Source organism: Heterocephalus glaber, unplaced genomic scaffold (assembly GCF_053883595.1).
Source record: "Heterocephalus glaber isolate CG9 unplaced genomic scaffold, H.glaber_assembly_v1.0 deba00001498, whole genome shotgun sequence".
Taxonomy (NCBI): Eukaryota; Metazoa; Chordata; class Mammalia; order Rodentia; family Bathyergidae; genus Heterocephalus; species Heterocephalus glaber.
Genome location: NW_028258321.1, coordinates 3,461,033 through 4,606,077, shown reverse-complemented (window position 1 = coordinate 4,606,077; position 1,145,045 = coordinate 3,461,033). Strand labels below are relative to the sequence as shown.

Here is a 1,145,045-nt window from a genome sequence, read left to right as displayed (position 1 = left end):
GGACCAACTCCAGTTGCGAATGTAGTGGTCCAGGGAGGCCTCTGGCACTCTCAGCTGGGGCAGTTAGTGACTAGGAGCTGGGTTTGTAAGGCTTGCCTTGAGGGCTGCTGATTAGCATGCAAATATTTAATTTCAGCCTCCTAAGTGCTCTCATTAGTCCACGTGATTCTTACCCGTAGTCTTTCAAACTTGTAAAAACATGTCATTTTTCACTCATCAAAATCAAGTCATTTCAGGTACTGAATCAGGTCAGTACTCTTTGATATCTCTGAATTTCTTTTTTGAAAATAATTTTTTTTCTTTGTATTTGTTTTGGGGACTGATCCTATTATGAGGAAAGAAAATGGAAAATGTTCATAGCAGACAGGGTGGTACTGGTCAGTAAAATTTATTAATTAATTCTGAAAACTGGTGACTGAAAATAAATTGCTGTTCTTTTCTTTTTAATAAATTGCTATTCTTGTAGATAATTATTGGAATAAAACAGAAATCAGCTTGACAGCTCTTCAAATCCTGTGAAAAATAGCTCTGTGAAAATAATATGAACTGATGAAACATTTTTTCTTTAAGGAAAAAACCATCTTGCCAAAGATTCAAATTCTTTCTGTTCTGGGCAGTTTAATTGCACAAGCTTTATGCTAATTATTGTTGTATTGCAGACTTGGCAGCTTTACAAAAATCTTAAACGTGTACATGCAGGTTCAGAAACTGTATTTCAATGGCCCAGAGTTAGGACAGGAAAGTGTTTCAGACAATGCCAACCTGTAGTAGACAGTTGCTATATTTTTTTAACCTATGAGTAGCTTATAATTTATAGTTTCACAAGAATTTGCTTAACAAATGTAGACCTGATTAGTCGCCTGCCTTCCAAAACCCAAACCTATATTCCTTGGATGTTGTCTGCCAAATGAAAAGCTTCCCCAAGCCTGAGAAGACCACGTTTTGCTGGTGGGCGTTATCGCTGCACTCGATATAAATCCTGTTCCCAGCAGACCTTTAGCAACACACAGGCTGCATTTTCAATATCCAGCATTTGCAGAAGAGTGAAGGTTCACAAGGTACGACAGTATAAAAAAGAGAGTAAAGAGTGCCATGAAGACAACTAAGCCAGAGTTCCCGTGCACTAAGGGGTGTTGGGAAAGACTTAAGTAACTCTTCTGTTGATTAAAAAAGATTTGAAAGGATCTGTAAGAAAAAGACATTTGACTCAGAAGTAGGAACTTACATAAAGTGAATAGTAATTGAGATAGTGTGGGTACCTGATAGATAGCATAATAATAATCAGAGTGGCGCATAAGGGCAAATTTGGGGAGGAAGGGGAGTTCAGAAGAATTTGAGTTAAAGCTTTCCTTGTTGAAGGGAAAGTATCATCTGTCTTAATGCTGTGTTAACATGATCTAAATAGGCAGGTAGAGTCTTGGAGGTCCATGTCAGGGTGAATGAAATCACATTCTATGCTTCTTTTCCAAGATCTATCTGTGGCAAAGATATATTTTCACTGTAAAAAGTAGTGATACCTTTTGCCAGTTGAGGGGTTATGAGCATCATGATTAAACCAGACACATTATTTATTGGTAGTCACAGAGATGTAAGGTGCTGGGGAGCCAGGTCATGATGATGTCACTGGACACAGAGTCGGGAATGGCCACCTTTTGGTCTCCCATCGTGCCTCTGGTCCTCTCAAGGGATTCAGACCTCATAGTGAGAGGTTCTGAGTGGGTGTGATACTGCTCATAAAGGTTGATGGTGGGAATGTAAGAGATGTTACGTTGCCTTTGGCAGTAGAGTTAATCTACTCGCCTGACTGATAGAGTAATGGGAAAGGGGTTAAATTTCAATCTAGCTCTTAGATCCTAAACTAGGCCAGAAAATTTCTGGTGAATCAAAATTCACATATTTTATTTATTCTTACACTTATCAAAATTTTCTAGGGGGTAGAGGAAAAGAAGCAAAATGATTGACTCCAAAATATGGTACAATGGTCTCTTAATTCCTTATTTTCCTGGTACTATTAAAAACCCTTACTCCTCCATCTAAAAAAAAAAATCACCAAGAAAAAAACCTTTTGTACACTCAGGACTGAAACAGTAATTAGAGACGAGAGTAGAATACTGAGTTGACATGTTTACCGGCACTTCAAACAGACTTCAATACTGTGAAATTATCATGCGGGTTGTTATTTCCCAAACTTCAAGGTAGTTGAAGATGATTACAAGACAAGTTATGTTGCTTAGGGATTTGCTGACATCTAATGCCTTTTTCTTCAAATGAATACAAGGGTGACATAGCTGAGTTAATAAAGGATCTGAGAAGGATGTGGCCCTGAGCAATACTTTCATTCCCATTACTTTTTCACAATCTAAAACTCCTACACCACTATCTGGCCTCCACCTACACAGCCTCCCTCCTCGGTCACCATTAGTAATCTAACCTGAATCACTCCATTCTTCTCGAAGGGAACACACCTTGGAGGAAAATAGCAGTGAATCATAGCAGTGAATCATAGTCATTTTGCTTCTCCAGTCTGTAATGGACTTGACAAAATGCCTGATCTGTAGAGTAAAAGAACAGGAACTTCAGGAGAAGAGAGCTCTTAAGGGGTTTTGTTCAGTACATTATTCTGAGTATTGTCAGATAAATTTACCAGTTGCCTACTATCACACTAATAATATTAACCTTCTGCATATCTCCAAGTCCCACACAGTTATCCTACTAGGTGAGGCAATCTTTTAGGGGTGCCTAGCAACCAAGTCAAGATATTTTTCATCTTGGGGTTGAAACATGCAAGCATTTCTTGCTTAACTTACCCAAAGAATATTAAACAGTTAAATGCCAAGGCTACCGTTTGATAACAAAGTTTTCAATAGTCTTCATGAGTGAGCTAATAACACATTTTGGAATTACTAGATCTTTAGGTAACAGAGAAAATTTTTTCAATTATTCTCAAAGGGAAGTCCATGAAATAACAGAGTACTAAAATACCTGTATGCCATGATAGGTCTATAAGAAACAACTGAAATTCAGGACAACAGAAATCTGGAGAAGAGTTTTTGAAGGTGATTTTCAACTTATACACAAACAAAACTGTTGTACTAAATATTACAAGTCAGTTAAGAAAAGTTAGCAGGTTTTCTGCTGATTGTTATAAATCTGAATTTAGTTTAATTTGTTCTATGGATATTATAAATGAATTTAATCATGTAGATTTTATGACATTTCTTACTCAGTGGATTTTTTTTTTTGAGACAGGGTCTTGCTATGTAGTTCAGACTGGCATTGAACCCACTATGTAGCCCAGGCTGGCCTCAAACTCATGGCCTTCCTCCTGTCTCAGCCTCCCAAGGGCTGGGATCATAGGCATGTGCCACTACTCAGTGATTTTAATCTTAGTTTCAAAAACATTTATCTCTTTAATTGTTTAAAATGTACCTATAACCCTAGCTATGTCTACATGAGACAAAAATTATTATCAATACAGAAAAAAACCTATGGAATAGAATTTAGATCAAACTTAGATAATTGTTCAGATTTAAAAAAAATAAGGCTAAAACTGGAAATGTTAAAAAGAACTAAACCTCAAACAAAAATTTTGTAATTAAAAAGTATATTGTTTGTGGACCTGGGCAGGGAGAGAGGGAGAAAGAGAAACACTATTCACTATTGTTTTCCTGCCATTTAAAAGAATAATAAAAAAGCCTCATAAAGATTTTTAGGTCTATGTCACTATCCCACCAATAATAATCACAGACAAAAGTGGAGGAAAGATCTTACCACTCCCTGATGAATAATACAGTGGCCAAGAGTAGCTTTAAGTTTTGAGGATATTTTAAAACATATATAGAAAAAGGGACTTGGGTTAATATCGATTACCATTATTATTGAATCCTAGGGTTTAAACTGTTCTCTATAGCAGGGTAAGGAATCTGCTTTCCAGATCACTGGGGCAGTACAGTATTTTCTCCTGCCTGAAAAGTTTCATATGTGTGGGAGATCATGCCAATGATCATGTTCAAAGCAGGCTGTAAGCAATGCAGGCTGTAAAGAGTTAATGCCATAATTGGCTTATTTTAAGAAGTGAGTCTGACCAAAGCATATGAGATAACACACACCTGAGGTAAGAGTGACTCTTACCCAAATTCTGTTTCCAGCCTAACACAAATATGCTTTGTCTCTTCATTTACAAGCCTTTCCTGTGTCAGCAACGCATCCTTAGCAACCACATATAGCTCCTTACCCCAGCTTAACAATGATTGTGTCACCAATAATATTGAAGGCTCTGGCTATTCAGGGCCTTTGCTTGCTCAAGCACTGGTCATCCCAGTTGCCCATCTTTGTCTCTTTAATTCTGTCATTAAGTCTTTCTTCTCCTCGCCATGCACCGAGCACTGAGCAGGAGATTGGGATCCACTGCAGGTGTTTCTGATACATTTGAAACATACAACATCCTGTTTCAGAAACATTAAACTTTATAAGTGTTACTGTCTGGTTAGTGGGTTCTTCTCTTGACCCAGAAAGAATAACAGGGTAGAAAGTCAAAAGAGGACCAAGCACAAGTATTTTTTTGTAGAGCAAAAGCAGAAAGCAGCATTGATTGTAAGCAAAAGCAAACAGTCCTCAAGTTGTTAACTTAGGAGGGGGCCCAAAAAGAGTTGCCAAAAGGCCTTTTCTGTCTAGGGGTTTTTATACACAAAAATGACTACATCTCAGCCAAGTTGAGATCAACCTATGGAAGAGTTTGATGTAGAAGTGGGCCTATAGGAGCTCAGGGTATGCAGTAGGTGAACTCCTGCAGGCAACATTAATTGTGGCTTTAAACAGAAGAAAGACATTCTTTAGATGGGTATGAATATCTTATTTCTGGGCAAGAAAATCCCACCAATCTAATGAGACTTTTGTTTACTGAGTCTCCAGATGTCCTGGCCCTGGTCATCTACACATCCTTCACTGAATCTTTCTGATTCCCTCTTTGACTCAGTCTCTTCCAGGTCCCCTGGCTGCCTGTCATGTTTGTGGACCACCTTTTGCTAGAACACTTCTTACACTTCCTTCCCCTTATTATAGGCAGCTAAGTTAGACAGAAATTAGTTTACAGTCAGAAAGGGACTGGGCTCTCAAGGAAGTCAATGAAAAATAAAGACATCAGAATTATGACTGGAGGCACATCTGAAGAAGACCAGGTCTCAAGATAGAGATGCAATGGCCAGGCCTGCAGGCCTCCCTAGGGGATAAGTAACTTGGAATTATTCTGTAATTAGCACCATCTGGTCCATTAAGTCCAGCTAGGCATCAATCATCCAGGTGGGTGACCAGAGCATCCAGACCCATCCCTTCCCAAACTGCCTTTGTTCTTTCCATATATCCTTGCTATGTGACTCATTTCCCTATTGGATCAATGTTAGCTAAGTAGCTTTACTTGTAATCCTATTGGTTGATTATAGTTTGACCCACATTGTGGCTTTGCTGTATCCATTAACCCTGACAAAGGGCCTCGGTAACAACCCACTCAGGACTCCTTATGTCTCTCAATAAACCTTTCCTACTCTTAACCCTTGTTGTTCCTTAAAATTCATTCTTCAATTTTGGGGGACACAAACTTGGCACATCTGATATCTAGCAGGTTGCAAGTTATAGTTCTCCTACATCACCTTCATGGACCAGTATCCCTCTGGGAAATCCTCTCATCTTCGTCACTCATCTCAGTGAGTACTCTTGGTAGCCTCTTGTTAGGTTTTGAAAATGACCCCTAAACCTTGGAAAACAGAACCTAAGCCCAACCATGCCTGTGGAGGGCTCATGGTCCATTCTCCCCAGGTCTCTCATTAACTCCCTGCTCCAATAGGCAAGTAGATTTCAGGTCATTAAAGACATGGATATGTTTGCTAAGACTTTATCTAAAGATTCATGAGAACTATAGGAGCAATTTATATTCCAGATCCTTTTTTAGTAAATCGAGAGTGTAAAGTAGGTTTCCAATTTGGTATGTGATGACAGTAAAATACAAATTCACATATAGGGAGATCCCTTGATATTAACAACTTGAAGTCAGAAGTGAAGGTCAACAAATGCATGTTTCCGAAATACAGGTTTTTCTGAGTACTTGTTTCTCAAATTCTTTGAAAATCTGGCCAATTAGTCCCATTTCAATATACCAGTTCACATAAGAAGCAAGTCAGAACATTTCCAAGTGGTTGTTTTCCTTTATGTAGCCAGCAAAAACACAGCTCGAAGCATAGGACGTAATGATAAAAGGATTTGGGAGCAGCTGATTTTAGGGACTCATAAAAACAACTCACCCTTCTGCCCCAAGGTATAAATAATATGCAGAGTCTGCACTGTGCTTCCAGTGACATGAAATCATCCTGCTTTTTCTCAGTGAGATTAACTCATGCCAGAGGAGAAGAAATATAAAAATGTAAAGATTGAGATCTCTGGTTTGGTAAAGTGAATAGCACCTGTATTACAATATTATGAATTCTCTCTTGACTTTGTAAATTCCTTGAGGTTAATTTATATACTTCTCTTAAAAATTTAGGAGTGGAATACATATTAATTATATGTGGAGGCACCGAGTTCTCTGCTACTTGCTCTTTAAATTGGGGTTGTCTAGATCATGGCATCCTTAAAAAAAATTTTTTTTAACTCAGCCATAAAGAATGAGAAACTGGAGACATTTGTAGCTAAGTGGATGCACATTGAGGCCATACTCTTAAGTGAAATAAATAGGACACACATGTGTAAATACCAATAGTTTCTCTGGTGTGAAAAGCTAAAAGTGTAAATAAGAATCAAAATGTATAATTGATATTGTGAAATAGGAAGAAAATATCTAAAGAAGTAGGGGAAGTGGGAGGGGTAGGGGAAAGGGAAGAAGGGGAAAGAAAAAATATGAGAAAAGGAAAAACATGGAAACAAAGTCTTCGTAAATAGGGAAGGGTGGAGGGGGTGAAGGGAGGGCAGGGGAATGGGGAAAAAATAAGAACCAAGATACATCATGTACAGGTACAAGATCCCAATGAAGAATGTAACTGTATTGCACACCTAAAATGTACCGATAAACTAAATGGAAAAAAAACTTTTTCTGAAGAGATATGTGAAGGAATTCATTTGTGCGATGCATTTATATAACTCAATCAGGAAATGGTGAATATGAAGTGTGATTAAAAAAACAGTGAATGTTTAAAAGATGTATTAAAGTAAAACACATTGACATTAATTCTCCCTCAAAATATCTCCCCTTGCTGTGAAGACATTCATCCCCTTGTTCTTACTACTTTCTGAAGCAGTTCTGAAAGCTCTTTTGTGTCTTTAGGAGGTGTGATAATGCAGTGAATGCTGCTGCCCAGTGCTATCCAACAGGAAGGCAGTCTCACAAAAATATGGTGTGTCTTTATCCAACTTATTCACCAGTTCTGGCACCATGTGGCTTCTCGGCTCTTTTCCAAAGTCAAAATGACCACGAAAGGTAAACATTTTGACTTGATTCAGGATATGGAAGCAGCCATGAAGGTGCAACTAAAGACAGTCATGAAAGAGTGTTACTGGGTTTTGGGGAGCTAGAGTATCTTTCTACAGGTAGTCTTTAGGTTCCTTCTGTCCTGAACAAAGAATTGGTTAAGACAAGCACAAAAGGTAGTGAGATTTTACATTTATTAAAAGTATGAAAAGAAACATGCTCTGCAGAGATAGCTGCAGGCCAATGAAAGGTAAGAAGAGAATGGAATAAGTAAAGGTAAGAAAAGAAGTACACCATAAATGGTGAGAGCAGACCACTGTGGAAGCAAGAGTGCCAGTGGCCATGAGGAAAACGGCAACCACCTTATGTGTCTCCCATTCCTCTGGGTGAAGTGATCTAGGCCATTCTATCAAAAACCTACTTGGGTTCTCTGAGAAGAATTTGAGACAGCTCTCTGATTGTTTCCATATGGGAACCCTTCTGCCCACTTGTCCCCGAACTTTGTGATAGGCAGATCACCGCCCACTTCCCCAGCCAGTTTGCCACACCCTGATCTCCTGCCTCAGGAGGACTTCTAGAACTGCTTCACAAAGTGGGAAGAAAGATGGGATAAGTGTGCGCAAAGGGAGATTAATGGCAATGTGTCTTCTACTGTAATTTTAACAATTTAAACATTCTCTTATTTTTAGATGACACTGCATATATTCATAATGATTTACTTCCTAGGTATCTACCACTGTTCCAGCTGCTTCTCATGAATTCTTCTTTAATTTTCCAGTATCTAGGATAGAGATATGATTATCCTCACTTTACAGATGAGGAGACTGAAGCACAAAGACATTGCATTACTGAGCAGGTACAATCTGGTGCCAGGACTTGAACCTAGGAAATTCGACTCTAGATCACTGCATTGTATTCAGGGTCTGAATTTACACCTGAAACTACTCCCCTGTGAGGCACTGCTAACAGCAGTTTATAAAGTGCGGACATTTCACACGGCCTTTCCTTGATCAGGCGGCTACAAAGACTGGCCTGGGTAATTCCCGACTTGCATGCGCCTCAGGTGTTACTCAGCGGCCTCGCCCGGGTCCCCACCCAGGTGAGTCCTGCTGGCGATTGCCACACCCGACTTTGGGCTGAGGATGCTCTCTGCTCGGGGCTCTGCAGCAGGCCGCTACCATCGCCAACATCTCAACTGGTACCCACTCGGCTGTGCTTAGCAATGTCTCCTGGGCTACAGCAGGTTTCCGTGGGAGACATTTTCTGTGAGATTTGACTAAGAAATGCGAAGCCACGCCGAGGGCTTTAGGGAGACAAGATCCGAACGAGCGCTTCGTCCAGCTGAGTGTGCGGGAGGCTCGGGCCGCTCCTAAGCCGCCTGCGGCTCCGGAAACCAGAACCAGCACCACCCTCGGGCTCTGCGCTCCGAGGACGCTCACAGCCGCTGCTTCCGGGATTGCGGGCGGAGTCGCGCCTGCGCTGTGGGGCGCGGGAGCCTGACGGGGCGGGGTGGGGCGGTTCTCGGCGCAGGGAACCCGGAAGCGAGAAGGGAAGGAGGGGACTGAAAACCGAGCGAACGGCAGCGGTGATGGGAAGCGCGCCCCCGCCGGGACCAGACTGTCTTTCCGAAGCGCAGAGCCGCCCTTCTAAAACCACACCCACGCTCGCGGCTGCGCGCGCGCAGTCCCGCGGCTCTCGAGCGGTGGGCGGGGCCGCGCGCGCCATTCTGACCAATCGCGCGTCTCTCCGCCTCCCGGGTGGCTCTGCAGCCCCGTCCCCGCGGCAGGGTCGGTGTACAGCCTGGGCTGCGCGCGCTTTTTGAGCGTTCCGGGGAAGGTGTGGTTCTCCGGGCTGGGAGGCGGCTGGCGCGGGGCGTCGGTGCCCTGTGGAGGAGTTAGTGGCGCTTCCCTTCTGTGGTCGGGGGAACTCTGCCTCGCTGTGGGCTTTCTGCACTGGCGGGAAGGCGGGCGGCCTTTTGTCAGGTTTGACCTCGCCCCACATCGGCGCCTTTGTCCGAGAAGGCAGCCTGGTGGAGTCTCCTTCTCCGTGTCGGCCTGATGCCTTAGGAGAAACAGCCAGGCTGGGCCAAGTGCTTCCCAGGCAGGCTCAGACCTGGCGGCCGCAGCCCCCCTGAAGCGATAGGGACCAAATGAAGGGACTCCTGTCTAGACAGGTGGTTATTCTTCCCCTGTCCCCCAGGAATGTCGATTCTGCTGATGCTTTAGACGGAAAACAAAGTGGCCACAGATATGAGCTGGTTAATTTGTCACGAGAAAAACTAATAGCCCCCGTATGGGAAGGTAAATAGAAAACTGCAAAAGGGGATTACAACAAACTGTGATCAGAAGTTGCTGGCTAACTGAGGGTTCTTTGATACACACTGAGGACTGCAGATGTATGGTTAATTGGATTTGCACCTTATAATTTTTCTGTTTTAGAAGTAGACCAAGATTTCATTTCCAGTATGGAAAGCCCATCAGACTCGCCTGTGACTCGACCTAGCACCCCACAGACCCGTGCGGATCCATCGCCCCATACAAATAGTTCACGGAAAGCGGTATGACAACCTTGGTTCGTTTGGTGGATCCGTTCTGTGCGTCTAGATTTTGTGGCAGTGGTGGTTTTCAGTCTAGTAAGGAGTTAACGTAATGCTTAACACCTCTCTCTTGATTCCCCACCGCCTTCCCAGGGGATTGTCATCTTGAATCAACTGCTTTTATTTAGTTTCAGTCCAGGTTATTACAATAATCCAAACTGAGGAAGTCTGGATCTGTATAATATCCTTAATGAGTTGGTGGCAGTAGGTCTTATCCTCAGTCTGCAAATCTGAAGCACCCAGAGCAGTGTCAGTCGCATGCTGGTTGCTAGACAAACGTCCATTTGTTAAGTATCTCAGGACTGTTTAGAAGTGTGTTGACTTTGTTAAGAAAATGAAACTATTGGAGTGTGTGGAAACTAAAGACATTCTATGACGCTTGTTTTAGATGTATGGGGACAGAAAGCCATCCAGTAGTACCTGCCATAGAAATGCAAGGCCTTTATTTCTAGTAATTTATTTGCATCAACAATATTTTTCTTGATTAATATTTTTAATGTTTTGTACTCTTTCCAGCCCATGAGTGCAACACTTAAAGAAAGATTAAGGAAAACAAGATCTTCATTTAATTCCTGTTGCAGTGTAGTAAAACGTCTTAAAATAGAGAATGAAGAAAATGATGAGACCTTTCCTGAGAAACCAGCATCTTCAACAGAAGAAAACTGTTTGGAATTTCAAGAAAGTTTTAAACACATAGATAGTGAATCTGAAGAAAATACATACTTGAAAAGTACTCTCAAAAATATCACTGCATGTGAATCTAATTCACTTGATACTAGGTCATACAATGCTCTTCAGAAAGATTCTGTGAATGAGAATCTTGAACAAAGATTAATGGAAGAAAGAATAAAATTGGTGAAGCAGGTGCAGGACAAGGAAGATCTCCTTCGGAGACTAAAACTAGTCAAAATGTATAGATCAAAGGTGAGAAGAATTTCAGAACCATTGCATATTTTAAAATTTTTACATAAATTGCAGAGAAGTAATTTCAAAAGTAGGAAGTAAATTTCTTTTAGCATAATAAAATAATAAGCCAAACATCCAAAAACCTGTTTCCAACTTTAACTGAAATGTAAGTTGATTGGAAGAGACCTGTGAATACCAGATAAAACTTTTTAAAGTCCCAGATTTTATGTAACACAGTTGAAGCTCTTCTCTTGTTTCTAGCCCATAGCAATATTGGAAGTATCAACTGTTAGATGTAAATACAGTGGGAATAGAAGTGACAGCTGATAATGAGTAAAACTTTTAAAAAGGGCCACAGAGTGCAGTAAAAGTATTTTTAATAGTGATCCTGTGATCTCCTTCAAATAATTAAAATGTCTTAGGGATTTTGAGAAACATATTAGATTTTAGATTTCAACCCAAATAGGTTAAGTAAATAGCACTTGGGTGTTTGGAAGGAGATAACCTCTGTTTCCTAGATAATTCATGCCTATGTAATTGCTGCTTCTTCCCCAGCAGTGTGGAATAAATGATGGAGTAGCATATCTTTTTTGCTGGCTTGAGTTTTTAGGGTTTGTGAGATTGAATGTGGTATTTCTAATTTCAGTACTGTCATTTTTTTAGAGCAGTTTTAGGCCACAGCAAAACTGAATGGAACATACAATGTAGTGTCATTTTAAAAGCACAATTGTATGGAAAGTGGATTTTTAAACCTGTATTATTGCTTCTTTACCTAGTTTTGTTCTAATGATTTGAATTTTCTCTTGAGAATAAGTTTGTCCCAGAATTTGAACTAAACACAATGGTAGTAGAACTCAAGTTGAGTGATGCTCTAACCTTTCTACGTATACCAGTTCTGCTTTTTCATAGGTAGAAGTTCCATTCATTCCCAGGAATGTTAGCCTTTAAACCTATACAAACTGATTTGGCAGCTTTGATTGAGTTAAGTAGCATGACTGTCTTGTTACTGACATAACCTTCTTTTTTATTTTTGTCTGTTTCAGAATGACCTCTCACAGTTACAGCTGTTGATAAAGAAGTGGAGAAGCTGTAGCCAGCTGTTGCTTTATGAGTTGCAGTCAGCTATGTCTGAAGAGAACAAAAAACTAAGCCTTTCTCAGTTGATAGACCACTATGGGTTAGATGATAAATTGTTACACTATAACAGAAGTGAAGAGGAATTTATAGATGCTTAATTAATAACTTTTTTCTCAGAGTATTTTTTCGTTCTCTTTTTCTGTTTTTCAGTACTGACTGGGAGATCAAACCTAGGCTCTGCACTTTTACCACTGAGCCATACCCCTTGGCTCCTCTCCAGGAAATCTTTGAGAATGACAACTTAATGAAAAGACACTTAGACATTTTAAGGGGAAGATGTTAGCCATTAGGGCAGTGGTGGTGAGCCTACAGCATATGTGCCACAGAGGGCTGTTGGTGTCCTTGAAAGCTCTAAAAGGTTCGCCATCACTGCATTAGATGTAAGGTATCTTGACCATCAGTTTAGGGTACTCTAAAGACATATAAATTAAGTCCTAAAATGACATACAGTATTTTGAATAGATTTAACAAAGAGAATTTGACATTAACAGACATGTTAAAAGCTGGGTTTGGTGGCACTTGCCTGTCTGTAATTCAGGCATCCTGGGAGACTGATGCAGAAGGATGAAAAATTTGGGCTCAGCCTGGCAACCTAGCAAGACCCTGCCCTTCGGGCCAGGGATGGAGCTCAGTGCAAAGGCCCTGGATTCAATCCCCAAATACATGAATGAATGGATGGATGGATGGGTGAGGGATGTAGTTCTGCGTGAAAGCGCCAGTGTGCCTGCGTGTGCACACAAATTTAAACCATGTTTAAAAACTAATTTGGACAGTCCTGGGAACCCGTTTTAATATATTGTTTTGCTTTTTATGACAAAAAGTCTTATTTTCAGTGTTCGTCCAATCTGGTGAATGTCTAGACCTAAACTGGTCCAAAAGTTCTCACCTCCTAAGAGAGAGGTGAACCTTGTTTCCATTCATTTATTATATCTTGTCATCTGCTGATCTCAGATAATTAAACTTATGTCCAAAATTATACTCTTCTCTGCCTTCACATTTTTCACATTCCGCATTTAATGAAGCAGCTGTCCATTTCTTAGGAAATGACCTTACTTTCTACATTAAGATATTCTGCCATACAGGGTTGTTCACATTCATCCTGTCTAGCTTCATCTGTGAAACAGGGAGTGTCTGTTTAGTTCACAGTGACTCCTCAGCCAGAAACCAACCTGTTGTCAAGTTACATATTGTACCTGTCATCTTGGCTGTCTACGGAGACCCAAGCTGGCCTAGTCCCTGAGAATTAAGACTTGAACTCGGGGCAAGAAAGCTCATTCTGTTTGTGGCTGGAGCTGTTAAATGCAAACTTGGAAGCAGCAGAGCTGGCTTCCGTAAGAGTATGTGTGCTTTCTGAGAAAGGTAGAGATAGGTGGGGAGAGCACTTTGTGGGGCAGTGGTTTTACAGCCACTCCTTTTACCAGGTGTATCAGTTTCAGCACAGTCCCTTCTATTGATGTAACCAAGCCTTGATTTGGTACAGCAGGAGACCCCAGGGCCATGGTCTTGTGTCCACCACACACAGAAATCCTAGTTTCTAGACTGCTCTTGCCATTGGCATTTGTGAATCTGGGATTCCTCAATGGACACCTGTAGGTACTGTGCTAGTCCGGTGCCTACCAGCCAGCTTCCACCACAGCTGCCCAGCCAGGGAGCAAAAATGTGGCAGGGGAATTGTTGCCCCTGGTGGTGGTAGTGGCATTCTGGTAGGTCAGTGTGGGGCAACTACTTCGATTTTGGGTTCCACAGCTGTCACTACTGACAGCTGGAGTCACCCTTACATATCCACTTGTGGGACTCTGGTCCTGGAAAAGCTGGGGAATGTAATGGGCCTTCCAGGCACTGGCCCCTGGGCTCACCTGAGAATTCCAGGAACACAGCAGCTACTTGAGAAACAGGAGGTGGGTCATGGAGGATGAATGGGGATTATGGGGCAGTTTCAGATTTGGGGATGTGTGGAGGTAGCCATCTTTTTTTACCATTTCTGTTGAATTTTACTTCCACTTAATGGGAAGGATTTATTGAAAATTACCGAATATCTTCTTTTTATTTATAAAAATGAGAGCTAACCTTTAACAAAATATTTGCGTTGTGCCAAGTTTAAGAGTATAAGTCACGTATTAACACCATAAGTTTAAAGATGAGAAAATTCAAGATTAATAGTTATTTTAAAAACTAAGTGGTTATTTCAAACCAGAGCCAGGATTTGAGCCCAGGCAGTCCAGCAACAGAGCTCATATTCTCTATTCCTATGTATATGACCATGTTCTATATGGCTCAGTTTATATCATTAGTTGATAATGGTAAGGTTTTAAAGGACTAAAAATAGGAACATAATTGCTGTTCAGTAGAAGCTTAGAGGAATCTACCATGAACATAACTGACAGAAGAGTTGGGGTACAAGACCCATGTGTCCTTACCAAACCACCTGCCAGCCTCCAAACCAGAAGATACCTCCTGCTGAAAAGGCTGAAAAGCGTGAGGGTGAGGGCGTCCTGCTAACCTACTCCATCCATTCCTCAAAGCTGAGGCAGCCAAGCCAGAAACACTGTCAGAGTCAACCAGGGTTCATGATGAAGAAACAAACAAAATAGGATGTTTGGTTTGCTAAGACCTGGAATCCACAGAATGTCATCCAGTGAAAAATGCGGCATTAGCTATGAGCAAATGGAGTGTCAGTAGGCACCTTAGGTGATAGGGCACTTCAGTTACGGGGCAGGAGGGGAGGATCAAGTCTAGGACATCCACGGTTGATGGAACTAGCAATGCCAAGTATAAAGTATTTGCACCCCTTGCACACACCCGTGGCCTGGCTCCCTGCTGCCAACAATTCCTGTCCCAGAGATCATCTTAAAGGACCCTAGATACAGGAACTGTTATTAGTGGACACTTCCTTACTGATTAGCCCACTATGTCAGAAGTTACTCTAGTGCCAAGGAGGGGAGCCATCAGAATGATGTTGGTCTTGACACTGACCCATTCCGGCCTGATCACTATGAGGGTGAGCAATGGGACAGCTCTCTTGCTTTACCTGCGCCTGTCTATACTGGATGTGGTACTGTGGATCAAACTTAACATTTGCTTTATAAATTGCAGAGCTGCAGGGACTGCATTGCTGGAGACCGTGGTCAGTGATCCCAGTGTTAGCACCTTACCATGCAGCAGTCCACCAGCTATGAAGGGTGAGGAAGTTTTCTGCCGATTAGTTTTCTCATTGCATAGTTATCACTATCTACATGAGCAAAGCAACAGAAGAAAGCACTTTTTTTTTTGCTAAGCCGTGTTGGGTAGGGAACAAATTTGAGCTCTATCACAGTAAGAAATGAAGATTATGTTTTCAAAATATGTCATAATTGACAAATGATGTAAGTCTTGGAAAAAGTAAATTCTCATTGATAGAACAAGGATTAATCTTCAAATTCTGGTAATTTTGAATGAATAAAATAAATCTTGAGCCAGCCAGTGTGGCATGTGCCTGTCATCCCAGCACACACTCTGGGGGGCTGAGTCAGGAGGATTGCAAGTTTCAGCCCAGCCTGGGCAACTGAGTCGACTTAGTGAGACCCTGCTTCAAAACAAAAAGGGGCTGGGCCATCGCTCTGTGGAGGGTCCTGTGGTCAATTTCCAGTACTGCAAATAAATAAGTAGAATACTGTGTTTTTCAGAATGGGGATTGAACCTAGGGCCTTGCACATATTAGACAGGTGTTCTCCCACTCAGCCTGGCATTGAACACTCTCTGTCTTCATATCTTGTTCTTTCTTGAATGAAAATAGTTCTTTTACACACTTATTCATGCAGGACAAAAATTTATATACTGATTACAAGGCTAAAATTAAACAATTTACTATTAAAAACATGCAACTAAGAGGTGACTTTACTTAAATTTCATAATATGAAAGAAAGAGAAAGAAATCATTTTACCCAAATGGAACGATTTTTGAAATGACTGGTTAGGCCTTTGGTTCCTGCTAGTGCTTTACATTTTAACAAGAGCAGGGAATGTTTTCATCCTTAGTCTTTCAACTTCAGCCTGGAGTACTGAGATCTGGGCGGCTTGTACTTTGGAAATATTTGTCAGCTTTTGCTGTTGCATCATACTTTTGTATCGTTCCTTGGCAATCTTTTCACAAGTCAGCGTAGACCCTATCCCCAAATCCAAGGTGCAGGAATTAGTTGGATTATTACCAACACTTTGAAATACAAAAGCAGCACCCAGAAGCAACTGTGTGGAAGAAATTCTCCTAGCTTTATAACTAGCGTACAGATTTCAGAAACACCAATTACCTTTTTTTTTTGGTACCGGGGATGGAACTCAGGACCTTGTGCTTGCGAGGCAGGTGGCGGAACCACTGAGCTAAATCCCTGGCCCCTACCAATTACTTTAAAGACACTTACAGCTGGATGAAGAAAAAAGCCTTACCTATTGCATTGCAGATGTCCTGTCTCTCTGAGACAGCTACCAGCTCTTCTCGTAGATTGCAGCTTAGAGTATAATTTGCTGTGTCTTTTTGATTGTTGAACTTTCCCAATTTTTTGAGTAGTTTTTTGCAGTTATTGACATTCTTTTTGTGGGTCTGAAAATTTTGTGCCCATGAAACCCCACAAAAATAATACTGAAAAAATGTAATTTATAAAGACATTCTTATATTTGAAATAAATGACCATCACTAAGACAACATCTTATTTTGTCTCCCTAGTGCCTGCCATATCCACAGTAGACACTCAAATTATTTGTTGAAAGGTAAAACAGTATGTTAATACATTTTAGAAAAAAATGTTATATATTCTTAAAAATTAGGGAATTTTTTTAAAGTTTCAGATTACTTCGTTTTCATCTTATGTATGTCTTATAATAAAAACTCAGCATTTGCTATTCAGTTATGATAAGACAAAACCTTTACAGTGTCAAGGAAAGACTGTCATAAATAATAATAGATTATCATAAATCATATATGTTGCATAAATCATAACTTAATGTGAAACCGGAAATCCCTTTTTAGTCACATATGTCCCCAGAGGTTAATTCTAATATTTAAAAAATACTTCAGTCTATACCACAGGTTATGGTTGCCTCTAATTCCCTTATGAATACCAGTAAATGATCAAGATTCTGTTAGGTTCTAAGTTCATGATTGAGACACTATTGTCTTGCTTAAATGATTCACAACTGTTGGAATTGTAATGATCAATATCTTTTGAAACTTACCTTATCTAAAACATTAATGGTTTGCTCCATTATTCCAATCTGAAGAGCAATCAAAGACTCATAGTTTGGTTCATTTAGGTACTTGAAGAGAAAAACATATGTAGGAATATTTTTTTCTATTTCTTTCAATAGGTAACTTTATTGTAGTTTTAAAAAAATTACTGGTTTTCTTAACAAATATCTATGTTAGTTAAAACTGATTTGATTTTTATGCCATATGTACTCGTATCAGCCATCAGTACATTGATCTGTATACTATTACAAATGCCTTGGCTGTTTTCTCTTTCATTCATTCATTCATTTATTCAACACATTGATTATTTATTAAATGTCCCACTTGAGGCCTACATTAACAGAATTCTGGTTAAAGATAATGAAGGTGACATAAAAGTAGATAACATGACCTAGTCTTCAAAAGAAAGAGAACACACAGACATGATTACTTGCCAGAAGAAATGTAAAGTGTTAGCAAATACAAAGGTGGTTTGTTATGGGATGGGATAACAAATCCAGAAAGGATTTATGGAGGAGTTGACAAACTAAACCTGGGAGAACAGGTAGACTTGAGATGTGCAAAACAAAACAAGGAAGAAAAGGAAGAAAGGAAGGAAGAAGGGAAGGAAGGGAGGGAGGGAGGAAGAAAGGGAAGAAGGAAGGGGAGGAAGGAGAGGAAAAGAGAGGGAAGTAGAAGGAAAATAGGAAGAGGAGGAGGAGAAGGGAAATGCTGATGAACAAGAGGAAAAGTGGCAAATGAATTCGAGTCAGAAAGTTAAGCTGAAAGACACTGCCCACCTAAGGACCTCATAATTCATTTGCTAATTAATAAGTATCAGTTAAAAATGTTTGAGCAAGGTAGTAATGTTATTAGAGTGAAATAGAAATTAAAATCGACAGCAGTATACAAGTCAAAAAACAGACTAAATAAAATTTAAAATTTAGAAAAAAAATTTTTAAAGGAAAGAGAGAATTTAGAAACTAATTTTAACTAGGTGTGGTGGTGCCTGTGATCCTAGCAGTCTGGGAGGCTGAGGGAAGAGGACTGAAAGTCTGAGCCCAGCCTGGGCAATTTAGGTACTTAGTGAGACCCTGTCTCAAATAAAAGGGGTGGGGGTTGCTGGGGATGTGGCTCATGTAGCTCTAATGGGGCCCTGGGTTCAGTCCCCATTACTCATTTTAAAAAATGAAACTGATTGTAAGACTGAATCATTGAAACCAGGACTGAACTGGGACAGAAGCCGTGGTGATGGAGACCTCCCTGAGTGAGCTGCAAATTCATAGATTGCCTTTTCACCTTAAAAGTCTGAGTCTGCCTATTGGCCCACAAGGCTCGCCTGAAGAGCCAGCAGTGGGTGTGTGGGAAAGGAACAGCTCCCCACCCACTGGTTACAGCAGAGCTGTCAGTGATCCGTGACGCTGTGACATCTTGGATGGCAAGGCAACGGTGCAGCTAAGGGCAATGTGACTCGTCCATAAAACATCTATAGAGGCAGAAATTAACCTATGGGAAAGACAAGCTTCCCATTAGTCTATGAGCTGTTCCTGCTAGAATGTCTCGTTCCCTTGTTGCTAGGACCACGCTCACATCAGTGCTCTCCACTCAGCTGTTCCCTGCACGGCCCCTCACCCCTTCAAGAAGCTGTGTGTTCAACAGTGCCAATAGCACCTTAGAAATATCCTGCACACCCTTTCAAAAGACAGTGCCTACTTGATTGATATCTATAAAAAGATGTCAGGTAATTATACCTGGAAAACTAATGGAGTAACTTTAAAGAAATTGAAAATTCAGGTGGAGAGTCTTACAAAAGACTGCTTTATGTTACAACTATAGCTTTGGTCCCATCTTTAATTGAGAAACATTTATCTGTATAAACATATTTTTGGATATCTATCTATCTATCTGTATTTGTATCTCTACAGAAAGGCTCTAAAAAACATTTGAGTAAAATATTTGGTTCCCTTTTCTATAATTATCCTTTAAAACCCATATAGATATATTTGGTTTGTCTGTCTTTATAGGACATATAGTGCACCATATGGTGTTCATGTCTTGTTCCCCACTTCTCACTTCTGTCACCAGCTAATACATGTTCATGCCACTTTTAGTGTAAAAGTTACAGATCTATCAGGTCTGTGGTTTAAGTTGCCATGCTACTAGAAAGTGTTGTTTCTCTTTCCAGCTGTTTATCTCTTCCTGGAAAAAGTAGTATCTCTCTGTAGCATTATGGAGTTTTAGTGGAACCAAATTTTGCCATTAAAAACTGGCGTTATATTGAACTACACATTGGGAAATAAATCAGAATAAAAATTTTTACTTTCAAAAAACCCCCACAATAAATAGTGCCAAAGTCCAGGAGAAGGTGTCTTAGCCTGATAGGAGCTCTGACTATCCTGGGCCCCCATTTATGCATTGAGATCTTGTCTTGTCTTTGGTTATCTTGCTGCCATACCCTTGGTCAGGTGATTGGAGGTCTGATCAGCCTCTGATACCATGGAAATAAAGAGAGAATAAACAGATAAACAGGGGAGACTTGGAAGGCACAGGAAAAAGAGAAACCAAAGACAACTGAAACTTTCAAGAACAGAAATAAGCAAATCAAGAAGAGCTTTTGGCAGGGGGAAAATATAGAACTGGTGCTTGAGGGAGGTGAGGGACACAGAGCTTAGGTTGGAAGGGAATTGGACTGGAACCCAGAGAGCTGGGATTAGACTTTTAGAACTGATCACTGATGTTAGAAGAACAGAGATTATCATCAAAGAAGGCATGGAAAGGAACACCAACCCAAGGCAGAATCTTAAAGAAAGGTTATATTTAAGACATAGATGCAAAAGAGTTAAAGAGGCAAAGTGGTCTGACATGTTGGAAGAAAAATAGGAAAAACTATGGGTAATAAAAGCCAAAGGAATGAGATTTCTAGTTGATCAAGCTAAGGAGAAGTGAAGGATGATAAAGAAGCACTGGAATGAACAATTAAGAACTAACACCTCAGTGAACTGTAAGATGGAACTGTGCTGCCTGAATGGGTCCTACAGATGTGGAGGTAGTAAGTGTAAACTACTAGGAAAAAAAGAATTCATAGCAACATGAGAAAATCCTTCTGGTTTGGTATATGCTTGAGATCATGGAAGCTTCATATTAAATACTGGCTAAATGACTGCATAAATTAATGAATGAAGTTAAAACTATGTAGGGCTAGGGACAACTTACTTTTTGACGATCTCTTGAAAAAAACAGCATCTGAATATCCCAAGCCTTCTGATTGAGATCTTCCATTTCCATCTCCATTTTCTTATGATCCCACTCAATCTGATATATTCCTTTGTGTACATCTTTACTTTCCATCATACTAGCAATTTTCTTTTGTCCTTGAGTCTTAAAAAAGTACAATTGGTATTCATATAATATGATTCTGCATACAGAATTACAGGCTACTTAAAGCAGAAGCTATCTCAGAAAATGCTTGGGGCACAGAGATAATCTTTTTAACATGCAGCAAATATTTAAAAATGAGTCCTAAGGCCAAAGATCTAGCTTTTGGAACTTCATACTACCTTCTACTCTTTAAAAAAAATTATTAGTAAATGTTTGCGATACAAATTAAATACCTTCATTATGGGAAATTGGTACATATACATATTGCATCTTCGTGCCTTTTTTTTCTTCTTCTCCTACCCCATCTGCCTCCATTCTCAGCACTATTTCTATTATTTTCATCTTCTGATGATAGCTTGGCCTCTCAATTCCTTGGGTTTCCTACTTTCAATGACCTTTTCTTCACTGTATTTCAGCCACCCAACTCCCATGGTTATACCCTTGCTCTTGACATCAATAGCTCCAAAACCTAAAGTTGAAGCATTTCTCTAGAACATTCTTACTCAGCTGGGGGAAATGTGTTGTCCCATCAGGACGCAATATGCTTTATGCTATGTTTGGAGACATTTTTGGTTGACACAACTGGAAAGCATCTAGTATGTTGAGGCCAGGGATGCTGCTAAACATCTGCAAAACACAGCCCCCCCCCCCCCCCCCCCCCCCGCCCTGGCCAAACAACCTTCTGGCCCCCCATGAGTGACAAGGTTGAGACATGCTGTTTTAGAGCTCTATCTTCTTCTTTTTTTTTTTTTTTTTGGTACCAGGGATCGAACTCTGGTCCTTGTGCTTGCGAGGCAGGCAGAGGAACCACTGAGCTAAATCCCCATCCCTGAGCTCTATCTTCTTTATGTCTTCCTTTCAGTCAACTTTTTTTTTGTAGGATGTAGCTTTAATCACTATCATCATTCCCCTTTCATAACATTCAACCATCCCTGATGGAGCCCTTCTCCCCACCCTCCACTGAGACTACACCTAGCAAGTACACAAATCTGTCCTCCTTGGACCGTTTCTCTCCTGGCTTCCTCCTACTTTACTCCTCCACTATCTCCTTACCTGTTCTCTTCTCTGCTAGACCTTTCAGAGTTGGATTTGGGGTGTAGGCTCAAACTCCCTTTTCTTTGCTCTGCCTCTAGGTGGTCTCAAACAATCTCACAGCTTGAATGACCTATATTTAACATCTGTATGCAGTAATTCATATGTAATTATCTGTGTGTGAGCTGTACAGGCAGCTCTTCTCAACCCTGAGCTCTGTCTCCTTTGCATTTCTGTTGGATTATATATGCATCTCAAGTTAACAAAGGTTAACACCCTTTACTATATGCCCTTTTGGCCGTGTCAGTTAATGACACCACCATCTACTCAGTTGCTCAATCCAAAATTTTAGGAGTTATTTTTTATCCCTTTCTTTATCTTTCACATTCAACCCACAGAGTGTTGCTTCCCCTATACCATGAAAAATCCAAGCAAACTCCAAAATCGTGAGAGCACTGAGATCACAGAGCAACGAGGTATCCTGAAACCTAAGAAAATAAGGAGCAACCAAGCAGAAGGAGAAGCCAAGCACTGGCTGATTTGTAGGAGAATGTGGAGGGAAGCCACACTTGGCACCATTAAAGGAGTTATAAAGAATTTAGACAATTTTTTTAATACATTGCTAAGGCCAAGCATGAGTGCCTATGAGAGTACAGATCTGGTGGGGGCAGAGACAAACAAGTGCTCTCTCTCCCTTGCAGGTCCCTCCCTACCGGGCGCATCCCATTGGCCAGAAAGACAGGCAGCTGTGCAGGAAGCTGCAGAGGCCACTGGGGGTACAGATCCGGAGAAGCAGGGAACAGCACTCTGGGACAGGCATGAACCAGCCAGACCCTTCTGCCGTAGAGAAGAAAGGTTTTTAGCCCCTGGGAGAAGAGCAGCAAATCCTGTCACCTCCAGGGCCAGAGTATGAACGATTCTGTCCAGAGGAAGAGGACAAACTGAATTGAAACAAAACTTTTCACTCCCATAGAAGAGGCAGTGGTGGGGAAACCCCAAACACTATCAACCATAAACTCTAGATTTATTAAAATTATCCTCCAAAGATGAAAGCCAAGCCAGGTGGGACACACCTGGAACCCCAGCTACTGGAGAGGTAGAGGTGGGAGGATCTCAAGTTTGGGGTCAGCCAGGGCAACAAAGTAAGACCTCATTTCAGCTGCTCGGGAGGCTTGGCTGAGGCAGGAGGATGACAAGTTTGAAGACAGTCTGGACTCCTCAGTGAGACTCTGTCTCAGAATAAAAGTTTAAAAAAGAGGACGGGGAGAAAGGGAGGTAGCTCAGTGGCAGAGGACTTGCCTAGCATGGGTTCAATCCCCCGGCACCACACACATACACACACACACACAGTAACCATGTAAGTGAATATACAAGCTAGAATTGTTCTATTTGGTTTATAACTACTTTTTTCTCCATGATGTAAAAGAATAATGCATAAATCAATAATTTGAAATCTGTTAATCAGCACATACTGTGAAAAGATGCACCAATGGCAGCATAAGGGAGAGGATAGCATTAAGGGAGCAGACTTTTGCACACTATTGAAGCTAAACTGGCATTAATTCAGATTTGTTCAAAATAATAAAGTTTAGATATCATCATAATTCCCAGAGAAATCACTAAGAAATTAAATGAAAATCACAGAGAAAAGAAAATGAGAAAGGAAGGTCTAAGCAGTGCACTGTAAAACATGGTATTAAAAACAGAAGAAGACAGACCTTGCATCAGTAATCTGACTTTATACTTACGGCACTAGAAAAGGAACAAATTACAACCACAGCCAGGATAAGGACAGATTAAGATCAGAAAAGAAATAAGTAAAATAGAAGATAGAAAAACAATACGGAGAATCAGTGAAATACAAAACTAATTCTTTGAAAAAAGTCTAAAGGGGCAAATGTTTAGCTAGGCTAAGTAAAAAAGACCCGAATGTCTAAAATCAGAACTGTGATCAGAGATATTACTATCAATGCTCTATAAATTTAAAGGATTACATAATGAAAATTATATATACAATGTATAAACTGTATCTCAGTAAAATGAACATTTAACTCCATGGTCCCAAACTTTCTGGACCTTCGATTTTAAAAAAGTTTTATTTTTATTAACACGTTTGTAGTACATAATGACTGCAATCAACTTGGGAAGTTGGAATTATACTTGTCGGAGGGGTTAGGATTATCTGGGGAGTTTTACAAATTACTCATGCCTGGGATAGGGGCTGGGAACATTGTAAAGTCCTTCAGGTGATTTTAATGTGCAGCTACAGTTAGGGTAGAAGCCACTAATTTAAATGAATTTAAATTACGTGCCACGGACATAAGAGAACAACATAACATTTGGCAGGCAGTATGCTATGTTGTCTTTTTCCTCTGTAAGAAAGTATAATTACCCGAATTACAGAATTCAGGTCTTCAATGATGGTCCTATTGATGAGAATTGCATCAGGATACTGTAGAGTTTGCTGGAAATTCTCCAGTTCTACTTGTCCTTGTTTAAGAAGAATTTGTATCGTCAAATTCAACTGGTATTTTACTTTGTCTTCCTGCAATCTAAATTGAAAAAGACATCAAAGCAAGTAGTTGTAATACATTTATATTTCAAATTTTACCTAGTACCTGAGAATATAAAATTCAAGTCAGCTTAAGGAAAACGTACTAGACATTAGTGTGACAAGAATTTCCTCAATGGTAAACATTCCGAGGTCCCTCCAGTATCTGTTTGTACTGACTTTGAATTACAATTGGATTGTTCACAGAAGAGCACGGACAGAAATACATTCATAAAATTTCACTTAGGATCGAGGAAATATTGTATAGTTTTGGTTGTAGTAAAAAATGAGGAAAACAGAGATGCTGCCAAGTGCAAAGACTATTAAAGTTCTAATTTATTGATTCATTGATTTCTGATACTGTATTAACAATATTTCATTTATATGCTACTTAGCAAATCTATTTCTGCATAATTCATATTTCTGTCTGAAGTCTAGACCAGAAAATGAGGAACAATGATGAAATGGGGAACACTGAAGTATTTATTCATGTAGCTATAAATGGGGCCTTTTCGAAGCAAGGATTTGAAGAGAGGATAGAAATCGCAAGAAAGAAGTACAGGCTGCCCTGAAGAGACGCATGTGGCTGGTAGGTGTCCGCGTGGAAACTGCCGGACGCCTGTTTGATTTTCCACACAGCTTACACAGCGTGAGCCACAAAGGACATACTGCCAGACACAGGCCCTTTGCGTTTTTATGCGCAAGTGCCAGTTCTAAGAAATATTACGATTTTCTAAAACTTGCTTCTTTATATTAAGAGCAACGGAACGCGTGGTAAGCTCCTCCCTGAAACAAGTGTTGTGTAACAAAACGCACTTTTCAAAATAGCCATTTTCCACCCAGTGCCCGGACTGTGGCAGCTGTGAACTGGACTGGGGGGCCGAGGGGTTCTCCCCGGTGAGGACCCAGCCTGCCTGGACGCCGCCCCCCAGTAACCCTGAATGAAAGTTTCCAATTACAGGATGAGTTCCTGGCACACTTTCTCCATCTCCTGCTGCACCTTTTCATCATCCTCCACTCTCTTGCGGAGAAAAGCTGTCATTTCCATTAAGCCAGCCGCTTTCTGCTTCACCTGCAAACACCCAACGGGAAACACCTCAGGACACAAGGAACTTCAACTTCGCAAAACACAAGTCTTTAACCTTGTTTTTGTTTCTTTGCCACAAATCGTTACCAAGCCCATTTTCTAAGATTTAATAAAAATTTAAATCCTTGCCATTATGTAATATCAAATGTGTAAAACTTGCATGGGACATTCCATGAAAAATGTGAAGAGTATCAAATGGCTTCTTGCTGAAAACCAAGTATGCAAGCAACTAATATTTTTATATCTTATTTTGAAATTTGTTCCCATCAACTTGGATACAATTATAAATTCATAGATATGTGAACAAAAGACGTGCCAGCCCGATGCATGTGGTACTGAGATTAGGGAACTTGAGGAAGGGAGGAAGGGAGTGGGCAGGGAGCAGCAAAGGAGAGATTCTCTTCCAAATAAACCTGCTTTCAAATTTTTACCCTTCGGTACACTATTTTTCTATTTTAGTGAAACTATAAATCTGATTCTGGTGAGCTAAATATGATTCCAATCTATGCAAAATGAGATCATCAGTAAAAGAAAGTTGTCTCATCTTGAAGAATAGAATGTGAGCCACAAATAAATTTTAGTATTGTAGTAGCCATGTTATGAAAGTGAAATTAAATGAAGTTAATTTTACTAATATATTTTATATCCAAAATGTTACATGTCAACCTATAATCATACAAGAAATATTAGTGAGGCATTTTTCCATTCTTTTTCTTATACTAAGTCTTCTAAACCTGTGTGCATTTTCTGTTTGTAGCACATCTTGCTTAGGAATGGTCACATTTATTTCAAATACACAATGACCACGTCTCTCTAGGCCACTGTTTTGCACTGTGTGAGTGTACAAGCACAGGCCTGCACTTTAATAGCACCAAAGTTAATGTTTTATTTTGTTATTTTATTATTGACATTACCAACTACTACCTTAGGACAAAACCCTAAATCGTTATGATGCACTGACCAATGTAACTATGTATTTGATATTAGTACACTAAAAATAAAATAAAATAAATGACATTATATACTTTGTATTCATTTTCCACTTTTGCTCTTCTAGTTAGGCAGAAATGACCCCAGACCAAGGGGTTCAAGCCTTCTGGCATGTTAGTGACACTGTCCAGCTCCTCCATGGCTTTCATTAACTGGGCAAAGGTGTCCTTATTCAACTTGCCAAGTCCTGGTTGCTCTCCAAAAGGGATAATACTGGCCATATCTGATTGTGCTTTCTGTTTCTGCATTCTGGGATTATCAAGAAAGTCCCATTAGCATTTCACATTCTTAAAAACATCAATGTTAAATAACAAGACCCTTAACACAGGCATGACACACTGTATGGCAATTCTCTTCAGCACTTGAGGGTTGGTAGGGGGACTATTCCAAGGAGAGAAACACCACTTCATCCTTTCGCACTCTCTAGACCCTCGCTGGACTCCGACATCCCTAACTGTTGTCAGCACTGGCCACTTTACCTGTGCTTGGAGCTGTGGCCCTTCTGTGTGTTGTAATCAGGCGGTAAGTGGTCAGGGGAGGAGGGAGTGGCTATCCTCTGCGTCCATCTGGCACATCCTCTGCTGGTACCCTTTTTGCAGCAGGATATGCTTAGGTGTATGTGGGATTGGAGAGGTATTTCTTTTTATCTACATTGACAGATTCCCTTTGCTTCCCGAGCTGCAGCTGGGAAGGAACAAAGGACACCCAGTGTGGAGGCTTTTCTGTGCAAGGTAAGGTCAGCATTGCTACACTGGACAGGACAGTCAGGGAGGCACTATGCCCACAGCTGGCTCTGGGTCTGATAGGCGCAGTGTTAGAGTTCACAGCTAATTCTGTTTGACAGCAAAGCATGTGTCTTCCTCACTGCTGCCTCCTAGTATGTAGAAAGTCTCACCTCTTTCTTCATAAGGAAAAGCCATGATACTATACTCCTTTACAAACAAGGAAACTAAGACCTGAAGCAGAGGTGAAATTCCCTAGTTTGCATGGAACTTGTCAAAGGTAGAAAGAGTTTATATCTGGGACATAAATTAGCCTGATCCTTTGTGAAAAACTATGATTTCTAGATTACATTTGATTGACAATCTGAATTTATAATGTTAGAAATCAGCAAAATATAATTTTGATACTACTTTCAGTAAAAATATTTTAGAACTCTTGATAATTGTTATTTTTGAGCATTTATACTGGCATTTTTCAAACTGTCTTGAGCAAATCACATGTGCTGTAAGGAAAAGCAATTTATGTTCAAGGAAGTGTGGAAAACACCACTTACTCTGCTTCTTATGCTTGGTGAGCCAAAGGCCAAAAACAGGTTCCAAGAGGCTCTGCCATCAATAATGGTACTTAACTGTTCTTTAACCCAGTATTTCCCCAAACTTACTTTGTCTTGGAAACCTATTACACGTAAATCCCACTCATGCACAAGGGGCTCACATTTGTTAGAACACATTTTGGGAAAAATTTTATCAATCTGTATGCCATCTGTGACTCAGGAGGAACTACTATCACAGAGGAAATAGAAACAATAATAGCACTATGCTAGATGCTCAAGCATTTTTAAGTCATGAAACAGTTACATTTCATAACCTATCGTATGACACAGTTTTTAAAATACTGAATAACAATGAAGATAAACATCATCTTCACCTAAAAGATGTCACACGTCAATTTCTTTCTAATTGGGAGGAAAGTGAGATCTTATTCTTCATCTACAGACTCTTTTCTTAGAAATATAATAGCAAAGTGAAAACAAACCTTGGTCGGCGTTTAAAAAGTTTATAGAGTACATCCACCTGCTGACTTGGAATTTCAGAAAATTCCTGTTTGAAGCTTCGATCCAGAACCTAAGGACAAACACATCATTGCCAGATGACGACTCTGTTCAGAAACAATACTCTTAAAGACAGGGGCTGTATCACTTTGATTTAAAAAAAACCCACGAAAACTTGGTTCATGAAGTTGTTAGGGTGACTGTTCATGGTGCAAAGACTTCTCAAAGATTTATTTTTGAATAGCAGGTAGCTTAGTGTACTAAAAATATTATTCCATATAAGAGGTCTTGAAAATCATCCAGCAGTTTCTCCAAATAGTATTTATTACTCACAAAACATGTAAGTTAGTCTATTCTTTCCATTCCAATCCATTCCATTGAATTCCATTGTTTCTACCCCTCCATTTCACTGTCCTCTTCTGTCTTCTTTATGGGATTCTATCCTGTTCTTTTCCTTTATAAACCTGCTGGCCATACTTATTTTTTTTATTTATATATTTATTGGTACATTTTAGGTATGCAGTACATTTACATTTATCATTGGGTGCTTGTACCTGTACATGATGCATCTTGGTTCTTATTTTTTCCCCATTACCTGTGCGCCCTTCACCCCCTCCACCCTTCCCTATTTACACAGACTTTGTTTCCATTTTTTTTCTTTTCTCATAATGTTTTCTTTCCCTTCTTTCCTTTCCCCTTCCCCTCCCACCACCCCTACACCTTTGGACCTTTTCCTATTTCAAATTATCCATTATTCATTTTAATCATTTTCATCCTTATTTACACTTTCAGCTTCTCACACTAGAGAAACTATTCAGTATTTACACATGTGTGTCTTATTTATTTCACTGGTCATACTTATTAAATTGATTTCATGATCACAGATTTTTCAGAAACATACAATAGCGCAGAATGACACTGACTCATAACTGAGACTCATAGTAGGAAAGAAATCTATGAGAAAATTAAGTTGTCTCCCACTCAACCTTCCCCCAGTCCCAAGAGCAACAACTCAGTTGTCCAGTCAGTGGGACGATGACTCACTTTGTCTTCTGCCAGTAAGTTGTCATAGTTCTCCTTGTACATATCCAGGTCTTCTCTAGATTTCCGGATTGCTTCTGAAGTCTGGCTCTATAATAACAGCAGGAATAAGTAACTGGAACTGGAGACTTTTTAGGACAAACAAAAACATAGGAGATTCTAAGAAGAAGGAGTTTCCTTTTTCCTACAAGATAAATGTGCCCATGAAATATCCACTCTAGGTAAACATTTACAGAGGGAAGCAAGTTGGAGGCTCAGGAAGGACAAGCACAGATCACCTGTTTGTTAGGGCAGCCAGCTGTGCGTGTCTCTCTCAGCAGACCCTGCACTCTTGCCAGGAAGTGTGGATGAGGCAAGTGCACGGGCTTGGCAGTTGCACGGACCCACCCCTGTTCTGAGGAGCTGGAGGTATACGTGGACATATGGTGGCTGCACCATACATGAAAACAACTGACTCACAGCCTCTGCGGTGACCAGCTGGGAAGCTGAACCACAGCTTTGGCCACAACCAAAACAACGAGGAGGTTGCCAACCTACTTTGGCAACCAGTAGGTTGCCTGCTTCTAATTGGTTTGCCCATGCCAACTGATTCCATTTGGGCTGCACCTCCTTCTTCTCACTGTAAAGCTTGCCACCCCCTGCCTGCTTCCGGAGTCTGTCAGCACAGTGCAAGTGACAGCAGCTGCTTCCCACACTCTGCCAAGCTCTGAATAAAAACACCCTGCATAGTCTCTTTTGGGTGGTCTTCATCTTTTCCACTGCTCTGGTTTCTGCTCTATGACTTCAGCATGTTATTCGGTCTCTCTGAGATGGATCCTCATCTGTGAAAGAAGTCTAGTACCCAGCTGGGTTGTTATCAGGAGGGGTAGACCTAGAAGTTCTTTGTTTGTGCTGTTCAATAGACTCTTAGAAAAAAGTTAAGTACTTATGTCATTTATGATACTTTAAGTCATGCATTCATAAATGTCCTGTATTGATAAATACAAGTAATAAAAGCTGACATATGTTAAAACTTATTATGTAATAAGTTTTTGTATTCATTCTTTTAATGAACCATACCTATTAATGTTTATATTTAGATATTTTTTAGAATATAACAGATTTTGTTCTGTAAGCTAACCCATTGCTTCTGTGTTTGTTTAGTAAAATTAGGAGTTCCAGAGGGCACAATATCCCTAAAGAGTGGCACGGAAGCACCTTCAGAGATTGTGTGCCGTGTTCAGCACCCCAGTCATAGCCAGTCACTGGTTAAAAGCTGATGCTTTCTGCCAGGGATCTAGGTGGCTTCATTTATAAACCACGAGTCAGAGGAGAGCTACAGTTTTATAGTTGATTTGATTTTTTGTGGTACTAGGGACTGACCCCAGGGAGGGCTGAGATACACTTCTAGACCTTTTTAAAAAATTTGATTTTGAAACAGAGTTTTGCTTGTGGTCCTTCCGTCTCAGCCTCCCTAGCAGCTAAGATTACAGGCATGCACCTCACGCCTGGCTACACAGTTCTGTGGAATAATGCCTGCAGATGCAGAGTCACATAACTTTGTTACTAGATGGGGATGGGGATTTCCTGGCCCTGGAGCAAAGTCACAGAGAGGGAGCCAAGGGAGGCCCATGGTTTCCTAGGAATGGCAGAAGGAAGGATCCAGCTGCAGGAGCTCTTGCTAAACGTGAACACAGCTGTAGGAAAACCCTGGGAATCAGACGACAGGCACTACACTTACTTTCTCCTCCTGCTTCTTCGAAAGATAGTTGTTCAGAAACATTTCTCTGGAGTTTAATTCTTCGTCCAATAGTAAAGAGAAAATAAGGTTATTTATTTTCAATTCTTCCTGTAGAAATATGAAAGGAGGGGAATGATCAATACTCCTACTGGAGAAGATTCTTTCTATCTATGGTCATAGGGTTGGTTCTAACCAAATAAGTTTATGATGTACAAGTAAGATGTGAGGGCTGTGTCTAGATGTGCCCCCAAAGCCTCATGCACTCATATGAGGGGCTTTTGGGGGTGGCTGGATCAAGGGTGTGTGATACTGTGGTGGCTGGATTAGGGTTGTGGGGTAAATAAATGAGTCTACTGATGGGTTTAGCACAGTTCTGGGTGTGGATAATGGAAGCCCCACCCTGGGTGTGGGTGGCACCACCCAAAAGGCTTCTAGCCTGGGTGGGATAAAAGGGAAAGTGGGGCTGGCTGCTGCTTGCTGGCTCCTGCCTGCACTGCTATGGACTGTTTCTCCTCTGTGATGCCCCTGTGTCATGCCACCATGCCTTGGAGCCAGCCAACTATGGACCAAAACCTCTACAAACTGTGAGTCAAAATAAACCCTTCCTCCTTTAGCTTGTGGGTGTTGAGTATTTTGTTTGAACAATGAGAAAAGTAACTATGATATAAGCGGAATCTTTTTTTTGGAGGGGGGTTTGGGGGTTGAGTCCAGGCCCTTACCCTTGAGCTATGGTACCCCCAACCCAAGAAAAATTTTTAATGAAAAAGTGAATAGACACAGTTGCTGTAATGATTTGAATATTTTACCTATTATTTCATTGTAAGTTAAAATATGTATAAAGAAAAGTAAATAACGTGAATGTAGTTTCATGAATTATAAAGGCCAACAGCCTTGTTGCTACCACCCAGTTCAAGAATTAGAACTCTTCCTCGAGAGAAGTCTTTGCAGTTGTCCCCATTAAACTCTCCACCCCAACACTGACCACAGTATTGTTTCACAATGGCAACTTCCATGTTTCTCTACAGCCAAGTGAGTGTCCCCACCAGGTACCACAGTGTAACTTGTCCATTAAAATCAGTGTGTTCATATCGTCTAAGTCTCCTAATCTTCATGTGCCCTTCTGTCCCTGGCTTTCCTTTGCAGTTGATCTGTGGAAGTCAGCAGTCCCTGTAGTTTTGCCTACTCTGGGTTATACCAGCTCATACTCAGGGTGTGGTTTATCAGGCTCCTTCATCCTTTGTATTTCCTAAAAATTAGCAGCTGGATCCAGAGGCCTGCTTAGACCTAGGTTTGATCCTTTAGTAGGTCTGTAGGTGACATGTTCTTTGATCAGGGCTCAAAGAATATCGGGTCATCTTTCTGTGACATTTGCAGCTGTGATGTCTGTACCTCCATTGAGAATTGCAAAATGGGAATAGTCTGTTCCTACTTTTCTTTTTAATTTATTAATTAAAATATTTTTCTTAAAAGGTGCTCTAATTATCTACTGTTTGGTTACCTGCTGGTTCAAATCATATAGAAAAGGCAGAATAAATACTGGATGCTTTTCTTTCATCAGTTTCAGATAATGAACTGTTGTCATCCTCTGAAGGTGACCCGTTGGCATTTTCCTTTTAAAAATATCACAAGTTCATGAATTTGAACAAATTTAGTGGGTTTGAACCAATCGCGATAACTGTATTATCATCTTTAAATCTTCAAAGGTTTCACTCAGAGATGTATGGCTCCTGAGTCCTTTGGACGTAACCTAGGAATCTGATACCTTCCTCATTACCTTGTACAAGATGTTCTGAGCTTACCGTTTTTCTTAAATAAGAGCTTTATTGGGCTGTATTTCACATACCATACAGTTCACCATTTACAGTGTGCAATTCAGTGGATTTTGGTATATGTGGAGTTGTGTATTCAATCACAAAACTTTGTCACTGCATAAAGAAACCCTTTAGCAGTGATTTTCCATTTTCCTGGACCTTCCCACAGCCTTTTCTCTCCCCTCAAGGCAAAACCCAAGAGGTCGGGGAGGAGGAGGTTTGGCTCGCTGAGGGGAGGGGCACGTGGGCACCTGCACACAGGTGAGGGTGCTGGTCACTGTCTGGGAACCGTGGAGGCCCTGGAGTCACCCGGAAGGAATTGCTCACACAGGGAACCTTTCCTTACCTGGTTGACAGCCATCTCTGCCTTCACTCTCCTCTCAAAGAGTCTTTTCAAATGTTTGTCAAAGTTTTGTGTGCTTTCTTGAACAAAGTTTTGAAGTTTCTTCAATTCTGCTTCTAAGGACTGAAAGGAGGTAAATATTTAGAAATATTAAAAGTGAGAGCAAAGCTGCTGTTTGCATTTTGCCACAAGGGAGGCACAGTGGGGAGGCAGACCTTGGCACTGCTGTGGTCTGGAGGTGTTCTATTTGGGTGTAAGATACTGTGTGTCTGGGGTTTTTGCTTTTAAAAATTACATTGAGGGCCAGGTGTGGTGGCATAAGGCTGTAATCACAGCACTTGGGAGGCTGAGGCAGGAGGACTGCCGTGAGTTTGAGGCCAGCCTGGGCTACACAGTGAGTTCAAGGCCAGCCTGAAGTATGTAGTGAGACCCTGTCCCCCCCAAAAAATTATGTTGCAAAAAAGGGGTTAAAAACACTAATCATGGCTAATGAAACAGCCAGTAGTATACCCAGTAAAACAAGTCATAGCAAATCTTCCCAGGAAATTCTGACTTTATGGGATAGAAATTTCCAAACATGCAAGTTGGCCTTTAAAAAATCTTGCATTTTTTTCAAGCTCTGTATACTTTTTCATGGAACTTTATATTCTATGTTTTTATATTTCATTTTTTGTGGTATTGGGGATTGAACCTAGGGCCTTCTCACTGACCGACATTCCTTACCTTTTATTTACTTTCCATTTTGAGACCGGGTCTCCCTAAGTCACTAAGTTGACCAGGCAGGGCTTGAAGTTGGGATCCTCTGCCTCGGCCTCCCAGAGTGTGGGAAATACAAGTATGCAGCACCATGGTGGTCCCGCTTTAAATTTTTATGTTAGTAAAGAAGTAATCCGGGTTTAAGGAAGAAGGTGGAGGTAAAAAATGAGACAAGACTGGCCGTGTGTAAACAACTGTGAAACTGGATGGGGTGACGATACTATTCTCCACACTTTTTACTATCGGTGTTTGGTTCTGAGACAGGGTCTCCCTGTGTGGTCTGGGCTGGCCTTGACCTCGCTGTGATCCAGGCTGGCCTCAAACTCATTATCCTCCTGCCTCAGCCTCTCAAGTGATGGGTTTGCAGGCGTGAACCACCACGCCAGGCTCTCTTCTCTCTTTTATATATGATTGGGACTTTTCAGAATAAGAATTTTTGTTTAATTGAGAAGACAGACATTGGAAACGGTGAATGTGGGCTTTTTTGAGCTTTGCTGTGAAGGGGAAGAGACACTGACCGAGAGGAAAGTGGGGTGAAGGGAATTGTTTTTATTTTTGTTTATTTTCCTTTCTATTTTGGAATAAGCTCACTCTAACCGAAAAGCTGCATGAATACTAGAAAGAACTGTAATATCCCCTTCAAGGGGGAAGTTTTAAATGTACGGCATGTGTCTACACTGAAGGGGAAAAATCCAGCGGAGAAAGCAGAAAGGAGGCTGCAGAGAGGGGAGCCCTGCGGTGGCGCTGAGGCCAGGGCGCGGCTGCATGGGCTGCTCAGTGCAGGGGTGGCCAACCTGCTGGTGGAGAGGAAAGAAAATTCCTTCTAGCTGCTCCTTTTCTTCCAGTGAAATAGGAAATAGGGCCAGCGTGAGCTGAGGCAGCTGCACCTCAGACAAAGGTCTGCTATCTAGAATCTATAAAGAACTGAAAAAATCAGACCCCCCAAATTCAAAGACCCAGTTCAAAAACGGGCATCCGAAATGAACAGACATTTCTCAGACAAAGAAGTAAAAGCAGCAAATAAATATACGAAAAAATGTTCAACATCACTGATCATTCGAGAGATGCAGATGAAAACAACACTGAGATTCCAACTCAGCCCAGAAAGAATGGCTGCTATCCAGAAATCAACCAATAACAAATGCTGGCGGGGGTGTGGGGAGAAAGGAACCCTTCTCTGTTGTTGGTGGGAGTGCAGACTGGTGCAACCACTGTGGAAATCAGGATGGAGATACCTCAAAGAACTAGGGCTGGAGGTCCCATTTGACCCAGCTATTCCCCTGCTGGGGATCTTCCCAAAAGAACTGAAAGAATCATACCACAGCGACATATGTGCACCCATGTTTATACCAGCACAGTTTGTAATAGCTAAAGCTTGGAAACAGCCCAAATGCCCATCAACTGGAAACTGGATAAAGAAGATGTGGGTTTTTTCTAAAATGGAGTACTACTCAGCTATAAAGAATGAGAAACTAGAGTCATTTATAGCTAAATGGATGCGTATTGAGGCCATATTCTTTTAAGTGAAATAAATAGCACACACCTGTGTAAATACCGAATAGCTTCTCTGGTGTGAGAAACTGAAAGTGTAAATAAGGATTAAAATGATTAAAACGAATAATTGATAATTTGAAATAGGAAGAAAAGGTCCAAAGGGGTAGGGGAAGTGGGAGCGGGAGGGGAAGGGGAAAGAAAAGAAGGGAAAGGAAAAATTATGAGAAAAGGAAAAAATGGAAACGAAGTCTTTGTAAATAGGGAAGGGTGGAGGGGGTGAAGGGCGCACAGGTAATGGGGAAAAATAAGAACCAAGATGCATCATGTACAGGTACAAGCACCCAGTGATAAATGTAAACGAACTGTATACCTAAGATGTACCAATAAGAGAAATTAAAAAAAAAAGAAGAGGAGGAGCAGGGCGAGGCGAGCTTCCACATCCCGCCCGTGTGCCCCTCCCACAGAGCGGCCCCTATGGGAGCCCGTGCGACCTGCAGAATCTCAGGCTCCTTCCTTCTCCCGGTTCAGTTCAGAAACAGGAAGACACAGGGGAATCTGGCGCGGCTTTGTAACAGGACCCCCGGGGACGCGGTTTGCTCCCTTGTGAGAGCACCGGTTGAGATCAAAGGCATTAAGTGAGGGTGAAACCAGTACAGCCCTGGTTTTTCTTTCCCCACTGCATGAGTGGAGGTTTAGAACCCTGGATATCATCACGCCGCGGTCCCAGGGCAGCATGAAGGAAATAGGCTATTTCTTCCAACACAGAAGCGTGGAGTGAATGCCCTTGAATGGTCCCTCCTTTTCCTTCCTTGGGCAACTATGCTAACTCCTCAAGAATCTTTACTTCTTCCAGGAGCGCTTATTTTGGCTTTTTGGTGAGTACTATCTGAAGTGAAATGTGAGGGCAAACTGTGGTGAATAAAAACATGGATGGGTTAAGAATGGGCTCAAAGAAGTTGTTCTTGAGTTACAGCCGCCACACAGCTGGCAGGCCTTCTGTCTCAGAGGGTGGTGAGGTTTCACTTCCTCTGCGGAGGATGACTATTGTTTGCTTGGCCACACACTGCCACCTTTCACACCTCCATTGGAAAGCTAAGCAATTTTCTGCCAGAATGTTTCATTGTGATGCAAGAAGATTAAAAAATAGCAGAACTGCATTGCAAAAACCTGGAGAACTGTAAAGTCTGTGCTGCCTGATGGCCTCTTTCTTTCCTCAGCTCCTTTCTTGAGGTGCAGCGCTGGTCAAGCAACGGTGCTCTGGGCCTCGGATAGCTGAGTCCCCTGAGGGACTTGCACATGCTGTGACCGCGGGCAGCTAAGGTAGGCAGACTCGAAGCTGCAGTCAGATAGGGATCGGCCCTCGAGGGGGTCAGTGCAGGGGATGAAGGTATCAAAACTGCACCTGGAGGCGCATCTGAAGAGGGCCAGGGCTTGGGATGGAGGCCCAGAGCCAGGCCTGAGCCTACCTAGGAACAAAGAGCAGCTTGAGGTTGTACTGTGATTAGCGCCGCCTGGTCCAGTGAGTTGATAGACACGGAAGGCACAGGTAGGCAGCCAGGGTACCTGGACCCCGCACCCTTCCCTTTCCAGGAATGCCACTGTTCTTTCTATGTCAGCAGGCTCAGAAGAGCTAAGGTTTATGGTCCTCGCCACATGACCCTTGTTACATGCCTCACTTCACTATTAGATCGATAGGAGCCAAGTGAGTGTACTCTAATCCTATTGGTTGATTACAGTCTGACCCAGGTTGTACCCACGTTGTGATTTTGCTGCATGAAATATCCCTGGAGAAAGAGCTTCTATGGCAACCCACTGCTGGCACCTCGTGTCTCTCAGGAGCTTGCTCCCAATAAACCCTTCCTACATGCAACCTTTCCCTCCAAATTCATTCTTCGCTACTCGGGGGACACGACCTCCACACATCTGACATCTACCAGGCTGGGCATTATTCTCCCCATCACAGGACCACTCAGCAGGTGTTCATGAAACATGTGGAGGAGGAAAGGCCATGTGGGGAATGTTGAGATCAGTAACAGAGACCGAGAAAACTCTTGCTATATCTTCATTCATTTTAAATCATTGTAATGTTTTAAGTTCATCTTCCTTACTTCTCTAAATTCTTTTGAGAATTTAAGTTTTAACACTATCTTAAGCTATTACAGACATTGAGAAGATTTACAAAAAACATTTAAAAATATATTGAAACAAAACCTTGGCTGTGATAAGCTAGTGGATTAGTTTTTGCACTTCTGACCTTTCTATACTTGTCTCTTTCATCATTTAGCTCCTTGACTTTTTTCTCATAATCTCTGAATTGTTTCCTTTCCTCTTCTGTCCACAGAGCATTGGGTTTTGCCACGAAAGCTGGTTGCGGAATTACCTGAAGGGAGAAGGAAAGAGTGACGTCGGGGTCAACACAGGTGCGCAGTATGATAAAAGCTCAGAGTGTGACTCGCACTAAAAAGCCAAAAGCCCTTAATGAGGCCACATCCCTTCATATTGGCAAGGACAATAACCTGACACTTTTTACAGCTGCTGATCTCGGTGAGGGAAGGTAGTGTGGACGCACCGAGATGCTCAAGTGACAGACATAGTGTGTGTTGGCATCTTCCTATCTAGCACTACACCAACTCTCCGGGGCCACCTGCATCAGGTGTCAGAGACCGTGTCTGCTGGTGCACCCACAATTACAGACAAAGCAACGTCCCTGCCTTTGGGAAAGACCCAAATCACTGTGGCTGCTTGTGTTGGCGTGTTTGCTTTAGCGAGAATGGAAGGCACATTTTTTATTTGCCTACTGGGGTATGTTTATAAGGTGCCAAAGTTTCTCTAATATTTGCTGCAATAGAATTTCTAAAACTAAGGTTCCTAGAGGACAAAAGTGGTAAACTTGTCAGTCTCTGCACCCCATCACACATCTCCCAAGGATGGCCAGAGAGCTCACCATTCTCAAAATGTCCTCCTTCTTGACTTCCAGGACGCCTCCCATCATGTCCATCAGGCCCTTGCGTCTTTCGCTGGAGCCCTGGGAAGAGCCAGGACCAGAGAGGGCAGCTGAGACAGAGACCCACACCAGGGCAGCCTCTGCCTGATGTTAGAGTGGCTGCTTTCAGGGATGGGGAAGGCGGCAGCAGTGTGGAAGACAGAACAGAAGGAACTCTGGACCATGACCAGTGCCTGATGTGGGTTTTATGTGGAACACAAGCACCCCTAAAGGGAAGGGGGTGGGTGGGGACAGTTTGAGAAGAACTGCGTACCCGTGCCCGAACCCATCGGCGTAACTCACGGACCACAATCATTTCTGCTTTGGCTCTTTGCCATGTAGTAAAGTGTCTCGGGGCTGTAATCTGCAAGAGAAAATGTAGGTTCCTGCTCTTATTCTTACCAAATTCAGGCCGAACTTTCTCCCCACGCATCGGGAGCCAGCTAAACTGTATTAAAGGGAGGAGGGGACAGTGCAGATTTTGCAGCCAATTTTCTACTTTGGAATGAAGATCAGGTCTAAAGTGAGGCAGCTGGACAAATAGATCTTTATTTCTTTGTTGTCTTGCAAGGCTTTTCTCCACTACTAAAGAGCTTATCTCAGGGGATTTGATTTGGAGTAGATGGAAGAGAGGAGAGGCCAAAGAGGTGTTCCCTAAGCCAAGTCCTGAAGGATGGGAGTCTTAGGAGGACAAGAACTGAGAGCAGGAAAATGTGAACAGGACGGAGGGAGGACGGCTGTGCACAAGGGCGGGGCAGAGCAGGGCCTGCCACAAGGTCCCTTTCCTGAATGTAGGATGGATTAGACCGAGGGCAGCGGGCTTGAGGGCTTAGCTACACACGGGCCAAGTGACCACAGCCTGTGGGCCCCTGAGCAGGCCAGACCTCGGCTCTGTCCCGAGCGAGGAATCTGTGGTCAAGGCCTTACTTAAACTCCCAGTGCCTCACCTTCCTCATTGGTGAGTGGAGGGAGTGTCCCTACCTACCCTACAAGGTTGTACAATTATAAGTTTATCCCAATCTATCTACAGCACTTAGGTGCTGGGAATCTCATAGGGGCTATGCAAATATTTGCTATTACTTTTCGATATCACTATTAGCTTTTGCCCCAAAATAATTAAGTTGGTTTCATGTGGACAAGAGTTTTTGTTTGGGCCTTCTCTGGGGCTTCTTTTTACTTTTCATTAATGAAATATGGCCACCTTTTGTTTCTTTAAGCATGATTATTATCATGATTGCAGCTGCCTCTGTGATAATAATGTGAAGCAGTAAGGGGCTGCTCAGCCAGCCTCCTTTCCTTGGGATCTGTCCTGTCCAGTGACCTATGCAGCGGTGGCGAACCTCCGGCATGCGTGCCGCAGCCAACTGTTTGTTTCTGAGCACTGAAAGGTCCACGGTCCCTGCCCCACAGCCTTGTTCCCACAGCAGGACCCACCCTCGTGTGCAGGCACTGGGCCTCCTGGACCAAGGAGCCTTGTCCCAGGCAAACTCAGAAGTGGGACTAAGCAATTCTAATTCAAGCCAGCTGCTCTTGAGTGGAGGAGACGGAAGTTGAAATTACTAGAAAAAACCAAGATCACAGTGAAGTGAGTTCAGAGATGAAGGAAGAGGGCTTTCACTCCTCCCAGAACTCCAGTATTGGGACCCTGCTTCTTCCCAGGCTTAATGCCCAAATATTCCCTGACTCTGTGGGGTTTGGAAAACAATCCTCACTGTTGCTGGGGTGACATTACCTGTTTCTGTAACCTGTACCTGAGAGTGCTACCAATATGGCCATCTCCACAGTGTAAACAGGAAGGGGTGGGGAACATCCCCGGAAGAGAGGAGCTAACAAGGCTGGTGGTACCTCAGAATCTTCCACGACAAGGGTCCTTTCTGGCTTCTCGCAGTCTTCAAATTCTGGTTGCCAGACTTTTTCTCCCAAGTCCAGGTCTAAAATAATTTCTTTAATTCTAACATTTCTCTCCGTCACTCGTGCAACTTCAAACTCTTTTTGTTTAAATGCAGCATCAAACTCATTGTTGAAAGCAGTTTTCACCTTGTAAATGATATCCTGAAATGCCAATAGGTTACCGGAAACACACATCTCTACTGGCAGCATGGTCCCTGTTACACTTTCCTTTCAAGATCAGTCCAGGAGTTATCTTTTAAGAAGAAAAACTAACCTTCCTGGAGTAATGTTTATACTGAGTCCTTTCTTGTTTCAATAATCCACAGTGGCCTCCGACCACGGGTAGGCTGAAGGCCACAGTGTAACTGTTACACCGTAACCCATTTCTGAAACGAGCTGTGATTCAGTGAGCAGGCGTGATGATCAACATGGAAGTGGGTGATGGGAGTTTGCAGGCTCACTGGGCAGTGTGCTCTATTTTTACATATGCTCTAAAACAATCCATTATACATATTTATAAAGCAATAAGCAGGGTTGAAGTTGGGAAGCAATTTTCCTTTGGAACCTTGTTGGGGGAGCTGTGGGGAGGAAGAAAGGGCTTGGAGAAGGTGTTTGGAGAAGCACCACCATACACACATTCTTCCTCTTAGGTCCGGGTCATTCTCAAGCAGAAGGGGACACAGCCAACACCTACAAGGGTAGTTGATTCGAGTGGATTCCCCCACTCTTGCTAATGGTTCGACTCGAAGTTGCTTCCACACTGCCATCAGAGTTCAGTCTATGTACATTAGGCTGAAAAATGATCTGAATACCTAGCATCAGAATCTCTCTTGAGCTGAAGTTACTTCCTTGTAAGAAAACACCCTAATAAAGTAACCAGAAATTGAGCCCCTGGACCATGGCTCAGCAGAAGATAAGCAACAAAAAATAACTAAACAGTTAACCAAAATTTCAAGGGTTGAAGGAGGAAAAGAAGGGATAAGGTCAGGAAGCCAGAGCTGAGTAACACAGCAGGAAGCTAGAACTGAAATTGCAGACATGGCTGAAGGACGTTGAAGAAGAGAAATAGCCTTACATTTCAAACTATGTACAATCACTGCATTTCAAGAGCCTTCAGTAGGGTCGTCTATATACACAGATGTGCTCAGAGCCTGACTTGTCTGGTGGACAGTAAGGAATAGGGGCTCAGAGCCAGAGGGACCTCACACCTCAGCTCAGACCCCGAAAATTTACAGAAACTTTGAGAGGGGGCCGGGGATTTAGCTCAGTGGTTTCACCACGTGCTGCACAAGTGCAAAGACCCGAGTTTGATCCCCAGTACAAAAAAAAATACAAAAACGCAAAAAAAACTTTGAGTGGAAATTTCTCTGAGTTAAGCAGATAGATAAGCAATTACATCTTGACCTCACAGGAGGTCCAGCGATGCCTGGCTTACTGAGCAGATATGAGTGAAGAGTTTCTTTGAGCTGACCAAAGATCTAAGCAGAAGAACGGTTTATGGTGTTAGCCAGTATAGAATGTTCTTTAGAAAACTTGCTATCACAGAACTCAATTCCAGCGAATTTAAACAACTCTTGTACTTAAGTTCTGACTATGCGACGCAGAGCTAACTATCTGCATATTTCTCTATGCACTTTGCAGACATCATTCGATAGGCTTGAGGTTTCAATGGAAGCTCTTGAAAGACATTTTAGGGAGAGTTTCAGAGACTGCTGAGGATAAGGCGGAAATTCACCTACTTTCAGTAAGACAATTTGGTTGATTTTCTCCTCTCTGGAATGAAGTTCCAGTTGGCTTGACAACAAAGAAGTATCTACCCCAAAGTCAGTACTCAGACTACCAAGCAAGTAATTGGGCAAGTTGGTGTCTATTACTGTCTTTTCTTCCTCTTCCTCCTCCTCCTCCTCCTCCTCTTCGTGGTGTTTTTTTATCATAGTGACTGCAGACTGATCCTCTACGATTTCCTTCCGTAGCTAAACACAGAAACAGATGACATTGAAGTTATGCAATAGTAATTTTGGACAATTTTGTGACAATTGAATTATTTCAACAATTATTTTAAGAGGTGCAATTGTCTTGCCAACAACACAATTCAAAGTCATGCATAGATCCTGAAAGTGTCACTGAAGAGATTAAACCTTCAGAGACTGATAAAATATGGGTAAATCAAAGTAATGAAAAGGGCCCTTGCTAGCACATAATATTTATATTTTTGTGTCAGGATGATACGTGCCTGTAAATATTTTGAGTCTTTCCTGATACTTAAGCACATATCTTCTCTTCATATTTTACAAAAGAACTTGTTTAGTGAGACTGGAAGGTATAGTTGAAGATTTAAGTATGCCTTTATTTTATATTCTAAAAAAGAGTGGGTGCAAAGTCCTGGCCAAAAAATACTACTCTACAGGATGAGTGTTATTTCGCCTGTTTGACAGAGATTGCTGCTTTAAAAAAGAAAGATCCGGGGTTGCTTTAGAGAAACCGTAATTTTATCAAACGACCATAGATTTGACTTCATCTTTGGTTAATTATCTTAAAACACAATCACTAGCACTAAGGGAAGATAAAAAGGGCATATGGACAAAAAAAATCTCTGGGTAGAATATGAACAAACCCCAAAATCTTATTTTTAAAAGCATATCCTCCTATCGGAGAGCTCGCCACTGATAGAGGACACCGCGTCCTTGGTTCTTTCTACAGACACAGGCTCCTCTGTTCATTACAATATAGTCTACAGATTAGTAAGAAATAAAAACAAATACATACAATAGGTAAATGTATCTTAAATCTATGTTAGACACCTTAAAATAAATCACCTCACTTACATAAACATACACACACATGCACACATACACAGTGCTTCTGGAGACTGGACCCATGGCTTTCACACCAAGCTACATCCCCAGCCCCTTTTCCATTTTGAGACAGGATCTTACTGTGTTGATAAGTTGCCCAGGCTGGGCTTAAACTTGCAATTCTCCTGACTCAGGCTCCCAGAATGCTGGAGTTACAGTCTCATGCCATCAGACCCTGGTAACCACCCCCGCCCCATACATTTAAAATTGTACTTTAAGACACTCTGCTTCAATCTTCTTTTGCTGCAAAACTCTCTTCAATTCCTTCAGTTCTTCAGCTGTACGTGCTCTCATAGGGAAGTTCTCAACCACACAGGGGATGTGGAAGCACTTGAGGAAAACAGCAAGATGAAACAAATCCAATTTTAGTGCAACTGTGGCTATGTCAGGTGGCACGGGGAATGTTCTCTCTGAATAAAACCAACCCATATATTATTATGCCATGAATGAAACTGACAATGGGAACCCTTAAAATAAAGTGATGTATGCCATTATCGTTGATATAAACTTTGTCTGAAATGCGGTGCTTTGGTGATGGACTTGGAGCCGTGTCATCCTTCCTTCCCCCGCACACTGGCATCGTCCAGAGACAAGTTTTAGATGGCTACTCCTGGGGATGAGCGATCTACTGTCTAAAAGACAAGGGTCAGGGGGTTGCTAAACACCCACAGGCGTGGGGCAGCCCCAAATGCGCCTCTCTTGGAAAACCCTGTGCTAGAGCAACACTCAACCACGTAACCGTAGGGTGACCACATACTTTATTATCCCATCGGGGGCGGAAAAGGTGCTCTGGATAGGTATGGGCATAAACCGACTTTTAGTCACTCTAAAAAGGCAGTGTGTGTGTGTGTGTGTGTGTTTGCGTTATTGGTGGTGGTGGTCATGGTGCTAGAATACAAAAAGCATCTGGGAAAATGTGAAGGCTAGCAGAGGTAGACGGTGTTCTGTCTCCCTTTCATTACGTAGAATGAGAGTGAAGCGGCCTCTTGGGGTAGTCGGGGGTTAAGACCCGAAGGTCTCCGTGGAAAGAAGAACAGGATACGAAGACCAGGTGAAGAGATGCTGGCTTGGACAGACATGGAGACTTTGCAGGGGAAAGGGTGAATTCAGAGAAACTGACACCACTAGGTGGAATTTGTGCTTTGAGTGCTTTGCTATATGTGGATTTTCCTTAAAATATTTTTCCTTTTCTTTATTTTATGTTATGAGTCTTTCAATGGAAATTCTCATCAGCTAAGACATGTGCTTACCTTAAGGGCCCGACCTTTCACAGCCATGGAATTCCAGCATTCTTCTTTGATAAGGGTAGCCAAATATCTCTTGGCTAGGTTATGCATCTCCACATCCTTTCTTATCTTCAAGGTCAGAGAAGAAGGACAAAGATAAAACACAAAGTGGCCTCAGAAAAACTCTTCTCATGGGGCCTCCTAACTGGTCGCAGCTGCGTGCGAAGCAGGAGATTTGAGGTGACGGTGTGGAGCTTCGACTCCTGCTGAGGAGACTGAGATGTTAACACAGAGGCCTCGGGGGGCGGGGGCAGGTTGCCCGTGCAAGGTGCTGTGAGGACAGACGTCAGGGGTGGGGAATGGATGTCTGATGCGTACTCACAGACCCGGCTGATTAGCTCTTCTGGGAAGAGAGACCACTGCACCAAGTCTTCCCCTTTTATCCGGGAAGTTTGACATCCATACTTTTACATGAAACTGCCAGATAGCGAAATGCTGGCTTAATTCTTGTCAGCACATAGGAAGGGCCCCTTTGTGACCCTACCTGGGAAACTCTGCTGTACTGAATCCCCCATTATTCACGTCTGCAGTAACCAAGATTGCCCCAGTACTGTCGGGGTCGGATCACCCCTTTCCATTTAGGAACATATAGGTTACTTCAGTTGGCTGTATCTGCTTCTATCACTTAATGTGTAAATAATTAAGTGCTCTCAGTTTACCAGTTTGCCCAAAAACCCGGTCTCAAAGTGAATCTCAACAATCCTTAGTCCTTAGGGTCCTTTCAGAAGCTCTTTCCGAATCTCACTTTGCTGGCAGGATTAGTAGGAGACTAGCTAGCAACAGCATCTCTCAGATTTTAACCTCTTAGCATCTTACCCCAAGCATCACTAGGGCAGGCGTCATTTCAGCTAACTGGTTTTTGTATTAAATAAGTTTGATAAAGTTATCATTTTTATATTTCTGGTTATATTATCTTATAAAATTAATGAAAAAATATGCATTTTTGGTCATCCTGTATTTAAGTAATTGGCCTGGTAAGCGGTTAAAATGCTCTCATTATTTTAAAAATTTTTTATGAATTTTATTATCTGATCAAACGACTTTGTTTAACTTGGATTTTATTTCTTCTTGCTTCTGACCCATTAAGCTAAGCCAGATATAGCTGCTCTGGACATCAGCTGCTGGCGCTGCCAGGGCCCGGTCCCCAGCCCTCCGTCCACTGCGGAGGCTCTTGGGCAGCTCCTCCGGACTCGGTGGCCAGCGCCATGTTCAGACGCCCACGACAGGCTCTGGGCTCGTCTGTATTACTGAGCCTGCTGGGGCTGGCTCAGGTCCCCGACTGGTAGGTCCACTAGCTCCCCAGGGACTGTGTTCTGCCCCACATGTGCTCAGAGCCACCCCCCAGCACCGTTCTCCTGTGGGTCACTGTTGAGCCCTGGGGTCTCCTCAAAAGCCAGTGCTCAGGAAAGATAAACAGCCTGAGGCAAGCTAACACAGGCAGAGCCTTTCTCTTCCCTGAGTGCTTATGTCTTTCATGGGGACTGTGGTATTGGAATTAAATGTTCCCATACTTTTGCCACCTCTTCTCCACTTTGGTCATGAAGCCTTTCCAGTTCCTCAAGATCCAGGCAAAACTCTCCTTGGTCTAACTTTGCAATATCATCCACCTTTTCATTCTCTTCCATCATATTCAGAACCTGAATTTTGAAATAAGAAAGGATGATAACAAGTAAAGAGCCAAACTCTAAACAAATGGTTTTCTTAGACTTTTTAGACAGCAATCAGTGAAAAGCAGATGTTCTGTGGATCTAAGTGTACTACTGGGTAAGAATTACATTATAGGCCCTTTGTGGTTATTGAACTTTTACGGTTTTACCTTTAAAAATTTAAACTCATTCATATAATAAAAAATCAACAAAGATATATTAGCTCACCTTAAGCTGAGTTTAAAATTCAAATGGAAAAATAATGTGGACGAAAAGTCAGCATTCTTTTGAAAAAGGAGAACAAAGGGAGAATTATTCTCAAGAGACAAAAAACATAAAGCTATAATAATTTAAAAATTTGGTATTAGCTCAGGAAAAGATTAATACTCAAACTGAGAATAGAGGATCCAGAAGCAATTTGTATACCTGGGAATCTGGGGATCGACAAGGGAAGCACTGCAGGTCAGTAGGGAAAGAGGGTCTGTTCAATCAGAAAGCTTTGAAAACTCTGGTTAGATCTATGCCTCATATCATTTGCAAAAATAAATTACTAGAGTTGTTGAAGGAGTAGCAGAAGAAAACATGTGAGATTTCGGAAGGCTTTTTTGTTTTCTTTTTGAGACAGGGCCTTGTTATGTTTCCCAGGCTGATCTCAAACATCTGGGCTCAAGGAATCCTCCTGCCTCAGCCACCTGAGTAGCTGGGACTATAGGGGTGTGTCACCGCCCCCGACTTTTGAAAGGGCTTTTAAAGTCAGACAAAAAGCAAAAGCTATACAGAAAATGATTGATACATCTGCATAATTTTAGAATTTCGCACTCAAAAAGGTACATTGGAGAAAGTCAAGATAAGACAGAAACAGTTTTTCAGATTGAGTCATATATTTTTGAAGAAAATATTTGTAGGTTAAACTAGATAAAATAGCAATTTTATGCAGTGCAACCCAACAATAAGCACTACCCCAGATTTGCCCCACGGACGCCTCCAGGTTGTTTTCCCTTTTCACCACTGGCTTGGGGCCAAGCACGGCCAGGCAGAAGCAAGGCGCTGAGGATGGCAGGGTTTGCAGCAGCCCCGGGCTCTGAGCAACAATGTGGAGCAGAACAGCTGCTAACCTGAGCACCCACCCAGGGCCAATGGCCACTTCTCATCCCAATGCCAAGTGCTTTTGGAGTTTGTTACCACAGAGTAATTATCATAAATTAAATATAAATTTAAAATAAAGATAAAGAACTCCAGGACAGGAAATACAAATAGTCTTTAGAGTTATGTGAAGGTGCTGAATCTGATTAGTAATCAGGAAAGTACAAACAAAGGGGAAATAATTACCAAAGCAAAATTTAAGTACATCTTCTTGAACTGAAAGACTAAGTTTTCCTATTTTGAGGGTTATCCAATGTGTAACACATGAAGGAGGAAAAAAAATCTAGGGCTGTGGTAGGAAACAAATGACACATTCAAATAGAAAAGTTGAAGAGAGGAACTTTTGAAAAAGATTTGGCAGGGTAAGGAGAACCAGCAAGGCATGATAAAGTGTCTTGGGCTGGCAACTGTGGGAAGCTGTCACACGCCTGGGTCTGAAGGGGGAGGGCTGAAAGCAGTGAGTGGAACCTGGGGTGCTGCGAGAGAGGGCGGGAGGGCACTGCCAACCCATGACCCCCCGGCAGAAGCTGGGGATAAGGATCCTGACACTAGTCTCCTGCCCTCTGATCTCCCACACTTGCCGCTCCTTGCCACATCCTAAGTGGAAGCCAGAAAGCAAGAGAGTCTATTGCTGCTGTCCATAAAGATCAGCCTTCTGGGGCTCAGAGCACAGGGGGAAGGGTGAGGGTACAATTTCGCAGCTATCCAAGAACATCCCTCAAACACACTGAGATGCATAACTGTGAAGCTTCCAAACATCAGAGAGAAAGAGATAGCCAATGAGTTTCCAGAGATAAAAATTTGTGTACCTATAAGGAATTGGGAATCAGAAAAGCATTTAGAGTCTCTAAAGCAGACACTTCAAGGCAAAGACAATGAGCCAAGCTTTCAAAAAGGGGAAATCATTGTATTCCTGCGTAAACCATCAAAGGAACGTGAGAACAGTGAGAAGACATTTTAAGAAATGTACCTCCTTTGTACATGCTCTCAAGGGCAGAGCCAAAGCTTGAACAACTCTCTGGGGCCGGTGCCATTCACACTGGATCACCTCTGAATGGCATCCTAGAAGTACAGCTCTGTCTTAAAGGATATTCCCAAACACAGGCCACTATGGTGGTCTTTCTAAGGGAGCTACTGGAAAAAGCAGGCCACAAAAACAAAGAAAAATATATGGAACCCAGGAAATGGGGGCTCAGACAGGGCCAGATGAGAGGGTGCCCAGGAAGATGGACAAGAGAAAGCCCTAGGAAAGCACTGTGAGTGTTTGGCATAGACAGCAAAGTGCTTAGACTGGAGATGGATGATGGAAAGCTCTAGAAAGGAGGCCACTAAAACAAGAAACCAAACAAAACAAAATCACTGATAGACTGGCTACCTCAGCTTCTGAGTAGGTAATGGATATGTAGACAGGCAATCACTAACAAAGGCAATCACTAACTCCAGGAAAAATAAAGTTGTAAAACTGACATAAGAGGTTAGGGCATGACAAAGCTGGCTGGGCACGACCCATTAATTACGAGATCCCAGAACACACACAGAACAGTTTCCAAAGCCCTGCACGTGGGCTTCTCCTGAGAACTTGAGCAGGTTTTCAACAGGAGGCCTGGACCTGAAGTCAGCCTGAGGGTCCATGCACCGCTTCTCAGGACCCGGATGTAAAAGTTCTCCTGGCTTCTGAGAGATTTGGATAGCATACAAGAAGAGGTGAACCACGAAGAGCTTACTATCATGGCTTTTCCTCAGGAGAGACCACCTTGCCTTCCCTAGGGTGTTTTTTTACCTTGCTTTGTTCTCATTTACTCGGCCCAAGCTCGTTCTGCAGAGCCAGTTTCTCCCTCACTCTTCACTTTTACTTTTTCAAATAAACTTTGCCTCTGCTTTTTGCTCATTTTGTTCAATTTTTTGTTTGAAATGAGAAGAACCTGGAATCCAACTCCAGAAGGAGAGTTGAGCAACCTAGGACCCGGTAATGCTTATTTGGCAAGCCACTTTTAGAAGGAGCTACCCAATACCAAAACTGTAATCATAATATACCCGTATACAGATTCGAAGGAGATTTACATTTACATAATACTAGAGTGCATACTGAGTATGGATTTATCTATATGTTATGGGCAGGTAATAAAAGAACCTATCTATCAATTTTGCACACCACCTATAGTTAGTGTCAAATAGACGTCCAGAAACAGCAGTGTTTAGAGAGGCAAAGATAAAGAGCCAAAAGAAAAAAATGGAAAGCAGTTCCTTCAGGACTGCAAGAATTAGAACAAAGAGAAGCAGAACAAGAGCTGCTTTTACAACATTATTTTTAATTATGCATTTCATATTGAAACAGTTAATTTTGGATTCATAAAGTGAAAGAATAAAGTTGAAGAATGAAGTCTTGAACCAAAAGAAGGAAGTTAGGAGAGTTTTTACTGGAAATGATGAGGAAAAGGCTGTGGCGGATGTCCACCAGGAGGGGATGGAAGTCCCAATTGTGTTCTTCCTCTTGGTCTTAGATGAGTAAGCAGAGTGCAAGGAGATGCTCGTTTCTAAGAAAAAGAGTTCAAAAGAAACTGGCTGTTTTGTATTTCTAATGCAGTAGGAGCTATTAACCAAGTCAGCAGACTGGGGATAAGAGCCTTCTGCCTGGGAAGAAGGTCCTCAGCTCTCATTCTTGTCTTAACCTTTTATCTTTTGTTCCTGTTTTTTCCTTTACATTTTTAAGCTCAACCAGCTGCTTGAATTAGCTCTTCCTGGTGGGCTATTTTCCTTTACTGGCCCGGCCTGTTACTTTTTCTATGTGGTCTCATTTGGTTTTGTGTTTGTTTGTTTGCTGGTGTCTTCTGCAGTGTACAACTGTCACCTTAGATGGGAAACAGGCTAAAAAGCAATCTATTTTTGTGTGCGGTATTTAATAGGGGATTTATTTGTTGACAGGATTTTTTGATAGTAGTGTGGACATGTAGCACCAAGAAAGCACATTTTGAGTCAGTGTAAATAGTAACCTTTGGCCTTTCCTGAGCTCCAGTGTTCTGGTAAGGGCTGAGTTCTGCCAGCTGGGCATTAGCTTTAGGAGTCAGGAGGGAACTTTTAAGGGTGGCCTATAAATTATCACAGCATATTGTCTTTTGTACTCCATTTTTTATACGTGGGTTTTAGTCACAGAAAAGAATCATGTGAGGGTTGGCCGTGGGGTATCTTGGAGGCCTTTTCTAGCTGTGTAAGTGTAGAGGATTATCTGTTTACAGTCATGATTGGAGGGCTCATTATTTTAGGAGAGGAAAGTGGCAGTGAGGTAGGAGATTAGAGCAGGGCAAACTGGTTGAGCAAGTGGGTGTGGCCTGTCAATCAGGGAGCCCCATGGGCCCTGGACTAGAAGTGGCTGGGCCAATCAGAAAGTGCTATATTCAATTCTCCATTTATATCTGGCACAAAACCAACTGGGCCTTTGATAGGACAGTTTAAGTCTGACATCAGGCCAAGTGAGTTTCTGATAGGACAACTGTTCCAAATGCCTTGTTTGCATGGGGAGAAGCAATCTGGGGACAGGATATATAAAAGACTCCTGCTTTCATCCTTGTGGGTGCTGTGACCTTTCCACTGGCCCACTCTCAGTCTGAGAGCATCATCCTTTTCTGCATTTCATAAATGTAAATTCTTGCTACCTTTTTATTGTCCAATTCTTTGTTCAGGACACCAAGAACCTGGAGGAAGTTTTTTGAGACCCAAAAAGCCGGTGACAGCAGTGTTTACAGAGGCACCGGTCTTTAGTTGGACAGCTGGTCTCTCTAAAAGGAGTGCCTGATATTTATAAAATGTAAATGTATAATTTTGATGAAAATGATTATTAAAATACTATATGAGGCAGGGTAGGTGGGAAAGACAGAGAAGAAAAGGGGTGTGGCTCCTCATACTTGAACTACAGTTCAAAATGTAATTGCAGTCTGACAGCCAACTGTATTAGCGTATAAAACCATGAGACTTACCGTTTTAGCAAGTTCTTTGATTCCATTTTTTATTGCTTTCCTTTTCTGGGAAAACAGCTTAACCTCCTTTTCGATAGCCTGGAATGGAGCAAGCATGTCATCTAACAAAGCAAGAGAGACCCCAGGGAGACAGATAACAGATGCTGAGAGAGACACACAGATAGCACTTCTGCAGAAATGTAAATAAAGTACTCCCAAGGACTGAAGTACAAAGTTGTTGTGAAATAACCCCTGCAATGCTTTGCTTAAATCTAACTCTGCTGTGCAAGTGGCCCCTGAAGCAATTTACAACTCTTGTCAGTTACACAGCCAATGTAAAGAAAGTAATTAAGCAAGGAAAGATTAAAGATGAATAATTGACACAAGAAAATGTAGTCTTTGGGGGGGGGGGCGTTTAGCTCAGTGGTTCCGACGCCTGCCTCGCAAGTGCAAGGTCCCAAGTTTGATCCCTGGTACCAACCCTGGCACCCCCCCAAAAAGAAACTATAGTTTTTGATTAGGAATTCAAGTGGGACTACACAGTGGGCTGAATGCACACAAGCTGCCAGCCTCCTGCCGGCTGTATCACCTCGGTAACACGTGAAGCCGCAGCGTCCCTTCTGCCCCTGGCCAAACCCTTTGCTTTCAGAAAACATCACCCAAAACCCACTCCAGAATGGGGCACCGCAGTGCTTGACTCAAATGGTTGCTTTTGTGGGATTTCATGTTGGCCTAAGCAGTGTCCCTAAAGCTCATCTGTCTTAATCTAAAGGCCTGACCCGTATGTAGGGCGTTATTCACTTTCAGGAAAGTTACACTTGGCCCTGCCAGGCAGTGTCTCATTCAGTCTTCTAACTTTCCACTCGGTTGGCACAGGAACTTAATCTATTTGGCACATCAGACTTATCCCATGTTTCATTAATACCTCTTGGCTTTTTTGTTGTATCCAGGGAATTTCCTTCTTGCTATCAGTGATGACCAATTCCTCCTGTGATGAGTCAATGCTTAACTTGTTCTGACGCATCTTAGAAGAAGACAAACATTTCTTAAGTTAAAAATTCGTCAAGTTCTCCTCCTCCCACCGTACTTCATATAACTGTGTCGAATCCCTTTGCATTTGCTGCATTTTAAAAATACCAGATATTTGCCTGCTCAAGATGCAACATTTTATTTACTTAATTCCTACTAGTCTGTCCTTATCACAGAAATAAAAAGGCTCCAGGGACCAATAATACAAAGTGTCCATGAAACTGCACCTTGTCTAACCACCACTCTCTGCAAGAGACTTGGAAAGTCACCGAGAAAGCAGAAATGACCATGCAGCCCACAGTCCTCATGTCACAGCAGCCTCCTTCCCACTGCTGTGGTCCACATGTCCCCACCTACCCAGGCCTGCCTGCCATCTGTGTGTAGGATCTCAATCTTGCCTTCCTCCTGAGGTCTGTCCACGTCTCTGGGTCATCCGTTTCTCCCTTCTGGAACTTCCCCAAGGCATCCAAACGTACTTTAGTCTCTCTGGAAAGCTACTCCCAACTGACTGACACGTTCCCGTCCATACCGCACCCTGTCTATGCTCTTCTTTGCAGCAAAATGTCATGGAGGAGTCTGGGATGTCAAGCCCGTTTCCCCTGTGACCTCACTGGTCACCCCTCCTTTCCTCTGCTTTCCTGAACTCTTCCTCAGCTCTCTAGACCCTACTTTTCTAAGCTGCTCTCTCCTGGTCTCTTCTCTTCTCACCATCCTTTCTTCATGACCTGAACTAGCTTTATGGCTCTAAATCCCAGCCACACCCTTTGACTCTCCATCTACATCCAGTCCTGGCTCTTCCCCAAGACCCAAGGGCCCAAGTGACATCTCCTCTTGGTATCAGCTCAGGGCCACACTCATTTCAGACTCCCTTCTCTCTCCCCATAGCTGCTCCCTCCCTGCCACTGGCCCCATCCCACAAACATTGTCTCCTACACAGTTGTTCAGGGAAAAGAATCGAGGAGTTGTCCTTGACTCATTTCTTTTCCTCTCCCCGAAAGTCCAGTCTACTGCCAATTTCTATTAACTCTTCTATCAACTCCCGAGACAGGGCGCATCACTTCTGCCCTCCCTGCACTCTGCACTGCATCGTGGTCACCCAGGCCTCTGCCACAGCCTGCTGAGTAATCTCTCTGCTTCCCCTCTCTGCCCCTCTGGGAATCATTCTCTATACAGCAGCAAGTCGCCATTTTGAAAATGTAACCGAGGTTCTGTTAACCCTCTGCTCACAACACTCCAATAGATTCTTATTATGTGCCAAGTGGAAGCCAAGCTCTGACCTGGTTTGCACAGTTCCTCCTTACCTGGTCTCTTCCCCTCCAAGGACTTCATCACCTAGTGCTTTGTCCTTCGCCCACTTTAATGGCCTGGGTCTTTTGTGGGTTCTCATCCCTCACATGCCAAGGCCTGCTGCGCTGACCTGAATTCCCTGCCTCCGGCCCTGTCTCTTTGCAGGGTGGCAGCCTTTATTTTTTATTTATTGGTACTGGGAATCAAACTCGGGTCCTTTTGCTTGCAAGGCAGGCGATGGAACCACTGAGCTAAATCCCCAGCCCTAGCAGCCTTTAATTCAGATCTCAGCTTGGAAGTCTTCTTCTTGAAGAGGCCATCCAGGCAAACTCTGTCACATGAACTTATTTATTATTTTTTTGGTACTGGGGATCGAACTCGAGTCCTTGTGCTTGCAAGGCAAGCAGTGGAACCACTGAGCTAAATCCCCGGAGCTACATGAACCTATTTTTATTCACCAAATAGAACTTGTCACTGTCTAACTGTTCCTTATTTACTTTGCTTATTTATCCATCTCTCTGCAATGACCAGCCTCTGATTAGAATGCAAATACCACAAAAGAAGACTTTCTTGTTCACGGCTGTATCTCCACGTGCCTATCATTTCATAGGAAGGAACTCAATAAGTATTTGTTGATAGAATAAATGAAGGTTGCTCTCTAGCCAGACACTTCCTAAATAATAGGTTGTATGAAACTATAGATGGATCACTTTGACCAAGCACCATTATTAGTAGAAAAATTTTTTCCAGATAAGTCGAGATATTGTATTATGGTTTAAATTATTGTGACCAGGCCAGGGATTTAGCTCAGTGGTTCCGCCACCTGCCTGGCAAGTGCAAGGTCCTGAGTTCAATCCCCGGGACCAAAATAAATAAATAAATAAATAAATAGATAGATAAATAAATAAATTATTGTGACCATTTGGAGAAAGGCTGAATATTTTCATTTAGGTGTAGTTTATATTCTATTTAAAAACCATGGGATACCCGGATAAGGAGAAATATATATATATTTTTTCCGGTACCAGGGGTTGAACCCAGGACCTTGCACTTGCTAGGCAGGCGCTGTGCCACTGAGCTACATCCCTGGGCTGAGAAATGTTATTAAATATGGGCTTAAAGGAAATGTAAACTGAAAACTATATGATTTATAACCCCTTCCGCCAAAAAGCAAGCAAGCCACACTGGAACTCAACTGTATGCTCTGATTCAGGTTCCAACTCGGAGGAAAGTTTCCTTTCACGTAAATAATTATTCTCCTCTTCCATGCTGCTGTTCAGAGATGATAACAGTTGCTGGCAATATTCAGTAATTTCACTGACTGAGTTTCCTCCAAGCCTCCTATATTAGAAAATGAAACCCAGGTGATAAAGTCACATTTAAAAGACAAACACCACGTTTAGCAGTCTTGTTTCCAGATACCTAACCATGTCTGCGTGAAGAAATAGGTGCACCACCATCCACACGGCCCTGTAGTTAGCAGAACTCCACTTCCCATGGGAGAGGCCTATCTTGGCTCCAGGACACAAGCCTCTTGGTCCCTGTGGGGTGCACTCCCCTACGTGGCCCTGGCCCTGCACTGGCCGAGGCCCTGAGTATACCGGGTACCGCACTACCTGCAGATGCACCATCGCACATCATGCTAAGCCTCCCCAACACCCTGGGGAGGGGCCACTCCATGCGGCCCAGCAGGGCACTGCAAGACAGACCTGAGAGCCCCGGAAGGGCTCAGAAGAACGCATTCTTGGCCCCACTTGCAGACCTTCTGATGCAGAAAGTCAGGATGGGGACCAAGAAGACGCACTGCTAACAAACCCCCAGGAGCAGCAACCCTGCTGTCCGTGACTCAGAGGCCTGTCACATGCTCAAGGTCACAAACTCAGAAATCCCGGACCAAGGTTTCAAACCCAGCTTTGGTTTGGATCAGATTTCCAGTAATTACTGATAGATGGAAGTGTCCTTACTTCTGTAAATAAAGCTCCCACCTCCTCTACCTGTTTGCTGTTGCCTGAGATGCTGTTTGCTCACTGACTATAAAGAATGTTAGATACAAGTAAGACACAAGTTTGTATTTATTTAGGATTCTGTGTATAAAACGTGCACGATGATACAGTTCTCAAATAAGTCTTTGAAATAAGTGGCTATACAATACAAACTCCACAATATTTAACATTTGCACAGTGCTACCAAGAAAGGTTTTGTTTTATTACTGTTTAAATCACAGGAGGTATTGGGAATTTTTTTTTTTGCTGAAATGAATCGACATTGTAAGTGATGTCCATTAGCAAATAAAACCAGGCAACATTTAAGGTCCAGGCTGTTTCTTTTGTGTCATCTACATGCTCCCTACCTGCTGGTCATCATCGGTATGTTTGGGTAGCATTGATATGTTTAGAATTTTAATTTTAGTCTAAGCAAACCAAATCTAAACAAATTAATATCATTTAAGCAATATCTAACCAGTAAGTAAATGTTTGCACGCACACATACCTACATGTGTCAGCTCTCTGGGGAATAAACAGAAGTGTTTAACGTAATCTCAGGTTCACATTGTTCTCATTCCCCATCCTCCTGCAGCAGACCCTGTGGAAGGTAGCACGCTCATCCCCACATACATTAACTATGCTTCTTTGTGTTCCGTACTTTGAGGCTTTGACATCTGGGACCTCGCTCATGCTGGGGGGACCACCCCTTCTAGAGCTAGCCTGGTCCTAGAGATGGTAACAACTCACCCTGGGGTGGTCTTCCAGTCCAGAGGCCACATTCCAGCCACCTGGGGGTGGGGGCTCTCATCCCCCAGGACCACGTCCCAGCCCCTATGCCCCAGAGCCTGCTGATAGTGATCAGACTAGCCCATCCTAAGCCTGCCCAAGCCTTCTTTTGGGAACCATGGCTCTGGCCCGCATTTCCCACTCCCCAGCCACCTGACCCACCCTGATGCCTCCCCTGTGGCCTTCTAGGAGGGTGTGGCCTCCTCTCGGGGAATCTGTGAGCATAACACACCATCTTTTCAGCAGCAGCTGCCTGCTGGTATATTCACCTTGCTGTGCTTAAGTAATAGTAAGATCCAGAGCACCACCCCAGGGGCTGCTTACTGTGCGCTGCACGTACTTCCATTTGAGGAAGACCAGGCTGCCGTCATCCTTCCCATTTGCCAGGATGCTCTGTCCATCCATTGAAATTCTCACGGACTGAATCCCATGCCCCTGGTGGGAGTGGCTCCGACAGCAAGCAAATGTTTCCTCAAGAATTTTAGGGACAAACAGGAGAAGTTACAAATTCGGCTCTACATAGGGTTTTTCTAGCAGGCTGCATGCACATTTGCTTGGGGGTAAATCTTTTCTATGTGCTCACAGCACTGTCGTTGGTGTGGCAGCAGCTTTGGGGAATATGCAGCACTTAAATCCCACTTCAAACCATTTCCCAGTGCTGGTTTGTTCCTCCAGCACTTTGTTCAGCGTGGAGAGGGTTTATGGTCACTGACTCACAGTGGGCGATCAGACCCGGAGAGCTGAGGAGTCAGAGGAGGGCCCTGAGCAGGTGGAGGGCAAATTCAGATGCCTTCAAGAAGCAGGCAGGTGGCTGTGCCCAAAGTGGCTGCGGGTGATGCAAGAGTGTGACAGGAACTGTGAAGACGGTGAGACAGCGTGTCCTGAGTGAGGGTTCTCAGTAAACCAACTAGGCAAGCAAACAGAAGGCCTCCTCTCCAGGGCAGTACACAGGGCAACAGTCTAAGCTCCTTGATTAGAGACAAAGGCTGATTTCCGTGTCACACTGGTTCTCAAGCACGAGCCTTTTTCAGTTAACTTTTTCAACAGGCAATATGTTCGAACCATTCAAAATCCAAAAGCCATAACAGTGTGCCACGAAATCTCCTTTCTGTCTCCATGCTCCAATACCTCATGCAAGTAAATCAAGATACCATCAACGTCAGAGTTTTTAGGCATACATAATTTCTTACATAAATTATAACACAATATATACATTATGCACCTTGGTTTTCCCCTTAACAATCAGTATATCTTGGTGTTCCTTCTGTATCATTACATAAAGATTTCCTCATTCTGTGTCATAGCTGCATAATACTCCATGTATTACTTGTGTGCTGATTTTGTAACATAATAATCTTTTATTTACCTAGTCTTCTGTTAATGGACATTGGGTTGATTTTGCAAATAGTGCTGCCATAAGCCACCTCATATATGAGCTGCTCAGCACTCGAGTGTAGGTCAACGGATCACTCACAATTCCAACACCACCTTGCCATTAGCAGCTGCTATGAGCTGCATCGTACATGACAACTTATTTGAATAGTAGATAGTTTAGCAGTGTGCAAATCATTTACTTTAAAATAATCTCTAAGGGACTCAAGATTTTTCCATATAATCATATCACTTTTGCCCAAATATGCTCTCTCTAAGAGATGAGCAAAAGAGCTGGGATGTGTCCAGCCAGGGTGCCAGGTTATCTGTGGACTCAGGGGATTCCATGCGGATGACCAGAGCACTCCAGTGTGCGTCTGGAAACAGGGTGAGAACCATTGCCCAAACAGGGAAGGATCCCCGCCTCTTGGGGAGAAGCAAATACTTTCACTTCTGAGAGGTCCAAGGACAGTAAGAACCAGAAAGACTTCGGGGGTTCCCTGAGCTGCAGGGGTGGAGGTCACAGGCACTTCTGGGATTCCAGCTTCCCGGGGGTATCGGGCCCTCCGGCCAGGGCAGCGAGTGTGCAGAGCTCTCTGCCTTAGGGGTTTTTTTTGGTACCCGTGATCCAACTCGGGACCCTGCTCTTGTGAGGCAGGTGGCAGAACCACTCAGCTAAATCCTTGGCCTTAGGCTTTTAAATTCTCATCTGAGCACCTGGAATTCAGAGACGCTCTGTGAGTTTCCAAGACACAGAAGTGGTTGAGAGCCTGGGCTGCTGCCCTGCCCAGCGCTGTATCTGCAGATCTTACTCTGCCGGTCAGGGTTTGTTTCATTAGAGTCCAGCAAAGGCACAGAATCAGCCATAAAATGTTAGTCATTAATACCATCTGTGATTTCAAAAAGGCTGAGTCGATTAGAACAAGCTCTGATTCACTGTCTAAGAGCTTCTGTCTCTTATCTGAAACCAATATACACACCCCATGTCTTTTTTAGAAAAAGAATTTACCAAAGTGTGAACATCTCGGATGCACAGAATTCCACATTTAGCTACTGTTATGAGCCATAATCCGTGTGAAGACAGGTGGACTATTCCAGGTCCATAGTGTTTGCTTTGTACTTTTTGGTATGGTTTAAGAATGCAAACGCTGCCGTGTCCCTGCAGATCAAAGAAACGGACCACATTATAGAAAAGATCAGGTGAGCAGCAACAATGCATTTGCAGATGTGCACTGCATATACGGTCAGATTCAAATACATGAGCACAGTGCTTGGAGACAAGCCCCTACTGGATAGCACAGGCAGCTGTGTGTACCATGTGTTGAATCTTTGTCTACACATGAGTTTGTTTCTGCAAGCTAAGGAAAGTCTTCTTTCTATGTTAACATGTCATTAAAGATCCCAGCCGACATTTACAACCTTTATTTTTACCAGTCATTTTCATACATCCTCCTGTATAAGTCAAAATAAATTAGTCAGTATTCTTCTTTTTTTTTTTTTTTTTGGTGCCAGGGATTGAACTCTGGGCCTTGCAATTTCGAGGCAGGCAGCGGAACCACTGAGCTAGATCCCCGGCCCTGAAGTCAGTATCCTTACTATGTGTCTGTCCCTCACTTTTCAGAAAAGCCTTTCTCCCATCTCCCAGTCCTGCCCGCCCCCCCATACCAGCAGCCTGCACACATTATCTCTCTGTCTAAATCTGGCCTATTCTTCAAAGTCCAGATTCTCCACTAAACTCTTCTAGAAGACCCCTTGCCATGAACCAAACTTTCTTCTCCCAATTTCAAGGTCTAATACCGGCTACCCCGGGAGCAAAGGGCTTCGACTGAGGAATTTAGAAAGACAGGAAGGTAGATACTCTTGGATCCCAAAGACAGGCATTAGTGGGACACTACATGCCCAAGGGAGGAAGGACAGCGAGCAGGAGTTCACCAACCAGGGTGTGCTAGACAGTGATGAAAGGGCAGCAATGTAATTTAACATTTTGTGTAATTTTGCTTAGGGCTCATGTGCAAAGTTACGTTGAAAACCATCTACTCTTTGGTCCTTGGCATCTGTGGAATAGATTTTCTAATGTTACATTTTTTAAGGCACTAAACTAATATTGTGTCAACCGTATGTTTATCTGAGCGGTATGATACACGTGGCACACAGGTGGCTCGAGAGTGAAGCTGTTCAGATACATTTAATGATGGATTAACAGTAACACTAGTATATACCTAACTCAAGGGAATTATGTTAACATAATAAAACCAATTGCTAACTGGACTATTCTGTTAAAGCAGTTGAGAGGATCAGGCCTAATTGTACAATGCAACTTTGATCACTGAGATGAACGACAGCGTACTTTTTCAGGTAGACGATAGCTACAGATGTACGGCATGAGGTGGCAGAACCCATACATTTGGTTCCTTTGAGAGTCCAAGACTGCAGAAGTCAGAGTGTGCTCGACCTCACACAGGTGCTTGTGAATGAGCTCATCTCGAAGCCGCCCCCTTTCGTTGACAATGCCTGTAAAAAGCGCAATGTTTGGGGAAGAAAAGAGATCACTTGTACCATCCTGATTTCATATTTTAAATTATGAAAAGCAAAACAGAGATTTTAAATACTTGATTAATATTGTAAAGACTATTTGGTGATAAAAATGATTTTAAAATAACTTATCCCCACTAAAAATTCTTATGATGATAGCAAGTAAAATATATTTTGTAGACCATGGTTAATATTGTCATTTAACTTAAAGAAATATCATTAAAATAAATGTATGACAGTATAGAGATTATGAATTAAAACATAAAAAGACTGAGGGTTTCTCTGATACCCTGTAATTACATACTTACAAAAGCACTGCCCAGATACATTTGTCATCTAAAACAGAGTGCCTATTTTCTCATACTTTCCACTCCAGAAAGCTTTCTTTACAATTGTGTTAGCAAAGGTGACTGCACTGTAAACTATCTGAATTTCACTGCGTATATTCAAAGCTATAAAACCAGAGCCATCATAAAATTACACATAAATTTGACATAAATGTCAGTTGGTCTCCCTTCTTTTTCTTGCATAATGAAGCGGATCTGTGAGTTACAAGACCTGGAGCAAATTCCACACTTCAAACTGTTTGGCAGCCGCATCAGTCTGACTCTGTATAGGCCCAGGAAATGCCATTTTCCCTCTTCACCCGCTAAGAGACACAAATGCTGCCGCTAGACCCCCCCGCCCCCACAAACAAACAAACAAAAACAAAGCAAAACAAAAAAGAAAAGAAAATTATAGCAGCCACTTAACTGGGCCAGAACAGAGGGGACTGGTGGTTCATTTTTCTTTACCTTGTGGCAGCTTTTTAGGCAGAGTAAATATTTCCAGCCTGCTTCTTTCTGCTTCTGGAAGCGAGGAAAGCACCATCGCTTTCACTGCCTTTGTTCCCCAAAGAGACACTGTGGATATTTGAAGAACGTCCTTGCTCACCTCTAAAAGCAAATGGAATCAACCCACAGTGGCCACTGGTTAAATTCAAAGACTCTTTACTATCTCAATCCAGATATCACATGACAGGCTTGTCTTCACTCAGTCTCTAGAACCCAATTTAGTTACTGATACTCAAGTTCAAAGTGACCTTTAAATGTAAGGAACAGGGACTTAATTTTTTCTGGTACTGAGGCTTAATCGCAGAGCCTCTGAAGTGAGCTACATCCTCAGTCCTATGTGGTTTTTATTTTGAGACAGGGTCTCACTAAGTTGCTCAACTGCCCAGGCTGGGCTTGAACTTCCAGTCCTCCTGCCTCAGCCTCCCAGAGTCCCATCCTGCCTGGCCATGACGCGGACTATCTAGGCCAGCTCGGTCTGGCCCAGCACCTTTCCCACCTGGGCAGCTTCCACTCTCCACACCCCAAGTGTGCTGGCTGTCTAGCAGTCTGTCCTCTCACTACCGGGTAGGGTCGGGCATCGCGGCTCTTCCCGTCCACAGAGAGCGTGGTTGTGATAGAAACACTCACGTGACTCTGAGTGTGTCCTCTGAAGCCCAGTGTCTGACCTCAGCAGGGTTTGCTGCCCCTGGAGGCTCCCCTCCCACTGTCCTCTGCTCATTCCAGGGCTTGACGCCCTCACCAAGCCTCCGAATCTCTCCACTTCTCCCCTTCGCTTCCCAACACGGACCCAGAATCGACCTCAGGCCTGTCTGATTCTGAGCTGGTCTCTCCCAGCTCCACCTGGACCTTGCACTGGCACTCGCCTCTTCTTATCCTCTCGGGACCCCTGTGGACCCTTCTGCTCTGTGTCCCAGATCCACAACTGGGAGAAGAACCTTCCTTCAGCCCCGCAGCCCTTTAGCAGTTACCATTCCCTTCTCCGCTCTGCAAACTTCCCAAGAGGCTGTCCCCTTCCTGGCTTCCTTTCCGTGCCTTGACTCCCTCTGACCGCTGCCTCAGGGTCACCTGCTGCGTGGTAACCCCAGTGCTGTCGCCTCCCTGCCCATCTGCTGCCATCCGATGTACACGCTGAGGGTGTCGTTTGGCCCCAGTAAGCATTAGGTTTGCCTGTGTGTACGCAGGCATGTGTGTTTACACACGGATTGTGCTGGGATTGAACCCAGGGTCTCAGGCATACTAGGCAAGCCCTCTACCACTGACCTACATCCCCAGCCCCTCAGTTTCCTTCTACTCTCTTCTTGAGCCATCTAATCAGTTTCCATGTTTTTTCAGTCCAGATTCCATCCTTAAATCTTGATCTATGTATCTCTATTTCTAAACTACTGTTAAATATCCCCAAATGAAGAATTATTGACTTGAAACCCACAGAGCCTATCAGTTCACCCTATCCTTCAACCTCAAAAACTTTCTTCAGCATGGTGCTGCATGCCTGTAATCCCAGCACTCAGAAGGCTGAGGCAGGAAGATCACCTTAAGTTCAAAGGCAGCCTCAGATACACAGTGAGCTGAAGCCCAGCCTGAACTACATAGCAAGACCCTGTCTCAAAAAAACAGACAACAAAACAAAACAAACCAAACCAACTTCCTTCAGATGTGATACATATAGACAACAGAGTATCATCTGGTCATGAAGAACAGAATTTTGCCATTTGCAGGAAAATGGATGGAACTGGAGATTGTGGTGTTGAGTAAAATAAGCCAGATTCAGAAAGACAAATATTGCATGTCCTCCCTAACATGTGGAATGTTTTAAAATGTTGTGAAAGTAGAAGGGAGATTAATATTAGACAAGAAGGGAATAAGGGGGAGAGATCTATAAGGGAGAGCACTGGGGGATGAATAGGATCAAAATGTACTCACAGAAACCCAACATTCTGTAAAATTAATAGACATTAATAAATAATAAAGGAAAACTAGTAATAAAAACAGACAAGCTCAAATTTTAAATTAAAAAAGAAATATAAAAGGACAAAGAATTTTATATAAATGGAATAGCATAAAATTTACTGGTTTCTTTCACTCAGTGTAATTAATTTGAGGTTCATTCATGTTGCGTGCATCACAGATTTTGTTCCTAATATTCCTCTGTATGGATTTCCAATTTGTCCATTCACTATTGATGGACAATGTGGCTCTTTTCAGTTTTTGGCTACTGCAAATAAAGCTACTGTGAACAGTTACATATCAAATAAGTATGCGTTATTCTAAAGAAATATTTCAGGGGCCTGGGGATTTAGCTCAGTGGTTTCACTGCCTGCTGCGCAAGCACAAAGACCCAAGTTTAATTCCCGGTACCAAAAAAAAATATTTCAGGGAAAAATCACCCCCTACTTCTCCTTGTAAGAATATCAGAACTGTCCAGTTATTTCACTAATTCAATAGTTGATATTAAAAAATATTTTTGCATCAACTATGTTCTGAGCAGTTAACACTTCTTCTCCAAATACCTCTAAATACAATGTGAGTACTCTCCTAAGTAACTTTTAACTGTAATTTTAGTGATTTTTTTTCTTTCAGAAAATATGCCATAAATACTTGTTTTGCCATAGTTCCATTTTCATGGCCTTAAGTTTTTTGGAATAAAGTGACCGACCTTTTAAATTAATAAATATCCTCTGTCGCACCTGTGAATCCAAGAATCTGAAATAATCTTGTGGGTTTGGCATCGATAACAAAGATGTTTCCTTCTGATGTTCCAACTAACAAGTACAGTCCTCGCTGGTCATAACTGGAAAAGAAGAAATCTAATGATCAGATCTTACTCAGCAGCTAGATGCTAAATAAGTCTATTGGATGAATGGCCATAGAAACACATTCAAAACCAGTCATTCTTATGGTTCATGATTTTTAATAATCTCTGACCTTAAGAAAGCTGAGAGATAAATCACTCTACTCTAGGCCAATGCTATTCCAAGTTACAACTTAAAAAATATAGTCAAGACGATTCAGGAAAGATGGGCAATTATTTCATCATAAATGAATGAAATGTCAGTAGAGCTTTCTCAAAATTTCAAGTGGAAATAAGCAATTCTCAAATTAGTGATGGATGTGCCATTTCAGTACCTTATGACTAGTTCCCAGCAAGAGGAGGACAAACATAGGAAAACATTTCTACAATTTCTTCACAAAGTAGAAAGATACAAATCAGAATAAGAGATAAGGATCTGAGGAAAAAGAGGCACAAAAAACATATGGTTCAGAAAAGCAGAGGGGGAGCCAGGGAGTAAGAGCCCCTTCCCCTCTCAGAACCTGGGTTCTCTAACCCAACAGGGGTCAGTGTACTTCCTTCTGACCAGCGTTTTGGGGTCACGTTCAATGAGCTGCAGTAAAGACAGCAAGAATAACAGCAACGTGCAAGTCCAAATTCAAGGTGTCCACAGTGCTTTAAAAAGAGTACTTCAAAAGATTTGAAATAATCTAAATGTCCATCGATATACTGTTCTTTTAAAATAAAAATATCCATATGATGGAATACTACAGAACTATAAAGAAAAACGAGGAAGGTCTTTACGGAGATATAAAACCTTCTTCAGTGTATACCACTCGTGTGGGGGAAGGCGCCTCAGGACACCGTAGTTTGTTCTCTTTAAAAGCAGTGGCAGAGCCTGAGCCGGGCCGCGGGGCCTCCGACCGACCCTGACAGGAGGCTCAGCATCTGGGTAACTGAGCAAGTTCCTTAAAGTCCTTGTGCCTGCGTCCCCGTGTGAGCAAAGGAAAGCAGCCGCCGCCTGGCGCCTGGCGGGGCGGCCACTTCAGTCCGGGAGAGGAGCAGGCTGCCTGGGGAGAGCTGGGAGCGCAGGGCCAATGCACACCCTCTGCGCTTCGGGATGCAGACGTGGAGAGCACACTAACACTCAGAACAAACGCAAAGCTTAAAAGCAGGCTGGCCCGGCTGGCGTCCTCAGCAGGCAGGCGGACAGGCTCCCCACAGCGCTGCGACCCGGTGCTTACGTGAGGTGCTGCACAGGCGCCCGGGAGAGGAAGGCCGCGTGGACCACGCTCGGGGACTCCACCTCGCGGACGTCCAGGAAGTGCACGCAGCCGTCCAGCGTTCCCACCACCGCTGACAGGGAGGATGGGGAGCAGGCCAGGGTTGTCGCCTGTTCGGGACACATCCAGGAAAAGGGAGTCAGCTCTGCTGCACACGCCAGGCCGAGTGGGCGCCGTCCTCTGGGAGGCAGAGGGGCGCTTGACGTGTGCGGGCCCCGGGGCCATCCGGAGTGCGCACACAGCACATGCAAGCACACGTGCACACACAGCCTCATGCGCATACACAACCACGTGTGCAGCACAAGCGCGCGTGCACACAGGCACAGGCACACACAAGCACGTGCGCACGCACATCTACACTTTCTGGCAAAGCCTGCAGGGCAGGCGTGGCACGTGTGGTGCGGCACACACTGCAGATCACACTCAACCCTCCCGAGCTAACCAGTTGCATGAGCAGTCACCGGGTCTGTACATACACCTAATTCTTAAATCCTAAAATAATAGAATATAAGGAAGTTTTTTTAACTTTACACCATAGCATTATTTTATCCTTAAATGATGATCAAATGATTATGCCAGTAACTTTTACAAAACACCAACAGTAGTGAAAAACACGTTAAGAAATCAAACAGATTCCTGGTATCTTTTGGACATTTTTGAAAAATGTTAGCAATTTTTAAAACCAGCATTTGTCTTCTGAGACATGGTGAATCTTGGGATGCTGAGGGGGACTGAAGATAATTCTGTCCCTGGACCATACATTAAAAACAAAACCAAAAATCCATACCAGATCCCTTTTGTCTGACAGACATTTACACAGAACAGGACGTTGGAGAGAACATATTTACTCCCGCAATATGTAAGGAGTCAGATTCCTCCCCTATGGTTATCCTTTGAAGACTGTCTTCAGGACAGTTGTGGAATGCTAGGGCTGAAAAGGAACTTCAGAGATCACTGTTTTGCAGGATGGAAGATGGAGGCAGAGGAGATGCAGGACCCTGTGCCCAGGACCCACAGCTGGTGACGAAGCTCAGATGACCAGTGTTCAGGCTCATTAGAGCACGACAGCCTTCCAATTGAGGGGGCTTTTACTTTTTTAATTATAATTTTATAATTATAATTTTGAGCACGTCCATTGAACAATAAGATGGCTTTCTTTGGGACATTCTTAGACATGCATATCCCAGACCTCGATGGTGTCTATCTTCCCTGCCACCTCTCTAGTCCCTGACCCCCCTAGTAGTAGTGTCCCTTCTGTTTTCACATCATCTTCCTCCCCGACTCGATTCCACGTATGAGAAAAAACGCCATGCTGGTTTTTCTGAGGCTGGCTTATTCTGTCTAACATGATGACCCCCCAGTTCCATCAGTTTTCCTGTAAATTATCACTTCAACAGAAAGCCTTTGTGGCACCTCTCAGGGTATGCTATGTGAGGTGTGTTCCCCAAAGAGTTCATTCCAGGGTAACAGTGGGGTAGTCCACAAAAGAAACAGCAATGGCCAGAGGAGGTAATCGGGGCAGGCTGGCTGTGTGCAGGTGTCTAGCCATGGGGCTTCGAGGCTGGGTTCCCCGAGGACCATTGCCTAAAGCGTTCACAGGCACAGGCAGGGAGACTGCCTGTTCACTAGTCCTTCGGGGCAGAGGTTTCCTCCAGCAGGGAGAGGCCCGTGTCTTCCCCAGCTAAATCACATGAGTGTACCCTCCTGGCTCAGGGCTCAGGGAAGATTGGCAGAGGCCTTCGGATGGTGCATGTATCCCTCTTGGATGAAAGGAACAAGGTAAGTCCTGGTTTACTGGCCCCTGTGGTGCTGTGAAACATCTGTATGTGTCTCATGTGTAGAAAGAGCTGTGATCAGATGAACTTGTAAGATCTCTGGTGTGGTGACTAACTAATGATCAACTTGGAACACCCAGCTGAACTGAATCAATGGGGTTTAGGGTGTGGAAGACCCACCTGAGGATTGTTGCCTATGGCATAAAAAGAGAAACAGAGGGGAAGATTGTGGGCTGTTGATTTTCTTGGAGAAGCTTGCTGCAGTTGGTTTTCCTGATGTAAACCGTCATCGTTGGAGGAGCTCAGGGCCTCGCTGTCATTGGGAATGGCTGCTGCTGTCATCAAGGGAGCTCTGATCTTCGCCTTGAGGGTCACTTCCTGTCTCCGTGGAGACCCTTCAGCCTAGTGGCACAGATCCTTCACCACGCAGGCGCAGGCTTTCTGGCTTCCACCACTGGCCTTGGGCCTTCCTGGTGCAGATCCTGGATACGGACTTGCATGAGACATTGCTGTGGGCTCTGGGCCTTCAGCTGGACTCATGCAGGACACTGCCGTGGCATCCAGGCCCTCCCTCGACTGGATTCTTTGGGTCTCTAGCATGTGGACAGATCTCTTGCACTCCTTTGCATTTGACTTTTTGAGTGAATATTATAAAGTAATCCTATAAATTATGTGTCCTGTATTAAATCTATTCCCTTGCAAACCCTGACTACAACAACTAGCTGTAGAAACTCTAATAGAATTTATCATATAAGCTTTTGTCACACAGATTATGGAGTCTTCTTACATTTCAGTCTTTTAGCCAAGAATTTTTACCTTGGGAGAGTTTCATTTACCCTACTGAATGGTGTATCATTTGCATCTTGTAATATTTTTACGTAAGGTATGATACTTAGTCTTTTATAATTGAGCTTTTAATTTTATAAAGGGGAAAGAGTGTAATTTACCTACCTACTAAGACCCATAGCTCATCTAGAGCTCATCATGTGCAATGTAGCCCATGATGGTAATTAGTAGGAAAAAACCAAGCATTACCATTGTTTCTTGGTCCTTTTTAAAACATTATTGTATAAAAAACGCACTGTGAACATGACAGAAGCAATTGCATCCCTCTGAAGAAGGTGCTGTACCTTAACACCCTCCTAAATATGCAATGAGTAACAACCTTTCCCTGTTTCCAGGCTTGAGTGGACTGGACCTGACTCACATTTCCAGGGTTGAGCTTATGCCAGTTAGCATATGTCACCCCACTATCCACAGCGAGTAGCTCACGGACGTTATTAAGACATGAGAAGACATGTACTAAGTTTTCTAGAAAGTAGAATCTTCTTTTCTCTTCCTTCTCCCGCTGTCAGAAGCTTCCTTCTCTGCAGTGGGATGCCAGGCTGGCACTGCTGGCACTGGATGCCAGGACATGAGGCCTAAGATGAGACTAAAGCCACTGAGTAGCTACAGAAAAACTGGGTCGCTGCTGGACTGAGGTGCACGTGAGGCCAGACAAGTTCTGTACTTGATAGTTGACTGGTCCAATAATCTCCCACTGTGAAATTTTTTACTTAATCTGGTTGGAGTGGCAATTTTCTTTCATTTCTAATTGATCTTCTTGCAAAGTGGAGTCATTTAACTGTTACGGCCCAGGAGCTGTTTCATTGCTGAGCAAAAGCAACAGCCCTCCTGCCTGCTCTTCCTCCCAGCCTGCCTCCCTGAGTGCCAGTGTGCAACAGAGACCCCCTGTCTGTCCACAACAAACGCACAGGGTGAGTGAGACAGAGACCCCTAAGATTCCAGAAGTAGCTGTCACCACTGAAGAATGTACCCTGGCTTATGTATACACTGATAAAGTACGTCGCATCCCGCTGTGTTGGCTGCACATACGCTGCACACAGGGATAGCTCTCCATCTATCAAGTAAAAATGCAATCAGCCTTCTGCAGCAAGCATTTTCACAGACTACTGAGATATCAGTATGGGAAGGTAGACTGGGCTAGAATTCAGTACTTTTAAAAAAATCCACTTCTCGGGCACACTTACTGTGGTATTCAGATAAATCTTGCTTGCACAAGTACAATCCTCCAGCCACCAGACACAAACTTCCCCTGAAAGTGTGAGTGTCTGTAAAAGAAAGAAGGCTAAAATTCCAAGTGGAAAATAAGACTCTGCCAGGAAACACATTCTAAAATGCTGTCTAGTATGTCAACCTGAGGCGTTAGTAAAAACATTTCATTCTACTTAAGTAGATTATAAATAATTATTTCAATATCATACTTCCTTTCTAAAGAAATATTAAATAATATTTTAAGGATTCATGACAAATGTATTATGTCTAGTGGAGTTTAATGCTTTTATTAGCCTATAATGACAGGATTTCCTACATTAAAATGGCCTTGATCTCATTTTAAAAAAATAAACATTTTTTATATTTCACATAAAAAATAAATATTTTAGTGCAATTTAAGTAGAACATATAACTAAGATTACAAAAGTAAAATAAAAAATTTTTCCAAAGAACATATTTAAGATAAAAGTTACTTGGAAATTCAATGAGATTATTGCCTGTATTAGCTTTCTTGTTGCTGGGACAAAATATCAGGCACCAGGAACCTAAAGGAGGAGAGGTTTATTTTTGGCTCAGGGCTTCCATGGTCAGCTGGCTCCAAGGCAAGAACATCATGGCAGAATGGTGAGGTGGAGCAAAGCAGCTCACTTCCTGGTGGCCAGGAAGCAGAGTACAGGGGAAGAATGCCCAAGAGAGAGACTCCCCAAAGGCATGTCCCTAGTGACCACCTCCTCAACTGAGCTCTACTCCTAACAGCACATTCAGCTATGACCATCAGTCTTTAGAAAGGAAATTTTTAGGTAGATTGAATTCTTGCTTTGTGCACAGCAAATATTTCATTTTCATCCATAGGTGTGTGGCTCTCATTCTAAAAGGAAGTAAATATTGAGTGTTTAACAGCCTGGCTTGCAAATCTTGGTTGGTGAAGCATAGAAGATGGCTTCTAAGATCTCAATTGTTTTGACTGCTTTCAGGAGACAACATTATGAAGTCACAATATGATGATGTCCTTCTAATAGGGGAATGGTTTGATGATGGAAATGCTTGATATCTGTTACTGTTTGGATCCAAAATGTCCCCCCAAAGTCTCCTGTGTTCAGAAGGTGATTGGATCATGGGTGCGCAGTGGATTCATCCATTGATGGGTTCAGTAGCTGAATGTGGTTTTAGGAGTTGGGGCCTGGTTGGAAGTGACTCACTGGGGTGTGGCCTGGAAGGGTGTACATATTCTTATCCCTGGCTCCTCTCTTCTCTCTCTGCTTCCTGGATGCCTTGGGATGAGCAGCTTTCCTCTGCCCAGGCTCTTCCACTATGACCTTTCTGCCTGGGAGCCAGCTGACCATGGACTGAAACTGTGAGCCAAAATAAACCTTTCCTTCAAGTTGTGGGTGTGGGTGTTTTGTCCCAACAGGAAAGTAACCATGACAACATCTCTACATTTATCTTCAAAGACACCCTGGTTAATGTCTCCTCTGAGTAACTACTTTGAAGATAATGAAATACAATGTATTAACTATTGTTATACTCTTATTTTGTTTTATTTTTTCATAAAATAAAAAGGAATGCTAACTCAGTGCTGTGCAAAAATAGATTCCATTAAGTGTTACAGAAAAACACTGAAAGACAAAAAAGATACCCTCTGCCTCTTACTTGCAGTACTTTGCACATGAAATTCAAAAGTTACCCAATGACATATGAATAGGAATTCAAATCTGGAAACATCATATTGTTAAATCCTATTACATCATGGTCACATATTCCTTACCATGAAGTGTTTGGTTCCAGGTGTGATGAAGTCAATTGCCTGAAATTTTCCATCACAAGCATCTAGGACTTTATCTAAGGTTGGCTCCTCACCAAAAGTGTAGATATAAACAGATCCCTGATAAATGTAAGGGGGGTGGAGGTTAAAATTGCTGCATATATAGCTCAACAGATATTTATTCAATATTCAATGCCTACAGTGAGTAAGGCACTGTGTGGGAACGAGTGGTGGAAAATCATAGAACTCAATAAGGCTCTGACTTGAATTTAAAATCTAGATCCATCATTTGCTTATTGATTGGTTGTTACATTCATCCACCATTCAAAATAATAAATAGGAAGAATCCCAGGCACTTGTTTTTAAATTACAAAACATAACAAAGCATTTTTCCCTGATTTTAAAACTAATATGTATTTATGTAGACAATGTGGAAAATGTGGGAAACCAGAAAAGTTGTTAAGTAAATTCTACAACATGCTAAACATAATGCTGGGCACAGGGCCGGGGATTTAGCTCAGTGGTGCCGCCGCCTGCCTCGAAAGCAAAAGGTCCGGAGTTCGATCCCCAGTACCAAAAAAACAAAAACAAAAACAAAAAAACCCAACAACATAATGCTGTGCACTAATTAAAAATTTAAATAGCTGGGGATTTAGCTCAGTGGTTCTGGCACCTGCCTCACAAGCGCAAGGTTCTGAGTTTGATCCCTGGTGAAAAAAAAAAAAAAAAAAAAATTAAGTAAGAGAAATTGTGGCCAAGGCTGTTACTTTAGGACTTTGTATCATTCTCAGAGTCACTTCTCAAAAAATAAAATTTATCCTGCAGTGTCTGCATCTTCGCCAAGTATCTGTAATATAATGTGGTCACATAAAAAAAGAAGTCTGGTTTCAACTGATCACAAGTTCTTCAAGGTAACTTGAAATAAACATGAGTATTTTTGTTCTTATTTGTCTGAATAAGACAACTCTGCCCTCAGGTTACTTACATTCTACCTCAGGCAATAAATAATATACCCAAATAAAACATACTGCAAATGAGACAGTTATCACTGTGAGAAGGGAAAAAATAAAGCACAAAAGGAGGATACTACATGTTGTAAAAATATTTTCAATGGGAATAGAATTCCAGATGGACTTTTTTCACTCTATTGGGGGCTAGCAAACACTTCCTATGAGTGGAGAAATAGTAAATATGTTAGGCTTTGCAGACCTTGTGGTCTGTATCACAGCCACAGTGGTACCTTGGTTCACAAACTTAATTCATTCCACGATTCTAAAATGATGGCCATGTTCATGTTCATGTGGGAAAGACGGCCATGGTTATGTTCATTACCTGACTCAGAACAAACAAATACAAGCAAATACAAAAACAATACAAAATTCTGCCATACATTTCTTTTACAAATCAAATTGTTTGCAAACAAGAGTTCTTGAATCGAGGTACCACTGTACTTAACGCTACCCTTGTGGTGTGGCAGCAGCCATAGGGAATGCATAAATAGATAAGTGTGGCTGTGTTCCACTAAAACCTTGTTCACAAAAACAACTAGTAGACTGGTTTGGGGCCCATAGGGCCATAGCTTGCTGACCTCTGAGTTACATTGAAGACACCATTCCACTATTTCTTATTTACATTGTTATCACAGAGAAGTCAGCTGTAAGTCTAACTAAAATTCCTATGATGTAATTTGCCTTTTCTTTTTGACTGATTTTTAAAAATCTTTCTGTTTTTTTGGTTTTTTTTTTTTTTTTTTGCAACAATTTTACTTTGGGAAATCTACTTGTAGATATCATTTTACATATCCTACTTGGAATTCACTGGACTTCTTGGATCTGTGAATTCATCTCTTTAATCAGGTCTGGAAAACTGTAAGCCAATATCTCTTGAAGTATTGTCTCTGTCTTATGTTCTCTCCTCTCTAGGATTCCAATTAGATATATGTTAGATCTTTTCATGCTATTATTCATGCCTCTTATCCTTTCTTCTGTATTTCCTTCCCTTTTGCTTCTCTTGGCTATATTCTGGATAACTTCTTCTGACCTATCTTCCAGTTCATTGATTCTCTCTTTGACTGTGTACAATCTTTGGTCAAATATATTTATATAATTTTTCCTTTGTTAGTATATTTTTATTTTTGAAAGTTTTATTTGGGTCTTTTCTTTTTCTGTTATAGTATTTTTAAAACTAGTTTCCTATTCTCCATAAATATTTTAAGTATATTATTTATTAAATCATACCACAGTTGTTTTGACTTCTAATAATTACCAGAAATGGAAGTCTTTTGATATTTACATTAAAGTTGATTAAACTTATAATCTAAAATTATTGCCTAACAATATAGATGGCTGCTAATTCTCACCTCTGAGGGCCATTCTATTAATCATGAGTTCTCCTAACAGTATAATAGTCATTTGTTTCTACCCCACATTGATTCTTCTTCCCTCTTCTCTTACAGAACCCATAATTTCCCTAGAGAACCACTGATGCCTCCAACCTCAGTCCATATTTGGATGGGTTGACTCTACCTAGGGCCAAAGGTAGGCATGTGACTTAGGCCTGGGCAATCAGAACTTAGACTTTCCCTGACCATCGTGACTGATCCAGGGATAGTACAGATGATCCAAGTCAGTACAGTGAGTCTATACTCTAGGATGTTTTTTCCAGCTTATAACTTTCTACTAAGGTTTCCAAGAAGACAGAAATATATACTGGAGCTTCAGGAGGTTCTCAATACTACAAGGGGAGAGTCTTCATGAAAACGGAGGAAGCAGAGTCAAGAGACACTGGAAAAAGCCCTAGGGGCATCTTAGGAGCCCCTGGATTCAGATCCACTCCTCACTCTGTAAGTCACATGCACAAAAACAAACATCTCTTTGTCATTTGGGCCTTTTAAATTGGGTATTTTTTCATTTGTAGCCAAAGGAATCCTGACCAGCAGAGAATCATTATGTAGCACATGGTGTCCTTCATTCTTGTCATGTATGGATGATAAAAATAGTATTTAAAAATTGTATATCAAGAAACCATTCTCTAACATACCTTGTCTGTCTGAATCAGCAGCATTTTATAACTGGGAGAAAACATCAAATGTTTCACAGGCCTTTCAACTTCAAGAAAATCTTCTATTTTGTAAGAACTTGAATCTTTAACAGTGAGAGAGTACACGAAACCATCCTGTAGACCAATACAATGAGGTATGTGTGGGACATCAGCCTTGGTCAATGCACAGTACACAATCCTCATCGGATAAGTAAAGGCTTCTGGGTAATCATCTATTAATTATTTGGAAGCACTATCTGTATTTACATTATCTAGAACACACTGTCCTTTCACCTTTATTGAGACACTTTAAACCAGTCTTCAGTTGTATCTCGTTTGTGATGCATTTTCAATTAACTTAAAATTTTACTGACCATTCCTTTCTTTCAGCATCTCTAGCCTCTATCATCTCACCATATTTTCACTAAACAGGAAGTGGGACAGATGAGGCTGTTTGTGCTACTTGTGTATAGCAGTCACCTTACTTCAAAGGACACTAGCCCTAAGTGAGTGTGTTCTTTAATCATTATTATATGCATTTTGTATCTCCCTAAATGACCCAAGGGTAGGAACATGCCTTTTCTTACATTTATAGCCTCTTCTCCAGTTCTTCCCATAGTGGTAGAATGTGGCAAATGTCTAATAAAAATGGGTTGTTTGATTGATCAGCTGTAAACAGGTTTAACTACTCTCAAGGGGAATTGAGTTATTTTTATATAATTAAGAGGCTCTGGATAAATGTGTTCATCATCTTCTAAAATGGATCCCAGTATAGCAAAGAGGCATTTGTGAGATGGCTGGATTCAGATGCTTGAGACCTGGGAGGTGACTGAGATATGCAGGTTTGTTCTCCAAGCTCATTATCATTCTCCACCCCTTACCACAGCAAATGTTATGATCATATAAAAGCAAATTAAAACAAACACTTAGGTGAGGGTGGCCTTGAAGCAGATAAGAGTCACAAAAGCCATAAATTCCAACTAAATGTTGAGGAAAAAAGAGGGGGTAGTCCACTGCATAGCTGGGGAGGGAATTTCAAGCTGAGTATAGGTGCATGGGCCCCAGATGGCTTCTCATTAGTGGAAATACATCTTTCACCCTGATGTCTTTGCCTTACTTCCCTCAGGGCCCGAGAGATGTGATTTGTGGCAATGGAACAAACAAAGCTAACAATGGATGAGGGACAGCTACATCTAGACCTGAGATTTTAGTATTGGTCAGTTACAAACCTTAGTATTGATACAGGAGCAAAGGAATACATGCCCTGGCTCTAATTCATACTTCCTAGGGCTGTGTGCTCTAATACATGGCAGCTTAGACTTTAGAGTCTGACAGCCATGGGTCAAGCCTACCTCCTCTACTTACTTTCTGGTGACCTCTGAAAGACTTGGTTCTTTTATCTGTATGGGGAGGATAAGGTTGATGTGAGGACCAACAAGGTCATACAAGTAAAGCACTTAGCATAGTGCCTAGCATGAAGTAAATGCCAAGTAAATAGTAAATAGGGCTATTAATCATTCTAATGTCTGCAGCAGTGACATGATACATGTAGGCTAAAACGGCCACATGCACAAGAGCCCGCGCTGAAGCTTAGACGAAAGGATCCAAATTCATAACTGACAACCTAATATATTATTGCAGAAACAATATGGAAACCTCTTAGATGGTTTTGGATGGGAGGAAATGGCTTTTTAACTTTATTTTGGTTTATTTGCAATAAGATAGTTCTATGGTAGTTCACTGTAACACAACTCTCTCCTTTTGCATCAAATTGAAATTCTTCATAATAAAAACTTTTGTAATAGCATCCAAAGGGGAAGCTATTTGAATTAATAATCTGAAAGAGCTTGGTATCCCAAAATATGACCCCGGTAAGTGGCAACAAATGGAAATTATATTTTGTCCTGAAAGCAGTTAATTTTGAAAAATAAAATACATTACAATTCCAGAAGCAAGGACGCCTTCCTTCTGATATACCATGGTGACGGGACTGAAAAGATGTGGTACATCTTTTGGAAAAGAAAAAACAAAAAGCATAAAGTAGGCAGCATATAGTTAAAAGCATAACTTGACAATAAATAATAGAAAGTGCTCAGTACTGATTAGTCTGCATTTTACGGTATGTAAATTTGTACACCAACAAATAAACCATAATGGACAAAAAGACGGTGCAGAGAAGAAAATGATCTAGAAGAACATTTATCATTAATAAAGCATTGTCCTTGGAGGAAAACGACAAGAGTGTATTACTTACAAAACTCAACTACAAGGGCTCAGATAGGACCCGTCAAATTATTAGTTTACTGCATACCTCATGCTTAACAGCTGGCTGCTAAGAAGCATCATGTCCTTTCCCTCAAAGACCACTCACCTCCCAGGACCCCTTTCTTTTTCCATCCACCTGTCACTAGAGTCCAGATTCTCATGGCTACTGGCCTGGTGCAGGTGCCTGCATTCCTGAACAATGGCTACATTAGTTTGCCCAAGCACCACCATTCCAGCTGAGGTACACCCCCATTCATCTGCAGTGTTTTGATATCTGCCTGTCATCAGCTAAACTGATACAAATGCCTTAGGTGGGCATGAGAGGAAGGTCAGATATGGTATGGATGCCCCTTCATTCCTCATTATTCTCTTTTAACACTAGGTGTTCCATACAAGCTGCACTGCTTCCTGTTTCTTGACTTTCCCATGTTTTCTTCTCCATCCAGACACCATGGCCATCTACCCACATCTCTCCCACAAGCTTCCCCTTCAAAAGTCAGTTCAAATGCAACCATCAAAATGATATCAGAAGGTTTAAAATGATTAAAATGAATAATTGATAATTTGAAATAGGAAAAAAGGTCCAAAGATGAAGGCGTGAAGGGAGGGGAAGGGGAAAGGAAAAGAGGGAAAGGAAAAATTATGAGAAAAGAAAAAAAAATGGAAATGAAATCTATGTAAATAGGGAAGGGTGGAGGGTGTGAAGAGTGCACAGGTAATGGGGAGAAAATAAGAACCAAGATACATCATGTACAGGTACAAGCACCCAGTGATAAATGTAAACATATTGTACACCAAAATGTACCAATAAAAGAACAACAACAACAAAAATGACATCAGGAATGGTTTCCCTCACCTGGGACCCCTATAGCATTTTGTGAAGCTCTGAACTAATGAAACCATATTATTCTTTATCTTTCTGGCTATAATTATTTGTCTACTTATTTTATGATCTTTAATAAGACCTAAGTCCCTTGAGGATGGAAATTATGAGACTATGTATCTGTCACTTATATAACCTCTAAAACACCATGTTTTAGTCCCTCCTGCATTGGAGAGGCTTGATAATTAGGTATTTGAAAGCATTTATCATGGAAATCATAAGAAACAGCACACAAGAAGAAAAAAATGAATATAAGACTATATGTCATTAAGTCCTAAGTTATGCAAAATACATTAGAAGCATGATAGAAGTTTGGAAATCAGAAGTATGGTTCTATAATTCATTTCACAAATACATGTAGGTGTCAGTTTATTCTGTAGTGATACCCAAGATTGTACTTTGGAATCAAAGAAGGAGCTCAAGAATGAAGTCTCTGAATGACTTCAGAGAGTTGATGACTCCCGGGATGGATGCACACAGGCCACTGTAACAGTACAGGGTGAGGTTCCCACAAAGGAGTGAGGCCCATGAAACTCCAAACAGGGCACCTCACTGTGCCTGGAGGGTGGGCAAGACTAAGGAGGGCTCCACATGGGAGGAAAAGCTCACCAAGTAGACCAGGAAGAGGGGGCATCCTAGGAAAGAGTCACTACAGAAGCCAGATGACAATTTGGAGAGATCACAGCAAGGATGAGGAATTGTAAAACGTTCACCCAGGAGGAACAAGGACAGAGCTGGAAGAGGGTAACTTTGCAGGGAGCCCCTGGGCCAGTGCTCCATGCACCAGCTGAGAGAGGAGCAAGCCCAGATGACACATGAGTGAAGGCCAGGGCAGGTGGCAGCATTTTGCCAAGGAGGGGGAGAGGGAGAGAGAGAGAGAGAGAGAGAGAGAGAGAGAGAGAAGGGGGGGAGGGCCATGCAGCTGAGGGGGGAATGGCAGGAAGTGAGGGAGGAGGCATGTGTGTGGAATGTGAGGAAGGAATACTAGCTGGTGAGAACAAATAGTGGGGGGAGTAGGAAATCATGCTAATGGAGCCCCTAGATCACATTAAGGATGGCTAGAAGTTAAGGCAGGGCCGAGTTGTGTATTAAAAACGATCTTCAAAAAAGGCAGTGTGGCAGCCCAGTTTGAGTCAGATGTAGCTCAAGGTCAATGCAGTCAGTCCTGAGATTGTTGCAGAAATCAAAGAGTGGAATGATACGAGCAGCTGGAATAGAGTGCCTTGGATAGGTTTGGGGCTTGGCCTGATATAGCCCTCTCCTAAAAGTGTATGCACCCAGCTTCTGTTGGGTGGACATTTGCTCCTACGGCCCAGGCCTCAACCTGGTCACAGCTGATGGGACCAAGGGTGAACACCAGATTTAAGGGAGAATATATCGGTACTCTTCGAAATTGTTATTGAGCAACACAAAGGTAATTTTCAAGATGGCATTTGGTTAATCATGGAGAAAACAGTTGTGAGGAGTGAGGGACAGGAGAGGGCATGATCATCTAACTGTGCAGAACAGGCATCTGTGTAGGAGCTGATACAGGTTAGCAGCTCACACTAGGATCCAGAGGTCTTATTGGCTGGTTCAGGGGTCAGCTCTGCAATTTATGTGAATCTGAGCATTTCATAGCCACACTCCCTGTGTCACGGAGATGAAGGTGTATCTTCTTATAACGTTTTGAGGATTGCATGAAAGATGCATATAGTGGTAGCAAAACAACAGGAAGTATGATAACACCAATCAATAGTAGCTGGGCCAAAAGAGTATCCACAGGGATTGCTAAATCAGCAGAGGAGGAGAAGTCAAAGATAGCTCCAAGAAAGGGAAAAACAGGGAACAAAACATCCATCTTTAAGTGTATGCAAAATTAACAAGCAGGGCTAAACCTTTGGGAATATGAAGCAGAGCAATTTCTTACCCAGTGGTTGTGTCTTTTCTACCTTCTGAAGCACAGTCACCTTCAAAGTTTCCCCATTAATCACTAAAAGATGACCCTCTTCAGAGCCAACATACAGGTCATTAGTTGGAGTCCAGCAGTGCATAGTGGGGTGAAGCAAAGGATATAGGTCATCTTTTGGCTGCAAAGAAAGAATAAAAATCTCATGTTAAGGCATCAGTCATGATTAAGAGCCTGAGAAACACTCACCAAAACAATTGCCAAAAAAACCCAATGACTATGTTCATATGTAAATTTCACTGGTTTTGCCATTTGCCAAGAGCTAAGTGAATTTTTTATTTACTCCATTTTGCTCCCTATATTTTAATTTGCTAAGAAAAAATAAAGTGTCCTGCTAACACATTCAGAGTTCTATTTTCACAGATTCTCATGAAAATTTTGGATCAGATTTTCTAACCTATTTCTTAGTGGACATTTTTGGTATCTTGGATCTAAGAAAGTCATTGTCTAGCTAAAATCACGTTCTGGGGGGGATTTTCATCAATGATGCCCTCTCCTAGTTCTGCAGTTGGTCACCTATGCGAGCAGTGGGCTTAGTCCTCTGCTTAGTTGGCTTTCATGGGGAATGAGAAGAAAACCCTTGCCCTGATTCTGTGGCCTTTCTAGTTTGGTTCATGAGACATCCTGTGTGACTTTGAGTTCATAGAAAGAAAAAACATAGAAACTGAAGAGACAGACCACAACAGAGAAAAAGGAAGGGACAACCAGCACTTTGTCCTTGGCTCCTGGCTTGTAGCATGAGACAGGAAGATCGAATCTGCTGAGATACAGTGAAAGCAGTGACTCCAGAGGCCTCCAAGGAGAAACACACCATGGAATGGAGCAGCGGATGCTGTGTGCTACAGTAGCTGGTGAGTGACTCTGGTCCAGTGACTGCTGTGTCCCCTGGAAAGCGTGCTTGGTCAGACACCATTTTAGGGAGGAGCCAACTGAGCCCAAAACTCAGAGCAGCTGCAGGTCAGCTTCATCTCAGGGCTCACAGTGTTAACTCCCACAGTGACTGGGTGAGGGACAACCACGGGAGATGTCCATGGCTGGGTAGTTGTGGGTGGGCCAGCACGAGACACCAGAGTGTTATACACTAAATACCTCAGGCCCCAACATCATGATATCAGGGTCAGCCTGAACTTTCATGGGTTTGAAAGTCCCAGAACCAACACCATGCCCTAAACCCATTTCTGGCTTTCTGGAATTATCTAGCACCCTACTCTAATCCTACTGCTGGTTTGCTGGGATTATCCACCACAGATCCGGGCTCTGATGGCCTCCTTTGCCCACCAGCAAGAGCAGAGTCACATCTTGAGTTGAACACTGTCACAAAACTATAGACCCCAGAAGACAACCACAGGCTTGAAATCACAGAGAAACAAGTTCTTCTTTTTCTTCTTCTGGTTCTGCTGTTTTTTCCTCCTTCTCCTCTTCCTCCTCTTCCTCCTTCTTTCTTCTTCTCCTCCTCCTCCTTCCTCCCTCCTCCTCCTCTTCTTCTTCTCCTCTTCCTCCTCCTTCTTCTTCTCCCCCCCCCTTCTTCTTCATTTGGGTTTTTCTGATCATTTGTTTTTGTGAGGGTGATCATTGTAGTTTTTTTTGTTTGTTTAGTTTTGTCTGTTTTTGTTTTTTAATTCTTTCCTTGCCTTTTGTCTTCTTCACAAGTTTCCTAAATTTGAGTAATCTTCCTTTGTACCTTAGCCTTCCTTCTAATTTTCTTTCTTCTTTTCTTTTTTTATTTCTCTATTTTTTTCCTCTTATCCATAACTTTTAATTTTCTTCTCTTAGAGTAAAACTACTCTATTGAATGGATATTTACTGTATATAATTTTCTGATTTGTCTTAGATTTTGTTAAATAACTATATATCTTATATGTAGGGTTAAAAGTGAGAAATTATTACTTATCACAGCTTCTCGTTTTTCAGTCTGTGTTTGATGGTGCTACTTTAGCCAAGAGGACATACTTGCTATGATGCTATGATCATGATCAATTGATCTTCCTTGTATGCTAATACCTAGATTGTTTGGGGGACATAAACAATATTATAGTACAGTACCAAAGAACTGGGTGCTAGGCCAAACAGGCTGCAACATCTCATGCCCAATAAACAGAAGCAGGATACTGGGATGGATCAAAGGCCAAGAGCCAGCTATGCTTAGAAGACATCTCTGAAAAGTAGTCATAAAGAGGTCTCAATACTACCTACCATAAGCAATTTACAAACATTAATAAAGAAAACAAATAAACAAAGAAAGAAAATGAGAAACACAGAAGGAAGATGAAACCCCAGATTTCTTGCTCACCCAAGGCAAATCCAAGGGGAATTGAGGAGAAAAAAATCAAAGCCATCCAGTTGAACTTTCTGAAAAAGTAGCAGCAGAAGTAACAAAGCTGATGAATGAGTCTCTAGGAAAAAAAAAACAGGAATACTTACACAGATATTTAAAGAGATGATGACCATAATGAAGGAGATGGTTAGTTAATCTACAGTGGATACAGATTTTTTTTAAAAAAGGAGGAGAGTGATGGAAACCATGAATGCTTAACGTGAGAAAGAGCTGAAGTCCATAAAACAGATTCAAACAGACATCCAAGAGATTGAAAATTTTATTGAAAGTATGTGCAGCAGAATCAACCAAAGTGGAGATAGAATATCAGATCTAGAAGATAGGATTATGGTTAGTGATCATCAAATAAAAGACTTCTTAAAAATAGCAAGGGACCATGAAAAATCAATCCAACAGCTGATAGATGATGCAAAGAAAAATAACAGAAAATTAATTGGAAGCAACAAACAATCACAAAGGACAAAACAAACTTGTTCTCAGAAGTAATAGCAGAAAACTTCCAAAGCATGGAAAAAGAATTTGACATACAGCTAAGTGAGGCAAATAGAACTCCAATTAGTATCAGAAAAAAATCTGAGGCATATAATTGTCAAGATTCCATAAATTCAACACAAAAACAAATTATTAAAAGTTTTTAGAGAAAAGAAACAAATCACGTATAAAAGAAAATCCATCAGAATCACAGTGGACTTCTCAATACAAACCCTTAAGTCAAGGAGTGAAGTGTTTTAAGTCCTAAAATAAAACAACTTCCAACCCAAATTGATGAACCCTGCAAAATTATCTTTCAAAGTTGGTGGAGAAATAAGATACTTCCATGATAAAGAATATCTGTAGAAATTCATGACCATCAAAACAGCACTCCCAAAAGTCCTGAAGGTTATTCTAGAAAAAGATAATTCCAAGAATCCCAATAGAATAAATCCACCAGGTAAGGCAACCAATTAAATAGAAGGGAATGAAAAGGAATTGACAACAAGAAAATAATATGTTGACAAAGGTAAGTCAATATCTTTCAGTTATAATCATCAATATGAATGGCCTCAATTCAGCAATCAAAAGAAATAGATTAGTAGAATAGATCAAGAAACAAGATCCAACAATATGCTACATACAAGAAACACATTTAACTCAAAAAGAAACTCACAGACTGAAAGTCAAAGGATGGAAAACAACACTTCATGCAACACAGAAAAAAGCAAGGGTAGCTATTCTATTTGCAGACAAAGTGGATTTCAAGCCAAGACTGATCAGAAGAGACAAAGAAGGTCACTACATACTTGCTAAGGAAACAATCCAAGAGGAAGACATAACAAATACCAGCATACCAACTATACAAAAATCAAACACTAATGAATATGAAAAATCAGATGAGCACTAATGCAATTGTAATGAGGGACCTAAATACTACAGATCAACTAGACAAAAAAATCAACAAAGAAATATCAGAGCTGAAAGCTGAACCAAACCTTTGAACAAATGGACTTAGTTGATATCTTTAGAGTGTTCCACCCAACACAAAATAATACATATTCTTCTTGGCAGCACACAGGATTTTCTCCAAAGTAGACCACATACTAATTCACAGAACATGCTTAAGTAAATGCAAAGGAATTGAAATTATCCCATGAATATTATCAGATCACAGTGCAATGAAATTGTAACTCAATGGCAAAAGAAACCACAAATCTGTATAAGCACATGGAAATTAAATAATACTCTTTTGAACAATCAATGGGTCACAGATGAAATTAGAGGTTAGTTTCTACAATTAAATGATAATGCAAATGCAACGTATCAGAGCATATGGGACTCAATGAAAGCAGTCCCATGGGGGAAATTTGTAGAAATAAATTCACACATCAGAAAAACAAAACAAATTCAAATATAAATAACCTAATGTTGAACCTCAAGGCTACAAAAAGAAGAGTTAGCTTTGCCCAGTGGCAGTATTGTGGGCAAAGAGGTTTAATTGAGGCATGATTATTGCTAATAGAAAAAGAAAAGCAAGTTAAACCCAACGATTGTACAAGGAAGGAAATTTAAAAGATCAGAGAAGAAATTAATTCAATTGAGACTAAAAAACAAACAAACAGAATCAATGAATCAAAGAGTTGGGTCTTTGAATGATTAAATAAAATAGACAAACCCTTAAGCAACCTCATGCAAATAAGAAAAGAAAAGAGCCAAATCCATGTAATTAGGAATGAAAAGGGTGAAATCACAATGGATTCCACAGAAATCCACAGGATCATCAGTACCTACTTTGGGAAACTTTACTCTAATAAGATAGAAAACTCAGAAAAAACAGATTCCTAGACACATATGAATTATCAAAGCTGGATCAAGAAGATATAAAAATTCTAAATAATCCAATATCCAGTTAATGAAACTGAAGAAGTAATAATAATATAACTACCAACAAAGAAAATCCTAGCCCTGATGGATTCACTGCTGAATTCTGAAAGAAATTTAAAGAAGATCTAACGCTACTACTCCTCAAACTCTTTAATGAAATTGAAAAGGAAGCAATACTCTAACAATCATTACTGGAAACAAGCATTACCCTGATACCAAAACCAGAGAAGGATCCAACCAAAAAAGAGACTACCAGCTAATCTCTTTAATGAACACAGATGAAGAAATCTTCAATAAAAATCCTCAATATGATATTGGCAAACAGAATGCAGCAACTCATCAAGGAGCCAATGACTAAGTATGATGACACCATGACCAAGTAGGATTCATCCCAGGGATGCAGGGATGGTTCAGCATAGACAAATCCATAAATGTAATACAGGATATTAACAGAACCAAGGATAAAATCACACAATCATTTCAATAGACACAGAAAAAGCACTTGACGAAGTACAATACCCATTCATGATAAAAAAAATCCTACAGAAAATTGGAATAGAAGGCATTTATCTCAATCTGATAAAAACCATTTATGACAATCCAACAACCAACATCATATTGAATGAGCAAAACCTGAAAGCTTTCACTCTAAAATCAAGAACAAGACAAGGATGCCCAGTATCACCACTCCTCTTCAATGTAGTTCTGTAGACATTAGCCAGAGCAATTAGACAAGAAAAAGAAATAAAAGGAATCTGGCTAGGAAAGGAAGAAGTTAAACTGTCATTATTTACTGATGATGTGATACTCTACATAGAAGACCCCAAAAACTCCACCAAAAGACTCCTAGAATTAATAACCAAGTTTGGTGGCAAAGCAGGACACAAAGTCAGCACTCAAAAATCAATAGCATTTCTATACATTCCTCACTGAGAGAGACATCAGGGAAACCACATCTTTCACAATAGTATCAAGAAAAATGAAACACCTAGGAATTAAGCCAATGAAGGAAGTGAAAGACCTTTACACTGAAAACTATAGTACTCTGAAAAAGATCGAAGAGGATATCAGACAACGGAAAGATAGCCCCTGTTCGTGGACAGGCAGAACCAATATAATGAAAATGCTCATTCTTCCAAACTTGTTATACAGTTTTAATGCAATCACAAATAAAATACCAACAGCCTTCCTCACAGAACTAGAGAAAACAATCCTAAAATTCATAAGGGACCAAAAGAGACTCAGAAGAGCAAAAGCAACTCTGGGCAACAAGGGCAAGGCAGGGGTCATTACGATCCCCAATTTGAAGTTGTATTGCAAAGCTACCATGCAAGGGCTGGGGATTTAGCTCCATGGTTCCACCACCTGCCTTGCAAGCTAAGGAGCCGAGTTCAATCCCCAGTACCAAAAAAAAAAAAAAAAGAAAAAAACCAAAGCTACCATGCAAAACAAAACAAAACCAAAACAAAACAGACTGGACAATCCATGGAACAGAATAGAAGATGCACAAACAACTCCAAGCACAATCAGCCACCTTATCTTTGACAAAGGGACCAAACACCATCACTGGAAGAAAGATAGGCTCTTTAATAAATGGTGCTGGAAAAACTGGCTTTCCACATGCCAAAGACTGAACCTAGACCCATCTCTCTCACTACGCACTAAACTAAAATAAAAATGGATCAAAGATCTAAATATAAGAACAGAAGCACTTAATCTGCTGGAGGACAGAATAGGTAAAACTCTAGAAGACATAAGTATAGGCAAAGACTGAACAAAATCCTGATCATACAGGAAATATTACAAAGAATCAACAATTAGGATCACATCAAATTAAAGAGCTTCTGCACAACAAAAGAACTAGCAGAGTGAAGATACAACCCACAGAATGGGGAAAAATTTTTACCAGCAACTCTCAGACAAAGGACTAATAGCTAGAATATGCAAAGAATTCAGAAAAATCAGAAAAATTGAGAAAAAAATTCAGAAAAACCCACATTCAAAGGCCTAATCCAAAAACAGGCATCTGAAATGAGCAGCCACTTCTCAAATGAAGAAATATAAACAGCAAATAAATACATGAAAAAAATTTTCAAAATCACTTCAAGAAATGCAAATTTAAACAACACTGAGATTTCATCTCATTTCAGAAAAAAAATGGCCATCATCAAAAAAATCAACCAATAACAAATGCTGGAGAGACTGTGGGGAAACAAGGAACCCTTCTCCATTGTTGATGGGAGTGTAAACTGGTACAACCACTATGGAAATCAGTATGGAGATTCTTCAAAAAACTAAAACTAGAGGTTCCATTTGACTCAGCTCTTCCCCTTCCAGGCATTTTCCTGAAAGAGTTAAAAGCATCATACCATAGTCATATACGCACACCCACATTTATAGCAGCACAATTTATAATAGCTAAATCTTGGAAACAACCCATATACCCATCAACAGATGAATGGATAAAGAAAATGTGGTATTTATATACAATGATACTACTCTGCCTTAAAGAGGATAAACTTGAGTCATTTATAGGTAAATGGATGCATCTTGAGACCATAATGTTAAGTGAAATAAAAAAGATGCCCAAGTTCAAATATTTCATTGATTCTTTTGTGTGAGAAACTAAAAGGGTAAATAAATAAGGAGCAAAACGGAGGACAGATATTGGGAGGTAGGAAGAACATGTTCGAAAGGGAAGGGGAATGGGGGGAGGGAGGGAAAGGGGATTTAAAAAACGAAGAATGGAAAGAAAAGATGGAAACAAAGTTTTTAAACGGGGAGGGGAAGAAGGGTGAAGGGAGGGGAAGGGAATGTGGAAAAAGAAAAAGAATTAAGATATATTATATACAGGTATGAATTTCCTATGATGAATGTGAGAACTATGTATGGCAAATACGTAGCAACACAATTTTTTTTAAAAAAGAAAAGCATTAAAATCTATGGCATGTTGCTAGGAGAAAAGCTGACTTTGGGGACTAAAAACAGTATGGACTACAGGTGTAATTAAATATTTTCTAAAGGAACAAGTGGTGAATATTTCAGGTTTTGTAGCCCACGTTGGTCTGTCACATGACTTTATCCTTCCTTCCTTCACCTCTCTCTTTCCCCTTTAAAAATACAAAAACCGGGCTGGGGATTTAGCTCAGTGGTTCCAGCGCCTGCCTCGCAAGTGCAAGGTCCCAAGTTCGATCCCCAGTACCCAAAAAATAAAAAATAAAATAAAATACAAAATACAAAATACAAAAACCATTCTTAAGCTTGGGCAACAAAAAAGCGGGCTGCAGTTTTCTGGCACTGCCGTAGATGACAATACTTCATTTCCCACAGTGTTAAGCCCTGTGTCCGGCAAGGAGAGGCCATCCCCGCTCCGTCAGTATGGAGCTGGTCTCCCTGTCAGCCTTGAGCCACACGCTACCCTTTCTGAAGGTCAGAGCAACCGGGACAGCTGTTTTAGACACCACCGCCCCCCCCACCCCGCCCAGCACTGACCGAGATTCTGAATTCAGAATGCACCCTATGGCACTCTTGCTTTTCTATTAGAGCTAGTCAGGCTTACTAGCTTATTTTTACTTATTTGTACATATTTTTGAGCATGGTCTTTGTTTTTTGTTGTGCTACACTGTTTAGGCATTCTTATGCTCATCATTACAGAAAATGTTTTTATTAAGGTATGGGCCAAATTAACAGAATTCTTAAATTCTTTAAGAGCTCCATATTTATTCTATTCTTTCCCTCAGGTATTCAGTCATCAAAACACATGTCTTTTAGACACCTGGCACATTCCTGGCACTATTTTAGGCACAGGGAGATAGCAGTGAAACAGACCAAAATACCAGCTTACCTCCTGGTGAGGGGAAGCAGCAAAAATAAGTTACATATATAGAATGCTATATGCTGGAAAGTACTGTGAAGAAGAACCAACCAGGGTAAGCTGGAATAGGTTTTGCAGCTGGGGAATATTTTGAAACTGGATAAGCAGCCATTTTTCTATTCAAAGCTCCCTGATGTGTGCTAGCCATCCTTCTAAGAAATACTCAATTGGAATAATATATGTTGCTCTTTTAATCTATGGAAGGTTTGTAGATTCAAGGTAGTGGCAAATGTGGCATTGCAAAGAAACTATTTCTCTCAGATTCTCAACTGATAGAAATTTGTTTCATGATTGATATTTCAATAAATATGTATTGGGTATTGGTTATGACCAGGCATTGCACCAAGCCCAGAGGGACCCTTTTCTCAATAGGATAATCACCAGAAGACATGGTAGGTGGTGGCAGGGACGTGCCTAAGTGTGGTCGGCACATGGACAAGAAAGCAGTGAGTCCTCCTCGGTGGGCCGAAGGGAGTGGATGGAGTGAGGGGGAAATTATCACGAGGCTGGACCTACAACTATGGCTAAGGCTGCAAAATACATGGAGGATTCATCATGAGGAGTTTTTTAAGGGATGGATTGACTTTAATTATATGATCAGTCTATTTCATTTCCTATTAGCATTGGACAGTTAGATGATAAATACTTGAAAAGATGCGTGGTCACCCAGTGAAATAAAAACACTGCCCCCAAAGCATTAATCTGCTGCCAGTTAGTGACATTTCTGTGGAACATTAGATTTGGAAAAAGTTATTCATGGAACTGTCATTATTTCAGCTCCTTGAGTTGTCCTGACGATAGCTATCCATTAGACCAGTGATGGCAAACCTTTTAGAGACTGAGTGCCCAAACTGCAACCCCAACCTCCTAATTTATCCACACAGTGCCAACACTGCAATCAAACCTATACACTGAGGTTAGTTTAGAAAAAATAACTCATACACTTGGCTTGCGTGCCGACAAAGAGGGCTCTACATTTCCACTGCAGCACACGTGCCATGGGTTCACCACCATGCATCAGACTATAAATCACAAAAAGACATTTGCTTGTCTTATTTGGTTGGCAATAGGCTCAAACACTTTTTTTAAAAAGACCCATATCAATCTGCTTCTCCTAATGCTAATGCATCTGTGTGCAAGAAACAGAACACGAGAGTTAAACTTAGAATTTTCTGGCCTAGTATGACATGTAGATTTTCTTTAAGATAAATCTGGGCTTGTTATTTTCTTTCATTAATGAATACATTTAGTGTCATTTAAAAATAGATATATTATATGGATTATGTGAACAGATACAATTTATGAAAATTTTAAGAGTTTAAAAAAAGGTGCCAAGTGTGTTTCAAAATATTTGTCAATAACATAATTTTCTTTTTGAGTCCTCTAAGATCTTGAACGTTTTGGAGTCCATCTTAATACTGCTTTAGAAAATTTATTTTTCCAAAATATGTTTTGGAATACTTGAGTTTATAAAAGATATTCCTATTTAGTAACTTCTGTCTTTTTAAAAAGGTGTAGATGGAAAAAGGAAATTGAACCCCTGAGATTAAATTCATTGTCTTGGATCCAATTTCTTCCCACATAGCATCTGCCTTTGATTTCCCCCATGCAACAAATGGATACGTTTCTAGTGTCCTACATAAAGTGTACAACGTGACTCAGACCTGTTTAAGGGGCTGTAATGTACTATTAGCAATGATAGAGAGAATGGGATTATTTAATGTTTGTAATTATGTAAAAGCCCACAGCTTGCCAATTTTTAAGACCCTTATTTAGGTCAAATCATTATTGATTTCTTTGCCAATGGTACCCAGATTATAAGAAATTATATTCAAGTGAAGGAATGAAATCAAGACATTTGCGATCTACTTTTGCTTCTGTTTCCATATATCAATGTTTAGTCTTTTCCCTCACTGTATTTAGTTATAAAATAAAAAAGGACACCACTGGGAAGATTGACGTCTTAAGAACTTAAGTGCAAAGTGCCTTCATTAATATTCCCTGTATGATTTAGATTTGCCAAATCATAGCATTAAATTTCTGCTTTCACAAAAAGGCTAAAATGCACTGAATTCAAAAGCCCTACAAAATAGAGATATTTATTATGTGCCCTTTTTCAAAATGGTAACTCTTCACTGAAATATTTAAAGGTGTTTCCGAGAATTTTCCAAATGACAAGGATGATGCCTGAATTTTAAATGTTTTATGTAGGATTCACCAAGCTGGTGCAAAATATGAAAGATGAGGGCTTCTACAGAAATTTACTAAAGTAAAAAAAAAAAAAGAAAGATTTGAGACGGCAGAATTTGGGGCGCTCTGGGCACCAATTACTAAACATAGAAACCAGCTGGAAAGCTTGGACGCTGATCTATTTGTTTTTACTTTGCTGCCCCCCTGTGGCTGATATTCCCAAGGCCGCGACCTGGGCTGGAAATTAGTCACTTCCCTAGTTTGAAAAAGGGAATTCTTCTCGTTCATTAGAGGACATACGAAGGGAAGGGTGTGAACCTTTTGTCTTGCTTGTCACAGAGGTTTTCTAATAAAACAATTCTTGCATTGAATTCATTTTAACACTCATGGCTTAATTCTTCACAGTGGTCAGAAACATTTGGGACCGCCTTGCACACTACCCGCCCCTCATGTATCACTTTGTCCTCATTTATGGCGCTCCAGCCATGCCGGTCTTTTCTCAGTCCCTCAAATGCGCGCTATTCACTTCCTCTCCAGGGCCTTTGCACATGCACTTCCCTCTCCCTAAAACACTACTCTGCTTGTAACACAAGCAAAGACTCCCTGTGCTTCAAGTCTCAGCTTCAGTGTCATCTCTCTAGATGCTGTGTGTGTGTGTGTTACTGGGGATTGAATCCAAGGCCTCTGCACTGAGCCTTGTTTGTTTGTTCGTTTTTAATTTCATTTTAAATTTTGAGACAGGGTCTCACTAAGACACTAAATTGCCCCAGGCCAGGCTCAAACCTGCAACCCTCCTGCCTCGGCCTCCAGAGCCACCGGGAGTACAGGCGTGACCACCGGCCCTGGCGCCAGAGGCCTTTCTTGACAAGCATGTGGACATCCCTTCCCTGACACCCTTGTCGTCCCCGTTTATTGTTACCATAGTGATCTCGTGTTGCTGCGGTTTAATGTCTCTTTCCTCGTATGGTTGCTAGCGCTGTCCGCCTGACAAGGAGGTAAACTCTGAAGCATGGGGCCTGGTGGTCACCCGCGGCCCCTTGCCCTCCACAGTGTCTCTCTGGAGAGAGCTCGGCAGACGCCCCCTGGGGGGAGACATGAGTGGGCGTGCGACCGTGGACAATCGCCCGCTCAGCGCTTCGTTCCTCTCCTCCCGCACGTTTCTCTTCGGCCTCGGCTCCTCCTGCCGGGCCTGGGCCTTCGCTTCCCGCGCTGGCAGCCTGCTTCCTCTCTGGCTCTTTTCTCTTTTTGCTTCCTTTTCCAGCTTGGGGCTCAAGCCGCTCGGCGGGCGCTCCGTGTGCGAATGGTGCCAACGTCGCTGCCTCCCTGACGCCGGGCCCACTCACCTCTCCACCTGGACGCCTTCCCGGCGGTTCATCTTCACCGTGTCCAAAGCTGAGATCACATCTGGGCCCCTACTGCTGCAGTCGTCTTCCCAGTCATCCGCACTCACAACTTTGGAGTCTGTCTCGCCTCGCCGTCTCCATGGTCCTACTCTACGGAAAGCCAGCGTGATCTTCCCTATCCTGCATGGCTAGACCTGAAAACCGAGACCCCATCCCCCGGACATGCCCCGCAGGCCAGCAGGGTCATTACCCGGAAGGTCTCCGCCTCGTCGCCCACGAGCCCAGCGATGGCCTGCAGGGGCAGCACCGGCCCGTAGATGGGGTCCTTGGGCAGGGACTGCGGGAACAGCGCATCCGCTTCATTAAAGGGCGACCCATCCTCCAGGGGGAGTTTCACCGACCTGCGGAAGAAGAAACGTCAGAACGAGAAGATCAGCAGAAAGCACTTGATGTATGTCAGTGCCAAGTGAGGTGGGGGGGTTATGATCCAAAAACACAGAAGAGACAAACAGTGCATTTTACAACACGTGATACGGCATGCTACGAAAGGACAAGTTACGCAGTTATAACTTAAGCACACAAGGGCTGCCTACCAAATGTTCCAAAATTAATATCTAAAGCAGAAATTATAAATACCGGTGGGGGTCAGGCAGGGAACCTGTAACCAGCAGGAAAGCGTTTGTCCCTCAGTTCTAGCCAAAAGTGTTGTTGACATGTGACCATTTTTGTTCCAAAATCTTAAGAGAATGCCATGAGCTGGATATTTATGAGAAATATCTCAAATTTTAAATACCAGCAACTAATTCAAATAAAAAGCACTATGGTTAAAAGAAACATACAGGTTGTATTCAGCTACGTTTAAAACTTCCAACATCAAGAATTCATTTTCCAATTCACTTTAACCATACAACAGGGTATGTAAGGGTAAATTTGTAAGGGTAAATTTGGATGGAGGGGGTGAAGGGCGCACAGGTAGTGGGGAAAAAAATAAGAACTAAGATACATCATGTACAGGTACAAGCACCCAATGATAAATGTAAATGTATTGTATACCTAAAATGTACCAATAAAAGAATTTTTTAAAAAGGTAAATTTGGAGAATTCATGGCTTCATGCACAAAATTCAAAACTTTCTTGGTTATGTTCTATGAATGGTAAATAATTCTGAAAAATGATTACCTAAACGGTGTGCCTACTACTTAAACATAAAGTTTAAGTGTTTTCAAATCCTGCTTCTCTCATGAATTGGAACAACAATCCACTCACTGCATCTCCTACTTTACTGGGTTATGGGAAAATCATATAAATCAACATTCAGAACTAGACTAACACATAACCTAGGGGAGCAAAGGAAGAAGGGTGTGATAAATCAACTGCTGACCCTGGTAAGGATCTGATAGAGACACCACCACTTTGTTGAAAGATACAATGTTGTGAACTCCCACTAGTGAGACATTTGGCTACTCAACTGGATTCTTGTAAAAATAAACCTCCAGAGTACTAAGCTGAAAGAAGTACCTTTTTTAGAGTTCTCCAGCTTGAAAACTTTGCTTTAGTGGATTTGCATTTCACTTGAGGCAATTTTTCAAAACTTGCAATTTCAAGGGTAGGCCTACCCAACATCACTTGCTCTTGACTACATGGAGTAGGCTGTCAGTGTCAGCCCCTGGCACCTGGAGTCTTTGAATCCATTGTCAATACAGGACTCACTATCATCGACTACTGTCATTATCACCAATGTGTTCCAGAATGTGTCTTTGACTCGTTTCCTTTTATTTTATTTTATTTTTTTTTGGTACCGGAGATCGAACTTGGGACCTTGCGCTTGAGCAGCAGGCGACGAAACCACTGAGCCAAGTCCCTGGCCCCAACTCATTTCATTTTAAACAGGTAACCTCCATGCCTCCACCCTATGCAACTATCATTGTTTGTGGACAATGTGGTCGAGTGTATACCGTAATCTGTATCTGAACACTTCTCGTATCCAACAGCTTCTTATTTTGGGGATTTTAGTAGGGAATCAAAGTTATAGGATCAAAAAGCCATAAATGTCCTTTTTATACAATAGCCATGCTTTGAAATAGTAAGGACAAATCAAAGTTTACAAAAGTCATGTTGGAAGAAGCTCTTAGAACACTTGATTCTTAAACTGATTGGAAGATCGAGTGGAAAAAGAATCTTTGTGAAATGCACACAACCATTCCAAAGCAATGATACGTGTAGAAAGATATTACAACTTATAAGAGCATGTGTACGTGTGCGCATGCGTGTGTTTATAAAGACACTTCATTTGTCCACTTGGCCTAGTCACATCACATAAACGGGAACAAAGATCACCGCTTGGCTGCTGGGCAGAAATAAAGCCTCCTACTTTGCTTTGAAACAATGCTCCTGGTCACTTCTTTCAATGGTCCACACTGTCACTGTGCTTGGGCTTGACAAGCACAGCTGGTGCCAGTTCATGGGATTGAAAGACATCTGGCTCACATCCACTCCTGGCTGGGATTGCTTGCACAAGATGACATTCGATTCCCAGTTCCTTATAAGAAAACAGCATTGGAAGAAAGATTGATTAACTTAAATTTCATGTCTTGAGAACATTTATCTAATTGTTTTATGACAATTTATGTAAACTGGGACATAATTTCTGATATAATTTTATAACCAATGATAGTAATATCAAAATTATAAATAATTATGCTTAACCAAATCCCTCTAAGAGACAAAATACTATATATGTACATATTTTTTCAGTACCAGGAATTGAACTCAGGACCTTGCACTTGCCAGGCAGGCATGGCGCCACTGAGCTACATTCCCAGCCCAATATTTTTTAAATATGTCGCTGGGTGTGGTGGTGCATGCCTGTAATCCAAACACTCGGGAGACTGAAGCAGGAGGACCACTGTGAGTTCAAGGCCAGTCTGGGCTACAGAGTGAGTTCAAGGCCAGCCTGAACCACAAAGAGAGACTCTGTCTCAAGGGGAAAAAAAAAAAAAAAAAAAAAAAAAAAAAAATATATATATATATATATATATACACACACACACACACACACATATATACTGTCATATCGTACATCAAAGGTATTGTATTGAATATAATTCATCCAAACCTAGAAAATAGAACATTTGCTGAAAAACAAGTATAATATCTAAGTCTCTACGCACTCCATATGCATCTGGGTATACTGTACTCATCAATAATAATTGATCATTTTGTTTTTAAAATCAAAATGTTAGCATTTTTAAATTGACTCATTCATTTACCCATTGAAACAATATACTCCACCTGTACCACAAACAAAGTCCTTTGCTAGATGAATAGAAAGGAAAACAATTAATGTGAACTTTGCCCTCATATAAGGTGCCTGCAGATATGTGTCTGGCAAACAGGAGCTGATATTGACTGAACTTGTCTTGCTTTTTTTTTTTTCTTTTTTTGGGGTATTGGGAATTGAACTCAGGGCCTTGTACTTGCCAGCCAGGTATGGCACCGCTGAGCTATATTCCCAGCCCTGACTGAACTTGTCTTTCAGCTCCCTTCTGCTCTCCCTGCCTTCTATCCCCATCACAAATGTTCTGTCCATCCCATTTGCCATTCTTTTGCTAGTCTCTCTGATTTCCTTGATCTTTTGACTTTCTGCTTCAGATACCTGGCCAAACCTGTCTACCTGGATGGATAAAACTGAAGGGCTGCTGGGGAACAAGAACAAGGATCCCAGGGTAGTGCATGCCAATGATACTATAGATTCATGGGTCCCACCCACCCGGGTGGATCCTCAGTATAACCTCTAATCTTGCTGTTTCTCTTCTTTCTTCCCTCTCTCTCTCTCTGTCTCTCTCTCCCTCCCTCCTTCTCTCTCCCTCTCCGCTCCTGCCCTCTCTTTTTCTCATGCTCTACGGCACCCATTTTTAATATTCTCCACACTCCTGCGTCCCCCAAACCTCCCACCTCCTTCTGCATCTCAGTAAATGGTCTTGATTCCCACAAATGAACTACAGGTCACCTGATGAGAACTCTCTCCAACTCCTTCGATCAAGTTTAACCACCCATTAAGAGTCTGAAAGCCCTCCCCTCCTCTTTTGTTACCATGAAGGCCAATTTCACAACCTGTGCACTGGACCTACAGGTTTTGACATGAGCTTATCCATGACCCCTTTTCTTCTGCATCTCTAGACTCTTCCTCTCTCTTGACTCTTTCCTATCAATACTTGGGTGATCAGCTATACCATCTATTTTTTTAAATTTTTAATTCCTGTTAGTCCATGTTTGCAGTACATACTGATTACATTCATCATGGAGAGTTGATGCCTGCACCTGACACATCTCAAGTCTTCTTTCATTCCTATCCCTTCCTGTCTCCTTTCCCTTCTCTCTCTTGGTCTCCTTCCCTTTTGCAAAAGATCTACCTCCCTATTTCCTATTATCTATCATTTATTTTGCTCTTTATTTAGATTTTGGGTTTCTCACATAAGATGAACCAAGCAATATATACGCTAGTGTGTCTCATTTATTTCATTTAACATTATGGTCTCTAGGTGCATCCATTTTCCTACAAATGACTCATTTACCCTCCCTTATGGCAGAGTAGTACTCCATTGAGTGTAAACACCATTTTCCTTACCTATTCATCTGTTGATGGACATATTGGCTGCTTCCAAGACTTAGCTGTTATGAATTGTGCTGTTATAAACATGAGCATGAATCTATCACTGCAATACGATGTCTTTAACTCCTTTGGAAGATACCTACAAGGGGAACAGCTGGCTCAAATGGAATTTCTATTTTCAGCTTTTGGAGGTGTCTCCCTACTGATTTCCAAATCGTTGTACTAGTTTACACTCCCCCCAACAATGCAGGATTCCTTTATCCCCACACCCTGACCAGCATTTATTATTTGATTTCTTGATGATGGCTATTCTTCCTGGAGTAAAGTGGAATCTCACTGTTTTAATTTGCATTTCTCGAATGGATAGCAATATTGAACATTTTTTCATGTACTGTATTTATCAGCCATTTGTACTGCTTCTTCTGAGAAATGTCAATGATATTCTGTTGCTCATTGTTTGACTGGGTCTTTTATTGGGGGGGGGCTCTAATTTTTTTAGTTCTTTTTTATGTTCTAGATATTACTCTTCTGTCTAAGGAATAGCTGGCAAAATTTTTGTCCCATTCTGCAGGTCATCTCTTCACTGTGTTGGTTGTTTCCTTTGCTGTGCAGAAGCTTTTTAATTTGCTATGATCCTGTTTGTTGATTCTTGATGTTATTTCTTGTGCAACTGGGGTTCTGTTCAGAAAGTTCTTACCTATGTCTATGTCTTCAAGTGTTTTACCTATTTTATCTTCCAGCAGATGGAGTGTTTCTGTTTTAACATTTAGATCTTTGATCTACTTGTATTTTACTTCAGAGCATGGTGAGATACATTGGACTACACTCTTCCACATGTGGACATCCAGTTTTCCCACCACCATTTGTTAAAGAGGCTGTCTTTCCTCCATTGTGTGTTCTTGGCCCCTTTGTCAAAGATCAAATAGTTGAATGTGCCTGGGACAGTTTCTGCATCTTCTGTTCTGCTGCTCTAATCCACATGTCTCTTTTAATGCTAATACCATTCTGTTTTAACCACCATAGCTTTGTAATATAACTTCAAGTCCAGGATTGTGATCATTCCCGCTTTGCTCTTGTTGCCTAGGATTGCTTTTGCTCTTCTGGGTCTCTTCTGGTTCCCTATGCATTTCAGTATTGTCCTCTCTAGTTCTGTGAGGAACACTTTTAGTATTTTGATTGAGATTACATTAAATCTGTACTCCCAAAGGATCCATCAAAAGCTGAAGGCCTGGAGCTTGCTGTAGAGCCCTGTGTGCATCTGTATCGGAAGCTGAAGGGCCTGTGCTGGAAGCCAGGAGATGGACAAAAAGTGAAGACCAGAGCTCCCCCAAAGAAACAGAGGCGAGTCTTCCTCCTTGTTTCCCCTGTGTTCCATTTAAGGTACATGGCCACTCTTTGGTGCCACTCACACCCAGGGTGGGTCTTCTAGCTTCGATAAACTCATTCAGTCACACGCAGAACTGTGCTAGGCTAATCAGTCAGGTGGTTTCTTACTCAAGTTGACCCAACACTTAACTATTACAATCCACTCCCGGCTAACTTGACAACCAGACACATTTCCTTAAACCACACTTAGTCTCCAGATACAAAGACAAGTTCATACTTATGCCTAACAAGATACAACTATCCTGCATACAAACAGAAATGCATCAAGTCCCTCCCCAGAATAGAAGGCAAGTTTTTCTTTGGGTGATGCTTCCTCCTAACATTTCCTATCTTAAACATTATAACACAGGTTTAACAATGCTTAAGAACCAATATTAAGTCTATCAACATTATGTTACAAAGAAAGATATTACAGAATAGAAAAGAACAATTGGAATTATAATCCTTATTTCTGTAGCTAGTCACAGGGTCATAGCTGGTATTTATAACTACCTTCTTGTACTACTCATTCTGTATTCCCTTGCAAGCACCTCAGCAACTCATGGTTCTTCTGCTGGTGGAGGGACCCATACCTTTATTCCTGAAGTTTCTTGGCTATTTCTCATCCTGCTTGGATTGGTTGTTGTAGTTTCCTAATGACCTTAATAGAGGGCATGGTAATTCTAGAAGGAACACTAAAGTATCTCCTACACTCCAAGTGAATTATTCTTTTCTTCCATTGTGGAATAACAGTCCAAGTCCCCCTTGATAGTCTGGGTCTGTCATCCCTGCCAACAGTGTCTCTCCCTTTTTAGTTTGTTTGCTCAGAGCCACGAGGGGCCCAAATGACCAGGGGGAAGGCTTAGATTTCAGTTCAATGGAACCATTGTTGTCCTTCCTGGTACAAGCCTTCCTTGCTCTGGAACTAAGCCTTCTCGGCCAGCAGGGCATAAAGCGGAAGGAACATAAAGCAAACATTTTGCTAGTGGATCACTAACAGTAATGGTGAGTGGTACCATTCTGACTTCCACCCCTTGATTCCTGGATCCGTGAATCTTGCCTATGGGAGACATGGTACCCTATAGTAGATGCTGATTCAAAGCATACACAGCCTTTTGAAGAATCTTGCCTCAGCCCTGCTAGCTATTGCCACCTAGCTGGTGCTGTAACTATATCTTCAAAAGGCCACTCTACGTTTCTGTCAACCAGCTGCTTCTAGATGGTGAGGCAGAGGCACGTGGTAAGACCAGTGAATTTCGTGGGCATGAGCCCATTTCCTCACTTCTTTGACCATAAAATGTGTTCCTTGGTTAGAGACAATGCGGTGTGGAATCCCATGATGGTGGGTAAGGCATCTGGCAGTATGGCCACTATTGGTTCTGCCTGTCCAGGAACAAGGGCTACCTTTCCATCTTCTGATGACCTCTTTGATCTTTCCCACAGTACTGTAGTTTTCACTGTAAATGTCTATCACTTCCTTGGTTAGGTTAATTTCTAAGTCTTTTTCTTGATGCAGTTGTGAATGGCATTATATTCCTGATGTCTTTCTTGGTGAGTTCATTATTGGTGTACAGGAACATTATTAATGTTTGTTAATTTTGTAGCCTGCCACACTACTGAATTTGGTTATTCTAGGAGTCTGTTAGTGGAATTTTTGGGGGTCTTATACATAACAGATCAGTTCAGCTGCAAATAACAATAATTTGACTTTTTCCTTTCTTATAGATGTCCCTTTCTCTTAGCTGACTACCCTGGCTCATATTTCAAGTACTATATTGAACAGGAGTGGTGATGGTGAACATTTTTGTCTTGTTCCTGATTTTAGGGGGAAAACCTCTCAGCTTTCCCTCAGTTAATATGATGCTGGCAGTAGGTTTGTCATGAATGGCTCTTATCAGATTGAGATAAGGTCCTTCTATACCTATTTTCTTCAAGGATTTTTTATTTTGAATGGATATTGGATTTTATCAAAGGTTTTTTGTGCATGTATTGAGATGAGCATACAATTTTTGTCCTTCCTTATGTGATGTATTATATTTATTTATTTACATATGTTGAACTATTCTTTCATTTCTGGATAAAGGCTACTTGGTCATAATGTATGATTTTTTTGTGTGATTTGTTGCATTCTGTTTATCAGTATCTTGTTGAGGATTTTTGCATCTATGTTCATTGAACAGGTGGGATTCTAGTTTTCATTTTTTGGTTGAGTCCTCATTTGGCTTTGGAATCAGGGTAATGATAGTTCCCGAGAGCATTCTTGGAGCATTCCTTCCTTTTTGATTTCATTAAAGAGCTAGAGGAGTATTGGGTTAGATTTTCTCTGACGTTCTTGCAGAATTCAGTGGTGAATCCCTGGGGTCTGGGCTTTTCTTAGTTGGTAGGCTTTTTATTACTGCTTCAATTTCACACCTGTTATAGGATTATTCAGGGCTTTATATCTTCTTGGTGCAGTTTTAGCAATTCATTTGTATTTAGGAATATATCTATTTCTGCTGGATTCTCCAATTTATTAGAGTATAGGGCTTCAGAGTAATTACTAATGATATTTTGGATTTCAGTGGTGTCCATTGTGATTTTGCCTCTTTCATTTTTAAATTTTTTTTTTTTTTTTTTGTACCGGGGATTGAACTCGGGTCCTTGTGCTTGTGCAGCAAGCGGCGAAACCACTGAGCTAAATCCCCGGCCTGCCTCTTTCATTTTTAATTGCACTGATTTGGGTCTTTTCTTTCCTTTTGTTGGTAAGATTTGCTAAGGGTTTGTCTATTTGGTTTATTCTTTTGAAGAACCAGGTTTTCATTTCACTGATTCTTGGTATTTTTCAGTCTGGGTTTCATTAATTTCTGCTCTGAGCTTTCTAATGCCCTTTTACTAGCTTTGCATTTGGATTGTTTTGGGTTTCCTAGAGCCTTGAGGTAAGGAGTAAAGGGATTTATTTTGGCCCTCTGTGTTTCTGATGTAATGTGTGACAAGCGAGTCCAAGAGCCACCCCAGAAGGTCGCTGTGGTGAGCAGAGCCAGGTTCTGCAGAAGCCAATAGGACAAAGACACAGATGTGCTGTTGGATTTGGGATGAAAGTACATACCTGTGGAGTTGTGACAGGACTGTATCAAGAGAATGGCAACTTCACTTGCTTTTAGGATAAAAGATGTGTTCATTGGCATGGCTTATATGTAGAGTGAGTCCCCTTTCTTACATGCTCATGAGAAACCAGTTTAGGTTTCTCGCTCTGCATTAAATATTAACAGCAATCCCCTTCACTCTCAAAAGTATCATGATTTGGATGATCAACTACACGTTTTTAAGGCTGCTCATGAACTGGTACCAGATTATCCCTTCAAACTTGCTTCAGTCATGGCTAATCTCTTGTTCTCCTTATTATAAGATCTTAGTTACAACCTGCCATGCGTCCTCTGGCCTCGTAGCCTTGCAAATGCCACACCTGTGCTTATAATCCCCTTGTTTCTTCTCCTCAAAGGTTAGTTCCTACTCATCCTTTAGGTATTGCTATGGATTCAATTGTCCCCCACACTCATATGTTGAACTCCTAATCTCTACTACCTCAAAATGTGACCTTATTTGGAAATAAGGTCTTCACAGAGGTAAATGAGTTAAAATGAGGTCATTAGGATGGACCCTAATCCAATATGACCCTGACTTTATAAGAAGGGGACATTAGGAGCTAGAAACAGGGAGACGGCCATGTGAAGATAAACCTGGAGACTTGGATGATACTTCTGTAGCCCAAGGAACATCAGAGATTGCCCCAAACCACAGGAGAAGCTTATTACAGGCATGGGACAGATTGTCTCAGCTCTCAAGAGGAACCACACTGCCAATGTTTTGATTTGGGAATTCTAGTCTCCGGATCTCAAGAGGAGAGATTTCTGTTGTTGAAGTCACCTCCTTTGTGGTATTTTGTCATAAGAGGTTGTAATGGTCAACTTTTCGTTGTGGGGACAATACTTGACATACACAATTTAAAGGACAAAGGGTTCATTTGGCTCACAGTTTCAGAGATTTCAGTCAGTGGTCTGCTGGCTCTAAGGCAGAAACACCATGGCAGAAGTGCATGGGGACAAGAGCTGCTGACCTGTGGCAACGAGGAAGCAGAAGAAGAGACAGAGAGGAAGGTGTCTGAAGCAGATATGGTCCCAAGGTCACACTCCCTTGACCCACTCAGATACACCCAGAGTGTGCTTAGACCATCACAGACATCTCTCAAGCTAATTAACTTCAGAGTCAAGATTAACCATCAAGTAGGCCTTGCAAACTAAGACAGGTAGCGACTTAGGCATTATGCCCCTCCTGGGGAAGTCCCCTACGGCTCCTCTCCACTCTCAGTAGGTGAGGTGCTCAACTAACATATGGCTCCTTTGTACCACAGGTCACTGGAAATGAGGAAACAGCCCAGATTCCTCGGGCTAAGTCCTACTCAGCAATTTACCAGCTATGTAATTTTAGGCAAAGAGCTCCTAAGAACAAGAACAAAATCCAAACAGAAAACTTGTGTCACAATGAGACAGCATTTTTCAATAAGTGTTCACAACCTTTGTACCTTATTTTGACCTCTGACACTCCTGGGGAGTGTGATTTTGTTATCGCAGTGTACTGATTAACAACTGCAGGCAAGCAAGACTTTGTAGGTTAGAGTTTAACTGGAGTAGATATGAGGCTATGATGGTACTGGCTGGTACAATGGCTTGAGGTAAGGTCCCATGGTCATAGAGACTTCTGGAAATTTAACCATTCTTATATCCAACCTAGAAATTCTATTTAGGCATTCTTTTTTCTAACTCCATGTGTGTATGTGTGTGGGGGGATTCTCTAAGCACTCAGGTACAGCTGTGTTGTGAATGTGTCCCCCCAAAATTTATACTTTCCCTTAATAAACTGATTTTCCTCCAAAGAGTTCCTATCAAAGATTGAAGAGTGGATGCAGCCATGAAGTTGCCCACATGAAATGACCCAGGTCAGACCGAGAGTGTGTCTAATCCACAGGTATTTCCTACAAAGCTGGCAAATGTGGTACAATGTTCCACTCTCTGAACAGAGTTGTTCTAACATCTCCAAAAACACTGACTTCAAACTGAGCTCTAACATAGAGACCATTTTAATTTCAACCTTAGTAGAAAACCTGCCAACAACTCAAAAGTATCATTTATCTTAAGAAAAGATGGACCTTTTTGTATTCACTTGACAAAGGAAATATTAATAAACATAGAAAGACAATAGTTTAAGTCTCATATAGTTTTGCACTGCCAAGTCTTGTGCCTGAACATAACAACTATAGTAAACCTTATGGTTAGGATTTATGTGCTTACCAGTTTTCCTGTTACAGATTTTCATACATATTTCCTTTTATGGAATTCAGAAGGACAAGAATCAAATGTAAGACAGTGAGAGGAATTCTGCAGGATGCTGAAACTTACCAGAGGGCCAATTCAAATTCTGGGAGAGAGGAGTAACTAGCCAGGTAGGTGCCACAGTAACTGAACGAAAGTAGAGTGTAGTCCAGGAGAACATTGCCTAAAATATAAAACCCATTACAAGGACTTGATTACCATGTTCTGGTTAATTATACTCTACAGTTTATTTCCCTTTCGGAGTGATTGTCACATAATTCTGAAGTATTTATCTATTAAAGTAAAAGATCTAAGACAATGAACAGAAAACTGCATTAAGAGCAAAGCCAGGATCCACTTTAAAACACATTGGAGGGAGTTAATACCACTAGGTCACTGTCTCCAGACGTCAGTGTGGAACTGAGCATACTGTACTGTAAATGTCTCAACGTGGTGTGAAATGACCCTAAAACCACAAAGTATCTCATATCTCATCAATATATGAGTAAGTATAAATAGAACACTTATTCAAACTTTACCTGGGGAACTGCAATTATTCTAGTACTTCCTTACTCTATTCTTAAGCCACTTTTGGCCTTCAGTTTAATAGTTTCCAACTCTTAGAACAACTATAAAAAGTTATATTGGTTTTTGTACCCTGGGCTGAAGAAATGCAACTTGATTTTAAAAGCAAGCCTAGCAACATCTTTAAAATGTGTAGCCATGGTGCTGGGATGTAGCTCTGTGGTAAAGTGCTTGCCTAGTCTGCCTGTGGTCCTGGGTTTGATTTCTAGCAAAGAAAGAAAGGAAAGAGGGAAAAAGAAAAAGAAAGAAAGCAAGCATCCTGGGGATTCTGAAACAGGGTAGTGTCTGCCCTGCTGCCCAGGGTTTGGGTCTGGTTTCCCTTCCCTTTATCAGTTCTCCCACAGCTGTGTGCTAGCCTTCACCCAGGTCTGCCTTTCTATTCATGTTTTTATGGCTTGTTTGTCACTTTTAATGGTTCTTTCCTGCTTTACCTGACAATAATATAACCTTAAATATAAGCTTAATATAATCTTGATTTTCTCATTTGTTTAGCATAGTCTAATCAATAAGACAACATGCATTTAAAATACAATGAATTTTTCTGCGGGATGAGGCCTTAATATAATGATTTTCTATCCTTATTAACCAGCTATTTCCCCCATATTTGGATATTATTAATTTTATGTATTTTAAAATTAAAAATGTTTTTGGAAGAAAATATTTTAAAAGTGTAAGAAATATAGCCTTTGTGATCTACTACCAAATTTGGTAAATTTCTTCCTGGCATTTTCTTCTTTTTTTTTTTTTTTTTTGAGGCAGGGTCTCACTATGTAGCCCAGGCTGTCCTCGAACTCACCAATTCTCCTGCCTCAGCCTTCAGAGGGCTAGGATTACAGGCCTGTGCCACCATGACCGGGTAGCATTTTCTTCTGTGTGTTTATTTGTAAAAAAAAAAAAGCGCATACAAATACATTTTCTTTAAAAGTAGTCTTGCTTTTTTATAGCTACAATCACTGTACACTAAATATTACACATAACTCCATTTTAAAACTGGAACTTCAATCATACATAGTGTTGCATCCTGTTGAGTTTTTGTTCACATTATAGTAAGCATTTTGTCATTTTTTAAATATGTCTTTTAAAATTGATTTTTCATGATGTCACACACCTGTAATCCCAGTACTGAGGAGGCTGAGGCAGGAGGATTGGTGAGTTCAAGACCAGCCTGGGCTACATAGGAAAACCTTGTCTCAAACAAATAAGTAAATAAATAAGGAAAGTGATTTTTATGTTTGCAATAATAACCCTTCATGGGGTATTTGAACTTATGTAACCAGAACCACAATACTGGGGATACAGGCTGCTTTCAATCTTTTGTTATTATGACAGTGCTTTTAACTTCTTTGCGCACAAGTCTTTTACCAGATTCCTGGTTACTATGTCAAAATTGAATTCTACTTCTGACAGCAGATATAAATACAAACTTCCCAGAGAGACTGACTCAATTTAGACCCCTACTTTTGGCAAACATGAATGCTACCAATTTCCCTTTACTGGAAATTGAGAAATCATCATTAAAAACTGTGACCTTGATAAGCAGAAAAAAACAGTAAGCCACACAATTTATAATGAATACTGAGATGGAACCTCTTTTTTTTAAAATTTTGTTTGATTTTGATTGGCTTGGTTTTTTTGAGAAAGGGTCTTACTATGTAGACCAGGCTGGCCTGGAACTCAGAGTGATCCTCCTGCCTCAGCCTCCTTGAGGGCTGGGATTGCAGGCATGTGCCACCATACCCAATTGAGATGGGACTTCTTTTGATGTTTTTGGTCATTAATAATTTTGTGATTTGTCTGAGCAAGTTCTTTTTCCACTGTTCTCACAAGACGTTTGTCTTTGTTTCATAAATGCTCTGAAAATATTTGATTATATTTGTTCCAAAGATTTCCCTGTTTGATATTTGCCTTTTAACTTTTCATGGTTTTTTAGGTTCCTAAGTTTTAAATGTGTATGTAATTAAATATGTCAGTCCTTTAATTTTTAATTTTTGTGTGTAGAATGTTTTTCCCTATCCTGAAATCATTTCAATATTCTATCCTATTTTCCTCAGCTTTTCCAATGTGCTTGTTTATACTGAATGCTTATTTTCGTGTGGTATATGTTTTGATGTGCATTGTAACATGAGTTTCTAACTTGATACATCTTTTGTTCAGATATTTGGTTCTCTTAACATTATTGCTGAATAATCCACACCCTTTGTGGGAGAGGATTTCTTTCATGACAGACTTGGCTTTTCCAGATCCTGTCCCTGCCACTGATCTGGAAATCACCAGCAATGCATCAACACCACATGCTTCATTACTATGGCACCATGACACTCTAAACAGCCTCTGGCTTGCCACCTTCTCTTTTAAATTACACTCTACTTTCTTCTTTCCCAGATGACCTTCATAATCATTTAAGTACTCCTTGCTCTTTAAAACATGATAAACCTATGACAAAAGGTAGAAATGTTAGAAAGAATATTATTATTTATAATAATCAGGCTTTCCATCCAGGAATAAAATCAGTGATTTTGTTATTTTCCTCATCCAGATCACTTTTTTGTCTTGGATTATTTCTAAGTATTTAAATTTTCTACTTGCATGGGTATTTATTTTGAAACTAGCATCTTACTGAGCATTCTTGTCAGTCCTAGTACATTATGCATTACCCATAGTCTTCTTTCCCATTGCTATAATTATTTTTTTAATTTTCAATTTTGTTGCATTGGCTAGAACTTCCAGGTTGGTATTAAATAACTGTGGTAAAAACAGGCATGGTTGACAGTTTATTCTTAATTTGACTGTAAATTCTTTTTAGGGTTTCAATATTCATTGTGGATGTTGGCTGCTGATTTGAATTAATCTGCACAGCACAACAGCCAAATAACTAAGTCTGGGAATCTTTAACTGTGAAGGATAGTTATAGTCCACACAGTTCCCAGCATACAAATGGGTTATGCTTTACAAATCATCTTAATCTGCTGAGAAGAAAGACACATTTCCCCACAAATAAAATGCTACAAATTCCCAGTATTCTCAGACTTCACCCATACATTTCCCTTAATCCACAAGGCTGCAGAACTAAGACCAGCCTCCAGCATGAGCTTTCCATCACTCGTGTGCTAGACAGAGGCCCTGGAGGACACATGGTAGTCCATCTGCTATCTGTTACACCATGAACTCAGCCACCCTAACTCAGAGGGTGGCCCTGAGCGCTTGGCATGTGTGCACCAGCCTGATACTGGATACTACCTTTATCCCCATGCAGTAGGCGAGAAAGTGAGCCTCAGGGACTTGTCTTTATAAGTTATACAAACATCAATTCACCTGGATTTTCAAGAAATCATTAGGAAAGAAAATATTGTTCTGAAAAAGCTCAGTCTTCCAGCCTTGCCCCACACTTCTCAAAGTTAAATGTGTACAGGAATCTGCTCAACCACCCTGGAAGTCTAGCTAAAATGCAGATTCTGACTCAGGAGGCTCAGGGTGAGAGTCGGTCTGCATGGTTCAGCAGCTTCCCAGGTGGTACCAATGTTGGTGGCAAGCAGCCCACACTGAGTCATGTAAGGTCTGACTTCCTTAGTGATCTGCTTGATTCTATTCAAAACAAAAATCTTCAAAATACAAACCACCTTCATTTACAAGAACTAGGTTTGGTCAAATCTTATAGCGAAATCCTTCATTTTGGGGCAGAGGAAGTGGCCCCCCAATACCTTTTAATTTGGTCCTTCTGGTCAGTGCAGGAAAGTTGTATATGTGGATGAAGGGTTTTAGCCTCCGGTCTGAAAAAGCCACAACTTCACAAGGAACGTTAGTTGCCACGACGCCCACAATTCCATTAATACACTGGAGAACTGTCTTTTGCTTGGTTTCAATATTAATAAATATTACATAATTTCCAGAAGGGTAGCAAATGGTGTTGTCGTTGACAAAGTGAACATTCTGCTTAGGGAATCCTTGCACCCATCTTTGGGAAAAGATATGTCACCATCAACATCATACAGTATAATGTCAAATAATTTTCTTTCTTTAACAAAGCAAACAAAAAGTCATCAAAACACATCTATTCTATTTCACTCCCTTTCTGCCCCAAACAATCCCCAAGATAAAAAGACCACATCTGCTGGCCTTGAGACCAGTTTGAGTCAATGAACTACAAAAATTTAAAAATAGACCCTAAGTTGCAGGGGTCCTACGGGTCTCATACACAGAACTTTTTCAGTAAAGAAAACTGACCAAACCTAAGAATGCCTCAAAAGGGTTTTCAGGGTCTCGTATGCTTGGAAGAGAAAAAGTGAAAACAACAGAGAGCAAAATGAGCTTCATTCTAATGGAAAACAGGCTTCACCCTGGGCCCTTCTTTTATAATTAGTTTTCAGTTTAAAAATAAACCTTAAAAAACAATTTTGGGTATGAAAACGCACTTTGTGGTTGTAATACAAACAGGAAAAATTGCTTTTTTACACAGATGTATGTTGCCATATTTTAGAACTAAAAATATCGGTAAGGGCAGACCCCCCCCACAAAAGAAGAAGAAATGAGGTCAGCATTTTTAAAAGGTTAGAAGACAAAAGGCACATCCTTCTGTAATACTTGCTAGGAGGTCAGTCTGAGCTAGAGACTGTTTTCTTCAAAGGATAAAGATCAGCTGGAAGATGTGCAGAGGCGCATGAAGGACTCGGGTTTGGGGAGCAGGCTCAGGAGTGCGGCAGAGCTGGAGACGGGAGCCCAGCCTGGGTCCGCCAAAGCTGCCGAGGGGCTGTGCAGGAAGTGGGGGACAGGCAGGGAAGGTCAGGGCGCCGGCTCGCAGAAGGGGCGCGGTCAGGGTGGGCAGGCAGAAACGCAGGCCGGGGAGAGGAAAGCCGGGTCTCCAGCAAGGGTCGGGTCGTGGAAAAGTGAGGAGCGAAAGGCGGCAGGAGAGTAAGGACTGAGGGAGTCTGCAGGAAAGGTTAGGGCGCGGAGAAGCGCGCGGCCCACGGGGCGGCGGAAGCGGGGGTCCCGGGCTCCCCAGGCCCAAGGCGGGGCCGGGCCTGGACTCCGCACCTCACGGACAGGCTCGCGCCCCCCGCGCCGGCGCCGTGGGCGTAGTAGGAAGCTTCCTCTCGCTCCCGGCCTTGCGCCATGGGCTGCCTTTTCCTCGGCGGGCGCGGCAGCCAGCGCCAGACCCGGCCTGGTTACCCCGAGGCCCCGGAGGCGCAGCCTTCGTTGTTTACACTCGTATCCTGGAGACCGTAGCCCCGCCCATTGGCTTCGCCCTTCTGCCCGCTCTCGCTCGAGCCTAGCGGATTTGTGCAACCGCTGGGCGATTCGACCAATGAGAGAGCCGCAAGGGGGCAGCGGGCGGGCCCATCCGTGAGGTCCCGCCCCGGGCAGGGCTCCTAGTTCCTGGAAGTGGGAGGAGCCGACGGTCCGGAACTCGCACCGTGACCAGCGCGGTCCCGGACGTGGCGGGCAGGAGTTCATCTCCACAGGCCCGTAGGCCGGGAGTCGCCGTCGGCTGCTCAGCGGCTGGTCATCGCCCAGCCTCCAGCCTCCCCTGTCCTGCCCTCCCTCATGCTTCCTTCTGTCTTGCACCAGCCACCTAAATCTAAAACCACCACAGAGAGCTTCTCCAAAGAAGACGAGATTTGGGGATAGCAGAGCCTTACCATGGGGCTGCACTTGCCCTGATCAATTATGGGGGAGTTGAAAGAAGGGGGAAACGGGATTTTAAAAGATAAAAACGAGGAGGGTTACACCAGGTGTTTTGAAGCACTGCTCCTTGGCCACGCTGGTTAACAAGAGTGCATCCCTCTGAGGGGGCGCCAGGTGCTGGGCAGATGTCCATGCAGAAGTGTCCTTGTGGAAGGTGCAGTGGCTGCTCTGTAAGGTCAGAGTCCGGCAGTCTTCTGTGATGGTCATGATAAGGCACTTGCATCCACAAGAACTCTTTCTTCCTGTGTATTCGCTCATTTACTTTTTTGTTTGGTTAGGGTCAATACGTGTGACTCCATTTTGATTCTGACAACTTTCACATTTCTTTTACACAAACTTCTCTCCTTCGTTTCTCTCACAAAGCCTATGAGTGTTCATGCCTCGTGCTGGCCACTTGGAGAAACAGTAAGACGGGTAACACTCCGTCCTTGGTGGGGCTCAGGGTGGAGGGCTAGACAGCCCCATTAATTACACGAATGTAGAATTACAAATTAAGACAGGAACAAAAGGAGCATGGTGTTACGGATACATACACTGGTTTCCTCACCTAGTGACAAAGATTCTCTGCTTGGCCAAATTTTAGCCAGTCCTCTGAACCTTCTCCTGAGCCTGTGTACCTCTCGTATAATTCACTTTTAGCAAAGAACCCTGTTGTCAACCTAACAGGAAGTGGCCCCATATCTGACCACCACCTCTCAGTGATGTCCACTCCCCAGCCTCCCAGTCTGCAGCGAGAAGCCTGTCAGGTGCTGTAGCTGAGTGCCACTTACTTCTGGGCTTTGCCTGGATAGTTCCCACACACTGGCCCGCCCTGTTACCTGGGTAGAAATCCCCACTTTTCCATGCCGGATTGGAGTCCAGCCAAACTCCCTTGCCAGCTCTCTCTCATTCCTGTGATTCCTGTTTCTGTCAGAGTGGTCTGCAGTGAAGTCTGCCTTACCACACTCTAGCAAACATCACTGAAAAATCTCCTTTCATGCTACTCTAGTTAAGTGAGTTGCGTTGAGGACAGTTTCTGTGGGTATTGCCATTTTCACTGAGGGTCCAGGGATGAGGAGTGATCGCTAGAGGGGGCAGGGCAGGTGGAGGACAGGTTGTGGGCAGGTATAAAGGCAGGGCCTCAGCTTGGATGAACTGGGGATAACACCATCATCAAAGCAGAGGGATGAGAAGAAAATACCGCAGGGGAGGCTGAGAAGAAGCTAAAGCTTAGGTGAGGGTTGGCTTGAGAATTCTGGCCCCATCCTAAGAGCCATGAAAAATACACCAAATCGTTTTAAGCAAGGGAATGTTATGACCAGATCTATGATTATAAAAGATCATTCTGGCTGCAGCAGAATATCAGTTGGGTAGGAAAACAACTGAATTCGGAAAGATCGTTCAGTCTATTCCATGGTCCTAATGAGTGGAGATAAAGCAGGATTTCTCAAGCTCAGCACTTGCGGTATCTTGGGCTAGACTGGAGGGAGGAATTCCATGCTTTACAGGATGTTTAGCAGCATCTGACAGTCACAATTCCACAGTTGTGACAATTCAAAACATTAGTAGACATTGTTAAGTGTCTGCCCAGGGTGGAAATGTATGCAAGATCTCCCCTAGTTGAAGCCCACAGTGAATGTATGAAAGAGTTCTTAGAGAAGGTAAAAGTCTGTAGGATTTGGTGATGGGTTGATAAGGACAGGAAGGGAGAAGAAAGAATTAAGGATGCTCCTAGGTTTCTGATGACCACAGTCAAATGATGGTGCCCTTCATTAGGATTCTACCCGAAAGAGTTTCTGTGCTGAAATAGGAGTGGCAGACACACAGGGCTTAGTGTTTAGGAACTGCACAAAACCGTCTGGCAAAACCTCATGTTTCTGAGTGTCAGGAAGAAGTGGCCCTAGGACTTCTCGTACACCTTTACCTACAGCCTGAGCATTTTCTAGCCAACCCCGGGAGGAGTGTGAGAGGCCAGTCCTGCCCTGGTCCCACAGGAAGTGGTTGGCAGAGGATGTGAGGCAGGCAGGAAACATGGGCCCTGGGGAACTAAAACTGACCAGGGCTGGAACAGCCCTGACCCTAGGAGACTGAACTTTCCCGGCCCTACAGCAAAAGAGAAACTGAAGGGAACCAATAGAAAAGGCAGTCTTGTGTGTATCACACTCCTTAACACCTTGGCTGTGGGGTCTAGATGTAAAGGGAGGCCTCCAGCTGGGGTTCTTGGGCGCCTGTGGCTGAACAGCACAAGGAGACTGAAGGGCAAAGCCATTTCCCACAAGTTACAACCCTTACCCACATTCTGCTGTGTCCCGGAAGTATGAAGCCCATGAAATCTGCTTACTGTACAGAACATCGGGACCAAGGGGCATCTGCCTCTGGAATGGGAAACCTTGCACAACATGAGACAGACCAGTGACCACAGACTCAGAGCCCTGATCCTGAGAATAGTGGGCTCCTAACTCCCCATTCCCTTCAAGACTCTAGAAACCCTTACCTGTAAGAGACAGTTGCTTTTGGCACTTTGGAGCCAAAGGCCCCTCTTGGGTCTCTATCTTAAATAAAGCCCTCCCTTGCTGCAAGTTTTATTCTCTTTCCTTTTATTCCTTACAGAGACGCCCTGACCTCTGCCCCGAGCCAGGTTACAGAAGCATGCTGGCCTTTTTTAGACTGGAAGGGGAAGTACAGATCTTCCGGGGGGAATAGACTGGGCAGGACAAATGAGGAAAATCTGTTCCAGGCCTCACTCCAGAAGATTGATGAATACTGTGAACAACGTCTAAGACCAACAGGTTCTACCTCTCTTCAGCAACCTTGGCAGTAGACTTGGGTCCGAGAGCGAAGAGCCAAGGACCTGAAAAAGTGCCAAGGTTATGACCAGAGAAGCCCAGAGACGCCCAGAAGTGCGCTTCAGTAATCTAGCATCTCTCAAGCCAACCAAGTTGAAATCAAGCTAAACCGGCACAGCCTTAATGGAGAGCACTGAGAAAATTTAAAACTCACAGGGGGTCATCACTTCGGGCCCACCACTAACTCCATGGCAAGATATAAACAGAGGCCTATAAACCATGTGTCCAACTGTTTTAAATTAGGATTTAAAATGTAAAAGTCAAACGTAAATTATAAGAATAAAAATGAGAGAATCCAGCCAGGCATGGTGGTGGACGCCCGTAATCCCCACACCCAGGAGGCTGAGGCAGGAGGATTGCCCTGAGTTCAAGGCCAGCCTGAGCTACATAGTGAGTTGAAGGTCAGCCTGAACTACAAAGGGAGACCCTGTCTCAAAAAACAAACAAACAAAAAAAATTAGAGAATCCAAATCTAAATTGCTGAAAGTCTAAAGATCTATTTATTTAGATCTTACTAAATATTTTATATAAACAAAGTATTTGTAATTGAAATGTTTGTTATCCATCTAGCTGTCAGAAGAAAGAACTGGTATCAGGCTTCATACCTGCTACATATAGATGTATATACATTTATAAATGTAGGAATAATTAAATTTGTTCTATATTGCAAACCATTCCTCCACCTCTGTGTGCACATTAATTCATGAGGACCCTTGGATCCAAAAATTGGAATCAAAGAGAGGCAAAAATTAGTCACTTGTTTTTATCTGGGAAATGATAATCATGCAAGAAGCAGTATGAATGAATGAATATGAAATAGTTAATTCTGTACAAACTGAGCTTATGGTCTCACAAGGTCAATGAATAAAGTTGTGAACCAAACGGAGGAAGTTAGGAAAATTGTTACTGGAAATAAGAAGGAAAAAAGGCTTCTGGTTTCTCCAGGAGGGGAATACACTCTCAATACTCCCACATTTTTCCTTTTCAAATTCCTTTCTTTCCGGGCCACTTATTCCCACATGGCTCCTTACTGCAGAGATTAGATAGAATTTTCCCACTGCCCTGATGCCAGGCCTTGGTAATTCTTTCACTCATTTGGCCAGTATCCTTCCATGGAATCTCTTTGATAAAGGCTGTTTCTTCCTGCTATGACCTGTCACAGAATGCTAATTTTTAAAAAAAACTTTATTTTCAGAATAAATCCTTTTAACTTTTTAAAAATTAAAGATTATTTCTTAATAGCAATGAAACAGTTACTATGACTTTCAATATTCCTAACTTGGTCTTGTCCATATAAATTTATTATTTATTAGAAGGTATAAAATTATTCAGTCGCCATTCCTGAAGAGTCACAGAGGATGCTGTATAAACTGGATGTTCATGGGCAGTGAGGACAGATGGTATTTACAAGGTAGAAAGCCAATTTTTCTCACTCTTCGTCGTCAAACCAGCAGAATCAATTTCTCCTCCGGTTAATTAGTGATAGTTACAGCTGCACAATGTGCAGTACCATATATCATTTTCACCCATTTGCCCCTAGCATTCCCTATTTAGAATGTCACAAACAATGGAACACATTACAAAATTTTCTTTTCAAATTCTTCCTTGAATTTTTCTAGGTAATATATATGCATTTCATGCAAAAATGGCAACCTCTGGCATACGTGGGTTAACTGTGGCTAACAGCAATGTACAGTAATGCCTCAGTTCATGAACACTTCTGTTTGCAAACAATTCGCTTCACAAAAGCATTCGGCAGAATTTTGTTTTCATTTGCAAACTCTGCATCGAGTGACAAACACGCCCACAGCCATCTACCCCACACAAACACAAATGCAGCCATCTTCTGTGAAATCATAAAACAAATTAAGTTCATAACCTGGGATGCCACTCTATATGCAGATGTTTGCAGATTATGCAGAGCCACATAAGACGTGGAGGTGGTCAGCTATAACGCACCACAGTAGCACGGCTCCAGAAGGAGCCACGTGAGGATAAATGCAGAAAGCAGGTGATGCTCTCTACCCAAGGGTCACCAAAGATTGGCTCAGAGGCCCCCTCTCTCAGGAGACAGTAAATCCTCCCTCCCAGTCCTCAGAAGGAAGGCCCTCACCCCCATCCCCGAGCCTCTGGAACCACTGGACACGTTTCTGTTACCTAAAGCCACCCCGGTTCTGTCTTACCCTGGTCCAGGAAAAACTAACCCAGGGATGGAGACAGAATTAAAGCAGCAGAGGTGCTCCACAAATGACAGCATATCCCCGTGTGCGCTAACCAAAAAGACACCCAAGTCCCGAAGGTCAGCTTTCAAATCGAACAGACACGGAAATCATTGATAATCAGTTTTCTTTTGCATATCGTAGTGCCCCGACCCCCTTTTTCCTGGCCTTGCATTAAAGGAGACTCGGTGAACGCACCCACGGTCTGGCCTAACCTTTGTTCATCGGCCCAGGAGGGGACATTCACCCAGCCACCTGCTTACCCCTGAGCCTGTGCCCTTGCTAGGGCTTCGACACCGAACGTTTGGAAGCAGCCCAGCATTCTGAACGTGAATTATACTCTCACAAGAACATCCAGAGTTATGTTCTTTCTTGGGGCTCAGTGTGCCCTATGCCCAGCCGAGGGGCAGCGGCCTTACCGCTAGGAGGGGCAGGAGAAAAGAAAGAAAGGCCATCCAGGTGGCCGGCGACCTGCAGCGAGCCAAGGGCCAGCTGGAGAGCAGGGGCTGTGCGTGTTGGAGCGGCCCGGCATGACCGGTGCAGGAGGCGGGGGAGGACGCTCAGGGGCACCGTCGGAGGCCTTCGGGGGAGGGGGCGGCCACGAGCTTGGCCAGCGGAGGCTGGCACAGAGCCGCGCGCTGTTTAAGGGACACCCCACGAAGCCGCGGGCTCCCCTGGCTGGGGCGCGTGGGGTGCACCCTGGGACCTTCGGGGCCCTCGCTGGGCTCCCGGAGCGGCGAGGGGGGAAAGCAGCTCCAGACGGCCCGCGGGGTCCCTTTAATTCAGGGCTGGGCCGGTGGGGTGGGTCCGGGGCGGCGGCCGGGCGTGGACTCCGGGAGGCAGGCGGTAAAAGGCGGCGGAGCGGCGACCTCCCACTTCCGCGGCGGCGGCGATGGCAGCTCGGAGCCTCTCTGCAGGCAGCCCGCCCCCGGGCCCGGTCCCCGCCGGCGGGCTGCGCGTCTACAGCATGCGCTTCTGCCCGTACGCCCAGAGGACGCTGCTGGTGCTGGAGGCCAAAGGGATCGGGTGAGCCTGCGCGGGAGGGTGGGGAGAGCCCGACCTGGCCCGGCCTCTGTCCGAGGTTCTTCCCGCGGAGCGTCCTCTGCCGTTCGTGGGGATGCGGAGGTTAGAGCGCCGTCCTCGAGGGCCAGGCGTCGCTGGCCGGCCGCGGCAGTCCTCGGCCTCGCCTTTCGGACAGACCAGGCGCAGAGCCGCGGAGGTTTGCCCGCCCGCCAAGGGTCGCTCCGGGAAGATCTGGTGTTCCCTGATTCCGGGTCCGGCCCCGTGTTCTCCACTTTCATCCCATTTGCTTCTGCATTCGGGTCCCTCCCCAGCAGGACCTGGCCTCAGGACGAGTTCATACCTTGACTTGCGGGCACAGTGCTTTAGGGACTTGTCCCGGGACTTCGTGAAGCGCAGCGTTGCTTTAGCTAAATAACAACCGGTGCCTAGGCCTAAAGACCCAGGCTTTTGGGAAGCCTCATCACTGAAGACCAGTCCTAGGCTGCTGACCTAGGGGCAATCCACACTGGGCGAGCCCCAGGCTTTTTTCCCTGATGCCCAGGATTCAGGGGAACCACTTTCTTCCATTGACCTGGGGAATCTTTAGAGCTGACTTTTATTAGATGCCTGTGTTGTAGAGAGCTTGGCTGTAGTTTAAAACAGCGACCATTCTTAAGACATTTTCCATTTGTACTTAGAGTTTGTAAACGAATTTTAGTCTTCCAAGGGGAGGATTGGTTAGGCAGGCAATTCTTTTCTCTAAAAGAAATGTAAGATGCATTCTAAAGAACGAATTCTTTCTTTCTTTCTTTCTTTCTTTCTTTCTTTCTTTCTTTCTTTCTTTCTTTTTTTTGGTACCGGGGATCAAACTCGGGTCCTTGCACTTGCGCAGCAGGCAGCGAAACCACTGAGCTAAATCCCTGGCCCAAGAACAAATTATTTATTGATTAGCTATTGCTTCACTAAAATTTCCATCTCACTTGGATGAAATCACAATCTTGAACACACAGCAAAAGAATTAGTGATGTTTATCTAAAACCCTAATATTTGCTGTATTAGAACTCTTATTCCAAGAGAAATTCAAACTGGATTTTAGAGACTTTCCTAGTACTCATGCAATGGAAAAGCCCGGGAGTGGGTTTAGGGCCCCAAAGTCGTGGGTCTGTGCTGCCCTCTGGAAATCTAGGGTGGAAACAGTTACCTGTTCTCCTGGGACAGATTTCTAAAGGAACTGTGAACTTACTTTACCTTACTGGTAGGAGGAGAGCCACAGGGAGGGAAGCAGTGCCTTGCTGGCAGTGCACACAACAGACATGGGCTGCGGCCATGGGTTAGATCCGTGTTTACCTTGAACCTGGAAGACTTGCCAGTGAAGTGCTAGTTTCACCAGGTCCACAGTCTTCCAACTGGTTGGCCAGGTTTGCTCTGGGCTCAAAACACCAACCAAAATGCATGTGTGTTTTGAGACACTTTTGATCACAAAAGCCCAGGACCTACCTTTTGTCTGCAAAGTATAAATTTTCAGAAATATTGATTGTTCTTTGGCAGGGAGCCTTATTTTTCTTCTCATGGTTGGTATGTGTGCCTAGTATTCTGTCAGCACATGAACTTTTTAATATATGCACACACACACATACACTAGTGTGCAGACTGGCTGTTCCTTTGTTTCCATGGGGGATTACATATTTATTTAATTTTATTTACATAAATGTTTTTGAGACAAGGTCTTGCTATGTGGCCCAGGCTGGCCTCGAACTCATGGTGAGTCTCCTGCTTCGGCCTTCCGGGATTACAGGTGTGTGCTGCCATGCCTGGCTAGGATTACATATTTAAATGTGGAGATGAAATGCTATTTTAGCTACTGCTGTGTGTGGAAAATAGGAAACAAAACGTTTTAGTGTACATTTCTTTTAGTAGTCTGTTCTGTTGGACATTGAGTCAGCTTTGAAAATTGTATAGACCTGGCTTTAACAATTATATGATACTTTCTTTTCTCTTACTTTCTCCAATTTCTCAGGCAAAATACAAGGTAGGTCTTATTACAGTTTGAATATAGCCTGAACCTCACCTGTTTTGGTTTACTTTGTGATTTATTTATTGAGACAGGATCTCACTATGCAGTTCAGGTTGGCCTCCAACTCTCCGCAATCCTCCTGCCTCCTGAGTACTGGGATCGCAGGTGTGCACCACTACACCTGGCTTTACTTTGACTTTTAGAAACATGCAACATTCTTAAAAACATCGACACATGAGGATTTAATCCAAAAGTTCATTTTGTGAATTGATTTTTAGTATTCCTTAGTATCTTTATAAAAAGCAAGGAATTTTTTATTCACATTAGCCAGATAGTTCAATTCAATCGATTCATTTTGAACTGAATCAGAATAAAATGACTTTTAACATGCTGAGTCTCATATAGTGGGTAGTGGATACAGTTCAAGTAGTTGCCTCAGATCAGCATCTCAAAGAGGTATTAGCACACCCATGCTTATTGCAGCATCATTCACAGTAGGTAATGCCAGTGTCCATCAACAGATAAATGAGTAGAGAAAATGTAATGTATACATACGATTCCACCTTTAAAGAGGAGGAAGTTCTGCAGTATGTGACAGCTGGACACTGTCTTGAGGACATTATTCTAAATGGGTTGAGATGCAGAAAGACAGATATTGCATGGTTCCACTTGCAGGAGCAGAGATATCGATAATAGCTTCTTAAAATAAAAAACAGTCATGGAGGGGATCAAGGCAGCCCTGACTCCTAAAACTGGGGTCTCACCAGCTAAGTGGATGGATGATAGGACCACTTAGGATTTGTTCAAAAGTAGAAAAAAATGTTGTGCTTTCTTCCAAGTCTTGTATGTGTCTTTCAGGCATGAAGTCGTCAACATCAACCTGAAAAGTAAGCCCGAGTGGTTCTTTAAGAAGAATCCCCTTGGTCTGGTGCCAGTGCTGGAAAACAGCCAGGGCCAGTTGATCTGTGAGTCTGTCATCACATGTGAATACCTGGACGAAGTGTATCCCGGGAAGAAGCTGCTGCCAGATGACCCTTATGAGAAAGCTTGCCAAAAGATGACCTTTGAGTTGTTTTCTAAGGTATGTGGATAGGAAATTTCAGCTATTTCAAAAAGTTGTTTTAAAAAGCCACATCAATGCTGTTGTTTATGGCTCAGTGATTTGTGAGAGAAAAGCCAAAGAGGATATGCCCTTGTCAGTTTGACCTGTCCTGGAAGTCCTTGATTTAATTCCTGGTTACTTTTCCAAAGTTTTCCCTCTCCCTCCTCTCCTGACACTCTGGGATCCAGCCATGCTATGTTGTTTCAGTGTTCCCACATGCCACACCTTCTCTTGGCACTTGCTGGAGTCTTCCTTCTTCTCACTTGGCTGGTTTACCTCCGTTTCTCTGCTTGGTTCACCACTGCCTTCCAGAAGCTTGGCTAGGCTGGTCAGGGCTCTCGCTCTGCATTCCCAGCCAGGCCAACTCTTCCTAGTCATTCCTAGTCAAGGCACTGGGCCCGCATGGTTGCCTGCCGTTTTACCCATGTATCGATGAGCTCATGCTGTGAGCTCCACGAAGACGAGGGCTGTTTTTATCACTGTGGGTTTACTGCTTATGTTTGTGGCCTGCTCAGCCACTTTCATGTTGTGTCCTTGGAGAAAGTTACTCCTTACATTACCTCCCAGTGCTTCCAGTTATCACTTATAAGTACTATAGGTATAATAATTATTCTTTATAAGGTAAAAATCAGTTGATATGAAACATGCAGAGCAGGACCTGAGACACTGTTACTCAGTGATAGCCACAGTCTAGCACTGAGCACAGTGTTCACCAGAACTCTCATCTGTCTGAATAACAGCATTCCTGGAGAAGCATTTGCATCTTACTTAACATCAGCTCAGATTAGTTCAGCTAGCAGCAGCAAAGAAATGACCAACAGCTTTGTGTTTAGACACCAAGAATAGGAATGCCCTGCTATATCCCTGTAAAAGTATTACTCTGATTAGTACAGCTGATACAGAGGAATATTTTATTTCTAGAGAAAAAAATGGTTTTAAAAATACCTAGAAGATGGAGGACTTATAGGGAGACTATATTGTTTGAGGATATACTTCAAAAGAATGAGGAAGGCACAGGGAGTCACCTCCTTCACTAGGGGAGGGTACAAGAACACTGGAAGTGGCTGCTGTCAAAGCTCATGGAAAGGGCCTATAATATTTACAAGAAATGCTGGTGAGTCTAAAAGTTAGATTCTCTACACTGTGTAGAAAGAAAATAAGCATGACAAGTAAAGTTGGAGATGCCCACCATTCTTTCCCTGTTCCTTTCAGGGGAAAAGGTGGAGTCTCCACCACGTGACCCATCTCCAGGGCATGGCTCTTTGGACCAGAAATGCACCCCACCCCTCCCCTGCCACACCTGGCCAATCATCTCTTCTGGGAATTTATAAATGAAACACAGAGACTAAGGCAATCAAAAAGCTTTGAGATATTTATATACATAAAATGACTGGAGAGTTGGAACATCCAAGCCACATTAAAAATACATTTTTAGGGGAAGGAGAAATGAAGAACGTTGGAAAAGGAACTGATATATAGAAAATTATATGGTGCAGATACACGATGTGATTAAAAATACAGTGAACATTTTAAATTTTAAAACATTTATTGCAGTAAAAGACATATTGCCATTAATGTCCCTCAAGATACCAAAATACTCCCCCTTGCTTTGAACTCACTTAACTGTTACTCTTGGGAATGTACTTTTTTCTGCAGTGTCTCTTTTAAGAGTGGTATTTCCCATCACCATTTGTATTTAAGGAAAGCAAGGATGAAGGACTAGGCAGGCAAAATGGAAATGTGGACAGAAGGCGGCCTGCAAACCGGCAGTACCAGTGAGGACAAGGCCGGGATTTCCTGAGTTTCTCTTGTTTTTACAAGTGCATGGTTTTTCAGACGGGATGAGTAGACTACACTTAAAGTGAGATTGACTCAAAGGTTGTTATTAAAACACACAGATACCTGTACCACAAGTGTGAAACATCTGTCAGGTCTTCAAGTAGTCAGTCTCTCAGAGTCATCTTCTGTGTTCTTTCCAAGGTAGAACTCAGAAGAATTCTCTTGCTGGCTCCTTTCCCAGCTGGGCCCAAGCCTGTGGTCCAAGCTCTCCCTGTCAGACACACACATGGTAGCACCCCGCTGAGACATGAGTGGTGTGAGGACACAGGCCCAGCGTGGGCCACTGGTGCTGCTGCCGAGAGTGGTGCCAGCGGCAGTGTCAGCAGCAGAGTGAATCCCGGAGTGGCGGTGGCATCAGGCCTGGTGTTGCTAGCAGTCGCCGAGTCCACTTCCTGCGAAGCTACACACTGGTAGGAGTGACTGCTGTGCTGGCGGCGATGGGCACCTCTCCTCAGCCACTTCTTGGCATGGGTTTGGAACGTTCTGAGTTCCAAGTCTGTTTCAGGTTCAGCCTTCTAGCAATTCTGTGAGCCACTGTCTTTTAAAGAAAAGTTTGGCTCAGACAAACCAAAGTGAGACTATTTGTAATTTACAAAATCCTAACCCACACACCTTCGTCCACAGAACTGTTTGTAATATAAGCCTTTGCTGAACACCCTATGAGGATTGTATCGTGTTCTTACGTAAGGAGCCCAATGTATTTAGCCTCCCACTGATGAACTAAAATACTGTTCTCTGTCTAGGTGCCATCTTTGTTATTCAGGGTTTTCATGCTACAGCAAAGTAAAGGAGACTACTCTGACATAAAAGAGGAATTGAAGAACGAACTGAACAAGCTAGAAGAGGTAATCATTTGTTCCATCCTTTACGGTATTATAATACACCCTGCATCTACTCTCCTTTTCCTTCCGGTTGTTCTTCATTCTCCCATTTCCCAAGTTACTTTTATGGTAATTAGGAATAATATCAAATTAAAAAATTAATTTCTGCTCGATGTAGGGGCTCACACGTATAATCCCAGCCCTCTAGGAAGCTAAGGCAGGAGGAGCTCAGGTTCAAGCCCAGCTGGGGAAATTTAGCAACTTAGGGAGACCCTGTTCAAAAATAAATAAATAAATAAAATAAAGGGCTGGCAGGGTAGTTCAGTGTGAAGGCCCTGGGTTAAATCCCCAGTAGTACAAAGGAAAAAGAAAATCCAGAACACCAAAAATGAATGCCAATTATTATGGGTGCTTAGTCCCATAACTGTATCATGGCATGTTTTTAAAATAATTTGTTTTCCCTAAAACATTTGAGCCTGGTGTCTTTTGCAGGAGTAGATTTTCATTACCATTTCAATTTCTTTAGTGGTGGCTGATTTGGCGGGTTTTGCATTTCTTTTTTTGAATCCATGTTGGAAATTTACCTCTTTCTGCTTGACCATGTGGAAGTACACCTGGAAAGATGCAGTCCATATTCTGCAGATGACCACAGCTTAATAGCAGGCAGAAGACAAGTAGATGTGAACAGCCAGTCTACATAATGCTAATTATGAGAAACTACAGATGCTATTTATAAAGGGCACACTGGTGCTGGCTTAATTAGCTGGATAATATTGCAGTCTCCCTCTCTGGTAACACCCTAGTATCAATGCACTTTCTCACATTTTAGAAGGATCCTATTTGTGCTTTGTTTTCAAATCCTTGTCAACTGTTTAACAGTTAATTCAATCTATTTCCAGTACATTTTTATTAAAAAATTACATGAAGGAAAGTACCCAAAGCATAAGCATACAACTCGATAAATGTTCACAAAATGAACAGAGCTGTGGTACCAGCACCCATAGTATCAAAGAAAATATCCATTTGGGTTGTTTTGTTTGTGAACTTTACACAAATTGAATCAGAATATGTACTCTTTTGGATCTGGTTTCTTTCACTCAATATTATGTTCATCTAACTGTGTGTAGCTCTTTTCCATTCTTTGTATAGTGCTCCAAAGTTTGTACCACGATTCATTCATTCTTTTTTTTTTTTTTTGAGACAGGGTCTCACCGTGTAGCTCAGGCTGGCCTTGAACTCACTACGTAGCTCAGGCTGGCGTTGAGGTTGCAGTGATCCTACTGCCTCAGCCTCCCGAGGGCTGGGATTACAGACATCTGCCACCATGGTGAGTGGCTCATTCTTCTTGGACAAACATTTTTACATTGGCACTATTACAAATAGTGCTGCAACGAACATTTCTATACCTATCTTTTGGCAAACCTATGTTATATTTCCAAGTAGAATTACTGGGTTCAAGATATACATACTGTTAAAACAGCTGTACCAGTTTACATTTCTACCAGCAGCAGTTACACACCCTGGCCAACTTTGTCTCTTCCACTTCAACCATTCTGATGGATAGCATTTTGGTTTCAATTTGCATTTCCTTGGTGATTCATACAGTTGAACATCTTTTAAAACAACAGTTGGCCACTTGGACATTCTCTTGTGAAGTACAAGTTTTTTCTGAGAAGTTGTTTGCCGTTTTTCTTATTGAGTCCCTGGGGTTCTTTTTATATTCTGAATACTTGTCCTTTGTATTGGCTTTTTTATTTTCTTCCATTTTATTTTGTTTTGCTTTAGGCAACAAATTCTAAAGCTATTTGATTTTTTTTTCTTTTATTTCCTTTTCTCCTGATATTGAGGATTGAACCTAGGGCCTTGAGGATCCTAGGCAAGTGCTGCTGTACCACTGAGCTACACAACCAGCCCATATTTGAGCTTTCTGATCAAAGAGACAAAAGCTCCACTTGGATATGTCAGGATAAACCTGCTCTACAGAACTTACTCACCTTTCTGGTGGCGATTCTTACTAGACACAAAAATAAATACTGTTGTGTTGTTTGATATTCAGGTTCTGACTAAGAAGAGGACAACCTTCCTTGGTGGCAGTTCTGTCTCTATGATCGATTACCTCATCTGGCCCTGGTTTGAACGGCTGGAAGTAATGGAGCTCCAAGAGTACGGAATTTGAGTATTCTGTGCTTAAAGGGTGATCGTTGCAGTAGTACATGTGGAACTTTTTTCTGAACAAAAGTTAAAATATCTAATACACCTGAACGAGAACAAGCAGATAGGAGAGTCCTGAGCTATCCAGAGCATGTCACAGACCCACATTCACTACTCTTGATTCCTGAGGGCAAGAGATTTCTGTAATGTCGAATGTTTTAAAATTTATTCCTACCCTCCTGGTTACAAATCCGTGAGGATGTACATTTTCATAAGGAGGAGGAACCTATGATTGGGGTAACTTTCCACTTACCAGGGTAATTTCCAGTATTCTAAAGTCTGTGTTTTGGGCTTGGCAGCCAGCCACCTTGATTACTCCCATTTTTTAGAGATTAGGGCTATTTGGGATTATTTTTTTTAAATCACAATCTGGTGATAGAGTAATATTTAATTTCTCGGATGTCTTTCTTTCAAGTTCTCTTTTAAAGAGCTGTCAGTCTGCCAACTTGGACAAGTGTTCACACTGAGCAAGTCATTTCACATTCATTTCAGATTCATCGTGTAAATCAAAGATCTTTGATACCTTTCAAATCTAGTATGTATGACTGCACAAATTTTAAAGATGCTTTTAAAGAAAATTTTTTGTTTGTTTTGAGGCAGGGTCTTGCTATGTAGTTCAGGCTAGGCTTGAACTCACTGTGTAGCCCAGGCTGGCCTTGAACTCACAGCAATCTTCCTGCCTCAGCTTCCTGAGTGCTGGGATTACAGGCATGCACCACCACACCTGGCAAAAGGAATACGTTTAAAGGTTAAAGGAAAACAAAATAAAACTGGAGATGATAGTGATGCTCTATGGGAGTCTTTGTTCAGCTATCGTAACCTATGTAGCTCACTTCACTCTCTTCTTCCTTCCACAGGTGTGTGGACAAAACTCCAAAACTTAAGCTCTGGATGGCAGCCATGAGGGAAGATCCTGCAGTTAAAGCCCTCCTCTTGGATAGGAAGATCTATCAAAATTTCGTCAGACTTTACATGGAGAACAGTCCTGAAGCCTACGACTGTGGGCTCTGAAGGGGCAAGAATGAGCAGTGAGGCACCGGAGCCCTCCTTTGCTGATATGAATAATAACATGCTTTCATTGTACCAAGAGCTCTCCGTTGCATTTTCTTGTCTCTGACTACCCGACACCCCAGGGCCTCAGGTGAGGGCTGTCAGGCCCCTCGTAGAGATCGGAACACACTTCCTCCCTCTCTCGGGGTGATGGTGTCCGATGGCTCTGAGTTCTCTCCGAGCCTGGGCCGAACACGCCCAACATCATCTCCGGTGAGATGGGGACCTTCATCCGGACTCCTAACCGTTCACAGGGGATTTCCCCTGGGACACCCTGTCTTCATTTCGGGAGATGCCCGCTCAGTTTCTTGTCTTGTGGTTTGAGTTGAGAAACTTTGTCCCTTATTCTTTCCTTCTGTCCTGTGTCCCCCTCTCTCATCCCGCTGGTACAGGGAGGATGAGTTCCCCATCGCCTGAAAACGAGGTGCTGGCTGCCCAGGGGCCTTCCCGCCCTGGTCCCTAACTCAAGCCCGCGGCAGGTGTCCGTCCACGCAGTCAGGTGCTGCCAAGGCGCCTCCGGTACAGGGCAGGGGCCGGGAAGCGGCGCCCTAGGCGAGCCACAGCCGGGGGCTTCTCTGTCCGCAGAGGCAGCTCAGGGCTTGACCGAGCTTGTGGCACAGGTCAGGAACTAGTCCCGCGGGCGCAGCCTGAGAGGCGGCGGGGAGGCCCGGGAGCTGTGCGCCTCCCGGGGCAGGGCGGGGCGGGGCGGGCTGTGTGAGTGGGGACCGAACCCCTCCCCCAGTCCCCGTCTTTCAGGGGTAAAGCCCGGCTCGCAACGAGTCCTAACGGTGCCCCTGCTGGGCTCCAACTTGAGACAGGCCTGCCTCTGCCTCCCACAGCCTCGGGATCAAGGGCGTGAGCCACACCCAGCTCAAGGCCGGTTCCCGGCAGGGAGCGCAGGTCGGTGGCCGAGGCCCGGTCCCGCGGTGACGCAGCCGCGCCAGGCCGGCGAGCCCTGCTGACTTCACAGAGGGCCGCGCCGGCCTCCCAGCCTCGGCCGGGCCCGCCAGGCCCCGCGGCTCGCGACAGACGCCCTGCCCGCCGTACAGTGGGCGCTCGGGGCCTCCCGGCGGGACTCCGGCTGCAGGGGCTACAACGCGGGCGTCCATTGGCTCCGCTCTGCCCAATTGACAGGGGCTCCCAAGGGCTCTTGGGATTGGCTGAAGCTCCGGTCTCGGTGGCCAATCGGCGGGTAGGGTTTCGTAAACTGTTCCGGGACCCCCTCAGTCCCTGAGCGCCCCGCGGCCCGGTGGCCACGGGGAGGCCCCTGGGCGCCTCTGCCTGCGCCGCGTTGGAGGCAAGAGCATCTTGAACTTACGGGTTTTCGTGAATCTGGGGCCCAGAATAGGATTCCCAGCTTTCAGTTTTGCCCTATTTAACCTTCACCAGTAGTTCATCACATAATTGAATTTCAAAAAATGTTCTGATAAGCTGGAGTTGCTGGCACACACCTATACCCCCAGCTCTTTGGAGGCTGAGGCAAGAGGGTCGCCGTGAGTTCGAGGCCAGCCTGGGATATATAGTGGAAGACCAGCCTGAGCCTGAACTGCGTAGGGAGGCCTTGTCTCAAAACAAACAAACAACCCCCCCCCCCCAAACCCCCAAACAAACAAAAACTACTAGGGCTGAGCCCTAAGAATAAAGGCCAGGTCTTTAAACTAAGCACTTTAACTCAAAATACACTGTCCTTATTTTTCTGGCGAAGACCACCCCCGACCCCCAGTTCTCAGCCAGTAGACAGCTGTTAATGTAGCTGTACTCCGTGATCAGGGCACTGACAGGCAGGGGAATGTGGTTTCTGGGGATGTCCAGTCTTTTTGAAGACCGAAAGATGGGTTCATTCTGCTTTGCTTCCTGGGGTTGTGATCCTCAATGTCTGTTCTAGGATATTGTGTAAAATTCTTTGGAGTGCTGGTTTGGTATTCACGAAGTTCCTAAGGTGCTCTTTGTCATGCAAGTATCTTATTTCTCCATCAATTTTGAAAGATAGTTTTGCAGGGTACATCAATCTGGGTTGGAGGCTGTTTTCTTTTAGGGCTTGGAATATGTCATTCCAAGCTCTTCTTGCCTTGATGGTTTGTGTTGAGAAGTCTGCTGTGATTCTGATGGGCTTTCCTTTGTATGTGATTTGTTTCTTTTCTTTGACTGCTTGTAGAACTTTGTTCTTCTGTTGTGTTTCTGGAATCTTAACAATTATATGCCTATGTGTAGATTTTTTTTATCAAGGCTATTTGGAGTCCTATATGCCTCAGTTATCTGTATGTCAAGCTCTTTTCCCCTGCTTGGGAAGTTTTCTGCCATTATTTCTGTGAAGAGATTTTTTTTTATGTCATCTCCACTCTCTTCTGTTTCTTCATTGAGCCCAATCAGTCTTATGCTATTCTTCTTTGCATCATCTAGCAGCTGCTGGATTAATTTCTCATGTTCCCTTATAATTTTGAAGCAATTTTTCTTTTCCTGGTCACTAATTGCAGTCTTATCTTCTGTATCTGAAATTCTGTCCTCACATTGGCTCATTCTGCTGTGTAGACTTTGAATTGAGTTTTTCATGTCCTGGAAATCTATTTGCATCTGTTTTATGGATTCCATTTGTTTCTTATGGTGGGATTCCATCATGTTCCTGAGCTCCTCTCTAGATTTATTAATCATGTCTTGCACTAGGGGCACAATTCCTCCTGTTATCTGAGAAATTATTTCTGATTTCATTTTTTCCAGATCCCCTTTTGTTGCCAGTTCAGTGGGTCCAGGTGGTTGAGTATCAGATTGTTCCATCTCATTTCCCTTTGGGGTTGCTGTAGGTGATCTGGAAGTCTGGTTTTGAGACTTATTTATGTGTTTTCTCATTTAGACTGGGGCAGGGGGCTGTTAACACCTGCACAGATTACCTCCTCTGAGCTGGGAGAGGTGGGACAGGGGCCAGAAGCAGTGGTAGGGATGGTGACCCAAAAGCCCTTTCCTCTGGGCTGGGAGCAGCGGGAGGGATGATGGCCCGGAGGCCCCTTCCTTTGGACCAGGAGCAGTGGGATGGCGGCTCAGAAGCCCCTACCTCTGGGCCGGGAGCCTTGGGAGGGATGATGGCCCGGAAGCCCCTTCCTCTGGGCCAGGAACAGTGGGACAGAAGGTGGCCCAAAAGCCCTTTCCTCTAGGCTGGGAGCAGCGGGAGGGATGGTGACTGGAAAGCCCCTTCCTCTGGACCAGGAGCAGTGGGACGGTGGCTCAGAAGCCCCTACTTCTGGGCCGGGAGCAGTGGGACTCAGTACCTTGGTCTGGTGGTCTGGTGTCCTCTGCGTCTTTGTAATGTGTAACCAGGTGGCTGCCTGTCTGCAGCGGGGTGATTTGGCATCTTCCTCGCAACTGGGGACCTCGGTAGGGTGTGCACAGACCTGCCTGTCTGCAGCAGGCTGATTCCTGAAATCTGCTTTCTTTATGTGAGGGATAAATTTGTCTGTGCAAAAATCATCCCCTTATCTACTGGGGTCTCTAACCTGGCATGGTGGTGTTCCTTGCTTCTGTGTTACCATCCAGCTTGCCCTGCATGGTCAAAAGTAGCTCCAGAAAAGTAGTTATGAATAACTTTATCTTCCAAAAGGAAAAGTAATCAACATGGCAAGTCAAAAATCAGTTTGTCTTTTCCAACACCAGATTTCTGGCTGACAGCATTTCTAACTATCTATGCATTTAATCAAACATTTTTTTCCTGTTTCTCAGGTTTTACAAAACAACAACACATGCTACATTATTATCTAAGTTTATCTCAGGAAACCACTGAGTGGCTTAGTAAAAAATGTGGAGTCACTATTTTGAAGATTTTCAGAGATTCTTACTCTGTAGAGAGAAAACATTAACCAAGGAGTTCTAGGTACAATAGAATTCCAAAAGCTGAAAGGTTCCTATTGGTAAGCCACCTGGCCAGGCTGTGCCATTTTAATAGGAAATACTTAGATTCAACTAACAATTGTGGAGCAGCCGTATATTTCCTGTGTTTTCCTGGACATGGACCCTGCTTCAGCTTTAGAGGCTGTGTGGTGAGCCAGTCTTTAGAGTTTTAAAGATCTTCTACTCTTACTGTTGGTCAATTTGGGCAAATAATCTCATTTTTCTGGGTCTGATTTCTATTTTGTAAATTAGGAATAATACTAGCTGCCTGACTGAGCAGCTGGGGAACGCAAATGAGGTGACCCCTGGAAATAACGTAGTGTGAGTGAGACATACCACACTTTTCTTTGCTTCATTACTTATCAGTCCCATATGATATTTGGAAGAACTTTCAGCTCAGTCCTGGAAATCTAAAGGAATGTTTTCCCATCTGCTAAAATTCCAGATCCCAGCTTATCAGTGTCAAAGCTATGGTCCAGTGCCTCGCTGCCTCGAGGTACTGCTGGACTGTTGGTAAAGTGTCCTTAACAACGAGAAGTAGTCCTCTCGGAAATGTAGGCTGGGGTGGGGAGAGCTCATGAATTGCTCTTTGCTTCCAGGCGTCTCATTCTTATTTGCTGCCTAGTTTTTCGGAACTGGGGAAGAATCTCCTAAGTAAGGCCAAAGTAGAGTGAGGCAGGTGAGATGTGCTGGGTACAGAATTTAAGCTGGCACTTACTCCTAGAGTGATGTGAGGTCTCAATACTCAGTGTTTTCTTCCTATAACGAGAAAGTTTGGCCTTATTAAAAAACTCTACTCACTGTACTGAAGATGCGTGTAGTCTGTAAGGTGGAAGAGGGAGGCCCTACGATGGGAAGGAAAAAGCGTTGTTCTGGTCAGGTTTTATTAAGCTCCCAGGAAATGCATGTTGGCATTTGATGCTCATTGTTCATGCATTCTTGCTGCGGAGGAGGCTCCCTGACTCAAGGTTCTACTCAAATATCCAAAGCAAGGGGTGCTTTTCAGGATTTGGCTTGGTTTAGTTTTCCCCCCTCCGATTCTTGGGCTTCCGAATGTGGGCCAATGTCTTCCTGTTAAGTTACTTAGCTTCTGCCCCAGATCACGTCCCCTCTGCCCCTGCAGTGTCCGGACATTCAAAAACTGAATTCAGGGCAGGAAGGGCACCGGAGTGCAGCTGTCCCCGGAGCCCACCGCAGCCGCGACCAGGAGCACAGGCTCTGGGCTGACAGCTGAAGCCATGTCCGGGGATGCAACCAGGACCTTGAGGAAAGGTGAGTTCCCTCCAGCAGGGCTGGAGGGCCGGGGACAGGGATTGCCAGGCCCTGGCCTGTGTCCCCGGTTGGAGGAGGAATTTTGCATGCAAAGCCATGTGTAAAAGTGTCCTCTCTGGGACATGGGAGGTGGGGCGCAGAGCCCCTGGATGCAGGAAGGCCAGTGAGCTCCTCTCTCCCCTGCACCCTGTGCAGGAAGCTGTCCCCCAGGCCCAGTCCCCGAGGGGCTCGTCCGAGACTACAGCATGAGGTTCTGCCCCTACTCACACAGGACCAGGCTGGTCCTCAAGGCCAAAGGCATCAGGTGAGGAGCTGGAGCCCAGCATTCCCTGAGCAAGCCCCGCCCCACAGGCTGGGGGAGTCCTGCAAACCCAGGGCACCCTGGGACTTTAGGAGGGGCTCCTTGGCTCTTTCTTCCAAGGCAAAGTCAGTAAGAGGTTGGCAGAAAGGCAGACTTTTTTTCAAGTCCTCCTGAAATGTAAGCCCCCAGTCACATTTGTGCACAACACTTTGAGACATTGCAGAGTAGACTGGAGGCAGACTAGAGCCTCCCCGAGGTCTGGTCAGGAAGGGCACGGCCAAGGCCACAGTGGCCCCCGTGCTCCTCCCATGTAGCTCCCACGCCCAGCCCAGGCATCTTAGGTCAGCTCGGCTCTATTTCTTCATCTCTTGGCAGCCAGCATTTCCTTATTTGTTCACCTGTCATCATTCCTCCATTCCTACCACCTCAGCTTCTCTCACTCCTCCCCACACTGACCCCGCACTGCCAAAGACAGGAGTTCTGCAAGGCAGGGATTTATCTCTTCCATTCGTGGAGTAGCGGAGAGACTGGCACATAGTAAGGACTCAAAAGACGTTTGTTGATGGGAAAAACAGATCTTTCCAAACACTGAGCTGGAAGGAACTGGTGCCGGGAGGTGGCGGGAAGGTTCTAATGTACGGGGGGAAATGGGCACACAGCCTCCCAGAAGGAACTCTGTAAGAGCAGCTCCTGCAGGTCTGGATGAAGAAGGTAGAGCAGCTTGGCTGGAATGTGGACTGGAAGGTGTACCTGGCCCCCAGCTGGAGTGTGAGAATGTGTCACCCAGCTCCGGCTTGCTCTGGGCAGTCCTCGTTAGGGGTTGCTTCAGAGTGGCCGACTCAAGTCAAAGAATCCAGAGCTCCACAGAGAGATGGTCAAAGTAAAATGATGTAATTCTACCTTGTTAAGTGTAAATGACACATATTTCCAGATTCTTCCCTCTTGTTCAAATCTACTTGGCCCTAAGGATACCTGTGTTTTGAGAAAAATAACAGAAACTCAATATTTTGCCCAGTTGGGAACAAATTTGCAGCTTATTCATTAGGGCAGGGCTTCTCTCATTTAGCAGTACTGACGTTTTGGGCCAGATAATTCTTCCTGGGGAGGGGAGTGGGTGGGGGATGTTCTGCTTTGCTGACTATTTAGCAGTACAATACCCTACTTCTCCTTCCCCTGCCCTTCCCGGACTCTGCCTCCCCCCAGTGTCGCAGACACTGCCATGCTTCCCTCAGGAGGGGTGGCTGCCTTTTAGGCTGAGCAAAGAATGTTCGCGAGTGCTGCCTTTAATCTTTTTAGATACCTGTGCCTGCCTCTGGTAACTGCGTGGGCCTGAAGCTCTGGCAATCGTAACTAATCATAAGACTTTCAAAGTTACTGCATGCTAGGGGACTAGGCACTATTCTGAAACTTTATAGTCACTTGCTTGATCATCACAGGATGCCAGCGGATCAGTGGAATCATTGCCCCTCTTTTATGATTAAGGACACTGGGCGCAGAAGGGTGTTGGGATTTGGCCAAGGTCTCGGGCGGGGCTGTCCAGAGTGACGGCGGAGTTGGGTCTGAGACTCCGCCTCCTGAGTCCCATTTCCGATGGTGCAAGCCCATCTCACGAGGAATCTCGAGGCATGGAGGACACGGCCTAGGAAACGTCTAACACTTCTCACACAGGAGTGAGGATGCTGGCACTCTGTATGTCACATAAAACTTAAACCTAAGGAAAAGATTGTAATTACAGACTTTAATTCCAGTTTCTGGTTTCCAGAAGAGCATCTGCCTGCATACACTTCTCAGTTTTGTCCTGCCTTCCTTCCCCTTTGGTTCGTAAGACATGAAGTTGTCAACATTATCCTGCAAAGCAAGCCCTACTGGTACTACAGAAAACACCCTTTTGGCTAAATTCCTGTCCTGGAGAATAGTCAGTGCCAACTGATCTATGAGTCAGTCGGTCATCACCTGGACGACACGTACCCGGGAAGGAAGCTGTTTCCGTATGACACTTATGAACGGGCATGCCAAAAGATGTTACTGGAGCTGTTCTGTAAGGTATATTCCACCTCACAGACCGACTTTCACTCATTTTACTTTGGGTCCCTTTCCCAAGCTTCAGGCCACTGCAGTCAAGCCACTGGTGCACGTGTTTCACTTTAATACTCGAGACCCTGAAGTGGAACTAACGTGGGGATGGCCAGGGAGGGCAAAGGCTGAAGGCTAAATTGACTGCTGGGTGCTTCTCCGTTTCCCTCGACAGACCTGGCAGGTGTCGTCATGACATGACAAAGGCTGGTTGACTTGAAATAGTGATGCTGAAAGAACTGAGAACTGGTGATCCTTAAAGGGAATATTTCCCGGAATTCAGGGCAAAAAATACTGCCCTTTAAGTGGGACAAGAGTGCCAGCACTCGTGCAGAGAGAGGAGAGGTGGCAGCTATCGATAATGAAAGAAAAAGTGATGCAGCAATTTGTAGTTCAAAAATAAATAAAAATAACCCCATGATGTGAAAAATGAACATATACTGAGTACTTGGGATGTGCCCAGCACCACCCTACTTTATAGAGGCCAGTTAGTTTCATGCCACACCTGCCCTGGGAGGCGGGGACTGTTCCTGGCAGATGCAGACACTGAGGCTTAGAGGTTCAGTTTGGTGCCTAGGAACGCAGGGCATGGAAGCAGCAGCCCTGGGGGACCTGCTAAGCGCCTGGCCTGTGACCAGGGTGCTGAGAGGGGCGGGTTCCCTGGGAGTCACCTGGTGCCAGCACAGGGAGCCGGGCCTCTGTGCGGCGCTGGCCTGCGATGCTGGAGTCGGGAAGCGTCACTGCAGTTTGCGGCCGGGCAGGAACGTGGGGGCCCACAGACTTCTCCTCTAAGAACGCTGTCCTCTGATCAGGTCCCGCATTTGACCAAGGAGTGTCTGGTGGCGCTGAGATGCGGGAGAGAATGCGCTGACCTGAAGGCGGCCCTGCGGCAGGAGTTCCGCAGCCTGGAAGAGGTACGGGGGTAGGGGGCTGTCCTGTCCCGCGGCACGGAGGAGCTGCAGGGCTGGGCACCTGCTGCCTCGCGGGCTGCTTCTCTGCGCGCGGCTCCTCCGGCTGTGGCCTGCAGCTGCTGGCCACCTCTGGCCTGCTTTGGAGGCCTTCTGGAGGACGTGCAGCGAGCTCCTCCTTTCCTGGCAACGTCACCTTTCCGGAGGGTCCCGCTGGCTTCTGTGGAGTCTGCCCAGGAGGCCAGCGTGCTGGTTAGGGTTGCACTTGGTGCCACTGGGCACTAACTGCTGCCCATTTAGCTCTGAAGGGCGAGTTCTCTCACACTAAAGAGCTAGAGGCGGGAAGTTCTTGATAGCTTCCTCATGAAGTTATTGGGACTGGGGTACTGGGGTTCTTCCCTTTAGGTTCTGTTGCCGTTAGTGTGAGGTTTTCCTTCTCAAAATGACAAGATAGGGCAGGGGATTTAGCTCAGTGGTTCCGGTGCCTGCCTTGTAAGCACAAGGTCCCGAGTTCGATCCCTGGTACTAAAACAACAACAACAACAACAAAATGACAAGATAGTTGCTAGAGCTGTGGCCATTGCATCCCAGTTCCAGGCTCTGGAAAGAACAGAGTTAAAATGGCACATGGCTATGTCCCTTTCAAGAACTTTCCCCCAAAGACTGCTTATACCTCATTGGCCAGAATTTAGGTGTAGGGTGGTAACTATCTGCAGAGAAGCTGGGACATCTGTCTTTAGTTGAGGCATCCTAAGTAAAATCAGGGTTCTGTAACTGAGGAAGAGGAAAAGTGGGTGTGGGTGGAACAGGACCAGTATCTGCCAGAAGCTTCTCATAACAGGGCAGTAGTGGAGCCTCACCTTTGCCCTACCCGATTCCAGAAGCTTGGCAGGAAGAGGCCTGCTACACGGGCCCACATCCAGCTCACCCGAGCCAGCACGACCTGTCACCGCAGTGTTTAGCACGACAGCTGATGAGACAGCGTGTGGGCTGGGAGGAGAGCCGCTGCTTGAGAAAACAGAAAGTTCAAAACTTGCAAGTAGAGGATGATGAAGGTCTTTGGTAAAAGGATCAGCTGAAGGGCCGGGGATTTAGCTCAGTGGTTCTGCCACCTGCCTCATAAGCGCAAGGTCCCGAGTTCGATCCTTGGTACCAAAAAACAAAACAAAAGAAAAGACCAGCTGAACCAAACCCACTATGTCTGGCTACCTTCTCACAGATAAATAAATGCTGGGCCAGGAAAAGGAGCCAGGAAACAAAACCCTTCTGATTTAAGGAAAGTTGGAACACATTTTGACGGCTCTCCCTCCTCGTCTGCATTCAGAGGATGGGTGAACTTTGTAAATTACAGACTGCTAAATGGATACAGTTACAGCCACACAGCTGCTCTTCAGTCGGACTCTTTTCCAGGCCGGTGGACCAGGACTCTGTGCTGTGCGTTATGCCGTGGGTCCTTTGCCTGCACCACCTGTAGGCTTTCCAGCAGCCTCCCTGGGCCAGCTGCTCTCATCCTCCTTTGCGAACTGCAGTGGACTCTGGAGGCCGGCTCTGAACTCAGTCCTAGGAATACAAAGACCAAAGGCCTTTGGGATGCCCAGCGCCCAGAGAGGACATGGACTGTCACGTTCACTTAGAAGCTGGGTGTGAGAGGTGGTGGGGGGCAGATGACACCTCTGTGATTCGTTAGGGATGAGGTGGAGGCACGGGGTAGACCGGAGTTAAGCCAGCAGGCTCTCTCCACCTGGCTGAGCAATTTGCCCTGGACAGCAGAGTCGCTGGGGATCAGTGCAGACTCTGGGAAGGGAGTGGCATGTTCCTGCCTGTGTCTGCAGGCCGTCAGCCCAGGAAGGGTGCAGAGGGTGGATGTGAGCGCCCCCAGGGCCACAGTAGAGGTCTGGAGGGGATCCGATGGCGGAGATTTTAAGGGACTGAGATAAGATGGAAGCTAGGGAAGGGGTCAGTGTTTCTGAGGTTCCCTTTCAGGTTTGCGGCCAACATATGTGATGCTTTTTGCTGAGAAAGAGTGGGAGGGCAGATGGATTTTTTTCATTTGAGGTGCTCAAGGGATATTCAGGTGAGGCAGAGCGTGGGGAGTAGTCTGTGGACTGTCCTAGATCTTTGGGGTGGTTTTACTGGCTGGGAGCATGAACCAGAAAGATGAGGAATATAATCGACAGGGTGATGATAAATGTCTAACACTCAACTCTCCCTCTAAAAAAAAAAGGAGAGAAAAAAGAAAACATCTCAATTGGCATTTGCTGTTTTCAGTGGAAAAGGCTCCCACCAAAGTGAATTTTAAGGTGCTGTCTCCAGTCAGAGTTGGGGAGTAGTGTGAGCTCCAGCCTATCACTGAATAACACATCTCACTTTATCTGTAGTGACTGAACCCCCGGAATATGTTATTAAACAGCCTCCATTTCAGCACGGTTCTCTGATGCGATTTAAGGACCTCCGAGCAAGTATCCAGTGTCATCCCAATAGGCTTCAATGTGGTTTCGTCCCACACAGTGTTACCCCAGGATATTACCCACGAGGTAGGGGATATCAGAATCTGAATCCATGACCAATGGACTTGAATTTTTTAACATGTTCCCCTAAATACCAATATATTTACTCTAAGAGAGTCTAGAGACACTGAAATTGTCAGAATAATTCTAATAGAAACAATCCCATGACTTATATAAGTCTTTCATGTGGTTTTATACAATCAGGATTTTGTTTGAGCTATTAAATATCCATGGTCTTTCTCAGTGAAATAGGCCAAGATTTCTTATTCGTTTGTTTGTTTTGTTACAGGGTCTCACTGTGTAGTTTGTTTCTTTATTATTACTATTTTTTCTTTCTTTTTTTTTTTCCAGTACCCAGAATTGAACTCAGGACCTTGAGGTTGCCAAGTAGGAGCTGCGCCACTGAGCTACATCCCTGGCCCCTCATGTAGTTTAGACTGGTTTGGAACTCATGATGGAGCCCAGGCTGGCCTCGAACTTGCAATGATCCTCCTGCCTCAGCTTCCCAAGCATTGGGATTACAGGCCCATGCTGCCATGCCCAGCCTAAGACTAAGATTTCAGTGTGCAATCCACCATGTTATCCCGAAGCAAAAGGCTCAATTTATTGTTTTGCAGTCTTGAACTCTGACTTTTTTCTGTTGGAATAAGTGCCCTTTCTGACTTTAATGTTTCTTTTCTAAAGTCCCGCTTCAGCTGTGCAGGGTGGCACGCATCTATAACCCTAGTGCTCTGGGAGGTTGAGGGAGGCTAAGAAGTTCACAGGTTCGAGCCCAGCCTGGGCAGCTTAGTGACTTAGCCAGACCCCGTCTCAAAAATAAAAACATGTAATAAAGTGTATATAAATATATAATATAATTATAAATGTATAATAAAATGTTTAAAAAATAAAAATTAGCGCAGTGCAAAGTACTGAGTTCAGTCCCAGTACTGCCAAAAAAGGTCCAGTTTCATTAAAATTGAAGGCTTATTGTTGTATAGCCATATTTTCTATAATTTTTTTACACAGTTTGGGATGTATTACTGCTGCCTTTATTATGGAAACAGCAGCCCAGCCTGTTCTTTACTTCCTGTTCTGAACACTGGCATGATTTTTAAAACTATTGGGATGCCCTAGTCGAGCCACACTTTAAATCTGTCTTCAAATAGATTTTCCAGCTTTTCTTGAGTCATTAATCTAAAACAGCACACATTTTTAGCTTTCTTCTTTTTTTATGGTATTATTGACTTTTCCATTTCAAAATAGCACTTGAGCCAGGGTTCAGTTTATGTCTGTGGGCCTCAGTGTGGCAGGACCTTTCAGGGGGCTCTCTTGCACCAGTGACTTGGGTGAAAGTATTTTCATCATGGAAGTAGTCTAGTCAAACCCAGGGCAGTGGGAGGCGGGACTCAGCCAGAGATCGGCCATGCTGTGGACGTTTGCTCCCGGCGCCTGCGCAGTGGGCGCGTTCTGGCCATTGCTGCGTCCCTTCCGCGTCATCAGGCGAGGGAGGAGAAGGCGACAGAGATAACCCCAAATTAGCGCTGCGCGGGTGAGAACCACCCTGCGTGGCCACTGGGCACTTTCTGCTTTTCTTCTCGGCATTCTCGACCTGCTCGGGGATGCTTCCTCGTTTCCGGGCAGTTTCCCACACTGCAGGTCTGATTACTGCCCGGCAGCTTGCGTGACGTCGACTTGGCGGAAGTCGTGTGCGTCACTCGGGACACCTGTAATCTGTATCTACGTTTCCACCATAATCCTAATGTTCGCTGTTTTTTGGTTTTTTTGTGTTTTTTTTTTTTGGCCAGGCTAGCCTCGAACCCATGGGCTCGAATAGATCATTATTATAAATTAAGTCAATCACAGACTTTAATCTGTCCTTTCTTCTCTCTCTAAAAAAAGACATTTTAGTCCATTAGACATATTGTCCTGGGTAAGTCTTACTGTTGTTTTTAAATTTTTATTAATTTCCATGATATATATTGTTTACAAGATAGGAAGGAAAGAGTTTATACCTGGCTAATTCTTTACTGGAAATAACTTTCTTTTATATACCACAAACTGTCTCCAAGCTAAATTTATTTTCTGTCAACTAAGTTGCAATGTCTACAAAGTACATTTATTTTTACTGCTATTTTCTTGTAACAGCTTCATTGAGACATAATTCATGTATGGTGAAATTCCATTTTTCAAGTGCACAACTCAGTGGTTTTAATGTATTCACAGAGTTGTTATAGCCATTGCCATTATTTAATTTCACAACATTTTTGTCATACCCCAGAGAAACTCCTTTTTAATAGTTAACACCCATTTCTTAGACCTTGGCAACCTCTAATCTACTCTGTCTCTATGGATACACTTATTTTAGGCAGTGCGTATAAATGGAATTATGCCATATGTAGCCTTTCATGAGTTTCTTTCACTTACCATAATGTATTTAAGGTTTATCTTTCATTCCTTTTTGTGGCTAAATAATATTCCAGCGTGTGGCTACACCTTGTTTCATTTATTCATTCATCAGTTGGTGGGGACCTGGGTTTCCACTTGGGGGACATTTTGAGGAATGCTGCTGTGCCTACTGTCTTCACGTTCTTGTGCAGCCATATGTTGTCAGTTCTCTGGATTTCTAGCTCATCCACTATGTCCATGGACTGGCACCTCGGTTGTAGCTGTTGTTCTTTCCTGAGAAGGCCCTGGCTGTCCCTAAGTCAGCATGGCTGGCTGAGCATTTTAGTGCCTCCGCTGGCTGGGTACCCTAAATGCATCATCCAATTCAGACAGCTGCCCTCTAGGTAACTAACACTTGCTCATTTTTAAAAATAGCCTTCTGCTAGACCCTCGTCCAGCAAGTAAACATTAGAAGAATAGTTTTACTCTTCTCTAATTATAAATTGATGCTATTTTTCTTTTCTGTTTCCATTATATATTTTTTTAGGTAGTTGAAATTGTGCCACATGTAGAATTTGACTATCATATTATATTGTTATGGAAATCTCGGAAAGAAATACACAGAGACACAGAATTCGGATAAAATAATAAAATTTCTTCTCACGAGCTGACAGGAACGCCAGAAACCAGTCTGGTCAGTATCCTCGCCCCCTTTGTTCAGCATTTCCCTTTGTATATCCTTTTTAGCCATTATCTCATCCCTAGTGTGCTCTGATATATAAATACAATTCCAGTTCCTATTTACAAGTCACAGGCACAAGATAGGCCATATACATTGTAAATTCACCCTGGCACGGTAACTTTGTTAGGTTAATGAAGTTACTGGTTAGAGTCAGATAATCTTCACCTTATACAAGGAGTTACAGGAAAAGCAAATCTTAAAAGAACACATTACTTATTTTGCTTCTACAACTACCTTAATATTCAATCTATTAAGTTATCTAAAACTTTTCCGTATCAATGTGAGGATTTTTTTGTATTTTTATAAACTCTATAGATGCATTTATTACAGCAGCATTATTTGTGCTGATAAAAAGTAGAAACCAAAGTACCCATTAGATGGAGAATAGCTACCTAATTTTGCTCATTCTGTGCCATTCTGTGGAGCAGTTAATGAACTGACATGCAGAGATTGCTTGGACATATGTGAATTACACAGTAATATAGACAGTAGGGTCTCATTTTAGCAGAAGAAAACAAAACCTTATTATATATATGTATGTGACAAATGCCTAGAAAAATAGCAGGAGAGACCTCAGACTCCTCAGAGAGGGTGCCAGTCACAGTCGGGATGGGAAAGAAAAGCGGTTTAAGGCCGGGGTGGGGAGGGAAGGTCGAGTTTCAGTTTTCCATGTTTAACATTTTTTTTTTTGGTACCAGGGATGGAACTCGGGTCCTTGAGCTTGTGCAGCAGGCAGCAAAACCACTGAGCTAAATCCCCAGCCCCATGTTTAACATTTTTAAAAAAATGAGTATGTATTTCTCTAAGACAGATGTAATTTTTTAAAATAGGAAAAAATCAGTTTTTTTCTTTTCTCTCTTTCCTGCTTTCTCTTTCTTTCTGCCCCTTCCTTCCTCTCTCTCTCTGCCTCTCTCCTCTCTCTCTCTCTCTCTCTCTCTCTCTCTCTCTCTCTCTCTCACACTGGGATTGAACCTAGAGCCTTTGCTCTGAACTCACACGCCCAGCCCAATGTTATTCTTTTGTTTTTTTTATTTTGAGACGGAGTCTGCTAAGTTGCTAAATTTCCCAGGCTGGACTTGAACTGGCAGTCCTGCAGCTCCAGTTTCCCAGCATGCAGGGATTACAGGCATGCACCAGTGCGCCCAGCTGGAAACAGAAATCACCGTTCATGTCTGCCTGATTTGCTGCACGTGTAACCATGAAGCGGTTCCCGCAGCACACTGGCTGGGGTGCTTAGGTTGTTTCTAGTCCTTTGCCATTAGGAATGATGCCACAGGGAACAGCAGCTTCTTGGCTTAAAAACCATTTCTTCTATCTTACAACATGGCGGTGGGCCAGACTCTCAGGGATGGAATTACCAGTTCCAAACGCTTTGGAGGCTGTGCTGTGTGTTACTAAATTGCTTCCCCAAAGGCTTCTCGTGCTTGTTCTCCTCCCAGCAGAATGTGAAAATGTCCTTTGCACTATCTCCTTTTGATATTTCATTCAAAAAGATATTTCCTGTTCTAGAGAAATAAACAATGGACAGTAGCTTCTCATTGTTGGTTTATAGTTTTTGGCCATGCTGGGGATGGAACCCAGGGCCTCACACATGCTGGACAAATGCTCGGTCACTGCGCCACATCCCGGCCTGTATCTCTTTGGTTGTTGTCGAAGTCAGAGGCTTCTGTGTGTCATCTCTGTGTTTGGTCTGTCGCGGGTCTGCCTCCGAAGGCCTTATTCATTTTCCCTGATGATTTATAAACGTTACTTTCATATATATATATATATGTATAATCTGTATATATAAAATCTACTTGACTATTTTTTCTTTTTAATTTTTCTTTTGTTTTCATTTAGCTCATCTCTTTTGTGGATGAAGAAGTATGACATTTTAAAATACCACGCTCGCTACCTTTCCTGTTGTACTTTCTTCCGCTGCTTGTATGCATAAGATGTCCTCTTCCTCTTCAGACTCGTGGTCAATATTCATTCACATTCACATCCACCGTCCACCACCTACAGACAATGGATGGGCTGAGCATTACCTACCCTCTTACAACTATGTTTTGAACAAAAGAATTAAGCGCATTAACAGTATGCCGCATAGAATTTTCAGTGTCCCTTTAACCCCCAAAAGCTGACAGGCTTTCTTCTGCATCTTCATAGGACAGCCTGGGTCAGCACCGACGGGCAGTAGGAGGGACACGTTCTGCCACAGACCCCACTGGGAAGCCTTCTTCCTACAGGAGAAATGGTTCCTCCTGCAGGGACTCTGCTCACTCATGCTCAGCTCAGCTTCAGCTCCATGTAGTGTAGCAGGGACCTGAAATCTGAAACCTTGAGAACCTCTACTTACAATTTTTGAACTCAGGATTTTCCCTTCCTGGAGCTGGGTACTTTGCAGCAGCTTCGGGGTAAGGGCTTGTATTCTACTGCTCCGCATGGTTGGCTTTGTGTCTTAAGGGTGGGACAGGGGTCTGCTCCCTGAGAATTATTTCCAACAAGAAAAAATGCCATCTTCTGCCAGCGAGCACAGCAGTGCTGCTGGGAGCCTGCAATCTGTTTTGGGATTGGAGGCCCTGATTTCAGGGCCATAGTAAATGACAGTGGTGAAGGCCAGGAGCCTGCTTCAAGGGGTGAAGCCCAAGTATTAAGGCTGAACCCAAGAGTCCAAGATCTTAGGCTGGAATTTTTTTAGAACGCCAGCTTTAAAGAAGTCTAAGGTTCTGTTTATGATTTTGTTTGTCAAGAACTTGATCCATTTATTTTTCCTCTTAAATCTGGAAGGAGCCACCACCACTGCTCCTCACCACCAGTGGCCACCAGGGGGAGCGCTGTGTGCTGCTTCCTTTCTTTCGCTTGTGTCAACCTCAAAGTGCCAACTTTCTCCTTTGGTCTCTCTGTGGACGTTGGAGAGGCTGGGCAGACAGCAGGGGCCTTTCCGGCCAGGCTTTGCAGGTCTGGGGTGAGGGGGAATAGTGTACCTCCATCACATCAAACGATTTCTTGCCTTCATTGGCAGTGCTCCCTAGTTAACCCTTCAGCCCTATTTTTCAGGGACGTGGAGAACACAACATTTAAAAATAGATTTTTCTAATATTCTAGGACATCAAATGCCTTTTCACAAAATATCTCCCCCCAGGATCTGGTATTTCCAATGGAAAGCAATTTTGCCTGCGTGCCAGGTTTGCATGCGAGCAAGCTGACCTGACCAGCGCCCTGGAGACTGTGGCAGCCCCCCGGGAGCCTAGACAGGTGTCGCCTGCAGTCTGGGATGCGGATAAAGGCACAGCGCTTTGTGCCGTTTGCAGGGAGATGGCTTTCCCGCAGGGATTCCCAGACCTGCTGAAGAGAGACATCAGGGGCAGCGCGCTGCAATCCACAGCAGGATGAAGAACTCCGGGAGGTTTCAATGTGGGGTCCCAAGTGCCCCCGGCTCCGAGAGCGTCTGAGGGCTGTGTAGGGTTCTGTGAGGCTGCGAAGGAGAGTCGACCTGCCTCACCCCTGTCTCACGCTGGCCTCTTGCTGTGCTGGGGAGGCGCGCGTCACAGTGCACTTCATGGGCGTGGGCACCAACATTGGTCGCTCCTGTAACATCGCGTATATTTAAAGCCGTGCGCCTCCTGTGAGTAAGGGGAAAGCCTTAGAGATACATGGGAACAAGGGTCAGTTACTAAGTGGTACTCATTTGCAGAATCATCCCATTGCCTCACGGGAAGATTGACTCACCTTGGGCCCCCTCAGTGTCTGTGGCTGATCTGCCCAGACAGGGACTTGTCTTTTTTTCTTTTTTGGCAAAGTTTATTTAAGAAAGCAAAATTGAAGAGTAGGGGAGAAGCTGGCTCTGCAGAGGGATTGGAAAGGAGAAAAGGAGAGTGGGAGCAAAGATTAAAGCACTCGCTGTGTCTGGGAAACGCAGGTGGGCTGTCACGGAAAGTCACGATAGCCTGGACAGAGACTCAAGAACTCCCGTGCTCTCTGAAGCAGAAGAGTCGCACAGATGTTCCAGAGCCACTGGTTAGATTTGTGTCTTGTTTGTGCCATGAGATCTGGTAACGAGCCTCAGATACACATTTCAGTCAGTGGTGAGAGTTTGGGTGACTGTTATCTATTCCTGAACACGAAGAACGCTTAGGTTGCCTGCTGCAGCCTGGAGACATGGAATTATTTGCTCCCTTCCTCTCCAAGCCAACAGCCTCTGTAGCCAGGTGTGGTGCCACACATCTCTAATCCCAGCATTCGGGAGGCTGAGGCAGGAGGATCACCACTCGTTGCAAGCCAGGCTGGGCTACGTAGTGAGTTCAAACTAGCAAAAAAAGAAAGCAGCCTCTGTGCTGAGTTTTCATTGTTCATATTTTCTCTGTCAGTACCGGCCTGTCAACTACTGCTTTTGTGTGGTGTGACATGTGTGTGCGTGCGTGCACGTGGGCATACATGTGCACTATGGGGGACTGGCCTCGCATACTCTGGTCGGCAGTGCATCACTGAGCTGCAGCCCACTCCTCTGTCCGAGTTCCTTTCTCGTCGGAGACACAATGCCTGACACCCAGAACTGTGAGCAGGAGAGGCCTGTGCTGGCTCGAAGTCTGTAGAGGTTTCAGAGGAGCAGAGGAGATGGGAAGCAGGGGAGATCAAAGGGGGAGAGGGACATGCAGCCCTTCAGGCCACACCCCTGGTGACCCCCAGCCCCACTTGGCTTCACCTGCTAGTGGACTAATGCTGAGTACCACTCCCCCATGACCCAGGCCCCAGCCAGACGCCCACTGAGGAGTGCATGAGGCTTCGGGGGACGTCAGATACAAACCACAGCCCCCTCTTAGCTTTTCTGAACCAAGCGATACCACCTAACACTTTTCAGGCTTGAAGACAGCAATCCTGGGGAGTGTCTATACCACGCTGGAAATAGGAGGACTCAGACTTTCAGGCAGCCAAACCGGCTTTTCCTCCCAGGCAGTGGCTGGTCTTTAGTCAGGGTGGGTTGGCTTCCTGCGGGTGTAGCCTTCCGGGGCCTTTGCCCTTTCTCGTCACGTGGGCTGTGCTCCCGGGCAGCGGGGCCAGCTTGTCTCTCCTCATGCTCTGCCGCAGTCTCCGGGACAGGCGTGGACATCACCACCACTCAGCAGACGAGCAGACGGAGGCTTACAGCAGGGGACGCAGGCTGCCCTGGGCTTCACTGGAGTCAGAGCTCACAGAGAAACAGGCTGCTGGCCTCACTGCTCCCTGCAGGCCACGACCACGGAGCCCTCTGCCACTGCCTTTCCTACCCGGAGCCGCATTCACAGCCTGACTCTCACTCTGTCCCTCACTAGAGCCCAGCATCTCAGACAGGCTCACCAGGCTAATGCACAGGGGAGAGCATCTGGCTGGCTCTGGGTCGGAGGCCAGAGCGAGTAGTGTGCTTGATTTAACTAGGAAACTGCCACCATTCTTTCCTTCCTGGGAAGCCTGGCCCAGCAATAACCTCTGCCAAGTACTTTGGCTTTTTAAAAAATTTTCAGACCTTTCTTTCGGCCGTCTTTGGCTGTCTGTGTGCTGAGACTTCATCAGTTTCTGAGCTAAATCCCCGGCTCTGTTTTCTTTAACGTCCACTGAAATGGGTTGATTTGTCCCAATCGAGAAAGGGAAATTTTATTTTAACGTAAAAAGTTGAGAATGTTGAGTGGGCAACAAATGCGAAGTTCAAAGAACTCACAGAAGGAAGCACAACAAAGACAGCTGGGATCGGAGGGAGCTCGCCGGGACACAGCCCTGCCCTGGAGATCCAAGCATCCCCTTTACTGTAGGAGAGAGTGCGCCGAGCAGTGGGGCCCACAGCACAGCAACCGGGCTCCCAGTGCGGGCCTGTGTCAGCTTGAGGCTCCTCGCCCCAGGAAGGGGCAGCGCTGGCCTGAGGCAGGGCCTCCTGCTCCGTCCATGCTGACCACGCCGAGGGAGGCACCTGGCAGAGTCGTCGGGACAGAAATTCTCCAGTCATGTTGAAGGGAGGGGAGACAGAACATGCGCATCAAGTGCAGGGAGTGTGCCCCGAAAGCAGGTGGCAGAAACTTCAGGGAAGGGGGAGGTTTAGAAGTCTGCTGAAAACAGGACAAACCAAAGGCTTCACTCTCCCGTTTGGGAGTTAGTCTAGTATCTGCACTTCGTGTCTCTGGATACGTCTCAGGTATGTGCATTAACTTGCTTTTCTCCTGTTTGCATTTCTAGATCCTTGGCTATCAGAACACCACCTTCTTCGGCGGAGACCACATAACCATGATCGATGACCTCTTCTGGCCCTGGTTCGAGCGGCTGGATGTGTACGGGATCGCAGAGTACGTTGGAAATGCACGGAGAGACGGTGACTAAAATGGTTTGTGTGTCACTAGCCACTGAGGACACATCTCAGGGTGTATGTGGAACAACAAGGAAACCAGGTGTTGAAGCCACCGACCCGTGCTGTCTGCTCAAGATGCCCTGGGCTCTTCTCTCACTGAGCACAGACTCCCTGGGGCCTGCGCTCCTGTGGACCAGGCCTGGGTACCACGGCTCCCAGAGCTTCGCAGCTGCATCCTCCCTGGCCCACACACATGCAGGCGGGCTTGCAGGCCCACGTGGGTGCCTTGGGGAGCTCTCTCTGGCCCTACACCTGGCCCTGCTGTGTCACTCAACAGATACGACTCCAAGTCCAGCTCACTCTCTTGGGGCATCTTCTCCCAGAACGCCCTTAAGAAAAGATTTTCAAAGTAATACATCTTGATGTTTGAATGTACAAACAAAGTGGCAGCCACACACCACAGAAGGGTCAGGACAGTTAAAGCGGATGAAGTGGCTGTGTAGGGTCCTGGGCAGATGTCTTAGTGACTTCTCTCACTGCTGAGACAAAACACTGCAAGACACCTGCAAGTTAAAGGAGGAAAGGCTTCTTTGGGCTGGCGGTCCTGTAGGGGTTTGGGTCCTTAATTGGCTGGTTCCCAGGCAGGGCGGGTGGCAGAGAAGTACCTTCATGGCCCGGTGAAGGTGACAAGGAGCAGAGAGGAGCCAGGAGGGGAGGACAGTGCTGCGTCACGGTGAGCCACCTCTTGGACCAGGCTTCCCTCCTAGCCTCACAGGAGCTTTGGACTCACGTGGACTAATCCACTGTGAGTGTCACACCCCCATGTCCAACCACGTCCCCAGAGCCCCGCCTATGAGTGCAGGAGGCTTTAGGGGACCTCTTGGTACAAACCAGCCCCGCAGGGCAGGAGCTTTGTTACCTCGGCTCAGAGGAGAGGTTGCAGCCTTGCTGAGCCTGCACTAATCCCAGCTGGCCGCACGGGGCTGCTGCACATTCCTGGTGTGTGGAAGTCGGCCCTGCAGCTCGTATAGAATATTCGTGGGGATTTAACTCCCAGACGTGTCATTTTCAGGAGCCTGTCTCCTCCAAAGGCGGAGCACCGAGACAGGTCAGATGGCGGGGCTTGGCAGGCTGCTGAGTAGGCCCCGGGCCCATCTCCCTTGGAAAAGCCCCCTCAGCCCCATTATTTCAAGGTGTCCTGACTTTCATCCACTAAAATACATTTTGGAAACTACTTCTCTTTGTCTTCTTCAAGCCCCTGAAGTAAAACCTGTGGATGGCCCTTTGCCGCCGGGGTTGTCTCTGCTGATCAGCAGTGAAGCAAGACACGGTATTTCCCCGGGGCCTCAGCCCACCGGTCTCTGCCTGCATGATTAGGAGTGCAACCTCTGCGCTCAGAACAGACAGCTGCTCCCAAATAGGCCTTTCCCGCTCTTAGTGATCATGACACTGTATTCTCAAACATGGCCATGGTTAGCTTGCCAGTCTGAAAGGCAAGGCCCGCCCCCTTGCCCAGAGCCTTCCGGTGGGTGGTGCTGCCCCTGCCCCCTGCCCCCTGTCTTCTGTCTTGCAGCTGTGTGGACTACACCCCAAAGCTGTAGCTCTGGATGGCAGCCATGAAGCAGGACCCCATGGTCTTCCTTCGTGCTGCTCATAGATAAGCAGATTTTCTTGGGCTTCTTGAATCTCTATTTCCAAAACAGCCCCAATGGCTTTGATTTTGGGCTCATTTGCTGAATCTCCTGGTCCCCACTCGGCCATCCAGGATTCCCAGCATGTTATGGTTCTGCCTGCATTAGGGATCGTCTTGGAATCAGTTCATCTCTGTTGCTTTTCTTTGAGGTTCTTAATAAAAACAAAAACAGAAACTGTGTTTTTTCTGGTAGTCATTTATTGTCAGATGCCTCCAGCCCCTGGGGTCTTGTTTGGAAACCCTCCTGTTCCTGCTCCTGCCTTTGGCCCAGTTTCACCTCCAGGTTACTGGAGACTGGGCTGGTGTGGGGCTCCAGTCCTGCCTAGCAGGGACATCTGCCACTCCAGATGGGCACTCACCAAAAACCTCCTGAGGAGACGAAGACCCTGGTCCTCCAGGAGAGTGAGTGACTGCGCTCTCCACGTGGGTGGGCAGGAGTGTCATTCCCAGCCAGACTTCGCCCAGGGCCTGGGAGACCCCGAGGGCCTTGTGGCTGGAAAGAATTCTAAAGCAGGAAATGAAACACCCATGCATCACCCGGGACTAACTACGTCAGAATTGCACTGGTACTGCCGGCGCTCAGGATATCTCACAAAACGTTCTGTGGCTGGCATCCTGCCTTTAAAGTCACACACCCCAAACCCGGTCCCAGGCACGGGCCCTCTGTTGGGTTTGCATCGCATGCTCTTGCATCCATCCCACAAAAGCCTGCGGGGCACTAAACCCAGGCCTTGTGGGGAGGGAGTTGACAAAGACGAGCCTTTCCCCACGGGAGCCTCTTGGCCTTTCCCCGCTCTGGTTGAGAGCTGCGTGTCTGGTGACTTCCTGGCTGGCTCTGATGTGGCCCCTCGGTGAGCCTGACCAGTAGCACGGGACCCTGAAGACAGCAAGGAAGACAAGGGGAGCAGAGCAAGGTCGGCCTGTGCATGGCAGCTTCCCCGGCCTCCCCCAAGGAGGGGACCAGGCTGCTGCTGCTGTCAAACCTCAGTGTCTTGTGATTGGCCGTGACCACTCTGACTTTGCTCACCCTGAATTCTCCCGGCCCCTCAGCTTTGCTGAGACCAGGCAGCAGCATGCACGGTGTTTTGCCTGTCCATGCGCAGAGGGCTGCCCTGCCCCATCTCAGACAAAGCTTTCCCAGCCTCCTTTCTCCGTCTCCACCAGGCCCTCCTGGCTGCTGGCTCCTCCGTGTTGTGCCGAGTAAACAGTTCCCAGGTGCTACTCCCTGCCAGCTGGACAGAAATGCGTCTGCGTGGTGAAGCTGGGCCGTCTGCAGTGCCATCTGCTCCGGATGTGGAGTCCCGTTGCCATGGTACCCAAACTGATGCGGGGTAAGTGTGTGAATCAGAGTCCGGGGATCCGAGGAGGGAAGAGAGGGCCATCTCTGATGCCTGTCCTAGGGCTTAACTTTACAGCCATAAAACCTGTGTGCTAGCGAGTGTTTGGTGCAGGACCCAAACCCCTGCGATGCCACAGAAAAAGGCGTCCCTGGGTCCCCAGATAAAAGCATTCTCTTGGGCTCCTCGTACTTCTTTAGACATAAGAATGGAGGGGAGGGAGGGTGGAGAAAAGTGCTGGTGGAAAAAGTGCAGGCTGCTGGTCCAGGGCCTGGTGGGGTCCAAATGCCACGTGGGTGGGTATGGTATCCACAGGCTGCCGGGGTCCTGGTCGCTTGCACTGCTGTTCCCTCCCCGCTTTGCCTTTTGTGTTTGGTACTGGTTATTGAGCCCAGGGCCTTTGCACTGAGCTATATTCCCAGCCCTTTTTTATTTTATTTTACTTACTTATTTTGCTGTACTGGGGATCGAACTCAGGACTTTGGGATTGTGAGGCAGGCATGGTGCCACTGAGCTGAATCCCCAGCCCATATTTTTAATTTTTAGACAGAATCTCACGAAGTCACTAAGTTGTACAGGCTGGGCTTGGATTTATGATCCTCCTGCTTCAGCCTCCCAGGATGCTGGGATTGCAGATGTACATCACCCCGCCCAGCTCTCCTCTCTACAGAGGAAACTGAGTCACCGATTTCTGGATGAAACTAGAACTTAGCCCATGGGAAAGAGAAGCGACTGAATAACGCTCAATGAGGAGCTTGCATTGGGAGACTGGGGGCAGAAATAATACCATAGGTTAAAAAATACACAAATATACAAATAGGAAATCTGCTCTGATCTGTGTCTCAGAGATGACCACTTTTAACACCGGGTGTTATCTTGTAAGATGCCTTTCAAAGCTCAGGGTTGAGGGCAGGAGCTGCATCTCCTGCAGACCGGAAGAGGAGAGAGTGCCGGTGTGGACCATGTCAGCAGCAGAGTCAGCTGCGGCTGCCCTGCCTCCGAAGCTCTGAGCTGGAGCCCAGCTGGCCCAGTCCGGTTCCGTCCAGCGGAGGAGGGCGTCCCTGGCGCCTGGGTGTTTTGGAAACTCCTTCTGGCACTCGCATTCCCTGACCCCAGATGACAGAAGTGGCTCTGACAGCTGCAGGGCACTTGACATACATTGTGGGTCACAGGCGAGAGCTCCCCTTCCGTGCTGCGGGGCTGCCTGCCCGGGGCTGGCTTGGGAGTGGTCTCTCCCCTGATTTCTCACCTTCAGCCCTGTCCTTCGCCAGAGTCACAGCCTCCTTGATGGAGGGAACTGGGCTGCTGGGTGGTGAGAGCCAGGCTCCCCTCCCCTGAGGCCAGACCAGCCTGCTTTGGTTTGTGATTGGAATTCTGATTGACCCCAGGGCCATGGTGCTGAGGTATGTATGCCCCAGCCATTTACTTCTGTTGCTGCTCTTTTGAGACAGGGTCTTGCTAGTCACTACTCACCCAGGCTGGGCTCGGATTTGTGATCCTCCTGCTTCAGCCTCCTGAGTACTGGAACTATAGGCGTGTGCCACCACGGCTGGCTGCATACACTTCTTCACAGCCTTTCGAGGCAAACCCTAATTACTCCCATTTTACCGAGGAACAGCTGAGGCTTCAGAGTGGTGTAACTTACACAGATGTCCCGTGGGTGGTGATGCGCACAGCTGGAGCTTGGGTGGGACTGACCCCGGTCCTGTGTGCCCTTGACCGCTGCCCTCCTCCACCTCCCGTGGCCGTGATGCCTCACCTCTGCCTTCCTGACCCCCCTGCTTCTCCCTGGACTGGGAGCCCTCTCTGGCCGGATTGTGCCCCTCAGCTTCGTTTCCCCAGCCTGGTACACAGGATATGTGGCAGTGACAGCCTCCCAATGTGTGTTTTGTGAATGAGAAGTGCAGGGACAGGCTGGGGTGAGCGGATGAAGGCATGGACGTGCCCAGGGCCTGTCTGGCTGTCACAGCTGCCTCCCCTGTCCTGAGAGGAACCTGCCCGCCCAGAGCAGTGGGAGTGACCCGCTGGGTGCAGAAATGACGGGACTCCCTGGGCAGTGCTGCTGGGACCCGAACACAGCCCAAGCTCATCCTGCTGGGAGACCCCGAGGCCCAGTGGGCAGGCCCTGGCCCGGGTCCACCCTGAGGGGCCGGGAGGCAAGGCAGGTGCTCTACTCTTCTCCATCCTCTCTGGGTCATTAAACGCTCAGCTGAGCATTCTTGCTACTCGGCCTCTGTGTGTGCTCTGTATATATGGGCAGTGGAGCTTCCCGCCCAGCTAGAGGACAAAATGCCAAGGAGACCCATCTGCGGAGAGGCCTTCTCTGGAACAGCATGGGCAAAGCTGCAGATGCTAAGGCGGCTGGCCCAGACTGGAGTGGATTAGGATCCTCAGTCGTCTGTCTTGGGGGATTGCAGGGATGGGGTGTCCTAGGCACTTGTGGGCTTACTGCTGTCCCGGCTCGGGGCTGGGCTAGCACCAGCTATGCCTTTGGAAGCCCAGGGCACCGTCAGCCCTGGGGTCTGCACTATCCCAGGGAAGCCGGCTCGGCTCAGTCCCTCTCCAGGAGCAGGTGAGCCACGTGGCTGTGGGTCCATCCGGCTAGTTAGGAACGCAGCCTGGGTGGCTGGTGAGAGGAAACAGGAAGTGGCTTTGCTTTCTGTTTCTATTTTAAATAAAGTTACCCAAGAGAAACCAAAACTATCGCTGACCAATGGTTTTAAAGAAACAGATGGAGCCAAACTCTTCCTGTCTGTCTACCCGTCCTGGAAATTTCACTCTGAACTTTTAAAACCTACCTTTTCCCATGGAGGAAAGAAGAAATGCTTCTGAGGTTATGTGGCTCCATCTTACTTGGAGAGAATCTGTTGACAGTGTTATTTCTGGGTTCTTTGTGGGGCTGTAGAACAACATCAGAGGGATGGCAAATGCTATTTGCACCTCGAAAGCAAGGCCTCACGCTGTGCAGGAGGAAGTGAACCAGCCCCCTGCTCTGTACAAGTGCCTGGGAGACAGAACAATCTGCGGATTGAGGATTCTGAGGGGAGGTGTTTCCCATTTCCACAAGTGTAAGGGAGAAAAGTGACCGCTCAGAAGCCTGGCTGTTCCCACATTCCCCTCACACAGGCCTCAGCCGCACAAGCTCACTTTCAGCTACCGTCCTTCAGGGGCCTCTGGCTTACTCTGCAGAGGCAGTGCCCTGGGGACAGAGTCTTTGTCTTTCTCACACAGTCATTCTCTCCACAGTGCGGAGCACTTCTGTCCTCAGTACTTGCTCAAGTGCCTCTTCCTTACTCTTGAGCCCTGACTGCATAAATCCTTGGCCATAGCTTCTTTTGATGGGAAGATGCTTGGTGACCACTTCACATACAGCATGTTGCTAAGTACAGAATGTAGTTACTACCAGGAGAGGAAGGCCTGCTTCCAAAGTCTGTGGACACAGATGTCCGCTGTAGTGCTGTTTATAACAGCAGTACAGGTGGAGACAACTAGAACACCCTCAGCAGGGGTGCTGGATGAACTGGTGCGAGTGGAGGCCCTCAGCGAGGTAGTAAGCAGCTGTTTTAGTGTAAGGTAGAGACAAATGTCCGAAATGACGTCCAAGGAAGTTCAGATGGTGTGAAGCCCCTTAGGTAAAAAAAACAACAAAAAAAAGGGAGGCACACACAGAGGTGAGGCACAAACAGAAAAATTCTGGAAGGATACACAAGAAACAATACTCCTCTCCACTCCCTCAAGAACTCAGGACCGGGAGCTTTTGTCTTACTTGACTTGTCAGTGGTTAAATTTTTTTCATCATGACTGTATTGCTTTTATTTTTTTAAAACAAGAAACTAGACAAAAGAACACATTGTCTTTAGATGGTGATGTGAAGCATTAACTCTGGATGCCCTCCTCGGCGGTGGGGTGGGCAGGGGGAAGGGGGACTCGGGAGGCTTGGCTGGGTGGGACTTGGCTCTGTGCATGGGGGCTCCCAGCGCTGTCCCATGAGGCAGATATTGGGCAGGCAGGAGAAGGATGTCCCAGGCTGGAGACTGAAGCGCGGATGTCCCAGACATTCACAGACTTCCTCGCTACAGCCCTGCTCTGGAGACACCCACATCACTCCAGTGCTGACCATGTCCTCAAGGACAAACAGCTTAGGGGTGAATCAAGCTCCTGTCTCACTCAGAGACCGCCAGTGGCTCACCAGTGTTTGCTGTAGGAGTCCCAATTGGCCTTAGGTTCGAATCCAAGGGTTTCTATGGTTCAGCCCCACTTCACCTTTTCAACTTTATTTGCCATGATTTCTTTGTACATCCCAACATATGAGGTATTAGAAAAACATCTAGTGAATGTTTTAATTGAAAAATATTAAGGTAAAAGACACATTATAATTAATCCCCCTCAAAACACTTCCCCTTGCTTCAAACACACTCGCCACGTTCTGAATCCTCTTCTGCATCTTCAGTTGCGCTGCCGTGGCTGTACCACAGTGTCCCAAACAGATTCAGAGCATTTGCCTCTCACAGGCATCTTGACTTTGGGGCAGGGCCCGAAGTTGCTTGGTGCCGGGCCACGGGGGGCGTAGGTCGGGGGGCCTGCCTCTCCGCTGGGTGGTACGCAGCAGCGGCGGCAGCTGGCACTGCACTAGGGCCACACTGTGAGAGGCTCCTGAGGGCTTCCGGAGCCCTTGAGTGGTGAGGGCGGTGGGCCAAGTGTGTGGGGCACAGGGCGGGAGCCAGGGGCTATTCTGAGGGCAATTAATGGCAGTATCTTTCACTGCGAATAGGTTTTCACAAATTACCCTATATTTTGATCACATACTGGTGGCACTGCCTGGCTGGAATCCGGACTCCTATGCACACCCGTGCGATCTCGGACAAGTCCTTAACCCGCCAGGATCCGTTCCGTCATCCGAGAAGCAGGGAGATGGCAGCACCCACCTAGGCCCTGGCACGATGTCAGAACCACCAGCCGGGCGTGACCCGGTGAGAGCACACACAGGGCCAACGTCTGCTGCTTCTGTGTCCCTTGGTTCTGGCCACGGTGTTTTGTGTCAGGCACCGCCCTGGGGGCCTCCCCTCATCATCTCTGGCATCAGTGGCTCTCAGATTTCCGGGATTACCTGGGCAGCTGTGGAAGCACAGGTCCTGGACCCAATTCCTAGACTGCACGCTGCCCCCAGGTGGCCGGGAACCTGCAGTGACGGGGTACCTTGGGGTCACATGCGCAGAGGTGGGGGCTCCACTTGGGACACACCGGGCAGCGCTTTGGTTTTTCCGTGGTGCTTTCCTCAGGAGAGTGCTGGAAGCTCCCCTTACGGGCCCTCCCTGGTCAGCGTGGGCCTGTTCAGCTTTCTATCTTCCAGAAGCCCCTTGTACACTGGCCATGTGATAAATGCCTGTGAACTGCTGACGACCTCCTAGGATTTAGTGCTCCCAGTCTGCTGCCGGTGTCTGCTTTCTGCTCCTCCTGTCCCCGGCAGCGGTGTGGGTGAGCTCACAGGCTGTGTGGCCCAGCTGATAGACCACACAACCCCCGCAGGCTCCCTGGGCCTCTCCCAGGGCCAGCTTCCACCAGCCCTGTAGGAAAAGCAAACCACTGGGTTTTCTTGAACTTTCCATGTGGAAAGGAAGTGAGAAGCCTTCTCCTTCAACAGGGGTGCCACCAGCCACTGGGGAAGGCTTTAAACAGAGCCTTCCCTGGCCACTCCAGGCTGGATTCTGGGCACACGTAGTTCAAGGCAGCATCTGGGGAGGCCGTCTGGCTCTCCAGGTGATGCGAGGAGCCATGAGGTCGAGCCATGGAGGAGCATGGGAGAATGTTGTATGCTCCCCGGAGCTCTGGGTTCTAGAGAGGTGTTTTGGGGAGGTGGCTGGACTTTTACTAGGTGGGGCCCAGTGCCTTGTAAAGGACTAAGGTGTTTCCCACGAGACAGGTTACTTCATACAAGACAGTTGCTATGAAACCCTCAGCCTGGCCCCACCAGCTCTACTCCCTGGCTCAGGACATGCTTGCTCCTATGCCAGTTCCTACCAGGATGTGACTATCTGCCTCCCTCACCAGAGGCTCCACAAATAGGCTGCCAATCTTGAACTGTGAGTCTCCAAGTCTGTGAGCTAAATAAACCTCCTTTCTTCTTCAGTAGCCTGCCTCGGGTATTCATCAGTCAGGAAAAGCCGGCTAACACCGGGCCTGGGAGTTCTGAAGCTGCAGTGCCCCCTCAGCCACATTAACCTCTTGGCCGAGGGCCCTCCGGAGCCCCCCTTGTAAGGGGCAAGTGAACACAGCCCTGGAGCCTTCTAGAAGGCGAGGGGGTGGATGCCGGTGTGGTCCAGCATTCTGGAGAGAACACAGGTCCTCAGAGGAAGGGGAAACTGTCCTTGGGGAGAGGCCCAAGGGCTCTACAGGGCTAGGCTAGCCTGTTACAGGACAGTCTCTTTCTTCAGACACCTAAAGCATCCTGCCGCCAGCATCAGCCCTGTGAAGCGAGGTCTGTGTGGATCCGCCCTCAGCAGCCTTCAAAGCCCGGCTGGAGTTCTGCAGGCAGTGCACAGCTGCCCTAGACAGAAATGTTCCGTTCTGTTATTTTTTAAAGTTTCCTGAAAGTGTCGGAATCAGAATGGAGTGAACGCTCCTGTTTGTCAAGAGGAAATCCACCCACCCCCGTCCCCAACTCTGCCCTGGGAGCTTCACAGATTTCCTTGTTAAAAACAAACAGCATGCTCGTCTCTACTCTTTTTGAGAATTCAGTTTTTCCTTTAATATAAATAAGATGGCAGGGAACACCTACAGCCTCACGGCTTTCTGCTTCAGAAGCTGCCTCCCGCCGAGCTGTCTAACCAGGAGTGCAGAGGTGTGTTCCGCTGAGTGTCCTCTCGGAAGCAAAGGGGACACCTAGGGGGACCCAGGCTGGGCCTCAGCTTTGGGTTAATTCTTAGTTGCTGGGTTTGCTTCAGATGCAGCAGGAGAAGGAAGAAGAGGGGAAGGCACGGGCGCAATAAATAAGAAAGTGCCCTGCATGGGGAAGTGGACCTGAGGGAAGGGAGCTCAGGGAGGGGCAGACCACTCCTGCCCGTAGGACCTCTCACCCTGTCTGCAGCCCAGCCTCCCTTGGGGCCTAGCCCTGGGGCCGGACAGCCCGTCGTCTGGAGCTTTCTGATGGTAGGCTTGGGAGAGCAGGCCCAGAGTAGGGGAGAAACCTCTTCCTTCAGTGTGAGCTGGATATGCTGCCAGGGCACACGTCGGGCTTCACACAGGTTCGGCCTTGTCCCTCGTTCTGCCTTCCTCCCGCTCTGCACAAGAGTCACCGAGAGGAGGCTCAGAGGAGATCCCAGACGGCCAGCGAGGCCCGAGTGGGGAGGAGCCCTGGAGAGAAGCTGCAGGTTCTGGGCCGGCCGAGGGTCTTCAGCACCCACCGGGATCTTTAGGCCTGGCCCAAGCAGGTGAGGGCCGTGCAGTGGGCAGGTCCCTGAGAGTGAGGGAGGGGGCAGTGGGTGAGGGCCAGTGGACCTGAGCTGGCTTCCACAGCAGCTCTTGCTTCCAAGCCCACCCTGCCCGGGGACAGGGACCCTGAGGACAATGCAGCTACGGCGTCAGTCCGCAGGCCCGGGACCTAGGCACTGCCCCTTGCCCCAGTAACCGCGCCTCTTTTCTTAGGTCAGTGTCCACCATCTGCCCATGCCCTCCTCGACCACACTGACGGCCAGGGAGAGACCAGCTGCTGAGAGAGCAGAGAAGCAAGGGGCTTCCGAGCTGACACCCAGCACACACGTGGCACCTAGGACACTTGGGTGAGCACAGTAACGAAAGGGCAGGAGGGAAGGGGTGCCCCTGAGTGAGGAGAGTGGCCAGCTTTGTTCTCCACCAGCAAGTACACATGAGCCACTCAGGGCCGCGACTCTACTGGGTCATTTCTCCAAAGAATACAAAAAGTGGCAACCCCAGTGCAACCCCTCCTGCTGTGCACGAGGTGCTCAAGAGTCACGAATCCCACAGCGGCCACTCTTTGAGTTTTGGCTACTGACAGCTGGGGCCAAGCACGCCTGGGAACAGGCTGCCGGGCCTTAACACAGGGTCCCCCAAAGCAGCATCTGCAGAGATCTGCTGTCGATGTGAAGCGCAGATTGGACCCAGGATGCAAAAGGATTACACCCAAATCAGCACTTCCATTCTCTCCCACCCAGCGTCCGAGGAGAGCACTATCACTGCCGGAGCCATGTGATCCAAAAACACCCTGCGAAGCACCAGTCCTGGGACCCCACCTCAGTTTCCCCACAGAGCCGTCGGGGAAGCAGGCCACCCCTCTGCAGGCCCAGCTGCCTGGCAGGCTAGACCTCAGCTCCCCACCAAGCCTGCTGTCTTCCCAGAAAGGGGCTGTGGAGCCCCAGTGGGCACGTGTATAGGATGCCCTCGGATCCCACACACGCTACAAGACCACAGTTTTGGGGGGCAGGCTGGCATGGTCAGAGGGCACATGGAGGGAGTACTCTCTGATGAGCGCAGGCGCATTCTTAAGCATCTCATAGAAGGAGTCCAAGGTCCTCTGGTGGAGACCCCGCTGCAGGACAAAGGGCCGGAAGAGGTTGAGAGGCTCCGCCCTGCGCACCGCCTCCGGAAGCCCCATGGCCTCTGGCACCTTGCGGTTGCCCACGAAGAAGTGATGGAGCTTCTTCTCTAGCAGGCTCTTCTCCAGGAAGTGGAGCAGTTCATGCAAGCGTGTGTCCAGCTGCTCGGCCCTCCAGTCGGCAGCCCGCCGCAGGAGCAGGAGGTGCAGCAGGGCTGTCTTCAGGTGGTAGCGGCCCAGCCCGCTGGGGCCCGTGAGGAGGCGCTGCTTGGAGAGCAGGAAGGAGGCTATCTGCAAGCAGCTGAGGTGGCAGGAGCCCTCGGGCAGCGCCTTGGATGTCATCCTGAGGAAGTGCCGCTCATAGACAGCAAAGGACAGGAGCCAGTCAGTGCTGGAGGCCGGGCCGCCCCCAGAGGGCTCCCTGGAGAGGGGGGAGATGAGGTACAGGTCGGAGTCTTCACACTGGATCACAGGCATCAGACTGAAGGGCATGCACTTCCCCGAGCGGAACCTGATCTTGAGGGACCCTGGTGAGCCCAGCTCACTGAAGGCCAGGTCAAACTCATACTTGTGGGCAATCCGGTGCCAGGCTCTGGTGAGGGCTGTCTGGAACCACTTCATGACCTGCATGGTGTCCAGGTACGGGGCCTCTCCGGCACACAGCAGGCCCTCGGTCTCGAAGCTGGGTTGAGCCCCAGTGCTCCGGGCGTGGAGGAGACACAGCATGTCTTCCCCGAGCTTGGTCTTGCCACAGATGCAGCCTGGTTCGTCCCCACCAGCCCGGCCCACCTTGATCTGCCCGTAGCCCTGGCGGTCCAGGGGCACGGGGCGGCTGCGGCACCAGAGTTCAGGGTGGAAGCGGTAGGGCTCGGGGGGTGTGAAGGGTACGAACAGGCGGCACTGCAGCGGCCGGTCTGCCTGCCAGTTCTCGTACATGCTGTCCACGCCGATGAAGTCCTCCACCTCCATGTCCACGTCCTGGTTGCAGAGGCTCCTCAGGGCTTCCAGCAGGTCGTCCACAAAACCTTCCACGAACTCCCTGGTGCGGGCAGCATCGGCCGTGGCAGCCCGGATGCACTGGTCGTAGAAGTGGCTGAGCACGGCCTTGCTGGGCAGCGTGAGGCCTCGCAGCGGGGCCCCTCCCAGCCCAGGCAGCTCATCTTCATCGCCGCCCGGGCACTCGGGCAGGGGCTCGTCCTGGTGGTCCTGCCGCCACACCTCGATCATGAGGAAGAGGATCATGCACAGCGTGCTCCAGAGGTCCCAGGCGGTGTGGGCCTCATGCTGCTGCCAACCCTCATCTGCCACCTGCTCCAGGGGCCCCTTCTCAGCCGCCAGCCGTGCCACCTCCTCCTCCAGGCGCAGCTGTTCCAGCTGCAGCTTCTCCTGGTGGGCCTGCATCTTGAGGATGATCTCCTCCTCACTCTCGGGGATGGTGGTGTTCTCCCTTGGGAACAGTAGGGGGTGGTTGACGATGGCCGTCAGGACCACCAGACACACCCGGAAGAGCGCCATGGCCTTGGCTGGAGCTTTCCTGGACGGGAGAGACAGAGAGTTAGACCACACTTCCCTGGAGGCAGCATCTCCGCGAACCCTGCGACAGTCTGAGTTACTCTCCCACCTGGCCCCAGCTGCCTGGGTCTGCCCCAAGGAGAACCCAAGGCCTTCACCGGAGGTGGTCACCTTGGTCAGTCTGCCGGACATTCCTCTTGCTGCTGGCAGTGCCCTGCTGACTCCGGAGGCCAAACCTTTTGTCCTCCCTGTCCTTACAGCCGAGGTGTGGATAAACCTCATGCTTAGCTCCAGGGTGCGGACACCACGCAGGCCCAAGGCAGTCAGAGCGCGCCACATACCACCCAGCCACAGCCAGAGACTGGTCGGCCTCACCGAGCCAGCGAAAGGCAGAGGGGACTCGCTGGGACCACAGGGAGAAGACTTACCCTGCCACTAGGGCTGCTGGGTGCAGGATCACGCCTGCAATGCCAATGCCCCAGCCACTGGGGAGGGGCTGCCTGAGGAAGCCGACAAGAGGGACACAGAGCAGACCCTTGGGCCCCGCTGTGCAGGAAGCCCTTATTTCTGGGCTTTTACAGCCGTGAGTCCATAAGAAATCCTTTTCCTTTAAGGCACTTTCAGTTTTTCCATCACACAAAATCAAAATGGCCCTGAATCAAACATGGTCTTCCACCGCCAGTGAATTCTGTCGTGTGACTGCGCCTTCCTGCAACACAGTGAAGGCTGGTGGTTAGAAAGAGAGCCTCCAAAGCTGGCCCTGTCACTGGACAGCTGTGTGTGTCTGGGGAACATAAACCCTCTCGGAGACCAAGCCTCCTGGTCCAGGGAGAAAGTGACGATGTCCCACAGGGTGATGGTATTGATGTCCCTCGCTTCCCTCAAAAGGCATTACACTTCAAATCTGATTCACTGGGAAAGAAAGCACTCCATTCCCCCAGGACAGATGGACCCTTAGGCCCAAGTGACTTGCGGAAGGGCGGAAGGGCTAAGCCCTTGTAACCCTTGCAGTTCAGATTGTGAGTCACAGATCGTGGGCTGCAATAGGCCCTGGGAGCCTGTCAGAAATGTAGACTCTCAGCCCCGGCTCTAGATCGGCTCAATCAGAACCTGTACCTTTCACACCACCCACATGAAAGTCTGGAAAGTGTTGTCTTACGGTATAGCATCCTCCCACTCCCATCATAGTTCCACTTTCAAAGGTTTCATCCAATTATAGCTAACTATGGTCTGAAATAGTAAATGAAAATTTCCAGAAATAAACAATTCATAATTTTTAAACTCCAACCATTCTTAGTAGTGTGCTAAAATCTCATGCTGTTCTACTCTTTCCTGGCCAGGATATGAACCATGCATTTCCCCGGAACATCCACCTTGTATATGCTACCGTCCTGTGAGTCCTCATCAGATTGACTATCATTCTATCACAGTGCTTGTGGGCAAGAAAGTCTGAATTAATTAATAATTGCTCCAAAGTGCAAGAGTAATAATGATGTCAGTAAAGATCTGCCAAAACGAAGCAGTGAAGTGCTTCCTTTCAGTGAAAAGATAAAAGTTCTGAACTCAAAGGAGCTCATATGCTGAGGCTATGAAGATCTATAGCATGGGTGAATTTTCAGTGCCTGAAATTGTGATGAAGTAAAAAGAAATACTTGTTTTGCTATCACACCTCAAATGGCAAAAGTTATGGCCACAGTGTGTGATAAACAGGGGTCAAGTTAAAATGAAAAAAAAAACCCCAGTAAATTTGAGTATGTATGTATATATAGGAAAAACACTATACACGTAGGATTCAATACTATCTGTGGTTTCAGGCATGGGGACGGGTGGTCTTGGAAGTATTACCCTCAGATAAGGGGGAATTCATATAAACCCTACATTACACTTTCTCCTCCCCCTGGAAGCTTGGGGAGTTACAACCTGCTCTTTCCACACCTGCCCTTCCTGCCTGGGACCTCAGCAAAGACAGCAAATGCAAATCAGAGAGCCTAATGCAAATCGGGCAGTCTTGAACACTGCTGCAGAACAAAGAAAACAGGGCTTCTCTGGTCACCCCCACCCATCGGGGGTGGGCACAAAGCTGCACTGGCCTATTGGAGATTCTGGTTAGGAGCTTATTCTCTTTGGTTGAGCCCTTGACCTTGAAGTTGTGAAATTCTTGCCCTGATGGTGCCTAGGAGCAGGGATGTGTCACTAGGTGAGGATGCCTCAGGAGGGTGTCCCCAGCAAAGGCAAGATGTGGACTCTTCGAGTTGGCTGCCAGTCATGCTCGGGCAAAGCTGCTTCAGATGTGGCTCAGACAGCTTCACTCAGGCACAGGGGGCCCTTGTCAGCAGGATTGACAGGGCTGGGGAGGGAGGTCCAGCTGCAGCGGAGCCCACGTGGAGACAAGTTCAGGCTCAGCCAGGACTGAGTGCTGAAGCGCTCTAGAGTTTCCAGGGACAGGAGATGTGGGACCGGAGACGGCAGAGCAAGTCGGTCTGAAAGGGAGGAGGGGAAGGAGCACAGAACGGGCAGCCGGGCAGCTTTTGGGCCTCAAGTCAGAGAGGAGCATGCTGGGTAACTGCAGAAACAATTGAGCCCCGTGCCCACATCAGAGAAACAGCAATGGAGGGTCCTGCCAGGCGTTCACAGCAAAACCACAAGGCTGGTTGACTTTAAAGGTGCAGAGCACCTACAGCCGAGTATCTGGGGCAGCTAGTTAGGAGACAACTGGGAAGACTCAGCTTCCTCAGGACCCTGCACCACAGTGGCCCCCTTCAGGCACAGCCCGCCCTGACCAGACACAGTGACAGCCTCGGCCACTCACCACCCGAGAGGCAGGCAGCGGCCATGCCAACTCCAGGACAGGACGCAGAAGTGCGCCCTCTCCCAGCCTGGGCTTGAGGCCTCCTCCTCCCTACCCAGCAGCTGCCCTTATGCTAGCCGGGCTCCTCCCATGGCTGGTGGGGGGTGGCGGGCTCTTGGGGCCTCCTGGTGCCAGGGCAGGCGAGGTCTGAACACCAAACCCAGGGACTAAGAGGATGAACCTGGAGGAGACAGACTGAGCGGAAACCCCACATGTGCCCGGATGGATGTGACCTCGGACACTGACCCAACTCCTCCACACTCAGGGTCACCACCTATCCATCGGGAAGAATAATTCCTGCTGCTGTAATGCGCAACACCTGCCCCCATGATGCAGTGGGAATACAGCGCACAGCTGACCCTACCTGCAGGGCTCACAACGCCCCACAGGGAGCGCTGGCAGGATGCAGAGCCCCCTCCCCAGCCTCTGAAAAAAGAAGGGTAACAAACACTTGCGGAGCCAGGAAAACAGCGTGACAAAGTGCAAGGTGCCCGGGCTGAAGACCCAGCAGCCCTGCGTCCCCTGCTGCAGGGTCTCAGGGCATCCTCAGCCTCCAGGGGACCCCATGCCTGACTGCGAGAGGAGGTCAGAACACCCCCTCCTTCACAGGGCCAACCGTGCATCCTGGGGGCTTCAGCAAAACGCCTGGCATAGAGCGGGCATCTAGAAGTACCAGCTCCTCTCCCCTGGGCTTCCATGGGCCTGTTTTCTCACCAGCCAAGCACGCCAGCCCTGCCCAAGTCCCAGGGCGTGGAGGAACACACCCTCAAAAGTGCTCTGAAAGCACAAAATGCTCACTGTTCTCACTGTTCCTGGCACACAGCTCCATCCACCCGCCTCCGGCAAGGGGGAGAACCCTGTGGAGCCCCGCCCCTTCGGCAGGTGGGGAGCTGTGGCTGCCACTCACTCACCTTGCTTAAACCATTGCCTCCTTCCCAGGATCCTACTCCAGCTGTCGTTTGCTCCTGGCTATACCCAGCCCTGGTTGGCTCTGACTGCAGCCCCAATGTGATGGGGCAGGGGCCAGGCTGAGACAGAATGCAGCTGTGGCTGCTCAGTGCCCAGTACACAGCCTGAGTCCGAGGCCTCTGCTACTTTCTCTTCCCAAACCAGGCCATGCCCAACACAACCGTGGAGGGCCCAGGTCAGAACAAGGCCTGACCTTTGGAGTCCTGGGTCTGGGACAGGTGGCTGGGAGGCCCTCACAAGCCACAGATACCCCTCACGTATGCACACATGCAAACACTCCATCTCCAGAGGCCTCTGCCCCCCACTTCCAAGGATGCCCACCTTGTTTTGCCCCAAGCTCCCCTCTACACGAGGGTGTCCCACACCTGTGGCCGGGACACCGGCTGGTGGATGCAGCTTGGAGCATAGCTCTGGGTCGTCAGTGGGCTTTTGTCTGCACGTCAGGAAGTTGACAGGAAGCCTCCTGAATTCCTCCCCACCCGTCTCACCCACAGAGAGGGGCTCAAGTAGCTCACAGCTAAACAGCCTGGCCAAGGGCTGGGTCTTGGGGCAGCAGGGGCTGGGGGGACAGTGGTCCTGAGTGCCTGGCCAGAGGCCCTCACTGAGGCCGGCCGCGAGCCCAAGCCTCTAGAGGAGAATGCCAGGTAGCTCTTTCCTGGGTCCCCAGAGTGCTCCCCACAATGAACAGGGTTGTAGATGTCAGAGCTGGGCTGAGACCCAGGCCCATCGTGTCCGCCTCTGCCCACAGAGCCCAGGTACTCTGCAGCGCTCGGCAGCGACAGCTCCAGGGCCGGCCTGGGCCGGGAGCTTGGAGACCTCAGCCATGGGTGCCGGCAGAGTCCTGGCAGAAGAGCCAGGGGGAGTTGGATGGCCACAAAGTCCCCTCACGGGCAGAATGGGCACTGGGTGTGAAAGGCAAGTGAGCGAGGGCTACGAAAACGCACAGGAGGGGACCTTATTCCTGCCCCGTGGGGTCCCCTCCTTGACCTCCCCTCCGGGAGGCGTCGACCTGCACCCCCTGGGCTTCAGCCACACTCACACCCACGCCCCACACGAGTCTAAATGAGCCTGTGCAGTCCTGTGACCTGTCTGTCACACCCCGCCCTACCACGGCCAATGCCCACCTGGGCCACAGGGTGCCCAGGGCCCGTCCTCCCCGGGAGGTGCCTGCAGTAACGCTCCCACCTGCCACTGGGCCAGAGGTGCGCATTCTCAGGGGGAGCCCAGGCGAGTGGATCAGGAGCCCCAGGGCGAATCCCTGGTGGTTCTCCTGCCCACTCACGTCTCAGGACCTCCCGTTCCCACGCCAGGTTCCCCAGCCAGGTGCCCTGGGCGGGGAGGGAGAAGGGCTGGGGCTCCCGCAGGGCCGCAGCAGGCCATTTGGGGCTCACCCACGGCGGCCTGGCGCCTCTCTCCCAATCACAACAGCAGACGCAGGCCCGGCCTGGGGTCACCTTCAGGGCCCAAAGGAGCAGCTGCTGGCTCCCTTTTTCCCCTGGAACAAAGGAGGTGGCTGGCAACAGAGGGGGACCTCTGAGCCCAGGCCTGGGGGGCTCACCTGGCCCCGTTCCCACCGTCTAGGTCCTGGGCTCGCTAGGGAAAACGTCAAGGGAGACCCACACTGTCCTGGGTCTGAGTCGAGCTCTTCTGTCTGCCTGCTCTTGTGTCGGAGTCTCCCACCCCGTCAGGAGGCACACAGTTGCCTGGGGAAAGGAAAGCCACAGACCAAGAAAGAATTAAGAGCTGAATTAACCTCGGCCCTGTTTAAACTGGAAACTGAGTCCGGAAGAGGCTGCCCGGGCACTGCAGTCATCCAGGGTGGCTGCACCCTGGCTTCCTTGGCCTCGGGAGGCAGGACTGTGGGAAAGGACGGGCAGAACGGCCTGCGCCATGCTGCTGGGGTTGGCAGTCTGGGCCCCGCTGAGGCTGGGGTCTGTCTGGGCAGCGTCCGGGTCAAAGCCGCCCCCGCCCGGAGCCCGCCGGCTGGCCCTTCTCAGAGCCACTTAGGGCTGCTCACCGCAGCTCCTGCCTTCTGTCCAACCCACAGGTCCCTCGGGGCTGCGAAGCCGATTGTCCCACAGGCCCTGGGTGCCAGGCAGGGGCTGGGCACACCACAGGCTCCCGGTGCCTCCATGAGAGCCCGCCTGGCCGGAAGTCGGAGGAGATGGCGGGGCAGGCAGGGCACCTTCCCCTCCAGGGGCGGGGGCACAAAAGCCTGGCAGGGCTTCGGAGCCACCACACCTGGGGATGGGACCTCTTTTCCCCTGTACCCGCCTGGCGACAGGGCTGCAGAAGAGGGAGGGCAGGCAGCACAGGAAGTGAGTATTGAGAAAGCAGGTGAAAAGGGCCTGGCCCTGGGCCTTCCCTGCTCAGCACCCTGGTGTCTGCCCCACCTCGTCCCAGACCCCTCCCTCCCTCAGGGCTTCCTCCTGTGCCCTCTTCCGGTAGGCCACTCTCCCTGGTGTCACAGGTTGCAAAACCAAGAGCCTCAGTGGCCCAGCCCCCAGGGAAAACAAGCTGGCTGTGCTGCACCGCTGAGAGATGGCAGCGACCTCGCTCACGGGCCGGGCCGGAGCGGACAGCCACCACACACGTCCAGTGTACCCAGCGTGCCCCACCCCCCCGCCCCAGGAAGCCAGTAGTCCGGGTTTATCAAAATCCTCCAGTCTTAAGGTGTTAGCTGCTATCTCCAAAATCCTTTAAAGGCCACATGAGCCCAGGAAGCATCAGTGGATCCCCAGCCCCAGGCCTGCAGCCCCTCACCTGCACCACCTGCCTCCACTTCCTGCCCACCCTCTCTTGGGGGGGGGCAGAGGTGCTGCCCCAGCTCTGCCCCAGCCTGCCGGGCCCTGACTGCTCACACCTGCCCAGCCAGCAGGACCTTTCTCCCCAGGCCCCGCCCTGACTCTGTTTCCCTGCCCTGCAAGAGGCCCAGCAGCCAAACTGGGAGGAATAATCACAGCAGGGTGTGAGGGCTGAGTCTGCAGCACCCCTGCACCGGGGCTGCCCATAATGCCACAGGGTTTCCTCCTTTCCCCATGGCTCTGTGGTCTAAGGGCTGTGTGCTGAGGAGTGTGGGGTTACAGCATGGCCTGCAGTCCCAAGGACAGGAGAAGCAGGGCCCTGGCCTCCCTAAGCTAGGGAAGACCTCAGATTGACCGGGGGTGGGGGGGACCATGGGCTCAGAGGACATACAGGTCAAAACTGGAGCCTGGTCAGGAGAGGACGAAGCCCCACTCCACATGCCCATGGAGGCAGAACACCAGCGAGCCGAGACAGTCCCACCCCTCTTCCCTATGTGTGGACACGGGCTAGACTCACAGGAAGTGCCCGATCATACCCCCAAAAGCCTGCTGGGAACAGGGAGAGATGCCAACCACCTCCTCTGGACCGGGGTTATGCGGGTGACCAGGCAGCTGAGGCACAGGAAGGACAGCAGCCTGGACCCTGCGATTCTGGGTGGGACAGCCACAGCCTTCCGGCCCCAGGCCTGTCTCCGTCGGGGGGAAGGAAGCCATCCATCTCGCAGGCGGACAGCATCCCTCCGTCCAGGTGCCCTGAGCCACGGGACGCCACAGGCATCAGTGGGACCGGCAGACAGGGTGGTGTCTGTGGCTTTCTTATGGGCATGGGAGCAAGGAGGGTAAAACAGTTATGGGGACCAAGAAGGGACTCTGCTACAAGCTCTGAATCCTGGCCACATCCCCTTTCCCCCCATCTGTCACCCCCAGGACACCTCATATCCAGCAGTCACCGTGAGGGGTGACTGTCACCCTCGAGAGAGGTGTCACAGTGCTAATTCCCAGGCCTGATGCAGGTGAACTGGTGTGGGAAAGGGCCTTTGCAGATGTGCCTAGATCAAGGACCTGGAGGTGAGGTCACCCTGCCTGCCCTAGGCAGGCCCTAATCCAATGGCAAGCATCCTCATGAGGAGACGGAAGCAGGACAGAGGAGGGGAGGGTGGAGGTGAGCAGAAGGTGCCCCCACTGCCAAGGGGATCTGGAGCTGGAGGCAGCAAGGCAGGATCCCCCTGAGCAGCGACGGAGAACCTTTTGGAGCATTCAATGATACCACAAGCCCATGGGGCGCCATCCCTAGGTTCGCCACCCGGCCCTGGGAGCGTGGCTCGGTGGACACTAAGATTTCAGATCGCTCGGCTGCAGGAAGGCAAGAGTTCGTGGGATTTTGTTCTGGCAGCCCCAGGAGCCGGAGGCAGCCTCAGTGCGCAAGGCAGTCTTCCTTTCCAGCCAGCAGCTGCCTTCCCCTTCTTGCTGGGGAACCCGCCGCCTCCAGCCACCTCTGCGCTGGCCTCTGCCCAGTGAGGCAGGGCTTTCACTACCGGCCAGCACAGAGCCTCGAGTCACTTCTCCTTCGCTCCCCTAACCCTGGCTCCCCCACCCCAAACTTCTCCACTTCAGTTTCTGGCTTCCATGCGACACAGGTCAACGATTTTAAGTGTGATGCTCAGGGCCTGGCCCCACAGCTGCCTCTCGGCCACTTCAGATCATGGACTGTGCCTGGCCCCTCGGTGGGCCAGGACCCTACCCAGTGTCCTCGCAGTGAGCTCACTGAGACTGTGGCCAAGGAAGCATCCTTCTTCCCCACACCGAGAGAGTCTTCCTTCCGGGAAGGGACAGGAGAGGGAGGAAGCGGACATGTTCACTAAGGCTCTCTGTGCAGGCGAACTGCTGGCACCCTGTGTGGGCGGGGCCTCTCCTTAGATGTGCTGCACACACAGGCCGCAGCCTGGGCCTCCATTCTCAGCGCGACAGCCCAGGGGCAGCCTGGGGGGCGAGGGCCACCAGCCCCATCCCACAGGTAGGGGCCGAGGCTGGGCAGTCTGCTCAAGGTCAGGGAACTGACCGAATTCAGTCATCCGCCTGGTGTGCTCCTCGGCCTTGCCCATCAGGTAGCTGCCAACACTCATGTGCCTCGAGGATGACTGTCCTACAGCGAGCTGGCAAAGAAGGGCCTCCCTAGACCCCTGGGACTTACCCCTTAGAGCTTTCTTCTTTTTCGTCAGTGCAAGGGTCCAAATGCAAGGCCTTGTGTCCCACCACTGAGCTACAGCCCCAGCCCCTCCGATTTCTACACCTGCAATCGTAGGTGCCAGCTAACCTGAGCGCTGCACACTAGCCATGACCCAGACACACCTGCTTGGCTTGGGGTGGCTGCCCTTCCCCGTGAGCCCCATCTTACCCACCAGGCACTAGGGCGGGAGAGACTTATTGGGCCCCTGCAGGAGTGGAGTGGGAAGTCCTGGGGCCCGGCCTGTCCAGGGCCCACAGCCTGCCCCTCCCCTGCTCCACCCTGCCTTCTGCACACTCCTTGCTTCCCAACAAAGCGGAGTCACAGGCTCTGAGGGGCAGACAGGACCGAGGGTGTACGGGGGTGCAGGCTCCTGGGCCAGAGCCCGCTGGAGGGGAGGTGGAGGGGCCTGGTCAGAAGCTGGAGTGAACAAAGGAAAACAAAGCCCTCCTCGGCTGCTCCCACCCACCCCCTACTTCCCCCTCACAGACCAGCTGGGGACGGACTAGGACGAGGGAATTCAAGGAGCTGCCAAGGCCTGCGCCACTTTCCCTTTGATCCCTGGATGGGAACAAAGACCGGCTCAGAAGAGCCCGGCAGAGCTCTCCACCTGACTCCAGATGTAGGGTACGCTGGGCCGGGACATCTCAGTGGCCAGACAGACAGCGTCCCCCAGCCTGGCCTCCCCTGCCCGATGTCTCTTACCCAGGTCCTGGCCACGGCCAATCCCAGCCTGTTCTTCCCACTGCTCTCAGGCTGGGCCCTGACACAAAGCCTGGGCCCCAGGGGGCTGGGGAGGGGGAGAGGGTGCAGAGGAAGGGACCTACACACACACAGCCCACAAAGATCTAAGCCCCTTTCATCATAATAAAAGGAACAGCAAGACACAAAGGCGAGGGAGGCCAATCCACTTGCCAAAAATTCAGGGCTGTGGCTGGCTTCCTCCCTGCGGCAGGGGCCTGGGCTCAACCTCAGGGTGCTGCCTTTGCACACCCGTTATTCAGAGAAGACCAGTTCTCTCCTGGCTGGAGCAGCGAGCAGAGGGCCTAGACCTGAAGGGTCGCAACAGTTAGCCAAACTGCTCCCGGGATCACCTGACTACAGAGAATGATCTGTGCCGCACAACCACACCCCTTGTGAATTACGAAAAACAAAACAGTGACGACAATCCACGCCCACACTGGTCTCCAGCAGGGCTGCAGTGGCCATGAGTGATGCCCGGGCCGGGCCTGGCACGTGGTAGGTGTCCAAATAACATGGGAGGAGCCTGTGATTAGGACACGTGTGGCAGAGCGGACTGGGGTGGGCAGCAAGCAGCCACAGACAGCGCCAAGTTCCCAAGTTCACCTCTGCCAACAGGGCAGACGACTCAGTGAGGCAGAAACAGTACAGGCAGCGACACGGGGCTGGGCCTTCGAGGGAGTCGGTGCAGATGAAAACTCAGTACAGCCGCGGCTGGAGACGCACCTGCTGGAGGCCGGGCTTTAAGACGAAGACGAAATGACCAGGCCCACAAACTTCCCCAAGGGATGATTAGGGGTAGCACCTGGCCCAGTGAAGTCCGGACAGCAGTCACCTCTGTGGGTGACCAGGACCCTCCAACCCAGCCCTCCTGAGAAGTTTTGTTCTTTCCCTGACACTTGCTACGTGGCTTGTTCCCCCATTGGATCAGTTACCTAGTGACTGACTGTAACCTTATTGGCTGATCATAGCTGTGACCCACATTGTACTCATATGGTGTTTGCTCTGTAAAACTCCCCTAAAAAGTGGGGTCCTCAGCAACCCACCTGGGACCCTCCTGTCTCTCAGGAGCTAAAATCTCTCCTCTCAACACATATTTCCTACTTTCAATCCCTGTTGTTCCTAGAATTCATTCTTTGATTTTAGAGACCACGAACTCTGCGCCTCAGCCATGAGGATCATTTGGAGGTCTTATTTCATCTCCTGTATCACTAAGGCCACCCAGAAAGAAACAGTCCCGAAGCCCTTCATCTAAGAAGAGCTCGTCCGCTGTAGAGGCTCTGAGTACAACTGGAATCACCACCTTGGGTCTGAGGCCTGGCTCTGCCACTGGCTGTGGCAGTAGTCCCACTGCTTCTCTATGCACATCGGCCAGGGGTGCCGTCATGGGCCATGCTGTTGTTGGCACTGGTCTTGGTATGACACATCTCCCTGTGATTTGTGAAACCATTCTGGTTGTGACCGAAAGACTCGGCTGCGCAAGGTGACCAGCGTCCCGGTAGCTCCTCTAAAGCCTGGGCCAAGGAGCAGCCTTCCTCCTCCACCTCCCTGTCTCCTTCTAAAGGCCCCAGGGGCGGCCAGAGGGAGGTGAGAGTCTAGTGACCCAGAGCTCAGCAGCAGCCTCCCTCCCTGCAGCCTGCCAGCACTACCGACAGCTCCTCCAGGAGGTTGTGAGGAGCTCTCTCGCTGAACGAATGAACGGGCAGATGAGTAACCGCAATCGCTATGGCTATGTCCCTGTCAAGCCTCCCGGCCCTCCTGTCCAGGGAGGGCTAGTGGCGAATTGGATGAAATACACCACGCAGGCAGGGGCGCCCGATGGACTTACGTCTCCTTTGGCAGGAGTCTGAGAAGCACCTGGACTGGGGTGAAAGTTTTGGGCCAACAGCAGCAGGAGCTGGCCCTGCGTGCAGGAAAGGGGGTAGAGCCTGCCCACGGGGCTCCACGGTGAGTGAGGCATGGGGAGGAACGACCACGGAAACACTGGGGCTTGGGGGCTGCACATAGGGTAGGGCCCAGGCCAAGGCAGACTTGCCTTTCTGGACTTCAGAACAAATCTCCTCCAACAAAGGACCCTTTCACAGCTTGGGGGTGCCCCAGGCTGCAGCTAGGAGGCTCCCCTACGTCAGGAGCATGTGGTTCTGCACCCATAGCCAGGCCCAAGTCCCTGGCAAGCCCCCGTCCCTAGCACTGAGTGTCCACTGCGCTGTCCACAGGGAAGGGAGTCATTTGATAGTCAGGGGCTCTGTGTTTCTCTCCCAGGGACTCCCGAGTTTCGTCCTCATTGAACACACCAGGAAGCAGAGTCCTGTCTGCTGACACCAGAGTCTGGCCGCCTGCCACAGCGGCAGGGCCCAGGGGCTGGGGCGGAGCTGCTGATCCAGTCATCTGCTTGCCAGCTTCTTGCCTTGACGTTCAAAATTCATGGGTTGGTTTGTTTTGGCCGTACTGAATACGGAACTCAGGGCCACATACCAGGCAAGTACTCTATTTCTGAGCTACCTTTCTAACAATTTAAAAAAATTTTATGTTGACAGGGTCTCATTAAGTTGCCCAGGATGGCCTCAAACTTTCGATCCTCCTGCCTCAGCCTCCCGAGTGGCTATAATGGCCTGCCACCCCGTGGGATCCCTTAAGCTTCCTTCGTGGTCACTGGGCCACGGTGTCCAGGCAGAGGCCCGAGGCGGAACAGAGTCTCAGGCTCCAGGAGACAGCAGTGCAGGCAGTTTTGACTCTCTCGTCTCTTGTTTCCCGCTCAGATCTGTCAGGGCTTTCCAAGCGAGGGGAAAATGCATGTTGAGCCCCGAGGGTGGGGCTCTGCTCAGAGTGGGTGCTCGATGGCTGAAGGCACTGTGACTGTTCTCAGGAGCAAAAGCTCACGACAACTGATTTGGCAAAAGTTTTGTAAATGAGAACAACCTGGAAGCAGCTTCTCTGCTGAAGACACTCCACTTCCACTTAGTTCTGGAAAAGCTATGCTCATTAAAATTAGGGCAATTGCTCTGACCACCCGTACATTGGACACCAGGGACGCCCGGAGCAGGGCCAAGATGCACAAAGCAAACCCGAATCAGGTGCCTCGAGTTCAAAGACGGGCAGCTGCTGTTCTGAAACCCCAGCTTCTCACTTCTGTGGGATGGTGTTCGCCCTTCCCTGCACCTTTTGCCCCCTGGGTTGGCATCTCAGGGATTCTGCCTGAGGGCGGGAGAAGGCACCACTTTAGAAGATGTGGCCATGCCAGGTGTGGTGGCTCACATGCCTGTAATCCCAGTGCCATGCGAGGATGAGGCAGGAGGGTTCAAAGTTCAATGCCAGCCTGGGCAACTAAGCAAGACTCTGTCTCAAAATAAAAATTAAAGAGGGCTGGGGATGTAGCTTAGTGCAAAGGCTCTGGGTTCGGTCTCCAGTACCACCAAAAAAAAAAAAAAAAGTGGCCAAAGCCACGAGTCACCCCTAAGAGCATGAGAACCGCAGAATGAACTCAGCCTTGTGAGCCGTGCTGGCCCACAGATGCCTTTGGTGGAGAACACCGCGCCCCAAGGGCCAAGTTCGTCTCAGACACCTCCACCTTCCAGCATACGGTGCTGCGGTCGCCCTGATCCACACAGAGCCCCTGGGAGGCCCGAGCTGACCGCCCGGTGAACTCGGAGATGCGTTTCCGGTGCCACCTGCCTCTGGGGCAGTGGATTTGGTCAGGCGGCCTCCGAGTAAGGAGGCGAGCAGCTCTGCTCCTCATTTCTTTGGGGTGAGGAGGAGGAGGAGGAAGAGGGAGAGCCAGCCTGCCCTCTGCTATGGCTCCTCACAGACTCTGGGAGAATGCAGAGCCTGCCAGGCCTGCAGGGCCCTGCCTCAGGCCGACCCCGGCCTAAGACCCACGCCCAACTGACTACAGCCCCGACCTCAGAACAGGGGCTCCCCACGCCTCCATCCCCTCCCCAGCTGGGAAATGACCTGAGTGAGCGGAGCCCTCTGCGTCCCTTCCTTTCTCTGGACTCCGACCTTACAGGTGGGGCTGGTCGGCCTCCTCCATGGTGCTTAAGATGGAGGCGTTGCCTGGGCAACAGTGAGGTCACTGGGAGGTGCTTCCTGGTGGAAGCACCTTTCAGGGACTGAGGGGGAATCCAGCAGGGTCCCAGACCGTTCTGGAGGCCCCCAGAGGCCTGCTAGGGATTCTCGAAGGACCCCTGCTCTCCAGCAGGCCTCCTCATCCTGCCCTCCTCTCTGGATCCCAGGGACAGGCTGTGACCTGAACCAGAGCTCACCAAAAGGACAGGACGAGCAGCTTCGTCCTCAGCTTGGAACAGACTGCTGGGGGGACCCCAAGGACATCCTCTGTTCGAACCTCCGAGGACACAGCAGTGGCCCGGCGGGACCCCCACCTGGGCAGAGAGCACAGATCTCACTGCCCTTGCGTGCTGCAGTCGGGCCAGCTGGACCGCAGTCCTCAGAGCTTTCTACACCTCCGCCAGCTCAACCCCCCACTTCCCTGATGAGAAACCGAGGCCTGGAACAGTTGAGGCGCTTGTCCAGGTACTGAGAACGCCCAGGGCGGCGGACGCGGGACTCGGGCCTGTACACTGCAGCGCCCACACAGGCGATGCCTCCCCAGCTCTGGGCATGGAGACAGGATGCTCGAAAGATGAGCCCTAAGGGGCTGGACAGAGACCACCGAGAGCCCTGTAAGTCCCAAGAGGCCAGCCGGGCAGCGAAGCAGGGCATGCTGCCCTGGGATGGTTTCATCCCACATTTGTCGGCAGGCCTGGGACAACCCTGACTCTGCCCAGACTCTCCACACCCCAGAGGCTCCGTGCTGACTCCGACCTGCTTCTCCGCTCTGTGCTCAGCTTCCCACCGACCCTCCCAGCTACACCACCAGCCTCTTGATGTGCATACAGCATTTACTCCTTGGGCCTGGGTCCACAACTCGGAGACTGCATCTAACTTACGCGAATGCAAATCTGTGTAGCTAGGAGCTAAGGCTCATAAAGCACTAAACAAATAAGTACATAAAATGAGAAATGCCAACTATAAAAGAATAAAGGGAGCAAAGCTGCGGGCTAACTCAACCCTGGCCTGGGCACTGGCAGAGGTGGCTGTCCACTGGCCCTGGGCCACAGAGGTGGGCAGATGCCCCCGCTGCTGGACAACAGGGTCCCGGCCTCCTTCCGCTCTGACTCCAGCTTTGCTAAGCAAAGGCTCCCCACGTGGCTTGCCCTGGATGCAGGGAAGAGATGACAAGATGACATCCAGTCTGGGCAACAACGGTCACACAGTCCCTGCAAATTAACAAGCAACCATTCTGACAAGTACACCCTCTTCTCGCAGGGTGACTCAGGAGCCCGAGTCCCAGTCACTCTGAAAATGATGGAAATAGGGCTGAGTGGGCACAGCTAAGCCAGTCCCCAGGACTGGTGACGGCACCCACCTGCTGGGCGCCAGCTGGCTCCCCAGGGACGGCTCAGCTGCCGTGTGGTGAGCCTGTTCTCTCCTGGGGTCTTGGATGCTCAGGTAGCTAACCAGCTGCTGAGATGTCCCCACGGAAGCTAGATGACCACACACCTGGCTCAGTGGGCGTGGGCACAAGCTTCCTGCGCAGGTTCTCAAGGGCCTCTGCGGTGAGGACTCGGACACGGAAGCGGATGGGCGGGCGGGATGAGGGTTTGGACGGTGAGGAGGCCAGCCAGGCACTCCGCACCTGCGCGTCCCCTCCTGCGGAGCTAGCTGCCTAGGTCAGGCCCGAACGTGCGCCCGGGTGGCACTGACTCATTACCTCGCGTCAGCCCCAAACTGGGTCTGCCACTGCCATCTGCTCCATGATCAAGAAGAAAAGTCGCCTGATGCTTGAGCCAGACTTCCCATCAGCCGTCAGGCGGGGCTGGCCTCTTTCCTCCCTTCTCCAGCTGGCCGTGTTTTCCATCCCTCCACCGCCCAGGCTGGGAGCTGGTATGTCCTCCGACAAAGGAAGAAAAAGGCCACTGTGCTCTCCTCTTTCCCATAAGGGTACCCAGCCTTACTCACTCGATTTTAAACTTAACCTGCTTCTTGCTCAGTGACTGGGACTCAGCTTACAGGCCACCACTTTACTTCCCTGGGCCTCAGTTTCCTCGTCTGTAAAGTGGGATAACAACAGTCCACAGGACTCTTATGAAGAGTAGATGAGTTAAGTGCTCAGTGTCGAGGCCTCAATCATCAGGGCTGCTCTGAATGTTTGTACAGAGTGTGCTGCTCAAGGGCGCTGGGCTGGGGAGTGAATCTAGATTACAGGCCTCCTGTCAGCTACATGCCTTGGGCCTAGGCCCCTAACTCCGGGGAGCGGGGATGGTGTTCTCTTGCTGAGAGTGAGCTCCTATCTGTCACACAAGTGCTGCAAAGCCAGCAGCAGCTCTGGAGGGTGTCATGGCCCTCAGCACCCTCGCGGCCTGGTGGTCCTCCCAGCAGGACCGGACTGGAGGGGAGGAGACAGGAGGCGTGGGTCCAGCCTCTCCCGAGGGCCCTTCTCCATGGCGTACCGAGGGGCAAACAGGAGCGGGGACCCTTCTCCAGGTAATGGCTGAGGCAGCTGCCTGTGTGGACAGTGAGGCCAGCGCTCTGCTGCTGGAGCTGATTCTTCCAACCTGGGACCCCAGAGGCCAGGCAGAGGCATCTGTTTCTCTTCTCATTTCATCGCTCGGACACCCACGGGGAGGTCCCACCTTGTGCCACCAGGCTCCTCATTCCTGGAGCACCCTCTGGCTCTCCCTTCTCCCTCAGAAGCACTTTGCAGACCGTTCACAGCAATCGACCCTTCTCCCAACAAGCTGCCGGCGGGCAGTGGTGTCCCTCTGCCAGGTGGCACTGAGAACTGGGCTCTGCCAGCCACCAGCCCAACCCCTCTGCAGGCTTCACACACGGGTGGTCATCAGTCTCCCCAGGAAACCGTGCACCCTCTTCATAAAACAGGACCCCTTCCCTCCAACCTTCTCTTTATCGACTCCTGAGGGTCCAAAAGAGGAAAAGTACAAAACCAGCTTCCTCCCAGATGACAGCTTCTCTGTGGACAATTTGCTCCCCACAAACCCCTGCACCTTCTTGCCCTCTGATAAGAAAGTTCACCCCACACCTCTCTCCTGGGCAGCGCAGCAGAGGGGTGACTTCTGGGATGATGACATCAGGATAAAAGCTCAGATCTTTGCACCTGAAAGCCAGAGCTTGAAACCGCTGTATCTCTGAAGATTACTCAGCTAGAGGGGAGTGGGGAGAACCACTCCAGGGTGACCCACAAGTGGACAATCTGAGGGTGGAATGGCCCGGAGCAGCAGCGACACTCAGGGAATTAGCAAACAAGGAAAGCCACTTGGGCACTGCAGGCTGGGGGAGGACTCAGGCCAGCAGCAGCAATGCCACCTGAGCTGCACCCCGTTTTCACTGCCAGGCCGGACTCCGGCTGCGGTGGCCCGGCGGCCTCAGCTCAGCTCTCCCAGGGAGAACTGGCTTGTAAAAGGGAAACGCCCTGGTCAAATCTGAAAGAGGAACGGGGGCGCGGGGGGGGGGGCATCCCTGAAACCGACTTGATTCCAAAATCCCAGGGCCCAGGATGATGCCAGTATCTGCGGGCCCTGGAGGGGCGTAGGCAGAAGGAGGCTAGCCCCTGAGGGTCCAAGGTTTTCCCTCCCGCTCACAGCACTTTGTTTTTAAGGAGAAGGCGCGTTCTGGGCGGGGAGCCTGGTCCGGGCCTCCACCCCTTTACCCGGGAGCTGGGGCTGCGGCACCGGGCTAGCCCTGAGTGGGGGTCAGGAGCCAGGCGGCCTGGCTGCTGTCCCGCTCCGCGTGGGGCCTGCTGCACTCACGTCGGTCTGGAAGGAGGAAGCGGCGGGGCCCCACTGCCCGGCAAGAGGCAACTCCGCTCCCCTCGCTCTTCCCAGGAGGGCGGCTGCCTTCGGCTCGCCCGGGAGCCACGCGGGTCCGCCGCGGACTGTCCACGCAGCCCGGGTCCCGCGCCGGGGTCCAGGGCTCCGCCCCGCCGCCGTCAGGGTCAGGTCGCTGCCGCGTCTCCGCAGCGCAGCACCCGGGCAGCGCCCGATCGTCCCCGCCTGTCCGCCCGCCCGTCCGCCACTCACGCCGGTTCGCGGGCTCCTTTCGCTTGGCGCCCAGGAGAGCTGGATGGCGCGGCTCCAGGTCGCTCATTTCCTGGTTGTCACGGAAACTTTTCGCGCCCGCCCGCTTAAGGAGGACCGCGTGGGTTCGTCCGGCCGGTCGGGGCCGCCGCGCAGATCCGTCCCGCGACGCCCCCAGAAGCTCCGGGTGACGCGGCAGAACTGGAAAGTGACCGGGAGGGATAAGTTGTCGTCACTGGAGTAAAGCGGGGAGGACGAAGAGGGGTGCGGGGAGGACGCCCTTAAAAGCCGAGCTGCCCTGCGGAGGGGAAGGGGTTGAGTCCCTCGCGGCACACACAGTGGCGGTGGCGCGGTTTACGAGCTCCTGGGGTTCTTGGGGCCGCCTGGTTTGTCCCTTGGAGAAGAATATAAATCGAGACACCACACCAGCCCGTTTCTCTTTTGCAGCTTGAATGGATTAAAATAACTCACGGCATTTTGAGATACAAGAACGGGTTCCTGCCTTTGTGGGGTAGGAGCCAGGAGCCAGGGGTGCTGTCCGTCCCTCAGGGCAGATGAGGGGCGAGATCTGCACCCGGTCTGAGGCCCCAGGGACCAGGTTGGAGGGGAGGCAGCACACTCTGGTCCTGCTTCTTGGTTTAGCAAATCTGCCACCCTCTGTCATCTTCCTTCGTGACCTGCCCAAGCCCCGCAGCCGCCGATAGGGCCAGGAAGGGTTTGAACAAATTCTTCCCTGAGTTGCTTGGGGAGCCCCAAAGGCCCATGAGGTCAAAGCTGGAGCCCTGGAACCCTGCAGAGACCCGCACCCTGGCTACAGGTGTTTGTTCTTAGATCGCCTTCTTGCTTCCCTCTTCCAACCCAGTAACCTCAGCACGGGGCCTGAAACACATTAGGCTGAGTCTGAAAGATAAACAGGCAATGAGAAACATTTCCAAAAATAGACCCCTGGCCCGTAGCCCAGGGTACTTTTATATTCAAGCTTCTACTGCTGCTCACAACTCTTTCCTGACTTTGAGAATCATTATGCTGTGTTTTGGGGGGACCGATGGAGGGCAGTAGGGAGGCTTGGGGGAACATTCCTGAAAGAGCCGTGTTTCCAGAATGTCTACAAGGTGAGTGAGAGCGGCACTCACCCACCCTCCCCAGGCAGGGGGAAATTCCTGGGAGGAAGGCCAGGCCCTGAGCCCACAGTCCTGTGGCCAGTTCAGGAATGCAGGGGAACGTCAAGGTTAGCGCTTGAAGGCCCTCCGGGGTGTCATACTGCCTGAAGATTTGTGTAAGCAGTTTCTATCCGGCTGTGCATATTTAAGTAAGAACCATTTATCAGTTTTTAAAATCCCCGATGATTTCACCCTGCGGCCTGATGGTCTCATTCCTGGGTTCCTGTCTGCGCTCCGGGCTAGGTCCCCCTTATCGCCCCACCCTCATGTCTCACTCCATGCTCCACGCCAGACTCCTGCAGTTCTTGGAACTTGTGCCTCTTAGAGTGTGATGTGCTCTGTGCAGCCGTCCCCCACCACATGTGCTTTATCTTCTGTCTGCAACCTTCCCCCCCACTTCCCTCAGCCGTCACCCAGGGCACGTACATGTCATCTGAGCCTAATTGTGTGTCCTGTCCCAAGCTCTCAGGACAGGGGAATTCTTTCCCGTGTCTGGGTTGGAAAGCCCTCGGTATAGTTTCTACATCGCACCCAGGCTTGCTCTGGAAAGAGTTACTGAAAGATGAGAAAGCACAAAACATGCAACTCCTGGGTGTGTGAGGGGCCCAGAAGTTAGGAACACAGAACTGCTAAATAAAATATATCAACAGTTGAGGGAAATGTGGATCTCAGGTGTGAGATGAGAAGAAACTCAAAGGCAGGATATGACTGTAAGCCCACAGGGTTGCAGGGGTGAGTATCCTCCAGAGAATGGGGGTGGAACCCATTCAAGCCTGGAGTTCTGGAAAGGTACGGATCTGGACTTAGCCCTTTGGCCCTGGGCCCCAGGAAAGCTGACTTTTCGTAACAGGAGGATGGAAAAAACCCTCCTCCCATTGGCATAGGGTCAGCAAGGAAGCTTGCGGTTTGTCTGGGACTCTGGACTAGTTAAGGAATGTCTGCCCTAGAAATCAAAACCTCTGCCTGCCTAAGCCATGCAGAGAAGTGAGGGCCCAGTGCGCACGCTCCATGCACTGCGGGAATCCTGGGGTTGAGAAAGAACGAGAAAGCTGGTTTTAAGTTGTAAATGTCCTTGGCCCTGTAGGAGGCAAATGTATAACTTATTTATTTTGATCTTAGCAGACTCCCATTGAAGATTGCGCTTATAATATGGAGTGAATATGTAGATGCAGTAAATAAAAGAATAAACTCCATCAGTACTTGAGAGAATACTTTGAAAAAGACTATAAAACAGTAATGGTCAAAATGCAGAGATAAAATCATAGAATATAAAACAAAAGAATTAAAAGAATCATACCACAGCGATGTATGTACACCCATGTTTATAGCGGCACAGTCTGTAATAGCTAAAGCTTGGAAACAGCCCAAGTGCCCATCAACTGGAAACTGGATAAAGAAGATGTGGTTTTTTTAAATAAAATGGAGTACTACTCAGCCATAAAGAATGAAAAACTAGAGTCATTTATAGCTAAATGGATGCATAGTGAGGTCATACTCTCAAGTGAAATAAATAGGATGCACGAGTAAATACCAAGTAGTTTCTCTAGTGTGAGAAACTGAAAGTGTAAATAAGGATTAAAATGATTAAAATGAATAATTGATAATTTGAAATAGGAAGAAAAGGTCCAAAGGTGTAGGGGTGGTGGGAGGGGAAGGGGAAAGGGAAGAAGGGAAAGGAAAAATTATGAAAAAAGGAAAAAAAATGGAAACAAAGTCTGTGTAAATAGGGAAGGGTGGAGGGGGTGAAGGGTGCACAGGTAATGGGGAAAAAATAAGAACCAAGATGCATCATGTACAGGTACAAGCACCCAGTGATAAATGTAAATGTATTGGATACCTAAAATGTACCAATAAAAGAACTTAAGGAAAAAAAACAGGTAAATTTGAAAAAGTAGAAATTTAATTTATAAAAATAAAACATTTAGACATCTACATTTTAAGAACTTTAATAGTTGAAATTCTTTTTTTATTAAGGAAGTAATATATTAGTAACAAATACATTAAAATAACTCTTTAGCAAAGAGAAAGACAGGAAATCCTAGCACTGGGGGCACTGAGGCAGGAAGAGCAAAGGTTCTTACCTAGCCTAGGGAACTTAGTGAGGCCTTGTCTCAAAAGGAAAAGCAAAAGTAAAAGAGGGCTGAGCATATGGCTTGATGCAAAGAGAGCTTGGGTTCAAAGACCAGTAGCACAAGAAAGGAAAAAGTTTAAACAAATAGCGGTTTATTCTTCTCAAACAAGCAGCTTGCATGTAGGTGTCTGTTTTGGTTCAAGCCCTTGGTGATTTCAGGGCTGCTGAAAGGTTGTGTGCAGTTGCTATTTTGACAGACATTGAGAGATCGTGGGGCATACAATTTTCACCAATTAAACCCTTTCCAATATGGTATGAGATTGTTTCCTCTCTGGGTATTTTCTAACTAATTAGTTTGCATCTGCTAGTGGTGGATAAAAGGTATCTCAAGGTCTTGATTTGTATTTCCTTAATTGTGAGTGAGAATATTATTATTGCTCATGTTTATGTCTTTATTAGGGAACACCCAGCCACAACTTTGCTAGTTTTCTTTTGTTGGCATGTACGTGTGTGTGTGTGTGTGTGTGTAAAAGAGAGAGAGAGAAAGAAAGAGAGAGAGAAAGAGGGAGAGGGAGAGAGAGAGAGAGAGAGAGAGAGAGAGAGGAATTTTTTTCATGAGCATAGTTGCTAGATGAAGTTTCAAATTCCACAGTGAAAGGTGACTTGTGACAAACACTGGGCCAACTGCAGGGCAGCTTCACGTCACATTTCACAGTCAGGGACACTGGAAATGAAAAAATACTCAGTACATGGATTTCCTGTTGACCTAGCTGTACTTATCCCAGAATATGGAATAAAACACACGTGGGAGGGCCGGGAAGCCACTGCTAGTCATCAGGGGTCTGATGAATGGGGAAAGGGCACTTTCTTTGATTTGGCTGCACTGTCGCCACCCAAGTTCAACTTGGCCTGGAATTCCAGGAGATAATAGCAAGTTAGTGTACAGGATGTTTCAGTGGCACAGGCTGCTTTGCTGAGCCTTCAGACCTGTCAGTCGAACAAGATAGATGATTTGCCTTTGGCTCTTTCTTTCCTCAAGGTCAGTGCTGGCAATGAAGCTGCCTTAGGAATGCTCAAGCCTGCGGGCCCTGTAGAAGTTTCTTACTGATGAAGGTGAGGCCCAGAGAGGTTAGGCCATGTACTCAAGATTACATTGCTGGCTGGCGCCAGCAGAGTAACAGCTAATGCTTAGACTATGTGCTGGGTATTGCTCTAAGCATTTTACATCTAACTCATTTATTTGTTCATTTTAAAATTTTATTTTGATACAGAGTCTTGCTATATTGCCCAGACTGGTCTCAGCCTCCCAAGTAGCTGGTATTACAGGTATGTGCAACGTTACCCAACTTCATATAACTCAATTAATTCTCTTAATAACCTCATGTAGTAGGTGTCATTAGATTCGCATTTAACAGATGGAAAAACAGAGGCCCAGAGAGGTTAAATAACTTGTCCAGGATTTTAGCCAGACACTTTGGCTCCAGAATCTTGCCCTGAACTACCACACTATATCTTTTTGTTCAAAGACAGACTACAGTATATCTTTTTCCTTCAAATGTACAACTCACCTGAATTTCCCCAAGATAAAATGACAATAGGTAAAGCATTTTTCAAACTTTTAAAAAATATCCTTTCCTCACAATGCAAGATACTTCACATGTAATTGTGATTGAAAGTCAGATTTCTTCAAAACAATCCTTAGGTTCACTACATTTGATACACTCTACTGTGTCCCCCACTCCTCTTTTTTATGGGGCATTGGTGCTGGGGATGGAACCCAGGGCTTCATGCATGCAAGGCAGGAATTCTACTGCTGAGCCACAGGCCTGGCCCTCTTCTCTACTTATCTTTCCAACTCTTGACAGTGCAGGCCAAAACTTACCTATGAATTAAGATCCACACATTGAAAAAAAATGCTTCTCTACCCTTCTAGCTAGTTTCTCTGGTATGAAGCTATTCCTGGATTATGTGTGTTAATTTTCCATCTGAATGTACTACTTGGAATTAGAAAGAGCGGACAGATAATTTCTGCCCAGCTTGCTTCTGGTCACTAGGCATTCATTGTTGTCCTGTAGATGGTTTACTGGCTTTAAAACAAATCCCCATGCTGTAATTTTAGGGAGAACCTTATTCCCTTATTCATTCATCCATTCATTCACTCACCCCATAATTCAGTACCTACTGTATGGCAGGCATTGTGCTAAATCAAGAACTGGCAAACTACAGGTAGCAGACCTACCCTAGACACCACCTGTTTCTGTAAATCACATTTTATTGGCTCACGGCAGACTCATTTGTTTATGCATTGTCTATCTTTTACACAGTAGCAGCAGAGTTGAGTAGCTGTTACTGAGACCGAGTGGCCATTCATTCATCAGCTTTTATCAAGGCCCTACTGTATGTATAACCAGTGAAATCTTTAATACTTCTATTTGGGACCTTGGTGTGTACTTGGACATGATTTTGTTTACCTTGAGAGTCTTAAATATTCAGTCAGCCCTGATGTTACACAACCAGCACTCTGGGAGGCTGAGGCAAGAGAATCGCAAGTTTAAACCCACTCTGAGCAACTTAGTGACTTAGGGAGACCCTGTTTCAAAATGAAATATTTTTCAGAAGGGATACAGATGTAGCTCAGCTCAGTACCCCAGGTGAAGCCTCTGAGTTCGATACCTAGTACCAAAAAAAAGGAACAAAACCAACCAACCAACCAACCAACAAACAAACAAAACCTGAAAACTTAAATATTTATGTTCTAATAGCTTGTTATGGTTTATATCTAAATGTCTACCAAAAACCTTATGCAATCATATGTTGGTCTTTTGGGGTATGTCTAGATAATGGGCACATGAAACTCATTAGTGGTAGTCCACTCTTGAGTTTATAGCTAAATATGGTGTGGGAGGTGAAACTTGGTTGGAGGAGGAGGATCTCTGGGGACATGGCCTGGAAGAATCTATCTCCCACCTTCCTCCCTTGATTGCTTTCTGCTTCCTGTCCCATGCCATGAGCTGTTTTTTCTCTGTCTTGACCCTCTGGCATGCCACCCTGCCTTGGAGCCAGCTGACTATAGACTGAAACCTCTACAAACTGTCAGCCAAAATAAGCATTTTCTCTTTAGAATTGTGGGTGTTGGGTATTGTGTCTTAGTGACAAGAAAGTAACCATGACAGATTTTGGTACCAGGAGTGGGGTTGTTGCTGTGGTACCTGATGGTGTAGTTTAGATGCTTGCAGGAGGAGTTTAGAAAGGTTTGGAGATGCCTACTGGAGGGACAGCCCTAGAAGGCTGTGAGTTGAGCTTGATGGGAGATTCTGGTTAGAGATCAGAAGACCAGAATGTTGACTGCAATGCATCTGGCAAAGACCAGGCTCAAGAAGTTTCAGTTGGGATGGACTCCAATGACAGTTGGACTCTGGGCCATGTGTGTTATGCTCTGACAGAAAATTTGTCACATTTTGCTCATGTCCAGGGACTGCAAGAGACTGAGATTAAGTGTGGTGGGCCAACTAATCTGGCAGAGGAAATTTTAAGGCAGCCAAACATTCAGGCTGTTGCTTGGGTACAGTTGGGGGCTTTTAGCCAGCTCTACATTGTGAATCAAGAGCAAATGGCCCAGCTGAATAATTTAAAAAGTTTTGAGTTTGGCCAGAAAGGAAGCTCTGGTAAAGTTGAGATCTGAAAAGATAGAGCAGTGGAAAGCCTGTTTGCTAAAAGATTTGCATTAAAAAGAAGCCCAGTACTTTGGAACAGGACAACAGGCATCAGGGCATCACAGGAATCATAAGAACCCTGCCTTTCCAAAGCCAAAAATTGCAAAACTGAAAGACTTTGCTTTGAGAAGAGAACACCAGGACACCGTGCTCCAGAATGGCAGTACCCTAGGGAGTTTGTTCCTTGGGATTCAGTTCACAGCAGCATTCAGGCATCCAGGCACTTGGCCCCTACAGCCATGAGAAAGGAAGCCCAACTACTGCTCTAGCTGGCGGCAGACCTTGGTGTCATCCATGTGGTGCTGGTTTTGGGTGCATGCAGAATGCAAGAGTTGTGGGGTCAGGAAGGCTTCCACCCAGACTTCAGAAGAAGGCCTGGGAGGCCAGGCAGGGTGCTCCCGAGAGGGCAGTGGATGATACTGTGAGAGTGTAGTCAGAAGTGCAGTGGAGACCCCAGGAGATTTGAGAAGCTAGGAGTGTGGATTGTCTGAGGAAACCCACAAGGAGTGAGCACAGGTGGCCCAAGAGAGAAGCCGTGATGGTTACAACCATTGGTAGTGCCGTAGGGGTGGGGCTGCCAAAGGCCTTTGGAGTTCGCCTCTCACAATGTTCCCCAGGCGATGCACATGGGATTATGGGATTCACTATTTGCCTTCCCAGATTTGCATCTCGTTTTGGTCTTGTTCCTTTCTATTCCTCTATTTAATCCTTTTGGAATGGGAATGTTTGCCCTGTGCCTTTGGATTTTGGAAGTGTTAAAATTTTTCTTTTCATTTTCACAGGAGTGAAAGCTAAGGGTTTACCTTAATCTCAGTAGAGTTTTAAACAATGCTAAAATTGTTAGGACTTTGGATTAGAGATGGAGTAAGTGCACTTTACATTTTTCTTTCTTTCTTTCTTTTTTTTTTTTTTGTACCAGGGATGGAACTCGGGTCCTTGCACTTGTGAGGCAGGTGGCGGAACCACTGAGCTAAATCCCCGGCCCTGCATTTTACATTTAAAAAAAACACATGAGTCTTTTAGAGGCCAGAGACAGAATGTTATGATTTATATCTAGATGTCCTCCCAGAGTCTCAGGCACTCATAGGCGGGGCTTTGGGGAGGCGACTGGATTACGGGGGCATGGTACTCAACAGTGGATTGGTCTGCTGAGAAGTTTATAGCTGGGAGGATTTCTGGGAAGATGGTGATGTGATGAGCAGCAGAAAAACAGCCTCTCCAAGATTTGGAGTCCAGATGCTGGAATATAGCAACATGAGGAGGAGAAGAGGGAGGGAAGTGGATCCTCGTGACCCAGCAAGGATCTGAAGTGAGAATTGGAGCCCAGGGGGAGAGTGAAGAGAGACCTCAGTGCAGAAGAGGGAGGTGGCAAGTGGTGCTTTCTTCTTGAGCTCTGGCTTGTGGTGTGGAAGGGGCGGCTCAAACCTCCAGAGGGACCTTGACTACTGGTGACCTCAGAGGCCTCCACAGAGAAGTGCCCCAGTGGAACTGAGTGCTGCCTTCTGCGGACTGCAGTGGCTGGGGAGTTATTAAGATTAAGATGTTCCCCAGGAGAGGGCAATTGGCTGGTTGCCATTTTGGAAAGGAGCCAACTGAACTCAGAACTCTGAACATCTGTGGGTTGGCTCCATCTAGCACCTCCAGTGTCAGGATGAGGTGCAGCCATGGGAGACACCCAAGGCCAGGGATCCGAGTTCAAGCCTCAAGGCAATACCTGGAGTGTTGAGGGCCCCAGCCTCATAGCCAGAAACCAGGATCAGCCTGAACTTCAGTGGAACTGAAGGCACAGGTTTGTTGGGATTATCCACCACCTTCCTATAATTCTACTTCAGGCTTGCTGGGATCAATGAACATGGATGTAGGCTCTGCCTGCCTTCATTGTCTACCAGTGACAGCAGACATGCCCTGAAATGGACATTTTCTTCTTTTCAATGCTTTCTTTCCCTCTTTTTCTTGATTGTTTGTTCTTGTTTTTATGAGTGTGAACATTGTTTGGGCAACAAAGGCAAGGCAGGGGACATCACAATCACTTGAAATTATACTATGAGACTACTGTGATAAAAATAGCATAATACTGGCAAAAAACAAAACAAACTCACCTGAGGATCGATGGAACAGATTAGAAGATGCAGAAACAACTCCAAACATACTCAGCCTCCTTATTTTTGACAAAGGGGCCAAACACCTTCACTGGAAGAAAGATAGCCTCTTTAATAAATGGTGCTGGAAAAATGGGCTTTCCACATGCCAATGATTAAAACTAGACCCATATCTGTCACCAGTCACTGAAGTAAAATTGAAATGGATCAAAGATCTAAACATTAAAACAGCAACACTAAACTCCCGGAAGAGAATAGGTAGAATTCTTGAAGACACTGGTGTGGGCAAAGACGTTATGAACAAAAAAGCCCCAGTTGCACAGGAAATATCACAAAGAATCAACAACTTGGATCTTATTCAAAAGCTTTTTCACAACAAGAGAAACCACCAACAGAGTAAAGAGATAACCCACAGAGTGGGAAAAATTTTTTTGTCAGGTGTTCCTCAGACAAACAACTAATATCTACAATAATTAAAGAATTCAGAAAAATCAGAACCCCCAAATTTAAAGACTCAATCAACAATTTGCATCTGAAATGAGTAGACAAAGCAAATAATGGAGTAGAAACAGCAAATAAATATATGAAAAAATGTTCAACATCACTGGTTGTTTCAGAGATGCAAATTAAAACAACACTGAGATTCCATCTCCAGAAAGAATGGCTGCTATCAAGAAATCAACCAATGACAAATGCTGGAGGGGCTATTAGGGAAAAAAGGAACCCTGCTCCACTGTTGGTGGGAGTGCAGACTGGTGCAACCACTGTGGAAATCAGTGTGGAGATTCCTCAAAAAACTACAACTAGAGGCCCCATCTGACCCAGCTATTCCCCTTCTTGGTGTTTCTCTGAAAGAATTAAAAGCAGCATACCACAGCGATATATGCACACCCATGTTTATAGCACGGTTTGTAATAGCTAAATCTTGGAAACAGCCCAAGTGCCCATCAACTGATGAACGGATAAAGATGTGTTTTAAAAATACAATGAAGTACTACTCTGCCATAAAGAAGGATAAACTTGAGATATTTCTAGGTAAATAGATGCATCTTGAGACTATACTCTTGTGAAATAAATCGGACACACCTGTTTAAATATTGCATTGTTTCTCTGGTGTGAGAAACTGAAAGGGTAAATAAGGACCCAAATGTACAATAGATATTGTGAAATAGGAAGAAAATGTTCCAATGGGAAGGTGCACAAGGGAGCAGGGAGGGGGAAAGGAAAGACAGGAAAAGAAAAAAAGAGAATGAAGGAAAAATGGAAACAACGTTTTTGTAAGTAAGGAGGGGAAGAGAGGCTGAAGGGAGGGGAGAGGAATGAGAAAAAAGATGCAAGGTGTCTCACGTACAGGTGCAGATCCCCTCGGGTGAATGTTACCATTATGCATATCTACAGTCTACCAATAAAATCAGTTCTTTAAAAGTTTGTAGCTAGAAGGAGGTGGTCACGGGGGATGTGGCCTGAAAGGGGTTATCTCCCTTCGTCACCTCTGCTTCCTGTCCGCCATGCCAGGAGCGCGCCTGTGCTGTGATGCCCCTCTGCCGTGCCACGCTGCCCTGTAGCCAGCCCACAGTGGACTGAAACCTCTACAAACTGAGCCCAAATAAACCTTTTCCTTTGAATTGTGGGTATCGGGTCTTGTGTCTCAGGACGAGAAGATGACTGCGACACAGCTTTAACTTCCTTAGCCACTAATCACTCCCAAGGATAATTGTTGTGCCCGGATGTCTGAGCTAACTGCATTTCCCATTCTTTCATCAAACTTTCTATCTTGATTGTCTCCTGTGTATGGCACAGCAGCAGCACAGGTACATCGAGGACAAGTCTGGTCCTCCCAGGCTGGTGGGGAGACTTAGAAGCACACCCACAAGTACAAGCCAGTGAACTGACAGAGGGGTGTTCAGGATTCCTAGCAGCCCAGGGAAGGGGAGGAGACACTGAGCTGACTCTTGAAAGGGCAACGAGACAGTGAGGAAGACAGAGGGACCAGCACCTGTGACGTCTGGAGGTGTCAGAGAGTACAGTGCTTTCAGGAGACCCTAGAAGTCAAAGCCTTCCTCTTCCAGCATCAAACGTATGTGTGCTCTGATGTTAAAAAGCATGTTTTTGCTTACGGATCTGTAGTGGGAACTGACATTGTGGAGCCAGTTGGTCTTTTTAAGCCATCTGGGCAGCTGGTGGGTCTACGCAAGTCCTTGCTGGTCCTAGTGGTCCATCAAACTGCAGCCTTGGCCTGTGGATTAAGGATCGCGAACCAAACAAGGCAGCCTAACCAGCCGTGTCTGGAAGGAATCTGATGGGAGAAGAGCAGCTGCAGATAATCCAATAAAATTTCAGTCAGGTGAGATGACTAGGTGGTTATGAAACCTGGCAGTTCTGGTAAAAATGATCGCCTGCTGTGGCCATTCCCCAGCTGTTACTGCATCTGACCTTCCCGTTTTCCTAATAAATCTACCTGAGCTTTGTTGCCTCCTCGGGTATCAAGAGGGGAGTTTGTCTGGAGACCCTTTGGGAGCTGGTGTCATATGCTCAACAAACGTTCTGTTAAGTTAGGTCTGCAGCGGGCTGGAAAAGGTGGAGATTAAAGGAATAAAATATGCTCCGCACAGTGGTGGAAAGCACTCGCCAGCTGGGACTCTGCTCTGTCATCTAAGGTGACCACAGGGTCGGCTGATAAATGATAACAATTTTCTGTAACATATAGGCCTTTAATCTTCCCAACAGCCCGGAGGAGAACTGTTAGACACGATGACTGGAGTGGTTTTTACCATGCCATTTGGGGCTCAAATGTAGTTTATAGATTTCATGGATAGTAAATCCAGCAATATCATAAGAATGCCTATGCAAAGAAGACCCCTTTTGGTCAGGACTTGGGGGGCCGTTAATACACAGTGAAAATTCACTTCATCTGGCTTAAACAAATAAGGTGATTTTTATTAGGGAAGACAACATATCTAGGAGAACCCAAGAGAACCAATAATGCAGCTCTTCCCAGGACCCAGTACCGGATCTGAAGAGGCATCAGCAACCAAGAAGACCCCTGCCTCAGCTCTCCCTCCTTTTTGTTGGTCTGTGACCTCCCCTCCCCATTCACTGTCCTCCTCGTCCCTCTAAGCAGCTGCCTTTCTCTGACTCTCCTGGGATTCTCATGGTCAGATTTAGGCCCCAGCAATGACCGACCTGCAGTTCTTGGTCCTCCTTAAACATTCCCAGGAAAAAAGGCTACAATTGGCCTCACGTGGCCAGGTTTCCACACCTAACTCATACAGCTTGGTCCCAAGGAGGTAGGCAGGGATCCCCAGAGCAACTGCGTTTGGGGGGCACCCACCTCTTGGGGGTTACTAGCCTTGGAGAGCTTGGATGGTGCAGACTCCCCCCAAATAGCCGTAAGGGCCTCTGTGGTGCATTAAAAGCGTGAGTTCTCTTAGGGCACAGTTGCTTTGCACTGCTGGCTGGGAATTTGTGTGTAGGGCTGCATACAGTGTTCCTGCTTTTCTGGAGGTTTGCTTTATATTCTCACTGGGTACTGTTGAAGAGATGGGCGCCTGGCACATTGACTGTTCTTTCTGCCGTGTGAAGTCCCAGAAGGGCACTGATAAGTGTTTAACCAAGGAGCTTTGTGGTGGTATCACAGCTCATGATTATGTATTTGAGTCATCGGGTAGAACAAATGGCGCACCCTTGTCTGTCTATGGTCCTTGAGCTTGTAGCCACTTCTCTGCTGCTCTTTCAAGGCCTTCTACCATTCACCTTGCCTCTTTATCAACATTAGTGTCCATTGGTCCCAGATAGCAGGATTTTTACAGTCTTGCTTTGGTGTCTGCCCAATGCTCTTTCCCATACTTTGGATTTTGTTTTGTTCTATGTCTCTAACACATATTAGTTAAGGTCAAGTTCAAGAGCCATTCTACTAGTTATCTTTCCCCAATATATCAGTGCTCACTTCTTTATTTTAGAACTCATTCCATAGTCATTCACTCAATAGGGATTTGCTGAGCACAGTTTCAGCCAGTTACCCTGGTTTTCTAGGGCTGCTATTATAACAAAGGGCCACTGATTGGGTGGCTTAAAAACCAGAAATTTATTTCCTTGTGTACTGGAGACTGGAAGTCCAAGATCAACAGGTCAGCAAGTTTGATTTCTCCCAAGGCCTCTTTCCTTGACTTGCAGGTGAGTTGGTTCCTTCTTGTCTTTTCACTCTGTGCACATATTCCTGGTGTTCCCTTGTTTGTCTAAACTTTTCTTTAGGACCACCAATCAGACTGGTTTAGGGTCTACCCTAAAAGGTTTATTTTAATTGAATCACTTCTTTGAAAGTTCTACCTCCAAATAGTCATGTTCTGAGGTCTGAGGGGTAGAACTTCAACATATGAATTTGGGGGGACACAAATTTAGCTCATAAACCCAACATTGGTGGGCAGAGGGTTGGGATCATTGTTATCACCTATGGGATCATTGTCCTCTTGCCTGTGAAGAGAAGACAAACATCAAACAACCATGTGCATGACAAGATCATCAACTGCCATTGTGGGATGGTCCAAGAAGTATTTGATATGTGGAGAGGTAATCTGGTGTTGGGGCTGGTCAGGAGAGATCTCCATGAGGATTTGAGATCTGAAGCAAGGGTGGATAGGAGTCAGTCAGTTCAAGAGGGAGACTCTAGTATTCCAGACAGAGAGACCAGTGTTTGTAAATCGCAGGCAGTGGGGAAGAACATGACATATTCAAGGAGTTAAGGTAAAAAAGATTACATGGGACCTTGTGTCCTGAGATCCTCATTTCAGCGCTTATACATCCCTCCTTTGTTTTAACAACTCTCTTGTGAGGGATAGGTAGCACGCACGCTTTGCTTTTGCTTATGCTCATGTAGAGAGATCCTGTCTTTAGCTCCTTGGGTGTTCTCTCTTCACAGTCTACAGCATAGGGCTTGGCATACAGTAGGTGTTCAAGAAATTAATTAAGTGGGTGTAATGAGAAATGAGATGAGTGGAAGCGCTCTGACTTGTCTGAACTAGGGCCTGGCACAGTCTTGGGTGTTTCCCCGAGGCTCTGCAGGGTGAGGACTTTTGGTGGTATGATGCCACCTAGTGCCTCCTCTTATTGAAACAGCACAGGAGAGCAGGGTGCTGACTGGAAAATTGAAAATCAAGTGTTTTGTTTCTTTCTCAGCATAAATTTCTGTATCCAACCCTTCATCCTCTCATCTATTCTTTTATGTAGATGTTGGTGTCCAATTGTTCCTCATTCCTGTGAGTTGGATGCAACACGTACCTCTGCATCTTCTCGGAGTCCCCCCAGTGCCTGTGTTGGGATCTTTCTGTCTCCATATCAGTGTCTAGATCCCTGAGCCTCCATAGTGCTTTCTGGTGTCACGGTGTGGATTAAATAGTGACATATTGTGTTGGGATTAATTGTGGATGTTCCTTGCTGGCTTTCCCCCAGTGCCAGACACTGAATGTAAAGGCTTGTGACTTGGCCTGGGCATATATCTTAGAGGAATCTGCACACGGGTCCATAAAATGAACCACAGACAAAAACGATCATGGCTACACTGTTTGTGGTACAGCACTGGAGAACTGGAAGGAGTCTTTTAGCTAATGCTTGGTTAATGGAAATAAAATGTGACGGAGTTTTCATCTGAAATGCTGTGCAGCAATGAAAAACAATGAACTAGGATTACAAAGACAGATCCTTAAAAAGAATGGTTGGTATGAAAAAAGTAGAACATACTACGATCTCTAACGTCAAATACCATTACCTACTTTTGAAATACTCTGATAAACATGCTATGTACATTTTTCAATAATATGTAGCCAAGCACAGTAGCATGAATGAATGAATGTCTATGGGACCGAGGATGAAAGTTGGGAATAGCGATGGATATGAAAAGGAAAAATAAAGCCAGGGAGGGGTCTTACACATTTTATGAAGGAATTTAATTACTTCAACTCTGTCTGAAGTGCAGACAAAGCCCTTCTCTTCCACCTCTCTAACTTCTGCTGACATCTGGGGACCCTCCCAGCCTTTCAGGAGTTCCGCCCCGTTATTTGCATATTTCTCTGAGGACACCAACCAGGGGGTGGCCCCTCCCCTTTCGAACGCGGCCGGTGCCCCAGGGGGCGTGGCCGTTGCCAGGTGACGGGAGGACGCGCTGGGCCCTGAGTTTCTGCACGGCCCCTTCCCCAGACTCTCGCCCAGTTTCTGCGATCTACACAGCAGCCTTTGAGGCCGTCCCCAGGCAGCATCAGGATGGCTGAGGTCAGGAGTCAGCGCCCCCCTGTCGCCTCTTGCCGGACCTCTCCTCCTTGTCCCTCTGGGTTGAGACTCATCCCTGTCACCTCCACCTCGTAGCCTCAGGCCTCTCCCCCCTTGTTGTGGTCCACCCCATCTTTAGCGTCACAGATGGGGGGGGCACTTCTGCAGTATTCCGGTGACCCCTGCCTGCCCGTTAGCCCTCCCATCTCTAACTTCAACAGCCTCGACGCCCTGACTTCCCTTGCCATTTACAGTCCCCATCGACATGGCCCTGCCCAATTCTTCATTACCTCCTCAGAGTCCTCCCTCGCTTCACCCTTACCAGGAGAGATTCCAGCCAGTGTCAGCTACAAGATTTTCCAGGCCCGGTGCAAAATGAAAACACAAAGCTTCTTATTCAGAAATCATTAGGGCTTTGAAGCCGGGACAGCAGTGCATTAATCAGGGCTGGGGCTCCTCTGAGCCTGGAGCCCGGGAGCAGGGTGTAGGCGTCATGCCCCTGAGGCCAGCCCTGGAGCCTGCTTCTCCTAGCACCCTCTTGGCCCACCCACTTTGCTTCCTGGGTCTCCTCTACACCAGCTGCCTCCTCTGGTCATTCCACCTCCTCTGAGTACAGTGTCCCGTTGTAGACCCCACTTCCTGTGGTCCCCGCGCTGCGCTTCCTTATCCTCGGTCCCGCTTCCTCTTCTCTGGCTGGCCACGCTCATCTCCTGACATCTGTGCTGCTGTGACCACACCGCTTGTCCTCATTACCCAGCCTCACCCATCTCTCTCTGCCTCGAATTTCCTCCTCTTGGTGCTTCTAGGTCTCCTTCACATTTTCCATTATTTGCTTTTGAGTGTTTCCTCTTCTTCTCCCTGACCGGTTATCTGGGTTTATTTCATTATTCCTCGTTCTCTATGACTAACCCCCAGATACCAATACTACGAGCTAATTCTTTCTCAGTAGCCTTTCTTTTATTGTCTCCTCTTATTTCTTACTTTCTGTGATTTCTCTTCTCACTTGACTATAACTAACTTTTCTTAGCTTCTGCTCTCACAATTCCTTTATTCCTACTCTGCTTTCAGAGTGTGGCTGTCTTTTCATTTCCCCTTTCCTCCTTTCTGTGAACCTAGAACAGTACCTGGCCCGTTAGCAACAGTCAGGCTAGGAGAAGAATGAAGGGTAGGTAGCTCGCATTGATACTGTGTTTCCGAAATATTTACCATTGTGTACCTAAGACTGTAGATGCCAGCAGCTTTCAGCTGCAACTAAGATATTGTTTTTGCTTTTCTTTTAAGAGTATACTTCTTTGTGTTTGATATCGGGGATAGAACTCGGGTCCTTGCGCTTAGGAGGCAGGCACCGGAACCACTGAGCTAAATCCCCAGCCCAAGAGTATACTTCTTAAAGGACAATATGAGAAAATCTTTTGTTCATAAAAGTTTTCTTTCTCTGATATTTTTCCAACCCTAAGTGCTAGGTGCCAGGTGTGCAGAGAAAACATGGGCTGCAAATAAGTCAGACATTATTGCCATAACTGAGAACATCATTGTGATAAACTTTTGTGTGTGCCCTTGTTTAACATCAACAAGGGGAAGCACGGAGCAGTGGCAACATCATATTTTTTTACTATGATTTTTCCTCCTTTGCACAATTGCTACTGCATTGTACTCTTTGCAATAATCTACTTTATTCGGGGAGGAAATATCTCTTGAGTCTAAAATTAGTGCTAAAGTTGCTATACACAATGTTATAGGTGTGCTTATGATTCTACATCTATTTTAATCGCCAAAGATTACATTTTGCTTACGTGTCATCTTTAGATATTTAGTTAATAGTATAAATGGATTTGAAAACTACAAATACGTAGACTTTATTCATATTGGGCAAAACAGACTTGTGAAAACAGAAGCTAAACTTGGCTACTTACCCGAAATATTTTTTATTTTTTTGGACCAGGGATCAAACTCAGGACCTTGGGCTTGCTAGGCAGGCACAGCGCCACTGAGCTACATCCCTGGCCCACTACTTCTCCAAAATCTTAAGGGTGAATTGGAGTTTTACTCTACTATTGAGACTAGAGATTGTCTCAGTTGGTTTCTTTGATTATCTGTAGAGTGTTAATGCTAAGTCCTTTAGGGTAGAACACCAAAGCATAATGTTGCAAGTGTAAGTAAGGCCTTGTAAACCTTATCAATTCTTTACTCAAAAGTCCTGCTTTGGCTCTCTGTGGCCTTTGTTATAATACAACTCATACTCCTTAGAATGCCATTCGGCGTCTCCAGGCTGGCTCTCATACTCTAATGGTCTTCTCTTTCCTTCTCCTTGTTACCTCTTTCATTTTAGCCAACTTGGATATTGCTTGGCCCTGAGCTATTGCTTAAAATTTGTTATCTGCAAGAAAGCCCTTTCATCTATATCCATGGGTGAAAATTCCTTTCTTCCTTCTAGGCCTGCTCAGATGCCACTTCCTTTATGACATTTGCTTTATTCTTGCCTCTAGGTATAAATCTTTCTTCTACCAGGCTCTTACAGAACTCGGTATCCATTTTATGACAGGGACCCAATTCTGTACTTCCATTATCTGCTTAACATACTCCATCAGCTAGAAAATATAAACTCCTGTGGATGGGTCACTGTTCCTTACCTGGATATCTCCTATAGGCTTCACTGCAGAGCTTAACCTAGTGCAAATGTTCAACAAATATCTGCTAACTGGGACTGGGGATGTAGCTCAGGTAGGGTGCTGGCCCAGCATGTGTGAGGCCTTCATTTCAATCACTGGCATCCATGGGGAAGAGGAGAAATCACTTTGTGGAATGAATGAATAAATACCTTTAAAAATTATTCTGCTTCTTGTGCTATTCCCTATAAGAAGTGGATATATTCATCTGCTAGAGCAGACATAACAAAGTACCAAAAACTGGGTGGCTTAAGATAGCTGGTTATTATTATTTATTATTATTATTATTAGTCTCACAGTTCTAAAGTCTAAATCAAAATGTTGGCTGGGTCGTGCTCCCTTTGAGACCAGAGTAATCCTACCTCGCCTCTTTCTGCTTTCTGCTAGCGGATGACAGATCTTAGCCTTCCTTAGATCACACCTGCATCACTCTACGTCACCTTCGTGGTGTGTGTGTGTGTCTGTTACAACATTAGGTTATTTTAAATTAGAACCCAACTTACTCCAATATGAATATCTGGAAATGAAAATGAAAAAAGAGACTTCCAAACATGCATCTCAATTTTTCTGCTTGCCAGGGGCTTTATTTTGCTTGCATCAAGGTCTTTCATTCAGGGATAATAGCAGTAATTCCTTGGCAATAATGGGGTAACTGTTGGGATGCAGATTCCCATCCCTGCTCTTTTATACAGGAAAAGGTTCAAAAGCTAGTGCTGGAAGAAACTGCATTTGAAGAAATTGAAAAAGATTTTCAAGAGGTTCTCAGTGAACTTTCAGGTGACAAAAGTCTGGAAAGATTTAGAATCGAATATGAGAAGCTTCATGCCATTATGAAAAAGTCTTACGACAATGAAAAGCGTTTGATGGCCAAATGCAGAGAGCTGAATGCGGAGATCGTGGTGAATTCTGTGAAGGTCGCCACTGCCCTGAAGCTGTCTCAGGATGATCAGACCACCATCGCATCCCTGAAGAAGGTCAGTGACCAGCACTGGATGGGCTCATATTTAAAGCATCACTCTTCCCTTCCATTTGCAGCTCTAGGCAGGAAGTAAACTAGTGATTAGGTAAGATTTTACATGATTTATATATTCATTAAGCCCGTGGAATACTATTCATTCTCGAAGAAAATAGTTAGCCTGGGTGAATTTCACCATCCAGAAAATAATAGAGAATCTTACTGGCTTTGTTTCTGGGAAGTAATGGGAGAGCAAGAAGATTTAGTGATAAGTAAATGCAATATGTCGTGTTTGGGGCAAGATGAGCAATTACACATATGAGAGCTTATTAAAAATATTTTTCTATTTCTACTTTTTCTCCTGCTTCAGAAGGTATTACTTGGAGAATTCCCAGAGAGTAATTTTCATTTTCAACCACTCCTGACTGTGTTTCTCCCTTGATCATTTTAATTCCTCAAAACAAAAGAACCAGAGATTCTATCTGGGGAATATTGAGGAAGTATGCATGACTTTATTTCACATTATATTTTTCCTCCTTAAATATGTTGCACATTCCCTGCTGTTCCTAAGGTGATAAAAGTTTGAGATGTTAATTTATAATTAAAACCCTAGTCACGAGAACTAATTTATAAACATTTTAGGTAATTCCCTTAATACCATGTAACTAGATGCTACCCAATTCAAATTAGCTTCAAGATCCATACACAATATAGTTTTATCTGTTTTCTTAGAAACTACTCAGTGCATCAGTGTAATTTTTCTCTATTGTCACTTTTTCTTCTCAATGCTTAAAAACCAATATGAGAAAGCTTAAATTCATTTTATGATGGAAAAAACACTTTCATTTTAAATTTAAAAATGAGAAGTTAGCATTGATTAAAATCTAATTGGTAAAGTTTCTTTGGACCGAACTATCTGATCGTATTTTCATTTAAATATTCTTCTTTTGTTTTACCAATAATAGTACATGTGGTGGCTGCATAAGAACACATCCACTGACATTTTATTTTGAGTCACTAGATTATGGGCTGTGGTTACTCAGCAGTAAGTTCTTTGTCTAATGTAATAGTGAGCATGAATTTATTAAATTAAATGCTCTTGTCAACATTTCTTTCTTATTCCTCACCAACATAAAAGTGGAACATTTCCAACTAAATCTTGCAGGTTCTTATCAGTGTAAAGGATCCACATTCCACTTGACAAAATTTTGCAACACAGTTAACGGCAGGACGACATCAAGGGTGTTACTGACACTCACTTTGCTTCGTTCCTTTACTCAAATGGCTTAGTTTACTTCTAAATATTTATGGGAATAGTCCACATTGCATTTCGTAGCAGTAAGGGCTCCAGCGCTGCATGAGTTGTTGTTTCCATTCCCTGCTGTGGATTTTGTTTTTCCCTGCAATCACTTGATGAGCAGGCGTGGGTTTCGGCTTCTGAAAATGGGAACTGCCAAGGTTGCTGTGCACAGTTTCAAACCAACAAAGAGCAGCCTCGCTATGTTGTGTCCGGAAGCTTACTCACCAGCCAGGGCTCACTTGGGATCTGAGGACAAAGTACATTTTTATTTGCAAATGTATCAAGAGACTCTATTCAATCTGTCAGTTTAGGGCTTGGATCTATGATCACTCCTTATGTGATAAAGCCTTTTTTTGGAAAACATAAGCTTTCTTTCCTTCTCTTTTTCTCTTTCCTTCTCTCTCTTTCTTTATCTCTCTTTCTTTTCTTTCTTTCTTTCTTTCTTTCTTTCTTTCTTTCTTTCTTTCTTTCTTTCTTTCTTTCTTTCTTTTACAGGGTCTCACTATGTAGTTCAGGCTGACCTCAAACTTATAATCCTCCTCCTGCCTCATTCTTCCAGTTGCTGAGATTGCAGGCATGTGCTGCTATATCCTGCTAAGCTTTCATTTATAATTTTGCAAATTTATCAACTTCTTTGTAAGAAATAACCCCCCCTAGGTAGAGTAGCCCTTGTAGGACCTTGTAGCCACATTTACCTATGGAAGGAAAAATACTCCTTGCCAAAAGTTCCCTTCCTTTAACTGGGCTATTCACTGTTGGCTGGCTCATGTTGAACAATTCAAAAAGTCAGTACAGACTCATGCATAGTGTATGATGTATAATATGGAATATTTTTCTGCATACATGACCGCTGCACGGTCACCATGGTCTTCTTCTGTTTGCTGTTTATCTTGCACCTGAAACCCAGCTTGGCTTTTCTCACTGGTGTCCTGTGGCCCATTTAGGAAATTGAAAAGGCCTGGAAGATGGTGGACTCGGCCTATGATAAGGAGCAGAAGGCCAAGGAGACGATTCTTGCCCTGAAAGAGGAAATAGTAAACTTGACCAAACTAGTGGAGCAAGGGTCTGGACTGTCACTGAACCAGGACAGCAAGTAGGTCGAAGTCTTCGTGGTGTTTCTGAGCCTCCCCCAGGGAAGGTTGGAGCGGCAGCCCCGGGGCTGGCACGCGTCTCCTCCAACAGCTCTCTGAAGTGCAAACCTCTCCATTCCCAGACATTATTTTCTGCTGTGACTTTTCTTTCTAATACTCACTTTCTCCACACCAAAGAGCTTCCAATTTGTGCTTACTTTAAACTTCTGGTTCTTTAAGAATCAGCACTCCAGTTACCAAGACAGTAAAGACGTAGGTTTATTTCCTGCAGACCTGAGGAGAACGGGTCCGGCTGCCTCTGTTCCTCCTCCTCCTCCTCCTCCCCAGCATGATTAACCTCTTAGGGCTCCTTCTCACTTGCTCAGGTTCCAGGCCAGAGGTCAGGGTTGTTCTTCCCCTGCCGCTCCTTCGTCCCCGAAAGCCTTGCCTCGTCCATGCTGATTCTGACCTTTCCTCTCTCTCTCCTGGGGCTGGAGCTACTGCCGAGCCACGCTGGGGTGGGCAGAACCCTTCCAACTGGTCGTCCCTGCAGGAAGACATCTCCCTCTTTATCGCTTTGAGACCCGTGCTTCTGAAGCACCACGCAACCTGTCCACAGCGGAAACACTCCCTGTAGCTGCCTATCCCCAAAGGAGAAAGCCGGGAATCTCGAGCACACCGTTTTAAGTCTGTCATAAGTCTGCCTTGGTAGCTTCTCTAGCCTTCTGTCCAGCCACACCATATTGCTCCTGCCCTCATGCCTTCCCACACACTACGTTCTATGCTCAGAATACCTTTCTTCCCTTCTCCCTGTCAAAAACTCCTATTCATCCCTTAAGATCCATGTCAGATGCTGTCTTCACTTTGTGTCCATCAGCCGTCTCTGTTCTAGCCTCCTCTCTGCCTTCAGACCCCAACAAAGAGGTAGAGTGAGTCACAGCATTCTCCGTTTCCGTAGGACCCAGCATCTACCTCCAGTATGGCGTAGACTACATTGCATTGGAATTATCTGTTACTGAGCTTCTCTACCCATTAGGCTGTGCACTTCTGGGCAGAAGATTCGTTTATATCCCTGTAAGAGTCTGGCACCACACTGGTCATGCAAAGCATAACATTAAGCAGTGAATCGGGAATGGGCATACACCTCCCCAGGCATCCATAACCAAATCTAATGTTGCTCTCTTGGTTTCTTTTCTTTTGGTACCGGGGCCCGAACTCGGGACCTTGAGCTTGCAAAGCAGGTGGCGGAACCACTGAGCTAAATCCCCCGCCTGACTCTTGGTTGCTTAATCCATTGGCCCAAGTTTGGTAGATAGTCCAGGTGTAGGTGGAGGGGGAAGGAATAAGAAAACCAACCCGAAGATGTGAGTCCTGCAGTTACGGGCACCGTCCTGCTCTAGCACGTTCAGAGCACTTATGGGAGAGAAAAGCATGGGAACTGGCTCCCATGGGGGAGTTTTAGTGAGAATCAGAAGAGAGCGGGGAGGAGAACTGAACACACTGTCCAGCTCAGAGTTTTATCATAAACAATGTGCTCAGGTGTCTCGACTCATAGTAACTTGGTATAGAGGCTGTTTTTCCAGAGAAGAAGCGCTGGGTATGGATTGGAAGGCTCCTTATTAAACATTTGTGCTGTGTTCCAGATGTTGGTAAATAAGCACTGCTACACTGCAGTGTTGCGAGCAGGTGTTCGATGGCTGTCAGCTGCAAGGGTCTCTGCAGGGCAGGTTTCCCTCTGCTCAGAGCTGCCTGGCTCCAGATCCGCCCTGCTGCAGAGGTTGTAGCAGACACAGCTGCCACTCACAAAGCGCTAAGTCTGCAGAAAGTCGTGCCAGATCAGAGGGGATGGTTTTTGAAATGGGGAGGTGACTGGTTTCCTGTTCAAATCAATAAATGTAATCACAGGCTCTGCAAAATCCAGCATCATGAGTGGTCTTCTAAGTTTTGTTCTAGGGAACATTTTGTCTAGTCCGCATCCTTTTGGGAAAAACAAATCTCTTCGAGTGAATGGAAAGAAAATTGGCAATGCATATTATTTGCTTATGTTTACATTTTATTTTAGACTTTATAGCTGTAATCATAGCCTCCAGTGGATATATTAAATGAATAATTTCCTAAATTGACATCTCTTTAGGGTTAATTACAAGACTTGACAACAGCAATATAGTATTATTGTAACAGTTCCAAATAATACAGAGGTGTGGGAAGTATCATTTCTCCCAGGTTTTCCAGTCTAAATTCCTCAGAAATAATCTGTTTCCTGATTTTCTGGGTTTCCATAAAAATGCCTTTAGAATCCACAACATAAAGCCAGGCATGGTGGTACATGGCTATAATCCCAGCACTCGGGAGGCTAAGGCAAGAGGACTGCAAGTTCAAGACCAGTCTGGGCAATTTAGCAACTTCATGAGAACATGTCCGGAAAAACAGAAAAGGCTGGAGATGTAGCTCAGTGCCAGGGCCCTGGCTTTCCATGAATAGATGCTGTGTTTTCTTAAAGATTAAAAAGGGGTCAATTGCACTGTAGTTACTATTCTTGGCGCTCGGGATCAGTGAATGTCTCCCAGCAGCTCCCCATGCTCCCCACAGGGCTGGAGAGTCCAGTCCCACCGCGGCCTGTAGACTTTCCTGGGAGGACCGTCCAGGGGACGAGAGAGAAGGGGCCCCTGAGCAGATGACTATTTAGCCTGACTCCCGAATTCTTGCTTTTTAGCATCCGAGATTTACTGAAGTTCAAAGAAGAAGTGACTAAGGAGCGAGATCAGCTCCTGTCGGAGGTGGTGAAATTACGGGAGTCCTTAGCTCAGACCACCGAGCAGCAGCAGGGGACGGAGCGCGCCAAGGAGGAGGCAGAGCAGGCCATCAGTCAGGTGGGCTCTGAGGGCAGCCTCGGGGAGGAAGCTGCCTCGCAGGACGTCCTGTCCTCCTGTCCCCTTCCCACTGGCTCCGCTCCTCTCTCGTGCCAAACCAAGCATCCTCTGCTTGCTTCCCGGGTGTGCTCTCCCAGAAGCAGTTTTTCCTGAGCTGTCCTTTCTCTGGGCTCTGAGGGGCACTGAGGTGAGGACTTGCTGCTCACAGTCCGGCCCTAAGCTGGTGTCCCGGTGAAGGCCGAGGGTCCTGCGTTGGGCGTGGTGGAAGGGGTGCCCTTGGCCTTCTCCTCTGTAGGAAGCCATTCAGCTGAGTCCTCTGGAGCATGAAGCCAGAGTCTAATGGGAAAACGTGTGTGCAGTCTAGGAGAAAAAGGTGGGAGACTTGAGCATAAGCAGAAAGAAGGCTTTTCAGCGGAAACCAGGAAACCGCAGTGTTGTTTAGCGTCCGTGGGAGTGTGTCGAACACCACTGAGGTTTAGGGCAGCTGGCTACATTTTGTTTAGTCCATGTCCATGCAGGAACGGATGGATTCTTTCTGTGTTCAACCCCAGAACTCTGTGGTTGACTTGATACCATCCTCTGCTCATCTGTTGCTGGCCATCAGGGGTGACATCGGGGAACAAGGTCCTGAAAAACAATATGGAAAATTCCCGAAAGGCTTGGGCTCAGGATGACTGTCCCACGGCAAATGCCACAGTGACTGCCTGGCAGTGACAGGCCTGAGAGAGGGTGGGACCACCCAGGTGACAGCCATCTCTCTCCTTCCTGTCCCATGTGCGCCCTGCCCCAAAGTTCCAACAGGAAATCCAGCATCACCAGAATGAGGCTTCCAGGGAGTCTCGGAAGAAGGAGAAACTGGAGAAGGAGCTCAAGCAAATCCAGATGGACATGGACACGAGGCAGACAGAGATCAAGGCTCTGCAGCAGAATGTGCAGAAGAGCAAGGAGGAGCTGCAGCAGCTGGAGCAGCAGCTCAAGGAGCAGAAGGTGATTTGGGCGCACCTGGCTGTGGGGAGGCTGAGGACAGTGCCTGGCTTCACTCCTGTTCGGGGCTTTTGAGAAAGCAGCGAGGGCCTCCACTGCGGATGACGGGCAAGGCCGAGCAAGCAGCTGGGTCTCTGAATGGTTCTTCTGAGGTAGTTATGCATCCTCCCCTCCACTCCCGGTGACTCTCATAGGGTTATCACCATCATTGTTATTACAATAGTTTCGTGCTGGGAATTAGAGCAAAGACCTTCACACTGAACTACATCCCCAGCCCCTTTTTATTTTTTATTTTGAGTCTTGCTCAATTACCAAGGCTGGACTTGAACTAATGTTTCTGCTGCTGCAGGCTCCCAAGTCACTAGAATTACAGTCTTGAGTGGCCATGCCCAGCAGTGAATTTCTTTTTGGCATATAATACAACACTCAAAAGTGTGCGTGTCACGGCATGCAGCATGATGAACGTCACCCCTCAAGCACATCTTGGTCACCTGTACCCAGCCCAAGAAACAGAGCATTGCCAGCATCCCAGAAGCCCCATGGTGTCCCCTTGCCATTCCTTTGTTTCCGAAAGGCCCTCTATGTTCCCCACCGTAAGCAGACATTAGTTTTGCACAGAAATGAAACATGCAGTAGATATGTTGCTTTGTGTCTAACTTCTGTTGCATTCGGTTGATGACACAGCATGCAGTCATAGAACTGCAGTAGCTTGTGTGGCAGCCACAGAGCCTCGTGTGTGGCTATTTACAGCTATTAAAAGTGAGTGAAATTAGAGTTCACTTTGATGCCCTCAGGTGCCCTAGTGTCCTTTCCAGTGTCCAGCAGCTCCGTGTGGATAACAGTTATTGTGGTGATGCAGATAGGGAACACTTACAACACTGAACGTTCTGTGGAGCACGGTTCAGCATAGTATTGCACTGCGTGAGAATGACATGATTTACTCCTCACAGGTTATTCTTTAGTTTCAAGTTTAGAAAGCCATAGTCAATGTTTATGCATTTTTGATATGATGTTTTTAACTTCCCCCTCATATAGTTGCTTAACACAAATTTTAGTAATTCTTGTCTGTCTCTTCTTCTCTTTCTTTCTTTCTCTTTCTTTCTTCTTTCTCTCTCTTCTTTCTCCTTTCTTTCTCTTTCTTTCTTTCTTTCTTTCTTTCTTTCTTTCTTTCTTTCTTTCTTTCTTTCTTTCTTTCTTTCTTTCTCTTCCCCTTTCCCTTTCCCTTTCCCTTTCCTTTCTTTCATCCCATGTCCCCCCCTTCTCTCTTTGTTTCTTTCTCTCAAGGCACTGGGGACCCAACCCAGGCCCTCGCACCTGCAAGGCAAATGCCTTACCCCTGAGCTACATCTGGGCCCTGATTTCTCATTTCTTAAGGAAGCAATTAATATGATTGAATTTTTTTTCTGGAAAGTATTTTCTCTCAGGAAGTCCTTTGTAAAAAATTGTCAAGATGTACAGCACTTTTCTACATAAAAAAAATAGGTATTAGAATACAATTCTTTGTCAATTGCTTTATTAATTTTATATAAACCCAGAATTCAAATAGATAATGCACAATATGCTGTCTCCAGGAGAAAAACCCCAGGCTTCTTTGAACATGAAATTTAAAAGAAAGGCTTTTGAACCTCAGGATAAAACCACAGTGCTTTGTATAGCAGCATCCAGAACCCATGTAAAACAAAATTTCATCTTTAGCAAGCCAGTTACATATTGTTTAGTCCCTATTATTTGGGAATTGGGTGTATTTTTTCCATGTCTAGTTTTCTTTTGCATGCATGGGAATTACATTTTGGAGAAAGTGCCTGTTCTTTAGGAACCAATTTCTTTAGCTCATTTGCTATCTCTCCACTTCCCCCAAAGAAACTATCTCCTAAGATATTAGATATAATCCACAGTTTTTATAACACTGTGTCTGCTCAGAATAGTCATGCTAGGAGGGGGGAAAATCCTGCTGACACTGAAGCCAGACAGATATAAATCACACCACCCTCATCCCACAGTTCTGACTAAAGTTGGACTAGGAGAATTGTCACCATGCTGGTGTGTTGAGCAGTTCTGTTTACAAAAGTGTGGTAGGCATATTAATGCTGGATTTACTTCTGAAGATGCAGCTTCAAACCCCAGTGCTGAGAAAACCATTTGAATCTCCAGCTCATTTGCAATGATTATAGCAATTGTTGCGTATGTAAAGCCTGCCAAATGGCAAACAGGCATTAAAATATTTATCCACCACCTGTGAACAAGACTTCCCAAGGCTTTCAGAAAAAAAAATTATGCTCACTGTGTTATTCATCAGGAGGCGTCATTTTCCCCAGCCATTTAACATTCATCATATTTGAGTGTGTGAGAGCTTTCACTGGGGATAAAGAACAATTTCTACAAAGACAAAAAAGTGTGGTTGCTGCTACCTCCCCAGGAGGCTCCTTGAGCCTCCTGCATGTGCATACAGACACTGTAATCAGATTAAAAAGTGTTAACCGGTTCCTTCGTTCCATGCCTTCCAGATACTGAATGAGAGAGCTGCCAAGGAACTCGAGCAGTTCCAGATGAGAAATTCTAAACTTCAGCAAGAGAACGAACAGCACAGTTTGGTTTGTGAGCAGCTGTCCCAGGAAAATCAGCAGAAGGCGCTGGAGCTCAAAGTAAACACCAAGTGACCTGTCTGTCCCTCACTCTCCCTTCCTCCTCATCCCGGAACATGGGTTTGGATGGACTGGGTAGCCTTGGTACATCACAGGCAGGTGCCAGCCTCTCACGACTGCTTTATGCCCAGAAGCAGTTTGAAAACTTCCTTTCTTATAAAATCACAAACTTCATTATTGATCATATGGCTATACAAATGCTTTCCAAAGCAAGCTCAGGTGTTCATCTCTGTAATTGGACTTGCAAGTAACCAGTTGCCCAGAGCTATGAGTGTGAGAAGCAAAGAATCGAGATTGTATTTTACTCTCTGGAGAAAGTAGGGTGGGACTATTGGGTATTTATATTTAGGACTGTAGAGTCATACTGCTACTGTCTAATGTGTAGTTCAAGGAACATTTCTTGTTCTTCTTCCTCCCATCATTAAAGAGTACTTGCAGGTTAAGCTTGGATAAACTTTTATACTCAGATACATATTGCACTTGTATGCTTTTATAGTTAACAGAGCGGCTTTATGTTTATTACTTTAATTCTGAAAAATTCATATTCCCTACTTTGGTTATGTTAGAATATTGGACATAAAGGATATAGATTTGAGCAGTGAGCCATAACGTTTTTGGTGTTACAGACTCTCTTGAGAATCTGTTGCAAGCACACTCACGCATGCACATGTATGCACACATGTATTCTTATTTGCACATCTTGCATTTTTTTTTCCTCTTGTATTTTGAGACAGGGTCTGGCTATGTAGTCCAGGCTGGCTGTGAAGTCCCTGTGTAGTCCAGGCTGGGCTCAACCCTGGCTGTGACTCTCCTGCCTCAGCCTCTCGAGTACTGGGATTACAGGTGTGCACCACCACGCCTGGCATACACCTTGCATCTTGTTTTGCATTCTTCCTAGAAATATGAGATTTGTAGGATTTTTTTTGACATCTAACCAAGAGGTCTGGATTAACAACCACTGAGTTACATAATCCTAGAATTGAAAGAGGCCTTATGGTCAACTATCTTGAAACTTCTAAGGTCTGAAGGTCCAAGGCTGAGGGATATTTAAATCAGCCCAGGGTGGGCTGACTTGGAACCAAATGAAACTTTGATAATTTAAAGCAGAAATGAAATGATTGCTTAAGTCAGAATAATATATTATCTCCTGAGGACCAGTATATGGGCCCCCTATCTTTAAAGATGTCCTCAGATCCTATACCTAGTGGGACTGGGCATCTAGAGTAAGCTGAGGATAACTCACATAGCTAGTTTCAGTCTTCCTTGTCAAGAACCAAGAAAACCGCTAACCACTGTTTAAAGATGAATCCTGTTACTTTTCCAGTCATTTCTAGTGGCAAAATTTTTTAAAAGTGAGTTTGATTTTAAGAATCCATAAAACTTGAAGTCAATAGACAAAAATCTGGAGGTTTTCTTTGCTGGGGTCACTCTCCTGGAGCCTTTCCCCATTCTCTAGGTTTGCTCACTCCACTGTGTGTGTGTGTCCACAGACTAAAATACTTCCAGGAAGGAGTTGCATGAGATAGGGCTACAGTGGCCCTATCTAAAAGAATGCTTAAATATTTTATCTCATGTTAATAACCTTGTCAGAGACATCACTTTTTGTAAGTCCATGAAAATTGCTAATTGATTACAGCATTTGTAGGCAAAATCCACATATTTGTAATATATACAACTCCGTATTTGCATCTTATTTGACTCTACAATTAGAAGGTAACTTGAAACATCAGATTTTATCAGTCTTTTCACTTTTTTAGTTTATATAGCCACATATTTTATTCAGAGAATAAAGTTATTCATAGTTTTTCAATTTCTCTTGAAACCAAACAGTGTGTATTTTGGTTCAGTCCCCCAGGCCAGCATTACACTGACATTAGGAGACTCTTCTTATCGGTTCTGAGTTTGTCGTTGTCCACTCCCTGGCCCTTTATTCACTTAGCTTCTCAGTGAATTCTCTTACTAATTACAGGCCAAAGAGGAGGAAGTCCATCAAATGCACCTCGACATTGGGAAGCTCAACAAAATTAGAGAACGAATCCATAAGAAATTGCATCAGATCGAAGATCAAAAGGCAGAGGTGGAGCAGCACAAGGAAACCCTAAAAAATCAGATCTTGGGACTAGAGAGAGGTAAACCATCTTGGCCCTTGTTTTCTTCTAACTTCTACACATCTCATTAGTGATACTAACTTACACATCTCATTCATGTCATCTGGCCCCTCAGGACTCTGTGCATATAACACACCACGCCAAATGAAATCAACATGACACCATTCACACTGGTAACCAGCCAGTATGGAGGGGTTGTTATTTAAATACCTTAGCAAATCCTTTCAAGGGTTCTATTGGCACAGTGTAAATCCAGCCCAAAGTATTGCTCAGCATTTGTCGGTGGAGTAAACAGCACGTAAACTCTTAGGGCTGTCCATGGAAGATAAGGGGATGTGTTAAGATGAATGTTCCTCATTTATATGGTCTGGGACAAGATTACAGACAGCATCTAGTATAGCAATTGCATACTAAATGTCAGGAATTATCATATGGATACACTACTGTTTTCTGAATAAGAATATAATTACCAATATGGTATACGGGTCAAATTTGGTGTGGCAGAAATAGATCTGGGCTGGGGAACAGAGACTCAGGTGGTGATTTCTGACGGCAGGATGCCAGGACCCTTGTGTCCTGCTGACCTCTTGCAGGCTGCTGTGAGTTATAAATCAATGAATGAGATGAATACACACAAACATCAAAGCATGCACTGCCTCACTGCCTCACTGTAAGTTGGTAAAATCTAATCTCTAGGTAAGATTATTAGAAATATTTACCATTTAAGTCTTTAAGAAGTGCAGATGTTTTTCTTTCTAAGACATTAGGAAATAATCTTTTATTGGGCTGCAGTTGCAGGTTGTCTTGACAGTTTCTCCGCTCATCCATTCAGTGTAGTGAATGCATACTGTGTGCAGACATTTGGACAGCCAGGTCCCTGACGTCTGGGTACCCACAGCCTAGTGTGAGCTCACAGTTGTCTTTTTTTTCTTTTTTTTGGTGCCGGGGATAGAACTCGGGTCCTTGTGCTTGTGTAGCAGGCGGCAAAACTGCTGAGCTAAATCCCCAGGTCGTGAGCTCACAGTTGTATTGGTGAGGTTTCTCTAGAAGGAGGAAGAAGGAGCCAGTCCAGGGCTGAAGGCCCCGGAGAGTCACTGGTGTGAATCCACGTGGGAAGCCTACAGAAGCTGGAGTCTGATCTCTATGTACCCACTCAAGCAAAACTCAGCTTGTTAGTGCAGGCCAACTTCCACCTTCTCTTTCATCCCTGTGTTTTGGGGACTGGGTCTTACTATGCAGTTCAGGCTGGACTTGAACTTGCTGCAATGTTCCTGTCTTGGCCTCCCCAGTGCTGGGGTTACAGGACGTGCCGTCATGCCTCCCCTTCTTCCCCTTTTCCTTCCATCTGGGCTGCAAGTGTATTGGTCAATCCCACCTGCTGTCAGGGCATGCCATCTCCTGGGTTTGCTGGCCTACCTGTCAGTCATCTCTGGAAACACCCACAGACCCACCCAAAGCACGCTTTACTGATCTCCTAGGAGTCTTAATCTAATCAAGTTGACAGTCAAAATCAAATGTCATACAACCTAAAGTCTTCAATGACAGACGTGGAGAAAATGGAACAATTGGAACATGTCACTGGCTGAGTGACCAACAGAACACCCCGTATTCAAATTTCTATGGTTCTGCTTGCAATTTTTCTAACCCTTGAGAAAAAAAAAATTTCTTTAAAAAATTCATTCAGCACTGAACTCAATTCTTTCATCTTTAAGTTAAAACTTACAAAGTCATCATGCTGTAGATATTATTTACATTGTCATTTCTTCTTAGGGACCTTTTTATTTTTTAATTAGACATGTTTATGGTGCATAGTGATTACATTCAGCTTGGGGGTTTGATACATATACATGTCACATCTTGAGTCCTGGATTATGGCCATTCTTACTGGAGTGAGGGGGATCTCAGTGTTGTTTTGATTTGCATTTCTCTGACGGCCAAAGCTGAGGAACTTTTTTTCATGGACTTTTTGGCCATTTGTATTTATTCTTCTGAGGATAATTTCAAATGACTGGGTCTTTCATTTGTGATGACCTAATTTTCTTGAGTAGATATTGTAGATATTAGCCTTCTGTCTGAGGAGTAGCTGATAAATAAACATTGCTTTCCATTCTGTAGATTGTACCCTCACGTTGTTAGTTCTTTCCTTTGCTATGCAGGAGACGTGACATAATTCCATTTGTTGATTCTTAGTATTATTTCTTGTGCACTTGGGGATCTGTTTGGGAAGTTTTGCCAATTTTTTCCTCCAGTAAATTCAGTGTTTCTGTTTTTGTATCCAGGTCTTTGATCCATTTTGATTTTATTTTAGTTCAGGATGAGAGATACAGATCAAGATTCATCCTTCTGCATGTGGATAGCCACTTCTCCCAGCACCATTGGCTAAAGGGATCTCTTTTCTCCAGCTTATGTTATTGGTCTCTTTGTCAAAGATTAGATGGGTGATGGTGCTTCAGGTTGTTTCTGCATCCTTTACTCTGTTCCATTGGTCGACATGTCTATTTTTGTGCCAGGACTGTGCTGTTTTTACTACTGTGGCCTTGTAGTATGACTTGAAGTCTGGGGTTATAATGCCTCCTACCTTGCTCTTGCCACCTAGGATTGATGGATTTATTTATTTATGAGCTGAATTCTTACTATATTGTCCATGCTCTCCCAAACTCCTGGACTGAAGTGTGACCCTCCCACCTCAGCCTCAGGAATGGCTGAGACAGTAGGCGTATGTTGTCACCAAGCCAGGTGCACCTGATCAAACGGTGGCATTGGGTGTAATAGTTACGAGCATAGGCCCTCCCTGTGTTATGATTTTCTTACCGCAAGAAAGGAACTGGAAGGCCACCAGAACTAATACAAGAGTTCAGTAGGGTGGCAGATTATAGCATAAATACGTATGTATAAATGGCTTTTATTTTGGCATCAAAATATCAGTTAGAAGAGATGATGGAAAAACCTCCATTCACAGTACCAATTAAGGCAATAAAATACTGTGAATGAAGTTACCGAGATATCTGCAAAGTATTTGTACAAAGTTGCAGCATTCTATTGAGGGGTATAAAGGAAGACTTGAAAAATGGGGAGATAGTCCAAGTTCCTTGATAAGAAAACAATATGATAAAGATACAGATCTATCCAAATTAATCTATACATTTAATATTTCCAATAAAAATTTCAGTAAGCTGTGTTGTATAGAACTTGATCTAGAGTTTTTTGAGAAGAATTAGCATATAACAATAGCTGTAAAATTCTGAACAATAATCTCATCAAATGTTTAAATGTTATATGATGTGTTATAAAGGTTTCATAGTCAAATAGTGTAGTGATAGTGTCCAAATAAATAGATCAATAGAAAAGATTGAAAAGGCCAGAAGAAAGCCAAGATCACCAGCTGAGTTAAGGGGTTGTTGCATACCACTTATGCAGCATGGGTTATTTTGAAAATGACTGCATGACAAGAAGCTATAATACCAAACACTCAGACAATAAAACCTAAATTGAGAGAATCAATGAAATAAAAATTTAAATTTTCTTTTACCATAAGACTCTAAAGGCAAATTGACCAAAATACTGTCAAAGTGTATCTTTACATATATATGTAAACCCCTTAAAAGGACATAGAAAAGACAAGCAATTCATGAGAAAAATTGACAAAGGGTAAATGTGGGCAATTTGAAAAACAGAAATACAAATAAATGGTCATTAAGCATAAAAACAGACAACTTTACTACTAATCAAAGATATGCAAATGACCTACTGGTTTTTAGAAATCCATCAGACTGGCAAACATCAAAGCAGATGATAAAATCTACTGGTGGTTTTGGTGTGGGTTTAAATTGTCACTAATTTTCTAGAGAGAAATTTGGCAGTAGGAGGAAAATATCTTTTAAAAAATAGGACTTCCTCTTTTGAGGAACAAATGGACAAGAATGTAACAAATTTATCACTTACAGCCATACACATAAAAATTGACAGCCATTTATTTTTTATTTACTTTATTGGAGTTAATTTAAATGTTAAAATGAGGGATTGGCTAAATAAATTATACATTTTCATATAGCAAAACATTGTGAAGTTATTAAAAATCCTGGTGTAGATGCACACTTATAGAAAATCATTTATTCTATGGTTGTTAATTATAAAAACAAGCAACAAAACATTGTGTACAGCATAATTCCTGTTTTGGCAGGTGTGTCTATGTGTGTATTTGTGTATGCTTACACACACACATGTTTTTGCACAGAAAAGAGTCTGGAGAGAAATATATCAAAATCCTAAGTGGATTCTGGTTAATTTCTTTTTTTCTCCTTTTACGTTTTTCTAACTTTATTCTGTATTTCTCCTTACTTGTGCAATAAAAACAAGACTTTAAAAGATCAAGAACTTTTTGAACCAAACTTTTTATCTTAACCCTGTGGCCTCCTGACTGCAGTCTTTCCTTGTGTGGACCAATCTTTCTAAGCCTCGGTTTCTGTCTATTTAGTGGGACATTATGATCCACTTCACCGAATTATAATGAGGACCATAGATCACTCAATTAATAGTGGTTTTATAGCTATAGATAAACACGTGAAGCACTTTTTATATCACTTTGACTTTGGCAGATTCTCTCTTGAATTGCTTCTACATTTGTTATTTTTTCCCCTGGTAATTTAGAGGTGGAGACTTCTAAGAAACAAGCAGAACTTGATAAGAAAGCGATGGATGAGCTTCTGAGAGAGAGGGACATACTAAATAAGGTGAGTTTCTTACAATAATGCTGGCAAATAAATGTCTATTTTTTACCAGTTGTGTGGGAAAAGAAAACTCTGCGGCATACAAAAGTAGATTAGAATAAATAATAATGCTTAGTTTTCTTCTAAGCAGCTACTTACAGTCTACCATTTACTGGCCTTGAACTGAAACTGCATTATCACCAGGGAGCACAAAAGGACTTTGGAGAATTAGCATATACACCAGTCCGGGCTTTCTGAGTATTTTGTGGATTCTGTTTTCATTGCTTGTGTGTTATTTAGCATCATCAGCAGTTGATCAAAATTTCTGAATTTAATATCTATTATCTACAACTTCGGCTAATCCAAAAATTACAAGTGTGAGTGCTAACTAAATTTTAACTTTGAAGGATTAGGTATGAAAATGGCACGATGGGATTATGAAGCCTGACCCTTTTTTCTCCTATCTTTCTGGGCTTGTTACAGGGTTTTTTTGTTTTGAGGCTCATCTCTTCTGGCACCTGAGTTGTGGACTAAAGAGCAGGCAGGGGTGGGGGCAGTTGCAGACCTCGAGACGTTCCCTTGCAGGCAGGGCTTCTTTTCTTCCTGCTTCCCACCCTCCTGACTTGGGGTCCAACCGACCGTCCTGACGGTCACTTAGATTGACTGCCTTCAAGGATTTAAAGCCCACTTTCTTGCTCAGAGGTTCCTCCAGGGAAGAAGGGGCAGTAGGGTGGATGTGGAGGAGGGACTAGAGTACACTTCTGCTTGACTTTGAGAATCTCCACAGAATCTCCGGAAATGGTAGGAGGTTACCTCTTTCCATGCTGCATTCCTTTGAAAATTATTGAAGTCTCCCCGCCACATCTTGGAAACGGTTCCTTTATTCTATAAATTTATATATTTTAACAGTACTATTTTATTTAGACTTTTATATTTATTTTTAATATATTCAATATTTAATTAATTTATATTTGTTATCTACTAATAAACAACTAATAGATTTTTTGCCACAAAAGGACAGGTAATACAACAGTACTTTTGCATTTATTTGATTTGATTAATGCCAGTTCCTCCTTTAGGGAAGGATATACTTTTTAATTTTTAAAAATTTTCCCCACTGATTTGAAATACTATCTTCATTGAAAGCATGGTTTTGATAGGCAGCAATGTGAATATATGGTGGTTCTTTCAGTGTCATTTGCAGTGACTTTGTCTTTTCTAGAACAAATGCTTACCCAATTGATGAAAATAAAGCTGGTTTTATACTTCCTCACCCAACCAGTGTTCACTGGGCATCTCACCTGCTGCTGGTCCAGCAGTTTTCAGAGCCAGCCCTGTGTGTGAGTTGGTTAGAGATTTGAGAAGAAAAAATAAGGCACCTCGTTGTACCCAAGGATGTATTTGGGCCCCAGGAAGCGGCAGGAACATGACCTAGCACTTTTGGGATGAAGCCTTTTCTCTCCATCACCAGATTTCCTGTTAGGTTTCGGTCTGTTCGTCTTTCAGTGAGCACTGTTTACTTGTCCATCTGGCAGAAACATAGTTCACATCTTCTATCAAGCTGCAAAAATCTGAGAGCTGAAGGTGTAGTAGCAGAGCTGTAGTGGCAGAAGGCCTACTTGGTATGCATGAGGACTAGGTGTAACCCCAGAAAGCACGCACGTATGTACACACACACACTCTCTCTCAAAGCCCTCATTTCAGAAGTCCCAGGGAGGGCCACAGGTCCGTTCAGCTGTGGCCGTGGGTGAGGCCCCTGCTGTTCCTGCCATGTTGCAGGCCTTGGGTAGCCAACCGGAGGCTCCATTTTGGCCTTAAACATCAACAGTACAGGTGCTGAGGCCCATTGCAGACCCACTGAATCAGAAAGGGTGAATTTGGGATGTGGCACCCACTTGAAAAGTAACTAGGTTAAACTTTTAAAAATGTTAAACGTTTTTAAAATCTCGAAACTTACCTTTGGTGGCATGTGGTGCATTCACGGTGTTCTGCCATTCTCACCATTATTGTTTCCAGAACATCCTCATCACCCTAACAGGAAACTGTCCCCTTCAGCAGTCACTCCCCACTTCTCCCTGCCTACCCAGGGCAGCTACTAAGTCACCTTCCGCTTCTGTGGATCTGACAATTCCGGGTTGTTATGCGAATGGGCTCATCCCTCGTGTGACCTCTTGTGCCCGGAATCTTCCATGAGGACAGCGTTTCCTGTTGTATCAGTGTTGTGGCACTCACTGGTAGCTCGCTGGCCGTGCTTTGCTTTCATCCCACCGTGAGGACGCACCGGTCTTGTTGGTGTGCGCGTCACCGATGGGCATTTTTAGGCTTTTGTGAATAGTGCTACGGTGAGCATTCGCTTACAAGGTTTGGCTTTATTTCTTCTAGGTGTACACCCAGGAGTGAAATGGCTGGGTCGCATGTTAACTCAAGGCAAGGTGTCTACATTTTTACTAAGCTGATTTTATCTTACTTGGTGGTCAGAGTCCAAGTTATGTAACGAGTTTCAGTTGTTCTAACCTCACCAGACAGAGGCTGGAGCTGTGGTGGAGGTGAAAGAGTATAGACTTCGGGTCAGCCAGCCATACATTTCAGTCCTGGCTCTGCCACTGCCCTGTTATATGAACTTGTAGGAAAGAAGCTTAACGCTTCAGTCTCTGTTTCCTATTCCTACTACGGGAGCATATACAGCCTACTTCTCAGGGACACTGCGGTTGCTTAGTGGATTTATAAGTGCATTTAAAGTACGCCTGCCTGTAATTCCAGCACTGAGGAGGCTGAAGTGGGAGGACTGTGAGTTCAAGGCCAGCCTGGGCTACATAGAGAGTTAAAGGCCTACCTGGATACGTAGCAAGACCTTATCTCAAAAATAAATAACAAATAAATGATCGCAATTTAAAAATAAATAAAATGCCGTGTTCAAAATTAGCACAATAGGCTCTTAATAAACTGTAGAGAATATTATTATTTTTATTCATGCAAAAGAGAAGGCATGTGATTATTTTTATGGCTAAGGTAGGGAGTAAACTTTGAGTAAACCCAAATCCTCAGACATTGGGAGTAACGCGATGGCTTTACTGTCCTTGCTTTCAGAATATGCTTAAGGCTATAAATGCAACCCAGAAGCAGGTAGACCTGGTGAAACTCCATGAACAAACCAAGCGGAATCTGGAGGAAGAAATCCAGAACTACAAGGAGGAGGCCCAGAAGCAGAGGAAGATCATCTTCCAACTGGAAAAGGAGCGCGATCGATACATCAACGAGGCCAGCGACTTCACCCAGAAGGTGAGCTGCTCTGCGCGGTCTTCCTTTCCCCTGCATTGCTGCCATCACAGCCACTGCAGGGACCATGTGTCCAGATGGGCTGCATGCAGCCTTAAGAGGAATGACGCGGATAGAATAAAAGCTGTCCCAGGGCTGGGCCTGGGTCACATTTTGAAGTGGACAGTGCTTGTACTTACTGCTCCTTCATTTCTGCTTCCTGTCCCCTCTTCCAACTCCGCATGTTTGCTCTTCTCGGTTGCCCCACTGTGTGCAATCCCGGGGCAGCAGGTGACACCATCTGGAAGCCCTCTCTTCATTCCACGTCTGCCACTAAGGCTCTTGTCTCCTCAGACAGAGGATGATAGCTAGCTGGTAGAAGAGAGGCACCTAATTAAATGACCTCAGATTTCATTTTGTTTTGTTTCTTTTTCTTTTTTTGTGTATCCTTTTATTGGTACATTTTAGGTGTACAATATAATGACATTCATCATTGGAGATTTGCACCTTTACCTACTCTCTTGGTTCTTATTTTTTCCCCCTTCCCCTGCCCTCCCTTCAACCCCTCCATCCCTCCCTATTTACAAAGGCTTTGTTTCCTTTTTTTCATTTTCTCATATTAATTCCATTTCCCTCTTTTCTTTCCCCCTCCCACTTCCCCTTCACCCCTTTTCTTCCTATTTCACATTATCTATTATACCTTTTAGTCCTTATTTACACTTTAGTTTCTTACACTAGAGAAACTATTTGATATTTACACGTGTGTCCTGTTTATTTCACTTAAGAGGATGGCCTCAATGTGCATCCATTTAGCAATAAATGTCTCTAATTTCTCATTCTTTATGGCTGAGTAGTACTCCATTTTCTTTTAAAAAACCACATTTTCTGTATCCAGTCTCCAGTTGTTGGGCATTTGGGCTGTTTCCAAGCTTTAGCTGTTACAAACTGTGCTGCTATGAACATGGGTGCACCTATATCACTGTGGCATGATTCTTTTAATTCTTTGGGGAAGGTGCCCAGCAGGGGTATAGCTGGGTCAGATGGGACCTCTAGCCCTAGTTCCTTGAGGTATCTCCATACTGACTTCCACAGTGGTGCACCAGTCTACACTCCCACCAGCAGTGGAGCAGGGCTCCTCTTTCCCCATGTTTTGTTTCATTTTCAACCCCCCAAAGTTTCACGTATTCAGAGATGATTGGGTCATGGGGGCCCTCTATATGTCAGTGGATGAATCCCTTGGTGGCCTCATGGCTGAATGTGCTGTTAGGAGGCAGGGGCTGGTTGGAGAGGTCACAGGCGGTGTGGCCTGGAAGGGTGTATTCCTGTCTCTGGCTCCTCCTTTCTCTTTCCCCTTCTTGGCTGCCATGGGCTGTGCCACAGCTTTCCTCCACCATGTCCCCTGCCATACTGATACTGCCTTGGAGCCAGCTAACCATGGACTGAATCCTCTGAAACGTGAGCCAAAACAAATCTCTCCTCTTTTAAATGAGGGGTGTTGGGTATTTTGTCCCAGTGTCAAGTCAGTGACTAATACGGCTTTAAAAACATTAATTAACTGTGAACTTCAAACCCCAGCACTGGTGTGTTGGGTGACAGAGTTCTGGATCTCTCCTGATAAAACTCTTTTGGGGGGGGGGGTACCGGGGGTCAAACTCGGGTCCTTTCGCTTTCGAGGCAGGCAGCAGAACCAGTGAGCTAAATCCCTGGCCCTGCTGATAAAACTCTTGAGCAGAAGGCTGAAGGACACATTGAGAGGAAGGACTTTAGGGATTTGAGTTCGGTGCATTGCCTATGTTATGCATGAAAGTTAAACTGTCCTCTTTGTAGCACTCTTGGATGCTATAGAGCATAGATCCAGGGGTGGGGCTCAGTTGGGAAGGGAGAGAAATTTTAGGTGTGAGGCTGAGAAGAGAGTTTTGGGAAAAGACTCATTTGATCAGTTTTTTTCTCTAGCAAATTGTTGTCTTCTATGTAATGTAAGCCCCCTTACTTCTTGTCAATGAAATTTACAGCAAATTCTAGAGTGTATCTTAATGCTTTTAAGCTGTGCTTTGTTTTTTGGAGTGCAGTCCCAAAGAGGATGACAAGAAGACAGCCAACATTTGAATTGGATACATAAAGAAAGTGGGAAACAAACTTTAGCAGCACGAAATCAGCCTCTTCCCACTTAGACTAAACAAATGCAGGGCAGGTATTTACAGAAGCAGGCTACACCCGGCCCCGGCAGGACCAGGGCCCCAGTGTGATTCTAGTCATCAGAGTGCAGCATACTTGCTTCTGACTTAATCGTCTTTGGAGCCCACTGAATCGATTTACTGACTTTGAGAGGATGCGTCTGTTCAGGTACTTGTGTTCTGGAGCTGGACTAGCGCATGAGCCTCTTCATTCCTCATCTTACCCTGCAACTAGTGACTCTGGAGTTCCTGTCACTGGCAGCAGTAGAGATCCGTAGTTTTGTTTGTTCACCTAAATGGCCACGAGGGTCAGCTGCAGCCCTGCTTCATGGCCCCTTGGCTCCAGAATGACTGTTGGTTCACACTGGTCTCTTGACCAAGGGAAGCGAGCGACGCAGTGGAACCTCGTGATGCTCTTTGAGCTTCAGCTGACAAGGGGAGGGCCCGCGGCCTTCCCACTCCTGTTCCACTGTCCATGACAAGGGGTGTGGCCAGGCCTGACGGCTGGAGCAGGAATGGGTGCTCCGGAGGGCGGGCCTTGGGGGAGCAGGGCATTGGTACTTGAGCGTATGACTCCATCTAGTGCAGCATCCTCTTCTTCCAGGTGAGCAGGTGAGCACTCTCTCCATCCAGGCACCCAGAGTGCCACCATTAGAGGTACCTCTAACGTCCCAATGTGGTTTTATCTGTACTCGACCTTATAAAGCTGTGTCACCCCGCAAATCCTCAGGGGAGTGCTTCCTTACATTCTTTTTAACATCACAGCATATGAAGAAAAGTACATGCCTATGGCACATGGGAATAAAAGTGGAGGCTGTTGAGGGCTAGGAGGGACTAACCCAGGAATTCCAGTTCAACGCCACCCTGGACTATGTTGTGGAGATCCTGTCTCAAAAAAGCCTAAACCAAAACCAAAACAAAAGCCACAGGGATTGGAAAGGGGCCTGGGTGGTGAGCAAGCGGCAGAGAAAATGAGAAAAGCTTCTAGAGGAGGCCAAGGATGGATGATGTCAGCCTTGGGCAGTAGGTGAGCTCTCCTGGGAGAGCAGGCCCGTGGGAGGTTCCACAGGCAGCAAGGCTGCAAGGGTTGCTGGGAACACAGATATCCAGTGTTTGATTTTAATTTCTTCTCTGTGCTCTGCACCTTAGTGTTGCACTCCATCAACCGTGCAGTCGTGAGTGCTCTTTGTGTGAGCAGGCTCAGGGCGGTGGGGTTGTGAGACCACACTTCCTAGAGAAGCGATGGTGTGTTCAGGATGCCAAGTGAGGATTCAGGATGCTATGGAAACAGGAAAATGAAGCCATCATAAGTAGGAGAGATAGATTTCCTTCAGGAATTCCTGGAAATATTAGGAGGGATGTCAGGAGGCTTCCTAGCATGCAGAATGGGGGTTCTGGACTTGTTAATTTTAGGACAGGTGATGCCAGTTGGGTTGTAGGATCATCATGTAGGTTAGAAATCCAGGATGACATTACCTCCAGCAAAAAACAGAGATGAAATAAAGAGGAAGAATTGGATAAAACATGGAATAATTGTCAGAAACTAAAAATAAAACCGACAGATTTCAAACCAAATGAAAGCAAAGACAGACTGGAAATCCACACTGGAGCAAAGGTTGGAGCTGATGTTAAGGAGATGGAATCAGCAAAGTGGATGCAAACTTCAGTTCTCTTAGAATACAAGTAGAACACTGAAGATCATAATTGTACAAGAGAGGAGATAGGAGGACCAAAAAGAGAGATCAGCCTGCAGATGGCTGGTTTCTAATGGTGGGACTGAGGCTCAAATCAAAGACGTGATGAGAAAATATTTTTCTCGTGGCAACTGGCTATGTTCTGGCAAGGTCAGTAGCAGGAGACTGGCTATAAAACTGGCCTGGAAGGAAGTTCCTCTGTATGTGTTTTATTTACAGTGATAAAGAAAAATGCTCCATGAGAATTTAGGCAAGGAAAAAAAAGACAGAAGTCTAGTAACTTCTTATTTTGAAATAGGAAAAGAATGGAAGGAAATATGGTAACACATTAATTAATAATGGTTGTGTCTAGTTGGTTAGGGATACTGATTGTTTTAATATCCTTTTGTGGGGTTTTTTTTTGTGTTTTAAACATTTTCCAAAGTGGCTATGTATTGCTATAGCATCCTGATCTTAAAAAAGCAACATTAAAAACACCTTGGCCTTTGTTCAAGGGCCAAGTATAATTCCACTTTTTCCTAAGAACTTTGTTAAAAGTGATCTTTCTTCTCTGAACTTGGCTCTTCCTTCTGGAAACCAAGGAGTTCTCTCTTAACTCGCTGTTGTTTGCATGTCTGGCTCAACTTACCTACTAGCTATTGGGGATAAGTCTCATTCAGTTTTGAGCTCTTCATTCCTAAACAAGTACTCAGATGTTTTTGAAAGAATAAATGAAGTGCATAATTGGACATCCAAATTAACTAGTCAAAGACTCACTTTACGTGTCTGTATTAAGTTCTTCAATATCATACTTAGCACTGTGGGTCTGCCCTTCCTTCAGACTCATGAATCTGAATTATCTTCAGCATTTCCAGTGGCATCTGACTTCCTGGCATGGCCTATTCTTTCTGGGCTGCACAAACAGCATGAACATTTGCCTTCTGATTCTTTCTGGTTTACAGAAAGAAAGGTGCATGTAAGTTGCCAAAAGACCTATGTTGCATTTTATTAACCTGGCGCTTGTAAACAACAATGAAGACCCTCTTTTGAGCAGCATGTGGATGGCTCAGCATCCCCAGCCTTTCCTAATGTTTGTCTCAGTTGACATTTGCTGTAATAATGCTGCATCACAAACACACACAAAACTTCAGTGCCACACAAAATGAAGCACTGAGTTCTCACAGGTCTGCAGTTGACCGAGATTCAGCTGATGCAGGCAGGGCTTGGTGGGCTGGGTTTCTGGGCTGTCGACTGGGCCCAGTTTGAAACCTCCCTCCAGGGCCTGGTGCCCGCACATCCACCAACACAAGCATGTCTCAAGTCCTCCCCTCGCCCAGGGCTCTGACTTGGCATTGGTGTAGCAAGTCATGACCAACTCCACCCTCAGCAGCATGAGGAAATAAATTCCTCCAGTGAGGTTGTGGGACAAGGCGGGAGTGAATATTAGCTGAACCGCATGAGGATTCACTCCAGGGTTTTAGCATTTTTTATCTGTGTGATTTTTCCTTTGCTGCGGTCCAAATGTTATTGTTCAGAAACATTGAGGGATGAGGGTTGTAAGTTGTGGGCCATCGTGTTTGCTCCTTTCTGAACTTGCATAAGTTCTAGGTGAAACTTTCCAGTTCATTGTTAAACCCTCCTAACATTTTCGCACCTTATGCATTTGCTTCATTTTAGGACTACTCCTTTTTAATTGTAAACGTTAAACTGGAAATCACCTCCCAGACAGTTTACATGTCACAAAGCATTCTTTTACAATGAAATCACTAATCACAGATTGCTTAGCTTTGCTCATTTGCCTGTAACCGTGTCACACAAGGCCTTTTACACTGAGGTTCCAAGAAATGAATAATAATGTGCATTCAAGGACTTTGAAACAAAGAAGGAAAGCAAAGGTCAATTAAAGAAATATTGTCCACTAGCTAGTTGCCTTCACAACAAAATAAAGATCCTGTTTTTTGATGTTAACTTGAATTTTATATAAGATATCATTCATTGGGTAAGGCGCTGGAGGGGCAGACTAATCTGTTAGCATTTATCATATGATTAAATTACTGTATGCCAAATACTGTAGTTATGTGGGGGCACAAATGTGTATTCTTTCACTTCAATCAAAGCATAGATAAGCCTCTCTAGTGTGAGACAGCAAATAAAATAAGAAAGCAAGAAAAGTAGGGAAGACAGAGTTTTGGATGCCTGGGCACATAGGTATTTTCTGCTTTTAAAGTGAGATTTTCAGTTTAATTATGAAGGTAAAAGCATTGTCAGCATTCAAATCATTGACACTGGGTCAGAAAACCTTATCTGAGAAGTTTATTGTACTGATATTCCATCAAATGTAAGTTATAGGATTCCAAATTCAATGGCCTACTTTCTTATCCAGCCTCAGTCTATATGATGTTTTGGCTGGGGTTCAGTTTCTATCATGCATTATTGATTTTTTAGCTCACTCTTATTTCCATTGACAGGTTGTTTTAACAGGAAAAGAAAAGGTAGGGGTAGGTTATAAACTGGTTCTCTACCCCTAGCCTGCAGTGTAAGCTCTTGCTGGGGCCCTGTGAAGCAGGGCTGCAAATACTAAAGGAACTCTGGCTACACGTGCAGTGGCTTGGTTTAGGGTATCTGGACGTGCAGCATTCCCTGAGCCCCAGCGCCGTGGGTGGCATCCCACATTCTCTGATGCACCACGTATAACAGGGCGCAGCTTGCTGATGAGATGCTTGGCTGTTACCTAACTCCACCCCTTTGATAAACATCTACATGACACTGGTTTAACTGATGGCCATCAAATAAATCGAGTCCCAACACTTGGACATAAGTTGCTTTGTAAATCATCTTTTTCTTTAGTTTCAACACTTGCTATTTTTTCCACTGTTACTTAAATTCCTTTGATCCTCTTGGTATCATGATAGGTTCTTATTATTTATTGTCAGCTTCAGGAAACCAGAAGTTTCTGATTTTGTGCACTGTAGTGTGAGAATAGATGGCCCATGCTAGTTGGATGCTCAGAGGGGAAATGTTCTTGCCTACACCTTTTCTCTGGAGCATTATTCTGTTTGTGCGATGGATTATCCTCATTCTAATGTCTCTCAACATGATAGAATAAGCGAGTTTTCCCTTTCTCTGATGTGCTTCTTGATATTCTCAATGCTGATGCTGCTGTTCAAAGTATTTTCAATTTATTCATTTAACTGATCCTAAAGAAGGTAATGTCCTATCTAGAAAAAGACAAACTATTAGGCTGAGGTAGTGCTTTTCCTTAAAAAGAAAAAAAAACACTCAACCAAATAAAAGATCCAGTAATGGGTACCTTATTTTAGTTTTCTGTTTATTCCTAACATATATTTTAATTACCAAAATTGATATCTTAAAAGGCTACTTCCTACTCATTTTTAAGTTTCCTGACAATGTGGATTAAAGAAATGATGGAAAGAGTGGGCTTTTAAAAAAAAATTCCAGATCCATCCACACATCTTTTCCCTAGACCTTCTTATCTTTGATTTTCTAATCTCACTCTTCCCAGGCCCCAACCAGCCATCCTAGTCATTGGCCACTGGGCCTGTATATAGATATATATTCTTACCTTGGATCCTTTTCTTTCCACACTAACTGGATGATAGCAAGTAATAATAATAAAACAACAGGAACAGCCTATAAAAGTACTTTGTCTAATTGCACCCATTTAAAAATTAGATGAAGTAGATAACTCTCTTAGAGGTATATCCATCTAAAAGAGTTGAGACGATTTGCTCCAACAATGACCAAGAGCCTAATGACTTTAGAATTAAGTTTCTTTAAATTTGCAAGAAGTATATAATTCTCATGTTATATATTGTATAGTGCATGTGAAATGTATGGTTGTATAATTTTTTTCAAGTGTGAATTTAGAAAAACTATTGCTTATGTACTTTGTATAATCTGGGGCTAATGTGGACGGGCAGTGCTTCGCTGGTGGAACTCATTGCTCCTACAGTGGTGTGATGTATAAAGACTCCAGCCTGGGAGAGATCCTGGGGTTGAGGTGAGTCTGGCTGAGAGGGAAGCTTCTGATATTAGCTGCTTACATAAGAAGAGGAGAAGGTTCATCCTCAGAACCTGTCCACGAACCTTCTAGTTCTTGATTCCCAAGTAGCAGCCTGTGCTCTCTCAGTGGCTGGCTGTGTCCACTGGCTGGTTAGCCCTTCTCTGCTGGGGTCACTCTGTAGAGGTAAGCTTGGGGATAGGAACACTGTCTTATTGCTCTTTGTAACCATCCTGCTGTTACCATGCCTGCCGCAGACAGATCCTCAGCGCATGTTCACTGAATGAATGACTAAATGGATGACGAGTAGATGAACGAGTGAACAGGAAGGTACTTCACTTCATGAAGCTAGTAGAAACTCTGATATTAAATAGAACCAAAAAGAAAGCTATAGGCCTGTATCACTTAGGCATATGTACGGAGGATCCTAAAGAAGTTCTAGCAGAGAAAATTCAATAGAATATTGAAAGAATCATCCAGTATGACCAAAGAGGGTTTATTTGCAACTGGCAAGGGCAGTTTTCTATTATGAGAACTGTTGCTGGTGGCGTGGAAATGTAAAATGTTGTAGCCATCTTGGAAAGCAATCTAGCAATACCCATTAAAGCTGAAAATACGTGTGTCTTTTGTGCCGCTATTCCACTCCTGGAAATCCATCCCACGGAAGTAAAAGCACAGATACCCGGGAACACATGCAGGAAATGTTACTGCAGCATGGTTCAGGGCCAGAAAGGGCAGAAAGGGCAGAAACAGCTACTGCTCAGGCAGACATAGTTGAGGACATTCAGAGGTGCGTCCACGTTGTGGGGTATTATACAGCCTCGAAAGAGAACAGGTTAGAGCTACTTCAGATGACCACCACAGCCTTACTGAGGAGTAAGAAGCAAAATGCATCAAAGTATGTGTAATAAGACCCTTTTGCCTAAAAAATAAAAACAAAATCTAGAAGGCAAAGCAAAACACAAAACAAAGGAAAGCCAATTCCTGCAGTTGTATACTTACTATGGAATAATTTCATAAATATTACTTCTTTTGGCCTCTGTTTCCTTTTTTGTAAAATTGGGGTGATGATACACATCTGACAGGAATTTGGGAGATTAAATGAGTTAACACATGCAAAGTGCCAGATACATAGAAAGTGCATGGTGAGTCTGAGCTATTACTATTATTTTTGTGGACTCGAATAACATATGCAAAATTCAAAGAAAAATGTGGAAGGGCACATATTAGATTGTTAGAATTAACATATGTGGATGAGTGGATGAAGGTTAAAGGGAGAAAGAAGACCCAAGTAAATGAACAAACAAAATGTACTTTCCACATTTATGAATATATTTTAAATTAGGGCATGTGGTGCTAAGTATAAAGAAATTAAAATGTTTAAAAAGGGAAAAATTACTAAGTATATCAAACCAATTGATTCAGTAAGAAAAATAGTATAAAATAGTATATGTTGGAAGGGATGTAATCCCATCCCCTTAAATATCTGTAAGAAAACTCTGAAAGATGCTTCCGTAAAGATATAATGGATAAATATCTTAAACAACAGCCATTATGGTCTCTGATCCGCAAATCCTAGAACAGGGCTCCTCAGGTTGGCTTCTACTTTTTGTTTTTATTTTTTAGAGTTTTGATGGTGTTGGGGCTCAAACCCGCGGCCTCACACGTGCAAGACAAGTGCTCTACCACTGCGCGACACCCCCTGTCCTCGAAGCTAATTCAACAAGTAGGAAGAAGGGTGGGTTCCTGTCGGGTAGTCAGGTGGGAGCGTGCTCGCAATTTGCCCACACTCGAATCAAAGTGAACACAGCATGGCAAAGATCTAAGGTCCTTTTCCAAACTTTTAGGTTCTAGGCAACATGTCACTTCCACGGGGACCCTGCTAGAGTCACCCCCCCCTTCACACCTGTCCCTGTCCTTCTATTCCTTTTCTCATTGCTCGGATACTTTCCACCGGAACCACTAATTAAAAGAAATCTGCTAAAATGACATGAAATCTTAAGAATTTTCTCCTTACATGTTACGGCTGTTGTTTACCCCATCGTTTTATTGATTTGTTTTACAGACTAAAGTTTTTCTTAAGGAAGTTTTAAAAAGACATTTGTCCTAAAAAATCAATTTCCATGGACATGGCAGCTAAGAGTCATGACTGCATAATTTCTATGCTGTGAATTGTTTGTTGATAAGAATTGACTCACACTGGAAGTTCAGGCCTGAGCTGTTCATCCTCGCAAAAAGGAGGTGGTCATGTTGGCCTCTCCTCCTTCCCAGAAGTATTGTGATAAAAATTATTTAAATTAAAAAAATTTCTTACAGTCAAAGACATATGGCCTTTGATCCCTCTCAAAACACCACCCCGTTCAAACATACTTATCCCATCATTCCTGCTACTTTCTAAAGGAGGTCTTGAAGTCCTCTTTCGTGAGTGTCTTTTCAAGGTGTGATAAGAAATATGGTGAATGCTGCTGCTGAGTGCCATCCAATGGAAAGGCAGCTCGTAAAAACATTATGGCACCTCCTCATCCACCGTATCCACTGGATCTGGCCCTGTGTGGCTTCGCGCTCTTCCTCAAGGTCAAAATGACTGTGAAAGGTAAAAATCGTGGTTGAATTCAGGACATAGAGGCAACCATGACCGCACAACTAAAGACACTTACGGAAGAGGACTTCTAGAAGTGCTTCCAAAAGAGGTACGAGTGGTGGGATGTGCGTGTGTGCGTGCGTGCGTGCGTGCGTGCGTGTGTGTGTGTGTGTGGTGAGGGGCGGATTTTGAGGGGGTTGACGGCTATTAAGGGGCACACACCAGTTTTCTTTCTCGCCGTCAACTTGATAAAGCAGCCAGTGTCCAAAGAGCTGAATTATCTTTCTCAGTGCTTGTGTTAAGATCCATTTGAGCCTATGTTTCTTTTTCTTTTGCTCTTTTTACTGGGGATTGAACTCAGGACCTTGAGCTTGCAAGGCAGGCGCAGTGCCACTGAGCTACATCCCTGGCCTGAGCCAGTAGTTTTTTTATTTTTATGGGTCAGTGGTCAGGAGAGGCTTCCAGAATTAAAAGAATCTCTTTTCCCTTTTTCCTCTTTCTTGTAATCACAAAATAATAGTGTTATTGAGCATGTATAATTGAGCAGAACTGTGGCATAGATAAAATGTGTTTGCCTCTTATCAGCTCAGCTGAATTTCTGTGTTGTACTCCCGTGATTGTAGTCACAGTGAGATTCCTGGAGTGCTGGCCTCTCCCACAGCCACCCCTGGGTAAAATACTCCATTTGTCCAAGTCTGTAAGCACAGATAAGCTGTTTAACCATATCCAAATTCTTTCTCCTCCAGCTCCTCATGAACATGGAAGGTATAAAAGTCCGTGAAATGCAGATTTTTCACTACAAGAAAAAAATAGCTGAATCAGAGACTAAATTAAAACACCAACAGAACCTATATGAAGCTGTGAGGTCAGACAGGAATCTGTGTAGCAAAAATCTGGTTGAGGCTCAGGTAAACGATGCATTTATCTTTACACCTTGATTTTTCCCCACCCTAGGCTTAAAGCAGTTTCTTTTGTCCTAATGGCAGGGTTTAGAATAGGTGAAGAACGAAATCTTACACAATTCACCCGAAAAAGATCAATTCATGTAGAACTGTCAGGTTATTGGAAATAGAAAAGACACAGTGTAACAGGATGTAGAGATCATGATCCTATTTTTAATTATTATGTAGAATTGGCTTTCTCCTCTTTGTCGTTTTTTACAACGGCTACTGACTGCCCAGACTAATAGGGCAACAGTGTTGTAATTGTAGAGCTTTACTTTGAAATCTTCAATTTATATGTGTTGTGCTTTCAATTCCCTTAGTAAAATGAGGAGTATAGTGTGAGTCATCACATATAGTTGGTACATGTTTCATGAGACTTTTTTTTTGGTACCGGGGATTGAACTTGGGACCTTCCGCTTGTGAGGCAGGTGCCGGAACACCGAGCTAAATCCCCGGCCCCTCATGAGATTATTTTGAGTTATTGCTCTCAATACTTTGAGGTTGATGGGCACAGGAGACAAAGGGATAGCCCATCATAATTGGTCAGGCGACACTCGTTTTGAGAAACCCTCCCTGAAAACCTCTTAAGAATGTACTGAACTTCTGTAGGGACAGTGATGCTTACTTAATTCACTTCCCACCGTTGTTCTTCCTTTCGGTTTGTTAGGATGAAATCACGGAAATGAAGAGAAAGTTAAAGATTATGACGCGTCAGGTGGATCAGCTGAAGGAAGAGATCTCTGCCAAAGAGTCCACACTGGTGAAGCTGAGTCTGGAGCAGCAGCGAATAGAAAAAGAAAAGGAAACCCTGAAGGTAGAGACCTTCCTGGCCCATCGCCCGGGGGCAGCCTCCTCCCCTTCGGGTTTCCCCAACCTACCCACAGGAGCCCAGGTGGCTGCCGGCTGCACTTTGTTCAGTTCCTCTCAGGGCTGGCTCCAGGAGGCAGAGCACGGGCTCCTCCGTGAGGGCCACCGTGGGCAGGGGAAGCGAAACTAGCAGGTCCTCGAACTCGCAGACTCTGTGCTGTCCCTTCATGTCCACAAGCCCAGCCCCTGCTCACACCCAGGTGCCCCACACTCCTCCCTGGGCCATCGGCGCTGACAGGTGACACTCGCTTTCCGTCCAGTCGCTGCCCCTTCCTGTGCATGTGACTTTCTGCCCGCACTTCCTTTAAGTGGCAGAGCTTTGTGTGCTTTGCCCGCAGCGGATCCGTGGCTCACTTTGCCTCTGTGGGGCTCTCTTCTGGCACTCACCTCTGTCTCCATAGATCTTACTAGGACATATCATTTTATTTACTTTATTTTATTTTTGTGGTACTGAGGACTGAACCCAGGGCCTGTGCATTCTCGGCCTGTCTTACTTTTATTTGAGACGTTGCCTCACTAAGTCACTCAGTTGCCCAGGCCAGGCTCAAACTTGTGGTCCTCCTGCTTCAGCCTCCCCGGGTGCTGAGGTCACAGGTGTGCACTCCCACACCTGGCTAGACAAGCTCCTTTGAGCCTACTTGGGTTTTTTTTTCGTGTGTGTTTTTCTTTTGGTACTGGGGATTGAACCCCGGACCTTGAGCTTTCAAGGCAGGCAGCAGAACCACTGAGCTAAATCCCTGACCTGAGCCTACTTGGTTAGAGTATTTTATGTCCACTAACAGAAGGACTCATTCTGAGAATGCAGAGCAAATAATTATACCTTTTCTAATCCCCCAACCAAATATGGTTTAGCATTCATATCACTACTCCTGATATCATGTCCTTTTCTTCATCCAATCCAATAGTTTTCCCTTCTACCTTATTTGACCAAAGAATTAAAAAGGGAACTTCTAAGAATGATGACACTTTCACGATGCAGAATACTCGTGGATGCTTACGAGCCATTTGTAGGAACTGTTTATAACAGAAAGTGGGCACCCTGATTTCACACATATTAGCTTTCAAAGGCTGTCCTGCTCTCGAAAATGTGGATCCTGCATTGAACAGATTTAATGCCACATTTCCTTGATTCTAAGATGCCATGGATTGAAATATGCACTCTCAAGTTAATAATGCCTTTGGCAACCTAAGGATAGGTCTTCACGAGAATAGAAGTACTACCTTAAATTAATTTAAGGTACATTTGGTTTGAGAAAGATTAAACTCTAACAAAAGTGCTTTTACAAAAAAGACACAGTAATTGATGTATTTACCTGAGACTTTCATCTCCCACACTCCAACTTATCATAGAAAAAGAATAGAAAATTCTGTATTAATATTTATTTATATATAAAGAGATACACGCACATTTTCTAAAATTTGAAAATATTCCTCCTCTTTGCCCTGTTCCCCTTGTACAAAAGTTTCATGGGGACAGTTAGTGGCAAGAATGGCTATCTTGTGGCAAGATGGGGTTTATTTATTGCGGAATGGATCCGAAGAAGAATCTCATAAACATTGCCACACCAGGGGCCTCACGCATGTGCCAGTGTCTGCAGTGTAGTCTGCTTGGCCCATGATCTCCTTCCCCTGGAGGATGACATTGACTCTCATCTCTACCTCCCAGTGATGCTGTGTTCAAAAGAATAACTATTACCCATGATAGAGTCCAGGGTGGAACTAACCACCTTCTCCAAACTCCTGCTCTACAACAAGCAAGCCTTATGTACAAGATCACTTAGTCCCAGTTTCTTAGGGTTTGACCTTAGTTAATGTTTGTTTTAATTACCCTCTCCTTCACCTGGCATCTATGCCTATAGCTCCAGAGCAGTATCGCCGCAACACGAAATGAAGGGTGGTATGGTCCTGCTATGTGGCCTGGGCCAGCAGCACTGGCAGCTGGGGACATGAAGGGTGATTAAAATGCCCTGCTCTGCAGGGGGAGCTCGGAATGAGAAATCCTGGGTCTGGGGGCTTCGGGTCATCGATTATAGGCTTGGCTTTGCTTTAACTGTGGAACTAGTAATGCCTTTCCCCCAGCCTCTCCCATCAAGGCAAGAATGAGGAGTAGAGAAAGGATGCCTGCTTGATTTATTATTTGAGATTATCCCAGGGCGACCCACAGTGGTGCCCCAACTGGATAGGGTCGGCCTATCCTTAAGCTCGTTGGACATTCTTTAGAAAAATATGACAGCTCAAATGTTGAGTTCCAGCCTCTTGACTTTTTAACCTAAGAATTTGAATCACATTTCACATAGGCCTCTGGATTTCATGCCCCTGAAGTTTGAAAACCAACACCCTGGGGGAAAGGGCGGATTTTCTAGGGACACTGCCCCGAGAGACATTTGTCTTATCATCCTGAGTTCTACACAGCGGGTGTGGGTGGAGACCCCCGCTGGAGAGGCGAGCCCTTGCTGCTTGGTAGACCATGAGATGCCTCTTGCCGGGATTCCCCGATTCGTTGCCTATCCTCATCCTCTCCCATTGCTCTCAGTGGAAAGATTGCGCTTCTCCCATGTTACTTTTCTTTTTCCGGTTGCTCCCAGCTTTCCTGACTCCTTGGGAGTGAGATGTTGGCCATACACCATGGCTGCGACAGAATGCCAAGAGTTCTCCGTAGCTGTGGCCACATCTGACCTCACTGCCCACGCAGCCCCTGTCTTGTTCTCATCCACTCCAATGCAGCCGTCTTGCTCCGAGTCTGCCTTCCAGTCCTAAAAAGACCTGATTCTGCCTTGTCATTTTTCAGTCGTCCTACATCTGTACGATGGTGTTCTGATTCTTAGCGAATAATTCAGCAGCAAATCCCCCATGTCCTTAGCTCAGCATCACACTGGGCACTGGCTTCAGGCCACCGTATCCCTTCACTTAGTGGACTCTGTAGCGGGACACAGATAGGGAGCTGTCATCTGTGAAAGAGAGAGGAAGCCTAGTGACTGTCAGGACCAGGAGGCTTCTTCGCGGTTCATGTAAGAACCGCTGAGTCTCTCATAGTGCGGCTTTTGAAATATGATCTGTACCCAGGGCCAAGTTAGATGATATACAGTCCACAAATGCGCATTGTAACACTGTATAATCGAGGGGCGCTGACTGGAGTGTGTTCTCTTGCTGGTTACAAAATTCATGCCCCTAGTAAAACTTTGACAGGCGCGAAAAACCCAGTCCCTCCCGAGCTGCTGCGAGGTGGGGTTTGGGTGCACAGCGGCTGTTCCTTTGCTGAGTGAGACGGCTCAGATTTATAATTGCTGGCTGTATTAGACCCAAGGTATTTTGTTGATGTTAACATTTGCTGCCAACGTCTAATGCCACATCTTGTTTACAGCCCATAAATTTATGACATAAGGAGACCACTCAGAATTGTGATATATTATGAAAAAAGCACCCAGCAATGCCAAACACACGAACGGTTTGGCTTTACATTTCAGACAGATGCTTTTACACACCGTTGATTGCATTTTAATATAACAGGGGTTTCATTCTGTTCTGCTGATGGATTCTGATCAGCTCTTGGCACTTAAGAACAGGGAAGTGAGTGTTGCATATATGGGAAAATAAAAGTTTGATTGAAGAAAGCATCAGCCACACAGGTATTTTATCGCTGTCTTTGCTGTCACCTTAAATGATTGTGGGAATAGAAACGCTGGTGCTCCCTTCTCTTTCCTAACAGGCAGCCCTTTACGTGGCAAATACGAGACCGGGTCTGACCCGACTAAGTAGTCCTTTCTCCTTGTCCCTAGACCAAAACATATTTCATGAATGAAAAAAGCAAAATGTCATAAAACAAACTCTTGTTTTCATAGTAGCTGGTTGCATTTAATGTGTCACACTTCACATCTATTACGAGGTGTCCAGCATCCTGGCTATTGGTGTGAGTTTGAGGCACAGGATTCGTGGCTCTTAGCCTTCATCGGTTAGAGGCAGACCTTGGCTGAGTCGGGTTGGTTGGTGGACTCTGGCAAGTGTGGCGTTTTCTGCCATCTTGGTAAGCTTCTCTGGTGAGTGGTCATGGGGGTCCCGATACTTACAGCAGGGAAACAATCGATACCTCTTTCACTGGCACTGGCGACGAGCAAGCACTAACACTTTGAGGTTTTATATCATCTTGTTGTCCTCCCTGTGATCCCAGGTCTGAATGAAAGCAGAGTTGCTCCTCCTCATTGCTTTCTTCTTGTGCTGACCTGCTCAGTCTTGCCACTGGGCAGGAATCTCTTAAGGACATATTCTTCAAGGAAGGCATGTTCTTTAGCATGGTGACTCTGGTTCTGCCTTGCATACTCTATGGTGTGTGGTCTGTGAGGTCCTTTCCCATCCAGCCCAGCTCAGCTGTTTGCCAGCTTCTCCCCCTGCCACTCCCTACCTAGTTCTCCAGTCCAACTACATGGGGTGTCGCACTGTCTGGCGAATATACCAGCTTCTGTGAAGTCTGCCTGTTCTGCTCACACAGCCTGACTGTTAGGTGCTTCCCCCAACACACCCCTCCATGGGAGCCAGATCTGGCCACAAGGGTTTCTGATTTCCCCTCTCAACCCCAGGCCAAAGTAGAACCTTTCCTGTGTGCTCACGAGTCCCTCCCCACACACAGGCAGAGAGCATACTCACCCATGATGGCTGTGCTCATCACTGCAGATGGATGCTGAGTTCTCAGTTGTACTCATCCTCTGTATCGATTTGGAACTATGACCACAGAGGGAGCTTTGACATGGAAGCATCCTTGTTGGAAACTCAATCCTGCCGCTAACTAGCTCTGTGGCCTTCTATTTGCTTTTTCTTTGTCTTCATAACTGCATCCACATAATAGAGATAAGAGGTTTGCAATGTCTGGGATATCTTATGTCACAAACATATTTATGGAATGGAAATGGATGTATGCTTTGATGAGAAGAAGTTTCCTTTTTAACTTCCAAGTTCAATGAGTGGCATTTGCCCTCAGGGGTCGGGCTCAGGGGTGAGCACTCTGAGAAAGGTCCCTGGTTTCCCCAGTTTGAAGATGTCTTTTCCTTTGACCTGTTGTAACATCAGTTCACTGTCTACATGACAAGAAAAGGGATCTTGAAAAATTACTGCCTGGACTTATTAAGATTTGTCTCTCTTGTCATCTTAGCTGGATTGGAAGTGTCTTTGGACTGGGACCTGTATGGCTTTTTATACCACAATGTTCCTTCTGTCCCATCAGTGTTTTCGAAGATTGTCACTGTGATTGTCCTCTTTGACTGATCTAATGTTTGCTCACAATGGGCTTTCCCTTTGCAGTGCGCATTCTGCTGACATTAGGGCTGTCACCGAAGCTGGTACATAGAGGCCTCTTCTGTCCATACCTCACAGCCTCCCCTGCACTGTTCATAATGCGTTCTCCTGGTACGGGATGGAATGGTGCTGTATACTCATGAAGCTGCTGAAAAGTGATAGAACTCTCCCAAGGGCTTAACTCAGCACACACACGGCCTCTGTGATGGGCACTGTGTGTGTGTGTGTATGTGAGTGAGTGTGAATATGTGTGTGCTGTAGGTTTGTTGGCTTGTGAGAGAGAGCAGATGGTCTTAAATGAAATACCAGGAGAAGGTGAAGTGGCACAAGCACACGTCGAATCCAGGCCCTGTGGTCCTGGTTTGGGCCACTGCTGAATGAAATTTGTCCATGTCGTTCACTGCTTTTCAGGCTGAGCTGCAGAAGCTGAGACAACAAGCCCTGGAGACCAAACGCTTCATTGCAAAGCAGGAGGCGGAAGAGAGGAAGCTCCTGCGAATCATTGCGGAAGCTGATGGGGAGAGGCTGAGGGAGAAGAAGGAGTTGGACCAGGTAGAGCCTCCTCCTCAGACCCCCTTAGCGCTCACAGGAGCTCAGCTTCACTTTCCGTGAGTTTTCTGTCCTCTCTAACCCGCTGCCGTCCAACCTACTGGAAGAGCAGCAGCAGAGGTTGATCTGTGTTGATTATGAAATAGTCACTCACTTACTTGGCTCGTATTTACCAGCACTGCCAAGGTGTGAGTCATTTCTCCAGACGCTGGGGACGCACACTGGCCAACAAGATGGTAAGGCCCTTGTTCTCCGGGAGCTCACATTCTAGGGCAGTATAATTAACTGCTCATATAGAATAGCAATTAATAATTACATAATTCAGGAGCTAGAAATGCAGATGCATAATAGGCAGTTAGGAACCGAAATGCTTTCAGGGACCTGGCAGAGAGAACCCAGTGCAAGACAGTAAGCACCCGCAGAAGTTGGCAAGAAGTAGAAATGTGCAAAATCATGCAAATTCAAATATTAAAATTGGGTTGGAAAACACACACAAAGTGACGTGCCCAGGGGCCAAGGATTATTGTATTATTAGATGGTTGCTATTATGGATTATTTATTGTGCAGTGATTTCTCTTCCATAGGAGATTGCAAACACTGGGGGAGAATCCAGTGCTGATTGCCTAGCAGGCTTTTTCCAGTGCTATGCCCGAGGGGCTGCTGTGGTGACAAGAGTGACTTGATTCCAGGTTGCCGTGCCCTGTCCTGCCTTTCTAGGTCACCAGTGAAAGAGACATCCTGGGGTCTCAGCTTGTTCGGCGCAATGACGAGTTAGCTTTGCTCTACGAGAAGATCAAGATCCAGCAGTCCGTGCTGAACAAAGGCGAAAGCCAGTACAACCAGAGGCTGGAGGACATGAGGATCCTCAAGCTGGAGATCAAGAAGCTTCGCCGGGAGAAGGGGATCCTCACCAAGAGTGTGGCTAATGTTGAGGAGCTCAGGTAACAGACCAGGGTCTGCGGGGGCTCCCAAAATGACCTCGTGTTCATGCTTGTTAGTCATTCAAGGTCCTCATTAAAATTGTGCAAAATGGATTTCATATGATGCAACTGTCAGCAAACATCGAGAACAACTTTCCCATAAAGATCTATGTTGTGCTCACTCTGTGACACAAAATGAACTGATTTCCTTTCAGTGGGTATGAGTAAGTACAAAAGGGTATTCAAAACTACTCTGCAGGCTGGGAATGTAGCTCAGTGACGGCAAGCACAAGGTCCTGAGTTCGATCCCTGGTAACGGAAAAAAAACCCAAACTATTCAGGATTTTTAAAAGGAAATTTCACAATAAATCAGAAATACAGACTGGTTGCAATTCAGAGACATTTCTTCCCCCAATGAGCTCTCTCAAATTTAGGTCAGTATATAAGAGATGGAGCATCAATATTTAAATTTCATTCCTGGTAACATTTGCACATCATTTTCTTGGAATTACATACAGGATAAAAAGAGGTGGAAAATTTAATTCTATCACTATTTGAAAATCTGTTACCTTACAAGGCAGCCAGATTTTATATCTCACTCCTGATTTATCTTCTGTAGCTTTCACTTTAGTTTAGTGCTCCTCTTCTTTCTTTAAATCTTGCATTACACAAGATCCACTTGCCCAGTGGGAAAAGATCGCTGTGTTTTATGCAGGCAATTGCAGGAAAGTGAATCAGAGGTCTGGTCTTTTCTCACATGCTCTCCCTGTTCCCCACAGACTGGGAGATGCACAGTCTCCTTGACCACCCTGGGATAAGGACACAGTTTGGACCTGCTCCTTCAATGAATTGAATTAGAAGATGGCTTTGCTGTTTAGATGCATGACTATACTCAGGAATAGTGAGGTTGGCACTGTCAAGAATGGGTCTGTTAATCAATCTATCATCTATCTAGCTAAAGTTGCTCATATTTCAGTTAATGAAAGTCATACAAATACATTGTAGAAAATGTGGGAAATGCAGAAAAAGTATAAGGAAGGGGTTAGAAAATCACTCATAATTTTACTACCCAGAGATATCATCACTGCCATTTTGGAGACAAATATATCCATTCTAGGTAGCTACTGAATGATCTCTCAGACCATCACTCAACCTGTCAACCATGAGTTATTTTTATGACATACAGAAAGGGTCACATTTTACCAATTCCTAGTCAATACTGCTAGTTTGTTGATAATGGATTCTATTTTTTATTCTAATGAGAAAACAACTTGAAAAAGACTGGAAGCAAGCAGGCATGAATTCTAATCTCAGCCTTGCCACCTACAAGCTGTTTGGCCTTGGACAAATTACTAACTTTCTCTAACTTCCAACTTGTAGTTACCATTACTATGAAGACAAATGCAATGTGCCTAGCACTGAGTCTAGTACCAAGCAACTCATCAAATATGGTAGCTAATTCTTGTTGCCCTCTTCTGATGGCGCTCAAGAAAGTTGGAATGTTAAAAATATGCTTTCAATTCTGAGCAGCTCGATGTATGCTCCCTCCTGAGCGAACATCATGCAGTTAATTCTAATGGTTTGTCTTGCTAATGAGGGGAAGTTGTATTATTGGTTTAAATGAAGCAATTAAGTAAAAGAGATGGCTTAGTGTTAGCACTGTGCACACCCACTGCAGACCAGGACAGATAACAATGTTCTCACCACATGCATCAGTGTGAGTGCTCACCCCCTTTCTACTTCCCCGCAGGACTTTTGGGTGGTGCCGACAGGGTGGTGGCCAGTGCCAGTGTACTGAGGATGGCTTTAGCGCATCACCCGTGGACTAGAGATTCCTGAAGATGGGTAGTATGTTTCAGCCAGGGCTTTAGGACCTTTCCAGCTATCCCTGTCCAGTAGTTGTGGACTTGGGGGTAAAATGTCCTCCCAGGTCCTGACTGTTCTCAGGCCTGAATGCACGTGAGAGTGATCTGCAAGACTAAAACCCAAGGACTCCACGCCACAGAATCCTTCTGGGGGTTGGGTCCTGGCAAAGGGATGTTGTCAGACTCCCCGGGGGAACCTGATGGCAGTGAGGGTGGAGGTGTACTGTCCTCAGGGTGCCACACGGCCACCTGTGTGGCAAGAGTTTGCAGTCAGGCAGGGCATGCACAGGATGGGTCACTCATAGCTTGTTACTGCAGAGACTTAGAAATGTGGCGAGTATGCTGAAGCTCTCATGATCTACCTCCTTTTTCTTTCGTGCTTTGAAATTCCTTGACCATTTGGCCTCAAGGTTATGAAGCCCGGCCTCTATGGTGCTGCTGTTTCAACCTAAGGCAGCTCTTGTGCCCCACAAACATGCTGGTCTCTGTTCACTGAGGTCGCCCAAATCCCCACTTTTTGTGTCTTATTCAGGCAGGAGCTTTTTCACATGCAGAAGGAATTCTTGAAGGAGAGGACCCGATGCCGAGCCCTGGAGGAGGAGCTGGAGAACCCCATGAATGTGCATCGGTGGAGGAAGCTTGAGGTGAGCCCAGCAGAACATGGCGTCATCCCCAGGTCTCATCTCCCGCCCCTTTCCAGGCTTCTCACCTGAGAAGTGCCTTTAATGCCATACTTCGCAAATCATCACCTAGAATGTAAGACTAGATCAAATGTAAATTGAGTCACTCTAGAACCAGATGGTTCCATTTGAGGTTTGTCTACAAAGTCTTGGGGAAAGAAGAACAAATCTTCTCTGCTGAAAAAGGCCCAGTGAGAGCCATGAATTGACTTCGCCAGTGGACATTTCTTTTCTTCTTTGGGTGATCTTTGGTCCACCAGGTATCCTGTAGCTGCCTATTAGTCTTGGATTGTTAATTGCCATTGGCTACGTTGGCCACCAGCATCTTAACTGTCTGTCAATTTGTCTTTGCATCTTTTTATTTATCACAGGAAGAAATATGGCTCTGTGGAGTAGCCATCTTGAGGACTAATGTCACGTTAGGCAAACTCATTTCTCTTAGGATGTGGGGACACAGCCAAAGTTCCCTTGGTGGGTGGGGGGGCAACTTCATGTTACATTTTACGACTTCCTGATAGGCATTACCACCAGCACTGCACACACCAATGATGACAAGCCCCACTTGTTCACGGGATAGAAGGCCCTCTCCTGTAGCTGTACCTAGTGATCTCGGTGCCCAAAGACGCTTTTACTGAAGGAACAGTGAGGGTGTTGAGAGATACGAGTCTATGCTGCCAGAAAGATCAGGGTGGGGGAAATCAGTCAAGCAGGTTTGTGTGTTTCATTTTGTTCTTTTCCTTTTAATGAAGAAAGCATTAAGGGCAATGCATCATACATTGTTATGTAAACATGAGCCTGGAGTTTCAACACCATGCAGTGCTGCCAAGTGAGTGTGTGCCAAGTGTAGTCCCAATGTATGGTATCAATGGCTCCACTTAGTGTTTCTTATGCACTCAATGAAATCTCTCTCTCCTCTCTCTCTCTCTCTCCTCTCCACCATCATTTATTCCTCTTCAGATAAAATGAGTGGTGTGGTTCACTAGCCTAAAGATCTCTCTGGGGAAGTGGAGCTGAAGATTTTGAGTCCATTTACCATTAATTTATTCTATGTGTTTTCAAGGAAATCTTTAAACTTTCCAACTCTGTGTCAATTTCTATTTTAAAAAATTAGAAAATAGGTACTCTGGGAGGCAATTGAAAATATTTAGCTACTAGATTAATTTAAAATATTAGTACAGTTGAGAGTGAAGCTTTGGCTCAAAGTCTCAAAGTTTGGACAACAACTTATCAATTTATAAGCGTAGCTCTTGTTCTCATCATACACAGATAACTTTTGGAGGAAGCTCAGAGCTTTATGGGTTGATAGCTCCATTCCAAATTCCACGGCCGTGTTCGGCTGCCAGTTATTACCTTTGCACACATCCGTATCCTGGAGACCTTCCCCATCATGGACTGTACTGAACCTTGTTGTTGGCAGTGACTGAAGGGGTATCTGAAGGTTGAGTGAATTAGGGATCCTGGCTCATTCCTCCTGGAGGCATCGAGGTGGTAGGGAAACCTCCAGAGCATCGTAAAGAAGCATCAGAGCTCTGGGGCCAAGCATGTCTTGGTCTCAAATTCAGCTCCAATCTTTATGAATTTGGGCAAATGAGCCAAATACTAAGAGCCTCAGTTATCTTATCTCTAAGAAGGGAAGTCTAATACTATTTTATGAGACTGTTGTGCAGCCAAGATATGATTTTATATGATGAACAATCAGCATAGCAAATGGATGGGGGTAAAAAAATCAAGGGTCACACATAGCAGTTATAATAATAATTACTATTATTCACCTTGCATTCATGAGCTAACTAAGGGCATAGATGAGACATCAGGCAATCTGCAGTCTGCTGTTCTGAGGGACAGATATTTATCACCATCCTATCTGTTATACTTTTCTTTTTTGGTTTTAATTCCCTCTGTATTAGGTCTTCAGGTTTGAAATAGATTTTAATAAAACAGTACTTACTTTACATGTGCTTCAAAACTGATGAGATCTCAGCTGTTTATTGCTATTGTTGGTCTCCTTGGACAGGCCAGCGACCCCAGTTCCTTTGAACTGATACAGAAAATCCACGCCCTGCAGAGGCGGCTCATCAGCAAGACGGAAGAGGTGGTGGAGAAAGAGCTGCTCCTTCAGGTAGTATTTCCTCCTCAGTCCTGGCCACCAACTTCCCCTGGACCCTGATCTTATGGTGGTTTGACAGTGCCGCATGCCCCACATTTAACTGTAGATGGCGATAGTGACTCACACATAGAGAACAAACACTGCCTGATTAATTGGGTTTTTCTGCCAGGATGACGGGTATTTCAAGAATTCTGGAAAATTAAGTTCAAAGCTAGACTTAACCGCAACCTGGTAACGTGAGCATTTTTCTCACTTTCTTACAGTTTTATTTGTCAGATTCTTTTAAATACTTTTGTTCATATCTTCACATAATGGGAAATGCTGTGATTTTGATTTTGAAAATAAGCTTTCACATACAGCGCAAAGGATCTGCCCACAGAAAGAGCCGTGTGAGAGAAGTGGAAAGATGTCTTTGAGGAGTCTATGCAGTAAGTTTTTCTGGAGCACTTAGGCCTATGTCTTTGTCAAAGGTGTCACAACACTGCCATGCTCACTGTCTTCTTCACACTCCTCCTCCTCCTCCTCCTCCTCCTCCTCCTCCTCCTCCTCCTCCTCACTTGCTGCTTGCAGATACCGCAGGATGGAGGGTTCCCCTGCCTTTTCCCATTTTCTCTGCACAGTTAGGGTGTGGTGGGTGTTGTCACACACAATCAATAGGTGAGGAGGTTGGGGCCCCGCAAGTGCAAGGTCCTGAGTTTGATCCCTGGGACCCAAAAAAAGGAATAAGATAAGAAAGCAGCTTGGAAGTTAGATGGCTTTGGTTGAAATCCTGCCTCTGCCAATTTCTAGCAATTTGAATTTAATTTCTCTGCATCTGAGGTTCTTAATTTGTATTATGGGACGAGAACAGACCCACGAAAAGGTATATTCTGAGCACTGCAAGATCTTAGCATTATGCCTGGCCCATAGTGTCGAATAAGCATTACTAATTATTCATGTGGTTTCTGATCCCAAAGCCCACAGTGTTAACTGCTGGCTTGCCATTAGAAGGAGTGGGAACTTGTGTGCATGTGCAAGTGGCCTTTGGCCCCTTCTATTTCACTTTTGACCCTAAAATACATTTTCCCTAAAGTTGGGTGTACTGTAAATATCATTCCTGAGCATGACCAGCTGAGCAGCCAACAGGGATTTATTTTCCTCTTCTCTGGTGGATGAGCACTGTGGGTGAAAGGGCAGACTTCGAAGTCGGGAAAATCTGGTCTTGAATCAGTTCAACACTTGGTGATAGTTCCATGATTGGGGAGAATTAAACACATTTTCCCAACCTCAGTGTACCCTCCTCCCATTTCCTTTGTGGGAAGAAGATACTGTGGTCAGAGTACACAACTTGGAAGTCTTATTGTAAGGACCACTAGCTCGTGGGCACTAGGAACTGACTGTCCAGAGCCTGAGCTGCATGCCCACCAGTGCCAGCCAAAAAGCACTGCCCCAAGGCCACGCAGTAGGAAAGTGGCAGGCTTGGAATCAGCCGGGCAGTCAGCTCCAGAACCCTCACTTTCTACCAATTCACTGCCCTGTTTCCACTGTTATCATCACTTTGTAAGTTTAAAAAAAAAACTGCACATTTGGTGTTTTGTCAAAACTCTTTATGGTGAGTTTGTATTTCATTGGCTGCTGTAACTACTATTTCCTTCCTCTTAGCTGTTCTTAGATTGATGTTAAGTTTATTAGTCTTTATTCTTCATTTCTTTTTTATTCTTTCCTTCCTTCTTTTCTTTCCTTTTTATTTTTCAGTGCTGGGGATTGAACCCGGGGACTCCTACATGCTAAGCAAGTTCTCTATCCTGAGCAACATATTGAGCTCCTTCTTTTCTAATGTAAACATTTGAGGCTATAAAACATCTTTCAAATAATTCCTTTAGTTCCTTCCCACAGGTTTTGATATATGGAATTTTCATTTGGTTCTAAATATTTTTATTCCAAGAATGATTCCTCCTTTGAAAGGCACGTCTTAAAAATATCCACTATTTAAAAAAAACTCAGGGAGTTCAAAGAGGACATAACCCAAAACAGTGGAACTAACATACCAACTAAGCAATATAGATATAGGAGAAACAAATAGAAAATTGGAAGAGCTGATCAAAATGATTCAAAACATGCATGACAAATTTACCAAGGATTTAGACTCCATGCCAAACAGAAATCCTGGAGATAAAATATTCTATAGAATTCATAAACAGCAGTTGTGAAGATAGGATTTTGGAAATCGAGGAAAAAATGAAAATTCATAATGAATTACTTAGAGAAGACCTAAAAATAAGAGGATAAGAAAAATTCATCTAACACCTACTAGATGACACAAAGAAGACTAACCTAAGGCTAATTGGAGTTAGAGGGAAATTAAAAGACAGCATACATGAAATAAAAAAATCTGTTTACAGAGCTAATAATAGGAGGAAAGATCTCAACATATAGGACACAAGTAACTACGATGAAAAAAGAAGATCCCCACAACACATTGTAGTCGAAATCCCAGATGTCCAATAAAAAGAATCTTAAAAGCTGTCAGAGAGAAGCAAATAAAATCACATAGAAAGATAAACTCATTAGGATTACAGCAGACTTTGGAACTTAGACTTTAAAGGCTAGGAGAGCTTGGAGTGAAATGTTTCAAGCCCTAAAAGTAAACAACTTTCAACCCAGACTAATACATCGTACAAAACTATCTTCCAAAATTGATGGAGAAATAAAGACATTCCATGACAAAGAACACCTTAAGAAATTTATGACCACCAAAGCAGCACTCCAAAAAATTCTCAAGATATCCTAGAAAGAGACATTGAGCAACAAAGCCAAAAAGATCAGATGAAATAAGTACATCAAGGAATGCAAGTATTTAAATAAAGAAGTCATCAGGAAAAGAATGCAACAATAGTAATAAATCAATACCTTTCAGTAATAACTCAATATAAATGGCCTCAACTCCCCAATTAAAAGACACAGATTAGCAGATTGGATCAAAAAACAAAATCCAGCAGTATGATGTAGTCAAGAAACTCATTTAATTCAAAAAGAAATTCGTGGACTAAAAATCAAGGAATGGAAAGCAATATTCCATGCACTAGGACTCTGAAAGCAAGCATGGGTAGCAATTTTATTCTCATACAAAGTAAATTTCAAGCTAATACTGATCAAAAAAGGCAAAGAAGTCACTTCACATTGGTTAAGGGAACAATTCAACAGGAAGAGATACCAACCAACTCACTGATTATATTTTTTTGTCTCAGTTTCACTAATTTGTGCTCTGATCTTTATAATTTCCTTCCTTTTTTAATAATTTCTTTCCTAGCTTTAAGTGAATTTTTCTTGTTTTTCTAGGACTTTGAGGTGCATTGTTAGGTTAATTATTTGAGTTTGTTCTGTTTTTGTGAATGGGGATTCACAGTTACAAACTTCCCTCTTAGGACTGCTTTAATCATGTCCCATTAAGTTTTGGCATGTTTTAGTGGCTTTATCATTTAGTTCTAGAAACTGTGTTATTTCTTCCTTGATTCCTCTGTAACTCATTGTTTATTTAAGAGCACATTGTTCAGTTTTTATGTATTTGCATATTTCTGTGTTTTGTTGTTGATTTCTAGTTTCATTGTGCTAAGTTCTGATAACATGCATGGTATAATTTCAGTTCTTTTACATTTACTTAAGCTTGCTTTATTAGCAGTATGTGGTCTATTTTGCAGAAAATTCCATGTGTTGCTGTGAAGAATTTATGTTCTGTTGTTGTTGGCCAGAACACTTTAGATATCTACTGAATCCATTTGTTCAAAGGTTTTGTTCAACTCTGATATTTCTTGTTGATTTTTGGTCTAGTCAATCTATCTATTTGTGATAGTACAGTATTGAGTTCCCCCACTATAATTGTGTTTATCTTTATCTGGTCTTTTAGGTCAAGTAGTTCTTGTTTTATAAATTTGGGTGCATCATTGTTTGGTGCATTTATGTTAATAATTGCTATTTTTTTCTATTGGATTGTTCCCTTAACCAATACGTAGTGAGCTTCTTTGCCTCTTTGGATCCATTTTGGCTTAAAATCCATTTTGTCTGAATATAGGATAGGGACCTCTGCTTCTTTTCCTTATTTCCAGTGCATGGAATATTGTTTTCCATCTTTTGATTTTTAATCTGTGAGTTTCTTTTTTGGGTATGTGTTTCTTGCATACAGAACACTGGATTTTGTTTCTTCATGCATTATGCTAATGTGTGTCTTTTCACTGGGGAACTTAGACCATTCACATTGAGATTATTATTGATAGGTGCTGAGTTATCTCTGCCATTGCTTTATTTTCCTGCTACTAATTCTCTATCTTTTTCTTCTACTTACCTGCTCACCCTATCTGGTGTATTCCCTATACTGGCCCTTTTGTCATTGATAATTTTATTGTCTCTTTCTCAGATATCCTTCAGAATATTTTGGAGTGCTTGTTAGGTGGTCATGAATTTCTTTAGGTACTCTCTCTCTCTCTCTCTCTTTTTTGGTACCGGGGATCCAACTCGGGACCTTGAGCTTGCAAGGCAGGTAGCGGAACCACTGAGCTAAATCTCCAGCCCTCTTTAGGTACTCTTTATCATGAAAATATCTTATTTCTCCATTGATTTTGAAAGATAGTTTATCAGGATATATCAGCCTGGGTTGGAAATTGTTTTCTTTTAGTGGTTGAAACACTTCACTCCAACATCTCCTGGCCTTTGAGAATTGTGTCTGCTGTAATTCTATTGGGTTTAACTTTATAAGTGGTTCATTGTGTTTTTTTCTCACCATTTTAAAGATTCTGTTCTTGCATTAGACATGATGTTTTGTGGAGATATTCTTTTCTGATTGTGGCTATTTAGGGTTTTATATACCTCACTTATCTGTATGTTAAATTCTTTTCCCTTATTTGGAAAGTTTTCTGCTATTATTTTAGTAAATAAGTTTTTAAAATGTCATTTGTGCTATCTTCTTATTTTTTACTTACTGCAATTAATATTAGGTTAGTCTTCTTTGCATCATCTAGGAGCTATTGGATTGATTTCTCATGTTCTGTTGCTGTTGTTGTTTTGCTACATCCCTGGCCCCTGTGTTGTTGTTTTTAAGGTATCTTATTATTTGGTCACTGACAACAGCCCTGTATTGTAGACCTGACACTCTTTCTTCACATTGGTCACTTCTGTTTAATTGCTTGCCATGCCTGGTGGCTTCTTTCTGTTGGTGTTCTTGGAATTGTGGTCTCCATTATCTCTTTATAAAATATCTTTCAGAACATTTTGTAGAGCTGGTTTGGTGGTCAAGAATTTCTTCAGTTGTTCTTGGTCATGGAAGTATCTCATTTCTCCACTGATTCTGAAAGATATTTAGTAATTTTCCATGCTTGAGAAGCTTTCTGCCATTACTTCTGTGAACAAGTTTTTATGTCATTTGTGCTGACTTCTACTTTTTCATCGACTCTGATGAATCTTAGGTTGTTCTTCTTTGCATCATCTTGCAGCTGTTGGATTATTTTTTCATTGTCCCTTGTATTTTTAAGAGATCTCTCTTTTCATGATTGCTGGCTGCAATCCTATCTTCTAGGTCTGATATTCTGTCTTCATTTTCATTCATTTGGCTTTGCAAACTTTCAATGGAATTTTTAATTTCCTGGATATCTGTTTGAATCTGTTTCATGTATTCCATTTCTTTCCAATGTTGGGCATTCATGGTTTCCATCATTTCTCTAAGCTCCTCTATTTTAAAAAAAAATCTATGTCTACTCTAGATTTGCTGAGCAGGTCCTTCATTATGATCATCATCTCCTTTTTTTAACCTGAGATTATTTCTTCTCTGATTTTCTCTATAGCCTCATTCATCTGTGTATTTACTTCTGCTGCTATCATTTCAGAAAATTCCAGTGGGTGGCTTCTGATTTCCTCATCTTGTCCTATGGATTTGTTCTGGGTGGGCTGGAGGCCTGGGGTTGATTTATCTTCTGCATCTTGCCATTTTCTATTTTTTATTTTAATTTGTTTTTTGTGTTGATGCTTGTAAGTTTCTTATGTTAGGTAGCTTTATCACTAGTATTGAGACTTCCCTAGGAAATGTCTATTTCTCAGAGATGTCTTCTAGGTGTAGGTGGCTCTTGGTCTGTGTGTCTGTCCCAAGATCCTACCTTCCCAATTTACTAGGGATGAGAATTTGCTATCTATTTGGCTCAGCTCCCAGCTCTTTGGTACTGGACTATGGTGATGATTATGACCCCAGACAATCACAATGTTGTCATACAAGAGTGGACAATGGGTATGGCATAAAGGCTAAAGTGGTACAATTAAAAATAGCAATATTATCAAGCATAGTCTAGAAACTGAAAAACTGTGGTAACTGCTAATTTGATACCTTTAACCATAGGAGAAAGATCTATAATCATAACAATATCCAACATAAACCAGGAACTTGTATGTAGTGAATTTCCCCTTGGTAGAGTGATATTACAAGGAATAGCGGACAAAACAGAGTGATAACTGAAGAGAAATATAGTAGAAGCAGGGCAGAAGGACAGAGGAGGATTGCCCAAGCTTTGGGAAACTAGAGAAGAGGACAGGAGAGAAAGAATGAAGGAGAAAGCAGAAGAATATCAAAGTGAACCAGAAAGATTAGTGGCAATGTTCATTCACATGAAAATATCAAAAAATCAAGGAAGACAGTTGAGGAAAGAAACAGGATAAGCAAAAAGAAAACAAACAATAAAAGTCCAATGCTAAACACGCCCCCAAACACCAATAGAAAAAGAAAAAACAAGACAAACTAATAAATGAAGAGAGAAAGAAGAAAGAAAAATTCTTCAGGAGCCCACAGTTCGGTGGTAGTGTCCAAGTCTGTGCCGGGGAACCCTGCCAAGTCTGCAGTGGGATTAGTGCTGGGTGTGGGCTGATCTTGGCCTCCCAATGTGAGGGCTTGGGCCAGTCTTTAGCCAGCAGCTTAGTGGATGGCTCACCCATGTCTCCTTACCCTGTTTATCTCTGCATTGCTCTCCCAGTTGCTTTGGTGCCTTCAGACAGAGACAGCCCGGGGCTGCTTTCAGTCCCGTGTACAGTTGGCCCCTCCTGGACCTTGCACAGCCTCCTGTGTTCCACACTACTGGCTCCTCTCACTTGCTGCCCTCCGTGTCCTGCTGCCACAGCCCAAGGCTGTTCGCACTGCTGGTCCCAAGTGCACCTGTGGTCCAAGTGCATCTCTTGCACTGGTTCTAGGGCAGGAGAGGTAGCATTGTTCCAATGGCTATCCTCAATGCCACTGCCATTTCCCAACCTTGTTGTTAGAGGTTCCAGTTAGCTGCTCAGACTCACGACAGAAAAAAACAAAAAACTGCTGGCCCATCAGGGAGGGAGCAACTTCCTGGTCACTCTCCCCTGTGTGTGCTGGTGGAATTTGTTGCCAGGCTGCAGCATCCTCTGTTTGCAGGAAAGCAAAAGAGGAGAGGGCCCTTATGTTCCAGATCTGTCCTGTGTGGGTTGCCTTTGCCACACATTTGCAGTCTCTCTGTGTTTTGGGGATCTTCCCAGGAATGGCGGTTCCTGCTCCGCGTGAAGGCTGTGGACCCATGGGCAGCCCTGTGGGCTGCTTTCACTCTTTTATAAAGTCCTGTGCCTACGTTTTGTTTGACCTACAAGTCTCCTATTTCAGACTGATTTTGGCATCAGGATGTGTGTTCCTCCCTTTCCTCTAGTTGCCTATGTTTTTAGTTGATTTTCTCTGAGTCGCTCCAACATGGCTCCCCCTCTATTCAGCTATGTTGAATTCCCCCTCCCATTGGTCAGTTCTGCTGTTCATACTTTTGATAGAATTTTTAATCTCCTGAATTTCTATTTGGAGCCTTTTTTATGGACTCTTAATTCTTTTCTATGTTGGTCATTCATGTTTTGCATTATTTACCTCTGCTAGCTTTTTATTATTGTCTTCTGTAGGCTCCACGATCATTTTGTTTATTTGGCCCAATACCTGCTTATTTATATCTTCTGTGAACTTGTCATATGCCTTATTGATCTGTTTTGTTACCTCTCATGACATCATTTAAAATAATTTCAGTGTCTGGCTTTTGAAGGTCAGCTTTGGGGGAGTTGGGAAGTTTTGGAGGTATTTTGTTGGCCTGTCTTCTCATGTTTTTGTTTGTTTGTTTTTGTGTTGAGGTATGGGTGTTGATTTTAGCAGAAAGCTTTGTTTCTAATACAGACCCCTCTTTTCAGGGGTGTTCTGTGGGCCTGCCTAACTATTGACCTTTGCCTCTTTCCTGGGATGAGACCACCCCTGTGTAGTGGGATGGGAGGTTGCAGCTTGTTTGGCCCAGTAGCAGTTCTCCAGGAATGGGCCACAGTATTATTAATGACCCCCAAACAATCCTTGGTTTATGAACTTCATTTGTTTTGTGATTGGGGGAAGATGGCTGTGGTCATATTTGTCACCTGATGTGGAGCTTGTGGATGGAAGCAAAATTTTACCAAACACCTTTATTTGCCAACTGAATTGTTTGCAAACAGAAGTGTTTGTGAACCAAGGTATTATTGTATCATCACTTCAAGGAAACCAATTAATAGCAATGTCTATGTCACTTTGGTTGTAGTAAAACACATTAAGTATAGCATCAAATAGAATCTAAGTATTCATAAACCCTAAGGACCAATAATGTACTACCTTTAACCATGGGAAAGAGATATATAATTATAGTATGAATACTAACAGACAAAATATTCATCTACTCTTGACCTTCAGTAAATATCACTAAATAGGACAATTTTACCTTTACTAAAATGAGAACAGTATTCAATAGCAATAGCCTAAAACTAATGACCCATCTAGAATTTCATAAAGCTTAGTAGTCATAAAGGTAGAGGGACTGGTTTTGGAGAATGAATAAAGCAAAATTTGAAAAATTAATGGGATATGAGAATGTGGAAAGAGAAGCAAAATAGGGGGTCTTATTGAGGAGTAAAAGGAAATTATCAGTGTTAGAGAACAGTTTTGGGAAAGAACAAACAAGAAAAAAAGAAAAATGATATATAGAGCAAAACACATGAGATAAAAGAAATATAAGAAGCAGGAGAAAATAAAGTTGAAAGAGGAAAAGAGAAAAGGAGAGAAAAGAAACTAAAAGAAGGAAAAAGGGGAGAAAACCTCCAATGCCCCCAAAAATCCAAAAAAGGAAAGATAAAAATAATGCAAAATAGAAAAATCAAAAAAGATTGAATCAAAGAAAAATTACCTGTGTTTCTGAATAGAAGGTTTCTTTCAATATTTGCAGTCTTGGGGTCCAGCCAGTTGCAATTTTCTCTGCCTAGCTTTAGGGCCTATGGGTTTTTGAGGTTCCTTCCCTGCACCAGAAATCCCTCTGTCCATTCATCCCAGACTAATTGCAGCACAAGTGAAGGTTTGTTCTTGTTTCCACGGGCAGATGAGAAGTGCCATTAGTCTCCTGGGCTCTCGGGTGGACTGTTAGACTTGATGTTAGATTTAATGTTGACAGTCTCGGGGTCAGGTTGCTCCCTTCTCTCCCTGGGCATTGTCCTCATCCAGGATCAGGTCAGTTGTCTAGTCCTCACCTCTACTGGCCCAAGGGGAAGCAAAACATAGAGCCATCGTGGAGTGGTGCATGGTCTTCTGTGTGTGTGTGTGTGTGTGCGCGCGCGTGCACGTTGGATGTCTGGCATGTGCCTACTTGCTTGCATCCATGGGGCACCATCCTGACTGGCCTGCTTGTTCATGTGAGGGGGTGCCATGTATCTAACGTGGGCTTGCTTCCTTGCATGGGCGGGGCGTCACCATGCTTCCAGTTAAGATTTGCCTGCTTTTGGAAGGGGGTGTCTGGTGTGGGCCTGCTTGCTCAAGTTGGGCTAGATTTCAAGTTATTTAGTCTGATAGATGACCATTAAAGAAATGTTTTATTCTAATCCCTAGGAAATGGGGACAGTGATAGTGTGTATCTGTAGGTCTTTTGTTTTGAGACAAGGTCTTGCTATGTACCCCAGTGTGTCCATTAATCTTGATCCTCATCTTGACTGGATTAAGAGACTCCTGGAGAGGGGATGGATTGGGAGGGCACTCACCTCTTCAGTGAGTTAGCCCATTGATGAGTTCATGAGTGAGTGGGTGTTTAGGTGAGGGGTAGTTGGAGGAAATGGACCATAGTGGGTGTGACCTTGGGGACTATATCTGGTCCCTGGCCCCTTCCTCTCTGGCTCTTTCCAACCTACTCTGCTTCCCAGCTGCCATGAATTAGCAGCTTTCCTTTACCATGCCTTTCTGCAATAATGTTTGTGTCTTGGACCCTACAAACCATGGACTGAAACTTCTGAAACCATAAGCCTTCAAGTTGTGTGGGTATCAAGCATTTGTTCCATCAACAAGAAGGCTTACCAAAACATCTAGGCTGGATTTTTCTTTAGATCTTTCTGCCTCAGCCTCCTGAGTGCTGGGATTATAGGCAAGCACTACCATACCTGGCCCTACCCATAAAATCAAGCGTGTTAATGCACATAGAGATTTAGAAGCGTGTTCTGTTATCATTAACACTGCTATTATTAACATTTATTTCGATTAATACTGATAATTTCCAAGTGTTTTGCAGGCCTTCAAAGTTTATTACCCTATTTTACTCCTCTCGATTGTCTTAGTTACTTACCTAGTTACTGGAACAAAATACCCAGTGCCTGAGACTTAAAGGGAGAAGCGGTTTATTTTGGCTCACAGTTTGTGGAGGTTTCAGTGTATAGTCAGCTGACTCAAAGACCGGAGAGTGTGGCACAGAGGCATGGCGGAGGAGGAGTGCTCATGGCACGGCAGTGGGAAAAGCAGAGTCAAGAGGGAGGCAGGAGGGGAGATGGACACTTCCAGGCCACACCCACCATGACCCCCTCTTCTAAAATCACATTTAGCACTAAGCTCATCAATGGACCAGTCCTCCGGTGCATACCATGCCCCTGTGGCCAGTCACTTCCCAGAAGCCCTGACTATGGGCACGTGACACTCTTGGCTAGACACCTGGATAGAAAGCATAACATCATCAGCTCCTCATTCAGCACTTTTGTTTTTAGTTTTGGATGATTAGGCTGCTGCCCTATGCCTGCCCCGCTAAATAAGCCTCATTATTTTGGTAAAGCCCTAGTTGCTTCTGAGGATTGGAAAGTTTCTCAATTTCATGTGTTTTATTAAATTATTACAGACCTTGTGGATACCCACCCGCAACAGCACGTTTTTCCATCGTGAAGATTTTGGCTGAGTTTTTTATCAGTACATGTTTGCAGCCCATAATGATTACAGTCATCCTGGGAGTTGGGACATGTACACAATGTGTCTTAATTCCCTTTTCCGTCCGTCTGTTCGCCTGTCTCTCTTTTCATCCCCTACCCTTCCTCTCCCTCCCTGCACCCTCCAACTCCTGGTCCCCTTCCCCTTTGCCAAAGCTCCGTTTTCATTGTTTTTCCCTTCAGTCCTTCTGAGGATCAGAATACCTTCTAAATGACTCCTTCATCTGTGTCACTGTGATGAAGGGGCTGTCGTCTCCAAGAGCAGATAAGGAAGCTCGTCTCCCACTCCGTGGACTGAGCTCTTTGAGGAAAGGCACTGCGTAACTTGTCTAATTTCACTGCCGGGTGCAGAAAAGGCGCACAGTAAATGCTCAGTGAAGATGGCACTTGGCCTGGGCGACCCCTTACCCTTGAGATTTTGTGTAAATTGCTTTTCCCCCTCAGAGCCCCCTCTCTTCCTAGGTTGGGTATCTTACACCTTGGCTTCACCTTCATATTACACTTCACACTTGTAGTTATTGAAATCATTGTGCTTGTGTGTAGTGACACTCCCCTGCTAGACCTTAAGCCTCTCAGAGGCAGCTCCTGCACCCGCCTGGGGATTGTCACACTCCTAGCCCCTTGCCTACTGATGGTGGGGAGAGTGCTGTCCTTCAGCAAGGAATATGTCTCCCAAGGACTAACTTCTGTCTTTGAGCTGACAGGTTAGGGAATTATGCTTCCTGTCTGGCACCTTTGCATTTTTCTAACTTCACAAGTGTCCGGAATTTACTGTTGGTTTAGGGACCTGTAAACTTGCTGCAAACTGTCACTGTGGTCTTTGGGTGCCCAGGCAGGCAGTGCTCAAAATTCTCCCCTTGCTCGGGGATACTGTGAAAAGGGTCCTGCACCTCTCTTTGCAGCTTTGGCAGGAAGATGAAGAAGTCTGTGTTCTTGCCAGAACTGGAATCTGATCCGTAGGTGGGAAGGACATCGTTTCTTTGTCTGTTTAGCTATTGTTGCCTTCCAAGCAGCAAGGGCAATGGAAGTCTAGCCAGCTGTGCCTCCTGGGGACCCTTCTCTCTACCCTCATCCATTTATTCCTCGCTTCTTCTGAACCCGGGATCAATGACTTCTTTTCTGAAGGTATCTGCAGAATCAGGCAGGCACACGGGCCTCGAATAGCTGCAGTCACGGGGGCACCATGACTCCGCCATCATCATCACCCTCTAATGGGATTCCAGACAGTGGGCAGGGGCATGATGGTGTAGGGTTGGAAGCTCTACTTTAGCCTCTTGCTAGAGGCGCTTAACACCGTAAGAAACACTCAGAGCGGCTGGAGCCAGACTTTTTTGCAAGTGCTTAGATATGGGGTGGCGAGCTCAAATACACATAGCCTCAGGGCAGGCAAGAAACCAGAGAGAGCAAAGTGAACTGCACATCGCCATCAGAAATGGCCATGGTGAGGGCCTGAGGTGGAGGCAGAAGGGAGGGGTAGGGTCTGCAGCTCAGGAGGCCAGAAGACCCATCCCCAGGAGGCGTTGACCCCACCTTAGCCCAGGGCATGCAGGCTCAGGTCATCAGATGCTGAACTTCTCAAGAATAGCTGGAAACATGGATTTTTACGTTCAATATATTGAATTTTCCTATTGGCAACCTTAAGAACATTGAATGAGCTTTTCAGAAGCAAGTGTGCGAGTTATGCCTGGCCCAGGGTGAATACTTTGCAGCCTCTAGGTTCAAGGCCTGGGGAGAAGGTGAGGTGAAGAAAGAACAGCCATACAATCAGCTTCACTTGTTTAGATTTCTTTGACCTAATTGTTATTCCTTGATGAACTGCAGAGGCCAAGAATCAAAAGGGGAAGGGGGGATGGGGGGGTCAGAGGAGCAGGCTACAGGTGATCAGAGAGGTGAACAGGAGCAGACGCAGAGGAGGTGGGACAGGTGGAGGAGCTAGAAGCCAGGCTTCTTGGTGTCTTTTCTCTTGACACGAATGACTCTTTATAAACTTCTCTGAAACAGAAAGGACTCCCCCGAATTGTTGACAAGTCTAAGCATTGTCAGGAACCCCCTAACTCGGGGGCTGCATGGACATGCTGTGCCTCCCCATTACTGAGCCATCTGTGTACCAGGGTGCTGGGATTCCATGGGGCAACGAGACAGGCTTGGTCCCAGCCTCGAAGGGCTTCTTGGTTCTGTAAGCACCATGCAATGTGACAGGCCTGTGATTCTACACAGGACTCTGTGGGACCCTGAACGGGCTTTGGAGGGGGCTGGGGTCTCAGCTTGAGCGCCCTAAAATCAGACTCTGAGGCAAGAGTTGGGGTTGCAGTCTTTGGGGAAGTGTCCCAGAAGCTGGAGTGTAGGGGAGCAGAAGAGAGACAGGGAAGGTGGAGAGCCAGTAGGGAGGAGGGTGCACTGGGAGGCCCTAGGCCAGGGGTTCCTCTGAGGTTCTCCAGTGCAGACTGCGGGGTGTTTGCTCATCTCCTTCACGCCAGACAGGAAAGCTGACTCCATGTGTGCTTGAAAGAGCAGCTGCCAGCGCGTTCTAGTAACCCATGGCTGCCCACGTTCCAGGCATGTCGGCTCCAAATTATGAACCTGGAGATGCCAAGAGAACGGGATTCAGGGCTATGTGAGACCAGGCTTTCTGGCAAGTCCTGAAGACCACCACCCAGCAGGTCTCTGTGCTCACTTAGCTACTCACAAAAATAATAATTGGCCCACCCAACTTCAGAAAAGGCAGTGGCCATTCGCCCAACCACCTTCTCTCTGGGTCTTCCCTTGGGCTGGGGCTGCAGCTCAGTGGTGGAGCACTTGTCTAGCACACACAAGGTCCTGGGTTTGATCCTCAGAGCCACAGGAAATAAAAAAAAGATGGTGCCCAGATTCCGTTCTCATCACAGACACCCCTTCCTCAACACTCACAGTGTGCCAGGCACTACACTTTCCCTACACACAGCTCCGTGGTGGTGGCCGCACATGAATACCTGTGTGTCAGAATGACAGGTGGTTCCCCCGGGGAGGTGGCATGGCTTTGGGGACTCCTGGAATGTTAGCACAATTTCATCTCACTCTGACATATGTGGTACTAGGGAGAACACCGGGGCCCTCTCCTTAAGTGTAGAAGTAACGATGTACTAAGAGGGGGTTATTACTTCCGGGTTATGGTGGCTGGAAACACCACCTAAAGAGCAGTGAGCCAGAGACAATTCAGGTGAGAATGCCACTTAGGGTTCTTTCCATTGCACCCAGAGGCCCTCAGAGGCATAAATCATGGACTGAACTGGGAATGGCGGCTCCTCTGCTGGCATGTGGGTCTTGCCCTTTCAAGGTGAACTTTCTCTCTAATTTGACTTTATGACCGACTGGATGGAAGTCCAGTTTACTTAACTGTAAAATAGCTGGAATGATAGGAGAGTATGAATGAATGTACAGCCAAGTTACTAGCTGTGCAGGGGAGCAAGCCTCACCTGGCCCATTTTTAGATAATTCTCCAATAAGAGTCTTCATTTTGTGTGACCTCCTGATATCCTACACTTACTTAGCATTTGCAGTGTGCTGGACAGGGCTCCCAATGGTGTATATGTATGTTTGATCATCAGCGGCGCTTTGGAAGAGCTATCCCTATTTCCTGATACAGACAAGGAAGCATGAGGTGTGAGCAGACTGCCTTGGTCACTCCTGGGGAGATTTCGGATTTGTCACCGAATCTGAAGAACTGCTACTCCAGGTGTGGCCCGGGGCCAGCAGCGTTGGCTTCCCCGAGAGGTTTCTAGAATCTTAGGCCTCGCCAAGCTCAGTGCATCAGAATCTGCATCTTCTAGACAAGACCCCCAGAGATTTGGGGTGCTGGTTGGGCCTGAGAAGCAGAGGCCTGACAAGTTGGTCACCTCTTTCTTGGTGGGAGACTTTAGTGGTCTGCAGTAAGGGCCAGCAACCTCCTCTCCCGGCTTCCAGGGTGGGCCTTGCCTTGCCGCTTCACCTTCCCTTGCTCTGGTTTCCTTCTCAAAGCCTGGAGCTCGTCACCCTGGAGCTCTGCACTCTGACCTAGAGCTCTTAGCAGATGCTTGCGACTCTGGGAGTGCCCAAGAGATCTCAGTATTTGTAGTTTGGTCCTGATTTGCAACTGAGCAAACTCTCCCTCAGCAAACTCTGCTAATGTCAGTGTGAGCAGCCTTCTTCTCCTTGTTGGTAGAGACAAGATGATCCCGGGTCTGACCGGATGGTCACTTCGGGGGTGGGCAGAAAGAGTGGAGGGAGCCGAGGCCCAGCTCCTGTGTCCTGAACATGCTGAGTTTTACTCTCCCCATGTCCAGAGGAAGCTGCTGCTGCTATTTCCACGCCCACAGGGAGAAGTGGACTTGCCCCGACGCCTAGAGAGGAGGGGAAATGTACTTGCCGAGTTCACAGCTGAGACCCCAGGGTGGCGGTTGTGAACCCGGACTCAGGGGCAGTGGCTGCAGAGGTCTGTGTCAGTCTCGCCACCTGTGCTGTAAGGCCTGCCCAGGAATGGCGACTGTGTTTGCAAGATTAGAGACCAACCGAAAGAAGAATAATCTCGTGACAGGTAAAAGTGACGTGAAATTCAGCGTCAATATTCGGTGTCCGTGAATCATGTTTCATGGGCCCACGGTCACGCTCGAGTCGTGCACGTGTGGACCGTGGAGCTCTCCCAGTGGGGCAGCTGTGACAGACCGAGTGGGTGCCGGGGCCGAGGCACGGACTCTCGGGCTCTGGGGAAAGAACTTTGCTGGCGCCTCCCACACACGTCAGTCTCTGGCAGCCAGAACAGGGCCTCTAACTGCTGTTCTCCAGTTCCTCCAATAGAGCCAGGAAACATTTCATTTCCATAACCAGCCCCCCTCAATTCCAGGGATTGTTCAATTATTAGAGAACCGCTGCCAAGGGACCTCAGCCTTTCTTCCCTGCCCTGGAAAAGCAGCTGGCCATACCCGACGCTTCATAGGAGGTCCCCGACAGCCGAGGACAGCGCCCCCTAGCTTCAGGGAGTTGTTGCTAAAGTGTTGCGTTGCCCTACTTAATTCCCAGCAACTGCTTCAACCTCTCCAAGTCTCCAAACTCCGTTCTTTGGGGAATGGAAAGCAGGAGCCAACACCCAGTGTTTTTATGTATAATTGAAAAAAAACCACACAGGTGTTTTGTGTGTTTAAAAATCAAGGTGCTATATATTTCCATTCAGTAGACCTACCGGAAACCAAATCATGGGGTTACGCACTTGAACAGCAAGTAAGGAGAGCAGACCTGACCCATGGAAGGGAGCGGGGCTCTAAGGCTCGGAAGGCAGAGTTGTGATACTGTGTCGGGTGCAGGGGAGCAGCATGCCTGCCCGCCTCCTGCCTCCCGCCATCGGGTCCTGGGTGACTCACCGGGGCCCTGCGCCAGTGGAGCCCAGTGGTTGAAGCTGCTCCCTGGCTGGAGAGGTCTTGGGAGATGCGGGGCGCCGTGTACACAACACCAGGGAACGGAAGCCTGTCTGTGGACTTTTGTCTTGTTCTGGAATCAAGGGGGAGAAGAAAGGGACGAGAAGGGGAAGCAGCTTCTCCGGAGAGAGCCTTGCCGTCTAGTCCGAGGACAGGGAAAGCGGGAGTGGCTGAGGCGGCTTCTGCAGCGTGCTCTGGGCAGTGGGCTTTGTCCCGCCACCTCCTCTTCCTGCGCCCCTGGAGGACGCCCGCTTTCCTGCAAGTGCCCTGCACTGCAGCGGGAGAAAAGGAGAGCCGGAGATGGGCTGCTCCTAAGACAGACTGTGAACGTGAGTCCCGAGCGCTACAGGCTCACCTGGCAGGGGCCACGGGCAGGCACAGGGCGCCCCGCCCGCTTGGCTGTCCAGGGTGGCCTGGGGGGACCCCTTGCTCACCGCCTTGTCGCACTGCAGCAACCCTAGCACCTGACACGTGTTTCCGGAGCGCTTCCATTGCTGCCACTGATTCTCAGGAGTTCCGAAGTGCTGAGCTGAGGACAGGGAGGAGCTCTTCGGTCCCAAGTGCAATACTCACTGGTCTGTAATGGAATTCCTACCTTTTTCTTTTTTACTTTGGGGGATTGTTTCAGGTAATAGTCTCTCTCTTTTTTCCTTTATCAGATGATAAGAGCTTCTGACAATTTTCTGTTAGTCAAGAGCAAGGCCCCTATGTCCTGGGTGACTCAGTTTCCTCATCTGGAAGACAAAAGATAATCCTGTCTCTCTCCTAGGGTTTTGGGGATATCATATTGATAACATACACCATTTAGACTTGCCCCTGGCACATAGCAAATGCTGCCGTTCATATTATCTGTTATTCTTTCTTTTCCTTTTCCATTTTAAAACTCAGCAAAGTTTTAAGCAAGACTGCTGGTGCGTCCAAGGCTTGAGGGGAAACCCTCCCTCGGTATCCGACCCACCAGAGAGTGTAACCCCGGGGTTATGGGCCCTCAGGAAATGTTGCTGCCTGGGTGGGGGAACCTAAAGGGCAGTGGTGAGGTTGTGGAGGAGCCGCTGGTCTTCTTGAAGGCAGCAAGCTCTTACTATGCAGATGTTTGGGGCTTTTCTTATAATGTGTTCAGCTTCCTTTAAGGTGAATCAGTTTCCCAGCCCGTGCCCCTTCACACTTGCCTGGGTATACTTAATGTGCTCAATTACCAAAGGCCTTCTCATATTCCCTCTCAGTGGCTCCCTACAAATGTGCCAGGAACAACTTCCCAAGTGTTAGAGTCTCACAACCATTAGGGGTTTCTTGAAAAGAGATTTGCTCCACTGGGCTCGATTAGGCAGACAGAGGTTAAGAACCAGTTTATGCCTTAAACCCTAAGTACCTCGAGTGCTTGTAATTTCAGACAGCCTGTGACACACAGACGATGGCTGGTCTCCGTCTTTGATCTGGGTGCCGAGGGTCCTGTTCACATTCTATTTTGAAACAAATGGTTTCCAAAGGGGCTTTCCAGGTTGACTACTTCTCCTCACCCCCTTCTCATCTCAATTCTAAGAGCTAAAATCGAGCCATTTTAAATTGCCAGAAATCCAGGAAATAGTGCATCTGAGGTTTAATTAATTTAATTAATCAACACATGTGTGGAGTGAGCAGCAGACGGGGACCCTCTGCCCTCCTCCGGCAGCACCGTCTACACTTATGAGAGGAAAGGAACCACTGTCCAACTTCCCAGCCATTTCCCAGGCCCCCTTGATGGCTCCTTCCTCTCCCACCCCGTACTCCTGTGCGCAGGGGAGGCGGCTTTGGGAGCCTGGCTGCCTGCACTGCTGGTGAGCCGGGCCGCCGCGTGTTGCAGCTCCGTCATGAGCGACGCTGTCTGCTCTCCAGTGTCTGTGTGGTCAGCAGGCCTGGGCAAGACCCAGCGGGGCCCGTCCCAACCTCTCTGTGTCTCCGATGGGTGAGACGTGCTGGGTCTGCTCTTTCCGGTCATCTAAGAATTGAGAAAGAGGGAATAGGTCTCCAGAGCCAGCCAATTCCCCAGCCCACGGACTAGAGAAGCCTTAATTATATAGTGTGCTATCCAGTACAGTAGGAAAACAGTGATAAAGAGGATAAAGGGAGCCTATTCTCTCTCTCTTTTTGGTACTGGGGATTGAATGCACAGCCTTTGTGCTGAGCTACATCTCCAGCCCTTTTTTATTTTCAGACAGGGACTTGCTAAGTTGCCTAGGCTGGGGTTAAACCTGTGATTCTCAGCCTCCTGAAATGCTAGGATTACAGGTGTGTGTGATGTGCCTAAGTAAGCCAATGTTGAGCACATCACGTTTGTGAGTCCAAGCTCAGAATGCTGTGTGATCTCTAGCAACTTAACTACTCCAAGCTTTAGTTCTTGATTTTAAACAAGACCATCTCTCTCCAGCATATAGCATGATATTTGTGCTTAATACATGTTAGCTGTTATTTCCATGGCATTATATTTTAGATGTAGACTCAAGAAGGACCTCTAAAAGAGTGACTAAAAAGGGCTTAGTCTGGCTCAGCATTTCCTATGTGAGCTCACCTTTGGGAGTGATTGCCTGGTCTTATTCCCTTGTATGGTGGCTGGGTCACTCATTGGTACACTTATGAAATAGGGTTCTGTGATGACTTGTACCAGTCAGCTTTGGCTGTGTAACAGACCATCAGACAACTTCATGGCTTAAAATAATCATTTATGAGGTCATGATTCTGTCAGCTGGCAATTTGGGTGGGCCTTGACTAGCTTGTTTTTCTGTTGGGTCTTCCTGGACTCACTCACATCTTTGCATCCAGCTGGTGGGCAACCAGGAGCTAGTGGATCTCCATGCACGGTGATTGGTGCTGGCAAACTGGCTGGGTTTGACAGGAGTGACAGAGCCCCTGTCTCTAGCAGACTGATTTCATGGTTGATTTCATAGTTCATTTTTGATTTCAGGTTGATTTTCATGGTGACAGCTTTGGGCTTTCCAAGAGCAACAAGAAAGCACAAAACCCAGTGTACAAGCACTTTTTGAGTCTATTTGTGTTGTTTTCTAGGGTCCCCTGGGCTCAAGCAAGTCACATGTGTGAGCCCAGAGTGAATGTGGAGGAGGGCCCCCAGGATTAGAGATATGAGGGCCCAGGATTACAACAGTACACCTCAATCACTTTTCTTTGGCGAGTTTGGGCGGAAAAACTTCGTATTTAAGCATTCAAGTGGTGCACAATTTTTTTTCCATCTTTTTGTCAGATGTGGTATTTTAACATGCCTGGCATCTGGTCGCTATCCTTGGATTCTATTGCTGGCATGTTTTTCTTTCATTTGATTTTTTATTCCCTTTATTTGGGAAATTACAGTTTGCTGCAGGACATGTTCTTTTTATAGGAGAAGCAGCTGTGATGTCATAACTGAGCACATTTCCTTAGGGATATGCATTCCCCACCCACAGTTGGAAACATGATCCACAATCCATTTGTTCATTTCTATTTTGGTCTCTGACTTCATGGCAAACGCAGGAACTAAAAATGTATTAGTTGATAAGTTAAGCTTTTGCAAATGTCACCAAAGATATTGTCCTTCGATTTCTAGCTGTTGAACCATAATAGGTGAGGGAATGTTAGAAAATATTTTTTTTCTTCAAGTGTCTTTTTGAATTAAGTTGCATAAAATCAAGTGAGAAGCAGAATAATATGTTTCTAACCTCAGAAACTAGTCAAGCTTTTTATAGCAGCAGTGTTTAAACGGTTTTTTTTTTTTTTTAGTAAAAACAAATACTAATAATATGACTAGTAACTGAAAAGGGAAATAAGCAGATTACTTAGAGTCCAAACAATTTCAGTAAGGAATTTCTCAGTGGAACATTTAGGTTCTTATTGAATCTGTACACAATTATATCTTACTCCCCAAACAAAACAGATTTTCAGTGATAAATGTTTTTGGACAGCAGCAAGATTCAATTCAGTTCATTTCAAGGTACAGATTTATTTGTGAAATTAGGAGAAAATAGTTGCCAACAAGGACCTGGGGGAGTCTTAACTATCTTTAGCTCCTCTGTTGGTGTTTTACACAGATGTCTCAGGACTGGAGGTGCTTCCTACAAGGATAAGAAAAATTGCAGCTGGAGCAGAAATTAATTTGTATTTATAGTGCAAACACCTACATGAATCCTTAATCTGCTTTTTTATGATTTTAGGGGAATTTATAGAATCATTTAGATTGGAAGAAATCTCTAGTGGGTCATCAAGTCCCTTCTCCTTATAATGGTGGTGCTGATTTTATTATCTTTAAAGCAGCGCTGATAGATGGGTGTCAAGTCTGGCTCATGTTTCATGCATTTAAAAATGTATATTCCCTACCCTGAGTGTGTTTAAATGTGGGAGACAGACTTTCAGCTGCCTATATGCCCAGGAGACTTTTCTGAGCTCCTGACAGTCTCTTCTGGAACAGGCGCCAAATCTGCAGCATATCAAGCATCAGAACAACGCCCGACACCTGACAGGTGGGAACATTTTGCCCCAGTGTGGGCAGGAGTTTAGGGTGGGCCGTGTTCCCTCAGGGCCCTGCCCTCCTCCGTTAGGAGAGCCTGCTGGGTAGACTAGCTGCGAGCCAGACTGCCTTTGGGGCGTCTGTAACCCCTCCGGAAGCCTGTGAGCTGGAGAGGAATGTAAGACATGGCCCTGCCTGTGAGGAGTCTATAGTCCGCTGGAGAAGACTCCCAAGGTGTGTCTGGGCGGTGGGGTTGGTCTGTGCGAGCAGGGTGTGGGGATCTCGACCGTCACTCTGGTTCCGTTTAGGGAACCGCACACGACGATGCGCGACCACATTTTACCGTACTGACAATAGCAAGCACTGCCCAAGGGCGGCAGAGCCACTGCCTGGGATAGCGTCGGGAGACGCTTGGGACCTCAGGGAATCGGCTGCAAGGCCAAGGGCACAAGGCAGGGGAGGTGGAGAAGCGGCTCCGCAGGGTGAAGCACATGGGCTCGGGCTGGGCCTTGAAGTGTCCAGCGCCGAACACTTGCTCCGGGGAGGACCGCACCGCGGCTTCGAGGCCTGCCTTACCAGGGACCAGGTTGGGGACCTCAAGAAGGCACTGAGCCGCTCAGCGACTCCCGCTGTGAGTACTGCGAGCAGTGGCCCTGGTGCGCAGGGTTGCTGTGGACATCAAATGAGCTAACTGCTCTCAGCTGCCTCCACAGAGCTGCACGGGCGGGGCGGGCAGGGTGGTAACTACGCATGCTGGGTGGAAGAGGGGCTGTCCAAGCACACGGGCAGTCTTGAAGAGTCTCCCCTTCCCCTTCCTTCCTGCCTGCCTGCCTGCCTTCCTGCTTTCCTGCTTTTCTGCCTTCCTGCCTTCCCTCCTTCCTGCCTCCCACCCTCCTTTTATTCCTCTTTTTCATCCTCCTCCCTCTTTCCTCTTCTCCCTGAACTCCTCCCCACCCCTTCCTTCTCTCTCTCTCTGTCTCTCTCATTTTTTGTGGTGCTGGGGATCAAATCCAGGTCTCGAACATCCCCAGCAATGCACTGCAGCGCTGAGGACATCCCCAGGCCCAGTGGGATGTTTCCTTGGAGGAGCAATATTTGGAAACAAAAGGGGCATTTGAGGGTGAGGGAAGATGAGAACCCAAAGCTCTGTGAGTGTGTCTGTGGGGTAGGGATGCGGCTGAGTAACCCGATAGCTTGTCTGGGCTATAAGCACCTTTGCTGATAGTCACGGGCCACCAAGTATATGATCTTAGAAACTGGGCACGGGGATTAAACTTACCCCACTAGGAAACCATGGGCTTCAGTCACGGTAATGACCACAACTGCCGTGAAAGCAATTACAAACTTTGAATGTCGATTGTATTTTTCTGTGCCTGATCCAGTGGTGGATTCTTTATATTACGGATATTACATTCATTATCCTCATGATAATTTTTACTGTTTAGATCTCAGGGCAATTTGACAAATGAGGAAACTGAGACTCAGAGGACAGGGCAGAAAGAGCAGCTCAGGAGCAGCTGTGATCTGAGCCCCAGGTGGGCAGGATAATGGTGAGGACCTGGCACTGGGAGGAAGAGAAAGGAGTAAATCCGAGAGGTCCTGAAAAGACCAAAGCATGGGCCTTGGCCATTGCATATCTGCGAGGCTAAGAGAGAAGAGGGAAGGGGATTTTCGGCCTCACTCTGTTGGCAGCGGCACGGCTGGGAGCAGACCCCTGCCTGGGGCCCACAGCCCTCCTCAGCAACTGCCCCACCATCGCTGTCCACACTGAAGCTGGCAGCTTAAGATTCTGTAAACCTGGATGAACAGAGGCTGAAAGCAAGGAGACACAAAACAGGGGAAGAAAACTTGTGGCACAGAAAGGGTGCAAACATTAAAAAAAAAGTCACACAAAAACCAGAGACTCCGGAAATCCTTTTCTTCCAACTTCACTCTTCCTGTGCTAACAGGGGTCAGCAGTTATGGAAAGAATCTTAGTTTCCTCTGTGTGTTTCCACTGGTGACTGCTGATGTGGTAGAAAGCTGCTGATTCTTGTGCTAGTTGTATCCACCCATCATACCTAATAGCTGCTCAGCTAATCCGCTTTGACTTTCAGGGTCATAATCATGCCTCCTTTAAGAAGCGATGGATTTCTTCTTGTTTCCCAATGTTTATTCAACTTGTCTTTATTTACTGATTCACTGCTTTGTTTATATAATGTCAGCTATTTCCAAAATTTGGTTGGAATCCTGAAGACGACGTTGAATGTTGAGCTCTGGCAGCAAGGATGGATTGGAAATCAGACAGGCAAAGGATGGAGTGAAGGGCCAGGAAGCTCCTGCAGGGGACTCATGCTGTGATCATGCCCAAGGAGGGCAGGGTGAAGGAAACTGAAAGAGTCACAAGAGAAAATAGGCTGGCTTTGTTACTAGGGGCAGAGTACCAAAAACGGCTTTTGGGTCTCAGCTCCAAAGTCTGGCTGTCTAATTGATAGTCGGCAGGAGTTTGGCTATGCGATTAATAGAGTTTGAAGTTTATTGCATTCTATTCCTCTGCAAAGAGGTGAGAGGACGGGAATTAAATAGAATCCTCAGTTTATAAACAGTTCTAGGAATGTGGATTCCAAAGAGATTAGCAGATATTTTAGTTTTCTTCAGGGTAGCCATGTCCTGACTCTTAATCTAGCTAGAGGCAAAATATCACAGAAGAATTACAAGTCAGAAATTGTTTTCTAGTTGATAAGGCAGTTTTCCAGGCAGTGTCTCCTTTGGTCTGTAGCCGCTCTGAGATGGATGATCCTTGAAGCGTCTAACAGTTGTTCCCAGGTCACACACTTCCTTATTCAGCATTCACACTCATTTCTAATACTTGAAGCTCTGATCTAATTGTGTTTCTCTAAACAGAGATAGTCTTTCTTGTCTTCAAAGGTGAAATTCTCCACAGCGCATGGCATCTTCCCCTTGGCTGTGGACTGCATCCCTCTTCAGGAAAGGTCCGAGATGTGATATGCCTGTGTCCTAGTACCCTACTGACCAGCATGGGCATGGTTTAGGGTCATTACTCGGGTACCAGCTTGACTACCAAATTCTCTAAAATTTGCTGAGACTGCTTGGGTAATCTGAATGGGAGACTCATGGGACTGGCAGAAAATTCTTTGGTCATTTTGATAAATCATTCATTCACCCATCCATTCTTTTCACTCAGTCATTTGTTTAACAGACACTCAGTACCAGGTTTCATGCTTATTTTAGGGATACAAAAACCACAGGAAACAGTCCTTATGTCGCACAGTGTGATAAAGAAACACAGAAACCTAGGCAAATTGTTGTGGGATTTATATTTGGAAAAATTAGGTAAGAGTCCTGCTTTGTACCATATGTAAAATTTTAAGAAATACTGCAAAATTAAAGAATAATGAATGAATTTCTATATGTTCTTGGGAGGGAAAAGACCTTTTTGTTTTGTTCTTCTTCTTTTTTTTTTTTAGTTTTGGACAAAACGTTAATGCAGAAAAATACTGAATAACATGCATATTCTCTACCTATCCCCAAATGACAGGTGTTAATGTTTTGTCTGATTTTAGAAGATAAAGTGAATGGCTTTTCGGATTAGGCAGAGTTTTTTGTACCCTTTTCAAAATCTCACTTCTTTCCTGTGTTTCCTAGAGGTGACACATGATGAATCTGATGTGTGTTTCAGTACATTTTTGTGCATGTGCCGCAAATATATGACTATTTGGTGTATTTTACACATGGTGTTGTATGGTGTGTATTAGTATTCACTTCTTCCCTTTTATCCCCACTCAACATTTTATTTTAGTGATCTATCCACGTTGATAGATAGTGAAACTGAAGAAAATTCCACTGTATATCTATACTAGATCCATTCTTTTCAGACAGGGTCCTATATGCAGTTCAGGCTGGCCTTGAACTCACTATGTAGCCCAGGCTACATCCTCCTGCCTCAGCCTCCAGAGTGCTGGGATTACAGGTGTGCACCACCATGCCCAGGTCTGTATACATTTTTAAATGATGGAGAATTGTTTTTTTTCTTTTAAGTTTTTAATATCATAAAAGTGTTTCAGTATGCATTCCTGTATAAGTTTCCTTGCACTGTATTATACATACACTGTATAAGCGTCTCTCCAGGGTGTGTATTTAGAAGTTGGCAAAAGACTAAGTATAACACCAAATGCAGAAATCATAAAGGAAAAGAATGATAGCTTTGTGTACATAAAAATTTAAAACAACACTAGTACAACAGAAAACACTTTAAATATGTAAAGATTTTAAAAATCTGCAAAAAATATTTGCAACAAGTATCAGAGAGAAAATCAATATCCTTAATACATAGTTTTTTCAAATCAATCTGGAAAAGTTTATTACTTCTCTGAATAAATTGGTAGAGATCGTAAGGAAACAGTTCACAAAAGAATTGTGAATGACTAGTGACCACATGAAATATGATAACCTTGTTAGTAATCAAAAGCATGAAAATTTAAAGACTACAGAATAATTATCCTCTTTTTGGCTATCAGATTGGCAAAGGTGGGAAAAGAATGATGATTCCCAGTAATAAGAATGTGGGAATAATGGGCCTTTTCCTGTACTGTGAGTTGAGTTTAAGTTGATGCAGACTTTCTACGGGAGTTTGTAGCAGTACATATCAAAGGCCTTAAATGTAAGAGCTCTTTGACTCAGAAATTCTATGTTAGGAATTAATCCAGAGAAACTATATCGGAGTTGTGTGTGTGCGTGCGCTAAGCATGATCACCATGGTATTATTATGCTAAAAAGACTAAGCCGGACTAAGGCTTTGCCTGAGCTAATGGAGGTTGTTACTAAATCAGTCCATGCTTCGAAACCCGGACCACACCTCAATTGGAAAAGCTCCCCCAAAAGAAGTTACTTGGAGCAGGGTCTTGAAGGGTGAGGAGGTGTTTGCTGAGGAGTGGAGGTGCAGTAGGGAAAGATGTTCTGGAAAAAGACCGGCCAGTACCAAGGTAAGAAGGCTCCAAGGGGCCTGGCTGGGCATGGGAGTGACCACAACTTACGTGCTGGGCACACAGGGACAGACCGAGGGTGGCCCCTTCTCCGACCTGAGTCCACCCATTCTCTTATTGCTCGGAGGCTTTTTAGGACTTAATCATGAAATGCAAATTACTTGGAGTTATTTCAACTTCAGTATTTAATCCCTCCAAAATAGTTCTTATTTTCAAAATGCAACTTAGCTTCGTATCCAAAGAATTGTCCAAGGTGGTGGAATTTCACTGCGCAGCCTTTCATGGGCCCCATCTCGTGTGGTAACAAGCCGTTCGTGTGAAGGAGAGTCCCTCCCTGTGCAGCACTCAGCGCTGCTCTGCGCCCTCCTGAAGCTCGCTCTGGCGGCAGGCAGCCCCTCTGGTCTGGCGGTGGTTGAGGCAGGGCAGGCAGAGGAGGGTGCATGGCAGCCAGGGCTGGTGTGACTCCTCTGCAGTTCGCGGGTGTGTGATCTTGGACAGTCGCTTAGCCTCCGCGAACCTCTGTTTCCTCATCTGCAAAGTGGAATGGATGTATCAGGGTTACATGGATAATGTGTTTAAACTGCGTTTTGAGCTTGTGGTAGGGCTCGAGAAATGTTAAGCTATTTTGTAATTATTATTTTTTCTCTGTCAGTGCTGGGGATTGAACCCAGGGCCTTCACAATGAGCCACACCCCCCCAGGCCCCCTCCTTTATAATTGTGAGACAAGGTCTCACTAAATTGCCTAAGTTGCCCAAGCTGGGCTGAATATTTGCCTTCCTCCCGCCTCAGGCTCCCAGAGTACTGGCAGTACTGGTGTGCTTTACCACCGCTGCTTTGTACTTGCTGTGTTTTTAAGTAGTTGGGATCGCTCTGCCTTCTCTTAATCCCCAGGGGATCATTCATATTAAAGGCCTAATTAAGTATTTATGGTTCTAGGATTTCCTTTGTGTTTCCTACCTCATTGCCCTCCAGTGAGAGAAAGCTGGGAGTTTCACTGCCTGGGGGACCCCATGCTTTAAGGGATAAGGAGTAAGAGATCTGAAGGTCTCTCTCTCTCTAGGTTAGAAGAGTTTAGGCAGCGCCTGAGGAATGAGTCCGGTTTAGGAGACCAAGGAAGATGGGGATGTGTACGCCTAGGCTCTCGCTCTGGAAGCCAAGCTCTCATTTGGCCTTATTCATCCCACCCCTGAACAAATCACCAAGCAGCAAGGATAAGAGGAGGGAAGGGGAGAGAGAGAGAGGGAGAGAGAAGAGGGGAGAGGAGAGGAGAGGAGAGAGTTACAGTGACGGATCATTATTGGTGATGGGCGCTCCAACAACCTTTCTTTTCGGAGATGTTCATTTTCTGGTTCCTGTGGCATCATTTGTACTTGCCAAAAATTGCTCCTATCCCAACAAACTTTTGAGTCATTTGTCTCTTCCATTGGACTCTGGATTCCCCAAGAATCACAGTCTACACAAAGGGGTGTGGTCTCTTTGGATTGGCTTTGCTTCGAGGGCTGCTTGTTTCCTCATCTGAAGGTGAAGGTACTTGCTGATGTTTAGAACCCTGTGAAGGATTGGGTATAATTTATGGAAAATGACTGGCCTGACCCAAATCAGCCTAGCTGGAGACTGTGAAGACAGCTATCCCGACAGCTGGGGTCCCTCACCACCACCACCGGGGAGTGGTCAGTGGTATGTTTGAACACATGATTTCAGCCCTTGTCCTGTTTGGCTTACGGTATCTGATGCTGTCAGACTCTGCACCCCGTGTCTTTCATGGCTCAGAAGTTCGCAGATTCTCTTTTCCCTGCTGATGGTTCCATCTCTCTTCTTTCTTGGCTTTTCTCCTCCTCCTCCTCCTCCTCCTTCCTCTCTTCTTATTCTCCAAATGTCAGCCATTCTCCAGGGCATATTCTTTTGGTTTGTTTGATTTTTTGTAGTAGTACAGTAGTGGGATTGAACCCTGGGACTTTGCACTGAGCTGCACCCCTAGCCTGTTTTCTTGTTTTGAGTTTTTGAGACATGGTCTTGCTAACTCACTCAGTTACCCAGGCTGGGCCTAAACCTGTGATCTTCCTGCCTCAGCCTCCTGGAGCTCTGGGATTATAGACTGCACCACCAGGCTGGGAAATTAGGGCATATTCTTGAACGCTGCTCTCCCTGTTTTCAGCCTCAAGGACCTCATTCTTTATGGAGGCTCCAGTTATCCCCTCTCTGTAGACAAAGTTCAGATGGTTTCCCTACATGGCCCTGCAGGCTGGATTCGGATTCCCTAATGCTTGGTATCAGGGTGGAAGGACAGGGTGTCCTGTCAACTCTTTAAGTTTGGCGTCAGGGTCTAGTCTTCTGCCTGTAGCCATCTCCTGCCCGGCTGTGGCTGTCACATTCAGGCGGTGCAGCTTCTCCCGGCTCCTAGAGCTGGAAGTGCCACGGTCTCTTCTGCCTCCTCTTCTCCTGCTCCTGCCCTGCTCCGCCGCTGCCCCTGTACACTCCATCTCTCTGCTCAAGCATCTGCCCGCCCAGACCCTCTCTGTGATCTTAGGCCAGTCTTCTAAAGTGGATTGCTGAAGACAGTCCACCGAGTGTTGAAAGAACATATCAGACTCTCTACACATGTGCACTTTTATCTCAGTCTTTCAAATGTCCCGTTTCATATATGTCTTACCACGTAAATCACTCCTTAGAGTAGTATACTGCATATGGAATGTAATACTGTACGGTTAATACCCTAATAACATGCACCAGAAAGCCCATGCCTAGCATACTGAAAACAAACTCACCTGCCTGTCCTTTGAGACACATGAACCCCTTTCTAGTCCACGAAGGCTGTTGGTCCCTAACAACACCCCGTACACACTGCAGATGAAGCCACACTGGGTGCTTTTCCGCTCCCCCTTCCTCACGTTGATGCTTTTGATGGCTTTGTTCCCTTTTCTTGCGCTCCATCTGCTGTAAGAAGCAGAATGGTTAAGAGCAAGAACTGTTTGTATAGCCACTCATTTTTATCTCAATCTGAAATGTTCTTTTTTATGCAGGTTCAAATCTTGGTTCTGCCACTTTCTAGTTATTGTATGTGGGCAAACCACTGACATTTCTGAGCCTTAACTTCCCTGTCTGGAAAATAGAGACAATAACAATCAGTTGTTCAGTTATTGAAATGACACGTATGTTGGGTCACCATGCCCAGCACACCTTAATATGGGTTCTCTAAGTGAGAGCTGTTGCTCCTGCTTTTCTTATTCTCTCCACCTTTCCCCAACTGTGAGGCTGTGCTGGAAAGTGGAGGTCGTCATGACACAGGGTGCTCCCTCAAGAGCTTGCTCTATCACTGCTCCTGAGTCAGAGTCCTCCCGGCGTCCTCTGAGTCCTGGCCGCCTGACCGCCTGGGGCCTCCCGTTCGGTAGGATTGTCCACTGTGATCCAGATCCACAGTGCAACAAAGACACAGCACAAAGAAATTGCACAATAAAATTATAAACTTCACAAATGGTGCCAGATGCCATGAAGCTAATGCAAATGATAGCAGGAAAATGCGGGATCATATGCAAGGGCAAAGACAATCAACATCCCATGGAAAAAGAGAAAATCTAATGCATATAAAGGCAGACACCTCAAAAGGGAATGTTCTAAATACCAAGGATCAAAAGGAAGTTTGTGAGAAATTAATGAAGCCTCTGGATATTTCTGCTGAAAGGAATCTTTTAAAAACCCCTGATCAGAGAACTTAAATAAAACATAAAAAACATTAAACGTAAAAGAAATTATGAATAAATCTTAATATATTAAATTGAAAGTGTCCACTCCTTAAGAGAAATCGTAAAGAAAGAAATAGACTATATATCTAGAATACATAAACAATTACAAATCAATAAGATAAGATTAGTCATAGTAAAATAGGAAACAAAGCAAGTAGAAGAGGCATTTATCAGAGGAGGAAACACAACTGGTGAATAAACTTGGAAAATGCTCAGCGTTATTTTATAAGCAGGAAAAGAAATATACAACCACACGGAGATACCGCTTTACCACTTCCAGAGGGACCAAAGCTAAGGTGTGCACGTTAGCTATCCATCCGTGCCTTGTGAATGACCACAGGCTTAGCAATTTAAAGCACACATTTCATGCCCCTAGGAGAGCAGCAACCTGGGAGTGGCCTGTCGCTTAGGCATGTCTGAGAACACCAGGCAATGGTAAGACTGCACATCAATGGGACTGCCTATAAAAGACTGGAAAATAATTTTACCTTATCTTATAAAGCTCAACATTTTTATATGTTTAAAGTGCTGTGATTCTATCCCTTTCTCTGTATCCTACAAAGACTTTATTTATGAACGTGAGAACATGTATAAGAATATTCATAGCTACATAGTTGATAAAAACAAAACTTTGGAAGCAGCCCCCAAACAGACAGGAGAATGGGTACATTGTGGAACTCTGACTGGAGGAAATAACCTGCGTGAACAGAAACACGAAAACCGCAAAATCTTAGAGCCACAGTGTTGAGGAAAACAGGCAAGTCAAGGTAAATTAGATACACTGGGATATATTTTATAAAGTGCAAAACTAAACCACACATGCACGATAGGACTGTGTGAGCACATCAAGGAGATGATAAGAACAGGACTGAGCATGGGCGGACCTGGTGCTGGGGAGTATGCAAGTAGCTTCTCGGGATTAATAATGTTCGTTTTATGCTGTGGATGTCAGGTCTATCAGGAGCATACATTTTATTGTTATCTTTATAGCCATAGATGCAACATAGCTTCTTTCACATGGTTGTTACATAATAAAAATGTAAAAGAACATTGCACTGCAGAAGTCAGCTAATAAATTCAGATTATAGCGGCAGTTTTATCGGTGAACCTGGTTCATTTTGGGTAAGGTTATTGATTATTATTATTAGTGATGATAATAATCACTACCTGAATTATTTGTTTCAATGAGTACTGTTATTGTTTGCATCTAGACATCCCCAAAGCCTTATGCACTCATAGGCGAGGCTTTTGAAAGGTGATTGAATCATGGGGTGCTATCGTTAAATGTGGGGTCGGAAGTGGGACCTGGTCTGAGGAAGTGGGTCACCTGAGAGGTATATGTCCTTTGCCGGCTCCTGTCTGGCTTCTCTCTGCTTTCTGGCTGCCAGTTTGTGATTGGCTTTTCTCCAAGCCTGGCCCTTCTACCATGACACTGACCAGGAAAGGACCGGAACTTCTGAAACAGGAACTGAAATAAACCTCTCCTGCTTTCAGCTTCAGGGCGCAGGTATTTTGTCTTGGTGACAAGGAAAGTGACTAAGATAAGTAGTATATTATTATGACTAAAATATACATTTTGTTAATTATAAGACAAACGTTTTGAGTATTTTTTTGGAGACAAGTTTTCTCTGTGTAGCCCGGGCTGGCCTCAAACTCATGATGATCCTCCTGCCTCAGTCTCCTGCATGCTGGGATTGCAGGTGTATTCCACCAGGTCTGGCTAAACTTTTTGAATTTTAAATCAATTCTTCAAGGAAAAAAACTCATTGAAACTTTTTTATTACTTGCGAATGTTGAATGCTATTTTTTAATGTTTACATTTTTAAAGAAAAAGACAAGAGCCAATTGGAGACATATTCTTTCACTCCAGTTTTGTTTTATTTAAATTTAGAAGTGACTCACTAATTTAATATTTTAGAAAACTTTTCTTCCCCTTTAGATCCTGGCAGTCTGCTTGGACTGAATTTTTCTAAGGGGATTTTTCTACAGTATGTATCTTCAGGACCATGTTTCAGTCTTTCTAATAAAAAATTTCAAAACACTATTCCATTGTGCATCTTAAGGGTTCCCATTGCAATGACTAGGAAGAGAAATCTTTGGAATAGCCAATTAAGTTGAATTTTAAAATAGCTACCTGAATGTGTCTTTGTTGGAGCGGGAATCTAGTGTTAAGCTCCTGGAAATCTGATTCCCATCCAGGAATCCTTGTAGTTCATCCTCTCTGTCTTGTCATATTATAATTTGAACCAGCTCCAAGGACTGTGATCCAATGAGTACTGTCTAATCCAAATCTTTACAATCAGCAAAATCTAAAAAGAAGAGGCAAAATGTTAGCTACTGTCATTCTAAAAGGTTTCTGGGGGACCATGGGTTATGCTTGCCATCCCTTTAACAAATATACATTAATAACTATGGAATTCCCCAGACAAGTTTTTGCATGGTGTTTAGATGCAAATTTAGATACATTTTAGAAACTTAATCATTAGATACATTTAGATACATTTTAGAAAATCATCCTAGAGACAATGGATACCATTTTGATTTCAAATGGCTTTATCTATTAAATCCGTTCTTTGATAGTGAAGACCTTTTTTAAATCCATGAATGTAAATGTTATTACTGTTACTACTGCTCACACTAAATTCCATCTGAAATATTTCCCTTCCTAGGGCCCACCAATTGGATATCATCTGTATTTTTGTACCTACTCACACAACACACAAGACGCCCAGCACCTCTCTGGGGACTAATGAATCATTAACAATTAGTCTTTTTCCTTAACTGGACAGTAAGCTGCGTATATTTTCAGACTTTACTTATCTTTGTATCAAATTAGCATAGATAAGTACTTAGTTGGCTTGAATTTCTCTAGATCTGTTTTATTTGTGGCTTTAAGCAAAATCAACCTGGTAGCGTTGACCGTTTCCTATATAGATGACCATTTCTTCATCTCCTCAAGTGCTAGGCCAGGTTCCAAGGTGAAAGAAGCAAACAGTCTTGGTAACAAAGCTCAGACTATCCTAGGGGATTATGTAGTTGTGCAGAATTTCACAAACATGTATGTGTATCTTGGAAATAAAATTTCTTGAGAAAAAGTCTCTCAGGAAAATTTGTGTTCTTCTTATTGGAAAGTTCCAGAAGCATTTTTCTTATTGTTACAAAAATGGTGAAGGTTAGTGCATGCAAATTTCTCATATGCCTCATAAAATACTTAATCACCTATATCCAAAGTCAAGAACTACTGTGGAACCAACCAGTTCTTGCTCATAAGGAGCTCGACTGTGTAGTTCTATTTCATCCTCAATTCCAGCATCTCCGTCTCCAGGGCCTTTACTACTTCATGACATCATAAACAAGATGGGTCTAGAGCTCAGCTTAGCTGACATTTTTGTTATAAAGCCAATAAACAAGAAGGCCCCAAGGTACCGGCCATTATTTTTTCCTTTTCTAAAGCCCGATAGAAGTGTAATATGTTTATAGAGTTTCTAATTTATTTTCCTGCTAATGAAAACAGGCAATTCTAGATAGGCGGACAGTGTTGTAGAGTTGGCTTTAGAGCAGAGTGTGTGTGATTTTGCTTAAAAATTTAAATCTAGTTTAACCTTTTGTTAAGAATTATGGGTGGAGGTGGGAAAGATGAAAAATAATTGAAACCAAAGAAAGAGGCAAACAAAAGTTGCATTTTGTTTTAATCGTGGAAAAGAGCTATGTGTGTAATTAGAATTTCCATGTTTAAGGAAGTTGTTTAAGAAGTCAACACATTATTTAGTTGGGGAACATAGTTTATATTATGCCTGCATTTTCATATTTATACGTATCAGGATATACATGCACATACAAGTACTGTAGTGTTTTCAGGGCCAATAAATTTGAATACATTTGCAAGTTTCATGAATTAAAAAATATTTGAAATCATTCAAATTATCAAAAACCTCTATAAACATTAAACTAAGACATTGAGATAGTACATGGTTTTCTGAGTTATACACGATATATACTATGCAAAAATCTACTGCTCAGGGGTGAGGCTTGTAGCACCTGCTTGCTAGCTTGAGCTATGTGAGCTCTGCTCACCAGAAGTGTAATCCAGTGGTCTAATTCCAGTAAAAGTCCTCAACAGAAATATGTCTGTACCTCTATTGATGTATATTACTAAAATACAATGCGCATAGCTTGCTGCCAATATAGTTCCAATCACCAAAATTATTGAACATCTAGAGTGAGCCGAGCACAACAGCGAGATGGAGATATATATATATATATCTCCAATCATATATACATTGGAGAGAGAGAGAGAGAGAGAGAGAGAGAGAGATCCATCATCATGGCTTTGACCTCTAGGGCTCATAACTCAACTGGAGCTAAAGAATGGATTCATAAAGATCAAACCCGGCAAGCAGGCAGGACTATAGATGATGTCTGTTGACATTCTGGAAAAGAGCTTTTCTGTATATCCCGTGAGGTGTGTGTTTTTCAGAAGGAGTGGCTATAGGATCTTTGTTTCTTGGTCAGGCTTATTCTGAGCCCACTGGGTGAGCCGAGGTGAAGAGGAGGTGCTGTCTTCCCATGGAGTACCCGTGACTCAGGCATTGGAATGGTGGCTTCTGCTCTGGTGGGTGTTGATAAATGCGCATCTCTGGTCAGAAAGAAAGCTGCTTGTTTCCCGAGTCAGCTCTTTCAAGGGGCCAGGCAATTACTCCAAACTCTTGCCCAAGCAAATTGATGGCTCCGGGGTGAGTGAATCAATGCACTGGCATTTGCCAAACAGTCAGACAGAAACAGAATAAATTAGTTCCTCTCCGTCAGTTATTGCTCTGAGTAGGCGAGCCAGGGAAGAGGGGTACTGGGGTGCACCCTGAGCGTGAGCTACCTTCTGTCCTCACCGAAGACACAGAGCAGGAGACAGCGTAGAAACAGGCAGTGCCTGCAAAACTGCAGCTGGGGAGGGAAAGGAGTCTGGGAGCAACTCAGTTGCTTCCTCCGAATTGTTCCCGGAATAGCTTGGCTTTTTCTTTGCATACACTGTTCAAAGTGCAGACTTTTAATTTATTGTCAGGTAAAATACAAATCCCTGAAGTCTGAGTGATTGTGTTTCTGGAGTTTCCAGTTGGAATTACGGACTGTCACCAATAATGACAGCATTATTTGAAGCTAATGCTAGAATTAATTTCTTCCCACTGTACTCAGCCAATATTGACAACAAGATATGCTATTATCCAGCATAACTTGGCAGGCTCCTGCAGCCAAAGAATCCATGATCATACGTCTGACAGTCTGTCCAACTGAGAGGATGGAAAGTCTAGGAAGAGAATATCATTTCAAAGATGGGCATCCCACAGTTAGTGCTCTCGAGAGATGTTCAGCCACAGAGAAAACTAATCTCTTGGTCTTAATAGTCTAGCCTTACTCCAGGATAGCTGTTCATAAACTAATTGAAAGACTGAAGCATGCTACACAGTACTATTGATGTGCACCGTGAATACACTGAAAAAAGAAATGCCAATCAGAAGATGCAGTCTTTTTTGCTGAGCAAATAAAGTATTATGATTTTCTTATGATGTTTCATTGACATATGGTACTTCTAACCAAGTGACAAATGAATTGACTAGGTTTAAAGAGGAATGGATGGGGCTTAATGAAGAAGGGCAGGGTATGTATTACAAGGCAGCTGCTTCTGCCACTGCTGGCTTATGGAGACAATATACATTGGACAGCTAATGAATCTCTGTTGCATAAGATAGATTCTCTTTATAACAGAATTGCATGCTTTGTCTCTAAATGGGGTTATTATACACACCATTGCGCAATGTTTGAAGAGCTTGGTTGGCCCTTGTACAGGGTTAGGAGAGAAATAAATTGGAAGACAATCGTATTTAAGACCTTCAATCCATCAAACTCTCCATATTTATCTAAATTACTAGCACTTTCTCCCAAAATACAAATCTGTATGATCCACATGGCTAGCATGTTAATGCTGACCAGCCTTCACTTTGATTTTTATCAACTCCACTGAAAGTACAGACCAAAATTCCTGCCTGGTGATACATTCTAGCCACTCCTTGCCATTGTTGCATCTTCGGGTGCAGCCCAGTCTGAGTTCCTAAAGTTTCATTCCAGGTTCCTTCCACCCACCCTAAGCACGCACACATTGCTTCCCCCGAGTTATGTCACTAAGCACTCTCTGACTGTTTTAATTTTAATTCATTCAGTTTCTTCATTTTTCTCCACACTTGTGGGGCCTCCCTGTTCAGTTGCTCAGTTTTTCTTTAAAATAAACCCACTTCCGCTCATTGTACAGCCTTAAAAAACTGGAAGTGATGGAATAAGATAGGGGAGGGGTGAATGACAGTGTCTTCTACTCTGTATCAGAAACCACTTCCTGTTAGGGGAGGTGGGCACTGTTGTTCTGATGGCATGGGTGAGGAGGTGGAGGAGTTTACCTCTTACCCTTTACGTCCAACCTGGGTTTGATGTTGGATTGATTGACAGGTTGGATTGATGGCTTGATTCTTACATTGGTGTTATCACATGGTCTTTAGGAATTTCGTGGCTCAATTTGAGTCAGAGTTTTTCAAGCTGATAGCACGTCTCGTAAGACTGGGAGGGGGTGTGGCATGGAAAAATGATTCTCTGGTATGTTACAACTAGGTTTTTGACTTGTCGAAGGACTTTGCCCATGTGGCGATTCCCACTGACCTATGAAGCAAGGCAATAGTATTTGCTCCCTCTAGACTTTGTGTCTTTCTGCTTTTTATCTGCCATGAGAAATAGAAAAGAATTACCATGTGAAATGTTTCACAGTTCTTGGGGTAAGATGCTCTTTTCAGTTTTAGCCATTGTTCCATTCCAAACTAGATGGCTTCCTCTTCATCATTGTGGGGCTTTTTACTTATCAAGTCTACTGGTATTCTGGAATAAAGAAAGGTGAGAGGAAAGAAATGGACAAACTGTTTCATGGGCTTCTCCACATGCATTGTACCCTTTTCAAATTGAATCTTGAAGCCTTGTCACAAGTGTTATTTTTCCAACAGAGCAGGTGTTAAGTGCCTGTAGAAAATAAACTCACCCCCAATAATCGTTTTCATTGCTTGCTACATCCATTTACTGTGAAGATTATATTGTAAGGTAAGACGGGGTGGTGTATGGCAAAGGAAAATCACTACTTTGCAATTCTATTCAAGTTTTCTTTAGCATGGGCTTTTGCGTTTCCTTGTCATTTCTGGAATTATGTCTTAAATGGCAAGAGGATTCTTTTTCGTGTATTTCTCCAGAGGCTTATTTCATCCAACTAATCTTTAAATTGCAAACACACTTCTGTAGGTAGAGCTATGTTTAGTAACAAGGTTTCTATAATTTGGCCAGGGGAAGGAAAAACTAAAAAAAAGGTAACAATGAAGTTTAGCTATTTTTTTTAATGGCTTTTGTGTGCTCTGGCAAAAATAGATTATTTGATGCCCATGCCAGGATTGCATAGCTCTAGGTTGGAATTATTTCTATTTGATTGGATGTTTTATTTAATGAGAGCTCGTACCTATAGTTTTTTCTTTAACACAATTACCTTAAGGAAATAAGTGTGTATAGAGACTAATGAGTAGACATATTAGTCTTTATCAATGTTTGTTCAAATTATTGCACATTAGAGATATGGGAATCTAGAATTGAAATGGTTTAGAAGTGAATGTTTGCTTGTATGTAGTATCTTTAGTGCAAAGATCTGAGAACACATTACGAGCAATTAAACTCTAGGATACCAATGAGGATTCTATATTACTCACTGTTTAAATTAAGTTATGGAAATCTGATTTGCTCTGGGTTCCCAGGAAATCCTTTCTTTTAGTCCTGCAAATTTGCCATCCTCATTATCCTGGGGAAACATTTCCAGGTCTCTTTTCTTCTCATGTTGTCGTATTTCTTAAAAGGCTCACTTTCTTTACTTCCTTCTGATTTCTTTTTGAGACAGAGTCTTGGTGTGCACTCCAGGCTGGCCTCGAACTTGTGATTCTCGGGTCCCCGCTGCTCAAGTGTTGGGATCACAGGAATGCGCCATGGATTTATTCTTCAACCTGTGTGACTTTTGCTTCCCACATGCCACTGTGGCCTGTCTGAGTGGACGTGGTCAGCCAGCATGTCCTAAAGCCTCACCTGGAGCTCTTTCCAGTCTCTGTTTCTTCTCCTTGCCTCCTTCATGCCGCTGGCCACTCATGTTCCTCCTCTTCCAAACAGCTGCCTTTTCTGTGCCTGGGGCCTTACTGTCACTCTCCTGCGCTTGCTTCCTCTGTTCTCCCTTCTTTACCCCTCCCTTGGCTCTGGTTCTCCCAGTGATCCAGCCGTTCTCCCTCAGTTTGTCCTGTAAGTCTCCGCACAGGGCCAGGTTTTCAGCTCTTCTCGGATTCCCTCAGGACCCAGGTTCGGTGGCCTCACTCTGACCGGTAGCAGCACTTCCCTCAGGACACCCCTTCCTCCTCCCTCTGTCCCTTCACCCCCTCCCACCCCACCCCACCCCGTCCCCAGGGTTCCGGGTCAGAGACTCTGGAGTCCTCTTAGCACCTGTTCCTTCCTTCCTCGCTTGTCTCGTCACTCACCGAATGCTGCAGATGCTGCGGATGTTGCTCGTGCTTTCACACGGTTTACCTTCCCTCCTAGGTGCCTGGGCTCTGGCCAGCCTCGTCTTCGGCCTGCAGGGGCCCTGGGCAGTCAGCCTCCTCCTCTTGCACTCTGCTTTGGGTTCGACTCGACCCTCTGAAGATAACCAGCCTTGTCCCTGGCTCCCAGTTGCCTGACAGGTGCAGTCTGGAAGCAGCCTGCTCTCACCGTAGGCCTGGCTCCGCTCTCCCCTCCTACTCCCCTCCTGCTTCGCACTCCTGCAGAGCTGAACTCGTGATGCTCCTGCCCCACCATGGGACTTTGGCCTGAAAAACTCATCTTTTCTCTCTTTGCTTGGGGAAGCCCCTACTCAGTTTTGTGAAACCTCCCAGCACAGCCCCTCCTGCTTTCTCTGGCCGCAGCCCTTGGCTGGGACCCTCCACTGCCACCTTTGTCTCACAGTCGTGTGACCCCGTGTCGTGTCTGTCCGTGTCATGTCCGTCACCGGGGAACTGTCTCGTGGTCATCGTCTCCCTATGTGGACCCAAGCACTGGGCACACCTGGGCCCTCGGCGAGGGTGGGAATCAGCAAGTGAGTGTAGTAGCAGCGTAGGATGGCCCCAATCCACCCCTGCTGCGGGCCAAAGGCACTTTCTTGGCTGGATGGAGCTGTGAATCTTTGTCCTGGGTTCTGCTCTGCACAGGAGAAGGAGAAACTGTACATGGAACTGAAGCACATCTTGGCACGGCAGCCTGGCCCCGAGGCTGCAGAACAGCTGCAGATCTATCGGCACACCCTGCGGGAGAAGACCAAGCAGCTGAAGGTGAGGCCGCTCGCTGCGGGCAAGGGAAGAGAGAGTTGCGGGAGGAGGAAAGCAATGGCAGGCGATCTGGGAGCCAGGGTTGGTGTGGAGGACCACAAGACGATGCAGAGGACTTCACACCTCAAACGCCGTTGGCTGCTGAAGCCCATCACTGTGCCAGTGCAGGTTCCTGCCACTCCCTCCACTGGAAGGAAATGCTGCTGCTCACGCCCAGATGGCCGACAGTGGCCGGGGAAGAGAGAGGGAATCATGCCAGACTTCTGTCAGCAGGAGTCCCTTCTAAGTAACACAAGGGCCTCAGCTGGAGAGATAGGGTGTTTTCCTATTGTGTTTTCCTTTTGGACATTTTCTGAAAAACGGTGTGTGCTCACACTGTATTTTGAGCTTTCCGCGCTGAGCAAATAAATGCTCCCTATTCTTGGTGCACTAACCAAGTTCTGAGCATACAGCTGCTGAGTGCACCAAGCGTCTCTGGCTTCTGGCACTAACCTGCCAGTTGCTGCCTGCCAGTGTCGAATTGTGCCCTTTTACACAAAAGGGGCAGATGAAACCATCCAGTTAGAACATTAATTTTCAAATTACTCTGTTCATTTCACGCACGTATACAGAGATTAAATTTGAGCTCTGCACGGGACATATGCTTTTATTTTTGTTCTTTGGGGCAGTTGAATATCAGACAAAATTTTAAGATTTACTTTTTAATTTTGTCAGGATGGGAAAGCACACGTCTGTTTTACCACACTTAGCTCTGGATGGCCAAAAATGGCTCTCACAGGAGTCTTTGGATACTTTGTTTAACTCTTGATCTCAGGATGTCCGGGTTTTTTGCTTATGATGAAATGTGACCTTGTACAGAAAGAGGCTCTGAGGGAGGTGGTACTGGGCTCGTCCAACTGCTCCATGTCATCTGGACTCAGGAACTTCCCATTCATTGTTTGGAAACAGAGTCTCATTCCCAGCGTTTAGCAGGAGCACAGGTTTTCTTCCAACATGAAAGTCATGTGTGCAGGCTATGATAGGGTGGTCAGAATAATTTTTGCAGCAATTAAAAATAAAGTGTTCAGAGGCAGATGAATACTCAGCACACATGTCCCTTTTGTGCAAACCTTTAAACTAACACGCAAGAGGAAGCATACGTGGAGTCTACTGCATGCCTTCAGAACAACAGCCTGCCTTTCCTCGCCTGGTTCTGGTGGGGACCGCACCCTAGCTTGGGCTTGCTTTGTGTTTTATTTGGTTCAGCCCAAGACCAGTGGCATCCACTGAACACAGCCATGGGAGGTGGGTGATCAGGGTTCTTATCGCAGTCCTGCCTTGCTTGTATTGGGCTCTCCTGGGCACATGCCACTGCCGCCTGTTTCCCTGGAGGTGAGTGTACAGGTGCTGGGATAAATGGCGGCCGGTGAATAGCCCCAACCAGAACAACCACCTGGGCAAACGCATAAATTGAATGCCTGCTAGTGGTGGTGGCAGAATGATTTCAGAATAATTTTTACCATAATCCTGAGATGAATCGCATTCCCTAGTGGTATCTTTCTTGAATATATATTTTTAAAGATTTTAAAAGCAATTATAGAAAGTGTGTCTAGGAGCTCTTCTGTCTCTATTCACAATATTCCTGGAAACATATTACACCATTCATCTTCGCTGTTTGAGTCTCACCTGGTAGTTCTCTTTTTAAGTGGAAGAATGAGGTTTCATTTACGTTTGTCCTTGATTATGAGTCTTGGCCAGGGTTTTACTCAGACAAGGACCTTGAGCCTGGGAAACAAGTAGAGTATCTGTTGAACTTGTCCATTGGTACAGACCTCTAGCCCCAGGGAGGTAGATGGTAGATTAAAACATTTTCAGGGAAGGATATTGTTTCTCCCTGTGTCTTTTGCTAATGCTGCTTTATTTGCCACATTAGGTTTTGTCTTCAGAATTGAATATGTATGAATCACAGAGCCAAGAATATAAGTATGAGATCGAGAAACTTGGCAACGAACTGATAAATGTAAAGAAGAAATACCTTGCTCAGAAACGTAAAGAGCTTATTCAAAAGTAAGCATTAGTCAAATATTCTGATTTTGTTGTGCCTATTACCTGCTCATAAGAAAATATTTGGTGAATACTCATAGAGTTGCAAACTTCCGCAGGGTAAACTGAATCGCAGGGTGAACTGATGTCATTCCGCAGGTCACTAACTGGTTCACATGAGCCGTTCCTTAGGACCCTAACAGGAGTTCCATAGCAGCTGCTCACTGGTGGTTCTAACTTGGGACAGGAGGAGCATGCTGGGGTCCTCCATGCTCTTCTATAGTTTGGAAATGAGCTGTGTACAGGCTGAAGCAAATTTATAATGAAAACCACGTGCACTTTTGCTGAGGGTCAGGTCTTGGCACAACTGTTCTTCCTAACCGTGTAGCTGCACCACTCTAATTATGAGCCCTTCCTGTACTGTAAATAAACTGTCTCTGAACCATCATCTACGATTCAGTATCTGCCATGAGCCACTGTTCTGGGAGATGATAGTGCAAATGTGAAGTTCACATTTGGAGTTTCAGGTGCCCATGTGTTGACGATAAACGTTCCCTTCACTGTACTATTGTTCTTTGCCTGGTCCTAGGCCAGGGTAGAAAACCCAAATGAATCAGTGGGTCTGAAACTTGGTTTGACTGCATGGCATTTCCAAAATCATTCCGTTAATTCAGTAGCGCCTTACATTATGGTATTTCATTTTCATGGGCATTTCAGGGACATGGGAAATATAGTTCAAATGCATCGGACTACGATCTGATAGAGGCAAACGGCATATAAAGTGACTGGATGCAAATTCACTTGCCAATACAAATCTGCCCTTCTTGTAAATCAGGACTCCTCCAGTTCCCCATTTAGATGCCCCCTTGGGAGAGTAAAGTACGGCTTTCATTTAGATAAGTCTTAATGTGTGGGTGGGTGTAGCAACTATCTGATTTACAATCTCTAGTGAGATTTTTTTAAACATCCAGGTTCCCAGGTCCCATTTCCAGCCCTTCAGAGCCTGCAGGCTCAGGGTAGGCCTCAGGAATCTATAATTCAATGAAACACTCAGGTGCTCTTCATGTACATAGAAACCTGCAAACCACGAGATTAAAGATGTGAATTAAATGAATAACGGAGGGGAAACACTATAGATTTCTTTTCCTTTTAGGATATCACAGTGGTGCTTAGAAAATGCCGACATGGCCAATTCCCACAAGAGGCAGGTGTCTAGCTCATTGGTCTTCAAGCTTTGACCACATACTCTGATCCATAAAAGATTCTTCCAGCTCCTCCTACCATATGTACATACCATATATATACATATTTTTTAAATAAAATTTTTATTTCAGAATAGTTTCAGATTTATCTCCATATATTTAAATGTATAAATTACATGTTACTGTCATTTTGTAACTATAAGTAAAATCCCATTGTTAACTTTTAAAGATAAAAGCATAAAGTTCAATCCCCAGTACTCCCCCCAAAAAGTGTACCAATAAAGTTAAAAGCATAAATAGGCGCTCTGATGCCTTCATTCTATACTCAGTGGAAGCTCTCACCCTGCATCCAGTGGTCCAGTGTACACAGCTCCTAGCAGCCAGTGTGGCTAAACATTGACCATTGTGGTTCGGGAGCCCAATCTCCTCCCTGCCTTGGCCCTGGGCTGAGTCTTCTTTGACCTAACTGAGCATTGCATCTTTTGCTGGACACAGGGAACATAAGGAGCCAGCTTCCGTGGGCTCAGCCAGCCCTTCTCAGCGCCCCATCCACTGGAACCATGATGCCACTGTGGCCTTTTAAATGCAAATACATTTCTCCTAAAGCAGATTTAAGGTTCTATTCCTCAGTCGCACTGGCTGCGTTTCAAGCGCTATTCCATTACTGCAGAAAGATGCATAGGGCAATGCTGCTCTGGAACCTTTGCCTTTACCTGTCCTCTTCTTGTCCTTGAATGCTCATCAGAGGTAGCCACTTTGACCTGGCTTCACTGGGGGTTCCGCCTGGCTGGGGACATAAACTGGTAGACAGAGAGCTGAGTTCATAGCAAAAGAGATGAAGGTGTTGGAAAAAAATATGCCCAGGAACTAAAGTGCTGAGATGGTTTAGATTGGAAGGAAGAAGGCTGCAGGGAGTCATTATAATGGTCTATAAATACATTAAAACGATAATGTAAAGGAGACAGTATTCCCATTAGTCAGCTTAGACCAAGCCAGGAGCATTAAGCTTAAGTTCCTTCAGAAAGGAAAATTTAGGTTATCTAAGGCAAGGGCAGGCAGGGGAAGGGAGGGAGGTGAGTTCGGCCTGCATCTCACACCAGTCAGGGCCGGACAAGTTGCCAGAGAACATGCAGGAATCCTCTTTGCTGGGCACACTCAAGGCTGAAGCTTTAGTCCTGTTTAGGGAGGATGGTTATTCGTGGTGATGAAATCACTCCTGCTAAGAGATAGCTGGCTCCATTAACCAATCCTCTAAGGTTATTTCCAAATGGAATAATTTAGGGTGCTCTGTGGATGTTCTGCTCACACATGCCCTTTATAAAATAGCAGTTCATACATAGCGTATCATCTCAGCTCTTTTTATCTGTTGCCAAGAACACCATCTTATTCTTCTTCCCCAAGTTTGACTATTCCTAGTGATAATTGTTGCTTGTCTAGAGTTCCAGGAAATTCTGTATTTTGTAAATGCCCAAGTTTGATGAGATACATTATGTGCAGTAAATATTTATGAGTTGCAACCTGAACTTTGGAATGTGCCAGGTGATAAATGATGAGTTAGTCACTATAATTGAGCTAACAGAAAGTTCTTCTGGTTGATGCCTGGAACGAAACAAAAAAAAATTTTTTTTAAACAGGAAGTTGATTACAAGTCAGAAGCCACCAAATCATTGTTTGAGTCATAATGAGGTCTTCTGTCCACATTTAGATCAGCATTAGGAAAGCACATTGTCTTCCCCTGACTCTGTGTGTTAGCAACGAACACCTAATTACATTTACACAACCGCCTTGTCTAAAACTAGAAGCTTTAATCAAAATTGCTTTCAGTGGCTAATTCACCCTAGAAATTTGCAGAACATAAAAGTAGAGGAGGAAAAAAGATATTAACTGTCGCCTCCTCTCTTACAGGAACAAAGACAAACTACCCATAGATAACACCTTGATCGCCAAACCTCCTGGCCCTCATTTTATTGGGGGTGGATTTCCCCTCACCAAGACACCCAAGGTGAAGTCCTAACTACAAGCTTCTGGCTGGGTCCATCGAACAGCTCACGAAAGGGAATTGGCACAGGAACAGTTTTGAGGAAGCATTTTTATAACCCTTGGATCATTAATATCTAGGAAAATCAGGTGCCCAGATTCCAGGATGGAAAGGAATGCAGAGCTAGCATACTCGTACATACTCAGGTGATGCTATTTTGCCTGGACCACACGGACATGAGCAGATTATAATCCTTTCTACTCAATTAGGCTGACCCACGGAAGGAAGCAGATTTTTGTTACAACTACATCCGTTGATTTGAAATGCACCAGATGTAGATGCTCCACATGGATGAAGCTTGGGATCTTCATTTTTCTATTATAGCTATTTATGTACTTGAAGGTTTTATATTCTAAAATATTTTTGAAATGGAACACATCTCCTCTCATCTTGCTAACAGTCCGTTTTAATTACTCCTCGTGACCAAGTCATTGCATGAGATGAGTAAGAAGGACAAACTCTCGAGTATGTGAAGTGTTCTGAGAATGATTTCTGAGTGGAATATTTTTTCAGGCCTGGGGTAGGAAAATCTATTCCAAAGAGATAGACCAATAAATACTTCATTGTAAAAAAGAAAAAGGAAGAACCATTGTAGAGATTTTGATCTTTGCCTTAGTAGAGTCTGTAGTTAAAGTTGGAAATTACTGTGAGAAATGTTTAACATAAAGACCTGACTCAAGGTGGGCTGGGGATTTAGCTCAGTGGTTCCGCCACCTGCCTTGCAAATGCAAGGACCCGAGTTCGATCCCTGGTACCAAAAAAACCACAAAAAAACAAAAAACAAAGACCTGACTCGGGACCAGGACCGTCAGTGGAGGGGCCGGGCTGGCATCCTCCGTGGACCTCACTGTTGAGAGTGGAATTTCTCAGCACAGCGAGCCCTTTGGCCCCAGGTTACCAGCCAGCATTCTGAGCCGTTGACTCCATCATGTTTTCTTTTTATTGTAGCTACCACTATTTGGGCATCGGTTCACAGTGTCCTCGTGAAGAGCGTTCATTCAGTGCTATTGTGTGAGGACCCTCTGGCCATCCCTCTCACAATAACTTGATTGTTGTAGTTTTTATTAAATTATTGAGCCATACGTAGCTCAGCACCAAATGAGCAATGTAAAGGGCTCATTACAGCATTCCATTTGTGCTAAGGAATCTCAATTCCCAGTGTGAAGAACAGGGACGCCAGTGAGCTCAGATGTTTGCTCAGACTGTTCTGGGAGGCGGGACCCAGTGGGATCTTCTTGGGGGTCCAGCAGCCCCTTCAGCCCCCAAGGCTAGTATCCGCTCTCAGGTAGGCTTCTCCAGGAGCCAGTCATTATTTAGACAAAAGGAACAGCGCTGGACACTTCCCACTCACCTAGGGATCTGCTGACTGCAGCCCAGCTGTCTCCAACCAGAGTCCTGGAGTGGCTTCCCAAGAGGCTGCCTTCCCCAGGTGAACCGAGTGGGATTCCTGCTCTCAGTGTGGCGGAGACTTGGAGACAGCAGCTGTGTTCAGGGTCCAATTTATTACAGCAACAGAGTTGTTCTGAAGATCGGATGAGTTAGAACAACGGGAGCCACACAGTGGCCTTCCGATAAACATCTGGCATCATTCTTACTACATAAGAGAGGAGGATGTGCTGGAATTAGAGGAGAAAGTTGCTTCATAATGCTTGCCGACTGTAAAGGTGATTGTGATCCCATTAGAGGGTGGATGACACTGAAGTGTCCTGATGAAGCTGGACTTGGTAATTCACAACTATCTTGTATACTGTGTGCCTTATAAAAACATCAGTATATTTCTTATAATTCTGCTCTGGGGACGAGGTGACCCTTCACCTTCAGAAGTCAGCGTTGTCAGTTTCATGTAGTCAGACCAAAGACTCCGCTGGCCCCTGCTGAACTCCCCTTCCTCTTTCTCTTCATGGCCTGGGGCAGGGTGTTCGGGCCCTACTGGCGACGGCATCCCAGGAGCCCAGGTGGAAGCCGGCTCCAGGAGCGGACGGGCAACTCCATCAGGTGCAGTCCTCATGCCCACCCGGAGGAGCAGGGCAAGGAGGCCGAGGAAGGGGGCAGCCTGGCCACCTCCTCTCTGCGGTGCACCCCAGCAGCCCAAGGGCTTAAAAGCAGCACTTGTCCCCTTGTCCCCTTGTTTCCATCCAGCTGCTGCACAGGAAGGAGCTGTGGAAAACAGCGAGACCTGCAAATCATGAAAGATAACTGTGAACTCATAGTGGGCGGAGGTGCTTTTAAAATCACAAACTTGAGCTTCACTGTTAAGCAACATTGGGAGATTACATAGTAGCACAATTTTACACTGGGGGTTTCGGAGTGGAGTCCTGTTGCTGAGCCATTCATTGACTCCCAGCCAGGCGGATGGGGAGCTGGTTCAGTTTCTCTATTAACAGAGAGAAGCGTGGTAAAGGGGACCCCCTGGTCATCATTGCTGGTCTCCTGCTCTCAGAGCCAGGTTTTTATTGTGCTTCCCTCTGAAGAATCGCTAGGTGCAAAGGCCCATGGCTGTGAGGAGCCGCAGAGATGATGGAAGCTAGGGAGGAAGAGTCTGCAGCAGTTCTTCTTGCCGTGCCTGCCATTTTGCTGCCAAATTTCACCCAGGGCTGATAACTATCATTTGATTTCCCAACTTGCTCAGGCAGACTCTGAAGTTCGACCTAGGAAAACCTGATACCCATGGGAAAGTATTAAAACATGCAGTTTGAGTGGGATGGCATTTCAGGGGCAGAGCCATTTGCAAAAGTTACTCTCCCTTAAACGTGATCCATCTTATGGAGATCTACCTGGGATAGGAGCAAAGGGAGGGCATTTTCAAATATTAAAATTGTAAAATAACCTACAATATAGCTCACCATTTTCATTGTAGTAGATGGAAAATATTTTTATAGCATTATCCATTTTTAACTTCTAGTTCAATGCTGTTTTAGTATACCATTTCTCAAATCTATTATTCAAAAGTTCCATTAGGGTTTTGAGATCCATTAGAATTTTATAACAGTAGGAAATGTGGTATCAACAGGGTACCTTTCTTTTTTATAATTAAAATAGATTTTTCTTACTTTAAAGTACCTGATTGTTATAGAAAATTAGAAACTACAGATAAGCAAAAAGAAGGAAAAGGTCATCAGTAATCCTGCTACCCACCGAGAACTTTGGTTTTCCTGGGCTGACACCGACCTCATTCCTGAGGATTGCCTGTACACACCTTCCATTTGTTCTGGTTGACCTGTTCCCAAACTGTACTTCCTAATTGTTGCATACTTTGTGGACCCTTGAAATACTACTGTTTTGTACTTTGGGGTGTATCTTTTCGGACCTTTAAAATAAGTATACATGTACTTATATAGAGATGTGCAGCTTATACATCTTTTGCTCCTGGCAATACCCATTTGCCTCCTGGAAAGTCAATATCCCAGTCCCCACCCGGCTGAAGCAACCATGGATCTGTTTTTCATCATTCTACATTAGTCTTGTCTTTCCTGGAATTTCATAAAGATGGAATCATACACTATGGTCTTTTGTGCCTGACTTTTTTTCAGTGCTTTTTGAGATTCATCCATGTTGCCATGTGTAGTAATAATTCATTCACTTTTATTACAGAGCAATATTCTATTACTGTATATGGAAATAGCACAATTTATTTATTGTGCCAGTTGATGGGAATTCAAGCCATTTCAAGGTTTGAGCTATTATGAAAATTTATGTACAAGTCTTTATATGGACCTGTGTTATTGTTTTTCTTGGTAAATACCAAGGAAAGGAATTGCTAGATCAAAGGGAATGTGTACATTTATCTGGATAAGAAAATGCCAAACTCTTTCCCTAATTGTATTATTTTATATTTCTACTAATAATGTATGAACTCCAGTTCTACATCCTTGTCAATATTTGGTAACGTCAGCATTTTTTAAGCCATTCTGTTTGACAGTGATATCTGAATGAGGTTTACATTTGCATACCCTGATGACTAATATAAGTAAGCATCTTTTTGTGTGATTTCAGTCACTCATGAGTCTTATTTTGTGAAGCATCTTTGTCTTATTGGGTTGTAAAAATTCTTTGTATAGTCTAGATACAAAACCTTTGTCAGATATATGTACAGCAAATATTTTTTTCAGTCTGTATCTTACCTTTCCATTTTCTCAACAGTATACTTTGAAAAGCAGATATTTTAACCTTTAATGAGGTCTAATTTAGTCTTTTTTCTCTTATGGGGCTTATAGCTTTCTAGTCAAAAGTAATTGTTGCCTACTCCAAGAGAGTAGTGGTTTTTTTTCCCTGTAGTTTTCTCTAGAAGTTAATTAGAGCTCTTGGTTTTTATGTTTATGTTAATGGTGCATTTAGAGTTCATTTTATGTATGGTGTGCGTTTGGAGTAGGAGTTCATTTCTAAAAACTTGTTAAGTTGAAAAACTTCAATATATTTCTGTTGACTATTGTCACCCTGTTTCGCGATAGATTTTAAAATTGAAACTTTGTGCCCTTTGATTACACCTTTCTATTTTCCTTCCCCACCCTTCCCGGCCTCTGGTAAAACCACCATTCTACTCTCTACTAAGATCCCACATATCTGTGAGATCCTATGGCATTTGTCTTTCTGTGCCTGGCTTATCTCACTCAGCATAATATTCTCCACTCATCCATGCTGTTGCTAATGACACGACTTTCTTCTTTTCAAAGCCTGGAGTGTGCACATTCCATGTATATATAAACCACACTTCCTTTATTAATTCACCCGCTGATAGATACTTAGGTTGATTTTGTAAAGCACTGTGACTAATGCTGCAAAGAACACGGTAGTACGAATATCTCTTTTTAATTTGAGTCCACACCCTTCCAATTATAACCGTTTGATCTCTGGCAAGTTAAGTAACCTTCCCAGCCTCTGGATTCTCATTTGTAAAATGGACATAATAGTTTCCATCTCACGGAGTTGTTATGAGGATCACAGGAATCTGCGTGTAATATCTGCACAGGGCTTGGCACTCAGTGCTTAATAGCTGTCAGCTTTATTACCATCTAAAAATCGTCTTACTTCTGAATAGTAACCTGGGAAGTTTTAAAAGATTCTTGTGAGCAGCCAGTTGATGAATGCCAAACAGCATAGAAACTGCTTAACTGTATTTGGATGGATATGGTCAAGAATCTTCACTGGATTATGAGGCCTTATATTGTGCTCTTTAAATAGACATTAGAAGATTGAATGGCCATTAAAGTACATTGTGTCAGTTGTGTCTCTTTCACCCAAGTGATTAGTCTTTTTTACACTTCATCTGAGACAGAATGCCAGGAACTCTTTCTTTTGGTTCCAAAATGACACTGTTCTCTGGCTTGGACACAGGCAGTTCCTTCTCCTTCCACTGTGCCAGTAATATCCACCATCCCAAGGGCTTTAAAACCCCAGAATCTTTGGAAGAGCAATCCGTGTTCTCAAACCCACTGGTACAGGGAGTTGCTTGGGGAGCTTTGGACAGTGCCAGAGTCTGAGTCCCTCTGGAGAGGTTCTGACTTCCTTGGCCTGGACATGGCACAGGCATCAGGATCTCTTCAAGCTCCCCGCAGCTGTGCTGCTCAGCTAGGCTGGAGGATCGTTGCTTTACACATAGTATCTTATGAGAAAAGCCCATGTTCACACACACACAGTTCCACTGTTGAGTGTGGAAGTGACTTCCTGGGTCACAGGACTTGATGTCTGAGGGCAGGACTTGAACCGATAAGCATGTTTGATTAATCCAATCATGTCCAACTGCATAGTTTATTCCAATCTCCAATCTAGTGAGGTTCACCTGATCCTCTATCCTGAGTCTCTCTCTTTCTGTCTCTCTGTGTCTCTGTCAGGAAGCCTCTGAACTCTTACCTGGGAACAACTTCCGTATGTCTTCCCTTTCCTCTGAGAGGACATTCCCCTCCTCTCCCTGTCCTCATGCAGGCATGGCTGACCCTTGCTTCCCTGTAGTCTTTGCGGATGGAGACCATTTTCTTTTTAAATATCACATGTACCGTATCTTCAAGTTGAGGAGGTGTCATCCTTGCTCTGGATTACTGCTTTTGTTTTTCTGCTTTTGTTTTTGCAAACACCAGTGTGTGTGTGTGAAGCTGAACCGTGCTGCTGTACCACCCACCAACCCTTTGGATTGCATTCTTCTGCCTCCCCTCCTCCTGAGTACCCTCCTCGTGCCCCAAAGACCTGTTCTTGTTGGCTTAGGGTATGCTTTTCCACACTTCCAACTCTCATTGCTTCTGGAGACTTCAGTTACTTTGTAGGTGACAATTCCCTGGCCTCTCAATTCCTTCCACACCAACAACGCCAGTCTTGATATCTTGACTTGGAACATTCTGTTCTCTGATAATGGCTTCCTATTCTTCCAGATAATATGTTCCAAAATAATCAGTGAGCAGTTTTCTAACATCACCGAGCCCTTCAAAACGCTGATTGTACTACTTTGTCACTATTCATATCTTTCTTTCCTCTTCCTCCTTAGGTAGCCTAGATTTTGTGGCCCACAATTGCTACTATTTCCATGTGAACACTTAACTCCCTCGATCCTCTTGCTGTACTGGACTAGCAGGGCTCCTGGCGTGAGTGCACTCCCTCTGCCTCCTTTCTGCCACCCTTCCTCACCTCTTCCCTTCTGACCTTTAATTCCTAGCTTGCTTTCACTTAATTGAGAGTATGGAAGCATCATCTTCCTACCCACAAATCCACTTGCAGTGGTGCATGCCTTCCCCACTTCCCTTCCGTTGAGAAGTAAGATGCTCCTTTCAAAGGCCCAGCTCTCTTCTTGTGTCCTGGATTCTATGTCTTCACTTTCTTGGGGACTTGGTGCTTTAGCAAGTTTTATTACCTCTTTCCTGCATCACCAGCTTGTCCCCTACAGGTAGATTTGCATTCATTTGTAGCTATTTATTAGCATGACTCATAAGAATATCTTCCTGGATTTCACATCCTCTCAGCTCACACTCCAATCTCTTTCTCTTCTAGAAAATCTCATACAAGTCGACCCCACTCGCTCTTCAACTTTCTCAAATCTATCTTCAGTTTCCAGCGAGACCTCGGAAAAATCCAGGTCTATGAATCTTGAATTAGTCCTTTTCCCATCACGGGACAAAATACCCAACACCTACAATTTAAAGGAGGAGAAATCCATTTTCCGAGGATTCAGTCCATGGCTAGCTCCAAGGCAGAGATGGCAGGCGAAGCGGAAGAGTGGAGGAGAGCTGCTCACCCTGTGGAAGCCAGGAGGCGGAGACCGAGGGGAGGAGCTTGGGACGAGGACGCGCCCTGCCAGGATGCGCTTCCACCTCGCTCTGACCAGGCCCCGCTTCCAAAAATGAGAACTTTGTGGGACGGTTTTAGAAGGATCTCCACCCTAACAGACCTTTTCCTACCCTAATCTTACACAATCTGTCAACCACTCTGACCCAACTGACTGCTTCCTCCTTCTTGAAACATTATTCCATACACTAGTCCTGGGATAGGAAACTACTTGATGTTTTTCTTATAAGTAGATTGGGATTGTGGTCTTGGGGGGAAGAATTCCACAGAAGCAAAGTACCCTTCTAATGCCATGATTTCTGGAGGTACATGATAGCTTCAGTGGTGACGTTCACCTCATCATTTGGTGAAGGTAATGTTTGCCAAGTTTCTCCACTGTGAAATCACTATTTCCCTTGCCCTGCTCTGTTCTTTGGAAGTGAGTAATTCTGGCACAACCTTAACCCAGAGTGGTAGCAGTGATTAAGTTTAACCAAAGAAAATTTAAAAAACCTGCTTCAGCTGAAGAAACTGCAGCTCAGATTAAATAAATGTACAAGGTTACACATAGATGTAAGCTAATGATGTTGGTTTACGACCTAAATAACTTAACCATCTAACTTGTGATCATGGAGATGACCTCACACGAGGGATTAGTTTGATCGAAATGCTTTAAAAAGAAAACTTCCAGGAAAATACAAATTTATGTTCTCATCAAGATACTCAACCATTTCTGCAGAGCAATGTATAGGATGATAAAAATAAAGCCAGATCTCAAACAATATTTACTATTGTCATTGAACCCACCACTGTTGGTTTGTAGACAAGAAAATTTTAGTGAAGTGGATTCCAACTCCTGTTCTGCAGTTTGGATCTGACTTGCAGTTGTGTTTCGTTTGGCCTACACTGAATTTAAAATTATTTTCTGATTTGGTTGCCAATTTCCAAAAACAGAAATTTCATATGCAAATTCAGATTGAATGTTCTCTTGGACGTTTGAGAGACTGGAAGCACTGGTTTTTCATTTAGCTAAGATGTTGATCAGGTGGCCCCAGCTCACTGCTGTCCTCCACGAATGCGCTGCTCTCTGTTCCTCTCAGTCCTTTGTCACCAGCCCAGTGTGATTTTTGGCTTATGTAGCTATCTGAGCCCAACACTTCTGCTGAAAAGGATGAAATTGCTCTTCCCTGTTGGTCGAGCAGTTACCAGCTCAGGAGGGCAGGTGGCATCTTCTGTAGCAATCAGAGGGAGGAACAGCATCAAAGATCAAGATGCAGGGGACAGTTTCCAGAAGACGCAGGGTGGAATGTTCTGCAGGTCTTTGCAGCCTGACAATGCAACAGGCTGCCTCCAACGTGGAGACTCTCTTCTCACCCACAGTGTTTAAGCAGAGGGCAAGGTCATGAGTTAGGGCTGTCAAAGACAGAACTTGTGCGCTGGAGAAGGTTTGCAGCAGAAACACAGGAAGAAGCACTTTCAAATATCATGCAACTCCGTTTTCCTGAAGAACGAATAAATCTGATGGATGGGTAATTCTACTCGTAAAGAAGTTATTGTACCTAATAACTGATTAAAGGTGGAAGACCACATTAAAGCTCCCAATTTCAAAAATATGGGCAGCAAAGACTGTAGCTAACTGACTTGAAGTAGAAGGGCTACAGGAGATGGTGACAGATGAACAACGATGTGGGGAAAACCTGGGCATGGGGAGGAAGTCACAGAAAGCTGGGCAGCTTGTGTTTTGTTTTGGGTGGAGAAAGAATGTGGAAGGGTGGAGTAATGCGGTCAGAGGGGCACATGGTCGCCAGTAGGCAAACTGCAGCCTTGATACATTTTTTGATCAAACAGTCCTGGCTTTCTTGAAATAAAAGGAAAGCCAGGTCTAGGGAGAACAGTCTGCATTACCTCATGTGAATGCAGCCTTCTGAAATGTGTTTTAACCTTTTGCTCCAGGGTGTTATGGAGGCTGACAGTAGTGTATTTTTGGTTTAGGACGTTCAATACTGGAGCCCTCCGTACCTGTCTAGCTTGTTACTGTCAAGGTTGTTCTAGCTTGGCCCGGACCTGCAGGCTTTGCCTTTTGGCTGTCTTTTGGTGTTACACATATGTATGCTATGCTAAAGAAAGTGAAGTGCTTTGGCATAACCTGTTTATGTTTACAGATATAAGGAATTGCCTAAGGATGCATTTCCTTCTGAAACTCTTTTTATGAAGAAGAGGATTTGAGAAATCATTTAGAAATTAATTGGGATGTTGTTACCAAATAAGGACAGGTAGCACACACCCATCCATCAGGCAGGCTTACTACCCTAGCAGCAATAGAGACATTAATCTTCTTGGCTTCAGTGACGTTTGAGACAAGAAGGGAATCTTGCAGCAGCTCATTATGTCTCCCTGTATTAATTACCATTCTAAGTGACAGTTTGTTCACACTTTGTTGTTTTTGTTAAGGAAAAAGGAAAAGAACAATTTTGTGCAGTTCTCTGAAGATTTGGAACGGGAAATTTGGCTCATGTCCTTAACAGATTTCAGGTCGAAATAAGGAGAGAACTATTCCACTTGTGCTTGGTAGCTTAATAGAAAAAAAAATTAATGACTTTCATCTTATTTCAGCTCTGATGCCTACCTGAGACATGATTTGAAATGAGTTTCCCATTCTTGACTCCCCTTGTTGAAGACCTGGAGATTTATCAATATCTTGCAACAACAAAGAACATCACTCAGTGCAATCTGACTCAGGCACTGCTTTCTTCTCCAAAGAACCATCACAAGTCTTCGTAACGTGTATAGATTTAAGCAGGATTTACACTTCATAAACCCAAGTGTGTATCCAAATCCTCTTGTTATTGTGAAGAACAACAAAAAGCCACATTCGCCACAAGCCAGTCTTGTTTTCTATAAACCTCTAAAGAAAGATTTGTTCTTTCCCAGTCTGAGCATTAGGAGAAATAAGCCCAGTCTGGCCAGCACCCCCAGAAAGCGGAAGCTGACGCAGGCCCCAGGGCCCCATAATTTTCCAAGCACTAATACGAAGGACTCGGCAAAGTGGCCGGAGTGAGTTTGTCACTACCTCCTCTTCTTTAGAGTAGGCAGCAACTTACATTTATGTTTGTCTTTCTGGGAACATTGGTGGCATGTGCTGCTATCTAGTCAGAGGCATTTTTACCATTTCCTTCTGGGATTTATAACTGCAGAGTTTATTTCCCTGCTTATGGTTAGTGGTATTTTTAGAATTATGCCCACATGATCCTTTAGGAAATTTCCCCTGGAAAAGTTATATTTAAGCCAGAAATGGCCAAGATGGTCCAGAACCTACCTGCTACTTTCTATGCTATTAAAGTGATTTCCTCTTTCAGAATTAACTCTACAATATGCGTTCCTTTCTCATTTGAGTTTTTCTGACTTGATGTCCATTTCCAATGCTCATATTAATACGTAGAATATGCAGAACACATGACATTTGAAGGTTGCATGAATTTATCATACAAGGGTTGCCTATTTATGCTCCGAGCAGATAGAATTGGGGCTTCCCTGAGAAGAGAGCAAGGGTGTTCTGGAAGGAGGGAGGGAGGAACACTCTTGGGGTTAAACTCAGTTCTTCTAATTCCTAGTTTTGATCATTAACTTCTCACCTTTTAGAAACTTGCAGGAATGTTGAAAAGCACTATGTGGAATAACACGTGTAAATCATAAGTGATGCATGGTGAGTGTTAGTTTATTTCCGAGTGATAGCCACTTTTCCTGGGACATATGTCAGAGTGAGAGTCCATGTGTGTATTACACCTGTAGCTTGGTGCTTAGCTACTTTGGTTTCATATCTGAGAAGTATCCACCTCCTTTCATAATTTTATTCCTTATCTGGCCAACGATCTTCCCTCTTCAAGGTGACTCTGGGTATAGAAGTTTAAAATACTTTTGACTGATGTGTGTGTGTGTGTGTGGACCTCCATACCTGTGTGACAAAAGACTCCATTAAAAAGTACTGTATTATACCATGGCCCTTGATCCTACCCAAAATATTAAGATCTAAGTGTAAGCTGTTTCAAAGGCATGATAATTTCTACCTTTATTCCCAACACAGAACTGACTCTTATGGCCCCAGCTGGAACATTTTCTGCTGTTGTCCCTGGGGATGGTGCTATCCTCTTACCCTCAGTGTGGACAATCACCAAGTGCATTGAGTCCACCTCCTCCTGTAGATGACAGAAAGCAGACTGGCTTTCACTTAGCTGCTAGTGAGTAATTGCTCTGTGCCCAGCTGCAAATGTGGGCAACCACAGTGGGACTATTGTGAAAGGCAGACACTTCTCCTCCAGGGCCTTATGGGCTGCCATCGAGCTGGGCCAGGGAGAGGCCAGCAGTTGGGTTGGCACCTTTTGAGAAGGAGTTTTATAGCCAAGACTCAGAAGAGATGGGGTAAACTGGCATGGCTGAGTATCATTATTAGAAAAAATATAGGCACTGAGTGTTCTGGAGGGTCAGCCATTCTCTCCTTAGCAGCAAACTGACTTGGAAAACCAGGTTAAGTTCCAAAACCTGGTGCATATAGAATCTGAGTAATGAGATCCAGAGGTTTTGATCAATAGTTTTTCCTTTGTAAAATTAAACAAGCAATACATTTTCATTCCATAAAGAGTAGAAAATGCGATGTGCAGTGAGGGGAGAAAAGCCACACATACTGCTCAGACAAAGAAACCATTGTTAATATTTTCGTGAATCCATCCACAGTTTTCTGCACATCCTTATCAAGATTTATACATTACTAGGCTTAAGGGGAGTTCATTACTTTAGAAACTTAGGGTCCTGCAAAAGCAATTGTTTTAGACTTTATTTTGAGCAGGGGCAAGAAACTGAAAAACTTGTTCCTGTAAAACAACTTTTTTCTTTACAAACAGATAGGAAGAAGGAAGAATAGATGGAAGAAAGGATGGATTCGTTAGTGGGGTGTTTGGACTCGAGACACCGTAAGTTAAGCTCGTGGGCCCATTGTTGACTAGGAGAGTTTTCTCTATGAAGGAAGATTCTTGTCTGTCAGCGCCCTGCCCTTGGGGGAACTTCCTCTCCTCTCATGATCTAGTTAATTGTCAAAATGCTGTATTTCCTTTCTCTGCAGACCACTTAGTGACAGGGCCAGGCATTTGACCCAGTCTCTGCAAATTGTGTTCTTGCAACCGCTTGGATACAGTGATTGGCCCAGGGGTGGGTGTGTGATCCACACAGGGCTCTCTAAAGTGTTCTCCCAGAATTGATGTATGACCACTAGAAGATGTTTCTCCTTATCCTAAGGTAGCTCAGTGCGGAAAATGACAGACAAGGGCAGCCTGAGCTCTTCTTGCTTGCTGTGTGGCAGAGAGTTTGCCTGAGAGCAGGGACTAAGAATGCAGAGATTGACACACACACACACACACACACTGTGTGTGTGTGTGTGTGTGTGTGAGAGAGAGAGAGAGAGAGGAACGACATAGACAAAGAGCAAGACAAGGGCACAGTTGATGTGTTTGATATTTGCTATGCTTTGGATCTAGAATATCTCCCAAAGTGTCATGTTAGAAGGTGGAGCTGGTTGGAGGTTGTCACTGGGGCCTAACTTGGAAGGGTATATTTGCATCCCTGGCTCCTCTTCTTTCCCACTTTCCGGCTACCATGTGATGAACTGCTTTTCTCTGCCGTGCTGTTCTTCCATGATGTTCCTGCCAGTCTTGGACTGAACCCACTAAAACCATGAGCCCAAATGAACTTCTCCCCCTATAAGTTGCAGGCGTCAGGGATTGTGTTTCAGTGACAGGAAAGAAGACTAATGCAACATTGTTTGAGCTCTTGAACATCTATTCCTGAGATGTCTAGTTATATTTTCCAACTAACTTTACTTTTGCTTATCTTAGCTTCAGTTGGTTTGGGTCGAGCATAACCAAGGACCATGGCTAACGTACTGCCCCAGCTCCTTGGGACCCATCCCTGTCTTCCTTCACCTCCAAGCACACTGCTTGGTCCATGGTCTGCTGAACTCACCAAGTTAATATCTCTTTGTGCTCAGGATGTGGCTTTTCTCTATTTATCCTACCTTTAAATTTCAGTTTCCAGCTCTGCATTCATTGTGGTGACAACGGGCCAGTGACTTCCTGGGAAAAGAGGAGTCCAAGTGCCCTGTTGGCAATCAGAATGAGGGGAACCTGTGACTTCCCTCATAGCTGATGAGGTCAGATGGGTAGGGCAGGCCCCATTTTGATTAAGATGCCTATAAAATGGAATTCTGGGACTGACCTCCACTCAACTCAAGCAACACAAAGATAATTGACCTTTGGAAACTGCCTTTGGCAGTCTTTTTATTATTTTTATAGGAAAGTCCTGCAAACCAATTACATCTCACAATGGGCCTTTTATGGTGCTATTAGTTTAATGCAGCTTTCAGAGAAATTAGCCCTCTGGGAGCTTGAAATTCTAGAGGAAAAAAAGCCCTCCATGGACTTATTTGACTTTTGGATTAGTGGGAAAGATGGATTGGTAGCACAGTATTCCCTGCAGTCACTCTTGGCATTTTGAGTCATCTGACCAACGCACCAAATTCCCATTTTGGGTCCCTGGTGTCTGGCCCAAGCAAAAGGAAAAAGTAAATTTAGAAAAGAACAAGCTGTCTCTTTAAAGAGTTCAGTCTACAAATCAAAGAAGTTCATTCCCTTTCTTAGTCTGAGGTTAAAGAAGAATGGGAGTGAGGAAATTGAAACGGCCCTTCTGTTCGAAGGTCTGGGCTTTTCTGAGCGTGGGATTGCAGCTGTCTGCCTCTGACCCTCAGGTCGGCCTAAGCGCCTCTCGCCCCAGCCACAACTGTTTGCGCAGTGGTAGCTGCGAGGCCACTGTCACAGGGTTAGGCTATGGACCTGGGCTGGAGAGGCAGGAGGCGTCTTCTCAGCAGTCACCCTGACCTCCCTGGCAGAGACCGAGTTCAGGAGAGTCAGGCAGGGCAAGACAGGGTGGGGAGAGAGGCTAGAAGGTGACAAAAGCCAAGGATGTGCAGGAGCCCTGCTATTTCTTGGGATCTGATCCTCAGGTAGGAGGCCCGCTGGTCTCTCAGACAGGAAAGAGACCTCAGGGCAGGACTGCAAGGGGCCGAGAGCCTGAGTAATTTTCCCAGGGCTGCTGCTTCACCTCAGCCCCACTCTGACCATTGAACTCCCAGCCCTGCCTGTCCTGGAGGCAGGAAGTCACCGGCCAGGTGCACCTGTGAGCTCAAAGTTCTCTCCCTGGGTACCTGGAGGGCTTTAATGCGTTCTTGCAGCCTTTCCTGCCAGTTACGGATGCTCCAGCTCTGATCTTGCCTGTAGCACCCGGCTGTCTGCCTGTGGCTTCCCCTGGCTGCAGGAGGACCGTGCATAGCTCCCTCACACCCCCTGCTACACACAGGAGGGCGGCTCTGAGATACGGTCTGCACAGTCCATCGGAGTCAGCCAGTGTGATGGGCCTCGCTGGGCTGCCCCCAACCACACATCCTGTACTCGCTTCCTTCGCCTTCTGTCTGTCCCTTCTCTGCTCCTGCTTCTCCGAATCACCTCTGGGAAAAACTGCTGCTACCCCAGCCTTGCCTCAGCCTGCTGTGGGGACCCCCAGCCTAAGCAGGGCCTCACGACTTGTTTCCTCTTTCTGCTCTCACTCAGACACCTATGGCTTGTCTGGTACGGTCAGCAGCTTTTCTCGCTCCGGTCCTACCTCGATTTGGGTGGCTCCTGGGTTACATCGGATTCACACTCCTCCAGGCAGTGGCCTGGCCAGACTCACAGGACCCTTGTCAGCCACATGGCTGGAATTCCTGATGGATTTGGCCCAGTTCTTGCTCTCCCCACAAAATGGGATCTTATTTTAAGAGCAAAATGAATGGAAAGAAAGAAGCAGGAAGTACAGCTCTAGAGGGCAAGGAGAAGCCAGAAAGGGGCACACCGGGGCTTGGTATGCAGGATGTGACCCTGGGATAGCATGAGCACAAGGGACAGCAGAGCTTTCCTCGCTCCAGCTGCCTGGCCTCCTCCTTCCGTGCTACTCTGGGCCCTTGAGCCGGCCAAGGCTGGCTGTGTAAGAAACCCTGTTTGGAAGCATGTGTCTCCGTGCAGAGTGAGCTCTGGCTGTGACCTCAGCTTTGTGATGTTATGACAGTTGCTGAATCTCACTGTGCAGCTCATCTGAAAAATGCATCATGTACCGCCATAGCACCGTTATGAGCAATGAATAAGGAAACGTGACCAGGGGCTTCACACAGTGCCTGGCACACAGCAAGAGCTCAAGAAATGCTCGCTGTTATCGCCGAGTAGCACACACTGCCTGGTTTTGCTCATTATCTTTGATGCGTCATCTCCTTGCAAGCAGGAGGCACATCGCAGTGCCTCTCTCCTCCTGGTCCCGCAGCATGTCCACCTAGCAAATGTGTGCAAGGGTCCACTGGGGAGAGCTCGGGCAGGTTAGCATCCTGGCTGTCCCGCCTCTCTCTTCCTTCTTGTCCTATCAGTCCATTGCGGTTTCTGCTCCCACAGAATTCTGGCCACAGAGAAGCCACACGAAGACAGGGGGCAGTTAACGTCCTCCTCTGCAGTGGGAGCACTCGGGGATCGGGCCGGGCAGAGGCAGACGTGATTAAGGCCAGGGATTCAGCCCCACCCGGAGTCACTGAGAGAGGCAGCCCTGTTGTGATTAAGCCATTTTACTGGCAGCCCCTTTATCATAGCACAAGCCCCAGGGCAGTGCAGGGGCTGATCCCCCAGGAAAGACGGGGAATCAGTGGGGGTTCTTGATACTCAGGGGCGCAGAAGTATTCGAGCTGAACGAGCCGCTTAAATCACAGCTTTCTTGCTGCTTCCCCTTCAGTGCTCCAGGAAGATAAAGATAAACTAGCTGAGGTAATTGTGGAGATGGAGTATCTCTGGCAAGGGATCTGAGACAAAGCCATTTCCACAGACAGATGGAGTGGAGGCTCTGGCCATTTTTCTCGAATCATGTTGAAAGTGGCACAGTCTGAAAACTGATTCAGCAGGAGCACTGCTCGGAGGGCCCCAGTCCACTTGATCTTGGAAAATATGAAAGCCCAGTGGAGCTTACTGGTGACAAAGAAGGGGAGACATCGCCCCAAACAACCGGCTCTGGGTAGCTGTGCGGGGAGCTGGGTGGTCACCCAGGGACTCCTACCCACACAGTCCTTGCCGTGGCTGAGGTGCAATTCCTGGTGAATCCAGTGAGGCCTCCACCTGGACTTGGATTGCACAGGTGGGACTGGGTGAGGCCCCCTCACCTCTGGGGTTTCCTGATGCATAATTAGGTCTGTCAGGGGCACTTGGCAGTGGATTCAAAGAAACTGGTGCTTTGCAGTTTGGATGCACTTGCCGCATCCTTGGGCCCAGTGCCAGAGAGAAAGCAGTAGGGAACTTCCCTCAGCTCTCTCAACTTCCTAATGAAGGAAGTAATGGACTCTGAAGCAATATGACAACATCTTTTGGAGCACTTCATAACCATTGAAAACTATGTTTTAGAAAAATGACCTGATGACTTGGGGGAAGGTTTATGATCCATGGCTGTCTCAATTATTTTTCTCTTGGTAAGACAAAATGCCCCACACCCAAAGTTAAAGGAGGAAAGGTTTGTTTAGTTCATAGTTTGCAGAGATTTCCCATAATCAGCTGGCTCCAAGGCAGGGTGGCATGGCAGACAGGTATCACAGAGGAGAAACAGTCCATGGCAGGCAGAAAGTGGCAAAGCAATGAGGGATGACAACAGCCCTTTCTATCCCTTATAACTTATCCAAGCTATTCAGGGTGGGCAGCACTCACACCCTTACTCCTAGTGCCCTTGATCCTAGCATCACACCATGAATCAATTCCAGCGTCACACACTCTAAATCCACCCCCCTCTGAAAAAGACCCACCTATGACTGCATGAGGCTCTGGGGGTACATCGAGACACAGCCATATCATTGACTGAGGGAAAAAGGCAGCTTAGCAAACAGCATGCAAGTGTGCCCATGGTGCTTGTTAAAAATCAGAAATACGTGGACACACACCACACCACTTTCATACACACGTACAGAAAAGAAAGTCTGACTGAAAAGACAAATAAAATATTTATCTTTAGATTTTCATCTTTGACCTTGTCTTTGTTTTCTAAATTTTTTTACAATGAGCATGCATTTCTTTTGTGATGAGAAAAAGATATCAAAATCATATCTTGCATTCATATAGTATTTAAAGCTTTCACAGTTTTTTATATACATACTTTAAATTGATCCTCATAACAGTTCTGTGAGTTAGGTAGAACAGTTATTTCTACTTTATAGTGAGGAAACTGAGTTTCAGACCAAACCAGGATCTTGCCTTATAAGACACAGAGTTGGGCTAGGACTAAATTTTGGGTATTCTAGTTCAGTGTTCTGAACTAGCGCTGCTGCATATGAGGGATATTGAGACAAGCTTACCAACAGGATAAGCCACTTCCTAATCAAGGTCCTAGAACCCAGGACACTTTCCCCAATCCCTTAAGTCGAGACCAGGTTCCTTTATGAGCTCTCAGAACTAAGTCCATTCTTTCCTGTGTTCTCTGATGGGGTAGTACTGGATATTTAAACTTGATAAGAATTAAGAAGTAAAATTAAACATTTCCTTCTTCAGTCACCTGGGTCATACTCCAAGAGTCTACTGGTGCCCTTTGGCTCAACTGTGTTGGATGTCTCCCTCATCGTGGAATGGCTGGAGCTGGGCAGTGCTAGAGCATGCATCTCCCTTTAGGATTACACAGTCATTGTTCCTCTGTTAGTGGATTCATATCTGTTCCCTGCACTAGACTGTACTGCCCCTGAAGGCCAGGGGAGAGTCCAAATGCCTTGGCATGGCATAGCCACCCCCACCAAGTTCCCTTCAAACACATCTCCTTTCCATTTTTCCTCTTGCCTCAGATTTCTCCCTTTTCTGTTGTTTTGATATAAAGTACTTGGCTTCTTTTAATGCTAATCTTTATAGCAACCAAGCTCCATTTGGCCAAAACTTTACAGGCCCTTTCTTTCTGGAAAAACTGAAAAGTATTTTAAAAGGGTTTTTTGCTCCTTTTTCTCAGTGTAACTCCTGCTAAAAGTAGTACCCATGCAACAGCCTGAACTTTGGACTTGCTTGAAATTTCCTCCACCAGATTAGTCCACCACCTTTAATCTTGGTCTCTTGCAAAGTCTTAGGAATAGCAAAATGTAGAAAATTTTTTTTTATGCCAGAGCATAACACACATGAACTTGAGTACAACTGCCAATGAAGTCCTTTTTCCGGTTGAAATCTCCTGAGCCTAGTCTTTATTGGCGGCATTTTGTGGAGATTCTAGTCTCCTAAGCCTTATCAGAATCTCCTGTCAAGCTCAGCTCACTGCATTCCAGGGCTTCTCTTGCCACCATCTCTAAGCCCTTCTAAATTCTCCCTCATGAGCCAATTCCAAAGGCTTCTGAACCATATAGTCATGTACAGTCTCAGAAATGGCCCCACTTCTCTGCTACCTAGATCTATATTAGTCACTTTCCTATCACTGGGGCAAACAACTTAGAGGAGGGGAATTTATTTTGGCTCACAATTGCAGTATTCTCTGCCCATATGTGACATGCTTAACACAGGAAAGACATGGTGGAATGACCTGGGCAGAGGAAAGCTGCTCACAACATGGTGGCCAGGAAATGGAGATGAGAGAAGCCAGGAAGGGTGATACACCCTTCCAGGTCATGTCCCTAGTGACCCATCTCATCTGACCAGACCCTGCCCCCTAACAGCAAGTCAGCTATTTTGCTCCCATGTTTCAATTACCTTCCCCAAACCCTACCTATGAGTGTCTGAGCCTTTGGGGGGCATTCTCAAGTCAAACCATAACAGAGTATGACTGCCACTGGCCAAACCACATCCAGCTATGATGGATACAGAGTCTGTCTCAGAGTCTTTCCTGGACCATCTGTGGGTGGGGCACAGGAAGTCAGGGAAAGCCTCTCTTCAAAGACTGGTTTAAGTGGAGATATGAGCAATGAGTTGGAGCTGCCTGGTCCAAAGGAATGGTCAAGGGGATCCCAGGAAGAGCAGGTGCAGAAGTCCTGTGATAGGAAAGAGCACGAGGCTTTCAGAAGAGGAAAAGAAGGTCAGAAAGGCTGAAACACAGAGCGAATGGGGAAGGCAGAGCTGCCAAGAGAGATTGGGGCCGGGCCATGCGAGGCCTGACTGGATGGACACCATGCATCTCAGTTTGCAGGGGACAGCTCTGGTTTCCTCTTCTTTGGGAATAGTGTCCCCTTCCACTCTGGGAATAGTGTCCCCTTGGCTCCCAACATTGTCTGGAGTTGGATAATACAACATATAGTCACCCTCTTATATCATGCTGTTGTTATTATTATTCCTATCATTAGTAGTAACTGCAGTAGTATTTGCAGTGGTGGAGGTTGCACCCAGGCCTTTAAGCATGTTAAGCATGTGCTCTACCACTGAATCCCCTGTTCCCTCTTAGCCCATGGAAAGGATTTATTTCCTGTTTTTTAGAATGGGAAGCCACTGACTAGTTTTTGGCAGGTGAAATTCTCCCCTGACAGTCAGATTCAAGTTTCCTGGATAACCCTGGTGGCAATGAAGAGGACCGATGGAGGGTCAAGCGCACAGGCCATCAATCCCTAATGCCCAAGGAAAGGCCTTTCCTTCCTGTGCCGAGAACTACTGTCTCCCACTTCACCCTCCAGAGAAAGATCCAGAACTCACGTTAAGAGGAAGCCATTCTCCACCCATGAGTTGGCTGCATGTCGATCTCCCCAGTGTCTCCTCGCCAAGGAATCGTGGGGACTCTGAGCTTGCCGCCTCTGGGTGAGTGGGGCCTTCACACTGATGGACAGGGACCACCAAAGGGACACAGGACAAACCGACTCTGAGGCCCTTGACCTGTTACTCATTAAAAGCGGACTTCAGTTGTCATCTGAGGCATTCAGGGACTTCAAAGAGGGTTTTGCCTGGAGAACATTGACTTGGGCCCACAGATGCCCACTGGGAACCAAAAGCAGAACAAAGCTGGACCTTTATTTTGGCTCTCTCTCCTTTATTACGTTAAAACTTTGGGTCTGAACCCTGTTCAGGTCCACATATAAGCATGTAAATCATTTAGGGAGTGTCTGTCTAAAAGCTGGCAAAACAAGATTGATTGGCCCTATATTTACATAACCTACCTCATTCCCCTTCAAGACTGAGGACACAAAGGTAAGAGATGTATAGGGACATTCAACTGTTGATTAGTGACCAGAAGTCTCATCATGACCCTAAACCTTTGGTCACCTCAGATTCCAGCAGAGTTTCATAAGACTGTGACTGCCTGAAGCAGAAATTCCTTGCTCACTCAAGGAATAAGGACTTCTCCAGAGCTATCTTGCAAAAACCAAAACTGGAATAATAATCATCCAAACCAGGGCCACCCAAGCAAACCCTCTCCAGCAGAGCCATGCCTCCCTCAGCTCCTCAAGCTGAAGTACCTCCCTATTTTCTCTTGCTTCCTAAGCCTGCCTCATAAATCTGCTTATGCCTCTTATTGAACCGAACTGAAATTCTTCTTCTGTTTCAGAGTCGGGAACCTACTTTGTGAGGTGAGCTGAGGTTCCCATCTCTTCTTTGTGAGAACTTCCTTAGACCTTGTCCGGTTGGCAACGTGATTCCCTGAAAGACCAGGGGCTTCCTACCTATCCTGTTAAAATGCATAGAGGTCTCCCAGGTGTCACCCATAGGCCAGGTAGCTGCTGGCACTTGCCTTCTCATGGGGGATATCTATCTAAGCACAAGCCATAGGGATACTATGCAATTACAGGCTGCCTTCTGGGTGTTACTGGCAGGCTGTGGTAGTGTTACTGGGTTTTGAGGTGCTGGAGTCTCCTTCTATTTTTTTAATTTATTTTTCCCCATTAACTTTATTGGTACATTTTAGGTATCAAATGCAGTTACAGTCATCACTGGGATCTTGTACCTTTACATCAGTCTCTTGGTTCTTATTTTTTTTCCCCTTCCCTTGCCCTCCCTTCACCCCCTCCACCCTTCCCTATTTGCGAAGACCTTGTTTCCATTTTTTTCCTTTCCCTTTTTTCCCTTCCCTACCCCTCCCAATTCCCCTGCTCTTTTAGACCTTGACTTCCTGTTATACAATATCAGTGATACATTTTTTAAATTACAATATTAAGATCTAGGAGACATTACCACAGATTTTACAGAATTTAAAAGGATATAGAAAGCATATTACAAAAATCGTTTTTGAAATAAATTTGACAACTTCTAAGAAGTAACTTGGAAGACAAATTAATGAAACTAACTCTGGAGGAAATATAAAATTTGAATAGCACCTATTAAAGAAAGTATATTCCTAGCTTGAAAGCCTACCTATATGACAACAGCAGGCTCATAAACAATTTAACTGATAAATTATATCAAACAACTAAAGCAGAAAAAAGAAGGAACACTTCTCCCCTCATTTTAGGAAATCAACATTGTGCTAATCCTAAAACTGGATAAAGATAATAGAAGAAAAAAGTATGAACATAGATAGAAATTTGTTTAACAAAACAAACTATTAGAAGTCAGATCTGGCAGGATGTAGAAAGTGGTTTTTTTACAGGGATGGCAGAGTTGGTTCAGCATTGGAAGATCCACCCCCAAAAGTCATCATTTTAACAGAAGAAAGGAAAAAGCCATATGATCCTATTACTACTTGGAGAAAAAGTACTGGACTAAATTCTACAGCTGTTCATGGTAAAAGCTATTAGGAGACTAGAAGTAGAACAGAACCTTCTCAACAGACTAAAGACATGTACTCTATACTTCCAGCGGGAACGCCTTATATGAATGGAGAAGACACAATGCTTTCTCCTTAAGGTGGGGAACAAGGGCAGATATGCTTACTCTTTATCTGTCCATTAAACTTTGAAACCTAATCCCCACCAAAATAGTCTGGCAATAAAATGACACAACTAGGATAGGATTGGCAAGGTAGAAGCAAAATCTTTATATGTAGATGAAATGATCATCTACAGAGAAAATACTAAGAAATCTCTAGGAGCCCCTAGAACTTGTTCTTGAATTTAGCAGGATTAGAAAACACAAGGTATATATAAAAATTCAGGTCTGTGTATACTTGCTATAAATGAAGAATTGGATATTGAAATTTAAAAGTTATGTAGGAGTACAAAGGACCTAGAAAAGTTAAAAACAAAAACAAAAACAAAAAAAAAGTGAAGTACTTTGAGGGTGCTCAGTGTCAGGCATGCACACACACACACAAGCCACACATTATATTCAGATACATAAAACTTTCAAAAGTCATATTTTGGCCATTTTCATGTCTCATACAGCTGTTCATCAGTGATAGCTGTACGAGGACACCTTGGATGAGGGCATCCTCCCATGAACTACAATTCCTTGGCCTGGGCACTTGGCCCGGGGCTTTGTTCTCCTCAGCTCCCAGGGATGAAGTGCCCAGGTGGGGAAACTACTCAGGTTGCCTTTGTGGCAGCCAGATAATCGGCAGCAAGTGTGGAGCAGGCATGGAACAGCAGTGGGCTCCTTTGCTTTCTGCCCTCTCCTCCTGGGTCCAAGCCAGACTCGCCGCTCTCATTCCTGTCCCTTCTCTCCATGAGTGGCCAGGCCAGGCCTGCCATCCCCAGCTCCCACTGTTCTGGGCTGAGGTTGGATGTGGAGAGAAAGCTCACACCCTGCTCTCTGGGTGCTGACTATGCTCAGTGTGCAATCCGGAGCTCAGGACTGGAGGTCAGGCACATTTGTGCAAAGGAGGTTCATTTTACTTTTTCAAGAGCAAAATCAATTTCTTGTAGAGATCATGTACTTGCTAGGGACAAAAGTACCCAGAGATGGGTTAAGCTGTGAAGAGCATGCACCTGCAAGCAAAACCTGGATGCTCTGGCCACAGGAAAGGGGGGAGGTAGGCTCCTGTCCAGGGTAACAGCAGCGAGAGGCCTGGTCGTGGCATTAGCGTTATCACCATGATTCAGCTCAGCTCAGCTGGGATGTTTTACCTGACTTGCCCCTGGTGCTGGTTGAATCTTTAAGTGTCCATTTCTCCCAGATTCCTGGGAGAAGCCTGTCAGATGGCCAGCACTAATTGAATCACTGCGGATAGGGTGTCCCAGAACGTATGGGGCCTGGTTCAGCTATACTATAATTTTGTTATTACAGTTAAGATTAGGTGAGACCTCCTAGAGGAGTCAATTCACCAGAACACATAAAGATTTTGGCAATAAGCCTTGACTATCTTTAGGGTTTTCCTTTTCGGTGCTTGGGCTCAGAAGCCTCTGCTCTGAATTTTTGAACATTTAAAAAATTTAATTTAAGTTTTAAAACTACATTCTGCACTTGCTCGTGCTATAGTCAGTGGTTTGGCCCTCCCTGGGGGAAAAATGACTCTGGGAGGGCAGAGGCGGCAGAGTTCAGATTCTAACCTGTCAAGAATGGGAGCTATCAGGGTTACATCTCACATCCAATCCCGGACCGTTCTAAGTTGATTTGGAGAAAAATGATGACAACACTGAGGACGATGAGACCATTTGACAGCCAACCTCTGAAGCTGGAATAGTAGAGCCCATCAGGAAGTAGGTGGGGACACCCAGGACAGTGGCTGGCAGGTGGCACAAGCTCAGAAAGTGGCCACCGTGACGGTGGCAGTCAATCTGCAGGCAGGAAGCACTTAAACTGGAACCAAGAGCTGTGTGCTGCTGGGGACCGAGGACATGACTGCACTGCGGTCCCCCAGGAGCAAGAAGGGGACTGCAGGGGAGAGACTTGGTGACAGAAGGCCAGAGAAGGAGCCAGGATGGGCAGAATAGGCACTAGGAAGGAACGGCCTCCGCGTTTAGTATTAAAAATATTAGTGATGTCATTGCACTTATTAATAAGAATCTTGGTGGGTGGGTGAAACTTCAGCAATTGTCTATTTCTTTAAAATGCTCCGTGGATAATTTTACAGTACAGCAGGGGTTGGGAATCGCTAGTTTGTTTGTTTGTTTATTTATTTATTCATTCATTGGTACCGGGGATCAAACTCGGGTCCTTGCACTTGTGCAGCAGGCAGCGAAACCACTGAACTAAATCCCCGGCCCTAGAACTGCTAGTTTAAACAAATCACTCTGAATCTGAACTAATTATGTTTCTTGTGCAAATCAATGAACTTCTAGGTCTGTGATTTTCCTGAACCTGGAGGCATTGTAAGAAAATGACTTAATATGGATTTACAAGTTGGAACCCTTTAATTGCTTCGTCATTATGATCAGTGGTTTGGGGTTTCCAGTTTCTGCCTGAGAAGGGGCTCACCATGAGACCGGTGTTAGTTACTTTGCTCTCGTTGCCGAGACAAAATACCCAACACCCAAAGTTAAAGGGGTTTAATTGGCTCACAGTTCATAGAGGTTTCAGTCTATAGTCGGCTGGCTCTGAGGCTGGGATGGCAAACAGATATCACAGAGGAGAAACAACACGGCGCACTCAAGGCAGCAAAGGCAACAAGGGATTTTAACAGTGTCTTTCTGCCCCTTTTATCTTACTCAGACTACGGGGATTAGGGTGGTGGCAAACTAACCACGCACATATAGTGGTTTAGTAATCACAAGCCCTTAACCCCAGCATCACACATTCCAGATTCAACCTCCTCTGTCAAAGAAAGCCCCACCTCATCTGCAGGAGGCTCAGGGGAACGTCGAGACAGCTGTAACAGAACCCAGGGTCCGAGAGGACGCCATCCTTGCCACTGGCCTTGGAGGTGGTCCTGTTACACAGAGAAGGTTATTTGTAGAGGAGGAAATGGAGACAGAGCTGGTTACTCCCATCTCGGGACCCTGGCTAAGACACCCCACGAGGAGGAAGAGGTGGCGGCTGGACTGGGGGTTTGTTTCATACGCAAAATAAATGATGTCTGTGAGTTTGGAATGTGTCTCTGAACTCAGAGCTGCCGAAGAGCTTCAAAAAGTACACAGCAGTCTCTTTACACAGATTCAGAACCACAGGGGCTTCCCCGGGAGGCTGTCATGCTGTGTTCTCGAGAGGACAGGGCATGGTGAGGACTGAGCAGGCTGGACAGGAGTTCCAAGGCAGCTGCAGGTGCGTCAGGGCCAGGAGGACAGATGCCCCGGGAATTCCCACGGTCCGGGGTCGGGGAGTGGGGAGACAGCGCCAGGGCGGCCCTGCTGCTGGGAAGCCTGTGGGCCCTGGTGGAGAGGGCTGACTGGACTTGGGCCTGAGACAGGGGCTGATCCCGGGATTAAGAGGGCTGGGGATGGGCTGATGGGCCTGGGGCCAGTGTTATCTTCTCTGGCCCAGAGTCCTGCAGCTTGGAGCAAGGGTGTCTGTGGGGTGTTTCTCCCCTTCCCGAGGCCTTGGTGCCGGAACTGAGAGGAGTTCTCATCACCACAGGAATAAGCCTGCTGCCTCAGGAGACAGACAGACCCAGTCCTCATTGCCAATACGGCCTGAAGCGTGCTCCTCCCTGAGGAGTCTCAGCTTTCCTCACCTGTAAAACGGAAGCGTGCTCCTCCCTGAGTCTCAGCTTTCCTCACCTGTAAAACGGAAATAACCGTGGTTGGGGTGTGGGTACAAGCCTGACAAATGTCAGCTATTACAACAAAACCATAGCTGCTCTAGAGCAGAAACCACATTTCCCACCTGCTATCTGCCTAGAGCAGTTCAGTACTATCCTGGCAGGGTGGACTGAGGGGCTGACAGCCTAAACCAGATCTGTGTTTCTGTCTTCAACCCTCAAGTGTGTCTGTCCATTTCTGCTTGTGGTGAGATCGTCTTCCGGGCTGCTCCATCATGGTGAGGAAGGCAGACCTCAGAAGAGGGCGGGCGCGCTGGATTTGCATCACACTTACATGCCTTAGCCGTGCGACATATGGTGTGTTATTTCATCTCTTGGTGCCTCGTTTCTCTCGTGGGTTAAAAATAAGTAAGACCTTCTACTTTTTAGCAATGTTTTCAGGAGCAAATGAATGCGTACATACAGAATACTGAGACAGCCTCTGGCACTGTAAGGGGTCCCGTGCTAACGACTGTAGTTGTTTTCGGTGTTAAGGGTCACAAACACAAATATGCGTGGGGACCAGGCACATGATAGAAACAAACAGATGAAGCAGTCTGGGTATAGGTAAAATTATAGCACAAGCTTGATATGAAGTGGCATTGACCCTCAGCTTCAGGCCAGTGAGAGGCAGGGAGTGAGGGGCAGCAGCGGGCTCTGCCTAAAGGGGTAGCTGCTTCCCTGGTGATTGTTGCCACGTGAATATGATTTTTCTAAAGAGGGTGGTGATCACAGTTTTTAAATGAATTCTCTTAGTCATTAATTGTTGGCTAGCTTCTTTCTTCCTTTCTCTCTCTCTCTCTCTCTCTCTCTCTCTCTCTCTCTCTCTCTCTCTCTCTCTTTCTGTAGGGCTGAGGATGGAACCTTGGGCTCAGTGAGGACTCATCCTCTGAGTGATATGCCCATCTTATTCTGTTTCTTTAAAATCATGGTGAGGACACACCCAAGTATCTCTAGGTCCAGTGTGGCTGGCCAGATCATGACTTCTACTTTAGTTGTCTCTTTGTGCTTGGAGTCTCTTTCATTTGTAATTTTTCCTCATCATTATATCACCAGTAGGTTCAATATACATTTATTAAGGATCTGCCATGTATCCGGGACTATGAGGTTTACAAAGAGGGTGTAAGATAGGGTTATCCTACAGCTCTGTGTGCTCATGGCTCTGGTGTTCCCATTTATGGCCTTGCACAATGCTATGAGTTGAATTGCATCCACCCTAACCCCACACCCAAAGCACTGTAACATCCTCACCCCCAGTACCTATGAATGTGATCTTATTTACAAATAGAGGTTTTTTTGCAGATGATCAAGTTAAGATGAGGCCATTGGGGTAAGTCCTAATCCAGCATCACTTTCCTAAAGAGGGAATTTCAGACACAGAGACCTACACACATGCACAAGAAGAACACTATGAGAAGCTGAATAGGAAGTTTGAAATGATTTGAATAAGAAACCAAAGAATACCAGATTACTGGCAAACCCTGGAAGCTGAGAGACATGGACAGACCACCCTCATGGGCTTAGAGTGAACCAAGCTTTCGGACACTCTGACCTCCAACTTTCAGCCTTCAGAGCTTCAGACAACACATTTCTGCTGTTAAAACTGAGAGAGGAGACCACCCTTCCATATGGAATTGGGCAACTGTGGCTTAACTAGGTAACTATGCTTTTGTAGAATGTACCTGAGTAGCCATGACAACTTCTGTAATCTGTCACCAAAGGAGCGTAATGGACTCAGAAAATCCTGCCAGAACTCTTTGCCTCCCCCTTCTCCATGGCTCTGCTTTGTGTAGATCCTGCTTGCTATATTCCCAGGGCAACTTCAATAAAGGTAAGCCTCATAAATGTAAAAAGAGGTATATAAAGAAGAGCAAACTTGTATTCAGTGCCCTTGAGACTGACAGGAGTCACTTTTCCTATCTTCATGTTAAGAGTGCTCTGTCCAGGGTCCTCACAGTTTTCTGCTTCAAAACTATCCAGATGGTGGCACATTGTGATAGTAATGCAAGCAAACTAATAAGTAAATTATACGTCTAGCTAGTACACATAGCTAGACATATAATTATGTGCATTTGACTTTGTTTATCCATCCACAACTTTCTTGAAGGCATGAACTCTGTCCTGCATGCTTATATTTATTAAGAAGTCAGACTACTAGTGACCTCACTTCCTGCCTGTGAGCAATGTCTAATGAAGAAAGAGTGAATGAATGAACGAAAGAGATGAATGCACCCAGAAGCCAACTTTATTATTAAATAGGTCTCTGGGTGCAGTGAACTTGATGTGTGAAATGTGAGTGTCTTAGTGAGCTGGATCCATCACTGCCCCTTCCTTCTGTGTGACCTTGGGCGTGTTTTTCAATATTCCATACCTGGATTTCCAAAGCTGAAGTAAGGATACTTTTATCCATCTTGGGAGGGTAATTGTGATGATTAAATAAGGTAGGGTTGATAGTGTGCTCAGAAGACAGTGCCTGAGCCCTAGGAGACTCTCAGTAAAAGAGAGCCACTGCTATTAGCTGGAATGGTGCCTGGTGGGTGACTCAGAAGGCTCTGCCAGCCTGTTCATGTGTGACATAGGCAGTGGCTTCTGAGCACAGCACTGACACTGTCGACAAGAGAGGAGGGAGGCTAGAGGAGAGAGATGGGACTGAGTGAAGTAGATAGAGAAGCTCCAGAGGCACAGCAGCCCAGGGAAGTTTAGGCAGGGCCAAAAACCTCCATGCACCTCAGCCTCTGGATGCAGCACTACACATAACAGTTCAGCCTGGTAATTAAATTTGAACTTTGATGATCTTGGTTTGATGAAAAACATATTTCATTATATTCTAAGTGCTCTTAAGAAGACGGGGAAAATGAGAAAATGTTTTACAAAGGTTGCCATCAAAATACACGAACATACTGGCATTAAAATGAGGCAAGTCTTCAGTCACTGAGCAAGTGCACACAGATGCACGCTCCCTTTGTCCTCTTCATCTCTGGCTGGTAAGCGAGGTGCTACTCTGTGCATGCCGCGTGAGCGCGCAGGCTGCAGGTGCTGCTGGCTTTAGGCAATGGGTGTGCAGCTGCTGAACGCCTGGAGTTGCTCCCCACTCCCTGACCCTGGGGCCGGCTAGGCTGAGAGAGACCTTCGTGCTGCTCTGACCTGTTTGCAAATCCACACACTCATTAGCAGGCTAGCAGACAGGAGGGCTGACTAAATTCCATGCTCTCCCACACACACACTGTCGTTTTAAATACATGCAACTGTGCTGTGTGCTTGCTAAATACAAATTTATTTGAAAGTGCAAATTTATTAAGAAGATTGAATACATTTGATTTATTTGGATTTAAATATTTAGATTATTCAATTTTATTTATTTAGATTATTTGATCATTTACATATGTGGGTATTATTTAAATTTAAATTTATTTAGATTTAAAATTTATTAAAAATACAAATTTGTCAAAAAGATTTATTAAATTCAGAGCCGCTATTTGTTCTTAAGTGTTTTTCTTAATCTATAAACAGAAAACTCAGGGTGTTGTGAAAATTGACTTAGAGGCTTGGAGTTCTGTCTTGTATAAAATTCTCTGTATCAGTAATCACAGTAATGGAAACACTCCTAATAACTGGGTGCATCCACTTTGGGGGGTGTCTTACAAGTACTATGCCATATAATTATCATCACTACCCTGTCAGTGTGTGAGAAGTTCCCTCCTTCATGGACGAGGTCAGAGAGGGCAGAGAGGTCACCCGAGGGTTCCCAGCCAAACTGGAATGGGGCAACTGGGCTGCTAGGTGTTTGAACAGCACCAAAACGCCAGGCAAGGTGGCTGATGGGCAGCTGTCATTGAAAAGTTTGATTTATTTAGATTTAAGTGTTTAGAGTATTAGATCATCTGCATAGTTAGATGCCGGGCCAGTGTTTCTCCTTTCTCTCCCCACCCGCACTGCCACTGCTCTCCCCAAGGACGACAGCTGGGACAGGTTCTGGGTGGGAGTAAGGACCTTTCTTTCTCCTTCCTTTCCACCTTGCCCTTGCAGTTCTTCCAGGTCCCAGGACAGCCCATCAGGCTGACGGCTCAGCTTCCTATGGCTCCCACAGAGCAGGAGGGCAGAGAGGGTACAGAGGTCCCTCAGGGCCTGGGCTTTTCTGCTCAGCCCCCAGAATCCCATGCAGGTGTGAAGCAGCACATCTGGCTAATGAAGCTGAAAGCAACATTAAGGAGCCCAGGGAGGAAACGGACACATCTGTTCCCTTCAGCTCCTCAACTAGCTCCTTTGTAAGAATGACTCCCTTCTCCCACACAAGGGCAGCAGCAGACACGGCAGGGTGTGTGGGGTGGGACAGGGTGGGGAGGCAGCCCCTGGGAGCGGTGAAGAGTGGCTTCACTTCCTCCTTCCAGCTGCCTGCTGCAGAGCCATGCTTTTTACTTCCTGTCTCCATCTGGGGCTCAGTCGCGTGTCCACCCGGGACCTGCAAGTCCACCTGATGTTCTTTTCATCAAGTGGGCACAGTTCACAGCATCCCTCTCATTCCTTCACTTATTTGTACATTTTTATCAAGTGGGGCAAGCTACTCCCACTGCCCCACCCAAGGGAGGAATCAAGGTCTTGCTCCGGGTTATTGAGGAAGACACACAAAACTGTAGAAGGGGCCGGGGATTTAGCTCAGTGGTTCTGCTGCCTGCCTTGCGAGCGAGCGCAAGGTCCCAAGTTTGATCCCCGGTAAAAAAGATAACAAAAAAACTTTAGCAAAACACCACACATTTGACCCCACAAGCTTGGGCATCGCAGACCAGCATGGTGCAGGTCAAATATTCCTCACTTCTCAGACACAACTGATGTAGAAACCAAAGGAAGCTCAAAATCACTCTTTTCTTTGGGTTGTGGTGAATGAAGTAAGAGATTGGACACACATATTCACCATCCTTCCGGGTGTCCCCAGCTGCCTGGTCACCCAAGTGGGCACAGGAAGGAGGGGACAAGGAGAACAGACATTCATCTATTCAACAGTTACTGGGCACCATTCAGAGTTGTCTGTTCCAGTCCTTCTTGTTTTTACTGTAGTTCACAACAGAAGATACTATTTGTGGAGTGCTCTTACACCCTAGTCGTTGTTCTAAGAACCTTTTGTTCCTCACCTATGTTTATATCCTCTGCAATGCAGAGGATGTATGACTTCAAGCCTCCTGTTATGGCTGTGTCTCGATGTCCCCCAAAGCCTCATACAGTCACAGGTGGCTTTTCAGAGGTGGCTGGGTCCAGAGTGTGTGACGCTGGCATTGATTCACGGTGCAGTGCTAGGGTCAAGGGCACTAGGATTCAGGGTGTGAGTGCTGCCTGGCCCGAGTGGCCTGGATAAGACACAAGGAGCAGAAGGAGCTGTGGTTCCCTTGTTGCTTTGCTACTTCCGGCCTGCCGTGGACTGTTTCTCCTCTGCCGTGGCATCCCACCGTGGAGCCAGCCGATTATGGACTGAAACCTCTACAGACTGTGAGCCAAATAAACCTTTCCTCTTTAACTTTGGGTGTCAGGTATTTTGTCTCAGCAATGAGAGGAAAGTAACTAAGACACATCCTTAAAGTCAGGTCTGTACCTAAGCCCATGCCATTATTACACTGCTAATCTGTGTTTCCCATTTTATACATTTTATTTATTAGCCACATAACGATGGCTAATTACACCCATCTGCAGGTTAGAAAACTAAACTTGAGAAGCTGAGGCAAAGTTAAGGGGAAGTAAATTAAGCAGCACGTTTTGCCCCAGTGGTTGCTGCTGGGACCACTGCCACCTTTACTAGAGAGTGGCACGGACTGCTCCCGGGTGGCTGCTCCCGAGACTGTTGACTGGTTTGGTCGCTGTGGTGTCCCCAGCACCTGGACCCAGGGCCTGCAACAATTCTTTGTTGAACAAGTGAATTCTAAAATGACTGCCCCTCCAGAGGGCTGCCCCGCTTAGGTAGGGCTGTGCATAGAGGGCACTCAGGGAGTCCAGGAGGCATCCACTGCCACCTCGTCGCCACCCCTGAGAGTGACTCCTCACTCACAGCCTCCAGACCTAACTTTTGCTATATATCTGTCAATTCAGAAAATACACAGGGAAATCAGTGAAATAATGATATGCCAATGAAATAAAAACTCATCCAAGCTTTATGTATTTGATCTTCAGACACACTTGGAAATCACTGCAATTTAATGTTCCCAGCAAGGTCCGGAAAGTGTGCGAATATATTTATTAAATCTAAATCAGATTTTCACACCTGGTGTGCTTCTGTGATGTCCCGAGTCACAACACATCAAAAGGAAGGTGTATTACGAGAGATGGATGATAAAGGAACATTATTCTCTGCATAACCCAGTGTCTACTACATCTGATCTCCAAGGGAAGGGGCACTTTACCTCTGATTCTTTCTGCATTTTCTTATGCTCTGTTAGTAGGGTCAGCTCTCACTCTTCCTGGCCAGTGGCTCTTGGGACCTTGTATGAGGGGTGACCTGACCCTTTCTGGACCTGGCCAGTGCCTTTTTCTGGTCTCTTTCCACCCACCAAAGGCCCTCTGTGTTCTCAGGAAAACATGGGAAATGACTGAGGAGCCTACATGCTCTTCCTTTGGTCTGGAAAGGAATTTTTCAATTTATTTTTTCAAGTTTCTTAATTGACAAAATTGTATGTATTTACGGTATACAACAGGATGTTCTGATAGATGTACACACTGGGATGGCTAATCAAGCTAACTAGCACGTGCATCACCTCACACACTTAGCATTTCCTTGTACTCAGGACACTTACAATCTGCTCTGTGAGTTCCATGTATTGAACGGAATATGTTATTATTAACTGTAGTTGCTGTGTTATACAAATGATACCTTGGACCGATTCCTCGTACCAAACTGAACCTTTGAGCCTCTTGAGCATCATTTCCTCAACCTTTGTCCACCCATCCCAGCCCCTGGTGACCACCATTCTACTCTCTACTTACATGAGTTCAACTTTTCTGGGTTCTACAGACAACTGAGATGCAGTATTTGTTCATCCATGTTACTGCAAATTACAGGATTTCCTTCTCCAACAAGGCTGGGTAGTATTCCACTACGTATATATAATCTCACATCTTCCTTGTCCACTCAGCCACTGGTGGCCATTTCGGATGATGCCATGTCTTGACTACTGTGAAGAATGCTGCCCTGAACATGGGAGTGGAGATCTCTCACTAACACATTCATGTCATTTCCTGTGTGATTTCTGGTCACACACACGGAGATGTACGTTCTCCCAGCTGTGCTCTCACATGGGGTACTGGACTCAGACATCTCAGTTTACCTTAGTGCGCACGATGATCTCCAACAAGTCATTAAGCTATTTTTTTCAAGAAAAGAGATGCTGAAATCTAACCTTCAGATTTGCTAGATGAGGATGAAGAGCAAAAATATATTCTACTTTTTTCAGTGATGTGCTTCAAACTCCAAACAGCACTGCCCACGTGGGAGAGCAGCCTGAGCCTGAAGCTCTCTGCCGTGTATCAGAACCCCGCAGAGCGGGCACCCCATGCCATACACGCCTGTGTCCATTTTCCCACAAGACAGTGCTCTCCCTCATCCAGAGCTGAGAGCCCAGGACACGGGTGCACCGTGTGTGCCCTGCACCTGCCTGCGACCCTTAGCATCAGCTGTCTGTTGCTACTGCCCTCTCCTCATCCTTCTCAGCCGCACAAGTGTCTAGGAAAGCCTTGCGCAGAGGCTGCTGCTCCACGCAGCTCTGTAAAGTGGCTCTGCCTCATCTCTGTAACGCAGGCTACAGAGGCCTGTGGGTTAGGGCCTTGGGAGGATGCCCATCTGGGCACCCCTTGCCCTGACCTGCTGCTCCTCTGCCTTTCAGGGTTCCAGCTGCCTCTGTGGAACCAGGCAGGCAGTGATCTGAAGGAGGTCGCCAGGCTGTAAACATCCCACCATGATGGCAGGCCATGGTGAAACAAAGATGCTCAGTTTGTGGTGACCCGGAAGCAGAGTAGGGGAACAACACTGGAGAGGAAAGGATGAGCGATCAGACCTAGTACCCAAGGTCACCCTTTGTGACCCACCCAGATGCACATCTGCTACGGATTTCTTTTTTTTTTTTTTTATTAAATTCTTTTATTGGTACATTGTAGGTATACAACACAATTACATTTCTCATTGGGAATTGGACCTTTAGATAATGCATCTTGGTTCTTATTTTCTCCCCATTCCTAGCCCTCCCTTCACACCCTCCACCCTTCCCTATTTACAAAGACTTTATTTCCATTTTTTCCATTTCTCATCATTTTTCCTTTCCCTTCTTTCCTTTCCCCTGGCCCTCGCACTACCCCTACCCCTTTGGACCTTTTCTTCCTATTTTACATTATCGATTATTCATTCTAATCATTGGTACATTTTAGGTATACAATATAATGACATTCATCATTGGAAATTTGCACCTTTACATAGTCTCTCTTGGTTCTTATTTTTCACCCTTGCCCAGCCCTCCCTTCAACTCCTCCATTCCTCCCTATTTACAAAGATTTTGTTCCTATTTTTCCACTTTCTCAGATTAATCCCATTCCCTTCTATCCTTTCCTCTAGCCCTCCACTTCCTTCCCCTTTGCCCCTTTTCTTCCTATTTCACATTACCTATTATACATTTTAGTCCTTATTTACACTTTCGGTTTCTCACACCAGAGAAACTATTCGGTATTTATTCATGTGTGTCCTATTTATTTCACTTAAGAGTATTGCCTCAATGTGCATCCACTTAGCTGCTACAGATTTCTTAACACAGTAAAGTTGCACATCAGGATTAACGGCCACACTGTTCGGCTGACTCTTCTCTTTGCTGTTTGCACATCCAAACACACAGGCTGTCTGTGCACATGCGCACTAAGGCAAGCTACTGTCTTCGTCTGTGTTGCTATAACAGACTGCCACAGACTGGGAACTTATGAAGAAAAGAACTGAATTTCTTACAGTTGTAGAGACTGCAAAGTACAAGGTCTAGGGGCCCACATCTGGCAGGGACTTCTTGCTGCGCATCCCGTAGCAAAAGGGAAGAAGGGAAGAGATCCATAGCAAAGATGCATGAGGGAAAGCAAGGGAGGGCTGGACTCATTTTTACAGCAAACTACTCTCCAGGTAGCAATCCGTTGGTGAAGACGGCGACGTTGATCCATTTGTGAGAGCAGACTCCTCAACACCCAGTCACCTCTAGAAGGTCTCTCTCCTCAACGCCATTGCAACGGAGGTTAGCTTTCCCCCACGTGAGCTCCGGGGACACACTCAAACTGTAGTGGATTCGGATTTCCTTGAGTTTGGTTAAAACATCTTCTGAACAGCACAGGACAGCAGGTGCAGGTGAAGGACTTCATTCCCTTTCTCAAGAGCGCTGATCTGAAAGAGGCACAGGGAAACCTGGATGCATCCCCGGGAAGGCCCACCTGTAACAAAGGCATGATTGTGCCTGGTTTGGAGGACAAAGCTTTATTTTCCTGAATAGTCTGTGAATGCCACTCTGAGTGTGCTGATGCTCCCGGGACCAGGAGTCTGCAGCACACCTGTGTTTTGTTCCAAATTGCCTGCAATGAACATGCACTGTACGTCCTTCCACCCTCCAGCTCTTATGCGGAGGACAGAACTTCCTACCACTTAAGTGACCCAGCTTATGCTGCAGGAGGACACTGCCAGCGTGAGGGAGGGCGTGGGCAGCCCTGTGAGGGGTCACTGGGGAATCCCATTGAGAGGCTTTGAAATCTGACCATGCCCACATGCAATTTTTCCTTCCTAAAGGGTCCTGAGGATACTATGACCATTGTTCTTCAACCAAGCCCACCACATCCTGTGCATCACAGGCACACCTGCTTTGGGTGTGAATAGAGAACTTACGCACATCCCATGTTGAAGCACATTTTTACACACACACACACTCTCTCTCTCAATATAGTTCTTGTATATTTTTGTATATTTTTTGGTTAATATTTTAGCAGAGGATTGTAATGTATTTTCGGGATGGAACTGATTTTTGCTAGAGGGCTGTGATCTTTTCCCGGGGTCCCCAGATTGAATGATTACAGGAGTCGGGTGGATGCCTTATGTTTCAGATCATAAGACATTAGGGAAAGGTACAGATTCTGCATCCCATGATAGCCCATATGCAGTCTTTAAAAGCTGCCTGACAAGTCTGTGGTTCTAAGCAGCAGCCCCCAGGCCTGAGGCCTCCCTCCACCTGGCCCCCACAGGGTAGCTGCCTCCTCTGCCTGCATCTGTCCTTTCTGCCCTGGTGCTGGGCGGGTGTGGTGTGCTGCTTCTCTCACAGTTCATCCTACACACTTCCCTGATGTTCAGCTAGGCTTTGAGGTCTTGCAGTGCTGGGGCAGCAGATGCAGACTTCGACCTCAGCTCCACCAGCTCTGGTTTAAATTCTTGGAACTTCAGTTTCCTCAGCTGTGAGACTAGAATTATTATTCCTTCTTCAGGATTATTTATGGCTGTAGTAATTGTATAAGGTGCTTAGCATGTGACATAAGTTCAATAAATTAGCTGGATGGATCATCTCAAAGGGACCAAATCTCAGTAGGGCCCAGGACTTACCCGGGGCTAGCGGCCCCTTGCGGGGGTACAGGCAGAACCCACGCTGGGGAGCTAGGAGGGAGCCGGGTGTGGGGAGCAGCACTCAGACAGGGCTGACAAGCAGGGAGCCAGGGTCCCAGGCCTCCTCCCATTCTGCCATGGTGCAGATCCCAGAGGACCCCAGTGCCTGCTCGGGGCGGACAGGGTCCTGTGGCCTCTGTGCTGCAGGGCAGCTCCAGAGAACCACAAAAGGTGCCAAAGGCAGAGGCTGTGGCCATTGAGTTCCTCAAACGTTTCTCACCCTTCTCACCCCAGGGAGCAGTGATGGCAAAACTTTTAGGGACCAGTGCCAAACTGCAGCCCGAAACTCACTTACTGATCGAAAAGCGCCAACACTACAATTAAACCCAAATACTGAGGTTTTAGTTTAGAAAAAGCAACTCATATATTAACATCTTTTGTCTGGAAAGAAAAACAACACACAAGCCACTGGTTCTCTGCCGCGGGCGTAGGTGCCCTCCAGGCCGGGCCCTCCTGTCTCTCTCCAACAGTGACCCCACGCCAGTCCCAGCCGCCAGCGGCCTCCCTCCCAGCAGGCTTCCCTGGCAACTCAGTACCACTACCTTCAGCTCTCCTTTTACTTTCTCCTACCATGAGTTTTGCAGCTAATGAGCTTCCCCTATCCTCTGATTACATGACTCTGGGCACCAGCTGAGGAACCACCCAGCAATCCATTTATTCACCACTGGTCTTCCCATCATTCTTTCCCAACCCCTTAATTTTCACCACTGCTGCAAACCAAGGGATGGTTATTCCCCTAATAAATATGAGGAGAAGCGGCTATTGAATGTGAATCATTAGCAAAAGCATTGTTGGGATGCTTGACCTGAAGACCAAGTGTTAGACAGCTCAGTTAATGCCCATTAGGATTTACCTAATATTGAGTAGGATTTCTCCTTATTAAAAATGAGCTTGTCATTCATATTGATCACAGAGCTCTGCATCTTTATTCATTTATCAGGTCCTTCTTGAACATCTATTGAGCCCAGGATTGTGCTATTGACTTTGGAGAAGTGGCTGGAGGAGCTGTCAAAGGGTAACTGCTCAATTCTCACCCCAGGATCTCTGGACATTGACAGCTACCTGCAGGCTAGCATCAGGCAGGGTGGTGGAACAGCTCTTGGAAGTGCAGGCATGCATTCAGAGAGTATTGCAGAGTGCCGTCCTCACCTCATTCTGTGACATTGCTCACATCTCTTCAATTCTTCAAGCACATGTGCAGGCTCAGCGGAGTCCAGGTTCAGCCAGCCAGGGAGTGGCCAAGCTAGGGTCAAACCAAGATTTCTCTGGCTATGAAACTGCTGCCTTTCCTACTCCATCAAGCTATTTATGCCAGGAAAAGACACAAGGCCTTGCATAATTAAATACCCAATCCTTGATTCTGATTCTGCAGGCATTTAGAAGGGAAAGAGGCTGCTCAGTGACTTTTGGAGACTTTGGCCAAGATTTTGCTGAGGAGTGGAGATGGGAGGGGAACTCACCGATCCCTGTGAGGCACTTGGAAAATATAAGCAGATACTTAAGCCACAGCTGGGCAAGGTGAGAGCATTTCACTATAACAGGTGTGTGGGGGTGGGAGCTGGCTGTGGGTGGGCGGAGTTGGCTGTTCACTTTCCAGGGTGGGCCTCCTGGAGCTTGTGTCCCTCCTGGGGGCTTTTATACCCTCAGTTTTGTAGGTTTGGAATTTCAGCTTTTTCCACGGGCCAGGCATTGAGATTCTGGGGAATGGACTGGATAAGACCGAACAGGACTCTGCTCCAGGGGGTGAGTTGAGGAGCCGCTGTGGAGGTTTACAGCAGAAGGCGCCTCCAGCGGGGGTCAGAGGTCAGCCACAGGCGCTGGCGGGGGGGGGGGCAGGAGTGTTCCCTGGGGAGCCCAGACAGAAGCAGAGGGGGTTGGCTGTCCCCAGGGAATGTTGCCACCTACTTATCTTGGAGGAACTTTGCCTCCGTGGGACTCAGAACCCCATTTGTTGGGCAGGGGTGATGAAAGGCTTATTCCCCCATGGCCCCGCCACCCCAGTGCCCAGTACAGCAGCACAGCATCACCAGGATAACTTACAAGTCATCAGGTACAGCCATCGGTTCCATTTCTCTTTTATTTCCTTGATGGGGCTTTATTTCTTACCGTGATCAAAGGCACATAACAAAATTTGCTGCTTTAAATACCCTCAAGAGGACAGTTCAGTGGCATCGAGGGTGGCCCCATTCCTTGGCAGCCATCACCACCAGCCAGCTCCAGAGCTTTTATTATTTTTTTTATCTTTCCAAACTGAAACTCTGTACTTAATAAACAATCAGTCCTCATTTTTCCTTTTTCTGACCCCTTGTATTCTGATGGGACTTTGAGACAGCCTCAGAAAAACTTCCTCAAGTGTATATAAGTCTTCATGGGTGTCATGTTTACACAGAGACCCTGAGATTTCCCTCCAGAGACTCTGGCTCAGCAGGACTGCAGTGAGCCAGGGACTCAAGTTCCTGTGCTGCTGATGCGGGTGGTTTGACCTTACAGCAAGATGTTCACTCTTTCCTGGTCCTCCAGCCCTGCCAACCACTTCCCCCTGAAAGTCCCCTGGGCTGCTGAGCAGTGAGTAGTGCCACCGGGCCGCCGGACCAGAGGACATGTGGTCCCCTCCTGCCTCTGCCCATCTGCTGGCCCTCTCAGGATCTGGGAAGAACACCAGCTTCTGAGGCTGTGAAATATTTATCCTTTCCTCGCTGCATCCTTTACAATCACTCTGCCACAAGGATGTTTTGCTTTGACAGCTCCTTGAGGAGTACAGTAGGGGCTGCTTGAAGTGATTTATATATTTCCATTGACTAGAAATTGGGACAATTCCAGAAAATCTGGGCTTTCTGTGTGCACTTGTGTGACTACAGCTGATCCTATTTATGCTTCTACCGCGTTGCACCAGCAGTTCTCCGAGTGTGCTCCCTGGACCAGCACCGCCACTGTCCTACCTGACCTTGGGAAACTCGGGATGTGGGACCAGCATGCTACACTTTCAGGAACCTTCCTGATGCATGTGACACTGCTCACCTTTGGGAACCACTGCCGTCCATGCAGTACATAATTTGACCCTCTGGAAAGTATGAGAGAGTCTTCATTAAGGAGAAGACAAAGACTCTTAGAAGGGCCAGAGCTAAAGGTGTGGACTGGTCTGTTCCAAAGTGCCACCTCCACTGTCTTGGGACCTTTGGGAGTGGCTGGCACTGTCCTCACTCCCTTGTCTAGCACCAGCTGCCACCTACAGAGAAAGGCTCCTCCAGGCCTTTGCAGACCCAAGCAGGGAGAGGAGGAGAAAGAGGCCTAGAACATTCAAATGGGAACAGCCTAGACAACAGCGAAGGGACTATTTGTGCAAAAAGTGACCCAGGGCCTTTGTCCCATGTGTAGTCAGCTTTCCATCTGCACAGGACTCTGCTGCCTTCAGCGTCAGCAGCCGGTGCGGCCCACAGGAGGGGCAGCTGCTAGGATTCTTCTGGGAAGCACTATCAGTGGGGTGAGTGTGCTTCATGGCCAGGGTGAGCAGGAGCACAGCAGCCAGATGTTGGCCTGGAGACTGTGTGAGGGTTGGCACAGATGGCATTTGGTCTCAGCTGCTGCATCCAGTGACCCTGGGCAGCTGGAGCGCTCTCGGCTTGTAAGCCAGCTGTTTATGGCATTTCTGAACAAGCACAAAACCTCTCGCTGGCTGTTTTTAATCCTTTAAAGTTTGCTTTGATACTGGGAAGTTTGTTAATGGAAAAACCAACATGTCTCTAATGCTGGCCCTGGTCAACAGATTGCCAGGCATTTGATTCTTTTCTTACACCTTTCTCCTGGTCTGGCCCAGCTGAGTAGTTAATTCAGTAGCAGTGAATTGGAGGAGCTTGCAGTGGATTCATTGGACCCATAGTAGGGAGCTCCTGCTCAGAGCTGGGGAAGAATCAGGTTCAGGGGATACAGCAAAGAGCCCCTGCCCTCCTGGAGGTAGGGGACAAATTGATTTTGGTGAGTTGGCAGATGTTGAGAAGGGAATGAAACAGAAACCTCTTTCTGCATCATGAACTGCCCCAAAACCCAGTGGCTTAAAAGAGGAGCTATTCAATTTGCTCACAATTCTACAACCAAGGCTGGGCTCAGCAGCATGGTTCCTCTCTTGTGAGCTCTTTGTGCCTCTTGCTGCTCAAGCAGGAGCTGGATGAAGACTCCCGTTGGGCAGGAGTGACAAAAACAGAGAGAGGAAGCTGGAGGGAGGACAGCCAGATGCCTCAGGGTCATGAGGCCAGTCTTAGTCACAGGGAGGGCCAGGAGAAGTAGGATCAAAAGAACAGCCTGGGGACACTTCCCAGAGCCACTGCTGTTTTGGGTAATGAGTGGCACACAGGCTTCAAGTCTGAAGAAGCCCTTTACCTCTTCCAAGTGGCACCACTGACGTGGCAGCAGCTGTGGCTTTGCTTCTTGAGAGGTGGCACCGAGGTAGAAAGTTCTGGAATTGTCCTCAAAGTTTTTTGTCAAGTGTCTGAAAACAGCCCTGGGTTATTCTACTTAACAGTGGGTAATAGTATGGATAGAATGAAGCAGGCTCACGCCAGTCCTTTCCGAGAATGGACTAAATGGCTCAGAAGCAGCAGTAAACTTGTGACAATGTGGGCTCCCAGGTCCAGTCTCCAGTGGCCCCGAAACTGCAGAGGTGGCCCAGGCATGGATGTTCTAACTGTGCTCCCCACATGACCATGAGCTCACGAAAGCTCCAGGAGCCCCCCTGAACGTGTGTGCAGCCCCGGGTGGAGTGCTATGAACTATTTGGAGGCGAAGCGGAACCCTTCCTCCAGGCCCAGCTCATGGGTGTCTCCTGCTCCCCTCAGCCACCGTCCCAGGTGTAGTGGAGTGTTCAGCCAATGTCCTCACGCACATTTGCTGTTGACAAACAGAGCTCTGGCGAGCGGCAGCAGGTTAGACCTGGGCCTCTGAGGCAGGTGCCTGGCAGAGCCTGAGAGCAGAGGCCGAACAAGTTCGGTAGTGAAGAGACAGTGCATCGCGGGCCCCTGAGGAAGCCGTCCTGGATGCCCTTGCTTCATGGAGAACCTGGCAGCTCTGAGGCAGTGTGACTGGCAAGGCCACGTGGGTGACAATGCACACTCATGCCCGGGTCTCCTGGGCTCTTCCTGTCACCCAGGCTGGCTTCTGGTACGGGTGGCAGGCATCTCGGGTCCACTTATAAATTAAATCTCGGCAGCTTTCCTGTTCTTCTCCCAGCCTCGCTGTACCAGGCGGAGGAAGTCATTTCCCATGAGACCTCTGAAATCCTCCAGTGCCATCTGCACTCAGGCCTGAGCCGGGGCAGGGCCAGCAGGTGGACAGCAGAGCTCCGGGCCGTGCTCAGGCGGGATGAGGTCCACTCTGCTGCTCTCACGCGGCTCCTCTGAGGGACCAGGGCTGGCACCACTGCACTGTGGGCCTCAGAGGCCTGGGGTGGGATCTGCATATTGCTAATTACAGTTGATTCTGATTCAGAAAAAAAACCATTGATCCATTTATAACTTACAGTAATTTGCAAAGCAATTACCTTCTGGCATCTTCTTTCTTGCTAAAAATGAGTTGTTATTTTTCCCTTTTTTTGGAAAGAAAAGTGATCTGGACATTAACCATGAAGGACCAGGCTTTCTGCTTGCCCGAAAGATGAGAACTGGCAAGGTTCTGGGTGTTGGAACCGAGATCTGAGAGGAAGTATTACTCCTCAGAGCCTGCACATAGTAGCTCTGCAGCCCAACTTTGGCTGGAAGGGGAAACCAGCAACGCCCTTGCATGGAATGTGTAATCCACGCGGGCAGTGTGGGCCTTCCTTTCTCTCCTGCAGGCACATCCTCTAGAAGGTGGCCATCCAGACTGGAATCCTTTGCTAGCTTTGTGACTTAGAAACAAAATTCCTCACTCTCCTGTCTGTGAAGTGGCCTGGCTGGGCCTGCTTCTCAGAGGTAAGGAGGAAAGGATGGTGTTGGTGAAGCACCTTGTGGACGGCAGATGTTGTGTGAACGTTAGTTCTGCCCTGGCCTTGGTTCTTGGTGTTCAGAGGGGATCGAATGGGTGAATCAAATCAACAGACGGCTGTCTGCTCCCAGCTGGACGTCTGTAAGAGGCGAAGGGGCGCAGGGTGTGGACTGCACACATCGGCAGGGGCCGTGGCCATTGCCTGTGCCCATGCCGTGGCTGATGGTGGCCATTCTGCCCAAGGGCCCCAGGAAAACGGGCTTCTCAGACTCAGCTCACACAGCGTTTGCTGAGGACTTGTGGCCTAGCGGGAAGGAGCCTGGGTTTAAGAGCGGTGAGTCCTCAGTGTGAGCTTGGACTCTGCATTACTGCAGGAAGGACGTGGGGCAAATCTCTGCACACTTCTGAGCCTCAGCAGGCGGGGAGAACAGGAATCATCCTGGGAGGTTCCAAAATCTTGGTACTCAAGATGAAAAAGGCAACATTTTATCAAATCGAAGTGACACGTCTCATTCCCGGGGAGGGAAGCCCTCCCCGCTGTGGGTGCGGTGCTGAGCGTAACCCTCCCTTGAGCAAAGCCTGGCCCCACTGCAGGATCAGCACCCAGGGCTTGTTAAAATGCACTCTTGGGCTCCACCCCAGACCCTCCAAGTCAGAAGGGGAGCCCCGCACCCTGCTAGTGACCCCGCCTTTTGGGAAGGGGCTTCTGTCTGCAGCCACCGCTCCTTTCAGTCTTCAGGGAAGGTGAGCAAAGGCCCCTCGCAGTTAGACATTCAGTGAACCAGAAATAGAGCTGATTCTTCCATGCTAGAGCTGCAGTGGGAGAAGGTGTCCTGCCAAGGACCCATCCCTATTTCTCCAAGTTTACCCCTGCTCAAACGTCTTTCACTTTCTTGCCAGAGCAGACAGGTTAAATATCTCATTCGTTCGCGGTGAGAATTGGTTTCCTGGCCCTGGCCCACTAAGCGTGTGCGGTAAAGACATTTTTAGAACTGATGATCCTTTGTTTCCTTTGGAGAACCAAGCAGAGAATCAACATGGTATTTCTTCTCTTCTCCATTTAAGTATCTCACTTTCAGTTTTAAAAAGCTCCTCGCTCAGGTGGGTTTGTGCACTTACATTAATCCCCTCAACTCTCTGTTCATGCATCTTTGGAGGGGACATTAGAAAACCATCCTCCTGCCTCCTCTGGTCTGCCTAAACCCTGTCCAGCTCAGCTAAGAGCCATTTCTGCAGAATAACCCAATCACTCCCTGGGCACACACATAGCAGGGAGGACCTCCGACTGTTAAGTTGCCGTTGGTTAATCTATTTTATGCAGGTCCCAGCTCTGTCTCCGTTGGCAAAGTCCACTTCGTCTGCGAACAGCACGGCTCCCCTGGGCTTTCCTGTGAAGGTGGTGCTGAGTCCCTGGGCTGCCCAACGCAGCAGCCGCTAGCCGCAACTCCAGCCCCTGAAACATGGCTTGTAGAACTGAAGCGCTGAGTTTGGAACTTCAAAATCTAAACTCGTTTAAATGTAAACTGCAAAAAGCCACGTGCTGGTTAGCTGACTAGTTGCCACTGTTGGGGTCAATGCAGGTCTATGCAGGCAGTTGTTCTGGGTGGAAGGGAATTGCCTTAAAGGCTGTGGCTGCCGGCAGAGCCTTGGGAAGCTCCGTGGGTCGGCCTTCCTGGGCGGCTCCGGGCCCCTGCCCGGCTCCCTCCTCTCTCTGACCATCAGCAGGCTCTCCTTGCTCCTGGTAGACACTAGCACATCTGGCCTTTGAGGGCCCAAGCACCTCTGGAGGGAGGGATAGGACCCCAGCGGTGGCAGGGAACCCAAGTCACAGGTCGGGACTTGTAGGGCTGGCAGTTCCAGGCTTCAGGGCCATGGAATGTTGGCATTCCTCCCTTAGCACTTGCGGTCTGTGGGTCCCTCATCTGGAGCTGCCTGGAGAGGAAAGGGAGAAAGGGGATTTGCTTCCTGGCCTGTGCCTGTGACATAACCAGGTGGCTGGCATCAGAAGGGAGGGCCCCAGCCAGGAAACTGACACAGCTGGGAGTGTTCACAGCTCCAGATGCTGGTACAGTACCATGAAAAAGCTGCGAGGCAAGAGTGGGAACAAAGCTGCCCAGGGATGAGGACCCACAGGGAGGAAGTCCTCGTCACCCCAGCTGGAGGCTCAGAGGAAAGGGCGGTACTGCCATGCTTGGGTCAGGTGGCAGTGCCGGCAGAAGCATCTGCTGCCACAGACTCTGGGGACTGGGAAAGGCTGGCTCCGGCTCTATCTTAGGACAGAGCGGAGCAGGGATGGCAAAGCTTGGCTGAGTGCACATGGTGTGTGTGTGCATGTGTGCGTGTGTGTCTGTCCTGCTTTCTCCATAGTCCCCCTTCCACCCACCCCCATCCCCCGCCCCGTGTATCCAGATCAGAGCTCTTCCTTGGTTGGGGTCAGTGGTGTGGGAGGAACGGGCCTCTTAGACAAGATGCTGCAGGGAGTTAAAACTGTGCTGTGGGCTGGATCTGCAGTGTCCCCTGCAAGCTCGTGTGGTAAAGGCTTTATTCTCAACACAGCAGTGCGCAGAGGCAGGGCCTTTGGGAGGGGCTTGGATCAAAAGGGCTCCACCAGTGGAGTCACAGCTTAACGGGTGATCGGGAGGAGACGGAAACGTTAGGAGGTCAGGCCTAGCTGGAGGAAGTAGGTCACTGGGGCACGCCCTTGAAAGCCTTGTCCTTGACCCCTTCTCTCTCCCCCTCCCTTCCTGGCTGCCACAGCTGAACAGCACTGTTTTACCATGTGCTCCCTGTCAAGATGTTCTGCTTCACTACAAGCCCAGAAACAAGAGCCAGTGGCCATGGACTGAACCTCTGAAACCACAAGGCATGGTACTAATGATGGATTGAATTGAACTATTATTTTTTTTTTTGATGGTGGCAAAATACACATAACATCATATCTGTCATTTTAACCATTTTAAGTGTATAGTTCAGAGACATTAAGTACATTCACATTGTGTGCAACTAATCTCTGGAACCCTTCATCTGGAGGAACTGAAGCTTCCCACACACCAAACACTGACCCCACCACCTTGCTGTCCCCCACCCCACCCTGGTCCCACCATTCTGCTTTGTGTCTCTAGGAAACTGACTGCTCTGCGTGCCTCTGAACTGAATCCTTTTTGAAGTAACTACCCTCAGGAAGGTCCAGCGATGCGGTCTTTATAGCCTTTATAATAGAATGTCCCTGTGATTTAAAACAAAACAAAAAGAGCACCTGGGTGGAATGACTATGGCTGGGTTTTCCCTTTAGTAATAAAGAGGAAAACTTCAGAAAAGGCCTGTTGCTGGACAGGGCCAGCCCTGTGGGGTGGATTCTTCTCTAGGCAGATGCCTCTGCCTCCTTCCTATGGCATCTAAGTCAATCAAGGTTGCTGCCTGTTCCACTGACCAGGGTTATAGGTTAAAAATACCGAAGGTACTTCTGGTTCCCCACAATTCCAGAGGTGGCCTCTCTTGCTCCACCATGGCACAGCAGTGCAGCTCCCTTCACATCCACCTCTTCCCCAGCTCAGTAACCCCAGCCATGCCTCCACTGCCTTTTTGCCCACTGGTTCAGGAGCTTGAATACCTTAGAATGGCTTAGCTACCATTCGGTGGCCCCAAGGCTGAGATCTGATACTCAAGAGAGTCTGCCCCAGGTCCACCTGGTCTCCACGCTTGGAACATACTTCATTCTGATATAGCCAGGCTGCTCACTTGGCAATTCCATTTGTGCCCGAAGAGCCATGACATAGCTGAGGGGGCTCTCAGAAATCTCTTAGTCCAGACTTTGCACAGGGTGGAAACTGAGGCCAACCTGAGGTGACATAGCCACTGGGTAGCAGAGGCAGGACCAGGGCCATAACAGCAGATTGAAGACCTTCTGCTGTGGAGAAGATGCTGCTATTCTGAGAGCTCTGGGGAACCCTTCTCTGTCAGTCTAGAGAGAGACTGTTAAGCATCCTTGTGTATTTTGATTGGCTCATTGGGAACTTGGCAATCATCTGAGTTTGGTACCTGTTGAGAAACACATTGAAACAAGTAACATAGATTGGTAAAGAATTAGTATAAGTAGAACTACAAGTAGAACTGGCTTAGTGTAGATCCAGGGTCAGGCTACTCTGTGTTGGTTAAAGTCTAACTCCACTGATTACTAACCAGGAAATCTTGAGTCCAGGGACTCCGCTTGACATGACTGCAGCCATCTTGAATCATGACCACCATGATTGCCAGTGTAGCCCTGGTCAGGTCTACCTGCATAATTTCCTAGAGTACTATAAATAAACAAAGCCATTAGAGCAGTGTGTGGACCTTTACAACCTGCTCCTTGTGTTGGCAACACCAGGAATGTGCCTGATGTCCTTGATGTTATCTTAGGATAAATCAGGCACATTCCAGCAAGGACAAAGTCAGTTTTGTCATGACCACTTCATAAGCCCCCTACTTCTGACCCAAATTGCAGGGATCTAGGACCTTGCTGATGTCTAGGGCTGCCCTTGTGTCAGTAAGTCTCCAAAGCATTTCTCTCCCTGCAGTCCTGGACCTGTCTGCCTCCTCCTTCAGTCTCCTGGTATCTTGGGACAGGTGTTCCAGAACCTCGAGCAGGTCACAAGCTTCACTGAGCTCCAGGGTCTTCATCTGTAGCACAAGTTCTACAAGTGCTAGAAGCCGCCTCCTGCTTAGCGCCCTCATGAGGTTCAGTGAGGTAGTCCCGCAGCCGTGTACTTCACACATGTGGCTTACTGTTACCTCCGCCGGTCAGCTGATGGTGAAGCTGTGATGGCGCTTGCTTTTTCATCCTAACTTATGACAGTCACTGACTTCTCTGTTAAAAAATACGTTTGCTCTTAAATGTAAAGTTGGGCAGCATTCACCACATCTTTTCACTCCTAGAGCTTGCTGAGTAGGGAGATATTTTAAATGACAAAGTGTTTATTAAGCACCAACTGGGTGCTTTGCTCTGTGTTAAAAAACCTATGTGTGAACTAGAAGACGTGATTGTTCCCCTTGAGGAACTTGAACTCGCTGGGGCACTAGCTGGCAGCGGGAGACATGTTTTTCCCTGTGTATATGTTTGGGTTTCAGGGTGCGCGGATTTGGAGCCCAAATCTTTCTGCTCACTTTTAAGAGATAAAAATTAAATAAGTATCATTCCATTAACTTTTAAAACCTCTTTTCAAGAGTTTTAGATTTGCAGAAAAATAGCAAAAATAGTAGAGAGTTCTCCCAGAACACACACCGAGTTTTCCCTATTATCAGTATCATGAGTTAGTATGGCGCACTGGTTCTCATCCATGAACCAATGTTGACATGTTATTATTAACTAGAAAGGCACACTTTCTTCAGCCTTCCTTGGTTAGAGGCAAGCGCCGTTCCATCACACGTGTCAGGCGGGGTGTCCCTGATGATGTTGACCTTCTTCGCCTGGCGTGGTAGTGTTTGTCAGGTTTCTTCAGTGCACAGCCACCCCCTTCCAGACTGTTCTCTTCAGAGGAAGTCGCCAGGCACAGCTCACTGACAGCGGGATGTGCTGTTCCCCTGCTTGAAGGTGGAGCATCTACGTCAAGTGTTAGGAATGTTTTAGCACAGGAGTTTTCTCTTTCTTTCCGTTTTAAAAGCATTCGATTATTTATTTATATCAACACATACTCATGGATATTTATTTGACATTGTGGTTACTCTATGGATCTTATGGAAACTGCAAGTCTCCTCTATTAACTTTCCTTCTCCTGTTAGTGGAGCTGCACAAAACAGTGCTACTAGTTGGCAGCTCAGGTTCAAGAGGCTTGGTCGAGGATGCTTTTGAGGGACATCCGAGCAGCGCTTCCTTGAAGCAAGCAGCCCTACAAGGCGGGCCCGGTGCTCGCTCATCCTTCAGGCCACGAGGATGCGGCCTGGGGTGGTGTGTAAGCTCGGCCTGCCTCTGGGAGGATGGTCTTTGCCCGCCTGAAGGGACCATTGCGAAGGGCAGGGCCAGGCCTATCCAGGAGCAGGCAGTGGTAAGGGACACCGTCTGTGAGCTGAAAAGGAAGGTCCCCAAGCTCAGCCTCTGGGTCTCGCTCCACAGCTCCTTCCAGGCCTGAGCCTCATTTTATGTCTGCCACTTTGCAGTTTGCCTCGACAAGGGCTTCTAAACCACACAGGCTTAAAGCCCTATCCAGCATTATTAATGAAACATGGGGGGAGCATGTCTTGTGCCTTTAAAAAGGTTCAAATAGCCACCCAAGAATAAGATATGGCCCAGTGCATGCTCTTCGCTCTGGTCTGTAACTCTTGGTTCCTTGGTTACACACTGGAAAGATTCTTCTGAGGGGCTGAAACTGAGCTAAGAGTTGATGGGAGGAGACAACTGCACTTTCTTCATCTGCAGAAGGTGCGGAGGAGGTAAGAGGAGGGAGCAGATTGGTAAGGATGAAGAATCTGGGAGGGCTTCCTGGAGGAAGGGCCTGGCGGGGCAGGTGGAGGCTATGGAAGGAAGCTCCTGGCTTTTTCTCAAGAAAGCCTGTTTTCTTAAATGACATCAGTGACATGTCCCCAGGAATGGGAGGGCATTGAGCTCTTACTCAACTAGCCTGAAGTCTTCTTGACTCGAGTGTGCAGGGAGGAAGTTACTAGCTGGGGCTGATGGAGGCTGCATTAGGGGGCTCAAGGGCACAGGCTGTGAGCATGTGCCAGGCAATGGCATTAATTAGGAGGCTGACAACACTCCCAGAAATGTTTAAGACATTGACGTGACATGACACTGAATGATTTTCATATTGTTTACTCACACGTTATCAACAAGTGAGAAAATGAACCAGCCTGGCTCTGAGACTTGGCATGGCTGGAGTAGCAGCCTGCTGAGGAGGAAAGAGGGTAGAGATTCGGGGTAGTCTCTGAAAGGACTAAGGCACCGGAGAAATCCCTTCCATGTAAGGTCACCCTGTCTACATATTCACGCATCCCTGCGTGCGCACACACACAGACACACACACTCCATCCATCCATCCATCCATCCATCCCTGCGGGTGCATCACCTCCCCGGTGCACTGAGCTAAATCAGTCCGGCAGACTGAGTTTCCTGGCCCCCAGGTCGCTTTGGCCCCCACAGTCAGTTGGCTAAACGACTCTTGCTTGAGTCTCCATGGCCCCCAGGAGAGCCCTGTGCCAGATCCCAGAGGGTGTTAACATTAAATACAAAAAACCCCTAGTCCCAAGACACTGCTGATGTAGATGAGGAGACCACGCATCTCCCTGGAATCAGCATGGTGCAGGGCGTGCCACGCTCAATGACCACGTACACGGGGCAGCACTAGAGGCTTCAGAGAGGTAAGGGGTTCTTGGCTCATATTTCCAGGGAGAGGTGAGCTTTGAAAGGATGCCACAAAGTGGAAGGGATGGGACATAAGGAAAGATAAATAATCTCCCTGCTGTGATGGTTTGTGTCCCCATGTGCAGGTGGGGCAATGAAGGAAGGCCAAGATGCTCAGTGCTGTGCCTGATGCCATGCCGAGGGAGCATAGCTGGCTTGGGGCCTGGACCCTCTCGGACTCCAAAGCTCAGCGTGGCCATTACCCCCTGTGCAATCCCCTTCCCTCAGGGCCCTCTGGAAAGCTCAACTGCCACATGCCATGTGCCACACAAACATTTGACCCACTAGGAGCTGAGTTTACACTTCTGAGATTGTTTTGAGCCAATGGTTCTCTAACACTCGTTGCCTAACACACATCCCTTCCCAGCCAAGGAGGAGGTGAGGTGTCGTGTGATGGTTTTTTAATCATCTTCTAAAATGTCCGGTTGTCCCTGATCACAGCGAGCCCCCTATGGACTCCACGAGGGCTCTCCTAGGGTGACTGCCAGGACATGGGACCTTAGTGGCATAGGTAGGTCAAGCGAACTTTCCAGAGGTTACTGTACTATTTTAGTGCTGCCATGAGCCCAGACTGACTTGGCATCCAGCCTTTCCTGGCCTCATCTCAGACCTGGGGGCTCTAAGTGTTCCTTGGGGACCCTGGACCAAAGTGCTGTAAGTGGCCACACTGAGCAGGGCTTTCCTGGGCCGGGGACTCTTTCCAGGCTTTCTCTGGACCCCTTGGCAAGCCCAGCCTGACCCGAGAAGGGAGTGAATGCCTCTGCTGTGTGTGTGACTTAAAATAATGAAGCAGTTGTCTTGGTAAGAAGAGACAAATAAATCACCAGGAAGGGATTTTCACAGCTCAGCAAGTTTGGACTCAGATACACTAATATGGAAAATTACCTCTCCTTCTGAGGGTGGCCTAGGGATTGGGGGTGGATCAGGGCACCAGAGCTGGGCTCCCCAGCCTGAGCTTTGGAGTTGGCTTCCCAGAGCCCATCTTGACTGCACTCAGCTTAGAGACCTCGCTCACTGTTCCTCACGGGTACCAGAGGGGCTTGGCTCCAACTCGTCACTCAGGCACTCCAGATGTCCCTTCCCATGGCTCTTTCCACGCATGTCCATTTCCCTCTCTGCCTCTGCTTGACGAGGCAGTCTTGCACTTCACCTTTCCTCAGGGGTCCTGCCAGCGGCCCACGGGGTTATTTCCTTCTAGAATCTCCCACCTGATTCCTCATTGTGTTCCCTCCCTCTCTGAATGCTGCTTAATTGGTGCATCAGTCAGCTTCCTGTTACTGGAAAAAAATACCTGAGATAGTCAGCTTAGAAGAAGGGTTATTTGGGTTCATGTTTTGGAAGTTTCAGTCCATGGTCAGTTGGCCTCGTTGCTTTTGGGCCTGTAGTGAGATTAGCTGGAATGTGTAACAGAGGAATCTGTTCACCTTGTGTGGGTGAAAGAGAAAAAGAGGAAGGGATGGGGTCCCAGAATCCCCTTCAAGGGCACCGTCAGTGGCTGGGAAGCCTCCCACAAGGCCCCGCCTGCCAACAGCTCCCCGTGCCGCCAAGTAGGCCGGACTTCCTTGAGGCGGGGGACTTATTCTCATGACTAGGAGCAGGGATTTGGGGTCAGACAGACCTGTCTTGTGCTTTTAGGACAGTTTTTCTCATGGTCTGCCTTGAGAAGGGATTCTGTGGGAAAGCAAAAAGGGCTTTGGACCCTGGAGGTGAACAGTCCTGACTAAATCCTGACTGTGTCCCTTTCTGCTTTGGGGTCCTGGAGCACGTACTTGGGCTCTTTTCCATCCATACACTGGGAACAGCTGACTTGTGAACCCAAGGCCTGCATAGAGAACCCATCTTGAGAGGACTGTGGCTTGGTTTTTCCAAGGCCTCCCTGGGAGAGGCGTCTCCTGTGGGGCCTCATATCTTTCCAAATTCTCCTCCCTAGTTTTGGAATGGTCCTAGCCAAGCTGAGCTTCCAGTACCTGACTAAGCTCATAGAGACAACAAAGGACAAGAAAGAACAGGAAAGGGGTAAGAAAGAGCACAGGGTTTGGTGTTGGCCATTTAAGGTCTGCGGCCTGCAGCTTTTTGGATGGTGTCCTTTTCCCCAGCTGGCCTCTTGTTTGAAAACTGGGCATGCAGACTAAGGCCCAGGCCACACTCTTCCAGGGTCAAAGTCAGGTGCAGCACATGGCAGCTGTGTGAGCTTGGATGGGAGGTTCCACCATGCATGCAAAGCACGAAGAGGCTCGAGCAGTGGGGCCTCAGATGGTGGGCAGGTGTGAGCTACATCGAGGAAGACAGGCACCCTGCTTGGCAGAGAGCCTGCCACAGTGAGCGCAGCCATTATCACTAGGGGACGTGCCCAGGCTCACTCACCTCAACTTAGGACTTCTTCTTTTCCCACCCAGTCCCTTTCTGTACCTTCTGGTTACCTCTTTTCCACTGCTGAGACAAAATAGCTGATACCCACAGCAAGGAGGAAAGGTTTATTTTGGCTCAGTTTCCAGTGGGTCCAGTCCATGGTCTTCTGGCTCCAAGGCGGAGGCAGCACATTGGAAGGGCTGGTGGAGGACAGTTGCTCATATCCTGGCAGCCAGGAACCAGGGAGTAAAAGAAGGAGTCACGGACAGGTCAAGCCCCCCGTGATCCACCTCCAATCAGGTCTCACCTCCAAATAGCACCTTCTGTCATGAACTTATCAGTGGATGAGTCCCATTATGATGCTATGACCTTCCACACACACGAGACTTTTGAGGTATGTTTTAGATCTAAACCCTAACAACCCTCAAACACGTCTGCGTCCAGGTTTGGAGTGAAGACATCAGACTTCCTTCAGGTGCTGGACATCATGAGCGCCCCCCTCAAGGTAGGGCAGGCTCGCCCAGCAGCACCCCCACTCCTGCAGCATCATGCTCAGGACAATTAGTAACCCTACATCCACATATCCAGAGGGGGTGTGAAGGGGAGGGAAGAGCGGACCAGCTCACTCTGTTATAATGCCAACTGCCTCTCCTACCATCTGGCAGCCCAAACAACACTCCCAAACAAGGAAGCATCAATTTTCTGGGCTTTCTGATTGAATAGTGATGCTTAGAACATGATGCAGCCATGAGGGTGACAGCATCTGCACTGCCATGCCATCTTCAGTGCCGTTATTGTTGTTCCTGCTTCTCAGGGGAGGAAACCGAGGCACAGAGAGGTTAAGCCCCTTGCCCACAGTTACACAGTGAGCAAATAGTGGATCCAGGGTGAGAGCCCAGGCAGCTCACCCTCAGGTGCAGCGTTCCACTGCTTTGTTCTCAGGATGGTTACTGCTGCCCCTGTTTTAAAGAAAGGGAAATCACAGTTCAGAGAGGCAGAGAGACAGCTCCAGGATGCACAGTGAGGACCAGGGCTGGAGTGTGATTCTAGTGCCCCAGGCCTTTGCCTGGCCTGGTTCTGTTTCAGAATCAGGATGATCCACCTGAGCCCCTCAGTTCTGGGAGCTGGCACACAGCTGATTTTGTCATTTCTGAGCTGGTTGGAGCCGGGCCTGCAGGGAGATGCTGATCCTGGCCGCTACCAGTGCCGCTGCTGCTAGAGATGAAGAAGCCGGATCTGGGCCCAGCCCCAGCCTGGGCCTCCTGCCAGAGCTGCCAACATGAACTTGCATTTTGTCATCCGCTCCCTTTGCCTGATTTAATACAACCTTAAATAATAATGGGGCAGAAGGAAGGGGGAGTGAGGGAGAAATAACCCAGCCAAGAGTTCTGTGTAACAATCTCATCAAACCTGGCATTTTCCCCTTGCTATTTGAGAAGCAATTTCTCCTCTGATGTAAACATTTTTTTTTAATGATGACTCTGGGCTGAGTGGCACCAGGAGCTGTGGTGTGGCACTTTCCTCTGGCTCCCTCTGGTCCACAAGCAGAGGCAGAATGGGGCCTGTAACCATGGCGATTCTGTAATGTTCTTCTTCCATAAACCATGACCATGGGGGAGTCACAGCTTCTTCAAGGAGAAAACAAAGCTCACTCTGACTGGCACAGGGCAGCGTGGCGGAGAGAGAAGGGGAAGAGATGAGACTTAGGACATTTTTCTAGCAGAAATGAGCAGCGCCAGAACTGGCTTGGTCCAGAGCATGCTCCAGGCTTTAAGCAAGTGACAGCCCCAGGCCAGGCAGCAGGGGTGCCTTCACCTTAACAAAGGGCAGGGAGGGAAGGAGGGAGGGACAGAACGGTGCAGAGGGAAGGGACACAGAGACTCACGCGGAGTAATGTTGGGTGGTTTATGGGCACACGTTCTGAAAGGGTGTCAAGTTCTGCCAGCCTGTCTAACAGGCCACAGGAAGAGCAAGATGATTGTCCTAGCTGGAGGCGGAGGCGAGGGTGGTGTCCTCTGCCCTCTGAGTCCCCAGTGCAGGGAACCTGGTCTCTGAGTGGTCGGCACGAATGTGGTTGATGAATAAACTGAATATCCAAGGGAAGGAAAGGGCAGATCAACATCTAACCTCTTGGAAGGAGTGAGCTAGCACCTGATCCTTCACTGTAACAGATCCTGAGACAGACGAGCATGTTATAAAGAGGAGAGGTTTACTTTGCTCACAGTCTTAGAGGCTTCTGTTCAGGATCAGTTGGGCCTAATCACTCTGCATCTGGAGGCAAAAGAGAGGAAGAGCTGGGGTCACACTCTCTCCTCAAGGGCTCACCCCAGTCAGCAGGAGGCCTGAGGCACCACCCCTCAAAGCTTCCATTGCCTCCCAACATGACCAGCCCAGGGCTAGGCCTTTAACCCGTGAGCCTTTTGGGGACATCACAGACGCCAACTGTAATGGGGGTCATGGTTATATGGAGAACAAACGTAATGAAAGCTATGAGTTCTGACTCTGAAATCAAACTCAGAAAACCGCATTTTCTATGCCATCCCAGGGTCTTTGCGCACACTGACCACATCCCCCTGCGGAGAGAACTCCTGTGCGTCATCAACCTCTCCATGCCCTTGGGCACCTGCTAGGTTGGATCCTCAGCCAGAGAAGGGTCTGCTCTGCTGCCGTGGTTTCCCCCAGTGTAACCGAGGACAGCTGAATCTGAAGAGCCACCTTGCTGTTCTGGGCAGATCACCAGGGTTTACCGGACCCTTTGGAGCCCGGAGCTCCACGTCAGTTCCTCTCCAGGCGCAGAGAGATCTTGGATCCACGTCCAGGGAAAGGGGTAGGGTGTGGACCCTGCCCAGACATCGGTCCGCCTTTCCACTGTCCTCTCGGCTGCCGCCGTAGTGCTGTCCTTGTGCTGTGCTGTGCAGTTCTGCTGTGAGGAGCCAGCCTCTTACTTCCAAAAATCACAAGCCATGCCCCCACACCAGGGTCCCATCCACTCTGAGTGGTTTCAGGACTATGCCACCAGGAAGCAGAGAACCGAGTCTTGTTCATTGTTGTATTCCCTGGGGCTTAGCCGAGCGTGGGGGTCCTGGCACCAGCCTGGATTAGGTGAGCCCTGCAGTCACCTCCAGCACATGCACGTGGGGAAGCCAGTATCCTCTGGACTCTCATCCCCCAGCATTATTAAAACAGTTGACAGTTAAAGGCCATGCTGGCCGTCATCCCTGACCTTGGATCTCTCCCTCTTGGCTAGTGAGCTGGGCGGGTCTTTCCCTTTACCAGACCAAAGTCACTGTTCTGTGTAAGAGGCTTTCTCCCTGCAAAGTACTCCCTGACTCTCTCATACACAAAATATGCCACTCCCTCCTCTCCTCCTAGATCTTGCTTTATATTCAGATGATACCTCTTTACGGGCCCATTTGTTTCCTGTACTGGATTCTGAGTTGCAGGGAGAGGCTGGGTCTAAGTCACCCCAGTACCCCAGAGCACCTTGGCACAGTGGGGCGCTTGGTGAAGAGCAGGCAGACCACATGCTGTGGGTCAGGGTCACCCTCTCTCTGTCTATGCCCTCTACCAAGTCTCTTTCCAGCTCCTCCCACAAAGGTGGATTCTACTTCCCTACCCTTGGCGTTGGGTGTGGCTGTTGCACTTGCTTTGGCTGACAGGATTCTAGCAGCCAGCTTGAAAGAAGAGGTGGAGAATGCGCTGCGAAGTGGCCTGGGCCATGTGCTTTGGTTGTCATCTGAGTTGCCAGGGGCCTCAGGATGAGCCTGAGAAACACCTGGAACAGAGTGGCCCCAGCCAAGCTGCATCCTATCAGTGATTTGTGAATGCTTACTGTTCGGGCCTCTGAGATTTGGAGGCTGTTACAATTATTTACCCCAGAGCACAGGAGAGACACCTTGTGATGCCTGTTGTCTTTATGGGTTGGCAAAGACATTTTAGAAAGAATGGAACATCAAGGAGAGACTTGAAGAAGCGGTCGGTTGTCCCCAAATGGAAGACTGGATGGAGGTGGGGAGACAGAAATCCCCTCCTTCATAAGCCAGCCCTGTTGCTGTTAAAATGCAAAGGACAAGCACTTTTGTGGGACAAAAAACAGGATTAGGCTTCTTTGAAGAGCATCCCTTTCCCCACGGTTACAAAGAGGGTTGCTGTCCACTGCCGACTCCAGTGAGTAACTCTGAGGCCTAAAATTATGGCTGTGTGTGCCTGCGAGGGCGCGTGCATTGCAGACGGTCTGACTTAGATGCCTTTTAGGAAATTGGACTTTTCCATCATTCTGTCACCGGTCTCCTGGCCAGTGCATTGCATTACCGCTGGCATAAGGGATGGGGCACGAGAGGTAAGCAAGCCTAATTAGGTTTCCACCCTTGCCTCTGGCTTGAGAGTTTCACCCAACGCACTCCCTTCAAACTCTGGAGGTGCAGGAGGTGACGGTGGCCAGTGAGACGCTCAGCCACTTTAACTCACAGCAGTTCTCTGAGGAACTGGAGTGCAGAGCTGGGCAAAGGAACCGGGACATAAATGTCCTCCTGTACAACCTCGTGGTGGCCCACAGCTGGGAGAGTTGTTTTTACTGAAAAAAAACCCAAAGAAAACCAAACCTCTATAAAGCATCTACCATAAACCAGGCACTGCTTGGTCCCAAAGCAGCCCGCTTGCTGCTGCTCTTGTGGAGATTACAATTCAGGGGGACAACAGAAACTAGCAAACAGAAGCTATGCAAATTTGTAACTGTGACAGGTGCTACCTGTGGGAGCCACATGGGGCCATGGAGCCAGTAATAAGGGCATCTGACTGGGGACAGCCAGGAGAGAAGATAATTTCTGACACCTCATTCTGGGGCTCAGAGCCTTTGTTTTACCCAGACCACATGAGATGAAGGTGCCCCATCTCCTAGGTGCCCTTGTGCCTTGCACGACCTGCAGGAATCCACCCTCTGCGCTGACACTGTTTCCTTACAGCTGGACCCTCAGCTGTCTTCCCACAGCATGGAGATAAGAGTCTGGATGTGTTGAACCACACGTGTTAGGCACCTGTGTTAGATTTCAGGACTTGAGCTAAACAATGTACAAGGAGGAAACATTTATTTTGGCTCATGGTTTCAGAGGTTTCAGTCCATGGTCACTCGGCTGTGTGTCTCTGGGCCCGTGGCAAGGCAGAACTTACATCAATAAGTTCATGGCAGAGGAAACTGTTCACCTGGAGGCAGCCAAGAAGCGGAGGGGGTGTTGAGAGCCCAACATCCCTTCTAAGGGCACAGCCCCAGTGACCCACCTTCCTTCAGCTATGCCCTACCTCCTAAGATTTCCAGTAATGCCAGCAGCTGGGGACCAGGCCTTCTTCACACATGAGCCTTTGGGGGCCATTTGTGATCCTAATCATAACGGCCCCTAAAGAAAGTCAACCACAAATGCAGGGGATGAAAGGCACTGTAGGGATCTCCTCTTCCCATGGAGAGCATGGAATGCTCCCTTTCTGACGCCCACAGACCTGGCGTTCTGACGTGCATTTTGTGTTGTCCTATCTGGGCAACTGCTCAGTTTCCTTTATTTTTTTCTCCCCCTCCCCAAAGTCATCGCTGGGAAGTTGGGGGTATGCTCCTAAAGCATCAAGGTGCAGGAGTCAGTCCCACTGCTCCCTGACCGCTGCTCCCCTCACTGGCCCTCAAAGAGCAAGGCAGAGGCGTGCATAGCTCCAGGGTCTGGCACCCGGAGAGGTCCAGCCCGGGCCTCTCCTTGGCTCTTCCTGCCACAGCACACTGTGTTTCTCTTTCCCCCGGCCGGACCCCGGCCCAGCCGGCCTCTCGGAGACTCCGCAGTGGGGTCTCATCTCCCTGCCATGGTGGTTCTGCACACTGCCACCCGGTTCTTGGCTGATCGCCTCCAGGCTAGGGAAGAGATGCCCGCCAGGCCCCCTCAGCCTGTGTCCTGCAGGGCCCCCGCAGCAGCGCTGTACCGCTGGGTGCCCCCAACACAGGCCCCTTCATCTCAGCAGCCTGGCAAGGTTCACCATACGCTGTCCGTGGAACTCACCTGGCTCCGTCCCTCCAGTTCCCCCTCCTACCCATCCTCTCTTCTGCTGCTGCTACTTTAGTCATTTCAACACCAAGCTCTGATCGTGACATCCCCATTGCTGCTTCCAGGGGCTCCCGTTGCCTCCCCAGGAAAGCCCAACAAGCAGCCAACAAGGCCTCCGTGCTTGGCCCCACCACGCCTCCCCCAAGGCCTCTCAGATCACTCCCCATGGCCCACAGACCAAGGTGCTGGCGCCCCTACATTCCTGCTGCTCCCCAAACACCGGAAACCTCCCTCCTGCTGTCTCTGTCCTCACTGTTCCCCTTGTCTGGTCCGGGGCTCAGCAGCCTGCTCCCCTTCCAGGGCCCAGCTCCACCGCGTCTATGGCAGGACAACTTCCCTTTGGAGTCTGCAGTTGTGCCGGGTTCTAGCCTGATTTACTACATGTGGTTTCTCAGCTGTTTTTCTGTCTGTGTTGAAAATCTGGGTCCCTTGAGGCTGAAGAGTCGGCCGTCCTCGTGCTGGTGCTCGGTGTCTCGCTGCAGGGGCTCTCCCTAAAGAGCTGCTGCCATGGAGACCACAGCGGGAGGAGGTGTGGCCCTCACCCCCGTGAGCCAGGTTGTCTGGCTGAGGAAGCAACACACGGGTACCTAGGAGGTCACAAAACAATGATGGAGAATGAGCCAGCAGTGATGAAAATGGACTGGGGAATGTGAAATGGCGCTGCTGTGCAGAACGCGGTCCTGTCACTTTCAAAATTACCTTAGGAGAGGGAACGGGTGGGGTTCCGCAGTAGAAAACATGCTTAGCATGTCCGGCCTTGGGTTCAGTCACCAGTAACCCCTCCCCAAATTAGTTTAAGATCCAGCCATCCCACACATGGCTGTATATTCAAAAGAACTGAAAGTAATGACTGGAATGGATACGGCAGCATTATTTACAATAGTCATGGGGTAGAAGTGTCTCACTATGGGCTGGATGTTTGCGTCCCCTCAGATCTCCTATGCTGAAATCCCGATCGACAGGTGGCAGTCTTAGGAGCAGGGTCTTTGGAAGGTGGTTAGGTCATGAAGATGGTGCCCTCCTAAGGAAAGGGGCCCTAGAGAGCTCGCCAGCTCCTGCCTGTGAGTGAGGACACAGTGGGAAGACAGCCACCTATAACCTGTCAGAGCCCATATTACAGTTCCAGCTTAACTGACCCTGATGCCAGAGCCCAGCCTACAGGACGGGGAGGGGATTTATGTTGTTTATAAGCCACCCGGACTTGACGTATTGAGGCACAATCTAAGTGTCCATTAATAGGTGAGCAGGTAAACAAAACATGGTGCATACAGGCAGTGAAGGATTAGCCTTAGAAAAGAATGAATTTCTGCCACATGCCAAAGGACAGAGGAGCCTTGAAGACACTATATGAAGTGACACAAGCCAGCTGTGGAAGGCCGGATAGTCCATGATTCCACTTACGGGAGGCACCTGGAAGATGTACGCGTGGATACCGGCCGCGCAATGTGGTGCCCAAGGACGAGGCAGTGGGGAGCGATTGCTTCAGTCTGGGCTGATGAAAAGGTTCAGGAGATGAGCAGGAACAGTGGCCACCCAGCAACATGAGTGTGCTCATGTCCCTGAGCTGGATGCTTCCTAAGGAGTGAAATAATTTCATGCTGTGTGCACTTTGCCCCAATAAAAAATGGAAAGCAAGAAAAAGAATCAGCAAGTACAAACAGTGGCCTCTGTGTGAACTGGGTCCCCACTCCAGTGTCTTCCACCAGAAGTGCCAGACTCGCCTAACTGGTGGAGGGAGGGTAGTGGAAATGACAAGCCACTTGGATTCTGCTGGCAGAGGAAGAGCTCGAGGGGTCTTTTGGAGTCACACTGGCCTGCACTGAGGTCCTCTTCCTGACCCCGCAGGCTGTACTTTCTGCCCTGTGGAGAGGCCACCAGGAGCTGCACACCTGTCTGCTGTGGGTCAGCAGCTGCTTGCAGCTGTGAGCTGTGCTGATCCGTCCACTTCTCCTTCCTGGAGCTGGCAGCTGCCTCCCTGCCACTCTGAGCCCCCAGGAGCTGACCCCCAAGGACCCCTTAGTGCTCCATCCTCTGTTCCAGGTGGGTCTGGCCAAAGAGAGGGGCCAACAGGTACCAGAGGGGCAGGAGGCCAGAGAGGGCAGGGGCTCTTGGCCTACTGTTTGGCGGTGGCCCTGGTCTTTTATGGCCATCGGATCTGAATACCTGGAAGCTGACGGGAAGAAGGGAAGGCAAGGAGAGCGTCCCCCACCCTCCTTTTGAAATAGAAGACTTACTGGAAATTTCCCGCCATTCTTCTGCTTTCCCTTTAAGTGCTCAGAACCTGGCTGCCAGGGAGGCCAGGAAATGTAGTTCTTTTTCCCGGATGTAGCATGTCAGAATAAATCTCAGCCTCCTGTTTCTAGTGAAGAGGGGGATGGACTTTGATGTCCACTGGCCTCTCTGCCTTCCGCTGATTCAAGCCCCTCCTGCTGAGTGAGGCTGAGGTCGGCCCGCTGCACCGTCTGACTTCTCACCACTAGAGGTCTGGCTGGGCTGTGGGGGGTGTTACCTGTGTTGAGCATGCAGCAGGGCCAAGGGTCCTGCCTCTCAGGAGAAAGTAAAGAAGCAGAGCAGACTCAAGTCCTGACAGGAAGCTGGAACCCACTGGCAAGCTCACTGCTCCTACCTGTCCCGTTCCTGAGCGCAGGCGTGGGTTGTCATGGAGATGGGAAGATGAGGGAGGGGCTGTGGCTCTGAGTCCACGTTAATCCCGGGTAGAACCCAGTTCCCCCTAATGAAGCAGAGCCTTCTCTGGATGCCAGCGGGCTGGGAACATGTGAGGTTTCCCAGGGCCCCATCCCCCAACTGGTCTTTTAAGAAGCCAGTGCTGTGAATTGAAGGAATCCAGTAAGGTCCTGGGTAGCAGAGAGAGGCTAAGCCAACCCTGGCATGATTCAGGGATGACCAAGAGGACATTTCCGCTTTTTGCCTGTGAGGGGGGTTGGGAAGGGGGCCACTAGCTGTGCAGCCCCAGGGAGGACCTGTCCCTTCTGCAAAGGGGAGGTCAGCAGAGAGCGTTCAGGAGAAGGCCAGCTTCTTGCCTCTCCTGGCTCTGCATCTCAAGCCACTGCCCTCTACTTCTGTGCAAATGGGCCCAGACCACGCCCCCTGAGCCCCTGCCCCTCTTCTATGCAAATTGCTGACACCGGACCTTTCTTTGCAGCATTTGCATGCAGCACCTGCTCAGCACAAGTCCAGTGGGGGGGCTACAAATCTTTGTAGCATTTCTGAGTGACAGAATTTGGAGGTGTCTTGGTGCAGAGTTACAGTCATTTCCGGGGAATTAAGATGCACCCCAGGAGCAAGGGAGGGGTGGTGCAGGGGGCTGTGACAGGCAGGTAGGAGCCCCAGCTTCCTTGGTCCTGAATTATTTATGGAAGCAGCCTTTGAATAATTGCAGGCCAGTTTTCATTACCATTATTTCCCGGAGAAATGACTCTGTTGCTAAAGTCTGAAGTGGGCAAGTACAGTCTCTTCATCTGAGATTGCTTTCTTAAAAGCTGCTCTGGGATGGCCTGCACCGACGACTCATTTGGGGAGGTGTGGATGCAAGGGTGGAAGAATCTCGCTTTGTTAATTACTTCCACTGCTCCTCCACAGTGAATAGTGATGGACAGTACACCCAGGGATCCCCAAGTGAGGGAGGAGAGGACAGGGAGGGAGGGAAGGGGGCTGGGTGTGCGTGTAGGTCGAGAAGGGCCTGACAGACATGGCATCAGCCTGGGCTGAGATGGTTCTGCGGGCACCATATCAGGGCAGGGAAATGAGGAGCAGGTCTCCTCCCAGGGCCCACCGCATCTCCCTATCGAGGCATAGACACGACTCCACCACTGGGTTACTCTGGGCTCTTCCTAGCTCTGTGCCTCAGTTTCCCTTCCTGATAAATTGGGCCGGGGTGTGTGTCTTTTGCAGAATTGTTGTAAGGGTGGACTGGCCCAGCACTGTGCATGACATAGAGGAGGCATTTAGAAAACTAAAAGCTGTCAACACACCTGTCTTCCCCTTCCCTCCCCATTGGAGAGCCTGTCCTGGGGCTGAAGTATTGGTCCTTTTCCAAATGCTGGGGCAGATACCTGGGTAAGTGGTCATAATGACAGGGCCAGCTTTCTGTGTCTATGAGTTCAACATTCTACAACTCCATACGTAAGTGGGATCATGACATAAGGCTGGGGGAAGAAATCAACTCGAGAGACCCACTGCTCCTCCTGGTGACTACCGTGAATACTGATGTACAGTACACTTGAGAATCACTGAGAGTAGGTTTGAAGTGTTCTCACTACACACACACACGCACACCTAGAGCATGTATGTGAGATGATGGATATGTTAATTAGCTTGATTTAGCCATTGCACAATGTACCCATAGATCAAAATATGTTGTTCAGGATAAATATGGACAATTTTTATTTGTCAATTAAAACCTTCATAAGCTGGATTCGGGTGAATGCATCTTGGGCTGAGCTGTGGGACTAGGGTGCGGAGAAGGTCCCAGAGTCTGACAAGCACGGGGGAGGGCAGGAAGGCCACAGGGGCTCAGCAGGGGGCGCAAAGGGAAGGGAGAAGGCCACACGAGAGGAAGCAGGGACAAACCTAGTGCCTGACACTCAAAGGTGAGTCTGAAGACACGTGCCACTCACGTGCTCACACACTCTCACACACACCCTTGCCCAAGCTCAGGCTTTATGGAGCCTCCTGAGTCCACCATTCCTGACCTCTGCCCCAGCCCAGCTGACCCAGCTCAAAGCAGGTGCGCTGGTGTATGCAGGTGAGACGGGTGCAGAGGCATTATGTGCCCTTCTCTGCTAACCTGGCTTAGGAGACTCGGCACATGCCCTCAGCTATAATTCAGTTGTCACCTGCAATGTTTACTGAGACAACTTCTGTCTCTTCAATGAGGTAGAAGCTCTCCTAGGACAACAACACCTCTTCCATGTCATGACCCCTCCCTGGCCCCTCCCACCCAAGCCTTCACTGCATTGGCCTTTCAAGGGCACTTCAGATCCAAACTATACCATCCCATAATTCTACATCAGTGGTAAAGGTGGGTTATTTAGGATGGTGTATTCATCAGCTTTCTTGTCCTTGAGACTCAATACTAGACACTCGCGACTTAAAGGAGGAGAGGTTTAATTGTCTCATGGCTTTAGTCCATGATCTGCTGGTTCTAAGGCAGAGACTAGGGAGCCTAGTTCATGGCAGCGAGGAGGCAGAGCAGGCAAGAGTGCCCAAGAGAAGGGATCAGACATAGAACCCAACGCCACCTCTCCATGACTCATCCAGACACACTTAAAAGTGTGCTCCACCAATCCCTGTGGAGGAGCCCAAAGCCAGTCAAATTGAAAGGCTACCTACCTGCCACATTCTTCCCTTTTCCAACTTGCTACCCAAACACATCTCCTTAAACCATGCTTAATCTCCAAATAAAGACAATAGCAAGTTTATAATTCCACCTAACATCGTAATACAACTATCCCAAGTAAAATTGGAAACACAATAATCCAATCTCCAAAGACTCAAGAATTCCACCATTTTTCAAAAGTCCAAGTCCAATTCCAGGTCTCTTCTGAGGCTCAAGGTGAACTCTCAGCTGTGAACTTCTATAAAGAAAAGTTAGATAACCCTAAGGTACAATGGCATGGGGTAAACATTCTCATTCCAAAAGGGAGGAAAAGGGAAATTAAATAGAATCTGACCCAAGAAAGACTGAAGCCCAGCAGGGTAAACATTAAGTTTTGTATCTCCATGTGCAGCATTTGGTGTCTCTCTTGAGCTGGCTCCACTTACAGTCTGCAGTTTCCCTTGGTTGATGTTTCATGTTCCTGGCATCTCCAACTTTCTGGGGTCTCCACAGCATCTTCAGCTTTATTTCCACAGCTTCCTGCATTGTCCTGTCAGGGGCTTCTTGCTTGGACTCCCAGATCTTCCTTTGAAATATGAGTGGAGGCCTCCCTGACACCATAATTCTTGAATTCTGCATGTAAGTAAAACCAGCATTATGTGGGCAATGCTAAGTTTGGCTGCTAGCATGGGCAGTGGCCATGCCCCCTTGGACCATGGATGCAGTAGCCTCTGAGTGCTTGGATTGCTGAGCACAGTGAAATGAATCCAAGGGAACTGATTTTCTAGGAGGCTCCTCTTGTGCAAGGAGCCCAGGGACTCTCTTCTCAAATGAAAGCATTAGTTTTGCACACTTGAGCTTTTGATGGGTAGATTGTTGCTGATTTCTAAGATGCTCTTGAAGTATCTTTTTTCTTGTTATTATACAAACTACTTGATTCCTTTTTAATGGTGCCAATCTCTTCAGCACTCACACCTCTTTTGGTCCCAGCATTACACTGGTTCCTCTGGGCCAAAATTTACATTACATTATTTTTTTGTTTTGCTTTTGCTGTCTAGTCTCACTATAAATCTGGCTGAAAGTATCCAACAGTACCCATGTCACAGTCTGAATGTTGGCCTACATTAAAATTTCCTCTGCCAGACTAAGTAGATTACTGCAATTAATCTCAGTTTCTTGCAAAGTTTCAGGACATGAGAACATGGGCAAAATATAGACAAATTTTCTTCCAGTGTAATGCATAGGTCTCAAAATCCAACTGTCAGTGGAGTCCTTGTTCCCATCTGAAACCTCCTGGCTTTTACTGCCCACACTCCTATTCCTATTCTAATTCCTGCATTTGGATCTTTTGAGCTCTGACCAGAATCACCTATTAGGCTCTGCTTACTGCATTTTAAGGCTTCTCTGGCATGCATCTCTACACCTTTACAAACTCCTCCAGAAAACCAGTTCCAAAGGCTTCTAAATCACATGGTTTAGTCACAGGGTAGTCACAGTAATGACCTCACTGTTGTTCTCAATTTTCTGTATTAGTCAATTTCCCATCACTGAGACAAAATATCCAACACTCACAATTTAAAAGAGATGAAATTTAATTTGCTCATGTTCTCGGTCTATGATATCACAGTGGAAGGGTGTGCTGGATGCACACCACCCAGGAAGCCCGGCCATGGCAGCTAGGAAGCAGAGCAGGGGAAAGTGTTGGAGAAAAGGGGACAAGGTACCAGACCTAGACACTAAGGCCACACCTCCATGGCCCCCCAGACATACCTAGAACTCTGTGGCATAGTTGTTGCTATGAATTTTTTTTTTACTGTATGTTGATATCTGTTTTGTCTTGTTTCATTATTACTATAGGTCATTTTTGGAGAACTGGGTGATGGGTCAATTACACTGTACTCCCAATTCCCAAATTAATGGAAGTGTTTGGATTTTGGGACAGAGGCAAATGCCCCATAGTGCATCACCAGAAAGCAGACACTAAAGAAATCTCCTTCTAATTACAAAGTTTTTCCACTTTTATTGACCTCCACTCTCAGCATGTCCGCGTGCATAAACACACACACACACACACACACACACACACACACACACACACACAGATGAGAAGCATGAAAAAACAAGGAAACAAAATGCCTCCAAAAACTATCAACTCTGGGCCTGGGATTTGCTCAGTGGTTTTGCTGCCTGCCTTGCAAGTGCAAAGACCTGAGTTTGATCCCTGGTACCAAGAAAAACAAAAAACTTTCAACTCCCCCAAAGCTGATCCATGGGTCATCATTGGAGAAGAAATTAAAAGTCAGCCAGCTCAATTATATGAAGTGACAAAAGAGGAAACAAAACAAAACAAAACAAAATGAAGAATAAGATGCTCAGTGAGCTCAAAGATGATGTAATTAAAGAGATAATGAACTTAATAAATAAAATAGTCAGTGAGCTTAGAGAAGACACTAATACAAAGCTAGCCAAGCTAAATGAAACAATACAAAAAGTGAAAGATTAGTTTAGCAAAGAAGTAGAGTCCATAAAAACGAACTAAACAGAAATTCAGTAGGTTAAAAATTAAGTGAACAGCAGAGAGACTGTCAGAGCTAGGCAACAGGGCTGACGCAGGTAATGATCCATTCAGAGATACCTTACAAACATCAGGAGGTCATGGAGAATGGATCCAACAGCTGTTAAATGGTGTAAAGAAGACTACCCTAAGATTAATTGGAATTAGTGAAAGATTAGAAGTAAAAAATGAATGGCATTTAAAAACCTTACATAAATCATAGCAGAAAACTTTCCAAGTATAGGGAAATAATTGAACATACAAGTAAACAAGGCATATCAAACCCCAAATAGCCATGATCAGAAAAGAACTTCTTCACAACACATTACAGGCAAAATTCTAGATGTCCAGCACAAGGATAGAATCTTAAAATCTGTTAGAGAAAAGCAACAAAGCACTTATATAAGTAAACTCACTAGAATTACAGCAGACTTCTCAATAGCCAGAAGAGCTTGCAGGTAAGTGTTTCAAGCCTAAAAAGAAAATAACTTCGAGCCCATACTAATGTATCCTGTAAAAATATCTTTCAAAATTTATGGAGAAACAAGGTCTTTCCATGACAAAGAGCACCTTAAGAAATGGATGGCCACCTAACCAGCACTCAAAAAAATTCTCAAGGATATTCTAGACAGAGACAATGAAGCCAATGATGCCAAAAAATCTAGTGCAATGGATATATTAGGTAGGGTACCAGTTAAGCAGAAGGGAAAAAATTAATCAGCAACAGGAAAATAATGAAATAATAAGAATAAGTAAACACCTTTTAGTAATATCTCAAAATGTGAATGGGTTCACATTATCTTCACAAATATAAAAGTTGGAAGGTTGCATCTAAAGCAAAACCCAACAATAGGCTGTGTACAAGAAACACATTTAATCCAAAAGGACCCACACAGACTAAAAGTCAAAGGTTGGGGGCCTAGGATTTAGCTCAATGGTTCTGCCACTTGCCTCGAAAGCGCAAGGACCTGAGTTCAATCCCCAGTACCAAAAAAACAAAACAAAACAAAACAATAAAAGTCAAAGGTCAGAAAACAATACAGCAGTACCTCAGTTCATGAATGCTTTTATTTGCAAACAATTCAGTTTTCAAACAGAAGCATTTGACAAAATTTTGTTTCTGTTTGCAAACTGCATCAGGTGACAAATACAACTGCAGCCATCTTTCTCACACAAACACAAATGTGGCCATCTTTTCTAAAATTGTAGAACAAATTAAGGTCATGAATCAAGATACCATTGTATTCTATTCAATGGGAGTCCAAAAACAAGCAGGGATACTATCCTATTTTCAGACAAAGTAAACTTCAAGCCAAAACTACTCATTAAGAGGCAAAAAGAATAATTCACTACAGATAGGTTAAGGAAAGAATTCAACAGAAAGAGGTAACAATTATAATATATATGCACCAATCCCCAGCACACCCCACTTCATAAAACAAACACTGCTGGACATAAAAGATCAGATAAACATTAGCACAATTATAGTGGGGGATTTAAATACCCATTATCACAAGAAGACAGATAAACTAGACAAAAAAATCATCAAAGAAATATCAGACTTGAACCATACCAATGAACAAATGTATTTAATAGATATCTACAGTGTTCTACCCAACAGCAGAACACATTCTTCTCAGCACATGAACTTTCTCCAAAATAGACCACTACTAACCCATGAAGCATGCTTAAGTACAAAAAATCCAATAAATATGAAAGAATTGAAATTATACCATGCATATTATCAGATCATAGTGCAATGAAATTAGAAAGCAATTGCAAAAGATACCACAAAATTATGCAAACATATGGAGGTTAACAATGCACTGTTGAATAATCAATGGGTCATAGAAGAAATTAGGCAGTCCCTAAAATAAAGCAATAATGCCAGTACAATATATCAGAATCTATGGAACACAATGAAAGCAATTCTAAGAGGAAGTTCATAGCTGTGAAGGCTCACATCAGTAAAACAGAGTGAACCCAAATAAATAATCTAATCATGCATCCCAAGTTCCTAAAACTAAGAACAATCCAAATTCAAAGGTGGTACAAGAAAAAAATTGGAAAGATTGGAGCAAGAAAATAATGAAATTGAGAGTAATAAAATAAGACAAAGAATCAATGAATGAAGAGCTGATTCTGCAAAATAATAAACAAAATAGGCAAACTTATAGCTAACCTTACCAAAAGAAGGAAAGAAAAACCCATATCAATGCAACTAGAAATGAAAAAGGCAAAATTACAAAGGTCACCACTGAAATCCAGATTGTTAGTAACTACTTTGAAAATCTGTACTCCAATAAAATGAAGAATCTAGAAGAAATGGATAGATTCTCAGGTACATATGAATTCCCAAAACTGAACCAAGAAGATATAAAAATCCTGAACAGTCTAAGAACAGGCAATGAAATTGAAGCAGTACAAAAACCCCAAAATCTCTATAAACTGAAAATAGCTCAAGACCTGATTGATTCACCACTGAATTCTACAAGAATTCAGGAAAGATCTAATACCAATACTCCTTAAACCCTCTGATAAAATTGAAGGGGAAGGAGTAGTGTCTACTCATTCCTGGAAGTTACCATTACAGTACCTTGATTTCAAAGCCAGACAGAGACTCAAGTGAAAAGGAAACTGCAGGTCAATCTTTTTTAATAAACATAGATGCAAAAATCCTGAACAAGATACTGGCAAACAATGCAACAAATCATCAAAAAATTCATACATCATGACCAAGCAGCCTTTATCCCAGGGATGCAAGGATGGCTCGACATATGTAAATCAATAAATGTAATACATCACATAAACCAAAGCAAGGACAAACATCATATGATCATTTCAATAGACACAGAAAAAGCCTTTGACAAAAATCTAACATCTATTCATGATAAAACGCCTAAGAAAATAGATATAGAGGGTTCTTATCTCAATCTGATAAAAATCATTTATGACAAACATACTGCCAAATCATATTAAATAGGGAAAAACTGAAAGCTTTTTCTTAAAATCAGAAACAAGACAAGGATGTGTGCTATCACCACTCCTGTTTAATATAGTGCTTAAAATGTTAGCTAAAGCTATCAGGCAAGAGAAAGAAATAAAAAGAATATATACAGGAAAGGAAGAAGTCACATTATCTTTATTTGCAGATGACATGATCTGTTACATAGGAGACCCAAAAAGTTCCACCAAAAGAATCTTACAACTAATAAGGTCAGCAAAGCAGCAGTATACAAAACCAACACACCAAAACCAATAGTGCTCCTGTGTAACAATGATGAACCGATCAGGAAAGAAATTGGGAAAACAATACCATTGAAAACAGCTTTGAGAAAAATTAAATACTTTGGAATTAATCTAACAAAGGAAGTTAAAGACCTCTTAAGTGAAAAGTATAGAACTCTGAACAGGAGATTGAAGAGAACATAGAAAATGGAAAGACTTCCCCTGTTCCTGGATAGGCAGAACCAACACTGTCAAAATGGCCATACTTCCAAAACTGATAATAGATTTAATGCAATCCCAATCAAAATACCAGAACTAGAGAAAACAACCCTAAAATTCATATGGAACCAAACACCCAAAATAGTAAAAACAATCCTGAGTGGGGCCGGGGATTTAGCTTAGTGGTTTCACCGCCTGCTGGGCAAGTGAAAGACCTGAGTTCGATCATTGGTACCAAAAAAAAAAAAAGTCCTGAGTGACAACACCAAAACAAGAGGCATCACAATCTTACATTTCAAGTTATACTACAAAACAACAGTGATAAAAATAGGGCGGTACTGGCACAAAAACAGACATGCAGATCAATGAAACGGAATAGACAATATGGAAACAATCCCAGGCACTTTCAGCCATCAGATCTTTGACAGATGGCCAGAAACAGCTGGGGGAGAGCCTCATTCAGCCAGTGGTGCTGAAAACCTGGCCATATGCATGCAGAAGATTGAAGGTCGACACATATCTCCTCTCACTATGTACTGAAATAAAATCAAATGGATCAAAGACCTAAATATCAAAACAGGAACACTTAATTTCCTGGAAAGTAAAGAAGGTAAAACCCTTGAAGACATAGGCATAGGTAAGAACTTTCTGAACAAAACCCGAATCGCACAAGAAATAACATCAAGAATCAACAAACAGGATCATAGCAAATTAAAAAGCTTCTCCACAGCGAAGGAAACAACCAACACAGTGAAGAGATGACCTGCAGAAGGGGGACACATTTTGCAGCTCCTCCTCAGACAGAGGACTATATAAAGAACTCAAAAAATCAGACTCGCCCAAAATAAAGGACTCAGTCAAAAATGGGCAACTGAAATCAATAGACATTTCTCAGAAGAAGTACAAGTGGCCAAAAAATACACGAAAAAATGTTCAATATTCCTGGCCATTAAATAAATGCAAATTAAAACAATACTGAAGGGCCAGGGATTTAGCTCAGTGGTTCCGCCACCTGCCTTGCAAGTGCAAGGACCCGAGTTTGATCCCCAGTACCAAAAAACAAAAACAAAAACAAAAAACAAAACAATACTGAGATTCCACCTTTTGCCAGAAAGAATGGTGGTAATCAAGAGATCAAATAATAACAAATGCTACTGAGGCTGTGGTGGAAAAGCAACCCTCCTACATTGTTGATGGGAATGTAAAATACAACAACTACTATGGAAATCAGTATGGAGTTTATTTTTAACTAAAAGTAGAAATTCCATTTGACTCAGCTATTCCCCTTCTAAGTACCTTTCTATATGAGTTAAAGGCATCATATTACATCGATGCATGCATGCCCGTGTTTATAGCAGTGCAATGCATAATAGCCACGTTTTTGAAGCAGCCTATATGTCCATCAATACAGGAATGGACAAAGAAAATGTGGTACTTATACACAATGGAGCACTATTCTACCCTAAAGAATGATAAATTTGGGTCATTTGTAGGAAAATGGATGCACCTCAAGTCAACAATATTGAGTGAAATACATCAAACACAGAAGCTTAAATATCTCATGGTCTCTCATCTATGAGGAACCCAAAATATAAATAATTTAAAGAGCAAAACACAAGATAGATCACAGCGGACAGGGAAATAGATCTCTTTCGGAAGGGAAGGTAACCAGGAGGAAAGGGAGGGAGCACGGAGGGAGGGATAGTGACGAGAACTAAGATGTGCCATGCGCGTGTACCAAGCCCTCATGATGAATGTAATCATTGTGTACTGCAAACATACACTAATCACATTTTTAAAAATTAAAAAAATCTTACAGAGCATTTTAATAGGTAGCTTTGGGGCTGAGACAGCAGATGCAGTGGAAAGGTACCAGCAGGGTGGTGGGGTTTCCTGAGAAAGCCTCCTCCCTGGGAGCTCAGGATGAAGAGGAAGAGGAGGGTCCTGGCGGCGGGGCTTCTGCCTCAGGGACAGGGCAGGAGATGCAGCCTCATGGCACCCTTGGGTGTCCACATTGTTGCTGATGTTGCCGGTGAGGCCCTGGGGCGGTGTCTGACCCGGGACTGAGGGTCCACGGGCAGAGGTTGTCCACACCCGACTTCAGGGGGCTTGCAAGCCCCAAAATGGTCTGAGACATTTGTCACATAGTCACTTCTAATGTGGCATAGAACCATCCCGGGGGCCTACCTCACAAAAACCAAGGAGCCACGGGCTCCCCAGACCAGACTCCAGAGAGTTAACCTCCAGAGGGCTCACGTGGTCAAATTGGAGCCAACCTTGCTCTGAGGCTGCCTTCCAGAGAGTCAGGTTCTGCTTCCAGGGTGGAAGAGTCTGTGTTCTGTTTGGGCCGGGCCGGCCCAGGGGAGCCGCTTTCTCTTCTGGGAGCCTCCCTGAGGTGCAACCTTGCCAACCGGCCCTTCCCAGCCGTGCCCTCCGGATTCCGTTGGGTCCCGGGGAAGCACTCCTGCTGCCCACCTCAGCTGGTGCTTGGTGAACGGCAGAACCCGGAAGGGCTTCTGGAGGTGGAATTTGGGCCAGATGGGGACCCGTTGCCCTCGTGGCCAAGTGTGCTACAAGCAGGTGGTTTTAAGCCTTGGGCAGCTTAAGGGGCTGTGTAGTCTCGGAACAGACCGCAAGTGAAAGCCAGGACAAACAGGGCTAGAGCCGGCCACCAGGACCGTGTGCTCTGAACGGTGGCTCCGGGCTGCGGCTGCGCGGAGAAGGCTGCATGCTTAGGAGGTAAGACTAGGAGGTGTTTCTGGAGGCCCCAGCCCCACTTGTGAGCCTTGTCCTTCGGCCCAGCTTTCTGGGATTCAGGCCCCCCAGGCCCCCTTCTGCCCCTGTATATCTTGGTTCCTCCTGTTGGTTCCTCCTGGGCCATGGCACAGTCGGCTCTCTGCCTGGGCCTCTCCCGTCTCTGCCCAACTGAATCAAGCTCACCGTGCTGGTCACAGCCTGCGGACCCCCAAGGGAAGCTGCGAGGGCTGCTTTTAGGTGACAGGTGACGTCAGGGTGCTTGGCCCTGGGGGTGTCTTGAGGGCGTTTCCAGAAGAGATTGGCAGGGGTCACCCACTCAGACCCGGAAGGGCGACGTGGCTCAGAGCTGGGCTGCACTGCGGTGCCCTGGTGGACCCCGGCCTCCAAAGCCACACGACCAATCTCATCGTAAATCCCCCTTGCACATCTGCGCAGAGCTGCTGGCTCCTTTTCCTGAAGAATCTTTACTGCGTTGCTGCTGTGGGAACGCGGCTTAGAGCTGTGATTCTGTCTGATTTTCGGGCACAGGAGGTTGAACCCAGTAAGCACTGAGCTCTGTCCCCAGCCCTTTTTATTTTTGATTGTGAGACAGAGTCTCACTAAGTTGCTCAGGCTGTGCGCACACTTGCAATCCTCCTGCCTCAGCCTCCTGAGTAGGTCAGATTACAGGTGTGCACACCGTGCCTGGCCAGAGCTGTGCTTTTCCTACTTGCCTGCCCATCCCAGCTGAGCCAGTCTTTGTTAAATGCCACCCTTGTGGCCTCTGTCACACTTACACTTTTGTAGCTTTCGGAGTTAACCCTCATGCAGCTCCATCTTCTCCGCTGGACACAGGCTCCACTGGGTCAGAACTGTGCCTGTCTTGCCTTGGTCCCCCGCCCAGTGCCTGGCAGAGTAAGTGCAAAGCAAATGCTACTGACCGAATGAGGGCAATGCGTGATTGGACAAGAAGGACCAGCTGAGGCATTCGCTGCAGCATGTGCGCAGCCCCAGAGAGGCTTGTTCCTGCTCTGCCCAAGGGTGAGAGTGTCTGCACGCGTGTCGGGGCCGAGAGGAAAACACTGATACAAGCAGTGGGTGTATTCTTCTCTTGATTGTTCCTTCTTTTGTCAACTAATAAAGGCAAGTGTTGTGGCCGTGAATGTGCTGAGCAGGGAGAGGGACTCAAGTACTGGGAGACGTGGCCGCGTCCTGAGGGACTCACGGTGTAGGAGGGCAAACGCGACAGCCAGAGAAACAACTGTCCTCTCAGTTACGCCGTAAGTATCGGCTTTTCAACAGCTGCCGCACGCCACACATGCTCGAAGTATTGGCTCAACTTCCTGAGGCAGCAATACAGTATATGGGGAATGGTCAAATCAAAGTATTATTACGGGAAAAGGCACGTGGTTGTTAATCCTCCTCTCGAAGTACCCCCCCCCCCCACAGGCTCATCCCATCGTGTTTGCCGCTTTCTGCAGCAGTTCTGGCTGCCTCCCTTGCTGAGTGTCTTTATGAGGTGTGATCACCAATACAGGGACTGCTGCCTCTGGGCGCCAACCTCCGGGAAGGCAGGCTGGTAAAGATACCACAGTGTGCCCTCATCCACTTCACACGCCAGACCCGGCACCGTGTGACTTCTGCTCTTCCCCTAAGTCACAGTGCTCAGGAAAAGTAAATATTTTTAGTCAATTCAGGACATCAAGGTGACAGCACAGCTGAAGACACTGAAGAAGACTCCCAGAACTGCTCCAGAAAGTGGTAAGAATGGTGGGATAAGTGTCTTCAAACCAAAAGAGGAGTATTTTGAGGGGGATCAGTGGCAATGGGTCTTTTACTGTAACCATTTTTTATTTGAACACACTGTGTTTTCTATCACACCTCGTTCTTACTGATGAGAAAATCAAGGCACAGAGAGGTTAAGATGCTACCCTAGGGTTACACAGGAGTTTCACTGCCATTACCCTCGATGCTGCGGCATAGGATCAGTGCCCTCACGGCACAGGGTCGCAGGAACTCAGTGGAAGGGCCCCTGTGACCCAGGAACCGGGAAGGCTTCGCGGCAGAAGGGATTAAGGGTTGAGCCTGAGGGGTGAGTAGTCTCTGAGGTTGGGGTTTGCCTGGGAGGGAGGACTGCAGGGCTTGGCTGGATGCAAGGGCGACCAGGAGAGGGATGGGAGGGTCAAGGGCTGCAGTTTGATTGGCTGGATCCAAGCTCCTGTGCGGGACTCCGGGAGGGAGGAAGAGGTGGAGAAGTAAGTGGCCGAGCCCAGTCAGGACCCAAGGCCATCTCAGGCCTCATAGCTGCAGTGAACAGGGACAGCGGGAAAGGTGATGTGGGCTGTCTGGTGTGACCTGCCAGATGAGTGCCTGGCCCTGGCATCTGTGAGCCCCAGGCTGGCAGCAGAGCTTCTTATTTGGGGTGAGAGGGCAACACTGGGTCAGGTGGGTGCTCCCAGGTTACCCTAAAGAGGCCCTCGGCACAGCTCAAACTGCTGAGCGAGAGCCAACCTAGAAGGGTGGCCAGGGCCTCTCAGCCTGGCATCCCTGGTCTGCTGCCCTGCCTGACCACTGGGGCAAGCCCTGGTCACAACCCACGAGAATCCATGCCACCCTACAGAGGATCTACCCGGGTGATCTCCGCACGAACTCCGGCCAGTCATTTCACAGATCGCAGGTCGAGGCAGTGAGCGCATGCGTGCATGCGTGTGTGAGTGTGTGTGTGTGTGTGTGTGTGTGTGTATGTGTATGTCCCCACCTGCTGTGCATAGGGACAGCGGGAGGGGTCTGGAGCCCAACTGCATGGCATCTGCACCCTGTCACTGTAAGTGAAAATTAAATGGTGGAGAGCAGGGGCTTTGCTGGCAGCCGCTGGATTAACAGCTTGTGGATTTCAATAATCAGTTTAAAGTTGAGTTCATCACGCATGCCGGGAAACCTGGCGAGTAAAGATGAGCTATGCCGCTGTTGCTGGAAGTGGTAAAAGTTGGCCAGGGCGGTTAGGCTGAAGCTGTCATCCGGCAGAGAGATCCTATTGATTTCCTAGAACCGGGGGTTGGAACTGACACGGTGGAGGTAAGGTGGATGCTGTTTCTAGGAGAGTGCCCCAGACGGACTGGCGAGACAGGCCCCAAAGCCCCAAGCCTCGGACTTTCCTCAGGCCCCTGGGCTATTGCGGGCCACTTCCCAGGCCCCCGCTCTGGCAGGGCCCCTACCGAATCTCCTCCTCTCCACCTCCCCGAGCTCCCGCTGCTCATGAACTCCATAGGGGAGCTGGCTCCTCCATCGTGAGGCCGCTGCTCCCGACTCTGCCCAGGTGGGAAGATGTCCTCCGTTCCTGTGGGGCCCCGCCACTGTCCTTGTCACATAGCATTTATGGGACTGGCACCTGGCTCCCAGGACGTGCGACACTCTGGAAGGTGAATCTCCATCACCCGCCCCTCTTCCCCGTGGCCACTGCGTCAGACACTGGCCTTTGGTTTTGGCATTCCAATCACATCCTCTTACCCACAGTAGCTGATGTGCTGTCTCCCGTGCGCCGTGAACATCATTCCTGTCTGCCCTCCCATTCATGCACGCATTCATTCATTCATTCTGGCCAATCAGAGCACTCTGTTTTCTTGGCCAATCAGAGCATTCCATTCTCCTGTCCACAAAGATGAGTTTCAGATGGGCAGGTGACATCGCCATGCCCCTGGAGCTTAAATCTGAGACTTCTGTGGGAACACGGTGAGGAGCAGCATGCACTCTTAAGCTGCATGAAAGGTGTCAGCCTGGTGACTTCTACAACGTGCGCCCGGTGGCCTCACAATGTACAGTAACCCATCTCCCTTTGTAGGTGTGAAAAGCCGCCCTGTGTCCCGGGGCTGTCCCCAGACCAGGCCTAGTGCACCATGGGCTGGTCCCTGCACATCTCCAGAGCTCCCGGGGTCCATGGCAGGCGCAGACACAATCATGGGCTGTGGACGGCACACGGAGCTGGTTCAGAGGCCGCAGTGCATTCCTGCTCAGGCTGGTGAGTACCCAGGTGTCAGTCTCCCCAGAGTCTGAGCACGACCCTTGTTTTGTTTTTTTTTTAATATTGGGTATATACTTCTGCCAGGCTTGCTGTTGTTTTACCCTGGATCTACTTCGGCTGCCGTTCCTTTCTGCCCCTCAAGGTCTCCGGGCTCCATCATTGCCATGGGCACCTGAGAATGTTCCTACACACATTTAACCACTCCGCACTGGGTGTATTTTTAGTTGGCTTGTTTGCATCTGCTCACTCCCGTTCCTTGCCTGATTGACACCCGCTGGGTGAGAGCTCAGAGCTCTGCTTTGCTGTGGGAGCTGTTTGTCTTCGCAGCCTCCTCTGATTGCTTCCGGCCTACTCGGGGTGCGGAGACTCCCGCTCCTTTCCCTCACCTGCGCTCCTGTTGAGTGGCTTCGAGGGCAGAGCTGGGCTCATTTACCTCCCCATGGTGCTGGTTAAGGACAGCGCAGAGAGGCTGTGCTTGTTCCGCCCCCTGGGTGGAGGCTGGGACCGAGGAGGAGCCGTGCGCAGGTGTCTGGCATCAGAGTCAGTGGCTTGTCACAGTGGAGGCAGCTTGCGGGCAGCCTTGCTCCCTGTCAAGAGCCCGGGGGAGCCTGGCAGGGCAGGAGCGGGCACGTGCCCAGGAAGGGGGTTGAGAGCCACGCTCGGTTACTTCCAGGAGAAGGGATGGGACGGGGACCTGAGCGGGGACTACAGGGCATGGAGGGGTGGAGAGTCCATCGAACAGCCCCGGGACCCGTGTGTGGGAGGCCCAGGGTGACAGGGGAAGCAGTGCTCCACAGGGCCCTCCCTGCCTTCGTGCGCGTGGCCCTCAGCCTTTCAGGGAAGAGGCAGCGCCCCCTGCTGCAAGGTCGGCAGGGCTGGGGCTGGCTGTTCGCCAGCAGAAAGGCAGATGCCTCTCAGTCGCGGGAAGCCAGGGCGGGCCCAGGAGCAGCCGCTCCCCCACCCCATCTCTGTCCCTTCACTCCGGGACCCAACGTGCGTGTGTGGTTCGCATGCTTCCTGCCTCCCCTTTGTGCTCACTCGGGCACGTATTTAACTGTTTGTAAAATATCCGGAAAGTACTTTTTCTTCAACAATGGCATCATGCAATGTGTGTGGCCGACCCTACAATCAATTGTTTTCACTGAATGTGAAATGGATGTCTTTCTAGGCCAATCAATAGCTATAGCCCCAAATCATTCTTATTAATTGCTTCTTAGTATTTCAGAGTATCCGTTTCTATAGATTTTGCCAGAAAAATCACACATGCCTTTCAATTAGCCAACACGGAACTCCTGGTGGGAGCAAATTGATGCAGGTAAGGCTGCTTTTGGTCTCCAGTTCTGTCCAGGCCGGTTGGTGACGTAAGGCTTGGGTCTAGGACAGAACTAGTGACAGGGCCCCTAGATGGCAGGAGGCCCTGAGGAAATCTGGGCAGCTGGGAAGTCCCAGGGGTGAGGCGAGAGTTGCTCCTGCCATCTGAGGGGCATGCGGGCTGTGGACACAGGCCAAGGTCAGACAGAAGTCACTTGTGCCACTCCTTGGTGGCAGAGAGAGAGGAGCTGATGCCCTGCAGAGCTCTGGAAATTAGCTGGTCTTCCCCAAGTAGGTTAATTATCACTTTGCCTCTAATTGTGTCACACTCTTGATTTGTGTAACAAACTATTTTCACGGAGAGCTTATCTGTCAACTAAAGCTTCATCTGTGTCCCAGTGGTCACAAATTTGAACTCGGATGCATCTCTGTTAATGAGCTCTGACGGGCGCCCATTAGACAGGGGCTGTGGGCCCAGGCCGCCCCACACAGCAAGGACACGGCGGGCGGCCAGGCTTCGGGCCATTGCCTGGGGAGCAGAGGAGCATCCATGCCCCCGCTAGCGCAGGCCCTGGGCTTCTCCCCTCCGGCCTCACGGTGGGCTGCTTTGCCTTTGTCCTGGTTTCCCCTGCACTGGTCCCTGCCTCCTTCTGACCCTTTGCCAGCCTCTCCTAGGCAGCCCGTCATTCTCTCTCTGGCTCTCAATCCCCGCCCCCGGGTGATTCCTCTCCACATTTTCTTTCAACTTTCTGACCACCTCATGGCAACTGCATTTTGATACAGCCCCAACTTCTCATAAAATATTTAGAAGTCATTTCCAAGGCTTGAGGGCTTCCCTTTCTCCTCCCTCCTCTGGCTCAGGACCTCAGCACTGCAGGCTTTCCCACCTCCTTACCTTCTTGCTGCTGGAGCTCTTGAGTCTTCCAAGGTTTGGGGGATGTGAATATTCACCACCCACCTCAATGCAAAGTTACGCTTCCTGAGCTCTGCATTTAGAAGATGGGAGGACCCATTACAAACTCCGGTGAAAAACAAAGGGACATATAAGTTGATGCAGTCCTTTTAAATGGGAAAAACTCCCAGTTATGAATCATGTGGGGGAGGCAGATTCTCACCTCAGAGAGGTGGTGCTGGGAATTGCTTTCCTCTTATGGTGCTATCCGAGTTGCTGAAATATCTCCTCTCATCATTGGGAATCAGTATAAAAGTAAATTTTGATTGCAGGCCTATTACAGCTTTACTTTAAGACTCCCCTACCCCTGTCTTGGCACCCCTGAGGGATGACGTCACATACAGCTGCCACTGTAGGGCACCTCAGGCAGGGAGGACGACGAGGGAGGCCCTGGGTCCCAGACAATTTCACTTGCTCCGAGCTCACTCCCGAGAAGTCTCATCTTTGTCTTTTCACGGGAGCAGCCTGAAGGTCATGAGGCTCCTGCTGGGACTCTCCCCACTCAGAGTGGGGAGTGCTCCCATGGGTCTTGGTTTGGCTAGCTCCACGGAGAGAGCTCAACAGGGGCTGCAGCTGAAACAGGTGCACTGGAGGGCTCGCAGACGTGGGCCTCTCAGGAACAAGAGTCCAAGCCTGCCTAAGTGACTGAGACCTTTGAGCTCCAGCCACTGGAGGGGGCGGGGACCATGGGCTCTGATGCAGGTGGTTTCTACTTCTTCATGGTTTCCCTACTCTTTGGCTGCATGCTCTCAGGCAAGTGATTTCACCTCTGTTCTTCAGCTCCCTCCTACTGCTCCATTGGAGGGTTTAAGTACAATAATGTAAGCAAATATTCCAGGTGCCTCACGGACACGGAACCTCTTCTTGGTTCTGATTAAAGGTGCATTTGCTGTGTCATGCTTGTCTCCTCTCTCAGTTCTCAGTGGTCCACTCCTATTAGTATAGAAGTACCTCTACCAGATGAAGCTCTATGTCTCTTACCAGGTCAACTCTAAAACCGTGCAGATTCCTGCTTTTCTTCTCCATTAACTTTTCATGACTATTTAACTTTTTTTCTCTCAATTTCCTCCCTATTCGTCGTTGTTTGCTGGGACTACTGGATCTCTCCCAAGTGGGTATCCGGAGTAAAGGCCAAAGTTGCAGTGCAGAATAATGAGCACTTTTCCAATTCTAAAATTCCCCTCACTGTCCAACCAAACCAGGACATGTACTGTATATATAACTGTGAGGATGACCCAGTCCTTCCCAAAGTAACCTACAACAGAAACAACAACAGAGTTGAGTAATCTTAGCAGAAACTATATGGATTGCAGAGCTTAACATATTTACTATCTTGCCCTTTATGGAACAGTTTGCTGACCCTTTCCGCAGATAATCTTCTAATAATGTTTCTTGTGGTCCTTCTTTAGCTCCAAGAGGACACAGAGGAGTTAACTTAGAGCTCGTGTTGATCCACTATTGTACTTGGAGAAAATCATATGGCCACGTGACATGCATGTTGGTGCCCGTTGTAGGTGATGTGGTCTCATCCTGACCATCACATGGCTCTTTAAATCCTAAGAGACATCGCAGGTACAGGCCCCATCCTGGAGGACCCTGACAGCTCAGGGTAGCCTTAGAAGGCTCTTTCAGCCCAGCCAGCAGCTGTCCTTGGTGCTGACCAAAGCCTAACGCCTCTGATTCCAATATATCAATAACTGGCGTCCTTTTTTTTTTTAAAGACAGGATCTCACTGTGTAGCCCAGGCTGGGCTAAAAGTTGCTGTGAATCTCTTGCCTCAGCCTCCCGAGTGCTGGGATTACAGGTGTGCACCACCATGCCCAGCTCAGTAAGAAGCATCTTATGTTTGTGAGACATTTGGTTCTTTTCAAAGGACTCTAAAATGTGTTTGCACTTTATTATACTATAATTTATGAGAGGTACAGAAAGTGGAGTTTTATATGTTAAAGGTAGAAGCTGAAAGTAGTTCAGGATTCTGGTTTGCCATGGGGCCCTGCCTACATTTTTGTATTTTCAGTTACACTGTTATGGCTTGTGTATAGATGTCCCCCCCAGAGTCTTATACAGTTATAGGAGGGGCTTTTTCGGAGGTGGCTGGATCTAGAGTGTGTGACTCTGGAAATGATTTGTGGTGCAATGCTAGGCATTGATTCCCGGTATAAGGGCACTAGGATTAAGGGTGTGAGTGCTGCCTGCTCTAAGTAGCCTGGATAAGACATAAGGGACAGGAAGAGCTGTGGTTTTCCCTTGTTGCTTTGCTGCCTTCTGCCTGCCATGGACTGTTTCTCCTCTGCCATCCCGCCCTGCCTTGGAGCCAACTGATTATGGGCTGCAACCTCTACAGATTGTGAGCTAAATAAACCTTTCCTCCTTTTACTTTGGATGTTGGGTATTTTGTCTCAACAATGAGAGAAAAGTAACTCATAAACACTTTTATTTTCAATCTCTCATTTAGCTTATTCTGCTCTGCCTGAAGATTCGGCCAGGCAGACTTTTTTAGAATGGAAAGATCTTTGGCTTTATTCTGGTGGTTGGTTATCTTTGATAACCTGATCTCCACTGAATTTCATGTACTTCTTATATCCTGCCCAACCCAGACTCCTCCAGTACTCAGTCCTTACCTTTCTCCCCTTAGAGAGTTGGCTGTCCCATGCCTCCTGCTACAGTTTTTGCCAGTGGCTCAGCACAGGGCAGCTTCCCTCTCTGGACATTAAAGCCACCAAGTGATAGCAAAGTGTTCATCTTCTTTCATAACGGTCCTGAACTTAAGTGTATTTCCTTTCAAAGATAAATGAAGCCGACTGAAAAATCCCATGGAACTTCAGCTCCTGCCTTCTCACTTTTGAGGATATTTTGGGGTGTTTAAGTATGTCACCTTTTGCTTCTTGCCCTCCCCAAGCAAACCATGGCCTCATTCCCAGAGTGCTTGGCTTATTCTGAGCATGACCATTGTGTGTTACATTCTGCCACATGCAAATGCTCAGGTGTGAAGCAAGACAAACAACATGGCAATATTGCTACCTGTAACAGAAGTAGGTAGACTCTAGTCTTGGGGACATAGCTATCTCATAGTGTACCAATAAATATTGATTCAGCATCATAGTTTGGGATCAGCATAGGGGAAAGACAGAAGAGCCAATGTCAGATCCAGGACCACAGTTCCCCTTGGATTCCTTTGTTATCACATGGTAATGGTTCTTCACTTTAACAACCGGAGAGCTGAGACTCAGGGAGGGAAAGGGGCCTGTCCAAGGTGTCTCTGGAAGTGAGTGGCTTAACAGGTATCAGAGTTCAGGTCTTCCCATTCCCGTGCAACTGGCTCACGCTGTGCCAATAGTTCCCTCAGGGTGCAGGGCAGCTTCCTAGGGGACCCTGAAGGAGGGAGGAAGTTCATGGTCATAAAAGTTCCAATCTTGTCTAATTTATTGTGAAGAAAACATTTTGCTCTCTGAAGTGATTTGAAAGTCACTGCAGCAAAACACAGCAACTCATATTTGGGGGAGATTGAAAACCCTTAACAGGAAAACTGAAAAGTCAATATACAATTGCTTTCTGTTTACTGAGTGTCTGTTTTATCCTGGATACTTTACTGTCGGTGGCCAATTTAATCTTAATAACATCCTATGAATCACATTTTATGATCCTATTTTAAATGAAGAGAACGAGTATCGTAATGTCTAAGAACCTTGTCCAAGGATATACAGTAAGTAAGTGGAGGAACTGGAATTCAACCCTGGTTTTTTTCTGATTTAAAACACTCATTCTTTCTTGTTATTCCAAGCTTCTATGTCATTCAGCTTCCTGCCAGCCAAGTGTCACATAGGATCCCAGCATTCCTAAGCGATCGGTTACTGTGTCTCCTATCTCTCAAGGGAAATCAAAAGGAATCCTGCATTTGCGTCTTAGGTAGCATTTAACAATTGGGCTGGAGCAGTCCCTTGTTGGTCTTCTCAGCCCCATCCTCTCGCTCTTGAGAACAAGAATCTCCCGTTAGGTGGACAAGAAAATAAATGAACAATGCCGTAACAACTTACAGTGTTCGACTTACCGTTTTTTGGCTTTATAGTATTGCAAAAATCATGGCCATTGGTAGAAAATGTACTTCTGATTTTGAATTTTGATTTTTTCCCCAAGCTTGCGATACTCAGTCCAGTCTCTAGTTAGGTCACAGTCCTGGGTGGGAAGGGCAACCCCTGGTCAGCCACGTGTTCCCCAGGAGAAGCAGCCTGCACTGCGGTGTCCTGCGTTGCTAAGCGAGGACGTCCCCTGGGTGAGGTCCCTTAAACGTATTTTCTGCTCGCAGTATTTTTAGAAGGGTGTAACCCTATCGGAAGTCAAGGAGTATCTGTGCACACAAGCGACATGCTCGGCAAGAATGCAGATGATCCTGATGGAGGCTCTGAATGGCCACACGTGAGATAAGACCCTATCACTTTTCTCCCTGTTCACTGACTCCTTTTCCTGACAGTCTCCCCTTTTTGTAGGCTGTGGAGAAGGATGAATGCTTAGGCATGGGGAGACCTGAAGGCTTCTGACTGCTCTTTGAAACTCCATCTGGCTGAGGCCTAGAGCCCAACCCTCACACCTCCCTCTGCCATCTCCTTTCCCCTAATGGTAGATATGGGCGCCTCAGCAAGGTTCACCTCACAGAACCTTCGGCCCTGGGAATATCGGGGTAGGGGATCTTCAACTGAAAACATCTCCAGGTGCAAACAAGCCTTTGCTATTGGGAAGAGAATGCAGGCAGGAGGGCCCGCCCCACTGCACGATGTCAGGGATCAAATTAATCATAGTGTCAAGGGAAGCTCAGGACATGCACTTGACTATGGCTTCCCTGTTCCGGAGGCTCAGGAGAGTCTTTTCTATCTCCTGGGCATCTATTGTCAGCCACCACCAGAAATAGCCTGTGTGAAGTCACCCAGTAGAAGAGCTCTCAGCAGGACAGAGGGAAAGAGGTTCCAGTGCTGCCTAAATCATGGGCTCACTTTGACTAAAGGCCAGAGGAAACCTTTTACTGCATCTCCGTGCAGTCTTCTGCAGAAAGAAGGGGTTGATTCAGCCGATGCTTCTCTGCTAATGCCTGCTCACTGCCAGGTGACCTCCAGGCCATCATGGGCCAGAGCCACCCCCTGCTGTGGCCTTGTATCTGCTGTGAGGGTCTTGTTTGTGTGTGGTGTAGCTGTGTGAAGTCATTGGAAATGCTGGAGGCAGGAAGTGATACCTGCACTTCAGAAGCCAAGAGTGTAGGGAGAGTTAAACTTTCATCTCTTTTTTTCTGGACTCCTGAAACACCCTTGAAGGGGGTGTGGTGTGGCTTAGAGACAGCTCCCTTGAACTATGCCTGTAACCACATCCTTTGGCCTTTGGTTTTTCCTGCATGCATACAGTCTGCTGCCCTAGAGAAAACCAGTCCATACAGCTACGCCTCCCTGCTGTTAGCTCACTCCTCCTGCATCTGTTGAGGGGTCTTCCTTTGGATAGAGGTGACAAAGTGGCAGAGATTCCCACTGGATTGTGCCCAAAGAGTGCTGAGGGAAGGTCATCTGGGCCTCACTTTCCCAGAGGGATCTTGACCTTAGGGGCCGATGTGGTCCCTGCAGCCCATGCTGTGGGAGGATCGCTTGTTGGTGGGGACAACAGAGACACAGTTACCTCCGCATATTCTTACCCAAAAAAGCATGACCCCAAATTCAGAACAGCGAACCAACAAAATCCCCCATCTACCTTGAAATTCTGTCCAGTGCCCTCTTATCCTGAGCCACCTCGTCAGGAAGAGGATTGAACACAGAGCCAGACTTTCAAGATCCTCTCCTCACTCCACTCAAAGACACCTGCCCGCCTGGTCTGTGACTATGCCTGCGATCCCAGACCTGGTGCTCGGTCTTTTTGTGTTGAGGCACCTCTGTCTTTAGGGTCCTTTTCGAAGAGCGTATCCCATGTGCTTTAAAGGAACACAGACACTGATAAGTCTAAAACATCCCCATAAATCAGATTACCAAATACCCTCTGCCCGGTGTGCAGAGACCATCCCCTGAGAAAACTGTACAGGCAAACGTTAGAGGGCACTGCTTTCTGTGAAGCCCCAGATGCTGCCTACTCCTGGCCCAGTGGGACCTAGGCAACCAGAGGCAGCATTCAGAGAGCGCATGGGGCAGACATGCACGCTAGGAGGCTGTGTGAGGTGGGTGAGTAGTTGCTGACATTCGTTGACTATGTGGTGTGTTCCAGGAGCTAAGCTGCACACTCACATAGGCAGTGGTACATTTGACCCCGAGGGCACCCGAGGCGACAAGTGTTATCACTATCATCTCCATGTTGTTGGTGAGGCTCCCAAAGCTCAGAGGAGTTAGATAACTTTCTCAAGGTCACATGCCTAAATGTGCCCGAGTCAAGATTTGAGTACAAGTATCTTCACCCCAGAGCCTGTGCTCACGTTTTGTTTTTTTTTTTTGAAGAGCTCACAAAATGTGTGAAATGGAAATAAATAGAGATGTTAAAAATACCTGGGACTCTAAGATTCTCCTCAAGGTTTCCCATCATACACCATGATAATTTACATTGTGTATCTCTTTACAGAGTACTTCCATATATGCTGATCTTGTGGGACGGGGTATGTAGGCGCTGCAGGGACCCTTCGAGTCCTGCTGCAGCAGAAGAAAGTGCTGAGCTAAGGGAGCGGTGACCCTCCCAGAGATGGAGGCAGACAGAAGGGAAAGGCAAGGATAGAAGAGTCGAGACGCATTAGGCACATGTACCAACTCATGTGGGGACTGCAATCATTAAGTAACGTAAACATGTACTAATAAAAAATAACTAAAAACCTTTAGGCAGGGCTCCTCTACCCCTCTGGGGTCTGCTCTGGATGTTGGGAACCACAGACTCCGCAGCCTTCTCTTGTAGAATAGAAAGATCCAGCTGATTAGCAGCCAAACCACAACCAAGGGATGCTTGGGATTGTAGATTACATTTCCATTTTTAATAACATAGTCTGATCATTCTGGGCACCAGCCTAAGTTCCCTTGGGCCACTTTGGGACAGTGATAATGGGGAGAGCAGAATGAAGCTGGCTGTGTCCTCACAGGCCTGGCTCCAGTCCTTCCTGGTTTATTCAGTTATTCATGCATTTATTCAACACTGTTGTAAATTGTCCTGTGCACCTTGTCCCGTGAGGACATGAACAGGAGACAGGTGAGTTAGGACATGGCCTCTGGCCTCAGGAGCACCCCGGCCTGTTTGTGGAGAGAGGTGCACACTGCAGAAACGAGGGGCCTGTGTCCAGAGCTGTGGCAGGCAGGGGCCCAGGAAGAGGCTGCTGCAGAGGGCCAAGCCCTTCCCTGCCTGCTTCCGCCCTCCTGTTGCTCAGCACCTGGCCAGGCCTCCTGCTCTCAGAAGCCCCCTATGCTTGTGCATGCACAAATCCCTCTGTGTGCTGGGCTCACACGGAATCTCTGTTCTCTGACACCTCGGAGCGTTCTTTTTGGCTTGATTCTTTTCCCCAGTCGCTCTCCTCTGGACTGTGGCCGAACTCACTGCCATTCCCATCTTCTACTTTTTAGCAGTTCTTTTCCAGGTCCATTGTGGAAATAAACCACCTGGAAAACTTACTCAAAAGCAGATTTGGGTCCCAGTAAGTCTTGTCTGAAGCCTAAAAGCCTGCATTTCTCAGCATCTTCCAGCAGATGCTGATGGTCCTTGCTCTGAATAACAAGGTTCTGTGGTACTGGACACAGACCAAATCTTTTTTTTGGTACCAGGGATGGAACTCCGGTCCTTGCGCTTGGGCAGCAGGCGGTGAAACCACTGAGCTAAATCCCTGGCCCCAGACCAAATCTTTAAGCTAACTTGATTTATTGAACTGGTTAATGGGCACATCACTTTCCCAGGGGCCCTTTGCTTCTCCCTTTCTCATAAGCGACCTGAGGAAGATCTTTGAGATGAGATGATGCAAGCACTGGTGGTGGATTGTGGCATTATTTCCCACTGAGCGTGGTCGTGTCCTGTTAGGGAAGCTTTCTCTGTAGAGTGCCCTACAAACCTACTTCTGTCCAGCAGAGTGGCTTGAGAGATGGATTCCATCTCCCACTCTGGATGAGGTGTGTCATAAGGTGTGCTTTGGGAGGGGGAGACATCCTGGGTAGAATGTAGGGGTGGCCCTGAGCCTGGGAGCGGAAGGCATTGCTGCTTCCGGACCCTCTCCACCCAGAGAAGCCCCCAGACTCTGGGAGGTCAGAGGAAGACAGAACAGGTGCCACACAGGAATACTGGGGCAGTGGTTCTCAGCCACGGGGACAAGTTTAGGATGATTAGACAGTTTTAACGAACACTGTGCTTGATGCCACCCCAGATACTACATTAAGCTGGTCTGGGAATGACTGGGCATCAGCATTTTAATATCTCAGGTGAATCTAAGGTGAGATCCAGACACTGAACCCCTCCAGACCAGCTCAGCCAGTGGCCAGCAACTGTGAGCTGGGCTCACCTTCAGCCCCGGCCTCAGAGGGAGCGGAGTTCGGACCACAAGTCCTGCCGGGCCACCCCAGGGCTGAGTAGGATGAGCCCTGAGCAGTAGCTCCTGTTGACGGAGCTCTGATGTTAGCTGGCTCTGTCTCACGAGGTAAATGGTTTGAGGAAAGACAGCAAGGCCGCATCCGGGTGTGTCCCCCGAGACTCACCTTCAACCCTGGCCTCCTTTTCTTGTTCTGCTCCCTGACACACTCCCTCCCCTCCACCCCCCAGTCCTGCAGAACTGAGCCGGTTCAGAGCAAGGATGGAATCTGGCTGCCTCCCAGCAGGGTGAGGGTGACTGCCACCCCTGCAGAGACCCCAGTTCTGTGGGATTTGAAGAGGCTCCCTGCTGTCCTCACCCTCTTTAGCTCTCAGAAGTTCAGGTAATAGATGAAGAGAATTTAAGCATTCCTCCAGTCCCTGTGGGGAGATCCATGAGGCCTCTTTGGGGAGGGGAAGACTGGTGTCTCTATGCTGATTTGCGTAAAGGGCTCTTCAGCTGTTGAGCAAGCTGCTGTTCAAGAACAGGGAAAATACCCGACGAAGAGTAGCCTATGCCTCTTCCCTCCTTAAGGATAAAAGGAGATAAAGGGGCTCTGCTTTAGGCAGCTTTAGTATATTTCTAATTATAGTGCCCATTTGTACCAAGACTTTGGCCCTTCCAGGAGGCTTGATTATGACATTCATAATTCATTGGCAGTCAGTCTATTACCGATTCAATGATTTCTCCAGCCAAAGAGAGAATCCTGATCCTTTAAAAACTGATTTTTCACATTAGAATAGCAAAAGCAATTAGTTTTATTTTTAGCTCCGTTAAGCAGGGGCTCTAATGAGGCTGAAAGGAGGTTTTTCTCCTCGTCTTTCTTTTTCCCTTTCTTTCCCCTGAGGCACTTCTGGGAAATTCAACCTGTACGTTTGCCTCCTGCTGCCCCTGGGCCTTTTCGGGGTGCTCTGACTGCTGCAGGGCACCCGCAGAGTGAGGCACCAGCACCAGCGGGCTTGGCTGGTTTGGACAACTCCAACCTCGGGCTTGTGTTTCTGGAGCCCCAGACTCCCACTTCCACTGTCGTCATGAAGGGGGGGGCAGATGCGTGGGGGGGGAGCCTGGCAGCCCCAACCTGGGCCCCCGTTATAGCTGGCATTCCTGCGATGAATAATATTGCTTGGCACCTAGGACCCTACTTCCCACAACTTGAGCTCAACTTAACACTCCCAGTCTCTTGCCCTAGGCCTGGCCATCTTTCTGCTCAGACCCCTACTCTGGCCAGAATGACCAGTGGCCTCCATCCACCAGAACCACGGGCTTTTCTCTCTCGTTTCCTTCACCACTTCGCCCCCGCTCCAGACTCCCTGGAGCTCTCCTTCCTCTGAATGTCTAAGAGTACCTTGTGCTGAGCTGGTAATGGTAAATGAGTTGGGCACACGCTGCCTTGGACTAGTTCACCCGGTCAGGTTTATCAACAATCAGAGGCCTTCAGGGTCCAGGGAGGTGGCCTGAAAGGGGGAGGTGGACCCCGGTGGGAGTGGCTGTCCACTCTAAAGGGTGCAGTTGATCTTCAAATACCAAAGACAGTTCTCATGTCAGAGAGTACAGTCTCTGGTCTGGTGCTGTCAGACTTTCTGATATCTTTCAAGGGAAGTTGGAAATACAGATTTTAAAACATAAAATATCCTAATTTTTAAATGTTGGAATTAATTTAATTTTTTTTAAAACCCCATGGGAGCCAAAACCCTATACCTGAGGCCTACTACTCGGTTTCCTCAGCTGCAGACACTGAGAGCGAATCCCTAGATCCCAGCTGAGATTCTTATTTTAAAGCATCATTGAGTTCCTGCCAACCCTCATCTCCTGTCATCCCAGTTAGAAACACCAGCTTTCCAGAGTCAGGGCAGTCCCTGGGCTTCAGAGTCACACAATGGCCTGAGGCAGAGCCAGCATCAACTCAGCCCTCCAGCCCAGGGTTCTCCCAGGACTACACAAATGGGTGTGGCATTGCCTGAGGGTGTGGTGTCAACCTTTGTAACATCTTTACTGTTCCTCAGTTTTAATGAGAAACAAGGAGAACAAATTTCTCCTCCCCTGAATAGATTAGATAGGGTAAAAGAATAAGAGTTCACCCCTGTTGACCTCTGCATCATTTTTGTGGGGAAAATGTTACTGACATTTAGCTCTGCCGAGACAACTCTTGAGTATCTACTGTGTACCAGTCACTGTGGAAGCCATGCCACACATGACCTGGTTCCTGCTCTCAGTTGGCTTATAGTCAGGGGATCAAGACAGGAGCTCCTGGCCTTGAGATCCTGTGTGTCAGTGAGTATCCCATGCCCCCAGCACCCTCCCCAGTGCATGCTGGGGACTTAACACATTGAATAAAAACACAGTGAAACTTATGTACAACACAAAAAGAAGGAGGCAAAGCGAACTTTCCTGCTAAAATATTCCAACAGTTTCATCTTGTTCTGAGGATTTTATTTCTCATATAAATCTGACCTGGGCATGTCATGGCGTCATTCTTTCCTGGTAAGTAACTGCCTGTTGTGACAGAGCAGAGTCTAAACTGATCCTGAATTATATACCACTCTTCAGGGTGATGGTGCTGGACAAGCTGGCATGGGGCTGGAGAGGGAGGGGGACAATAATGGCAGAAAACAGGTTAAAAAATCTATAGTTCATGCACTCCTTCTGAGTCCCTCCTCCTTTGTCTTCTCAGTTTATCCTGGGCCCAATCCCTAAGAGATTCCTGGGGGGAAATGGAGCATCACTGGGCATCTCCCATTCCAGGAACTGAAAGATTGCCTGCCATCCTCAGGGAGAAGGCATAAAAATTGGACCCTGGTGGAGGCCGGCTCTGGGTGTTGGATGAGCCTCTGACAGAAGACATGAATCTTGGCCCTGAGTTCCAGTGAAGGATGGTGGGGCTGACAAGCCGACATCAAACACGCCTCCGTTCTAGGGGAGCCATCACTCACCCCTGAGGCCTGGTGGCACATGCTAATGAGGACCCAGCTCAGGTATCATCCCTGCACAGGCAGACAGAGTTGCCCCTGGGAACTGTAAAGGAAATAGCCTCCAGCTTCCCCTCCCTGCTTTCTGGTCCCCGTGCGGAGTGGCTTTTCTATGGCTCAGCCTCTGCTTTGTCTTCTCTCCTTGGTGGGGACACTGACTCTTTTCTCAGATCACTGAACTCTGTAAGGAATTGCACGTGGCATTCATTCCTTCTGGAGACTTCTGCATGTACAGGGAGAGCCCCGGGCACAAGGCAAGTGCTTGACCTAAGGAATAAACGGTGGATGCCCACATCCAGGCACTGGGTAGGAAATAGTGTGGAAGTGGTCTTGAGAGCCCTTTTGAAAATGGAAGTTGATTTTTATTCGTGGGTGGTCTTGACTATTAGCTGCTAAGGAACTGAGTATGGATGATGACAATGAGGGTGACAAAGATGATGACAGAAGCTCACATGTATGGGATATTCCCATGTGCAAGCCACCGTGTTAAGAGTCTTACGTATGAATACATGCTCATAGTCCTTCCCCAGCCCTGGGCTGGGCAGAGTGTAGCTCGGAAATGAAGCGGGGCCTGGAGAAGTCAGAGGACAGCATCTGGACAGCTAAAGAGCGAATGTCACAGGGGCTGCTCTGGAAGTCCTGCCTTTCCTGGAGGAAGGTGTAGAGGCTTTGGTGCTCGAATGCCACTCCCTTCCTGTAGCTTCCTCAAGTCCCACCCAGTCCCCCAAAGCACAGTTAAGAGCAATTACTTAAGATCTGCCTTTGGCACTTAGATGCTGTGGGACTTAAGGTAAATTATTCAACTTCCCTCAGACTTCTCCCTACATCATAAAATAGGATCTGCCTCATGGGCAGCTGTGAGGTAACACAGGCTGGATGCAGGTAGGGTGCCACACAGCCTCTGGCAGAAGGCAGACAAGCGACGTGATGTTTTTGTTGTCATGTACTTCTGCCACAGGGCACATCACAGGCTGGATATCACAGGTGCATATCCTTATCTGCCTTACAGGACTAAGTATCTGGGGGCAAATTCCATGTTTTATTCATCTCAGGAATACTTCCGCTGGAACTTGAAATACAGTCAGATGACTGGAATTGGGACAATAATGCCTAGCACTTGTTGAATGCATACCTCCTGCTATGCCTGTTCCAAGTCCTCCCAACAACTGCGTGGGGTCTCTATTATTATGCTTGCTTTGTCGTGAAGGAGCGTGAAGGAGCGTGGCACAGATGGGTTTAATTAAGGTTCCTGGGGGTCTACTCTTGGTGAGCAGTGGTCTCTGGAGCCATCCCAGGTGCTCTGGATCCTGAGCCTGCACTTTAAATCTCAACTCCTTAAATATTCTCTTAGCTAACTCCATCACCTTTTAAATGTCCAAACCGGGAGGGAGCCATGGCTCAGCTTGTGGCTGCTAGCTCGACGTCACACAGCTAATTTAGTGGCGGAGCCCGGGCTGGAGCGGAGCTCTGTGGATGCGAGCCCAGGGCTCCTTGGAGGAGGTGAGCCCCGTCAGATGGCGTGGTGATTAATTGGGAGAGAAGCTGTGGGAGGCTGACATTTTCCCAGCCTCATCTGCCTCCGCTGCCCACGCGCCAGGTCCTGAATGTCACCCCCCACACACCGCTACTCAGGAGGGAAGCCTACACACTGTTATTAAGCAATTAAAACTACGGCTGAGCAGATGTGGGGCAGCCTCACTTCCCCGATGTGTCGGGCAACAAGGAGACTAGCTGCATCTCACTCACGCTGGGAAGAAAATGAACAGCAGCGTCCGCGTATGTAGCATGCTCCCGACTCGGAGCTTCGAAGCTCTGCAGCCCAATCTGGTGGACAGTGGTCCAGTTGGGACCCAGAGGTGTGGTCAGTGGCATCTGGAGCACCTCAGTATCTACAAAAGTGAGGAGGGGTCTGACGGCTTTCTTGATGTCCCTGGGTATGGTTCCAAAGGTGCCGTGTTCTTCATTCTACTGTTCTGCAGGAATCCAGAAACTTAGAGTCAAGCTCATGATTCAAATCTTTCCTGTTGTTCACTCCATTTATGGAAACGAGCCTGGGTCTTAATGTATTATAGAAAGAAAGAGTGACTGAGTTTGGTTGATGAAAAGGCCTCTTTGGTGTTAAACCTAAAGGTTCTGCTGGAAGCTGGCCTCCTGCATTTAATAATAGGACCAGATGACGGACTCCATAATTCTTTTCTTTTCACCTCCCAGAGTCCTCCGTATCCATCTAATAGCTAAGTGTCTTTGCTCATGCCTTGCAAATGTCTAGCACATCGAGCCTAACGTTTGCTCTCTGGGTTTGGCGGGTGCAGTTAGACCTCCTGCTGGGTCACAGGATGGGCGGGGCTTGTCTGAGAGAGTTCGGTACCTGTGTTGCAGAAGGCAGCCTTGGGAGGAAATCCACTTCCCACTGCTCCGCAGTGCCTGGCACACACAGGGCTTGGACACATGTTTGATGAGTAAGTGAAATGTGGGAGACAGGAGTTTGTTGGAAGTTTCTTGTCTTTTGCTCCAAACGATTGATTCAATTTCAACTTCACAAAAACTAAAAATATTGAGTATGGCTTGTTGGCATGAAAATTACTTGTATTGGCATACACAGGTGCAAACACACTCGTGCAGTATGTAGAGCACACCACCGCCACCTAGGACGATGGCAGAAAATATCAACGTAGTGTGACAGGACAGGGAAGGGGGAAATATGTAAGTCTTCCAAAATGCTAAGATCGGCCTCCCTAGAGAGCACCCAGCATATGGAGAAGGGTGGGGAAGGGGAGGGCAGAAGAGCAGGGCCTCCCTGTGGAGCTGGACCAATGCGACTCTTCTTCCGGGTCCCCAGCTCAGCATGCAGACAAGTCCTGGGGACATAAATCTCAGCAAGCCACCCAGGATGGAGCATCTTGGAATTCCAGAAGAACTGCTCTCTGGCGCTCATCCCAGGACAATTTGAACCGCCCAGTGTCCTTGGCTCTGGGCTTCAGTGCTCCTACCCTGTGACTCTGAGGGAGCCACAAAGACTGGGTGTCTTTCCCTCTCCTTTTCCAAGCAAATGCAGGTGGGGAACAAGGGCTGATCAACCCCAGTTTTGAGGCTTTTGTTTTGAATTTGTTTTAGATTTGTTGAAAAAGTTGCAAGATGCTGTAGTATAAACACAATTCCCGATCCTTTACCCAGCTTCCCGTTGGTATTAACTTTAATAACGTGGTACAATTACCAAGACTTAGCTGTCAACACCAGTGCAGGCTTCGAATGCTTTTCCACCACTGTCTTTTCTCTGTCCCAGCATCCAGTCCAAGATCTCACGTTGTATGTAGTTATTTTCCTTTCACTTTCTGCGCTCTTTTACAATTTTGCGGTCTCTCCTTGACTTTTGTAACACAAGCACTAAAGCATATTCTGCTGAGAACACGACCTTACCTCTGTGATATTTTCCCCCCAAGTGCATAACCTCATTTTTGTTGTTGTTGTTGTTTTCGTACTGGGGATCGAACTCGGGACCTCCCGCTTATGAGGCAGGCGGCAGAACCACTGAGCTAAATCCCCGGCCCTGCATAACTTCATTTTGATCATGAGAAACCATCAGGAAAACCCCAAATGAAGGACCTTCAACAAGAGAGCGGATCAATCAACACTTTTTATAAAAACTTGAGCCTTTGCTTTTGTATTTTATTGGTCTCAAATTCTCTTTGGGGGAAACTGCTGGCTGGGGTAGAAAAATAGGGCGCCGGATTAGTTTCAAAACCCAACCTCACGAGGAAGAAATGGAGCTTTTTCTGGCTGTGGAGGTGCTTGAGAGCAAGCAGGTGGAGACATTCTGTTCTCCGCCCAGTTATCTTACTGAAAAACTGGGCTGAGGTCTTCTTGGGAAATGGGGCAACTCAGTTCTGCTTCTCCCAAAGGAGCTGTGGACCCTGTGAGATGGGCTAGAGGGCTCGGTGGTCCTCCTGGGGCCCTGCCGGGCCAGGCCTCCTTTCCTCCACCCCTCCGGAGACACCAAGGTCAGCCAACCAGCCCCTCAGCCCCTCTGTAGCTGTCATCTTCACAGGAAACCAGAGAGGAAATGTTGCAGATTTCTACCTCCATTCTCTCTAGAAAGAAGAGATCTTGTAGAATTTCACTCCACAAACGTTTCCAATGACGGTACCAACTGCAGATTGGGCCAGGCAGTATTGTAGGTGCTGGTCGTCTAGTAATGATGAGAAACCCTAAGATCTCCGTCCCATGGAGGGAGCGTGCTAGCGAGGGAGACAGACTCTGAGCAAAATGAATAAACAAGAAAATATCTGAAGGTGATGAAATTGCATCTTTGAACTACACTAAGAGCTGGAATGCCTCCAGATAAAAATCCACGCGGCAGACAGATGATCCCTGCTGACGAGTGGGGTTACACACTAACGCCCCGCCTGGATTAGCAGTGGGAGAATGGGCATCGCCAAGTGTCTTTCTCACTGAAGCTTTCTCATTTGGGCTTCAAATCAGACTCCTCCCTTGTGTAATTAGACAACGCATGTAGCCATTGAAACGTCATCTCTGACCTGGAACGGTGTCTCCTAGTCATTTCCTCTTGGGCCCAGAATCTCGGGGGAGGAGGTGAAGGAATAAAAGCATGGCAGAGTTAACTCAGCCTTGGATACTAACTCCGGGATAATAGTGGAGAGGTGGATTGTGTGCATCATCCGGGGGTATTGGAATCAGCAGGAAGAAAGTAGGGGGAAGACACACAGCACACTGTACTCTGCTAATTCCAGGGACCAGTGAGGATTGAGGTACAGTGTGCAGGAGTGGGCGGGTGGCTGGGGAACACTCCCCGTTGTGTGTAGCTACTTGTGAGTATTGCTTTTGTAATTAGAAAAGAAAACGTAAGGGGACATTTACACAAACAAATAAAAGGGTAAGTGACAGGTACGGAACATCTTATAAGACTTCCAAATCCTCTAAATTTATTTATAATTTTTTCTTTAGATTATGCATTCATCCAGGCAAACATACTGATTATCTCTCATTACGTGCCAGACGGTGCTAATGAGCACGGGGTGAAGGTACATAGGATGAATGATGTGTGATTTCTACTTGGGTAGCTTTTTGAAAAAAATAAATTTTTGAAAAAGTTGGTTCATCTGTCTTATTCTTTCCTTTTAATTGAGGTGAAATTCACATAAAATAAAATTAGCCATTTTAAAGTGAACAATTCAGCAGCATCTAGTACATTCACCACGTTGTACAGTGACCCCCTCTCTGTAGTTCTAACCTATTTGTATCATTCCCAGAAGGAAGCAGGTACTCCTTAATACTCCTGCAGGCCCGCCCTGGCGACTACCAGTCTGCTTGCTGTTTCCATGGAGTTAACCGGTTCTGAATATTTCATAGAAACAGAATCATACTATACATAACTTTTTATATCTGAGTTCTTTCATATAACATGATGATTTTGAAATTCATCCACGTTTTCCCACTGTGATGGTTTGGGTCTTAAATGTGTCATATGCTAAATACTTGGTTGTCAACCTGTGGCACTATTGGGAGGTGATGGAATCTAGGAAGACAGGTCACTGGGGGGGTGACTTCGAAGGGGGTTTTGTGACCTTGACCCCTTCTTCTCTCCCTTTTTGCTTCCTGGCCACCATGAGGTGAGCAGGTTTCCATGCCACCTTCTTCCTCCATGATGCTCTGCTTTGCTTAAAAGAAACAGGATCAAGCAACCATGGCCTGAAATCTCTGAAACTATAAGCTAAAATAAATCTTTTCTCCTTATAAGTTGCTCATATCAGGTATTTTTTCGTAGTGACAGAAAGCTGACTGATACAAACATATATCAGTATGTCCTTTCTTTACATGGCTCAATCATGAACTATCATATACAAATGCCACCATGAATTCACTGAGAGTGTTTACGCTCCATGTTTGGTTTTGTGAAGTAGTGCTGCTATAAACATGCATTCACACACATCTGTTTGAATACCTGACTTCAGTTATTGTGGAGTTATATCTAGGAGTAGAATTCCTGGCTCACATGGCACCTCTATGCTTAAGTCTTGAAGGACCACCAAATTGTTTTCCACAGACACTGAACATTTTGCATTCCCAACAGCCACACGTGAGAGTTTTAATTTCCCTACATATTCACAAACACTTACAATTTTCTTTTTGAAATTATCATTTTATTATAGCCATTCAAGTAGATGTAAAGTAGTAACTTACTGTGATTGTCATTTGAATTTCCCCAGTGAACAATGAGGTTGAGCATCTTTTCATAGCTTGTTGCTCACTTGTATATCTTACTGAGAGAAATGTCTGTTCAAATCTTTTGCCCATTTTCTAATCAATTTGAAATATTTTCTTTTTGTTATTGAGATATGAGTTCTTTATATATACTGAATCACTACCAGATATATGATTTGCAAATATTTTATGCCATTCTGTAGGTTATCTTTTCATTTTCTTGATAATATCTTTTGAGGCATGGAGATTATCTAGTTTTGATATCCAAACCATCTATGTCTTTTTCTTTTTTCTTTCTATCATACTTTTGAGAACATATCTAAGAATCCATTGCACAATCCAAAGATATGAAAATTTACCCCTAAATAACAAACACTTAGTTTTTTCTGTTGTCATTATTTGGCAAGTGCATGGCAGAATGTCTTGCATACTTTGGTCATGGGGAGTGGGTACAAATTTGCCCCAAGTTTTGTAGCTGCAAATGCAGAAAGGGAAATACCAACAGCAGTAGGCTTTTACAGTGTCTGAAGATTAAAAGGAAATTTCTTAGTAGACATGCAGCTATATCAGTTACACGGGGGAAAGAAGAAACGTCTATCGTTACCATGAAGAAGACCTTGTTGGAATTCTTGGGAGATGTGACTTTTAACATGTCCTGTAGGAAATGATCCCACAAGAGGGAGCCCAGGCCTTTCCAGGTGCACACAGCCTGGGATGCTGATGCCACAGTGATGCAAGCACAGGGCAGAGCAGACTACCAGGGGGCCAGACACTGCACTGGGGGTATGGGGAGGACGATGAAAATAGGATGATTGGATTAGTTCCAATTATCCTCAGTTCCCCTAGCTGTGAAGAAGGAATAATAACTGTGAGCTCCCAAGGACGTCACCCATAAAGAACGTGTGCACGTGTTTGCTGTGAGAGAAGTGCTTGCTAAACTCGGTGATTATTATTCGAAGGCTTGTTTAGAGACTGCTGAAGGCTGCTGGTTCCTTCCTTCCATTGATGGAGGCTGCTGCCTTTTGCCTACTCTTCTATTCCTAAGCCTGGGCCATGCTTTCAAATGGTCAAGATGTACTCTGAGCAACTGGACCATCAAGAATAGGGTGTGTGACGGGTCAGCCAGGGCCCAGTGGGGGCCACACGCATGTTTCACTGTGGAGGAGTGACTGCCCTGTCCACCCCACTTTCCCAACACCCGCCCCCCTCCGCGCCTCTCGGTTCCTCTTGTGTGCAAAGCAGGCTTCCAAGGAACGGAGGGACCATGCTGGAGCTGAGTGCTGGGGACATTATGAGTGCAGCTCTGTGCTCCAGAGCATAGCCCGTGTTGCTTTCAGATCTCAGTAGGTGCACATGGCTGCTGTACTTTCCCTTGGATGGTGACCACTCCCAGGTGAGAGTGACCTCCACTGCCTGAAAGGCAGCAGTGTGTCCTCTGACCTCTGGTAGGAAGGACATTCCTCCACCATCACAGCCAAACCTTCGCTAGTGCCTCGGGAAGAACCATTGCTTTATGGTCGTGAGCACTTAATGTGCGACCCCTAAATCATTGAAAACTGGACCAGCCCGGGCAGCAGTGAGGCCGCCAATGCAGCTGGGAGCAATCTTGGACATGCCTGGTGAAATGGCCAAGAAGAACTAATAGCTGATGCTTCATCTCCAGGAGTCTATCCCCTGCCTCTCTCCTTATTAAACCAAAGCTCCCCACTCACAGGAAATAAAACTGCTACCTTATATTTATACATCTTCAGAGAGCACTGCGAGTCAGAAACCAGGGAGAATGGTATAAAACTATTGAAAAGGGACTGTTGCTTGCATGAAATAATCTTAGTGAAAAAGTTACCTTATTTCTTCCACTGCATTTGGAAAATGTAGATCATTTGTAAAGCAAAGGACAAAACAGAAATTGATTTTTCTTGGCATGAAGTTGGCTTTTTGTACTTTGATTAGTGGCTGGAAGCTAGTGAGTCATATGATATTTGGTATTTTGGGGCATTTTGGTATTTTGAGATCATAATAGCTATTTCTGACCTTGACTTTGAGCAGAACATTGCGGGAGACATTTATCACCCCAAGTCTCTGGTGATTTGCAGCCCTCTGATATCTCTGAAGGATCTCTTGTATGAAGCAGCCCCTCACCCTCCCTCACCGAACCGTTCCTAGATGCCCAGAGGATTTGCACTATCCGTGGACAAAGCCCATGCTCATTGTTTGAGCACTGAATGCCTCCAAGGTCTGACCCAATTTGACTCCACCTCCGGCCCACTCCTGCTGGCCATCTTGGTGCCAAGTCTTGCTGTGTCAGCCACTGTAGCTGCAGTGCACATCCTGGCCCCTCACTCTGCCCTGATCTGCCTGTCAGATGGCTGCTCCCTTCGCAGGGACTCCTCCACAGCTGCCCTCAGGAGTCTCCTGCTCTCCTACCTGTGGACCTTTTCGGTTCTCTGCACATGCCCTGTGCTCTGAACTTGAGGCATTTGCTATACCCGCCAGCGACTCAGTGCAGACTGGGAACCTCAAGAGAGTTTGTGCATGGACCTCAGGAAAACCCTGCTGCTTGTTGCTGGTGGGGAGGGGGGGGAGGGAGAGAGAGAGAGAGAGAGAGAGAGAGAGAGAGGGAGAGAGAGGGAGAGGGAGAGAGAGGGAGAGAATGGTCTCTCCAATTGAAGCCTTAACCCTGTGACTCTTTGGAGATAGGGCCTTTAAGGAAGAGACAGAGTTGTGGTGAGCCTGTTGGGGTGACCCTAATCCAGTGTGACTGGCGCCCTCCAAGAAGAGGAACTGTGGACCAATAGAGAGACACAGGATGCGGGTGGTAGAGAGAAGACCATGTGAGGACTCAGTGGAAAGACGGACATTGTGGGTGAGGGAGACAGGGGCCGGAGAAGCAGGCCTGCCTCTACTTTGCTCTTGGACTTCGGGCCTTTGGAAGGATGAGTCCGTTGTCTGTGCTTTGTTATGCAGGCTGAGCAGACCACTGCGGTCACAGGAAGAGCCCCGTGCATGGAGAGGGAAGCCGGGGCCTCTATTCCCCGGCGGGTTTGGGGAATGTGCTGTGAGTGTTTCGGAGGATGACCTTACCTCTGCGAGGCTTTCGGCTTCAGCTCCCGGCTCCACCCTCGGGAGGAGAAACAGGCCCCTCTGGCCGGCCCACCTCTCCGTGGTCTCTTCCCATCCTCTCCCCGAGCAGCAGAACGAGCTTTCTGAAAACTCTCTGCTTAGGTCACCCCCAGCCCCTTCTCCACGTTCCCCACATTAAAAGCCTGCATTTATCCTCCTGAGATAAGATTCCATGCTTCCTGTACAAACGCACAAGGCCTTCAGGGCCCAGATCCCATCAGCTCTCGCGCCTCACGGGCAAGGTGCTCCCCTTGCTACCTGCCCTTCTCCGTATCTCGGTGAGCGGCAGGGCTCGCACACCGACTGTTTGCACCACCCGGCTCTCTCACCCCTCTCACCCGCTGTCCTGGCTTCATCTCCTCTGGGCCTAATTTAAGTGTCATTGTCCGAGCTCGGCCAACAGCCTGGCCAGCCCCTCTCTCCCTGCCGCAGGCCTGCAGCTCCCTCTCCCCCTGAGCATTTACCTTGGAAGCAGTTTCACCTGTGTCCACGTGGTGATTTGCTTCTTGCATTTCTCCCACTAGAGTCTAAACTTCGTGGGGCCAAAGACCACACGCATTTCCGTGCCTTGCACAAAGCAGGCGCAAAGGAAGAGTAAACACCTACCTTTTTCTTCTCTAAATTAGTTCTGGACTCAGAGACCATCTCCTAGTCATCTTGTATCCCTGTCCTTTGGGGTCTCGGCCATGTGCAAGTCATGAGGAGCCGGTGAGTGTGGTCATCCAGGGAAGATGGGAGTCAGAAGCTGGCGGGGGAGGACGCTGGGTGGACAGCAGCTGTGCAGATGTGGAGGAGGAGGAGGAGGCAGGAAAGCTAGAGAACGGAGGACGCACCGGGAGGAAGGTCTTGGAGGCTGATGTCTGGACAGACACGGTGTTAGCAGCACCATGTCTAACGGGAGGTTGGGTCGGATGGGAGTGGGAGGAGGATGCAGAGGTAGGCGGCCTGAGGCTGGACTCAGGAGTGGCTGGGTGGCACCCGGAGCCTAAATGGCGAGAAGCTCTTGACCGGGATCCCTCAGCCTCACCACTGTTGGTATTTTGGACTGGGTGGTTGTTGGCAGGAAGGATGCTGTTGTGAGCGTGCCAGGATGTTTAGCAGCAACCGTAGCCTCTACTTTTAGATGCCAGCACCCCACTCCCAAGTTATGACAACCCCAGATGTCTCCACACCTGTTTTAGTGGGGACAAACTTGCTCCCTGTTGAGGGCCACTGCTGCAAGCCAGCCTTTCCCCAGGCTGCTTTGCCATCGAGCTAATTCATGTAGCTGCTCCTGGAAGAAAAGTTGTATGGTCCAGAGTGGACCAAACTGAGGGAAACCAGCTCCGAACCTTTGTCATACCAGCTGCCGTGACCCTCTCTTCCCTGGAAAAGATCGACTCCGGAGATGTGGGTGTCCTGGAATTCTCCCTGGAAATTCCCTCTGGCCACAAGGAGCACCCGATGATGAGCACGCCTGGGTGTCTCTAGGCCGTCTGGCAAGGAGAGGCGTCTCTGGACCGCCTGACCTGTCCACACCCCAGCTCTTCCAGGCCACTGTTCATGGTGCCACTCTGAACTCACTGCTGCTCCCGCCGGCTCCCTTGCAGCAGTGACTCTTCCTTCGCCCCTCACTCGGCTGTCTTTTAGGAAGCACAGGCCAATCTTGGGGTTATTTCCCTTTCCCCTTTTTCAAATGTGCATCATGTTATCTGGGAGCCTTTCAATTACCTTTTCTACCACAGAACGGGGTTTATTGAAGACATCTCTAACTCTCCCTCTGGCAACCCCTTTTGTTTTCTTTGTTTTTTAGCAGGTTTAGAATTGCTCAAAACTGAGTGTAACAACAAGTGAAAGTGTTCTGAACCACAATCGTCATAAAATGGGAGAACACATCCTGTGTTCTCTCTCGTCTTGCGGGCCAGCCTTTTGAGGGAGGGTTGCTTATTTGCACTTTTGGGACTTTATTACAAATACTCAAATACTCTCTGAGTGGGTCAAGCACATTTTCAGGACGAGGGAAGCAGGTGAGGAAGCAGATGGAGGCAAAGGAGAGGCAGAGCTCTTTGAAAACATGAGCTGCTTGGCACACATCCCAGGGATGAGATCTCAGAGTTAGTGGCTGTTATTTACATTTGCTTTACACTATCCACAAAAGTTCCTCTGAGCCTAGGCTCTGTGTGCGACACCTCAAGGTGCCAGCTCAGAGCACGTGCTTGGGCCTAAGGCATGCAATGAAGACAAATGCCAATCTGCTTCTGTGGCTCAGAGGTGGTGCCTCTAGCTCCTGGGCCTGTCAGCAGTACAGCCTGAGCCCCATAGCCCTGCCCCTGAGCATTTCCTCAGACACAAAGGAAGGACCGGTCTGTCAGTGCTCTGTCCATCAGGAGCGGGTGGGACTTGTGATCTCAGCTTGGGGTGTGTTGGCCACGCTGATAACTGCTGTTCTCACCAGTGGTCAGTGGGCACCAGTCAGGTCCTGGTGTGAACATGGCAGCGTGATGAATCATGCTCATGTTCATTCTGTGCTTTCAAAGGCAGCCGCACGATGGTCAAGAGTCTGAGACATGAAATGAACAAATGAGCAGGTGGAGGCTGGACTAGAGGGCCACAGCCATGATTTGCTGCCGAGCAGACAGACTGTTTTCTTTTATATGCCCAGGTGCGTAGCTCAAAAGACTCCCAGAGTGTAAGTAAGATGTTCGGAGTCTGGATTGTGCGTTGAATTTGGGAAGCAGTGCCTTATGTTAATGACGTTTTTGTGAGAAGATAGTCTCCTTTTCATCACCAGATTGTCCCTTAAATTAGCGGAAGCCTGGAGGCCTTAAATTAAAAGCAAGGAATTACAATGTGGCAGATTGAATTTAGGTTCATGGGCTGTGTTTGAAATATATGAGTAGTTTTTGAAAACATAATTTAAAATGAATGGTGGGCTCTTTACGCCCAGGCAGGGTCCGCCTGAATGTCTGGCTATCTGCATTAAAAGCTGTTTGCATCCAGGTAGCGCTGCTAAAGGAAGGTGCCCTGCTTCACCATCACCCCAGCTGTCTTGGGCCAGCTCTTGTGCCGCAGAAAGTCTGTGGATGCCACTGCATCTGTGGGAGCCTGCACCCCAATTACTGTCTCTGCTCAGCCGGGCCTACACAGCTCTGCCTTCTTGGGGTCCCTCCCTTCCTCTTCCTGGCTATTAACAAGCCATATGTCCAAGAAGAGTGAAAACTGGAATTCTCTCTCTAGCCTTGACCTTCTCTCTTTCTTCCTGGCCTAGAAGGCAACATGGAAGTTTCCTTTGGCTTCATACTGCTCTGTGGGGGAAGGTCCGCCCAGTGCACAGCTGCAGTTTTACAAAGCCAGACATATGCAAGAGCCTGCTGAGGAGCTTTCAAACAATGCTGACTCCCAGGCCCAGTCCTCAGAGATTTTCATTTAACTGGTTGAGGATGGAGCCTAGGTATTAGTGTGCGTGTGTGTGTGTGTGTGTGTGTGTGTGTGTGTGTGTGTGTGTAGGCTTCCCAGGTTATTCTAATGTTCAGCCAGAGTTAAAAAAAAAAAAAAAAAAAGACTGTCTATTTTCACTGTTAGAATTAGGCAGATTTTCTTTCTTTTTTTTTTTTTTGCTTAAATTCTTTTATTGGTACATTTTAGGTATACAATACATTTGGATTTATCATTGGGTGCTTGTACTGTACATGATGGATCTTGGTTCTTATTTTTTCCCCATTCCCTGCCTACCCTTCCCTATTTACACAGACTTTGTTTCCATTTTTTTCTTTTCTCATAATTTTTCCTTTCCCTTCTTTCCTTTCCCCTTCCCCTCCCACCACCCCTACCCCTTTGGACCTTTTTTCCTATTTCACATTGTCAATTATTCATTTTAATCATTTTAATCCTTATTTACACTTTCGGTTTCTCACACTAGAGAAACTATTTGGTATTTACACAGGTGTGTCCTATTTATTTCACTTAACAGTATGTCCTCAATATGCATCCATTTAGGTATAAATGTCTCTAGTTTTTCGTTCTTTATGGCTGAGTAGTACTCCATTTTATAGAAAAACCACATCTTCTTTATCCAGGCTCCAGTTGATGGGCACTTGAGCTGTTTCTAAGCTTTTGCTATTACAAACTGTTAGGCAGATTTTCTTTAATCAGACTGGGACAGTGCCATAGGAAGACCAAACAAAATTAGCTGTGCAGAGAGAGGCTGCAGGCATTTTCGACTACATGAACCACGTCTGCTTTCAGCTCTACTCAGAGTCGGAGACAGGGAAGAGCTGAGTTCTGTGGAGAACGGGCCGGTGTCCCGGGACTGGGAAGGACGGGCAAGGAATCAGCGGGGAGTGAGGGCCGTGGGCACTTCGAGTCCAAGGCCATTGTTCATCTGCTCACTCTCATTCAGCCACTGCCTACCTGTTAAGCACTTGTTTGCTGTCAAGTATTTTCATAGGTGCAGATGTGTAATGATCAGTATATTCTCTTTTTTTTTCAGTTCTGGGGATTGAGCCCAGGGCCTTGCACATGTAGGCAGGGACAGCACCCCGGGCCACATCCCAAGCCCTTTTCATTTCGAGACAGTGTCTGGCTTTGAACCCACCCCTTCTGGCCTCAGCCTCCGGGCTAGCTGAGATCACAGGTGGGCACCGTGCCTAAGCTGAGCATCAGTAGGGAGGAACTCCGAAGGGGTTGGAAGCGCAAGAGCCTTGGGTTATGCTTCCACATTTGGCCTGGCCTCTGCGCCGCTAACGCAGCAGGGTCCGGGCGGTGGCGTGGCCCACCCTCACCTTCCTGCTGTCACTCGCGAGTCCTGTGGTGACATTTTTTCCGGCACTTTTTTGTGCCATGACGAGCAGCAGGCATATGGGTGCCTCTTTGTCAGACACGCATATCTCAAGAGTGTGCTCATCCGCATCCTGCCTGACTCATGTGGTGACAGCAGGAAGTTCATACTTACAGGCAGGCTGCAGGGCAGGGGAGGCCGATTAAGAAGGAGTTACTAGAATACGATCTTGGTCTCACCCCACACCCTGCTGAGCGTGGCTGGCCGGGGTCACACCATTGGAGAGAGGAGTCAGCTGGTAACCGCTTGGTCTGGCCTCCTCTCCCTTGCGGTGGCCCTGGGGGTTCCCCTCGCCCAGCCTTGAGCTCCCCCGGGGGGAGTCCCAGGTCCTGCCCGGTCCCCACGGAGCCGAAAGCCAAGCCGGGCTGCACCCCGACTCCGGCGTTTCAGAGACGAGCTACACGCGGCCACCAGGGGGCATCAAAGAGTTTCTGTGACTCGCGGAGCCCGGCTCTGCGGCCTCGGAGGCGGGAAGGGGCCGAGCGGGAGGGCGGAGGCCGGGCGGGGAGAAGCAGACCGGGCTCTGAACAGCGGGGAGGTGTGGGTCGAGCGAGCGTCCGGTCCGGCCGAGTGTCTGGCCTTCCTCCCAGCCGCTCCTCATGCAGATCGCCTGGCCTGGTGCTGGGCCCGTTTGAAGTTGCTTTAATCGAATACACCTTGCGTTTCCGACGGAATTGTGGGTCCCCCAGCAAAAACCGCCGGGCCTGCTGCCCCTGCAGCCTGCGGCGGGCGCGTCCCCACAGGCCGAGGCCAGCGAGGCGCGGGCCCCATGCTCCCAGTGGTTCAGTGGCGGCCGCCAGGCCCGGGGCTCCAGCAGTCGGCTCTTCCCTGCTCTGCCGCAGAAGCACCAGGATGCTGAGCACCCCGGGGGCGGCACCCACCGGAGGGCGCAGAGTGCGAGGAGCAGTGGGCTGGGCTGGGCTCTCCCGGAGGGGCCCAGGCCAGAGGGAGGCGAAGGGCCCTGGCCCTGCCTCCTGCAGTCCGGGCCAACGCGGCGCACGCGCCAGGACCGCGCGCCCGCAGGCTGGGGAGGCCACAAAGGCAGGCAGACCTGGAGCCCGAGGCACCAGCAGTCGGGAGGACGCGGGCTCTCGGAGGAGGGGCCTGGCCGGAAGGAGGAGGGCTGCGGGCAGAGGCCTCGGTGGGTGGGAGTCGGTTCGAGAAGCCGCCTGAGAGAGTTTGGACGGCGGGCTCCGGGGCGGGGGCTTCCGGGCTCCTTTCCACTTGCAGTGACGGCCAGGTCCAAGCGTGCGCACACTCCACCAGGGGGAGGCAGCGGCGTTTGCCCCGACGTGGGGGACAGCCAGGAAGGCGCCCCGGAGCCCTGGGGCTGTCCTTGTGGTGGCCGACTGAGAGTACAGCTGCCTGGAAGGCAGGGAGATGCTCGCAGCCTTGGACCCACAGGTGCTTCAGAGTGGGAGACGACCGACCGACGTAGAACCGACGTAGAAGCACCTGTGGCCCGGAACAGGAAGCCAGGGCTGCGCTGGGCAGAGTGGCTTCGGAAAACCACGGCACGGAATGGCTCTATTCGGATGGAAAGATTCTGGAAAGGAGATTGGGTGGCAGACTTCCTGTGGAGAGGCACGTTGGGGCCCCTAGACAGGCCCCCTAAAACCTCTGTGATGAGCGGCTCATTGGTGTCCCCAGGTCCTCCGGGGCGCCTCTGGGCACCTGCTCTCCCGTCCTTCGGGAGCCCAGCTGCTGCCCACATCCGCTGAAGCCTGCTGGCCGAGTCCCCGGCTTCCTGAGTGTTTCTGGGTAAGAGACACAGTCGCGCTCCCCCACGGGGCCCCACAGCGGTCCTCGGGGGCCCTGAGCTGGCTTGGTCACCCAGTGGGCGTGCTGGCCCCCTCCCCCTCCGGCAGTGTGCCCGCCTCGCCTCCACCCTGGCCTTGTGGGGGAGCTTGCTGGTGCTCCTCTGCCTCATTACGTTTGTTGAGGGACTGTTAGAAAAGCCACACCCAGAGATTGTGCTTTCTTTGTTACCGTGAGAGCTCTCTGCAGGACAAGACCCTGAAGGGGGGGCCCAAGTGCAAATTCAGCGCAGGGAGAGGACTGACTGAGGGCTCCTTCTGCTTCCGGAGGAGAAGGCAGAGCCCCAGGCCACTTCCGAAGAGGTGAAAAGGTGGCAGGTGCTCTGCAGACCCCAGCTCAGGCTGCCCTCATCCTCCTTTGATGGGCAAGTTTTGCTTTGTGCTGTTTTGGGCGGGGCCTTCACACTGAGCTCCATCCCCAGCCTTTTTTATTTTTTATTTTGAGATCCGGTCTTGCTAAACTGCCAAGACTGGGCTTGAACTAAGGCAATTTTCCGGCTCCAGCCTCTCCGAGTTCTGGGCTTGCAGGCGTGCACCCCTCACCTGGCCTTTGACGGGTGTCCAGAACAGCCTGCGCTGTGCCCAGCCCGGGGAGGAGAAAGAAGGGGCGCTCTGCCCTGGAACACGGCCTGGGAACCCGGCAGCGCCTCTCCGCAGATCTGCCCTGGTAGCATGAGCGGCACCATCGGCATTTCCACAAGAATGTCGTCGCCTTCACAGTCACAGCTAGCTAGGGCCCAGGGTGTATCCCGAGAGGGAGCAAGGGGCATAGATATTTAGGAGAACACGCGTGTAGGAGAGGTGAGTGTCCGGGCGAAGGGACATCAGGGGAAATGGACAGTGTCCCTGGTCGCTCTCACCAAGCGCAGTAGCAGGTTTCCCCCGGGACTGGGTTTCTGCCCAGGGCCTTCATAACCCTTGAGTTCCTGTGTCTTCTGGGGTGGGGGGAGAGGCGGCACGGAGCAGGCAGCACATTTCCTCTGCAGGGTCCTGAGAGGCAGTCTCAACCATGGGGCACGGAGCAGGGAGTTCAGGGGGGGGCTAACTTGTCGGACGGGCTTTATTTAAAAGAGATGAGAGCTCAGGATATTTGCCCGAGACCAATCATGACTGAAAAATTGGGGAGGTTGAACCCACTTGTTAATTATTATCCGCACACCTTTTTGAACTTTCCTGTCTTGGCTATTTTTAAATTTTTGGTGCCATACGATTCTCAGACTATAAAGCCACCATTATGCACAGGCGAGCTGGTGAGTTTTCGTAAAGATAGAGTTGACCTTCCGCATCCCATGGATTCCACGTCCATGGATTCAGCCAACCAGGGACTGAAAATATTCAGGGAAAATACAGCATCTGTGCGGAACACACATATTTGTTATTCTTGTCATTGCCCCCTAAGAAATACAGCTTAACGACTATTTGTATGGCCTTTATGCTGTCCTGGGTGTTGGTAGTCACCTAGGGATGGTTCAAAGTGTATGCAAGGGTGTGTACAGATCACATGCAAATATTAATTTATGCCATTTTATAGAAGGCCCTGGAGTGTTGCAAATTTTGGTGATGGGATGATGGTGGCCCTGGCACCATCCCTCATGGTGCCACGGACGGACTGAGGAGAGTTTCCAACCCGACCACACCCATCTCGGCACCTTGGTTGTTATGATGACCTCCTTTCTCAGCATGTGTACCTGGAAGGCTTCTTGCAGGGGCTTGCAGGGTACCCAGGAAGGAACACAGGCCATCTTAGGAGGACCACAACCCTAAGAACCGTGTGGGGGCCTCCTCAGGAAGGAGGCTGACCGCAGCTGGTACTGCTCACTGTGTGCAAATGATGAGATCAGGGCTGTGTCAGCTGCACTAGAGTGATCATCAGATTTGCTTCTAATGGTAGCCCGCTGTGAAAGGCAATCTACTGTTCCCCTCTTACAGATGAGGAAACCGGTGCCCTCAGAAGTGCGTACTTGTGCAAGATCTTACTGCCAAGAAGAGGCTAAGCTGGGATTTGAACCCACACCTTTGTGACTCCAGTTTGCCTGTTCAGACCACCACACTGAGGGGGCATTTGAAGATTTAGTCAAGTCTAGACTTCAAGATGACTCAAAATGAAGCAGACGTTGACTACTCTAAGCTCACGATATCTAGTTTTGAGACTGTCAATCAATTCGAGTTTATGAAAATGTGCAAGGGTCCTGACTTCTGATTGTGCCTCATTCTTACCCAGCCTGGCTTCACCATCAGCTTGGCTTTGGCTCTACCTGAAAAACAAGTGCTAACCACAGGGCTTAGTGGCTACTGCTCTGACTGCACACAGCACCAGCACTTCATGTCCTGTGTGCTCCCCATCGCAGAGGAACCTAGGAGCCGGCAAGTCACTTCCGGCCCAAGAAGTGACCCCTTGGGGTGACGTTGCTGTGTCTCCCCGTTTCAGATCAATCTTCAGACTGTAGGCCTGGGAAGCCATGCCGCTGTGTTCTGAAGGTATGCCAGGGGTTAGAAAAGGGGTGATACGCACCACTTAGCATGTGAAATATGATTTATCTGCCTGGGTATATAAGAAAAAACAGAAGGAAAGAAAAACCCAACAGCAGCCCTTCTGCTGAGTTTTGAAATGTAAATGTTTGCTGATGCTTTGCTGAAGACAGCTTCACTTGGGCTGAGAGCTATGTGTAAAGAAACATTAAAATGCATCATTTGCTCAGGGCTAAGAGTCATCAGCTTGTGATATTAATGCCCTTTAAAAATAATTTGATGGCATGAAATCAGAGCATGCCTTGTGCGAAGGATTGGCTCTTGTCAATTTTCTCTCGGATCTACCGAGCTAATTGCATTTAGGTCTTGCCAACAATGCAAGCAATTTTCTCCACCCTTTCCTTTGCTGGAGGAGGGGTAGGGGTTAGCTTTGATTTCATCTAGTGTGCAGCAGTCCTGCCCCGTAGGTTAGGAAGGTGCAGGACAGCCAGCAGCCTCGGGTCCTTACGGCGGGCTGCTCCTCCGGCCTCATCCGGGTGAAGAGGAAAAGGCCTGGGCACCTGTGAGAGCAGCTGCCACAGGCGGACTAACTGCCACAAGTCCGCTTTTGCTGCAGTTGACAAAGGCTTCCTCAAACCAAGCAACAAACAGAAAGGCGAGGAGGCGCAGGGGTGAAAACAGGGTCCAACCTCGGCCCACCCAGAAGTTGGGGCTCGGAGCTGTCCAGAATCTCGGTGCGCCTGCCGGGTGTGCCTCTCGCAGCCCCCATGGGCCTTGGAGGGGGGAGGGCAGAGGAGAGAAGGATGACGCTGCCCACCTCTGCCCCCTTCCTGGCTCTTCTGGAGCCACCCTGCTGTCTCTGCGTCTTTCCCCACACCCCCTTCTTCCCTTGTGTGCACACCGGTCTTCCGGTCTGTGGGAAACCGCCTGCTAAGCCTGTTCCTGCAATGACATCGGGCTGAACTTGGTTCCTTTCCTGAGGGTGCTTGAAGTAAAAGGAGGTGATGAGGAGAGCATTGCTCTATCCAGACAGTAATTCTGTAATTCAATTTTCTCTACCTGTTTCCTCAAGATTTTAATTGATGTTCTGTAAAAATTTTTTATTAGGTCCTTTGTCAAGTGAATTTGGGAGACCTTGGACATGTAAGTTCTTCCTGGAAGATTTAAAGCACAGGACAGCATACCAAGGACTCTAAAAAGTTCTGTAGGTTTTCTCATACAAAAGCAACAGTCTTATCTGAGGCCTGGTTTATAGAGAAGAAGAGCCATTCATTTTCAGGGTGCGGACTGGTGAGTCCCGACAGATGTGCACTCTCAGGAGGCCATGGCCAAGGAGGGACACTCCCCTCAGCCCAGGAGTGCCTCGTGACCCTCGGTGGTTGGCCCTCTTCCCCAGCTGCAACCCCTGGGAAATTGCTGTGTTTCGACTCTTCTAGAATTTCACAGAATGGAATCACACAGTCAGCAGTGCCTGTGGATTCTTCCCTTCCACTCAGTTCCGGTCACATTGTATCACTTGTCGGTCCCTGTCATTGCCTGTGAATACTGTTGTCTCACTCTTAATCCATTCCCAGCCGATGGAAGCTGGGGTTGTTTCCTGTTCTAGGTGGTTAGTAATAAAACTGCTAGGAGTATTTGTGCACAAGTGCTTGTGTGCAGATATATTTTCATTTCTCATGGGTAAATACCTAGAAGCAGAACAGTTTAGCTTTATTTGATCAAGGGACATTTGAATTGAACATCTGTTTGTGGTTTTCTGGAAAACACAGTCCAGGAAAATCAGCTTACACCGGGCCTGTCAAGGCCCCACTGTCCTCCCTTTGGGGAGGGCCGGGGTGAGCAGGCCGGGGTCCTGGCAAGGCTGGTGTTGGGGAAGGTGAATGGGGTGCTCTGGGGAGGCCAGGCAGAGTTCAGTGGGGGAGTTGGCCTCCGACTGTGGGGTCTTCTCTAAGCGTTGGGCCAAACCACCTCTGTCCTCCTTGCTCCAAGTGGAGAAGCAGGGACACTGGGCTGCAGGCCAGGCCCCAGACCCTCTGAGCAGAGAGCGAAGAGAGAAAGGAGGTTCCGTGGTCATCATCCTCAGCAGCAGATGGTGGAGGAGTCAGGCTAATTGAGAACTCCTGCAGCATATAAAACAAAAGCAGCCAAGGGACCCGCAAGGTAAATGATATCATCATCAGGCAGGAGAGGGAGACAGCATCTGTCCCTGCTGCAGCAGGAGGAACGTAGGAGGCTGGGACAGCGGTGGCTCCAGCCTTTTGGGGTAGCCAGGCTCAGGCCACGGGCTCCATAGCCCTCAGCAGAGGAGGAGGAGGAGAGGTCACCAAGGTTGGCAGAGGGCTTTATTTTATTTTATTTATTTTTTGGTACCAGGGATCAAACTCGGGTCCTTCTGCTTTCAAGGCAGATGGGGAACCATTGAGTTAAATCCAGCCCCAGGCTCTGAACTAGGAAGGGACAGAGACTGCACCACCCTATCTTGGAGATGTTGCAGGGAAAGCGGGCTGATTCTCCTCATGGACATTAAAGCCTGGGGCTGGTTTCCGGCCCTTGCCCCTCCCAACTCTGGGTCTGTAAGGTGGGAGCCACGTAACACGGCCAGAGGGACTGCTGTGAGGCGGGGTGGCTCCCACGTGCCATGCCTACTGGTCCTGGGAGGAGTGGCCCTCTATTAGCACCTACTTTAAAAGCGCTCATTAGGGCCATCACCTCTTCAGGGACAAAGCACTCGCTGTGGCCGGCTCTACATCATCACCTCGGTGGCCCCTCGGGCAGGCTTTGGTCCAGTAAAGAAAGGTCCTCTCTCTTGTCTTCACACCATTCTCACTTGGGGGTTATTAGTTTTCTTCTCAGATTTTCTGCTTTTTCCCCCAGAGGGCTATCATCTCTCTCCTGGGACTCTCCCCTTTTTCCACACTTCCCACTTTACACCTGAGAGGATATTATTAGGGGAATCATACATGTGAAGGCACAATTTGAATGTCAAAAGCTGCTGAGTGCTGGAAAGTGCACGTGGTTCAGTCTGACACCAGTTACAGCAGCAGCACGGTCTCCCGGGCTCTGGAGTCACCATCACCACTGTCCCCCGGAGCGCCGATTCCCAGCACATCCACAGTCCGAGTGGGTGGCCAGGGATCTGCACTTCTAACAGGGGCTCCACAGAAGCAGTAAAAGAATACCAGCTGAGGAATAAGAAATCCAGGCCAGGGCCAGGGATTTAGCTCAGTGGTTCCGCCGCCTGCCTCGCAAGCGCAAGGTCCTGAGTTCGATCCCCGGTACCAAAAAAAAAAAAGAAATCCAGGCGAAAGGACCAGTCCTGTGTCCAGCTGGAAGAAACTTAAGAAAGTTCCTCTGTGTCTCCAGGTCTCAGCTCCCTTTTGTCTGCACAGTGGGAGTTTTTTCCCCTCCCATGGACAGAACCAGGGTCTTTTGCATGCTAGGCAAACACTCTACCATGGAGTCACCTCCCCAGCCCTTTTTAATTTTATTTTGAGACTGGGTCTCACAAAGATGGCCAGGCTGGCCTTGAACCTGCAGTCCTCTTGCCTGCCTCAGCCTCCTGAGCAGCGGGCATCACAGGCATATACTACCACACCTGGCTACAATGGTTGTGAGAAAGTGATGTCTGAGATCACTTCCAACGCTGAACTTACGTGGTTTATGACGTATTTATGAAGGTCACAAAACTACAGCCCAAATCTGTAAGGAAACTGATCACCTGTTGGGGAGACCCAAACCAGGGCATCACGGATATCGCTGTGAAGGGGAAGGGGTTCACCGGAACCGGAAACTGCTCCAGACGCTCAGGGAAAGCCAGCCTCTGAGGGTGGGCTGTGCTTCCCAAGGCCCAGGGCAAACGTGAGGAAGGCCTTGGGTGGAGAGAAGGGAGTCAGCTTGGCCTCTTTTCTCCTTGGACACTGGCTCCACAACGCTGGCTCCAACACTGTCAGCAGCCCACAGGTTACTGCGTCTGTTCATTTGTCTGTTCACTCATTCATCTCTTCATTCATGCAAATACATTGGGTTTCACATAGTGTGCACAAGATAAAATGAGTCTGAGACCTTGTACAGCTTATTATTGTAATGGAGGACCAGAAACACATTGATCAAACAAGGAAAATTATGAGACATGCTATGGAAAGAACTACGCGAGGAGGAAGTCCTACTGACTGTGTGGTTCTTTGGTTTGGGAGGAGGTCAGAAAAGGTCTCTCGGAGGACTTTCCTTCGAAGCTGAGGCACGAAAGTCCTGAAGGAGCCAACCAGACCAGCGTGGGGAAAGACCCATGCAAAGTTCTGGTAGGGAACCAGAGATGAAAGCCAGGCAGTGTAGGAGAAGTGAGAGCAGAGCAGGAGGGGAACAGGTTCATTTGCTGAAGTTAGCCAGGGGTCAGATTGTAAAGATTTCAGGAAACCAGGATAAGGATTTTCTATCTTCTTCTAAGTGCAACAGGGAGCAATTAAATGGCTTTAAGCAGCAGAGAACATGATTTGACTTATGTTTTTGGGAGATCTCTCTGGCTCCAGAATGAAGAATGATTGTACAGCAACGAAAGTGGAGACAGGATGCCCAGCGAGGGTGTCAGGAGTGGTCCAGTGAGCGATGGGGTCTCGCAGCTCAGTGCCTGGATGTTCAAACACTTGCGGTCTGGAGAGACGCGCATGCGCAGCTAAGGGAGGGAAGAGGGGGCCGCTGCATTTGAAGCAAAGCTTCTCCAACTTTTTTTCCTGCGGTAGTGGGGAGATGGCGAGAACAGTATGTCGACTCAGAAGCGATTCTCAACGGGGGCTGCCTGGAAGGAGTAGCAGCACACTTGCTGGGGGTGTAGGGACAGCCTTAGCCCAGTAGCCCAACATTACTACACAGGCTCTCACTGAGTGAAGACCCGGGGGAGACCTCAGAGGAAAAGGCAGCATTTATTTATTAATTGATTGATTGATTGGTACTGGGGACCGAACTCGGGTCCTTGCGCTTGCGCAGCAGGCGGTGAAACCACCGAGCTAAATCCCTGGCCCTAAAGGCAGCATTTATAAGCTGAATGTACTGAGAGCTTATGCTTTGCTATTTTAATTCCTAAGGACATTTTTATTTCATGTTTATAAAGTCATTTTTATTAGAATAATAAAAACATTAATTAAAAAATATTTTATGGAGCCCTCTGTGAAGTAAATTTAATTCTTTGAGCATATTTTACCCACTGCATGTAAAAATTTCCCATCATTTTGATTTTCATTATGAGAATTCCTGTTCTCTATATGCTTTACAACAAATACTTAATTCATCACTTAGACTTAATTAAAATTGTATTTATTTTAATTGACAAAAACTGTATATGTTTATCATGTATAACATGTTTTAAGATGCCTATATATTGTGGGATGGCAAAATCAAAGTAATTAACATATACTTTATCTCATATGCGTCTTTTTTGTGATGAGAATACTTACAATCTACTCCTTTAGCATTTTTCAAGACTATAGTACAGTGGACCCTTGACTTACGAACTCCATTGTTTACAAGGTCTGGATGTACCTGAGTCAATGCAGCTGGGATCCGGATGTTTACCTGGGTACACGCTATGGATAAAGAGAGGCAGATGAATCTTGCATTGACCTAATTAGCCCAAGTTGTTTGTATGTCAGCCTGGTTGGAACTTGAGGATTCACTGTGCATTATTGTTAACAACAGTCACTACTCTTGAGCTTGTTTCTCTTATCTAACTGAAATCTTGTATCCTTTGACCATTATCTTCCCAAATGGCCTACTCTTCTCCAGCCCCTGGCAACCATTACTCTATTCTCTACTTCTGTGAGTTCAGCTTTCTGCTTGCACAGTTTACTGAGGTCATGGAGTGTTTGCCTTTATGTGTCTGGTTTATTTGACTTAACATCACATCCTCCAGGTTCATTCATGTTATTACAAGTGACTGCATTTCCTTGTTTTTAAAAGGTGAATAATTCTTCACTGCGGTTACATATTGCATGTTCTTTATCCATTCACCCGATGATGGATACCTAGGTGGATTGCAGATCTCAGCTATATGAATAATGCTGCAAGGAGCATGGGAGTGCAGATGTCTCCTCTAAATACCAGCTTTATATCCTTTGCATATGAAGTGGTGGGGCCGCTAGATCATGCAGCTCTTCTGTCTTTAATTTCCCAAGAGACCACCAGACTGTTTTCCACAATGGCTATAGTAAATCACATCCCCACTAACAGTGGGAAGGGTTTTCCTTTCTCTACATCCTCTCCAGGACTTGTTGTCTTTTATCTTTCTAATAAAAAGGCTTCTAATGTGAGTGAAGTGCTATCTCATTTGTGGTGTTAATTTGGCTTTGTCTGATGATTAGTGGTATTGAGAATTTCAAAAATTTAAATTAAATATATATATATATATTTTTTCTTCTTCTTTTGTACTGGGGATCGAACTCAAGACCTTGCCATTGTGAGGCAGGTGGCAGAACCACTGAGCTAAATCTCTGGCCCTGAAATATATATATATTTAGGTATTTTTTTATGTTGAGCATTTTCCCATATACCTGTTGGCCATTTGTAGGTCTTCTTTTGAGAAATGTCTATTCACATCCTTTGTCCATTTTTTCATCAGGTTCTGTATTGTCTTACTGTTGAATTATCTGGGTTACTTGCATGTTTAATTTAGCTATTGTGGACATTAACCCTTTATCAGGTGTATAATTTACAAATACTTTCTTTCATTCTGTAGAATATCTCTTCACTTAGCTGTTTCATTAGATGCAAAAAAGCTTTCTGGTTTGATGTCATCTCATTTGTCAATTTTTGCTGTTTCATTGCCTGTACTTCTGGAGCTATATCCAAAAAAATCATTGCCCAGATTAATGTCATAAAAGTTTTCCTCTGTGTTTTTTTCAGTAGTTTTAGTTTCAGGTCTTATATTTATGTTTTTAATCCATTCTGAGTTGATTTTTGCATATGGTGTAGATAAAAGTACAATTTCACTTTTCTGCCTGTGGATACCCAGTTGTCTCAATACCATTTATTAAAGATACTTTCTTTCTCCATTTTATGTTCTTAGGGCTTGGGTCAGGATCAGTTGACTATAAATGTATATATTTATTTCTGGGCTCTCTCTTCTGTTCCATTGCTTTATTCTCTGTAGCATATTTTGAAATCAGTTATTATGATGCCTCCAATTTTGTTTTTTGTGGCCAAGATTGCTTTTGCTATTTAGGGTCTTCTGTGGTTCCATAAACATTTTAAGATTGTTTTTCTACAACAGATAAAAATGCTACTGGACTCTGACAGGAATGACATTGAATTTGTGGATAGTTTAGAGTAATAGGAACATTTTAACAATATTAATTCTTCCAGTTAACAAATGTAGGTGGTCTTTTAATTTACGAGATATTTGAGTCTTTGACCTGTTTAGTGTTTTGTAGTTTTCAGCATCCAAGTCTTTCACGCCCTAGCACTATATGTAATAGGAATGGCTGGAATAGGCATCACTGAAGGGAAGGCTCTCAACCATTTATACTTCGGAGTATGATGTTAGCTGTGGGTTTGGCATATATGATCTTTATTGTATTGAGGTACATTTTTTCTATACCTAATTTGTGGAGAGTTTTTTAATCATGAAAAGATGTTGAATTTTGTCAGATTTTTTGCATCCCTTGAGATGATAATCATCTTTTTTGTCCTTCATTGTGTTAATACGGTTTATCACATTTATAGATTTGCATATGTTGAAGTATCCTTACATCCCTGGAATAAATCCCATTTAATCATGATGAATGATCCTTTTAATGTATGTTTAATTCAGCTTGCTGGTAGTTTCCTGAAGATTTTGGATCTCCATGCATCAGGGATATTAGCCTGTAGCTTTTTTTGTTTTTCTTTCGTAGTCATTGTCTGGGTTTGGTAACAGAGTAATGCTAGCCTTGTAAAATGAGTTTGGAAGTATTCCCCCTTCTTCTGGTTTTTGAAATCATTTGGGAAGGGCAGGGCAGTACTGCGGTGGCTCACTTCTGTAAACCCAGCACTCTGGGAGGCTGAGGCAGGAGGTCACAAGTTTGAGCCCAACTTAGGTAATTCAGGGACTTAACAAGAACCTATCTGAAAATTAAAAATCAAAATAGATCTAGGGATGGAGCTCTCTCCGAAGGCCATGGGTTCAAGCTCCAGCATGGAAAAAAAAAAGTTTGAGAAGGATTTGTATTAATTCTTTAAATGTGTGGCTGTGTAGTAGAATTCAGCAATAATTACTCATTTTGGGGGGCACCAATTCAAATTTTGGCTTTCACTACAGTGACTGTTTTTAGGTACAGTTTTCTATGGCTTAATTTTTTTTTTTGTTACCGGGGATTGAACTCAGGACCTCGCGCTTGTGAGGCAGGTGGCAGAACCACTGAGCTAAATCCCCGGCCCCTTCTATGGCTTAATTTTGCAAGTCTATATTTTTTAAAGAGATATGTTTCTTTAGTGAAGTTTTAGTTATAATCGAATTTATCATGTGCAGCTTTAACCATTGTCAGTTTTATTTTCTGTTCTGTATTTTCTACCAGCAATATTCATCATAAATTGAGTAAGGGCTGATAATTGTATTTCTATTCCAGCTAGCCTGTGAACTATTGCCTCCTATATATTGGAGTCATCCTCATACTTGAGCAGTACAGGCTGTGAATATTTGGACTCCTGGGTCAGGCTCCCTGGTGTCCAATCCTAGCTTCACCACCTTCTAGCTTGGTGATGTTGGTCCTCAGTCTCCTTATTTTAGAATGAGCATAACAGCAGTGCCCACCTTCTAGGTAGATGTCACTATGGGGTTTGAATCAGTGAATGCAAAACAAGCACTTGTCACTTTGCATCAGTAAATGCCCTCGAGTCATTGTTCTGATGGAAACAGGATCCTGCTGCTGCTCAGGAAACCAGGGTTGTTGGAGTTAATGGCAGGTGCCCCTCGTCCCTGGGCATTCTCCTTCCCTGTTTTATTGTCTGCTTCCGTCTCTCCTAGAGCCTCTCGGGCTCTCACTTTTGCTTTTGGAGAGTTTTTAGGATGCAGGCGAATGCGTCTAGGATTTCACAGTGCTGGGCTCCTGAATCTGTATCTTAGCACAATCCCCAGGCATCCTGACACACACTGAAGTATGAGAGACTTAGATCTCTCCACTGGGGTGTCTTCCAAGGGTGGGGAGCAAATGTTGTGCCTGCCAGTCGAGGTATTCAACATCCATGCTCACCCTGGGCTGCTCTCTGCCTCGGATCCTCTAATTAGTGAGCGCCCACAAAGGGCCAGGGGAATATGATCACCTTTCTGGGCTTTTAGGGTCCGAAAGCCACCACCTACCTATGTCAGAAGAATAGGCTTGATCCTATCCATAATTTTAATTGATACTGAATAGAAACAAGTCTAATTTTTATCTTTCTGTGGTTAATTTCACTAAAATGTCATCATGACCAAGAAAGACTTTGGTTTCATGTCAACAGGAAGGTTCTCGACGATGACAAGCATCCAACGGACCTGTACCCTTTCCTTGGACTTCCCCAGCCTCACCCAGCAACTGAAGAGCTAACCTAAACCAATAGGGGCAAAGCCTAGAAAGGTTGGGGAGGGTCTGACAGAGCTTGCTCCTAGACTAGGTGGGTGTTGTGCTGATTGCTGGATTGTTAAATATTTTTAACACCACTCTGGAGAGCAGTTTAAGAGACTTGCTCACCACAGTGCTCCAGGCAGTTGTCACCAATTGATCAAAGTTGTACTTAGATAAAGCCTATTTATCATCCCTGGATTAAAGTCGCACCTTCCCCAGGGATATTTTTTGAGGACTTTGGACCCGTGTCCACAGCTATTCCTCTGACACAGATGGTGGTTTTCCAACCCCCAAACCCTGGAAAGGTGATCCTACTCTCCTGGTCCTTCATGGGCGTTCACTAATTAAGCAGTGTGCTCTGGAGGTCAAAGAACCTCACAGCTCCCCCTGCGGGATCCCAAGGGCTGTAACCTGAAGTACCCTCCCTGAAAGAAGTGGGGCTGAAGGCTTCAGGTACGTTCCCTGATTCAGCCAGCACTGGGACAGGCCGTCACATGGCAGCCAATTGTGTTGCTGCTACCAAGGCTCCGAGCAGGATGAAGGCAGCTTGTCCAGACCTGCATTTAGCCTTGGCATCCTCCAGTGTAACGCCAGGGGCCACATGTTCTCATTTTTGCCAAAACCACGGGACCCATGCTGCCCATAAGATGGCAAAAGCAGCTTTAGCGTCAAAACAGCATGACTTGTGTTCTTGAAAATACAGCACTAAGTAAAAATATGTTTGCCGTATTAATATCTTCTTTTTTTAGTAAGTTGCAAAGTGCTCCCTTATTTTAAAACTAATATGATCATGATGTCAACAACTTCAACCTGTGCAAAAGTCAGACAGCTGTCCAGAAGGGCTTTTAGGGAAATGGACCAGAGGAAGGAAGCGGTAAGATACTGTCTTAGGAATAAAGAACTCTACGAACTGGATGGTCTGGAGGGAAGAACGTGGTCACCTCCCAAGGGCTGCTGGCGTTGTCTGAGTGGGATAGGCGTGAATACTTTCTTTCAGTGTCACTTTGCCTTGAAAACTCTTAGCGTTGCTCAAGGCCCAGTTTACCAGTGAGACGATGTTCACTGACTTGTCTGCGATCACAGCGAGCTGAGACACACTCAGAGCCGACAAGTAGAGCCCTACTTGGACCCTCTATTTCCCTTAAACAGTATTCCCGTGTAATTGCTTCATTTCTGGGTTACGCAGAGGCACCATTAGGAGTGCTGATTCAGGGTGGCGTTGTTCCGAGGGCTGCTTGAGGATGTACAGCTCTCTGGGCTCCATATAGGTCTCAGTGGCCCCGTTTGTGTGGCCTTGCAGTCTGCCCTTGGCACTTTCTAGGCCGTCTTCACCTTCCTCAGTTCTCATTGGGTCTTTCTCACACACACCTTCCAGACCCACTTCCCCATGCCCTGGGAAAGTCCATCAGTAATTTCATCTTACAGAATGATTCCCCCACCTCTGAAGGTGGGGGTCCCACCAGTGCCTTCTCGGGTGCTTTTCCTGGGAAGCCCCTCTTTCCCCTTTGCACCCTCCGGGTCTTCTCTCCCTCTTCTGGCCAGTGCATGTTTAGGAGGAAGTCGCCTGCCCTCGGGGAAGGGCTGTGACTGACGACAGTGTGGCTGTGAACAGGTCTGTAGCCTCTCCGAGCCTGAGTCGCCTCACCTGAGGTGACACCTGACTTTCAGGGACACTGTCCGGCTTCAATGCCTGCGGAGAGAAACTCTAGTTTCTTTCGTTTGTCAAGAGGCTTCGTCTTGTGCTGTAGCTGGTTACAGCACGTTTACACTCTCGGGTGGGATTCTGAGGTTGGCGACTGGGCTTCCCAGTCCCATGTTTCCCCGTGCCCAGTGGAGGCCTGCCGCCAGGTTTCCATTAGCACGTGTGGAGCACACGCTCCTGTAAATCAATCCCTTCTGGCCCGAGGTGGCTGTGAAGTGGCTATGCTGTCTGGCCATGCTCTCTCTTCTGCCTTCTTCTTTGTTCTGGGAGACCAATTTCTGGAGCTCTGGCCTCTGCATTTGTGAGGCCTCTCTGTAAGTGACCCCTGTGCAGAGGGCCCTTTTCCCAGGGGAGAAGAGGGCTTAGGGAACCAACTTCAAACCCATGAGACATGATCTGGGCACAGGCCGGACGAGCAAGGAGTCCCGGCTGGTGCCTTCTCCTCTTGGACTCCTGGTTTTGAGTGACTCGAAGTATTTCTTACCAGTCTGCAGTCTCTGGAGTACTCTGAGGCTGAGTTTGGTTGTCAGATGGAGGGCTCTTGTCCCCTGCACACAACTGCCTGGGTGGATGCACAGGGGGCTGGTGGAGAGGGAAAGAAGAAGTGGAGTCTCAAGAGTAGAGAGAAGGGAACAGGACCAGGTGGCCTGAGGAGGAGGAGGGGGTAGAAGCCTGGGTGCTCCCCAAGAGCAGATGTCATTCTTCCTGGCGACAGTTGACCTCTCCTTGAGTCATTTGGAGCAGGCCCTGAGGCCTGGCAACAAAGAGGCCCAGCTGATTTCTTCTTTAGATCCACCAGGGTCATATGGTAGGGTTCTTGATGGCAGGACCGCATTTCTATTTTTATTGTCCCCAAGTTCACAGGACAAGTCAGAGATGCTGGAAGTCCAGTAGCTTCTGGTTCTGATGAGTAGCAACCAGTTATGAGCCTGGGCATAGGTGGGCACAGAAATGTTGGCAATCACCAGGACATTTCAAACAGGAAAGCACAGGCTCTGTGCCTCCATGGTGTGTGTGTGTGTGTTCACTCTGCTAAATATGTACAGTAATAAGCCCCTTTTATGGAGTGTTCTGGAGTGGTTTTGAAAACTTGGGAAAATTCATTTGAATCCAATATTCTTTGATTGCCCTGTTCATCTGGTCATTAGAATACAGCACCCTCATAGCTCACTGGAGCCCTTGCTTTTCAGCCCTACCCACCTCTCCTCCAGCCACTGTTAGCAAGGCATTGCATGAGGCTGTAATTGCATTTACTGTTCGTTTCCACCTAAGTATTTGCACCAGGCTTTATGAAGCTTGTAAATATGAACTGATTTTCTTTTACATATGCAAGTCAGGCTTACGTTTGTCTAAAGTGGGCTTTATGAACCTGCACAAATTAGAATAAACACTGAACCCAGCAATCAGTTCTATATTTAACCCTTAAAAACCTGCCCTTTTCGTGTGTGTGTGTACATGTGTATGTATGTACCTGTGCATGTGCACAGAATGTTAAGGAAAAGTTAAACACGAGAGCTGGTGCAATGTGTGCAGCTGGTTCACCTGGAGATGAGGCCTGGAACAATTTCTGCTGCAGCAGGACCACAGCCAACAGCCGAGGGGCTTTTCCCTGTTCTGAAAGTCACTGCTTCTTTATCTGTGAAGTGAGAGAAACCAATGCTTACCTCCCAGGATGGTTGTGTGGAACAAAGAAAGCAGAGAGCAGAGCAGGGAAGGACCCAGCACTGAGCCAGTGTCTCCTTGGTACTCAGTAAACCCCTGGCACTCCTGGAACAGAAAGCACCTTAAGGTCTCGATGGATAAGGCAGGTGTTTTGTGCTACATCCCTGACAGTTCCTAGGAAGCCCTGAGCCAAATAAATAATAAGAAGAAATTATTATACTTGGTGAAAGTCTACTGGGTCTTAATTTTATCAGAGTCCTATCAGAGAAAAATTCCTCTCAAATAGAGTTGCTTTGGGCCATCGGAATTAACGGACCAGCAGTAGAGGGCAGAACAGTGATGAGAACAGGGCCCCCAGACCAACGGCTGGGGTTTGCGCCTCAGCTCAGACGCGTTCAGAACTGTGTGCCTTCGGATGTATCACTTAGCCTCCCTGTGACAGTCTCTCCACCTGCAGGATGAATGCAGTAGGGAGTAGGTGTCTATACCGGGAAATGCTTAGAACCATGCCTGGTACACAGCGTTCATATTTATTTTTTTAGTACAGGGGATGGAACTCAGGACCTTGGCTTGCAAGGCAGGTGCAGCGCCACTGAGCTACACCCCTGGCCCCACAGTGTTCCTATTGTATCATCATCACAGTTATTGTTTCTAGTCGTGAAAAGAAGTGGACTTTGGTGGCAGAAAGACTTGGATGCATCTTGGCTCTGCCACTTGCCACCAGCTCTGTGATCTCAAACAGCTGCTCACCTTTCCTAAGTCTCTGCCTCCTCCTCTGTTACTTAGCGATGACCCCTAGCTCCTGGGTCACAGAGACAGTGAGTGTCGAGTGCTTTGGTGGTGCCATGAGGAGAGAGATGTTGACTGGTGTTCTCTGCCTCAGTAGCCTGAGAAGAGCCTTCATCCCTGAGCCTGAGTGACCCTGGGCTGAGAGGGTGCCCTTGGCATAGAGTGAAGTCCTTCCTAACGAGAAGCGCGCATGTCTTTCCAGCATGGGAGGAACATTTGGTTCCTCTGCCCTACTCAGAGCACTGTAATAGCCTACAAAAAGGGTCTGGAGACAAAACTAAGGTGGGCCGGCTTGAATCCCCTACAAGAGAATGGCTGCAGAATGGGGGCTCCCAGCTCCTCCACAGCCACAGGCCTGGGGCCAGCTGGTGGGTAAGGGACCGTGGGGTGGCCCCATCCCGCCCTTTCCCTGCCTTCCTGGTGTTATTAGCTGTGGCCTCCTTCACTCTCAAACTGTCCCGAGGTAGAGGCTCAGTTACATGGTGCTTGAGCCTTTGACTACTTAAGAACAACGCTCCTCTGTAGCTCAAAGAAGCAAGGCTGAAAGTACCCCTGGCCTGGGTATCCTTGGGAAAGGGCCCCCGGCATCTTGCTGGGCTGAGGTGAGGAGGCTTCTAGGTTTCCAGGGAGCACACAGGAGAGGTGACTGTGGGGAAACCAAAGCTGAGTGGGGCGGAGGAGGGTGCTCCTGGGAATGAGTATCGGCTGGATGTGTTCTGGTGAGCTCTTAAGAAATAATTAAGTAGAGTATGTAGATTCCCCAGTATCTCTATTAATACTTACATGTTAATTTTACAAGCAGGCCAAATATGTCTATATTTTTAAAATAATAGGACAAGTCACAGTAAGCTCATGAGGTGATGGATTACAGCACGGCAGGCTTGGTTTCAGGTGTGTTACACGTTTCCACTTCCTTAACTCTTACAGCTCTCCGAGTTGGTGATAACTGTCATTATCCCCAGGTTCCAGACATTAACACCGAGGCCACAGAAATGTCACTAACTTGTCTGAGGTCATATGGCTGTTCAGCCGGACAAACTCTGCCGACATACTCAGGCACCTGTGCCTAAGCTCTTACATGAATTCCATGTACCTCGTGGAGGGACCGAGAGGCTGAGTGAGGTGCTAAGTCACAAAGCTGAGTGTCAAAGAGACAAGACTCACACTCAGCTCTGCTGAGTCCCGGTGACGGTACCCTTGGCAGGTGTTAATGCATTTTTCTTTTCCTGTTGAATTATTATGGAGGATTAGTATGAGTCCAGTGGGACAAGGAACGCGCCTATGCTTAGCCAGCTGAAGAGCATGGTGCAAGCTTTGTGAACTTGACCTAAGAACCAAGTGAGTGCCAGGGAGCGACCAGCCTTATGGTTAGAGGGTCAGAAAAGAGACCCAGACTCTCGCGGGGAGGAAGCTGAGATCTCAGCTAAATCATCTCGATAGAGGTGAGAGTTTCTAGACACAGGAGGACTCAGGTGGGGCCTCAAGACCAGGCTGCCAGAGGGAAACATTTCTCCTCTGGGACCAAATGACAGAGCAACAGAGCCAGCCCCATGTTACCTATGAGCACGACTTGGAGCCTGGTGCTGATAAGACTGCAGTGTCCTGGGCAAACCCGATGCTCACACAACAGTGTTCTTGACCATAACAGCAACCTCTTTTCAGCCAGAGACACTCTGCCGGCTTTCTCTCACCAAACTTTCCTTCCTGCAGGCTGCTCCAGATGCCTCCCCGGCACTGGCTCTCTCAGCACCTCTGCAGAGGGTCCTCATTTGCATCTGCATATGCAAATCTTCATCTGGAGCCATGTGCTCCTCAGGCTGTCATAAGCCTGCAGAACTGCACTTACCATTGATCTGAAAATGCTCCAAAGACTGACAGTTCTTTCCTCCCCAGTGTTGCACCTCGTCCTAAAATACTGGCATCTGCCAAAGGCTCAGTTGTTTTCCAGGGGGGCAAAAATGCCTGTCTTCAGCAGACTTATTGTGCATTCCTTTCATCTACAAAGAATCTGATTTAAATATGAATTCATAGCACACAAATATCCAGCGCCCAAAAGAATTGTAACTTAGTTATAGTTTGTCCAACCACGGCAGTTGTCACATCATTGTTCTCTGCTTGGTGATGTCCTGTCAAAAGAAACTAGATGACGACGTTTGGAAGATAGCGACGTTAATCATACGAAAGTGATTTAGTTTTAATCCACCACGCTGTGCTCTCCCCTAGTTATTTGTGAAGATGTATCAAGCCCACACGTTGAATATTTGATAATTGGTTTCTTGCATTTCTGTTATTTTTCCTTCCGAATTTGATGCGTGTGGAAAGTTTCTCAAACAGTCAGTAAATGAATCCTGGACTCAAATATGGGCACAGTTTAAAAAAACCAGATAATTAATGTATTCAACAATTGTTTTGAGTGCCTTAACTGTGTCGGATCTTGTCTGAGGTGTTGAGAATATAGTCGTGAACAAGACAGAACCTCTGCCCTTTCTGGCTAGAGGGCTAAAGCCAATTAAAGAGCAAGTAAAGACATATACTCACTTCCACATTTCAACACCTTCCAGGATGGAAAAAGTAGGGCTATTGCAGAGAAAAATTATAGAGTAATTGCGGAGTTCTTCCTCGTTACCCAAAGGCCTCATTTTGTGGGTGAGAAGAGTTCTACCTGAGTAGGTCCCCGACCCCGCACTGATAGTTTCTGGCCAACCCCCAGCTGAAGCCAGGGCCACTCTTCAGATTACTGACATGCCGCTAGACCTTACAGCAAGACCTACCTTATTCACATGGCGAGTTTTCTGAGAGGCTTCGTTGTAAAGATAGGCAAGTATAGACAGTTAACAGATTCCTGGGAGGATGCTAGAAAGCATTCTATACTCCTCTTTAGACTGTCAAGGTCCAGATGCCATGGAATCATGGAATTCTTTCTCTTTCCAGACACCAACTCAGAACTCTTGTAGTGAAATTCCCTTCCATGTGTTAAGTAGAACTCGATTCAATGTCTCTTAGACTTAATATCCAAGTGGTTTACAACAAGAGGCAATTAGAGGAGAAAGCAGGGCCCAAGAGGGGAGGGAGAAGGAAACAAAGATGGTGCCAAGACAAGAAGCGTAAAACTAGAAGAGCAAGCCCTGACAAAGAAGGGGTGTGTGTTCCGTCACTTCGCTCAGCATGTGCATTGGCCCGAGGAGTATCACCTCAAGTCACTAATAAAGACCCACCTGCTATTTGTTTCCTGTTCCTGTACACAGTACCCATTCCTTGTGGGAGGCAGTGTATGATCCTCATGGTTTGGTCTCTTCTCAAAGCTGACAGTTTCTTGCAGCTTGTTACAAAGCTTAGAGGTGTCACCCCCAAACTGGTGTCAAGGGCCACACATCCCTCTTCCATCCTATATTGTATTGTACGAGTCCTTCTTACAAAGAATAATAATGTCATTCTCGAACTCAGAAATCCTTACTGGCTCCCTCCTAATTGCTGTATTAAGAGCAAGCTGGATATAAGTGTTCCAGTTTTCTCTAGCTGAGTAACAAACTCTCTCCCAAACTCACTCATTAAAATAATGATCTATTATTATCTCTCACGTTTCTAGGATTGATGGGTTCAACTGGGTGGTTCTTGCTCAGTGCTTTCATATGTATGCAGTCAGAGGATGTTACCTGAAAGCTTCTTCACTCATAGATCTGGTTGGCTGGATAGCTGCCACTAGGCAGACATCTCTCTCTCTTCTCGGCCTCTCCATGTGGGTAGCTTGGGCTTCCTCACAGCATGGTGGTCATCATGTAGGCAGCTCTCTTACATTTTCACTGGCTACATCAGAGTTAATATTCCAAGAGACAGGAAAAAGAAGTGTTCCTCCTCTTGAGGCTTGATCTGGAAACCATGAAGTTTCACTTCTGCCATTTTCTACTGATCTGGGACCATCCACGTCCAAAGGGATACGACATAGACTCTCACCTCTCAGTAGAATGATTGTCAAAAAATTTATGGCCATCTTTATCACAAATCTATGGCTCTGTTCATGACAGACCTTAACACATATGAAAAAACAAACAAACATGCACTATGATGTTTTTTTCTGTACATGCTATACTTACCAGTTCCTTTAACCTTCAACCCACTCACAGCCTTCCCAGCCCCAATATACAGTCCCAATTGTCAAAATCCTGCTTAAAACCTTCCCTCCAAGACTTGATTCATTATCTCAGGTATGTTTGTCCCAGTACAAGGGAATATAATGTAATCTGGAAAATATAATCTGATGTATACAGCCTATGGCTGTGTTCCTTTATTTATCAGCCATGTTATACTTTTGATCTGTACTGAGCTAAAATGACATTTAATTATAAAAGTAACTGAAAAATGTGTAAATTATGGAACAATGCAAAGAAAAAAATAAGATCACTGAGAGTTACCCATGCCCACCTTCCTGCTCTCTTTTCCTGATAATGTCTGTGTGTGTGCATGGGTAGCCTCTAGCCTGGTTTTTATCCACTTAACACAATGTTATGGGCATTTTCCCCACATCAGTAAATCTCCTGCATTATCTCCCATCATGGTGGCATCAAATCATATTTTGCAGTCAAGTGAAACACGTAATTTTTGTAAAATACAGTTAAGCCAGATCTTCTCTGCTCTCCTTGTATGTGTGCTTTTAAACCTAAACCTAAGAATTTACCTTTATAAAATTAAAAATTACCTTTTTGCTTTTAAGGTAAGTTATTATAGCTTCTTATAATGTTTTAAGTCCAGTTTCATCAGTATATCGCTCTCAGATGTATATAGTTTTAAAATCAATTACTATAAGAAACACCGATGCATAATTTAGAACAGGATAAAGCATCCCCCTGGAGACCACCCTCCCAATTTCATTACCCCATTGACCAAGCACTCCGATCGGTTGCTCATCTCAGCTGTACTAATCATCACTTGTTTCTTGTTTCTCTGTTTGAACACAAGAATTTCCAAAAACAGAAAAACAAGACTGCCAATCATTTTACCATTTGGAGGCAGTACATCTGCCACACCCTGTTTTATGCCCATCTTATTTATGTTTTATTTAAAAAAGAGATTGAGGTCCTTCGGGGACAACTTGTTCTTTTTGAATCCATGTGTTATCCTGTTCTATTGTGTTCAAATCCAACTGTTTAATTTTCCAAGGATTACGTACAATTCGTTGAACTGTAAATAACAAAATCCACTTTTAAAAAAATCCAAATGATTTCCCAATTTCCCACAGTCCTTCAAATCATACTCCCAGAGGCTTGGCATTCTCCCCTTTAAATCTTTTAAGTACAATTCATTGTGGCTCAGTTGGGATAAGCGCTTCAGACTCACTCAAAATAGCAATGAATTTTCATCAATCTCCTCATTTATCTCAGATTTCTGGTCCCTAAAAAAAATTGTTCTACCCTTTCCTTGTGAAGATTATTTCCCCTGAAAAGGTGGAGGCAAAATACAAGTGGAGTCATTGTGCTTTTCCCCTATGTCCTGTTCCTGTTCCACCACCTGCTTCAGGTAATGGATCCATTCCTTTCTTCTAAACTACTTCAGTGTTTGGTCACCCCGAGGTTCTCCATGGTGACTAACAAGGCTTTGATACAGGCATAGCAGTCAGAATTCTTGGTTGCAAGGGATAGCAATGCAACTCAAGCTTATAAAAGCTGAAACATAATTTTAAAAGAGAAATATATCAAAAATGTTTCAGTGCAGAAGAGCTTCTGACACAGCTAGCAGGAGAGATTCAAATTTTGCCACCAGGACTTGAATATTCCTCTCTGTCTCTGTCTCTCCCTGTCTTTCTCTCACATTCCTCTCTGATTTCACTCTGAAGTGGTCTCCTCCATGGAGGAGCTCCAGAACGACACCTTCCAAGCCCCAAACTCTCATCAAAATACAATTTTTCTTGCTTGCCAAAGTCCCAGGGTGAGCTCTGTTTGACCTGACTGGCTTGGATGAAGTCATGTGCTCATTCCTGAGCCAATGGCCACGAACATTCTGCTCTCCAATCGACCTGACCTGTCATGCGCCTACCTACTCTGCTGGGCTGTAAGCGCTACACAAAGGACTGGAGGAGGCCGGGCTTCCTCATAGGAGGGAGACTGATCTAAGACACAGATTTTCTGGGGCGAACTAGGACCACCAAGAGATGCCAGTCAAAGCAGAACAAAGAGGCAACACCCTAACTTCTCCTCTCCTATCCACCAATCTCCCAAGATCACCTCTCATTGGATAATCCAGAACACAGTAGGCAAAAAGTCTGGGAAACCTAGTTGTCAGGGCAGAAAAAGGGAATTTTCCAGAGGCAAATGAGTGACACACTACTTACAGCAAGCTAGAGAGATGGAAGTTATTTTCATCTGGAAAATAACTTTTCTTTGCTTTAGGAAGATTTAAATCCTTTTGCTTTTGAAGAAAAAGAAATTCATTTTCATTGCTTCTGGCCATAAGTGGTAGAGGGCTACCAGTGGGCCCGGTGTCCCAGAGGCTGCTGCCTGGCCCTGAGTTAGTTTCCCTTCTTAGATTATGAGAGGGCCTGACAGCCCTGGAGGAAAGGCCAGCACCACTGGGATGATGAGGGGATCCTTGCAGTACTCAGGGAAACAGCTATTTCCTCCCGGATCAGAAGTACAGCCAGGCATAGCTTAACAATGGGGAGACCCGCTTAGAAATACTGTAAGTGGTTTTGTCCTTGTGCATCAAGCATCATAAAGCGAACACCCACAAACCCACATGGCCAATTATTTCACCTGCTTGATGCACCTTGCAGATGAGATAAACACAGATGTTTGAGGTGTGGCCAGCACAACAAGGCACACCGTTTTATACTAAACTATTTTATGAGTAAAAGTACACTCTATAAGATAATGACAAAAACATAGCTTAAGGGACACAGCAGTGACATAGTCATTTCTTATCATTACCAAGTATGATGTACTGCACGTAATTGTGCGTGCTGTGTTTTTATATGACTGGCAATGCAGTAGGTTTGTTGATGCCAGCATCACCACAAACCTATGGGGAATGTATTGTGCCACACTGTAAGGATGGCCATGTGGTGGCTGCTCCGTGGGAACATTTCAACTCCATTATAGTCTCATCAGATCACCATTACGTGTGCAGTCTTCAGTGATCAAAACACCATTATGCAGTGCATGATTGCATGCGAGTGTGTCTGATTCCTGAGTTTGAACAGTGTGAGTTATGTGGAAAGTTCAGATAATGAGGGAGAACTGAGTTATTCAAATATTTTGTTTGTTTCTGAGTGTTGGATAGCAAGACTTTGGACAGTGAGAGAGCCCTATAATTCAATATTTTAGTGACTGGTCACCCAGCTGGGTGTGTGTGAAGTGAGTATCAGCCCTGTCGGTAAACCTCCCTCCTCCAGGAGGCCTTGGGACAGCACAGCCTCCCTACAGGGACCTTCAGGTCCAAGGTAGTCTGTGAAGACAGGGCGGCAGTGCTTTACCAGGGTGTGATTAGCGCTTTACACTGAAGTTATGACCTACAATATAGCATCCAAAGACCCATTTCAAGAACACAGAACTGAGCCAAACCTTTGAATTCCTTTGGCAAGGGAACTTTCTGGTTGCAGACTACACATGGTCTTCTTTTGCTTTTGAAAGCCCAGGCTCTCTGAAAGGCTTGCGTTAGACTAATGGTGTTTCACACAAGTGGCCCAAGGCTGAAACCAATGAAGAGACATATCTGGTTTGGTTGAAACAGCATTCGTCAACACAGAGTTTTAAGCCTGATTGTTGCTAGCATTTAAAATGGAGACATTCTGCATATAAACCCAGATGTCAAGCTTTTCCAGAAACATGAATTCTCAGTCATTGCTGGTGCCACATGTACGGTCCTAACAATGGTGCCCTCTCCTTCAGAGGGCGTGCATTTCTGCTTAGCCCGTCTCCATTGCTCTCCCATCTTCCTGGCCCACCCTTGAGTGTTGAGTTGCCATTTATCATCTTTCAGCAGACAGATATCACTTATTTGCACCACCTTTACGTATCTGATTCAGGCTAGATCAGGGCTCTTGAACTGGGTGCAGAGCAACTAGAGGAGGCAGAGCTGAAATTCACCAGCGTGGGAGAAAAAAGGATTTTTGTGGTTCCTGTGAGGGAAGAGCTGGGGACTTGTGGGAGGTGGCTTGCAGATGATTCGGAGACTAGATACTGTGTTCTTGGTCATCGTGATGCAAGACCCGTGAGCTCAAGCAGGACTTTCCCCTCAAATGACCGGAGTAGCTTAGAAGAAGACACAGTTACATTCAGTGGGGACACAGACAGAGGGATTTCCTTCCAAAGCTTCAGGATCTGCAAGAACGCTGATGCTGTTGAGCAGCACTGGGAGCCAGACAGATCAGATTATTGAAGGGAATATCCCTCCGCCATCATGGGAGACAGTCAGACCAGAGTACAGATGGGGAGATGTCATCGTGTGGCAGCACTGGCTTTGGGGATGTTTGGCTGCACCCTTGGGTATTAGCCAGTGTTGTCCAATAGGGGAGAATGAATAGATATTTTATATTACATTTATATATAATATATATATATATTATGCCATATATTCATGTCAAAAAATTTCACATGCTTATGGAGGCTGAAAAAGTCATAAGACAGTGGGAAAGCTGGAGACGCAGGAGGATCAGTGATGCAGTTTGGGTCTGAGCCTAGGTCTGAGAATGTCACTTGGAGAGCACCAGGCAGAGAGGATGAATTCTCCCTTGCTTAGGGTCTGGTTCTGTTCAGGCCAGCAGTGACTCGGACAAGGTCCATCCACGCCAGGAGGCACAGTCTGCTTTACTCTGTCTACTGATTGAACATCAAGCTCAATCAGAAACAGGCTCACCGACACCTGGGACAGGGCTTCAGCAAGCATCTGGACACGCTGTGGTCCGGTCATACTGACACCTAACATCAGCCAATGCACTTCATGTCACCCTGAGCTGAGAGCGGGGAGGGAGCTCTTCTCCCATCCGCAGGGCTGGACGCTGTGGCTCCGTTATGTGCTAGCCCAAGGAACACCTCTTGCTTCGCTTTGGCATTGTTGGTTTTTTTCAATCCTAGGGCCTTTGCACTGAACTACATCTCCAGTCTTTTCTTTTTTAAACTTTTTATTTCCCCAAAGTGATCTGAGGGTGATTTTTCAAAAGCCTCCAGTGCAGACTTTGGCTTTGTTTTCATTGTTCCCAAGAGTAGATGTTCTAATGCTATCTGTGGTTGCATGGCGAATATCCATGAGACCATGGAGCGACCGAGTGTCTTCGAGTATGGGCTCACAGTCCTGTGAGATGTTGCAGCCACTCTACCTGGAGCCCAGGCTTTCCTCGCCCCATGCAGTCCATGGATTACCTTCACTGCTCTTTCCCCAGTGCCTGGGCCGTATCGTGCCACTGTCACTCTTTTACAGTCCACCTGGTTCTCACCTTCATTTACAGCCTGATGCCTTTGACTCCTTCACTGCCACTCCACCCCTCCACCATCATGGCCTCTGCTCGACCTTCTGTTATTCTATTCCCTGCTCTTCCTGCTCCTCTCACCAGAGGTGAAGTTTTCTCCACTTGTGCCTCTCTTCTCCTGCACAGTTCCTGTTCTGACTTCAAAGCCCACCTCAAATGTACCTTTCTCTAATCATTTCTGGTACCTCTGGTAGGTATGGGAACACTCTCCATCTGTATCCTAGCACCTTCCCTGAAGTACTATGTACACATTCCGCTTCCTCCCACTGGATCCAGAGCACCTTAAGGGCAACAAAGCATATCCTTCAAGAGAATTTGCACGAAAGAAAATGAGATGTATCTTCTAAGAATGAAATTGTGAAATCAATTTGAGGGGCTAGAAAAGTCATATAAAGGCAACTTAGATAGAATGATTCCTGGTTCTGAGAGCAACTCAATGAAGCTATTTTTAAAAGAGAGCTTATCACACTGCAATCCAATTCAGATGTGAGGGAAGCGTGTTTACTCGGGAAAACCCATTACCCTATTACATCTTCCTCTTAGTGGTTTCACCATGAATTAGCATATTTAAGGCTCTGAGAAGTCCTGTAATAATGAACCTTGTTGCACTTTGCTGAGTGTAGTATTTCTTGAATTTTATGACTTTATTTTTCATAAGCACTATGAAACTATCTATTTTCATAGAATACTATCATGGACTATGATGGACTAAAGACATGTTGTACAAATAAGATGGGGAATTGGTCTGTACTGAAGCTAGAAAAAAACCAGAGGGGCCGGTGCTGTCTTTGTCCACTTCAGGGCCAGGTGAGGGGGGGTGTTCCCCCAGGTCTGGGTTGTCCTGGCAGTAGGGGGCTCCCACCCAAGGACAGGACACAGTGTGCTCCCCTGGCTGCATACACCCAGTCACTTGAGTCTGACAACTAATTTCTCTTGTTCTTACTTTCTGTCCCTCAACCACCTGCCTGATTATAGTTTAGTTTCTCAAGTGAATTCTCACATGAAGGAAGTAATCTGGCGTGAGGATGGGATGTTTAACCCCCTTGCAGCTTTATTATGTTGGGAAATTGATATCCTGGCCTGTACACCAGTCTCCTGTGACCTTGGTTAGTGAGAGACTCCATCTCAGAGATACTGATTCAGTCCTGGTGGAATAAAACAAAATCATATTTCAGAACCTGCAAGGCTGTTGATGGTGTCCTGGTACTGTGATGAATGACAATGCAAAAACCAGCATTTATGAAGCAGTGTTTCTGTTATCTGTTGCTGTGCAGCAAATTACCACTTAGGGAAAAACAATCGTTTCATTATTTCCCACTGTTTCTATGGATCAGGACTTTGGGGAGGGCTTGGCTGCACAGTAATGGCTTGGATCGTGGTCAGTGATCGCAGCAGATCAAAGATGACTCTCTCTCTCTCTCTCTCTCTCTCTCTCTCTCTCTCTCTCTCTGTTTGCTTACTGTGTCACTGTGTGAACTGGTTAGGGCATCCTTATAGTGTGGTGGCCCCAGGACTCTAAAAATGAGATTAGCAAGGAGCCATGTGGAAGCTCTACCAACTTTTCTGGTTTGGATGCAGGGATCACATTGCTGCTGCCGCCTTCCATCTGTTATGAGTGAGTCACAGGCCCCTGACTCCCAGGGAGTAGAAGTAGAACCTACCTCTGGCAGCTTTCAGCCTGTATTCCCAGTGGCTTCCACTTTACCATGCATCCTAAGCATGGAGAAGGCTTCTGGTAATTAATTACGCCTTCCTCTGGAGCCCAAAGATCTTGCCCTCATGGGGACCCTGCCTGCTCCCCACCTCTTTTGGTCCATATAATGACATGTAAGTTACCAATTTATGAAACTAGGAAACAAAGGCTACAAATACTGGTTTATTGAGTCTCTAGCTTGCTTGTCAACTAAATGAGAATGTCCTAGTAAGGCTGGCAATATTGGCACTTCGTCTAGGCGTCCTTGGATCTCTTGTCTTGCATTTTATGAGCCTCCCTTTCCACGTTCCTGAGTTCTTCCCCATCAGCACCTGTAGCCTGCCCTTGGGTAACTGGAGCCCACTCTGCCAGTCACCTGAGAAGACAAGGGGTCTGGGATGTAGGTCCCCTCACTGGCCCCCAGCTGATGTCCAAGGCTGGTCCAGGCCCCCACCCTCTGACTGGGGTTCCCTGAAGAGCCCACGCTCCAGAGCACCCTGCAATGTCAGGTGGAGCTGGCTTCTGGGGACCCTGGGAAGCACACTTTGCCAGGTCCCCCCTTGCTCCTCCTGCTCCCTTGCCTCCCTCGTAGGTTTCTCTGGGTACACAACTTCCAGAATCTTCTACCAGGGAGCCTCAGCTAGGACACCAAGGAAGGGAAATGGGAGGAGGAACAGCTGACGGAGATTCTTTAGTACAAGCCCTGTCCTTTGCTAGTAGAGGCTCCAGGGGAGTGGAGCCAGGCTGGCCTCTCTCCTGTCCTCCAGAGAGTAGACCCTCTCTTTGCTCCAAGTACAGTAGCTGGCTAGTCCTCTGTCAGCCATGAGTATCCTGGTCTGGACTGGGGCTCTCTCCTCAACCCTCTGTCCGCCTGCCTTCTGTGGACAACGCACCAGGCTCCTGGAATGGAGGCATGACCCAGGATACTTAAAGGGGTGGTCGCAATCTAAGGGAGAGTCCCCCACATCCCACACCCTCTGCTTGATCTGCTTGGTCTGAGTGATCCCCGAGGGCACTTATTCGAAACCTGCCCCAGTCTGGGGCATATGGGACTCACACTGAAGTGACAGTTAAGGCTCCTTGAGCTCTGGTCCTGTCTCAAGCCTGACTAGTTCTGCAGCCTCTTTCCTCTTCTGCATTGTAGTCTCTGAGATCTCTCCAGTTCTATAGGCCCCTGCTTTCCTAGGATGTGTTCAGTGCCTCCGGAGAGCCGATTGCTTGTTAGGGAGGCGTGACACAATTAGATGCTTGTGTATGACAGACTGTAGCACAAAGCTGAAATCAGTCCAATTAAGGGAGAAAACACACAGTGAAGCAAACAAGTGCAGCGGCTGATTAGTACATCTGTGGGGCAGACTCTTGAGGAAAGGGCTGGAGGAGGAATCTGAGCAGAGCCTGAGAGGAGGGCCGTTGCTTGGATGGGAAATGGAAAAAACCACCATAGTTTTATGCATATAATTGTTACCTGGGTGTGAAATGAGGGCAGAGATGGGGAGAGCAGAGAATGGAGTCTGGGTTATCATTTAATTGCTATCCTGACTCTAAGTGAACACACCACCACGCAGGGCTCCAGTTATAATACGCTACTTATTCACAGGGCTGTATTTCTACTCTCCAAGGCGTACCACACATCATTGGAATTCTGACATTCAGAACTGGCTTTTCTGACCCCCTAAATTTTAATTAAAGTAATAATGTTACTACCAAAAGCTGTAATTTATCTTTCCCTTGTGTTCACAAAGACGAAAAAGGCAACTTTGGACACATTTGTTTTTCTGGTTCCTGTTTCTGGTTTGTGTACTTTGGGGGTGACACTGGCATGGGGGAGTCTTCAGTCTGGGTGGTGCAGACCACACTGCTGTTGTTCAGTGGTCTCTGCTGGTCAGGGGGTCCTCTCCTGGCTGTGTGCAATAGCGATGCTACAGGGCTCCCACAAATAAGCTGGATTTTCACATTCAGAAGCAGCTCCTGAGCTAAAGGGCAAGCCCTTCTACAAAGCCCTTCTACAAAGCCCTTTTGGCATAAGACAGTGTGTGTGTGTGTGTGTGTGTGTGTGTGTGTGTGTGTGTGTGTGTGTTTCTGCATTGGAAGGAATAAGCAATCAGTGATTTAGGTGAGAACTTTCCATGCAGTTAACTTCCTCCAGACTAATGCAGGTGCTGAAGGGAACCACTGGGCCAGTCTGCTTAGTAAATATCCATCCCCAGATGTAGAGTAACTCAATGGAAATAATTTTATAGGGTCAATTAAGCAGAAACCAAGACCTCCTCCTGTTAGCTTGTTGGAATTTTTTATTTCCACAGGCCAGGTTTGCTCAGGATTTATTTAAGTGCTTTACTCTGGAATGCCACTGAGTATGGCCATTCCTGGAGATGGTGGCTGCCACTCCCGGCCAGGCCAAGCACCTCAGGCTGGCCTCAGAGAGCCTGGGCTACAATGCTGGCTCCACCACCTGGCGACCCTGTGACCTTAGGCAAGATATGAACATTCTCACCCTTAGTTTTCATTGTGGGGATAAGAGGGCCCATTTACATCCCAGCATTAATAGAGAAAATGCTGGTAAAACTCTTTAAAAAGGGCTGGGGACATAATAAATGCTCCATAAATAGAAACTTTTGTTATTATGATGATGGTTATCAGCAGAAAAAGGGGGCATTATTATACCTGTGCCACCTATGACAATGCAATGGAAAATCTCTGTGAAGAGTTAATTATCCTGGGCTCCAAACATGCAGAATTTAAACCAACATGTGAGTTTATAAAACAGAACAATTGAAGGTAACATAAGTGCTAGACAAGAACAGGATCACCAGGATTGAATGGACCTCAAAGATGCCATTAGTTCATTTGTAGATCACTCATGGGGACCACCGCCAGGTTGCAAACGAGTCAGAAATGAAGTGGCATCATGTCTGAAATGATAAGGCAAACCACGAAGACGTGGGGGCCAACGGTCAAAAGCTCATCTTCTCACATCACAGTATTTACTGAAAGTTCACCACTTGGTGGAGATGTTTCTAAATGCTTTATGTGGATTCCTTACTTAATCCTCACCACAGCCTGCAGGGCTGGTTCTTTGACTATCTTAACCTCATAGATGCACAACTCTTCAGGGGTGCACCTACCACACAGTGGAGGTCACCTGCCTCTTACAGAAGCTCGTTTACAGCTTGGGAGAGCACAGATCCACTGATTATTGGACAGCTGGGAAGGGCTTGCTGGAACCCTGGGGGAACTTGGGTTTCACTGCACTTATCCATGCACTGAGTGGCTATTCATACAGAGTCTTGTATTCTGTGCCCGGGACTGGGTTTGGTGTTGGAGGTATAACAGTCAACAAAAATAGATACAGTGACTCTTTAGGGAAGATGGAGTAGACATACTTTTTCCTTATTCCTCTTGCCATGTACAACAATAACATCAACAGCACCTGGAGATTGTATATAAAATAAAGATATGAGGACTCTGAAAGGGGGAAAGAAAGGAGATTGACTACAGAGTTTAAGACCCAAGGAGTGACATGGCAATGAGTCCCCTGGATGTTCTTCTTTTCTTTTGCTTTTAAGTTTATGGGTGCATTTTAGGTATACAATGCAGTTACATTCATCATTGGGATCTTGTACCTTTACATGCTGTATCTTGGTTCTTATTTTTTCCCCATTCCCCTGCCCTCCCTTCACCCCCTCCACCCTTCCTTATTTACAGAGACTTTGTTTCCATTTTTTCCTTTTCTCATATTTTTTCTTTTCCCTTCTTTCCTTTCCCCTACCCCTCCCACTTCCCTACTCCTTTAGACTTTTTCTTCCTATTTCACATTAGCTATTATGTATTTTGAACCTGATTTACACTTTGTTTCTCACACCAGAGAAACTATTCAGTATTTACATGTGTGTCCTATTTATTTCACTTACGAGTTTGTTCTCAATGTGCATCCACTGAGCAATAAATGTTTCTAGTTTGTCATTCTTTATGGCTGAGTAGTACTCCATTTTATAGAAAATCCATATCTTCTTTATCCAGTCTCCAGTTGATGGGCAATTGGACTGTTTCCAAGTTTTAGTTGATTCTGCCACTATAAACATGGGTGCACATATATCGCTGTGGTATGATTCTATTAATTCTTTGGGGAAGATTCCCAGTAGGGGAATAGCTGGGTCAAATGGGACCTCTAGTCCTAGTTCTTTGAGGTATCTCCATACTGATTTCCACAGTGGTTGCACCAGTCTGCACTCCCACCAGCAGTGGAGCAGGGCTCCTTTCTCTCCACACCCCCGCCAGCCTTTGTTATTGGTTGATTTCTTGATAGCAGCCATTCTTTCTGGGGTGAGGTGGAATCTCAGTGTTGTTTACATCTGCATCTCTCGAATGACCAGTGATGTTGAACATTTTTTCATATATTTATTGGCTGCTTTTACTTCTTTGTCTGAGAAATGTCTGTTCATTTCAGATACCCATTTTTGAATTGGGTCTTTATATTTGGGGGTCTGATATTTTTGAGTTCTTTATATATTCTAGATAGTAGACCTTTGTCTGAGGAACAGCTGGTAAAATTTTTCCCACATTGTAGGTTGTCTCTTAGCTCTGTTGGTGGTTTCCCTTGCAGTGCGGAAGCTTTTTAATAAGATGAAATCCCAGTTGTTGATTCTTTGTGCTAGTTCCCATGCTACTGAGGTTTTGTTCATAAAGTCTTTTCCTAGGCCTATGTCTTCGAGAGTTCCACCTAACTTATCTTCCAGTAAGTTTAGTGTTTCTATCTTAATATTTAGATCTTTAATCCACTTCAATTTTAGTTTAGTGCATGGTGAAAGATAAGGGTCTAGTTTTAATCTGTGGCAGGTTGAAATCCAGTTTTTCCAACACCATTTATTAAATAGGCTATCTTTTTTCCAGTGAGGATGATTGACTCCTTTGTCAAAGATGAGGCAGCTGAGTATGTCTGGAGTTGTTTCTGCATCTTCTTATCTATTCCACTAATCTTCAGGTCTGTTTCTTTTCCAGTACCATGCTGTTTTTATCACAGTGGCTTTGTAGTATAGCTTCAAGTTGGGTGTTGTGATACTCCCTGTCATGTCTCTGTTGCCTAGAATTGCTTTTGCTATTCTAGGTCTCTTCTGGTTCCAACTGAATTTTTGGATTGTTTCCTCTAGTTCTGTGAAATATACTGTTGGGATTTCAATTGGGATTGCATTGAATCTGTATAGCAGTTTTGGAAGTATGGCCTGGATTTTGGTTTTTTTTGTTTCATGAAGAACTCAGCAACAGGGAAATGCCAATAGGCACAGATGGTAACAATCCTGCTATCTCTAGCTAAAGGACTATCACGTCATAAATTCTTAGACAATAAGGACTGTACTCCAGCCAACCAGCATGGCAAAGTCTGAGGCCTTCCCTGACCCAGACCTGCCAAGGCTGAGACTTGGGGCTGAGACTCCTGCCTTTCAGGTGGTAATGAGGTGCTCCACAGCAGGGACCCCAGAGAACTTCCCCTCCCCTCCTGGGGTGGGGTCAAGTGAGACCCAGCAGACAAGGAGGACTTTCCACCTCCTTGGTATGGACACACCCTCCTCCACCTTTCTGCATCAGTGAAGGCTGCAGGAGAGAAGCTGTAATGAGGTACATTCCAGCCAGGGAGGTCTCAGTTGAGGCTTGGTGCTTAGTGGGAACAGAAAGCTCCCATCTTCTCCTAATTTTTTAGTTTTTATTTTTGCAACATTGAGAATTGAACCCAGGGCCTTTGAACTGAGCTACATCTTTTTTTTCACATTGTTTCATTTTTAAAATTAATTTTACTTATACATTTTTGATATATATACAATGATCACATCATTGTAAGGAATTTGTACCTGTACGTAATATATCTAGATTCTTCTCAGCCCTTTCTTATTTACTTATTTTTGAGACAGGGTCATGCTAAATAACTAAGCTGCCCAGTCTGAACTTTAATTTGTGATCCTCCTGCCTCAGCCTCTTAGAGTGCTGGGTTGTAGGTGTGTGCCTGAACTTCCATCTGTGTTCAGCAGAACTCTTGCCTCTGCCCAGCCCCACCTTCCCAGGGCCAGTAGAGGGCCACAAGGGAATGCGGACTCATACTCTCATCTAGCAGTAGCAAGCGGGCACCACCCCTTGCTTTGCCAGGGCTGTATCAGAACCCACTAAAACGGAGGGTTCAAATGAGGCACAGAATCTCATAACATAGTACCCCAAGTATGAAGGTTCCAATTAGAACCAATTGTCATGCCAAGAACCATCAAGATCTCAAACTGAATGTTAAAAAGATGATTTATATATGCCAGCATTGAGATGATATAGATGTTAAAATTTCTGGTAAAGACATTAAAGCAGTTATTGTAAAAACTATTTCATTGACTAATTAAAAATATGCTTAAAACAAGTGAGAATATAGAAAGTTCCAGCAAGAAATATGAGACATAAAGAAGAACTGAATGGAGCTTATAGAACTGAAACACATAAGAGCTAAAAATAAAAATCTCAAAGGGTAGATTTAACAGCAAAATAGAAGACAGAGGAAATAAGCATTGAACTTGAACAAGGGAGAGAAAATAGACTGAAGAAAGTGAATAGAGTTTCAGATGCTTGTAGGACCACAACAGAATATCTAACATCCACACTCTCAGATCCTGGAAGGAAGGCAGAAAAAGGACAGGGATAAAAAGTACTAAAAACTTTTTAAAAAGACTAAAAATTTCCCAAATTTGGCAAATGATATACCTAAAATAATGTGATAATGATTGTGTATGATGAGCATTTAATTATTTGAGGTATATATTATTTCAAAATGTACATCAGATTATCCAAGTGTATATTAAATGTATACAATCTTGTCAAATATATCTCAAAGATTAAGAAAAAAAGGAAAATGAACCCGTACTTACTCAAGAAGTTGCTCAAATTCCAAAAAGAATAACCCTAAAGATCCCTACAAGAAGACTTACCACAATCAAATTTCTGAAAATGGAGCACAGAAAAATCTGGAAAGCAGCTAGAAAGAACACAGCACGCATAGGGGAAACACAATTCAAATGGCAATGGATTTCTCTCAGAAACTGTGGAGTTCATAAAGAAGTAGAACGACACTTTTCAAGTGCTGAAAGTGAAGAAATCTCACCAAGTCCTATAGCCAGTGAGAATATCCTTCAGGAATGAAGGGGTAATGAAGCTATTCAAAGGTAAAGAGAAACTAACCAGATTTGCTACCAGCAAACCTATCCTAAATGATGGCTATAGGAAGTACTCTAAAAAGAAAAGAAAATGCTAAAGGAAGGGATGTTGGAACATAAGGAGGGAGAAAGAACATAGTAAACAAAAATATAGGTAAATAAATAGACTTTCATTTTTTCTTGAATTTTCTATATTTGTTTGATAGTTGAAGCAAAAATTGTTACATTGTTCTTAATGTGTGCATTGAAAATATTTTAGGCAATCATCTTATAAGTGGAGAAGGGCAAAGGGATACAAATGAAGGTAAGATTTTTATACTTCATACTAGTAAATGAAAATCCAGCAGGCTGTAAAAGGGTACGTATATTTTATATAACATGTAGACGAGTAACCATTAAAAAGTTGTACAAGGAAACATTAATACTATAGATTAGTCAAAATGGAATTTAAAAAAAAATGCTTTTACCCACAGGAATACAGAAAAAAACTCCAGAGAGATGAAAAACACAGAAAGCAAGGAATAAAATGGTAGATTTAAGCTCTAACATATCACTAATTATATTAACTATAAATTATCTAAATATAGAAGATAAAAATGATTGGCAAAGTGGATTAGCAGATTTGACCCAACTCTGCTATCTAAGTCACACACTTCATATATAACCATAAGCGGATGGGAAAAGATAACTCATGCAAACACTAATCAGAAGAGGACAGGAGTAGCAGAGTTCAGAACAGACAATTATGGGAAATGGAGACTTACAAGGACAAAAGGATCAATCCGCCAAGGTGACACAGTAATCTTAAATGTGTAGTCATCACCCATCATAGCCATCAAACAATAGAGATTCAAAGTGTGTGACATGAAACCCAATAAAACTGAAGGGAGAAACAGACAAATTCATAATACAGGGACTTCTCTTGACAACTGATAGAACAACTAGACAGAAAGTCAGCAAGGTCATGGAACACATCAGCAGGACTTACTTGTAATTGATATTTCTAGAATTCTCTACCCAGCAACAGTGGAATACACTTTCTATTCAAGTGTTCACAGAACATCAAGATAAACTATACCCTGCATCTTAGTACAAACCTCATGTTTAAAAGAGTGAAATCAGACAGAGTGTATTCTACCACAGTTAAGTTATACTAGAATTCAACAGCAGAAAGGTAATAGGAGAATTTCCAAACACTTGGAAACAAATAAACACACTAAATGATTCACAGGTGAAGGAGGAAGTCTCAAAGGAAATAAAAATATTAAACTGCATGATAAACATGGGATGCAGCTAAAAAAATGCTGAGATGGAAACTTATAACACTAAATACATACACAGTATATGTTTGGATTGAGAGTAACTTGTTCTGCAAGTGTTCTGCAACAGGAGCAAACATTTCTCCCATCCAAGTACTAACCAGGCCCAAGCCATCTAAGCTTCTGAGATCAAACAAGATTGGGCACATTCAGGGTGGTATGGCCAAGGACAGAGCAAACATTTCAAATAAATTTTAACTTGATAAATGAGCAATGTCTTGCAAAATGAGTAACAAGTGATGCTGAATGTGTCACATGATCAGAACTGAGCCAATGGTGTTCTCCCTCCCTCTCTCTCTCTCTCTCTCTCTCTCTCTCTCTCTCTCGGCAGCATTATGGGTGATCATCTCCCAATAGCAAGAGGTGATGAAGGAGCTCTCATCTGCAGAGGAGAAGGAGAAAAGGGCAGAGGAATCCCTCACTTCCAGTGAGATAAGGGGGATGTGTAAAATGTGGGAAACAGTGCAAAATTTTGTAGAAAACACCCCCTGAATAAGGCTGCAGCAGTGTGAGCGATGAATCTGTTTAACAACAATGCAATGTTACATTTCTGCAAAACCCTCAAAAAGAAGCAAAGGCAAGTGTCATTGGACAGGTTCCCTGTTAAAGTTGTATGAAAAGAAAAAGACTCCGTTGAGCCAGTAGACAGCAGTGATTCTGTTAGTGAAAGTGAAAGCATCCTACACAATAGCCCTCCTCCCTCTTGTCTCCCTCACACCAGCCAGGAAGGTTTGCAAAGGTAAATGTAGGTTAATTTGCTTATTTTTCTTTATATTTTGTATCTTCTTTATTATTTTGTGTTATATTACAGTGTTGTAATCATTTTTACATGAGTATTTTTTGGGTTGTGAAATGAATCATCTGAGTTTCCATTATTTCTTATGAGAAAATCTGCTTTGATATACAAGTGCTTTGGATTGCAATATACTTCTGCAATGAATTATGCATGCAAACCAAGGTTTTACTGTATTAGAAAGGAAGAAAAGTCTCAAGCCAACAGTTTAAACTCCCTCCTGAAGAACCTAGAAAGAGGAGAGCAAAATAAACCTAAAACAAGCAGAAGGAAGGAAATAATACAGAAAACAAGAAGTTAATTATAATAAAAACAGAAAAATAGAGCAAATCAAGAAAATAAAAAGCTGGCTCTTTGAAAAGAGAAATAGGGCTGGGGATTTAGCTCAGTAGTTTTGCCATCTGCTGCGCAAGTGCAAGGGCCTGAGTTTGATCCCCGGTACCAAAAAACCAAAACAAAACAAAACAAAAAGAGCAATAAAACTGACAAATTTTTAGTAAGACTGACCAAGTAAAAAGAAAGAAGGTAAAAATGCTAGGATTGGGAGATATCACTCTAAATTCTGCAGACACCAAAAGGAGAATAAAGTAATACTACTCACAAGTCTACATGCAAATTTGATAATTCAGATGAAATAATTTTGAAAATAATTTTTAAAATACTGATTATCACAATTTACCTGGTATGACATATATATTTTTTAATATTGGAGGTTTTATGTTATAAAGTCAGAGATTACAAAGTAAAGTATATAAATTGCCAGTATCTACTTATTATTTAAATGTATGTATAATTTCATATATGTGAGTACACACATCACATATATAGGTATGTGTACATGTATCTACATGTGTTCTATGTACATGCACATATAACATGCAAACACTCACACATGCATCTGACATTGCATCTCCCGAACTGTAGAACCCAGTGCCACTGGGAGCTGGGAGTTAGGCATCTCTCCTCTCCTACCATTAAGGAAATAACATTCATATCTTCAAAAATTCTCCTGAAGAAATTTCCAGGCCCAGATTATTTTACTGGAGAATTCTCTAAATGTTTAAAGAAGAATTAAAACCCATTCTACACAATACATCCTAGAAAACAGAAGAGGAGAGAACACATCTTAATTGATTTTTTTGAAGTTAGTTAGTATTGTCCTAATGCCAAACCCAGAGAATAAAAAATAAATGAACAAGAAAATAAAAGAAAAATGAAAGCCCCACACCAGTACTATTCATGAATATATACACAAACATTTTTACACAAAATATTAGCAAATAGGATTCAGCAGTTTATGGAATGAGTTGTATACTGTGGCCAAATGAGATTACCGTAGTATATGATTGGTTTAATATAAAAAATCAATTTATACTAATATGTTTAAGATGAAAAATCAACTGATTGTCAGTGGATGCAGAAAAAGAATTTGACAAAAGTTTACACCTATTTTTGATAGTTCAGAAAAATGGGAACAGAGGGGAACTTTACTTGATACTTACAAAAAGAATACAGATAACATTATACTTGATAGTGAGAGACTGAAAGTCTTCCCATTAAGAGCAGAAAGAAAGCAAGGGTTTTCACTCTTACATCCTCATTTAACACACTCGTTCAATTTCTAGTCAATTGGGAGTTTCTGGCCAGTGCCAAAGGGAGAAAAGGAAGTACAGATGGGGAGAGAGCCATGCAGACCATGCGCCTCAGTGCCAGCTACGCAGACTGGGAAGGAAGCAATAGAGCTGCCCCGTGTGCATAAGATGTGAGTGTTTACTTGGAAAAACCCAGTGTTTCTACAAAAACAGCCATGGAATATGCAGGTTCAGCAAGTTTACAGAATATAAGATAAACGTACAAAACTCCAGTTTATGACAAGTGAGTGAAGTGTACAGGACATACAGATGGAAGGTAGGATATAGAAAGATGTTCTGTCTCATTAGCCATCAGGGAATAATGCAAAGCAAGGCCACATTAAGATTTCATCACACACTTACCAAAATGACTAAAATAAAAATAGTGATAACACTAAATGCAAAAGAAGATTCAGAAAAAAGTATCACTCGTACATTGCTGGTGTGAATGAAAACTGGTGCATCCACTCTGGAAAGCCATTTGCCAGTTTGTTAAAGAAAAAAAGAACAAACAAGTATCAAAGGACATGACCCAGCAATCACATGTCTAGGCATTGTCTCGGAGAAATGAAAGCATATATTCACAGGAAACCGGGACATGAATGTTTTTTGGCAACTTCATTCATAACAGTCCCAAACGTGAAACATCTCATATGTCCTTCAGCAGGTTAAACAACGATAAAACCTTCCTATAGAATACAAGTCAGCAATTAAAAAAGAATAAACTATGGAAGCACACAGCATGAGTGAATCTCCAGAGAACTGTGCTGAGTGAGAAAAGCCAATCCCAAGTCATATAAGGTATAAGCCTATTAATAGAATATCCTTGAAAGGGGAAATTACAGAAGCTGTAGCAGCCAGCCAGGAGGGAGGAGCCAGGGTGAATGGCACAACGGGAAGCAGGTGTGGCTGTAAAGAGCAGCAGCGGGATTCTGGGGTGTTAGGAACGTCAATGACCGAAACCATCAGGATCCTGGTTGTGGCACCGTACTGCAGTTCTGCAACACGGTTCCATCTAGAGAAACTGGCCGAAAGCTAAAGTGATATCTCTAAATTATTTCTTACAACTGTATGTGTATCTACAGTGATCTCGCAATGAAAAGTTTGTTAAAAACAGGCACGATCTCTTTACTGATGGAGTTTATAATCTACTGGAGGAGAGAGGCATTCATTAAATGTCTATACAAACATTTCAGAAGTCCACTACAACAATGCTTCAAAGCAGATGCATAGTCTGAGAACATGTAATAGATGAGGTGGCTACGTGATGCATTGCTTGAGCCAGGACACTTCTGAGGAGGCAAGGGGCTGCTCTAGGAAAATCAATCTACACAGGTGTGAGGTCACCCCCATAATGCAGGGGGTGCATCTACGCCTGGCCAGCAAGATCAAGAGGGCAGAGCAGGAAAGGACAGAAGGAAGAGAGTGAAGCGAGTGGCCCAGGCCAGAGGGGAAGAGCCGCAGAGTAAGGACCCCACGACTGGGGGAGCCTGTGTTGGGTGGTGCTTGGAATCCAGTCCCTCCTCTGAGGGGACTCCCGCCCCCTGCAGGAAGGTCTTGGGGGACTCTGGACACTTCCCTCCTCCATTGGTCCCATGGCGGGCAGGCTGTGGACTGTGTGTTTGTTTGGGGACTGACATTTAGCCCCTGCTTTGTGCTCTCTGCCATGCCGTAGCAACTTGCCAGAAATGCCAGCTCTCTCCAGTCCCCACATGCTCCTGACTCCCAGGTGGGACATGGCATCCAGGTGCCCCAGCGTGGTGGTGGGGGGGGCAGTGAGGGGTCACGGACACCCCCCTGCTCCCCTCCTGTTCGGTGGCAGCCTGCTGGGGAGTCACACTTGTGACTGTGACCTGCAGCCCATCTCCACTGGCTGTTCCTCTTGCTTCCCCCAGGGCCTTACTTTCCCCCTCTCCTGTACTCTAACTTGCTCCCAGATGCCGTCCTCCTGCATTCCTTGCCTTGGACTGTGGGTTTCAGTTCCCTGAGCATCGGAAGTGGCGCCCACTGCTCAGAGCCTAAGCATGAAGGTCACCCATCAAGGGCTTTTCTAATCTCACTCGGTGAATTAAAAGGTCTGACTTCTCATTGGAAACCCAGGTATCATCAGACAGATGGGCGTACAATCATTCTAAGCAGCAGTGTGATGGGGAGGGGCCATGAGTGTGATCTATTCAGTTCTTATTATGTGCCAGGCACCATTCAAGCACTATCTCCTTGGATCCCCCGAAACTCTTTGAGAACAATGTCGACACATTCACTTTACAGATGGGCAGTTGGAAGCTCGGAAAGGTTAGATGCCTGCCCAAGGCAGCAGAGCTGCAGGGAACAGCTTCCACTCTGAAGCCAGCCACCGTGTGTCACCTCGGTCCCTCTCCAGGCCCTGCAGTCTTTTCTCCCATCTTCTCCCAGCACTCCCACCTCCGGCGCCATGACAGCAGCATCTCTTTTCTTTCCTTCTTCCGCCCTTCTCTCGCCTTTCCTTCAATTGTTTTCTTTTCTGTTTCTGGAGCCTAACCTGCCATTGGCACCCACCCCTCATGGTGGTCCTCACTGTGCCATCGGCCTGGGATTTCCATGGCTATAGAATCACCTGGGTAAGCATGGTGAGACCTTTGGTGGTACATTCTCAAATGCTCACGGTGCACTCCTGGAAAAGGAGTGCAGTAAGGCATGGATATTTCGGTATGAACTTGATGTTCCCCTGTGCATAACCTTCGTTGGTAAAGCACAGAATAAAGAGTAGTGGGAACAGAAGAGGGAGGTTGCGTGCAGCAGAGACTCCTAGGCACTGGGCTCTAGCAGTCAGAATGGCAGGTTGCTTTGGTCAGGAAGCTACCAAATCCAAGATGCCAGGGAAAACAACTGCCCTGTACCTGGCCTTTTGTGAGGCTTTCTTAGTGCTCCCTTGTAAAGTGTCTTCCCCAGTCTTCAAGCCCAGTTATATCCCTGTATGACCATGAGACTGCTCAGCGCTCTTATCCAGCACAGGAAAAGCCAGGACTAGCTGATAAATCCTTTCATATCCTCACACCCACCTCTTCTGGCCAATACCCTCCTTTTGCCATAAGCTAGTAATTAAATTGGCCCAATCTTTTTATCTGTACAGGTTAATTCATCCCATTACTCTTTCATTTGCTTGACAAGCATCTATTGAGACGTGACACTAGGTGGTTTTTACATACATTCTTTCATTTTCCCCTGAGAACGGAACTGTGAGGATGATGCTAGAACACCATTTAAAAAATGGAAAAATGGAATAACGCAAGGCTCTGTGTGTCACTGGGCACTGTCCCCTGTTGTGGGTTCTGAAATCCATCACCGTGTGAGCACAGGGGCCCTACTTCCAATAGGACAGGGTGCCCCCAGCCCAGCCAGGGAGTGGACCAAGCACACCGCGGCAGGTCTTTCCTGGGAGACAGCATTCCTTGGGTGGTGAATTTTACTTGGGTACTCTCCCTCAACCTTGCGGAGGGTTCTCCATGGTCACCTAAGATGCTTCTACCCAGTGTGCTTCGATTCGCTTCCCTTCCCCTCCCTCCTACTGTCCCTCATTCCTTCCCGTCTCCTTCGGGAGACTCAGCCCTGTGTCTCAGGATGATGGATGGTCCAGCTCCTCCTGACTCCCTCTTTTTCCCGAACAGGACATTTACATTTACCTTTACAACGTTTTCCCCTGGTTCGAACAATGTCTTGGTATCTGCACCTTGGGAAAACTTTTCTTTTCTTTTTTTCTTATGGGGCTAGAGCTTGGCTCAGGCCCTTTCCTATGCTAGGCAAGTGCTCCACCACGGAGTTACGCACAGCCCCTGTTTGGAGGAACCAGATTAACAGTATGTCTTACTTTCCCTCCCTCTGCCTCCCTGTCTTCTCTCTCCCTCTCTCCCTCTCCTCTCCCAGACAAACACATTTCTGGCTGTGGGGTAAAGAGGCTGGGATGAAGAGCAGGTTCTGCTCCCCGGCGTTGCTCTTCACAGTCCATCTTCCTGAGGCTGGGCATTCGTGGGCTGGCTCACTGTACTTGGCAACACTTCCAAATCCTCTCTCGGGGACACACTCATTTCCTTCTGCGACCCCACCTTCTTCGGCTCCTCACCTGTTTCTCAAGCTAACCCTCCCTCCTTGCTTTTTTGTGTCTGCCCTCATGGCCCATCCTTTTACCAATGTTGAAGTTCTCCCCGGATGCTTTTAATTTCCATGCTTGAAAAGAAAATTTTCTCTAAGAAATGTAGCTTTGTATTGTGAGTCATTAAGGAAAAGAGTAAAACAAAAACCTGTTTTCCTGCAAGACTTCTTTTCCAACTGCATCCACCTCATTAGATTGATGCCCTCCTTTTCTCTTGAAGACAGGACTAGAGGGAAGATGTTGACAAAGTTGCTGATGACTTCAGCAGCTTAATGAGTGTGTTCTCTCCTGGAGATTATGTTTCCATTTTTGACATGACTTCTTCAGCCTGAGCTTGCTTTCTGAACACAGGCTGGAATTCACTGACTACAATTTCCTCTTCCCGACTAGGGGGATGTAGTTTAATGATAAGTACATCACCAGTTTGTCATGGGAGCTATGTGCCCAGTGAGGATCAGCCACCACTGCTAGCTCTCGTAGTGTGTGCCCGCATGGAAAGACAGTGCAGCAGAAAGGGCTCTAGCTCCTGAGCTAGACACACTTACTATCAGTATCGACTAGGGTATTGTGTGTGACATAGGACAGGAAATAGTATATAAGGTGTGCAAGAGCTTATCTCTCATATTACATGGGACTCAGATTCCAACTTTGAGTTTTATAACTCACAAACTATGTAGCCCAGACTCTCTAAGTCAGATTTTCTCATCTGGGGGCAATGTCCTGGTCTCCATCAGACTACTAAGAAGAGTAGGAACATGTACGATTAAACTTACCTAGCACATGATCTGTGCCGGACCTAGTTCTGGGTGTTTTATCTCCAATTATTCATTTAATCTCCAGTGACCCTATAGGGTCAGTTCTGTCACCATCTCCATTTACAAAGGAGTAAGACTAAGCAATGGCCAGAGAAGGCATGGTGCCTGGCTTATTGAGATTTGTCTGTTCTCACATGGTATTTTCTTTTCTTCTTTTCTCTCCCCTTTTCTCTTTCTCTTCTACTTTTCTTTCCCCATGAAGTCTTGGATGATTTTGTAGGCAGGATTTACAATGCTATCACTTGTACCTGCCAACACCCAAAGCTTTTGGGAGGAGAGGGATTTCACTGTCTCCTTCTACACAGGTATGGTATGAAATGTTCTCTGGTCAGGAGTTTTTCTGGTGGGTCTCCTATCAGAAGTCCTTGAAGAAGATGAAGGGAGTCCCTTTCTTTTTCTAAGAAATATTTGGAAATGGGGTGGTGGACATTTATTTTGTTTCTTGTTGTGGGTGCCCAACATCTGAACTCTTCCCTGTGGATCAAAGAATTTCCACCTTATGAGGATGATCCAGCTTTTACTGCAATCTAGGACAGGGATAGTGAGCCCAGCTTGGCCAAGGCTAGCGATACAAAGAAGACCTTAGGTCATTTGATGGCAGTAACAGTGGCAAGCTCTGGGGAAAGTTGTGACGGTGCTGGACAACAACATCCAGCATCTGACTCTGCTGGTGGTGGTCAAAGCTTCAGCATCTGAGGCTGATGATGCTGGCAATAGGATCCATACCGGGCCAGTTCCAAAGTGTGATTTCAGATATCATTCCGCTTGCAGACTCTCTGAACCTGGTCATGGAATTCTCCCGGAAATTCTATGATTTTTCCAATACCTTTAATGGCTTAAATCACAAATGCTTTCTGTTGCTTACAATAAGAACACTCACTGCCACCATGAAATAAAGTGTGGTGGAGAATGCTGTTGTACTGGCCAGCTGTTACTGGGACAAAACATGTTCATTTCAGCTCACAGTTTCAGAATTCCCAGCCCACGGTTGGCTGGCTCTGAGGCAGGACTGTCATGGCAGAAGGGTATGAAGCTACTCACTTTGTGGTGGCGCGAAGCAGAGCATTAGGGAAGGGCAGCAGAGAGAGATGATTCCCTCCAAAGGCACGTGCACAGCAATCCTCTGCTCCAACAGGCCCCCGCTCCTCACCGCAGCTTCAGCTCTGAACATCAGTGGATTAGTCCAGTGATGAGTATGGCACCCCACGATCCAATCACCTCTCTGGGAGTCTCTTAATCCAGCCAAGGTGACAGTTAAGATTAACTGGCACAAATATCAATGGAGCCCCAGAGCTTTTCTATTTTTAGAAAGTATTTGCACATGCTATAAAGAATAGGCGGCAAGTCGTTGCAGCACAAGTGTTGTTTATTTACAGTTATCTGTTTTGTCTTTTATGACACACTTATGGAGGGTCAGTTCTGTGCATGAGGCCAGGCGCTGAGGATATAGTTTTGAGCACAATAGGTACTTACTGTCTTCATGGACACACAGTGTGGCAAGTCTTGATTTTTAGTGGTTTTTCTAACTGCATTTCAGATTTTGTTTTACAATCTTTTGCCTCTGTAGAAATTCTGAATCACAATACAGACTGTGGTTTTGATGTTAATCAATTAATTAATTTCTTATTTAGTTGTTCAAAGTTTGTGAAGTGGCTTATCAAAAGTGCACAGATATAGTAAGATTAGAAGACTATCAAACAAGACAAACAGCATTTAGTAAAAGGGAAGCAGGGGACACACATCTCGACAGGAAGGCTATGAGAGCAAGTGAATCCAGTGCCTAACCTGACTATGGAGACATGAGGAAGACAAATGAGAAGGCAAAGGCATTTTAAGAAAACCTTTAAGAAAAGTTTCACAGGAGAAAGAATCCTGCATTTTCCTGCGTCTAAGTGTTATGAGGAATTTGCCATTAGGTCCTCATAAAAGAGGTACTAAACATTTTATTAAGTATGAGAAATAGGCATAATTGGAATGCCTTTCTGTATGGGCCTGCTGTGGGTGTACGTGGCAAGATACCTATTAGATTATTTAAGGAGAGAGAGAGAGGAGAGAGAGAGAGGAGAGAGAGAGAGGAGAGAGAGGAGAGAGAGAGAGAGAGAGAGAGAGAGAGAGAGAGAGAGAGAGAGAGAGAGAGAGAGAGAGAGAGAGCAGGACAATTTCCTAAAGTATTATTTTGCTGTGATGGTTATTTTTAAAAAGCACCTGAAGATTTATTTGGGTGACAGTAACCTCACGGATAACGTACAGTATAGTTTGCTTTCTCAACTTGCTGGTAACAGGGACAGAAACCCTGGCAGAAAAAAGCATTCTCGAGAGCATGGCTGTCATAATGACTGTCACCTCCTTTCTGTCCCTCTCCCTCTCCGCCCCCCCCCCGCCCCGTATTCCCACCATAGGATGCCTTCTTCCTCTCCTGGAGGGGTTAAGTGAGGGCTAATCCTGGCCTCCAGGCTCCGTTACAGGACGAAGAAGGCATTATGCCAGGAAGCTAAAGGGCAGAACCTTCCAACCACAGCCCTCTCCTGGTTCTGAATTGATAGGGGACAAGTTCCACTCTACAGCAAGGCAACAAAGAATCTGATGGAGATGGTACGGTGATGGGGACAATAATGAATGCAGGGTTGGGTACCGTGGGGTGGTGGGGCAGGGCTCGTGGAAGACTGGCGTTTAGTCAGACCACGATGGAGACCTGGGCAGAAGGCACCTTCCAGGCTCACGGAGTACGGTAGGAAAGTTCATGAAGGTTGGGCAGTTCGTGGAGACTTGAATACCCATTCTGAGAAGTGTGCACTCTGGACACACTGGTATCTGAAGAAGCCTGAGAGGAGAGCAATGAATAACATCTTCCTTTTTGTAGTACCAGGGACTGAACCCAGCACCTCAAATATGCTAGGCAAATGCCCTTCCACTGAGCTACACCCCAATCCTTTAAAATATTTTATTTCTTTTTTTTGGTACCGGGGATCAAACTCGGGTCCTTGCGCTTGTGCAGCAGGCAGCGAAACCACTGAGCTAAATCCCCGGCCCCCTAAAATATTTTATTTTGAGATAATGGCTTGTTAAGTTGTCCAGGCCAGCCTCAAACTTGCAACCCTTCTGCCTCAGCCTCCTAAAGTCCTGGGATTACAGGTATGCGCGACCATGCCCAACTTCCTTCTGTTTTAGGGGATAATTTCTGCTAACAGTGTGAAGCGGTGCTGTTTTAAAAAATAGCACTAGTCACACCTGGTTACTGAGCATTTGGAATCTGGGTAGTCTGAGCTGAAATGTGCTGTAAATAAAATATACACCATATTTTGAAGACTTAGCTCAAAAGTATTTCAAAATGCCTCAATATTTTTATGTTGATGACAAGTTGAAATTTTTTGATATATTCAATTCAGTAAAATAAAAATTAATTTATGTATTAGCTTCTTGTAGTTTAGACACAGTACTTGATGTTGACAACTTAAAGGAGGACAAGTTTAACTGGGCTCAGTTGTGAGGAGTTCAGTCCATGGTCAGCCAGGTCCATGGTAGTAATGTCCTGTGGAAGGGTGTGCTGGGAGCACAGAAAAAGGGGACTGTGCCAGACAGGAACGGCCAAGAAATCATACAAAGTCCCCATGGGCCACCCAGACAGACTGGGAGACTGCTTAACCAACCTGCGAGGCGTTTCCTAATCTGATGAGGCTGACACGTCAGGATTAATGGTCACAACTTCAATGGCTTCTTTAATGAAGCTCCTGGAAAATTGGAAATCTCCCCTGTGGCTCACAGCATCTTTTTCTTAGACAGCTGAAGTTGGTGTTTGGGAGGGAAGAACTGAAGACCAGGAAAGGACCGGAAGCTGCTGCAAATCCTGAGAGCAGAGATGGTGAGGTTCAGGAGGGCAAGGATTCTGGGGACGCAGAGGTGGGAACAGGGGCAAAGGCTTTTGAAGTAGGACTGGACAGGGAGTTTTTGCCATTGCTTCCAATCCCAGAAGTGGGGTTAGGAAGAGGTCAGAGTCCAGGTTGCATGTGAGTGTCTGGTCCCAGTGACTGAAGCCTTGGGGATAATTTTCAGGTTTGATGCATGCGAGTTTCTACATGGGGGTGTGCATTGTTGTGGCTGCATGTGGGTTGTCCCTGCCAAAACTCATGCTGAGGATCAGTTCCACGACGTAATGGCACTGGCCACTGGCGTGGTGTGGCTTTTCCCAGGAATACTTAGATGGAAGGTCACAACCCTGGGAAGGGATTAATGTGGCTATGAAAGAGCTCCAGCTGTCCTGGGACTAGCTTAGTACTGGAGTACATGGCTTGGCAATTACCCTCCATGTCTTTCCTGTACTGCCAACATGGGCTGCCACGTGTGGCAGGCAGCACAAGAACCTCACCACATGTGGTCCATCTTGAACTTTGCTGCCTCCCAAAAATGAGCTACATAAATTGATTTTCTTCATAACTTACCCAGCCCCGGGGTATTTTGTTACAGTGAGAGAAAACAGACCAAGACACATACATGTGTATGGAACAGGGAGGAGTTGAGGGGTGAAGCTCAAGAGAGAGGACGTAGTGGGGCTGCAGATCTAGGAGTTAGCATCAAGAGGCGGTGACTGGACAGAAACAAGGAGCTCATGGCGAGGGAGTAGAATGAAGCCTTGCAGAGGATCATGCACAGGACAAAGGATGGGGCTCAGAATTCATTGCGTGCAGGAGAGAAAAGAGAAACTGGGGAGAGCCACTGAGGCTGGCCTGGGAGGATCAGAGACCCTTGTACCGTGGAGACCACAGGGACCATTTTGGATGGGGCTGTTACAGCTCAGGAAAGAGACCCAGAGTCAGTGGAAGAGCCACCGGTATTGCCGGAAGGGGTAGGGCTGGGCCTGAAGGTGAAGGTGGATATTAGATTACAAAAGGCCAGGGGGAGAGGGGCCTGCAGGTGTGGGGAGTGCTCTTTGCTGAGGATCCTGCACTACAGAAGGTTTTGGGGGCCTGGGAGGCCGAAGAGGGGGCACACAGGACTAGTGTAGGAGGGCGAGGCCCAAAGGAGGAGGAGGGGGAGACAGAGAAAGAGGGTGAGCGAGCAGGAGGGCAGGCGGAGGGGGGACAGTAATTGATGGAGCAAGCCCAAGAAAAGGAACTAACGCAGGAGATGTGTGAAAACGTTACACCTGCAGCAAGTCCTTCATAAGCCGGCTCCCGCCTGGAGCTACAACCGCCTGAGTCCCTCCGGAGCACCCAGGCCTCCCTGGGAATCCATCAGACAGGGCTCCTGGGCTGGAGGAGGAGAGGAGACCCTTCCCGGATCCAGCCCACTGCTCTGGCTGGGGGTCCGCAGAGACGCACTGCACCTCCCCGAGGCCAGGCCGGGGTCAGGAGCGGGCTCTTTCCTGGGCCCGCAGCCTCACCCGAGGCCCCAGGGACAGCCCGAGGCTGCTTACACCCTAGCGTCTCCGCCCAGCGCCCAAGGAAGGGCCAGCGAGCCCCCGGCTCCGGCTGCAGCGCTAGGCTTCTCCGGCAGGGGCGCTGGGCACCCGCGGATGGCCCGCCCGGCCCGTGGCTGGAACTTTTCCGGGGCGCTTGGCACCCTAGGTCTCTGGCTCCTTCCCGCCCGGACTCGGGTCCTCGCCTCCCTCCTCTCCTCCGCCCCTCTTCTTTCGCACCTCTCCCTCCCTCGCCCTCCACTCCCTCCGGCGTCCCCGTTCTCGTTCTCGGTTTCCCCTCTGCTCCTCCGCCTCACTTCTTACCCTGGGTGCGTCCCCCGCCCTCGGCTCGGGTTCAGCTCCCCTGTAAAGGAGCCCTCCCAAGGCCGAGGGCGGCAGGGCCTGCCGGCGTCTCCTCGCCACCCCCTCCTCTCCGGAGGGCCCCCAAAGCTCCGAACTCCCGCCTCGGCCGCCCCAGAGGTCCGGGAGCTCCGCGCGTTTCGGGCGCCCTGGCTGGGGCTCTCGGCCCCTCAGGTCTGCCTTCCCCTGCCCGGGCCCAGCACGTGCCAGCGGGCGGGGACACCGTGCACAGCGCCCGCTCGGGCACCCCTGGCAGCTCGGCGGCACGGGCTCTGGCTCTCCCGGGGCAGCAAGCATCTCTCCCGCCCTCGGCCCATTCTGGCGGCAGCCCGGAAGCAGAGCCGTTTCCCGGCCCGGAGGCCTGACCGGATCGTGTTCGCGGAGGCGGGGGCTCCAGAAGAGGGGCCAACCCTGCTCTCCACGCGCCCCTGCAAACGCCACGCAGCCCGCGCGTGACCCGCCCGCGCCCACGCCGACACGCACACACGCTCGTGTACACGCGCGCGCGAGGAGCCGCGCGCCCCCGCTCCCCAGGTACCCCGCCCCGCGGCGCCCCCCACCGGCCGCTCGGGTGCCCCCGCCGCCCCCCGCCGGCTCGCACGCACGCGCACGCACACGGTCCCCGCGCCCCCGCACCGGGCGGGGGCACAGGCGGCGGGGGGGGGGGCGGGAGGCGAGCCGAGCCCCAGCTCCAACCCGCGCCGCTTCCGCGCCTCCCCACTCAGGCTCGGCTCCCGCTCGGCCCTGGCGCGAGCGGCGGCTCCGGAGCGCTTTCCTCCTCCGCCCCGAGACTCCGCCGACTCCCGCTCCCCAGAAGTGGCCCGAAGAGTGAGCCCCGAGCGCGGCGAGGAGCGGCTCCCAACTCCGCGCCGGGGGAGGTGGGAGGTGGGTTTCGGGAGACTCGAGCGGGGCGCCTTAGCCAGCCCCGCCTTCTGGGTCCCGCTTGATTTTACGTCTTGAAAGAGGATCTTCTTCCCTTCGAGTGCCCCTTCTCACAACATTTCTGGAGGAGCTCGGCGGCCGAGCCTTGGGCAGGTCTTTTAACCCGGACAGCGCCGAAGGAGCCCTGGTCAGTTTCCCAGGCGGCGGAGGCCGAGTGCCCTCTGGACCACCGCGGAGGGCCAGGGCGCGCCAGCCACCGGGGCCCCCTCCCCGCTCCCGCTCCCGCTCCCCGCCGGCGCGCGCACCCACCGCGCCGGACCCGCACCTGGGCGGGCGCCGAACACTCGGCAGCCGAGCCGCGTTCGCCGCAGCGGGATGGAGGCTGCGCGCGTGGAGCGCCCCGCAGGCTGGCCCGGGGCGCCCCTCGCCGGGACCGGACTCCTGCTCCTGTGGACGTGGGTTCTGGCGGGCGCCGAGATCACTTGGGGCCCGACGGGCGGCTCGGGGCGCCTCGGGGCTCCGGCTTCGGGGCCGCCGGCGCTTCCTCTCCTCTCGCTGAGGGCAGTGGCGAGCCAGTGGCCGGGGGAGCCGATGGCCGCGCGGAGAACCGCCGCACCCGGTCGCTGGCCGAGGGGCGGCGAGATGCAGGCTGAAGCCCGGGGGACGTCGCCTCCAGGCGCGCCGTGGGTCCGAGGCGCCCCGGCACCTGCCAAGCGGGGCGGCGCGAGGAGGAGTCGCCGGGCGCAATCGCCCAGCGCCCTGGAGCTCGGAGACACCCGGGCCACTGCAACGGCTGAAGGCGCCAAAGGAAGCCGCCCTCTGGCCCAGGGTCGTCGGGAGGAGGTGCGCGCGACGCGGACTGGGGGCCCGGCCGCCGAGGAGCTCCGTCTGCCCAGCACCTCGTTCGCGCTGACCGGGGACTCGGCCCACAATCAAGCCATGGTGCACTGGTCGGGGCACAACAGCAGTGTGAGTACCCAGCAGGGCGGGTCGGCCCTTCTGACTCCCGGGATGAGGGCGAGCGCGGGGAGGGACAGAGTGGCCCCAGGTGTGGAACGGGAGATCTAGACTTGGGGGGAGATTTGTCCACTTCTCCCTCGCCCCAACAGGTTAGCAGAGTTTGCCATCGTGATGGTGTGCGTGTGCATGTGCGCGCGAGTGTTTACCGGAGACCCTAGAACTGGTGCTCCCCAAGAGGAGAGCTGTGTCTAGAGATGAGTGGAGGAGGCGTCCGCAGCCGCTTCCCTGTTCCCTGAGAGAGCCAGTGTCCCAGTTGGGGGTGTTGAGTTCCTCCTGGGTGAAGACAGGGATGGATGTGGGGAAGGAGCAGCTGGACAGTCGGACGGATCCCGGCCACGACGGGGCTCCCCTCGTACAGCAGCCCCCGCACCAAGCCTGAGGCGAGGCCACGCCGCCTGGTGCCGGCCGGGTGGCGGCTCTGCGCTGGGGCACGCGGTCGGCCAGCCCTCAAGGCCAGGCAGCGACCGTCGAAGGCTGTAAGGCAGTGGAAAAGTTTCAAGCATGGAGCGAGTTCGTTGCCCGCCTCTCCGCTCGCCCGCCTACACAAGCACCCCTCTTCCCGGCAGAGGGCTCCTCCACTGCCCAGTCGGGCCGAGCGGAGTCGTCCCGAGCCTGCCTGCCTCGCGCTTCCTCACCTCTCTCCCCGCCTCCGCGGCCCCGGACGCGGCCGTACCGAGAGGTGGCGCCTCTGAGCCCGCCCTGGCAGCTGGGGCGCTCGGTCTGGGCGCCGGTCTGAGCCGCGCCTGCTGGCTCGGCAAGCTGCAGGAGCCGAAGGGCGTGCTCGGGCTCGGGCTCGGGCTGGGACTGTCTCCACCTGGCCGCCGCGCAGGGCGGCCCAAGTCGAGGAAAAGCCGGGGCCCGGCTCCCCCGCCCCAGGTCCTAATCCAGGCAGCCTGCCCGCCCTTCCCTCTTGCCTCTGTCCCAGGGACCCTGGCGTGGGTACAGCAGGGCTCCAGGCAGGGCGTCATGGCGGTCTGAAGGAGCAGCTTGGAAAAGCCCGTTTGATGGGAAAGCTGCCCCGCTTTGTTGTTCTCATGGGCTATCGAAAAGGTTTCCTTCGGATGTGTCGCCTCATTTCAGCAGAGCCTGGGTGCCCTCTGGCTGGGTAGTGGATCGCCTAAGCAGCCCAGCGGTAGGCCAGTGCAGATTTCCTGTTCTCTCCGTGACACGCAACACGGTGGGGCGCCCAGCCTGTATCAGATGCTGGGTACCTGGATGGGTACAAAGCCGCTCAGGCAGCTCCATGGCACCTTCGTGGGCGTCACAGCCTTGGGCTGGACAGCCCTGCTGTGAGGCTCTGCAGGGCCAGGTGTCCCCACCTCCATGTCCCCAGAGGATGTGTGTGTGGGTGTGTGGCTTCCCTGACAGTGAGGCTGTGAATCTGAACTTCATTTAACTTTGAGAATGAGGAATTGTGTGTGCACACTTTTTCACTCCCGGAGGAGCATGGGTTTGATGTGAGGATGAAGTAAATGCGTTCCAGGGGAGGGGTGGGGAGAAGCTGTCTTCACACACCTGTGGCTTCCTTCCTGCCACATTTGGACAGTGAAAATTCAGCTGGCCTGAGCAGTTTTTTGGTCTTTGCTTTTATCATTCTTGAGTGTTGACAAAACCACCCCTGGAGGTGGAGTTCAGAGGGAAAATGCTTCCCGCAAAAAGCCCAGTATGCAAGGCAGTTCAGCAGCAGAAGAAAGCCCCGCATGCCCTTGCCCCCGGGAAGGTGGCCCTCCGTGGAACAGGGCTTCGGGCCTGGGCAGCATGCAGGTTGGGCTTCCAGCCTCCGTGGCAGCCGCGAGGTCTGAGCCACCCCTGAACATCCCCCAGGGCCCTTCGGCTGCTCCTGGCTATCGAGGGCAGGGCTGCCCCAAGGGGCCTGTCCCCTCCAGGCAGTGAGGGACTGCTTCCGAAGCTGCTTTTCTGACCACACCTGTGGCCGGGCCAGGCAGAGGCGCGCTTGCTGGTCAGGTCTGGGATGGTCACTGAGCAAGAGGGGAGGCTGTCCAGTGAGACTGTGTGAAACAGCCCCTCGGAGCAACTGGGAGCCAGCCCCAGCAGGAGCCCCTGTTTGGATCTGCTCCCCTCCCCTTTCTGGACAGCAGGAAAAGAAGGAGACGACTGACCGACAGGGTGGTGAAGTGTCAGGAAGGTCGTTCAGTGTGATTTCGGAGGAGCGGGATGCCACAGAGCAGAGAACGTGCCGTCACCGTCACCGGCCCCTCTGACTTGGATGGAGAGCCCTGTTCTTCTGCGTCCCTCTCCAGGAAGGGCCCAGCTTCAGCTTTAGCACAGTTGGGCTTGGTGGCGTCAGCTGACCTCAGTGCTGGGGCCCCTTCTTGGGACGGTTTTAGGCCCTCCTGGTTCAGCCCAGGATGGGACCCTCATCGAAAGCTGGGCAGCTGTTTGCTTGGGCCCTGGTCCTGGGGTGGGAAGGCTTGGAGGGCACAGGAGAAGGTGCCCAGCAGGCTGGAGGCAGAGGGCAGCAGGAAGAGGAGGGGTCAGGTTCCCCTTTGTCTGCGTGTCACTGCCAGGGTCCTGGTGGTGGAGGTGAGTAGGCTTGGCCTTGGACCCCCTACTCCGGAGGGGCGATTTGCCCAGGCTGCTTCTCACCCCTTGTCTGGAGCTGGGATCTTGGTGATTAATGGGTTAGAGAGCATTTCACAAACACCCAGGGGGAGCCCCGTCCCCATGGCTCACAGGGAAACAGAAACGCATTGTTCTGTCCTTTTCCTTCAGATGAAGGAAGAAGCCTCCTTGCTGCTCAGTGAATTGGCAAAAGGCCCTGGAGGGTGGGAAGTTGTGAAGGCCCGGCCCATGGCCTACCTCAGGCCCCTTTTCCTGGATTAAGCCTTGGTGGGGCCCTTCCCTCCTGTACCGAGCCTGGCCGAGCCGGGAGTGCTGTGCCCTCCAGTAGGTTGCTCCCCAGTTTTCCAGCAGCTCCTCATGGCCCGGCTTGCAGGCTGCTGCTCTGAGCCACCTGCCAAGTCGTTCTTGGGAAGGTGGGTGGAAACGGGGAGACACCAGTCCCCACAGATCACTCTTCCTGGAGCGTGGGGGAGACAGAACACGCAGGGTCTGCAGGCAGGATTTCTACCTTGCACTGATGCAGCTGTGTTCTAAAATATTTACTCCTAATGTGCAAAATAGTGACAGCTTTGATCAGAGTAATTGTATTTCACTCACTAAAGCATCTAATTGGGGCTCCCAAGCAGATTGTTCAGATAGCTTTTGGCTGGATTGTCCAGCCTTCCCTGTCCCAGCTCCCAGCCCCCGTCACAATATCTTAATGCATTTTGCCTTCCTGGAGGCTTAGTGAAGAAGCCTGCCACAAAAGCCATTCTTCAGGGGTTTGCCAAAAGACTCTGTTTAATTAGCATTACAGGGAGAGCCATCTGAGTCAGTCCAGGTGTAGCTGGGAAGTGGGTTGGGACTAAAGGGCACTAGCTGCTGCTGGTGGCCCTGAGTGGGTGTGAGCAGAGGAGGCCCTACCAGGAGGTTGTGTCTGCTCTGCTTTCCTCTGACGCCCGCCCGGGTTGCCGCCTCTGATTTGCTCCTCCAGTCCTGCAGTGATTTATTTCCAAGGTGTGCAGAAGTTGCAAACTCTAATTGGAAGGCTTGATTCAAGGATTGCAGGAATGCAGTGGTGGGAACTTGCTGTGTGGTTCGCAGGGAGGAATGCTGGGAAGTGGCTTCTCAGTTGTGCTGGGTTTGAGGGAGAAGGTGAGTGACAGGGAGGGAAGGCTCAGGAGACCACTTCTTTGGGCGACTGTTCCTGAGCAGTTCCGGGACTGGATGTCTGTGGGCCCTGAATCATCCTGTCAGAAACAGATGACCCGCAGAGCCAGACGTGGGGATTAGAGGCTGTCTGGGGGCTGGTGGTTCCTCTGTGCCTAGGGACAGATGGGCAGGTCGCCTTGTGCGGACAGATGGCTTGACCCACCTGTTGATTTTTGGCTTCGTGCTCTCCTGTGGCTCCCTGCCTGGCTTGAGACACATCCTTTAAGGAGGAAGATGTTGGGAGGCTTCTGCAGCGAGTCTGGGAAGGAGGTCTTGTGGAGGCAGAGGTGGGCAGTGCACGTGCACGTGCCTCATGGTGACCATTGGTGAGCAGCAGGGCTCTGTGCAGATGTGTGGGTGACTGCTCTGCTGATAGCGGAGATGAAGCCCTTGTTTCCCAGCATCAGGTGCTTCATCGCATTGAGGTAAGCAGGAAAACCAGTGATAGTCTCCAGTTTCATGGCATGCAGGCTGCGAAGGAATCTGAAGTTTTTGCCTGGGATATAGGTGATTTCCTGATCGATAGCTATAGTGATCAGGAATATTTCACTTCGTATGCCTTCCTTTCAGCTTGAGGGCCTTTGGCTTCTCGAATTCCAGCCCACAACTCTTTGTCCTGGCCTTCAAGGGCCTTCACTGCGTGCATGTGCTCTGTGTCTACCTCTGCAGCGTCGGGTGGGAGTGCTGCATCTTGCACTGTAGCAGGAGCAGCCTCCTCTTGTCCCAAGCCCTGCTGGCCTCTAAGCCTTTGCTCTTGAGTTCTTCTCCTCTTGGGATTCCCTTCTCCCTCGGTTAAAATGTACCTGGGAGTTGTGGCTCAGAGTCTTCCCTACAAACATGTATTTCCCTTTTCCCTGTTGTTTGTAGAATTTACATTTGGTCACTTTGGTTTAACGCTTGATTACTTTAGTCTTGTGTTATTTAGTGTCTTGAGGGTGAGAGGTGAAACTGTAAAACACTTCCCCTGACTGTGGGCTCTGCTTTCCTCCTGTGTTGCTTTTGCCCAAAGATGACAGATGGGTTAACAGTGCTCCGTAATGACACGAGATGTATGTGCTTGGTTCATTATTTCACATGTACACTTTAACATCAGAGTTAAGAGGTCTGCACCCCACCTAGACAGAGGGTGGGGACAAGGACTGCTCACCGATGCTGGCTCTGGTGCACTTCAGAGATCGGATGGATGCTCAGAGGCTGCTCAGCCATTTGCCGAGAGTCTCCTGTGTGTGGCTTTGTTCTGTGCACCGGGGACTGGCAGGGTATGAGGGAGGGATGGAGGGAGGCGGACGGGTGTGACGGTGTCTGCCTCCAGGCCCTCCTGATATGCTTGGGATACCAGACGGCAGTTCTGTTCAGTTAAATAGCACAGGACGGTGACACACGCCACGGGCTGGTGCATGGTTAATTGCCAAGTGATGGTTTGAGGCTCTGGGCTCAGCAGGAGGGCATCACTGTGGGGACCCTTCCGGCACCTTAGGCTCACAGAAAGTCAGGGCTGGGGATTCACTAGGGAGCCGTCTCCGGCAGTCACTCAGCGGAGATGAGGGCTCTGAGACTCACATAGCAGTGGGGTGCCCAATAGCTGGACCCAAACATTGTTTTCTCTATAAGACCCCAGTTCTGATGTACATGTCTGTCTCCTTTCTCCTTTAGGTTGATAGCATTTTCCTCCCATGAGTGCTTATTTACATGTTTTCACTCACTCGAAGTAGGGTGCTGCCCATTTTATAGGTAGGGTAGACTGAGGCTTAGGATTGATATATGTGATGCCAGCCCAGAGGCCTAGGAGTAGAGCTCTCCCTCCTGCTTCATGATTGTGCCCCACAGCCACCGTGTCCAGCCACTGTAGCGGCTGGAGACAATAAAAAGTGAGCTCCTTCATGCTGCATGAGCTGGGTCTTACTAACCGATGTTGACGGAGGACCCTGTGAGTCACCTGGCTAGGTGAATTTCTGAGCGAACCAAGTCTGATTGCATCGCCACACTGTGCTTGTGTATTTTGATTGTGTGGTTTGGGTTCAATTATTTATGAAAATGCTGTTGTTTACAGTACTCTAATAAAAGCAGCGATGGAGTCTGAGGACTGCAGGGTTGCCCAGAGAGCTTTCGGTATGAAGTCCATGCTGGGGAGCACAGGAAACCGTTCCTTCCTGGCTGGGAGGCAGAGAACCCACAGGGCAGTGAGGTCAGCCAGCAAGGCTGTGGGTCAGGAAATTGACTGCATCTAAGGAGGAAACCCGGTTTAGGGGAAAAACTGGAAATAAAGCTACACCGGACAGGTGATCAAGAATTCTGTTAGGCTGTGAATCACGCTCACTTAGTGTGAGTGTGGTGCGACGTGTTTGGCACATGGGGCCCGTGCATGCACCTGTGCAGGGTCTTTCTGTCCCGAGTGCAAGCCTCGTTAGGACTTACTGAGAACAGACAAACTGGACATGTGCAGCGAAGCCGCATTCTGGCAGGACAGTGGATTCTGGAGACAAGTGCCTGGGTTCAAATCCTGCCTCTGCTTCTGAATAGCTGTTTGATGCTGGGAAGCTTGTTACCTCCTCTTTGCCTTCTCTTGATCTGTAGAAGGGGGCAGTACAAACAGTCCCAGACTTACTCTAGCACCTTGGGCATCATAAGGACTAAATGAGCTCACAGTGGTGCTTAAAAGAAGTGACTGACCCACAAGTAGTGAGCCTGCAGACGGTTTCCAGTTGGTTTAGCATCTGGCAGGGGCCTTCTCTACATTTCTAGGTGGAAATACTGAGGCAGAAGAAGGAGGTACTTGTCTAAAGTTCCGTGGTGAGCTGATGGCCAAGCCTTCCTGGGACCAGGAAGGTGCCATTGCTGCAACCCCTGCCCTCTGTCAGGCGAGTCGCAGCGTGTCTGCCCCACACAGCCCCGAGATGGACAGTGAAAGAGATCAACAAGTGACTGTCTAGAGGCCTGGCTTCTTCGCACTCAGACCCAGAATTTGTAACAGAAAATGGTTAGAGTCAGATCTGTTAGAATCGAGTTAAAGATTGGCCTCGTAATAGTGAGTAACTTGAGCTTTTTTTCTTCAGCACTTTCATTGCATGGAGGGATAAGGGATCCCTTAAGCTGAAGAGTAGCTTCTCTAGCCTTGGGAATCCATGATCACTCCTTACAGATAATTGTGGGAGACTTCCTGGAGAAAGGGTGAAGTGCGTAGCCTGGGGACATGGGAGAGCACAGGGCTGGTTGGCAGGTAGAGCCCACAGTGTCGGAGACTCGGCCACGTCCAGCTCACAGAGTGGACCTTGGAGCTCCCCGTCTCTGCCTTGGTCCCAGCTCTGCCTTTGTGCCTGGTGTGGAAAGGGAATATCCACGGCTGGAACTCACGGCAGAAGTTTTGCAGCCTTTCTCTGAGTGATCACATGAATTAGTTCACAGTGCTCTGCACGAGTCCTGGTCACCTCTTTCCCTCCCTTTTCCCTTCACCTGTGCTCCAAGAGTGGAACCAGAGAGCCTCACACAGACACTAGAGGGAGTGTTGCCCTGGGAAAGAAGTGAAAATACACAAGATGAAATGATGAAGAAGCGTTGTATCAGAAATTGTTCCAAAAGACAGAAGATGAGAAGAAGCGCTATGTAATCGTGTTGTGTGAGAGGCTGTTTGGTGATCCACAGGTGGATAATTAATCGGCAGTATGGCAGTTCAGTCCTGGGTGTTAATCGTTCTGCCTCTTCCTGCAGAAAGAAGGAAATGGTGTTTTGTGCAAGTATGGGCTGTTCAACCCATCAGCGACAGAACTGAGACTCTGGAGGTAGATTCAGCTACAGGGGATACTCAGGTTGGTTCCCCATCTCTTCTGCATTTCCTTCCTTATGTTCCCTCACTCTCATGTGCAGTGGTTGGTCAGCAGAAGCTCGTTGGGTTGAGTGGAATAATGCTTCCTTACATACCGAGTACCACCTGGGTGAAGGAGTGTCTCGCGCTGCTAAGGGTGTCCACGGCCTGCTCCTATTTGGTCCTAGACCTGAAGTCTGTACCCCTGGGCCGTCTGTCACAGCTGTGTCTGGTTCTCAACCCCCACATGCCTGTTGGACTCAGTCTTCTCAAAAACGGTTTCTGGCCTCTACAGCGAGGAAGGCCTTTTCTCATCCAGACAGTTACAGTCAGGTTAGAGGTGACTGCTGCATAAGGAGTGAACCTTTTCTGTTTAAAATCTGGCAGTGGGGGATGGAGAACAATGACTGAGTGGAAGAATAGCTCAATCTGCCGCCTCTGGAAGCGATGCGCAGGGAGATGGGGAAAAGTGAGGCTGAGACACTGGCAGTGCACAGGAGCTGGTTTTCAGCTGATGGTGGAAGAGCGAGAAAGCCTTGGAGGCGGTGGGATTTCTCCTCTCCTGTGTTGCTTTCAGTATTGTTCCTGCGGGAAAACAAAGATTTTATTAGAAGATTTCTTGAAACTCTGAAATGTCTTTTCTGTTATGAGACATCCCCAGACAAGAGTCTTGAACCAGTCTCTGCACCTCAGTTGCACAGGCTGCAGAGTGAGGCTGACACTGGACCTGCAAGGCTGTGAGTCTCGGAGGTGACACACGTACATCCAGGGTCTAGCCACGTGAGTTACTTTTCTGGGCAAGAATGCTAGTTCACCTCATCCACGAAGATGGGTGGCAGGATAGGCTGAGTGTCTCCTTTGTGGCAGACCCTTTGGTGCCCTGCCTATTTTTGGACAATTTCCACTTACCCGCATGCCTGCCTGAATTCTGGCCACCAGTAACAGAGACCGTTTGCCCAGAAGCTTTCCGGGGTCCCTTCGGCTCGCTGTGATTATACAAGGCACAGGCTGGAAGACTCAGGGATGAATGTCCGCCCCAGGGCGAGGAGAAGCCACCTGTCAGTGAGTGATGGAAATTGGTGAGTCAGGATCGAGCTGCCTTGCCCGTTGTGGTGTGCAAACTCTGGCTGGTTTTCTATACTCTCCCTCAGTCCTGCATGGGGTTAAGCCCCAGGTACCTACCAGTGTAACTTCCTTCCCCTTTGCTCTGCCTCCAATGCCTATTTCATTTGACCACTTTGCTCTCAATATTTCCTGGGATCGATCAGCTCACACACAGGTAAATTAATTAAACTTAAATCTTTTCTTTTTTATTGCAATGTGTTTCTGGAAGGACCTCAACTGATATAAGTTATGTTTCCAACTCTATCAGTCTGGGTTCTTTAGAGAATTAGAACCAATAGTATATAGGTATAGACTTACTACAAAGGTCGACTTGTGCAGTTGTGTTGATTGGGAAGTCAAAACTACTCCGTATGCAGTTGGCAAGCTGGACCCCCAGAGAACCCAGTGATATAGTCTTAGTCTGAGTCCGAAGGTCTGAGGAGCAGGGAGAGACAGTTGTGTAAATTCTAGACCACGTCCAGTTTCCGAGGCGGGATAAGACCAGTGTCCCAGCTTGAAGGCAGCTGGACACAGAGAAAGAACTTGTTCTTGTGCAGCCCATCCTGCCCATCCATATGGCGAAGGCAGTCAGCATTATTCAGTCTACTGATTCACGTGTCGACCTTGTCCAGCAGGACCCTCACTGTCACAGGCAGAATAGTGTCCAGCCAAATATCTGGGCACCCTGTGGCCTGGTTAATTTGACATAAAATTATCCATCACACCAACTGAGGACTTTTTAGTCTTTTAAAATTCTGTTTTGAGCCCTACTATGGTCGTGCTGGGAGTGGAGAAGGTGGTGGAGTCACTGACTCTGATTCTGGGGTGGGTCCTCCCTTTGCCCTGGTGGCTTCTAGAAGAAAGGAGCACAGCCTAGGTTTAATGGATGGTACAGGCATAGTGTTGTAGCTTCCAGGTGGGGACACACGCCTCCAATTAGTTTTCAGTGCCATTTTTTCCGGGGCTGAGGAGCCCCTCTCACTCCAGGGCACAGGCTTCCCCATACCCACAGTGTCCCTAACGTTCGGACCTCCCTGTGCTGGCAGGTGATCTGCTAGCATGGCGTGCTTCCCCTATTCTCAGATTTCATTGGGAACTTGGCCTGCAGCAGCTGAGCTCAGACTTGTATCTTCCTAAGATAATGTCAGTGAAGGGTATCAGGATGTGTTGAAAAGGATGTTGTCTTTGGGAGTGGGCGTCCCCGGGACTGGCTTCCTGCTTTGTGTTAACTGTCTTCAGTCACTTGCTTCTCAGATGTGGGGAATGAAGGCCCTTCCAGGTGTAGAATCTATCTATGGGTAAGGCTTGTGAGTGTGTGTGTACTACTTTTTTGTAGTGAGTTCACTATTAGTAAGGAGGGGGTCTGGAACTATTTAAAAATTGGAAAATACTTATCAGACATAAATAGATTTGGTCTTACCTAAGCTGATGTATTTATTCATTTATTCATTCTTTCACTAATTCACTCAATCGTTTGTTTCCTTGGTGTGGTGGTAGTTATTTGAATTATCTGGAATTTGGTTTCCTCATCTCAGAAACAAAAACATTGTACAGACTCATGCAGGTCCATCTCACCACTGACCAGATGTGATACTAGGTTGATCACTTATGTGTGTGTGAAATGAGGACAATTCTGGTGCTCCTTTTATGTCACAGATGAATGAGGAGATGCCGCACGTGGAAGCACTTTGAAAAGAATGGGGTGATATGAATTGCGGGTGTTACTGACCGCTCCTGTATTCCCTAAGGAGCGGGAGGCCCCTCTGCTACAACTTGGAGACCGCGTGTGACACCTGGCTGCTTCTGCATCTCTTGGTACAGATGAAACACTTCTACACACACACACACACACACTCACACACACACTCTCCAGGGTATTAAAACCCTGAGATTCTTATTCTAGCCATGATGTCAAATTAATTTCAAGTCACATTTGATATAATAAAATTCTCAGACGGGAGTGTAATTTGACATTTAAAAAAATTTGTTCCAGAACTTGATCAGTATTAATCGTGTTGCCTTGTTCCTTGCAGATGATATGAAGTGTTGGGGAAGCTCTGAGTGTAAGCCTAGTCTTGCAGCATGTGTGAGAAACAGTGTGATGCACTTAGGCACCCCCAAAACTTAGGGTTTTACGTGTAGAAGGACGGATATTGCGGAGAACAATGTGAGGCAGCATAAAATATGTGCTAATTTAAGCATATTTAAGAAATAAATTGTAATCAGAATCATAGTGAATGAAAGTAATAAAAATGTTAAAAATTATGGTTGTTTTTATGATCTGCAGCAAATCTAGTAGCACGACTGGAAATAGATGTCACCCTCTATCATTACATTTGTATCACTTGTCGAGATGTTTTCTGACCTTCCAGGCCAAATAGATTACCCTGTGTTCTGCTAGTTGCTTAGAATCCTACCATATCAGTTTGGGCATAACTTTCTCGTAGAGATTTTTGTGTTACTGAGTGTTTCTCCTTTACTTTCCCTATAGACAGAGGAAGCATCTACCTTTTCACCACACTACTGAGACATTCTGGCTTTTCAGGAAGATATTCTAATTTATACCAATTTCTTCATTTCTAATCCTGTTTGCCTACCCTTCTATGATTCCCATTTATTTTGCTCTTGGATTTGTACTTATTTTTTGGATTCCATTCTTCTTTGTTGGGCTGCTTTTCATTTTCATATGGTGGATCCTCAAGTGATCACTCCTCACAGAGCCTATGTGTTCTTGTCCTGCAGTTTAATCGTTTGGTTTGATCACTCACTGCTGGCCAGGTCCCCCACACCCTGACGTGCCATTTCTGCCGTGGAGCCTGGATCCTTGGAAGCTGTGAGCCAAAATAGACCTCTCTGCCTTTGAATTGCAGGTGCTAGGTGTTTTGTCCCAGCTGCAGGAAGGTGACTAATCATGGGTACACAGCTTCTGTGGCCGGAAGGAGCAAGGTATCTGAAGGGGACCGAGAGGAGGATGGTCCGGGTTGGCCGGAGCAGAGGGGGGGGCTGGAGCGAGGCGCAACCGGACAGGCAGCCTGGGTAGCAGCAGGCTGGACCTTGTGGGTCCCGGAAGGCAGTTTGGGGTAAGCTGTGAAGGGGTTTAAAGTAGGAAAGTGATACAATTAATGAATCATTGTGGCCCTGCCAGGGGTTAGAGGGAGAAAAAGATGGCGGCTGGGAGACCCCATTGCACTGGAGCTCAAAAGGGTGAGGGCTTGGGTGGCAGCGGTGGAGTGGGTGAGCAGGAGCTCTCGAGGAACTATGTGGCAGGCGTCACTGGTCGTGTTGTGGCTCTGATTCTTTGCTTCTCCTCCAGCTCCCCTTGCACTGGGTCTTTGCCTCTTTGTGGAGGTGAGGGGCCGTTTCCCACCTCTTCACTCTGGGTCTGGCCGTGTGACTGGATTTGGAAATAGCATCCTGTCACCTCAGATGCCACGTTGGTTCTTCTCAGCTGGCTTCATTGTTTGGTAGGGCCTGTTGTGTGCTTCTCCCGGACGTCTTGCACCTCTGCACTGGCTGTGCAAAACACATTGGGTGAGCCCCTTGGTCTCAAGAGGAGGGAAAGAGACCAGTAGCACCTGGCCAGTCCCAGCCCAGTGCAGCCCTGCAGCACAGCTGCACCCCCCGCCAGCCGTACCTCTGTGGGAACCCGTGATGATTGGGTGAGAACAAGTGACTGAGATTTGGATTATTTATTCCTTAGCTTTCTCTCTCTCTCTCTCGCTCTCTCTCTCTCTCTCTGTAGCAAAAGCTAACTGATACAGCAGGTAAAATCAACAGAACTTGAGAGATGGGACATAGCAGATTTGTGGGAACACAGTGACTGTGTAGAGAGAGACTCACCTGTGTTTCCACATCATTAGCTTTCTGTGTATGCGGCCCTGGCTCAGCTTTCTTAGGTGCGACTTCTGCCAGTTGCTTGGTGCTCATCTGTTTACAATTCATGGCTGCTCTTCTAGAGCCGAATGAGGTAGGTCAGATTCATGGTCCAAAAGAATTAATCTTCCTCTGTACTTTGCTTTTCACTTTTTTTCCCAGAAGCCTGATCAGAGTCCAGCAGAGCACTTGAGCTGAGTGGGCCTTGGGTTTCATAACAGGGACTTTCAAGGCCCACTCAGGTGTTTTCTTATACAAGTTGAAGTCCATTTTTGCTCTAACTGGGAAGCTGGAATTTCACTTAAAAGGGGAAGAAATCCAGGTCCAGGGACATTCTTGGTCTTGACTGATTATTTAAAATATATTAGTTCCTGATAAAATATTTAGCTTTTAAGCAACAAATTTAATATAGGGAATTGTGTTTTATTTATTAATGGCAGCTGTAAGGAGATTGGTAGGAGTTGTGCTAAAGTGCACTGTTGTGATTTTGCAAAGTGTAGTAATTACTGTAATATTTTGTTGAATTATTAATATCAACTATGCCTGTAGGAACATAAGCTTCTGCAGTCAAATTCATTTCAAGATTGTCTTTTCCCCCTTCTGTTTTGTTTTGTGTTGTGTTTCCTTTCTGGTACACGTATGAATTGTTTAAGAAAGGGAGTGGAGGCTCGGAGTTGATTATGTTGTGTGAACACCCTTGCCACGGCCAGTAACTGAGGGGAGGTGGGGGCAGAAAGAGCCCTCGCTCGCTCGTTTCCGGGAGAACCCCTGCATCAGCCACACCTGTGTGCTGACGGCTGGAGGGAGGCTCCGGAAGTCACGTCTGATGAGCAAAAGCAAGATCCTTTTCCGGGACCGAAGTGCAGCGAGAGAACAGTGGACGTTGGTGGCGTGTGTGTGTGTGTGTGTGTGATGTGTGTGCACATGAGCATATGTGCTGTCTCACGTGTAAATACGGTCATTCCTGTCTGTGTGGAAACAGCCCCACTCTCCTTTATTAATGGCCTCACCAGTTATGTGAAGCTGGCTGTGGCTGAAGATGGTGACGCAGACAGCTTGTAGTTGTTGCCGACTGGGCGGGAGCTGAGTGCAGGGTTCCACACTGGGCTTCCCTTCCGGCTGTGCTAAACTGGAATCGGAAGCCAGCTTTCCCGTCACCCACCTGCCTGTGCTGTGGAATGGCCTGGGTTAGTCAGTGCTGAGACGCAGGCTTCCCCAGCCACATAGGAGTTGCAGGTTTCAGAATGGAATCCTGTGTTGGAAAGGACATCGTGAACCGTAAACCAGCAGGAGTACTTAAGGGAATGCCACTGTTGCTGTCATGTGAGAGCTGCTCGTACTTGGCCATAGGGAGGATTTTGTGCCTTTTTTGGTAATCAGAAAAGTCATGGTTGGTCATTCGTTTGGGTCCGACATCCTCTGCTCTGAGACTGCCTTAACATAAACATTCCAAGATGACATTTTAGGTCTGGGAAGGACACCTAATGACCCAGTCGCATTGCTTGCCTGTAAGGAAAGCGTGGCCAGCGCAGAGTGGAGGGCCCGAGTGCTTCCGGCAGGTGGCAGAGGTGCACATCAGCGCCCGTGTGGTTCTGGAAGGTCCCTGTAGTCTGTAAAGGCTGCAGTGTGGTCAGAGGTTTTTCTGCCAGCACATGGACCTGAGAAGGCCGAGTGGGTCGGCTGAGTTGTCGGGAGACACAGAAGGTGGGTCCCCTCGGGGGATGAGCAGTGCTCACCTTCGAATCCAGCTCTGCCTCCAACTAGCCAGCTCTGCGGCCTTTGCAAGTTACTTTTGTGAGACCCCTTCTCTCCTCTGCAACATCAGGCTGAAGTCTCTACTTGGCGTGGCTGTCATGAGCATTTGAGTTTAAAGAGCTTGGAAAGGTGCCTGCCATGTGGTAGAAGATTCTCTAAAATGGGCTCAGATTCTTATTATTAGACAAAAGAGGTCCTGAGGATTCGAGTGGTCTCCCTGCTGGTGGGCCTACCGCCTGTGAGCCGCTCTGCTGTCTGGCCCTGAGGCTGAGGGCTTCAAAGGGAGGAGAAAACTGTGCCTTCCAGCCCCTTCGTGCCCTCCTCAGGCATGGGAGCAGGACTTCAATGCAGCGCTCTGAGAACTGCACTCCATGGGCCGGCCCTGGACAGCAGCAGCTCCAGGTCCATTGCAAAATGACATTGCAATTGACTCATAATAACTACTTATTTATGGAAGCACCACGATAATTTAATCCATGTCTGCGTCATATAATGATGAAATCAGTGCAATTAGCATTTCCCTCTCAAGCATTTGTCATTTCCTTGTGTTGGGAACCTTCAAATGCCTCTTTGCTAATTATTTTGAGATCTACAGTGCATGAATGTCAACTGTAGTCACTTCACTGTACTGCAGAACACCAGGCCTGTTCCTCCTCTCAAATGTATTTGGGCACCGTTATCCCCTCTTTGTTTCTCCTTTTACTTTTCCCTGGCTGTGGTAAACACTATCGGACTCTCTGTGAATCTAGCTTTTTTAGCTTCTGTATATGAGTTAGGACTTGTGGTATTTGTCTTTCTTTGCTGGCTGATTTCACTTAAGATAATGTCCTTTAGTTTGTCCGTGTTTCTACAGATGACAGGATTTCATTCTTTTTATGGCTGCATAATATTCTGTTGGGTATACAGACCACATTTTCTTAGTTAATTCATCAGTTGATGGACACTCTAGGCTGATTCTTGAGGACTGTGAATAATACTTCAGTAACACAAGACTTTAGATGCTTTCTTTGATATACTAATTTCATTTCATATATATGTATATATATCTAGTGGTGGAGTTGCTGGGTCATAGTGTTTTAGTTTTAGTTTTTTGAGGAAACTATATGTAATTTTTCATAATGACTGTAACTGCGAAATACTTATCTGACAAGGGATTAATATCCAGAATATATAAGGAACTCAACTTAATGGGAAAAATTCAAATAATCCAATTAGAAATGGGCAAATGATCTGACTGAATCTGCGTTTCTCAAAAGAAGATACATAAATGGCTAAGAACTGTCATGAAAAAATGCTGAAAATCATAATCCATTTAAAAAGATTATTGTAAAAAGGATTAAAACAATAACAAATGCTGATGAGAGGGAGAAGGGGAGCTTTTATCCAGCCCCACTTTAGTGTCCCTTAGAGGGGCAGAGTGGCAGAGAATAGCAGATGCCTCTAAAATGGGACTTGCACAGGCCCTTGCCTGTGATTGGGTGTCAGGTACTTTGTCTCAGCAATGAGAAAAAGACAACATTTGAATCATTTTAAGGGTACAGTTCAGTGGCACTAACTCCATACACAGTGTTACATAACCACCCTACCACTGACCCTGAAAACCTGTCATTGTCCAGTTAGAAACTCTCAGCCACTTAAACAATGATTTCCCGTTGCTGCTCTTCCAACTATTGGATTCTTTTCTTCAGCGTCAGAGCAAGGATGAGGACTTCTAGTTCTCTTATCTTCTGTTTTCTCCTGTCCTGTCTCTGTTTTTCTCTTCTCTCTGGAGCTGGGATAAAAAGATCTATAGGTAGCTGGGGTCTGGAATAAACACGGTCCATGGTTGAGTTGATACATCCATATGCATTATTGTCATTAAAAGTAGTGAATGATGACCAGTGAGGTATGATTTGGACTGTGTGTGTCACACTGCAGCGAGTAGTTTTTAAAGTGTTGCAAACACGTCTCTAATTGTGCTTCGATTTAGACTTGATCTTGGAATCTAAGAGAAGTGTGAGCAGTTACGATGGAGATTCAGACCAACGCTGGCACTAACGCTGGCCTTGGGGACAGGATCTCACATTTCCAGAGGGCCTGGATGGGCCGGTGTCAGTCTTAGCACTTATGTTCCCCCTGCCTGTTTCCCCACACAGAAGCCTTAGGAGCTGGGGGCTGTTGGCGTCCCTTTCTCCCAGGGCTGAAACTGTGAGGAAGTCTCCGGATTCCAAGGTGACCTCGTGAGTGCTGCAGAGCAGGTGAAGCAGAGGCGAAGGCCTGGTAAGGTGGAAGGTAGCTGGGTCTCCAGTTCCAGCGACAGCAGTTGGGGTGTAGAGTCTGGGTGTGGGGCCGGGTGGAGGCAAAGTGATCAGCTTTTATTTCACTCTAGAAAGTTACAGTTGCCCAATAATGGACAACATTTAGCGAGTGCAGGTCATGTGCCAGGCCCTGAGCCGTAACCTTTATCCTCAAAGCGATTCGCTGAGGTTCCTGCGGCCGCCAGCTTCACTGTGAACACAAGCGAGATGTGGGGGCTCAGTACCCGGCCCGGTCAGGCAGCAGAGCCACGCAGCCCCATGTGGGGTGGCCTCACCTGAGGGCCTGGACTGCTGGTCCCAGAGCCCATCTCCCCTCTAACCAAGATTTCTCAAGTCCCAGGCTTCTCCTGGGAACCCTCTGTTCTCCGGAAGTCCTGCGTGTGTGCACTCAAGCTCTGCGTTTCCTAAGCAAAGGTGGAGGTGAGGAGGAGCAGAGTGTGTGTGTGTGTGTGTGTGTGTGTGTGTGTGTGTGTGTGTGTAAAAGGAGGAGGCATGCTGAGAGGGGCAGGTTACAGAGGCCCTGTGCAGTGCACTGGCAAACGTGCACTGTATTTTGTGAGCAGTGAACAGCCTGTGGTCACTTTGAGCACGGGAGTAGTTAGCAGTGGCACTGATCATACCCAGAACTCTACCAAACCCATTCTCCCTGCTTCTCAGAAGGAGCAACAGACAGGTGCAGTGGCCTCTCTGGGTTGCCCAGCAAATTGCAGCAGAAACAGAAGCCTCTCTTTCCAGCTCTGCAGCTGCCGGCCGCCCTCCTGTCCCCCTGCCTGCTCCCCCTCACCAGCGCCTCTCGCCTGCTGCTCCTCTCCTCCATGATCTGCGCAGTGGCCATCCTCCTCATCATTAGAGCGGCCAGTGGGGCTCTGCTGTGATTAAAAGAAGCCAACGGGGAAGTAAAGCAGAGCAAGGCAGAAACGCAAGCACCAACAAAACATCTTACTTCCCACACAGACTCCCTAATGGCAGCCGTCTCTCTGCTCTCCTGGGAGCTGCTTGCTTCAAATACAGTAAAGGGAAACTCTGCAGGATGGTGGGGCAAAGCAGGTTATTGAGTCACCCTCAGAATGCCAGAGTGGGGGACTCACTTCCATTCTTGTCCTCTACCCCTCAGAGCCGAAGGGATCAAATATCGAGGCTTGAAAGAGACCTCACAGGCCTTTCGGTTCAGCTTCTCCAGGTGGGGTCCCCTCTGTCACCTTCCCCTCTGGTATCTGACACTGTTACATGGCTCCCATGTTCCCCAGCTCCCTGGATTTGCTGGACCAAAGCTGAGGTGGGGATGGGACCAGGAAAACTGGCTAGCCAAGCCTTTGGTGGCAGAGACTCTGGAAAAGTCTAATTCATTTTGTCCAATTAGCCCCTTGCTCTCTGAAATGCTTTTTCTTGGTTGCTGAGCAACTAGGATAGACTTTTAGTACTTGCTCACTGCTGGAGAATGAACCCGTAGTTTTCTCCTTCACTCCTGGTGCATCGATGTTTCTGATGCGCAATAATGGAGAGCATTTCCACCTCCCCCCGCATGCTCACCTTCCCCAGGCCCCTCTGAACATGTTTGCTGTCTGCCTTCATGCATCTCCGAAGGTAACTTTTATGCCAAGCATCTGTCACGGTCAAGGAGAGTGACAGAATGCACTGGTACTCAGGGAGGCATTTGCAAAATAAAGGGATCAGCCTGCTCAGGTGAGCAGTAAGAAGAGCTTTGCTGGCCTGGGGGCCTGGCCAGGGCTGGGCTGAAAGCTATTTGGAAAGAGGAGGCAGCATCTTAGGGTGAGCGATGTGAGTGTGTATCTAGGCCTGGCAGCAGTTCCTTTCCAGTGTGCCCCAGCCTGGAATGGCTGTGAGCAGTCCACAGGAGGGGGATTTTAAGCCGCCGCTGAAATGGACAGCATCAGCCCAGGAAGGCAGCAGAATGCATCCGTGAAGTATAACCTGCTCCAATTTTAGGGTGTGAAGATGCCTTGGGGTACTTCAGTGAATTGGAATGCCAGAACTGGACTTGGTTCTTCCCTGTTTTATTTTTTCTTTTAATGCCATGGTGGGGATTGAACCCAGGACCTCACACATGCTAGGCAAGTGCTGTCCCACTAGCTCTACCTCCGTGCTCCTCTTCTGCATTTTTACAGCCTAGGAAGTGGAGCCTCGAGAGTTCGGGATATCTCATCCGGTCACATCACTCCATCACTCCTCCTAGGATCCTACACAGGATCCTGGTCTGCAAAGTTAGTCACTAGACTCACCGGAAGAACTTTCAGAAGTCAACTTTAATTTAGAATAGGGGAAGTCTGTACTGGAGATACGCTGTGCTCGAGGGTCTTGGCTTTTGTCCTTTTCTTTGCCTTGACTTGTGTCTTGCTAGGGGCACGTACTTGGGCCATGTATTCAGATCTGAACAGGGAATGGTCCCTTGTCCCAGAGCCCTCCCATAGTGGGGGGATGGAGACATTAAGGTACCATTCAGAAGAAGAAGAGCTGGGCTGCTTAACCTGGGCCCGATCCAGTGGTGAAGGAGCTGTGGGAGTGGGTGCAGTGGGCCACTCCTGCCCACGGGGACAGCACTGGCCAAGAGGCACGAGAGAGGCCAGCATGTTTGGGGACTGGTGAGTGGCTTGGGAATGGAGCCTTCAGCTCTGGCTTTTCTCTGATCCACTGTAAAGGGAGTGGTACCGCCCATATTGACATCTGAAGATACTGTTTCCTGCTGTCCAGAATAATAAGAAGGTTGTTATCTTCATGCATGTGTGGGTACGGAAGAGCATATGTCAGGTTTCCTCGATGGACATGATGTCGCCTTGAAGTTAGTTCATAAATAATGATGAAGGGTGTAAAAGTGCCTGTGCACTGCACACATATTGGCTGTTGCTGTGGACTCTGACTTGCTGGGAGTGGGGCATTTAGGAAAACGAGCTGCCTCAGAGAGAGAAAGAGGCCCCGTGCATTGTCTGAAGCCCCCACTCCCAGAGCCTCCTGTGGGACTAAGGGAAACCTTCCATGGAGGAGGACCTGTTCTTTGGCGCTGATGGTGGTGGCAGTCACGCAGACAGTCCGCAGTGCAAAGGGACAGAGGAAGAATCAGTCTGTGGCAATGATTTCCCTGACCAGGCCTTGCCAGTGCAAGGAGTGAGTGCTCATGTCTGAGGATTGCACTGCCGGTCAGGGGCAAGTGCCTCTTCCCCAGCCGCCAGCCAGGGCCCTGGTGGGACTCACTGCTTTCCCAAGGCTGGGCTTGCCTTCTAGAGGGTTCATGGCTGGCAAGCAGCATGGTGAGGTGCTGCTTAATATAATTTCTCCTCTGGGAATTTTCTTAACAAGATGGTTTGATTTCCTCTAGGAATTAAGCTGGGGGTGGCTGCTATTTTTCTAGTAAGACTTGTTACTCTCAAGTGCATGCTGGGCCCCGAATCACAGCGGTGCTTTTGGAACAATCAGATGCACACTGCAATCTCAGGCTCTGGTAATGGCTTTTCATGAAATAACCGTCTGATCCTTTGGGCTTGGTGGACGAAGTGTGGGTGTGCTTAGGTCTTCCTAGACTGGAAGGTGTCTCCAGTGAACACTGCTGCTTCTTCCTTGCTCTGATTTCCTTTGGTGAGAGATGAGTCTTGCCTTGGTGACCCTGTTACATCTGTTCTTTGCTGAATGGGTCTGCTGGTGTGTGCTGGCAGGGACGGGCGCTTCCTCTCATAGTGGTCATTCCTGCCATGCCTGAGGGATTCCGTTTCCCGTGTCCTGGATGTGCACACATGGATTCCCCTCCGCCTCTTATGTGAGGAGGCAGGGCACATCTGGAGCCAGATTTCATTCAACCCTGTAACAATCCCCCTTTATGACATCACTGCTCATCACCATGGAAACATCCCCCAGTCACAGAGACTGGATTGTGGCATCATAGCATTAGGCAGCCGCGGGAGGAGAGGACAGGAGAGGATTGAAGCTGCCTGGGTGGATGAGAGGCCTACAAACTAGCAAGCGGTGGCAGAAATACAAGATTGTTCTGGTGGGATCCTCGGATGAAGGGTCTAGCCACACGTTGCTGGAATAAACCTCACCTAGGATAAGGAGGAAGAGCTTCTACAGATGGGGACCCTTGACTCTCTGTTCTTATTCAAGAATGAATGGCCAGGGGAAATTGACTAATTTCAATGAGAACTATCTCTTAGCTTAGGTTTTTCGTTTGGTCCTCATAAAATCTCCCTTGGCTCAGGGAGGTTAAATCAGTGACGAAGCTCGCACAGCTGGGAAGAGGCAGTGCTGAGAATTAGGGGCATCAGATGTGAACTGGGCTCTGGTGCAGTTTATGGGTGTGTGTGTGTGTGTGTGTTAGACACAATTAGCAGATAAAATAAAATATAATACGTGTTGTTATGCTTCTGGAAGGTGTCCCGAGACTACACACCGTGCTCCTGTGTGGGGTGGCACTGAGTAGCGGGGACTCGTGTGTGTTTGTCCCTAGGGTTGGAGCGCACTCAGGTCTGGGAGGTGCACACGTGCCTGTATGCACAGGCCTGTGCTGGCATAGCCCTGCCTGCCCCAGCTCCTCACTGGGAGCCCCCAGCACCCTCTTCCCAGCTGCCTTGGCTGCCTGGGGCTCATCTTATGGTGGCCTGGTCTGCGTCTGTCTGCTTCCTTCTCCTCGGAACGTGTGCCAGCCTGCTTCCCTCCATCCTGCTTCTCTTTCCCTTGGCTGTAGAGACCTAGAGAGAAGATATTCTTCTCTGGTGTGTTTTGCTTTTCAGTGCTGGAAATCAAACCCAGGGACTCACATGTGCTAGGCAAGTACTGTACCACTGAGCTACATCCCTAGCTCTCTTCTCTCTCATATCTTGCTTTAACTGAGGATCAAGTTAGAAGATCTGCTGCCAAATAAATGGTGTTTTTTTACGGAAAAACATTAATAACTAGATTTTACATAGTTAAAAAATTTATCTTGCTGGCCGTGGTGGTGCACATCTGCAATCCCAGCACTCTGGAGGCTGAGCTGGGAGGATCTTGACTTCACAGCCAGCCTGGGCCACATAGTGAGTTCAAGGCCAGCCTGGATTAAATAGTGAGACCCTGTCTCAAGAAACAAAACAATTGTCTTATAGACTTTCCTTATCAAGCCTTGGCTGATAAATGAACTAACAACTGAGCATTAAAACACACACACACACACACACACACACACACACACACACACACACACAATCCCAGCCCAGAGTAACAGGCTTGACCTGAGAAGCTCAACAAGTATTTTGCCGTTGTGTGTGTGGGTTCCATCTGCTGGTGCTTTTGTGTAGGACTCATGTAACCCGGCCACATTTTTCTCTTGGTGTTACTCACTGTAGTCCACAGCATGGCGCCCGTCTGCCTACTGCCTCACGGGGCTTAGCGGCTGCAGGTGCTCTGCCATGGAACGCCTCTGGTGGCCCACTTGGCCTTGGATAACTGGGCCTCAGAAAGCCCGCTGCCCTTCTGTGCCACTGAGCTGGGCTCTGGGACTCTTGAAGGCCCCCATTGCTCTCCTGGGACAGAGAGCGGACAGGTCTGTGTTTGCTCTCCACGGTGCTGCTGTCTGACTCAGCTGAGCCCCTTGCTGGTCAGAGCTCTGTGGCGTACTTTATTGCAGTGCGTGTGTGTACACATGTAAGATTTTAATTAGTGAGCCACATAAAATGTGTTTACAATCCATCTTGTCTTTCCAGGACCTAGAATAACAGTTCGACAGCTAATGGGGCCCTTTTGGACCTGCTTTATTGATTCTATCAGAACCTTTTATGGCTGGCACAGACAGAACTACTAAGTGGCTTTTTAATTTTTCTTTTAAAGTGATACGTGGGGAGTCATATAGTGAGTTTAGGTAGGAGCACAGCCTTTGTGTAAGACAAGGGTTTGGCTCCTGGCTGAGCCTCTTTCAGCTCTATGACTGTCTACATTTAAATGTCTTCATTTTAAAAATAGGCATGAATCTTAGTACCTACCCCATGAGGTCGATGTTCAGACTCAGTGAGATACACCTGTGAAGTCAAAGGTAATTTTAAAATGGGTCAAATATGGCATCTGTGTTTTCTCCCCAAAACTTAAGGAAAATCTGTTTGAACTCAGTGCAAAATTTTAATTATAGCAGATTGTATATATATACATATATATATATATAAACTTTCTCAGGTTTGAATTAGAAGGATCGGAATAATTGGCATTTCAGTTGTTCATTATTTACAGACATCCTAGGTAAAGGGGACTTAGGAAGAGAGACAGTAGGATGAAATTGATTTCTGAGAGCTTTGTGAGATATTAGAGATCTTTTCCCAAGTGGGACCCTCACCTTAGACTGTAAAGCAGATTCAACAGCTCTAATCCCATGCCTGTAAGGGCAAACTGCTCTCTTCAGGCAGTGCTGGCAGAGGAGAAATTCATCCGAATGGGTGGGCCATGCCCACGTGCTGACCAGGGGAAGGCGGGAGAGTGAGGGGCTGGCCCTCCCACTCAGAGCTGGCTCTTCAGGAAAGTGGTTCATCTTTGATCCCCAAGTCCTCAGACAGAGGAGAGCAGAGATGATGACTACTAGATATGTTTATTTCTTAACATTTTTATTTATATATAATATATATGTATCAGTACACAGATTTTAAAATTATTTTTGTGATAGTAAAATGCACAAAACAAATTTACCATCCCAACCATTTTAAGTGGAGTCTAGTGTTATTTAATGTATTCATAATATTGTACAACCATCATTACCATCCATCTAAAATGCAAAACTTTGAGTGCGAACATGATGTCACAGATATAAAATTCCACACTATGAAACTTTGTTTCATAAACAAAATTATTAAAAATATTGTATAAAATTACTTTCAGGAATGTGTGTTGTGAGGTATATGTGAAACATAGGTGAATTTTGTGCTTAGGCTGTGTCCTGTCCCGAGACATCTCATCATGTCTGTGACAGTATTCAGAAATCTGAAGAAGTCTGAAACCTGAACTGTTACAGGTCCCAGCATTTTGGATAAGGGATACTCAACCTGTGCTCTATTATCTGTTTTCTTTGTAGTTGCCATGGAGATTACAGTTAATGTCTTAAGGTGATAATACTCTTAACTTGAATTTATACGACCTTAATTTCCATAACATACAAAAACTGCTCTTAGAAAACTCCGTTAGCAGCAATTTTGGTTGTTGATGTTACAAACAATATATGAACATTGTGTGTCCAAATAAATGAGTAATTCTTTGATATGAATTAGCAAAAGTGCACAGATTTTAAGTGTACATATCAATAAAGTTTTATATGACGACACTGATGTTGCCCCACTGCCTAAACGAGGGTAAGCTTCGGAATGTCAGAAAACACCTTCATGTCCCTTACATATCAGTAGCCTCTCTCCGGGAAATAAGCACTCTTCCAACTTGTCAAGTTCTGCCTGTTCTTGAAATTCACGGACGAGGGATACTACAGTGTGGTATGCAGGACTCTGCTGATGACCCCACATTCTCTGCCTTCTGGTAATCATGTCCTTTCTGCTTACTTCCCTCTGGGTTTGCACTGGCCCCCATGACCTGCTTCTGGTGAAGATGCTATGGCAGAGGCACTGGGAAATCACTTCCAAGGTTAGCTCACAGGAGACTCTGGCTTTTGTTTTGCTCCCTTTCTCTCTGACTCTTCTTACTTGCCTGAGGAATCCTGCTGCCGTGTCCCGAGATGCCCTTTCCACCATGTCCAGTGATGAATCCAGGCCCTTGGCCCAACGGCTCCCCGCCTGGGTGTGGAAGCAGACCTTCATATGCATTGTATGTTTTTGTGTGTGTCTTTTTTACCCATTTAACTTTATGTCTGTGAAATTTGTCTCTGTTGACATATAATTTAAATTCTTCTTATTTCTGTGTGACAGTTAGTGTTCAGGAGTACACCCAAGTTAGTTACTGTAGTGTAATTGATGTGTATTTGTGTCCTTCCCATCTTTTGGCTATAGGAATATTCTTACATATTTTGGGGGCATATGCACACATTTCATCTAGGAATATATACCCAAGAGTAGAATAATTGGGTCATAGAGCAGATTTTTAGTAGATATAAACAATTTTCCAAAGTGGTAATACCAATTTACTACTTGCAGAAATGTATGAGATTTCTGATTTTCCCACTTTCTTGCCAAAGCTTGGTATTTTTTCATTTTTCCTAATGGCATCCCATTGTGGTTTTCCTTTTTTTGCTTAAATTCTTTCCTTGGTACATTTTAGGTATGCAGTGTTTACATTTATCATTGAGTGCTTCTACCTGTACATGATATATCTTGGTTCTTATTTTTTCCTCATTACCTGTGTGCCCTTCACCCCCTCCACCCTTCCTTATTTACGTAAGACTTTGTTTACATTTTTTTCTTTTCTCATAATTTTTCTTTTGCCTTATTTCCTTCCACCGTGGTTTTTAATGTGATTACTGATGGATGTTGAACACTGTTCATGTGCCTAATAGCCAGTTGGATATATTCTTTAGTAAAATGTTTAAGGAAGTATTTTGTCTATTTTATGTTACATTGTCTATTTGTAAACTAGTTTTAAAAGAACTCTTTATATTCTGGGTTTCCTTCCCTGATATATTTATTACAGTCTTCAGGTTCTATTAATGGTATATTTTTGGGAAGGGGTGTTCTTAATTTTAACGAAATGTAATTTATCATTTTTTTCTTTTAAGGTTATAAAATGTTTGCATATTACAAGGTCTTTCTCCCATGTTTAATTCTATAAGCTTTATTGTTTGAGCTTTCCAACTTAGGGTCACGATCCTTCTAGAATTTCTTTTTCTAATGTGCTGAATGCCTGATGTGAGGAAGGGGCAGAAGCTTTTCTCATATAGAACTAACTCTATATGACTTAGCATCATTGTTGTGGTTTGCATCTAAAATGGCCCTCAAAGCCGCCAATGTTAGGAAAGTAAGGTGGGTCGTGGTGGGGGGTGTTACCTGGAGAGCTGCATCTCCCTCCAGGCTCCTCTCTTCTTTCTCTGCTTTCTGGCTGCAATAATGTGAGCAGCTTTCCTCTACCAGACTCTTCTACTATGCTATTTTTTCTTTAAAGTCAGCCGGCCATGCCTGGACTGACACCTCTGAAACCGTGAACCCACATAAATGTCTCCTCCCTTAAGTATGCATGTCAGGTACTGTATCTCAGTGAGGAGGACAGTGACTATGACATCATTTGTTAAAAGGATGTCCCTGTTGCACATTGGGTGTCTTTACTTGTGTGTGTCTGTTAGTGAATTCTCCATTTGGTCCCATTGGCTTCTGTCTTAAATCCAGTGCCACACTGTCTTAGTATTGTAGCTTTATAATGAATGCAGTTTTTTTGCAATTTAAGTTTTTCAATCTTTGCTTTTTAATTTTCCTGTCTTTATGACTGTCTTGGCTCTTCTTGATGCTTTGCATTTATGTGTACATTTGAGAATCAACTTGCCAATTTCCACACCAAAAAATCTTGCTAGATAAAAATGCTAAAATGGTTAGAAGTACATTATAAAACTAAGTTTGGGGAAAGGTGATATGTTTAATTTTCCTTAATTTCTTTTAGCAGTGTTCTATACTTTTCACTTTAAAGGTCTTACAAATATTTCAGTAGATTAATTCCCAGGAATTTGATACTTTTGAATGTCATGGTGGGAATTTAAAAGTTTTCTTTTCTAGTTTTTTTTGCTGATATTATCTTTGGATTCTTTTGGATTTTCTTTGCATACCATCATGTCGTGTGTGACTAATGAATGGTGTTTTGTGTCTTTCTTTTCTTTATACCTTTCATTTCATTTTCTTGCCTTATTGCACAGGTTATGGCCTCACTGCCGTTTAATACAGCAGTGATTCTCTTTCTCTTATTCCTGAGTTCGGGGGAAAGCATTCAGTATTTTACTGTGAATTGTTATGTTCACCCTCACTGGTCATAGATACCTTCTATCTGGCAATAGGATAAAAGACTCTTTCCAGTCTAACATGGGATGATTGTCTCTTACAGAAAAAATAAAAGTTGATATAAAGAAGGAGTAGCTGATACCATGAGTAAGGATAAGAGAAGCAAGAGAGATGTGGGAAGTGGAGGAGTGTGCAGAAAAGGGGAGTGAGAGTTTCTTGAGGCTTCTGTGTCCAAGTCACTCTAAGAGCCACGGCACCTGGGACAGGGCCGGAGGCTGGAGGAGAGGGCAGCTCTGCTGGGCCAGGGCTTGTTCCTCCTACTGCACTCACAGGGAGAGTGAGCGAAAGGGCAGTGAGGTGAAGAAGAGAACAGTTACTGAGTCAAAATCCTGTACGCCCAGGGCTTGCATTCCTTGCCATCTCTCTTCATCTCTGTTTCTTTTTGCCTCTGTCTCAGTCTTGTCTCCTTCCAGGTCTTGAGCTTGGCTTTGGATTCCACCTTGATCTTATCCTCTGCCTAGTGGCAGACTTGCGGTGAGTGTGTTCTTCTGCTTCCATCCAGATTTGATGAGGCTCCTCTACTCTGGCCCGGCTCTAATCAAATACTGCCTGGAGATACCCATTGCATAATGCAGCTGGACCCTGGTCGCTCAGATTGCAGTGGCTGGGGCACGGAATTAATGGTCATGCCTGGATCTCCCTTGCTGTCTGGTGGTGTCAGCTCTGCAAATCATGCCTGTCTGGCAGTCAGCGGTTCGCACAGAGTGAGAGAGGGGAGCGAACTTCAGGCTGCAAGGGAAGGCTGTAATCACCCCCTTTACCCCGGGGAATCCAACCTGTGTAGTGACAAGCCAAGTCCATCTCCTGTGTCCAGGACTGTTCTGCACCAACACAGGGGCATTTGGAAAGGCTGCTGGGCCATGCCGCTGGGCTTGCTGCATCCTGGCTGTTTCTCCTCATGTTTTGCTTTCTCTTTTGCAAAGTCTATCCTGAGGCTATTGTTTGTTTTTTCCAGTCCTCACTGAATTAGGATAGTTCCATTTAAGTTGGAAAAATGCAAAACAGCCATAAAAAGGACTGAAGAAGAAACAGAATAGAAAAGGGTTCTCTGCTCTTTGGAAGGTGAATGCTGATGTACTTTGCAGTGTTTTAGTGTATTTGGGATGCTCCTCTAACTTTAGCTCATCTGTCACAGCCTGCTGGGAACCTGGCGTATTTGTTCTGTGGCAGAAACATTTGTTGAGGGAGAGGCTGGGGTTCAGACTAAGAAGTTGCTTCATTATTGAAACCTTAGACACCCTGTGGTCTCCTGAGCTGAAAGAGACCATTACCTGCCATTATTCTGTTACATAAGGCAGTGACTTTTTTCTCAGCCCGTCTACAGCCAGGGCCCCAAAGTGGCCGGGTGTCTGAGTAAGAAACCAATAACCCATCCACACCATTTTGGAAACAAAGTATTCAGTGTGTATGTGCGCATGTGCTCTGCTTAGCAGAGAGGACCACCAACATTGCTACATCTGAGATTTCCAGATTTCTTCTTTCTTGCAGGAGGAACAGCGTATGAGCAGACATACGTTTGAGCAGTAGGCACTCCCTGTTCTGCAGAGTTTGAATTCTAGTAGTGGCAGAACCAGTGCTGGACTCATGTGTATTGGTCTTCCAACCACTAAATAGTCACGAGGATGCCAAGATTAAATTTCTTAACCAGGCGTAGACCTATTTAGCCAATAGAATGCACTTTAAGAATGAGCAAGGAAGGAATTTCAAGGTTCCTGTATCTTCCTTCCGCTTGCTGTTAGCTGAGTTCAGGATCGTGATACGTGACAATGGCATAAGGCTTTGGTGGAAGAAAACCCTGCCCAGGTGAGGAGCTTCCACATGGGACTGGCTAGTTGGGCAGACTAGATGTACACACAAGTGACTTCCAGAGAGTTCAAAGCTGCAAAGGGAGCTAGTAAATGAGATCACACACTTATGGCTCTTGCCACGTACCTCTCGTGTAGCAAGCATTCAGTTAGTATTAGTGAGTATGGTTATGGATGTAAAGGAAGTGAGAATTGAATTTATTTGGTAGCCAAGTCCCTAAGGTGTGGGTTTGGAGGCCAGAGCACCATTTAGGATGAAGGAAAGTGTTCAGTGCTGGAAAGCAAGGGAGACTGGGTGTATCTCATTGTGTATAAGTGTTCTACCTGCTGCTTTGATGGTTCTGTTGGGTCTAACTCATGGGGATGTCCTCGGGAGTTGCTCCCACTGAGTCTGTCCCAGCAGTCCTTGCCTGTGGGATATGATATGCTGGTAAAATAATGCAGTCAAGTGTTCTAAATGAGTGCCCAACTCGTGATGCTAGCCCCTAAAGTTAATGCTACCTGAAGTTTAAAGAAATAAAACAGTGTGTGCACTACAAGGCCCTCCTCTGTGCTCTCTACCTGTGCCCTGTCTGCAGTGTTCACGTCTGGAATATCAGAAAAAACAAGACTCATTCAGTGTGGAAGAGCAGGAAAAGAGACAACATTAAAGTACAAGGTTCTGCCATTGCGGAGGAGAAGACCTTGAGGACAGAGCTAAGTGTTTGGAGGGTCCAGATACAGAGAAAGCTTGAGAATTGTGCTCTGTGGCCCCAGAGGAGTTGGCTGGTGAAGCAATAGCAGGGAGCTGATTTGGGTTTCAGCCCAAGGAGGAAGGTGCCAGGGGAAAGGGGCTGAGAATTCTAGGGATGTGTTCGGATGCCTACCGAGGCGTTCACGTGTGAGCAGGATGGAATGAGGGGAGAACTGGAGTTTGTTTCCGGTGGGGAGAGTGTTTGACCCATGGTGGCCCATGGGAGTCTGTCAGAGCTGTTGAGAACTGGCTCATCCTGAAAGAGCAGGGAAGGGGCCCCTTTCATTGACCCTGCGCTGTGTGTCAGGCCAGATGCGTTCTTTCCAGGATTGCCTCATGACGCTGTGAGTAGTAGAGAAGCAAAGACACCAGACAGGCGAAATTCCTTAACCAAGGCCCACCTTTCCTTTGTTGTTTCCTAGAACCTGGAGTTGTCAGTTGCGTCCCTTTCACACCAAGTCCACTCTCACCATTGACAAAAATACCTTTGTGGTCAAACATCCCTGCTTCAGACCCTCCCGGAACTTTCTTCAGGTGCTTTGCTTGGATGGACCTTTAAGCCAGGTTTTGCCTTGTCTTTCTCTCCTCAGAGTCTTTGCTGAGGGCTCTTGATCACAGTGCTGCATTTCTCCCTCTTCCCCTTGGTGGAAGGCTCCCGAAAGCCTTCTGTTCACCTTCTTTTAATTGCTAATAATTATTCAATTTTATATAGCTCAGAGTAATAAATATTCATGAATAATGTAGTGCATCAAGAGCCAACATTTTAAGCTATTGTGCTTTTTTAATTAAATGGAAGCATGGAGTTAAATGCAATAAGGGAGAAAGTGTGTCTGTTTCGGTCCTCCTGTGGTCTGCATGGGGGGCAGCTAGGAAATGCTGACCTGGTGGCCATGCTCTGGGTGTGGGTCAGTAAAGAAGATGCCTGAGCATCCGGACCGGCCAGGTTCATCCATGTGTTCACATATGCATTCTCCAGTTCACTTGGCCAAACTTGCAGTTGTACTGTGATTCCTCCTTGTGCTTCTCAGCAGGAAACGAATAGACTCGAACAGGGACCCCAAGGAGCCCATGATTTAGTCATGGCTGAGACACACGAAGCAGTCATGGTGGGTACAGGTAAACACTCCCAGCTCGCTGCCCGAGGTGGTACCTGTGGTCTTGTGGTCTCCAACAGGACCCATCTTCAATGCATCTTCTCAGCCTAGAGAGCAGCAGCTCTAGGGAGACCCTGGGAGCAGGGGGACCCTCCACCCAGCTGTGTGACCTTGGGCTGGTGATTTAACCTCTCTGTCTCAGTTTCTTTTTCTGTAACATGGTGATAACCATGAAACCCACTGTGTAGGATTGCTGTGAGGGCTGAGCTAGTCATACACACGAGGGGCTTGGAAGGCAGACCAGTCGGCTGTCAGTGTTGTCGGTAGGCACTGAGGCCTCGGACAGGACTTGCTGGGCTGTCTTCTCTCCTGTGGGCCTCCAGTTCTCTGCAGGGCTCTCTCCAGGCTTTGCCGCATGAAAAGGCAGGTGGGCTGCAGCGGGGGAGACCTTTGCGGGTCTGGAGTGCTGCGGAGAGCCTGTATTAGCTAGCTTCTTGTGGCAAAAGACCTGAGATAAATGACTTAGGAGGAGGAAAGATGAATTTTGGCTCACGGTTTCAGAGGCTTCCGTCTGGTCGGCCCCGCCACCTTTGGGCCTAGAGGTAGAACTTCATGGCAGAGAGCTCCTGGTGGAGCAAAGTTGTTCACCTCCTGGTATCTAGAAAGAAGCAGGACAGGTGGGGACAACACACCCTGCAAACTTGTGTCCCCAGGACCTGCTTCCTCCAGTATCCCCAGTGCTTTCTGCCCCGCCAGGAGCTCCGTGCCCACCATCAGCCCGGAATCAGCTTTTGAGGGGCATGTCGGGTCCACAGCATAGCAGACTTTCTCAGTCAGCAAGAGGAGGCAGAACCAGACCCTCGGCAGAACCTCCCAGAAGCCCCTGGGCCACACAGCCCTGGGGAGCAGAGCGGGCGGCCGGGCGGTGGCAGCTGCCCAGGTCCCTACCAGACCCTCCCTGGCCCTTCTCGAAGTGAAGAAGGCCTGTCTCGTGTGGGTGCGACACACGCCGGCCCGTGGGCTGTGTTTCCAGCGTTAAAATGGGAAATGTGAGTTATTGATTTTACAGCGTGCGCATGGTGAGATGCTCATGAGCCAGCACAGGGACTCTATCCAAGTAAACAGACCACGTTTTGGAGAGGTGGCTGCTTTTTACAGCCGAGATGCTGGAGAATGGAGCGCTCTCTCGTCACCACGGGGCGCCTGGCACCGGGAGGCATCTCCATCCGTCATCCGCCCCTGCTGGCCTCCGTGGGCTGCTGAGCCCCTCAGAGCTGCCTGCCTGGCCACGCTGAGCTGTGCTCAGCGAGGGACGGACGGGTGGGCAGGGGCTGTGCATGTGTGGAAGGCCCCGGGCTCTGCTCTGCGAGACGAATGCTTAGGGTCAGCTTTGTTTCAGGGTCTTAGTTTAAACTCCCGCTTCCTGTGGTTTTTACAGAATCACTAGCTCTCTCTGAGCCTAGGTTCTTCATCCATTAGGAACGGATGGGTCAGAGCTGGAGCCCTTGCTCCATGGGGCCCACGATCACCTGCGATACTGTCCTTACCTGCTTACTTGGTCCATCATGGCCTCTGTGCTCCCCACCATCCCAGCACAGTGGAGCCCCTGCCTCAGGGCCTTTGCATGGACTGTTCCTGCCTTCTGGGATCCTCTTTTCCCAGATAACAGTCTCGTTCATTCTCCCTCCTCTTTCTGGCATTTATTTTTTATTTTTGTTGCTACATGTTTGTGAAACATAATGAGCACATTCCCCACGGGGAGGTGGTACATACCTTCTCGGCCATGCTGTCCTAGAATTGTGTAACCCTCTTGCTTAGTTTTCTTCCTTATAACTACCTTTCATAGCATGTATTTACCACCTTGCCTTATTTATTGTTTTCTCTCACAAACGTGAGCTCCATGAAGACGGGTTGTCTGTGCTTCCATCCCCCGCTGGTTGCTGATGTGTGCAGGGAGGTGGAGGCGAGGGGACCTGGCGAGGCATGGGGTCCCGACACACTGGTCTCACACACTTGGCTGCCCCAATGCTCCTCCAGAAGGCAGCCTGTGGGGTGCAGAGCCCTCATCCAGGCACATGGTGGGCAACCTGCCCTGCTCACTGGCTGGAAGTCCAGGCTTAGGGTTAGGTGGGGTGTGAACGGCCGTGAGGCCAGGCCTGGGCTGCATGGCCTGGTCCCCTCCACGTCAGCTCTGAGCAGTGGGTCCGTTCCGAGCCTCTTGGAGTCCTTTTCTGTGGATGGGCTCAGTGGGGTCAGGGCCTTGTCCGCACGAGTCTGCAGACTCCTGAATCCCTTAAGCACCTGGCAGGCTGCTGTTACTGTAAAAGCGCTCTGGGCTCTGATGCTGTAATTTCGGCAGGGGTTGTCCCCGTGGAGCACGGCCAGCCCTCAAGGCTGGACTGCTGTGGGCAGTGTGTAGCTGAAGCATCCTGCTCCCAGGCTGCCCCAGAGGAGGGTGCAGTTTGCTGAGTCTTGGAGAATGAGCATCTGAGCTGGAAAGTGGTGTTTCCAGATGACACCTGGGCTAGGAAACTTGGATGCCCTGATTTTGGGGCCATGATAGAGGTTGGGGTGGAGGGACTCCTCTTTCCCTGAAGCATGCCAGGAGCTGCTCATGAGGGCCGGGGCAAGCAGCCTGACATTTTCTGCTTTCAGTCCCTGTCTGGCATCTCCTCTAGCAGTTCTCACCCTTTTTGGTACCAGAGCTTTTGCCCAATGTTCAGAGGGTGCCTTTGGCCCAGGGCATCTGGGCGTGCGTTGGCCCAGATCCTCATGGGAGCTCAGAGGTGGCTCTCAATGTCCCAGGAGCTGGGACAGCTGCTTTCACCCGGCTGCACCCCGTGCCTCCTGGGCTGGACTGTTCAAGTCAAGGAGGCATCAGAACAGGCTGTGAAGGGTCCGGGAAGCCAACGAAGATTTGGAAAGAGAAATCTTCTTAAAATTTGGGGTGTAGTACTCAGGACGTTTGAGAATAAGCTTGATTTGCCTCTCATTCCCAGACGCAGGGCAGACTCCTCAGGCCCCAGCTGCCCACCATGTGGTCCTCATGCTTGTTCCTTGTGGGGAAGGTGGAAAAAGGGACTGCCCAGAACTTTTTGGTGTGTGCAGCTTCCAGGATGACTTCTGTCCTCAGCAAGGAGCTGGATTCAGAGAGCAGTAAGCAGGGGAGAGAGGCATTTTCACCCCTCGCCTTGTCACTGTCCCGAGGGCTCCTTGTGTAGGTGCCCTGGGTGAGTTTTAGTGCCTGCTGGTGTTTGTCACATGGCTTTTGTCCCAGCCAAACAGTGGCTTGGAGAGGGATGGGGAGGCTAGATACAGTAATTCTGGGGTGCACTGGCCCTAGGATTCAGAAGCAGGAGTGTGAGCTCTGCCAGGGGCTGGCACGGCATGGCACGGGTCTCCCCACATTCACAGCAGTCTTCCCGAGTGGCGGAGTTACTCGGTGAGCACCCAGGGCTCCCAGCAGAGAGACACGAGGTGAGAGCCAGGCCTTGCTGCTGGGTGGGGACTGAGAAGGCTGCAGAGTTCTCTGCTGAGGGTCTATGGACTGTTCGGTAGGAGAGAGGGGCTCCAGGAGTCAAGGCAGTGACTCCATGGGGCCTCAGGGCCTGCCCTGGGGCGGGAACCCTGGCTCTGACCCTGCGGGGTGGGGTCCCTGGGCAAGCGAAGGACTTCGGACTCGGGTTCTTCACCCTGAACCTGGAGGTCACGGTGCCCACATCCAGGCAGGCTGTGCAGGCCCAAGGCTGTGACACCCACAGAGTGGGCCTGGTACGGCAGTGATGGAGCCATTCCCATTGTCCTCCTTCGCTTCATTTCTCACTGCTGTCCTCAGTCGGCGACATGGTTGCCTTCTTTGGAATAGTGCCGCACAGTGCTGTCGAAGCCCATCTGTTCACGCAGTCCATTTGTTCACTTACTGGAACCCACCCACTCCACACCAGGCTCAGGAGCCATTGCTGGGCCTGGAGAGATGAGATGACTCGGGAGGGATTCTGGCCCTGCACGCTGGCATGGGCTGCTCCTCAGTGGACTTGTGGTGGTCAGGCCTGTTCCACCACTGGCCACTTGGGACCTCTAGGTAGCTTTTATCCTGCTTCTGCTCCTCAGATAGCTCAGCTGAAAGGTGATAGTGAAAATACCAATCATAGAAGTAGCAGGGGATTAAGCAAGCTTGTGTATATAAAGGGCACAGTGCAGCATTTATTGAGAAAGTCTTCAATCAGTGCTAACACCGACGGGCAGTTGGAGCTGTGGACAGTGAGTCAGTGGTGGACACGCAGGGCAGGAAGCCCTGTGAGAGGGCTGAACCATGCATTGTGGGAGGACAGCTGGTACGCAGAGCGTCTTCAGGGTGGACAGTGAGGACAGTGCCCTCTGCATCTAAGGAGGACACATTTGTCTCCTGGGGTTGCTTCTCGGGCTGCTACCCTCTGGCCCCATGGGAGCCCTGTAAATGTGCATCCCCTTCTAAGGACTGTGATCACAGTGCCCTGAGCTTGGGGCTGCCTCTCCCTGTATAGCCAGGGGGACCAGGCAGCAGCTGCAAGGGTCACCCGCACGACACCATAGGGTGCCCCTGCTGGATGGACTGGAGCCACATCCCTCCCCTCTGAAGCACAGCTCGGCAGCCCTCTGCCCAGCAGTGCTTCCCCCAGTGTATAAGATCTCCTTAGTGTGCTCGGGCCCCAGCTTGTGCATGTGTGTGGAAATAAGGCAGTGTTTGTCAGTACGTGCATGCTTGGCTTCTGGGAAGGAAGAATGTTCTTTATAATATGGGGCTATCATGTCTTAGTAGGACTTAGCTTCCCGGGCTTCACCTGTTAAATGTCACTGGTCCTCTCCCCAAATGTCCCCTAGGTCGGTGATAGAGAACCTTTTAGAGACCCAGTGTCAGACAGCAACCCCAAGACCCACTTACTTATCTCAGTGTGCCAGTGCTGCAGTTACACCTGAGTACTGAGGCTTTAGTTTAGAGAAAACAACTCACACATTAACATCTTTTGTCTTGAAGAAAAACACAATAACATGCACACCATAGGTTCTCCACCATGGCCCCAGATGAATGGACAGCCCTGTGACTCCACTGCGCTGACAGCCAAGGTAGGACAGGCTTGAGCGTCTCTCCTGGGCTCTTTTTCTGATTTTCCCTCCTTTTTGGGATTGTAGGCGGCTCCTGCCTGAGCCTTCTTTTCGTTTGCCCCCTGTTGCCCATGGCAGTGAGGTCCTGCAGGTCTGCATAGGAAGAGGGGAGGGAATGGGGAAGGGGAAGAGCGTGGTGGGAAAGCAGAGCGAAGGTAGGTAAGAGCAGGTGGGGAGGCAGCGCCGGGGTCTCCTGCAGCAGCCCTCCCCTGGCTGTGTCTGTGGGTTGGGGAAGGGCAGGGCCAGGCGGGGGCCTGAAGGCAGGCAGCTCTCTCTGAGCATTGTCTGGCATTCCCAGGGGGTAAACAGGGCTGGAGGGTCTCTGTAGAGGGGATCTTGGGATCTCAGCTTCAGGAGCTGATATTTTGGGGTGTGGAGGGAGGAAGGAGCAGTGCTAACCAGCTTGGGATTGGGCCTGGGAACAGAGCCGCCAGCTGCTGCAGACTCTTGACAGCATGGACTCCATTCCCTGACTCACCCCTGCATAGGCCTCCTGGATAAATAAAGTGACAAATAACCAATTGTCGTGAGCACTGAAACACCCACGACCAGTACATCATAGATGAAAGCCTGGCAGCCAGGATGGCGCAGGACCATGGGGAAGAGCCACAGGAGCTCAGAAGGCCACACTGCTGCTCTTTCTCCCTCTTGTTTCTTCTCTTGCTTTCTTCCTATACAGCTTCCTTGCCTCTCTCCTCCCTCCTTGGAAACCTTTCATTGCCTATGATGGGAAAAATCCAGGTTCCTGGAAGGACTCCAGGAAGTCAGTGCTGTCTCTTAGAACCCAAGAGAAACACCCGCCTCGGTCTCTACCCACCCATCCACCCACCCATCTCAGCCTGACGTCAGCCTCTCTCCACCCACGTGCCTCTCCTCCCCCTGGACAGTAAGCTCCTAAGCTCAGAGCCCATACCTCAGACTTTACAAACCCCGCCCCAGCTGGTCTGGGGTACGGGGTGCTGCTGGACATTCCCGGGGGCTCCCTGAGTCCCTTACTCATCTTGCTGCCTCTGATGCTGGTTCCAGGCTCAGTCCCCCTGCTTCCTAGCTGTGTCCCCTCAGGCAAGTTCTGAGCCTTAGTGTCATCATCTGTAAAATGGGAATCATAATCTCATTGCTGTCGTAGGGTTGTTTCGAGCACTTGATGGACCTCGGCAGGAACTTTGCTGTGCACAGGGCCTTCCCCAATCTTAGAGCTCAAAACAGTGTTTCTGATCATCCTCGCTCTCCTCTGTAGATCTCCTCACTCTCCTTTGTTCCTTTGGGAACAAAAGGAGAAGGCATTTGCCTACCTGGATCACCGGTCACACATGGCCAGATTCAGCAAGTGATAGCAGGGAGTGTATCTGCGGATCTGAAATTCAGACTTCACTGGGTGTCGGGTGTTTTACCGCTCAGCCCTCAGCAGCCCCTCGGAAGCTGGCCCTAGACGGCCTCCTCCTTCTTGGTCCTGACTCGGACCTTCACGGAAGGGGCTCGTGAAGTCTCAGGGACCCGGGGAGCCCACACCCTGGCTGATAACTTGCCCTGAACTGCAGGCTGGAACTGAGAGAAGAGAAGCAGGGTGAGGACGCGGCCAGGCGGAGGCTGTGTGGAGGTGGCAGGGCTGGGTGCCAGCCGCGGCACAGAGGCCGAGTGTGTTCGCGCAGAGTGTGAGGACTCGGGCCTAGGCAGAGCGGGGCAGCCCCTGGCTCCTGCCCTCACTGGGCTGGCGCTGGGCAGCAGGGCCTGAGTCCCAGATGGGGATGAGGAGGAGAGTCCCAGGGAGGCCCGGTGGCTGTGGGAGGTGGCCGGGCTGTCTCCCAGGGGGCCTGCGCTCTTGGGTGGAGGGCGTGGGCTTCTGTCCAGGTAACATTCTGCTGCTCCACCCGTGGGGCCACAAACCCCGCCTCCCTGCCCTGCACACAAGGTTCTTTGCAGTTTGCCTCCTTGCTTCCTTCCTTTCTTGTTTCACCTCCTACCCAAAGCTCCAGGTAACTGGAACAGCTTGGGTTCTAGGGAAGCTGTGTGCGCCTCATCTCCGGGCCCCCAAGATCCACCAGCCTTCTCGATTAGGCTCCGATACTCAGCTCCAATACCTGTGTGTTCCTCCAGACAGCGCTCCTGACAGCCCTGGCCAGCTTGGCACACAGGGCTTTTTCACCTGTGAGCTGCTCACTGTGTCGGTGTTGTTATTTTCACCCCCTTCCACCCGGTAAGCCCCTGTAGCTGACTGCATGTCTGTCTCTTCATGCAGACCAGAAATTTCTTGAATTCTATCTTCTAGTTGTTCCTGCCACAGGGCCTTTGCACTTGCTGCTGCTCTTCATGGAACTCCCTCATCTCACTGCTCCTGAGATCTCAGCTGCAGTATCACCTCTTCAGAGGGAGCTCGCGACTCCCATTCCCCCAGATCATTTTATTTGTTGCTGCTGCCTCTCCCAGCTCTCAGTGGTTTACTTCAGTTTGGCAGTCTCCGTCTCTGGAGAGTCGTAGGTATGAGCTGGGACCTTCTCAGCTGGTCACAGTTCTGTCCCCCTGTTGACCCATTGTCTCTTGGCGACAGGCTGGACAGTGGCATGTGAGAAGCAGAAACACCGGGATCGAAGAGCAGGGGTTCTGGGCCGGGCCCCTCTGGGGTCGGGAGAAGTAGGGCTGTGCAGCATGCTGCGATGATCCCTGCTCCTCGGAGCAGAGCCCTCCGTGGCCGCATCACAGTCCCTGCCGCTGCAGGTTTCCGTATGTGTTCGTGTTGGGATTCTGTGGCTTGGTCCCTGCCCGGCCGGCTGGTGGTTCAGTCTCTGAGGACGGGACGGGTTGGAGGAGGTGCAGCAGGAGTGATGGGGTGGGCTCTGGGCTCTGTGTGTGAGGTGCTGGCGTTTGCAGTGCCCCTCTGCACCCGGCGGTCCCGGCACGTGGCTGGCCCGGCACACCCTCAGGGCTGCTCTTGGGGGTGGAGTTCTTCCCTGGACCTGGGACTGGTCCAGGATTATCTACTCGATTGTCTGCCTAGGGCACCATGCTCTTCTGGGAGGAAACCTCAGCTCCCACAGCAGGCTTTGCCCAGGGCCACGGGGCTGATGCGGCCTCTCCCCCTCGAGGGCACCTCGTCCTCAGGCATAGGTGGACCCTCAGGTAGCCAGAGGGCTGATTCAGAGGGGTGGGTTTTATATTTCTTCTCAGCGTACAGAGATTCCCTTTCTCCCTCATTTCCCTTCTGCCTCCAGCTTCGTCACCATGAGAATATTGCACTGAGGAGGACACGGTCTTGAGTCCCACGGGAGTGGACAGCAGCTGATTCCCTGCTGAGCCCTGGTGCAGAGGCATTGCCAGTCCTAGCTGCACCTCCGGGACCTGGCAGGACTGTGCCCAGGGCTCCCCTTTGTTAGCCACAACCTCATGACTCTTTAATGGAGGCGAGGGCTCAGCACTTTGTTTTTCTGATACAGATGCTAGAGGGCCGTTCCTATGCATTTAACCTTTCGGGGGTCTGGGAGAGCCCCTGTGCAGACCTCTTTGGTCCAGGTATGTGACTGAGGTGGCGCAGGCCACTGCATCCTTCAGGGCAGTGGCCAGGGGCATGGGTGTGGCTAGCAGCTCATGGGGAGCTTGTCCTGCAGAGGTGTTGCCCTCCTGACTCACAATGAGGAATGAGGAAGGAGGGATTCCATGGTAACAAGGCTGGAGAGCCCTAACACCGTGGTGTCATAGCAACCAGATGGAGGAATTCCATGCTCATAGTGACAGAGGGACCCTGGACCTATCAGGCTTGGGCTGGCCCACGGCTTTGGCAGCCAGCCTGTGCCCCCTGTGATGAGGGCAACAGTGAGAGGAGAATGAGCACGTGGAGTGGAAGGTGGGAAAGGTGTTTGTGAAAACAGAAGGGATGTGTCTGTGGGAGAAGTGCCGGTGAAGGAGGAAGGTCAGGCTTGGCCTCGGCTCCTCCCGGAGGTCTCCTGATTCATCCCGCTGCCGAGACATCTGCTGTTCATATTCCTGTGCTGGGCAAGAGCAGTGGACCCTGGCTTTGAGGGCAGCACATCCTCCTGGTTTCCTTCTCTGTCTTCCCCACTGCTTTTGCTGACCCCGGAGACATGGGCCGGTGATGAGGTGACGCTCCTTGGCTGCTCTGTCCCTCACTGCTGTGTCCTCAGAGTGTGTTTTCTTACTGTCCACCTTGGCTAGTGGAATGTAGGGTTTGCGTTCCTTTTCACATTTTACCTTCACCCACACAAGCATCGGCCCTTTTCCCTGCAGGGTGAGCACAGGCAGATACTCCTGAGTGGGTCTGGACTTGGTTTGGAGGGAGCTCTTCAGTGGCCAGTGTTTTCAGCAACGGGAAAGCTTTGGTGGATAGGAGCATCTCTACCTCTGGATCTGGGGAAGGAACTGAACCTTTAGCTTCCTCCTTGGCTGGGGAGGACTGGGGAAGGGGAGGGAGGATGAGGGTGCAGAGCAGGCAGGGGAGCCTGGGCCTTGGGCTTCCAGCTGTGGGTGCTCCATGGTCCAGGCAGCTTAAGATGCAGACTGTCCTGAGCTTCAGGGCACGAGATGGAGTGAGTGTCCTGTGCATTACGATGAGACCCCGTGGGGCAGGCCAGCATCATGCTGTTTAACCTCCCACAGCACCTGCACACGGAGGGGCACAAGTAGGTGTTCTGTATTTGTCGAATGCATCATCATTCTTATCCTCATCCAGTGTCTTCTCTAAATGAGAAAAAGGAACAGTTCTCCATGGGTCACCAAACTCCAGGGGCACTGATAGGCTATACGTTTCCAAGTGAAAATTAAAACCTTGCTGACCATTGAGTGAATATTTGGAGCGCTAGGGGAAGGGGTTGGAGAATGGGAAGTTCAGAAAAAAGTCATGCTTACCAAGGCTGGTGGTCCAGGCTACAAAGGAAAGCATCTCTGCTCTCCACGCAGGCCCATCATTGCAGCCAAGTGAGACAACTCCGTATCCCTGGGGGCTCAGACTGGTTGGATCAGAATCCTCTGGAAATCTATCTATGCAGCATCTGAGGGACAGCCCAACGGTTCCGATTCAGCAGCCCTGGGAGTGAGCGTTTTAGCAAGCTCCTGGATGACTGGGATGGAGGTGAGCTGCAGACCCCACCCTTTAGCAACACTAAGTTGCTACCCCAGGGCGCACCTCGTACAGCCAGGCCCCTCTGAGCTGCTTAAATCTCGGGCTTGCTGTCTTGGGGTTTGCAGGTCATAGGAACAGCAGCCAGGCGGACTTTGGTCTGGAGCTTCCCCGTTCTGGGTGGGCAGCAAGCACAGTGCAGCTGTCCGTGGTCCTGAGCTCCTGAGCCAGAAGGCAGGGCAGACTGGCTGGGTGTGTGCGTGGGTTGAGCAGTGAGTAGCCCTCGCTGGTGTGTGAGGGTGACCCAGGCGAGGAGGGTGAGCTGTCCTCTCCATGGCTGTGGTGGAAGCTCTGGGATGCAAGAGTGGATTGAGAATATGCTTGCTATCTTAGGGGGTGTCTTTAAAGGTAGGAAAGGAAAGGCATTTATTTATAAGCCAACCTACTTCACAGAAAGTTCAGAAAAGCCAACCCATAGCCTACACTTTCTTTCATTCTGCCTTTCCCTGCTGTCATTGGCTGCTGTGGAAGAGAGAGAGAGAGAGAGAGGAAGGATTATGCTCACACCCCTAATGGCAGCAACTGAGAACGGAGTCCCTGCTATGTCCCTGCATGGGGCTGAGTGCTGAGTGTTTATGATCTCATCTCATCTTCCCAATGAGCCTGCAAGTTCATCACAGTTTCTTTTTAACAGCTGGAGAAACTGAGGTTTTTAAGAGTAATGTGCCTAGCTAGGGACAGTGCCAGACACTTCTACTTCCAGCTGCTTGGGAGGCTAAGGCAGCTGGACTGGGAATTCTAGGCCAGCCTGGGCAACTTAATGAGATCCTGTCTCAAAACAAAAAAATGTGAAGCAGTGGGGAATATCTCAGTGGGAGGGCAGGACAGGAGGTCCTGGGGACTGTCCTCAGTACTGGGAGGAGTGGGGATAGTGTCCCCACTGATTTGCAATGGTAATCCACGGAGCACAGAGCCAGATTTGATTCCAGGCCCTAGGTTGGAAACATTATGCAAGGAGATGGTCCTCTTATGCACCTCACTCCTCTGTCATTGTCTTCCTCCATGTGCCAAAATGTGCATTTAGTCTCCAGTTTATCCAGGATTGTTTCTACTTTTGGTACTGTATTATAGAACATGGTGAGTGGAAATGCAATAGAGGGACTGAATAAACAGGTGTTTCAGCACACCCGCGAGCAGACCTCTCATCAGCAAGGCACACAGGACCAGGGGAGGAGTCTGTGGAGGGCAGACGATGGCCGAGGCGAGCCTTGATTATCTACTGCTCCTTAGCAGAGTCCTTCTGTTTGTGACACATTTCTTCTTCTTGATAATTCCTTTTAAGATTAGATTCATGAGTTCTTTCCTCCCTCCTTTCTGTAGACAAAAGGACATGCATAAAAAGTCAGGTCTAACCTAAGTGTGAGATGCAGTACCCCGAAGGGGGTGTCCTGTGGGCAGTGGATTCGGGGAGGTGACACAGCATTAGGAAGGGGCTTTGGAGGATCACCCGGAGTTCCCCAGCGGGTAGGGGCCTCAGTTATCACTGCAGCACAGTGCTGCAGCTCCCACTTCCTGCAGGTACTTATCCTGAGGATGCACCAGTTGGCCCCTTCATGCAGACCTCTGCCTCGGAGTCCTGGGTGCCCAGCCCGAGGGTTTTAGATGAGTGAGTGAGGTCAGTGATGGGGTGCCTGGCACAGTGCTGGAAAACAGGTTCTGTCCCTGATAAATGTAGCTTCATAGAAACTCTTGGAGCAAGGAATTTTTCTGTATTTTGGAGAAAATTATTGAGTATGCAGTCATGGTCAGGGCTCTTCAAGTTTCAGTAAGAATAGGAATTCTTTGGAGCTTTGAAGGAGGACCTCCTGTGGGTTCGTGTCAGAGTTCTTTATCAGAAGTGCTTTGGGACATTCAGATGAGCTTTGTTTAATGGAATTTCATCATGGTGATATTTCTTCTATTTTACAAGAAATCGTAGGCTCTCTGGGCGAGGATCTTCCTGAAAATATTTTCACTTTTCACAAGAGACTAAACAGACTCAGTCTTTTAGTGAGGAATTGATGAGGACAGGAATCTCAAACCCAGTAGGTGAAGAAGTGTGCCATCATCACATCAGCTCTTCTGTGTGTGTGTGTGTGTGTGTGTGTGTGTGTGTGTGCGCGTGTGTGTCTCCAAGGGCACATCTGTGGTTTCCCCTTTGCTGGGAGCATTTAGGAGCTTGGTTAATGGCTACTAGCAGGAGCAGGTATGCTACTGGGACCTCCATTAAGTGAACAGGTTAGAATACCACTTAAAAATTATATCCTTTATAGGTGTTTCTAACAGAAATAGAAAAGCAATGGGAAGAGATTCATGCATTACTGAAAGGTATAATATAAACAGTGAAAGGCATTGTCCACCCTACCTCCTAATGTAAATTGCACTCCTCAGAGGGAGCCACTATCACAGATTTGGCCTCGGGCTCTGTCAGGATTCCTCTATACATGTATGACCATGTACATAAAGGCATATACAGTAATTACGTGTATGTGTACATATATATGTATATTTAAATACATGAGATCTTGTCGTAAATACTCTCTTGCTTTTCTTTCACTTATTCTTATTGGACATGTTTTCATATATGTATGTAAATCTACTTCATCATTTTTAATGCTTGGGCACAATACTCCATTGAATGGCTGCCCTACAGTACATTTAAAATGTCCACAGTTGCATTGTTCACAGTAGCTACGAAACAGAAACCGCTTACATGCCCACTAACAGATGCATGGATAAAGAAGTTGTACAGATGTGCAGTGGAATATTTTCAGGCATAAAATAGAAGGAGCCCTTGCCAGTTGTGACAGAATGGATGAACCTGGAGGACATTAGGCTAAGTGAATTGAGCCAGGCACGGAAAGACAAATATTACAAGATCTCATTTATACAGAGAATCTGAAGAAGTTCCACTCATAGGAGATGAGAGTAGAACAGTGATTATTTGGGCTGGGAAATGGGGAGAATGCAGAGATGCTGATCAAGGAGCAAGAACTTTCAGTTCTGAGATGAACAGCTTCTGGGGATGTAATGCACGGCATGGGCGGGGATGGATGAATTTAAATTTGATCTTGGTAATTATTATACAAAGTCTGTATACAGTAAATCGTCACATTATACCTCTTGGATATATTCAGCCTTTGACGAATATTTAAAAATATACACACATAAAAGAAATGACTACAATGATGGGTGCCCAGTTATTTCCAGCTCTTCGGTGTGGTAAGCAATGCTGCAGCGAACATCTTTGTTCACAGACCCGCTGTACCATTCAGACCTATGGGCCTTGACTCACTGAGCCAGTAGCTGCTGAGGTGAATGGAAAGCCGTGTGTAGCTTGATGAGAGACCAGAGGGCAGAGCTCTCCTCATGACGCAGCCAGACACTGGTTGTGTAGGAGAGATAACCATCACCTGTAGATTTGGACACGGAAAGAACAGGATGTGCATTGCCCTGATTCTCCAGTGTCTGGTCTGCCTGGCCATTCTTTATGGCGCAGAGGGTCCTTTCCTGTACGTCAGGGTTTGCTTTCCCATCGACGCTGGGATAACCAGATTTCCCTTCCATAAGTTTTGGGATCTGGCTCTGATCTGAGTGCGCTTATGGATGATCACAGGCTGTTGCCTAAGCCAGTGAAAATCTCACAGGTGCTTCGGGCTTTACACAACAAAGGTCTTACTCAACGACAACAGGTGGCACTGCCTGGGTGGGTGTTGAGCCTTCAACATGTAAATAAGCATTGAAGATGTTCACCTATGAATAATTAATTTTAAAATGCATCCAGAGCACACTGTGTGACATAGCAGTTGATCTACAGCACCATTAATGCATCTAAATGAACAGTCTGGTTTAATGATGCTGTTCGGCTTATTCATGGCCCTGTCTGTGATTTAATTCCACCCCCCACAAGGATTCAGGCGAGCCCAGTGTGCTTGCTGCTGCCTGCTCCCGGGGAGCATTATGAAGGGTGAGTGTTTAAGGTTTATACTGTATTGCCCCTTATTCAGAGGAGAAAGTTTTCACGAGGGCCGTGAATTGGGCCAGTTACTGTTTCTAGAAAGTCATGGGTCACATGAATTCATGAGGCAGCCCTCTTATTGTTTCAAGGAACTCTTTTTTTCCTTCGTACCACACTTGTGAAGCAGGGCAGATGTCAGTAGCTGCATTTTACATCGTGGATTCTGGGAGGTCACAGTGTACTGACTTTGACTTGTGCAAAGTCACCCTGGGAGACCCAGGTAAGACCGGCTTTCCTGTTTCCTAGTCGTCGCATTCTTTTCTGCCCATAACCCGTGGGGCACATAGGAGGGATGCCCACTCAGAGTGGCTATACTTATCTCACCACTCTGAGTAAAACACAAGCTCAGTGTGTGAAAATCTGAGGGTGGGATTTTTGTATTTTGTTTGCTTTCACTACTCAATATCCGTGTAACTGCCTTGCCCACGTTTCAGCCTGTGGTTGACTCTAGCACAGGTACACAATGCACAACTGCACAACAGCTCTCACAAATAAGAAGGCATTTTAGAAGAAAGAGGAGTGATTTTATTATAAAGAAACGCGACTAGACCCCTCATCAAGCAGATGGCTAATGAATGTTTATCCTCTGTAACTCAGGGCTGTACACAGCGAAGGACAAAGCTATTGAAAAAATTGTCCTTGCCTTGAGGACAATAATAGCAGACCTGATAGCTAGGACTTTACCTGGAGGTGTCCCTGATTACCTGGTCATCATCCTCATCACCGTTAGACTTGTGTATAGAGCTTTGGGTGGGGATTTTAGTGCTACTGGAAAAACTCATCTTTAAAGAGTCTCCGCAAGAACAGAAAAATGGTGCTCAGTATGGATCACTGTTCTGCCAAGTATATGCCAAGAAGAAACAAATCTAAGCTGAGAAGGGCTTCTGGCTTTGGGCTGAGACATCTAGGGAAGCTTCAAAGATGAGATGGCGCCCACAGGCCGTTGAAGAGTATCCAGGGTTGGGAGGGTGGGCGTTGTTAGATGAGTGTTTAAAGATGAGTGGAAAGACCATTTGGGTTAAAACCTGTGGAAATGTGGGACACGGGAATATGATGGCATGTCTGGGAAAGAGTGGACCAGTTTTGCTGAGGAGCACAGTCCCCGTGGGATATTAAGTAGGAAATTAGGAGGATGAGGGGCCTCCAGGACTTTTAGGGTTAGTGTCAAGCATCCAAGAATTTGGACAAAAAATGCAGGAAATTCTTGATTGACAGAAAATAATAGGATCTAATAGATTTTCTTTTTTGGGGGTACCAGGGATTGAACTCTGGAATTTGCGCTTTCGAGGCAGGCGGCGGAACCACTGAGCTAAATCCCTGGCCCCAGGATCTAATAGATTTTTAAAAATATAGATGATTTTAAAAGATGGGTGGCTTACTGTTGCCTGTTAGGGTAGCTGCATCTGAATGCAGTGTGAGCTTTGTTCTGGTAGTGACACATCCTGAGATACATGCAGATTATTTTCTCACCCACTCCTATGTAAAAATGAAAGAAACTCCCTTCTGAGGGGCTGTTGACAAACTGTGGACATAACAGACCACAGAGCGGAGTTAAGTTGAGCATTGCTAACTGGGCTCATGCTTCAGATTGGTGAAGATTGGTGGGTGCTGGGCTTGACTGCAGAAGCGGGGTGGTTTCTCCAGGGCCCTCAGCATTTGCTGTATTGGTCAAGATGGTTTGGGTGGCAATGAAAGAAGCAGAACTTAAACTGGATTAAGCCAAAATGTAATTAAACTGAAAGTAGCAAAAGTCCAGAAGGGAGTAGCTTGAGTCAGGGTGGTCTGGAGGCTCAGAGTGGCCATGCATTTGTCTTTTTTCCTGCCTTCCAACTCTTCTTTCCTCACTGCCAGCTTCTTTTCCCAGTCAGCTCCAGGTTCTTGCACAGATGATGGCTGGTGATTTAGAGCTTGATAGACCAAGAGGAGTCAGTCTTTCCTCGACCTGCATGCCAGGTTTTCACCTTTGTCTTGAAAAAGCTGTTGTCATTGCTAGGGTCATGTGTCCGTCCTGTTTCCTGGACTAGTTGGTCAGCCTAAGGAGGAAGAATTCTCTGATTCACACCTTCATCAGAATAAAATACAGTGGGGAGGGACAGATGGAGGAGAGAAGCACCAGTCAGAGTGGTTCCAGGGGATGATGCTGTCTTGGTGTGGGGCTCATGTCTTGTGGTTTTGAGTGCTCCATACAGCCAGCCCCATGCTTCAAATAAAAGGCGGGGACCTAGTCTTAGCTTTAGGATGAATCACAACAAAGGATGTGAATAGCAGAGACAGTGACTTATTAAATCCTGCAGCCTACTACAACTTAAACTCGGTAAGGCTGGAGAAAGTGACTTATCTCTAAATTTCCATTCTAAATTTGAAGTACATAAAGATATTCCAGCTGATTGATGTTGACATGGGCCATCAGAGAATGTGTTGAAGTTCTTCCCTTAAAAGCTAGTAGTGTTTAATCTATGTCGTGTTCCATCCTGGATGGGATGTATATGGTGTGAAGCTTCTAGAGTTGAGGGAATAGGCTATTTGCCTTGGAATCCCTGACTTTTGGTTTACTTGTGTCATGTTTTTGTTTACTGTGGGTTCACCTCCCCAGAAAGCAACTTATTCTTGGAGAAAATATTCATAAATAATGTTTGCCATTTACCCGTGAGGGTCTTTAAAAGCTTGCAGCAAATGCTTTCCAAGTCACTGGCTTGGAATAGGGGGAGAAGGCATAGAAGATGGCTGTGATTTTCTGCATTTGGTAGGTTTAGGAAGTAAGAAACAGGGAGTTAGGAGGTTTGCAAGAGAATATCAGTGACAGCGTGTAAGAAAGAGGATGGTATTCTTAATTTCAAATTTGCTTTCCTGACAATTGGTCTTCATCTTTTCTGATTCCAGTATGCTATTTGCTTTCAAAAGAGTGACACCTTAAACGTTCGCTTTCACTAGCGAGTCCATTCAAGTCCATTGGTGAGCCCAAAGGATAATAGCCAAGAAATCATTTAATGAGATCTAGGCCATTTTACAAGGCATGCTGAGTTTCCATTTATTGTAGTACTGCATTCAATGTGCACTTCTCTGATTTTTCTTTTAAAACCGAGTAAAAAAATTGTTTTCTGTAACATTTCCACTGATTGCTAATTCTAAATGCAGCAGGTAATGAAGGAAGTAGCTGACTGGTTTGATAAGAGGCTTCCAAGCAGGTATCAAGTGCTGAGGTAATGGGTAATGGAATTGGGTAGAGAAATCCTGCTCAACTCTTTGAACACCCGTAGTATTTTGCTTCATTTCTGCTGCTGTTGTGGATGCTCATTATTTTATCACATAAGCCTACAGCAGGAGTTGGCAGACTTTTTCTGCATAAGGGCAGACAGTAAATATTTTAAGCTATAGGGTGGACCACTGGCCTCTGCTATTCTTTGAAAACAACCATACACAGCACATGCTTGAATGGGTGTGCATGTGTCACAGCAAGAGTATTTATAAAACAGGTGGAGGCCGGGTCTGGCTGGGCAGTGCCTGCAGACCGTGGTGTAGTTTGCTGGAGTCTGTCTGTGTGGACTCTACTGAGGTGTCCCCACCCCGCAGCTTGTGGACTGCATGAGGGCCTGGAGAGCCACTGGTGCGGCCCCACAAAATCATAAACTTTTGACATTACTATGTGATTTTTAGCTGCATTTTCCATGACTCACTTGTGCAGCGCTCAAGCATGGACTGAGTAGCATGCTGCATAGGGAAAGACAAGGGGCAGAGCTCACCCTGGCTCCTGTGCCTTCCACACACGGTCACCAAAACCTGTGTGTGTCAGACATTATGTGCTCTTGTGATCGCGAGCAAACTGCCTGGCCTTACTGAATGCATCCTCAGTGGTAAGAATGTCTGTCTTGCTCATCTTGTAGAGTTGTGCAGATCATTCCTTTCTTCTGTATTAGTGAGCATGGCTTCCTCAGGTAGCTCTTGCAAACCACTGGGGATATAATAATGAACAAAAGGAAAGATCTAACCTTATGGAGCTCACTTCAAGTGAACAAATTAGTTAATGTAAGGGATTAAAAACTTCAAATTGATTGATTGTGCAAGAGATTAGGTTTTCTTTACCTTTTAAAACAAAAAAACATTCCAAAGTCCAAGGGAAATTTTGGTCTCTTAAACTCTTAAGAAAGCCAATGGGATGGTAGTTCAGATTGCTAAGGGTGGAAATGCGGTTCCAGAGCAAATGAAAGCAAAGTGTAAGAGTGACTTGATGGAGCTTTTTTCTACTGAAGTTCCCTTCTGAGAGAAATGAAAGAGATGTTCAACTGCATCTGGACTCGACCTGAGATTACCATTAAAGTCAGCTAGTCAAGGGTAAAAATAAAAGTGTAGGAGGCTTCATTCTGAGGTGTTGTCAGCAGCCAGCTGTAAAAAATAGCAGGTCCTGTGATTACTAGGAAATTTCTTGGAAGGTATAGAAGTGTATCAGGTAATCTATCTGTCACCTACTTCAGTGGCATTTGGGTGGTTGGAGAGGCATTTCATTTTAGGAGGAAATAGCACCAAACAGGAGGAAGAATGGCATGTTTTTACAAAACAACTCTGAGGCCTTTGTGTCAGTTGTGAATTTGTTGTTAGTCAGGCCAGACAGCACATCTGGTTCACTTTTGTGGTATTTACTGAGAGATAACTTTGGGCCCTGTGTGGGGAAGAGACTGGGGGAGGGGTACTAAAGCAGAGGCCTACCTTGCTACAGCTGCCCGAGGGGAGGCTTTTGCAGAATAAGCATGAAAAGGCTTTGCAAAGTGTGATAGACCAACTCCGGCTGGATACTTGTGTGGTGCAGCAAACAGCACATGTACAAGTAACTGCGGAAGCACATGTGGAAATAATTGCCATGGTGTGTTTGAGATTCCAGCCACACCGACTCGTTTGCAGATCCACTGCCTTTGTAGATGGTGTTTTGGTGCTTGACATCCCTTTGCCTGCTCGTGTTGACTTGCTAGCTCTTGCTGCTTCTTAAAGACTGGACACAGGTCTTTCCTTCCGGAAGGGTTTTCACTCTTCCCTCCTTTTCCTACTTCACCGAAGCCTGGTTCAAGTGCTCTGCCTTATCCCTCCTTCCTCCGTTCCCCTATCCCGCATGTCCATTAGAGCCCACAACTTAGTTGTGGTTATTTGTATCCTGTAATGGAGACCAGTTGTCAAAAGCTTTATCTAAAATTTGGGGAGAATCATAAACTATGCATGTTATTTTAACTTGCAACTTACAGATGCATTATTTAGCTACCCCTGTTTTGATACAGACAGGACTTAAGTCTTTCTTTTCCAAAGTGGCCTGCTGTACATATAAGAGTTCTAGATTATCTTTCTTGTTTAAATCACATCTATATTACATCTTTTATAATCTCCAATTCCTGATTTTTTTTTACTGAGTATACAACACTGCTGATGCAATTCAGAGATTCTAAGTCCCTCCCCATGCCCAAGATTTTATATTTTTCCCATTCATACCTAATTTAACTATGTTTAAAAATGATTCACTTTCATCAAGTCTTTGCAAAGCATTTGACTAAGCTTTTATTGAAACATGGATCATGTATACTCGTCTTCTGTTGATGTACATTCTATTCAATTACGTAATGTAATAAGTACAATGACCATTAATAGTTTTGAGAACAAACACAGTTGGATCTTGTAAACATGGAGCTCAGCAGTGTTGGGTGTCAGAGTGGACTGAGAGGTGACCTACTGGTAGGAGCAGCATGAGGTGAGCACCAGAAGTGATGAAGAACCCCGGTTAATCCAGCGACAACTGAGCAGACTTCTGCTAAGGGAACCCATACTAGATAAGAGTTATTGGCTGTTCAAATAGAAGCTAAGTAATTTGTTAAAGGGCCGCACAAATCATTCAGAAAGGGAAGAAGGGAATTTGTAAGACCAGTGTTTGAAGTAGCAACTGGCCATCTCTTCTATCTGGGCTCAAATCATAAGATAGATTTTTTTTACTACCATCTGCCAAATGCGACTGTGAAGAGAAATCTCTTTCAGATGAACAGGGTGTAGATTTCTGTATGAGCTTGCCAGCTGTTGCTGATGAGCAAAGTATGAAATGCCTCCTTCTTCGCTCCCTGGATACCTCCCCTCAGTTGCTTCTTTGCCCCTTTGTGGTTTTGGCCCCTTCCTCTTTGGCTGTGAAGCCTGATAGATGTTGAGGGAACTAGAGTTTCTGGAGAGATAGACCACTGAAGGAAGCCATTTGTATTAAAATTCTGTGTGTCCAAACCCCTTTGAGTCTGACTGCACTGTAGCATGTGGGATGTCAGCTGATGAGAATTGTAATGTATATATCTCAGCTCATTTCTGATGTTGCTTAACTTCCCTGCGTGCAGTTTACCTTACCTGAAGGAAAGCAGTGACGCGAAGCTTATACAGTATATACACACATATATACTATAGGCATTTATTTATAGCACGTAAATATGAACATACATGTCACATGCATGTGTCTTTCTGTGATGATTTTTTTCTCCTCTAAACTTGAGACAGATGAGTGTGAGTACCTGGAAGAGCGCTGTGGGTGGAGGGGAGCTCTTGCAAACCAGGAGTTATGGAGAGACAGAGATGGACGCTCTCTGTGTACACATGTGTGTGGCTGGTCAGTTAAAGGAATGAATTAGTGGAGAGAAGCTAGATCTGTCTGAGATGTGGCATGGAGACAGGGCACTCAGAGACCCATCTGCCCCCAACACACAGCAATATAGAATTGAGTCCAAGAGTCAGAAGGATGTGATGATGTAGTACACATATCCTAATTTTTAACAAGCCTCCATATTTTGGTTTTGATAGTTCTGGGTACAGAGTCTGTCTCTGCTACTTTCTGGCTGTTTTAATTTATAAAAAAGAGTAAAAAGACCCCTTCATGGAGCTGCTGTGGTAATTTACATTTTTATATGTAATGGAATTCACACAATACCTGCCACACAGGAAAACACTTAAGATAGATAGTCTCATAAGTATTTTATCTGGAGGCAATACAGGGAACCCATGAGGGCAGGTCAGGGTCAGAAGAACTTCACTGAACCAGATTATTTGACCAACACCATGTAGTAAGTAGAAAAGTATGGTTCCAGGTCCTTTGGGGTGGAAGGATCAAAGAAATAGCTTTCGTGATCAACACAATATAGATTTATAATAAGAGTCCATAGAAGAGGTCACAAATGACAAAGAAAATCCATAAATGAACATCACTGATGAGATCTCATTCCATGTAGGCATTGCCCTACCTTGGGTGATTTGTTTCATTTCATCTGCTGTTAATCAAGGAGATTCAGAAAACTCAGGGGCTGAGAGCTAGCTAAAATGTAGTTGATTCACTGCTTCTCTTCCCTCGCCCAGGGCAGCCCAAGCCTGTTCTCCTTTATCCCTTATGTCTGGAAGGATTGGGCCATGACAGTCTTGAGACCGCAGTCAGATACACTTGGGATGCAGCTCTTTCATTGCAGAGCAGGTTGGGACTTGATGCGTGAGAGGGGTTGAGATGAATGAGTTTCCATTGTATTTATAGAAACCCAATGCAATATCTCCCAAGGTATAAATAGAACAATGGAGTGTTGACAAAGGGGCTCGTTTTCTGTAACTGTGGAAACCCTGCAATTATTCCTGGAACTACACTCATTGTTTATCTGCATCTGAATTTTAATAAATGGGGCTCTTGCTGTTTATTCATGAAATTTCAAATGGAAATATATCTTCCATTATTATCCCCTTCTTGTGAGTCAGGCCCCATCTTGCAAATTTGCAGCTGAGTAAATATATGGAACATTAGCAGCAATTAGATAATTGGTGCCCTGGATCAACCCGCCTGCAGCTGCGAATGAATACGGGCTGCACAAGTGTCACCTGGTGCAGCCTTCCTGCTGGCACTGCACACCACCACAGCCTTGCAATTAAGCACAGAAGTTTACCAGCCCATGTCCTGGCCTTCTGAGAGATACAAAGTAGCAAAGGATCTGAGGATCCCTGTTGCCTCTGCTGTCTTTGTACTCCCAGAGCTGTCAGGCGTGAGAATTTGGGACAGAAGGGGGAATAAGTCCATTTATCTTGGCTTAGTGGATTGCTGAATTACTTTTGATAACTTGTTCGGTGCATATAGCCAGCCGAAATTCAGGTTTGGATTCTGGGCTGGGGAGAAAGGAGTTAGGTCATAAATCCATTTTTCTATAAATCTAAAACTTCCTGAGTCTGAGCTGGCCATTTTTCACCCCCAAGTATTGTTTTCTTTTGATTTCTGATAATGACCTGGGTTTCCCTTCAGCAGGCACATCTGAATCTCTTTTTTCTTGGGATGGTCTTTCTCCCAGGTCCCTGGCTGGACACGATGACTTTCCTGTTCATTCTTTATTCTTTTCTCTCAGGCGGCCACATAGCTCCTTTGAGACATCTAAGTTGTTTGCTTGCTTGCTTGTATAATTGCTAATGACTTTAAAGAAACAGATGGAGTAGTACTACCAAAGGGAAAGTGTCAGCAGTCTTAAGCACGTTCAGTCATGGCCAGGCTCAGTAGCCTGCAGTGGCCTCTGTCCATCTTTTTCTTCCTGGTGTGTTTTCCCACTTCTGCTTTTTGTTGGAACGCAATTCTGTCCAGCCCTTCAGTCCTTTAATTTCATTCTCCAGCCTCACATGCCCTGCATGCTTTCCCAAGTCACATCTTTGCTTACTGCATAGCTTCTGTTGTGTTTAGGAGGAGGCAATGCAGGGGACTTGGAAATAGCCGGGTAGAGGGGAGATTTGATTTGGGCTGGGTGTTTGGGTTTGTGAATGGGTCATGTGCAAATCATTCAGCTCTTTGGGATCATTCTGGGACATCTCACTGTGTCCCTGGGTGGAATGGGAATGTCGTCGTGGATTTTGAACAGTAGCACTTTGAAGAAAACTGTAGGTATTTTGTGCCAGCCCTCATCTGCTTTTCGGTAAGTTTTTATAAACATGGGATACATAATATTTTATTAACTTTTACATGATATTATCAGCTTTATTTTTTACATTGCTAATATTTTAACATCAGTAATATAACAAAAGGCCATTTCCTGTATGGATCACCTACTCTGCTTTGTGTATGACACATCTTTTCAACACCTGTGAGGTTAGTCTTAAGATGCCCATTTTACAGGTGAGAAGCTCAGGTTCAGCAAACTTAGTAAAAACTCTGAGGTCACATAGTTAATGAGTGGCAAAATAGAGCCCAAAGGAAGGTCTGTCTGGCTTCAGAGCGTGTGACCTTGACACTGTGCTAAGTCGCAGGACCTACGTCATTCGGGAATCTTACTGATGTTGGGTTGTTCCTTGCCTGAGTTTGAGATTTTATCTGGATAGCCTGCATTTTAGTCCTTTAAATCACTTGTCCATTTTGATGTCGGCATGAAAAACACAGACCCAGGCAGCCGTGACCCCTCCTCCATCTTCTTACATTTGCTGAATTTTCCCTTGTAGCTAGAAACTGGTTTTCCCAACACTCCCCTCTTGATTCTCACTGCTGCCAACACATCAGATGCATCAACCACCTGAAATTGGGCTGCAGGCATAGAATTTATTTGCAGACATTTTAATTTCCCTGGTGATAAGCAAATTAATTTTCTTGTAATTCTTTAACGTTCTAATTGAAAGATGGAATGTCACTTAGTGTGTTTTACAGATAAAAGGCACCTGATGCCCTGCCGTCCATTGGGAAGAACAGATCGAGATCTGGGTTTCCGGATTCCCTTTGCACCATAGCCCAGTGGAACCCATCCTAAGGGCCCAAGAAAAGTCATTTGGCAGAGCAGTGTCAAAACTGTAAGACAGCCTAGCTGGTAGCAGTCACCTCTGCTAGGCGCAGAGCTTCGTTTGCTCCATTCACTCATTTGTCAAATCCATCTCGAGAGCCTGTGTGTGCCAGGCGCTGCTCTGGTTCAGTAGGGAACACAGCAGGCCAGGCTTGGCGCCCATGTCTTGGGGGAGGTAGATGGTGAATTAATGAGTAAATGCAATGCAAAATCCTGTGAAGAAGAACAAAGCGGGATAACAGACACAGAATGTTGGGGCTGCTTTGGAGAGGGCTCTCCATGGACGGGATGTTTGCAAAAAGCCAGAGTGAGACAAGAAAGGGCACTGTGACCAGAGGGGACAACAGACCCACGTGGTTGATGGTCACCTTCAGACCGTGTCACCCGACCCTGCCACATTCAGAGCAGTGAGCTGACCCAACGGGCTCTGCTGTAGCTGTATATTCTCCTGGCTCTTGGACGCCTCCTCCAGCCTAACTCCTTGGAGACTCTGAGTCCAGCTTTCTTCCTGTCACTAGGAAGTCTACTGAGGACGTGAAGAAGGTCATCATAAACCAGCAATACATGGCTCATACGTGAAGAGGGACAGTAACACAGGCTTGCACTTTCTGTTGGCCAAGAAACGGTATTTGTGAGTCAATGGAACATGTCTTTGTGGGGAGAGAAGATGAAAGTGCTTTGGATCATTCATTACAAATATCTATTTCTTTGTGTCTGCTAGAGGCTCTGGGATGCATATGGGTTACTTTGATAGTCTAGTCCCCTTAGTAGTAATTTATAATTATTTTTGTTATTAAGCAAATACTACTTTTCATCATTATTAAGCACCTACATGTACTAGGTACTGTTCTAAACACTTTATATGAAATAACTAATTTAATCCCCACAACAAGCCCAAGAAGTGGGTTCTTTTATTGTCCATATTTTATGATTGAGAAAGCAGAAGCATGGAGAGGTTGATAATTAGCCCAGGGTTGCACATTAACATCTGACCCAGGAATCAAATCTGAGCAGTCTGGGAGTGAACATCCGTATCAGCCAGCTTTCCTGTCACTAGGACACACTATTTAACACCCACAATTGAAAGGAGAAGTTGAATTTGGCACATGGTTTTGGTGGGTTCAGTCCCTGGCCAGCTGTCTCCAAGGTAGAAACATCATGGCAGAGCAAAGGTGTGCAGTGCATGGTGATCGGGAAGCAGGGCAGGGCACAATGCCAGGGAGAAAGGTTAAGGAATCAGATATAGTTCCCAAGTTCGTGCCTCTGTGACCCTCCCCAAGCACACCTAGGCGACTCCCAAACCAATCAACCTGACACAATCAAGCTTCGTCACCACAGTACTTAAACTTTCTGTGGACTGAGTGCAATTATCTTCATCCGAGCAAGCTGAGGCTCAGAGCTGCCAGGCATCTTCTTGGAGATCCCATCATTGGGCAGTTACAGAGTGCAGAGTCTAATATATGCCATCTTTTGACTGGAAGGATGTGATTTTAATGGAATTGCTAAGCTGATCCTCCCAGACCCCCCAGCTCAGGCCACACTCACTTTCTTGGGTGAAGAGGGGAGCAGGTCCAGCATCAGATGTGGACAATTGCTGGGCATCAAACTGTGTCCCTGGTGGATCCTGTGTTCCTTTAGGGACTGGGGTCCAAGGTGAAGGCCAGCCTCGGGGGTGATGGTTGAGTTACGCTGGAGGGCATTTTGGAGGCATCACAGGCTGCTGAGCTCAAGTCACTGTGGCCCTGGGACACTGCAGGCGCAGTTCAGAGAGGGAGACCTCAGAGCTAAGGGCCATGTCCTGTGTGCTCTGTGCAGGCAGGAGATGGGCAGGAAGTGGAAAGAGCTAGGCTAGTGCCCTTGTCTCCCGTGTTTCATGTTTCTGTGCTTTGGTGCAAAGAGCCAACGTAACAGTCATGATTGGTTTTGGTTCTCCCTGCACGACACCTGAACACACAGGCTCCTCCCTTTTCCTACTCTCCTGATTCTCCCAAACAACAACAGTAATAGCAAACATAGATTTGGGTGATTTTTCCCACTTGCCAGGGCAGTTTTTATCTATTGTCTTCTTGAAGCCACAAAACTTTGTGTAATATTATCGTTTTGTCTTCGTGTTAAAGATGAGAAGTGGAGGGTCAGAGAGGTCCCTTGTCCCACCTGATGCCACACAGCTACCGAGTAACTGCCAGGACCCAGTCTTGTGTGCCTGACTCTTCCCCACTCTGCATTGCTGTCCCAGTCGCTCCCTAATTAGCCTGTTTAACAACTCTGTCAAGCTGGCTTCAGTCGCCCTCACAAAGACAAGCTTGAGCAAAATCAAATGATTTTGCTGTTGAATGAAAACATTTGCACGATGCTGTGTTTTAAGCTGTCCTCACATATGGGGCTCTTGGCACAGAGCTCCCCGCCAGGCTCGGGGAGGGCGGTGGAGGCGGAGGCGAAGGTGGGGCGGGAATCCCTTCCTGTCACAGGTGAGCCCTTAGAGAGCCTGGAGCCCGGCTGCTGGTCCCCCGCGTGGCAAGTGGGTCCCTGAAGGAGACTGAGGAGGTCTCCGCCACGTAGCAGGCGTCCTTCTCTCCAAGGGGGAGATAGGACTTTCACTGTAATTTCCTTAGAAATAGGCAAAAAGTCTCAAGTCTTGCTTTCTGGCACCCATTGTTATTTTATAATGTGTTCTGTAGTTTTTAAATATTTGGGAATCTTTACAGCCATCTTTTGTTTATTGATTTGTATTCTTAATTCTTTTGTGGTCAGGGAATATATTTGGTGTGATTTGTACTTGTTTTGAAAAATTTTAAGATGCATTGAGCATGTTAAGACACCCAAACTGTAGCCCACCTTTGTGAACATTCTATGCCAGCCTGGGAAGAATGTGTTCTTCTATTGTTCAGCGGAATGTAATGTTAGTTTTAGTCTTAGGGCAATATCTTAGGATTCTCCATCTTCCCTCCCAGCCTAGATGCTTGTGCTCTCCCAGGAGGGAAGCTCCCGGAATGGCTGAGAGTCACATTAGAGCAACTTTTAATCAATCAGACAACTGGGTCACAGGCAGCATCAGCAAGACCAGAGTCAGGAGAACAAAGAATGGGTGGGTGCTGGGTCACAGGTTAAGTTAAGTAGGGGTTGTGGATAGGAGAAACCAATATAATAAAGCTTATCCTGTGTTCCCTCCCCCTGGCTTGTAGTTTCCACATGTTACTTTGTGCAGTCTCTACTAGTACTCTCCAAAGTAGGTGCAATGGTTAATTCTGAGTTTACTTAACTGGGCCAAGGGATGCCCAGATAGCTGGTAAAACATTATGGGTGTGTCTCTGAGGATATTTCTAGAATAGATTAACATTTGAATCAGTAAGTTGAGTAATTCTTTAATTGGTGATCTATTCTTACCAGTGTGGGTGGAAATCATCCAATCTGCTGAGGCATAAATAGAACAGAAAGACAGAAGAAGGGCGAATTCACTCTCTGCTTGAGCTGGAATATCCTTTTTCTCTTGCCCTAGGATGTGGAGCTCCTGGTTCTTCAGCCTCTGGACTCCAGGAGTTACCCTGTTAGGTTCCCTACTTCCCAGGAGTTTGGACTTGACCTGAATCATACCATGGGCTTTACTAGTTTTCCAGATTGCAGAGGGCAGATCTCGGTGTTTTTTGGCCTTCATGATTGCATGAGCCAGTTCCTACAGTGCATCTTTTGTTACACAACCATTTCTCTGGCAAACTCTCATGCAGTAGAGGGCATCCAGGGGTGGACAAGGCATTCCATTGGTTGGTCAGAACAAAACATTACATCTTCTGTTTTTATTTTTGAATGCCATCTTTTTGGTTTTTCTGTTTTGGTATATATGTTTAAATGTATGGAATATACTAGTACAGAACAACAAAGTAGATACATACTAGTTCTTGCTACCGCTGCTGCTAAAACCCCTGTCTAGCCACTGTACTCTCACTAGAATTATTGCCATAGCCTCAAACCCATTCTGTCTGTTATCAGCCTTTTCTAGTGTGATCACACCAGCTGGTCCTGTTGCACTAATCAGGCCCTCCTCCTCTGGCTCAACCAGGTAGAGCCAAGGCTCTTACTTCTTTTCTCCTGCTGTTCTCTCCTCACTCCTGACCACTTGCAGGAGCCTCCTTGCTGGCCTTCCTTACAACCTTTGCAGTGGGGTTCTTTCTGCCTTGAATGCTCTTTCACCAAATCTATTCAACTTGCTCTCTTACTGTGGACCCCTGAAACATTACTGGAAACTTCTGCAGTAGGCTCCAGTCTCCTGCTCAGTGTACAATGCAGGCCTGAGGAAAAAAACTAAAAGACAGAATGCAGAGAAACAGAAAGTGGGGTTCCAGGACAACCAATGGCAGTGCAACCGACAAAGGTGCTGGCCAGTTCAAGGCACTGATTTTTGTTTTTTTTATTTTTTATTTTTCTGTTTTTTTTTAAATTTTTCATTGTCAGTGGGGAGGCCAATGGTCCAGTTCAAGGAGCTGACGGGGAGGGAAGCAGCTTGGTGGTGCCCGCAGCAGCCCCTATAAACTCAGCACTGAGGAAGGTGAGGCAGGAGGATTGCCTTGAGTTCAAGGCCAGCCTGGGCTACATAGTGAGTTCAAGGCCAGCCTGACCTACATAGTGAGACCCTGTCAAAAGAAAGAAAGAGGGCCGGGGATTTAGCTCAGTGGTTTTGCCTTGTGCAACCACAAGGACCTGAGTTTGATCCCCGGTACCAAAAAAAAAAAAAAAAAAGAAAAAAGAGAAAGAGGGAGAGAGACAGGAAGGAAGGGAGAGAGGGAGAGAGAAGGAGGGAGAGAGGAAGGGAGGGGGGAGAGGGAGAGAGAGAGAGGGAGAGGGAGAAAGGCAAGGAAGGAAGCAAGGCACTGATTTTTATTAGTAATCAATTGGGGCAAAGGCAAGCTATGTGTGAGGGTGGAACTACGTGCGAGGATGTGTAACTGTGTGGATATTAATGTAAGCAAAGCTTGTGAAGGGCAAGATAAAGCATTCTCGAAGTAGGAACAGAATAGACAAAATGTATGGTTGTAATTAGAACATTGTCCTAGTAGGAAGGTTTTAGTTGTGGGAATGGAATTTGGGTGCGAGTTACTCTGACCTGGGCACGTAGGCTTCAGCCGGACCCACTTCTATAAGCCAGCCAGTGGTGGGCTTAGCTCTTCCCAGCCTGCACTGCTTACAGCCTGCTTTGGGCAGAATCAATATTGCAGCCTCCTGTGCTCCCTCAGTTTCAGTTCTTAATTTTGCACCCCATTATATTTTCTTTTTACCCCTTCCTGCTTTATTTTTCCATCAGATATATAATTTACTCATGCATTTTATTTATTGATATTCTTCTACCCGGAACATAAGATGCATGAAGACAAGGTTCTGGTTCTGGTACTGCCGTATCTCTGGTATTTGGCACCTAAGTAGACAGTCCTCCATGAATAGCAATTGAATAAATCAAAGAATAAATACCACAGGGACTGTTGATTTTTGTTGACCAGTAGAGCACACATTGAAGAAATTACATAGGATCAACGAAGTGGGGCTGAATTCATACCACTCGACAGAGGCAGGGCTGGGTTTCAAATCCAGGGCTTTCTGATGCCAGTTATCATGCTACTTCAGGATATTTCTCAGGAAGAGAGAGAGGGAGAGAAACTGAGAGGAAGACAAAGGAAGAAGGACTGGAGGACAGAAAAGAGAAAATGAGAAGTAAAAGAATGAGAATTGAACTGAAGTCATCAAGACCAAGGAGAGCAAATAACAGCACCTGCAGTCACCAGACAGTCCTTTTGGGAAGCGAAATCATCCTCTTTCCTTGGGCCTCGATATGATGTCTGCTCCTTGGAATGTTTGGAGTGGGTTTGGGATTCCTTATCTCACTTGAGTTCTGTATAGTTGAGTTTTAGGTCAGTGGAGCCAGATTCCGCCTAAGCTCCACTGTCCCATGTGTGGTGAGCCATTGTCATCTTTGGTTGGAGTGTTTTACTGAGCAAGTTAGATGCCAGTTGACACTGCAGTTCCAACCTACTACTATAGGGAGAAAGCCCCTGACACCCTCTTTGCTATTGAGAGAAGAGTCATCCCCCTAATCTCTACCAGAAACCAAGTATAGTAATACTTCGTTTCATAAACGCTTTTGTTTGCAATCAGTTCGGTTTGCAAATGTGAAAACATTTTGCAAAATTTTGCTTTTGTTCACAAACTCCACATCAGATAACAAACACAACCATGGCCATCCTCCCTACACAAACATCTTCCCCAAAGTCATTAAACAAATCAAGTTTGTAAACTGAGGTACCACTGCACGTACTAACTTGAAAACTAAAGGAGAGATATATCCTCTCTGGACCTCCTCCAGTTTCCTTCTGTCCTCCAGGTCCTTTCCCTCGCCCCAGGCTGGCTTTCTCCTCCTCCTGGCCTAGATGATGCAGCTTTGTTGCAGGCTCTCTGGGATCTGAGCCCCTCCACTGGGCTTTCGGTGGGTGACCTCCAGGGATCTTTTTCTTCCTTTTGTTGTCACCTTTGCTTATGAGCATCTTCCAGCCATTGTGGCCCAGGGACAGTGTCAATTAGAAGGCCTCGAGGGCAGCACCTGCATTTGGGCTTGTAGGATGGTTGCATTGTCAACAGAAAGCAGTTTCCACAGAAAAACACATCAGAGCTGAGCATCTGACAAAGTTTAAGATAGATAAGCCTTGGGATATCAAGTTATTTTACCATAGAAGAAAACCTTGGGAGTTACTTCCGGAGGATCCTTAGAACCTATCAAATGTCATCCTTCCCAGACCCTCCCTCCTTGTGCCTTCCAGTCTAGGAGAGGTCTGGAGCCCATCAAGGAGAGCGGGTTCAGTCATGACCCCCGCCCCTTGAGGCATTGGTGTGCTGGGTATGGGAATTTCGGGAAAGACCATAAGAAAGAGAAACTCAGATAATATTTGAGAAGGACGTCAGTGTAATGAACAAAGTGGACCGGAGGATCAGGGTGGGGTCCAGAAAAGTGGGAAAGATGTCAGGAATATGCCACACAGGAGCATCTGTTTACGTGATATTTACTCTTGTGAGTGCTGGAAAAGCAGGGGATCCTGGATTTGTTTCATAAAAGTAAAGAAGGAAACTGTCTAGCGCAGCACTGTCCAATGAAGATACAACATGAGCTACATATGTAATGTCTAGTTTTCTAATGGACAAAAAAAGGAGAAAGAAGCATATGGAATTAATTTTAAAGATGTATTTTACTGTACCTAACGTATCTTAAATGTCATCAACCCAACATATGTCAACATTCAAATATTAATGATCATCATATATTTTTCTCATAGGGAGTCTTTATAAGTCCTATTTTCATTGGACACCTACAGCCCGTCTCAGTTCTGACTAATCTCATTTCAAACGCTCAGCAGTTACCAGTAGCTAGTGGCAACCATACTGGACAGCACAGGACTGGAAGGTCTTTTTCCTTGTGTAAAACCCACATTCGTTTATTCCTCCCTTGCTTTTAAGTATTTTCTGGTTTTTCTTCCCTCTGTGCTTGCACATCTAGTGTGTATGTCCACACATGGGGATTGGCTTATGAGTTCTGGAGTGTAGGTCTGCGGTGTACGTGAACATCAGTGATTGGAGGGTGGAGCTGCATCCCTTTCCCTCTGAGTTCTGTGACTCAGGCCTTGAGAGGGGGAGGCTGTGGAGAATGGATGGTGGATGCAGCACAGGGAAAGGCAGTAGTATGTGTCACTGTCTGATCCTAGGCGGAATCGCTTCACCTCTCTGTCGCTCTGTTTCCGTCTCCTTTAAATCGGGACGGGGGCTCATCTGTACCTGCCACTGTGGTTTTTATGAGGATGAGGGAAGACTGGATATAAAGGGAAATTTGAAAAGGTGGAAAAACACTGTCCATGTACACTGGTGTGTATTTGTTATTTTAAGATCATTGAAATCAGCTAGTTCCTCTTTCCCCCTTTCTGTGCAGCGGTGATGTTGCCAGTAGGACACCAGGGGAATTATACCCAAGGAAAGTGTACTCACGTTGAGTTTGGAGGGACAGTTAGTGCATGTGTCAGGGTGAGGGAAGGAAATGAAATTGGATCTTTGCTGAACAAAGACCCTGCCCTTTAGGGGTAAGCCAATCAGCTGGCAGCACTTTCTGCTTAGTCCTTAAATAAGTCTGGCAATCAGAGACATAAGACACAAACTTCCCTCCAGGTGTTTGGTGGCTGCAAATGTCACTGCATTGTGTTACCAACCTATGCTCAGGAGCCCTGGGAAAGACTCGAGAAATAGTTATCTGGTCTTGTCCTTTCCTGCCTGTGCCTGCGCCTGGTGTTTCTTCATTACCATGAAGATGGTTGCTTCAAAGGTACTTCTTTTACTCATTAGACTCTTGGCTTTGCTTGGAGTTAAACCTATCCTTGTTTATCTGGGCCCACATCTTAGGCAGCCATGGGGAGAGGCAAGGTGCCGAGGGGTGAGAGCCTGCATGTGCAGCAAGAGTGGGTGTCTCTGATGTGCACCTCAGGGTGATGTGGCACGTCCCTTCTCTCATGGATGTTGCCTGTTGGAGCACATGCGCCATCCTGCTTCACCTCTGCTCCAGGGCTCTCCACTAGGGTTCTCAGATCTCACCTTTAACCTTCTCTTCCCTTTAGTTTGCCAGGTAGGCTACTGCTGGGTCAATGTTCTGAAACTACTCCTCCTTTTAAATCTTCAGTAGCTTTTCCTGTTGCCAGTCTGGCTGGCCTGCAGAGCCATCTGCAGTTGGCAGCTGTGTGTGTTTCCTCTAGGTTGACTATCTTCTTCCACTGAGCAAGCTCTGCTTGATCCTGTCTCCATGCCTTTGCCCTTCTCATTGGGAGCTTCTCCCAAGAGGGTAACCAGGACTCTCAGTCTGCCTGGGGTTGGGGAGTCCTGGATGTAAGATTCTCAGTGTCACTGTGAATTCCTAGGCAAACCAGGGTAGGTTTTCTCTGCTTGTTGCCACTTTGCTCATTTTTACTGAATTCTCGTTGGGCCTTAGAGATTTTGCTGTATTTGTGCATTCATAGGGCTCAGGTGTTTATATTGCTTTGTCATGTTTGTGTTCCCCTCTTATCTCCACCTAGTGCAAGTGATTTGAGGGCAAGAAGCATGTCTTGTTCTTTGTATCCTCAGAACACCTGGCACAGGACTTTCACATGGTAGATGTACAGATCTTATTAGATTAATGAGTGGTGAATAGATTACATCTTCAAAGTGAGAGGATATATTAGAACTACATTGATGCATTTTAATTAATTTTTTATTGATTACAAATAATCTACTGTTTTGCAGAAAATTGGAATAAATAGAAAAGCTCACATTCCTATCTGTAGACCCACCATTCAGAAATAACTACTATTAATATTTTCATGTCAGTTCTCCAGTATCTTCCCCATTCCTTTTAAAAAATTCTTGGGTTGGGCCAGGGATTTAGCTCAGTGGTTCCACTGCCTGCCTTGCAAGTGCAAGGTCCCCAGTTTGACCCCTGGTACCAAAAAAAAAAATTCTTGGGTCTTACAGTACATATAGATGTATATAATTCTTAAAGATATGTACTCCTATCACATGTATATGTGAACATTTACATAGACATATGTATCCTTGTATTTTTATCATACATATATTAGCATATACAATTATGAATTGTTAAAAGTAGAATTCCTGGATTAAAGGCTTCTGAGTGACTGCACGAGTTGGGGAGCTGCATGTTGTTTACAGATGTCTTAATCACTTTCCTTGTTGCTAAGACATAATATCCGACATCCATAACTTAAAGGAGGAGAGGTTTATTTTGGCTTATGGTTGGTAGAGGTGTAGTCCATAGTCAGCTGGCTCCAAGGCAGGTAGCATGGAAGAGGAGCTTGGCAGAGGAGAGCTGCTCCTGGTGTGGTGGTGGGAAGTGGAGCAGGGGAGGAAGATAACTCTTCCAGGCAATGCCCCCAGCAACCCCCTTCCAACCAGACTCCACCTCCTAACAGCAAGTCATGGATAACCCGCATGATCCAGTCACCTCCCAAAACCCGGCCTTGGAGCACAGGAGGCTCTCGGCGATATCTAAATATAGCCGTGATAGTAGTTACCCCTGAAGAGGAAGGGGTCTCTAGGGGAGGAACCTTTGCATAGACTCAGCTTTGCAGTTCTGATGTTGTTCTGAGACTTGGTAGTGGCGGTTTGAGAAGACTGAGTTCTGTTGCAGGGCTGGGTAAAACCAGGCAAGTCTGAGAATTAATGTGCTCTGTGGGTGACTGGATTCTGGGAATCCTGTGTGTGAGAGAAATGACAAGACTACGCAGAGGTGTGAACAGGGTTAGGGCAGTGAGAAAGGCCAGGCTAGGTGATATCGGGACAAAGACTGTTGAAACTGAAGATTCACAGCACTAATCAGGAGGACCTTGAGACAGTGATGAGTCCCACCTTGAGGACAAGGCCTTCCACCCCATCCTTCCAGAAAGCAAGGGCTGATTTCTGCGATGGAGCCTCTTTGGGGCCTGCGGACTCAAAGAGCACCTGTAAGTAAGTCCTGGAAAATCCTAGTACCTGTCTGAGCCCAACAAGCAATGGCAGAAAGTCGAAGCTCACGCGGAGTCCAGACCTGCAGGTCACGGTCTGTATGGATTAGGACCAGTGAGAGCAAATGGTCAGGTGTGGGCATCCGATGATAAGAGCAGTCTGTCCACCGTGCACCAACTCTGGACAGTTATGCTCCGGGTCAAATGCCTTGTGCTTTTGAAGACATGATCGTAGAGTGGGAATGTTCTGGAAGTCTGGATACAGGCACCTGCTCCTCTTGTCAAAATAGTTTTATGAACTACAGACGCGTGAGGTGGCTAAGAGTCTTGGTCAGGATTCTGAAATCCCAAGACTTAAGAGGTGGTTTGTATAACCTTGGAAAAGCAAATAATAATCACAGGGCATCATAGGGGCTAAAGAAGGAGAGCATCTTGTTCAGCTTACTCCATTCCCTCTTTCTGCGGTAGAGTGTTTATCCTAAGTTCAGCAAGGCATTTGAAAAGCCTCTTAGAATAACCTGAGACTCCAGGCACAGGGCTTTGGACTGGATGAGTTATGTGTGGAATAATATGGTCAGAGTATTTTTAATGAAGCATTCTTAAGCTATTTTTGATCCCATGCTGTTAACATTTCCTTTAATCATTGGCAGAGGAAGAAATATGTAGGTGACACAAAAATGGGAGAGATAATGGATATGTTGGATGAAAGAATTCAGATCCAAATTGATTAGTTCAGGCTTGAAAGAAATGAACTTAATCTATCAAAATGATGGTTAATAGGGTCATATGTGAGGTTTTATCCTTGCATTAAAAGAGTAAAACAACTGCTCCAGTGCACAAAGAGGAGGTTTGGCTTACTAATATATCATAAGAAATTCAGTGTCAAGTGCAGTAAGTAGCTGGTTGCATGAACGAAACTATGGCACCATGATGATGGAGAGAGTCCTTCTCCTTGTTGCATCTGGAATGAGGTGACTCGCTCCATGCACAGAACTGTGACATAAAACAAAAGCGGACAGAATGCAGTTAGGGAAAGCACACGGCACTTCCCAAACCTTCCACTATAGGGGCCGTGTGTGCATACAGTGGGGAACACACTCAGTCTTTCCGAATCCCAGTTGACCCTTCAGTGAAGAGAGACAGTAATAATGACCTCATAAGCTGGATGAGGAACATGCAGGCTGTACCACTGCTTAGGGCCACAGGTCCTGTTCAGATGTGGTGCTCAGCAGAGCTGGGACCTTTTTATTGTCCCTGCTAACTGTGAGGTGCAGCTTTGCAGTGTGTGGAAGAGGAGATTTGAAAGCCTGGGAGACGTATGTGTGTTACCTGCCAGAGGTTGTCCTGCGGGGTTTATGTGGATCATTTCGTTTGCCCTTCTGAACTGTTCTGTGAGTTGGTGCCATTCTTGTTGGCATCTTACAGGTGAGGAAACTGAGGCTCCGGGGAGATGTGACTCTGTATAGTTAGTTGGGACACAGCTAGCCCTTGACTCAGATCTTCTCTCCTCTCTCTGCACCACCGCATCGCATCTCCTGTGTGTTAGAAGGATCTCGAGGACCGACAGGGTGTTGGGGTTGAATGGGGCCTGCCTTGGGCTCCCAGAGATGTTCAGTGGCTGTTGGGGCATCTTTGCTTTCTCCTCCGCTCCCTCCCCAGCTGGGCTCTTAGGGCATTTTTCTGGCCAAGAGCTTATATGTTTCCAGATGAAGAGAAGTGGCTGTGGGCATTCTCTTCCACCCTGTGGGTGCCCTGGACTAAGGGGCCAAGAGTGAGTTGGATGTGGAGTGTTTGTCACCACTGGAAGGGTAGGGACATGTGAGTGAATGCTTTGCCAGTGGCAGCCAGAAGCTGCCTGGCTCTCTGGTGCCACCCCTCCCGCAGTTCCCTTGCTCTGGCTCCTGCTGACATGACTGCCTGTGAGGAGCCCTGTGGGGGGCTTTGAGAGAGACCACCTCCTTCTCTGCATGCACTGCCCTTCACTGGGAGGGAACAGAAGGTGTGGTCCTGGGGAACATAATGCAGACTCTTCAGAGGGTTTCTTGGGCACTGATCATGGCTGTGGGTTTTGAGACTGCATCTTCATTTGCTGAGCCACGTCCCATCTGAAAGGAAGATGAGTGTTTAGCTCTAATTCTAAATCATCTCTGCCCAGGAGTCACTGCTGCAGATGCACCAAGAAAGGCTACCCAGGGCCAGCTGTTTACACACACCGATGCTCCCTTCAGCTTCCTTAGGAGCCTCAGTTACCCTGTTAGCTTCCGTCTATACTCCACACTCTAGGACAATGATGGCGAACCTTTTAGAGCTTTTAGTGATTAAACAGCCCACTGTGGCACACGTGCCATAGGTTGGCCACAACTGCTCTGAGATCTGGCTTATGCTGCACTGTTCACTGTGATGTCCACTGTGATGTCCTTGCACGTCTGTGGCTCCCATGTCTTCCCATTTACTCTGTGGTCTCCCTGGTCCAAAGACCTGCCAAGCTGAATAAGGCCATGCTGGCTTTACTGGACTCTGAGTAGCTGCAGGGCAGGGACACTGGCTCATGCATTCAGCCAGTGAATTCCCCATTAAGTGAACGGTTGAGAACAAGTGAGGGGATGCACACCAGCTGCCACCACCTAACTCTTCGTCCGTTGCTGCTTGTTTCATGTTGGCGACTTATCGATCCCTGCCTTCGGGCTGTGGGCTCAGAAGTCAGAGGTCTGGATTCAAATTGCTGCCCTTCCAGTAACTTGGGACATTAGTTAAATTCTTGAAACCTTCGTTTCTTCAGCACCGGAGAGTATCTCACAGGCCTGTTGGGAGGGTTGAATGAGACCAGGGACGTGATACTCTTACCGATCACAGCAGGCACTCAGAGATAGTAGTGGCTCTAGTGTGACGTCAGGAGGAGAGGGCAGTGCCTTATGTTACCGCTGCTAGACTGGTGTTTAATTGACCCTCAGTAAATCCATCTTGAGTGCTATTGGATACGAACCACACAGTATACAAAGAAGGGAGGCAGGGCTCAGCAAAGGGATCTGACACCTTTAGGGAAAGCAGACTTGGTGTGAGCTCAGAGGCTTAATAGCAGTTGCTTTGAATATAAAGGGAGAAACAAAAATAGAGTCAGGTCCCTGTTCCTTCTGTGCTCTCTGTTGTCCCTGGACAGGGTGTTCCTAAACACTGGTGTCTGTATTTGAAAAGGGAGTCACTCCAGGACAGCACTGCTTTTACAGATCATAATAGATGATGATGAGAGAGGAACACTCAGAGCCAGGCTGTGCTGCAGAAAGAAAAACGCCAAGTGCCTTTGGTGTCCCCCGGAGGGAGGAGGCAGTATCAAACTGCTGGAAGGATAAACTCCCGTCTCAGCGCCCTTCACTGGGGTCAGCCTCTGTTCTTGCATGCAGGCGTGGTCCTGGCATTGCTATTTAAAAGCCTGTATCCTGGGCTAAAATGTGCATATGGAGAGCAGAGGTATCGCTTCACTGCCCTGAAAAAGCTAGCCATGCTGACCAGCAGGACTGGGGAGGGGGTGTTCCAGCAGTGCTGTAACTACTACGGGGCAGTTCTGCTGCCTAGAGGCCTTTGTGTAGCCTTCTCAGCATAGCCTGATGTATCTAGAAGGCTGGTGGAGGAGGAGACCAGGGGCTCCCTAGACCCCGGCAAATGCAGTCATCGGGGAGAAGAGAGCCCCGTATTCAATCCCTTTCCTGGGTTTGGGTTTCTGAAGGTCAAGATCTGGGCAGTGAGCAAACAGCAGAGGAGGAGCCCAGAGCCAGAATGGGAGCGAGTCAGGTTCCAGTCAGCCTGCAGTAAGCAGACTGATTAATCGGGAATGGATTCAATTTCCCTCCAAGAACTGCTGTGGATTGTCATGGTCACCAGCCAGAGAATGACAGCAACCCTTGAACTTGCAGACTGCTTTATCCCTCAGAAGCTGCTTTGTATCCATGGGCTCCTCTGATGCTCCCGGGAACCCAGAGCAGCGGTGGGTGGGGAGGACAGCTGCTGAAGGCCCAGGGCCCACCCAAGGTCACCGCGCTAGCCCCTGAGAGCTGGACCTAATGCCCATCCTGATTGCTGCAATTTATTCCTTTGTTCATTCATTCATCAAATCTCTGAGCGCTTTCACTTGTGCCAAGCATCGAGTTGGGTTTAAGAGTGCAGGGAGCAGAGATTTGCCTTTGAAATAATCCCCAAAGCTGTGGTATTTAAATAATGCAGCTCTGAGATGTCTCTTCTTCCTTTCTCCCCCTCTGGGAAGCACCAGGCTTGCTGCTTTGCTGTGATGCACAGAGGTTTCATCTTGTGTTTCCTCTGTCCTTGTTTGTGGGGGAATGAGAGGGGGAGCCCCTTGTTCAGCAAGCCTGCAGAGCCACCCCACTTATGTGGGGCTGCTCTTTTCAGCATCTTGGAACCCCAGGACCAGGGCTGTGAGGTTCCTGAATGATGCCGGGTTTAATGCCTTCTATTCTGGGATACTTCGTGGTCTTCTTAGGAGTCCTGGTGTTCAGCTTGTCCTCACACAGTTGTGGGCACTCACCATGCTGTAATTGGATTGAGTTGGCTGAAATATTATCTTTGAGTTGTTTGTGTTTCTATGTGTGCACGTGTGTAAGATTGACTTGAGCTAAAATGTCAACAAAAATTTGCCTACTTTTGCAGTTTATTTTTAAGAATGCTGGAAAGATCTATTAACCTAGGATTTTTTATCATTAGAAATGTACTTTTTTACCCTGAGTATGAACACCTGAGGCTCTGTACACTTTAATGCACCCTGTGATTTAGTCAATGCACTGTTCTTTTAGCTGCGGGAGAAGTGAGTGCCAGAGCAGGGAGCTCCTAGAGGTGAAGAGGGGACTAAGGAGGGCAGAGGGCCGTTGGAGTGACGGAAGCAGCTCAGGCATTGAGGACAAGCTCTTTCTTTTGTAATTGACGGAGAGCAGACAGAAAGCAGACAGAAAGAGCCCCAGGGATGTGGTATGCATTTCTCCCCAGAAACACCTACTGAGCACAAGAGTGCGCATGACTTGTGCACAGAGCTCAGGAGGGGCTTCTGGACTGTGCTTGCTCACTCTGGGGCCGCAGCCTCATGTAGGACCATCATGGAGAACAGGTCACCAGGGGCGTGCACATGTGGGCAGAGGGACTCAGGTAAGAAACCCTTCTCCAAGGTGCCACCGAGGCTGCCGTCCCTGGAGAGGGGAAGCCACACCCTGCAGGGAGATGTAGGTCTGCAGGCCATGGGTGGAGCTGGCCACACCTGGGAAGGAGCTTGATAACCTTGTGACCTTGGTGAAGTGATTTAACCTCTGTAATCACCAGAGATGAAGACAGCAGTGGCCTGGTCCGCGTGACAGGATTGTTAAATGAGACAATATGTATGCAGGGCCTCTGACCATCTTTACCCCTGGCAAGTTGGTTTTCTCTTCCTTTAAAAATTTATTCTTGCCGTTAATTTTTAAAAATCTGCTCTTTAAGGTATTTGGTTTGGAAATTCTTTCCCCTAAATGAGTGGAATATAAATTCAAGAGTTGGTTAAGAACATCAAGGAAGAGAAGGCTGCTGTTGGAGAGGGCTGTCCCCTGCAGATTCCCTTTCGCTTGGTTCTCCTGCCTGGTGACTGTTTCGGGCAGGGGGCCGGGCTGCTCCTGAGGAAGCAGTGCCATTGCATTGTTCTAGGCACTTATGCCAGCCATTCAGGGCTCTCCAAAAATTGGCTTAGGAAATAGTTTGAAAGTTATTACTTGAGATTCAGAAAACTCCAGGTGGCTTTTGAGAGCTGCCCCCAGATGCAACCAGAGACGTGTCCTCAGCTGCTCACTTCAGGGCTTTCATTATTTTTCATGTTTATTTCTGGCTGGAGCCAGAACTGGGTATTCATGAGCTCTCACTGTCTGGGTTTTTTTTTGACCAGTCCTTTTGTTTCTTTGGGAGAGAAAGAAGCTTGCTCCCTGTTCTCCTCTGCCCCACTGTAGGGTTCAAGGAAACTGGCCCTTGTAATTGTAAATTACCTATGAAAAAGACAAAGCCCTTGGCTCCCTTCCTGGTTGAAGCTTCGAGATCAACAGTGATAGTGGAAATTAATGAAAGCTGCTGCCGAGCTTCTGGCCTATTGGTGGCTGCTGAGATGAAAAGGCTGCAGTTGAAGTCGGCTTTGGGGATGAGCATTCCGATAAGGATTTGTGTTCAGGATACAGTTATTACACATGCCATGGGGTCCAGCCAGCCCTCAGGTCTCTTGGAACTGGTTCTGATTTGCTCACTAATAACCCGTATGCTTTTCTTTCAGAATGTGACCTCTTTCTCTCAGTCTGACCACCTCCTCCCCCAAGAACATTCCAGCCCTCCAAATACAATACAGTCATGGCCCAAGGTGAAGTCAGACGTCTGAATCTCTTTTCTTCTTCTTTTTAGTAGCAGAATGAGGCTCAGATGAGCTCATTTTCTCTTTCATCTCTGCTCATCCCCTTGGGCCGATGTTAAACAGCTGTCACACTTGGACTGCCCAGGAATCCACTTAGGAAACACACCAGCCAGCCTTCTTAATTGTCCTCCTGCGACTAGACTGAATTTGTCATCCTGATTCTTGAGTGCTTGGCTTCCTGGGCCTTAGGCCTGTGAGTGTGGTCCTGGAGTTAGTTGTTTTCCCTGGCCACACCTTCCTGTGAACCGATTGGATGGCACCCTGAAGGCCACTGGAGAGGCATGAGCTGGAAAATCCAGGTGGTTTCTGTTCAGGTGGAAGGGAAGTTTCCTCTTTGTGGTTCCAGTGGAGCCCTGAGGAAATAAACTCCCACGTGGCATGCATACACTCCGCCCGGCTCACATACTGTACTCATGAGTTTGGTTGCACATGAGGCCTGGGTTTTAGAAAGTGTAGTGACATATCATTATTCTGTTAAGATTTAGAAATTCATAGTAATCAACACTGAGGCATTTAACATTCATGATTTTGGATATGATTGTCAGTCTCCCCAAAGACCTGTGGCTTCACAGTCATTTCTTATTACTTTGATAATTCTGGAGTTTATTCAATTAGTTTTCTTTTGGAGGAGTGTGTCCCTTTGAGGTCTATTTCCCTTACACACCTGGCAAGTGGACTTTTTCCTTTTCCTTTCAAAATGTTTCAGTTCCTGAGCCCTTTGTTTTTTGCAGTTGGAAACTTGATCAAGTTATTTGTCATTTTTCTGGCTTCATCGCTCAGGTTTTGAATGTATGGCTGTCTCTTTGTTTACAACTCACCCACATATCCATGATATTTTACCCTGACCCTACCCAGACAGCCTTCAAACAGGATCACCATTCCATTTGAAGCTGAGTTTCATGGTTGTAGTCTCTTTGAAACCCCTGGTGATACCAGAACTCAGGGGTAGACAAGCTGGTGCTTTTGTAGTCTTTCCTTTTAGACAGGTTACATTTCTGGTGTGGACTGTGGCTGAATTGTAGTGTCTGTTGCTTTTTTTGTGTCCGAACTTCCTGGGTTCCACACCCTCACTCTCTCCTCAGATCCAAGAGCAGAAAACTGAGTGAAAAGGCTCTGAGGCACTGGATTTTCTGAGTATATACAGAGGGCAACTATCAGAGGTGTAGACAAATGAAAGGGCTTCAGATCACAGCCTAGGGCAATACTTTCTGCAAGTTAGAGTTCCTGATTTAGAACTGAGAGAAGCTTTGAAACTTTCCCTGAGACTCACCACCCAGAATCCAAAGGTCTGTAGAAGGCAAGTCTCTGCAGACACCTACTGGCTCTTCTACCTCTCCCTCTCAGCCAGAAGAGAAGCATGGACACCCAGGACACAAGTCCCTGGGATGAAAGTCTCAAGGTTCTCTTCTGTTCTCTTTTGGTCATACATGCCTCCACAACTGTGCAAGTCATTAGAAAAGACACGGACTCTGATTGGATTCAGACTCACATACATTCAACCTCCAAGGCATGTGATTGCACAGTCTGAGCTGCCAGCTGCTATAAGGGCCACGCTGATCTGGTTCTCTATGTTTGGATGATGTCAGGATCCTGATGAGTGAAAAGACCGTTCTGATTCTCTGCTGGCAAATGTCTGAGACACGGAGAAGCAGAAATCGTGGTTTTGCCTCCTGAGGCATCTGTAGTCACCCAGAGCAGAGGCCTTCTGGCACTTTTTCCACTGGCCCCATTCTCACTTTCCCTTCTACACACATCAGCTAAGACAGCAGCTCCGTGCCTAAAGATGTTCACTCCCAGTTTAAACCATAATTCCTGTTTGTGACCATGAGTGTAGAGAGCAATGTGGTGCAAATGCGCTGAAGGGGAGGGAACCTTGGAGCCAAGAGAGATGGAGTTACCTTAAAACCTCCAGGAATTTCTAGTATTGGTCGCCTCTCTTGTCCTCTGTCCCTAATGGGGGATGAAGGAAGTCACAGTCACAATATAGGAGCCTTCCTTATGTAGATAAACTTAGCCTCTGGGATTTCAAAAGGACAAGTTCTCAGCCATGGCACAGTGAAGGCTGATGGGAAGTAGAGGGGGTGCCCATTGAACTCACAAGTGTTTTTCTTGATTTTTGGTGATGAAAGTGTCATTTTTCTCATAGTCTGCAGAAAGAGAAGTGGAGACCAGGAAGGGGCAGCCTGTGCCTTAGATACTGCTCTTGTGTTTGGGGTGCTGTACACGGTAGAAGGGAGCATTGCTGGATCTAAGGATAGGAAACAATGGACTGTATATCCTTCTCATTTCACTTCATTCCTGAGACCAGGTGGGTGGAGTCAGAGCACTTGGAGAGAACTTTCTGAAGAGATGGGGCCACTTTCCAGGGGTAGAAAAAATAAGAGGATCCCTTGTATTGATCCTAGTATTCTGAATTCTCCTGCATTTCTGATTTATTAGCTGTGCAGCTTTTATTTAGTCTCCTTTTTCCTGTGCCCTGTTCTGGATTCTGGTTTATCAAGTTTTCTTCTTTGTCATTTTCTGTTTCAAGAGCTTTCTTTTCATCTTTCTCTTAGGATAGAGCTTCTAGTGACACATTTTTTCCCACTTTAGAATGTTTTGCTTTACTCTTTCATTCCCAAAGGATATTTTTACTGGGTATAAAATTCTGAATTGTCAGGTTTTTTTCTTTCAGCACTTAAAAAATGTACTTCTTTCTGGCCTCCCTGGTTTCTGATGAGAAATTCTCTGTCATTCAGTTTTTTAACCTATATGTAAAGCAGTGTTTCCCTCTTACAGCTTTAAAGATTTTATCACTGGGATTCAGAAGTTTGATTGGGTATATCTTGGTGTGGATTTTAGAGGGTTTATCCAGTATGGGATTTGCCAGACTTTCTGAATTTTAGGTTTGTATCTTTTGCAAAATTTTATTTCAGTCATTATTTCTTAGCTACATGTTCTTTTTTTTCTCTCTTTAGGTCCTGTAGGACATGATTGTTAGATATTTTTGTATTGTCATAGGTCTTTGATTCTCTAATCAGTTTTTTAAGTCTCTTTTCTCTCTGTTTTTCAGAAAAATACTTTGTTTTTATGTCTTCAAATTCATTCTTCCTTTCTCTTTTCTCTCCAGTGTGTGTGTGACACAACCTCAGAGTTTTTAATTTCCGTTGTTGTATTTGTCAGTTCTACAATTTCCATCTGGTACTTTTTAATATTTTCTATTCCTTTGCTGAGACTTTCTTTCTTCCCATGAGTTTCAAGTGTATCCATATGCATCAAAGTATGTTTATGATGATTTCTTTAAAGTCCTTGTCAGGTAATCCCAATCTCTGTGTCATCTCAGTGTGGGCATGTGTGTATTTTCTCATTGAAGATGAGATTTTCCTTGTACTTTAATGACTATATGTGTGTGCTTAATTGAGCTTGGTCATTATGGGTACTATGTTGTGCAACTTTGACTCTTATATAGGTCTTCTATATTAGTAGGCTTTCTCTGACTTCATGCTAGTGGGCATGGGAGAGAGAAGATGCCTCCTTACTGCTGCCAGATGAGGGTAGAAGCCCAGATTGACACTCTAAGATGTGAGAGGCTCCTTTGTCTGTGCTGGGCAGCAGAAGGGCAGAAACCATCCTCTTATGTTTAGCCAGAAAATTGTTTTCTGATCACCTTAACAGAAAGGATGCACACAATTTTGCATATGTAATGTACGTGGTGGTGCTGGATGACCTTGTAACTACAGTGATATGCTTAGTGGAAGCCAGATGGGCAGTACAGAAGCTGAGCTTCTGGGAACTGTGACCATATCCATGAATTTGAGAGTGCAAGGATCCATGGAAAACCCATCGTTGGATGTATGTCCACATCAGGGGCTCGTGTCTGCAGCCGGGAATTGAGCCCTTGGGTAGCAAAGTCAGGGGCCTCACATATTGGTGTTTCTGCCTGGCCTGGGACCCACCCAGCCAGCACCTGCATTTTATGAATAAGACAACACTCTTGATGACTGAACCAGGCACACACAGGAAGTGTAGCTCAGTAAGTGCAGAGAGATGTATTACAGGCTCAAGGGTGCTTGGCACTGAGTCTCCCGGATGGAATGGGGCTCCTACTTCAGAAAACTGGCCACAAAGAGATGAGGAAGACTCTTATTATTTTTTCTTACTTCATGTTCCAGGAATACCTTGTGTGTAATACATATTAATGTAGTTGTTAATAATACTTTAAATCCACTTGATGGTGGATGTACAGAATGGAAAGAGTTTTTACACGTATTACCCTTTTTTTTTGGTACCAGGGGTTGAACTCGGGTCTTTGCGCTTGTGGGGCAGGCAGCAAAATACACATATTTCCTTTTAAGAATTCACAATAACACTGTGAGGTGGGTAGAACCTGTACTGTTATTGGATTTATTGAGTATGAAGCTGGAATGCAGAGAGGTTAGCTGATGCACACAGTAGAGTTAGGATTGAAACAGGGTTTTCAGACTTTAGTCTAGAACTTCAGAGAGATTTGCTGAGTATCGGAGTGTCAGCAGCTTCCTGTAAGCACTGATATTCTTTCTTCAACATCTGCATCTGTAAACTGAGCCACTGTGGGCTGGCTGAGCATCCCTGCCATTGGAGGATGAAGTTACTTCCTAGTTCTTCACATCTCAGGAAACACTGGTGCTTCTGTAAGCTGCTGCCGGCCATCCAGGGATATGTGTTAAGCTCCATTGCACTGTGTGCTAGTAACTGATGTGGGCAGTGGAAGAGTCTGCTCAGGTCCACTTTCCATGCCAGCGTCTCATTGTCTGGTGCGGGAGGCCAGGTTACTGCTGCCATGGTGAGGTAGAAAGCGAGATGGGAGCGGCTGTGAGAGGCATTTGCCTGTGTCAGGGGTCCTTGGACCAGATAGATAATTGTGAAGGTGAGGGAGCTAAGTTGCTGGGTGCCCTTTAACGTTGCAAAGAAGTTCTCTGCTGTCAGTGGGAGTCACTGCCCTATCCTCAGATCAGCTTGTGGGCTGAGTTCTTCTTTCTCCCCTACTCCCCTAAGCACGCCTGTGAACTGGAGCACGCTGCTGGTCGGTTCCAGGCTGGGGTTGGGAGCACAGGAAGTGCCCGGTGTGCACGGCTATGGAAATGAAGTTAGGGACAGGAAAATTAAAAGCACCTCTTTCATGAGTCATTTGTTTAAAGGCTTGGGCTGCAAGAAAAAGCTTGCAGCATGAGCTTCTCTAAACCTTCATTCATTAACGGTGGTGATGATGACGTTCTAATGGAAATAAACTCTCAGGACGCTTTGCACTTACCCAGTGCGTCGTCTCACTCGACCCAGAAAACACTGCAGGGTGGAGACAATGTCTGTATTATGAGTGAACAAAACAGCTGGAAAAGCTCCGCGGGCCTGCCCACCGTGGCTGGAGGAGAGTCACGGAGCCACCTTCTCATTCAGAGCTCTTCTTTCCCATGTTACTCTGCTCTCTAAACTGGATCCTCCGAAGCGGGCATTGGAAGCATAGTCACCACCACCATGACCAAGACTGACAGGGAGCCGACTGTTGGAAGACCCCCTTGTTGAGCCTTTCCCCTGCCCATTCTGCACCTTTGTCATGCTGGGCCTGCTTGGGTGACACTTCCAGCAGGGCATCCAGCTGCGTGCGATTTCCAGCTCATGATAGTAATTTTTCTATTGCAACAGTGGTGATTATTATTAATTATAATGTATATTTAAGATTAAAGCATGCTCCGTATGTCAGGAATTATTTGCTTTCTCTCTCATAATCCTCAGAACAGTCCTATGAGAACATGGTACTGGTTCCATGGTTTCAAATGCAGGATCTGAAGGTAAGAGTCAAGTAACATACCTGAAACAATATAGTGAGAAAGAGGTGGAGCCAGGATTTGAACCCATGTCTGGCTCATTCAAAACTACCTTCTGGTTACACCCCAGACTTTGTTTTCTGCCACACAAATGCTGGGTTTGCAGCATCCGGACTCCGTGTGTGCTCAGACTACACCATGAACACAAAGGTGAAGGACAGGCTGAGGCTTCTGCCCCGAGACTCCCTCCTGCTTTCGGCCTCGCTGGGGGCTGCTTTGGTGTGTGGCATGCTGGGCCCCACTTCAGGCTGCGCTGGGCAGGATGTGAGCAGTGTGTTAAAACCCAAGGCTCCTTGTTCACTTCCCAGGCGTTAATCAATGGCAAATTACAACAGAATTGATATATGCATAAGACATGCACATTAATTCCAAATGTGTTTATCGTAATTAGTGCCATTACAATGAATACCAAAGGAATCAGGGAATGATTAGCTACACTTACTATTTGTTACGGTTTGTTTAAAAAAGTTAAACACAAAATTAGTTGAGGTTTGAGGAGCGATATTCCATTTCATGGTGAATGGGGCTGCAAGCCTTGGGTCTTACAGAGTCGAGAAGTTTTGAGGGAGGTTTCCCACACAGGATTTTACAGAAAACTGAGTTAATGAGACTACCATCCTCAATTAATTATTTGTATTTCACAGCTGTTCTCTGCTATCACACTTACATTAAGAAAAACTACTGAGCATATATTCAGTTGGTGCATATTGTGAAAGAGGAATTGGACATTAAATGGAAACGTATGCCTTTGGTCGTGTCAATCAGGAAGACACATCAGTAAAAGGGTATTATGCTCTGTTTTTTTGTTTTCTTTGTTTGTTTGGGTGATGTGGCTTAAATACAGTAGCTTCACTTAGGCAATTAAAGACCAGAAGGGCACAAATTTTTTTTTATAAATATCATAAAGATGCATGAAAAAAATCTTCTGATGTTATACAGCCATTACTAAATTATGGTTAAAATGTGCACTATTGTGAAAAGGAGTAAAGTAGTTTTGGATTTTTTTTGTGTGTGTTTGTTTTGCTCTGTTTTCTAAGAGATTAAAATGTTTCTGGATAAGGAAAAAAAATTACCAACTCAGGAGATAAAAATAGAAGGATAGAAAAGTAAATTCCAAAAGATCTAAAAGGAGCAGTGAGCACTCTTTTTTTTTTTTTTTTTTGGTACTGAGGATTGAACTCGGGTCCTTGCACTTGTCCAGCAGGCGATGAAACCACTGAGCTAAATTCCTGGCAGTAAGCACTTTTAAAGACACTGCTTGAGGCATGATTGACATACAAAAAGCTGCACACATTTCATGTATGTGAAATATTTAATGACATATATTGAGAAGGTTGTAGTCATGAATCATCACTGCAATCTATGCCTCTGGTCATCTGCTGCCTCCAAAGTTTCTTCCTGCTCCCTTTATGTACTAATATTATTACTTTATGACAAGAACACTTCACAGCAGGTGTACTTCCTTAACAAATTTTAAGTATACAGTACAGTGTTGTTCAGCACGGGCACATAGTGAGGAGGAGATCTGAAGGGCTTACTGAGCTTCTGTAATTGCAGTTTGTACCTTTGAACTTGACACCCTCCTCCTTCTGGTCCCCTTCTCCTCCCTCTGGGCCCCTCCTTCTCCCTCTGTGCCCCTCCTCCTCCCTCTAGCCCCCCACCCCCTCACCGCCGACATTCCACTCTGTGAGTTTGGCTGTTTTAGATTCAGCATGTAAGTGAGATCACATAGTGTTTGTCCCTCTGTGTCTGGCTTATTTCACTCAGCATAAAGTCCTTCAGGGTCATCCATGCTATTGCAGATTGCATGATTCTTCTCTTTCAACGACTAAATAATAGTGCATTGTATATGCATATAACACTTTACAGATGCATTCAGTAATGAACATTTTGGTAGCATCCAGGCCAAAAGGATTAGTATATTCTTTTAAAAGACATGCTGCATCAGCTCAGGGGTATCGTCAAATTTTTTGACAGTTACTATGTTCTGACACCTTTACCTACATGATCCTCATTTAATCTTCAGAATGATTCTGAAGCAAGTAGTAAAATAATGAGACTCTGGCTTAGAAAGGTTTATTTGTTCAAAGTTACACAACCACTGAGTTTAAAGCAGGGATTCTGTTCAGATTCTGGGTGAGTTTAAATCTGTTCTTGCCCGTGAAGAGTGGGGCACTCCCTCCTAAGATGCTGAAGGTCTAAACTAAAGAAGCCACAGTTCTGGGTGTGATTTCCAGGGCATTTCACCCGATTGTCTTGTGGGTTAGTGTGAAACCCTTACCTGATTGGCTCTCTCTGAAAATAGAGTTCTTAGTAAAGAGGCAGAAGGAAACAGAGGATTGGTTTAGGACCAGCCCAGCTCTGCCAGTGGATCAGCTGCTGAAAGTATTTGTCCTGCTATGACTTGTTTTCAGTGGCTGGGCTGCTGAGAGGTAACGGGCCGTACTGAAGAGTCCATTCAGCAAATGCTTATTTGAGCATCTCTCTTTGTCAGGGATGTGTCCCAGCCAAAGTGAGACAGATGAGCAGAACATGCGCAGATAGCTTGTATTTGTAGAGGAGATAAAGAGAAGCTTTCAAAGCATGGTGAGAAAACTGTGATCAAGACATAGTGCCATACTCTGCCAGTGTTCTGTGACTCTGGGTTCCGCAAGAGCGGCTCTGTTGGGGCTGTTCTTTGTACCTAGGGCCTAGGACAGTGGTGGCGAACCTTTTAGAGCTTGCAGTGATAACAAACAGCAGGCTGCAGCACACGTGCCATAGGTTCACCGCCACTGGCCTAGGCACTTCCTGGTAGAGTGGATGCTTCCTCGAATGTCTGCTGAAGGAATGAACAAGCACACATGGAAAATGCAGAACAGTCCTGGAAGACAGCTTCTTCTCTCTGGCCTTGCACTTCCATGCCATGTATGCCAGCCTGGGGTGCGGCTCTTGGGCAGGCCCAGCTTTGCACTGCGAGGAGCACCGCTTGGAAGCTTGGATCTGGTACTTGCTCCTGAGAAACCTCATCTCCTCGTCGTCGAGTTCCTGGTCTTTAAAGATGAGTGGTAGTAGCACAACATCACATGACAAAGACGAAGTGAGCTGATGTTCGTACAGGCCTGTAGAGAAATGGCCAGCATGTACTAAGCACTTGGTTTACATAAAGTCTTGACTAATCTTTTCAAAAAGAATTTCTCTTTTGGTAAATTATGGCTTTTCTCTATTTCTAGTTTGATTCTTTTTTTTTTTTTTGGTACCGGGGATCAAACTCAGGTCCTTGCGCTTGTGCAGCAGGCGGTGAAACTGCTGAGCTAAATCCCTGGCCCTCTAGTTTGATTCTTAAGTCCATTCTCTCTTATGGATCTTTATGATATACTTTGATGAACAATTCTATAATCTTTTAATTAAAGAACCTTACTGAATGTTATCCCATTTTTTCCTAACAAATAATTAACTATTAGGCCTTGTTTTGCTTTGTACTGGCCGAGGAATGTGTATCCATGGGCGAGGCCAGGCAATGAAATCAAAATTCTTTCTCTTTGTTTTTGTCAGTGTATAGTTCAGGTTCTTTTATTTTTTTCTTTCTCGTATAGAATTAAAAATAATAGGAATTAGCTGGAGTGCACTTAAGTAAGAAAAAGAAATTTATTGGAAAGATTCAGCATTTTAGGGAATAACTGGGTCTCAAAATGGTAGCAGCCAGAGAAAGTCCAGGCCTCAGGGGCAGGAGTCTGTGGATGCTCCTTTCAGATCTCCGTGAATAGTGTGATCAGATTCCCCAAAGAGAAAGCCAGTTTTTCCCAGCTGGGGTCAGAGGTCCACCATTTATCCATTTGACTGTGGCCACAGCAACAGGGTCATCAGCCAGCAACCTGGCTGTGAAGATGGGAAGGTGACATGGTGCAGTCTGCTACACATCTCCTGCACCTACGCTTTGTGTGGCCTGGAGGCCTGTGGGTTTACTTTTTGGTTTCCAACTCTGAGGACATCACTGTTAAGCACGGCTGTTGAGCACTTCTCACATCCATCCATCTGTACATCACGTGTGTGTGTATGTGTGTGTGAAAGTGGTCACAAAGAAGTGTGCTCCAGGGACCTTATCCTCAGGAGGTTATGGTGCAGAAGCCAGATCCAGACGAAAGGATCCCTCAGCAATTTGGCAGGATTGTGACTTCTGCATCAGCTGTTTTGCTGGCTCCTTTGTTCTTAAAGTGTTTTTATCTTCTTAATTCATGCTGCATAAAAATTGGGCACCCTGGGCTCAAGTATTCAATAGTATGGGTGTATTTTGAATAGAAGCATATGAAATACTGTTGAGTTTAGTGAGTGCTTATCCTATGTCAGTAACTGCCCAATTTATCATCTCCCTGTTCAGTCCTCTCGGCCCCTAAAGGAGGCACTAGGATTATCTACATCTCGCAAAAGAGGGAAGTGGATCTTGGAAAGAGGAAATGACTATTTCAAAAGTGGTCACAACTAGTATGAACACATCAAACTTGAAATACAAGTTAATATGAATTTAAACTCTGCTAACTGCAAAGCCAGGGCTCCTCACTGCTATACTATCCTAGCTTTTACTTTTAATATGTTTTAGCAAATTATTTTGCTCCTTTTCATATATCTGATGTTTTTTATGTTACTTCCCTGATTTTCTTATGGAAAGATTTTCATTTTTTAAAGTGATAATCTCACTGGTATTTTATGAGCCTGTGCTGCAAAATTATAAATCCCTGGAAAAACAACAAACATGAATACTGTTCTTTGAAAGTGAACCAGTGATAAACACTAAATTATTGAATGATAATATAATTTCATTTTATCTTGATCTGCCCAGATGCACTTTTAAGGAATGTATTTGAAAACGTGCCAGAGTAAGGTTTATGTAACATAAGCTACTGTGTGGCGATAACATAAAAGGATAGAGCTTGAAAGACAACATTTTAGAATATTTTGTAGTTTAGAAAATAATTCCAAAGACAAAATGAGGTTTTTGTAAATATTTGGAACAGGGGTATCAAGGAGGTGACTAGGATGGTGGATGACGGGCAGAGGCCCGGACTTCCCACTCTCCCTCTGCCTTCTGTGTCAAGGAAAATGGTCCTCAGGCCAGGCAGGCTGTGATGAGCTTGCGTGAAGGAGCGTGAATAAGCCACACAAGGTGTGTGAAGGGATTTGGCTAGAATACCGTATTGATTGAAAGAAATTCCTGTGTGCGGGGCCTCAGAGACGAGTCAAGGCTGAGGAACTCCAAGAGTGAGACAAACACACGCCTGATGATCCTGGCCCTGAAACGGTGGGCTGGGAAATAAGTGAGCAGGATTTTAGAAGGGGAATTCAAATAACAACCAGGGGTAGTGATGACCATTGGGGTGCAGTGAGGTCTTGGTGCAAGAATTCATGCTAGCGTAATGCTCGCTGCTTTTGTAAGGATCACTAATCTATTGTGAGCAAAAAAATTAGCAGAAAGGACCTCAACAACACATCTGAGTAGCTTCCTGTAGGTATCTTTGTGGCCAGTTAAAATATGCTTAAGGGAAACTGGATGGATTAGTAACTGGCCAGACAGTCACACTTCAAAGAACCCATGTTTGAGAGTGAACCTGCTGAGAGGCCTCCAGCAGCCTGCTCAACGGCGCTGTCCTTGGTCCTGCCCTCTGGTCTGCCCGAGAGATGCAGGGACTGCTTCCCTTGGGTTGGGAAGAAATTGATGGTGAATTCATCCAATGTGCAAATGATACAAAGATAGGAGAGACACTGAATACTAAGATAGAAACAGGATATAAAATGATATTTATACATGAGATCTGAGCCAAGTCTAACAGAACTAAATGTAACATGAATAAATGTAAAGTTCTACAAATCTCAAAATCAAACGGCACAAACTAGGATAAGGGAGATGTTTCAGAGAATTAGTAGTGTGAATAAAATATCACTAAAAGGCCTGGGAAACAGTAAGCTCAAGGTTTTCAATGACTCAACTCTATGATATAAGCCAAAACTACAAAACCTTAATCTATGTTAATAGATGTATATTCTAGAATGAGAAAGGAAGTAATTTCTCTGTAGTATACACTCTTTAGTTTGAAATTGTGTTTCTAATACTTCGACTTGGAGTATTTTTTCTGCTTTAGTGGATACATAGTAGGATGTGGATAAATTGGGAGACATCTAAGAGAGAATTCTATGGCAAGAAAGAGAAGGCAATGAAAGGCCATGCTGACAGTCTTTAGCTATGGGAAGGGCTGCCAAGTGCAAGAGCTATTAGGGTTGCTTAATATAGGAACACATTACAGAGCTGGTACTAATGTGTAGCAACCTTAGGGAGACAGATTTGGGGTCAGAGTAAAATGACATCCCTGTTAATTACTGGTGTATGCTGCAATGGAGGAGGCTCTAAATATTGTGAGCCAAGGGATGTCTGGGATTCTCACCATCTTCAGTGAGATATGGCAGCCTGAAATCAGGGAGAGTAGGTGGGAGGCAATTGCTATTGTCCAAGTGAGACAAAACCTGGCAGCTGTTGGATCTAAGAGTTAAGGAGATGCAGAAGACTCTTGGATGGGTCAGTTGCTGCCCAGTACTTGCTCAGATAGAGAGCTGGCTAGAGTTCGTTTTTTGTGTGAGGTGGATTATTAGATGGCTGTAGTCTTTACTTTCCTGAGTTGTGAAATGAAAGGCTGGGATTGGGCCTCCCTTCATTCATGACATTCTGTGATGAAACACACTGTCATATCATCTCAGGAAATGTGTATTTATAGCATGCGTCTGCCCATCCAAATGGTGTGAGAGGAGGAAGGACAATGAGGTCGCTCCTCCCACACATACTCACTCCCATGGCTTCACCAGTGACTGGGATTCCACCACTTACTCAGTATAGTTAAGTCCTCAGCTGTCACTAGGAAATGAATATGCTGATTGAAGGGGCACATATGAACCACAGTTTAACAGGAATTGGGTTTTCTTCTTAGTTGCTTCCCAAATCCTCAGCTGAGCTCAGAGTGTTAAGGAAATTTTTGGTACTAAGGAAAAGGAAGATCAATTTTGGAGGGTAGGGTAGTGTTTGGATTGCATAGCTGAGCAAGGTTGCTTCCAGTGACAAACTTGGCATGTAGAGATTATCAATGAAGAAAACAAAGTGGAACAACTTTGAGATCATATTTGAATTGTTTCACACCTGTGCTGTGGGCTAAGTGTGGATTCTATTAGCATCCCTCTCCTACTTCTTTGAGAATGAGATCTTAGAGATGTTAGGTGTCTCCTCTTGTGATTGTTGTATTTGTGCAGTGATTGAAATATAACTTCTGCTACTCAGTACTCAGTTTCTTTAAATGGAACCAGCTACTTTAATTTGAATATTTCATGGTAAAAACAAAAGGTCATAGTGCAGTCTGGCATAGTTTAGAATACTGACATTACTGTTAGGGTTTGTAGTATTTGCTGTGGAATTCAGAAATACAGAATTTCTGTATATTCTAGATATGTGTGGACAGCGATTTGTCATGGGTTGTTCTGCAACACTGAAAAGTCTGCCAGTGGAATTTGAGGATTTTGAAAACAGAAAACAAAATAAAATGAATCAAAAGCCCCAATACAACAACAACAAAAATACTTACGGACATTGAGACTTTGGCTTCGAACATAATTTATAGAACTCTTTCTAGCACTTAACTGCTCAAGTAGGAGTTATGTCCAGTCTGATAATTGAAAAACTTTTAATTAAATCTACCTGGCTAGGTATCTTTAAAGGGTTTGGCATTGACTTTGGACAACCATGGGAAATCTATCCAAATATGATTTGCTTGGGTCTTTTCCACAGAAAAAGGTTTAGGGCATTTTCCAGTTTTTTAAATTAAGAGTGAGGAATCCATTTGATGGATGGAACGAAGGCCACCTTCACTGTTTGAGAAAGGTTAAATGATATTTACCAGCATTTTTCTTGCTAGGAAATATAAAAGGAGAAGTGATCTGCATTCATATAGAGTGGTTAGGCCAGGTTATGTCAAGAGAACTTAGGCTCTGAAGCCCCACACGAAAGTTTCCATCAAGGTTGGCTTCTGAAAGATGCACTGAATACGAAATGTGAAAAGGGGAAGAACAGAAGGAATGCAAGTATTTGCTGTTAGAAAAACTTAGCTTTTCAACAAAGAGCCCATTTCCTAACATCATATGAATGATTTGCCTTAATAAGAGAAGCACAAGAAACATTCTTGTATGTGAATTATTGATTGTTTTCTTCCTTTGTTCCTCCAAAACTGATCTTGAAAGATAACCGAGTGACTTTCACTACTTTGGAGGAGACTTTTTTAAAAATTTAATTTTATTGGTACATTTTAGGTATACAATATAATGACATTCGTTATTGGAAATTTGCATCTTTACATAATCTATCTTCGTTCTTATTTTTCCCCTATTCCCCTTCCCTCCCTTCAACCCCTCCACCCCTCCCTATCTACAGAGACTTTGTTTCCAGTTTTTCATTTTCTCATATTAATTCCATTCCCTTCTTTCCTTTCCCCTACCCCCCACTTCCTCTTTTGCAACTTTTCTTCCTATTTCACATTATCTTTTATACCTTTGGATCCTTATTTAAACTTTCAGTTTCTCACACCAGAGAAACTATTCAGTATTTACACATCTGTGTCCTATTTATTTCACTTAAGAGTATCACCTCAATGTGCATCCATTTAGCTATGTCTCTAATTTCTCATTCTTTATGGCTATTACCCCATTTCATTAAAAAAAGCACATTTTCTTTATCCAGTCTCCAGCTGATGGGCAGTTGGGCTGGTGCCCTTACCTATTATAAACTGTGCTGCTATGAACATGAGCATACATATATCTCTGTGGTGTGATTCTTTTAATTTTGGTGGGAAGATACCCAGCAGGGGAATATCTGGGTCAAATAGGACTTCCAGTCCTAGTTCTTTGAGGTATCTCCTTATTGATTTCCATAGTGGTTGTACCAGTCTATACTCCCATCAGTAGTGGAGAAGTGTTCCTTTTCCCCCACAGCCCTGCCAGAGTTTGTTATTGGTTGATTTCTTGATCACCCTTCTGGGGTGACGTGGAAGCTCAGCATTGTTTTCATTTGCATTTCTCGAATGACCAGTGATGTTGAACACTTTTTCATATGTTTATTTGCTATTTCTACTTCTTTGTCTGAGAAATGCCTGTTCATTTCAGATGCCCATTTTTGCATTGGGTCTTTAAATTTGGGAGGTCTGATTTTTTAACTTCTTTATAGATTCAAGATAGTAGACTTTGTCTGAGGGACAGCAGGTGAAAATTTTTTCCCACATTGTGGGTTGTCTCTTTACACTGTTGGTGGTTTCTCCTGCTGTGCAGAAGCTTTTTAACAAGAAGAGATCCCATTTGTTGATTGTTTGTGCTAGTTCACGGGCAACTGAGGTTTTGTTCATGAACTCTTTTCCTAGGCCAGTGTCTTCAAGAGTTCTACCTAACCTCTCTTCCAGCTAGTTTAGTGTTTCTGTTTTAATATTTAGATCTTTAATCCATTCTGACTTAGTTTAGTGAATAGTGAGAGATGTAGGTCGAGTTTTAATCTTTGGCAAGTTGAAACCCAATTTTTCCAGCACCATTTATGGCTATCTTTCCTCCAGTGAGGGTGTTTGGCTATCTTTCCTCCAGTGAGGGTGTTTGGCTATCTTTCCTCCAGTGAGGATGTTTGGCTCCTTTGTGGAAGATGAGGTAGCTGACTGTGTCTGGTGTTATTTCTGCCTCTTCTAATCTGTTCCACTGGTCCTCAGGTCTGTTTTTTTGCCAGCACCATGCTGTTTTTATCACAGTAGCTTTGTAATATAGTTTCAAGTTGGGAATTATGATACCTCCTACCTTGCCTTTGTTGCTTAGAATTGCTTTTGCTATTCTAGGTCTCTTCTTGTTCCAAATGAATTTTTGGATTGTTTTCTCAATGTCCGTGAAGTATGCTGGTGGAATTTTAATTGAGATTGCTTTGAATCTACATACCAGTTTTGGAAGTATGGCTTTTTTCACTATATTGGTTCTTCCTACCCAGGAGCGAGGGATGTCTTTCCATTTTCTGATATCCTCTTTGATCTCTTTTCAGAGTGCTATAGTTCTCAGAGTAGAGGTCTTTGATTTCTTTCTTTAGGTTGATTCCTAGGTATTTCATTTGTTTGCATGCTGTGGTGAAGGGAGTTGTTTCTCCAGTTCCTCTTTCAGCGCGTCTGTTGTTCATGTACAGGAAAGCTATTGATTTTTGTGTGTTGACCTTGAATCGAGCTTCTCTACTGAATTTGATTATTAAGTCTAGAAGACTTTTGGTGGAGTTCTTGGGGACTTCTATATAGAGTATCATGTCATCTGCAAATAATGAGAATTTATCTTCTTTGTTTCCTTCTTTTTTTGGTTTCCTATCTTTATTCCTTTTATTTCCTTCTCTTGTCTGATTGCTGTGGCTAATGTTTCCAAAACTGTATTGAACAGGGGTGGTGATAGTGGACATCCTTGTCTTGTTCCTGATTTTAGTGTGAAGAATTTCAGTTTTTGACCATTTAGCATGGTATAAGCTGTTGGTTTTTCATAGATGGCTTTTATCAGATTGAGGTAGAGACCATCTATTCCAATTTTTTGAAGGGTTTTTATCATAAATGCATGTTGGATTTTGTCAAATGCTTTTCCTGCATGTATTGAGATGATCATACGTTTTTTGTCCTTGGCTCTATTGATACCGTGTATTACATTGATTGATTTGTGTATTTTGAACCATCCCTGCAGCCTTGAGATGAATCCCACTTGGTCAGGGTGTATGATCTTCTCGATAATCTTCTGCATTCTATTTGCCAGTATCTTATTAAGGATTTTTGCATCTATGTTCATTAGTGAGATTGGCCTATAGTTCTCTTTTTCAGTTGGGTCTTTCTCTACTTTGGGGATCAAGGTGATGCTTGCTTCCAGGAATGACTTTGGGAGTATTGCCTCCCTTTCAATTTCATTGAAGAGTTTAAACAGTATTGGCAATAGTTCTTCTCTAAATGTCTTATAGAATTCAGCAGTGAAGTGATTAGTGCCCAGGCTTTTCTTAGCTGGTAAATTTTGAATTACCTTTCCAATTTTGTTGATTGATATTGTCTTGTTTAGAATTTTTAGGTTTTCTTCGTTCCACTTTGGTAATTCATATATGTCTAGGAATCTGTCCATTTCTTCTGTGTTCTCCATCTTGTTGGTGTATAGTTTCTTGAAGTAGGTATTGATGATCCTTTGGATTTCTGCTGGGTCTGTTGTAATTTCATCCTTTTCATTCCTAGTTAAATGGAATTGGGCCATTTCTTTCCTTTTTCTGATAAGGTTGGCCAAGGGTTTGTCAGTTTTATTCTTTCGAAGAACCAACTCTTGGCTTCATTGAATTTTTGTATCATTCTCTTAGTCTCCATTGGATTGATTTCTCCTCTTACCTTTATAATAATTTCCTCCCTTGTATGAGCTTTGGGTTTGTCCTGCTCTTCTCTTTCTAGAAGCTTGAGGTTCAGCATCAGGTTGTTTAATTGGGCTTGCTCTGTTTTCCTAATATGAGTATTCACTGCTATGAATTTCCCTTGTAAGACTGCTTTCATTGTGTCCCATAGATTCCGATATGTTGTATTGTCATTGTCATGTAATTGAAGGAACTGTCTGATTTCTTCTTTAATTTCCTCTGTGACCCATTGGTTATTCAGAAGTGTGTTGTTCAATTTCCACGTGTCTATGAAATGTTTTGAGTTTCTTTTGCTATGGATCTCCAATTTCATCACACTATGCTCTGACAATATACAGGGGATAGCTTCAGTTCTTTTGCACTTACTTAAACATGTCCTATGAGCAAGTATCTGGTCTATTTTGGAGAATGACCCATGTGCAGCTGAAACGAATATGTATTCTGATTTTGTGCAGTGGAACACTTTGTAAACATCTTTTAAGTTCATTTGTTCAAGAGTTTGATTGAGTTCTAGTATTTTGTTGCTTATTTTTGTCTAATTCATCTATCTGTTTGTGACAGTGGGGTATTGAGGTCCCCCACAACAATTGTATTAGTGTGTATTTGATTTTTCATGTATTTGTCTTATATAGTTGGGTGCACTAGTGTTTGGTGCACATATGTCTATGATTGTCATCTCTTGCCCTTGAATTGTTCCATTTACAAGCATGTGGTTTCCTTCTTTGTCTCTCGTAATCATTGTTGGTTTGAAATCCACTTGATCTGCAAAGAGGGTAGCTACTCCTGCTTTTTTTGCGGGGGGGTGGTGGTTCCTGTCACATGGAGTATAGTTTTCCACCCTTTAACTTCAGTCTATGAGTTTGTGTTTGGATTGTGTTTCTTGTATGCAGCATATTGTTATATCTTGCTCTTTGACCCATTCTGCCAGTGTACTTTTTTTGATTGGTGAGTTGAGACCATTAACATTGATGGTTATAACTGATATGTATTGAGTTATCCTTGTCAGGACTTTGTCTTTTTGTTGGATTCTCCCCATTTGCATTTAATTTCTTGTCATGCCCAATGGATTCATTCTGCTGGGCTTCCTGGGGTTGTGATCCTTGTTGTCTTTTCCGAGGATATTGTCTAAAATTTTTTGGAGTGCTGGTTTGGTATTCATGACATTCCTCAGGTGTTCTTTGTCACGAAAATATCTTATTTCTCCATCAGTTTTTTTCTTTTGTACCAGGGATCGAACTCTGGTCCTTGCACTTGTGAGGCAGGCGCTGGAACCTCTCAGCTAAATCCCCGGCCCTCTGCATCAATTTTGGAAGATAGTTTTGCAGGGTACATCAGTCTGGGTTGGAGGCTGTTTTCCTTTAGGGCTTGAAATACATCACTCCAAGCTCTTCTTGCCTTGAGGGTTTGTGTTGAGAAGTCTGCTGTGATTCTGATGGGCTTTCCTTTGTATGTGATTTGTTTCTTTTTTCTAACTGCTTGTAGAATTTTGTTCTTCTGTTGTGTTTTTGGAATCTGAATTATAATATGCCTAGATGCAGATTTTTTTTTTATCACAGCTAGTTCGAGTCCTATATGCCTCACTTATCTGCATGTCAAGTTCTTTTTCCCTGCTTAGGAAGTGTTCTACCATTACTTCTGTGAAAAGTTTTTTAATGTTGTTTACATTCTCTCCTATTTCTTCATTGACTTCGATCAGTCTTATGTTATTCTTCTTTGAATCATCTGGCAGCTGCTGGATTGATTTCTTGTGGTCCCCTACTATTTTTAAGAAAGTTTTCTTTTCCTGGTTACTAATTGCAATCCTGTCTTCTGTATCTTAAATTCTGTCCTCACATTGTCTCATTCTGCTGCATAAACTTTCAACGGAGTTTTTAATCTCCTGGAAATCTGTTTGCATCTGTTTTATGGATTCCATTTGTTTCCTATGTTGGGATTCCATCATTTTCCTCAGCTCCTCTATTTTTTTATCTGTGTCTGCTCTAGATTTATTAATCATGTCTTGCACTATGGACACAATCTCTTTTGTTATCTGAGTAATTATTTCTGATTTCATTTTTTCCAGATCCTCTTTTGTTGCCATTTCAGGGAGTCCAGGTGGTTGAGTATCAGATTGTTCCATCTCATTGTCCTTTGGAGTTGCCTTAGGTGATCTGGAAGTCTGGTTTTGAGACTTGTTTAAATGTCTTCTCATTTCAACAGATGCAGCCCACTGCCCCTTTGTTGAGGTGACTTTTTGCTCACCCAGTGGTCTTTAATTCTCAGGAAGCCATGGAACGACTTTTTCTCTGCTGCTCACTACTCTGCCAATTCCTGGGTTCAGAGTGGTGGCCTTCTGGGTCCCTCTGCTGCCCTGTTGTTTGGGATGAGTTCTGGCTGGGGCCTGTGCACACTTTGGATGGTATCTGGGTATGCTTCTTGCTGGGGCCTGCCCCCCTATGTAGTTGTTGTCTGGGAGGGCCTTTGGCTGGGGGCTGTGCACTCCAGCTGCTGTTGTCTGAGTGGGCTTCTGGCAGGGGTGTGCACACACTCACCAGCAGTATCTGGGTGGGCCTGTGGCTGCTGCCTGTGCTCCTGTGCAGTTCTTTTCCAGGTGGGCCTTTGGCTGGGGCCTGCCTGCACCTGTGCCACTCTGGTCCACACTGCCTTCTGACTGGGATCTCTGGAGGAGACTTTTGAAGGGACTTCTTTGTCCATGATCCTGTTTTCTGTGTGCCATTCTTCTGCAGGTTTTTACTGTGGTGCCATGTTTTGAATGAGCAGCCACATCCTGACATTCTTCAGCAATCAGTGACCAGAGTGTCTAAGGCTGACCTATAGCTGTGGAATCCTTGCTTTATTCTGTGACCATATTCTCAGAAACCTTAAAGCACTTTTTGTATAATTGAGAAGTTATGTGCACTGAGTGCTTAAATCATACTTATATCCTGATACAATGTCTCAATTTAGTTGACATAGTAAGATCTAGTGGAGGTTGGAGAGAGCCAGGCAGTCTGTATGGTAGCAGTTCAGGGCTGTATCTGTGTACTGAAATTCTCCTGGCTGCGCTTCCAGTTTTGAGAGTGTTATGTGCTTAAATCCCTACAGCATTTCACAGAAGAAGCTATTTTCACCCAGAGGTTAAGTAACTCTTTTTGCAATAACAACAGACCTGGGATCTCAACCCAGGTCTTCCTGTTTCAAAAGCACATGCTGTTCCATTTCATTCAGTTTCCATGATGTTCCCCAGCCCATCACATGGGTCTTCTACATCAGAGTCATCTGAGACCTGCACTGAACATCAGTGTGTCGGCCCCCACCGAGGCTGAGTCACATTTCTCTTGCTGTCAGCAGGCTCTTTAGGTGGTTCAATTGTGTGGCCAGGTGTGGGAATCAAGGTATCCTTTGTGTGTTTTGCCTGCCTTACAGAGTAAGGTGTCTTTGTGCACCAATACATGTCAGCAGATGTCAGAGACAAAGTCCAAAATATTGGATATTTTTGATTATTGGAGAAGTCAGTGAAGACATTGAAATATAACTAAACTTCCCTGGAGTTTGCAGTTGAGAGCAGTGTTGAACCTAAGGCCTTGTTTGTTTTTCTAGGACATGGGAATTTATTCAGGAAATGACTCCCAACCAGCCTGGCATTTCTGGTTTTAGAAGTTGAGTGAGGCATCAAAAGATAGCTTAGCTTCCCTGGGTTTTGCCCTAGAGAGCAGTGTTGGACTCGAGGCCTTGCTTCTGGTTCTAGGACAGGAGAATTTACTTCGGAAATTATTCTCCTCCAGCCTGGTTGGAGTTTGGAATATTCATAGAGAAACAAAAACTAACTACAGCAATCAGTGCCTGCTGGGGAGCTGCCCAGCTGATGCCTGACCGGGGTGCCCACGTGCTGGCATCTTGTTTATTGGCATCCATAAAGATTTATTCCACTCATTAGAGGGTGGCAGGCTGAACCATGGAAGTGTACCACATTCCTGCCAGCTCATTTACTTGTTTTCTTCTCCCTGCAAACACTAAAATAATCCAGATGGAGTCAGGGTGAATTGGAGCCACATGCCAAAGACAGAATTAACTTTGGAAAGGTGCTGTTGCAATAACCTGAGTAATCTTAGCACGGATCTGTGGTGAATGCACCCCAAATGAACTCATTCTGGGTGTGTGTGGGTGTGGGTGTTGGTGTTTGTGTGTCTGTGCCTGTGTGTGTGCCTGTGTATAGTATGGGTAGGAGGAGATGGGCAGAGGATATTTATGTGGAGTTATTGACTAACAGCCTGATCAATTATGTGGTACATTCATTCACTCCTTTATATGTTCATTCTTCAAGGAGATAGGCAGTGTGATCAAAATATATGGTTTTTACATGTATTTAGTGTAATTTTTAAGAATTTAAGGGCCAGGGATTTAGCTCAGTGGTTCTATTGCCTGCCTTGCAAGCACAAGGACCCAAGTTCGATCCCAGTGCCAAAAAAAAAGAATTTAAACCTTCACCTTTTCTATCATACAGTATCTCTTTTATGGAGCATCGTCTGTGTTTGAATTTTATAGGGAAGAAAACTTGGACTAATCATTAAGAAATTGAAAATTCAGATAAGCAGCAAGATTTTGTGAGAGTTGAAATTGCATGAGAGGTGAATAAGAACCATGGTAAGAGACCAAGTAAGTGTGGCAGAAGGGAAGTGGTAGAGTAGTTAAGGATGAAAAGAATAATTCTAAAGGCTTCAGTTTTGGATGTGAAGGGTGTGCAAGGTGGTTAGATTTACAGGAGAGTAAGGACTTCTTGATGGTGGTGGTGGGGGTGTGGTATGAACAAGGACCTAGAAGCCGAGTATGCTGGGGGCTTTGGGAGATAACCAGGCCACTTATTTTCAATCATGGGCACTTATTGGTGACAGGATAGGGGGGAGGGGGAGACAAGCAGAGACAGAGACAGGTTCTTTTTACTGTTATTATTATACATGGCGTAGGGAATCCTAATGATCTATATTCCTGTCTTCTTCATTATGTTGAAACTCTTTAAGAGCAAGAACTGTGCCTTTCTTTTACTTGTATGAGTACAGTTACTTACACAAAGCTGGTGAACTAGTGCACAATTAGTGTGTATTGACTGAGCGGTGATACATCTGAAGCAAGGGGTGTGGTGCCAACCGCTGTTCTTTTCCTCGCTGCCTGGTACATATCTGACATCAGCCAGAGTGTTTGCCCTTCTGTGACATCATTGCCTTATTATGTGGCTCACCGTCGGTGTGGTTAGAGGAAGCCGAGGTCACTTTGAGCCCCACAGTACTATTATTAGGGTTAGATTATCGATGAACCACAGAGGAAGGAACAAGGGCTGGAGACCGAATGGGCAGATATTTACTGAAGATCTACTGCTGCTAAATACTCTGTGTGCATAAAAGAGTAGCAAATAGAATCGTAAGACTTTGTCTTTCAGATGTGCAGTGCAGCATATTAAACAGCTGAGATTCCCATTTGTGCAGTGGAAATAAACAGAGTATCTGAATAATCCACGGAAGCTGCCTGGGCCTTGGTTTCTTATCTGTGAAGTTGCACTGGATGATCTCTCTGTGTCCTTTGAGCTTGAAATTGGACAAAAGCTCGGAGGTCAGCAGGGGTCCATAACTGTGAGTGGTGCTTGCTCAGCACCTTCCTTATGAATGGGATTTCTCTGTAGGGGATGAGTGGTGATGAGGTGGACCTTGAAAGGTGCCAAGCAGGATGTGGATCCTTGGAGTGGAGAAGGTCAGCACGAAGCTGTGGAGGGTGGAGTGTGCATGTGTCATCGAGGCTGCCTGTGGAATCAGTGAGGCCTCACGTGGCATTGGCCTGTGGACAGTGGTCAGGGTGCTGCTTTCAGGCAGATCCTTTATGAAGTTAAGTACCTTCCTTCCAAGCTGGCAGCACCTCGGCAGGGATCTGGAGATTCATGCTCTATTGGCACATGGGGAAACTGTCCTGACTTTCAGCTCAGTGTTTTCTAGGACTGAGTGCTCAGCACTTGGCCTTCTAATGGCTCCATCTGCTTTGAGGACCCCCTGAGACTGGCCCTTGGCTTCTCCTGAAGCTGGAAGCTCCATATCCATGTAGATTGACTGTTATCCTGGTACACCTGGCCCATGCCGGCACTGAGCAGCAGCTGCTGTGCAGGTTATTTTAGCCAATTACAACTCACAAGAGTTTGTGCTTTCTCCATCTAGGTGGATCTGCCAGAGGCCCCCTGACCGAGGTGGTCTGTCCCCACATCATACGGCCACACAGCCCAATTAGAAGTGACCAGGGCAGCAGCCCACTTAATTTTATGCAGTTAACACCTAACCCTTGGTTTTCTTGGCAAAGCAAAGGCATTGGCCTTTTGGCCTCTGTTGGTCTGGTCAGCAGTTAGCCACTTATTAAAACTAAATAATTGCCATTAGCTCTCGTCCTTAGTGCATCATGAGTCTCACTACGGGCTGGTTTTTATCTCATTTGCAGAGTGTTTCTGTGCAGAGCTGGGCATGTTTGTCCTTCAGACCCAAGGCAGGGCCAACGGCACTGCGGCTTCCCTCCCAAGGGCCACGTTCTGGGGCAGCTGTGTGCTCCGCATTCTCCTTTGCACTTGGCCACATTACTTCGCTGCCGCTGTCTATGCTCCTGTCTGTGTGGAGGGCCGAGGCTTTGTTGTCAGGGGAGTAGGTTTTCCCCTTGCTTTTTCTTGGCTGGATACTGCTTGTTGGTGGCTGTTTGAAATTCAGGTGCGGGGTGTGTGTGTGAACCTTCTCTCTCCATTTCTTTCTCTTTTCTTCCTTCTGAGTTCTTATTTCTGATGCTATTTCTTTTCTTAAGCTCGGCACTGGAAGGAGGCGTCCTCCTTCCCCGGGAGAAGCCTCACTGCACAGGTGTGTCTGATGCCCTCACACAGGTCCCTCCCTGCTGCCTTCACCCTGGTAGCGGCTGTCTGGAGGACAAAGCGAGAGTTAGGGTTATAGGTTGTCCTTCTCTTTGATTGTATTCTTGGCTGCAGCTTCTCAGCCCTTTGCAGGAGGAACTCACATCAGCCTGGGGCGTGGAAACAGGAGAATTCTCAGCCCCAGAAATAATAGCTTCCCGGAGTAGATTGTTTGGGAGCCTCAGTGCGAGGAATGCTTTTGGACTGAGCCCCAGTGATGGATAGGACTTGGTTGGGGAGAAAGGGTCTGAGATCTGTGTTTAGAGGCAAGGAAAACTCTGGCAGCACCTGTGTGCATGTGTAATAAGAGATCTAATTAGGCCCTCGGTGTGTTTCTGCCTCTCCGATGCAGTGGCTGTGATATTATTCGATTTTAACTACTTCCAGAGGGCGTTGATCTTTAACCTGGATTCGTTTCTGGCCATTTTTTTAATTGATGGGGGTGGGTGGGTAACTGTAGTGAGGGTCACTTTCACTTACCCTTATGGCTGTGGTCCCCTGTATCTACTCCTTTATTTGGTTATTTGATACATGTTTATTTAATGGCCCAGGTCAGAATCTTGGATTGCGGTGACAAGAAGGATCTGTCGGGGCCATTGGCTGAGCTCTCATCTTGCAGATAAGGAAACTCAGACTCCATTTCTTCATCTCTGTAGCGCCTCTCTGAGGCTCAGGGCTCTTTTTTTTCCCCATTAAGTTTATTGGTACATTTTAGGTATAAAATACAGTTACATTCATCATTGGCATCTTGTACCTTTAAATGAGTATCTTGGTTCTTATTTTTTCCCCATTCCCCTGCCCTCCCTTCACATCCTCCACCCTTCCCTATTTGCAAAGACTTTGTTTCCATTTTTCTCCTTTTCTCATATTTTTTCTTTTCCCTTCTTTCCTTTCCTCTACCCCTCCCACTTTCCCTGCTCCTTTAGATCTTTTCTTCCTGTTACACAGTATCAATTATACATTTTTAAAATTACAATATCAAGATCTAGGAGACATTACCACAGATTTTACAGAATTTAAAAGGATATAGAAAACATATTACAAAAATCGTTTTTGAAATAAATTTGACAACTTCTAAGACGTACCTTGGAAGACAAATTAATGAAACTAACTCTGGAGGAAATATAAAATTTGAATAGCACCTATTAAAGAAAGTATATTCCTAGCTTGAAAACCTACCTATATGACAACAGCAGGCTCATATACATTTTAAATGATAAGTTATATCAAACAATTAAAGCAGAAAAAAGAAGGAACACTTCTCCCCTCATTTTAGGAACTCAACATTGTGCTAATCCTAAAACTGGATAAAGATAATAGAAGAAAAAAGTATGAACATAGATAGAAATTTGTTTAACAAAACAAACTATTAGAAGTCAGATTTGACAGTATGTAGAAAGTGGTTTTGTTATAGGGATGACAGTGTTGGTTCAGCATTGGAAGATCCACCCCTAAAAGTCATCATTTTAACAGAGGAAAGGAAAAAGCCATATGATCCTGTCACTACTTGGAGAAAAAGTATTGGACTAAATTCTACAGCTGTTCATGGTAAAAGCTATCAGGAGACTATAAGTAGAACAGAACCTTCTTAACAGATTAAAGACATGTACTCCATACTTCCAGCAAGAACACCTTATAAGAATGGAGAAGATACAATGCTTTCTCCTTAAGGTGGGGAACAAGGGCAGATATGCTTACTCTTTATCTGTCCATTAAACTTTGAAACCTAGGCCCTACCAAAATAGTCTGGCAAGAAAATGACACAATTAGGATGGGATTGGCATGGTAGAAGCAAAACCTTTATATGTAGATGAAATGATCATCTACAGAGAAAATACTAAGAAATCTCTAGGAGCCCCTAGAACTTGGATTTGAATTTAGCAGGATTAGGAAACACAAGGTATATATAAAAATTCAGGTCTGTGTATACTTGCTATAAATGAAGAATTGGATATTGAAATTTAAAAATTATGTAGGAGTACAAAGGACCTAGAAAAGTTAAAAAAACACACAAAAAAACAGTGTTGGAAGACGTTTCGTACCTAATTTTTAAGACTTCTTCTAAAGCTACAGTAATCAAGGCAGTGTTGATGTAAGGAAGGACATATAGATCATTGGAATAAAACAGAGAATCTAGAAATAGAACCACACATATATGGTCCACTGAGTTTTGAAAGATTATTTAACATTAGCATTTTATAGAATATAAACTCAATTCAAGAGCTGTGGAAGAGATAGTGTTTTCAGCAAACAGCGCTAGAATACTTGGTATCCGTATATAAAAAATTAACCTCAACCCTTTTTTTCCATACATGAAAATAACTTGAAGGGATCAAGGAACCTAAATATAAAAGCTTAAAAGTATAAAACTTTAAGAAGGAATTATGAGGGAAAATGTTTATGAATTCAGGGTAGGCAAGAACTACCTAGTATACAAAAGACATGATGTATAAAAGAAAAAAATTGATAAATGAGATTCCATCAAAATTTAGAACTTTAAATGACATCATTAAAATGAAAAGTAGTCCTTAGACCATATTTACAATGCATATAACCTATGACCAGAATATATAAAGAATTCTTAGAGCTCATTAATAGACAACCCGATTAAAAAGTAGATATAAGAAGATGATAAATAGCCAGTATAGCACAAGGGATGGTGTGCAACTCTAGAATCCGAAAAATACTAATCAGTACAATAACAAGATTGAATTATACACTCATTTGGGAGATGAAGTTAAAAGTTTTAAAAGCCTTGTCATGACTTTTTCTTTTCGTTAGATTGTCCCCCTTTGTGTTTAATTTGTCACCCCCAATGAATTCATTCTGCTGGGTTTCCTGGGGTTGTGATCCTCATTGTCTTTTCCTAAGGTATTGTCTAAAATTTTTTGGAGTGCTGGTTTGATATTCATGAAGTTCCTGAGGTGCTCTTTATCATGAAAGTATCTTATTTCTCCATCAATTTTGAAAGATAGTTTTGCAGAGTACATCAATCTGGGTTGGGGGCTGTTTTCCTTTAGGGCTTGAAATACATCACTCTAAGCTCTTCTTGCCTTGAGGGTTTGCATTGAGAAATCTGCTGTGATTCTGATGGGCTTTCCCTTGTATGTGCTTTGTTGCTTTTCTCTCACTGCTTGTAGAATTTTGTTCTTCTGTTGGATTTCTGGAATCCTAATTATTATATGCCTGTGTGTAGATTTTTTTTCTTCAAGGCTAGCTGGAGTCCTATATGCCTCACTTATCTGTCTGTCAAGTTCTTTTCCCCTCCTTGGGAAGTTTTCTTCCATCACTTCTGTGAACAGTTTTTTTATGTCATCTGCATTCTCTCCTGTTCCTTCATTGACTCCAACCAGTCTTATGTTATTCTTCTTTGCATCGTCTAGCAGCTGCTGGATTGATTTCTTGTGCTCCTTTACAATTTTAAAGCAATTTTTCTTTTCCTGGTCACTAATTGCAATCTTTTCTTCTATATCTGAAATTCTATTCTCACATTGGTTCATTCTGCTGCGCAGACTTTTGATGGAGTTTTTAATCTCCTGGAAATCTGTTTGTATCTGTTTTATGGATTCCATTTGTTTCCTATGTTGGGATTCCATCATGTTCCTCAGATCCTCTATTTTTTTATCTGTGTCCCCTCTAGATTTATTAATCATGTCTTGCACCATGGGCACAATCTTTGCTGTTATCTGAGTAATTATTTCTGATTTCATTTTTCCCAGATCCTCTTTTGTTGGCCGTTCAGAGAGTCCAGGTAGTTGAGTATCATATTGTTCCATCTTGTTTCCATTTGGGGTTGCTGTAGGTGATTCAGAAGTCTGTTTTTGAGGCATGTTTACATGTCTTCTCATTTTCATGGCGGGGGGGGTTGTGCTTCTGGCATCTGTGTGTGGCTCACCTTCTCTGCTCTAGGAGCTTGGGATGGTGGCGGGGGGATCTTCCTTCCGAGTGCTGGGACCGGCTCAGCTTCTCTGCCCTTCTCTGCCCTAGGAGCTTGGGATGGTGGCGGGGAAGCTTCCTTCCCGGTGTTGAGACCAGCTCAGCTTTTCTGCCCAGGTCTCTTGAATGTTCTGGCTTTGGGGTAACTTTCTTCCTGGATGCCCTGTGATCTCGCAGAGGCTCTGAGTATTGTGCCCCTCTCTGAAGAGGAATGGGCTCCTGTCCCTCTTCCTGTCCTTCTCCATCCCAGCTATTCCTTTTGTGGCTCCCCTATCTGCTCAGTGGCTTGGAAGGGACTAATCTACCCCTCTGGTGGTTACAAGTTTCCCCCAGACATGTCTTCATCCTGAGGAAGCCGATGGTGCTGGGAAAACTGGTTTCAAACCTAAGGTTGGGTGCTAGGGCTTGAACTGTGTCTCCTAAAATTCATGTGGTAAATCATAAACCCGGGACCTTAGAATGTGACCTTATTATAGGTTCATTACAAATGTGATCAGTGAAGCTGAGGTCATACTGGAATAGAATGGGCTCTGCTGCAGTGTGACTGCTGACCTTATCAAGGGGAAATGTGCACACAGATGGACGAAGTGGGGAGGACGCCATCCGAATGTGACAGTGGAGGTCAAAGTGATGCCTCTACAGGCAAGGAATGACAAAGACTGCCAGCAACCACCAGAAACTGGAAAACAGATTCTCCACTACACCCCCAGAAGGAACAACTCTGTTCACTCCTTGATCTTGGGTTTCTAGCCTCCAGAACTGTGGTACAATAAATGTCTGGGGTTAAGGCCCCAGTTTGCAGTGCTGTTATGGCAGTCTTAGTAAACTGATACAGACTCCAAATGCGAAGCACTTGAGAATGTTCTCTAGCATTGCTGAGGGCAAAATCATCTCCTAGAGTGGGGAGATGGCTGGAGAGGGGCTGTTCTCTCACTGGCACTCCAACAGTGCAAGATCTACATGAATGAATGAATGAGTGAACGTATGCATTGTACTTTTTTTTTTAACATGAAAGATTTGTTTCTGCATAGCTGAATGAACACTGTCTTAAATTCTTAGATATTTGTAAACCATATGGTGCAGTATTCAAGAAATCAATGCAAAAAATCTCACAGAGAGAAAAAATTGGACAGTATTTAAATCATTGGGCTCAGATTTTGTTGAGGGGTTACTTTAATACATGTTCTTGGGATATTTACTACATCTTGCCTTTGTCTGGGATGCCCTTTGACCTTTTTTCCCAGTGTGCTAGAGTCATTGTTTGAGCTCCAGCTCAAGTCTCACCTCTTAGGGCCTTTTTTCTGCTCCTGGGCATAGTAGGTGTTTTCTGCTCTTCTTTGCCATAGCAGACCTTGTTTATGCTGCTTGTGCTGATGTGTTGCAGCAGCAGATGCTCCAGAGAGGGCCTGGGGCTACCACAGAGGACTCCCCTGTGCTCCGGGAGCTTGGACAGAGGTAGACAAGCAGATGATATTGTTGTTAGCGGGTAGAAGACTTTTCAGGTCAGGGAAGGTTCTGTAAAGAAAACAAAACAAAGCCATGTACTAGCGAGGAGGCAGTGGAGAGCTGGAGGTCAAGCAGTATGGGAGGGCTCTCAGAGGGGCAATAGCTGATCTGAGACCTAAAGGGATAGAAAAAGTCAGCCATGCAGAGTTGCAGAAAGAGAATCTTAGGGAGAGGAAAGGGCAAGGTACAAAGGTGCAGAGAGATAATTGTCCTGGCACATCTAAGCTGGAGAGGTTGGAGAATGCGACTGAGCAATAGAGAAGGGGCTGAGTTTGAAGAAATTAGCAGGAGTTGGGTCACTGTAGGCCTTGACTCCTGCCAGATGAGGTTTCTGCAGAATGGACTTTGTAGCCTTTGCCACTATGTTACCTAGCACATACTTAGTACACACACAAACACATATATGTACTTATATGAACAATAACACATACATGTTATTATGTACACGTATGTACATATATGAATAACCATAACCACCTGTATGCACATGTACATCTTTTTTTTTTTAATACTGGGGATCAAACTCAGGTCCTTGGGCTTGTGCAGCAGGAGGCAAAACCACTGAGCTAAATCCTTGGCCCACATGTACATCTTAATTAGACATCACTAAACAATGACACCCATTTATCTAAGAATTGCTTCTGGGGAGAACTGTGCTATCTAGGAGGTATCGAGAAGCAATAAACAAGTGAACAGATACAATCAGAGATGCTAAGACAAGATGCCAAGGGTTAAATGTGCTAGATGTTATATATTTTTCTTGGAAATACTGCCTTTGATCTTTGTTCAGTCTATTAACTCTTTCTGTACATACTATTATAATAATTGTAGTTGTGGATTTTCTCAGATCCTAGCAAATTTAGATCAAGGAATTATCACTGGGAAGGAAGTGGAGGTAGAGAATCAACACTAGAGGGAAATTCTGTGATTGGACCCTGACTTGTTGGCAGAAAGACTGACAGGAGAGAAGACTGGAGAGGGAAAAAATACATAAAATAAAACAGCTGAGAATTCAGCAAGCTCATCCATGTGAGGCTATTAGTTCAGACATAAGCAGTGTTGAACATCACAGTAAACTAGAGACATTGCATATGATACCATGATACAACTCCAGGCTCTTTAGATTGAAGTTTCTGAAATACCATGAGAAAGATTACGTTGTGCTCCATTTATTTTGTCTAAGAAAACGGGGAAGTGGATACCATTCTAGAATAATTTCCATTTGCAGTGGTTAAAATTCAAAAACAAATTCAGTGCTTCAGGATAAGCTTCACTTATCTGGAAAATGTACTCCTGTTGCATTCTACCTCCCTGAATGATGCCAAATAAATGAAAATGTGATTGTTTAGCCCTTGATCTCCAGAAGCCTTCGTACAAGTGTTAGATGATTTCCTGTGACCTCCCAATCAGAGCAAGGAATTAATATTTCTGTTTTTTTTCTCCCTAAGATCCAGGTAGGAAATGACGAGCAAACAATGACACTCTTACAGTGGCATTTTAATGGGTGTTCAGGGAATGAAGAAGTCAGCAGAGACACTGCATGAAATATTCATGGATATTTTTCTTTTTCTTGCCTCCTCTCTCCCAGATATGAGAGGGAAAGCATCAGGCCAGAAGCTCTGATGAGGGTGCATGTAAAATGGCTCTTACAGGCTGCTGTTTGGCCTTTAGGGGTTGGACAGGCACAGCTCTTCTGTCCAAGCCCTGCCTGAATTCCAACCTCTTTTCTTTTCCTGGAATTCTGTTTTTTCCAGACTGGAGGCTTATTTGCTCCTCACAGAGGATCCAGGATCTCAGTGGCTGCTGAGAGTCCTACCTCCCCTTTGGAGTTAGGGGGCGATTTTGAAGATGCCAGTTCCCCCCTAAAGGCTTTCGAGAGAAGGTGAATGGGCTTAAACAGATCTGCATCACTGACATGAGAGAGAAAATGGGGGCTGGTCCAGGGGGCTGCGCAGCTGCTCTCTGTGAGCTGTTGTCTCACAGTGAGAACATCAGAAGCATGCGTGGCGTCGGCTGGCATCTTAGCAGCAAGCTGCAGTTGTGTCTTGGTGGCCTGCTTTTGTCTGTTAATGATCCTTATGGGTATATTTGGCACATATATGGCCTATGCTTCTGTATGTAATTTTCTGTGGGGACCTTTCCGGTGATATCTAAATTTCTGAAACCAAATTTGCATAGAATAAGAATCCTCACAACAAGAATCCTTCCCTTGAGAGGGTTTGGTCTCCTCGGTGTGTGCCCTGTCTCACCGCCCCCATGTCTGGGTGCTTCATCCCATGCAGATCCCATCCATCTTCTTGGTCCATTGCTGGCCCAGTGGGGTTTCCGTGCCTCCTCATCCTCCCTTGCGCTTGATGTATGACCATTCATTTGGTACTTATCGTACCTGCCTTCTATCCAGTGCTGTGTGGATAAATGTTTAATTGTTCTCTAAGCGCAGCAGAGAGTGCCCCTGATTTGCAGAATTTACTGGTTTCTGTGGTATGAATACTCCTACTGTGGTTGATTTCAGGCTAGCAATGTGTCGTCACTGATTGCAGAGCTGGGAAGTGACACGTACAACGAGTTTTCTGCAGTTCGCACCAGCTGGCTGTCACGCACCGGTCTTCACTGCCCTGCAACTCTTCTTGCCACATCTATCTCACCTCCCCAGCTACAACCCAAACCTTAGCAGTGCTCAGCTCTGGCTTCACATTTTCTCCCGGGAGTCTGAAACATCAGTGCTCAGTGTCTACCCCCAGAGGGTCTGACTTAGTGGGCTGTGGGAGGGGCCAGGGCATCAGTGTTTTTCGGAAGCTTCCCAGGTGGGTTTAACAAAGCACAGGCAAGGGAGAGAAGCCTGTCTTCGACACAGACAGGGTGTTTTATGTAGTGTGGTCCTTGGACCAGCAATGTCAGCATCACCCTGGGAGTTGGTAGAAGTGCTCATTTTGGCCTTCCAGATCTGCTGGATGAGCAACTCGGGGGAATAGGTTAGACCAGCAATTTGTAGTTTAGTAAGTCCGCCAGGTGATTCTTGTATATGCTAAATTTGAGGAACACTATTTTACATCTTCTGAATCCTTATTAAAACTAAAGACAGTTATAGGCACACAGCTGTGCCCAATCAACACTTGTTGATTAAAATCTCCCGGGGAGTATATTTTTATGAAGCAAGCTATTTTTTCCTCTTTGTGAGAGAATTTAGTACAGCGTACCTTAAAATAGAGATTTCTTCTTGCATATTGAATCAAGTGGTTTACATATATCCAAGGATCTAACATTTTAATGTTCATTTAGCTATGCAGAAATACTTTTTACATTAAAATGTAGAGTGGAACTCATTTGTTCATTCATTCATTTGTTCAATAGAGGCATATGATGGCTGGAAATAATCAGATATCATCCTGTCTTCACTCATGTGCTAACTCAGCCTCCAGGCAGAACAGGCATGGACTTTTGTGCTTGATCTGTGACTTACAAGCTGTGAGATCTGGTGGTAGATGCTTCTTTAGACTCTAATTTTTTCATTGTGATTAATATTTACATAGAGTTTCCTGCTTCAACCTGACACAGAACATCAGTCAGAAACTTATAATAAACTCATAAATAATGATGGAAATGAGACACATTTTCATTACACTGAGAACAAAAAAAAATTGAAAACACGTTGATAGCCTTTCATACTTGTATTTTTTAGGGAGGTAGTAGTGTAGCTTGCATATGAATCACACAAGGATCTTGTCAAAATACAGATTCCAATGAGAATGCCTGAAGAGGGACCCGGAATTCTGATTTTCAGGCTGATTGCAGGTGATGCCTGTGCTGTAGGTCACAGACACCTACTCAGTAGAGAGGCTCTTGGGGTGTAGCTGATGTGGTCATGTAGGAAAAATGAAAAGAGGGTGAGTGTTGCAAAGGAAATTGTTTGCAAATGTGATCACAGAAAAAATTTACAAACAACTAAAAATAAATAAGAGTTTTATGCTTTACTCATTACAAGGCAGCTGGCCCCTGATGAGGTATTGTTTGAGTGTCATGGTACCTGTAGGTTATAGAGTACTGTATACTTCACTGAACATAGTGATACATTGTTAGCTTCTCAAAGGGCACTTAATTGTTCTGCATTGCTTAGGCCATTGTCCAGGGGCATGTTTTTCAGAATGCTTAATTAAGATTCATCCAACAGGTTCTAGGAATATGTTTCTCACCTGTTACCTGTGTCCTCTGCTATGAATCATTTCTCTCAGTAAATTTCCTACCCTTTGAAGTCTGGGGGCTTCTTGAACTCTTTTTGACAGCTTGGGAAGAGAAGGGCTGGTGAATGGGTTTTCTCTAGTGGTCCAGTCTTCTTCATTATTGGTCAGATGTTCTAGAGTCTAAATACTGAAAGGGCACCCAGGGTTTATATAGAGAAAATGATCCCTGAATACTTGTTGAGTTAGTAGGCAGTGTTTATATGTTTAATCCTTGCTGGAGTGGCCGAGGAGGAGTTCCCTTCCGAATTACAGCATAAATGAAGAGCTCCCAGGAGCCTTGGGGTTTCTTGTCTACACATCCAATGAAGTTCCTCTTTAAGATAGAGGTGGAACCCTACCTTCCAGGCCCACAGAAGCAGAAGCCTTTTGTGAAGCCCACTCCTGAGGACTCGATTGTGGCAGACTCAAAGGCCCCACTCTGAAAGGTGGTGGTGAACACTTCTTTTTAGAATTAAGGTCCTCTTTCTTCCTGCTCTGCCTAAAATTTCTGGTCTATTAGAGCTTGCCTGTCATACAAGAGATGGCCAGTAGGTGTCGCTACCTGAATTGTTTTACTAGCATAGCTCACTGCACTGGAGGACAGGACAGCCATGGGGACCTAGAACCCCGGGATTTGAGTGGCTAACCAGAGTTCCCATTTGAGTCAAATGCTTTTCTGAAAAGAGCCCTGTAAACGTGTTCTTGGCCTGGCTGGGCTTAGTGTGAGCAGAGTATCCTTGGGCGTGGTTCTGGGGACAAGTGCCGCAGGCTCACCTACCTTCCTTGCTGAAATGATGGTTTCCTGGCCCCGAGATCCATACCCAGAACCGCAATCTACTGGGAAGGCACAGTGAATCTGCACTGTGTCATGGGGTCCCAGGGCGGTTTTATGTGTTTTAAAGTCAGAATCATTTCGGGTGGGCCCTCGTCCTACTTCTGGGGTAAACGGGAGGCACATCTGATGGGAGTTTCCATCACGAGGAGGTGTACAACAGGAATATTATGAGAAATCTGTTATATTAAAAAACAGTTCACTATTTTTTCTATCTACAAATTGTATTTTAAGTGCAAGACATATTTAAAGAAAAGCCTGGTTGAAATGGGTCCAGGGAAAATGGGAGAAGGAACTTCTGACAGAGAGGAGAGAGGAAAAAAGAAATGATTTTTCTTGGCTAATTTTTTTGGCAGATGCACAGAACGCCTTAGTCGGTCACTGGGCTTGGGAGGAGGAGATGGTGGAATTTTGTGCTCTCACCGAGCTTACTCCTCACTCCGTGCTTCTGCTGATGGCTTATTTGCTATTCAGAAGCTTCACAGTCAGGCTCACCCCTTGCTCCCACCAATCCAATATCCTATGCCAGAGCATCTGCTTGCTCTGCTAATTGGAGGTGCTTTGCCTCCCATCTGACACTGGGGTGACCTGGTGCAGAGGCTGGGAAGAGGACTCAGGCCCTCTCTGGACATGGTGCAGAGGCCTGGACCCTGGGAGGGCGGTGGCGCAGATGCACACCAAAGCCTGGGGCTCTGGGGGCACAGCTGCTCCTGCTGCACCCTCTCTGCAGCACACCTGGTTTTCCTTTGTCCTTGACTTGCTTCCCCTTGTCCCTCTTCCACTGCCATCTCAAGCTTCCCAGCTGTTTTCCTGAATGATTGGGGTTCCCAAATGTTTGGGTCAGAGAACCTATTAATTTGCACCTAGGAAGTGAATGTGTCTTCATGTGAGAAGTGTGGCTTCTCCAGGGATGAGGGAGTGCCCTGACTCTGGGCTCTGCAGGGACAGCAGAAGGGGCCTGACACACCCAGGGCTCTCCACTGATACGATGCCTGCTGGGTCCCTGCCAGCCCATGGTGCATGGCCAAAGCTGGGCCATCCCTGGAAGTCCCTCCCAGGTGCTGTGTCCCCATGGTGCTGCCAGTTCTTTCTGTTTCTGGCAGTGGTTTGAGCACCAAGTGTCTGAGGAGCTATCTGGAGTGCTGTGGCAGACCTGCCCGGGAGCAGGGCTGGTGTGGTCCTGGCATGTGGAGGGTGTTCGGGCGTGGGAAGGCGCCTGCTGAGGAGGAGCGGGGGCCCAAGTGTGAGGCAGCATTGGACATGGAAGAGGTCTTCAGGTGTTACAGGGTCCCACTGTGATACCTATGGGGAGGGGTCTTCAATTTGACTTATTGGAGCAAGGGGATGTGCACTAAGAATTGAAGAGCTGGTGCCAGGGAACCCATGGAAGTCTTATTAGAACCAAGGGGCATTGAGCTGCTAGGCTCTGTGGCAGGACTGCCGGGCAAGCACTGACCAGGAGCCTTGTACTGGAAGGGTCTGAGGAGGTTCCCCAAGCGGACATGGGGAGGTGTGACTCACCCTACTTATGGAGGCAGCTGTAGGTTTGCTCATGACTGTCACAGGGAAAAGAATTTTTAAAATGCCTCAGTGAGAGGCATAAAAAGGTTTATTAGGCTGGATTTACAAGAGAAAGAGGGAGGGAGAGAGGGTGGGAAGGAGAGGGTGGGGAGAGAGAGAATGGCTGGTGTTGAGGGTTTTATGTGGACTTGGGGACGTCTTTAAGATGTGTGATTGAGGATGTGTCTTCCTACAGTCTGACTTGGTCCTGCATCTGGTGGCTGAATTAGAATGTGAACCATTTTCATGTGTTTGACACTGAGACATGATCACCTTTCTGTGTGAGGAAGTGTAATTTAAGGTGCTGAGTATGGATCCGGGCTTATTGTGTCTTTTAAGAATTGTTTTTTTTGGAGTGAGTAACTTTCCTGAGTAACTTTTGTGTCCTGATGTTGCAGTTTTTCTTCAATGTATATTTTAAAATTGTGGCTTTCTCTTTTGTTTTCTACCTACCTTTATTTCTTTTATCCTACCTTAGTGTTATGGCTTGTGTCTCGATGTCCCCGCAAAGCCTCATGTGGTCATAGGTGGGGCTTTTTCAGAGGCGGCTGGATCTAGAGTGTGTGATTGATTCATGGTGCAGTGCTAGCATTAAGGATACAGGGATTAAGAGTGTGTGATTGCTAAATCAGTCCACTGATTGGTTTGGCACCGCCCTAAGCTGGATAGCCTGGATAGAATATAGAAGGGGCAGAAAGAAGCTGCTAGGATGCTTGCTTGCTCTTGCTGCCTTCTGCCCACCATGGACTGTTTCTCCTCTGCTATGTGCCACGCTGCCCTGGAGCCAGCCGACTAGGAACTGAAACCTCTACAAACTGAGCTAAATAAACCCATCCTCCCTTAACTTGTGTGTGTTGAGTATTTTGTCTGAGCATTGAGAAAAAGTAAGAGAGAGAGTTTGGTACCAGAGAGGCGGAGTTGTTGCTGTGAGTATATCTGACCATGTGGTCAGGAGCCTTTGGAATTGGCTGTGGGAAGTTTGGAGAGGTTTGGAGATGCTGGCTGAAAAGGCAGCCCTGGAATGTCTGGGGCTGTATCTTTCCTCCAGTGCAAGATTTCCTGTTCCTCATGTGTGGATGCAGTTCACCAATGAGTTCTGCAGGTGGGAGGAGCCAGGGCCATGTGCCAGAGCTGAAGCCTTTGGCTCACAGAATCGATGCCTGGCGTTGACTCTTGTGAAGGGGCCTTGGGATCCCCAGGTGGAGGATGTGCACATCGCACTGCAGTGTGAATCTGAGCCAGGGTTGGTCCCCAGGTCCTGACTGTGGACGATGACAGGGTTGCTGCTGTTACTGAGACAGAGCCAGGGTGGACAGAGGGAGGACCTTGACCCTGGGTGCTGCCTGTCGACACCCTGTGACCTCCGCTGTCTTACTGCTAGCTGTGCCCTAAGGAAGAGCCTGTGACCCTTCCAAGATGGAGGGGCCAGAGGCTGGGTGCAGGTGCCGGCCCACTGAGAGGCAGAGGCCTGGGACAGGACCCTGGGGGTGGACAGTCCCTCAGACACATCACAGGTGGTGGCTGACCCCTTCCTGAGCAGATGGCAGGTCGCTGTGCCACAGGGACAGTGAGATGACTGGGGCCCGGCTCCCCGACTCTCCGGGAGACCCACCTGCAGCCGTTCCCTCCAGGGTCCCCATTCCCGGCGTCACCCTTCTGCCGTTGTGTTTCCAGCGTGCGCAGTCGTTCCCTGGACTAGGAATACATCCCTGGGCAGAGGAGAGGCCCGTGCCCGGGACAGGAAGCGCTGCTGTGAGTCTCATCTGGCAGCTGGGCAGGTGGGCCATGCTGTGCGCCTGTGAAGGTCTTTCTCTCCCTCCCCTGTCGGCCTCTGTCCTCCCCAGCCCGCATGGGCAGCTCGTCCTTACGTGGCAGTTGTCTTCCCACGCGGTGCCCTAGTTGGGGCCGTAGTCCCAGTGCGCTTCCTTCTTGCTTCTCCAGTGCATCTGGGGCTGAGTCCTGTGAGGAAGCCCCAGCTCAGCCATTGTCTCACTGGGCCTGTCGGGACCTGTGGGGCTTCTTCAGCCTCCACCAAGGTTTGCCTTTCACCTTCCTTTCCCCCAGCTCTGTCCTTATTCCCTTGACTCAGCCTCTGCTCCCTCCGACCCACCCTCTCCTGGTCCTCAGCAGATGCCATGCTCTGTCCATCGCTATGCCCTTGTCCTCTGCTGGGGAAGCCCTCCTCCTTCCATCCCCCAAGTCCTTTCTGGCCTTGAAGGCCTAGTGCTGTGCTCTCCTCCTCCTGGAAGCCTTTTCCAGTCATCCCAGGCCCGTCCCATCTTCTTCATACCAGAGACACTGAGGACATTGCAGAGACACCAAGGACACGCAACTGACCAGGCAGGCCTGGCCTCTCCCCTACAATCTGGGAGGAAGGTGTGCTTTCAGGAAACCATTGCTGATAAATAGCCAAGGAGTTGCAAATGTAGGCCTTAGAAGGAGATTTGGGTCCTGGTCAGTGTCTCCCAAGGAGACACCATCACAGAGAAGGCTTCCCCAAGAGCCCTGAAGGAGTCTGGAGGAAGCAGGGGGTGCTTGGCTGGCTTGAGAGGGGACTGAAGGCAAATCCCACCTGCACTTGGCTTGCGTGGCCGTATTATGCTGTTCTCGCCCTGCTAGATAGGCAGTGAGGTCCTCTCAGGTGGACGCTGAACTGGGAAACCTCCAGTGCTCTGCAGCAGCTGGTGCCTAGTGCTCTAAGGGCTGGCTGGTAAAGTTTCAAGAGTGTTTCGAGCCCTTAATGCACATCAGCTGGTAGAAATCTGCCACGGCCAGAACATGGGCACCGTGGAAACGGGTGAGTGTGTGTGTAAGTCTGAGCTCTTCTGGCTCTCCTTTTGGTGAACCGGTGCTTAAACTTTCCCCAGCGCAGCACCGCCACTGATACTGTGCAGAGAGGAGGCTGGCCAAGTGGAGCTGCTCAGCTCCTCATCTGTCAGATTTGCAGACATGGGCACGGGAACGTGAGAAGCTTTTCACCGGGACTCTTATCACCCGGGGAGCCTCGGGGCGGGGAGGTGGCGGCTTTACTGTGTCACTCAGTCACCTGAGGGTCCTCAAGAAGTGGAAATAATACCTGTTCTCTGTTCCTTTTGAATTGCTTTTGTGTGTAGTTTCCAGTTTTGCCCTATGGAGTGCGAGAGTCTCCGTGTGTTTAATTGCATGCACCCCTCTCATCCCTTCTGGAAGAAGGTGACATGCGTGCCTTCCTGTAAAGCACACACTGCACAAACGATTGCTTGGTTCCCTAATCTCCCTTCCTTACCTCCCACCTCTGGGCTCCCAACTCCCAGTGGGGTTTGCTTTTTTGCAGTACTAGGAATCGAACCCAGGGTCTTTGTACTGAGCTACATCCCCAGCCCTTCTGACCTTTCATTTTGAAATTGGGTCTTGCTAACTCACTAAATTGCCCAGGCTAGGCCTGAACTTGAGATCCTCCTCCCTCAGCCTCCCAAGGTGCTGGGATTGCAGTCTCCCAGTACTTCCTGGGCAGCAGGAGAGGACTTCTTCCTCCTGGGAGGCTCCCTGGGATTTGTGATGGGTTTTCCGGACTGCTGTTGTCATCCCGTCGCCTGGAGGGTGTGCAGCCAGACACCACCCCTCCTCTCTGCACCTGGGCTGATGCTGCCACTTCCCCAGGAAAAGGGCTGGTGTTGTCCGTTGCCAGTGTCTGCCCTTTGTTGATTATTTAAGGATAATATTTCTGGCAGTGGAGCAAACGAGGCGGGAAATGGCTTTTGCGGGTGATTAAATGTTGAGAGGATGTGGCAGCTTCCATCTGTGGCTGGGTCTCAATTACCTGACAAGACAGAGAGGTTTGACCATGCGGTGTTCTTTGAGCCCTGTCTGAGGGCTTTCTGTCAGCAGGGAGAAATCACACCCAGGGTATTCAGAGCTGGGGTCTGAGAATGAACAGGGGGTAATGTGCTGCCATTGCTGAGACTTGAAGTCTGACCTTGAGCAAGTCATTTTTCCATCCGGGCCTCAGTTTACCTCTCAATAAGAGGAAGGGCTTGAAACAGTTGACCTCCTGCTTAGTGCTGAGATGCTGCGATTATTTTGAACTTTGCCCAGAAGCAGAGATATTCCTGCTTAGGCTTGTTTTATGCTCTGATTCCCAAGGACGTATTTCCAATGGACTACACTCTGGAGACTCTAATTATTTCCTGTTATCCAGGAATAATTTCAGCAAGCAGCAGTAAGCTGTGAGGAGTCTGGTGTGCGTGTGTGTGCTCTGTGTCAGCATGTTCTGGGGTTCAGCCGGCACTAAGTGAGTGTGCATTCCCACATGAAGCCCAGGGTCCCAGAAGCCACGTAGGACCTGGGGAGGAAGCCCATGTCTCAGGCTGAGCTTTGTGTCAGCTGCGGCCTTGGCCATGTAGCGACCTGAGCTCTGGGTCTTAGTTTCAACTGTTAAATGGGGCTAGAAAGAGTCCTTTTCCCACTGCGGAATAAAGAGATCACATGAACAACGGTTGAGGTGTGGAATGCATGATACATGCTAGTCCTTGCCCTGTACCAAGTACCGGGCCTAGGTGAGTGGTCAGAGGCACAAAGATGTGCATCAATCCGGAGCTCCTGCCTGCAAGATCGCTGCGAACTCTGGCACCAGCCCTGTGGTCACGGAGCACTGGTCTGCGTTGCCAGGGAAGAGTCCAGGTCAGTGATGGTGAACCTTGGAGCTTTCAGTGATACCAGCAGCCTGCAGCAGTATGTGAGTGTGCCCTAGATTCCCACTATGGGTCTAGCTCGTAGCCTCCTATTCTAGGAAGCTAAAGGTCAGGGTGCTCCTGGGAAAATCAGGAAATGACAGTACACTCCCGAGGGCTGGTGCCGTGAAGATGCAGGAATGGCATTTAGACGGTGACCCTGATGGCTGCAGTGTGCTTGAAATCTTCCAACAGAGCGCTCTTGGCATTCTTCTTCCTCGGGCTGGCCTGGCTGGGGGCCAGACTCTTCTCATTAGAGCAGCTCCTAAGTCGGGATTCCTGTCTCCTGGGCGCAGTGTGCTCACTCCAGCAGCAGGCAGGACAGTCAGTGCCTGACTTCGCCAGGGCTTGATAATGTTGCGCCTTCCCTCTGGCCTGCCTTTCCTTCCTTTTCTTTCATTAAAGAAACAGATACTGAATACTAGGTGTCGATGTTGAGGGTCTGGAAGTGAGCTGATACTTGTCTCTGAAAGGTCTCCATCTGATGGGGGAGAGAAATGCAGAAAACGCTGTCAGCCGCCTGTTACTGGGTGAGCGTGGGATTTGGGGAGGAGGTGGCCCAGGGACACCTAAGGGACTTGTGAGTGCCTGAGGCATGCGAAGGGGCCCCTGGGAGCCCGGGTGCTGCTATCTAGAGGAATCAGCTCTGCGCTGTCTACCGAAGTCTCCTGCAGGCCGCCTGCCCGCTCTCCAGTGCTCCCAAGGCTTCTTACCTCTATTTCAGGTTCTTTTCTGCTGGGCCAGCTCGGGTGTTCAGACTCTGCTAGGGTAGTTGGGCTTGGCAGGAAGCCCTTATCTCAAAGTCAGTTATATTTGCCTTTTGAAAATAGGACAAGACCGTTACAGTTCACATTTGGGTATTTTTGTTGTTGGCTTTTTAAACCGTTTTTTCAGGTCACACTCTGCTAGTGAAATATGATCAATTTCAAATGGAATTAAGTGTCTGTTCCGTGTTGGACACCCTCACCAAGTAATTACACAAAATGTAGTTTGTCAGGAAGATTGTCTTTTTAGTGTTTCTTAAAGGGCAGTGCAGATCCAGGCCCCTCCACGTCCACCTCTGAGAGCTGTCCACAGCCTCTGCCCGGGTCTGGCCCAGGACCACTCTCGGTGTCCTTTGTCCATCTCCAAGAACTGGGGTCAGGAAAATGGCAATAATCTCATGGCTCCGGACTCAGACGTTCTTTCCAGACCATCTTCACTGAAAGTATCAGCTTTAATAACCGTAAAAACATCTGCGCTTATTCAGCAGCAGAGAAAAACAAATAAAACTTGACAAGCCTTGAAGAGTTCTTCTTTGCTGTATGGAAGCAGAGAGAGAAAACGAGAGCTGGGATGGCTGCTAGGGTGAGGGCCGAGGACGAGGATGGTGGGGTAGAGGCTGCCGTGCATCACCCACACGCCCCGGGCACAGTAGCACCTGTGCGTGGCAGACTCCTCGGTTGGCCCTGCGCCTGGGAGCTGGGAGAGCCCCTCCCAGTCCCCTCTGAGCTGCAGGCCGAGGGAGGAGGACTCTGCACGCTCAGTTCCAAGCCGCCTGTTTCCCACTGCTGTCCTCCGACTTGCGTTTGCTCAGTGGCAAGTGCAAATTGAGCACAGGTTGGAACTGCGTAGGGAGTGGCTGTGCTCTACTACCTGTTCCTCCCCACCTGCCTTTCCCTGCAGTGATTTGCAGCCAAGAGCGATGGTGCGTCTTGGGGAAGATTCAGGTACATCTGAGGCTGTTTTCATACCTGGCAGGGACGCCGCTCCACTTCTTCAGTGCCTGGGACATCCCTGCAGTGGTCACCCAGAGGTTGATGTCTCTGAAGCCAGAAGCACCGTCTGTGTGATTTTGTGTGAGGGTGCGGGGTGGGGGAGACTTTGAAAGAGACAAGGGTTCAGTGTGATCACAGGGAGAATACTGACATCATTTTGTGGAAGATTTGGCCCTTGCTTTACAACTGTTCCCAAGTCAAACCATACCTCTAGCTTGTTAAAAGGGCCGGGGACTTGGCTCAGTGGTGCTGCCACCTGCCTCCAAAGCTCACGGTCCTGAGTTCGATCCTTGGTATCAAAAAAAAGAAAGACGTATTCCCAGGTCCCTTTTCGTATATACCAAATCAGATCTTTGGGGAGTCTGTGTTGTTACCTGGTCCTGAAGGAGATTCTGACACTCAACCTGTTTTGGCAAATAATGGATTCAGTAACAGTGTTGGTTGTACACTTGTTATTTGTCAACTTAGATAAATTTGGATTTTAACCTCAGCTCTGCTATTTATGAACTGTGTGACCTTGGGCATGTCATTTGGTCCTTGAGTCTACACTGTCAGCCTGAAGAGAGGGACAGGCCCAGTCGACCTCACGGTTTGCAGTGAGGATGCCGTACATCAGCTCTGGCTGGGCTCTGCAAGTCTTCATGCCTGTCCAGTGAGCCTTCTGCCACCAGACGCATGTATTCCGGGCACCTTTTAGAAGCTTCAGCCATTTCTTTTCTCCTCAGCATCATAGGATGCCTGTCTTGGGGCAGTGCCCATCCTTACAGGAATTCTCTGGTCTGCAGAGTAATGTGCCTGACCCCGGATGTCCCCATCCTGGTGCCTGGAATCTGTGACTCCCACCCTACATGGTGCAAGGACTTTGAAGATGTGATTAAATTAAGGATTTTGAGAGGGAAAGAGTATTCTGGATCATGTGGGTGGGCCTGATATAATCGAAGGAGTCCTCATAGGAGGGCCCAAGGGTCAGGTCTCAAGCTGAAAAATGCTGCCGGTCTGCAGAAGAGAGAACAGGTGGGAGATGGATTCTCCCTGGAGCCTGCAGGGGGAGCCAGCCTGGCTGACGCTGTGGCTTTAGGACTGGTAACTCCTGGAACTGGAGGAAAATAGCGGTGTGGACCTAAGCTCTAAGACATGATCAGCTGTTCTGGCAGCCACGGCACATGAGCACACTTAGGAGGGCCTCTGCTCTGTGCCTGTGGCGCTGCAGAGTGGGAAGGGGGGTTGGACTCTCCTCGTCTAAAGCGGTTAGCGGAGGCTGCGCACAGCACAGGAAGCCTGGGCGAGTTCACGTCCACGAGTGAATGCAAACATAGGAGGGAAAACGCAGAGAGCAAGAAGGTCGTCCCAGCTGGTGCTGTGCGTGCCCAGAGCAGGTGGGGAGGCTCCGGCCGGAAGTCTCCCGGGGCTTTGTGAGGTCGTCTTGCCGTCCCGGAGACAGAGCGTCTCTCTGGCTCAGTGGTCCTCTGGCCCGCAGATGTAGAGCCTTCAGTCTGGCCTCCCGTCCTCTCTGTTCCCAGCACGGGAAACTCCTGCGGATGGTTAACATTCCAGCACAGCTTTTGCTCCCCTGGTGACTCTGAGGAGAAAATGTGGGGGTGAGCCCCTCCTTCCTCCTGCCCCTCCGGCCACACCTTGCATTACCTCCTGTGCCCATTAGAAGCTGCAGGATTTAAGACACGCACATCGCTAACCTGGCATTCATCCCTGGGAGCCATGGCACACACACCAACCCAGGCACTTTGCTGTTTACTTACGGAGGGGAAGGAGGAAGTGGAGGGCGGAGCAGAGTGGGCGGGGACAGAATTGGACTGGGCATGCTGTGGAGAGTCGGTAGGAGTTACCGAGGACAGGACGGAGGCAGGCTAAAAGAAACACAGCAACTTGTTAACGGTAGTTTTGGCTCCCAGGCACTGAGTTGGAGACGCGGGAGAAGCAGCGCTCACACTTTCAGAGGCGTCTGTGAGCATACATTCCAAAGTGATTGCTGTAATTATAATAATAATAAATGCGCCCCTGTGGTGTGGCCCGTGGAGGTCACCCTGAGATGAGAGGGGCAGAGGGAGGTGGAAGGGAAGCTGTTAATAACTCTGAGCCTCAGCACGCCCCCACTCCCTCCCCACCCTGAGGCTCACAGGACACCCTGGACGGTTGCAGGCCTTTGAGCCCCCTGGTCTCACACGGTGACCCTCGAGTGGCTGCTCTCACTTCCGAGTGGCCTGTTCAGTTCCTGCCTCTGCATCCAGAGGGGCCTCTGATCCCAGAGCAGGTTTTCCTTTTGTGAGGTTCTGATACCGGGTCTCTGAGTGGGACGCTGGAATGTGCTGGACTAAGGCTCTGAAATAAATGCCCTTACGGGGAGGCGAAGGGCAGAGTTGTGTATGATGGAGGAGCGGCCTGTGTCTTGTGGCATCAGACACTGTGTAATGTGTGCAGATACTACCTGTGTAAGTCATAGATACTGCCTGTGTAAGGTTATTATTACTGTCAGTGTCACCACTAGGAGCAGTATCCCTGGCAGCGGAATGCAACATTGTTATGAGTGTGGCTCCTAATGGTGATAGCTGGGGAGTGCAGCTGCACCATTTAGATAGGTTTTGCACAGAAATGGTATCACTGGAGGTCCCAGGTGGGGAGACCTCTGCAGGCCGGGCCGCAGTACCACTGATGTCTGATGTCTGCAGGCGCCTTACAGCTCAGCCCTCACCTGGCCTCTCCTTCCACATCCTCCAGGTTCAGCTGCTGTGAGGCACCAGAAGCCCAGGGAAGTTAGCGGCTTCTTGTGTTCACAGCTGGCGGTGAAAGAGCTGCAAAGTCCCTGTGAGGCCCAGGCTGGGACTTGCCCCACGCAGCCTCAGTGGCCTCCATAGAATGGTGTGTTTGGACGTGGTGCGTGTGTGTCACAGTGCTTGAAGTTTTCACAGCCCTTCCATGTCAGTCGTATCCTTCCATCCACCAGAGATGGGGTGTAGAAGGTGGGGAGGCTCGTGGTGGGCATTCCAAAGGCAGGAGTGGCACAGAAGACGGGCTTGTGGCAGGCACTGGCTAGCTGTTGTGTTAGGGGATGTGCAGGCCTCTGGAGAGAACACACACACACACACACACACACACACACACACACACACACACACCAGGAAGCAAAGAGGAAATGTACAGAACAGACAAGAAGCAAGGACAGAAAGCTGCAACCGACAAGAGCACTCAGCTGAGCCCCTGTTCCTCACTGATGGCCAGACATCAGCGGCGTCTTTTCCTGTGCTCCAGAGAGGAGGCAGCGGACAATGGTCGGGGGCTGTTTCCTGCTGCTCAGGCCCGAATGGGCATCGGTGCCATCCTGCCCTGTGGTGCCGGGGCACGTCCTGCTGCTCTTCTGCCCTGGGTGCCCATGCATCTGCCCCCTTCTCCTGCTGGCATTTGCCCCATGGCGTCTCCTTCCGATGAAGAGCTGAGATGCTGAGATAGGAGGATGGGATGAAGATGGACTCAGGGAGATTTGGAGACACACTGCTAGTTTGGGGCCTGCGTGCAAGGGTGTGTATGTGCGAGCACACCCACAACTTCCTGCACTCAGTAGTGTGGAGCAGGAGCTGCGGTCTTGTGCACTGATCACTTGTATTTCCGGTTCGGCAGCAGCCTCATTATTTTAACCTCCTGATGATACGCTGGGCTGACAGTCACTGCCTCACTCCTCTTGATAGGCACTGAGCTGGAGTCTTCGGCGTGGCCCTGAGCTGTGCCACTGGGTCCTCTGGCCCTGTTCCCCATGCTGAGCATGTGACCTGTCTCGTCAGGGGAGGGCAGGAAACAAGGGAGCGGGCAGAGTGCAAGGCCTGTGAGGCCGTGTCGCTTCCCCAGAGCAGGCTTCCCCAGCATCCTGTCACCGAAAACTGTGAAATGCATGAAGGTCATGAGCCCATCTTTTCATTGGCGCAGTAGCTGCCCTGCACTGCTTACCTGCCTGGTCCTGATGCCTGCTGCACCAGGAGGCGACTCCCCTGCAGGACGGCCTTTCCACCCTGGGGCTGGAGCTGCCTTCCCAGCTCAGTCGCCCTGCGGTGAGACGCGAAGCCTCTGGGCTGAGTCCGGTGTGAGCCATCCTCTTCTCCTGAATCTCTTTCCGACAGGTCAGAGTCACGTGACTCCCGGAGGGCTCCTGATCTCTCTGCGACTCAGCTATCGCTGTGAACCCGGATGTGGCTTCTGGGAGTGCTCTGGGGAGCCAGGGGGTCCTTAGGTGCTGGAAAGAAGGCTGAAGTGGGGGTGTTGCCTAGGAATCCAGCTACACCAAATGAGAACAGTTATGTTTTTATGTTTTATAGGTTGGGCTTTGTGTTTACTGATTTTTATAGAACAACTTTAAAAGCAACAATATTGGATGATTCAAGGTTCTTTTCAGCTCTCAATATTTTATGATCTTTGAAATCTGTGGAAATTACAACAGTCTATTTCATAGAATACTTCTATATTTTTAGTCCATTTTGTATAGAATGATTCTAATTCCTCTTATAAGACAGCCTTCCTAATGTCCTTGAACTTCCTAAAGCCCACACAGGCTGGTTGTAGATGTACATTATGGCACAAGAGGCAGCCAGGGCCAGAATGGTGACTTCAGAGGTTTCCTTTTGTGTCCTTTGGTGTTTTTTATTTTCTCTCCTGTGTTACTTTGTTTTCCACTCCATGTGCTTCCTGTCATTTCCCATTCTCAATGGACCATTGGGCCTGGCCAGAGTTCAGGGTGGGGAAATTAGATGATAACTTCACTCTGGACGATGTGCTAGATGGCAATTTAGAGTTTTAATATCTTCTGAAACATGTGGGACTTCTACAGCTTGAAGGACTAAACTTGTTCTCAAAAGGTGATTTTTGAAGGACAAAGTCTTAGGCTCTGAGGTCAGCTGTGTTGCAGGTGGTGCTGTGTGCAGTGTGTTGTGTTGCAGTTGATATGTGTAGAGGTGTTTCTTCCACATCCTGCTGCTGCTGCTTCTCTGTCTCTTCCTTAGGATGTGTTTGCCTTAGAGGTGTATTTGCTATTTTGTCTTACAAAAGTTGTTCCACATCCTTCAGAATACTAATCCTAAATGGTCTGCGATAAAAGGATTCTATGGCCAATGCCTTTGGGAAAATGCTGGGTATGATGTTTTGCTCTTAGAGATTCACAGGGCACCCTGCTCTATTTCAGGCTCTGAGAAAACCACCAGGGAAGCATCCTGTTTATTTCTGTTTAATCCAAACTATCCACCCACAGTCCCCCTCATTCCTCTAAGTGATGGCTGTTAACACCCCCCAGACTGCTGCTCCTCAGAGCATGGTGGAGACTGCAGACCTGTGCTTCGCAGCCAGGGGTGACTTCACTCCCCAAGGGACATGTGGCAAGGTCTGGACATCTTTGATTGTCCAGCTGGGGAAGGCGTGGCTCCTGGCATCTGCTGAGGAGGCTGGGGAGGCTGCCGTCCACCCTACTGTATGCCAGACAGCTGCCCACAGCAAAGAATTACCTGGCCCCCAGGTCACTAGAGCTGAGACTGAGAAACTGTTCTAGTGATAAACCGAGTTGATTTAAATACAGAGCAAGGCCCTGAAAACTCTGGGCCTCAGGCCAGGCTTTTGATGATGAGAGTGTCTTCTGGATGATGCTAGTGTGGCACCCGGGTATCTTCTCCTCATGCCCGTGATCGGGGTTCTCCAGTTCCCCCGTGCTCAGAGCTCATTTGGCTTCCACGGCCACCTGGGAAGGACAGACGGCTCCCCACCGAGCACCTGGATCGGCTGACGGCTGCCACGGTGTTCTTGTGTTCCTTTCCCAGAGTCAAGCGTTTCAGCACCATTATAGGAGGAGCTGTTTTCCCGGCTTGCAGATCAAGCTGTATTCACTTCTTTAATCTTATCCCAAGCCTCTTTCCTTTCTCCTGGACTGACAGGGCTTTGCTGTTCACTCTGGAGGTGACGTCGACGGGCTGGGGAAAATGTACTTGCTGTCAAGCACAGGAGCGTTCCAGGATGGGGCTTCTTAAAGTCTCAGTGATTTATCTGCTTTCACAGAGCAGAGCAGGGTGCTCCTTAGTCAGCAGAACTCCCACCCGCAGCCTCCCATTCAGCACGCTCCTCGGCAGGGCGGGCAGTGGGGACTGGACGGGGACGTTCTAGCTCCTGGATGTTGGGTTTCTAAGTCAGTGAACAGATGGTTCTTTGGGGCCATGGAGCCCCTTGAGAATCTGATGAAACTAGGGAATGTCTTATAGAGAAATGAGTGGTGATGGAAGTCGGCATGCAGGGGTTCTAGGTAGTGCATGGGTCCGCAGTGTGCGTGAGTTCAGAATTGGATGTGACCGAGTTACGAGGCACCCTCTGGGGGCGCTGATTGCTTTGGTGGCTCTTTGGTCACCATTCATATTGGAGCATACAAGAAAGAGGCCATCTCATCCCTGATCTCAAATACTCCCACTTTTAAGACCGCATAGTTGACAGAATGAATTAGCACCTCCTTGTGTTTGGCATATTTGTTCCTTAATTCAGCGTAGGTATGTAGTTCCTACATGTCAAGTTCTCTCTTAACCTCTGGAGAGTCAAAGCTGAAAAAAGTCTTCCTTTATCTCAGTGTTAAAGGACACAGGAGAAAGAAGGAAGGAAGAGAGGGAGGGAGGGAGGAAGGAAGGAAGGAAGGAAGGAAAAAAGGGAGGGAAGGAAGGGAGTTGGGTCCTGGAGACTGAGGCTGAGAGGCGTGCTTCTGAGGGTGCAGAGAGCCATGTGGGACCAGGGCCTGGCTTCTGTGACTGCTGACTCCCAGTCTGTGGCCAACCTGCTGGGGTTGAAGAATTTCAGTTTGGAAAGAACCCTCTTGATGCCTGGCAGTTGTTTCTGGCCTCAAGCTTGGCTTGAGAAGCCTTTTAAGGACCTTACGGGAAACCACCCAGAACCTCCCCCTGTCCCAAAGCAGCACCCCTATTCCGCTTTTTGCAAGATGATAACATGTTTGCAGATGGGCTTTGTAATGCCCGGGTCACCTGTTTGGTCTGATTGTTCAGGCTCATAATGGGTCATAATGACCAGCATGACCCTGGGCTCCTTTTCTCGGGCAGCCCGGGAAGAGGGTGAGCTGGTCAGCTGGCTGCCAGGGGGAGAATGCTGGACTGACTATCTGGTGCTCTTCACAGGGCAGAGCGGGCAGGGGAGATTTCTTCTTCCAGAAACAAATTTTGACTGCACAAGGTTGGTATCTTCTGCCCAGAAAAAGGACAGTAAAGTCCACAGCAGCTGAATTCAAAAGAAGAAGTCTCTTCTCTCTCATTGGTATCTTCCCATTCTTTAAAGATGCCCAGCCCACTCCCCCAGCTCTGACTCCCCAGCAAATTGCTGGGTGGGGAAAAAGACTGCACAGAAATCACAGCTGCAGGCAGGTAAGGAGAGCCAGGTAGGAGCGGGCAGCTCTCGCTTGGCCTGTGGAAATGGGTGGCAGTTATGGATTCTGTGGCTCCATTTGCTACTTTCTCTGTAGCCTGTCGACATCTCAGATGTGGCTGTGGCCTGGGAAGCCTCCTCCCAGCTCCTGTGTGTCAAGAGAGATTTATTATTCTTATATAAAGGCTCTGCTCATAGCAACCCCATCCAGATGGGCCAAAGGAGGGAGGCTTTTATTTTATTTCATTTTGCTGAGAACCGCAGCTCTGCAGAGATATTTGTTCTGTCTCCCAGGGTAGGTTTCCAAATCTAGGTGAGGAAGGTGGAGAAATTGAATTAGGCAGTGGCTGAGTTGAAGGAAAACTAAAATGGAACCAAAGGGCCATTTATTGTCTCACTATGGGAATGGCAGACTGGAAAATTAACTGTAATGTCTGTCAGTTGGGAACTGACTAAATCAATTATTGCCCATCCATAAACTGGAATACTATGCAGCTGTTAAAAGGATGGGGAAAATTTGTTCAAATTGAGAAGGCTTGATCTCCATGGTATGAGGGAAAATGAGGAAAAGATGCAGCACAGTACAGAGTGGGTGGTATGCTTCTATTTGTACAAAAGTAAGAGTGATGTGTAGAAATGAACTTTGCATCTATAGGGACAGTGGTCTCTCAGTGAGTGTACAAAAATCTTGTGTTTTCCACTAAGGAAGCTCTCAATTGAGGGATAGGAGAGGCAGGGTAGGTTTCTATAGAAAATCCTTTTGTCTTTCTGGATTTGTGTTTTTCTCTTCTTTCTATTATGTGCTTGCATGACTTTCTCCAAAATCTCTTAATGTTAAGAAAGAAACATCACATGGGACAATGCCTGGCAAGCTTTGCTCGTGGATGGGTGAGCAAGCTGCGGTTTGAAGGAGATGAACTGATGCTACCTGGAACGAAGGGCTGACTCTGGAGCTCCCAGTACCACGTAGGATTTATCCTACTAATGATGAGTGAGACCAGAACCTGTCAGGTGCAGTACAGTTTTACCTCCATTTATGGGGATGAACTGAGTGCATTATGGCGCTCGTGAATTGCATGTATGCAGCATCGGGTTCTCATGTACCATCTACTTTCTGTTAGAATTTTGAGCCCCTACTAACCCCACCACTGTCTTCCTCCACCAGGCTTCTCAGGCCTCCTCCAGCAAGGTAGGGTGGACAGCCTGCTTTTTCAGGCACTCACATGTGCTTTCTTGGGAGGCAGGTCAAAGAGATAATGCAGGTGTAGGCATCCTCAGGTGGGAAGCAGTGTCTGAGGAGGCCCATGACTGCCAGTGGGGTGTGTCCTTCTGGAAAACCATCAAATCCAACTGAGCAAATACGTGCAGTTCATGCCTTGTTCAAGGTCCAGGCTCCTGCATTTCCTCTCCTGAGCGCCTCCCGGGTGTCTGGCTGCTTCCTTCTGTGGTGTTGAGCTGGGGGTGGGCACCTTCTGAGTCAGAGGACGTCCTCCTGGGTGTTTGGGAGCGTCTGTGATCACCAGGAGCCTGACTGGATCAGGAGATACCTACAGAGTGGGCCAGCCCTCTGATGACCACAGAGCTCAGGGGCCTGTGAGGGGGTCGCAGCCATCTGGAGAGAGACCATGAAGGCTATAACTGCTCTCTGGCCCTGTCTGGCTCTGCTTCCTGGCTGCCGTGAGGTGAGCAGCCTTCCTCTACCACACTGCTCCACCCTGATGGTTCTGCCTCACCACAGGCCCAGAAGCCATGGAGCCAGGTGACCATGGACTGAAACCTCTGGAACTGTGAGCCCAAATAAATATTTCCTCCTTTAAGTTGTTTGTGTCAGGTATTTGGTTCCAGCAACAGAATGGTGACCAATATGGTGCTGGGGCCCAAAGTGTGTGGGAAGAGTGATCAGAGAGTAGAGGCAACCCGGTCCTGGGCATCCCTGGGAAATTTGCCCCAAGGTATGTGAAAGGCATCTTAGCTCCACTGGACTTTTGAAGGGCTGAGATTTAATCATCTCTTCATCCAGGGCAGAAGTTAGCACATCTTGCCCTGGGCATTTCTTTGAAAGCTCAGTCAGACAGGGTGTATGTGAGAGTTGCAGATCACCCAGGGGCTCTCTCCCAGGGCACATTTCTATCACAAGAAATGCGAAAACTGGAATTGCTGAGAAAATAAGTAGACGAATGGAATTGTTCTTATCTCAGTGTCCGTTCGGAGTGCGAACTCCATCCACATTCACAGTGACTGCCTTAGCAAGGGCAGCCTCACGTGGAGCGAACACTGTCTGCCCCCCATACCAGGCTGATGGGTTGGGTGCGCTGTTTCCCTCTCGCTTTCTCCAGCTGGCGGAGATATTGGCTGTCCCAGCACGTAACTTTGTTGGGTAATTCAGGCCTTTCTTCCTCATCTTCTTCCTCATCTTACCCATGGAGAATGACTCTGAGGATTCTGTACCAACAGCTCTGAAGTTCGTCTTGACAGCCCAACTGGACAGGGATTCTTTCCCCAAAAGGGGAGTGAGAGGCCTGTTGGGCTCCCTATTACTCTGCTCCAGTGCCCCGCCGAGCACCAGGGTGCAGACTGTAGCTGGAAGCTGCCACAGTGCTAAATAACACAATGCAGAAGACAGTGGTCTCCATAAATCCCTGAGAACCACGCAGCAGAGACAGCGTAGGCTGCATAAATTCAGGTATTTAGCCAGAAGCCCATTATGTTGGGGCAGACAAAGAGGAATGAAGAACATTAACAAACCACTTCTCTGCCTGAGTTGTATGCATAGGGAAGTAGGAGACAGGGGACAAAATTATCAGCTGCCTTGGGAAGATGGTGAGAGAAGAGGAAGAAAAGGGATGGAAATCCTTTTCCAGAGGGTACAGGAGAAGCATCTCTGGCCCCGAGTTGGAATTTCCATGTACCTAATTGCATTGGAGAGTCCTGTCTCTGTAGTCCAATGGTTTTCTCATCTGTGGGCTCAAATTTCCTGTCCCCTGAAGCCTTTTGCAGGCTCCAGATGGAAACAAAGATGGCTCCATGGCTTATTCTGTTACATCCCTTGCCTTCCTCTTGTGCTTTCTACTCTGATGTTGATTATTTGTGTCCGTGTTCCCCCACAAATATGTAAACTCCTTAAAGGCAGAGCTTACGCCTTGGTGATCAACAATTCAGCAGCTGCTTTAGTGTAGTATTTGCCAAGCTCTGCTACGAGGGGATACTGAGATGAGCAGAGTGTGGTTGCAGTGCTAATGGCATTTACTTTGAGCAGAATCAAGTGGAATTCTTTGCATAGTGTATGAGCAATCTCCATTGAGTGAACCTGGCTCAACCCTCGCTTCTCTGTTCAAAGAAGGAGGAAATTGAGGTCCGTGGCTACTTGACCTTCCTAAGATGACACTCAATTTGCATAAGGACTGGAACTCAGGTACCTCATTTCTTGCTGTTTTGTGGTCTAGGAACAGCACCATCCAGTGGCCACTGTCTGGGCTGATGAGTAAGTGAGGCTGAGAGAAACTGGGACAATCTCAGACCCACAATGGAAGCCCTTTCAGTGTACACTGAGAGCTGAAGAAAGAACAGGCAGGAGTTGGTCAAAGCAGGTCAATGGATTGGGCTGTGTGTCTGAAAAGTCTCAGGAAGGGTTTCCTGGGGAGGTTCACGGTAAGGGGAAGAGGTCTGGTCCACTTGGGCCGAGGTGAGTGGTGGCGTCAATGTTGCAGACAGCTTCCCCCTTAACGGATCACCTTGTGGATGTTTCTTAACTCCTGGAGGCATTGTGGGTTCAGAATCCTGTGAGCAAACATACATCTGGCAAACTTAGCTTCACTTGGGCGCTTGTCAACCTTGGAAAACAGCTCTTCCCTTTCCTGGTTGCCAGGCAGGGGAGTTAGAACTGGCAGGTCATAGGAAGCCATCTGGTTCCCCCCTTCCTTCCGGCAGGTAAGATATTGCTTCCACTTACCAGATGGTTTCCAAAAGGCTCAGTGGGGTGGAAGGCTGTAAAGCCCACTCAGGAGAACTCTCCGATTGCTCATAGCCCAGTGGTGACTAATGATTTGCCATTTTGTGAACATTCTTTCTCAGATTTTTGCAGAATCAGGCCCCTGTTGCAGGTTGAAAACCCAGTTCCTCAGGGACTGGGTGCAAGGCCACCCCTTCAGACTTAAGCTTGGGGCATAAGAGGGCTGGTGTCCGAGCCTTTCCAGCTGGCTGCAGTGATTCTGTGACAGAGGAGCACCAGCAGGGGGACAGACCACTTGTGCTTCTCTGACAGGGTCCCGAGCTAGGAAAGCCAGGCTCCCCCAGTCCTGAGTGTCTCCACAGCCCTCCTCTCCATTCATGAAGCAGATCTGCTCTTCTGTGGACACCCACAGAGCACCCTGAGCTCTCTGCAACTCTAGGAAGAGTGGTGCTGTTCTGAATTGGGAATACCTGGATGTGATTAGAGCAGGTATTTATATTTTCACACTTCTTTCTCTGCAGAGTTAATTATTAAAGTCTTTTTTTTTTTTTTTTTGCTGAGATCAGAGTTGTTGTATTTCTGATTTGGAATCAAATCAATCTAATCAGAAAGAAAGGAAGCGGGTAGTTTGATGCCTAGGATGGAGGGAACTCTGGACCAGTGTCTACACTACATTCCTTGAAAAGAGAAACTTATGTTTTGGGGATGGTTCTGGTCTAGATGCAAAACGCAGGGTCTAGGTGAGGATTAGTTATCTGAAACTCCTAAAACACCATGCCGCTTTCTCGTGGAGGAATCTGGGCGTAAGGCTCAGAGGGGAGAAGCTGGGGCAACTGCGATGGGGCATCCACACTGACCTTGCTCATGGCTGCCTGCTTATGCCGTGCAGCTTTGGTGCCATTTGGCGCCTTATCCTCCTGTGGCCTGTGCCTGGTCCCTCTTTTAACTGCATCTCATTCTGCTCTGCTTCACTGGTTAATGGTGTTAATGGCTTCATCAGACCATTTGGTGCTTCTTCAAGGCAGTGAGTTTGGGTTTTAGTGGGAGGCTATGGTTGCTCACACAGCTCCTGGCTCCTCCGAGGAAGGCAGCAAGCATTTATCCTTGTGGTCTTGGAACATTTCCTGCCTTGGAAGTATAATTTTAAATATTCTTGGTACCAGGGTGCCTGAAATTCCTCTCCTTTATAATTATTTTCTTCAAGGGCAGCCTCCTTTGTGAAACTCCCAGGGAGTCTGATTTACACGGCCCCACCTTCTGTGAAGGCCTCTGTTGTCTTCATTCCATCCTCTTTTATATCATCTTCTTTTTCTCCAGATAGGTGCGTGGGCTGCCTGGGTCTTCCGCAATGGCTGCACCCTTACTTCAGGACTGAGTAATTTTGGTTCGTTGATTTCCCAGACTTATCCCGTGCTAAGGAGTTTGATTGTATCAGTATCATGCTTGAGCAAAGGGAAAGAGGACCCCTGGAACTTGAATTAAGCGCAATGTATATATTCTCAATTAAATCACCACGACAAAGCTGGACAGTCATTGCTGTTATCTCCAACTTTGAGAAAAAGTGAATTTTAGCACTTTAGAAGTGAGTTATTTTGAATGTCAGGTAGCGTAACCCCATTTCACATGGGTCAACTTTTTTTACAGAGTGGCTGGATGAGAAGTTGAACTCTATGTACGGTAAACACGTACTCTGAAATTACACTAATTAAAATAGTGACTCTGTACTCTTATCCTTGACCAAGGTCACACAGCCAGTAATCTGTGAACCTATAATCCAATCTCAGGTCTGCCTAACTCAAATGTTTTTAATTGAAAAGAAAGAATAATGAAGGGCTGTGTATAAGAATTTGGATTCTGCATCACAGGTGACCACTGAAAGCTTGTTGGGGAGCTTGATGTGAGATGTGGTAACATGTGTTTTCATAGGACACCATTGCTAGGAGTTTGGCTTTTAGTGGGAGGCTGTGAAAAGAAAGAGGGGCCTTTTCCGGTCCAGAGAATTAGAATATTCCAGAGAGAAGATGATGGAAATAATAGTGGGATAGCAAATTATAAGTGTAGAAATAGAATCGTTAGGACTTAGCAATGACGTGAGTTTGGGAAACGGTGAAGTTAATAATAAATCTTTCAAGATTTTGCTATGGATGCTCAGAAGGGCAGTGACACCATGAACCAAGAAAGGTACACAGATAGAGGAATGGGGATCTTATTCAGCAAAGAAGGGTGGGAATGAGTATGACTTCACGTGTGAGTGAAAGGCACCCGCAGCTCTGCAGGTTGGCATCTTCCAAGAGGCAGTTGGATTTAGGACTGAAGACAAAGAAGGAGGTCTGGATAGAGGCTGGGGTTGGATCCACTGGCATTTAGGTGGCAATGAAGCTGTCCTAGTGGACTAAATTTCCTAGGAATAGAATGTGGAGAGAGGCAGGGTTAGAGAGAGAACTTTGGAACTAATTAAAATGCAACAGGCAGAATGGGGCTGTGAACGCTGGCTTCAAGAGACTGGGAGTGCAGGAACGGGGCCTTCCTTGCACCTCAGTTTCCAGAGCTGCCTGCTTCCTTGGCAGCCTCTGAAGAGCTCTCAGAGTACCCTCACAGCTCACTCACCCCTGCATTTCTGGAGCGCTCAGGTTTCCAAATCTGTTCCTAAGTTTTTGCCAGCGTCTGGCAGGTGTGGATCCTCACCTCTCTGGAATAAAGCGTAAGGGCTGCCCGCTGAGTCTGTTCTCCTTCGGGGGTCTGTGATTGGGGGGTTTTCTCTCATGAAGCCAAAGGGATCAAAAGCTAAGTAGCTGCTTTGGATGTTGGAGGTTTAGGCTGAAAGCAGCTACCTGAGAAGTGTGTCAGGAGCTCGGGGAAGAGCAGCTGTGGAAGTCACGGAGGTGGGACGCGTGAGCCTGCATTGGAGGGACCAGAGTGGAATTTCTGGAGCCCTGTTGACCGAGAAGCGTTATCGAGGTAGACAGGCTGTGTATGTGTGTGCATGTGTGAGGGAGAGAGTGAGGAAAGAGAGACAGACAGACACAGAGAGACCTCCTCACAGGTCTTACTGCCAGGACAGGGAGACTTCCGTGGTGACAAGGAGATCAGCAGGGAGGCATCAGAGACGAGCTCCCTGACTGAACCACTGTCTCTCAGAGAATCATAGCCACACACGCTGAGGACTTGGAAAGAATGCACATCCTGCTTTTCTCTCCTCCAGGAGGCCCTGGAAGGATGCAGTGGGGCAGGGGAGGAGTAGGAACCACCACAGTGGGAGGTCTCTGTGGAAGTCTTCTCTGGAATTTTAGACCCCGTTTCCCCCTTCTTGAACAAATATTTTGAAATACTCACTTTACAATACTGAAATGACATTCAAAGATAATGTAACCTGCCTACACACATAATTAAATCAACATAATGCCCCAAGTATAATATAAAGCAGAAATAAAAGGAGTGTAATTTGTAACAAAGTAATACGCATTTCAATAAATGCTCAGGTGTGACTCCGCTTGAAGATGTAATGAAGTTGTCAGATGCTTGCTCCTTTATGTAGAAATCACCATGCCTAAGAGAGCTACAAAGGAGACTAGGACATGTGCTATGTTGGCAATTCAAATGCTATGAATGGCACTGCCATTTATTGTGTGATTTATTAAAAATGAATAAATTGGGCCAGGGATTTAGCTCAGTGGTTCCGCCACCTGCCTCGCAAGCAGAAGGACCCGAGTTCAATCACTGGTGCCAAAAAAAAAAAAAGTGAATAAATGTTTATAATTTCCTCATTAAACCAAAGACAGTGTTCTCTCAATCTTTATGGTAGTTGTGTTCTTAGAAAATTCAGTTTATTAACATTGTGCAAAAATATTTTATGCTTCTGTGTGACATGGGTTTCAGTTTTAGGTGAGGTTCATGACGACCAGATCTTCTCTTCAGGAATGTCTGGTAGGTTGTTTTCAAGCTGCGTGGGATGTCATATAATTTTCCACACTAGAAACTGGTACAGAATGGTTAGCATTCCTGCCTTTACCTGCTGAATTTAATATTGGGTCCGCTCTATTACATTTTTATAATTTCCTCTGAGGGTCAGAAAGTTTCTTCTTGATAATCACTATTTTCGTGTTGACAGTGGCCAGAAAAGACTGAGATGCGGAGCGGAAGTGCTCCATTTATCCTCTGCAAGTCTCCGTGGCCTTGGGGAGCTGTCCCTGGTGCTGGCCAGCCGGGCACACAGCCTGATTTTCTGCACTCTATTGGTTGGGTGCTCAGTAGGCAAGCCATGCGCCAGGTCACCTTGGCCTGCTTTGGACTCTTCCTGAGCAGCTTTGAGTTGCTTTGGCTCTGACTGCAACTCTTTGATGGGATCAAATGGAAATAGGTCCACGACCTTTAAATAGCTTCCTGTAAAACTCCCCACCAAGGAGTCCCGTGAAATATCTACTTTTAAGCTTGGGGAGAGTCCAGTGGTTTTCTCAAATTTGGGCTTAGAAGGGCCTGGAAGTTCCATAGTTTTCTCTGTATTGGTGAAAAGTCTGTCAAGACTGTATACATCAAAGGTCTTCATGGCATTTCCTAAAGTGTAGGAATTGTAGAAACTGACCTAGCTCACAGATGTAGCATAAAATGACATTGGCCCCCATGTGATTGAACTTTTCAGCGTTTTAACCCCTTTGGGACATCAAGGAGAAAAATCTCAGTTGGGGCCAGTGTGTCTTTTAACACCTTCCTGATATTTGACAGTTTTCTGTTTTCAGAAAGAAAGAGCCCACCACAGGGGACAGTAGTGACTCAACTTTAATAACTTTGTTTTCCTGCTTTGCAATTACTTTTATGATTAGTCTGCCTTTATGGCAGGTGACACTGTTTTTCCATTTTTGTACTAATACCCAATTTTCCTTCAAAATCAAGTAATCTTAATAAAACAGAAGAGCCAGTTGAAATAAGTATGTTAAGTTTCATATAGGCAGTACTCACGTGTAGCTTGTGAGGGAGGCGGTACATGAAGGAGTGAAGTTTTCCACTTTGTGTCATTCAAAGAGCAGATGTCTGGGTGTAAAACAGCATCTGGGGAGCAGGCAGGCCACACTGCCAGGCTACTGGCTATTTGACAGTTCATTAAATTATTGGTTTCTTGCACACATCCACTCCGGACTATTTACTGTTCTTGTTGTCTTTTTGTCCCTGGATAGGAAGACAGTATGTTAATGCCTCATAGAATCAGTGATGAATGGCCTGAGCCTGTCAGTCTCTGACACTCTGAGTGTTCAGTAATTTCATTATCTACCCATTTCTCTACTCTTTGCACCCTAACTCATATGACAAGGTGGCATCCATCCTAACGACATGCGGTGGGCCAGGATTCCCCAGAATCGTTCTGCCTCTGGGAGGGGTAGGATTTCTTAAAAGAAGACAGCCCCCCCCCCAGTCGAGAAACAAACAAGAAACTGAGCTGAGAGTATTTGCTGTTGAGAAAATAAATAGCTTCGGTGAGAGGTCTGTGAAGCCTTTAGTGACTAATGACAGTGCTTGAGTTAAATGTTTTCTAAATCAAAATGGAGTTAAAAGTTTTTTTTCCCAAATATGTTTTTTATAGCATGCATTGAGGTTGATTGGATGCCTACCAAATAAATGAGATCAAAGGTACTGCATTTGTGGTTGATTTGATGGGGCCGAGCTGCTTCCTAAGCCAACCTTGGCCATTTTTGCTGCTCTGAAAAAAAAGTAGCACAACCTTGAGTCTGAATAAAGGCTGATTTTTCAAAAATTGAAAGTCTGTAAATGTGCTTGGTACTTAAAATACTATTTGCAGTTGTTTGACTAACTCCTGTGTGTCTCATATATTTATTTCATATAATCTCTGTTTCATCTGAGCTACCCGTAAAGTAGCCTCAGCGAGGAGAGGTTATATCAGTCATCTAAAGCCACACAGCATGTAAAGTGGGACAAGAATTTGAATTTCACATATCTGACTGATGTCTCTATATGACAGTTCATACCGTTGGGACTCAACTGCCTTTTCCTGAGAAGATTCTTTCTAGCCTCAGTTGAAGTGCCATTGCCCTCCACACATTTGAATTCAAAGATGCTTCTAAAAGAGAATCTTGGGAGGTTAAAAACAACAAAGATCTTAGGTGCATGAAAAATGAAGTAAAACTAAACAAGGGACCCATGTGGCCTCCTCAGAGCTAGCCTTTCAGAGGGAGAGGCTTCAACATAGGTCTAATATGCCCAGCAAATGTCAATAGTCATAAAGGAAGTGTGGGAAATGGTGGAAATTACCAGAAATCAATTCCATGATTGATATTTAAAATGTCTCTTAGCAAGAGAGGACCCAGGCACTCATCAATCCAAAAGGACTTTGGCCATAGCTGAAGCAGGGTCCTGCAGCCTAGTCAGTGCCAAGCCTTACTTAGGATACCAGTGAAGTTGGGAGGTCTAAGCAGTGGGTCGGGGATGCTTGTGAAAGATGGCACATGTTGGCAGTCGGGGCTGAGCCTGTTTGCTCTAATGGGTGTGGCAGTATCTCCTGTTCCAGCTTACATGGTTCTACCTGTGATACCAAGTGAGTGTCAGTGCTGATAACCCTCTTGTAGGAAACTTTAGGCTGGTGTTAAGGGTATTCATTTGTTTGGTTTTTCCTATAAGATCTGTATTTCTCAAAGCCTCTAATCATCTGCATGAAAACCATAGGGATACTCTTTTCAAAAATGCAAATTTGATAGCACAGTCTATCTATTAGACTGGTGAAGATCCAAAATACAACACCAAATGCTGGTGAGGATGTGGAGTTACACAGCCTCCACTTGTGGCTGGTGGGAATAAAAAATGGTGCAGCCACTCTGGAAGACAGTTTGGTAGTTTCTTATAAAACTAAGAATGTTTTTTTCATGTGACCCAGCAGTCACATTTCTTGGTACCTACCTAAGTCAGCTGAAAGCTCATACAAAAATCCTTGGGTTTTACAGCAGCTGCATTTATAATATTACCAAAATTTGGGAGTGAACAAGATTCCCTCCATGAGGTGAGTGAATACGCTGTTGTACATCTATGGAAGGGAATTATTATTCATTGTCAAGAAATGAGCTCTCGGAACATGAAAAAGTAGAAGAAACCTTAAATACATGTAACTCAGGAAGAGAAGCTGATCTGGAAAGGCTACACACCAGAGGATTCCAGACGTATAACATTCTTGAAAAGGCAAAGCTGTGGAGATGGCAGAGATCACTGGTTGCTGGGGCCCAGAGGGGATGAGAGGGATCAATAAGCTGAGCAAAGAGGATTTTTAAGGCAGCGAGACTGTTCTGTATGATGGTGGATGCAGAGTATGTCGAGCCCAAAGTGTACCCCACGTAAGCGGTGGATGGCAGGCGTTGTGATGTGGCGCATGGGCTCACTGCCTTTGGAGACATGCCACTCTGGTGCAGTGGGCATGCTGGTGGTGAGGAGGCTGTGCGTGTGTATAGGGATATGGAGTATATGGGAACTGTGGGGTAGATGGGAACCATCTGTATTTCTACCCAGTTTATTAGGACCCTAGAATGTCTCAAAATAAAAATCTGTGAAAACATAACTTAGTAAAACAGCTTTCAGGCTTTAACTCTAGTCCTAATGAATCCAAGTGAAGGTGGTGTGCATAAAAGGTGGCAGGAATTTGCATTTTCAAAAACCTTTTCAAAGGACTCTTCTTTAGAAAATTGCATTGACTGATCGATTGATTGGTTGATTGGTTGCAGTGCTGGGGACTGGTCCCAGGGCCTCTCACATGGTTCCAAAGAATTCTTAAACACACCGATGGCTGAGAACTGGTGCATCAGATGAGTCTGTTCCTGACAGAGCGTTGAGCAGATACCTTTTCTTCTCATTCCCACCTGCTCTATCCTTGGTTCCATTAACAGTTGGTCCAGTTCTCTCCTCAGGTCACTAATTCCAAAAATTGCTACTTCTCTGATGTGTTCCATTACTCAGCTAGCCAGGACTGACTGACTCATCTTTTTCACATATTAGTAGAAATTAGTCACTATTTTATTACTGCTTTGTCATGCATGTATTTTCTCTCCTATCCTGGAGAAGAAGTATTAATGTAGAAGCAAGGAGCGCAGCCTCTTCCTGTCACTTCTGTGTTCACATCTCATTTCTGCCAATTGTTGTTGGTATGGCCTCATGTCTGAGTCATTTTCTTCTTGTTGAATACATTATCCAATACCTGAAAGGAGGAGAGGTTTATTTTGGCTCACAGCTTCAGTGGGTTTAGTCCATGGTTGGCTGGCTCCAAGGCAGAAATGGGATGGCAGAGGAGCCTGGCAGAGAAAAAGGTGTTGGCAGGAAATCAGAAGTAAGAAGGAGCTAGGGAGGGAGATATACCTTTGCAGGTAATTCCTCCAATGAACTGACTTTTCCAACTAATCCACTGATGAATAGAGGTCCTCTAGATGCACATGAGAATTTTGGGGGAATTTTGGATCTAAACTATTGCAGCTTGGGAATATGAATTTCACTCTGTCCAGGCGTCCATGTCTGTCAAAATGGGAGAATCAAGGACTGTTTCATGTGGATGTTTGGGCTGCTAGTTAGGGCACAATCCCTTTTATTAGTCTTCTCCTTCCTCTCATTCCTTAGAGCGAGACCACATGGGGGTGTGATAGGCTCTGCAGGTGAACAGAGTTTTGATTTGTGAGTTTGGAAAACTTATTTAGCTTTTTCAAACTATAATTTTATTTGTAAATGGATGGGAGTAAGTAGGTCTCCCAGCCAGTGTAATTTGGAGGGTGAAAAACATCACCCCTGCAAGAGGGCCAGCCAGCTCTGTGCTAGGCACAGGGATGCTCAGCTGGCTCGAATATTCCTTTCATACTTGCCACCAATATCTGTGGACACAGTGAGGATCCATCAGTTTGAGAATGAATGAATTGTGAACTGATGTTCAGTACAAATGTGACCCTTGAGGATAAGAAAGGAATCCATCGCAAACATAATTTTTACATCTTAGGGCTTTCATCTAGGCATGTATGTTGTGAAGCAGAGCCTGAAAGGAAGAAATAAGCTTTGAGTGCTGCATTTAATTCTTCCACCAAGATCTTGATGTGAGTATACAGGATATGAAAAAGCTTACCATGTCATTGTAGTATACGGCAAGGGCAAACTTCAGATCTCATGAAGAAATTGGAAATTTCCACTACTTTTGAAGGTCTTAGGTTTAAACACACTGATAAGAATAGAACTTACAATGATTTTGAAAGATCCTGGCTCCTTTGATGTTAAAATGGGAATTGTATTCTCTGAGACCTACTTCCCCTTTCCAGCTCACTAAGCAATTGTGCAGAGATTATCTCTTCATTTTATTATATTTTAAGGCACTTAAAATATTTTGGTGAGTCATTCTTCTTGATAATTAGATGTACTGATTAGAATTGCTTTTATAGTCTAAGACATTAAGTTTCTTTTATCCAACTCAACACCATCATTTTCAATAATGGCCTAGTGTTTAACAAAGGTTTCATCAAGATTCTGGATCCCTGAAGCCAAGAAAGGGTGAGAGAGTCAGGTGATGGGAATGGAGGATCCAAAGCCTTCTTCTTCTGGCAACTAGAAGCTTATTAGGCAATCAAAACATCCACGGTGAGAAAATAGCACAGAAGAAAAACTGAGAAGTACCAGTAACAAAGATGAAACTTTATGAGTTTTGTACAAAGTTGAGTTTTCAATATCTTTTAACAGTTAGAATTATGGTAGACATTTTTAGCCTGAGCTGCCAGGTCCATTTGGAATTTAAAGAAACACCTACTAAGCTACAGTTTCTTCCAGAAAGTAATGAACCTGCCCCGGCAGCAGCTGGGAAACAGCAGGCTGGGGAGTTGGAGAGTGGGCAGGTCCATGAAATCCTGGTTCTTGGTCTGAAAGAGTGAAAGCAGAGAGAAAAAAGATTGTCTGAACTGTTACAGTGTAGTTTAAGAGCCTTGCTGGGACCTGTTGAGCATCTGTAGAATTCTTTCCTCTGAAAAATGAAGCATAAATAGAATCAGTTACCATTCAAAGTTGTTAATGATTTCTGAAGTTCAGAGATACCATTATTCTTGTCCTGTGAATAGGAGTCGTGTGTTCAGGGAAGACCCTGGGGACTGGGAATGTAGCACAGTGGTAGAAGTCATGCGTGGTGTGCGCAAGGCCCTGGGTTCAATCCCCAGCAAAAAGGCATGTAGAGTGAAGGGAAGAAGATCTTGGGAGAGGGTAGGAGGCACCAAATTGAGTTTTTAAAACTCTTTCTATTTTCTCTCTGTATGTATCTTGTTACAGTTTAGATCTGAAGATGTCCCCTGAGAGTCTCATGTGTTCAGAGGTGGAGTGTTCGGAGGGCGACTGGGTGATGGGGATGCTGTGGTCATCAGTTGGTTAATCCATTGATGCGTTCGTGGCTGAATGTGCTGTTAGGAGGTGGGGCTTCATCAGAGGGGCGGGCCACTTCAGGGAGGTGACCGGGAAGGGAGGATTCTCCTCTCCAGGTCCTCCTCTGCCTCTTGGTCACCCTGGGTTGAGCAGCTCTCCTCCACCATGTACTTCCTTATGCTGTTTCTGTCTTGGAGTCATCTGACCATGGACCAAACCGTGTGAAACCATGAGCGAAAATGAACCTCTCTTTTAAGTTTTGGGTGTCAGGTATTTTGTCGCAGTGATGGGACAGTGTCTAATACAACCCTTGATTAGGGCAAGGCTAACCTTCTGTTACTATGGTACCCAGAATGCTGCAGCTTGGGCATGATGATTTTCTTCTTTCCTTTGTCAGAGATGGCAGCTGGTCCAGGGAGGCAAGGTGGCCCTGCCTCTTTGTCTTAGTCACCTTTCTTGTCACTGGGACACAATACCCAGCACTCACAACTTGAAGGAAAGTTTTATGTATGTGTGTATATATGTGTGTGTCTGTATGTATATGGATGTATATGCATGTATATGTATATGCATATATATGTGCATGTGCTTGTATGTGTATGTATGTACATGTGTGTATGTGTATGTGTGTATGCATGTATATATGTATGTATGTGTATATGTGTGCATGTGTGTATATACATGCATGTGTATGTGTGTATACACATGTATGTATATGTATGTATATGTCCCTGGCTGGCACAACTTCCGGCCTGCCGTGCCATGACCAAGCCTCCTCTGTCATACCCCTCTCCAAGCTGTCCTGCCTTGGAGCCAACTGACTATGGACTGAAACCTCTACAAGCTGTGAGCTAAATAAACATTTCTTCAGTTAACTGGCGGGTGTCACGTATTTTGTTTCAACAACCAGAGAGTGAGACCTAAACCCTTCCAGGCCACGCCCTCAGTGACTCACTTCTTATGACCAGACCCCACCTCCAAGAGCAGGGCAGTTGGAGCCCCCAGGATCCACTCACTTTCCCCGAGCCCCATTTAAGAGCATGTGGGGCTTTCGTGAACATTTAGATCCAAACTGTGACACCCTTCAATGTCCTTCTGAGATCCAGGGTCCTTCCCTCTCCTTGCACTGCTACTGTCCACGCTGATGCTGATCCTTTCCACATGGCTGAAGTTAGCCATTGACAGGGCCATGCTGGTGGTGAGAGGGAAAGAGACAATCAGTTTCTTTATGAGGAAGCAGCTCAAAAACCACACAGCACTTCACTCATTTTCCACTGGGGGCAACAGAATTTAGTCCCACAGACACTTCTAGAGGCAGCAGAAGCTTAGATAAATGGTTCAAGGTGATGCCGGCCAGATTTTGGCTGGAAGGGGACAGGTGATGAAGGAGAGCTGGAAGTCTTTGTCCCACATCATCTGCCTTCCTTGGGCCAGAGTCCTCACTCTGCTCTCAGTCCCTCAGGGGCTGAAGAGTGGGATGCAGGCTTCTCCACAGCTGCTCGTTTTGATTGTATCTGTGTTTCTGCATTGGGTTTGCATGTAACTTTCCTGTAGAGACAGATTTCCTAGACTAACATGTTTCTGAAAACCACAAGTGTAAGCACTTTCCGTAATCCTCTCTGCTACTCTTCAGTAGCATGTTTTTCCCTTCTGCCCCTTCCGTCCCCTTGCTGGGTGTTGGCGGCTGCTTCTTGGGGATGCATGTCATGTTTCTGTACCAGGCTCCAGTTTCTGTACTCACTGAAGCTCTTGCCAAAGGATTCTTGTGAAAGGCACCATTGCTTTTTGGATCATTTTCTCCTCCAGCCTTTCCTTGGCAGGGCCTTCTGCCCCTCTAGGGCTCAAGGTCTCCCTCATTGGCAACCCTTGTTACCGTCAAAGATATCAGCACCCTACCAAAGGCTCAAGCTGTGGGGGCAGAGCGGTTGTGTCCTCCTTTGCCACCCATGGGTGATGGGTGCACGTCACCCACTTGTCTTGCATTGTCTCATTACCTTGTTGGCACCAAGTGTTCTGTTATTTTTAATAACACATTATCATCACCTAGGGCTTTCCTGTTTCTGCAGTTGCACATGGAGCACTTACAGTATTTGGCACTGACGAGCACCTTTAAATGTGAATTTTAAAGATGGGGAGACAGCTGTTCATTAGTTTGAGGAAGCTGGTCCAAGGTCACACAACCACCAAGCTGAAGAGTTAAGGTTTGAGCTCAGTTCCTCTGACTTTCACCTTCCTGTAAACTTGTGGCTCTGTAGATTGCAGTGAGGAAGAAAGGTTGTTGAATGCTTCTTTCGTCTCAGAAGGAGCTTGAGATAAATGCTAGTTTCTTTCCCCACTTTTCGCTCATATTTGGGAAGGCACTCTCACTTGCATCATTTCATATGTTCTTCACAGAAGCCCCAGGAATGGGTAAGGTTGACACAGTTCTATTGTCACACAGGTAAGGATGCAGAGGGCAGACAGGATGAAGGGACTGCCATGTTACCTAGTCAACAGAAGGTCCTCCAGGAGAAACATGCTGCCTCCTTCCATCATAGGAGCTGTGTCATGGGGGCGGGGTCTTATGCTGTCACTGTAAAAGTTGACATTCCATCTTCAGAAATCAGTGGAGCTCCTGGAAGGGATAGGGTGAGACGTATAGAATACGTACTGTTCTGGAAACTGGAGGAGAGGCCAAACCATAGGAGTTTGGCAGAAGTATTGGATACCTACTGAAAAGACTAGAGATGGACTTGCTGGTGAGGACCTCCTGCGTGCCTTGGGGAAGCATCCACCCTAGATACCCTGTGGTTCATTCATGCATTTGTGTATAAGTTTGTTCATTCATTCAAGCAAATGGTAGTCTGGTTTAGATTTAGTGTCCTCTGAAGGATTCGTGTATTCAGAGGTGGGGCTTTTCAAAAGTGATTGGATCATGGGGTGCTATACTCATCCATGCACTAATCCATTGATGACTTCATGACTGAACATGCTCTTAGGAGCTTGAGGCTTGTTGGAGGGGAGTCCCTGGGGCATGACCTAGAAGGGCATATTCTTGTCCCTGGATCTTCTTTTCCATCATGCCTCCCAGTTGCGCCACTTCTGCCTTGGGGCTAGCCAGTCATGGATTGAATCCTCCTAAACAGTGAGCCAAATTAAACCCCTCCTCCTTTAAATTGTAATGTTGGGTACTTTTCCCCAGCAGCAGGAAAGCTGACTGATACAAGTGAGGTTTAGAAAGGTAGCTACATGGAGAAAGATGAACCAGGAGGTGAGTCTCAGGTTATAGGGGATCCAGAGGTCAGCTGTCTTGGGAGTAGGGAGTACAGGCTAGAGTAATTCCTGGTAGAAGTCTGAGGAAGGCTTCTTGGAGGAGGTGTAATGTGTAGCATGGCTGATTTAGTGAGAGAGAAACTGGAAGACATCTAGGGCTCTCCAGGAAACTTGAGCAAAGGTGTAGAAATGGAAAATGCAAGATCTAGTCAGGAAATCTTACATTTTCACATGTTTTTGACAGTAGTTTGGGCTGGAAGGATGGAAGACATTTGAAATAAAGTTTGGTTGGAAAAAGAAAGGGGAATTGGAGTCTATTTCACGAACCTAGAGAGGGAACTGAAGAGTCACCCTGAGGACCTGGGGCTCCCTAGGGAGGCGGTGGGAGAGACAGGGGAATCTCTGAGTGGTTGTGCTAGGTTTCTTGATAATCAGTCACCAACACTTTCTTCTAGAGTGTAGAATCTGGGGCCAGACAGAGCAGGAGAGACCTAGCATAATTAGTAACCATAGGGCCCACTCCCACATCCTCTACCTCAGTGCTGGGCATTTTGCAACAACCTTCTTGTCTCTTCGTCCTTCAGTTTGCAGCCTCTGTCAAACCCACACTCCACCCTCACACAGAACTTTCTCTTCATCCTATTCTTATGTTCCCCTCTCCATTTCCCCCTTTTTTCCCCACTTTCCCTCTTTCTTGGGTTAATCTCAGCCTTTTTTTTCTTAACCCTTGTCTCAGATACCCTGCTTCTCTTCTTGCAAACAACACCAGTCTGCCTTACAAGGTCACAGAGCAAAGGTGTTGGGAAAGAAGTCATGAATGTTTTTGGATAAATATTTTTGCCCACTTTTTTTTACTTTTCTGTGAAGTAAGTCATTTGGAACTTTCTGATGAGGAAACTGAGGCACAGAGAGATATCTTTCCTAAGACCATAGGACTAGTAATTACTGGAACTGAGAATTGAAATAGGACATTTATGACAAGGTACCCATACCACACCATCCTAACTATTCTAGGCTGTCTCCTGAGTTTTCCTCTTGTGCCTAGGGAATAAGACAGAGGTTTGAATATTACTTATAGGTGTGTCTTAGATACTTTTTCTCATTGCTGAGAAAAAATATCCAACACCCAAAATTAAAGGAAGAAATGTTTATTTGGCTCACAATTTGTAAAGGTTTCAGTTCGTATTTGGCTGGCTTCAGGGCAGGGTGGCATGGCAGAGGAGAAACAGTCCATGGAAGAGTAGAAGGCAGCAAAAGCAAGCAAGCCACTAGCGACTGGCCCCTTTCTGTCCTTTATATGTTACCCAGACTACTCAGGGTGGGCAGCACTCACACCCTTAATCCCAGCACTCTTGATCCTAGCATTGCATTATGAATTAATCCCACAGTCACACACTCTTGATCCAGCCACCTCTGAAAAAGCCCCACCCATGACCGCATGAGGCCGGGGAGTCATCCAAACAGAAGCCTTAACAAGGTGACATCAGAAGCTTATGGATAATGACCTCAACCAGTGGCATCATAAGACACTGAACATGACCGATAATGCTGTAAACTCTAGAAACCTCTTGAGTTGGTGTGAAACTGGAATTACCATGTGAGTGGCACTGTATATCAGAACGGCTGGCATAGAAAGAAATATGGCAAGATGTATTCAAAGCCACGGCATGGCTCATGATCTTTGAGGATGCCATCTTAAACCTTAGAATTTGTCCTAGAGATTTGTTCAATAACAAAAAGATTAAAAATCACATTTTGAAAAGGAGAAGCATAGTAAGTTTTGTTCCAAAATAATAGTGATCAAATATGAGGACTTTGTGGAAAAATGGAAATATATTTTTAATAGGCTGAGTATAAACCAAAACGTAGTTCAATTTGGTATGTGCACTTGATCCTAACTATTCCAAGGTCTGAATTTCATCTAAGTGGAAAGAAGGCATAAAGATAAAAAGAGTTGTTAAGACACTAGTGTGATGATAGGTGACCTGACTCTCTTTCCCCAAATTGTCCTTGGTGTCTCATGGTTTTTAATAAAGAGAACTAAGGGGTCTTTGCTAGTTTATGGTTTACTCTGAGCTGTTGAAAGTTCCTTTTCTTCTTTGAGTGACTCTGGAAAATTCCTTGGACACTGGGAGGTTTTGGGGCAGAGACAGGTTTGATAGAGCATCATTCCAACATGGATAAATGTTTTATTCTTGCATTCTGAATGCTTCTGGGTAGATCTGGAATGTGTATTCCCAGGCTGCTTTCAGACCCTTCTGAGCAGTTGCTCTTAAGAAACTATTTGCTGCTAATCTCTTCACTAAGGTCCCTGCAGGGCGGGGTGTGTGTGTGGGGGGGGGAGCGAGAGAGAAAGCGAGAGCAAGCGAGAGAGAGAGATTGATTCTGTTTTATTTTTGGAGACTACCATCTATCACTGTGTATTCCTTCAACTTCACCCGAGGGCTGCAATAGAATAAATGGATTTTGGGGGTTCCTTGGGCCCTAGAGAGGCTTTGGGGGATCCATAAGAAGCCTGATATTAAGTAGAAATGTTATATGAGTTCTGTATTATATATTTCTGTGGGAAGAGGCTCTTTCATTGGATCATCTTTTATAAGAACTCTCTGAGTCGCTGAATTTAAGAGAATCAAACTGAAAGTGCCAGGGCAGGGGAAAAGGAGGTTGCTAAATTGGAGGAGACTGGAAGGTGAGATAAAGGGGCTTCTGAAGCGTAAGGACCCTGTATTGGGAATAGTTTGGGTTCCTGGTGATGAGGAACCTGCTTGTATTTGTCAAGCCTTCCCCATCTCTTCCTTCCTTTTACTTTGGAAACGTGAGGCTGATTTTTACAGCTAGGTTCTCAGAATATGAGGGTGTTAAGATCATGCTGCAGCTTCCAACACATGCTGCTCTCCCAGCTTGAATCATGTGGGTTTATAGCTCTTATTCCATAGGATCTGATGCATGATGGGTCGTCCTCACACCAGAAAAAAAGGCTTCATAATTTACCTTCAAACCTGGGCTCAAATGAGTTCTGGGAGGCTGACTCTGCCATGGTGTGAAATGCATTTTCAGGAAGGGTATGGCTCAGTTGTCTGACCTTTACAGCATATTTAAATATATATTATGGTGCTCACAGGAGTAAACAATGTAGCTAAGGTTCTGCTGGGGGGAGGGGGGGAGCCAAGGGAAGCATTTGTAGGGAAGCCATGGGCTGCCTCAGGGGGAGACAGTCACCTGGCATTGCCATGGAATTTGGAATCCAGGTGGGAGAGAGACAGCAGCTCTTTTACCAGTGGGTGCCAGTCTCATTAGCACCAGAGGAACAAGGACCTCTGAAGCAGAGGAAGTTGCTTCTATTGATTTAGGATATATTCCTACCTTTTGAAGTTGGTGGAGGACATAAGAGTGGATCTTCATTCATGTGTTCAGCCACTGAGTAACCATTTATTTACCAGGTGCCCATTTATTTACCAGGTGCCGTGTGTGGGGCACTATTCTGGGGGCATGGAGATGTAAAGGCATGGCCTCTGCTTCATCTAGTTAACAGTAAGGCAGAAGTGGATGTAAATAAATAAGATACGACTCTGCAATACAGAAGAGCACAGAGATGCCATAAAAATACAGTGGTTAACACTGTGTAGGGGCATAGGAGAAATAATGGTGGAGGAATGGAGGTAGAAAATATGACTTGGGGCTTGACGGGGGGTGGCTAGGAGTTCACCTGTAATGGGTGGGTAGAGGGCATTCTAGATGGAGGGAAAAGCATGTGTAAAGTCCAGAGTCCAGAAAGGAGGAGATGCTGGGGGAAGGCGGCTCATTGTTGTTTCCATGTGCATGTGGTGGCGAGAACTTGTGAGGCCCATTGGAAGTGGCCTCTGTGCCACCTTACTCAGGAAACTTCATGACGATTCTCGACTCTATGACAGATTTGCTGTTGACCGTTTTAGATGCGCTGCCTCATTATGGAGCAGGTACCAGCACTGTCACCATTTTATAGTCAAGGAAATAGCTCAGAGAAGTTAAGGCACTTGTCAGAGATCACACAGCAGCAATGCACTGCTGGTAACTTGAAGGTGTGCTGGTGACAGAGAAACGGTTTTGAAGCACAATTAGGTGAAAAAATCAACAGGAATTAACAGTGCATTAGCTATAGAAGCTCAGTATAAGGGTGAAGACGAAGAAGAATTTGAGGATGATTTCTAGCTTTTCTTCTACAGTGGGAACGACAGTGATGTCATTTGGAGAACTCTTTAGGCTTTGGGAGGGATAACAGTTCAGTTTAAAGCGTGCTGAGGTGTAAGATACCTTTGAGAAATACAAATAGAGATGTAAAAGTTGAAATAAAAGCTCAAATTTGCCATTCAGGGCCAGGGACTTAGTGACTTAAAGAATAGTGATTGGCTCAGGTTCCTTCCACTGGGCAGCCGGACTGGGCTCAGCTGGTCCGCAGCTGTGATCCTTGCTGGGTCCCATTGTCCCTGCAGCTGTGCACTGTCACACAGGAGGCTCTGCCCTTGGGGCGAGCTGGACCTCAGCTCAGGGTGCTGGTGCCCTGGGCTTGGATCTCACCCTCCAGGGTACCAGCCCAGCCTGGTTCTCCTGCAGCTGGGTGGGGTCCCAAAGATGAAGTGGAAACTGGCAGTGCCTCTCCAGGCCTGGGCTCAGCGCTGTATCACCTTCCTGTCCGCCATCTCCTCCAGGCAGGGCGAGGCAGAAGCCAGCCTGGATTCTGAGGCTGCGACTCTTGATGAGAGTAGCTGCATCTCAATGGGAAGCAGATGTGGGTCCAGGGAGGTGGGGCGCTGGGACCACTGCTGCAGTTGGCCCCACCTGTGTTCCAGTAGGGAGGACTCTGCCGTGTCCCTGCTGTCGCTAATGTCCTGCCTCTGCTTCCTCACCGAGGAGGAAGCATCTCGGGCTTGCCTCTGTGCGGCTCACCTCTGCTGTGGCTAGGGATGCAGAATGAATCGCATCTTGTCCCACGTCTGAGGTTAAGGAAAGCCATGGCACCTGTTAATGGTGAAGGCATGGTTGCTCTTCCAGTCTGCCCCTCCCCAGCAGCCTCTGTCTGGCGTCCTCCCGAGGTGACCGTGACCATGGTGAAGCCTCAGCCCCTGCGGTGGGGCTGCTTGCTGGAGGTGTGTGAGGAATGTGTCATCCTCAGTGGGATGGCTTATTTCTGAACAGGCTTCCGACAGAGAGCACGTTCTCCTTTGAGCAGAGCCATATGCCACATCTTGAACGTTAAAATTTAGCCATCACTGAATCATCTAGAGATGAAACAAAGGTTATGAGATTTTTAGAGCAGAAATGAAGGACTTTCAACTCTATTTTTATGTTTTTAAGATTACAGTTAGAAAATCTGAAAACAAAATGAAGAAAATAGAAATGACCTATCATCCATTCATCATTATGTTAACATACATGTATGCTAATTTTGTAAAATTAGGTTAATACTTATACAAAAGTTTTCTATTTAGCATTGCCATTGTGTATTATATGCAGATATATGTATACCTTTCAAATATTAATATTTATATTGTTCTATAGGTTGTATTTATAGTTAGTATTCTATAATTTTATATTATGGGCATTATTATTAAATAAGAACATGAAAATGTGATTTTAATCTCAACATATTAAGTTCCACAGTTTCATGAACAGTTCCTCTCCCATTGAGCACTGGTGTTACTCCTAATAGCTTGCTGTTACACAGGCTCTTCTGTGACATTCCTGGAACCTCTGAAGTTATTGTGAGCATCTCATTATTTCCTCTGGACATTACCTTAGAACTGCAAATACTAGGCTGGAGGGTAAAAGTATTTCTTAAAGATTTCTGATAGGGGACCTGGGAATTAGCTCAGTGGTTCCGCCGCCTACCTAGCAAGTGCAAGGTCCCGAGTTTGATCCCCAGTACCAAAAGATTTCTGATAGATATTGAGAAATGGTTTTCCAGAAAGACAGTGTAGCAGTTAGAAGCTCATCTCCGTCAGAAATATCTGAGTGACTGTCGTGGAAACTTTCCTGGAGACACGAAAGAAAGTAGTGTTTTGTCTCATTTACTCCTGACAATTCCCGGGGAAAACGGGCCTTGTACTGTTTTACACAGGAAGAAACTGAGGCTCACAGAGGTCTTGCTGCTGGCCCAAGGTCACATGGCTCAACAGTGGCAGAGCCACAGCTTCCCGGAAGACCTGTGCTCTCAGTCCTAGTTGCTGGCTCCCTAGAGTGGGTCTAGGACTTAGGAGAAGCACTGTAGGATGGCACTAGAGCTGGGGTAACTGAACGGTGCATCTCACAAGAGAAAGTTAGAGCAGGAGGGCAGGTGGGAGATCAGAGGCTCCTTTAGGAGAGCAGTACAGGAAGATGAGGGTGGAAGCCAGACTCCGGAGAGCCCTGCATTCTGAATAAGGGCTGCAGGCTGCAGTTAGCAGGCAGAAGTGATTGCTCTTTTGAGAACAAAAGTGTGGCCCTCCCAGAGGTGTGCATGAGGAAGGAATCTAGCCATAGCACCCTGAAAACATTAGATGAGTGATGGATGGAGACATCCCTGCCCCTTGAGACCTGTCCTGGTCCCAGTGATAGCACACCCGGGGTGTCAGAGTGAGGAAGCTGGCACATCTGGGCCCGATGGTCATGTCCAGCCCACTGCGGCCCAACCCTAGTCCCTGCAAGGTCTTTTTTGCCATAGAAATTCTTTAATACAGTTGCAAAACTCTGACTCGAGTTTTGTTGTAGTGTTTCAGCTAAAACAAAGCACGTCAACAAAACCTCTTGTATTCAAATATTATTTCCCTTTCATTTCCCATTTCTACTCCCAGCTTACAATTCCCAAAATAAAAAGCGTTGTTTTCTTCAATAGTAACTGCACAGTGCCGAAACATTCCAGCGCGTCAGGCAGTGATACTGGTGCACAGGAGCAGGAAGCCTCAGCTTGGGCTACTTTGCTTCCAAGAAGGCCCAGTGGACGCAGGCCTCTGGGTGGCTGAGAGCAGCAGCTGGGGTGGATGTAGGATGCTCCGCAGTCCTTGGAATCTCAGCTTGTGAAAGGGAAGCCAGAGGGGCTTGGCGCAGCTCCCGAGGTCGCACCGAGGAGCCCTTGGAGGACACATGGCCAGTTCCACCCCATTTCCTGGTGGATGGGCGGGCCGTGCTCTGGTAGATTGTTGGTGTGGATTTGTGGCATCTAAACTAAAACACGCCGCTCTCTTTTCTCTAACACTGTGGTTTGCCACCAGTTTTAAACTCCATAATGCAGGTCCTGGGTCTTTAGCCTCCCCATAACCTCAGCATCTTTTCTTTCCCCATGGCCTGCAAAGCCCTTTCCTGCTTCTTTGCACATTTGTCTGCCACCCTGGCTTTCTCAAATGTGCCAAATTCTCCCTAGCTTCAGGGCCCTCATTGCTACTGCTCCCTGTGAATTTGATCACTTCCCTCCTCATCTTCAGGCGATCTCCCCTGACCCATTCCCACTGAGCAAGGGTGCTTGTGACCGCCTCATGCGAACAACATCCCCACATTATTTTTTCCAGTTCAGGGGGAACTTCATTGCAGTTAAGAAGATGGATCCCTTTCTTTGTTTAGTGTGTAAGTCTCACTCCTCACTAGTGGATTTTTACATTCTGTGATGACAGGGGCAGCCTACTTAATGTGCTGGTAAATACTGTGAATACACACTAATGTGGGTTTTGTACCTGGCCAGGTAACAGAGTGAAGGGGCTTAGGGAGTATTTATGGACTGACCGAGCCTGGTTTGTCCATTTCTGCTGCCTTATTAGCCGGTTCTGGGTGCTCATCCCACAATCTCAGGCCGGAAGCTCCTGTCTCTTCAGAGCTGGGTCCCCTGCTCCTCAGGGCCCCTGAGCTCTCGTCTTGGATTGCATGGAGCTGGTGTCTCCACATGAGAAGATTGCAGAGAAGATGCTCTGGAGTCTGGCAAGAATCACTGTAAGGACACATGATCCATCTCTGCCAAGAAGTGAAAACAGTAACCAGGACAATGGTGTTTTCATGGATGGGGGTGTTACTTTTCTTCTACCATTGTGATTACCTTGGAAATTCTAAGAGCTCTTTCTTCAGGTGGGAAAAAACGTTCGCACTGATAAAGTACGCTTAGAAGGAGTCTTATTCTTCCTCTTTTGGTCTCTATGAGTAGTTGAGGGAAACTCATAATTTTCGCCCTATGGCAGAGTGACTTTGCTCCTTACCCCGTAGGAATGGGCAGATGTTCTCTCCTAATCATGCTCAGACTCTGCCAGAACATTTCTCAGCTGAACAACTTCCAGGGAACTGGTCACGGACTACAGAGGAAGGTGGGGAGCTGAGTCCCACGTGGGTTGGGATGGATGAAGCCAGCCTGGCCTCGCTGTTGGAGAGGTTCTGAGCCTTCTCTGCCCATGCCCCTCCCATGCAGTGGGCGTGTCTCTGGCTTGTCTGTATTTCCTTTTGCTTATCTTTCTGACCTCCCTTCCCTTCCAGTGGCACTCACTTCCCCACATCATTGAGTGGACCCTCTCTAAAGTCAGTTTTATTGCTGGCCCAGCTGCAGCTGCACCTTGAGCATGGGGCTCCTGCCATGACTTAGCTCTCCTTGCCTCTACTGATGACCGTGCTTCTGTGCCTGTGTAGATGTTGTCTGCCTGGCCGGAGTTCTGCGCCATCCCTCCACCAACCCTTCTCTCAGTATCGCAGACTCTTCTTTGTCCTCTGCTACTTCCTCCTCCTGGAAGCCTGGCTTGATAGCCATCTTCCACTCATCGACAGCATCTCTTCTATGGACTGTTTCATTCTATTGCTCTTACGTGTTTACGTATCTGATTCACTAAATATCAAAGAATTTAGGGGGAACAGGACTAAGTCTAATTTATCTTTGCATCAATAAGACCACTCAGTGCCACTTTTTAATTTGCTGGATATGGAGAGGATTTTATTTCCTTCAAGAACTATCCCCAAACGAAGTACAGCCAGTTAATCGTTTGGGCCGTGGCACTTATGTTTCAGTCTCCCAGCATTACCACGTCTTTCAAATGTAGTTAATAATCACGACCCCTCCTTTTCCTTTGTCATCCAATGCTAATTGAGCACCCCCCCATCTGTGGATGGGGACGCAGAGATGCTGTCTTCGGTGGGATGGGAAGGAGGGAGAAGACACAGTCCTTGTTCTCAGGAAGTGTGCTGTGAAGGAGGTGGACAGCACTAAGGGAAGGTCACTGGGCATGATTATCGTTGAGCTGCTCGCTGAGCCCCAGCCTTTCACAGTCACTAACTGCAGCTGTGAGGAACAAGGTGAACGTCAGGCACAGGGGACCCCGCAGTGCAACATTCTTGGACATTTAAATATACATGAGTAAAGATTTGACATGGAGTTACAAAGCAGATTCACCATACTCCTAGTCCTTTAAAATATTATTCTGTCCTGATTAGCACTTATATATTTGCACTTCTGCAATTACACTTTTAGATATGCTTCAAGCTAAGTCAGGATATGAAACAAAAATTTCTATTATGCACTTAACTTTATAGGGTATACTGAATGTCAGTGTATTAGTAGGTTTATATGTATATATTTATATATAGCTAGAAGAAAGAATACATCTTTTGCTTTAAGTATGTTTATACTTTTCCCCTGAATTAATATAGACCATGTAGACTCAGTTTCCAATTTGTAATCACAGTATGGATTCCATTGTAGAACATGCTATTAATTGCTTGAGTATTTGCTGCTATTGGACATTCAGGATGTTTAATTGGCTTTTTTTGGAGAGGAATAGAACTGTTGCAAACATTTCCATACAAATAGCTTCATTTCATTTTTCTACTTTTGAGTGATTTTCATGGAATGTAAGAGTGTATTACTCAAGGTGGAATTAGCAGGTTAACAGGCCTAAACAGCTTTGTCATTCTGCCAACGTGCTCCCTGGCAGACCCGGGCCAGGAGGATGGGAGGGTGCCTGTTTCTTTACAATAGTCTCAGATTCATAGTTTCAAAATTAACTTTCGCTAGTCAGATGGTATCCTGGCATTTCAGAAATGAGTTAATCTGCTTTTCCTTAATCCCTCAGAGGTGAGGCCTTGGGCATTTTCCATGTTGATTCTGTCTCCACTTGGGCATGTGCCCACTCTCTCTGTCCCTTTCTTTCCTGGGCTCTGGTCCCTGGGGGCGTGGCTAAGGATCCGGCACTAGCACAGGGTCATTCTTTCCAGTGAACGAAAACTGGGCCCCATGCTGTCTTGCTAATTGTTTTTCTTGTATTTGTCCTTCAGCCCGCGCATATTTTTACACTAAACAAATGATGGGGATCTTAGGCGCACTGGGGTATGGGGTATTCGTGGGTTTAATGAGTTGATATCTATTTCCATGGGGCCAGTCAGGGACTGGCTGCCAATCACTGCCTTCTAGACCCATTGGTGACTCAAAATCCACCTTATGATGGACAGTGACCAAGAACTTGGAGCTCTGCTGCTGTGTTACCTGTGGAAGTCCTTTAGCCTCTTTGAGCCTGTGTTTCCTCAGTGGATGATGGGGAATAGGCTCTGGCTGGGAGGGTCATTTGGACGCCAGATGAGGGCTGTTTGTAGTGGTCTCTCCTACTTTCTACTCCCCTCTCCATTCACCATTCCCTCCACCTCTTTTTTTTTTTTTTTTTTTTTTTGAGACTGGGTTTCGCTATGCAGTCCAGGCTGGCCTTGAACTCCCTATGTAGCCCAGGCTGGCCTTGAACTCTCAGGAATCCTCCTGCCTCAGCCTCTGGAGTGCTGGGATCACAGGCGTGTTTCACCATGCCTGGCGTGTTCTCTCTACCTTCCAGAGAAATGGAGACTTCTGGAGTTTACTCTAACACGAGCAAACACTCCCAGTTCCTTCCTGAGGGTCCGAAGCAGTGCTCTTATACAGCGCTTTCCTCTGTGCTCCTCATCGAGGCCAGGGAGGCAGGTGTGCCTGTCTCAGAGGCAGAGGACAGGTGCAGGAGGCCCAGTCACAGGGTTCCCAAGGGTGCACAGCTGGTGTTGCTGCCAGAATCCCAGCCATGGCCTGGTTGATGTCAGTGACTTGAATGCTTTAGTCTCTGGGGTATTTCTCCTCCTTTACACAGTTCTCAACTCTTGTTGCCTTGCTCTTCATCCACTCAGTGGGCCATGGACGAGTCGTGATGCGGGCGTTGGGAATGCAGGGGGTAGCACTGGCCCCCAGTGGGCAAGCCTGGGAGGCCGGGCGCCTAGGACACCATCCCCCACCCCCTCAGCATGCGGGGAGCCGCATGGGCCCTCTGAGGAGGTGCCTCCCCCCGCCCCGCAGGGTGGCTCCTCAGCTGCACCCAGTGCTGCGTGAGGCAGGGCTGACTTAGGCTGCCGCAGAGTGTATGAGGTTCATTTCTGGAAGTTTCTAACTGCTGCCTGCCTTGCTGGCAGTTTAATGTGCACTTGACCCAAACGTGCCTCCACGCTGCTGGTCGGAGCAAGGGTGTGTCAGGGCTGAGCTCAGGGAGGCTCCCTGCCCTGGGGAGCCTGGGTTTTAACTGGCTGTGTTGTTCCTGTGGTAGCTTTCAATGATGTGCTTAAGACAAAGGGAAACAAAAAACAAAACTCAGGGTAGAAATTTCCCTTCAAGCTGTCAGAAGACAGTAAAATTTGAAAAAGTCAGTATTATGGGTTGATAGATATAGGAGGTGATTGGTGAGAAAGCCCGGGGGTGAGAGAATTTCTTGTATCACGGTTTTGTGGATCTAGAAAAGTCCTCGACAGCATCACTGGAGAGTTCCCAGTGTTGGCCGTCTAGGTGAAGAAGAGAGGTCTGATGGCCTCTGAGATGCAGGTCCCTGAGTGTTTATTCCTGCATGAGAGCAGTGACCAGATCTGAGGTGCTCCTGTGGTCCCTCCAAAGGCCCCTCCCATGCGCTGGGTCACCTGCCTCTGAGCATCCCATCCCGTAAGGCTGCGTCTGCAGCTCTCTTTCTCTCTGCGACTCCCCACCCGCACACCCCACACTGGCTCACAGGTCTCTGTATGCTCCCACGACTCCTCCTGTTACGCCCACAACACCTAAGTGCCTGAGCATCTTGAGAGCCGGGCAACTGCTGGCTGGGAGAATGATCTCTTGCTGTAATTCTGCAGCTCGTTCTGTGCTTCTGGACCCCTCAGTGCACCCAGTGGTGGGAGGCCTCCCCCAGGCCTAACCACTGCCCACATGGAGCCTACTCTTTTGAGTCAAAGGTCTAACTTTAGAAGAAAAACTGCCATCTGGGGCCTGCCAGGTAGGTGGCCTGGAGGAAGAGAAACTGTGTGACTCAACAGCGGGGAGACTGAGGTGCCCTTGCAAGGAGCAGGCAGCTGAGGCAGCTGCAGCGCAGACCTGTGGTTGCTTGTATCCTCCGGGGATGCTGAGTTTGGAAGAAAGCATTGGCTTGACCTTGAGTCAGTGACCCTTCTTGAGCATTCTGTTGAGTTTGCTTTTAACTTAGCCTTGAGGAGTTTCCAGTGGAGGTTCCCACATACGGAGCTGCTACAGTAACCTCAGTGGTGCTGGGATCGAAAGTTAATTGACACCTAAGCAGGGTGGGGGTGAAAGTTGAACCACTGGGAGGAAATAGCATTTTCAGAGCAGGAAAATCTTAGGCACTGCCGTTTACGTGTCACGGGCCTCTGCTTGCTTTAATCACTGTGACTGGGTTTCATCCCTAAAAGAAGGGGAAACAGCAGAGGTCATGGTTCAGAGGACAGTTCTGAGGGTTGGATGAGAACATGGATGTAAATACGTTGAGTTTAGGTCTAGAATGACCTCCTGAAGCCTCATGTGTTTAGAGGTGGGGCTGTGACAGACACTTAGCAGTGGAATCATCCGCGGACACACCCAGGCCCCGGCAGGCTTGGTTGGCAGAGGTGCAGCACTGTGGGCACATCCTGAAAGGTGCATCACCTGCCCTGGCTCCTCCGTGTGCTCTCTGCTTTCCGACTGCCTGCCATGCTGCAGATCCCTCCACCGTGGCTTCCTGCCTTGCAACTGCCAGCTGTGGACTAAAAACAGGAGCCAAAATAGGCTATGCCTTCTAGGTGCCGAGGAAAGTTCTACGACCTGCTGACTTCTAGTCCAGCTCCATTATTATTATTGTAGTAGTTGGGCTTCTCTAAAGGAACAAAATCAGTAGGAAATACAGGTGTACTTATGCAAGGAGATTGACTAGGCAGGCTCCCAGGATCAGAGACTGAAGAGTCCACAGGGCTTCCTGTGGCATCCGAGGGGCCATCTGCACACTGGACAGCCAGAGGATCTGGAAGCTGCCCAGAAGCTGCGGACCAAGAGGGACCGAGGACGCAGTGCCTGTTGAAGGCCCACGGCCTGGAAGCCCCCAGGGTGGCCACCAGTGCACGTCTGCAGCAGAAGAGAAATTAGAAACCAGGGTCCACAGGCAGTGATGAAGACTGGCGCTCCCCCAAGTGGGAACGCTTCTTTTTCTTCCCCTTTTTGTTCTGCCCAGGCTACAGGCCTGTGGGTTGGTGCCACCCGCGCTCCGCCCGAGGTGGGTCTTCCCTCTCAGTGTTCTCGCTCCGCGTCAGTCATGCACGGACACCCACGGCTTCCGTCACCTGCTAGGTGGTTCTCACCGAAGTCAAGTTGGCACATCATGCTCGGTGATCACAACCATTAGCTAGAATTTCTTAGTCCCATAAATATTTACTTCTTAACAGAGGTTTATAAGCATGTCGTATGTATCAGACAAGGTTCTGTCTGTTTGTTGGGGTACACAGCTTGCTCTGAGGGATCGCCACATGTGATGAGAACAAAAAACATTGATCTTTCAGTGCAAGAGGACATTTTAATAGGATGCATTGAGGGTCATAGAAAAACAGTAGCAAAAACATCTGGAGGAATCAGGGCAGGCCTTGTGGAAAAAGTAATTTTGATTGACAACTTAAAGGAAGGGAGAAACTTTTTAAAGGTAACTGGGACATGAATAATCTGAAAGAAGAAAGACAATTGATTGGCTGGTTTGATAGCTTCAGGCCTGGCTGCATCCAGCAGTTCACCAAATAGCATCAAGGACTTGGATTCCTCTAGTGTCTCCACCGGTGTGTGTGGTGCTGGCTGCATTCTCGGGGTCCACGTTGTGTTGCATCAGACTCGCCCGTTATCGTGTTGCCTGGAGCCGTCTGTCACAGTGATCTCTCCAGTTTTCAAGGGGAGGATGTGGGCTGATTCAGAGCCAGATGCTGAGAGATGCGCTGAGCCACGGTGGAGCGACGAGTGCTGATGGACAAGGCTCCCCTGCTGGGCGGCACCTGAGCCGGTGTGTCCAGAGCGGTGACTTGCTTGTTGGCTGGCAGAGGACGTGCACAGGTTCCTGGTGTCCGAGGGCAGGGATCTGTTGGTTCCTCCACACAGGTCTGTAAGGCCAGGGACCACTGAGTGGGCCCAGGCTGTCTGCTGGTGCCCCCCTCTGTGGAGTGCCTGGCATTTGCCACCTCCAGGCCTCCTCTAGATGCCCTCGAATCATGGTCAAGTGCGGCTTCAGGGCCCCCTGTGCCCACCCGGGTGGATCAGACTCATTGCTCTGCAAAGCCATTTCTCTGATTTTCCCCTGTGTTTTCTGTTCCATCCTGGGCAGGAGGAGCCTTTGTATCCTGGGAATGGAAGGGTCCCTGATGACCTGCGTTTGGCAGTCAGTGCTCTTGGTGTAGACACGACATGCAGTCAGCGTGTGCAGACTTGCCTGCTCATCCCTGGATGAGAGTTCGTGGGGAGAAGAAAGTGTGTGTGGCCTCTCCGCTCCTGCGGCAGAGCCGAATGTGTCATAGATGCTCAGTACAAGGTTGTTTGAGTGAAATAACCCGGACTGAAGGCTCCTTAGTCCAGCTTGAGTGAAAGCAGGGCTGAGAGCTCAGGCCACAGGTCTAGCATGAGGACCAAACCCCTCTGTCCTCCTGTCCTGCCCTATGGCTAGCTCCTGTGCGCATCGTGCTCCTTAGAGCTGGTAGCTGATCTGTGCTGAGTCCGTTTCCGTATCTGACAATCCAGGCCTTGGGTCGGAGGCCTTCACTCTCCGCACACCTTGTCTGGTTCCGTCACAGAGGAAGATGGAGTCAACAGGTGGGAAACACTGGTGCGTCTCCTCCCTCTTGTCCTTGCCAGGTTTCCCTGGCCTGGGCTCTCTTTCTGTAGCTGAGATACGTGAGGGACTTTTTCTACAGAGATATATTTCTCGGGGTGGTGGCCATAGATTCTTAGGAAAAGGAAGGACAAGGAGATATGAGCAAGTGTGTGCTGGTGAATCAATACAAGTAAATTATGTGTTCTTTGTTGTTTCTTCCTGGGCTGCACCAGAGAGGGCTCTTTAATCATCACCATTGGTGCCTGGAGCTTTCCCTCCATCCTAAGGAGTTACACGGAGGCAGAGGCCGGGCCTGTGTTATTTTAGGCAATCCAGATAATCTTCTGCAGGCGTCCTAGCCAGGCTGCTAGAGGGATGCTGGCCTCTGCCAAAGACTGGTGGGGAGTCATTCTTCTCAGGCCCTGGCATGGCCTTGATTACACTCTAAATTTTTCTCCCTGGAACGTCTGGGATTTATAGTCCCTTTCCTGGTTGAATGGATGGCTCTTCTGTGGGGTACATTGCAGTCCTCTGGGAGTTTTGACCAAGCCCTCGTCTGAGAGCTTGCGCAGACTGCAATGTACCCCACCCCTCCATCAGTGGGGTGGCCCCTCATCTACTTCATCTTGGCATGTGGCTGTCCTGGCCCAGTTCTCTGCCATTCTGGGTTGAAACGTAGCCCACAGCCAAGGCTGGGAGAACCTGGACTCTGGGCAAGGCGAGATCCGGGCTGAGAGTTTGTGAAAGGAACTGAAGATGTGGCCATGCCAAGAAATGTTTATCCAAGGAAGAAGATGTCAGAAGTTCAGGCAGTTGTATAATCAGTCCCTGAGCCAGATGGGCTAGAGCAGGGGGAGGGAGGGGGAGGGGAGGGGCAGCGCCAGGACTAGGGCAGGTTTCTAGCAAAGGGAGGAGGTGCAGGTTGAGCGGAATAAATTGGAAGTCCACACAGCCGACCTCGGAATGGAATGAGGGTGGTAGGGCAGAGACTGAGCAGCCCTCCTCTGTCTGCCAGAGGTGGGTTTCAAGCCCACTCATGGGATTACCATGAATCACTGACTTTCTGGAGACCTCGGAGGCATCTTCTCTCCTTTCTGTGATTCTTGTCTGCAGTTTTTAGTAGTTACCTTCACAGGGTTGGTTTTCCCTCCCTTCTTTCCCTTCCTGTTGCTGCTACCTCAACTCAGATCTCTTACCTCTTATGTCTTCGTTCATCGCTTACCCCCGATTTTCATCTTTGCCAGCGTACCCTTCATCCTCCAGGCAGCCACTGCTTAGGCGCATTAGACTTCTCTGTGCTGTTTGCTGAGTGGAGCTGACACTCTTTCCCTGGTGGGGCAGGTAGAATGGTGGCCTCCAAAGATATCCATGTCCTGGTCCCTGGGACGTGTGGATATATTAGGATCCCATGAGGGTATGAAAATGATCACCGGAGTTTAAGATAAAGCAATTGTGCTGAATGGTTGGGCTAGGCTCAGTGTCATCACAAATGTCTTTACATAGGGAAGAGGGAGGCAGAAGTCCAATCAGAAGATGTCCTGAGAGAAGGACTCAACGAGCGGAAGTGGGAGTAGAAGACAGGAGGGGACCCGGAGCGGGGTTGGTGCCGCCTGCCTCCCGAAGCTGTGGTTCTGCCTAGAGCCTGCAGACGAAATGTAGGAACGAAGTTCTCCGCTTAGTGCTGGTGAAGCCCATTTTGGACTTTGGATCCCGAGAGCTGTAAGATGGGACCCTTGTGCTGTGCTAAGTGTGTGGTTATTGGTTACAGCAGTGTATGAACCCTCAGCACCGATGTTTGGCTCCAGTTTGCTCCCTCTCCCCTCGCCGCTGGAAGCTCTGTCTCTGTGGAGCCCCTGCCAGCCCTGGACCACAGCAGGCAACTTACAGTCCCGTTCTTGTTCTCATGCTGCTTCCTTGTCCTGAAAAGCCCTGTCCTCCTTCACCTGTGAAGATGAGCTCCTCAAACAGCAAGCATCTCTCACAGAAATCTTCATGCAGGGCAATCTTGGCCTCTTCCCAGTGAAGAAGTCACTGGCTGCATCTTATGTCAGCCCTACAGGGCTCCCACGAGGCTCCGCTGAACCTTGGGTGCAGGTCTCCCACTGAGTGTAGGTCACGCTAGTGCCCATCCCCCTTGTAGGAGGCTGTGCAAGACCTCATTTCCTCTCTCACGCCGACCATGCCTGAGATCAGGAGCTTCGTGTCTCCCACCCCTGCATCCTCCCAAGTGCTGGGCACTGCGCATTGCCCACAGAGAGACTGTAGTAATTCGCAGGATTGAATGGGAGACAGGTTGTGGTCAATGCCAGATCACAGAGTGGGTAAAAGTCATTTCCAGCCGGGTGTCTGCAGGGTATCCATGAGCTGCAGGGCCCCGTGGCAGGTGTAATAGCGAATAAAACCAGCGTGTGTTTGCCGCGAGCCATCTCAGGGTCCAGGCAAGTCCCGCCTTGGTCTTACCTGTGTGTCTCAGCTTAGTGACGGCTTCCATCCAGGGAACTGCTCATTCCCTCAAGATCCACTGGGGTTCAGAGCAGAGCATGTTTGGCTCTGCCCAGGAAGGAGCAGGAGAGGAAGGAGAGGGCTGCCTGCAGGTGGGGCCCACAGAGGCAGCCCCTGAAATGAGCCACGTGGCGGGACCGCACACCAGGCCTCCTGGGCTTGGTTGGAGGCACTGTGATCTTCCGTCGCAGGCTGTCAGTGAGGTCCCCACGGTGAGCCCACTGCAGGCGGAGTCCAGGCTTCCGTCTCTGCTTCGTGAGAGGCCTGGCTGGGATGCTGGCTGGGATGCTTTGTCTTTTGCTAGCTCCAAGTTGTCATCACCAAAGAAGTGGCACGCCCATTCTAGGGAGGGGGCATCTTCCTACCTGCGCTGCCTGCAGATGTATGCTGTGTACACGGTGCGTGCGGAGGGCTCGCTATGTGCCTGACTGCCGGCACTCTTAGCACCTCGCCACAGCAGGCCAGTGGAGAAAGGGCTGTTGGTGTCTTCAGAAGGAGGCCACCGAGGCTCAGAAGGCCCCGCTGGCCTAAGGTCAGAGCCACAGAATCAGTGGCAGAGCCCGGATTCTACACCGATGCTCCATTTAAAGCGTTTGCTCTTTGGGCGAAGAAGAAACGCGCTGCTGTATTTTCTTTTCTACCGACTGTTGTCTCTGGAAGCTTGACGCAGGCGGCGATGGTGCCACCGTTTTGTCTTCCTCTGCTCAGCTCTGTTTCTGCCCCCGGCTTCCTCCTCAGGGTGCTGTTGGAGGGTGCGGTGATGAGCTGAGTCCTTGCCCCTGGTACTCCTTGGGGCACAGTAGCCCTGGTGCTGGTGGCATCACCCTGGAGCGGAGACTCTGGCGGGGAATTCTGGGGTTATTTTGCTCTGCCCCTCTTTCGTCAGACAGCAGGTGATTCAAGTCATGTCTGAGAGAGGGCTGTCTCTCACTTTCAAAGTCCCTTGGGGGAACGAGAGTGAATGGATTTTTAATTCATTTTTAATGGCCTGTTACACAAAGTTAGAACAACCCCCTACTATTCAGCCATTTTTTTTAACTAGCTCCTTGCTTCAACAACCTCACTTCCTTAATCTGTCACCTGCCTTTTTTTCAAGTACCAAATTCTGCAAAGTACTTTCATAGCAGTGGTCTGATTTTTTTTTTTTAATCTTAAATTCTTCTATTGGTACATTGTAGGTATACAACACAATTCCATTTCTCATTGGGAACTTGTACCTTTACATGATGCATCTTGGTTCTTACTTTTTCCCCATTCCTAGTGGTCTGTTTCTTTTGTTTTTAGTTTTTTTGGCACTGGGGATCGAACTCGGGACCTTAGGCTTGCGAGGCAGGTGGTGGATGCAGTGGTCTGTTTTGAGCGTGACTAACGCTTATTTGTTTCTCGCCCCTTCCTTGGATCATGGAGGAGCGGAGAAGCCTGGTGCTGAGTCCTTCCCTCCCTGGCCGGGTGGCGGTGACAGTTTTGTCATCCGGGTAGCATGGAGGTGGTGTGGACCCCTCACCATGCTTACGCCTGTTTTCTGTGAGATGCAGAGCGCCAGGTGCGGGGGCCACCTAGGAAGCGCCTGACAGTGCTGCTGCGCCCTTCCGTATCTGCTCTCCTTTTGTCTGAGCCTCCCTCATCTGCCCAGTCATGCTTTCTGCTAGGGATGTAGTGTTTGCCTTGGCTCCTATTCCACCCGGTAGGGTGTGAGCCCTGTTCCTCTCCACAGGTCCCAAGAGAATGCCACTGCCATGTTTCACTGTCTTCCCTCCCTGACCGCGCACCCCTGGCTCTTCCTCTGTCCTGAAGACAACTCTTTACTGAATAACTTGCTCTTACATTTAATTTTATGCATTAGACCATGTTTGCAGTACAGAAGGATTCCATTTGGGGTGGAAGCCCCTGGAGACTCTGGCAGGAGTCAGGACTTCACCTCTGTTTTAGAGGAGTTGTTCTGGTGCTGAAGTCGAAGGTGGTGGGAACCAGGAATTAAGTGTGAGTGACTTCGGAGGCCACTGACATCATCTTGGTGCAAACCCCGATGGTCCACTCGCTATCCTGCTGCGCGTGAGCATTTCACAAGGCTGGTCACTCCCTCTGCCTTGAAATGCTCTCTTCCCTTGGCTTCCAGAGCCCACACTCACCTCAGTTTCCCTGGATTTCACAGCTTGTGATGGGTCAGCCAGGGTCTCTGACTCTAGATGTTTCTGAAAGCAGAGATTCAGTGCAGGAACTGATTACAAGGTGCTAGACAGGCTGGAGGGGCAAGGCAGAGAACGGTGAAAAGGGGCCTCTACACACCTCTCATGGGAGGCGAGGAAGCTGGGCTGGAGGCAGGCCTCCCCCCCAGGACCCCCACCCCAGGTTCCTGCTGTGTGTGCTGAGCCTCCGGAGCAGACCCGGGAGACCGCTGCCGTCTCCACCAGCTCTGGGGCTGCTCTGTGCTTCTCCGCCGTCCACCCCAGGCCCCTCCACTGCAGAATCAGCCTGGATGCAGCCCACAGGAGAGTCAGGAGAGCAGTTCCAGGGCCCCGTTCCCGACCCCCGAGGGCAGGACTGTGCACAGAGTACAGAGAACGGCTGATCCCTGTGGGCACTGCGAGTGTCCCCCTCTGCCCTTCCCCTTGTAGCTGACACTGTGACTCCGTCTAATGTGGGCCAAGGGGCTGTTAGCGAGGGTGCTTTACTCTCTTCTGAGAAACTGATGCATAACGGCCCTGCCCTGGATGACACTAACTACTTTTGCTCCCCTGTCACAGTCCCGTGTAGACCTTCTCTGTCCTAAACTACTTGTGAAGTTGATCACCTCTGACATTCTTTATTGAAAATAAAAGGCACAGTGAGAGGAGGAGAAAAGAGGATAAATGATGGGCATGGCCTTTCTTTTCCTACCCCTCCCTTTATCTCCATCAGGTCATCATGTCTGTTTAGACTGTCTGTCTCCTTAGCTACTCTTCACCTGTCAGTCAGTCAGTCCTTCAGCCAGTCATCTCGATCTGTCTGTCAGCCTCTGCTTAAGTACATGAACACATGACCCGAGCAAGGTAGATATGCGCAGTTGGTACAGTGTTCATGGCTGGCACTAGCCATGAGGCCAGCTTGCTGTCTTCCTCAGCTGCTCACCTTACATTTCCTGTGGCCTTAGGAAGCACTCGAGCTGTTGAGTTCTTTACCTGGCAGTGTGATAGCACAGCCGCAGAGGCATCATAACAGCAGGAGGCTTCAAATACCACCCTCCGACCTTGCCGCATAGTAGCATCTCCTCCCCTTGAGGACAGGACACATAGCCTGACAGTCAGGGGCCCCTCTGTACCTGTTGGTGTACGAACAGCTTAGAACACTGACACTAGCTGCAGATGTCTTGTCTCCTGGTGACAAAGTTCCCCTTGGAAGCCAAGACTGCTCCATCCACAGAGTCCGCGCTGTGAGGACGTGAAAATGGTCCGTGATGGCCAACTCCTGGGTGTGACATGGAGGGCAGCAGCCCTGCGGGTGGCCCTGGGTCGTCAGAGCTTTGTACTTTGACGTATGCAGGACACATTTACATCCTGGAGGACAGCACAAGGACGTGGGCTCCCAGCTAGTGCGGTCACGGATTCTTCAAAGGCCCACTCAGCATTTCATCAGGCCAGCTGCTTCTGGCCGTCGGGCTCATCGGTGAGCCAGTGACATGCCCACAGCCACGGTCACTGTGTGCTACACACACACACACGTACACACACACACGCACACAATGAGCTCCTCCTGGGGAGTGAGGGGCACAGTGACAGCGGAGAAGGCGTCCTGAAGGGGAGAGCCTTTGTTTCCAACGGAATCGCTGCAGGCAGGGAAAGCAAGGCCCATGCTGAGAAAAGGCTCCCTCTGCATGGACCCCGGGAGGGTGCAGTGTAACCAGCCCGCCACCAGGTGTGACAGCGAGGCGCGGCGGGTTCCCCAGGCTTGTTGTTGGCACGCAGCAGCAGCGATGTTCTCCTCATTGGCCCGGACGGGTGGTGCACACCGAGCCCGGGCAAAGCTGCAAGGGCTGCTTGGCACAGGGGCGGGGAGGGGGCCGATTGTGGTGAGCGTCAGCACGGGACAGACGCGCAGTGCGCCAACGTGCGAGTCCACACCGGCTGCCTTCCTCCCGAACGCCCCGGCCTTCCATTCTCGTGCGTCTGCCCCGTCCACACTCGGGCTCTCGGGCCCGACATCGTGCCTCGTGTCTTCACTGCTGTGCAGTCGTGACAGCCGGACTCCTGCGTGACCGTTCTAGCCCAGATTGGCTTCTTGACCTCCACTCTCCTGATCCAGCTCCCGCTTTGGTGGCTCCACTGCAGCGTCTCTCAGCGTCTCCACGTAACGTGCTGAGCTGCCCTTGCAAGCTGCCCTCCAGAGCATCTTCTCCTTGGGTCTTCCTCCCATAAATGGCAACTCTGCTCCACCCGGGCCGATGCCGAGGGTCGCCCCCGGCTATTCCTTCCTTCCTGGCCATTCCTTGCCCCCCCCCCCCCCCCCCGCCGTTGTCCTTGAATCCTCTTGGTTTGGTCCGCAGTCAGATTTAGACCCTGTGGCCTGGGCACCCCGTATTTCACCCAGTTGATCAGAGTCCTCCCAATTCACTTTCATCCCTTTGCTGCCTTCCTCGACATAGCTGCCGTGTACATTTCCTGATGACTTCCCTTGTCACTCAGAGTTGCAGTGCTTGTCGAGGCCAGACGAGATCTACACCTCCCGGTCGGTCTGTCGCTCTCTGCCTTTGCTCACCTCTAGCTCTGTCAGCCTTCTTGATGTCCCTTGACCGTGCCCAGCACCCTCCTGCCCCAGGACCTTTGGATTGCCTGCTTCTTCGGCCATCGTGCTCATCACCCAGAGCCACTCAAGCCCACCCTCACTGCACACAGGCGGGTTTTGAAGGCCAGTTTCCCACCGACACCTTTCCCGACCCGGGCTCCCTCTGTGCTTCTGCAGCCTCCACTCCCGCGGGCCGCCTTTTAATATCAGCTCTTTCTCTTTCCCTACATGCTTATGTTTTGTTCCCCCAGGCACTGACCAACATCTGACCACTGCCATTTACCTGCATCTTTAATTGGTTTATCTCCTTGCTAGAACATAAACTCCAGGACTGTAAAGAAGGTAGTTTGTTTTCTTCACTCCCCAGTGCACAGCATTTATCAGAAAAAAAGCTCTCCATACACATTGGCTTGGTGAGAGAATGGAACCTGGCAGTTTCAAGGACTGTGACATAGTTCACAAAACTCAGAGTTTGTCTTGCTCTGTGTGGACGAGGAAGGAGTCTGGGGTCATGTGTTCAGTCTTGAGCCACAGAGTCAAAGATGTACCCTTCAACAGCCGGGAAGAGAGGTTAACAGGTTTCTGAAACTTCGTGCGTCATATACTGATGAAGATGGTATCTCTTGAGCTAATTTTTTCCTTGCCTCCCAAATAGAGTATAAATTCACAGTGGAGAGGGACACGAAGTGGGTGCTTGGGCAGCCTTGTGCTGTGGATCCACTGGGCCGAGGATTATAAATGCTCACTTCCTACTCCAGTGGGTGGAGGCTCTCCTTGGTGGGAGGAGGGTGCGGGGATTCACAACACTGCTGAGGCTTCGTGTGTGTGCTTTCAGCACTCCCTGCATGTATGTTTAGCACCTTGTTTGCATTATCCTTAGCTACTCTTGGTAGGAAAAGCCATTTGCCTCTTCCAAATGTCAGGGGGCAAAGAACTTTCAGGTTGAGTCAGGAACGTGTGGTATAGTTCCCTTCGCTTTTGGTCATCTAGTTCCTAGGCCATGACGTGAGAGTTCTTTAGCTCGAAGCCTCGAAACATAGAGAAAAGACAGGGAGACAGAAATGCTAATTACCCCAGAGGATCAGTATACTTGTGTTGAAATATCATGTTGTGCTCTGTAAACATGCACAACCAAGTATCACATACTAATCAGCGAAACAGAAGGAAACGGGGGAGGGAGGCAGAATGAGAAGGAGAGCTGCAGGACGATGCGCAGAGAGCCTCATGGGGTTAAAGGCACCAAGATTTCAGGAAGGTTTAATGAACCAAAGTAATTTTCCTTCAGAGTAAAATTTTACCGGCATTAACAGGTCCTCACTTCACTGAATGAGCTCTCAGGCAGGCCAGGCCAGCGTGTGCCAGCGATTTATGAATTTTCCGACCACACATTATCCTTTCAGAGGACAGGAATCCCCCAGGGCCTCCTGCTTGGCTTCCCAAACTTTGTGGAGCAGCCAGGAGAGCACCTGGCACTGATGTTCGGCTTCCTGTGTTGCACCGGAATGGACCGGTATAGTTTAGGAGGTTGGCAACTCTGGAATCGAATCCTCTCCCCACCAAATAAGAGTAACTGGGACGCTCGTAAGCTGAGGAAACTTGTCATACAATGTTCCAACATGCACTGTGCACCTTTCACAGCAGTGGCTTCCCTTACTGGACTTGAATCCATAACGCCTTGGGAAGCACGGGAAGTGTGTCCTGGTCTCTGTCAGGGCGCTGGGAGCCAGGCCGTCTGATGGCTCCAGGTGCTCTGCTCTCCCCACACCTCCGTGCCAGCCCCGTCCAGGAGGAGAAGGCTGGGACGCGGAAACTGGGGAGTGAGACGCGGGCACCTGCAGGAGGATTCCGTGGCGAAGTAGACACCGAGCCTGCTGATCTGGGAGCTTTGCTCCTAGAGGGCAGGAAGTGGAAATCCCCTCCCACCAGGCGCCAGCGTCCCGCCTGCCTGGAGTTGGGCTCTTTAGTCCAGGTAGGGCCACACGGCAGGCAGGGAGGCAGCAGGTAAGGAGGACTGCACGCTTCGTGGTGACAAGAACCTTTCTCTTCTGGTCGCTTTGTCACCCAGAATCTACTGTGCCTGGCCTAGGGCAGGGAGAGGTGAAAGAGAGAAGGGCCGATAGGAGGCAGAGCATAAAGGCATTCGTTGCCTGCCGGCCGTGTGTGTCTGTGGCTGGCTTGAGCGCCGGGGAGGGAGGACCCAAGACGCCTAGGGAAAAGGAGAGCGGAGGTGGATGGCGGTCAACAGAGAGCAGCAGCTGATTTCATAGGAGGCCGTCATGTCCTTCAGTGCACCTCGCTCCGTGGCAAGTCCCTAATGCTGTACGTGTTCATGTGGAGCATGAAACAGCCCCTTACTGTCCTCGCCTCCCTCGGCCAGCAGTGTGGGTGTCTGCAGTGGAGCACACCAGCTCTTCCCGCGTCCTCCTGTGCCTGCTCCACAGCTCGGCTCCAGGTCAGCACCCAGCCTGTGCCTGCTTCTCCCCTCCAGGGCCTAGGCAGCTCTGCCTCGGGGCTGTTGCTTGCCCCAGAAGCAGTCTTCTCCCCTTGCTCTGCCACTGCCAGTTTGAAAAGAAAGAAAGAGACACAGGGCAGCTGAGCAGGCCTCGCCTCAGGATATCCAGCTTCTTGCCACGGCTTCCCCTGGGTTATGAACACTTCGCCGATCACCCTCTCTGGACTTAATTGCTTCCTCTTCTCAACTCTTACAGCACATCATCCATAGCTCTCTCATGCATTCAGCATCTCATCCCCTTTTTATCATCGTGCATTTATAATTCACCCAAAGGACCTTGTGTAATACCTGCCACGCATGAGCTTTGCGCTCGACATTGGGGATGCAGAGTTGAATGAGTCCTGGTTTCTGACCTCAGAGAGGTCATAGTCACCCAAAGAGGACAAGCACTCGGTAGGGTCATCTTAGTCTGATACAAGGTATCTGCCACGAATAACTACAGAGTTCCTGTAGAGACATCGGGCACCACTTTGAAATAATGTTCTGTACGCTTCTATCAATATTTCCATGAATACACATGCGCTTTTCTGGCTACATCTAGATGCACACACTCATATGTATACACATGGACTTTGCTCCTGTGTGTGCGTGTGTGGATATGGCTGGTGAGAAAGGAGACGTGCTATTTACTCATGAATTATTCCAGTTTGTTTTCACTTCTCCAGCTGGCGAAGCTCCTCCAGGCTTGTGGTCAGGTTGAAGAGCTGCTTGTTTCACAAAGCTTATTTGACAAACTTGGATCTCCTAACAGTTTGCTGCTTTTCTCGCCACATATCTCTGTTTCCTTCTTGAAGAACAAAGGAAGCCGCAATTATCTCCTGCCTTGAGCTCTGGGTCTGTCTGATTCCTGGAGTTTAGTGTTGAATACTTGTGGAATTCGTGACTGAATGATAAACTCCTTGAAGGCAAGGGCATAGCAGTCCCTGTCCATGTTCCTGCCCGTTACTCCACACAAGCCCACAGAAGCCCTGGCTGCACGGAGGAGCATTGCGCAGGAGCAGAACTAGCATGGCTGAAGCAGATGAGCCTGGGGACGCTGGCTCCGTCCCTTGCTGGTTGGTTGCCCCATAATACCTGCTGGGTCTCAAAGGTTTTTCAGGAGGATGTGATCACCCAGTGTAGCATTTAGCACATAGTAGGTCTTCAATCAATGTTTGGTTTTTGCTTTTCCTTATTTGAATTTGCCTGCCACTCTCATCCTGGGGCATCAGCTGCAGGGGAGTCGAGCCAGGCTCTGATCTGGGACCAGGCCCCCTGTCCCTCGCCGTGCCTGCCACCCCACTCCCTGGTGTTCGGGGCACACCCACACCCGCTCTTTCTGATCTGGCTACTTGCCTGGCAGCCTGGGCCTTGCTAGGTGGGTATACTGTGTCTGGTTTCAGTTTTCTTCCCTGCTAATTCCTTCCTCCCTGGTAGCCTTTGGAAGGCTGGGAGTGGTGAGAGAGGCCAGGGACTGGCAGGCTTTCTTTTGCTCTTGGTTTTGTTTGCTCAGTACAGAGTATCTTAAGCCTAAAAGTTACTTTATCATCTCTTCATGGCTCTATTAACGTCCTTGTGTGCTTGCTCCAGGGGAAAAGAAACCTCCGCCCTGCCCTACTGCTCAGCATTGACCTTTCCTTGGGGCCTTGATGGTGTGACTTTGGGAGGCCCCTCCTTGTGCCCCTCCTCTGCCTGCTCTCTGTATCAGGTTACAGTCGATTTAAACATGAGTGCTTGGCTAGATCTGGATCTTACCATGGTACAGCTGGTGGCATCAGCATGGCATAGGAGCGAGGCAGGAATGATGGAGTCTTTTCTACATGTGCTCCTCTGGTTGCCGCAGGAAGACTTCCAGGCCTGCCTGAGCCCACCAAGTCAGACTTGCAGTGGGAGGCCACTGACTGGCTCCAGCTTTACTCACGGCAAGGCAAGAGCGCTGCCCTGGGTTGCTCGGTCAAGTCCAGACAGTGAGGATACCATGGGTCCTGCCCTCAGTCTGGGGCTCTGTTTCATTTCCTCATCTTTAACACGAGGACATTAGACTCGCTGTTTCCATCTCCTGCCGTATCTGTGAGTTACCAGATAGGGTATCGCTGTCTTCCATTGGCCCAAAGGGGATTATTCTGTAAAATAATGTATTCGGTGCGCTGAGCTTGTCAGTGAAGAGGACGGAGGTGCCAAATGACACCCTGGGGTCGTTCAGAACCTGGGTGAGAAGGCATCTCATGTAACTTCCAGAAGCTGCTGAGATGGTGGCCGATGAAGTGGTTGTTTATATGACTCAGTTTTAAACAAATTAGGAGGGAGAAAGAAAGAGGAGAAACTGGAGGAGAGAAAGCTAACGGTTGGGCTAGTCTCAGGGGGCTTCCTGCAGCAGGTGGGCTTTGGACTGTTTCCTAGTGAACAGGAGGCAGGGAAAGGATGGCACAGGCAGGAGACAACTGTACGCACAGAAGAAAGCAGAGTGAGCTGGGCAAACTCACAGGACCTTGAGACATTCAGATCGCTTAAAGCTGAGGACAGCCTTTTGGAAACTGGACAGATGCTGGGGGGAGAGTGCTAGGCCAGACCATGGGGGGCCTCCACTGCCAGTCTCCAGTCTGGATCACATCCCCCAGCGGGAGGAGCCTTAGAGTTTCTGACCAAGAAAGTGCACGGATCAGTCATGAGGGCAGAAATCATACTCACCGAGGTCTGGAGCCATATGTTAGTCTGCATTCTCCAACAAGGAGACATCCAGGTGTCTGAGAAACTCGCTACGAAAAATGCCTGCAAGAGCAAAGGGGGAAGGAACTGGAGAGATTAGGATGCTGCTCAGCTGAGATCCAGGCATGACTCCCAGTGAGGGAGAGAGGGAAGCACGAAGGGAGAACAGGAAGGGAAGGGAGGGAGGGAAGCAGGAAGGTGGGAAGGAGAAGAAACAGAGGGAGGGAGGAAGAGAAGGAGGGTTCTTTAAGTTTGGGTGAGAAGAACTTTCCAGATCCAGTTGTTAATTAGAAGCTGTCACCTGAAGTGGAACTCTTACCCTCAGCATCTCTGCTTTCTGCCTAGGCTTTGTGCTTTTTTGGAGCTCGAGGTCCTGAAGTGATCTGACTTGCTCCTGGGGAGCCCTCTGTGGGCATTGCCACTCATTCCTAACAGGATTGAACTTATTTCTCCCAGAATTGGGGGTGGTTTGCACATGAATACCTTGCCTTGTACCTGGTGACTCTGTAGATAAAAGAAGTTCAAATGAAGTGATGGTTCTGTTGCATGTGTGTGTGTGCACGCACACGTGTGTGGGTCTGTGTGTGTATGAGTTAAACAGTATATCTCATGTGCCACTAGTGTTCCGGAGGACATGGATAAGTCTCTGGACTTTAACAAGGAGGAAACCAGCAACAAGTGGGAGAGTCAGTCGTTAATGTAGTAATGCCACAGGTGCCTGGGTAGATTCTCCTACCTGCAAATAACCATTCCACTGAGGTTGTTTCCTGTCCACCTGACGCTCCTGTCCCAAGACACAGTCTGGAAGGAAGTCTGAGCCCCCCAGTAATGGCTTTACCAGAAGTTCAGGTCCAGACCAACTTTGTCAAGTTCCCTTTGAACTGTTATGGATCACATTTCTTGCCTTTTAATTTTTTTTTTTTTTTGGTTTACATAGAAGAAATAGAATTGTAGCTGATTGACCCCTAGAGTGCTGGATGAGAATAAATCTCAAACCGAGCATTTTGTTGTTAAAGTGCCATAAAAATGTTCAGTATAATGGTTATTTTCTTTAATCTTTAATGGATAACTAGAATGGGAAAGTCTAATCTTGGTACCAGAAATTCATTATCTTGGAAAGAGTTTAATGGCTGCTATGTAAATGAAATGGAGAAAGTTAAATTGTGGAATCAGGAGGAGCTGAGAAAAGTGAAATGAGTTATGCATTAAATTTAGATAAACACAGTTATGTTAACTGGATCATCAGGAGTGCAGACAAGCGATGTGTGGATGTCTGTTACCCACCTGCTTTTGATTAAAATTGATTCAGGTGCAGGTACTTAGTATTCTTGGAGCTAGGAGGTTGTGCCTAAGCCGCTGTCCGCCTACATCGTACATGAGGGGTAGGCAGGGCAGTGTCTGATATAGGGGTCCCCCAGCTGGTGAGATGGGAAGGGCGTGAGACCAGACCGACCAGCCCCAGACCAGCTCAGAGTGCCACTGACTCGATTCTGGGCGAGGGAGGTACAGCTCTCCGACACGTGCTGCTTCCTTCTTGGTTTCTTGACTCTACCTGGAACACAGTGAAGTCCAGTGACCTGCGTATTGCATGGTGGGAGAAAATGCCGCGTGACCCATGGCCGATGGCATCAGAGGATGTTGGGGACTGAACCAACTTCCATTCAAGTATTTATGGCTGCGAAGAAGGCCCTACTTCTGGAAACACAAAATCTCTTTGAACCCCTTCTGTAGGCAGGAAGAAGTAGGCCTTGATCCTTCTTACCTGTTTTGGATCCAATTCTGAACATCACAGTCATCTCGAGATCAAAGGCAAGGCCATCCTCTGATCTCGGGGTGGCCGTGGTGAGCAATGCCAGCTGGCCTGGGCCTGACTGTGAGAGAGGTTGGATGTGGAGAAACAACTGTCCATACCCAGTTCATTCCTGTTGGTGCGTTTTATTTCAGATGCAAAGAACTGTCAGGATTCAAATAAATGCTGCTAGTTATAGGGATGCATTAAATTAATAATTTCCCCCTGCTTGATCCTATAATACCCCTCAATTCACTGGATAAATACTAAGCCCTCCTCTGGGTGATATGAGATGCACTGTGCGCTGCTGTACAAACTAAAGTAAGCTTCCTCTCTCCCCTGCCCCTCTCCTCTGCCCTCCTCCCACCCCCTGCAGGTCATACTGATCCTGACGAAGCTGTACGACTTCAACCTGGGGAGCGTGACGGAGAGCTCTCTATGGAGGTAAGTGGGTTAGAGATTCTCAGTCCCTGCCGGCCTGCTCTGGAGAAGCACAGGCCAAGCGACCGGGAAGCCAGTTTCTGACCGAGTAGAAGATCCACTCCTAGAAGCCCCTGTACAGCCCCAGGTGGAACTTAGCTCCCAGCCCGTGAGTGAGCTCCTTCTGCGGTCTCTTGGTGTCTCGTTCTTGGAGAAGGCAGGTTCTGGTCAGAGAGCTCAGAGGGCATCTGCCCAATGAGTCAAGACATTGCCAAGGGTCTGCTGCTGTTGCAGGGACTCTTGCTGCGGTCCCAAGGCCTTTGCCTCTAGAAGGCGCCCTGCAAGTCTGCACGATGACTTTCATGGCTTCTAGGACTTCAGCCTTCCTGACATAAAATCATAAAAAGTTGTACTTTTACTACTGTACTGGTAGAAAGACAAATATCTTAATATGTAGTAAAATACTTTTTTCATTCTAAAAGTTTATTCTTTCCTTTGTATTTTAAAAGAATTTGAAAGGTTCTTGGCCCCTGAAAACATGGTGAGCTTGGCACCCTGCTTTTCTCTGTGCGGAGTCCCCAGGAAGGCTTGTGGGCATGTCGGGGCGCAGCGGCAGGGGAGAGGGATGCACTGGGCCAGCCGGGCTCTGCTGAAGCTGTGACACACGGGCTTCCTGTGGACAGGGCACACACACGTCCACACCCTGTGCTCAGGTCGTTACACACCCAGACAAGCCCACACTCACACACACCGGACAGTACACGTCTCCCCAGCCACGCTGACTTAGTGCTCCTCACCGTGGCAATGGCCCTGGGACTGGGGTTGTGCATTCCTTTCTCCAACACACGTCCACCCTGGGGATGACGCTGTCCTGAAAGGCTGTTTAACTGGCTGCATTCCCACCTCAGGACCATGCTCTAGGGGTTTCCTGGGGTCTTGGCCACAGGGACCTGGGTGTGCTCTGCTGACCTGCTGGTGTGCAGAGGACCTGAGGAGCCTCTCCCACTGGGAACGGGGAGCAGTCATGGCATCTGCTAATGCATAGGGCTGACCTGGTCTGTCGCCCGGGGCCTGCCTCCCTGTGCATGGATGTCTCATACCTCATTTCGCTGCTCATTCAGGACGGGCAGAGGTGTGAGTAAACAGGGTGCTGGGTGCAAACATGATGCTTTCTGCCCACGTGATACTTCTCAGGGAACTGAGTGACAGTTTCAGCTATATCCTGCGTAGTCATCTGCTTGGCCAGATCATGAAACTGTCCTTGTACTAAGCAACAGCTATCCCCGGCACCCCATGTTTCAGAAAAGGGATGGCTACTTCCAGCAAATGCTGGAACGTTTGCCAGGCAAATGCAAGGAACTAAACCCTTAGCCCCAACACCCTGAAGTTTTGGAGGGTGAGCCCTCAGTCACAGTTCGCCATCAGTACCTGGATGCCCTGTCGTCCAGGTGCCAGGATACAGGTGCCAGTTGGAACATCCCAAGACTCTGCCACACTAAGCACTTTCCAAAGCCTCTGTGTCTTCCTTTCCTTGGGAAGCCACATCCTTGCTGCAAGCTGGGTGGTCTCAGACAGCAGATATTTGTACCCTCCCGGTCGGTCCTGGAGGCCAGAAGCCCGAAATCAAGGCGCTGTCAGGGCTGCGCCCCTCTGGAGGCTCCAGGGCAAATCCTCCCTGTCTCTTCCAGCTCCGGGGCTCTTGGCATTCCTTGAAGCTGCATCACTGCCATCTGCCCTTGTCTTCACTTGGGCTCCTCCTCTCTCACAGTGTCACTTGTCATTGGATTTAGGGCCCACCTGGGCTTCGCATTCCACTGCTGGTCTGCGTTTTCCTTCTTAGTACTTATCACCATCTGGCATGCTAAATATTTACTTATTGATTTATTTATTGTCTACCTGCAACCACTAGCATCTAAGCTTTAGTGAGAGGGAGGTTTTGCATGTTAATTCAGAGCTATGCTCTCAGCACGGAGGAGGGAATCTGGCACATCAGAGGTGCTTAATAAATGTTTGTTCAATGAATGAATTAACAGACGCCTTGTTGTAAAGATTAAATAATAAATGCACAAACACTTAGGACAGTAACTCATGTACATACTTCACTGTAATTATTAAGATTATTAGAACCCTGTATGTTTGTGTAGCCTTTTCCTTCCGTTATTGACTTTGTTTTTAAGGATCCATTGCTGCACAGATCTGTGTGAGGGAAATTTGTAGGAGAACAATGGAGTGGATTCCACATACTCTGTGAAGTGGCAGTCTTTGGGGACGAAGGGAGGGAGTTAGGTAGGGAAAGAAAATTATTTAGACAGTTGTCCTTTTGCCAAGTGTGTGGGGATATCATCTTCTACCTGGCTGAACACGCCCTTTACAGGAAAGACTCCCTGAGCTGGGTGTTCGAGTGACGAGTGGTCAGTCCGGGAAGTGGTAAGTAGAAGAGTCCTGCATAGACAGGGTAGCAGTCAGGCAATGCGGCTTTATAGGAGAGAGCCATGTGGGAGGTGAGAGCAGCTGAGTGCAGGACTGGATGGGGGGACCCACGTGGTCCCCAGAAGTTCCCAGAAGGGGCTTTGCAGCCACAGTGGTTGCCAGAGCACAGCTGGGCTGGTCAGCTTTCCCCTTGCTAGGACAAGGTACCTGACACCTGCATCTCAAAGCAGGAGAGTTTTGTTTTGTTTCACAGTTTCAGAGGTCCGCAGTCAACTGGCTCCAGCATAGAGACCTGTGGGGAGGCCTGGCGGGGGGTATGGTGGAGGAAATCTGCTCAGCTTGGAGCAGTTGAGGAGCCGATGAGGCTAGACAGAGTCAGACAGAAAGGGGCCAGGGACCACATAGCATCCCCAAGGTCGGGAGTCACCGCCCACTCTTCCCAGCAAGGCCGCACCTAAGAGCGCAGTCCATGTGGACACCCTGTGGGCTCACCAGGGGCCTGGCCAATGAGCTCAGGGCCCCAGCATCAGTCCCCTCTGCAGGAGTCTCTCGGTTCTCTCAGGCTGACAGCGGAGCTAACCACCACAGCAGTTTACAGGACACAATCCCATGTGCTGTGACTTCCGGGCCATCTGAAAGGCCACTGGGTACTGTAGGCTGTCCCTCTGGATCAGCATCATATATGAATGTGTTGCAGTGTTCTGTGTCAGGAGTGAGTGCCTAGAGAGGCTGAGCTTGGGGATAGCATGTGAATGAGGAAGGAGACTGCTCCGAAACTTTGCAAGGCTTTTCTACCCTGTCAGGGCCTCCCAGGGAGCCTTCTAACTTTTTACTGTCTTCCTCATTCATCTGCTGACGTGCTCTGTCTCCCACTGTCTTTTTCTGTACTGATGATGATATATTTTACAGTTAGAGCCTAGAGCACTGTGATTTTCCTTCCTAATACAGTGGGCTGAGAAAAGAAACTGAATTAAACATGCAGCCTTTTAGCTTCGTGATTTGGCTCTACATGCATAGCCAAGTTGAAATTACATTTGGTGACTCGTCTTCAATTTTCTGTACAATAGAGAAGCCCTGGAGCAGCAGATGTCACGACAAGATGACACCCCTGCCAGGTTGCAGTGTGATATAATTATTTGCCTCACTGGATTAATAATTCAGAGGCCTTCTATTTCTAAATAGGCAAGTCTGTTTAAAAGCGTTAAATCACGCAGTGAGCTCCCTTTCCTTATTAAGCTGTTGTTTCTGGAACTCTTCAGTCCTCTTAACAGTGGTGGCAGCCAAGGTTCTTTCTCCACTCACGCTAGCATGGCTACGCAGTTTGTCACACCTTCTGGTGGCATCCTCCGGTCACGCAATACAGGCCGTGTAGGATTTCAGGTTTGGGGGTTATTGAGGTGGGACTGACTTTTCTTCAGGACCCAGAGCTTCCCCTGAGTTAGCTGGGTGATAAGGCTGAGAATGAGAGCTCTCCCTGGGCTCGATCTGAGACCCCTCCCACAGTGTCAGGTCCTCCTAGTTGGAAACTACCCTTGAGAGAGACACCCTTCTCTTCCTGTCTCCTCCACTGCCACCGAAGGTGAGCCATTGTCCTGTGGTGCACAGCACAGGCTGTGTCTTGCTCCTTTCTGTCCAGACTGCGTGGGGATGTGCATTGTTGTACACATGCATGGGTGCGTGTCACCCTGCCTGGTTTAGTGACATTCATGCTCCTTGAGTAGGGAAGTAGAAACTTGGATAAGACTTATTAATCTGCTGCTTGTGGGTGACTTTAGTGCTGAAGACAAGGCATGGCCAGGATTTATGTTTCTGATGGGCAAATCACTTCTTGGATTCTGTTCTCTGTATATTAGATATTAGCACTTAGGGTAATAAGCAAGCACATTACCTTTCTCTCTCAAAAAGTCTAAAGTGGCACCCACCTGTGACCAGCAAGATGGTGAGGACCCCTCAGCATGCCCACCAGCAAACAGCTTAGCCACGCGGGCACCTGCCCCCCACCACCTCTGGCCTTCTGGCTGTGCCACTACCTGGTTCCACACTGCAGAGGCACAGCGGGGCATAAAGGACATAAAGGCCATTGTCCTGAGCTACAGAAGTGAACAACAGAGAGAGGCCCTCTCTCAGGCTACTTGATGAAAACTGAAGCCCACTGGAAAAGTGAAGAGAATCTCTGCAATAAAGGCACACCAGACCACTGTTCTTGGTAAGTTGGAGGGATCATCACCTCCCATTGGAACCTGGACTATCTTCATGGGAAAGACAGCTGGAACCTGCAGTACAGCCTTGCAGAGTTCAACTCTGCAGGAGGACAGGAAGCTCAACTTGGGACTTGCAGCCAGAAATCTGCCTGAATCTCATGGTCCTGTGACTGGCTTGCTGAGACTCATTGACTTATATCTGCACACTGCTGCCCATGTTGTCTATTGTGACAGCAGAGACATACCCTGAAGGAAGCCCTTCATTTTTATCTTTTATTTGTTATTTTCAAAATTATTACTAGTATTTTTTTGCTTAATTTTAATTTTAATTTTTTTCTACTCTTTTCAAATTTTTATTTTAATCTTTTTTCTCCTCTCTCTCTCTCTCTCTCTCTCTCTCTCTCTCTCTCTCTCTCTCTCTCTCTCTCTCTCTCTCTCTCTCTCTGTCTCACTCTCTCCCTTGTTGTCCCACATTGTTCTTCATCTCAGTGTTCCTGTTCTGGCCCTAATTCATATTTCTTCTTTATTTTTCCTTCTCTTGTCTGTGTCCTCTGGCCTCACTGCTAACCTTCCCCTATCCTTCTACCTGCCTATCCCTCCCTCCCCAACACCTAACTCCCCATCCCAAAGGGTAAAGTTGCTATATTGAAGAGGTTATTCACTATAAACATATGTTGGGTTAGTCCTTGATTTTGATTTAATTCACACAGTTAAAGGTGATAGATTAATAACTACCACAAATTGTCATTTTCTGAGATGTACTTGATGCTATGGTGTTGCTGATTGTATCATTTGGACTAAGGTGTTGTGCTTGGTCTAATCAGTTGTCCTTCCTGGTATAATGAAAATGAGATACCCACAGAGCCATTAGAAACTCAAAACCTAAAGACCAGCTATATCTGGAAGATATCTCTGAGAAGCAGTCATTCCATAAGGGTTCTAATTACAAGCAACAAAGATACTTACAGTAAGCAACTTCGAAGTATCAACCCAGGAATTAAACCAAGGACAATACCAAAAACAAAAATGAGAAGACATTTAAGCAAGGCACAAACTCAGACTTCCACCCCACAAAAGGCAAATTCTGGGGGAAATGAGATGGGAAAGTCTGATAATCAACAACATGGAAACCTTGAACTGATAGTGCAGGAAGTAATAAAACAGATGAATGAGGCTCTAGAAAAATTCAAAGAAACTAAATCTCTCAGAGAAATAATCTCCCAGATAACTACAGAGATGGTCAGCAGAATGAAAGACATGATTAGAGGCTCTAGAACAGAAATAGATTTAAAAAAAAAAAGACCTCAGAAACATGCTGAAAGCCATGAATGCCCAGCATAAGAAAGAAATGGAATCCATGAAACAGATACAAACAGATATCCAGGAGATTAAAAACTCCATTGAAAGTATGCACAGCAGATTAAAGGAATGTGAAGATAGAATATCAGATATAGAAGACAGGATTGTGGTTAATGACCATGAAAACAGAGATTTCTTCAAAATATTAAGGGATCATGAGAAATCCAGCAGCTGCTAGATGATGCAAAGAAGAATAACATAAGACTAATAGGAGTCCATGAAAAAAACAAGAGAAAGTACAATTGACATAAAAAACTGTTCACAGAAGTAATAGTAGAAAATTTCTCAGACAGAGGTAGAGAATTGAACTTATAGATAAGGGAGGCATATAGAACTCCAACTAGCCATGATAAAAAACATCTACACCTAGACATATAATAGTCAAGATCCCAGAAACCCTACAGAAGAACAAAATCCTATAAGCAGTTAGAGAAAAGAAACAAATCACCTACAAAGGAAAGCCCATGAGAATCACAGTAGACTTCTCAACACAAACCCTCAAGTCAAGGAGAGCCTAGAGTGAAGTATTTCAAGCCCTAAAAGGAAATAACTTTCAACCTAGACTGTTGTATCCTGCAAAATTATCTTTCAAAATCGATGGGGGAAATTAGATACTTCCACAACAAAGATCACCAGAGAAACTTCATGAACACCAAACCAGCACTCCAAACAATTCTAAACTATATCCTAGAAAAAGACAATGAAGGTCACAACTCCATGAGCCCCAACAGAGGGAAGCCACCAGGCAAGGTAAGAAACTAAAGGGATTAAAAAAAAAAAAAAAGAAACTAAAGGAAAAGGAGGAAAAATAAGAAATAAAAGAGTCAACAACAGTAAAACATTATGACAAGGATGAGTCACTATCTTATCAATTATAACCATCAATATTAATGGCCTTAATTCACCAATCAAAGGAAACAGACTGGGAGAATAGATTAAGAAGCAGAATCCAACAGTATGCTGTATACAAGAAACACACCTAGCTGAAAAAGCAGTTCATAGACTGAAAGTAAAAGGATAGAAAACAGTTCTCCATGCCACAGGAACCCAGAAAAAAGCTGGGGTAGTAATCTTACTTGCAGACAAAGTAGATTTCAAACCAAAACTAATTAAGAGAGACAAAGATGGTCACTACATCCTTGTGAAGGGAACAGTCCAAGAGGAAGAGATGACAATCATAAATATATATGCACCAAATACGAATGCCCACAACTATACAAAACAAATATTAATGGACATGAAAAACCAAATAAGCACTAATATAATTGTTGTGGGGGACTTCAATATGAACTATCACAAATAGATCATCTAGAGAAAAAATTAATGAAATTCTGGAACTGAACCAAGCTATTGAACAAATGGACTTAATAAATGTTTACAGAGTGTTCCACCCCAGAAAATCAGAATGCACGTTCTTTTCAGCTGCACATGGGTCATTCTGCAAAATAGACCACATGCTAGTCAATGTAAAAGAACTGAAATTACCCCCTGTGTATTATCAGACCATAGTGCAATAAAATTGGAGATCAATAACATAAGAAACCACAAAACACCTACAAATACATGGAAATTGAATAACACCCTCCTGAACAACCAATGGGTCACAGAGGAAATTAAAGAAGAAATTAGACAGTTTTGGGCTGGGGATTTAGCTCAGTGGTTTCACCACCTGCTGCACAAGCACAAGGACCCAAGTTCAATCCCCAGTACCAAAATAAAAAAGAAAGAAATTAGACAGTTTCTACAAGTAAATGACAATGCAGTATAACATACAGGGCTCTGTGGGACACAATGAAAGCAGTTCTACATGGGAAATTCATAGCAGTGAATACCCATATTAGGAAAACAGAGAGAATTCAAATAAATAACCTAATGCAGAACCTCAAGCTCCTAGAAAAAGAAGAGCATAGCAAACCCAAAGCTCGTACAAGAGAGGAAATTATAAAGATCAGAACAGAAATCAATGCAATGGAGACTAAGAGAATGATACAAAAACTCAATGAATCAAAGAGTTGGTTTTTCAAAAGAATAAATAAATCAATAAACCGTTAGCCAGTCTTATCAAAAAAAGGAAAGAAAAGGTTCAAATCCATGCAATTAAGAACAAAAGAGGTGAAGTCACAATAAACCCAGCAGAAATCCAGAGGATCATCAGTACCTACTTTGAGAACCTGTACTCTAATAAAATGGAAAACACAGAAGAAATGGACAGATTCCTATATATATATGAATTACCAAAGTTGAATGAAGAAGACTTAAAATTCCAAATGACCCAATATCAATGAAATTGAACATGTAATTAGAAACTTACCAACTAAGAAAAACCCAGGTCCTGATGGCTTCACTGCTGAATTCTACAAGACATTTAAAAAAGAACTATCTCCATTACTCTTTAAACTCATTGTGGAAATTGAAAGGGAAGCAATACTTCCAAATTCATTCCTGGAAGTAAGTGTTACTTTGATTCCAAAACCAGGGAAAGACCCAACCCAAAAAGAGAACTACAGGCCAGTCTCCCTAATGAACATAGATGCAAAAATCCTCAACAAGATACTGGCAAACAGGATACAGAGTGTCATCAAGAAGATCATACACCCTGACCAAGTCGGATTTATCCCAGGGATGCAAGGATGGTTCAACATTTGTAAATCAATAAATGTAATACACTCTATTAACAGAGCCAAGGACAAAAACCATACGATCATCTCAATAGATGCAGAAAAAGCATTCAACAAAATCCAACACCCATTCATGATAAAAACCCTACAGAAAATTGGAATAGAAGTTCTTTATCTCAACCTGATTATGGCTATCTATGAAAAACCAACAGCCAACATCATAATAAATGGTCAAAAACTGAAAACTTCCACGCTGAAATCAGGAACAACACAAGGATGCCCACTGTCACCACTCCTGTTCAATATAGTTCTGGAAACATTAGCCACAGCAATTAGAAAAGAGAAAGAAATAAAAGTAATAAAGATAGGAAAGGAAGAAGTTCAACTGTCATTATTTGCTGATGATATGATACTTTACATAGAAGACCCAGAAAACTTGGCCAAAAGACTTCTAGACCTAAATGACAGATTCAGTAGAGTAGCTGGATACAAGGTCAACACTCAAAAAACAATACCCTTCTTATACACAAATAACAGACTCACTGAGAGAGAAATTAGGGAAACAATTCCTTTGACAATAGTATCCAAAAAAGAGAGAAATATCTAGGAATCAATCTAACAAAGGAAGCAAAAGACCTCTACACTGAAAACTACAGCACTCTGAAAAAAGAGATCGACGAGGATACAAGAAAATGGAAAGACATCCCTTGTTCCTGGGTAGGAAGAACCAATATAGTGAAAATGGCCATACTTCCAAAACTACTATATAGATTCAATGCAATGCCTATTGAAATTCGAACAATATACTTCACAGAACTAGAGAAAACAATCCAAAAATTCATTTGGCACCAAAAGAGACCTAGAATAGCAAAAGCAATTCTAGGCAACAGAGACATGGCTGGGGGTATCATGATCCCCCACTTGAAACTATACTGATAGGGAAAAGTTTCAGATAACTTAGTAGATTGAATATTAAGGTAGTTGCAGAAGCAAAATAAGTAATGTGTTCCTTTAAGATTTGCTTTTCCTGTAACTCTCCTTAAGGTGAAGGTAATCTGACTCTTTAACCAGTAACTTCATTAACCTAACAAAGATGGCATGCCTGGGTGAATTTACAATGTATATATGCCTATCTTGTGTTTGTGACTTGTAAATAGGAACTGGAATTGTATTTATGTATCAAAGACCACTAGGGATGAGATAATGGCTAAAAAGTATATATAAAGGGAAATGCTGAACAAAGGGGCGTGGATACTAACCAGACCGGTTTCTGGTGGTTCCCCCCTCTTGCAAGTAGAACTTTTATTATTTTACTCAAATTCTGTGTCTCTGTGTATTTCCGAGATTTCTGGAACAATACTATAAATCTACTGTGATAAAAACAGCATGGTACTGGCAAAGAAACAGACCCGTGGATCATTGGAATAGATTAGAAGACACAGAAACAACTCCAGACATACTCAGCCACCTCATCTTTGACGAAGGAGCCAACCACCCTCATTGGAGGAAAGATAGCCTATTTAATAAATGGTGTTGGAAAAACTGAATTTCAACCTGCCACAGATTAAAACCAGACCCATATCTATCACCATGCACTAAACTAACATCAAAGTGGATTAAAGATCTAAATATTAAAACAGAAACACCAAACTTGCTGGAAGATAAGTTAGGTAGAACTCTTGAAGACATTGGTCTAGGAAAAGACTTTATGAACAGAACCTCAGTAGCATGGGAACTAGCACAAAGAATCAACAACTGGGACCTCATCTTATTAAAAAGCTTCTGCACTGCAAGAGAAACCACCAACAGTGTAAAGAGACAACCCACAATGTGGGAAAAAATTTTCACCTGGTGTCCCTCAGACAAAGTCTACTATCTTGAATCTATAAAGAAGTTAAAAAATCAGACCTCCCAAATATAAAGGCCCAATTCAAAAATGGGCATCTGACATGAACAGACATTTCTCAGACAAAGAAGTAAAAGCAGCAAATAAAAATATGAAAAAATGTTCAACATCACTGGTCCTTCAAGAGATGTAGATGAAAACAATGCTTGAGATTCCACCTCACCCCAGAAAGAATGGCTGCTATCAAGAAATCAACCAACAACAAATGCTGTCATGGTCGTAGAGAGAAAGGAACCCTTCTCCATTGTTGGTGGGAGTGCAGACTGGTGCAACCACTGTGGAAATCAATATGCAGATACCTTAAACAACAAGGGCTAGAAGTCCCATTTGACCCAGCTATTCCCCTGCTGGATATCTTCCCAAAAGAATTAAAAGAATCATACCACAGCGATATATGTGCACCCATGTTTATAGCGGCACAGTTTGTAATAGCTAAAACATGGAAACAGCCCAATTGCCCATCAACTGGAGACTGAATAAAGGAGATGTGGTTTTTCTATAAAATGGAGTACTACTCAGCCATAAAGAACGAGAAACTAGAGTCATTTATAGCTGAATGGATGCATATTGAGGCCACACTCTTAAGTGAAATAAATAGGACACACATGTGTAAATGCTGAATAGTTTCTCTCCTGTGAGAAACTGAAAGTGTAAATAAGGATTAAAATGAATATTTGATAATTTCAAATACGAAGAAAAACTCCAAAGGGGTAGGGGAAGTGGGAGGGGAAGGGGAAAGGAAAGAAGGGAAAGGAAAAAATATGAGAAAAGGAAAAAATGAAAACAAAGCCCATGTAAATAGGTAGGGTGGGGTGTGTGTGTGAAGGTTGCATAAGTAATGGGGAAAAAATAAGAACCAAGATCTGTCATGTACAGGTACAAGCACCCAATGATAAATGTAAACGTATTGTATACCTAAAATGTACCAATAAAAGAATTTAAGCAAAAAAAAAAAAAAAGAATAAGAAAGAGTTGAAAGTATCTTTTCTGGCAAGAGATGCACTAAGAAGACAACTTTCCAGCTTCTGTGTGCCTGTCCCAAGTGCAGTCTCCACAGGGGTACTATGTGGGTGGCTTCAGAGCAACATAGAGTGTGGCAGAGAAGCATGTGGTGAGGTCTCCGTAGGTGTGAGGTTCCCACAGGTGTGAGGTCCAGGATGGAGCTTTCTTCTGGCTTCTGCAGTCGAGGTCCTCAGAGTCAGTGAATTTGCAGTTGTCAAGGCATTCAGAGGCAGCAGGAGCCCTACTCAGTGAGGGGTCCCCTACTTGGCTCTTCACCTCACTCCCTGTCTTGCCATATTTCATCCACTCCTAGACCCTCTGCTCTTAGAAAAGCAGCCAGACTGCACAGCCTCCAAGGCTGGCTTCAGGGTCAGTGGAGCAAAGGAGCTTCTTGCTTAGGGTGTTCATGGAGCAGACTGATTCGCAGGTTCTGCCTGCTGGAGGCTTTCTGTGGCCTTCCTCCTGGGTCAGGCGTCCCTTCTCCCCTCTGTCTGCCACTAGCTGCACACCCTTACACTGTACTGGTGGTTTGTTTCCAGCCTGAGCTTCTCACTTCATGTGCCATGTGCCTGAGCTGTTCCTGTGTGTATGACGCCTAGCATTTAGCTGCGCCTCCCCACCCAGCCCCAGCAGCAGCTTTCCCTTACCCCACCCCTGTCTTTGTATGGAGTTGTCTCATTCTCACGCCACTTGGGAAAACTGTGGCTTTTCATTTCATTCACAAGCTGTTGTCTGAACCAGTTATTTCCTTCCTAATTGTTCTGTCAGTGACCTTTCCCAGGGATGGTATTTTTTTCAATAGGAAATGGAGACCTTTTGGATTTATTAATTTTTTGTTTGCCAAGAAAACTCAGATAATAATTGCTAACACTTCCCAGAAGTTATTAGTTTACAAATTTTAATGACACTCATGATTTATTTATATGCTTTCCTCCCCTTACAGCTGCTCACCCCAATTCCTTAGTGGAATTCTTGCTGAATCTGAGTGAATTAATGGTAACAGAACTGCAGATTGGAATGACATTTTTTACTATGCTGTTAATTAAAAGCTTTCCATCCCATTCAGTGGGCTCTGCACATGTGAGGCCCTGAAGGCGGGGCCGGTACAGACTGTGGAACCCCCTCCCCCAGATCTGGGACCTTCTATTTGCTTTCGGTGTAGTGAATCTGGTGCCAACTCCTGAGTGGGTCACAGAGCGTTCAATTGAGCAGATATTAATTGAGCATCCATTATGTAAGCAGCCCTGAGCTCAGTGCCAGGAGATTCAGAGTAAGCATGTCATGATTGTTATCCTCAAGGAGTGTTTAGTTTGGTTGAAATATAAGATTAATGTACACAGGAAACCGCAGCAAGCAAGAATATGTATGTAGTGTCTTATGTAACAGATGCTCTGCTCCAGAATGCTTCTGTTTTCATTACTCTCACCCCACCTTAGTCCATAAAGAATGCAAAACAATTCTAGGAATAAATTGAAGAACAGATCAGTATGGCACATAAGCTTTGCTTTGCTGTTTAATACAATACATCTTATTTTTTTCTAGGATGTAAGCCTCTTACATGAAAGACTACAGTCATTCTTGGTATCCATGGGGGATGTATTGATTCTAGAACCGCAGCAGACACCAGAGCTGTAGATACCCAAGTCCCTTGTATAAAATGATGTACTATTTGCAAATACCCAATGTACTTCCTCCCCATTCATCTCTAGATTACTTATGATATCTAATACAATAGAAAGGCTATGTAATTCATTAGTCTGCTATATTGTTTAAGAAATAATGACAAGAAAGAAGCCTGTAGCTATTCAATGCATATGTAATTTTGTCAACTGCTTTTGATCTGTTATTGGTCAAATCCTCTGCTGCAGAACCAGCACATGTGGAGGGATGACTGGATTTCTGAGTAGTAGCTCCTATGGAACACATGGGATTGAGTATGTGCAGTGCTAAGGAGGGCTGAATCCTGAATGCAGTTTGCCTGGCTGTGAAGCACAGCTCTACATCTCACTAGCTGCATCATCACTTTCAGCAATGTTTTGTTGTCTCCAGGCTTCTGTTTTCTTATCCATATGATGAAATGGTAAGAAGACCTATCCTACAGAGATTTTTGAGGATTCAGTGAGATAATGCATGGATTGTGAATTCCAACAATCAAGTATTACCAGATATAATAATAATTATCTTTCATGGATAGATTCCTATCACATCTTCCGAGCCCAACAGGTTCAACCAGGCTCCCGATGACAACTGTGGCTCCAGAAACAAATCTGGACTCCTGGGCACACAATACCTGCAAGGACGCATTTCTGTTGAGACAGGGTTTTCTGAATCTTCTCCTTTAAGTATTCATCTGTGTTTGGTAAAGGCTGAAGATGAACACATTTCTTTGTTTTCATACACTGGATGGAGGTGGTGATGATGGTGACAATTAAGGTGACAATGATGATTTAAGCGCACAATGCAAAGTTCAATCTGACTTTCAGTCCCCCAAAGTGACGATGAGTTATCTCATCTTTTACAGATGTATTTTAAGGTAGATTTTGGGGAACTAAGCCTATGGAAGATCTTTGTCACCTCTCATGTAATTAACGTGGATGGCAGCATTGAGCCCTTCATGTCTCCCAGACTTGGTGTATGCACCGAGTTACATGTGGAATTCCCTAAACATCTAGGTTTGTGGGCCCCACACTGGGGACTGCAATTTAGTAAGGCTGGCTGTTGCTCCCACATTTATAATCCGAAAAGCTCCCTGGTGGATTCTGATCTTCAGGTGGGGCTGAGAACTACTGAGCTCAGAGGAAGCTGGGGTCCAGGCCTGTCTGTTGCTCCATAAATGGATTGCTCGTGTATCGTGTTTCCTCATAAACAAAGGCATTAGATGAAATGATCTCTCCAGCTCTGAGTCCAGACACTGCTAATAGGAGGCACTCAGAGGATTTATCACACCCAATGGGCACATTCCATCACTCTTGAGCACAGCCCACCTCCTTACAATACCTGGTGGTGAAATTGTGGTCAGAGTGTTGACAGCATAACACACTCTGTTAACTGGCTACTCACTGTTGGCTATTGGCTGGTTGGTAGGCATTAGCCGGAACATCTGTTCTGACTACTACATTGATTACATACAGGAAGTGTCATGGAAGCTATGAAAGTCTTTGTCCTGAAAGGTAGAATGAGACAGGAGACTGCTGTCAGTCATTTGTTGATTTTAAGTCATCGGGCATCTTTGCTAGAGAATAGAGAAATGAGAACACTGGAGAAGTAGGTCTGGATTACAGATTTATTGTCCTCCTGTTTATTATGAGAAAAAGTGCTTCTTTTTGTGGCCTAGTCTTTTTTCTCCTACTAGGCAGGACTCTGACATGCATAAATCTTGATTTTTGTCCAGTGGCTAAGAGAATGTAAAACTTTGGTATGGCTTGTGCCTGTTGATTGTTATTTTATGTCATTTTCCCTTCCCTCCAAATGCAGTGCCATTTTATCACAATCATAAATAACCCACCATTTGGAGAAGGCGTGTGAAATTCTCCCCATCCCCTTCCGAAGCCTGAGAGCCCTCTCATCTCCCCGCAGATTCATTAGCCTTCTAATGAAGTTAATAAGGGAACAGGACCAGACAGTCCCTTCTAAAATAACATTTATAAATGAGTGCATTTCCCCACTCTCTAAGGGAGGCCTTAATTTATTTCCCTGCCAAATGTCGCTGTGCATAAAACCATGATAGGTGGCCCTTGGAATGTGATTAAAAAAAGGGAAAGATTCCAGTTCACAGAGAGCCTATCTATTTCTATCTTTATAGGAGAGGGGATTTTCCAGTACCTCATTCCTGCTTCGATATATAATGACTGTAAAGATAAGGCAGTGCGACTTTCATGACTACTTTTCATCATTTGGTGGCCAATTATTTTATTGAACAAGGAGGCTTTGGCACTTTCCCCACAGACCACTGCCTAGACATTAATTGGGGGGCAATAAACTGGTAAGGGTCTTCCTGCCTCTCTCACATCTGTGAAGTTTCTTCACATCATTCAGTGAACTTAGGGAGGAAGCATCTCATAGCTGGCTGCTGCCTCCAAATGTCTTGTGCCTGAGTTCAATGTAAAGTCCGGTTTTAAAATGCAGTAATAAGGTTTATCTTTTAAAACATCTTCTCTTTAAATGATACTAATCTCTTAAATCTGCATGTTTAGATTTCATACCTCTGGGAGGGCCGTAGACCTGTGTAATCGAATATTCCATTTCACAGATGGGTAAACTAAAGTCTCAGGTGGGTTGGCACTCAGTGCTTCAGATCTGGGACCGCATGCAGCTCTTCTAATTCTCAGCAGCTTCTTGTTCTTGCTGTCATATTACTAATCACTGTTCCCCAGCCTTTCCTGCTTCAAAACTATTCATATTTCATAAGATCTGTGGCCAGTGGACTCCTTTGGGGATCACGAATGGGTTTCTTTGGATGTTTGTCTAAGTAATTTTCACTTCAGCTGAATTATTAGAATCACCTGAGAATTTTACGAAGTCGGTTTCCTGGGCTTCATTCCAAACCTACAGAATCAGTTTCTGGGATTAAAATCTAGCAATTTAGAGTTTTAAAGAGCTCCTCTCTTGACACTGCTATAGCCACTGGCCTAAGGGACTTCATGGCCACCTTGGCGTTTTAAAACCTCCATGGTAACTTGTTTTGGGGGGACCTCACCCCCAGCGTACTGCTCTTCCCTCTACCCCCTTTCCTCAAGTCTGGCTCAGAGTAACAAGTGCAATCATTCATGCAAACATCTGTAGTTGCACCTTCATCTTTATAAATGACAACCATAAAGGTTGATAATTGGAATGAGCTCTGGCACATTCTAATAGGTCGCATTCTGTCAGCATCAAGCCTCTCTAATTGGGCAATTAACATGGATCTTAGAGAGGGCTGCCACCACAGAGTGGTCAGAAGGTGCTGCTTTCTGTCTTGACATAAACCTGTGAGAGTGAGTTTGCAGTTGGGAATCTGCACTCCGTGGGGGATTGGAGAACGCAGAAAGTAGGCAATGGCTTCCAGGTGACGTTGGAAGGCTTTCTGTTCATAAAAGGTATTGTGGTGACAAGCAATGGAAGTCATCACTAATTTCAGCAAGATGTGGGACTTGTTGAGGGGAGATTTACATGGCTCAACATCTGGAAGAAGAGAAGAAACACAAACCTCAGAAATTATCATGGCTAGGCATCCTCAGGTGCCACTGCAGCTGGATGCCATGGTGCTACTCTCTTGGGAACTCCCAGCAGGCAAGGCTGCATGCTCTGTGGTGTAAGTTCCTGGCAGGGAATTGAAGGGACGCTTTGGGTCAAGCAGTCAAAGGGCTAACTGTGCTCCGGATGAGAATTTCATGGCGTTTCCTGACCTATCCTGGCTCCTTCTTCATCCCTATGCCTGGAGAGACTGGAACCATCAGAAGAAAGGCAAGAAATGTTCTGGAAATACCAGACCAATAGCCTTCAGAGACATCCCATGTTTCCAGTTGGATTCTAATATAGAGGTGATTTAAAAAGTGCAGAAATTCAAAGACCATACCTCAGGAATATTATTGACTTAAAGACTGTCAGATATTTTGTGTCAGAGAATGTTCTAGGAGCTTCACACATGAACCATCCTTCAAGGGTTGGGGGTGATGGTCCTGAGGTGCTGAGAGTCAGCGGGTGATGGAGATGAAGTTTGTCCTTGGGTCTATAAATCTCCAGTGTCCATGTTTGTCTTATTTGCTCATTGCTGTCTTGTCAAACAGCTTTTCATTCAGTTTAGTTAGTGCTGTGGTTTAGATAAGGGTCCCCCAGAGGTCCATGAGTACAAGGCTTGGCCGAAAGCCTGTCCTGCTGCTGGAAGGTGGTGGCGCCTTTAAGAGGTGGGTTACCAGGGTGTCTCTAGGTCCTCAGGGTGTGACTGCAGTGAGGGGAGCCCTCTGGCCTGGTCCTTGTCTTCTTTCTTGATTTCTGCCCAACAGGTGAGTGGGTTTGCTGTAGCACCAGCCCCTGCCATGTCATGCTGCCTTGTCACAGGCCTAAAAGCCCCAGGGCCTGGCGTCATGGGGCGAACCCTCCCAACTGTGAACCTAATCAGCCTTTTCTCTTTGTGATCGATCATCTTGGGTGTTTCATTATAGTAACAGACAGCTGACTAACACAGCTCTAGATGCCGAATTTTCCATAGCTGCCCTCCTGAACCTTACAGACGTCCTAGTAAGAGCTTCATCAATGAAGCCGATAAGGCTGGTCAGACTTAGTCTTCAAGATTTTATTTTTGCAATATGACCTGTCCTCTACTCACCCAGAGATGCAGGAGTGCTCTGAGTTATCCACAGATCTCTGTCTCTTACAAAGGGTGGCTGGCAATTACTGAATATTATCTAGGCTGAGCAGTCCATTTCGGGTACTTTTAAAAACTGGCACTTTTATTGAGATAATTTGGGATTCATAAAGAGTTTTTAAAAAGATACAGAGAGACCCTATGTTGGCTTTGCGCAGTATCCCCCCATGGTAATGTTTTATAAAGCTATAATATTTCATAATCAGGATAAAACTATAATACTTCACAGCCAGAATCTTGATATTGATATAATTCACCAATCTTAAATAGATTGACTCAGCTTTGTTGTATCTGTATGTGTGTGTGTGTGTGTGTGTGTGTGTGTGTGTGTGTGCCTGTAAGTGTTGGGGTTAGGTCGGTCACTCTGCCCACGTGATCAGAATACAAATGGTCTACCTCTGCTACTTCTAACCCTTAGTTGCTAAGCCCTGGAAACCCTTAATCTGGTCTTAAACTGTCACTTCAAAACTGTTACAGAAAAAGGGATCATGGAGCATGAAGCCTTTGTTGGCTTTTTTAGCTTAACACCCTGGAGCTTCACCAGGGCTGTTTTCTATCATGGCTGACAGTGTTCCAGGGTACGCAAGCACCACAGTTTGTTTAACTGCTTACCTGGGCAGGCCATTCTTGTTGTTTTCAGTGTTTGTCCAGTGTGAATAATGCTTTTATTTTTGAGTACAGGTTTGTAGGTGAATGTAAGTTTTTAATTTTTGGAATAAATGTGTAAGTGTGCAATTCTTAATTCATATGATACTTTTAGCTTTGTAAGAAGCTGACAAACTGTTTCCAGAGTGGCTGGACCATTCTGTAATCCTCCTGCCCTGTGGGAGTAACCCAGCTTCTCTGTGTCCTTAACAGCATCTGTTTTGTCACTATCTTGTCTCTTTATGTCTTTTACTTATTTTTAAAATTGGGTTCTTTGTCTTACCTGAAGTTCTTTATATACCCAAGGTGCTAGTCTTTGTTGGATACATCAGTAGTCATTTCTTCCCTAACTATACTTTGTACTTGTATCCTCTTCACTCTCTTTTTGTGGAAAACTAATTTTTTTTTGGTACCAGGGATCGAATGGAACAACTAATTTTGATGAGGTCCAATTTATTACATGATTTTTAATGAATCATACTTTTGGGTCAAGTTTAAGAATTTTTTACACTGCCTTATATCCCAAAGATTGTTTATTATGTTTTTTCTTAACATTTTGTAGTTGTATGGTTTATGTTTAAGTGTGGATCCATTTTGTGTTGACTTTTGTCTAAGAATGTGAGGTATATGTTGTAATTGACTTCTTCACCTACATATGTCCAGATGTTCCTACACCATTTGTTGAAAGTGATTCTTGCACTGAATCACTATTGCCGCTTTGTCAAAAATCAGCTAGACACATTTATCTGGGAGGACTTGTGCATTCTCTGTTCTTTCCTTCTGGGATATGTGCATCCCACGGCCAGCACCGCATTTTCATAGTGTAGCGTTGCATAATGAGCCTTAGTGTCTGCTGGAACGATCACTCCTGCTTTGTTCTTCTTTGCCAGGACTTTTTAAGCTATCCTAGGGCTTGGACTTCCCTATATGCATTTCATGCTTGCCTCTGTTTGTCTGAACAAACAAAACAAAACCTTTCTGATATTTTTTTAAATCAGGATTTTATAATTCTTACCATACAAAATCTGTACATGTTTTGTTAAGTGTGCAGTTACTTGGGTATTTTACTTTCATTTTCTTTGGTGCTACTGTGAGAGGAACTGTGTCTTTAATTCAGTCCCTACATGTTTTTAGTAGATAGAAATAGACTTGTGATTGTTCTTTGCGCGTTGATATTGTGTCCTGTGACGTTTCTTCATTCATTTAGTGTCTGCGCATAGATGCTTACTGTAGACTCCCAGCTATGCTAGGTCTGGACTCATCACGGAACACAGTGATGTTCCGGCTGAGGGTTCTGAGCCTCGGAGACTTTGCTGTAGTAGAGCTCTGCATTAGTTTAGTTCATTCCATGAGCCTCACTGGGTAAAATACCTATGCTTGGCACTGCGAGCCGCACACAGAGGCACCGAAGATTTTCTCATCCAAGAACCTGTAATTAAGAGAGGCAGGAGACTGTAGAGATAAGGAGACAGATAGCAAGAGAGAGATAGAGAAAAGGAAAGAAAATACAAACCTTTCATACTGTGACATTCTGCAAGAAATAATTATAAGTTTAGAACAAAGGTAAGGTATAAGGGAGAAACATACTAATTCTTACTTTGGCAGGTCAGAGGATTCTTAGCCAAGGGGTGGTATGTGAGGTGGGCCTTGAAGGCAGGAAGGATGTTGGTGGATGATATGAGGGGAAAGAAATCCTAGGTGAATACATGGACTAAATCCAAGAGGGCGAAAGGATCAGGATTACTCAGCAGATGGTTAGGTCAGGAGACCAATGGAGTTGAAGTATGCATGCAGTTCGGGCACGGTGACCAAGGAAGAAGCTGGACAGGAAGTGTAAGTCATGTTGATGTCTGATTGGAATAAAAATTTGTGAACAGGAATTGTGGAAGAAAAACTGTTGTTCAGAAGGATGTGTTTCACAAGAGTGATACAGACGGGGAGGAAATGTAGTGGAGACTCCAACTGTTGTGACATTTTAGTGCTTTCCCTCTCCCATCCATCCATCCGTCCGTCTGTCCACCCATTTGCTTGTGTGCTTATTTATTTGCCCACCTCTGTGGAACATCTGATGATCTGATGTAGTGCATCAGGGATGAGGAAGGCAGGAAATCTAGGTTTGAAACACCCTCACCTGTGGACAGTGTGGGACCGCTTCCTTCCCGGCATCTGTGACTTTCAGTTGTACGGATGTGGGTCCTGCGGCCCTGTGGGCACCGGGCCAGCAGACCAGCTTCCTGGAGTCTTACCTGGGGAGGGCCACGGGGGACCAGGCCTCACGGCTGGCTGGGCTCCGCTAAGGTCACATCCTGACATTCTGAAAGCAGCACTGTGGAGTCCCTGGGGAACAGGGGCCTGCTGCATCGGGGAGAAGGCAGGGCGGGCAGGCCATGCAGGAAGTGCCCCCCATCCCTCGGCAGCTGCTTCCTGTCAGGTCCTGGGTAGGGCTGGGTGCAGTAATGATGCAAACTCTGAAGAACTGGGAAGTGGGTCTAACTGATGTTCTCTGAGACTGCATAGCAGTACCCTCTTGAAACACATCTGTCTGAATTCCCTAAGACTTGAGAATTGAGCTGCCAGGCGAGATTTCATCTGGCCCGCCAGGAGGAAACAGTGAGCACCCTAAGCTTTCAGGTTTTCTTTTTTTTGCATGGTTAAACTTTATATAATAATTTTGCTAAGGAAAATAATTTCACAAAGATTAAAAAATGAAGAGTACACTTAATATCAGCCATCTAAATCCTATTCAAAACTATTGTGAAATTTTGGCATATGCATCCCTCTCTCTGTATATTCTTTACCTGAACATCTTTACATAATTGAGATCCTCTTGTGTAACCAATTTCCTTCCTTATTTTATAGAAAGTTTGACTAAGCATTTTTCTTTGTTATTCAAAATGTTTTGCAAATGTAATTCTAGTGTATGCTTAATAGTGTACTGTATTTCTTTTCCATAATCTACTTAACGCTTCATTCCTCCATTTTTGGAAATTTAGATTGTTTTACATTTACATTTTCATATTTCACTATTTAAAAAATGTTGCCATGCATATCTAGATACATAAATCTTTGTTTTTGTGTACATTTTAGATTCTTTCCTTAGGATAGCCTTACAGAGGGAAAATTTGAAGACTCAGCATACATTGTCAGATTATTTATGAGAAAGGTGTATTTCTGAAACTCTGATGCTAGAAAAACCAAACTCTGAGACTCAGAGAAGTGTTACTATAGTTTGCTGTGTGTACATATTTGTGTGGCATTTGTGTATATTATATGTATGCATTTACATGGTTCGGGGCAATTAGTGCACCTAAAATTTTTGGAAAATTATTCACATAAGAGTTAGGTACTTAGATCCCTTGAAATGATATGTCTTCAGATTCAAAGAAGACCATGTGAATCTCCTGACACCTGAGAATATCTAGGTTTATCTGCTCTGAAAAAATGAAAACAATCACACCAAAAGTGATGATCATATGTGCAGGTATTTATTGAGCATGACTTCTGCGGCAGGTGCTGATTGAGGTGCTTTACCTATGTTTAAATCATTCTCATGATAAGCCAGGTGGGAAAAAGCTACTGTCATCCTCATTTTACATCTGAGAAATCTAAGGGCCAGAGAGTTGACATAACTTTCTTGAGCCTCTGTGCTTCGTGGCTGGTAGAAGTGCAACTTGATTTAAGCCCTGTGCTTCTAGGACCTGCACACCTAGCCCTGTTCTAGATGGCCCCTGAGTGAGGCCTGGCCCAGGCTGGAATTCATCACTGGGGCCCCGATATTCTAAAATATACAGTCCCCTTAATGCAGGACCTGATGCAGTGCCTCATGCGAAGGCTCCCAGGGTGGATGTGTGACTTCTCCAAGCCAAGGCACTCTCTTAAAGATCTGGGTGGACCTCACTCCTCCTTCATTCTCATAAGAACCACCAAGGCACCTACGGAACAGACCTTACCTGCTTTGCACCTGTCTTATGTATTTCCTGCAGCTTCGTACCTCTGTGCTCTTGAGAGTCCCTTTTCAAAGAGTGTAAAAGCATGCACTCAGCTGCACACTGCCTGGGTTCAAATCCTGCCCCTGCTGATTCCTAGATGAATGTTGGGCAGTTACTCCTCTGGGCCTCGCTTTCTCCTCTCTGAAGTATGGATAATCACAGTAGCTGAGAGGACACCTGAGTTAATAACGGCGGAACGCCAGGGGCAGTGCTGGCTCACACAAGTACGCACTCTGTGGGTTTGCTTCAGTTTCTTTCAGAAGAGCTACGTCTTTCCTCCTAGCCCCTCTGGAAGGCCTCGTGCCTGCTGGGGCTTATCCACCTTTCCCTGTCCTGGTCCGCACTCAAGAACACCTGTCCTGTGCCGGTACCTCTACTCCTTTCTTCCAGCATGGACCAAGGACTCCTGAAGGGAAGGGTCAGACTCTACCAGAAGTAGAATGGGAAGAATTTTCCAGGGGTGCTTGTTAGTGCGCCAGGGTTGGAGCACCTTCCAGGGGAGTTAGTGTGTCAGGGAGCGAGGCATAGCACCATGAGCTGACTGGCTCCAGCAGCTGACGTGGATGTCTCACAGTTCTGCAGGCTGGAAGTCTTAGACGTGGTAGCGGTTGCTTGCTTCCTTCCAGGGACTGCCCCCTGGTGCCCAGCGCAGCCCACCTTGGTGGCTTGTGGCACTTCTACATTCCTTGGCTTGTGGAAACATCATCCTATTCCTGCTTTCACCTGTGGATAGTGTCCTCCTCTGTGCCTGTCTGTGTCCACGTTCCCCCCTCACACCAATCGTAATGGGTCAGGGCCCATGCTACTCCAGAGCGCTCTCGTCCTAACCTGCAGGTACACAGCAACTTCGTTTCTGAGTACGATCAGTTCTCAGGTTCTGGGGGGAAGACTTCACTACAGAAGTTGTTTCTTTTAGACACTTGAATTCAAGTCTCAACATTCAAGCTAAAGCGGAAGCTGAAGGATGAGGAAGAATTAACCAGGAGCTGGCATGTTTGAGAAAAGAGAGGCAAAAAGATTCCAGCACAACTGTGAAGAGATCCCGGGTGTATGGGAACTGGCACTTTCAGGGATCCAGTCTGAATCTATAGGAGAGGAGAGAGTGGGTCATGAGTGTGTGTGTGTGAACATTTGCACGCTGGGGTGGCTTGTTGGCCATTTCAGCAGTTTGGGCTTTCCTCCGGGCATAATGTGAAACAATGGAAGGACGTTAAGTAGAGAAATGCCATCACTTAGTGAACGGTTTAAAAATGCATTATTAAAATTTTAATTTTATCAATGATTTATTATAGAATGGAACATTTCCTGCTGTTTTATTATCTACTTATATTTCCTCATACATGTTTCCTTTTCATGCATTTTGTATATTTATCTATTGGTGCCTTGTTTTCCTTATCATTTTGTGGATATTTTAAAATATAATATATTTGTTGAAACTTTGAACTGGATGCCAATACAGTGCTTATTTCATTTTTGTCTATTGTCATAGTTACGTTTTTCATAAAGTAGCTTTACATTTTGTAAACAGTCAACTCTACTAGCTTTATTTTAAAAAAGATTTTCATTTTGGTTTCATTTTTTTGAGATTGAAAAGTTCTCACCTTTTTAATTGATTCTATGCAGCAGCAAATCCAGTGCTTAGGTGGGAAGTGTGTGGCACACATTGTTGGGTAAACTGTGACTGTCATCTGAGAAGAGAGCTGCTTGCTTTGTGCTCGGTTTTCTCTTCACATCCTCCCAAGCCTAGGAAGTAGACAGTGTTAGATTCCTCCCCCCTGTGGGCGGCCAAACTGGGGCCAAAAGAATGACTCCACTGCTGGAGCTCACGTCGGTGGATTTGAGCCTTGCACACCCGCTGGCAGAAGTCTCCAGGACTTACTCAGAGGTGAAGGACTTTCCCAGCTGGCAGAGCTGAGTGCCTCCTCCTCACTGTCACTCAGAGTTTGGCACCCACTTCTCAGAGGGAAGTAGGAAATTCTCAGCAGGTCGGATGCTTCTGCCATGCCACTCTGGACGGGCTTCTGCCCCGTTTTCCATCATCCCTTCCTTCCTGGGTGCCGCATCCCATTCTGGAGTTGTGTCTTCCCTCCTCTGTCCGTTTTAGGCCCTGGCATGTAGGCTTTTTCTCCAGCCTTTCTCAAACACTCCAGCCCGGCACTTTCCTTCTTCGTTCTTTTGAGTCTACAGAATGTGCTTCTCCATCTACTCCTCCACTCATTGTCCTGACACTGTGCAGCATCTTGGGGTGACTGTGGCACCTGGCTGTGTGCTTTAGTGCATCTGTGCTCAGTAAGTGTCTCCTGGGTAGGTGGAGGACCAGGATGCCTTTGGCTCTCCCTGCTCCAGCTGGGAGTCTGGAAAGCCCGGGGGGTTGCTCCCCGTGTCAGGAAGCCTCCTGTGGATGCTTGATTCTCGGTGCCTGCTTTCACCTGTCACCAGCTATGCAGGAGCAGTGTTGCATGCTCTGTGTCTGCCCTCTGTCACAGCTAGATGTGCGGGTGGGATCAGTGGATATTCTGCAATGATGGTGTGTGTTGGAAGCCAGTCAGCTGGAAATTGAGAGTGGCACATAAAGAATGGCAAACTTTTCAGAGCTCTGCCACTGTTTTGAGGCAGGTGCCAGATTGCTGATCAGAGTTGACATTTTCAAAAGTTGGAGGATAAGTGGGGGCAGTGTGTGCTTGGGAACAGCCATCGTAATTGCTAGCACATACTGCATAGCTACTATGTACCAGGAATAGGTACTTTCCAATATCATCTCTGATCTAAACATTCTGATGACAAGATGTTAGGAAAATATTGGGAATGGTATGAGCTGAAGCATGATCCTGTGATGGTTTGGGAATATTGTATGCCTTTCTGGCTTTGCTGTCTTGCTCAGAGATGTCAGGAATTGTTATGTGCTTATAAAAGCCTTAAAAACAACCTTTGAAAAGATTATTTGCTAGTTGGAATCCCTGCTAACGAGGAGAGGTTGGTGTTATTGCAACCATAACCCAGGGCACCAGCGAGTGTGGCCCTCCTGGGGCCAGTGGGTAAGTGTGGTCCCTCGGTGATCTTAGGAGGCCTTGTTGGGCTTCTTGTGCACACTCAGAGCGGAGCCACACTGGTCCCTTCGGGTTCAGCTCACTTCAGTGGTCAGTGCAGACCCAGGGTGGGGCGGCCGTCTGGTATTAAGCTTTAGAAAGCTTGTCCAAAAGTGTCCCGCTGGGTGGTGCAGTCTTCCTTTCACTGCCTGTTGGTGAGCTGTTATGGGCAGCATCTGCCCATGAGTGTGGCACTAGAGTGCTCTGATATAGGATGTCATCGTGTCTGTCATCTGCTCCCCTTTGTCCACTATTGAAGCCTCAGTGGTAAAGTGAATACCCCAGGCTTATGTGCAGCAAGAAGAGCAAGTGGTGGGGCGATGATGGAGATACCAGGAAGACCCACATCACTAAAAGTGAACCGCAATAGCGTTCTTTCCCTCTCTAGAACACACTCAGCTCTTCCTGCTTGGGGGTTCTCATCTCTCTAGAATATTCTCATTGACCTTCCTCCCTACTTTTCCTGATTCCATTTTTCACAAACCTAGGATATTTGTTAGATCTTTTATCTCTTCAGCTTAAGTACCTGTTCTCTAATGAGAGATGACCTAGAAATCCAGTTTAAGAAAGGATTCCAGGCTGGGCAATGTGTCAGTCCCTCGAGCACTTATGATTGTATAGCTTGCAGTCATTTTGTGTTATGATTTCCATAGGGTTCTTTACTTGTTTGATTACTGTTTACTTTCCCTACCAAATGCAGATTCATGGAGATCGGGGTCATGTTTGCCTTGCACAGCATGACTCCTCACTGCCAGGCACTGTGGTTAGCACATGGTAGGGTCCGTGCGGTGGAAGGAAGGAAAGAAGGCAGAGAAGCAGGAAGACAGGCAGACATCTGCAGACAGAAGCCAGGTCAAATGGGAAGACGATGGATGGCAGTCCTTGACCTGACCCCTTGTGAATCTCTCCCTTTTTAAATTCTCTCAGATAAATTGTTCATACTTCCCGCTAGGAGAAATGCAGTTTATCAAGCCTTCCCTAAAGGTTTTAGAGATGAGGAAAGTGAGAATCAAGGAAGGGAAATGACTTGCTCAATATTCCTGAGCACATTGAAATAGCACATTTTCAGAAAGAAAGACAGAAAAATCTTGAGTGTTCAGTCTTTAGACATTTGTGACTAAACCCTTTTTTTTTTTAGAAGAAAAGAAGAAGTGGGAAACTTAAAATATGAAGACAATCAAATGCTGGGCTTTCACTGGGAGAAATCTATGCATCCACAGAGCCCTTTTCCACGTGGACCTTGAAGGAATGCCGCTCCTTTTCTTAAGTGAAGCCACAGCCAAACATAGCGCATCTGACAGTGGAGATCAGGCGGTGCTGGCAAGACAGACTGGGGTGGAGGAGGTGGGCTTTTCTGCCATCCGAGGAGACAGGAGACAGCGCTGTGCTGCAGAGCGACTTCTGTAGTGATTCTGTCTTCCTGGTCTTCAAGGATGAGAGGTGTGTAGAGGTCAGACAACAGGTCTGTCTGTGTTCCTGCATTGTGTAGGACACTTCCTCCCTCTCACCCCTGAAATTTGAAAAGCGAGGGAGCAAGGAAAGACACTTAAAGCCAATAAAAAAGTGGCCCAAGCAGATAGGAGAAAAGGTCAGAGAGGAAATAGGGATATGGTTGGGGTGGTTCCTGTTGAGGAACAAACTGAACTTTCACTGAATGTTCATAACCAGGCTTTTTTTCTCTCAGAGAAGAAGTGGGCACAGATTAAGGCAAAGGAGAAAGGGATTGTTATGGTAGAAAAATAGCAGAATGGACATGTAAAAGATGTATGTTTCTGAAAAACAAACTGTTGAATTATGTTGAAAATCTTAAATAGACTTACTGGATTTGCTGAGGTAGGACTTCCTTTTTTTTAGAGTAACCAGAGTCAGGAGACTTAGGACTATCAAATACATCTAGTGCCTCAGGCCACAGAAAAGAAAATTTTTGGTGCTCAGGGAAACCTGAGCTTGCTAAAGGCATTGGTTACTAGCTGTAAATTCATACAAATTCTATAAGTTCTTTAATTCTCACATTAGTGTCCTTACTTGGAAAGTGGGAAGAAAGTTGGCTTCAGAGGTTAAAGAGGGCATCAACTGAAATTATCTTGAGGTGCTTGTTTCATGCATTCTTTGTTTACTTTCATTTTTTTCCTCCATCATTTGGAAAGGTGGCCCTAATACTTATACAGCTTGTATATTCTGATTTACTCTTTGCCAACTTGGGGGTTTTCTATCTTCTTGCCCCAAATCTCTTTCAGGGTATCGAAATATTGAGAATTCACCTATAGCACTGGTTCTGTATATTTTAATACTAGTAGAAATAATGAGTGGGAAGATGTCTTGGATTGTTTAGAGCCGTTAAATACTGTTCTCACAGAAAGTTTTCCCATCTTTGTTTTATTCCTACCCAACAATTAAATGTTTGCTCTACACAGTGGGAGGGTAGTAGGGACTCCAGGCATGGGGACAAGACAGAACATGTCCTTGGTGTCGTGGAGTGTTAGACCCATGGGAACAAGGGGCAGTACATAAAGTACGTAAAGCCACCTTGAATATGTTGAAAGCCGCAGGACGGAGTGGGAGAAGCTAGGTGGACAAGGCAAAGGAGAGGCAAGGGAGAAGCAGGTGGCCGGGAGGTTTTGCTGGAAACAGGGCTGGGACTGGTGGGAGACGAGTCAAATACCCGGTGTGCAGTACCCAGGGGACAACTGCTGTTAGTCTCTCAGGTGCCTCCCTACATTTTGCAGCCTAGATGTCCACGTGGCTGCTTCATCCTAACCCCAGACCTAGCTGGAAGGTGATCCTTGAGCGGGGGCCTTACAGAGGGTGAGTGTCCGGGCCTTCGAAGAGCTGCTTGGTCTCAGCTGAACTAGTGAAAATACTGTTTGCTGTGGCCCATTTCAGCGTGATGCGAAGATACCTGTGTAAATCCTTAATTGCCAACACTGACCCATCAATGTAAAGACCCTTTTTAAGTGGATCCTTTTCCTCCTTTTCCTCAGCTATCAAATGCAACACTTACGAGGGGTGGTGTTCATCTTGTTTCACAACCCTGAGCTCTTTTGTGTTTTTAGCATGTGGGACTCTGACTCTGCGTGGTTCTTGGACACAGGAGCCCCACTGCTCCTCGTTTCTGTTTCCATTTAGGGTTGTTTTCAGTTGGTGAGGGCCAGGTGCTCAGGCCTGGGGGTTCCATTTCTTCCTTCACTCTGACTGCAGAATGCTTTGGGTGTCTCTTCTTTAATGCAGAATGTCTTGGCTTGCTTCTTGGGGGGAATAGCTCTGTATAAATAGCATGAACGAATATAGGCCACTAATTAAAATACATCAACAGCATTAACCTATTATTGAAAAACGCCACATTGCAAAAGGCTCTTCTGGTCTTTCTAGTGCAGTCTGTGGGAGAAGCCTCCTGGAAGAATCTCGCATTGCTGTGTAGCCATGTTCTCGGGGCACCCGCCACCTCAGTGGTCAAGGATGCTCACAGGTCTTGCGCTTCAGCCAGAGGCCCGCCCAGTCTGGCTAGCCCGCTGTCACGGCTCCACGCTGGGTGATGCTTCCCCATGCTCTTTGCATGCCGGCATCTCAGCAAGTTCAGGATGAGATTCTGCACTTGATTTTCAGCAAGCCCAACTGGATGACTGCAGGAGACAAGGTTCTCCTTTAGGATACTTAGATGCCTCAAGTCAAGCTTCACCTGAGCTGCACATTCAAGTCCCCGAGCTCGTCCTTGTCTTTCACCACTTTGTCCAGCAGCATCGGGAGCTGCCAGCTAACTTAATTATATTCATTAGTTTTCCAGAAATGTTCGAAAGTATTACCCAGTTCCTTGCTTTCTGTAAGTGATTGATTGGGACTGTACAGTGCAGACATATGTATCTATTACCAGTTCGTGTCATGGACTGTCAGTGTTCTCTTTACTGTGGGAAATAGAGTCATTAGTATCTTCCAATCTAATCGAATTAGGGAGCTCATTCCAGGAAATCCAGAACCAATTCAGAAAACTCACCCTTACAAATTCTGTACTTCTAGAAGCACTGTACTTCTGATACCAAAATATCTGTATTAGGTTGGGTTCTTCAGAGAAACAGGAAGCACACGTAAAGTAATATACTATCTCTGTCTGTCTGTCTGTCTGTACCACAAGGGATTGGCTAATGTGTGATGCTGAAGGCTGAGAAGTCCCACAGTGGGCAAATTCCAGTGCAGGTCTCAGGGCCTGAGAACAAGGAGTGCTGGTGGTGTACGTCCCAGTCCCAGGGGTAGGAGGAGAAGAGCCATGGCTAAGCCCAAGCGGTCAGTCAGTCAGGGAGACAGCACAGCCTTCTTGTACCTTTTATTCTACTCAGGTCCTCCGAGGTTGGTGGTGTCCACCCATGTCTGGGAGGGCTATACGCTACGCAGCCTGCCAGTTCCACTGCTGACTGCTTCTGTGAGCGGCCTCATGGGCATGCCTGGACATCAGCTGTAACCAGGTACTTAGGCAGCCGGTAGCCCATCAAGTTCATGTAAAGTTAGTTCTCTCTCAAAGCATCTTTGAGGGCTCTCTCTGGGCACTGCCACCGACATTTATTCCCACACCAAAGCAGAACACACCACACAGCGTGTTGAAGCGTGCTGGATCACATGTTTGAAACCAGAACTCCGCGGGACTGTCAGGGTACACGACTGCTACGTGTGGTGCAGTGCCAGTTCCCCGATTCTTCTGCTGGCTTCATCACTGTTAGCCGTGGCAAGCAGTTTCCCATCACCGTTCCCCACTTTTGGTGTCTTCAAATGGGCGCAGCAGTGGGTTCTGTCACCCAGAGTCGTTGGGAACTATAAATGAGCTCGTGCACAGGAAGTTCTCGTAATAACGTGCGCGTAAGAGCCCCACAAATGCTCGTGATCACTGCCATCATCGTCATCAAATATATTCTCACAGATGAATGCATAAATATTAACGGCTTCTGTAGGGTTGTTCACATTTTACACTACGTTTTTGTTGAAGATGAAGTATATGTAAGCAAAAGCATACATTTCAATCAATACTTTTCCTTTATTGTGCCTCCATCCTGGCCTTGGACATCTTGGTCCATCCAGATCCTAGGGAACACAGAGCTCTCTTTAGTAAGTGGCAGTGGCTGGGAAATCATTCATTCATTCATTCATTCATGCATTTACTTAGGAGGTTCACTGAGCTACACCCTGTGCCAAGATCTTTGCCAGCCCCTTCATGAAACTGACATGCCTTTATTATATTTAATCACTGTTTTTAATCTTGCTGAATAGTATTATTTTACTTGAATGCAGGGTGACACCTAAAACTGCCATCACTTCCTGATACTTGAGGATGAGGGAAGGTTTAGGCAGAGGATTTTGAGGGAAACTGGGCAGAGTGAGGCCTGATGTTGCCTTAGGCCTGAGGGCAGCAGAGAGGAAAGGAGGCAGTAGGAGGGTCGGCCTGGGGTGTCCCGAGGAGCACAGGGCATGAGGAGCAAGCTCGCCCCAGCAGGGCGATGTCAGCCACAGTGAAGACCTTTTCTATGTTGAGAGGGACCCAGGCGCCCATACCCAGCCAGCCCACACTGGCTCAGCCCAGCCCACACTCAAGTTACCCTCTCTGCCCTCAGTGTCCTCCCTAAAGGAAACCTGCAGTGAGTCCCCCTCTGCAGCATCCTTGTCTGTGTTACCAACCCAGTAACTTAGTTTGAGCTCAAGGGTTTAAGAGCATTAGTCCTTGAGGAGCCTGGAGAAACACCGAGCATGGCAGGGACAGAAGGCTCCATCAAGAAGACAGCCCTAACACTCATGGGGAAAGAAGGTATGACCAGCTGGGGAGGAAACAAAACTGGTGTTGGCCGGAGATGCCAGCAGATAAAGTAATATTTGATACCTGTTGAGGGATTGCTATGTGCCACACAGTGTTGGAAATAATTCACATATTGACTTTGTAAGTTCTCACAATAACCCAAGGAGACAAATATTCTACTTATCTCCATATTGCAGGTGAAGAAATCCAGGCACAGAGAAGGTTTTGCAGAGAGATTCCTTGTAAATTAGACCTTGAACGATGTCCCAAATTTAGCATGGCAAGAGAAAGGAAAGGGTTTTCCAGGATGGGAAGAAGAAAAGCATGTGGTCCCTTCTCAGTTAATGTCAGGGTGCAAACCTGAATCGGAGTCAAGATTCACCAGTGTACAGCAGGCTTATTAGAATTCTGCTGCTGTACAAATCTTGAGGCTCTGGCTGAGATCCCCACTGTGTGTTCCAGTTCTAGGCCTTTGGCTACCCAGGTGGACCCTCAAATGCAAATTTCCAGAAAGATAAATGAGAATTGGCAGCTCTATTTAATTATGCAGTCTTTTGCAATGTGTCTACAGCAGACATTTTTCTGATGGAGAGTAATTATTCTTAGCGTGCCTATCTGAGTGAGATTATGCTTTGGTAATTGGTTTTGAATCCTCAATCCATTTTTATTTGAGCTTGTCCTTTCTATCAATGTTTGTTAATTGAGTCCAAGGAGCACCTGCCGGAGACACAGCTTAGTGATATCATTTCTGTTCTTCCTAGAGACCCACTGAGGAGGGACAGGGAGTTCCCATGGGCAGGCCCTGGCCTATGGAGTGTGCCTGCTTCACACTCTCAAACCCTGCTGAGTGATCTTGATGTTGCCCCTTGCATCTTATTTCTGGGTGGAGTCTGAATTGATTGACATGTAGTTGTCCTGTAGGCAAGGAGGTGCCTTTCTCTGTCTCCTGCTCACAGACTCCTTGTCTTACTGTGATCAGTCATCATGAATGTATCATGATACATCTGCTTGGCTGAATAAAATGCACAGAGCTTACATCCTGTCAAATAAATCTTACTGCAATCCTCTGTAGCCATAATGGTAATAGACATGTAGCAATAACTGTCACATCAACCTTATAATACGGTTGTCTTTTGGGGTCTTTGAGAGATTGGTTTCAGGACCCCCCCATGGATACAAATATCTGTAGATGCTCTAGTCTCATATAAAATAGTATAGAATTTTTATATAACCTACTCACATATCCCTATATGTGTTATATTATCTATGGATGACTTATATGTCTAATGCAGTTGTTATGGTTAATATCTAGATGTCCCCCCAAGGCTCATGCCATCCTAGGTGGGGCTTTGAGGAGGTGATTGGATCACAGGGCTGTGATACTCATCACTGGATTGGTCCACTGATGAGAGTATAGCTAAATGTGATGTTAGGTAGTAAAGCCTGGTTGGAGGATGTTTCAGTTACTTTTTCCTTGCTTTGACAAAACACCTAACACCCACAAGTTAACGGAGGAAAATTTATTTTGGCTCACAGTTGGTAGAGGTTTCAGTCCATAGTTGGCTGGCTCCAAGGCAGGGTGCCATGGCAAAGGGGCCTGGCAGAGGAGAAGCAGTCCATGGCAGGGCAGGCAGGAGGCAGCAAGCAGCAAGCCTGCCTTCTTCCTGTCCCTTTGTATTCCATCCAGGCTATAAACCTGTTGTTTGGTACCACCCACACCCAGAGTAGGGCTTCCCATTACCCACACCCAGAACAGTGCTGAACCAATCAGGAGATTAATCCACTTATCACACCCTTAATCCACATTCACATACTCTAGGTTCAGCCACCTCTGAAATGCCCCACCTATGAGCACATGAGGCTTCGGGGGGACATCTAGATAGAAGCAGTAATAGAGGAGGTGGGTCACGGGGGGCATGGCCAGGAGAGGTGTTTCTCCCTCCCTCTTCCCTTGACCTCGCTTTGCTTTCTGTGTGCTGTGCCATGAACTGGTCTTGTCTGCCCTGCCCCTGTGCCATAGTGCTCAGGGTTGGAGCCAGCCAGCAGTGCACTGAAACCTCCACAGACTGTGAGCCAAATGAATCTCTCCTCGTTTAAACTGTGGGTGTTGGGTATTGTGTCTCACGATGAGAAAGTAACTAAGACAACAGTGGAAATGCTGCATAAACTGTTATTCTACTACATGGTTTAGGGAAAATCAGCACAAGAGAAGTCTGTACCTGTTCAGTCCAGATTCAGTTTTTTTCCCTGAATGTTTTGAATCCAAAACATTGGTTGAGTCCATGGATGCAGAACTCACAGATACAGAGGTCCAACTGGATGTTGAGAGGAGAGGGATACATGTGATAATACTTGGGAAAGTGGATTTTTACGTCGCAAGTGGCAGGCATTGCTGTCAGACTGTTCTGAGCTCTACCAGTGCTTCTCATGTGACCATTGGCAGGCTGGTTTTCCTTCTTGGGTTTTAGCCTCACTGTCAGGAATGTAGGGGTTGTGTATGATGATACTCCCAATTGAGTATTTTTGAGAATCTACTAGGGTGCTGAGGTCTTTGGCTTGAGGCAATGAAGAGAGGACTTGTCTCAGTTTGACTGTGTGCCAGGGTTACCTGGTTCCCTTCCTCCAGGACTCTGGTCTGGAAAGTTGGGAATTGGACTTCAGGATCCTCAGTTTGTTTTTCTGCAAACATCCTGGATGCTTTTAGTCTATGACCTGTAATGTAGGAGTCCCTGAAGGAGGGGTGACTAATAAAGGAGAGTGAAGGAAGGGCCACTTGCAGTCACACCTCCTTTTGGGGTGCCCGGATTCTGACATGCTTTCTTCCCTTAGCTCCCTTTCCTGATATGTGTCTCCCGTGCTTCCCCAAAATGCCGATGCCCACTCCCACGCACCATTACAAACAATATGGGTTGAAAAGTTTGTTTTCTAAAAAGCACAATATGCTGGAGTCTTGGCAGAAGGAAAATTGGGTTATGTGCTGAAAGCATCATCATTTGCTATGCATGAAAGCTTATGGCTGGAAGGACTGATACTTCATTTGCAGTGCATGATTTATACTCACCCACGGAGACACACGGACACACACACACACAACTCCAGTGTACTCCCTAACAACAAATATCTTAAGAAAGGAGCAAAGAAAGATATGAAGAATCTCTGCCCTTTCTGCTTGAAGAGCAGGGGACGCCAGTGTCGGCCATTTTCATAAGGGGGGCTTTGTTCCTTGTTTTCAAAAATGAGCAAAAAATAGAAACATCGCGAAGGCTTCTGGGTCAGAAGGTAGGAAGGGGTGTAGAATGCCAGGTTTCTTCATCGAGGACCCACCAGTCAATGTGATAAAGCCCTTGGTCTTTGTCTCCTGCTCAGTAGCCTGCAAGACTCCTCCCTGATGGGAGTGTGTGCCTTCCTAAGGGCTGGACAGCCCCTGCTGCCCCAGTGCACTTGCTCTGGGATAGGCACAGTTCCTGGTCCTGAGCCCCACACAGGAATTCAACAGCCTCATTTAGCTGACTCCATTAAGTACTGCTCTACCTATTCAGGAGGCATATGTGCATGACCGGGAATTTCCTCCTCCTTTTAATGGTGGAAACAATTGCCTTTTGGGGGTAGAACACCAGCATCCTCTTTTGGATGCAGCAGTCATGCGGTCACGGTTTGGAGATGCATAGTCCCTCATTTTTATTATAATTGTGGCATGTCTTTAATTTGCTTGGCATAATGCAACTTAATCCATAATTATAATATATGCAACTAGCCTTTGGCCCCATCCTGCTCTCCCACCACAGAAGCAGCTTGGTGTTTTTATTAATTTAACTTTATACAAGCTAACAGATTGCCATAAAGGAAAACAGAATTTCTCAACCAGTTCCGCTAATAGCTGTGCTTTGGCAAAGGGCCCTGTGGTATGTGCTGAACAATAACTACCTCTCTCCAGCACTACTTGCAGGTTTTAATTGAATTTTTATCCCATGGATATCACGTTGAAACTATTCATCTGCTTCACTAAGTCTTCTGATATTAAACAAGTTCTTCCAGGTTATTATTGTAATACAAATACTGTTAGACAGTTGATTTCCATTAAAAATTCACTGCCGTGGTGAGGCTGACACAGTTAAGGGAGCTTATCCTGAACATGGCCAGGCAAAGCAATCCTATTAATAGGGGTGAAAATGCAGTGGGCTTATCTTGTTTGCTTCTTACACACACACACCTACACACGCCACACACACACCCCTTTCTTGGTTTGAGTGAGAGGACTTGGTCCTGCTGACAAATTTTGATAAGTGACAAAATATGGGGCATTTCCAGAGTCCTTGTTTGGATTTTATATATCTGCCATTCATATCTCCCAGAAGGAGGCACATCCATTCAGCAGTTTCTCTCTTACCTCTGTCTTTCCCTTGCTGTCGTCTCTAGCACGCATGGCTGTTCTGGTCAGCATTACGGACATGTGCTGCTGAGAGCTATGTTTTCCTGTTCTGTGCAGCAGTGCCTAGAGCTTACTCCCCTCTGACTTGTGTTTACTGGTGCCTTCCCAGTGCCTGTCATCTGCACTTCCTGAGTTTTGTAGATGGAATAGTTCACCAAAATACAGAGCATCAAAGCCATGGGGCTTCCTGAAATCTCCTAAGAGGTCTTCTTTTAATAAATGAAAGCAAGCTTCGTATGCAGTTGGGCTTGATGATGTTAGGGATGGCTGCTGCATAACCCAGCTCTGAGAGGCCTCCCAGTGGAGGACAGTGGTGCCCTGCTGCTGTTCTTTCTTCAGGTGCAGCCTTGTTGTGTTCCTTTCATGTCTCCAGATCACAACCCTCCTCTAGGTCACATCCTCTTCTGTCCTTGACGATTCCTCCATCGGTATCAGAAGACACTTTCAACACTTGGGCTTGCTAGCCTTTGGCTGTTTTGCAGCCACTGGCCAGCTTTAGGAAGTCTTAGTCCTCTTCGTTTGGAATTACCTTGTTATAATAACTTGGACCTTAACATTCCTCTGTCTACTCACGTGCTCCTAACTGTCCGTTTTCTCAAGCTCTTATGTTTACTGAATCTGCTTTTGAGTACATGATGTCTTCCATTTCTCAGCACCTCCTACTCTGAGTCATCAAGTTGGTGCCTTAAATTCCTTAAAAATCTGCATGTTTTCAAAGACAAGGATCAAGCCCTTTGTGCACACAGAGCTTTGCCTGCAGGTGTTGCCTAGTAATGTTTGCCAGCTGGTAGGTGTCGCCAAGTGAAGAATGTTTGACCAAGAAGAAAACTACTCTCTGACTTCTGTCTTGGGATATGCACTAGATCAAGGGTGCCATCTTGGGGTGTACATCACTATTTGTGCTTCAGTTTGACAGTAGTGGGTTACATGAACACTTAGTCTTGAGTTCAAATCCTGGATGTGCCACTATATAGCTCTGTGGTCTTGGGTGAGTTATTTCTCTTAGCTCGAATTTCCTTACCTGCAAAGTGGGGCACAGTTATTCAGCATCTATGACATTAAATTAATTAATAAATATTTATAAAATAATTGACATAGTACCTGGAACTTAATGAGACCTTTAAAATAGTTGGTAATTATTCTATTAGGAATCATTGACCTGCTAGAGTTTCAAATCAGTGTTTAAGATAAACCTTTGAAATTTTAAGTTTGGCTCTGAAGCATCAAAGACGTTGAGTATATAAATTGTGAGTGAGACTCAGCTGCTCTAATGAAATTCCTAGTTAGTTACTGCCACTGGCCTGTCCGTGTCTAGGAAGAAAACAGATGGTCTCACAGGCTCAATGGTGCATATTGGAAATGTTTCTAAATTGTAAAAGCTCTATGCCTGTCTAAGTGAGTAAGTGCTAGGCCGGTGGTCAATGCAGAGCCTTACTGTGGATATAATTATTCCTGTTTTTGAATCTCTAGACACCTTGATACTGATGGGAAAGCCTCAGAATGGCTAAATAGACTCACATCGAAAGTGGCTGTTTTTCACACAGTGCTGCCAAACATAAGCCCGCAGGCTTTTAAAGTTTATTTGGGAGCTTCTGAGCCATGTCTTTCCCCCCAGTTACTATTACTCTATACGTCAAGGTCAAATGCCAGTAAGCAGCGAACCGTATTTCTCACCTTGGCATGGTTGTTAGGCCTGTTTTCTTGAGGAAAATACCGAAGCTGGCTGGTAAAGTGGAAAGGTGACTTCGACTACCTTAAGTAAGCCACTAGGGGCAACAAACATTCCAGAGGGGGTGTACTCAAAGGGTCGTGATCACTTCGTATTACACCCAGTGCTTTGTTGGGTAAATGTGTCATCTGATGCTAAGTGCTTGTCTCATTTTTCTGAGTGCTTGAGAGTACTGCTTGTTTTAGTGTCCACTCCTGATCTTTGTGTTCCCCCCCCCTTTTTAAGTGTTACTAACAAAGCAAGCCAGGTTTGGTTCCAAAATGCTTATAGATACACAGCCTTCAAATTAATTTGTAAAAGCATAGGATTACAAGGCACTTATGGATCTGTTTCCTTGGGCTCAATGCCAGAAACCAAAAAAGACTATCTGAACTTTCCAGAAAATATTAATACTTCAGTATGGTGATAAAAGAAAGATCCTGGGTTGGAAGTTAGGATCTTGGATAGAGTTTTTCACGGTGCCAGTCCTTGCTGACTGATGGAAAACTGGAAGGGTACTTCAACCACATGCTCCGCCAGGCCAGTACCATTCAGCTTGCCCTGTAGATTCCAGGTTATTGTTTCCTCTGAAATGCCTCTCTTCTCATCCACCTCCTTACCTTTTCACTTTCCCCACCTTTCAACACTTAGTTCTACTTCTCTGCAACCCACAGCAATCGGGGTAATCTCGGGCAATCTTACTTACTCTTCTGGACTGGTTTCTTTGTCTGCAAATGCATACACTAACAATACCTATCCCCACAATTAATCAAGTCAGTGCAAAAGTATTAGAGCCCATAAAGATGTTAAATCAACAGAACTTTTGTCACTATCACTGGGGCTTATTTTCATCTAATCCTTCGAGCCCTGTGACTCTGGCAGTGACCACAGTCTCATGAAAGTCAGAATCAAGTAAGGAAAGATGTATGCGAATAAGTTCAGTGCCAGGCCACCTAAAGGAATGCTACATGAGAGTCAGAAAACAAGCCAGGAGAGGAGAGGACAGGGGATTGTACAGAATGAAAAGCACAAAGGTCTCCTGAGAAGAAATCAGATAGCACAGCAGGCGTTCTTCCCCCACCCTTGTCTGCAGGTTCCCCTAGTTTCAAACTATGGCAAATTGTACCTTTACATTCCACCTTTGAAAGGGGTTTTCAGCCTCTACATTATAAAATTAGGTTATTATGGCATCTCTTTAACATTTATATTCTAAGAATTTCAGAAAGCTATTTGGATAGCCATACCTTTGCATTTTCCAGAAAGGATTTCAGGCAAGGATGTTCTGAATATTTTCACCATCATCCCGCTGCCTGTGTTGAATCAGCGTTCAAGTAATATGCACAGATGCTTCGCGTGTACTTGTTCATGACGTTCCTTTGTCCTTTTGCTGACTGTCAGCTCAGGAACAAGGGAATATATACCCTTGGAGAGTTTCAGAGTGAAATATTCTTCCAATGAGCTGCAGATACATGCTGAGTCGATGCACCCACCCAGGGGCCATGATGTTCTCCTGGCGACTTGAATGTGGAGAAGACATTCGTGGACCTGCCTTTGCCAGGCTGATAGGGTACTAGGAAAGGTGACAGCAGTCAGTCACATAAATGAACAGACAACTTAATTGTAACTGGCAACCAGTGGTGTGAAGGAAACGGCAAGGAGCTGCGATAGGCAGTGGGGGATGTGGCAGTGGGGCTGCCGAGAGCTCTGCTATCTGAGCATCTTTGGGAGAGGGCTTGGTGTGTCCTGGAAAGTAAGCGATGTTTGGGATTTACTTAACACTGCAAAGAATCTGAGCTGTTACTTCCTGTGTTTATTGTCTTTGGCTAAATGTGTGTGTGTGTGTGTGTGTGTGTGTGTGTGTGCTTGTGTGCACATGCAGGTATATGTATTATTCATGAAAAGGTGCTCACAGGAAAAAGAATTTTCCAACTAAGGTTAAGCAATGTATTTTATATGATGAAATGCTGTGTAACGATGTAAATGATTTTACAATTTTTTGAAACAACACCCAATACCTGTGAAAAAATTCGTAAATTTCGGTGGTTTAACATGTTAATACATAAAATTCTTCCATTATCTGTCACGTTTCAGTCCCCGGGGCAGGTACGCTGAGGGGTTTAATGAGAGAAGTGGGGGGGGGGTGTCCAGCACACCTGTTGGAAGCGCTAGGGCGCAGTTGTTACCGCTGCCTGTGGGGTCCTTGTGGATATTTTAGGAGGCTCAGCCTGATGCCTTCTCATGGCAGCTGCCTGAGGGGCCAGGGGAAGCCCCAGCTATTCCCTAGGTCTGTAATCAGCCAAGCCGCTGTTTGTCCAGGGCTAATTTCTGTTAGGAGAGACTGTAGCACGGTTGTCCTGAGACAGGCTGCAAGTTAAGATTCAATCTGGGAGCATGTTAGGGAGAGACAAGCTATGGTGGATCATGCTGTACTTAGTTTTCTATTAATGCCCTCACAAATTACCACAAAGTTAGTGGCTTTAAACAACACAGGTTTATTATACTGCAGTATTGCAGGTTAGGATTCTGAGGAGGGTTGGATTGGGTTCAAGTCAAGGTGACAGCAGCCCCGGGCAGGGGTGGTGGGGTTTGTTTCCTGCTGTTTCCAGCTTCCAGTAGCTGCTTGTGTCTTGACTGACAATCCTGTCCTCATCTCCAAGGACAGCAACAGCAGGGCAAGCCCTCCCACTCACCACCTCTGACCGATCCCCGCAGGGAAAACTGCTTTCAGCATCTCCTGTGACTAGACGGCTCCCCGTGTGGTCACCAGTGTAACCTCCCCATCTTAGGCTCACACTGTCAGCCACACCTGCTAAGTGCCTTTTGCAGGTGCCATAGTCACAGGTCTGGAGATGGGAGTTCGAACCTTGGCCGTCATTCTGAGTACCACAGTGCAAAGGAGAGAGATGATGCGGCTGGGCACCAATGCCATTGATGCTTCCTGCAATCAGAGGTGCCTCTCTGGCTGGTCCTAGCTGCTCAGTGCCCAGAGAAAGCCTTGGATGAATTCAGAACAAGCATCCCATCATGTGGCAGATACGGCTCTGAGCTCACAGCTTGCCCAGCAGAGTTCAGCCTGGCTTTCAGACCCCTCTCTCTGGGTTGCACAATTCTGTATGGAGGCTCCCAGTGGAGCCACAGGATAGAAATGCCTGGAGGAGGGTCTATGAGGTCCAGGGAATTTCATCCCTTTCTTGGGATGGAGTGGGTGGTCGTGGTGGAGCTGAGAGACATCTTGGGGTGGATGATGATTCCACAGCTCAAATCCCATTCCCCGTGATGAGGTCATCAGGATTTGCACCCCCATACTTTCGTCTGCACTTTTATATAATTACATGCCCACATCCCTGGCTACAAGCTCCTGGAGGGCAGCAGCCTGCATTCCTCATAGCTCAATCTCATCCAATACTTAGTGACACATGTGAGACAAATGAACCAGCGACAGAAATAAAGTATGATGGGAGGCTGTAAAGGACCTTTGAGATTTAACGACACAAGCCGTCATTATCTTTTCCCTGTAGCAGTACAGAGAAGGAGCAGCATACAGCAGAGTTTTTCTTCCTTTCTGCCTCCCATTCCTTGAGCAAGCCTTTCCTCTGTGGGACCTCTCTCCTTCCCATTAGGCTACGCTCGGCTCTCTCTTTGCTTTGTCAAAATCGGCTGGCTAGGGGATGGAACTGTAGCTCTGTAGCATAGACCCCTTGCCTCGTATGCACAAGGATGGAAGTTTGAACCATAGCACCCCCACCCCACCCAAAGAAAAGAAAATCTGCTAGCTGGTATTGGCAGTCAAGTGCGATGTACTTTATCCCTGTGTTTTGCTTTTCAGGCATACGTGTCTTTTGATCCCTAATTATAGGATTAAAAGTCTTTGGATTGAGTTAAGATAATTGTCAGAGTGGATGGGAGAAGGATTTTTGGGTGAGGGACTTCCTTATTACCTGTAACATCCCACGGTAGGACACTACCTCCTCCACCAGTATCTCTGGCAGGCCCCATGGGGGAGACATTCTTAAGACCGTTCCAAGCACATTCTCCAGCCCACTGTTAGAATCCCCCTCCACCTCCCTGTGCTCTGTAATCTCACAGGGCTGTAAGCGCAGAGGTAGTGAATGTTGACGGGTCATTCCTGAGCTGTCCTGCCTCACAGGGTACCCACTTTGCAGTGGGACTGTCACAGTGTGCATCACAATTGGATCTCAAAGCCACACATGTGTCACTCCACACGCAGGGGAGAAGGAGATTAATATTTCAAAATTCCCAAGATGGTTCTGTGTATCTGACTTGTTAAAATGTATGATCTCTGCAGCCTGAGAGATAATGCCTTGAAGTTATTTATTTGCTACGACTTCAGCATCATTTATGTGGCAAAGTATGAAAAAAGAGTTACGCTCCTCAATAACATCACAAAATCCACATTTAATGCAGATTTAAAAAGACAGCTGCTGGTTTACTGGTCCCTCTGATTATTACAAACACACAGAGGTTTAGCAGCTGTGTGTGCAACACAATAAGAGATACAAATATGGGTGAGTGCATATGTATTGTGGTTTAATCTCCTGAAATATATCTGTTGATCAAGTACTGGAGCATCGTGGTATGCAGTTGTCCTCTGTAAATCAGAATAACCTGCCTATTTGTGAACTCCAGCTTAGTGCTTTGCTTAGGGTAAAGAGGTAGGGAAACAATGTGTTTGTAATGCACGGAGCAATACTTTGTAATCAGAATATTAACATTTTGATTGAATTGATGGAGACTTTAAATGGAAATACTCAATTGCCAAGACCAAGGTTGGGAAGGAATCTGCCACATGCTCATAGAGTCTGAGTTTTTTCCTTGGTTAAAGAGAATTCTTTTAATAGAAAAAAGTGCAACAGACTAAGGAGCCACCTATTAAGAATGGAAGGGTGGGCACTGTTCATTTTGCAGTTGGATATATTTAAATATAGATGAGTACACACAATGGCAGCTGTAAACACAGAGGCTCTGACCTGCTGATGTCTAAAGAAGTGTGTGAGAGTTTGCTTCAAAGCTGAAGTGGAGCAGCAAGCAGAGAGGCCATGGGATGTGTTGAGACATCAGTGTGGATACTGGACTGCCCCACCCTAACCAGGCGCTGGGGCCATAGTCAAGGGGCTTTCCAGTCTGGGCTCAGTTGTTCATATGAGTCAGATGGAGGCAGCCACGCCTACTTTAAGAAATTCGAATGGTTCTCCTGTGAGTTGAATGAGATAAAAGCTCTTTGTATCCTCAGCAGTTAGCAGGCATCTCCCCTCCTCACTAGACAGAATCCCCAAGTCTGATCTGAAGCCAGATGTGACACACAGGGAAATTTAGAAGTTAGATTTTCCATGGGAAGGATTTGACCTTTGACCACTCAGTCTAAAGTGTGTGGCAGAGTGGCTTCTAAAACCAAAGTTTTCTTCGAGAATGGCAGGGAATTGCAATTTTGGATATGTGTACCATGGTGGCCATAGGCATATTCATGGAGGGAAAAGAAAATAAAAAGATTTTTAAAAGTAAAATGAGGAAGGTTACATAAGCTGTTTTCAAATAATCATCCTTGCCCAGAGGGATCAGTAACAAGGGTGGCATCCGTCTGAATTGGAACAGGTAGGGACTGCACAACATTTTGTTCAAGATTGTGGTGTCCTTTTTGCAAGGTTAGGATTTGGACAGACTCTTTGGTGATAGATCTTGTTATCAAACAAGTGTGACCTCCCTACCTTCATGCCTTTCTGACTGCAGTTTTTAGACTTTGGCATAAGTAACTCCATTTTGATTCTGACAGCTTTCATGGACTGATCTACCACTGAGCAGTACCAGAATTTTCTAGAGCAGAGGAAGGATCTGAGTTCGCTTTTGGCAACAAATTCTGGTAAAGATCCACCTGGTTCACCTGGTACCTCTGTTTTGTTCCTAATTCATCTGACATTGAAACATCTGACTACTTCTGAAATGCCCAGATTTATGATGACGGTAGCTCTTCCTATTCCTTGTATCTAGTCGTCCTTCCAAAGCCTCACACACTCATAGGTGGGGCTTTTGGGAGTGATTGACTCATGGGTATGCGATACCTGGGTATGCGATACCAGATCATGCTGTGTGATACTGGATTAGCCCACTGATGGGTTTATAGTGGGCTGTGATGTTGAGAGGCCAAGCCAAGTGAAAAGAAGTGGGTCATTGTGGGTGTGGCCTGGAATGGTTTATATCTCTCTTCCTACCTTCATCCTGTGTACCTTTCCTGTTTGCCATGCCATGGACTGTTTCTCCTCTGCAGTGCCCCTCTGCCATGCTGCCCTGTCTTGGAGCTAGTCAACTATGGACTGAAACATCTACAAACTGTGAGCTGAAATAAACCTTTCCTCCTTTAACTTCTGGGTGGGAGACTAACTTTCCTCCTTTAAATTTATTTTGTCCCGGCAATGAAAAATTAACTGAGGCATTCCCAAGTGTGATCGTTAACTGTGTCAACTTGAGTAGGAAACACCCAACTAAGTCAGCATAGTTCTGGGTGTGGAAGACCCATCCTAGGGAAGATTGTGGCCAGAACAGTATGAAAGGGAAACGAAGGAGGTAGGCTCACTTCTGTTTCTTCAGAGGAGCTTCAGTCTTCTCCTTTACTTTGGACACCATCTCCTGGCTTCCAGTGCAGACTCTTTAGTCTCCAGCAGCGACCCTTTGGCCTCCTGATACAGACTTGCATGGAACACTACAGTGAGCTCCAGGCCTTCACCTGGATCCGTGGGTCTCCTGCGTGCCAGCAGACTTTTGCTCTCGTCCACACCTGACACTGTGGGCAGCCATTTAAGCTGATCAGGTAGATTCTTCTGTATTTGTATATCTTGCATTCGATCTCGTTCTCTAGTAAGCACTGGCTGATACACCAAGTCATTTTTCTTCCCTTTGGCTTTGATTTCTTGGTCAAAAGAAATCTCTTGGCTTCAGACCATTGTCAGTTGGCTCCAAGGCAGGGTGGCCTATTCTTAGAATAGAACTTAGGATTTAGAATGAGCAATGAAAGATGAGTATCAGAGGATCCACTCAGGAAGCAAGTATCCTCAGAATGCTTAAGGTTCTGGAGGGCAGTCATCGTAAATAGAATATCCTTGTGATGGGGAAGGAGCATTCCTGCCTAGAATTAGGATTCTACAGAATTACTTCACAAATAAATGAACTGAAGGAAGGAGGGAGGGAGGGAAGGGAGGAGGAGACCAAGGAGGAGGGAAAGAGGCAGAGAGAGAGAGAGAGAGAGAGAGAGAGAGAGAGAGAGAGAGAGAGAGAGAGAGAGAGAGAGAACAAACACATTGGGAAATAACATTCGTGAATTTGACCCAAACTTCTATTTAAGGAAGGAGCACCTGGGTGGCCCGTTACTCCCAGGCCTGTAACATACACTGTGATTTCCTAATACCTCAGACAACTTTCCAGCTGGTGCCACCCTGGACCCCTGTATATTCCAGCGTTGTCCTCTCCCAGCCACAGCTCGGGATGAGAGAGTCCTTGCAGGGTGTCAGAAAAGTTAGTGCATGTTTAAGCTAGAAAGAGCAGAGCTGATTCACTGTTTCATCATCATGTGTTTCCTCTCTTGAATGCTCTCTTCCACTTCAGAGAAAGCCATGGCTTTACAGTGACCTGGAGGAGAAAGTACCCAGGACCTCAGGAGAGCAGCAGCGCCGGATCACGGGGAGGAAGGACATGTTTCCTAAGGGCACAGATGGCTGTACCAGTTGCTTGGTCAGTTCTCAGTAGCGAGGGTAGGAGCTTCGTTTTTCTGTTCCAGAGCAGAGCAGTGGATGTGGGAAAAGTTCATGACCTTCACTCAGCCTGGTTGCCATGGGGTCTGGGGAGCCTAGGAATCTCAGCTTTGGGGTGAGCAGGTTTGACCGAAGGGGCTGAGTAGATGGGAAAGAGCTGTCTAATTAATCACTGTCACCAGAGTCCTTCAGCAGGAAGATCCCGAGACCTTAATGACGCTCCTCAGTCATGTTAGAACCAGCTCGGTATGACTTCATTTTCTTAGAGACGCACGATTGATCTGGGTATTGGTGAATAGAGACACTCTGGCTCCTTCCACAGAGGCTGTCATTAGAAGAGAAGATGAAGCACCTTCCCACAAGGGCTGCGAGAAGTTGGAGAGTGACTTACTGGGAATGGAGGAAAGATACAGAAGACTATGAAATCCGTAGTTTTAAAGGTGAAACCTCAGACTGCACCTCCTTTATTAACATCATAAAAAGCACGGTGGACAGTCTGAGCTGAGAATGAGTCTTTCCTGTCAGGTCGTCGGGGAAATTGCACGAAGCTGCCCGTTGGGGCTGGTGTCTGAGCAATGGTGGTTTCTTATTGGTGGACCTACTCAGTGCCCTTCTTTGTGTTTTTTTTTTTAAACTTTTTAATTTTGGTACGTATTTGCTGTACATGAAATTCACATTTATCTTAGTGTTATGGCTCGTGTCTGAATGTCCTCCTGAAGCCTCATGTGGTCACTGGTGGGGCTTTTTCAGAGGTGGCTGGATCTAGAGTGTGTGACACTGGGATTAAGGGTGTGTGCTTACTAAACCAGTCCACTGATTGGTTTGGCACCGCCCTAATCCCAGTAGTCTGGATAATATAAAAGGGGCAGAAAGATGCTGTTAAGATTCCCTTGTTGCTTTTGCTACTCTGTGGGTGCCATGAACTGTTTCTCCTCTGTGACACCCCTCTGCCATGCCACCCTGCCTTGGAGCCAGCTGATTATGGAACCTCTACAAACTGTGAGCTAAATAAACCTTTCCTCCTTTAACTTTGGGTGTCGGGTATTTTGTTTTAGCGAGGAGAGAAAAGTAACTGAGACATTTAAGGAGTAGCTATATGCGCATAACTAACACATCTTGATTCTTTTTTGTATTCTCCTTCTCCTCCCTCTTTCCACCTCTACATTGCCCTGCTGCCATTTTCATTTTGTTGTTATTATTACTATTTTTAGTTCATGCTTACAACAGTTAATGTTTACATTCATTGCATGAGTACCTGGCACACCTTAAACCCTTTTACTTCCCCTCCTCTCCTACCCTCTGTCCCCTGGACCCCTTCCCATTGGCAAAAGATCTGTCTTGATGTCCTCTTCTATCACTCCTTTGTTTCGCTCTTTATTTGTACTTTGCCTTACTCAAATGAGAGATACCATACAATATTCAAGCTTGTGTGTCTCATTTATTTCACTTGGCATTATATTTTCCAAACTCTGAAAGGAGGTGGGGTTCTTTTGTTTGGTGCCTCCTATATGTTAGGAAGCCAGATTGGGCACCTCAGTCTCTTCTCTTCCAAGATGCTTGGAGATGGATTTGTTTGCTTTCAGCAAGCTTGGGGTTTCTCCACCTGCATATAAACCACAGGGTGAGGGGTACTGTCTCCATTTGTAGATCGTGCCATCCAGTTCGTTGAGATGATGGTTGATACTACTGAACTAGTGAATGCGTAGCCCCAGGTCCTAGCTGTTGGTTTTGAGATTATGTGCAGTGGGTTGGTACACACAGAATCCCCAGATCAAGTTCTGACCCAAGGTTAACACTTACTACACGTCAGTCACTGTTAAGATTGAATGTGCATAAACTTGGCTTCAGGGATTGCAGGAGCAGAAATACAGGGGAAATGGGAAGTGAAGCGGGGTGGGCATGAGAGGGGGAGCGGGCTGCAGTTCACAGAAGCATTTCCAGCCCTCACTGAAGCAGCTCAGATTCACAATTATAGATGTCTCTTGACAGGCCAAGCCAAACATCTTTTGGAGGACATAGTTCATGAATTTCCTAGTTTGTAGCCCAACAAGTCATGTAGATCTTTAGGGGAGAGAAGATATTTAGCATGCGCTTTCACCACTTCATTCATTCATTCATTCATTCATTCATTTATTCATTCACATCTCAAGTATGGAATGGCCACCATTTGCTGGGTTACCCAAGAAGAGATAGAAAAAAACCAAACTAGCCAGTAATATGAAACAAGCCAACACCTGGAATCTGTGATATAAACATCAATATGCTCTGTAAGAGACCTTTAGACATGTACTGTAAAGTTTGGGGTGAAGATAGCATAATGAGCACTCAGTAGACCATGGGAAGCTGCCGAAGGCTTTGAGCTGGGTGTACAAGGATTCGAAATAGAATTTAGAAAGAACAGTCAGGTTGTGCTGCATGAGATGTGGACAGATTTTGGTCTTAGGGAAAGAGGGACCAACTTCCATTGGATTTCGACAAGAGTGACATTTTTGAGCGATAATATGGATATAAAATCCATAAGCCTTAATAGATCACTGGAGTGTAAGGGGGAAAGTATATTTCCAAAATGAAGTTTTGAATTCCCACAGGTAACTCTTTGGATGAGAAAGCACAGCCCCCCCACCTGGTTCCAGTACCATCCCTGCTTTGCTCCATTCCTTGCCTTTCCAGGGATGCTGGCTTTCAGTCTGGGTAGACTGACAGCAGCTGCTCTGCCCAGAATGTCTTTTGCATTTCTTGCTTCTAGATTGTTTTCTATACCATTTCTTCTGCTGCATTGAAGTCTAGAAGGCCAGGAATGTGGGGTGGACTAGCCATAATTTCCTAAAGTTTTAAGAGCTTCCCCTGAATCCACCAAGTGGCAGGCATGATGGCAGGGGCCAGGAGTAGAGCGCTCAGGCTGACCTCCACCTGGAAGCCAGGCTGATGGAAGGGACACCGTGCTGTTGCCCCCATCTGAGCCTTTTCCTTGGGGTCTTCTTGAGGATGCTCATGGGCACAGCCAAGTGGAACGCTGCCCCCTGGGTCAAGAGCACCTCTTTCCTGGGCATTTTGGACTCACAAGCCTTGCCTTTTATCAAGTCCTTTCAACAAAGATCTCAAGGGCAGATTTCAGTTTGTGCGGCCAGGGAGACTTGGTTGACTGCAGAGGGCACACACACTTGTGTTTCAAGTAGCTTAGAAGCACTTTAAAGATGTTCAAAATATTCCTTTCCATCCCAGAGACCCTGTTGTGTAGGGCTGCTTGTAGCAATGCAGTCTTAAGTACTCAGCAGGACTTTCAAAGCATGTCTTTATGTACTTTAATTTTGTTAGAATTAGAGCAATGTTAATGGTCATCATCTTTTAAGCACCTTGGGGTATTAAGGCGTAGGACAAAAGGAATCCCCCTCAAATGCAGACTGTGTAACCCAGAAAACCTTCTCTCTTTCTCCTTCTCTCCCATCGCCATGCCATCCCACTGTGGAGGGGCACGACATGAAGCAGGTGGCTGTGTTCATCAGACCAGAGCGAGCAGAGATGAAGATCTCACTTTTGCACTGAAGTGGTATCTGAACGTCATAGGGTTTCTGCCTTTTCACTTAGTAGTTCTGCGAATTTCTCTTAGCCCACATGATCTGAAGCTGAACAATAAAGGCAACCATGTTGAACAAAGTAGTAGAGAGAAAGAGGGAACACGGCGGTGCATGTTCCTCATGACTGATGATTTTTAGCATTTAAAGTAGACCAAGAGCACAAGAGCCAGGAAAGACACCTTAGCCATGCTGCCCATTTATCAGATGGAAAAACTGAGGGACCAGACACGTTGGGTAGATTCACAGCGGTACAGTATGGGGATTAGTTTGTGTCTCCTAACTCCAGGGTCCGTAGCCTTTAAACACAACTTTTATCATTTTCCTAGTAAGACTAACTTGATTCATGGCTTTACGAAACTGGATGAGGGCAGAGGCTTTTATTGAGAGGATTGTGATCCACAGTGCTGGTCATCTGTGTGTGAGAGCAGCAAAAATCTGGATTCCTTTGGATCCTCTCAGCAGGAATTCTAAAACTTTATTTAAGTCATGTTTTTGTCTCTACAGTACTCCTGGAAAGTGATATGAGTATCTTTATCCCAGAGATAATGGTGATTGTTGAATGTACTTGTGGATGTAGTTTCATATATGTTCATAATAGGCAGTTACCCATAATTTACCCTGATGTCATGAAAGTAATAAATGACATATATTTATATGTATATGTGTAGTTTACATTTTGTAGTATTACTCACATACAGTCTATATAATTTACGTAGTCTATATGGTTCACATAGTAGTCTATAATAATATATAAGTGCATGCACATGCACGCACACACACACACACTCTCCCCCTTCAATGTAGTGTCCAATCAGAATCTTTCTTTAGGTAGGAGCTCAAAAAAGTGCCTACTCATTAAGGAGAAATGGCTTGCAAGGCAGAACCTACTTCCCATTTTATTATTTATATAAATTAACATGTAAATTTTATAAGAAAATGGGGAAAATATTTGTAGAGTTCCTGAATGAAATGCTTTTCTTTTATCCGGGGTGACAGTTTTCAGGCTTGCTCTGAGTTTTTGATTTTTTTCACAGTTTACCAGCACCTTCGAGTGATCTGATTGGAACATTTGTATTATTTCCTTTCCTGTCTGTGAGCTCAGCTGCCATTCTGGTTTCAGGAGTTTTTCACAAGCAGTATTTATGTGAGAGTAGTAGGGTTGTCCCAGTGATGCAGATTTCTTCACTCAGCAAGGAACTCAGTGAATACCTTGCTACATCTAGTAGAAAAACAATTCATTTTTGGGTGTCTTTTTTACACAAATTTATGATTTAGTCATGGGAACAAAAGCTTCACATAAACGGTGATTATATGAAATTTGAAAACTCATGAGCAAATGACATCGGCACTGTGTAGCTTGTAAATGCTGAGGAACCTCGGGACAGGAAATGCTCGCAGTGGACTGAATGTCCGGGAGGCTGTGGGAGAGGTGGCTTGATCAGGGCTGGAAGGAGCTGGACCGGGAGGAGGCACGCATGGGGTGAGCAGGGGCTTGAGCCCAAGACACGGAGGGTGCGCGGGGCAAGAGCAGAGCCTTAGCTCCTGGCGCCAGGTGGGAAGGGGTCCAGGGACGGGTCCACCTTTCTTCTTTGGCCTGTAGGATGCGGCTTGCTTGAGTGCAGATCTGAGAAGGGGTGGAACCACAACACCGGAGCAGATGGTGGGGGCCCACCTGGAGCCGCTCTGCCTCAACACCCCCAAGCAGTGCTGGCGGTTGTAGTTTTCTTCCAGCAGTTTATCTGACTTTATGTAAACTGGATTATTTTCTGCTTGTTCCACTTTTGAGCCTTGTGCTCAGTTATTCTACATCTCCGTGGCTTCAGTGTTTTGCTCCTGCTTCTGGGTGTGTGTTTTAAGATCTGCTGCATCTGTTGTGATTTGCAGTGGACACATTTGCTAGAAGCGTCCAAGTCCTGATGCGGAGGCTGCCTGCCTTCCTTCCTGCACCTTCCCAGCGACTTGGGGAAGGCAGAGCCTGAGAGACAGGAGACCAGTATGCTTCCTTCTGAGACTCGGGCGAATTCAAAGCTGCTTTCCAGGCAGCTGGGAAACTGCTCTCCCGGAGGACCTCTTTTCCTCTTGCGTGCAGCATTGAGACATCATAGATTTCTTTTAGTGAGCATTGTAAAATTGGTCCCCTTACTTTCACTACTTAGAGTCTCATACAGTTGTAACCGTTAGCTTCTTTTAAACGATTTTACTTTGACTTTTATTCCCCTGCTACTGAGAATAAAGCTGAAAATTAAGCATTGAAATCAAATCCATAAATCCCCAGCTCCCACTGGAGCCACGTGGCTGGCCAAGTGGTTGGGCCAAGAGCCTGATGTGCTGGCCGACCCCAAGGGCTTAGTTTTGCTTTCCTGCGAAGCATCTGATTCTGTGCATGGTGGGACAGAAAGGGGTCCCGTGCAAGGGCTCTCCTTTGTTTCCATAGACACGCTTCCTACATGTGCCACCAGTGGTAGGATGTTACCCATTCCTTCTTAGTCTGCTTTCAATTGCCCCCTTAGTACTCAACTTGTTTTCTATGTTGAGCTGATTAGAATAAAAACAATGATAAACCCCACCTGCTCCACAAGCACAAGGACCCGAGTTCGATCCTGGGTACCAAAAAAACAAAAAACAATGATAAACCTTGGGAGATGGAGGGAAACTTGGAGATTACCGTCATGTAAGCCCAGAAGTCATATTTACAATACTTCAGTAGGTCTAGGAGAGCACTGAAGGAGCAGAGGAGATGGGCTACCAGGTGAAAAACAGGGTCCGGAAGACCCCATGGCAGAAGGCACTGGGCACTAAGTGTCTGCCCAGTGGGGAGGTCACGAGGGACTGAGAGGGGCTGGGCGATGTTTGGGAGTCACAAGACAACAGCCAATCAGAAAATTTAATTATTTTAAACTATTATGTTTGAATATCAGCTCTGTGTCTGGTCTATGTTATGTTTTCAAAATTCTGTTACTATTTGTGTACACATGAAGATTGTTGTCTTCTGGACAGATGGATTACTTTATTATTATGAAATGTTCTTGTTTCTCCATGCATGTATTTATTTATTTTTTGTTCTGAAATCTACTTTCCTGATAGTAATATAGCCACTGCCACCTTTGTTTGTTTAGGGTTGGTATATCTTCACGCATTCTTTCACTTTTATCCTTTTTATGTCTTCATATTTCAAGTGCATATTTCCTAGATGTCATGTACTTGGACCTTGCCTTTCTTATCCATTCTGACAATCTTTGCCTTTTGATTGGAGTATTTACACCATGCACATTTAATGTGATTATTGATGGATTTGGATTAAAGTCTGTTGTCTTACTCTTTATTTTCTGTTTGTTCTCTGTTTCCTTTTTTGATTTGCCTTCTTTGGGATCGAATAGTTTCGTTATTTCATTCTATCGTCCTTTTGGCCTTTTGGTTCTATAACTGTGCTATAGTGGTGTAAGAATTGCTTTCAGGTTTATGGTCCACATCTTTAACTTATCACAAGGTAAATTCAAGTGTCATTTTACTGCTTCACATATGGTACAGGACCTGTATAAAAGAATTTTCCCCTTTTACCCTTCCAAGACCTTGGACTATTATAGGCATGCATTTTGTTCTGTGTATGTTATAAACCTCATGACCACATTGTTATTATTTTTACTTAAACTGCTATTTATCTTTTAAAGACATTAGTTTTATATTTGTCCACGTAGTTACCATTTCTGATACTTTTCTTTCCTTTGTGTAGATCATATTTCCTTCTGGTATTATTCTATGTATGTCTGAATGATTTGCTACAGAATTTCTTGTAGTGCAGGTCTGAAGGTAATAAATTCAACTATTTTTGAGAAAGTCTTAATATGGCCTTTATCCAGGAGGTTTTGGTAGGTATAGAATTTGATGGCTGCTTTACTTTCAGTGCTTTGAAAATGTTGTGGTTTCTTTTCATTTGCATTATTTCTGGTAGAGGAAACAAAACTTCATTCATATCTTTGTCCCATTCTGTGCATTGTATCATTTTTTCCTGTATCTTTATTTCTTTATCACTGGTATTAAGTAATTTGGCTCTAATGTGCTTTGAGTTTGTTTTACTCATGATTCTTATGCTTGGAATTTTTTTATACATCTTTGATATTGGCTTACTGTTCACCAAATTTTGAAAATATCCAGCCATTATTTCCTTAAAATATTTTCCTGGCTCCTCTCTTCCTGCTTGATGTCCTGCAGCACCGTGATGTTTTGTTCATTCTTCCCATTTTTTTCTGTTTTATTTTAGATAGTTCCTATTGCTTTATTTTCATTTCACTTCTTCTTCTGCAGTGTCTAATTTGCCATTAATCTCATTTAGTTTTCTTTTCATCTCATGCATTATAATTGTTACTTCTGAACATTTGCTTTGTGTCTTTATTTTTCATATGTCTCCTTAGCATGTACAGTTTTTCTCTAGCTTCTGAGGATATGTAATGAAGTTAAAAGTGTTCCAACGTTCTCATTTACTAATGACTTCTGTCATTTTCTAATTGATTTAGAATGTTTCTTAGCTGTTATAATATTGACATTTTGAATGGAATAATTTTTTTCTTGTGCCTTGTAGAATATTTAGCAGAATTTCTGACCTTCCTGCACTATATCCAGGAACATTTTCAGTCATGACAATTAAAAATTTTCTCCTGACATTGACTAATGTTCCCAGCTTGAAGGTGATTTAAAATTAACCTCAGTTGAGAATTACAGGTTGAGATTCATTTATTTTTCTCATTGTGGTATATTTTTTCTGCTTCTGTACATGGCAAATAATTTTTATTGAATGCCAGATATTGTTCCTCTTATCTTATTGGGCACTGGATATTTGGAATTCCTATAAATATTGTAGACCTTTGTTCTAGGACACTGTTAAGTTGATTTGAAAGAGTTGAATTCTTTTAGGTGTCAGTTTTAAGCTTTCATCAGGTGGGATTAGGGATATTAGTCACTTTCCCATCACTGAGACAAAATTCCTGACACCTGCAACTTAAAGGACCAGAGGTGTATTTTCACTCACTGTTTCAGAGTGTTCAGTCCATGGTTGGCTGGCTCCAGGGCAGGAACTGCATGGTGGAAGGATGTGGCAGGGGAAAGCTGCTCAACCCTTGGAGCCAGGAGGTAGGCAGGGTAACAGAAAGAGAAGAGGCAAAGAACCACATATATACTCCGGCATCATTCTTCCATGATCTACCTAGACACACCCAGAAGTGTACCTTACCATTCCATTGCCCTAGGCAGCTCCCATAGTCAATCAGGTTCACAGTCTAGCTTGATTGTCACAAGTATGTTTGTTGAAGGTTAATTTTGCACCACAAAGGAATCAGAGCTTTTCTGAGGTATTCTACCAGTTACCCCATGATTTATGAGGTTTGCCACTCTGGTTGATGGAAGCAGTAACTGTTACTAGCCCTATGTGAACTTCAGAAATTGTTCTGATACTTTCAAGTGGTTCTTTTGCTTGACCTTGGGGTATTTTTCACATATATGCACTGATTAATACTCAGCTGAAGACTTGAGATGGATCCTATATGGATCTAGAATTCTCTGAACTTGTGTAATACCATTTCTTGCAAAATATAGATACCTTTGCCTGCCCTTTGCCAGCTCAGGCTTCTTTGCAAACCCTGGCTGCCTTTGTCTGGACAGACTCAAGGAGCTCACAGGGATTTGTCTAAGGTTCTTTTTCTTGTATGTGGCCTAAAAATGAATTCTGTGCCGTGTTCTGGGGGACATTTTAAAGCTTCATCTATGTCCTGTCCTTTTTGTCCCTTTCCTTCATTGCCTGATGCTCAGTGACACAAAATTATTGTTTTTGTATATCCTATTTTTCTGAAGTTATTTCATGTGGGATGATAAATTCAGTCCTTTCTGTTTTGTTTGAAGTCGGAAGTATCTGTGTCTTCCTTAGTACCTGATAACACTGAAGTCCAGGAGTTGTGTACACCTGAGATTTATTCAACCACCTCGGTATCAGGGCTGTCATTAGAGCCTGGCTTTCCTTCTTCCATGCTGGGTTCTGTCCAATCACTGTCAGACTGTTGGGGTCTGTTGTTCATATCACTGCCACCTCCAAAGATAATGTCTTGGTCCCTGGATCTTCGGAGACAAGATTCAAATCATAAAGAGAAAGACCCACTTCTTTGATCTGTATTTGTTAAACACTTTTGTTGCAGATGAGTTGTGACCCTTAGAAAGAAGACTTAGGCACAATATTTTATGAAGATTCCTGTTTTAAGTTTTATTGCCTGACATTGTTTGAGCTTGCCAAGACAGGCACTGAGTTATTGATGTCCTGAAAAACATTCCAGTTTGGTTGAAATTTCCTGGCAACGTCCTGTCCCTCTGTCTTGTTAGGAAACCTGGATTTAAGTATACTAAAACCTGGGAAATAATGGAGAAGGGCAGTGAATGCTGCAGTTGCATTTAGGGTGGTGTACCACTCTAGTGGGATTAAGTGTCATCTTGGTTAAAGGGCCAAAGTGAGATTGTACCTCATCTACAGATTCTTCCCAAACCAAGAGCAGTAACATTACCTCTGGCAAATTCTGTTTGATGCACATATGTTCTGCCTGTAAGCTTCCTTAGCCAAAGGGCGAGACACGACCGGAAGGAAGTCATCTCTCCCAGGGCTGCAGGCCCAGAGGACATAGTACGTGTTAGTTGCTTCCTCCCAGTTTGCGTCCGCCCCACGTGAGACACGAGACTGTGCCATGGATTGTGTTACACTGTGTGCCCTTCTCCCCGGCTGCCTTACTTTAGCCTTACTGACTTTCTTTAATTCTCTAACTTCGTCCCTGCACCGGAATCCATCATATGCCATTCCCACTGCAACGCTCATTATTTCCCTCTGTCTGAGACTCAGTTCTTCAGGCCCAGACTAAATGTCACCTCCTCCTCTTAGAAGATGCCCTGCAAGACTCAGTCATAGTCTCTGCCTACTCTCTTCATTGTGCCTCATCCTTGCCAGCTGTGAATTTACTTATTAGTGCACTAGTTCACTGCCTGTCTCCCACTCTACATTGCAAGCTTTGTTTGCTTTATTACTCATGGACTAGTCGATTTGGGTCCCAGGGACAATGGGCAAGTATGCGGTTTACACTTATTTGGATATTTGTTTATAAAGTAGCATCAGCACACAAGACTGTAGATTTGTTGTCAAATCTCCAAGGGTGGTGGGTGAGTCTGCTTCCTGAGCATGGCCATATACAAAGCATAGCCTCACTTGAGCATGGAACGACTCGTGACTATGGCTTCTTCCATGCAACCCCTACGTTGCCTCCCTTGTTGAACTTGGGCATCAGAACAAGGCAGGGCATCGTTCCTTCCCGTCCGATGTCACTTGCAGTTGTGAGTGTCTGGTCTGGAGCTCTCTGTGGCAAAGCCTGCTGTTTTCGGTGTTCCTGACAGGTGACAGGCCCTTGTCCTACTTACCTTCTTTTGTGGCTTGACTGACTTTGGTTGCCCGGCCCCCTGATGTGAGACCTTTAACTGAGCACTGAACAGGCTGTGTCTGTGAATTGAGCTCATTTCCTCTCCGATGCCCAGGCTCCTCGAGGTACCCGCTCTGCCTGCTGAAAGGGAGTCTCAGTGACAGGATGAGCAACTCCTTGCTTTTCCAATTACACCTCCTCCAGCCTGGCCACACTTAGTAGTCTGGTCAGCCCTCTGCACTCCTGAGACTCCTTTGCCCATTCCCATAAGGACCGCGGGTTTTCTCTGGTGGCAGATTTATGCCTCTCCCCCACGTCTGTTCCCTCCTCTCCTGCAACACTCCTGACTGGCAGGTTCATTTCATTGTTTAGCAAAGTCTACACTGCCTCCATAAATTTCTCCTGCCCCCCTTGGCCAGACCCTGCTGCTTCATTTGCAGACCTCTGGTGGGGGGATTGTGCTTAACTACCCCTCTGTTATTTGTCACAAACCGTGGTGTACTCTCCTTCCTCCCTCCGCCTTGTGCTGTCTTATCATTGCTGTACATGCCTGTTACTGTCAGATCACTTCAGTTTTATAAGCCCACAGAACCGTCTCATCCACGGGGTTCCTCTCAAGGACCCATGACGGAAAAGAAAAAGCACTGCTCATCTGAGTATTCCTCACCACAGAGCCTTCCATCATTAAGTGAACGGTGCAGTTCAGCCATGGCAGGGTGGCGGAGAGTGCAGGCAGGGTATTGAAGCTCCGGGTCCTATTGCACAGGGAATAGGGAACCATGAAGGTTCTTGAGCTGGAAATGATCGTGCACCTTGCTGTGCTTTAGGAAGCAAGATTTGACGGCACTGTGAGACTACACTAAGTGGGGGGTGCTCAGAGATGGGGTGACAAGAAAGGCGGCACGAGAGCATCCCGGGCAGCTCCCAGGCAGCCAGTCGCAGTGAACTTGGGTTGTACAGAAGGTGAGGGGCAGAAGGGCCAGTGCACACTTAACAGAACTCGACATCAGTTAGAAGAGAGGGAGAGATTGTAGTGCTTTGGACTTGAGAGGATTATAGGGCTTGGCCCGTTTGTGAAGTGAGGAATGCCGGAAGAGGAGGGCGAAGTGCAGGAGGAGGAGAAAACACAGGAGAGTCACTCTAGAAGTGGTGAGCTCAGTTTCAGCATCTTGGAGTGAAATGGCAGTGGTTCATCGCACAGTATTTGGAAATGTGGGGCTGCAGCTCATGGGAAATCTGGAGCTGGATAAGTTTTGGGAGTCATCCAGATAATTTGGGAGGTGAACCAGAGGAGCAGCCACATGAATCCTGAAAGGCAGCGAACACAGGCCTTGGTCTCAGTCATTCAGAAGACAGGGGCAGGGGGCTTTCTCGAGCTCGGGAATTGGAGGCTAGTGTAGGAAACGTAGTGACCATCTCAGGAGACAACAAACCCAAGACAAATACCAAGAAAAACCCCAAACAAAAGAGAGCCAAGACTGCAGGTGCGGGCCCCAGTACAGCACGGAGCCCCCAGGGCTGGGGATACTCGGGGCGGAGCGCACAGAGGGTGGCGGTGTGGGTTTCCTCACACAGCTGCCTCCCCATTATGCCCTTTATTTCGGTGCTGGAGATGGAACCCAGAGCCGCACACTGCAAGGTCGGTGCCCTCCATGGCACCACATCTCTAGCTCCGTCGTGTCCCCTTCACCCATTTTGAACCCTTTGCACATCTCTGCACTGATTTCATTCACACTGCAGCCTTCAAGCCCAGGGTTTCTCCTTCCCTCTTGTCATGAACCTGAAATGGGAGGGTAGAGGGCAGAGGAAGGGAGCCGTCAGGTGCACGCTTGTGGTCCTGTCTCCAAAGGACAGTGAGTAACGGCCTTTGGCCAAGCACACTGGGCACCCGGGACTGACCTAGACTTTCCACCTTCTTCCTCACTGATGCCAGGGGAAGACTGAGTGGAAGTGTTGTAGAGTCCTGCATGCACGTGGCTTTCCCGGGAGCTGTCAGACCCCGAGTGCCTTCCCTGCTTGTCTGAACACTGACTGCTCCGCATGCCACCGCCTCTCCTCTTTTCTGTCTCTATCTATCTGTGTCTTGGCCGCATGTAAGGCAGCAGGGCCGAGCGGGCATCCTCGGCTGGTCTCATTAGTGGTGCTCCTTCCTGCCGAGGCTGCTCTGCTCTCCACACGCATCCCTCCCCTCCTGGACACGCCTAACACACGTGCTGGGGGACGAGTTCAGGATGCTCTTTCTGCCTGCCAGCTTTGCCAAGGCCATTGAATTAAGCAGGCCGTTTCCTCTCACTTCGTTTCTCTGTAAATTTCCCAACCATATGGTATGAGGAGAGTTCTTGGATTATAAATAAACAACACTGCTCATAAATCTCATGGATTTTGTTTTTTCTTCCAGTGGGAATAAAGAGAAATCATAGATTTGTAACTTCAAAAGATGTGTTCTAGAAGAAGGTAATTTGTCTTTCTGTGTGCATATAAATATATTTCTTCCACTTTTCCTTGTGCTTTGTCCCTTTTTACCGGGAGTCTGCTCTCTGACCAGATTCCATTTAGTTTTTATTGCTGCCATTTTCCAACCTGGAGGTAAACTGTTGCTTTAGGCAACATGATCAGAGCCACGTGGGCCTGGCCAGATTGCCCTGACCAGATGGGCTGGTGTGTCTTCCCCCGCTGGAGATGTCAGTTTCCTCTTTGGAGGAGGCATGCTTCCCCCTCGGTCTTGTGGCAAAGGAAATGAAGTGGTAGATTCTGTCCTTTCCCCGTCTGGAGGAAGCCCAGTTCAGGCAACATGTGTGTAGGAGCTGAGTGCTCAGCTCTTCGGGTAAATGCAGCTTGGCTATCCTTAAGCTGCAGATCTGTTAAGGCATGAAGAATCACAATATTTGGCAGTCCTTTTGCTTGGTGTACTGCCACAAAAGCTACAGAAAGTCAGGCAGGCATGCCAGCCACCAAGGACAAATGGCAGGCAGGAGAAAGGCTGGTGACTGGAATGGTCGAGGCAAGAGGCAGCTGGAGGATGGCATAGCTCCAGGTGTGAGTGCAGGCTAAATGTCAGAGCAGCTCTGGTACGGAAGAGGTCCAGGGAGCCCATTGTTGGGAGGAAGCAGGTAGACAGGGGATGAGGGCAGGGGTCAGTACATGGCAGCCCACTGGCCAAGTGTAAACTAGCTCCTGTTTTGGCTCTTTCTGCAAGCTAACAGCAGTTTTCTTATTTAAATGGTTGGAAAGAGCAAAAGAATATGACATTGAAATAGGTGAAGACCCAGATGGTTTCAGAGTATAGTATCATTGGCACATGGCCATCCTGATTTGCTTACATGCTGTCCATGGGTGCTTTGGTACTAAAGTGCCAGAAATGAGCTGCAGAGACAGAAACCATGTGCCCCAGAAAGACTGATATATGTGTTATTGGGCCCCATGCAGAAAGAGTTTACTCCGCCCTGGTGTAGGGTAGCAGATTTAGGATTGGGATTATGGGGCTCAAGCTGCAGGGGCTGATGGGTTTAACACTAGGCTTTCAGGTCTGGTGTGTTGGGGCCACCTTGAGGGTATTGCCCACACAGTGAGCTCCACTAGGGTGGGGCAAAAGAACACTTGCACCATCAGTGTCAGTGGGACTTCAGCAGATGGGGATTAGCTTTTAGGCAATTTGTCCTAGAGGGAGAAGTGTGTGAGTCAGCCTGATTCCACCCCTATTCTGGGGCTCTGTCAACATACAAAATAATCGCCTACCCCAATAATTCATAGGAAGGCCTTCTTTCTCAGGAAGGCATTCTGCTTTGTCACCAAGATGGCATCAACAGTGATTTCAGGGAAGCTCCATTACTTAGCTCAAAGAAGTAAATATCCCAACATGGAATCTCCAGCGCTGACAGGTCGTCGGGGGATGTTTTTAAGATGCGTGACATCTGACTTCATAGCCTGTCCAGCCATTATGAATGAAAACATATTTCCAAAGAAGTTATCAATGAATTTTTCTTCATGGTCCAGATAGTTTTCACATTGAAAAGACAAATCTTCATCCAAGATTTTAATTTGTTTGACACTGTTCTGCATTCAACTTAAGGATTTTCTCATCCATTTTAGGGTTTGGTAAAGCATGGAACCCAGGGTGATTTTAGAGATTGGAGACAGAGCTGGAGAGAACATTCCCTTTTATCCCTCCCTTGTGAGCGCAGAACATGGTCTTCCCGGCAGGTGGAGCGGTTGTGGGAATGGGAAGCTTCGAGAAGGTCTTGTGCAGGTCCCTGTGAGCTGCATGCGTGGCCTGGGGCCTGCCCCTTGCCTGCCAGCCTTTGACGAGATGAGCTCAGGCATCACAGCCCATACCGACTTCCCGGACCCCTTAGTCCAGCGCACCAGCCCTCGCGGTGGCACATCTTATTTCCTAGCACCCCAGGAGACTGCCATAGCATGGGGCGAGGTGGCCTGTCCTTTAGGTATCCACTCTCACAGCCTTTATGAAGCTTGCTGAGAGCCAGTGTGGGATCCGGAGAAAACCTGAGCTCTACCGTCCGAGACCTGGTTCCAGTCACGCGGCTTGGCCCTGACACGTCAGTGAGCTTCAGCAGGTCACTTGGTCTCTCTCCCTGAGCCTTGCTTCCTTACTTGCAATACTGGAAAAAAAGTTTAAGAATTTCGATCTCAGTATGAAGTGCCGGATACACGCCTTGTTTCCTTCTGATGTGGTTTTCTGAGCATCAAGTACAGCATCAGGCAAGTCACAGACGCTGTGTAAATATTTGGAAACAAGTGAATAGCAGAAACTCAACCATCATCCCCTTCCAGCCTTTGTTTTTTGCTTTGTTTTGAGACCGGATGTCACAGAATTGCTTAATTGCCCGAGCTGGGCTGGAACTTGCTGTCCTCCTGCCTAGGCCTCCTGCCGGAGTGCTGGATTGTAGGAGGTGCCACCAGGTTTGGGTCATCCCTCCTTTTTGACTGCTTGGTGGGATGGACGTCGAGCGTCTCGCTTTAGCTCGGAATCTCCTCTGATCGTGAGCTGCTCTGTTTTTATCTCTGGGACTCCCACATGATGTTACTGTGACGGAGCCTGATTAGATGTTCGCTACCTACGCCCATTTCCCCTCCATCCAGGCAAATGCGGATGGCGTGTATCAGCCTGCATCCGTGTAAGTGCAGTGTGGGACTGAAATCTGGCCCAGGGAAAGAGCCTGGAAGTGAAGATGCCTCTCCCACACCTGGCCCAAACACGTCCCGCGTCGTCTTCGTGCTCATCGTTTCCCACCCCAGGTACGGCGAGGATTGCTCAGATCTGGGTTAGAGCAGCATCCTGACAGCACACAACGGGGTCTGAGGCTCTGCACAGCGCAGAGCCCTCTTGCTCCCCTGCACGCTGGCCCCCGCTGGGCTGTCCTGTGAGAAACAGACCAACACGACGGATGGACACTGAGTCATTGGAATGGTGGTGGCGTCTTCCGCAGTCAGCCGCCTCAGTGAGACGCACAGTCTCTGAAAGGCAAGGCCCGCCCTCCTCCTCCCGTGCTCACTCGGACCCCCAGCCAGCGCATCTGTTTCCTCTTCCCAGTGCGGGCTGTGTTTCTGCAGCACCCAGCCTTGTGCCTTTCGCACCACAGACCCTCACTACACGTCCGTTGGTTGATTGGGGTCAAAGAATGAAACTGCAGCTTCCTGTGAAACGTAAGCAGGTTCTGGATGAGACAGACCTGATATTTCAGAGGAACCATGCAGTTGGATGTGATTCTTTATTAGGAGTTCTACTACATAGCTCTTAAATAGAGAGTTCCGCCTGGCCGGCATGTTAAAGCTAACAGACTTACACAGAACCTTTCCGGGAGATTCCTGCCATGTAATGGGAACCCTGCCACAGGGTGCTCCAGCTCTGTTAACAGAGCATTGCAGGAAGGCTCTGTCCAGGGGAGAGGGTCCCGGCCTGGGCTCCGTGAGGCAGGAGTTAAGGTCAAGAGCACAAAGAAGTGGAGCATCCACCTCAGCCTTCTTCATCCATATTCAAGCGCTTACTATGGAAACTGCCTAACTTCTCCCATTTTTAGAAAGTCTTGCCTAACTTTTCTTGTCTGCTCTTGCACCTCTGATGAATTGCATGGCCAATGTTGATAACTCAGAAAATGACAGCTACTTAGCTTTCTGCTGCTTCCACAAAGTAGGTCAGGAAATGGAGGGGAAGGGAACTGCATTACTGGACAGTAGCTACACAGGCAGAGAACGATCCTTGCTCAAAGTTGTTCTCTTCCATCCATCAAGAACCTTGGATACCTTGCTGTCCTCCTAAACGCTAACTTCCAAGGTAATAATAGACAGAACGTGCTGAGTTTCATGGGCCAGGCCTTCCATGTACCCACTCTCTTTATCCATCTGCCAGCTGCTCTGAGTGCTGTTTCCTTCTCCAGGGTTCACTGCTATCCTGTATCTAGGATAACAACAGCTCTGGCCCTTGCCTTGCAATGGGACAGGTATATGTGCAGGTGCACGCCCTGGGGGCAGGTGGGTCTACCTGCCTGTGAAGCCCCGCCCTTTCCGGTCTCCTTCTCTGTCTTGCCTCCCTCTCTCCTTTTGGGTTTGGCCTGAAAACGCTCACTTGGGAACATTAGGGTTTGCACATTCTAGACTCAGCTTCTGGTTTGCAGCAGCCCAGCCCAGGATATATCCTTTGCTCCAAAGCCAGTTTATAATTGCTCCGGAGATGTTGGCTCTACTCCTGTTTCTGTCAGTGGTGACACTGTTCTTGTTGGCACTTGGGCTTGGCATCTTTAATTCCCTTTTCTTTCACCTCTACCCCTGTCTGAAAGTTGGTCCTTCTTTGTCTTTTTCATGTCTTTTTTTCTTGTTTTTCTTTTCTTTCTTTTGGTGGTGTGCTGGGGATTTAACCCAGGGCCTCACACATCCCAGGCAAGCACTGCACTGCTGAGCTTCCCCAAAGCCCTATTTGTTTATTTATTTTTGAGACAGAGACTCAACTAAGTTGCCCAGGCTGGCCTTGAACTTGCAGTCCTCCTGCCTCAGCCCCAGAGTCGTTGGGATTCTAGGTAAGTTCTGCTTGCCTTCCCCTCTTTCATTTCTTACAACCTAATGTGAACTCAGGGTAGCGAGGTAGATTCCTGACAAGCCTCTACCTCTGGGAAGGTGTGCCTTACCAGACCATTGTCGATGCCGTGGAGAGACTAGTCTTTTGAAGCAGACTTTGGTTTCCTACCTTGTTCAAGAAGCTTTGGAGCCCTCACTTCTTGTAAGCTCCACTTGTACGCGGAGATTCCAGAGGCTCCGCAGGCTCTCAGTCTGCCTCTCTGAACGTACTCTCTCATGTCTTGCCAGTTTCCTCAATTATTTTCCTGTCCCAAATTTTTGGACAAGCTGCCTTCTGTTGACCTCCCGGTACATACTCAACCTTCCCCTGGAAGCCCACTTCTTCATGCCGTCCCTGTTCTCTGAGCTTCTTTATTGCAGATAGATGTCATTGCTTTTATCGCTGCCCGGTTGATAGCATCTTCATTATCATCATTGCGTTAGCAGTGGGCACCATTTCATAGGCGCTTGAAACGCATTCATTGTGATAAACACTTTGTGTGAACTTCCTCATTGAGTTCTCCAGCAATCCTACGAGGTACTTGTGTCATTTTGACTGTTTTTGCTCATTTTGTAAATGAGAAAACTGCTGCTATCTGGTGGAGCAGGCCTGGGAACCGTGTCTCTGACTTCAAAGATGATGTACCTAGCTACCCTGCTAGCCCATTGCATTTGGCCTAGCTGCTTCCTGCTCATTCATCTCCTATCCAGGCACTCACTTATCTAGAACTGGTTATCCTGCAGTGGAGCAGGGAGTAAGCACTAGGGATGTGGCACAGTACTTGTCCTCACAGACTTTCATGTCATAAATTCTAGAGCCCCCTTCCCAATTGCTACCTCCCTCCCAGGACTCTCTCTCTCACCTCCAGCTTGTCCAGAAGAGGACTCTGTCCGTATTTCACCAATGTGCTGCTATGCCATTTTGCACACTCATTGCTGGTGGTCCAGTTTTGGGGTTTTAATGATGAGCTTTAGCTCTTGGCCTTCAGGACTCGCTCATGTCTTGCTTTCTCTCCTTCTAACCCAGGATTCTCTCTGACCCTGCTTCCACTGCTGCCCACATTAGGGGTCTGTAGGTGGCCAGCCTTTGGGCAGCTGTGTGCTTATTCTAGAGACATTCCCCTCACGTGGACAGTTTCTGCAGGACCTCAGTGGCCTCTCAGTCGTGACAGATCTGTACCCTTGGAGCATAGATCTGCATTTTAGAAGCAGTCAGAAGCCATTTGCAACTTGGTCAGAAGCACAGAATGTTGGGGATGGCAGGAGCTCTTGAGGTCATTGATTTCAGCCCTCTCACTTTACAGAGGAGGAAAGTAATCAAACTTTGAAGCACTGTTTCTACTTGGAGACAAGGAGCGCCTATAACAAGAAGACTCTGGAAGCTTAGTAGACCAGAAGTTATGAGACCTGCTGATTGCTGAAGTCTGAGCTACTGGAGATAGTGGGTAGGATGACATTGCTGCTGTCCCCAGTGTGTCACCTGGCCAAGAGACACTGGCTCCTCTCAGCACTTTGCTTGCCTGACTGCCTCTCCCTCCATGGCCAAGCATACCAGGAGAATTGCCGAGTTGCAGTGAGCAGACAGGCCTTGAGGAGTGGCTGCGTGTCCAGGAGAGTGGACTGGGGCTGGGCCCTCAGGCCCTGGGAATGTCTGTGTGAGAATGGCCTCCCTCCTTGCCATCCCACTGTGGCTGGACTTGTGCAGCCTCTGTGACATTGAGATCCAGGTGTCTGGGAGACAATGTTTTTCTGTGTAATCGATTTTTCCATCTACAAGAAATGCCTGTCTTCACTTCATTGAGTCATTCTTGTTTTCCAGGGAGGGGCGTAGAAATAAGGACTGAGAATAAGATAGCATTCAAAGGAATGAAATCAGCCAAGGAACTAAGCTGATTGCTGCACTATTCTTTGTGTAGATTTTCTCACTGAATCCTCCCGTAATCCCTGCCTGGTAGCAATTATTATGCCCATGTTAAGAGACGGGGAAACTGGGGCCCAGAAAGATGAGGCAGAATTCCTGGTATGGTGTTGCTGCAAGTCGAGACCAGGAACCCTGTCCTGATTTGGACTGCATACTCTGTGCTTTGCAATACCTGTAATACCACCTGAGCAGGGAGTCCGGGCAGCCCCTGTGGTGTAATGCTCTGTTGCCATTGCTTACAGAAGTGGCGGGGCGTTGAAAGGACCCTTTGGGATTTGAAATCAGATGACCCGAGTTCGCGTTCCAGTACAGTCACTTGCTCAGTCCCACTTAACCTCTCTGAGTCTCTGTTTCCTCAGTTTTACGACAGAGATGAAGTGCCTTTGTTAGAAGGTCATTGTGAGAATTAAATGAAATAGTTCGAGAGAAAGTGTTTTGTATAAAGCACTATGCAAATATTAGTTACTTAAATGCTACTGTGATTTAGGGCGGCAGTCTTCCGAGAAACCAGTTACTGAGCCCACGCATGTGCCAAAGTCTTGATCCATGACCTCAAGAAACTCAGAGTCTCGGTGGGGACAGAACACTGTGGAGGTCAGAGGGTGCCGGGCAGACTGTGCTGTAGAGACAGGAAGCCAGGGAATCAGCAAACCAGGGCCCCTGGAGGACGGGCATAGGAGAAGGTCTGGGCGGGAGGCAGAGTTGGACTTTGAAGAGTCCAGAGAGGAAGGGTGTTGGAAGTGAGGGGAGATTTTGGAGAACTCCGTGGACATTGGTTTCTAAAAAAGACTCCACAGTTCAGAGTCCTCCTGGGTTCTGGAGATTATTTGGCATCCATTGGCAGTTCTAAAGTGTGTGCTGGGAACCCTGAGGGGAGTCTGTAGCCCTCTTTAGGAGATGAATGAATTCGGACCTATTTCCTAATGGTAACGAAGTGCTGTTTTTACTTCATTTTCTTACAAGTATACAGTGGTGTTTTCTAGAAGCTCTTATAACAGATTGAATGCTGAAACAGGTCTCAGAATTAGCTTTCTTTTTTTTTTTTTTGGTAATGGGGTTCAAACTCAGGACCTTGCACTTTTGAGGCAGGCGCCAGAACCACTGAGCTAAACCCCCACCTGGCTGTCTTTTATTAAGCCAGGGATTAAAGAGGTTTGCACACACAGGAAAGAAAAATGATACTGGTTTTCTTACTAAATTGTTGCTTTTCATAAAATTGCTTTTCACAAAATTATGTTTATGTTCATTTATAATAGGGTTATTATTGTTATTTTAAAATAAGTTAAAAAATATGTAAACTTTTTGCAGATATAATTTCTAATATGATACATATTGCTAGATAGAGCACATGTAAATTAATTCTCTTGGGGTTTTTAGTAGCTTTTAGGAGTATAAACTCCTGGGTCATAAAATTTTGAAACGTCTATTCTGATAGGAAAACGCCTATTAAAGTCTCACATTCTTGTATAATGTGAGGGCACCAAACTATAAGATCCATTTGTACCTGAAGACATCTATGTCTAGAAGTTCAAAGTGATAAAACCCAGTGTTGACAAGGATGCAGTGAAACTAGTACTCGTATACATTGTCCCTGTAGGCAAGTTTATAACAAAAGACTGAATGACAATTTTTACCCTTTGAATTAGTAATTGCACTTACACAATGTACTCCCGGAAACAAATAAAAGCACATACAAAGATTTATATACTATTATACACATTGAAGTTATTTAATGTAAGAATTTAGCTAGAAACTGACCAACTGGCCAGAGAACATAGCTAAAGTAAATTATGATATAGTCATACATTGGAATGTTGTAAGGTTTTTGAAATGTTATTCTTGGAAAGCACAAAGCAGCATAGGCATGGGCAGGGTTTACAGTATTATCATAAGTGAAAAAGCAGGGCCCCAACTTTTTACAAAATAGCACAGATTTAGGTAAAAGACACAAGAAAATAATAACTGAGTTTTCTCTGGATGGTGTGGTTATAGTCAACATCTGTGTTTCACGTTATTCTTTTCTGTGTTTTAATGTATTCCTTCTGTAAGTTTTCAGTACTTTTGTCTTTCAAGAAGGCCCGAGAGGCTGAGTACAATGGCACATACTGTGATCCCAACACTGTGGGAGGCTGAAGCAGGAGGATGGCAAGTGTGAGCCCAACCTGGGCCACTTAGCAACATAATTAGACCCTATCTCAAAATAAAAAATGCAAAAGGACAAGAGAAATGTGAAGTCCCAGTGTGAAGGCTTTGGGTTCAATCCCCAGGAATGGGGGAAAATACCCTAAAGGGCGTATGACATTCCTTTTATCCAAGGCTGTGTGGCCCGTGCACTGCCCCACCGTGTCTCTGGGTTCTGTGAGCGCTGCCTGTGATCTTGTAGGGGACATTTGTCTGTGAGCCACGTGCTGGTTTAAGAATTAACTTGACTTTCAGCTAATCACTTTTCTTTGCTTGGCCTTCAAAGTTTCAAAGGAAAGCTGTCAGCAGCTGGGATTGTTTTTTACCCTTACAGCTCTGCTGTGTTGTCAGGAGCATTCAATGTGTGGAACACAGGTCCAGAAGGGCAATTGTTTATTTAAATAATGCTGTGTAGCTGACAATGCAGAAGGCAAGCAGATACCCAGGAACGCTCTTAACAGAGAGAAATGAAGCTCAGGTTTTAGGCCAGAGATGCACCGACCGCAACAGCATGTTGGACCCTCCGAAAGGGGAGTCTCAGCTCACGCCTTGGTGTCGGGACTTCTGCTTCCATTGCACCAGGTCGGAGATGGCAGGAGTTGGAAGACCCTCAGCTATTTTCCCCCTGCATGGCCAGTAGGATCCCACTCCCACGGCCTGGCAGAAAGGAACATGGGCTTCATTGTCCGTGTCTCCCAGCAAGCATTTTCACAGTCAAAAAGGGAATCGGCCCACGCCAGTACTTTCAGTCCCTGGGATGCATTTGCTCAGTTTGAGTATCAGCCTGTGTGGCCTTGTGGGCCGGGTCGGAGGGCTTAGAAGTGGCATTCGAGGCAGCCCCTGACCTCAGAGGACCTGCTTTGTCTGGAGAAAGAGGGTGCCTGTGCAGACAGTTAAATCATGGCATGGAACAGCTGCAGAAAGGAGAGATGATGTCCCCGAGAGCGGATGGTGGTTCACCCCCAGAGCTGGGGACAGTGGCAGCGGGATGGGGCTGAGGGTCCTTAGGAGGAGGACATGCACAGAGACTGACCGCCCTAGGGCCCAGTGCTCCGGGAGCAGAGACTTGATCTAATGGTAAAGTAATCAGAGGCAGCATTGAGTGCCTTCATGCTTGTCAGTGAGAAGGAAAAGATTTAAAAATGAATGCAACAAGGGGTTTGGGTTCCGAGGGCCAGGAATGGTCTAAAGGCACGGCCCCCATTAGGTGGCGGTGCTTCTGTCCCGAGGGTGTCTGGCTGAGCATAGGCAAGACTGTGCAGGGTCACAGGGCCCTGCTGTCTGTGAGGGGCTTTAAAGGGGCATGGAGAACACCCGCTTTCCAGGGGGGCTCTTGGTGACACAGTCCGGTGCCTTCTATTGTAAGCCTCATTACTTTTGTCCCCAGGAAAACATGATGAAAAAAGTTGAGTCCATTTTCCCTGGACTTTAATTTGTAAGTGTTGGCCACCTGCTGGGGGCTATCTGTGATTATATGCTGTTCTTTCTCCAGACTCCCAGGCACCTATTCGGAGTTTACGGCTGATAGGGTGGGAAGCGGGTGGCAGTAGCCATCTACTGGTGCTCATGCACCTGTACCTCAGCTGATATTTTCCCAGAAATGTGACAAGACAGTTTCTCCTCCAGCGATGATGATAGGGTTTTCCAACAACTGACAGTGAGCTCCCTGATTCTAGGGCTATTTAAGGCTCACAGCGATCATTTATTTTTTTTGTATTCCCATTGAGCAGATATGAGACATGAGACTTATGTAATTTGAAACCAAGTCTGCTCAACTGAAATGAATCCTCTTATGTCTGTGCTGGTCTGCCTGCGTGAACACAGCACACACGCTTGTCTGTAGTAGGATCCCCCAGATGTGTCCATGCACTGATCTGTATTGTGACTGCTCAGTGCCAGTTGCATCATTGCTGTGACTTTTAACCATGAATGCCATGAGGATACGTTTCACTTGGAAATGTTGCATCATTCCCAGATCCAGTCCCTGTCACCACCCCTCCCAGTTCCCTGTCCAGAGGCCACATCTTTTACCAGTTAATTGTATTTTTATATGCATTTTGTACGTGTCTATACTTAATGAAAATAAATTACTTTGTTGTGTCTGCATACACCACGTCTCTTCTCAATAGTTTAATGCATTATTATTATTCAGGAGGCTTTTTAAAAAAATTAAGATTAATGTCTTAGAGGTTTTCCTAGGTCAATAAGCTTGATATCTTGATATTACAGTATTTTCTAATGTATGCACACACACAGTGTTTTATTGCGTCTTTCCCTCATGACTGCTGTAACATTTTGTTCACACAAACAAAGTGGTAGGGAATTATAGGACTTCACGCCTTCTCCTACACTGGCTTTGTTCTTTTTTTTCTTTTTCTTCACAGGGTTTCTTGCCTTCCTTACCAGTATGATACAAACAGTCCTCTTGGCTGATAGGTTGGGAATTTTTTGACGGTTTGAATTCTAGGTACAGCGCGACACCCTGGTTGTCTGAACTGAGGTCCCTTAGTGAGCACGAGTGTGCCCTGGCCACACAGGGACCCGATCGCTGGCCCTGCTGCACCTCCTTCCACCTTCTGTCCTGCATGAGACTCAGTGCAGGGCTGCAAACCTTTAGATTTTTGCATTTAGAATCAGAGATGGCCCTCGTTCCAGTGTCCGGGGCAGGAGGGAGGGTAGGTGAGTTAACCACCTTGTCTTTGCGAGACTGGATCAAGCAGCCATGGGGCGGCCGGAGAGGAGACCCCTAGCCGAGCACCCTCTTGGCATCGGCTGAACTGCAGTTTTCCTGAAGCACAGGGTGGGACCAGTACCCGCTTGGAGAATGAAGCTGTTCAAATTGGTGGCTTTTGGATTGAGGTCTGGAAGTAGTTATCTGGTTGGGTATTTGTGATTGGGCTGGGCTTCCGCCATTGCAAAGACACAGTTGGAGGTGGCTTTGGGCTCGGCCCTCCGCTGAGAGGGAGCAGGCCGGAGGGGGCACTGAGGTTCTCGGTCACAGACTCTGGGGAGCATGGGTCTGGAGCCTTGGCTCCGGCTGGGCTGGCCACACGCGGGAGCGCCAGCCTGCTTGTGGGCTTTGGCTCTGGCTCTGGCTCTGCTCTGGCTCTGGTTCTCCTCTGTGGGGTTAGCGGAATGTAGTGGGGAGTGGCTGGGCACTGCTTCCCGAGGCCTGGCCTTTTCAGGGATGATTCTGTCCTGTTTCCCAGAGAGCTGGACCAGATTGTACTTCATGGTGACAACCAGAAACAGTGGCCCCCGATCATCTAATGATGTATGCGGCATTCACGTGCCGAGCCCCTGACTAAATGTAAGGAGTGTAAATCACAAATGAGAAAACAAGGTGAATGTGCTTAAGAATAATACAATTTAGGGCACTCGTAAAAGTGACAGATGCTGGGCACGGTCTCCGTGGACTCTGTATAAGCACCTCGCTGCCTGAGCTCGGATGGAGACTTGCAGAGTTCAGACAGCTAGCGCTCGCTCCGGGCCCCCTTGTCCTTGTACAACACTGCCAGGCTTGCTTTCTCAGAGCCGAGCGCTGTACTTTCAGAAATTAAAAAAATCATTTCTTATTTTTTCCTTAAGCAGCTTTTAGGAATTACTGAAAAGTGCAAAAGCACACATTTAGAGAATAAACAGGGAACTCCTAGGTGCTGTTGATACAATGCAGAGGAGGAGTGGGTTAGAGTCGTAGGAAAACCTTCACAGTGCAATCGGTGTTGGGGCTGGGAGTAAGAAGGAAAAGTCTAGGAGGTTGGATGGTGAGAGAGCAGGAAATGGGAGGGTGAAAGAGCAGGCGGCAGAGGCCTTGAGTGCCAGACAGGGCAGGCATTCGACCAACCTGCCAGCAGGCAGAGAAGGATGAGAGGGTTGTCAGACACCTTAGCAGGAATCTGGGGCCGTTATTTTAGAAACACAGGCGGGTGGGAGCCTGGCTGGGCGGAGAATGGGGGCTGAGACTGTGGCCAGCTGGGCTGGTGGGCTGCCCATCCCGTGCCTCCTGCTTTGCCGATAGACTCACTGCGACACAGTGGTTCACTGATGGCGTTGGATTTGTTTCCAGCCCGGAGGGCAGAGTTGAACACTGAAGCTCCCAGATTAACATCCTGATAGACCCATCTGAAGTTGAAAATATCATAAGTAAAAAGCGCATTTAATAGACCAGGAAGTGCGAGACACGGATGGGCATTTTGAGCACACGACGGGGTGCAAAATCACAATACTCAGACAGCCTGGCAGCAGGGTGGGTCGCTTCCTCTCAGGAGGCTGCACTGACGGCGCCCAGCGCGGTCGAGGAGTCTCTGACCACAGGTCTCCAACAGCATCCGGGTCCCCAGCATGGGTACTCCTGACCGCCGATCCCCTCTGCACCATCTCAAAGCCGAGTATCACAAGTCGAACCCTTGGAAGTCAGGGACCACGGTACTTGTGGCCGAGGTTCGTGAAACCCAAAGTATTTGCTATCTGGACCTTTACGGAAAACAGTTTGCCAGACTAAGTTTGAGGTACTCATACATGGCCAGAAAGGAGAAGCCGGGGTAGATGCTGGGATTGATAGAGGTTACAAAAGGACCAAAACAAAATGAAACTTGCCAACAAGAAGAGAAACTGCCAGAACAGTGGTCATTGGCTAATTTTGGATTCCATCACCCAGAAGGGAGTCTGCTGAGAAGAGGAAGAGGGGCTGATGAGAGACTGAAGGTCCTAGGCTCAAAGATGTGTTCATCTTGGAGAGCTCATGGGTGGGAGGAGGAACGCACAGGGGAGGGGCTGCGGAGCTCAGTACAAGCAAGCGCAAGTGATGCCCCGCAGAGGGGAGCCCTGTGCCCTTCTGTTGCCCCGGGAACTGGCAGACAGCCCTGCAGAGCCCTCCCACTTCTAGAGGAGTGCAGCATGGGGAGTGCGGGTGTGGGGCTGTGGCTCAGCTCTCCTGGGTGGCTGGTGGGGCTGCATCCCATCTGTGGGTGGCCATCAGCTCCGCCCCCCGGCAGTTCACGGGAGGGCTGGGGCCTGCTGAGTGAGTAACAAGCGTGGCACTTTCCCACTTCCATGCTGAGCCTGTCATGGGCAGTGTGATCCTTGGAAAGCAACCAGGCGTGTGCAGGTCTGGCCAGCAGTGCGCCAGTCTTCACGGAGACTTTCTGACACTGCTGACTGGGAGGGGCTCAGACGGGGAGTCAGCATCCTAGAATAGCCCCAGGCACCTCTGGGAAGTAGAGAGAGAGGTCCCTCTTCTCCGAGGCTCATGGGCACCTGGCAGTGTAGTGTGGGGCACCAGGCAGAGGACGTGCAGGTACCTGGGCGGCTGGAGAAGCAGGGAACAGTGGAAGTTCAGGCTTCTTGGAGGAAAGGTCAATATCCAGCAAGAGAAGAGCATGACCCAGTGATTCCATAAGAAGACACTCCCATGAAAACATTTTTTCCAAATGTATAAGAAGCCATGCACAGCATGCGCACACAGTAGTGGGATGGAGCTGAGGCTGCACACAGCTCAACTCATGTGGTGCTGTCCAGGTAAGCTGTGTGCCTGGGCAGCTGCAAAAGCAAACTGGCAGAGTGCGGGCCATGGTGGGTGCTCAGCACGCATGTCAGTGTATCGAGCATTTCCCGTTTGTAAAACCAGTGTCAAAGTTTGGGAGGCCGGCTTTACCCACAGTGTGTTGAGCCTGTGTCCGCTACGTGACCCCTGCCCTGGCACAAGTCTGGAGCGCCGGGCTAGAAGATGGTTTGCTTTCTTGTTGGAGCAAGTTCTGGGGCACAGCTGTCTTTGGCCACAAGGCCGAGACCCCGCTGCCATCTGCCCCCCACCTCAGGCCGAGGGGCCCCCAGAATGCTGCAGTCAAGGCCGTGTGCAGCATCCATGCTGGAAAGGACAGTCAGGGTCACAGTGGCCTCCACAGGCCTCCGGCTCCAGGCGGTGTCTTCGGTGAGCTTGTTTCCCTCAGACTGAATGAGCAGACTGCTGGAGGCCCGGAGGAGGGTGAGACGGGGAGAGCATTCTTGGTGGGGAAGTCCCAACTCTCAGTCACTTTGGAAAGGAGCTAAGTCAGTGTGGATCCGCATCCAGCTTGTGCGGAGAGAGCCTGACAGTGGTGCTGAGCATGCTGCCTTTGATGGGGGTGATTTGGATTCTCGACCGAAGTTCGTCATGACCTCAGTCATGCAGGGAGCCCTGCGAATGTAGCTCATACAAGATGTTTGCCACAGAGAGTGTGCGGAAAGCCGCTAGTTGGAACACAGCAGAGCACTGTGTTGGCGAGATAATGATGTTTCAGGTCCAGGAGGGGCCTTTTGATTATCCAAGTTAGACATCTCAACCACAGAACGGGACTTGACGGGGCTTCTCTTCTTCACCAAATTCTGGTCAGGCTCTTCTGAATTCCTTTTAACTAGGCCCTAACCTCAGGCATATTCTCAAGAGCTCAATTTTAGGAAGAATACTACTAAGTCATTTTAGCCTGAATTCCTCAGCTTGGCTATGTGATCAAAGTCTTCACCCTGTGGGTCCCCCAGGTAATATCTGAGCACCCTTGTGTGCATTCTGCACAAATTCTATGAGGTTAGTTTAGCAAAGAATTACCCTGGCCCTGCAGAAATTTTCCATCCACTGGCTCCACCCTGCTCCTTGGCTATAAATTCCTGCTTGAGCCAAATCCCATTCTCCTACTGCAAACGCCACTGCAATCATATTTGTACCTGCTGTTGGTGTTTTGAATAAAGCCTAGCCTAACATTTCAATAGGAGTCACAATAATTTTTTTCTATCACAGGCATAGAGAACTGGCTCGTCCAGTAATACATGGGTTCTAGCATCTGGATTTCCAGACTTCAAGCTCAGTGTTCTTTTATCACACCATGCTGCATCTATGCTGTAGGGAATGTAGAACCGAGAAGTAACTCATTCAGTAAAGGACTTTATTGGAGTTGATGAAAGCTTGCACTGACCATCCCTAGAGATCATGGGTGGCCCCTGCACTGCAGCAGGGAGCACAGGTGCTCAGTGTGATGGGTCAGTTGGTCATTTCATCCTCCTCTGAGCACGAGTGAACTGCAGGTCCTTTCTGGCACCAGATGCTCACAGTCCGTGCAGTCAGCAGCATTCACCATGCTACGAGTGATGTCCAGGAGGGGCTGTGTGCTCTCACTGAACCTGAGCAGCTGGTTAAGAGCTTCGGAGCACACTTGGGCCAACTCATACATCCACTCATTCACTCACTCTCACAGACAGAGACAAAATAAAACAACACGGAAACAGTTACAGTGGGACCTCAGCTCACAAACGATTCTTTCCACGATTCTGGCCACAAACCGAGTTGGACGAGAATTACATTAAATTCAGTGGCTAGGTTCAGTGTTGACCTTGTGGGCAAATTTGATTTGGTTCTCATCCAGTTAGGTTTGCAGAATCGTGGAGGGAATTGAGTTCCTGAAGTAAGGTACTGCGTGTCTTTCTTTTTCCCAAGCACGACAGAGGCATTAGTGCTACTATAGGAAAAGCTCCTTGTTCATAAGGAGCATCAGTCCAGACGGAGGTCCCAGAATACGGATAGTATGGGCTCACTGCTAATAGAGTATGTACAGAGGTGGTGTGGGGCACTGGGAATGATGATTAGTCTCCCTCTGAGGAAGTTAGAAGAGTGACGCCATTAGCCTTAGGTGTTGAAGGTTGGAGCGAACTTTACGAAGAAGAAGAAAGGACGCGGGTTCAGATGGTGGGGATGACGTAGACAGAAGTGGAGGGCGGAGGAGATGCAGGACACAGTTAGGAAAGTTTTGTGAGGAGGGTGAGAGAGGAGTGGAAGAACAAGTGGCCGGAAATGGATCCCGTGAGGGAGACTGAAGCTCGATGTTATAAGACTAAGCTTGGAAGATGAAGCTTGACTGCGTGTGGCAGTGGGTGATCGTGGGCTGGAGCAGGGCGGACAATCCTGTGAACGAGATACGGGCTGAGAGCAGCATGGAGGATGGGCAGGGGCACCGGAAGAAGTGCGTCAAAGAGCATTTGGTGTCACAAAAGCAATCCTGTGTGAGCCACACCGTGGCATGGAAATGGCGAGGATGTCGGGATCCAATTTAGGACACAGAATCCGGCAGACTTGGAGACTGAGCTGTTTTTGAGAGAGAAAGGCAAAGAGAAAGCTTGGGCATGATTCCTAGGGCTCTGTGCTTGAGGTGGACAGGTCACCCACAAGAAGGGAGCCTGGGGGGACAGATTAATAAAGTTAGCATAACCGATGCCTGTGTGGCCAATAGCCTAGGGAGGGATTGAAATGCTGACGTTTGTTTAATCAGTAATGCGCTGAATGTATATAATGTGTAAAGGCCTCTTCTGCACCTTTTACTTGTTTTTTTAACATTTCAGTTTACTGCATCCTCCTAGTAGGTTATATTTTTGCGTCCTCACAAGTGCTTGTGAGAATTAAATTAGCTCCGTTTTTGGATAAGAAGCACGCAGCTTTTGCAGGTTAAGTAACTTACATAAGGCCATGAAGCCAGAGAGCTGCAGATCTAGGGAAGAAACAGAGATTTTGCTATACCCAGAGTTTATGTTCTTCCTTCTTATCATGCTCCCTGAAGAGCTTCGTCCTTGAGATGACCTTGTGTTTGCGGGAACAGATGTGAAGGAAATAATCAAGACACTGTCCCAGATTAGAAAAGAAGAAACACGGTGCAGCTTGGATGCACAAGGATGGGGTGGCAAAGTGTTCTCGTGCAGGGGACAGACGCGTGGCCTTTGGGGAAAAGGCTGGCGAAGCCTCATCAGAGGCTCGGCATCGTGGCATAGCCGTGCCGTGGGCCTTCTCCAGCCAAGCTCCAGGCCCGGCAGGGCCAGATTGGAGTGAGATGGATAAAGGCTGAAGAAACCGCAGTGGCAGCTGGTTACGAGGATGTGACAAAACCAAAGTCAGGCAAAGTTGGAGCTGTGGACTCAGGGCAAGAGAATGCAGCAGCGAGGTCCTGCAGTGGAGAAGGTGGGGCGGCTTGTGTGCCCTCGGAGAGGCGCCTGAGGTGGCGGGAAGGGAAGGTGGTGTCTGGGAGTGTGGCCAGCTGGAAGAGGTGACAGCCCCGCTGTTCTCATGCCCCTCTGGCACCTTCTTGCCTTCTTCTGCTGTGCACAGGCAGCGTAGGGAGGAGGGAGCTGTGGACGGCTGCCCTGCCTTTCCCCTCTCAGCTCCTACCTGTGGTCAGGTCAGTCTGCCGGGAATGAGGCTCAGAGGAGGAGTGGGTGTCCAGGAGGACAGCGGGCAGGATGGACACACGAAGCAGCTCCGTGTCACGTCCTGGGTGCACCATTGCTCCTGTGTAAAGCACCAGACCCTCTGTCTGGGTGACTTCACTTGGCCATTAGACCCCACAGGTTCTTGGGCACTTCTTGCCCTGTTGAGGGTCCCCTTGCCTCAGGCTCAGTGGAAGGGATGTGATGTTGGTGGAAGTTCAGGAACCGTCTGGCATCCTCTCATTGTGCCCCACCTGCAGCTCCTGTATGGGGGCTGGGCAGTGGGAATTCGCTGCCTGTTTAGTACCCTACAGAGAGCCCATGGCAGGCAGGCATCTGCAGCAGCTCCTTTCACTGCACAACTTCACAAAGGGCGCAAAAGTAGGTCTCTGAGAAAGGCCAGGACGGAAGGGGAACAAGCTTAGGTAATGAGCAGATGCATTAGTCTAATTGCTCTTCTCAAATTAATGGGGCTTTTTATCGCTGAAGAACAATTTTAAGCACTCATGTGATTTGGGAACAAAGATTTGGGTCTGGGGAGTATGACTCCCCTTTAAACATCATCCCCTGCTTGATAAAAACAATCTCTCCCTTTTTCTTTTCTTTTTTCTCTTTCCTCTTGCTGCAGGTCAACAGACTACGGCGCCACCTATGAAAAGCTGAACGACAAAGTGGGTTTGAAGACTGTTCTCAGTTACCTCTATGTCAATCCCACCAACAAAAGGAAGGTAAGAGGCAGGGCAGGGCTCTGAGCACTCCTGCTGGGTGGCAGCTCTGCTAAGGCAGAAGTTAAGAAAAACTCATGGAGTCTCTCATAGAGCATGTGCTTTCTGTGCTAGGAAGTTCACACACACTGTAGGTAATTTTCTGGTACTGAGAATTAAACCCAGGGAGCTACATCTCTTGCCCTTTAAAAAATTTTTAATTTGAGATGGGATCTGGCTAAGTTGCTCAGACTGGCCTCCTTGTTCGCAGTCTCCCTGCTTCAGCTTCTCAAGTAGTTGGGATTACAAGCATACACCACTGTGCCTGGCGCATGGTAATTCTAACAGCAGTTGATAGTGATAATAATGAACGCAACAATAGCAGCAGCGACATTACCAGCGGAATTAGATGGCCATGTGAGGGGCTCCTCCAGACCAGGAATGGTGCTGAGTGCTTACCTGTCTCAGCTCGTTTATGTAAACAGTGAATCTATTGGGTAGAGAATATTCTTGTCACACTTTACAGGTAAAGAAACTAAAGCTCAAATAAATACGTCATCTTCTAGCTTGAAGCAGTCGGTGGTTAAACAGCAGATGTAGAATTAAGTGAGTCTGCTCTTTTTCAGGGTTGAGTCTTTCTGCAGCTTCCCTCTTGCTGGTCTAGTTTTGGAGAGTGTCTTTTGTTTTGTTTTGTTTTGTATTTTTTGGTACCAGGGATCGAACTCGGGCCCTTGGGCTTGCGAGGCAGGCGGCGGAATGGAGAGCGTCTTATTCACATGGAGTCCCTTTCCTGGCTCAGCCGGCTCTTCTGCTTCTCTTTGTTCTTACCTACTAGCTAGGATGAAATCATGTAAGGTTCAGACCTTGGTCCCGGAGGCCTGCTTGGAAGAGGAGTCCCAGAGTCAGTGGAACAATAGGTGGTTTGGGAACATAAATGCTGTACAGTACTGGATTTTGGAAGGTGTGATCTTTCCCCGGCTTGGAAAGCTCTACTGTTTAGAAACTTAGACAGCCCTGCACCATAGTGACCGTATTTAGGTTATTTTAATGTTTCTAAGAGGCTGGCAATGCAGTCTGCATTTGCCAGTGGTCTTGTGCACCCTTGTTTCATGCAGGCAGGCTGAGGAGAGGGTGTCCATCCACTGTGCAGAGCCCTGACCTTGATTCCCACACGGCAGAGTCCAAGCTTGGCTGAGAATGATTGTTATGCTGCTCAGTGTAGAGCAGCATTGACTGGAAGCCTTAGCGCCCTAACACAGCTTCACGTCTTCTCTTTCTTTCCCCTCGATGACACTAAATACACCCACGCACGGAGGAAGCTGGTTTGCTGGCCCGGACCGAGCACTGGTGACGTAGTTCAGGGCTCAGCCAGCTCCAGGGTTCCCAGACACTCAGACAGCCCCCCAGTGCAAGTCCCTCATCCTCGGTAGGCAGGATGGCTGATTAGGCACCTGATATTGGCTTCAGCTGAGTAGTTTTCTGTTTGTTGGGTCCCAAAGTTGGATGTTCACATGTTTCAGTGGTGTTATTTGAACTGCTGAGTGGTAGAGGTAGAAGGGATAGCAGAGTTCATGTATTCCAGTGCTGATTAGCAGGTTTTGAACTGCAGTCCTTCTGCAGATGTGATTGCAGTTCTAGACCTCCTTTCTAGAAACAGGCCTGTGCTATAAGAGTTTCTTATACATTTTGAGGGGTTTGTGAATACCCCAAATCCCACTCGTGGACGCCAGACATCCATGGAGTCTCAGGTTAGAATCCTGCATCTTTACTAACAACCTCATTTTACAGATGAGAAACCTGAATCCTAAAAGTCTACAAAGCCAGGCAGAAGAAGGAGCCAGGATCAGAACCCAGGACTCTTGGTTCTCAGTGCAGATGGACTTGCATCAGCTTGTCCTTTGTACCTTTTCCTCCTGCACAGTCATAGCCCAGGGGTCTGGAACTGTTTCACGATCAGGAGCTAAAGGTTGGTGCATGTCCACGATGGACACATAAGATCACTGAATCCAGTCAGTGATGTGTCTATCAGTCCTTCCTCCACCTTTCCCCCTTCATTGAGAAGGAAACTGAGGCCCAGACAAGTGTCCCACCCCAGGCACTTGGGGGTTAGTGCTTTGGTCTCCGGACTCCCAGTTTAGTGTCCCTCCAATGCCCTCTCGGTGACTGTGGGGTCCAGAAAATCCAGTGAGTACATGCACATTGGGAGGAACAGGACGGATAGCCATCAGCAGCCACCTTGCTCTTGCCTGCACCACAGCAGGACTGAGCACATTTCACGAGGTCATCATCCTTGCAAGGATTTTTCTCAGTGCCATAGGAGGGAACACACCTGTTCACATCTGTTTCTCTGTTGCGTGTGTTGCTGAGGGAAACTATCCTCCTGATGTTTCTTTTCATATTTTGCTCTTGTTCTTTACTTCTGACTGTGAACTCTCCTTAGCACAGCTTAGAAGTTCTTAGGCATGAGGGAGACAGAGCAAGTTAAGGCAGGTGCTGGGGGTTGGACAAAAGGTAGAGCTGAGTTTGGAGATCATCAGCGTGGAAGTGCCATCCCAGTTTGTCTTTCTCAAAGGTGATGTCCATGCCAAGGGTGTCATTGCTCCTAACAGAGACCAGGTTATTTTACTTGTCTCATCTGAAAATCATCACCAAAGTACACTTAACTACTATGGCATTGACACCTAGGAAGTCAAAAGCACATTTTCCCACTGAGATTGGAGAAAGACAAATCACAGTCCAATGTTACATAGATTAATTTAAAAATTTTTATTCCTACATGTTTAGAGCACATAATGATCACATTCATCGTGGAGAACTGGTACATGTATGTGACACATCTTAACTCTTTTTATTTCTCCTCCCCTTCCTCCCTGAATTGAATTGGCTAGTTTTTTGGAAAATAACAAGAGAAATTAATGTTCATAAGGACCTGGTATGATCCTGAACTATTTTCTGAATCGTCAAGGAAAGATGACAGTAGATTCTGTTTCATTGTGCTAAGTGGCTTTGATTGTATTTGGAGCTCCTGGGTATTGATGACCTGCACATATTCTACATGATGACTGTCTCTCAACCAGAGTTTTTGGTTGTGTGCAACTCCCCTTTCTCTAGCTACTTATGTAAAACACTCTTGTTTCTTTATTAATCTAGAGCTTTGCATAATTGTAATGCAACTGTTTTTCAAGTTTCCTTCTTGCATATATATGGAGGTTTAAACCTGTGGTCACCTCGATTCTCTTCTCAGCTCGCATTAAGCAAGATTCTTTTGATTCTTTCCATACCCACATTATCTTTAGCTCCCCCTGTTTATGGGCCAGCTAATGGCAGTGAACTCCAGCAGATTTTTCGGTTAATCTGCTGGAAGCGCTTGCTTTTCACCTAATGAGTTATTAATTTAACAGATGGCTGCTGCTTTCTTTGGGGGCCTGTGAAGGTATCAGATGAGATCTGTTGCCCCTGGCAAAACAGTAAACCGTGCTTGGATTTATATAGTTGCTCTAAAAGCTAGCTGTTGATTTTTAAACACTTTTTTTGATAACATGGAATCCCCAAATACAGATAGTTAAAGCACCATTAGGTTGAAAGAAAGTGTTAACATGTGCATAGTTCATTCTACCAGTACTATCTTAGTCGGCAATAACTGAGCACCTAGTATGTTAAGCTCCGTTTTAGGAGCTTTATTTGTATTGTTCTGTAATCCTCTCAGCCACTTTAGCCAGCAGTAAGATAAGGAAATAGACTGGCAAATTACCCCAAGGTGGTCTTACCATAAATGATGGATCTGCAGCAGCCTTCTCACCGGGTACATTTGGGGGACACGTTAGTCAAGTCACACTCAGCAGTGCTTGGCTTCCTTAAGGAAGTGGGGATTTGGACCAGCAGCTCTGCCTTTCCGGCAGGCTGTAACCAGAGCGTCATCATTTTATGTGGCAGACATCCTAATGTCCTGTCAAAATGAGAGGGAGGCTTGATATGGAATGCTTGGAGCTGCTCCAGCTGAAGTGGTCCTGGAACACCTTGTGGTGGCATCTGATTATTTCAGTGACCTTGGCCTGGCCTGGCCTTACTTGATGTGGATTCTGCATCCCCGGATGTTTGCCTCTCTTTGGCCATTGGCCAATTAGACCCTCGTCTGGTTTGAGCCCAGCTGTATTAGGGGCCCAGCCGTGCTGGGTATTTCTGAGCTTCCCACTGGGAAGATGGAGAGTGGGCAGTGCGTAGTTCTGGAAGCAGGAATGTGCAGGGCTTGTCTGCCCAAGGAGGGGCTCTGCTTCTAGGAGAGCTGTGAGTCCAGCTTGCAGCTTCTCTTTCCCCTCGAGGGAGAGAAACCCCCCAGGCCTCAGAGTCCATTACTGTGAGTTGAGTCTCATCCTCAGGCCCACGCAGATGGGCAAATGCCCAGGTCCAGCCTGTGTTTACCAGAGCGGGGCTTTGGGTCAGGCTGACAGCCTGCGCCTTGGCCAGAGCAGTGCCTGACTCCTGTAGGTGAGTCTGCTCGAGAACGAGCCTTCGAGTGGACAGGGAAAGGGAGGCATGTTGCTGTCTAATTGGTCTGGCTCGAAAGCAGCCGTCACCCGCGGCTTTGGAAACAACGTGTTGGAAATGACAGAGGGCACACCCAGGTGTAACTGCCCGGAATGTGACCAAATTGCTGCAGCGTCCAAGAGTGCTGGCCTCCGCGTGTGCATGGCTGAAGGTCTGATAGCAGGATAGAATTATGACTTCCAAATACTGAAAGTCCAAGACGTTCTAGGCACGGGGCTTAGTTCCCTACTACCGTGCATTCTGGTTCAGTGTCGGTCTCTGGGCTCTGGTCGCTTTGTCCCCATTTGACAGGTGAAGAGCCTAAGGCTCAAGCAGGTAGCCCATCTGCCAGTGAGGAAGCTGGTAGGAGGCTCTGAACCCTTTCCAGCTCTCCGTGATCCAGAGTTTGGCGGCCAGGGCCACAGGTAGAGACACGAGGTGAGCTGCAGCCGCCACACTGCTAGCACCTGCTGCCTGGGGTTTCTGCTCATTAGTGTGACAGGATTCGTGTCTCCGAGAAGGGCGGTGTGAGAGCCTCTGTTCCTAATTGATTTACTGGTGAGAAGGGTAATTACTTTCAGGCTGCCCTGAGGAAGTGAGTGGGATTTGCCAGTCAGATGTCTCTGATGAGCACATTGCTCTGCTGAACTGTTGCGGAGGCCTGGGTGTGTGGTCAGGACTGGGTTTACCCACGTCTGTCTCTAGAAACAGCAGCGGAGCCTGAGCTCTCTGTGACACCTTGGAGAAGAACCAGAACCAGAACCCAGAATTTTAAAATACTAGACTCCTGCTTTTTCCCACCCGTATCTCCCAGGATTGTTGGAGGGCTGGGAAAGGTGAATGGTCAGGTCAGACAGCCTCAGTCCCCAGATGCTCAAGTCTCTTACACTAAAACAGTGCACAAGGAAATGAACATGAGAAGGCATCTGAGGCTGTTAAGCATCCAGCTCTGAGCTGAGTTTGTCTGCAGGGAGGAAGGTCCCACTGTCAGAAATGTGCGGTCCATCTGAAAGGTGCACACAGGAGAATGGCTGCAAGGCCGTGCCAGGGAGGGCATTGGCCAGGAAGGGACTTTGGCATCTCCTTCTGCACTAGGGCTTTCACCACAAGGATGAAATCTGGATGACTGGGGTGGAAGGAAGGTCAGGGCCAGCTGTGGCCAGTTTCTCTGACCGCTCTTGTTATTAGTTCCTGATTTTCATGAGGTTTTTCGGTGTAACCTGTGGTCGGACACTTCTGTGTTCTGTAATGTTTTACGTAGACTAGGATGCACAGTTTGGGGCTGGGGCGCCAGCAGGCTGTGCTGCATCAGCTTTTACCCCTGTGTCCAGGTGGCACAGTGTACCATACCGTGAGAAGAAAGACTACAGGTGAAAATTTGGAGTTTGCAAAGTGGTTTTGGGCACCAGGGGACGCAGTTCAGGTTCAGTAGATTCGCTGGCTGGGGCCCGGACTGCTTGTCCTGCTCCAGTGGAGCTGGTGTGGTGATCACCGCCAGAAGTCAGGGTCCTCTGAGTTCCTGGGGCCCTGCTGCCCCACTGTGCCTCTAGTGCTGACCACAGGGTGCTGGGCTCCCCTGCCTGCTGCCTGCTGCCTGCTGCCTGCTTCCTGCTGACTGCTTCCAGACTTCCTTGGCATGGACCTGGCTCCCAGAACCCTAGGTTTTTGAAGAGCCTCACATCCTGCCTTATCTGAAAGGCATGCTGCCTTCTCGTTTCCCCTCTTCCCTGTCTCTTAAAGCCAAACCTGCTGACTGCCTGTGAGAGATTCATTGTTCTGCTGATGGAGAGAAATGGTCCAGCTCTTGTTAATTCACAGCCACCTTGTTTCTCTTGCCTCAAAAATTAACGCAGTTACCCAGAGGCCAGAGCAAGGTATAGGAGATGTGTTCAGGGAAAACTGCGGGAAAGGAAAAGGTAAAGAAAGAAAAGAAGGAAACTTAGATCAAAACTCCCCGGGCCAAACTTCCTTTGTTCACTGATGTCAAGTGTGCACCTTTTTCTCCTTGGTGAGTCCAGAAAGAGAATCAGAAAGTACCACCACCTCCCCCAGGTTCCCAAGAGGAAAGGTCAGCTCGCATCTGGTGCTGTGCAAGCAGAGGAGAGCATTAGTGAGGGAATGGACCCTGGTACAAGCATTGCCATCTGCCTGGGTGAGTTGACCCAGCAATGGAGGGGGGCTATGAAGCCTGGTTCGATTCAAACTAATCACTTAAAGGAAAAGAAATCGGGAGTGATTCTTGGAAATTCACTCTTTAGTCACAAAGTCCCTCTCTCAGCAAATATATGTAGGTGGTTCCCTGTATAAATTACTCAGTATTCTCTAGCCAAGAATTTATTTAAGCCTCATTAAAATGATTACTAGTTTTTTCTTTTGCATTTTATTTGAAAATGGGAAGAATATAAACCTATAGCCTGGCTTTTCTCCAAAGTGCCCTTTAGGGTTTCTATTGAGTGTATCATATTTTTTAAAACAGGATATAATTTGCAATAAGATTATCCAGGCATTTAAGAGCAGCAGTAAAAATTAGCCACTTACGACACTTTTAGGGGTGTGTGTTTGCTGAACATATTTTTAGTCTGATTTTTCTTGGTTTGAGGTTTTACATGTGTGCATGTGTATATGCGGATGTGTGTACCTCTATGTGCACAGATTTTCAATAAAGATTATTATGGAAACTTCAGAGTTAAAAAATAAAAAAGAATCCCTTCATCCACTGTGTAATCTTTGGTTTGGGTGGGAATAAGGCTTTGCAGGAAGGTTGGGTTCCTGGTCATTTATTTGATCATCATAATTGTTCAATAGTCCTTTGAGGAGGGATTCCGTGCAGGGGTGGATATCACCCCCGGGCACAAGCTCATGGCCATGGCAGGGCTGGAACAAGCGGGAAGGCGAGGAACCACCCAGAGGAGGGGCATTGAGGAAAGAAATAAGAATATGGCGGACATTTATGGGGGCTTCCAAGCAGGAGCTGGATGACTGGTGGGAAAGTGGGGATTTTGTTCTTTGAAGTCCTTTGGAAAGAAAGCACTGTGTCTCAGTCTGAAAAAAGCGCTACAGCGAGGGCGAAGAAAGATGTGACACAACCAGAGCCCATGGAAGGCAGGGGCAAAGTTGAGCAGACCTCGGAAAGAAGTTTGGAATTTGGAGAGGAGGGAAAGGAGAGGACAGTCTGACCGAGGAGTGGAGGTGCAGAAGTTTTAATGGATGTGCTCAGTTTAGCAACTTCAGTTTGGCAGAGATGGGGAAAGACTAGATATTGCAGATTCCCAGAAGCCCAGGGGTGGACTTAGCTCCCAGTGCGGAAGGCCTGGGAGCCATAGCGGGCATCTGTGTTGGGATAGCATGAGACAGCAGAGGGCTGCATGTAAGCCGCATGAGTGTCCTCAGCCCTTGGAGGGACTAGGCCCTGCGTGAAGCATCTCAGCCCTGCCTCCTCTCCTGTCCTGCACTCTCCAGACCTTGCAGTGTGTTTTCTAAGCATCTCAGACCAGAGCCATTTGGGCACTGAGCTAGAGGTGGGTGTCATGGTCTTCCTAATGTCCCAGCACACAGCGACATAGTAAATGGCCCTCACTGCCCTGAGGTACAGAGAGCTGTAATGAAACAAGCAGCGCCACCAGGGATGGGAACAGCTGGATTTCTTCTTGGTTGGTGAGCTCGGCCAAGCAGACAGATTGCTCCTGGCACACACGCTCCCCCCCCGGGCCTGTCCACTCATTACTGGCCCAAGGTCAGGAAGACAGAAGTCAGCGCTAAGTGCGGATTCTCCTGGCAAGCATGTCCTGGTGAAGAGGGGAGCTCAGGTCTGCCAAATGGCTGGGGCGGTCTGAGCTAGCAAAGCTCAGTCCTCTGTGCTGGGCTCTGAGCTGGAGGTGCGGATGAAACACTGGCTTCCCTGACAAGCGGAGACTGGCTGGGGATAACAGAGAAGTGGCTCTGCTGTCTGTCCGGTGATGCCCAAACCGGAAAGGGGTGACCTGAGGGACGAAGAGAGGCGTGGTGAGCTCCCACAAGGTCTGGGAGAGGCGGGAGAGGGTGGGGCCAGTTTCCAATCTCTTAGCCAGTGCTGCTCCCTCCCTCTAGCCCAGTGAGGGGTGGAGAGAACCTCTGTGTGCAGCCCTGCCCTGCTCACTATGAGACCCAGAATGTGCACTTAACTTTCCTAAGCCACAGATTTCGCATCTGTAACGGAGCTCACATTATTATTGTTGTTGTTGATGTTGTTTTCCCACAGCCTTAATTAAAAACTATGACGCATGCAGAGAGAGGACAGAGCGCCTGACGTGGAGGGTGCTCGGCAAGGTGACTTCCTTCCCCAGTTAAGTGACTGCTCTGTGGCTTTCTCCCGGCTCGGTGCCCTCTCCCAGTTTCCTGGAGCCCTGTACTTGTGCAGCTGGGAGAGGGAATCCATCTCCTCTCAGACCAGCATCAGGCCGAGTTCCTTCTGTAAGACCGAGGGCCTTACCAAACGCTCCAAGGAGCTGACTGCAGTGAAGATCACCCGGGAGGGAACACACCGGACAAGTTGGAAAGTAAAACAGACCTTTATTAGTCTGGCCAGACAGCACTCTCCAAGCTCCAAGCTTAGAGAGGCAACTGGCTCAGAGTCCGAGGCTGTTTTTATGGGGGGGTCATAGGGGAAGTTGGCAAGCAGAAATACAAAAGCGGAGGAGAGAGATAAAACAGACCTTTTACAGATTGTCCTTAAGATAACATATTCAGATATGGAGTTGGCAAGCATGACAGAACGCTATGCACACAACAGACCTTCCTGGCACAACAACAAGCACATCCCTGGAACTCGATGTCTACCTGGTGATCTGTAACAGAAGCAGACAAGCTGGGGCCCTGTTACAAAGATGGAGTAACTGTTGTTCAGTCTTACACTTCAACTTCCAAAACCAAGAAGTTGCCCCTCCGCATCCCTTTTCTTGCATCCTGTGTCCGCCCCCCTCATGATCCCACTTGCAATGGTCAATCCTGAGGTGTCAGCTTTGCTGGGTTAAGAAATGCCCAGCGGGTTAGGAGAGTACATGCCTGGGTGTGTCTGGGGGGTCATGCATTCATGGCCCAGGGTACTGCGTATGGCTCCTTGCCCAGTGCTCTCTGGCACTCATCCCCTGTGCTTCTTCCCACCGCCATTTGCAACTCAGAGCTAGGAGACAGGTGGTAGCCCAGGGTCCTAGAGACTGTAGTGACAGCAGCCTCTCCTGACCACCAGGCATCTGGGCCAGCAGCTACTTCCAGGTTGGGCATCAGGAAGAAAAATAATTGGTAACATATACTGAGCACCTGTATCATACAAAAAAAAGCATATAGTGAATACTGTCTATTATCCCTGTTATGGGAGAGAGACAAATACAAAGAAAGAGAGACAGAGATGGAGAGGGAGGGGCAAGGGGAGGGAGAGACATGTCCCAGCTGGGCAGTGGCCAAGCCAGGATTTGTTCCCCAGTTCCCTTACACTGAAGCGTGTGCTCTTAGTCCCGTGTCTTATTGGCCTCCCTTCGCTTAGAAGGGCACCTGGACCTTCAGAACCTCTCTTTCCCTGTCTATAAATGAAGGGAGGATGTGGAAAGGGAAGTGTTTCCCGGTCATCCAATAGTGCCATAGCCCTGTGCTGAGAAGTTACAGAACATGTTCCTGTTCCACTGAGAAGCCCCAGCGGTGCTGAATTTTCTTAAACAGAGGACAATATCCCGGGGTGGCTGGGGGCAGTAAACAGCTAGGAGGAAGTGCCTCAGCCATCACTGATTCCCGAGAGCATGTGGCAGTGCCATGAGCTGCTGCTCCCACCTGGAACCCCCAGGGGAGGGTCCCTTTGCTAGGGCAAGAAGCCACTGTTGAGATCCTGGCTCTGCCTCATAGCAGCTCCTGGCCTGGCACATTAGTAAACCTTTTCAAGCTTGTGTTTCCTCATCTGTGTAACTGAGGTAATTCTGGCACCTGCCTTATATGCTGATGGGAGGATTAGATGAGAAATATTTGCACATGTGTACCAGTGACCACCCATGTACCCAGTGAGTACTGTGCATCATCACTCCATCATGCTGGCGCTCTCAGGAAGGCAGGCCTGTGTGGGGGTTGCTCCAGGTTGTGTCTGCACCATGTGGTGCACACAGCTCGGGCCCTCCTGGCCCTCTCTTGGCATCCGGTTGTCTGGAAAAGTATGGAGCTGGCAGCTGATTCTAGCTTGCAGTGGCTCAAGCCTATCACTGAATTCACATCAGAACTGAGCCCCTGGGTAAGCCACTTGTCAAGGCTTCACAGCCCCGTGAGGGTACAACTGTGGTTTCGAGCATGGTATTTCTGACCATAGGCCTAGAACTCTTCCTGTGAAATGACACTGAAAGGCACTGCACAGCACATTTGAACCTGGCAGACAGGTAGCTCAGGAGTCCTCAGGTGCTCTTGACCTTACCAAGTAGATCTGGCTTCCTTCCAGTGCTGTGGGTTGGAAAAGGCCAGGTCAAGCTCTCAGAGCAGTGTGAGCGTGCTGGGGAGCTTCCCCCAGGGCGTGGGGTGTCCTTCATGGAAAAGTCCTGCAAGCCAGCTTGGACCAGAGCTGCCACACGAGGTCTGAAGGGCATTGAGTCAAGGTTGAGGGAGGAAAAAAACATCAGACTTACATGTAGAGAGCAAACAGAGGTTCTGAACAGAAAAATCAGCCTCAGGGTAAGAGACCAGAAAGGCAAGAACCAGGTCGGGCTGCGGAGTGCAGGACACTCTCAGGCCAAGGGTTCATGACCAACATGGCGAGTTTATTGGCAGCCCAGTTTCACAGAGTACCTTTTGCTGTGGCCATGGTAACAGAGAGGCACTTGACTGTTCAGAGCAGCCAGGAGGACCAGAAAAGGAGGACAGTCACATGGGAAGAGTGGCTGAGAGATAGGATGCAATTATTTCAAGTCGCCTTTGGCCTGAGCCTCGGGCCCTCGGTCACCCAAGAGCAGGCAGAATGGCAGGGGTTTGTGCAGGAAGGACTTCCGGACTCTGCTCTGGGCCTTTGGAAAACAGTGAGCTGATGTCAGAGTGGATGGATTAGCCCTGGAAGCTGGGCTTGGGAGCGTGTACTGCTGGCCCCTGGTCTCAGCTGGCCCACCTTGGTCCCAAATCCCAGAGCACTGGCATTCGAGAGCTCAAGGGAGGCCGGCCTGGCTGACACGGGTTGTAAAACATTTCTCTGAAGATTTTCTTGGCATTAATAGCTTCTTGACATGGCTGTCTGCAAAACCTGTCTTGCTTGGGCTGGAACCTGAGCCAGTTGTCAAAAAGGTTTGGAGCACACTCCCTGTCACCCTCTTCTCTGAGCAGCTGGAAAGATCGCTTCTCCTTAGCATCACAGCTGCCTGCGTGCAAATATATGCATGTGGAGTTTACCCTAAAGGCCTGGGCCAGAACCATTAACTCCTGGAAATGAGGGATAGAGAAATATGAAGAAGCAGGCTGCCATCCCAATTATCCTTTCAAGAAATGGTGGTCAGAAATGTTTATTTATCTTCAGGAATCACTATTTTGGTCATGTCAGTCTTTCCTAGGGAGCCTTGACAGCTCCTCAGTGTGCCGGGGAGAGAATTTACATCCCCTGTCTAGTAAGCACCTGGTTCTCACCTTACCTGTCCAGCCTCTTCTTTGCCTTGCTCAACAGTATTAGCTTATGACCTTAGACGTGTCTTAACTGTTGCAAACCTCAGGACAGCTCTATAAAATGGGAATCCTACCTCCCTGTGTGTGGAGGAGCCAGTGTGGCATTTGGTGTCCTATAGGCGCATGCCCACCCCAAAGGCGACAGATACCCCACCAAGTGTTCTGCTAGGATGAAGGAAGAGATGGATGGAAGTTGTACGGGGAACCAACGAAGCCTGCCTCACTGCCTCATGGGTTCTTTCAAGAGTCAAATGAGATAAGCTATATACATTGTACATCTTTCTTATTTGCCAGATTTCCCATTTTTGTGTCGTGGCTCTCATGGATAAATGCCTAATCCACCTTAAAAAATTTCCTTATTTTTCAACATTAAATCTTCCTTCTTCCATGAAGTTTTCCTTGATATTCCAGCATATCACTCTCATTTTTAAAAATCCAAGATAGAACTGCTGCCCCCCAATTCCTGAAGCTCTATAGCAATATATGGATTAATTATATTGAAAAATCCACAGGAACTTGAAAAGTATTGAATCTCAGACCTGACCTACTCCACAGCCCTTTCTCTTCCTTCCTAACAAAGCCCTTATTTTGCTTCTATATGGCTGGAGAAGATTGAGGATCAGTAGTGGGCAAGAGAACCCCTAGGATTTCTGATGGACAGTTAGGTTTGGAATAAAGCCTGGAACTTAACATCTGGGGTTCATCACCTCCCTGGAGAGAGTGGGTAACTTTTCAAGTCCTTTCACTGTGGGGCAGGGAACACGTCTCAGATGTTTTTGTGCCCTTCAGTATTTCCCAACAGTCAGCCTTGGGATATACACAGTGTCTATATTTTTAGAATGATTGTATTTTTACCGAGTCTTTTAAGTGAGGGATTTAAAATTTTTTTCCAATTATTTCCTGGTTTTGCATTGCACTTATCCTTCTAGTTTCATAGGAGCTTGCTGGTTTATTTATCTGCTGCTTCATGCCAAAGATATGGACAGATGTATCTTTCACATTTCCATCCTCCTCTGAGAATGATCACCGGTTGAGAAATCCAAATTTTCTGATTACCAAGGCAGAAGAAGTCAAAATTGACTTCATAGTACCTTTGAAAGGAGCCACGATGGGGGAAAGACACTTTTTGCATTGCTTTTCTTTTCCAGAAATGCTCTTAAGAATAACTTGTATCACTTTCTGCTAGAACTGCAGGGAGCTGATGGAGACTCTGAGCAGCAGCATATTCTGTGAGCATCCTCAAGTGTCTAAGGAAAATGTTTTGAGTACTAAGGGGCACTGAGGAATAGGATCAGCTCATAGCATGCTTACTGTGTGCCAGGGAGGACTAATTATATGATGAATTCTTAAAATAGTTTCTGGATCCTTGAGAGCTAGATACCATGATTATCTTCATTTTGCAGCTATGGAAACTGAGGCTGAGGGAAGTTAAAAACTCTCCAAGAAGTTGGTGATCAAAGTTTTGACTTGAGGTTTGATGAACTCAAGATTCTGTACTCTAACCTGCTGCATTCTGTAGAGTTCTAGAAGACCCGTGTCACTGCTTGAATGGGTTTGGAGTTGATTTTTATTTAATCTCAATTCTGGATGCCCTTCAGTATCATTTTAAAGAACTTTAAAACAAACCTGTGTGAATTAGTCAGATTTTCCGTAGCTGGGACCTAATACCAACAACCACAACTTAAAAGAAGGAGATGCTTAATTTGGTTTCTGGTTTGGGAGCTTTAATCCATGACTGGTTGGGTGCAAGGCAGAAGCAACATGGTGGAGGTGCCGGGCAGGGGAGAGCTGCTCATCTCCTGGCAGCCGGGAAGCGCAGAGCAAAGGGAAGAGCAGGAGTGGCAGACGCAGCCTCCAGAGGCACAGCCCCCATGACGTGGTTCTTCCAGCTGCCCACTTCCTAACGGCACCTTTAGCCATGAGCTCATCCGTGTTCAGTCCACTGACGAGTGCGCCGTCCCCGTGATCCAACCACAGGTGTTTGGCTGTCAGATATTTTTGGTTTATCTGGTAGTATTTGACCATGTCGTACACAGTGATGGGGTTGGGACCGAATTGTAAACAGAATCATGCGTGTGTTCCAGATACACCTCCCACACATAGTCTAAAGGTAATTTTACACAGCATTTGTGGTGTGGCCCATTTTGACCGTGACCCAGTTCAACAGGTCAGGTGTGGCGTCTTCTACTGAGGACAGCATAACAGCATTCAAAAAGTTTTGGATTTGGGAGGAGTTCAGATTTCAGACTTTCAGTTTAGAGATTGTCCATCTGTAATTCACAAAGATTTCAAGATGATACTGTTGTGTTTCCAGCATCAAGGACAAGTTAAAGAAAAAATCACGTGTCCACTGAGTTAGAGTACTCTCTTTTGGTGTCCTGGGTGTTTGCTTTCATCAGGGCTTGCCCAGGACAGTGGGAAAGGCTGCGGGGTCCAGGAGGAAGGGGGCACTATGTTATTCAGCATTTCATCACTGGGGCAAAATACCCGGGTAATCAACTTATGAAAGATGTATTTGGGCTCATGGTTTCAGAAGTTTCAGCCCATGGTGGCTTGGCCACCGTGCTTTGGGCCTGAGGCAGTGAGTACATCATGACAGCAGCTTGTGGTGAGGAGCTGCTTACCCCACTGCAGCCAAGAAGCGAAGAAGAGAGGAAGGGGCTCGGAGTGGGCTGGTTGGGATGTCCCAATATCTCCTTCCAGGACGTAAGTTCCTCCCACCAGGCCCTACTTCCTCCAGGCTCCTCTGCCTCCCTGGAACACCACAGGCTGGTGACTGAGCCTCTCCTATGTGGCCTCGGGGGAATGTGTCACGTCTAACGTAGAGCATGCTGATTCGTCCTGGCAGGTTCAGGAAGCTCAGAGTGGAGACAATACTCAAGAGCTATGCCAACGCAGTGGTGCCGATGCTGAGGCCCGTGCTGTGTTGGGTGGGGAGGGTTTTCCAGGCAGGGGAAATGGCACGCACCACAGCAGAGTGAGGGGAGTGAGGTGTACTCAGGAATCCCCAGCAGGTGAGGTGGGGTGAGCAAGTGCTCCTGTGAGGTGGTGGCAGAGGAGGAAGGTAGATGGTAAGGAGCCACATGCGTACGCGTCTCCTGAGCGAGAACAGGGACTCGGTGCATCAGTTTTGCGGGGAACAGAGGGCAAGCTAGATTTAAGGAAGAACGAGGCAGGTGGACAGCTGAGAGCCTGGTATGACCTTCACAAGGGGAAAAATGGTGAGATGCCACCTGGATATGCAGCAGTGAGAAATTTATTTGTGAATTGAAATACATGATAAAATACATATGGTAGAATGTGATATGATATTGTGGAATACAGATAGAATGTATGAGTGCATGACAGCATACATGTCGTTGAAGTGTGTGTTGATAAGGAGAACTATTGAGTATAAGTTTTATTTATTTAAATTTTTTTACAAAAGCAGGTCATAGAAATGTATGCTTGAAATAGAGCAAGCACTGTGTGTTTGTGTGTGTGTGTGTGTGTGTGTATGTGTGTGTGTTACTTATGGCTAATATGATGCTCTAGGCATGAGATTACAGGTGTATTAGTGCTTTTCCCATATCCAACACCCACAAGTTAAAGGAGGAGAGGTTTATTTTGGCTCACAGTTTCAGTGGTTCATTCTGTGGCTGACTGGTCCCAAGACAGAAAGGGCAGGGTAGAGGGGACTGGGCAGAAGGATACTGCTCACCTCACGGCGGCCAGGAAGCAGAGAGCAAAGGGAGGCGCGGGGAGGGAATGCACCCTTCTGAGTGGACCCCAGTTCCTGGCAGCACATTCAGCTGTGCACTTTTCCGTGGACCAATCCACGGAGGAGCTTAGCACCCCTGTGGTCCAGTCACCTTACCAGACCTCAGCCTCTGAGCACATGAGGATTTTACATTAAACTCTAACAACAGGGAAATGGACTCCTGCAGTGGCAGGAGGCAGGTGAGGAGGTCACAGCTGTGAAAGCGTTAGAAAGGTGAACCACCCGGCTTAATGCTTGCTGGGATGTCAGGGTGAGAGAGGAAACTGCTGAGGCTGTTCCCTGGCTTTCACCCGGAATGGCGGCAGCTCTGTGAGGAGTGTTCATAACGCACAGATGGACAGCGGAAGAAGAGCAGGCATTCGGCAAAAGGAAACCAATTCACCTGGGGCATTTTGGCAGTTAGGAAGTTGGATTTATGGGTCTGGATCTTAAGAGAAGAGCGTGAGTTTAAGAGTGCACCTAAGTCTCCTTGGCAAACAAAGACAAGCTTAACAATAAAGGTTATTTGGGATTCCTGCTATTGAACATAGGATTCAGTGCATATAAACCCGGCTTCCTATCAATCTAGCAAATACTTACTGAAAACGAGTCTGTAGTCAGCATGGTCCCAGACACTGGCATCACAAAGATGAGTAAGACTCAGTCCGTGTCCAAGCAAACAGTCTACACCGTGTCAGGTTTCTTGGAGACACAGAGGAGGGAGTGGTTAAAAGTACTGGAAGTGGTGAGAGAAAGAGCAGAGGTCTCCTTTGAGCAGGTGTCAAAGGTGAGTGAGTGTGTCAAGTGGATCAGTGGCTTTTATGCATTGCCCTTGCAGTTGGACTCCCTTAGTATTTAAGCACATTTCAGAAAATACAGTCATTTGAATGCCAGGAAACTGAACATTAAGTTCATTAGACGTCTTCACTGTAAAACCCATGAAGTTTTATTCCAAAAGACAACTAACATCAACCAAGTGTTAGATAAGCCAGTTTAAGCTCTCTTCCGGTGTGACTGGAAGCTCGCACCACTGTCACTTCCAAAGGCAAAGTGGCAGTGAGTATCTGAGCCAGGAAGGTGCAGTGTGTTTCCCTCCATGGTGGTCCAGTCAGGCTCCCCCACTCCATGGCTGCCTGGACGGTCGAGACGGGTGGATCAGCTCTGCATTGCCTCCCGGGGCCTTGTTGAGGTCACTCAGCAGAGTGGCAGCAGAATCTCATTGCTTTATGCGCACTGACACACTAATGCACACTTCCAAATGATGCTTCCCCACATGTTTGGCCTCTTTCTTTGGCAGCATGCGAGCATAAAGGTAAAAACCTTTAATTACAAGGTACAGTGGTGTGGAGTGGTTCGGATTCAGGTGCCAGTGGGGATGGAAGCCTGCCAAGCAGTAGACGCTTGGGCTGGTGGTGAAGGCTGTCAGACTGGCAGGGTGTAAACGGCACGATGACCCTTTGATTTTGCTGTCAGTTTAGTGCCATTTCTGCACTTCCAGGACTCCCTGTGCATCAGGAGCTCGTTCAGCCTCGGCTTGCCTCTCTCTCTCCTGTTGTTAGTGCCTTAAATTTTTGCTGGGGAATAATACATTGCAGAGGCCCAAAGCTTCACAAGCTGAGATGGCTCTCAGTAGTTGGCAAGTAAATTTATAACTTGGGATTCGGCTGTGCTTTGGCATCTTCCAGCTGAATAGCTTTCACTGGCCAGGGAGTGATGCTTTTCAGTGAGAAGTGTTATTTGGGAACACTTGCTTTTATTCAGTCTCTTCCTGCTCGGAATCTGCCAGCAACTCTGCACCTGCGAGACTCAGGACCAGCCCCACAGCATAGCATGGATGCAGAACAAGCTCCTTAGCATCCCCCTAACTGGTACTGAGCATCCTCTCCCATCTTATCTTTCACATACTTGTGTACCTTCCTGGAATTCAGACACTGTATTTTCTTTTGATTCCCCTGGCAGCTCCGGTGCTTTTGCCCCAGTATAGCTTACAATGTGCCTTCCGAGTCTCTCTACACTTACTTGAGTTGACTTTAATTCTTTAGGGTCCCATGAAGAAACATTTCCCCCAAGAGGCCCTTCCCAGTCACCTTGCCCAGTGTTTCCTTCCAGTCACTGGCATTTCCACCTACTACTTTCTGAGGTTTTCATCGATATAAATATGCCTAGCCCTGTTGCGCAGCCACCGAGTTTTTCCCTTTCTTGCACCTGTCATGGTGCCATGCCCAAGGTCTCACAAGCTTTAGAGCCCAGCCCTCTTCCTGCTGCCCTGGGGGAAGCTGCAGTGTGATGCAGGTGAAGGCAGTTCCATGGTAGCTGGATCCTGGCCGCCTGAGGATGGTCCTCACCCTTTTCTTGGGCAAAGCCAATGAAGAGCTACGTGGTGAAGAGGGCTTGTGCTGGAGGCTTTGTCCCATCTTCCCAGCTCTGCTTTCCTGGTCCAGATGGCATCTAGGCTTTGCTACAGCATCATGCACTCACCTTTCGTGTTCAGCATCCTGCAGACCTCTCCTGTCCCTGCAGCAGGGCTAATGGCTTCCAGCTGTGACAGCCTAGAGTCCTCCCGAAGCCTCTGCCAGGATCCAGGGCTGCGTTCCTTGTGCTGGAGGCAGGGGAGGAAGAAGGGGGACGTTTAGGCAGCAATTGATGGCTCCCTCCTGCTGCTTTCACAGCACTCTGTTTATCTCCTGCCCTTGTATGCATCTCACTACACTTTCACCATTTATTTCTCTGTGTGCCCTGCTAAAAAGTGGATGCCCCAGGGCAAGAGCTATACTTCATTGGTCCTGGCTCCCTGGTACCTGTCACTGAGCTTGGCACTGGCCTGAGCTTCATTCCAACGAAACTGCAATCGTTACAAAAGTGCTGTGAGAATACCACCCCGAGAGCCCCGTCCAGGCAGGTGAACCATGTAAGCTCCCTGTGTGCTCCTCCAGATCATGGGCTCTTCCCAAATCCTTAAGAGTTTCTGATCAGGCCCAGGCTCCTGAACACATCTGCTGACCTTGGAGTGGAAGTGTCATTGGTGAGTGTGGCTCTGGGACACCAAACTGCCTCTGCGACTGTCGAAGAACTGCTGTCACCAAAAGCCTACTCAGAAATTTGTTTCCTGCTGGGTTTCCACACTGCATGAGGTAGACTAGAGAAATTTGAACACGGATTTCAATTGCCCCATAACGCTTGGGAAATGAAAGAAAAATTATATTCATGTCATATATGTATCGTATATGCATCTATACACATCATATACACACGCACACAGTCCACCAAAACAACATGTATGCATCAGGAAAAGAAAAACTTGATAAAAATTTTAATGTGAAAGTTGTTGAGCCATCATATGATGTGATCCAAGTTACCTTTGGCCTCTACAGTTACAAGAGGTGCTCAGAGTGGTGGCGGCCTTGAGCTTCCAGGCATTTATTAGTATGTTGGACAGCTGAAGTCACTTTTTGTCTCACTTGTGCTCTCTCTCTCTCTCCCTTCCTCCCTCTCCCCCTGTCCCTCCCTCTCTCTCTCTCTCTGTATATATGGAAAAGAAATCAGGAGCTTAAGCCCTCAATCACCAGACTTACTGATTTATTTCCTATCAGTCATTCCCACTGCCTCTCCCCTGTATAATCAGAGATGTAAAAATGCTGGCTGGCTTTTCACAGGCCGGTGCAGAACAGGGGCGTCTTTGATCCCATTTGGTCTTTGCACGCTTGGTGCTCATCCCGTGTCTGTCCCATCAGAGGCGCAGGTCTGAGGCCTCTGCTCTCCTGCACACCCCGGGCTGTGCACATCTCCAAGGCTCCCAAGGCCTCCCCATTCTGTCACAGACACTCCTCTTTGGGGTCTGCCTTCAGGATGTCACTTGTCACACTTAGAGAACTGCAGTTCTTCTCACCATGATCAAATCAAAGTTTCAAATGTGGACTCTTTTCTTTGCAGCCAGAGCACCAAAACTTCCACACTATGGCTTAATTCCTGGGTAGGTCCCTGCAGAAGCAAAGGTGATGGTTGTGTTGGCTGCAAGCCTCTTTTCTTTCTTGCTCTGGCTCTGATGCGGAGTAATGAGAGGCTGTGAAGTCCCCACTGGGGAAGAGCGTCCAGGTCTTAGAAACAGAGGCCCGGCTGTGTGCCCAGAAAGGTCTGTGTGGCGAATTGGGACTTAGCTCTTGTTTTGACCTGACCAGTCTGGAGTGCTGAGAAAATGAGACACATGTAATGTCTGAATTAGCTTTTCCTGTGTGTGAAATTCACAACTTATCTTGCTACAAGGACAAGTAGCAATAGACTTTCCTCTTTATTCTTTTTCTTTTCTGTAAAAATATCTGGTGTTTATTGGTGAGGACATGCATAGAGAGGGTGAGGATCCAAGGGATCTGAAAAGTACCAGGGCAATGGAAGGAGAACCATAGATGAGATCTGACCAAAGAGGCATTTTGGAGCATTTCCCATGGACGTCTACAGAGACAAACGCCAGGGGTGGGGATTTAGCTCAGTGCCTCGAAAGCACAGGGTCCCGAGTTTGATCCCTGGTACCAAAAAACAAACAAAGGCAAACACAATGGTTTCCCGGGGGAATTGCTGAAATATTTTGGAATACTGAAAATCTAGAGTCCAGGACTTACTAGAGGCAATGAATTTGTGATTAAAAGTCTTCCTACCAAGAAATCACCAGGCTCAGATGGTCTCGCCAGTGAATTCTTCCAAATGTTAAGGAAAACGTAACACAGAATCTACATAAATGCTTCCAGAGAATAAAAAAGAGAAAAGGCTTTCCAACTCATTATGAGGACAGCATAACCCTGACACCAAAACCTGAGAATGACATCTACAGAAATAGAAGGTACAAATTAAACCCTTTCATAAGCATAGATATAACAGTCCTGAAGAAAACATTAGCTAACTCAATCCAACAAAATATTAATAATATATTACAACCAAGTTGGGTTCCTTTTAGGAATGCAAGGTTACTTTAACATAAAAATATCAAATGCGATTGACCAAAATTACACAATAAAGGAAAAAATTACAATAATCTCAACTGAGGTTGAATGAATATTTGATAACACTGGGTAGCCATTCGTAACAGTGACTTAGCCAACTAGGAGAGAATTTCCTTAATGAGATTTTTAAAAACTTCAGCAAACATTATACTTAGTGGTGAAATTTTCAGTTTCCCTTTGAGAATAGGAATTGGATAAAGATACCCATTCTCACTTCTTTTATTCGGCATTATAATAAAAATTCTAGCCCAAGGCAAGAAAGAAATAGAATGTATAAGAATTAGAAGAAATGACAGTGTCTTTGTGGAAAATCCAAAAGTTTGTAAAGAATGACTAGAATTTGTGAGTGAATATGACAAAGTCACTGGATACAATGTTATTATATAGAGATAATTTCTGTGTGATAGCAACAATCAAATATAAAATAAATCCGGGCCTGGTGGTGTAAGTGTATAAACCCAGCTACTCAGGAGGCTAACACAGGCAAATTGAAAGTTTAAGGCTAGCCCATGCAATTTAGTGAGACCCTGTTTCAAAGTAAAAAGGGCTAGGGATGTAGCTTGGTGGTAGAGCACCCCTGAGTTCAATCCCAGCGCTACCACATCAGTAACAAAACAGAATAAAAAATGGTTCTATTTCTGATAGCATCAAGCATGTGATAAATATATAAATAATTTGATAATGGAATGAATCATGAATGATGAGCAAGAGCTCAGAGTAAAAGACTGAAAAACACAGTATTATTGAGAGAAATTTAAAAAGGCCTAACTAAAGTGGAGATAAAATCATTTTTATAGATAATATAGATAATATTGTAAAACTATTAGCTTCCTCCCAGTCTCATCTGTTGATTCAAAATAATCCCTATCAAAATCCCAATGATTTTTCTCTGTGGAATTTGACAAGTTAATTCTAAATTTTACAGAGAATTGTGAAAGGTCAAGGTTAGAGAAGGTGATCTTTTTATTTGGCTTTGTCTTTGGTGCTGGAGATAGAACCCAGGGCTTCTGGAATGGTAAATACACACTCTACCACTGAGCTTTCCCCCAGCCATAGAAGAGACTATCTTGAAAAAACAAAACTGGAGGAATTTCACCCTAAACACCAACCTTTATATCAAACTGCAGAGATGAAAATGGCATGGTATTAGTACAAAGACAGAAAAAAAGATCAGTGAGACAAAATAGACTCCAGAAGTAGATCCACATATACGTGGCTGTGTAATTTATAACAAAAGGTAAAACTGAAATGCAGAGATAAAATTGTGCTCTTTTAGGAAATATAACTTGGCCTATTTATCATACTAATTTTTTAAAAAAGCATCTTTACTTATCTTGGTGTCACAAAAAACTATCCCTGATAGATTGTAGATGTAAATATGCAAGTTGAAACTTTTAAGCATCTCAACAAAAGCCCAAGATAATATCTTTATGACTTCTGCATAGGCAGAGATTTCTTATACAGCGAACAAAATGTTCTGACGATGAAGGAAAAAATGAAAACATTGGACTTCAGTGAAATGCAGAGCTACTCAAAAAAAGACAAGTGATTTAATAAGAAAAGATAATTGTAATATGTACGTAAAGGAGTCATACCTAGAACTTACAAAGAACTCCTACACATCACTAAGAAAAAGACTGACAACTTAAAAAAAAAGAAGACTTGACCAGACATTTCCCAAAGAAGACGCCAGCATGACCAGTAAACATGAGACTAGCTCACTTAGTTGGTCATCAGAAAATGTCAAATAAAACTAGTTTGAGATAGCCTTATGTAGCCAATACATCAGCTAAAATGGAAAGACTAAAATGAAATAACATACAAGTATTTTAGAAAACCTACAGCAAGCATCACATTTACTAGTGAAGTTTTGCGTTGTATCAGAAGTTGACAAGAATGTGAAGCAAATGGAACTTTCAAACACATTATGAAGAATATAAATTGTTATAAATTATTTGGAAGACCAAGCAGTGTGTACTAAATCTGAATACTCATGTAACCTATGCCCCAACAGTGCTATTCTTGAGTTTATTTCATACAGAAATGCAGGCATTAGTGTGCCAAAAGACATGTAGAGAAGTGTTCACAACAGTAAAGACACAATCAGAAACGAACCTTGGTATGGCTTGAGTCTAGATGTCCCCCGAAGCTTCATGAGTTCATAGGTGGGGCTTTGGGGAGGTGACTGGACCACGGGTGTGTGAGACTGGGATAGTCCACTGATGGGTTTCTAGCTGGGTGTGATGCTGGGAGATTAAGCCTGGCAGGAAGAGGGGGTCACTGGGGGTGTGGCCCAGAAGTATATTGCTTCCTACTCCCTTGATCCCTTGGTGCTTCCTGCCACCGTACCATGAGCAGTTTCTCCTCTGCCATGCTGCCCTGCCTTGTAGCCAGTTAACTATGACTGAAATAAACCTTTCCTCCTTTACCCTCCTTGGGTATTTTGTCCCAGCAATGAGAAAGTAACTAACAGAAACCTAAATGTCCATTAACAATAAACTAGGCAAATAATGGAATATTCATGCAATGGACTATTGATGAGAATGAATAAATCACTGCTAGGCTGTTTCTCTGTGGGCACCAGAAGCCAGAGGTGTTTGATAAGCACTGTGTCATAGCCAGGCTACCCTGGGAGCCTTGATATGGAGACAGGGCACTCAGGCTCTTCATAAACACCATAACCCATCTCCTGCTTTGACATGAACTTGCCTGCAGGTCGGTGGCTCTGTTGACTGCATGGTTTCAGCGCCACCAGAAGCTCTGTTTCCGCAGGCAGAGGGTGTTCCCATCTCCTGCAGTCATGGGTCCTGCAGCCTCTCCCCGTGGACACGAAGTTAACCGACACACTGTCCTCCTGAAAGAACCAGTCACATGTGGAGCACACCTGATAGGTTAATAGGTTTATGTTTCCTTGGTGGACTTTCTAGGTCCTAGAGAAGGAGGAGCCTTTTCTCTGAGCTCTACTCTGAGCTCCCATCTGGTTCCTGTGGTTCGGCCATGTGGAGATGGGAGGGCAAATGAAGTGGGGAATGTGGGTCCCAGGAACAATGAATCTGTGCCGAGGCTGAGCTTGACTTAGGAGTGGCAGCATGGTTGGTGCAACCCCCAGCCTGGGGAGATAGGTACAGATGGCAGCTCTTGTTCTAGGAACGACAGGGGTGCAGTGTGTCACATTAGCTGAGACACCTGATCTAACCTGCTACCCACTCAGTGCCCCATCACGCTTTCTCTCCCTCGTAGCTCTTCCCTTCCTCCTGTGGTGGTGAGAGCATGTGATTAGCCCAGAGATGGCTCTGTTGCAGAAGGTTCACTGTGAGCAAAGAAGGTTCCATGGCAGGGGAAGGCAGGAGGCCCATCAAGCTGTAGCTTATGTAGACTGGAAGGAGATCTCCCTTCTCTCTAGGTACCCGAAAGATGGGCTGAAACCTTTGGGAAAACCATCTTTGCCAGGACACAGGGAGGTCCAGGAAACCTCTAAGGAGATGCAGTGAGTCTGGGAGCATGGAGGCTCTCTGAACACAGGGTTTCAGTCCCTTTGTGGACTGGTAAGTTGACCGGAGCTGCTGGAACACATCATCTGCCCCTTGGGCAGTGCCCACAAGGCCAACCTCATGACCCCACCCTAGGATGATGGTTTTAAAGACCTTGGGTTCCATCTAGACACTTGAGCTATTTTTGTCATGGCTGGTGGAAACACATAGCTTTGTTGAAAGGACTGAAGAGGACTCACAGGAGGGTTAAGGGTGGGCTTAAGATTGAGCAGAAGGTACATATGCAATCCCCATGCTTTTCCAGCTGCCCTTTGTCTACCTGTCTGCCTGTCCCAGACTCCCTGGATATGGACGCCTCCCTGGCCTGTCCTGATGGTCCTGGGCTGGCTTACTTGTATAAGTATGCCCACTCTACCCTCTGCTTCATCCATAATGGTACATTGGTCCTGGAAAGCAGGAACCGAGGGCGTGGCTGTCTGAGTGGGTCATTGCCAGTGAATTTAGCTGTGGATGCACCAAGTAAGATGGAGAAGTCAGCATCAAAGTGCTTGGGAACCAGCCTCAGATATCATGTAAGCATCCAGTTAGGCAATGAAAACTGCCAATGCCAGGTAGATATGGAGGAATTTTAGAGAAATGGGTGAGGGCTACATGCAAGTGGAAAGAAATGAGGAATTTATGAAGGAAGAAGTGGTTCTACTGAGAGCTGAGTTTGAAAATGGATTAATTCACTTGGTAGCAGCTTCAGAGTGCTGGACCCTGAAGAGACAGCAGAGGCCTAGCCGGTGGAGGGGCTTTCTGGCTGGATGTCTATGAGCCTCTTCCTTTTGTCTGACCAGGATGCCTTCTGGTCCGAAAGAAGAGTCTTCCGGAAAGGGACCTTCTCGAAGGGAAGAACACAGAGAGAGGGAATGGTTGAAGTCAGACGTGCCTTTCCTTAGAGGTTATCAAACAGGGCAGACTACTCCAGGCTCAGCATGCTTGCTCTTGTCCCGGGATCCGTCATTCACAGTGGGCTTTCTACCAGAAGCATTTCCTACTGATCTCCCAATTCTTTTTGTGCCAATCTCCTATCTCCCAACTGCCCACTAAATATTACTTACTTTGTCAAGGAATGCACGTTCCTCCTAATAGAAGCCTGGCCTAGTTCAAGCTAACTGGTACAGAAAAGACCACTTTCAGAACAGAGAGAAAACAAATGCTTTTGTCCATCACCACTTGGGATGGCATTCCCCTGGATCTTCCCCATTGTAGGACTAAGGAAACTGTGGTGGTAGCAGCCAAGTTTATTTTTCCTTTCCTATTTAAAAAGTAAATAGGTCCCCTCGGCACACAAAATCCTCACCCCATTCTAGAGGCAGGAAATTTAAACTTAGCTTTATTTAAAATTGTCATATTTGCTTTGCCTTCCAGTTGCAGTGTTTTCCATAGGACACCGTGTCTTCACTTGGGCATTGTGGGGACACATGGGTGGGGAGGAGTGCTTGCTTTATGCCACAGGGAAAGCGGAGTAGTTCTGAAAGTGCCTTGTGCCCGAGAAGCCAGATGCTTAGTTTGAATTGGCGGTTCAAGAGAATGATAAATGAACTGAATGATTTTTCTCAGTAAGAGAATAAAACCCTTTAACAGAGAAAGCATTTTTTTAAGAGACTCAGTCTTTACCGTTAAGAAGTTAAATGTGACTTTCATCTTCCTCTTAGGAAATTTGGTGCCACCTTTTGGAAGTCCTTGCAGCATTTCAGAGGCATGTTCTATTTTCCGTAAGCCGAGATAGATAACAAAGCAAATTGCAGAGCAGCAATATGGCTTAGACTCGGGGTCTTTGTTGATTTCGGCTTGTTGAGTAGAACCAAGTGCTTGCTTAAGTTCGTGTTCCCCGGATGTAAGAGAACCTACCACATTTGGATCTGTGGTATGTGTAGGCTATGAGTTTCTGTGTGTACATGGGAGGAGGAGGAGCAGAGATAATCGTCAATTTATTGGTCTGTTCCTCAGTGTATTTCACTGTTCAGTTCACATCATTAACCACTTGGCAGAAAGAACTGAGACATGGAAACTAAATTGCACACATTGAATATCAATTTAAAGCAAAGTGGTAAAGAATTAATAGAGGAATATGATTTGATTTATGAAAATTCAGTTGTGTGCAGTTTGGGTGAAGCCACACAAGCCCACCTGTGCAGATATCAGGCAGGTCACAGGGAGCATCTCCCACCTCCAGTGGCCAAAGCAGGGACAACCAGTGTCAAGGGGAAGTTGTGTAGGAATAAAACAGAGCAAGTGCAGGGTCGTGATCAGGACTCTCCTCCCCACCCCCCCACCCTGCCCCTGGGACACCTCTGCTCTCTCTTTGAAAAACCCTCCTATTTTATTCCCTGTTAGCCATCTACTCCACTCAGGGTCCTTTCACGATGCCACCCTCTGAAGTGAAGTGACACACACGTCATCACTATCCACAGCCAATGAGATCATTGCACTTAACTCTGGACAAAAATTGCTAATTTTAGGAAGCATGTAATTGTAAGTATTTTAGTTGAGAATATCAGCTGCAGATTTCTGAAATGTTGCCTAGTGGTTGTGTGGTCTTGGGTGTGTTCATCAGGCTCCCCAGACTTAGTTCTGAAAACTGCATTCAACAAAGCGCCCTAACTCACAGGTCCTAGAGAGGATTAAATGAACAATGCACATAAAGAATTCTTAGGACACAGCTTAGCCCATAACAATTGCAAGGAATATTAGCTATTATGATTGTGGTTATTACTTTAAAGCTATTTTGTGGATCTAGTTCAGTTACCAAAAAAATAGACCTGGTATTATAAATTGGTGCTGGAGAAAACTTGCTGGAAATTTCTATGTGACTAGAAGGTATACGAATGGCTTTGGTGGAGACACATGTTCTTCATACTCAAAGTGGGGAGCTCTCTCTTAACAAAGGAAGTCAGGCGCTTCTCTGATTTTGTCTCAGAATTCCAGAATCAGCATCTCCAGAGCACTGGGCAGTGATTTTCAGTTTTACCAAGATTCCAGGGGATTCTTACTCACACTAAAGTTGAAAGCCACAAGCTTATATATAACTGGCTGTTTCCTCAGTGGTCTTTAACTAAAAGACTGGGTCCTTGAGATGAATTATTTCATCAAATTAATTTTATCAGGAGGAACATATGAAGTTGAATGCTGTTCTGAAGCAAGGTGGGCTTTTTGACTTGTGTATTTATAGAGAAATAAATATCCCCCTTTATTCATTGGAAGTAGATACTAGAACTATATTTAATTTTCCGTTTATCCTTAACTGTTTACAAATAATTTCCTTCTTAGTTTCCACTGATGTACTGTGCTAATATTCTATCTTATATGTTCCCTGTGAAATTTCTATCACACAACAGGCCCTAAATGGATGCCATTTTGGAATAAGCCTTTCCTTCCCTATTAGATGATAAGTTTATTGAAGGCAGAAACCAACTTAATTCCCAGGAGCAGGCATACTTTCTATACTACCTTTTTCAGTGGAAGACTCCATTAAATGTATTCTAACCAATCCAGTTTAACTCACAGTCTATGTGTCAAAGGTGGAAAGTCAGGAGTGGGCAGGGCAAAGCAGACGGATGATGTAATTTGTGACTGTCTTCAGTCTTGGGCAAACTTGGCTTTTGAGGCAAAGTCTTTAAGAGTGAAGCTATATACCAGGGCATTCCTGTAGTTCAGCCACTCTTCATCTGAGCAATCTTAACAATAGGAAAGAAGTTCAGTAGTGTCCACACGTAAGTGCCCAGTAGGTTGTGCTATGTACTTTGTACACTTTTGCTCCTTTAGTAAATCAGCCATCAGGCATGTATCCCCATCTGGGTTCAGAGAGCGGAGGCGGCTTTCCTAACACACTGAGCACATGAGTAACAGAGTGAATACTTTAATCCAGTTTCACCTGATTCCAAGACTAGTGTCCTTCTACTGCACCTGTGGTTCTCAGGTAGGGTCCCTGGGGCTCAAGCGTGCATATCCTGTGATAACTTGTTAGAAATGCAGTTCTCAGATCTTCCCCAGAATCCCTAAACTACACCCCTTGGGTGGGACCCCACAGTCGGTGGTAAGCAAATACTTGAGGAGACTGACGCACACTAATGTGTAAATGAGCTGTTTCCAAGACCCCTTTTTTGAAGTCCTTGCTGCAAAGTCAGCCCTGGCTCAACTTGGGAGCGTGTTAGAAATGCAGAGTCTCATGCTCTTTTCATTTACTGCATCAGAATCTGTATTTTGCAAGATATCTGGTGATTCGTGAGCATATGTAAGATTGAAAAGTATTGCCCTATGCTGTCATTTTCCCCTTAAGTTGACTTTTCTTAGTCTCTATTCCAGCATTCCTGGGGTTTTCGTTCACCTGTGATGCAGGAGTAAATGTTCAAGGCCCTCCTACTTTCTGCCGAGGGTTCAAACTGAGCTGTGCTCACTGTTTTCTGACCAGCATCCAGATTCTCTTTTCCCACACCTATGCCTCTTGCCCAAATGCACGCATGCATTGATATGAGGTGTTTTTCTGTTTCCCTTTGATGTTGCCTAAAGCTAGACCCAAGAGCACTGGAAGAGCTAGAGTTGTGGTAATATGTTGTTAACTAGCAGGGACAGTAACTGTTGCCTATGGATGAGGAAACAGAATGGGTAATTCCTGCTCATTTCTGTTCTAGAAACTTAATATAAAACCTGTATTGTTCCACAGCTGATGCTAATGACTTCCTAACCATATTATCGATAAATATATGGTGTTCAGAAAGGTAGGGTCTAAAAGGTAGGGTCTTCAGGGACAAAGATGCAACTTCTGGGAGCTTATTTTGTAGTGAAGCTACACAAGGAATCACTGAAGATCCCCATCTCCAACGAAGAAGTGGGGTTATTCGCAGAAGGTTCGTTAGCCTGATTCGCGTGGACCTCTTCCTGCCCCAGTGCCACATAATTTTCTCCTGCAGTCCTTAACCTTGCACTGGGTCTAAAGGAATGGAGCATCACTGTGAAGGCTGAATCTCCGTTTCAGACTCCATCTTAGTTAGCGTGACCCTTCCAAACTCTGTAGCCTCAGCCTTGGTGGGCAGTTTTTAGGCCCTGGTGGTTTAACTCTGTGTTCGGAGCAAGGCTTTTTTCTTTACTGCACTTGCTCTGGTGTGCATTATAATAACCAGAGTGCTAGTTAAGAGGTAGACTCAGGGGTCTGCCCCCAGAGCCAAAAATTCCGACTAAGAATATAGAAGGACCCAGGAAAATGCAGTATTTAACAGGCTCCTCAGATGATAGCCATGGTCTTCTCCAAGGAGCCACCACTGGCTAACTAGTACCTCATTGATAACTGGGGATGCATAGGGTGGTGACTGACTCTCTCATGTGCCCTCCACTGTATATTCAGATAGTTGGAATCGATGATCTTGGAGTTCCCTTTCTGCTATATAATGGCTTTCTAAGAGTTAGTTGACTGTTACTTCACTGAGACATATTTCTTGACATCTGCAGACATTGTGCTGTATGCTGGGGAGAGGACAGATAAGTCCGATATTGTCACTGTTCCTAGAGATATCACAGTCTGCTGAAGACGCAAACATACAGAGCAATAAATGGTACTGAGCAGACTAGCTAGAAAAATACCATTAGGACACAGGACCCATTGGGACCCAGGGTGGGACATAGTGGTGCAGCCTGCATTCCCTGGGTGCCCTGATAGCTTCCTGCAGTTGGTTCTTCAGGCTTCTCCAGAGTGAGGGGAGACCAGGCGTCTTCGGGATCTCTTGGTCAGATGAGGAGGTAAAGGTGATCTAGGCAGCTCCAAATATTTCACCTTGGATAACATGGGATTTGGGCACTAGAAAGGAAGTTGTTCAAGAAAATCCATGCTTCTAATAGGGAGTTGTGAAAGGGACTCTGGAGATCCGTGTCATCTCCAGGAAATATGGTGGTCCCATTATTAAAAGCTTAGAAAAGATGTGCCTCATTCCATTGCCTAGAGTTTTGAAGGCTCTCTGTCCCATTTTTCATTATCCAATAATAAATATCATCGTGAAAGTCACCTTTAACACATATATTGCTGGGGTTTTATGGGATTGAATTGAACGGACTGCCATGCTATTAAAAAGGCGTATGGGTGAGATACTTTTATACCACATGCTTCATAAAGCTACGTAAAGTAAGCACCAGGGCACTGTCCTTTAAAGTGAGAACATTCAAGCACAGCATCAAGGAAGAGGGGGCCTCAGCTTACTCATTAAACCTGTTGGTGATGCTAGCTTTGAAGAAATAAGAAAGACTCTTAAGGCAATTAGAATAGGACTTGTTTCTGATAATAACAGTCCACCTGGCACTGTCGCTGTCATCAGCCTGTGCTAGAACTGGCACTGTGAGAAGAAAGCAGACCCGCAGTGAGACTGGGTAACTGACTGCGGGCTTGCTTCAGTTGCTCAGGGTGTTCGGGTGGCAGTGGTTGGTACATGCTGTCTGTAGATAAACTGTTTTATTATTATTTTCTATTAAGCCCAGGGATCTTTGCGGAGACTCATTTTAATTTTGTGCTTCTTAGTATCTTTCATTTAACATTATGATCCTAGTTTTTCTTGGGAGGCAGGAGAAAGGTTGGAGCCAATGGGTCCTGGTGACAGCTTTAATTAATTTTTATTGAAGTGAGACTCACGTAACATAAAATTAACCTTTCCGAAGTGCAGTATTTGGAGACACTTACATGCACAACTCTGTGTAACCTCCATGTCATTCTCCTCCCAGAACGTTTTTGTCATCACCAAAAGAAATGCTGTAATCGTGAAGTGGTCACTTCTTGTTCTCCACACCGTGAGTCTCTGGCAGCCACTGATCTTCGTTCTGTCTCCGTGCATTTATCTATTCTGGGTATTTCAGAAGAATGGAGTCATAATATGAGACCTTTTTGTGCCTGGCTTCTTTCCAGTTAACATACTGTTTTTAAGCTTCACCTATATTGTGGAATATATTAGGACTTCATTTCTTTTTATGGCTGAATAGTGTTCCATTGTGTGTACCAAAATTTGTTTATCCACTCATCCACTGATGAATGCATGGGCTCTTTCCACATGTATTGGCCACATTTTGGGAGCAGTGCTGCTATAAAAAAGTGTGCATGTGTATTTCTTTATTCATTTTTTAATTGGTTGTATACCTGGGAGTGGAATTCATGAGTACTCTATGTGCAGAATATTCTTTGCCACTGAGCTTCTCCCATTTGGAGGACTGTGTACTTCATGCTCGACAGAACCAGGGCTGGCTGCATGGTTCTCCTTGGCCCGTGAATGCAGGTGGCCATGAGCAGTGTCCCTTGAGGACAGGAACCATGAGAGCCATCTCCAGATCCTGCCACCATCTTTTCCCTTATCCACAAGTCCTGCAGGGAGAGCTGGAGCTGCACTCTCAGGGTGCGCTGTCCAGTGAGGCTGTGGAGCAGAGCCACCAGGGATTAGAGCCGCCATGCCTGACTGAGAGACCCCAAATTGGGTTCTGGGGAGGATGAGAAAGTGGGAGATGTCCCTGCCACAGAAGAACATGCAGTGGTACTGTAACTAAGTAGATTATTGTAAACTCTGCAGAGTCATGAGGGTGCTGAGCAAGAGCCCCCAGAGCTTTCCTAGAGGTGTAGGCATTTATGGATGGCCTCAAGGGGGCAGCAGTTCAAGGGTGTAGCATACAGAGAAGAGCACTCCAGGAAGAGGAGGGGCCTTGGCAGTGCCAGAGAAGTAGGAAAGCAGGGTATTTGGGAAATTGAATCTGGTGATTCTATCCAGCAATACAGACACCTGGGGGCAGGGGCATGAGAAGTGTGGAACCAGCTGGTGAAGGACTGCAGGGTCTCTATACCCTGACATCATAAATGCCACACCTGGCACAATGCAGACCACCGTCCCTGCCCCGGTCTTGTGCTTGGGGGTTGTATACCCCCTTACACTGCAGGCAGGAGGTGTGAGTCTTTCAGGTGTTGTTTTTACGTCATACATCTCAACTCTGCAATCCAAGTGCTGCATCTCCTCATACAAACCAGTGCTCTACTTTTTGCCTGCATCTCTGCTGAGAATAGCTATTCTAAAACATCACGAGGTGCAGGAGAAAAAGCAAAACCCAGACTCTGTGACTGCATCATGTGTCGAACACGATTGCCAAATATGGTTTCTCTTTTTCCTCCTCCTTCCAGACCACCCTTGGGGGTGGTGATGGTGCAAGGCGGTCTTTGTTTTTATTTTAGGCTTGAGGAAAGCTGAAGCCCAGAAATCAGGGAGCTAACAAGTGGTGGAGGGAGGACGTTGACCGCTGTCTTACCTTTGTCTCCCCAGTGCCTGGCATAGTCAGAGTCACGATCAGCGAGCGTAGTGAGAGACTGACTGCATGGTTAAGGTTACCAGCTGCAAAGGCAAGGCCTGGTTGATTCCAGATCCAAAGGCGATGCAGTTCTGTAAGATTTTGGTTGACTCGGGGCTCTCTTTACCACACAATTGTGGCAGTAAATGCTCAGGAGCTGTGGGGAATGTGGTCGGGGCAAAGATAAAGCTCTGGTGGGAGGGAGGGAGGGTGGCCCCAGAGGACTGTGGGTGTCGATGGCTCATCAAAGAGATTATCCTATTTATCTCTCATCAGGCTCCTCAGACAGCCTGCTTGGGGTAGGGAAGTCCCTTGGTGATACCTCTCAAGTACATGGTCAAGGGTATTTTTTGGCCCTTTGCTATGGGATTAGAGCTTTTCCAAAACCATGGTTAGAAAACAGTTGGAAAAGGAAGAAAGCAAGGTGAAATGTAATTTCCTCTTTAATACAGACTGCCATTTAATCTAATATTATAGAAAATGATTAGATCTTAAAAACCTATAAATTACATGTGACAGCTCTCTGGTGTGGCTCTGCCTTCCCTTTCCGCGGTTACACAGGCGACAGTGGGCCCTGGCAGCAAGGAACACTTTGAGTGCAGTGTGTTTATTGGCTCTTAATGAGAGGCGATTAATCTCAATCTCCATAGGGGTGGATCCTTTGCTGAGCTCTGGAATCAGAAGTGGCAGTTGGGCCTTTTGACAAATGTGCTGCTCTGTGCTTAACAAACACAAAAAGTTACTGAGTTTTCTTTGTCCAGTGAGGAAAGGACACATACACACACACACACACACACTCACAGTCACACTCAGCAGTCACTGGAACATATAAATCCACAGCCTTGAGCACTCTGATGTCTCACCCCTTTGGTCTTCCCTGTCCTTCCTCTCCCTGCCCTCCCTGGCTGAAACAGCTGGGTCGCCTCATTATGTTGTTACCTGGAAGCTCGTCTCTCTGTTTATGACTGTTATTGTGGCTTTCTCTTCCCTGCCTGCCTGGGGACCACCTGGCACGGGATGATGGATCATTACAGCGAGTACCTGCCTGGCAAAATTGCTACCTATCTCTCTCCTCCTCTTCTGCTTCACTTTGAGAAAGAGAGGAAGCAAATCCAAACAACTAAAGCACTCTAAAAGTGAAGAAAGTACACACACAGGGTCACAGGCTCTTTTGTTTTGGGATAAGGAGTCAAGTTCGCCACTGAAGGGAGGACAGCAGGAGGACAGGACAAGAGAACAGCGTGGAGAGAGAGCTCTGGGTCAGAACCACCCTCCTGGGTCCTCCCGCTTTCTCTTTCCTGCCTCTATCCTCTCCCTCCTTCACTCTGTCACCAATACAGAGCATGACAAGGACGACAGAACACTCCACTTGAGAAGCAGGGCTCTGAGTTGAACCCCTATTTGAATACTCGTAGCCAGCTGTGATTTCCCGGAGTGCTGAGTCCGGTGTTCCTGCCTGGCACTGGGGTGTGGTAGGCAGGGCAGTGGCCTCCCAACTGTGTGTTAGGTTCTAAGGCAAGAGGCAGTTCACCTTCTAGATGGAATTCGTGTTGTTAATCAGCCGACCTTAACAGGAGGAGGATGCCCTGGCTTACCAGGCGGGCCAGTTACAATCAGATGTGGGAAGGAGGCCGAAGTGGCAGCTGTGGCTGGGCCATGACAGGGACTGGCCTGGCCATGTCAGGCTTTGATGGCTGAAAGGAGCCTGGAGCCCAGGAGCATGGGCTGCCTCTAAAGCTGGACAAGGCAAGAAATCAGTTTCCCTTGGAGCCTTCAAAAGGAACACGGCCCTGTGGACACTGTGATTTTTCACTCCTCGAAGCTGATTTTGGGCCTCTGACCTCAGATACCTAGGACGATAAAATTTTGTTTTTTAAGCCGCTAGATTTGTGGTAACTTGCTAATGCAGTAACAGGAGTCTAATCTAGTAAAGGGGGGACTGGACTGAGAGCTTTTGTGCACCGTGTCCCCCAGTTCACATTTGGAATTTTGTTAGGGGGCGGGGTCTCTTGGTCATAGCCAGGTCATGAGGTGTCACTCTCACAGAAGGGGTGAGTGTGCTCCTAAAATGGACCCGGGAATCTGCCAAGCCTGGATGCCCTGCACACCCTACCCTCCAGAACCCTGAGGAGTAAATGTTTGTTGTTGATAAGCCCCAGACCCTGGAGTTCTGTTATAGGGGCCCAAACAGATGCCGACCTGGGTGAGGAGCCTGCCCTGCCTCCCTTATGGAGGGAAGAGCTCGGGAGGACTCAGCACACCCAGAAGTGGAGGGAGCTCAGGCTCCGATGGCATTTAGCATGACTGGATGTGAGTGCATGCAGGACCGGCGTCTGAAGCTCGGGAGAAGGCATCCCTGTGGAGTGCTGCGGGCATCCACCCAGCTCCCTGCATCTGCCCGGCTCCCTGCATTGCCCAGCTCCGTGCATCGCCTGCCTTCTTTTCCTTCCCCTTCTCCTGTATGCTCAGTGTCTCTGCCCTGGGAGAATGGGAGCAGCCCCCATCCTTCCCTTGGGACAGACCCTGCAGGACTGAGTGGCCCTCAAGGTGCCCTGGGCTGCTCAGTCCCGTGGACTTCTGCTCCGAAGGCTTGCTGCGGCAGAAGGCTGCCTTGACCGTGTTCCTCACACCTAGCATCCAGCTGGGAGCGGCCGGCCGGGCTCCTCAGACCTGCAGGCAATCGCTGGGATGCGTGGTTGAGTTCTCAAGCATGTGGCTGCGATTGTTGCTCTTTCTGGGCGAAACAGCGCCTGGACTAAGTGACCTTGTCACTACCAAGGAGCGTGGTGTTGTCCCTTCCCACTAGACCAGGACATAGGCTGCTCCAGGCATGCTTGCTCCTCTAATGGTTGACCCCTGTAATTACCTTAAGCTTATCTGGCCCTCTCCACTACAGTCATCCTGCCCAAGTGTCTGGGTATATGTCCTGAAAATAGGGAGTTGGAGGCTTCTCGTGCCAAGAATTTAAGATTTGATGAGAAATCAGGTGAGCAGGTGAATTTAAGAAAGGGTTTTTTGATGTTCCCTTAGATGAGCCATCAGTGATAAAACAATAAATACCTTATCGGTGACAAATCTGCGATTCCTGTGTTCCTCACAACGAGTGTTGCGCAATTAATTTCCATGTATTATTTCCACGCATCCCTTGTGCACTGGAGTCTTTTCAGGCTCTTCCTCCCTCGCAGCGCCGACAAGATGCTTATAAATTAGGTTTGTTTTGTGGAAGATAATAGGCATGCTGGTGAGCACTTTTCTTTATCTTTTCATATCGTCACTGCCTTTCTGATCTCAGGCTTTGAGGCAGTGCTCTTAACTCTGGGCTCCCACTAGGGGCCCAGACGCTCACCGTAGCAACTGGATGCTTCAAACAGCAAGTGCCTTGGATGATCTTGATTCAGCTGATCAGATGCTTCTCAGATCCCATGCACCTGGCTGCATACCTGTGCCTGTGACAGGGCTGTGCCAAGTCACGTGTCCTTGGCCTGTCTAACCCCCACCTGCCTCTGGGACATATGCACAGCTTTGCGTCCTTCCTTGTGCTCATGTTGTGGTGAAAAAACAAGCAAACAAAACCCCAAATTATATCAAAACAAAACATCAAAAATAAGCAGAATTACTTTCAACCCAATCCTGTTGCCTGAATTTTTTTTTAAACTATGGAACTTCTTTTCTCTCCCAGGGTTAGACTTGCTTTTGGAAAATATTGGAAAATAAATATTTTGCTGAGAAATAGCAAACTGCCATTTTGTTAACTGTGTCTATATTAGCCTTTACAGCAGAGGAGCAGAGGTTGGCAGGGGAGTCTGCTGAGTGACAGTGACTGTCAGTGGGGCTGGTGATTCCGGGGTGGCAGAGGGACAGTGCCTCTGGTCCAGGTTTCGGTGACTGCTCTGACAGTGGATTTCTTGTCCAAGGCACTGGTGAGTACAAACCCAATGCACTGACAGTTGGGTCATGCAAACAAACTAAGGCACTCAGAGTGGCCTTCACTTGGTCATGCATCACATGTTAGAGCATGTGCTTCATTCCGTGCAGCAAGCAGGACTGGAGTGTGTGATTCAACTAATGCTCCTGCCTTTAGGGAAGTTAGCGCCACAGTGGCAAAAAGATACAATCATAAGTGAAACGTTCAATAGCCAGTGTTTAAAAATGCATACATATAGTGATAGAATTTCAAATATACTCAAACATAAAGTCATAGTTCAGCGTGATAAATTTGCCATTGGAGTTCTTGGGAGAAAACATCATCTGGAGGAGCATTTGAGAGACTCCTGGAAGAGAAGGAATTCAAGTGGGTCTTGAAGGAAGGCTTCGAGGATGCTGGGCTTTCTAAGAGAGGGGCATTAGCCAAGACAGGAATGTCAGAATAGTGATTTTAAAAACTCTAGGTACTGCCAGACGTGAGCAAGCAGCTATGTCACAGAGCTCAAGTCTGAAAACAACACGGGACCCCTTCGGGAGGTGTCTGAGGTGCCGGGTGTGATTTTTCTGACATGGAGAGGAATTGGTGTTTCTTGGGGAGGGGAAATGCCAGGAGGGAGCAGGGCTGGAGAAGAGCCAGCCAGTGTTGGGGAGGTGGGAATGTTCAGAACCAGAGGCTGAGGCCGAAGATTCCTGCTCCAAAGGGGCGGATCCGAGATGCCACTCCTGGCGTTGGGAGGTGGGAGGTGCTCTGTATAAGGGGTCCCCACTCGCTCCCTCTCATGCCACATCTGCCGTGCATCAGGTAGCTTGTGGGGGGCACAGACAGTGAAGCCGCCGCTCGTGCTTCCAAGGACAATGGGTTGTGCGGTCTTACTGAGATCCGTGGAAGGGAATAGAGGCTGAACATTCTGTAGTGATAAAGGTAGTGTGCGCTTACTGCGGAGTACCTGGGAAAAGTACAAGAATGTCAGGAAGAAAATAAACACTCAGGATCTTGATGCCCAGGAGTGAATACTGCTGACTTATGCATGTCTCCTTAGGGTTATCTCTGCAAAACTACCGACAGGAAGTATAAGTAGTTTTCAGTAAAATTAAGATTATATTTCATGTGCGTTCAGCCTACTTACAATGCACTGTTTAAACACAATTATTTTTACATGTCATGAAACTGAATTCATGTGTAATAGCTGCATAATATTCTATGAAATGCATTTAGTTTACTTTATTTAATCATTCTCCTATCAGATATTTGAGTTATTTCCAACGTTGTATTATTATAAATAACATGAGATGGACATACAGGGGCATAAACCTTTTATTGGCTCCCTGATGGTTTACTTGGACAGATTCCTGGAAGAGAATTTACAAGGTCAAAAATATGAATATGTATGAGTCTTGTTCCATATTTCCATGATGCTTTCCAGAGCGATCATGGCAAGTGATACTTGCATCAGCACTGACTGTCGGCCTGCCACACTCCATAGCTTTCACTGTGCTCAATAGGATGCCCAGTAGGGGTCCCCCTGTCCAAAGGGCATCATTCCAAGACCCCAGTGGAGCCCTGAAACTTAGCATCAAACCATATTTGTCTGTCTATACATTGCCTATTCCTATGCATATAGAGCTATGGTAAATTTTAATCCATAAATTAGTTACAGAAAGAGAAGAACAACAACAGTAATAAAACAGACAATTATATGGATGTACTGTAATAACATTTCCCGCATCAATACTCTTGTACTTTGGGGCTCTTATTAAGTAAATAAGAGTTACTTGAAAGCAAGCTTTGTGACATTCCACCTGGGCTGGTCCCACCTGGGTAACTTAGTGAGACCCTATCTCAAAATAAAAAAATAAGCAGGGCTGGGGATGTAGCTCAGTGTGAAGGTCCTGGGTCCAATCACCTGTACTGAAAAAAAAATTCTTATTGCCAGAGTTTGCAGCTGGTCTCTCTTGGTTTTCCTAAGCCATAAATGCTAATTTCCATTTTTTTTTTCAGATATTCAGACCAAGAACCTATCAATTTGGCTTATTTCTAAATTGTAGTTATCATAATCAACACCAGAATGAATTTACAGGTGAAAAAGCTTTTAATGGGTCATCTCATTTTCTTTGACACCCTACATATAATCTGTAAGCAGATCATTTTGATTTTTCTTTCAAAATATCCTCAGAATGTGGAGCAGGCTGTCAGTCTGTCCCTGTGGGTCATTACAGTGGCCTTTGCCTGGTCTCTGTGATTCTTTTCCTGATATTCCCCATCTCCCACAATGCTCTGTTCAACATGGCAGCCAGCGTGAAGTTATTAAGACAGAAGCCTCACCTACCAGTGCCCTGTTCATTGTATGTTTTGTGCATTTTGCATCAGTCGGAATAAAACCAGGGTCCTGGTATCACCAAACAGCCCTCCCTTGCCTTTCTGATGTCATTTCTGGCCCTTTACTTTTTTCTTTGTGTTGCAGCCCACTGGACTCCTTCTGTTTTCCAACATCACCTCTCTCAGTTAGGCCTTTGCTGACCACACCCTTTAAAACCACAGAGCATCCTTTAGCACTTCCTATTCCCTCTGGCTCTTCATTGGAAAGGACTTATCACTGCTGATACAGTACCTCCTTTACTTTTTTGTTTGTTTATTGTTTGTCTGTCACTACAATGAAAACTCTGGGAGAGAAGGAAGGGAGTTCCATTTTCTTTTCATTATTGCTCTTACTTGATTCCTTAGAATAGAGCCCGGCAGATAGGAAGGGTTTGGTTACTTTTGGTTGGATGAAGAAATGCTATTTATGTGTTTGTTTGATTAGTTTGGAAACTTCAAAATTGTAGTGGTATACAGATGAAATGAAACTCGCCATCTTAACCATTTTTCATTGTGCAGTTAGGTCATAAGTACTTTCATATTTTGTGCAGCTAGATTTCAGATGTCTTTACATCTTGTAAAACTAAACTACTAACTGGTAACCTCGTGCTTTCTCTGTGTATATATCCAGCTACTTTAGGTACCATTCATGAGTGGAACCATAAAATATCCCTTTTAGTGACTGGCTTATTTAATTTTTCACAATCTCTTCAAAGTTCATCCATGTTGCAGCATGTATCAGAACTTCTTTCATTTTTATAATGGAATAATACTTTTTTTTTAGTCTGTACACATTTTTTTAATTCATTCATCCACTGAAGGTTGCTTTCTTCTTTTGGCTGTTGTAAATAATGCTGCTGTGAATATCACTGTCCATGCATTTCTTGGAGACCTTGCCTTTGCTTCTTTTGGATAAATGCGGTACCTCCGTTCATGAACTTGATTTGGAAAAGACAGCCACATTTGTGTTTGTCACCTGATTTAGAGTTCACAAACAAAAACAAAATTTTGCCAGATGCTTTCTTTGAGAACCAAATTGTTCACAAACAAAGTGTTTGTGAACCGAGGTACCACTGTACACAGAAATGGTATTGCAGAATGAATGATATAGTAATTCCATTTGAAATGTTTTGATAAATCACCGTATTGTTTTTCATAGTGGCTGCACCATTTTACATTCCCATCAAGAGAGAAAAAGTGTTTTAATTTCTAAATATCCTTGCCAACATTTCTTGTTTTCTTATCCCTCCCTCCCTCCCTTCCTTTTGTTGTAGATGTGGGTATGAGGGAGTATTTCACTGTAGTTTTGAATTGCATTTGTCTAATGATTAGTGATATTGAGAATCTTCTCAAGTGTTTATCAGTCAGTTGTATATGTTCTTTAGAGAAATGTTTATTCATCTGTTTTGCCTAGCTTTGAAAGGTTGTTTTGTTTTTGAGTAATTTTTGTGCGTCTAATTTTTTCTCAATGTGCCTTAATGATTGTTGTTTTGTTAGTGGGGCTTATGTTAAATCATGAGGGATAAATAGGAATAAGCTTAATAGAATGTGCTGGGATGGAATGGTGAGGAATCTAGTATTGGCAAGGAGATTGGCATGTGTAATGATGGTAGGTGAAAGAACCTGTGTGTAAATATAAATATGTATTGGTGCTCCATCCTTAAAATGTAGCTTACATGTTTTACATGTAATACTATACATAGGACTTCTTAGCAGTGGCACTTTTGATATTTTGAGTTACTGACATTTAGTGCTGAAGAATTGTTTATGGTGAGGCTGTCCTGTGCATCGTTTAGCAGCATCCCTGGCCTCCACCCTCTAGGTGTGAGTCTCTCTGACCCAATTGGGACAATTAAGATGTCTCTAGACATTAAAAATGTCACCATGGGGCAGGTCCTTCTGCTCTTCATTTTAGAACTCTGTTAGAAGGGTGGGGGTGGGAGTAGAGATGGGAAGAGGGACAGGGAGGAGGAGGAGGAGGAGGAGAGAGAGGCTGTACAGGCGCATTTGTGTGGAAGTCACTGTTCAACAAATCAAAAGGTTTAGGGGTTAACTATGCTGGCATCTCTTATAGTTTACAAGTCTATGTTGATGCTAGTATGATACTATTGCTTTTTCTTACTGAATACTAAGCATGCTGGGGTCTACCAGTAGGACTCAATTACAAGTAAAGTATAGTATTTCTCCTTTTCTATTCAGAGAAAAGTCTACTTCTGTTCTGAGAGTGCTGAAATCATGGAACTAGAATTTGTTTCCTTTGCTTTTCTCGTATCTCTGACAGAGTGAATGACTCAGAAATCTTCAGCTTTCACCTCATTTTGATAGATTTCACAAAGGGGAAAGAAAGAACAAGTAATTGAATCAAGTAACATATTCATCAGTGACATTGTTAGACTTATAGGGCAGCAGGAACGGGTGCATTCTGGAGAGACTTCTGGGTAGGATATTGACATCTTTAATATTAATTTTGAGTGGTTTAGATATAGATAAGCGTATAGGATTTGAAAACATAAGCTGACTAAGCACAGCCCTGGCCTGATTCCTGACTCCATGTGTCCTTTGTAATTTAGAATACATTGTTAAAATCAGGACTGCTGTTACTCAACTTCACCAGGGATTTTCTGCAAAAGAATTACAAGAATTACCAAAATCTCTTTTTTTCTGCAGAAAGAATTCTGCATAGAGAATTGCCAGCTTGTCCAAAGCTTGTCCAGTTCTAGTCGGGGACCCAGCTACACGCAGACTGTGTGAGACCTGTGTCCCCGAGGCAGTGGTGTGTTTAGTTCCGTCACTGTTTAGACTCTCCCAGCAGAGAGAAGTGAGTGATCATTCAGAGCACCAGCTCTACTCAGCAAATCGGCAGTGGCCTGCTGTCTGCTGTTTACTCTGCTGGTGTTGCTCCTGACCGGTGCAGTGTTCTTACCCAATATTGCCATGACTGCAAAGTACAGATAAATTAATGTAAAATATAAAATGTATCTTCTCCGTGTACTTTTTAAAGTTATTTTTTAATTGTATTGAACCCACACGTATATACAAATGAGGTGTATCTTTCTTGACTTTCATGTGGACATGCAGTATTGTGAAGTATATGCACACTACCACTCAATAGATCTCTAGAACATTTTTATGCTGCAGGATTGAAACATTTTACCTGTTCAACAGCACCTCTACTGCTTTGGTTTTCATCCCCAAAGCTCAGGAATGATTGGAGTCAAGAGGGAGGCAAATAGTCCTCAAATCGCCTCCATTTGTCTCCAGCTTGCTTGGCCTTTCTTCCGGCTTTAGTTGTGCTCTCATCTTGGGTGATTTAAAGATAAAGGTCGACCTGTATTTAGCAGCTCTGTGCCCGGAAACTGAGCTAAGCCTATTTATCATGATCCTGTTTACTCCTTTCAACAAGAGGGTGCGGGTAGTACAACTGCTGTCTTTCTCCCAGAGGTGACAGCAGACTTGGAGAAATTGAGTCACTTCCTCATGTTTACTCATAAAGTGGCAGCCAGAGGATATGAATTCAAGATGTCTGCACCTAGAGTCTGTGCCATTAATAACCTGCTAACTCCTTTGTGAAGTGCTCTCCTGTCCTTTCACAAGACGCATACAGCCACTGCACATCTTAGGACAGGACAGGCCGGACGATGGATCAAAGCAGAATGAAGCCAAAGCAGAACAAAGCAAACCAGAAACCTCCTTTGGCATTTCTGTCCCCTTCATATTGTCAAAACCATGCTAGGGTACAACTCCCAAACATCCACACAGCCGTTTCCATGGATTGCACACCCAACAATTAAACACTGAAAGGAATGAACTGTAAATTCATTTTTGTAGAAACAAGCTATCGTAATGTTACCAACAGTGACACGCCTAGCCTGTAAATGCTTGGTGTCCAGATATACTTGATTGGGGCACATTTTTAAAAATCCCACTCTGACTGGCTGGAGGAGCCATGATGCTTCTCAGTTTGGCGGGTCCTCACCACTGGTTGCCTTCCTTAGCTGCTTCACTTGCTTACTTTTAACTGCTTTGGGCCCATAGGTGTTGGAATGGAAATCCCTGCTTAACAATAAAAATTGGGGTGTGCAAGAGATGATTTTCTGTATGTATTTGGTATATTAATGTACAAGACATATTTTATCTTAAGGCTTAACTTGTGACAAAGCTTTTGCTGTCTTATTATACAGTATTTGTATTAATATTGAGGTCCCCTACTTTTTCAACACTAACAACATTGAATTTCCCTCTTTGAGTCCTATTATTTAATTCTTGATGTCTCCTTGATCAGACATAGTGAGTCAGAGGAGGAAAAGGGCTTTCTTGATGCTCCTTTTCTGTGGATTTCTTATAGAGACACTTTTAAAAAGTATCTCTGTGTGTGTGTGTGTTTGGGTGTGTATGTTTGTGTGTGGTGTGTAGGTGGGTTTTGACTCAATCAGAGGAGTAATAGGAAAATTGCTTTCCTCCTGAGCCTCAGTTTCTTTATCTGTAAAATGCAAGTAGCAATACTACATGTGATTAGTATGAGGCTTGTATAAAATATCGGGTAAAGTACTTAGTGCAGGTTAAAAATCCAGAATATGTAGGTTTCTATTTCTCTTCTTTTTATTCTCCCCAGAAAGTAGGATTGAATAGATATTGCCAGTGATATCAAAGTATATAAAAGGATTTCTGATGAGAATGTCAGAGAAAGGTTGCAATAAAAATGTACTCTCACAAACACACACCTTACAGAACTGCCATGCAATGTCAATATGCTGTCTTATTATATATAAATCCATTTCTGCATGTGTGCACACACGTGCATTCAACATCTGTGTATGTTAGCATGTATGTGCACATTTTTGTGTGGGGTTTGTATGTGGGCTGGTGTGTTTGTGCATGCGAATGTGCTTGTGCATGCACACACACAAAGGAACAGCTGGAGGAAGAGAATATATTGGTGCCATATTTAGTAGTAACCCCATGGTATATTGTAACTCATGTCATATAAAACGAAGTCCACTGATGATGTTGGTCTTATCTCCTAATCAAACTCATAGGCATGAAGCTTCTTTACCCCTGCATAAAGTAAGCAGTTTAATTTCTCTGCACTGAGGGAAAAATGATTTCATGGCCTGTTATGTGGCCCATCAGCGCACAGCGTGAGTCACAGGGGCCTGGCTTTCGAAGCTGGTCTGACTTCACGTCTCTGCGTCCTCTGCATCCACTGCTGGTGCTTCCTTCCCCTGAGCTTTCTCAAGGGTGGCTGGGTGCTTCTAGCGAGTTCCCTTCTCCCTTCACAGTACACGGGAGGAGGAGGCTATTTTGTCTCTGAATAACCTACCTAAGAGCTTTTCCCTGGATTATTCACACATGGATGAATAAATTATTAGACTGCATCCATTTCTTAAAACTTTGCTGATAACTGATGATGACTTATTTCAATGAAGCCAAAGCCAATATTTGAGAAGGAAAGTAAGCTTGTCTTGAAAGCTGTGAAGGAAGAAATAAAGGGGAAAGGGCTATGAATCTTAGCAGTTAAAAGGCTTAATTTGTTTTAAAGCTAACTTTATAGTAATACTAATATTTGCTCTATGTAACATTTTTTAAACCCTACTAGCTAGTCGTTTTATTTTATAGGGATGGGAAAATGTTTTTTGACTTCATTTTGTACTTTGGACTCCATGGCTCAGCCCATGTGATAGAAGTCACCCTAACAATTGGTAGCAGTATACCCAAATACTGGAAAAATAACAACAGGAGATTAACTCATGTGTTCATTCAGCAAGCATTAGGAACTCAAGGAAATTGAGTAGGGTGGGATGATAAAGTACGAAAGGCTGGGGCGACTGCTGAGGCCAGAAACACAAGAAGGGGTCAGATTTTTATCAGGCCACGCAAGGAGTTTGGAAGAGGGAAGTCAGTTGAGGGGCTTCATGGAGAAGGTCAGAAGCAGTTTTACATGACAGAATGCATGCAGCGTGCAGAGTGGATTGGAGGGGACGAGAGTGACGTGGTGACAGTGGTGAGAGTCTCAGCGAGCGGCCCAGATGGTTGAGTTTTGGGCTAAGGCAAGGGTCACGGAGGGGGAGAGAAGGGATTTGACTTTGGAGTTCATTAGGTAAAAGGCACAGGGCTCACAGACTAATGACCTTGAGAAGGGGGCGAGAAAGCAAAGCCAGGATGAATGTCAGGCGCAGTGCTGACAGGACGGCTGGCGGGAGCATCACAGAGCCAGCAGACAGGGCAGCAGCAGGGCGTGGAAGGAGGTGCCAGGGGGGCGTCTTGTGATTCCGGTATTTATGGATATCCAAAGAGAAGAATCTTCCAGGTCGCTGAGTTTTCAAGTCTGAAACTAAGAAGTGCGTGGGCGAGTGTGCATGTGTGTGCGTGTGCAGGTGCGTGTGTGTACTCATTTGGAGTAGTTACGAGCTGTCTCCAGGATGATGGTAATTTAAAACAAAAATGAAAGGAGTCAATGCGCTACTGTTTCTTGAGTAAAAAGAGAACATAGTAAAAAGAGGGTGGAGGGCCAGGGATTTTGCTCAGTAGTCTCGCCACGTGGTGCGCAAGTGCAAAGGTCACATTTTTTAAAAAATCAGAGAAAGTGAGAGCATCCAAAAGAAATGGGAAGCAAAAGTGGACTGTACAGTCATGGAAGGCCCCGAGGGAAATGCTGCTGGAGGAATAGAGAACCCGTGGTCTCGAAGACTGAGGCTGAGGCCTGCAGGTCTAAGTGTGCACTTGAGTTTAAACCCTGCAAAGCTCATTGTTCCTTAGTGGGACAGACGTCACGGAAGTAACGTGGGAGAAAGCCAGATTGCACTGGTTGAAGGAAGAAGCCTCAGTGGTAATCACAGGCATCTCGTGTTAAGAATACACACTGCACCCTGGGCTCAAAGCCAGTTTGGGTAACATCAGACTCAAGTTATTGTTGGGGAAACTGAGGCTTCTAGAGTTTAAGTAACTTTCTCGAGGTGGCACAATAGGAAGAGAACTGTTGAGATGTGAACCTGCTCATTTGATGCCAAAGCCTCCTCTCTGGGTATATTTTTCTATTTGGCTTGGTTTGGTGTCCAGCAGCCCTTTTTCGGCAGCAGTATTTATTCATGTATTTGAGAATATGTGTTTTAGAAAACATCTATACAAAGAAATCATAGAATTGCCAAAATAATGCAGAAAGAACAAAACAATGAGATATGGGGGGGGGGGGTTGACCCTTCCTTTGACTAATGAACTGTGATGAGGGTTAAGGGGCAGGAGAGAGAGGGCGGGAGGGAAGTTGGTATGCAGCTGGCATTCCTGGGTTAGAGGACAGAGGATCATAACAGTATCCTCTCAGCACTTCAGATGTGGACATCAAAAATGAAGGTCCTTTTGCATGGAGTCCTAGCCCTCACCTCATTTAGCTTAATTCAGAAATGAAAAGCTAAATATGGAAAAAGAACAATAGACTGGTACTTCATATGGAGGCTTAGCTGCCCCTTTATGTGCTGTAATATACTAACACAGATGACTTTATATATTTAGGGTTTAATTTCTTATATTCCATCCTGCTAATTCTACCTGTATTTCTCCTCTGTCTTTCCATTAGATCATGCTTCTCAGTGATCCGGAGATGGAGAGCAGCATATTGATCAGCTCTGATGAAGGGGCAACCTATCAAAAGTATCGGCTTACCTTCTACATCCAGAGCCTGCTCTTTCATCCCAAGCAAGAGGACTGGGTGCTGGCCTACAGTTTGGATCAAAAGGTGAACAAATAACTGTTTTGTGTGCATCTTGTCACCCCATCCCACTTTGTGAAATTTTGAAGGGAAGCCAATGATGTTTCACCATTTCTACCAAGTTGGTTTCGTCTGCAGCAGTGAACTTTCCTGTCTACTCTTAAGTATCTCCGTATGCAGGCAGGCATCTCTCCTTTTGGGGGGCAATTCATTTTATCATTTCACAGTTTTACAGTGACTTCCTTTAAAAGTTTTACTCACTTGAGCCTATTTAAAACAGCTCCATGAGGTAAGCGAGGCGATGAGTTGTACTACATTGTAGTGGCTACAGTAAACAAAGGTGCAGATTAGGCTAAGGTGCACTTCCAAAGTCATCCCTCCTCTCGCTGGAGGAGCCAGTGTTGGGACGCGTATTGTCCCAGTCCGAGTCTGGAGTGTTCTCCCTCGTACCGTGCTATCTTCATTTGGTGCAATTGGAATATACCCTTGCTTTCGGTTTAGCAGTGGATGCAGAGACTCAGACAAGTCCATTGTTACTTTCTAAAAACATATTGAAGATGTGGCAGATCACTAACGCCTCCTTTATAAGCTCTAACCCTATATGTTCAGCTGTGGGCTTGGCGTTGTCTCTTGTGTGCTTCAGAAGACTCGGCTGTAACCCCACAGTGCCCCGACATAGCTGACTGTTTCCCATAATCCCTACTTCCATTCATCCAGTTGCAAAGTCAGAATCTGGGCAGTATCCTAATGCTGCTTTTTCCTAATCCACGTTTCCTCTCCATCATTGGGTTTTTGCTCTAAATATTTAGTAGGCGAATTAGTGGCTGAATGGTTAAATGCAACAGAAATGAACCCATTATATTTGATCAATGTATACTTCAGAAAAGGAACTCTCGATTATTCTTTATTGTATTTCCTGTATTCTCAAGAATCTTCACCCAGGTGCCAAACTGTTGTGTGATAATGTTGTGGAATCAGTCAGTGAAATGGGCCAGAAAACTGTAAGCAGACTCTTGCATAGAGACATACACAGGACAACCACTATTGAAACAGATTCTTACATCCTAAAATAGTTGCTTTTCAATATATATTTAAATATGGGATCATGAATTTTTGTGTGTATGTGATGTCAGCACCTTTAAACAATAATTTCAACCTAACCTTTATATCTCTCATTCACAGAGCCTCAGTGTGGGCACCAGGTGCTCAGCGCTATTCCCCGAAGACACCCACATGACATTTGCAGAGCAAAACCCTTTGCAAATACATTTCTTTCATGGCTTCAAGTGGATATTGTATGAAAGACTTAGCCAAATGTCAAATAGTCTGCAAGTTGAGGTGCTTAATACAGCCAGACATTCTGAAGCTAACTCGAACAAAGTAAATTATTTGGATGTTGTTAAATGGTTGGATGGTAATTTATTTAGGTTAAGCTCCAAACTCTTAAATCATATTTTTACAGAGGAAGGCTTTATTAGAGCAAACCAAATGCAGCATTCCTTGTGTACATCCCGGGTGAACCTTCTCCTTCATTTTCACAGCAGTGAGAACTTTGGAAGCATCACTCATGAAGTACCCTTGTGGATATAACACCTTCAGAATTCTTTCAGATTTCGTGGTTGCTTTTTCACTTAGGAAAAATATTTGGAAATGTGGCAGCGGGTATTGATGGATTTTCCTAATCACACCGCACATTTCTAGATGTATTAGTCCTTGGGTGCGCTTTCCTGTTGACGTCTTTTGTTAGAAGTGGCTGAATGCTCTTCGGACCCTTATAGTTTCTAACTGGTGCCTGGCCATTCTTCTTTCAGATAAATGGTGCGAGGAGGGTATCGTTTGCAGAGATGGCATAAAATACCCAGCTCTGGTGCTCTAGGATGCAGTGGAGTTTTTCTTTATTTGGGGGGTAATTTAGTGCTTTAGAGTCAAGGAGAATGATGCTATGCAGTAGCAAATGAAGATGCAAGTGTAGTTGAGATTGATATAAAAATGTGTTCTTTAAATCTAGAACCCCTCTGATGGGCATGCACTGAGGCAGCTGTTTTCTTCAAGAGAAAATGAAAAGTACTAGTATTAAGCTAACTGCAGCATCAAAGGGAGTTGTTTGTGGTGAGAAGTGAATCAATGTTTCCATTATCGTGCCTTTGATGAAATGCACTGGCAATTCCTTTAGATTCTGGAAGGCTATCTCGTTATGTTGTATGTATTACCAAAGACCTAATTGAATGATATTTTAAAGGGACAATATCCAATTGCTTTACTTTTCAAACTGCTATCCCAAAGCTGCAGGAGACCTGCCAGTGGATCTCACTTGGAAAAGCACTGCTGGAAAATTAAAAAATACCCCGGGAAGGCAAAATTGCATCTAAAACCGGAGGTGTACCTAACGTTATGTTACTCGAGGTGCAGGGTGGGGGAGTATGAGTTAACCAGGAAACAAGGCTACTCAGTACTGGTTACGGCTGGTGGAAAGATCATCCGAGTCTTTGAAGGCGGTTCAGGGTCGGGTGGCTGTAGGGACAAAAGTACCTTGCATTTGACCCTGCGGGAGGGCTGCACCTCTGCCCTCCCAGCGACACGGATCTTCCAGAGCCGCTTCTGTGTTTGGATCCAGGCTTTGACCTTTGACCAGTTCCTTCTCTCTCCCAATTCCTGCTCATTCCTGCACTAGCTCCTGCTATGCCCTGCATCTCCTGTCATCTTGCATTTTCACATAGAGAGACTTCGAACTTAGGAGAGACAAGACATCCACTCTTAATGACAGGCATCTTTGGAGATATTTTTTAACGATCTTTAATGTTTAATTTAAAAATAATTTAAAAATAATCAATGGGAAGTAATAGGTTGTGGTTGACCAAATTGGAAAAGATAAAAGAAAATCTACTTCCTCCACCTTGTCTTGGAACCTAACTCTCTACCTTTCATCTTGGGGGAGCTGTCATGCATTTATTAGTTACTTAAGAGGTAGAATTCTCCTAGTTCCAATGATCTGTGTCCTCACTAATACTAATATATCTATATTTTGAATTAGCTGGAGGGCTCATTAATCTAAAAAAAAAAGAATTTTGGAAAGATTTTGAGATAGGTTTTTTTTTTTTTTTTTTTTTTTTGGTATCATGGATCAAACTCTGGACCTTGTGCTTGTGAGGCAGGTGGCGGAACCACTGAGCTAAATCCCCGGCCCTGAGATAGGTTTTTGAAGACAATGAAATTGTAGAAATAGGGAGCTGCTGTTATTGTCGCTGATGGTTTAAACACACCCTTCATTTTGGCAAGAGACTCAGTGTAGTTTTTAGAAAATGGACACATGCTCATTTATCCACAGATGTGCAAATCCTGACATAGGGGGCTTCTACGGAAGGACAGCTGAAAATAGCTATTTTCTACTGTGAGAAGGGGGATTACAAAGCTCTGTGTTATATCGATCTTCTTGGCAAAATGAAACTATCAAATATAGCTGTTATTGGAGTTCAGAGATGAGGAACTCAATGGGAACTCAGAGGCCACTGTTTTCAGGGCTTCTGGCTTACACTGGTCTAGAATTGCTGATCATTTCCATGAGAAAACACTTTGTGAAATGCTAGCAAACATAAAGGTTGCTATTACAGTAGGTGGGAAGTGGGCATGAAGCTAAGTGTTTTTTAAGAAAAATGTTTTCTTTTTAATTGACACACAGTGCTTGTGTAAGTTTATGGGATGTAGTATGTTGCTTCAATACATGTATATATTGTGTCATGATCAAATCAGGGCAATTAGAGAAACTCTCACGTGCTGTATTTATCATTTGCGGTAAAGTTACAGGCTTTAGCTGGCCACTGCCTACCGGCAGTTTAGTAGTAACTGATAGGCCAGCAAGCTGCTTGAGGGGTTGCTGTAGTTTGAGACAAGGTGAATGAACATAGAGCCTGGTACGTAGGACGTGATGGGCTAGTTCACTCATCTGGACCGTACCTGGAGCTGCCACTTCATACGCAGGGCACTGGTGAATTAGAGTGTATCTGGGTTGTACAGGGCTGCAAAATTCAAAAGGAAATTTAAACTTGTAATTCTAGAATGCTGGATAGAATTGAAGCCGGGCCTTTCATTTATATTCTCATTCTAAACCCTCAGATTAAAAATGTAATTGCATTCAGATCCTCCAGGATTAGTAGGTGATGATAACTTTCTCAGTAGCCATTGGCAGAATCGGGCTTGGTGTCTCCCCTGCTGAGGGGGATAAAGGTGGTGGGGATTAGCTGAGGAAGACTATGGTTTGAAGCTTGTCATCCATAGAATAGGAATAGGGCTGAGGGGCACTTTTTATTTAGAGAAAGCCTGCATTTTCATTAAGTCCTCTCCTATTCTTATAAAACCATTTGCGTATCGTTTAAGGGAGAGAAAAACCCATAACCCCGCTCAACTGTAACACCTGCCACTGCGGTTATATGGGTCTCACCAGTGCGGTCTGCACACGCTGTCCTCACCATTGCAGGACACCAGGAGGAAGACCAGGCTTCCAGGGTGGAAGAAACACTCATGGGTTGCCCGTCACATGCATTCATTGCGGGTGGCTCAGTAAGGATCTCCATTCATGAGTGTTGCTTACAAGAACGTCATCAACTCAAAGGATGAACTTCAGCAAAGTTAGGGTCTAGTGACTGTGTCTTTCCCAAACTGCTTTTTCTGTGTTGAACCTCAGACTTGCTGATCAGCCCCTCTACCTTCTGGGTGTCTATCTAAAAACCATGATACATTTCCTAGGGGGAAAAGCATATTTGCCACAATATAAAATGGAATATAGAGCACATACAAGGTGTGATTAAAAAAAGGTGTGTGTGTGATTTCTAAATATCTGTTACAGTAGAAGACACGCTGCCATTAGTCCCTCTCCGCCTTGCTTTGAAGAGCCTTTTCCCATCACTCTTGCCATTAATGTGCTTGCCTAAATGCTGACCTGAGATGTTTAGTTTTCTACGTGGGCCCAGGAATTCTCCTGCCAGTCCTCCCTGAGCGAGCCTCCCTGACTGTGTGCTCTTGTCCACCTGACCACCTGTCTTTTCTTCTCCCTCCACTCTCTGCCTGAAGTTTGACCACTCAGTTTGGCACTGTGGCTCCTGGTCTTTTAAAGTCAGGGTCATGCTTTGAACTTTGAAAATCGAACTGTAACACACATGCAAAAAAGTGCCCATGCTGTGATCCCGATGAGTTTTTGTGAACAATGTATCCATAGAGGAGCTTCCTGATCCTGAAGCTCAGCTGGTACTCCAGAATTCCTATGTATCTTTCCAGGGACTGACCCCCTTCTGCCCTGCCTGGGGCCACTGTTGGTCAGGGTCCTATGGAATACCACGCAGGCAACTGTGACTGATTAAGCTGGTGAGGGAACAAACAAAGATCAATTCCTCAGAAGAAAGGCTAGTAGGTAGCGACCGAGGTAAATGATGAGAAGAAGAATTGTTTGAAATGAGAAACATTTAATATGGAACATTAGAGAATCAGAGTAACCCAAATGTACAACTTTGTTGACAATTGAGTAAACTCAGCTAATCCAGAAATTTCATAAGGAAACTTGAAAAAATGTTCATTTGAAATTAATTTAATGGTTTTCATTTTTTAAAGCATATTGCTTTCTGTACCAGTGTTGGCCAAATTATGGTGGAACACGTATTCGGAAATAGTACTGATGGGCATGCAAATGAGTTTTCCTTCCTGGAAAACATCTTGGCAACAGACATCCGAAGATGTACACTTATGCATAAATTGATCTAGTTATTCTGTTATACCAGTGAAATAGTACCATGAACCTATAGGCATAATGATGTTTATCAAAGTCATTTATAATGGGGAAAACTAGGTGGAAACTTTTTGAATAAGGAGCATTAAGGGACTTTAAATCATGGGATGTACATTTGCTGGGATATTATGGAACCATAAAAATGGCAATTATGCTGATGGTATCCACCATGGATACATAGCAATGCATATTACATAAATGTTCTTATTACATATATAATATACACAAATGCATAAATAATACATATCAAATAAATATTTTTTGAATACAGGCAGACCAGAAATAAAATGAGACAAAAGAAAAAAGAAAAGAAGGAAGAAATGAGAAAATGTTTTTTATAAAATTGAAAGTAAATATTCCCGATATTAACTGGATTTGTTAAGGTAATGAAGTTCTTTTCATGTTACATGTTGTCTAAATTTGTGATGATTCCATTAGATTGCCTTTATAACTAAACAAGCCTAAAAAGTAATCTACCATGAATAGTTTATGTTCATCCTAATTATAAGGCAATGCTCTTAAAAATGGTTTTAGGTGTGAATAGGGTTGATTTAGGTAAAATCATTTGAAATCATTATTTAAATCCCTTCTCAAGAGCCAGTCTGTCATAGAGGAAACATTTCCTGAAGTAGTAAGTCTGAGGTTCATCTTTCCTCAGCTTTATTTTTCACTGTGGTCCCTTTAGAACTATGAAGCTGTAGGAATTATTTTTTTCTCCTAACAAAAGGTGTGCTCTTGTTGAATATAACCTCAATCTATATTATTTATAACTCAGCAATAGATATAGGTTTTATTATTTAGAAGGCACCCACTATAGATAGATGTTAAGGAAGTGATTTATTCTGGTTGTTTCTCAGATGAATTTTCCAGCTGTATCCCAAAATTGAATTAGTATTTGCTTATTTGATTTGACAGCTATAATGGAAACAAATAGTGCTGCAACCAGGGAGTGTAAACAGCCAGTGAATTGAGGTTTGTGCCTGGTAATTCTCACATGCTCCACATTGCATTATGTGAATTTGGACACATAGGTGCTCCTTGGAAATGGAGATGTATGTCCTGGAGTACCTTTTGCTTAGAGAGCTCTGACAAGTGCTTTAATGTGCATCATTACATTGAATTTTCCTAAACTTCTGTAAGATGGATATTATTATTTCCAAGTTACAGATGCATGGCTCTTGAAGGTGATGCTAACCTGCTCAAAGTCACATACCCAGTGAGATGCTGGCCTGCTTTCTGCTCTCTCCTGGGCCTGGCTGTGGTGTTGTCACCACTCTTTGCTCTTCCTGGTCGACAGCCATGCATTCACTTTGAGCTGACCCACTGTATGTTGACCTCAGTCCAGTGCACACTGCAGTAGTGAGGTAACACAGTCAGCCAGCCAGCCCATGGCCAGTTCCTCAAGTGGACCCGGTGATTCTCCTGGGCTTGCCTCGAGCAGGACTTCCAGGAGAGAACCCATCAAGCTCTTGCTGATGAGACAATGGACTCAGTTTTCCGGGAGCAGAGAAATCATCAGCAACAAGAAAGTTGTGTTTTGCATTGCTTTGGGGTCACCCAGTTTGACTCACTTTTCCCATTAATTTGTGCGTTAATTTCCCATTAATCTTTGGGTTAATGTATATACATTAAACCAAAGTGTTTGTCATTTAAATCGATACTACTATGATCAGAAATTTTTTAAAAAAGCTTATGGAGACAACATCTTTAATATGGTAATGAAGATAGAAGTTGAAATCATTTAACTTCATTTACAAACCATGAATATGTATTATGCTTTAAATGAAAAGAAGGACTAAAACAGATATAGTGTTTGTTCAATTTGCTAAAGAGAAGACAATTTATCAAGATTTTTTCCCCAAAACTTAAGCAGTATGCAAATGTAGGAAAATCAGACCCCCATGCTAATTCCATGGCATGATGAATATTTTTATAGTCCTAATTAGTACCAGTCATTTAGTCTAGCAATTTCCCCCAATCTAGCCAATTTGAAATTAAAATAGATGCCTTGATTACAAAACTCATTAGCAAAGAAGCACCCTTCTCACTAACCAGTTCATTTAAAATGCACAGACTGAATGAAGTGTGGAACACTCATGTTGTCAATTGGCATAAGTGAAGTGAGTCTTAATTGGAAGCATTGTGAAGTATTTGTATTGCTGCATGTTTCATTGCAGTATAATATATCATTCATTAAATGTAACAAAAGCAACTTTCAAATGGCTTAATTAAGAAGAGTTTGTGCTCTTGGTAATTTTTATAAAGTCGAATGTCACAGTTGTTTGTATCTGAAGTACTGGTGGGCATTAATGTCAGGAAGACAAAGCATTTTATCTCTGCATTTATCACTCTGGTTATGTGAAGAATGGCAGGTCTAATTTGAAAGAAGAAAATTAAATTATGGAACATTGACTTCTTACTTAAAAGCACCTGCATGCATACTGACCTCATGAATTTGGACATGGAAAGTCCAGAGCTGCTTGATTTATGGCAGGGATTGGAGGGGAAGGGCCTGGCAGAAAGAAGAGAAGTGGAACGGAAGGAGAAAAATAACAGTTGGAGATTTCTCTTTGCGTAATTCTTTTTTAATCAAGGGAGGAAGTAGTAGGTGGAGAGAAACTCCATCCAATATATTTTCATCTACTCAAAAGAGCAATAGAGATGTGTAGCCAGGCAGATTGATGTTCTGTCTAAGCAAAATGTGGTGGGAGTGAGGGAAGAGGAACCTGGCTCCATGGCAGGCAAGTGCTGCAAATGGAGACTCCACAAAATCCCAGGCTGGGACCGAATGGCAAGGAGTCCAAGGCCAGAGGATGTGAAACCAGGTACAGCCGTTGCAGTTCTGCGAGCATAAGATATAAAATGGTATTTTATTAATATGCATTCTCTGTGTACTCTGGAAGACAGCTGTTGTCTCATATTTATGGATTAATTCAGGCCCACATCAACAAGGGTGCAAAATTCAGCCAGGTCACTGGTTTGAAGGAGCAATTCAGTTGTAGCAGACAGTATTGATGTCCCGCCCTTGTCCATTTGGTGCTTCCACTCCAGTGTGCTCTCTCTGACTTCTGACTGACTGCCTTAATGTGCATTGCTCTGCCTGAAGACTTTACAGAAAACCTCACAAGCTGCTCCACCCCTTTGCACAGCAAGCAACCGAAGTGTCAGGCTCTTGGTATCTGGAAGCAGCCCTCAGCCCAGGCCCAGCAGGATCTAGCGTATATATACCCAGGCCCCTGCCTGGGAGTGAGTGGCGACTTTGAAATCGTGCATGGCACAGGGAGAGAGCACCCAAGCCGTGGACATCACTGGGACTAACTTCAGGGAAACAGAGCCTTATTCAGCTGGAAACTTGTTTTTGAGACTCATGACAATTTGAATGTGGAATCTAGATTTGGCTTTTTTCGGGCATTTTACTTTTGAGGTCCCTTTGGATTTGAAAATGTCAGTAGACCTCAGATATAGCAGAAGTTACAGAAAGTAGGCTGGGTGAGCTGAATGTGTTCCAGGTCTTCTTAGCGTACACCCTTGGCTCCCCACAAGCTTTCAGGATCAGGTGAAAACCTGCTTAGCTCATAGACCAGTGTGGCGAGTGCTCCAGAGTTTACCTCCTCTTCCTGAGCATGCGTTTGCACATGGGCAGGAATTGTGCCCTCCTGCTTTATACCCAAATCCTCTGGCACATGTGCCTCATCCCGGGCGTCCCAGCCCCATTCTTCTAGCTACAGAAAGCTTTCCCTCAACACATTTGATCTATGGAAGCTGAACAAGACGAATCTAGATTTTCAGAAAAATCTAGGAAAAAAAAAAAAGGTTTTCCTTTCAGCCTACTTGGAAGTTCTTTATTTCACGGTTTCCCATTTTCTTTAAAGTGCATTGGAGGAAAGGAAAAGTGTATCAATATCCAGGATATCTAAAGATCTTAGATTGTGCCCGAGCAAGAGATAAATTAATAATTGTGGAGTTGAGAAGCAAAGAGACAAGTTTTCGAGTGATTCAAAACTAGAATCGGATGTTGTTGTGGCCTAGAAGTCACGGGGGAGTGGTGACTGCTAACCCTGACCATGAGGAGACCCCAAAGGACACGAGGATGCCACTGTCCCATGGCTTAAGGCCAGGTGCTTTCCGGACAGGGGAGGTGCTGCTTCCCAGATGCCCCGAGTTGTGGGTAGGCGGAGGCCCTGGCAAGGCTGTTGGTGCTGTGTATCAGAGAGGGGACAATCCTTTTAGGGTGGCTGCTTTTTTCTAACATTTTGGCCTCTGCCTCCCTTGGCTCCTCAGGGTGCTGGAGGCAGCAGCGGCAGCAGCTGTCTAAGTTATTGAAACAAAGCTTTCTAAATGGAGACTTTTTAATTTGAAGTACTTGTTAGAGATACCAGGGTTATAATCTTGAGGCTTTGTAATAGGCAGCTAGGGAATGAGTGAGGGAACAGAGATATGTTAACTTTTCTTTCTTCAAACACTGTTGTGCGAATATTAGGCTTGGATATTTCATAATTAAAATGCTGAAAGGTGGCTGAGAAATCCAGTGTCTCATGCCTGTCTTGGTGTAGACAGTCCTCAAACCTTCCACCCAGAGGGACACCCTGGAGGGAGCTTCCAGGTCTTCCCCGGGCACCATTACTTTTCATATAATCTGTTTGCCTTTAACCTAATAGGTTAAAAGCTGACATTATTCATTTAATTTCCCTTATGGAAATCACAACTTAGTCATTAAAAACAAGTGAAAATTATGCCAACGCATTCATTTTTTTCTTCCAAGTAGCTTATTTCTCACTATCAGAACCTAAGAAATCATAACAAATATTTGTTTGAGAATCTTAAAAGTATTTTTCCTCAGTATCAGTGTTGGTAAAATAGCTAGGGAAATGAAGAAAAGAAGCATAGAAAGCCCGATCTAGCTCTTACTTTTTGGTACATGTCATTGAGAATATGAGAAATTTCACCTTGGCTGGAAATATCGCTCAGTGACACAGCACATGATTAGCACTTAGGAGGCTTCCGGTTTGATTTGAAAATAGAATCAGACTTTGCACAAAAAACCCACAAAAATATACAAAAGAATCCTTACTCCTTATTACCCATATACCATCATATTCTGCAAATCCTCATTGAGTAAAAATACTGTTACTATGTCGGATGTCATTCAAAAAAGGTCAAAGACAGTAAGTAATTGATGATAATTGTGATAACTGCTTAAAAAAAGCATAGATTGTTCTGAAATTATACACTGAGGGGAGATGTGGTCCATCTTAGAAAATGTTTGGTCTACTCACTGTGTTAAAGATTTAAGGTGTTCTCTTGGAGTTAAACAGTGTTGGGTGCTCATAAACATTGTTGAAAATAAAACTAGGGTCACTATGAGTTGCCTTCACATTTTTATAAGCAACTTTATTGAGGTATAATTGGCATTCAATGACTTCACAAGCTAAAGTATGTAAATTTGGTAAAATCTTGACATAAATACACCAGGCAGCCATCACAACATTTAAGAATGTGAGCAAATCCATCACCTCCACAAGTTTCCTGTACTTCTTGTAATTCTTCTCTCCACTCTATTTCCCTATCACATTCACAGTTATGGATTTGCTTTCTGGCATGAAAGGTTATTTTATGTTTCCTAGAATTCTACATAAGTGGAATCTTAGAGGTTCACCCTTTTATGCATTTTTTTTCTCTTTTAATTATTTTGAGATTCATCTATAGTGTGTATATCAGAGGTTTATTTTATTTCTTGGCAGCATTATGTTGTATGACTATGCTGCAATTGGTTTATTCATTCACTTAATAATGGACATTTGAGATGAATTCAAGTTTTGAAAGTTAAAAATAAAGTTTCTGTGACCATTCTTGGACACGTGTGTGTGTGTGTGTGTGTGTGTGTGTGGGCATGTGTTTGTATTTTCTTTAGGGAAATAGCTAGTACTGGTATGACCAGATCGTGTGGTAGATGTAGTTTCAAATTTTTCAAGAAAATGCCAAACTGTATTCTACAGTGGTTGTTCCATGTTTCATTTCCACTAGTAGTGCTTCAGAGTCATGGTTGTTGTGCATCCTTACACGATGTTAGTTGTTATTATTTCAGCCTTTCAAATTGATATATTGCGGTATCTTCTTGTGGCTTTAATTTTCATTCTCCTAATGACTAAAGTCATTGACTATCATGGGCTTATTTGCTATTTATACACAATCTTTGGTGAAGGTTTTACCCATTGAAAGTTGGATTTCTTGTGTTCTTATTGTTGACAGCATTTTGATAAAAGATCTTTATCAAGCATATAGTTTTCAGTGTTTTCCCATATTACAGTTCATTTATAATTTTATAAAGTCCAATTTGCCAATAATTTTTCCTCATGGATCATTTTTGGTGTCAAAACCAAGAAATATTTTCTGAATTTAGTGTCATAGAGATTTTCTCTTTTGCTTTTTATTACATGTTATTATAGTTTTAAATTACATTTAGATTCATAATTCATTTTGAGTTAAAAGTGCTTATGATATGAGGTACAGATTGAAGTTTACTATTATTTTTGTTGCATAGGGATATGAGATATTTTCCAGCACCATGTGTTGGAAAAGGATTGTTTTTTATTGACTTGCCTCTGTCCATATGTCAAAAATCAACTGACCATGTATTTGCAGGTCTGTTTCTGGACTCAGTTCTGTTTCATTGATCTACTGTATTTGCTTATCTTGACACTAAAGTCACATTGTCTTGATTTCTTGGCCAGGTGATACAAGGGCATTTTCATATAAATCTGAGAGTAAATTTATCAAGTTTTGTTTCCCCCAAAGCCTCCTAGAATTTTTATTGGGGCTGAATAATGTATATAGGTCTACTCGAGAGGAATTGACATTTTAGAAATATTGAGTCTTTTGATCCATGAACACAGCTTATCTCCTTATTTGTCTAGGTTTCCTTCAGTTTAACTCAGTAATATTTATGCTTTTCAGTTTGTACACCTTGTCTCTCTTTGCCAGAGTTATCCTTAATCATTGCCTAAATTATACTTTTTAAGTGGTCATTTAAAAATTTCTGGATTTTTTGTTGTTATTGTTAGTACATACAACAAGTAGAAAGAAAACTCAATAATTAGGTAAAAGAGTCTTTCAACTGTTCTGACGCTTCTAGAACGTTTTACCCAACAAAGCAGAGTGTACTTTCTTCTCAGGTACACATAGAACATTTACCAAGGTAGAGGACACTGCATGCTGAGAGAGTGTAACTCTTAAACTGTTGCACTCGTTTGAGAGAAGTATGAAAATTGCCTCCTGGGTGCGAAACTGTTCTCAAACTCCTAGAGGGATTTTGAGAGGCATGCATTAATAACAGAAAAAAGATTGCTACCAAAATGTTACTTCAGTTTTCAAGTCTGGGCAGACTTCTGACCTCACACCCCGTCGAAGAGATAAAGGAAGTACTTCAAGACTTAGGTAGTGGGAGATCCAGCCAGGGTTTAGAGAGGATGAAGAAAGTGGCTTTTTTTTTTTCTGTAGATGATCACTACAGGAAGCCAGATTAGTGCATAGTGAAGACATTCTAGCCAGTGCAAACGGCCCAAGTAAACTTGAGAAGGTGGGAAGAGGGCAGTGTAGGTAAGATTGGCACTAGTTTCCTTTGGCACTAAGTGCACAATGGTGAGTAACAGGAAATGTGGTCAGAAAGTTAGTCTGCGATGCCTGATGACCTGATATGGGGGATTTAGGTGCTTGTCCGGGGAATCTCAGGTCAACTATGAATATAGGAAATTATTCCTTTTTGGATTTTTAAAATGAATTATCATTTTAATTGTGTAGATTTTTTGGGTATAGTGTGCTAGTTCAGGGACATTGTATAGTGGTCAAATTAGGGGAGTTAATATTTCCATCTCTAAACATTTCTCTTCACATGGTCCACATGGAAGTTAAAAATTGTCTGTTTAAAGTATCAAAGACTATTTGAGGAAGCAATTTATTTCACACGAACTCAGCACCGTTGAAAACCTAAGGGGAATCTTCACTCACTTTTGCCTTTCACCAATTTCATGTGAGTTCCTGATTTGCTTGACAACTTTGGATATGAGTGTTTCTCTCTGACGGTGTCTGTCTTGGTCTGGGACTTGACCTTTCTACCGATTATCTCATCCTCTTTAGTAAAGCAAGCCCGACTTGGACAAGGTACTTGACTCAAGACCTCTGCTGTTGGCTTACGCAGAACATCCCTTCTTATGTTTGTAGTCCTGAGGAAAAAGATAGGAGGCACATGGACTGAGGCGAGGAGTGTGGATGTCCCCCTCAGGGTTGCCCCTGCAGCCTTTAAAACTGGACACAGTTCAGCATTGGCCACTCTGTTCTTCAGTGTTTGTTTCGTGTGTGCGTGTGTGTGTGGGGGGGGCACAGCTCTGTACGAGGCTGATGTCTCCATGTTGGAACCTACGTTTTCATTCAATAAACTTTTATCGAGGACTTGATGAGTTGAAATAATCAGATATGATATGAATTAATGAAGAATCCCAACCGAGGGGAGGGAAGAACTGGACTGTCAAGCATATGTAGTGTCATTGAACCCCGAGGGACCTGCTGACTCTTGGTCATCAGGAGGCAGCAGTCTTTGTAAACTACGTACCAAGGAAGAGAGAGGGCTGAATGGAGGAAGTAGGAGGATTTCGCAGACCTACTGAGAAATCAGTTATGGGAAAAGAGTTGCAGTTAAGAAAAGTCATAGTTTAGAGGGTATCTTGTAGGTAATACCGAAGTGAAGCGAATTTATCTGAAAGATGCAGTGCTAGGCTCTGGAAAGAGAATTGAACCTGGATTCAAACGTCCTGGACTTAATGCTCTGATGTTTTACTTAGGGTGGATGGCTTCAACTCTCCAACCCTGCTTCATTTTCTTTCCGTGCCGTGAAAACAATGATGGAAAGCTGACAGGTATGCTGTGAGAGCTGCGAGGAGAAGGCATACAGATATGCTCAGTCCCTTTGTGTTGTGTTGTGTTGTGTTGTGTTGTTGTGTTCTGCACTTGGCATAAACCAGCTCTGTAGAGTTTTGCTATCAGGTCTTGCAGCTGAGTGAATGGCACTGATTTTCATGTGATTTGGCCTCCAAAATGGCTGAGCTGACTTAGATTTTTCTCTCCTTCAGGGCAGTTACTGTTTTGCGTATTTTCTTTTTCAGTTGCTTTGGATTTTAACCTCCCTAAGACTTCAGGCTCTGCTTTCTCTTGACTGAAGTACTATGCTAAGGTTCTTTGAACTGTAGGTCTCCTTAATGCCAAGTCGTTCAGGCTCAAAACTGGCAAAGCCAGAGGTCTCAGGCAAAGGAGGTCACCTGGGTAACAGTTGGTTAATGGGACCGTACATCATTGAAGGCGGTTCCCAGTGAAGTATCCTCAGCCATTGATTAATATGGAGTGTGGATGTCTGCGACTGGCCTATCTTTACTCATTAAGTCACAGCTGGGGTGGTGACTCCATTTGCAATTCATCAGGGCCCGTGTTCTCTAATTACAGAGGTGAAGACAGAAATGTTCAGAATATCCAGCACCTTTTCTGTGTCACGGAAACATACAGAGGAAGAAATTGTGACAAAGTGTGAACTATGACAATGTTAGGATTTCAGAGGTGCCAGTAATATTTGCTGGTGTTCCTCTGGATTGTGTCTAAGCGTGCACACATACTCTGCTCCAGTACTTCAAAACGGGAGAGAAGAATATATGTATTATCATTGATTTAAGAAACTATTTTTCTCAGTTTTATTGTGTGTGTTTCAGTATGGAACTCATTTTATATACTCTCTTCAGTAAACATTTTTGTAGTTTTATTTATTTTTTTTGTGTGTATCCTTTTATTGGTACATTTTAGGTATACAATATAATGACATTCATCACTGGAAATTTGCACCTTTACATAATTTCTCTTGGTTCTCATTTTTTCCACCTTCCCCTGCCCTCCCTTCAATACCTCCATCCCTCCCTCTTTACAAAGACTTTGTTTCCATTTTTTCATTTTCTCATATTAATTCCATTCCCTTCTTTCCTTTCCCCTAGCCCTCCCACTTCCCCTTCCTCTTTGCCACTTTTCTTCGTATTTGACATTAGCTATTATACCTTTTAGTCCTTGTTTACACTTTCAGTTTCTCACAGTAGGGAAACTATTTGGTATTTACACATGTGTGTCCTATTTATTTCACTTAAGAGTATCACCTCAATGTGCATCCACTTAAGCAATAAATGCCTCTAACTTCTCACTTTTTATGGTTGAGTAGTACTCCATTTTATTAAAAAAAAAACCCCACATTTTCATTATCCAGTCTCCAGTTGATGGGCATTTGGGCTGTTTCCAAATTTTAGCTATTACAAACTGTGCTGCTATGAATGAACATGGGTGCACATATATCACTGTGGTATGATTCTTTTAATTCTTTGGGGAAGATACCCAGCAGGAGAATAGCTGAATCAAATGGGACTTCCAGTCCTAGTTCTTTGAGGTATCTCCATACTGATTTCCACAGTGGTTGCACCAGTCTACACTCCCACCAGCAGTGGAGCAGTGTTGCTCTTTCCCCACAGCCCCGCCAGCATTTGTTATTGGTTGATTTCTTGATAGCAGCCATTCTTTCTGGAGTGAGGTGGAATCTCAGCATTGTTTTCATTTGCATCTCTCCAATGACCAGTGATGTTGAACATTTTTTCTTATGTTTATTTGCCATTTCTACTTCTTTGCCTGAGAAACGTCTGTTCATTTCAGATGCCCATTTTTGCATTGGGTCTTTAAATTTGGGAGCTCTGACTTTTTAAAGTTCTTTATAGATTCAAGATAGTAGAACTTTGTCTGAAGAAGAGCAGGTGAAGATTTTTTCCCACATTGTCGGCACACTGCTGGTGGTTTCTCTTGCTGTGCAGGAGCTTTTTAATAAGAAGAGATCCCACTCTTCGATTGTGCTAGTTCATGGGCAACTGAGGTTTTGTGCATAAAATCTTTTCCTACACCATTGTCTTCAAGAGTTCTACCTAACCTCTGTTCCAACCCGTTCAGCATTTCTATTTCAATATTTAGATCTTTAATCCATTTCGATTTTAGTTGAGTGCATGGTGAGAGATATAGGTCTAGTTTTAGTCTTTGACAAATTGAAACCCAATTTCTCCAGAACCATTTATTAAAGAGGCTATCTTTCCTCCAGTGAGGGTGTTTGGCTCCTTTGTCAAATATGAGGTGGCTGAGTGTGTCTGGAGTTGTTTCTGCATCTTCTAACCTGTTCCACTGGTCCTCAGGTCTGTTTCTTTGCCAGTACCATGCTGTTTTTATCACAGTAGCTTTGTAGTACAGTTTCAAGTTGGGGGTTGTAATACCCCCTGCCATGTCTCTGTTACCTAGAATTGCTTTTGCTATTCTGGGTCTCTTCTTGTTCCAAATGAAGTTTTGGATTGTTTTCTTGAGGTCTATGAAGTATGCTGCTGGGGTCTCCATTGGAATTGCATTAAATCTATATAGCAGTTTTGGAAGTATGGCCATTTTCACTATACTAATCCTTCCTACCAAGGAGTAGGGGATGTCTGTCCATTTTCTGATATCATCTTCAATCTCTCTTTTCAGAGTGCCATAGTTTTCAGAGAAGAGGTCTTTGATTTCTTTCGTTAGGTTGATTCCTAGCTATTTCAGTTTCTGGATGCTATTGTGAAAGGAATTATTTGCCCTATTTCTCTCTCAGTGAGTCTGTCATTCGTGTAGAGGAAAGCCATTGATTTTTGTGTGTTCACCTTGTAATCAGCTACTTGACTGAATTTGGTTATTAAGTCTAGGAGACTTTTGGTGGAGTTCTTGGGGTCTTCTATATAGAGTATCATGTCATCTGCAAATAATGACAATTTGACTTCTTCATTACCTATCTTTATTCCTTTTATTTCTTTCTCTTGTCTAATTGCCGTGGCTAATGTTTCCAGAACTATATTGAACAAGAGTGGTGATAGTGGACATCGTTGTCTTGTTCCTGATTTGAGTGTGAAGGATTTCAGTTTTTGACCATTTAGTATGATATTGGCTGTTGGTTTTACATAGATGGCTTCTATCAGCTTGAGGTAGAGACCATCTATTCCAATTTTTTGTAGGGTTTTTATCATAAATGCATATTGGATTTTGTCAAATGCTTTTTCTGCGTCTATGGAGATAATCATATGGGTTTTGTCCTTGGCTCTATTGATATAGTGTATTACATTGATTGATTTGAGTATGTTGAACCATCCCTGCATCCCTGGGATGAATCCCACTTGATCAGGGTGTATGATCTTCTTGATAATCTTCTGCATTCTGTTTGCCAGTATCTTATTAAGGATTTTTGCAACTATGTTCATTAGTGAGATTGGCCTATAGTTCTCTTTTTCAGTTGGGTCTTTCTCTGCTTTGGGGATCAAGGTGATGCTTGCTTCCAGGAATGAATTTGGGAGTATTGCTTCCCTTTCAATTTCATTTAAGAGTTTAATCAGTAGTGGCAGTAATTCTGCTCTAAATGTCTTGTAGAATTCAGCGGTGAAGCCATCAGGTCAAGGGCTTTTCTTAGTTAATAAGTTTTTAATTATGTTTTCAATTTCATTGATTGATATTGGGTTGTTCAGAATTTTTAGGTCTTCTTCGTTCAAGTTTGGTAATTCATACCTGTCTAGGAATCTGTCCATTTTTTCTGTGTTTTCCATCTTATTGGCATATAGGTTCTCGAAGTAGGTATTGATGATCCTCTGGATTTCTGCTGTGTCCATTGTAATTTCATCCTTTTCATTTGGGACTTTTCTTTCCTTTTTCTGATAAGGCTGCCTAAGGGTTTATCAGTTTTGTTTATTCTTTCGAAGAACCAACTCTTGGCTTCTTTAATTTTTTGTATTGTTTTCTTAATCTCCATTGCATTGATTTGTGGCCTGAGCTTTATAATTTCCTCCTTTCTTTGGGTTTGTCCTGCTCTTCTTTTTCTAGAAGCTTGAGTTCAGCATCAGATTGTTTATTTGGGCTCACTCTGTTTTCCTAATATGAGTATTCACTCTTATGAATTTCCCTCGTAAGACTGCTTTCATTGTGTCCCATAGATTCCGATACATTGTATTGTCATTGTCATTTAATTGAAGGAACTGTCTGATTTCTTTTTTAATTTCCTCTGTGACCCATTGGTTATTCAGAAGTGTGTTGTTCAGTTTCCAAGTGTTTATGAAATTTTTGCTGTTTCTTTTGCTATGGATCTCCAATTTCATCACACTATGGTCTGATAATATACATGGGATGACTTCAGTTCCTTTGCACTTACCTAAATATGTTCTATGAGTGAGTATGTAGTCTATTTTGGAGAATGACCCGTGTGCAGCTGAAAAGAATGTATATTCTGATTTTGTGGGGTGGAACACTCTGTAAACATCTGTTAAGTTCATTTGTTCAAGAGTTTGATTGAGTTCTAGTATTTCATTGCTTGTTTTTTGTGTAGTTGATCTATCTGTTTGTGACAGTGGGGTATTGAGGTACCCCCCCTATTATTGTATTAGTGCTTATATGGTTTTTCATGTCCGTTAGTATTTGTTTTATACAGTTGGGTGCACTACTGTTTGGTGCATAGATATTTATGATTGTCATCTCTTCCTCTTGGGTTCTTCCCTTTACAAGGATGTAGTGACCTTCTTTCTCGCTCCTAATCAGTGTGGCTTTGAAATCCACTTGGTCTACCAAGAGGATAGCTACTCCTGCTTTTTGGGGGGTTCCTGTTGCATGGAGTATTGTTTTCCGCCGTTTAACTTTCAGTCTATGAGTTTCTTTTTGAATTAAGTGTGTTTCTTGCATGCAGCATATTGTTGGATCTTGCTTCTTGACTCATTCTGCCAGTCTATTTCTTTTGATTGGTGAGTTGAAACCATTAACATTGATGGTTATACTGATACCGATTGAGCTATTATTGTCATGACTTTTTCTTTTTGTTGGATTCTCCCCCATTGCTTTTAATTTCTTGTCTTGCCTGGTGGATTCATTCTGCTTTGCTTCCTGGGGTTGTGATCCTCATTGTCTTTTCCTAGGATATTGTCTAAAATTTTTTGGAGTGCTGGTTTGGTATTCATGAAGTTCCTAAGGTGTTCTTTGTCATGAAAGTATCTTATTTCTCCATCCATTTTGAAAGATAGTTTTGCAGGGTACATCAATCTGGGTTGGATGTTGTTTTCCTTTAGGGCTTGAAATATATCACTGCAAGCTCTTCTTGCCTTGAGGGTTTGCATTGAGAAGTCTGCTGTGATTCTGATGGGCTTTCCTTTGTATGTGATTTGTTTCTTTTCTCTAACTGCTTGTAGAACTTTGTTCTTCTGTTGGGTTTCTGGAATCTTAACAATTATATGCCTATATGTAGATTTTTTTTGATCAAGGCTAGCTGGAGTCCTATATGCCTCACTTATCTGTATGTCAAGTTCTTTTCCCCTGCTTGGGAAATTTTGTGCCATCACTTCTGTGAACAGTTCTTTTATGTCATCTCCACTCTCTCCTATTTCTTTGTTGACTCCAATCAGTCTTATGTTATTCTTCTTTGCATCGTGTAGCAGCTGCTGGATTGATTTCTCCTGTTCCCTTACAATTTTGAAGCAATTTTTCTTTTCCTGGTCACTAATTGCAATCTTCTCTATCTGAAATTCTGTCTTCATATTGCTCACTCTGGTGCATATACTTTCAATGGAGTTTTTAATCTCCTGGAAATTCTGTTTGTATCTGTTTTATGGATTCTATTTGTTTCCCATGTTTGGATTCCATCATGTTCCTCAGCTCCTCTCTCAATTTAACAATCATGTCTTGCACTATGAGCACAATCTCTGCTGTTATCTGAGAAAGTATTTCTGATTTCATTTTTTTCCAGATCCTCTTTTGTTGCCAGTTCAGGGAGTCCAGAAGGTTGAGTATCAGAGTGTTCCGTCTCATTTCCTTTAGGATTGCTGTAGGTGATCTGGAAGTCTGGTTCTGAGGCTTGTTTACATGTCTTCTCATTTTTGATGGGGTTTGGGGGTACTGCTGGCCCCCGTGTGGCTCATCTCCTCTGTGCTGGGAGCTGTGGCATGTTGACCCAGAAGCCTCCTCTGTGCTGGGAGCTGTTGTAGTGTTTTTATTTTTTCTTTCTTCACTGATAGTTTTAACCTGTTCCCTACATTTTATTTTCGTAATTAATTTTTATAGAATGACCTGGACAGTTCTGTAATCCAATCCCACATCCTTTCTATTTGAGCTCTGACTAGCTGCCTCATGGCTTGATTTACATGCTCTCCCTTTCAGGGAACTCAGTTCCTCAGAAATCAGACAACTCCAGCTTTAGAGACTTCCAGTTATTATCTTATCATGTTAAAATAAATTCTGTCTCTTAATCTTCTGCCTGCTGGAAATACTGTTGTCTTTATTCATTGCTTTCATTAAAACATTGTTCTATTCTCCGAAATCCATACCCAGCCCCACCCCTACATATGAAAGCAAATGGGTGGTGTAGCTTTAGAGCCTGTTCCACTAGGCTTGTCCTCTCCAGGGTTATTTTTTGCTCCACGGGGTTACTCTGAAAACCCTGACTACAGTCTAGGGGGAGACAGAAGAGGCCATGCCTCGGTGACCCACGCAGGTGAGTTCAGAAGAATGACTGCTGTGCTCTCTCTGGGTTGGAGCCATGGTCCGGTCCCTTGGAATCCACAGTGGCACTGGGCATTAGTAAGTGGCTCTCCTGCTTTATTCCACCAGCTCCTTCTCTGATATTTTATCCAGGGGTCTCAACATAGTTACCCACTTGGAGTGTCCAGATGAGTTCCTTTGTCTGGGATTTCTTGCCTCTTGTTTGGCCCCGATCCTCCATCTTTGCCTCTTATGTTTAAAGTTCTTTTTTTTGTTGTTTATTTGTTTGTTTTTGTTTTAAGTGGTGAGCAATTCAGTATGGTGGTGGGACGAAGTATGGCCTTTCTGAAGTTCTGCTCCTGTCATATACTCTTCTGCTAAATGAATGAATGAAGAAAATACAACAAAAATAACCCAATGAATATCTAAATCTAAAAAAGCAATAAGGGAAAAATCTTTGTATTAATATTTAGGATAGAGAAGAAAATAAGGTAGGAAAGAAAACTACTGAATATATAGTTAATATATACAAAACACTGTACCAAGTCTTAACCTTGCTGTCTAATTATAATACTGTAACCTCTGTTCAATAATTGAATGCCTTATAGGGATTAATCTCAGGGCCTTCACACTGAATTATATCCCTAGCTCTTTTATTTTTATTTTTATACTTTTATTTTGAAACTGGATTTGACTAAGTTGCTAAGTTGCCCAGGCTGGGCTCGAATTTGTGATGTTCCTGGCTCTGCCTTCCAGTGTCCTGGGATTATAGGCACATGTTACTACCCCCAGTTGCTAGTTCCTTACTATGTGAGCATCCTGTGTGTGTGTGTGTGTGTGTGTGTGTGAATTTGTGTTTGTGTCTGCACATGTGTGTATTTTAAGCATCAGTTCATTTTCATGTGGACTTGGGTGACAGTGCCTGTCCTTCCCCGACTAACTCAAGGCTCTGATTGGAAGACGCTTTATTACCACTTGCCTATGTGGGGGCCAAGACATCTCAAGGTTTCATCTCATGCGTCACATGCATTGTGCTTCAAACTCCACGTGTTAGACTTATTCCAGCCATTTACTGCAAACAGCAGAAAGGCAGGTGTCCTTTCCTTGTGTAAACCACAGCTGCATCTTAGCTCCCATAGCTTATATTTGGTTCCCTAAATGCCAGGGATCATCATCAAGGGAGCCTTTGCTTGAAGAAGGATGAGCTTGAGACATTCATAGCTAAATGGCTGCATCTTGAGGCCATACTCTTAAGTGAAATCAGTAGGGCACACGTGTAAATACTGGATCATTTCTGTGGTGTGAGAAACTGAAAGCGTAAATAAGGACCAAAATGCATAATAGATATTGGGAAATGGGACTTATGCTTTGAGCTCTCAGTTTGAATTTGACATGCATGGATTTAATTCCAAATTCAGAAATTATGTAAAAATTTTAATTCCATTTTATCATGGATATCGAAATATTTGTTGGGAAATGCAATGGATGTGAAGGTTTTTTTATTTCTCTTCTGTAACCTTGAAACTAATCATATGAGTTAGATTATCATTACTTTGATTACATGGATACCAATACCATGGTTCAGGATGGCTAAGTGAGCTTCCAGAGGTCACACAGCCAAGGAGCAACAGAGCAGAGAAACACCAGAGCCAATAAAGGAGCCAGAAGAATGATGTTCCTGGAAGCAGGAAGAAAACCAGGAATGACTAAAGGCATGGAATTCAGAGAAGAAGAATGGATCAAATTTTAGACAAGTATTAACTGCTACTGAGGGGCAAGGGCTGAGAAAATAATTTGATTTAGCAATTTCCTAAAGACAGCAGATTGAAGCTAAATGATTCTTTGAAGCGTGGCTGGTGGACAGGAATTGTGTTGTCCTGTCTGCTTTCTTAAGTACCACTTGCAAGGATGTACTCAAGTGGGTTCTGATGGTGATGGTGATTATCCAAAAATTCTCCTCAGTAGCACTTCCCATTTGCAAAATATAGAATCAGGTCCAGCTTTGTATTCATTCACTCTTTGAATATGCTTATTCTGGGAGAAAGCCTGTAAGAGACGCTTAGGGAAGAACATGGAACAGGAGAAGCCATTGGTGACCAGCCGCTTAGAGGAAGTGGTTGCTATAACTTTCGCCTCCAAGGGAGAAGTGGAACATTCTTCCTTGAGCAAGTACAACTTATTGTGTGTTAGGCTAAGCTCCTCAGATGCAGTTTCTCTACATTCTTTGGAAAAGCACATCCTCATTTTGCCTACAGAGCCAAGGAAACTAAGAGTTTTAGGGCATCTAAGTGGCCCAATTTATCAAAGCTAGAAATTACTGAATTGACATTCACAAGCTTGTCTGACTCCATAGCAGAGCTTCTTAATTCTTCAAATCCAAGAGTAAGGTCAGTTTTAAGAAATCCTTGAAATTTCCCTTGACACATGGGGGAATGTGATTACCAGAAGCAAAATGATCAGATCAGATTTGCTCCAAATTTTCGTCTGGACCCAAGATGTGAGTCCACAGGTGGGGAGGGGGGCGGAGGACACCAGGTGCTTGAAGACCTTCATCGCTTCTGATTTGGACCCGCTGATCTCACTTAGGAGCAGATGAGGGTGCTGCAGCCTGGGAGGGGGGTGCATCCTGATAGAGCAGGCCAGACCCGAGACCCTCCCTGGTGCACACGAAGCCATTTCTCAGCCTAGCTGGAGATGATGCTTCATTCCTTTGTTTACCCATTTCTCCCACAAACATTTATGGGTTCATTTTAGCAGAGCAGCCCTTTATGGAGGACAGACTTGTGAAGACATTAATATCGGAAGATGAGAGTAGAGCTTAATAACCTAGAGAGTGACACAAAGTGCCTGTTCTGCTTTAGGCACTGAAGTGGAGTTCAGGATCACAGGATAAGTAAGTAGAAAAGAAGTGAGCTGGCTTACATTGGGATCATTACCCACATGTGGCTATAAATTAAATTAGTTACAGATGAATAAACTTAAAATGTCCTTTCCTCCATGGCACTAGCCACATTCCAAGATGGGGCTCATGCCTGTTCTACTAGGTAGCACAGAGAAGAAAACGTATCTGTCAGCTTCCACGTTGCTGGGACAAAATAACTGACAGTCACAGTTTAAAGGAGAGGTTTATTTGGCTCATGGTTTCACAGGGTTCAGTCCATCTCCTTCTACTACTGGACCCTGTCTCCTGATACCATATTTAGCTAGGTTCTCATCAGTGGGCTAATCCACTGGTGAGTTTAGTAGCCCTGTAATACAAGTACCTTCTGAAATTCTCAACTCTGAATACATGACACATTTGAGGGACACTTTTAGATCTTAAATTTCCATCATTGCTGAGATGAGGCCAGCAATAGTGAGTATTGTTTTTGAACCAGAAAGTCCAGATTGGAGCCTGGCTGTGTTCCTTAGCAGCTATATATTTGTGCATACTTGAGCCAGTTCCTTAGTGTCTCTGGATTTCTTCCCTTATCTACAAAATAGGGAACATGATTAGAGAAGCAAGATAAGGTACATCTTATAGGATATTCACATATCGCAGACTCCATTATAATGGCTTTATTTGCCTTACTTATTGTAATATTTCTAATCACCCTACAAGATAAGTGCTATTATTTCATAGATATAGAAACATGAACAGAAAAGTTCATGTAGTTGGTTAATGGTGGCTCTGAGCTGTGAATCCAGACAGTTGAAATCCAAATCAGGGCTCTTAGTTTTAATTGTAATTCCTAATAATGAGATTGATCTCATAGTGACTTTGGGAGATTTAAATTGTTTATGAGATTAGGATCTTACTCCATGCCTGGCATGGAGTTCAAGAAACGTTAGTTACTATTATCCTACTGTTTAAGGAAGTTAGAGAAACCCTAATTTTTATTCTCTTCATAAATCTAGAAGTAGACACCCTGTTCTTCATGGTGGAAAACAACAAGCTGTGGCAGAAATTGATTGTAGTGAAAGCCAGGCCCTTAGACATTGCCCTTCTCGACTGTGTACACATCACTTCCTTTCTCCGCCTTATTTTCCTCGTCCATAATGTGGCAATTGGACAAGAAGGTCCCTGACCTCTGTTTCCTTTACCAAACTCTCTGATTCTTTGATAAATGGGATCTAATTTGCATTGCACAATTATAAGTCATGTACAAATATTAGCTTATGCAACTGGTTAATCACTTAATGTCAGATAAATGTGCAGAGCAAGGTGTTTAATATGTTTACATAAACTGTGCAAACCGTTTTGTCATTAATCGTGCTTACCCACCACCCTGGCATGAGTGTGTGAAGGCAGAAAACTTGCCATGGGTTCCTGTTTCTTAGCTTTTCATTCTGGCGCAGATTGATTGGCTGTTATGGGCTTCCTCCCGTGTGCCTGGGAACTGAGAATTTAAAAGTGTTTGTGAAAGCAGCTCCTCAGAACTGGAGGTCCATTGAGTCGTTACCTCTGTCTTCAGAAAGCCTGGGTCCCTAGTGGCTTCCTTATTTGTCACCTAGTGAGGGAGAAAGATGGAAATTCCACTAGTTTATACCTGGATGTCAAGCCTTCCTTTCCCCTCCTTTTTCTTTTTTCTTTTTTCTTTTTAAAATTTTACTACGGGAGATTCAGGGCAGTTTCAGGGCTGTTTCAGGGCAGTTATGGGAAATTTCTCAACATGTGACAAAGACTCTCTGGGTGTCTGCTCCATTGATTTTTATGGGACTGTGAATGGCTATAAAGGCAGATGGACACCACGTGAATGTCTGCCTGCCTGTGCACCGACAGTGCAGGAGGGAAGATGGGTTTAGGATGGGTACTGGGGCCAGAGCAAGACTGTGCCGAGGAATGGCATATTTAACACTGTGGCAGCCTGGGACCCTGGAATTCCAATGGGGACTGAGTTAAAAGGCTCTTCCCAGAGTGGTGCAAAGTTAGGAAACCGTGGGGCATGGCAGGGCCCCCAGGGTCAGCAGCAGTTGGAATCTGGGGTCCCAGGAAACCAGCACAGGATACCACGTTGGTGAATTTCTGGAATGGCTAGTGAGGTGGGACCAAGGAGCACCAAGCACCGAAGCAGGCAGGGCGTAGGGTGGAGAGACCTAAACCTCTTCACTTCTTGTCACCAAAGCCTGCTGCCGCCTTCTTTGGGCTGCATGTGCTGAGAAGTAAGAGTCAAGGATGTCAGACAGACGGAAGCAGTTCTGATGGGTGAGTCCTGTGGGCATCAGATTGGGCAGAGAAACACAGAAAATGTGCATGGGCTGGGGGCGAATGGACACTGGGGAGTTCCAATAGCTGTGCGGCTGTCATGGGAGATGCGATGCAAAGGAAGGGGATAAAGTGGAGGAGGCAGAGGAGTCCACTGGGAAGGTTAGGTCCAGTCTGGTGTCCATCCCGCCCTTCCAGTCATGGGCCATCAGTTCCCTTCCAAGCAGGCCAGCTTCACACCTCTCCTGAGCCTCAGTGGGCATGGCAGCTGGGGCTATGGGATGGCATCTTCCCTGAATTAGGAAGACACGGGGATTTCTTTTCACTCTGGTGTAGTTGTTGATTAACGAGATGGCCTTTGACCCTTTACTCATGCTTTCCTATCCTCACATTTCCTATCTGTCAAATGGGACTGTACAAATGTCACTTACTAAGTTGAAACTACAGAATGAGTGCAGTATAATCAGTCCAAGACCTGGTATTCATTCTTGCCTCAATTCATTAAATATACTGCGGGGTGAATGGGATTAGGCAGTTTCCTAGCCAAAAGTCTCGCTAAAGGCTAATACTCATTCTATATAGATGTAAACGTGTGGAATTATATAAACTTCTGTGTAGAATTGTGTTCATGCAGGTATTTATGTAAAGATTCATGCCCGAAGTTGGAAGAAGGCAGAGATCAGTGGGATATAAAAGGAGAGGTGGAAATTTTACATGGGGGATCAATGAGGTCCTTTCTGAAGAAGCAATACAAAGCAGTAGCATGGAGAAGTAGAAGCTACCCAGGAAAGCCAGTGAAAGGCTCTCAGAGTAGTAGTAAGAGGCTGAGGGGGAGAGGAGGAGGAGGATTATGTGGAAGATGGGCCTCCATTCTTCAGATCATCTCCTTGATCAGCTGCTCCCTCCCAGAAGGCTTTCATAGCTGTGCCTCATCTTTCTGAGCTGCCCACATATGAAGACCACTCAGAAGACCTCTTCTACCTCTGCCCTCACTGCTCCCTCCACGATCTCATTCAAGCTTGTGATTTTAAATACTATGTGTGTGTTTTAATTATCAGCCCAGTTCCCTTCCATTTGTCATACTTGTGCACTGGACTTCCTACTTAACATCTCAACATGAATATCTTTAAAAGGTGTCAAATACAACATTCTAAAATGAAACATCTTGTTTGTGTTCATTCCCTTTTATTAACTTGCTCCTCTTCCAATTAATTCTTCTAATTTTTCAGGACAAATACTTTAGAGTCTTGGTCCTTCTCTTATTTTGTAGTGTATGCTTAGTCTCTAAGGAAATCATCTGAGCTCAGTAAATACACTTTAACATTCAGCTAAGAATCCCTGACACTTTTTCTCTGTCCTCATTGCACATGTCTGAGCCATGCCATCCTCATGGTCATCTTTCCCTCCCTCACGTGTGTTACTGTGACAACTTCTTCCTCTTTTGCCCACCTACTGTTGTCTCTCCATAAAGCGTCCAGGGTGACCCACTAAAATCTACGTGGTATTCTGTCATCCTGCCTCAGAAATCTCCAATAGATCCTGCCCCACTCAGAGCAAAACCATGGCTCACAAGATTATGTACAATCCTCCAGCGTGTCTCCTTCCCACACCTCTGCCCTCACGTCCCACATTCCCACTCCCTCACCCTTTGCTAGACACTTGGTCTCCTTGCTGTTCCCCTCATTGCCACAGATAGTCCTGTCTCGATCCTCTTGTCTTGCACCCCAGTTTGGGATGCGGATTATCCACTGGGCGGGAGTTGTCACTCATTTTCAGTCTCTGCTCAAATTCCATGTTGTTTGAAATGCTTTTCCCACCACCCTTTGTAAAATTCATCCTCTTCCCCACTGCTCCTGGCACTCACCATGCAGCACGTTCACTCTTGCCTGTCTCCTGTCTGCTGTTCCCACTGGAATTAAAGCTCCTGGAAGGCAGGGCCTCAGTCTCTGCTGTCCTGTGCTACTCTAGACTTAGCTGGACTTAGAGTACCTAAGTCCAGATACTCTAGACTTAGCTGTTGGCACACTGAATAAGTGAGAGAAAATCACAGCACAAGTTCCTCCCTCCAGTAGGGCTCAGTCTTGAAAGCTTTTTCTCTAAGGAAGGAAGGGAAATTAATCTAGTCTAGCATCCATGGCTTCTTTCGTCCTACAGTCCTAACTAGTGGTGGGCATATTCACTAGTTGGTCCATTAATATTAAGAATTTACTTTCTGTCCAGCCCTGTGTTGGCTGCTATATGAAAAATACAGTGAATTATGTGATATACTTTCTGTTCTCCCAAAAATCTTTACAGTTTCATTGGGGTGAACACACACACACACGCACACACACACACACACACGTGCACACACACACACACACACCACTGCCAACAACAACAACTCTAATCAACAATACAAGGCAGTGGCTGTAATATCAATGGCTATGTTCCAGACACCACACCGAATCCTTGCATTTGGAATCTCATCAAATCTTTGTAACTGTAAGAAAGGGACCACTGAAATCCCCATCCTCATCCTTCTCCACAAAGTGGGGAAAATGAACAGCTGAGAAAAAGGAAGTGTGGAGATCATAAAGTGACTTTTTCCAGGTGAGTGTGAATGTGAATCTGTGGTTTGCAAAAGTGAGTCAGGTAGTAGAAGCTGGAATCAAATCCACCTGCCAGACTTTCAGAAGTTTAATTATAGCTTCTGGTTTCTGAACCAAAAGAATGAGGCTGTAAGGTGAATTTATAACATGAATAGTTGTTGAGATGATCGCTCACTGGCTGTATATTGAGAGGAATACTGTTACTTGTTATCAGGTGTTTCGAGCTGGGGGTAAATGATGAGCAGGCCTAGTATGCCCTGTTTTTGAGGGGCTCTGAGGGAAGAAGAAAAGGAGTTAGAAATCAGGACATCAGCTACAAATCTAGAAGCAAGGCACTCTCCTAGGAAGAAGTCCCCCTGGGTTGGTGTGATTTGACTGATGACAAAAAAAGAAGGATTAGACAGAACACGCTGAATCAGCAGACTTCTTAACACAAACCATCAAGGCAAGAAGAGCTTGGAGTGACATATTCCAAGCCCTAAAAGAAAACAGCCTCCAGCCCAGATTGATGTACCTTGCAAAACTGTCTTTCAAAATTGATGGAGAAATAAGATATTTTCATGACAAAGAGCACCTTAGGAACTTCTTGAATACCAAACCAGCACTCTAAAGAATTTTACACAATATCCTAGGAACAGACATTGAGGATCACAACCCCAGGAAGCAAAGCAGAATGAACCCATCTGGCAGGACAAGAAATTAAATGTAAAGAGGGAGAACCCAACAAAAAGAAAAAGTCATGGCAATGACAAGTCAATACGTTTCAGTTATAACCATCAACATTAATGGTCTCAATTCACCAATCAAAAGAAATAGACTGGCAGAATGGGTCAAGAAGCAAAATCCAACAATATGCTGCATACAAGAAACACAATTCAAAAAGAAATGCATAGACTGAAAGTTAAAGGGTGGAAAACAATATTCCACATGACAGAAACCCCCCAAAATAGCAGCAGTAGCTATCCACTTTGCAGATGAAGTGGATTTCAAATCCACACTGATTAAGAGAGACAAAGAAGGTGACTACATCCTTGTAAAGGGAAGAATCCAATAGGAACAGATGCCAATCATAAATAAATATGCACCAAATGCCAATGAGCCCAACTATACAAAACAAATACTAATGGACATGAAAAATCGCATATGAACTAATACAGTAGTAGTGGGGGACCTCAATATCCCATTGTCACAAATAGATAGATCAACTAGACAAAAAATAAGCAACAAATACTAGAACTCAATCAAACTCTTGAACAAACAAACTTAACAGATGTTTACAGAGTGTTCCACCCCACAAAATCAGAATACACATTCTTTTCAGCTGCACATGGGTCATTCTCCAAAATAGACCACATACTCACACATAGAACATGTTTAAGTAAGTGCAAAGGAATTGAAATTGAAGTTATCCCCTGTATATTATCAGACCATAGTGTGATGAAATTGGAGATCCATAGCAAAAGAAACTCAAAAAATTTCATAAACATGTGGAAATTGAACAACACACTTCTGAATAACCAATGGGTCACAGGAGGAAATTAAAGAAGAAATCAGGCAGATCATTCAATTAAATGACAATGACAATACAATGTATCGGAATCTATGGGACACAATGAAAGCAGTCTTACGAGGGAAATTCATAGCAGTGAATATGCATATTAGGAAAACAGAACGAGCCCAATTAAACAACGTGATGCTGAACCTCAAGCTTCTAGAAAAAGAAGAGCAGGACAACCCCAAAGCTCATACAAGGGAGGAAACTATAAAGATCAGAGGAGAAATCAATGCAATGGAGACTAAGAGAATGATACAAAAAAATCAATGAAGCCAAGAGTTGGTTCTTCGAAAGAATCAACAAAATTGACAAACCTTTAGCCAACCTTGTCAGAAAAAGGAAAGAAAAGGCCCAAATCCATGCAATTAGGATTGAAAAGGGTGAAATTACAACAGACCCAGGAGAAATCCAGAGGATCATCAATACCTACTTCCAGAACCTATACGCCAATAAAATGGACAACACTAAAGAAATGGACAGATTCCTAGACAGGTATGAATTACCAAAGTTGAATGAAGAAGACCTAAAAATTCTGAACAACCCAATATCAACCAATGAAATTGAAAATGTAATTAAAAACTTATTAACTAAGAAAAGCCTGGGCCCTGATGGCTTCACTGCTGAATTCTACAAGACATTTAGAGAGGAACTGCTGCCACTACTGTTTAAACTCTTCAATGAAATTGAAAGGGAAGCAATACTCCCAAATTCATTCCTGGAAGCAAGCATCACCCTGATCCCCAAAGCAGAGAAAGACCCAACTGAAAAAGAGACCTATAGGCCAATCTCACTAATGAACATAGATGCAAAAATCCTTAATAAGATACTGGCAAACAGAATGCAGAAGATCATCAAGAAGATTATACACCCTGACCAAGTGGGATTCATCCCAGGGATGCAGGGATGGTTCAACATACTCAAATCAATCAATGTAATACACTATATCAATAGAGCCAAGGACAAAACCCATATGATTATCTCCATAGATGCAGAAAAAGCATTTGACAAAATCCAATATGCATTTATGATAAAAACCCTACAAAAAATTGGAATAGATGGTCTCTACCTCAAACTGATAGAAGCCATCTATGAAAAACCAACAGCCAATATCATACTAAATGGTCAAAAACTGAAATCCTTCACACTAAAATCAGGAACAAGACAATGATGTCCACTATCACCACTCTTGTTCAATATAGTTCTGGAAACATTAGCCACGGCAATTAGACAAGAGAAAGAAATAAAAGGAATAAAGATAGGTAATGGAGAAGCCAAATTGTCATTATTTGCAGATGACATGATACTCTATATAGAAGACCCCAAGAACTCCACCAAAAGTCTCCTAGACTTAATAACCAAATTCAGTCAAGTAGCTGATTACAAGGTGAACACACAAAAATCAATGGCTTTCCTCTACACGAATGACAGACTCACTGAGAGAGAAATAGGGCAAATAATTCCTTTCACAATAGCATCCAGAAACTGAAATAGCTAGGAATCAACCTAACGAAAGAAATCAAAGACCTCTTCTCTGAAAACTATGGCACTCTGAAAAGAGAGATTGAAGATGATATCAGAAAATGGACAGACATCCCCTACTCCTTGGTAGGAAGGATTAGTATAGTGAAAATGGCCATACTTCCAAAACTGCTATATAGATTTAATGCAATTCCAATGGAGACCCCAGCAGCATACTTCATAGACCTCAAGAAAACAATCCAAAACTTCATTTGGAACAAGAAGAGACCCAGAATAGCAAAAGCAATTCTAGGTAACAGAGACATGGCAGGGGGTATCACAATCCCCAACTTGCAACTATACTACAAAGCTACTGTGATAAAAACAGCATGGTACTGGCAAAGAAACAGACTTGAGGACCAGTGGAACAGATTAGAAGATGCAGAAACAACTCCAGACACACTCAGCCATCTCATATTCGACAAAGGAGCCAAACACCCTCACTGGAGGAAAGATAGCCTCTTTAATCAATGGTGCTGGGAAAATTGGGCTTCAAGTTGCCAAAGATTAAAACTAGACCTGTATCTCTCACCATGCACTAAACTAAAATCAAAATGGATTAAAGATCTAAATATTAAAATAGAAACTCTGAACCAGTTGGAATAGAGGTTAGGTAGAACCCTTGAAGCCATCGGTGTAGGAAAAGATTTTATGAACAAAACCTCAGTTGCCCGTAAACTAGCACAAACAATCAACAAATGGGATCTCTTCTTATTAAAAGGCTTCTGCACAGCAAGAGAAACCACCAGCAGTGTGAAGAGACAACCCACAATGTGAGAAAAAATCTTCACCTGTTCTTCCTCAGACAAAGGTCTACTATCTCGAATCTATAAAGAAATTAAAAAGATCAGACCTCCCAAATTTAAAGACCCAATCTGAAAATGGGCATCTGAAATGAACAGACATTTCTCAGACAAAGAAGTGGAAATAGCAAATAAATACATGAAAAAATGTTCAACATCACTGGTCATTGGAGAGATGCAAATGAAAACAATGCTGTGATTCCACTTTACTCCAGAAAGAATGGCTGCTATCATGAAATCAACCAATAACAAATGCTGGCGGGGCTGTGGGGAAAGAGGAACCCTGCTCCATTGCTGGTGGGAATGTAGACTGGTGCAAGCACTGTGGAAATCAGTGTGGAGATACCTCAAAGAACTAGGACTGGAAGTCCCATTTGATCCAGCTATTCTCCTGCTGGGTATCTTCCCCAAAGAATTAAAAGAATCATACCACAGTGATATATGTGCACCCATGTTCATAGCAGCACAGTTTGTAATAGCTAAAACTTGGAAACAGCCCAAATGCCCATCAGCTGGAGACTGGATAAAGAAAATGTGCTTTTTTTTAATAAAATGGAGTACTACTCAGCCATAAAAAATGAGAAATTAGAGACATTTATAGCTAAGTGGATGCACATTGAGGCAATACTCTTAAGTGAAATAAATAGGACGCATGTGTGTAAATACCAAATAGTTTCTCTGGTGTGAGAAACTGAAAGTGTAAATAAGGACTAAATGTATAATAGGTAATGTGAAATAGCAAGAAAAGGGACAAAGTGGAAGGAAGTGGAAGGGCTAGGGGAAATGATAGAAGGGAATGGGATTAATATGAGAAAATGGAAAAATAGGAACAAAATCTGTGTAAATATGGAGGAAAGGGGGGGTTGAAGGGAAGGCTGGGCAAGGGTGAAAAACAAGAACCAAGAGAGACTATGTAAAGGTGCAAATTTCCAATGATGAATGTCATTATATTGTATACCTAAAATGTACCAATGATTAGAATGAATAATCAATAATGTAAAATAGGAAGTAAAGGTCCAAAGGGGTAGGGATAGTGGGAGGGGCAGGGGAAAGGCAAGAAGGGAAAGGAAAAATGCTGAGAAATGGAAAAATGGAAATAAAGTCTTTGTAAATAGGGAAGGGTGGAGGGGATGAAGGGAGGGCTAGGAATGGGGAAAAAAGAAGAACCAAGATGCATTATGTAAAGGTACAGTTCCCAATGAGAAATGTAATTGTGTTGTATACCTACAATGTACCAATAAAAGAATTTAATACAAAAAAAAGAAAGTATTAAAGTTGACCTAAAAAATGAAAAAAAATTTTGTGTTGGGAAGGGATGTGAAAGCAAAGAAGAATCACTTGCCAAGGCACAATTCTTTTGGCACAGTTTGATTTCTGTTTAGCAAATTTTCACTCCAATTACACATCTCTGGGAAGCCATTTTGATCTACTATGTAGTCTACCTTGTCTCTTCTTCAGTGAATCCCCAGTACCCAGGACATAGAAAATGCATAATACTCAGTTCTTGGGTGAAGGTCTGTATTTCACTGGTATTTGTAGAAACTCACCATAAAGAGACCCCCTCCTTCACTCTACCAGTCTCCACCCAACTCAGTATCCTCAAGCCTGGCTGAACTTGAAGGCTGGGGCACTGTCTTGATGTACCTGTCACTGAGCTCTGGTTTGGCAACTGGGTTGTGGTTTCTGTCTCACTGACTCGTAAGAAGAGCAGTGTGGTGAGAGACTTCATGGACATGGTGCTTTAGACCATGCTGCCCAGCCTGCCGATGTTACTGAAGGACAGTGGGGGCAGTTTGAGAAGGTAAGACTGAGTTTTGACTGCATATTTTCTTCTTCTCTTTCCTCTTGAACTGTAGGGGAGCTGTGCCTGCACACACACAATGTTTTAGATTCTCAGGTCTAACTCACACTTATTGAGCATTTGCTGCATGTCAGGCATTGTGCTAAGTGCTTACTTATGCACTAGTCTTTTTTATATCACAATAATCTCATGAGTTTGTTCTTGGTTTTTTAATTTCCAAGTTGAAGAATTGAAAGCATAGCATTGAGAAGTCAGTGATTTAAGCCACTATAAAGAGCTAGTATATGGCACAGAAATTTGAGAACCTAAAATTTTTAGAAGAATCTGGAAAAGAGAGAAGAACTTAAATTACAGAAGGAAGAATTCAAGAATCAGAGAAACACACTTTTAGTGTGTCCTGAACACAAGGGTAAATACTGAGCCACATCCGAGAGGGTGTTATTTTTAAGTCCCTGCCTGCAGTAATCTAGTTGGAAGGAAAAGGTATCCTGGAGATTTAGGGACATTTATGTGGAGAGGAGAGCAGAAGGATGGACCATCTGCCTTGTGAGAAGGTAGTGTGATGATGCATCAGCATGGGAAATGCATGGCTATGTGTGTGCAAGGTGTGCTGGGGGGTGTGGGTAGTTTATTATAGTCATTTGGTAATGATTGTGTTATCTGTCTCATAATTTTACATGATAACTTTTTATCGGTAATTTTGAGGGAAAAAACACAGGGTTAGTAAAGAAAGGAAAGGCTAGCTTTTCTTTGCAGTGTAGAGGGACCTGGCTAGGCAGAAATTGACCACCTTCCAGAGAATTGTGAACAAAACTCCTTTTCCCTGGCTCTCCATTTCTCAGTTTATGGAAACACCAAGAGACTCTTAGAATGTAATAATTGAAGGTGGCATGGCAGAAGGACATGGCTGAGGAGAAACAGTCCATGACAGGGTAAGCAGGAAGCAGCAAGTAGGGAGCCTGCCTCCTTTCTCTTCCATCCAGGCTACAAGCCTATTGATTGGTGCCACTCATACCTAGGGTGAGGCTTCCATTATTCACACCAAGAACTATGCTAAACCAATTTAGTTATCAGATACTCTTAATCCCAGTATCACACATCCAAATCTAGCGTCACACACTCATGATCCAGCTGCCTCCCAAAAGCCCCACCTATGAGTGCAAGAGGCATAAGGGGGGCATCTAGATATAAGCCATAATAGGAGGTAATGCTCTTTCACCAGCCCCATAGAAGAAACACAAAAAGTGCTTTTGTAAACTAAGGTAACACAGCTGGCAGCTGTTAATGATTCTACTTGCCTACATTGCCTTTTGGAAGCATTGGGAATTTTCTAGTACCCGGTATTCCTCTATCTTGTTCTGTTTCCACTGGAAGTGAAGGATGCAATCTGTGTTAAACAGCACGAGCCTGGCAAAGTAGTTAGGAAGTAAGAATTGGTTGTCCAGACCAGACCTCCTCAAATTGGCAGAGGGCATCTCATCACACTTGGCCATTACCCAAATCGCCCTGAAGATTATCTGCTCCTTAGAAGCTCGGCAGATCAGGGCACTGCAGCTTTAAGTTGTGCTCCAGCTCTTATGTCAGCTGCTGCTGCATTACCCCAGCTACTCTTGCATTCAATAAACATGAGGAATTGTACCATAATAGCAACCAGTGCACCCAGACATACACTTTAATTAAAGAAATACATCACACAATAAAGTGCATTTAAATGAAAAATCTTTCCATTGGAAGTACAGTTTCTTCTTCTTTTTCTTTCTCTGCTACTTTTCTGATGGTTAAACACTTCTTATAGAAGGGAAACCTGGGCTTGGATCATGAAGGGATTCTCTGGGGGGATACTGGGCCTGCCTGGGCCCTCATGGAGTTAGCTGACCCTTGTGTGGCGATGTGTGATACAGACAACAGCTAGTGTGACCACACAGTACACTGGTCTGGTACGTGCATGGCGTGCTGCCAGAGGATTTCTTAGTCTTGGGAAGAGGGGGGATGCCTGGGCCTGGGGAAGAGAAGAGAAAGTCCGCATAGTTCCTGGTTTACACTGCACTTTTTGGGTGTCCAGGCTGACAAATTCATGAGAACCCTCGCTGCACTTGTCCATTGTACAGCAAGCAAGCTAACGAATCTGTCTTCCTTGCTCCGAGCCTGGGACAGTATTTTTTCCTTATGACTCTCTTGAAAAATAATGTATCTATAATAAACCACATTCATTTAAAATACACAGTTCAAAGGGCTTTAACCAGCAGATGCATTTGTAAAACCCCCACCGAGACACAGAGCTTTGCTTCTCCTTCAGTGTCCCTCCCTCCACCTCTGGCCCCAGACTTGCACCTTTCCGCTCTTTGTCACTGTAATCTGTATTTTATACAGGTAGCATCATGCAATATGTCCTTGTTTTGTGTGACTGTTTTTTTTCACTGAGGATGGTGATTCTGAGACTCCTAGATCCTGCCTTGTGTATCCGGGAGTTTTCCTTTCATTCCTGAGTAGGTTGGGATGTTCTACGGTGAATACAATTATTATCTTCACAGCATGGCTTCTACTGCTAGTTTTGGTGGATAGAAAGTTCTACACTTGTATGATCGGAGTCCTTTCCTTCTCATTTTAGCAGTACAGACAGTGCTTTAGAAGCCAACCATGGTGATGAGCATTTCCAAGTTATGTTGCACACTGCTGGCCTCCCTGCTCCCACCTGTCTTCCAGTTTCTATTCCTCTTTCCATCAATGTTTATTGAACATTAACAATGACCCAGACATTGCTCTAGGTATGTGAGAACACCAAGCAATAATAGCAACTTCTCCCATGGAGAACCTTGCTATATCTATCAAATAAAAAAGAACTGTAGCATTTATTGTAACGGATGGTCTAATAGAATTGGTCAACTGTTGTATTTGTTGGTCTAATAATAACATGTAGTTTGTCATAAGTGCTGAAAACAGACGAGCAGAGGCCAGGATAGGAAGGCTGCCCCTTAGGTAGGCTCTTCAGGGAAGGTCTCATGAAGATGACATTTGAGAGAAGCTAAGTTCCAGAGCAGTCTTCCTTTGGTGGGTTCCCTGGACCTCCAGCATAGCGTTAACACCTGCAGTGCAGCTGCTTGACTGGGACAAACTTAGCAGTGTGCAAGGGATGAGTCTCCTGACACAGATTCTTGGGCTTCCTATGGCCTATGTCTCTGCAGTGTAGGAATTCTTCCTGGTTCACTGAGTTCTCTTCAGTGTTTGGTTCTGGTGATCGAATATACAAAAGGCTGTGGAGAAACAGGAGCAAGTTGATTAAATATACATGTTCAGTGTGAGGGAAAACCACACTGAGGAGGAAATCCACATGGAGTTTTACTTATTTATATATATTGTTTACATTGGATGCCTTGGTGAGGACTTGTCTTTTTTTTTCTGGTGAAAGTTCTCTTGCCCTCAAGTTTCATATTGTAAGACTGATAACTATGAGGGAGTGTGAAGTGACATAGAGATAGAGTTATGCAAATAGATCTAACAGCAAATTGCTGTAAGTCTATGTGGCAAGGAAGCAAGGAAGTCCCCTTCCTCTTAAGATAGTAACCTGACAAACTTCTAGTCCTCCCCCTAACATGCCTAAAAGACATTGTTCTCCTCCTGTAGTCTTCAAGAATTTTAATGCTCACTGTTCTGTCCTTCCTGTCCTTCCCCTACTTCTACATCTACAAGGTTGACTTACAGAGGTTACAGTCGAAATGTACTTAAACCAGCTACTTAGAATCTTATCATCCCAAGAACAAACAACTGGATCAGATGCTTATGAAATGAGAATCTCTGTTGAGGCATCCTCATGAGTTATTAACTTCTAAGAATCTAGACAGGTTTGGACAATGATCAGCATCTTGGGTTTATAGTCAGAAAGGCATGGGATCAATTTCTGTCTCTGTTTGTTATCTGTACAGAGATTAAAAATCACCTTCTTCATAACCTGAAGATTGAATAAAATGAACTGAATGTAGCAGACTATACAGAAAGAGTGCTTTATGATTGAGTTGATTTAGCAAAGATGGTGTAACACGAGAAAATGTAAAAATGATATTATATTCACTATATTAACAGTTTAAGGGAAAAACTACATGAACTTCTCAATTGGCTAATAAAATTACTGAACGAAATTCAATGCTCATTATGACTGAAAAAGCAAAAACAAGAAGACAAGCTCTACACAGTGTATCACGCCTGCAATCTCGGCTACTCAGGAGGCTCAAGAGGGAGGATCTGCAGTTCCAGGCCAGCCTGGGCAACTTCGCAAAGCTGTCTCAAAAAATTTTAAAAGGCTTTAAAAAATGTTTTAAAAGATTGTAGCATAGGGGTAGAATTCTACTGGTTTGATCCCCAGAACCCTAGACAAACAAACAAAACCAGGAAGACAAAACAAATGAATAAACAAAATTTATTCCTCCTCCTCCTTCCTCCTCCTCCTTCCTCCTCCTCCTCCTTCCTCCTCCTCCTCCTTCCTCCTCCTCCTCCTCTTTCCTCCTCCTCCTCCTCCTCCTCCTCCTCCTTCTCTTCCCTCTCTCAAACCTCCTCTGTCTTCTTTTTACAGAGTTAGTGACTGAACCCAGGGCCTTTCCACTGAGCTACACGTCCAGCCTTTTGATTTTATTGTAAGACAGAATGTCACTAAGTTGCCCAGGTTGGACTCGAGCTTGCAGTCATCTTGCCTCAGTCTCCCAGAAGGCTGAAATTAGAGCAGTGTGCCACCATGCCCTGCTGCTGAGTGCTCCTTTAATCTAATAAAGATCACCTTCCAAAAATGCAACAACAATCATTTTAATACCAAAATATTAGGAACATTTCTTTTGAAATCAGAAGTAAGACAGTGAGCCTCACTACTATAGACAATGACACTACTGTAGAATCAAATCAAATTATTACTCATCACAATAAGATAAAAAAAAGAAAAAAGGATAATTCACTGTAGATAATATTCTCTATGTGTAAAACTTAACGTACAAATTATTAAGCTTAGTAATTTTAATTTCTTGTGAGCAAAATCAAGCGGGCTTTTATTCTCCTGCAATAATGAGTTAGAAAACACAATTACAGTATAATATTTTTTTAAATTTTTATTTTATTGGTACATTTTAGGTATACAATATAATGACATTAATCACTGGAAATTTGCACCTTTATATAATCTTTCTTGGTTCTTATTTTTCCCCCTTCCCCTGCCCTCCCTTCAACACCTCTACCCCTCCCTATTTACAAAGACTGTTTCCATTTTTTCATTTTCTCATATTAATTCTATTCCCTTCTTTCCTTTCCCCTACCCCTCCCACTTTCCCTTCCCCTTTGCCCCTTTTCTTCCTATTTCACATTATCTATTATACCTTTTAGTTCTTATTTACACTTTCAGTTTCTCACACTAGAAAAAATTTCGGTATTTATACATGTGTATCCTATTATTTCACTTAAGAGTATCACCTCAATGTGCATCCATTTACCTATAAATGTGTCTAATTTCTCAGTTTGTATGGCTAAGTAGTACTCCATTTTATTAAAAAATCACATTTTCTTTATCCAGTCTCCAGTTGTTGGGCATTTGGGCGGCTTCCAAGTTTTAGCTATTACAAATTGTGCTGCTATGAACATGGGTGCACATATATCACTGTGGTATGATTCTTTTAATTCTTTGGGGAAGATACCCAGCAGGGTAATACCTGGGTCAAATGGGACTTCCAGTTGTAGTTCTTTGAGGTATCTCCATACTGATTTCCACAGTGGTTGCACCAGTCTACATTCCCACCAGCAGTGGAGCAGTGTTCCTCTTTCCCCACAGCCCCACCAGCATTTGTTATTGGTTGATTTCATGATAGCAGCCATTCTTTCTAGAGTGAGGTGGAATCTCAGCGTTGGTTTCATTTGCATCTCTCAGATGACCGGTGATGTTGAACATTTTTTCATATGCTCATTTGCTATTTCTACTTCTTTGTCTGAGAAATGTCTGTTCATTTCAGATGCCCATTTTCGGATTGGGTCTTTAAATTTGGGAGCTCTGACTTTTTAAAGTTCTTTATAGATTCAAGACAGTAGACCTTTGTCTGAGGAAAAGCAGGTGAAGATTTTTTTCCCACATTGTGGGTTGTCTCTTCACGCTGCTGGTGGTTTCTCTTGCTGTGCAGAAGCTTTTTAATAAGAAGAGATCCCACTTGTTGATTGTGCTAGTTCATAGGCAACTGAGTTTTTGTGCATAAAATCTTTTCCTACACCAGTGTCTTCAAGAGTTCTACCTAACCTCTGTTCCAGCGGCTCAGTGTTTCTATTTTAATATTTAGATCTTTAATCCATTTAGATTTTAGTGGAGTGCATGGTGAGCGATATAGGTCTAGTTTTAGTCTTTGGCAAGTTGTAACCCAATTCTTCCAGCACCATTTATTAAAGAGGCTATCTTTCCACCAGTAAGGGTGTTTGGCTCCTTTATCGAAGATGAGATGGCTGAATATGTCTGGAGTTGTTTCTGCATCTTCTAATCTGTTCCACTGGTCCTCAGGTCTGTTTCTTTGCCAGTACCATGCTGTTTTTTTTATCATAGTAGCTTTGTAGTATAGTTTCAAGTTGAGTTGTGATGCCTCCTGCCATGTCTCTGTTACCTAGAATTGCTTTTGCTATTCTGGGTCTCTTCTTGTTCCAAATGAATTTTTGGATTGTTTTCTCAGGGTCCATGAAGTATGGTGCTGGGATTTCAGTTGGGGTTGCATTGAATCTATATAGCAGTTCTAGATGTATGGCCATTTTCACTATGTTGATCCTTCCTGCCCAGGAGCAAGGGATGTCTTTCCATTTTCTGATATCATTTTCAATCTCTTTTCAGAGTGCTATAATTTTCAGAGAAGAGGTCTTTAATTTCTTTTGTTAGGTTGATTCCTAGGTATTTCAGTTTCTTGAATGCTATTGTGAAAGGAATTGTTTGCCCTTTTTCTGTCTCAATGAGTCTTTTGTTTGTGTAGAGGAAAGCTATTGATTTTTGTGTTTTGACCTTGTATCCAGCTACTCCACTAAATTTGGTTGTTAAGTCTAGAAGACTTTTGGTGGTGTTCTTGGGGGTCTTTTATATAGACTATCATGTCATCTGCAAATAATGACAATTTGGCTTCTTCATTTCCTATCTTTTTTCCATTTATATCTTTCTCTTATCTAATTGCCATGGCTAATGTTTCCAAAACTGTATGGAACAGGAGTGGTGATAGTGGACATCCTTGTCTTGTTCCTGATTTTAGTGTGAAGGATTTCAGTTTTTGACCATTTAGTATGATATTGGCTGTTGGTTTTTCATAGATGGCTTTTATCAGATTGAGGTAGAGACTGTCTATTCCAATTTTTTGTAGGGTTTTTATCATAAATGCATGTTGGATTTTGTCAAATGCTTTTTCTGCATCTATTGAGATGATCATATGGTTTTTGTCCTTGGCTCTACTGATACAGTTTATTACATCGATTGATTTGAGTATGTTGAACCATCCCTGCATTCCTGGGATAAATCCCACTTGGTCAGGGTGTATGATCTTGACGATCTTCTGCATTCTATTTGCCAGTATCTTATTAAGGATTTTTGCATCTATGTTCATTAGTGAGATTGGCCTATAGTTCTCTTTTTCTGTTGGGTGTTTCTCTGCTTTGGGGATCAAGGTAATGCTTGCTTCCAGGAATGAATTTGGGAGTATTGCTTCCCTTTCAATTTCATTGAAGAGTTTAAACAGTAGTGGCAGTAGTTCCTTTCTACATGTCTTGTAGAATTCAGCAATGAAGCCATCAGGGCCCGGGCTTTTCTTAGGTGATAAGTTTTTAATTACATTTTCAATTTCATTGGTTGATATTGGGTTGTTCAGAATTTTTAGGTCTTCTTCATTCAACTTTGGTAATTCATACCTGTCTAGGAATCTGTCCATTTCTTTAGTGTTGTCCATTTTATTGGCGTATAGGTTCTGGAAGTAGGTATTGATGATCCTCTGGATTTCTCCTGGGTCTGTTGTAATTTCACCCTTTTCAATCCTAATTGCATGGATTTGGGCCTTTTCTTTCCTTTTTCTGACAAGGTTGGCTAAAGGTTTGTCAATTTTGTTGATTCTTTCGAAGAACCAACTCTTGGCTTCATTGATTTTTTTGTATCATTCTCTTAGTCTCCATTGCATTGATTTCTCCTCTGATCTTTATAGTTTCCTCCCTTGTATGAGCTTTGGGGTTGTCCTGCTCTTCTTTTTCTAGAAGCTTGAGGTTCAGCATCACGTTGTTTAATTGGGCTCGTTCTGTTTTCCTAATATGCATATTCACTGCTATGAATTTCCCTCGTAAGACTGCTTTCATTGTGTCCCATAGATTCCGATACATTGTATTGTCATTGTCATTTAATTGAATGATCTGCCTGATTTCTTCTTTAATTTCCTCCTGTGACCCATTGGTTATTCAGAAGTGTGTTGTTCAATTTCCACATGTTTATGAAATTTTTTGAGTTTCTTTTGCTATGGATCTCCAATTTCATCACACTATGGTCTGATAATATACAGGGGATAACTTCAATTTCAATTCCTTTGCACTTACTTAAACATGTTCTATGTGTGAGTATGTGGTCTATTTTGGAGAATGACCCATGTGCAGCTGAAAAGAATGTGTATTCTGATTTTGTGGGGTGGAACACTCTGTAAACATCTGTTAAGTTTGTTTGTTCAAGGGTTTGATTGAGTTCTAGTATTTGTTGCTTATTTTTTGTCTAGTTGATCTATCTATTTGTGACAATGGGATATTGAGGTCCCCCACTACTACTGTATTAGTTCATATGCGATTTTTCATGTCCATTAGTATTTGTTTTGTATAGTTAGGCTCACTGGCATTTGGTGCATATTTATTTATGATTGGCATCTGTTCCTATTGGATTCTTCCCTTTACAAGGATGTAGTCACCTTCTTTGTCTCTCTTAATCAGTGTGGATTTGAAATCCACTTCATCTGCAAAGTGGATAGCTACTGCTGCTATTTTGGGGGGTTTCTGTCACGTGGAATATTGTTTTCCACCCTTTAACTTTCAGTCTATGCATTTCTTTTTGAATTGTGTTTCTTGTATGCAGCATATTGTTGGATTTTGCTTCTTGATCCATTCTGCCAGTCTATTTCTTTTGATTGATGAGTTGAGACCATTAACATTGATGGTTATAACTGATGCATATTGACTTATCATTGTCATGACTTTTTCTTTTTCTTAGATTCTCCACCTTTACATTTAATTTTTTGTTGTGCCCAATGGATCCATTCTGCTGTGCTTCCTGAGGTTGTGATCCTCATTGTCTTTTCCTAGGATATTGTCTAAAATTTTTTGGAGTGCTTGTTTGGTAATCATGAAGTTCCTAAGGTGCTGTTTGTCATGAAAGTATCTTATTTCTCCATGAATTTTGAAATATGGTTTTGCAGGGTACATCAATCTGGGTTGGAGGCTGTTTTCCTTTAGGGCTTGGAATACATCACTCCAAGCTTTTCTTGCCTTGAAGGTTTGTGTTGAGAAGTCTGGTGTGATTCTGATGGACTTTCCTTTGTATGTGATTTGTTTCTTTTCTCTAACTGGTTGAAGAACTTTGTTCTTCTGTTGGGTTTCTGTAATCTTAACAATTATGTGCCTATGTGTAGATTTTCTTTGATCAAGGCTAGTTGGAGTCCTATATGCCTCACTTATCTGTATGTCAAGTTCTTCTCCTCTGCTTGGGAAGTTTTCTGCCATTACTTCTGTGAACAGTTTTTTTATGCTATCTTCACACTCTCCTGTTTCTTCATTGACTCCAATCTGTCTTATGTTATTCTTCTTTGCATCATGTAGCAGCTGCTGGATTGATTTCTCGTGGTCCCTTACAATTTTGAAGCAATTTTTCTTTTCCTGGTCACTAATTGCAATCTTATCATCTATAGCTGAAATTCTGTCCTCATATTTTCTCATTCTGCTGTGTAGACCTTCAATGGAATTTTTAATCTCCTGGAAATCTGTTTGCATGTGTTTTACGGATTCCATTTTTTTCCTATGTTGGGATTCCATAATGTTCCTCAGGTACTCTCTAGATTTATCAATCATGTCTTCCACTATGAGCACAATGTCTGCTGTTATCTGAGAAATTATTTCTGATTTCATTTTTTCCAGATCCTCTTTTGTTGCCAGTTCAGGGAGTCCAGGTGGTTGAGTATTAGAGTGTTCCATCTCATTTCCCTTTGGGGTTGCTGTAGGTGATCTGGAAGTCTGGCTTTGAGACTTATTTATGTGTCTTCTCATTTTGATGGGGGGGTTGCTGTTGACACCCATGTGGCTCACCTCCTCTGGGCTGAGAGTGGTGGAATGGCAGCCCAGAGGCCCCTTCCTCTGGGTGGGGTGTGGTGAAATGGCCAAATACAGTATAATATACACTGTGTATTTTCTTGCAATCTCCAATGAGAATAGATAAAACAAAAGTTATGTGAGACCTTTAGGGAGAAAAATTTAAAATCTTACTAAAAGTCCCTAAGGAAAATCAAATTGAGTAGAGAAAATTCACCATGTGTATTGACTGGAATCCTCACTAGCATAAAAACATCAGTTCTTTGCAGGTTCTCTGTCTACAGGTCAATCAAAGTGGCCACACATGAAGCTAGATACAGGTGACTTCCTACAGTATGATTACCTTATAGTATGATTACAGTATGATTACCTATAGTATGATATAAGGCAAAGCCCACAAACCATAAGTGAGATTCTCCATACAGCCATAAAATATGTGTTTTTGAGTTAGGCTGGGTGTGTTACAAGGTATCAGAAGTGATTATTTAATCTATCATCCTGTTCAATTTGTAAGCACACACACACACACACACACACACACAGAGGCATCGATAATTTGATAAGTGGTACAGAGTTCAGAAGAGAGGCATAAAACATAGATGATAACATGCTCTCCTGAAATTGACCTAGTAAAAGAGAGCGTATTGGATAGACTATTTAATTATTATACTGGGAAAGTTATGCACAAGGAAGAAATACATTTGGATCTAAACTTCTTAATGTATGCAAAAATATAATTCTAGATGGATTACAGACTTAAATATGTGAAACAAATATTAACCTTTAAGAAGAAAATTGGGGGAACTATCTTTTATACCTTATGAGAAGAAAGAGCATCTGAATTAATGTGCAAAAATCCCAACTATGAGGTGACTAAATATGCTATATTAATTAATTTTCATAATAATGAACATTGTTTTCAAAGATACCACTAAAAGTATGTGAAAAGATAAGCCACAGGTTTAAAGATGATACTTGTAACACAGCCATTAAAAGATAAGGATCTACTTAATACAATGGAATGTTATAAATTTATAAGCAATGATAAGTAAAAAATATAACTGCCAAAATGAATGAAAAGCTGTCTCATTTGAGAGAAAACACTGAGGGAAAATTACATGCTCTGAATTTGGGTGTTCCCCAAATTAATATTTTGAAGTTCACTTCCAATGTGATGGTATTAGGTAGGTGATCACTTTGGGGGGTGATTAAGTCATACAGAGGAGTCTCCCATAATTACAGTGGCTGAAGTTCTTCCCTTCTATCATGTGAGGGCACAGGTAAAAGTCCCATCCGTGTACCTGAAAGTGGACCCTCCCTGGCCACATCTCCTAGTGCCTTGATCTTGGACTTCCCAGCCTCCAGAATGGTGGGAAATAAAATTCCATTGCCTGTAAGCTGCACAACTGCTGATATGCTATTGAAACAACTCAAATGAACTAAGACAGAATAAGCATGACAAAATGCTCAACCTTATTTGTAATCAGTTCAATGCAAATGAAGACTAAATCAGATACTGTTTAATGTCCACCACCTGGCAGAATTAAGAACATTGTAATTTTAGGGTGGGTGGGGTTGAAGTTCAGTGAGAACCCTAATGTATCTGGAGGGCAGACTAAATGGAACAGTCACTTCAGGAAACAAAGTGGCAGTGCCTTTAATGCCAAATAAGGGCAAATCCTACAAGTGAACAGCCGACTCCTGGGTATAGACCATGGAGAAACACTTGCCGGGAGACATGCGGATGTTCACATATGATTAACTCATTGTGGCAAAAGAGATGCAAATAACTCAGATACCCATTGATAGGAGACTGGATAAATTGTGTTATATTGACACAATGGAATGTTAGACAATTAACGAGAATTGCATTGATCAACATTCTGGATCTTAGAAAAAATCATATTAAATAGATTTTATACTATATGATTTCTTTTTTTATATATTTCAGAAACAAGAAATGCTTGATAACACTCTGTTTAGGGATACAAACTGATGGAGTTGAATTATTTTTTAAAGCAGTGAGACAATGAACACCAAATTCTCATGAATTCTTACCTTTGGGTTTAGGAGAATCACAGAGCTATCAGCAGTGGAAGAGTTCGGGCTTTGCTGCTTAACTTTTGGCATTGGTGTCAGAGCTTTTTTTCTGTGCTTCATAACTACATATGTTACATACGTACATTTTTTCTGTGCTACATAATCTACATATTACAAACATGACATACATATTTCACAAATATAGTATCTTACCATTTTTATAAAAAGCTGAAGTATAGGAGTGAAATAATTGAGAGCAGAAAGGGCCCAGCAACCACCTTTGTGGACTAAGAGCTGACCAACAGGAGAAAAGCTGTCACTTATAGAGCTGTAACTGTTTATTCAAATAGTGATCACTGTTTTGTGTTCCCTCTTATGTAAATGAGCATCTCAGAAGACAAAGGCTGCTGAAGCTCTGTTGTGTCTGGTGCAAATTGGACTCTGAGGGCAGACAGCATGACTCCTGGGTGCCCCTCCAGTTGCTTGCCCCCTTGCTAAAGTCTTCTGTCTCTCTTCACTCATTGTACCTGAGGGGAGTAGACAGCTGGCCTGCTCAAAACTCACAAAATGAATGTTAATTTGGAATTGTAGAAGAAAAAGAAAAGAAACACTTTCCTAAAATAACATATGCAATGTTATTAATCCTGAAAACTGCCTCAGGGGAAAGATGTGTTTAAATTTAGTTGCTTTGAATCAAGTGAGCAGTGTTTTCATTTGGAGAACAGAATTTTTAACCATGACTTTGATGCAGTCATGAAACTCTGTTAAGTCTCATTTAAAGATGAAGTTTTGCTTGTTCTCCCATGCTAGTAATATTTTCTTCTGCCGCTTTGGGTAATTATTAAGAGGTTTTGTTTTCATAATGAAGCGAATGCTTTTGAGGGAACCCCCAATCCCTTTGCGAGTCTGTTTGGAATGGCTGTGCTGTGGGAGTGTGAAGCTGGTGTAGGTGCCACACCATTATGGTGGCAGTGGTGGAAACACCCCTTACGGGGCGATGCTACTTAACTAATTCACAGACCTCTATGAGGCAATCAAAGTATGGCAAGCTCTTTTCCCATTTCTAACTGGTGTCAGGCAAATAGTCATTTCAGCAGATTCATGGATAAAAGATCACTTAATTTCAAAGCTTTGTGCAAGGTTTCAGACAGGCTGAAAGTGCTTGCTAGCACTGTAGCATATAGTTAGAGGATGGACTTTCACACAGGCCAGTCTAAAAACTGTGGAGGCAGTAATGGGCTTCATGGCTTTATTTTATTACTAATATTGGGAATAGAGTAGATAGAAAATAAAAATGAGAAGTTGTAGCACAGAGTATTGCTCAATAAATGCAGTGTTTTAAAGTTCCAGTCTTCCTTAATTTTCATTTGCTTTATGGAGTGGGTCCTTCTCTCTTGAGGTCTCCTCTTTGTCTCTTTGAACTTTGTTCACTCTGCTGTTGAATCTAGGCATGCATCTATTATCTACTTGAAATGATGAGGTCCCTGATGAGCAGGAATTTTGCTGAGGTTATTTTTTATATTTCCTATAGCAACCAAGAAAACGTTTGTTGACCAAAGCACAATAGACCAACCTCGAAGACCTGACCTCTTTCACGAGATGTTTACTGGCTGATGCTACCTGTGGAATACATTTTCATCCCTTCTGTGTGATGTGATACAGTTTTACTGTGGTTATGTGCTGTATAAGGAATATATTGGTTGAGGGTGATGGAAAACCCAAGTCAAATTTGTGTAAGATGAAGGTGAATTTATGGGCTGAGTCAGCTCTGACAGTCAAGGAAAAATGTATGTATTAGTCAGCTTTCCAATCACTGCGACAAAATACTCAGCACCCACAACTTAGAAGAGGTTTAAGTTGGCTCATGTTTTGGGGGCCTCATAGATGGCGGGATCCAATGCAGAAACAACATGGTAGAAAGGCATGGTGGAGAAAAACTTCTTCACCTCATGGAAGCGGCAAAACAGAGAAGGAAGGGAGGAGGCAGAGACAAGAATATACCCTTGCAGTCATGCTCCCAGTGACCCATCTCCAACCTGGCCCCACTGCCTAACAGCACATTCAGCCATGAACTCAACAATGGATTAATCCACTGATAAGTATAGTGGTCCCATGATCCAGTCACCTTCCAAAAGCCTTACCTGTGATAAATGAGAGTTTGGGCAATTTGTATCTAAACTATAATGTTTCACCCTTGTCGCCTAAAATGATTAATGTCCATATCCTGTAAAATGCATGTAGTCTACCTGTGAGTCAACAAAGTCTTAACAGTTCCAACACTGCTGAAAATTCCAAGTCCAAAGACTCCTCTGAGATTCAAGGCAAACTCTTAGCTGTGAGCCCATGTAAAAATCAAAAGGAAAGTTGAACACTTAATGTTCCCATGCAAAAGGGAGGAATAAAGGGACAGGAAGAATCAGACCAAGGCAAGATTGAAAACCAGCAAGGCAAATATTAAATTCTGTAGTTTCATATATGGAACCTGGGACAAATTGTGCTGACATGTGAGCTCATTGAGCTTGGGTGGCCCTGCCCCTGTAAACCTGCCAGTGCACCCCATATGGCCTCTCTCTTGGGATGGTTCCCTTTGTTGCCTGTGGTTTTCCTCAGCAAGTGTTCCATATTTCTGGCATATCCAATTTCCTGGGATCTCCACTGCACCTTCAGTTTTACTCTCACAGATTTAGGCCTTCTTAGGGGCTCCTGCTAAGGGCCATGACCCTTTCACACAATTTTTCCTTGCTTCCCAGGCCTTCTGAAATCTGGCTGGAAGCCTCTGTAACCCTGTAACTCTTGTATTCTTCATGTCTGAAAAATCAGTACCATGTAGATGATGACAAAGTCTGCCACTGACTTGAGCAGTATAATGGCCCCCCGGGATCATGGATGCAGTGGCCTCTAAGTGCCTGGATGGCTAATCTTGGGGAAACAGTTCCCCAGGCAGCTCTGAATGAGCAAAGTGACCTGGGGTTCTCTTCTCAAAGAAAAACCTTTCAAAGAATTATACCCTTTTACACCTTAACTGGTCCTTTCTTGAGATGTCCTCAAAGCATCTTTCCTGTTGTCTTGATGTAAAGTACATGCCTTCTTTTTAATCCAGATTGTTTCAGCAACCATGGTCTGTTTGGCCTGAATTTTCCTTTATGGCCAAGCTGCAAATTTTTCAGATCATTCACCTCTGCTTTTTCTTCAAGATTCTCATTGTAAATCAGGCTAAAAGCTTTAAGCAGTACCCAAGCCACAGGTGATACACTGGGCTGCCCTGAAATTTCCTGTACCAGATTAAATACTCTGCCACTTTTAAATTCAGCCTGACACAAAGTCTTAGAACCTGGATATGACATAGACAAATTCTTTTCCAGAATGAAACTAGAGTCCATTTGCTAATATAGTCCTTGTTCTCATCAAAAATCTCCTAAGCCTCCCCTTTACTGTCTATGTTCCTATTATTGTAGACATCTAAGTTAGTCATAAATATTACAGGTAGTTAGACAGGATAGGGCCCTCACTACAGAAGACAGCTGTGGCTGTAGGCACATTCACTGAAGGCTAGTCTTTAAGAAAAAGAGGAACTACTACACTCACATACTTCCCCTAGGGATAAGCAACAGTGATATTCTATTCTAAATAAGCATCAATCTCCTTGGGTAGGGACCAAAACCTCTCTAGCCCATTCCTTCCTGGAAAATCTTTGTTCTTTTCATGTACACTTGCTACATGACTTGTTTCCCCATTTGATCCCCATTTAATCAATGTTATTTAAGAGACTATACTTGTTATAATCTTATAGGTTGACCATAGTTTTGTCCCACCTCATACCCACCTTGTGATTCCCTATTGGATCAATATTACTTAAGCACCTACACTTGTAATCTTATTAGTTGTCTATAGTTTTGTCCCACCTTGAACCTACCTCACCTCATGGCTTTTCTCAATAAAACACCCTTGAGAAGCAAGGTCAGCAGGCAGCCAACTTTCCAGACCTCCTTCTGTCTCTTTTAGATAGAAGCTATCTTTTTCTCAGTAAATTATTCCTACTCTTAACCTCTGTTGTTCCTAGAATTTTCATTCTTCAACTTTAGAGAGCATGAACTCGAATTTTGGACATCTAACAGGTTAGGAGTTATAATATTTCCCTTACATTATTTGGAGGTCCACATATCATACACTGTATCACTATCAGCATTGTTATCTTATTCACTTTCTTGTTCCTGGGACAAAATACCTGACACCCACAAGTTAAAGGAGAAAGAATTTATTTTGGCTTACAATTCATGGAGGTTTCAGTCTGTAGTTGGCTGGCTCCAAGGCAGGGCACATGGCAGAGGTGCATCCCAAGGAGAAACAATCCATGGCAGGGCAGGCAGAAAGCAGCAAACCTGCCGTCTTTCAGTCCCTTTATATTCTGTTCAGGCTACAAGCCTATTGATTGGTGCCACCCACACCCAGGGTGGGGTGTCCCATTACCAACACACAAAACAATGCTAAACCAATCAGTGGACTAATGCAATTATCACTCCTTTAATCCACATCCTTAATCCACATTCACAAGATACAACTACCTCCAAAAACCCCACCTATGAGGTCATGAAGTTTTGGGATGACATCAATATACAAGCCATAACATTCTGCCTCTGATCCCCAAGACTCATGTGCATCCTGTTATGCAAAAGGCATTTAATCCATCTCTAAGAGTTTCCAGAGTCCTAACAGTTTCAGCATTTCTGAAAAGTCCAAGTCTAAAGTCTCCTCTGAGATTTAAGGCAAACTTTTAGCTACAGGCCTCTGTACAAATGAAAAGAACATTAAACGTTTCCAAAATATAGTGATATCTCGGTTCATGAATGCATCTGTTTGTGAACAGTTCAGTTTGCAGACAGAAGTGTTCAGCAAAATTTTGCTTCCATTTGAGAACTCCACACAGGGTGATGAACATGCCCACACATTTTCCCAGAATCATGGAACGAATTAAGTTCATCAACCAAGGTACCACTGTACAATGGCACAAGATAAAAACATTTCCATTCCAGATAGGGGGATAAAAAGGAATGGGACCAAAACAAGGCCAAAACCCAGCAGGGCAAACATTGTTTCCCATATTTCCAGGTGCAGCATTCTGTGAAATCTGTGGCAAAATGTGAGCCCCTAGGGGCTTGGGTGGCTCTGCCCCAATGGCACTGCCAATGGTTGTAGCTCTCAAGTCTTATGTCTTGGGCTGGCTTTCCTCACTCCTCGTGACTCCTTCAGATGAATCCACGTTCCTGGCTTCTCCAACTTTTTGGGAGGTCTGTACTGGCTTCACCCTCACAGCTTCACACACTCCACCCTCCCAGGGTCACACTGCCTGGCCTCCCAGGCCTTCTTCTGAAGTCTGGGTGGAAGCCTTCCTGACCCCACAACTCTTGCATTCTGCATGCACCCAAAACCAGCACCACGTGGATGACACCAAGGTCTGCTGCCAGCTAGGGCAGTAACCAGGCTTCCTTCTCTCTAGCTGTAGGGGTCAAGTGCCTGGATTGATAAGTGCTATGAACCCAATCCTGAGGAACAACTTCCCTAGGCCAATGCCATTCTGAAATTTAGTGCCCTAGAGTTCTCTTCTCAAAGCAAAGACTTCAACTTTGCAATCTTGAGGCTGCAAAGGGAGCAGTCCTGCTGGTTCTTGTGATGTACTCAGGCTATTTTTTCTATTGTCCTGTTCCTTTTCAGCAACCAAATTTTCTGCTCTATCTTTGCAACCAATAACTTTACCAGAGCTTCCTTTCTGGCCAAACTCAAAACTTTTGAAATCATTCTGCTCAGCTCTTTGTTCTTGATTCTCAACACAGACCTCACTAAAAGCTCCCAACAGTAGCCATGTCACTGCCTCAACATTAGACTGCCTTGAAATTTCTTCTGCCAGATTGGTTAGTCCACTGCCTTTAATCTTGGTCTGGGGCATTCTCTGGATATGAGCAAAATCCAGACCAATTTTCTGCTTTATGGCTTCACTTAATCTTCATGACCAAATCAGACTCCAAGTTTGTTCTGTCTAGGAAATGCAGTATTTTCTTTCCTTCCAAGTTCCAGTGACAGCAATCTCACCGCTGTATCGGAGGCTTCCTGGCTGTGTGCTTGGTACCATGTGGCTACCCATATTTACCTTCATAGAACATCCAGTACATGGGATTTGTTATTTATCAGAAGAGAGGCTCTTAGGTCAAGGGCCTCATAAATATTGGTAATGTAAATTAGTTTCTTCTAAATGAAGTTACCATGTCTGTGTCCTGTCTCCCTTGTTGTCAAGATAAGCTACAACCTTTTCCATAGTTCACATCACAGATGTGTTGTCCTTGGATTCTCTGTACAAACCCTCTGCCTCAGGTTCACCAAAAATGAGCACTGGGCACGGGTAGGTCATACAGAGGATCAGTGTTGGACTAAATTAGTAAATTGGAGTGCACGTTTCCTGCCTACGGATTCTCAAATGCATTAGAAAGTCTATGTTAGCAAAAACAAACAAACAAAATTTAAGACAACTCTTTTTTCTCCTTCTAAAAAGTACCACAAACAAGTAATAAATGCTGGATTTGGCTGCTGCATCACAAGGTTGAGAAACCAGCGCCAAACAGAGATAGAAGTCAGGAACCTGACTTTCACTATCACTCCATTGTCCTTGTGTTGTTCTCCTTCGAGAAGGACTGTTACATCACATGGCACCCAGTCAGAAGGGGCCAGATTCTTTTATACTCATCCCTGCTCCCCTTAGCCAAGTACATAATGTCTAGCTAGCTTTGTAGTATTTGTTGCAAGCACCTCACCCCTCCCAGAGACATATGCTGCCATGTGCAAGGCACGTGGCATAGGCAGCCACATGCTCAAAAGACATTGAGTACAGCCTTGCCAGTCCTAGATTCCCAGCCGACACCTGTTGGCTGCCATCTGATCCATCAGCACGTGTGTTCACTGTCTTAGTCTGCTTCATGCTGCTATAACAGAACACCCGAGGTAGGCAACTTATCACAAACAGGACCTACTGACCCACGGTTCTGGAGGCTGGAGAGTTCCCAGACCGAGGGCCCAACATTTGGCGAGGGCCTTCTTGCTGTGGGCATCCCATGGCTCAAAGGCAAAGGGAGAGTGATAGCAAAGAGACTGAGCTAGAATCCTCAAGCCCTTCTGTAATAGGCAGGAGTCCATTCACAGGGCGGTGCCTTCACGCCCCAAGCTGCTCCCTTTGCACCTCATTTTCATGGGGACTAAGTTACCAGCCTGTGCTTTCTGGGGACATATTCAAACTGTAGCATTTGCTAAGATGAAATTAACCACTCAATGGAACGCATATCTGTTCTGGCCTGTACTAGAATTCAAGCAGCCTTTCTTTTTTTCCCACTTGAACCCTGATAAATTCCCATTTTAATACTGAATAATTATAATCACTAGTATATATGACAGTGTTCCCTGAGATGGGAAAATTTTGGTTGATCCACTTGATCTCTCTGTAAACACGCAATGGATAATATCAAGTCCATCTTTGTGGTTTTAGCTTTACAAGTATTAGAAAGCGCAGGTGTTTTTTAGACTGTTTTCTCATGGTGTCCCTGACCCATTTTGGAGAGTTCAGTTGAGAGAGAGGTAAGCTAGGTGGATGGGGCACATCTTAGAAGTATGTGAAGTACTGCCTCCAGCCCGTCTTTACAGGCTTCTAATTCTAGAAATCAAAACAAAAAGCAATTCTTCCACAAAAAAGAAAGACCCGGAAGATACTTAAGATTCTTCCTATTAAGTGCAAGAGGTCACCCAGGAAGCCTACATAATGTATGATTCCAACTGTGTGACAGTTAGGAAAACACAAAACTTTGGAGACAGGAAAAGATCAATGGTGGCCGAGGGTGAGCAAGGAGGATGGATAAACAGGCAGAGCCCAGATTTTTAGGGCATTGAAATTATTCTGTATCATGGTAACATGGTGAATGGGTTTGTCAAAACCTGCACAATGCATACAGTAAGGAATGAACCTAATGTAAACTATGGATCTCAGTTAGTTATCATTGTCAATATTATCTCATCAGTTGTATCATACTAATGGAAGATGTTATTTCTGTTGGTGGATTTTTTCTGTAAACCAAAAATATCTCTAACAACTCTTTAAATGTTTTCATTTAATTTTATCTTGAGATGGCATCTCAGTTGCCCAGATTGGCCTTGAACCTATGATCTTCCAGCCTCAGCCTCCCAGAGTACTGGAATTACATACCAGGAAAATCTAAAGATTGTTTTGTTTTGTTTTGTTTTGTTTTTTGAGACAGGCTCTTGCTTTGTAGTTTGGGCAGGCCCTGAACTCACAATGTATTCCAGGCTGGGCTCAAACTTGTAGTGATTCTCCTGCCTCGGCCTGCGAAGAGCTCGAATTACAGGCGTGCGCCACCACACCTGGAGAGTTGGTTTTTCTTGAAGTGTTATGGCTTGTGTTTAGCTGTCCCCTCAAAGCTTTATGCAGATGAAGGGGGCCTTTTTCACAGGTAGTTGAATCTGGAATGTATGATGCTAGGGTTAAGGGCATGTGATTACTAAACCACTACATGAGAGTGATTGGCTTGGCTCTGCCCGGTAGTCTGAATGAGATAAAAGGGGCAAAAAGACACTGTTAAAAGTCCCTTGTCGCTTTTGCTGTCTGCTGCTGCCATCAACTGTTGCACCTCTGCCGTGCCCCCCCTGCCTTGGAGCCAGCCATTTATGGACTGAAACCTCTACAAACTGTGAGCCAAATAAACCTCTCCTCCTTTAACGTTGAGTGTTGGTTATTTTGTCTCAGCAACGAGAGAAAAGTAACTAACCCAAAAAGCAATTCTTAATTTTACCAATTAATCGATATTAATATACAGTATCCCAACTGTCAAGAGGTGACTTCTCAGAGACTCCCCGGAAAGAATATCGCTTTGGGACACACCCGCAAGCTGGAGGAGGGCGCCTACGTGTGCTTGCCTGGCAGTGAGGGCTGCAGAAGCCCAGCCCAGCACCAGTCACTTCCCTGAGCGCGTGCTGCACACACGCTGCTTTTGAAAACAGTGTGTTCTAGGTGCTGTGAGCCCTTGAGACTGTGGTAAAGAAAACTTCAGAAGAAAAGGGCTGAAAAATAAAGGCCAAGAGGCCGGTGTCAAGGTGGCTGGAGGGTGCCCTGGATTTCCATGCGCTGCCTTTTCTCCCTGCGGTGACCTCCCTGCTCCCCAGCTCAGTCCTGGAAGGAGCGCTGGGTGGTGCCTGCTGCCTTAGGATGAGCTGTTCCCCCAAAGGCTCCTCCTCAGGAAAACATGGATGTTGCCTTCTCTCCAGTCTCAGATCAGCAGTATAAAAGTGAAACCACAGCCAGCAAATAAATAGGTCTGTTTATTTTCACTTCAGTTACTGGTTTCTTGTTTTTTATTACTATGTGTAAACAAGGACTGGAAATAGAAGCACATATGCAGATTTATTCTTTAATCCCCCAATTCCTTCCTGTCTGCTGGCTGTTGTTTCTGAAATCTCTTGGCCCCTTACACTGGCGACCTCTGCGCTCCCAGCCAGAAGCAAGAGTAGAGATGCCCATGTTGCTCGGAGAGAGGAACCTGTGGTAGGGCCCTCCGTTCTGTGCTAGGAAAGCAGCTGCTGGTCTTCCGTCACTGGCACTGATGGATTGAGTCATTGTTCGTGGCAGCGCAGCCCTTTCTGCGCCTGGGGCTGTCGGCAGAACGCTGCCTGAGTCGGAATCTGTGTACCATGGCATCTTGGCATTTCTGTATTTTCAGCATTTTATTCAATGCAGAGAGTAAGAGAAATTATAATTGAGGCTGCCTTTCTATAAATCATGCCACAGAGGGTGAGCACGTCCAAATGTTGGGTCCAGTAGGGACTTATAGGCTTCGCCCGGGGAGGGGGAGTTGGGGGGTGTTGGAAAATCACTGGAGGCATCTCTATGGTTGCTGAGCAATGCGGCATGGAAGAAATGGAAAATGAATTCCAAGTTTCCTGGCAAAATTATGAACTCTGATGGGGATAGGTGGTGGGGAGACAAATGGCCAGAAATTTTCAAAGCATGTAATCCAGGTGGAGACAGAGGGCAGCTCCCATGCAGTGCAGTTCCAGTCCTTTACCCATGTGGGCCAGGAGAGGGCAGGAGCTGATTTAAGGAGGAGCCAGCCTCATTCTCCTTTCTGTCTTAATTATTTTCATCCTTGTGAATTGACTCGGTGGTGGAAACATTGTCAGTAATTTGTGTTCTTTGTGCAGTAGTGCTGACGTCCAAAAGGAAATCAAAATGGTGGGAGGAAGCATCTCTATCTACATATGATAGTGTTCCGTATGTGATTTGAAAACAGTGAAATTCTGAGTAAGATTTGTGGGCCCTGCTGTGACTGTGTGGGTAGCCTTACTGGTTTTCTCAAAGGATGATGTGCATTTTTATGTTTTATACCCAACAAAACAGTGAACAATGCATTTGACTTTTATCTTTTGCTGTTCTTTGAGTGCGAAACATCAACACTGGAGGTTGTGGAGCCACTGGACAGTCAGGCGACAATATGAGCCCCAACCAGGGCTACTGGCTTCACAGGAGCCACCAGCATTGAGCTCACGAGAGCCTCTAGCCCTGAAAGGCACAGATTTAACGAACTGGGCATGGGATATGGTCAGAGAAATGGAGAAGTAGGGGCTTTGCCTGTCCCAGGTCTTGGTGTTATGCACTTGAAGAAGTGTGAGGTTTTTGCAGTTTGCCAAGGAGAACTTTAAACACTCAGAGCCCTACTCATTTTTCTCTGAAATAATCCCTGGACTGGCGTTTCCACTCCAAGCACCATCCAGAAAAGAGGCAGCCAAGCGTTGTGTATAAACCCATGGGTGGGTACCAACTGCCTGCTTAAGAATTTCTGAATGTGGAGCTTTGGACAACATGCGTAATGAATTAAAGCCCGTGAGCCTGGGAAAAACACTCTTAGCTACTGTAGGGTCAGGAACCCTTGCTGTCTGAACACAACAGTGACTTTACAGGTTTTCCGTTTTCTTTATTTATTTCCCTCTTGGATGTCTAGAGTAAGTTCTTTTTGAAAATGCTGGCCTCTTAACAGCCGTACTGAGGGGACCAAGGGACAAGACTGTGACCCACTTTTCAGTTCTGTCTCCATCAATGCTGGGACCACAGAGAAAGGTAGAAACCAAATCAGAGGTGAAAAAGCACCCTACCTTCAACAGGAGCTATCCCCCAGGAGAGCTATTTTTCCTAGCTTAACCCTTGGAGAAATTCATGCTTTGTTTCTGGCGGTGATTTTGTTGGCTGCTTTCCACCAGAGGGGCTCTCAGTTTCACTTAAAAACAACAGGTGTGTCTGGAGGCAAGATCCGCAGGTGGAGTGAGCCAGGGAGTGCAGGGCCCGATGGCTGTGGGCTGTCCAGAGGGCAAGGACACATTAATGTGCTACTTGATGTCGTGGCAGGTATTGGCCTGCCCAGTGGGCTTCTCCCACATCTTTCCCCCAAGGAGTTCTGAGGAGCAGTTTAAGCATCACTTTCTGAGCTGACAATGTTTGTGTGTCCTCGAGGCCAGCAAGTCATACTTTCTCAGGTCTTTCTTTAGAGAAACTGGAGACCCTGTAGACTGGGACTTTGGGGTCTTCTCCGTGTGTTCCTTCTGTGCAGCCTGGAGCATTGCCTGACGTTCTCTGGCTTCAGAATTTGTCGAAAACTTTTTCTTTTAATAGTCACTGCAGTAAGTGCCCTCCTTCTGCGAGTTAAGGATCTTAGAGTCATCCTTGAGTTGTGGCTTTCTCGAAAACCCACCTTCAGTACAGAAGCAAATCTCATCACTTCTGTTCTCAGAACATCCAGATGGGACCCGTTCCCCCATCCTCTCCGTTATGCAGTGGATTGGCCCAAATCACAGAGCTGCCCGTGACTTCTCTCTTCCTTCCGCTCAGACCTCACAGCCTTTCTGCTACCATCAGTATCGATGCTTCACCCAGAGTACTTGGCCCGTTCTTGCCTGACTCCACCACTAACGCACTACTGCAGGCTGCAAGCCACCATCCCTCTTCCTGGATGAATGAAATGCAGTCATTTCTTCTCCCACCCCTCTGTAGTCCCCATGCTTCCCTCACTTTCTGCTCTTTCAGGGCAGCTGCTGATCTTTACACCTTCAGTCAGATCATTGCACTGTTGTTCTCCAATGCTTCAGTTCATTCCCGTGATGGATGGGAGGAGTCCAAGGCCCTATCCAGGGCAGACACTCCTTTTAGGGGAGCCTTTCCCTGGTTTGCTGTCTTGCCTCATCTCCTCATCCTTCCCCCACTGCTGGAGCCATGCTGACCAGCAGTGTCCCAAACTCACCATAGCATTGGCTGCTCCAGGCCTGGGTCTCACCCTGCTTCTCCCCCAAGTGGCTCAGTGTTCAGATGCTCATGTCTCGCGTGCGCTCCTCTCCCTCAGATTTCTGTTCTGGTGTTGGCTCTTTAGAGAGGTCTTCCCTAGACACCTCAACAAAAAGAGTATCACTGAAACTCTGTCTGCTTATCCTGCTTTAATATTCTTCTCAGTAGTTCTCACTGTGTGACATTATACAAGTAACCCTCATTATCCACGGATTCCGTATTTGCCAATTTGCTTACCTACTAAAATATTCCGCAAGGCAATACTTGCAGTGTTTTCATGGGCATTCACAGACCTATGAAGAAGGACAAAGAATGTATCACCTGACATGTACGCTTCCAGCCAAGGTTCGGGAAAGGGACACTCTGCTCTGTTGCTTCAGCTTTCATACTGAAAATGAGTGTCTATTTTGTGCCATGGTTTTTAGACTTTTTGTTGGTAGTTTCCATATTTAAAGTGACCCCCAGGCATTATGTGGAGATGCTAATTAGCAATTTCTTATCATTGGAAGATTGTGACATGGCTTATAGAAACAAATGTGTGGTAGATAAGCTTTCCTGAAGCGTGAATTACAGGCCTGTTGGCCATGAGTTCAATGTCAGTGAATGGGCAATGTATATTAAAGGTGGCTTCAAACAGAAACACTCCTAAAACAAGTTTGTGCCTGATTAAGGAAAATGCTATCTCCAGAGACTCAGACGCTACCTCTGTAACTCCTCTAGAACCAATTTTTAATGTTTACTAAATCAACACTTAAATATTATGACTTTGTAGACCAAAATTACCATGAGTAACAAAAATCAACTCTGTGTGTATTTGCTTTGTTATCTGTATAAATATGTTTGCTTACTCCCCACTTCCCCAGCACCATGAAAACTCCACAAAGCCAGAATCAGCTGTGCTTTCCCAGAATCTCATTCCCTGCACTGTTTCCAGCCCCTAAACTGTGCCTGAGTCACGGACAGTGTTCAGAGATTATTGAATCATTAAATGGATAAACAAATGAATGAAACGTAGTTAGAACTATCTCATGGGAAAAATGCGGAGTAACAGATGAGCTCTCCCATTTGACTTGTGGCTTGCTCCTCTTATGGCCATGGCCCTGTTTGGTGGGGATAATTTGGGGCAGTTCCCAGCCCTTTGACATAGCCACCCAAAGCCACAAAGCAGTCTGGTTCAGAAGCTCCATGTGTTCATGCTGTAAATCTTGGTGGATGTGGTGTTTGAGCGCGTGACTCATAAAGTCAAACCGCTGTTTTGAATCTGACCTCCATACTTAATTAGGACAAATGACTTGGTCTTCTTTGAAACCTTATTTTTTGTTCCATAAAACGAGTATGGCTAGAGTTCCTATATAACGCAGCTGTGAGGGTTAAATGAGATCATGAAAATCATGTAAACCTAGTGCCCAGCACACAGTAAGTACTTCTTAGACATTAGTTACTGTTAGGGGATGTGCTTTGGGCTCCTGGCACGGGAGCAGTAGGTCAGAGGCATGAGAAACCAAGCCAGGGGTACTCAAGATAAGACTCCTCTAGGAGAAGCCTTTATCCAGCCCTCCAGATCAGAACTGCAGTGCAGTGGCCAGCAAACCTTCTCTGCAACAGACTGGAGAGCAAATATTTTAGGTTGTGATCTCTGTTGCTGCAACTGAGTATAAAGGAGGAGTGTGGCTGTGTTTTCATCAGTTCTTCTTTATGGAAAGAGCTGGGTCAAGATTGCCAAGCTCTGGCTTCTACCAACAGTGCTCCACCCTCCCTCCACATTAAGTCATCTGGGGAGCTTTAAAAACACCTGAGACCATATATCTGTTCCCACAGATTCTCATTTATCTCCCTGGTATCAGTATGGTTTCACATTCCAGGACATGCTAATAGAGTGAAAAGCCACCGGTTTGGATCATTAAAACTCCAAAGAGAAGAACCTCAAAGCTGATGGTGTCTTCTTGCTCTCACTCCATTTTAGGATCCAAGGAGAAGCACTGTTGGAGGGCTGCAGGCAGGGATTTCCAGGCCAGGGTTAAGTCACCTCTGCTTAATGCAGGGACCACATCACTTTTGTATCTAGAGGGAAACCTAATTATCTGTGTAATGAATGAGTTGTACTTTCAGGGCATGCAGTCCAGCTGTTGCTTTGCATGTTAGCTGAGACTGTGCTTTTGCTGTCTCACTGTGTTCCAGCAGCAGTTGTTGGGCAGAACAGTCTGTCCCCCTCTTTGCACAAAGTCCTGGCTTCTCAGATGGAGCCAAGAGTGAGTTTCCAGGAGTCAGAAGGTCTCTGGCTTAAGGTCAAGTCTCGGGCTCTATTGAGATCTGGAAGAAACTTGGGACTGTGCCATGTCTAAGGAGGTCCAGATACTCAGCTGTCATCATCCACCTGATACCTGGGTACAAGTGACTGAGGACAGAGAAGTGAGCTGAGTCATGCCCGTGCAGGCTTCCTGAGAATTACATATAACACAGTTTCTCACTGCGTGGGTCCCCTGCATTTGCACTAGGGTCATCCAAGAGCTTGTGACGTTGTACACATGTGGACTCCAGGGCTGACTCAGTGAATCAGAATATCTGGAAGGGGGCATTTCTCACAAGGTAGCCAGCAAAGTTTGAGAGATGCAAGCCCTTCACCCTACTTCTATTAGAAGACCGAGGAATGTCAAGTCTTCCTCAAAAGGGCACATTTGGGTCATTGATAAGAGCCAGGACTTGGATCCAGGTCTGTGTGTCAGGTAGCTAATGCTGTGTAACCAATTCTTGGAAAAATAAAACATTTGTTATTGCTCACAACTCCAAGGTCAGTTGGGTGATTGTATGGGCTAGATTTGCTTCAACACTTGGGCTCCCTTCTGTGTGGTCTTTCTCCCCAGCAGGATAGCACAGGTGTGCTCACCAGGTCAGGCAGTGGCAACACTCTGAAGGAATGAAGTATTCAAGGCTCCTCAGGGACCATTTACTCACTGCGTTCTGAGGCCCAAACAAAGAACAAAGACAACCTAGATTCTGCCAAATGCCTTGACAGAAGACTTAGGGAGCTTGCATGAATCTAGCAAAGGTTGCCACAGAGATGGGCTCTTCCACAGTGTCCCTTGATGAGTCTTTTAAAAATGTTGAGGAAGCATCGGTAGGGCATGTTCCCTTGGGCTTTGTTCCTTGGATTATTAGTCTCGGATGAAGAATTAGGTATCACATATCTGAAGGAACCTAGAAACTCCTCAAGTTTAACCCTCATCATCTGACACTTTAATTTCAACTGAACTTGGAAAAAAGTTAAGGACAATTTGTATATAGTGAAAAGACCATGGAAGTAGGCAATGAAGTGAATGTTAACAGCAGGATGTGAATGAAACCAAAGTCTTACAGAAAAAGAAAACAGGTGGAGGCTAGGGAGGGGAGTGTGGGTCAGAACAAATAACATCAGCTCAGGCGGGAAGCAGCTTTTTGTTCAAAGGGTACAACTTAATAGGAGACATTTCTGACTTGTAATGTATAAAAATGAATAGACTCTGATTGCAAAGGAAAATGCCCGAGGGAATAGAGCTGTGGAGACAGAAGAATGGACTTCAGTAAATACTGTGTAAATTGTAAGATTGTCTTACCTTCCTATTAGCTCAGAAAGTGCAGTACCCTTCAGCATAAAAAAGGATAAAATAAACTGTAAAAATGATTAGTAAATAAAGGTGCTAGATAAATTCAAGACATAGGGTAGTTCATGCACAGCATACCCAAGTGAGCCATTATTCCTATGAGGATATGTTATCTTGTTTTTCTTTTAAAATCAAGCAGCTGACAAAAAAGGCAGCATTGTACAGTTAAAAAAACTTGAGCGAGAGATGAGGCCCCTGGGTTAGAACTCCAGCTTCACAACTATCAGGTCCTTGGGTCACAGGCCTCTTTACCAGGAAGTAGGATATCAGTGTGGGCAGTAGGAGGCTTTGTCCATCCACAGCTTCGTGCAGTCTACGAACTCACAGGCACAGTAAGAATACTTAAGTCTGAAGAGTGCACAACCACGGCGAAAATTTGTTAGCCGACACAGTCCGCTGCAATGTGTTTCTTCCAAGTATGACATCATCCAAAGCTGTGTGCTTCCCTCAGTCTTCATTATGACAAAGGAGCACCGAAAGAAAACCCTGCCAAGGGCTGTTTCCTCATATCACGCGCAGGATCTCAGTTTCTGTGGGCACCAGGAGAAACTGCCACCCTCCCCCTCCCCACGTCACCCTGTATAAAACACACTCGCATCAATTAGATGTCACCTCGCCAGCCAGCAGCACCCTGATTCTCTACCGGCCACCCCACACCCCTTCTTCAAACTAAGGCTCCAAAGTGTACTTCTGGGGTCCAGAGGCAGAAAAGGGAGTGCAACAGGAAAGTGCTTTTCTGGAGGGTTCGATGAAAGATTTGTGAAGACTCATTTCTTTTAAGCACAGACATATTTCAGAGAAGGCTGCAAAATATGCAAGCCTCAGAACTGGACCTCTGACTTCACGACTGAATGTCTCGGTGGAGACAAGGAAACGGCAGAGAAAACTCTGGAGGCCCATCACTGTCTACTCCTTCCAGGCTGCCTTCCCGGTGGGGGGCGTTTCCTAGGACTCCTGTAACTACCACAGCCTGGCTGACTTAAAGCAGCAGGAAGTTCTAGTCTCACATTGTTGGAGGGTAGGATTCTAAAAGCAAGATGCTGGCCGACCACACTTCCTGTGAAACCCGAGGACTGCTTCGTCGCACCCTCTCCTCTCATGGTGTGCCGGCGGTGGTCTCAGGCATCCCTTGGCTTGTGGATGTGTGCGTTAGGTCCCGTCTCCACAGGGCGGTCTTGTGTGTTTTCATGTTGTCTTCCCTCTCCAGCTGTTTAGCCTGATTACATCTGTGGAGACCCTGTTTGTAAGAAGGGCCACATGGCAACATACTGGGAGGTAGGACTTCAGCATGCCCTTTGCAAGGCCACAGATTTAGCTCCTAGCAATGTCTGATGATCTATGATCTCAAGGTTTTGTTTTTTTCTTCACTTAAGCTTCCCAGGTACAACCTGTTGTGTTTCCTGTGGAATATTCCATTGATTAAATTGCCTCTTTAGTTTGTCAGGTATCAGATGCTTTTCCCTGGCAGGCTGATGTAATTAGGGAGCTAATAACCAAATCAATAAGAAAAAGAACGTGTTCTTTCATGTTTTCCAGCTGTTCTGATGATTCATTTAGCACTGTGTGTGTGTTGCTGCTGCATATGTGTTTGCTAAGGATATGCAGATGCAACCATAATCTAATTTGATCTTGGTAATGTCTGGAGCTGATGTCTTTGTAGGGAGGGGCTTCGTGGAGGCGAGATATGGAGCAGAACGTGGCCTCGTATATATTGCTCTGCAGCAACAAGAAATGTTTTTAAGGATCTTTATTGTTTGGAAAGCACATTTTATTTTAATGTTGCATAAAAGGCATTGGGTTGAAGCCACGCTGGGGCTGTATCGGCATCATGTGAGTTGACATATTGCCTGTCCGAGGAAGTTCTCACCACTATCCATGATAATTTCTGTGAAATATTACCCTGTGGAAAATCCCATATTGCTGTAACTAATTTCAGCTACTTCGTGAAAAAATTGGAATTTTAATTCTTGGCATTTCAAGAGTTAGTTTGAGAGATAAATACAGCAATGTATACATTACTCTTAAGAAACCGACTGTAAAAAATGTGAGTAGAATAAAATGTAGATTTGTATTACTATGAAAATCTGTCTTAGTTACTTTTCTTGCCACTGGCACAAAATATTCAATACCCAAAGATAAGGGAGGAAAGGGTTATTTGGGCTCACAGTTTGTAGAAGTTTCAGTCCATAGAACACTCACTCCAAGGCAGGACAGCATGGCAGAGGGGCACCACAGAGGAAGAACAGTAGGCAGGAGGCACCAAAGCAGCACCAGGAGCAGCAGAACAAGCCTGCCTTCTTTCTGTCTTTTTTATGCCATGTGGGCTACAAGCTTTTTCGGTGGTGCCATCCACACCCAGAGTGGGTTTTCCATGTTCAGTAAATCCATTCAGCCACACCCAGAACTATGCTAATTCCAATCAATGGACTGATTTAATACCACACACCCTAGATCCAGCCAGCTCCAATAAGCCCCACCTATGAGAGCATGAGGCTTTGGGGAGATATCTAGCTGCAAGCCATAACAACATATAATACACATAGACTGTAAATAATCTGAAAATGACAGTAATCTTCAAGAAAATTTATAAATTATCCTTAATCCTATAATTCAGAAATAAATATTGTTATTATTTGAGTGTATTTTCTTCTAATTTGTTTTAAGTTTTTGCGATGCAAAGAAAATTGATGTCTATATATATATAATATATTTTAAATAAATAATATATCAAGTAATTTTCATATCATTAAATAGCCATCTAAAACATACTATGGAGTGTTCACTCTGTGTTTCATTTCCATTTGGATATTAAAGCTTTAATATTTTAACGACAAAAGCAGTACATGTTCATGATACTAGTAAAAGTCTGGAAGACTGAAAGAAGAAAATGCTGATTATCCAGTCTTACTTTTGCAGATGTCACTGCTGTTCACACTGTAGCATACGTTACATGATAGTGTCATTGTATGCATTTCTATCTCTCACTAACCATGGAGTTTCCAACCTTAGTTCAGTGCCTAGAGTGTGGTGCTTGTTTAACACACTTCTAGTGAATGAATGAGTGAGTGAGTGAAAGAATGATTAAATGAAAAGGATTAACAAATGTCTGAATGAAGAGTCTGCAAAGGTTTAGCTCATGGTAGAATAAAAAATACATTTCAGGCTCAGCAACTTACTGTAGATTGAGAGACAAGTAGGTAACCCAAGGCCCTTAATGAATTGGAGCTTGCTTTTTCTGTTCATCCGAATCAGCCTCTAGGCAGAGAATTCAATTTAATTTTTTTTCCATCAGTCAAACTGAAGAGCTGAAAAAGCAAAAGTAGGGATAAAGGAGGCAAGAGGTTGAGCGGGCTTGGAGAAGGAGATCAGCACTGCTCATTCTTTCTGTCTTAGGAAGAGCATAGCTGAGGGAGCCAGTCTTCTTCTTCCAAAAAGGGACCCTAGGAAACACTTTCCGGCCGTGCTGGAGGAACTGATCTTTCCCCTGGAGGATGGAACCGACACTGTCAGAATGACGCTCATAATTTTTGCCTGGCCTGTCTCTAGAGAGAAATGCAATCGTGCTTGGTTTTATTTGAAGGAATCGGGGGTTATGTTTGCTGTGATTAGAATCAAGGCTGACAGAGTTTGATATTTAGGTTATAGAAGTTTCCATAGTCCCTCTCACATTTAATTGGGAAACACGTGTCTTAAATGTAAGCAGCTATCCCCCAGACACCTGCCACCGGAAGGAAAATGAACCATTTCCTAAGCTCTACCTGGAAAATTCAGTTCTTGAATTAAAATATACAGATATATTCTCCGGGTCACGGCCTGGTCCAGATGCCTTTCATGCCCAAATAGAGGAGTGGATGCATAGAAAGAGAAAGGGGGAGATAAATGAACAGACAGATAGTTTCCACCTCCTTTTGCCCATCAACAGTCTTCATCTCCTTTCTCTCTCCTAAATGCCCGCCCACAAACCAGGGTCGAGATGGTGACCACATCAGCAGCTCTGCTCTTCACTTTTACCCCGTGAATCTCCGTCGGGTGTCTCTTCTACCCACACCCTCTCTAAAGCTGGAGACGCACATCTTCAGGAAACTTGGCTGTTGTATTTCTACCCTGTCAGTCTCTCTGTTCTTCACCTTCTAGAGTTTCAGCTCCTGTCCCAATTTCCCCTTTGATGTTGTATACCTGTATACATACGGGGAACCAGGTAGGGATTAGACTGTTTTCTTCCTAAATAACTGAATAACTGAAATACAGAAAGATAAATACTACATGATCTCATTTATATATGAAATCTAAATGACATTTACTTTATAGAAGTTGAGAGTTGATGATTAACAGAGGCAGGGGATTGGGGATGCAGGGGTGAAAGGGAGATGTAGGTCAATGCATGCATTTCCTTTATACAGGAGGACTCAACTCTAACGATCCATTGCAAAAATGGTGACTATAATAAATGCATTGTGTATTTTAAAATTTCTAAAAGACTAGATTTTAAATATCTTGTTTCCAGAAATGGTAAGTAAGTGAGGTGATGAATTGGTTAATGGGCATGTAACAATGAGTATTCCATCTTACAAAAATGTAAACATATATCAAAACATCACATTTTGTCTCCTAAATATATAATACATACAGTGATTATTCAATTAAAAATAAAATAATTAGATGTGGTTTGTGGGATATGTACTGTAGTGGTTTTAGAGTCAATGTTGGTTTATTTATTAAGTTGTTGAATAAAATTAGTGAGGGAAAAATGGAGAATATAACCTGTTTTTCCTATGTACAGGCTTGGATACACATAAGAGTTAGAGCTTATTCATGTAGTTTGCATAAATATTGCGAGAATTGGTGGTGAGTTGATGTAGAATGATAGAAACTTGTGAATAGCTAAATCAGGATCAACATCATAGTTTTCCAAATAGTTGTAGTATGAGCCAAGTGTTCATAGCTTTATCTATAAATGGAAATACTAATGCACATCCTTGACTGTCTTTTAGGTTATACCTACCTTTTAGGAGATATACATATCATATATATATATGTATATATATATATATACATATATATATATACATATATATATCTTTCATTTGCTAGACAAAAAGATTTTTATAGTGCCATTTTTAATAAATATTTGCTGGATTAAAATGGCCCTAAACTTTCCTGAGCCTCATAAAGCTTTGAGTTCGTACAAAAAATTATTTCTTCATGACTTGTAAGCTTATGTACTTAAAACTTTATAGATGGCCAAGTTGCCTGAGTATTGTATGCTGGAGAGAGCACAGCCCTACAGGTGAGAGCCACTGGGGATGTTATTTCAGGAATATACTTCATCTGACCCCATTTTGATAAAGTCAAGGGCTAACTGCTTCTAGCTTCTCTACCTGTAAACATTTGTGGGGAGAAAACAGAAATGTGGTGGAGTTATCATGATAAATTAGGCAATGAAGGCATAGAAAGAGACTTGAGCCAGGCATCAGAAATCTGAAACCCTACTTTGTTTGCCCTAAATCTTAACTCCTTTAAGACTGAGTTTCATGAAGTAGGAGGTTGCGTGCTCATCTGTTATGTGACAACATCATGTAACCACTGACACACCACGGTGGCATGATCCCCACCTCTTTTAGAACTCATCCTACCAGTGGGGGAAGCCATGCCAACCAGTGATAACTTGTGGCAGACAATAAATGTGCTGGTGGTACCAAAAATAGAGTGGTCAGCTCTGCTTGGGCAGATCATAGAATTCCAGAGAGCAGTGGTTTAAATTACTAGTGAACACTCTCTTTTTCTTTCAGGATTGTTGTAAAGCTCAAAGTATATGGAAAGGCGACGTGATGGCATTAATACTATTATCGTTCCATTGTCAGCCAGATTCAGTTACTGTATTTCATTGACTTAACTGAAAATAACTCCTGCTTAGTCTCTTACAGGTTGCTGGCCTATCCCTAGTGGGATACACATATATATATATATGGTGAGAATCTACTGCCATGAAATAAGTGAACATGGGGTCTGACTCCATTAACCATGGAGGGATCCAGTTTTTGTTTTGTCAAGTCCTGGAGACCATCTGGAATTTGTTCTTATTTCATGAGTTGCTATCCAATATGACGTGCCTGTTTTACTGATTTATGCAATAAATATTTCATGAACGCTCTGTACGTATTCAAAGAATGTGAACACAACTAAATAACATAACAAATATGAAAGAGGTAACCATGTATTACACCATGATAAGTGCTCTGTAGAAACAAAAGATAAGAAAGAATAGATGTGCGGTCTTAGGTGGTTAGAAAAGATGTTTGTGGAGGAAGCCGCATTTGTCCTGACCTGGTGTAGATGTAAATTTTTCTTAGACAGAAGAGTAGCCGGTCCTTGACATCTTGCAAAGATGTAGGCATACAAATGAGCCTGGTATCTCTGGTGGCATTGAGGGGTTCTATCTCTGATGATCCGTAATATGTCAGAGCAGTAGGAGAAAAAGTGAAAGATCATATTTTATACACAGCATTGGCTTCGATATCAGCTGATGAGCATTTTTATCTGTGTGCATACATATACACATGTGTGTCCCACTTTTCCTAGAAGCATAGAATCTGCCTCTTCCTTGTCTTCATGTCCCTCAGAGTGCCTTGACTGAAACAGTTGTTCAATAAATAGCTTTTAAGTCAACGTTGCTGAATTGTTTAAAGTGTATCTAAAGACTGTATAGAGCTTGAAGAAAAAAGAAGGCATAATTTAACTGTAGAATTTACTCCTAAAGGAGACAGTGACAGCCATTGGAACTAAATTTACCCTCGGCTCAGAAACAAGTGATTGTGCACCTATGTGGTCGAGATGAGCATGGCACGGTCATATTCTTAGGGTTTTTTCTGGGTAAACTGGATGCCCGCTTGAGTGTGCTGGCAGTTGTGTGTTGGCATGGTCCCGGGAAGGACATCCGTCCTCGTGGTCAGTAGTGGCTTTTGAGACTTATGTTCTCCTACATCCTTGTTTTGCAGCTCTATAGCTCCATGGACTTCGGAAGACGGTGGCAAGTCGTGCACGAACGGATCACACCTCACAGGTTTTACTGGTAAGCACACTCCGTACCCTCTGCGATAAGGAACCGCGAGCCAGCACAGCACCCTGTACAGTGCTGAGCAACCTCAGCACTTGCAGACCAGTGTGTTCTCGCCCTTCGCCACACAAAAAATAGTTCATGGAGCAGCAGCACCACCACCTGCTGCTAGGAATTGTTAGCAATGCGGAATCCCAGTCTCCTCAATATTTATGGACCTGGAACGTGTATTTAATGCGATTCCTTGGTGGTTCTTGTGCACTTTAAAGTTTGAGAAATACTGGGCTGCAGAAGGGCCCTACCTGGGCACGCTTAGCTGCCTACTCATTCTAAGCTCCACTCTTTCTGAAAAGTCTATATTTTACGAACCTAAACCAGAAACTGTATTTCCCAAAATGTACCTTGCAGAATAGTAATTCCATAAAAGGCTTCTCCTATCATGGGAGCTTCTGTAGTCAGGTAAATATAGGACAAAATTATCCAACTCGACATTTGTGGAGACTCGGGTTCATTCACATCAGGTTACTGATGGCTCTGGAGGAAGATGTGAGGGAAGCCTGCCAAGCCTGCCGTCATGGATCCTCAAACTCACCTCACCGCGGAGTTTAGCTTTTGCTCATATCACACCGACTGATCCCTTCAGAACTACCTCTCTAGTATGAACTTTGAAAAAACTCTGTAAGAAGGAATCCAAGCCGGGTGTGTAGCAGGCCCATGCTGTGATCCTCGCACTCAAAGGGCTGAGGTGGGAGGATTACTAGCGACTGAAACCCTGTCACAAAATAGGGGCTAGTGAGGGGGGTAGAGAACATAAAAATAATTAGGATGTACTGTGTACACATACCAGCTCCTGAAAATGAATGTAATTATGATATACTTGAGACCTGTACTAATAAAAATAAAAAATGAAAAGGGCTAGGTGTGTAGTTCAGTGTTAATCCACATTTCAAATGGCAGATTAGCCTGTGCTCCTGATCAGAAAGTGTTCTTTGTTAATTGCTGTCCCTTTATCCATGCATAATGTTTCACCTTGGCTGTAACAAGTTGAGTATAAAGTTGCCCTATGACTTTCTTGGAATCCTTTGAAAATGCGTCTTACTTGTATCTTGCTTTCATTTCAGCAGAGGTGAGAAACAAAGGATCAAAAATGAGCGGGGATACCAAAGTATATAGTATCCGTAATTATATGCTTAATTTAACCTATTCCTATCTCTTTTTCAGTATCTTATTTCAGTTCCCTTAAGTGCAGCAATTTATGCCTTACACAACACCCGGGTTGTATGTGTGAGAGTGGAGTACTGGTGACAAACATCTTGTAAATACTCAGTCACACCAGCACCTTTGCAAGCAGTGGCTTTACCTGGTTCTCTCTGCATCCACGAAACAACATCCAGAATTAAAAGTGAGGATTACCTAAGCATGCTGTGAGAACCAGCTGTGTCATTATACATGATGCAGAGTGGAGGAGGAAAGAGGAGAGGAAACTGGGAATATCACTCTTGAGTCAACCCCTGGTCTGTCCCCGGGATTTTTGTCTCTTTTGGAGACCAACTACTGTCTCATCTATAACTCTTCTTACAGCTGTCATTTGGTCTGTGTTTGGAACTATTATAATTTTCAAAAAACTTAGGCAGAAAAGGGAAATATTTGTTTCTCTGATACTCCAACTATGCAACTATAGTTTTTACTCAGCTGTAATGGACCAATTGGTTCATTCAGTGTGCCATTGCTCAGAAATAGAGAGGGAGGGAGGGAGGGAGAAAGACAGAGACAGAGACAGAGAGAGAAGCTATTTTTGGAAGGAAAAGGAACTCTGGGATGGTAAGACAGTCAGCTAACCAGGAAGTCAAGTTGATGGAGAAGGAAAGCATAGTAGACTGCATGAGCCTTGCCATTGTTTCTGAGAAATTAAATTAAGTGAATGAAGGGCAGCATTTTCCTATCTTTGCAAAGAGCAAGATGGGAATGCTTCAGCTGCTGTCCCTCCCACTCCCTTCCTTTGTGTAACAGAAAGAATAAATCCCCAGGTCCTGATAATTGTATTTCATTTTTCCTCCACTCTGCTTCTTTCATATATGCTCCCATGGGGAAATATAAAAGTCAGTGCCCATGCCGGCTAGCCAAGTGGTAGCTGAACATTCCATTTTTGTAATTATCACTTCTCTGTTTCTGATGTGTAATTGCTGTGATTATTCTTTTAGGTGTCACAGGAGTCACAGAGGAAGAGCTCATTTTATACAGTCTATTTTTTTCCCAAAGACAGAATCCAAGGTTGTCTAAAACTCTAAATTGCTTGGGCTGAAGCGCTATGGTATATATATATATATATATATATATATATATATATATATATATATGGGGTGAAAATACTAACATTTTACCTCCTTGAGAAAATTCAAAACACACATTTGTCTGGGTATGGAGCTAACTTTAGCCTCAGTGAACCTTGTTTAACCTGTGTTTTCTTATCCATGTAATGTGAACAACATTTTTGTTTCAATTGAATAAAGTTGCTGTAAGTATAAGGCGTGATCAAATGGACATTTGGCAATTTCACTTCCCCACTTCAGATTTATGATTTGTTAACTGTAAATCTTTGAGTACTCTGACTTAAGTACTTGTAAGTACTTTGAATTTTAAGTACTGTGTTTATTAGCAGTCCTTAAGAGATTGACACATAAATCATTTGTTAGTTTGCCAGGGCACAAATGTGAATCCCATGCTTGGTGGGGCTGTGTGCCTACTTGCATGATAACTCCCGAGTGAGTCCAATTTATTGCCAAGAATCTACACCTCAGCCTAATTGCTCAGCCATTGTTCTCTACTCTTCACTAGGTTATTATCCTTGTGAAGAAGTAAAAACAATGCAAAACAATAAAATTTTTGAAACTGCTTTTTCAGGAGAGATGGGGCCAAGTGAAGTGGCTTTGGGCGTGGTGGGATGACACTGATGGGACAGAAACAGTGAGATGAGAGTGATGTTAAGGAGACCTTTAACGTGTGCCATGCCGATAAATAGAGCAGACATGTGGTTCTGAAGACATGCTGTTCACATGCTGCTGCCCATAAATTGGACATTTGCCGAAGTCTAAGGGATGGATCCTTGTGAACTTCCTTCTGTCATGTCACCTTTGGTCAGTGGAAAGCAGCAGCTTGGAGGGGGCTCACGGGGAAGAACACTGTGCTCCGGGAGTGACTCTGGCAAAGGTGCAGAAGGAGGAAGTGACCATGTCCACGCATCCTACCTGTTTTCTCATCTACAGTGGTGATTGTTGGAATGATTGTAGAAGTGCCCTAGGAATTGCGAAGGGTTGGAATTATCATTAGTGCCCTGTAGTGTCTGTGAGATAGGGAGAGACATAGTATTCATTCACAGCCATAACAAAAGCTTCATCTAGAGATAAAATTTTCTTTGTGAATTCCAGGCATTCTAACCTCATCAACAGAGATGACCTAGGAGTCTTGCACCATGGAATGACTCAGTCATCAATCCCATGTCCCAGGGAAAGGGGCGCCTGATCCAAACACTCCCTATTTATGTGCGACTCTTCCGTTCTTGATACCTGGTCACTGGGTGGCCTGACTAGTGCTGCCCATTCGTCAACTGAGCTGCTTCAGAAATGAGGACTAGCAGGAAGAGCCCACAAATGACATAAGTATCCAAAATTTTCTCCTTCATCTTTCTTAGTCTCTGTTGGAGCAGAGTTGTAGCCACAGGGGAAGAAATTTTTCTGGGTTTTTTCCCCCTCTTTTTTTTATCCTACTGAGCTGCAAATGAATAGTATCTGCATTCTTCCCTTGGGAGGTATTTAACAGGCAAGCACATTCCATAGTGGCAAGATTGTTTTTGCCACACAGTCAATGTGAGTACTTGCTGTGGCTCACAGCTTTGTCCCTTTGTTCCCACACTCTCCAAAGTGTTCACCTTCTGTGGTTTTCTCTTTCAGTACATTCCTAAGGGGACTGTGCCTCCTGAATTCTGTTTGTGTCTGAACTGGCCTCTCAGTACCTATGATCTCTAATGGCATTCATGTATATAATATCATGAAAAAGGAAATAATGTCTTCCTCTTTGCTCATGTTCCTTCTTTCCCCTTTAGTTATTCCCTCTTTTGAAAGGACAGGATCTTCTTCTTCCTTGTCATCACTGCAAGAAAATATTCTGATAAAGTCATACACCTAAAATGTCAGAGACTTCAACTCTTACCCCTATTGTGGTTTACTTGGATTGCATGATGGACTGGTCTTGAGAGCTGGAAACCCTTTAAGATGCCAAGAGATGCAACAGAAAAGTTCCAAATCCAGGGGAGGATGCAGGGAAAAGGTACATTACAGCCTGATCTTTGATCTGTTTCTAATGCCTGGTTGCAGGTGGAAGGAGGAGTGACTGCTGGGTGGGGTCAGACAGATTGTACTTAGCTTGACCTTCGCACGGCAGATTTCTAGTGGTGGTTGTGCCAGCAGCTTCTGTCTTTCAGACAGAGTATGAGCAATGGAGGGAACAATAGAAAAGCAGAACAGTTCCTCCTGGTGTGTGTAGATAGGAAGTCCTAGGGAAGTGTCCTTTAGTAGGGAAAGAGTTGATGTGGAGAGACAGAATAGAAATTGTTTCATCCCAATCTTTCCTCTTTGACCTTTTATCCCTTTTAGTGTCACAGTTTCTTTTTGCGTGCATATATTCTTTTACACATAGCCTAAACATACCAGAGATCCCTGTAGCAGATCCAAATCTCTTTCTTGGTGCTAAGATGCATGATGAGAAGAAAGACTTAGAAACAAAATTAGAGACATGGACCTGGGATGACCAGTGCCTGAACAAGCAAAGGCTTGAGCAAGCAAATGCCCGAACAGCCAGAACAGTCAATATTTATTAGTGACACAATCGTAGTTAAGTTGGGGTAAGGGTGCTATGTGAAAGGGCTATGTGTGGTTGCTAGGGATATGCTGATGACACAGGCAAGGCTTGTAAAAGCAGAGACTAAACATCCTTGTGTTAGCCTGGGAACAGAATTTGGGTAAGAGTCACTCTGGCCTTGGCTATGTATTATCTCATATGCTTTGGTCAGACTCACTTCTTAAAATAAGCCAATTGTGGGGTTAACTCTTTGCAGCCTGCATTGCTTATAGCCTGCTTTGAGCATAATCAATGGGGTGGTCTCCCACATAAACATATTACATATGAATCTGTATGATCTACTTTCCTCTCTTAATGTTCTGTTACAGTGATTTTATGTTATTATAAAATCCTTATAATCATCATTTTAATTTTCTGTGCAACATTTCATGATGCAAAAATACATACTTTATTACTCTTATTTTTATTGGACATTGAAAATTCTCACATTTTTTCATTATGAGTACTGTTTTATACATAGTTTTTATGCATAGTTGTTTAATAAGCAGGATTGATTCTTGGGCCAGTGTCCTAGGTAGCCCATAAGAAACAGAAATGACTAAAATGGTGTGTATTTTAGCATATAAGGCTCAACTTACACACAGCATCCTGTCTTCACACAACTACTTCTGTCCAGGACCATGTCGTCTGTTTTCCTTTCATTGATGTCAATCCTTGATGTTGCATTTTACCTACTGTTTGAGTCTGCCCTATCAGAGAAATCCCACCAAGTGCTGAGTCTCTTGGATACTAACTGACCTGAGAACCCTATCCTCAGACTTAGTGGGACTCACTTAATATAATAAGGTTATTTTTTCTTATTGTATTATATTTTTCAATTTGATATCAAGATTCCATTTGTTCTGCAAATACTGTTGATTATGAGCGCATATATGTATTTGTGTACACACACACATGAGCCATATATATTAACTTCACTTAAAGTATAAGTATCTTGTGTATCTGTGTCCTGGACACCTATATTGATCAGATAACAGCTGTGGGTATGTAAAAGATGTAGGTCAGAGAAGCAGGAGGTGGAAATAGGGAATGATTACCTAGAGATAATGTGGCTCAAGTGAATGCTCTAGTACTTCTTACTTGAACTTGAATTCTGTAGGTTTTATTTGTTCTGGAGTGTGTCCTAGGTTTTGCTTCAAAAATGTGCTCCATATATTCAAACAGGAACTCATTTTGACTGTATATAAGTTCTGAAGAACTGCCCAGACATCCTTCGGCTATTAATCCATTATCCATGACAGAGACAAAGTTAAGGAACAGGCAGAATGGCTTAAGATTGCTTCCTGGAAAACCAAGATCTTTTCAAACAAAGTTAACATCATGAGCTAAATTTTTGATGCTGCCTTCAAATGTGCCTCCACAATTTTGCAAACATTGTCATTTGCAATCACACATAATGAGATTTAGGCATCGACCTGATATAAGGGATCAGATTTAGAGGGCCTTTGCAAACCAGGGTATGCCATGGATAATATTTAATTCAGCGCTCCCTTACATATTTAAAATGGTGCAGCAATTTAAAAATACATTACATTCAAAATAATATATGCAGGGTCAGAAGAGGCGATGTGAAAGCTCAGCTTGAAAGCAGAAACTGGTTTAACTTTGCCGATGGGGCCACCCATGCTATGTGGCTGGTCAGATCTGACAGTGGAAGGGCTGAGCAAAATGCAATGACCAACACACGTATAAGGTATTCTGTGAGTGCACTGAGAAAGACAGAACGCTCAGACCTTCGGATGAGATCAAGATGTGCTGGACTTGTGATTATGCTTAGTACATGTGAGTTCTATCAGGAAGAGGAAATAAAGAGACTATATGCGTAACACTTGTTGACTGTGGAGAGATGGGGTAGTGTGTGACCCTTCCTCGGAAATCTGGAAAAAACGATATGCTTTAAATTTGGACCTCAAACACAGTCACGTCCACTCACCCAATCCCAGGAAGCAAAAATTCTAAGGTGCAAATGAAAACACCCTTCTTTTCTCCTTCTCTCACTTTTTGGTAAGTGACTTCAGAGTTACAGAAACATGGCTTCCAGATCTGTATTACTCTCAGATGATTATAAAAGGACAGAAGGAATACCCATTCTGCTCAGAGACAGTGGATTCCCAGTGATAGTAAATTTTCAGAGGGAGTTCCTAGGTAGGAAGAATCAATACAGTGAAAATGGCCATACTTCCAAAACTGCTATACAGATTCAATGCAATCCTGATTGAAATCCCAACAGCATATTTCACAGAACTAGAGAAAACAGCCCAAAAGTTCATCTGAGATCTAGAATAGCAAAAGCAATTCTAGGCAACAGAGACATGGCAGAGGTATCAAAACACCCAGCTTAAATTTGTACTACAAAGCCACTGTGATAAAAACAGCATGGTACTGGCAAAGAAACAGACCCAAGGATCAGTGGAATGGATGAGAAGATGCAGAAACAACTCCAGACATACTCAGCCACCTCATCTTTGACAAAGGAACCAAACATCCTCACTGGAGGAAAGGTAGCCTCTTTAATAAATGGTGTTGGACAAACTGGATTTCAACTTGCCAAAAACTAAAACTAGACCCCTATCTTTCACCATGTACTAAACTAAAATAGAAATGAATTAAAGATCTAAATATTAAAACAGAAACACTAAACTTGCTGGAAGACAAGTTAGGTAAAACTCTCAAAGACATTGGCATAGAAAAGGACTTTATGAACAAATCCTCAGTAGTATGGGAACTAGCACAAGGAATCAACAACTGAGATCTCATCTTATTAAAAAGCTTCTGCACAGCAAGAGAAACCACCAACAGAGCTAAGAGACAACCTACAATGTGGGAAAAAAATTTTACCAGCTGTTCCTCAGACAAAGGTCTACTATCTAGAATACATAAAGAACTAAAAAAATCAGACCCCCCAAATATAAAGACCCAATTCAAAAATGGGCATCTGAAATGAACATACATTTCTCAGACAAAGAAGTAAAAGCAGCAAAGAAACATACGAAAAAATGTTCAACATCACTGGTCATTCGAGAGATGCAGATGAAAACAACGCTGAGATTCCACCTCACCCCAGAAAGATGGCTGCTATCAAGAAATCAACCAATAACAAATACTGGCATAGTTGTGGGAAGAAAGGAACCCTTCTTCATTGTTGGTGAGAGTGCAGACTGGTGCAACTACTGTGGAAATCAGTATGGAGATACCTCAAAGAACTAGGACTAGAGGTCCCATTTGACCCAGCTATTCCCCTGCTGGGTATCTTTCTCAAAGAATTAAAAGCATCATACCACAGCGATATATGTGCACCCATGTTTATAGAGGCACAGTTTGTAATAGCTAAAACTTGGAAACAGCCCAACTGCCCATCAACTCGAGACTGGATAAAGAAGATGTGGTTTGTTTGTTTTTTTATAAAATGGAGTACTACTCAGCCATAAAGAATGAGAAACTAGAGACATTTTTAGCTAAGTGGACGCGCACTGAGGCCATGCTCTTAAGTGAAATAAATAGGACACACGTGTAAATACTGAATAGTTTCTCTGGTGTGAAAAACTAAAAGTGTAAAATGTATAATTGATGTTGTGAAATAGGAAGAAAATGTCTAAAGGAATAGAGGAAGTGGGAGGGGAAGGGGAAAGGAAAGAAGAGAAAAGAAAAAATATGAGAAAAGGAAACAAAGTCTTTCTAAATAGAGAAGGGTGGAGGGAGTGAAGGGAGGGCAGGGGAAAGGGGAAAAAATAAGAACCAAGATACATCATGTACAGGTACAAGATCCCAATGATGAATGTAACTGCATTGTATACCTAAAATGTACCAATAAACTAAATGGGAAAAAAATTTCAGAGGGAAATAAACAATTTATTGTTCTTACAGTGGGCAAGACTTGAACCTGCTACTGTCCTATGAGGGCAGGGGTCAGGATGGCCCCAGGTGGAGCAGAGCCGCCTCTGTAGTCACCTTGGAACTCAGATTCCTTATTCACCACTTGCACGTTACATGATGAAATGAGAAGAGCTGGATACATTCTTGGTAATGCATTGTTTAGTGGTCGCCTGAGTAGGGAATATGAGAACTGGAGGGCCAGGGAGAGGCTTAGAGAGAGGCACAAAGAAGATGTTGAGTCGAGCAGCCCAAGGGAAAAGGAGGATGTGAGGTTGAAGGCAGGAGGAGCCACTTTTCTTCCCTCCAAGGAAATCAGTTGTTTGCTCCAGCTTGCTCTAGTGTAAGTTGGCTCAGGCTGCCATAATGGAACACAATGTCCTAGACCACAGAAATGCATTCTCTCCTGTTCTAGAACCTGGAAGTCTGAACCTGGGGAGCCAGCACGGCTGGTTCCTTGGTGAAGGCCTCTTCCACCTTTCAGATGGTCGCATTCTTGCTGTGTCCTCCTATGACACAGAGCCAGTGAGATGCTCTGATGTTCTTTGTTTTGGTTTGATTGAGTTGGTGTTTATTTTCTCATCTACCTATTTCATTTCATCAACTCAAACTCCTGTAGCAATATTATTTTTTTGTCCTTGTTTCTCTCACTTTTAAATTCTTTTATTCAAGTTTTGTGTCCTCTATATTCACTCCTGTCTTCTCTCATACTAACCTTCTCTATTCCATTCCTCTTGCTTTTCCTTATCTCACTTAGCCTCCCATCTTCCCTTGCCTCTTCTCCATTTTATGGGTGCACAAATCTATCAACAGGCTCTAACAACCTTGGAACTTTCTTCAACCCCCAAGTGCACCTCTTTCCTCCTGTATCTGGTGCTTGCCCTCATAGATTTCTTCTTTAAACCCTCAACGTAAACCCTTCTATTCAATTAAAAGACTTCCTGGAGAATCTGACCTCATATCAAATTTCTTTACCTATTGTTATTTTTCTCATCTCCCTCTTCTATTGACTCATACTCCTCTTTCCTCCATCACATCTGTTCCCTTTACTTCTCCTTCCATGTCACACTTACTGCTAAGAACAATAGAATAAATATAGGTTGCAAAGAGTATTGATAAATGGTGAAAGTGTAAATGCAAGATCACATGTCAGTGTAAGTGGTGTATTATTTGATCTGCTGATGCTGTTATAACCAGGAGTAATTTTTTCCTTAAAACAAAGTGACAGGGTCCAAACCATTTAAATTAAATAGCTGAGGGGGTAAATACTATCTCAGGATAAATAAAGCTGAAAACATATATTTGGAAATCAATATTAAGTTAAAAAGATCTTCATGTCAAATACAACCAGGACTAAAGAATGGAAAACAATATTTCATACACCAGGACACAAAAAGCAAACAGGGGTAGCAATTTTAGTCTCAGACAAAGTAAACTTCATTCTAAAACTATGATAAGTGGGAAAAAAGTAGCTACATACTAGTTTAGGGAACAATTTAACAGGAAGTAGTAACATTTATAAATATATATGCACTGACTACAGGAGAACCTATCTTCATAAAACAAATGCTGCAGGATATAGAAGATTGAAAAATACCAATACAGTCATAATGGGTGACCTCAAAACCCCCACTTTTAAAAAGAGACAGATCAGCCAAACAAAAAATTTTTAGAAATCAGCATTGATATTCAAATACATAAATAATGATGAACCTCAAGATACTCAAAAAACAGTGACAATCCAAATCTAAATTGAATTTAAAGGGGGAAATAATAAAGATCTGAGAAGAAATTAATGAAATTGATACTAAAAGTATATAAGAAAGAATGAACAAAGCAAAGAGCTTGTTCTTTGAAAGAATAAATAGGATAAACCATTAACCAAACATACAGAGAGACAGAGAGACAGAGAGAGAGAGAGACAGACAGAGTCTTAGACTAATATGAATTACCAAAACTAAATAAAGAAGAAATAAAAATTCTGAACAATCCACCAACAGGCAATGGTAGTAATACAACATCTGCCAACTAAGGACCTGACGGATTCACTGCTGAATTCTAAGAGACCTTTAAGGATGTTACAACACCAATAGTCCTCAAAATCTTCACTGAAATTGAAAGAGAAGGAATCTTCCAAACTCATTTCTGGAAGCCCACTTCTCTCTCATCCTAAAAGCAGACAAAGATCCAACAAAAAGGAAACACTACATGCCTCAGGGCCGGGGATTTAGCTCAGTAGTTTCGCCACCTGCTGCACAAGCGCAAGGACCCGAGTTCAATTCCCCGTACCAAAAACAAAAACAAAAACAAAAAAACTACATGCCTGTCTCCTTAAAGAACATAGATGCAAAATTCCTTAATAAGACACTGGCAATGAGAATGCAACAAATCATCAGGATCATACATCATGACCCACTGGTCTTTATCGCAGGGTTGCAAGAATGGTACAGCGTTCAGTAAACATGAACATAAGCAAGGATACAACACATGATCATCTTAATACATGAGAAACAAGCATTTGACAAAATCCAGCACCCATTCATGATAAAAATCCTGAAGAAAACAGGCATAGACATACTTTACTTGAACCTGATAAAACCCATTCATAACAGACCGATGGCCAACATCATATTAAATGAGGAAAAACTGAAAGCTTTCCAGCTAAAATCAGGAACAAGACAAGGGTGCCCACTATCCCCACTCCTGTTTAATATAGTAGTCAAAATATTAGCCAGAGAAATCAGGCAAGAGAAAGAAATAGAAGGGATATGCACAGGAAAGGAAGAGGTCACATTATCTTTATTTGCAGACGACATGATTATCTGTATAGAAGACCAAAAATTGCCTCAAAACTCCCATAGAATTAATAACCAAGTTCTGCAGTGTAACACAATACAAAATCGACATAAAATCAATAGCATTCCTGTATACTATCAAGAAAAATTAAATACTTAGGCATTAACCTAACCAAGGGAGTGAAAAACCTCTACAAAGAAAACTACAGTACTATGAAAAAGGAGATTGAAGAGGACATTGGAAACTGATAGATATGTAGATTTAATGCCAACCCAATCAAAATGCCTACAACATTTCTCACAGAACTAGAGAAAACAACCCTAAAATTCATATGGAACCAGAAGAGTCCTGGGGAGCAAGAGCAAAGCAGGAGGCATCACAATACCTGTACCTGACTTCAAGTTACACTGTAAGGCTCCAGAGATAAAAAAACAACATGGCACTGGCAAAGAAACAGACATGTGGATCAGTGGAACAGAAGAGAGGATGCAGAAACAACCCCAGACACATTCAGGGGTTTGATCTTTGGCAAAGGGGCCAAAAACGTATGTTGAAAGAAAAATAGCTTCTTTAGCAAACAATGCTGGAAAAACAGGTCCTCCGTATGCAGAAGACTGAAGCTTGACTCATATCTCTCACCATGTGAAAACTAAAATAAAAATGGACCAAAGATCGAAATGTTAAGACTGAAACACTTAATACAGGTATCTAATTTTTATTAATGGTTAAGTGAAGACAAAAGAAGATGAACCCTTGAAGTCATTGGAGTAGGCAATTGGAGTAGGACTTTCTGACAAGATCCCACTTGCAGAAGAAATGCCAGTAAGAGTCAACAAATGTGATTTCATTGAATTAAAAGGCTTTTGCACATCAAAGGAAACAACCAACAATAATGAATAGACAGTGTGCAGAATGGGAAAAAATCTTTGTCAGCTGTTCTCAGACAGATGACTATCATCTAGAGTATATAAAGAACTTAAAATAATTAGATTTCCCCAGTAAAAGACTCAATCAGTAAATGGGCAAGTGAAATGAATAGATACTTCTCAGAAGAAGTACGGTTAGGTGGTCAATAGACATATGAAAAAATGTTCAGCATCTCTGGTCATCAGAGAAATGCTAATTAAAAGAACACTAACATTCCATCTTACACTTGGAAGAATGCCTGTCATCAAGAACTCAACAACAGATGCTGACATGGCTGCGGTGAGAAAGGAACCCTTCTGCATTGTTGGTGGGACTGAAAACTAGTTCACTCATTATGGAAATCAGTATGGAGACTTCTCAGAAAACTAAAACTAGAGGTTCCATTCAACTCAGCTACTCCTCGGTATGTTCACAACAGAGCTAAAGACATCATATTACAGAGATACATGCATATCCATACTCACAGCAGCATAATTTATAATAGCTAAATCTTGAAAGCAGCCTATATGTCCACACACAGATGAACAGATAAACAAAATGTGATATCTATACATAATGAAATACTACTCAACTATAAAGAAGGATAAATTTGTGATATTTGTAGGAAAATGGATATACTTTGAAAACATAAGGTTAAATGAAATCAGACACATAAACTTAAATCCTATGGAGTTTTTTCCATTCGTGTAGTCCAAAGTAGAAATAAAGAGCAAAATAAAAGACTACTGAAAAGAAATGAGGAAATAGATCCTTTACAAATGGGAAGGGGACCAAGAATTTGGGGGTGGGGGGAAAGGCAAAAGAGAAGCGCATGTAAAGATTTAAGACGTGTCATGTACGCATACAAATCACTCTCAATGAATGTAATCTATGTGTGTCGTAACATGAACTAATAATAATGATGAAAATGGGGAAAGAAGATGTAGAGACGGAATGAGAGAGGTGGGTGGGGGGAGGGAAGGGGAATAAAATGCATCAAGGCATATTATAGAACAAGCACCACTTCCTGGGATGAAAGTAAACAGCAAGTATTGCAACTGTGCCAATAAAAACACTAAGAATCCAATGAAAGCGCTAATCCCATCATGAGAACCACCCGCAGAAAGACCTGATCCGTGTTAGATCCTCATCTCCTATTACACTACACTGGGGCACAAAGCTCCAACATGTTTATTATACGAAGATACAGTTCAGTCTTTGACAGGACAGGAAACAGAAAAGAGCTGGGGAAGGCACGCAAACTTCCTAGAGAAATTCGTCAAGAATGATTCTAGAACAGACAACTGAGATGTGCAAGGTAAGATGAGAGGCACTACCAGTCATCCAGTGCGATTTTTAAAAAAAATTTACTTTATTATCAAACACACACATACAAAAAATTAAAACCATTCAAAGAAGAACAATGCAAGGGGAAAAGAAACTACAATAATATTCAAATGCAGTAAACCAAAACAAAACTGAAAAGCACTTAAACATTTTTCCATGTAACTTTAAAAAGCATCTCAAGCACCAACAAGACACCAGAGGATGTGATTTGTTTCAGAAAGGTCCCCAAAACCAACACTGAACAAATAATGATCTGGAAAAAAACTCCAGTTAGCTAGCAGACTCCACATAAGCCAAGCTTCTCCCTAATTTAAATTTCGATACAGTCATATGACACGCGATGGAAACACAATCCGAGAAATATGTTATTAGGCCATTTCATCCGTGTGTATCCTTAATTACAATTTCAGTTTCTCACACTAGAATACAGAGAGAAATTTTAAAAGACACAGATGCACTCGAATCGCTTTTCTTCTGCTTGTAGACACAATACTTCTTGTTGTAGACATTCAAAGAAATAAAAAGGAAAATGATTACCTATAATTTTACTGCCTCCAAAATACCTTTTGGAGCGAAATTGAAGTATTATTTCATACCCTGTCTCCCTGTTACAGTATAGTATAATTTTAAACATAATTTAACATATATTTAAGAGTTGAGATCATGCTGTTTCTAAAATTTTGTCTGAAAATTAAATCGAATATTTCCTGTGCCATTCTCTGTTCTTTCTAAACGTGATTTAAAACTTTCATTACTTATATTGTATTCTAATTGATGGCTACATAATAATTTAATCATTCTTTTATTCTTGGACAGTGACCTAGCTGCTCAAGTTTTACTATTAAAGAAAGCATTGGAATGTGGTCTTGAGAATCTTTAAGTAATTATTTGTACAAAGTCTGATTATTATAATTTTTAATGATGGACTATCAAAATAATATATATAAATATTATCATGCCAAATTGTTCTCAGAAATTCTAGCTAAAATACCATTTCATTACACCTCATAAAATTTAATTTAAAAACGTAATCTAATTTAATAGACAAAATGGGCTTCCTTTTTAAATTTGCATTTCTCAGTAAGTAAGGCATGCTTTCATGTATTTATTAGCCATTGTATTTGTTTTATGTGACCCTCTCTTTCTGTTCCTTCTTTATTATGGGCTCTCATTTTGTTCCAGTATTGTCCCTAGTCTTTTCTTTGGTTTTGACTACATTATGATTTTTACCATACTTTTTACTTTAAAAACATCAAATCTTTATTTTTCCCTTTGTAATGTCTTCTGTTACCTTATTTTTATCCAGTGCCTTCAGCCTGTGACTGTGTAAATGCTGACTGCATTTTTCACCTGTAATCCTGCCTTATCGAATGGTATATGTGGGTATCAGCAGCCCCGCGTCTTTGTGGCACAGGGACCGCGCTTGGGGAAGGTCATTCTTCCATGGAGGAGAGGGATGTGCCGGAGATGAGGCTCTGCTAAGCCTGTTCACAGTGGGGACCCGCTCCCTAGGCCCTGCTGGTCTGACGGCACGCGGGGCTCAGGGGGTGAACTGCGTGTCGAGGGCAGCTGTGAGCCCAAGTGAAACCTCACGTCAGTGCGCTGTGCCCTGTGGCCCTGCAGCACCGCATTTGATTATTGTTTCTATGAATGCAGCGTCTGACTGGGCCCCTCTCTCCTACAAAACATAACAAACCGAAACAAAACTAGAATCCTTCTTATTCGAAACGTTCATGGCTTACCTTATTCATTCATGCATCCAAATGAAATTGGAATTGCCTTGTGATGTTTCAAAACCTCCCCCTTCCTCTCATAAAGCAACTGATTATTGATTAGAATTGCAACAAAGCTATCTATTCACTTGCAGAGAGACCTGAGTCTTTCCAATATGCAGTGTTCAATTTGGGCCCCCTGGTTTGTGTCTTTATTTCATTTCTCTGTGTTCTGCTGTGAAGTCATGTAGGTTTCTTCATATTGGCCCTGTGCATGTCTAATTAGTGTTAGTCTTAGGAAAGTTTGGTGCTATTGTAATTAAAGACATTTTGCAAATACAATCTCCCTTCAGATTGGCATGACTGAGCTAGGTAACCATGAGAAATGGCTGTAATTTTTCTGTGAGCCTTTGTAGTTGATACCCTAAGATTCTTCACACTATAAAAAGTATCACTGAAGCTTTAAGTGACCAAGAGACTGCTGTGGCTAAGGCTTCGTCTGTGGGAATACTTGGTTTCTAGACAGGAGCAGGGGGCTGCCTTCTATAGCCATGTGACTTTAGGGCTTACATTTAACCTCTGACCAGTGTCTCACCCTTCAGAAAGAACGCCAGCTGCTGCACCCTGCTTTGGCTCCCGGCTGAATGTCAGTCTACACAGCACTTAATAAGTTTTAGTTATAAAATTAGTAATAAAATGACTTAAAATATGAGAGGAAGGGCTGGGGATTTAGCTCAGTGGTGCCTCCACCTGCCTCACAAGCGCAAGGTCCTGAGTTTGATCTCCGGTACCAAAATAAATAAATAAATAAATAAAATATAGAGGAAAAATGTAAGAAATGGTTATCCTCATTAACTTGGTGGCAAATGACTCTTAGAATCTCTTTGACACTAAAATAGGTTGTACTGGAGATGTAATTTTTTCCCACATTCAAATCTCACTGCCTAATAAAGTTTGTGTTTCTGACTTGTTTTTCCAGCAGTCAGCATAGGACTTATTACTATACTTGTTTACTGCTATTTTTGGAGAAAATTATTTTTGGCTTGATGTTAATAAAGTAATAAAATTCAAGAGACCACCAACTGCAGCTCATGTTGCATCAGATCCCAGTGCCTTAGCAGACGTGATGCTAATGTTGAGACAAATCCTCACAGACTGCTGGGGTACCGTGACAGACGGAAGGAGCCATTCTGACTGCTCAGGGTTTGAAGGGCTCCTGCATCCTGCTGCGCGGGGAGATAGCTTCTTGGAGGAGCTGGGACTGAAAAACCTTGCAGAATGAGTTGAATTGTCAAATAAGAAAGACACAAGTCTTCCTGGGAAGGGAGAATAATTGAAACAAAGTAAGGTGTCAGTGTGTTTGAAGCAAATTTAGTAGAATAACTAAAATGGGGATTCTCCACCTCTGCACTTTGGACATTCTGGGGGGTAATTGCCCTGTGCACTGCAGGATGTGTAGCTATTTGGGCTGCAGCCCTCCAGGTGTGACAACCACCAGTGTCTCCAGGCATTTCAAATATTCTCTGAGAGATAACTGTTTTTCCCTCTCTGTGCGTATCTTAGCATCCGTGTGCTAAAGAAAGAGTTTGCTAGGGGCAGTGAGAAATAAAGCCAGGGACCTAGACCAGATCCTGCTTGTGAAGTGCTCCGCATGCCAGGTAAGGGTGTGGACCTGCCTCTCTGGTTAGTGGAGAACACTCATCTTTTGTGCAAGGGAATGGCTTGGTATCCGTGATGTATGAAAATTTATTTCCATTTGGCATTTCCTTGAGATGCTTGAGTGCATTTTTGTGCAGCTCTCCGTCAATATAAGATACTGATTGTTCTCATGACAGGTGCAGATTTTTTAAAGCATCCTAATCAGGCTCCACCCAAAAGACAACTAGACTCTTTAGCAGCATGTGTCGTATACTTTTTGAAACGATACATTTTGTCTACACTTTACTGGATACAACAGTCTTAAGAATTTTTATTAAAGATAAGTATTTTAACACAAGTTTATTCTTTTTTGTCCTCTCCTAATTTTTGTACAAAGAAAATAATCTCTCACAAAATTATAGTTAGATCATATGCCTATTTTAGGTCTCTTTTAAAAACTTGATTTTAACCTAAACAGTTGTCCGTATATGTGCATAGTGTTCATATAAAGATCATTTGGATGATGACAAAATATTCTACTGAATGATACACTCTTCTTTACACTAAAGAATGGTGAGGGAGTTAGAGTGGGAAGGACTGAGAGATTATCTGTGCTGGTGATTTCTCCAGTGGTGCTCTTGGCAGCTCTCCGGGGGTCTGATAAATTGCTCCTAGGACCACATGAGAGGCAGAGAAGCCTGTGAAGTGCTTGGTGAATCGATCCATGGTCCCTATTTTGCTCCAAGCAAAACTATTCAGATTCTTAATTTGTTTTATATATCGGGCTACTGGATATACTGGATTTCTTTCAGACTGAGGGCCATTTGTTAAAGAAGCAAATGAAAATGTTTAGAGGTTCATTGCCCTACACCTGTCATTTCATTTTATAGCAGCTGCATACTAGTTTGATGGCATCCACGCTCTTTCCCAGTGCCTACCCACCCTCATTCCGCAGTGCAGACACTGTGGAGGAGCTGAGGTCTTGGGATGCTGCCCGACCCACTGCTGGTCACTAGTGAGGACCCCGCATGTCAGGGGATTCCCACGGTTTGGTGAGAAGACGCCGTCCCCACTGCCGTGAACATGGTTTTGGTGGATTCACCGCTGATCCACAGAGCCGGGGTGGTGCATGAGTCCCTCTCATGATGCGTAGAAGAAACGGACCTCTCAATGATTCGATGGCAAATGGTCCTAGACTCACATAGTCACCCCCTTGTTTTGTTCTCGCAGAGGTCTCAGTAAGTGAGAGCGCTCAGGAAGTTAGACATTTCCATTGTCAGTCTACAGCCTTGTGAGTGCAGGTGTTTTCATCTCCTATGCACATTTGTTTATTTCTGAAGCTAGCATCTAACAGGTTCTACCACATTGATGCCCTCTGGCTACAAATACAGTCAAGGACGAAACTGCAGTCTTTGGGAATCCACGGTGCTTCTCCCCAAATCAGGGCATGTTCTCCCCTTTGGCATCTCATCCCATCTGCTCTTCGGAAAGACAGCCTAGGTGATGAAGGAAGGATTTGCCCCTCCCCGTCTCAACTCCCTGCTGCCCAGCCCTGTCACAGTCAGACATTCTCCAGCCTTTTCCCTAACAGTATTGCAGAGAACTGTCAAGTAATCTGGGCTGAACTATGGACAAAGGAGGCAGAGAGGAGACAGAGAGAGAGAAAACCTCTGGGGGATCCCCACACTGCCCACTCGGCACTTTGGGTGGTTGCAGGGAGATGGAAGAATTGAAAAGGTCAGACTCTGCAACTTCTCTGAGCTGTGAAAGGTACCAAAGTATGCAGTAACCGCCAAGGATGAGACCCACGTACTGGGGGTTTTAAAGTAGGATGGCCAGGCACTTTCCAAATGATGCTGGGAAGGGGAGTTCATACTGCTTTACACATTTCTTAGCATGATTACCCCTAGTTAGCAAGTTTCATGAAAGAAGTGACAGTGAAACATAATTGTCCCTCAGTATCTGCAGTTTATATGGAGAATGCTTCACATCCACGAAGTTCAAGTCTCTTCAGTAAAATTGCATAGTACTCGCATATAAGAACATCTTCCTGTGTACTTTAAGTCATCTCTAGATTACTTATAATACCCAAGACAATGTAAACACTATGTGAATAGCTGCTAAGCTATATTGTTTAGGGAATGTGAAAAGAAAGAAGTTTATACATGTTCAGTACAGATGCGAGTTTTTCCAAATATTTTCAATATGCAGAACTGTTGGATATGCAGGGTCAACTATGGAATGAAGAGAGTTGGGTTTTATGACTGTCTTCCACATTTGTGGAAGAAGATATTTGAATATGAATTACTTGATTGGTGGAGATAAACATTCTTCCCTTTTTTTCTGTTCTTTTTAAATGTGTAATATGAGATATATTCATTTTTGTTTCAGAGCCAAGTGGAACTCAACAAGTTAGGAGGAGAAAATTCATGGCCTCAGAAGTGAGGAGAAAGAGCTTTTGAGTAGGGGTCAGGGATTCTTGGTGCTAATTTTTTTTATTCATTAAGTTTATTGGTACATTTTAGGTATACAATATGATGACATTCATCACTGGGAATATGTACCTTTGGTTCTTATTTTTTTCCCCATTCCCCTACCCTCCCTTGGGGGAAAGGAAAAATATATGAGAAAAGGAAAAAACAGAAACAAAGTCTTGCTGCCAATTTTACTTCTGCGCCGGGAAGAGCAGCAGAGCCTTGGGGCGCTCACAAGATTTCTCTGGCTTTTGTGCCCTCACCTGTAAAATCCAGAGTGCTGATGGAGGTGTCAGAAGTTTGAAACTGTGCTTTGATCCTGGGGGTGTGGTTCTTGGCAGCCTTGGTGCTGATCTTGGTGCTGATCTCCAGGGTCGGATGGTGGTGAGAGAGGAAGTGGTTTCCAGCCCCCATAATCCAGAGAAGTGTGTTCACAGCTCGTGTCCACTGCCCTGAGATGCTTGGGTCTCTGGCCTCACCCAGAAATACCTGATCTTCATTTCTGGACTTGGGCTTCAAGGATCTGCTCTTTAATGGGCTGTCACTGCAGTTCCTAGTGCATTAGATGTTAATGCCACGGGAAGTGGCTGGGGCTAGTTTTGAAAACCAAAGAGACAATTTAATGGGTTACCAGGTGTTGCCCTTCCAGTGGTACAAACTGGATGCCTTGTGCCCCAAAGCCTCTCCTTTTACGAATGCTTGAAATCTATAGAGGAAGAGTTCTTTCATCCAGTGAGGACATTACCACCTCCAGGCTTCTTTTTAGAATGCATACCCTCCAGCTAAATGCGATAATATGTTTAAGTTTGCTCTGAAAGCTGCAAAGGATTATTAAGATACTTTTAATTATAAAATGCTGTCTGGATATAAGGCGTTAAAGATGTCTGTCTTTTTTATGAACTTCATACCATGAAGGAGGTTATTGATTTTATCTGTCTGTTTAGATGTACCTACTGGAACGCCACTCAAGAGACAGTTTCGAGTCCCAGTGTGTGTACAGTATAGACGAAGGAATGCAAAGGGCTGTTGTTCCAGTTCCCAACTCTCTCTAACGTAATAGACTCTGCCTTAGTTACTTTTATCATTGCTGAGACAAAATACCCAGCATCCAAAGTTAGAGGAGGAAAGGTCTCACAGTCTGCAGAGGGTGTGGGCCCTAGTGGGCTGGCTCCGAGGCAGGCATGGCAGAGGGGCATCGCAAAGGAGGAACATGGCAGGCAAAAGACAGGAAAAGCAGGAAGCAGCAAGTGAAAGCAGCAACTCTCTTTCTGCCCCTTGTATTCTGTCCGGGCTATGGGCCCTTAGGGTGGGCAGCACTCACACCCAGGACGGGCTTTCCCGTTATCCACACCTAGAACTTTGCCACACCAGTCAGCGGACTAATTTAGTAATTACACACCCTTGATCCCAGTATCACATGCTGTGGATCCAGCCATCTCTGAAAAGGCTCACCTATGAGTACAGAGGCCTTTGGGGGGGACATCTAGATACAAGCCATAACAGACTCGTGCATACAGATCTGTTGCCAAGTCATGTAACTTTATGATGCCCTCCCACTGTTTGCAGTGAGCACTTTCCAAAGCCCTTGACCTGGGGTTTATACTTGTGACTTTCTTTGGCCCCAGTCTGCTGGAATCGTAGCATGAAGCTGTCAACCCCAATGTACATGAACCAGTGCTCAGCCAGCCCTTCTATGTGACAGCAAAATAAGTAACCATTGGGCTGGGAATTTAGCTCAGTGGTTCCTGCACCTGCCTCACAGGTGCAAGGTCCTGAGTTTGATCCCTGGTACCAAAAAAAAAAAAAAAAGTAACCATTGTTTTAAGGCACCAAATGGTGGAGTGGTTTATTGTGCTACAAAAGCTAAACTGATACACAGTAGGACAAAGAGAAGTTGAGACAAATGGACAGATGTCTGAGACAAAGGACAACTGTTATGTTCCAAGAGAGAGCGACAGCCTGCACAGAGGTCAGGGGAGTTGACAGTTGGGAAGTCTTCAGCAAGCAGTGGCATTTGAGAGAAGTTTGAAAGATGGTTTCAATTTCAAACATCAGAGGCTGTGTGTGTGTGTGTGTGTGTGTGTGTTCCAGTGAGACTGGTGGCAGACCTGTCAGGCAGAGAAAGGAGAAGAAAGAAAGCTCCAAAAATAGGGCAGCTTAGCATGAAGTGCATTTAGGAAACTGTTGTGAGTCAGTCTGTTAGGAAGTTCAGTGTCTATGCTTGGGAGAGGGAGGCTGGTCAAGCCGGAAAAGAAGATTAAAATGGTGATCCTGAAGCTTCAAAAGCCAAGTTGAAGATTGTGCCATTAATCCCATGTACCTGCACTGCATCCTGCCCAGGGTGGAACATCGGGACTGGCCTGCAGGGAAATCATCCTTGCAGCAGGGTCAGGAGTGAGTCATAGAAAGTCGAGTGGAGACCAGGAGGCCAATTCAGGGGCTGCCGTTCGGGGCAGCGGGTCTTGGAAAGTGGAGATAGAACCCTAGGAAATTCCAGGTGTGTTTTGCTATTAGAAAAGTAAAAGGAGGGCCGGGGATTTAGTTCAGTGGTTCCACCTCCTGCCTCAAAAGTGCAAGATCCGGAGTACGCCCCCACAAAAGAAAAGTAAAAGGATATCTTACAGGGTAGAAAGTAAACTGAAATTCTTCCCCAACTCCAGAATGCTGTTTCCTTGAGTGTATAATATCTAGAAACTCAAGTTCTACTGGGAAATAAACCAACAAATTTGGTGACCGCAGATTTATAGATTTTACAGGTGAATTTTTTTCCCATAATATGCTATAGGGAAGGTCTCTTCCCCTTCTGTATTTTTTCCCCTAGATTCTTTTACTGCTACATTTTAGGTAAACAATGCGTTTACACTTCTCACTGGGGTCTTGTATTACAGGTGGATTTTTAAACAAGGCCTCAAATTCAGCAAGTATTTAGGCACTTCTGGAAAGCTTCTCTGGGCTCAGGCGCAGCTTCCCCAGGGCAAGAAGGCAGAGCAAAGTTTCCTGCGTGGTTTGGATCTGCTCACTTGAGGAGTGGAGTGAGTGTTGTCAGCAGTGTTCCCTTCGTAAGCAGGCCTTGGGGTAGAATCGTGTGCAGGAGGGTTGGGGCTCCGCAGGAACAGCAGCATCTGTGAAGGGTGAAGGGTCAACGCTGCACACAGGTGGAGTTACACTGCTGTGATAATGCAGCAGGTGACCCTCTGGGAGCTTGTAACAGAGATGGCCATTCAGGGGCCCGGGGATGTCTGTCCTTGAACCAGGAAATGGGTCTTGACACCTCCAGATTGCGGGGCTACGGTAGGGAAAGTTGTGGTCTTGGCGGGGTGCACATCAGCACCTGTGGGCAATTCTCAGAGCCTCCTCTGCCACATGCACCTGGATAGCAAGGAGTGAATGTCTGGAATGGAGAGGGTGTGGATGCCATGGGGCTGCTTCCTGGGGGCTTGTTTTATTGAAGACGTGATGTGTCCATGGCATGCGTTACCACAGCAAGCGCGCTCAGACATGCAGGTGGAGTTATATAGTGACCAAATGCCTGGGGTTGGCTATGGATCACCTCAGTTTGCACCATTGTTGGACTGCTTATTAGCTCTGTGAGCTTAGGCCCCAGGATCACAGTGTCTTCATGGATAAAACAGGGAGAAGCCAGAAGTCCGTTTCATAAGGCTGTGGTAAGTACAGATTGGAAAGTACTGTAGTAGGACTGGCTTGGGAATGAGAACAGAGTGGGGTGGTCTTGTCAAGTTAATAGTTGGCATCTGTGGGAGGGTAGGCTCGAGCAGGGTGTCATGCCAGGGCCCTGCTCAGCTAGAGGGTGTTACTTATTTCAGGGGAAAGAAAACTTAGGGCAGAAAACTCCGCGAAGGACAGACAGGTGGCAGGCAGGAAATGCAGTCTGTTCAGCTCACAGGATTTGTACACTTCCCTGGCAAGGGCTAAGCCTGTCATTAAAGAACAAAGCCTGGCAAGTCAAAACATCATTCTTTTTGTACTAAAAGCATCACTGGCGGTTTGACTGCAGAAGTCCCATGTTCTTTCAGTTTCTTCCACGCCATGGGTTGGGCTTGTTTAAGCGCATTCGTTTAGCACCCCCACCACAGCAGGCGCCACCGGACAGTTTTGATGCCAGTGATGGTGCTTCGGGCTCAGGAGTCTGGCCTGGCCCTGTAGAGAGGCTTGTTCCTGCAGGTGTTCTCGCTGAACCGGAAAGTTAGTGAAACCAGAGACAAACAGCAGCTGGAGGAGGAGGTGGCCATGGAGAAACTTATTGTTGTATGTCATTAATCACTAATTGCAGAATGATTTTATTATATGACAGCCATAAAATATCACTTGAGGTTTTACAGCCATTTCCAGCTTTAAGAAAACAATTCCTTATGTCAAAATGACTATTAAATTAAGTGACTCCATATTAAACATCCTGTAGACTCCAGATGATTTATGAGGCAGTGGTGTGAACGAGAAGCTTTTTCTCCAGCTGCCTGCAGGGAATCAGCAGCGTTGCTGGAGCAGCCATTGACCTGGGGACCCCAGTGATACGCTGGGGGGTTAGAAGGGCATCTTGAGGAAACATCCTGAACCCTCACTTCGCAGATAAGGAAACTGAGGCCCTGAGAGGTGAAGTGCGTCTCCTGGAAGGGCTGGGGAGACAGTGGCGACACTGATCTGTCACGCTGCTGTCCCCGGTAATTGCATGCTCTTCCTCTTAGTCTCAGCCACCTTCCCTGTGCCTGTGTAATAAAAGGCAGGCTGGATTTTCAAAACCTCCTGTTTGTAACCTGAAATACAGTCACTACGAGAAAGAGGCATGGTGCTTTTCTGTCCTATCTGTTTGTACTTGTCGACCTGAATTTGCTTCTACATGGTCCAGGCGGGGTTAGAGCCAGGAAAGTGATAGATTTCTGTAGCCTGGGAGTGTGTTTGCAACAGAGCATTCGCAACCGAACACTGGGAGCAGTGCAGGGACCCTGGGTGTGTCCCAGCCACAGTCCTGTCCTGTACTTATAATCCAGCTGGGGGACCTGGTCACCAGGTGTCAGATACCCCAGTGTCCACCTGTGGGATGCAGGTAACTTATTCTACAGGATGCTGAGGCCAGTGTGGTTTTGCACCAGTGGTGGCACTGGAGCTGGGGCTGGCGAAGTCATGTCTCGCTAAGCCACAAGGTGGGAGGGAATGTTTAGGTCTGTAGCAGCTGGGTGTAAAGGTGCAGAGACAGCAATGAGGGTGCCATGTGGATGCCACCCGAGCTTCACGGTTGGTTTTACTAACTGACTCCTCTTACTAACGACTCAGTTACTCATCTCTGTCCCTAACTCCAATAGGAGCCTTCTCTAGACAGAAGTCCTGCCAGGTTCCCTCTGCATACATTGCCTCACACAGTGTCTGACAGATGAATACTTGCAGGGAGAAATGAAGGAAGAAAGGGAGGCAGGAAAGGAGATCCCAGATGGTCCCAGAGTGCCACTTCTCCATCCATCACTGTTTGAAAAGAACATGTATCAAGCATCTACCATGAACCAGGCACTGTACTAGGCACCAGGATACAGTGGTGGACAAAACCAACATGGTCTCTGCCTCCTTGGCTCTTATAGGGAAGGAGGAAAAACAGGCAGCGTTCAAATAATCATCACCATCAGACAGTTAAAGTAGTTACTGACCATGGTTAGAGTAATTTAAAATCATTGAAGTTTACCATGTGGAGAGTAGACCAAGGGACCTAGCAAGGTCTGGGTGCCTGAAAGGCTTGCTTTAATAGTGGATGTGTAACAGCAGACTGAATCTAGTCAGATTTAGCAGTATTGTTAACAAAACACCGATGTGTAGGGGCAGCTAGTGCGGAGCCTTCCTGTGGGAGCCCGTCTGTCCTAGTCTGTAGTGAACAGGAGGACAGTCATAGCAGTGGCTGCATCGCTGCTCCTGGGACCTGATCTAACTGTCCTACTGGGAACTGTGTGTTTGTGGCTAATTGCTTGCTGCCTGTGTACCCCAGCTTCCTCATTTGAAGAGTGCGAAGTGTGTATGAATCTCATTCCTACTCAAAGAGGTAGGGGGATTGGTACTGGTCTGTGATGAATAAGTACATACATTATTGAACGGTATTAAGAAAATTTTAGAACAGCTTTACATTCTGTAATATTTGATTGCATTTACCAAAGGGAAAGGAATCAGACTACAATGGTTTGGGAAAATTAGTTCATCCCAAGTAGTTTGAAAACCAACTGTTACAAGATCAGTTCCAAAAAACCTCTCAGTGCTATGAGTTTTTGATTCCAATTAGATAAGGTAGAAACTTATAGATCGTGTTATAAAATACCAAATGAGAGTTCTGTGATCTAAAAGTGAGTGATTATCAACCAGAACATGTTCTAGAAAGAATGAGGTGTGTTATTCTAAAAAGAACTTTTTTTAGCCTGGTTTTAGAACACAGAAGTCGCAGTGCTAGCAGAATCAGAAGTTGGTAATTCTAAGAAGACAGCCACAGTATGTTCTGTTTCTGGCAGAACCCTTGATCTCAGCCAAAGCTGAAAAAAACCTAGCTTAGAGCATCTATGTTTAAAAAGAAGAGGAAGCAGACAAAAGGAAAAGAAATCCAATAAACTTAAATGACCAAATATATATACTTGATGTTTGTTCTTTCCTAATTCATTTCATTCCCATCAAATTGCTCAGAAGCTACTTTAATTTATAAATGGAATTTAAGAGGTGGAGAGCCTGAAATATAAACATTTTGGTTGTTGAAAGACAGCTCCCATGAAGCAGAGAAAAGGTACTTAGAGGATTTGTTTCCCAAGACCCAGGGAACACAGTGAATCAGAGTCTTTGCTTAACTATAGATGGTCCTCTGGGTAAACACTGTGCTTCATAAAAAACTAATACTCAGAAAGGTTTTGAGAAATTAATATTCATTCATGGGCTCTTCTGGTAGAACAATCCATGGCTGACATTTTGTGACCATGTTCCACTGAGGACCTGTCTTAACATTAAGTGACAGCTCTCTGTTCCTCCCTGCTGAAATCTTTCCCGGCAGCATCCATATCACCTCTCTCTTCTTCACCATTCAAGATAGGAGGACGTGTCCTAGACACGACTAGACTGGGGGAGGTGGGCAGGAGCACTGGGTCTGTGGTGAGCTTGAGAGAGCTGGCTTTGACAAAGCTGGGGTCGTGTCACAGTCAGGCTGGGCCACTACCTTGTGGCCCTGAGCAGAGCTGGTGTGGAGTTTTGGGTTTGCTGCGTATGTTGAGATGATTCTGTCCAGAGAGGCTGATTGCATTTGTCATTATTTCTACTTGCATTTGTTAGGCACTGACAGTATACCGTGATATTCTAGAAGAAAGAGAATCCTGATACATAGACCTTCACCAGCCACACTTGCCCCCTTCTGCCCTTACTCGATTGGCCAAATAGCATTCCCTCTTGCTAGCCAGTGTTCCTCTGCCTTCCTCCCTTCCTGCCTCTTACATGGCTCCTCCAAATTAATCATGACCACACCTTCCTCACTTGTTAGCCTTTAACCTTTCCTGTGCCTCCTTTTCAGCAAGCATCAAACCTTCCACCTCACCAAAAATTAGACTGTAGCCTGCAAATCCACCAGACTTTTTCCTACTCAACCCCTAAATTCTCTCCTGCCTCTCATTTCTCTGCTTGTTGGAAGAATAGCTGGGCCTTTTTATGAATTTAAGTGTTGAGTTGTACTTGTAATCCTATGTCTTCCCACCTTTTAGCATTGTGCCTTAGCCATTAGTCTCTCTTGGTTCAGTATCTTCACATTCTTTATTTCTTTCCACTTAAAAACATCATTATTTCTTGTCTGTCTTGAAAAACAAAGAAAAAAGCCATCCCACAACATATGTGTGTATTTTAATACATCATGTTGGACACAGTAAAGTTATATATAAATTTATCTATCAATTTAAAAACTTAAAAACAGAATGCCTTAGTTACTTTTCTCATGGCTGAGAGAAAGTATCCAGCACCATCAGTTAAAGGAGGAAAAGTTTATTTCAGCTCACAGTTTGTGGCGGTTTCAGTCTATGGTCAGCTGGCTCCAAGGCAGGGTGTCATGGCAGAGGGGCATCACAGAGGAGAAACAGTTCATGGTGTGGCAAGCAGAAGGCAGCAAGCAGCAAGCCCACTTCTCCCTTTTATCCTGTCCAGGCTACTGAGCTTTTAGGTGGTGCCATCCGGGGTGGGCCTCCCCCTTATCCACACCAAGAACTATGCTATACCAGTCAGTGGACTAATTTAGTAATCACACCCTTAATCCCAACATCACACCTCTAATCCCAGCACCACATACCCTAGATCCAGCCACCCCTGAAAAGCCCCACCTATGACCACAGAGGCTTTAGGGGGACATCTAGATACAAGGTATAACACAACAAAACTGTCCTTCCACTTAAGTGACTTCTCTAATTGCTTCTTTTTTTCAATGCAAATTTTATGAAGTTATTTATATGAATGTGCTTTCTCACCTTTAAGCCACCTTTTAAAGCCATCCCAGTCTGGTTGCTGTACCACTTATTCTTTGACTGTGATCCACAGGGACCTGCTAATGGCCACATCCTGCACCCTCCTCTCATTCCTCAACCCCCCTCACCTCAGGAGATTTAACACAGTCATCTGCTTCCTTCCTGAGTCTTTGTCCTTCCTGGACTGCTGAGATTTTCTTTTGCTTTCTCTTTTATTTTTCCAACTATTCTTTTGAGGCATCCTTCCCTAATTCCACTTGATTTTGGAGGACCCTATAAATAGGAGTGCACCTAGGATGCTCTTTTCATCATTTCCTTTGCTTGCAAAAAGACATACGTTCCCATGAAGGCATATCCACCCTCAGGCTGGGGGTGTAGCTCAGTGGTAGAGTGCTTGCATGACATCTCATGCCTGAGGCCCTGGGTTTGATCTCCAGCACTAGAAAATGAAATTAATGCTACTTCTAATTTCTATATAGATCATCAATCCCTGAGCCCTGCCCAACCCTCTCCATAATTTTAGACACATGCTTCCCATGGCCCACACAACATCTCTTCCCTGATACTGCTCAATAGTGTGCCACTTTGGTGTCCAGACTATGGTCGACAGAATATATTGCCATTTCTCAAATATTTAAAGCCAGCATTGTCTCCTTTCCCCACCTGATTAAATGATTTCTCAGTTAATCTTAGTTAACACTATCACCATCTATCTTCTTACCTGACCTAGAAATCTCAGATTACTCTTAACTGCCTCCATTTGCTCCACCAGTCCCAGCTACCCCACTTCCTCGATCCCATACTGACTTTATTATACCTGCACAAGCTCTATCCAGGAAATGTCATCTCTGGCCCCATGGGCACTGGCTGTAGCCGCATCTTCACCCATCTCTTGCCTTGGACCATCTGATTCCCCTTTACTCAGCCTTCAGCTTTGCTACTACTTGAGGAATCTCTTGCTGTTGCCCTGTTGTTTTTCCAGAACTCATGTTAAAGGACATTAGCTTTGGTTAAAAACTTCTGCTGAAGTCAAGTGAGAGCTTTCAAATATTTTAAAAAGAAGTACAACGACACACTAGTGAGTCATGATCACTTGTGAAGACTGTCACAAAAATTTTGTGGCCAATAATAAGAAATTGATGTAAATGCATTACCTCTCTCCTGGTGTGTGTGTGTGTGTGTGTGTGTGTGTGTGTGTGTGTGTGTGTGAATTTGAGGCAATTCAAGGTTGTCCGTAAAATTATGTCATTCTCACTGCATTCCTTAATCAATGGAATGACAGCTAATGTGTCTCCAGCCGCTTTTATCTTTCTTACTAACCGCAGCGAGCTGTCTTTTCAGACATACAATAAAGAGACAGTGAATGTAGACCAGTGGTGGCGAACCTATGGCACACATGCCACAGTGGGCTGTTTGTTGTCATTGGAAGATCTGCAAGGTTCACCATCATTTGTGTGGCCAATGATATAAACCATGGCACTGCAGACTTTCTCTGAAGAGTCCTTGAGATTAATCACATTTGAGGTTTGCTCACCTGGTCCTGTCTTACATGTGAACAACACCACTCTAGACTTTTCAGGGAGAGTGAGAAGAGCTAGCCTCAGCGGGGAAGTGCAGACCTTTCACACCAGGTCCTGGGACACTCGCCAGACTCAGTCCGCTCCTCATCTCGCCACCCACACCTTCCACTGCTCACTGCTTTACCTCTGTGCTACAAGACTGTGCGTGTCCGGGTCCCCAGTCTTCCCTTCACCGGGGCACAGGGGCACAGCGTGCAATTCTCAGCAGACCCTGGCAATCTGTTTATTATCTTTGAAAGTTCTGTTGAAAAATTACCTCACTTTTCAAATTTCCTGAACCCTCTCTCACACGTTTTCAGAGTGACCAAAAGGCTATTGTTGGAAACAGACCTCTTGGCTTCTCCATTAAAACCTTTAATATTGGGCCGGGGATGTAGCTCAGTGGTTCTGCCACCTGCCTTGCATGCGCAAGGTCCTGAGTTCGATCCCTAGTACCAAAAAACCCCCCCAAAAACCCTTTAATATTAAGGGCAGATTTTCTAATTCTCCACTCCCCGATCAGCCTAACGGTGGTAATAATGCTGTCTACCTCACAGCGTTGCTGGGAAGATGCTATCAGAAAATGAACCATGCCAGGGTCTCCACAGCTTCTTTGGAGGGCACAGGGCCATGCCATGCTCAGCCGTGGGGGCAACTTCTCTCTGTTTCCCTCCCAAGCATCTAAACTGTGGAGTAAATTAATTTGCACCAAGTTAGATGTGGTCCGAAGGTAATTCGCTGTGATTCTCTCCAGCAGGGAGGCGGTGAAATGCCGTCCCTCCTATGATGAACACATTGTGCCGCGCTGCACCCATCGGCAGGCAGATGGATTTATCATCAGGCGTGCAGACTTGGCAGAGGTTAGCCGGCGTCTCTCTCCGTGTGTCCTGATGTGCTGCTCTTGGCACGCTGGCCTCTCTCCTTTCCTTCTTCCCCAGCCCTTCCCACCCCACTGCATCCTTCTAGCCTAGCCCAAGCCTTAGCTCACCGGCTGAAAGTAATTAGGGCATCAGGCTGAAGCTGTGCGGCTTGGAAAGGCTCCCACTTTCTGCGCGGTTTCGTTTCCGACTGGAGTCACGGAGCCATCACATTGTTAAATGTGTCACATTGACACCTTCCACATAATGGAGGATGGAGGAACTGGGCTCTTTCCAAGGTGCTTTCTCTCTGCTCCTGAAGCTCATTTCTGGATTCCATCCTGTTTAAAATTCTCCAAAATAAAATCAGCATGAAGAATATGAACACATATCCCTGCCTTCAGCATCTTTGCCTGTTGCCACGATTGGACCTGCATCTTCACTGGCGAAACTGAAGCTAAAGGTTTCAGCTACCAGTCCAAGCTCACACACTGAGTAACTGGCAGAGCCAGGGTCCAACCTGGGCCTGCTCCCAGGCTAGGGTTTTAATCAAGACTTCACAGCACCTTTGTGTCTCCAATGACGGCTCCTTGATGCTGGGTTCAGACTCAGCATGGAGGAGATTTCTGGACCAAGTAGATCTGCATCAGAAACACAGGATGTCTTCAGAGAAGAGAGATCCCAGGTCCTTTTCTGAGACTGCCTCATAGCTGGGCGTCCAGGAGCTTCACATCCACTCTCTCAGTGCAACCAGCACCCCAAGCCCCTTTAGGAACCCTAAAAGGGAGGGAGGCAGCTTCTATTTTCCTCACAAACTGCAGGCCGGCCTCTCCCCTGACAATGAGACAGGATGATCTGGGCAAAGCTGACAAGATGTTTCCATGTTTGTTAAACAAGAACCATTTGTTTAGTTCAGGAGCATCTGTTGAATAAACAAGATATCTGATGTGCCATTTGCCCATTGGAAATTAACAAACCCTTTAAAAATGGCAATTTGTCAGCAGTTATATGAGGCAGAATTCATTCTAGGCAAGCGAACAAATTGAAGCCTCCTTCCCAGGCCTTCCAGAATTCCCCGGAGCCAGTTGTGCAGAAAAAGTTCAGTTTACTTTCTTTGTACTAAGGAAGCTACGCAGGCAATGCTGAGGAAGAGAGCCCAGCACCCTGTTGTGGGCAATGAGGTGTCCTGGGGACACGCGTCTCCCAGAGCCGGCTCGGTGAGCTCGCCCTCTGGATTGTTTCCCTGCGGAGGCCTCAGGTCTCCCGGATGCAAGGCAACCATTCCTTGTCCCACGCTGTTTCCAGAAATCAGGCGGTAAAACTGATCAGGCAGCCTCGTTCCTGTGACTTCCCAGGAAGTGGGCAGTGGGAAGTGGGAAGTGGATGAGTGGGAATCGGGAAGTTGTTGGGATGTAACTTACTACATGAATAAAGGAAAGAGGGAAAAGAAAAGGGATGAAAAACCTGTCACTTCTCTGAAGGGAAGTGGCAGCTACTAGGACACTGGCAAAAGTGAAATCTGGGTAAAACCTCACTTTCCTTATGAAACATAAGATCTTCATGGCATTGGCCTATTTAGACGTAATCTTTAATCCTTACCTTGACCTTGCAGAATACTTAACCCAGGAGTCCCAGCATAGTGAGCAGTGAATGACAGGTATGCACTCAGTGCAGGTGATATACTACCAAGCACATTCTTCATTAAATACTCACAAAGCTCTACAGCTTCCCCTTCTACAGATGAGGAAACCGACGTGAAGGTCTGTGTAACTTGCTCAAAGTCATGCAGCTAGAAAGACGTAGAATTGATATTGGAATCTGTGCAGTCTGAAAACCTGCTGATTGGATCGTGTGGTGGTACCGATTCCTATTACAGATGCAGGGTCCCTGGGTTTCTTGGTGTCAAGACAGGAAAAGGTTCTGAACTCAATAGCCCCACCCTGCGCAAAAGTGTGTGTCCATTAAGGAAGATATTACTGAGATTTCTGGCCAGTGGTGGCTGGTCTGAGGTTGATAAGCTATTCTTGCTGGATTGCAATTCAAAATCCTTATTTAGAAGGGGTTTGGGACAGCAGGGGTAACTGAGCAAGCCGAGAAGCTCTCAGGCTCTGTATAAGTGGGCCCCTGCGGGCTGAAGTTAGAAGCTAAGGAATTAGTTGACTCCAGGCCCTGAGCAACTTGCTGCCTCATCTTCTCACAGTAGCCCTCTTAGCAACTGATCTTACAAACTTTCTGAATCAGAGAAATTAAAGATGAAAAAGTGATCGTGCCCTAGCCCTGGACTAGGTATGATGACTCCCAAGGAAGGAATCCAGAGCATCTGGTTCAGTTTAATTTTAATTGTCCCAGAGGTCTGACTAGCTCTTCCCCTGAGCAGCCCTCCCCAACTGACGGATGCAGTGTGAACAGTCTCACAGGAGGCTGCTGCTGTGCCAGGGCTGTGAATGCTCATGTTGTGCTCCATTTACCAGGGCCAGGCACATCTTGTACATTGCTTCTGGGATGTGCTGGACTTAGGGAAAAACTCTTCATGAGGAGGTGGGCAGGTAGTCAGCCCTACCTGTAGATAGGATCTGGTAATTTTGCCTGTTTACCTCCTTATCCGGGAGATATGTCTACACTGTATCTATGGAAAAAAAAAAAAAGTGGGGTGAAGGGTATTGTCTTAGTCAGTTTCTTGTTGCTGCAATACAATACCCAACATCCACAACTGTAAAGGGGAAAGGCTTACTTTGGCTTTCAGGTTATAGAAGTTTCAGTCCAAAGTTTACTGGGTCCAAGGCAGTGAAGCATGGCAGAGGGGCCTGGCAGAGGAGACACAGTCCATGGCATGGAAGCAGGAAGCAGAGAGAGAGATTAAGGGAGGAAAGAGGAAGCGTACCCTTCTAGTCCACACCCCCATGACCCACATCCTCCAAACAGACTTCGCTTCCCAAATCCCATTTAGCTATGAACTCATCAGCAGACTAATCCACTAATGATCGAATCATGTCCCCAAAGCCCCACCTATGAGCCCACGAGGCTTTGGGGACATCTAGATATAAAACAAAATAGGTACGTGAGAGTATTTGGAGTCAAGAACTGACAATTGCTTGGGAAGACCAAAACCATTGGTGGCTGACTTGTACTGGACGCTGCATTTAGGCTCTATTATGGTGTCATGGTATTACCTGCTTTGATTCCCACAGCAACCCTGTGAGATTAGCGTTGCTAATATCCTTGTTTTAGAAGTGAGGATTCTAAATCCCAGAGAGGTCAGAGCATGTGAAGGTCATGTAGCTCTTGATGGCGGGGCTGGGACTTGATCCCAGGTCTTTCTGGGTGTGGAACAGAGTGCGTGCTCTGCTCTACTCCTGTCTGCCACCATCTCATAGTAAAATGTAGTGAACAAGAGGAAGTGGGCAAAGGCAGGAGGGAGCAGTGCTGATAATGAATGGAAGCAGGGTTGGCTTTATAAAGGAGGAAGCTTGGGCCTGTGGCATGAGCAGTCTGAGAGCCCAGATTCGGAGATCTGGAGAGCACTGGTCTTTCTGTGTGTACTTCAGCAGTGACTCCTTCCAGGCCTCGGCAGAGGCAGTAAGTAGCCCCCCCCACCCCATGCATCTCTTGGTGGCACAGGGTGTTCAGTGACTGGCACCTGCAGCACAGGAATGGTTAATGTCGGTTTGTTTTGCTGCTCCTACCAAGATGCCCTCCCTTATTATTGATAGAGAACGTTCATTCACTCAATTGCTTTACTTTGGTTCCTGTTGGCTAAGAGCCTGGGAATTTCCATGATCTGCTGATTGTTGATTCTGGAGCTCAGAATCCAGGAGCAAGGGCAAGCCAGTGTGGGAGACTGTCTTAGGTCCTGGGGCAAGAAGAGGTGCAGGCATGTGGGTGAGAAGCCCCAGGCCAAGGGACATGGAAACCAGAGAGAGAAGTACTGCAAGGGGAGCTAAGGTCAGGGCTTGGGGTGGGGTGGGCATCAGAGAGGCATGATGCATGCAACAGTTTGTCCCCAGGCTGTCCCTAAAGGATTTGTTTGAGGGAGCAGGGAACCATGCACTTTTATTTTCTCCCTCTCAATGCCTTGTGTTTTCAGGATGTTCTTTGACCTGAGTGTGTAACTGAGAAGCCAAGAATGCTGTGTTGAGGTTAAGCTGTAGATTCATCTGAATCATCCTGCCTCTCTCTGCTACGTGAGAGAGACTGGGAAAGTAACCATAGGGATCTCTTGTTTTGCATTTTCAATTTATGGGCACTGTATATTTCATAGGCTCCTTCTTAGGATTAACTGATATAAAAGAATAAGGTGTTTGGCTCGTGGTTGCTGCTTTCTTCTCCTCACTCCTTCTTTTCCTAGTGGAAAAGCTTCCAGCTTGCAAGTACATCTCAGGATGCAATCTGGGGCCAAGTGTGTCTGACCTGGTTTGAATGGGGAGCTGCCAGTTAGGAGGTGCAGTGGCTAAAGACAAGTTATCCCGCTTGTCTGAGCCCCTGTTCCCTTATTGGTAAAATGCAGACAAACATCGTAATCCTTTGTAGAAGTTTTGACCTTCTGTCCAAGAATACAGTTGAGTGCCAGGTTGTGGTAGGAAATGGAGTTACCCAGGCAGGTACAGCATGCAAGCCCTCCTTTAAGAAACCTCCAATCCATAGGGGAGGCAGTATTATTTGGGTCACACAAGTTATTATGAGTATTAAATAACATGTTGCACACAAAGCATTATATTACCATGGGGTGACCCGTCAGATACCAGCTACCATGACATTATCACTGGGGATGCAGCGGGGACTGGCTTCGTGGTTACAGCCCGTTCTCTTATATACCTGCTGGTTGTCTTCCAGACCCACTTACACACATGAACACGTATAGCAGATGCTTTCTTTCTAAGCACGTATTCCTACCCCAGCCTGAGTAGCTAGGCTAGTGTGGATTCTGGGCGGGTCATCTACACTGATATAAAGCACCAGAATGCATGCCTACAATAGTCCTGAAGCAGAGACTAGAAAATTCTGATTTTATTCTCTTCAGAGTTGGGATACAATTAAAAATGTTACCACAGTAATTGGCAACATCCATTAACTTGATGAGAATTGCCTGAGGCAGCACATTTTCCCCCTTTTGCACATTATTAGTCTATAAATACACCTGGTTCCTTTCTCTTTCTTCTCTAGAATGTCTACAAAATGTCCTCCCTATCCTCCCCAGCTGGCTCTTTAATGACCTTTGTCTTTTTTAATTAGTTCTCTGATTTCCTCTAGCACTTCTAGTCAGTACCATATAATCCTGCATCTAATTACACGTGGCCTCGTGGCATGTCGGAGAGGTGGCTGTGGACACCCACAATCCTGAGAGTGCTGGGCTCACAGTCAGCAGAGGGTGGACTTTCAGCTCCGCCTTAACTTCCTGGAGGATCATTAGTGACCTCAGCTCTCTGAGCATGCTCTGTGGACTAGGAACAAGGATGTCCACTCCCAAGATTAAGGCCATTAGAATTAGATGGCGGTGTGAACGTGCTCTCCATACTGCCCCTCAACATAACACTGCCTCTCAACATAACGGCTGCTTGTTGACCACTAGCAGCTCCCCCATCTGCCAGTACCTGCTCTGTCCTCTGGTCCTTGATCAGGAGCAGCTGGAGGCAGGGTCCCAGCAGCACCAGGATGTTCAGAGATGCCCTCTTCTGGTGGACACAGGCTCTGCAGCAGCTGAGTGGCCCTCAGCAGTGGGAGACACCTCTTCTCTCTGATGTACTCACTTGGTTGGGATCAGGATGAAGCAGAGCAGGAGGGAGGATTCCTGGCAGTCAGAGCTGTGAGCTGGCAGTGAAATGGGACCTCACACCCTCCTCGACTCCAGGGTTACCAAATCTAAGAGATCAGAGACACCAAGGACCCCGGTCTCCCCATGTTCCCTAGCTTTGTCAGATTACATCTTCCCTACTTTATCACCCTCTGCACCCCTGGCCTCCTGATACTATCTCACTGCTCTTTATGCTGGACACACAGGAAGATCATGGGGGATACTTGCTGGGGAGCCACAGGCCTGCAGTGGTGCCCTCAGGACTCTGGCCCCAGACCTATGTGCATCTGTTTTATTCACTTTGGAAGACCCAGCCCTCTGTGGACTCCCACCTCACTCTGCAGAATGCCCCCTCTCAAAGCGCAGGCCAGCGTCTGCCCCACAGAGCTGCCCCTGCTTCCCTCGAAGCATCGAGTGTGCTAGAACCTGCCTTTAATCATTGTGTCATACTCTCTTCCTGATTTTCTTTTTGGTCCTGAGCCACAGTAGGTACCAGTACCTGTGTGTGTGATGAATGTTTTGCTTGATGGTGGATCTGCCTAAAATCGCCTGGGTATTGTAATGGTGGGGATGGTAGAAAGATGTCCCTTCCCAATCTGAGTTATATAGAAATTTATGCCAATAAAAGTGCTTCTCTTGGTTCTTCTTACATGGAAGAGTTTAGTACATTTCAGTGAGCACTGATTCTGTCCTGAGTTAGTGTTCTTATTCTTTGACTTCATCCCCCCTAAGTGGTCACGGATGTTCAGTGAATTGTGGGTATGAAGAGCCACTAAGTGAATGGTGAACTGAGAAGATCTGCACAAACCATTGGTGTTTGGGAGTCACCTGGGTCCCAAGTGTACTATTATAGGCATGTATAATAATTTCTCTCTCTCTTTCTCTCGCTCTCCTTCCCTCCCCCCATATGAATGACAAAAATTTTAAATGCTCAGAGTTTTCTAAATGAACCAGCTTACAATAAAGGTTCTCTTCATATAAATTCATTTCTAATAACATAGAATGAAAAAACTTTCAGAAACAAAAGAATTTGTCCACTGGTGTTAGCAAAATGGCAGGGATGTTATAGAACTTAGTTTGTGGGAACCAATCTAGCCATTCTGGAGATGGTGGCTTTTCATTGGCTAGAAGTTCTTCCTTATTCTGTCTGCGGCATGAGTGATCTCAGAAGGAATGAATGCCTTGACTTCCTAAGCACGTGCCCCTCCCCCACGCCCATCCACGCCCATCCTCACTCATGCCTTGGGTCCTGTCACCCCTCAGTTCTCCCTGACCTTCTGACCCCACATTTTCTTCACACCCAGCCCTGGTCCTCCCTTCTCTAGGAAACCCTTCCTGACCTGGGACACTTTTCTGATGGGACTGCCAGCTCCTTCACACCCCCTGTAGGTGCCAGTCCATAAATGTCTGTTCACGGCACAGTGCAAGCACTGGAGGTGATGATAGAAGTTGAGAGAGGAAGTTCCGAAGCTAACTGGCTAGGAACAAGCAGCATGCCAGTTCTCTACAACCATTCTGCACATGTTGCAAGGCACTGGGTGTGTTTAAGGGGATTAACCGGTCTTCTAGGAGCCACAGAAATCTTTTTAGGCTGTGTCACGTCACATGGTCATAATGGAACTATCAAGCTGCTCCCAGGAACCACTCCAGGCTGTGACCTGCACATATGTAGCCAGCAGATGTACCCTGAGGTAGCTGTTTAGCAACTCACTAAGTGCTCATACACAATAGGTATTCAGTATGCACTGGCCAAGGGATTCCTACTTTCATTCCCAGTAAGTGGTCATTCAGTCGTCTGTTGGCAAATTCTCATAGATTTTTACTGCAGTAGCACGATCTCAGTGACCAAGTTCAGCTCAAAATTACAACAGCTAGCAAGTAACACAGTATTAGCTGTAGTTCCCTGAGAGTCATCAGCTGAGTTGAAATTTGTGTTATGATTTGTCCTGAAAATATTTTATGTGGCTACTGGGTTTGATTACAGCCATCAAGGACTTGAAAGGGTATTAGATTAAATTACACCATCTAGTTTCTTTCCTTTTCCAACTGCCCTGGTATAAATTATATTTGTGGCCCCCTGTAAACCTGTATCTTTTTATATAATTTAAATAAAAGTTGCATGCAAAATACTTAGTCTAACCCATGAGATGTACTCTGCTATTTTCTATTTGTTTTTTTCTATTTTATGAAAAAATTGAATTTTGATCCAGTAAATATATTTCATACCTCACCGAAAGGTTACAGCCTATAACTCAGAAAACACTAATGTGGTCAGTGGTCCTTTGCCGGGAGAACAAGAAGGCCGAAGGAACAATAGCTATTCAGGTGTCCCTGGTCAGGCCCTGTATCTGCTGAGGAACTTTGCAGGGTGGGTTGGTGTTATGATGACTCAGATTTCAAAAAGGTAACTTAATTATGATTGAGAGCGAATGAGAATTATTAGGATTCAGGAAAAGAAGTGTAGTTAGACCTTGGGAAGAATCCTGTCCCAGAACCCCTAGTGTGCTCTCCTTTTGTTTCTTCTCTCTGGTTCGTCCCCCTGGCAGACCAGCCTCAATATCCAGGGCAGTTTGCCCTAGTCTCATGCCACAATTCTTCAAAGCCATCCTGAAGTCCAGGGAATGAATCTCTTTGATCCAGCGTGGGTGGGGATCTAGCTCTGACCTCCTCAGCTGCAGACTCGGGCTGGGTCCACACAGTTCAGACATGGGAAAGGGGCCTGCGATGTGCAGCTAGCAGGCCGTTGACAGAGCTGAGGGAATACTCGTGATTTGGAAGGAGGACTCTGAACGTGCCGATGGAGGAGCCGGATCCAGCTGAGCTTGGTGAGGTCCCTGAGGTTCTTCCACTCTGCCCGTGTTTGCATGGGATGACATGTTCGTCCAGCAAATCACAGATGACTGCACCGACAGGCCCAAGATTGCTGTGAGGATAAATGGGGACGGTAGCAGCATAATAATATAAAATGAGGACTTTATTCACTTAATTGCCTAGGGACTAATTAAATGAATGAAATCTGTTTCATCACATGATAGAACTATTCCCAGCATTTATCCTAAACGTACCGCAGAAGTTATTATTTTTCTCATTCATGTGTTTATTCATCTACTCAACAGCTATTCAGTGAATGCAGTGCAAGACACGGGGCTTGGAACTAGCAGAAAATAATTCATAATTTTAATTCATAATTTAATCAGATCTAGAGCCTGTCTTAAAGGACAGGGTCGGGAAGAAAGAGCAAACGTTTAGGTGCCCAATTAACTGACAGTGCAGTGGAGTAAGGTAGTTTCAGCCCGGGGAACCATCTCTTCCCGACCCCTTACTTGTGTCGGGCATTGAGGCAGAAAACCTCCGTTTCCTCCTCTGGAAAAAAAAGAACAAAAAACAGATTATGCTTTGTTGACCTCAAAATTTGCTGAAGGACTAAGTGAGATGGTATATTTAAGTGAATAGTAAAAATCCTGGCACATTGAAGCTATTCATTAAGTGTCATTTGCACTTAAGATCCTGAGCACTTTCACAGTAAGAATTGTGCAGTGGGAAGTGTCAACACACGCCTCCCTAGTTTAAAAGTATTTTACATACATTTAATTTACTTAGTTCTCGTAAAAGTAACTATGAGAGTGGTTTTACAAGAGAGGAAAGCATCTGGGTCCTGGAGAGGCAGAGGAGTTTGGCTGTGATCTCACAGACAGTGAATGAGGAAGCCAAGCCAAGGCCCGGCCCGGTGTCGGAGAGCAGAATCTCTGCTCTTATGTCACCGACACACTGGAAGGGGAGGCCTGTTACCAGCTCCTATTTTATTACAAGCTCTAATAAGTCATTCTCAACTCTGGACATTGTTATCACCAGTGTGTGGCAGGCATGTGGCCCTGGACAGCTAGCAGTGCGGCCCCACAAGATGGTAAATTTTACCGTTATTATGTCATTTTTAGCATCGTTTTTCATGTCTTGATTGCTTGGTGCTCAAGCACAGCATGCAGAGGCCAGGAGGAGACACTGGGCAGGGAGGGCGCTGTTCTGACTCTGCCTTCTGGACCAGACACACAGCAGTGGGATCAAAACTGCGCATCACGTGTTACACGCGAGTGCACAACATAGTGAGCAAAACGCAGCAGTTACCGATCCAGCATTTCAGCCTGCCCACACGCGGTGTGCCCTACAGACAGGCATTTGTTGTAATTGAGAAGACCTTTAAGTGTTCCTATTTATTAGACTCAGATTGTGGTATTTCATAAAATAATAAGTTAGGATTGCTTTGTTTCTGATATACATGGACGGTGCTATACACTGTGTATGTGACCCGACACAATCACTCCTACCCCGCACAGCCCACGCAAGCCAGCTTGTCAGGCACTTGTGACTACACACGGTGGACCCCTGTTCTTCCTGAGGGGCGTGCTCCTAAAAGTGCAAGTCTCCACCACTCACGACATCATCTGTTACTTCTTGAGAATGACAGTTCTTAGGCCCCAGCCCCACCTCCTGAATGAGAAACTCTGAGGGTACGAGCCAACGTGCCTGTTTCAGCAAGCCTGCCGGGAGAGTGTATCACTGCACACCTGAACGAAGGTGAGAGAGGGGTTACCACAAATCAGTTCAGCCGGGACTCCTGTGCATTGCTATCGAATATTTCTAGAAAATCTGCCAAAAAGTTCTAACATCAGGCCTGGGTGAGGAGCTTCCTGGGAAGTAGGTGTTGAGCTAAGCGAGATGCAGGGGCCGTGTACGGTGGGCTGGGATGAACATTCCAGGGAGACAGTTTGAGTGGCGCCTGGGTCATAGAGGCAGCATGTGAATTGGAGGCTCACTGAGGCATAGCGGGGTGATATTAGTCACTAATAATGTATTAGTAATACGTATGTCAAGATAACAGTGAATTTCACATGTCCCACCACGGCACAAGAAAAGATAAGTGAAGTGATAGTGTTAATGAATTTGATTTCAATCATTCCATATTATATACATAGATCAAAACATCACATTGAATCCCATTAATATATACTCATGATTTTCCAATTAAAAATAGTTCTCATTTAAAAGTTTATTTTGTAATTGAAATATCTAGCTAATCAGTAAAGCTTTTGTACTTTGACCTTATCAGCATTTTGCCTTCACTGTGTCTCATAATACCCAATTTTCTTACTTCTAGGGAGCTTTGTGCCCTGGAATTCATAGCCACACAGAGAGGAAAATGCACAGGGCTTGGCCCTGCCATTCTGTGCTGACCGCCAAGTGTGTCATGAAAGAGACTGGGACTGAAGTTCCAGATTGGTTTCTAGGGCCACTTGACACTAACTGGCTGTGTTTCTGGGCGGTTGCAGAAGCTGTTTTCTGATCTGTGCCATGAAGGGCTTGGATGTGATGGGACGTTTCCAGTGTTGCTCCCTCCAGCTCTCCCTGGGACTGTGCAGTCTAGGTAAATGGTCGTGGTTCCTGAGGAGTTCCTGGCTGCCCTCCTTTATGTGGTAGGAAACGACTATTTGCAGAGAGGGTGCAGTTGCTAAGAATAAGCTGGAAGTCTTGTGACCTTGCTGGTGTTCTGACAGTGACTCTGTGAGCCTGTGGCTCTGGGAGCTGAGCTCAGCTTTTCCCTGGAGATTTGGCTATGGCTTCTGGTTTTGGCTTTGCTCAGAATGAGGAAGGGCCCAGTTTTGGAGAATAACCACTGCCCTCCCCTCAGGGTTGCAGATGTCCCTTGTGCTCTTATTGAGCTCACTAACTGTTATTAGATAATGACAATAAATACCCCGAGAGGCACCACTTCACACACTACTCCTCTTCCTCGGCACTCAGGTGAAAAGTCCACAAGCTACACACTCTCTGGGCCTCAGGAAGGGAGCTCTTCGGACCCAAGAGTGCTTAAGACAGGGCCTTATGGAGCTTTTTTCATTCAACAAATATTCCCTCATGATTTACCATGTGCCAAACACAGTAATTGTTATCCAGTAAAAGCTTCTGGGATCAGAGATCATGTCTAGCAGGGAAAACAGGTAACTCCAGTGTTCCCTGCACTGGGGAGGACAGGGTGTTACCGAAGCCCTCATAAAAGATGATTCCCTGAATTTGTGATGCAGGATCTGCCTAGAGAGGGAGAAGTTGCTTAAACTTCTTATCCATGTCTAGAACCATGCGATCATTTCTAGACACTCAGCAGTTGGAGGACTGAGGCAGACAGGAGGGGAGGTTTGCTTATCCTGTCCTTGAATAAAAAAATAATGACAGCCAAAATACAAAAAATTCTTTCCATGTGTGATTTTAAGAGTTTTTACCACTTGGCTCATTTAATCCTCCTAACTGTTTGAAGTACTGTTTATGATCGTCCTATTTTGTAGACGTGGAGACTAAAAATTATTGTTGGATACATGGGCGAAGTGAGATAGGAAGTTTATGTTAAAAGGTCTGATCCTATTCCCTTCTTGAAGAAGACTGGTAAAATCTACAAGAAAAGATGAGTCTTTCCCCAGTCATGCTTATTAGGTTACAGAAAATCCCTGTGGTAGAAGAATTCATGATTGAGAAATTTCCGAGTATTCATAATGGCTGCTTTTATGGATTCATACCTGGCTATAACATCTTAACTGTAATTTGTCCCATTAAGATTTTGTTTTAAAGCCATTTAATTAAGACCAGGCACAGAGCCTAACCAAAGGCACCGTTGATGATTTATTCACATTTTGCATTAAAGATAATACATTCTGATACAGTTTCTCTTTACCAGTTCATATTTTCTAGAAGCTTTCCAGTTCTCTTGCACACAGTTTCCAGGAGATGCTTGGAAATTCACTTTGTTTAGTTACAAACACTAATCACAGGGAACATTGTCTGTCGTGTGGCTGGTTATGCACTAGACACTGCCCCTGGCCAGCTGGTCTACCTTAGCCTTGCTTTAGTCTTGGGAAGGTGAGGACCCCGGATGCTCCAGATGGGAGAGGTGGCAAGGGCATCTTCTAACCTCAGCATACCTAAACAGGATGTCCTCATCCTGTTCCCACTACCCTTGGTGAAGTCAGCCCTGCTTACACATCTCAGCTCCTCCCATACTCACAGACCTCAAGAGTCAAGCCCAAGCCCCAAATTTCCTTTCCTCAACTGTTCTTATATTTCTTTGAAAAAAAAATCCCCACTCAAAACTCAGTACTTTTCCACCATCAGCCCAGTCTCCCTTTCCCTAACTGTCCCTTCTTAGCGATTTTTGCCTGTATGAGTGACCTCCAGATTGTGTGCTCTGAAACCAAAATTCCCCACCGTATTGGGCGTGTATGCAGAGGTGCACGTTTACGCTCCACAGTGCTGCCCAAAGGGACTTAGGTGTGGATGGAGGTGAGGCCACGGGGCACGTTGGTTGGACCCTTGACTCGGGAGAGATGACCCCGTTCAGATCCCGTTCTTCCCCACCATAGGAGGAACAGTGTACAGAAGTTAAACTCCTGCCTGGTTCAAGTCCTAGTTTCCCTGCTTGCCAGCTGTGTGACTTTGGGCAAGTGTTTCAACTTTCACTGTCAGACTGGACTGTGCCTTCTTAAAGTAGGGGAGAAGACTGATTCCTAACTCACAGAGTTGCTGCAAGAATTAAGTGAGATCAGCATTTCAATGTAAAACAGCACCTGACACACATGGTGTTCTCTCAGTATCTGAGAATTGTTGTTACCATGTGGCTTTAGGCAATTACTTAATCTCTTATTTTCCTCTTTTTTGCCAAGGAGGACAAATCAGATGAATGGCACCTTCCTCAATTCTCATTTTGAGGATTAATTAAGATAATGCTTATGAATACCAAATGCCCTGTCTGACACAGAGAGGGTCTCAATACTCATTAGTATTTATCAACATTTCCACAACTTTACCCTCCCCTGCCTCCAGGAGCCCACCAGATCTTGTATTGCTTTGTTTGGTGTATTTGTGTGCACATTCTTTTTTTTTTTTTGGTACCAGGGATCGAACTCGGGACCTTGCACTTTCAAGGCAGGCAGCGGAACCACTGAGCTAAATCTCCAGCCCTATGTGTGTACATTCTTTATGTTATGTTCCCAGAACTGGGGAGTTGGGGCTTTAAGATGAAGGGTCAGATTGCTTCCATGTCATCAGTGTCAGATAGGTGAGTGAGGGCCCAGAGCAGCAGTAAGTAGTTCATGGGCTTCTCAGCCATGCTAGTTCTCCAGCTTAGGGGAAGTTTGGTTTCTGAGTGCTTTTACTTACTGCCTTGTTAGCAGGGACAGAATAGCACCCAGGCAGCGACTGAGTATGTCCAGGTAAGGCAGCAGCTCTCCACTGGGAGTAATTTTTGACCTCAACAGGAGATAGGTAGCAGTGTCTGCAGACATTTTTCCTTGTCATAACTGCAAGGATGTTACTATATCTAGTAGAAGCTGGGGTTGCTGCTAAATACTCTGCAGTGCATTGGCCATCTCCCATAGCTAAGAATTATCTGCCAAAAATGTCCACAGAGCTAATGTCAGGAAAACAGAAGTGAATGCTGCAGAAAGTGGGCAGTGGCCTCTCTCCATACTGGCTGAGGGCCTGAGGGCAAGCAACTCAAAGTGTGGCGAAGAATATTCTCCTTTCCTGGATTCCCAAGTTATTTTTCTCTACCTCTGCCAGCTTAATCTCCTCCCTCACTGCCCCAAGGACAGAGCAGCTTTGAATTTTCTTATCCTTATCTTGCAATCCAGAGCAGTGCCTAATCCTGAGCTATGTGCTGTGGCAGATCCAGGAGAGAGATAATTCTGGTCCCTACCCTTAGGGAGCTTCTGTCTGATAGCTGTGCGTTAACAGGAGTCATTCTGTTTGTAACAGATCAGGTACTTGCACAAATACACACCCAGGCACCCCATGGGCTTGGCTGCACGAGCAGGCTGCACAACTGGAATCAGACGGGAAGTGAATGGATTCAATTACGAACACCTGGAGTTGTGTCCAGCTGTCTATCAGTTGGTGTGAATCTCTGGATTCAGGGTGGTGTGGTTGTGTGTAGGTACAAGTGTGCACATGCACTGTTACCATGTCTGCTTCTTTCTGTATTTGTCTGTATGCTTCTGTTTCTCTCTCTGAGTGTCTCTGTCTCTGTCTGCCTGTTGGTCTCCTTTTTTCTTTCTCTCTGTCTTTTCTCTTTCTTGATCACTGTCTTCATGTTGCTTCTTTCTCCTTGAGTCTTTGTTACACTGTCAATTGTTTGGTTGTTTGTTTTTTATCTCTGTATTTCCACATCATTATTTTAGACCTAGTCTTCCTGTTAGACTGGGAACATTTCTCCTGGTGACAAGAGAAGAAATATAATTCTTTCCTCTGAGCTTCAGTTGGAAGAATCCTGAGAAGGTCTTCTAAATTGTCCCAGGATGTCCTAAGGCTAGGATGTCTCATGACCATGCCAGGAGAGGACATCTGGGGGTTCAGAGGGATGGTTGGCTATGACTGACCAGCCAGCCTCGCAAAAAACACATGGCTTGAGTCACATAGAACAGAACCACATAGGATAGAACAGGAAAAAGATACTAAGTGGAGCAAAACCACAGTTGCCCGCGAGACAATACTAACTCAAGAGAAAGAAAGGTCCTAATCAAAGTGTAAAAGCTGGAGAATGTATGCTCAGGATTCTGAGTTCACCAGAACTGTGAAGCAGAGTTTACCGTGAGCTCTAGTGACTAGGGAAGGCTCACAGGGAGACTTGATTCTTAGTTTCAGCCTTGAAGATGTTAGATCTTGGACAGATGGAAGGACAGGAGCATGCCTAGATAAGAGCATGGCTTCTCGGCTGGTTTATTGGTGTGCTTGCCTTGTTATCAGCTCCTGAGAACTAAGGGGTTTCTTCCTTTTTAATAGAGCATAGCATCTGATGACCACAGTCAGGCTTAGTCATTATGGTTCCAGTCGTGAGTGCTACACTACTGATGATGGTGGAGAGAGGTTGTAGGAACAGCTGAGAAGCTGCTCATCTGGGGAGAGTACTGTCTTGCTCCTAAAAAGCAGACAGGCTGCTGAGCAGAGGAGGTGTCAGTGTAGGACCTCTGGTGCCCTCAGTGCTCTGTGTGTCTGACACCAAGTGAGTTTTACGTTGAAATTTGACCTCACCACAGATGGATTTGGTTATTACATTAACAAACATATAGGGGGCACAAGATATGCACTAGAAACATAAGTGCCATTGGTTGAAAAACAAGTAAAATAAGGTCCTACTTCCTTATCATTTATGTCTAAGTAGGAAAGACCAAGGAGCATGATTGATCCATGCAAAGCTGTAGTTCTCAAACTTGGCTGCACAGCTGGGAGCTTAAAAAATGTTGATGCCATGGTCCCATCCTCTTAGATGCTGCCTCAATTGGTCTAGGAGGGGCCTGGGCATCTGTGTATCTCATAGTTCCTCCAGTGGTTCTCATGAAGAGCTATCTTGCAGGACCACTTAGGCAAGGATGCTGAGAGTGGAGGAAGGCTCTTGAGTGAGAGGAGGGAAGGAAGTGCAAATGCAGGGGTGAGGCCAGGAGTCATGGACCGAGGGGTGCGTCTTCAAGCTGGGGCAGGATGTCCTTGAACTTCTAGCCTCGATTCTGTGTGACCTTGGACAAAGGTAACTTCTCCATTTCTCAGTTTCTCCTTCAACCAGATGCAACTAATGACCCCTGCCCTCCTTGCCTTAGGGTTTTGCTGAGGTAAAAAAATAAAAGATAGTGTATCAGTGACCCTTGGGGAATATAAACCAAAACTCATTTATTTGGCTTCTTTCTTAGATAACTGAGGTTTCACCTTTCAAGGCATAATCGTTTTAACAGACAAATGTAATTTTATTTTCTCTAAAATATATCAAACCCAGTTTCTTAGACAGAGAATGCTGGGTGACATTGAACCCCAACTTCCCTTTTCCTATATCTTCAGCCCCTCAGCGTGGATGCAGACCCTGAGCTATGCTATAATGCAGTGACTCCCCAGGGCTTTTGCAAAGTATAGGGATTCATGGTGTGGAAGATTGGGTTTTCAGTTCTTAGGTCTGTTTTTCATCTGTCTTCTATTTCTCTTGCTATGTAGGTATGAGCTGTTGATTCTCAACATTAATCTACTTTTTCATCCTAACTTCCTGTGTCTTACCTAGTTAAAGGCTGGAAAACCAGAAAACCAATCTTAAGATGGTGTTTAAAACAGACTATGAGTGAGAGCTTACCAGAGAGAAAGGACTGCATGTCCACTGTAGTGCACACACGTTTCAATGTGTGTGTTAGCACTTTCAGGTGGGCTTATGGGCCTGACTGGATACCTGAGGCAGGAGAAGGCTGTGTGGACTTTACCTGTGGGGCTCAGAGGTCTGTCAGGATTGTTTGCAGGGATTCTCAGCCTTCCTTCTTCTAGCTATCAGCCAGAGACCTTTTCAACCCAGTTACCAGGAGAATGTCATCTTTGTCAAATCGGGGTTTGAATATTTACTACCAAAAACTATTTGCAAGGAAAGAGGAACAAAGGGCAGATGGGATCAAATCAGGAGGGCAAACACTGAAGCAAACAGAGAGGATAGGGGATAGAGCCCCACAGGAGAGTGCAGAGGGGAACCAGGGATAGAAGTAATCAACAGTGTGGAGACTGCAGAGACAGAGAGAAGACCGTGGAGGAGAGAGAAGCTCTTAGAAGCTACAAATTGTGAAGAAGGGGCAAAAACAGAGGTGTAGAGCAGCATTACTATGGAGTCTGTATTCATTATTTTTTCAGAGTTCTTGACTCACTGACACCATTCTGGGGCTTACACGCTGGGACCTCTGTGGGTGGGGGTTTGTAGGGCCAGCCTCCTGCCAGGGTCGGCAGTGGGATGGCTGTCTTCTGCTGGTCCCCACAGTGCAGGGCAGCCCTGTTTGAGGTAGAGGAGTCCCAAGGAGCTGCAAGCAGTGCTTCCCACATTGCTGCGTGCCATCCCCGTCCATACTGAGCCTGTCTCTCCTTCCCTCCCCAGGTCGGTGGCTGGACTGGACAAGGAGGCGGACCTGGTGCACATGGAGGTGCGCACGGCAGATGGATGTGAGTGCCCCCGGGCCGGCCAGGCCAGAGATCTTCCCGCAGTCTCTCTCCTCCCCAGATCTGCATGTTAATGGCTTGGAAAGATGAAAACCCTGAGCTCCATTACTGTCCTGTCCATCCTTATTTCCCAGAGTGAGGGAAGAGACTTCCTGTCCCAAGAGAGACGTTTCACTAAAATAAACCCTCAGGAATGAATTTTCTGGGGATGTGAGTTAATGTGATGAATTTTGAGGTTCCTGTAGTAATTTCCTTGGCATCTTTGGTGTAATTCGAATGGGGATATCCACAGCTCATTGTGGTGTTTTGCATACACACAGTGAATTGTAAGGGATGCTTGCTTTAAAATATGAGCCCTTTATATGGTCAAGCTTACCACAAAAAGTAACTGTGCAGTTATTTCTAAATGTGTCTATGTATCCATGCAGCAGATATTTAGGGGTGGCCTACTGTGTGCCAGACCGTGTTCTAGCCCTAGACATACAGCCACAAGCAAGGCTTACATTGCCCATTGTCCCTAAAAACTGGAAACTCTGAGGACTAGAGGTGTAGCTCCCAGCGGGTAGAATATTTGCTTACCCACTGCAAGGCTCTGGGTTCAATCCCAACACTGCAGAAACAAGGCTGTGATCCAATAGTGGAGACTTAAAATTTCAAACGTAGACCTCCTTTGCAACACCTTGTGTAGCTGCTCACACCATACACAAAAATTCGACTGAAGAATCATCATTTTGCACCAATTTAAACATTCATCTCTTCCCAGAATTGATCGTATTTGCGGGGTCTTTGCTATCAAAGGAAAAGGAAAATCAACTTAACATTTGAAAATGTAATTAGCATCTCCTAGATCAAAAATGGAGCCAAATAATGGGAGTGGCCTAGAAGTGCAGCATAACAAGGCTCTGCCTGTGGGGGGTGGGGGGGCAGGGGGTCCCTGGGCTCTGCCTCCCTCTGGCAATAAGACCAGGGACAGAACTTGAACCTCTGCGGGCTGTAACTTCCTCTGTGATCTGAAAATGCTCTCCTTGCCCTGGTCACCTCACAAGGCCCTGTGCTACCCACAGAAGTGAGCTGCTACGGAAAGGATGAAATACACGAATCTTATAAGGAGATTCTGTTTTGATCTGGCTCTTGGAGATGCTGAGTCATTCAGAATATGTTGTGTAAAACTGCAGGTGCTTTCTGCAGGAGAAGCCTGTGTGAGGTGAACCACAGATGCATGCCAGGAGCACACATTTTGGGGATTATGTTTTATTCACTTTAGTTTTATTTTAAAAGAGTTAGAAGGCAATCAGCAATCGTTACTATGTATCTGGCACTCTACCTGTCTCCCTCCCTCCCTTCCATTTCTCTCTTTCTCTCCCTCTTCCTTCTCTTTCTCTCTCATTTATCCCTTGAATAAGTTTAATCTCCAAGGCAGGCAGGTATGGCACTCACCCTTTTTAAATCTATTTCTTTAACAGAAGAGCTATTTGAGATTTAAGAAGATAACGTCACATATGTAAACTCACTGATCATGAAGGTGGGAAATTGTGGGGCCTACCTTTTGGTGCTTAGAAGGAAGCTAAGAGCAGAAGGGAGCTGTCAGGATTTGGAGGAGCTGAGCAGGACAGTTGGAGAAAGTGGCCTTAGAAGGTGACGGGCAGCCACCTCGAGTTGGCTTTGTTTTCTACACCAAGCTTTTAACGCCATACATGTGATGTACGGTGGTCCCAGTAGTTCAGAAACTGCATAGGATGATCTGATGTCCTACCTAGTGTAGGGATACCTTCTCTAAACCTCCCCGGGTCCAGGAGGCTTAAAATATACCCTTCCCTACTGTGGGCACCCTATTCATTTGTTTGTTAAAGTAATGTCTTACATTAAGCTTAAATTTATTTTCTGAATGTTTGAGAATTCTAGTCAAAATTAGCATAAGGCCTATGATGTAGGACTGATGTGAAATTTTATGCGATTAAAAAATGCAAAACACATAAAATACTCCCTGGTCTATTTTTAGAATTCAAGACTTGAAAAAAGCAAGCAGAAATATAACAGGAATAAATATCACTTGCTCTATTTAGGTTAAGGGATAGAGTATATTAGTTCTGTTACATTCTCTAGGTTTTTAAAATCTGTTTTTCGGTAGTTAGAATATTCTCTTAACCTACTGAACTGGTTGTAACCCAGCCTTGTTTGGAAAGTGCACACAGAAAAACTGCATTATTGGAGGGTTATTTTATTTTACAAACCCCTATGAAAGGCACAAGGTCCCTTTGTTTAATACACATAGTGAACACTTCCTTATACCCAGGTCCTCAGACATCCATAACACCTCTAACCTTTGATGGGCATAGAAAGCTACACTGATAGTACGTCTTCATCTCTTTTTTCTGACATGATAGGTTAAATTCAAATTTGTCTAAATTCACACATCTAGTTAGTGATCGGGAAAACATAGGGCAAAAGCTTCTTAACAAACTAGGAACCAAAGGGAACTTTTCCTGATAAAAGGATATCTACAAAGATCTATGATAAATATCATAATTCATGATAAGGTACTGAGAGCAGGGTGAAGCAGAGGCCGTCAGTCTCAGCATTCCTGTCCTTAGCATGCTTAAAGTCTAGACACTTCCAGAAAGCAAGAAAAATGAAATAGAATTGATACAGATTGGCAAAGAAAAATAAAATTTGTTTTCATCGACACGATCATCCATGTAGAAAGTCCATGGAGTCTACACAAAAACTCCTGGAACTAATAAGACAGTTGAGCACTGTGGCAGCATAGATAACAAGTGGGGAAAAATTAACTTCAACCTATGATGTGGACATTATTCAAATTTAATTCAAAATAGATCACAGATGTAAATATAACATATAAAATACTTAAAATTTTAGAAGACAACATAGAAGAAAAACCTCATGACTTTAGACTGACAAAGAAATCAATGTAGATATGACAGTAAGAGTAAAATAGATAAAATAAATAATGGAGACATTGTGCTTCATCAAAGTGTTGGAATATCATTTGCTCTTAAAAATTAACCATTAAAACATTGGAAGAAAATAATTCAAATGGTATACCCATCAAAGAACTGGTAGCCAGAACATATTAAAAACTCCCAAAATATAGCAGTAACAAACTTTTTTTAGAAATGGGGAAATGTTTGAACAGATCATTTAACAAAGAAGATACAGAATGACAGATAACAGCATGAAACACTGCTGACCGTCATTAGGCACGAGGGCAATGTAAATTAAAACCATATGATGTATCACTACACACCAGTGTGGATCGCTGAAATAGTCAAAACTGGCAGTACCAAGAGCTGGGAAGGGTCTGCAGCAAATAAAACTCTCATACACTGTTGGTGGGAACGCAAAACGGTACTGCCCTGTGGAAAAAAAAATCTCATAATTCCACATAGCTACATACACTGAGTGGTTTGTCTGTCCCATTCCTACATATTTATCCTGAGAAATGAAAATTTCTTTTCCTGAGGAAAGCCTCTATGCAATTAATTATCTGTAACAAATGTATTAATGATCACCAGAAACTGGAAACAGCCTAATTATCCTTTAGTGATGAATTGATTAACAAGCCGTGGTTCAACTATAAACTATAATACTACTCAGGAGTATTGATATTTGCAACATCGCAGATGAATTTCAAAGGCAGGATGCTTAGTGAAATATGCTCGTCTCAAAAGCTTCCATGCTGCATAATTCCATTAATACGATCTTATGGGAAAGACAGCCTATAGAGATGAAGCATGTATTCATGGTTCCCAGGGTGGGGAATTATTTGAGAAAATTTATTTTAACATGGTGCCACTGTTCTGTAATCTGGTTGTGGTGGCGGTCATAGAAATCTATTTATTGCTTTAAATATATAGCCACATGTGCCAAAAAATTCATTGTGTATACATCTGGAAACATTAATTCCATATTTAAAACAGTACTAAGTTAAATTCTATAGTGAAAAAAACTGGAAGGCAGAATTCCTGGTTTCTGATTCTATAGCAGCACATCCTACACTTTCCCATTCACTCACTCATTCATTCATACACCTACATCTTATTTTATCCAATCAGTATTTATTTAAGATGTCCATATGGGGCCCTGAAGGGGAGGGCAGGAATGTGTAGCACCCCATCATCCAGGAGCTCGGAGTTGTGCTGGGGAGATGGACAAGTATTCAGATGGTTTGCGCACAGTTCCACAAGGACTTTCATAAAGCTGGGCATAGATTACACTGGATCCTAAAGGAGGCCGTGAGCAGGAACCTGAGTAACTTGGAGGAGGCCTCTGCAAAAGAAGAAGTGTTTGATTTGTGCTTAAAGGATTAGTAGGAGTTTATCAGGGCGTTCCGGATAGAGAAGAAACTGGCCAGTTCCCAGAGTCAGGAGCGGTAGTGTGTGCGAGGCTTCAGGCTGCACACGGGCAGAGTGGAGAGCGGCAGCGCTGGTGGGGGCTGCAGAGGACCCACGAAAGCCTCACAGGTGGCTTCCTGAGCCTCGGCCCATGCTGTCCCCCACACACCGCATCCACACTTTCACCTGCTCCTAATGATAACGCTTCCCAATTCAACTACGACTTCCTTCGCCTGACCCCCGGTAGGGACTCCAGCAGACCGTCTCTGGTCATTTCAAGATCCGTTCCACTTGCCTCTTCTGGTTGCCTGGTCACATTTAGCACATAGCAGGTGAAAAACCAGCCCCCATTCTAGCCCATCGAGAACCCAGCCTCAAAGTCTGGAGCATGAGGCAGCTTTGCTGTCTTCTTGTCCTCCTCCCCGTCCTGCTCCACTTCTCTTCATTCCAGAATGGCTCTGAGCCGGAGAGGAAGCTGCTTGTCATGTGTCCTCCTGGGAGTACGGTGGTGGCACAGATCGGGGCACTGTGTGAGCAAGCCGTGAGGTCTGCAGACTCGGCGGCTGGGGTCTCAGGACTGTCACGGCCAGAGGGGCTTAGCTGTGTCCCCAGACCCACGCCCGGTCTGACTCTGCCTGCACTATCTGCCCCAACAGAGAGGCTGTGCAGTTCAGGGAGCAGCTAAACCTATCCGGATCCTTTTCCCTCCTGGTAAACTGCAGCAGATGGATGATCCGTTCATTCATTTATTCACTGAACAGAAAGAAGATAGTCTCACAAAAGGACAATCAAATGTTCTATGTGTTTCCTAGGACAAGGTAGGGCTGCTGGCATCCATGCAAACATCAGTACAGAAACTGGTGTTTCGCCTATATTTGTTCATCCACTCCTATTTCATTCCACTACAGTGCAATGCTTTCCAGCTGTGGAAAACAGGTGGTTCTCAGACCGAGTATTATAATCATCTGGGGAACTTGTACACACACACACACACACACACACACACACACACACCCCACAAATAAATTAATGGAGAAGTTATAGGGATAGGTCCTGGAAGTTCTCCCACTGTAAAACTACCCGGTGAGTCTGAAGTGCCTGCAGGGTTGAGAAGCACTGCCCCCGATCTGAGCTTCTCCAGCCTGAGCATGCTCCTGCAGCGTCCGGGCAGCTTGTGAGGCCATGGGCCCTCCTTCTGGCAAGCTCCTGGGCGCTGTGTCTGGTCCAGGGACTCCGCATGGTTCATCACTCCCCTGTCAGGGACACACTGGAGACTAGGACGTCCCACTGTAGGAGTCCACAGGTGGATGGGATGGCAGATCACTGCTGCAACATAACCTGCCAAGAGACTTTGACCTAAGTCTCAGGAGCAACGTGCCGTGAAGCTGAAAGGAGAGGTTGTCACTGCTGAGGAGAGAAAGCAGGCTACCCAGGAAAGGCCATGGCTAGGCTGTAGCTGGTAGGACCCACTGGGTTCTTCTGAGGGGGTGGTGGAGACAGTGGAAGGATTATGCTGGAGCCATGGTGTCCAGTCCAGTGGCTGTAGTCAGCGTAGCTATGGAGTCCTTGCCAGGCGCCGCCCAAACTAATGTGTGCTTTATGTGAAAAATAGGCACCAGGCTTTCCAGACGTACTATGACTAGAAGCATGAAAAATAGTGCATTAATGAATCTGATGTGATGGCATAACGAAAAGGGTTACGTTGTGGTGTATGTAGGGCTAAGTGAACCGTAGTACAAGGAATTTCACCCTTCTATTTACTTTTTAAATGCGACTACTGGAAAATTTAGGTCACTCACTCGTGCCTCACATCGTACATCTTTTGGAAAACAGTACTCTAGACAGAATCTGCTGAGGAGCAGGACAGTTGTGTGTTGTGACATTGACAGTCCTGTCTCTAAGCCCAGCTCCCACATTCTGGAGCAAACCCAGCACAAGCAGATGCCCACTCTTGATTAGATATTGGAATCTCTCCTCTGGAATCTAGTCCTCGTCTTTGGGAGCCAGACTTCCAGATGAAGCTAAAAGCATTGAATTATCTCTTGCCCTGGCAGGATTTAAACAACCAAAAGCCAATCCGTATGGTTAACAATGGTATAAATCTGTTTCTGCCATGACATTCAGAATTTAAATGCTTTTTCTCCTATTCTTTTTGGGAAATCATTTTTCTCTGAATGTCCCCTATACGTTATCATTTTTTTCTCTAACACGTATTTACTTGGTCACTGAAAAACACATAGATACACACACACACACACACACACACACACACACACACACACACACACCCTGCATCCAAAAGGCAATTAGAAAGAGCACTAGGTTGGTGATATGAATTGAGTTGCAAAATTAAACTCTCATTTAAAAGCTGTTTGACCTTGGACAAATCTTTTAGCCTTTCTGTGATGCCTCATCTAGTGCTTTATCTTTTTAAAAATACTGACAAATATAAGAAATATTTTCATAATTTTTGTCAGTTCTCTAATAAAGATATTATAGCATATGATTTGCAGGAAGACAGATTTCAGTTTAATGAACAAAAGTGTCCCCAAAAATGACATAGGCTGCCTCGTGATGTAGTGAACTCAAGCCAGATGTGTGCCTTACTGGGGCACTGTGACAAGTTAATCTGGATGTGGACAATAAGTTTGTAAACATCTAGACATTGCTGAGATTCCTAGAATCAAAACCCACAGCGGCCCCATGCCAGCTCTGGGTCCCCGTGCTGTCCGTCTGTCCTCAGCTGTCCTGAGCCAGTCACTGCACGTCCAAGCTAAGTCAAGGTGAAGCGGAGTGCTTCCCGCCCAGCACTCACTCCAGGCAGAAGGAAGTAGTCGGAGGGACAGGCGCACAGTGAGACTCTCAGCCCTGCAGACTGCACTCCGGGCTCTAGGAACAGATTATTGACTCCTAAAGGACTGGGATATTGATCAGTTCAGGGATTTGTGTACTCAGAGCTCTAGCAGCTCTCTATGAGCTCAGAGGCCAAAATGAAGATGCAGTGAAGCAAACTCAGCGGAACCGCAGACTGCTTGCCTTCCATTCAGTCAGAGTAGACGCACCAAAGTCTTTGTGTATGGAGGGCATACAATTCTCTCTCATGAAAAGACTCCAAAGCATTTTTAAAGTTGGAGTGGGTAATGGTTCTCCAAAATGCCTCATTTCCCTAGCAGTATCAACGCAGATATCAACATGCTTAGGATGCCTTAGTCAGCTGGTGAGTGTGGGCTCCAGTTTAATTCTCAGCCTGCTTTTCCTTCCATGTTTCATGTATGTAATGGTTACGATCAGGATTGGGTGCCAGTTGCCCAGGTTCAAATCCCAGCTCTGTCACTTTCTAGAGCTACAGAACTTAGGCAAATTACTTAATGATTTTGTGCCTCATTTACAACACAGGGATGATAATTATAGCTCCTTTGTGGGTTGCTGCAGGAGTGTAATAAGTCAGGGCATGTAGTTCCTACAATACCAGCAGACACAGTTTGAGCATTTGAAAATATTACTTTTGTCCTTGTCATGATGCTCCTCTTCCTTCTCATGCTCCTCCTGCTACTCCTCCTTCTCCTCCTCCTCTTCATCCAGTTGTCATCTTAAGGGTCAAATTATTTGGCAGGTGGAGTAGTAAGAGCCTTGACTAGTTTCAAGACTCCTAAGGTATTCAATGTTTTCATGATTTCTAAATATCCACACACCTGACAGATTGTTCCCTGTGCCTTAAAAGCACAGACAATGTTGAAATTCTCCTATAAGATATTAAAAGCTTCACAAAAACTTTAAGTGCATAAGCCTAGTAAAAGGAACGGAAACTCCCACTTTTGTCAATTTTGCTTGCTTTTAGTATCATCTCTGCCTCAGGGGCTATCCTAGACAGGGCCACTTTCTTTGCTTGCTCTGGATCTGCTGAAAGAAAAGCCTTACTTCCCAGTCAAGGAAAAAGAGGCTTATGGAAGCAAACTTTTTAGAGTTAGTTACCTTGAATCTGCTTTTTACATATTTGCATTTGGGAGTTAATGCTGTTATTTAAAATAAATAGCTCCTGGGTGTTTCTCTAAGAACAGAGCTGAAGAGCTGAATTTGCTTTTTGTTCACAATTTTAATTCATTTCTTTCAATTCCTCACACTGTGTACATTACCCAAAGGGACAGAAGTGGGCGAATCATGGAAAGTTGTTTTGTCTGGGGTGGAGAAAAGCATGATGTCTAGGAAGTTTGCATATTTAGTAATCTCAAAAGCATGACATAATAACAATTTACTCTAATTCAGCATGACAAAACTTTTAATGTCATTCAATTCAGCTTAACTAGCATTTGCTGGGCCTTCAAGTCAGCCTGAGGAGAGGAAAAGATCGCCATCCCTACTGTTAAGGGTGTAACCTTTCTTAAAGGATTGACAAAGCCCAAACCCGGACTTCTGGTGAAGTTTTGTTGAAGGGGATGAGAAGTTTGCCTTGCTCCATGGAACAAGTTAGAAACTGCTTGCCCAAGCCCTAGACATCCTCTAGTAGGAACGCCAGCCCTTGGGAGAAAATGAAGGTAGAGGCTGTCGGGTTATCTTGGTCACTCTGTCCACATTCTCTACGTCCTTGAGGATCCTCTCTCCAGCCTGAATCCCAAGGCACATTCATTTGTGCCTTGGCAGTAGCGTCTGACACCTGCAGGTTCTCTAGTCACCAGGACCCAAAGGGAAAGGAATGAATGGCTCCATCTGCCTCCTCCCGCCCTGAGAGACCCCTGTCTGCCACCTGGAGGGTGAGAAAGCTTGGAGACTGACCTCCCTTGGGAAGTGCGACCACCTTCCCTAAACACCCTGCTACACCAGAGCCTCTTTGCAACAGGGCCTGATATTTTCAGAGTTAAGAGACCGGTCCCTTGATCCCCGGTGCAGGGAACGAAGGCTGACTTTTAGTTTTTGTGAGAGCAGCAGGCACCACACTAGCTCTTACAAATCCATTAGAAAGACTTTTTACATCTAAAATACGTTAAGCATAAGGCTTAAGCACTTGGTAAATCTCTCCCTGGTTTCTCTTCAAGGGACATGTGAGTGAGATCTACACTCTGGTCTTTCTAGGGTTTTATTGGAGAATGTTTCAGAGGATAGGAGAGAAAACAGAAGTCCAAGAATGCATATCGTGCAGACTGAGTCCGTTAGCAGGTTCTTAACGCCACATGCTCCACGCACTTTGCTTGTGTAGAAGGCCACATGCGTTTTCACTCCCTTTGCCCGAATTCTTCCCACACACTGCACCCTTTCTCGCCAGGCTAACCTCAGTGGTGGCCTCTTCCTCGACTTCCTTCTTGACTCTTCCAGCTCAGACACACTTTTTTCCTACCTGAACACCTGCAGTGCTTAAAGAAAGTAAACAACGATCCTGTAGAAGCTCAGAGTAAGACTTTGCCTTAGGACCTGCAATGCGATCTCTTCATTCCTGACAATAAAACAGAATGTTTCCTGTTAGAATATATGAAGGAATGCTGACAGTTAAGTCTCCTTTCCTCTCTTTTCATACTTAAAAAAATAGCTAACAAGGGCCGGGGATTTAGCTCAGTGGTTTTGCCACCTGCTGCACAAGTGCAAGGACCAGAGTTCGATCCTCAGTACCAAAAAAAAAAAAAAAAAATCCAGTCAACAATGTGCTAAGCATTTTCCATGCATGATCTTATTTAATACCGGCAGCAGTCTGCAGACACACATAGCAGGTTGTCTATACCTCAGAGATGAGAAACTACACTGTCCCCTCAGCCACAGGTTGGATACAAAACAGCCCAGAATTGGAACTCAGAGCTTTCTAGCTTCAGAGGTAAGGTGTTGCTCTCAAACACCACAGTATGCTCAGGAGATCTAGACCATTTGATTTTATCTGCTATCAGACAAATACTGATATTTGGAGATTTCACATTATATGAGAAGTGTCTTTTGGGTCTCGTCTTAGAATCTCTGAAACTGTATCCAGCCTCACTGGGAGAAGATGTTTGGGGTTCCAATTGGAGATCTTTTATGAATGTGATACATGAGCCAAACGGTGCTCAGTGTTGAACTTAATGCCCATCATCTCCTGACTCTGAGACACTCCTGGTTGGTCGCCGGGCCTGCCTGATACACACACACACACACACACACACACACGCACATGGGATTCTCATCAGACAGTAGGTACCAAAGCATTTATTATCCTATCTCTGTATTTTGAGAAATAAAAGCATTTGAGACTTCCCATCTATGACTCTAGCTAAAGACTGCAAGGCCCTTGAATTTTAAGTGGATTTCAAAAACTCATTTTCGTGCTGCTGCCCTGCAGAATTGGATCTTCCATTCTGTGCTGGGCACTGGCAAGTAGAGAGAGAGCCAAGAGGTGGGATGAGTTTGGCCCAGTGTCTCACTTGCTGTGGGCCAAGATGTAGGTTTCGGTTTTGTTTGGGTCGGCCTCGAATGCACTTGATTCCTTTTTTCAAAGTGTCCAAATGAGAGAGTGCACAGGAACTACCAAGGGACAGTGGGTGTGTCGAAGAAGCAGGTCCCTCTGTGTGTGTAGCTGTCATTGGCCCTGCAAGGAGCTTTCTAAGACACTGGCTGACCCGAAGGACACGGGCTGTCATATCAGCACGTGAGGGCTCTTCACATGTATTTACTGCAGGTTTTTGCTGTTTTGGTGCTTGATTCTAAGAGTAAGTTAATAAGGCTCTGCAGGGCAAGAACACCCCTGGTGAGCCAGCGGCATGCTCCACACATAGCCTGGGCTCCCTGCCTGCCCCTCTCCTCCCAGCCCGAAGTGGAAGCCAGGCCACTCTGGGTTCCCCTGTGAACACAGACAAAGAGGAAGGGCATGTGCGGGCCATCCTTGGAGAGTGCTGGGCAGGTAGGTAGGCCTCACTCGAGGTCAGGGATGAGGTAAAAAGTCTGCTTTTCCCTAGAGAACGCACTGGAATCAAAGTAGGGAGCAGAGATCAGAGACAAGGGGCTGCAGGGTCTCATTTGGACTCCAGGCTTGTTTGCCCTCACAGAGTTGGCCTGTACCATGTTTAAAATTTAAACGAGCTGTCAATGTTTAAAAATCAGAACATTTTGCATTAAGAAAATAGAAACATTTAGCTGTACTGAGAAAAGCAGAAGGTCTTATTCGGGCCTGTTGGTGATGCATTGGAGCTGAGCAGGTGCTGTGCCACTGAGAGCCGAGGGTTTGCTGCTCCTTAGCCACCCGACAGGGACACACACCAGCCAGCCCTGGTCAGGCCACCGGCTCAGCCACTCTTAGGCATCATTTTACCTGTACTTTAGCTGTTGCGGTTTATGAGACGGGCTGTCTGAGGCCTTCGATTCCATGGAAAGGTGTTTAGGCCTGGAGGAGGTTGCTCAAAGCTGCCAGTGGTTCTGACACCTGGAGGAAGTCGGTGAGGCTTCAGCTTCAGAGATGCCTGGCTGTTTGCCCCCGTCCGTTGAGTTTCCCAACTAAATCCATAGGAGCTCTGTTCGTGAAGTGGGTGCAGCAGGCAGTGCAGATGAGAAGTCGAGTCCCAAGCAAGTGGCACGGAAGAGGAACCTGGAAGTACCTCGGGGACAGAGCTGTGATGTCCGGGATTTGGAAGGAGGAAAAGTGAAGGGGCGTGGGCAGGTGCTAGGGCTGCTGCTGCTGGAAACGCGATCAACCGACACGGGCGTATTAGGCTCAGGGTCACCAGTGCAAATGGACCACAGCTCACGCCTGAACTTTCCTGGAGGGGGTGCACAGCTCACGCGGAATCTGTTTCCTATCAAAATAGATTTGTTTTTAAAATTACCGTCATGTGTATAAGTCAGTGTGTAGAAGAGCTAGCTGCATACACATGTGCAGCCCCTTCCTGGACAGCAGGTTCTCTCAGAATAGAAATCCTGTCTCCTTCAATACTGCACCCAATGATGCCTATTACATGACATGTGCACAAGAAATAATTACTGAACCAATGAATCAATTAATTGGTTAAAGACAAACAGAAATTGAAGTTACTCTTTTGAAAGACTCAATCATAAAGTTTTGCTTATTTAAACGTCTGGTCTTTATTTATCCCTGTATGCCAACCCTCCACTGTAGCCAGATGCGCTACACAGGGCAGCTGTTGCATTAGACCCATCTGTGTAATAATGCGTGTGGTTCTGGATTATAAAGATTTTTCCATTTTAATCGGAAAGGGCTGGGACTCACCTGTAGTTTTCTTGAAGGAGCAAATCGCTGGAGAGATTGTCTCTCCTGGAGCGCCCTGCAGTTGGAGTCAGAGTACCTTTCAGAGTCAGTCATCTCCTGCTCTGCATCTGTTGCTGCCATAAACTTTTCTGGGCTGCTTGGGGGGTGGGAGCTAGTCAGCTGTTGAGACCATTGGAAGATTTTACAAATGATAATACGTGCTTTGCATGTTTTATATAAGAAATAAGTGAATATGCTTGTGTTATAAGAATAATAAAGGCGCACATAATGCAAAACTAAAAGGCCCACCTTCAACTCTGTCTGCTTTTGTAAGTCCATTCCTTTTCTCAAATTGATGGTTGATAACTTTTATATATACTATCTAAAACTTTTTTTCTATGTAGTTAGGGCACAGTCCTATATATCTATGAAGACAGCATTCTTTAAAATCATAAACTGGATCATAGTATAGGTAATGGTAAATAATTTGTCAAAAAGTGGCAGAGCTTTGCACCTTGGAGAAATGCATCTTAACGCATATGTAACCCTGCAGCCATTTAATCACAGCACAGCACTCTGCCATATGCATGTATCTTAGCTTATTTACATGTTCTGCAATCCACGGACAGTTGGCTTGTTTCCCATCTTTTACTGCTCTGAATAAGGCCACAATGAACATTTTTGCCCTTCCCCTTTGTGAAAATATAGGAGTCTTTCTGTAGAAAACATGCCCTGCATTACAATTGCTGGTGTAAAATATGCGCATGTAAAATTCTGATAGCTACTTCAAATTTGTTCTTCCAAAAAGCTAAACCAATTTACTCCTTTGCCAGTAGGATATGAGATTAACTCTTTCCCTGCTCCCTTACCTAAACTAGCTATTACCATTTTTTTTGCAGTGCTTTTGAATTTTGTGCACAAGACAGTAAATTCCCACCGTTATTCTGAATAACATCATTGGTTCCCCATTAAGGGGAGCTGATGGGCATTTGGCTTCCCGTCTCCTCTGTCTAAATGTCACTCTGTCCTCCTTTTTCAGATGCTCATTACCTCACCTGCAGGATCCAGGAGTGTGCCGAGACCACTCGGAGTGGCCCCTTTGCCCGCTCCATTGACATCAGCTCCCTGGTTGTCCAGGATGAGTATATCTTCATTCAGGTGAGTGTAGAAAGTGCAGGCAGTGGGAGGAGGAGGAAGAGGATGGTGTGAGTGAAGCCGGCTGCCTGCTGGGAAAGTGAAGAAGGCGTTTCCCAGGCCGTGAAGGTTCCAAGCTAGGACCCCGTCCCCTTTCACGCCCGGTCCTTGGGACGGCCCAGCGCTCTGCTGCAGAATGAGGTGTCATGGGTCCGTGGCCCTTCCGGGGGCTCCCGTGGCCCTCAGATTCTTCCATCATATCGAACATTTCACAAACAGAGCTGTCTCCACATAATTAGGTCTTGGGCTGGAGTCTGAGGTTGTTCAAAGCCAAGCGTCTAATAGTCTTTGACTTCAAGGTAACTTATTAAAGCTGTGTTCTATTTCTGTCCAAAGTGACTTGTCTAACTTGAAAATGAAAATCACCACTAAATTAAGAATCTCTAGGGTTTTCATTCTGGAAAAGTGAAGAACTCACTAAGTCTTCCGCTCTTTCCACTGCTGGCCTCGGCCTCCAATGGGCAAGTCACAAACCCTTGGCTTCCAGAACTCTGACTGCTACAGAAAGAGATGGAACTTAACATTTGTAGGCAGGCAGAGGGAGCTTCTTTGGAGGTTTTGAGTTTTGTGACTTCTACTAGGTACCGAGAGGAAGTACAACACTGATCAAAAAATGGGGGGAAAGCAAAGATGACTCTCGGACAAGGGGCCGGCCCCACCTGTGTGCCTGCCTGCACGTGCATGGGCAACAAATCCAACCGTGAGTTTCTCCGCTCTGGTCTTCCATCATTCTATTCTCAGTTGTATGGCAAACTGTTTCCCACAGGAAACCTGCACTTAGACACTGTCTGAGTTTGCTCAGACCTAACTAAGTATGTGCTTGGCCTCTGGCAGCCCCAGGCTTCTAGTCTGCCAACCTCCCAGTTCTGTTCCTCACTGTCCTGTGCACCTTTGTCGCTTCAGGGTCTGCATCTACACCTCTAGCACACAACCCTTTAGGAGCCGTCGCCTACTAAACCAGAATAGATCTGTATCCTTTCCAGTTCCAGTGTACACTGATGGTAGAGACACTATTTTGTTCTTAGGTTCTGCTCCCTCATGCTTGACCTTACCATTATGTCTTTGGAAATCAGAGTGCTAAATGAACACTTTCATGTTTGTAGGTTTGGGTGCGGTGTGTAGCAGTCTTTCAACAACTCAGTTGCATGGATTTTTCTCTTTTTGCAGTACTGGGGATTGAACCCAGGGCCTTCACACTGAGCTACACCCCCAGCCCATTGTCTTCATCTTCATCTTCATCATCATCATCATCATCATCATCATCATCATCATTATTTTGAGACAGGGTCTCACTGAATTACTAAATTACCCAGGGGGGGCTTGAAATTAGGACCCTCCTGACTCAGCCTTTCATACTGTTAGGATTACCTGTGTGTGGCACCTTGCCTGGTATTTGCATGGATTTTTGAAGTCAAGGAAAGTACAGGAAAAGTAGCTAGCAACTCAAAAACCAACTTGAAAGAGGAAATAAAAGAGGAAATCTCTGAAACTTAAAAAAACTCCATTTCAGTTTGATTTAAAGCCAGAAGCTCAGGGTTGTTTCTCCAAGTCTTGGCAGGTCAGTGTCTCTCTCGTCTCCTTCACAAGTATTTATTGAATACATGCACTGCAAAGCATATCGTGCTAGCCCTATGCTTGATGCTTCCAAGTTGCTTGTCCTTGGTCTGCTTCTCTCTGAATCTAGACTCACCTCCTTAGCGATCCCTTAGCTTTGAGTAGCATCTCTGTGTTCTGATGACTCCCACGTCCAACAGCTGTGACCTCTGCCTTGTGCCGCAGATACAAGGATCTAAGAGCCACCTCAGTGCCCAGTGTGGATGTCCCACAGGACAAAACCAAACCGGCAGGCACCTCTTGGCCTTGACCCAGTTGGAGACGTTACCCTCAAAGTAGAAGGGCAAAGGTCAGAATGTGTTGCCAAACTGAACGAATCCAGCCTCAGCTAAAATCACTCTTAATTATTTCTCAGCTGATTCTTTTTCACAGGATCCCCCTTCTTAGAATCCCCATTCACTGTTCTTTTCTTTCTCCTTACTGGAGTTTTTGACAAGCAGAAGCACATGTGATTTGTGAATTTTCCAGGCTGCTCGCCTTTTCCTTAATGCTAGCACTGTACATAAGATGAACCATGACAGTATTGTCTCTGGGAAACATTACCTCAAACTTGAAATGATCACCTTTTTCCCTTGTGTTGCATAAGTTTTCTGCAACTCTGCAGGTGGATAACCAGATTTTTAAAGTTCTCCCGAAACAGTTCTTTTCCTATTGTAGTACAAGTATTTTTTAAAAATCAGCAACATTTTGTTTCATTTGAAAGAGATACGAAGTTTCACCACTCAGTGAAGTTTTATTCATTGTGCAGCACATCTGAGTCCTCTGCTCTGCACCTGGGGTTGATAGATCATGAACACCGCAGAGTTCCTGCCTCACTGGCACCAGTTGGAGTGGAAGAGGGGAGAGGATCTGCATTGATGTGCACATCCAGGGGCCAGTAAGACTGGAGCCCAGCAGCCAGCATTTCTCAGACTGTGATTTGCCATTCTTCACTGTGTAACCTTGAGCTGTGCCCCATTTGCCCATAAAAAGAATATAATGGCAACATCCACCCTGTGGATTTCTGGGAGGATCACATTTGCTAATTATAGCTATAGAATAATGCCTGAAACAGTTCCTGGAACTTAGTGGTGCATGAGGGTTTTCTATCCTTCTCTCTTCCACTGTCATCTGTTTACCTCTCTACAAGCATTCTAGATTATGACAGGTGCCTTGGGTAGAAATGGCTTTGAGTGTGGCAGGGGAAGGTGTTGGCGCTTTATTTAGGGTCACCTGGAAAGGCCTCCTGGAGGGTGGTAGAAGGCCACATAGTCAGCAGGGAATGCAGAACCAGGCTTGGGCCTGGTGAGCCCTGATTGGGTGGCAGCTTGGGGTGTGGGGCTGGGTGCAGGAGTTTTTACTATCAAGAAATAAGAAAAAAAGACTAACAACACCCGGAGAAATGCAAAAGGCCATTAACTTGAAGATAAGCATTTGCAGCTGCAAGCTGGTCAGGATTACCATAAGTAGAGGAATGACAGCAGGCTGCAGGTACACATGTAGACTGGTTAGCCACCCGTATTAAGCAGCCCTTCCCTTCTGGGCTGTGACTTTAGCCATTTGCACGGGTACATACAACTCATGTGCCTTAGTGATGACAGTGCCTGTGTAATTGTAACCACTTTTTCTTAGCTCTCGTTATGGTCTGTTTCCTTTGCCTTCTGATAGATTCCTTTGATAGTCTTTAATATTTGTGTTTTAGTTCTCCTTGTCTTTCTGAGTATAACTTTCTGTAACATACCAACTCTTCCGTTGGTGGACTATGTCCATTGATACCCTCATGTGAGCAATTGTAAAATTAATGTGTTCCCATGCATTTCAGTTTCTTCTCACCCCTCAGATTCTTCTACCGTGCAGCTTTGATTTATTATAGCATTTCTAGTATTCGCTTTACTATCTTAACATGTAATTCTGTTGGACTTAAATATTTTGTGAAGCTCCTCAGAGGAAACATGAAGAAAATAGTGTGCATTCATGAGCCCTGCCATATCCCCACTCCCAGCCCATTCTCATTAATGAAGTCTTTAGAGCTCACGGGTCCTCTCCTCCGCTGGCCTCCCTGCATCCCTTCTATCTCAGTCTTACAGGTATCCGTGTTCTGCTGTCCTCACCCATCCTCTGCTGTAGTTTTCTCTCTTAGATCTTGGTTGTCTGAAGTTGCCCTTTAGTAAAGTCTTCAAGACCAGCTGATTGTCGAATGTGGGAAATGTTTATTTACCCCCTTTCTGCTTTAATATTATACTTAGGGGGATACAATTTATGTGTTATTCTTTCTATGAGAGCTTTGCTCCATTAATTTTCTGCATGTTAATGTGTCAGGCCAGTTTGTGATTTTCCTCTTTTAGTTGTCTTGTCTTGTTTTTGTTTTTCTTGGGGGGGGGCATTAAGTTTTTGTGTTTGCTTTCCTTTACCTTTGGTAACCAAACACCCTTTTGTCCTTATACTGAATACCAGTTACTTACTAGGGTCTGTTCTGTAGTTGACATGTGTCAATCTTTTCCCTTACAATATGAGTCTCTTTCATTCAGTAGATTCAAGTTTTTTCTATTCTCAATTTCTCATAAGTTCTGTGACATATCTTGAATTGCTTGTTTTATTTCAGTTTTGTTGCTTTGGCTATTTTCCATCCAGGGCCAATAAGTACATACTAGACAGGAAAGAACAAAGATGAACATTGTTTCAAACCACCCCCATTTGTGCAAACTGAGTGAACTGAGATATAAAGACAACCTTATATTATTCTGGCATAAGTATTTAGTAGTGTCCAATATCCAGGCTCCATTTTACCGTTTCCTCTTTTTTTTCCTTTCTTACCATCCTTTTTGAACTTTGGCAGCTCATATTTTATCTTTTTGTTACCTCAACATATCTTCTCTGAGCTCTTCTATTTCTGTTTCAACCTCCCAAAGTAGGTTATTTTTAAACCCAGCAATGTGGTCACAATTTTCATTTGCTCAATGGAACCATGCTTTGGCCTGTGTCTGCTACTTGTTTCTTTCTTTCCCCTTTACTCTTTTATTTTGCAATATTATTATTTTGTACTTATTGTACTGTTTCTTTTATCTTTATGTTTTTAAGTATCACTTTTTTTTCAGCACTGAGATTGAACCCAGGCTTTCATACTTAGCTACATCCTAGCCCAGTCTGAGCTCAAACTTGTGATCCTCCTGTGTCAGCCACAGGCATGCACCACCATGGCTGGCTAAGTCTTATATCCTAATGACCGGAGCTCTCCCTTCATGAACTATTCCAGGAGGTTTATTTTAGTGATAGATCAGAACTCTGCTTCCTCTTATCAGGCATCCTCTTTGGCTCTTACGGAAGTGCCATATGAATCAAAGTCTTTATTTATTTATTTATTTTTAGTGAGTTCTTTTCATAAGGTAAACTACCTGGGACACAATATATATGGTTTCCTTCCCACGTATATTGTATTTCAGGGTTAAATTTTCATTAAGTATAGAGTTTGCATTTCTTTTTCTTGCTTTCTCTGTTGCTGTGAAATGATTTACGAGAGGAAAAAGAGAAAGCACTATTATTACTTGGCTATTTAAAACCATTTATAAATCCTTATCCTGTACTTTCTGAAGTGTTGCAATAGCTTGCTAACTGATTTCCTTGCTCCCAGACCAGCACACTGACCCCCAGTTCATTCATAACAGTACTCCCACAGTCATTTATTTAAAATAAATGTCAATGTTCCCACTTTCAGTGGCTATTCATCACCTATAGGGTGAAATCCAATTTCCTTATCATTGCATACAAGAACCTCCGCAGCCTGGATCCTACCCATCAGCCTCATGTGAATCCCATACGCTCACCTGCTTCCCATATACTTCCCCTTTCTTATCCTTCTATGGTCCTAAACCATTTTAGTCTTCACTTACATACCTTGCTGTTCTTCGCCTCTTACGCACTTCTCACAGACACATCTTTTTTCTATGAAGAATGTCCCTTTACCAGAGAAGCCCATTCTGCAAGATCATGTTTAGGTCACACGTCCTAAGTGCAGTCTTCCTTGACCTCCCCACAGGCTTGCCCTTCTCCTTGTTCATTTGTGTCCTGTCTCTCAGCTAGATCTGTCAATGCTGAAAGAAAACAGCTACATCTTATTCATCATTGTTTTTTTTGCACTTAGTACAAGGTCTGGTACTCAATAAATGTTTGTCCAACTGAACTGAACTGAGGAGATAAGATACTGTCCTTCTTTTTGGGGAGTAGCTAGTTATCTTTTTCAAGCAGGGGAATTGTGTTTCTGCAGCTAACAAAATAAGACAACTTAGGGTAATTGGCGATTGCTCACTGCATAAGAAATGCCCATATGTAGAATGTCTCAGTGTTTTCATAGAATTGCTGTCCAGGAATTGCCCAGTGTGTTTTTTTTCCGGTGCCCTTTTTATATTCATTCATTTAAATACATTAAAATACATTCAGCCCCGTGGGGAACACAGACAACTGAACAATTATAATGCAGTGTGATGAGAGCTCTATTTGTGGGAAGCTGTCAGGGTAAGGAAGAGAAGATTGGCCAGAGGTGTAGTTCTGGCTTTTGGGGGGGTGAGGGGAGGCGCTGAAGACCAGTGAAGCCAGTGAAGGAGAGAGGTATTCCACACAGGGGGGAGGTGTGGGAGAGGGGGAGGCCTGGGGAGGAGAAGGAAGGGAGAGAACAAGATGAGCCAGGACCTGGTCCAAGGTCATCTGTGGTTGTGCGAGGGAATGGAATGTCAGGAAAAAGCTAGAAAATCGTAACTTCTATTTCCTTTCATTAAATCTAAATAATTTTGTGGTGCTCTCTTTACAGTTGCTAGAAAGCCCAGAACTAATTCTTGTGTCAATTTTAGCAGCTCCTTTGCATGAAATTTGATAATATTGTTAGTCTTCCCATCTCTTTCTTCTCTACCATCGGTCATTTTTCATTACTTGGCTTCTCTTTGTAAAATTCTCGGTGCTTATTTTGCACTTATACATTTAAAAAAATATTTAGAAGTCATCTCAGATAATTGGAAGCCACCTGAAATGGGAATTTTTAAACATTTTGGAGTGTGTGAGTTTTGAAAATTGAAATGAGGATCAGCACAGGTTTTGTGGAGAAAGTAAGATATGGACTTCAGTGATCAATATCTACCTCAAAGCAAGGAAAGGGGTGGAGTTTTCATTATGTTCATTGAAATAAAGCTGCCTCAGGGGGCTTTGTCAAAGCAGAAATCCACAGACCAACAGAGGAACTTGTATAGATTATATGTGACATGATACCAAGGCATCAGAGTAGGTAGCCATCCACTGACCCCAGTTACCATACCCCCGAGAATAACCTTGGGGAAAGCTACATATCACTCCTCATCTTGAGTCTAGCATCTCCAGGGAGCATCATCAAGGCAGAGCTGGGCCCTGAGGATTATGCATTCTGAAAGATCCTCACTGTCCCTTAGTAGACTGGCCTTAATAGGGGAACCTTATAAAGGCAGATTATTTTCTTTATGCCTAAAATTTGAGCAACTAAGTAATAGCAAGTAAGGGGTATGACATGAAGCTTAATTCTCAGTTGGATCGGCTTGGAAGGTGCTGAAAATTAGTGAAGCACACCTCTGGATGTGTGACTCGGTCATGGAGGTGTGACCTTGGGAACCATATCTGGTCCCTGCGCCTTTCTCTCTGGCCCTGTGCCTCTGCTCTGCTTCTCAGCCACCATGAGTTAAGCATCTGTCCTCCAAGCCCCTCTACCACGAGTTTCTGCCTTAGAGCCTGCTGGCTAACTATGAGCCAAATAAACATCTCCTTCTTTAAGCTGTGGGTGCTGGTTATTTGGTCTCAGCCATGGGAAAGCTGACTAGTACAAGGGACTTTGCAAAATTTGGTAGTTCATAACTTTAAGTGATTTTTAACTTTTTAAAGTATTAATCTTCAATTTGGCTTCGTGCTGAGATAATACACTTGAGAAAAAACAAAAGAAAAATTCACAGCGAAAGAGCCCAGCCTATTCCTTCATTCTCCTACTCTTATATACGAAAGGGTGTTTTTTTGGGACCAGTCTTGCACTGGGTCTCAGGGAACAATGGAGGAACTACACTACTGAGTATTTACCCAAAGGAAATGAAATCACTATGTCAAAAGACATCTATACTTCCACTTATATTGCAGCATATTGATAATTTAGAAATGAAACAACCCAAATGTTTTCAACTGAAGTGGATAGAAAATGTGGTACATATACAAAAAGAAGTATTATTCAGCGATAGAAAATGAAATCCTGTCATTTGCGATGATATGGATGTAAGTGGAGATAACCATGCCAAGTGAAATCAGCCAGACATGGAAGGACAAGTACTGCATGGTGTCACACACGTGGTATCCAAATGCGTTGATCTGATAAAAGTCAAGAGCAGAATGGTGTCTACCAGATGAGAGAATAATGATAAGGGGAGATGGGAGAGGTTGATTGCTGGAAGCTGAGTTACAGTCCTCTGGGAGCAGGAAGTCCTGGTGTGTACTATGTGATGAGGTGACTGCAGTAAGGCAAATGTACTACACATTTCCAATGCTAGAAGGAAGGACTTTGAATGTATTCACCAGAAAGAAATGATAACTGTTTGAGGGGACAGATATGTTTGCCCTGATTTGAACATTGTACAGTATAGACATGCAAGGAAACATCACATGGTACCCTACAGATATGTACATTTTTTTGTTTTTTTTCATATCACTTTGAAAAATAAATAAAATATTTACAAATAGAAGAGGATGTCTATGATGGTGGTTCTGCAGGCTTCCTGGTCCTTTCTTGAACAGCAATTCTGATATTGTTTGCTTTGTGTATTGAGGATTTTAATCTCTCATTTGACAAAAGGATCCTAATGCTAACAAATGTTTGAAAACCACTGATTTTTGTGGTATAATTTGCTACCTGGGCCAAAGGTCAAACTTTTTCATGTGTGGACAAAGAACCACTCGGAATTCAGATGAGATCCAGGCCCATATCTTTTCTGTGCATAGAAATAAATGCAACATATGTATTTCAAAAGCCCAGGTAAAAAAATTCTCTGTATAAAGATATTCATTAATTAAATTAATTAAACATCTCCCTATGATAGTAGTATTTTTGCACAAAAATTATGCCCTCTCTCATTTGCTGCTTTAAAGGAAAACTCCCATGACCAATTATAATTTCTCTTTTCTGGATATATTATTTTAATCCTTTTTATCTCATCTGCTGTAGAAGGGTCTGTAAATTACTCACACCGCTCCTGCAGCGTAGAGAGACGCCACAGGTTCACCTTCACCGGTTACCTACTGAGGAGAGGAGCCAGCCGCCATCTTGGTGGTTTTGCCTGAGGAAACCTTGGGTCTGACTTCCCCTGGTGAGCAAGCCGAGCTGGGATGCATGGAAAGCAGAGAAATGTGTTAATCTGGTGGTGAGTTTCTGTGCAGGAGTCCTGGGGTTTCGTAGTGAAACAGAAAGGAGTTCATCCTTCCCCAGAAGAGCCCTGTTGTAATGGGGAAGAACCTGCCAGAAATGCCTTCATTCCACATGACTGCTAGAGAGAGAAGGCAGGGGCCTAGAGCCTGACGTTGATTTCTGCATTCCGAGTCAAGATGGTGGAGCATCCTGAATTTTGTTGTATGGAGGAGCTTTTCTAGTGATTATTCTAGAGAGCAGGCAGTCCAGCTTGGCCAGGGAAAAGCCCCTCTCTGAAAGGATCCACACCCTGACCACTAGGGGGTGCAGGAAGAGACAGCACAGGGCCTGTGTCCCCCGCATGGGCACCTGCAGGCCTTTGATGGGTGCCTCCAACCCTGTGCTGTCTCTCCCTGGGCCCTTGAGGACCCTCCCCGAGAGAAAGATGCACTCCCTCGGGGAACAAACTGTCCTGCTGCATGCAACTCCCTTCATTAAAAAAGGGTTCAATGCCAGCCTATCTTCAGTATCTAAAACAGGAGAGAAAAAGCCCAGATGCATAATTAAGACAAAGTACTCAAAAGGCAGAGAATGAAAGTGCATAGAAGGGAAGGTCACCCTGACACTGCTAAACACTCTTCCACATGACCCCAGATGCCGTTGTTCCTAAGCCCAGGACAACACTTCCCCTTGCCCTTCCCTCAGCCTTAGTTGCCTGGGAGATGACACCCCACAGCCTGAGTACCCAGGAGAAAGAAGTGGTTTGTGTGAGCCGAACACAAGGAGAAAGCCCCAGGGCCTAGATACACACTTGGACCCTGAGCCTGGAAGGGCTCGCGCAGATCCGATCCATGACAGGAGAGATCACTCCCGAGCCAGTAGCACCCACAGTCTCCCACCTAAGCCAGAGAGATGTCACTCCCAGAACCCTGGTGAGCCTTGGTACAATGCCAGGCGGTCAGGGAGCACTGTGCAGAACCGTGTCAGAGCACCCAGGGCTACCTTCAGCTGCTAGGAAGGCTCTGTGGATGAAGAGGGAAGCACTCGCGTAGGGAGGAATGCTGGAGAGGGAACAGTGGCGCCTACAGGTTCTTGGGTGGTTCCAGTACCGAAGTGAAGCTGGAGAATACAAGTTGCTATTAATTTTTAAGAGTTCTGTGTATGAACATAGAAAAATAGTGCTGCTGTAAATGTTGGGAGATGCTCCAGGAGGACCAGCAATGGAGAGCTGTGAGCGGCCAATTAACAGGTACCTCACGAGCCCCCAGACCTTGTCAGGTGCAGCAGGATGAGGCAGGGGCAGATGTTGCCCTGCTCTCAGGCAGTCTGTGACTGAAGCAGCTGGTGGACTCGTGGGGAGGGAGTCCGAGGTGAAGGCTGGGCTGTAGTCAGGGATCTGCCTCCTACCAGGCAGGGAACACTGGGCCCGCTTAGATCCTCAGAGCACTGAGTTCCTCATCTCTGTGGAATGGAATCCTGCTACTTGCCCTATGCAAATTGGAAGGTTGTTGTGAGGATCAAGGGAGATAATAATGGCTTTGAGATGCTTTGAAAAGTACAAAGCCCCACAAAATGCAAGAATCAGGAGACTAATCCACATGCAAAAGTCAGCCTCATTATTTTGCAAGTGCACATTTACTTTTAAGGATTTTTATAAGCTTATCACATAAAAGATTACTAAATCTCTTCTCTGAATTCATTTTTAATCATTCATGGATTCAATTCATGGATCAACATGTGTGCATGAAAAAAACCCTCCCGCGTAGTATCCTTGGTACTGGCTATCAAAGAAACCAGCTTCTCACGGTCTTTACAGGGCTGTTGATGTTCTGGAGTATAGTCATCTTTCAAGGCTTGTAGCATCTTGGTCCCCAGCTCACCCGGCTTTGATACTTCAGTTTAGATCCTGTTTTATGTACAGTCATGCAAAGTGGAGAAAGCGTCTTTGGTGTGGGGACTACGTGCCTAGTAAATTGTTACCTTACTCAAAGCAAAAGAGCCCTGAGGCAGAAATTAATACAGTGTAACTATTCAAAAAAGAACTATTTGGTGATATTTTAAATGATTTTAACTTGGTCTTAATAGGAGAGATTTTGAATGTTAAATAAATAGCAGTCTCATCATTGGGGACACAATTACAAGACAGAAGCTTAAAGGAAAATGGGAGAGTTACAAAGACAAACTTTAAAAGAAATCCAATAAAGACACCTTCAGGTGTATATTCTTCAAACACTTTCAGAATCTTAACTAATCGCATTTTTAACAGCCAGCACAAATGGAGGTTCTTCAAATAGCTGATGGTGGGGACATGATCTTCTAGACGTGTGATGGTTTCAGCGGCTTGATTTAAAGTTAGGGTTAGCATTTGAAATAAAAGCAAGTCAGGGAGGCGAGTGTGAGGCGCTGATGCCCAGTTTGACCTCCACGTTGTGGATCACATGCTCGACTCATACCCTTCCTGCCTTAGTCAAGAGCTGTCACAGAGGTAGCCTCAGCTGTGCTGCAGATCTGTTGCTTTTTGTCCTGGGCCTGGTGTGTCCCCCCGTGGGGGTGGGAGGGTCTCCCTAGCCCCTTAGTCACTCAAATGCGATAGACACCTTTTAGGTGCCAGAGCCTGTGGGACAGCTTGACTGGTGACTGAGAGTCCTAGCGAGTAGACGTGTTGTTCTCTTCCTGCGTCAGTTGGACAGTTCCGAGGAGCCTCCTTCGTGCGATTCCCAGAAGGACTGAGTGCAGCTGCTCCCAAAGAGGGCTGGTTGGGCAGGGCGCCCTGGCCTGGCCTTCTCCCTCACTGCTCCCAAATTCCCAGTTGCCTGACTCCTGCACGGTTCCTGAAACCAAAACTACTTGTACAGATGTCCTTGTCAAGGTTCCGCTTTTGGAGGGAGCCCAACTCAAGACAGGCTGGAGAGAGTCAGCGTCCTACTGTGTCTGGGACCCCCGGCAGAGGGAACCAGGAAAGGAAAGTGGAAGCATCTGTTCCTCGAGCCAAACACTCAGGCCCCTTCCTGTCTTCTCTGAGGCCTGGCTTAGTGATCATCATCCCTTGCCTGTATCTTTAAAACTACCTGTTTCTGTCTTAGGCTTCCCATCAATATTTACATATTTAAAAATATCTTCCATGCTTAACTAACAAAACAGTCACTGAACCCCACACTCCTCTTTCTTTCTCCATGTCCTCTCCTTCATGTGCAACCAGCTTCCCCGAGTACAGTCGGTACTCAGTAGCCCATTTTCTCCTTTCCCTCTCCTATAACCCACTTGAGACTGACTTCTGCCTCTGCCGCTCCACTGAAATTGCTTTTGCCAAGTTCATCGAAGATATCTTTGAATGATGCCCGCACTGTGGCTCTCCGTAATTAAGTTGGTTAACTCAGTCTGCCGCACTTGGAACTCCACTTCTCCTGCTGTCCTGCCGCACTCTCCTCCCGTTGCTGGCTTGGCCTTGACCGGCCCTGGTTTTCTTCCTGCCTCTCCAGGTCTGACCCTTGCTACACAGGCGGCTCTTCGGCTGCCTATCTTTGTGCAAGGGTTTTCCTAGTCCCTTCTCACTGTGCTTCCCACCCGGGCGATCCCATCACGCCCATTCTTGTGGTGCGGGAGGGTCTTTGTTCACAGACATGACAATCTCCTCACTCTATTCACAGCTTTCATGTGATGCCCGTAGTAAATTATTAAGACTTATTTCTTCCCAATAGATCTGATGAGGTTCTGTGAAAATTACAATACCTGTTGCTTACCAGGCAAATATAGCAAGGAATGTTTTCTTGTAATCTCAGAGAATGGTGCTGTAATTCACCAAGTGTTAAAAAGGATTTGCCTTTCTAGTAGTACATAGATGGGATATTTCCAGCTCACAGGTATTAAACTGTTTTCATTTTGTGTTTCTCGTCTTAGTGACTAGTGATAGCTGCATGGAAGGTTGTGTCATTGTGATTCACTAGGAAAGCTGTTGGGAGTGCTTACGAGCGCATGAGAAGCAGGTGGTTTTAGCTATGCTGCGAAGTGCATTTTGCAGGAGTTATGGGGTTTATCTTGGGGTCTCATGTTGTTAGAAGCAGCCTCAAAATCCTGGTCGGGAAGTAGATATGCTGTCTAGAAGGCCACACGGGTTTCTGGCATCCTCTCAAAGGGGTGAGATCAGCTGTACAACTCTGAATCCCTTCCACTGTTCGGAATCGACAGTTTTCTATTTCCACAGCAGTGATTCTTCAGAATGTTCCTCCGACCTGACCACATTGCCAGTTTTACCCAATCATCAGCAACAAAAGAATTGTTAGCATAATAGGGAAAGGATGTCACATTTACTTAGTGCCAAATCTATGTCTGACACGTGTGCATTTTATTTTGTTTAGTAAAATCTAATCTTCCCAGGTTAGATGTTACCATCTGTAGTTTTCCATGGAGCAAACAGAATTTCAGTGAAATTTAGTCACCCTGTGTCTTGCCTTATAGCTCAGGAAATGGCAGGTCAAGGCTCTGACCTTCGGGCTTCTGGATCCTTACAAATGACCGGAGAGGACAGTGATCTGTTTCTGTTTTCATTTTTCTCACATGAGCAAAGAACAGCTAGTGTCTCAGAAGCTTTTCCAGATAACTAAAGAAGCAGTCACGGAGCACTGCCCACCCTTCTGGATTCCTCTCCCTGACAGGCACACTCTAGCAAGATCTCTTTCGGTTCTGTTGCTTCTCAGAAACTTTCTACACCTAACGGCTTCAGTACATGCAGTCCTCTGAGAGCTGTCCCTGGGTGCACATCGAGGGCTTCCTCAAACGCTCAGCACCAGGTTGCCCAGTGGGGCCTGGTGACGGAGGGCTTCCTCATCCTTGCTTGTCCTCTCTCTTTCTCCACTTCCTTGTACTTCCTCCCACACATCATCCAGCTTCCAGGGTGAACCAGGGCCAGGGAAGGGCTTGTTTCCACCACCCTGGTAAGACTCAGAGGGCCTGTCAGTCATGACCTGTCTGGGTGTCCCCCTCCCCCCGCCCCGCCCTGCCAGTCTTCGGGCCAATCGAGACAGCCCTGGTGCAGAGCCCAGCTCCTGGGAGACACCCTCGCTGGAGCCCTTCCCATTAAAGATAATTACATTGCCATAAAACAGCAGTCCTGATAATGAAGGCAGTTGGGCTCTTGACTGAAAAGTACACCATTAAGTCCAGTCCTCTTCTGGTTCCCATTCTAACTAGAGTGTATATGTCTATTAACTTCAGAGTTTCAGTTTCTAAAAATTTTAATCGCTCTGCCTTCAACTCCATTACTAGTTAATGGCATAAACAAACATTTTGGATTTCTGCAATCAGTTTTTAAGAATATGACTTCATAACCCCTCATGGTTGACCAGTATAAGGGCCTCTTGGCGCTTCATGGTGGCAGACCTGTTGAAGCTTGGTTCCCTTTAGACCTTCTGTAACCTGAGAGCAGGGGTAGGTTCACTCTGAGGCAGAAGTGCTAATTCATTCTTCACTCCATCATTTCATAATCATTTACCGAGCCTGCTTTTCTTCTAAGAAGAGATGCTGTGATGGTGAACGGGGCTGACAAGGTGATTGTCCTCATTCGCTGTCGGTCTTGGTGAAGAGAGGCACTGTCTGGTCCAACACGCTCTGAGAGCAATGCTCTGCATTTCCCCAGCTGCCAGTCTCAGCTGGACACACTGCTTCTGGACCGAGGGAGCTTCCCAGCGTGTGACTCGCCCAGGGAAGACTTCGGGAGGTGCAGGCCTCACGCTGCTGTTCACAGCAGGACTTACTTGAGGAGTCCAACTTGAAGCCCATGCTTCAAGAGATCCTTCGGGGACCAGAGACTGTGCCTCTGGGTGTGAGGCAAGGACAGTGTGCCCGGGTTAGTGCCAGCCTCTGCCCAGTCCTTCAGTAACTCTGGGTCCTCAGCCTTCCTCCCTGGAGCTCAGTCACCTCCTTGAGAAGCGAGAGGATTGCATTAAAGAATGGCTTCCGCTCCTTCTTCTGCCGTGGTCCTGACTGCAGCTGCTCTCAGACCAGAGGGCTGCAGGGATCTGGGGACAAAACAGACACCGGGGGCCTGGAGCCAGTTCTGAAGGTGCAGGGACAAGGCCTCAGCAGCCGGCCAGCCGCTTCTGCATCCCTGGTGCACCCTGGGGAGCCCCGCTGAGACTGCAGCGCACTCAGATTCCACAGGGCTGCTCCCTCCACGGGTCACTCCTGAGCCAGAAGGGAAGGGGCTGTTGCTCTGAAGCAGCTCCACATCTCATTTCTTTACTGTCAGAACCATGCACTTTCCTATAAAGATATGTAGGATGTAACCAAGTCCTTGGGAGAATTGCTGAATCTTTCCTGCCTTCCTCATTCCACATCCATCTTCTGGTCGTATGATACGGAGATAATGCAGTAAGTAAGAAATAAAAAGCCAAAAAAGTAAATAAGAAGGTTATGATCCCTAGAGATTATACATATATAAGAAAGAAATATTCAAATAAGAAAAACATAGTTCCTGTCGGAAGAGGGTTTATAGTCTGGGGAGAGAGAGAGCTAACGTACAAGCAAAGTAATAAATAAGAATAATGCCATTATTGTGATAAATCTGTGAGCAAATTTATATAATGGTGAGAGCCAACAACAGGAGTTTATTCATTTATTCAGCAAGTCCCTCAACACACATTTCTGGAGTTACTTCTTCCTCCAAGCATAACGAGACGAACCTCCCTGCTCTTTTAATGAGTTTACAATTCAGAAGAAGCCTCTTCTCTGGTAGTTCCTAGGAAGCAAACATAAGTCATATTATGTGTATTAAAATAAGCCACGTGTGGTGTGTGAAAAAGGTGTCCAGGTTTTGTTTTAGAAGCCGAGACACTGGAAGTGATTTCAAGACTGGCAGACACACTCTTGCTCTTCCTTCCTCCTTCCTCGATTGGGAGTCAGAAGGTCCGAACAGAAATCAATGCCTGCAATTTATTTTTAACTTCTTCCTCCTTAGCCAGGATTGATTTCTGCCTTTGTGATCAATGGCACAGAGAATAGCTCTGTGTCCTGAGCGCTCGGGCTGGTCAGCCCCACATCAATCGAACAGAACGTTAGAAGCTGATTATGAGAATAATGGGATGAAGTTGTTTAGAGGATGGGCCCATTAGCTCAGGGGGAGGAATGCATGCAGAAGGGACTGCGGTAGGCAGAAACCCAGCCCGGGAGCAAAGCAGGGCGGGCAGGGGCGGCACTCTGCCTGTCCCAGGGGCCGGGCCAGGAGGAGGCCTGGGGATTCATTTCCTGTTCCCTGTTCCCATGCCTGACTCCTTCCCTCCCCCTTCTGCTTTCAGTTTTTCTTTCTCTTACTATTTGAACCTTAGGGTACCAGCTGCTACCTGACTGGGAACTGCAAATGAAACAGCTATTACAAACAAACAAACAAACAAACAAACAATGATTGGCATTCCCCTCTCTGCGCTTCCGGGACTTGCGGTATCTGATTCTTGAGTCCCCATTCTGGTCTCCTCCTTTGCTTCTAATCCAGCTTGTGTTTAATGGGAATATGAAGGAAGTTGCTTTCACCTTTCCTTCCGGCCTTGTTGCCTCTGGAGATGCAGGCACGATTGCGTCCATGTTTTTGCGTGAAAGGTGTTTGGGAATGGACACACACCTTGGGAGAACTTGCAGTCATGGCATAGAGAGCTGGGGGGACAGAGACACTCCCTACGGTCTTCCCTTGCCACTTTTCTGCCTGCCTCAGGGCGCAGTATGGAGAGATCACCCGGGGTAATAGGATTGCGATTATTATTTCATTGTGCTCTGTGATTGCTTATTAGGTGATTGTGGAAGAGATGGAAGTGGTGGCTTTCTTACCACCTCTGAGGTAAGAAAGTATCCTGTGAAGTCGACTGAACATGACTCTTCTGCATAGTTCTCAGAATTTCATTTCTAAAGAATTCTCATCTTCCTGTGGTTTTTACATCCTGTCTAATGTTCTTTTTTATTGACAAATCTGTAGTTCTTGGAGAATCAACTGCCTATCATAGTTACAGCTAACACTAATTGAGTGGGGAGCATGAGCTAAGCTTTTATCCGAGTGAATTTGATTGTTATAACACCCTGCGCCTTAAGCTTACTCTTACCTCCTATCATAGCCCAGGCACAGGAGGTGAGGCCATTTCCCGAGGTCACTGCTTGTGAACCACTGAGTGAGGGCCTGACCCAAGCAGTTCGACCCAGAGCCTGGTTTCTCAGTCTCTGCCCGGCTCTGTTCCTTCGAGGAGAAAGAGCCATCACAACCTATATTTTATGCCAGAGACAAACTGGGTCAGGATTTGTGTGAAGGACAGTGAGTAAACACACACAGCTTTAACAGTAGGTGTTTAAAACACGTCTGTTGAGATCAGTGACAAAAGAAAGCAGCAGCTTACAGTGTTAAGCTAACTGCAAGTGCAGAAGACCTTCTCAGGGAGGAAACCAGAACCAGGAAGTGAGGGAGCGTGGGGCGCCTGGCCTGTGACACTTGGAATCCTCCGTACCTCAGCCAGGTGTTGGGCATCCTGTTGTGCATGTGGCTAAGAGGACACTAGACCCCGAAGTACATAAATGTTTGCCGCAAGGACACATTTGTCCACAAGGGACAGTGGAGATGTGGAATCCCTTGTAGGCTTAGTTCCAAGGCTGTTTATTAATTTTCACAACAAAGGACCCGAATAAATAAGCCAAAAGCTGCACACAGGTAACACTGCTGGCAATCCAGCTGTAACCACTGGGTAATTTTTGGAAGCAGAACTTTACTTGTGATATAAACTAATTTTTGTAAGGTAAACAATTAAGTAAACCAATAAGAAAACTATAATAAGATTATTGAACAGTGTAGCATAGACTTTTTGTTAAAGATGTTAAATGGAAATGATGCAAAGTGTTTATGCCATGCATTGCGTAGCAGATTTAATAAAGGCTCCACACGCACGCACACACACACACACGTACGCACACACACACGTGCACGCGCGCGCGCGCACGCACACACACACACACACACACTATTTCTTTTTCCAAATCCAAAACCACCTCTTCTCAAACCAACACCTGGTGACTCAGCTCTGTTCTCCCTTCCCACAACCTCACTGGCTTTGCCAGTGATCTTTTCTTCCTCCAAGTTCCAAGGGGCCTTTCATATTCCCTCCCCTGGCCCCCACCTCTGCCATTGTTCTGTGGAGCAGTTTGGTCTGCCTGATTTCTTTAGTCACCCCATTCAGCAAGCAAACGCCTGCAGCTCACTCTCCTCCCAAGGCAGGGGACTGTAAGTCTCCCTGTTTGTGTATTCCACCCAAGGCTGTGTGCGAGGGAGCGCCTGTGTGATCTCACTGTGGATGACGTTAGAAGAGAGGGGTGTACACCCTCTGCAGTCAGACAGACGTGAGTTTAAGTTCCAGCTCAGCCTTTTGCTGCCTCTGTCACTTTGCCAGCGGAAGTCTTGGTTGTCTCATCCACAGAGTATGAATAGGATGGATGTGTCCACTGACCGACCGTACTATAATTGTAGAAGAAGCATGAGTCTATGTCGAGTAAGCGAAGGAGTTCTGAGGCAGTCCCTGTTAAACCTCAGTTCTGCCACGGTATTACCACTGGTCTAACATTGCCATCTGTAGGCCTTATTTATGAGGCTGGCTTTCCTGCGAGATGAAGAACTCCATGAGGGCACAGCCACATGATGCCCACCGTGCCTGACACAGCCTGGCACCAAGTGCTGAGTGAGTTCTTGCCAACTGCGAAATGTAACTTAGACTGGAATTGGAGCCAGCACCCGCAATGAGATGTTTAATCACGATGAACATCAGAGGAGTGGTGTGAATTTGTCCAGACCTTTCATTAGAATGGGGGCAAGGCCCTGGGTGAAGAAGAACATCTGATATCCTCTTCCCTGTTTCCCACAGGAAAGCGAGCTCCCTTACAGACCCGGGTTGTCCATGTTGCAGTGTTGGCAACTATGCGAAGGAGTATTTGATGTAAAATTACTACCCACTTACAAAATTCCATGCAGTCATCTTCCTGGTGTGTTTCTGATTCTGGCTCTGGTGAAACACAGACTTTCGAAGACTGGAAATGTGTCAAGAACCTGAGGTTGCCAGTCAAAAGTTCTGAGATTGGCTTCAGGGCCCATCTAAGTAACCCATAGGGCCTGAGGCCCTTTGATTCTAAAATAAGGAAGTAAGCGGCCTCACCCACAGGGTTGTACTCAGATCAAATGAGATTCATATAATTAAAAACAAGTACTAGCACAGAGTATGGTGCAGGTGCCTCTTGCTGTGGTGCTGGGTACTAAGGATGAGAGGAACATGACATTATCTGCCCTCACAGTCATAACCATGCAGCAAAGAGCCAATATTCACCTACTTTATATAATTCCAAACAGAAGCTAGTAAGTGGAAAACGCAGTCACAAAGAAAGAAATCTGAGGGAGGAAAGATGAGTTCTGACTGGGGTGGAAGAAGACCTAAAGAAGGAGGTGACGATGGTGGTTTTTTCTTTGCAGCACTGGGGATCCAATCCAGGGTCTTGTGCACATTAGCAGGTGTTGTACCGCTGAACCCCATCACGGGCCAAAGGTGCAATGTTTGATGCGAGTCACCACGGATGTTGCTGATGGGTGGCCTGGGCACAGATAACACCCCTAACCTAGGCAGTCCTGGCAAAGGCTTTGGAGTTGACACGCAGGTCCACTCAGGGCTGCGCAGTGTAGCAGGCTTGGTTTAGGTTTAGAAACCCAGGTTTAAGCCTGGCTGGCTGCTCTGCAGCCCAGGGCCTCTGCATGTCAGTAACTCATCAGTAAGCAGACTGCCTGCCACCTCCTCCTGGGCGCTGTGTGAGGGTCGACAGTGTGTGTGAGTTGCATCCGGCAGCGACACTTCTGCTGCTGCAGGAGAGGAGATTCTGACTTGAGGGGACAGTGGGGAAGCACCAAGAAGCAGCAGTTGGCATCACACTGGTATTCATGGCTCTCTTGGGGAGGGGCCAGTGTTGTCTGAGAAACAGCTTGACAGATGGTTTAAATCCAACTACTTCTGTTCCAAAATTCACTCGTGAGGCACACACCCCCAGTGTTGGCGAAGCTTTGCTGCTGTATCCTGCAGTCCACATGTGTCTCCAGGCCGTCTGGAAATCCCGTGTCCCAAGAAGTCATCCTTCTTCTATAGAAAATTAACTATTTTATTTGCTTGGCCCTTTCAGGATATTTAAAATATCTTGAGAACATCAATGAAATTAGTTATTCTCTGAGCAGCTCCACACACCTGCCATTCATCCCAGGTGGCTGAGGACACTTCTGTCTTGTGCTGTGCCCATCCGCCTCCTGCTTCTTTTCTTCACATGCCCCTCGCCTCCGATTCTCACTCTGCATGGGTGTAGCCTCCTCCCTGGTGAATTCCAGGGCCTCACACAGTGACATGGGCATGTCTGGATCCTCAGCTGGATTTACAGGGAACACACCCTGCACAACATGGGGCACCCTAACGTCCTAATCGTTCTGGCCTTGGGACACTTCACAGTTCCATGAAAGAGTCCCACCATCTCACTTCTTCACAAAAACCTGTGAGAAGAGGGTGAATATTAGTTCCTTAGTTTCACAGAAAAATAACCCCAAACACCAAGAGATTATTGACCAAGCACAGTGTTGCATGCTAGATCAGTGGCTGAGCTGGAAGTAAAGCCACAGGTGTTTACGGAGTCCAGAAATTTCCACCCTTCTTCCTCTGCTTCTCTCACCATTTTGTTTTTATTTTTTAAAAGTTTGGGATAAGGTAGAAACAACCGAAGCTAGTGTCTAGCTTGGGAAGATTTCACTCAGGCGATTGACTTCATAATGCCCCCTCCTCAAAATGGAAGTAGGCTATGTCATATATCAAGCTCAGAAGGAAACTCATGCAAGTACAGAGGAAGTATATGGTGCATGGGGAGTGATATATAAGCTGGACCCTTTGCAGTGTAAATCTGACCTCCACTCAGTGGCATCTTTCACAAGACCATTTGTGCCCAGCACAAAAGGAAGAGAAACGTTTTGAGAGCAGGGGAAGCACTGTGGCAGCAGCTTGTAACCATCTTATCCGGGCTTCATGGGTCACGCCTTTTCGTGTGCATGTCAGGCCCTCCCATCCTCACAGTCTCCTTGCAAGTAGACTGTCTAGGTTTCAGGAGTTACTGTATTATTTGGGAGTGTCCAGGTGCTCCTAAATGTTGGACTCCAGGATGCAAAGAAGTATCTGGCCACTTTCATTTCTGCACTCACCTCCACCTTTTCATCCACATAAAACAAAATATTTTTTTTAAATCTAGGAAGGGATGGCAAGGGGCTTCCATTTTGATTAGTCAGGTGGGCAACCCCAGAATTTATTCTCCCTCCTCTAAGTGATGAAAACCGCAACATGAAAATCCGACTTGGTGACTCTCTGGCACCAAACACTTAGGCTTCATGGTCGGCATGTGTGGTCTCCTCCAGGAAGCCACCCTCTGAGGTCACAGAGAAGAATTTCAGGCTTCTCTTTCTGGTCAGCAGTGATAAGTGGCTTCCTGGCGGCCCAGCGCCTCCCTCAGCCTCCGGATTGTGTGAGTAAACTGCCACTGTTGTCAGGCCCCGGGACTTCCACGATGTGGCGGGGTGCAGGCACCGTGGCCTGCAGCTCCTCGGGGCGGGTGAGGAACTCTGAGCGACCTGTGTGTCAGCTGCAGGGCTGGAACTCTTTCTGCGCTGCACTGCATTGAGTCCTGTTGCTCACCTGCCCGTAGTAGTCCTCGTATCTCTATCTTTCAGAAGAGAAAATTAGAAAGGTCAAATTATTTGCCCAAGGTCACCAACCCAGTAAGGGCTGGAAGCCAGATCAAATACAGTTCTGGCATCCCAACTCATGCGCTATAATGCTTAAAACTCAGAGAGGGGTCCTCTTTGAAAATACGTGTGCAACTGGAAACTTACCAAGCTTTTTCACTGCATTTAAGGTCAGAGAGTCAGATGTACTATTTTCCCAGCCACGTGGGTGTTCTAGACACAAACTCTTAGTTGCATACTGCTCTACCTCACCCTTTTCCCGTTCCCCTGCCTCACTGACATTTCCGGTAGACTGAGGAGAGTGAGGGCCCCATGAAGCCCCCGGCCGCGCCGGTGCAGCTGGCAGTAGCTTCTTCAGTATCACCAGTGACTGCACTGCACACTGATTAAGTACACAGCTTTGCTTCACCCACACCCCACAGAGACAGAGAGAAAGCACTACTGGCTTCAGTGGCAGCTCTCTTATCCCGCTCTATTCTTGGTGAAGCTATTTTGGGGGTACTGGGTTTGGGTACCAATGAAAGCTTTTACACACAAATCTATTTCAAAGGAGTCCAGCCTCAGCACAGTGCACGCTTGCTAGGCAATAGAACCACTCTTTCTAGACATGAAGAGGTAAAACTGCATGTTACATTAATATCACAGAACCCGCAGGACAGAAAAATGAATGAGCAAATGCCAGTTAGACAAACCCTAAACCCGAAGTCTAGCAGAAGAGGTGACTTGCTGATAGGAGCCGTGTTGTTCCAAGTGCTGCGCCATGGTTTTGATTCCCATGAAGTACTGGGGTTAGCTGGGCAGCTCTGGGAGATGAAGCTACTTGACAGACACATACTACCCCTCCACACAGAGCCCCAGGGCCAGCCTGATGCTTATCAGAACCGTGACAACTTCCTTCTGAGAACTACGGCTATTTGTCAATTCGTGTTGTGTTTTTGTTTTTTTGAAACAGGGTCTCCCTGTGCTGCCCCAGCTGACCTTGAACTCCTGGGCTCAATGTCCTTTGCCTGAGCCTCCCAGTAACTGAACCATAGGCATGCCAGCTTGGTGATGCTTGTGGCTCAGTAATGATAAACCTGTTTTCTTTGTTCTTAAAAGAGAACTGTGATCTTGGAAAGAATTATGTAGGTGGAGAGGGAGAGAAAGTCCTAACAACACCAAGATTTATTTTAAATAATCTGAATGGAATTAATGAGCAAAGAAATTGGAAAAGTTAATTGTGCATCCTAACAGCTTGGCTGTTTGTTCCTCTTGCTTCTGTAAGGACGAGGAAGCAAGGCAGGGCTGGGGGGAGAGGTGACTAAGGTACTCCTATTAAAGGGCCGTTTTTCTTGGTCTGGACAGATTGTGCCTGTCATATTGGACCCATGTGGTCCTCTAACTGGAAAAGCTTCCCATGAAGGCAGCGCCTCTTGGGTTAGCCAAACTTGTGCCATTGTAGCCCTTCTTAGTCACACATCCCACCAGCAGGTCTGATCACTCCTGTGCAGCAATCAGAGCATTGATTCTCTGGGTTGTGAATTGACAGAAACCCACACATTATCTTCTCTGGGGAATGGGGAGCAGAGGGACATGGAATCCATTCCTCTCCACGGAGAGGCTCAGAAATCTCACAGACCCCAGACCCGGGGGACCAGCATACACTGTGAAAGTCAGGTGAGTCCCTGCTCCACCATCGAATCTGCTGCATGTCTCTGAGTAGGTCATACAACTCCCCTAAATGTCAGTCTCTTCACCAAACAGAAGCGCACAGGGGAACAGTGCCTGGTGTGTTAATTGCTCCAGAAATGTTCTGTGCTATTAATATTCCTACCTTGTAGGGTACTGGCAATGTTAATAACAAAGTAGTATTGAGAGTAATGGATATTTTGTGGGTATTAAGTAATATCAAGAAAGCAAAGCACTCAACATAAAATAGGTATTTGAAATGTCAGTTACTGTCCCTCTTTTCAGATTACCTATGTCCACTTTTAAATTCTAAAGACTTCACAGGTATTTTCCTACCTAAGGCAGAAATAGGCTCAACTTCCGAACTCCCAAAAGGAGACAGGAAACAACTCAAGGTCTTTGCTTTTTTTTGTGGGCATATTTCCCTCTCCACTCCAGGACAAAACATCATCCAGAAATAGATGAATATAAAAAAATAAAAGATATGTCAGGTTAGTCTTCGTCACAGCAAGAGCAGGAACAAGTCAGAAGAGACAGATGTGTTTAATGGCCAATGCATTTGTCCAAAGGAATCATTTTCACTGGCCAGGAGCCCAATTAAACCTGTAAAATGGAAATCCAGAAAATCAGATTAACGAGCCAGTCATTAGTAAGGAAAAGACCCAGCTAATTCTGAGTTTAGCATGACGGATGGGCCCAGAGCAAATAATCGGATGACATTCATCAAATGTAAAATAAAAGGTGTCACAGGAAGGGAAAGTGGTAATAATCTCTGGGATTTACAGTGCCAGCAAATTTGCTTGTAAGGAAGAGAAAAGTTCATCAAAATAGATTAATAGTTGCTAAACTTTATTTCTTCCTTGTGTGGTTGCCAGAGAGCCACACAAATAATTGTGGAAAGGCAGCAAATACATCAGCCTGGTATCAGCCTGATGCTGCAGAGACTGCTCCTGAGAGAGGGAACTAGAGCTTCATTATGGCCTTGGATTAGTGGTGAACCACTGGAGGAAGCTGGCCAAACTCCAGGTCTCTTGGGTGCAGCTGGTGAGTCTGAACAACACATTAGCCCATGATTATTGACCCCTGTTCTGTGCTGGACTCTGAGGGACGGACATCTCCGTCCCTGGTTAAGCATGGGTAACAGGAAGGAGTAGGAGGGGGATTCATCCTCAGGCTCAGTGCTCTCCAGCTTGTGAGCTTGTGAAATCAAAGAAGGGAAGCAAGTGTGAGCTAGGGTAATGGGGCAGCCATAGGATAGACGTTCCTGTTTGAAAAGGGGTAGGACACAAGAAAGGAGTAACAGGTCCCAAGGAAGCCCAGGAGCCCGCAAGGTGAACAACATTAACTCTGGAGCTCCCTGAGATTATCTTTGATACCATGTCCCGCCTCCCACGTACCTGAGTTAGGGCCAGAGTTGAGTCCCCAGCCTCCAGCAGACCTCACTGTCGTGGCTTTCCCACTTCTCACAGTGCCCACAGTTCCCCATTGGCGGCTCTACAGCTGTGGGATCTTGGGAGGGGCTCCAGTCCTATGGCTCTGCTGGGCATTGCCCTAGTGGCCATGGAAATGGTCATGGCTCCACTGCCCGAGTTCTCTGTCTGCCATGTGCATGCTGTCAAGGTTTCCCCCCTGCAGGCTCAGCGTGAGCCACACCTGAGTCATAGCAGGGAGTGCTGACCAGAGCTTGGGAACCAGAGACTTAGGGCAGTGCCCGCTAGCCAGCCTGGAGGCCTCACATCCTCCCTGGAAACCTCTCTGTCTCCAGGCCCTGCCACTCTGGGTATGGATGGGAGTGGAGCTGCAAAAATCTCTCTTCTTTCATTGTCCTGACTAACACCAGCTGGCTTCCTTCATTCATGCTAATCTCCTTACAAAATAGTTCCCCGGCCACACCCTCGTTGTCCTCTCCCAAACATGCCTTTTTATTCTTGCAATGGCCAAGCTGAGAATTTTCCAAGGCTTTAAATTCTGCTTCCCTTTTGATTATAAGCTACCTATGGTCTGTTTACCTCACATTTTCCTATCAGCTGTCAAAGGAAGCCATGCCACCTCCTCAACACTTTGTTTAGATGTTTCTTCTGCCAAATATTCTAGTTCTTTGCTTGCAAGTTTTGCTTTCCATGAAGCATTGGACAAAGAAATTCAGTCCTATTCTTTGCCACTTTATAGCACGGGTTTCCAATACTTTGCTCTTCGTTTCTGTCTAAGACCGAATTAGCACTATTTTCACAGTCCGGATTTCTGCCAGCATTCTGATCACAGCCACTTAGGTCATGAGCAGATCAAAGCTTTCTCTCCAGCTCCCCTCTTCTTGGGAACTGTCACCTGAATCACCTGTATTATTCTGTTCCTGGTCCTACAGGTGTTTGCTAGCACTTTCATTCCAAAACAATTCTAGCCTTTAACCACTACTGTAGTTCCAAAGCCATTTATTCAAATGTCAAACACCTCACCTCTCAGTAGCAATTTCTATCTGAGACTATTTCTACTGCTATAACAAAATACTTTAGACTGAGTACTTTATAAACAACAAAAGTTTATTTCTCAATTCCCACACAGATGGAGAAGTCCAAGATCAAAGCACAATCAGGCTCAGGGCCTGGGAGGGCCCTATCTTTGCTTGTAGCATGGCGCCTTGACCAGTGAGTCCTCACATGGCAGAAGGAACAGCAGCACAAAACAGGGCTTATGTGAGTCCTATAGGTGTCAAGGATAAGGCACCCATCCCTTCATGAGGGAGGAGCCTTCGTGGCCTCATTACTTCTTAAAGGGAGGTCCCTTTTAATACAGTTGTATTTAAAGTTAAATTTCAACATGAATTTTGGAGAGGAGACAAACATTCAAACTATAGAAGCAGCGTTGTCTAGGAGTTAAAGAGGTTACCGAATTGTAGTAAGAGGTGGAGGAATAGTTACAGGAATACCTAGACTACGTATCCACAAGGGTAATTGTGAGCCAGGTGTGGTGGCTCAGTCTCACACCTGCAATCCCAGCACTTCCTGCCTGAGGCAGGAAGACTACAAAGACTGCAAGTTCAAGAACAGCTTGGGCTACATAGCAACACCTTGTCTCAATTTTAAAAAAAAAAGGAGTTCAGGAGTTGATTGGTGGGAGAAATTACAATGAATTGGTGGCATCAAATACCCTTCTATGGACTCATGAGATTCCATGTGATAGTTGACCAGAGGGTATATTCTGGGGCCTCAGACACTTTATTGTGGGCATGAGTTCTTCCTTGGAGGTGATAAAAGCATTTTAGGACAAAATAGGATGATTGGACAACACTGTGAAGATGCTCAGCGTGTTGAATTGTACATTTTTAACAGTAAGGTTTAGTTATGTGAATTTCTCCTCAGTGTTTTAAAGCTTTCTCATCATTGTGAACAGATTTCAGAAAAGTAGTTAGGCCTGGGGAGGAGGCAGGGTCAGGACGGTGAGGAGCGTGGAGGTGTGTGTCATTGCTGGTCAGAGCCGAGTCTGGTGTTCCAGGTGCAGCCCCCAGACCAGCAGCAGCAGTACCCAGACGTTTGTTAGAAAAGAAAATTAAACACCAGCCCAGCTCTACTGAATGAGTCCTGGGACCCAGCAGCCTGAGTTTAAATAAGCTTTCCAGGTGGTTCTGACGTATGTTACACTTTAAAACTATTGATCTAGTTCTTGGATTGGCAGGTGTGTTTACATGTGTTCGTTTTATAATTAAAAATAAAACCAAATCAAACAAATAAATAAACAGGATCATGCCATGACTGAGGGTGACTGTGTGTCCAGATCCAAAGATTATGTTTTAACCCAAGGCTAAAACTTAAGGCTTATTTTGAAAAGAGAGGAAAAGAAGACTTCTGAGCACCCCATTGATCTTAATACACCAATACCCACCTCTGAGCCAATGAAGCAATCTAGATTCCTAACAGGCTCTTACCAAAAGAGAAATAATCAGCATCACAATACAAGCTTGGCTCCAATTAGAAAATAGAGGCCTAGGGTGCTGCAGAACATCAGGGAGAAACTAGTCTCTCCCGTCCCTAAGCCAAGCCTGTGCCCAGAATTTCCCCAATGCTCCGCTGTGTACTGATTCTGACATCTGCTGCACCTGGTAGCCTGGGGTACCTGCTCTCTGGGCCTCTAACCTGCACAGAGCCAAGGGGAGCCTGGGAGAGGCTTCTCTTGGAGTGAGGAGCCAGGGGTGGCTCCTAGCAGTGATGTTGCGCCCGCTCTGCTGCCAGCAGTTGCTGTGGTTAGGACTGGAGTAGAAGCCTGGCCAGGCGCTGGCATGGACTTGGGCCTCGGTGAGGACGGGCACATGTCTGGAGTAATCGCCTCCTCAGCACGGCAGCTTAACTGCTGTTGTTGCCTGCTATTTTCTCTGAGCAGGCCGTGACACCTTCTGCTGTGAATATTAATTTCCCTTGAGTTAGGATAATTGGGCTGAGAGCAGCACTTTGCACCAAGCCCAGGCTGGGGACCATTCCTGGGAGTCATTTCGAGGTCACCTGATGAACGCTCCACTGCTTCCTTAGTGAGATTAAGGGTTTGTTCCTACCACACCACTCCTATCACCCCTACCCAGAGGATAGCGGAGCTGTGACTCAAACCCAGGACTTGTGAATTTCAAATCTGAAGCTTTTTCTCTAGCGTTTGATCACTTTAAGCAGTGTGTACACGGAAAGGATCGATAACTATCTGCTCAATATGTGGATTTATAAATATGAGGAGAAAAATGTGCTCAGATGGGAAGTGAAGTTAAATTTCAAAATAGTGAGAGTTTTGAGCAATAGTAATTACTTCGATGCAGAAAAAATACCTTGGAGAATTGTGTCACGGCTGCAGTGGATTAATAAACTGTGAAAAATAAACAAATAGATCATGGGTGCAGTCCACAGGCTCTCTGTTGGCCATTGCAGACACTTATTGGGTGTGCATGTAGGCCGAGCAGTGACCGAATGCAAAATCACTTCCTGCTCATGCCGAGAATGGCAGCCAGTGCGAGGCTGTCACAAGCGCCCCGTAAGTGTGTTGGTGCCGTGAATTTGAAGCATCTCGGGCCTCATGGGATTGAAGGCTCAAAGCCAGCGAGGGGACATTCTCTACAAGGGTGCAGACCCACCCTAGGTGTTGGTGCAGAGGCTGGTACTTCACAGCCTGTCCATAATCTGCAGTCCCATCTAACGTCTCTGTTTCCCCTGCAATCCAGGTAACAACAGGAGGAAGAGCCAGCTACTACGTGTCCTATCGAAGAGAGGCCTTTGCTCAGATAAAGCTGCCCAAGTACTCCCTGCCCAAGGTACTGCTTGAACTGCTCACTGTCCAGAGTCCTGCCTGACCAAGCAGGGGCTGCACTGGCTGCCTGGGTGGGTGGCAGGGGCCTGCACTGGCTGGACTAGTCTGCGTAGCTTGGCCACTGTGCTTGCTGCTGAACCTGGGTTCTGTATTCCCCTTCCAGCAGGCCTGACTTGGACTTCCTGTGGCCCACACAACTGGCGTAACCGGTAAAGTTACTCAAATGTGGATAGTGAGGACTCCTTCCCACAGAAAATGATATTAAACTGATATGAAAAGGAAAAGGAGTTAACCCTGCAAGCCAGGGTGGGGAGGGAAGCTGATCAGAGCTGCAGTGGTCCCTGGGGACCTGGAGGTGCTGGTTCCAGGACCCTGCAAATGCTGTAGTCCATGGACTCTCAGGGCCCTTACGCATGGTACAGTCGTTCCATACAGTCTACCCTGCAAATGCCGTAGTCCATGGGCTCTCAGGGCCCTTACACATGGTACAGTCATTCCATACAATCTGCACATGTCCCTCTGTGGAGTATAGATTGCCCCTGGATTACTTATAACACCTACTATGATACGAACACTCTGGGAAGAGGTATTGTGCTGTACTGGCTAGAGAATAATGACAAGGAGAAAGTCAAGTTGAGTACATTTAGTATGGATACAGGCCTATCTACAGTTCTGATCCACAGTTCATTCAATCTATCCACTTGGGACCCACAGATACACAGACCCAGCCACAGCTGTGCAGGCCTGATTTCAAGAGAGAGCATGGTTCCAGTAATAAACTATGAAGCTCTCTTGAGAGCCCGGGTTGCAGGAGAGGTAGAGGAGCTGGTGACGTGGGCAGGACCCACATTAAGATGCCACATTGTAGAGTGTGCCCACCAGATATTCTCAGCCTGAACTGGGAGGAAGAATCCCTTCCTGGAGCAAATTAGGAAGGGAAAATTCAGTCATACTTTTCCTAAAAGAGAAGGCCTCCTCTCAGTAACTAAGGTCTCCAACACTGGCCTAAGAAATGAGTTTCTGGAACGTTCCAAAGCGGGGCTCATTCTGCCTCCGTATGTGTGCATATTTTGTGTATCTTTAATCTTCTTAGGAAAACAAGCCATTCCTTCCCCTGGGCCGTGTGGCTGTGTGAGGACAAATGAGCTCTGGAATTGACTACCACCCTCAAGCTCTCCATTAATGATTAGCAACCCCATGGCAGGGTATTGTGGGGGGCATCGCCCCACCCAGGCAGCCCCTTCGTAGAACTTCATCCAGAGCAGCTTCTCATTAATATGAGGGCTGCTGGGAAAATAGCTGGATAGTTATCGATCCCCTTTGTTAGCTGGTGTTGGCCCGGATTTTTGTAGTCAAGGCTGATGAGGTGGAGACAGAAGATGGAAGGAGGGTTGGCTGTGCCCATTGTTTAAAAATGGAAAGGGCTTTTAGGCAAGTGGCTGCTGTTCCATGCAGCACCGTGGCTGCTGTTAGGCATCTGGCTTAAAAGCACGAGTGTGGAAAAGCTGCCTGCCACTGCTGCCCTCGTACTTCAGCTCCGGGCCTCTGGGTCCAGAGTATGCCCTGCACGATTTCTGGTGCTTTTCAGAGACTGCAGCGAGTGTCATTAATGATGAGCAGCTTTAGTGGGAGCAGCAGCTTTGCGCTGAGCCCTCTGTAACGCCGTGCCCAGCATCGGGCTGGCTCTTCAGTTCATGGGCATAAAAAGAGTGGTCCTGGCCAGGAAGTGGCCAGCGATGCTCGAGAGCAGTGGTGGCCTTGAGAAAAGCGCTTGCGCTTCGGAGCGGACACCTGATCTTCCGTTCCAGCTCTGCCACTCGCCTATCCATGAGCTCAGGTCTCCTCATCTGCAAAATCCCGTGTGACAAAGGCGCGAGCATTCAGGGAATGGCATAGATCAGGGCTTGACAAGTCGAAGGAATGGCTGTGCCCAGGAGGGAGTCATCCTGGTGCTCTCGGCCTGCTTGGCACGGAGCTCAGTGTTCACGATGGGATCACATCTCAGCGGACCTTGGACCCCCCCCCCCCACTTTACCACCCTGAGTGTGAGGTACCCTTTTCTGCCTCTTTGTCCCTGGGCCTATTCTTAATGTGCTACTCTGCTTGTCATTTATATGGGAGAAAAAGTTGGTTTACATGTAACAAGGCCAGATTCTCATCTTCCTCTCGTAAGTGATTAGTTGAGCTATCCTGCTCTTGGCCAATCTGGATAAAATACCCTATAATTTGACTTGACCAAACTTAGTCTTGGCTTTGCTGTTACCGTCACCCTCTGAACGTTGCCTGATGTTCACGCTTTTGCAAGCACTGGAAGCTTGAACTAACAGTGAGAGAACGGCCTCCCTCCGCAGCCCTTCTGAGGGTCACTTGATCCCGAGAAGAGCACCCTGCTCAGCTGCTCTTCACTACCCTGTACCTGCTCCCCGAACCCTGTTCTTTGCAGCTTTACTTTACTGCTTTCAATAGAAGCTGTGCTTTTCTTCCTTCCCTCTGAGGTGCTTGCAGATATGATCAGCAGGGGACTCTCCTTGCAGCAGTCTCCTCTTACCTAAGTCCGAGTAGATTGCTGTTATTTGACAGTAGAATATATTGTATCCTATTCTGAATGATCAAAAAGAAGAGAGGATTATGTCTTAGGAAACTTGTTACAGTAATAGTGGCCTTAGAGTTTACATTTCCACAAATACTGCTTTATCTTCCTATGCTGTGTCACAACCACACTTCTTAAAGCGTGTCATTTTGACTTTCTCACTTTCTGTTCACTTCTCAACTCTGTGGTAGTCACCCTCTACCCTCCTACCCACCTGTCCTCTGCTTCTAAATCCTCTAGCCATTGCTACCTGTGACCACCTCCATGCCAAGCCGCATAGCCCTATCTGCACTCTGTTCATCTCTCTGGAGCACGTGACATGAAGGGAAAACGAATCCATACTCGGTCCTCTTCTCCTCGGTGGCGTTTTCTTCATTTCCTTTGCTGGTTGTCCTCTCTCTGGCCGCACTTTAAATGTTGTGTTCCTGAGTTCTTCTTGAATTCATGTATCCCCCCGTGACCTCACCCCTTTTTCTCATATTGGTGAACGCTTCGTGCAAACCCACAGCCTGCGTCTCTCTGTGGTTCTCTCCTCATACTTAGCTGCCTATTTGAAGGAAATTGAAATCTTCATAAAAAAAACCCCGTGGAACCAGCCCACAACTGAGTCCTTGTCTCCACCCTCTGTGGCTCATATCTCATCCCTCTCTCCTCTTAATTTCCATGCTCCATTATTTATTCTGCAAACTTTCGTTATATGTCTACTATGGGCCAGATACTCAGTAAACACTGGAGATAAAATGATAAGTAAGAGACATTTTCTGCCCTCTAGAATCTTACAATCTAAGGAGAGAGAAAGACATCAAGCAAATGATTGCATAAGCGATTACTTAATCGTGACTGTAATGAATGGTGTAAAGAAAAAGCAGAAAGTTGTGTAAGTCAAATATCTGAAGCATTGTAGATGTGTCCTTCTGCACATCCCCAAACCATTTCACAGGGATCTCATAAGGAAACTACATCTTCAGTTCAACCCCTCAGGCATCATTACCTGAATTAGGGCAGGGACCCTTTAACCTTTCCTCACTCATGTCTGAACTTGCCCCATGCAAATCCACTCTTCACATTGATTCCACAATGAACAGGATCCCCTGAGGAACCTGATCCTTTGGCGCGAACCTCAGCATGGAGCAATTCTGAGCGTGCCTTTCCCTTGCTTACCACTTGGTGAGAGCTTTATACTACCTTGGGAGAAAAAGTGGAGTGAGCCCCCCAGAACCCCTTGAGATGGGGCCAGCCCCTTTCTGTCCCCACTTCCTGCAGAAGAAAACTGCTCTTGAGATGTAATGAGTGCCACACATTTGCATCTTTGCAAGCCGCACCTTTTCTCTTCTTTGTAAGCCTTTGCATTTCACTCAGCACATTTAGTGCCTCCATCTGGTCTGAGAAAGGCCACAAGAGTATGTAATGTCTCCACCATCAGGCATCTTTTGGGAGCAGACTCTTCCTTGTTTTCTTCTCTCTGTTGTGGTGGCTGGCACATAGAAAATGCTTAATAATTGAGGTAATTACATAATGAATTAAGCTATTGGAGGCCCAGATTGTAAGAAAACATTTCAAGGACATGGAAACATTTTCACCATCGTTCATCTAGGAAGTCAAAGGTTTGTGTTTTTACAAAGCAACTAAGATTCTCTTGAATTATTGTTGGCAGGGCAGAAAGGAGCATTATTTATCATTGTTTTCCAAATAAAAACACTTATGTGATTTATTTTATGTTCTTCAAATACAAAGTTGAAAAAGTCTCAATCTGAATGTGCTCACTGCAATTTCCCTCCTTCAGTTTCACCCTCTATCACCCAGCTTTCTCTCTGCATGTTCTTAGGACCATCAGGGAAGAATGGACACATGCTTTAAAGTTAGACTGAGGTAGCCAGATTCAAGAAGGAGCTTCATTATTGCCTCAATACCAGTTGGGCCAGCTTTATTTAATAATGCACTTATTTGTTCTTGCAGGCTAAATATTCTAGCTATTATTGGCCAACCTCTACTTAATTGTAAGAGCTACTTAGAAGGGGGTCACAGATTTGAGTTTTTCAGAGTGATTCTCCAGGGGTTAGCTATAACTAGAATAAGCCCATTGGGAGGGCTTACTCAGACGGTAGAGTCTAAGACTCCACACCAGGTCATTATCTCAAGCAGCAGGACCCATGAGTCTGCATCCTTTCGAGATCTCCAGATCAACTTGGGCATGGTGGTGCTTATCTGTAATCCAAGATACTTGGAGGGCTGAAGCTTGAGGGTTTCTTGAGCTCAAGTGTTCACAGCCAGCCTAGGCCACATAGTCAGAGCCTGTTTCTTAAAAAGAAAAGAAGGAAAAAAGGGGAAGAAGAAAAAAAATGAAGAAAAAGCTTGAGTCACAGGCAAAGATCTTCATGTTATTTGTTTTATGCAGGGATGCTGTATTCTTCTTTGACACGTTGTTGAAAACTGTAGGTTCTGGGTTAAGATAGTGTTGAGTTTAAATTTTAATAGTGTCAGTTGTTAGCTGGGTGACTTTGCAAGCTGAGGGATTTTCCAGCAGACATCCCAGAATCATAGATACCAGAGAGCAGCTCTTACCCTGGAGCCCAGATACCTGCTCACCAGGTGACATGGCCCAAGACAGTATTTACCAAATGTGCACTCACAGCAAACCCGGATGCCTCTAATTTTGAACATACCCTGGTGTTTAAATTGTTTACTTCCATTTCTTTTACATTAGCTTAGTCTCAAATAACTTAGCTCATTCATTTTTATGGCCAAAACATCTGGGGAAAACCAGACATTTCCATTGCATTTTTAACAGGGTAAGTGAATTTAATCTCTGTTTCCTGCAGCTGCTCTTTCCCCTCCTACTGGGTTCTTGGGCATTCATTCCACACCAACACAACACGATTTCCCCACATGGTTTTTAAGAGTAAGCCTTCTTTCTATTTTCAAGCAGCTCAGCAGGAACCTGTAATTCTACAAGATGTGTAAGCACAAATGACCCAGTGAGGTCTTAGTCAAGGTAACCTAGAGAGTTCAAGGCCAGAGGCTTTTTGACAATGGATCTTCAATAAAACATCTGGGATTTGTTTTCTTACTTCTCCCATCTTCCAGTTGCCCAAATGAAATGGACTTGCTCCTTTATGAATCATTTTGGAGGAGCTCTCTGTGGTGCTGACATTAAAAGCATTGCTGCCCCTTTTTACTTGGAATGATTTCTAGAACATGTTGGTCAAATAAAGCAAAGGCTGAACTCACCCTGACTATTAACTTACTGTCAGCCATAGTTTCCCAGGGTTCTGTCAAGGTTCATTCCACCACAAGGAGAAGGGTGTTTCTCCTTCCAATATTACTTTGTGGTATATGCAGCTGCACATTTGTGCATTTTAAAAATATAGCCATTTTATGCCAACACGTTCTCCTGACAGTATGAGTTCCCTTGGTAAAGGGCTTCAATTTGTGATCATGTTTGTACAGTGCCTAAATATGTACGCAAATTAGCTTTTGTCTTTTTTTTTTTTGAGTTGTGAATTACGAGATTTGATTTTAGAAATCACCTAGACCAAGATTACAAAGTAAAGTGACTTCAGGGACTAGGCAGGAAATGTGAGTAGGTAAGTGGTAGATCATGAAAATGTGTAGACAGGTGGGGCTGAAACACCAGTGGTGCTGATTCTGCCTAAAAGACAAGGGATTCAGGGATTTAGCACAGTATATGGTCAAACTGAACTCTTGTGATAATTGTTGGTTCTACTGATCATCTGTTTGGAATCCTTGATTCAGAGGCTATTTTTCCAAATGGCGGGGAGCTAGCCACTAAATTAGAGTCAAATTCCAGAGGTTTGAAATCTAGTCCTGCCATTTACAAGCTATGTAATCAGAAGCAGATTGGTAAATTTCTGTGCACACTAGTTTGTTCTTCAGTAGAACAGAAGTAGTCATGCTGTCTTCATCACAGAATCATTTTCGTTTCTGTTTGAAAAAAAGACATTAATATGACTTGAAAAGTGCCCAAACATAAAGCACCAACTTTTCAATTTGAAGGCGAGAAACTAACAGGGGGAGACTGACAGTTCAATAGTCACACAGCTGGCACAGAGTGTGTTGTTAGTGTACAAAACCCTAAATTCCGGGCTGGGTGTCCTGGCTTCTGTATCCGTGAGTTTCAAGTATGATGTAAATTCATAAGGAGCAGACTCTCCCTCATCTTTTACTTCCAAAATACTACGGAGAACTCCTGTGTATATGACAGATTCATCTGGTGCTGCCGTGATTGAAGCGGGGCTGAAAATCTAGAGCCTGACCAGTTGGTTGTGCCTGATGCTGAAGGTTTTAAAGAAAACTGCATGAGCCACTACACAGAAAATTTAAAAACAAAAGTTAGGATCAGAAGACAAGATAGGGGCTGTCTTCTCTGCATGTGTGAGCTTCCTCTAGCAAGACCTGTTAGCATGAACACTCATTTAGGGATAAAAATAAAAAGTGAAAGGGGATGAATCTCTTGATACCAGGGCAAATGCTGCCCAGCAAAGCCCCTGACACCCATCTTGCTGTCACTTGGCAATGAGAAGAAATAATGAAGCTCGTAATTCATAGCCTTGATCTGACAGAGAACTGTTTATCATTGCCTGTAACTCAGCCTTCTTCCCAACCATTTCATAAGTCACAGTAATTATTTGGGATCTCGCTGGCCAGGGAGGTATGGAGATCTGTTGCCTCACAGGACTTCTGTCTTCTTGCAGGACATGCACATCATCAGCACAGATGAGAACCAAGTGTTCGCAGCCGTCCAAGAGTGGAACCAGAACGACACGTACAACCTCTACATCTCAGACACACGGGGGATCTACTTCACGCTGGCCATGGAGAACATTAAGAGCAGCCGAGGTCTAATGGGAAATATCATTATTGAACTGTACGAGGTATGTAACCAAAATGGTCCCTCCCCTGAACTGACAACTCTTTTTCATGAGTTTTAGTAGAGTAAACACAGGTATTGGAGTCCTCGGTTTAGGTACCACCAGTACCACGTTGCAGTTGTGACTGAAGGAAAGGAACATAACTTCTCTGTACCTCAATTTCAGGATAGAGATGAAACACGTAGGTAAGGAGATGACTGTGGAAGGAGAGTTAATCAAGCTAAGCATCCAGTGTAGTGGCTGCCTCAATACAGCTGATTTTCTTGTCTGCATGCACGTTATTTCAAACCAGAAATGAAGGTCCACGCCCCTATGTGGCTTTTAAAACTGCACACTCCTTCTTATGGACCTTTGGTATGAGAATAGTAATGTTTACATGTTTAAGGTACTTGGAAAATTAAGTTTATGAGCACATTTTATAGGACAAAAGGCAACTATTACTGGCAGGATGGAGTGTTTTTGTAAGATGCCACCAAATGCCAGGTGTGCAGTATGAAGAAATGCCTTGATATAAGCTTGTCATTTACATTGTGTTTTTCTCTGTTTTCTTGTTTTGTTTGGTCAGTTAAAGAATAATTGCTCCAATAAAACCAAGTGATTTCACACAGAAACTAGATTTTTAAAACTAACTAGTGACCTAAAGATGTGGTGTTTTTTGGTACACCTAAGGGCAGCGTATAAGACTTGCCAGTCCCAGGCACAGTGAAGGGACTTGATTGATCAACGGATATGATGGATCGACACAAGGGGAGACCGTGTGGTCCTACTCTCTGCCATTAGCCAGGGCTGCTGGCCATGCCCAGGCTGGTTATGATGGTTGAGATCCTACTGGGAAGGCTAAGTTTCCTCTCGTAAGCATGGCCTCAGAGGGCCTGGCTGTGTAGTCCCCTTGTGGATTTTCCTCTCTGCCGAGTGGGAGGGGTGCAGGGGTCAGTGTGAGGGAGGGGCTGTCTGCTTTGCAGCGGTCTCCTCGGTCGTGCTTGTCATATAGGTCTTATATCCCTGCACTGCTAGCTCGGTTGGCTACTCAGCTACTGAGAGTGGTAGACATAGTTAAGATTGCAGCTCTTCTATTAGGAAGAGGAATGGTAACACAAAGGCATGATGTGAATGGAAATATATTTAAAAACAAAAGGAATGAATGTCACTGGGTAGAAAACAAAATCAGTAGAAATACCCAGATTTCCTAGAACATAGCTGGCAAGTGCTAAAATGATTCACTTTCACAACAAGGCTCCAGTTCAGGAAATGTCCCAGATTTCTTCCTAGTTGTGAAGACCAGTAGCAATAACTAAGAGTATAAAGAGCTTTGTCGCAGGATGCAGGAACACACCATTGTTATTGGCAATAAGTTACACCATAGGGAGGGTGTGGATGAATGCTTTAAGACTGAGGTCGTTTCTGGTTTCTCTTTGCCCGAGTAAAGGCATAGAGGTAAGGTGTCTATTTGTGGCTCTGTGATGACACCCAAACAGGAGATCATAACTACTGCCACACATGACCTTACAGTCAAGAAATCAAGAAATCCCTGCCTCTCTAAGCTTCTTGATTGATACAGTAGGCGAATTCGCCCCTCTGCTGTTCCTTCTCTCAGAGAGGGTGCCTGAAATTCCCCGGTCAGTTAGAACCTTGAGACATTGCGATTTGAAGAGGAGAATGAATCAATATGGAGAATGTGCCCAGATACATAATTTTTTCCTCTTGGTGAAGTTGGTCTTAAATTTTCAGTCTTGTTGGGGGAAAATGCATCCTGTTACTCCATTTGTAGAGAAACGAAAGGTACCAGGCAGGGCAACTTCTTTAAAGCCAGCCCTGTGAGCCTGTCCTCCATTGAGCTTTACCAGAGCTCATTGTGGCCAGGCCCACGAGGAAGTCAGAGGATTACTTGGCTCTTATCCTTGGGGATCTTGCACTCTAGGTCGTTGACTTTGAAAAGGTCGGTAAACAACGCTACCTTTTATCTGACCAAAGCTGAAACTACTTGAGACAGAGAGAAGAATTGAGACAAATGGAGATCAAACGCAACTTTATCACTTTAAAAATTATACAGGAGGAATTGGGATTACTACTCTTGTGGCTTGGAATTGGAAACATCCTTTTAACACAGGCAGCGGTGGTAAAACAGATGTTTTCCTGTAGAAGCTTTTTTCCTGTAGCAACACAGCATTGAAGTACAGAATACATGAGCTGTTCAGAAGGACCTCAGAACAAGAGAGACTGTAATAGTTTCTCTAGTGTGAGAAACTGAGAGTGTAAAAAAGGATTAAAAGGATTAATAACTAATAATTGATAATTTGAAATAGGAAAAGGTCCAAAGGTGTAGGGGTGGTGGGAGGAGATGGGGAAAGGAAAGAAGGGAAAGGAAAAATTATGAGAAAAGAAAAAAGGATGGGAACAAAGTCTGTGTAAATAGGGAAGGGTGGAGGGGGTGAAGGGTGCATAGGTAATGGGGAAAAAATAAGAACCAAGATGCATCATGTACAGGTACAAACACCCAATGATAAATGTAAACGTATTGTATACCTAAAATGTACCAATAAAAGATTTTAAGAAAAAAAAAAAAAGAACAAGAGAGACTGGGATGAGCTGTACATCCCTTACTATTTTTCTCAAAGTTTCTGATCTTATCAGCTCTTCTTAAAACATGGAGCAAGAAGTGAAGAAGTGAGAGGCATCCGAAACATTAAGAATGGGATGAGCCCAGACCTGGACAGATGGTGTAGATTTTTGATACGGTGAACTAGCCAATCTAATTGAATAGAATGGATGGTTTCCAGGGACAAGAAAGAAGTCAGGATACATAGTTGGATTTCAGATACTAGAAGGCATTTAATGACGAGTGAACACATTGAAGATTTGTGGTGAGTAGTGCTGTTTTGTACCTGGAGGTACATTCTGTGGTTTGGAGATAAAGCTCAGTTTAATTGGTCTCAAGGGGTCTTTAGAATTTAACCTTTTTTACTAGAGATTTTGCACAAGCTGAAATTGTGTACCACATCGCCAGTTAGCAAAGAGACCACAGTTTTTCTGGATTCCAAGTGCCCTTGAGCAACACAGCTGGGAAAAGGAGTAAGTTTTCACATTTAGTCAGCTTGTACACTGTCACAGAGCACGGTTTGTTTGGCGAAAGAGGACTGGTGAATGAGAACTTCAGTCTACCATACCGATTGTGGCCTAACTTCTCTTAGAGTGCAGTTCTCCCATGCTGTGAGATCAGAAGAGAGGAGATCAGCTCCCGCTTGAGGAATTTAGAGAAACTTACAAATGAGTTGGCTTAGATGATGAACTGCGGGAGAGGGGAAGAAAAGGACCAGAGTCAGAGGAGTAGGGCCTATGTTCATGGAACATTGGGTGGCTTTATGAAGTTCTGGCAATGAAGCTAGTGAAGATGCTGATAACGAGCTTGAGTGAAGAGTTGAGTGCTTATTCTGTGGGTTATGATGTCTCTTTATTCTCTCATATTTACATACTTGGCAAATAATATCTTCATATATGATACAGTCCCCTGTGCCAGGTCAATTTGTAACACCATAATATAATAGGAAATGGTAACATTTCCACATTTCCTCCATCTGAAAGGTCAGGGATGTCTGTAATAGTCAGGTGCCAGGTGGTTTGGATTGTCCTTGACCTCCTAAAGCTGCTGGTCTGTCACTCCTTCTGCACGAATGTCTCCAGTCTATTCTGAACAATGGGGAGGAGACAAGGAAAGCAAGAACTTATTTGGGGATTCAGCTCACCACAGGGAGTCCTTGGAGAATGAAATAAATCAAGTCCAGTGAACTCCCCCAAATCTAACGAGGTTGAGACAATTTCCGTCTACTCTCTTGGAGTAGTTTCTGGCTGAAGAAATATTCTCTTGTTCATTCTCTAATCCCTACTTCAAAATATAATATTGTCATGGTTGTAATAACATAATTAAGGGGAAAAATAACCCTTGAGAGCCAAATAATAATTGATCTCTTCTTTAAGGTACCAGAAGCTGTCTTAGTTACTTTTCTCATTGCTGAAACAAAGTACCCGACTACAAAGGTTAAAGGAGGAAAGGTGTACTTAGCTCACAGAGGTTTCAGTCCACAGTTGCTGGCTCCAAGGCAGGGTGGTGTGCCAGGGACCATCACAGAGGAGAAACAGTCCATGGGGGGCAGAAGGCAGCAACTCAGCAAGCAGCAAGTGACCAGTGACTCCAACAGCCCTCTTTCTGCCCCTTGTATTCTGTCCAGGATACAGGCACTTAGGGCAGGTAGTACTCACACCCAGAGTGGGATTTCTCATTATTCACTCACAGAACTATGCCAAATCAATTAGTGGACTAATGTAGTCATTACACACCCTTGATCCCAGCATCCCACATGCTAGACCCAGCCTCCTAAGAAAAGCCTCACCTACGAGTGCATGAGGCTTGGGAGGACATCTAGACACAAACCCTAACAGAAGCCTACCCCTTCAGAGCAGGGCTGCTGTTGACAGTAAAAGTAGTCCATTGTGTGTGCTTCTTCGTATTCCTGCCACATTCTTTTTTCACACAAAACTCTATTGTGTTTTTTCCCACATCCTTAACAATAAACTACATTGCTCTTTAGTGCTCTCCACTGATGAACTGAGGAACAGATATTCTTTTCAACAACAGTTATGCTATGGAAACATGCTCTGAGCTGCTGGTCTGATGAATTTTCCTGAATGCTTTCCTAGATATTAAGTATTCACTTTGTAACTCCTTATAATAACAACAGTTTAGCAACAATGTCTTCTACCCCCATTGTCAAATACAATGAGTATGTAACATGAGTTATACATAAGCTTTTAAATTTTTGCTACCCATATTCAAAACTGTGAGAAATAGAAACAATGAAATGTAATAATATATTTTACTCAAATGAAATGTCTGCAATATCATTTTAGTACATGTTTAATATGAAAAATCATTAATGAGGAATTTTATATTTTTTCATACTAAATCTAAAAAATCCTGGCTATATTTTACATTTCCCATGCATCTCAATCATATGCTAAACTTTCACTGCTTTGTCAGTAGTTATACTTTATAAAATTTGCAGTACCTAAAGGAGATTCACATACCCAAGTTATTCCAACTGTACTTAAAAGTTTGTCAGGAAACAAATTGAGTATTCATTCTTAAATTTAAATTTATACTAGTTAAAATTAAATAAGATGAAAGATCAATTTCATGGTTTCACTAGCTACTTTGCGCATAGGCATATGTGACCAGTGGCTACCACATTGGATTGCATAGACTTAAATCACTTATATACTTTTTCTTATTTAACCTTTCACAACATCTTTTAGTATAGATACTGTCTACTATTTTGCATATGAAATTATAGGGATCGGCTATGGTCATACCAGCCTGAACATGCCTGATCTTGTCTGAAATTATAGGGATGTGGACAGTATCATGGCTTGGTTCATATCACACAACTAGTAAATTTTGTTGCTACATTTGAAGGAATCCATGCCTGCTTGGCTAAAACTTCAGGCTTTGCCCACTATACTTTTTTCTCATTTTAATATAATATATTTTCATTATCACATTAATTTTACTGTTTTATGTACATGTATCAACTTCTTATAAGAAATGTAATCATTATGTACTGCAAGCATGTACTGATAAAAATAAAGAAGAAAAAATATTAACAAGTATGGGTTTCAATGTGATATTTTCATATGTGCATATAATTAGATGATATTCATCCATCCTATAACTTTCCTTTATACCCCTCCCTTTTCCCTCTTATTCCTTTCCTCCTTTTCCCCTTTTTTCTTTTTCTTTTTTGAAACATGAAACAAATCTTCATAATCAAATAATGAGAAAAACAGTAGTTATTATAGTGTGTATTGTTATCTTCAAAGTAGTTACTGGGGATAAGACATATACCAAAAAGATCCTTACAAAGAAAAACAAACAGATAACACAAACTTTCTTTTTATCAAGCTAAGGCAAACTATTAGTATAAATGAAACAAACTAGCACATATATTGAAATATTTTTTAAACAATAGGATATGTAATTTTGGGAAGTATTTGAACTTCTCCCTACTTCCTATTTAATTTCTCATGTAAGACCAACCATGTGATATTTGAGCTTGTGTGTCTGACTTACTTAACATTATGTTCTCAAGTTGCATCCATTTATCTATGAATGCCTTGAGTTTATCTTTCTTTATGGCAGCATAGTGCTCCATTCTGGGTGAATACCATTTTTTCCTTATCAATTTGTCTGTTGATGGACATAGACTCCCTTGTTGTTCCTTGTCATCTTTTTTAGATCCCACATATTAGGGGAAAATGAGATATTTGTCTTTCTGAATCTAGCTTATTTTGCTTAACATGGCAATTGCCTGTTCTATCAATTTTCTTTTTAATATTTTTAAAATGTATTTTTATTAGTACATGACTGCAGTACATAATGTTTACATTCCTTTTATGGAGTTGGTGCATGTACATAACACATCCTAATTTCTTTTTTCATTCCCTTCCCCTGCCTTCCGAAATCCCTTCCTCCATCTCTTCATTCTTTTCCTTTTGAGAAAGATCTCTCTACTTCCTATTATCTGTCTTTTATTTGGCTCTTTATATTTTGAGTTTCTCATATAATTGAAACCGTATGACATTTAAACTTGTGCATCTTATTTCAATTAGCATTATGGTCTCTAGGTGCATCCATTTTCCTACAAATGACTCAAGTTTATCTTTCTTTATGGCAGAGTAGTACTCCACTGTGTATAATACCACATTTTCTTTATCAATTTATCTGTTGATGGATAGATAGGCTGCTTCCAAGATTTAGCTATTATGAATTGCCCTGGTATAAACATGAGTATGCATGTATTCTTGCACATGATATAATTTCATTCTTCTTAATGGCTAAATAGTACTCCATTTTGGATATGTACTGTATTTTTTTATCCATTCATGTGTTAATGGAAGCTAGGCTGGTTCCATGTCTTGGCTATAGTGAATGGTGCCACAATAAAGATGTCTATGCAGGTCTTTAAGTAGTTCAGCCATATACCAAAGAATGGCATAGCTGAGTCACACGGCTATTCTATTTTTAGTTTTTGGAGGAACTTCCATAATGATTTCTGTAGTGGCTCTCCTAATTCACATTCCCACCAGAGGTTTAGTAGTAGGGTTCCTTTTCTCCTGTATCCTTGCCAACATGTATTGATTGTTGTATTTTTGATGATAGCCATTCTGATTGGGATGAGATGCAATCTCAGTGTAGTTTTGATTTGTGTTTCCCTAATGGCTAAAGCCTTGAACCTTTTTTCATATATGTGCTAGCCATTTGTACATTTGCCTATTTATTAACTGGGCTATTTAATTTATTGATGTTAAGGAATTTTTAGTTCATTATATATTCTAGATATTAATCCTCTGTCTCAAGAGTAGGTGGCAAAGATTTTCTCCCATTCTGTAGAATCTCTTCAGCCTGCTGGTTGCTTCCCTTTCTGTACAGAAACATTTTAGTTTGATGTATTCCCATTTGTTAATTCTTGATATTATTTCTTGTGATGTGAGAGTTCTATTTAGGAAGTCTTTGCCTACTCCTGTGTTATCTTCTAGCAATTATAAAGTTTCAGGTGTTACAGCTAGCTTTTGATCACTTTTAATTGATTTGCTACAGGGTAAGAGGGATCTAGTTCCAGTCTTCTGCATATACATATCCAGTTTTCACAGCACTATTAGTTAAGAGGCTGTGTTTTCACCAATATATACAGTTGGCTCCTTTGTCAAGAGTCAGCAGGCAGTAGTTGTGTAGCTTTGTTTCTGTGCCCTCTGTTCTCTTCTGTGGTTCTGTGTGTCTACTTTTGTGCAAGCACCATGCTGATTTTGTTACTGTGATGTATTAGTCAGGATTTTCTAGAGGCACAGAATCAATAGGAAATGTATAATTATGCCTAGGGATTTATTAGATAGGCAGAGTCCGCATGGCTATCTGCATGATCAGAGTGAGAGAATCCACAGTGGCCACCAGTGTGCTGGAAACCCAGCTGATTCAGCAGCTATTTGGTCCAAGAAGACATCCTCAGAATAAGAGGGATCAAGGATGCAGCACCAGTGCATGGTCAAAGATCCGGAAGCTCACCATAGAGTCAGTGGTGTGAGTCTGCATTAAGAGGCTGAAGAGACTGGAGACTGATGTACAAAGGTGATGGTGAAGACTGCAGCTCTTCCAAAACAGGAATGCTTCCTTTTTATTTCTGTTTTTATACCCTCCAGGCTACCTGCCTATTGGTTGCTGCCATCTACATCAGGGATGGCTCTTCTTCCCTCAGTTTATGGGCCTACATGTCAACCAAAAACACCCAAAACTCTGCCCCATTAATCTGCAGGGCACTTCTTACTCCATCCAAGTTGACATCATGGGAAACAGTCACAAATGGCTTTGCAGTATAATTCCAGATCAGGAACTGGGATGCCTTCAGTCTTGCTCTTTTTGCTTGCAGGTGCTTTGAGTATTCTGGGTCTTTTGTATTTCCACATTAATTTTGGGATTCTTTTTTCCTAGTTCTGTGGAGAATGTCATTGGAATTTTTATGGAGATTCCATTGAATCTGTAGATTGCTTTTGGTAATATAGCCATTGAAAATATTAATTCTGCCAGTCCATGAACATGGGAGGTCTTTACATCTTCTAGTGTCTTCTTAAATTTCTTTCTTCAGAGATCTGTAATTTTCATTGTAGAATTTTTTGACCTTGTTGGTTAGGTGGATTTCTATATATCTTAGTTTTTAAAGATAATTGTGAAGGAAATGTTTTTATAAATTCTTTTTCAGCTAGTCCTTTGCTGGTGTTTACAAAAGCTACTGGGTTTTTAATGTTGAGATTATATCTTGCTACTTTGCTGAATTTGCTTATAATTTCTAAATGTCTTTTTGTTTGGAGTCTCTGGGATTTTCCTAGTATAGGATCATGTAATTGCAAAAAAGGACAATTTAACTTCTTTTCCTATTTGTATACCTTTTATTTCTTTCTCTTGCCCAGTCATTCTGGTTTAAATTTCAAGTGTTGTATTGAGTGGGAGTGTTGAGAGTGGATGTCTGGCCTTGTTTCATATTTTAGAGGAAATGCTTTTAGTTTTTTCTCATTCAGAATTATGTTGGCTATGGGTTTTTCATATATAACTATATTGAGGCATGATCCAACAATACCTAGTTTCTTCAGAGAATTTCAGTTTAAATGGATGTTGAATTTTGTCAAAACTTTTTCTCAACATCTATTGTGATGATCATGTGATTGTTATACTTGATTCTATTTATACGATGTGTTATATCTATTGATTTGCAGATGCTGAACCATCCTTGCATCTCTGAAATAAAACCAACTTAGTTATCTTCCAATGTTATGTTGAGTTTGGTTTGCAAGTATTGTATTAAAGATGCTGGCGTCTATATTCATCAAGCTTATCGGTTTATAGTTTTCTTTTTCTGTTATGTCCTTGTCCAGTTTCAGCATAAGATGATATTTACCTCATAAAATGAATTTGGAAGCCTTCCTTTCCTTTCTATTTCATGAAATAGTTGGAGGAATATTGGTGTTACTTCTTTAAAGTAAAATTCAACTGTGAATTGATGTGGTCTTGAGTTTTTCTTTGTTGGGAGACTTTTTATTACTGCTTCAATCTCATTGCCTGTTCTTTATCCTTTTAGGTTATTTATATTCTCTTGGATCAGTGTAATAGGTCTTATGTATCTAGAAATTTATCCTTTTTTTTCTAGATTCTCCAATGTATTAGGTTATAGATTTTCAAAATATTCTCTTAATGATCATCTGGATTTTAGTGGTGCCTGCTTTAACATTTCCTTTTCATCTCTAAGCATATTTATCTGAGTGTTCTCTCTCTCTTACTTTTGGTTAGTTTGGCTAAGGGTTTACCAGTCTTGTTTATCTTTTCAGAGAACCAACTCTGTTTCATTGATACTGTATATCATTCTTTTGTCTTTATTTCATTAATTTCAGCTTTGATATTTATTATTTCTTTCCTTCTATTTAGGTATAAATTTGGTTTGTCCTTATTTTTTCTAATACCTCGAGATGTATCATTAGGTTATTTATTTGAGAGCTCTCTGATTTTTTAATGTAGGCACTCATAGATAAAAAAATTCCCTCTTAGAATTGCACTTGTTTTACCCAGAGATTCTGGCATACTGTGTTTCTATGTTCATTTGACTCTAGGAATTTTTAAGTTTCCTTTTTGTGTTCTTCAGTGATCCACCAATCATTCAAAGCTGAATCATTCAATTTCCCTGTGTTTGGATAGATTCTGTTGTTTTCTAGTTTCATTCTATGATCATCTGATAAGATGCTAGAATGTATTTCAGTTTCCTTTTAGTATTTGTTAAAACTTACTTTCTGTTATAAAATATGGTCTCCTTTAGAGAAGAATCCATGATCTGCTGTAAAGAAGGTGTATTTTATAGTTGTTGGGTGGAATGTTCTGTAGACATCTGTTTATTTCATTTGATCAGTGGTGTAGTTTAACACTGATGTTTCTTTACGGATTTTTTTTTTGTGGTCTGGATGGCCTATCTACTGATGAAAGTGGAGTATTGAACTCACCATTATTGTCTAGGGACCTATGCATTTCTTTGTGTTGAATAGTGTTTATTTTACAAAACCGAGTGTACTGTTATAATTATTATACCTTCTTGGTGGACTTTTCTCTTTAATAATATGCAGTGGACTTCTTTGTTCTATTTTTTATCTTGAAATCTGCTTTGTTGTATATGAGTATATGTATTCTGGCTTGCTTTTTGATTCCATTTGCATGGAATATTGTTTTTCATCTTTTGACTTTGTGTGCATTTTTGCTAATGAGGTGTGTTTCTTGCAGGCAGCAAAGCACTGAGTCTGGTTTAATCCAGTCTGCCTTTTAGTGTTTTTTTAATTGGAGAATTAAGACTATGTTCATAATTATTATAGAAAAGCATGTACTAATAACTAATACTTTGTTGTTTTTCTACTGTTTGACTCTTTTGTAATTCTCAATAGTCTATTCTTCCTCTTCTATGTATAAGATTTCTTTAATTGTCTTCTGTAATACTAGCTTAGTAGTCATGAATTTCTTTAGTTTATGTTATTTTGGAAGCATTTTGTTTCTCCTTCAATTTTGAGTATAGCTTGGCTGGATATAATAACTTATATTGATAGTTATTTCTTTTTGGAACTTGAAATACATTGTTGCATGCCCTCCTGGGCTTTAGAGATTTTGTAGACAAATCTACAATTATTCTGATGTGTTTGCCTCTATACTTGACTTGATGCTTCTGTCTTTCAGCTTTCAGTATTCTTTCCTTGTTCTGTAATCTTGACATTTTAACTTTAATGTGACATGGGAAAGTTCTTCTCTGGTCATGGCTGTTTGGAGTTTTAAATGCCTCCTGTACATGGAAGTCCATAACTTTCTCAAGATTTGGGAAGTTTTCTGTTATTTTTTAATGGAATAGATTTTCTGCTCTGTTAGCCTGAACTTCAGTAGCCTTTTCTACATCAAAATTTCATAAGTTTGGCCTTTTAATCATGTCCCAGAATTCTTAAATATTCTGTTCATAATTTATCTTTTTTTTTCCTTATTAGTGTGTGAGTGTGCTAATTCATGAACTATACCTTCAACCCCTGAAATTCTGTCTTCTGGTTGATCCAGTCTATTGGTGAAGCTTTCCCCTGAGATTCTGGTTGGACTTACTGTGCTTTCCATTCTCAATATTTCTGTTTGATTCTCCTCAGAATCTCCATCTCTGTTGAATTGTTCCTTCATATCCTGCACCGTCTTCCTCAATTCATTCAACTGCTTATTTGTATCCTCTTTGAAGTCATTCATCTTTAAAAAATAGTCTTTAGGGCTGGAGATTTAGCTCAGTGGTTCTGCTGCCTGCCTCACAAGTGCAAAGTCCCAAGTTCTATCCCTGGTACAAAAAAATAAAAATTAAAAAATTAAAAAATAAATAAATAAATAGTCTTTTGACTATTCATCCCTTTTATCCATTTCTGTATCTCTGTGTTAAGTTACTGATGTGTTATGGGCTTTAGGAAAAATTATGTTACCTTCCTTATATTTCTGTCTCTGTGTTGGGATGTGTGCATCCGTATAGACAGATATGCCTTCTACTTTCATGTGAGGGTCTTCTTATACCCAGCCTTCCTTTGTAGGCTCAGTACTCAGCACTGCGCAAAGAAGAGAAAATGCCTGTAGAGACAATGACAACACAAAGCCAAACCTGATGTTGACATAGAGTAAAAACCAACAAAAAGCAATAATCATACTTCTATTAACAATAGAAAAGAAAATAGAAGTAATAATGTAATCTAAAAGGCTAAGTAGATTAAAAGTAGAAATAAAAATTGTGGAAGGAGAAGAAAAATAAAAGAGAAAGAAAATAGAATAAAAAAGGGAAAATGGACAATAAGAGGAAAGTGAAAAATAAGATAAAATTCTATCAAAGAGTTAAAAAGCAAATAAAATTAAGTAATTATAACAGAAAAAAAACCAAATGAGAACAAGGAAAAGAAAGGAAGAAAAAGGATAAAAATGCAAAATAGCATAAATGAAAGGGAAAGAACTTTAAAAATAAAGAAAAAGAAAAACGAGTTGGAAAACAAAAATCCTCCATGTGGAAGTGTTTGGATGAGTGAAGTTTCTCTTCAGGACTTGTGGTATTTGAAATCAGCCCAGAAGTGAGGAGATATGAATCATAACGGGGCCCTGTGTCTTTCCTCCCACTAAATAGGCTGTTGCTGGATAAATACTGAGCCCTGACCTGCCCCTTTTCTTGAGCTGGGGCTCTCGTCAGTGTAATGTTGTCTGCCTAAGGCTGTGTTCACTCCAGAGCCTTGCATGGTTTGTGTCTGTGCACCCCAAGCCGCTGTTATGGTCAACTAGCTTTAAGGCCCGTGGGCTGGTTAGACACCCCGCCTGCTCCAAAGGGCACCTGTCTGTGCACCCTGAAGATGTAGAAAGTGGCCAAGCAGAGGCATATCCCCAGACACACTGACAGCTGGGGCAACAAATAGACCACTGGCTTCTTTGCTGTAAGGAGGGCAGCAAGGGACATGGAGCCATCTGTGAGGCTCAGTCCTAGGACTTTGAGACCCAGAGCCCTCAGGAAAGCACACTTGACAGGCCTGGCTCCGCACTGCAGCTGCCCACTGTGCCCTCCGCAGCTCCCTGCTGCTGAAGTGTCTCAAGACATCTGCACTTAGCACTCCCCCTGTCTGCGCATCTCTCCTGGGCTACGTTGCACTGCGTCACTTCTGCAGATTGTCCCGGGGACCTTGAGGTTGTTCTGTGATTTCTGATCCCTGGAGTAGCCCAGCCCCAGACAATAATTCCCTTTCGAGATGGCTCCTGGTTATACCTCTCTGAGATACGGTAAGCACTGTCATGGAGTTCTTCTACAAAGCTAGCCTCTCATGTGAGAGAAAAACCTCGTGCTAGACTGACAGCATGCAGGGTCCTGGGCTTGTCCTGAGGCCGGTGCTGCCAGGCCATTACCTATCACTGTGCTTACCTTGTGTTTGCAGAGTCGCGTTCCCCTACCCACACCCACAGACTGGTACTGTGGACTGGTTCATTCTTTTCTTTACATTGTGCTTCTGATTTTCCACGGCATCTCATTTTCCTGTTGCCTCTTAATTGATTCCTGGAGCTGTTCATCTTGTTTTCCTCCCTGAATAGCCATTTTCCTTCTATTTGGTTCCAGGTCATGGAAAGGCTGTGAATTGCTGCCCCCTTCGAGTCCACCATCCTGACTTGATTTTTTCATACTTTAAAAAATGAGGAATAATTTGTGTGCAGTAAAGCTTACCAGTTTTAGTATGCAGACTTCCATGGGTGTAGTCAGGTGCCTAAAGTTGTGTGACTACCACCACCATCAGGACATAGAACAGTCTCCTCCCTGGGCCATTCCCTCTTTTAACCCTTTTGCTGTGAACCCTCATCCCACCTGTGGACACTGACAAACATCCCTATGAGTCCCCAGTCTTTCCTTTTCTAGAGTATCCACGAATAAAATTATATGGTAGGTAATCTTTCGGTCTGGCTTCATTCAAGTAAAAGTATGTGCTTGAGGTTCATCCATGCTGTGTCCATGGATGCTCCATTTTATTGCCGAATCATATTCCATTATGCAGATGTGCTGCAGTTTATTCATCATCACTTGAAGAATTGGTTGTTTCCAGTTTTGTGTGATCATGCATACCACTTCTATAAACATTCACAGGAGCATAAGTTTTTATTTTTCATGGGTAATACCCAGATCAAATATTGGATCAAATATGAGAATATATTTATCAGAAGCTATCCTATCCATTTCTAAATCAGGAGTGCTGTTTTGCATCCCCACAAGCCAAATATGAGCATGAAGTTGCTTACATCCTCATCAACACTTTTTATTAGCATGTTTTTATGTTTTTATTGTGTGTGTGCTGTGTGCGTGTCTAGCCATCCTGATAAAGACCTAGTAGTATTTCACTATGGGTTTAGTTTGCATTTTTCTAGTGACTAATGATGTTGACGCCACTCTGCTCAGGAGGGGAAAATGCACCTTTCCAAGCAGGCTCAGTGTTCTGGTCTCTACCTGCCTCACTGAAGTTCCCTTTCTTGTCCTGTCCCTGGTGGCTCCCTTCCACCTTCTGCTTTATCATGACTTTCACTGACCCTTCTTGGCCAGGTGGACAGCTGCTTGCCAACCCCACAGGGATTTTCCCCTGAACTAACCTTCACAGGCCCTCAACATAGGTCCAACTCTGGGGATGGCCTAGGGCAGGGCATGGTAATTGCTTTTCTCAGCAGAGCCATGGCGTCTTTGTCCTGAGGTCCCAGGGATGGGAACAGCAGATGAGAATGCCACCTGGACACAGCTCTGTGCCAAGGGGCCTGCTGTCAGTTTCCCTGTGCACCTCAAACTAGTGCCCAGAGGGAAAGAGGGCCATGCAGGTTGGACACCTTGTACCCCGCTTTATGGGTACCATCACCAGCTGGTACCCTTCTTCCTGGACTTCTGGGACCATCAGCTCAGCCTCACTTCTAATTTCAAACAAGGGGAAAAAAAGCATTTAAAGTTACTGGTTACTAGGTATCTCCGTGGATGAAGACAAGTAAAAACATGAGTCTCTTCTCCAATTCCCTCACACTGCATGCAGGGAGGCCAAATCGTACCCCATGGCACCTTTGTCCCAGAAGCACATGTGTGCATATGTGTGTGCACATACCATGTAAGTATTACCTTGCAACATAAATGTACTTGACTTGGGTGGCAGTCAAAAAGTGAAAGCTGTTGGCCTGAGATACACAAAGAGCCAAGTGCCCTCTAAACTTAGAGCTCATTTACATGGAACATGGAGCCAAGATAGAATTCAGTAATAAACTAAGAGCTTGAACTGTCCAAATGCAAATGGAAAGTGTCCTGGTCCTCTCAGGCAGGAGGGACGTTGCTGCGGCATTATGTACAGTTGCAGGAAACTGCCTTTGCAACTGCGTGGGACTCTAAGAAAATCCCTCTTATTCACATCTTTTCAGCCCCCATCCTCCTGATTTTACCTGGAGAATTTTCCTGTAGGACACAGAGAATGCCCATTTGAGTGATGGAGCTCTCAGTGAGAAAACGTGATAATGACACCCACTTTCCATTTGCTAAATGTGCTTATCAGAAACCACACACTTCTGCTCTTATGAACCCAGCAAGGAAGCAGGGATGGGGAGAGTCAGGGACCTCATGGGAACAGTGAGTAGGTCACAGGCCCAGGGGTCTCAGTGTGACTTGTGCATTTTCTTATGGAGGGTGCACAGCAAGGCCTTGGGTGAATTTTGGGGTATGTGATGGGGGGCCTGATTTAGGGTTCTGGAGGAACTCAGATTCCATTGCTTTTGAGGAATGAGTGGCAGCCTAGCTTAACCTATACCTCTACACCTTTGCAGTTGATGTTACAGACGGGAGCCTCTCAGGGGTTCCCGGAGCCCCTAGGTATGCATTCTGAGACACCAGCTGTCCTGAAATGGTGTTGACAGTAAGCTGTGAGCACAGGGAAGGTAGCGATGGTGAAAGGCATAACTGGGACAACACTGCCCCCTCCCACTGGGTACCTCGCTCTACCCTACCCACCCTCTGTCCAGGTAGGAATCGGATCAGTTTCTTTGTTGGCTATTTGTCAAATTCCCCTGTAGTATCTTTCTCTGATATTTCTGTTCTCCTCCTGATATTGTCCGTTTGCTGGGAGTTTTGTTTGTTTGTTTGTTTAATTGAGTAGGCATTGTCTTTCAAGGCTAGTCAGGTTACTACTACAGAAACAAATGACTAAAGTATGCCATGTGGCAAAACAACAGCTATGACAGCCCTACCTTCTGTGGAATTCTTTACCTTTCCAACTGCTGTTCTGACAGAACAGCAGTGAACCCCAGTAAGCCGTGAACATGGAAGAACGGGAAATAAATAGAAATCAATCTTTGATATATTGCAGTATCATTGAGCAATCTGCCATTCAGCCTTCTTTTCGTTATGCATCTCAATTGCCTTTTCCCTTTGGAACCTGCTGGGATTTCCATGGAAATTCACCAGTATCTTTCTGTGGTACAGAACATTATCACTCTACGTTTCTGTTCTCCTTCCCCAGCAGGTGCAATAGAAGGAGTCAAAGTCTGAGTTGAATTTGTAGTTAGTCTAGAACCTTCTGGGTAATAAATCTTGAATCCTCCAGCTACTTGTTCAGTGGCAGTGCCCTTTATCTTTACAGTGTCAAGGCCGGGCAAACCCCAGTACATTAGGAACTCTGGCAAGGGTACTCTGCATTATCTCACAGACCCTTTGCCAATGGACTGGAGAAAAGAACAAAGACAGGGCTCACTCCACCAATTTTAAAATGATCATTGGCTGAGACCCAAAGCTCTGTGAATTGTTCCAAATCACACAATGAGATGCTGTTATGGGCGGAAACAGAGAGCAGGGCTGCACCGGACCATCTGCCCCAGACTATCTCTCCTACCACCAAGTTAGGGTTCTCCCACTTCCATCGCTAAGGCTCATCCCTTGATGCCTTGAAGACCTATCTGCAAGTCTCTCTTGGGATGAAGCACGTGTTCTCAAGAAAAGATACCTAGCGACTTTACTTGTTGTCAGAGGGAATGTTATTCAGGATGAGGTCCTAAGGGACAGAGTACAGAGACACACAAAGTAGGTGAGAGCAGTGGGTAAGAGGGGACAAGGTGGTGTGGGGCACAGAGATGAAAGCCAATTTTTCAGTGACCACAGGGCTTATGGCATTTCTCACCAAGGTCCTCCGTTGCTCTGTTGTATCCCAAGTAACATGTGGAACGTGCTGGGGCTCTTTCAGGGCATCTCTAAGACCACAGGCATTTCAGCCCAACCTGGTTCTCCATCTCTACCTTTTTTCCCAGGTAGCAGGCGTCAAGGGGATCTTCCTGGCAAACAAGAAAGTGGATGAGCAGGTGAAGACATACATCACTTACAACAAAGGCAGGGACTGGCGCCTGCTGCAAGCTCCAGACTCGGACCTGAGAGGAAGCCCAGTGCACTGCCTGCTGGTCAGTCGTCTGTCTCCTGGGAGGTTCACAGGGCAGGCTGGCTCCCTGGGAATGAGATGCCAAGGGCTTTCTCCTACCCTACCAAGAGAATTTGAGAATTTTCTCTAACTCCCAGGGCATCGGTCTGCACCTCAGACTGCCACATCAATTGTGTGGAAGGCTCAGTTAAGCTGCACAGGCTTTTACAGTGTACTTCAGCCCACAGTAAAACAAAGAAGTGTATGAGAGAAGGGACCTATACTTAAAAGTCTCAGGCAGGGCTTGAAGAGACGCTAACATGACACAGTTGAGGAGTGCATGATAGATGTCAAGGGAAGCAGATTCAGTCTTGGAGCCCTGGGAAGGTCAAGCTGGCATGTCTCTGTGGGAGAGTCAATTAATCCATCGGCTTTCTCAGGTTCTTGGTGTACAGAATATTAGGGTAGGAACCTCAGCCGATGGGGTGTGTCAAATAGCCTCCAGGCGGGAAGGGGAAACAATTAACAGTAACACTCATAACCTTCAGTGTCCTCTTCATGAGGGCCTGTACCAGAAACCATTGTACAACACCGGAAGTGATTATTGTTCTCCAGCACAAAGGAGCAATGGACCTCCTTTTGCCATGTATTAAAAATGTTTACCAAGCCCCTGTCTATCATGTCCTAGACACTATTAAACGATGGGGATAGAGTGAAGACTATGGCCAACAGTGCCCTTACCCTTTTTGTAGTTTTTAACTAAGTTCATGTTTTTGTTTTCTTTGCGTGGCTTTTTGTTTGTTTCCTTTGCTTTGTTTTGGGCACTAAGAAGATCAGAGACAAGTGGCTGCCTACACCTAAAAGCGCCTCATAGCATAATATTTTTTCTGAAATCTTAGCCATGGCTTAATCTTATTTTCTTAACCCAATTTTCTCTTTTCATTTTTATATCTTCGCATTTTTATTTTTTGTATAGGACGTATCTCTGTGAATCCCCAAGCCCTTTAAAAATGTACGTATGGCATGCATAAATAAATAGGGGACGTAAACTTAGGTGTTTCAAATCATTGCTTTATATAAAATTCCATTAAAATTATAAACAGGAACAAAATGTATAAAATCGAAGCAGAAACGATCCAGTTGAAGAAGAAGACTGGGACTGTTTCTCTTAGCTTCCCCCTTTACTCCAGGTGGCCCCTTAGAGGTCTGAGAAGCAGGGTTTGATGATCAGGATCCGATTGGGGAGGTCACTGTCATTGTCTGAGAAGAGGCCAGGGAATCTTTCTCCAGCCATGAACTGGGCCAACCAAGACCCGGGCCTTGATGGAGGGTGGAGGTGAGGCTGAGGCAGGAGAGCATGTGATTGGATGAGGTGTGATCCAAATACAGTTTGTGTTTACATTTTTAAAATACTTATTATAGTAAAAGGCACATTGCTATTAATCCCCCTCGACATTCTCCCATTCACTTCGAACACACTCATCCTACCACCCCTGACACTTTCTGAAGCTGTTCTAGAAGTCCTCTCTGGTGAGTGTCTTTCACTGCACTGTCATGACTGCCTCAGTGTCTTGAGTCAATTCAAAACATTTACCTTTCATGGTCATTTTGGCTTTGGGGATTAACCAGAAGTCATCTGATGCCGGACCCAGTGAATAAGGTGGATGTGGACACACCATGATGGTTTTACAAGCCTTCCCTTTGTGTTGGATAGCACTGGGCTACAGCATTCACCATACTTTTGACCATACCCCATAAAGAGACTCATGAGGGAGGACCTCCCGAACTGCTTCAGAAAGATGCAGGAAGGATGGGATATGTGTGTTTGGGGTGAGGCAGAGGATTTTGAGGGGGATGGATGGCAATGTGTCTAGTACTGTAATTTTTAGAAATTAAACATTCACCATATATTTTAATCACCCCCAGTATGTAGGAATAAGGGCAGAAAGGACTATGGATGGTACTCAGGGAAACTTCTAAAGAGAAATATTGGGTTTGTCAGATGGAGAGAGAGAAGTTTGTGGCTCTTTATCCAGTACCTTGCTGTTTCTGGAAGCTGAATGTCTGGAAGCTTCATCTCCAGTGGGGCAGTGGTGAGTGAAGGTAAGGAATTTCCCAGAATGAAATGATTTTCCTCTTCCTTTCAGCCCTTCTGCTCCTTACACCTGCACTTGCAGCTTTCTGAAAACCCGTATTCTTCAGGAAGAATCTCCAGCAAGGAGACAGCCCCAGGACTTGTGGTGGCCACAGGTATGGAAAACATTCCTAGAATTCTTCCTCATGGAAAGCTTCCAGAACAAGTTTGTCTCCTATTTTTGGACCATGGGTTCATTTGATCATTCACTGAAAGCTACGGGAGCTCTCCCCAGAAAACATGCAGGATCACAGCATGTCAGATCCACAGCGCTCTGGACAATCATAACTTCTTGGGTAATGAGTCCTCTTCACCACCACACCAGCCCCAGAGACGTAGAGGGACCCTCTCAGCTTAGCAAGAGGCCAGAGTTGCTGCCAAAGTAAACAGGTCTGATTATTTGTAATAAGGCTTTCTCACTTTAAAAAGCATGATGTATGAGGTCTCCCAGCTCTCCAAATATGAGTTGGGGCAGTTTTCTCTTTACACCGAAGACACTTCGCCAAAGCATTTTACCCAGAGCTGTTTTCAATCAGGAGGTCTCTGGTGCATGTAAAGGTTTGTTTACACGTGATTAAGCACTTGGCTGCAAGCCTGGGGGAAAGGGCAGAAAAACTTGAGGTTGCATTGTTGGAGCCCCTGTCCACTGAGCATCAATCAGAAATGAAGATAAAGCAACTCTGAAATGAAATGCAAGTCTCCTGGGGAATGTGCTCTGATTAGCATGCATTTGATTTGCATACACCTTTTCAGGAATACATTACCAGCATAACACAAATCAGGCTTCTAATCTTAGCAGTTGGAGCTCTGTGAGGCAGCTTTTTTTCTAATGAAAGCAGATAAATCACAGCGACTTTTTGAGGAGGTGCATTCTGTTTTCCCTCATCAACCCAAAGCTCTAGCCTCTGGATTGCCTACTCTCCTTGCCATGGCTTCCTTCTCCAAGCCTGTAACTGAGGAAACTTTTAAAAACCACCAGTGACCAACCACTGTCACCAGATTGACAGCTAGTGTGGCCCACTGGCATCTCAGTTAGCTCCTCGCCAGTGAGTTTGGACAGGATCCACCATGAGTAGTGCTGCTCACCTTGGATTCCAGAGCAGTGAGACGGGAGACAGGCTCTGTGCTTGTTCCCAGCATGGGGAGTGGTCCCTACACTCTGCAGTCAGGGTGACTTGGTTCTTTCCCTTCGGGGGCTGCTGCCTGTCCCCTGGGGCCTGGCGTAGAAGCAATAACAGTCAATAGTGATCAGCAGTGAAAGTTAATATGATCTGAATGCTTATGATATAGCCAGGCATTGTTCATTGTGGTTTAACCCCTCCCGTACCTCTGTTTTCATCAGCAAAGTGGGAATAAGAGTACTAACATAATAAAATTCCAGGATTAAATGGGGTAATGAATTTCAAATGCTAGAACAGTGCTCAGGACATACTGAGTGCTCAGTACATGCAGCCTGTCCGCATTAATATCACAGAAGTTAAAACTGTTCTTGCATTAGAAGAGTATAATTTGTTCATCTCCTTCCACAGAGCCCATAGATCATGTGCGTCCGAGAAAGCCTGGAACCCTGACCTTCTACCTTCTAAGCTGTACTCTGACACTCACTGGGCTTGTGAATTTTTTTTAGCTTTGGGCTTTGTATTCCTCATCTGTAAAACAAGGGTGTCTTCTCCCTCGCCAGGGTGTTGTAAGAATGAGAGATGAACATGAGCCCAGGAGACTGGACATAGCGTTGAGGTTAGGGAGCTGGAATTAGTGGTTCTTGTTACCTGTGAGCTAATATGTCTCTAAATCAGTTTTGTTAAGTCTTCTATGACATGTAGACATTGCAGAGTCATTTTTAAGTTTTTTATCCGCCTGTATCAAAATTGAACGATTCCTTTTTCCTCCCCCATCCAATTCTCGAGGCTCCTTACCAGGACATGGGAGGATGTAGCACAGCTGATGAGATCCTGCGGCCTCTTCATGCTTGCTTTTCCTTGTCCTGCTTGTCTGGTCTCCCTGGAGTTGATCTGCCATTAGGAAAGTGATCCTCAAGTCATCTGAGTATGCTCGGGGTGACCCGCAGCCCGGTCTCTCTGGGGCCCTTTCCTACACCCATCCCCCCTGACCCCGGGACCTCTAGGCTCTCTCCCTCCCTCCTGCATCGCATCCCTCTTCCCACCTTGCCTTGAGAGGTGGTCTCGAGGTGAATGTGTGCCCCGGGATTCCTTGCCAGTTCCTGGTGAGGACACCTCAGAAGGCAGCCTGAAATCTCATCCAGAGAGTCTGGCAATTGCTTTTAGCAAGTAGAGCCACTGGGGTTCTTGATACCCTGAACCCTGGTTTCCAACTGGTAGTAAAGACCTCCCATATTCACAGTGCTTTTCCATGTGCAGAGCACTCTCTGCTCTGATTGTGCAGCGACCCTGTGATGTAGCAAGGGCAAGCTCAGCCCTCTTTAATTTGCAGAGAGGAGGGGTGAGTGGGAACAGGTATCCTGCCCAAGCCCACTCCCCTCACCCCAGCAGGGTGCTCCTCCCATAACAGTCCAGCTAGCCCTGTCCCCAGCCCCTTCCCATGCTAGCCCCACAGCTGACACACTCTGTCCTGCTTCCTATGAACCCCAAGAGTCCACACCTTGTGCTCCCTCCCTTGATGGCCTTCTCCCCTAGGGCTGCCTGCCTGGTACATCCTTTCTGCAGCCAGCCCTTCACCCCCTGCATAAACAGCTTCTCTTTCTGGCCTCCGTGGTGATGAGAGCAGCATCTCTAACCCACAAAGGCCTCCGTGGCTCTCTTTCTCTTGTTCACAAGTGTATAAAGAACAGAGAAGGGTAGCGGTAGTGTTAGGAAGCAATGGGACAAAAACAAATTGTTTAAAGCTGCCCCAAAGGACAGCTCTGGTACTGACCAACTGCGGCTGTTGGTGAGGACGGCCCCTGCTCTCCTGCAGTGGGCGGCTCTTTCCTCGCTCCTGCCGTGTGCTCGAGCGGATGCAGCTGCGCCCCTTCTTCCCACCCCACTCTGGCCGACCCTCTGCAGTCTCACTTATCAGTCAGCTTCCCTGCTCAAGTCTTCCTTCTCTCCCCACCACACAAGCTGTTCCTATCAGATTGTCCGCAGGGCCACTCAGGGGCTGAGCATGTTCAAAGATCATGTCATCCTGGTCCGTCTTTTCTGTCCTTTCATCTGGGAACCAATTCTGGTCTCAGGATCTGGATTAGTAGGGTAGCTTTCAAGGTGCCGTTCAGTTGACAAAAGAGATTTCCAAACACAGATCTGACTGTGAGCCTGGGGTTCTTAGCCCCTCAGCCTTCTAGACCATCCTGGTCAAGCTTTGAAAAAGAAGCTGGAAGCAGCAGCAGAAGCAGCTTAGAGTGGAGTAGCCCCAAGGAGCCCCACCAGACATGGAACCCCAGGGTGCCTCTGTGCTGACCGCCATCCTCCCTCACTGCCCCTGGTTGACGCTACAGTGGCCCCTCACACACTGTCATGTGGAAACTGCACAAAGCTTCCAACAGATCTTAGCACAATGCTTTCTGGCAGCCACCACCACAAACCGAGTTGACATTCTCTGCTCCATCCTCTTTACATCTGTCTTATAAAACCTGCGTGTGGAGCGTTGAATTCCAAATTCCAGGCAGATCTCCAAAGAGCTGCCTTTCAAGCCTCTCCCTGTTCCTCCCATACCTACTGCGTGAGCCCGGAGCCCTGGGGTTATTTTTGGAAGCCTGGTGTCAAAACAAGTTGGCTAGCTGTGCGCGCCCTGGTGCCGATGGGAGCTTGACAAGCTGTAGCCTGGCTTTAATTTCTCATTTTGAAGCAGTAAATGTCAGGCACTCAATTAACATTTTCATTATTGCATTTTTATTGTGCTCTTATTTAGGCTACAGATGTGTGGGAACTAACATTCTCTTCCTGCTATTTTTTAAAGAAAAAATATCAACCACTATGTTAAACTCTTAGGCGTTTAGGGTCCCTTCCTGGCTTTTGATATGTCCCCTGGGGCACACAAACATTGGAACATCATTCAGTCATCTATTTCCTCACACATTCATCTCACAATTGCACATTAAGCATTAGCTACTCAGTTTGGGGCATCGTTTTAGGTTCCGAGGCTGGCATTGTCCATGAGGAAACTAGGATAGTATCACCAGAATAGAAAATCTTGACAGATTTCTGAATGAACACGATTTCAAGGCAATGCAGTACAAGCGGGGAAAGGAAGAGCAGAGAGAAGAGAATGTACAGGGCTGGAAGCGATAAGTGTGCTTGGTCCCGGCATAACCTGTACCTCCTTCTCCCGTACTTGGTAGCCTTGCTATGGGAAGTGTGGTCATCTTGTTTTGCTCAATCTGTAATTTAGGTTGCATGGTCTTTGCCACTGGGCCGCTCAACTGCCTGGTGCTCAAGAGATATTCTGTCAGATTGAAAACACACGCACATGCACACACGGGACACACCAGTTTTTCCTGGGGTAAAAGTATGCCTGAAGAGTACACCTTCTCCATATATGTCGATTCCCCCACTCACTCGCATTTTCCTAGGACAGCTGTCAGAAGAAATTTACAGTAGTATTGGTATACAGATGAATAATTTAGGAAACTCACCTGAGTCAATATTCAGTCATTGAGTTTTATCATTTAAAGCTGCCTTCTTGTCATACTATTTACTTGTCTTCCCATATTGGGTTTTACTTCCTGCTGGGCTTTTGATATGACAGCAAGAAAAAGACCGCACAAATCAACTGTAAGCATAGCATCCAACATCTCTGTCTTTGATACCCTGTCCACCAGTCTTGAGCAGGCTGAATCGTAAACTGCCTGACGATTTTAAATGATCTGATTATATTCCAGGCAACATTGGTCCGGAGCTGTCCTACACTGACATTGGAGTGTTCATCTCCTCTGATGGCGGGAACACATGGAGACAGGTAACTGGGATGATTGAGGAAGAGGAAAGAGGAAGAGGCATTTAGAGTAAGTTCTGCCAATACCTCTTCTCCTTCTGGATACCTAGGCTCACTGTGACTTTGTAGTTGCGAAAGCAACTACTCAGTTTGATGAATCTGGCTGGAAGTTTAGAGGAATGGGGCAAGATGGGAAGAGCAAAACAGGGAGGAGGAAGAACTGGAATTATCCCAGATGGTTCATTTCTTCCTTCAGCGTTACATATGTAACAGCCAGTGGATGCTAAATTCTGTGCTGGTTGCTGGGGATTCAACCCATAAAATGGTGTCTATTGCTAATGTGCTGGGGGATCTTGGAAGGCAGGCCTCATCACCTTTCTGAATGTGTTTCTTTATCTGAAAAGTGAAAAGATTAGACTATTAAATCAGGCAGTCCATGGAAGTTGATGGTTAAGTGTTATAAGACAGCTTAACAGATGCATGACTACATCGAGAATTAATTCAGTTTCACAAACAGCTGTGATAGCCAGTAGAACTCCGAGGGATGATGGAGATGTTCTGATTCTATGCTGTTGCACAAGCTGCCAAGCACATGATACATGGCTCGTGTGACAGAGGAACTGAACTTTTCATTTGTTTCAATTAATTTAAATTTAAGTCATTGCATGTGGCTACTGTATTGGACAACACCTGTTTATCCAATGTCAACTAAGTATTGGGCAGAAACCTCAAGTGTTGGAGTTTCTTTACTGAACAAGCTCAAAATTAAATAAAAGAAACAGGTTCACTACCAACAGTTCAGGGTGATTGTATTATTTTCCTGGGACTATGAGCACGGATATGAAAAGGAAGAATTGATTCTGGGGAAAGTGGGGAAGACTTCATGAGAAGTGGTGGCATTTGGTAATTCTTAAAGATGAGACAGTGTCTACCCAGAGAAAACAAGGGAATACCACTGAATGTTTTGATAATAAAGGTGAAGTCACCTCTGTAATGTGTTGGACAAGTTCCTATTTGATGCTTTAGAGAAGATTGTCCTCCTCATCAGCAGTATCACCATCACGTCAGCCCAAGGCCACCACTATCACTGCTACCATGATTTAAAAAATTACCTAACATGGTAGCTGTTCTAAGTACTGTAAGGCATAGAGTGACAAATGAGTCAAGTTTCCTACTTACAAGACCATAATCAGGTGGACGGGGAACTGACACCTAAATAAGCTCATACCTTCCAACTATGAGATCCTGGGGCAGGTACAAAGGGAAGGAGGAAGCCGGCCTGCAAATGCATCTGGTCCCAAATCACCAACAGACAGTTCATCAGCTCTTCACCTCTGGACACAGCTCAGCTGGCCAGGTGGTCACTGGACCATCATTTCTTTGTGTCATTACTACTTGATTTTCCTTTCTCTTTTCTCAAACAGCCACAGCTTCCACTTTGCTCTGCCACACTGGACAGGGTAAGAGTTATCAGTGGTCAGAACAATAGCCTGAGGAGGAAAATGTGAGGCCAGCTTCTCCATCCTTTCAAGGGCCAAGGCTCCTCCTACCCTCATCCTCATTCTCATGCCCAGGCTTCTGTCCTGTGCCCATTAAGTGGCTTATCGTAGAGCCAGCCATTAACCTCTGGAGAGAGAAGCCTGTGAATTATCCTTCACATGTTAAGACTTCCCATTTGTAAGATACTTGCTTTTCCTGAAAAGTTAAATGTGAAGGTTGAAAATAATAAGAGGTAGGGGCTCTTTATTTTTTTCCATAGTTTTCATTGAGCCATATGTACAGGAGGCCCCTTTTGCCTACTCATTCCCTTTTTAAATTCAGCTGCCTCCCTCTACCCCTTTCCAGCCCTCTTCACCTAATCCACCACCCCAGCTTTTTCATCTAGACTACAAGAGCCACCATCAGTGACTAAGTGCTGGAGGAATTCTTTAGCCTATTTTCCTCTAAAAGCTCTAAAGCTGAAGTTAGTTTTTTGCTGAAGAAATGTCTTTCCTGCTTCATATTGGAGTCATATATGGCATATGCCCTATGTAGGATTAAGTCTGATGTTCTCTTAGTTCAGAGCTTTATATCATAGTTCATGTTTAGCAAATGCCTATGAATAGATGGGCAGATGGATCACAGGATAAGTGAAGGGGTGAATGGATGGATGGATAGATTTTGGAAAATAGTTGAATCAAACATGAATAACTACATCCTTGAAAGTGCTGTTGTCTTAGTTACTTTTTTTCATTGCTGGGACAAAATATATCAACATCTTAAGGAATTTTGGTGCAGTTTATAGAGAGGTTTCAGTCCATAGTCAGCTGGCTCCAAGGCAGGGAGGTATGACAGAGGGTTCTGGCAGAGGAGAAACAGTCCATGGCATGGTAGCAGGGAAGCAGAGAGAGGAGGAAGAAAGCTATACTCAGCAAAGTCACAACATAGTGACCCACTTCCTCTGACCAGGCTTTACCTCCCAATATCCTATTAGCTATAAACTCATCAGTGGATTAATCTGATGAGTATTATGCCCCCATGATCCAATCACTACCCAAAATCTCCACCTCTAAGCACATGTGGATTTGGGGACCATCTAGATATAAAGCATAGCAGCTATATTCTAATGAATACTTACTTAGAATAGTTGTTCACAGGCATAGAAGTCTTCATTCAACTTTGAGGGGAACCCGGGAGGTACTGGCTTAGCATAAGTATTCAGTTATCATAGTGTCTAGGGAAAATATCTTTTAAGATCTTAGGTAAATTATAGTCAACCCCATGAGACATAGACCACTTATTAAATAGCAAACATCTGAATAGAGAGGAGGAAGAGAGGGCTGAGTAACTTTCTAAGATGAAAAGACGGGTAAGATTCTTTGAAATCAAACTTTTCTTTCAGTTACCTAGTTAAACATGCATCTTATTGCTTCACCTGGATATGGCACTCTGGTTCACATTACTGGGGAATGAGCCCTGAAAGTACCATTTGAGTGGCTTAAGGAGAGTTATGTCTTCTCTATGAACCCAGTTCCTCATCTGTCATCTATCAAATAGGAATAATATTTACCAAACTGCTAGAGTTGTTGGAAGGCTTAGATTCTAGATAAAACAACGCATGTGAAAGACTGCAAACTGTTAAGCACTATGCAAATGTAAGGTGCTGCTATGATACTTATTGTTGTTGTTGTTCCAGATCTTTGATGAAGAGTACAATGTCTGGTTCCTAGACTGGGGTGGCGCCCTCGTGGCCATGAAACACACTCCTCTGCCAGTAAGGCACCTGTGGTAAGGACAGCTCCCGACCCTATCCATGAGATGCTGTTTAGTGGAGAGCATTGGGACAAGTTACTCTGCATGATGTGTTGTCCATTTATACATTTCCTCACCTGTGTGTTCACCAGTCCATCCGCTTAATACTTTGTCTAGGTGGTAAGAAACGTGTAACTCAGATGGGGGAGTGTGATGAGTGGGATGGGGTGAAAGAAATGTGTGTTCAGATGAGACAGGAAAAACCTGCAAGTTCAGACAGCCAAGAGTAGGAATCCAAACTATGAGATGGAGATTGCTACAAAAGAACAATTACGTTCATACCAGGTCATTAGTTCAGCTCTAGAAAACTTTAACGTGTGATTTCCATGAATATTTCATCAGAGATGACCATTAATTATCAGATACATTTATCTGAAGATCAGGGCAAATGACTGGGCTGACACTGTAGGTTTGTATTTATAACCACTAGGTCCTAGGAGGTAGTTAAAAACATAGATGTGGGCTCAGTGCTTCAAGAGAAACTTGGGACATCTGTCAAAATTTCTTATCATCCATTTAAAATGGCATGGAAACACAACCATATTAAATACCTTGAGCAAGGCTACACACCTAGTACCTGGCAGCACCAAGCTGGGATCTGTTATAGGAGCTCCTGTATTTTAATTACTAATATTCCAGATACTGTAAGGAGCACTGAAAGGCTTATGACATGTTCCTGCCTTTCAGGAGGGCGTAGTTGGGATAAGGATGTTAGATGGTCCCTCCATTTATCACCAGAAGTCAAAGCAATGTCTGCTACATGGTGCTGGATGTGTGTCTTACTAGAAAAAGGTCTGCCTGCAGCACATGGCCCAAGGCCTGATCCCTGAAGAAAGGAGGCCAGGAGCTGCAGGATTGGTGGGAAACAATCCAGGAAAGGACTCTGGCCCAAACCTGAAATTTAGAGAATGTAGGCAGAATGTGTTCAGAAGTCTACATTTGAATGTAGCCAAAACGTGAGTATTTAAGTGTGAGTAGGACTGTGAAGAGCTAAAATGACAGTTTAAGGGATTCACATTGAGCTGTAGGCAATTTCTTCCACTGTCACAGTCTCATCTATCTCTGTGGAAGAAGTGCCATCTACTGAAGACCAAGTGGGTCCTGGAGGGTGAGAGAAGAGAGCTTGTGTCTTAGTTACTTTTCTCGTTGCTGAGACAAAATACTCAACACCCATAGTTTCAGCTCAGTTTATAAAGGTTTCAGTCTGTAGCTGGCTGGCTCCAAGGAACGAAAGCATAGCAGAGGGGCATAGCAGAGGAGAAATAGTCTATGGCAGGGCCAGCAGAAGGCAGTGAGAAGCAAACAGCCAGCCTACTTTTCCCTTTTAGCCTATCCAGGATGAAAGACTTTTGGGTGGTGCCACCCACACCCAGGGAGGGGCTTCTGTCTTAGTAAATCCATTCAGCCACACCTAGAACTGTGCTAATTCCAATCAGTGGACCAATTCAGTACCATACACCCTTAATCCTAGTATCATACCCCTAATCCACACCCACACACTCTAGATGCAGCCATCTCTGAAAAGTCTCACCTGTGACCTCATGAGGTTTTGGAAGAACATCTAGATGCAAGCCAGAACTGCTTGGAACACCTTTTTTAAAAAACCAGGAAAGACAGTTTTTCTTAGCCCCCATCATTATCTAGAAACCTCCATCTAAAGTGCAAGAAGAGAATAGATACTCTGTGGACAGATATAAGTAGAGTAGTGTTTCCCCTTTGGTCCTAGGAGAAGTGTGTAGCAACCCCACCTTGCACTTGACCACTACCTAAGCTTTCTCCTTGCTTATGCTAAGGATCTAGTCCTCACTTAGTGGTTCACTTTTAGCTCCTTGTCCAGGGAAGTGTCCTTGTGCTGAGGAAAGGGTGAGTTTGTTGCTATTTCTTTTGGTGTAGAAAGGAGAGGTACTTTGGATTGGACAGAGCACATGGTGCTGAGGAACTAAAAGCATTTGGGCTTTAGAGAGTCTCAGCACCCTTACATCTGGCCGTTTGGTCTGACCTGCAGTGGGCTCTTCCCAGAGCACTGCTTACTTCCAAAGGAGCCTTTGTATGAAGCCACCCAAGTTGGGAAAATGTTTCAGTATTCACATAGGGGATATGTAAGTAAGATTGAATCACACTCTTCAAAGACATCAATGCAAAGTTTGAATTTTCTGTTTTTCCATGTAATATCTCTTTTCATGTGAAAAACCATGATGAACAATAATGCATTATCATATATCTCAAAGAGAGGAATTGAAGGTACTCATCATAAAGACAGGATTCAAGTTTAAGGATGCACTAGTTTTCTTGAGTTCATCACCCAAGGTATATATGAATCAAAACATCACATTGTACCACAAAAATTGTACAGTTATGGCCCATCAAAAGGTAATTTAATTTTTAAAATATAAAGATATTTGTAGAACTGAGAAAAAATAACTCCTCACTGAACTTGCTCTCATAATAACAATATAATACAATCCTATATTTATTTACTTAATCCATCTTAGAAAATATTTAAGACTCTTTTTCAAACTAAGCTTTTGAGATAGTATTATCTTCATTGAAAGGACATTGTCACTGTCATTTGTTGTACATTACAGACTTGAACAGGGACAATGATTAATGTTCACTTGCCTATCTATCAATGCCATTCCAAGGAGCAATCCCTACAAATGGTTAAATGCACACTACCGACTATGTGTGTTAGAAACAGGAAGGAATAACTTATGCAGGAATTGTCTTTTGTACTTCTTTTTCAAAGGCTAAGTGAGTGTTTTGTAAGGGCTTGACCATGTCATTACCATCAATGTTTTCTCATGAAATGGTTCACTGATTTTGTCTCCTGCTTATGAGAGGTGAGCTTCTGAAACTCACTTGTTTCTTTATTACTAGTAGCTTCTAATTAAGCCACAATTTTCAAGGTAAACAAATAGCTAATTTTCAGAGGATGAAAGGTTAAGTAATCAGTGTTACTTTCTGTTGTAGATCTCAGACTGTTTTTGTATATATATATTTGCACAGAAAAAAGATACAAGCTTACCCATTCTCACACAAGGGTATAGTGGCTCTCAGATTTAAATCATAGCTACATTGCATTTCAGAGGAAATAGGAGTCATAATTGAAAAGCTGGGGAAGCTTTAGCCAGGCTAACAAGGCATGCTGTTTCCTACAAATTGAAATGATAGGTAGCTTGATAGGCATGAAGTCAAAACGGCATACAAATGAACCCGTCCACTTGTGACCATGTACACCTGGTTAAAACTTAAGTGTTACTGCAGGTAAGCCTTTCCTCCAGCATTACCCTTGTACCTTAGAAGCATTAGATGGGAATGCACAACAGACCCCCACTGAATACAGGGCTCCAGTGAAAACTCACAGTAGACAGGTGCCTTGTCCACATGTGGACTGGGGTGTGACTGTGTGCTCAGCCCTGACAAACTGTCAGTGTCTCCTTTCAGTGGGATGTTCCTGGAAACAAAGGAAAGCCTCACCTGGCATTTTGTGGTGCTTTGTTCCTCTGTAAATGGTGTGGACCTAGCATTTTGTTTTGTTCCTGAAAAACGTTCCCATGAAAACAATACTTTGAACTGATGCATGCTTCGAAGCAGTGAGAGCGTGTGCGGTTCTGAAGAGCTTCCAGGTGCCTAAAATCCTGCCAGTACATGGATTTGGATGGTAATCAAAAAGAGCAATATACCTCAGCCAAGGAAAGGATGTTGATTCACCATGACCATTCTATTTCCAAGCTGGAGACTTTCAGGAAGGACTCTGGTTGCTCTTTGAATATTCTACTCCTTTTAGTTTCTCTCATCTCCATCTCATAAAGCCATATACTTGACTAGTTCTCATGACATTAACTTGTGATTGTCAACGATGCCAGTTATCTTTTGGCTTAAACTTATAATTTCATTATAACTAATTTCATTAGTTAATCTTTCTTTCCTCATATGTAGAGATTTTCATTTCTATTAACCATTCTTCTCTAAGTTGGCCATACCTTATACGAGACTTCCAAATCTACACCCCAGGTATAATCTCAAATCTGGATCCATCCATTCAAAGGTCTCCTTGACAGTGTGAGGAAACACTGTTGGCAGTTTACATAGAGAAGTGAAAGTTGTCTTTCAAAGTTTGGATCAATTTGTATTTCTCCCATTTAAACTGGAAACAGAGTCCTTTATGACCTGGCTTCTGCCTCCTGTTCTGATTCCATTTCCTTCTGCTCATTTCCTTTCCATGAAGATACTCCACTGACCATCTTTCTGTTCTTCCTGTCGGACAGCTTCATTTCCCATTAGCTCTCTCCTCTGGAGTAGCTCTCCTCTTCATCCTTGCCTATGTTGTTCCTGATTATCACTCAGATCTCAGTTTAAATGTCACATTTCAGGCAGGGCTTTCTTAAATTGCTACTATGAAGTAGTCATGTGGTCATTAGCAAATCAGTTTAATTTTTCATGGCTCTTATTCTTATCTTTCTATCAATCTATTTGCATGTCGCCTGTGTCCTTAACCTGGAGTGTAAGTTTCATAGCTGTGAGGGATTCCCCTTTCCTTGATCTGGCTCTGTCCCTACAACTGGGGCCACTGCTGGCTCTGGCACATAGTAGGCACATAACTATTGATAAATGAAGTTTATTTTCTTTTGATTCCGTATTTCTGTCTTACCACTATTTGGAGGTCAATCAGAAGTTTACTCCTATCTCCCTGAGTACTGGTAACCCTACTGATTTCAGTATCACCTATGGACCTCATAAGGAATTCCTAGTTCCTCAGTCTTGGACATTAATGAGCTACTGATCCAAGGGAGGGGAATGAGGGTCTTTGGAGGATGTATTCAATATAGGTACCTCAGGAAAATTTCAGAGACCTAGTAATCACAAAGAATACTCTCAGGAACACCAGGCCCTCTGCACCCAAATGTCTGATAACCAAAAGATTAAGATTTCTGTTTTCATTTTGGAGTTTCTTTGGGAAGTTTTGAGAGAATCAAGGGCTATAAATTACTGACCCAAGGAAGTCACCCGTGGCCCAGTCCTGGGCTTCAGAGTTGTCCACTGACGAGAGGTGAGGGTCACAGGGGTCCTCACTGTGGGTCTGGAGCCTGTGCTATTTATGTCACCCTTGCGCTTCATTTCCATATGCTACTTCCTACCTGGACTTCAGCATTTCTCATCTGTTCTTTAGCCATCCCCTGAGCCCATTCTCCCCTCTGGCCCGTGATGCTGCCATTCTAGATGGACTCATATCGGACAGCATGTTCTTGGTCTTCTGAGTTTCTCTCGCCAGCTGGGCTTACCCTTACCTTGGAGCATTTGTCTTGATACTAGGAGGCAGTGATGGGCCCTCATTGTATGCCCGGTGGTATCCCCTTCTCACTGTCCTGTGCCCTGCTAATGCTGACAGTCAGACATGGACTCCTGTCCCTGGGATGCCGGCAACCTGCACTACAGCTTGCTGCTGATGCTAGTAATTGATATTGCTAAAACAGGCCAGAAAAATCTGAGAAGTAAACAAGGAAAAGGCCTTAGACTCATGTTGACTTCTGTCTATCAAGACAAAAACTAATTTATACAAAGTCACTAAAAAGAAAAAAAAACCCCTTAAACCCTTATCTCCTGTACTTACCAGACAAAGCCAACTAGTTAGTGGCCAGGGTATACTCTGAAATGATTCTGATTTCTTTGGGAGCCACTGGGCCACACATGCAGCAAGGTAAAGTTCATTCTCAATCCTGCCTTCATTTTCACATTTGAAAGGAAAAATCCACATCTATGAAAAGTGGTTCATATCTTCCCAGCTTTCTCCAAACTCAATTTAATGATTATTTAGCCTTCAGCCTTTTTTAGAGGTTGAAGTGACCAAGTCCCTAAAATTCGAAACAGATGCTAATAATTTCGAAACTCTTAAAGATGTTTATGATGGATTGTCTGCTTTTCATTTATGAGCATGAATCTAGGTAAACCAGAAATACAAAAACTGTCTGAGAGACTCCTTACTCTAGGTAAGGAGAGATTGGCTTTGTTATTGCTTTAAATCTATGAATTAGGAAAGAGTAGAGAAGACAGAAAAATAGAGAAGCAGGGAGCAGACAGTGGACCTAGCATGGGGTTATTAATGGGAGACAGACTACCACATCCGGTTTATGGACATCAGTTCAGTTACACTTGAAAGAGTGATTGCATGGGGATTTAGCTCAGTGGTTTCGCTGCCTGCTGTACAAGCACAAGGACCGGAGTTCAATCCCCAGTACAAAAAAAAAAGAGTGATTGCATGGATTGAGACAGCCCACCATCCCTTTCTCTTGTCGTGCATCCATTCATGTCGTACTTATGCTGTATCAACTCTGTGCCAGGTGCTCTGCAGCCTAACAGAATATAAAAATGAATGGTATGGTTCTTGAACTCCAAAAGGTCAGTCAGTTTCGGTGGCAGTCAGACATATTTTCTAAAAATATATATGTGCTACTCTAAAGGAAGAAACATTGTAATAAAAATACACATGTAAGGGGCCATTCTATGAATAAGACGCTTGGCTCCCAGAACTCTGAGTTTATAAACCTGAATAGAGGGAAGTCAAAAACAGTTATAAGTCATTACTCAGAACTGTGATAAAAGGCCTGCGTGTTGTAAGAATATCAACATGGGAGCGGGAGTCCAAACCCTAAATTGTGGAGTTAGGGAAGAGTTAAGGATCAGATGGGACAAGGGGCCGGAGATTTATCTCAGTGGTGCCATCGCCTGCCTCGAAAGCTCAAGGTCCCAAGTTCCATCCCCGGTATCAAAAACAACAACAAAAAAGAGTCAGAAGGGACAAGAAGGAGCACAGAAAATGAAGAAGTCAAAGCTGGCTTAAGACAGAAGCAGTTCCCACAATAGCTTCCCAGAAGAAATGGTCTATGGGGTGTATCGTCTAGCTGAGTCAAGGAACCCGGGGGAACTTGGAGCTATCCGGAGAGGAAAATCATGTGCCCGGAATTTCTCCAGTGCCCTCCACTCCCAGCAGCCTTTACAGAGGAGCCGGTTCTGCACCCTGGATAAACCTTCCTCTTACCCTTGGTCAGAGATGGAGCAGAGCTGCTCGGAACATCTCCGCCATCAAATAGCTGTTCCTCAAAACCCCTTAAATGCCACTGGGGAGGGGAAATCATCCCAACATCAGTCCCAAATAAGTAGGAAACTGCATTTTTTAAAAGTTTGATCTGAAAGACACACAACCCCCTTCCCATAGGGCACACACCGCAGTGCTCAATTTATCTGTGTCAGAAACTCTAAGGGCTGAATTGAACATGCTGTAAATTGAACCTCGGGTTCCATTCTGAGTACGTGAAACGTGACACACCGTCCACGAAGCCCTCCTGCGTGGGTTGTTTTTTCCAGTCTAATGTGCTGAAATATTTCTGCTGTCTCTGCCTGGGCCAGGAAATGTAGTTTTGATCCAATCTTATAATAATATAGGGAGATGTTGAAGATTAATACCTATTGATACCCAGACTGCCAGAGAGCAAGAGACCGAGGAAAATTTAATAAGCTGCAGAACAGTCGCCAAATGTGTGGCTTTATTTTCAGCGGACTTTTGCATGTGCTTGATTCCACCCCAGGGTGAGTTTTGACGAGGGCCGCTCCTGGGACAAGTATGGCTTCACTCCGCTTCCTCTTTTCGTGGATGGGGCTCTGGTGGAGGCAGGCGTGGACACCCACATCATCACGTGAGTACTTCTGCTGTGCTACAAAGGAGAGCCGAGACCTCAGTTCTACTTCCATGTGGGCCTCAGAGCTGGCCCCTGGTATCCTGCTCCTAAACATTTTATCTCTGGGCCAAGGTTTCCCCAGCTGTACAACGGAAATATTTATGCTTGTCCCCACCAACACAAAACAACGTCTGACAGGATGAGAGAGCCAGGCTCCTAATGGCACCATTATGATTTCTAGTGGAATTTGAAATATGAGGATGTATTCCCATTTATCCAAAACCCAAGCAAACAGAAAGTTAAGTCATGAGATTTATTTTTTTCCCCAGAACAATCTAGAAGAGGCAAGGGATAGAGACAAGGGACTAGACCAGCCAACATACTGAAATCAGGGACTGCTTCAAGAGAAGCTTCCAAAGTCTGTGTGTCTCCTACATGTCCACACACTTCAGATTTTTTGTGAAGCTTTCTTCTTTTCTTTGCAACAAGGCTAGATGCTTGGGGTATAGAATTTAAAACTATGAAAAAACTCCCAAATACTTTCTGATATCCATGAAAGCAACAACAATATTAATGTTTATTTGTGACTATTTTTATAATAGAATATGAAATTTTAGTGCCCTAACATTTGATTACCTGCATTTGTGTGTGCACTCGTACGTGTGGGGCGAGTGGTAATCCTCCAGCCAATACCGCGCCCACATTCCCACAGGTCCTGTTGACTGGGGCATTTTGCACCTTAATTCATTGCTGCACAGAATGAAGGGTTCCTTGCTGGGAAAGTGCTGTGGCCTGCACAGCAGGGTCTCAAGCCAGGGAGAGCAGTGGGAGATGAAGAAAATCGGAAAATATCAAGAAAGTAGGATACGTACCAAAATTATACTTGAAAGCTGGGACCAGGTGGAACCATAGCCTGGTGAGCTAATGGCAGCCTGGAGTTCGGGGCTCTTTATTTATAGTGTAAGACAAACAGGAAGAGAAGGCGGGGTAACTCTTGCCACGAGGCCCAAGTGGAGTAGGCTGACCGCAGCGCGATTGTCTCATGATCTGGGCATGCGCAGAAAGGGAACAAGGAAGGAGGGTGCAGGATGTAGCTGGCTCCCGGGGCTGTGCCATCCGGGGTCTGCAATCTTAGTCAAACAGACTGTGTCCCTTTGACTTACCTACTCGTAGGGAGGAGGAGAAGAAAGGGCCATCTTCAGGCTCAGCCATGGCAGGAAAGACCAAGGGACATTTATTTGCTCCTTTGTAGGATTGGCTCATGTTTAGTCAGTGCTCCACTCCTAGGAAGCATATCGGAGACAGTCAGCTGAAAAAGAGGACAGGTTTCTTTCGGCTCTTGGTTTGAGAAATTGGAGTCCATGGTCACCTGGCCCTGCCGGTTGGTTGCCCTGTGGGAAGGTGGCAGCCATAAGCAAAGAGGAAGAGAAAGAGGTGGGCTTCATGATCCCATCAAGGTCCCCATGCAGTGACCGAGCTTCTTCCCACTAGGCTCTACCTCTTTTGAAGGTTCCACCAACTGCACACATGTCAAGCTGAGGACAGCCTTCAATACCTGGACCTTTGGGGACACTCAGACTGTAGCAGCGTGGAGGGTTCAGAGCACGTACCTGTGTTTGGTGGTCTGTGAGGTCTTCTCACTCCGAAGGACCCTGCTCTGCTTTAAGCTTTTGTGCTCATGTATTTCTATGCACTCAGAATCAGTTCTTTGCTAATACTGATGGGTTTTGTGGAGGGACCAATATAGGGGCAAATAGCTAGTTGTTATCCTCTGCCATTTTCATGGGTGATCATATATGAAGAATCCTTTCCAAATGCAACTATATGGTTTTGACCAAATCTCAAAGTCTGGCCTCAAACTGCACTGCCCCTCACGCACACATAGCCAGCCTCACAACCAGAGGATTGGCCACTGCTTTGCACTTTCTGAGTGAAAGAAAGAATGCAGCCACAATGGTCAATGGAGATGGTGCAGGGACTGAAGGAAAAAACAAACTGACAGAGTAGCACTGGATCCCAGGGTGCAGTCAGCTGGACCTGAGCTAGGAGTCTGTGCAGGGTGGCTCTGGAGCAACCGTCCTCGGCTCGGCCTCTGGACCTGCATTTCTCCATTTGTAAAACCAAATCTCTCCATCTACTTTTTACTAAAATGTTGAGATTCTGAGAAATTGTTCCATTTGTATGAAATGAGGCAGGAGCTCTAAAAAGTCACTTAGGACAAGTGCCAGAAAGAGTGATTTTAAACTTTCTCCTTCATTTCCCTTGGAGTCTTCCACCTACTAGTGAAGTCTCCCCTGCTCTAAGGCAGTGAGCTCTGCCTTTGAAATACTTGATACTCATACGTGGGCATTTACTCTACGGTACACACTGGGTTGGACCCCAGCACCCCAGTCATAAATTGAAAGACAAGATGTCACCTCTTAGGAGGAGAGGCTATGGTCAACCCAGGAGATACGCTGCATTGGTAAGAGTTAGTTTTAGATATGCTGAGTTAATGATAAGACTTACTTGGGCCTGTTGTAAAATGTGAATAAAACTTACCTGTAGAACTTATTGCTCAGGAAGTGAGGCTGTGAATTTGAGCTTTGCCCAGTAATATTGTTCACTCTCTTAATGTACCCCCAAGTCAGAATTATCTAACCATATAAACTTCTGATTAAAATTTCCATATTTCAAAATAAGCTCTATTGTTCATCTATCATATTATTTTATTAATTTAGAATTAACAGCATTGTGAGCAAGTTTAGCTGCACAAACCATAGAATATTTAAGATATAGAATATTATTAGGACATAGATTCTAAAGCTTCATCATTTGGTAGATATACAGCATCAATATCAGCATTATAAGAGTCTTAGGTGTTCAACGGCTATATCATAACATAAATCTTATTTCTGAAATACAATTAACTTGGTAAATAAATGGATATATGTGTATACTTATATCTGTGTATACACACACACACACACGCACTCCTAAACACACACTACCCAGATGTTAGGGAGACACTGAGAGAAACTCCTAGAATCTAGGGTCTTGCCACAGTCTTTATAAAGTTATACTTTAAGACAAAAATTGTGGATGCTTGCTCTATGCCAGATAATGTTCCACATGAACAAATCAGAAAAAAACTCGCACCCTAAAAGAGTTTGTATGCTCTTAAGTTAAATTTGTAAGCAAATGACTGTCATGGAGCCCAGAACATTCTGCCAAGAGATTCAAAACTTTCTTATGTATTCAGGAAGTGAATGAAATATCAAGTATACCACCATCTTTTCCATGAGGTTGTCTGGCCATGAATGACTTTCTCAAAACTTTCCCCATCATTTACCTACACACTTGGCATCGGAGGAAAAGGTTCTACTTTTGTAGGACTGTCTCTGATATGCCCATTTAAGTATTGAGTTCTAGCATCTATAAAGTACATATATTAAAAATGTTGTATACGCCACTCTCTGGATAATTTCAAGCAGATGTGGTTGCTTACTTCATGCAAATCCATCTTGGCCCTAGAAACTTGGTCAACCATTCCCTGTTTTTGTGGGAAAGGGACTTAGTAGTCATCCTATCTTGTCCTCCTCTCATCTCATAGACAGATTTATCCTGCATTCTCTTGCATGGACCTTATTGGAACACACTGTTTGCTTCTCCTGGACCTTACTTTGTACAGCACATCAATCTCTACATAACCTGCTGTTCCCTAGAAAGTTGAAGGCCATAGTTTAATTCTGTGTTCATCTGATCGTAATGGTAATAATTTTTTCTCTACTTCATATGGAGTTTTGCTGGCCACATGGCATGAAGGAGACTGACCTCAGGGCCAAACCATTTACCGAGGAGGAGATAAGATAGCACTGCCTTTCTCTTTCCTCGCCACCAGGACGCACGGAGCTTGGCAGAGCATCTGCCCTCCCGGTGTCTGGTTGTCCAGGCGCTCTGAAGAACACAGCCTATTTATGTAAGGGATCAGGGTGGGAGGAGATATGTCTTCCTAGCGGTTGGAAGCATTCATCAAAACAAGTATAAACAATTTATGTTTCCTATTTTTAGCTTTTTGTTAGGTGAGAGTTTCTCTTGTGTGAAAACAATGCAGGTTTTGTGGGGATTCTTCAGACAGACAAAAAGATGAGCCCTGGAAGAGCCAGTTTCTGTCTCTGTTCTAAATTTGAAAGGACTTTTAAGCCTGGGTGGCCTACTAGGGATGATTAGAATTTTTCCTCTTGAGGTGGCAGCAGCAAAGATGATAGCAGGAGTTAAAAGTTACGTATATTCCTTAGGAACTACAAGAACAGTAAGTTCATTTGAGGACAAGGATGCTTGGCTTTGCCATTGAACTGAAAACTTCTTAATGAAATAGGCCATTGGGATTCTGAAAACTTAATTCTCTCTTCAGCTTAACTGGCCAGGGAGAAATGGGCCACAGTAAAGTCCGATTGCTTTTCCTTGTTGCCTTAATTTGGAGAATCTATACATATGCTGGACAGGAGACTGAGACAGGACGATCACAAGTTCAAGACCAGCTCAGGCACCTTAAGGAGATACTGTTTCAAAACAAAACTGTAAAAAGGGCCAGGGATGTAACTCAATGGTGAGCACTTGCCTAACATACGTGAGACCCTGGGATTAATCCCTATACCACCAAAAAGAAATTGAGTGAGCCTCTAACATGGGCCAGACCCTGTTAGAAGTATTAAAAATCTGAATACGATTCTTTCCCTTTATGGAGCTGTGTTAGATTGCTTGTTGATGGAACAAAATGCTTGACTTAGGCAATTTAAGGGAAGCAATGGCTTATTTGCTTTAACCAAGCTTTCAGAGGTTTCCGTACATGATTGGCTGGCTGGAAAGCAGAAACATGAAGGCAGAGGGTGTGGTGACGCAAAGCTGCTCACTTCCTGGCAGCCCGGAAGTAGAGCTCAAGGGATGAGCATGAGTGAGATATGCGCTCTCCAAAGTCCCGACCCCACGGACCCCTTCCTCCAACTGGGCACTGCCTCCTAAGGACACATCCGGCTCTGACCATTGCCTGTGAACTTCAGCTCCCCCACGATCCTACCAACTTTCCAGGAGTCTTTTACTCCAGCCAGGTTGACAGTAAAGATTAACAGGCCCAAGTCGACCATAGTCAGTCTGACAGCTGATCACCACTCCTTCAACCACACTTAATCTCCAGACGCAGACATCAGGAAGGTCATAATTCTGCCTAACATGATGCTACTATCTTGTAGACACCCAAATAATTCCTTCCCCAATCGCTTTTCAGTTATAGCAATGCACAGAATTTCAAGTCCAAAATCTCCTGTGAGACTCAAGCTCTTAGCTGTGATTTTTGTAGAAATCAAAATCAAGTTAAATATTCATGAAGTACAATGGCACAGGGTAAACATTCCTATTCCAAAAGGGAACAATAGGAGGGTAGAAAAGGCAAAGCAAGATGAAGCCCAGCCCAAAGTGAGATGAAACCCAGAGGGGAAGCATTACATCCTGTGGCTCCAGGTCAAGCACCTGGAGCATGTAGTGGTGAGATGTGGGTTCCAGAGAGCTCAGGCAGACCCAGCCCCCTGGCCTTGCCCATTCAGCCCTTCTGGCTTTGGGCACTGCTAGCAGATTTCCCACAGTCTTAACACCTGACTTCCCTGGGTCTTCATGTCACCTCCAGCTTCATTCCCACAGTTTTGCATAACTCCCCAGTAGGGGCACACTGCCTCATCTTCCTCAGAAATCTAGGTGGAAACCTCCATTATCCCACAACCCATGCATTTTACATGTCTGTAAAGTCAGCATTGCAGGGAGGATATCACGGTCTGCCCCCAGCTCAAACAGCACCCAGCTTGAACCTTGCCTGCATTGCCCTGTGAGTGGCTGGATGGCTGAGCACAGCAAAATGAATCCTCAGGAACCAGTTCCCTAGGCAGACCTTTTCAGATGCCAGAGCTCTCACCTCAAGTGAAAGGTTTATACTGTTGCACCACTGTGCCTGCAATGGATACGGTCTTGCTGTTTCCTGAGGTGTCTTAAAAAACATCTTTCTTCTTATCTCAGTTCAAAGTACTTGGCTTCTTCTAGTTTGTTTGTTTGTTATTTGGTACTAGGGATTGAACTCAGGACCTCAGGCTTGCCAGACAGGTGCTGTGCCACTGAGGTAAATCCCCAGCCCGTGGCTTATTTTGAATAGTGCTGATCTCTTCAGCCACCACATCTCTTTTGGCCCCAACTTTACATGTGCAGCTTTTTAGGCTAACATTTAAATTTTTCAGTTCTTTCCACTAAGCTCTTTGCTCCAAATTTTCACTATAAATTTGGCTAAAAGTAGGCAGTATCACCCATGGCACAGCCTGAGTGTTGGGCTGCCCATAAATTTCCTCTACTAGATCAATTAGTCCTCCACCTTTAAATTTGGCCTCACTCAAAGTCTTAAGACATGGGCAATTTTTTTTGGCCAGAGTATAACATGTATGGTCTCTAGTCCAGTTCCTGATAGAGTTCACATTCCCAGCTGAAACCTCCTGAGCCTGGCTTTTACTGTCCACATTCCTATCAGCATTCTGGTCTTCTGATCTCTGCCCAGAATTCCCCATAAATTGCTCCTTACAGCATTCTGTGCTTCACTGGCCCATATCTCCACGCCTTTCCAAACTATCCCCACAAACTTGTTCTAAAGGCTTCTGAGTCATGTGGTCAGGTAGTCACAGCAATGATCCCATTTCTCTGGTACCCATTCTCTATTGAACAGCTTTATGGTTTGGCTGGAACAAAATGCCTGACACACACAATTTAAAGGAGGAAATTGCTTGCCTCATGATTTCAGAAGTTTTAGTCCATGGTTGGCTGGCTCTAAGGCAGGAATATCCTGACAGAAAGGCTTAGTGGTGGCCAGGAAGCAGACCACAGCGGCAGAATGCCTGTGAGAGATGTACTCTCCAAAGTTGGCCCCCAGTGGCCCACCTCCTCCAATAGAGCACATTCAGCTGTGAAGATTGTGATTAACACTCAGATAAGTACAGTATCTCAATGATCCCATCCCCTCTCCAGATTACCTGTTAAGATAAACTAGCATGAGAGCTCTCAGGCCAGTATGGTGGGTCAAAGTGGGGATTTACTGACTATCAAGGAGCATGGTTCTTCAGCCAGGAGGTAAGGAAAAGAGAACAGAAAGCCCAATGATAGGCAATAAAATACAACTTCCAAGAAGGCAGGTATTTTTAATAGTTTTATTCACTAAAGTAAACTCAGGGCCTAAAAGGGGATTTGGCACAGAGTAGAAAGGCCATAATTATTTATTGAAGGAATGACTGTAAGCAAAAGGAAAAATAGAAAGGCAAGAACCGTGAAATGGTACAACTAGCTGTTAAGGGAGTGAGATCATTAAGGGCTTCTGGTCACCATTGGGGTTTCACCTTGTATCCAAAATGTGATTTTTTTTTTTAATCTGAAAATTGGATCCAAATCACCTCTCTCTTCAAAATCTATGGAGAGCATTCTATTGCCTGTAGGAAAGTCCAAACTGATAGATGGCCTACAAGGATCCATGCTGACCTCCTGTCTAGGCCCTGTCTCTGGTCCCCAAGATCTGACCTTCTCTGATATGTTGATGCCCTCCTGCCCCATGGCCTCTTCCTGGAATGTGTCTCCCTTCCCACATGAGCAAGCAAATATTCTGATGCTTCTCAGCTCAACCATCAGTTCTTGTCTTTCAGTTCCTTGGATCAGGTTGGGTCCTTACACTATATGCTATCTTGACAACATGTATTTTCTTCCTTTGCAACACTTTAGATAATAAAAATTAACAAAAATGACGTCAGTTTCTTAATATCTCCCCCTCAACCTTCACTTACCCTTAAGACAGACAGACAGATGCACATGAATGCATGTGGCCTACGTATACACACATATCGGTTTAAATTCCTTCTAGGGAAGATCTTCTCATATCTTGTCTCTTGAGTGTTATATATTACAAGGTGGTGCTAATACAGATAATTTAACAGTATACATGTATGGTGTGAATGAATTATTAAGTGAATGAATAAGCAAATAAATAATTGAGTGAATCTCAAAAACCTTACTTATGTTGTAATTGGCATGACTGCTATGGCGCATGGGTCCAGTATTTTAGGAGATTAATTCCAGATCCCCAGAGATTCTGAGGTGCTAGGCTCAGAACTCAGTAACTGCAAAGTATCGCAGTGGGGGGTAGGGGGGAATCAGAGTAGATGTCTTTCTGTGTAGGAGTATATATATGGGGGCTGTGAAATGCAGGGGTGGAATTGAGTGTGAGTATAAAAGGGCAGGTTCGCGGAGCGATTTCCTGTTTCCTCCTCCTTAAGAATCTCCCCAGTCTCACCCTGGGGCGCTGCTAAGGAATATGTGTGAGAGGGAGGGTCTCCAGAGTGGAGGTCTGAGATTTGCTTGCTTTTATTGCCCTTTTGGCTGCTGTCTTTTCACATGTTATTATTTCCACATCTCCCTGGTAACCTTGGCAGGCGCCATCTAGTCCAGCCTAATTCACAGCGAAATGTGACCGACCGTTCTTGTTACTTAAGGCTAAAGACAGTGCTGGATGATGGACAAGGTGGAGGGCCTATTGCAGTCTCAGGAAGTGGCTCAGAAGCTGATGAGATGCCCATGGCTTTACAGCACATGGCCCCACAGCACATGGCCCCATTGGTTCACTGTTTCTTGAAAGGTCACTTCCCCCAAAATAGCATTTTGAGGGAAACTCGTGTGTGTGTGTGTGTGTGTGTGTGTGTGTGTGTGTGTGTGCACGCATGCGCGCACATGCATGCTTGGCTCAGATGTAGAATCAGATAGAAAACCATTTTCCTACATCCTCAGAGCTACATTTGAAATTCTTTCCTAATATAAACTGTTTGAACCAATTGGCTGTGATTTAGGCGATCTTTCACAGGAGCCAAGAACCAGGGAGCTTCCAAGAAAAAATATCCCAGAAGGGAAAAGTGCAGCTTTCCTTGAAGAAAGCAGATACTTCTAGAAGTAAACGGGGTGGGGGTGGGGGGATCCTAAAGAGAGTTCAGTCGGATCTGTAAGAATCCAGCAAAGACTTTGCAGCCAATTTGTGTCTATTCATCACTCACTTTGTGCCAGGTATCACATTAATCAATTTCTCAAACTGAGTTTTATTGAAATCTTCCAACAAGCCTGCAGGGTAGGTAGGATTAGCATCATTGAGCAGATGAGGATGCTGAGACTCAGAGAAGTTAAATGTTCAACCCACATGCTGAGAAAGAGGCAGTATGAGAACGAGCATCTGAGCTAAACTTTGAGGAAAGCTTCTAGAATTCTCCAAGGTTTGTCCAATAAGGAACCACTCCAGCCTGTCGGGGGGAAAGTGGCAGGATGTTAGGTATTCACTAAGTATTGGTGAGTGCTCAGGGTGCTGCCCAATACATAGTCACAGCAGACCTATTTCAATTCACAATCTGTTTGAAAAAATATGTTGAAGACATGAAAAGACTAGGGAATAATTAAATGGTAAAGTATGGGACAAACTGTAGTTGCCAGTGGATATCAAAGAAGTAATTAAAGATACAGTAGCTACACAGGGCTTCGTGGTTGTGCAGAGAAGAGAGACAAAGGTGACTTCAGGACAGTGGCATAGTGTGAGAAAACATGGTAAGAGAGAGGTGATAAAATCTAGACGCCTTTAGTGAATTGGGTAGGATCAACTGTCTTTCTGATATAAATCCAATTTAAACTTTTTAAAAATTTTAATGTAATACAAATAGATGTTAATAAAGAACATATGAAAACAGTCCTATGAAAAAATAATTTTTGATAACAAAAATAGAGAATAACAATGGTAAATACACTATGTATCATGATCTTAAGAGAATATGTTTTCATTTGCTAATCTATACCTCAACTCATATAAATCCAACTTGGATGGACATAAACCTCAGATCCATTCCCCACCTTCACCCCTAGAAACTAATAGCCAAGGTGAAGGGAAGAGATAACATTCGCCCAAAAATGTATGCACACCTTAAAGCTGCAGGGGTTTACAAAGAAAGTAAAGACCTTCTCCCTGAAGAGCTGTGAGCACGTGCTCAGCAGGGAGCATGCTTTTAAGTCCAGCCTTAGCACAATGCCCAGGCCCAACCTAAGCCTTAAATGCATTGTTTAGCTTCTAGTAACTGCATCCAATAAAGTCCTTGGAAATGAACCAGAGCTGCTCCCATTGATCTGTTTTTCAGTTTTCTGTTGTTTGCTGGAAGAGCCTGCTTTTATTTTGCCTAAAATAAGTCACTTGAGTAATCAGCAAATCCACCAAAACTCCTAAGCCATTCCCTCTCAGGGTGCCTGCTTGATTCATAACCTTCAGCTCACCACCAGGCTTGCTGTCCGCCAGAAACCACTTGGAACTGTGCCAAGGAAAGCAGAGGTGGGGTGTGGGCCTGCAGGAGGCTTTCAGATAACACTGAGAGGTACTGGAGGCTGGCAGCAATCTGGAAGAAAAAGGCTTATTTTGACCAGCACACTGTTGTGTGGGCTCAGCAGGCGGGCGTCATGGTGGTGAGATCATGTGCTTTGAAAGTCCACTCCCCAGGGACAGCCCACAGCTGGCCAGTTCCATGTGTGTGATTTCAGCTGTCTTGAGTAACCTGCTTCTGCGCTGCGGCTTCCTCACCTGGATGTGTGTATGAAATGAAGTGCATTAAAGATATGGATAGTCTCCAAGGTCTGATGCTCAAAAAATCGTCTCCTATAGGGAAGAACTTTATCCAGCTATCGCAGGCATCGGCAGACATTTTCTGAAACACCACGCGGTAAAGGTTTTCGGTTTGCTGGCCACAGGGTTTCTATGAAATGACCCACACGTCCCAAACCAGTCTGGGAAAGCAGCCACAGGCAATATGTAGACCAAGGGGCATTTCAATAAAACTTCGTTTCTGAACGCAGATTGGAATTCCATGTGATTTTCACGTTTCATAAAACATAATTCTCCGTTTGCGTTTACACTCCTTTTAAAAAATTTAAAGACAGTGCTCAGCCCTGGGACACGCTGAATAGACGGCGGGCCACCTCTGGCCTCTGAACAAGAGTGCACACGAAGCCCTCTCCTGGTGCCCTGTTACAGGCGTGTCCATTTGAGCTTTTGATACAGTTTCTACACATGGCCCTTACCTAGAAACTGTTTCTCCCATTTTACCTCCTTACAAAGAATTGAAAAGATACAGTTTATGAAGTTTCCTCATTTCTTTCTAAAAGCCATATTATGAAAGTATAAATGCTACTTTAATACATGCACACATTTAATATATACATTTTGATGGGTTTGGACACATGCATGCATCTATTACTATCAACAAAGCCAAGGTACTAAACATACTCCCTAAAATTTGTTTTATGGGCTTTTTTGGTAAGGATTTTTAACATGAAATCTGTTTTCTGAACATATTTTAAGTGCACAATTCTGTATTGCTAACTATAGACTGTGTTTGTTGTATTATCCTGTTCTCTGGAGCTCATTCATCTTATATAACTGAAATTTATACCCATTAAGCAGCTCCTTATTCCACCCGCACCGGCCCCTGGCAGCCGCCCGTGTACTCTCTGCTTTATGAGTTTGTCTATTTTGGATGCCTGATACAATTGGAAACAGAGTTTTTGTTCTCCTGTGACTGAATGTTTCACTTAGCACAATGCCCTCTAGGTTCGTGTGTACATAGCCTTAAACCAGAAGTCTCCTCACTTCTTACCCAAGCCCGCCAGCCTGCCTGCCCTCAATCAGGAAGCCCTCCTCTATCCCCGCACCTCATATTCATTTCCCTTCATTGAATTCTTTTCATGAGCCCCACGGTCTGACTTACAGCTGTATTAGCTGGAGCAAAGTGGCAGGTCCTTGCCTTGGGGACAGTGCATGCTGTTGCCTGCTCTACCGCTTACCTGATAGACATGTGTCCACCCCATCACTTCTGCTCATCACTTGTTCATCAAAGATACCTTCCTGGTTCTTGTCTGATTCTGAATTTCTAATTCCACAGTTTAGATTCTACATCTACAATTTTATAAGTATTGTATTTTAGGGTTTCTTTGAATTGTAACAATACATAGAATATCATAAACAGCTGTGTACCCACTACCTGAAATTAACAAGAATTAACATGCTACTACATTTGATTCAGGCTTTAAAAGTAGTATCATCCATCTCAGACCCATTCTCCTTAATCATTCTACAGATCCCTCCAGAATGATACTTTTAATACTTATCCATAAAAATATATGTGGTATTGCTTTTATGTATATGTTTTGTTGGTATAAATGACATCATTCTCTTACGTGTTTCTTTCACTCAATATTATCTAATTTGGAATGTATCCACTTGGTTTAAGTGCTTTTAATAGTGTAAGGCATTCTGTCATTATAGAAATATGCACAATTTATTTATCCCTTCTTCTGTTGACAGACATTTAGATTGCTTCTAGTTTTGCACTATGACAAATAGTAATTGCACATGCCACCAGCTAAATACATCAAAGTCCTTTGAGCTACACACTTAGGAATGGAGTTGCTGGGCCATGGTGAATTGACATTATCAGCAATGATGCACTGTTAATAAGGATGACTAATGTCATAGTGGTTCTTGCACTGTTTTTTCACCATTTTGCACATTGTTCATCATTGCAATTAGAGTCTTTTTGGCCTGGAAGATTCAGGAAGTTTGCACGCGTTCTTATTCTCCCAGCTCTGAGTGTGAATGTGCTGCGTTCATTGGGTGCTCGGCGGATGTGTGGTGAGTCAGGATGCCGTTGTTCTGATCTGCAGACGTGGAAAAGCAGGTGCTTAGTTTTGCGTACTTTTCCGGATTCTTTTTATTTCTTGGCTCAGGATTTGGCCCAAAGAGAAGTGCAATATAATGACTTGAGAGAAACAAAGTTTCCCCTTCCCTTTCCTCAGATGCACAACTCCTTCAACATCGATCTCTCTTCTCTTCCCTCATGGCCGGTCTTGAACGCCTGTCTTTTCTGCCATTTGCATCTTGCAGTCTCCTTCCTTTCTCGGTCCCTGACTTAACCTTGTGAGGCTTAGAGAGCACAGTTTCTGATTCATTCTAATGGACTTTAAACTTTCAAATCCATGACAGGGACATGGTGTTAAGAAAAGAAGCCATTTGGATATAAAATTAAATTTTTAATTCAATCTTTAAAAAAACACTAGCTTGCTTCCTTTTCCATCTTCAAAGTCAGTGCCGTTCCGCCTTAATCTTTCTTTGCCCTCCTCTTTGCTCCACGTTTATTTTCAACCCGTTTGATCCCTGCCTTCTCCCACCACCCCACTGATCACTGTGCAGCTAACACAGGCTTTGCTTGCAGGACTCTTGCTGTTGATCCCCTGCCTATTTCTATTAAGATCTAGTTCATGTCTCACTTTTGCTCAATGCAATTGAGCAAAATCGTAGCCGCTGACCTCTTTACTACTAATCCCATCTACACCCTAATGGGAAAGCAATCAGGTGGCGTGGCTGCACACCAGTACCCATGGCTGAGGCCTGAATTCTGAAGAACAACAGCTGCTGTCTGCACAGGGCTGGCCTTCCCAGGACACTGCTCTTTCAGCTTTGATTTGAGGTCCATCCTTTGTGGCTTGCTGCATGGAAACGTGGAAAGAGAGGTTGTCGAGGCAGAGGCAAAAGCAGGCACAGGCAGCCGGGCCTTTCACAGAGAATTGAACTCTTGTAGGAACATTTAATAGAGGACTTGAGAGGCTACGTGTATCAAGTTGCTATTACAAGAACAATTATCTCTTTATTTGACAATATGTACAGATAGCTTTCTGCGAGGTAGGTGTTGTTCTAAGAGTTCTAAAAGTTGGCTAGCGCATGAACAGCATAATCAAGGTCTCTGTTGAGAGGAAGTTTATATTCTACAAGCTTCTTCTATCCCTTGTGAAGGAAAGCAGTTATGTATGAGGTTTATTTCCGCTCAAGTTTTTATAGTATCTGATTTATAATCCAAGTCTGAGTTTCTGTAATGGTACCAGTGGGTGCATATGTGTGTATATATGAGAGAGAGAAGGAGAGGAGGAGAGAGGCAGATAGAGAAAGAGTGAAGAGGAGAGAGGTGAGGAGATAGTATCGCCTTACAGCTCAGGGTACTTCTGACCTGCAGGTGTTCTAGCCTTGGCCATGGTTTCTAATTATTGCTTATCTCCTAGCATGTCAGTGAATAGAGGAAAATATCACAGACTATTAAGAACAATTCCTCCAGTGCTCCTTTATTTTCACACTTACAGATTTTTATACTTTTGAAATGTGTTTTATAACGAGAATGCATTCCCTTAAAATGAACAAGAGGGACATCATTTATCAAAATATATACATAAAATATCATTGTCCAGATAGGAAGAGGAAAGGGCTGCATTTAAGTTTATGCCAATGATGGTATCTTAGTTACTCACTGTTGAGACAAAATACCCGACACCTGAAGTTAAAGGGGGAAAGATTTATTTGGCTCACAATGTGTAGAGGTTTCAGTCCATAATCAGCTGCCTCCAGGGCAGGGTGGCACGGCAGAGGGGCCTCACAGAGGAGAAACAGTTCATGGCACCCACACAGTAGCAAAAGCAACAAGGAAACCTTAACAGTGTCTTTCTATCCCTTTATCTTATCCAGGGTACTCAGGGCGGGCAGCACTCACACCCTTAATCCTAGTGCCCTTGATCCTAGCAACACACCGTGAATCAATTCCAGCATCACACACTCCAGACCCAGCCACCTATGAAAAGCCCCACCTATGACTGCAAGAGGCTTTGGGGAGACATGGAGACACAGCCACGACAGACGGTGTACACCACTTACTCCACCTTGAACTTGTAACCTAGAGAAAGGGAAAGTCTTAACTAACTACCATTACTTCCCAGGACTAACGAATGCTCTGAATAACTTTCTACTAAATCATTTCAGATAAACATATGGCTGGAAGCCAATAAAAAATATTATGTAAAAGGGAGGAATCTTATTCTTAACATAAAAATTCTTGAAATTGCTAGATAGTGGCTTCTGATGAAGCCCTACTCTAAATAATTTCTTCAAGGTCATCTGGTTAATTTATGCCACATTTGTAAGTTATTGTGTATTTTTAAAATTAATGAAAGATTTAATTATAGCAGGGTTGCCTGTGACCTTTTATGAAATGACTTCATCATAAATCTGCAGGCATTTCAGAACTGTTTTCCAGGTTTCTAATAATTTGCTCTCAAATTAATGACAACTAACCAGTGAAAGGAGTCAAAACTCAGTAAAAGGATTGAGTTGGGATTTGTGGTTTCCTAGCAATGTCTAATTCTGAGTCCTGGATGGAAGTGGCAGATAAAATGGTATGTGACTCACTGGAATCCACAGCAGGTTTAACTATTTACTTAGAGAAATGAGAAATAAATCCAGTGTGTCAATAGGGAAAATTGTATGTAGCCTGATGAGTTCTCTGCAGAGCAGTGAACTCGGAGCACATTTATCTATATATCAATGGGGATAACACTTACATCAATGAGAGAACTTCTGTTCTTCCCTGGGGCACATAGAGGATTTCCTTTATTTGCAAATTGATGGGCTATGTCTGCCCTCCTATTTGCTGGTCACTTGTGAGGCTCAACTTGAACTCCATCACTCTAGTATCTCTGACCTTCCTCCACCTCAGGGGCTCAGTAAGAAAAGCTAAGCTGTCTCTGGCAGTGAGCAAGCTCATTCCCCAGAGGCCAGAATCCATCATCATCTGTGTCATTTTGAGGTTCATTTGATTCAACAGGATGAAAACAAAGGCTATGCAATGGATTGGCACATCACAGCATAGCAGAGAAGGACCTGGTAGAGTACAGCATAGCTCCAGAGTGGCAGGCCACAGCCTGGGAAACCCAGAGCACCCTTACACACAGGAGCCTGGGAGAAAGCCAGGAAAATCTGGATAGTTGGTTTTGGCTGAAACCTACTCCAGTTTAGGGAATTCCTAGATGGGATCACTTCTCTGCTCTAAATTCCTCAAGTGAGCAAGTATTCATGGTCCTGCAGTCACATGTGTCACATTGTGACTTGACCTCTAAGGTAACAGTGTATCCCATGAAAAACCATCAGTGTGGGCCAAAGCACAGGGTGTCAGAAGACTTGGGATCTGTTTCTTTGTGTTCCCTAGCAGGCCACTGTCGAATGTGGGCCTTAGCTTCATGGCTAGCATGTGAAGTAATCAGGCCAAGGGTCTAGTTTTAAGACTTGTAATCCTGCTTGTTCCTTCAAGGTCTCAGTGATTCCCAACAGGAGAACAAGCCTGTAAAGGCTGCCATGCTTCAGGGTCAAGTACATAATTCCCCACACAGTAGCTACTTTAGACTTTGAGACAAACAGGCCCATAATTGGAACTTTCTAGTTTCAGCTTCTCTATGACTTCTTCCTTCTTCCTCAAAATGTGCTTTCAATTTTATTTATCACATGGCATTTTTGCCTTGTGTGCCAACCGGCTATTCAGAGCTAGCAGTAAGAGCCCCCGTGCCTGGAGCTCAGTGTCACACTGTGTGGTCATATGGTTGCTAATGAGCCCTAGAGCACTGGGGAATAGTGAACCTTGCTGAGTGCCCGGGACTGTGAATTGCATTAGTGTCATGACCCGAAATGTCTCAGCTTCACTCATGACTCCGTTGTTTGCTTGCCACATAACCTCATTGGATGAGTTATGTAAGATCTTTCTGGTTCAGCTTCCTCATCTGTTAAATGGGAATACTAAATGATAAGAGGTAATCCATGCAAAGTGGTTAGCATACACTAAGTGCGATTAATTCTCACTGTTATTGGTGTTGTTGTTGTTATTACTATGTTGACTTCTATAGACTACCCACCATTTGCAAAGTCTTGTGGACATTGTAAAGATATAAAGGCATACTTTTTAGCCACAGAATTCTCAGGCATCTAACAAAATATGAAAAAATCAAGATTAAGTATTACAAGATGTTTAAAGTATTAATTTCTTGATTTACACTGAAAGTGTATTTCAACCTCAGAACTGTGCTAGATACTCTTATTGTCTTCATTTTGAACACAAGGAAACTGAAGTGTAAAATGAGTGGGGAATTCTCCATAGGTTCAGGGTGGGGCTCACATCTTGGCCTGTCTGATGAGAACACATCTGTGCAGAACCACTTCATCCATTCTGCCACCTCCCAGGCAGTACATATATGACAAGCACATGTGATGCCTAAGGTACAGCCTTATGCAGGCTTCCAAGACTTTAAAGGCCACCAATGAGGATAAGACACTTATGTATATGTCTGTGAATTTCGGTACATGCTGGATATGCTAAGGCCATACCTAAACTACCACTAAAACGCTACAGAAATTCAGAAGGAGCTTTTTTCTTCCTAGGAAGCAAAGGAAGTGAGAAAGAAGAAAGATTATAGGAGTCATAACAGAAAAGGTAGCATGTAAATTTAAACTGAGAATAGCCCATTAAGAACATGGAATAATCTCAAAACGTGTACAGTTTTGTGATTACATCATATACACACATAAAAATACAAGAAAAAATGGAATGTTTATAATCGTATAGGAAATCTTTTAATAAACCTCACTTAGAAACCAAGAGATTAAACCATCAAAAAAGTTAGTATGATTTTTGGATATGAAAATTTTTAGAAAGCTTTATTTGAAAGACCTGTATAGAGCCTTCCTCTCAGTGAATGGAGGATGCATATTTTCCTCAACCAAACAGTTAATGACTTTTTTTTAAAACTGACTGTCTACTGGGCCACATGCAAAGTCCAGGCTACCTCCCAAGAGCTGGTTATCATGAGATACAGTCTCTCTATGCGGCTCAATTAAATAATAAAGTTATAACAATACAAGATGGATAGAAAGGCATCCCAGGCAGAAGAAAAGTAGGCAGTAGGAAGACAGGAAGTCATCTATCAGTGGAACAAAATGGAATTGTGTTTGAGCCCAAGATACTGAGAGAGAACACAACATACAAAAGTAGATGGAGGCCAATGTGGGAGACTCAAGTTCAAAATCCTTCCTGTGATATTCCTGAGTAAATCATGTGACGGTTCGAGAGCATGAGAAAGTCCCTTGGGAATCTTCTACCCAGAGGTCAGAGTTGCAAAGATGACTATATGGGTGAGCACTGCTACCGAGGCATGGAGGGGGATTTGAATGGAACTAGTGGATGTGAGAGATTTTATAGAAGTGCAGTAGAAGGATCACGACTCAGTCTGGCGGTTAAGCAAGAACCAAATTGAGGACTTGCTCCCAGCTGATGTAGACAGAGGACTCTGTCCCAGTGATGGAAAAGTCCATGGAGGCAATGCAGGAAGAGGAAAATCATCCAGAAGGAGCTCCAACTCAGCTTGGCCCCATCTAAAGATGAAATTGGGCAAATGAAAATAGAGGATCAGGATTGAAAGAATTCAAGATCCAGGGGAGGTCACTGAAGAAAGGAAAGGGGTGTCTTGATCGAAAGTTGGTGACCACATCGTCTGGTCTTAGTTGAGTCAGACCAGAAGCCCCCAGAACTCCATCTGCCGGCCCATCTACCTCATGGGACTCACACCAGTGCCTCTTCTTCCTGCTTAACGTTTCTAGTGGCATCTTGGTAATTATTCCTTGAAGGATTCCTTCCCTTCTTGAAGGGTCATGATCACTACACTGTTCTAGAAACTTCTCTCAGCTTTCATAATTATCTGTAAAGGCTGGCATGATTGGGGACTGAAAAAAGAATCAGATGACTATGCAGGGTGAGTCAGGTGATCTAGAGCTTTTCTTCTATAAGGAAGTAAACATCTTTACAGTGTACCCGTCTCTAATTACACTTAGCATGACATTGTTTCCACCTAAATTATAGCAATTATATACTGAGATCCCATTTGAAATCATTTAATTAATGAGTAGCTAACCTTCTCTTGTATGGAATTCTAATGAAGTCTTTTATTTTTGTGAGCCACCACCCTCCCTCAAATTAATCATTCTCTTCCCAGAAAGGCTTGCTCTGGTCGCAGTGGTAGATTAGAGAAGGTGTGTTATTTAGCATCCCAGGAAATCACATTTGTCATGGAAATCCCAGCACCATCCGGGATGACAGGAACAGAGCAGCTGCTTCCTCTCCCCACACGGAGATTTTTCTTATCCTTCGAAACCCCAAAGGACACCTTCCTCAGCCATGTTCTTTGACCCCGTAAGAAGGGCCGAGAAAGCTATTGCCCCAATTTTGGAAGACCTGAATGATTTTGTTAGATTACTTTTATTCATTAACCAACCTAGAACTGTATTTTTTGAGCATCTGTTACATAAAAGAAGTGCTGCTGGACACAAAGATGAATTAGTGTAATGGATGAATATTTCATCTAGAGAGGGTCACTGGGAGACGGATGGCTGGTGCTCCTGGAAGGAGACACGGACGTTACTGAAAGAAAATAAACTCTTAGGGGTTGTATTGAAAGGCCATATTCTACATCCCATCCTTTTGACTATATGTTACTAATTAATACTCTCCTTTTATAAAGAAATGCAAGCCTTGAGAGAAATGCTTTGTTCAAAATCACTTACCTGGTTTTCTGGTGGAGGAGGACTAATAAAAAGCCAAATGTTCGGTTACCTTGCATGGCTTCCTTGCCACTGAGCCCAGACCCCCAGTACAGTAAAAGTGAAGCAGGGCTACAAGAGCACGGCAGACCTTTGGTGATCAGAGTCACAGTAACACCAGGGGAGATTTTCTAATGATAAATATGGCCTGTTTGTAGGTTTGTAGGGTCCAAGAAGAGGAATCTGGAGCAGAGGCGAACAGTCTCACACAAAAAGAAATCCATGTGGCAAAGGAAAAGGAAAAAGAAAAACAGAAGTAATAAATTTTAATTGATTTTTTTTCCTGAGAATCCATAGAGTGAGAAATGGCTCACAGAATTCATTTATTTCGTTCTTGTGGGTAGTAGTAACTTCCTTAGGGGGGCCTCAGAGTGAGCTACCTGCTTCCCAGCAGCCTTCTGTATTTGTGTAGATGTCCCCTTCCTCCCAGGCTCAGTGAGGAGCTCACACACACACACACACACACAGACACACACACAGGAAAGCCCAGCATCCAGGGTTGCTGTGTGCCTTGCACAAGGGACTCTGAGTCTGTAGGGATTCCAGCAATGAAAATGAAGGTGATGACAGTGACCATTTGTTGTCTACAGGCATGGCATGTTCAGATCTTTACACACATTGTCTAACAGGATGGACTTTTGACTCTGGTGGTGATTATGTTTCTTTCAGTTAAGAAAGTGGGCCAGGAATACATTTCTGAAGAACGAGGGCAAAATAATTTATTGTGGTAATTCCAAGGAAGTGGGACTATTGAGAACAGTGGATTTATGCATGTCAGAAATTATTTTGTCTTTGCTGAAGACTTGAGAATAAAACTCCACCATTTAGAATATCCATTGCTCCTCAATGATCAATTAACCATTCTGTGTAGGACAGCTACTTTAAATAGGTACTGTGCTTCTTTATAGGGTACAAAGATGCAAGTACAAGTAGTATTCCCAGTGTTAACAAGCTTTCAAACTGGTTGACAAAGATTTGGTCAGAGAGAAGAAAATTAAGTTCGGAGCCCTGGTGTAGAGTAGAGGCTCTCAGAGTGCTCAGTACCATCGCCTGAGAGTATGAGAAATGCAGATGCTTAGATGTCCTGAGTGTGTTAATGACAGTCTGTTTTGGACAATCTGTACCCGCGCACCCTCTAAGAGAGCTTCCGAGGATGGGGTCATTTGCGCTTCTGAAGGAAGAGAGCTCAGTGTTGCCAGAAACATCACAGAAGGTCCTTTAAAAGATAGCACCTGTGTTGGAATCATATTATCCTTTGAAAGAATCTCCATGCCTTTGGTTCTTCCATCCAGCTCATCTCGTGGGTTTTCATCTTCAATTGATAAATGAACCGCTTTGTTCTTTCCAAAAGATACTGCAGGAATGAGAAGTGTGCTGTACCTACTTTGTTGGCAATGAGCTCTTTAACTTTAGAAAAATATGTTCAGCTAATGAGAAACTTTTATCTGAGAACTTGATGGGTTTTTAAAGTATTATTCATTACAAACAGGCTGGGCCTTCCTTTTTCCTAATTCAAGACCAGGTGGACCTTTTCAGTGTTTATCCCCCCAAAGGATGGACATGGTTTCTGAAGATGGTCATATCTCAGGGGGTCTCATTTCCTCAGATCTTATTGTGAATTTGAACATGTGTTCCATGGGCATTTATGAAAAGGGACGAGAAGTACTTGAGCATGAATTAGTCCTTGTTGTATCCTCTGCGTATTTTGCTATATTTTCCTTGTCTGTGCTTTCTCCCACTTCCATAGCTTTAGCTGGATTAACAGGGAATGAATACAGCATTGAACAGACTTGAGGAAGCTAGACTCATGCAGAAGAGGGACCGCATGCCTGAGTCAGTGGGGCACCATGGAGAGGGATGGAGCCACAGTGAGCTGTGGTCTTCCTGGAGTTGAGAGTGAGTGGAAGGGTGCGAAGCGTGCTCATGTCTGAGAGTTATGAACGGGTTTTACCCCACTGGTTGTAGGTAGGGACCATTAAGAAAATAAGCAAAACTCATAATCCGAACAGCATTTCAGGGATTATAATTCTGCTTTTGGAATATGAAAGTAATCTCGTGGGAAAGCAGACTAGCATACTCCCAAGTGAAAATATGAGTGTATCGGTTTACAGTTTTGGAGAAGACCTTGAAAACACAGAATAAGGAATTCTGAGATAAATGCCAAAAAACAAAATGCAGATGCCAAAACAGCAAAGAATCTGAAGTCATCCTCAGGTTCTGACTCAGCACCTGTTCTTGTATTCAGTCATGAAAAGAGCACTCTGAGATCAGAAGCAGACATCCCCAAGAGGTGGGAAAACCAAAAACATGGGCACCCTGAGAGGCTCAGCCAGTGTGCATCTGCATAACCCCCGCATGCTGTTAAGCATCAGCCCTGCCACATGGTCAGATGTGAGCTTGAAGTTCTCTTCACTAATTCTAGACCATCCCTTGCTCTGTAGGCAATTTTGTTAGAAAGACATTTTATAAACATCACAGAATGTCACCGTTGTCCTTACCTCCCCTTCCCTTTTGTAAGATAGGTGCAGGTTTTCCACAGATAGTACTTAAGGCACTTCTTGCACAGAGAGATGAAATGAGGTGTGAACCACGCGTGCTGCTGTAACAAATCACCACAAATCATTCTATTTAAAAGAACAGATGTTTATTGTCTTACAGTTCAGGAGGCCAGAGTTCAAAATTAGAGTCATCAGGGCTGTGCTTCCTCTGGGCTTGGAGGGGAAAATTCGTTCTTTATTTCTGCCTTCATTCAGTGACTCAAGGTGTCTCTTGGCTTCTGGCCGAGTCACTCCGATTTCTGCTTCTGTCTTCCTATGACCTTCTTCTCAATGCATGTCTGTCTCCGTCTTGTCTGTTACCAGGACACTTGTCGTTAGATTTGGGGCCATCTTGATAATCCAGAATGATCTCATCTTAAGGTCTTTAATTTAGTCACATATGCAAAGACCCCTTTTCCCCCACTGAAGCCACATTCCCAGTTCCAGGAAACAAGCCTGGGTAGATCTTATTGGAGACCACTATTGGACCCTGCATCTTTCATCTTATCTTGATCACTCTTTTTTCATTAGTCTTTAAACTTTGAGAATGATGAACTCCTTTGAATAATCTGATAAAAAGAAAGATATTTAAACGTGTTTTTATTAAAATTTCAGTGAATTCAAAATGCACTGTCCCCACCCCAGCCCCACACGTGTACTATAGGTTGAAACACTTAGTCTATGTCCTTTTCAAATGGTAATATCCAAAACTAACCACAATTTTTCTTTGTGATCTGGCTAATGTAGAAGAGCTCAGGATATTGCTTATTTTATTCTAATTAATGTGTTCAATTCTGCCAGTTCATTTCAAGATCATCTTTAAGTATTTCAGGTCTCCCTGAAGTGTGTACTTATATTGATCACATTGTATAGGAGAGAATCTAAAACTGATATTCTTATTATTCTTTAACCTCAACTGTCCCAAGTCTGCTTTTTTTTTAATATCTGATTCTTATGTCAGAGGAAAGATCTGACATTTCTCCCTGTTATATCACATCTTATTAAATTCAGCCTATCTCTTTAGACTGTCAAGACCTTCTTGGGTCCTGATTCTGCCATCAAGTGTATCGACGGTTTCTTCCAGCTTTGTGTTAACAGAAAGTTCAATTTCCATCGATGACCATTATTTTCATGTCTTCAAGTCGTTAATGGAAATAATGAATAAGAAAGAGCAGATGACAGATGACTCCTGGCATTTCCCTCCTGGTTGATTTTAATACTTTAATTAGGTGCTATTCAGCCAAATAATTTTACTTCATCTGGCTCGTTTTTTCATCTTTTCTTCAGAACTGCTGTGTCACACCTGTCAGCTGCCTTGTGGACATTCAAGTAAATCATATGCCACTGTAATTCCCTCTTCTCTCCACCTAGTAATCTTTTCATAGAAAAGAATAGGCTTAGTCTGACATGAAATACTGCATGATCCATGAAATAACTAAACTGTTTATAGTAACCAGAAGTGTTTGCTTTGGCATCACTTCCGTCCTGCTACTCAGAACTGGTTAATTGGGGAAGACGTACCAGGCAAAGTGGCATTGAATGTGGGAGGATTTTGATAAACTGGATAGAGGAGGAAGAAGACGTTTGTTAAGGTCTGCTCCGCCACTCTTGTGTTTTTGTGATGAGCTTACCAGTTTAGTTCTCCTCTCTTCAAGTAGAAATTTATAAGAAGTAGCTATTTTGTCAAAGATTTAAAATGAGCTGACTTACACCTTTATTTATTGTTTTCACCTTTGAATGAATTCAGAATTAGAAGTTGGAAATTCCTTAGTAGATGATCTGCTGTCAATGTCTGAGACTTGGAAACCACTGGACTTAGCAAGAATATAAGAAAACAGAGAGGCCCAGGGGAGAGACAGGTTCACTGCTCCACACAGTATTATCCACCCATGCTCATGTTCTAGGCTCAGGGCCTCTGCTACCCATTGCTGAGGAAAGTGTCACACAAAGATCATTCAGCTTTACTTAAGGGGATACTCAGTCTCTTCCACAATATCTGGTTAATCATATTTTAGATAAGGCTCCCCCAATTTTGTTTAACTCTTATCTGGTAACACATTCAAAGTTGTTTCCTAAGATGCATTTTAAGTCTTATCTATCAAAATAATCCCGTTTCTTTCCCATTCCATCATTTTTTCATCTTCATCTTTCCGATAGGAGACAGAAATGTTCCATGAAAAGTTACTTGACTGGGGGACAGCAGAATCCTGGCTGGTAGTGTGAAGTGTGATTGAGTCTTGCTGAAACACAAGCCATCCTGTTCCTTGAACAACTTCCATTGCTTGAGGCTCCTGGCATGCCTGGCCCCCCTCTTACACTGCTGTGATCGATGCCTTGCTTTGTAATTGCAAAACATGCCACCCAAGTGGGATATGGATGATCACTGCTTTCTATTTTTCTAGAAACGATTGATCATTCATATTTATAGGGCTATCAACAGCTGGGCTTTGAAAAGTTCAGTATTGATTATCTGTTTCACACAGATGGTTTGCTTCTTTACCATACATAAATATGAGTTCCTTTTGTGAGACTGGTAGGATTTTTCAGGGAAGGAGGAGAGAAAGTGAGCATTAATGTGAGTTAGGCAGTTGGAATTTCTACTAGAACACACTTAGGGGCTGGGAATGTAGCTCAGTGGCACAGTGTCTGCCAGCAAGTATGAGTCCCTGAGTTTGATCCCTGGTACACACACACAATACATATGATGCAGTTACAGGATTTTGCCATTGGAGAGGTCATACTTTGGAAAATCCATTCCCAGTCTCCCAAAACACACACACACACACACACACACACTCTACAGATGAGAATTCTGTGTTCTCATCAGTGCACCTAGGTAGATAGAACCCCAGTGCTTGCAGAGTAGAAGGAAGAAGCCTGTGTGTCAAAATGTGAGCAGTGGTCTCATGTAGCTAAGGGACTGTGGACCGTCCGGTGGATTTTTTATTTCTCTATGCTGTCTACCTCTTAATGCTTCCTATAGAACATGTATGTTACTTTTGCACACACAAAAATAAGCCCACTGTAATGAAACCCACTGTGAATGACATGCCAACATGCTGGGGCAGCGAGGACACTGGGACTGTTCTGTTCTCCCTCTGGAAGAACAGAAGGACTGGCTGCAGTGGAGTCCTGCTCCTCCTCCCGTCTTGGTGCGCTGCTGGCTGACTGTGAACCCTCTCTGGTTGTCTCCCCATCCTCTCCTAAACACTTAGAGTTTTTGGCCACTTCAGCCTCCGCTCCGAGTGGCAGTTGGTGAAAGTAGACTACAACTCCATCTTTAGCCGGCGCTGCACCAAGGAGGACTATCAGACATGGCACCTGCTCAATCAGGTACAGCCAGGGTGGGCAGGGTGGGGCGTGCTGGCCTTGGGAGAGGTGCTGTGCACACTGGGTGTGGCCTTCGAGGGCCTTCCTGTGTGGGGGAGGGCGATAATGGGCCACCCAGGCTGCGGTGGGGGTTTCAGGGGGTGGGTTGGACACACTCAGCCCAGCAACACCTTAGAATCTTAGTTACTCACCGAGGTCGCGGAGCTGCCCTGGAGAGAGGAGATGGTGGTAAGCTGGAGATTTGGCTTCATCTGTGGGGAAGCAAATAGCAGACAGCTAGGACGCACCCTAGTGGCTCACTCATCTCCCTGCCATGTGGGGGACAAGAGAATATCACCTGATGGAGACCTTGTGGGATAAGGAGGGTGGAGCCAGGCAGTGAGCCAGCCTCCCATGGTGCACCTCCAGTGCTGTAGTAAGAGATTAACATTCTGGTTCTTGGAATGTCCTAGTTAGTGGGAATAAGATTGCTACCTAGACTGACTATGAGAGAACGAGAAGACTAATGATCCTTGTTGAGAAACTGACGCACATCCCCTCCTGTTTGCTCTTCTGCTTTCTCACTGTGGACTTTTCCTTTTAGGGAGAACCTTGTGTCATGGGAGAAAGGAAAATCTTCAAGAAACGCAAGCCAGGAGCTCAGTGTGCCCTAGGCCGGGACTACTCAGGGTCGGTGGTCTCAGAACCCTGTGTCTGCACTGACTGGGACTTCGAGTGGTGAGTCCTTTGGCTTTTAATCACCATCTACAGCCGGATGTTCGTGTGTGTTTGTGTGTGTGTGTGTGTGTGTGTGTGTGTGTGTGTAGATGGAGTTAGTGAGGAAGGCCATCCCAGAGGTGGGAAGTGTGCTGGGGCGTGGCTAGTAGGACAGGTGTGAGGTCCGGGTCGCTGGAGGAAGGACAGGCTGCGGCTCCCTCACGGGGAGAAGCTCCTCTGTCTCAGAATCCTCCCCCTGAGCACTTCCTTCTCCTTGGACTCTTCCAGGGGGTGGGCTCAGAAAGCTGCTGCCCTGGAGTCACCTCCTCACACATTCACTCAAGCTGTGTTTCCATGCGAACTCTCTGTCATCGCTCTTTCATTTATATTTTAATTTTTACTTGAACATACAATATTTGTACATGTTTATGGCATTTGGCATGATAGCTTGTATACGTATACATGGTGCAATGTTCAAATTAGGGCAATTAGCATTTTGGTCTGCTCAACTACTGATCATTTCTTTGTCTTGGGAATCTTCAGACTCTCCTACTTAATTGTGTTCTGTTGTTTTGTTTTACTTTAAACCTAGGCCCTCACACGTGTTAGCAAGCCCTTTGTCCCTACACCCGAAGTTCTCGCCTGTGGAGATTTAAATCTTACCTTAACCAGTCACTCACTGGCACATTCCGGGTGTTTCCCTCCAGTCATGCCTCTTCTCGCCTTAGACAGAGATATATGTCTGTGTTCTGACTTGCCATAGATCTCTGGATTTGCTGACAGGGGTCAAACTTACTGTGGCCAAAGAAGAGCTCTTCTCGAATCCCTCAGTGGAAGAAGTTCTGGGCAGCTTTTCCAGCCTCAGTAACACACCCAGCTATCCACTGGGTGGCTGAATAGAAAGCCCAGCAGGACTTGCTTACTCTTTCTTACCCCAGAAGGATACCATCAGTGACTCTGCAGTCTCTCCTTCCAGAACCCCTCTGTGTCAAAGCCTTTGGGCCCATCTACACAGCGTAAGGACTGCTCGAAGTCTGCTGGCCATCTGCACTTCTACCCTTTTATTGGTGCATGTTTACAGTATGTAGTGTCTACATCCATCTGAGGGAGTAGATGTGTGCACTTAACCTGCCTTAATTATTATATTACCTTCTCCTTCCCCTCCCCCTCCCTCCATCTCTAGATCCACTTCCATTTGCAAGGAATCTGTCTCCCTATTTTCTATTGTCTATCTTTTATTTTTTAAATTATTTATACTTTGGGTTTCTCATAGAAGAGTAGTTATGCAATATTTAAACTTGTGTGCCTGATTTATTTTACTTAATATGCTGGTCTCAAACTGCATCCATTTTCCTACAAATGACTCAGACTTATCCTTCTCTATGGCAGAGTAGTACTCCATTGTGTATAAGTACCACATTTTTTATCCATTCACGTGTAGGACGTGTCCAAGATTTAGCCATTATTGTGTTGCTGCAAACACGGGTGTCCACGCATCACTGAGATTTGTTGTCTTTTATCTCTCTGAGCCGTAGTAGACCTTCACCCATTGCTGAGAGGCCACACAAATAAGGAACAAGACTGTAACAGATGTGTTTTTCCTTCAGCAATTCCATTAGCATTTACTGGTTTGAATAAAAGCCCCAGTGCAAATATTCAGATGTTGATCTTGGGATTTTATTCTTCATCTCTGTGACTTCAGCTCCTTAGCCACAAAATAAAAATATATATAACGTGTATCTCATTAGGTTCTAGGGAGAAGTAAATGAGTAAATAAGAGAATGGATGTACACCATTGTTATAGAGGAGCCATTAGTCAGTAGTCATACAACATACAGGGACTGTTGCTGATGTGCTATGTGAAACTTGTACTCCAGGCTTATTAAGTGGTCCCTGTCATAGTCTTAGCAGATAAGCCAGAGCTTACTCATTCCATTAAGCACTGTCTTCCAAGTAGTACCTGTGAGTACAATCCATTTGTTTTAATGTTGGTGGCATTGCTTGAGGTGTTCCTGAGCCCTTCTTTGGGGGTGGCTGTCAGAATCCATCTGTAAGTAGAGCAGGGGGTGGGGGAAGGACTCCCTTGGGAGGCATCCTGTGGGTCTCACATTAGCATTGGTAGACATGTCACCCAGGTCCAAGGTCTGCTCTCTCAGCTTCTTTCCTGTTGCCAAATGAAGGAGAAGGGAATGAGAATCTTCTCCATAAGTTACTTGACCAAGGTTACACAGGAAAGCGGAAGAGCTGGCATTCAAACTCGGGGCTTGGTAAATCCCCCAGTCTGTCACCTATGACATCATTTCTCAAGAAATCAAGCAAGTCTTATTAGTTTAGATTTTCTTTGTGTTCAGAAGAAATAGGGTCTCCATGCGCAGTTACTCTAAAATTAAAGCTCACCTCCAAGTGACCTATGTTTATTGCTGTTGATGAACTTTAGTATAGAATGTTTCATTAACTGCAAAACAATTTCCAGGGAAGTAGTCTGGACGGACCTTTGGTGCTGCAACTGTAATAGACACATGGTCTCCTAGAAGACTTTATAGATTTTCTTTTCTATGTGAGTGATGGTAGGTTTACATTTCTGTGCTCAATCACACCTTGCGTTAGAAAGGAGTTGGAGGGTTACTTTCGTCTGAGACGGTCCACAGGCACACAAGGTTGGATGCTATAGAGTGCTCTTAACTGCAGAGCAGCAGCAAGAAAATCATAGGGCCTAGAGTGCATTTCTTTCACCATTCCTGAGCATAAAAGAAGCAGTTTTTGATTTCTGAATTTTCTGTATTATTTACAATGGTGTGGAGGGGGGAAATGGGGATGAATATTTGAAATTGTCTTTATTGTTTTGAAGTCCACTTCAGTCACCATCACTGCTGGTTTAAAATTATAATTTTTCATCAAATATTATTTGTCTCTTGGTCTTTAACACTTATGCAAGAGATCAGTGTGGCAAGAGTTCCTGGCCTTCTCCCTTCCTGAGTGATCTCCCTATCAGGAAGTACTATTAGCCCAGGAACCTGAGGTGCTCAGCTCAGTGAGCCCAAGCGATTATCTGTACACTCCATTCATTTGTTTCCCTAAACCAAATCAGGGTGCACTCATTTGACTGTCTCATGCCAAGTTTAAGTCTCAGAGGCAGCAGGGAGTAACCTAGTTTAGGGGGGTTGAAGGCTGGGGAAAGTGGATTAAGTGCCTTCACTTGGGTAGAGGCATTGAGAAACACAGAGGGAGGGTAATTTTTACCTATGTCCCGTCTGTGTTTAGAGAGGAGGTGTATCGATTCTCAGAAGCATTTATCTGTAGCAGGTCACTAGTTTCCACAACATTCACAAGAGAGTATCAGTCATAGTGGTGAACATTGCATAATTGCTGATGCTTCAACTTAAGTGCCTCCTATCCCCCCAGCCTCAAGCTTACACCAGAGAGATACTTTGCAGCTACCTCCGTGGTACTAGTGAGGAGCCAGGAGCAAATTCTCCTTGAGAATTGAGATCGTCAGAGCCTTGTGGGTAGTCAGAAAAGGAAGCAAAAGGGCTTTCTCTGAAGTCCCACAGGGGCTCCTGTGGAGTAGGACATTTGATCGGCGAGAAACCAGTGTGGGCTGTCTTTTTTTCATCGTTCGCCTAGTGGCTTGCTCACCAAGCATTAACTCTGCTGAGCGCCTGTCAGGCATTGTACCAAGTCTCAGGCATCTGTTCTCCTACTTACCTGCCTCGACCAACTCCTGAGAGGAGAGTTGCTGTTACATGTATTGTATAGGTAGAGTTGGAGACATAGGTTAATTTACCCCGATGATAGCTTTCTGACTCTGGAATGTGACTCTGAGTGGCTACTCTCAATCCCCAGTGTGGCACTGATCTTCACAGCAAAGTCAGAAAGTGGTGACACAGATAGAAGACAGAGGGAGAGAGACTTGGGGATGCCACAGCACATAAATTCGGATGTGTCTAAAATCCACTCAGGCTTTAGTACTGTGCATGTGGAACACAAGCAAGCATGTCGCCTGTATAGTGGTCATCCCAAAGTATAAACAAGATAATAAACAATGTCTAAAGAGTTTATTAACAAGAGTTACTGCACTAAAAGAAGGCCTAACCGAGAGTAATAAAAATATAATTAAGTTCTGAATTTTATGGGCCAAAACTACACTGTCCATTATAATGGTAGTAGCCACTAGTCATGTGACTATTGGCATAAAGTGAAATGAAATTTAAAAATCAATTCCTTAGATATGCTGGTTAGTGGCTACCATGTTGGACAGGATACATATAAAACATTTCTGTTATTATAGCAAGTTCTACTGGGAATAAAGATCACCGAGGGCGGATGTTAGCATAGAAGGCTGCCTAGGAGGTGGTGGAGGGTCATACAGACTTACTGGAGAGGCGTTAAGGAAAAAGGAGACCTTCACAGAAATGGACACAGGACTGTCATAAAGACCGCAGGCACATGAGAAAGCTTTGGGTGAGTTAAAGGGATGAGGCAAATACACAGAATAAGGTTGGACTAGGAGAAATATTTCAGGGATGATTATTGGGTTTTCCGAACAGTTTCAGAAATGGCTCGGATACAGATGTCTTTTTATATGGCTGTACGCAGGCCTACACTTGAGCTGGATGACGGTGACATTGATTATCAATCCACTGCTGGTGTGGGTGTTGTGGCTGCTTCTGTGTTTTGAGCGCTCACTCTGTGACCAATTCAAATTTACCAGTTATATGAGGTCCTAACCGGAGCCAGAGGCCCGTGTGGAGCACCAGCCCTGGCCTCTCAGCTACCCCGTGGGTGGCTGGGGGAAGCAGAGGTCCGGCAGCGGCCCTGGAGCTATGCCTGATCTCTGACTCGGGCAGCCCCGGCAGCTGGTTCAGAAGAGACCGTGACTTTGTGGTTAGACTCCACGGGTCTTACAGTGTCATTCATGGGGACCACGGACCCTCCCTGATGGTAAATGGGTGCCCCAGGGTGTTGTACTAATGCTGAACAGAGAGCAGTGGTCCTGATATTTACTTCCGTCTGCCACCATCAGCGATGTCCACCCTGTGCCAAGTTATTTGCTCTTTTGGCTTTTCCTTTCCGGTCCACAACCACAGGGACTGGAGCAAAGGCGTGCAAGCATCCCTTCCTATTCGGACATGCAGGGACTTTGGATCTCGGAACTGCCCTGGCTGTTCCTCCTTGAGAATCTAAGGTCTTTCCTCGGATGGATGGATGGGTTTTACAAGATGTACATGTTCCTGATACTGAACAAAATTTCCCCCAAACTTTCAGAAATTCTAAATGTTTTACCATCAAGGAACACAGGGAAATGACTTATTTCTTGAGGAAAAGTGCTCCTGCGCTTCAGCATGGGTGGCGCTCACGTCCCAAGGCCAAGCAGCCTTTCTGCCTCATTGTGTCCAAGGCGCTCAGCAGAGCACCTTTCCACAGGGCCTGGAACGGCCGCCAGAGCCCCTTGTTTGTGTAAATCATATCGACTCCTGAGCTGGGAAGGAGGTTGGACAGTGTGAGCAGTTTTAATACACACTTAGCAGAAATTAATGAAGAAGTCCAAGGCTCTGGGGCAGCCAGTTTCCATTAAAGTTGTTAAATATTAATGAGGTGCTTTTGCTCTTTGGGGCGAATCAGCCTGCCTGATGCACCCTTTTTAAATTACTGCATCACTAACGGGTAGCAGAGCTGATCAGAACTGCTGAGCACAGTTACATTTCCCAAACAGCACTGAAACATTTCTCCACTTCCCAGAGCTGCTTAGAAGAGCATCCTTCCTTCATGGAGTACTCATATTTCCTGGGGTCAGCAGGACATTCAACAGGCTCGCTTCGTAAAGAGATCAGAGTGTGCTCCTGAAGAACTGCAGAGACCTCACAGCTCAATGTTCCCATGGACAAAAACAGCGGTATATTCCGTGGTGTGCAGGTACATATTTAACTGCTGGCTGTCTTGGAACACATAAATACTGCTCGTTGTACATATTCCTACCATGGCAGGTTCAAGCTACCTGTATGACACCAGCAAATGCAGAAAGAGGAGAGACAGAAAGCAGCCCCACACTATACAGTCAGTATTCCTGCCATACAGACACATAGGTGTAAATGACTGCAAGAACACAAATAATATGCTAATGTATTATTTTAGGGGTAGTATAGTATATATGGTAATAATGAAATACAACAGAGCAATTAGGAAATTTCATTTTGAGTATTCATAAATGTATAAATCTAATAGAAATCTTATGTAATTCAGTTTTAACAATGGCTTTAATTACCATTAATTAGCCTGCAAAGTTTGTGAAATTTTAGCATTCAGAGCTCATGGGCTCTTGCAAGCTGGCAAACACTAAGTCCATGTCTGGCTGGGAGATCTCAGTAGTTGACTAGGAGGTTTGACAAACATTTTACTTGGCAGAAATGTTTCTTTCTCCTTCCTTTCTTCCCTTTTCATTAAAACATGGCTGATCTTGAGTTCTACCTTTCTGTGTGTGGATCTCAACTCCTCTCTCACTTCCTCTGGTTCTCTCTTGAGCACTGTGTGTGCTCACGGAGCATCAGTACGGACTCACAGCCCTCCTGCAGAAACAGACACAACACAATGGGATAATTAGTAAGACTGGTTTTAATGCAAGCAGAGTACCCATTCACTCAGTGACTTTCTAGTCCACACCTGCAGTGTCTTAGGTGTAACCTGACAGTGCTGAAAAATGGGGACAAACATCTCTGCTCTTCTGTAGTTTGCATTTACCTTTCCAACACATTATGAGTCCAAAGATTTTGTCTAAGGAATTAAGGATGGCTTCACGCAACCTAGATATTAAAGAAGAATGAGTAAGAAATGACTAAACACAAGAGAGCCCCAGGGATTTCATATAAATATATAAAGAGAGCTGGAAGGCCTGGTCAGGCATGTTCAGCTATGGGTTTGGTGGAGGAACGTGGGGTGGGATCAGACTGGGCAGAGAATATCCAGGGTCTCGTTGCTCAGTTGGCCCTTCTGAACTAGACAAGTTAGTGCTGCGCTTCCTCCTGCAGTGTGCTGTTCTCCAGCTAGGTGTGGGGTGTGCTGTGTCTCTCGTTGCCAAGCCTGTGTTTCTGCTGGATTCCACGAAATATTGGCTCAGAGAATATGGGAGCAGAAAAAGAGAGAGGGGCTGGATGCAAAAAGTGACTCCCGAAGCTGTTCCACGTTTCCTTAACACCCGGTGGGGCAGTACGCAGATGTTCAGATTGTGTGGCCCAGTGTGTGGGTTTCAGGAAAGCCTGGATGCTGAACACAGAGGCATGAACTGAATTCTCCTGCAGGAGACGGCACCCTCAGTGACCTCTGGCTGGGTATGGCAACAGTAATCCATGTCACCCACTGGCACTTTGACAAATGCAACACCTGGGGACCCTCCAGGAACTCCACAAAGCATGGGAATCCCCTTTGGCCTTCAGATGGGGGTTTCTATTCCTGCCCTAGTCTGTTACTCATTTTGCATATGGGAGAAAAAGGGAGCACACCTCACTTTCTTCATTCTATCATAGCTGACGTTTTAGAGACACATGGAAAAGCACTATACTTTCATCTTTAGGGAAATGTGGTTCTTGTGTTATCTAATCAATAAAAGTCTGAATGACTGTTTGTATTTAAATGCACATGTGTATCTGTATTTGCTGGAGGATAGGTTTTCAGGAAAGAGTGAAAATAAAGCATATGAAACACATTTTTGAAGAATGCATATGAAGTCATAATATAGAAATGTATCTTGACCTTTATAGTCATCTCCTTGGTTGTTGCCTATTTACTTCATTATTCTACTGTGACCAGAAATATGCTTTTATGATTACACCAGCCCTCCAGGGCCAACTCAAACCAGGGTGCCTGTAATATTATTTAAATACTCACTTTTCTAACCTAGAATTTCGATTTGATAATCCACTCCTTTTTCCCTAGAATGGACTTCAAATAGCTTGGGACTACTTATAAATCTGATAATTCATTTCCAAAGTATGAACATTTGTCCTCCCCGGGGTCAGTTGAAAGTGTGCTGCGGCTTTTGGATAGCACTGGGACTTGCATAGGCCCGTGCGTGCGTGTGTGTGTGGTGGGGGTACATTAGCCTTTGCACACACTTACCATTCTGCAACACTTCTTTTCCCAACAGTGACTATGGCTATGAGAGACACGGAGAGAGCCAGTGTGTCCCCGCTTTCTGGTATAACCCAGCGTCCCCCTCAAAGGACTGCAGTCTTGGGCAAAGTTACCTTAACAGCACCGGGTAAGTACCACGTGAAGGAACTTAACTCATTGTTTCCCCCCTCCCTTGCATTAGAATCAAAGGAAATACATTGCTCTTCCAGAAGGTGGACTGTGAATGGAGTTTGTTTGTGACAAGTAGCTTTGGAGGAAAGCTGAGGGGTTTAGCTTGAGAGTACATTTTCTGGAAAGCATCAGAAGAAATTTCTGATTGCCCAGATTTCAGTGCATTTTGCCATTTGCCTCCAGCAGACGCTACTGTTTGGTAAAACTTCTCTCCTGAAAAGGGATGTTGCCTTTATTCCTTGGGCCTCAGGTGAAGTAAACTGGTGGAAGATGAATGTAAATTCTCAAACACTCATGACCAAGACTTGTAATGAAAATTCAGAAGTCTGATCCTGAGGAACTTCTGGAACAAAAAGGTCAAGGCCTATTTTCAGTAATTCTCCAGTTGTACATCTCTTCCTCTCTTTGTGTGCTTATTAGTTGCTCTCAGATACTCAAACTTTCCTTAGAGGTGTGCTGTGTAGTCTTCCTTTGATGCCTCTGAGACCCAGAAGACATCTGTCGAATGGATGGGTGGACAAAGCCAGCACTTCTGGAATTCTAATGTGCTCACATGTCATCTGAGGATCTTATTAGAATGCAGCTGCAGATTGGGGAGATCTGGGTGAAGTTAAGATTCATTTTTAATCTTCTGAATGATGATGATCTTGTCTGTCTCTAGACCACTCTGTGGGTGTCATGGGACTAAGATGTTCTGGACTTCTGTCTCACCTCTTCCATTGGATCTTCCATTACCCTAGCCAAGCTAATCACCTTCCTTTCCTTTTATTTTATCTGGGTGTAAGATAGTGGTATATCCCACCTGATATTTACAGCGGAAAAATAAGTATGATGAAAAAAAGCATATTAAGTGTTCTGAGATACTCTGAAAGACATAATATTTTTAGTCAAATATCTGATTCTAGGAGCGCTACTCCTGGAGTCTGGACTAAAGTTTTAGGCCCTTTCATATTGTGTTGTTGGTTTAGAAATGTAAGCCAGTCAAACAGTAAATCCAGCAGCTTGAACTTAAGGAGATAGGACGTTACAGGAAAAGGTGCTAAAAATTTTGAGAAAGAGGGATATAATGGTCACAAGGGATCACCTGGACCACTCAATTCCTAATCCTTGCATCCCTTGGATGTCATTGGAAAAGAATTGCATTAGGATATCTCCCATAATCATGCAGAATGCATAAGGGGACCCAATGTTAAGCAATTTAGGTATACCAGACCACCAAGTAGCTAGCCAAATAAATCAAGAAGGTGAAAAGCAAAGTCAATTCACATTTTTTCCAAAGAATTCACTATAGAATTCTACAAATACTTCCAGGTTTCTGAAGTGTCGGCTTACATTAGAGATCCTCAGCCTGCTTGAGTTTATAATCAATTGAAGTTAAAGAGAAAGAATAGGTATTAGGTTTGCATTAGGACATGGTACTCACCAAAATAATCTATCATCAGTAAAAAATATCTTGTAAGAAATATGAGCAAGAAAGTGTAAGCTGGTTAGAGAAATGTGATCATCTCAACCAGTGATGAACAAAAGAAATATATTGTGGGGAACACATATAATTTTACAATTTCTAATGATCATATTTTAAAAGTTTTAAAAGTTGAGCTTAATTTGAATAATTTATTTAACCAGATACAGCAAAGAGATTATCATTGTAACATACCACATTAACCACATTTCAGGTGCTAAAGACCCCTGTGTGGAAATCACCTACCATCAACATGAGCTCAGTGAACAGTTACCATGTGGGCCAGGAACTGCCTCCAAGATTCTCTGCAAGAAGGAAGGTTTAGTGTAGGTAGTTCAGCAATGGGAGACACCGGGAGGAATGTCAGGTGTAATGAAGGACCAATACCATCCAGAAGATATGGGGTTTCTCTGGTTTTGAGCCTACCAGCAGAGGCCAGCATGGATGACTGGTTAGATATTCCTGACATACAGAATGAATGGAGACAAGCTAGGTATGGTGGTAAGGCGATGGAGGTGGTGATGGTGATTTTGTCAGATTTTATAAAATGTTAATTTTAGTAAAGGTTTGCAGTTTATGATGCATGTAGAAATCATGTCTGAATATAAGTCAGATCTGTACACCAACAGAGCAAGTGACATGTCATCAGTGTAGACATGATACCTGTCGTGGTCATGGAGGGTGATACGGCTTTGTAGGGATGTTTTTCCAAGCCAAGCTCCTTGGCAAGGTGATTTTACTTCGAAATGGAGTTTCAAACCTTTGCTTCTAAGCTGGCACTTGTGTTGGGTAAGACACGAAGTATTAGCAAAGAGAAAAATGTGCTGCAGAATAGCCCAGCAGCTCTGGAATAAGGGCTATTAGGTATTAAGGGAAAAATGACATCCTGGGCACGGAGAGAAGACAGGAAGAGCCCCCCGATTAATTAAAGTTCGACACCCAGTGTTCTAGTGCTTTCTGGTACAGAGCAAGCTGACGGAGGCCTTGGGGAAATGAAAGAGGCCCCGCCCTGCCAGGGAACTGTACCTGCTTTTCCTTCTCCCCCCAGCCAGTGGTCTGCCGCTTATTCTGTTGGGTGTGACCCAGATATTGATTTTTCTTGGCTAGTTTAGACACTGATCCGATCCATGGCTCACCAGGTAGGATCAATAATAATGTTTTAGGAGCTACTTTTCCCGAGATGAGATGGAGGGATAGCAATTCCTCAGCATTTGTTTTGAGACTTGGATTTTAGGAGCAGCTGCAAGAAACATCTCTCTTGCTTTGCTTTCATGCACTTTCTAAAACACACACACACACACACACACACACACACACCGCGCAGAAACCCCGCTAATCTGAACTGTCACTTCTCTCAGGTACCGGAGAATTGTGTCCAACAACTGCACAGATGGACTGAGAGACAAGTATTCTGCCAAGGCCCAGCTGTGTCCCGGAAAAGCCCCTCGGGGCCTCCACGTGGTGACAAACGATGGGCGCCTGGTGGCCGAGCAGGGGCACAATGCCACCTTCATCATCCTCATGGAGGAGGTAGGTACCCACCTGGGCCTCCGGAGCCATTCCCCATCCTTGGACGGAGGAGGCAAAGACCATCCACCCCACGCCCACACCGCTGCCCCAGCGTCAGCAGCGAGCGTGAGGACTGGCGGGCAGAAGACTGGCAGGGCGAGAGAAGGCTCGGTGTGTACACACTCTCCTCCCGTCACCGTAAGAAGGCCCGGTCCGCGGCGGGGTCCACTTGCTCTGGGGCATGCGGATATGGATGTATGATTCCGGGCCGCCCTTTACGGTCTGTTTAGGGAATGTTCGTCACCGTGAGACCGTAAACTGTAAACTGCTTAGAATCTCCTTTTCCTCTTCTAACCCTAAGTCCCACTGATTAGAAAGCCCCACAAAGCTTTTAAAGGCTATTGAAAGTGTGAGTTTGAGGGTGGGGGAAGATTATTGAAATGCTCCACCTTTATCTTCGTAAAGAATGTTATATTACTTGCTTTTACATCAGCTTCCTGCTCCATTAGTTCACTTTATGGTGTCCTTTGCAATCTGGGCAGTAAAATCAGACTGTAGGCGTTAATTCCAGGATGGAAGTTCCTCTGCCACCCGTTTCTTGCTCCCTAGCTGAGCTGCTCCACTTCTTCCCAAGAGAGGGACTCTTTGGGCACTCCTGAGGTGGTGAAGCCAGAAGGCTTGCCTGACTGACAAGGCCTGCTGAATTTATATGCAAATTGCTCTGTGCTCCTGATCTCAGGAAGAGAGCAGAGTAGGCCAGAGGGCTTCTCTCACAGATGTGAGCACTTTAGGTTTTAAAGTCAAGACCTGGCAGACAGGACGGTGAAGGTCCTTTATTCCAGGTGACAGAGGCCTCAGCCTTCACCCACACCAGGTGCTTGAATTCAGGCACTTAAGAGTCAGAGGAGGTCATTATCACATTCCCACCAGGGATTTTCAAAAACCTTCCCTTGAATGGATCTGAAGAACCGTGATCTTATCCATTTGAATTGCCTTGAGTTCATTTCCACTTTAATTTATATTTATAAACTTGAGGGTGGCTGATATTGTATGGGGGTCAAAAGAGCAACTATCAATAGTTCACTCACATCCAGGTTGCCATGGGGGAAGAGATGCAAAGAAAAACTGTGACCAATGCATAATTACAGGGCAGAAAGTTTGGCTTCTAATTCTAGAGCAATGTATTTCTCTTTTTATTCCATCGTCCATCTTTGTACATGAGCAGAAATATCCAATTTTCCTCACTCAGGATCTTTGTTTTGTTGTTAGGTTCATTGCAATGATCTAAAGTGTTGATCCAGTACATTTGGGGTACAGAAGGATGGGGCTCAGCATCCGTCCTTAGGAAGCTCTGTCTGCGGGGGGTGGTAGGAGGGACTCAGCTGATGATGGACCAGGCGGCAAGTGGGGCCATGTGTGATCTGGGACAGTCAAAGAGGCTCCAGTAAAGAAGGGAATGGGTCAGTTCCGAGAAGTCCAAGAAGAAGAGAATGGAGGTACAAATTTATAGAGTATGACATTTTCATCTATAGAGCCGGAATCATTATCTACTGTATATTGTTATTATTATTTTTGAGATGACATTATACGTATGTATTAGGTGATGACTTAGTCTAGTGAGTACTGGAAGATAAGAATGATTATAAGGCTAGCATGGGGTTAAGAGCAGGACTACTGGAACTAGACTGTCTCTCTTTATGAGTCGGGTTTTCCACCAGTGGCCATGACTCTGGTATAATGAATGTGTTTTTATCTCCACCTATGAATTGTAAATGCTTTCTACAACATGGAATTGTGAGAAGATTAATTGCTTGGGATTGATAAGAAACTCTGTATTTGTTAGCTGTGGCTATTATTGTTGTTATTTCTAGTATATAGAAGAAGGAGGAGAAGAAGATTCAAGCCATGCGTGTGAAGATGCCAGGGCAACCCTTGGATTCATACTTCAGTGCTCGCCTACTAATGCCCATGTCTTAGAGACTCAGGCTGCTCTGAGCTTGGTCATACAGTGTCAGCCTGAGGGAAACCATGCTGATCATGCTAGGGTGTTTCTGCTCTCTGGGACTGGCTCTGGGTCCATATAGGGTGATGCTAAAGCCCAGAAGAAAGCATCAGCTAGAAGTCAGGTAGGACCATGTGAATGGACCTGGCCAACTGCTCTTTCATCTTGCAGGGTGACCTTCAGAGGACAAATATCCAGCTTGACTTTGGAGATGGGATTGCTGTGTCCTATGCTAACTTCAGCTCCATCGAGGATGGCATCAAGCATGTGTATAAGAGTGCAGGGATCTTCCAGGTGACAGCCTATGCGGAGAACAACCTTGGCTCAGATTCCGCTGTCCTTTTCCTGCATGTGGTTTGTAAGTAGTGGGAGCCAGCACCCTTCTCTCTTCCTTCCAGTCGTCAAAGCCCTCTGTCTGGACTTTCTGGAATTTGGAGCTGAGATCAAGTTCACTCCAGCTACTACAGTGACTCAAATCAAAATATTGCTCTTCTGTGATTTAGTTTCGGAATACTGTAGTAGATCAGTTATTCTGAAAGTTTAGGTGAGGTATCATCAACAGGCCCTCCCTTTCAGTACCACTCTACACGTGCAGACACACATTCAGGGAACATACCCTTCTCTTTGCTTTGGAGAACTCTGAAAATATAAGTAGAAACCCATCTGATCCATGGTTCCATGTTCATTTTCAAGCTATTCTGAGTGAAGGCAGCACAAATCAAACTAAACTGTTACTTCTGTTGGAAGAGCCAAACAAGGATTTCAAAAACACATACTTAGATTTTTTTTTTAAAAAAAGAAGAACTAAATACTTAAAACAAAAACTTAATTCCTACATCCACGGTTACTTCAAGTTCATTATGTTATAAACAATTCTAAGAACTCTCCAAATTTGTTTGAGTCTGTTTCATTGCTCTGGGCTCTTTCTTGGCAGAAAACAAAACAACAGCTGAAGTTCTAGAATATTTTGTTTTGAATGTGTTTTGTATATTAGCTGTCCTGGGATTTGACTCAGATAAACTGAGATGTAAACACTGTGGCTTCAGAATGGTGAGTCAATGCAATGTGAGGCTACCTGGGTTTCATACACCTTTCTCAGTGACAGCCCTGGTCTCAGAATTTCTCTGGTTCTTACCAGTCCACTCATGTCCATGGGGAACTGTTCCAGGAACCCCAGCACAGGCCTGCAACTGCAGATGGACTGCAGATGGTACCAAGTGTTTTCCTATAGTAATGGGGGGGTAGCATATACCTCATGGATACCCTGGACAAACGGATGATTCATGACCCAGGCAGGATATCACATCACTCACAAAAATCAAGTCATTTAAAACTTCTGATTGTTTATTTGTTGGATTTTTCCATTTCACAGTTTCTGACTGTGGTTGGCTATGGATAACCGAAACTTCAGATGAGTAGGGACCAGTATGTTCCACAATGGTTTTCTCACTTTGCCATATATACCGGCATTTAAATGTTATGAAAGAATTTAAATGAACAGACAGAGCTCCTTCTTGTTAACAATTTAGTGATGGTAGAGATTCCTCCGTAACCCATGCCTCAGGGGTCCCTGGCAAACAGTAAGCTACAAGCCCCCTAGTACAGAGAGCAACATTGATAGTAGATGTGTTTGAGAGGAGACCTAGATTACCGATCAGATCAATCATGTCCCCAATAATCCCAGTCTATGTGACCTTGAGATAAATTACTTCTTTTTTGAGTTTTCTACACTCCAGTTTTAAAATGGCTTGATTGCCTTGCAGGGCTCTTGTAACAATAAAAAGGAAATACAAATAAAACACCCCCAAATTCTGGATTCCTTCAGCAAGTATTTGTTGACTTCCTAATATGTGCAGAGCACTCCTCCAGGAAGTCAGAGATAACAATGCAGACATGGTCCTGCCCCTGCAGTTTATATTCTGCTGGGGAAGGGCAGGTACTGAAAAAAATGGGCCAAGAATAGGGAAAAAGGTGATGGCCTCCCCACACTGACACTGATCATTCTGTGCTGAAAGCCGCGGGCCAGATGTCCAGGTGGGTGATGTGCAGGATGTTCATAAGCCCAGGCTTTAGAGCAACAGAAAGCTGCGTTTGAACTCTGATCACATCCGTTTGTTAAATGCCTGACATCGGTCAACTTTCTTTGCCTTTGTAAACCTCTAGTTCTCATCTCTAATAATTAGCTTGTAAGGAGGCTGTGGGAATTCAATTAGATAATGTATGTGCTAAGGGGGCCCCAAGACCACCCCCAGGTTTCCTGAGTCACTAAGATGACTCAGAACTCAGCTCGCAGCTTCATTCTTGGCTAAGCTTTATTCCAGGGGAATGGAAAGCAAAATCAGCTGAGAGCAAAGGCTCAGGAAGCAGAGCCCAGAGAAAACTAGGCACAAGCTTCCCCTAGCCCTTTGCCTCTGGAGTCACATGAAACAAGCCAGTTCCCCTAGCAGTGAGTGGCGCTGACAGTAGGGCTGGCCATCAGAGAAACTCACCAGCGACTCAGCACCCTTACTTTTTATCAGGGCTACCCTCATAAGCACCTCTCCCTGGCATATACCAAAACTCTGAAGTCCTCATGGAAGATAGGTGTTCAGAACAAATCATACTATTTACAAAAACAGTGTAGGCAAAACGAGCCACTCTTACCAGTTAACTGTTGATTGGAACCACTCCAAGAGCCAAATTCCAGACACCAGCCAAGCCCGGCCCTGTGTACAGCCCTGCGTACAGGACAGCCGTTTCAGGCTTAGGTAACATTTTCTTTTCTACGCAGTGTGCACAATACAATGACACCCAGCTTGAACACGATGAATGTTACCTGTTATTAATGTAATTACCAGCACTTCCCATGAACTCTCTGCCTGCCACTTCTGCTGCATTTAACAATGAAGACAGAAGGAGAGAGAAATTCACACTCCTCCTTTCAGGAGACTTGTCCCACCCTTGTTCCTGATTCTGCCACCAGTGGGTCCTGCTTCCAAGCGCGAAGACCAACACACAACTTAGCGCAAACACAGCATCAAGGCACAGGTTTACGCTGGGGGTTATGTACTCAGAGGAGGAAATGTTCCCTGAACCTTTAAACGTGCTCATAATTCCCTCCAAATCAATCATGGCTACATTTACCAGACAGTTATTATAGGGGACACTGCTCTATGCCTAACCTTGGGCCATTAGCTAACAAAAGTAGTTGTTAGCCACCCATATTAACCAGTCTCACACAGATTATTAGATTTTTATCTAAAGGGGGACGATTTGACAGCAAGATTTTAGGAGTTTGCTATATTCCCTGCTAAAGCCCTTCAGCTCTCTTCTGCTCATCCCTGCTCTGCCTCCACATGGTAGCCTGAAGCTTTGGCTTAGGATCTTTGCCCTAAAAAGCTGCTGCATGATCTTGTTTCTCAAGATTAAATTTAGCCAAACATGCTTGACCTGAAGCCAGAATAAGTGTGAGTATGTTCGGTGGCGTTCTGATTTGTAAAGCTCCGTCCCATTCACTTCCGATGTAAACTGGGCACCCGCATCCCTTAGGACGTCAGCCCTGCCTGAGCCAGGGTCCTCAGAGTGGCAGAGACCCGAGAAGAGAAGAATTTCCAAGGACACAGCCAGAGAACGGCTTTGCTGTTGTGAGATGTGAGAGATGTGAGAAAGCCCAGGTTCCAGGAGGTGTCCTGGGGAGGAGGTCTCATCCCTTTGGGAAAGCACAGTGGGAATAGGAGCAGTGATTTCAAGCGCACTCGGAGCCTTTTTCTCAGTAGGGAGGAATGAGAAATCTGATGCTGTGTGAAGAAAAATTCTGCAGTGCTCATGTGGGAAAGCTGGCTTTTCGTCTCACATTCTGGGCAGGAGTTAGCCGGGCCCCTACCTCTTCTGTTTCCTCTTCCTCATTGATACACAGGACACAAATAACAAGGAGAGATTTCATCAGGTAGACTCCGAAAATTGAGTAAATAAAGCAACAGATGTAGCCAATATTTTATCACACTTTGTGTTCTTCTACTGACATCAAACAAACTACACAAAAACTAATACAGATTTGCTCATTTAATATAATTAGACCTTCAGCCAAATGTGTATATGTGGTGACAAGGTTCAAATTATTTGCTGGGAAAAAAATCCTGAGGTGCCATATGTCTGGAGTCAGAGCAGAGAGCTGCAGGCAGAAAGCATAGATTCTTTTTCTTCATTAATTTTTTAACTGACAAAAAGTGTAGATGTTTATTATGTACAACAAGTTACCAGGAAATATATGTGCATGTGAAGTGGTTCAATCAGGCTCATTGCCATGTACATCCCCTCATACTTATTTTTTGTGGTGAGAACACTGAACAGTATTTTCTTAGTGATTGGCAAACTGCAGTATAATGGCATTCAGCAGTTACCAATGTACAGTGAATACCTCGAATGCACTGCACCTCTCTCACTGCAGTTTTACACCCTTTGACTGACAGCTACCCCATCCCAGCCCTGGCATCCAGCATCCTCCATTCTACTCTTTGCTTCTCTGGGCTCAACTGGTTTGGATTTCACATGTGAATGAGAACATGAGGTGTTTGTCCTTCCATGCCTGGCTTATTTCACTTAACGTGACATTCTGCAGGTTTATCCATGTTGTTGGATATCAGAGTTGAAAAAATAACACAGCAAACCCCCAAGTACAACATTGGTACATTCATTATGCTTCATCAGTATTTTCCTCTTCTCATTTTATTCTGGAAATGAATGAAATCAGCAGCCTCACTTGTTATACCCAGGGTGTGTCCGCCCACAAACTAGGAAGTAAAAGACTTGCTGGTGTAGAGCTCAGTGATATTTACCCCAGTTTTCTACAGGAAAAAAAAAAATGAGAGAAGCAGCATTTTTATTATTTCGGAACTGGCATTTATTTCCTGTTCCATCTAGGGAGATGTGCATTTCCTTCTTTGTAAAAAAAAAAAAAAAGAAGGGGGGCTTGTCTGCTTCTGAATGACACCCCCTGTGTCCCGCAGATGGCGAGGCACCAATGTACAGAAAGGATGGAGACCACTTAACCACTGAGGGTGATGGAATAGCCCCCCTTACAGTGCAGTGACCCCGAATCACAGCACAGGCTAGGCTCAGAAAGAGAACACTGCTATTTATCTTCTGGTAAACTAGCTTTCCCTTGGACTGGAGATGGCTCACAGTTCCTGGTGATTGGGCTTTATCGGATGTAAATGAAGTTGGTACCACTCTTGGAATCCGAAAGTGGATTTGGGTTCCCTGTTGTAACACGGAAGCAGATGCTTCATTTCAAGTGCACGCATTCTTCCCAACATTTGCAGTTTTGATCATTGTTTTATCACAGGGCATGATAATAAAGAATAAGATTAAGAATCTAGGAGTGTGATAAAGTTTGATGGTCTAACTGGATAAAGAAGATATGGGTTTTTTATAAAATGGAGCACCACTCAGCCATAAAGAATGAGAAACTAGAGACTTTTATAGCCAAGTGGATGCATATCAAGGCCTTCCCCTTAAGTGAAATAAATAGGACACACCTGTGTAAATACCAAATAGTTTCTCTAGTGTGAGAAACTGAAAGTGTAAATAAGGATTAAAATGAATAATTAATAATTTGAAATAGGAAGAAAAGGTCCAAATGGGTAGGAGAAGTGGGAGGGGAAGGGGAAAGAAAAGAAGGGAAAGGAAAAATTATAAGAAAAGGAAAAAAATGGAAACAAAGTCCATGTAAATAGGGAAAGGAGGACAGAGAATGGGGAGAAAATAAGAACCAAGATCCATCATGTGCAGGTACAAGCACCCAATGATAAATGTAAACAAATTGTATACCTAAAATGTACCAATAAAAGAATTTAAGCAAAAAATAAAGTTTGATAGTTTATTCTGGAAGTATAACACTGCCTTTCTGCCTGTTCCCTTAGGTCCCGTGGAGCATGTTCACCTGCGAGTTCCATTTGTTGCCATAAGAAATAAAGAGGTCAACATCAGTGCCATTGTGTGGCCGAGTCAGCCGGGAACCCTAACCTATTTCTGGTGGTTTGGCAATAGTACGAAGGTTCGGTTCTTTCTGATCAGTATCAAATTAAGTTTACATGAAGTACTTCTGTGTTGCAGCTTCTGCATTACTGTTGGAGACACCAAAAGCTAAGAAGCCATAAAGTGACTAAAACTCATCTCCCTACACCAAGTTCACTTTTTTAATAGGGAAAATTTAAATAATTCTAAAGAACGAAGAGTACTCTGCGAAACTATACAAACCTATATTTGTGTAGTTTGCTTAATTAGTATTTCTAAAATTTCATTTGTTCCATTTGTTTTAATACTGAGTTTTCCACTCATTACCTACATAATATTAAAGAAGTTACTGAGCATCTCTGATATTAAGTGATCCCATGTGTTAGGGGTAAACTAGAGAGCTAAATGTGCAGCCATGAAAATTAAGTGGCATAAGACATGAAAATTAAGTGGCATAAGACATGTAAAATGCCCTCAACAACACCTATTAGGTGTTCTACAGAACTTAGCATTCTTCTTAGGAAAGATACGGAGACTGTCTTGTCTCAGAGGAAGAAACTAAACAAGTCAAACCCTTCCCAGGCAGCCTCTGCTCCAGTGCCTGGTGGTGGTGATGCATGTGTTGAGAATGACCACAGTTGTACTATGTATCCTGAAACCTTTCTCTAATCACTATTGGTCCCTGTAGTTTACTTGTCCTTAGTGCTTTTGGATTTTGTTTCTTTTTATGTTGAGACTTGGCATCATTTTTCCTTAAATATTTGTTAGAATTCACCAATAAAACCATCTGGGCCTGGTGCTTTCTCTTTTGCAGAATAATTAATTACTGATTATATTTGTTTAAAGGTACAGCCCTATTTGGATTTTGGGTTTCTACTCGTGTACGTTTCAGCAGCTTGTGTCTCTCAAGGACTAAATTCATTTTATCAAGGCTATCAAATCTGTAAGCATAGAATTGTTCCTGTATCCCTATATTTTCCATTCGATTTCTTAACTTCTTTGATAGTGAAGTCTTTTCATTTATTTGAAATGTTAGTAGTTTGCGTCTTTTTTCTTTTTTTCTTAGCCTGGTTAGAGATTTATCAATTTTATTAATATTTTCAAAGAACTAAGTTTCATTGATTTTCTTTATGGATTTCCTGGTTCCCATTTCATTGATTTCTGTTGCAATTTGGGGGGGGCTACTTTGTATTGGATTTGTTCTTTTGTAGTTTTCTCCAGTAGAAGCTTAGACTGCTGATTTCAGGTCTTTCATCTTTTCTAATGTATGTATTCAATGCTATAAGCTTTCCTCCAATAACAGCTTTTGTTACATCCTACACACTTTAACAAGTTATATTTTTAATTTTATTATTTAAAACCTTTGTAATTTCATTTGAGATTTCTTCTTTGAATCTTGTGTTATTTAGCAGTATGTTCTGTAGTGTCCACATAGCTGCTGATTTTTCAGTTATCTTTCTGTTAATTATTTATAGTTTAATTCACTTGTAGTCTGAGAGTGGACATAATATGATTGCTGACCTTTTAAATCTGTTAAAGTGTGTTTTATATCCTAGAACATGGGTTTGCTTCAATGTTCTGTATGCATTTGAGAAGAGCATATTTTACTGTTTTGTATGTATTAATCTATTGATGTTAATTACATACCATTGATTAGGGGTTGTTGATTTCAACTATTTCTTATTGATTTTTCTCTCCTTTCTTACCATATAAATCATGTTTTGATATACTTTATGTAGTGATTGCCTAGAATTTCAGTATATATTCATAGCTAATCCAAGACCATTTTAAATAACATTACTTCATTTCATGGTTAGTGAGAGTACTTAATAATAGCAAAACAACTGTATTTTCTCCCTCCCATCTCTTATATCCCTACAGCATTCATACAGTCCATGCCCAAGTTCACATAAGAAAATACATGTTAGTAATACTATTTGAATAAACTTATCTTCTAGGTCAATTAAAAATAAGAAAGAAAGAAATATTTTTAAAAAAATATTTCAGCTTCACCATGCAATATCTAATTATTTTGTTATGAATTTTCTATAAAAGTAAGAAGAGTGCTTTTTATATTTTCTTTATTAATATGTATATATATATTACATTAAAATACAAAAATATAAAATAAAAACATTTACTTTCATCTATTCTTTCCTTAATTCTCTGTTTCTTTATATGGTTCAGAGTTTCTGACCTATATTATTTTTCCTCTCTCTGAAAAACTTCTTTTTAAACAAATCTTACAACACAGATATACTTGCCACAAATTCCATTAATTTTTGTTTGTCTAAGAAAATCTATTTGCTTCACTTTTGAAGAAAAAATTTGTAGGGTAATAATTAGTAATTTACTGTGTCTTTTCTCTAAGAAAATGATTGGTGTTTATTTTCCACTCAAAGTGTTAAACAGTCACTCCATTTTCATCTTAGCTGATGGTTTCTGAAGAGAAGTTGGATATATTTATTACCTTTTCTCCTCTGTAAGATGTTTGTTTCCTCTGACTTCTTTGGGGATTTTTAACTTCTCTTTGATTTCCTGTAATTTGGAGATGATGTGCCCAGAAGTTGGGGTCTCAGCATTTATCCTGCTTAGTGTTTGTGGAGCTTCTCGTGTCTTTGGTCTATCTGACATTTCCTTGGAGTAACTCTCGGGCATTTGTTTCCATATTTCTCCATTTCCTTTCTTTCTTCTCAATTGGGTATTCACATTACACATATTTATAATTTTTTTGTAGTTGTTGCACATCCTTGGACATTCTGCTCTGTTTTCCCCTGCTTCTTCTTTTCATTCTTCTCTTTCCTTTTCAGCTAGGAGGTTTTCATTAAGATATCCCCAGCTATCTCCAGTCAACTGACAAGACCATGAAAGTCATGGTTTCTACTTTATTAATTAGACTCTTTAGTATATTAATCATAGTTGTTTTAAATTCCTATTCTCATCTCTTCAATGTCTCCATCATCCCTGTTTCTGTTCTTCCTCTCTCTCTCTCTCTCTCTCTCTCTCTGTCTTTGCACTATTACATACCTTTTAGTATGCCTTGTACCTTTTCCTTGATGGCTGACTGTGATATGCTGGTTAAGAAGAACTGCTGTAAATAGGCTTATAGTATTATAGTAGTAGTATGAGAGGAACAGAAGTGTTCTGTAAACTTACATGACAAGGTCTCAGTATTTTAGTGAGTCTGTGTCCCTGGACTGTGTACCTCACAGTGGTTCATGGTCTCTGTGCCCCTAAGAGAGGAGGGCTGGGCTGGACTGGACATCCCTCCCTGAGGAAAGTTAGACTATGATGGAAACCCCAGCAGCTCAGTCTCTGATTCACTAGTTTCCTCTGAGGAAAGGTTTTTTTAAAAGTCAGAGAGTACTGATATATTTCAAAATGATTCATTAGCCTCTTTCCTTGCCAGAAGGACAAGGACGCTTTTCCCAACATTTATTGGGAGAATCTGGTCAATTCATGGTTGTAAAATTCACAAAGTCACAAGGATTCCCTTATGAATGACTGGATCTCCTTGGACCGTTTTACTCTCAGCCTCGTGTTTTCCTTGAAAACTCGGAATGTGGTTGGAGAAAACTTTAATTTAAAAAAATCTGAGAAAGATCAGATGAGATTTGGAAACGCTTGGCATTAAGAGAAGGGAAATATTCAGTATTTTTTAGTAGTGAGGAAAGAGAAATTTCCTACCAGGAACTCTGGACTGCAAGACTGGAAAGTGTCTCACCCGTGGTCTTTTCTGGGGAGCCAGTGTGGTGCAGTAGAGAGAACGAGGGGTGTGGATTCAGAGTTGTGGTTTAGGTTCCAGCACTGCTCCACCCTGAGTCTGGGAGCTCGACCAGGTTCCTTCTCCGGGATGTCCTGCACCCAGTAGAGAATAATACCGATCTCGTCTCCATTGTCCTGAAAACTAAGACAGCACGTATTTACTTGGCACATACTATGTACTCAACAGAGGTATGCTATGTATTGTGTCATGTAAAACATATGGAGGATGGGTTGGTAAAAAAGGGAGCAAGACTCATGGACTTGGGAGTGCCTTTCAGCGTGAATTATTTCTGCCTCGTGCTTTTAAACTAAGTTTTCAGTGTAGGTGACTGATGATGCCCCCAGGGTTATTATTCCTCTATATAGCAGATCGCCAGGTCACTTAATCAAATGCCTATCTCCTTCACCAGAGAAGGGAAGCTCTCAGTATGTGATGAGCATTGCAAGGTCAAACACTGTTAGTCCAGGGCCTGATCTCAAAGCAGGGCTCTGAATTCCCATCTACCACATAGCAACCCCACCTCAGGATGCCTTAGCTGAACAACTAGAGGTGTTTCTCCTAGAAGTTACAGACTTACCATCTTTCTTCAAAAGCCAGGGAAAAAATATATATGTCCACACACAGAGCGAGGAGGAAAAAGAACATCATTTGGGGAGAAGTTAGGAGGAGAGGACTTGAAATTAATTTCCTTTCTGAGAGTATGAGTTCTTGGCTTCCACACCAGGGAGCTCTGCACTACTGGTGCCCTCTGACCTGGTGATCGCTACCGAGAGGCTACGGCGTGCACTGAGGCTGACTCTTGACTTTTCTTAACACAGCAGTTTATGCAGAAGCCTGCCAGGAGCTGGGGATAGAGTATTCTCCAGAGTACCACTTTTTCTTTTCAGTGTTGATTCCAAGACCTGAAGGACAACATAGGGTCTGATAAGTATTTGATTGGAAAAATCAACAAATGGACAAAGTGATTGAGGATTCTAGTTTTTATTTTCCTGCTCATTATTTACATCAACTTGAACACATTACTTGAGCTGAATCTTAGAGTATGTCTAAGCAAGGATAATAATATCTGATACATGGACATCACAGAGTTATTAATTGAAGTATCTCACAAACATACCCACACATATATGCGTGTGCACATACATGGGTGTGCACACACACATTATGTCCTCTTATGAGGGGGTGATTTTAGATTACATATTGGACTTACAGTTTTACTTGTTTCACTGATGATCAGGGATATTACTTTGGTTAGGAATATTCGTTCTACAAGCTGGAGCAAGAAGTGCTACATAAATGGACTGATCCTAAAGGTCTTACAAGTTGGCTTTGTTCCCAGAGAACAAGAGAATGATAATGCGTGAGAGGTAGTAGAATAAAGCAGTTTCAGAATAAAAGAAACCTGTGTTGAAGTCCAGACAGATTCTCCTTTGCTGTATGTCTTTAGTCAAACCATTTAATGTGTTTGAGTCTCGGCTATATTTGTAATCCCAGAGTAGAAAGAGTGGTAGCTAAACTGATTATTGCTGTGATGACTAAGAGGGCTTTGCACATGATTTAGAACAGGTCTGAGCATTTGGAAATAGCAGACCCCATTGTGCTCACCATTTGCGTTAATAACAGCTATATGTGTGTGACAAATCTGATGCGGTCCCAGAGGTAACACTCCTCTCTATGAAGTAGTTATTTGCTACATTCAACAGGGTACATTTTCAGTGCTTTTTGCTAGCTCCACGCCAGAAACGTGTGGAGGTGGCCATAGTACCCACTGATCATCCAGGGGGCAGCACATTTGATGGGTAAAGGAAAGAGTGTCTTTAGGCGTCATGGTGCGTGCAATGACTTGACAGCCATTTGGTCCCTAGCACAGGTGGTTTGCTGAGCTCTGTATATATATATATTTTATTTAATTATCAGAACATCACTTGTGAAAAAGAAATTTTCCCATATTGCAGGGAATACACTTAATCTAATAGCCTTGGAAGTGTGTGTGCGTGCATGTGTGTGTGCTCTTGTGTGTGACTCAGTGCTGTGCAGAGGTTTATCTGGTGGTTGAATTAAATCAATTGAACATGAACTCATCCCCTGCTTTATATCCAGTCCTTGTCTTGGTGCGGTTTTGAGGAGAAGAGCACATATACCCCCATCCTCCCTTCAAAGAGGTCACATTCCAGATGAGAAAGCAGGATGAGTACATGTGCAGTGATTGGTGAGCAAGTAAGATATGTAAGTAAATAGAAAAGAGCATACACTCCTGAAATGCAGCTGCTGGCTCACATGCCTGAAACCTATCAGTGGGGGATGTGAAATTGCACCAGTACCTCTGTGGAGCCCTTTCAGGAGCTGTATTTTGTAGCAGATGTTGTGAGGAATACAAAGCAGTCCAAATTCCATTTGTTACCTTCAAGAAAAATAATCTATTTGGGAATATAAAGTTAACATCCAAGGAAAGACACAGGAAGCGAAGGCGATAGGAAAGTACTCTTACTGACTGAGTCAAGTAGCCCACGAAGTGATGAATGCAGGCTTTGTGGGTCACTGACCAAGTCACACATGAAATTGGTCCTAAACTTAGGAGAGAGAGAGGGTCTACATGTTCAGTAAGGCTTTGGGAATGGCTGAGCTCTGTGTGGACTGACTCAGCTAAAGTAGAAGACTTTGGGTAGATCTAGGAGGAAAAGCAGAAAGATGGGAGGATAGGATAGACGGCTTTGAATGACATAAATGTGTACTTTTTATTTTGTCATAGGAACTCAGATTAAAGATAGGGTGATAGGAGAGAACCTGGTTTATGGACAGTGATACTTTAGGCAGTTTGGTACTTTTAAATTTTTTGAACTTTCACATTAATCCCATAGTCAGCATGGTTATAGATGTTATTCTACTTTATTTTGTTCTTGTCTTTTGGGGTATTTAAGTGTTTTGTGTAGTTCTAAGCATGGCATAGCTACAATTATGCATTCTTCCCTTCTACTTCCTATGAAAAGCACTTTGCAAACATTACTGCATAATCTGCTGAAGATTTTAAGTAAAGCAAGCAAGCATAGAAATTGCACTGTCTCTCCAATCTGTGAATGGCAGCTTTTATCAAGCTGTACATCTTAAACTGTGCAGATATTATAATGTGCAATAGTGACTTACTGTGTCTGGGAAATTGGTATCATTTGCATTCAAACATTATTTCCCTGCAGCAACCTGTTCCATTAGTCAATTGGAAATCCCATAACCCAGTAGGTTCATAGAGCTTTGTTGATTTCTTGGCTAATACGTGACCTGTCGCACAGGAGGGCTTCTTCCTGGGGAGGCTGTGAGGCGTGCTTATTAGGCCTCTCTGTGAGCTGGCCCCACACCCTGGACAGAGCGGAGGCAGAGAAGTCAGCTGGCTGCCTGTTGGATTTGTGGGGCTCGCAATGGCCAATTTGCTGGGATTAACAGAGGTCTGGCTTAATAAATGTGTCTGCTCGCCTAATAGATTTGAGCAAATGAACCTTAAAATTCATGATTTAATTTAACATTGGGCACCAGATATCAGAGCCAGTGAAGAACCCAAGAATCCTATTGAGGGCTCCAGCTTTGTGGGGAAGGTGAAATCAGCCATGATGCCATAACTGTTGATGAAAAACAAAAGCAATTTGGAAAAGAAAATTAGCCTCTGCCATTTCCTCAGCATGCAGCCTGCAGCCTGCCGCCCCCATCTGGCTCCAGTCAGCAGTGTTAGCTGCATCTCCGGGCCTGACAGGCTGGCAGGAAAGAATGTACTTGCCCACCTCAGATGGCATTCCCTTCGCCCTGCAGCCCTTTGCCCTCATTCACCCTGGAGCTCCTAGGGACACAGCCAGATGGACATAAGATCAAATCTGCTTGGACTGCAGTCATTTCCCTCCTTTCAGAAGGGACAGCATGGTCCAGGACAGCACAGACACCCAAGTCTTGAGAGCAGAAGAATGTGCAAAGAGAGGCCATGTCACCACTAGCAAAGGTTTCCTTAGAGAGGAAAAGGCCTGCTCCTGACAGGTAGGATGAGATAAGAGACAGCTGAGGACAGTAAACCAAAAGGGAGGAGCAGTGACAGGCAGTTGTGGTCTGAGTCATTCCAGAGGGCAGGAAAATGAAAGCACATTAATTATTCCTTTCGTCATTTTCCCAAGTTTACTATGAAAATTTTCACATCCACACACTAACGTTGACTTTTGCAGAGAACACCCTCATGCCCACCAGTCGTCACCTGTCATTAACGTTTACTGGGCTTGTTCTCTCGCTTTTGATCTATCCAATCCTCCATCTATCCATCTTTAAATTTTTTTATTCGCTCAAAATAAATTTAAGAAACCTATATGCTTTGTCTTAAATGATTCAGCTTGTAGATCCTTAACTACAGTTCAGAATTGCTGGGCAACTTACCGTGATGCTGTAAAATGTGTCAACAATGGAGTGCACAGATTTGCCATGTGCATTACTGGGTTTGACGGCGGTGTTTACTTGTATGTCCCGGACCCCTGTGGAGCCTGTTGTCTTGTCCTCATTCCAGGTGGTTTGGCTGTGTTCCTTCCTGGCCAGTCTCTGCCCCATCCCAGAACCAAGCACTATTGCATTTTCCCCCGATTATATTTGTCTCATAAAAATTTAATCATACAATATTAATTGGCTTCTTTCACCTCTTGTAGTTTGTGGATCTCTGTATCTGTATATGTATGTGTGTGTGTGTGTATATACATATATATATATACATTTTGTTCATTTGTTTTTTCTGTTCAGTGTATGAATGTACTATAGTTCCTTTGTTTTTCTGTTGAAGAACTCTAGGATGTTACAGATAAGCTGCTGTGAGCTTTGTTGTTGTCGTTCACTTTTTTTTTCTATTGATGAAATTCCTAGAATTGCAATTGCCAAATCATAAAGTATAAAATAGTACAACCACTTCAGAAAACGGTTCTTGCAATTTTTTTTAAACTAGACTTTTTCCTCCATGGTTGTAATGTTTTATAGACCCAGCTAAATTGTGTAAGAGTTCTAATTTGCTCTACATTTACAAGATTATTTGGTGTTATCATTTAAAAAATTTTAGCCTTGCTAGTTACATAGAGGTAGTTCATTTTGTTTCCAAAGAATGTAGTGAAGCAGCTGAAGGCCTCTGATCGAGACACGAAGGGCTGACAGAGGCCCAGAAATTGTGCCTGATGCCATTTGTCAGTCACTCTGAACCTGTTGCTGAGTGAGTCCCACGGACCTTCTCTCCCAAACCCTGCTTTTAACAGAGAAAGGCAGAGATTCCAAATGGTGACAGATTTGCCAAGGTGCTTCATTAGCACATAACAGAGCCAGGGTTTTAAGTCCTTGATACACTAGAGATGGCAACCATGTGATGCCCTCAGTCCACAGCCACCCTGTGGCTCCCCCCACCTCCCCAGCTCCCCCAGGCAGGGCCTCACACAGTGCTGAGTGTGAGGGTGTGCAACACAGATCCGCCTGCAATGCAGCCCTGTGTGATTCAGAGGAGCCCAGTCCTGAGTACAGAGAACCCCTGAACCCCGGGGAAAAGCCTGGACATCTTTACATACTCCCTTCCTTCTTTTTAATTTAGCAAACAGACAAGAAACCGTCTCCAGAGCTTAAGGCAATATCTCTAATCTTGCCCAACACTAGCCATCCACCTGGTCATAAAACACAACTATAGAATTTTAAAGCAGGAAAAAAATCAAATTATTGTTTCAGAGGCCCAGTCAAAAATTGTGAGCTGGAAAGGAATTTCAGCCACAGCAGGAGCAGTGAGCACTACCTCTGAGAGCCTCCACAGGCCCCATGTGTGCAGCCAGCCACGCACCAAGCACAGCTTGCTGTAGCACTGCCCACGCGCACCCTTCCGGGGCAGCCAGCTGCATTTTCATCCCCTGCCGGTGGATGTCCTGAGTCTGCTCAGGTGCTGCAGCGTCTCTGTCCTCTCCTTTAGATGGGTCCCTCGCTGCTGTGTCTCGCCTTCCAAACAGTGGGGAGCTCCAGAGAGCCTGGGCTCTGAGGAAAGCCCTGAACCGTGACTCTTCAACCTCAGGGCTGGCCTCCTCTCTAATCCGCACCTTCTTTGACCAAGAGCCCAATTTCCAGGGAAAATACAATGATTGTATTTTTCTCTTCATCCTTGAGAAGTCTCTAGCTATGAAATTCAAGAAAGAGAAAAGGAAAATAAAACTTAAAAACATGATGACAGTTATGTTTGTGTGCTACCTAGCCTAATAAAAATGGTAAAAATGTGTTGCAATGGAAAATAGATATAAAGCAAAAAGTCAATAGTATGACTATGCATCTAATTTATAGATATTATATATTATACACATACGGATTATTATATATATAATGTAAATGAACGACAACATGCCTGGAGTGAGGGATACAGAAGTGAGTAAAATGTGGTCACTTCTCTTTAAGGCCTTACAGGGTAATGGAATACAGAATGAAAACACAGTGACACTAGATACTGGGGGAGAAGAGAAATGATCTTCTATTCTCAGAGCCATCAGGAGCAGGTTACAAAAGCTGCCTCTACTTTGCCCCAGGAAAAAGAACAGAGTGACCTGAAAAGCCTGAAGTGTCAGGTCCCATCTCCCTTCCTTGGGTTAACAATTTACACCGTGTTTTAAGTGTATTAATAGTCTCCCGGACCCTGGAAGAATCACTAGAGTTAGGAAGGCGAGTAAAGGTTTGCCCCTCTTTTTCAAGTCTGGATCCCTTGGGAATAATGTGCAGTGCGGATTTGTGACATCCTGAGATTTACAGGAAAGGAAGGAAATCCGCTCTCCACAGAGGACTAAATGGCCTGGTTCTTTTCCTCCTGCAGCCCCTCATCACCCTGGACAGCAGCATTTCCTTCACCTTCCGGGCAGAGGGGACCAACACCCTTACGGTCCAGGTGGCGGCTGGGAATGCCCTCATCCAGGACACAAAAGATATTGCAGTTCACGGTAAGCCCTGCACAGTGTCCTTCCCCAGTTTTCTCCACTCTTTCTATCAGCAGTCACTGACCACTGTGGAAATTCCCCAGGCCATGGGAAAATTATGTAGGTTCACAAGAGGCATTCAACTCCTACCCTGTTCCTGATTAGGGACCCAAGGTACAAGAGCAGCAGAGCAGGGCAGGTGTTTCCTGTGCCCGTGGTGTGTCTGCATCACAGCCTTGGAGTTCCCAGTAGCCGGAGTCATGTGCACAGTTGATGCCATGCTAAGCTGGAAAGACTGTCACAGAAGAAAGCTAGATCTCCCCTCTTGCTGAGGGGTCTGCAATGCACATACAACACCCAATCTTTGTGAGCCAGGGACCAGCGATTTCCAAAGCGGGGGAGTCTGGTCCTCAACTTGCAGAACTCCTAACAGGTTATGGGATGACCTGCGTAGAACTGATGTGTTTTCTTAACTGTTGGACATTCTAACACCCTTGGCTGCAAAGACCTGATCAAAGGCATATGCTTGAAGAAGGCATGAGGAAGTAGGAACAGGTCCCCTCCTGTTCTCAGTCCTGGAGAGCCATTCCTAATTATGAAATTTATCTTAAATGGAATTGGCTGTGCCTCTGTTACTAACCCACATGACCTTCCCAGGTCCCTCGATGGAGCTGCTATCACTGTGGCCCCCTAGAAGGCGGTACTAAGATATAAGTAAACTTTTTTATTGATGCTATAAACTCGCCACCAAGAAACTGTGCAGATCACAAGTGTACAGCTTGGGGACTACCGAGTGAACGACCTGTGAACTCATCAGCTCAGTCAAGACACTGGACATTATCCACACCGTAGGGACAAGGTGGCAACACATTTCCTGCTCCTCTGCACAGGAGAAACAGGCCGAGACTAAGGAATTGCAGCCCAGTGCCCACCCCTCGGGCTCGGGGTGGCAGAGCCTCTCCCCGTCTCTCCCACCTCACTGGCACTTTCTCTCCTTGCAGAATACTTCCAGTCCCAGCTGTTATCCTTCTCTCCCAACCTGGATTACCACAATCCTGACATTCCAGAGTGGAGGCTGGACATTGGCAGTGTCATCAAGAGGGCGTTGGTTAAAGTAAGTTGGTGCTAAGAAATGAACTGGACAGCGTGAACAAGAATACTTTTTAAATAAGTTAAACCGCTATTTCCCAGATGAAAAGAGAAGAAAAGAAGAATGGAGGGAGTGAGGGAAGAGAGGGAAGAGAGGGAGCAAGGGGAGGAAGGAGAAAGTCTAGTCCAGTGTTTGGAGATGGAAATTAGGTGCATTGCTTATTGTAAATATTTCTGAGACAGGAACTTACCTGCCCCAGTGGACTAATGGGTAGGATACGTGCTTAGCTGCCTGTTCACCTATGAATAACGAGGGATTTGGACTCACTAGACTACCATTGGACATACATGGTGTTCCGGAGGTTTCGGGCCAGAAAACAGATAGCAAATTAACCAAAAGTCAGATGTGCCTATGAGAAAGTGAAAGAGCTTTGGTAACCTTCTCAGAGCTACACTATGGAATAGGATGATAAAACATGTTCAATTGAAATGTAAAAACGAGTCTCATGTGCAATAAGCTCTATGTTAGTGGCCTGGCCAGTGTCTCCAGGGAACTGATAAAAAGTGTGATTCACCCCATCCGGGAAAGGCCAATCCTAGCACAAATTTGCAGTTCATAAGTTTTTTTTTTTTGTACTGGGGATCGAACTCAGGACCTTACACTTGCAAGGCAGGCGGCAGCACCACTGAGCTAAATCCCCGGCCCTCATAGGTCCTTATTGGACTACTGCAATGGTTTTGGAAGGGGCTATTTGAACTGTGTTTTAAAGGATATACGTCCCTTGCCAAAGAGAGGACAGTCTTTCAGGTAGAGCAGATGCAAGCCCGTGCAGTACTGAAAGAGTTCAGGTCTGAGAAGTGCCATGAGTTTGGTGCAGTTCATCAATAACTTACAAGAACAAGCATGGCTGAAGTTGTGCTAGGATACTTAGGTCCGATTGTGAGGGGTCTGTGAGGCCCGATAGTGCTTGCTGTATGTTCTGCAGCACTTCACTTTCATAAGGAAATGCTGTCAACAGATTTATACTTCAGGCGCCCATCCCAATGGCGATACAGAGGAAACCTGCTGAGAGTAGGCAGGAGATGCTAAGGGTGGGAGGGGCGTTTCACAAGAGGGGCCGCTACAAGACCCCTACGGGTACCTACGTCAGGGACAGTGAGGTCCTGGGAGGAAAAGTCAAAGACATTAAGAGTTGGGGCAGTAGGGTTAGTGGTTAATAAATGCGGCGAGGGTGAGAGGGAGGGAGACGTTTCCTGAGTAGCAGAGTGGGTAGGACAGAGACCCCGCCATTAACCCAGGTGGGGACCTTGCGGCAGAGACATGCTGGAGGGACAGTAATGGCTTGATATTTGATGAGCCTGGAGAACACGAGAAATGATTGGGTAAAGATGATCCAGAGAGGGAGAATATGGGGTTCACATCAAGAAGAGGACCATGCTGGAGGCTCAGATTTGAGAACCCAGGCTGTGGACGTCACGGGGCTCCCCCAGGGAGACTGAGATCAGGAAAGCCACAGTGGCAGTGTTCCCCGGGCAGAGGTTGAAGACCCAGGGAAAGGCATGGAGGAGGCGCGGACACGGCGGAGTAAAAACAAATGCGCCCCTGTACGTGTTGCCGGCACGAGCAACTTTAGATCCTTGTGTAACCAGGTTGCTCACAGAAGGCTAAGCAGACTGCGGGGTGTTGTGCCACCTCAGTCGTCCAAGAGACCTCAGACTTAGGACCACAGAAACTTATGTCCGCAATTCTGAAAGCTAGTCGGCAGAAGGTGGAGGCGGTGGCAGACTGCACGCCGTGACACACAGGTGACATTTTATCACCATGTCTTCACACAGTGGAAAGAGGAGGAAGCAGCTCTGTGGGGCCTTTTATAAAAAGGGCACTAATCCCATCTCTAAGGGCTCCACCCTCTGGATTTCATCACCTTCCACTGACCCAGCTCCTAATGCCATCAGGTTAATGATCAAGTCTCGAACGTAAGAACTGTAGGAGGACACAGATACTCAGACCACAGCATGTGTCTTTGAGCGTAGCATCCAGAGTTGCACTGTATTTTCTGTGGCTGCATTCGTTAAAACTTATTACCTTTTCAAGAAGTCATTGGGTGATTACAGCACTACTAGTAGTGAATAATAATAACCATGTCTGCTGAGGCCTAAGCCTTGAATCTGGGGAGAACTATCACAGGCACATTGCTCTGGACAGGATTAGGGCCTGGGGCTCCGCAGTTTTTGACTGTCAGCCCCCGAGTGCTTGGTGACACACAGGTCACACCAGCATGGACACTGGGGCTCATCCCCTCCACTCCGGATCAGCGACCTTCAGGAGACAGGGCGGGGGGAGAAATAAGCAGAAGGAAAACTCGCTGCGTTCCCACTCAGGTTTTGTTTTTTCAAGAATTTGTCTTTAGATAGAAGCTAACTGTTGAGTTTTTATCACAAAAGCAGTGGAACCTCTTTTACTGAACACCCAGGAATGGAAAAGCTCCCTCATCATCTCAGCCTCTTAACAACTCTTAGTGTCTGGAGTTTTTTTCTATATATTTAATAGATTGTAGCCAAAGGAATTGTAGGAACTAGATCCCTCCTCCGTGCTTTTCCGCACTGCCTCGCGGTTCCCATTATCATGCTACAGCTGCAGGAATATTCTACAAGTGATTTGACTTGGCTTAGTATGTGTTTGGATATTGGAATTTTTCCTGTTTACTTGCTGTTCTAAATAACGTTGTGTTTTTCCTGCATATGTCTTTTCCTATATTTTGGGTCACGTCTTTAGGGCTATCTCGCCAACTTACAGTGACTGAATGAAGGATATGACTGTTTTTATGGCCTAGAAGTAAGTCTTGTGGAAAACAAATTTGTAATATGTATCAATTTTTAGTGCTGCCAGCAACAAACCGGGGAGACTCCTTGCTGCAGCTGTGCTAATATTAGCCACTAAACTTAAAAAACTGCTTTAATAAGTGCAAACAAGTGCTGTGCCATTTTTAAATGTGCATTTCCCCGTGTTCATTTATAACTGCTTATTCCTCATTTGCAGCCAGTCTGTTCCTGTTTTAACCAGAAACTCTCATCCTCTTAGTACCGAAAGGGGGAAAATATGGGAGGAACTTTCGCAAATCCTCCCGGCAAATGGTGCTTAGAAAATCATTCGTAACACCATTCGAGTTTCAGTAAAAATACATCTAAGAGTACGGAAGGGGTGAAGCTAGTAACTCTGTCCCCAGCAGTGCTAGGGGAGACAGAGAGGAAGCTTGGCTGTGCCTGAAATGCCGGAAGGAAGAGCCCCTGCGAGCCCGCAGCTGTGCAGGCTGCTCCCGTGTCACTGACTCTGGCTCTGCAGTGCCAGGTCCTCCAGGGCCTCATGCTCTCGTCTCCCCCAAACATCTTGCAGGTGACCGGCGTCCCCGAAGACCAGATCCTCGTGGCTGTGTTCCCTGGCCTCCCTACCTCTGCAGAGCTTTTCATCCTGCCACCCAAGAACTTGACAGAGAGGAGGAAAGGCCATGGCGGGGACCTGGAACAGGTACGTGCAGAAGGCCAGGCGAGGACATCGCCTGTGCCCCTCACTCACGTGTTGCAGCCAGCACGCTCTCTCCCACGGACCCTCAGCCCAGGGCCCTGCTCAGTGCTCAGCCCGCGTGAAGTAAGTGCTAGTGCAAACACTAGGAGCCCTGAGCCACACGCAGAGGGATAGCGCCTGGAGTGTTTAAATAAGCTTCTTCGGAGACAGATGGCTTGCCTCATCTTGCTTTGACTAAAGAAGCAGTACTTCCGAGAGGGACTGCTCCTCACTGTCCTTGTCACCTGGCCATGTCGTCCCTGTGATCCACACAGTCCTGGAAGCACAGGAGGTGGCCTGCCCAATGCGTCTCCCTCTGCTCCTCTACCGGGTCTTATTGGCTGCTTCCCACGTCAGGTTTCCCCTACCTTCCCAGGATGCTCAATCAGAACAGAAGAAACTAAGTGTGGCTGAGACTGCTCAAAGTCACCATAAATTAAACGCATTGCTCCTGGGTGACATCACCATTGCAGGGACTCTTTCTGTGTCCCCTTCATATGCACCTGGCCGGGCTGTCACCCCACCCTTACACCCATCCATGGTCCTGGAGCCACACAGTTGCTACTCCAATCCCTTTCTCTGGAATAAGAAATAGTTTCTTTGTAGGGTTGCAGGGTTGCATGTGAAGCTGGCCAGAAATAAAGTCAGCTTCTTAATGCACGCATCACTCTACAAGACCTCTTTATTCTGAAATAGCAAGCAGCGTGAGTGAACTATATTTGGAAGCTACAATATCCATCCATTTAGATAAATAGGTAATTATGGTGATGAATAGCAGCTGTGATATTAAGGCGCGTACAGCGAGATAAGAGTTACGGACAACAGCCTAAGTCTGCCTCAGCTTTCATGCGGGAATTACAGAGTGATTAAATCGATGTTATGTGTTCTGAGACTTGCTGGGGAAAAGCAAAGAGGAAAAATTATCCCATGAAAAGGAAGCAGCTTCTGCTTTGATGTTTGCCTCCCATTGTGTCTAAGATAAAAAAATGCAGAGCGATGGGCTGTGCCTGTATATGCCTGCTTTAATCCCGGCAGGGGACTCTGCACCCTGTAAGTGTTGCTTGATCAGATTAAAGAGCTAATGATGGGTTCAATTTCTTTCACTGGAACCCACAACAGGTCTTGGATTATACAAAGGCATGGAGGGAAATATGCCGAGCTAGGAGTTGCGTGCAGTGGTCATGTCTGCTAGAGCCCTCATTTGTTGGGTGATTGTGGATATACTCTTTCTGTCTTCTCTCCAGTACAAGAAGATGATATCAGGCACCTCCTTGGTTTCCCAGGGTTCTGGGGGCTGCGAGAACCGAAGTGATATCCCCAATTCTGTGCCAGTATTCTGTCCTTGGTTGACAGTGGTCATTTCTTTTTTTTTTTTTTTTTTGCATTTGACACACGGGGAGAATGACCACACACCATGTCCTCCCATGCAGCCTCTTTCTTGTTTTCCAGATTGTAGAGACCTTGTTTAATGCTCTAAACCAAAACTTGGTCCAGTTCGAGCTGAAGCCAGGGGTCCAGGTCATTGTGTATGTTACACAGCTGACATTAGGTGAGTACCTGTTGGGAGGCAGGGGACATGGTGTGATGATCCGTTTTCCTGGAGGGAGAAGGGAAGAGATGATCACCAAAGGCTTTTCCACACATGCCTGCAAGTGGTGTGACAGGACCTTAGGGTGGTGAAGTTCAGGGAGATGAACCACGTCTCTCTGCAGCCACCCTGCGGAGGTCCAAGAAGACATTCTTAGGAGTAGCTTTGCCATGGAATCCTGGATCGTAGCAGAGGAAACCTACCATTGCTTTGGTTTAGATTTTCTGTATTTACTTACTTGTTTGTTTTATTTGCCACAACTGGGATTATACTGGGTAGGCTTCGGGCTCTCTTTGATTCTCTGACTCTGTGAATCTCGGGTGCAGGTCAAATCAGAAAACCTTACTATTCCCTTGCAGTTTATAATGTGAGCATCTCAGCAGAAAGAGAGACCAGGTCAGGTTGGTAGGTAGTATTATGAAAGGAGTAGAAAGGGCCTGTCCTATTGGGCACTGCTTCTGGCTGTCTGGGAGAGCATCCAGCTTTTCAGATGTATATCCAGGGTATTTTACTAGAACAGTGTAGGAAAAGAAAGAGCAAGACTGCATTCATGTGTGCCCCAACAGTTCCAAGTGCTCTGCCACATGGGCACACAGGCCACCTAAGAAAAAAAGTACTCGGGGCCTTCTGCTTCCAGAAGCTGGACACACATTTTTCAGTTCATGGCAATTACTGCAAGTTTCCCTGGATGCAGCAGAGGAGTTAATTTTCTCTTAAAAGCTGCGGTCAAGCACACTTCTCACAGGGGAAGCTAAGCTGCCTGTGCCCAGATAATAAGCTGGGCTGTTGAAGCCCGGGAGGAAGAGTGTGTGCCACTTAGCAGGGCCCCATGCCAGCCACTAGCTCCAGAGTGAACTCTTCTCTCCTTTCCTGCAGCCCCGCTGGTGGACGCCAGTGCGGGGCACAGCAGCTCAGCCGTGCTAATGCTCCTGTCCGTGGTGTTCGTGGGCCTGGCTGTATTTCTGATCTACAAGTTCAAAAGGTATGTGCTCCATTTCTCACTGTGTATCTGGGCCGAGGAGGATCATTGCGGACTGTTCTTCCTACAACCAGCATTCCTAAACTCATCTCAAGAACAGAGCTTACCCACCTGAAAGCTCTAGTTGGCGCCAGGGAAAAGCAGGAATCAAGGGGTTTAAGACTCTGACCTCTATTCACTGTGTTAGTAGATAAATTAAGAGCAGGAGGACCACCCTGTGAAGTCTGTTTATTCTCCTCTAGAGCAGTGTAAGTGGGCTTCAGCCAGCACCCAGATTTCTAACGTACAGTCTCAGGTATTCGGGAGATACTGTAAACCATTCGGGACGGCTGTATTAAGCAGAAGAAAATGACCCTGCATTTGACTCGCATGTGTATGTTTCTTGTGGTAGCTGTTGGGTAGCTCTGTTCAGTGTTTCTAATGAAAACTAATAAGCAAAATCAAACTCCAAGAGAATTTAGAAGTTTTTATTGAACACCAGAGAGGGATGATATAACAATATGCTTACTAAAGACATGAAATTTAAGGTATATTGGCACATCCCTGTAACTCCAGCACTCTAGGAGGCTGAGGGAAGAGAATTGCAAGTTGGACCCCTGCCTGAGCACTTAGTGAGATCCTGCCTCAAAATAAATAGAAGGGCTGCAGACGTAGCTCAGTGCAAAGGTCCTGGGTTTAACCCTCAATACTGAAAAAAAAAAACCCTATGAAATTGAAATCAATAAATCTGCACCAATATTCAAATTACATAATACTTTTCTCAGGCATTGAAGTAGCTAAGAGTGTGAACTTGGAAATCAGACATACTCAATTTTAATTTTTTAAGATTGGGCAATTTATTTGGGCAAATTTATTTGCCTTGCCAAGCCTTAGTTTCCTAATCTGTAAAATGAGTGAAACACATAAACTGGCACATAGATGACTCTCAAAAATTATACCAGTGCCATGGAAAGGTGCTCCGGAAGAAGCCTGGGTAAAGTACAAAATACAGTTAAGTATTCTCAGATGAGTTTTTAAAACGTATCTTGCTCCTAGGAGTCTTTCTGGACCTTGAAGTTGATCCCTCTAGGACTCAGAAGAGATTGCTGGTACAGGTGCTTTACGCTTCCCACACCCCTTCCCTCCCCTAGCTTCCCTCCAGGGCTATTTCAGTTGCTTTAGACCTTTCCGTGTTGGCTACAAGGGCAGGAATTTTCCAACATCCTTCCATGCCCACTACAAGGACAGAATGAGATTTACCTTGTTAGTCACCTTACAAGCACATGTGAGTGAGTGCATGTCCTTTTGGCCTGAGAAGGATCAACCTGCCCCTTTGCTGTGAAGAGAGGGAAAAGCTTTAGGTCACAACTAGAGAAGAGTCAATATGCAAAAACGTGAGTCTGTTACAGCAACACCCGTGACGGATGCGATATTACTTCATGACAAGAAGACTTTCACTTATCCAAGGATTTGACTGTGGAGAAGCCAGGCAATTGCTGGGGTCTGAAGATCAGCTAAACCCAATTGTTTGCCTCTGGCACCAAGAACTTCATGGTTGGTGAGGGCAGAGACCAATAGAATTCCTGCAGAGCAGCATTTGGGCCTGTGGGCATCTCCATGACTTACCCTGTGACACACAAAGCTTCTTCTCTTTTATAAATGCTGCTAAACTCCCTGGACAATCGACTTAATACGGCAGGCTCCCCTAAATATGTTCAATCTAATACATGCTTCCATAGCGGTAAGGACACCTCTGAACCGTGTACCCATGCAGTTCCCAGTTAGCAGCCAAAGAGCAGAGTCAGTTACGTGACCAGTCATCAGTGAGACGTGACTTTCTGGCCCCTTTTTAGAAAGTTGACCCCCCCCCCAATCCTCAGGACACTTGGCTGAGATTCTGTTGCACTCTCTTGTTTCCTGAGTCTTTTCCTTCCCCTTCTTGTAGAACCTCGGTGGGTCACATTGAGGACGTCCAGCTTGCATGCGAGCAAGGGACACATTGCTGAGTAGTTTTTGCTTCTTTCATTATTGTCCCAGAGAACTTTCCCCAGTGATGAGAAAGCTCCAGAACTGTTCTAATACGTAGCCACTGGTATGACTGAGAAACTGAAAATTTTAAATTAACTTTATTGGTGCATTTTAGGTATACATTATGATCACATTTGTCATTGGGAATCTCTACCTTTGCATGATATATCTTAGTTCTTATTTTTTCCCAATCCCCCTCCTCCCTTCTGCCCCTCCACGTTCCCTATTTACAAAAGCTCAGTCTCTGTTTTTTCCTTCTTTTCTCATATTTTTTTCTTTCCCCTCTTTCCGTTCCCCTGCCCTGCTACTTCCCTTAAACCTTTTCTTCCTATGTCACATTATCTATTATACATTTTGGTCCTCATTTACACTTTCAGGAGAAACTGAATTTTTTATATTGAATTTAATTAATTAAAATTTAAGCAGCTACGCCTGGGTAGCAAGCACTGTTGCATAGCACAGTGTACATCAGTGATGGCGAGCCTTTTAGAGACAAGTGTCCACACTGCAACCCAGAACCCACTTATTTATCACCAGGTGCCAGCACTGCAATTAAACCTGAACACTGAGGTATTGGTTCAGCAAAACAACACATACATTAACATTGTTTGTCTTAAAAGGAAAACAGCACGTGTACTGTAGGTTCGCCACCGCTGGTCTAGGTGTGGGCAATCCTGTTTCTGTTTCAGATCGTGGCTATGCTGAGTTTCCAGAATCAAAACTTCCTCTCTGTAGTCACCAGCACTGACAAACAGAAACATTCATTCAGCACACATTTACTGAGTGCCAACTATGTACAAGGCACTGGAAACCACTTACCTACCCCAAGTGGTCTCATAGGGGAAGAGTTACTAGGATCCTCAAACCTCCTCTAAGTAGACGTCACCTGCCTCTCACCTTCCACTTTGCTCTTAGCTCTGACTGCTGTTTCCTCATATCTTGGCAACATAATTAAAAACCACTGTAAGATGGCTTTTATTTGCTGGAAACTGCCTGACAAGACCTTCTTTCTCTAATTGTGCATCCTCTTTTTCTGGATAACCAAGAAAATATTTGAGCTTTTATATTTTTTTCATAGTTCCGGGTCTCCTTTGCTCCCAGTCTTCCCACACTCTGCGTAGCTGGAGCAAATGAATATAAACTGCAGTTGTTTGCTGTTTGTTTGCTTGCTTTGTTGAGAGACTTGGGTTTATCCACCTTTCTCCTCTAAACCTGCATGACTGTGTGGCCCGAGATACAGCTCTTGATCTCTTCCTGCAGAAGTGGGGTTCTGTCCTGACTTGTAGCCTCCAGAATCCTACAAACAGATGTGTCAAGAAATGAAAAGCAGCTTGCCAGCTTTTGATAATGCTGCAAATTGTGATATAAATTTCAATCCCTTCCAACTACCTATTTAAGAAAGATGAAAATGTGCCTATTTTGACAAGTGTTTCTAAAGGTGGAAATAAAGCGAATAGTCATTGTCAGGGCGAATTCTGCTAAACTTTCACAGTGTCTCCAGGCAAGCAGGAAGGGAGACCATAAACTGGCCACAGCTCTGAAACTGAAGCACACAGCTTGTATGAACAAGAATTGTTTGACTGCTCCCAGTGCCTCATAAATATTACAGTTGATCCCAGCATTCATGAGGAATGTCTACTTTTATGATTAGAGGATATCTAAAGCATTAGGCTGCATTTCTATTTAGATAAGAAGAAAGTAAGGGCCAGCATGAATGCTTAATTCTGATCATTTATAGAGGCTGCCGTTTGCTGCCACACATAGACCCTCTTCATCTAAGGCCTAATGAGTTATATTAAACTGGTTTAGACCAGTTGGAGTCACAGGGGAACATCCCTTAATGTATGCGGAACAAATATCAAAGGCGTGAAAGATGAATTTAAAGAAAAGGTAGATACTACTCATGTTTCCAATGCATTTTCAGAGTCAGCCTTATGAAATGCTCACACATTTGCTTCATTGGATTTTGGAGTGGGGCAGGAAAGGTAGAGGTCTGAAAATACCATGGTCTGGTACAGGAATAGCAGAGAGGTTCTCCTTCAGAAATGCATGGAGTAGTGTGGGTTGGGTTGGTGTCAGATGCCCCCTGAGGGGCAAAAATCCGTAACTGGCTTTGCAAAATGCTGGGACTTTAGACCAATGTTCCCATCATCTGATTAGGTAGGAGGAGTATCTTCTGGGTGGGATATTCCAAGATAAAAGTGGAATCTTTTTAGTGGAGATTATAGTTTAAGAAATTAGAAAGAGCACAGGCTTTGAGTCATTTATTCAACAACTATGTAGTGAATAGAAGCCCAGAACTGTACTAATTCAAGTAGAAGAGCAGGGCAGAGAGAAAAGCCTGACCTGGCCTTTGGTGCAGTGGGAGAGAAAGATGCCGGCCCGTGGTGAGTCGGGAGACAACCGATGGGTGAGGACAGGACTGCCTGGGAGGGTTTCACTCGAATCTTGCCTTCTCTTCCAACCCCAGGCCTGCGGCCTTCTGTTTCCAGCCTGCTACTTCTGTGTCATTAGCTCCTTCCCTTAATGCTCCCCACAGTCCTGAAAGGAAGCTGGTGTCACCCTCATCAAACACATGAGGAACAATCATGTATTCCAGGAACCCGGCCCAGCGTCTTACTCTGAAAACCTGTAATAACGGCTTTGAGTCTGTTATATATTGGGATGCATTTGAAAAGGCCCCAGTGTGAATTGATTAAATTGGTGCGACCACAGCAAAACCTGTCTTTTCACCACCTGCAGCCTCATAAGTGTCAAAGTGCAGCTCATTTGGAAGCTTAGTAACAGGTAGATATTTTCCGGGTTTCAGTGAGTAACTAACCAACACCTCTGCCATTTGTTTACAGTTGCTTATTGTTTACCCCAGGAAATGACGTGATCTCAGGGGGCCCTGTGGCTGCCACTGTCCCTGGCTTCTGAGTCCCTAGCTAGTCACATCCTTGGCCTCCTGGCCAGCATCTCTGGGTGACCAGTCCTTTCCCCTGACATTGGCTTTTCCTGTGGATAACTGATTTCCAGGGTTTCTGTTGGCTTGCCCCAGTGGAACATGCCCTGTGAGCTTACTCTGGTTTTGTTCTTACCCTTGTAGGAAAATTCCCTGGATTAACATCTATGCTCAAGTTCAGCATGACAAGGAGCAGGAGATGATCGGGTCGGTGAGCCAAAGTGAAAACGCACCCAAAATCACACTCAGCGACTTCACCGAGCCGGAAGAGCTGATGGACAAAGAGCTGGACACCCGGGTCATCGGTATGCATGCCTTGACCCCAACCCCCTGATCCTCCCTCTGCCCCGACACCTGCTCAGCAGTGGACATCACCTGTCCCCCAGATGTGCTGGCCTGGAAGGCTGGGGATTGACCGGCTTTTCCTCTGTAGAATTCAATCAAGATCGGAAGCTCTGGGCTTATAGTAGGGGAGATGAAACCAGCTCTCCAGTATTGTTAACTGTTTTCTTTTGTTTCTGTAAAGCAAAAGGAGGATGTGTCCTAATCAGTAGTCTCATGAATGCAGGATCTGACACCAGGTCGCCCTTGCTTTGCCACCCTGGTAGCTCTGTGACCTCTTTATGCCACATACTTGTCAACTGTGAAATGGGAAGAATAGGACTCAAGATTCTATGCAATTCCTGTATAGTATCTGAGAGTTCATTCTGAGACTGCTGTGATAATTAAATGTCACTGTGTCTTTAGCACAGTGCCTTCCAGAGAGCCAGTGTTCGCTCCTTGCAGCCTCTCGCCTTGTTATCGGTAAAGATGACAGCCCACCGTATTGATTCTCCCGGCACTGCGGGGGTGGCGTAGCTCAGCATGCATGAGATGCGCCCGTGAGCTGGCCGGAGCATCCAGCAGCCATTGGAGGCACCTGCTGTAGGGGCTTGGTATTCAGTGCATGACACCCTCAAGGGGCTTAATCCCCTCCTCTCTGTGTCCTCTCCCCTGCAGGAGGCATTGCCGCCATTGCGAACAGCGAAAACACGAAGGAGATCCCCAACTGTACCAGTGTTTGACACCAACAAGCCACGTGCTCGGCCACCTTGCCGACATTTTATTTTTGATGACTTCTATTATTATCATTATTGTTATTATTGTTGTAATTATGGAAAAATGAAACTGTCTTTTTTACCTTTTGTTTACTAAGGGCCCCCTTATAAATAGCAGGCAGATACTTAGCTCTGGGAGAAAGGAGTGTGCTTAGCTGATTAAAATGAGACAGAAAGAATGAGTGACTACATCTGTGCTAAGGGCAAAGGATGCATCTCCTGTCAGCCTCCTTGCTTTATTCTGCCATTGGTAGTGCAAAGGCTCCCCTTTTCCTGCTCTCGCTCTCTCATTTTAAGTAGGGTTGGCTTTTTGTTAACTCTTGTCTGTCCACACCCTCACTCGAATTGTCATCACCCCTGTCCTGCCCCTGGGACACACGTCCGACACTCACCATCTGTCAGTCAGAGCTGCCAGAGGCAGGCTGGTGGGAAGGGCACACAGCTGCAGAAATTGTGCACACCTTCCTGAGAGCAAGCGGCCCTGCCTCGTGCATGTCAACAGTGAGGCTGCGGACAGCTGATTGTACATAACTACTGTGTAAATAGCTTTTGATTTCCTAAGAAATAATTTAATGTTTAGTAAAAAAGAAAACAAGAAAAAGAACGATGCCTGTGTCGGCTTCCACACTCACCCTCCGTGCTGACCTACCCCAGGCCCGCTTGACTGCTGGGCTCCGGACACTTGCCAGCTGTCTGTCACATTTAACTGCCACCGCCCCACACCCATCCCATTGCTGGTTTCTGCTTCTGGATACACTGGGGTGGGGGGCTTCGATGGGGCAATTGATACAGGAAGGACTGGTGACATCATAGTACTTGGGAGCTGTTTTTGTTCCAGCAGTGGCCTGCAGAAAGTTGCAAGATGAGGCCCAGAACGAGATATTTCAAACTGTACCCCAGGTCAGGTGGTGAGGCTTCCTCCCCAAGAGGAGAATTTGAGAGTATTCATGAGACTGAAAAGAATTCTTTTACTCTAAGAAGCCAAGCAGTGGATCTAGAGACATGGAAATATAAAATGCTCACGGCAAATGATCAGGCTTCCCTGAGCTCTGAAGACCCTGTGGGCACAGAGGTGAGCCCAGGCAGCATCTCCTGGCATGGAGAAGAGCTAGAGAAGTTCCAAGGAAGGTGGCATCTGTGGGGTCGTGAGTCCACCCAAATCGTGCAGGCCAGAGGAGCTCGAGCCTTTCCTGATGTTAGTCAAAGATGGTCTTAGCAATGCTGTGCTAGTTGCCTGTCACATGTGCACAACTTCCTTGGGTCGGATGTCTGCCTTCCGTTCCCTGCAGGTAGTGATGGCCTGTGGGGTGAGTGGGTTTCCAAGCCCACACTTGCTTTTCTGGCACCTCAGCCCCTTCACATCGTCAGCATTCCAGTTCTTTTTGGTAGAGACACTTAAGCCCGCAGTGAACATGGTGTTTAGTTTTACTTTCAGGCTCTGCCTGGTCACACTTGTTTTAAAGAATGATATGTTGTATAGAGACATGGGAGGAAAGGCCACATTTGGACCTGCTAGTTTCTGTGGGATGTCATTCACATTCCTCTTTGTGAGACAAAGGGAGAAAGTGACAAGGAGAGGGTGGCTGCGGCGTAGTTTAGTACAAAGAGCGAAGAGTATTTCTCAAGATTCCGCTTTCTTGTTTTAAGGGTTAAATGGAGCAGACAATTGCAATACTTGTACTAAACACTGGAATACAAATGCATGAATCATATCTATATATACAGTATATGTACATATACTGTTCTTGGTTTTATTGTTCCATTTGAATATTTCTACTGTAAAAAAGACAGTGGTTTTGAAATTGTTGAAAATAAATGTATTTTTGTACATCAAAGCTACGTACTTGGCTGAGCTTTCTCTGTGCAATTTTCTTTACCTATTGTGCTCATCAAATATCACTGCAAATTGTTGTAGGGGGAGGAGGAATGAAGTCTGCTAATCACAGATACTTATCTTTGCTCACAAGTGTTCAGGTTGGCCGTGGTTTGGATGCATTCAGCTGGGGTGGGCCAGGCGCTGCTGGTCTGGTCTGAGTGAGTGCAGACTTGGTGAGTCCGTCCCATGACTCATAATCATTCTGGGACCAGCAGCTACCTGGAAATGTATTACAGCATTCGGTGTGGGGCCAGAAGAACACTCTATGCCTTGAAGGCCTTAGCTTAAAAATTGCTCTTTTCACCTTCATTTGCATTCCATTGACTATAAGAAACAGACATGGCTAGGTCGACATCAATGGCTGGAGAAAACAACTTTTCCTTCTCTGGTGGAAAGCACACTAGATCACAACAAAAGAGGTGGATAAATATTCCCGATAGAGGGAGGGCATGAATAAATGAGAAGAAAAATCTAATTTACTGCATCTGTTCATTTTATACAGCCTTGAGAGGAGCTTTCATTAGATGACCCACTCAGACCCCAAGTTTACTATCCAAATGAGCATGGCCAGGACTTTTGATCAGAGGTCTTGGCAACTACGAGGTCTTTGATCTGATATCAGTCTATTAATCACCTTCCTATCAATGGGATCAAATACCTGGCAGCCACAAGTTGAAGGAGGGGAAGTTTTTTTGTTTTGTTTTGTTTTTGGTTCTGGGAATTGAACTCGGGTCCTTGCGCTTTCACAGGAGGTGGCAAAACCACTGAGCTAAATCCCTGGCCCAAGGAAGGGAAGTTTAATGGCTCCCAGTTACAGAAGGATCAGTCCATGGTCTTCTGGCTGCAGGGCAAAAATGACATGGTGGGAGTTCCTGGAAAAAGTGTGCACTGCTCCACATCATTCCCACAGTGACCACCCCTCCAACCTGCCTCTACCTTGCAGTAGCACATGAACTCATCACTGTATTAATCCACTGATGACTTGCAGGACCATCATCCAGTCACCTCTCAAAAGCCCCACTAAACACATGAGACTTTAGGGAAAATTTTACACCTGAAGCATAACAACTGGTTTTCAGTGACTGATTGAAGTGGAGCTCCAACTCAGGTCTTGAAGATGTAAGCAGGGGAAATGTTACTAGGACAGAAAACTAACAGGACATAGGTCTTCCCTTTTTCTTTCTTTCTTTTCTTTTTTCTTTTCTTTCTTTCCCTTTTCTTCTTTCTCCTGCTGTTTCAAGCATTCAACAGTAACAAATCTCTTTCTTTTGCCCTTTGTTTCCACATTGGACAAATAAAGAAATGTTAGCTAAGTACCCCAGAGCAAGTGTGTGAGTTGGATGTGCTTAGTCCTTTCATGTTTAAAGTATGTGATACAGTTTCAGGGATTGCAGAGATCCAAGAGACCAGAAGCTTTGGTCAACAATTTGCTTGCATGTTTTTGAAATTAGCTAAATATCCTGGAATCATGTTTTCTGAACTCAAATTAAAGATAAAGAATTAAAGGCAGTTTTCTTTTGATTTAGGACTTTATTTAGAAATAATGTGTGACTTGGTATAACTTTTCATGTGTCATCTTTGCCTTTTCAAATTTTTAGGTTGCACAAGTTCCTCAAATATTGAGAATACCATTTAGGTATTTCTTAAAGAAGTGGTCTTTTGTGGTCTAATGATTCATAATTCAAAGTGCCTATACTTCTTCAATGAATTTTTAATTGGGAGCCTCTCAAATATTGTAAGGTGTCTAATATTCCTATCTCAAGGCAATGGTGAATTTTTTATATGTGTAAGTTTTTGCTTCCCTATGGGCTCTGAGTTCTTCTCATGTTAATTTTATCTTTGGGTTGGCAAAGCTGCTCCACCAGATCAAGAAGGATGAAAGCAAAATAAAATAGTATGAGTCAGTTGGGTCACTGGGGCCAAATCATGGCTAAGAATATTCACTATGTATCCACCACCCATACAAGCCTAGATTTCCTAGTTTAGATAGAGGCAGAGGGCAGAGAATGTGGTTGGCTTTGTAGCTATTTCTATGCAGGGCTCTCAGCAGTGAGGAAACTGTATCAGAATTGTCTTCTCTTAGGCAACTTCAGACCTGGTGACTAAGGCTGCTGTAGCACTCTGGGGCCAGAGCCCAGCTGTCAGCTCCATAAGCACATCCTCCCAGGATTCTCATGTGCATGGAAACTGGAGAATAACTGCATTATGTGCCACTGAAATAGCTCTGGAAAAGGAATTAGGGACAGTTGCTCCTTCTGGTTTCTGTTACAATGATACAGGTACCTTAATCTACGGAGGTGAGATGAGCTTCCAGATTGCTCATTTGCTCACCTGAGCAAAAGCTGCAATTTTGAGAGTCACCCAGTTGTGTTATCTGGAACAAAAACACTGCAATGAGGGCCTTAGAAAGAATGCAAAGTGTGATCACAAAACACAGTGAATGTTTAATTTCAGTTTTAAAAGATCATTATAGTAGAAGACACATTGCCATTCTGGAATTTAATTCTTCTCCATGAAAGTCTTCAGTTGCACTAAAGGCATCAGTCTCCACTTACATGAAAGCATGGCTGCCTTTAGGTCCCAAGTCAATTCAAAATGTTGACCCTTCATGGTCATTTTGTCATTGAGAAAGGACTGGAAGTCACATGGGACAAGATCTGGTGAATAAGGTGGCTGAGAACATATCATAATGTTTTATGAGCCTGCATGTCCATTGGATGGGACTTTGGCAGCAACATTCACTATTTTTTATCATACCTTATAAAGGTACTCACTAAAGAGGACTTCCAGACCTGCTTCAGAAAGTGGCAAGACCAATGGGGTAAGGGTGTTTGAAGTGAGGAGAGTGTTTTGAAGTGGAATAATGGAAATGTAATAAATTTTACTATAATAAATTTTATTTAAATATCATATTTTTTGATCAGCTCTTGTGTTGAGCCAAGAGTTAGATTTCTGACTTTCACTAAGTAATTCTGGCCACCAGTTCCCTATTTGTAAAATGGAAACACCGATGGCCTGCCTTTCTGGCTTGTTTTGGTCTCTAGAGATGTGAAAAGCAAAATGTTAGTTCCAAAAGCCTCAGAGCTTAGTATTGTGTATAGTACAACAAGAACAGTTCCAGGCCTGTGGATGGATGAACAGCACCTAGGGAAGAATGTGACTTCTCTACCACTGAGCAGAAAGTCACTGTTGAGCTATACATCAAAACCATGTCTTTATAATAAGGGTAGGTTCCTTCCACCACACACTTCCTTAAAAGTTTGAAACCAATTGGACTTTGGTCACTCATTCATTAGGGAACCTGATGGCTATGCCAATATGGCTTGCATAAGGATAACACCACCAGAGAGGTTTAGAATGTTACTTCCTTGTCATCCATGCCCATCATTCAGCAGCTTGTCGACCTCCTGCCATTGCCCTGCTGACCCGTTGGTTAGCAATGCATGGCCTGATACCTTGGTTCCCCCAGGACAGAAGTCACACTGCTCAGCAGACAGCCTCTTACTGTGTGGGTCGTTGCCCTTGTGCAGAGGGAAGAGGCCGGGTTCCATATGCAATGAGACCCCTCATTCTGACACACACCCGCTCCTGGGGAACTCTGGTGACTCCAGCAGTACTTCCAGAGAGGACCAGATGTAACCCAGCAATTACTCTCAAAGTTCAATGGCATCTTGATGTCCCTTAAACTTACTTCAATTACCGTTTCTTTTACAGTTGCAGAGTGTCCTTTAAAATGTTCTTTCCATCTGTGTTTTGAGAAAATATATCATGATAAACTATAGGTTTGTTGAGAGAGGAAAAATGGAACTTATAATGTTTATTAAAACTCAGAATTTAATTCACATGCAAACTGAAAATCTCACTTGGACCTATCACTTTTTAACAAGCAAAATGACATAGTGAGGACCCACTTTTCCTATTTATAAATTGAAGATAATGGCATCTACTTCCCAGCATTGGAACCCAGATTAAACTAGACAGTTTGAGTAAATATAAAATGAGTCGACTGTGAGATGCTCTAGTCCCTTGCACTGGGGCCTTGGTCCATACAGCACAGCAATTGGCCTGGAGGGTAAAAATAGTTTCTTGTTTTGGGCTATATCCTGAGTGGAAAACATCAGAGTTACCTGGCGAGACAGGCCAGCTCCCTCTGGAAGAGGATTTTGGTTAAACGCACTTCTTACACATTGATTCCAAAAGTCACTTCTTTCCTTACTTCTGTTTCTTAGCGCTTGGGCATTTATCACACGGCTGACTTCCCATCTGCTCTGCCTTCTTGTACAATGCTTTTGTGATGACTTGGGCAGTTCCAGGTCTTGGATCTTTCAGAGCCTCCTTGGAGGTCACTGACAGGTTCACAGCCATTGGAAAACAGTAGGATAAGTCAATGGTTTGTAAAAAGACACCCTGTAGGGCCTCAGCAGTGCTGATGGCAGGGCTCCAGAATGCCTTTGACTCGGTCACCTTGCAAGGACAACTGTTGCAGGGAGCACAGGCAAGGAGGCAGATTCCTCACCAAAATGCCAGGGAAGACAGGAAAACAGCCCATGACAAACACACATGCCACCTGTCATTGCAGCTCGGTCTCTAGGGAATGACTCTGTTTGCAGCTATTAGAGATGAACCCAAAAGAGCTGGCACTCGGCTGACTTGTTTCAGAGTCCCCAAAGGATTGAAATGGCTTTGGCTCAAATGCCTGTGTCCACAATGTCCCTCTGCAGAAGGCTGCTGGACTCCAGGGATTTCTTACTAGCAGGAAGGTCCTCCTGTCCTCCCTGGGCTTCTCCCAGGAGACTCTATTTGTGATGCAGCCGGTTTTGTTGCTCATTCTCACTCACAAAGGGTTATTGCTGTCACTACCCTGGGACCTGGCTGCAATTAATAGGCTGTCCAAGCAGGTGGATCCAAAAAGAAGGGAGGCCTTTGCAGTAGTAAACAGAGAGAAGATAGGATTGTTTTTCTTGACACCATTCTGTGTGTTTTGATTTCTAGTTAGAATCACCTTGGAAACACATAACTGTCTCTATAAACAACACATCTAGTCCTTAGGGTACAAGATCGGTGTTCTTGCACTATCCTTCCAAAATCTTATGGTTCAATTAGAGAATTGCTGGGTTCCTTCCATTGGCAGCTGGAACATTTCAAGGGAGGGGCACCAAGTGAAAAAGAAGGCAGAGATGGATCTAGAGAAACAAAGTTGATCTTTGTCAATTATGAAGCTCTACTTGACATATCTCTTTTCACTCTGTCAATTTCAGATTCTCCTCTGTGAGGGGAAAATACAGATGCTCCTCAGATTTCTAATCTATTTATAATAGTAACAAGGCAACTTCAGGCAGTGTGTGCTCATCGTGAGCTAATCATCCTTTGCTGTGCCACGTGCCTCCTAATTAGCAGTGTGTTGGTTGCCTACTGATAAGTAGGGGCCTCATCCAGAGAGTAGGCATGGGGAAAGTGGGTAGGGAGAGAAAGGAGTGAGTGCAGTGGAGCTCAGATCTGGGCAGACTGCCTAACAACAGGTGGGCTTCATACCTTGGATGAAACACATCCTTATTAAAGATGCAGCCACCACTTCCAAGGATGCTAAGAGCAAGTGTCCAGGCATTTGCCGCCTAGCTGTACAGAAGCTGTGCATAGTAAGATACTGTCCTTCCAAAACCTCTTGGCTCAAGTAGAAGGAAAAGAAATAATTAAATGTGCATCTGTAGCTCATACCAAGTCAAGGTCTTTTTACGTTTTAGTGGTACATTTTAGGTATACAATATAATGACATTCATCACTGGAAATTTGCACCTTTACATAATTTCTCTTGGTTCTCATTTTTTCCCCCTTCCCCTGCCCTCCCTTCAATACCTCCATCCCTCCCTCTTTACAAAGACTTTGTTTCCATTTTTTCATTTTCTCATATTAACTTCATTCCCTTCTTTCCTTTCCCCTACCCCTCCCACTTCCCCTTCCCCTTTGCCCCCTTTCTTCCTATTTCACATTATCTAGTATACCTTTTAGTTCTTATTTACACTTTCAGTTTCTCACACTAGAGAAACTATTCGGTATTTACACATGTGTGTCTTATTTATTTCACTTAAGAGTATGGCCTCAATGTGCATACATTTAGCAATAAATGTCTCTAATTTCTCATTTTTTATGGCTGAGTAGTACTCCATTTTATATTTAAAAAACATATTTTCTTTATCCAGTCTCCAGTTGATGGGCAATTGGGCTGCTTCAAGTTTTAGCTATCACAAACTGCGCTGCTATGAACATGGGCACACATACATCACTGTGGTATGATTCTTTTAATTCTTTGGGGAAGATCCCCAGCAGGGGAACAGCTGGATCAAATGGGACTTCCAGTCCTAGTTCTTTGAGGTATCTCCATACTGATTTCCACAGTGGTTGCACCAGTCTACACTCCCACCAGCAGTGGAGCAGGGTTCCTCTTTCCCCACAGCCCCACCAGCATTTGTTATAGGTTGATTTCATGATAGCAGCCATTCTTCTTGGGATGAGGTGGAATTTCAGCATTGTTTTCATTTGCATCTGTCGAATGACCAGTGATGATGAACATTTTTTCATATGTTTATTTGCTATTTCTACTTCTTTGTCTGAGAAATGTCTGTTCATTGCAGATGCCCATTTTTGGAATCAGACAAAGGTCTACTGTCTAGAATCTATAAAAACTTAAAAAAATCAGACCTCACAAATTTAAAGTCAAGGTCTTTTTCATTCATTCATTTATTTGTTTTTAAAACAAACGTTTATTGAATATCAATTCTTTTTTAGACTCTGTTCTAGACCTAAGGAATATATCAATGATGAAGATATGCAAAATAGGGTAACCCATAACTTATTAACTAAACGTGGACCCTTTTTTTTTTTTTTTTGGTACCAGGGATCAAACTCGGGACCTTATGCTTGCAAGGTAGGCGGCAGCACCACTAAGCTAAATCTCCAGCAACTTGGACCCATCTGATGATGAAAAGAGCACTACTAATAATATTTTTGGAAAATTAACATGAAAACTGGACTATCTGAAGCAAACCAAGATGTATATAGTCAGTCTAATTTTAAATCTGGAAGAGACTTTGCTCAAAGTCAGCGGCTGTGTCTATATCCCATACCCTTGAATTGTTTTTCTTCTTTTAAATTCTGATCCATGGATGAACATCTTATTCTCTTAACCTAAAAACTATGTTCCTCAAGATCATCCTTCAGATCTGATGTCTTCTGAAGCCCTCTTACAGGAGTGAACTCCTAGAACGTCAGAGGTCAGTAAACATGGCTTCAGATGGTTTTTAAAAGATGTTGAAATTGTTGTATCCATTAGGGTCCTTGGTTGCAGAAAATAAACAGCAACCCTGACTAATCCAAGCAAAAAGGAATTTATTTGAAGGGCTATCAGGAATTCATGGAATCAGCCCAGTGTGGAGAACTGAGGTTGGAAAGAGGCAGGTGGAGTTAGGTCTGCATTGAAGGGATAGGATCCAAAAAGATCAGGAATGTTTTCCTGGTAGACAACATTTTCCCAGAGGCCTCCTTTGGGATGAGTTCCAGTACTGTCTTCTATCTTCACATAACCGGAGACTTAAAATTCCCGATAAATTCCCCAACTGGTAATGTGTAGGTCCCATGTTCCCTCAGGCCTATAGCCAGTGTTGTGGGCTGAGTTTTGTTTTCTCAAAAGTCTTATGTGGAAGCCTTAACTCCCAGGGTCTCAGAAGTTGACTGCATTTGGAGTCTGGGACTTTGAAAGAGTGATTAAGCTGAAATGAAGGCATAAGGGTAGGCTCTCATCCAAGGGCTGGTACCCTATAAGAAGAAATCAGGACACAGGTACAGAGGGACAACCGCTTGAAGACACAGGGTGAACATACCATCTACAAGACAAGGAGAACGGCCTCAGAAGAAACCAAACCTCTTGGCAATTTGAATCTCAGATGTTTAAAAATGTTTTATTTTAATATAATACAAGTAGAGGGCTGGGGATTTAGCTCAGTGGTTTCGCCACCTGCTGTGCAAGTGCAAGGACCCGAGTTCGATCCCCGGTACAAAAAAAAAAAGAAATATAATACAAGGAGATATTAATAAAGAATATATAAAAGCCATTCTATGAAAAAATGATTTTTATAGCAAAAATGATTAGAGAATAACAATGTTAAATACACCTTGTATCATTATCTGAGCAACTGGATCTCAGACTTTTGACTTCTGGAACTGTGAAGCCTGCCCCGTGTTGGGGCAATCCTGGCAAACTGCACAATGAGGGAAATGACCTGGGGGAAGATGCTTAAACATTGCCCCAGCTTCTGGAGAGGAAGTGTGAAAGGCACGTACTCGTCTACTGTTCCTGACTGTTCCTTTTACGCTACCTACCCCTCCCCACAGCAGAACACACAGTGAGTGACAGGCTATGCGGGCAGAAGGGATGCTGGATGCCGGAGATCCCCTATAAAAATCCACCCAGAGCTTGTTTTCAAATCACGATTCCTTGAATATTTTTTTACTATAAACTAAGAAATTGTTTTTGTTTTTGTTTTTTGGTACAAGGGATTGAACTCGGGTCCTTGCGCTTGTGCAGCAGGTGGCGAAACCACTGAGCTAAATCCCCAGCCCGAAACTAAGAAATTGAGTGCCTGGCACTCTGTTGCTATAGGACTTTCAGACAGAAAAATAGGACCCCATTCCTGGCCTAGTGAAAATTATAATTTAAGAAGCATTCTATCTAGTAATTATTCAACCTTCTATCCCACTTTTATTCTTCCAGGGAACAAAATTCTTTGAAATTTAGAGAAAGGCAACACAGAAGGGAGAGGGGCAGTTCTGTTTTCCCCAGGGGAAGGGTAATGGCAGTTAAAGAATTCTCAAAGGAAATTACATTTACACCAAGCATTTCAAAATGTTAGCATTTTCTCATGTTTTTTCCTCACCTATAATATCCCTTTCCCCTCTCTCTGGCAAAACCATGAAGTTCTGGGGAGTGGGGAAAGTGGCAGAGCTGGTAAGAGAATGAGGAAGGACAATGGTCAGAAATGAGATGGAAATACAATAACACGAAACAGCAGAGTTTGGGTTTAGAAAAATGTCAGGCTAGTCCGAAATGAGAGTTGCATTTTTATATCGTTTCAAATTTTTATAATGAGCTCCTATCCATTTCATAATTGCAAAAGAGAAAAGAAGAGGAAGAAGAGGAGAAGAAGGAGCAGGAAAGGTAAAAGTCACATCAAATGTCCACAATGATTCTCAAGTCTAGTGCATTTCAGGGTATTTCCTTAGTTCTTGTTAATAAACTTTTAAAACACATAATGAGATTGCTCTGCAGCGCTGATCATTAACCATAACTAAAGTAGGAACATCCATAGGTCAAAGATGGACAATGATTTTGAACAGGACTTGTGGTAGCATAATATCTGATACAGCTCTATAAATGACAAAAGAAACTATAATTACTTTTCTTTACAATGAGTATTAAAGATACAGGAAATCATTATTCAAGATTCTTGGCAATGGAAATGCCTCTTATGTTGCTCTCTGTTACTCTTTTATCTTATTCCTTTCACAGAAATAGAGAAACTTTTCATCTAGCAGCATTGTTGGCAATGTCTCATCTATAAGTAATTTGCTATTGTTAACAAAGGTTGGAATGGAACAACATGAATTAAAGTTTTAAGTGGTTATCCAGCATGGCGAGAGATTCTGCACCAACTGTGAGATGAACTTAGTTGGGGAAAGCATTCCTGGTGCTGAGAAAACATTTTAAATAGAAGGAAGGGAAACTTCTGGCCAAATTTCTTTCGTGAGCTTCAGCAGCAACCTGCTGTTCTGATCCACCGTGGTGATTAGAGATTAGAGATTTGGAGCTCTGGATCTGTGGACTGGGGATGTGACTGGGGAAAGACATTGCAGGGAAGGTGAGCAGGCACATAGCAGCCCCACTAGCTTTGCAGAACGGTCTTCTCATTAACTGTCTTCATTTACATCACATTTTTAATGAGTGCATCCCCTCTTCCTTCAAATGGAGTCTCTCCTACTCAGAGCTCTCAGAATTAATTTTATTATTTGCCACCCCAGACTCACCCGGGCCACCGCTGAGAGCAGGAGCATAATGTTGTAACAAGAATTTGGCCCTTGAAGGGCCACAGATCTAGGTCCATTCTAGTCTTAGCATTTATTGGCTGTGTGATCTTCGGTAAGTCTCAGTCCTGGGAAGGTTCATCTTTCCTGCTTGCTCTTCTTAAGAAAGTAAAATAATAATTCAAAAGCATCTAGAGTGGGATAGTTTCTGCACCCCCTTTCCCGGGACACCAATAGGGCAGAGCTAGCAAGCCCATGCTCGGGCACAAGCACAGGAGGGCTTGGACCCCAGGGCACCCTCTTTACCTCCCCACCCTGGCAGCATGGACCCCACTGGAGCCCACCCAACAACCATGCAGAGCCTCCTCCCTCGGGTAGGAAACAATGCAACGACTCTATGAGACATCCCCTCAACTCACCCCACCGCCCGCTAATGTTACACCTGTTCTTTTGTCGAGCTGCTGAAAAGAGTGGTAATACCAGTAATTCTGTGGAGGCCAAATTAGGGCCAGGCCCACGTGGGAGGCAAGGCTGCTGCAGGATAAAGGCCGAGCTGCTCAATGGAGCCAACCCTGCCAGCTGAACGGCTCCTGTTCTTCACAATAAATACGAGAACAAACAAGGTCCTCCTTCTCCAAGAGCCTGTCGTTAGCTTTGTTACCACGGTTATTATCAACAACATTCCCATTTTCTTGCATCTTTTAGGATCTTTCAGTCATCACACACAGGTTTTCTCTCCTCCCTGTCTTTCTCGCAGGTCCCCTCCACGCCTCCCTCTTCCTATGCCAGGTGCCACCCTTCTTTCTTTCTTTCCCTCCCTCCAAATTGTTTTCTGTATGAAAGAATGGCAGTGACAGCGATGCAAACGCAGCAGGGTTTGGAATCTCTCTGACAGAGGGGAAAGAAATAATTGTGTATTACTCAACGTTCTCCAAGTTATTCACCAGAAGTTCCATTTTCCACTAAAATCTTTTCCTTATCGCAAAGACACTGACATGGATATATATCATGAGGTTAAAAAGACTGAATTACATTTGGACTACCTGCTGAGATTCACGGAGGCTCAAAGGCCCAGCTAGCGCCTGGATGTACCAAGCGGTGGCGTTTTACGTTTGGCTCCTCCTTCTCTTCCTCACTGAACACGCTAACAGGTTTGTCTCTTCGTGTGATATGAGCATGTTTGAAAATGTACTCTGTATTGCTTGATCAAAGACCTTTGCCAAAAAGGAGAACGGGCCCCTCACTTGAGCTCATTCCCCAGCTCTCTAGAGGAGCTTGAGGAGGACAGAGCGAGATGCTTTTGAGCAGTGATGCTGCCTGGTGGGCTCCGGACAGACGCTGCCGTGGGGCCCACTGGCCCAGGAGGTGAAGGCGGCTCCCAATTTCCACGCAGACTGGCTCGCTCGCTGGTGGCCTTGTTCCCTGACAAGCAAGGTATCGGGCTGGTGAAGCCTGGTGGTTCATTCGTCCACACTGGTGCTTCTCTTGGTTGTGGTTTGACTCTGGAATGCCCCTCCCCAGCCTGTGAGCTCAGGGCCAGTGCTTGTGGAAGGAGCCTGGATCGTGGGACTGCAGCTGACTTACCTCTAACGGGCGGGCCTGAGCAGGGGCAGGTGACCAGGGCCTTGACCTGGGAGGGTGCATCTCCCTGTTGGCTCCGCACTTCCTTCTCTGCTTCCTGGCCACCACGACATGAGCCGCTGTCCTCTGCTATGCCCCTCTGCCGTGTGGTTTCTGAGTTGGTTGATCACAGACGGCAATGGTGAGCCAAAATAAACCAGTTCTCCTTTAAGTCCTTTTAAACTGGGTGTAAGTTACTGTGTCTCAGTGACAAGAAGGTGACTAAGACAGTATTGCAACATGCTCCTGAGGGACTAATACTCTGTACCCGTTTTCTGCAGTTACTATAACAAATTATCCAAACCAGGAAGAGTAAAAGAAGACAAGTTTATTCTCTCACAGTACTACAGGACAGAAAACAAAATCAAGGAGTTGATAGGACTGGTTTCTTGTGGAAACTCTGAGGTAGGATCCATTTCATGTTCTCTTCTGCATTCTCTTCATAATTATTCACATTCTTCTAGTTACTCCTCATAACTGACGACATCCCTTGGCTTATAAATGAATCATTCCAAATTCTGTCCCATCTTCATGACACCATTTCTGTGGATTTTCTCTCCTCTCAGGAGGACGTGTGTCATTGGACTTTTAAGGTCTGTCCAGTAGATCCCAGGTGATCTCAAGATCCTTAATTATAATATCTGCATAGTTTCTTTTCCAGGTAAGAAACCAGTTGTATTCGCTAGTTCTGAGAGGGCACATCTTTCGGAAGGTTATGATTTAATCCACTACACGGACTTATTCTTGAAAAAAAGGTAAAAATGCACGCAGAGATAAAAGGCGAGTAAGCAGTGCACCTGTGTGGGACCCTGTCTTGTCTGCTGCCTATGTGTGCTGGGGTAGTGAACCAGGGTGCCAGGAGACAGAAGAAAATCTCCAGAGATACTCTATGACAGATAGGGTTCATTAAGGCAATAAAAGGAAAGGTAGAGTTGACTGCCACTTATACGGGAAGGAGGAGCGCCAGAAGTGCTTGGCAAAGTCCTGAGAAGGGGTACTCAGTGACGGAGCCCTCAGGATGAAGGTGTCCATTCTGAGCAACATCACTGCTTGACAAAATCATGAGGGATGCGACCTAAGATCAGCGTCACACAGCACGACAGGGTGACCAGCTCAGTGAATCACTCCACAGCACATCACAGGGAGGGATTCATAGGGTAAATCGCACCACAGGGATTTCATGAGCTCTCGGTCCCATTGTGTGACCAGCTTTCCCGGACCAGGACCAGCTGACTTAGCAAATGGAAGGCAGTTTCCACTACCTAGTTTGTCCAGTTCTCACAGTCCTTCAAATAACACTTACCTGGATATTTTGGTCCCTGTCTTCTTACAATATTCCCTGGACTGAGCAAGAGTCTTGGGGACACAAAAGAGGTGTTTCAAGGTGATGGTGCTAAACGCCCAGGTCTTTCTCAGAGCGGAGATAAAGCCCACAATGACCCCCTTACCTCAGCTCTCAGAACTGAGGGAGAGAAGGGAGTGATGTGATTTCCCGGGTTCTAGGGCACAGAGGAGGATCCTAGCAGAGGCTGGTTACTAGGACCACTGTGCTGCCAGAGTGCGGTTGTTCCTTGGGACAGAAGGTGGTTTTCTTTCAGATGCACTCTTGGAGTTTTCTGTGATTTTTTTTTTTTTTTTTTTTTTTTTTGTACCAGGGATGGGGATCAAACTCGGGTCCTTGTGCTTGCAAGGCAGGAGGCGAAACCCCTGAGCTAATTCCCCTGCCCAAAGTTTTCTGTGATTTTATGAAACAGACTCAGTCATATCCTGTGTCTTCACTGGAGGAGGGAGGATTTGTGTAGAGACTTCACAAATATCTATTCTGGATCATGTGAATCACTCAGGTTCCTTGAAACATCCTGCACTGTTTTGTGGTCTAGGTGTCAGGAATAAGAAAGTGGTTTCCTTTGTTTTTCCCTGTGAGACTCATGGGAACCTTATCAATAAGAGTGTTCAAAATAAGAGTGAAATTTTAAAAATATCTTGGTCTCTTCTAAAGCCTCTTAAACCTATAAATACCTACCATGTCTTCCTAGAAAATGCAACTTGTGTTTAAAGGGCTTTCCTTTCTCCTTCATCTAATGGAGGAAACAGCAGTTAACAAAACAGAAGCTTTAGCCTGATTTGGGAGCTGGAGAAGGATGTAGAGTGGGTAGGTGGAGGGAAAGCATACACAGGTGAGTGAGAGGCCAGATGGGCTGCAGTGGCCGAGATCTTTCTTCCCAGCAAACCCACACAGCTGAACCTTGAATAATCCAGCCCCCTGCAGAAGGTGTTGCACATTAGGTCCCTTATGTTCCCAGGATCCTCCCAGTCTCTGGTCCACCCGAGCTTGGAAGCAACCACCTCTCCATCCACCTCCCTGCCAGCCACCAGAACAGAGCGGCACTCACGTGGCCTCCGCAGCTGGCCTCTCTGCAGGAACCTGGCTTACTTCTTCGCCCTGTCTTGCTTCCCATTGCCTATGTTTTCTCTTCCTGCTATATACTTGCCAATAACACTTGACTCTTCTCATCCTTTCCCAAGTGAGAGCGAGGGAGGACACAGCAGAAAAGGTGCAGCCCTTGGAGTCCAGACAGCCCAGGTTCTAGTTCCAGCTTGTACTAACCGGACTCACTGTAGTGAGTCAATCTCTTTGGGCACAATTGATCCCATGTGAGATAGGAACCAGGAATGAAGAGAGCTCACATCTGCCTTCCCTAGCTTAGCAGGTCATTGTATGTGTCAAATGAGATTATTTCCCACTCTGTCATAAATTAATATACTGCTCAGAGCTGTCACAATGGGAATCTGAGGAGGAAGGGGATGCTGGCTTTTCTCTCCACCCACATTTGCAGTGATGCAGCTGACACCAGTGTCTGTGGGTGCTGCTGATGTCTCACAGGTTCTGTTCCAAAAGAATCCCTATCTCTTCTGAAGCAACAACCCAGCCCATCGGTGGGCATGTTAGTGATGTCAAACTGAGCTGACTATGCCTGAGACCACAGGAGCTCAATGCTGTCTTCCTTTTCAGCTGCCTTCCCTCTTTCTCTTAGAAGAATCACTTCATAAATGCGTCACCTCCCCCAGATCCCTGCCATCAGCTCTGGTTCTAAAATACTCCTACGGTGGTCAGGTGACAAAACAAGGATTGCATTCATTCCTGTGATTCGAAGTTTCCCTATAGAGACAAGGTATACATGACATCTCCATCCATCTCCACATAATATCTGAGAGAGCAGAGAAAATTGCTCCCTGGACCACCTACAAAATACGAACACCTGAGTGTCTAGTCCCTGTGCTCAGCAGTAGCCAGAGCGAGGAGCTCTGGGAGATGGGAAAGCAGTGGGGTTTCTAGTGGCCTATGCGGTACACAACATCACAGAGCCCCTTTCCCAAGACTAGAACATGATGGCCTGTGACAGCAAGCTGCAGCTCTCCCTCCTCCAGGAATTTCCTTCCATAGCTTTTAGGCCTCCAACTCAACAACAATTATCATCCACATGAGCTGAGCTTTCTTGAAAGTAATTGTTTCATGGGAACATCTGGTGTGTGAATGGAAGCCCTGTGTATTTTTTCTACTTCCTCCCTCCAGTCAACACCAAGTGAATACTTTAAAATGCTGCCCTGCCTTCTTCCTGAAAGCTGGAGAACTGCTTCAATATTTAACTCTGTATTTGCATTACTGCACAAGTTGGTTTATGGAGTCCTTGTCTGGCAGGAGGTGGTATGAACTACGGATTGTGTAACTTTTTTGCTAATTGAAAGTTTTCAGCATCTCTGCTTGCAGAAGACAACAGTGACATATTATCTTATCCAATCGTTATTAATTAAGGAGATTAAGCATTCCCAAGTATTGCATCTTCTGTAGCTCCCTCCTTCCCTCCCTCCCTCTCTTTATCCCCACATTCTTTTTTTTTGTTTTCCTTTTAATTGATTTAAATACATATTCTCTCTCACATACCCACCCCACATTTTGGTGTGTGTCCAGAAGTTATCATCTGGTAACTTTTCTTTCTTTTTTTATAATTGAGGAGGTGGTAGTGAGATTGAACCCAGGACCTTCACACAGAGCTACGTCCCCAACCCTTTTAAAATTTTATTTTAAGACAGGGTCTCACTATGTTGCTAAGTTGCCCAGGTTGGGCTTGAACTTGCAGTCCTTCTGCCCGAGCTTCCCAGAGTACAGGGATTCCAGGACTGTGCTACCACACCCAGACCCACGGGTACCTTGCTGTCAAGTAGATGCCAGCATTAAGCATTCATTCATATATTAACTTTTACTTTCGGCAACTATTCTTTCCAAACACCATGGCTACTCTGATGGTTATCAATGAAAGTAACTCACTCACTGTTTGTCTTCCTCTTGCTGATCCTGTGGGTTACTGTGGATAAGAAGTCTTTGTGTGATGCCTTTGGCGTGGTGTAACCATGAGGTCCATGGAAATGCAGGTGGGTATCTCCGACTGGAGGCCTTAGAAGTCACAACTCACTACCATGTAGTTTTCTTCCACTTCAAAATGCAAATAAAATAGTAGATTCCTTAGGGTATTATTTGAGGATCACATGATAAGTCTTGCATCCCACTTAGCTCCCATTTATAAGTGCTAATCTGAGGGCCTCCAGTCTATGTGCGACTCATTTTTTGTTAGCACATGTGTGCCGTGCATGATGTCTCCACTCCTGCGTGCAGTTGGTCACGTACATAACCCATCTTCATTCCTTTTGTCATCCTCTTTCCCTCCTCCTACCTGGCCGCTTGATCCCCGTCCCCTCCCCTTTGAGGAAGATCTATCTCTCTACTTCCTATTGTCTCTCTTTTATTTTGCTCTTTCTTTACAATTTGGGCTTCTCATATAAGAGAATCCATGTGATGTTTAAGCTTGTGTATCCGACTTATTTCACTTAACACTTTGCTCTCAAGGTGCGCCTGTCATTCTTGTTAGCTGGTTTTGGGCACCCAGTACAGACAAATATGTTTGCATTTTTTGACGAATTAGTCAACACAACTCAAGATTTCCTCTTGACAAAATCAAGAAATTTTGTTCAGACTGTGCCCTTGCAGGAGAAAGAAACCAAGCAGACTGTCAAATGGGCTAAAAGAACTATTCTGTCTGAAGAGATGAAACAATGATGGTGAACAGATCAGCTGCAAGCACCCTGCAGCCAGATACTGGAATCCAAGCTGGCTTTGATTTGTTGGTAGAAATTCAAGCTTTTCTTCAATTGTAGAAGTGCCCCTTCCCCGAACAGTGAGTTTCTAACTCTACTTTCCCTTTCTTTTTCAGTGAAACTTTACTTACTATTATTTTTTGATTCTGAGGACTACTTAAGGACAGGGAAGAGAGGGCCTTATTTTCTGTGCATCTTGTATAGAGTAGTTATTATTAAATTTTGTTGGAGGCTTGATGTTACTATCAAGAAAAAATAATACCTTGGGTAAAACCTAAGCTTATGTTGATTAGAGTTCTTTTACTGAAATGAGCTGAGGCTTTGCTACCTTGAACATTCCCGTTCCAGATTTCCAGGTCTTGACCCTAACTATATCTCTTAGGGTGCTCGCGTCCATGTCTCCTACCTGATTTCTCTGCCTATCCGTTCATTCTCCTCTCCTTTCACATGCCTTCCCGGCCACATTCCTGTAACTAGAGGGAATCAAGCTAAGAGTCCTAGAGAGATGTTCCGAGACAGGAGACCTGCTTATTCTAGCTTGTCTTTTTGAGCCAGCAAGTCACCCACTCTGTTCAGATTCTGCAGTGAGCATCTCCTGAATGCTTTTCTATCCCGCCCAGCTGCCTGAGACATGGAGAGCGAGTCCACGGACAGCTTGCTGGATCACACCCTCTTCCATGGCCATGCAGATGAGGCGGCTTCTCGGAGCTGGGATGGGACAGTGACTGCCAAAGATGTGTGAGTTGCACCTCTCCCCCAAGCCTGCTGTAACTTTTATGAATTAAAACTGAGCAGAGAAAATATTCCTTGCTGAGCATATGTTCATGGGGTAAGAGCAAGGCACTCCCTAAGCATGAAATTTAGATTACTTTCTGAGAAGAAAGCTAGGAAAGTCCAACATGTGGAAAATGAAATCAGCCATCTGTGAAAAAACCTATCCTAAGTGATAAGCAGTTGAACTTCCAGGTTCAATGGCTTGGGTGCCATCAATCTCAGGAGAGTATGCTTGTTCAGCAGAGCTCAAGCTGCTACCTCTTCATCCCCCATGTGAGAAAGGAATTGCTAACAGAAGCGTACAACCTGCAGGAAGAAAAGAAAATAGAAAGCCAAGGGGGTGAGGCTTGGAAGAAGAAAACCCAATGCTTCTCCTTCTAGAAGGGAAAACTCCCTGTCATCAGACATGAACTCTCTGGTCTCATGTTCTCATGATCTCCACCTCAATTCCCATCCGCTCTTCACCTTGTGCATAGGCCTCATTTCCTGGCACTCTTGAAAAATATTTTGTCTAAATGAATCAGGGATTCCTCCTACTCCAGCCACCAAAATTCTCAGGCACTGTCTAAACTTTAGATAATAGTTCTAAAGTATTCACATAGAAAATCTTCTGGAAATGTATCAACCAAAGTTTTGAAACTCCTTCCTGATACTCCAAACCCAACTTATGCCAATCTCTTTCAGGCTTGTCTTTGCTCCTCCAACTGCCACTGTGGTTTTTTTTTTTTTTAAAGGCTCTGTTTTCATTCCTCTCCTTGTATCACTCTCCACAATGCTACTCTCTCTATCTCATCCTTATTCTAGTGACCCCCCAAATTTAATTTTTATTTTAGAACTCAGGGTAGACAGAGTCTTTCCCTGGTCTCTGTATATATTCAGGCACCAGCTCTCATGAGGAGCAGGAACATCCCTGACCTCCTGAAGTTTACCATTCCCTATGGTATAATTACACTGAGCATGGCTGATATTTAGTTATCAACTGGACATCTACCAGCTCACAAGATTCCTGAACGTTTTACGAGTGGCTCTTCAGAGCTGATCTGAACCAGCTCTGGAAGCCTCTCAAGTCTCCTGAAAATGTCGTCCTGTTAACCCTCACGTACTCCCAGTTCCGTGTCACCATGCTAGTGTGCCCTGCTGGTCCCATTCGCTGGTTATTCTGGGCACCTGGAATGTTGACACTTGGTACAGAATATTGTGGAATAAAGAAAACATTATAACCAGTATCCAGCTGTCGGGGATGGGGTTACTTTGCTTTTAGGTGATGAATTGGAAGTCTGACTTGAGGGGCAGGTTCCTTTACAGTTCGCAACTGAGCTCCGGATGATAAGAATGTTGGTGCCCAACGCTGGACTGTGGAGCTCCACCAAGAGCCACGTGCTCACCGCAGTCATGTACCTTCCACCTCCTGCCGAATTCTGTGTAAAATGTGCTAGGTAATAGACGCCAGCGTGTTTGCTAAAGTGCTAAAGCATAGAGACCCAGCACCATGTTATAGTCACTGACACAGGCTCGGTTATCCACTGAGACGCCTGATAGAGTAGGAACTCACGAAGTCTTCAAAATTCTCTCTTCACATTTCAGCATGGGTAATGATGAGGGTAGTAGCCTGCAGAGACTTCTTTAACCTTTGTTTGGCAGCTATCTGATGCTTATTGTGACATTCAACTTGCATTGCGAGGAAAGGGAATGATGTATGTTGTAGAGCTGATGCTTAAGAGTCATTCAGAAAAAGATGGTTTGCATTATTAATGATACAGGCACGAGAGAATTGTTCTGGCTTCTAGTAGACCTAAATTTATCCTTGATTCATACCAATCATGCACAAGTGACCTGTACATAGTAGGTATGAATTGATAATTTATTGAATAAATGAGTGAATGAATAACTGTAACGTGAGGTGTTGAGAGGCTAAATGACTTTCCTGCTTAAGGAACAATGAAATGCTGCTTCTGGGGAATGGAGACTGTCAGGAGGATGTCTTGGGGCTAGCAGAAATGATGTCCCATGCAGACCTTTACCGGAGGTACCTGCTGATCGGGCTGCCAGTGACAGAGGAGATTTGGTCCTCTTTTGTTGCACAAACTGGCAGGGATTCTGTGAGCAGCGAAGGGGCGGGGGCCTGTGCAGCTGGCTGTCTCCTAAGCCAGCCAAGGCTCATGGTGGGAGGGAGAGAGCGAGGAAGGGAGGGCAGGCAGTGTGCATTGCTGCTCCGGGGCCTCTCTCAGGCAAAGGCCGTCTTCTCTTCCTTGGCAGTTCCTAGCTTTCTTCCCAGCTCTCAAGTATGGCTTTGTGTGAGCCTGGGGCCGGGAAACTGGCCTTATAAGACAGAAACTCCAGATAGAAAGATCTCTGAGGGGACCCAGGAATAAAAAAAATCCAAAAGAGGTAGTTAAAAAAATACTTTCCTTCCATCCCAGATGTGATAAAGCCATCATGCTATTTTGGTGCTGCCTAGAAAAATCCTCAACTTAATTTATGTTTAAACCAAAGGAGTCCTGAGTTTTGTCTGCAGCTAATCCTACTGGCCCCATGAACAGACCCAAGTACAGTGGCCAACACAGCAGGGCCCAGTGAAGTCTTCCAGAACCCAAGGCGGGCAGACCAGAGCTGAGCCATCATCCTTAGCTTTGCATGGTCCCATGCTGGAAACTGAGGCCTGCTTGATAGCTGGACAAGGTGGGTTAGGACGGACAATCTCAGCAAAGCCGTCCCTCAGGTGTGCATAGGGCAGAGAGGACAAATCCCTTCCCCTCAGTCGCTCACAGCTACCGTGACTTGTCCCATCTGGTGACAGAATCCTAATACCTCCTAGTGTCCCTCTGCTTTTATGATAATCATGACATCTGAGAATTCAAACTGCTGGACTTCAGCCAGGCCTCCCTGGCTGGAAAACATGCTCTGTGAGGCACAGGATCGTTTGAACTGCTTTATGGATGCAAAATTGCAGCACAGTAAGCTGCACACATTTAAAGTGTGTGATTTGATAAATTTTAAACTATGTAGGAAGCCATCAGCACATGAAGTTAACAATCTCTCCATCGTGAGCAGTCTCGTGCCTATTTATAGTTTATCTCTCCGTCTAACCTCATCTCCAGAAACTGGTCGATCCCCTCCATCACTATACATGCATTTGTGATTTATAAAAATTTACATATATATAATCTTATAGCATGCACTAGTTTTTGTACAGCTTATTTCATTTATTGTCAAACTTTAGAGATTAAACTATTTTGTTGTATGTTTTTACAATTCCAATCCCTTTTATTTCTGAGTTGCATTCCATTGTATATATAGACCATGCATACTATGTGTATGGGGCTCATATACCATATTTTACATAGATACAATTTTTAACTCATTCATATGTCAACAGGCACTGTTATTTTGCTGATTTTGACTTTCACAAATCTGTCATAGAGACTTGTTTACTCATCTTTATGTAGACATATGTTTGCAGTTGCCTAATATCTGGGAATATCAGGAAAACATGATGTCTGTATGTATATCTTCACAATAAGCAGCCAAATCATTTTCCAAAGTGTACTTTTTTGTTTCCTATTAGTAATATATGTAGTTCCATCTGCACTGTGATCTCAACTCTTGATGTAGAAAGTCTTTTACTGTAATGGATATTCAAAATATTTAGATTTTTAACTTAAATTCTAAACTAATGATATTGAACACTTATCACTCATCTTTTCATGATTTTATTTGGCACTCAAATATCTGTTTTGTGTACTAGCTGTTCAAATCTTTCATCCCAGTTTAAAACTGCTTTGCTTATTTTCTTTTTATGTAGCTGCAGAAGTCTTTCACGTACTCTGTGATGTAAGTTCTTTGTCTGATATGAGTGGCAAACATTTTCTTTTGAAATATGGCTACCTTTCATTTTCTTAATTGTGCCTGTATTGGTTTTCTGTCGCTCTGTTACAAATTACCACAAATTTTACAACTTAAAAGAGCATCGTGCATTATCACTCAGTTCTGTAGGTCATGAGGCTGGTATCTCGAAGAGGGATGCTCACAAGGCCAAAGTTGAGATGTAGCAGGGTTACGTTCCTTCCCAGAGACTCTGGGGGAAGAGTCTGCTTCCAAATTCACTGGAGTCCAATCTCCTTTTTCTTTGTTTGTTATTTCGTGTTCTTAAAACTCATTATCTACCTCCAGGTTGCCGTCATTTTTCCTGTGCTTTGTTCTAGAAGTTTTATAGTTTTAGGTTTGTATTGATGTCTATGACTTATTCCGAGTTAGGTTTGGTATATGGTGTGAGGTTGAGAGTCAATTTTTCTTCTTTCTATATCAATATGCAGTTGATCCAGCAACATTTATTGAAATAATTTTATTGTTCTTTTAAAGTGAATTGGATTGTTTGCTTATTTGAGTAGTGAGAATTCCTTACATATACTGTGCACTAGGTATTTATCAGACATGTTTTTCAAATTAATGTTTGGCCTGTCTGTGACTCTTCTGTTCATCTTCTACACAGTTTATTTCAAAGACCTTCCATGGAATATAGTATAGCCATTTTTTCCTCTTATGGTTTATGCATTTTGCATTTTATCTAAGAAATCTTTGCCTAACCCAAGGTAACAAAGATTTATGCTATGTTGTTAAAAAAAAGTTGTAGGGTTGTAAGTTTGATATTTAGGCCTATAATTCACACTGAGTTAAATTTTATTCTACTGCAAAGTAGAAGCTCAGTTTCTTTCTCTGTCTCTCTCTCTCTCATATGGATATAAAACCACTCTAAAAATCATTTGTTGGAAAGATGATCATTCCTAATTAGATTATATGAGCTCCCTTGTCAAAAGGCAATTGGCCATCCATGTGTGGGCCCTGTTTCTGGTCAGTGTTTGCTCCTTTATTCTGCATCCTTATAGCAGTAGTTTTATATTAATCTTAAATCCAGGTACTACGACAATGCCAACTTTGTGCTTTATCGAAATTGTTTGGGTTATTTTAGTTCCTTTGCTTTTCCATATAAATTATAGTGTGCTCACGTCAATATGACCGGAATGGCATTGAATCTCTTGATCAAGTATGAAACAACCGACTTCTTAACCATATTAATTTTCCAATCCATTAATATGGTTTATATTTTGTTTTCTAAGTATTCTTAGATTTGTCTCAGAAATATTTCATAGATTTTGATATAAAATGTACATATTTGGTACATTTTACCTAAACAGCTCATAACTTTTGTGCTTTTTACAAATGATATGGATTTTCATTTCTGATACTAAATTTTTTTTTTTTTGTTTGGTACCTGTGATCGAACTCGGGACCTTGAGCATGCGAGGCAGGTGCTAGAGCCACTGAGGTAAATCCCTGGCTCCTAAATTATTTTGATAGTGCACATAGATATTAGCTTTTTTGCATCTTCTTCGGGCCCCTGGTTTCAGGGCCCCCCATCTCTGCTGTCACACCCTGGAGACCCCAGCCCACTTAGCTCACTGTCACCACCTGTCTGGCAGCAGGCTTTGTGCCTTGGTCAGGACATTACCCCCTGACAGAAGGGCGGGCAATAGAGGGACTCCGTGTTCCTTCTGTCGGGGATCTCAATTGTGTTGTCTCTTGTCCAATGGTGACAATATTTCCTCACATATTTTGTCCAGTCTTATGGGTATTTGTGAATGGAGAACTGGTTAATTCCACTTACTCCATCATGGGAGAAATGGATATCTCTCTCACAGTGCATTTATGCAGACATCTGTTAATAAATAATCATGTTGTTTTCTCTGCCTCTCTTTTCTTACCTGATATCCTGCAATGAAGAGCTTCTAAGTATGCCATATTACAATGCAGTAGCAGACTGATAATACATAGGAGTGTAATTGTGGATGAGCACTTAAAAATTTTAGTGGATATTGACAGATCACTGTGAAACTGATTACTCCATGGACATCATGTACAGACACATTTCCTAGCTTAGCACAGAGGTTGGTGGCTCTTTCATTAATGGAATAAGCAGACAGCTCACAGAAAAGAAAATATAAATAGTTGTCCAACATTCGAAAAGAGGACCCATCTCACTTGCAACATTCATGTAATGATACCATCTCTCCCTGGAATTAGTAATATTACGTGATGCTTTCTTATAAGTGCAAGCCTTTATATAGACTTAGTAAGAATAATCCAAGAAAGACAGAAAGAGAGAGAGGGAGACAGAGAGAGAGAGAGAGAGAGAGAGAGAGAGAGAGAGAGAGAGAGAAAGAGAGACAGAGAGAAAGAAAAGAAAGAATAAACTCTGGACAGACTGGGGGAATGGTGGTCCCATTTTCCCCTGTCACTGCTAACAGTTATCTGAGACCAGCACTAACCGTACCCAAAGGCCCCCTGGAGCCTCCATGCGGTGCTGCCAAACCCCGTGTACTCACTTGATACCACTGTCCCTTTCTGCATCCAAGAACTGACTTTCCCGCTGGCACTGCCAAGCACAAATGATGGATCCCCCGAACTGCTTCCACCAAAACAAAATCTGCAGAGCAAAAACAAAACCAAGTTCGGGGCCAAACTCTCAGCACAAGTCTTAATTACCCCATTAAGTCTTGAACAGGACTGTGGTGAGCTTGCTCCCTCCCTGCCAGCCCCCGCTCAGAGGAAGGGAAGCTGTGGGGATTTAGAAATTGAGTCTCATTTCGAATTAGGGAGATTGGATTCTTTTGACCTACTGGATTTTAAGTTCTCTTTTTGCTTTGGACATGCCAAGCCCAGGGGAACTCAGTCAAGTTTAAACTCATGATTTAAAATTCAGACAGTCCTTAATTTGTATGCTAACGTAATTGCCAGATATTCTCATTTAGCTTGGGGCATTCCAAAAGATTAAAATATATCTTTTTATTATATATATATATATATATTTTTTTTTTTTTTTCTTTCTGAGGCCTTTTAGTGAAAGATCATTTGTTCCATAGAAGCTCAGAAACCAAGGCCAGAGGATCTAACTGGGGAGATTGATGATTAAATATGCACAAGATCCATAGCCTTTATGCCTGTGTTTGAATCCTAGATCCACCCCTCATGCATAGAAACATTTACTTAGTCTTCTTTTCCTATTTCTTTATGCATCAACTGGGAATAATAATGAAGTTTATAAAATTAGGCTTGAATTACTTCATTCAGGTTGAATATGGAAATAACTTTATCTATTGGAACTATTGTTTTTGTGGTGGTTATTTATGCTCTGATAACTGAGAACAGCGGCACCTCAGAGAACGACTCCAACAGAAGGCATATGGCAGCTGATAAATTCATTACTAAATTAGCCAAACATTTTGAAAGACAGTTATGGCCTTAGTACTTTGTTAGCTTATGATTCTGGGTTTTGTGGAGTCTTCTATTTAAAATTCAGTAGATAAGGTATGTGAATGTTTAATGAAAGAATCAGAAGAACATGAGTTACTACCATGGTTAATAATTGACAGTTCAGTAATTGGACTCTGAAAACTATCAACAAGGAGGCCAAAATTGTTAAATAATGGACTCAAGCCCATGTTTCCTCATTTTCTTGGTCTTTTTCAATAGACTCATAATTGCTCCTGGAAGGAATTCAAAAGGCCAGTGTCAATTCCTCTGATGGGCAGGTCCGGCTCCAGTCTCTCTGGTGGCTTTAAAAGTTCAGCTCTGGTCTTGTCCACCCGTGTTAAATACATGTAAAGTCTAGCAATGACCACAGGACAAAATTCAAGCTTCTTGTGTGTTTCTACACATTTCTCTCTGTGTAATCTTACTGTGCTCACCTACCCCTTTCTCTGGCCAAACCGAACACACCATTATTTCTAGAATAATGTCCTCACCAGCTGCCACAAGTCCTGTCTCGGATGAGGTCATTTTGCTTGTATCTAAAGTCCCATAGCAGCTTGTTTGTGCCTTTCTTAAGCTACCCACAAGATTTAAAATATAAATGTCACAAAGCATTTCCCCGAATGACTATCCAGACAGGGATACACACATGGGAATGCATTCATGTAATTCAATGATTCAAAGACATAGCTTGATGGCCAAGGGTTGTGTTTTTTGAGCTAGACAATTCTGGGCTTAAGTTGTCTCTGCCACTTGATGTTGTTGTGACCTTGGGAAAGGAAACTTAACCTTGCAGGGTTCTGTTTTGTCACCTGTAAATTCCTCCGGGATTGTTGTGAGATATCAGTAGAATGAAGTGTATGAAGTCACAGTACGAGGCTCATAGTGAAGGGTGTGTCATGCTTTCTCCATGAATGTCCTCTGAAACACTATCAATTCATAGGAGCACAATCCCTATATGATTTGTTTTATATAAGCAGGGTGATTTTTAATCTAGAAGTAAACACAAGGGTGACACTTAAAAATGTTTTGATGGATGAAAGGAAATATATGATTTCAGGTAATGCATGCCCCAGACTGTAAAATTCGGGGTTCATGGTAAGAGCAAAATATGGACTAAAATAGTGGGAGACATCTTTTAGCAAAGTTGAGGGAACTCAGTTGGGCCTTCAGTACTTAGAGGATGTGAAGAATTGCAGAAAAAGGGCAAGAATAATACAGACAGTGAAGTTTGTTTTGGGAAGAAAAGACTGAGAGGTCCAGAACGCTCTTATGTCTTTGGCAAGGATGTGGCCAAACAGCACCAATCCTACAGTATTCAGCCATGCAGAGCTCCCCTCTCCCTGACCAAGGGGATAAATGATCCCAACAGCAGCAGCAGTTCTAACTGCAGTGTGACTCACTGAAAATGTGAATTTAGGTAAATAGCTGCTTTGCCCTCTTACAAGATCATCTCTATTGTACTTTATCAATAATGGTCCATTTGTGTGTAAAATTCTGATGGAGAGAGAGAATGGGAAATAAAGTGGGTGGAGCCCTGGACTGGGTGGCTACTCATGAGGAGCACACCACTCATTCCTCAAAGACTTTTGGCAAATCACCTCCCTCTCTATATCATGTTCATCAACAGTTGAAAGGAAAGAATAATATCTGACCAACCTTTACTGAAAGTCTTTTGGGATATTCAGGTGCAAATGTACTTGAAATAGTTAAAAACTATGTGTAATTTTGAGACCACAGTTTTGGGATGGAACTATTGTATTGTTTAGAGAGTGGAGATAATAACATATTTTGGGTAGAATCTATTACAGAGCTAATGCTGAGGACATACCTGTTTTTACTGTGCTTTCAAACATACTTTAGGCCAATTCCCAGGATAAAACCCTGGTATTGAGTCTGTCTCTATGTCTGGATGCTTAATTGTGGAAATAGCTCAGATTTCTTTAAAACTGTCATGGATAAGAGAATTGTTAATGTGGCCATTATGGTAGATTAAACAGATTCGTAATTCTTTAACATTCCTCTCACTAAGAATGGACCTGCCATTCCTCTTCTTGAACCTGGGCTGGCAGGTGACTATTTTAACCAGGAAGCATTGAAATGATACAGTGCCCCTTCCACATCTACCACTTAGAGGGAACTGGCTGATCTGGAAACTCCTGCACCTTGGAGACGTGAGTGTCTGTGTAGCAATTGGACTGTCCTGCTGCAGAGATCATCTGAAGAGACCAGACACTAAGTGAAGAGGGACACTTGCTGTGTCTGGTCTTCGCTTCCCTGTGCCAAAGCACTGAGCAGATAGATAAAGCTGGCTTGGGCTGTCCAGACCAGGGCCATGAGCAATGAACACCACCAAGGGGGTACCGTCAACTCCAGGTATACCAGAAGACTTTTCTCACTCCCTCGAAATTCCTGACCTACCAAAAATTATGAGATGAGATAGCATGACATCTGTTTTAAGCCAGTATATTTGAGGATCGTTTTTAAAACACAGCATGTTTTTATGAACAAGATATATGCATAGAACTTCATAGAGCAGAACTGGGGAAATAATGCATAAAAAGGTCCCCACCTTTGTAAGTATCTGCCATTAGTAACAGGGAGCTCTCAACAGAAAATGTATTCATGCAGCTCTAAGTGGTAGGTTGATTCATTAGTACTAAGTATCATTTAGAGTGCTAAAAGGAGGAAATGTTGTATAATTCTAAATTCAGCCGGTATCGGTTTCTAATAATTTCTCATTAAGTTCGAACAGGTTATATCACGATTCAAGGACTATCTCATACCTGTAATGTAATTTCTTGCGCAGAATCCATTTCCAGCTGAAAGTAGTGCATATTTCTTTAAAAACATTTGACACCGAATGTTTGTGTCTTACCATAACTTGTACCCCAGAAGCTGTACACATTGTAATTAATTAAACCTCACAAAGGCTCTGTAATGGCAAAAGCAAATAATAAGGAATCATTTTACCCAGTACTGAAATGTAGTCACCTCTTTGGTTGAACACAATAGCTGTTGAGCAGCTGTAAGGGAACCCTGAACTATCCTTCTGCACAGCCATGCTAAGGAGGATTACATGTCTGATTGAAACTGTAAAGGAAATTTGAGCAGACAGTATGCAATTACCTGAGTTGGAGCTCAGCCAGCCCACCGGGGCTAAGTGACAAGCAGCATGAGCTGGAGAGCTTGCCTTCTGCATATTTCACAGATTACTGGGGATGCCGAGTGTCCTGGGAGGACAGTAATCGGATGGAGGCTGTGTGAGTCTGTGATCCGGAACCTGCATTACTTCTCCCCTGAACACGCCCCTTTCTGGACCATAGGGCCATCCCCCTCAAGCTATGTGGGACAAGGCTCATGTGAACAAGGACAACCAAGGTGAAGTAACTTGACCTTAAACCCTCAAACCTCTTATTCTGACCGTTTAAGGAACACATTTTAGTTTCTGGGAAAAAGTAAGGGGACTGTCAAAAATAGGTATATGGAGCTAGTGTATTCTACATTGATAACAAATACAAAAATATGATGAGCATTTTAATAAGTCAGAAGTCCATGAGATAAGGAATATCTGGGTTCAAGTCCAAGGCACTGAGGCTCACAGGTTTGTTTAAAATTTTTTTAAAAAGGATCTAAGATAGTGGTATTAATTCTGGCAGTATTGGAAACTTTTTGTGTGACAATGGACACAAAATGAGACTAGGATCTCTATTGCCTGGAAAATAAGATTTTAAGATGATACACACCCTAATAACCCTTTCAGCCCCCAAATTCTATCATTCTATGAATCTAAAGAACCACTGTTGGTTTTAATCTATTTTTCTATCTTTTCTTCCTTCTTTCTTTGTTTCTTTCCTTCTTTCCTTCCTTCCTTCCTTCCTTCCTTCCTTCCTTCCTTCCCCTCTCTCTTTCTTTCTTAAATATCATTCTATTTATTGCAAATTAAAACACAGTTTTTTATGTTTATCAAAAGGGGGGTTGTGCTCATAAAATGTCAAATAGTTCCTAATATTGTGAAGGCTTCTTTAAGTGATATGACTAAAATACCTTAGTGGACTAAAATAAATATATCTGACAAGATTATTTTAATGTAAAAAGAGCTGATTGGAGCCCCCATACCAATATTAGAGTATTTGAGTTATGATTTCCCTCTGTGATTGAATTGTGATTGACTTAATAGTCCACAATGAAATTTGCCCTACTAAGTGCTTATGGGAAGTAAAGGATCGTTTTACTTAGCAAAAAAACAAAAAAATCAAACATCATGATTTTTGTAACAAACTAATCAAAAATTTCTTCTCTCTTCTCATAAAAGATGTGCAATATCAGAAATGTTACACTATGCCTATTTGACATTCTTATAGAAAGACTGGGAGCACTTTTTCTCCAAAATGTGGTCCCCAGACTGAAATATTGGCAGTTCAAGGAAATTTCAGGATCATAGGTCCTAATCCAGACCTATGGAATTTTTACATGACCCCCAGGTAACTTGTAATTACATTAAATCTTGATATCTTGTGCTTTGAATACTAAGTCCTTAAGGAGCACTGAACTCATATAAATTATCTGCTTTAATTTATCTAGCCATCTGTCAATTTTGCTTTCATGCACTTAAAATATCAAGGACACAGGCTTAAGTATACAATAACCTTTCTTATTTCCAGGCTTATTTGCTACACTGTTTTTTTCTAATTTTGCACAATTTATGGTTTCCAAGTAAACATTGAAATAATTACCTTTGAGTTTTTAGGGTCTTATACTTAAGAAAAATTTTAAACTACAAATAGTAGCTTTGAAAACCAAGAACTCAATAAATTAAAGACCCTTTAATTTCTGCCTTCAGTTTCTCAACCACAGCAATTATTTCTCTTACGCTTGAGGACTTCCATGTTTGTGATACACCACCACGTTATGTAGGCCTATTGTGAGTTGTAATTTTATATAAACTTATTCCATTTAGCTTAATAATACCCATTTATAGCTCAGTTTATAATATATTCTCTACTTGAGAGTAATAAAACTGCATTTTGTTAACAAAATGTCTGTAATTTGGTTTTGTTAGTGAATCATATTAGCATCATTATTCAAAATTAGTGAGGCTTTACCCATATGTGATGGCTGCAGACGCTGGCCAGAATGGTGTGTGTAACACCAGCTCTGGATGTGCAATTTGCAGTTTGTTTAGAGATACTGTGGTCCAGAGTGGTGTGGGAAGCTTGCCTGTTCAACTCTGAATTCTCTCTGGTCTTGATGTTTGGGTAGGGTGAGAGGAGATCTACTTTGTGTTAGACCATTGCAGTAATTTTCCTTTGAGAAAAGCACTCCAAAGCCTGATATCTGAAATACACTCATTTATTCCAGTGTCTCATTCACATGAACATTCCTTAGGAGAAGAAATGGTAACTATGGCAACACATGCTTCCACTACCCCGAGGGCTTCAGGGTTGTCACAGTGCTCAAGCACCAGCCCCACACCGTGTCTGTTGCTGACCTTATCACACTGGTTTAAGAGACACACTCTGAAGGTGCTTGGCTCGCTCTGCACTTGCCCTACATGTACATCCAGAGTTAGTAGATGTCCAACTTGGCCTGGTTGCTATGTCCCCACAGGTGGATTCCAGCATCCGTCCAGACATGCCTTACATCCCTGTTCTCTTTGGTCCTTACCTTAGGAAAACCATTCATCATGAAGACCCTATCTCCTTACTATATCTCCTTGCTATTTTCTATGGTGTATTAGTCACTTTTTTATCCTAGGGACAAAAATACTTGACATCTACAACTTCAAGGAGGAGAAGTTTATTTTGGCTCACAGTTTCAGTGGGTTCAGTCCATGGTCAGCCACCTCCAAGGCAGAACAGGATGGAAGTGGAAAACTTTCACCTCATGGCAGCCAGGAAGCAGAGAGAGAAAGGATTATCCGGGGACAAGAGTACATTTTCCAGATTATGCTTCCACTGACCGCCTCCAATGAGTCCCACCACTTAATAGTACATTGGGCCCTGAATTCATCAGTGTATGTGCATATCTAACTGTATACTTGCTGTCTCCAGGTGGCTGTCTCATATAGGGTTTTCAGTTTTCCCGTTATAATCCTGGGTCTTTATGAACCTGGCCCTTCTTGTCAATATCTTAGTTTATTCCCTTCTCAGTAGTCAAAATTAAAAAAGAATCACATAATTCCTATCTCATCATCCTGTTTATAATTGCTTCATAGTTAAACCTACTTTTATTTGCATGTTTGTTATTTTTCAGTCTTTACTCATTATCTTATATTCTTTGTTTTGCTCATTCTTAGTCCTCATCATGGACAGGGGCCAATGTGCAGTAGTTTCTGAATAAACTCATTAAGAACTCATTAAATGGGATTCTTTTATACCTATATCACACCAAAGCTGTGATGTGCCAATCCTTGATGAATTTTCTCTCTCATCTATCCACTCTACTGAAGATTTTCTTTCTGGTATAATGCAGGCAATTTCTGCTTTTGATTGTGAATGTCAGAAATTAAACTTACCTGGTTTTGTTGACTATTTTAGTTTTTCTAGTAATTTTTCTATTTTACTGATTACTGTTTCATCAGCATCTCTTGCTCCTTTCCTAGAGCCCTGTGAGATCTGCTGCCCTTCCCATGCTCAGTGGGTAACTCCAGCCTGGAGAGAGGGCAACACCAGTACCCATTTCCCCTCTCCCCACATTCTAGGAATGGTCACTGTTCTTCTTTGGGCCTAAAATCTGAGTTTCCCACTGGTTCCCTTGGCTTTTCAATTTTTCTATCACCTCTGTCATCAACTTCCTTTGCTAAATTAAAGTTCTAAATGCATAGCATGACTTCCATTTCCATGAAAGGATCCTATCTGATACACACAGATACTAAAACCTTACCAGGTTGTTATATTTCTGGAAATGTCTGTCATTGCAGCTGACTGACAGCCTTCACATTACATTATTGAATCACTGTAGATAAAATGTTAGTGCAGTTGTAAGTGTAATGAATGATTGAGCTCCTACAGGGTGTCATGGACACAAAGATGATTTAACACTGCTTAGTACCTTCAATAAACCCAATTATGGTCAAACTATGGGAGAAAGGAAAGATGCCAGCAGACCAAGGCAAGGGAAATGTTTTATTAGTTGGAAGAGAAGAAGAGTGAGTCACTGTGCGGGGAGGGCAGGGAGGAGGAAAGAATTCTTTGAAGTAGTGCAGTGATATTCCAGACCCGTGGGTGCGGGGCTGAGTCTGAAGTTTCCCGAAGGCCTGAGGCAAGGCTGATCCTGCTGGGCCGTGGAACAGACTGGGGCGGGGTGGGGGTGGGGTGTTCAGGTAAATAGGAAAGATTCAACTGAAGCAGATTCCCCAATTTTGTTTGGTTATAAAAATCACCTAGTATCCCTATTAATATAACTTTCTAGACCTCTTTCCTGGAGGTGGTAATTTACTTGACCTTAGACAGTAGTCTAGAAATGTGTTTTTAACAAAGAGATTCTTATAATGAGGCAAACTTAGGAAATGATAACTAGATTTCTTTATGACATTTTCATGATGCTGTTTCTCTGTATTTCCCATAGTGCTACCTATGAATTATAATTTTTTTCCCTGAAAATTCTTTCTAGTTTCTTTTCTTTTGGGTTCCTGAGACAGTAAGATTACTTTTAAATGTAACTGTCTTCTTTCTAGGTATTCAACATGTGAATCTGCTCTTATTTTGGTGGTGACTTGTTAAGCTATTACAATTTTATTGTACAATTTTAGGAGGTTTAAATTCATTCCCTCACTCTAAGGTTGGAGAACTGAGGTCAGCAGAACCCAAAGGACGTGCTCAGAGTCCCACAGGCAGAGCAAGCTGTAGGTTTGGGATGTGACTTTGAGGCTAAAGCTGGGTCCTGGGACACTGAGAACTGCTTCCCTCCTCCTGCGTTGTGAGGCATGGAGCTTCTCTCTACTGGAGACTTTGTTCGTCTCTCCTTAATGTCTTCATTTACCCAGGCTTTGTGACACCAGCTCAGGATTTATCTTAGTTTGCACGTGTTCTCTCCAGGACCTGCGGAACTGGACATCACCTCTGATTCTGACCAGCATCAGGGGCCCAGTTTCTCAACTCAGCATCTCTGGTCTTGGTGAGTATCTTTCATGTCAGTCTGGAGAATGTGCTGCAGGGTGATGAGTGACATTGCTGAAGCTGTGCTGTGTAGCTCCGCAGGAAACTATGCCCCCTGAACTCCTCTCTGTCAGAGCAGCTGCTCCTTGAGGAGTCCTGAGGTGGGTTGGTGAGGTATGGAAATTAGTCTTCCTTGATGGTTGAGCAATGGTTTCCGTGGGCTTTCCTTGCATCTGGTGATTATCAGCACATCTCCATGGAGATCACTTGTTTATTTAACAGACATGCATGGAGGGCCTTCTTGCACTGCGCAGGGTATGGAGGTGCAGTGCTGAGCATCAGCTGCACGGATGCCATCCCCAGACCACTTGTGATTCAACGAAGGAGATAATTTCAATTAAGTAAACAAACAATGAATGTATGATTACAATTAGAGATCAAAGAGGAGACAGATGTTAGAAGAAGTAGCAAACAAGTGGCAGAAGTCAGCAAAGATCTGGCCAGGTAAATCCCAGTTTCCCTTTTATCCTCTTTGGTGGATTACAGTGTTTATATGTGTAAAACTATCAACATTTATTGAGTCCTTATTATGTGCAAGTGGCTTCCAGTAAGCCCTTGATGTGGCTTATTGCATTCTATCTGCATGGAAGCCGTATTAGCCCCACACAGGAATCACTGTCCTGAAACGTGTTTCTTCTTGAATGGTGGACAGGGTGCTGTGTCACCACCCACAGTCATATAGTGAGCAGCTGATGCTGAACTGCACACAAGTCTATCTGACTTGGTGCTCAAGTTCATGCCAAGTGTGGATTGCTGCCTTCGAGAAACACGGTGTGCATGGTATACAGGGAGCCGGAGAGTCCACAACACGTGTCTCATGCAACCATTGTGCCTATGAGGGGAAACGGTGGAGATATGGAAGGACACATAGGTAGATAGAGACATCTGCTGGAACAATTCCCCAGGGGGTACTGATGGATGGTGACAAACTGAAGGTTTCTCACAGCAGGACCCAGGCTCTGTCCATGGTTCTGTCCAAAATACTTTACAGTTGACCTTGAAAACATGAAAGGGGAGACTTCAGCACATTTTTGAATTTAAAAAAAAATGCTGAGAAGGCAGTCAATATGTTGATTGAAAGAAAAAAATCACTATTCACAAAAATCCCTGACAGCTGAAATGAAGGACTGAATCTAACTGTGTGAAAGTGAGTGTACATGAAAGTGAACATCAGCTGCACAAATACAGAATGGGGAAGATAAAGTTTAGCATTCTTATTTAAGGATTTTCACTGGTGGGAAACTAAAAATCGAGGCCACAGTCTAGCATGACATGTAGAAACCTTCATGGGATTTGTGCTTCCATAAGAGATGTGTAGAATTTAGAGGGGATGTTAAAAACAAGGGCAGCAAGAGACAACGGAGCTTTAGCTGGGCTGGTCATTTATGGGAGGGAACATGTGCCCACAGTCCTGGCCTTGAGGCCCATCTCCAGTGCAGTAGGGTGAAGAGGTGCACCCTGGGGAGTGAGACGGTCACGAGGGCCTGGCCCATGAATGGAAGAGCACTGAGGGGCCCGTTTGCTCCTTCTTCCATCTGAAGACACATAGAGGACACTATCTGTGAAGAGCGGGCCCTTGCCAGACACTGCATTTGCTGAGGTCTGGATTGAGGACTTCTTTACCTCCGAAACAGTGAGGAACGCATTTCTGTTCAAGAACAGGCTAAGACAACATGGCATGTAGTTTGGGTGCCTTACAGAGAAGTCACCATAGACCAAAGCCAACATTTAGAGGCAACAAGCTGGATGGAGAAAAGCTTAAGAATATGTTCATATGAAGGACAGTTAAACATTAAATGAGTAAGTAAAGGTAAGTTGTTTAAAGAGTGTAAGACCCAGGGCAGTCGGCAAACTGTTAGCATTTGGACTCTCCCAAGGGAGGCGGCACAACACCAAGGATGGGAGGTCATGGCAGAGGCGGTGGTGCTGGGGTGTTGGATATCACCACTGAGCACAGGAGAGGTAAGTGTGAGGGAATAACTGCTGCTATTCCCAGTTGCACAGATGAGAAAGCAGAGGTCCAGACAGCAGAAGTAACTTTAGGCTAAGTTAAGAGCTTGTTAAATAAATAAAGACAGAAGGAGAACAGAGAAGGTGAAAATGTTTAGAAAATGCTTCAAAAAGCAAACAAGGATCCAGTCCAAATAGATATCAAGCAACAAAAAGAACTATAAGGAACAATGTGATGGTTTGATTGTATAGCTGCCACTCTATCCTATGCTTGAAAAACTTGGTCTTATTTAATATTTCTATCAGTATTTTTCAAATATAAAAATGAAGAGACAAAGTACAGGCAAAATTAAGTACCTTGCTTGTACACAGCAGAACCACTACTCAGCCATGAAGGGATCTACTCCTAGCCCTAGGCTAGTAGCCAACCCTCTGTTGGTTCCTGTAGTATGGAGCAGATGAAAACCAAGAGGTCGGAGTGGAAGGGAAAAGGGCGGTGGGGCTAAGAAAGGGGTGGTATTTGCTGCAGGAGCACAACTGACAGCATCATCAAGACATTGGATTAGAGATCCAAGTGGTCAGGACAGGTTGGATGAAGTTCCTGTAACAGGTACAATGGTGGCACGCTTGGAGAGCAGGGGCTATAAAGCCAGCTAAGATCCATTTCCCCCAGGGGTAGTCTTTAGCCACCTGACATCAAAATTCTTAAATGCATCTAGGTTGTCCTTACGTGTCTGTGTCTTTTCAGAGAAATAGCACTTTGCTAGAGTGCTGTGTTGACCTTCTTTTACCTGGACAAGGTTGCTCTCAGTTTTCAATGAAAAAAAATCATTAAAGACAAACAGGATGCATGCAAAGTACTTAGAACAGCAGGGATGTCATATCAACATTGGAACTTGTATTGATGTAATTCCTCCCTGAGCAAGGCTTACAAATCTCTCATAGACTTCACACAGACATTATCTTTTGCCTCAGATTCCCAGGGGAAAGGTCATCATGCCTTCTCATGCTAGACATAGTTTTAGGGAAACTGAGGCTGGCAGGATATGATCTGAGTCTTCAACATCAAAGACCAAAGCACAAAGAATGATCTTAGGCTAAACTCTGATTCTTAGAGCCCATGTTCCCCCTAGCTTGCTGCCTGTCCTACTTAAGACAGAGAAATCATTTTGTTATCTAAATTCTTCATCCAGATTACAATGTGCCTACTCCTGGAGCAGGCCAGGAGGCCTTTGGTGGAGAAAGAGTCTCAACCCTCTTCTCCTGCCATGGGTTCTTACAGCTGGAAATCTCTTCTCTGCAAAGCAACCACTGCTTCATGAGTTAATTTCTTGTTCCTTGGCATCTTGCTGTGCACCACTTTATTAAGAGGAATTTACTCTTCAATTTACTGTAGTGATTTCAAATTCCCAAGGTTACTGCAGTGCCTTACTTTATAGCAACAATTACACACCACTCTTTGAGGCTGTAAAAGATTTGGAAATGCTTTCTCATGGAACCCTTGGATGTCAGATGACACAGGCTTGCAACCACATTAACCCTGTCTCCGGAAACCCCAGGGTGAGATCCTGAGAGGTGGGAAGTGGGAGGAGCCCAGTGAGAAGAAGGGTGTCCTCAACTGTCTTGGCCAGGTCTCCACACGTAGGGAGTTCCTTATGACAGATCACACAGATGGAAGCTCCCTGCCAACTGTTGGGTCTCCCTTGCTGTTTCACATTCACAGGGGTCACACTTCTTTCCTGCAGCCTCTAATCACAGAGTCACATGACTCTGCTTGTTGCAGTGGTGATTCTAGGGGGTGCAATGTTTTCAAGGAGAGTTACTGCTGAGGTGGTTTCATCGTCGGAGCTATGTGGTACGGCCTGTGTTTTGCTGGGCTTGTTTCATGATAGCCTAACAGTTCGTCCCGGGGAAGCATCTGGGAGAATCACCCATTTCCAAATGGGAGTCAGAGAAGATGGTGATCAGCTAACAGATGCACTCCTGTACTTCGTAGAAAGGGAAACTGAGGCTCAGAGAAGGTAATCAGCTAACGCGCTATCACACTTACTGAAAGTGAGCATTTTACTCTTGGTTTTAGTTGCCTAGATGACTCATAGTGACCACTGAGAGAAGAGTGTTGTACTAATTAATTTTACTATTATTTTGTTTTTTTCAATTTTATATTTTCAATTCAATTTGCCTTTATAACTTAACAATCAAACTTGGTGGACTCATAAAAACAATAAATCAAGTGCACAACCTCTGCCTTTGAAGTACCTTGACCTAGTTAATAGGACCAGGTGTGCAGTTCTCATTGAAGACAATCGCTGAGAAAAGACCAAGGCTTTGGAGAGGCTCATAGTGGCCTCTCCATCAAACATGAGTACAAAGTCTAAGGGTAGAGATGATCTAATCCGATCCATAGAAATGTCAGAATCACAGTTTATAAGGGTTTTCAGGCTGAGTGTAGTCTGTCAGACATAAGTTAAGCTTAATTCTCAATGAAGTTCATGCTGATTTTATAGGGGGAGCACAACATAGATGTTACCAGCCTAACTTCTGAAATCCATCCTTGTGGTTTTGAATCCTACTTCAGTCACTTGCTTGCTGAGTGCTGTAAGAAGGTTATTTCATGACTCTGAGTCTTACTCTTCCTATTGCATTATTCAGTCTTGTTAAGAAAAGATGAGTACTTTGAAGAAAGTTTAATAAATGCCTTCATTTTTATTACAACGATATGGGCAGATCCCTGGAGGTCACTAGGAAGGCTCGTTCTCCATAGCAACAGTATTGCTAGGAGCTGTTATTTCTCTAAGGCTGAAGAGGCTAGAGGAGAGAGGCTGTCCCATAGAAAGTGGAGAGAGAGAGAGCTGTGTAGACACGGCAGGCATCCATCAAGAGAGCCTCTGTCCAAAGGGGAGTCCACCAGAGGGAGCTGAAGAGTAAGTGTCACCACCTCACTCTCTCTGGCCCCTTCCTTCTAGCTTCCTGCCCACATTGGCAGAACTGAGTGAAGGGGACAGGAGGAGCAACGATCGCATAGGTTGGCTTCTAGGCTGTTTTGCAGCAGGATGGGGATCCAGAGCCACAAACATGCATCTAGAGATGGAGAGTTTTGCAAGGATTACATAAGTTAAAAATGTGAGATGCGAGAGGAGACGATACCAGAGTCTCCCGATGCACTCCTGTCTAAATCTGGAGGTGGAGTGAACTGAAGATGACCTCCTCCAGCATCTTCATTTGGTAAATGGAGACACGGATGTTTATTGACGACTCACCTGGCCCCAGTCATACATGTAGAGACAACTGAGATCAAAACGCACGTCTTCCATCTAGTTGCTAAAGACTTAGTTCAGTAACTTGCCTACCTGAAAGAGAGGCACGGAGTCACCCTCACTCCAAAAGAGGTGGGCAAAATGAGCACTGTGGTCTGCTGAGCTCACATCACTGGGGCATCGTGTGTGCTCAGCATGTGCTCTGTGACCTCTGTGTTTCACAGGATGGGGCGTACGTTCTTGGTTCAGTTAGCCCTCCAGCTCCCTGCATCTTTCTTATGATTTTTATGTCAATGAGGTGACACCTGGTATATTTCAAGGACCAATAAATAAAAAACAAGGAACCCTTGTTAAAAGCACAACAGCTTGAAGTCAAATCCTGTCTGATCTACAGTAACTGCTTTAGAGTGGGAAGCAAGAACAGGAAGCTTCAGAAAGCAGCCCTCCAAGGAACAGCGATGGTGGAAAGGGCACCAAAGAGCCAGGGCCTTCAGGATAAATAACTGCAGCCAATTATGTGGTGCTAAAACATGCCAGTTTGCCTAGGATTTCTCTGATTTTTATCTCAGAGTCACTCATCCCAAAGCACTCCCCTCTCCACTTGGACCACACACATCTGTATAACACAGGGCAAATCCAGGTGGAGGCTGGAGGCCCTCAGACAATGTGAGGAGTAAATGAGCACTGCCCCAGGCTCTTGCCTAATGCTTAATTGGAATCTTTTGGGATTTAAACAGTTGCATTTCCAAGCAATAATCAGTATTTGCCTCTGGGAGTGCTGATAAGCATATGTTAATAAATCAAAATGCAGTCACAAGGATAGGAACAAAAATTAAGAGGCAGCTTAAAAATAAAACCGAGAGATGATGATATAATTACTTGTAGTTCATAAGGCACTGAATTCCTGCAGGAGGATGTTCAAAGCATCTGGGTCTCCATGAGCAAGAACGGTGGAGAGGCCCCTGGAGAACCGGGTGGGAAATAAGGGACTGGACATAGTTACTCAAGAAGGTCCTGGTGAACTATTGGGTGCCGAATAGAAGTTAAAAACGGCAACACTTCAAGAGGAAGGGTTTAAGGTCATTGTTTCCAATTGTTTCTGAACTTGAGCTTGAAGGAATTTCCTTGGGCAGCTTCCTGGCAGCAAAGCCCGGGAGACCTGTCCATGGTGCTGACCCGCCGGAACCCCGACTTGTCAACACAAGGTGGGGTGCCGCCTATGATAGTCCTTGTCCTTCTCCTTTACTAATTGACGAAGAACGGTCTCCTAAGGGTTTGCTTTTGCATTTCGCCATCTGAAGGAGACATCTGTGGGGTTTTTTTTCCGGATCAGTTCTTGGGATTTTTCTGGTGGGAAATTACGTGAAAAGTTTAGAGGGTTAGTTTCTTTGAGCAAAAGAGAGAGCAAAGTGGGAGGTTTTCAGAGACATTAATTAAAGTATAATTCACTTTGATGGTATTCCAGAAATGTTAGAAAACTGAACTGACTCATAATAAATTTTCTTATGTGAACTGTGTTCTTTTAACTGTGTTATGCTTACGGGATAGAAGTACATGGGCAATGAATCCACAAGTTTGAAATAATATTCCATATGCCACCAGATTACACTACTGATATTACACACTTTTCTAATATTTCAAAATCCACGCACAATCATTGTTTTAGATCAGTGAATATGACCTGAGAGGCAGAATCACAGACTATCAACCTTGAAAACTATCTTGAAGATGATTTAGTGGCTGATCATAAGAGTCACCAGGTTTAACACACATATTATAGATTCCCCTTGAAGCACAAATAAGGCCGAATCCTGAGGACAGGGCCCAGACATGATTAAGATGCCAGGTGATTCTCTTGACCAAGTGAAACTGGTAAATGCCATGCATTTAGTTCAACTTTTGCTAATTATTCAAGTCTCTTTAGCTCCTGCAGCTCATAACATGGCAGTGTCCATATCACCTGTGCGAGTATTAGACCTGGAGAATTCTGAGCTCAGCTCGGATGCACTGCTTTCATGCCTGCAGTTTAACAAGACCCCCGGTGATTGTTATGCATGTTAGATTTTGAGAGTCAGTCAGAGACATCTCCACGTATTCTTGGACACAGTCATTGAGAAGGAAATCTCTTTTATAGGAAAAATTTCCCATTTCTTGGCACTTCTTGATTATTTAAAATACAGAAGCCACTTCTCTCCCAAGGAGGCAACATTTCTGAGTATATTTTACAATTGAGCTGCCAATGGCAACACAGATCTGTAAATGCTAAAGTTTCTGAGGCTACTAATACAAGTTGACCTTAATTTACTTCTACAATACCAATCATCAAAATCAAAAAGTGTTTTGTATTTCCTCCTTTTTTGATTATTAAGAAAGTATGGTAAAAATATGCAGTAAAACCTTGGATTGTAAGCAACTTGTTCTGCAAGTATTCCACAAGATGAGCAAACATTTTTAATAATTTTAATAAATTTTAGCTTGATAAGTGGGTGATGTCTTGCAGTGCAAATAGTACATGGCATCAAATGTCACAAGATCCCAACTGAGCCAATGGTTCTCTCTGTCTCTGGCTGCGAAAGTGTGGGTGATTGTTTCCCAACAGAAAGAGGTTATGGAGAAGATTTTGTCTGCAGAAGAGGAGGAGAAAAGGGTATTTACATGTGTGTCCTATTTATTTCACTTAAGAGTATCACCTCAATATGCATCCATTTAGCTATAAATGTCTCTAGTTTCTCATTCTTCATGGCTGAGTAGTACTCCATTTATAAAAAAAATTTTTCTTTATCCAGTCTCCAGTTGATGGGCAATTGGGCTGTTTCCAAGTTTTAACTGTTACAAACTGTGCTGCTATAAACATGGGTGCACATATATTGCTGTGGTATGATTCTTTTAATTCTTTGGGAAGATACCCAGCAGGAGAATAGCTAGGTCAAATGGGACCTCTAGTCCTAGTTCTTTGAGGTATCTCCATACTGATTTCCACAGTGGTTGCACCAGTCTGCATTCCCACCAGCAATGCAGAAGGGTTCCTTTCTCCCCACACCCCCGCCAGCATTTGTTATTGGTTGATTTCTTGATAGCAGCCATTCTTTCTGGGGTGAGGTGGAATCTCAGCGTTGTTTTCATCTGCATCTTTCTAATGACCAGTGATGTTGAACATTTTTTCATATGTTTATTTTCTGCTTTTACTTCTTTGTCTGAGAAATGTCTCTTCATTTCAGATGCCCATTTTTGCATTGGGTCTTTAAATTTGGGACATCTGTTTTTTCAAAGTTCTCTATATATTCTAGATGGTAGACCTTTGTCTGAAGAACAGCTGGTAAAAATTTTTTCCCACATTATGAGCTGTCTCTTCATGCTGTTGGTGGTTTCCCCCCATATCTTTGAAGCCACAGGATTGTGAGGTGAACTCTGATCTACCCGGCAAAACTTTCCAAAATGGCCCAGCCTGCTCCCTGCACATGCTTAAATCTCCCTATTGCTGTCTCTGATGCAGTCAGCCACCACGAGTTTGCGCTCTGTGGAGAATCTACATCATGTTTGTGCACTGGCTCACCTTGTTTTTTGTAAGGAGAAAATGCATATGTATGTCTCCGACGGCACACAGGTGGGCTTTCCTGGCAGGATGGCTTTGCGTCTGAGTGCCCATTCGAGCTGTGTGGAAGCCTCCTTTTGGCTGTCTGCAGTGCTCTGCTTCCACCAGGCATCCACTTATTTTCTGGAATATGAGAGAAGAATGTGGGACGTGTCTGGTTATGTTCGAACAGAGTGGACCATGCAGTGGGTCTTTCAGTACCCATCAAGAGAGGGTACAATCCCAAGAGAAAAACAAGAAGCAAGAAAAGCAGCAAAAGTAAAGCAGCCACAAAAGGCACAAGAATGCACAGGGGGGAACCTTAAAGGATCCACACTGTCTTCCAAATGGTGAGCAGCAACTCAGATCAGCAGTTAGGGTCAGGGCCTCTATTTCCAAATAAAACAAATAACAATAAAATCTCTCTCCCTCTCCTTCTTATGTCTGTATGTTCTTTTCTTTAAAACATGGCCAGTCTATAAAGCTGCAGAGGATTTAATTGTGGAAGACACCTGATGGCAATCAGGAATAACTCCCTAAGACCCCACTATGCTGGCCAGCTGAGAAATGGAAGAAGCTGGAGAGTGACAGACAATTTGGGGTGAAAACCCTCCGTTTCCAAGAAAAATGCAAGCTTCTCAGATGTGGTGGAGTCCGAACTGAAAATTCCTTCCTCTGAAGTCACTTTCTCTAAGACTAAGCTCTATATATTTGAAACTAAGAGCTTAATACATACTAGAAAATAAAATTAAGTGTGAGTCTAAAAAAGCATAATATATCAGGGCCTAGGGGACAAGCGAGACAGCCCGACTGTGGAATAGCTCTCAGTCAGAATGAATCTGTAACCCATCGGTTGCAGTGCTTTGCACTTAAGGTTATGAAATATCACAATCTACTGTGTATCATCGACAGAAAGGAAACTCGTATCTATTGAGAAAACACAGCATCCGAGAGCCTTCCTGTAGTATGTGTCCAGGATGCTTGGCCTGTTGTGGTTTACGGAGAAAGCAAATGAAGTGCAAGATATTAATGCAGTTCTTAATTAAAAACTGTCAGTGCCAAGATTTCCACTATGTTTATGCCCTTTTCTGTGCATGAGAATCTAGAGGGAGACAACTAACTCTTTCCCAGCTGAAAGGGCCTCCAGTGTTGCATAGATCTCCCATGAAGTCTTATGAAATTGTCACTAGTGAACATATAGTAATTAGGTGTGTCATTCCGCATGGTGAAGACAGAAATCTACAAAGTCTATTCAGGTTGAAATATAACACTGAACTTCAGATTATGATCAGCTCATTTTGTGGGAAAATTTATGAAAGTGCACAAAAAGAATAATTATTCAGAACTCGATCCTTACATCAGGAACAGACTTGCTTTCTAGATGAGCAGTCCCGGCATTGTCTGTGTCCTAGCCATTTGGATGAGCTCTGAATGTCTACATGTCTCAAACTCTATATTTTTACACATTGCCCTAACACCAATGACACGCCTACAATTTACACTGGTGGAGTTAATTTCTTGTGTAAAATTACTCATCTGCTCTAGGGATAAATAAAACATAAACTTCCATTTAACAGTAACATACATTAAGAGATTAATGTATGCTAAAGAAGATCAAGGGAATCCTACGTGCAGATGTAGAGGGAGCAGAGCTAAAGGGTCAGATACCAAAGGGCTAGGCCACCTCATCACGCTGCCCAAGGCTAGTTCTGAATTAGAAGCAGATTTGACGTGTCTGAATGATTTAAGTAAGTAGAATCTCAATCAGCATGACTGATATAAATGATGTTTTTTGCCTCCTATGCAACGCTGTCAGAATGCAAGACTTGGCAACTCTTCAGGTCCAAAAGGCCTGTGGGACCCTAAGTCATCATTAGGTTGGGAATCCGTTGGGAAATGAAGCTGTGGTGGTTAAGAAGGACAGGACCCTGATGTTTCAGGACCCAACACCACTGCTGAACAACCGATGTGCTAGAAAATGTTCTAAGCCAAGAAAGACAATGAATGTTGGAGGAGAGAAAAAAGGAAAACAGGAAATATATTCTGACTTTGAGAATGATACAATCTAGAGAGAGAGAGAGAGAGATGAATAAGAGAAGTGAAAATGTTTAAACAGTGCTTTATACGTTACAAGCTACTTACCATGCTTTATAAGTTTTATATTTTTTCATTAAAACTTTATAAGATCTTCAAGAGAAAAAAATCATGGTAGGGCACAAAACTAGGCCCAGGAAAGTTAAGTTATTCTAAGACAAACAGCGAGAAAGTAGAACTGAGCACAGCACACGGTGTGATTGGGTTGCTGCCCAGGGTCACGGGGGTGCGGGGAGCACCAGCAAGCCAGGGTGGCTTCTGAGGGGAGCGAGGTTTGAGGTGAGCTCTGCGGGAAAGGGAGCGAAGGAGAGTGGGGTTTGGGTCTGATCTTCATCACCGTCACCCTCAGCCATGGGCCCTGGACAGGTGAATTAACTGTCAACTTCTTCGCAGCTCAGAGGTCTCCTTGGTGAAATGCGGAACTGTTGGAAGCGCAAATGGGCTGAGATTGGGAAAGCTTTCCAGCAGTCCCGGGCCGTTGGCCACCGGGTAAATCACAGCACCGTTGTTAGGGTTGAAGGGGAAAATCAGCTCCAGCAGGGAAGTGTTTGCTTACCTGCCCACTCGGGTTTTTAGTATTTATTGCAAGTCGCCGTGAAGCCCAGAGCAGCACTCTGCGTGGTCTCAAGTGACTGCTCAGCCCGGGCCCTGGGGGCAGATCACAGGACAATGCCGAGATGGAGCTGCCACATTCTGAAGCCACGGATCAATCAGCATCAGGGGGCATGAGAGCCACAGCTCTGCTGCCTGCTGAGAGGCCCTGCTGCCCTGCACCCTGCCTGGCGCTCTCACAGAAGCAGTGTCACCTGTCTTGAACAAAGCTTTAAAAATAACGTGCAGCCCGCAATCTAGGTAGTAAGTAGAGAACAGAGGGACCAGTAAATGACAGAGTAGGAAAACGAGTGGCCACACGAAGAATGAGGAACTTTCTTCAAGACAACTAACCCAGTTCATCTCACCAGTGAAACTGTAACAACAAAAAAGAAAAAAAAGACTGTTTTAGATTGAAAGTGACTGAAAGGTACTTGGGAGATGAACAAACAAATGTAATGCTGAACCTTTTCTTTGCCTGCCAATGAAATGGATTATTGTAAAGACATCCTGGAGATAGTCCTGGGTGATCATAGGTATACAATAAAATTAAAAAGTATTGCTAATATCACTAAGGTTTAAAGTCATCTTATAATTGTGTAATAAAATGTTTTCTTTTTAAAAATGGGAACCTTCAGTAAAGCATACTTTTTGTTCCTTTTTTCGGGGATGAAATTAAAATGGAGTAATACAGAATTTGAGAAGCAGTTGGAGCTCTTTTAGTATTCAGCTTATCCTGCACTTTCCTCAAGACCCCAAAGTACCCCACCGGGTACCTTGGCTCTTTGGGGGAGCAGCATCTTATCTGCAAGCACATTTTATTTGAGAATCTTAAGTGCCTTGCCTATAAGGAACAGCTTATCTCAGTGTAGGAGGCCAAGGGAAGGTAAAGAAAATGAGAGAACAACCAGAAGGGGATGGAGGCGTAAAGAGGTTTGAGTGGAGAAGGGAGGAGGCAAAAAATAAATTAAGAAAAATAACATGAATGTTGGAGAATTAGAATGAGGGGGAAATATAAGGGAATAAGATGATGAGATGTTAAAGTTAAAACAGAGGTGAAGGCAGAGAATCCGAGAGCCCCAGCATTCAGGGTCCCAGAATTTACTATCGGCAAGAGAAGCAGGGTTTGTTAAGACAGGAGAAGTAATGTGAAAGCAAATCACCAGCAGGGGGCAGGCATGGTTCTAGGTACTTTATTTATTTAACAACAATATCATGGAGTATGAAACTGAGACGTTGGATGGTTACCCCTGGCCTGGTGTCCCCCACCACTCCCTGGACATCTAGGATTCAAACCCAGGTCTTCTGGATCCACTGCCATTGGCATGGATTGCACGGGACAAGGTGTGAGCCCATTGCCAGGCCAAAGAGTGCACCATGATTTAAACTCAGGTGCATGTTGGAATCCTTTTATCAGTAGACTGCTGGCCCGCCCTGCCCTTCCGAGCCATCAGATCATACGCTATTCCACTCTATACAGGAGAAGAGGGGGCTGGGCGTGTAAGGGGCAAACCAAGCTGACTTCTTCATCAGCCCAAGAGGAGACACAGTCATTACAGATATAGAACAACGCAATGATAGATGTAATGGATTCCAATAATATTGAGTCCAACTTAGTCTGTCATGCAATGACAAAACTAAGTCAAAGGGGGTAGAACAATGAGCAACTTCCTTGACTCTAGGTCACAAGTTGATGAAACAGTTTGGGTTAAAATCCATGTTTTCTGCCTTGGAACACAGAGAGTATTCTCCTCAGGGGAGCGATACCCTAGTAATGCCCTATACCTGTTACTATGCAGAGAACCATACCATTCCCAGTTTCCTTTTAGGAGGCAGCACCTGCGAGTTAACCCAGGGCCTTTACACTGAGCGACATCCCCAGACCCTTTTTACTTTGGGACGAGGCCCTGCTAAGTCCCTGAGGTTCTGGGGCTGGACTCTAACCTGGGATCCTCCTACCTCAGCCTCTCAGAGTGCCAGGATTGCAGTGTGGACCATCACAGCTGGCCTAGCAACTTCACTTTTGAGTGTGCACCCCAAAGAATTGAACGCAGTGTGACAAGGCTATTGGTGCAGCCGTGTTGATAGCAGGCTTTTTCTCAGCAGCCAAAAGGTAGAATCCAACTGTGTGCCCATCGGTGGATAAATGAAGAAACAAAGTGTGGTATTTCTCTTCAGTGAAATACAAGTCATTGCTAACAAAGGTTCACCTGACACACACTACAGCATGGACTAACCTTGTGGATATTATGGCAAGTTACACAAGCTCATCCTAAAAGGAATATATGGTGTAATTTCACGCATGTGAGAAACCTGGGAGAGGCAAATTCATAGAGACAGACACAGAAGCCTGGTTTCCAGTTGCTTGAGCGAGGGAGGGTGAGAGCTATTGTTTAACAGGCAAAACGGTCCAGTTTTGCAGGACAGAAAATTTCTGTGGGTGGTGGAGGTGATAGCGCCATGTGAATCTACCTAATGGCACTGAAGCACACATTTAAACATGGTCAGTTTAATGTTATGTGTATTTTACCACAATTAAAACAATAAAGACAGCCTAGGAACAATAACACAAAAAAAATTAAAGCACTTTTCAAAATAAATATAATTCAAGAGTCAACCACCAGAAATCTAGCTTTGTCTCTGAAATCTTACCTTGATGTCCTTAGATGGCATTGCAATAAGCAAGATTTTATGCTGGCAGAACTGTGGAAAATAACTCACCATTTGCAAAATACATCTGTCATAGGTCATCACTACCCTACCACCAAAGAGATGATGTTACTTTTCAGTACTATCTGTGGGCCTTTTCAGTTCCATGCTGTCTAACTGGAGGTCTCTCAGTTCTCTATGAAACTGCTGTGGGATGTGAAGAGATACCTGCAAACATAGTATAACACATTGCCTGTTTTCTAAACTCCTATTTATCCCTCAAAACCCTGCTCAAATCTTCCAAATCTTTTCTGGGAAGCCAGAAATCCTTATGGATATTTGCCCCAGATTACTACAGTCTCAACCTGCCCTGAACCTTTATTAACATATTGCTTTTATCTTAGCATAGTTTGACTTATCTATTGATATGCTTGATTCAATAATTGCACTGTGAGCTCTTTCAGAATAGGTTCTGTTCTTTCATTTCTACATTCACAGTCCTCAGAAGGCTGGAGCTCCTTGTATCAGCCCATCCGTGCCAGTTGAAGTTGTCAGTGACATCTAATAAACCAAACATCCTGGCCCGTGTTCACAGAGTGCAGCTTCTAAATATGTAAAAATGTCGTGAAAGACAGCCTGCCCTTTTAGAAGACGATGATTAAGTGCATAGTTAGAATTTGGCGCAGTGTGCTTTGATGCGACAGTATTCTGCTGCTTCTCCTTCTGCAGTGTGCACACCGAGGTGAGCCCCGGAAGTGGACCGGGCTCCCAGATGCAGGTGCTGCTGCTTCTCTTCCTCTCTGAGGGCAGTGGAGCCCACGGCGTATTTCCTTCCACATTTGGACAGAGCCATGCAGCTAGTGATTCGCAGGATCTCTGCTCAAATCCAGCCTTCATGTGGTACAAGTGTCACTGGTGTGAGGTTTCCAGACGTACACAGTGCTTCTGACAAGCTGCATGTCCTGGCGCTCTCTGTGACGGGCCAGGTAAAAGGAGCACAGGTATCCTTTGTCCAGGCAGCCCTGATGTGTTGTACCCTATGTTTTTATCATTGATATTGGTAAAGTAAATGCTAGAAATCCCAGTTGTATATAAACAGGGTAAAGGGAGAATTATTGACACATATATTTTGTTTTTGTTTTGCTAAGCAACTCCCCTTTATTCCCGTTCATATTTTCATCTGTAATTTCAAGTTTTTACTTTCTACATGTTTATAAAAAGGGGAGTATTTATTTTTTGCTCATGGAATGCTCTAAGCTGGCAAATGGAGATGCAGAAGCATGAAAAACAAGGGGTATGGCAAAAGAAATTACTGTAAAGAAAAAGTAATGCTGGAGTCCCTTAGCGAAAGTTGAGTCTTAATCCATTAGATTGTGGCAATGAGTGGTTCATTCTGTTCATAGTGACTGTTTCCTTCCTTCCTTCCTTCCTTCCTTCCTTCCTTCCTCTCTCTCCTCTCTCTCTCTTTTAATATAGCAAACTAATTATCTTCTGATGAAATCATTTGTCCTAGTTACTTTTCTCACTGCTGGGACAAAATACCTAACACCCAAAGTTAAAGAAGGAAAGGTTTATTTGGCTCACAGTTTGTAGTGGTTCCAGTCCACACTGGGCCAGCTCCAAGGCAGGTTGGCAAGGCAGAGGGGCGTCACAGAGGAGAAACAGTCCATGGCAGGCAGAAGGTAGCAAAAGCATCAAGTGGCGGGTGATGACAGCAGCTTCTTTCTGTCCCTTATGTTCTATCCAAGATACACATCCTTAGGGCAGGTAGCACTCAAACCCAGGGTGGCCTTCCCATTATTTACCCCCAAAACTATGCCACACCAATCAGCAGACTGATTTAGTGGTCACACAGCCTTGATCCTAGCATCAAACACTCTACATCAAGCCACCTCTGAAAATCCCCACTTAGGACTGCATGAGGTATTGTTTGGTGAGACATCTAGACATGGCCATAGCACCATTTCAGGCTGCTTGTGTAATAAACTAAATGAAGTACATAAAATATGAGAAGAGCACAGTACGATTTAGGTCTGAGGACTGATGTCTAACTCCAAATCTTGTGACATTTTGCAAGACAACAAGAAATGCATCCACCAAGTGAGGCTTACTGTTGTAAGGCTGTCAGCTGTTTAACAATATCTCCCTTTCACACACTGAGTTTGGGGAGAATTTTGGTCTAAGGCACACGTCAAAGGCACCTTGGAAAGCCCAGTTGTGATAAAAGGAAGGGGTCACTCCTGAGAACTGCTTTTTGGGGAAGACAGCCAGGGCGCTGGACTTCCCTTAGCAGGAAAGGAGTTGGCAGGAGGAGACCATCGCATTTCAGGGGCTAGGGGTGGTAAGTCAGGGCACCACTGCACAACGCAGAGCAACCACGGGTCTGTTTGAGAAAAGGTTTACTTTTTAAATTAAGAAAGCAATATTGTATCAACATTTAAGCTTTTCCTCTCATCTAATAAAAGGAAAAAAAAAAAACTCACTGTAGCTGCAGTGAAGGATGATCAGGCTGCACTGTTGTCCGTTCAGCATATCAGGGAAAGGATAAATGCAATTAAACTGTCAATAGAGCTCTGCTTACATTTGGCCTTTTGATACATCCTTGCTTGGGCTGGCTCTCTCTGCAGCATTGATTGGATATTGTTAACCTTTATCTATCTCTTGTTTACATTTCTCTATTAGGGCCAAACATCAATATGAAGCTTTTAGAAAGGACAGAGGGAAGCAACAAAGAGACACTAGGAAAAGGTCAACAATTTATGCCGTGAGGGCTCCTGTTCTCAGCCAGGCTCGGGAGAGCACTCAGAGATGAGGGCAAGGTGAGTCCTGAGGAGCAGCCGGCTGCCTGTGTCCGGGGAGGAAGGAGACAGGCAGCCAGGAGCAGCACCTCCGCTCCCAGGGCAGGGAGGCCGGGAGGCTTCACGGGCAGCGCGGTTCGAAGGCTGCTGAGAGGAACCGCAGTGACAGGGGAAGGTGCCTCCCGCTGTCCTCCCTCCCCTCCTCTGCCTGCAAAGCTGCTGGACACTGAGGCCCCGAGAGCCTGAGCAACAGGGCAAGGTTCCACAGAGGCCAAGGCACTCGGGTGTCCCAATTCTGAAGTCTCACATCTGCATCTGGGACACAAAGCAAACTTCTCCTCTACAAAGTCTGAGATGTGCCAGGTACCCCAGGAGCCTCGTGCAGATGGCAGAGTGTTTCCTTCCATCAGGTGGCCTAAAATGAAACAGTGCATTTCCCAATAGTAAATCATCACAGAATCCGGTTGTGATCGCAGCATTCAACGTGGTTCCCTCCCCTCCTCACCCTGTATTCAGGCCAACTGCTCTGCAGTCATACGCCAAGCAGGTGAGCATCTCAGCTGTGAGGGGCAGGTAACTCCTCCTGGTGTCAGTTTCGGATCACTGACATGAATACTACTCTACTACTAGGACTTAGAGGCCGCTCACTCTGCTCCCAGTAGACCTTGGACTCAATCTCAGATCTGCCTCACTCTGAAATCCATATTTTTGAAATTATTTTGCTAAAGGACTTGCACGTTTAATTGTGCTTTCTTCCTTTGTGTTGGACCAGAGAGGAAGACGAGGGTGGGAGAGCCCTGCCTAGAGGGGGTGTAGAGAGATTGCTGGTGGATCTTTAAAGGAGGCCAGGAGTTTCTGGGAGACTGCATGGCCCTAGTCTTCCTGCACCCAGCCCCTGGGCTTGAGTTGGAGATCTGCGGCCCAAAGCCGTCCCCTGGAAGACTTGGCTCTCCCGACTGAGTACTGGAGGGGAGGGGAGGCCCTGACCCATCGGCTCCTGACACCCATTCATTGTGTTTCCCTCATAACCAGGAGAGAGTACGTCTGCGTGGAATTATACCTAAAATGAAACAAATAACCACCAAAGAAATCATTAAAAGGCGCTAAAAGCCACCAGATCATGGCTGGGGATAACAGTTCTTACACCGGGCCCACGAGAAGTTTCTGTGTAACAAATCCACTCAGATCCTCAGCTACCTTATCCATACTGTATTAAATGCATTAACATTTTATACTCAAATGTGTGTACTGTATATAGTTTTTAAAGGCATTAGCAGACACTTTAGATGCGTGTCCATGGGGAAATCACCTTACTGACTACAAAAATAAGGCGGTACTAGAAGATTCTAAAACTCCCTTGCCCTCATTTAACACTGTTAGGGGAAGAAGGGGCCTCTGTCAAAGGACCTTTGCGGAGACAGCCACTGACACCTGCAGTGGGGTGGGGCTGTGTGTGCTGAGTCTCTCCATGGGGCTGGCCACACGCGACAGAGGAAGGGCAGCCTTCTTCCTTCTTACTTGCACACAAGTGTGAGAGAATCCTACATCCAGTGTCTGTCAGGAAAGTCTGGATTTCGACTGTTCCATCCCAGGGTCTCCTAAGGAGGCTTCTACCTGTCAGACTCCCTGGCCTGACCACGTGTCCTGCCACAATTGTGTTTGTCGTGACTTCAGCGCCTGTGGGAGGCCCTGGTCCAGGGAGCACTGGGAATAAAGAACCAGGAGGAGCTCTCTCTCCAGTCCTCACGTTAGAGGGGCAAAATCTAAACACATCTCATAGTTGCATATTTCCGGTTCACAGGCGAGTGTACCAGGGATCGAACTCAGGTCCTTGCGCTTGCGCAGCAGGCAGCGAAACCACTGAGCTAAATCCCCAGCCCTCAGGTTTCTTCTTGATCAAGGGAGGGATCAAGGAGGTTTGGTGCTTTTGCTCAGAGTTAACTTTATACTTTAATGTCTCAGGAATGGGTGGGTGGATGGCAGATGTGATTGCTGGGTACTGTAGAAATATCTAACTTTTAAATGCTCCCTAAATCCTGAAAAGCCATGTCTATAAGCCCTCCTTTCAGCTAAGGCCCTGTCACTGATTAAAATGTGAATATCTCTAAATGGGGAGAGAGATGAAGCAGAGCCGGTCATTAGCGATTTAGCGCTAGCCCGGCTATGAGATTGCTCCCCACATCTAGATAGCTAACTGCCAGTGCCTTCCTATTAGGAACAAGAATGCACCTGATAACTGTGGGGCATGGAAAGAAAGAGGAATGGAAATTGAGCCCTGTCAGAGAAGCCAGTGTGGGCAATTGATGGAGTGTCCTGGGGCAAGGTTAAAATGGAGGACATGAATATTTTCATTTAGTTTATATTAAATGCCAAAGATTTCACTGGCTCATCATGCATCAATCCATCCATACTTCTGTCCATCCATCCATCCTGCCAGAATTTCTGTTATGTTGGACCCTGAGTCTTCAGTCAAGAAAGCCCGAATTCATCTGCCCTCGAGGAGCTCCATTGCCTGGTTGAGATCACAAGTCCGTAGGAAACAACAATAAAAACTGGGAGTAGCTAAGAGTGAGGTAGAGGGATGCATGAGGCGACCTGGGTGGGTGCTATGGCATGTAACCATGGGAGAGCCATAGGACCTTACTTCATCTCCACACTAGTCTTGCATGGCAAATGTTTAGCTTCATTTTTAAAGAGGAGGAGGGCAAGGTGCAGAGAACACAGCATTCCATAATTGCAATGGTGGGAAAAATCATCCACCATTCTTTATTCATTAAACCTCGTACACTGTCCACAGAATGTCTGAAGCAGTGACGGTGAACCTTTTAGAGCTTCCAGTGGTACAAATAGCCTACTAAGGCACTCGTGCCATGGGTTCGGCACCACTGGTCTAAAGGCTGAGAGCCAAAATGATAGGAAATCTAGATTTAAATCAATGGGGTACCTTTCTTGTATTAATTAACTTCTTGTTGCTGGACACAATACCAGACGCACACCCCTTGAAGGAGGAGATTTAATTTGGCTCACTGTTTGGAGGGATTCAGTCCATGGTTGGGTGGCTCTAAGGCAGAAGCAGCATGGTGGAAAAGCATGGAGGGAGAGGAGGAAAGCTGCTCACCTCAATACGGCCAGGAAGGAGAGAAAGAAGAGAGGAGCTGGGGTGGGAGATAAGGCCCTCAGCAGCATACTCTTCCATGCGGGACCCACATTCGGCTGTGAGCTCATCAATCACCCAACCCCTGGTAAGTAGAGGGCCTCCATTGTCCAGTCACCTACCAACAGTCCCGCCTCTGGGCAATGAGACTTTGGGAGCATTTTAGATATGAACTGTGTCATACCTCTACACACATCCTTGCTTTTCTCATTGTCTCCTGTGAAGGGGAGAATGAAAGGAGCAGCTGTGCGTGTGTGGCTGGTCCGCAGGAGGCTGACAGGAGAAAGTTGATGGCCATTTTTAGCCTTAAGGACGGTCATGATGGGAAATATGTACAAAGAGGACTTACCATCAGGCAGCCTTTGTGCATTGTTCTTTAAACAAAGAGCAGAGCAAAAGCATGTTTACAAAATATCACGGATCCCCTAGCTGCCCTTTCTCTGGCAAGAGGCTTGGTATTTCACCTCACTCACAAAGCTGATTTGCTGCAGCTTCCCCTGCTCCTGTGTCTTTTCGGCTGAAGAGGCCCTGGGAACTGCCCTTTCAAAGTCCTTGAGACAGGGTTTAGAAGGAGATGTCATTTCCATCCTTTACACAGAAAACACTGGTTCAATAAAGGGTTAAATAAAGTGTTTCTGCCTCCTGCTCCTCCCTGAGCCAGGCACAGAGGCTCCATGTTAACATGGTTTTGCTGTGTTTGAGAGGTTTCTCCAGATATCAACGAGCGTTTCTCTCTTGGCTGTCAAGAATTAAGTCTCGGGAGGACAAAGACCACAGAATTGGTATAAGAGGATTTGTACATTTTAAGAGAAGCAAACCTGACCTCTCCTTTCAAGGTTTGGTGGAAGCCCCATCTTCGTAAGCAGTCCTGCCCTGATTGGTGAGAGGAAGTGGGATTATTAAACCAGTTCCTGCTGACAGTGGCAGCTGACTGCTCTGCTGGTCTTTGTATGACTTGCTTCCTGGTTTCAGCCATGCAAGTGCTTGCTTCCCCAAGCCAGCAGTTTGCCAAAGGTGCAATTTTCTAAATCACAAATAAATAAACAAAATAGGTTCATCCAGGAGGCTGAACAAGCAGAGTTCAAGCTCAGGTGTAGTTCACAGGAGCTGCCACCAATGGCTGCAGGTTTGCAGAGCCCTGACCTGACCTCATCAGCAGCAGCATAAAAGCTGCTCAAGGCAAGGATATTGGAGAAGCTTGGTTTCATCCCCCTCACCTCCTCTCCTGGCTTTGCCACTGTCCATTATTGCTCAGCTTTGAAAACACAGCAATCTATTAAGGGATGAGAACATGAGGTTTGTTTGGGTCTGACAAAAATCCCTTGATCTTGGGCACATCTAATAATTGTCATAAATCATGGGAGGTAAATCTGAGAGCTGCAGAACCAATTAAAGGTCAAGGGTGAGTTGTTTTTATGGAAGCATAGGGGAAAAAATGCCTGCCACCCCTGCCTGCCTGAAGTGGCTAGGCTGAATGCTGCCCGCAGCCCGGCAGTTTCATCAGAAGTAACGTAACGGAACACATCAGGTGTAGCAAGAAGCCTGGGATAAGGGCCCAGTGTATAAATTCATGGGCAAATGGAAGAAATAATAGCACTCCTTTTGATTTTTATAGCTTCTATCTCTTTATATAGCATTTACAAATCAGGGTAAACAAGGGAGGATGAAAATGACATCTAAGAGGTCTGTGATCATTTTGTGAAGTTGTTTATGGGTATGGCTGTTTCTGCTTGAGATAAGAGAAAGACACAAAGATAGACAATTTTTTTTAAAAAGAAAAGAATTGGCTGTTAAAAGGATAAACCATGAATGAAGGCTGCCTGACTACCATTTTTCTTGATCTAACAAAAACATTTCACCAGATTTAATACTAGATTTTTTTCTAACGCACAATTAGAAAACAAGAAGCTTCTGAGGTTAAGCGTCTTAGTTACTTTCTCACTGCTGAGACATAATCCATGACATCCACAGCTTGAAGGAGAAAGGGTTTATTTGGTGGGCTCACAGTTTGGAGAGTCAGCTAAACTTTGCAATGAAAACAACAAAACATCTTGGAGAGAAGTTAAAGGACAGGTAAGTCAAAAGACTCAATGTTGTTAAATGGTAGCAATACAAAACGTGACACAGAGTCAAACAAATGCCAAACAAAAACTCTGAGGACTTTTGTAAACATGGTTGGCTGGCTCCAAAGCAAGGTGGCATGGCAGAGGAGAAACAGTCCATGGTATGGCAGGCAGAAAGCAGGATGATTAAAGGATGAGAGGGATATACCCTTCCAGGCCATGCCCACAGTGACCACTTCTTCCTACCAGGCCTGACCTTCCAACCTTACACCCAGCTATAAACCCATCAGTGGACTAACCCAGGATCCCACACCCTTGTTCGAGTCACTTTCCAGAAGCCCCACCTATGAGCACATGAGGCTTCCAGGGGACACCTGGATACTGTATAAGCCATAACACTAGGTCTATGTTTGCAAAAATAATGAATACAAATACAATCAGATTCATACACATTGAAACCTTTAGGCTTTTTATTTTGAGGAGATATAGAAAGTCACACAGGAGACTTCCTCAAACTTTACTCCTGTCTCATAAGATGTGCTGACTGGCAGAAATGGGACAAAGTTTTGATGATCAAGCCACTGGAAGTATTTAAGAAGCCATCACTGTCCCCACCATCATAGCAAAAATAACTGGCTGGACTGGGGATTTAGCTCAGTGTACCATGCCTGCCTTGCAAGAGCAAAGTCCTGAGTTCGATCCCCGGTGCCAAATAAAAAAAAATAACGGGCTGGCCTTTAGGTGAAGTGACCCTTTCCGCCTTCCATCTTGGCCAGCTGGAAGGGCTGTATTCATTCCTCTAAAGAAATGCATCTGCATACATCAGTCTCTCGTTCCTTCATATTTTTTAATTGTAGAAAATAGAACTTAAAAATATTTCTTTAGCAATAATAAATTCTAGCATTTAATGAAGAGGTTATTAAACATATGCAACATTTCTACAGTAATTATGGAAATTACCCCACAAATGCCCTTTTGTTTGGGTCTGACAAAATCCCTTGATTTTGGGCCCAGCTAATAACTGTCATAAATCATGGGAGGTAAGTCTGAGAGCTGCAGAACCAATTAAAAGTCAAGGGTGAGTTGTTTTTATGGAATTATTGGAGAATGACAAGACATGTTCACCTTTTAAAGCTTTGGGGCTTTCCTTCCACCAGGCACTAAACTAGTTTTTAAACCACAGCTTAAATAATTTGAGTTGATATACCTTAGTATTTAAGATTTAAGTAAATAGGATTATTTAACCAGGAGAAACTTTGTAATGTAGGTCCTATGTGGAGAAAAATCATACAGAATTAATGGTAATCCTGAATCCTTTATCCTCATCAAACCAGGGACAAGAAGCAAGATTCTCCGGCCACTCTATAAGGGAGTCAGGTGGCCACAGGCTTTGCCACTACAGTCATCAATGCAAAGATTCCCACTTCTCTCCACTTTCCTTGGCACTTCCGAAAGTCCAAGGCATCATCACTTCTCTCCTGGGTTGCAATAAACTGCTAACTGATCTCTAGGTTTCTACTTTTCTCTTTTCAAATTTAATCTCCAAGGAGTTGGATTTGTATTTTGAAAATACACCTTTTCATTGCAATAAACATTGCATTTATTCAAACTCTCATGTGTTTGATTGTGTTCAGAGTTTGGGCAAAAATACTGAGTTACACATAGCCCCCAGGCTTCACTCCTAGCCTAGCCCTCCTCCCTGCGCCTTTTCCTAGTGCTTTAACTAGGCTGGTATTCTTTCAGTTCCTAAAGTACCTCAGGCGCCTTCCTTTTTCAGGTTCTTTGCATACGCAATTCCCTCTTCATACAACACTTTTCTGTCTACCTTCCTAGTAATGCATTATGATTCCTTCTTCATGTGTCAGATTTTACAACCCTATTACATGCTCTCAGGACATTCTGCCTTTATCTGATCTGACATTTACCATACTTTTTATTGCTTGCTCAGTACCTTATGTTTTAGTACATGAAAGCCCCTCCAGAGCATATTTTTCTATTTACCATTTTATTGTTTTAAAATCTTGCTGGTCTCATAGTAAGAGTCCTATAATTACTTACTGCACCAATGGGTGATTGTAGTAGGTGCTCACTGAACATTTGTGGATACGTGAGCAGATTAAAGTGGGATTCGCAGAGAACTCCCGCCCCCCCAAAATAAAGACATTTGGATAGTCTCCAAAAATGTGAACTTGAAGTTCTTTCCATCTGATTTTCACTGTTATTTATTTCTATTCCAAATTCTACATATGGGTTTAGAATTAGACTGGTGAATGTACAAAATATGCAATTAGCAAATAAATATACAATGAAACAAGATTCGTTTCTCATTTGCTCAAAACTTATGATGATCCTAACTTTTTTGACATCTGTAAAAGGGAAGATTCCTTGGGGATGTGGTTAATCAAGCCTTTCAAAATACTGCTGGAAAGAGTATAGAGTCGTACCCTAGGTTCTTGTTTTTCCCCATTTCCCTTTCTTTCGCTCCACCCCTCCACCCCTCCCTATTTACAAAACCTTTTTGTTTCCATTTCCCCTTCTTTTCTCATATTTTTCCTTCCCTTCTTTCCTTTCCCTCACCCCTTCCCTACTTCTCCTTCCCTTTTGGACATTTTCTTCCTATTTCACATTATCTATTATACATTTTGGTCCTCATTTATACTTTCAGTTTCTCATACCAGAGAAACTATTCGGTATTTACACACATGTGTCCTATTTATTTCACTTAAGAGTATCACTTCAATGTGCATCCATTTAGCTAAAAATGTCTTTAGTTTATCATTCTTTATGGCTGAATAATACTCCGTTTTATAAAAAAAACACATCTTCTTTATCCAATCACAAGTTGATGAGCATTTGGGCTGTTTCTAAGATTTAGCTATTTCAAACTGTGCCACTATAAACATGGGTGCACATATATTGCTGTGACATGACTTTTAAAAATTTTTTTGGAAGATCCCTAGCAGGGGAATAGCTGGGTCATATGGGACCTCTAGCCCTAGTTCTTTGAGGTATCTCCATACTGATTTCCACAGTGGTTGCACCAGTCTAGACTCCCACCAGCAGTGGAGCAGGGTTCCTCTTTGCCCACAGCTCTCCCAGTATTTGCTGTTGGTTGAAGAATAGATAGGAAATATCCAGAGCCTTAAAGAAGGGATATCTGGTAATCCTATTATGATGAATTTTTCCTAGGGAAATATTATAATCAGAAATACAAATAAAAGCAAAGATTTGTATATTATAATGTACACTGTTACTATTTTAACAAGGAATGACAATTCAAAATTATTGAAATGTCAAACAATAGCAGGCTGCTTTGTGAAAATTATAGCACTTGTACACTGTGAATGCCAATAAAATTACGTATTTAAATAAGGTGTGGAAAGTTTATGGTACAGATATCAAATGAAATATAAGCAGAGTAGCATTATGCATCAGAAAGCAATACCACAGAAGATGTTTGAAGGGAAATATCCCAATAAGCTTCTATCTGTGTGTGAGAGGCTTCTGGATGGTTTTGACTTTGATCTCCCATAATATCATTTGTCAACTTGCTCTAGCAATAAAAACCCAAACGAAAAATGTACAAAACCAAAACTAATGAACACTTAAAATAGAGACTCTTTTGAATGAATTAGAAACAAACATTGATCATTTTGGAAAGAAAATGAGGGAAAAATGAGAAATCTGACTTCCTGCTTTTAAAACTTTGAACACATTTATTGTATTGAGAAATTCTCCCTGGAAAATGTTTCTGGCACTGTGCTGTACCTGCTGTCTACACCGCAGTCCCTCTGTGATCTCAGATGACCCAAAAGGACAGAATCTGTGTGAACCTTCCAGGATCCCTGTCTTTATAGGCACACTCAATAAACAGACCCTTCTGTGTGAGACCTGGCCATTGTGCGCATTACAACCTGAGACAGCACCCTCCCTTTCAGTAGTCGGTGTGGCCTGGTGCATTCTATTCTCTCAGAGCAGGCCCGGCATGGGGAAAGGTACAGATTTATTTTCCAAGGGAGTCTACTCTCTTTCCCCTCACAGTGACCAATTATTCACATGCAACCTGTAGCCAGCAGCCAGACAGGCACTTTGGTGTATGTCTCTTCACAGCAGTACATGGTGGTACCATTAACCCAATTTACTGCTGAGTTAAAAGAGCTAATATGATTTAACAGTCACAGCTTTGAAAGGAGCAGGGTCTAACTTAGGGCTTTCAACTGTAAATCCTACTTGGTCATCAAGACCAGAAGCATCTACTCATTCACATTCAAAACCATGGCTGCCATGAAAGGTTACGCATGTGCTTAGATCCTGCAGCCTGCTGCCTTCCCAATCCCTCAGTGACTAGGCTATGAGAGTAACAACACTCCCTGCATGCCTGGGGGCAACAGGAACCCATGGGTTGTGATAATTCACCTCATTCAGGCCACACCTAGCCCGGAACAAAGAAATGCTCAAAAGCCACTCATTGAACAGCACTTTAAAATAGGCTTTAGTATTATCTCTCTTTTTAAAAATTAGGAAACTGAGGCACAGAACAGTTTACATAACTTTGTCACTGATAGACAACAAATAAGAGATGCATCTGGGACCACTCATGAGAGGTCCAGTTCCACAGCTCACGCCTACAGAACGTGGGGACCGAAACAGGCGCGCTGTGGTTTACAGACAGGCGATGTGTCAGCATTGTTTGGAGAGCTCCTTGCCACTGTAGGCTTTGGGTCTGGACAAGGTTCTGCTTCAATGGGTTTAGCATGGGCTGTGATTGGCAACAAGTATCTTCTAGTGGTTGGGAAGCAGCCAACTGTAGACTAGCAGGTTAAAAGTTTGGGCTTGGGGTTGAGATATAGATTTGAGCCAGGGGCCTAGCAGTGTGACGGAGAAATTGTATACACAGTCAAACTTCAGATTTTGCATCTGCAAAATCGTGATATTAACAGAAATTCTTATTGGTAAGTTTTGAAGTCATTGAAAAAAACCCGCTGAGTACTGTGGCTTGGAGTAGTTACTCAATAAATTAACTACAATAGAAAAAGTTACCTTTATTACAACTATTTGTTGCTTTTATATTATAATTAATTCTTAATTAATGATGACATTAATAATAAAATTATTAATTTACTTTTTCACTCTTCATCATTTCTTTTTACCATTAGGAAATCCAGTTATTACCTCCAAGTCTGCTGCAAGTGAGACTTCTACAAAAGTGACCTGACCCAGCTGGGCATCCAGAAAGCAACCTTGAGGACTGGACCTGCAGCAGAAATAACGGTTACCACTTGTTTACTTCTAGCCAGTGCAGCAGGCAGCCAGAGCAGCCTCAGGATTATCACTATGGATTTCGAAATCACCCTCAGCTAATAGCTCAAATTAATAGCCTCAGGGTGACTCCGGAGCAATTGAGAAAGAAAATCCATAACTTCAACTAGAGATGCCAGTGGCTGTTCAGGGAGAGAGGTCTATGTTAATTAGCAGCAGTGAGCACTGTAAAACGGGAGCATTTGGGACAGAGAGAAGCAGTTAAAATTAGCCAAACATGAGAAGCTCGTGAGCCTCTGGGAGAGGCAGCAGAGGAGCCAGCCTGGGGGAAGAGAGCACGGATGGGGGAGGAGCCAGGCAGACAGGGCACACAGCACGCACAACTCAGGGCAGCAGTGCCGGAAGGGTGAGGCTTAAAATTCCACGCCTTGGCTTAGAGATCTGCGCTGTCCTTTCCTTCCTGGTATTAATTCTGGTAAAATAGTGGATATTCTCTATTTCCTATCTATGGAATGAGACTAACACCACCTCCCTTGAGGACATAATGTAAGGACTCCTTAAACAAATATATATTGCATGTATTCTATGCTATTCACATTTTCATTGCATTTTATTTCTCTGTACAGTTCCCCCCTTGGTAATTTCTCCAAGTGGTGTGGCTTTAGGTACCATCAATATACTGAAGTCTACAGATTCTTATCTCTAGTCAGGACCCTAAACTGTCTATAAAATCTGTCTGTTCAATATCTCCTTTTAGGTACCTAGCAGGCATCTTCTATTTACAGCATGCAGTGAGTTCCTGGCATTCCATTCCCAGAGCTGCAGGTTTGAGGACATTTTCCAGTTGCTCGATGGCTCAGCCCCCGATCCTCATTCTCCTGCTCCCCCCCACCAGGCTGTCAGCAAATCCTAGAGAGGCCCTGGTGAAAACACACCCAGGCCTGGACGGAGCTAGCATGGCTGTTCCCACAGTCATCACCATCACCCTAACGGTACACCTCTCACTGCCTTTACCCTGTGGGTGCAGCTCTGTCTACTCCCAGCACAGCCAGGGTGAGCCTGTGAGAATGTAAGTGTAAACATGAATTGCTGTCTGACACCGTATGAGGCCTTCCTGCGTCATGCTGAGTACAAACCAAAGTCCAACTTTGAACCACAGAGCCTCACGTGGTTTCCCTGCCCCCTTCTAAACCTCTCCAGCGCCATTCTACCTCCTGTCTCCTTTCCCACCTGTTCTCTCCACTCCAGCCTCACTGACCTCCTTGCTGTTCCTTGCCTATGAGCAATAACAGTCAGCCCCACAGACTTTATTCTTGCTGGAATGTTTCCCATGACTTTCTTCCTCAGCTAAGTGTGAAACTCACCCTTTATACTTTCAAGGGCACCAGCTTACATGTATTAGAGAAACAGATTTTCCTGATTTCCTATCCAAACTGCTCCTTGCCTGGCTCTACTGCAGTACTGTTTACACTGTAACCCTTAATTCTGATATGCCAACTTGACTGGATTAAGAAATGCGTAGCACATTAGCAAAGGACACTTCTGGGTGTCTGGAAGGTCATGAAGATATGATCTTTAGTACTCTACACAGTCCCTTGCCTGCTCTTCTGCGGTCCTGTTCCCCCACTTTGTGCCCTGGTCTCATGAATTTAGTCTCTTTGCTCTGCCACACTCTTCCACCATGATGTTCCTGCCTTGGAGCCAGCTGACCATGGACTGAGACCACTGAAACTGTGAGCCAAATTAAACTTCCCCTCCCTTAAGTGGTGTGTGCTGAGTATTATGTTCCTGCAATAGGAAGACACTTACTTAGCTTGTTGCTTTTCTTTGCAGCATTTATTACCATTGGCTCCATCACAGATTTAATTATCATGTCATTTCTTTTGGATTTGACGTCCATGAGCACATTACCTTGTCTGTTCTTCCCTACAATCATGCTTAACACCTAGAACAACGTCTGCTACCTACTGTGAAGGCAATTGATATGTATTTAGATCAATGGACACATGAGTCAATGATTATTGTCAAAATATGTGTTCTCTCCCAGAATTTTCTTGTGAGGAATAATTGAGGCTTATAATTCTAAATAATGTTCTCTTTTGAAATATGATCTATAGATAGATACACACACAGAATTATAAAATATGAGTAACATTTCAAAAATTAAAATACAGGTGTATGTATACAGGCTTATCTATACATTGCATATTTGCATCTATCTATCCTTCCATCCACTATTTCGACCTAGATGGCTCAATAACGCCTTAAATAAAAACATCCTAAACTAGATCCTTTCCAGAAAGGAAGCTATATGATGGCTAGGAACTGGGATTCTGAGACCTTAAATGACTTGAGTGCCATGCAGCCAACCACAGAGAATAGTTTCCATTCCTGTGTAATTAGAATTAAGTGGTGACAGACTACAGAATCTGTGGCATCCAGCCAAAGTGAACTGCCAGCTCCTGTTCCAAAGCAGAATGAAAGTGTCATTAATGATCCTAAAATATAAGCTTTTTCTGTGTGGTTTTTGTTTTTTGGGTGTTTGGTGTCAAGCTCCCTCACCTTGCAAACTCTCTCACCAGTGCTGTGGTCCCTCTCCTGCAATAGCAGGGGGGAGTGATTCTCAAAAGAAGGCATCCTTGGCCCTAGCATTTAGCTCAGTGGTTCCAGCACCTGCCTCACAAGCGCAAGGTCCTGAGTTCGATCCTTGGTACCGATAAAAAAAAAGATTAAAAAAAAGAGGAGGAGGAGGAGGAGGAGGAGCAGAAGAAGACATCCTTTAACAATGCAAAGCCAATCCTGCTATTCCTCTGCCTAATATATTTCTGCTGCTTCTCTTTGCTCTGCAAACAAAGTCTCCTTGCGGTCAGTGAGTCCCTGCTGCAGTCTGTCCTTGGCCCTCCTGACCTTCACCGTCCTCTGCTCCAACTCTCGACATCTCAGCAGCCTCTCTTCACTCTCACATCCACGGCCCTCAGCCAGACGAAGGGGAGGAAGGAGTTGCTGGCAGAGGGAACAGCCCTGTGAAGACTCGTGCATTTTCTGGCTTGAAAATAGCACTTCTGGAAGGTTTCCCTTGTACTTTTGGACTAGCTATGACCTTATCTTTTGTTGGCTTTTGTGACAGCCCTACTTTTTCTTTATAGAACTTACAACAGTTGTAAAACTAATGCACCATCTTAAGATTAGTTACTGTTCCTCCCTCTAACTGAACTATAAGCACTGTGCAGATGATCCCCGGGCTTCTCTTCTTCACAGCCTTATTATCCCTAGCCTAGCCGAGGGGTGAACACATGACAGATTCTCAATAAACATCCACTGAATGAACTGTGTCCAGTGTCCAGCAAGGATTGGGAGAGGCGTGTGGCTCATGGGTGAGGCTAGTGTTTCACACAGGTGGGTCCTGGCTAGGCTTTAGCAGAGACCGACCTTAGGCTGCCTTCTCTTCCTGCTAGTTTTCCTGGGCTTCCTGAGTATCACCTCTTCTGTGTTGAAACACTCCTTTGAGCACCACCTCTACTGTTGTTTTCCACTTGTCCGTCTGTTCTTGATTGTTGCTCCTTAGAAGCAGAAACCTGTATATGCAGCTCTCCAGCTGTGATCTCTCCGTTTTCCCGTCATTTGTCCAGTCTCTGAGGCTCTTTATTTATTCAGTTTACACGGTCTTTGAATCCCTATTTTCGGAAAATTTCCTATAAACGGGCTGATATTACTTAAAGGCATAAGGGAGTCAGTGGTGCAGGTTGGAGAAGCATCTGGATAGAAGAAAATGGTCTTCTAAAGGAAGAAAAACTATTGGTTTGTCTAAACAACATTGTCACATAAGCCCTGTTTAGATATCAGCTGTTGCTACCGTCACAAAGAAGGGGCATAAAACAACCCATTGACTGAGACAGGGGCTTCAGGAGCATTTTGAGGCGGTCTCTAATTTTTTTTGTCATTGTCTACAGTCTAATAAGATTATGCCTTCTTTTCACCTTTCATTTTATCACTGTCTATCATAAAGGATTGCATTAAATTAATCCATAAATACAGATAGATGGTTTTATCCTGTGGCTATGAACGGTACTTTAAAATAAAGAAGCAAAATGATAAACCAGTGTAGTAATTTACCATAATTACAGCAATGAAATATTACTTTCAATTAGTCATGGCAGTAATACATGGCTCAGGAACTTACCGCAAAAGCTGCGAAGTGGGAAGGAACAGAGGGAGAAAGAAAACACAATAGCAGGACACACAAGGTTTCTGGCCACCGATCCAGATGGTTGGGAGAGATAAACACAAGCCAGAAGACTCAGGAAAAATCTGCCCTGGGCGGAGGTGTCCTTGCTTTCTCTGGAAAGCCTGCCAAGTTTGGGAGACTTGCCACAGTTTAATTAAAGTCTGCAGCTGGCATGAAGGCAAAGGAGAAAAAGAAATTAGGGCAGCACAAGAACTAATGAAAGTCTAGGATCTCATATTAAACTTTTCTCTCTATTATGAAAGAAGTATGACTTGTCAGATGTGCCCCTAGTCACCATGACAACGCCCTCGGGAGGATCACTCTGGACTGGCGAGAGAAAAGACCTGCAGTCAGGTCTCGTTCCCCTTGACTGCAGCTTCCATTTTCAGTGAAAACTTGTGTGGGTTTTTCTAACCAATTGGCAAAAGAAGGCCATGCAGATTGAAAAGTAGCTTTCAAGTGACTGCGTGAAGACCCACTGAAGCTTTCAGGCAAACACCATTAGGAAAGAACCAACCTTGACCATCAGCATTGCGGTCATGTTCAGGCACTATCGCCTGTATTAGTCAGAGTTTCAGAAAATCAGAACCCGGAGGGCACATCCTACTGTGGGGGCTCCAATTCCAAGTCCACAGGGCAGGCCAAGGAGCCCAGACATTCTGGTAGGAGCTCCTATTGGAGCCGAGAGGCTGAATTCTTTTTTCAAGAAACCCCAGTCTTGGCTTCTTAAGAACTTCAACTCATTGGATGAGGCCCACTCACATTATAAACTGCTTTAGTACGTCTAGTGATTTATCATGCAGAAGAATCCATTCTCTCATGCCATACTCAAATCAAATCAAGATGGATCAAAGACCTAGATATAAAAACTGAAACAATGAATCTGCTAGGGCAAAACACAGGTAAAATTTTTTAAGATGTAAGCATAGGAAAAGGCTTCCTGAACAGAACCTACTTGCATAAGATATAATACCAAGAATAAAACTATAGGATTGAACCAAATTTGAGAGCTTCACTAAAAAAAAAAAAAAAAGACCCTCCAAAATAAAAGAACCAATTAAAAACAGGTAATTGAACAGAATACACACTTATTAAAAGAAGTACAGCTGGGTGTGGTATATTATACATATAATCCCAGCACCCAGGAGGCCAAGGCAGCAGGATTGCTCTCAGTTCCAAGCAAGCTTAGGCTATACAGTGAGACCCCCATCCCCAAAAACTAACAAAAAGAGGTCTTTAAAAATAGAACCACTAATGGCAAATATGCATATGAAAATATTCAGAATCTTTGGCCATTAGAGAAATGCAAATCAAAAGCACACTGAGATTCCATCTTTCTCCGGTAAGAATGGCTATCATCAAGGGGACACACACATACACACACACACACAAAGAAAAGCAAATGATGGGCAGATTTTGGAGAAAAAGGAGCCCTTCTAACACAGTTGCTGAGAATGTAATCTAGTACAACCACAATAGAATCAATTTGAAATTTCTCAAAAAACTAAAAGTGGAAATGACATCTGATCCAGTTATACCTCATCTGGATGTCTTCCCCCCAAAGTAAAGTTATCGTATTACAGAGATACATACATACACACAGCTAGAGAAACATAATTTGCAATAGCCAACTTATGGAAGTGGTCTATGTGCCCATCAAATGATGAATGGATAAGAAAAATGTGGCATATATACACCATGGAGTACCACTCAGACCTAAAGAAGGGTAAATTTGAGTGATTTGCAGGAAAATGGATGGATTTTTGAGATCATAATGTTAAGTGAAATAATATAGAAGGTTAAATGTCCCATGGTTTCTCTAACAAGAGAAACCCAAAATATAAATAATTTAAAGAGCAAAATAAAAGAAAGGTGGTAGGAAAGAGGAAGGTAGACTCTGTGGAGATGGAAGGGAATTTGTGGAAGGAGGGACTGGGGAGGGCAAGGAGAAAGGGGGAGTAGAAATGGCCAAGATACAGTATGCATGTGGAGCAATTCTCCAAGATGATTGGATTAAATGCAAATCGCAAGCATGTACTAATGAAAATGTCTACTGATTTAAATGTTGACTATGCCAAAGAATACTCTTGCTGGGCATGGGGAATGGATACCTGTAATTCCCACACTCTGGAAGGCTAAGGCAGAAGGACTGCAAGTTTGAGCACAGCCTGGGCAATTTAGTGAAATATTCTTTCAAAATTTAAAATTAGAAAAAGCCTCAGGATGAACCTTAATATAAAAGCCCTAGGTTCAATTCTCAGTACTTCCCCCTAGAAATTTTTTATAGCAACATTTAATCTGATGCTTGACCAAACAACTGGGCACCATAACCTAGAGAAGTTGACACAAAATTTGCTATCACATTACCTACTATTAAGAATACTACAATATGTATATAACACTTTGTATTTGCCAGGCACAAATCATTCTTTTAATTCTCATAACAACCCCATCGGATGGGATATACAGTTACTCTCATGTTATGGATAAACTAAGATATGGAAAAGTTAAATAATGTCTCAAATTCACAGATATTAAGATGGAGATCTGGAATTTAAACTTAGGGAGACTAACTCCAAAGTTTGAGTTCCTAAGTACTGCATTATGATGAACTTATGCATTTAAATTCTCTAGGCCTTTTTCTCTTTATGGGAAAACATATAATAAAGGAGCAAATAATGTTCAGTGCCAGTCTCAGTTACTTTCTCCTCACTGAACGTAATAGCCGACACCCAAAGTTAAAGGAGGAAAGGTTTATTTAGCTCAGAGTTTGTAGAGGTTTCAGTTCATAGTCAGCTGGCTCCAAGGCAGGGTGACAACGCAGAGGAGAAACAGCTCATGGCAGGGTCGCCAGGAAGCAAGAGAGGTCAAGGGCAGAGGAAAGGAGAAAGACCTTTCCAGGCCACGCCCCAGGGACCAAATTTCTCAGGCCAAGATTTGCCTCCCAGTATCACATTGAGCTATAAACTCACCAGTGGACTCTCAAGCCCTCTCCAAAGCCCCACTCAGGAGTGCACAGGCTTTGGGGGGGCAGCTAGATATAAACCACAGCAGTGGGTTTGAGGGGAGGATTAAATTAGAAAATGTGTATAAAGATCCTAGAGCATTACCTGATAGATAGTAGGTGCTGCATAAAATGTAGCTCTCTTCTCCCTTAAAATGGCTTGCATTTATATGACCTTGTGTTTAGAAGTTCCTTCATTCTAGAAGTCGTCGCTAAAACTTTGAGTTTTAGTGATATTAAACATGATTATTTTTGGAATTATTCATTTAATATTAATTTCCCCGAGAGTCTCTAAGATTCACTTGGACCCCTCTTTATGCTCTTCCATGCTATTCCTCAGCAACAGACTCAACCCTTGCCACATAGCAAAGAGCACAATGCATTCAGTGAATCAGTGGGTACATTTAGAAATTAATGCTCTTTATTCTCAGCTGACAGGTGAGAAACTGAGGCATTAAGTGATTAAATGGCTTGTTCTGAATGAATGCTGTTATTTGTGGGCAAGTGTGGACTGATGTATTCAGTTCTCCTGATTCCCCTCTCCTTTTCTTCAGGAAGACAGGGCTCAGTGTCTGTGTAGCACATCCAGTGTTACAGTTCTGTTCTCCACCCAGGTACAGCTGGGAAACTTCACACAAAACTGTAGTGCTGAATGACAGGGCTCTCTGGGCTTAGGTCCCATAGCTGGAACTTGATTAGGTTCTGAGAGCTGCTGACCCCTACAGACTTCATTTAGAGTGGACTTTTTCCGTCCCGCAAGATGAATGGCTTTGAAAACCTGTAATTAGGAGTTCTTGGATTCATGCAAAGATTCCATATTTAAACACATAAAATCTCCAAAAGAAAGAAGAGAAAATCCACACCTGTCTCTAACTTTCATTCCTCCTCCTCTCTCACTTCCCTGCAAACTGGTGAGAAATACTCCTACAATTTAAGCCTAATGACAATTAAAGTGCAAAGCCATTACCCACCTTTATTGAATTATCTTCTGTTTAATGGAGTAATTGAAGGAATGACATATTACTACAGAAACTAGTGTGCTTATTTCCAGCCAGCCCAGCCTCCTTCTGCCTCGAATTTGCTGTTTGGCTATAGGAGACCAGTCTTAAACTTGGGGATACAATATATAGGACCAGCTCTGGCTTAACTACTAATGCATTTGAGCAAAAATCCAGACCTTTCTCCATCTCACATTCCTCACATGGAAAAGGTGAGCAATAATTTCTACCTTGATTTCTTCATAGATTAATAAGATTTCAGTGAGGTGATTTGTGAGAATCATTTGAATAAGACACTAAAACAAACTGAAAGTGTAAATGAGGATCAAAATATGTAACAGATAATGTGAAATAGGAAGAAAATGTTCAAAAGGGAAGGGGAAGGGGAAGGGGAAGGGGCATGGGGAGGGAAAAGGAAAGAAAGGAATGGAATTTATATGAGAAAAGAAAAAAATCAGAAACAAAGCCTTTGTAAATAGGGAGGGATGGAGGGGTTGAAGGGAGGGCAGGGGAAGGGGGAAAAATAAGAAGCAAGTTGGATTATGTAAAGGTGCAAATTTCCAATGATGAATGTCATCATATTCTATACCTAAAATGTACCAATAAACTTAATGAATAAAAAAAACTACAAAGTCTACAAACATACACTATTATTGTTACCACTTCAGTTTTTTAAATAAAGGAAATACGTTGTGTGGTACTGAGTTTCCTTTACACTTTAAAATTTGAAATTTAGATTTTGAGTACAAGCCAATGGATAAGTAAGTCACAGTCTGCCAGCAATTATCTCTTCTCTGGGCATTCTGACATGCCTCAAAATGTCAAGTTCCAAGCCATCACCTATAACTCTGCTTCTTGGATCCTATAATTTTTATCTTCATTCCCATTTTCACTGCCACCACCTCATTTCAAAACCTAGGGTTTTGTTTGTTCATTTCTGATCTTCATAATGGGTTTCTGTTTCCTGGAGAAAATTCCAAATCCCTTAGCTCTACACAATTTGGACCTATAAAGATGTTAACTGCTTTTATTTACTGTTTCTATAAAGAACCTCTCTGCCCCAGAAAAATTAGGTTCACTATTAGAAAATAAATCTTTTCCCACTTATGTACCTTGTTGATATTAGTTCTGTTGAATACCATGCTCTACCAAAGTCTTTCCACTTGGGGGCATCTGTTGATGTACCAGATTAACTTGGTGCCCCCGTATTTGTTATATATGCTTTAGAAACTATGCCAACTGTAGCGGATACTGTATGTTTTAGGTGCTTACTTAATAGTTGCTCATAGAATTGATTTTTAAAATCATCAGGAATCTTTTCATTTCAGAAAAAAATGAAAAAATACCTTGCTTTAAAACACATAAAATGCAATCCAATATATGTTCATTTCTTATTTTTATTGTGGTATAGTTTACATGTGTTAAAATTCACTCTTTTAAAGGATAAAATTTGATGTGTTTCACCAATATATACACTTGTATGAATCATCAAAATCTAGAGCTAGAACATTTCTCCCCATCAGCATCTCTCAGAATTTGTTGATTTTTTTTTTCTAATGAGCATTCCATTGTATGGGCTTTCTATCAACTGATAGACATTTGGGTCATGTTTATTTCTTGGCTATTATAAATCCAGCAATGAGTATTCATATACAGGTCTTTGTGTAGAAATATGTTTTCATTAGCCTTGTGTAAATACCTAGGGGTGCCATTGTTGAGTCATGTAAAACATGTTTATTGACCTTTATAAATAATTACTTGTCTGGAAATAAAATTGGAGATTTTTGTAAAAACTTTTGCGATGTATAAGAATTACTGTTTCTCCACAATTTTGTCAACATTTTATATTTTCAGTTTTTAAATTCTTAGCCATTCTACTGGGCCTGAAGTAAAATCTTGTAGTTTTATTTACGTTTAATTTACATTTTCATGATAATTACCACATTATTAAGATAATTTACCCAAAATTCACTTATTTGTCTTATGACTGAATTTTAAGGGTTCTTCTTATATTTTACATGTCTCTTTTCCTTAACATTTAAAAAGTACTTTTATTCATTGTTACTTCTGGTCTTTGGCTTGCAATTTCGTTTTTTGATGCTAGGAATCAATTTAATTTTCTTCATATTGTCATTTAAAGAGAAAGGTGTAATTTTAATAGTGTTTAGTTTATATTTTTTTCTCTTTGTGGTTATGATATTTTTAAAGAAGTTTTTGTGAAAGCCAAAGTCACACATATGTTCTTCTGCATTTTTTTTAGACAGTGGATAATTACCATTGTCCTCAGCCTATGTTTAAGTTTGTTTTTCTTTTCCAAAGAATTTCCTTTCCATTTTCCAACTGAATTTAGCAATGGGTCATTGACATTTCTCTGTTTACAAAAGTCCTCAGAGTTTTTGTTTGGCATTTGTTTGACTCTATGCCAATTTTTAGATTCCTACCATTTAACAACATTGAGTCCTCTGGCTTACCTGTCCTCTAACTTTTGTCCAAGATGTTGTGTTGTTTTCATGGCAAAGTTTAGCACATTTCAAAAGTGTGTCCTTATATATTTCATAGCTTGTGACGCTCTTCTTTTTTTAAGAATCAGCTCTTCTTTGTTCATTGCTAATATTTTGAAATGCAATTATCATTTTTAAGCTTTTATATCTAACTTTTTAGATTCCTTTCCTGCATCTATTGCAACAAGGATCATAGGAGTTTTCTGTTTTAGTTTGTTTGTAGGGAATAATATGTTGTTGGATTTTAAAGGTTGAAAAAAATCTTAAATTTCTACAGTAAACCTTGCTTGGGTATGATGAATTACTCTTTTTGTGGATTGCTAGATTCAAATTTCTAAAGGTATTTTAGAAAATTCAGATATATGTTCATGAGAGATATTGGCCTCCCGCTGTTTTATTTCATTGTACCTTGTGATATTTCCATCTGGTTTTGCTAATGGGGTCATGCTCACCCCATAATATGAGTTGGTAGCTTTTTGTCCTTTTCAGTTTTGTGGAAGGATTTGATAGTAAACGATGTAGTTTCTTTTGTAAAAGTTTATCTCTTCTCCAGTGAAGCCATGTGAGCTTAAAGGTTTCTTTGTGGATAAAGATCACAATAAACAACCTTTCTTCAATAGATTTAGGACTTTTTAATTTATTTCTTCTACAACTTGCTTTATTATTTTTTTTTGTTTTTAAAGGGATTTGTTTCTTTTTTCTACATTGTAGAAGTATTAGCATAAACAGGGTTATTTTAACTTATTTAATTTGAATTTAACTTTTCTGTAGCATATAATTTTTCATTTTCCCAGTAAATGTCTTCTTATGTTCACTTATGTTGTGTACCTCTTCCACTAGATCTTGGAAACATATTTATCAGAAATTTAACTGTTGCAGTTTCAAAATTCCTTTCTAATAGTTTCAACTACTAGATTATCTGTGAGTCTAGTTCCTTGACAATTACTTTATTTCTTGGCAATGGACTTTTTTGGGTGTGTGTGTGTGTGTGTATGTGTGTGTGTCTAGGTGTTAACATTTTATTGATGGCCACGTGGTTTTACTGAAACAACAGCAAAACCAGAGGTAAATTTTATTTGCATTCAGCAGTGAGAATGGTTTTTCTGCTCTTGGATTATTAGCACAGTGGTAGAGTCAGCCTGATTAGTCATTGACTCCTGTTTGAGATTTGTTTTGCTATAGTTCCCTAGGAGCCCACAGGTTTCCAGTCTTTTAGCTGGGGACAGGAACCTCCTATCATATGAGGCTCCCTTGCTAGGAGGTATTCCTTGGTGCTTCTCCTTGTCTCTCAGCTTTCAGAGTCTCTCTGGGCTCTTGTCAAGGCCCCAGGGGCAAACACCAGTTAGTCTTCACTCAGTGAAAAGCTCCTAATAAAGACACAGAGATTTTGGTTCCCTTGTTATTCTTCTGCCTCTCTCTTGGGCAGGCCCTGTGTGCCTGCACCTCAGGACTGGGACCTCTTCAACGTGATTGCCTCTTTCCCGGTGGCAGAAAAGCTCTAATTTCTTCTGTCACGATGTAAGCACAGTGCTTATGTTCTTCCTGGTGGCGGCTGACCTCCATTAGTACTATCAGCGGGTCCAGCACAAAAGCCTGCGCTTTCTCTGACAATGCCAGATTGCCTTTCTCTCAGCAAAGGGTCCCAGGCACCAGTGAGCTTCCTGTCGCTCTCTAGTGGCTGACAGTTTTTGCCTAGTATTTACCTCGAATGCTGGGACCTGAGTTTTCTACCCTTGCCCTAGTAGCAACTGACTTTGCTTGGACTGAGGATAGGAGAATTTCCCACCTTGCCCTCATTAGTGAATGGCTTTTTCCTTATGTTGAAGAAGACTTGCAAAAGCAGCAGGAGAATGCCCTCACTGTCCTCAGAACCCCTGACTTTGGCTTCCTGCCTGATGCTCAGGGCTGAAGCATGGTTAGTGTCTGCTCCCAGCCACGCTGCATCATCATATGCTGTACTCATATACATTCTGGTTCTGAGATTTTTCTCCAGGGACTTTCACTATACCACAATCTTGTAAGGCCCTACAAATCCCTTAAGAGGGGTTCTTGCAGGCCTTCTACTACATCCCCAGCCTTCCATAGTAGAGATCTGCAGAAAAGAACAGATGAGTGGATGTGGTTTTTCTTTGGGTGTGAGATTCCAAGAGTATAACCCCCCATCCTAGCCTGTAGTGGACCTATTGGTTTGTTACTGCTGCTGCAACCAAAGACCTAACATCAGCTTAACACAGTACATGTTCATTACAATTAAGAGGATCAGAAATCTGAAATGAGTCTTACTCCTTACTATGGGTTGGATCAAAATTGGCCCCCAAAAGGCTTGTACATTCAGAGGTGATTAGATTAGTGTTAGAAGATGATTAGATCACAGAGGTGCTGACCTCATTGGTGAATTAATCTAATGATGAGTTCATAGCTGAATGTTCTGTTCGGAGGAGGGGCCTGGTTGGAGGAAGTGGGTCAGTGGGGGTGTGACCTGGAAGGGCATCTTCCTGTCTCTAGTGCCTTCCTTTCTTCCTGACTGTCCCTCTCATTCTGCTTCCTGGCTGCCATGAGGTGAGTAGCTTTTCTTTGTCATGCCTTTTCCATGGGCTAAAACCTATGAAACCATGAGCCCAAACAAACCTTTTCCTCATGAAGTTGTGTGTATCAGGTATTTGTTCTCAGTGATGAAATGCTAATACATCCCCCTAAAATCCAAGCTCTAACAAGGCTTCATTTCCTCTGGAGTCTCTCAGGAGGACTCTTGTCTTTTGTAGACTCTAGCTAGGGATGACTCAGTTCCTTGGCTCATGCCCCTCTGTCCACCCCAAGTCCGGGAGAGTACAATCTTCTACTCTATCTCTGACCCTGACTCTTCTGCCTCCCTCTTCCAATTATGACAATTGTGACTATGACCCAGATCACTGAGGCTGTCATCTCAGAGTCAGCTGCCTGGAAACCTGAATTTGCAACCATAGTGTTCCTTCCCATGTAACCTAGTGCATTCATAGGTCCTGGGGAATAGCACACAGACCTACCAAGGGAGGTTAGGGCTATTAGTCTTCCAGCTATAAACAGAATTTCAGTTATGTTTTTATTTTCTTTGGTGGCTGCCACATCTCCTCTGCCAACGTTGGGGAGGGCTCATCATCCTTTCTAACTCAGTCTTCTGATGAGCTTAAAAAGGGTGTTCACGTAAGTCTACTCCCACTGGTTTGGGAGCAATGTTCTCTGCAGTACCCACACCCTAAAGAGGAACAGAACTCCTACCCAAACTTCCCCAATTGAAATATATTCTGGTCACAAGCCACTAAATTCTGAAATTTCTATACTACAGTGGAGTTGTACTGAACCATCCAATTGATCAAAAAAGATTTTGTGTGCATATAAGATAAATTCACCATAAATTCTTCTGGCACAGACCGAAATGGCTTTCAGGGATGTTTGTCTGCTTTTCTACACTTCTGTCTAATTAAATCAATCTATCTTTGGAGACAGTCATAGAAAATTTGAATTTCCAAAACATGTTTTTGAATTACCCAAAGGTTTCTAATACTCAAGAAATACTCATTCTGAGCTGCCTGTAAACTCAATGTTTAGTTTTCAGGACATCAAATACTTTCAACAAAATTTTCTCTTTTAAGTTTGTTTTAAATATCTACCCCTTATGCCCTTAGAATTTATGGTACTAACATATTTTAAATCATCTTTGCTTCTTTTGTCAAAAATCTTTTTAGTAAAGCTGCTAGGTTTGTGTAACATGAAATATCCAAATAGAGCTTGAATTTCTCCCACAATTAATCCTCTTCTTTCTTTTGCTGATCCTATTTATTCTTGTTCTTTGCTTACTTTTTAATCCCCAGATCACAGAACTCCTGCCCTGCATCCCCAAATACCTATTTTATATTTGTTTTTGGCAGTGCAACCCTGCTCCTGATGCAACATTCTAAGACTTAAATTAATGACCTTATATATTTCTGCATTGATGAGTTGTCTCCTACTCATCCGTTATTGGCTGAACCCTGTCCCACAAAATTCTTATGTTAAAATCTTAACCCTAAGTTCCTCAGACTCTGATTTGACTTGGTGACAGGGTATTTAAAGTGGTAATTAGGTTAAAATGAAGTCATCACTGCAGGCACTGATCCCGTATGAGTGGAGTCTTTATGAGCAGGAGAGTGGGACCCAGACAGTCACAGAGACACTCACAGGGGAAGTCAGGAGAAGAGGGGCATCCAGAAGCCCAGGAGAACGACCTCGGAACAAACCGCCAAGGTGGTGACACTGAGGTCTCAGATTTGTGGCCTGAGGAATTGTGATAACACTAAACTTCTGTTTTTTGAGCCCAGTCTGCTGTGATTCATTGTGGGAGCCATGGGAAGCTGATACATTGCCCTTTAAAACTGCGAGAGTACAGTGCGATTCTTGCAAACCTTCACTGACCTCAGCTCAAGTCAGGTGACTTCCTCATTGCTGTGATAAATACTTATGATCACCCCTCACGTTTATTACAGTTGTGTGCTTCTCTGTCCCATAAACTCTATCACTGAATTCCCAGGACCCAGCAGAGTTTTTCACACATAGGGAGCAGTCAGCTACATCTCTTGAACTGATGAACAATCAGAGTTACACCACAGACTATGAAACCTTTGCACATGTGACCAGGCTGGTATTCATCACTTTTCTTGGGAGTAGGGGATTGACTGCACTCTTAAGTGGCGTGAAGCATTAAATCAGTCCTACTCCTCAACTCCTGCATTTTCATTAATTGTCTATGTGAGATCTTTTTCTAATCACTTGTTCCCTTTCATGCCCATTCCTCATTCCATTTCCTGTTTCCCTCCATAAATAACAACTCTGACATGCCAACGTGTACTTTTAATCCATGCTCTGTATACTTTTGAAAAATTTACATGCCTTTTACATTTAGATAAATAAGATATTTTCTTATAAATTACACATACACCCTCTTTTCCCTGCTAGCATCGTTTTATGCTTCGTTCATGTTATTTTCTGTACACCTAACCCACTGTTTCTAAATGATACATTCCACACTGTATGTGTTGGGCCTGTGTGTGTGTGTGTGTGTGATTTTTTTCTCAGAACCATCACAGGGTCTGATGTAGAATAAGGTCCTTATCTGTTGAACAAAATATATAAAAGGCATCACGTCATTAGTGACCTGATTTTTGCAATTTTTATATTTGAAGTCTTCCTCACATGCCTCCCTTTCTTTCCTGTCCCACTACCATTGTCTTAGACTGAGCATCACAGCTTCCAATGAGGTTGTTAGATTTCTTCAAATAGCCCTTCCATTTTCACTCCACAAACCATTCATCCCCTTGGAGCCTTACTCAGCTTGGGAAAACTCCGTAATCATTATTTCTCCCCATCTCCAGAACACTTCTGTAAGACCGCACCCGCCTTAGACCAGTACTCAGGAACTTGGCTGTTCAGACCTTTTCTAACGGACCTTAGAATAGCCATTTGACCCACATTTCTCCCCCAACCAGTCTATCAGCTTTGGACATGCTCAAGCTTCCATCCACTGCTTGCTGCTCATTCTCTTTTCCTGATTTAATATCTCTTCCTAAATCAGCGCGTGTAAAATGCCTCTGGTGCTGCATCTTTTCCTTTTCTGACCTCCAAGACTATGAGGTGGTGGCATGGTGTAGGAGAGGCAACAAGATATTACAGAAATGGGGTCACATTTGAAGCCACACAGACCGGGGCTTGGAATGCCAGTTTAGGGTTTAATATCAGCGAGTCCTTGAAAAATCACATAACTCCTTAAGCTTCTTTTCTATTATCTGTAAAATAGGAATATTAATTTTAATCTTACACAGATTGTCACGATTGAATGAGGTACTTTATATAAAACATCTGCCATATAATAGGCATTCAGTAAGTGGTAGCTACTCTCATTATGAGCACAGCCTCTATTGCTCATTTGGCATCTACCATATGACGCCTTGTGTTACTATTTAACTGCTTTATGGGTTTGTGTCTGTCTCCTCTAAAAGTAGCTTTCATGATGGACTATAACTTATATTTATTTTATATGTTCCAAAGTGGTAAGTGCAAGGATGATATCTTTTCATTTATTAAAAAAACTTAACAATTTCTTTCTTTGAAAAAAATTAATTTCAGTAGCAAGTCTTATTACTGTATGTACGTGCAATTGACAATATAATACCAGAGCTAGTAAAACATTCCCAGATAGAACTTTTCTGCATTAATCTGGTGCGTTCATTGAGGATCCACTTACAGAAATACTCTATTTCCTTGAGGTCATCATTTGAAACCTAAAGAGTTTCAGCCATGTCTTGGGGTGATAACAACTTAGTGGGTTTCCTCATCTAAACCACTGTGTATCAGGGAATCTGATAATTGTGCATGTAATGAGCATATCTTTTGCTTTCCAATCACCGTGAAGTCTGAAAGCCCTGAGAACAGAAAAACAAACCAACAAAAAAACCAAAAAAAAATTTGTCCTGGAATCATAGACCTAGATACTTACATTTGAGCCACTAAATCTCTCTTAACATCAACTTAATTTTAAAAATACAGTTTATCACAGTGTTTCCTCAGAGGCTTTCTGGAGAAAGCTTAGTTTGTGGTTGTGCAGCTGGTGGCCTCAAAGCAGTAGTCATTACTGTCTTTGTTCAGTGGGAAGAGTGACGCTGTGTCCCATCCCTCTGCTCCAGGGGGGGTGACTTGTACTTGAGCCAGATTCTTGTTCTTAAAGAACGGTCTTTAGGCCTGTAGCTCTGATTGACCCTGAGAGATGATTAGAGAGAAAGTGTCCCAGGTTGCACAGTTAAAGTGCTGAATTCCAGTGCATTCTGACAAGAAGTGTAGGCCACTGGAGGCGCATTAACAATTGGAAAACACAGGTGTGCGTGTGGTTCTTTATCAGTGGATCTAGCAAGGGACCCAGGACAGCAAATCGAATGAGCTCCTGGACCCCTATGGGCTGATCTTTGAGGAACTAGTTTAGGTCACTGGTCCCAAAGTTGGCTGCACATTGGAATCAACTCAGGAAGGGGCTTTTGAAAATATGCAGGACTGGTTTCCACCATCAGGAAATTAATTGAAATGGAGTACAGCTTCAGCATCAGAAATTTTAAACTCAGTAGTATATTCTAACACAGTGGATCCCCGAAATTCATGGGGATTATGTTCCTCAAGCACCCACAAATTGTGAACAATGGGGAATTTAAGATATGGTCAGAAAATGCTTATTTTTATAGTTTAAACCCTAAATGTGCTCTCCCTCCAGCAGTCATATAATTTAATTTAATAAAATACTGTATTAATAAAGCCTTAGAAGGCGCAGGGCCATTTGGTGGTGTCTTCGGCATTTTACGGCTTTAAGAAGGACAAAACGGAGAACACTAGCAATAGCCACATGTGGTACAGCACCCTGTTATGATGCGGGAAGCTGGTGCATCTGCCGAGATGGGTTACAGGGCAGCAGCCAATCAGCAGCAAGGAGAACTGAACAGCGCGCTCAGATTGGCTACTTTCAGGCCTCCCACCAAAAAGCAACTGCGGAGGATATTGGCAACTTCCCTGAAATTGTGGGGGTTTTCCGAGAACAATTATTAGTTAAGGAAAATTCTGCAAACGACTGAGGCCCGGAACTCTGAACCACAACTTCGCGGGAGTACACAGAAAAATTTGAGAGCCCTGTAGAAGCGTAAATCGTTTGGAATTTTTTCACCCATAAATTGAAAAATAGTGCTTCAACCAAGACACTATATGTCATAATTGTAAAAAGCACATCATTGAGATTTTACCAGAAATATTTTGACAGAAACATGTAAACATAGATATGTATACACACACATATATGTAGGCCTATTTAAATCCTTTTAACGCCTGACTTGGTGTTGCAGAACTATAACAAAACGAAGTTGAAAGCCTGGGAAAGATATTATTCTGAGATGGAGATAGGGCATGGACTGAAGTTGAAATAGTTTGGAAACAAGCTTCACTGAGCATTCTAAACATTAAGGAATCTGCTCACTGTGTTTCTGCATCGCTGGATTTTTGCTTGTCAGTGTATCAGAATTAGTGTTGAGCCCGATAGATTGTTAACAATGTCAGATTGAATTGTTGCGCTATGTTCTAAATCACTTCAGCCAGGGCAGAACTTGTTGACTTTTACATTTTCCTCCCCAAATCTTCAAAGAATGATGAATGGACATATTCTTTTCAAAATGTAAACATAGAATTTACTGAGAAACAAGTGATATTTTAGTGGGTGGACATATGTGAAAACCTTCCACCTGCTGGTAATACCCATGAAAAAATCTTTTTGGGAATTTCATTATTTAAAAAGGAATGTAGCATCTCATTAAGAAGATTTTCCCCCAGTTTTAAACAAAACTAATCTCATAGTGGTGGGATTATAGATGTGCACTCCAGTGCTTTAAGATTTTCAACAAATCCCATTAGGTTTCACACCATTGCATTAAAAAATTGGTGGTTGACAATACTACAGATGTACCCCTCCTGTGAAGAATACCTCAAGTTCAAAAATATTTCAAAATTTTTGTTTATTCATAGTAACTAGTAATAGCGGAGAAGTCAACTGTGAATAACTGAGTAGAAACTCAGTAGGAAAACAATTACAAAACAAGTTTAACCTGTGAATTCAAAATATTTATTGGACACCAGGCATGTATGAGGTACTATTAAAAGATGTGAAATAAAGATTCTCTTTTACATACTTAATTTTATACTACCTTCAAAATAATTTCACTGAAAGCAAAGCAAGGGGTTAATGATAAGACTAAGAAGCATTTCTTGGCAACTGAAAAGTGCCCAGTTCTGTGCTAGGTCATCTCTTTAGTTATCATGGAAATTCTGTTTGGATAAAATTAAAATAATCTAAATTCTAAGATGAAACAACTGAGATTTAGGAGGATTAAGTAACTAGAAAAAGAGTAGGCATCCATGTAATGAATTTAAATCCCTTTGACGCCTAACTTGGCTTTACACAGCAGTAAAAGAACAAAGCTGGAAGCCTGAAAAAGACAGTTTCCAAGACTGAGCTAAGGCACAAAGTACTCAGCACAAGGAAGGCAGTGGGGCCAGCACTTATGCCTGGAAATCTGGATCCAGAACTGCTATGATTTAGATCTGGGTGTTCCCAGTCCTTGTGTGTGTAGAAGGTGATTGGAATCATAGGGATGCTGTACTCGTCAGTGGGTTGGCCCACTGGTGAGTTCAGAGGTGAGCACCACTGCAGAAGGGGGACCAAGTTAGAGGTGGGTCACTGGGGGCCGACCCAGAAGCATGTGTCTCCTTCCCTGGCTCCTTCCTTCTCTCTCTACTTCCTGTTTAGCCTATGAATAGGTGGCTAGCAGGAGACAGGGCCCAACATGGAGTCCTGTCAGCCGCATTGATAGGAGTTATTTAAGAATAGGCAGTAGGACCCTGACTCAGAAAGGAGTTCCACAGGTGGAATGGCAAGCAATTCCTCCCCATCCAAGACTGAGTTTCAGGTTGGTTTCAGAAGCAACTATTACTTATACTTATCAGCTGGCATAGGAGGGTGTTTGCCATGTTGTGGGTTCAGCAGTATCCTTGTTTTTGAGTTTAGATAAACTTATGAAGTGATCTTACTTTCTCTTGGACTTGGAGTGATTTTGTCTGAAGCTGAAGTTTTTGAGATTAGTTTTATTCTATAGAACACCATGGCCTCCCTGTGAGTATTAGGCCAGTTTCAAGAACATGGAGTTCTAAGTGTCAGAGTAGTTCCTAGAGAGAAAGGGCTGGTTTTGTTTTTGCTTTTCTTTTCTCCACTCTCTATTGAGAAAGATAATACCTTCAGTCCCCAGTATCTGGAGCCTACAGGGAAGAAATCCAAAACACAGCACATTATATATCTAATGCTGTGCCTGGAAGGGGATATAGAAGCATCAGAGAGATATGTGTATGTATAAACCACTTGAGAGTCCATAATGTTCAGCTCAAAAAAACAAGGGGAGAGCAGAGACAAAAAAGGGCTATTATCCTAAAAAGGTTAAGTACTAAATGATGAGACTCAAAGAATGCTTCTTAGGTCAAGTGGGAAAGACCTGACCCCTTCAAATTGGAAAGAAACTTTGAAAGGGCCAACAGTGAATGTACCAGTTGAATATTTTTAATAAGTTCAGTTCTTCAAATACAATGACCTCTATCCTCATAATAAGGAATTCTTATTCTTTTCTCTATGATCCACTCTTCCAGGAGAGCAAGATATTCTGTATAATCTACCTCTACTCTAACTCTCAAAGATTTGATCACAAACATTTCAAACAAACAGAAATGGACAGGAATAGTGTGACCAACACAAATACTTGTTTTTTCCCTTGGTCCTTTACTATTATCTAAACATGCAGATATCTATTATTTCCCTCCTTTCTAAAAATTTTGTTTTTTCCAAAAATTATTCATGAAACTAGAATGTGGAGCTTGATAATCAAATAATAGAAACTATAAAGCTTTTCCCAAAGAACTTTCTTTTGCCTTTTCCTTACTCCCACTTCCCCTTAATTGTGCTCCTGTGTATCTGTCTTATCTGTGATCTATTTACCAATCTATCACCTACTTATCTATCTATGCACCTATCATCTATCCATTCTTCCACCCATTTATCTATCATCTAGCCATCCATGGTTTGACTTCCCTCTTTCTAAATAATGTGTTCCTATTAGCAATTGTTGACAAGTGCTTTTTATCACTCCATAGTGAGATAAATAAGGACTCAGCACTCTTCCACTCCACTTCAGTCCCCCTACACACCTCATTTCTTCCTTCCATTTACAGAACATAATTGTAATCCAGTTTTGATTAAATTTATATTTATTTATTACATTATATGACTACATAGGCATTGTTCAACAGTGTAGTACTATGATTACATTTTCTTGCTGGTGTCACTTTGTATATTGAAGTTAATAATTGCCTTATATAAGAACTTGCTTAGTTTTCAATATATCACTTTCTTCCAAAAACTCTACAAAACAAGTGTGGAACCCTTTTAGAGTAACATTTCCTCCAGCTGCTAACCTAATTGATTCTTTTCCTTTAAAACAGTCTTCCACTTAAGACAGGAGATTAGGGTGTGGGGATCAGGCTGGGGCAGTAGGTGTGACCTGTGAATTACAAAATCCCTGGACACATGCCGAGGACAGTTCACAAAGCACTTTGACTTCTCCTGAGAACTGGAAAGGTTTTTATAGGATGGTCTGGACCTGACGTCAGCCGGAGGAGTGGGTAATGTAAAGAGAACAATCGCCATGGGTTTTCCCATTGTGTTCGCTCTTGCGCAGATGGTCCACCTTCCTGCTGTAGGGTGCACTTCTCTTCCTATTTTATTTAGCCCAAATTCACTCTGCAGAGCCTGTTTCTTTTCCTATGTTTAATAAAACTGTGCTATGGTTTGCATTTGTCTTAATCAGTTCTTTCTCAGGACAGAAAGAACCTAGAAACTACCTCTAGAAGGAGATTCCAGAACTGCAAAACCCAGTAACATGTTTCGCCTAGCTAAGCCAGGAGAGCAATTAAAGCCATTTGGTCACACTTTTTATTTGTTTGTTTCTCTCCAAAATGCCACAAAAGTTTGTTTTTCCTTCTGTCTGTCTTTCTCCCTGGCGGTAAGGAGCTTTCTCAAGCAGCCAGGAAGAGCTTGTTACTGCATCCCAGCAGGTGGAATAAAGGAGGGGAAGCATATGGCCTCTGGTGTTGTTTGTTTTTCTCTCAGCCAGTAAGAAGCCTGCAGGTCTGCCTCAAGTTTATCTCCCCCTTTCTTTCTTTTTCTCATTTGCAGTCACGCCACGGGCATGAGTAAACTAGCCAGAGAGGCTGTTACCATGCCGTTTTGCCTCACATTTCTGTTCTTCATGATACTTTCCTCAGCCATCGCACACTTTGGGGGAAAAATAGCTGTTGGTAACTTGGTAGCCTGGCTAAGTAGCCACCTACCCCAGTTTACTTCTTTTTGCGCTCAAAGTGCTGTCTGCACTTCTCCCCTCGATAGCCATCTGTTTCTCAGGGTGCTATCTTAGGGTGGCCATCTTGTCTCATCACATGACTGGCTGCCGTCTTGTCTTACCACATGACTGGCTGCAATTTTGGGGCAGCCATGTGGGTTTGCCATGTTTGGTTTCAAGTGAGTACATGGTCACTGGAAAATCTCACCCTTGGAGATAGGAACTATGCCTCTGATTAGAAGGAACTTGTGGGCTTCCTCATTTTCTTTTGCTTTGGGCTAGATCACTTCCTGGTTTCTTCTAACAAAATGCAGGTAATTGAGTAACATATGCCTGACACCTTGAGCAGAACAAAAGAATAGCTAGTAAAGCTTAACTCAAGTGACTGTGACTCATTTTTACCATTTTTAAAGATTTTTTTCTTAAAAAAAGAGGTTTTCATCTCTACTGCCTTAAAGTACAGAAGATTTACCATCGGGGTGAATGCAAATGATATTTTTTCTCTAGAGCCTCCACTGTGCTTATATAGAAGCTCAAAAAGCCTGAGATAATTTCTCAAGTGGCTCCACCCTGCTTATGTAGAGCCATCAGGTGGCTCAGTGTTGCTAAGGGAGTCTCACTGGGGAGAGTCTCCACCCTGATTTCACGGGAATTTCAGAGGACTACCTAGAGCCATCAAGTGGATTAAGATCCCTCTCCCTAAGGAGTTAGTGGGTCACAGTATGGAGACAAAATGCTCTCAGTAGGGCTTTCTTCTATGAAAGATACCAATATCATCCTAGCTTTGGCAGAGATGTCTGTCCAATGAATACTTGAGTCTCACAAGGGACATCTTGTGAGTTGAAATCAGGTCTCCTCCTTCTGCATGGGACACCATCTTAAGGAAATGAGACCTAGCTGTCTCTCTAGGCCCCAAGATGAGCCATGGGAAACCTCAAGAACCACACACTGCAGGTTCCACTGACTTTGCCACTAGGCCATATTCTCCAACAGAACAGGAACACCTTATCTATTGTGTTCGTTATGAGCTAGGAAATGTCCAAATATGAGAATGGGATGGCGATTTAAATTATGAGACTATTTTTCAGTTAAACTATTTCTGTTTAAAACATAGAAGGGGGGATGAAATTCCGTATGCTCAGGGTTTTGTGACCCTTTATCTTGGGAAAAGCCCAGAAACTATGGTATCTAGAGTAGCCAAAAAGAGAGAGACATCTTTGATGATCTGTCCTTAGATCCCCACCTGTCTCTCAGGGACATGTGGGTCTCTCCCATCTGTTTAGTGGAGAAACTTCAGTGGGAACCCAGACACCTATGAACCAGTCGCTGGACATAGCCCTTTCTGTGTTCAACAGCCAGATCTGGAGGAGGGTTAACAGAGAAAAGCTAGAAGTACAGCTGCTGCAATTGCCAATGCTTTTGACTCACCCAGATTGTCCAAGGAACAACCCAAGGATGATCAAGTGCAAGAAGTCTGGACACTGGGCCCTCAACTATGCCTTCACCAGGGCCCTGCTCAGAGTGTGAAGCAGCCAATGTGCCTGTCTCATGCACTGGGGGATTGGCCATCCCTGCTCCCAGAGAGGGGCCAGGCCAGCCACAAGCCTTGTTTCCTGCTCTGAAGAGGCCAAGGGAACCTATGATGACTTGCCCATGAATATTACCATATCCTATGAGGCACACTGGGTAATGCTGGATGTCATGGGTGAGTCAATTCAATTACTTCATTGTGTTTTGACTTCTCTGGAAAACTCTCCTCTAGATCTATAGTCATAGTTGAGGTTGAGGAGACACTGCTAGTAGATAATTCTTTACTCTTGCTCTGATGTGTCATTTTGAAGGCCAAATGTTAAAACATGAGTTTCTAATTGTCCCACAGTGTCTTACTGCTAGGAAGAAATTTACTAGCAAGTTGGGGGCAATTCTCAAATTCTGGCATAGGCTAAACTAGATTTTACCAGTTGGAACAACACCAGCTCTCCCTGACTAGCCAACAGGTGCATCTGCCACATAGTATAATAAAATACCTGAGTTAAGAAAATCCTTCTTACTCTACATATCAGAAAAGGGAAGAATTGTTTTGGGTGTCTTAAAGAGTAGAACAAAGACTCTGCCTAGTGACGAACTTTTCAAAAAGTTAGATGGAGTGGCTGCTGGATAGCCACCCTGCCTGAGAACAGTATCAGCTATAGCTATGCTAATGGAGGAAGCTGAAAAACTAACTTTAGGAGAGAAACTAGAAGTCCTGACTCCCCATCAGGTGAGAGTGATTCTTGAGCTGAAAGGTCTCTTGTGGTTACCAGGGGAATGGCTTGCCAAGTGTCAGGCCACACTCTTAGACAAGCCTGAGGTTATTATAAAACTTGCACTACTCTTAATCCAGTCTCTCTGATGCCTGCAGGCTTAGAAGTTAGCCATTCTTGTGATCAAGTAATCTCCCAGACTTATGCAACCAGGCAGAACATCAGTGACCTGCCCCTGCAAGACCCTCAAGAGATGTGGTTCACTGATGAAAGTAGCTTTGTCCAAGAAGGACATCCAAAAGTAGATTATGCAATTGTCTGTTCAACAAAAGTCACTGAAACAAAACCTTCTCCCCCTGGAAAAGAGCTCAGCCCTTACTTGAGCATTGGTATTAGGAAAATGCAAAAAGCTATACCCTAATTTACTACAGATTAAATGGGCACCTCTGTTGAGCATACCATTTTTAAATCTTGCTAAGGCTACAGCTCTCGGGTTCTCCATCATTTCTCTAACCTCCTACATTGTTATGCTTGGTCCTCTACAAGAAGCATGGAAATCTGACTTGCTCCTTATACTTTGATTCTACATCCAACATAGTAGTAAAATTACTTTCTCTCTCCCACTGGACAGAAAGCTCAGTAGTCGCTCACAACTTTCTCATTGTCTTCTTAAGGGTATTTTCTTCTTCAGTCCAGCCAGTGAGGCACAACACCCCAAGGTACTCGGGGTGCACATAGTCCTCAGTAGATAGGGTCCACAGACCCTTCCAGCCCAGAATAAGCCATAAAAGACAGAAGATCCCACTCTCCCAGCACCCCATAAGGAATTCAGGGGGAAATGGGACAGATTATGGGGTGCCAATCTGGCTGGACTAGTAGGTGTGACCTGGTAATTACAAAATCCCAGGTGCAGGCACAGAGCAGTTCACAAAGCCCTGTACATGGGCTTCTCACGAGAACGTGAACAGGCTCTTGATAGGATGGCCTAGACCTGACTGCAGCCTGAGCAGTGCGTGATACAAAGAGGAAAGTAGCCACTGAGATTTCGCCACTGTGTCCTGTCTTGCACTGATGGCCCACGCTCACACTGTGGGGTGTGCTTCTCTTCCTACTTTTACTCGGCCCAAACTCACCCACCAGTGCCTGTTTCTTTTCCTACCTTTAATAAAACTTTCCTAGCATTTGTGCCTGTCTTGATCAATTCTTTGCTCAGGACAGAAAGAACCTAGAAACCACCTCCAAAAAGAGAGGCCAGCACCCCAAAACCAGATAACACACCTGGGGCCCCTCTGTCCTGCATCTCTGCCCTAGACCAGGTGTCTGCAGTCTGATTGATCAGCCTAACCCATTGGGAATTCTGTGGCTGCTCCTGTTTCCCGATTGAGGCCCCTCTGCCTTTCCCCATGTGTGGCCTCACTTTACAGCAGCACAGCTTCCAGAGATGTCCTATGATGCTGGTGAGGGAGTTCTGGAAATCTTACTTGCTGTCCTCACACTTGATTTATCATTTCCCCAGGTGTGGAGCCCTATGCCAGCAATAAGTCTGCCCTCAGAATTTTGAAGGCATTACTGCATTTTCATTCAGCTTCTAAGTGTTGCTATTGAAAAACCCTTCACTCTTCTAATAGCTTTTGTGTATGACCTTGTTCACCTGTTTGTTTGTTTTTGAGGCTATTTGAGGAACTTACTCATCTTTGGTGTTCAAAAATTTCTATTAGAGAATTTCTGTGGTTTAAATAACTGATTATAAGATATGGTAACTGAGTAGGAATTATTGAGTGATTGGTAAGAGTTCTGGCCATTGGTCAATGGGAAATCTAAATGACCATACCTTTAAGCCTGTTTTTCCTCACATGTTTCTTTTCTGGAAAGATAAAACAACTGACTTCATCTTCAGCCAAGGCCAGACCCAGGGTTTTTGGGTGAGTAGAGATATTTAAGTATGAGAGCCACTGCCAGAATTCTTGGAAGTGATTTGTGGATGGTGTCTGGGGTAATTTCCACTCACCTTCCCTGTTTTTACCACACTATCCCTTTCCCACTGTTTACTGTGGCTGATCTCCCCTTGAATGGAACGTGCGTGACTTAAATTCTCCACAGATCAAGTGCATGGCTGAGCAGACAAAGTGAAGTTGGCTGGCTGGGTGGGATAGAGTGGACCTGGTACCTGACTTTTCTACAGCACCCTTCACCTGTATTTCCCGGAGAGGTTCACGATTGATGCCTCCAAGTCCTGATGTTTTTATTGCTGTATTCTTTCTTACTGGCTGCTCTCATTGCAAGCATTTGCACTTCTGTTTTTGTAGAAAAACAAATCCCTTTATCCACTTAAAATATTCAGTTTTTTTTAAATTCCCTCCTGCAGTCTGTTCCTTTTGTAAGTTTATAATTTATTTTCTTACATTTTGGTTAAATTTCATGGTGGCACAAAATTAAATTACACATGTAATCGCCAATGGACAGTGGGAAGTCTTTAAGCTTCTCTTACTTCTAAATTGTCAATTTTAACAAAAATAGCCAGGAACACACATGCTGCCCTTATAGAAGATTTTACTTATGAGCCACTCAACTGCACATGTTCTAAGTTGACAGAGTGAACGTTTGGTCACTGCCAGGAAAGCTCTCCTGGTTACAGTGCACTCAATTTAACTACTGGTAAGCTGTTGTGTTCTTTCAATTTCATTCTGCTGGGAAAATCAACTGAGCTTTTCTGGTAAGAGTATGGTAACTGCTTTAAATTCTTCATAGAGTAGGTAGTAGAGTATACACAAATGAATGAATAAATGAACACGAAATGAATGCCTATTATTTATTAGCCCAACACTGCAATAAAAACGAACTTTCCAATCAAGCACAGTGTGGTCTTTAGACCTCTATTCGAGCAGTAAATATTTTGGCTCTAAGGGCTTCATGGAGTCTGTGCCACCAGGATGTTGCTCTTTAAGAGCTATCCAGAGCAAATAAGTCACTGGTGTGTCCACATTTAGTATAATGAAATTATCACCCTGCTATTCCAAGCATGACATTGGGTTTTTCAGATTTCTGGGCATTGGAAAGCTTTGACTGTGGAGCACAAGAAAATGAGGAGCAGCAAGAAAAATCCCCATTCCCTTGGCAAACATTCATCCTGCTCTAATCTGCCACTGCACCTCTGGACTTCTCCATATTGATAGCCCTCTTTGTACAAGGGAATTCTGAAAACTGTCTCATTAATGCACTGAATGGATAGTGGTGTTTAACCGATGCCATTTCCAAGTCTCCCTTATCAACATGGAACAATCCATCACGGAAGCCAATTTCACTCCAAGCATTTCTCACTGGAGAATGTGTCTCCTGGAAACCGGAGCTGCCCTTCTGCTTCCCTTTATCATCACTCTTTCCCTCCCTCACAGAGGAGGAACCTGTCCTCTCTCTCTTCCTCCTCTGAACTTTCTCTCCCTCTCTCTGAATTGAGGCCCCTCTGGGCCCATCTTTACACGGCTTATGATGTGTTTGACAATCATCCATGCCTTGCTAGGCTTCAGCTCATGGAGAAGCGATGTAAGGGATGAGCTTTCCTAACATATTAGAAGGTGCTTTGTAACAAGGGGAAAATCAAATCAAATGCTTGTCACAGGGAATTCCAAGCTATGTTGAAAGGCAAAAAGAGCAGGAGCAGAGAGGAGTAGCTGGGAGAAGGTGAAGATGCAGTCTAATATATAAGATGCAGACCCTTGAGAAACAGCATCAACTAGGGAGACAGTAGAAGATTTGCTTCGAGGGTTTGTAAAGATGTTCTTGGTGTCTTTGTAAACCACTAAGTTTTCACAAGAATGTCCTATCAGTTTAGAAAGCAACACAGAAATGGTTACTAAAACCACAGTATCACCAATCAATGGAAATGTATCTGGCCATTAAAAACGTTGTCGATGAAAAATTGCAATAGCTTGAAAAGTGTCTATTAGGTCATGGTATGTGGGAAAGTGACATAAACTTACAAGGGCAATATGATTAAAGCCAGGTAAAATGTATGCATGAGGAAAAGGATGACTTGATACCAACAAATTAAATCGATGTGTACTTTGGGCATGGCACTCTATATATCTCCTCTTAAAAATTTCCCATATTTCCTTTAAAGGGTGTGCTACTCTAGTTCTGTTAAATTAAATACACAAAATAGGAGCCATTCTTATTTTCAAAAGGAAAATATCTACACAAATTTTAAGCCCTATAGGAAAAGATTCAAACTAACAGGGCATGAGGGGTACAATCTAGTGAAGTAGGTGGCCTGGACCTTCAGTTTACTGAAAATGGAGCCAAAAAATGAAGGGGCAGAGATATGGTAGAGGTTTGTTCATTTGTTTTGCAATAAAGCTAGAAAAACCTAATGCAGTAGGTTAAATGGAGTTAATAGTTCTTTTTCAAAATTGGAAAGAAAAACCTCTTTGAGTTTCAGGAACGTATATAATATTTTAGAGGATAATTTTCCTTTGATTTTAAGTTTAATTTTAAAGAAGTTATAAGTGATTCCGGAACATGGAAGAACAACGAAAAATATTGAAAGGGTCTAGGAACCACTATAGAATAGGAAAATGAATGGCTAATAATACATTATAAGAGATTTTTTTTTTTTTGGTACCAGGGATCGACCTCGGGTCCTTCTGCTTACAAGGCAGTTGCCAGAACCACTGAGCTAAATCCCTGGCCCTAATAATACATTATAAATGTGTATATACATTTATGTTCATTCACTTATATATTTCTCAGCTAATAATTAATTAGACTATGATACACAAATCTGTTAGTATATAACCATAAAAATTATAAATATCAAAACTATAGAAGCATCAAAGAACCTTTGAAAGATGTTAATAAAAAATACCACAGAACATATGCAGGTAGAAATGTAAATAGCTGTGCTAAGGTGGATGGGCATAAATATTTTTCTGTACAACTGTTTAATAATTCCAACTTTTCATTTATAAGAAAGGTATTGAGGCTAAATGTATGCAAACACTGTGGGTCACTTATTTATAAACTGGAATATAAAGGGCTCGAAGATGGAATTTGGGGTCTTTAGGGTAGCTTTGAGGGTTCCCTTCTCTAGTTAAGAGGCAGTAACAGGCTCAGGTAGGGAGTTCTTCCATTTGGCTATGCGTTGATTACAACTGATTTAAGTTGAGGAAGTAGGACGATCAGGATGGTCTCAGTTATGCCATGATAACAAACAGTCCCCACGTGGGAGTGATTTCACACAACGCGCTTATGTCTTGCTCACAGTGGACATCCAGAGGGCCGGCTGGAGCTGTGCAGCTGCCTTGCCATCTCCTTCAGCCTGCACCAGCCAAGCGGCTGTCACAGAGGAGGCAAGAGGGGAATGCGCTGAATCGTGTGCTGGCTCTGCACTCTTCCACACGGGGTTTTCTCACACCCTTTCCCATCTTTCTCTGACCAATGAGAGTGGTACAGCCCATCCAGCCTTCAAGGTAGCAGGGAGGCAACGTCTTCTGGCAGCAAGAGAAACCAGATGTGAGTATGCGATAAGAAAGTCTGCCAGATACTCAAGTGCAAGTATGCAATCCTGACTCCTCAGCTATATTTGTAAAACTACTAATGTGCATCTATACAGCTCTATTGTGTGTGCAGAGTGCACGCAACCAAGTTCAGAAATAGTTCACTCTTGCTAACATGGCCAGGAGGACCGTTTCAGTGCTACCTATTTTTTGCTGTATCCGTATTTTAAATTGTTCATACAATGAAACTCTGATCTTTGTAAAATTCATTTGGTTATTGTTTTAATAATAACAAATTGAATATTTGAACCTTAAATCTGATCTTTGGCTTGGTTTTCCCCCTAACTAAAACAGACTGCCACATGCGTGGGGCGACTCACCTCTGACACGAGCAGCCACCTCTGCAATGAAGCCTTCCTGTACACAGGGAACGTAGCTCTCGCTTAAGTTTGCTTTGAACCATCTGTTAACAGTTTAAGCTGCATGTTCAGGGGAGCCACAACTAATGCTTGCCCTGGGTTTTGATGCCCTTGTATGTAACACATTGGAGCAGCCATACAAGTGTAATGAGGAGGGCATGAGACAAGCAAAGAGCTCTCTGGAGAAAGATGCTCACACAAATGGCAAACAACACTCACTCTCATTGCAGTCTTTAGATCACAGGCTCGAGGTCCCTCCTTAGCTGTGCTTAGTGGGATGGATTTTGGAAATGCAATTTGCATTAACCACCTTTTACTTACCTGTAGATGACAAACGGGGCTCTTGACAAATCGTCTGCCGTGCAGCACACCGTACGCTAACTGACTGGCTAGTGTTAATGCTCTGTGGTAAGAAAGTGCATTTATTACTGAAACTCAATTCCAGCTGATTTCCATAATGATACATTATGATGATGTCGCTACATAGAGAAAAAAGATCTGGGGATGTAGTGGAAGTGCTAGTGATGCAATGTGTTTCCATGTTGCCACCTTCTATCTGGATAACATATGCACAAGGTGGCAATAAAAGAAGAATGAAAGGTGATGAGCTACAAAACGAGACCAAGGGAAAATAAGAATAACAGTGTCAGATGAAGCCAACAGAAGGATGGTCCCCACAGGCATGTCTTGACCTCCTGTACATCTCACAGGCCGCACTTCAGCTGAAGGTGTTGGGCACCAATGGGAAGAGAGAAACACCCATTTCACAACACATAAATGAACAAAATATTTTTTTAGAAAGAATAACCAAGGAACAGTGCTTAAGTTATTTACTGTGTTATTTTGGCCAAGGGCACTTGAGCTCCCGTGGGTCTCTTCCCTAATTGAGAACAACAGTGCTTACCTTATAGAATGGTTAAAGGATTGTCTTTGAAAGGAATTCGGCATTGTGTCCTGTCATAAAACTACCAAAATTTAGTGACTTTTTTTGGTATCGGGGATCAAACTCAGGACCTTGCACTTGTGAGACAGGAGGCGGCACCACTGAGCTAAATCCCAGCTCCTAGTGACTCTTTTTGATACAAGTCAAATTTTCCCCATTAATCAAATAACACATTTCCAAGTGCATAAGCATAAGGAGATAGAGAACATCAAAAATAATTTCAGTTTAGCAATTATATTCCTACAGATTAGTGGGTAGGATGGGCAAAGCACAAAGGACTGAATTGGATGTTTGTGGGGTGTAAACTAGGAGGATCTATGGGGACTGTCGAGAGCCGAGACTGTTTTCTGGGCCTGTTTTGTAGGATTGCGCACACAAATGGGTCATTACTAAGAAGGCTTGGGAAATTCTAGGTTAATAAATGCTTTTTCTTTGCTTCATGAATTCTCAGAGGTCTTTGTACATATTTGGAGTCTGTGATTGGTCAAAGGAAGAAATAAATATATGTAGCATTTGCCAAACTTGGTAGACCAAAGAACTCTTTCTTCACTGGACGTCTTTTAGAATTTATGTCCCCCAAAACATGCTTGGGAAATAATGATGGAAGGAAGTGGTGGACTTGCCATTCCTTCGGGTAATCTGTAATAAATTTTGTTTCTATCAGTAGTTTTTTAATTTGAGAGATGAAGCAAGGTACAGGCTGGAGGATTAAATGTTTGAGCCTGTGAGCCTAGCCTGGGCCATTTAGCCAAACTTGTCTCAAAAGTAATGGGGTAAAAGAAGAGGTGGGGATGTTCCTCAGTGTGATAACCTTGGGCTCAATTCCCAGTACTGCACAAAAAAGTGCTGGAGACCTGTTCAAGTGAAAGATGGAATTGTGTGGGTTCTTGGAATAAGGGATGGACATTCTCCTGGAAACGGTAAAGTGGTGAGGAGGACATATTTCTTTTTAAACTAACATAGCAGTTTCAATATGATATGCAAATCACTTTCCCTAAGAGTACATGGATGGACTCAGGAATTTCATGGCTCTATCTACCTTCATTACTCTTACCTTTGCCTTGCTCCATTTTGGCTCATTTGGTTCCACATTAGCTTTTATTCTTTTAGCTAGTACTATGCACAAGCAAAATGCTGAGTTCCGTAAGTGCCTCTTCAGTCACATTATTTCTCCCTGAGTTCTTCTGGTGACTAAACTACAACTGTGTAAGTTTGTATCATTAATGCCTACATATACATTGTCATTGTAAAATGCCCCAAATTTGGAAATATATAAAGCAAAAGGGTGAATTTCTTCTTTATTGAGCTTTACAAGTTCTATTTATCCCATTAATGAAACAAGCAGATATATATGTAGTTTTAAAAAACCAGGATCACATATAGGTTATTTTATATCCAACTTTTTTGTCTTAAAATAATCTTCTGGGACACTATGTCTTTCAAATATATATACTTTCCTGTTTAAAACTGCATAAAATTTCATCGTTGATGTCATACTGTAAACCAAAAGAGGGCTGGTGTTAACTACAAGATGTGATTTCATCAAAAAAATTGTATAGGGCAGCAGGAGAAATTCTGGTCTGAGGAATTTGGGGAACTTAAACAAATGGAAGTCAGCAATAGTTCCTAGGCTGGGAAGAGGCAAGAAGAGGCAGCTATGGCAGTGAGAAGCATGATGAGAGAGTTTGATCACACTCATGCTTTTATGCCCCTAGGTTCACGATTTAAACAAATAAACATTGTTGTAAATTGTGAGTGGCAGCCATTGGTATTGGTTCCTCCTTGGTTTGTGAGAAGGCTGACCATGTTCAAAAGCATGTGAAGGTTCCAAACTTGCAGTTCTTTGGAAGTCAGGGAATTTGGGTCCCCTTCATATACGAGTTTGGTCCGGGGATCTTATGGGAAGCATCTTTCCTCTTCGTTGATCAAGGAATCCCTGGAGACACATGAGATCTTTACAGACACCTAGAGAGTTCATGCTTCAGGACAGTAATAAACTTAACATTTTCCTGGTTATTTTAGCATCAGGAGGTTGCATCTCCCCCATGCCAGGTTTGTGGCTGATCATATTTTTCACTTCTCTGCGTCTCCCTGCTGCTCGATGCCTGTCAGCTCTGATGTGCTTTAACGAAGCCAATGCCTTGTATGCCACTTGTCAAGTTTGAAGAGGAGCATGACACATCATGGTTACTGCTAACTGGAGAAAGGGACAACTTCGTGCACACCAGCTAATTGGTGTCAAATCACATCGCCTTGCATTGCTGTGACAGGCACAAATCAGAGTGGTGAAGGGTGGTGCTAGTCTCTGCCCTCCCAGGGTCTACAATCTGGCATCTAGGGCTCTCATTCTTCTACCCCAGAACCAGAGCAAATTGTGCTCTAAATCGACTTAATCTTCAGGTCAAACAAATTTCAAGGATTCAAATTACAAGGATTCAAAGGAGCACATGTAATTGCTGCAGATGACAAGCTCAGCTTCTTCTTCCCAGTCACCAAAGCTTAGAGGAAGTGGCTGAGCGCAGAACTCGAAAGGAAGGTTAATGACTGCAAGGGAACAGGTCTGCTCTCACCCAGGCCTTTCTCACTGGCATTTTAATTATTTTTGTTTTTTGATCTTCAGGCACTCAAGTTACTCTTGTCTTAAACTTAGAAGAGTTTAAGCTGTGTTCTCAGCACTCTGGAAGGCTGAGGCAGAAGGATCGAAGTTGGAGCCTGGGCAACTTAGTAACAGTAAGAACCTCTCTCAAAAAATAAGATAATAAAATAAAATAGGCTGGAGATGTAGCTTAATTCAATGGCCCTAGATTCAATCCCTAGTACTCTACACACATGCACGAGTGCATGCACACACACATACACACACACACACATACACGATTCTCTCTCACAGTCCTGCATAGAGTTAGAAAATGTGATTTCTCATTGAAAAGCAATAAACAATAATGGAGGCTAGTGATCTCCAAGAGACAAGTAAGTCCCACCCAAATCCTGGAAGCACTGTACCAGAGCCTTCACTCCCCACGGTCACTTCTCCTCCAGTGCACGCTCTCTCTCTCTCTCTCTCTCTCTCTCTCTCTCTCTCTCTCTCTCTCTTTCTCTCTCTCTTTCTCCCCCTCTCTCCTCTCTTGCTCTCTCTCTGCCACACATGTTTTTATGGCTCACATGTAGATGTCCCCCAAAAGCCTCATGTGGTCATTGGTGGGGCTTTTTAAGAGGTGGCTGAATCTAGAATGTGTGATGGTGGGCTTAAGGGTGTGTGATTACTAAACCAGTACACTGATTGGTTTGGTGAAGCCCTAAGCCCTAGAGCCTAGACAGAGTATAAAAAGGGAAGAAAGAAGCTGCTAAGGTTGCTTGGACTTGCTTCTTGGCCACTTTGTTGCTTTGCTGCCTTCTGCCCACCCATGAGCTATTTCTCCTCCATGATGCCTCTCTGCCATGCCACCCTGCCTTGGAGTCAGCCAATATGAACTGAAACCTCTACAAACTTCGGGCTAAGTAAACCTTTCCTCCTTTAACTTCGAGTGTTGGGGATTTTGTTTCAGCAAAGAGAAAAGTAACGAAGACACATGTTCTCATTTTTTTATTTTATGAAAAAATAAAACAAAGTTTCATAACAAAATGATAAGAGAATAACAATAATTCATACACTGTGTATCATTGTCTTTAAAGTAGTTACTCAGAGTACAAGACATAGCACAAAAAGATTTTAACAAAGAAGAAACAAAAAGATAACAAAACTTTCTTTTCAACTAACTAAGATAAACTAGCAGTATAAAGGAAACAAATTAGCATATATATTAAAATATTTCTGAGACAAAGGAATAGGCAATTTAGGGTCATATTTCCCCTTCTCCCTACTTTCTGTTTATCATATATATATTATTTATCATATTGTATTATATTGTAATATATAATATATATTATATATATATATATTGTGCTTCCAGTTTTCTTGACCCTTTCTTATGCTGTGTGCTGAAATTCAAAGGCCTTTTTCACTATCTCTGCCTGACCTGAAGTCCCTTGTCTTATGTTTCACCACAACACTCTGGTTACTCTATAACCCATGTCCTATCTGTAATTATTTCTGTGCATTAATTGCTGTAGTTGCATATGATCTGATTTCTCTGCTAGAATGCAAACCCCCTAAGGGGGCAGGGAATTTGCCTATAGTTTTCACGAGTGATTTACAGTGCCAAGCACGTGGTAGGTGTTCAATTAATATGTAAGGAAACAAGGAAGAAGGAAAGGAGGGAAGGAGGAATGAAAAAGCGATGGAAAGATGCAAAGAAGGAGGGAGGGAAGGAGGGAGGGAAGAGGATAAGACAGTGACTTCAGGGTGCGAAGTTTTCTAGTGCTGGTGCTGATGAAACCTCAGAGCCAACTGCAATCCCTGCTGGGCCCAGCTCCCTGCTGTCATTGGCCACCTGCTCGCCCTTGATCTTGCTTCTGATTGCAGGATGCGCTGCATCTGCTCCTGATGCTAAGCCTGGGTGTGGAAAATGGCAGCACTTCCTTTTCATTGTTCACACATTTGTCATACTTTATCTACACCGGAGAAGAAAAGGAGCCAGCCAAGGGCCTCGGGTGAAGCAGTCCCCAGGCAGGTCTTGGAAGCTGGTCATGGGCACGTGGGGTGGTGGTGGGAAGGGGCAAAGGGGAGGGGGGACCGGTCTGCTCCTCCTAAGCAGGATTCTGGCTTCTGCTGAGTTTCTCTGGCTTGCCACGTGGCCTCCTCTGTCAGGATGGCTGCCAGTTTTAAACACCCACTTAATTAATTTAGTCAGAGATTTACAAGAAGGAAAATGAAAAAGAGCTAAGCCGAATGCTTAACTTTAATTCAAAGCAAATTACCTGATTTCTTTTTAGCCCAAAGCTCCTTAAGCTTCACAGAAGCCTTCACATTTTTGTTTCTAAGATACATCTTAATATGCGGTTGTTTCCAGGTGACTGTTAGAAGCTACTGTGCTTTTACTCTGAACCTGCAGGGTCTGCAGGAGGGCTTTTTGCTCTGTTTCAACTCCGTGGGAGGGACCATCGCACTGGCAGAACAGCAAGGCACAAAGCTTTTCAGCAGAGTGGAACAGCTCTGCACTGGGTCTTTGAGACTCTAGAAAGTGTCACCAGTTGGGGTCTGAAGAGGTTCCCCGAAGTGCAGCTGGGGACCTCGACTCAGCCCAGCTGCAGGGTGGGCTGTAGGGCTACTGACTTTCATCGCAAAAGTAGTTTTCAAGATGCTCAGGGAGAGGCTTAAAGAGGTTTACGAGGCAGACAGACGGGCACGCTCAGAGGAGGTGCATTATGGGTTGGGGTGCAGTATGGGTCTTAGGGTGTCTTAAAGGTAGGTGGTACAGGATGTGTATTCCCACGTCGGTCAGGTCAGGCTCCTGTTTGGTGGACGAGGTTAGCAAGAAACCTCACACAGAGACAGCGCAGCCTCGATTTCCAGGTAAAGAGCAGGGCCATTTCCAAGCTTCTTGTGTCTTTAAACCCTTGGGAATTATTTTCAGTTTCCTAGAAGGAAAAAAGGCAACATAACCCTGGGTAACTGTTTCTGTCTTGAAACTACAGTTTTGCTTAAAAGTATAATTTAAAAATTTTAAATTTACAATTAAAAATTTTAAAATTTCCTCTTTTTTCTACCTATTGTTATTTCTTCTATTGTATCTCAAAGGCATTGATTAGAGTCCATGAGGCCAACTTCAAGTTTGGAATGAAAGATACAAGCCCTGTGTGCTCTGCACTCCAGGAATACTTTGCAGCTCATGAAACTTATTCTCTTACCTTGATAAAATGCAGATTTCTGGGTCCCACCCAGGCATTCTGCTATGCAAGGAAAGGAACAAGGCCCAGAAATTTTGGTTTTTCATTATCTCAGAGCATTGCAATATAATGCAATTTAGAAACATTCCTTTGGGAGATTAAGAAAAGAAAGCAAGAATACGTAATCTCTTGTGGGTAAATCATCAGGTGGAACCCTGGAACTGTGACTGAACGGTCATGTCAGGTACAGGCAGCTGGGCCCCGGCCAGAGGTCAGGAACATGCTACACAGACTCCCCAGCCAACAGAAGCAGGAGCAGAATAAGCAGCTTCTCTTTGTAAAGTACTCAGCCTCTGGTATTTTGTTATAACAGCACAAATCAGACAAAGACAAGCAAGGAGAGTTAGAGGGAGATTAAGAGAGAGAGGGAAAGAAAAGCCAAGAATAAAAATAGAGAAAGAAATAAAAAAGAAAGTAAAATTCAATAGGCTCTTGACACTTTTTATTTCAATCATTTGTGTTTTTTGAAGAAAACTGAATTAGAGTTGAATGTCCCATGTTCGGTTTTCTTCTAGACACCAAGAAGCCTTGAGATGAGACATTTTGGAATGGAGTTTTTGAGAGATGAGAGACACATGTATGAAAGACAGGAAGCTGAATTAATTAACAAGGAAGTCCACAGTTAAGCTGGACTCTCTCATATTTTTCTAGCCACTTTTGTAAAGCATCAGCACCACTTTACACCTCTGGCTCAAAGCTGGGTGAAGGGGCATGATCCCTTCTGCTGGCCACCTGAGTTTTCTAGGCCTTGTTTCTTTGCCAGCCTTTCTCAGTTAGTCTACATTGTATACCGAATTAAATCTACCTACAAATTACACCATTTGGGGTGGTACTGACTATTGGATCTAACTGTTGCTTCAGTTTTAGATTAAATTATGTGAAATTGAGTTTTTGGATAAGCTATAAAATGCTGAATTTCAGTGAATTCAGAAGAAGAAAAAGATAAAAATTGACTAACTTAATCAAATTACCTTTGAGATCCTGCAATGTTTAAAGGTCAGCAGGTCTTTAAATATAGCAAACAACTGGTCGATATTATTTCTTATTCAGACTCTCATAACTCTACACCATTCCGACATCTCTCCATGCATCAACAGTCACAAACCTAGAGAACAACCCAGAATTCTCCCAACCTGTCTGCCCCTGCACTCTGTGGTGGACTTTTCTTCCCCTCCCTCCCTTCCTCCTGTCATCCCTTCCCACCTCAAGTCTCCAACGGCTCTCTGTGCTCTTCCTAGGCTCCTCCAGGCCTGCTCTTCCCACTGTCCGTAGCCATGTTTTTACTAACACGTCAATACGATGACATGATAAATGGAATGGTTCACTGTAATGTGCCATTCTTGAGCCATGAATTCTAGGCTCCATGGTCTAGCTTTGTCTACATCCCCACCCTCATACCTCTTTCTTCCCCTACTGGTGCCCCTTCCTCTTTATCTACAAAGCCCTTACAAGTCACAGTGTGTGTGTGACCTCTCTTGTCTGGGGCATTTTCTTCATGTTCTTGGAATTATTTGCAAATTACACATCCAACTCCTAGGCATTCTTCAGGATTAGCTCCTCCAGGAATCCTTTGTAACCCTTTTCTGGTTTGCATTCTTCTCTGTTCTGAGGACACCATGAGAATAAAGACATTAAGTATTTGTCACACTGAATCATAATTACTATTGTCTGCTTCCCAATAGTCAGGTCTTTCACCTCTGGAATCCAGTGACTGATATAATGACTGCCCATTTGAAGTGTGTTGAAAAGAATAATTTCTTTCAGGAGCCACATATGACTCAGTTTATGTGATTCAGATGTGTTGATACTGGAACCTTTTAATCTAGTGATGGGGATGAGATAAAGTCAGGGTAAACATAGGCTCTCTGTGATTCTTTTCAGGAAATGTTAGGAAGGATACTTTCTTCTTCCAGAGTCCGTTTTTTAGGGAGCACAATTGAATATCTTATGACTATTTTTTTCTATTGCACTCAGAAAGCCATCTTTAATAAGTCACCGAGGCTAATGCTGTAAAACAAACAAAGCCTGTAGTCACAAAGAGGGAAAGGAAAGGAGAGAGAGAGAGAGAGAGAGAGAGAGAAGAGATGACTCCGACTTTCTCTTCCAGGTGGTGGAAACACTCACACGTGAGGGCATGTGATACCCCTCCACTTTGAGTCATGTGAGCGACAACTAATAATTCAAGCAATCTGCAGTACTGTCAGTTGGAAAACAGAAGACTTGATCAATTAATACTTATTGAATGGAAGGATTTTTTAAAAGTCATGTTTTATAAGGTGAAGGAAGAGAAAAGATAAGAGAAATTGAAAAATGCCATAAAGCATACAGCAGTGAGATAAGATGGAATATTTGACTAGAATGTCTCCTAATGCAGAAAGAAATATGTTAGGGAAGTGGGAGGGGAAGGGGAAAGGAAAGAAGGGAAAGGAAAAATGATGAGAAAGGGAAAAAATGGAAACAAAGTCTTGGTAAATAGGGAAGGGAGCCCAGGGAATGGGGAAAAAATAAGAACCAAGATATATCATGTACAGGTACAAGCACCCAATGATAAATGTAAATGAATTGTATACCTAAAATGTACCAATAAAAGAATTTAAGCAAAAAAAAAATTTAAACAGAAAAGAAATATGTTACATACACATAAGGAAAAAGAATACACGCATTAAGGGAGTATGGAGGAAGGATAGATGTTGAAGAGATGCGGAGAGATCTAGGGGATGTACACCCCTTACAGCCTGGTAAGAAATGAATATTCCATCTGAGAGGGGAAGGCAGAAAGAACACCAAGATGTATTTTACCAACTTACCTTTCTAGCTCCATTTCTAGCACATACTGTGTACCTAGTTGCGGGGTGGACTTCCAGCCTTTCGGTAGGAGTGGATTCTGACAGATGCATATGCAGGTTGCATTCCTGGTTGAAGAAGAAAATGAAACCAACCCTGAACAGCTTCAGAATGCACTGAGGCTGACCAGGGCCCTTTTGTCACGGTGAGTGAAACGTTACACACAGAATGCAGACAGTGACTTCGGGAGCTGAACTCTGGGACTGCAAACAGCCTCAGCAAGGCCACAGCCCTGATGAAAGGGTGGGTGACAGGGAAGTGTGTCCTCTGCCTGCCCTCCACATTGTAGTTCTGGTGAGGCAGGCGCACTTCTTGACTGCTGGTTAACACTTCACACACACACACACACACACACACACACACACGCATACACACACACGTCAGGAAATCCCTTTGGTTCCTTTAATGAGAATGAGGATGGATAATGGAAAATAAGTTGGTTGCAGGCGATGATTATCTATTCTGTGTGTGGAAGTGAGTTCCTATTTTAAGACTAAGATATGCTTACCCATCACGTGGGGCTGTGCTTTTAATAATGATTCTTTTGGTTAAAAGCTAGTTACAAGAAAAAGAAATAAAAATCTTTCCTGGTATGAACTAATGAGGACTTGGCTATTGGGAGCAAAGTAAATAGATAGTTCTAGAGGCATTAGCCAATGAATTCACTTTTTAAATCATGAACTATTCACTTTTAAAAATAGCAAAGGAGGGCCGGGGATTTAGCTCAGTGGTTCCACTGCTTGCTTCACAAGCATAAGAATCCGAGTTCGATCCCTGGTACCAAAAAAAAAAAAATTAAAAATAGCAAAGGATATAGTCATCCATTTATTTTAAAAGGAAAACAATAAATACATTTTCAAACATATGAGTATATAAGGAAGAAAGTAAAATAATGGGCACAGGTTGAGGAACAGAGACAAAATCTTCAAGTTTGTCAAAGCTTTAAGTGACAAAGTTGAGGTAAACCTCAGTGTACACAACTAGCCTCACATTTCATGTTTCCTGGGGGAAGAATGCAGACAGGGAGCAATAACAACCACAACTAAGTAAAAATTCATGAAACATGATTTCCAGTTTCCAGTCCTACAATTAGGAAGTCACACTCCATCCTAACAACCAGTAAAAAGCTGAGCAGATTGAAAAACATCAGCAACTCTTTCTTCATCCTTTGAAGAGGTGAGAAGCCAGGCAAACCACTGGCACAGGAAGAGACAGAGGAGCAAGGACACGGAAGAGGAAATGGCCAAGGAACTCGGCTCAGGAGCGGCAAAACCCAGGCTGTAATTGGAGCACCAGAGACCAGGGAGGGACAAGTCTGTGAGTTAAAACTCCAGGGGCACCAGGTCACACTTTGGCATTACCTCTAGGAGCTCAACCAGGTTTTCACAGTAAATCTTGAAGGAAATCCTCTCGTGTTTCCGGGAAGGGGAGGAGGAAAGGAAATACTGTGAAATACACCAGAGCATTCTGTTCATCTTAACAAAGCTCAGTGCCAGGAGAAGCCAATTCACAAGCCTAATGTGCTGGGTATTTTCACCATCTAACTGGCCTGGGGTAAGGGAAATACTTAACTCCAGACCGAGCCAATCTGTTTCATGTGAAAGGGGTGCGGTAGGAACTGAGGCGCATGGGGACGTCCACGAAGCCACAGCCCAGAGCACAGGCTTATGTAAAGACTAAGACCTGATCACAGGACACTGCAATGCCTCTTTCCCCACAGCTAACCACCGTGTTAGAATGGGCCTGTTAACAGCAGTCTCTTTAACCCGGTACAACATGCCCACGTATCAAGACAAAAAACTTACAGGGTTTATAAAAAGGCAGAAAACAGAGTTTGAAGACACAAAACAGGCATCAGAACCAAACGTAGCAAGAATGCTGGAATTATCAGATGAAGAATTTAAAAATAATTAGGGTTAATGTGCTAAAGGAACTAATGGGTAAAGAAAATATTGTACAAGAACAGATGGACCATGTGAGTAGACAGATGGAAATCCTAAGGAAGAAGCAAAAATAAATTCTTGAGATCAAAAGCAGAAATAAAGAATGTGTTTAATGAGCATATAGACTGGGAATGGCTAGGAAAGCATCTATACACTTGACCATATTTAGCAGAAACCTCTAAAACTGAAAAGCACCTACTAGAAACAAACAAACAAAAAATAGAACAGAGCAGAAAATTCAAGCACAAAAGTATAAAATACATATGATGGGAGTATCAGAAGAAAGAGAGAAGCAAGTAGAAGATATGTTTAGAATACTAATGACTCCAAATTAATGTGGGATGCCAAGCCATGGGTCTGGGGAGTTCAGAGAACATCAAACTGAATTAAATATCAAACAACAAACCCAAGCCAAATAAAACCAAGCCAAATGGAAACAAAACTATACATAGGCTCATCACTTTTAAACTATAGGAAATCAAAAAAAAAGAGAAAAGAATCCTGCAAGAAGCCAGAAGGGAAAATACCTAATCAATAGAGGGGTAAAGATAGGAATCACATCCAAGTTTTCCTCAGAAAACACACAACCAAGAAGACTAGAATGAAATATTTAAAGTATTAACTGAATAAATCTACTGATATAGAATTATGCAGCCTGTGAAATTCTTTCTAAGTGAAGAAGGAATAAAGACTTTTTCAAACAAACAAAAATGGAGGGAATTAATTGTTGCTAGATCTACCTTACAAGAATGGTTAAAAGAAATTCTTTGGAGAGATGAAAAATATAGGTCAGGAACTTAGATGTACATAAAGGAAGGAAGAACACTGAAAAAGAAATAATTAAGGGTAAATTAAAAACTTTTATCTTATTCTTAGTTTATCTAATGTAGATATTCCTTGATTAATGACTGGATTTAATGACCCATTGCTTGAATTTATGGCCCATCTTTTTTTTGTAGTTCTGTACATCTTGTTTATGGAGCCTCACGTCTTTTTTTGTATCATACACCTTGTTTAATAGTATTGTAATTTTTGCTGATTGTACTGTATAGTACAGTGCTATAGTTTTATGTTGTTATATATTACAGCACTGCATGTAAGAGTTATGCACATAAAAGCAAAGTCATCAAGTTGGAATTTCCTTTGACCATTTATTCCTTCTGAGTACTGTGATTTATATACTATATATGATTCTTTATCGAGTGGCCAATTCATTTAATGACCTAGTTGAAGAAGCAGAAATCTGTCATTAAACAAGGACTATCTGTAGACAATGTTTATTCAAAATAAGGCAAAATGTATTGAATTAGGAAAATACACACTTATGAATTATACTTATATACTTATTTACTGAGAAGAGAATGACAGGAATAACACAAGGGACAAGAGGGAAAAATTAGAATTGTTTTGCCTTTATAAAGTATGTACACTATCTGTGAAGTGGTATAGTGTAATTTCAAATTGGATTTGAATTAGTTGTGCCTGTGTGTTGCAAATTCTAGGAGAACCACTAAACCTAAAATTTTTTAAAAGTAGAAGTATAACTGATATACTAAGAAAAGAGAGATAATGAAGTCATAGAAAATATTCAGTTAAAACCACATAAAGCTGAAAATAGAGGAAGACAAAACTAGGGACAAAGAATAGGCCAACACATAACAAATAGCAACAAATACAGTGAATATTAATCCAACTATGTCAATAATAGTATTGGATGTTAGTGATCTATGTGATGGTTGGAGTGTATAAAAAAGCGAAGACCATGTGTATATTGTCTCCAGGAAACACACTTTGAATTTAAAGACACATGTGGATAAGCACATGGTGGAGAAAACTATATCGTGATAACCGCAATCAAATGAAATCAGGGCTAGCTATATTAGTTTTAGACAGATCAGACTTCAAAGCAAGGAAAGTTATCAGGGACAATGAAAGGAATTACATAATGATAAAGGGTAAATTCTACAACAGGGCACATTAATAGTTAATATGCATGCACCTAGCAACAGAACAAAGGGAACCCTGGCACATTGTTGGTCAGAATGTGAATTAGTACAACCACATAAGAACAGTATGTAAGTTCTTCAAACAATTATAAACAGATACTATGTTACCCAACAATCCTACTACTGAGTATGTGTCCAAAGGAAAGCATCCCTGTGTGTACGCAGCACTCCTCGCAATAGCCAACAAATAGAAACAATCTAAGTGTCCATCAGGAATGGTTGGATCTAGAAAATCTGTCCTGCATACGCCATGGTCCTTATTCAGCCATAAATAAGAGTGAAATCCTGTCTCTTACGATAGCAGGGATAGGACTGGAGAGCACTATATGGGGTGAAGCCAACTAGGCTTAGAAAGGCAAGTAACATATGACCCCATTTATATGTGAATTCTAAAAACGTTGATTTTAGAGAAGTTGAGACTAGAGTGGTGGTTACACAGGAGGCTGGGGAAAGCAGTGCAGAGTGCAGGAAAGGAGTGGCTGGCCAGTGGGGACTAAGTTGGGGTTAGGAAGGTAAAAGGGATTCTGGTGTGCTGTGGCATGGAAGGATTACTGTGCTAAAAATAATGTACTGTACACTTTATAAAAGCTGGAAGAAAAGATGCCAAATACTTTAACATAAAGGAATGATAAAGTTTGAGGAGACAGACTTTGAATGAAACATAACAGGGTGTATAGGTGGGCACGTGTATTGATAGATCACATGGGACCCCATAAATATGTGTACCTTTTACGTTTAATATCGCAGTTAAAAATAAATGTGGTTTAAAAACCTTTCCTTCTAGGAAATTGTATACTGCTGAATTATATACAGTCTTTGGAGAATATCACAATGTGTCTATTATTTCTCAGCGATTCCATCCTGTCTGCCACCAAACGAACCCAGGGTTAATTCCTAAAGACTTAGGTGCATGTGGGGGAGCTATGGCATCACCAGGACATGTTCAGAAGCACAGCACCCACCTCTCTCTTTAAATCACTGCAGCCTTTGAGTGACAGGTAGAAGCATCGCAGAGCGTGCTTGACAGGAGTGAGGGCTGAATTACACGACTCTGCTGAGTACAGTTATGAAGCCCAGGGTAAGCATTAGAAATCACTGCAATGTGTAATTTTTAATGCACCAAACACAAAATACAGGTTGTTTAGAGCGCTGCAGATAGTTTTCCCTGCGCGTGTTCCCTTGGTGTCTGAATTTTGCACCTTGGAAACCCTGCATGATACAACATATCACTCACTGACTTTTCAACATCACTGTGACTCACGCTGCAATACGGAGAGCGAACACTCTCTGCGGGTGCCAAGGGGGCTTGGTGAGCAGAAACCCTGGTGTTAGACGCCCGGAGACACAAACCTGAGGGCAGTGCCTGCCTGGGCGGGCCCCAGACGCCAGCCTCCTCTCTCCCCATGGAAACGGCCCCTTGTCCCGCCCAAGACTTCTCTTCAGCTCACCATCATTTCAAAGCCGGCAGGGGCTGGGTGGCTGGGTTACCCTTCAGAAGTCCCTATTGATCATTCTTAGATGCTGTTGCCTATTAGAAATAGTCATAACAAATACGCTTTAATAATTAATTTGCAACTATTTAACATAAAATGATGCCATTAAAGCAAATTCAATGTCTTGTCCCGGATCTTAATTGAGCTTATTACTCCACCGGATGTAAAATCCCCTTTCAATGAAAATTCTTTACAGCAGTAATTGTAATAATAACTGCATCAACCCACATACACTTCTCTCTTATCATCCTGAACATGTCTCTCACCCTGGCACTGCAGGAAATCTTTGTGTTGGCAGGATATTAGTGGAGCGAGTTGTCGTTAACACTAATTAATTCATGTTGGTTTCTTCACAATCTAATGAAACAAAATTAAACCTGTACTTTGTTCATTTCATTCATATTTTTCAAACAAGATGCCTAATGGAGACTCTGAAAAGGGCATCTCAGATCTGCATGGTTAGTCTCTTTGTGTTTCCTTTAGGCTTCCCAGACAGCAAGCCTGGAAGATGCTGCCACTAATAATGACGACGATGACACATTAGAAAGCAAGCTGCTTCAGTGTGATGGAAGATACTTCAACACCGATTTCTAGGTAGGAATTTATAATGGGACAGCAGTCTCTCAGAGGATTTACATAAGAGAAACAAAGAATTAAAAATTATAAAGCTTCCTTGCATATGGGATAAGAGGCCCTAGATTTTCATTGCTAAAATGGTTCTGAAAATGCATCTATTATCCAGGTAATTAACAATTAATTTTTTAAATTTTGAGATTCCTCAAAGTTAATTTTCCATCTGGAAATTATGATGGCTAGATTTTCTATTTTTGGATTTTTATTTTTTAATTTCCATTTTTAGTTGCTTGATGTTTTATTTTTACTTAGGAAAGAACTTCTTAAAATAGCACTGGTTATGATTTCAGAGTTTAATACTTCAGTTCTTGCAAAAGCCAGTCAAAAGAGAATTTATAGGTTCTTTTTTTTTGGTTTATTCTCACCAATTAAAATTTTATGCATATTTTGGAAACAACTCTGATATTGGCAAAATTGCTTTCCAGATTTGACTCTGTGTTTTTTATCTCTCACAAAATGACAACATTAACCAATGTAATACAAATGTAAATAATAATTTTAAATTACATGATTTAAAATGTAACATAAGCAGCCAAAAAGTTATTCAGAGGAAAATTCATAGTCACTCAACATTCTTGCTAAAAAGAATAATAGGTAATGCTTTTACATAACCTAATGTATAGCAGGCATTGATGGAAGTATTATACAGACAGAATTTTTTACATATTTCAATTGTGTATTTTTCATTCATACATGTTTGTAGTACACACTGATTACATTTATCATGAGGAAATTATCTTGATTCTTTTTTGTCTCCTTCCCCTCCCATCCTTTTCCACTCGTTCTGAGTCTTGATTCCCTTCTCATTTAACAAAGCTCTATTTCCACTTTTTCTTTGATTCTCTCTTTTAGAAATTCTACTTGTCTTAATTACTTTCCTTCTAGGAATCTTTCCAAAAGAGTTAAAGTCATCATATTACAGTGATAAATGTATACCCATATTTATAGCAGCACCATTCATAATAGCTAAATCTTAGAAACAGCTTATATGGCCATTGACAGATGAATGGATATGGAAAATACACAATGGACTACTACTCTGCCATAAAGAAGGATACACTTGAGGCATCTGGAGGTAATGCATGTGCCTCAAGACCATAATGCTATGTGAAGTTAATCAGACACATGTCTAAATACCACATGGTATCACGTAGTGTTACTCAAAGCACGTGTAGTCCAGCAATGAAAATCACAGTTCAACAAAATGAAAAACTATAGTAAGACATAATAAGAAATGGAAATGGCAATCAAATGCTGAATTTTAATTGGTTAGGCTTCACTTTAGTTGTATGATTTCACAGGAAGAAGACACTAAGAATTATAGAATCAGGGAAGCCTTTTCTGGAGTCCTCCATGGGCAGCCACACTTGCTCCTGTGCCTGTGCTGTCCATGGGAAACAATCAGCCATTTTAAATACCAATTTGTGCAAGATCCTTTGCCTACTAAATGCGATCAGCATCATTACAAAATCAGAACTGCCTACTTCCATAAAGGAGACATCAGTTGTGGAAGACTATGTTGCTACTCCCAAGCTATTGAATTGGAACTTGTAAAATCGTGGACTTAGGCCAGGCCATCCTCCTTGAGTCCTCAGACTCAGAAGGTCATAGTGACCCACAGAAAGCCTCATGTATGGCCAGGAAGGCACCTGGTTCCATGGGAAGATACCAGCTTCTCAGTACATCACAGACTTCCAACTGATTGCTGGACAGAAGAAGTGAGGAAAATCCAGCTAGCTGCACCATTCACACTGGACTCAGTCTCTCCCTGGGTCTCTGGAAGGCTGGTAGACCAGTAGACGCCAGGACAAACAGTAGTCATCGAAACCCACCAACAGAGAAACTGAGTCAAGTTCTACCTGCCAGTCACATGAACTTTACGTATCAATGGATCCCATTAGAGAGAAGAACTAGGATTGGCATGAGCAATCCATTATTTTCAAACAAGATGTCTACTTGAATAATACCAGAAGTTTATTCTATGGAACCAAAGCAAAGGGAGCAGGCAGCAAGTTGTGGTGAAGACCAAATCACTAGGACTTAAATTGCTAGCTGGCAAAAAAGACTGGTTTTTACTGTGTGGTTAATCTAACACAATGGAAAGTTCACCACCAGTGAGCGTGTCAGAGGCAGAGAAATTTAGCTCCTACCCCACATCTACTGAAACAGGATCTACACTTAGCAATATCCTCAGGGGGTTTGTATGTAGGCTAAGGTTTGAGAAGGGCCCCCCAAAGTGAGTATCAAACCCATCCCTTCATGCAATTTACCATCCATGGTGATACAAACAAGAAAAAAATTATAAGAGTGGTCTTAAGAGTACCAATACTCATTGAGCAAAGACTAATTATTAGATACTTTGCTAAGTCTTAAGTTGTGTTCTTTGTGTTAACTCATTTAGAGCTCATGACAAACAAATGGGATAATACTATGGATAATATTATGGAATTCATTTTTTCCAGTGAATGAAACACTGAAATTTCATTTTAGCAGAAGTCATAGTGTGTTAGATTTCCATTGCTATGACAAAGTTTCAGAGATTTAAAAAAAAACTTATAAAGAGAAATGATTTGTTTATTTTGGGTCTCAGTTTCAGAAGAGTCAGTCCATGGTCAGTTGGCCCCATGCCTTTGGACCTCACGGAAGCAGGATGTCATGGTGGGAGCATGTGGTGATGCAAAGCTGCTCGCCTGATGGCTGCCCAGATGTAAAGAGAGTGGAAAGAGCTGGGCTTGCAATATTCCTTTCAGGGAACCCCCGCAGTAAGCTACCTACCTTCCTTTAGGTCCCAGCTCCTAAAGTTCCCCCACCTCCTGGTGGGACAAGCATCTGGGCACCAATTCTTCAAAACATAGGGCTCTGAGGGTCATTTATGAGCCAAACCACAACAGTTGGCAACTGGCAATGTTGAGATTTGAACTGAGGAAAACTAGGATGCAAAGCCACACCCCTAAGCTTTGCAAATTATCAGTAATTTTTCAGAGTGGAGATGTGAAAACATTGTAGAAACAAGTAACTCAGGCTTTCCAGAAAAGTGATGACTGAGCTGAGATGACAGAGTGAGGAGGTATCAGCCAAGACAGTGGGGTCCACCAGGCAGATTCTGGACCTTGTCTTTGACCTGCTGACTTGGTTTGACCTGTTCTGCAGCACGTCCCTTACCCCCCAATGTCAGTGTTGCTGCTTCTCACTGTGTCTCTTGGCTTACTGCTTGCTGCGAGCAGGATTGCCCTTCTGTGCCTCAGTGGATCTGGTTTTCTTTTACTGGGATTGCAGTATGGCTGTTCCCACCACTAGGATAATACTTTAATGTTCTCTAAACACGTTGGACCCTTATCTGTAAGTGTTCAGTTTCCATTCATGCAGTAATTCATGCCTTTAATAAAAGAACCCTTTCAACCTTAGTGATTGTCCAATAAGCAGCATCTCTGTATGCAGTAATCAAAGATATGCATTTGTCATTCTTTCAGAGTGATACATTTTTCTTCTGAACTGTCTTTTTTGGGGTAATCCAGCATGATAAAAATTAATAAAGACATGTTGTAGTGCTGATCTCTGAAAAAGCACTTGGAGTGAAGGAACAGGAAAAGTGAGCTATTTTCATGGGTCAGAGACTGGGCCAGACTGGCTTCTGGCCTCCCCTTTGCACTGGCTTTCCCTTGAAAAGCTTGACTTGTCTGGACTGATCAACCTAAGTTGATCCCACCTCAGAAGTGAGTGATTCCTACAGCTATGTGAAAACCACTCTCAAGATAATTCATCTCTGGAAGCTTAACTTATCAACCCAGATCAAGGGAATCCAGTTAAATTGGATATAGAGTCTTCAGAACTCCAACAGAGAAATATACAGAACACATAATATGCTCAACTCCAGGCCAGGCACTTAGTAAGTGCTCAGTGAATGAAAGCCGGGACTGGGCTCTCTCTCCTTTATTCTACAAAGACAGAATCAACTCATGATTATTGGTGCCAGAATCTGAAAGAACAAATAACCAAGTGATTTCTCTTTGGGTTTGAACTGTAATATATTAGTACATTTCTCTGTTACTCCTTTATTGGTTCACAATAAAGTTTGCGTTCCCAATCCTAATAGGAGGAGGGCATCTAACCTGCTGATAACAATTGGAAATTCATTTCATGTCAGGGTGAATAGACTAGCCGGTAAATATTGAAAAGACAATGAGCTATACAATTCTTAATATACATAATAATTGAGAGATACCTAACTCATATTAGTGGCTGGATATAAAAACAAATCCAAAAATCCCAGAAGAATGTACAGATCGGTGTTTTGATGTCTGGATAGGAAGATTTTGCAGTAGAATACAATGAGGAACTCCTGGGCAGGTGAACTCTGATCTCACACACACCTTGTTTAGAAAGTCAGATCTGCCTCTTCAGCTGTGCCAGCCTGGATTAATTATTCTACATTCATCTCCTTGTCAGAAGAGCAATGGGTGCAGCCGTGATATTTACTCGATGCAGTTGTTCTTAGGGTAAAAGAGATAAAGCATGTAAATTGTCAGGCACAAAGCCCCATATGTAAAAGCATGAACAAATCTTCTTACTATCTCCGTGTCACTTCATGAAGTTGCAAGTGTCTGTATGTCATAAATTGTTAAGCATAAAAATTATAACGCATTGTCAACTAAGAAAATAACAATCTGCATGGTAGGCAAAGGGGTAATTCCCTTAACCTCCAGTATGTGTTACAAATAAGCAAATCAAATATAAACTGTAATTTAGAATGATCATAGAAAATCACAAGCAACTTAAGCAAATAAAAAAATCCTGCATTAAAATGACAATGATTATGTGTAAATCTAGTCAGATTTACAGATAATAAGACAAATACAAATTATACCTCTTCTCCTGTAATTTGACAAAAATACTACATAGGGTAGAAGAAAGAAGCAATCCTACAAAGCATGGGAAGGTCTCAGGGTACATTCTTTTCCAGGGTAATTTGCAAAGGTTTATTCCAAAATTCTTAGAAATGTTTATACCCTTTAACCTTCAATTCTCCATCCAAGATTCAATCATAAAGAAATCAGCAAGGATGCGTCCAATACTCAGAAACAAAGATGTTTAAGCAATATTCTCAACTATGAAAATGTAGAGACAAGCTACATATCCAACATTACAGAATTGATTCAATAATTTATATGAAAACAACACTTTTCTATTTAATTTTAGTAGCATGATAAAAAATATATATTTAGTTATATTTTTAATAAGTTCTAAAGCAATACATAAAACATTACTTAAAAAGAATATATATGCAATATATTACTAATTTTGATGAACAAAATATCAAAAATATTGGCACTATGATAGTAAAATTACAAACTACTTTCAATACATATTCTTTACTTGTTTTTTCTGCTATATACTTTCCAGTATTTATACTTTTAAACTTCATTCAATAAATTTTTAAAATCAAAGTATATGATTAAAACATACAGAGTAAATATTTGTGTCCCATGGAAACTCTCATGGAGAAGAAAGAAATGATTGTGTGTAATCTCACAGTAAGAGAACATTGATCCCGAATGAAATTTAGTGGTATCGGACTTGCTGACACCAATATTCTGTTTGAAGCACCATCAGGTATGGGCCATAGACTTTTAAGGGAGAATGTGATGTTAGATTTCCACTGCTCATAAGTTTACAATGTTTTTCCCAGTTGGTGGGCAGCTCCTAACCACAGGAAAGATTAGAGAATCACAGAAACATAGACTTGGGAGGTATCTGAGATCGGCTTACTTATCAACAGTTTTAAGGTCAGAATTTCACTTTTATGACTTCTGTTTCTTTATCTGAAACTGCTCCAGTGCCCAGCATTTTGTGGTACATGGAAGTTTAGTAAACGCTTCTGAATGACTCGAAAGACTTCTTTCTCTAATGACACCTGTCTGTTAAATCTGCTTTTCCCAACTGTAGAACATGAGTCTGCCTCATTTTCTTGGTTCCTGCTCTTTTACGGTGTTTTCTCAAATGACTGTAGTTTTGAAATACCAGCTGGTTTTTCTCTCATTAGAATTATGAAGGAAGTTGCAGCTGATGTGCTTATTTTATCAAGTAATTTATCCACTAACTGTCCCACTGTGGTCTGGCACTTTGCAAGCCCATAATAGTTGACTATAGCAAGCTACTAGCTGAAGGTAAATATCATAGATCTTTAGAATATAGGTGGCAATTGGACATACTTCTATTTTAGTTGTATTATAGTAACAACACTGAGTGTGAGATCTACCCTCAATAGAGTTTTAAGTGTACAAAATAGTACACTATAGATACAGTGTTGTACAGCAGCTTTCTAGAATTTCTTCCTCTTGCATTATGGAAACATTGTACTTGGTTGTTTAGAAATCTCTGTTTCCCTTCTCCCTGACCTTGACCACCATTCTATTATTCCCTGCTTCTCTAAGTCTGATGATTTTAGTACTTCATATAAATATAATCATGCAATAATTTTTTACAGTTATAGAAAACGAATGCCCAAAGAAACTAAATACCAGAAAAATTATGTGTTTTTCTCTATCACTAGTTTCTTTTTAATCAGAGAGACAAAAATTGGGCTGTATTGTCACCTTTTCTAATTTTCTACTTTAAACAACCAGTGTCACTTGTGGCTCTTGGACTTTGTTCAGGTTTGATCTTTTTGCTTTGTTTTTAACTTGTAAAATATTTCTATGTTGTTTCTTTACTTTGTTGCAGGCCCCTCCCCGATAAAGTCTTGTGATTTATTATAAATTGTTCACTTTTCAATGTAGTGACATACCTATAGCAGGTACCTAGCAACTAGTTGTGGATTGATTAAATTGGTAAATTCCACACTATGTGTTCAGATTCCTAGCCCATCTGGACTAATACGGTTATCAGACTAGGCTCAAACTTGTGATCTCCTGCTTCAGCCTTCCGGAGTGCTAGGATTACAGATGGGGGTGCGTGACCATATCTGGTGAAGTTTTTATCTTGTAATTTATCTTTTCGACTGAAACTGTAAGAAAATCATTTACCCATATGTCTGCCAATGTCCTCTACCTCCAAAGTGATAACATGGAAGTAGTGGAGCATTATTATTTGAGGTAAACAAATACACTGGGAGGATGTTATGGGATAGAAGAAACAATTGGTTATAACTTCGGTCACGTATTTGTTGGTGAGAAATTCAAACATGAGAATATCATCATAGTAATCGCCTAAATATTCAATCATAAGAAGCACTTAGAAAAAAACAATATAAAAATTGTACATGAAATGGAGAATTAAAACTATAAATTGACCTTAAACAAGTTTAAAAACAAAAAAAGGTTTTCATTCTTTATATATTACCATAAATCAAAATAAAAATAATTCTGTCCCATTACAGAAATGATAGATTATGGAGGTAATGTTATACCAGTTATCTGAATCAGATCATCGTGTATTGTTTATACATATATTATAGTGTCAGTACATATAAATACTCTATCACATAAGTATGTATAATTATTCCATGTCACTTAAAAATTTTAAAAATATTAAAAAACAAAAATAAATTTCTTCAGTAGTATATTGGAGTGTGATACCCTAATGCATTCGGTTATTTATGAAATCAGTATTCCTTGACAAGTGTCCCTTGATCTCCTCCGGTACAATGGAACCGTTTGTATATTTTCACTTTCACAATGAAGAGAGCAGCACTCGGTGTCATTGACTGCTGTAAAATAAAATTCAGAACTATATTTAAATGAAGTGGGTTAAAATATCCATCTCAAAGGAGCCACTGCACTATTTAGATATGTCTCATCCCTATCCACTTTTACTCTTAATATTTTCTGCATATATCATTTTATTAAACTCTACAAATATTTTCTGAATATTAAATTTCTGTCTCTCAAAGTACTTGGTGAGTTACCATTATATTTGCTTTATTGGCTAACCTGAAGCTATAGGAAAAGAAGACTATATAGATCACTGCATTTCAGAGTGGGAAGGAGAGCAAGACACAGGGCCTGACATTCCCACCATGCTACAGGCTGCAACATTGCCTTGATGGGGCTCGTTTTTAATGACAAAGAAGCCCCACACAAAATCGCAGGCTGAAAGGAGACACTGAGGCATATCTGGGTAGACAGATTCATCTTCAAAATCAACACTTTAATCTTCTGATCGAACCAACATTATCGATTACACTTATTAGTGACTTGGTACCACGCTAATTTTTTTGTTTCATGTAGCAACAGAAAGTAGGTGACCAACACAAATCTTATCTACTCCATGAATATCAACAGATATTTAAAAATATACTACAGAGATAGGCCACGGAGAACGCTTCATGTGTATTTTAAAATAGGACAACATACAGCTGAATGTCAACTTTCAAAGGGCAGTGTTGCCCCACTCTAAGGAAAGGCGCTGTGGGTGTGGCCCTGATGAAGCCTGCTGTCCAGTAGAAGGTTCTGTGTGTCCGGGCATCTTGGCCGATTCAAGGGTGGAGACTGCATGGTGAACAAGGAGGGGCCGGGGGATAAAGGTGTCATTCTTCTCGCAGGTGTAAATAAACAGCACCACGAAGATCCTCTGCTTCTATAATAACATTCACTAGCTTTTGCTCCTAAGTTTCTTTCTGTGACTTTTCCATTTCAGCCAGGGTTTGTATCATTCATCTCCAGAGTAGATAAAGACTCACTGCCCACTGTGAATTAACCACCATCTCTGAAGTGTGGAGCCGCTTTCAGGAGGCACATAAAGTCCTTTCATCCTCAGGTTCTGGGTGAGGCTAGGTTTCCTTCATGTGGTTCAGATAAAGCAACGTACTGATGCAGATTGAATGCAGCAGCAAATATACAACTCCAGTTGTCCAAGGCTGGCATAAAGTAAATTTACACAATGTAAAAACAAAACCACTCGTCTCACCAAAATTGTTTTTATTGTGGAAAATTGTTACTTTATATTAAAAATAGGAGTAAAGAATGATAAGACAAATACGCACTGCAAGCTCAGACATATGTTCATGAAGAATTTTATAGCTACTCTATTTTCTTCAACAGATACTTCAAGGTGAGATTTTCTCTTAAATCCACATGTTATTAAAGTGCAGACTGGAAATATCAAAGTCCAAATTGGCCAACAACTATCGTGAGGATGGGATGGCTTAAAGTTCTAGAGAAAAGCCCTACTAGAATTCAGCATTAATACCATCAGAGCACAGGGCCAACACAGTTGCATAAGCACATGCGGAACCAATTTGGGAAAATAATTCCTGATATAATACCATAATTCTAGTGTCTATAAGGAAGGTCTTCGGAGACAACAGAAGAGCCTATGGCTGGCAGAATCTTTGAGTTGCCGGAACATTTTATCAGAGAACTGAAAGTTGCTACTGGTGTCTGAGAATAAGAGAATGTAGTTTCATACTGTTCTAATGTTGCCTGTCACCTGAGGTCAATAGGATTGGAAAGTGTCTTGGAATAAAGTTTGCTTCCTGATTCATATGTTTGAAGCAGAAAAACTCAGGGCAACAGGGAATGATATGACAGCCATTCCAGATATTCCCGTGACAGCTAATGCATACACTCCTGTGTGCTTCCGTAATGCTATCTCTAGGAAGTTCATTGGCTCATAATCAGAAGAATCAAGAAGCTCAATGATACAGAATATTTAACATAAATATGACCCTAATCATAAGCCAATGCACTTGAGTTTTGTGTACCTTGGCATATTTGTTCCATCACTTCCTTCTGAATAAAATAACCCACGTATCTGCCCAAAATTTGTTTAGAATTTTCTTGACCTCTCAATTGTCATGCAGTAGTCAATTACTTCAAGGGTTTTCACTTGTTTTTCCTTACAGAGCATTGTTGTCAGATTTCCTGATGACCGTGAAGAATGACAGGTGAAATAACCTTCTACCTATGGCGTCTGTGTTTCCATCTGGTGAGGGTCTTGAACAACCTCAGGCCATGTTTGCTCTGAGAGGAAAGCTCCATCCTGCAGCTCATGTTCCTCCTCTCTGTAGCTTCAGGTGCTATTTCTTCTATGGAAAATATTCTTACTTGTTTCTTGGTAGGGGAAAAAAATGTCATTTCGAAAATCATGTATGAAGCCATTCTGAAACCCCTTGATTCAGCAGTAGTAAAGACATCATTTATTTCTATATAGGTAAGAAATAAATGGTTTTAATGTCATGTGTAGAAGTCTCAATTCTTTATCATAAAACCTAAGTACAACCAAGGTTAAGATGAATATCATGTAAACTAGCCCTGGAGGAATATACTGTGTTGTATTCATTTTGAACACTTTAACCCTGTTAGTATGGATTTGGGTAAAGGATTGTTTCTTCCAAAAATAAACATTAACATCATCTACCCATATAGCTATTTCCATCCTTTCCTCTGTCATCAATCCAGGCCACAAAGTTTTGGGGAGCAGTAAATATGTTATAGATATCAAAAACATAAATTTATTTATTACTTTTAATACATCTATTTATGTATCCTTCATGTTTGTGGCACGGCACTAAATACTAGGAATATAGCAAGGAGCAAGTCAGATACAACCTACATTTTTAGAAGTGAAGCCATTTATTTGCTTTGGAAAACAAACTTACAAGTAAACCTTAGAGTATACTTTAGCTGTTGGTACTGAACAAAGGTTATAGGAGAACAAAATCAGATTTAGCAACCTTTTCCTGGGAGCCCAGGGAATGAGGAAAGCTAGGGATGAGATTACTGAACAAGAAAGTTTTAGATAATCATGCATCAGGAAATATTTTAACTGGTAAGGTACTTCGGAGATAATAGTAAAACCCCTTGTTAGTGCAAATAGAGCTCTTCAGAACTTCTCAACTTCTATTCCCATTATCTTCTCTTATACTTCATTTTTCTGATTGTACCTAACAAATTAAATGAGTTATTTCAAATTATGGTGATTGGTATTTTAATAATACAAAATCAAGCATTTAATCATAACTCACCATGGCCGAGAAGTTGTGATGAACTTTGGTTTGTATTGATCTAGTATATTCATTCTAGGATGGGAAGTAAATTTAACTAAATTTCATTTTACATACATAAAAATTGAAGAATAAAGAAGCCATGTTTGTGACCAAGGTCATATGGCTAGTGAGTATTGAATTCAGGAATTGAATATAGAAAATTTGCTTTGGAAGCTAGTGCCAGTATGCTGTTTCTTGTATAAACACATCACTCTTAGTGTTGATGTTTTAATCAACTGGTTTTCAACTTCAACTAGAAGTTGTAAGTAATTTAGAATAACATTTGACGATTTCTATACCACATTTTAATAGTTAGAGTGAATTTACTATTAGCCATTTAAATATCACTTGCATTCTGATAAAGTTTTGTTGAATATCCTTCAGGTTTGGAGTCCTAGCCAATGGTTCAGGGACATACAGTATTTGTGAACACCATTGGTCCTGGGTATTGTGGTAGAAGTAACTTACTGCTTTGGTAGTAAGTTATGGTGCTTAAAGCTAATGAAAGTCAATGGAAATTAGTGCACTCAGGATGAAAATTTTTCAGGTGTATATGGAAAGTTCTGTGATAACTCTGTGATGAGATTGAGTTTGAAAACTACATGGGGAATAACATATTATGTTGTACAATTAAATGCTCTGTGCAGTGATGGAAAGAAAGATGGTTATACTTGACTGAAATTATGTAGGGATTAGCAATTTCCTACTGTCTGCATCTTGTTTATGAAAGAATCCATGACTGGATTGAGCCCACTCTGACAAATTCCACTAAAGAAAGTCAGATACTTGAACATGGGAAATAGAAACCTATCATGCATCACTCCAGATAAAGTTGGATGACACGAATTTGTGTGCATGTGGCATACAGACATGTCAGTGTGTGGACTTACATTCTAGATAGGTCTTAGCAAGCAAAATCAAAGACACTCTCCTAAGGGATGTGGAATCTACTATTCTGAGAGGCCATGGACCTTGCTAGAGATGGCACTATTATTGACCCAAGTTGCTTTACTTGAAATACTAATAACATCAATAATAAGAATATACTTGGAGTATATTTTCAGTTAGGTACTAGACAGTATAGAAAACATTGTACACACATTATCTAAAATTTTTCCTGACACTATGTGCAGAAAGCTGGTGCTGCCCTTTATAACTCATATTATCTTTCTGTCATCAGAGGAAGAACACAATACATTAAAGAAACCAAAAAGCACTTTGAAAGTGGGTTGTGTTGGTATGGCTTGTTAGACTATGTGTGTGGGTGATAATTTGTCATTCAATCCTCATAAATCCCCAAAACTCGTAATGTGCACTACTGTGCAGACCTTCAAAAATGTCTCCATCTACCTTAGGAAAGGTCTACAAATTTAGATTTTATTCTATTCAATATGTGTTACTCTGTTCAAACCTTTATTAAATGATTTATTGTGTCAAAAATTGTGCTTGGCAATAAAAATACATGATAGAAGGTTGATAATGATGAGCATGCTTGTTTATTGTTTCGGCATTACTGTCAGTTCTTTAAGGGATACAAAGCATCACAGAAATGCTAGGAGAGCTAAGTCATACAGTTTCGTGGCACCATGCGGGAAGGAGAGATGACATCTAGTGTGAGAGGTCTTGCATGGTGGGTGACGGCAGAAAATGGCTTTATGAAGAACGTGCCATTTGAGAATAAAGTAGGAATGTGAGGAGCAGAGAGACGAAAAGGCACTAAGGGAGGGAATGATGAAACGGCCAAAGACTCAAAGATGAATGGTGCACCAGGAGTACATTTGAAGAAGAGCAACCACAGTGCTAAGCGCATGCAGATGTGCTTTAGAAGGGAAGACCGGAAAGTTATCCTGGTGCTGCACTGTGTAGTCTGAGTGGTAGGACAAGACATTTCTACGTAATTTATCTTGCAAAGAAGAGACTTGCAAAGTTAAACAGCCATCAGAGTTCAAGCTCTCTGCCTCCATTTTCATAAACTTTTAAATAAAATGGAAACATAGAATGCATATATTAGTACTCAGTTTGATAAATTTTCACCAAGTAATACATCCCTATCATACCACACAGGGCAAGAAATTTTGCAAGCGTGACGGAATCCCCCACTCATGCAATCACCATTCCACCCTCTCCCCCCCAACTTCTGATGTTTTTCAACCTCCTATAAATGAAATCACAGCATATCTCATCTCTAACTCCTCTCACTCAACTTTACATTTGTTAGATTTAGCTGTTTTGTTGGCATCTCTATAGTTCCTTTGTTTTAGTGGATTTATATGATTATACACCAATTACATGCACTTGTCCTATTGATATACATTTTATTGTTTTTCACTTTAGACTGCTGCAAAATTGTTTAGACTTCTGGCATAATCTAAGACCTCCAGTGTAATTTTGAGTTAAAGTGGTATGGTGTCTATCTTTGTCTCATTGCTGATATCAGAGTAAAGATAGTCAATACTTTTGACCATTGATTGTGTAATTATATATATATATATATATCTGCAATTTTATATTACTAATTTTTTTAAAGGTACTTTATTAGGTTGAGGAAATTGTCTTCCATTCCTAGTTTGCTGAGAATTTTTCTTGTAAGTGGGGTTTGAATTTTGTCAACTATTTTATTTCCATGTGCCGAAATAATCATATGATTTTTCTTCTTTAATCTTATATTGCAGTGAATTTCATAGGTTGATTATTGAATGTCCTACTAAATTTACCTTTGTGGGAGATTCATGATTTAGTGTCTTTCTACGTATTATGGGATTTTGATAGAGATTTTCTTTCATGGGAGGATATCTGCTTTATTATACAAGTTAGAAAATATCATTTCCTTAACTACTTTAACTCCCCATACAACCATTTTTTGGCAGAATTATTTTTACATCTGTGAGTCCCAGGTGAGTTTATCAAAAGTTCAGTTGAGGATACACTCGTCTGTCTTTGGCTCTCCCGGCCTCAGCAACTGGTCCCTTGTCTACACTGTCCTCTCTCAGAAGAGGTTGTCACTGTGTAGTGAATTAAGTTGTGTCTCGCTCGTGTTTTTAACGGCTTTAAAGAAAAGAGTACTTTTCTCGGTTTGGTTGATTTCCTGACAGTTTGGTGGAAGTGAAGATCTTTTGCATCCTCCTACATCTTAATTAGAGGATTCCTTTTCTCTGAGTTCTTAATTTCAGTTATTACACTTTTCAACTCCCGTTTGCTTGGATTCTATGGTTGCCAGTTCTCTGCCAAAATTCTCTCCACGTTGTCATTATTTTTGAATATTTTGAGATTTATTTGTGATTATTCTTGACATTAATTACAGTTGTTTTAACACAATTTTTGACAACTCCAGTATGTGGATCCTGCTGTGCTTTCACGTGCTCTTGTAGATTACATTCTTGTACATTTTGCTGTGGCGATTACTGAGCTGTAGTTTCTGAGTATCAAACACACCATTCCATACCGCGCTGTAAAATCTCTTCATTGGCCACCTGCCTTTCTATTAAGCTCTGCCAATAAAAGACACTAGTAGGAGACCGGAAGGTTGGAGGAGGAGGACGTGACTTTCTTTCTCCCCTTTGTGATCTATCATCTCAGTGGAGTCCCTTCCTTCCAGAGCAGGTGTTTGTTGAAGTAGCAGCAACTGATGAAAGTTTTGTTTTTCTGACACAGAGCCTTCTTCTCTTGACTCTTCGCAGTCTGAGCACTGAAGCACCGCTGTTTCCTGGGTTTAAACCACACAAGCTCCTCTTCCAGCCCAGAGACACCTCTAAGGAAGTCCCAAACTCTGTTTCAGTTTTAATCTCTAATACATCTCCCTTCCAATCATTGTTTAAATATTTCCTACTTCTTTCTCAGTTGCAAGTGAACTAGTTGCTTCCGCATTTGCTAACTCTGGGATACATTTTTTTATTTTCAGTTCTTCAGTTTCCTTTGAAACATTCTTGGTGCTAAATTGTTTCTCCTGAAATACGTTATATGGTTTCTGTTTGAAAACTGGAGTCTGATGGATTTCACTGTATTTCTAGTGGGCCCTGGATATACTGCATGGTGTAGTTTAGAGAATAAAGAAAAACAAAACCCCAAGAGTACTGCACTGGGGGAAATACTGTCATCCAGTTACGATTCGGGCTTTCTCAAAGCTGAGCTTGGGTGCTTGTAGGACCTAGTCTACGTCTCCTTGACACGGGTTTCCAATGTCGTCTTCCGGGGTCCCAGTTAAACCCCATTTGTGAGCAGGAGACCCTTGGTTTTGATGGCTCCTGAGGTCCATTTCTCCTCCCAGACCCGGGTCTGTCTTCTCAGCTCCCGCTTTATGCACAGACGTACACCCTCCCAGGTACTGTTTTAGAATTCGCAAAGTCTCCCAGAGAAAAGTGTCAATAATTTTGGACTTTTCTGTTTTCTGGAAAGCTGGCCCCGCCCTAAAAGTTCTCACTTCTCTTGAAGTTTTCTATGACTTCAAAGTGATTTTTGAAGTATTTTTGAACAAAACTTTCATTTTTTTCTCAGTGGTACATTTAGACCAAGACAAGCCAGGGTCCCCTTTATATCACAGTGCCAAAGAGAAATATTGCCAGTCCTATTTTCTTTCGATTGTTCCCCTCTGCCCCCCTTTAATGACTTTATTTCCTAACAATGTAGTAAGATAAAATTTAAGGACTTTAACCCCGAACTCTATTGGGATTTCCTGATCTTTCAATTTCACTTACATTCTCTTGGAAGAAAGTAAGTGGAAATTCTACCTAAGTGTCAAATACCATGCAAACCAATGCTGGAGTGCAAGTGGGCCGAGAATGCATGTTCTCGCTATTCCAGAATCAAGCGAGCAGCCAGGCGGGACAAGGAGAGGCAGAAGTTTATTTTATTTGTTGTTTTTTACATATAGTATAATAAATTACAGATTTGCAGAGATTTATTGTCATCACAATAGCTTCATGCTCTAAATTCAAACGTGCCAGAGATTAAGAAGGTACATTATCCCCTACAATGACAGCCATCTAAGTAGCATTAAAATACGAAAGAGAAAAGGTTTGAATTCTACAGGTTACATATGAAACAGATTCTGGGTAAACTTTAGAAAATGTAATGTATCATAAGACCTGAGATATGTTTTAAAAATTTGAAACAGATAAATTGTCCTAAATACAAAAATTGTATAAAATTTTATTTTATTGTACTTTTCTGTAGTTTCCTAGGATTTATAACAAGTATGTACAACTTTGATCATCAGAACATGGTTTTAAAAGAGTGTAAGATATTTGTATGTATGCTATAATGTTATATTTCGTATATTAAATCTATATAATAAAAGTTACTTCAACTAAAAAAAAGAAAAGAGAGCTAGGTCTTTTATGGAGTGTTAACCTATCATCTGTCTATCCTATTTAACTTGCATCAGCCTTATTGACAATGCAAACATCCCATCTGAGCCACCACAATACCTTACAGCTCTCACCAGCCCAGCTTTTCACCGATCTCTGAGACCGTACAGTACATGTCTGTTTGCATTAATTAGATTCAGTCTTCTAAGAGCCTCCCTGAGACAGCTGTAGCAAAGTAATTACAAAAGTGGTGTCCACTGGCAAAAGTAGAGGGTGCATAATTCACTGGGATGGGAGTGCAGAACATCATGGCCACTCCAGAGAGCAACCCAGAGGTGCCTATCCAAATTAAGTGTGTGGATGTCCTGTGACACAGCAATCCGCGTTCTGCACATGCTTGTATCAAAAATATCCTTTTGGATTAAGACGCTTAGAGGTCAAGGCCACCAATTACTGAAAGAAAAGATCACCATAGTGAGGTGAATGTAAACAGTGGAATGTTCTGTTACCGGTAGAAGTAAAACCATTCGCTTCCCTACACTCATGCACATGCAATAAAAAAGTATTATATTACAAATTGAATCAAGAATAAAGTACTCAATAAAATTCTATATCATATATAAATATTCTAATACATATATAACATGAAAATATGAAAATTCATAGTTATATGTATAAATATAAGCAAATATTTAAAAATAAGTAAACAAAATATTTAAGATATTCCACAGATCCATGTATTTTACAAGGATATATAGAAATTCAAAAATATATTTTAAACACATTAAAATAGTAGCCGATAGCTAGGAGAGGGATGCAGTTTAGAATGCAGATTCCTGGGAATAACAAGCAAATAATAATGGAACTGATGATAATTTTATACTGAACTAAGAAATATTAGCAATTTTTCATCTGTACAATTTAAAAGAAAAATTAAAAATGAAACTCTTTGAAATAAAAAAATAAGAATAAGAAAGAAATTGTGGAAATTTGGCCATAGTATAATTCCTAATAGAGAGAAGGCTAGATTTTTTTCCTGATTCTCTCAATGCATTTCATATTTTGTTTCAGAGTTTGGTTCTCTTAATTAAAATATGTTCCTGCTACATTGAGTATGTTAGGTAAAAATAATACGACTTAACCTTCAAAGTAGTTAAATGTAAGTGCTTGATTTCTCTCAGTAATTATAAGCAGTAGCTTCTCTTTCAAATTGCCCTTATATAGTAGTTTAAAATAATTTCTTTCCACACATGCACCCACACAAGTCACTGTGCAGAATGTACAAGAACATGCCATTGCATTTATTCAGAGGAAGTTGGGTGAACATTTTCCTTCACTGACATAGAAGGAGCACGCACTGCTGGTTGAAGCCAGATGCCCTTCTTTGGTATTTATGAAGCAGTGGCCAAACCATCCCTGACATTGCTGGACCACAACCCACTGTTGTTTCCTAGAGGTTGGGTGTTGTCCAAATGGACACAGCCAAGAGGATAAGGAGGATGGAAACACAGCCTCCACCTAGCTACCTGCACATAGACAAAATCCTTCCGGAGTGGAAATGCCTTTCTCTAATCCATTAAAAGAGACCATATGGGCTAGAGGTATCTGTACTCTACCTGTTCCCCTACTCTTCCCTTGTTCCTCCCATGTCTTCCTAGTTCATGCCATTCCCCAAGCCAGGGATAGGACAAAGACTCTATCCCCACAATACAGAAACATGAAAATAAAAAATTCTTAGTTATACTATAAATACTATTTTCATCAGGGTTGGGGGTACTTCCCTTCATTCAAGCCAAGTGCGTGGGGCCTCCAGACTACACACAAGTGGAGCTTCAGGTGTCTACAAGAAGGACACACCACATCTCATCCTGGTCTGCTGCAGCCCTTGGCTGTGGAGCCAGCAGGCATGGATGGAGTGGCGATGAAGCTGAGTTTTTGGTGGAGCATGACATTTGTTCACTGGAATAGGCGAGACTTATTTTACATTTCTCCTTTGTGTTTTCTTCTTGCCCTGGTCAAAAATTAGTTGCCTGTGTATACTTGGATACATTTCTGGAAACTCTGACCTGTTCTGTAATTTATGTGTCTGCTTTCATGCCAGAACCATAGTGTTTTGATCATTATTTCTGTAAATTAATTTTAAAAACAATGCCTCTAATTTTCATGAAATTGTTTGTGTTATTTGGGATTTTTATGGTTCCATAATTTTAAATGAATTATTATGAAGTTTCTATTTTTCTATTTCTGTGAAGAAATAGAATTTTGATACAAAGTGCATTGACTTTAGGTATTACTTTGGATTGTATGGACATTTAAATAATGTTAATTATTCTGGTTAAATAATCAGATAATTTTTCATATATTTGCATCTTCTTCAGCTTCTTTCATCAAAGTTTTATGGTTTTCAGTGTATAACTATTTTAGCTCTCTGGTTAAATCTATTTCTAAGAATTATTTTGATACTATTGTAAAAAGGATTGTTTTCTTGATTACTTTTTGAGTTGGATTTTAATTTATGTATAAAATGCTAATTATTTTTATAATGCAAGTTTATTAAATTCATTTACTTTTTAAATAGTTTTTCATGAGTACAATCCTTGGGTTTTTAAAATATATGGGATCATTTCATCTGTGAATAAGTATAGTTTTACTTTTTCCTTTCCTATTTGAGTGACTTATTTTTCTTGTCTTATTCCTCTGGCCAGTATTCAACACTATGATAAATAGAAGAGGTAAAAGTAGGTATTTTTGCCTTATCCTTGATGCTAATGAAAAGCATTCAGTTTTTTCCATTAATTAGAAAGTTAGCTGTAGCCTTTTCACAATGAATGGTTTTCATTTATGTTGAGGAACTTCCCTTGAATGTCTAAACTCTTATTTTTTTTTGTCAAGAAAGAATGCTGGACTTTGATGAATCCACATCAGTTAAGATGATTGTTGTATGTACATGCCATGACTTGCATGTCAGGTACATATCCCATGTGGTCCTGAGCAGTACTGTCTTCGAATAGTTGTTGGATTTGCTTTACTCATATTTTTTGAGGATTTTTGCTTCAGTATCTAACAGAGAAATATTCCTCCAGTTTTCTTTTTATGTGATATCTTTTTATAGTTTAGATATCAAGATGATACTGACTTTGTGGAATGTATTTGGAAGTATTCCCTATTACACTACTTTTTAAAGAACTTAAGAAATGGAAGTATTAATTATTATTTGATGATTGGTGGAAGGAACTGTGAAACCATCTGGTCCTAGAATTTTCCTTGCTGAGAGGAGATTGGATTACTTCTTCAATCCTCTTATTTTCATTGGTCTAGTCAATCTTTCTGTTCTTTTCAGACTAAAACTTAGAAGGTTTCATTTTTTAAAGAATGTGTCCATTTTATCTGGGTCCTCCAATTTGTTGACATATAGTTGTTTATAATAAACCCTTAAGGTCTATTTTTGAGGCATCCATTATAATCATATCATTTAAATTTTTAAATTTTATTTGGGACATCACTTTCTTAGACTAAGGTTTTGCCAATTTTTTAATTTAAAAAACCCATCAGTTTTATTGATTATTTCTACAGATTTTTTGTTCTTGCCTTGACTTATTTCTGAGGTGGCTTTTTATTGTTTCATTCCTTACAGCAACTTTGGGTTTTGTTTCTTATATTTTTCTAGTTCTTTGAGATGTACTGTAAGACTATTTAGGTCTAGTTTTTACACTTTTCTAGTACATTGAGACATAGAGTTAGACTGTGTACTGTTAGACTGAGATCTTTCTTATTTTTTAATGTAGATATTTATAAACTTCCCTCTTAGAAATATTTTTGCTGCATTTTACAGATTTTCATATGTTGTATTTCCATTTTCATTTGTCTGAAGATATTTTAAATTTTCCTTTCAAATTCTTCTTTACACATAAGTTAGGCTGTTAAGGAGCATGTTGTATAATTTCCACATATTTGTGAATTGATTTTTAAGAACTATCTCTCTCTTTCCTGTTATCTATCTTTTATTTTAATCTTTATTTATATTATGAGTTTCTCATATAAGAGAAATCATGAGATATTTAAACTCATGGATTTGATTTATTTCACTTAGTATTATGATCTCAAGGTGCATCTATTTTCCTATAGATGACTCAAGTTTATTTTTTATGGTAGAACAGTGTGCCATTGTATGTAAATACCACACTTTATTTATTCATTTGTCTATTGAACATATAGACAGCCTCTAAGATTTATGTAAATTGTACTGCTATAAACATGGGTGTTCATATATCACTGTAATATGATATCTTTAATTCTTCTGGAAAAATACCTAGAAGGAGAATAACTGGGTCAAATGGAATTGACTAAAACTAGTTTTAGTTTTGGGGAGAATCTCCACACTTATATCCATAATGACTGGAGTAGTATACATTCCCATTATTAAAAATAAAAAAATGGGTTTATTTTTCCTTGCAGTCTTGCCAGAACTTTTTATTATTTCATTTCTTTTTTGTTGATTTTTTTTGTTACCAGGGATCCAACTCAGGTCCTTGCACTTGTGCAGCAGGTGGTGAAACCACTGAGCTCAATCCCCGGCCCTATTTCATTTCTTGATAATAACCATTTTTGTGAAGATGTACAAATGATGCTTTATTTGCATTTCTCTAATGATCAGAGATATTAAGCATTTTTATGTATTTATTGGCCATTTGTACTTCTTTTGAGAAATATCTATTCATTTCAGTTGCCCATTTTTGACTGGATCTTTTATTTGGGTGGTCGAATTTTTGGGTTCTTTACATATTCTAGATATAAATCCTCAGTCTGAGGAATAGCTGGCAAATTTTTTCCGTTCTGTAGGTCATCTCTTCACTCTGCTCATTATTCACTTTGTGGTGGAGAAGATTTTAATCTGATGTGATCCCATTTGTTGGTTTTTGATGTTATTTCTTGTACAAATCAGGTTCTGTTCAGAAAGTACTTGCCTAAACCTATGTCCTCAAGAGTTTTACCTATTTTATTTTCAAGCAGGTTAAGTGTTGCTGTTTGAATATTTAGATCTTAGATCTGTTTTGATTTTAGTTTAGCACATGAGAAAAGGTATAGGTCTAGCTTCAGCCTTCTGCTAGTGGACAGCCAGTTTTCCCAGCATGACTGCTAAAGACGCCTTCTTTCCTCCAGCATATATTTGTGGCCTCTTTCCCGAAAGCCAGTTGGCTGAATCCGTCTGGACTTATTTCTGCATCTTCTATTCTCTTCCTTTGATCCATATGTCTGTTTTTGTGCCAGTACAATGCTGTGTTTTTTTCCCCCATTAACTTTATTGGTACATTTTAGGTAGAAAATACAGTTACATTCATCATTGGGATCTTGTACCATTGCATGAGTCTCTTGGTTCTTATTTTTTCCCCTTCCCTTGCCCTCCCTTCACCACCTCCACCCTTCCCTATTTACAAAGACCTTGTTTCCATTTTTGTCCTCTTCTCATACTTTTTCCTTTCCCTTTTTTCCCTTCCCCTATCCCTCCCAATTCCTCTGCTCTTTTAGACCTTTTCTTCCTATTATACAATATCAGTTATACATTTTTAAAATTACAATATTAAGATCTAGGAGACATTACCACAGATTTTACAGAATTTAAAAGGATATAGAAAATATATTACAAAAATCATTTTTGAAATAAATTTGACAACTTCTAAGAAGTACCTTGGAAGACAAATTAATGAAACTAACTCTGGAGGAAATATAAAATTTGAATAGCACCTATTAAAGAAAGTATATTCCTAGCTTGAAAACCTACCTATATGACAACAGCAGGCTCATAAACATTTTAACTGATAAATTATATCAAACAATTAAAGCAGAAAAAAGAAGGAACACTTCTCCCCTCATTTTAGGAAATCAACATTGTGCTAATCCTAAAACTGGATAAAGATAATAGAAGAAAAAGGTATGAACATAGATAGAAATTTGTTTAACAAAACAAACTCTTAGAAGTCAGATCTGGCAGTATGTAGAAAGTGGTTTTATTATAGGGATGGCAGTGTTGGTTCATCATACAATGCTGTTTTTATCACAGGAGCTTTTTAATATTATAACTTGAACTCTGTGACTGTGATGCCTCCTGCTTTGATCTTGTTACCCGGGATTGCATTTGCTATTCTGAGTCTCTTCTGGTTCCATATGGATTTAGGTTGTTTTCTATAGTTTTGTGAGGAGTGCTGTTGGTATTTTGATTGGGATAGCACTAAATCTGTACATCAGTTTGGGAAGTATGGCCAGTATGTAAGATAAGCAGACAATATTGTTTCTGCCTATCCAGGAACAGGGATAATATTCCCATTTTCAGCTCTCCTTTTGGATCTCCATCTTCTGATTACTGTAGCTTATGCTGTAAAGGTCTTTCAATTCCTTGGGTGGGATAATTCCTAAATATTTCATTTTTCTTAGAGCTATCATGAGCTTGTTTGGAGGTTCTAGGAGGGGAGCACAATTGTATATCCTTGACCGAGGAAATGGGCTTCCTCTATCGAGGGTGGTCATTCTCTTCCACCAAGCACACAGCTTTGGGAGGGACACACATGCACATGCAGTGATGAGGGAAGAAGGGGGCCCCTGCCTAGCAGCCAGAGCAGCTGGATCGACTCTGGCAATCAGTGGGGTAACAGATGTCGCAGCCCGATTGCCCTCACATCCATCTTGGGGCTATGGTGAATGAGATTTTTTCTTAATTTGTCTGTCAGTCAGTTCATTATTGGTATACAGGAACGCTGTTGGGGTTTTTTGCATTTATTTATTTAATTAATTAATTTTTTTCATTAAGTTTATTGGTACATTTTAGGTATAAATATGATGACATTCATCATTGGGAATTTGTGTCATCAACTGGAGGCTGGATAAAGATTTTTTTTTTTATAAAATGGAGTATTACTCAGCCATAAAGAATGAGAAACTAGAGACATTTATAGCTAAATGGATGCACATTGAGGCGATACTCTTAAGTGAAATAAATAGGACACACCTGTAAATACCGAATAGCTTCTCTGGTGTGAGAAACTGAAAGTGTAAATAAGGATCCAAAGGTATATTAGATAATGTGAACTAGGGAGAAAAGGTCTTGTATTTATTTCTTACCCTGCTAAACTATTAAATTTTGTTATTAATTCTAGGAGTGTTTCAGTCAATTTTGTGTGTCTTCTATGCGAAGGAGTCTATCTTTTGTAAATAATGATATTTTGACTTCTTCCTTTCTTATACATATCCTTTTTATTTCTTCCTCTTGCTGATTGCGCTGGTTGATGTTTTGAGTACTATACGTATCAGAAGTGGTGATAGTGGCCATCCTTGTCCTGTTCCTGCATTTAAAGAGAAAACTGTCAGTTTTTCCCATTTAATATAATGTTGATCATTGGTTTGTCATAAATAGCTTTTATCAGATTGAGATGAGGTACTTCTATTCCTATTTTCTTAAGGTGATTTTTTTTAAATCATGAATGTGGACTGGATTTTGTCAAAGGCTTTTTCCATGTCTGTTGAGATGATCATGCAATTTTTGTCCTGGCTTCTGTTTGTGTGATGTATTTCATTTATTGATTTGTGTATATTGAATGATCCTTGCATCTCTGGGATGATGCTATCTTGTCATGATGTGTAGTCTTTTTGATGATTTGCTGCATTCAATTTCCCAGTACCTTGAGGATTTTTGTACTTATGTTCATTAAAGAGATTGGCCTATACTTCTCTTTTTTGGTTGGATCTTTGGTTAGGGGGCAAGAGTAATGCTAGCTTCCAGGAATGACTTTGGGAGTACTCCTTCCTTTCCAATTTCATTAAAGATTTTGAGGAATATTGGAATTAGATTGCTGAAGCTCCTGTAGAATTCAGCAGTGGTTCCAATGGGTCCTGGGCTTTTCTTAGTTGGTAAATTTTTTATTACTGCTTCAATATCATTGCATGTTATTGGATTATTTGGGATTTTAAAATCTTGGTTCAGTTCTGTTAATTCTTATGAATCTCAGAATCTATATATTTTTTCTGAATTCTCTGATATACAGGTTTTCAAAGTAGTTTCTTATAATCTTCATCTGTGTCAATTGTGATTTCACATGTTTCATTTCTAACTGCATTGATTTAAGTTTATTTTGCATTTTGGGTAAGATTGGCTAAGGGTTTGTCTATTTTATTTATTCTTTAAAAGAGCCAGCTCTTTAATTTGTCGATGCTTCATTTTTTTGGTCTCAATTTTATTAATTTCTTTTCTGATTTGTATTTATTTCCTTGAACTAGCTTTGGATTTTTTTTCTAGGACCTTGAGATTCATAATTAGATTATTTATTTGGACTCACTCTGTTTTTCTGATGTAGGCATTCGTAACTATAAATTTCCCTCCTAGAACTGCTTTCATTGTGTCCCATAGGTTCCAGTATGTTGTACTACAATTGTAATTTGTTTCTTGGAACTGTTTAATTTCTTCCTTCATTTCCTCTTTAACTCATTAATTATTGAAGAGTATATTGTTTAACTTCAATATGTTTGCATAATTTCTGTGGTTTCTTTTGCCATCGATTTCTAGTTTCATTGCTCTACGATCTGATAATATACACATGATAATTTTAATTGTACTGCATTTACTTAAGCATACTTTCAGGCTGACATGTGGGCTAATTTGGAGAAAGTTCCATGTGCTCCCGAGAAGAATGTGTATTCTGTTGTTGTTGGGAGACTCTGTAGCTATCTATTAAATTAATTTTTTGAAGGTTTGGTTCAAGTCTGGTATTTCTTTGTCAATTTTTGTCAAGTTGATCTGTATATATGTGACAGTAGGGTACTGAGGTCCCCCATAACAACTGTGAAGTTTATCTGATCAGTTTTTGTCCAGGAGTATTTGTTTGATGAAGTTGGGTGTGCTGGTGTTTGGTGTATATATGTTTATAATTGTTATCTCTTCCTGTTTAGTTGTTCCCTTATCCAATATGTATTAATCTTCTTTGCCTCTTTATTAAGCTCTCTCAAATATGGCTGATGTGCTAGTTTTCTTCTCCAACTCTAGCCTGCTATGTGGCATCACTTTCAAAGTAAAATCTCATGGTGTCTTTGAAGTTCACAATTGCCATGGGCTTTTCCTGGGGTTGGCACTGGTGGCCTGGTTGGTCGTTTTCCCCTGGAGCTGCCAGCTCTCTGGACCCAAGTATCTTATCATGCTGGGCCCTGGCCTAGCCCATGATCAGGTAGGTCTGTAGGCTGGTTTGTGCCTCTGCTGCCCCACGTCAAAGGGAAATAATCTGTGGAGCAGGCTTGGACTTGGCCAGAAGCTGGGCCAGGGCACCCGTATCTGTGAATTGTCACTCTTCTTTTTCCTTTCTAAGGCATTTCAAAGACCTATCTTGAAGTTCACAAATTCCTCTGCTTGATCTAGTCAGCTGTTTGAGGTCTCAATTTTATTTTTCATTTCTTTGAATCATTCAGCACCAACATTTTTATTTGGTGCTTTTCAAAATAATATCTATCTCTGTTGCATTTCTCATTCATATTATGAATTGTTTTCCTGATTTCATTGACTTGTCTATATATTTTTATTTGTATCTTGCTGAGTTTCCTTAAGATCATTATTTTTAATTCCTTTTCAGGCAGTTTGTAAATTTCTATTTCTTTGGAGCCAGTTATTGAATAATTATTTTCCTTTAGTGATATCATTTTACTTTGATTTTTGTCTTTTTCAGTGATGTCTTGAATCTGGTGGTAGTCACCTCTTCCAAAATTTAGAATGCCTTTTTCAGGGTAAGATTTTCATTTGCAGATGTTCCTGAAGATGCCAGTTGTGCAGAGTGCAGTGACTGCAGGTGCCTCAGTGGTTTAGAATAGAGTTGTTTGTAGCAGTAACAGTATATATGTAAGTCACTAGGGCAAGATCTTTAAAGATTCTCCTCTTCTTGTCTCCCCCTCAGGAAGGAGTCTTAGCTAAGCGAATCTCTCTCTCTCTCTCTCTCTCTCTCTCTCTCTCTCTCTCTCTCTCCCTCCCTCTCTCAGATTTTGTCTGGCATGGATCACAGGGCACCAAAGCAATGCAAGGAACCAGTATCTTCGAGCAGCTGTAAGTTGGGCTCTTGGGCTCATAGTCTTTCAAAACTACTGCAGCACCTAGGATTTAAGGCAGAGTTTCACTCTCCAAAGCACAAATGGATGCAGCTCTCTTACTAATCCAGGGTCCACTGTTCTGAAGAAGAACTCAGGACCTGGAGGGGTGGTGGTGGCTGTACTTCTGGTCTCAGGAACTGTCACTCTGTTTCTCTCTCCATAGCCATTGATAGTCATGCTGTGACACACAGTGAACAGTTCTTAAGACAAAAAAGGCAGGCACTGAAGACAGTGAGGAGACACAAAGAAATAACATTTTCATGTTTCTGAACTACTGGATCAAACCATCATCCTTACCTACTTATGCTTAGTCTTACTATTCACTTCTTGATTGATTGATTGATATAAATCAATAAATTATATTAATGTTTAAGTCAATTTGAGTCCAACTTTTAGTTACATAAAACTAAATGCATTTAATAGTGGAGGTGTAGGGGAATACTTTCTCAGTTTTGGAGTTTAGCAGTTTCAGATTCTTCTCTAGTAACTGACTCTATACCTTAGAGCTCCTGTCATACTTTTCTATTGTACATTTTCCTTAGCTGTGCATTTTTAGTAGGATGTTTTGCTTTATATTATGTAGTGCTGTATCACATGAAATAATGATTTTGAGTAAAAAAAAGCCCTTGAAAACTCTGTACAATTGAAGTGGAGGTGATATTATCACCATCAGAAAATTTTGAAACCACTAACATGCTTATTATTATATATTCTGTTTCCTGCACTGCAAATAACAGGAATAATTCATCAAGATTTGCACTTCTACAAAACACTTCATGAAAACAAGAGGGGAAGTTTCTAAAGCAAATCAGATTTCATTAGGCTGCTTAATATGAGTATTTATAGCCAAATTGTTTCCCAATTGACTTTGCTATCCTCATTTGTGATTCATAATTCTTGGTGAATAATTGCAATTATCATCTACTTAATGAGACAATAATTCCCTCTCTCTCCTCTTATCTTTATTTCCTTTTTGGTAGAGCCTTGCATTCAGTGTACCATGTGTGTCAGAAAGTCAGTCCCTCAGAGAGCTGAATACCCCAAATACTCAGAAAACTGAGCTCTAGGACAAGAAGAAAAGCTTCAAGGGTGAAGCAGAACAACGCCCATGAGTTGGTCTGTAAGTGACCATCTTTCTCCTGGATAAGTATCCAAACCATATATTTATGATTGAAGTGAGTATGTGTGATGTGTGTTTGTGTGCATATATTATACACTATGAAGTATGTTCTAAGGAAACCCTAAATAATACCGTAAATAGATGCAACCTGCTGCATTATCAGTAAATTTGTGCTTACTTTGACTTTCTTGGCAATTATCCCTTCGATCCAGAGTCAGATTCTCAACATTATCCATTGGAAATGCATATCCTGCACATAGACCCTACACATACGGTCCCCCTATATGTCGTAACTGGCTCACCTTTCGTTATGACACATTAATTTGTAGGGCTTGTACAGAAGGCTGAATGTAGCTTGGGACTTCAAAACAGATTTTAATTTGAATCCCAATCCCTCTCAACATGAACGAGTCAACAAGTGTTATAGCACTTCATCTCTCTGAAGCACAATGTCTTCAAATTTAAATGGCAATGATTCAACTATCCTCTTCATAGGTTGTTTGAAGAATTAAATGAGATGAATGCCATGAAAGCACTTTCCCCACCACCTGGCACACAGAAATCGTTTGCACTGCCAAAGAACATCGCTCATCTGCTCACTCTATTCCCCTACAGCTCCTGATATTTTTTCCAGAGCAGAGATAGGTCTGTTTTTTGGTCTTTCCACCTGACCTGCTTAGGGGGAGAATTGGGGGTATCACTCCAGGTCACTCTTTTCACCTCCATTTCTCCTTCCCTGGAAATATGAGTGGCTCATCTAAGCCACAAAGCCACACTAAACCACACTGCCAGCAAAGGCCTCCTTCCTAAAAGGCTCTAGTTTTTACTTTCTCACACCTTCTTAATCTTGTACCTGAAGCCAGAGTGAGGTTGTCTGCAGGAAGAGTCCTTTTTTTTTTCCTTCTTGCATCTGTCTACAACTGAGAGTTGTAGTCAAATTGGCCTCACACTGCAGGTTTAGCTGGGTTTGACTCTAGAAGGAAGAATTAGAAAGCCCTTTTTAACTTGACACAAGGCACATTCTCTAACTTTAATGCTCATTCATTAAAATTGGCATTTTATCCCCTCATTCACTCAGTTTTATGTATATGCTCTCAGTCTGAAGCCTGGAAAGGAATAGGGATGAGAACCTTTGAACATGCCTGGAGCTCACTCTGAACTTCCAAAACAACTTTTAGAGAGGCGAGTCTAGTTAGATGTCTTGTGTATAAGCTCCTGGTGTGTTACACTGTGTGAGTAAATGGTAGCCCTCATTCTTCAATTCTTACCTAAGGAATGGCAATCTTGTGCGAAGCAACTTTACCGTTATACCATGAACTGCTCCTACCCTGGAAGTGCTTATAGACTACTTAATAAAGTGATAAACCCTGAAACAACTGGTAAATGCCCCTACAAAAGCATAAGAAGGAAATGCCATTGGGAGGCGCTTCCAGTATTTACAGCTGGACTGAGCTGTGAAGGCCTGGATGAGGTGAGACCCTGAAGATTATGCAAGAATTGGATTTCCTAAAACTCAATCTGCCGAGTTTAATAGAGCACACCTTTGGTTTCTCTTGGGTAAGAAACCCGAGGTGCACATGAGGAGCAAAATAGAAGATATTGGGAGGTAGAAGAACTTCCTCAAAAGGGAAGGGGAACAAGGAGAGGAGGGAACAGAGATTTTTTTAAAAAGAGAAAATTGGGCCAGCGATTTAGCTCAGTGGCACTGGGCCTGCCTTGCAAGCACAAGGTCCTGAGTTAGATCTCTGGTACAGAGAGAGAGAGAGAGAGAGAGAGAGAGAGAGAGAGAGAGAGAGAGAGAGAGAGAGAGAGAGAGAATTGAAGGGAAAAATGGAAACAGAGCTTTTGCAAATGGGGAGGGGAAGAAGGGTTGAAGGAGGGGAGGGTGGTGGAAGAAAAAAATTGAGATATATTGTGTACAGGTATAAATTCCCCATGATGACTGTTATCATTATGTACGGCAAATGTGTACTATGAACAAATAAACAGTCATGAAAAGCAGGAGATAAAATAAATTCAGGCAAGTTTCAAGTACAGGTCCACCGCATAACTCATTGATCTAAAAAGAGCTTGGTGTCATTTTCATACACACACTTTACCAAGGCTATTATTATTTGCTTTTTGTCACTGAGCAAAGGAACGTCCATGGTTAAATAAAGAATCTATCAAGGAAACTGGTAGAATACCTTGAAATGGTCAGTAAAATGTCATTTTTCTGTGGCTGCTGACTGAAGGGAGACCCAGTCATGGGACGCAGAGCTGAAGAGGCCATTTAGGGACAATTCCAGCCTTCTTGGCACTTGTCATGGGCTGTATTCTCGAGAAACCATAGAATTCCTTGTGATTTTATTTCCATTACCTTATTGAGTTTTTAGCACCCATAGATTTTAGGAAAAGGAGATGCCTCATAATCCATTTCATAGATAAGGAAACTGAGTGCTATACAGACAAATAGTTAGCGTAGACTCCCAGAACTAGAATCCTGGCTCACTCTTGTCTCTTTTTCTCAGTACAATGTGCTTGGTGTCTTCTTAGAGCTGACTGTGCTTAGAACAACCAGACATTCCTTAGTGAATAAAATTAAATTATTCTAGCTACATATAGAATGAAATGGCAAAAGGACATTTCTTTGTGAAAGAAGATAATGATTAAATAAAGATCCTCGTACTGTCAGAACTCATTTAAAACTAATAAGCATTTATAGGGAGCTTGCGTGCAAATTTGTAATGTTCAAATGTGTTGTAGGCTGTTGCATCACTCGTTCTATATTGTAATTGTCCTCTTTACATTAGATCAGAAAGGTTAAATGAGATTTCCTCAGTCATAATGGTGGTTATTGGCAGAGCTCAGTTTGGATGAACTGCCTGATTAGATCCTTCTTTCTGAGTACGTCACAGTACTTCTCTGGTTTTAAAAACACCATTTTAAGATATGAAAAATGACAAGCCCAAGTTAAACCCACACACATACAGTCAACTGGTCTTTACAAAAGTCCTGAGAATGCACTGTGGAAAAACAATATGCTACTTGGAAAATTGGAAATCTGCATAAAAAACACTGAAACTGGGCCTTTCTCCTATGTGCTACATAAAGATAAATTCAAAATGAATAAAACAGTTACAAATAAGATGCCAAACAGGGAAACTCCTAGAAGAAAACATGATACTGGTCTTGACAATGAGTTTTTTGATGTGGCAATAAGAGGACAAGAAATAAATCAAAAACAGGAAAGTGGGAATATATCAAATTAAAAACCTTCTTCCTAGCAAAGGAAATGATCAACAGAGTGAAATGAAAATTTGTGCAATTGGAAAAATATTTTCAAACCATACATCTGAAAAGGGGTTAATCTCCAAGATATACAAGGAACTTCTCAACTAAATAGTGACACAATGCAGTGACCCAATTTAAATTGGTCAAAGGACTTGAGAAGACTTTCTTTGAATAAAATGTACAAATGACCAACAAATAGATGAAAAGATTCTCAACATCATTAGTCATCAAGGAAATGCAAATTAATCCCACACTGTGATATCATCTCACACCTGTGAGGATGGCTATTACAAACAAAAGAAAGGAAGAAAGAAAGACAAGTTCTGGCAACAAGGTGGAGAACTGAAACCCTTCTATATTGTTGAAATGCAAAATGGCACAGATAATACAGAAAACAGTATGGAGATTCCTCAAAATATTAATTTTTTGCTGTTTTCCCATACAAAGAATCTGCATATAATTATTTTATTTTTAAAATTTTTTGTCATGTTCTCTTACATATTCTATAACCACACTACTGAGAAAGAGAGAACAGTGGCTCTAGTGTAGACATAGGCAACACACACTATTCCTTACACCTACTTGGGGAATGAGAAGAAATGGGCTGACTGAAGCACACAGATTTTTGCCTATAATAGTGACACTAATCAGTCAACTTTGGGAAAAGAGGTTGCCCACAGATTCATGGCACATACCCAGATTCAACTGTTTATGTGGGTCTGGGTAGGACAGGAGTAGTGAGTGGTGAGAGAGAATTCAAACAGTGCATTTCACTTTGTCTACTGCTTTCCTCACCTCTTTTTTTTGTTTTTTTGGTACCGGGGATCGAACTCAGAACCTTGCGCTTGCGCGGCAGGCGCCAGAACCACTGCGCTACATCCCTGGCCCTTTTTCCTCATCTCTTGTAACTCAGTTGTGGCTGACGTTGACACTGGGAATGTGTGTGCCATTTTTTCATATGTGTCTATTTGTACAACTAGACTGCAACAAAGATTCAGAGCTAATCTTTGATCACAAAGATCTTCCTCTTGCATGCTCTCCATAGCCAAGGTTTATGGACAGGTTGTCCTAACCCCTGACAACCACCATTCTGTTTTCCATCTCAATGATCTTGTCATTTTCAGAATGTTCCATAAATGGAATTAAATAGTATATGACCTTTTGAATTATCTGGGTTTTCTTCACTTGTTTTTTTTTCTCAATGAAGCCTTAAAATACATACAATTTACTATGTATTTGAGGTTGTCATTCCTTCTTATTGCTGAATAGTGGTAGATGTTAAGAGTAATCATGTGGTGTTACAAACTGCAAGAGGCATAGATTATTCACTGTAAAGGACATGGTAGTTATTTTGAGATTTTGGTTATTCTAAATAAAGCTGCTATAAAAAAATGATTGCTGAGTCATATAGTAAGTGTTTGCTTAGTGTTTTTTGTTTGTTTTAATGGCACTTGGGATTGAACCCAAAGCCTTTACAATGAGCTATGTTCCAAACCATACGTACATGTATATCTTTGAGAAAAAGTCTAAGTTGCCCAGGCTGGTCTTGAACTTGTGATTCTCTTACCTCAGTCTCATGAGGCATTGGTGCCAGAGATGTGAATCAGTATGCCCCGTGTAATTTTTTTAAAGAAATTGTCAAACATTTTTCTAGAGTAGAACAGAATTTGGTATTGTTGCTTTTTAATATGAGCTCTTTAAGAGATAGTAATGATATTCCAAAATACTTCTGTTTGCATCTAATAGCTAGCTAGTGATGTTGAATATTCTTTTGTGTTCAAGATACATATTTGCCATCTGTATGTCTTTCTCTGTGAAATTTCTCTTCACAGTTTTATCTCACTTTCTAACTGAATTGTTTGTATTTTGGGGATTGGAGAATTCTTTATATATTTTAGATAAAAATTATTGTCATATATGTTGTTTGTAGATATTTTCTCCTAGACTGTAATTTTCTTTTAATTGTCTTAAAATAGTCTTTTGCAGAACAGAAGGTTAGCTTTTTATATAGTTCAATTTATGGTATTTTATTTCATGGATTATGCTTTGAGTGTCAGCAGAAATCT

The 1,145,045-nt window shown here is 44.9% G+C and overlaps 7 protein-coding genes and 2 long non-coding RNA genes across 22 annotated transcripts; 6 read left to right on the top strand and 3 right to left on the bottom strand.

The window, feature by feature from the left end:
* Window positions 1-8,961: 8,961 nt before the first annotated feature.
* Sfr1 (SWI5 dependent homologous recombination repair protein 1) lies at window positions 8,962-13,068 on the top strand. Of its 2 annotated transcripts, none has more exons than XM_021245547.2 (4): window positions 8,962-9,240; window positions 9,892-10,010; window positions 10,566-10,973; window positions 11,999-13,068. In XM_021245547.2, the coding sequence occupies exons 1-4, from the start codon at window positions 9,042-9,044 to the stop codon at window positions 12,188-12,190; spliced, it is 918 nt and encodes a 305-aa protein (XP_021101206.1). In that variant the 5' UTR covers window positions 8,962-9,041; the 3' UTR covers window positions 12,191-13,068. The 2 variants fall into 2 exon arrangements, with proteins under 2 accessions (XP_021101206.1, XP_004866555.1); XM_004866498.2 differs by lacking the exon at window positions 8,962-9,240 and adding an exon at window positions 9,353-9,753.
* On the bottom strand, window positions 10,524-107,847 carry Cfap43 (cilia and flagella associated protein 43). 6 transcript variants are annotated; one of them, XM_004866501.4, is made up of 38 exons: window positions 107,655-107,847; window positions 106,325-106,578; window positions 102,129-102,225; window positions 93,091-93,258; window positions 90,970-91,120; window positions 78,581-78,740; window positions 75,465-75,532; window positions 73,524-73,658; window positions 70,488-70,604; window positions 68,698-68,778; window positions 64,854-65,002; window positions 63,527-63,630; window positions 60,804-60,944; window positions 59,825-59,988; window positions 58,487-58,636; window positions 56,447-56,577; window positions 54,532-54,676; window positions 51,945-52,043; window positions 51,041-51,118; window positions 45,792-45,917; window positions 44,245-44,349; window positions 43,208-43,324; window positions 41,879-42,112; window positions 40,095-40,301; window positions 38,524-38,613; window positions 38,211-38,291; window positions 37,521-37,646; window positions 33,020-33,139; window positions 30,863-30,970; window positions 29,146-29,232; window positions 28,086-28,174; window positions 26,363-26,576; window positions 25,210-25,322; window positions 24,092-24,251; window positions 20,503-20,667; window positions 17,298-17,378; window positions 16,512-16,704; window positions 10,524-16,234 (listed from the first exon to the last, which is right to left on the bottom strand). In XM_004866501.4, exons 1-38 carry the CDS (start codon window positions 107,732-107,734, stop codon window positions 16,068-16,070), a joined length of 5,055 nt encoding a protein of 1,684 aa, XP_004866558.2. In that variant the 5' UTR covers window positions 107,735-107,847; the 3' UTR covers window positions 10,524-16,067. The 6 variants fall into 6 exon arrangements, with proteins under 6 accessions (XP_004866558.2, XP_004866559.2, XP_021101205.2 ...); XM_004866502.4 differs by having other exon boundaries at window positions 16,512-16,665; XM_021245546.2 differs by lacking the exons at window positions 106,325-106,578; window positions 107,655-107,847 and adding an exon at window positions 90,720-90,869 and having other exon boundaries at window positions 92,238-93,258; window positions 102,129-102,147.
* A 6,019-nt stretch (window positions 107,848-113,866) lies between these two features.
* Gsto1 (glutathione S-transferase omega 1) lies at window positions 113,867-123,421 on the top strand. Its single transcript, XM_004866504.4, has 5 exons — window positions 113,867-114,375; window positions 117,224-117,446; window positions 120,050-120,151; window positions 122,184-122,290; window positions 123,196-123,421. The coding sequence occupies exons 1-5, from the start codon at window positions 114,242-114,244 to the stop codon at window positions 123,347-123,349; spliced, it is 720 nt and encodes a 239-aa protein (XP_004866561.1). The 5' UTR covers window positions 113,867-114,241; the 3' UTR covers window positions 123,350-123,421.
* Window positions 123,422-126,104: 2,683 nt separating this feature from the next.
* On the top strand, window positions 126,105-145,587 carry Gsto2 (glutathione S-transferase omega 2). Its single transcript, XM_087185730.1, is given in 7 exon segments — window positions 126,105-128,536; window positions 128,732-128,840; window positions 130,664-130,880; window positions 131,723-131,824; window positions 143,618-143,724; window positions 145,300-145,366; window positions 145,368-145,587. Coding segments are annotated over 7 exon segments (732 nt in total). The 5' UTR covers window positions 126,105-128,502; the 3' UTR covers window positions 145,464-145,587.
* Window positions 145,588-153,473: 7,886 nt separating this feature from the next.
* Itprip (inositol 1,4,5-trisphosphate receptor interacting protein) lies at window positions 153,474-174,659 on the bottom strand. Of its 6 annotated transcripts, none has more exons than XM_004866507.3 (3): window positions 174,499-174,659; window positions 157,245-157,525; window positions 153,474-156,838 (listed from the first exon to the last, which is right to left on the bottom strand). In XM_004866507.3, the coding sequence occupies exon 3, from the start codon at window positions 156,817-156,819 to the stop codon at window positions 155,167-155,169; it is 1,653 nt and encodes a 550-aa protein (XP_004866564.1). In that variant the 5' UTR covers window positions 156,820-156,838; window positions 157,245-157,525; window positions 174,499-174,659; the 3' UTR covers window positions 153,474-155,166. The 6 variants fall into 6 exon arrangements, with proteins under 6 accessions (XP_004866564.1, XP_004866566.1, XP_087041855.1 ...); XM_004866509.3 differs by lacking the exon at window positions 174,499-174,659 and adding an exon at window positions 174,229-174,364; XM_087185729.1 differs by lacking the exon at window positions 174,499-174,659 and adding an exon at window positions 172,173-173,970.
* Window positions 174,660-189,662: 15,003 nt separating this feature from the next.
* Window positions 189,663-284,039, top strand: Cfap58 (cilia and flagella associated protein 58). Of its 2 annotated transcripts, XM_021245599.2 has the most exons (18): window positions 189,663-189,799; window positions 193,155-193,436; window positions 195,662-195,810; window positions 198,501-198,657; window positions 199,450-199,644; window positions 202,146-202,283; window positions 204,253-204,412; window positions 209,039-209,121; window positions 212,185-212,376; window positions 223,548-223,709; window positions 224,413-224,559; window positions 230,307-230,447; window positions 231,162-231,385; window positions 233,762-233,873; window positions 235,924-236,028; window positions 275,162-275,281; window positions 277,191-277,324; window positions 280,408-284,039. In XM_021245599.2, the coding sequence occupies exons 1-18, from the start codon at window positions 189,791-189,793 to the stop codon at window positions 280,514-280,516; spliced, it is 2,619 nt and encodes an 872-aa protein (XP_021101258.1). In that variant the 5' UTR covers window positions 189,663-189,790; the 3' UTR covers window positions 280,517-284,039. The 2 variants fall into 2 exon arrangements, with proteins under 2 accessions (XP_021101258.1, XP_021101259.1); XM_021245600.2 differs by lacking the exon at window positions 223,548-223,709.
* Window positions 284,040-307,450: 23,411 nt separating this feature from the next.
* LOC110346012 (uncharacterized) lies at window positions 307,451-318,750 on the top strand. Its single transcript, XR_002389772.2, has 3 exons — window positions 307,451-308,198; window positions 318,379-318,524; window positions 318,654-318,750. It is a non-coding gene; the product is annotated as an uncharacterized LOC110346012 (long non-coding RNA).
* Window positions 318,751-436,786: 118,036 nt separating this feature from the next.
* On the top strand, window positions 436,787-1,005,137 carry Sorcs3 (sortilin related VPS10 domain containing receptor 3). Its single transcript, XM_004866511.3, has 27 exons — window positions 436,787-437,395; window positions 605,931-605,998; window positions 683,246-683,345; window positions 729,910-730,068; window positions 800,192-800,265; window positions 848,506-848,570; window positions 862,111-862,229; window positions 890,874-890,963; window positions 898,262-898,441; window positions 915,852-915,998; window positions 918,103-918,205; window positions 922,927-923,003; window positions 926,155-926,246; window positions 933,854-933,961; window positions 959,269-959,386; window positions 959,967-960,100; window positions 968,217-968,330; window positions 971,195-971,366; window positions 973,519-973,705; window positions 979,248-979,381; window positions 989,937-990,060; window positions 991,038-991,150; window positions 994,520-994,651; window positions 996,137-996,236; window positions 997,152-997,257; window positions 1,002,350-1,002,510; window positions 1,003,205-1,005,137. The coding sequence occupies exons 1-27, from the start codon at window positions 436,802-436,804 to the stop codon at window positions 1,003,267-1,003,269; spliced, it is 3,636 nt and encodes a 1,211-aa protein (XP_004866568.2). The 5' UTR covers window positions 436,787-436,801; the 3' UTR covers window positions 1,003,270-1,005,137.
* On the bottom strand, window positions 855,985-867,925 carry LOC110346013 (uncharacterized). Of its 2 annotated transcripts, XR_002389773.2 has the most exons (5): window positions 867,750-867,925; window positions 862,127-866,505; window positions 861,093-861,251; window positions 860,181-860,661; window positions 855,985-858,344 (listed from the first exon to the last, which is right to left on the bottom strand). It is a non-coding gene; the product is annotated as an uncharacterized LOC110346013 (long non-coding RNA). The 2 variants fall into 2 exon arrangements; XR_015440645.1 differs by having other exon boundaries at window positions 861,093-866,505.
* Window positions 1,005,138-1,145,045: the final 139,908 nt, after the last annotated feature.

Coding starts and splice junctions, on each gene's coding strand:
- Sfr1 (XM_021245547.2), top strand. CDS start 9,042: ATGGGAAGCGCGCCCCCGCCGGGACCAGACTGTCTTTCCGAAGCGCAG. Junction 9,241..9,891: donor AGCCCCGTCCCCGCGGCAGG/GTCGGTGTACAG, acceptor TTTCTGTTTTAG/AAGTAGACCAAGATTTCATT. Junction 10,974..11,998: donor TCAAAATGTATAGATCAAAG/GTGAGAAGAATT, acceptor TGTCTGTTTCAG/AATGACCTCTCACAGTTACA.
- Sorcs3 (XM_004866511.3), top strand. CDS start 436,802: ATGGAGGCTGCGCGCGTGGAGCGCCCCGCAGGCTGGCCCGGGGCGCCC. Junction 605,999..683,245: donor ACGGAGAGCTCTCTATGGAG/GTAAGTGGGTTA, acceptor CTCTTGCTGCAG/GTCAACAGACTACGGCGCCA. Junction 848,571..862,110: donor GGTGCGCACGGCAGATGGAT/GTGAGTGCCCCC, acceptor CTCCTTTTTCAG/ATGCTCATTACCTCACCTGC.
- Cfap58 (XM_021245599.2), top strand. Junction 202,284..204,252: donor AGAAGGCGCTGGAGCTCAAA/GTAAACACCAAG, acceptor TACTAATTACAG/GCCAAAGAGGAGGAAGTCCA. Junction 209,122..212,184: donor AGAGGGACATACTAAATAAG/GTGAGTTTCTTA, acceptor CCTTGCTTTCAG/AATATGCTTAAGGCTATAAA.
- Itprip (XM_004866507.3), bottom strand. CDS start 156,819: ATGGCGCTCTTCCGGGTGTGTCTGGTGGTCCTGACGGCCATCGTCAAC.
- Cfap43 (XM_004866501.4), bottom strand. CDS start 107,734: ATGGCGCAAGGCCGGGAGCGAGAGGAAGCTTCCTACTACGCCCACGGC. Junction 59,989..60,803: donor GCCTAAAAAGCTGCCACAAG/GTAAAGAAAAAT, acceptor CGCTTTTTACAG/GCATTGTCAACGAAAGGGGG. Junction 38,614..40,094: donor TTGTCGTGGAAGATTCTGAG/GTACCACCAGCC, acceptor TTTCTCTTGCAG/ATTACAGCCCCGAGACACTT.
- Gsto1 (XM_004866504.4), top strand. CDS start 114,242: ATGGCAGCTCGGAGCCTCTCTGCAGGCAGCCCGCCCCCGGGCCCGGTC. Junction 117,447..120,049: donor CCTTTGAGTTGTTTTCTAAG/GTATGTGGATAG, acceptor TTCTCTGTCTAG/GTGCCATCTTTGTTATTCAG. Junction 122,291..123,195: donor GAAGTAATGGAGCTCCAAGA/GTACGGAATTTG, acceptor TTCCTTCCACAG/GTGTGTGGACAAAACTCCAA.